The sequence below is a fragment of the Trachurus trachurus genome, assembly GCF_905171665.1.
Source record: "Trachurus trachurus genome assembly, chromosome: 10".
Taxonomy (NCBI): domain Eukaryota; kingdom Metazoa; phylum Chordata; class Actinopteri; order Carangiformes; family Carangidae; genus Trachurus; species Trachurus trachurus.
In genome coordinates, this window is record NC_139894.1 from 29,911,169 (window position 1) to 31,064,601 (window position 1,153,433).

The following is a 1,153,433-nucleotide window of genomic DNA, read 5'->3' on the forward strand; positions in this document are numbered from 1 at the left end:
AGTTGACAGCTGTGAGGAGATGGGAACCATCATCTTTGTTGACTCACCACAGCAGAATAATCACATACTGTAGCCTACTGTGCTAAAATGTCAGTTCTGAACAGAAAAAAACATGAAAGCATATCAAAAATGATCCATATAGTTTTTCTGGTGAGGACAAATCCAGACAAAAATCTAAAGTTTTGTAATCATCAACATACATCCTGACTTTTTATACTTATGATTCAGTTCTTTTTCCAGAGTGAGAGCGCTACAGTATATTCTAAAACCTGAACACAATTAGTATGTATTTAGGGCTCGGGATACAGCCGCTGTGTTTTTCCTGTGGCTGGGATTTGGGTGTTCGACGGTTGGTTGGCTCTGTGCCTCTGCTGCAGCTTATGTACGGTGAAGCCTCACGTGGGACTTCTCAGCAGGCTCCTGGAGGCTGGTTTTGGTGGTTGGAACGCGGTAACCCCGAGTGGTTTATCGCTATAATACTATTTGTGTCGTTCTAAGGCACAGGGAGGACGTATTAGGGAACTGGGGAGCGAGTGGCGTTCCCCCTTTTTACGTTCTGCATAAGCAGCCCTTCGCCATCATTTCTTTATTGATTGTATTTTAATGCTGTGAGGAAGAATATCGACTGCTGAGTTAGCCTCTAATATTTGCTGCTCAACACATACTGTGTGAGGGTGAAGGTGTGAGTGCGTTAGTTGTGATTGCACCTGCGCTCCTGCATCTTAAATCAAAACTAAATAAATACAAAATAGTGACTGTCCTGCATATGAATAGAAACATGGTGAAAAGAGGCCTCACCTGGAAACGCTTCAGAGCACACTTTTTGTTTGCTTGTTCCCCTCCAAAACAAGCCCAAACTCTGCAGTTCACAAGAGGTGGCATGTTACTCTGTTGTGATTTCACTCTCTATTCTCCTTCTCAGGTGTTTGAAAAAGGCCTCGGATAAATATTGGATGAGCAAACGTCAGCACAACAGCTTCAAATGTTGGGGGGCCGTTGCAGACGCAAAGCCGACATGCGGTGGCGTTTGTGGCATTTTTTGGTGATTTCAGCTTCCTACATATTAAGAAAAAATGTGCTGAATGCAAAGGCAATAAATACCCCCTTTCCCTTCAAAGTACATGCCTCTTTTAGTTTTTGCATGCTTGAAAGCTAAAGTGAGCACTTTTTAGAAATTGTCATGCAAACCGTTTCTGTTCCTGTGAATTTAGTGGAGCTCAGAGAAAGGCCTTTTCCAGCTTCTAGTTTGTTTTGTTGTTGACAGGAAAATAAGACAGAAGAGGGAGATGAAAAATTTACTCTGTTCTCATTTGTTCACCTTTCTGTATGCACACTTGAGAGGGTAGACAGGAACGAAGAAGCGGGAGAAATAAGGAGAAGAGACAGGAACAGTGAAAGAGGGATGATTAGAAAGCCGGCAGAGTAACTGCACAGCTGTTCAAATTTCTCTTTTGTGGTACAGTAAATACGAGTTTGACAGGTTTCAAAGCAAGACCTGAGCAGGAGACTGCCATCACAGAAACACACAGCAGGGAGACTTGCTGCTGCCTCAGTTTACAACTCTATGAACATATTTCTTGGTTTTCCGCTGACTTTTGTCGAGAAGACGGGATCTGAGACGAGACCTTTCATCATCACTGACTTTTTTAAAAAGATCCGGGCACACAGGAGACCTTTTCCCACAAGGTGCAACAGGTTCAACTAATAACATTAGTGAGACTGAAACACATGACGTGCTTTTCCATCAGCCTGCTTCATGCACAATTTAAATTTGCAAAGTGATAAATGGGAATTGGGAACACAAATATTTTAAGAAAAGCTCTAAAATGTCACTGGAAAAAGAAAAAAAGGCTTGAGGCTGTGACAGACCCCAGAGAGATCAATGGAGAGGCAGGCTGCTGGAAATCTGTTATCACATTTAATTGGAACGATATGGGAAGAGGGAAAAACCCAACTTTAGTTGGATAGTTTCACTCACTGGAAACACAGACCACTTTCAAATAATGTTTTGTTGACTTTTCAAAAATAAGTGCTTCTATGTTGCACAAAACTGCAGTGGAAATAATGCTGGTGTGGCGGTACTATGGTCACAGAGATGATGTGAGCACTCATATTAGGATGATTCGGCATATAATAACTGAGTAAACCCTGTGCATTGACAAAAGTCCATCATCCAATTCAATTAGGATTTAATCACGTAATTGCAGAGTTGAGCAGATGGGAGGCGTCCATGTTTGCTTGGTCTCAAGTGCTCCTGTTGTTAAAGACAAGTACCATATATCAGCACATCCAGAAGTTTCATATACACATAATTATTATGATGTGTTTTTCAATGTGAACACACTTTACAAGTCTGTAAATCTGTAACTAGATTACTGTGATGTGAGCCTTGTCATGATCATATGCTTCATTATCCAATTGCAGGCCTCTTAGTAGAATCAAAAAATGGTGAATATGATATTTTAGTAGTGGAAATCACTTTCATATGAAGTGATTAATTAATTAATAAATTAATGTCAAACTTCGATGAAATCAGAGCTAATCCTTAGTAATAATGAGTTTGTGGCCATTGTGCTGGTTCTTCAAAGGAGGGATGAGGGAGAAGAAAGACTTGCAGCTTCCCTGTGGAGTTTTTGATCTCACACCATGGAGCTGTTTGTCTATCAGTTTGTTTCAGGGGAAAACGCTACAGGGTTCATTTAATGCTGTGTCTACACAGACGCTACTTCAGCTGGATTTTCTGTCCGTCTGACGCCTGTCTGACACGAAAACACACATAGCACAAAGCACCATGTGTTTTACTTGCATTATCGTTACAGTTCAAAACTATAACTGACTTCATTTTATGTAAATTCACTGATTGTGTACTGGGTCTAACCCCTATAGGAAACAGGAGCTCTACACCTCCACACTTTGTCTTAACACCATATGCATCGACAACCTGGAGCAGTGGAGCTACAGCTGCTGCTCACGCTCCACCGTCTGTGTGGAGACTGCATTAAAAACTCCAGTTTAAACATTCCTCACCGGCGATCTCATGTGAATAATTAATAATGTCTCAAAATGGCAAAAGTGAAAAGTAGTGTGACATTGTTATGTAGATGGTAAATCTCCCAGGAAGAAGGTCATGCCAGGCTGTTGGGTCAACAAAGTACGTGGGCGACACTGATAGACCACTTTTCTTATCTCGTCTTCTCCCCTAACACTCAGAGTGGGTTACTTTTCTGAACCGTGACACATGAAGTGAAAATCTGACTGTCACAGTGCACAGGAGGAAGTAATGATCCTGTAAGTATGAGGGCAGTGGTCTCTCCTGGAAGATTTGTCTGGCCGGTTGTAAACATGGAAAATGAGAGAAGTAGTTGTGTAACGAATCAAAATAGAGTCTAAGGGAAGTTCAAACCCTCTGCATGCGTAAGCACTCACAGTATGAAGAGTCAGATTGTTAGTTTGGGGAAAATCGCAGAAATCATGGGTCGTGGCCCATCCAATTCTGCCAACTGGAGGGTGGAGTGGCGTGGGAGTGGGGGGGAGGCAACATCAACCTAACCTGGTACCCATGCTGCCTTGTGCGCAGTTTTATTCGCTCTGCAAGTCAGCCTGGAAACCATGTACCCAATTTTTCCCTCAACGAGGGAGCCGATCACAGAACGGGGGAGGGGCCAGCAAGACGATGACGACACACCGAAGCGACTTTGTTGATGGTGCGTTGATCCAACATGGCAGCAGACGCTAAGAAATTGTTTTTAAGTAGCTTAGACTGCAGGTTTATTTTGAAAAATGACATTTAGCGTTTTTTTCCTCATCGGATTTCTGTCGCTCTACATACGTCATCGGGTATGATTGATACGATTGGCTACTGTATAAGCTACGTGCAGACGCATTTGATAGACATCCATAGCGCCCAATAAACAGCTCTGTGCTTTCATAAACCAGGCCTCAAATACGAAAAAATGAACGGGTGGTTCCCATACCGAATCTCAATCTACATCGAGATGAGGTCTGGTGTTAGCCAGGCTAAGATAAACCCTCCATATGCATCAAATAGCCTACTGTACTTTCATTTACTTTACTTTGACCTCACCATAACAAAACAGTACTGGAAGATTGGAAGATTTTAAAACAGTTACTTGGGTCAATCTTGAAGTATTATCACAATCAACTGTTTGCGATCATTTTGGTGTTAGGATTCAGTTTGTGTGTTTGAGTTGTGAAGAACAGTTTTCTTCAAGAAGGTTCTAGCTGGCTTGGTTTTGGGGAACACTGAGGTAATAAAAGTGGCCCCGGAGCATCATCCCTTTGTTTTTTTCAGTGTGCTGTAGGTATTCATCATTTTTTTTGTATTACACTTGTCTCACCAATTTCCTTGGGACAGAGGCTACTGCAAACCTGGGACTGCAGATACCGAGGCTCTAACTCCGGTGTGCGAGTGTTCAAGAGACGGACGAGGGTGAACCAGCAAGAACTTGATGTGAGGATACAAAATTGACTTCAGACGTCACTTCAGGGATGATTGATGCTCCTATTTACTGTATCATCTGTCTGAGGTGAAGGAAAATGCAGCGTGATGACTATGGCAGGTGCAGAAATACTGTCACTATCCTATTGCAGCAGGTCTGTCTGTGGCGCCGTTAACAAGAGTGCGCGTACAGAAACGTTCGAGTGCTGCAGTCTATCACAACTTAGACGGAGATGCACTTTCTTTTGGTCACATTGTATTGGCTTATGCTAATTTTTGCAGCATAAAACCACAGTCAGTAATGAGTAATTTCCCCAGACATCACTCCGAGTTTCTCATTCATTTTGTTTTGTTATTTCATCTCGGTATGTAGGGAAAAGGGAAGATTTTGTGTCAAGAGGGTTGCTCTCATTTGTTGTGTATGGTTTGATATCAGTGACTGGTGCTACATGTGTAATGATGAAGGAAAAGAGAGAATGACACGGGGAGAGAGACCGAGACTGATGGTTTTGAAACACAACAATATGAAGCTCTTTAAGCGACATTATCCAATTAATGTACCTTTAAATTAGAACTTCCAAATCATTTTCCTGGCACAGGATGCAATAGGACTTCTTTCATTTCCATTTTTCACATATAAGTCTGTTCTTGCACATAGTAATTGCATGGGAACGATCTCCCATGGGGTCCTCAGCCATGGGAAGGAGCTGGCTCCATATTACAGGTACAGGTGATGTGGCGAGAGGTGGGGAAACTGAGGAGGCAGGGTACTGACGGTGGAAGCTGAGGAGAAAAAGAAAAGAAAACATCTTAAACATGCAACACGTGGCTCAGCTAATCTGCTTGTCTTTGTAAGTCATTCAAGAGGCGTAATAATATGTGTTTTATTAATAAAAGAACCATCACAAACACAACATTTGTTGACACGGCAGATAAAATGCAAATGTTGGCGGGCCACAGGAAGCTTGTTTACATAATGTGTTTGCTGAAGCCAGGGTATTGATTCTTTGGATCAGGATATACATTATGGAGTTTCCATAATGCAGCAGCTTTGATCATTATTGAAAGTAAATGTTGATTGAAGGAGCACAAGACATCCAATACCAAAAAAAAAACCCCTACAACCTAATATCCCATATAGTTTTCAGGCGTCTGGTGACAGCAAAGCCTCTTACTGTCTGTTGCCTGCATTTGGTGCAGGTGCAGCAGTGCACTGGTCTCCCATCTGGGACGTCAGGACTCAGGGGGACATCCAGTAACATTGAAATGTCGAACATCAGGCCTGGTAGTGTTGTTGTGACCTTATCCAGCACTGACCTCTCAGGAGACCTGTGAGGGAACAGATTTTTCCTATGATGTGAACCATTTCTGTCATTTGCCGTTTCTGTCCAAATGTCTATTATACATTTTCTTTTTCTGTTTACTTATTGTTTACTCTGATCGATGTTATTTTTTTTATTTTTTTACTTTTCTTTCTGGTTTGTTACTTCACTTTTAATGACATGTATTGACCGAAATGAACGAAACAAAACAAAACCATTTATTTCATTTAAACCTTATACAAATTGGTCTTATTATAACATTCTGGTTTGTTACCTGCAACTGCCCAATTTCATTTAACATAGAAAAGATATTCAATTGTCACTCTAAACGTCCCACATTGCAGAAGTGTCTACTTAAGTTCTTTGATTACAAAGCAGGTCTGGGTTCTATATTAATACCGTGAGAGTATCAAAGCCTCAGTCCACAGAGAAATGCACACAGTCTGTTTTCAGAGCCTGGGCCTTAACATAAGTGTGTAAATAGTGCACCTGTACCTTATAATAGCAAGACACCAAGGTTTAATCCTGCCTGGCTTTTATAGGGAATGGAAGATGGCACTGTGATCGGTTTTCTGGATGTGATGCCAAAAGCAACTCCACGAATAATAAAGAGATTAAATAAAAAGCTTTTGAACTCTGTCTGGCACAACAACTGCTTTTTTTCTGCTGTTACATATACTGTATATAATATAGAGACATAAAAATGGCAAAAACAAAAGCGATGGGCATGCCTCTTCAGACCATGGATCATTAAATAGGACCCTTAAAGGGGACATATTATGGAAATATCACTTTTTGAAGGCTCTTTAACATATATTTGGGTGTTTGTCTTGCGTTCCGGCCCCCAAAATGCAAGAATTGATAAAACAGTTTTTTCTAAATCTGTAATTTGCAGGCTCCCTAGATTGAAATCCATGTGGTTTTATGAGCTGTTCCCTCAGATAAGTAAGTGATGTAACTAGCTTTCAAATTTGCATAACCCCACCCTTACCTGGTACCAGTAGAAGGGGCGGGGCAAGCAGTGGTTCATTTGCATTTAAAGGGACAGGCACTGAAACCAGCCGTTCTGAACAAGGCTGTTTTAAACAGATGAAAAAAGAACTATGATGTTTGATCCTTGGGGTATTGCATGTCACAGACGTGTCTTTAAGACAACTTGGAACTATTTTAATTTGTGGAAAAGTGGCATAATAATAATAATGTGTCTCCTTTAAGTTAGGTGTTCAAACCCGGCTCACTAACCTCCACATTCTGTAGCTGACCAGCTGCTGCACAAACTCACCGTCAGTGACACCCTATCAGTTTTAGAAATCTGTGCCTTCTCCCAGAGTCCAGTGTTGGAAAGCTGTAGGTGGGAGTTTTAGATGCAGTTTTGAAAATCCAATCTGACTTTGCTGGAAATATAGTGACACCTTTACCGTTGCTCATAGCACAGACCAGTCTGCAGGTTTTAGCAGCCACTGTTTCACACCCTCAGTTTTCTCAGTGTGAGACACGAGTCCTCCACACACAACTTGGTTTTGCCTGTAATCGTGATCGTCCTCATCACTTCAGTTAGTTATGTTAAACCATGCTTGCTGAGCACAGCCTTAAAGGGATACTTCACCCAAAATCGATAATTCACCAATTTTCTACTCACCGTCATGCCAAGGAAGGGTTTGGAGAGCTTTTGGAGTTCCAGGGGGGGTCCGACTGGCAACAAATTTTCATATAATGGCGGCGGATAGTGCTCACTTTTGAATCGTCCAAAACATGCACTATGAAACATCCAAATACCTCAATACTGCTCGTCTTTACTGACCCAAATGTCCAGAAGCCACAACGAAAGTTCTCCAAACCCTTCCTTGGCATGGCGGTGAGAAGAAAATTGGTGAATTATCGATTTTCGGCGAAGTATCCCTTTAACAATAAAACTGAATATTCATCTTTGAATTGTGAAGGAAATTCTTACTTTTTAAAATGTATACTCTTTGTTAAAGCAGAAGTAAGTGGTCCGGTCGTTTTCGCTAATGCTGCGTTCCAGGCAGGCTTTTGAATTCGTAAATTACAGCTTCAAGTCACAACTTACGACAACCTTTGACTTTCCAGGCAACCCCCTCGTGTTTTTCCGACCTGTTTTACCGGTGAAAGTCACTATAACGGCCACTCGTAACTTCCGACCGGTGAACTCGTACCAGATCGAACTGGTACGACTTCACGGTCGGAAAAATACGAGTTTCCTTGAACGCACCATAACAGTCCTCGTCCCTACGTCGCCACATTCACGGCGTCCCTTGGCTGCACACACAGCCCTGCATGCCGTTCTCTCTCCTCATTGGATAAAAACTGTAGGATACGATAAATGTTTTCTCTTCGGCTCAGAGCAGAGCAGAGGGACTGAGAGACCCGTGTTTCAGACCAAACACTCTATGTAAGTGATTGCTGTCGGAAGATATAACTATTTAAGACTTATATTAACACAAATATATCACTTACTTCTGCTTTAAGTTCATATGTTTTAATACGAAAATAGATTTTACATGGTGTGTGGAGTTTACACTAGAATATTGTCCTAATAAGAACCACATGTCTGCTGGTTCAGAGTACCGTCACCTTTCTCTTTTTGAACTTAACTACAGCATTGGCTGAATAGAAATCTGTAAGATTGAAAATATTTGTCCAATATAAAGCCACAAAATCAATTTTTATATTTACCTCGATCAAGCCCGCCTGCCTCCGGAAAAGTCTCTCTGACCTCTGCTTTTTTTTATAGGAAAACTTTTCTTTTCACATCTACCTACCTACACCACTGCAGAACTGAATGTCCAAATGTGTCTTCTGTATATTCATACAAACTTTTGAGACGATAGCGTCTGTGCTGACTGCGCTGTTCCGTGGTTATTCCTGTGTGTGAGTGTTTGTGTGATGTGTGTGACATGTACGTATGTATGTGTGTGTGTGTGTGTGTGTGTGTCAGTGGTGGGTCGAAACAGCCCGGCTTGTGCCTTGTGTGGGCGGACAGGCAGACAGCACCCTGCCTCCAACCTGACAGCAAGTATCCACAGAGAGAGGAAGAGATAAAGAGAGCAGGGATGGAGAGAGAGTGATGGGAAGATGGAGGGAGAAATTCTACAAAAATGCTTTATTGCACTGTACAATCTCGACTTCTAAAAAGAAAGAAGCTGCAGCATTTATCTTCCCGTTTTGTTAGTCTGAAGCCTAATTTTCTGACCAAATCTCTCATTTTCTTTGGCTTTTCATGTTTGTTTTGTTGCAGTGTTGCTTTTATGATGTGAATATGACGTCATCGGTTCTTTTATCCGTCTGTTTCTGATGAACCCTTCTAAATAGGCAAGAAGCTGAATCTCTAATCGCTAATGGCGCACAGCCGCAAACCTCACGTAGTCAGTGTCTCAGTTCCCAAAATGAAAGTGAACATGTTTCACAGCCGTCACCCATCCAGCATGTTGCTGGCCTTACACCACATCTAAACACCATACTGTAGGTTTTACTTAACAATGCCTAAAAGGCGTCACTGTCATATCTGCTTCTTTAAACACTGGGATGTATGCTACATACATTTCTGATTTCTGACCGCTAAGCCTAATGGGAAAAATCTTAAGGAAGTCACTGACAGTATCTGATAAGAAGAAATGGCTTTATTTATTCTACTTCACTGTTATTGCCAATCTGGCCAGTGCTTGAAACACAGTTTTAATTTAAGCATTTGTGTTATTCTATTGATGTGTTTATTGATGTGACCTCTAGTGAAAAGTGGGAAAAGAGTGTATGGTTTCATGGAGGGAGTAGGAGGGAAAGATGGAAAGATGAAGTGAAGAGGGGGAGGGGGAGGGGGAGAAAGAGTGAGAGGCTGCTTTCTGCCTTGACAGCCTATATTGTATCACTCTGATCCCAGCTTGGCTCTGATTGATGGCATAATTACAATATGGATATGAGATATTTACATAAGGCAGCCACAATTATTCACAGCCAAATACTTTTCACTCAACATGTGACCCGCAAACACTTCATTAGGTACCAAACTGCAGCAGGCGCACTGTAAAAAGATGCACTAAATGTAAACACTGTTCAGGAATCTGTAGTGTAGTTTTGAAGAGGAAGTGATCATGTAATTATCTAATATGTATACACAAGATGAGCGCATGGACTGTTTCCTAGGTTACACTGGCACACTGTTTGGCATTTTCATGATCAGTGGCATTTTGCGGAGACATTTCATGTCAAAACAAATGGAGGATCCCGCATATTGTTTTGTCTTTTTATGTGCTGCCAATATGTCAACATGGGTTTTACTGTGCAGGAAGAAACTCTTAAAAGCAACAACTCCTCTACCTGTAAAATATCCCCAAGTTGTATTTCAACCCCCATAGCAGAAATAAGATCATTTCTTCCATTTTATTACGCATACTATTTTCCAGGTGCAGAGGAGGCAACACATGGTAACGAGACATGAAATTGTTACTGGTTACATGCTCTATCATGGTGTATATACTAGAGAGTTTACCATTTCAATATTAACAATTGCTGTAATAATTTATCACAGTATTAATTTAGCTCACTTGAGGTTATGTATGGCAAAAACTAACAACCAAGATACATTCATACTGTAGTAAACAACCTAGGTCTGTGTAGTGTCAGTAAAAAGTGCAGAAGGGAGTGACAGTCCTGCTCCAGACATTTTTCAGACTTGCCAGAGGTAGTGTATAGGAAGGGCTTTTTAAACACCAGTAAATCTGGCTAAAAAGGTGTTTGACTCCTTCTATAGAGCCAATCTAGTTTGCCTTTCAGTATGGAGCGATGTCATCACATGCACATAGAGCACAGCAGAGAAAGAGTGAGCTGTGTGAGCCAATAACCCTCTGTGTGAGCTGCTTTGTCCAGTAATTGTATGTTTTTAAAACGTATTTCAGAGCTGCAGCTCACTGTGTCATCCTCTTTCCCAGCCATTAGCCATGGCTTTTCTAGTTGTACAGTTTCCTGCCATGTGTGTCTGTGCTATGGAAGACATTGGAGCATGGAAAAAAATACTATAGATAATAATAATCAAATAGTGAAATGTCATTAACACAATTTTTTAAGTCAGGATACAAACATTCACCAGGTGAAATGATTTCAGGTGTGTATAGCTATTTTTTAAACATGAAAAATGCTGATAACTGTGATCATTTTGGTCACTTTAATAGTGATATAAAACTTTTATGTGATTTCATCTCCAACGCTGATATATAAAGGTCATAGGTCTGACACGGACAGATAATGTTAAGGTTACATGGCTCTTACTCTAACTTGACACACCTGCATGTATTTATGCCATTACGCACCATGTCATGAGAACTTTTTGACCCATGAAGACTGAAACCTGGCACACAAAGGTCGACGTACGCGCGTGGTTTTTGGAGAAAGTGAAAAATGTCAAATTTCCAAATGTCAGAGTTATCAGGGAAGGTTAGCACGAAACGGCAGCATGCTATTCCCACAGTCTCAGACAGGTCCAGTGATATTTGTGTATATGTACAAGCCTGTCTGTGCCATGAAGATGAGAAAAAAACCCCATCACAACCCATCTCTGTCACTTCACTTTCCACAAACACAGTGAGTCACTCCTGCAAACTGTTATTGTTGATATGGCTGCACAGGAATATGCCAGCACCAAGAGTCACGACTGTAATTCTGATCAGTGAAGTCCATGTGGTTTCAGTTCATTCTAGTATACTGATATACTCTAGCAGACTGAGAGGGAGCCTACACCAGAGAAATTGCTTGCATACAATATGCCAATCAGCATGGAAGCCATACATATTAAAAGCTTTTTATTTGTAAAACACATTCAGTCCAACATCCTGATAACATCCTGTCCGCGGCGTCGGGCATGACAATTCCTTGTTTCAGCCTGTGTCATGAACAATACTAGAGGAAAACCAATACAACATTTGCAAAGCTGTGTGACAAATCTCATTTTAATATATGTATGTACATCAATTGATTGTGTGCAACATCGCCCTTTGCACATTGTTTGTATTCCGTACACACAGACTCCCCCTACTTTCTACTGACTGGTAGAAGCTCACCTTCAGTGCCTAATGATGATGAATCGTTCCAGGTTCACTTTAATTCATAAAACCGTGTTTACATGCAACACATTTGTTGCTGGTGCTGCCAGGTGAAACACTGAAGTTGATTTCCTGCCCTGCCTTCTGATCACCTGTGTAGTCTACAGCATGGTGCAAGTTGTAAAAATAACGCCAAGAATTTATGACTCTGTGCTCATCTCACCTGACATGGTGATCATCTCCTGTTGAAGGATTTGTTTGTTGCGAAAGTGCCCTCTTGGGAGCCAAAATGTGTGCTAAAGTTTCCTCTTGGGAGCCAAAACATGTGCTAAAGTGCCCTCTTGGGAGCCAAAACGTGCTAAAGTTTCCTCTTGGGAGCCAAAATGTGTGCTAAAGTTTCCTCTTGGGAGCCAAAACATGTGCTAAAGTGCCGTCTTGGGAGCCAAAACATGTGCTAAAGTTTCCTCTTGGGAGCCAAAACATGTGCTAAAGTTTCCTCTTGGGAGCCAAAACATGTGCTAAAGTTTCCTCTTGGGAGCCAAAATGTGTGAGAAAGTGCCCTCTTGGGAGCCAAAATGTGTGCTAAAGTGTCCTCTTCAGTTGCCAGGACACACTGTATGCCCTTTTTTTTTCTTTTTGCCCCTGTCCTTCAAAAAGTCTGTGCACGCCACTGTTCGGAGCTTAAATGTAAAGTCAGTGAGGTTACTGTAAAAAGACACTGATGATATCTGCCAAACAATTAATGTCTGACATGTTGAACAGTTTTCTGATGTGACATTTAAAACTCCTCTTGCGTTGTGTTGATTAAAAGGCAGCAGACTTTATGGAAGTTAGTTTCATTATATTTAGGCAACAGCACTGAAGAGATCAACGATGGATTATCTACCTGAAAGTCTACCTGACACAGTCACACTTAAAAGCTTTTGATTTCACATAAATACGATGGAATGTCTTCAAGTGTAATGAAGACAGAAAAGAGGAAATGTCCTTGCAACTATTATATTTATTTCTATGTTTAGATGTGTGTGTGTGTGTGTGTGTGTGTGTGTGTGTGTGTGTGTGTGTGTGTGTGTGTGTGTGTGTGTGTGTGTGTGTGTGTGTGTGTGTGTGTGTGTGTGTGTGTGTGTGTGTGTGTGTGTGTGAAATGGGCAGGCACATGAGAGTGGGAGAAGGTTGGTGAATCGATTCGATGGAGCCCCTGCTTCTCTCTCCAATCAAACTTCATTTCTTCATCCTTTCATTTCCCCCTTTCAAATCCTCCTTTTTTCCCTTCAAGCCTTTTTACTTACTGTTACCGTGTTTCTTATTCCCCTGCTTCGTCCCCTACTTAAAAAAAGCAACTGGTGCTCTCTGACATGACAGGAAATTCAGTTAAATGTTGAATTAGAGGAGGTGTTAGAGAGAGTTACGTATCGCTGCAGCAACCTTTCTTACCTGTTAAATGATGCTGTTAAACAGCGTAATAGTGAGGAAATGGGGATCTGCTGAGAGCAATTAGATCATTCACTGAACAGGTGGTAGTGTATTCATAAGCACCAAGCCTGTGCTGTGAATGTGTCTGTGCGTGCAATGCATGCATGTGTATTTTTGTCAGTGTCCTGCAACCTTGTGTCTGAAAGAGAAAACGCTGCCACTGCAGTTGACATCGGCTGTTTCCATTTTTTTTGCTTTTCTAAGAATTTTATATTCCTCTGAGTCTAATAAACACCCCCATTCTGTTTCCCCAGTGCAAATGATTTGTAAATATTTACACTAATTTATTATTTAGTGTCCCCTTTTCACCAAAACAGGGTGGCCACAGGAGACTGCAGCTCCCTGTCTGTTGACTGGAAGGCAGCTGCCTCCTCTGCTACTGTAGCACCAGCTCAGCTCAGTTTTTAATATCCATGAGAAGTGCACTGAGCCTCATGTTTACATAAATTCCAGGCAACAGTCAGATTTAATTGATTCATCAAGTCGGTCTCATGATACTCCCAGCACAAATTATTCACTAATTTAAATTACAAAATCTTCAGTAGTAGTTCAACGTGCAAAAATGAAACAACAATTCTGATGTGGAGCGTATTTATGTGAGGAGAGATTTCGATTTTTGGCCGAGAGAACTGAATTGCATGCATCGGCTCTAAAAATCCTCATTGAATAACTTTTTATTTCAGCTTTTTCTCTTTGAATACAGCACACGACCGTGACACTATGTAAATGTGTTATTTCCAATATAATCCACAATTTAAAGAGTCTTTGATAACATTTCAGAAGGTCAAGAGCTTTAAATGTTTTCATTTGACATTTAAATTAATTGCAGTTGTTACTGAATTCAATCCACTTTATAAACTCTCAAATTTAAAGCTGCACTCATCAAGTTTTTATATTAACAAGGAATGAAATTACTGAAAAGGCTCAATGATAGGCACAAACCATCACCTGCCTGCAGTCCCCCTCCAATCCACAATAACCTGAGTGCTAAAAAAAAAACTGTCACATGCTGTAGGTTTATATTTGCTGTTTGAATCACCGTCTTGCTCATTAAGTGTCTGATTAAATCTGAACTGATTGAAATGTTGCTGTATGATTCAATATTCTGAATTTAAAGTCAGAGTAAAAATTCTGATTTTAAAAAAAGAGTCAGAATTTGGACTTTTTAGAAACTTCCTCTACAATATTCTCCTTGAAACTGATGTAAACTATCTTTTTTATGGGGAAATAGTGAGTCGACAATCCAGTTCCTTTTTTTCTATTTTTTCATTCAAAATAAGAATTTAATGAAGCAAGGTGAGATATATTCGGGAGAGGAAACCAAAAGCCCAAACATACCAGAAAGGGAAGGGAGAGCTAACTTTGAACACAAAGTACGGAGAGCTGGATTGAACACGCAACTTCTTGACTGAAGGTAAAAGCAAATTGTATGGGTGGCAAAATCACTAATACTGTAGCATCTATTGGGCAGTTTGAGCACATGTGGCGGCCGTGAGCAGTGTGTAAAGTACAGGGACACAGGTATTTGATGTGTTACAGCTCTGCTTTCATACAGTTCCTTTCACATGGGAATTAAAATCCATTCAACACAGACCCAGTAATCAATTGACCAAGGGGTTGTCATTCTGGCTCAGCTGGATGTAGTCATTCATTTACCCAGCAGCCTCAGCCACCTGACCTTGAAATCTGTCTGTGACACCAGCTCTACTGTTTGAAGGAATCAGCCGCACTCCAGAAAATTGGCTCATACCGGTGTGTTCATCCAAACAACCGTGCATTATTACTCCCCACACCCTGTATTTCTCTGGGGGGGGGTTTTTTTCGTTTTGCCTTCTGTGAAGAGAGTCTTTCAATGAGAAATGTCATTTAAATGATTTTGAATGTGAGCACTGGTGTCAGACACACCAGTTTCCAGCCACTCAAATAGCTTTGCATTCATGCTCCACTAAAATATCTGGGATTTCCAGAGATTGGTGTGATAAGCAGCTGCAGTCCTGAGGTTACAACATGCCATTTTGATGAAGGATGTCAGCCAGAGTGGCAAGGCTCACTCAACTTAACAAGTATGCAAGTAAAACATCCCGACAGTGATGTGCAAAAAAGGGCAGCTTAAACTACACTTGTCAGACCTTGAAGTGAATGGGCTCCAGCAGCGGAAGACCAAACCGGCCTCTGGTCCTGTCAGTTAATAAGAACAGAGTGAAGCGAAGCACATGATCCTCAGCGCTTGACAGTAGACAGAGTGATGCGGCGCCGTCGCTCCGTGGCTACGCGCTGATGAGAGGGTCAGGAATTGGCATAAACAGCATAAACGGTTCCAACCTTCCTGCTGTCAAAGGCACAGGCTGCTGGTGGGGTAATGATGTGGGAAATGTTTTCTTGGCTCACATCAGACCTGATTAGCGCCATCAGTAGTGTTTCACTCTCTGGAAGTCCTCAAATAATCCTGCTGACCAGGTGTGTCCTCACTTCTATATATACCTTTGTAGATGGAAACTACCACTGTCTCAACCTGGAAGATGGCGGGGCTGCTTATTCAACATGTGACTGATACTGCAGTCAAGGGAATTATTATAGTAATTGCCCAAAAAAAAGTTACTTTCTCTCATAAACTAATGTAGCTTAAGCTTATACGATCTACAGTAAGTATCTGTGTGGTGTCAAACTATAACTATAAACTGTAGTGTCATTTTTGCACCCCTCTCCTGATTGACAGTTGATGCTGACAGACATAATGTAAATAGCTGTGCACCAGGAAAGGCAAGGTGAGGAAAGGTGAGGAGGAATAAGAAGCAAAGGGACATGAGCAGAAGCGAAAGGAAAACAGAAAAACAGCTTCATGGGTTTGAGTTCAGGATGACCTCAAAGTTTCAGTTTGATTCCGAATCCAGTGCATTGCACCACTATTGGATGAACTGATGCACTCAGGTTGTCCATTTGAAGGAGACGGTGACCAAAAGATTGAATGTTTTATAGACTGACAATGCAGTACGCTGGCTGTTTGACTTGTGTGGTTGCTCTAACCTAAAATATCTGGTTGATTTCTTGTATTGAGAGAATTGCAGAATAATTTAGATACAGTATGAAAAGATACTAAACCTTACAAATATGTCTCCGTATTAAAGGGATAGTTCAATAATTTGGCAAATTGGCCTGGTGCTGGAGGCATCAAAAGTGGCCAAACTGAAGAAAGAGATCTCCGCACACTTAGATCTATGCAATCTCATTTTATTAAAAGCTAAGCTTTCGGTCTCAGACGACCTTCATCAGAGCATACACTGAGACAATGGACAGGCAAGTAAAAAAAAACACACACACTCCTATTCCAATCATCAGTGATATGCAATAGGTTCGTTACCTTTAATTGTCGGTGCAAGCTTTTTGTAGAACGCCGGAGCAGAGCCACGAGCTGCTCAGAGCTACGCTACGGAGGCTTATGGGATTTCTTGGTTTCCATCAAACTCATCAAATACACAATCCAACAACTCCAAAATGCTCTGGTGGACAAGTTGTGACCTGCACATTCACCATGCAATGAGATAATAACGGAACGTTACAAGACAGAGTTGTTTTTTAGGTAAATTCATGCAAAACCGCTGATAGGGGGCAGTTTTTCGGCAAGCAGTCTCTGCATTTGCCTCGAAAACAACTCTGTCACAAAGACTGTGATTTCAACTCTATAAATACACAGAGAGGCATATTTGAGAGAGAGAGAGAGAGAGAGAGAGAGAGAGAGAGAGAGAGAGAGAGAGAGATAGAGAGAGATAGGGAAATAGAAAAAGAAGGACATACAGCTATTGGACACAGACTGGACTCAAACCCAGGCCACTGGGGCAAACACTGAGCTTAAAGCATGTGCTGTACCAGGTGAACCACCTGGGTGCACACCGAGTTAAACTTCTCATTTTGTTTCTCTCACAGCCCACAGCCTCCAACCCACAAAGGGTTAGCTTTTTACTTTCAGGCTTATACAGACTTTTATGAATTCAATTTTGTTTCTATTGCAACAATTCATGATAAACATTATCTCAAAGCACTTTACAAGGTGAGGTTAAGACCTTATTTTATTAGCCAACAGAAACCCAACATTTCACACAAGGAGCAGCACTTTGTGAGGAAAAACTCCCTTTTAACAGGAAGAAATCTCTAACAGAAGATCCATCCACCCATCCATTGTTTATACAGTTTATCCATACAGGGTCATGCAGGGGGCTGGAGCCAATCACAGGACCAACATAGAGACTAATGAGGCGCACACTCACATTCATACCAATGGTGCAAGTTAGAGTCACCAATGTGTTAGATTTCTGTCCATACATTGTTTCACCACAAGAATAAATAAAATACAATCACATACAAATAAATCTGACTGACAATAAATCTTTTGTGCTCCCAAGATCATTTTATGTGTATTTACTGTACAGTTCACTTCGTGTTCAGTTAAAAAAAAACTCAATAAAATTCACCTCAATACAATCATATCAATGCATTTCAATTTAAAGTTCTTTTTTAATAAAAACTAAACAAAACCAGTTTGCTGCACAGACGAGCCACAGATGTGGTTTTTACGTAGCCTGGTGCTGGTTGTGCAAGATTTAATCAAGGTACTCACATTAGAGGAAGCGTGCATAATTGCACAGGGCTTGATGAGTGTTCACCACGTCTCTCAAATTAGAGACTGCAGATGGAGCATTCATACCTTTCACGCCTCGTCCTGCTACAGTCGGAGAGATGTGGGGACTTCATCAGCTTGAATTAGCATTTGTGAGTCACACATTGGTGAACCAACTCTGTGGCTGAGTCGACACGGTGCATCTGTAGTTCACCTCTATCTCCACAAACATCATGGGATGGAAGCGTTGAAGATGAAGGAGATGGATCTAATTTGGGAGGAAGGATATACCCTACTGTTTGTAAACCTGTTGATTATATGTTCATGATGCTTTTAATTATAGTAAACAGTCAAACATAAGACAATTAAAGCTTTTCGTAACATTAGCATACTCACAGTATGACGTTTTAATAGGTTCTGCTGTGTTGATATAGATTTAATTATCTCGTAATCCCAAAGAATATTCAATTTTCATGTACACACAGCAGATAACGAAGCGGAGGATGTGTCAAAATGCCTTTAGGCACGATTCTGAACCTCAATATGCCAATGATGCATCATGAGTGAATGTGTATGTGTGTGTGAGAGAGTGATAGGAAAGTGTCATATGCATACAAAAAGTGCTGTATGAAAGTGTGAGTGAATCTCTGAATGTGGCTTGTAGTGTAAAGTGCTTTGAGTGGTCGATAAGACCAGAAAAGTGCTATGTAAGTGCAGAGCGTTTTACAATTTAGCCTCAGTCCAGATCCAAAATCTCTCTTCACACCAGCTGAGCAATGACTCCAGTCACAAGTGCAGCACAAAAGTTGAGATAATCGTTTTGAAAATGGAAAATTACCCACAATAGTATCATTCTTATCATGTCTATTTTCCTTCACAATGTGAAAACAAGTTAATTTGTTCACAGTGATGAACGTACAAAATTATCAATTGAATCAGCATTGCTCCACTGTTTAGCCGTCTGACCTGCAATTTGTAGTGTTGTTATTACTGTCAACCACAGCTGGCAGCTCTAAAACCCACTGTCCACTGCCTGTTCAGTACAAAATCACAGGAAGACAAAGATTTGCTGATGAATATAATGTGACACTTAGCTGCTGCAGAGGCATGCATTTCACTCAGGGGTTGGTGAAGACCAAAGGCAGAGCATATAAAGAATGATAACATACTGTAACAACCACTCTGTTATGTGTGTCTCTTAAACCACTGGTGACGGCTGGTATCAATGGGCTAGTGGGGCTAAGCCCTCCCTACATTACACAACAAAAGATGAGGAAAAAATATTATATATAGCCTATATTATATTCTCTAAATAACATACAAAAGATTGTTTTAAGTCTTAGTAAAATCGGAACTGGCAACAATATTAAATAGTTTCAAGAAAAACACAGGATATCTCTAAATGGGCTAATTTTAATCAGCCCCAGCTCACCCAGTCTGCTCTCATTCATTTTCCGACTGTGGATGATTGACAGGTGCCATGTCCCGCCCTCGCCATTGACCGACTGTTTGGGCTAACTTCATTCAGCCCACAGGCCGAGCGGTTCTGACCAATCAGCAGCGGGCTGACGCTGGGTTAATGATTGACAGGCGTCATGTCCCGCCCCCTTGGTTTACTTGTCATTGGGGCTAATTTAATTTAGCCCAACACCGCTGTTTTCAGACCAATGACAGGAACCGGAGGAAAAGTTGTGTTGTTGTGGGAGGGAGAAGACAGAAACAGTGGCGCTAGGCGCTAGCATCACAGGTAGCATTACTTTACTGCTCTAAACTGTCTTTGCTAACATGAACGAAGTGGAGAATCTAGTTTCTAAACTCACTGGGAGCACCAGACTTAAATGACATGGCGATAACAGACCAGAAAGGCCGTCGATATGAGCTGCATATATCGTCTTTTTTTTTCTTTCTTTTTTTTTAAAATTGAGCAATATCGTTGGGTGTGTGTGTGTGTGTGTGCGTGCGTGCGTGCGTGCGTGCGTGAGAGAGAGAGAGAGACTGTGTGTGTATGTGTGAGATAACCAGGTGAAGTTTTTTTGTTTTTGTTTTTTGGACTAGACCCTTACTTAATGCAGTGTGTAGGCCTAGTTAGTTGCTATACTTTTGTGAGATGGGATAACCCTAACTTTTAGCTGTGTTAACCATTTAATGGGTATAATTTATTTATTAGCCCACCCAACTAATTTGACCACCAGCCGCCACTGCTGGTTAGATATCAGGTATTGCAGGCTTAAGCTAGAAATGAGTTCAAATAAACCTCTGTGCTTCTTTGTCAAATATAAGACACCAACAATTATGCCATGGACATATATAATTGCTGGAAACTACTAACAGTAGTTTTGTTTGTATATTTGGATCTCTTTTAGCCTAGCCCGGACAGATATCCATGGAGTCGCACACCTAGCAGTCTAGTCTCATCTATTTGTTCGATCATTGTACCATTTGTCATGAGCTGTAAACAGGGAAGAGTTTGAAATGGAATGGACCATTGAAATGGTCCTTACGATATGTATGTTGATTGGCAGAGAGTAAATCATTAGTTTCCATATATGACCAAATCTGAGCACTGATTATACTTTCCAGTATTTTACTCAGTGCCGGTAAAAGACTAATGGGCCGACTGTTCTCTGGTGAGACAGGTTCTTTACTATTCTTTGGAATTGGACATAGCTTAGCTATCTTTCATACTCTCGGGAAGTGACCAGTGTCAATTGACCAATTATATAAATACCTCAAGGGGGCAGCGATCTGGGGTGCAGAATACCTCACTAACCTGTTAAATCATAGCCTGCAGCTTTCCCATCAGGAAGTGACTCCAACAATTTCATAACCTCCTCAGTTGTTACAAAGGAAAGGGGAAAAGAACACATTTTATTTAGCATGATTTTGTTGTCAATCAGATCAGTGAGCCTGGTATCTCGAGAGCTGGAAAAATCTGTCATTTTTCTTAGTCTGCTGATTGTGTTTTCAAAATAAGCAGCATAATGATTGGCAACATCAACAGGTCTTGTGATCACTTTTCCATTCTCCTCAACAAATGATGGAGACCGTGCAACATTTGTTCCCAACAATCCTTTGACTGTATTCCATGTTTTTTTGAGTCATTTCCACACTCTGTGAATGCTTTTTTAATATAAAAAGACGCCTTTTTGCTGCGATTTAATTTCAGTGCATAATTTCTTAATTTTCTATAGATCTGTTTATCAGATTCTAAATTTTATTTTAAAAATGTATTTTTGCTTGATTTCTTTCCATAAAAACTTTGTTAAGTTCATCATCTATCCTTGGAGCAGAACAAGTTTTAACAGTTTGTTTCCTAATTGGAGCATGCTGACTCATCACTTCAGTTAAGAGTTCAGTAAAAACATTCAGAGGCATGATCTAAATTGTCCTCTAAAAATTTTAATTCCCAATTATTAAGTCCCTGTTAAAATCTTTTAAAACTCCTCTTTACTATTATTCCCGGTGGTCTCTTTGGAATCTTAGATGTTCTGGTTATGGATACAATATTGTGGTCATACCAACCAACAGGTACCACACACGCACTTGAACACTGTTGTGGTGCACTGGTAAAAATCTGATCAATGCATGTCTCAGTACGTATGCCATTTCTTATAGAACATCTTGTTGCATTCCTAACCATCTGTTTCATATTGCACCGTTCTGTAAATCTCAATAATTTAATTTTGTTGATATTCTTGTTATCACACCAATTTATATTCAGATCACCCATAAAAACATTTCCTTATTATCATCAGTTGCATTATCCAGACATAGTTCACATTTGAGCAAGGGGGTTGATATGCACATCCAATTATTAGAGGTTTTTGATAAGGTAGATGTATCTGTACCCATACAGCCTCCAGGTGAGTCATTGTTAGATCATCTCTCTTTTTAAAAAGCAGATGATTTTGAATATACATTGCCACACCTCCACTATTTCGATTCCTATCCTTTCTTATAAAATTATACCCATCCACATGGACTTGCCCATCAGTGATAGAGCTATATGTGAGTCAGCAAAAATATGAATGTCGTTAATTTTCAACGTGTTACAGATCTCATCTATTTTATTTGGTAAACTACAAACATTTATGTGTGCAATATGTAATCCCTTCATAGGTAGTTTTAAATTCACAGAACCAATTCGAATCGTTGAATTTGCCATAGTATAATAACCTCCATCAGATATCCATTCACCTCAGAATAACCAAGGAGTTGTTTTGGAGTTATACTTGGAATTATACTTAAATAATCAACTGTATCGATTATTTAAGTATAATTTGTCTGTCACTAAAGTGACGCGATCATTTCAAAGTCTGTGTTCTTTCATTATGGGATAGAGAACCTTCCTCCTGTTGATGACTTCATGGAGAAATTTACTCCAAACCTTGTGCCTTCAAGTTGTTTTCCTCGACTTTTCACAAGCTCCTTATGTTTAAAATGTTCAAAATTGGCAACAATGGCTCTTGGTCTGTCTTTCAATACTTTACCCATTCTGTGGACTCGGGAGAAGGTGAGATCATCAACACTGTCCTCCTCTGCAATTCCTGAGAAAACCAAGTTGTTCCTCACAGAGCGACACTGTTGATCAAGCAGGGTTTCTGACAGGCGCTTGTTCTCATTTTCAAGCATATTCACCCTGCTCTCCATATCCTGCACAGATTTATTTAGGTTCCTGTTATCACTCAGGAGTTCATCAATTTGCCACTGACTGTATTCAAGGCTAGCTTTAAGTTGATTCAAGTCTTTCATCATAACCTCCAACACATTCAGTTTAGCACGTCTATCATTAATTGATTTCAGGAGGCCAATGACCCCGTCAGCTTCATCCTCATCACTTACTCCTTCAGAGCGTGATCTTTTATGCCCTGATCTTTTAGGAGTTGATTTGGTGGCATCAGCTGCAACAGCTTGCCACTTTTGCTTAAATGGTTTGACTTAAAGCAGAAGTGAGTGGTCCGGTCGTTTTCGCTAATGCTGCGTTCCAGGCAGGCTTTTGAAATCGTAAATTACAGCTTCAAGTCACAACTTACGACTTTGTAGCGTTCCAGGCAACCCACTCGTGTTTTTCCGACCTGTTTTACCGGTGAAAGTCACTATAACGGCCACTCGTAACTTCCGACCGGTGAACTCGTACCAGATCGAACTGGTACGACTTCACGGTCGGAAAAATACGAGTTTCCTTGAACGCACCATAACAGTCCTCGTCCCTACGTCACCACATTCACGGCGTCCCTTGGCTGCACACACAGCCCTGCATGCCGTTCTCTCTCCTCATTGGATAAAAACTGTAGGATACGATAAATGTTTTCTCCTCGGCTCAGAGCAGAGCAGAGGGACTGACAGACCCGTGTTTCAGACCAAACACTCTATGTAAGTGATTGCTGTCGGAAGATATAACTATTTAAGACTTATATTAACACAAATATATCACTTACTTCTGCTTTAATATAAACTAAACAATCCTTAAAATATTCACCAAAATATGGAAAAATGCAGAGAGCTCCCAAATAGCTGCTGTAAGGCTCTGTATTGCTTGTTTTGTTCCCACTTACTTGACATTAGTTGCCTCTTGTTCCTTTGTGCTGCTGCTGTCAATGATTTTTTTCAGGGCAACCTCAAAGTTTCAGTTTGATTATGAATCCAGTGTGTTGCACCACAGTTGGATGAACTGATAAACTCAGGTTGCCCATTTGAAGGAGACAGTAAAAAAAAAGGATTGACTGTATACATAGACTGACAAGGCAGTACACTGGCTGTTTGACTTTTGTGGTTGCTCTAACAACCTAAAACATATCTTGATGATTTCTTGTATTGAGAGAATTGCGGAACCATTTAGATACAGTATGAAAAGATACTAAACCTTACAAATATGTCTCCATTTTAACAACAAGAGTCTGTGACACCAGGCTGAAACCAATTACACCTCTTCTCGCAGAGATTAAAAGGACCAAATCTTTGATAATGATGACGAGGCGGCTTATGTTTCCATGTAAAACACAGACTGCCTCTGTATCCAAAACAGCATGAGTCATGCAGTTTGGGAGAGACAGATACTGTGACAGAATAAGCCTGGAGGCTGTCTTTAATATTGGATGTGTGGCTGAAGCGGCCTAATGGCTTAACACTGGTCTGTTTGGGACAAGAATAGCTTGCTATCTATGTGTGTGTGTGTGCTTATGTGTGTCTGTTGGGGCGTCTGAGTATGTACTGTATATACATGTATGTTGTGTGGTTTTGTGTTTGTTTTCCTCAGTGTTTGACTTGGTTTTTAAAATCTGTATTTTGTTAATAATCATTTGAACTTTTGACCTTCTCAAGCGCAGACCAAATTTGGAGGATTAACAGCTTGATGATGGTTTTTCTCCCCAGATATATCAAAAGGAAATATCACAGAGTTTTAGTGTCAAAAGAGGAATGTAATCAGCTGCCTAAGATATGTAGTTTCATGATTCTGCCCGTCTTGCCTCTGCACAATATTCATATCACACATCCTTAAACAAACTCACAGTGCAGGCCCCAGTTGACCCCAATTTGTTAATATTATGTCCTTGGGACCTCAGAATGGGAAGATCTGATTGACTCAAGACCCACGCATGCACTCACACCCAAATAAAAGCATACATTTCTGCATAGCCCAACCTTTCCTGGTGCAAGTAATGTGTGACACTTTGCTTTATTCACACTCTGACCTTGCTTGGATCTCCCTGTGCTCTGGTGTTGGGGTATCATTATCAGAGACAGACAGACAGACAAGAAAGCGAAGCAACAGAGAGGATGAGCGATATGGGGGATTGTAATGCTCTAATAGTGTTTGTTCTGTCCTGCTCTCTCTCTCTCTCTGACTGTGTGTGCTCAAACCCCTCAGATATCCGTCCACATAGCCAACAATCACTTTCTTTATTTCTTCTCATTTTCTTTCCCTATGTTTGGTAACTGTCATTATTCTGTGTTAGTTATATCCCGCTACTCTCATTTTATCCCCCTACCTTTACTCTCTCTCTCTCTCTCTCTCTCTCACACACACACACACACACACACACACACACATATATATATACACACATTCATGGCATGAGCTTCCATTTCCATGCTTGCATTCATGGTGGATCAAACATCAAACAAGCTGCTGATGCTGTCTTAGCAAGTGTGTCAGTGTTCATGTGTGGAGAAGAGCGGACAGGGAGTCTGACCTTGGTGTGTGTGTGTGCGTGTTGGGTGAGTGTGTGTTGGGTGAGTGTGTGATGGGTGTGATGGATGTGAGGCAGTGCAGAGGGGGCGACAGAGAGGACGGGATAAAGAGAGCTCAGTACTTGGTGATGAGGGGGCCTATGTGTGAATCAGAGTGTAAGAGGAAGACTGCTGCCACTATGAGTGAGCTTGTGTGAGAGAGGGATAGCTTAATGTGCGTGCGAGGCTATGAGAGTATGAAACTGAAGGGAGAAAAAAAAGTGTGTGTGAGAGCAATGAAAGGACTTGTAGTATCCTCAAGCTAAAGTGAGTTGTGAAATTATGCATGATAAAATCATTGCAGTTCCTGTTCTCTGTGTCTGTCTTTCTCACAGGTTAAAAACATCTCCTGTTAATCAATAAACTATGTATCTATAGGAGGAAGGGTCACCACAAATGAACTCACACACCTACATATTCCTGGTAGACAATGGCTTTGCCGCTCCTTGCTAAAACTGAGAATAGTCTGGTTTAAGTGTGCTATACTAATGAGAACACTGCCTCAAGATGATAGCTTGCCTTAGAAATTGCCCCATTTGTACATAATGTCTTTCTATGGATGCGTAGACAATGTTTTAGCATTGTGAAGTGAAAACCTGCTGTTAATGTGAAATGGAAAATAGCCTAGACACAGAACAAAGTTTTAAACAATATGATACAAAAATGATTACCAGGGATTTATTTGATTAGTTTACTTGGATTGACATTTGCTTGACCTGTCACCTTTGTTAAATATTGCTACACCTGTAAAACCTCAACCACTCAAAAGCACAAAAATACTCAAAACTCATTGATTTCACTCTCGACCATAAACAAGCACAATGCATAACATCCCAAGCTTTAGACAGTAGAATTAGCTACAGTTAGCCAAAATAATGCTAGCTCGTGGGTTAAACCAATGAATTGGTCAACACTAAGTTGACTTTTGAATGGTCCAGACCCCAGTGGGATTTTTTCTGTTATTGCCTCTAACCCTACAATAACAGACCAAGCAACTGATGAGGAGCTCAGGTTACTACTGTAGATGGTAGATACTAACTGAGCCAAGGCTTTTTGCTTTTAATTGATAGGATGACTGAGATAGACAGGAAATGGGGAGTCAGAGATTGGGGGAATGACTGGCAGCAAAGGGCCACCGGATTCGGGATTCTAACTGGGGGCCGGCTAAGGACTGTAGCCTCTACATATGGGGTGCTTGCTCATCCACTGAGCTATACCGCGCCACTCGATTGATAAATCTTAATTGAAATTGAATTGAGTTTGTTATAAGCTCTGGAAATTGCACAATTACCGGTACTGTTTGGAGCAGGGCTTAAGTGATTTGGGTTACTACACAGCTATAGTTATAGTAGTTATAATATTGACTAGATAGAATAGATATTATTAGGAAGATTTTCTCACCTTACAGAAATTGCATGAAAATTTAGTTTTTTGCTACAACCCGTTAACCACACACACACACGCACACACAAATACACAGCCTTCAGCAGTTACATTAGGCCTCTATGTTTCTGACTAAAAGGTTCAGAAAGTGGAAGGATCAAAAATGTCCTCTTCTGTCTCTGGAAAGCTACAGGGCATGTGTGTGACTCATACAAGTCTTCAGCTCTTTGTACTGTGTTGGTTTAATAGGCCTTGCTTTTTCATTTAGTCTTTCATTACAGCTTTCTTGGAGTTGTAATGAAACATCTACTGATGCCTAGCCAGGGGACATCACCAGTGATGAATTCTAAGCTTGTCAGGTGTTTTGTGTGTTTCAGATCTGACCCCTCAGCTTAGGTTCAAGGGAAAAAGTCCAATTTTGTACACAAACGTCTGGCCCAGTGTATGCCCAGTGCACGGTTATATAGCCTGAGCCCTGCCCAGTGCCCATACATTCTGGGTGTTATTCTTCAGTGCTGCCAGACAGCCAGCAGATTTTCTAGAGTGCCAGAACTGTTTCAGATTCAGAAGTAGCCTCTGACTGTCATGCTGTATATAGGCCAGACTCAGGCCATGTAACCATGGTGTGTGCAGAGCCAATAGAAACCAAAGCATGTGGCGCAAGTGTAAGCCAGATGCATCCTGCTATCTGGGGAGCCACCTGGAGTTTCTTTCTCTGCACCCTCCATGTCCTTGTGCTCCGATGAAGCTGCTTTTGACCAAGTGGCAACCTCCAAAGCTGGAAAATGAGGCCAAGTATCAAAAACTGTACTGCTTCAAATGGCTGCTATAGAGATTGGCCCCAAGAGTGAGTCAATCCCCAAAGACTCCCATGTTAAAATGAGCAGAATTGTTGCAGAAACAAACATGTTTACAGCCTGGTACAAGAAACAAATCTTGTCTCTTCAGCTAATTTCCTCCTTCATGACAACTGTACAGTAACTGAACTTTAATCTGCATAATTGAGGTAATGCCGTTGTGAGTGACAGTTTGATGATTGTATGTTTGCCACAAGCTTGCACTGAAGTATGAGATTCACACCCACAACTGTCTTGGGCACCTGGTTTTGCTTCTATTGCTATTGGCCACTTGACAGCCACTCATGAAATGCTCATTGGTTTTCTTTCAGTGGCAAAGCGAGCACATTGGTGTATTGACCAAGTGGGTTGGATGGTTGGAGGAGTACATCATAGTCAGCCTGAACAAAAGAACTTGCAATGGTCAATACACAAGTATTTCTTCTTGTTTTGTCCATGCAGGTCCTCTGTTCTTCACCAGTAGCTCTCAAGGTGTTTTTACTGTTCTGTATAATCAAAATTGCCTGTTATTTTTTACATTTTGTAAATGGCAATAAAGTTCCAGATAAAATAGGGATGCACCTCTTCAAACTCCTAAGCAGGCCTAGCCACTTTCTCAGGCAGCAGCGGACCCTGCTTCCCAAGTCTGAGATGGTGGAGATCTGGAAATCATGCTGAAAAAACAGCAACCACAAGCTCCAGATCAGAGTCTCATCCCTTGGTAAATCCACACTTTGAATTTTCCTGGAAGGCCCATCCTGTCGGCTTCTCTCAGCAGCCACGCCTCCAGCTCCTTGCAGGTGTTCTTTGTGCATGCTGTAATGCTGAGGCTGCTGTCAAAGATTTCCCCCAGGCTTTCTACAGACTTCCTGAGATGATAGGGATTGCTACCCCTCAGATAAAGAGATGCGTCGGTTTTGGATAACAGAGTTTTGTTATCCAAAACTCTGACTTTCCTCAACACCGAATGCCTCAGTATGTCGGTTACCTGGAAAGTTTTTCACAACATAACAACCGTCACAATTAAAAAATATGTTGTTATTTTAATTTTCATTTCATTTTGGTAGGCCTGTTTTAGATTCAGGAAGCTTATATAGTATGTCCTAAAGCAAGAGACTTCATGCCCACAAGCTCTCTTCTAATTCTGACTTTATTGTGATGGAGGAGAGAGGAAAATATCAATTTCCTTGTAACATTTCATTAAGAGCTCTATTTCTATTTCTAGGTGTTAATGTCTGAAAAAATGCAAGGCCTTGATGTTAAACACCGTTAGATTTTTCTGTCCATTTATGTTTGACTGTTCCAGAATAACCCATGTAAACACTTCCCACATATGACTGACTCACACCACAGCTTGTCAGACATTTCCGGCTTCACTATCTTTGCCTAAAGACAACAGCTCAATTTAGCTTTTTTCTGCTAATATAACATAACCTGACACAACCTTGTCTTCCTCCTCTGAGCACCGGAGACTGACTGCAGCATGTGAGGGCGAGGAGAGGCAAAACAAAAACACAAAAGGCTTCCAAATTCTGCTTAGCCTGCTTTGTCCCACGTGCTTCCCTTGAGTTGTATTGTTAGTGTTTTTTAATAGGAAAAATACAGCTAATCATCACCATGTTTTCTTCAGTTTTAGATCTCATGATGTCCCATAATGTTTTCTACATACTGTAGTGATTTTAATAAGGTTAAAGGAAAGTAAGGAAGTAGATATTCATCACTTCTTCTGCAGTGAGTTAACTATACCAGATCCTACTGTCAAAACTCTTGAATGTATTTTAAAGGGATAGTTCAACATTTTTGAAAATTGGCCCATCGCCATGATCCCCCTAGTAATAGCAGTAGGTTCGTTACCTTTAATTGTTGGTCCAAGCTGCTTTTAGATCGGGGGAGAAGAATACCGAGCGGCGCAGCTACACTACGGAGGCTAATGGAATCTCTTGGTTTTGCTCATCAAACTCAGCAAATACACAACCAAAAAACTCAAAAACGCTGTGGTGGACAAGTTGTGACCTGCACATTCACCACGCTATGAGATAATAGCGGAAAGTTGCGAGATGGAGTTGTTTTAGAGGCAAAGTCGGACTTTACACTCTAGACGGCTGCTCGGCGGAGTGATTTCAAAAGCGCCTGTTTACTGCAGATACGTCCGTATACTACGGCACTGGCTGAGGTGCGCACACTGTGTCCCTCCGACCAGTGGTTCACTGAAGAAAGTAGTTCCGAGTATTTGCTTCACTTCTCTTAACTTTCCGCTATTATCTCATAGCGTGGTAAATGTGCAGGTCACAACTTGTCCACCACAGCGTTTTTGAGTTTTTTGGTTGTGTATTTGCTGAGTTTGATGAGCAAAACCAAGAAATTCCATTAGCCTCCGTAGTGTAGCTGCGCCGCTCGGTATTCTTCTCCCCCGATCTAAAAGCAGCTTGGACCAACAATTAAAGGTAACGAACCTACTGCTATTACTAGGGGGATCATGGCGATGGGCCAATTTTCAAAAATGTTGAACTATCCCTTTAAGCTTTTGGCTTCAACTCGACCAACTTAAAGTGGAGTTCTTCAAGGAGAATACTTCCCTGTTTGTCATTGTCTTGTCCGCCCAACACTTGTCATAAACTTGTTAACGTTCTTTTAATGGGTAGTTTTTATGTTGTTCTTAAAAACAAATGAGTGTGGTGGAGCATCATTTAGCTCAGCTGGAAAAGCAGGTGCCCCATATGCAGAGGCTTGCTGTAGCCGACTCAGGTGGCCTTTTGCTGTATGTCAATCCCCCTCTCTCTGCCTCTTATTTCTTGTCTCTTTCTCGACTATACTATAGATTAAAGGCGAAAAAGGCCCAAAATATACTTTAAAAAAAAACAAAAAAAAATGAGTGTGGTAAGAAATGGAGTAAGTGTTCCTTTAGCAGAAAACAATGACAGTGGTTATAGACTGCTGGTATTCAGAATGTGCTGTATTGCTGGGTTTTTACAGGCAGACCTTATGTTGTAAATGTCTTGTAAAAGGAAGAGAAAGAATGAATCTTGCCGCAGCAAATCCTGCAAATGGAAAAAAAAAAAAAAAGAAAGAAGCAAAGTCCTGGCTTGTTCGTTTCTTTGTCAAGTAAGTTTCCATTTGTACAAACATTAAAATGCCCTTAAGGTAGCTTACATTTTGACTTTTATAAGCCTACTAAACAAAACGCCCTAATTATCAAGGAAAATCACGTACAAGTCCATAATCATGTAATCTATCAGTTGTAAATCAGTGTTCAGACAGTTCTTCCATCTTCTCTCTCAATCTAAGCCAATCAGTCTGTTTTTTCTTTTCATGGAAAAGATGTCTGGTAATTTCTAGCAATTCTATAATGGGGTCCTGCCTTTTTGTTCTTGAGGTAATTTGTGTTTCATCTCAAGACTTCTAGGCACAAAACGGCTTAACAGAAGGTAGATCTACAGAAACCAAACAGACTTTTCATGAAACAACAATAAAAACATCAGCAGCTCACACAGGATGTCAGGATGTTGGTGGTATTGACGAATAGGGACTGTAACAACAACTTAGCAGCCAATGACACAGGTTCAGGCATGTTGACATGTGCAGAAGCTTACTAACTAATAAGCTAAGTAACCTGCTCGCTAGTGCCAGCAGATAAAGTGGAGAGCAAACAAGAATTGTTGCTTGGACGAATGTTAGCAGGTTTCCATCACATGCATTGTGCTCATACAGTTTAAAACGAGAGAATGTGATTAGTGCATGGAGAAAGGATGTACACAGACAACCTGTAACTGATGGGAAGATGAGGAACGCCATATCAGATATGTATATTGTGAAGCAACTGTAATACAGTACAGCTTCAAGATACTTGTTGTCTTTATTGCACAGTAGGTAAATATTATTATAGTTAATAATGCATGTAATACATGCAATAATGAATAGTTTGGGCTTTTCTGTGACAGTGCCTTAGTATTGTGCATAATGGCTTATTGGGACTCCTTGACATGGTTCAGCATTAGTGCTACTGTTATTAGTTGCATCTCTCATCTGTTGTGGTGTTGTAACAGGTGATAGTTTTTGCTGGGATGTGTTTGGTGTGTGTTTGTGTGGGTGCGTGTCTGTGTGATGGATTGTGAAATTATAAGGCTGACTCATATGGCACCCCAAATGCTGTCATTCTTTTAAATGACTGCACTTTTTTGGCTTTTCTCATAAAATAAAAATCATGAATATGCAAAACTATGTTTGCCTTTTAATCTTAAATCAAATATTAAAAATTTGAGCGATACCCTACTTTAATCGACAAGTGGTGGCAGGCAGGATGCCTTGAAAGCCTGCAGAGATGAATCATTTCCAACTGTAAGTGGGAACAACATGCAGCATTCTTCCTCATATTTTTGTTCTTTTGGCTTTGTTCTTCACACTCATTTGTTCCTAGCTTTAGATGCCCATCCCATCAGTGCCCATCTTGAAAGGCAAATAGCTGTGGCTCACATATCTACACCATCCCAGGTTCTGTCATCAGCTATCCCACTGCTCATGTGAATGAAATGTGATTTCAATCAGCACTCAAGCTGGAGTTTGAGTTTCCTTTTATTGTCATGTGTATGAAAAATACAATGAAATGACTGCTGCTATGGCCAATCTTCATCTTTGATCTTTCCCTGGTTCCTCTGAGTGTGTGTGTGTGCGTGCGTGTGTGTATGTGTGTGCACCCATACACTTTTTTGTACACAGAAAGCATGAAAAAATCTGATTGTGTTCTATCAATGTGATTTCACATGGCTGGCTCAGAAAGTCTGTCCCCAAAGCCTCTGCAGCTTTTGTATTCACAGTCTATGGTTAAATCAAATTTAGTTCCAGGATTTTGATTTTAATCATTTGAAGAAAAAAAAGATGTTTTCAAAACCCCACCAATCTTGTGTTTCAGATCAATATTAATATTTCTTTCTGCTTTATTCCTTTTGCTATACATCTAATAAAGATTTTTTTTTTACGTTTTACAGAATATTGGCCCACACGCAACAAGAGGTTGCCTATTTTCAGTTGTTTTTTTTTTTTTCATTTGTACCCTGTAAAGGCTCACAGATACACAAATACATTTTATCATTGAGTTGAAATCGTATCAAATCCAAAAGAAGAACATTAAAAAGAATTTTATACATATACTGGTCTCTGTATGGCACTGGACTGTCGTTTTCGCTCTTATTCTTTCCAAATAAAAACCACCCCAACACCTCATTTCCAAGTGGTACCAACCTGAATCCTGGCTAACATGCATCTAGATGGAATTTTCAATAATATTTTTTCATATATTCTGTGATATTTTTGCAAATTTCCTAACCGTTGTTTTAGCATAACACTTCTTACTGTACTCAGGTCTCTCAAAAGTGCGTGCTTGCTGAGGATGGGGTGCTTGCTGGTCAAGGAAGACTTTTAACTAATGGATGTTGCTGGGGAGCGTTACAAGCATTGTATCTTGGTTTCTAAGTGAGCTGCTTCAAACTCCCTGAAGATTAAGCCCACCAGGCTTGGAATACATTGGCGGAAAATCCTGTGTGCAGTGCTGCAACAATGAAGGGTTGTTTTTATTTTTTTCCTTTTTATTTAGTGGCATGGTTTCTCTAAATTTGGAGAGAACATCATGAGGGGACAGAATTATAATTTTAACACACTTTGATGTTAACTGTTGTTGTTTTCTTGTTATCTGCAGATTGAAATGTATGAATCAGAAACAAGCGTGCTACAGTTATTTAATATCTTATCCTCACTCCATTCTGTTTTCTCAAGGTGCCGGCGGAGAGTAGAGAGATGAAGACCATATCCCCCCTCTTCGTCCTCCTCCTCCTCGCCTCAGGAGCCTGTGATGATGTCAAGTTCATCACCAAGAGGAACTCAGGTAGGATGAATGGTGTTGGTGTTTGTTGTCTCCACTTCGCTGAAAATGAGCCTTCCTCTTTTTCGAAACTTCCCAGGCTTTGTACTTTGCTCATACTCTTTTTTCTATTTCTATCTTTTTTTTTGTTTCTCTGTCATCATTTTTCACTGCAAACACTCTCCATCCTTCTCTCGACAATACTACCTCTGGTATTTCCTCACCTCCTCGCTCTTTCCTTTCCTTTCTGATACATTGATATGTCTTAACTTGATGCAGTGGACTTGTATGTCACTCTGCTCTGGCGATTTCTCTCTGTTTTTCTCCTCAATCACCACCTCTGCCTCCCTCAGATAACACTCCTCTCCAGACTCTCTGCCAAAGCCAAGATGCCATTCTGTTTGCCAGTGTGTTTCCTTGCCTCTCTCTTTTTTTTTCCTGCTGAGAGTGTGTAATGATCAGCTTGTCTGACTGCTGCTGTCATTGTTGCTGCCGTTGTGCTCATTCGTGTATCAGCAGCCAGCTGATGACAGATCTGCTGATGGTCTTTTTTTTTTATTCCTGATCGATTTTGTTTGTTTGTCTAGCTGATCAGCTTGACAGAGAGAGTGTGATTGGGCTATCAGCGTCCGGCGTGTGGTCTCAATAATGCTTTGTAGGGTTCTGTATGGTGAGTTAAGTATGCGTGACAAAGAGGTCAGCTGTGTACGCTCGGCTTGGCTTTGTTTACATCCAGACACATCGCCTGCATGCCGTCTTTGTGTCCGTATTTGTGATTCCCACAAGATTTGATCTGCGGTTTTACAAGTGGAGGTTCTGTAATTATAAATATTACCAGCAGCGTGTTTAATTTTATTGTCCCGCACCCTTGCCAAATCCTGAAAGTGATAAAACACAGAAAATTACTTACTGATTTTTAGCAAACTCAGGTCATCTAATTATAACAATCCAGTTAGAATTGATTCCCCTGTAATGTAATCCTGCCTCACAAATGTGCTTGCTTATAAGTGAGAGTGTAGGCCCCGGCAGTTTAATCGAGGGAATTTGAGGGCAACCAAACAATCCTTTAGAGAGCCTTTGTAATTACAGACACACAGCATTTGAGGATTACACTATTATGAATTGCACTCAATAAACTACTGTAAGAGGAAGATGAGCTTTAAAGGCCTAGAAAACCTATTCTCACAGTTTTAATCTTACTATGAGCGATGTGATCTCGGTTAATAAAACATGTAATGCAGTTTTTAGTTAGTTCACATTGTAGATTTTAACATCTATGTTTTCCTCTTGTCTTTTTGGTCTGAATTCAGTTGGAAAGAGTTGATGTCACATACGCTAGTGCACGAGTTAGGATCCAATAAGATTCAACGAAAATGTGATGACAGATAATGATTTATTAAGAAAATATTTGCTTTTTTGGAGAGACAAAATGACAACACTTTTATGTTTGCCTCATGAATATATATATATAAATATAAATATATATATATACTACCAGGCAGTCAACTTTACTTAGCATAGAGACTGTCCAGAAGTAACAAAATCCCCCTGGCTTTGGATGAGCAACCAGTGGAGACTCTAAGACTCTTAAGTCTAAGCTGTTCAAGTCCTGTGAATAACCTTAAATGGTACAAAGGGAAGTGGATAACTGCCAAAGGTTAAGGTAAAAGAAGCCCTGCCTGTTGTTGATGACTTACATACCCTGTGTCTGTACGAAGGCAGTGGAGGTGCAAAGTGTCCCCTCATAACGGTGAGAAAGGAAGACCTATTTTACAGTTAAGATGATGGCCCAGAACATTGCAGGAAAAGTACCAAACAGACACTTCATGTGGTGGGAGAACGGGGTCTCGAGATTTCCCAACATGCCACACTGTTCCCTTTATAAATTATATCTAAAGATTTTTTAAAAACAAATTTGATCATGAATATTTGATGTTATAGAGAAACACCAGAGAATTAAGTTTCCAGATGAAAAATTGCAACAAAATCACATCCGATTCCATGTATGAATTTGATGTGCTGGCAGTAGTGAGACAAAATATACGACAAAAGTTTGTATAGGAATTCAGTCCTCTATTGACTTCTTTTAAAAGGGAGGTCAAAGGTCAATGTCGTCTACAAAGCAGCAGCCTTGCAGCTGGCAGGAATCCATTGATATGGTAAAGGGCAGTCAAATAGAAACCATCTCCCAGGACACAGAGGCACCAACACAAAGTCCTCTACAGTACATGTGTATTATGTGATTATGAGTCCAGTCGGGCGAAAGTGTTATGGAACAGGATGATTCCACTGTAATATGACAAATAGGCAAAAAGACTAGAAAGTGAAAAAATATCACATCACAAACTGTTCAAGTTGTTATTTTCACAGCTAAAATCTGTAGTCATTCTTTCCACAGTTTCTCTTTTACTTTCTCTTTTCTCACCTTTTACTTTCTACATGTCTGTGTCTCCATCGCTCCTCGGCTTGCTGACTGCGTGGGTGAGCTGGTGGGAGTTTGTACTTGGTATTTCTTGTGTATGTGTGCGTGTATGCTCACAGGCGTACCTGCATGTTCAACTGTCCGCTTCATGTTGTATTGAACAGGGACTGTCTGTGTGTGGGTGCTGTATACTATATATGCAGGTTCTAAGTGTGTGTACGAAATACGTGTGAGCAAATTCCCAGAGTGTGCTTCAGTATATACTCTCGATGTATACTCCTATTCTTTGTGTGTGTGCGTATGTGTGTGTGTGTGTGTGTGTATGTGTGCGTATGTGTGGGAGAGGTATGCACAGAGCAATTATGTGATCAGAGCAAAGCCAAGCGGACATTTATGTGGGCGACCGCTACAGTCGGCCAAAGATAGGCTGTTAGATCTTTTCTCTCTCACTGGTTGTGTGTGTGTGTGTGTAACTGGACACCATATGGATAGGACTTACCATTTCCTCGTGTCAGTCTCCCTGCTGTGCTTTGATGCAGCATCCGCTTCAGCACAAGGAGACAAACTGTGATGAGACACAGCAGAGAGCAGGATAATAGGAGGTGGGGAGACACTTTGAGGTGATTTTTTATACAGATCAACTCCTAAACAATAAATAAGTGTAAGCTCCAGAATAATAATAATAATAATAATAATAAAGTATACAATGGTAATATGATGCTATAACTGCTCACCGGAGAGGAATCCTCTTCTTTCCTGCAGGGAGGTCAGGGGTTAGCTACTATGTCACATACTTTCAACCGAGATGGGATCAGGGAGATTTTTTACACTGGCATTACATTAAAGCAACACTATGGAGTTTTTCAGCCTTAAAGGGATAGTTGCAAATTGACCCATTGCCATAATCACTATAGTTTTAGGAGTAGGTTCACCAAGCTATGTGATAATAATAGAACGTTACGAGACAGAGTTGTTTTAGAGATGAATTCATGCAAAACAGCTGATGTGCGTTCCCATCGGGGCAAGCAGTCTCTGCATTTGCCCCGAAAACAACTCCGTCTCGTAACGTTCCGTTATTATCTCATAGCGTGGTGAATGTTCAGGTCACAACTTGTCCACCAGAGCGTTTTTGAGTCATTGGATTGTGTATTTGATGAGTTTGATGAGGGAAACAAATCACATTAGCCTCCGTAGCGTAGCTCTGAGCAGCTCACGGCTCTGCTCCGTGGTTCTAAAAATAGCTTGCACTGACAAATAACGGTAACGAACCTACTCCTAAAACTATAGGGATTATGGCAATCGGCCAATTTGCCAAAATGTTGAACTATCCCTTTAAAATAACTAAACTCATTTAAGTGGTAGAAGAAAAGTTAATAGGACGAATTGTGCCGCCGCTGCAGCCTGAGTGGGGTGAGGTCGTTCCAAGTTGTTGACGGTGCCGGTGGGGGTTTTGTGTGTCGCTGTAGCTCTGGAGGGGGGGCTGGTCGCCCGTGCAGCCCAGAACAGGCTGCTCATGTGTGGGTAAGGGGAGCAGGGAGACTGGGCTTGAGCTCGGTCTCTGGAGCTTAGTGGAACTGTGGTGTACCAGGACCACTCCAACAGGAAGGTTACATAGTGCAGTTGCAGCTGGCTGCAGCGGTGGCACGATTCATCCTACTAACCGCTTTTCTTCCACTTAAATGAGTTTAGAAACATTATTTGAAGGTTGAAAAGCTACAAAGTGTTGCGTTACTAGAGAAGTACACCAAAGTGCATGACAATTATGCAATGTTGACAGCCTGGGCTGTACAGACTGGAGGTTGCAACATGAAAAAATTAGAATTAGAGCAGTGTGAAGCTGTGTGTGCTCATATGGTGATGCAATTAGAAAGTGAGAATAGATTTATTATGTATAGAATTTGTTAATGTTCAAACTTATTGTGTTTTCACAGCCCTGGTGTGCAGCTCAATTGATGCATCTTACTTCTTGCTGCATTGAACTTTCAATTTATCATTTGGTTGAAATATTTCACCATTTTTGTCCCAGCTCCTCTGTCATGTCAGTATCTGATCTCACAGTTCAATCTATTCTTGTTTATCTGAAAGGCTGAAAATCTATCAGCCTTGTGGAAAAAGTTCTCTTTAAAGTTCAGATTAATTTGAGAAGTTTGACTGTGTTTAGTTATTGTGTTGGTTTTGTAGAAGGACGAAGAAAAATAACAAATGACATTTACACTTACTTGGGGACAATTTCAGCCCATCTTGCACAATGTACAGTACTGCTGCTGTATAACCACTGCTGCAGTAAATACTTGTGCTCTTACTACAGTGAAGGTTATTATACAAAAAGCTTTTAAGCTTTATTCTAAAGACGATGTCCGCTCTATATCCAACAGCCAAGGACTCTTCTATATGCACAGCTATTATCAGTCTAACACTAATTATTGCTCCGTATGCAATATCAGAAGAAGCCTATTATGATATACCCGGGACTAATGAAGGACTTGTACTGTGATGTACTGTATACCAGAGACTGTTTAGGAGATCTGCTCCAAGGACTGTTCCAAAGCACTGCCAGAGATAGGCTGGTGTATTTGTGGAAATGAGAAATAGGTTGATGTGGAGTAACAGTAAGAAGCAACTTTATTCATTTTCACTTTTTTTTGTTATCTGAACTGTTTTAAATGCCACACACTTTCTGTTTCTCGGCTGCTTTGTCTTGGCAGTCGTCCATTCGTGTGTATTTGACAAATAAATAAAAAATTGCCTCAGATAAAATAACTTATTTCCCCATAGATATTCAATTTCAATTTGCTGAAATGACAAATCAAGTATCTGCTATTTGTTTAAATGTACATTTCCCCCTCTCATACACCGCACCTCTGACCAGGAATGACTTAAAATACATATTGGATAAAGCCACTGCTGCTTTACTTCCAATTTTAGTTTAGTTTAGTTTATTTAAAGTGTAAAATCACCATGATGCAACATGGTCTCGGTACACTTTACAAAATTCATTACAATAATTAATCAGATAGCAAGTCACTTTACACAACAGTTTACAATAAATTATCAGAAAAAATACAGGCAAAAATAGGCGAACATAGCCTACTGTGGAGGACAAGCAAAGAACGTACAGGGAGATAAATAGGACACTCAAATTTTGCCAAAACATTGTGTAAGAAGGTGCTTCTTAAGAAGTGTTTTAAAAGTTACGGTGGAAGTGGATTGTTTGACATGTAGTGGGAGACTATTCCATAAGCAGGGTGCACGGTAGGAGAAGGCCCTATAACCAAGCGATTTTTTATTGACTGTGGGAACAACCAGAAGATGAGAATTTACAGAGCGGAGAGGGCGGGGTGGAATATAGGGTATGAGTAATTCAGACAGGTATGATGGATTTTGATGGAGGATTTTCACATGTAAACTCAAAGTGTGGTCTGTTAGGCATCTGAAGAAGAGCCACAAATCCTCAGTAAACACCCCCAAAATGTTCTAGTAATGTGTTGGGCCAGTACAAATCTGCAGGGCAGCTTTGATGCTCATTGGTAGAGATTGTGCAGGTGTGTAGACCTCAGCTTTATTCCAAAACATATTCCCTCATTTAATGGTTTGGTGATGTAGGACACTATTGAACATGTCTTTCCAATATATATATCCCAGGTGTTCAATCTGGTTGTGAAAAGGCAGTAGAATGTGATCTGCATTTCTTCTGTTATTCCGCTCATTTATTCAAGTCTCTCCTTCACCATTTCACCTGCATTCTGTGTTTTTATATTCCAGTGTATTTCCATTTTACTAAAAGTATCTGTTTGCATAAGGCATTGTTTTCTCTACAACTGTACACACACTGTATTGTATAAGAAAAATCACAGTGAAACTAATGGTGCTGAAGTAACTACATTTACACACAGACACAACTGTTTCTTAGATTAGCCCATTTTACTGAAAGTGCTAATGAGCTCGACAGTTGCTACACAGGCATGAAAATGCAGAAAATAATGCCTGGAAGTCACACATGCACATTTGTGCACGTACACACACACACAAGGCACTTTTTTTTTCAACAAAATAACACACACCTTTTTTTTCTCCTTCGATTCACACACACTCACACACAACATATTAGCTAAGACAGCCATACACTCATTCATACACACACACAAGGCTAAAGTCGCACCACAACACCATATTTACGCATAGATGTATACAGACACATTACACCCATTAATGCCTGAACTGTGACACTGATAATTACAAATTCATTTAACACACCCTCTTCTCTTCCTCACCCCCCCATCCTTCTCCCCATCATCTCCGTACAGCTTCATCCATGCAGACAGAAGCGGGAGATTAGCTAAGATGGCAAGCAGAGAGATAATGCAGACTCTTATCTAGATCCCTGCTATGCTCATACAGGGAAACGACTTAATGAGACATAAACAAATAAAACATAAAGCAAGAGGGCTCTATGTGTGTATGAGCTGCGTTGTCTTCCTCGTTATTTTCCAATAAATCATATCTACATGTGTTAATGGAAACGATTTGAAGAAAAAGGAAATGATAGCAAGTGTAGTATTGATTTTCCTCAGGTTATTGTATCGATTTTAACTCCTTTATCTCTTTCATATTTCTTGTACTACACTTGATGTATTCTCCTTTCCCTCTGACTTCCTGCTTTTTGCCCTCCTCTCTATATTTGTGCAGTCTTTAAAGACTCTACTGCTGGCCTCTGCATGATGTGCTGACACAGATGGTTTGCTGTGTGTGTGTGTGTGTGTGTGTGTGTCAGGGTGATTGAGTGCCAGCAAATGCCCTTGTATGTATGCGTTCATCTGTGTGCGTGTGTGTGTGTGTGTGTAAGTGCGATTTCTGACGCAGCTAAAACCTCAGATCAAAGAGCGATTAAATCTCAGTATGATCTAATCGCAAAGTAACTCCTAACATGCAAAACAGAGGGGAGATAAGGAAGTATACTGTTTGTGTGCATGCGTGCGTGCGTGCGTGTGTGTCATGCTTCATTGTATTGTAAGGTGTGTTTGTGTTACGTAGGAACTGTATCTCTGTGTGTGCTAATTATATTTGAGTGAGAAAAGGACATACTGTAACACACACAGATGTGTCTGCCCCACTGAAAAGTACATGCACACACAAACACACACACTTTCTAACTGTACACTGCAGCTGATTTTGCATTAGAAAGCATCTGAGCAGATTCTAAACTTCTGATTCAGACAAATTTTCCACAGTAAAGCGTTGACACACTTGCTTTTTCCGCTTGACTGTGATCGACTCTGCTGCACGGAGAACATGAATGTCAGGCTTAGTGAAATAGAGATTCCTTTTAAAGAAGACTCGGTTAGTTAAATGTAAACGAACTAAATATTTTAAAAGAGGAATAAAAGCTCACACATGGAGGATGAAAAGTGCAAAAACACAAAATGGGATCCTGTCTTGGACGTGCAGAATGAGTTTGTGATTGTGTTTTTGGAGCAAATTCCTTTGCCACTGCTCCTGTGTTGTTCGGAGAGCTGAGGGCAAAAAGGCAAATGACTTATTCACCATCGTGGAGGAAGCAGGCAGTGACACAGAGCAAGAGAAATAGAGCAGGGCATAAGAGATATCCAACATTTATAAGCTCTTATTGTACTACAGCAGCTGGAGAGGGACAGAGAGACTGTTTTGTTTAGCCAGGATGGATGCTGAATGGTTCAGGTAGGTTAACTTATTGGCAGGACTGCAACAAATCACTTACATTGTGATGGATTTTGAGTTATATTTGCATTTCGGTGTCAGTTTCCAGAGCTCTGAATGGGTAAAAACATCCAATTAGATGTATTGACAATGTCAGTGTCAAAAATACTGAGTCATTAGTCATTTTTGCTGCGCGACCAACAGAACAAAGGTTTAAAAGTTCAGATTTTGGCATTTGTAGGCAAGTTCGCTGCTTCACTTGTATTTTATTTTGATTAAATGGAAAGAAATCACATCACAGCCTGACTGTCTGTTCGCTCTAACGGACTAATGAGCTGCAGAAATGGACACTAGCTGTTTATTTTCACTGTGATCTGATGACGAGGGCCAGGCCACAGCTGGATTTTTGACATTATATGGCATTCCTTTTTTTTATACATTGTCAAATTGATGCTAAACTCTTAAAGCAGAAGTAAGCGGAATGTTTGTGTTAATATAAGTCTTAAATAGTTATATCTTCCGACGGCAATCACTTACATTAGTGTTTGGTCTGAAACACGGGTCTGTCAGTCACTCTGCTCTGCTGTAAGCCGAGGAGAAAACTTCTTGTATACTTCCTTGTATCCTACAAGCTTTATCCAATGAGGAGAGAGAATGGCATGTAGGGCTGTGTGTGCAGCCAAGGGATGCGCGTGAATGTGGTGACGTAGGGACGAGGACCAATAGATCCATTGCTTTAAGTAACCAAAAATTGTTTTTGTACCTGAGCATTCAGAGGTGTGTCTCTGCTAACTGAACACAGGTCCGACATGCACAGATTAAAATACTTGGGTTGTATCATCAGATCTGAGTCCTGCCCCCAGAGGAGACTGACTGTAGGACATCCAGCATGTATACACTACAACATACAGTAACACCAGTGATGTGGGATGACATAACTGTATAAATGTGTGTCCGTGCGTGTCTGTCATCGCACTCAGCACACACGTCTGTACCTGGCTTGACTCATTTAGAGGCTTTGTCATAGACAGACATCCACTTGACTTTTCTCCAGTGTGCGTTCAGCTGTGTGTGGTTTCCTGCTCACACTCTAGCCGCAGTGCACTCTCTCTCTCCCATCGTCTCTCTCTTGGTCTCTCTCGCTGTCCTTTTGTTGTCCCTCTTTAACCAAAGACAACAGGCTACAGTGTGTGAGAGAGAGAGAGAGAGAGAGAGAGAACCTGCATGGTTCACCTTTGTTTTACTGAAGCATAGTTGCTACTTTCTTTGTTTTCCTCTAAAGTAAACAGCCAATTAATGCCGGTATGATTCCCTATTTTTTGATTGACAGATAAATACTTTAATAGCCACCCTGGCTGCTTACCTGCCTACTGGCCCTTCTAATCAAGGCCATTTCAGACATAGTGGGAATTCAAAGAGCTTGACATTAAAACTAGATTTAAAGAAAAAAAAAACGGTCAAAGTTCATCAAAGAGTCACAGTGCTATTATTTGTGGTTGGAAAGTTTTTCAGTCTGTTTTAAAGAGGAACTATGATACATTTTTACCATCAATTAAAAAACTTTGCAGTTATTGTGATGGTTTAATAAATGACATGTAATTTGTTATGAGGGAGAATGGCTGCTCTCTGCCTTCCACGTAGCGTCTCTGGCTGAAAAAAAAAACACTTTGCAAGATCAGAGCGTCCGACCCGTTGTCCCAGCTCTCGTCCGTGCGGCACTGCAGCACAAACATGCCCCATAACCTGTAATCTCATGTTTAAAACAGATTAAACGACACAAATATAAACGTTGTAACATCATATACGACACATAACGTTATGTACCACTTTACTGATTGATTTCTCGCTAGCTTTGTTAAAAACAAATGCACATGGCCAGAGGAGGGTTAGCAAAACAGCAAAAAAAAAAAAAAGCGACCAGACTTGCATTTCCCCTTTGAATTCAGCCAGAGTTAAAGCACATCATACATCTTTCGAACTTTTCTTTTGCAACAAAACAAGTTTGGACCATTAACCAGACTGGTCCCTGGTGACCTGAGACCCCTAGAGGGTCAAACGAGAGTGAGAAATGTACTTGAACCATTTATAGTAACAATACTCTGCAATCACTTCTTTGACACAGTGGGTATCGGTGCAGAGATCTGAGAAGCGATGTGATATGTTCAGCTTTGTTGTTTTCTTTCTGATTGAGCTGGAGCTGTCTGAGTGATGTTTTCTAGGAGGCCTTAGAGATTTTTCTTCCTTTTTTCTGGCTCTTGTTTATACGAATATCCTCTAATTTTTGTTAAAATTTAAATCAAAGTCAATGATAACACCAAGATGCCTGACTGGGTTGTAAGGCTTCAAACAAAAGGAATCAAGATGAGCAACTTCCAGGCTTCCTTGTTAAGTGCCACAGACAATTATCTCAGTGTTGTCTTTGATTAGCTGGAGGAAATTTTTTGAGCGCATTCACTCGTAAACACGGCCAGTGCACCACAGAGGGAATGAGCCTATTTTATTCATCTCTGTTGAAAAGACATGATTAAAGGTTATATTTTTGAGGATTCATTTCATCACTCCCTGAAAATATCACCTCACCGTTCTCTCCAATGGCCAGTCGATCATCTGGGATCAAAGCAACACAAAAACCAAACGTGTTATCTCGCCTGAGGCTAATAGAACCGGAGCGTTGTGTTTGTGCTCCTCCTCAACAAGGACATCGGTTTGTCCCCCCGGAGAAGCTTTTGTGGCCGAGTCTCTGCAGACTCGTCCTGTCTGTGCCACCCACTGTGGCACAACCCCGGCACAGTGCTGGGTGAAAAGAGGCGAAGTCATTGCATCAGACTCAGGCCAGCCCCCTTTAACAAGCACAGATAACGTGTTTCCAAATCCCACCGTGTTTTAGCCGTGCCGCAGTTACACCACTCTCTTGGAAATGACAAAAAGTTTTGACAGCACTTTGTAACAAATAATGTCATTGATTTCTTTTTTTTGGGGGGGGGGGGGGAATAGTTTGACACTTTGGGGAATGTATTCATTCACTTTCTTAGGTAGAAGAAAAAGAAGGTCTTTCACCTGACTGGAATATTGAAAACTACATAGTTGACTTAAAACAAAAAGCTTAACCAACTGAGAGCTCAACTGTTTCCTCCTTTTTTTTCTATTTTTAGAAAAACACAACAGCAGCCTATACTTGATAAATATTCAGCTCTTGGTGCTCAGTCCAAACCCCACCCCACCTGATGAATCCACTCTGCCAGTACTACTTCATCTTCGTCTTCCTTTTTTTTTTCCTGTACTGTACTGTATGTCTCAGTTTCTCCTCTACAGGACTTCTGCTCCTTGTCTCTTACTTTGTCTCGCACTTTCTGCAGTGTCCTTCTTTTGTCCTCCATGTCTCTCTCTCCTTCCACTTTCTCTCCATGTCTAATCAGCTTTAGACTGATGGTCTTGGTTCTTGTAGCTACCAGGCAATAATGCCAATGAGGGTGCATGGGTATATAGAATAGGCCAAAGTGAAATGATATGGACGAAGCAAAAAGTGTTGAAACGTCGCTCTATTCTTCCTGAAATTGAAATTGAAAGCTCTTTTGTCACACACACCTGCATGACTTTGTCTATGGATATTCTCATTCATCCAGGTCATCGTTCTTTTCTGGGAAATTGAATCGTAGGCAACTGGACTTGTATTTGTCCGGGAAGACGTTTCGCCTCTTATCCAAGGGGCTTCATCAGTTCGTACGCAACAAGTCTCACTAGTCCGTAGCTAGTCTAGCTAGTGCAGACTAGTGAGACTTGTTGCGTACGAACAAGTCTCACGTCTTCTCAGACAAATACAAGTCCAGTTGCCTACGATTCAATTTGCCCAGAAAAAAAAAGGACTGCATGACTTTGGTTCGCCACAGAATAAAGGGATCTCAGCTGTTAACAGTCAAGATGTTTTAGGTCTATGGAGCCATTGTCAACCTCTGGAGGTGACTACAAGAGGAACATGGCCACCAGAGTGACTAGAAAGACACTATGAATAGTGGAAAGAAAACTCCACTTTTGGAATAGAAACATAAAAGAAAAAGCCTGAGTGGAGTTTGCTAAAATGCTTGTTGACAAGCTACAATGCTTCTGGGAGAATGTCCTTTAGACAGATGAAGCCAAATCGGAGCATTTGGTGAGTCACATCAGGTCTGAAGTGGCCTGCTGTGAGTCCTGATCCTAATCCAATTGAGCATCTATGGAGAGAGCTGAAACACAGCTGAGAGAACCCAAGCAGCTTTATTAAAAGGAGTGGACCAAACTACCATTAAGAGCTACAAAGAGAACTCAAATGAAAAGGTTGTGCATATCAAGTGATCTCAATATTTTTGTCACCGTCATTTAAACATGTTGTATTATTTAAAATAATGCATGTAAAACCAACAGAAATATGTCTGATCTTTGAAATAAATGTAAAGATAAAAAAATAGATGCTATTTAACATTGTCAACTCAACACATTTCAGAGAAAATCATCTTTTGTCTTTGTGACTTGGAAGGGGGGCAATAATTGACCATTTTGCCCTGTAATCTGTTATGAACAGTCATGCATGAGATTAAGAGTTGATCAAGTTTACAACCTCTGTAGAGTATTTCTCATCTGAGCTCACTGAGCTATCTTTGGTTGACAAAATCAGAACTGGAAGTTAAACACTGAACTTCATGACCCTTGTTTTTTTGTGTTTTTTTCTACGCTTTTAAAAACGTATGAAGCAAGTTGATGTGAAAATGCGCCGTCACCTTTCCTTTCTGTCCTCCTCACTTCTTCAGTCTTCCTGTGCCTCTCACTCCCTTTCTGTCACTCCCCATCCCTCTCTCTTTCTCTTTCTCTCTCTTGCTCTCTCTCTCTCTTGTCCCCTATGTCTTCGTGTCTTTGTTGTGCTCCAAGGTCATATTAAAGATTCATCCATTCTCTGGTTCTGCAGTCAAATATTGATAAAGGCTGACACCACTTTGTCTCTATACACCTTAAGGGTTCTATTATGCACACACACACGCACACACACACACACACGTACACCAATAGTACACATAAATACCAATATGCGTGTTGTACAAATACAAGCAAGGGCAAACATAGGCATTCACACACTGTAAATACACAGGGCTCCTGAACGTGACCACAAATCAGTCATACAGCAATCTAAATATTCCATGAAAACTACTGCTTCATTTAAAGTGACTTTATGTTAACATCAAACCATACATAAAATATCAACGTAAAAGTTTTTCTGGCTGATATTAATACATAAGACTGGACCATTCAACTGTCGTACAGATGGAGGTCACAGCATTAGGCAGTAAAGTGGAAAACTACAACAATTTAACATTTTCATTTGACAAGATGTCAAAATGTGAATGTTTCCCATGGTTATGTTGCATGAATATTTATATACAGAGAGAGTCATACTCTCAGCTTCGCTCGTTTTAGAATTTGATTTGATTTGAAAGAGCCCAAAATTTAAGTCATGCTTCTGTATGCGGAGACTGATGTTGAAACTCTGCACATAAACTGAGAGCAGACGTCTAGAGCTGGAGACAGTTTGTGTCCACCGGTTATTTCAATCACATTAGCATATTCATACATTTTGGAATATTAAGTGAGTTAGAAATATATTTACTTTTCAGATGTTGCTCTTAGTGGTTTATTCAACATTTGTATGACCTTTCTGTCACTTTTTTTATTTGTGTTTTGTATGTATGCTATTTGATACTGTAGCAACTGATTGGCTGATGAAAGCCTGGCCTCATGATATCACGCATCACTTTCCACTTTGTTTGCATGTAAAAGCCATGATAAAGTGTATTTCCGCCAGCATTTGCCTACGTGCATGCCTCTTAGCTGTGTGTGTGTGTGTGTGAGTGTGAGTGTGTGTGTGCACATGCGCATGTTTGACAGTAATGACTTTGGACAGGGGACCCAAGGGAAAGAGACTATATGGTGGCCTCTATTAATTACCTTCTTAACAGAGGCACACACCGAGATATGTGCAGAAAGATGCAAGCATGCACAAATCTATGCTAGCAGTGTTACCACAGCAGATATGATGGTAGGTTGTGGTACAGTTTATTTACAAGGTAAATATTTCTCTTTTCCTCCAACTCTCCTTTGTCTCTTCTCCTCAGATCTTTGATTGATATTGATTTCTCTATTTTTTTTTTCATTTTTGGCCTTAAATTATGCCATAGAGTAGGCCTAGTTTAAGTCCATGTCAAACCCTTTCTGTTTCTTTATTACCCACACATTCTATTTTGGCCTCTTCTGTTTTTATGTCTTTATCTCAATCTCTTTTGCAGTGGAAAGCATAAATATCTTATAGCATGTTGAATTATAGAAGCTTAACCTCACAGCTGGACTCACACACACCATATATGCACACATGGGTATGTACGTTTAAGCACCACACACAGACACTGACACACACAAATAAAGACACTTAAGCACATTTGCAGTGGCAGCACCAGTAAATAAACAGATTACATGTACAGTGGACAAATCAGCCTGAAAACAAATGAATGTTGGAACACCTGGCTTATTCGAAAAGCAAACACACACAGAGTTCAAGAAGAAATGCACACAAGCTCAGAATATGAAAACATACACTTCCCACAAAATATTTCCCGACACAGACTTCTCTTAGAGTTTTACCAGGAGACAAGTGGACTACAGTAAATGCCATGACCTGGATCATTGAGAACATTCACAGATATGTTCATCACCAACATAGATCAACACACACAGACTAAAATATACTGCAAGACGAGAGAAAGAGATAAATCTAAAAGGCAGGACATGTTCACACTGTCTCCCAGTCATAAATCCAGATTGATGCTCGTTTGTCTGTCAGCTAAATCTAAACAGGGTTTGCATGATGTTTTTGAGCACATATTATACTGCTAATGGAATCTGACAGAATAAATCATATCGATCACCATGAAGAGCTCCATGCATCACTGGGTCAACTCAATATAGTTGCACTTTAACATTCAAATGAGAGAAGGTCAAAATATGGGTGTCCACATTTGCAAAACAATGAGCTTTGGCTTTGAATAATCCAAACATTATGCCAATACAATGGCAATAGGAAGACAGGGAGATTTTTAGTTTTACCCAAATATCCACAATCAACCTTCAGAGTGAAATTAGACATTACACCCTGGCGTGGCTTGCCCAGTCAGCAAAGTAAAGGTTGCAGTGATAACACAAGCATGTGCATGCCTGGCTCCACAGGTGACCTTGGAATTTCCCTTATCTGATGCCAGTGGTATGTGAAACACTGGGATGTCTCATGAAATCACTGTGCTTTGGCACCAACAACCTCTTTCCTGGAAATTGTGCATTAAAAGCATCTCGCCACCTCCTCAGTCAGTCAGAGGATCTCCTGCTCAGTAATGGAAGGTACATTTGGCAGCGTTACACCAATGAGAAAGCTCCAACAATCCAGGATTAAGACCACAGACATGGAAGAGGTATAAAAAGTACACAAAGGCAAGTATTTTATTGGACATTTGACATCAAAAATTTGGATGGATTTGCAGTGTAAGAGCTACAGAGGGGAATGATGCTCTTTAGTATGATTACACAAAGCCAACGACTAAAAGGGTTACTGCATCTTGGTGCTAAAAGATGATTACACTCAGACAAGCTGTATAACGCAATTCATGAGTTCATCATGACTGACTCCATGTTAGATGATTCAGAAGAATTGGATGATTCTCTGACGTTGACACAGAGCCAACTGACTCAAGGAAGTTTGACAGGTCCAGTTCTGAAGACTCAGACCTCACAGAATACTGATCCTGAATGGTCAAGCAGAGCTCTGGAGGCTCTGGTTCAGACAGACATCCATCCACTTCTGTTTTCTGTAAAGTGATTAATTCACTGAGAGTTCTGTGATCACCTATAGGCAATGGGAGGTCCATTGAAGATGCAGATCTTGAGAGTTCCTGTGATATATACAGCTGTACCTCTGTGAGGGAGGTTCGTACACACCAAGTTTCAGTGACCATGAACCAAGCAACAAAGTGGCTTCAGCTGTACTGTACATGGAACCACAGTAATTGCTAGTTCCAGTGAAGAAGAGTGGGGAGATGTGTGAACCTAGAATATGTAGCCACCTCTGTTTGTTCTGTTTATGATATACCAGCCTGGACTGGTGTAAAGAAACTAATTATCTATAGTTCTACTGAGGGAGATTTAATCCCCAGGAGCTTCAGTGATGGATTCTCAGACATTGACATCTCCAGTGACGAAGGTTCAGCCTCTGATGGAGACTGTGACCAAGCTGCTGTGACCTTTAAACAGTGCTTCAGTCACCAGAGATTCGGAGGGCTCAGAGTTAAACATTTTCATTTCCAATGGCACAGAAGTCAGTGGAGCCACTTATGATGTTGGACCTTCAGCAGTCACTGACTTACGTGACAGAGTCACAGACACTGTTCCTCCTACACATGAGGAGTCAGACACTTTGGCAACTTTTTATTACGCAAGTGTAGACGCTTCATTTGCCAGTTGCCTGCGTTTCTTAAGATGGCAGAGCTTCATCTGCTGCTGGCTCAGAGCTCTCCACCTCTCTGCTCTGCCATTAATCCTGTGTTTCTGCCATCTCACTGAACAACTCTAGGCCTCCGAATAGGTATTATATTGAAATTCATTTTGTGCAGTGCCAAGACGTAACATGCTATACAACTAAAGTAGCACAGCAGCATGGTTTCACTTCATTACTGACAATTAAAATGCCCTGTGAAGCCAATTTGCATCATACTGTATTTAGAGGAGCAAAAGTTGTTACAAAAAAATAAACTTAAAAAGAGACGGAAAAGGATTATTCTTAATTCTGTTTTAATGATTTGTTTTATGGTTATAAGCCACATAAAATAGTTACTAGTTTCACTAATAATGACAATTGTCAATTGCCGTTACCTGTTATTTACCTTTAAATTATCCGTTTTTTTCTTTGGGCTAGAGGAAAGAAAGTTCTAAAAATGTTCCTTCCTTTCCACCTACAGCCATCTCACTAAGACTGCACCAGGCAATAATAAGCGCACAGAAACAGCATGGAGCACTGTGTCTTAACCAGCCATTAATAAGAGGGTGAGAGACAAAGAGAAAGTAAAGCAAAGAATGAGGAAATGAAAAGGAAACAGAAGACAGGGAGAAGTGTTGGGGGGTGGGAATGAGCAGAAACGAGAGAGGAAGAAGAGAGAGAAAGAGAAAATCTAACACGTAGTCCTTGCTGTCAGCTTGTGTGTAATTAAGTTCTGCACTCTGTCACCATCGCTCTGTAGAACTGGTAATTTAACTGGGCCTGAGCCAGGAGAGCAGATCAGAGGAGGGGTGAGCAGGGACAGGAGGACAGGAGAGAGGGAGAGAGGGGAGGATCAGAAGAAGACAAGAAGTTAAGAGAAGTCAGTGGGAGAGAAAAAAAAACAAAACGAGAGGATGGGGGGACGGCGAGCAAATTAGGGAGAGGGGAAGCAATGGGTAGAGAAAGAATTAGGGAGATGCAGAAAAAGGAGACGAAAGGAAAGGGAAAGGCGATGGCAGTGGGAAGAGAAAGAGGGGAGGACAATGGGGAAAAGAGTGAAAAGAGAGGAGTACAAAGCAGTAGATAATGGAATGGAAAAGTAGATTTTCCAGCTGGCTTGTACAGAGTTACCAGAGTCTCATACTTGGCACCTTTACGCCCTTGATTCCAACCACACAGGTCCTTTCACTAGGTTGGCTGATTGCACCTCTTAGTAGTTGTCAGTGGGTGTGCAGACTGTGCTTGATTGGCACGGTTTGGTTGGGTTTTTTGGCGTGTCCAACATTTTAACCACAATCGTGGTGTTTGCTTTTTATCATATAATTAACCAACAATACCACCAAACTCCAATAAAGAGAGATTAGTGAGGGGATTAACTTCTGAAACAAGGAAATATAAAACGCCACAAACTGTAAAGCTACTGAACCCAACATACACACCCACGATACCATGATCAGATGACAGAAATCTCTACCTTAGAGGTTCCCTTTAACGGTGAACTGTCTTGTTAGCTGCAGAGTAAATAGCTTTTCATTGTGCAAGTCTCAGGGGACGAGACTGAGAGAAAGAGAAAGAAGGGATGTTAAAAGAAGAGTGTGCGGGATGCGACACTGATGAACCTGCTACTGAGTCTTTGACCTTGCGTGAGACTGTGGACATTGTGCATATGTGTGTGTTTGCGTGCATAAGAAAAACAGCGGGGGGTTGGTAAGAGCGTGGCAGATTCACTCCATGGGGAGTCGGGAAATGGACGGATGCACAAGTGGGACTGTGTGTGTGTGTGTGTGTGTGTGTGTGTGTGTGTGTGTGTGTGTGTGTGTGTGTGTGTGTGTGTGTGTGTGTGTGTGTGTGTGAGAGAGAGAGAAAATAAGTACTAAAGCATTTGACTGAAGGGCAATTAAAGGGTAGTGTGTGTGTGTGCCTATGTGTTTGAACGATGGCTGGTGTGAGGCCACACTGCTTTGTAGCTGTGTATTGACATTGTAATTACCAGTGAATAATGTGGGGCCGTATGTGTGTGCATGAACGCGTGAATGTGTGTGTGAGTGTGGGTACCAAGTGTATTCGCTTAAGGAGACTTGCTATTGGCATTCTAATTAGACTGAATGATATACTCTCCCTACTAAAACCATCAGCTGAGACCGGGACTGTACACAGTGGCAGTCGGGCCACACTGCAGTCCTCCTCGCCAACCGCCATGTTGGCTCCACTGTGCTGCTACACTGCTTTAATTTATAGGGGATGTAGCCTATGTACTTACCACATATTAGCCTATCGATGTGCTTTGTGTTTACATTAGTATTTCTAACAAAGACATTATTATCACATAGTAAAGAAGTCAAGTTTTATGATAACATCAGTACCACTCTCATGCCTGAGCTTTACTGTATGTCTTAATGCTAAAATAAACTGATCATTCAGTGGATGTAGAGGACAGACTGATGTAAAATCAATCTTTAACTTTTGGAAAGAAGCAAATTAAGTTTATTTTTTTTAATGTAAACTCCTCAAAATTATGACATTCATATATAAATATGTTTGCTAGTTCAGTAATTCAGAAGCAGAAACTTTTGAACACCATATGATCATAAGTTAACGTTGATGTAATGGTTTGCACTTTGTGTCAGGTTTTGCATAGATCTTAACCATCCTGTTAGCACACTGGATAGTGGTTAAAACAACAAGTCTTTTATTGTAATTTAAGTGAAACAGTGTGGAACTGGGCTGGTTACGAGGGCCATCATGGCAGAGATGGGCTGTCAGGCAGGAATCCATAGAGCTGGGCAGGCAAACAAAACCCAAGCTGGCAAGATGAGGCGGGAGCTGTGGATGTGGAGAACAGGAATAACAGGATTAGCCTACAAAAAGTCCAAAAAGATGCAGAGAAAATGGGTAATAAACTAGTGTTGGTGCCACTCAGAGGGACATGGAGTCACACCAGTGCAGCCACTGCCATCCCATTTCAAACAGTTCCATTAAATGTAGTTAACAAATCCAAAACTCATCTTACAATATGAAATTGGAAATCCTAACAGTTTGATCCATAATGTGTCTCAATCTGCTTGGATTATTACAAAGAGATGGCCATGGTGGAGGAAATGTAAATTGAAAATAATTTTAATAACTCAATTTTCTATCTCCATGTCCTCTGTGTTGTTTTCTTTGTGTTGTAATTTAAGTTATTTGTAAATGTGATGGTTTGGTCTGTGGAGAATTCCCAGTGAGTAATCAGCTGAATGAGCTGCAGCTGTTGCTAAGGTTGCTAAGCGATGGGAGCCGCGCTTTGGGTAGGCCCGGAAACAGCAGGCACTGGCTAGACCGCCTCAGTTACCAATGATCCGTTGTGGTCCTGGTCCATATGGTCTACAGAGGACGAAGCCTCAGAAGAACAGGGGGACAAACAAACACAGGAGGGAGGGGCAAAACAGGGGGGTACAAGAGGGAAGGAGAAGACTTTAACCAACTGATACTTTGACCTTGCAGCACAAGGTTTGTCCAGTTTTGGCCTTCACATAATGCCTGTGTGGGTCTCCTTCAAATTCTCCCACAGAAAAAAAAGACATGCAGGTTAGGTTAGGATTTAATGACACTTTATTGGTGTGAATGGTTATGTTTGACTGGCATACACTACCAGCCAAAAAAATGTGGACACACCTTCCCATTCAATGGTTTTTCTTTATTTTTATGACTTTCTATAGCTACATTGTAGATTCAGACTGAAGACATCAAAACTATGAAAGAACACATATGGAGTTGTGTTGTAAACAAACAAAAAAAGTTAAGTAAAACAAAAGTGTCATCTGTCATCTGACCTAAAACCAAATGAGATGGTTTAGGATTGTGTTGGACTGCAGAGTGAAAGCAAAACAGCCAACAGTCAAGTGCTCAGCATCTCTGGGAACTCCTTCAAGACTGTTGGAAAACCAATCCAGGTGACGACCTCATGAAGCTGATGACAGAATGTCAAGAGTGTGCAAAAAGCTGCCATCAAAGCAAAAAGCAAATTTAAAATCTATAACTTAACACTTTTGTGTTTACTACATAATACCTTATGTAGTAGTAGTTATGTATTGATTCTACATTTTAAAACTAATTTAAAAAAAAAAACATTGAATGAGTAGAAGGTGTGTCCAAACTTTTGACTGTGTACATAGTTTTGTTGCCTCAACTGTATTTCTCTACACTTAAATGTATTGGGTTGTGGCAACTTGATAGATACAGTATATTACAATGAGAACCTCATTATGAAAGAACAGATAAGCTTTGGTCTGTTTGGCCAATTTTGCAACATCTCTCAACAGACTTTTCAGTATGTATCTGATGTTGTCTTCCCCTCTCTCTCCTGTGTCTTCCTGTCTTTGCCCTCCCACTCTTTTTTTGCCCCTCGTTCATTTACAATAGAACTTGACAGGGAATCATTAGCTGCATAATGAAAAGCAGCAGACTAGTAATATATACCGTCACTGTCTATTACAGCCTCCTTAGCCTAAAGACCTTGAATGTAAATGAGGCTGTATTATGTTCTGTTAAAGTCTGAGTCGTGGCGCAGAAATGCTTTTAGGACACAATGCAGACAGTTTATTGTTGTTGCCTCTATGGTCTATGGAGAAAAAAAAAGCTACTGTATATGTGCAGCAGATAGTTAGATGTGTTGGTGTGAGTAAATGGTTGAGTAATAATTGCTGCCGAATGGAACTGAGTGTGTGTCGAGAAGGTCTTTTTGGGTTCAGAGACTTTTAATATCATTACAAATTATTTGCTGAGTAGATTTGTATGTTTTGTGCATTTAATTGTAGCATTCAAATGTTTAAATAATCTAGTGACTATCATTATTTTCAAAGTTCAAGCAACTCAGTACGTGATATGTCAAGAGTCTTGGCTGAGTAGCAAAAATTGGAGAGAAAAAATAGTGGAGTGAAGTGCCTCATGAAATGGTTTATGTTTTTCTTTGCATGAAACCTCTAAATGGACACAAACAGATTTCTGGGCCCTTGCTACAGTCTGGCATTCAGTAACTGGAACTGTGTAACTGTAGCTTGATCAATCTTGTATATTTGCTGTATGAACCTAACAAAACTTAATTCATTCCAGTAAACATAATTACTGTTAAAGTCAAGGTTGAGTGTGAGTTGTTGAATGCCAATAAAGATAGAAGTCAGAAAGAACATGCCAGAGAAAAGGAAGTGTAGTTCTCCTCTTATCGAAGCACAGTTGTTAGCCAAGTTAGCCGTAGCAGCTTTTGCCACCCACAATATTTCCAGTCCCTCCTGCTGAGCGTGTTGTGGTATGCCAGTACTGTTCCTAATGCAGCTTGTGAACCGAGATCTTCAGCTTGTTTCGACTGTAGGTCACTGAGTGGGTTCAAGGCAAACACTTTTTGTGGAGATTTACTGTAGCACCAAGTCGCGAATTTTGACACTGAACCGGTCACGTCTGGATGGCGTCCATTTGTTCCTTCAGCAATAACATTGACAGTACTGAACTCTGTCACAGTATTTACATCTATATGGTCTTCACTTAAAGGTACATTGTGTAGGAATTAATCCCATCTAGCGTTGCGGTTGTATATCGCAAGCAACTCAATCATATTTTTCATGCTGCATTCACGTGAAAATGGGCAGACGGCAGCACGTAATGACATAAACAAGCCTCTATGTAAACAAGTGGTCCGTCAGCACGAGGCAAAACAATACACCTGACAGTATGTTGTCATGTCATGTCATTGTTTACCTGACCCACGTTTTACCGGCTTTCTCTCGACTTCTGTGACTAAAATGACATCTGGTTTGTTACCGACGGCCGTCTGTCCAACTGCAGGTGAATGCAGCATCAGTGTAACACTCCATTCCTCCTCACTGCGTTACCGCGGTGACTTTTCACAGACGCCACCTCGACCTGAGCCGACAGCTCCGGTGTCTCCGCTGAGTTTCCGTGGTTTCCTACCGTCACGCTGACACTAAACGTAAAAACATGGCGGCACCACATGGCAGCAGCACCGAGCTTACCCGCTCCATGGAGATATGAATGATATGAACGGCTAATTCAGAGCTGAAAGGAACACTTCAGTTTGTTGATGGGGGGGATTACTGATTAATGAAAAACATACTTTTGAAAGAAATAATCGATTTTCGTGAACATATAACAGGAGAAGTTACACAATGTCCCTTTAAGGGTAAAGTGAGTGCAGCTAAAAGTGTGTCTGATCATCTCTGACAGTGGTTTGGCTTATAGCTATAACACCATAGTTCAACTGTCTTTTTTATGCAACACCAATATCTTATAAGACCTTATTACTGTAGTCTGCCTGGGATTGTTAGGGTCCGTGTGTGTGTGTGTGTGTGTGTGCATGTGTGTGTGAAGAAGACACACACTGTAGTGGGGACAGAGGATAGATAACTTTTCACACCTGACAAAAGTTGGAGATTGGAACAGTAATAGAGATATCAGCGAAAGCTATCATGTTCGCTGACGTGGAATACACATCCACATGGATGCATGGACTGCCATGTCAGTGTGTGTGTGTGTGTACATACGTGCACACAGATGCACACCCCACGGACTAAACTGGTGTCTGAGAAAGAAAGATTGGAAAACTATTAGCTGAAATGTGATCTTAGTGTCTCCATAGACATTGCAATCTTTCTGTCGGTGGTTGTGCACTCCATTTTGCACTCTTGCCTTTATGCCCACACATGTACACACATTCACTCACACACACACATACACGTACACATGCACAAGCAAAATCTATTTTCTTGTCTCCGTCCTAGTATTACAGTGCTGTTATTGAGGAGCAGAGGGACTCGGGGAAAGAGAGACTGAAGAGGCCTGAGGTGAGAGAGGACGAGGGCCAGATATCGGTGGTGATTCAGGACTCATACAGATTTAACAACATGGAACCCGGCCGCAGAAAATTGCGGTTGACATTAGATTGTCTGATTTCTGAAGATGAAGCTGAACTGAAAATAACTTGTCAGGGATCTCAGTGGCTCCCAGCCCAGCCACTTTGGAGGCATTTTACAGAGATGGAGATAAGTAAAGGTTAACTCTCGGGGCTCCAAAGTAAATGTGACTCCTAAGTATTAAATGGTGATAGTGTTTATGGAGGAAACTGCTCTAGAGGCTAAATGCAGCTTGTACCATTGGAAGTGAGAAGCTAAACTCCTCCATACTTGGATGTAATGCAACATTTTCATTGTGTTAAAGGCTAAAAATAATTGTTGTCAAAACCTGCCTGGATTGAGCACATTTTTATATTTACGTAACAAACAGAACATGGATATGTGAATGTTGAATAAAAACTTACAACTGGGATTGGTAGTAACTTGAACAGCAATTTCAATCTTGCATTTTAAAATGTTTTTGACAACATACAATAATACAAAACAACAACCAGTTCTGACGTTTTAGCTGCTTTTTAGCATTGCGTGGATGCAGGACTTGTAAGGTCAGTCAATCAGATGATTCACCACTTTGGTCCTGATTAAAATTAACAGCTACAGGATGGATTATCATGGTTCCCAGAGGATCAATCCTTTAGTGTTACATAACGTTCATAAAGTCTTGACATTTATAAAGTCATTGCTGAATAATATGGTCTTAGCAATTCCCCGGGAAGCTCGTAAACTTACGACATGAAATGAATATGAAGGAAAAGCTTTTTATCTTGTACCTGTCCCATGTGACATGCAGAGGGTAATTTATAAGAAGCTACAGGCTTGATGCTATCCCAGCTGTACATCACACCATTATCCTACAAGAGAAGGAGTTTCCATTACAGTAGATATGATGCGTGTCCCTCTCCAGTTTAGGACATGGTAAACATTTAATTGAAACTCCAACAGCAGGTGTTTACGAGTGGATTTTTATGGACCAACTCACTCTGTTTATGCCTCCGTGTCGGCAACAGCCACAGTATCCTCTGTTCCTATTCTCATGAACACATTGTCTCAATGATGTATTGAGGGAATTTCTTCAAATTTAGTACAAACATTCAGGTATGGGCCATATTTCATGTAACTTGGCTGGTTGGCACAGGCATACAACTGAAAGCTTCAATTATAGTTTTTCAATATTCACCAGTCTGCATCCCCTTCTACCTGTGCATACAGTAGAAGGCCAAACAGGCTAGAAGAGAAGTATCCAAATAATTGCGATGATATTCACTGATAATCAGTAGGTAGGATAGAATGCTAGACTGGTTTTGGGTCAGGTTGTTTTGGTTAATTGGAGGGAAAATGTGTGATTCTGATTCCATAATGCAGGGTACCACTTACTCCATCCCAGACTGATGAACTCTAACAATCACAGTCATATTTAGCCAGCCTCCTAATGACAAACACACACATTTGCTTGTCGAGCTCATGGTTGTCCATCCAGTCCAGTCCAGCGCTCACTCCCACTCCTTCCTTCCTGAAAAGGAGCTTCTTTGATCACCCCACAGTTAAAGCCCCTAAACCTGCATTTTTGCTCAAGTGGCCGTTTATGACTATTACTACTATCTGTGTGTGAGAGAGCATTGCACTTTGTGTGTGTGTGTGTGTGTGTGCGTGTGTGTGTTTAGCTGTTTCCTGGCTATTTTCTCCTCCTGTGTGTCAGGCCCTTCCAGGCAGCATCGCACTGTTGCTGGTCTTCAGTTCTGATTACACACTTCCTTAATCAAGCCTTCGGATGCTCTTTGAACCACTTCTTCCCTTCCTGGAGCAAAACACACACACTTTGACACAAACACACATATCTACACATTTTGCACAGCTAGGTAAGTGGCTTTTTTTTTTCCTTTTTCAATTAAAACTAGAAAAGTCATTCTTATTGACTGGAAGCCTCAGTGAACACACATGTGCCGACACATGTGACACTTAACGGGATAGTTCACCCAAAATTCAAATTTCACTCATTATCTACTCACCCTCATGTCGAAGGGCTGGGAGAATTTTCAGAGTCCTCCGTGCCTTCTCTGAGTTACGGGGGGGTCCGCGCAGCAGTATTTGTCCATATAATGGTTGTGAATGGATACCACTTTTCTTCGTCCAAAAAGACACACCAAAAAACATCCAAATACCTCCATAGTGCTCGTCTGTAATGTCCCTCTTGTATTGAAGCCCCGACATGAGAAAGAGCAGTGAACTGAGACACTAGGAGCTTACGCTATAAACAAGCTTAAATATAGACTTATTTAATTTTTTTCGGAACAATTTCTCATGTCGGGGCTGCAATACAAGAGGGACATTACAGACGAGCAGTATGGAGGTATTTGGATGTTTTTTGGTGTGTCTTTTTGGACTTTTAGCACCATTCACAACCATTATATGGACAAATACTGCTGCGCGGCGAGGGTGAGTAGATAACGAGTGAAATTTGAATTTTGGGTGAACTATCCCTTTAAGTTTGCCATTCACTGGAGTTTTCAGCATTTCTTATTTCATTCTTTTATTCTATAGCCCAAAGCTGTACTGCTGTAACAAAGTAGACAACTGGTCAATGTAGCTACTGCAGCAAAGAGAGTCCATTATACCCCTCAGGAGTTGGTAGAGACCAAAACAGAGGAAGAAATAGCCACAAGTCAGTGATAATGAATCTTTGAACTGAAATTAATGAAGCACAACTAGAAAACTGACTCCTGACAACTGTGTGAGAGAGAGAATCTATTGTCTTCCATCCATCTTTCAGCACATTTCCAACAGACTTCTCATTGATGACTTTTCTGTTGCCATCATGTTGAAACTGTTATAGAAATAAGAAATGCTGGGATGGAACTGGAAACAATAAAGTGGCAAAGAAGTAGTATGCAGTATATTTTGATTCACCTTTTTTATTTTTTGTTTTAATTCTGACTCACATTATAAAGAAGTTAATTATAAACAGAAGCACTGTAGCATCTGTAAACTTGTTTTTCTTTTCTGTGAGAAATTGCACATGTAAAATATTATTTACTTTAAAGTTGCTTCCCCTTTTGCCTGTAGTACAACATTAAGTGTACGCCCCTTTTTAAATTGTATATCTTGGGTGGATAATCTATGTGTTTGTACCCCGTGTGTACTGTGTGCGTCTGTGTGTGTTTGTGTGCTGTCTCATTGAATATGAGCCACTTTTCCCTTCTGACCATTTTTCAATTAAAAAACACTAATATCCCCAAGACTGCTTTGCCCTAGTTATTAGACAACCAAGCGCGCACACACACACACACACACACACACACACACACACACACACACACACACACACACACACACACACACACACACACACACACACACACACACACACACACACACACAAAGAGTTTTCAGTTTATCTGAGTACTGTGCCTTCAGCATCTTCTCCCACTTATGCTCAAGTACACACACTGCTTGATTGAATAAGAGATTGTGTGTTTGCATGTGTGTTAAAAACAGTACTTATATTCTTTTGTTTCTACACACATTGTCTATTTACTAATTTATCTGCACCTTTGTGTGTCTTGTGTGTCTTCTGGCATGTGCTTGGGTGATGCTACTTGGTGTCAGACAGCGGGACAGACATCTGAGTGAAAGCTGTTTTTTTCTGTTCTGTGTGTGTGTGTGTGTGGCAAATGTTATTATATATATATATATATATATATATATATATATATATATATATATATATATATATATATATATATATATATATATATATATATATATATATATATATATATATTATAAACAATGTTTTATGCATTTTTGTATGTCCACAAGTTAACTGGATACTGGGTCACCCTTAAAGGAAGCACAAACAGGGTTTATAAAATAGCAACAGAATGAAGCACCATTTGACCCTTTTCTGACATTTTGACCATGAGCTGGTTACAGTGTGCTCAAAATTTGGCCACTGACCCAGTGATGTAACTTGAGTCGGCGTTAGTTGTCTCTGAAGAAAATCTAGGGCTGCAGAGTTAGAAAGAAGTGAGTTTATTAGACTTTTGTTTCTGATTCACACGACTGCTCGAGGCGATTTAAGGCTAGGCCTACTATAGCTGCTACTAGCACAATGCATCAGAAACTCCGACTGATCTGTTGCCAAATTCTGTTGTCAGTAGGGCTGATGCCAGGTTTTGACAAGAAACAAATGTGTCAAATAAAAAATATTTTTGGTTGTAATTCATTCAAGACAAGTGAAGTTTGGGTTATTTTGTAAAATACTAAAAAGACACACACGCATGCATGCAAAAGTTAGAAATACAAACCGCCAAACACAAACTTCCCTACAGTCCACCATCAGACGACACTGATGGGCTGAGTCACACACATACTTTGAAGAGTAAAGTGACACATTCAGATCCAGTGAAACCATTTCTAATCATTCTACTGTATATCATTAACCGCTTTCAAACTGTTGTCATTTCAGAGCGAGCGCTGTTTGGCTGATGAGACAGAGAGACGGAAATCTCGCACTATGGAGAAAGACTGATTGACTGGGAGGAAGGATTATTATATTCGATCCTTTCAAGTGCCAAACTGGATCCAGAACATTATGTCTGTTCTGCCAAACGATCTGCTCAAATGTAATTAGCATCACACAACCAGACAGCAGGATTTCGTTTCATTTTTCTCTTTCAAAATGTTTACTTGAACTAAACTGATGGTTTTCTATCTGGATGAGTGATAAAGTAGACAGTAGAAAACAGTTTATTTCTTGATCTTCTCATCGCTCTCTCTGTCTTTCTCTGTAATGAGGTTCTCCTTAATTACATTTTAATAGGCTGAGAACAGCTGCTACTGGTGTGTATCTCCGCTCATCCTTCTCTCCTTCTTTATCTCCCACTCCCCCCCTCGGACTTTTGCGCAGCCACCTTGGCGCATTCTTGACTTTGCTGCAGGTCAGATGATCAGGGTCAGGCGTCCTGAGGTATCTCCTCTGTGATGGATGAGGGTTGAGGGACATGATTTTTTTTATCTGTTGTGTGGGTGAAGCAATGACCAGGTGAATAGGGATGTCTCACTGCCAGAAGTTTGGCGGTCAGTATCAATGAAATCCCATGATGCTTGAATCCTGTGAACATATGTGGATGTCTGTGTTTGAGCTGCTTAGTTTGCTCCGTGCCGTGGCTTTTGGTGAGCTGCATCATTATACAAAATATCACACACACCAGAGTCATATCTGTGTTACCTCCAGCTTCTATGATTCTTTTGGTTGGTCACATTCTTTGACTCAGTCCTAAATCCTTACGGTTAGAAGGAGTGGATGACAGTGGGCTGAGGAGAACACATACACTGATATCCAAAGCTATAAACAGAACAAGTAAGAAAAGCTTATGCTTTATTTTACTGGTTTATGATTTTCCTCCTAATTTTTTGGATTTTTTTCCATTAATCATAGATAAATAAGTTTGAATGTATATATAACTTATATTTCTGTCTGAAACAAAAGTAAAGACATTATGCGGTTGTTGATTTTCTCCATCTAATTTACTTCTGATTACTAAGGAATTTCCTAAAAACTAGAATGTCATTATCAGTAATTAATCAAGTTAGAACAAAACATATCAGCATTTTTACTGAATGTCCTACACGTCTAGCCTACAGTTTAGAAAACTATAGCAGGGGCACATTTAAAATATTTTTCTCAGATTTAACTTGAGTATTACAGTAAGTGTCTTACAGTGGTGGAAGAATAGACATGCACTAATTACATTGATCCCAGTAACATTTTCGTAACAGTTTCATGTCCATCTGTCTCCAAATCTTTTGTCCTCTAGTTATCCTTTCACAAAGTCTCTGCCCATCTTTCTTTGTCCTAACCCTCCATCTCCTCCCTTTTTGTCTTCTTCTTTACAATTGTTGGGTTAATCATGAAGGAAAGCACCACATATGGTAATAGCAGAAACCTCACGGCTAGATGAACTGAGCTGCATCCTACACAAAGTTTCCTTCCCTTGTGTTTGAGCAAAAGAGAAGACTGGGAGAACGAGTGTGTGCTTGTGTGTGTGAGGAAGGAAGAGATCTGTGCAGCTTGTGGCAGACTGTTGTGACAGAACACAAGTGTACAGGTGTTTGTGGTCCAAACAACCACACACACATACACATCAACAAACACAACACAACAATCCTACACACACACACACATACGCACTGAGAGAGTGAGTTTGACAGTCTTAATTAGGCACTCCGGGGAAAAGAAGACACTCAACTGTCTGATACTCTACAGCAATTAACCTATATCGATCTACCAGAGAGAGAGAGAGAGAGAGACACACACAGGAAAAAGTGACAGCTCAGGAAAAAGAAGACAAAGGAGGCACATATATGAAATAAGTGATGTAAAGTGGAACGAGGGAGGAGAAGATGAGAGGGTATAAACACATACACATTGTTTCGCTGATTTTCACTTAATCTTTTTTCAACACACACACACACACACACACACACACACACACACACACACACACACACACACACACACACACACACACACACACACACACACACACACACACACACACAGGTTTAGCAACGCTTCACCTATTGTCACACATGTGGCCAGATGATTTCTCCTCATTAAATTCAATTATGCTCTTAATCAGTCCTTGTAAGTACGTGTGTGCTGTTACTTTGAAAGGGACAGAAGCTTCACAGACAAAACATTTTTTCTGTTGCCACTGATATGATAACCTTTAAGTGCCACTTTAAATGGACTAATCTTAAACTAAGCTGCTAATCTTAAAATGAGGGGATAATCTCTGACTGCCTGATAATCCAATATTAGGATTAACACTTCATGCCAATTCATGTGGAGTGCCAGGTCACAGAGGACTGATAAAGATGGGGTGTGTGTGTGTGTTTTTTTAGACAAGGTGAGTATGTGTGCATATGAATGGGTCAGTCTACTATTCACTTCCTGAGTGTGTGTGTGTGTGTTGTAGTTTCTGTGTGTGAGAGACGGAGTGTGTCAAGGTGACTGTCTGAGGGTTAATAACTAGTGACCCATAGAAGGGACCGGAATGGGGGGCTTAAAATACGCACATGCCCAAACACACTCACCACACACACACTCAGACTCACTTAATTTCTTCATTTCATGTTTCTCTTAAACTATACCAGTTTTGGCTGATACACGTTGATTTGACAGTTTTATTCTGCTGGAGCATTAACACAAAAAAACTCTGTGACTTTGACCCTCTGACGCTTTCTTCCACAGTGTAGTTTTGATAACACAAAGCCCTGATAGTGAATATTTTGGCCACAGAAACTTTTCAGATGTATGAATAGAAAACAATAAAAATACATTTTGGCAACTCAATTTTAGAATATTAGGTTAGAGCATTATGTGCTGTAACTGTGTCATGACTGACCCACTTTGCTGGTTGTCTGCTAAACACATGCAACACATCAATTTTGTGATTTCTACACATGTTAAACAAATGTACAGTAATATAAAGAGGTTATTAGTGACCTTTAAAAGTGCTGCTGAATGGATTTCTGCACTTTGTTGAGCTAAACTAATGTAGGCCTATTTCAAGCACTGGCATGAATTCTCAGACATGAGTGGTGGTATATTGATCTCTTGTGAAGAAGCTTCCCAGCTTCTTTGTAGTAAAAATGTATTAATCTATAATTAATGAAAACCTTTTACTATTTGTTCTCATACTAAAAAAGATAGAGCACTCGGTCACAGGGGGAGAACCAAAACGAATAACTAAAACTTTTTCTTGAGATTGTAATGGTTTGTTTTTCTTGCTGAGGAAACTGAGCCGGTGTGTGGCCGACAGCTGTTGACTTTTCTCCAGATGTGCAGACAGACCCATAGTAGGCTGCCTAACTACAAATGAGGCACCACACAATGGCTGTTCAAAAAGTAGAAGAAAATAACATGGGATGGTGAAACAACGACATAATGTGTGACCACTTATATTGGAGAATATGAGAATAGGGCGATGAGACATAAAAGTTGGTGTCATAAAATTCCTCACACAACCTCTCTTCTTCAATAATAATCTACTTTTTTATTTTTTATTTTACTTGGAGATACGTGGCACACCATGAGCAGTCTAGCCTATAAACGACTTTTGGGCTGGATATAAATGTGGGCATACATCTGTGGCTGTGGGCGGGCCTTAGTAGCTACCTGCCCTGACACATTCTGGTGCCACCCAGATACAGTTTAAAATTTTCAAATATATTTATTATTAATTTATAAGTATTATTTAATTAAATTTGAAAATTAGATGAATTAGATACCTCCTAATTAAAAAAAAGGGAAAAAAGCGTGATATAAACTATTTTGTTTGATGGCTGCAACAGCCTATCACGGATTTCCTGAAAAAACGACAGACGTCATAGGTCAATCCGTTTCCAGGCAACCTGAAAAGAAAAAAAGAGAAGCTAACAGTTGTAGCATTACAGCATGTTGTTAATTACTACAAGCGAACAAAACTCGACAGCCTCCGCCTCTAAAGGTGCAGAGGCTGGCCGGACCTTTTATTTTTGCTACGCGGTTGTACGTAGCACCGAAACCTGCGGTAGCCTAGTAGCTACTGAAGACGACGTCTAGGAGCCACAGTGCGGCGGGAGCCAAGTTAGCATTGCTAGCAGCAGCAGGTGCATGTAACATTAGCAACGGCCACGCGTCTGAGAGCAGCTCAGCCACTCCCGTCCATCTGCTAGCCTCGATGCTGCTGCAGCACCGACAAGGGAATTTGGACCACGACTGTGTTTCATGACAGAAACCGGCAAGACGGGCGTGAATAAACCTGCGGCTAAGTGGAAAGGAGCATTTAGCTTGTGATGCAAAGTGGCGTTGATGAGAAAAAAATGCACGGAGACTGGGACTGAGGAGAGACCAGGCCAGGAGTGGGACGAAAAGTAAGTTGAAGTTGTGTCCATGTGTGGACAGTGACACCCGCCGTGGTGTTTTTTTTTTTCTCCTCCAAGTGTGGTCAACTGCTTTGCTATTTCATCAGGAAATATTATGTTTGTGCTTTCTAAAACACAGTGTTTAACATGTTGTTGTAACGTATTACTTCTGGTGTTTGTTAATGGATGTAGATATTTCTCTGCTTTAAAATTTTGAGACTGTTGTGGTTGGCCTATGGTCTGATGGTGTGTTTGCCATTGATGGTTTCACGTGATGGTAAACCAGAATCTGAATGGTCTTTAACAGCACCTATTGCTGTGCCAATGACTCCAGTTACAAACCCTTGTCTTGTCAGTGTGCCTGATACAGTAGGTGCCAATCATCAAATCAGCTAATGCATTGTCACCACGTCATAATCAAAACTCTCAGAATAATAGGCAGCTGGCGTGTGTACCATCCTCTGCTCAGTGCTTATGGCTGCCATGTGCCATGTGATAGAGTTGCTGTTGAGGAGGTGCTGCTGCACACCAAGAGGAATCTTTGAATTTTTTTAGTGTGTGTTATGTGTGAACTGAACTGTAGTTTCAGTATTTCTCCACTGTTTTGTCTGTTGGTTGACTGTGATTCATAGAGCGATTTTTTTTTTTTTTAATCTCACCAAACTCCCAACCTTCAACATGCAGCACTATAGCTGCCACAGTAAAGGAGAAACCTTTGCATGGTTGGATGCATTTTAGATGCAAGTACAGGAATGTACAATGTGCTATAAGACACTGGAATGGTGCACTCAAAATGGTCAGAAAGTTCATAGTACAAAGCAATGAACACCTCGCACCCTCAATGGTTTCCATCTTGGCTCCGCACTATAAGGGGAGGGAGCAGGGACCAACCTATTTTCAATGAGTGTGTGCGTGCTGCACATGTTTGTGTGTGTACTTTTAATGGTACACAACACTACCCTCTTAACACTACACACACACACACACACACACACACACACACACACACGTGCATACACGCACGCACCCACCCACCCACACACACAGTGTAATTAGGTACATGCCTCAGTACAAGCTTTTTCGTCTAGAACCTCAGAGTCCATTTAACACTGGAAATAGCTGCAGGTTAGGAAGCTAAAACACTAGCGTGTGTGTGTGTGTGTGTGTGTCAGTTCCACCATGGACATCAGTGTGTGAGAGTGGTAGTTTTTGTGGGCTTTGCCCCCCAGTCTAATTGAGTTTTCAAGGAGCTCTTATCCTTTAAGAGAATAGTGCAGTGTGTGTATTTGTGGAGGGTAGAAGGTTACATGCATCTATTGCATCTGTGGTTTTTTCTGTGTGTCGCTACATGCAAAGAAATATGGATTTTTTTCTCCCTGAAACTCACTTTTTGACATAGGATTCACAATATAATGTTTTAACATCACCATTGCAATATGATAGTCACATAGCAGGTTGTGCCAAGTCAGTTAAAGCAAAGTAACTGAAACTCACAAAGGTTTAATTTTCTATCTCTGATTCAGTTTGTATGGAACAGTTTTATTCAAATAATAGCTTCCTTTTTTACATATTTTTCATGAACTGTACCACAGAGTGGCTAAACACCACAACAGAAATGAATGCCGTACAAACTTAACGGTTGGGTATTTCTTTGAATAACACAGGGCATCTCTCTCCATTCATCTGCTTTTTGAAACCTGTGAGCCCGAGAAAGTCATTCAGATATCTCACATATTGATCATGTGCAAATGTGCTCCCTAACACACACATGATTAAAATGGTGTGGGAACTTGATATAGCAGGTTTTTCTATTAGGTGCTGTTTTGCAAAAGATTCAGTGTTTTAGTGTTCAGTGCTTCTGTGTGTGTGTGTGTGTGTTTGTTTACAGGCCGGTGGTTTTGAATGTTTCTATGACCTGGCCACAGGCACCTGCCATAATGGAGACAAAGTGTATTTGTGAGAGTGTGTGTGTGTGTTTACTTAAAAGGTCATAGTCTACCCCCCATTATTTCACAGCCAAACTCCCCTCCAACTATTTTCTAGTATCAGATTGTGACCCGTCTTTGCAGTAACTGACATTAAACGAGACTCCATTCACTCCTGCTCGAGTCCTCAGCTGCTGAACATACAGATCAAACCCAGAGATAAAACTCAAGCAGCTTTTCAAGAACAAAATAGCAGGCAAGCAGTATAATAACATCTGTTGTATTATATTTAATTTTATATTTTGTTTGAGCCACTGCACATTGTGTAGCTCTATTAAAGGCAGCGCTGTTGGCACCACTATTATCTTGAAGTGAGGAGAGCTTTTTGAATCCATCTGAGACGTGATGTTAGTCTGCTGTAGAGGAAAGACTCATTTGCTCGAATATGGCTTTGCCGAAATCCAACACTTCTACCACAATGAAAAAAATGTATCCAGCCATTTTTTGTTGTTGTTTTTCAGCCACTTGGGCATAATAATTGAATGCAACATTTGCTGCCCTTTTGCCTCTGCTTTGATCTCCACCAATTCTGGAGGGGAAATATCAAATCTCACTGTGTTCATCAGAGCACGAGTAAAAATAGCTGTTTACACGACTTGTGATCCTGGAGAGGCTAACAGTGTCAAAACTGCTATAGCCTACATTTCAGTACATTAAAACATAAATTTTAGAGCATTGACATAATTTCTCTAAAAGCTAATCTTCCAGCCTTTTCATTTTTTAACTCTGTATGGAATGAGTTCATTAGACTGTGGCACCAAATATGGAGATTTTACTAAGCACCAATGAAGTTAAACGTATGACGGTCTTCAGTGTCTTGTAGTAATCACTGTCCAGAAAGCGTACGCTACGGAGAAAAAATTACAACACCCTCTGTGTAGCAATTAATAACTTGTTTTACCTCCAGTCATTCTGACCATGCATCGTCTTTTAAGTGCTAATTAGGCAGAACATGCCTAAAACATGTGCACTAATGAGAAATACTGGTCAAACAAAGATACATCTGTTTGTCCTTTTTATTTTCGTCCTCCATGTTTTATCTTACAAGAGAAGAAGGCAGACCTGACATTTTCCCAGGTGATTCATTACCACGCTGTTAAATTATTACTTTATCGAAAGTCTTTTCCATTCTCCTCTTAATTCAGCCCCTAATGGCCTACATTAAAGCGCACACACCCACACACAAACAGAAATCCTCTCTGTAACTCCAGCTTGATGGGAAACATATTAACTAACCACTGTCTACACCCCCGTTGGCTATTGATCAACAGCGTTCAATTAATCTGATTAATTAGGCTGCGGTGGCAACACAGAGGAATGGTCAGCAAATCTCCATAGGTGTTCAGAAGGCTGTAAAAACACACACGTGCATGTAATTGGTAGGTGGTTTGGATACTGCTCAGCATGCAGATATCAAAGAGCGACTGTAAAGAGACAAAGAGCTACAGAGGGAAGCACAACAAAGGAACTGATCAAAGACAGAGACTGAATGTTCCTCTGGGTTAAGTAATTACCTTTCTTTAATTCAGACATTAAAAATAGGCTACTAGTTGTTCACTCATTTTCATTGATTTGACACCAATAACAAATTGACACTGTTTAGTGAGTGAGCTGAATAGACTGCAGCGTTTTACTTTGTAATGGCTCAGTTCAGGGCGGCACCTTTACATACTAATGCCATGCTGTTCTACTATATTGACTTTACATGACTCTTAATGTAACATGTATTGTATGAGGCATTGTTTTCCTTAAAATCACATCAAATAAAAATTTGGTGAAATAGAAATATATCCCACTTTACTCCTTTGTTCACAGTTTTTAAGTTCATGCTCACCAGTCAGTTGGTTTTGTTAGATTTTTTTCTGATTCATTTTAAATTTACTCCCAACAGAGAAGGTGAAACCTCCAAAATGCCTGTAAGTGGATCATCAGATGAAGGATTGGTTCAATATTTTTGGAAAATATCCGCCACAGCAAAACACATAAAGACGCACAATGATAAACTAAATAACAACAGTAATGACAACAAAAATGAAACGCAATCAAACGCAGCAGTTAAGAAAAACACAAAATGCCAAAGCTACATGAACATGAACAAACCGATTGAGCCAACTCAATAACATGACGCAGCACCACAAAAACCACTCGGATAACACAACAAGCTTTTTACCTGCACATCTTTACTCAAAACGATGTCAGAAAGAACATGTAGCATAGAAATGTGAATAGTGATGAAGAATATTATGAATAGATGGTTCGTGCTTTTGCAACATGTTGAAGAAGCTTGGATGAAAGGAAAGAAAGGAAGACAGTGAATTTATCACAGAGGAAGTAAAGGAAGTAGGAAAACCACAAACAATATTATTCAACGTGACTTTTTTGTATAGCTCTTCCATAAAGACAGAAGATGAGAGTCATTTCTTTTCTGAGAAGAAAGGAACAAAAAGCAACATTAAGAAGAACAAGAAGTGAATAGAACTACATGAAGTGAAGTGCGAAGATGGTGCAGACCAAGAAAAATAACAGGTTTCAAGAAGATTATATGACTAAAGAAAAAGAGAGATTGGAAAGAAAGAAGGTAAATGTGATGCACGGCACATTCATGTGGTTTCTCTTTGCTTGAGCCCCCTAATTATAATGTCCTGGGTTGAGAGAGTAGGGAATTTGTGTGTCTGCATGTGTGAGTACTATTTCAAGGCATGGAAAAATGTGCTTTATTATATGCACTCGCACATATCTGCGTTTTACAGTATGTCAGTATATTTCAATGACAGATAATTTTTTTTTCCTGCAAACAAGGAGAACATTTCGCAGGACCAAAGCTGTCATCATGTGAACACCTTTTTTCTATTTCCTCTTAAGCACCGTAATGCTAGAATCTTCTTCAAGTGTGTGAGCCTGAAGGCAGCCCTGAAATTTTTTCATAAAACATCATGGTGTCTCTCAGTAAGAATCAGAGAGGCACAGCTGAATCAAGTGCCAGGTAACAACGAGCAAAATGTTGCAGACAAAGTAGTTCATGGAGACGGCAAATGCACTGAAGAAGGTTTTCATTATCGTTGGTATTCCTCCTTTTCATGCCGGCCTCTAAAACTTTTTCAGTGGAAGTGATGACACACGAAATACACAGTTCTAATTTTGAACAAAAATGGATTCAAATGTTTATCTAAAAATAATATGAAGTTTGCAATCTTAAAAGGAAATAGACAACATCAGAGCCTGGCTGCAGGGTTTACATGAACACAAATTATGCATGTAGCTACATTTTGGCAGCAAAAGCATTTTGGTTTGGTTTAAGGAAAAAAAAAGTTTTTTGTTCAATAAACAAATCAGTCAATTGATTCTTTTTTAGGAATTAACCCAGAAAATGAGTTTTCCCTTCATTTATCACATCAATCAAGTCAAATTTTTAGCATTAGTACATTTGACACAAAAAAGAAAACACTAATTAAAAGGTCAATGGAAATGTTTCCAACTACAACCACCCCCGTCGGACCCCCTGTCAGACACGTTCCGCCATAGTCACTCACATACACACATCACACAGCTTATGAACTTGATTAATTGAACAGTTAACTGTCTCAAAACCAGTGTTGCTGCTGGCATTCTTTTTTTTTTTTTTTGCCCGTGGTCGGGTTGAGAATTAATGCTTGTGAGTCCAGCCGTGTTGGGTCCGAGATTCAACAAGACGGTCGGGTTTTACAGTTATTCCAAGCAGTACGCCCGTTTAACACCAATAAACACACTAGATGAGGAGGGTAAGTGACTGAGCTCAGACTGTGCAAGACGGGTGGGGTGGGGGGTCCGCGGTGTGGAGCGGTGCGGGTCTCTGACTGCAGCGGGACTATCATAGATCTGCTCCGTGACACTACTGTGAGACTGACTGCCGGTGAGTGCTTTGACACAGGACCGGGGCGCACCGCAGGACCTGCTAGAAACGTCTGTAACAACATCGGAAAAAGTCGCTTTTGCCAAAAAAAAAAAAAAAAAAGAGACCTGTGAATGAAATTTTGGTCGACTATTTGGGAGCACCCCTAGTTGAAATCATGTAAACCATTGTGGCCTGTTTTTAAAGCCAGTGCAGAAGTGTAAATGCAGCCCCCCACAAGTACAGAAATTTCCACACTTTCTGTACATTTAATCCTTGTGTTGTGACAGGGATCTGGAGAACTAGTTCTCCATTAAGGAATTGTTTAGACTTGAAATAAAGTATGCTCTAGTACACATAGTATGCCTTGATTTGCACTTTTCTTACATAAATTCAATTTCATTCTCAGCGGCACTCTACGTTACTGTAACATCAACACAGTTTTGTCAGAAAAAGGAGGAACAATGCTGTACAGGTACAGCTTTAATGGGTCCTAAAGCTTTTTTTCTTACCTTTATGATTTCATTTTCCAACGACAGATGTAGCAGAGCGCAGCAGGATTTCTTGTCGCTATAAAATGAAATGTCAAACTATGGCATCGGAAGACGGCGTGGACATTGAAACCATCTACGCAGTTTTAAGAAAGTTCAGACATCTGAAGGAAATACAGTGAGCCGTGTGTCAGAGTCGCCACACAGGTACAAGAACTCATTAAAAGAGTAATCTTGTTCTGTGTTGAAGAGATGATGCACATGGGTGGTTGACGAATAACAAAATTCTGACTGTCCGTGTGTCACACACTAATAAAAAAAATTATTTTTTAAGAATATATATTTAAATGTTGTCCCTCTGATAAGATATTGTACAATAATACCAAAGATGTTGTGGGTGTATTAAGATTTCTACTTATAATTTTGATCCAAACATCAAAAATGTCATGCGGTGTGACTGTCCGGCATATGTGTGCCCTCAGAAATATGCACCTATTTCAAAATAAATTATAAATATTTGATAGTTTTACAGTGCATATAAAATAATAAAGTGTTATCAATAGCCACATAAAGTGTTGATGGCTATGCACAATGTCAAAACAAGTTATGACCAAATACATTTTGTCCACAAAATGGATGTCATACGGTGTGACACTAAAATGTGTATTTTGAACGGGCAATAATTTGGACATCTTAATGATGAAGAGGACCACGCCCAACCAGGAAGTTACAGTAACATCTCTGGAGTGACTTGCAAATTCATGAGGTGAGGTCTGTTTTTTTTATTTTTAGTTAAAAACCTATGAATCTGACAAAACCAATAGTGGTAAATATTTTGTGTCTTACGGTGTGACAGTATTTGCATAAAAAAAAATATATTTTTCTCAGATTTTACTCATTAATTCTTAATAATCACTGCTGCTATGTGGCTAATTACATGCTAGCTATAGGCTAGCAGTTTTTAGTTTGCTAATAAATTAGCTAAACTGATCAAGATGTCATGCGGTGTGACAATGTGTCATGTGGTGTGACAGGTTTTCCAAGTCACACCATATGACATGCCTGTCACACCGTATGACATTCACATTATTTTACATGAATATTTGGTAACTTTACAATAAGGGTTCTTTAATTAATGCTAGTTAATACATTATTAAGCATTAATTAACATTTAAAAATATATTAACAATCATTATTATGTATTAGTAAGCAATTAATTAATGTTTATTACTAAAAGCTAGTTCATAAATTATTAAGCATAATAATGTAATTAGTTATCATTATGTATGCATTACTCAGCATTAATTATACATTAGTTAATATATTAATGCTTAATAATGTGCTAACTAACATTAATAAAAGAACCCTTATTGTAAAGTGTTACCGAATATTTATATATTTAAAATGTTTGAGAGAAAAAAATAGTATCTATATGATGAATAATATACTTTACAAGTTTATATTTAATGCAACCATGTTTTACAGTTGTCCATACTGTTCATATTAAAAGATTTTTTTCCTGCATTTCTTGTCAGAGTGAGGCAGATATGTCCAGCAAGGAAAGGACACGCAAGTACAGGGAAAGACTGAATGCAGACCCTGTGACGAGAGAGGATATCCTCAGGGAAAGGAGAAAAAAGTAAATAGATTATGCCAGTTCACATAGGACAGACACAGGAGAGGTTGAAGGTCTCTAGGCCACAACCAGCATAGTAATAGCATAGTAATATTGTGATTACTATTACAACTGCTTACTACAGTATGATATTGAATCTGAAATTAAATGTTAAAAAATCTTAAAATTATATATTTTCCTTTAACAGGTATGAAGAGAAGAAACAAAAAGGAAAAAATGACCCTCGCAGTGTCAAATCACTTCCTCCTTCTAAGCAAGACACATTGAGGGAGAAATGGAGAAATACACAAAGGACACACAGAAAAAGAAAACGTGAGCTTGATGCTGTAATGAACTTGACCCCTCCATCTCTTGAGGTTTCACTAAATGAAGATGACATTGCACCACCAATAAACAGCTCCACACCACCAGAGCCTTCTGTCTCTTCACATCCCTCCACCACTCCTCCTGCAAAGCCCCCTGAGAATGTACCGCTTTCTATCCCAAGAAAGATGATGGTTCAAAATGACAACCTGAGGAAAGAACTGAGGAAAATTAAAAGGCAGAATCAGGAACTTGTGAATAAACTGAAAGTGGAACAACAGAAAGCAGAAAAATACAGAAAAAAATATAAACGGAAAACACAACAGGATCTTGTTCGTACTGTTAGTGACGCTTTTCGACCCAGAGCACCCAAAAAAGTGGCCAGTGAGAGGAAAAAAAGGGTTGAGTCTTTCCTCCTTTTAGATGAGAACAGCATTTTGCTTCCCGGAAAAAAGGACACAATTGGGAGAAGAGAGAAGAAACAAAGAAGGATCCTTACAAACACTCTTCAAGAGCTTCACAAGGCCTATAATGATAACAGTGATGAAATGCACAGGATGTCTTACCGGCAGTTCATCAGATACAAACCATTCTACATCACTGAACCAAAATCGTGTGATCGCAACACATGTGCATGCCATCAACACGAAAACATGAGGCTTTTGATTACAACTCTTTCAAAAAGAGGGTTAATCACAACAACAAGTCTTTCAACTCTGTTATCTTCTATATGCTGCAGCACAGAAAATGACTTGTGCATGAGGCGACAATGCACAGAATGCTGTTTTGAAGAGGTGAGGGTCAGTGCACATAATCCGGCTGAGAGTGTCACATGGGCTCAGTGGCAGAGAGAGGAGGTAACAGTTCGAGAAAAAACATATAAGAACTGGGTAAAAAAAAAAAAACATGGATCAGTGGGGGAGCTGATACTAGTGTTCCAGAAAGATCTGGAGGAGCTGGCTGGTCACCATTATAACTGGATTCACCAGATTAAGCAGTTCAGAAATCTTAAAGAGAACTTGCAGAGCAATGAAATGGTCCTCCATATTGATTTCAGTGAAAATTATGCTTGCAAGATGAACACTGAAATCCAAGCCTTTCACTTTGGAGGAAACAGGCAGCAAGCAACTCTTCACACTGCAGTAGCCTATGGTACTTGTGGGTCCCAGAGCTATGCAACAGTCTCACAGTCTCTGAGACACGATGAAAGGGCTGTGTGGGCTCATATCAAGCCAATCATCGAACATTTCAAGGCCCAGAGTACCCAGGAGATTGATACACTCCACATCCTCAGTGATGGTCCTGCAACACAGTATCGGAATCGTACCAACTGCTACCTTCTCAGCACTGTTGCATACGCTTTGGGCTTTAAAAAAATAACCTGGAATTTTTCCGAGAGGTCACATGGAAAGGGGGCTGCTGATGGGGTGGGCGGATCGCTCAAGCGCATTGCTGACAAGTATGTTAATGGAGGTGGGGATCTTCAGTCACCCAAAGATCTGTTCGACTACCTTTCCAACAACACAGACAAGGTGATCATCAGATGGGTTGAAGAAGATGAGATCCTTGATATCGACAGCTTGCTTCCTCCAACAGTGCACCCTGTGGTTGGAATAAGTAACACACACCAAGTGCTCTCCTCTTCCCCTGGTGAAATACTATACAGACGTCTCAGCTGCTTTTGCCAGCACCCAGGCATGTGCTCTTGCTTTCAGCCCAAGAAACTGCAGTTCACTGGATTTCAAGCTGGTGTGGAACAACAAGGTGCCACCATAACTGGTGAGGAACCAAGCAACCAAGAACCAGCCCACCTTGTTGATGCAGAAGACACCAGTTCTGATGATGACACCAACTACACTGTGGGGAAGTTTGTCATTGTCAACTATGATGACAGGCGATATGTGGGCCAGGTCAATAAGATATGTCACAATGAAGTTGAAATTAATTGCATGCAACAAGTTGGTGACAAAAATGTCTTTGTGTGGCCGGATAAATCAGACTGCATATTTTACAGCTGCAATCAAATATTATGCACAGTGTCTGAGCCAGAACCACTTCACAGGTCTGCCAAACTTTCAAACATTGACTGGATGAAGTTTAATATGGTTTGAAGGCATTTAGCTTCACACAGTGTGTAGTTCTAAACATGTGAACTACAAAACAAAATTTAAATGTCATGATTGATGTGATTAACATTGTAATTAACTGTTTGCTACAAAGGTGCCACTGTTGTTTATTGTGCAGTGTTGTTCTGTTAATTCATTCATACACACTAATTTTTAAGTTCATTCATGATTGATGTGATTAATGTATGAATTTTACATTATTATTGAACCATTATATGAAGTTCATATGTAGCCTGTTTCCACAGTTGTTGTTTTTGTACTGAATACAACACTTTTTGAATTGACATATTGTGGTGTGTGGTGTGTAGTTCTAAACATGTGAACTACAATGTTCTGTAACTGTACAGCACTTTGATGGAAAGTGCTCTATAAATTAAAATTATTATTTCTATTATTACAAAACAAATTTTAAATGTCATGATTGATGTGATTAATGTATAAATTTGACATTCTAATTAACTGTTTGCTACAAAGGTGTCACTGTCATTCATAGCTCAGTGTTGTTCTGTTAATTCATTCATACACACAAATTTTTATGTTCATTCATGATTGATGTGATTAATGTATGAATTTTACATTATTATTGAACCATTATTCATATGTAGCCTGTTTCCACAGTTGTTTTGTTTTTGTATTGAATACATATAAAACACTTTTTGAATTGACATATTGTGGTGTGGTGCAGTTTATCATGTGTGTGACAATCATGTCATTTGGTGTGACACTCATGTCATTTGGTGTGACGTTCACAATTTTGAAAAAAAACCCAGCTTTGTTAGTGATAAATCATGAAAATATCAATAGAACACAAGGGAATTAGTATCAGCAAGACTCTCAAGCATTTTCTTACAGTTGTCAAAAGGTTTACCAGAATTAATCTAAAGTATCTTGAAATATTGAGGAGTGATGTCCTCCTTTACATGATGGTATAGAAAAATAAACCAAAATATACAAAATTCTCACAAGGAAATGTTAAATATCAAAGCAGTAATGATTAAAATGTTTGATGAATTGAGTTAGAAAAAATATAAGTACTCCATTTTAATTTTATATGAAATAACTTTCACGTCACACCGCATGACAGTTTAAGGCACAGATACAGCGAATTCATGAAAAAAATGCATATTTCAACACTAATCTAAAAGAACACATATATATTTGGAAAGTTAAGAGTTATAACAACACAAAAAAATAATTTTCAGGGATAATATTTGAAGTTTTTGAAAAATACTTTTTTTTGGCTTATTCGTCAACCACCCACATACACACAGGGAGGTGGAAACATGAGACTGAGGACCTGAGATCTGTCGATGAGATTGCATGAACATCATCAGTTAAAAGCATAAATCACATTTCAAACAATTTAGTGGAAGAGATTCTCCCGAAGAGCAGCAAAACTCCCTTTTTATACCGTTAAAGTACAAAGAAGCTCCCGTCCTGTCGGTTCATCTGGTCGTAACCCAGAACAGATTCATAGCCAATATCTGGAGGCACTCAGCCTCACATATATCAGACATATGGAACACCTACACGCTGCAATGAGCACTCTAACACTTACCACAGAATATTTGAACTTGGAGGAATATAAAAACCAGTAACATGAAGAAGAAAGGCAGAAACTGCAGAAGTTAAAAGCTCACTATAGGAAAATCATATTGTAATATAATTGATATATTATATCCTGTAGAAAACCTAGCATGGATACAAATATGGAAAATAATGTAACTGTGTAATACTCACATAGCACACCCATGCTCCCTAGTCATATCTGTTATTGTAAGATGTCATGTAAGCTAGGACTTAATGCTACTTCAAATCAATCTCAAACCCTAACCCTATTTCAAACCCGTTCCCTTGATTACTTTAGCATTTGTTTGTCTGATCATTGTTTCCAAAAAGTCTAGTTTCATCCTTGGTATCATTCTAACTCCCCCAAAGTTTTCAAACTAAAACGCTAAAATAGTTCTGGGGACCATCGGGCATTTAAATGTAGCAAAAGTGATGTGGGTTCAAACTAAAATGTTGTTGTGTGGTTGTAGTCTGAGGCCCAGTGTTTGTGTTTGTGCTATCCAGATTTCCATCTTTGCTCGAAGTGAACATGGACTAACAATAGCTGGACAGAGTAATGATACACACAATGGAAAGTATTAACTGAATTGACTGGTTATTTGACCAACCATCCTTTTTATTTTCAGTCTGAGGCAAAATAATCTCACTGTATTCTTGCCAGTGGAATGAGAAAACCATAACGTTGACCCAAACTCACAAACTATCACACACTTATGAGCATGATATTTGTATTCTTGCGCTCACACACAGGCGCTAAAGCATGGCAATGTTTTGAAATGCAGCCTCCAGCTATGAGAGGGGAGTACAAGACAGCAAAACAAAAAAACACTATGAACTGAGTTTAACCTCCTACTGGTAACAGGTAGAACCAAAGAATATTACACCAGCAGAGAGAGGGAGAGAGAAAGAAAGATTGGGAGAGTAAAATAATGGATGGAAAGCTGGGGAGGGACAGAAAGAGAGTGGCAGGAAGGGGGCGAAAGGGTGTGAGGACAGTGATGGAGGGAAACAAATGGAAAGAAAGGGAAAGGCAGACAGTAAAGGAGCCTTGGGTGGTAGGTGTTCCTTTGGTGCCAAATCGTGCACACACACAGACACACACACTATATATACCACTTAAACACACATTCCCTGCAAAACCTAAGGTCATTTTGACACCCGGCGAGGTGTTATTTTGGCATATAAATCTTGGGCAGAGAAAAGAGATGAAAATATTAAGGTCACATTTGTCCCTCCCTCAGGTGTCTGAGGGGGAGAGAGATAAAGACGGAGAGAGAGATGAAGCGAGACCTGGAACAGAAAAATTGAGATACAGGAAAGCAGAGAGAGAGAACATTGAGAATTTCCTGTGGATATTTATCTGGTCTGTTCTGCTCAAGGGAGAACACCCCCCTTTTGTTGTTTTTAATGGCTTAAAACTTCAGTATTTCCATAACACCTTCCCTTTTTATTAGTAGGTATCAGTTGGTAGGACGTTGGCACAATAGTGAGATTCAAATTCCTCTGTTGTTGCAGAGAGTCCCATTTCACCCTCTTCTGCAATGGTTTGATGGCTGGAAATGTAGCACCACAGACCATAGGTGTTTGAAGTGAGGCCCATGTGAAGCCTCAGCATTCAAGATCCAAGTTTATACCAAGTTCATGTCAAAAGAGAAGCCACCACAAGTTTTATTTTAACTTCATTCATAAGGCAGGGGGAAGATTAGTCAGAAAAATAGACTGATCTCCAAGAGATGGAGCTTTCATTTTAGGCCTGTGGGAAACAAGCAGCACAGATCAAAAATGTCAATTTATGCAAAGCCTCAGAGTGAGTCATGAACTCCCATCAGCCACCACTGAGGGAGGAATCACCTGTTGCCGCCAGTTAAGAAAAGCTCACACGGCCACATTCATGCATCTCCTCTTGCCTCACAATCACTCCCGGGACCCATAATTCAACACAGGATTTATTTTGATATGAAATGTCATTACTAAGGGAAACATTCAAAAGGGCAGTCTCACCACCTACTACATCAGTTTAGCTTGTGTATCCCTGAGGCAAATTGAGACTGTCAAACTGGAAGCAGATTGTGGCCACATATTGTTGGAGTTAAGAGGCCAACAGACACAGATGATAAGGGAGGTGGTGCGTAGCAGCAAGTGAAGGAGAAGAAATCACAGCCAAAGGGCTGAAAAAGCATTTCAATGAGTGGCAACATGGCAGCATTTTTACCTTTTAAAACAGTTCAGTTGTGCTCTCAGCGCTGTGTCAAACAAGATCATAGTCTGCATACTGTTGTGCCCTGTCTGATGGAGTCAACCTCTTTTTTAAGGAGAGGTATTATTAAAAGGAGAATGGAAGTGAAGGATCAATATTTTCATCGTAGTATACTTGTCTGGCAAGTGTTAGCATAAGGTTGCATTATTACTCATGCACTACTCTCATTACTCTTGATGCTCTACTCTTTCAACCAGCTAGCTACTAACTTCTTCCCTCTACTCTCTGCTGCTGGGTTTATACAGTGTGAGGTACTGCTTTATCAAAGCAGTGAGACTCGACCACAAACAAAACATTCAGCTCAAAGTTGCTAAAATACTCTGTAGATCTTAACTGCATCATATAAGGGCATTTTGTGAGTGAGCCACCATCTTGCATTAAAGCACAGAAAAGCAGTGTTTTCAACCTTGGGGTGGGGATCCCACATGGGGTCGCCTGAAATTCAGATGGGGTCACCTGAAATGTCTTGTAATAGAAAAAAAAATTACTGATTAAAATATTTTTTTTTACTAATTATTATTCTTTTTTAAATCATGATTAAAAACACCACACACAATCTTAAACAACTGTATTCTATACTTTTACTTTCTCAAATATAAATTACGTCAGCTTTAAAAAAAAAAAAAAAAAAATGCTAGTTCCGTTCATTCATCTCCGCATAGCGCTCACTCTCTGTTATTGTCGTCCACACACACAGACAAGCGGGTCGGGTTTTTTTTTCCAACTCGCGGGTCCCGCATCTATGAAGTAATTTGACCCGCCCCGCACCACCGGATCTATTTTCACAACCATCCCCGCCGCTATTAAACGTCAGACAGCGGCTTTTTACTTTGAAAGGGCAGACAGAGGCGCTGTGTTGCCGGTAGCTTGTCAGTGTGGAGCTCGTGAGGAGTGGGAGAGTCACAGTGCAGCGAGTGCAGCAGCTGTGGCGGCCGCCGCCTCTCCCTCTCCCCGGTCTGCTCTCTGCTCTCAGTGAAAGGAACCCCGCTCTGCTGATGCGCCCAGCCGCTGTCTCAGCCGGTTCCCTCACACCTCCGCCAGCTTTCCCGTCAACATCAGCGTACCCCTGATAACACACTCTGGACTTCATCATCAGTTTTTTTAATAACCCGCCCCACCCCGCACAGCCTGCGTCCGCGGCATGCACCTCCGAAAAAAAGTGAGAAGGAAAAAAAAAAAGATGCAACAGGAATTAATTAATATTCACTCCTCTGTTGCACAGATCCAAGGGCTCTGTATGCAGACATGTTGCTCCATGAAACATTTTTCTAGTACACAGTAGAGCGCAGGTTCTAGAGATTATTTCTTTAACATCTTATGGCAGTAAATTAATTAAAGATCGCCTTAAAGATCGCCATTTGAAAAAAAAATCACGATCGTCCCTTCGATCGCCGATAGCCGATCCGATCGAAAATCCATCCCTAGGTTAAACCCATAGGTCGTTTGGTTCAGCAGCTCTTCATGTACATTACTGCCATAACCTAATTCAGTTGTTTTTGTCTAAACCTAATGAAGCCAAGACCATCATTGTAGTAACCATAGTGAGCATTGGAAGTGCAGTATTTCAGAAAACATTTGTATGAAAGAGTGAAACAGCCTATGGGGGAAAAAAACCCAAACAAAACTCTTTGATTGTTTAAGTTTGTAGCACTTCCTTGTAAACTTTGGAGGATTTTCTAAGAACAACAGATAGACTCGTACAAAAGTAATCCCTCTACTAGAAATATGTGATGCTGAGAGCCTCTGCCTGTATTTTCTTCTTTTCTTCTTATTTTGTCATTCTCAGGATTCATCTGGGTTGTAACCAATGGTCACTGAGTGTGTAGCCCCCAGCCAGCGCACAAACATATATGAGACTCTGTGTGAGAGCCAAACATTATTCATAGCTTGTCTCTATGCATGATATATAAGACAACAGGCAACATTTCATCAGAAGTCATAGGATTCATTGGCTTCACAGTGTTGGACCAACATATTTACAATAACAGCATGCAGCCTGAGGGAACAGGCCGCCATAAAAACATAATGTGCAGGTTACAGCTCCTTCTCTGTCTCTCTCTGCTCCTCTGTCTGTCATGCATGTACAGAGAGGTGTGTATCTGTTTGACCTGGCACTGAACCAAAGTTAACACTATGAAACAATCAGAAAATAACATTTTTATTTATTATTTTCTTTGCTTTGTATCATCACTTTGTGTTTTACTTGTACTTGACTCTCTTCATTCACTCTCACAGCCTCTAAAAAAATTGAATGGTGTGTTTCCAAACCACAACTGACAAACCCAGCATAGTTTAGTGTTCATTATAAAAATGTATTAAATCAATGTGCTGATGAGAGAAAAACTGCTGACTATGAATTATCAGTCGAGAAATAGGTAACATGTTTTCACTGATCACTTTATTCTAGCAATGATACATTGGAAGACAGAGATTAAATTCCAGTACTTTAAAATCACAAATTACTGTGTAAAACTAGAGTTTTATTTAACTTGAATCTACCTGAAGTATTTTGATTATTTAACCCTGACTATGAAGCTGTGTGTGTGTGTGTGTGTGTGTGTGTGTGTGTGTGTGTGTGTGTGTGTGTGTGTGTGTGTGTGTGTGTGTGTGTGTGTGTGTGTGTGTGTGTGTGTGTGTGTGTGTGTGTGTGTGTGTGTGTGTGTGTGTGTGTGTGTGTGTGTGTGTGTGTGTGAGACACAATCTTTCTGTCAGTTCTTATCAGCATGTCTGAAGAGTCAAAGGCAGACTGGCAGACGCATAGTTAAAAATGGAAGCTGTTTACACCAGTCTAATCTAAAGAGGACAGTGTGTGTATGTGCGAGTATCCATTTCTGGTATCGGTGTGAAGTACACTTATAGCCGTCTCCACCTCTACAGATCCATTAGTGAGGAGGAATTAAAGCTCTAGCATACAGTCTATTGTATACAGTCAGCACTGGAAGTACAACAGAGTGTTCTCATGTCGGCCGCCGACAGTAGATGAGAAAGCTGTGAGGTAGTGCCTCAGGCTGCGTTCAGATGGCGTGGTTAACAAGAACAATTGTGAAGTGGTAACGATAAAAAAAAGGTTATTATTACATCCTGCGTCCACTAAAGGGCATTCCAACCAAATCTGTTATGCATCATTTGCTTGTTTTACCAACTCAATATAATATAATAAATCGAAATATTATAAACTGTTGCAACCAATGTTTCCCACAGGTTTGCAAGCAGACTGTGGCGGCGATCGGACCGTACGAGTTTCGCTTTTACCGTGCACTACTGTCGTGCATGCGCGCTTCTCTGTGTGTGTGACAACGGAGAACAGCGCTATGCTGAGATGAATGAATGGAATGATATTACGTTGGTCAAGCCAAAAGCTGAATAAACAAGAATAAATGAATGTATGGGAAACACTGGGTGCAACAGATTACAGTTGATCCGTTTGCGGGAAAAAAAAAAAAATTGTGGGAACACATGCGCACTGCCCCAGCTGAATAAACAGGGAATTAACTCATTGAGTGCCAACCACGTAATTTCTCGTTTTTCGTTCCCATGCGTTGAGTGCCAAAAATGTAATTTCTCGTTTTTTGCTTCTTTTTTTTAAAATCATGAAACTAGACACTTTAACACACCTTTATGTTTAAATTTGGGGACTCTACGACGGGTAGAACTGAAATAGATGACGATCAAAAACTCATGACAGCTCATGATCTGGAAGTTTTTATCATAACTCGGCTTTTGCAAATGGAGTTCTGCATGTGGATGCAGCAGCTGCTCTGCTCTCACCCGCGAGGCTCCAGCAGCTCGGAGCCGAACAGGAAGCTCTCAGCCGACAGTCCCTCATCTGGAGCAACACCGTGTCCTCCCACGCTAAAATGTGATGGTCTCTGGGCCAAAGCAGGCCGGCAACACCGACCCGTACCACAGAAGAACCGCGACCACCGGTAGGGCCGGTGTTCCTGACCTGCTGTGGCCGAGAGACCATCACATTCCGCGGCGAGAGGCTGTGACAAGGCACGGTGCGTCTGTGTTATTGTTGTTTAGTGGCGCCCCCCCCCGCCCCCGATGGTGGATTTGTGAATAGAACAACAATTGTTGTATATATTTATCTTATACGAGCCCTTTGATCCAGAAATGCGAGTGTCAGAAGAGCGACAGGCACAAACAGAGCACCTTTCATAAAAGACGCTCTATCTCCTTTTCTAGAAAAAAAGCAGGTTTGTGCCCATTTGAAGCAGAAAGTTTCACCTTTCAAATGAGCCACAGTATGTGTTGGTGGCAATAATATTGCTAAATTGCCGGTACACTTGACTAAAACTTTGGAAAGGAGCGCGGCACTCAATGAGTTAAAAAAAACAAACTCTGCCAACCTACATTTATTTTAGCTGCAGTTGACAACAACAACAATTTGTTTGTTTTATCAACATTTTACAGTTTACAATGCACAATGTTAATTTGCGTCGTTGCGGAAGACATGTTTGAACTTCAGTTTCCATTCGTATTTTGTCATTTTAAAATAATTTGAATTCTGTTCGAATGGCAAAGTTCGTTCTGACAGCCCTACAACACACTGGCTGTTCGGAATTACCAAACACATAATTATTAAGTCAAAGTGCACAAAATAGTAGCTTTCAGTTTTACGCTACAAAGACGTAGCGACAGTTGGCTTTATGCTAATTAAGAGAAACAAACAACTGTAAATATTCATTCATACACAATATAATCAGATTTGTTTCTTACTCTGTTTCTTGATTTTAAAATGTACTCATAATTTTAACAATAACTTGACACATGATTTAAAGACTGCTACACTACTGTTCTCTGTTATTCATTATGGTGACATTTCTGCATTCAAAAATCTAACAAGACAACACATGAGATCACGAGCTAACTCCTGTTGAACTGAACCAGAGCACGGTAAAGTCACAGTGCACATGGCCAATTTGTATCCCTCCATTGTTTCACTTATGGAGGCAAAAAATGGTGCATGTGGAGATTACCTAATTCATCTGCAGTTTAACATATCTACCAACCTGTCCCTAACACACACACACACATCTCTTTGATAAATTGGCTGCATATGACTTTACGGGGGAGACAATACGTCTTTGTTTCACAGTATTCTGGCATGGATCACACACACATACACTCTAACACACACGCACACACACACACACACACACTCACACAGGAGCATGAAAGCACTAATGCCCCCCCACCCCCCCACACACACGTAGACAGAATGATTTGTCTACTGCCAGATTCACACTCAATGTTAATTTGTTACAGGAGGGATCGCAATCCTTCAAAGTTTTAAATGTTTGTGTGCCTGTGATTCGCACACTTGCTGTGTGTGTGTGTGTGTGTTTGTGAGTGATTCACACAATATACCATAAAGATATTTCAACAGGTACAGTATGTCTTTGACTTTTAACCATTGAATATTTTCATTTAAAACTTGGAAAATTCATGATATTTTCCCACAAACCTGAAAAGAATGTTGAGTTGTGAGGACTTTTAAAATGTATTTATTTATTAAAATTGATTTATTTTAATCCTTCTGTTTCTTTTCAGCCACTTATCAGAACCTATTTCAAGTAGGCCTACAGTAACTCAATTTAAGACCATTAGTCACTGGTTGTAAATAAAGGAGTGCAAGCTTCCAGCCCATGAATCCTTACTAGGAACTATTGTAATTGTCAAAGTCAAATCACCCAGAGGGGCTTCCACAGTGTCAGCTCATGGCTAGACTAAAGTCTTCTAAGGGGGGAGCATGGAGCTCTGAAACACACCACAGAAACTGGATCAGTTGAATCCAAAGCACGATCGGGCAGACCCAAAGTGACCACACCATCAGAAGATCAATACATCAAGCATAGTTCCCTGAGAGACAGCAAAGCTTTGGACGAGTCACCAGAAGAACAAGGAGTCCTAGTTGTCATGAACTTTCCTCCTGAGTCAGCTGACTTCAACCACATTGTCAAATGATGCTTAGTCAATATTAGGGGTGTAACGATATATGTATTCGTCCCGTGCCGTCACGGTACGGGGGTCACGGTTCGGTGCACACAGTCACACGACGAATACGTCTGAATGAATATTAAAAAAATAAAAAAGAAAGTCGAGTCCTCACTCGAATCCAGGTGGCGGTAATGAGCCTCGAAGCTGCCTGCAGCCGTCATAGCAGACGAAGAAGAGAAGTGATGAGAGAGTGAAGTTAGAGGAGGAGAGCTGTCTGCTTCATTCATGTCACTGTGGCTTCTCAATGAAACAAACGGCGGCGGCGGCGGCTTGCGACCATAATACATCCATGCTCGCGACTGGTCCACCGGACAAAGTCCGTCGGCGATGTTTCACGGATGCGCGGTGCGTCGCTAGAAACGCATCAAACACGTAGCGCATGTTCACCCTGATATGTCAATCACTGGTGCAAGTAAAAAGACTAGTTGTGTGCAACAACTTATCCCGCAGCTTTTAAGCCTCTTGACATGAACACAGACAGGTGAGGAGAAAAGGAGACCGCACACTATATATAATCAGACACATTTTGTCTGATGAAGGGCTGACGCCCGAAACGTGAGTGACATTAAACTGTCACGGGAGCTTTGAACTAGTGTGCGGTCTCCTTTTTTCCTTACCTGTGTCTTTCTTGGTGGTCCAGCACCTAGTCTTCAGTGTTTTTGGGGGATGTGCGTGTAGCTGCCTAATATGTTTTTTTATGAACACAGGCAGGACCAGAAACATCACCAAAGTAACTGCTAGTCTAATTTAACTGTGTAAACCAACATTGATGTCAGTTTATTGTTTTGTTTTTTTAATAATATTTTTTTAATAATAATAATTTAATAATTCGAATAATAGTTGCCAGTTGTCAAGTGCACGTTTTTTTCCTCTAGAATTAGGCTAATGAATGGCATTATAACACTCCTAATGCACTTGTTTTATTTTGTATTCTTTTTTCTTTTAACTTTTATAACACAAGACAGATTTTAGTTTTACATTCAATTAGTGTCTGTTGTACCGAAACCGTACCGAACCGTGACCCCTGAACCGAGGTACGTACCGAACCGTGACTTTTGTGTACCGTTACACCCCTAGTCAATATGGGTCATCAGGTTTGGTGCAAACTTGAGGAGATACTGCAGGTCATCCTCAAGTCATGCAATAATGAATACATCCCAGGTCTTTGGGCCCCGCTGTAGAAATGCATATATCTGTACATTAAACATGTGATTAATGGCGGGCCAGCTATGCACATCTTCTCTCCCAAGGATAATTAGATCAAAGTCAAATATAATTCCATGTTAATCAGTCACATTGTCAGCGCTGTGATGTAATTTCATCTCCACCGTCATGGTAATTTCATGTAAAGGCAGGAGGACATGTAAGTAATAAGATTTATACATTTATGGAAAGAAATCTTCATTTGTCCCACAAAATATAATCAGTACAAAGAGGATGTGCGACGGAAAGAAGTGAGAAAGAACTTAATCTGCCCAGCATGCTGTGACGGAGCCACACTGCTAATCTGTTCTGTGGCTTAAACCAACAGTTGAAGCTACTTTTTTTCTTTTGTGGATCTTCAAGCAAACATTAACACATCACCATGACAGGCATAAGCAGCACAACATACAGAATAGATGTTAAGATTTGGGTCAGTAGTGATCTCAAAATACTAAAGAGAGGAACAATGAAGCCGGAGGATTTTTCAGATTTTAAGGGTGTATTCAGACCTGGATTGTTTGGAGCTGTTGTTCAAAAGCAGTTTGTTTGGGTTTAACCCCAAAGATCAGTTTGTTTGGGTTTATTTGAACACAGCAATTGCGCACAGATGCAGGATAAAACAAGCAGGCTGAGATCGGCAAGAAAGGGTGGTCTTGGTTCGCTTCCATTCGAGCCCTGGAGCGGTTCGTTGAATCCACCCTAAGTTTTTGGGGTAGAAGGGCACAGTTCAAGTTAAAAATCAATGTCCTAATTGGCCACTTCAGCACTGTGACTCTAGGGATGATGATGCAGGTTGATCAGTTTGTAGATAGGTCAGTGTGGTCTAGACTGAAATATCACAACTATTGAATGCATTGTGACAGAATTTGGTGGACTTCATCAAGTCGAATGTTTCATTTGTCCATTTGATAGATCTTATTAAACCCAAATCATTTTATAGAAACAAAGAAGAAGAACATGGCTGGTTTGGGAATCCGCTGACGCTGCACTGTTAATAGTGGAATTCATGTTTCTGCCTTTAGGAGTTACAGGACCAAAGGACACCTTCTAATTCTTCTTTTCAGTGCACTGCAGGAAAATATGAATGACATTATTTTGTACTTATTCATTGTGTGACATACATACAGTAATCTGTGTTCACTTAACTGGACACTCATCAAAAAGAGCTTTGTTAGAAAAAAAAACAACCAGCTGCCAAGAGGGGATGAGTCGAGTGTTTTGAAGAAGTTTTTTATTTTTTTCCAAAAACTAGCAAATATCTCTAAGAGATACTTCAAAAGTCACAGTTTAGTTTCAACTTAAGTGTTACAAAAGTTACGCAAGTGACAAAATCATAATTTCCAAGTCCTCTAAGCCAAGAATAAAAGCCGAGTTTGCCGGCTCTGACAATGGCAGCCAACTGCGCTGCTGACGTTCTATATGTTTTCAGCAGCCAACTTTTGCTGTGAAAACGTACACAAAGACATTTTTGGATCTGTGTGTGTGTGTGTGTGTGTGCGGCTGTATTTGTATGTGTGCGCCTGGATGTCTATTCAAAGCCCCTCTGTGACTGCCTGTTTGCAATGAATACAAGTGCTTGGCTTTTCACTGCATGTGTGTGTGTGTGTGTGTGTGTGCTTGGACCTTGAATAGTCAGCAACAATGGAGGAGAAGAAGCCCACTAACTTCTGAGCGGGCTGTATCTGTGCTGATGTTTCTATGTGACGGCTCATCCAGATGTATGAATGAACACACACTAGGCTGTAACATGTTACACTCCAAGGTAACAGCACTAGCAGACAGGTGTTTGTACACACACACGCGCACACGCGCACACCAAACACACACACACACACACACACACACACACACACACACACACACACACTGCACTACGTTCGCTCAGCCACACTCGGTCACTTTCGGTCAGTGCGTCTGACAAGACAATGGCAGATTACTACGAAGTGTGTATGTTTGTGCATGTGTGTAGTGTTTGATTGTGTCTGGTGTGAAAGACAATGCTTGGCCTGCAGCCCAGCAAATTTTTAGCACAAGCCCTGGATCCAGATCACACTCACACTGGGGACGGGAACAATCCTGTGAACACACACCCACACAAGCTCACTTTACACATGCAGCACACACATTTACACATGCACATGTATCAGTGTGGGAGGAAAACTTTGTCTTTGCTTCACCTTGTTTCCTCCTCTGGCTGCACACCCATGTTCTTTTCTATTTTATATCATGTATCATTTAACTCTTTAGCTTTGTCTCCGTTTCACACATTTGGTTGACCTCACATCCACAGAGTTGAACTTGTTGCCGTGCTCTACCTACTACCTGTAGCTAGGTTATAAGTAATGGTAGAAGCCAACGAATGCATGCGGTGCACACCATAGAAACAATTTTACACAGCACAAACTCCAACAATACAAACAATTTGTCATAGCGTGTCAGCAGTGCTGTATTCCTCCAGTGTCTATAAAGCTGTTTCTGCACACATTGTTCTCTTGAAATCATTTTCACAGCAAAACAAGTGGAATAAAATGATTTCTCTCCATTTCATCAAATACCAATTCCATACAGCTTGGAAGACACGGGGCTATATGCGCCATGTTCGTATGCAGTAGCTCTGTATCCGGCTGTTGTCATGAATGCCAACGCTTTTCATTTGATGCTTGTGAAGAATCCGGAAAGTGGAAATATAGACTGGAGAGGAGGAGGAGGAGGGAGGGAGGAGGAGGGGGGAGGGTTTACAGAGATAGACGCGTTGAGTTCAAGGACCTATCTGTTCCCACTGATGTGGAGAGAGGAAGAATTTGAAAGTAAAGAAAGCAGCTTGTCACATGTGAGAGATACGCCGGGACAGAACAATGGAGTTTTGGGAGCTACATCCTGATAACTCCTCATGAAAAAGATCACATTCCTTTTTTTACATTTGTCACCACGGATCCAAAGGGCTTGGATTGGATACACTGTTATCATCAAACAGCAGCGTCTGTTTATGCCTTGGATACAGAACAGATTCAGAGGCAAACTTGTCCTTGACTTACAGTGCGATCAGATTTCATCAAAACTAAACCATGTCTTGTGTATTTGAAAACACTGGCAGATGAAAATATTTGGAAAGCTACATTTGGCTTTTGGCTGTCACATTTGGCTGCCACACTCTGGACTATTATATTAAATAAAGGTGCTGGGGGCTCTCTCTCTCTCCCTCCCTCCCACTGTCACACACACACACACACACTTATGTGAATATGTGTTAACTGTATGTACGGGTTACGCAACTCAGTGTCCCTTTCTGTGTGTTTCCCAGTGTGTGTGTTTGTGTGTGTGTGTGTGTGAATAGAGCCGTCTTTCCCCTCACAGACAGGTGCACCAATTACCTCTCCATCTCCCTCTCTCTCTCTCTCTTATTTCTCTCTTACTCGCTCTACCTTTTCCTGCCTGCTGCCCTCTGTTCACACCTGCTAATTATCCCTGTGTGTAAATGTGTGTGTCTGTGCATATGTGTGACATCCTGTCTCCCAGAGTGAAGCGACCTCATTGGGTCCAGCAGCAGCATTTTCTCTGCTGTCACACACACATGCACACACACAGACACTGGACACATTTATTCTTCTGGTGTCACTGCAGGATCGATGCATGCTAATTAGGAGAAGCTATTTTTTTTTTTTTTACAGCCACCAGTAGCTTAAAGCTCACATATATTTACCAGCACATTCATTCAAAATTAAACCAGAGTAAACATCTTTAAAAAAGAAGTGTTTTTCTGTCTGTGCAGTAACACAAACTCCAGATTTCTGCTGCATCGAGGTGAATGCGTGTCATTTCACTAGAAAGGAAAGGTACTTTTGGCCGTAGGGTATAAAAGGATCCAAGGTTAAGTGTTTTTTGCTGTAAGGGCCCAGGTCAATTTGACACTTCATTTTCCTCGTGCTGCCACCATCAAGCAGAGAGTCTGTGCTGCAGTTGACAGGAAAACACCATCTGATGTTGCTCTTTTTGTCATGAGCAGAGCAGATGGACAAAAAAAAAGAGCAGAAATTTATGACAAATGCGTCTGCAATGAGTATAAATTAAGTCTTCATGAAGATCATATGTGAGTTATCTCTACTCTGCCTGTCCTTGGCCTTTTTCCTCTTATTTCATGAAGTGGTGATTTGGATCATAAAATTACATTTATGTCATCGTCATCTCTGTAAAACAATGTGCCCTCACTTTTCTTTGTCTCTCCTGGCTGGAGTGTTCTTGAGTTTTCAGACCCAAAGCATCATTTTACCCCAACTCTCACTCCTTTCATCTTAATTATAGTGAGAGACCTGTCAAAATGCAGATGGCCTACAATTAGCACTGTTTATGAATGCATCATGTGCAGATGCAATGCAAGACTAAAACATCTTCTGTAAATCAGCTAATCTGCTGCTTTTGCTAAACACAGCAAAGCACCCAGTCTGAATATATCCCCGTTGCAGTTATGTGGTTGTGGTTATACTGTAGGACCATTGTCACCCGACTCGCTCCTTTGCTCCCGTAGAAATGACCCCAGTTGCTGTAGGAATTTGTCACTTGAACTAAGCATGTTGACTGATGCTGTGTCACATGGATGATGTGTAGTTGTGGACGTTCTGGTCCGTATAGCTGCTGGTGAATTAGTGGCACCAGGCGCTGCAGCCGGTGTCGCTGTTCTCCCTCTGTTTGGTTTCATGTAGGTTGATTTTCCTGTGAGTCGGAGTCGATGTTCTAAATATCTCATCTTGTCTTTTTTGGCTTCTGCCGACTGCCTTCATTGAGACATATAGACATCACAACCTACGCGCTTATTTCTTCCACTTCTGCAGATGTTCACATCATGTTTTTTTCACTCTTTCTGCAGCTGCCCATATTGCAACACTGTTACATGTGAACTTGCCTGAGAGTGTTTATGTGTCTGTCTGAGCCAGTGAACCAGCCTCAGACATTGAATATTACCAGATTGTTCTTTTAAGTAGGCAGAGTTAAACAGAAAGGGACAATCAGAGTTTGGCAGCTAAATGTCAGTGAATGAAAATGTGCTTAATAACATCCACACAGACACACACACAGGACTGAAATCGTACTATCTCTGCTCACCCTCTTCATCTTCTCTCCATCTCAGAGCTGCCATCCTGTCCTCCTCATTAGATCATCTCTCTCTTTCTCCCTCTTTAAAGGTCATGGTGAATAAGTGCGGTTGGTAAATAAGCGCGTTATTAGCCGACTGCAAATAAATGCATGAGTTTGTGTGTTTACTGCAAAGGGAAGACAGGGCAACGGATGGAGGGAGGAAGAAAGACAAGTGGAGAGAGTGGGAGGAAAGTAGGGGGGAAAAATGAGATTGGAGGTTTTATTTTCTTGCAAAGACATATGGGGGGTGGGGGGACAGAAAGACGCTGGTATGGACGATCACCAGACCGGAGCGCACACACACACACACACACACACACACACACACACATGCACACACATACGCACACCCTCAGTCACAGAGAGATATGGCATTTAGCAGCCATTGTCTTTTATAAGCAGAGTAAATCTAATTCATGGACTGGAGTGCGGTGGCAAACAATGTTAGTTTGTCATCCAAATGTCAGCGACTGGAATACAATATGCAAATGACTTCAATCAGGAAGGTGGACAGACAGACAGACAGGCAGACAGGCAGACAGGCAGGCAGACAGACAGACAGACAGACAGACAGACAGACAGACAGGGGTTTAATTATTAAAGTCACATCAAGTTCCATCCTGCCAGATGAAATAATTTTTGACCCCGGAGAATAAAAACTGGAGATGCTCAGTCACTGCAGGACACCGAGCCACATGTTTACGTCCGACCCCTCTCAACCCGGCGTGGAGCAGGAGGGCCGGAGAGCTCGCCACAAATCAAACGCACAACAGCGGCGAGACAGAGACGGAGCGGGCCACAAATCAAACGCGGCTCTATCGCGGGGACAGAGGGTCAGAGCGCGTCACAAATCAAAAGCGTGCTCCGACGGCAGGGCGGTAGGTGAAACAAATCACGCCGACCCCATCTCATCTGCCGCTTGTCCGAGCGCAGGAAGGGGGGGAAAAAAAGAAAAAAAAGACTTGTGGTTGGTGCTGACATTAAAAAGACAGAATGAGAGAATGAATGACAGCGAGAGGCGACTGTGGCGTGACTGTTCACACTAAGAGAGAGGGGAAGTATGATGAGCTCTCTACCTGGCTGTTGGTGTGTGCCGGAGCGTGTGCTGTTGGTGCGCACACACATGAATTTGCTTCATTACTGCCATTGTAGACATGTTTGTCATGCTATGTACGCTCATGTAAGTGTGTAGACCTCTGTCTGTGTGTGTGTGTGTGTGTGTGCGCAGTGTGACTGTAATGTTGTTGGAATTGGTATGCAGCCATCCAGAACTGGTGAGCAACTGCCTGGAGATTCTCACTTCAACATGCTGTTGATTACTGAGAAAGAGAGGGGAGGAGGAACGCGTTTGTTGATTTTTACACAAGGACTGAAATTCCTTCCTCCCAGTTCTCTCTCTCACTTTCCCTGGAACCATCCTGTGTGTTTGACTGTCTATTCACCTGTGAAATGTGTCCCATGTATCCAGTAGCATGCCTGACAAGTTCCAGAGATAAGCTGTGACTGCTGACCCCCCCCCCCCCCCCCCCCCCCCCCCAACAACCAGCCCTGCAGTCCTCAAACTCTCACATATAAACTTGCACTCATAGTTCATTTTTTATAAGGGCAGAGGGATTGGAACCAGCGACAAAAGTCACCCCTCAGAGCAAAACAAGCATTGCAGAAGAAGGCAGGGGTAGGACAATAAAGGCACAGTCACACCAGCATTTAAACTGGTCAAATTTCACAGCAGAATACTATATAATAAAATTTTGTGGCAGGGCGGAGGTCAGTGCAGGTGCAGAGTCTTTCATTCTTTGGTGACCTTTGACAGGCAATTTTGTGCTGTTGACCAATAACCGATGGTGTTTACTCCTGACAAAACTCAGAACCAAAATACAGGAAGCCAACCGAGCTTATAAGCAGTCCACTTTTAGTTCACTTTCCTCTGCTGGAGCAAAAAGTGCTCCACACAAGAGATGAGACGAAACAGGGATATGACTGTGCCATCAGTACGCTAATGAGCTAGTTCGCTATTAGATAAGAAACTCCTTTGCCTCTTTAATAATCCGTCACTGACTGGATCCTGTATAAAGATATCAGCGCTGTCAACACCACAGTGCCAGATGGTCATGTAGCTAAGACGGCTACCTCACTAGCATAGCTTCCCACTGTTGGAGCCATTCAGCACCAAACTTGTAGCGTTAAGTATTTAGGAATGGATGAATTTTGTTTCGACTTGGCCTCACTACTGCTACATAGCCAGTGTTAGCATTAACAGCTGTTTACTTAGCCTACTAGTCAAGGAAAAATGTGGCAGGTTCAGCAGCAAACTTTATTTCTTTACACATTTTAAAATGGAAATCAATGACAGTGTTAACTCTGGTCTCTTTGACGTCTTGTCTTCTGTTGAAGTTTGCATCCAACCCCAGGTTATCTCATCACTTTCAAATAGTGATAGCCACCAATTTGCCCTGAAAACATAGTGCTGAAGGCATTCCAGGGGCCTTATTATAACTCCGTCTTGTAAACGCAATAAACGCCCGCTATTCCGACATGTCTCTATTTAGACATCCTGCTATTACGACATCCCTCTGTCTAGACATGCCGCTATTCCGACACTTTTTGGTATCGCTAGTCCGACACGTCATCTTTTTTTTTTTTTTACAGCTGCGATACCCAGGCGCATCTCTCTCTTTTTTTTTTCTTTTCAGCATGCCTATCACCGGTTTGATGAGGAAGTGATGTTCTTAATCTCAACAACTCAACTATCAAGTCGCAAACAAAACTGACACACATGATAAACAAACAGAACTATGCTGCAGTTTGTTTGTCAAGTTAACCTGTCACCTTCAGCACCACGGACAGCGCCCTCATCCGCGGAGCTGCAGCTGTGAGCGTCTGGGCTCTGGGCTTAGGGCCTGGGGCCTCATTTATCAAAACTGTAAGTAAGCAGTGTAAAACTGCTGCTACTAAATGTTTTTGCTTAGGCCTACGGCGAAAAGACACCCAAAATATTTACACCTTTTTCAGATCTATCAAACTGTGTGTGCACAACTCTCTGCAATTTCTCTTTGATAAATCAAACTGGCATCGGGCAATAAATCAGTCAGAAAAATGATCTTGCATTTTAATAAGCTACAATAAAAACAAAAACCTCCCAAATCTCAACAAAAGGGAGCAGAAAGAAGAATAATTTTATGTAATCTGCCCCTTTATCCCAGAAAATCTTTTTTTTTCTTTTACCTATGTTAAAACAATGTAAAGCAGGATTTCCAGGATAGTTACCATTACTTTGAACGCCTTTCCACTACACAGTTACAGCTCTACTGGACTCGGTTTAGGTTGTTTTCCATTACAGCTGAGTCCTTCACAGTTCCTCCTCAGGGCCGCGTTGTCTCGCTCTTTATTCTCTCGTCAGCTCCAAACACACGTGCACCTCGTTAACTCAGGTGACAGAATAATAACAGTCTCAGTAGCTGCAGATCATTGTGCGCTGCTGCCAGTGTGTTTTTAAACTTGGCGGGTTTGTTTTTTCTTCTCTCTTATAGGCCTATGTATTTGTGTATGAGAAACAGTGTCTCAGATGAAAAATCAGAAGGACACGTCTGACTATAACGTAATCAATCAATTTCGGAAAAGCGGAATGTTTGAAAAATAGTAAAGTGCCGCTACTCCGACAATGAAAAAAAAAATGTCGGAATAGTGGGACGCTTGAAAAATAATGTTAATGCCGCTATTCCGACAATTAGAAGTCAATGTCGAAATAGCGGCATGTCGGAATAGCAGCATGTAACCAAACGCAATAGCCAAAATTTGTGCCAGGGGCTGGGGAAAAAATATATACAGCACAGTATATTTTGCACTCCAGCAAAGGTTTTGGTATAGGCCTTCAAACTCTTGGTTGGACAACAATGTTTGTCAAAGTAACAACTGAAATTGCCAGATGATGTTGAATTGCATGGTGTCACAACAAGTTGAGCTAACTTTGTGAATTGCAGTCTTTGACGCAGTGCTGCTTTCAGTCTGAATATGAAGACAAAGATGGACTGAAGTTGAAGAAAAATGAGCAATGGAGAGTGACACCTCCCTAGATGCTTACATTATCTCCGTCTGCAGATGGCACTTTGTGTGTGTGCGTCTTGGTGTCGCATCTTGACAAATCCCCTGTCATGTTATCTGATCAATACACCACATAATTGAGACAAATCATATCAGTAAAGAAGATTGAATCTGAATTACCGCATGATTGACCCTAACAAGGATAGTAGAAACTTTTTTTTTTTGCTGCTGACCAAAATGAGGGATTTCTCCCACTTCACCCTCTTGAGTATTCAATACAGTTCAGTGCACATCGGTCAATGCAAAAGACAAGTGCAGGACTGACTTATTTACATGCAATTTAATAGAGGCTTTCTTTGAACATGAGGAATGGTTTTTCAAAGCTCAGCTTATGATGCAGTGTAGATAAGAAGCTAATGCCAACTGCAGTGGTGAAATTGATTCACTTTACTCATCTTTTTTTAAGATAGTTTACTCATCAGTTTTGTCTAAAATAGGCTACATCTTCAATAGTATAAATCCATAAATAGTGTAAACCTCATGTAACGTTAATGAGTTTTGGCTTTTGATCACCAGTTACAGCAGATTTTGTAGAAGAGCTTAATGTTACTGTTCATTTGACTGTTTGACTGTGCTGTGACAGGTAATCAAAGCCTTAAATGCACTTTAATTTGTAGTGAGATCTCAGCAGAGCAGGTGGAGATGCCACTGAAAATAATACACCTTCAACAGAGATTAAAAAAAAAAAAAACTCACAAAAACTTTCCTTAACAAATTTTTGTCATCTTATTAGGGAGACCAAACTACTTAATAAAGCTCATGTTTTCATGGGTTCTCCAACAAACTTCAAAGAAAAGATTAATTTATCCTCACTGTGGGGGAAAAAAAGACAGCTTCTTCTTCTAAATGTATGATGCAGCCAATGGAGAGCAGTGTAGCTTTGCATTCTTGAATTAATCAGACATTTTATGTATCAGAGCCCACCAAAATAAAAGAACAAATGTGTAAATAATTGAAAAATATTACAGAAATATCCACACCCTGAAATTCTGCTGTCATTATCACTTTGTGGGAGTGCTTTTGGCTTTGGAAACCAACAAGTCAACCAAACCAAACCTTTTTAAGAAACAGTGCTCAGTTTAAAAGCAGATTATCAGGACATTCACACATTTATCAAGCTGCATAAAAAGAAGGCTGATAAGTACCAGATAAGTAAGATAATAGATGTAACACAGTGCTACAGGCATGGTGTATTTTTATAGGCCTAACCAGATGTTAGCATCACCCTGGTTCGCCCGACAAGAAGCCAATGGGATTTTTCACACCGACTTTGGAATTATTGCAGAACATAAGCTCTGTGACAAAAGAAAGTTTGAGATACTTACATGTTTTTTGGGTTTTAGGCCTCATCCCTGCAGTACTCTAGCACCCAATATAAGTGGTTAGGGTACAAATACCATAAGCAGCAACACTTCAGCGTGACTCCTTACTGTTCAAACTCTCATCCCTGTCTCACTTCACTCTATCAGATTAAAAAAAAGACAAATATTAAATACTGTACATAGATCTGACATAGATGATACACAATCTACCCCCCAACCCGACATACACAAACACCACATACCTGCCAGTACCAGTGTACATCACAGAGAGCGCACATGATTAGTTGTCATGCTGTGACACCATATGAGTTGTAGATAATTAGTGAATAAACAATTCTTTTATTACCAAGACAAAGTCACTACAAAGGCACGTCAAAGACAAGTGGCCGCGTTTCACAAGGATGGCGCCAAGCTAGGCTCACTAATCAGTGATTTCCACCACGCAGAACAAACGCCAACTTCAAGAAAGAGAGTTGTCATAATGCAGACTGTGTTACCTCCACTCAGCATCTGTTGCAAGTTAATCTAGTTTATATTTTCTCTCAAACACACAGGTGTACTGAAAATATCTGAAGGGCTTGGCATGTCTCGTTGCACACGTTGATGACTTCCAACAAAATAGAGTTGCTCTTGCTCTTATGAATTTACTATCACATAATACTTCAAACATTTTCAGAAGTAAAATCACCCATACTTCTGTTCATCCTTCCATTCGACCATCTTCTATTCGCTTATCCTGGTCAGGGTCACAGTTACAGAACAGCGAGAGGAGCAGCTCAAACATCCGTTCAACCTATCAGCTTCCAGCAGCTGCCTCTGAGGGGGATGCACGGGGGAAATGGGAGATGAAACCCGGCACCCAGCAGCATGTCTGCCCTCAGGGTCTCCACGGATATGAAACAGAGAATAGCAGCAAGTTCTCAGATTTGAGAAGCTGGAACAAACAAATAATTGGCATCGCTGCTTTGATCAATGACACGGTTAGTTCACGGAACCTCTCTTCTCTTTTGTTCAACTAATGGTTAAATGGAATATTTTTTTGATACATCCATTTATTTATCAATTGTCTACTTATGAAAGCAGACACATTAAAGTCAAATTGCTCTGGCCAACCTCAGCTTCAAGTGAAAGTGACCTATTTCAGACTTTAATGACTTGCATCTCCAGATCTCATCAACTTGTCCTCAAGAAAATATTCTGTCAAAACTAAAATCCATATTAAACAAAAACACTGTTTGGTCCTAACATCTCAAATTGATTTGTCAGCGATGATTGCATGAAGACACAAAACCTTTTCTTTTTCTTCTGTTCTTCTTCTTCTCTTTTTATATTATTTCGCTTTCAATAATATTTTCATGTCTAAAATAAAGTTCAGTCATCTCAATGAATATTATTAAAACTGCATTTACTCCTATTTCACATTGAAAAACCCACCATCTTTTAATCAATCAGACACTGAGGAACAATAAGCACCGACATCTATGAGTGGAGGGTTGTTTCAGGAGGCACTGACAAACATAACCTGCTAAACTTGATGTCAGATGAGAAAATAGTCCCATGTCCCCAGGGTAGAGTTGCTCCGTGTCGCTGTCAAGTGGCTAATTAGATAATTAATAAATAACGAATAAATCACATTAAAAAAGCTACTTTTGGCCTCATAATTCTAGCTGGCAGTGACTTGACAAATAAAAGAGCTGACAAATAATGAATGTACTGTAACTGTTGGTGCAGGATGACTGGCACAATATAAACGTGGCCATTATTCCTCAAGACATGGTTGTGATAGAGTTGAATTAGCATGCTCATCTCATCTCTCTGCGTGTGCTTCATCTTCCTGTTTCCATCGCTGTCCGTCTTTGTCTCGCTCTGCCTCCATCTCTTTCAATCTACAGCCTGCGCCCAGCCTCTCTCCCGTCTCCTTTCCCGCGGCCCCTCTCTCTCCTCCCCGCTGTTTGGTAAAGATGACTGAGTGTGAAGATATGATGGAATATTTCCTGTCATCATTATGAATTAGCCTCCGCATGGACGCGCACGCGCACGCCGCTGCCGACACACACACGCATGTGTACAGACGCGCAGAGGCCCATCATATCAAGGTCTCTCGAGTCAGTCCAACAGTGGTGTCATTGATCTCAGTCGGCTATCAATGGGGAGAGCTGCCACACACAGCAACGGAGCACAGCCAGGACATTTTCATGAGAGGAGATGGGAGGGTCTCAGACTGCGTGCCATTGTGTGTCAGAGACAGAACTGAGGCCAGAGTTATACGCTCAAATAATAAAAATGGTCCTCCAAAATACTCATTGTGCATGGAAATGGGTCATAAAAGTGTTGCAGAGAGGTAAAAAAAAAAAAAAAAAAACAACAACTGGTAGGTCTGTACCTGCTGTGTTTTATGTATTAGACAAAGTTTGTCCTAGCACTAGAACTGTGGAAGAAAGTTACATAATCAATCTGCTTGTTGCACTGTAGTGACCGCCGGTTGGAAAATGCATTGTCTTATCCTCAGAAAACTAAGCAGTGCTAATGCAAAATGCAGAGAACTAGTAACTGCGCTGAAATCACAATGTCAATCTCTGTTCTGACGAGACATCCTGCGATGCTCGCAAGACACATCTTCAGCACTGTATCCCAAGATCATAGAGTGTTTCCAGTCTCGAGACCCTGACCCTGACCTTGAAACCCTGCTGTTAAACCAGCCTGCACTCCCTTAACTCTTGTTAACCATTCCCATGTTTTTCCATAGTGTTGTAAACAGGTTTTTTGACTGTATACAACATCTATTGCACGTCCTGGCTGAGGGATCCCTCCTCTGTTGCTCACCCTGAGGTTTCTCCAATTTTCCCTATTAAGGGTTTTCTTTGGAGTTTTACCTCAGTCGATGTGAGTGTCTAACGGGAAGAGCATGTTGTTATGATGCTATGTAAAGCCCCTTGAGACAGTTTGTAAATGGGCTATACAGTTAAATTTGCCTTGCCTTTCTGGGCCACCCAGCCAGGTCTGATGTGTCTGAGTAGCACGAGAATACGCTCATAGCTGCAGCCATCTGGAGGCCTTTTCTGCTGCCTCAGTGCTGTGTTAGATTGCTTGCCTTCTGGCCTCTGGCTAGCCTGTTAAAGGTGGAAAACCCTGTAGATGGATCGTCCAGCAAAACCTTCAAAAGGCAGGCCTCCGCCCTTGTCTGTGGCAATCATCCACCAACTCGGAGTGCTTGGCTGCTTTTCTCTTGGTGGATTCCTATGTTGGGTCCTCCCAGGGGACTGTGAGCTCCAGAACAACCAACTGCCTTGTCGTCTCTGACCACAGGATTATGTCTGGTCTCAGTGTGGCTGTTGTGATGGTGTCTGGGAACCGAGGTTGACCTTCAGCTGCCATTCGCCGGCTGTTGTTAGGAGTCTTGTGGCGGCTCTTTGGTGTGGTCTGGGAGTCTCTCAGCCTTGGATGAAGGGGATGGTACGGGCCATGGCTGAGCAGATGGAACCAGCAACCGTCTTCAGCAACTGGTCGCGGTGCCAGTGATAGCAACTGTCTCCCAAGGCTTTGGGGCAGCAGCTGAGGATGTGCTCAAGGAAAACAGGGAAACGGGGAAGCACGCAGGGTTCTCGGCTGTGCCCCAGCAGGGAAGGTTCAATGGAGTTGGGAGCACATGGCGGATACTTGAGGCGCTGGGGCTCAGCTCACCATAAGTCGGCCCAAGTTATCCTTCGCTCCAGTGGCTGGTCCCACCGTGTCCAGGCTCCTTGCTGTTACATCCCTCCTCCTCCATGCCAGCTCTCGCTTCCTGTTGTACCAACTGGCGCCTGGTTGTACCTCTGCAGCCGGCCAGCTCCGGGGATGCTGATGTGATGCTCCCCAGTCCAGCTCTTCCCAACGCCACCTGTTCAACCAGAGCGTGCTGAAGCCGAGACTCAGCCTGCCTCACAGCTGCCTGGCTCTCCACATCCTCCCAGGTCTGACCCCAATTCCAGCACAGGGTACTTTGGGGTCTCTGTACGCTATGCTCTGCAGTGCTTCTCTGGTGCGAGTGACCATGAACTCCTCCCTGACACTGCTGAATGGCAGTGAAGTTTGTTTTTCCACCTGTGCAGTCTAACAAGTAATTTTTAAAGCATGGATTTAATTCTATATCACAGAAGAAGGTGAGGCTGTTTGCTGTCTTTCCAAGTAACAACAACTGATCTGCAGTCAGCTGTTTGCGCTGCTTGCCATTCAGCGGCACCATAGATCAGGGCAGCTATGTCAAATCTACAGAAAGTCTAGTCTGATTAAAGAATTGCACAGTAGTTCTCAATTGTTCAAACTTATCTTCTTGAAACAAAAAAAACAAAAACAAAACAAAACAAAACAAATTCATCTATCACTTGACAGAAAATATACCTGGATAGAAACTCATCACACAGCAAGAGAGAGGAGGGGCTTTAAACGCTGCAAGGTGGAAATACTCAAATTGCTCTGGCCAACCTCAGCTTAAAGGGTCTGCTGTTAAAGCTTGGCTCTAAAAGCCACAGCACAACAGCTTATTCACTCATGCATGGCCCGGACAACCACAACATGCAAGGCCTTTGGCATGCAACAACTCCTGGGTTGTAACATACAAACAATCCCACAAACAATCAAGACACTAGTTTCGTCTCGTGCACAAAGTCCCTGGTGTGTGTTTTCAGCCTTAAACTGGATTTAGAGTACAAGTAGCACGAGTCATCTTTACGATGGGAAGCTGCTGAAAAAAGCCACTTCCTTGCTCTAAAGATGCCAGCAGACAGGCTGCGCACTGCGTAACATCATTATGCCAATCATATGACGCTACCACAAACTAGGGCTGTCAAAGTTGCTCCAAAATGACGTTTGAATATTCGTTCTAAAAATAACACATAATTCGAATATATTCAAATATCTATTTGCGTATTATGCCAACAGGAGGACAAACTAATATAAGACATAACTACTTGTATAGGTTTTTGTTTTTTTTCTCTCAATTTTAACATCTTTGACAATGCCCAGGACATTACAGAATGAACTCGCTCGCGGCTCTCTCGCCCGCCCCCCCTAACTTGTGTGAGCAATTAAAGGTCCCGACTCTTGTCCGTATAGACAGGCTTCATTCAGTGATTGAAGCGGCGCCGATTCCGTGAGTGCTCTGGTGCATGAGCAGCCACCCACTGACCAGGTTGAGCACCCACTGGGGGGGACACGCCACCAGATGCGCATTTCTCCGTGCCGCGCCTCGGCCCCTCAGCTGTGTGTCTGTGGGTAGCTTGTGTGTGCGTAGCCTATGTGAATGTGTGTATTAATCCCTCGCGTGCTCTGCTAAAATGAATAAACACAAACCGCTGCAGAGCGCGAGCCTGGCACAGAGGTGCCTGCTCTGGCGCATCTGGCACAATCGGTTAACGGCACCGAAAGGAAACTGGCTCCGCTCCGCGGCTATTTCGCGTCCGACGTCTATGTTAAGCACATGTTTTTATTTATATTGTAGCGTCCGACCCGACGTAACTACAACAACATAACACAAACTTATCTGACAGCTCTCACTTCTTCCTCTGCTCCTCCTCACTCACTCACACACACACACAGGACTCTGTCTTCCTCACACTCACCCCAGCCCCGTTTCTCATCCAACCTGCCCGTACACATTCAGTCAGAAATCACAAAACAACATTACTGCAGGGTCGCTACAATATTCTCAGTTGTGCAGTCGGCTATTATTACTGTAATAAAGAGGGCCGCTGTTTTATTTATTTATTTATTTTTTCGTTTTTTTCCCCACTCAGTTTTTTCCCACTGTTTATTTAATATTCGAATATTAATTTTCACATTCAAATCTCAGGTTTTTTTTTAAATATTCGAATATATATTCAAATTTAGAATATTTGTTGACAGCCCTACCACAAACACAAAGAAACAGCAAAAGTGCGTTGCCAAAAAACAACACATGCACAGATGTGTCCCATCATTATTTTTCAATTGGTGCTAAGTGTGCTATTTTCAGCATGACCTGGCAACCACTTCTTTTCACACATATCAGTCGTGCACCGCAATATGCTGAATTTTACGATGACAAGTTGACTCACAGGATTTACTTGTCATGTTTCAGTGAGTGGATTCTCTGACACATGCATAAACTATAAGGCAACAACACGCCAGAAGGCATGTTGGGGTTTCTGACCCCTTGGCATGCAATGCTATAACCACTGGCTGTCATTTTTAAACACACATGTAGCAGATCCTGTATACTGTGCTGACCTGAGCTTTTCTAATTGATAATCATACACATGACATTCACAGCCCACATATAAATGTCTGACTAAAATTGCTGGTTTCTTAATGTGTTTACTTCTATATTGTTCCATGATGTTTTTCAGTTGACGGCAGATGAAATATTAATGACCACACCACTCATTGCGTGCTTTATGGACAACTGGCATCTTTGAACAGTATATTTTAAACGCAGCAGCACTCTACAGAACATGACTTCAATTTGTTAACATTTCATGTTAAATAGATGGTTTAACTCTGTATACGGCGTGAAGGGAAAAAAAAAATCCAAACCAGTCCTACATTAGTTAACATTAGGTTCAGCTGCTTTTTGAATTGTAGTAGTATTAGCTGAGTGTGAATTGGTTTTGAGACCTTCAATTTCCCCAATATGAGATCCCTTTGGGTCTGATGCAGTGTTCAGCAATAAGCTTGTATTTATTAGCAGAGTAAATTGTCATGCAGCTTATGTTTGAAAATATGTTATTTCTTCTGTTGAAGGGGGGCAGATGAGTTTGAACTCAACCGACTCGTAGAACGTAACAGAAAAGCATCAACAAATCCTCCCATAATGCCATTTTCCACATGGCTTGGTTATGAAACAAATTTTTAAAAGTCAGAACTATTGATGGATGTTGCTGTATTAAAAAAAAAAGAGAGAGAAAGAAAAAACACAGATCAGAAAATAGAAAAGCATGAGAGGGAGGAAACTCTTAAGCTCAGTGGCTGTGTTAATGTCAGCTGTCTGGACAGAATCATACAGCTTTTTAATAAATAGTGTTGTTGATAGAAGGTCTGTGATTTAGGTGTCTGGACTGCAAAAGGAGGGGAGGAGTTTACATAAATATGTCTCATAGCTATATATTTAGAGTGTGGTAAAGCTGTAATTTAGAAAATGTAATGGACACACTGGTACACGTTATGTGCCCGTGTTTGTGTGTCAGTGCGCGCGAGAGTGGCGGGCCGCCGCAGACTCGTTAATTAATGGGAAACACTGCGCACCAAAAAAAAAAAAAATCAATTTGTGGCACTTCATCTTGATTCTGTGGCACTGCGTCACACATTGGTCTATGTACGGGAAACACTGGACAAATCTATTCGTGGCGGAAATAATTTATTCGTGGTGCACCACCACAGATAAATGGATGTATGGGATACACTGTGGTCAGAAACTTTATTTAAATAAAGTGCTGAGAGAGCCATGTCTATATTTCCAATTCCCCCCCTTTTCCCCAGTAAATGCAGATGTCTCTATGTTTACCTGTTGTTCTGATGAATTAAGCATACTGTTTATTTCCTCATCACTAATTCCATCAGTGCAGCAAGAGTCACTTCAGGCTTTGCACTTTTTTCCCCCTCCCCTGAACAATTTCACCATGAATGAAACTCTTCACTTCCTTTTTACATCTCGTAGTTTTCCCCTGATAAGTAGGCTTTTAATGTGAAAAAACCCTCAGGAAGTGTTGATGGTTGGTTAACATCAATCAGGAGTATGCCAAAGATGAAATGAGTAGAATTAATCAGAATGTCAAAGCACGAGTTCTGTTGAAAAAGAGGAGAGGAGAGAATTGAGGCAGCATAGCGGTGACTACATAAGGACTGTACTGTTGAAAAGCTGAAGCATTATAGGTAATTCAATCGATTCTTTGTTTACTGAGCCTTTGTTAGCAGCTGGCCTTTATGTCTTCATGCTGGTCTAGCCCACATCCATTATTCAAGTACTGGCTTTTATATGAAATGTATGGTTCTATTGTGGGGATTAAAGTCACTGAAGTAAGGCCTCAGAGTTATGATGATGTAAAATAATGTTGTAGTCTTGAAATACCAAGTTTTCTCAAACTAGACTTTTTTCCCGTGTGAATGTCCATGTACACAAGCTGAAGTTGTCTATAGAAATGTTTTTTTTTGTTTGCGTCCAAGTGAAAGAACTTCACTTGCCCTAACAGAACCCTGACCTCGACCCAGACCAGTAATGTTTGGATAAACCGCATCGCCGACTGTGAGCCGGGCCTTATCAGCCGACATCAGTGGCTGACCTCAGTAATGCTCTTGTGGCTGTATGGGAGCAAATCCCTGCTGTCGGGGTTCAAACGTTCGAAAGGAAAGCCTTCAGAGAGGAGTGGAAGCTTTTATGGCAGAAGATTAATGCCTGAGGTTTTGAAATAAATGTTCAAAAGTTATATGTGTGTGTAATATCTGGGTGCCGCAATGTTTGTTTCGGCTGTCCACATAGTTTCGGACAAATAATCCGTTATAGGAGAATGCACAAATCTATCTGTGCCGGCTTCAGTTTTGACAATAATCTAATTCTGCACAGAAATGTATTAACAGTTGTCAGTTGGAGATCCTCATGAGAAAATATGAGCATCGGATGGTTTGTGGTGTAATTTATCTGTCAGACAGGAAAGTTTCGGAACCCCTGAATATAGAAACACCCACTATCTTCAGTGAAAGGCAGGGAGAAGCACATTGCCTGGTACATTTTGACAGGGAGGACCAGTGGGGTTCTCAGAAAAGGCCAACCAGCGCAAATTGATGGCGAGCCATTTCACCTCCCCATGAGTCAAGCACATGGTGGCTCTGAGTTTGTTTCCATGGGAACGGCCATGTCAAGGCATGCTATCAAATAAAAGCAGCTCTGGTAACAGGAGGTTTTTTTTTTTACCGTAGTTTACCCAGGGCTGTGGAGGAAAGTGAATCTGTATAAAGTCATATTTTGATGATAAAGAGTCAAATGTTGTGTTTTAAGGACAAATGAGGAGTGTTAAAGTGGCACTGAGTGATTGGTAAAATCCTCTAACATGGATTTGGAGTGAAAGTGGGTCTGCGAAAGGTCATGGAGGGACATGTCTGAACCTCTTTCTCATGCAGCCTTCAAAGATATTTTAGTGAAGGAAACAGCCGTCAACGTCTTGTGCTTCCTAGAAATCTCGGGCTACGAAGACCTTTCAGGAAAGTCTGTTGGTGTGAAAGCTGCTAATGTTGTTGATGTGCTGTGGAAATCCAACTAGGCCAAACCCAGAGGGACCAGGCAACTGGAGATGCTTCTCCTTCACAACTCATTGAGTCAAGGCTTGAGTCCTAACGTGTTAGTTTCCTTCTCCTAGTGACACAAAATGTTATATTGACTGTTGCAACCTTGTAACCCAAAAGAGTTTTCCTCAGACAAATTAGTCACCCACCTTATGCTGTCAACTGTTATTTGGTCGACAGCTTTTTTAAGGGAAAATATTTCCCCACATAAAGTTCCCTGAAAAATAGTGTTTTTTTATTTTGGCTGGAGGATACAGATGACAGAAACACCCAGACTCCTAGAGGGAAATCCCTAGATAAAGGGACAGAGCATTTCTTTGAGTTAAGGGTGACCTAAACTGACCCGGAGCTGCTGGACTTTAAATTGTAGCAGGGAGCAGATGATATCTGTATTTTTTTGCTGACCCCATGTCAGTGAAACATTTGATTTGTTTTTATTACAGAGTAGAACCCAGTATAATTCTATGGGCCTCCATATTTGAGCACATTTGGGGATGTCTAATCTAACTCAGTGCAGCTGTACGCAGGTTCAAGCTCCAGACTTCAATTACTTCTGTGTTATTACTCCATTTTCAAAACAAAACCAAACTGCTCCATCCACTGATGAAGAGCATGGGAGAGGAGTACACTATATTTCCCAAACACTTTGGAAATGATTACAGGACATTTTTGGAACAATGAAATCTATAAAACAGGACTGATGAGGTATTTAGAGATCATGTCATGTGAAAGTTTCCTTCTTGGAGGGGAGGACGCTCGTGCACTCTGGGTAACAGGCACACACAGAGAGGGACAGTAATGAGACAGTCAGGGACAACTTGGCCCACCGATGCAGTGGGAACTCTCCAAAAGCACAGTGCAGAGTCAGTCTTTCTGTATGTGACTTTTGAGAGAGACAGTACCACGATTTAGTTGAAAAAAAAAAAAAAACATTCTCAGTCAGATTTAACCCAGATCACTTTAGTGAAAGTTGTTTTACCAGTGATTTCCCAGATCTACTGGACCCATTCGATTTTAAACTACACTAGGAGGAGCCACCATCAACAAAACACAGTGAAAACCTACTGTAGTGTCTGGTCAAATCCAGGCTTTGTCTTTCATTTATCTTTAGGGTGATTTTGTCACTGAGCTGTGAGCTCAGCCGTTGTAAAATTGTCACCCAGAGAGAAAGAAGAGAGGGAACACTATAGACATAGTGAGAGAGAGATGGGAAATTTGGAAGGAGAGACATAGTGAGGAGACGACATGCAACAAAAGGGCCAAAACACTGGCATCATTAAATCCAAAGCACACACTCTACCAAGTGTGCAACCAGAACATGCACTCTGTGATTGACTTAAAACTAAATGTTAGATTTTATTTACTTTCATTTCCAGAAACACCTTTATTTTAGGCCTTTAGGTCTTTATATCTAACTCCATATGTGGAGTCGCTCAGTGTTTTTACTGCAAAGCCTGATTAGTGTCATCTTCTCTCAAGATCTCTCTGCTCAGTGTGTCTCATGTTCAGCTTTTCCTCAGTAATAATGACAGATAATGACAATAGTTTATTTTCCATCAGGATCAGTGTACTTGGAGCACTCAGTGTACCTGAGCAATACAGGTATTTCCTGGCTTGGAGAGTGAGAGAGACAAGTTTCATGGGGCCAGTGTATAGAGAAGCTCTACACAGAGAGGCCACAGGCCCAGGAATCGAACCCATGACACCGTTTTCAGAATTTAGAACCAGTCATTTCTGCACCAGGTGTTCTAGTTGACACCCATCAAACATGTGAAACACAAGAGGTGAAAAAAAGCCCACACTGATGGTTAGTTCCCACAGTCTTTACTGTGACAGGGTCAGTGTGTGTGAGTGTGTTCTCAGAGGCTTGCTTAAGTCAATGATAATAATGGTGGGAAAAATGCGCCGTCTAGATTTACTTGAAAATCCTCCACCCTCATTACATGCAGGACCACGCACCTCAATCACTTTAATTACATTTAGTGGATATTAAGATGAATGGTGGGAAAGTACTATGTTAATATATTTATTGATTTTGATATGATGATGAAAATGAGATTACTTACTTACACAGTATTTGAGCTAATTGTGTAATGCGTGTCAGGTCACAATGCTGCAGGCTTTCTGCTCTGAGATGTACGACGGTATATCTATCAGGCCAGACCCTCTCCCATGTATAGACAGATTAACCCACCAGGCATCCCTGGGCCAGGAGGAGCTTAGGGCCTCCACTGAACCCCTATAGTCTCCTCAGCCTTTGACCTTCAACAACACAGTAAGAACAGTGCACAGAGCAGACTACACATGGGAGCTTATTATATTTTGCCTACAGCCCAGAAACCAACCAAGACAAGTGAGTTGGAATACTTGCCTTAGGTCCATGGTATTTTTTGATTCAAACCTTCAGTGGGCTGTTTTTTAGTCACACAGTAGCCTAACTGTATTGTTGAGTTTTCATTAAATAACTAAGTGACCGGCTCTCTAAAGTTTACTGAACATAGAGAAAAGAGCTTTTTTCTTAGAGTTGTATCATCTCCCGTTCTGTCGTCACAGTGTGAATGCAGCATTAGTGTTGCACAATCCCTAGACAAATATCCAATTAATCAAACTGCCTCTCCTGAGCTCATCATTGATGTCAGACAACATCAACAACATCCTGAAACCCTGCTTACTTGTCTCTTATGATACCACAGTCATCGCTGACTCATTCAATTTTTTGGCATCGGTCTTAATGCATTTGAATAAAAATATCAACACAGAGCACATCATTTAAAATGGATCAGTGAAGATTTGTCAGTCACTGCCAACTCGGTGCAGAGTGACAGCGCTCCCTCCACTGCAATAAAACAAACAAACAAAATATACTCACATCTTCGTAACAGTCTATAATAACAATTTGACACATTAAAAGGAAGCCGTTGTGAAATGTACTTGTGATGTCATTATTACTAAGTGTTCATCAAGTTATCAAAACTGAGATGCCACTTCCCGCTGAGGGCGACATACGCATCACTATTTCAGCACCCTCCACCAAGTCATGCATGTGAGGCACCTAGTCGCTAGCTCATCTTTTATTGTCGCCTTCAAAAGCAGCCAAGCTCTGTCACACTCCTCTGCTATTGGCCGCCACCGAGCGGTTCCGTCGCAGCGTGGATAAAACTGCAATGTAACAAGGGCTTTAGGGCTGTGATGCTTTTAGAATCTAGGTTGAGAGGCTTACTCACAATTTGGCCTTTGGAGCACTAAATTATGAAGCAAGTTATCCCATTTAACCTGTATCAAGACAAACTGCAGTGAAAGCAGCAATATGAGCTCACCCCCGATGACAGATTGTTTTCCCCTTGTATTAACATTGTCAGGCTAAACAAGTAATTGACATGCTCATTAAAAGCAGCGCTTTGCCAGAGTATCATGCTATTTAGTGCAAAAGATGTTTGGAGGAAGAAAATAAAAAGGGCTCACACTGAGTCAGAGTTTTGCCTGGAGGGGTGAACGACGGAACACCAGGCCCAGATCTCATGGTAGCATTAAAACACAGCTTGCACAAAATAGATACCATGCTAGTAGCACACTAACATTAAATGACCAGCAAAAAAGTGGAACATGGATTATCATGCTACCCATTAGCTATTCATATCTGGAAACATTATACTGCTAAAAAATAGGTCAGATGCTCCATGGCCTTCGGTTGTTCGGAGCAAACAAAGATGAGAGAACATTGTGATCTAGCATGGTGGCAGCATGTGTTTTAATAGGTGAAGTGCTCAAGAGTGATGCAAAAGTAAAGCTGTGGGAACGTGGAGAGCAGAGGCAGCTCATGGCTCATGGCTGCTCCAAGACAGATCCAATAAGAAACTGGAATGATGCAGCAGAGTATGAGGACAACACACTCATTATCCATCTTTTTTCGAATGTCAAAAATGTAAGCTGGTTTTGCTCTTCCGGTGGAATTATATGTTTTATTTAATTGAAAATCTGTAAAACGCATGGATCATCACGCTAGCTTTTAACAATGGATATCTGACAAATGGACAATGTTCAAAGCCAGCATTAATAGATCCATGCGTTTACTGCCACTATGACAGCGACTGAAACCATGGAAATGTAAACATACAATTCCAGCGGAAGAACAAAACCGACTTCCGTTTTTGACGTTCGGAAAATGTGGATACAGTAGGTAAACATTTTTCAAACTTGATTATATATTACAGAACAAGCCATTCTCTCAGATACATTTCATCTAGACAATTCCAGCTTGCAGATCATTAACAACATTAATATTTCCTTCATTAATCAACCCTCCATAATGACAAATAATAAAAAAAAAAGGAAATATGAAATGGACACATTTGATCAGTATTAGCTGAAGCACCTTTAGCAGCGATTACAGCCTGGCATCGTCTTGGCTGTGACACAGCAGCTCTGCACATCTGGATTTGGGGGATTTGCTGCCTTTCTTTCTCTCTCTCCGCAGATCCTCTCAAGCTTTGTCAGGTTTGATGGGAACTGTTGGTTGACAGCAGTTTATAGGTCTCTAGTGTGATGACTGTTTGTTGGGGCTCGAGCTCGGCAACTCTTTTTTTCCCTTTTTCACAGAATTGCCTCTGAGCTGCTGCTGCTTTGTCCCGCCTGTGTGCTTAGGACGATTGTCCTGTTGGAGAGCGGACCTTTGGCCCATCTGAGGTCTTCAGTGCCATCTTGTCCCTGCTCACCTTTCTTACCAAAGCCCGCCCCCCCCCTCCCCCAATTGCTCAGTTTGCACAAATGTCCAGCTGTGGAAGGAGTCCTGCTGCTTACAGAGTTGTTGTACTAAGAGTCCTGGAGACAGCTGGGCTCTTTTAAAGCAGTTTATCTGTATTCATACGTCTCCCACGTACAACCCCCCCTCAACACACACACACACACACACACACACACACACATGGTCCGCGCCTCAGTGAAGTTGCCCTCTCAGCAGACTTCTCTGACAGCCTTTGGTTGTCACGACGATGATGAGGTCAGAGGTTTGGGGGCGGAGTTTGAGTCTGATTGACAAAGACAGCCCTGACACAATCTCTACCAGTCAACCAGCCTCCCACTAGACTCTGTGTGTGTGTGTGTGTCTGTGTGTGTGTGACAAAGACAAAGATTGCGTTCCACTGAGTGCATGTATCTTTCTGTGGCTTTGTGGCTGTGTACGTCTGTGTGTGTGCAGTTTTGTGTGTCCAGGGCAAATCGTAACACAAGGGGTGAAACTGACAGAACTTTGTGAGATTTCCTGACATATATCTCTTTCGTGTGTGTGTGTGTGTGTGTGTGTGTGTGTGCATACGCCGACATGCATGTGTGTAGTTGGGACAGAGTAAAACAGACATGGAATAGAGACAGATATATTTTGACGAGAGATTGTGTCAATCTTTTTTCCAGACTCTTATCTTCCCTGAGGATTTCCATCGCCTCCCTCTGTCAGAAATGAAACTCAATCGCCAGATACCGGCTCTGTCCAAATATTGTCCCGTCTAACACGTCTCCTATGTCTTTTACCCTGAGGTAGTGAGGCGTACTGAGCTACTGTATGTAGGACTCTTCAATTACAAGAACCAACCTTTGCATTTTCACTTAATGACGATATCGCAGCCACGTTCATTCGGATGCATTTGCATGATTACAGTTAACAACCAGACCGACTGTGGAGAAATGTCTATCAGCGTTGACACTGCAGGCTGCTGGGAGAGTGACTTCCAGCATGTTCAAGATGACAGTAGAGGGGGTGGTGTGACTGGAGGCAACTAAAGCTTATGGAGGACGGCTTAATTTAGCAAAAACAGCCAGTAATCTCCACCATGGTTTTATTTGTTCACAGTAATTACATAAAGGCATCACACTTCATGTTCTCTCCTAATTCTTGGATGAACCCTGAGCTCCAACATCTTGTTTTCAAGGAGGTCGTTAAATACAATCCACATCAACATAAAAAAAAAAAAAAAAAATCTATTAAGGAGCAATTAAAAACAGATGGAAAGACAAAACAATGAAAACCCCCTAAAAATAAATGGGAAGAATTGTCATGATAATAATACATTATGACAACAACAATCAAAGCTACGAAGCTACAAACAATAAAAAAGATAAAGTTGACTGATGCAAATACTGTACAAAATAAATATGGTTGGAGATTATATAAAATGAACTTTAAAGGAATAGTTCACCAAAAAAAAAAAAATTCAGTCATTATTGACTCACCCTCATGCTGATGAATGCTCAAAGTGCATCTGGAGACCCGGGAGGGGCATTCAAAACTTCCATACTGCTCGTCCGCTGCAATCCAAGTGTCTAGAAGGGATATAGTCCAGAGTTTACTTGAAACAACGTCATTCAGGACATTTTTACAGCCTAACCAGTCCCACCAGGCAAATTCAATACTGTTTAGGCTGTAAAAATGTCCTAAATGACGTCGTTTCGAGTAAACTCTGGACTGTATCCCTTCAGGACACTTGGATTGCAGAAGAGCAGTGTGGAGGAATATTACAAGGTTTGTGTGTAGTTTTATGGACCTTTTGGTTTCGGGCACTATTGACTCTCATATAAGGATTTAAACCCCCCTCCCGTGTCTCCAGATCTCTCTGAGGAATAAAAAAAACTACTCCACAGTATTTATCAGCATGAGGGTGAGTCAATAATGACTGAATTTCATTTTTTGATGAACTATTCCTTTAAATGGTCATTCTTCTTTCCTGAGCTTTCAAGCACATCTTTGGGTCTGGAAGATGATGGGTTGTGGTTTGACTCCAGGGAAAGTGGAATCTGAGCTAAGATTTTTGATTTTAATAAAACAAAAAGAATCATCAGTACAACTAAAACAAACACAAGTTCTCTCCCCACCCACACACACACAAACACTTTACAAACACAACTGATTTTGCACAACATGTGAGAGAACAACTTGTATGTCTCTGCTCGTATGTTCCCGTGTGTGTGTGTGTGTGTGTGTGTGTGTGGGTCAGATTTGCTGACACAGGAGTGTGTTATTCACTATGGAGATGAGTTTGACCTCCAGGCTGACCTGTTTTTTCAGACCCAACACATCCTCTTGGGTCACAGGCACACATGCAAGACACACACTCATTGGTATGACACGGAGACACGGATGCACTACACTGATGACATATCTGTCGTCATGTGTAAATATTTGTGTGCGTGTGTGTTTGTTTTTTGTCAAGGGTGGTTCATAGAAAGCTAATACAGAGTCGTGTGTCTCAGCAGATCAATATTATTCAAACAAGAATCCTTCTCTCTCCTTTTGTTTGTCTTTCACTCTCTCCATCTTCCTCTCCTCCTTCTCTCGTTGCTTTTCAGATCATTCCTGTTTTCTCCAGCCCGCTCTCCTCATCCTCATCTCTACCTGCATCCCTCTCTTGCCCCCGTTTCTCCCCTCCCTCTTCTCCTTTTTCTTTCCCCCCCTTTTTTTTTCCGGGTGACAGCTTGGTGGATAATTGCTTCATGTATAAATGAGAATCATTTGCATAATTACCTAATGTTATGCTTCACACATGTACGGTATGTCATTGATCACATGTTGCCCTCACACACAGAGAGCGAGAGAGACATCTTGCACAATGTCTGAAAATGAAAAGACCGTGAAATGATTTGACTTCTTGTTTCAGCGCTGATCAGAGATTGTGTAGATTACAGGAGATCATACAGAAGCTGATATGATCACTGAGCTGCTGAAAACTTAATGGATCTTTTTCCTGATGATCCCCCGGCCCACCAATGAAGTGCCCTGTCCGACTGTGACCCGCCATAATCACTCAAAATCAGTAGGGGGAGGCACATAAGGCAGTTGTTTATGCCCTCTCTGTCTCTCTTGTTGACTGTGTCTTCATTTCCCTCCTTCCTGTCATTTCTCCTCCGTCTGCAATGGAGGGAGATGGAATGTAAAGTTCTATTTACAATCATGAAAGTGAATGAAGCGACATCCTGTGTCCGTCTATCGATCTCCGCTGTTCTGTTAAATCACTGTGACTGTGTAGGTTCCACTACACACAGCAAACAAATCAGTGCTGGAAAAACAGCTACGCAGATGTTGACAGTACAGAATTAGACAACGATAGCTGTCAAATCTAACAGGTGCTGGTCTTATCATCCATCTAAGATGTTCTTTAGCTATCCAACCTGTGATTGAGATGTTTTTCCTGACCCACCATCTTCACATTCAAGTCTGAACTGCGAACTCTGGACAAAAACAGTAATCTAACCTGTTGTCCAGCAGCGATTTGTGTCTGCAGACGTATTTCTGTGATACCGTAGATGCTTTCTGTCCTGACTGATAAAATGTTGCCAATTCCAATATAAATCCACAGACTCCTCTGGCCAATGCCACAGTCTGCACAACAGACTTAACCTTTCCAGCACAGAAGAAGAGCAGAGCACATCAGAGCACAAAGCTGACATCTGTGAGATCACAAAAGTGCTTCTGTTGACACCTCCCCCAAGGTTTTGGGTTCGGTAATGTTATCTGGCTGGATCAGAGTAAAATAAAGTAAAAACAACCACAGGTCAGAGTAAAAAAAAAAAAGAATCTTGGAGACAGATAATGAGGATAACCAGTGGCTAATGCCAGGAAGTCAGCTCAGGAGACCCAACACTGGTCTTGTGAGGTGTGCCAAGACCAATCAGATAAGACGACTTAAGAGGGACATATTATGGAAATATCACTTTTTGAAGGCTCTTTGTGTTTGTCCATGTGGTTTTACGCTTTTTCCTCGTTTGTCTGACAATGATGTCATTAGTTTTTGACTTTGCATAATGCCACCTCTACCTGTGAACTAAGGTAGGGGTAGAGCGGGCGGGAAAAGCAGTGGTTCATTTGCATAAAGGGACAGGCACTGAAACCAGCCGTTCTGAACAGGTCTGTTTTGACAGAATGAAAAGAACTGTGATGTTTGATCTTTGTTTTTTTTTACCAAAGCATGTCACAAACATGTCTTTCAGACACCTGGGAACTATTTTAATTTGTGGAAAAGGGGCATGATATGTCTCCTTTAAAGTTGAAATGAAATAGTTTGTTGATCATCACCGGGAGACTGGCCACAGTGCCCTAAACTCTTGGTGCTTATTTCCAAACCAAGAAGTGAGCACGTCTGTTTGTTTATTAGTCCATCCAACATTGCCATTGTCTCTGGCACAGAAATCTATTGTCCAATGACGGCTTGAATATTTATTTGGAGACTTTGTTCAGAAAAGACTTCTGGAAGAAAAACACAACCTCCTGTTGTTAAAAGTAATGCTTTCTTTCACAGACCTACAGGATGTTGAATGAAATGTGGTTCAGTAGCTTTTGCATTCAAACATGTTTTTTTTCTCATTTGAAATATGTGGTATTAAAAAATGATGAGTAAAAACAAGAGGAGATGTAGCACACTGAAAATATCAATGTGAATCTAAATATATATACACACATAACAAGTCAAGCACAAAAACACAGAAATAGGCCTTCAGCTGTGAGTTTTAACACCTGGCTCAGTGGGACCCAGGACATACAGGCCCCTTGTGGTTTTCAGTGGAGAAGTAATAGTAATTCTCCTCATGAGGAGCAAGAAAACCTTCGACCTCAGTGTGAAAATTACCTCAGACTAATGAAGTTTTCACAGCCTGCCGGTGCACTCCACCATGTCCTCTGAGGAAGGAGAGGTATATAGGGCTTTATTTTATTGCCAACAGCATTTTCTTCGCTTTGAAGCATCGGAAGATCATAAGAGATCTGACAAGTGTGAATGACAAAATTGAATATACTGTGGTGAAAATGACTTCTCCAGCTTTTGTGCATGTTTTACAATTGAAGAAAAAAAGTAATAATCCACTTCAGGCGACTGTTAAGGCTGAATGATTTTCATATAACCCCATCGAAACCCCTCGGGAATGCAATGAAAAGTAAGAAAGTGCTACTTTTATTTGTTACATGCCTGTTCTTCCCGTCTGTGATGCGGCTGCACCAAGCAGAATAGGTCTTCCATGCCTGTTCAAAACATAAAAGAAAACATAGGATATCCTACTGTCAATCATATGTGAAAAGAAACAACCCAGACATGCCAGAAAAAGTGTAAAATGCATGAAAGTCACTGCTGTTGCAGAGGTTTCTTCCTGATATTGTACAATAATATGACTTCATCACTGAGACAGCAGGAAAAAGTCTTTTTAATAAATTCAAGGTCTACACTGTTGTTAAAGATGGAGGACACTGTCTGCCAAATGGACAGACACATGACTATGCCTTATATTGTGCTCCAGGGCCATTTTCTCTGAATGTGTCCACTGAGACAGGACTAGAGAAAAGAGTTTTCTCCACCACATGCCTTTTATGTGGAGGACATGTGTTTATATTCTGAGGTGAGAATCCAGCTCAATGACGACGACAGTTAGGCTAACATAAAACGTCAAACTCGGTAGGGGTTAAAAAAAAGCAACTCTAAACAAAGCTTTTTTGGATAAATATTTAATTACAAAGCCGTATTATCACATCTTCCAATCTATGCACTATGTTGATCGACTTGACAAACATGGCCTCTGGTAGATTTTGGGCTGGACGTAAATAATTTGTGGGATTGGCAATTTCTGTCTATCAATCAACAACTAGAATTTCTTTGAAAGACTTAATTTTTCAGAGAATGCTTTCTACCGTCACTGTTGGTTCCTGTGAAATGCATTCTGGGATACTGGCTGTATTCAGCGTGAACAGTCGTCCTTGGTAATGGCATTCATTTAGTAGGCAAGTATACACCAATCAGGCATGACAGTATGGCCGCTGACAGATTAAGTGAATGACACAGAATAAGACTTCATCATGGCACATGCTAGTGGATGGGATTAGGCAGCAAGTGAACATTTTATCCTCAAAGTTGATGTGTCAGAAGCAGGAGGTGGTCCTGAGGAAGGAACAGCGATGAACTTAACATTTTAGCAGCGCAAGCAGAACATTTTGGGGGCAAAACGTAAATCATCTTGCAAAGCAAATATTCACATTTTCTTTTCATTCATCCATGACACATTGGCCTGCCACCTGTAATGACAGATTCCAGAGTCTTTGAGTCGCCCCTTCCATGTTTCACCAGTGTTAAAGGGGACATATTATGGAAATATCACTTTTTGAAGGCTCTTTAACTCATTGAGTGCCAACCACGTAATTTCTCGTTTTTCGTTCCCATGCGTTGAGTGCCGAAAACGTAATTTTACGTTTTTTGCTTTTTTTTTAAATTATGAAAATAGACACTTTAATACACATTATATGTAAATTTGGGGACTCTACGACGAGGAGAACTGAAATAGATGACGATCAAAGTCACATGACAGCTCATGATCTGGAAGTTTTTATCATAACTCGGCTTCTGCAAACGAGTTCTGCATGCAGATGCAGCGCAGCTGCTCTGCAGCTGCTCCGCTCTCACCCGCGCTGCAGCTGCTCGGAGCTGAACCAGGAAGCTCTCAGCCGACTGTCCCGCCCGGTCTTCAGCTGGAGCAACACCGTGTCCTCCCCAACGTCCTCCCGCGGTAAAATCTGATGGTCTCTGGGCCAAAGCAGACCGCCGTCACCGACCCGAACCACAGAAGGACCGCGACCACCGGCGGGACCGGTCTTCCCGAGCCGCGGTGGCCGACTGACCCTCACGCTCCGCGGCGAGAAGCTGTGACACGGCACGGTGCGTCTGTGTTATTGTTGTTTAGTGGCGCCCCCCCCGCCCCCGATGGTGGTTTTGTGAATAGAACAACAACTTTTGTATATATTTATCTTATACGAGCCCTTTGATCCAGAAATGCGAGTGTCAGAAGAGCGACAGACACAAACAGCGCACCTTTCATAAAAGACGCTGTATCTCCTTTTCTAGAAAAAAAGGAGGGATTTTGGTGAAACCCAGCCATGTTTAGCTTGACTTTTCTCAGGAACAGAGGCACGTAGAAACAAATGGTTTGTGGCCACTTGAAGCATTAAGGTAAACCTTTCAATTGAGCCACAGTATGTGTTGGTGGCAATAATATAGAATACACTGTGGCTCTACATAAAAAGTCAAAAATGGTCTAAATTGCCGGTACACTTGACTAAAACTTTGGAAAGGAGCGCGGCACTCAATGAGTTAACATACTTAGGTGTTTGTCTTGCTTTCCAGCCCAAAAATGTGAGAACTGACTCTTGGCTCTCTAGGTTGAAATCCATGTGGTTTTATGAGCTGTTCCCTCAGTTGTCTTCCAGTGATGTTACTAGTTTTCGAATTTGCATAATCCCATCCCTACCTGGGACAGGTAGAAGGGGTTGGGTGGGGCAGGCAGTGGTTCATTTGCATTTAAAGGGACAGGCTCTGAAACCAGCCGTTCTGATACCGGGCTGTTTTGAGAGGATGAAAAGAGCTGTGATGTTTGACCCTTGGGGTATTTTGACCAAAGCATGTCACAGACATGTCTTTAAGACACCTGGGAACTATTTTAATTTGTGGAAAGGACGCACATTATGTCTCCTTTAAAGAAAGAGGCAAAATTACTGGTTGCACATGTAATGCGCAAGTAGATGAAAACTTTACTTGCACTGTCTCATTTTAAGGGTGAAATGCTCCCATTTAGGGGCAGACTGGAGCCCTGGTGTAAATCCATTGAGTTTGTAGTCGGCAGTAGGTTAGCAGGGTCTGAACACAGCCACAGTCGTGGAAGTGGAGCGAGCTCTTAGCATGGAAAGCAGCCATGATTAATGATGTAAGTTACACTGTGCTTGATGAGTTATGTCCACCGTGAGGGAGTTGAGGTCTGTAGTGTGTTTAGGTGCGATGGTGACACCTGCATTATCTCCTGAGCCATTTCTCATCTGTCAACATCGGGCCCGGCTCAGATTTCTCCCGCCTGTCACATGACTATTAGCCGGCTTCATGCACAGCTGTTCTGAGTTCAGTTATTAACTTCCTACTATAAATAGAAGACCATTCAGCCTGTTTGTTTGCTTCAGCATTAATGTCGCCGTAAACTTGCTAATTGCTTGGAAAAAAACAAACCGGTTGCTGCATCACAAGCAACAAGAGGACTCAGGATGAAAATCATTGGAGGGCAGTAACTCACAAAAGCACAGAGGGAAAAGTTGGACGCTGATATGCACTGCCAGTGTGCTGTGATGTGACTGAGGCTGGTAGGGATCCATTAGCGAGGACATCGTGAGGTCTGAAGTCACCCACAGACACACAGCAGTCAGCGCTAGTCACCATCATACATGGCAAAACAAACAGTGCAGACAGGACTTCGCTCCATGCAGAAAAAAAAGAAAAACTGAAGAGATGAGGAGGAGGAGGAGGAGGAGGCCAGAGGTTCATTTCCCCTACACACAGCATGTTAGTCACACTGCCACAGCCAACACACCTGCTCTAAGTGAACAGCACTCTTAATACGTACAAGCCTCCAGCAAATGCACAGACTTAGATACTGAAAGAAAAAAAAAAACAACAAGTGTCAAGTGAGGAGTCTTCTTTTGAAGCCATGACAATTTATTATATTGACGTAAACATATCATGGAAAACACAGCGCTGTCTCAGGGTTTAAGAGGAGAGGAGATAAAATAGTGCCTTTTTTTTTTCTTTAGATGATAGTAGGAAGTGAAAATCTTATTCAGCCAGAGGAAAGCATTTCTATAAAGAGCCTTAGACAGAACAAAAAGAGATTTGAGACAAAAGCAAGAAACAGCTTTAAGGAGAGGAAGAGAGATCAAAGGAAGCAACTGTTCACAGGTGGTTGTCTTGTTGTGAGGGCTGTTAGACAGCAGTATGTATCTATGTCTGAACCGGATCTCACTGTTTGTGGGTAAGAAATCACCCCTCTGAGAGAACACCCTACAGAAGTTTGTGGATGTGTGTTGATGAGCCTGAGCTGGAGATGGATGTGGCACGGTGTCTGAGTCAGAAAAAAAACCCCAAATTGCCCACTCTGCTCTTCGAGTTTAGTCTCTAAGGAAAAATACAGAAGACCAATATCTTTTTGAAAGCTATTAAAAATGACTTAATGTTACACTGGAGACCCTTTTTGGAGTGGTTTAGGGAAAATCACATTTTTTAGACTTTTATTGTTTGATTTATCTGATAATCTCTCATGTATTTGGAAAGGATACAGCAGATTTGAATCTGATTTATTGCTGATTTATTAGGGCAACACTCTCTGATTAATTTATTCCATTAGTTATGTTGTTACTGAGTTCATAAGCCCCGATCCATCATGTTGAAGCATATGCAAGAATGTGAAGTATGAAGAGACAACATCTGTATGTGAGTAGAAACAGAAAATAACATACAGTATGTACTGAATTAATATGCAGATTCATACACAGCTGCACATGTGTGATTTCAATCATTGCCTCCATGATCTTATTTAGCACACTCCCACCCCTGCTTTGTTTGAGATGCTGTCTTGAATACATTTGAAGATATACTTTATATATTTATTTTCTTTATTTTGGTGCAGATTGCTCCTACTCCTCCTTCTCCATACAGCTAGACTGCTCAGCTCAGGATTCACTGACTACAGATCTCACTGGATCACACAGTGTTGGCAAAATATTTAAAGGCGCTATATGTAAGAAATGTACTGTATGGCAAGTGATCATAAAATCACCCAATATGTCACCAGAGACTAAAGAATCATGTTAATTTGAAATACCGTTCCATCTGACAACAATAGTACAGCCAGAATATTGGCATTTAAAAATTGTATTATGTTTTGATTTTGTGTTTCGGCCTGTTGCGCCCCCCCACCGCTCTCTCCCAATCATGAAATCAGTAGCATCTGGGCTTCCAGGTTAGTTACCACTGAGCAGCAGCTACAAGCATTGTGGATTATATCCGACGTTACTCACATTAAAAGACCTCGCTATGACTCTCAAAAATGTATTGACAACAGCATCTGCATCGGAGATACTTATTTCTCAGATCAAGAACATTAGTAGTGTTTTGTTGCAATTTCCCAATGGCCGCTCCTACTGTTCACTGCTGTTACGTGTGGCCAGGAGGTGGGGCTTGGAGTTGGAGATTGCATAAATGCACACATAATACCTTCTTCTTTTACAACCTTTCCATATCTACCTTCCTCTCTACAGACTGATGAAAATAATCGGTTTTCAAAACATTCAAAATGCTTTTAGATTTCTGCCTGGGGCTTAAAAAGGGCAGAGCGGGCAGCGTGCAGGAACACGAGTCATAACACACACACACACACAACACCTGTTTATATCTGTTTACGAGACACAGTATCTCCAAAGCTGAATGCAAAATGTCACTTTGCAAAAGCTCCCCCCCAAAAAAATAACAGTTTATACCTTGACTTCAAACTGACATGATTACTCAGCTGGCATGAAAACATTTGGCAGTAAATGTTTTTCGCTCCTTCTCAAGCTGTCACACACATACACACAGAGACCACACAGTGTAACATGTGTAGCGTGACAACAGACCTTCGCAGGTGCATTTCAAGTAACACTCAACACCAATTATACTGTATATCCCTCAGCCCTGCATACGCTGCATGAGAGGGTGCTCCAGTATCTGAAAGGACCAGGAGCGACACTAATACATCCCTGCTCTTATGTAACAGTATGAGTATGCAGGGTGACTCACCATCCAACAGGTGAGGAAAAGAGGAACGCTTAGGATACTTCCCCCCCTCCCGAAACATCGCCACTCCTTTGTCAACCCTGACTCTACCTCTCTTCCCCTTTTTCTCTCTCTCTAGTTGTGAATATTAAATAATACATATAGGTGGCAGAGGAGGGGGGAGGGGGGTGAGGGGTGGTTGGCAGTTCACAACATGCCCTCTGCAACTGTCACACAATGCTTGAAAAATTACATGGTTCAACAGAGCGTTTGTGACCCTAATTACAGAGGAGCCTTGATGTACGTGTTGTTTGGGAAGTCTTTCAAACTTTGTGAAAAACAGCTCTAACTGCTGTCAAAGTCGTGTGTGTGTGTGTGTGTGTGTGTGTGTGTGTGTGTGTGTGATATTGCCTGAGGTGTCTGATCTAGAGAAAGACCTCCACTCCACAGCCGCCCGCCTCTGTCGACAAATATCAATGACTCCTCAATGATTAGTTTCATATTTAAAAAAAAAAAGAAAAAAGTAACGTCCCCCATTAGTGCTTAATTTAAGATCGTATTCCAATTACTAAGTGCAGTGGCATTAACTGGTCATAAAATGTGATCTGATTTCCATTTAAGTCACAAGTACAGACATAAACAACGTTCCTGAGCTGATGGAATGAAAACAAGTATTGAACAAACCTATTAAACATCCACAGTGCTGAAAAGGGAAGTGAACCCTTAGATTTAATTACCAGTCAAATGACATTTGGTGTCATTGACCTCAAACCAGCTCTTTCAGTCGCTGCTGCTCAGACCTGCACAACACCACAGTGAATCATGTGGCCGTAATCATAGAGTCCCTTTAAGTTTTGTGTGCTCCGTGCTCAGATACATTGCTTTGATCTCCATCACTCAGGTGTCAGATATCCTGATTTAACAGCACTAGCTTATACACTCCTTTTTACACATATTAACCATATTATCCTGACACTCGCATGGTACACGATGACCTTTCGCTCTGCCAGGGTTATACTTCTTGGAAAGAAAAGAAGAAAAAAGAAACTTTTAAAAGTCCTGCTGTGTTCTATTGAGCTGACTGGGACTCCCCATGCTTACACTATCTCACACTCACACACACACATACACAACCCCCTATACAGTTAGCCCTGTGTACATCCCGAAGTGTGTTTCCCAAAAGACAGAGTCTAGTAGAACTGTCAAATCCCACCGACACAGTGGTGTGCTGGCCTGGCTGGTGCAGAGCTCTAGGGACACACACACACACACACACACACACATACACACACACCAGCACATAGTGCCGAGGTAAGCGGGTATTTGACAGTAGACCTTCAGGGAGATAGAAGAGCTTTTGCTGTCCAGAGAGAGGGGGGAGGGGAGGAGGGAAAGAGAGAGAGAGGTGGGGGGTGGTGGGGTGTTGAAGTAAGTGACAGAGGAGCAGGAAGTGGGGAGCTGTATCACATTCAGCTATAGGAGAAGGAAAATTACAGCAACTTAGTGCAATTTTGGAGCAATTACTCAACATTAGTCATTCTCGGTATTTCAAAAGTGCAGCTTTTAAATGCTCTGAGGCAGTAATGTGTTAGTTTGTGTTATTTTATACCTTTGACACCCAAACGCTACTGTTTGGAGCTCCCTATAAAATATGTTTTGAGAATATGTTGCTGAGAGGAACACAGTTTCTGTCCTTTGTTCATTGAGGACCATTGTTTTTCAAACTGGAGTCCCAGAACCTTGTTGGGTTCCTTGTAGACAGACTTGAGCACACAATGAAAAATAATCAGTAACTATATTGAAATATAAGTTCAGTGTACTGTTATTCAGGTCTGCACTCTCAATACTATTATCTCCAGGTACATGAACTTCTCAATACAAAAGCAACAATAGATATCTTCGCCTATAGGAGAGTCTAAATCAGATGTATGATCTGTAGGTGTTTGAACAAATATGAATTTATGGGGTGTGTCTAGGACAAAATAGTTCAAATCTAAAGGCAAAAGTTGTAACATCTTTGTATCGGTTCCAGTTTTTCTCTCTTGAATTTGAGCACAAAATCCTGCCATCAAAGCTGGGAACCATTGTACCGCACATCTTTACTGCATCGGTGCAGCGAGTTGCATACATGGGAATAATGGAACATGTTTTTTGAGCAGATGAGGGGGTAATGCACACAAAGTGATTGGAAATTTACCAGAATTGTCGATTCTCTCATTGGACAGTTTGTACTCTTTACACTCTCCTGCCGTGAGGTGGAAGCTTTAAAGGGATAGTTCAACATTTTGGCACCGACAGTTAAAGGTAACAAACCTACTCCTAAAACTATAGAGATTATGGCAATGGGCCAATTTGCCAAAATGTTTAACTTTCCCTTTTACAGTGAACTTGGAAACACCACATGTGTACCACAGGATACAAGCAACAGAATCAAACATGGTCAAACCAACAGTGAAATGAAAACACGTGAGGTCACACGACTAGAAAAGCCATCTGTCCTCTGTTGTTGTGCCATGGAACTGCTGTTGCTTGAATGGAGGGAATAGCACCTGGACAATGGAAACCACAACGGCATGTTATTTGTGTGTGTCCTAAGGTATGAAGACTGCTGGTACCAGCATTGTTGGATCATGCTAGCCCTGGTTCAGAGCACTGTTAATAATTAAGGTTTGTCCAATTGAACTAGAAGCCGTGTGTCAGCTCAGAAGGAACAATGAAGTCACTCTTGCATCAGCTGCTTGGCTACAGGCTGACTTGGAACTCCCAATCGTAGGGTTAATTTCATTCTCCACCAACAGGGAACATTTTGATTGGCTGGCAGAACAGAGTGCAATGCTTGTTAAAATATCCCAGAGACATCTTCACATGTATCGTACGGTCCAACCAACAGTTCAAAAAACCCCAAGTATGTTCATGTTATTGACATGTAAGATAAGAATCAGGAACTGGATGATTATTCTTTGAATTTCTAAATATATCTTGTTATAATAACTGATCAATTAATAACTCAACATACATCATCAACACAAACCAGAGTAAATGCTAATAGATAGTTCCATTAAAGACAGACAAACCTATAGCCACCTTTATACCCGTTCTTTTTGTTTTATTTCTGACAGATAGAAAACAAAACAATTCATATACAAGACAAATAGTGACTTGGCAGCAGGAGAACTTTGCTCATTGCACCAGAATTGTTACATTTCATCACTTAACGTCATTGCCCCTCAGCCTGTGTTGTTTTAATGAACACTGTCGGCTGCAGTCGGCGTTAAAACACGCACAAACAGCGAGAGAGACGGAGCGGGCCGCTGCAGCAGAGGAGGAAAGTATGAAGCAAATTTAACTGAGAAACAATGAGGTGCTGTTTTGATGAAAGCAGGACTTAGAACAGGGGTTCAAGGAGAGTGTGCGGTTGTGTTTATGAACTGGCACGTTTGTGAGTGTGTGTGTGTGTGTATGTATGAGAGAGAAAGAGTGTGTGTTACACCCCCACTGTGTCAAGCTGCCGTCCTCCACCTGCGTCCTGAATATTAATGAAAAGCTGAATGTTGCCTCTGTCTGGCTTGTTGTTGTTGTTGTTGTTGTTGTTTTTCCTTATGCTAATGATGTTGTTTGCTGCTTCTGCTGCTCAACAACACAAACTCAATCAGGAGCCAATGACTTAACAGTAAATTCTAATTTATTAGTTATTATAGCCACATGAGCCATCGCAACCGGCAGTTAGCGTTAAATTAAATCACCAGCAGATTTAATGGTGTTTAATCAAATAGCATCTGTTTGTTTCTTTTGGACAGAAGCATGTTCCATGTTAGAGTCATGTTAAAGTTTAGCTTTAAAGGCTCTAAGTTCTTCCTGCTGGAAGCAAAGAGACCCCCGGGAAAGAGAGTTCTGTTAACAAAACTTAAAAAAATAATAATAATAATTCAAGCTACTTTGTGAAGGATGATCAAACAGAAACTGACTCAGATTCTTCAAGTGTTTTCAAGTTCTTTAGGTTGGGTAGATTTAAAAAAGAAAAAAAAGAGAAGAGATATAATGTTTCAAAGGAGTCTTTGATTCTTCCAGAAATTTAAATACACAAAGTAGAAATCATAACAAAGAAACCAGGGATGTTTTTCAAAAACAGGTTGTAGCTGTCGTATGTTGCTGATGTGAAGCATTTCATTCATTTTTGATACAATACTCCTGCTTTGTGTGCTCATAATCTAGAATCAGACTGAGATGCTGCTGGGACCGAGTCACTCTTTTAACTGAATAGTTTATTTGATGATCATATGGAGTGACACCGAAGCCAAAGACCGGAGTCATACAGGTTTATACAGTAGTATTAAAGAAAAGTACCACACAGGATTTCAAGTAGTGACCTGTGAGTTCCAGACAGGGCGTATTGAATTACCGTCTCTCCCGACGCCTCCGCTGTGCTGAGCTTAGCCTTTCCTTGTGTAGAGTGTCAGCGTCAGAGCCAAGTGACAAATCAACACTGAATATATTCTACATTCATTAAAATGATCTGAGGGAGCTAACGGATATGAGTTTTTCTTAAGCTTATGAGAATATGTGTACAAGGCATACATGATGATATACTTATTTGTTAGCCTCGATGGGAACCCCTTATCATTCCAGCTGAAAGTTTATCCCATGCATATTCAACAGCACCTCTACCAAGAAGCATTATTTGTGAGCTACAGTGAAATTTAAGGTCAGTTTACTGAGAAATGCTGCTGCAAGACGACCATTTTTTCCCTGCTTTCTCTGGCAACAATAACAAATTGACTGTTTAGCTGCCAGCCCATCTCAGATGTCAGAGTGTCCTTCAACTCACCAACAGGTGGTGTCTTCAGAAGAAAAGCCTGTGTCCTAGAAATGGAGTTTTCATAGTCCTCATTTGCAACTGCAGATGCATTTAGAGGGTAACCGATTCCATCCAGATTAATTTGTTTTATCAGCAAACGGAGGAAATGTTTGTAATGAATGCACCTGCGAAGGGACAGACCTTATCAGGAAAAAGTTCATATTTCATCCATCCATCCGTCCTGATAGAATCAAAACCAGCCACGCAATATCTGCTGGTGGCAACTTAAGTGCGATTAAATCTCTGTATAGTTATGAGACACTTGTGGCAGTTTAATATTTAACCAAGATCAGGAAATGTATCCTAGTCGTGGTTAAAATATTCAAACAGTCAACAGTGACTTCATGCACAAGACAGAAAGTGTTTACTTAATTAAAGTTTTACCAGAATAACAATCAGACAGCAGTTGTTGCCTAACCTGAATGACACGTGGGCTCCAGGGTGTGAGGATGCCCCACTCATCATCTCTGTCATCAAGTTTAATCCTGATAGGAAATGTGTTTCCTGTCAAATGTTTCTAGCAAAATGAATTATATAGTTATATATTTCGTAAGACACAGGGTTGTTGAAAGACTAAACAAAGGTTCAAATCATCATAACATTACACTGACGCAAAAGGTAGAGGAGTGAAAAGGTAATGTTTTCCACAGAAAGAACACTAAAAGGGATACTTCACCCAAAATCAATAATTCCCCAATTTTCTACTCACTGTCATGCCAAGGAAGGGTTTGGAGAACATTCAGAGTCATCAAAATGCTTTTGGAGTTCAACGAACGACGGACGAACATCTCACAGCAAATATTGCGTCTTAGCAGCTTTTACCTAACAGTCTGGGCTCAGCATCAAACTGAATTATTTTACTCACAAAGAGATGTCATGTGTGAGGAGGTGGAAGGATACACCAACATTAAAGGGGCACTATGCAAGTCCATTAGCTATTTCACTGTCTTGCTAACGCTGTGTATCTGTGTAGTCTTTATCTGTCAAAAACAAGATATTACTGATTACGGGGTGCGTTGGTGCCGCCGAGATGTGGGACACCGGGTCGGAGCCGCTGATCTTACAAGGTTGGTTATTCGGCCAAGAGATGCTAAATGGAAGGCAGAGAGCCTCCATTCTCCACGTCATTTAACCATCACAATTACTCCAAAACTGTTTAATTAAGGGGAAAAAAATTGCATAGTTCCTCTTTAACTCTCATTTCATCTACTGAAGTTTGCTTGCTAACCTATTCTCGTTAGTGTGGTCTTCAGTCTGCTCCAGAGACGTAATACAAAGAAAACTCAACAATGGCCGTCGTTCTTGTCGCAGTCGCTACCAGCTGCTCCCAGTAAGAAACCGACTCACGAATAGATCCTTTCAGGCAAAAGCCTATAAACCCACTGGTGTGGCCCTTTAAATTAGCTGAATTATACTGCAAAATAAAAGTTGAAATACTAGTTTAATTACACGTAGAGAGTGGTTTGGTCCAATGCCTATAACTGCACTTTATTTATTTTAGTAATTTATTTTTCTTTTGGGACTTTATCTTCCTTCCTTCCAAACAAACACACAAAGTTTCTGTGTGTACGTGCTCCCACACACACACACACACACACACACACACACACACACACACACACACACACACACACACACACACACACACACACACACACACACACACACACACACACACACACACACACACACACACACACACACACACACACACACACACACATCATCAACATCATCAGTGAAAAATACTCATAATCAGACAAAGGCGTGAATACACCTGTTTAGATGCACAACACACACACAAAGGCAGTCGTGAAAAAACACTGTGAGCTTAAAAAATAAATTGCAATGAGCCGAAACACATGAAAATGCACATGCACACGCTCGGTGGAGTAGATGGGGCTTACATAAGAATTTTTTAGAGAGTGGATGGAGGAGCAAGCTTTTAACCAAAGTAGAAACAGCAGTAGAAACATCTACAGTGAAAGAGAGAGAGAGAGGCCTTGTCCTCCTCTGTCCTCTCTGTCTTTTAAATGAACCTCGTAGCTCTTCTCCTCTTCTATCTTTCCCTTCTCTTTCTCTCTCTTTCTATTTGCCGTTTAACCTCGTAGCGTTGTGCGACTTTTATCCCTGAAGACTTTATAGGTTCATAAACTCTGTCCCACCACATCAAACCCACATGGACACACAAACACACACACTCGCACTCACACACACACACTCACAGGTCTGGGCCACAAATCTCTCAGTCTTTTATGGAGCTATCTATAGCTCTGTCCAGTCCTCAGACTCTCCGTCCCTCGTCTCTGTGAGGAATAGAGGAGGAGATAACTTTCAGTGGGTGGAGGTGCGAGAGAGGTCAGTCAAATCACTGTGTTGTTATGATTCCCTACTTCACCCAGTGTGTTACTCTTGGTGGCCAAAGTGTGGGCTCCACTACTGTTTTTATTCCAGCGGCGGAGAAGTAGATCAGTGGGCAGAAAGCATACATCTGATATTATGTCTGAACGGCTAAAAGCTGCTGTTTATGAGCAACAACCCAAAAGAATGACATTTACTGTGAGCCGTTCACACAGCTGCCATATTTACTGTCATCTAAATGTCACATCTACCATTTATCATATCATACAAAGTCCTTGCTTTGCAGTTCTGAAAACCGGCGACGTTGTGATGAATGGAAATTTTGCTAAACTCTGACCTTCAGTCATTTGTCACAGAAAGCCAAACCACCACCAAATGGACCATTCATTCCACTTTTTCCCTACTTTCTATCTATCTTTAGAAATCCACACACTCGTATAACTTCCACTGGTTTGAATATTGACTTCAGGTTACAGAGGAACATGTTTTCTTGCTCTGGTGGCACAGATAGTTGAGCCTGGTTTCTAATAAGCTGTACAGAGATGTTACAATATGGCTAATGTGATGCCATAATGTCCTTATATCACAGGAATGAAATGTAACATCTCTTTCCAGCTTTTCTTTCTGTGGCTGCCAATAAACTGAGAGAAAAAGGAAAATATATATATAGTCAAGAAAATAACCCTGCGCTTGAAGAACCATTTATTATTGATAGTTTCTCCTCTAGAGTGGGTCGACATGTCAGTTTCTGTGATTTCTGCTTCCACAACAATGTAATGGGGGTGAATGGACGTTCATGTGTTGTGCCTGAAGAACTGAAACATTTGCTTGGAAAATTTTCAGCACATTTCCTTGTCTCACAGTCAATACAGACCACTTTTGTTTTATACATTGGGCAGACTGACCACTTGATCTGCAGTGACGTAGTTGCAGGTTTTCATTACACAGCTCTATTGAATGCTGCCCTCTGATTGATTGGTCAATTGCTGCGTTCTGCCATCTGTTATTTCTGTATAATGACCGTAAAAACATCAACTGTCTTTTGCTACGGACTGCAACAGTCCGTTGTCATGGATACATGACAACAACTTCCATTCATACCAGTCATACGTGCCTGACGCGGAGTGAGGCTTTAGAATAGTAGCTGTGGTATATGCTCATTATAGCCTACCACAGGTAACAACCAATCAGATCGCCAGATTTCACCTTTCCGTTTTATAAGGAGAAATAACCCTCAGAACTCTCCATTATCCCTTACATAACCGCTCCAGGAAACAAAATTTGACTGATTTCCCCATGCTCACATGTTGTCTGATGTTGTTTTGTAATGGCAATATCTCCAACAGCACCTAAATGCAGCACAAGGTGCCTGGTCAGTGAGTTGTCTCATCCTCTGTGTGTGTGTGTGTGTGTGTGTGTGTGTGTGTGTGTGTGTGTGTGTGTGTGTGTGTTGTGGCAGCCATTAAACCACTCCAAAACAAGAAGAGCTAGAACAGGCCAGAGGCTCTCTCTCTGTCTTTTTGTTTCTGTCTCTCTCGCTCTCTCTACGCTGCCCTCTGTGTATTATGTGCTCTCTCTCTCTCTCTCTCTCTCTCTCTGCATCTCCTCCCTCTCTACCCTGGTACATCCCTCCACTCTGTACATCAGCCCTGCCCTAACCCACCCCCCACCTTCACCCTTCCAGCTATTTCCAGGAGAGTGACACAAGACAAAAGTGTCTCACTGAGTTCATGTATTTTTAGCACACACACACACGCACACACACACGCACACTCGCCCGCAGTCAATTACAATGCTATAATGGATCTTATGAGAAGCCTTTCAGTTAGCCTGACACGATTTCACCTCAAAGTCTCATAAACTTTAAAGCCGTCACACACGCACGCTGCCTTCAAGTCCTGCAGGAAATATCACCTTTCATAAACAATTAAAAAGCTTGTGATACTGACCGTTCACTCTCTCATGATGAAACATCATCAGCATCAATCGTCTTTGAATTAAATACACATCAGAATTTTTAAGTACTTGTAAATTTTATTGAGTCTCCTCATTTCTTTTTTTTTTTTTGGGGGGGGGGGCTAGGCAGACAGTCAACCACACACACACAGCCCAAATTGCAATTAAAAGCCAAAGTCCATCAGCGTGAAATAGAAGTGTTACCAGTGGTCGGGACCTTCAAAAGGGATTATGTCATGAAGCTTCAGAAATTATGTTTTATTTATTAAAGGTGTTTTTAGCTGTCAAGGGAAAAACCACACACACTCACAGTCTGCTCTATTTAAATAACCTGCACAGGGCTTAAGTCCACAGTGACTGACCTCACTGACTGCTTACCGCCTTCCACAGTCAGGTCAGGTTATTGTCACCCAGAAAAAGCTGCCTGTTCACACACCTCCATCCATCCCATTATCACACTCATATCCCAATTATAATGGACCAGAATAAGATAGATGGAAAATAGTTATTTTAATACCAGTGCATGTTTACATCTCATTTAGTGCTTGTTTCCAGCCGTTCCTAAAGACTTGTTTGCATGGTAATGACATTATGGTGCATTTATGTGTAACTGGGATATGAAAACTCACATGTAAACGGATTATTCTGCACAGGACTTTAGTGAAATACCAGCTTTATTTGTAGGAAAACTGAGTGTTGTGTTTCCCCTGAAATCAGATTTTCCACACTTTGCACACATTTGCATGCATTTGAAAATCTAATAAGCCCCTCCCCCTTATATGCTGTTGGGACAGTTCCATACATGATGTCTCACCTTGCTGCTGTACTCCCCCATATTCCCTCCATCTGTGCAATACTTTCCCATTGCCTTACAACTACCAACACTGTTTATATATTTTTTATTCTATTATTGTATTCCTGAAACATTTTGGTACATAACTATATCATTTATATATTTCTATATTTGATATTCTATATTTTTCTACTTTTTTTTTTACCTTGCATGTTACAACAACCAAATTTCCCATCTGTGGGATGAATAAACAAAACAGTCTTATGTCTTATGTCTCAGTGAAAGACAGAGGTTAATGCTGAATGTCCTGGCCAGATACTGTAGTCAGCATCTCCAATAACTCATGTAGAAGACAATGAAATGCAGAGTGAGATCTTTGTTGCATTACTCATGTTCATGCAAGACTGAAGTTATATTCATGCATAACATTACATTACATTACAAGTGATCTTTTTTATCACTTTATTGTTTGGGGCATTTTATGCCTTTAAAGGTTATCATTTTTCATTAAAACAATTAATCAAATGTTCAATAAAATTCAAAAAATAATATATCCACACAACGTCTAGAGGGGTGCAAAATAAAAGAATTAATTTTACAGAATTTGTAATTGTTTTATAAATTTTGACCAATTTTGTCCAAAATGTATATGTACACCTGGTTATGTTGGCAACGTCGGCATGAAATGATCTCTGCGCCAACAGCATTAGTATGTTGATACCACGTGAGGCGGAGCTCAGGGGGGGGCAGTTCGTGATAGCTCTGTGGAGAAATGGCATTGTGCTAATGCTAATGCTAACTAATGGTCAGCTGGTACTGTAACGGTGCAGGCGTGATGCTGCGGGTTTGTCAAGTTTGTCTGCAGGTGAGTTAGTGTGAAATGATTCAGATGTGTTTCCAGTTGGCTGTCAAATACGGTTAGTGTTAGCTTAGCTTTAGCTACTAGCTGCTGCTCCCTATAGGCGTTACCCGGCAACCAGTACAACTGAAGGTTGGAGCGAGAGCAGGCGAGTGTGAGTGCAACACTTACTGGTCGGGAGGAATTACACTTGTAGCTAACACCTTTTAATTGATAGAGCAGTGAAGACAGACAGGAAAGCAGGGGAGAGAGACTGAGGGAATGACATGCAGTAAAAATCATCTCAGTTAGGAATTGAACTTGCAACCACTGCTTCAGGCCAGGCCAACATGGGGTGTCCTCTACCCACTGGACCACTGAGCACCCCTCAGGTGATCAGTTTTGAAGTCATAGCTTTATTGTCAATTCTGCTCAATGTACAGGACAGGACATACGATACAGAAGACCCACGGTGAAAACAACAAAGAGCAGTAAGCAGTGAAAAATATTTAAAAATCAGCATTTATGTTGAGCTGCATTTCCTTTTTTTTGGTGATGAAAATCAGCTGATAATAAATTGGTGGCCGATCAGTTGGGGCATACCTATACTTCTTCTGTGCTTTGTATGTCCTGGGCTGGCTATGACCACCCCTTGTCCCTTCCACCTGCACAACCCTTCACCAGCCATCCGAAGGCTGGACGTTACTGGCTGTTTGGGCCGTCAGATTGTATTATGTACCGAGGCTTTAGACCTGATGTTTTATTCATTAAAGGTGTTTTTGGCTGTCAGGGTAAAACTGCCAGAGAGGAGGGCCCTCACATCTGCGTGCCTCCACTTAAAACCACAAAGGTAGACAAGATGTTCTTACCCTTATCAAATTATTAGCGCCCACACAGACAGAGTACAAGATGCTCTTTCACTTTAAAAATCATTTAAAATGCAAGCAGAGAGTGGACTCCCCTTCCAAATGGAGCGAGTTGTAAAGTTGGAGATGCCAGTGGAAAGAGGAAAACACACACATACACAGACTGTGAAGAGGGAACTGGGAGCAGATACAACATGGAAATAACTTTACAGCAAGTGCAAAACAAGACGCTATCTGAATACCAACAAATAATGTTTCCAATCTTTGGACCACGTTTTCCAAGTTACGCCAATTACGAATTAATTTCTTACTAGAAAACTTATGAGTGACAGATTCCTTGTCCTACTGGTTTCTTCAGCTTATTCATGGAGGACATTAGACCTGTTTTCATCTCTGGTTCTGATCTGGTCACAGCATCCTGTTCCAATTCAGGTAGGTTGGTTTTTTTTCTTCCCACATTTTAATATTAATTTTCACGTTCGTTGACAGCCCTATATGGTGATCATAATAATGATGAGAAAAGAAAATGCATTACCCACATTTGTGGCCTATAGCAGGATTTGAACCCAGACTAACAATAAGTTTAGTTTACTGGGGGAGCAGCCTTATCACATGAGCTATTACTACTAACAGATATGTGTGTCTAGCGCACCCACCAACTTTTTAAAAATATTTTTGGCTCACATCAGCATGACTGCATCGCAGCAGTCGCAGTTACCTCGGTCCGACCGTTGTGACGCCTATATTGGACAGTCCGTCACCGTCACTACTCCCGTTTTATAGCGAAAATGTTGTAGATGACAAAAAAAAAAAAAAAAAACACAGACAAAAAGGCACGTTGGGCAGCACCCCCCTCTGCAGCAATTCGCAGTCCTCCATACATTTGCCTGGCTGCAGCCATTTGCGATTCTTTGTGAATAGGTCTTACTGAGTTAGGAGTCCTCACGAGGACTTTTAAGCTCTCCCAGACTTAGGAGCTACTTTTAGGCATAAAATACTTTGTGAATTACTCTTATTTTAAAAAACTAGGAGTCCTAAATTTAAGACTGACACGCCCACTTTTTTTAGGAGTTGCTCCTAAATTCGGCCCTTAGGAGCTACTTTTAACCTTAAGATTCTTTGTGAATACGGCCCCTGATCACATAAGACTCATTGAATGTTGTTGTTTTGACCAGAGCATTTGATTTCTTTCACTGATGCAGAGTACACACTAGCCATGTTTCCATCCAAAGTGATTCGAATTACTGGGCAATGCGCATTAAAATAAATTCGAATCATGTGTGTTTCCATCTACGGACTTTGCACCCCCCTCCCCCCTCCCGGACGGACGGACGGACGGTCTGATTTGAACACTTAGCGCGATTTAGCGCATATGTTTATTACCGTCATAACGCGACCCGTGTGTGTGTGTGTGTGTGTGTGGGAGAGAGAGAGAGAGAGTTGCGCCGCCCCAGACTTTATTAATGAACGCTGGACGCGCTGGTTGATAAGTTTGGTTTTTACTGAGGAGGAACTATGAAGAACTGTGCAGTAATCACATATGTGTGTGGGGGCTTTTATTTTGCCGTGGCGATGCGCCACAATTAATTAATTGTTGTGTGACAGCGGAAACCCTGATGTTGTCTTGTGAGTGAACTGCAACACGGGAGCAGATGGGGTGAAAGTGCGCTACGTCACACTTGATTCGCATACAGCTGTTTCCATCCCATTCGAATCAACCAAAACCCGGCCATAGCGAGCGTATTTCATTTTGTGCGAATCAGGGGATTTTAATGCGAATCACATCGTTTCCATCATCATTTTCCGATGCGATACATCTCGATGCGCATCTAAACAGCTGATGGAAACGCACCTACTGTCTCCTTAGAGATGACCTCCCCTTTCAACCTGGCCAATGCAGCTTTGCAACACTGATGAATCGGCACTTCTACATCGAACCTGAAATGCTCTTCCAGCTCCTTGTGAAGATAATTCACACAAAGCGAGGGTCAGGGGTTGAATTGAGTTTTATTCAAGTTGCAACATATAACTTGCATAAAATACGTCACTGTGACGTCGCCCATTGGTTTTGGAGGGAGGTTTTGCAGAATGGCAGTCGTCCTTTTCCTTGGTGACCACGAGAAATGTTTAGGTCCTGACCTCTTCTATATTAATACTTTTTTTTTCATCTAGTACATATCTCAGTACTTCTCCCACCGCTGTCCATCCTGTACAAATCATAACCTGACACGTGCACATATACACGTTATGCTCTGAATATTTAAACTTGTCTAGTCCATCAAAGCCACACTTATTAAAATTCATTAGTGTTATTCTTTACCTCAGGCATATTGAATTGGCAGCCCTTGGCGTGTGTGTGTGTGTGTGTGTGTGTGTGTGTGTGTGTGTGTGTGTGTGTGTGTGTGTGTGTATGTTCCCCTGTGTGAAGGCCTAGCTGCCTCTGGACATACTCACCACGGCAACCTGTGATACATGTTGTTGAGATGTGACCTCTGGGCTGGAGTTGTGTGATGTCTGTGTGCATTAACAAAATATATTCACCTGAGCTGTTACTCAAACAAAAGGGGGAGATGTGTGTGTCTTCTAAAAATATGCCAAGTATGTATGTATGCAGACTACAACTTGGAGTTTATTCAAAGACTCCCACAGGGTCAAACTACTCAAGTCTATTAACCTGATTTTTTTTTTTGTTTGTGTGTGTTTTTCCTTTTTTTGTGGGGGTTGGGGTGGTGTCTTCTTTTTTTGGAATAGCTTCATGGTTGCTTTCACATAAAGCCTCATGGTGTTTTTGAATTTGCAGGGCATTATGGGAGTCCGGTCTAGGGCTCTGCTGCTTTGCTTGGATTGGCAGCCTGGAGTCTTGCTCAAAGGCCGCCTGTGAACTAGTGTGAAACAGAGGAAATAGCATGTCGAGCGCCTCCGTCCATGTGTTAAAATGTGTGTTTTTGTGTGTGTGTGTGTGTGTGCGTGCGTGCTCCTCTGTATATCTGCCATATCTCAGTTGAGCCACCAAGTTTGCCGGCTTGTTTATTTTAGTGCATCAAAGATTATTTTCAGATAATTGTAGTGGCGTGCAGACCTCACTCACAATAATTAGCATCGCAAATCTCTAAGCTTGTTTAGGAACATTGGCTCATTTTGCTGTTTTTAATTTAATGAGTCTTGCTTCCTGCTCTTTCTCTCCTCCTCCTCCTCCTCCTCCTCTTCCTCTCCTCCTCCTCCTCCTCCTCCTCCTCCTCCTCCTCCTCTATTTCCAGTCCGCTGTTTGAATTCGCTGGTGTCCAACTCAAATCGTTTGGCTTGTTTAGATAATCGGATCATTTAGCTGTTTTAATTTCAAACCTCAAAATGAATTTACCCACTCATCTCTCTTCCTTTCTTTTATCCGTGACTCTCTCTCCTTCCCTCTGGGGCTTTCACTTCCTCCCTCTCTCAATTTTCTGAGCTTATTTATATAATCAACTTATTTAGCTGGTTTTATTTTAACAGCCTTTGGAGACTTTTCCTTTCTTTCTCCGTGGATGTTTCCTGCGCCTCTCGTTCATGACTCACAGCTTTGTGTCTCTTTTCTGTTCCTCTTTGCTTCCTTTGTCCTGTTTCTCTCGTTCCAGCCTCGTTTCTCTGTCATGTCGAACAACCCACAAGATGATCTACATCCTTACGACAGCCTGTTTAGCCTCGATAGCGTCTAATTAAGTACATTACATATGTAACACTCATCTCTGATGTCTCTCTTAAGATGTGTTGTTGCAGCATCTGGGCACATAAAGAGATGTTATTCAAGGTTATGGGTTACTCTGTATGCAGGGTAGACAGATTGTGAACAACAGATGTGACCCAAGTAAGAGCCATGTTACTTTGAGCCAGGCTAGCTTTAGGTTGATGCCATCACATTGCATTATAGGAAATGTAGGATCCAGACTCATATAAGTGAATTATACTCATCTTAGCCTCTGTTGCATCAGTTTTAATCACCCTGTGTCCCACAACTTAAAGGAGACATATTATGCCCCCTTTACACAAATTAAAATAGTTCCTAGGTGTCTTAAAGACATACATATCTGTGATGTGCTTTGGAATCAAACATCACAGCCTTTTTCATCCTCTCAAAACAGTGACGTTCAGAATTGCTGGTTTCAGTGCCTGTCCCTTTAAATGCAAATGAACCACTGCTTGCCCCGCTCCTTTCCAGTCCCAGGTATGGGATTATGCAAATTCGAGTCCTAGTTACATCACTGGAAGACAACTGCTCGTAAAACCAGGTGGATTTCAACCTAGGGAGCTTGAAAATTACAGATTTTTTGTCAAAGACAAACACCCAAATATATGTTAGAGAGCCTTCAAAAAGTTCTATTTCCATAATATGTCTCCTTTAATGGAAGTGCAGTAGTGAATTGTGGCAGTACTCTTAAAGAGCTAGCCTATTTGTTTTGCTATTACTACATAGCCAGCGTTCGCATCAGGGGTGCAACACATGCACGTGTTGATAAAACAAACAATTTTGTTGTCGTTGTGCGCGATGTAGAGCTGCAGCTTCAAAGATACGAGTTTTTTTTTTTTTGGCTGGAGCGGTGCGCCTACACGTTCCCACACTACACAACCGATCCGCGGACCACTTGCATGCCGATCCGTGGAGAGCGATCCAAACAGATCACGGATCAGCTGTTGTCTGTTGCACCACTAGTTAGCATTAACAGCTGTTTACTAAATAGTCTAGAAGAAACATTGTGTGTTCTTGTACTTCTACTGACTAAGAGCTGAGCAGAGGTGGACAACGACACTACTGACTTTTTCTCTCCTGAAGTTAGCATGCTCAACAGCTAGTGATAGCAATTCACCATTACTTCCCATCTGCCCTGAAGCCGTAGCCTCAATCAGAGGGGTTGTTATAACCGTTTGCATTGTAAACGCCCCACCTGCTCGCAAGCAGAGAAAACAAATAGCCCCTTGAAATGAGGACGATTTACCATCCCAGTTAGTGCTGGACTGATATTTTCAAAGCAGGTCTTTCCATTCCTTTATCATCTTCCTCTATTCTACAGTAGCTCTACCTGTCATTAGTTCACTACACAAGCTTGTGCTTGTGCTACAGATGCAATTAATCAATATATTTTATTCCAGTTAACACACCAGACTGTATTTAAATCAATACAATTTGTCACAGCAGACAGGTTTTTTTTTTCTAGGGAAATAATAAAAATAATAATGCATTTAGAAACAAAATTGTATATTTACAATAGACAGACCTGTCAGCTGTCAGCGTTGTGCCCCATCAGCAATAGTAGAGATCCTGCCCGTCACTGAGAATTGTAAGTGCCCTGCACAGCTCCTGCGTCTGATGCGGTCCAGAGTTCAGCACCTTGGACAGCGGTCCTGACTCACAACGTGCAGATCCATCTGAGCTGCACATGACAGTCAGGAAGCTGCAGAAAACAGTCTATAGCCTTTATCACGGCTGAATATAAATCAGTAAAGAACCTTATTGTTTTTTCCTTCTTCCTTCTTATATACCAATAGGTCATCAGGGGTCTTATGGCTGGTTGTTATTCCCTCTAAGGTTTCTCATAAAATGCAAATGAACTCCTGAAATATTCTTGTTTGTGCATCTCGAAGATGGTAATAAAAACAATGATCTCTTCATGATAATAATATAGGCTATAAGGTAATATTTAATAAATCCAGGCTAACAGTGTACTATATTCTCTGATGCATATGTGGTTTCACACTGTCATAATAAAGCAATTATTTATTTTACATGTTAATTTTTTGTCAATCAAATAATATACCTTTTGGTATTAAAAAGAAACATCTCAGGAATAATTTGTGTGGATTGCCAAATTCTGAGTGGATTTTGTGTGTTTTTTAGTTAGATTGTTAGAAAAATGTCAAGAAAACAGCCAAATGTAACCAAGTAAAGAGACAATTACAAATAAAATGTCTAAATATGTCTCAACATACAATCTGCAACACTATATCTGGACTGAAAGTGTTGCAGAAGATTAAATTGACAAAGTGTTTGTATAGTTGGCTCTTGCTGCCTTGAAAACAGCCAAAAATGTTTTTATTGATTGTTAAGTTTGAGTTAACACACTGAACCTTATGCGATTCAACATTTTATTCATTGCTGATCTATTCATGCAAAGGAAATACACTGTTGCTCAGGGGCAAGAGCATTGATGTCCAATAAATGTAGGTTGTTTCTTCAATTCTCAGCTCTTCTTGTCTGCATTTGAAACTGAAAACCACTGTGTGAATGTGTGTGGGGGGAAAAATAGACACTTAGTGAATGCTTGTGAATATGGCTTGTAGTGTAAAGACTAGGAACATCTCATGGAAGTGTAATCTACTTACTTAAATTACATCCTCTACTTTCTTAAGATGCTTTACTATATGTATCCAAGCAATGGAACAAGGTGGGACCCAACAGGACTTGGCCAGTAACTTTATCCCACCAATCTGTGAGAGTGGCCCAGACTGCCGAGTGTGACAAAAAAAAAGCCCTTAATTATGTCCGGTGAGACGGTGGTTTGCTCAGGATGCAGAATAAGATAAACACACAGGCTCTATGGGTTTCCTCTATCATCTTTATGACGTTACGTCTCATTCACTTTCATCACCAGTCCTGCTGCCCATCGCCATCGCACACGTGCACGTGACAGCACCACCGGGGTCACCACCGTACCTACGCACATGCTGAGGTCACGGAAGTGGCCGAGGTCAGGGTCACTCATGGCCTCGAGCAATGGAAACACACACAAACACACACACACACACACTTAGTCTGTCCACATATGGCACATACACACACACACTAACCCTCTCTCTCATACACAGACAGACACGCATACACCTATTGTCTTCATCCATTAGTTTTGCTTTGCTGCACTGACCTAGCATGGCCTAGACCTACTTTGTTGTTTTTGTGTGTTTCAGAGTGTGTGTGTGTGTGTGTGTGTGTATGTTGGTGTGTGTTTTCCAAGTGGAGCATATCTGAAGGTACGGGGCGTTGTTGCTTCCTGCACGTGCACGGAGCTGCAGAGGGTTGCCCGGCTACCTCTCCTGGTTGGATCGTTGTCTGTTTCAATAAAGAACACACTGTACCTGAAGGGTCGCGGCGCTGATTGTGTGTGTGTGTGTGTGTGCACATCGCTGGAGGGGACGTGGCTCTGAGAATGGAGACACTTGCTCCAGGGTGAAGCTTTTCTTAACCTCTATTAAACTTGTGTGACTGAGGACAGCGCCTTCTAAGCAGACTGCAGCCGCTGACAAAAAGAAGAACATGTTCCTGTTTTAACCAGGATGTGAACACAAAGACAGCAGCCGATTAAAGGACGTCTGGAAGTTTGATTAGCTTGTGCCAACGGTAGACGGGTTGTTCCTTTTTACCGCCACATTCGTCCTGCTGTTGTTTGAAGACAGTCAGTGCAAGTGCAGCTATCAGGAGGGTCTTAACAAACAGATATTAGCTTTTATTGCAACAGCTTGGGGAGGTTTTGTGCAGACAGGAAGACAATAAGGTAGTAAAAGAGAACCTCAATAACATGCACTCAACTAATAGTTTCCGGTTTTTAGCTTTAGCATTGGGAGGTTCAGAGTCTGGATGACCTGTTAAGTGAAATACCTTTTAGATTGTGAGAGTTGTTCAAATACATTCATGGTTACACTGTCTGCTTGTTGACATCTCATTATTGAAGTTATTGGTGTTGCTGGTATAATTGTGGTAGAGGCTAGACAGGCCAGATAGATAGAGTCCAGGTAAGTAGGAGGGAGTCACCTGTTGAGTAACGCACATTTTATTATATCCACCTTTTTCCGAACATCAAAAACGTAAGTCGGTTTTGCTGTTCCGATGGAATTTTATGTTTATGTTTCCATGGTTTCTGTAGTCGCCGTAAATGCATGGATTTAAAAAAAAAATGAAAATCTGTAAAACGCATGGATCATCACACCAGCTTTTAACAATGGATATCACACAAATGGACATCCGTGTTAAAAGCCAGCGTTAATAGATCCATGCGTTTACTGCTGTAACTATGACAACAACTGAAACCATGGAAGCGTAAGCATACAGTTCCACCGGAAGTGCAAAACTGGCTTACGGTTTTGATGTTCGGAATAAGATGGATTGAAAGCCTTGTCGGAATGGTGGGACAATGGTACGTCGGAATAGCGGTACGTCAGAATTGTGGGATGTCGGAATGACAACATGTAACCAATCCTGGTCAATGCAAGCTCTGCAAGGAGTTGTCACAAACTCTTGGCTGCTGTCTGATGGACTCTCAGTCACTGGTGGTAAAGCTCTGGCAGAAGGCCTTCTGCACAAAATTTGATGTTGTGTATTGTTAGCTGCTGACTACATTTCAGAATGTGGCAGTATATAGGATTTTGCTTTTGAGCCAACACAATACGGATCCATGCGTTCTTCTTGTTTGATCATTCCAGTGTGTATGTCAGTATTTGTCCATCTGGGTAGTTGTTCTTAAATCTCCTACATAAAGACTTTTAATTACACTGAAGAAGCCCAAGAGAAACACATGAATGATTTCTCTAGTTTAGCACAGGGATAAAGGTGGATTCCCAGTGTTTGGCATGATAATCAGGGATCAGTAATAAGGAGCTGTTTGTAGGGCAGTTAGTTATCAGTGTGTTATTGAACTTATTGACTGCTGTCATTTGTTCACATATTCCTCTGACATATTGCTATCAGAGAACGGACATTGGTGGTTTAGTGGTGACCTGGTTGTGATTTCCAGTCAAGTGTTACAAACGCCCTGACTGCCTTATAATCTCAGTCACTATAGTACAGTGTTGCCAAAATCCTCCAACACTATTGGTTGATGTTGTCTAGTGTCTTTAATTCAGAAAGTGGCTGTTCATTTTTGTTCATGATATTTTGTTTCTGAGCGAAGACTCCAAAGTATTCACTTATTGATCCATCTTGTATTTAAAACCAGTGTCGTGGTATAAGCCCAACACAACCTCCATTTTTTTGTAGACACTTTTATACTGGTCAACAGTGTCAACCAACATTTCCTATCATAAACTCCACTCATAGCCTGCTTCACAGTAAATGTCACAGTAAACCAGCAAAACACTGTTTGTGACATACCAGTGGAGGAAAAACCCGGTTTGCTTTAACAAAAACTTGAAATTTCTCTTGGACAGAGACAACTGACCAGTGTGAGTGTGATATGAAAGTAAAACGTTCATAAGCAGTTTCGATCATCCAGTTGTGTGTGCTCAAGTGAACAAAAATTAACCAGCCTTTATCTTCCTTTACCTTCTAAGAGATGTTTTGAAATGACTAATGAGCAGAGCATATCATTGTTTGGTAGTAAATGCATTTGATAAAATGATTAATACCTCTTAATTCTCCTTTTTTTGCATGTGTGGAAACAGTTAAAGCTACTCCTTTGTTTAGTCTCCGTCTTTGTATCTTCACCATCTGCACTTGTCAGTTGTGAAATAAATTCTCTTTATTTGAAGTCTCTGATGTAGCAGCAGTGCACATTCACACTTTCAAACCGGTTGTGTTTGATTTTGGTCTCTCTTGCTTTTTGAACAGTTTTCAGTATTTTCCAAATCCATTTGGCTGGTTGGACATATTTCCATCATATGAGCATAAACTACACAAAAACTAGGTTAGTCTGAGGAGATCATCCTACTATGAAAAAAGTCCCAAGAGTCTCAGGTCAGTGCAGTTGCATTGAAAGGCACGCGATGGGCGCTCAGCACGGCTGTACTGTACCATATGGAACAGATGTGGAATACAAACCACAAGGCCAAGACTGATTACACACTGACACATTGGGAACAGAGAGATACACACCTCCACTTTATTTATCAATGCTGCTCTAATGCCACGCTGCTCCGAGACGATTCTCATCTCCAGTGATCATACACTAGTTGACTGGAATATTAATGACATGGTTTAGCTCATAGCTGTAATCTGAATGCAGTATTGATTCTGAAATAACTTTAATGGGAATAGCGTTATTGATTAGTTAATAACTGGCAGTCCCCATGGGAGGAATGCATCGATTGTGCATACATTGAGGGGGGAAAAAAGGCACAGCAAACTGGTCACTGCAAAGGAAAGTGATCAGACCAGATAAAAGTCTCATCCTGGAAAAATAGATCTCAGCGGTTTGCACACCTGGCTGCGTGCGTTTTTCTACTGTATCTGTGAGGCCTTTTAGCCAATTACGCGGCTTCAACTGAAGAAAACGCATCACAGGCTGAACTTAGTGGTTTGTTTGCGGCCTTTCTCTCCAGATGACAAAAACACAGCGAACCCCCCGAGCCCCCCCCCGGGTGAGAAATTAAACTCACAGCAGCACACTGTGGACCCTGGGACGTTTTTAAAAGTGTCTAATATTTTTTTATGTGAATTAATGCCCGGAGTTCACACCGGCTCAGATTCACAGCTCCACTCAAGTGAGAAGCAGAGAGCCGGGCTTTGTAAATGCAATTACAGTCAAGGAAGTTAAGAGCTGTTCCTCTTTTCCCTCTGAGATCAAAACAATAACGGGTGAATTGACTGAGGCAGACACACACACACACACACACACACACACACACACACAGTAAATACACTCCTATAAAACCGTTAATGTTCCTTGCCCTATTGTTACCTCGACATTTATCTCTCCACTTCACTTTACTTTTTTCTTCCACTCGGCTCGTCGCGAGTGTTGACTCTGCTCATGGAGCTCCTGCTGTTTTCACATCCATATTACTCACAGCACATTACAGTTACATTTATTGCTGCTGTGAAAAATAATCTTCATGGGACCGGACTGAGACCGAGGAGAGATGAGGTGACGAAGAGCGAAAGGTGAGAGAGGAAGGGAGAATAAAAAGGGTCAGATGAGGGTACGGCAACAGAGAGAAGGTGAAAGGAGAAAAAGGGGTGACGCATAAACGGAGAGGAGAGAGGAAGTTTAAGTAGTGCTGTGAATCTGTCCAGGCCTGGGAGGGATTATTTTATCACAGAGACGGAGTTGGGAAGGGCAGAGGGCCAGGACAATGGAGAGAAGGCGGGTTTGCATTTTCTAACTGGAGGAAAACAAAATATATTGATTCCTGTGTAACACTTTAATCAGTTCTTAGGCCGGCTGGTGGTTTATTTAACCTGGTTTGGCTCCACTGACTAGCACAAGAAGCCAAGAGCTGAAATCACTTTTTAATACAGTTAATTAGCTCTAAGTCTAAATGCTCACTGGGGTTGTACAGACTCTATTTTAATCCAGTCAAAAGTCTGACAAAAGACGGCATCTGTTAAAGTCCAACTGATTTGAACAGGTAAAAACACAGAATAAAGCACATCACATCTGAGAGCAGCTGGAAACTCAAACGCCAAAAATTACTTGGCTTTTTTCCCCCCTCTGACAATTTCAGATGAAAATTCTTCAAAATGACCGAGTGGATTTTAAAAATGTGGCTCAAAACTGGATTCAAAGTCAATTTTGACGCCTCTGGCAGGCAAACCGCAACGCTGACACATGCACATAAGGGATAGGACAGGCGACAAAATGAGACAAGCTGTTACCTTTTCTTTTTTTTTCCTTTAAAAAAAAGAATTCTCATTCCTCTCTTCCCTGACAGATTGGCCAAGTTTTTGAGAGTTGCTGCAAACATTTGGCATACTACAAGTGCACAACAAAAAAAAAAAAAAGTCAGACTTAACACGAATACTGTTTAATCTGTCATATAAACAAGAGATTACGGGTAACGGGGCGCGTTTATGTTGCAGTGCCACAGAGACGAGAGCTGGGTGGCACTGATGTTGCAAAGTTATTTTTCAGCCAAGAGACGCAATATAATAAATGACACGCGCGTGGAAGGTAGAGAGCCTCCATTCTTCCTCGTAACAAGTTAAGACATTTATTAAACCATCACAATGACTCCAAAGCTGTTTATTTATTTATTTAAAGGTCACGAAAATCGATTATTTCGTTCAAAAGTACGTTTTTCATTCATCAATAATCACCTCCATCAACAAACTGAAGTGTTCCAGTAAGCTCTGAATTTGCCGTTCATATCATTCACATCTACATGGAGCGGGTAAGCTCGGTGCTGCTGCCATGTCGTGTCGCCATGTTTTTACGTTCAGTGGCAGCGTGACGGTAGGAAACCACGGAAACTCACCGGAGACACCGGAGCTGTCAGCTCAGGTCGAGGTGGCGTCTGTGAAAAGTCACCGCGGTAACGCAGTGAGGAGGAATGGAGCGTTACACTGATGCTGCATTCACCTGCAGTCGGAAAAACGGCCGTCGGTAACAAACCAGATGTCATTTTAGTCACAGAAGTCCAGAGAAAGCCGGTAAAACGTGGGTCAGGTAAACAATACGACATCGCCATGACAACATATTGTCACGTGTATTGTTTTGCCTCGTGCTGACGGACCACTTGTTTACATAGAGGCTTGTTTAAGCTGTTACCTGCAGCGGCTGTTGTCCGTCTGCCGTCTAACCGATTTCACGTGAATGCAGCATGAAAAATACGACTGAGTTGCTTGCGATCTACAACCGCACCGCTAGATGGGAGTAATTCTTACACAATATACCTTTAAGGTAAAAATGTAGCATAGTTAAGCTACAAATCCTGCATAGTTCCGCTTTAAACTATAAGGCTCATATCAGTGAGATAAAAACTGCCGTACTGGATTACATGTACGCATCATTTCCTCTGAGTCCCTGCTAATGAATGCAATGTATGCGTGGACTCTGCCTGTAGCAATAAAAACTAGTGTGGATGAAGACAGGCACTAATAGTATGTGAAAGCATTATTAAGCAACCATTATTATACATATACATGTTCTGGGCTTGGATTTCAAAGTGGAAGTATATTTGTTATTGTTGATGCAGTGAGAGACAGAAAAAGAAAAGTAGCTCTCTTACTGCTGCTGGGAGCAACATCTTCTCTCCTTTGTAAACAATGAGGAAAATAAAATGTAAAAAAAAAGGCTCCCATCTGATACACAGCCTTCATGCTATGCTTTCACACTGTGCTGTGTACACTTGCAAACTGTTGGGATGTAAACAGCAGCTCTTCAGTTGGCACTCATTGTGTAGTTTAAGTGTTTTCAGCAGGATCAGCACAAATAACAGAATTGCAGGCGTGCATACACACACACTCACACATACACACACAACCATTTTTTTTTTTTTTTTTTTAAACATTTCGTGTTTTCAGCATTGTCAAGTCATTGGAATCACAGACAATAAACCCCATAGACAAACTAAACACGAGGGAGATGCCACTGTACTGGAGGCAGCGGGGGTTTTGCAAATCAGATCAGTCTGTCATCTGTGATCACTCTTGACATTTAAATGTAGGGATTTTTTTTAACCATTTTGCATCAAAAATGAGGTTAAATCAAATGTCCCTGCTCTGGCAGAGGCTCCGATAGACGTCCTCCAGCAGTCAAACATGATCTGTGAGGTTTAACCCAAGCTCCGTTGACTGACAACACTTGGGTCACTTCCACACTTGAACACATCTCCACCTTATAGCTCATTCAAAGTAACCCCCCCCCCCCCCCTCAACTCAACAGTGTGCAGCTAGTAACACATTCATATCTAAATCACTTTAACCACTGTGAACTCTCAGGGTGGTTGGTCCTTTTACTTGACAGACCTAGAGATTAAATACATTTCTCATTTATGACTGTTGTATCTGTAACAATATATTAATGTAACAGTGGACAAAAAGGAAAAGCTATTTTTAATCTTGTGTGCAGCAGAGCTCCACCCACACAGGTGTTCTCAATTACAGTGTTTGAGCTAATTAGACTGTAGAGACTCCACACAGTCGCTTCTGGTTCATGATGAACTTCTCAGGGAAAATCAACTCAAATCAGGAGACCTTCTGATGGAAGTCTGACTGGGAAAAAAAAGAGAAAAAAGTGTTAAATCCCTAGGCTATACTATACACTTTTTTGATATATTACAGTGGTGCAGTGTTTAGCACTGTTGCCAGGGTTGCCAATCACAAGAGGGTTCTGGGCTCCCACCCACCGGCCGGCTGGGGCCCTTCATTATGTGTGGGTTCTCTCCCGGTTTTTCCGTCTACCTCCCACTGACCAAAGACTTGCAGGTTAGGTTAAAGGGGAACTAAACCCCTCAGTTTTGGATGACGTGCTCTAAGCTTGAAATTCAAAAAATGCCTTGATTATGGGCGGGACTCAGGAGCACTCTCCGATCCCCCCTCCCCCCTGCGCCCCATTCACACCCGCGAAATCACACAAAAGAGAAAAAAAAGTAATAAACACACATCGACACTTCTGCTAGCGCTAACGAGCTACTAATGAGCTACTAACAGCACTAGTAGCGCGGACACTACTAGGAGCCCCGACACAATGCATCTACAGCTGATCCGCCGGCTCGTTAGCTCGTTAACGGCTCGTTAGCGCCAGCGGGCGGCCGCACTAACGATTCCCGTTCAGGCAGCTGTTAGCAGCCGTTAGCTGCAGCAGAGCAGCTAGACTGGCTAGCAACCGTTAGCGGCAGGCAGCAGCCGGTGCTGATTGGTCGGGGAGCTGGTGGCCGATGACGAAAGCTGCCTCCAAAACGTCATCTGCCTCCATCTCAGCCAATAGAAAAATTTGATTGTAATAGCCGTGTTTCAACCCATAGAGGGCAGTCACACTGCATTTTTACTACAAAATACACCAAGTTGAAATATTTTGACTAAAATGTCAAAAGTTGGACCAGAATCAACCAACAACACTACCTTATACCCAAATATATTTGTTTTCAGCAGAAAAAAGTGGTTTGGGGGTTTAGTTCCTCTTTAAGTGGTGACTCTAAATCGCCCGTAGGTGTTACTGGGAGTGTCAGCCCTGTGATTGGCTGGCGACCTGTCCAGGGTGAGGGTGTACCCCACCTCCAAGTCAGCGGAGATAGACTCCAGCTCTTTTGTGTCCCGAGTGAGGAAAAGTGGGACAGAAGATGAATGAATGAATATACATGCATTGTAACATTTTGGATTTTTGCATTAAAGGGATAGTTCAACATTTTGGCAAATTGGCCCATTGCCATAATCGCTATAGTCATAGCAGTAGGTTCGCTACCTTTATTTGTCGGTGTAAGCTATTTTTAGAACGGCGGAGCGGAGCGGCAGGCTGCTCAGAGCTACGCTATGGAGGCTAGAGGAATTTCTTGGTTTCCCTCATCAACCTCATCAAATACAAAATCCCAAAACATCAAAACGCTTTCGTGGACAAGTTGTGACCTGCACAATCACCACGCTATGAGATAATAATGGAACGTTATGAGACGGAGCTGTTTTCGAGGTAAATACAGGGTAAATACAGAGCCTGCTTGCTGAAAAACTGTCCCTGAACGCAACGTACATCAGCGGTTTTGCATGAATTTACCTCTAAAACAACTCCGTCTCATAGCGTGATGATTGTGCAGCTCACAACTTGTCCATGACAGCGTTTTGGAGTTGTTGGATTGTGTATTTGATGAATTTGATGAGAGAAACCAAGAAATTCCCTTAGCCTCCATAGCATAGCCCTAAGCAGCCTGCCGCTCCGTTCCGCCGTTCTAAAAATACCTTGCACCGACAATTAAAGGTAACAAACCTACTGCTATGACTATAGCGATTATGGCAATGGGCCAATTTGCCAAAATGTTGAACTATCCCTTTAAGATGTGATTTGGCTCCCTTTCCACCCTGACCCCCCCCCCACCCCCGGTCATGTGCATTTATTTTCAAAGAAGCCGGCAAGAAAGCAATCTATGGTGTGGTGGATAACGTTAGATATCATACCGGTATATGTTTTACGATGTAAATATTTGTGTAGTCTTATCCGTCATAAACAAGAGATTATGACTTAAGGAGCGTGTTTGTGTCGTGGCACCGCCAAGACGAGAGCTGGGACACCGGGTCGGAGGCTCTGATCTGGCACGGTTGGTTTTCAGCCAAGAGACACAAGGGGGAATGCAAAGAGCCTCCATTCTCCTCTAACAAGTAATTTAATCCAAATATGTTTAATTAAGGTAAAAAAATCTTGCATATAGCAGCTGTGTTTATGTGACATTATTTAATACAAGACATCATTTCATCAGAGCTTATTTGTTTATGTTTTAGGTAATTGTTAGTGTATAATATTCTAAACCTGATTCAGCACTTTAGCACAGGATACAGCTCAAAGTGTTTTGGCAAATATGAAAGGAGAACACAGCTAAGACAGAAGAATCATAGGAAGTAAAAGTGCTAATGAAAAGTTAAATTGAACAGGTCTGTTGTTAGACTTCTCTTTGGCAGGGTTTCCTGGTAGGGTGTTCCACAGTTTAGCTGCCTATTGGATGATGGCAGCTTCCCTCCTCTTTCAGATTTCTTTCTTTTTCTTTTTTTTATCTTTAAATATCAGTATGAGTCTGGGAGCAGTCATGCAAAACACAGAGATTTGTCAGCACATTCAAACTCATACATTTGAGTCTGAGGCAGTTTAAACAAAGCAGTGATAGCTGTTGTAAGGACGATACAAATGAATACTTTAACATTTCAATTCAAGTTAAAATAATGTTTGCTCGCTGACACACACACACACACACAAACACCAGCATGTGTCTTTTTTCCACCCATCTCTCTCTCTCCGGCTCATTATCCTTCTCTCTCCCTCTGCTTTGCTTTGAATAGAAATCGTGTGTCTTTCCTGTCAATACGGTATCTACCCACGCTCACCGCTATATATAGGACCTACCGTCTTCCCACAATCCCCCTCTCCTCCTCCCACTCCTCTACCTCTTCTATTCAGCTCCCAATCAAATCCACTCATTTCACTTCAAAACAAAAGTGGAGCGTTGGGGAGGAAAGACAGCAAGGGATGAAGAAAAGAATGGAAGGACCAGGGAGAGTGAGTGATGAAACAGGAAAAGATGGAATAAAGTGGAAAAGAGAGGAAGATAAAGAACCCTGAGTCAGAGTGGGTGCAAGTAAATGAGATGCTTAGATGAAGGTTAAGAGAGGAGGGAGAAGGTAGTGGGTGAGTTAGAGAGCTAAAACATAAGAAGGTCTCCATCTTTTCCTTCTGTTTCATGTCTGTTTCTGGCATTTTGCTCTTACATGATCTTTCCAGCGTCACCTCAAGACCTTCTCGCTTTTGGCTGCCTGTGATGCTGCAGACCCCACAGCTGAAAGGTGCTCTGCTCATACTTTTGTTGGAACTGAATCTGCATCAGAGTGCCAAATAAATGACCCCAGAGAGAGACAGAAATCTGTTTGAGAAAGGAGAATGTAATTAAGGATTTCGGGTTCAAGTGCTTGTATTGGCTCCTGTTGAAGTGTCCTCGAGCAACATATTGAAAGTCTTTTCTCTCCAGAAAACTGATCTATAGCTGACCCTGAACTCCCTTTAGAGGGAGGTGAGAGAGAGAGAGAGAAAAAAAGATTTGATTTCTACTGAGAGCAGTTAGACATCAAAAGGGCTCCCATGGTTTGAATTTATTCTCCAAGAGAAGTTAATAATGGATCAGAAATTACTGTGAGCATTTAATAAACCAGTTGGGTCTCGAAAGTCTAATTAGCTAAAACACCTGTGTGGGCGGTGCACTGGAGCACAGGGGCTTTAAAATATCTTTTCATTGTCCAATTTCACATTTAAATGCTGCTATGATGCCTGAAGTCAAGAACCAGAGCAACAGTGGATAAACAGCTCATTATCTGGCAAATGTATTGTAGAAACTGCACAAGTCAATTCAATGAAATCACCAGAATGGACAGATTCACCTCTTTTGCATATTTGCATATTAAATGTTAAGTTGTCGAGTTCACATTTAGTGAACTCCAGTGACACGTACAGTATAGGAGGGAGAAGTAGAGGAAAAGATGTGAGGTAGAGAATAGGCCTGCACCATATCACCAACATGTCAGATGTGTGATGACACTGTAAAATATCACAATGAAGATGTGCCTTCTGATAAATAAGCAAATATTCAAGCATGCATATTAACCACAAAGTTCTTATGTTTTTCTGAAACTGGCTCAATAAGCTGTAGTACATAGGCCAGGCCTGTAGTGGCGCTGTAACACTGTCACACAAATGCATCAAAAAGAGAGAAGAAGAGTGGAAAATGTAGAAAAAAAAAAAAACTCCAGTCATGTACAAATACGTAAATATAACTTACTCATTGCATTTCAGGTAACCCCTTGCGATGTGTTCATGGCGCATGTTGATACCGCAATGATGATGAAAATAAGATGAATCGGTCAGCCCTAGTACAGATGCTGTGTCATTTGTCAAGATGTCATTTTATCCAGCATCAATCATAACCAAACATTTCTAAATTCTTTAGGAATTACAGAAAATCAGAGCAAAAGCTGATTATTCTGCTGACTTTTTATGTAGCCGGTTTGACGAAATGTAGCCTAAACTTGTTGGGTGCGAAGGGGGTTCCCAGATCAGATCTGCTCTGCCTCTAAAGTTTCACCCATCCAATCATCCAGCTGTGGACCAGGTGTGCTCGTCATTGTTTAACTTGACCATCTGTGGGTCACATTTGATAACTTTTCACTCTGATTGCAAATTAGTTCATGTATTTGCATATCTAAACAATTCAACCAAGACATGCAGGGAGAAAGAATTATAAATGTGCAATAGAGCTTAAGGAATCCAAATAGACATGTAAAAGCATTTCAAGAGAAGAATAGGCATAACAATGACAACCGTATGCTTGACTGCATAACAAGAGATGAATGTCAAGATGACGAAAGTGAAAAGGGGATGAGTGCTAGAATGTGATGTTTTGGTGGAGGATCCTTCACTGATATCTCTGCTGGAGGGCTAAGCTAATCCTTATAGTGTCATTGCCCAGTACGACCTTAACTTGTTGACTTGTTATACCCCAGAAGCCTTCCAGAGACTTCTGGTAATTAACATGAGGATGTAAAGTGACCCTTGAAGTAGAGCATGTTAACCTCTCTCAATAATGCAGACAGCAGGACATGTGTGTGTTCATTTGCGTGTGAAATGTTTGGTTGCTTTCTAAGTTCTTTTCCATCTACAGACATACCTTGAATCAGTGTGTTTAATATGAACATGCTGTCATGTTCTTTAATCTGACTACTTGTCGGCCAGATGTTGTGAATGAGAAGAGCAGTGAACTATCAGAATTTAAGGTGCAATGTGTTTTCCGACACATTAATAAACCTTCTTTAATAAGACTCTCAAACTGCAGCCTCCTATGATTTCCATCAGACAGAAACTCGCAGCATATAAAACAACTTCAAGGGCTCCATACACGCTGCAGTGCATATAGTTAACATGCCGAAGATGTTCTTAAGATCAAAATCACACACTAATCCATAATGTATCTGGGATGCTGCTTTGTGAGCCCCACGCGAGCCTTGTGTTTTTATTAACTGAGGTGTGAAGGGTAGCAGCATAATGTGATGTAACGCTGCATCGTCAAGTCAGTGTTTACATCACGCAGAGTTGAGGTATCACAGGGCACGAAAGGACAACAAAATAAGTTTGCATTTGTTCTTCAGTTATTTTACGACAATAAATGCATCATACTTTTACTAGGCACAGTACACTGCAGTGATTCCTGCAATGGGACATTAATCAGGCAGTTATACTTTAACAGCTGTATTAGTGTTATTAATGCTACCTTGAGTTGAGGGTCTATCCCACCCATATTTTCATATCCCTGACCATTCTGTTGAACTTGGTAGAAATATTCCCCGAAGAAATGGCACCACCATTGTAATTGCAGTTTTAAAAACTTTAAAAATAGCACAAATATTAACCTTTATGTGTCTTGGTTGCATGTGTATTCTGGGAAATTTGCCAATTTGTAGTGTGATTATGAAAAATCTTTGTTTGAAAGCCTTCCCCTTAGCCCCGCCGCTTCACCCAATAGAGAATTGGGATTCTGCTTCCCCAATGACAATTTAAGGTCCTTGAGCCTCCAATTGTTCAGGATCTTTCTTTGTTTTCAGTCTGTATTTGAGTTTGCCAAGAAACTATCGAGAATCTACATGTATATTATTCCTCTATGTGCTCTATTGTTTTTCTCTATCTTTCTATATTCACATTCTTTGTGAAGACAATAGTTTGTCTGCCATAGTATTCAGATGAAACAAAAAAAATGGATTTTCGATGTGGTGAAGTGATAAACATCTAATGTCTGCCTGTACATGAAGACTCTGAAGGCCAAGGATCTTGCAGGGTCTGTATTTCCAAGGCTAGGTTCCTTTAGATTGTAGATTATTTTCCATCATGCTCCTGATGCTCCTGGTTGAAATACACTGGAAGAAAAAAAAAACTTTACATTTCTGTTTAACCAAACAGTTGTGATAAAAGGAGTACAATACAACTCTAGCAAAACTCTTCACATTGAAAATGTTGCTTGAAAAGTTGTTAGGCGTAGTGCATTGAAGTGAATATGTGGCCATTTAAATCTACGCTCTGCACGGTGTGTTTCTAGCTATAGCTACAGCTGGCATTCATATATTTGATACACCTCAAGTGGCAAATACAGACTGAGGGAAAAATACTTGAAACAAAGTTTGAATCGTGGCATTAAAACAATTTTTCACAAACACTAAACAACTTATGGTAGCTACTCCAGAGTTTCTTATTAATAGAAAAAGATTATGTTCAGGGTTCTGTTGTCTAGTGATCTCTGCTAGATTCTGTGCAGAGACGCAGCTGATGGATACATAACACCACAGAAGTCACCAAAATAAAAGCAAAGCAAGTGGAAGTGAGATCCCAGCCTCAGAGAGGGTTAAGAGTTTGTGTCCAGTATCTCTTTGCATTTGAACTGATAAGATGTGAGGTTGTAGTTACGAATATTAGCATGTCAGCTGTCAAGAGCGTTGGGTGGTTAAGATTGTATGCTGAGTATTTTTCACACGAGTGCTTCTAAGTGCCACAAAAAGAGAGGTAATGCATGGGGTGTTTTGCATAATGTGCTCTTAAAGGGTGCAATGTGCCCTGTAATGTCTCCTGTAATGCCATGTGTGCCTTTAATGTATGTGCAGTGAGCGTGTAAATGGGGGAATCGCACGTCTAAAATGAATGTATGTTTTCAAGCCCTGATTTACATTCCCTGCGTTGCAATAGACATAAATGTATTGACACTATGAGGAGACATAAATTCATAATCCTGCTCTGTCCGCCTGACGCTGTTCAATATTGAATGTGTCACTATATAACATATATGCAGCAGCCCTGACTGGCACATTAAAAAAAGACAAGGTCAAAAAGGTGCAGCCACACACTCAACCACGTACAAGCACTGGAATGCTCTGAGTGGTACTTAAGTGGTTAAATATTGAGAAGTATCCCTCCATGACAGCCTTGTTTCACCACTGGAATCGCAATAGGCTGCGGAGCCACTTGAAAGGGTCTCTCATTCTGTCGGATATTTTCACTGTTTTACCATGAAACACTTGAATCCATCTGCGTGATGCACCAGATCCCTAATGATACTTGTCTACATCCAGTGAGGCTTAAGTGATTCTAAACGGCATAATGTTTGCATCTTTGCATGCTCCTTTTCAATCAAAGGATAGTGATGAAAGCTATTGTAGTGAATTCCTGATGTCCTGGGAATCTCTGAGCCGAGCGTGGTCCCATTTGTTTAGCGCACATGCTAAAGTGATTATCATGTTTGTCTCCATGCATAATATAAACCCATGTGGGACTGGATGTGTGACGATCAAGATCCCCTTTACAAGACTGAGTCAAGAAAAGAAAAGATAAAGAATTTAGAATTTTGAAATCCTTTTTACTTTCAAAATGTTAACTTAAATGCAAAGGCAACAAGTTGTTTTAAAGGAGTACAGGGCAAAATCACGCAGTTTATAAATTAACAAAGGCCCAAGCATAGAGCCTTGTGGTACGCCATCAGTTATTACGAGGAGGGATGATTTGAAACCATAAAGATGCATTACTGGATAACCATGTGGTACCTTTAAAACTAACTTTGCATCACTCAATACATTTTGAATATGACAATTATGTTAATTTTTTCATTTATTAAAGAAATAATTAATAAACCACTTTGGACTAATTTGGGAAGGATGAACAAATGAGCAACTCTTGAAATGAGTTCAATCCCACAAACTAAATTAAATGTGAGACAAAAATATAATCTAAAACAAAAATATGAATATGTATCTAATCAACATGAAGTTAAAATACATACAAACTATCCCTTTAGTCCGCAGTGCCATGTACACATGAGTGACTACATCTTGGATAAACTAACCTGATGAGAACCTTTTCTCAGGCTGGATGCTGGAGGCAAATACTGTTGGTTACTACTCTATTAGCCAAAACATTTCCACAACCCTTTGTGTACAGTTTTTGTTCAAGATGCTTTTTATGACCATGTCAAAATGCTGAAAAACATTCCACAACTTGATTTTGATGAAAAGAAATGTGAAATAATTGGGAAAAATAAAACAAAACAGCCGATGGGCTATGGACAAATTGTTACTGCAGCTATTTACTTAACGACTCTGTTGTCAGCGAGAGGCAGACATGAAGTTCTGATCTTTTTTTTTTAATGAAACAGCACAGCACAGAACAGAGGATAAGGTAGATTAAAACGAAAAAAGTGAAGCGAAACACCCCTGTAACTCAGTGGGTGCGGTAAAAAGCACTAATAACTACGGCGGAAGCAGCCCTCACAGGTACAACTGACATTTAAAGCAGACGAGACTTTCCCATTATAGTGCACTCTGTGTTATTTTAACATTCACAAATGAGACAGTCTTGTTTCTGTGAGATACTGCACTTCACCCTGAGGTGAGCAGACGACCCAGATAACCTCGTGGCTGCAGGTCAGACACATGGTCAGCTCCTCACACAGCCTGGAGAGAAGGATGGAAGGAAGAGAGGAGAGGAGAGTAAAAAGAGAGAGGTAGATACTCAGGGTAACTATTCACTCATTATTTCCAGGTAATGCAGTGCTGAAGTCAGTCAAGAATAGATCCATATTTAACGATATGGTAACAACAAAGCCTCTGGTTATCAATTTTAATTCTTTGAGTGAAAACTCTTTATCCCTTTGACCGGAGGACATTTATCCGGATGACTGAGAAGGAAGAATTCAGTGATTCAGCAAGGACATTCACATCCCATTAGTGCACCTGTCTATTGGCTTTCTTTAAACACCAATTTGATTCCAGTTAAATGTCTTGTTTTTGCTGACCTCCGGTGGTTAAACTTCTCATCCAGCTCTTGGAGAGACGTGGCACTGTGACAGTTTTCTGTGTAGTTTAAGATGCAGCAGTTATTACTTCTGAACTCCTGAATCGCAAGCGTAAAGTGAAGCAGTGCTTTTAAGCTTCATCTAAAGTGTACTTCACACACTGCTTAGTTTTCTTCCTGTTCTCTGAGGGCTGGCTCACTTTGAAAATCCCCAATATAATTTTTATTATGAAGCAAAGATGCAGGCAGCTAAATTGTGTTTTCATACTTTTCATACTTTCATACTTATTCATAGACTTAGCATCACAGTGCTGGTCATGGTCATACTGGACCGAGAGCAGTGAGTGCATTGAATAGACTAAAGGATGCTGACTCACTTCTGGGGTTCAGGTGTTAGATGGTGACAGAATGTGTAATTATGTCTTTTTATAAGTTACATAGCTACACTTTCTCACCAGCAGTGTTTCTTTTTTTAAGTGTAATGTCGTATTTTAGGAAAACCATGAAACGGAGTGTATCATAAAGCAGCTTTTAAATAGATTGAAAAAGTTTTCATTTCTGTCTGGTGGACCTTGCTTGGGGCAAGTACAACTCCAACCCTGACACATAAACACTGAACCCTGTACATCATCTTGTTTATTAACGTTTGTTCCCCAATGACTGAGGCTTGTTGCACTTTGAACATAATTAGCTACAGCAACTGTAACACCCACCTGCATGGCCTGAAGTCTCACGGCAGCCCAGGAGAGCAGATCTGCTTCACTTGAGGTTTTCTTTAGCAGCAGCATGTTGAAACTGATAAAATCATTAAGTGTTCAGTTCATTAGTGTGCAGGGCCGTTGTTGTTGGAGAAAGGTGATGATAATTCTAGGGGCCCAGAGCCCAGAAGGGCCCACAAAAAACCCCAGTAGTCGAATCTTTGTATGACTGATTTATTCTGCATAAGACCCTGACTAATACTCACAGTAATGCTGCATTAGCATCAAAACAAAGTAGGCTAAATAAGAAATGATAATACATACATGAAAAAAAGTGGAAAAGTCAGGGGGCAGGGGCCCACTTTAGTATTCTTTCAGGGGGCCCAGAATTCCTAGCAACGGCCCTGTTACTGTGTGTGTCCAGAAGTCCAAAGGTCATCATATGTCTCTGCATCGCTCACATGTTTAAGTGCTGAAGTATGTTTCACTGACGCTTACAGTTGTTACTCTCAGCCTATAGATAGAGCAGTCTTAATAATCCAATTTAATTATCGGTAAAGGGAAGTAATGAGATTACATTTACTTTTTGAGAGTGAAATTGGGTGTAGTAATCCAATTAAAATATGGTTATGTAGCAGTAATAAGAAACAGATTATCTAAAAAAAAAGAAAAAAAGCTTGAGTGGAGAAGACATTGAGATGAATAGTGACAGTAGAGTGGGGTTGAGCAGGGATAGAAGCAGTGTAACACTTCTCTGTGTTTGTGTGTGTGTGTGGATATCAAGTCCTGCTAGAAGGGCCTAATATATTTATTTAACATGGACAAGCTAATTGTTAGATTCCTTTGAAGCCTAATGAGATTAAAAGAGCAAAGCATATTGACTAAGATATTTCTCCTCCTCTCCATCTCTTCATCGCCTTGTATTTTTTTTCTCTTTCATGGTATCGCTTTCTGTTCCCCTTCTTGTTATATCTTTTTCTTTTCCCATCTTCTTCCCACACGGCCTTGTACTCAAGGGTTCCTCTCTTCTCTTCTCTTCTCTTCTCTTCTCTTCTCTTCTCTTCTCTTCTCTTCTCTTCTCTTCTCTTCTTGCTCTCTGGAAAACGCATGGCTCTGTTTTTTCTAATACGAACATTGAACTGATGTTGACCCCCTATGTGATTTTTTTAGTCATGTCTTTTCGAGTGCGTGTGTGTGTGCATGTATGTGTATGTGAGCGCTTGCCTTTGATTGCCGGGGCGAATTGCTCCTTGGAAAGAAAGGCAGTAATCTCACACACACACACACTACAACACAGACACACACGAGCCTATTCTCTCTGTTCACAGTGTAATGAGGCAGAAATCAGAGTCAAGCTGTGAACTTATGAAACAAGATGTAGATGAACACAGGCCTTGCCAAGACTAGAAGACCATCAAGCTGTTCTGTTTATTGCCGTCTCATCCCACTCACATATACACGGCTGTATTGTCAGTGAAATGGCTGTTAGTCTTTAAAGGGCCGATCTGGAGCGCCGTCACATTGATGTATTTCCCAATCGTATTTCTGATGAGTTTGGTTCTCACACAGAAAATGAGATTTTGTAAACTTCTTTTTTTTTTTTTTGTCCATTTTGACTACAACTCTCAGTTTAATACCAGTGTTTACATAGTCCCAGGATGCATGTTGACAGTGATGTAGTGGTGCACAGAGAGGGGGGAAAAATGATGAGCTTTGATGATCATCACAAGTTCTTACAAGCAGCAATTAGCACACTGCAATTTTCAAAACCATCCATCTATGCATTTCTTGTGACTGAAACTACTCCCCTTGCGCCCTGCGGCAGTTCGTCTGCACATGTCATCACTGGGACTGGGGAACATTAGATTTTATGCTCTTATCCTCTAAAAAGAAGTAGATTGTAATTTGCTTAAAAAAAAAAAAGCATTTTTAAAGCAAAAATGTGGTATTCAAAAGCACAATTTTACATGAAGTTTGTGGTTTTAAATTCATGACACAACCTTGCAATTACTTGGAATTGATTTTGAATATTTCATTATAGGTGGAAGTGTACTGATAATTGTAATTGAAAATCATCACAATTTCTATCTTGTTTTTCCTCATGCTCTTTTGTCTTTCTAAAAACGTGAAAATAAAAAAAATCCTGCAGAACTTTATGGCAGAAATCAGTGACGAGTTCCCTGTCTAGTAGTTAATACAATGTTTTCTCTTTTCTGTGTCTCCACTATACAGTAAATAAAAACATCTATGAATAAAATAAAACAAAACATAGTCTATGAGTAAAATGTTATGGTGAAAACTTGTTAAACTGAAAATGATTGGTTTTAAATGTTAAAAATGAGACACTGCAGATTGCTATCCACCATTGCACTTAGAATGACTGTGCATCAGCCTGTCACACTGAGTCAGAGCAACATCAGTGATTAGTTTTCTGCATCCAGCTTGACTCATCACATGAGCTGACAAACACAAAGGCACAAGACTGAACCAGGCAAGCAACAAACACCTTCAACTGTCTCTCATCAAACGATGCACTGTAAGAGCTACGAAAAGAGCAAAAAAAAACCTCCCCTTTGAGACACTTTAAATGCACTTAATTACACTCGAAACTTCCTCAGCGAGGCTGCCTGAACTGCACATGTCAGTTTCACTGGAAAGGTTTTGAAAAGGCGCCACTTCGAGTGGTGTTTTATTAGCAGAGAGGCATCAAAATTCCACACGTTGTTCCTCAAGGTGCTGATGTGTGACTAGGGACTTGGGACTAGGGAATACAGTCAATGCAACAACATGTACGAGGCCTTGACTAAAATGGCTTTCCCTCCGTCTCTGTCTCTGTCTCCAGACTCTGGAGAAAGTGTTTCATGACCCTCTACCAGACAGCACACGCTAGATCAATACTCAGAGCGGTGTGTGTGATCAATAACCAATCTGATTATAATTAATGTGGGATCGAGTGTAGTGCCAGTAGTATACACACACACATACACAGGCTCTTGCACACATACACAGGAGAGTGTCACGGATGATTTGGGAAGAAAGAGGCAGGGGATGTGAGCTATGAGAAAATCTTTTTTTCTTTTTCTTTCTTTTTTTTTAACATCCCTCCTCTCCTGCTGGCTGTGGGGCACTTTCACACACTTATTTCTCCTTTCCTTGCTTTCATTTTTCATAGCTAAGGGCATGAAGACACACTCATGCGTCCATGTCATTCACTGCTTTGTTCATGGTCTTCCCATTGTGCTGCAACGCATAAGGGAGAGAGAGAGGAAGTCTTAAGAGAGAAAGAGAAATAGAAAGCATCTTGAGCCAGAAAGATCGAATCCAACACAAAGCCTCTCTTTTTTTTCCACATTCCTTTGTGTCCTCAGATCCCTGCTTGATCAGTCCCAGTAAAATGTAGATGTCCTGCCCACTGTGTGGGTGAGGCTTCCTTATGAAAATAAATGGCATCTTGTTGATATTCACCAGGATAGTAACCCTGCTCCTCAAGCAAAGGTAGCAACTGCATTAATACTTCTCTTTAAATCTTCTGGTGTTGGTCCAAGATGGTCCAACGTGTGAGTATCAGAGTTGTGTCTTATTCTTTTTGATGGGAAAAGGGCTATAGAGACTTGGCTAAAAGGTTGTCTAGGTTATTTATTGGTAATGATAGTTTTGATTATTTAAATTACATGCAGTAAAATCTTAGGAAATAATATTTGAGGAATACTTGCAGATTCATGTTCAATTCCACTTTTCTTGTGAGGCTGAAAGGATAACACCACTTCTATACAAGTTGTTTTTTTTAATAATTTCTCTTAATAATATAAGTGTACAAAGTTAGTAGCTGAGACCCGAGATTACAGCCACTTTGCTGAAAAGAGAAATAAAAAAAAAAAATAGATGATCACATAAACTAAATAATAAACTTGTGATAGTTTAGCAGAGCAATGGTTTTAAAACGTACAACAAGTCTATTATATTCTTTATTAGAAGACATAGTTTAATATAGAGTTTTATGTTACTGGCAAACAAGCCAGTTCAGTTGAGGTATCTGGGCCACTGAAGAGAGCTGTTATTTTGTCACAGTAAATCTGCGCACTCAGAGAACAGAACTGGGCCAAGACATGACCCTTGTGGAACACCACTTACTGGAGTTAAACAGTGAGACGTGATCATTTATTGAAGGTTGTGTTGGACAAATAAGGTTTAAACACTCATTACGTGTTAAGGCAGCAGAAGCAGAACACAACACTGACTGTAATTCCACATATTTTATTCATGTGTACTTGTCTTCAGTTTAACTCGTTTCACTATTTTGCAGGCAGTGTCCTTGTAGCTTTTGTTTTCATTGATTGACGTCTTTATTCTCCGTTGTTATTTCACTATCGTAAATTAGGGTCGACCTTAACGTGTAACAGACAATGAACTGGAGACACCTGTGAAGAAGCAGCGAATCTTACATGTAGTCTCACAGACAGATACCAGAAGTGTTAGTCAGTAGTGTGCTATTTATGAACAAAGTTGTATTTTCCTTTAAACCTGGTGGCAAAAAAACAGCACATTACATTACTGCTCTCAGCTTGTAATAAGCTCAGTAACATTGTTATCTCTGAAACAATCCTGATATCAAGCATTGTACGACCTTTACAGGGTTAAGAGGTCAAACTCTGTATGAATAATAAGATAATCTGAATCTAGTTCTGTGAGACACGTGATTTTGAATGGTTCATATGTGGTTTAAATGGTTAATGTGCTCTATACCTCTGGGAGAATAGAAAAGGTCTTGAGTGATTAAAGAATCATAGGATTGATCAATAAAGCATGGAGGGAACGAAAGAATTAAAAAAGAAACAGAGTGGATGAGCAAGACAGGTCACGGTTTAATCCTTGAGGAAGAATGAACTCCGACCTCTTGGATGAATGTTACAGTAACTGTGTGTGCATGCATGAGAGTGTGTGTGTTAAGTTTAGTGGGCTTTTCCAGAGCCCACTATAAATACAGTCGGTCATTTTACGCTGACCTGTACTCCACTGAGATTACTCATAGTGTAACCAAATGTAGCGAGTTTCTATCTCGGATTCAGTTACCTAAACTGACTGAATCAGACATAAGTAATTTAGATGCCCCCATTTCTCTGGAGGAGATCAAAGAGACAATACATCAGATGCGAAAAGGCCGGTCCCCAGGACTTGATGGGATCCCCCCTGAATTTTATGGTGTATTTTGGGATGACTTGGGATCTGTATTACTCGACATGTTTAAATATGCTATTGAAAAAGGAACCTTTTCAAGAGATGTTAATTTAGCCATTATTTCTCTACTACTAAAAAAGGACAAAGACGCTACAGAGTGCTCAAGTTATAGACCAATTTCTTTACTCAATTCTGACCTCAAAATTTTTGCTAAGATACTTGCACAACGCTTACAAAATTATATGATTAAGTTAGTACATTGTGATCAAACAGGCTTCATTCGGACAAGACTGGCCTCTGATAATGTTAGGAGGCTATTACATATTATTGATAAGGCATCTTCCATAAGTTCACCTGCGGCCTTGCTATCGCTGGACGCAATGAAAGCGTTTGATCGCCTTGAATGGCCCTATTTGTGGGCTGTGCTGGACAAGATGGGGTTTGGCACCGCATTTATTAATTATATTAAAGTACTGTACTCAAATCCGACAGCAATGGTGTTGACGGGTAATATATGTTCATCGCCGTTTAAGATCTGTAGGTCCTCCAGACAAGGCTGTCCTTTGAGTCCTCTATTGTTTGCATTATCACTTGAACCGTTGGCTCAAACAGTCCGTCAATCTCTGTATATCTCTCCAATCTCTATTAATGGTACTGACCATCACATTTCTTTATATGCTGATGATATTTTATTGTTTATAAATGAGGCACCCCAGTCAATCCCTTATGTTCTGCATATATTTAATCAATTTAGTGACATATCAGGATATAAAATAAATTGGACGAAATCAGCTCTTTTGCCGTTAAATGAAGCGATGAGATCTGCCACTTTGCCACCTATAATTCCTATTGTTAAGCAACTGAAATACCTTGGTATTGATCTCCTCTCTTCAATCCAGGCCATTGTGAAAACTAACTTTGGTAACACGCTGAACAAAATATGTCTCGACCTGGATAGATGGTCTTCGTTGCCCAACTCTCTTCAAGCTAGAGTATCGATAATAAAGATGAACATTCTTCCACGTGTAAACTTTATTAGCTCCATGCTCCCGCTGCCCCCACCGCCCCAATATTGGACTAAACTGAACTCTGCAGTTTCCAAATTTGTATGGCACGGGAAACGTCCTCGTTTAAAATTTTCGATATTGCAACGAGCAAGGGCTGATGGCGGGCTGTCGCTCCCTAATTTTAAACTTTATTACTGTGCTTTTACTGTCCGCCCTTTAGTAAAATGGTTTGACACGACCATAGGGGTTTCGTGGCGGGAATTAGAAGAGAGTTTGGTACACCCTTTAGAGCTAAAAGATCTTCTGTTCTCTAATATAACCACTAACCAATGTAAAGCACGGTTTGGATCAATTATCTCGCATCTTATGATAACATGGAGATCGATGGAAAAGATATGCAAAATCAACAAGAAATGGAATTTGTTTTCTCCCATTTTCAATAACGTTGGTCTCCTAATAGATGGCCATCCTATTAGCTTCCCTGGGTGGAGTTCTAAAGGTATTCATAGACTGGGGGATGTATTTGATGAAAACGGATTGTGCTCTTTTCAGAAACTTTGTGAAATTTTTAATTTACCTGGCACGTCTTTTTTTTTCTATTTACAATTGAGATCATCTATGAAAGCTTACGGGGTTCCGTGGCAGACTACCCTTACAATGCACCCTATCCATGAGCTCATCTGCAAAGTAAAAAGAGCCAGAGGATTGGTTTCCTCACTTTACTCTTTCTTTTTAAAGTCCAGCTATTTGCCAATAACAGTGGATGCTCGATGGAGGAGTGACATTCCCAACATAAACTCAGAGTTTGATTGGGATACCATTTGGTCAAATATTTTACTTACCTCCAGAAATCCAGATCATCAATTAATTCATTTAAAGTTTCTACACAGAACTTACTTAACTCCCCAAAGGCTATGTGCTATGAAACTATTAGATACTCCATATTGCGCTCTGTGTACATCAAATGCACTTGGTACTTTTTTTCATATGACATGGGAATGCTCTGAGGTTTCAGAATTTTGGAATATGGTCGCTTCCAAACTTTCATTGCTTTTATCCATCAATATTTTGCCATCCCCAGTTATATTTTTGCTAAATGATATTTCCCATTTACATTTGAAATGTACACAGATGCGCATTTTCTTTGCTGGAGTAACAGCAGCAAAGAAACTTGTGGCTACTAGGTGGAAAACTCCTCACAGCCTTACATTCCGTCAATGGGCTTTTACTTTTTTGGATATTGTATATATGGAACAATCAACTGCCCGACTACATGGAGCTAATGAGAAGAACATTAATATATGGTCTCAACTTGCAGGTGCGCTCAAAGATATGATTTAATTTATACATGTCTAACATTGTGTCTGTCCAATTATCATTACTATTATATATATATATTTTTTTTTCCCTCTCTTTCTTACTGCTCGTTTGTTTTCATTTTTGTTTTGTTTTTTGGCATGGTATACTAATATCTAATCTTCACTTATTGTTGGTCCGAGGAGAGGAGGGGTGGGGGGTGGGATTGTTTTGTTGTTGTTTTGTTTGTTTGTTTTAGTTATCTATGTTGTGCATTTTATGTACACCAAAAAAAAAAAGGAAATTGTGTTTATTATGTCTGGTTGTTAAATGGTCCATACATCAATAAATAATTGATCACAAAAAAAAAAAAAAAAAAATACAGTCCTGCAACTTTGTGAGGATCAGAACGCTGGATACTGTGAGTTTAAATGGTTGTTTTTGGGTCAGGTTGAGGTCAGCATTAGGTCAGGGTGTCAGGTCTGCGTTTGGCATTGTGTTGTGATGCTTCAAGTTAGGGAAAGGGGCAAGAGAGTGTATTATTGTGTCAGTGAGGTGACCCACATGAATATAGTAAAACAGAGATGCTTCTGTATGTGAAAGAGACAGACCAAGGTTACAAGTGACATAATAAAATAGAAGGAAATGACACTCGCACACAAGCAGACACTCACACTGTCAAAGCAATGCATCATGTAAAACTGTCACTCTCTGATTTTTTTTCTCCATTTCATTCTATTTCTCTTTTAATCCCTCTCTTCCCCTCAATGCATCGCATCTTCGTTCTTTTTTCCTCCCTCCCTCTCCCTGAGGCGACTTATGAGACGTTTCCTTCTCACCTCTTTTTCCACAACAGGCATAACGGGTTTCTTTTTTTCTTACCGTCTTGTGTCAGCCTGTCTCATATTGTCAGGAAAATGCATTCTGATAGAAATCATGAAATTTAGGACTAGTGTCACCATGGTACTGTTTGGAGGAGCAGTTCAGACTTCATTCATTTCTTCATTGAATTTGATAAATAACCTAATTTGTTCTCCCTGGTGCATGGAAACAGACATATCGAAACATATTGATTTTAGTCTCAATTTTGGTTTTAGATTCAGATGAATGAAAATCCACCTCTGCCTTCCTCGCCATTGTGGTGGTTTCAGGATAACAAACACACGCACCACAACTTCTGCACCCGTATTCACCAAGACAGTGCTTCACTCGATTTACATTAACTAATTATATCATAGTGACTGTGCGTTCACACCAAAAGCTTCCAAAGAGGCAAAGTCACCCGAGGATGCACTTCAGACAAGACAGCTTCCAAAGTGGCAAAATATTTTTAGCCGCTTTGGTCACTCTTCACGTGACTGCCGTCAAAGTTCGATCGCACTAGTCACCAAAGGACACCTCTATTCTGACTGGTTGCTGCCAAACCGCGTCATAGCTAATTACCATGAAGTTAACCGAGACTCAACTCGCCTGGTGACGCTTTGGAAGCGCGGATAAAGGCAGTTGACGCTTTGGTCGCTGAGGTCGCCGGGCTCTCATTGAAAATATGAATGACTTCTGTTGTTTTTGAAGCTTTGGAAGCTTTTGGTGTGAACGCACAGTTAGGAATTCCTCTGTTTGCGTGGTAGTGTGAGTAGGTTTCCAGGAAAACAGCTACTGTAAGAATGGTTGAAACTAAACAGATTTTGTTTGACCAGGTGGAAACAAAGATGTTTGAACTGTTGTGAAAACTGTTGAGTGAAGTGTTTGCTGTGATGGAAATTTAGTTAAATTGAATGAGAACATTGAGAGAAATTGAACAAATGAAAATATTCAGGTGCAATTTCAGCATTAATGATGTTGTATCTTGTAGACAAAAGTATAGTTTACTGAAGAAAGAGCGATCAGAGTTGATTTCACTCTCTGGCAAGCAGACATGAACTTAATTTCTTTTTTTTGTATAGGCCCCCATAAAACTGGATCAGTGTTGCAAAGGTTTGATAGAGCAGCTCAAGAAAGATCATCATCTGTTCCCTTCCTTTTCCAATCTGCTCTTCTTCACGCCCATGAAGCCTCCTGTCCGTTCTCTGTCCTCATGAGCACCATACCCACCACAGTCTTTAAAAGTGTCCTGGTGTATAGCATTAAAAAGCCTGCAATGTCCATCATCAAACCACAGAAGGCGTAACATAAAGTATGTTTGGAAGAATCAGAGTGGTATTTAACTAAAGTGGTTCTATAAAGCAGACAGGAAGTTGTGTGAATTGCTGTTTGGTGGTAATATGGAAATGAAAGTAGTGTTTGTTTGTGCAAAACTTTCTCAGTCTTGACAGCAGCAGACTTGTGGCTACCCTGAGACTTAAACCATAAGAAGAAAAAAAAAATCTCTGCCTGTGTCGGTGACAGAGATCTCAAGATGGTTGCTGTTGAGGAAAGTCGCTTTATATTCAAACTTTTCATCCCCTGGTCCTCAGAGGGCTGAGACGCTCACGTAACAGTCCATTAAATAAAAGTTGAGAACATGGACAGGCGTCTAAAAATCACGGCTGATTCCGATGGATGTGCGAAAGGCGAACATGTAGATGATGTGACAGTTTCCCCTCGTCATCTCTCCCTTGCCTGTAACATGCCACCGTTTCCATCTGAGAACAAACGGCCTCCTTCGTCAACTCTGCATCACATCTGTCAGCCATTCATCTAACCGTGTGGACGTGTGTTCGCCTCGCCGTTTGAACGTCCCCGTTAGAGATGTTGTAGATGAGTCAGTCAGTGTTGGTGTTTTGTGCGTCTGGATGTACATTTTGTGTCGTCTTGTAGCCTGTGAGAAGTGAGTGTGTGTGTTATCTCTTGGCACGTCATTGCGGTAAGCTGTCAGAAGAACTCTTTATAAAACCTCCTACAAAAAAAAACACACATGCACAAAAAAACAGAAGGTTAATATAGAAATGCGACATTATGATTGATTTGTTCAGTCACACAGTTCAGCTTCAGACACTGAAATATGCACATGCACTTCCCAAGTAACATAAGGATAGATCCACCCACTCTCACGTATCTCACACAGACAAATCCACACACCAAATGATACTGAAATGAGACCACACGCTTGGAGCCAGGTAAAAATAAACCCACACCCTTTGTGGGTGGGATCTATATCTAAAAATCCACTTTGCGTTCCAAGTCGAAAGCTTTCAAACAGTGACTCCCCAGCAGCATTAACAGTTTGAGAGGGATTATGTGCATGTGTGAACAGTTTGGCTGCTTTTGAATATGTTATAGCGTTTCAATTATATTACTATTTGCATTTGTTTACCCCAGCAACTCTCTGGAATCTGCTAAATCTGTTTACCTTGCCTGATTATTTCTGCACCAGTAATCTATAAGCACTAACCTTTCTAAAATGTGCAATAAAACGTTTGATTCACTTATTCTTGTCAACATGAAACACATAAGGACATATGATCACTAGTTTGTCTCAGCTGCAGCATCATGAAGAAGGCTAATGTTTCCCTCAGAGTTCTTTTTCAGCCGCAAAGTAGTGGTGTCCATGAGGATATGACATAGCTTCAAGTTAAATGAGCTAAAAACATTATTAAATAAGATTTGTCTTAATTAACAGCTTTTGACTTCACCTCTTGCTTGTCTTTCCGACCTGCCTTCACGTCCTGTCTTTTTTCCTGTAGGCCTAATAAACTCAAGGGCTTAGATAGGCAACATGCAACCAGCATTTTTATTCACTCCATTCTGCGTAAAAAACCATAAAGAAACTTAAAAGGAGACTCTAATTGGTTTTAAAAACCTTATCTGCTCACCCTGCCTGTCTTCATAACTAACCAGATTAATAGGCTCATCTGAAAGCCTGTGATATCATCACTGCAGCCAAGTCAACTTGCCTCAGCCTGTGGAGCCACTGGCTTTATACATTAAAGATGGTTGCACTTGGTCCCAGCTGCAGATGCGACATTAGCATTGAAAGCTGTTTACTGGTTATAGCTACAACTTTTTTTATCAAAACGATTCATTTTTCAAAAATAATACATCCACAGAACATCCAGAGGGGTGCAGAATAAAATTATTAATTTTACTGAAAAAAAAGTATGGTATAGAAATAATTGTTTTATACATTTTGATAGGTCCTAAACAATTTACATCTAGTTATGTTGGCAACGTTGGCATGAAATGATCTCTGCGCCAACAACATTAGTATGTTGATGTCACTGGAGGCAGAGCTCAGGGGGAGCCAGATCATGATAGCTCTGTGGAGAAATAGCATTGTGCTAATGCTAACTAACGGTTGTCAGTCGTTACTGTAACGTTTCCGGTGCAGGCGTGATGCTGCGGGTTTGTCGAGTTCGTCCACATGTGTGTTAATGTGAAATGATTCAGATGTGTTTTCAGTCCGCTGTCAACAGTAAATAAATACGTTAAATACGGTTAGCGTTAGCCAAATGAGTACTCGGATATCGGCTACAGCCCTAATGCTAACCAGCTAGCTGTCAGCTCGTCACTTTCTGATGGCGATTCACTCAAGCCACTTTATGCCCTGAATATGTAGCACTGCTACCGAGGATGTATTCTAACTTCTTCTCTTGTGAGCACAAGAAACTTGTAAACATTGTGGAACATGTAATTCAAGCAACATGTTCAGGGTTCGTTACACTGTACAAGTTCGTCACAGACCTTGAACAGGAAACTCATTTCATCTGCTTGTATCTCACAGGCTCATTGTTTTGGGTCACTGCCCAAAGCCCATGACCAAAGAGAGCCCCAGTTCCACCAGCTTCTATGCTTTATTAAAAAAAAAAAGAAAAAAAAAAAAAGGTCAAGTGTGTTCCTGGAATCTACTTTCCATATATCAAAAAACAAATTGTTGTTTGCACCTGTTGCAACTAAATAAACCTTTAGTTGAAGTTAACCAAATATAAAGAGGTGCTACTTTGTGAGCGCAGACAAATGACTGGTCAGGTACAGACATGATTGTGTCTTGGTTTCATTCCTATCTCTTAAACCTACCAACACTCTTTTCTAAAGCCCTCTCTCCAGCTCTGAAGCTGTAATATCTGCTGTCAAAGGACTTCTACATCACCCAATCCTCTCTCTTGTGCTGTTATTACAGACATGTCTGAACCAGCCAGTGCTATTCTGCTAACTTATGGATCCAATTCTCATGTCAACTCTGGACATTTTATCCACAACGGTTGAAGGTTGATGGGAAATGGTGTTTGTTAAGCACTAGGGGTAGCCTCAGTTGATCTGCTGCCAATCATAGCCATTTCTCATAAAATATGAGCTTAGTAGATCTAAATTAATGCTTCTACTCAAATATCACCTTAAAACCAACTACTTCTGTTATATGTGTCTGAGAGAAGTGCCGTGTGCAGTAGGGCTGAAGCTATCGATTATTTAATGTCTCTCTCTCCTTATTTTCTGTCTTTTCTCAGATCGCTCCACAGAACTCTGATGAGTGTCAGTAATAACAGTCGATGTGAAACACAACACCGTATATTGCGAGTGTAATTAATTAAATGAAGCCTCGATTCAGGAAAATTTGTCTCGATCATTTTTTGTATTCAAATTACTCAGGTAATCGTTTCAGCCCTAGTGTAAGGTAGTCCCACCTCTCACTTTTTTCACTGCAGCCACAAAACAACATCTCGTCTTGGTGGTACTTTTTCTTTGTGATTTTGGAAGTCAGTAAATGTCAGTCAGTTTTTGAATTACGTTTCCTGACTTCTATAATTCAGAACCTCAGATTGCTGTCTGGTCTATAACACCTACTTAATGTGAATTTAAAAGTGTGGCAGTAAATTATTTTCAGCTTGTCTGTCGTGTCTGTATGGTGATGAAAAAATGTTATGGGAACAATTTCAAAAGATACAACCATATAAAAACATGCAATATAAAAATAAAGTGCTGTAATATCTGCTGGTCTGCTTAGAATGGATGGTTGGATGGAGAAAAAACTAGAAACAAGGGGTTTCTTCAGGACAGTGCTGTTTCTTTTCTTCAGTTACACAAGCAGTAGCAGCCAGATTTAGCCCCCAGTTTGCCTGCTGTTCACTGCATAAGTGTTTTAGTTGTGTAACCACGGCTAGCACCGTTCAGCTATCTGAGTACAGCTCTAGTGTACATACACACTTGACTGTACCTCGGTGCAGCACCTACCGGAGTCAAGGGCCTTCTTCATCAGCTGGCAGCGCCACTGTTCTCCCCACTCCGTCGTCTCGCCAGGCTGCAATGCAGGACATGAGAGACACTGAGCGCCCTCTTAAAATGAAATGTGGCCACAGAGCCCACACTTTATTTTTGGAGGCTGTTGTTTTTCTCCCTATTTCCTATACATCACTGCCCTGTGACACAGCTGCACTGTGCTCACCTGGTTCCCTAACACCCCCACTAGTGAACACTATGCTGTTAAAAGTAAAGGAGACGGAAGATGAAGTTATAACATTGCAGTTTATGTATCTCTTTTTTTACTGATGGAGTTGCATTTCACAACACATTTTGGATAAAGAAGTAACGGTTAGGCTATAAAGACTGAATAAAAACAAATGGATGGAAACATATTGAGGCTTTTTCCATGAGCTCAAACAGGTCGCTGAATGTATTCTGTAGACCACATACTACAAGATTGTATGGTGAGTTCATGGCTTGGGGCATGGCTGACTACTTTCCTGTGACATCACAAAGTTACAGAAGTCCTGCTGGCTCAATTTTAAGGCAGAGTTTCTGAGCAGTGACTACTTCGTTGTGACTTCACAAAGTAACAGAAAGCCTGATTGCTCATTTTAAGGCCCAGTTTCTCTGATACTTTGATGTCATAAATCTAGAACCTCGCCCTCGCTTTATGATCAAAAAAAGACCTGGCTATGGGACCTTTAAAATTCTGCAGTGAAATGCCTCATTTCTCATTGACTTACAGACAGATGTGAGCTCTGCAGTTGGATTGCTCTCCTTCCAAATCCTCTGTGTAATGGCATCAAACTGGGCATGTAACATTTCCAATTCAGGGGAGTGTGTCTAATGCCAATTTTAATCCACCAAAAACTATTTTGATTGGGTGTTGTCCCAACCATCACTAATCCAGTCCCAGGTTGGCTGTAGTCATGGAAAATACCTTTGAAGTTCTGTTTCTATAATATATAAATCCATTAAAGTGCTTTTAAATGTCCTCACAAAGGCAGGAATATTCATTATTTGAACATGAGTCATACTAGTCTTTAGAAAGAAGTTGAAATACATTATTTACTATCCATAATCATAGAAATCTATGGAGTTTTGCACTCGTGATTCCTGATGACTACTGTCGAGAAGAATGTGAATGAACACCAGACAAAGGAGGAGGAAAGCAAACCACAGTCATCCACAGTAATTTGTGTCCCCGGAGAGGCCGTAGTCCACTCTCTGTGAAAAGATGAGTCAAGAGTTTAAACAGTGGGGGTTGAGAGAAACGGGGAGACGGGCGAGTGGAGACGGAAAGATGAGAGGAGCCACAAAGTGAGTCAGAGAGGGATGATATGTGGGTCATGACTCCGTGGTTTTCTGCGAATCTGTCTCTTCCTCTTCATTACTCACATGACCCGACCCGACTGGTTGCTTCAACCAGGCTCGGCGCTCGCTGACTGGATGGATGGGTGGCTAATTGGCTGGCTAACTGATGGATGGATGGCTGATCTGGTGTCTGGATGACTTTTTTCTGTGTGGATGGGCGATGATGATGGATGATAGATTGATGAACGATTAGGGATGCATGGATTAAGTGGATGAATAGGAAGTGGATGTATGGGCAGCATCTATAAAAGGACTTTCAGATTGAATTGTTCTTGTGTCGACTGGTGTCTAATGTGGTAATGTGGCTCTTTTTTTCCCCCCAGTCAGGCATTAATACGGGTCTCTAATTAAATTAACACATATTTATCTTTATGTGGAAGACTCGCAGTGGCTGTCAGTGAGTGAACACATTTAACTAATATCTCCATCTGTTAAAGTTAGATGGCGATTCCTAACTTCTCTCATTATTTTGATATAGCTTCTTCTTTTTTCCATCAACCTCAGCGCCAATGAAATTCAGGATGGAGTGTGTTATTCTCATGTTAGGTGTTTTGGATGGATTGCAGTACGGCTCTGTGTGTGAACATCTTGATCAGCTGGGTTGAAGAAAGGAAGAGTAACACCTTGTCTCAGCAGCACAAAAGGAGCAGCTGTGAGTTGTCCATCAGTGTCCGCACACAATCCATTCAGCACGCTTCATTCAACAAAGCTCACATCCCCATTCATGTCATGTGAAGTAAAAGAAAAAGAAACGCAAAAGACCCAAAGAGACACTTGAAATGTAAAAAAAAAAAAAAAAGATGGGGGTGAGTAAATCCAGTTTAAACAGATAAACAGTCACAGTGGTTAAAATCTATATTGAGGTCTGATCCTCTGCAACAGCGTCAGAAATTGACATTGGACGATTCTGAAAAACCCCCACAACGATGATTTTTATTGTGGTTTTGATAATGATTGTTATCATCTGACCAAGGGGCCAACTGCTTTAGAGCCCCCTACCTCCTGCATCTACAAACGCCTGGGGTTTGGGACTTTTTTTAGTTTAAGGATTGCATCCTGATTGCAAACCTGCCTTTTTTTCCTGTGGTGTGTGTGATGGGTGTACTCGGTGGGAACTTGACCATAAAAGAGAACACATTTTAAATGGTTTGCCCCATAATGGTCTAGTCTGTCAACAGGTGTGATGGCAAATCTAGTCTCTAGCCAGTTTGTATCCAGGTACATGAAATCTAATGTAACCGGTTTCATTTAGGCTACTTAAACACAAACAATCCTTAGCAACATCTACTTTGGGAAGTTATAAAGACTATTTTGAACCATGCACATCAAGAGGACTCTTCTATGGTGCGAAGATCATACACTTTCCTCCCGTCCACTTTGCAGTCTTAAATGAATACAGCAATCCATGCATTCAAGTTTTCATTTTGTGACGAGTGTCATAAAAAAAAAAAAAACATGGACAGATTGGGGCGCTGTTTGGCTCAGTGGGTGGAGTGGAGGCTGTAGTCCTCGCTGCAGCCAGCCTCCAATCGGGCCCCGACTTGGGCGGCCCTTTGCTGCATTTCATTTCCCCTCTCTCTGGCTCCCCATTTTCCTGTCTGACTTGACTGTACTGTTGATTGAAGGCAAAAAGTCCCCAAAATATAGCCTAATAAAAGAAATCATGGACAGTTTTGTCTTCATGGATGAGAACTGATGTGAGACTCTGTTGAGGGTGGTTGCTTTTCAAAAAAAGCTTAAAGGGATAGTTCAACATTTTGGCAAATTGGCCCATTGCCATAATTGCTATAGTCATAGCAGTAGGTTCGTTACCTTTAATTGTAGGTGTAAGCTATTTTTAGTACAGCGGAGCGCAGCAGCTGGCTGCTCAGAGCTACGCTATGGAGGCTAAGGGAATTTCTTGGTTTCCCTCATCAAACTCATCAAATACAAAATCCCAAAACTCCACAGCGCTTTTGTAGACAAGTTGTGAGCTGCACAACCACCACGCTATGAGATAATGACGGAACGATACGAAACGGAGCCGTTTTCGAGGTAAATTCATACAAAACCGCTGATGCGCGTTGCGTTCAGGGACAGTTTTTCAGCAAGCAGTCTCCGTATTTACCCTGTATTTACCTCGAAAACGGCTCCGTTTCGTATCGTTCCGTCATTATCTCATAGCGTGGTGGTTGTGCAGGTCACAACTTGTCTACAAAAGCGCTGTGGAGTTTTGGGATGTTGAATTTGATGAGTTTAATGAGGGAAACCAAGAAATTCCATTAGCCTCCATAGCGTAGCTCTGAGCAGCCAGCTGCTGCGCTCCGCCGTACTGAAAATAGCTTACACCTACAATTAAAGGTAATGAACCTACTGCTATGACTATAGCGATTATGGCAATGGGCCAATTTGCCAAAATGTTGAACTATCCCTTTAACATTTAATCAGAGGTCTGTGATTGGACACTGACTAGGCACCAAAGCACCACCTCAACCTCCACAACCACAATCCTATCCTCAGCATAACGGGCACAATTCTTCCAGCAGGACACCAAATGTTGGTGCTGAGCATTAACAGTGAAATGTGAAACATCTACAGTAACATCATTGTAATTCCATTGTGTTCTGAACTTAAAGGGACAACGAGGAGTTTTGGAAAAGCGAAGCGTTTTCACACTACATTTATGAGCCTCCGCGCACACCGTAAAATTCTTTTGACCGGCGCAAGACGGACTCATGTTTTCATTCATCAAGAATTAAAGTCAGAGGTTCAAAGAGGTTCACATACCGTCGTGGTTCCGACCATAAACGGCGATTCAGCTGCGTTATTCTCATGACTCGTTGCGAAACCGAAAGTAAAAAACGCTGGTCGGCTCGACCAGCATCTCCGCCACCACTAATAATAACAAAATAACGATAGAGACAGAGCGATATATTTATCGAAAATGGGCCCATTAACAAGTGTGGGTAGCGGAGATTCATCCACATTAACGTGAGACTTTTTTATAACCGAATAGAAACTCCTCGTTGTCCCTTTAACAGGAAAAAACACAGCTTAAATGCTTCCCTGTACCCACCATCTAAAGATTTGAAGTTTTTCTAAGGTAAACAGATTACATATACCCTCCGGCCATTCTGCTACTTCACTCAGGTGTCATAAGGATTCTGTGTGTCTCAGCTGCATCGTGACGTCTGCTGTGATGTGCGCGCGTTTATGCAAAATGATAATGTAATGAATTGGCTGTTCACAGGTGGCCAGAAGCACATTTTCAAACGTCAATGTCTGATATTAGAAGAAATGATGCAGGGGTAAATACAGATGGAGATGCACAGACATGTCTGACTGGCCCCAGCCTTTCAGAATGACTGCTATACATCTCCATCACAGCAGTACATTGTTCATATTAGACTGTAAGTACTTTGCAGTGTCAGAGTTGACTTAAAGTCTGTCTGACAGTTAGATGGAAACTTGCTCTCTCTCTGTCACTGTGTTGCTCTGGCTGGAGGGGAAGGGGAGATTAGTGGGAGGCTGTCCCAGGCTGAGAGTCCGTGACCCATGGGTGAGGACATCAGGCCTGTCCTTGCTACAAAGACACAAAGAGGGAGAGATCAGAGGCGAGGCACTACACAGACTTCCATCAAATCCACACTCCCTCCCGCCCTCCCTCCCCTCTCTTTAGCCCCCTCCACTCTCCCCCCCCTGCCCTTCCTTTCAGTCAGTGTCCCCCTCTGTCTCTCTGGGCATCTCTTTGCCCCTCTTTATATCGTGTCAGACACCCAGGGTCAGTGAGATAGGCAGACATAAGAGTATCAGTGTCTCATCAAAGGAATCAACTGTGGTTTGTCCTCGTGTGGCACCCAGGGTTCACACAGTGCTGAAATGTAGGTGACTGCTGACAGAGCCTTCATAACACGGCTGTATAATGAAACGCCACAAAAAAAACAACAAAAAAACACCAACACACCCTGCAACGGTTGGCATTGCTGGATGTCAGTCAGCCACGGCAGCAAACTGCTTTCAATTTGCCTGAAGGTGATTTTGATGTAAAAGGAAAAGGACAAAGTAATGGGTAGAAATCCTCATAGGGAGGTGGGGCACATTCCAGTGTGATTATGCCCCATTTTGAGAAGTAAAAGCAGTGACATAAAATTCTCGCTGGTGGTAATAGAGACCATGAACATTTATATGCCTCAACAGCATTTGTGAATGGGTGACTCTACTGTATCTGAGCAGGACAAGTCATACTCACAGTATTATGTTTTCGGGCACGGCAGGGGCTATAGCACACCATTCAGAGTGCGCCAAGTGTTGTTTGTATATGGTGCGTATATGATTCAGGCACTAGTGCAGGGAGGAAATACAGCATAATGATGTAGAGAACGTACGGACATACAACAGGAAATATTTTTCAGACATACTGGCGGCATGGGTGGCGGAAAATGTTGACTGAAATATCTCAACACCTTTGCTGTGAAATGTAGTTTGGACGGTCAAGTCATTTATCCTGTGCTTAGGTTGATGACCAAATAATGAGAGTCTGGTCAATAGTCTCATTTTGTGGCAAGTGTGATTTAGCAAATGAAACAAAGATAATATGGCAAACATTAATCCTGCTAAACAATAAAGGGATAATTCAACATTTTGGCAAATTGGCCCATTGCCATAATCCCTATAGTCTAGGGATAATAACGGAACGTTACGAGACAGAGTTGTTTTCGAGGCAAATGCAGACTATTTGCCGAAAAACTGCTCCCAACGGGAACAGAACCAGTGGTTCTGCATGAATTTACCCTGAAAATAACTCTGTCTCATAACATTACGTTATTATCTCATAGCGTGGTGAATGCGCAGGTCACAAATTGTCCACAAGAGTGTTTTGGAGTTGTTGGATTGTGTATTTGATGAGTTTGATGAGGGAAACCAAGAAATCCCATCAGCCTTTGTAGCGTAGCTCTGAGCAGCTCACAGCTCTGCTCCACCATTAGAAAACAGCTTGCATCGACAATTAAAGGTAACAAACTGACTCCTAAGACTACAGGGATGATGGCAATGGGCCAATTTGCAAAAATGTTGAACTATCCCTTTAACCTTTTCACTGTCAACATGGATGTTTAGCCTGACACAGTGCTGGGCCAGCCTTGCTGAGCTATTAGCATAGCTCTTGTGATCTCATTACATGAACATACCCATGATGGAGAGGCGTTCAACAGGTAGAAATGATTCAAATATTACAACAACATGTCTGAAGGATCCATTTTTTCCATCTAGAAAATATTATTTAAAAAGGAATAGTTGCTCTGCTTCCACAAAGTGATTTGAATAAACATGATTTGATGTTTAATTGTCAGTCACAAGACTGTTAAAAAACAAAATTTAATTCATGGCAAGAAAACCCTGGAGTTGTGGGAAAAGACTTATTACATTGCTAATAATATTCCTTTAATCAGTTTTCAAACAGCAGGTGAAATAGTAATTCCTTATTTGACATTGCAGATAACAAGTTATTTGGTTTCCTCTCTGTTAATCTCCAGTCTCCCTGGAACGTTTCCTGTAGGGCTCCTGCCTGTTTTATGGAACCAGTTTTAATCACATTTATTATCCTTTTGTGAGAGGTCTACTGAAGCCATGTCATCAGCATATTCAGAAAGACTGCGAGAATAAGAATCTAGAGTTCATTAAGCTACAGGGAAAATAAAACTGTAGTTAAAAGAGATCCCTGTGGAGCTCCCTGAGCTAACAAGGCTCTGTTCTGACATAATGTAGATCCATTGAAACAGACCCTCTGTGCTCAATTGAACAGAAAGCCTTTGATCCAGAGAAAGAGGCATCGGTTAACACTCAGGTCATTCACTCTTTTCAGCAAAATGTCAGTTTTCATTCAATTAAAAGCAGAAGTGAAACTTAAAAACGAAGTTCTGCCAGATGCTAAAAGGCTTTGAAGGTTGTTGTGTACAAGATTAAGTGTAGTGAAAACTGCATCAGCCTTGAGCCTTCTGAACTGTGGTGGACTGAGATATCCTACCATAGAAGAAATGAGATGATTGGCTTTTCATTTTTAGTTCACCCTACTAAATAAAGTGGATGAAGTATATGAACCTTGTGAACTACTTGAGCCAGTGAAGAACATAGTGTTTTTAACCTAGACAGTATAGTCTGTAAGTACTAGGGGTGTAACGATACACAAAAGTCACGGTTCGGTACGTACCTCGGTTTTGAGGTCTCGGTTCGGTTCATTTTCGGTACAGTAAGAGAACCAAATGCAAAACATAAATTTGCTTGTTGTTTATTAGGAATTTTTCTAAACCAAATTTACATGTTTTAGTCAAATGTAATTATTTTACTCACCTACTAATGTTATGTTATAGGTACATTCTGTCCCTGATACAAATAAACTTATTAAGCTAAACTGAACCATTATAATATGAAAAAATATAATACTGTTGTAAAGTGCTGCCTAATAAGTTCAACAAATTATTCTCAAATTAACAAAACATATAAAATAAGCCTTACAATGAATAAAATATTCACAAATAAACAAAACATAAAATATGATTTAAAAAAAAACTTCTCAACACAACTTTTTTTTTTTTTTTTTTTTTTTTACATGCAAGTGACGGACTCATCACAGGGCAATGTGGGCAACGGCTGCCTGGCGATGCAACCGTTCGGCCGCAAATAAATAAATGAATGAATAACGCGGATCATCACGATCGGCACAGTGCGTAGTGTCAACACAGCAGCGACGTGCGCCTGCTCCTGGCGCATCTGCAGCAGATCCACAGGTGCTGGAGCTCGTGCGCAACGCAGACACAGAGAGAGAAGAGAGAGATAGGCGGACGGACGGACAGAGGGACAGGCAGACAGACAGAGAGGAGATAGGAGCCACAGCCCCCACCTCCACTCCTACAAGCAGGAGGGTCTTCAAGCCTCTGTTTTCTCGTTAGCGGTAGCATTAGCTGTAGCATTAGCAATAGCCACGACGTAAACAGGCTGCACGTGTAGCTGCAGGCGGACTGTAAACACACACAACTTCTGTACCGAAACGCACTCGTTCTCAGCGCTGTGCCGAACCGAACACCCCGTACCGAATCGGTTCAATACGAATACATGTACCGTTACACCCCTAGTAAGTACATATTCTGTTTACTATGTCAGAGCCTTTCACTTTGCCAGCTTTGATACTGTCACATTCAGCCCTTCAATCTGATTGATTCAATTTCATTTGTCCTGCACATTGACCAAGAAATGTTTAGATTTCAGAAAATAGGAACCTTTGTCAGTGCTAGTTTAGGTGACTGTGCCTGTATACAATTCAACACATTGCTGCAGTAGTGAAACACAAAAGTCACTAAGCACAGTTTAACTTGAACAACAGCTCCTTTACTACTTCAGGATTCCAAGGTCACTCCGAACACAGCCACAATAAGTCTCATGAAATGGCCTGAGAGGAGTTTGTATATGTGCTTTACTTCAGCACCACGGACAGCGTCACATTTTCATCAATACACAGCCCTGTTTTGGGCTTGATCAACCATGCTCAAAATACCTAAAAGTCACTAAAGATATCCGAATGAAATCTGCTAAAGATGACTAAGACATTTAATTAACTGCTAAATACATTATTACATGTTATTACAGTATTATATGGTATGGCAACCTGTAGTGGACAATTGGGCTAAAAGAGTAGGAAGTTCAGAATCTGTATTATTGCATCACGCTGTGGCCGTTGCTGTTTCAAGACCCTAATGTACCTTCTCTGCTGTTCAAGGCTTCTGATGGAAAAGTGTGGACGTGTACTTCAACTGTCCAAAAGCACTCTACATCACTTTGTTTGGCAAAAACACTGCTGTCTGTAAAAACCTCTGTACCGGAAAAAGCTGCACAAAATGGCCTTTTAGAAAACCAAAGGCAAGCACACGTTGCTAAGTTAGTTGTTGATGTTTCCTGTCGGAGGTGGTCAGAATGGCTGCTGCACCTTTTGGCTCCAAAAACCTGTATGGGTGAATGGGGTGAAATGGGCATGGGGTTAAAGTGGTTATTTAAGTAAACCTTTGTTAAATGGTGATACAGTATGTTGTATCCTACCTGCGTGTCACTTCTCTGGCATTTGGTAGTTAAAGGGATAGTTCAACATTTTGACAAACTGGCCCATTGCCATAATCCCTATGGCTTAAGAGTAGGTTCATTACCTTTAATCTTTGGTGCAAGCTATTTTTAAAATGGCGGAGCAGAGCCACGAGCTGCTCAGAGCTACGCTACATAGGCTAATGGGATTTCTTGGTTTCCCTCATCAAACTCATCAAATACACAATCCAACAACTCCAAAACGCTCTCATGGACAAGTTGTGACCTGCACATTCACCACGCTATGAGATAATAACAGAACATTACAAGACAGAGTCGTTTTTAAGGTAAATTCATGCAAAACAGCTGATGCACGTTCCCATAGGGAGCAGTTTCTGCATTTCCTTCGAAAACAACTTTGTCTCGTAACGTTCTGTTATTATCTCATAGCGTGGTGAATGTGCAGGTCACAACTTGTCCACCAGAGTGTTTTGGAGTTCTTGGATTGTGTATTTGATGAGTTTGATGAGGGAAACCAAGAAATCCCATTAGCCTCCGTAGCATAGCTCTGAGCAGCTTGCGGCTCTTCTCTGCCGTTCTAAAAATAGTTTGCACCGAAAACAAATCTACTCCTAAAATTATAGGGATTATGGCAATGGTGCAGTTTGCCAAAACGTTGAACCATCCCTTTAATGCACTGACTTGTGTTGTTTCTGGAAACGAGCAGAGCTGTTGATCGTCTGGTGAGGACAGTCTGCACACACAGTTGAAAAATGACAGATGGTGAATTAAAATTACATCAGCTCACCAAATCTACTTGTCTCTGTCATCAAGTGCCAAGAGAATATTTAAGTATTTATTGAAGTATTAAATATGTTTCCCTCTTGTGTGATTTATATTTGGACAAACCCACTGAAGTGTGAGAGAAAGAGAGGGAGGAAGACAAACATGAAGACATTAAAATCGGACTGAAGTATAATTTCTTTCAGCTATCTGGTTTACAAGTAACGCTTTACAGTTTGATGTTGGCATTCTTGTCTCTCTATAGTGTCTATATACTCCCCAGCTAATTACTGGATAAACAGAAAGGACAGAGCGAGGAGTGAGAGATAGAAATAAAGAGATAGTAAAGCAGAAAGAGAGAATAAAGCCAGTTAGACAGAAAAAATGGACATAGTATTTTCTTCCTGGACCAGAAATGATGTTATGTTACATCTTATGTCAGAAGATTTAAAAAAAGAAAAAAAAAAGAAAAGCTTTACTGATCAGATTGAGAAAACTTGTCTCGCACAAATGTTTCCAGCATTATGGTACGAAGTAGATCCCAGAACTCTGAAATTTGAGAGGATATTTGTTTTTCTGCATGGTAGGTACTGTCGACATCCTGGCCTCTCGAAATCTGACTCTTCCGGGACTGAATATGGCGACACCGGGGCACAGAGATATTTTGTATTTGATGATGATAATCAGGGACAGGATATAGACGACTGAAAGCCAGAGAGCAAACTGTGTCACGGAACATTTTAAATGAAAGGAGAGAACACCTCAGACCTGTCTAAGCTGCTCAAACACAGACATCCAGATCTGTTTACTGAGTTCAGGGTGAGTGGCTCTCAGCTGTTAACTTTATATCATCATCATTTGCATGTTGTGAAATGGCACCGTTAATATTTTTGCTAATTGCCGTCTGTTGCAGCAGTTTCCCACCCACAGTGTTCAGGGAGGCTAACGTTAGCTGGTTTAGGATATTATACCACTGTTTTATACTGTGCGCAGCGTGCTTTGTTAGTATTAATGCACACCATTGAGGGTCTTATAGTGTAGCACCTAACATTTTCAGTTTTTTTGCTGTGGTAAAGAAATTGATGTCCAGAAGGTCAGCTAACACAACCTATTAGTTAGTTAGCTTGATATTTGCAGAGATTTAACAAGCATTTTCCAGTCAAGGAAGTGATCTAAGGTCTTCACTGTTGAAGTTTCATATTATAAATTCAATAAACAGTGAAGGTTTAAGATAGATATTGTCCATGAATGTTTGATTGGATTGGCAGGTCCCTTACACATTTCTGGGTAGGAAAGTCAAATGTTTTCTTTCTTTTCAGTGTCTCCCGAAAATGAAAAAAAAAGAAGTTCTCACTTTCCTCTCTCTTCTCCATTCCTCTATTTTCTCTCCCAATTTTTTCACCTAGAAAAGGTTCAAACCTAATTAGAGGTCCAGGTGAACATATTTGTGTTCACAAGACTGTGTTAGCTTCTGTCTGTCTGGCCTGCCAGCCAAAAATTCATTAATTTGGCGACTTCCTGCTCCCAGCTTGCATATCACACACACACAAAACACACACACACACAAACCTGCACGCTCACGCACACAGTATCCCTGCCAAGAGGACAGGAGGTACAATTATGTCAAGGTAATGTTGCAAGTTAAAGGATTTCAACATATTGCTGCTCTGAAAAGCTCATAAGTGTGTCTCCTCACAAATTAGAGGTCCATCAGGTTTCTCCTCCGTCTGTCCATGTTGTCTGTCTGTCTGTCTGTGCCACCTGTGGGTGAGAACCGAATCACATCCCTCTGACGTTCTTATGACACAGATGCAACAGGGACAGTTTGTCATATTTGTCAGCAGTGTGTGCGTTCTGTCATGATGAACACCTGGGTGGCATTTCAATCCAATCCAATCCACTTTATTTATTATTCAGTATTAGGTCATCTGTATTTACATTGATATCCTATAAGAACCTACTTACAGTACACGGGGGAGCTTTGTCAGTAATGAGAACAGAGCTTTTTCGGTGACATTTACGATGCGTTGATGATCTAAAAGTACAGCAGAGTTTCTATGAGAGGACAAACGTGGGACTGTCCATCCATAGCCACAGTGTCTGAACAAAGAGAAGAGCATCGTCTCTGAAACCTGAAAAATTGACTTGGCTTTTTTTCCCTGGAAATTTTAAATGAAAGGTGTCACAGCAACGAGAGCTCGGGTTATCAGAATTTTTAGCATTGATTACATTCATTTATGCATTCAGGAGCCCTGAGGAGAGCAGAATTAATAACTTCAGCTCGGTGACCAGAGGAATGTGCAGCATGAAAGCAGAAAAGGTGAGGAGAGGAAGTACGGGGAAAAGCCAGCTCATCTATTCATTCAAGGTCCGGCTGACAGTCTATCGCTGCACGCCGCGGGCTGGTCACCTGACCTCCACAACTGACGAATCCGATCACTCAGTTTCCCCCCGCTTCATGAATTCTGGCTTTTTCATTTCTAGTAATTATGTGCATCCCTATATCCCCACAGGGTCCTGTCCAAAAGCACTGTGCACATGTGCGTGTGGTTTTTGGAGTCTTGCAGTGTATGTATGTGTCTTTGTGTAAGTCTCCATAAGTGGTGTGCGTTTAAGTGCCTTTGTTACAGAGGATTACTCACCTGTGTGTGTGCGTGTGTGTGCTCGTGTGTCCGTTTGTGTGTCCTTAAGCATGTAAAGAGCCACAATGTGAAACAGTAACTACACGGACAGAGAGAGGAAGACGACAAAGCGAGAGTGAAGGGGAGGACAGAGAGAGAGGGAGAGAGGTGGAACGAAATCAGTCTGGTGGAGAAAATAGAATAACACATGACAAAGGAAAAAACACAGAGGAAGAAAACAATACTGAGAAAAAGAGAGAAATAATTCAAATGGAATGAAAGAGACAGATGGAAAACAAAAAGAAAAAGATGACAAAAAAAAACACAAAGAGAAAAATTGTGTGTCAGAAATGCTCCTGGTCTTTCCTCTTCCTCCTTCGAACCTTTTAGTACAAATGAATCCTCACTCTGTCCTTACACCAGTGTGTCTAACTTGGATGAATGAGTGGCTTTTGATATGAGATCAGGAGATGCTGTTGAGCCTTTTACATGATGAAAATATAGACATCAAAACGCCATTGAAATCAAGATTATCATCTGAAGCACTTCACATGTCAAGTGTGGTCCACCATAAATCGATGTCTTTGCACCTTTAAATCACCAAAAGCACAGCGACTCCTCTGTCCTGTCGCCAGCTGCTCTACTTCAAACAGTAGAGAGAAAAAAACAAAAAGCAAAATCCAAAAGCCTCCACACCATGAATCAATTTCACTTTAAACTGAGGCTGTCATTTAAAAAAAAAAGGAGGAAATAAGACATCCCTCCTCTTACAGATAAAAAGTTGAATTCACAAGCAACACAACACACGCTAGGCAATTTGATTAAATCTTCATGACAAAGGGATGAAGTGCTTTTTGGACATAATGGTGTCATTAGAGCAGAGCAGGGTGCAGGGAGATTGCGTGGAGTCTCAGGTGAAGTTTGTTCAGCCCTTGTAAATCAGTGTTTTATGTGAATTAATAAAGGTATGCACTATTTACACAGGGGTTAAAGTGGACCAGAACAGTCCAGAGGGACGCACAGACACCTTTGATTAATCAGTAAATTAATCTGAGTGTCCAAACAGAGAGTGAGACGGATGAGCAGACACACACGTTCAGACAGCAGAAGCCCCTCCTGGCAGATTATCACACAGATGTGTCGTCCTTTTGTCGGCCATTCTGTGTTGCTGCAAAAGAAGCAACACCCAACATAAAAAAATCTCCTTGTTATGAATTCTTAAAGGGGACATATTATGGAAATATCACTTTTTGAAGGCATATGTTTGGGTGTTTGTCTTGTCACCCAACACCCAAAATGTGAGAATTGACAAACAAATCTGTATTGTGTAGGCTCCTTAGCTTGAAAATCATGTGGTTTCACGAGCTGTTTTCTCAGTTGTCAACCAATGATGTCATTAGTTTTCGAATTTACCTGCAAGTACCGGTACTGGAAGGAGCAGTGGCTCATTTGCATTTAAAGGGACAGGCACTGAAACCAGCCGTTCTGGACAGGGCTGTTGAGTGGATGAAAAGAGCTGTGATGTTTGATCCCTAGGGTTTTTTGACCAAAGTATGTCACGGACTTGTCTTAAAGACACCTGGGAACAATTTTAATCTGTGAAAAAGAGGCATAATATGTCTCCTTTAAGTTTAGTAAAAGTATTGATTAGAGGTTGATTGATATGTGTTTTTTCTCTGGCTGATGCTGATTTTGATTGCTCAAATGTTTGGCCAAATTTTTCCCCCTTAATCTTCAGTCCCCTCACTCTTTTCCATCCTTGCGCACAACTGACTTTTCTTTTCACTTTTATTCTTTGTTTATACTCTTCAATTGTCCTTGTTCTGTTATTCTGCCCCTATACATTTCATTAGCTAATCTCAGTCAAATGAATTCCCTTCTGGTAGAGTTAAAAAGCTTCTCAAAATTGCTGAAGCTGATATTCTGAATCCTAAAAAGAGAGTTTCAGCTGGAGAGTGATGAATGAACACTGGCTTGATTGCTTGAAGATTACATTGGGCGTTCATCTTCCTTTCCCCTGTCTACCTTTTAAATTGGAGTTACATCAACCACACTGCACGCAGACCAAACATTGATATTCACTGTTTATAATGTGTGTATTTATACTGAGACTTTGAATTCATTACATCATCAGCCCAAGATAAATAGAGAGGCATAGATGAGGAGATGCAAAGACCAGACCAAATTCTGTATGCTCTGATGAGTTTTCATACATACACCATCGTACCCGACAAATATTAGTTTGTGATGATGTGATGTGAGCTCAGTGTTTTTCATTTCAGAGCCAGCAGAGAGGAAAGGAAGAGAGGAGAAGTGAGAGAATAATCTAACCCGAGCCTCATATTCTTCTACTGATGTGAAATCAATATACGACTGAAAATGAGCCACCAGAAAAGACTAACAGTGAAATTATTGATGTTAAAACTCAGCACATATGTCAGCACCTGCCATCTCTAATGACTTCAGGGATAATCACGTGTTCTACATGTGACAAAATTGTATTTTGTGCTCTATGGGCCGTATGATTTCTACATATTTCTCAACAGTCTCACCTCATGGGACAACATCACACCTATCGATGAGGCTCTAAATGATTTTAGATACAGCCAGGGCCAATAGACAGAAATTAGATTATGACCAATGACATATAATGAGTAATTAGAGTTAATGAGCCAAATGGACCAACAGAAATGAGTTGTGGGCCCCTATTGAGTCTCTTCCACACACATTTTCTGAACTCCTCAGGGCCCCACCTTCCCCATCCTCAGAAATCTGCTATGCACATATTTTTCTGCATGTCAGCGACAACAACACAACCAAATGTGGATTACAGATGGAAGTAAATGGACTACTATGAAATTGAAATGTGAAAACATGAGTGGTAACACCACCACATTGCCCAAATAATACATCGACAAAATACAAACTACCATTTAAATAAAAGATATGATACAAAAAAGCCGTAACATTTCATCAACCTTTACTCCGAATTGAAAATATGGCTCCACACTGTTTCATGTCCTTTCACCTGCCAGTCACCAGAACCACACACTGCTGTGGTAAATGCAATCAACTTCAACCTTCAAAAAGGCAGAAAGTAACATCCACAACCCACCGACCAGTAAAATCAGTTGATTATAATTCATCCCTGTGCAGCCTATCTGTATGGCGTACAGACAATAGACGGGTCGAGGTACTTTGAAGATCAGTGTCTGTTTGAGGGTGTGACTGATTTCACTTAAACAAATTCATGCTCTGCAGAGTTTATTGGCGGTGTATTGCATCAGATCACAATGGGATAGATCCAGGTTTGTTATTTAATAAACTTGGCACAGTGGTTAATGTCAGAGGATTACCCAGCTCACAGCTCCAGCCAGGTGCTCATGTAGCCTTAGTTAAAGCTGCTGACGGCCGATGAGTTATACTAATTCATTAGAGCCAGTATGGCTACAGTACAGTGTCAACTCTTGATATGACCACACAGTGAAGGCCTTAAAGCTGGGACGTCAAACTCATTTTAGTTGAGGGGCCACATACAGCGCAATTTGATCTCAAGTAGGCCGCACCAGTACAATAATAGCATTATAACCTATAAATGTTGTTTTAGTGCAAAGAAGTACAAGTACAAAATGAACAAATCTGAAATTTCTTTGAAAAAATATGTACAATCTCAACAATATTATGCCACCTCTGTCTTCTATGTAATTTTCACACTTGGCAAATTCATCGCACTGGTTCTGGACTGCAGGCCACACGTTTGACACCCCTGCCTTAAAGTACGATGAAGATGTCACAAAATGCAACACAAATGTCCCATTTGAAGATAATTATAGTAATGAACATCATTATAGATCATATAGCAACATAAAAGTTCAATGCAAAGGGTATATAGATAATATGAAAGTTTGGATCAATAAAATAAAATGTCAATAAAGTAGCTGAGAGAGAGAGAGGTGGAGACACAGTGGAAATAAGCAGACAATAAAAGTGACAATTGAAAACACAGACAGTGAATTAAAGATGATTTCTCCTCGGCTAGATCATTTCGACCATCTGCCACAGTCAGCATAGAAAACATCTCACTTTGTGTGTGTGTGTTTACCTTGCTAATGATGACAGCAGTGGGATTTCTTTCTTTTTTTTGCCTTTGTGTGTGTGGCTACACATAAACCTGTGTGACTAAATATCCTCCACTAATGATGACTTTCATGTGGTGGAAACAGACACACACACACACACACACACACACACACACACACTGGCCCTGACAAAAATAAACTCAAAGGCAGGAGCCCCGGATAGAAAGTGACATTGTATTTGTTTGGTGAGGGCATTTCAATTTGACTGTAACTTTTCACACACAGAGAGTCGACTTTAACAAGCACAGATAATCAACTCGCGAGCGCAACTTATTCCCAAACACCTGCGCACATGCTCGCTGTTTGGAGGTATTCTTGTCCTGTGTCGTCCTTTGTTCAGCGAGGATCATCAGTGACAAAAAATAAGAGACTTTGAGCAGCAAGTAGCTGCAAATCAATATCTTAGCAAGTCCCTGAGTTGGTTAGGACGTGTTTTTTGACATGCACCTGTTAATGAATGTCTCTGTCTTATTGATTCTGAAGTGAATCTTTCAGCTTATGAATCTATGCAATGCCCTTTCCACCGGTAACCTTGACATTAAAAAAAGATTTATTTCATAAATCTGTGGACAGTACATAGTGTGTGAATGTGAGATTCATATTTTTTTATGTCCAGAGTGGGAAATATTGTGCATGAAGGTATGAAAGGTAGAGGGATAAATGTGATGATGTTTAATTCAAGAAACACATTGAACATTTAAGGTCAGGTTGGTCTGATACACCTGCTTCCATAGGAGCAAGAGATTTCTGGAGAGGAACTCTTCAGTTGTATAAGAGGGTTGAATCACACAGATTCTGGGGTTGTTTAGGTTGGAAAACTTGTTGTATTTCAAGATATTCATTGTATTTCACAGTCTGTCCCAAAATACACAATGTGAATTTGGTTTGAAAGAGAAAAGTTGTTACAAACCTTACTCTAACAACTTGCCAGACCTGTTGTTCAGCTTTCTCTCACCTCTCACACTTTTAAAGGTAAGGTAGGGTTGGAGATCCTATTCTGGAGCATTTTGTACTAAATTGTTTGAAAGCCTCTTCACATCACAATTGCAACCAATTAACTAAATGGTCTTTCACAAAAATGAAAAAAAAAAAGTCACCTGTGGGATGGACAATCCTGTAAAAACAACATCCATTCATCTTGAACATGACGTTCAAGTTAATTGGATCAAGCTGCCGACTCTCTCTCCTTCCCTCCCTCCTCTGCGCGTCCCGCTCTTTGTGCACTAAAAGCGTGTGCGATCATAGTCTCCAATGAGTTGCGACCGTGGAAAAGACAACGCCAGTGATACCACACTGAAGTCTGGTAGATGGAGGAAAGTTAGCGATGCTGCGCAGTGACATGTGACAGTATTGCAGAAAGGGGATTACACTGGGTCGTGCCGCGAGCGCGATACCTTCACGGCTTCACCTTGATGGTGAACCCAGCGCTGAACAAGGGTTGCGTGTTCCTGTGCGAGAGAAGTCTGAGGAAAGGGGCTTAGACTTTTGACATGTGTGTTTTTAAAATGTGGCCTGCTAGAACCGTCTTTCAACAACTGTATTCTATACTTTAACTTTCTCAAATATAAATCGGGGTCAAATAAAATGCAGCATATTAAAACATCTGAGTTGGCGCATCTTGATTGACAGCTGCGATGATCACGTGATCGTGAGGGTCGCCAGAAATTTGTCATGTCAAAATGGGGTCACAAGTCAAAAAAGGTTGGGAACCACTGTTCTAGATGATCGATATCTGCATAATTTTGCCACAGCAGCTCATACGCTCATTCCTTTTGTCGTAGTGATATCCTTTTACTGCTCCGTGTCTTTATGCTGATCTCTGACCAGTATCATCCACCACCTTGCATATCGGTGGTGCAGCCTGAGCTATCTCCTCTCTTGTGTTTCCATCACGGCGCAGCGCTGCTCTGACACGTCGCTGACAGATGTACCATTATTACTGTCTTGATTGTTCTGGGTTGTCTCAGATGACGACTGAATCAGCTGTTTTTCTTGGCTGATTTCTGACAGCAGGACCCGAAGCTCCGCAGCGTGAAAATCTCTCTCCTATGACTATTTTTTGCTGCATGAAACAAAGCAGAACCAGCAGCTTTATATAACCATTTTATGGGTGCCGGTGATGCCGATGGTAAAGTCCCACAGATGTGCAGCTCCTCATGAACAGGTGCTGCTCATCAGGTCAGAAACTGGGCGAATGCCTTTGGTGACTTTGAACACTCGGAGACAGTGAATGTTTGTCTTTTATAACTCTGTATTATTTGCATCACTGTTTCCTCTTCTCTGGCTTTGTCGCTGCACTGTGCAGATTCATCGTAGATCAGTGGAGAAGCGTATTGAGTATGCTGTGGGCAAGTTTTACCAACAACACCTTATGAAATTTTCCGGCCTTTGATTGGTTAATGCTCGGTCACCTCTCGTGTGGCTGCCATTATTCGCAATCACCCAGTACATCTTGAAAAAATCATTCTGTTAAATTATGTATCAATAACTACGGTCAGAGTAATTACCTGAGAATCATTCATGCTTCCAACGCTACAGTGAGGTAAATATCTGGGTCACTCCACACACACACACACACACACACACACACACACACACACACACACACACACACACACACACACTAGTGTATTCCAAAACGTGTGTGTGTGTGTGTGTGAGGGGACGACTGTCTGTCTGGCAGAGCAGTGAGTGAATGACTGAATGTTCTCAGTAACAGCTTCCACATTAGCACAGTTTGATTAATATGAAAGCAGCTCCAGTGTGTGTTCACAATGACCCCAGTAATTCACTCTTCCCACTCAAGTGAAAACACACACACACACACACACATATATCCTTGTAATGCTATCTTTGTGAGGACACTCATTGACATAATGTATTCTCTAGCCCCTTACCCTAACCTTAACCATCCAAAACAAATGCCTAACCTTAACCATTACTCTTAACCTAACTTAAACCTAATTATAACCTAAAGTCTTAACCCTCAAACAGCCCTTGGAAAATGTCCTCACTTCCCAAAAATGTCCTCACTCTGTTGGTTAAAAACTTGTTCCGGTCCTCACAACATAGTATGTACAAGAACACTCACACACACATACAGAGAGGTTGTATTTGTGTCACTTTCTTATTCTTTTTTCTATCTATCTAGCACACACACACACACGCACACACACACACACACACACATGCGCACGCTCACAAGCAATGTCGGTTAAGTAGATAGTGCTGTGTCAGCAGTAGTGACATGTTATTAGCTGGAAGACGAGAGCCTTTTGACATGTGGCTCCCTGTGTGTGTGTGTGTGTGTGTGTGTGTGTGTGTGTGTGTGTGTGTGTGTGTGTGTGTGTGTGTGTGTGTGCATTTCATTTGTTTGGGCTCCATTGTTGTTCGCTGCAAGACTGCTGACACTTCATTAGGGATCAACTGCTATCTGTGTGTGTGTTTTTGTGTGTGTGTGTGTGTTTGTGTGTGTTAGCACAACATAATGGCAGAGCGACACAGAATCAATCATTAGGCATAATTACAATGGACAGAAATGCAGTGAGGACAGGTGTGACAGTAGAGTGAACAAGGAGAGGTGGAGACTGAGCGAAGGAGGGAGGACGCAGACAGATGGAGAGGAAAAGAAGCACAAGGAATGAGTGAGTGAGAGAAAGAGAGAGAGAGAGAAAGAGATAATAGATGCTGAACGATCATTACCACTTCCATAAATGTAAAGCAGTGCAGTGAGACTAGTGAGCCATCGCCCATACTGATGTTAATGCTAAGTGCTCAAGTCATGCTAATTCAATTGGCCTGACAGCTATGACAGAAACGTGGATGCAGAGGACTTTATCCATACGATAACTGACTGGGCTGACACCCTGTGGGCTTATTAAAGTCCTCTCCCTACAATTAAAAGTGACGGACAGGGAGTATACCAGGTTGATATTCACTGCTGCACGCGCCCCAACATGGCTGCCACGCACTCCCAATAAGTTTGTGAGAATCGATGTTCTACCTGTCGTTTGCACAGACAGCCACTGCCAGCGCTAATGTTAGTGCTAAGTGGAGCTGTTGCACTGGGGTTATTATGGTGACAGGCATGTCAGCGGTGATGGTGAGGCCATTAGCAAGGCGCTTTACAGAATTAGAGGGGACAAGAGGCTGCTCATTGAGGTCAGTTTGATGGCACCTGGTCCGACAGTGGAGTGGGTCCTGGTGAAAGAGTTGTCAGGTGTGATTTATTCATATCCATGGAAATAAATGGAGTTATATAATAAAGTCTCACTTCTGAAGACTCTGGATTTTTTTCTTTTAACCAAATAGGGCCTCATTGCCTTCAATAATCAGTCCACAGTGATCAAAAATGGCTCCATGCATTCTCTCCAAGTGTGTTGCACCATGGTAACAGCAGTGTTGGGGTAGTTACTCAAAAAAAGTTGCTAGTTGCTTTTAAAAAAAGTAGTGCCTTACGTTACATAGTTACTGCTTAAAGTAATCAATTACACTAGGCCTACTAGTTGCATTACTTTTGGATTTGGGAGCTATGCAAGTCCAGTTGCTTTCCCTCTGTTTTGCTAACCCTCCTCCCGGCCAAGTGCATTTGTTTACAACAACGCCGGCGAGAAACCAATCAATAGAGCGGTAGATAACATTATATATCATATACGATGTAATGACCTGTATATTTGTGTAGTCTTATCTGTCATAAACAAGAGATTACGGGTTACAGGGCGCGTTTGTGTCGCGGTGCTGCAGAAACAGGAGCTGGGACACCAGGGCGGCAGCACTGATCTTGCAAAGTTGTTTTTCACAGATGAGACGCTGCATGGAAGACAGAGAGCCTCTGTTGTCCCTGTAATAAGTTACATAGCATTTATTAAAACATCACAATTACTCCGAAGTATAGTTAGGCTAAAAATCCCTGCATAGTTCCTCTTTAATTGTTAACTCATTGAGTGCCAACCACGTAATTTCTCGTTTTTCGTTCCCATGCGTTGAGTGCCGAAAACGTAATTTTACGTTTTTTGCTTTTTTTTTTAAATTATGAAAATAGACACTTTAATACACATTATATGTAAATTTGGGGACTCTACGACGAGGAGAACTGAAATAGATGACGATCAAAGTCACATGACAGCTCATGATCTGGAAGTTTTTATCATAACTCGGCTTCTGCAAACGAGTTCTGCATGCAGATGCAGCGCAGATGCAGCGCAGCTGCTCTGCTCTCACCCGCGCTGCTGCTCCAGCTGCTCGAGCTGCTCGGAGCTGAACCAGGAAGCTCTCAGCCGACAGTCCGCCCGGTCTTCAGCTGGAGCAACACCGTGTCCTCCCCAAAGTCCTCCCACGGTAAAATCTGATGGTCTCTGGACCAAAGCAGACCGGCATCACCGACCCGTACCACAGAAGGACCGCGACCACCGGCGGGACCGGTCTTCCCGAGCCGCGGTGGCCGACAGACCCTCACGCTCCGCGGGGAGAAGCTGTGACACGGCACGGTGCGTCTGTGTTATTGTTGTTTAGTGGTGCCCCCCCCGCCCCCGATGGTGGTTTTGTGAATAGAACAACAACTGTTGTATATATTTATCTTATACGAGCCCTTTGATCCAGAAATGCGAGTGTGAGAAGAGCGACAGACACAAACAGCGCACCTTTCATAAAAGACCCTGTATCTCCTTTTCTAGAAAAAAAGGAGGGATTTTGGTGAAACCCAGCCATGTTTAGCTTGACTTTTCTCAGGAACGGAGGCACGTAGAAACAAACGGTTTGTGGCCACTTGAAGCATTAAGGTAAACCTTTCAATTGAGCCACAGTATGTGTTGGTGGCAATAATATAGAATACACTGTGGCTCTACATAAAAAGTCAAAAATGGTCTAAATTGCCGGTACACTTGACTAAAACTTTGGAAAGGAGCGCGGCACTCAATGAGTTAATTAACAATATAGAATGAAACAATATGTCTAGATCAGCACAAAATGTATTCTCATAAGGAGGATGTCCACAAGATCTCTATGCACTTCAGCACAAATAGCGTTTTACGGAAAAATGTGGCTTCATCAGTTCATCAGACTAGTCAGCTTAGTCTACATTGATTGATTGATTGATTGATTGATTGATTGATTGATTGATTGATTGATTGATTGATCGATTGAAAACTTTATTGAACAACATTAGACAAGTGTTCAAAAGGATTAAAAACACAATAAAGGCCAAAGGCTTATTTCCATTGTGGTCATATTTGATGGTAGACAGTACACATGGATTTAAAAACAAGGAAGACAAACACACAACACATGGACTAAAAACATGGGAGAAAGACACTAAGGCACATAGACTACAACACTGAAGAGAAAGAACAAGATGAAATAGATAAAACAAGGAATAAGGTCCCATACAGAAACAACAAAACATTTAACAGACACACAAACAAAAAATACAATAATCTAGTGCTTCACAGCTCTTTTGATTTAATTTATGACATGAACTGATGAAGCCACTTGGAAAAGGGCCGAAACGTCTTCAGAGACAAAAACTAAGTCCAGTTGACCTGATTCAATTGCCGAGAGATGCCTTTGACCTGGACAAATGAGAATTTGCACAGTCAGACAGTCTTGGGTTTGTTGGGTTTGCTCGACTCTTCACCTGTATCTCATCTTCAAACACACACTGACGCTGTCCTTGTCTTTTTTATAGATCTACATTTGGCCTTGATGCTGCCTAAACAGCCGTTACATTGACTTTAGATTTTTAGCAATGGGGAAGAAAAGCTCTCGTGAGACATTAAATTTATAATGTGTTTTAGTGTTTGCTAAATCGTAGGGGATCCTACTCTATTTAATTAACAATTATAAATCAATAAATGAAATAAATCATTGTGTTGAGGCCCAGACTCTGTATAGGAAAAGGTTTTAAATATAGTATCCAACCTGAGAGTGAAACTCGCGTATATGCTGCAGCAGGCTGAGGACAAAGGGCTGTACACATTAGCCCAGCGAACAGGTGTTTAATGGAGTCTGGGCCAATACACTAAGACCTCTGCACTCACATCTATCTGTCACACACACAGCCCCACACACACACACACACACTCAGATATATATGCGGTAAACAGAGAGGGAGACCTTCCGTTGACACCCATCCATCATTTCTCTCAGATACACACCACAGCAAGGGAAGCTTGAGCGCACACACACACACACACACACACACACACACACACACACACACACACACACACACACACACACACACACACACACACACACACACACCTGCTTGTCATTGTACGTGCTTGTATGTTCATGTGCCTCACAGAGGGAGGCCCGGTAATGAACAACAATATGGTCCGTCCCAAATTATCTCCCCCTGTCCACTCCATTAAAATGTCATAGGTCTGAATGTTAATATCTCCCTGCTGTGGTTTCGCAGAGTGACATTTCATGACTGTCCCCTAATTTTCTCACATCATTTGTATTCAGTTGTTACACCTTTTTTTTTTCAATTTCATTTTGAATTATACTTATTTATGCATACAGTTTTTTGGGGGGAATAATTATGAGCAAAGTTGAAACTTTTCTTCTTTTCAACTCTGAGCACAGGAGATAATGTGACAGACATATAAACTCATCATCAGTGCTTCAGGAAATGCTGGCTCCCTGCTGTGCGTGCTGCAAACGTGAAAGAAAGCCTTTGAGGAATACAAATGCATTTCTTTTGAGCACTTAAAAAGAATAAATAAAAGCAACATCTGGAGCTGTTGTGGCGGGCTAGCACTAGCATGTTTCTGGCTGGCTATAGCATGTTTGAAGTTAGGCTGCTAACCAGGTCTAAGAGATTCGTTTAGTGATGCCGCCGTCTGACGTGTGCATGGCCTCGAGGCGTGGAAGGTGTCTCTGCAGACTGGACTACAGAGCCGTATGCCACATATAGCAGCAGCAGAGGACCGGCTCAGCATGTGTTGAAATGACCTGGAAGAGATTGTTTCTCATGGCAGCTGTGGTAACAGCACCACTCCTAAAGACTGACCTGAATATTCCAGAGAGGAGATCGTGTTTTTGAAGAACCAATTTGTTTTCCTGAATAAAGATGCAGCCATAGAACGAGGGAATGTGATTATGAATTAAAAAAAAGAAGGAAATGCCTGTTTGAGGTCTAAGCTTAAAATACTAAGGCATGTGTTTACAAAGGCAACAGGGATGCTGGATAGAAGAAGTGATTATAGATTAAGCACAACGACAAGCTCTTCGATCTTCTACAGAGCCTATAGAAATCCAAGATCAACAGGAGAAACATGAAAAAGAAAACCAAAGACTGGAATGTAATCAAGGCAAAAACTGATCCATGTGTAAGTGAAAACCAAATGAAGAACACAGAGAGTGATAGACTGGAGTCAGAAATAGAAGGAGACACTTGGCACTCACATGGAAATGAGACTTTATTGCTGGATGAGAAAATATAGCATGTGAAATACAGTGCTGGATTGGACGCCGACCATCACATCACATCACAAACATAAAGAACTCCAAGATAACATTTTCTCAATCCCGTTGAAAGACTTGAGAAACGACTGGATTATTAATAAGACGAGAGATCAGAGCCTTAAATGGCGTGAGATTGATTTTAGCGGATCTATACTGGATCAACCAGAACACTGCTGTTCTCCAGAGCTCGCATTCCTGAGAGAAAAAAAAAAAAAACATTGATGGCATTGATGGCAACGATGGATGAGAATCCTTTATTAACATGGTTGATAACCACTTCGATGTCACAGCTGACTGCCGTATGTTCACAAAGCCATCAGTGGTGCTCAGATAGGTGCAATCGAATCAAACCCACACAGCAGGGGGGCTCAGCCGGCTGATGAACCTTGAGAAGTCATTGTTGTGTCGCGGTGCAGTATTTTTTTTTTTTGTCCCTAGAAAAGTGAAGTGTGAACGTCTACCATGCGATGGCCGTGTACTTGTTGTTTTTGTAAAGAGCCGGAGAAGTGTTATAAATGTTATCTGTGGTGCTGTGCTCACGCCGTAGAGGAATAAAAAAAGAAAATAGGCTGGCCAGGGTTATGCCTCACAGGCTAAACGCAGCCTGCCCTGCCTATACTGTATTCTGTCTAATAGAATTTTCCAATACTTTGGCATCTGAGGTCAGGGAGTGTCATCACTGTAAGAGGGAGGAGAGAAAAGGTTGATGTAAAGTACAGCAGCGGTAAAAAAAAAAAAAAAAAAAAAAAGACAGAGCTAGTGTTGGACATCTAGAAAGGATGAGATTGAACCAGTGGAGTAGACGGCACTAAGCTCCATGTTTAGTTGCCTAATGACAAGAATACCATCATATAATTCTGTATTTATGGATAACAAATAAGCACAAATGAATGTAATTTAGTCCATGATTAGGAGCGCAGTAATAGGCTATCGAGAGCCTGACATCAGTGCTCACACAGTCATGGAATCTATTCAGCCAGCTGCTGCTGAAATCAATAAAATGGCTGTCGCAATAAATCAACATCAGTAAAAAATTTCATTACAAATGGCCTAGGGTTAGCTTAAGAGATAAATATCACCGGCACATTATCTTGTAATTCTTTAGAGATTGTCTTCTCCATTCAAACAATGACAATGTTAATTAAACTAAACTCATTTGGAGAGAAAACTCTTTCTCCCTCTTTTCCTCTGTTTGCCTCTGTCGCTCTCGCCGCCTGTTTGAAAAGGAATAAATTGACTTTTAATCCTCTCTCTGCAAAACAAATCAATGGCAAGATTAACTAACTTCTAACCCTTGTACTTTGATAGAAATTCTAAAAAAAAAACTATTCTCAGGCAGAGCGGAGATAAGATCAAGGTAACCAGAAGCTATCTGGTGATGGGATCTCACCGACCGTAACGCCTGTCAACAGTTTGATGCTCCAGCCCATGAGTCTGAGCCATCGGTGCTTGTGTTATAACGCTGTTATTACTACATTTATTACAAGAGTGATCACCACTCTGCCTTCATTTTGACCTCACCTCTTCACTTGTTACATTTTGTGACTGGAAGCTGCTTTGATGGTACAGTACAGTGTCAGTGTAGGTTAGACAGAAGGGATAGTTCTTGTATTATACTGATATCTGCGGAAAACAAAGCCACTAACTTTATATACACATGTATAAATAAATATAGTCATGCATACACAACATATTATCCAAGATAAGGAGCCTTTCCATCAAGGTCATATTTACCTATAACCCAAAAGCTGTTTTTTTTTTTTTTTTTAGGTGGTTCATACTTGCGGTTGATACTTATTATAAGTAGATCAGCCTTACTTAATATTAATAAACATTAATAAAGTTATAATTTTTAAATCTAGGCCTTTAAAAATTAAATGTTCCTGTTTCCTCGAACGCCTGTTGAAGAGCTTATGGTTTTATCATTGGATGCATTATTTCATACTTTTGTTCCCATTCTTTTGAGAGTTATACAACCAATCGGAGAGAAGATCAACTCTCTAATAATCTTTGTTTTTTGTTTGTTTTTTGTGAACGTGACATCGCCTAACCTTGACTAGCTAGCAATTACTACACACTTATGGTGCAGCTCTTAACCCGATCTTCTTGCAGTTATTGAATATTGAGTATTGCATTAGCACACCAAGGTCTCCTCCTTCACTTTAGTGTTGTCCTTCACTTGTAAGATGTTTTGGGAAAAAAACATCTGCTGAATAAGTAAATCACAGTGTAATGTGATATAATTGCTGTAAGCTAATGCATAAAATAATTTTAACACAACCTGTTTGTTTTCCCTATTTCAGAGTCTGGTAATTAGGTTGATAATGTAACAAAACATACATGGATGATGTGGCTCTTGCATCAGAAATAAAGAAGGCAATAAAACAGACAGGAAGGTTTTGTAAAATGTAAAGCTGTGAATTGAGGTGAGTCGTAGAGGTGAAACACAGAAAACCACACCTGCTAACACTGCCCTACAATAAGTTCACACTATTCACTTCAAACCAGGCAAATCTACAAACTTGTACAACAGGCCATAAAGTCACAGCTTTGCTCGCAAAACAGCTGCTTTGGGATTCTCATTTTGAGGGAATTAGTGCTTCTGTATGTATGCAAAGCCACTGTGGATAATAAAAGGCAGAACTGTGCAATGAAAGATATTGCTGTCACAGATGCGGCGGACATTGCCCATCTGAATAGTCTCAAAAATGTGCCCAGCCTGTCGGAAACCTCCAAATCCAGCCCATAAATCTCAGCAAAACGGGGGAAATTTAGATAGGCAAACAGTCCAGCATGGTCCTCTGCTGCTAAATATACTAGAGCTGTTAGGACGGACACATAATGAGTTGTGTGTGTGTGTGTGTGGGTGTGTGTGTGTGTCTGCAGGGCTTTAGCAGTGTAAGCCAGGTTTTGAGCCTGTCAATGTCTCTATAGCCTCTAATCCATGTGTGGAGTGAAGGGTGACCATCTCTCCCTTGCTTTCTCTCTCCCTCACTCAGTCTCTCGATCTCTACCTAAGCCTCTTTTCACCCCAATTTAACACCAATCGTCCTTTTCACAATGCGGTCCACAGCCTTAAAGTAACCTCTGCACGCATGCAAGCACACCCACACACATGTTATAACACCAGCGGCCATCATTCCATACTATTGTAGTAGCATGGCCCTCCTCCACTGTAATCGCGCCCTGTCTGCCGATTTCTCTGAATGCCGATCTCTGTGCTCATCGCTATCAATTTATCTATCTGACTTTCTATTACTCTCTTTTGTTGCTGTATTTGTCTTGCGTAATTGACACGAGAGGAAAAAAGAATGCGGTTTAGTCACAGAGGCACTTTTCGATGAATGTCTTTGAAAGTCTTTGTCAGGATGTAGAAGTAGGTCGTTCTCATTAGATGAAGCTGGTCAGGGGAGAAACCAGGTATGCAAAGCCTCTCCTGGCCTAAACCCTGTGTGCATACGGCTTAGAACAGGCCACGGGTGTGGTTTCATTGTACGCATGTTCTGTTGATATTGCAGGATTTGCAGCTTTAACCCTCCTGTTGTCCTCCTGGGTCAAAGAAGGAAGGACGAAGGGAAAGACGGAAGGAAGGAAGGAAGGAAGGAAGGAAGGAAGGAAGGAAGGAAGGACCAAGGGAAAAAAGGAAGGAGTGGAGGCAGGCAGGCAGGCAGGCAGGCAAAAAGGATTGTGGAAAGAAGGAAGGGAAAAGGGATGGAGGGAGGCAACAGATTGGGCCAATTAGATCAAAAGAGGAAGGAAGAAGTAAGGATGAAGGGAATTAAAGGGATAGTTCACCCTAGAATGATATTTCGCTCATTATCTACTCACCCTCATGTTGACTAAGGGCTGGAAGAATTATCAGAGTCCGTCCAAAGAGTCCGTCCAAATATCGCGTGATTCGCAGTAACCGCAATGACGCCGGCGCAAATCACGCGATATTTGGACGGACCAGGAATAGGAGAAGAAGAAGAAGACGAGAAGCTTCCGCTACAAACAAGCTTAAAATATAGACTTATTTAATTTTTTTTCGGGACAATTACGCAATTTGGGGCTTCAGCACAAGACGGACATTACATACGAGCATCATGGAGGTATTTGGATGTTTTTTTGTGTGTGTTTTTTTACGAAGAGCTCCGGTGTCCCTTTGCAACCGTTGCATTGAAATTCACTGCTACGCCAAGACCCCCTGTAACTCAGAGAAGGGACGGTGGACTCTGATAATTCTTCCAGCCCTTAGTCAACATGAGGGTGAGTAGATAATGAGCGAAATATCATTCTAGGGTGAACTATCCCTTTAAGGAAGGAAGGACGGAAGGAAGGGGAAAAAATGGAGGGAAGGAACAGATTCGGTCAAGGAAGGAAGCAGAAGGATGGTCAAAGGGAAAGAAGGAAGGAATTGAAAGATTATTGTGGAAAGAAGGTAGGAAGAAAGGAAGGATGGAGGAAGGGAACAGATTGGGTCAATTTGACCCAGAAGGACAACAACAGGGTTAATGCTATTTGAGCAGTTCTGTATGGTAACTCCATAAAAAATGGTATCTTAAGTCTTCATACCTACTGTATTACATAAATACCTACGGTTTCATGCTGTAGCCCTTTTGTCTGAGGCGCTGCATGCTTTGCCCCTCATTTGTTATCACACTGGTCCGACCATTGGGAGCAGTTTGACACGTGGCGTGTAGCTGGGAATGCTAAATGCGCACACATTACATCACACTGCACAGTGGTGCGACGGTTGTCCCTGTTGCCTCACAGCAAGAAAGTTCTCCAGCCTGTGGAGTCTGGATGTCCTCGATGACCCGTCTCATCAGTGGCTCATTTGACGTTTTTTATCCAAAGGGACTCAGGACCGAGGGATTTCACAAAAAGCTTCATTTTGAAGTCAGTTTACAGAGGCCACTTTACTTAAAATGCATTTGTTAATGCACTAAGCCAATAATCACATTTAGTCTCTCTGTATTAAACTGCTTCATCCTTGATTTATGTTCAGTGTAATCTATTTTGGGAGAAAGTTAACCAAATAAAAGCAAAGATTAAAAAACAGATAAAAGAGATGTCACACACACACACATACAAAACTTGGTGTTTGTCCTAATGATCTCTAAAGGTAGGAAGGTAGAGGAAATCAGTCTATCACTTGCTGCTGCCTGCAAATCCTAATTGCTGTGTACACACACAGTATTTGGAATCTGCTCAGATCAGCTTATCAACAGTTTTCATCAGCTCCTCTCTCTTCTCATTTAGATTTTGGCACTTTGACAGTCAGAGGTTTAGTGAGACTTTTAAGTAAGCAAATGAAACCAAAACTGTAATTTTCCCAGTGGAAATTAGGCCCCGTTGCTCCTGAAAGATCACACGTGAAATCCCCAAAAAACATATAATCCAGTGTAAATGCAGCCAGGGTTCAATGGTGATTCAGTCAACCAAACCCCAGTTCAACTCATTTAGTAAACCATGAAGATGAAAGTAGCGTTTTTTTTTCTGAAAGACAAATGGGAAATACTCCGAGAAAGTTTCTTTGAGATTATGTAAGGAGCACCAGAATGGATCTCCCTGAAATACCCTGCTGTATGAACACACTGTTTACCTCCTAAAATACAAATGGAGAGGTCCCATACTATTAAAAAAAACTGGAGTGTGTGTCTGTGTGTTTGTGTGAGAGAGCAGACTGCGAACTGGAAAAAGAGCATTGCTGGTGGATATATGGAAACTTTTTCTTCAGCTTCAAACCATTGTCTTTGTCTTCTTCAGGTTGCAGGGAGGAAGTCTGCAGAGGAGTATTTAAAGACAGAGGGAACACAGGGAAAGGTACAGATGTGCAGATTAAGAAAAGCGAGACAGGGAGTTAGAGATGTATGAGAAAGCCGGAGACAGAAAGAGTAAGCGAGGTGTAGGAGAAGATGTTTTGTATTTCAAAGTCGCCCTCTGTGTGCAGCTGGGAGGAAGCAACTCTTGATGCCTCCCACTCAGTTTGGCCTCGGGCCTCGGTATCCGTGTGAACCTCCCCGTGTTCAGACCCAGTCAGTTCGCTACCGGAGCTACAGAGGACTGCAGGGTTTGGCTAGAGACGCTGGGTGAGAACACGTCTCCGCGGTTATGATATCTGTTAGACGCTCATGAGCATGGAGCTGCTGTGGAAGACCCAGACTTCACAGAGAACAGGCTCTGGATCGAGTCCAAATGGAACTTTCCACCTGGTTAGTCATGTCCTGGTATGGTATAACATCAATGTGCACGGATGCACAGAGGAGGTTTAAGGTACGGACACCCTGAGAGAGACACTTTTGTTACTACATGCCAGGTACTTTAACATACAAATGCAGCTATAGCGGAAATCCACCTTTCTTTCTTTTTTTCACCAGCATGACTGAAATGAACTCGGATGGGAGTTTTCACTCAGTTAGATTTGTTTCCCTTTGGCATATAAAAAATGTACATGGACACAGAAAGGGTTTCAGCCACAGTGAACTGCACATGGTCTTCTGCTACAGTTAAACACATAATCCAGTTACAGACCTGTGGACGCATGTGTTTTCATGAGCCTCTTGTGGGAATTTTGCTGTTGCCACAAAGCCAGTGCTCTGCTGCTGTTTACTTCCCAACAACACCAGCACTAACTCTTTATTTTTGCTTCTATTGTTAGCACTTATGTACTTCAACTGAGGGTAACATGCTAACCTCCTATGGTTTAACTTTGTCATTTTCCGATACCGAGTCACTGGAGCTTCCAGGCTGAAACACTAGTTCAACGCTTGCTGAAGCTTTGGCAAAGGTTGTATGCAGACAGCTCCTCAAGTCACTAACAATAGCAAAACAAAGCCCTCATTTAAATGTTGCATTGATAACAATTTTATTAACAATTTATGTCATGTAAACTGTTGCTGCACAAGATTTCTCCCTCAAGGGACGATAAAGAATGATTGAACTCCTGCACTTTTGGATTAGATAACCATTAAGATATCATAGGCCCTATTATTTCCTGCATGTCCATCGGTCTGAACCAGATGTTATTCGCCTATTTGATAGAAAGGAAAGTACAAACATTTCATGATAATCCAAGTTGTTTTATGTTGCTGTAGAATCCGTTTGTCTAGGGACATTTAAGACAAAGTAAACACCAAATGCTATTAAGGAAATATCTTTATATATATTACTTTAAAGCCAGGCTGGCTGACTTCTAAATCAATGTACCAAAACATTATTATTATATTATATTTTACTCAAACACAACCAGCAAAATCATTATCATTGATTCATACATTCTTGTCCAAGGAAAACATTAAAGTCTAAAATTAGCTTTTGTATTTTGACAATCAGCCTAATGAAGCTTTAATAGAAACCTTTATCTTCCCTGTTTATCCCAGCTGTCGAAGAGAATACGATGGCTTGGTGATGCATCGTGTCTCGAGGGAATACAATAGCTTCATAGCAAATAACATCGCTGATCAAGTTGGCGCCGTGTGGCAGAGAGATTGCTAGCTGTTTCATGTTGAGGGAATGGTGTCACCTCAGTTCTCTACATGCCCTCGGAGAAAAAGATTAACACCTGTCTTTCTTTGCTCTTCTTGAATGATTTAGTGTCTGGAGCTCATGCACATTGTCTGAGGTAAACATTGTGTCTCTGCAGCAGTCGATATAGAAGGCCATGATAGCATATCTGAGTCTGAGAATGCTCCGCGCTGCATGGGCAAGGTCTTTAGACTATATTCATGTTAAATTAAATGACAGAGACATCTTCACTCAGCAGGATGACATTTCCTCAGGTCAGCATTTTGCCCCCATGAGACCTCTGATCGGTCAGCTCTTAGCCAACCAGCAGGAGACCGGAAGGAGGGAGCTCAGAGGGAGCCCTACATGGTAATTGGCTCCTCGCGGTCTGAAAAATCAAGTGAGAAGAAAGTAACATAGACGGACAGACACCACAGCTGAAGGACAGAAGAGCTCCTTTAGTTTTTAAATGATGTGCAGATAAATTATTGAATGAAAAATGTTGCTTTGATGGTCACGCATCGGGCAGACATTAGCTTACTTGCCCACTAGACAAATAGGTGTATGTGTGTGTGTGTGTGTGCCATACAACTGTGTGTGGCCTCTAATTGGCCACTGTAACTGGGTTTCCTGCAGTGATTCAAGCTGACTGCAGGGACAGTGATGCACTTAGGCATGTGCACACACACACACAGACACACACATGATCACAGACAAGGCTACAATTAATGATGGCAATAATGTCAACACTGAGCCAATGCCAGTTAGAGAAAAATGAGAGGAAAACAAGACGAGATGGGCAGAAATAAGAAAGGGGGAGAGAATTTAATGATTTGTTGTTGTGTCTATGGCGTCTCTGCCGCAACCTTTTATTGGACAAAAGGAGATTTACAGCAAGAGGAAGAGGAAAAGAAATGAATACTTTGATAATGTGTGAGCGACGCCCTGCGAGAAAAAACAAACTAACCATTCATAATAAACTCCTGGTTGGAGACGTCTTCATCTTCATCACAGTCGCTTCACTGTTCAACTACAATTAATTACACAGTCTAAATTGGAATTTATCTCCATATCATTTCACATTAGCTTCACAGCTAAGTGTCTATTTGTCACATTTGAGCCAATGTACAATTAGCGCATTTAAAAAGTCTCATCCTGCACCTCTTTATAAACGTAGACAGTGATTCACCAGTGTTTGACGAGGGCCGCTATCGTTGTGAACTATGTGACACTAGTTGGCACTTCAGTTTTCCTGCCAGTGAAGAGAAGGAGACCCAGCAATGTAGCCCAACACAAGTCAGAGCAGGGGCAGCCTACTGTATGTGAGCTAACATCAGCCCTACTCCTAGCAGTGAGGAGTCTGGTAATGTAGCGCAGTGGCTAACAACTCACCACCACCATCACGTGTGTTGCCAAATAGTTAGTTCCACACTTCCACATTTCTTGCCCACAGTCCACCTGTGACAGCAGGATTCTTGAGAAGATTTTATTCATTAATGTCAGACCACATACAGGCTCAGAAATGAAAACCTGCCGCTGTCTGTGGCCTTATGAGTGGTATTACACATATTCTCCAAAATGTTGAAGTACAGTGGCATGCAAAAGTTGGCCACCCCTGGTCAAAACATATGTGAAGAGTTAAGCAAGTGGAAGATGAAATTACAAAGATACTAGTACTATACTGCCCTACAACGCAAGAAAGGGGTAACTCATTTTTTGTCAAAAATGAGATTTTGTCATTTTTGGGACATTAAAGGTCTGCTAAATCATGTGGATAAATATCTTGACTCAACGTTATCTTATTTGGGATATATTTGCGGGTGGTTTTCACAGTAACTCCCAAAAACTGCGGTGAAACAACAAGAGAACACAGTAACTAGAGTTACCCTTTTCTTTATAGAACTACTGTACCCAAAGCTGTGGGGAAACAACGAGAGAACACAGTAACATGAGTTACCCTTTTCTTCCTGTGTATAGAATGTTCAACAGGCCCTACTGTACAACAGGCTACTACCATTTTAGAACCAATGGGAGTTACCCCTTTCTTCCGTTGTATGGCCAGCTTATATTTTGCCTCAATGCACAAAAAGACAGAGGTAACTCTGAAATAAGGGTAAAATGTTAAGTTTGAGTTAAATATTTTACACAGCTAGACTACTACTCGCAAAAAGGATTTGACCATTTTTTTGAATCCTAAGTTCAATACAGTTGACTGGACAACAAAAATACTCATTATAACCCTAATATAATAACTCATTTTTCTCAGAACTGCACTCTGAGGAGTTACCCCTTTCTTCCGTTGTAGGGCAGTATATGCAGGGTGCCCAAACCTTGACAGAAATGTTGACCAAAACCTTTGCATGCCCCTGCATTTAGTAAAAAATATTTTAGTAATTGTTGTATTTTTGCTTCCAAAACATCCTGTCAGGCAGCTTCAGTGGAAATCTCAGTGACAAGCAAATGATGTCATGAAGGCTCTGCAGACACTTCCCCCTGAGGGACAGCTGGACACATGGCATCAGCATCTGCCCCCTGAGTCATGCTGAGGCCTTCTTTGCACAAAATGTGTCATTTTTCTTTTTAAAAAATGTGTATTTTTCACGGCAGGACTTAACGTCCTTTCACTGATGTGAGAAGAGGAGGCACCAACTCATACTGTTTTCCCTTTCAAGTACTTTGATGAATGCAGAAGCCTGACGTTTTCAACATGCCAAGCGCTTCAATGTGCTCTCTCATTAGATCAACACAACGGGCTTTTCCTTATGGAGGCTGATCACTGCTGCAGCAGTTGTCTGACATCTTGCTGGGACATATCTGTGTTTCTCCGTGACTCCAGTCTTTTGAATAAACACAGACACGAGGAGCATGCAGGCATTCATCAACACACACATTCTCAGGTGACCTATGTACCTGATCAAAGAGAAACCAGCTGACAGGAGGATGGAAGTTCTGTTTACTCTGGTTCACTCTTCTCTTCTTTTCTTTTCTTTTCTCTTCTCTTCTCTTCTCTTCTCTTCTCTTCTCTTCTCTTCTCTTCTCTTCTCTTCTCTTCTCTTCTCTTCTCTTCTCTTCTCTTCTCTTTTCTTTGCTTCTTTTCTCCATCCTTATTCATGTTCTTCTTTAGTCACCCATCCCAACCTCTCTTTACTTCTGTTCTACTTTTGTCTGTCCCTGTCTCCTCCTTCATGCCTCCTGTTCTCTCCCTCCTCTCTCTGTTCCTCTCCTCTCCTCTCCTCTCCTATCCTCTCCTCTGTGTTTTAGATTAGTTTTATCATCTCTGTATTACGGTCTAGCCGTAGGGGAGAGTGTGTGTGATAGTAATCTCAGCTGTCCGATTATATCTTGTTGCTCTGTTGCTGAACCATGAGATGGTTTATTGATATTTTGTGACGGAGGATATTTTCTAAAGACAAGTGTGTCTTGATTTTATCCCTGATCTAACTAGGCAACTTGGGGATTAACAGCTCCTTTCAACTAAAACATGCTTCAGGGCTCTTTGTTCAAAAAAATTCTTACACACTTACACAACAAGTGCCGTATCATTTTCTGAAACATTTGTAGGTCACATACCAAAAAGCTCCAGAGATTTTTGTAGATGTGAAGATTTATTTTGTAATGCAATCGAGTTAATCCACAAGTCAGACATTTAAAAAAAGACCAAAGTAAATTGGAGGTTTGATAGTACTGGAGATTTAGAGATAGTAGTACAGATTCAGTAAAACACTCACCAGTACACCAAATAATCTCCAAGTGAAACAACTAAATAAAGTTGATTAAAACAAATATCTCCACAAAAACGGTAACACTTTATACAGTAAGTACACACTATTAAGCATTAGTTAAGCATTAATAAATACTCTTCATTCATAATGCATGTATTTATAAATACAGTTAGTGATTATCATTGATGAGTAAAACATGTTTAACTGTGTTTATGAACTACATACTAATGAGTATTAATGATGAATTCAGAATTTAATGCTGAACTAATAGAGTGTACTTATTCTAAAGTGTTACCACAAAAACTCAAATGAATACTATGTCCACAGCCTGTGTGGGCAGAGTTCAGTTCAGTTAAACCAATGTTAGTTTGTTATCATACAAATAAAAAAGCACCTAGAGATGGCATTATTTGGCCTCTGTACTTTACAGGGTCAGATGTGGGTTCTTTGGCACTAATAGCATTGCTAACATACTAAATTAAAATAGAGAACAATATACAGTACTGATGCAGTGGAAGCAGTTTAACAGATGTATACTGTAAACATGCTCTGAAAAGATTTTAAAAAATCAATCAAACCTGAGAAGCGTCAGAAAACGTGAATCAGTTGTTTGATTGAATCAAAGTTGAATACATTACACTGTGTGGAAGAACCCCCCTCAGTTGCACCTGTTCTTGGCAAAGCCAAGCTTTTTTTTTCTTCAGATGGTAACAGCTTTAGCAGGTTGACATATGCGCGCCATCATAAAGTTGTGCAAACATCTGAGTTTGGTTTTTTTAAGTATCTTTTTTATGCTTTTTATTGCCATTAATTGATAGCACAGTCAAGAGAGAGACAAGAAATGGGAAGACAGAGAGGGGGAATGGCATGCAGGAAAGGGCTGCCCGATGCAGGATTCGAACCGGGGCCGCCTGCAGTGAGGACTGTAGCCTCAACATCGGGCAGCAGCTCTACCAAGTGAGCTAAACACTGCCCCAACATCTGAGTTTTAATGGAAAGAGAAGAGAAGAGAAAGAGAAGCAAAGACAGTTGTCTCTTCCTCTGGTCCGGTCGCCTGATAGCAACTGGTAGATCAGCGACTGCAACTGTTGTTTGTCTTGAATTTTAACAGATGACTCAGGATGCATGTCTTCTCTCTGAACACAACATCTGGCACTTTTCTTTTTTTTTTTTTTTTTAATTTTTTTTAAGTTTTTAATTTTTTTAAAGCAGAAACTGAGAATAGTGACGGTTCAGTGAGGAGTGTGTTTCATGTAAGCAGATGGCCACTGGTCATTATGATGTGAGAAGCATTGCGGGTCATTTCGTTTTTTACCACAATGAGGGAAGTGATGTCACAAAGCACTAACTTACTTGCATGTGCTTGCATATAGGTGTTTACACCTCCTTTCTGCAGCGCTGTGCATTTAAACAAAGTTTTATTTCCTCTTTCTGCTTCACTCCACTTCTGATGTGCTGTAAATATACTTCCCAGAGTACTTAACACACACTGGATTGTTCTCTTCCCCCCTAACACCTGGAACCAGTGGGTTTGTTCCCAGATGCTCACCCCGAGTAAATGAGGCGCTCCCAAACTAAGAGTTTGGAAAAACTAAACTTCTCCCATTCTGACCTAAGACCTACCAACCCCCCCTCCCCCACCACCACCACCACCCTTAATACCCAACTGTGTCTGCCCTCAGCCCACCATTTCAATTTGCTTTATTTTAGTTTTCCTCCTCCTGCTCTCAACACACACACACACACACACACACACACACACACACACACACACACACACACACACACACACACACACACACACACACACACACACACACACACACACACACACACACACACACACACAGGGGAGGAGATGTCAGTCAAGATGGATGTTTAAGTTGGACCAACATCCCATATGGCAGCATGTCGTGTCTGTGTGTGTGTGCGTGGAGAGCTCGTCCCACGGGCTGCGCCACAGAATTTGGCACCGTTCAGCTCTACTACATCCAGTCTGCTATTGAGATGGTTAAAATATGCACACACACACACACACACACACACACACACACTCTCACGCATGCACACATACACACATACACACCCTCAGCCAAACATCTCTATCTCGCCGCTCAAAAGCTCTGAAACTTCCTTTTTCAAATACTATGGAGAATATTGGGGAGAAGATGCGGCTCAGAATAGTGATGGGGGATGTTTACTCGCTGAAAAGCTGCCATCATTATACAAGAACATTGGGTATAATACCATTTTGATGAAGCAGCCTGTGCTAACTTTAGCCATGCTGTCTGAGCTGGGTGCACCCAGCACTTCCATGTGCTCAGATGAGACGCAGCTATATCTTAGTGTCTTTAGAGGTTTGGAAAAAGGCCATTCAACCCACTGATTAACAGAAGAAGGCAGGATTTAAAGACTGGAATATGAAAAGTGGTTCATACGGTTTCCTCTTTACTGGGTGGTCTTGAGTATCTGATATCTGGCATGATCTACCTTCTATACCTATTAGTCCATCTCCTTCTTAATATTCTGAATATATTTGGAGCATGTGACGGGACTTGAGTAAGATGAGTGGAGCCGGGTTCTTCTGACTCTGACAGCATCCCAGAGTTCAAGGAGCCGGAGACGACTCCATGGTTTCTTCTCTAATTTCACTGCGGAATTCATCAATGTGCTGATGTGATCTCACATATTCATAAATTATTCAGAATATACTTGCTGTGTGTCAGCACTGATTTGACAGCGTCTGTCCCACACACACATACACATACAGACACTGTATATCGCCCAAATAGAGGCGGAATGACACATCCTATACCTGGAGCCGCAGCATAGCCTCATACATTCACATACTGTACTTTCTCTCTCTCTCTCTTGCACACACACACACACACTCACATGCATTCAGTCTAAACCTTGATGACTGGGTCTTTTCGTATCTGATTGGAAGTGCAGTGTCTGCAACTCTTCCTCCGTCCTTCAGAAGCAAAGAGAGAATCACTCTCTCTGCTCCTTCCCTTCTCTGCCTCCATATATCTCCTCGGCTCTTTTTTTACTCGTATTTTCACTGCATTTTCCTCCACTGACAAGGACTTATTTTAAACTTCTGCATGGCAAAGGAAAAAAAAAAGTAATGGAGTACAATTCAAAATGCCATGCTGTCTCTTTAATACAGGAGTTATAGGAGGTTGTGAGGAGAAGAGTTTGTTCCCTGAATGTATCGGCTGCAGCCTAATGATGTGTGAGGGAGTACACGGTCGGTTCCAGAGTAACTAAGATACAACCAGGGAGGTCAAAGGTCAGAAACTCATGAATGAACAAGTAGTGAAATAGAAAAAAACTGTGAAATTTCAATGTGTTCAACACTGCATATGAAAAACAAATCACTGACCTACGACTCTCAGTGAGAACAAGGTGAATTTCTCTACATGTTTATAGAGAAGTAAAGAATTAGAATTAAACTATCAGAAAAGATACATTGATGTTTGTTGCAACCATACAACATAACTATTGTTATGCTGTAAATACACAGGTAGAAAACATTGATGTTTTGCATGAGGTAGTATCTACTTAGGTCAGTCAAACTCAAAGCTATGAAAGAATGGGTTAAAGCTATTAATGATAACATTTCTAATAGCTGCCATATCTGCACTCAAATGAAAAATGGTTCACTTGGTGCATTAACCCAAATGTTTGTTGTCATGTTGTGACCATGCAGCTGCAGATACAGTAAACTCATCAGATGTTTAATGAATTCATGATTAGGAAAATACTAGAAGCACCTGTCCTGCACGTTAATTATACTTGTACTGTATAATTCAGCATTTTTTTGTTTCCCCCACTGGTTCCAGCCACGTGTTGCTGCTTGTCCAGCTGATTTAACATTATAATTACACATATTAAATGGTCTTATCAACACTTTTACATTGGTCTCCTCTCCTCCCCTAAGGAAAGTTAGCAGCGATGCTTTGAGGCAGTGCTGTATCCAGCTCCATGAAACCTACACTTGTCAATTAAAAAAGAAGTGTGGTGACTGTTCTATACTATATATAACAAGACACACATACTAACGCTACACTAGACAAACGGCAGGATTAAATAAGTCGTTTTCAAAAGGTCAACTCTATTAATCAAACAACAGCGGTTTAAACAGGAGCTCAATAGGTGCTTCAGCAAATTACATGATTACCTCGTCGGCTGCACCACAGAGTGGTCACGTCTGCTACTTCTGCTGAGATCTACTGTATGGAGAGCTGGGGAGCAACAGTAAAGCCATCAACAACTCAGACTAGCTGTCTGAGGGATGGAATTCTGGTTTGATCCAGCCAGTAGTGTCCTCTCAGCACTCATATTACTGACACAATAACATGTTCCCAACAACCAAAAAGACTCTGATTGCAATTCACACTGTCAGACTCGGAGGGAATGGCAAACGTTAAGAGGAAAAAAGAGAAAAAGCTCACCAAGACCAGTGGTGTCAGAGAGCACTGCAGCAGATCCAGAGTGACATGTTTTTTTCCCCAAGCATCGTATTTTGTTCCATGTGAGCCTCATTCAGGATGAAAAATGCACCAACTGCCGCTGTAAGGGCATTTTTTCCATCCAAATCACTGTAATTAAGTGGCTGTGTTAAGTTCTGCTAATGAATCATGACTTAAAATAACCATTAACATCAAAGTTTATAGCTCCATTTACAAATAACTGCTAAATCAAGGCCGCGGTGGAATTAATTCAATTAGTTTTTTAGTCAGTGGAGGAGTTTTCATAGGGGATGAGAATAAAATGTTTCATTTTTCTAGTTTAATTCTGAATGGGAATAAGAAACCTGCTTCTGCCAGTGAACCTTTCGTGTCGTCAGCAGTATAGATTTCCTCGGACGTGTTGTTGCTTTTCGCACCTCACTGTTAAGACAAGCTGTCTTTCCCTCTCTGTCCCGCTCCTCGTCACTCTCTCTTCTCCCTGTCTTCCCTCCTGCCACTCTTCTCCATCTTCTCATCTGTCTCTCCAAGAAAACACCTCTCTCTGTCATCTTCCATCTCGTCTCTTCACTCGCCCGCTCTCGCCCCTTTTTCTGAGAAGTCAAACATCTCTCAACCTCCGTTTACATCCTTCCACGTCCTTCTTCCCATCTTGTTTGTCTTCTCCTTCTGTCCTCACTCGTCTTCTGTTTAGGACTTTTTTTATGTTGGATATCCATTCATGATTCCCTCAGCCAATAATAATAGTCTATTACTGACCAATGTGACACTCACTATTACAAACCCCTTCTGCTGTCTGGCTACACCTGCTGCTCACGTTGCATTATTTAGATTGACAGTCACTGTGACAGCCATTTACAGCAGCAAAGCTGGAATCCAGCCTAAAAAAAAAAAAAGAAATTCAATTTTGTGTTTACACGTTGAAGTAATTTGGCGTTTTAATGATTTTCTGGGGCTGTAATCTGTTTAAAAGTGCTGCAGTACTTCATTTCTGATGTTTTCTGTGGTATTTTTACACTTTTAGTTTTTCATTCTTTTTTCTTTGTCTGTATTTGTTCAGCCTTGAGGGCCATCACTGCACATGCTAACTGCCCTTTTTCCATTTGTGTTGAGCTCTGGATGAAGGCTCAGCTCGTTCATCGCTCCCTGAATGTGTCAGCGGTTGGTCCTCCTGGTAGCTAAAAGAGTGGCTAGATGGAACTGAGATGTTTATATTTACTGCACTTTGCCACTCAAAAAAAAAGAAAAAAGTGAGCTTCACATCACCTGAAAAGCTTCCATGCTCGTTTTCAAAACAAGACCCTGTGGCTGCAGGCGGGAGCATAGAACACATCATCGTCTCGTATGAGCCAGAAAAACACAAGAGCACATGCACATGCACACAACACGGTGCGTAATTCTCTTGTTCTGGTCCAGCGCTGTAGGCGGGATCTGGCGTCTTGCACAGGGAAACTTCCGCAGTGCAGATAAAGCAAGAGCATGAACCCACAACTGTGCCGCTCAGACCTGCATCTTATTACAAGTGAAACTGTGTTAGCTTTGCATAATCCTGCACAGCGCTCAGTGGTGCGTAAAAGCCCTTTCATACTAATGATGGCCTCGTTCTATGTGCAGTGCATTATAGGAATGAAGGTGTTCCTCTTGACCGCCATTAGGACAATCTACAAAATCAAAAGCTATAGCTCTATTGTGGACATTTTACCCATAATACAGTTCTGCAGCCAGTGTATCAGGTGCCGTTAAGCTAACCCATTTTGGTGAGTGCTTTTTTTTTCTTTTCTTTTTTTCAGGACAGTCCTCGTGTGGTGTGATAAGTGTGTGATGACTATGTTGTGCAAAATGGAAGCTGTGCGTATTTCTTCTACTGGTGTTAGCATGCTAACCAGCTAGCTGTGTCCCATCTGGACATTAGTTCAGTTCAATGTGTTTTGAACATGATCACCTGTATTTAAAGAGTCTGGTCCAAGGGGGGGAGTTGTGGGTTCTACAAGTGAAGACCACTTCCGCGTTCAAAAAGCTGCAGTTCCCGTCCGGCCTCTGGGGGCTGGGACCGGAAGGGAGCAACTCTCCATTGACCCCAATGTTAAAATAGCCGACTTTACAGCTTAAAAAAACATATTTACAGCCTGGTACATTTGATGGTTTTGGTCTCTACCGATAGTTTCCACCTCCGTGAACACTGTGGGTGGGGGGTTTAGTGTTGTTTAGGCTTCATAAATGGGGGGGTGGTTACGTTGAGTGGCAGGTTCACAGACAGTTACCGGCCGTTAATTGGTTGCTTGGAGTTCAGTGGGTGGGCTCTCGGCCGGCAAACCGCCGCACCTCTCCAAATATGGAAAGTAGACTCGATGGCGCAGTTCAAATGCCCGTAGTACTAGGAGCACAAAACAGACTCCCCCAAACCAATGGATGACGTCACCGGTGCTACGTCCATTCTTTTTACAGTCTATGGTCTGGTCCAGTTTCATAGACATGAACTTTTCCTCATGCACCAAACCAGTAATAGGCTACCGTCCACTGTCTCTCAGGTGGTCATTTCTCTAGCAGCAGCAGCAGGAGCCACACTTACACTTAAGTTTTCCATCCACAAATTAAAGGATATTTTCTTCCATTAAAAAGCGACCGCCGCTTCAGACATGACTCTCTTGACATCAGCTCTTCACAGCTGTAGGCTACTGTACTGTATGTGTACATATCACCAGCTCACTGCAGCAGACTGTCACTCAACCTCATCTTACAGTAAATGACAGCTGTCAGCAGCAGTTTGTACAGGAACAGGTGCAACACATTATGAGAAAAGCATCTTTGTATCACTGCAGAATCTGATCATTATATCACCGATTTCTGTGTCAGTACCTTGATCACTGTGACCCAGTGGTCAGAATATTTTTGTAGCAGCATATTAATGAGTTATTAACATATGTGTGGAAATGTGCTCACTTATGTCCTCCTACACAAATCTGTAGCACTCTGTGGTCTGATCCAAAGCTAATGAGAACCACAGCTCATGTTAAAGAAGACCAGCAAATATGTAGCAGTTGTTTAATCGTTATATTTATTTGAGTGTGTGGTTATGAACAGTATGCGTGTTGGCGTGTCCAAACGGAGTTGTAGTAAAGTATGTGAACACACTCTGACAGACACAGTGGGACATGGTGGCAGTAGGCTGAGCAAGGTGTGTGTAATGCATCGTGATGAGTATAAACTGGTGTAAATATCCACGGGGAATGTGGAGTGATTAGAGCAGTACTTCCTCCTTGTGTGCGCTTGTTTGTCACACCCAGTACAGTGCTTAAATAATCATTGTGCACTGCAGTGCTGCTATGGTAACAGGTGGGTGTGGCCACAGATTTTTTTAGTATATTTGTTTGGCTTTTTGCCTTTAAAGGGATAAGGGATATAGGAGTAGGAAACCTTTAATTGATGAGATTGATGAGGGAAACCAAGAAATCCCATTAGCCTCCATAGCGTAGCTCTGAACAGCTCGCGGCTCTGCTCCACCGTTCTAAAAATAGCTTGCACTGACAATTAAAGCTAACAAACCTACTCCTAAGACTATAGGGACAATGGCAATGGGCCAATTTGCCAAAATGTTGAACTATCCCTTTAATGTTATAGTATAGTTGAGACAGACAGGAAATGGGAGGCAGAGAGAGGGTGAATGACATGCAAGTCGGGATTCGATACAGGGCCGGCTGCGGCGAGGACTATAGTCACTGTATGTGGGGCGTCTGCTCTACTAACTGAGCTAAACGACACTCCAGTACATAGTCATTTCATCTTTTTTTCAGTTCAATAATATTGATTACAGCAGCTTTAAAGCAGATATCAGCTTCACGGCCGTTTCGGCTAATGCTGCGTTCAAGGCAGGCTTTTGAAACCGTAAGTTACAGCTTCAAGTCACAACTACGACTTGGTAGCGTTCCAGGTAACCCGTAGCTCGTGTTTTTACCATCCTGTTGTCTGTGAAAGTTCCCTATAACGGCCACTCGTAACTTCCGACCCGTGAACTCGTACCAGATCGAACTGGTATGACTTCACAGGAAGGAAAAACACAAAGTACGAGTTTCTTTGAACGCACCATGAGTTAGCAGCCCCCGCCCTTGTCAGGCATCAATTGGTCCTCGTGCTACGTCACCACATTCACGCGCATCCCTTGGCTGCACACACAGCCCTTCATGCCGTTCTCTCTCCTCATTGGATAACACTTGTATCCCACAAGGAAAATTTTCTCCTCGGGTTACAGCAGAGCAGAGTGACGGAGAGACTCGTGTTTAGGCTGAAATACTTCATGTAAGTGATTGCTGACGGAAAATAGGACTATTTAGGACTTATATTAACAAAAACATTCCACTGATATCTGCTTTAATTGACATAAATGAATAGTTTGAAGTGTAATTTTTTCACTTTCATGTCCAGCGCAGGATCATGAGTATTTAATGAGCCTCAGCATGCCCCGGTCACGTTGCTATAATCACATAAAATAATATCTACTAAATGTTTCATAGTGGAAGCCTTGAGCGATACAATTTTCAAAGGAGATGGTACAAGCCAAAAACCTGACAGAAATATTGCCCTCGAGAAATAATACACTGGAAAATTTCCAGAAACAAAGTTTGCTCCACTCTGTGAGTCAACAAACAAGTTAGCGGCTTCATCACCTAATGATGTGCGACATGTTTTCAAGGGGAATTTAAAGTTTCCCTGATACAAAATGTCAAACTCCAGAAGAGGACACTGGAAAACTAAGGCAACTTAATTAAAAAGGGTGACAATTATATACCAAACAATAATATTTCTACCATCTCAACTAATGATTCTTATAATCAGGTAGTGTCACTTCCTGTTGCTGAGCGCTCACCGGGCTGTGCGCCTTTCATCAGACAATAAATAGTTGAGCTCTTCTTCTTCTTCTTCTTCTCCTCGTCCAGGCTCTTTAATTGGATCACTTGTCATATTAATTACATCATGGACGTATGCAGGCAAACAAACAGTCCATAATGAGTGCATGAGTTATTAAACATTTGTACTGTCAATTACGTGCATCTCATTAAATAACAATGATGATTTGAGCAGCACTTCACCAAAGAAAACACTTTTTACACCGTAAAGATTTTACGGTGTAATGATTTTATCCCAGTAAATGCTAAAACATTATTAATATTAATATTATTATTATACATTTCATTTAAGATACTTTTTTTAAAGGGATAGTTCAATATTTTGGCAAATTGGCCCATTGCCATAATCCCTATAGTCATAGCAGTTGGTTCGTTACCTTTAATTGTCGGTGCAAGCTTTAGAACGGCAGAGCAGAGCCGTGAGCTGCTCAGAGCTACGCTACGGAGGCTAATGGGATTTCATGGTTTCCCTCATCAAACTCATCCAATACACAATCCAACAACTCCAAAACACTCTTGTGGACAAGTTGTGACCTGCACATTCACCACGCTATGAGATAATAACAGAACATTACAAGACAGAGTTGTTTTTGAGGTAAATTCATGCAAAACCGCTGATGTGCGTTCCCGTCTGGGGCCGTTTTTTGGCAAGCAGTCTCTGCATTTGCCTCGAAAACAACTCTGTCTCTTAAAGTTCTGTTATTATCTCATAGCGTGGTGAATGTGCAGGTCACAACTTGTCCACCAGAGCGTTTTGGAGTTGTTGGATTGTGTATTTGATGAGTTTGATGAGGGAAACCAAGAAATCCCATTAGCCTCCGTAGCGTAGCTCTAAGCAGCTCACAGCTCTGCTCCGCCGTTCTAAAAATAGATTACACCGACAATTAAAGGTAACGAACCTACTGCTAAAACTATAGGGATTAATGGGCCAATTTGCCAAAATGTTGAACTATCCCTTTAAGGATACTTACTTTTTTTTTTTTAGGCCAGGAGTAAAAGTTAAAGAAGCATCAAACAGCTCAGAGTTGTGTTCATGTGTTTGACTCAGTTACTTTCTGATCACCACTGTGTTTCTCTTCAGGACGGTGAACTCCACATAGCCACCATGTCAGCAGTGTGCGTGTGGCTGTGTGTGTTAGGGGTGACTGTGGGGGTAGCAGCAGGTAGTCAAGGTGACCGGACGACAGTCAGGTTGCCAGGTTTGGTGGCACAGTATCCCCCCTCCCGTACGTCCAGACTTCAGAAGGACTGGCAGAAAAACACCCACAGTCAGCGAACGAACGGCTGCCAATTTTTGCCTCTGCCTCTTTTCAGGTACACTAAGCTCTGCAAACGTTTCCTTCTTCCTTTCCTGATAAAAAAACGTATGTATAACATAGTTTTACACCCACAGAAACTTTAAATTCTAACATGGTCTACCAAGAAAGTGTCCTCATTTGTTTTCTCCCACATGCTGGGAGGTCACCAGCTCACAAGCACACACAGTCGTTATTGCAATTTCCAACTTTCACTGTTCAAAAGGCCTTGATGTGTGCTGGCCTTGCTCAACTGACCTCTCTTCCACTTTCCGTCACTCTCTCTATCCTCCCATCACATACATTCTTCACATCTTTTTGTCCTGGAAATAAATCCTGATCAAGATTTGACCTTGGAGGGAGCTGGAACCTCAGATGGCATCACCAGATAAGAAAAAAAAAAACGGTTCCTTGGATCTATACTTTTAAAATTGGTTTCACAATTTTAATCAGACTTTGTTTGTGTTACATGTTCATTTAGGAATCCTTTGAAGACACTGACAGCACACACGCACAAAGCGAACAGCATCCGATGAAGCTGTTTCTGCTGCTGCTCTCCAACAGTTTCACAGTTTGCAATTCCGCCGTGGTTCATTTAAAATTTCCAAGAGACAGACAGGTAGAGAAGGTGAGAGACAAGGGGTGAGGAAGGGGGAGGGGGAGATACAAAGCGATGATGGAGAATGAGCGGCGGGGAGGTGCAGTTTGAGATTGAAAGAGGAACAGAAAGACAGAGAGAGGAGGAAAGTGAAGCTGCCAGGAGTCTGTCAGCCGCATGTGACAGGTGTAGGAGTTCATTATTCCACTGGCTTTACATACACACACTATCTCTCTCTGCCTCCTCTGCCGTCATGAGTGTGTTCGTAAAGTTTGTATTAAAAAAAAAGCTCTTTGTTTCCTCTGTTTTTCCCCTCGCGTGCGCGCTTTGTTCCTCTGTCTTTGTTTTGCAGACGAACACTAAGTCTCCATGACAAAAATGTTCAGTAATGGTTTTATTCACACACACAGCTGCGATGCTCGTGTGATATTTGGCACCTAACGCATGAGAGGGAACCCCTGGCGCTGCTGGAGACCGGGCATGAGTCGGTGATGGATATTAACTGTTGAATAACTGTTTAATACGCTTGAAGTTGCATCTATTCATTTATTTTTGAGCACTTGGAGGCAGTGCAACAGGCTGTAACAACACTAGCTCCTTGTGTCGTTGTTGTAGTTTCTCTTTGCAACCTGATGTTTCTGGACTCTAAATAATGAATTTAATCCAATATTTGTTCTGTTAAAGCGACATTCATTGACTCTTAAGCTTCTTAATGTTAGACTATTTTCTAGTTTGGCGCTTTTTTTTGTAGATTTTTTGAGTTTGTCACAAAACACGGCAGCTGTCAAACCAAAACACTGGTCCCAAAGGCTCCATAAATCTGTGAGGAACTGCTACATTTACATGAACATTCAATCAATTTTGCAGACACCTGTACACAAAGCAGCTTACAAATGAGTTCATAGTGATGTGTTGATTGAGGAAGAGATGAGTCTTCATGGAGGTATGCTCCGCTCTTGGAGCATATGGTAGCTGGTTCCATTATAAGGGAACGACTTGGACTGCCCCCAAATAGTCGACCAGGAAGTCATTATTCGACCAAAATTTCATTGGTCGAATAATGACTGACATTTGGAAGCATGTCTTGTCCAAATTATGTCAAAATCACTATGACTGAACTGTACTGTATATGAAAGGCTATACAGCTTTTAATTTGAAGGGCCAGATACAGGAAGTTGTGACACTCACTCGCTGTCAGTTTTTTTTTTTTTTACACAGCACGGCAGATCCCTTGAAAAAAAAAAGCGACTTTTTTCGATGTTGTTCTTTCTGGTTTGGAGACACCGATTCGTCGACTTATCACCATAATTGATGACATACGGTCGACCAAAGAAACCTTTGGTCGGGGGCAGCCCTAGGAACGACAGACAGGAACAGTGTGGACCAATGTGAGATGGGATGGCGGTGCGACATTCCTTTGGGAAACATAATGGCCAAGAACGACTGTACCACTTAATTTAGGTGACTTCACGAGGTGAATTTGATTTAGGCGTCGTCATGAGGAGCAACTGGAGGTCAGTGAGCAGCAGAGTGACATTTGCTCTTTCAGGGGGCCAACTGTTCTGTGATCAGACACCTCATTAAGCTGTGGCTGTTTAAACTGTTTCAAATCACACTTTCAAAATTAAGTTTACTTGATGATGTGAAAATACCAGGTGAAGGTTCAGTCATGTTTGTTAACCTTCATAATCATGGTTACAATGATGGTTAAGGTTCAGGTTAAGAATTATAGAAATGATTAAATTGGAAAAAAAAAAAAAACTATATAAGTGGGTAATGAGAGGAACTTCCTCCTTCACTTCCATTGAACATATTTTCTTTCAACCTTCCTGATGTTATTCATGACTAACTACACTAAACATGTAGTTTGTGGCCTTGGCAGGACTTTCACTTTTGGAACCACTCTTTATGTAAACACATCGATTAGTGCAGCAGTATTTATTGATCACGTTATTATTGACTCTGCTTTTCTCCAGTCCCATCACTTATCTGACAGAATATAAAACCCTGCTGCTCCAGTAGCCCACTGTGTCACAACACTACCAGTTAGAAATGGCAGTTTGACTGGATGTTGTATGGACACTGGTGGATCTGATGATTATAATCTTTATTAGTTTTCCCTCTTTGAGGGATGAACGAGTTGACATGTGAATAATCTCTCATCTCTTGCAAATTTCTAGCAGTTTATCCATTTTTGAACTGATCTTTTTATTATTGCGTAACATTAATATTACACATTGATTTCAGTGCACTTGTGAACGCAGCACCCAACAGCCACTAGCTGTCCTTCTCTCTGCTTCACAATATTTAGGATTAAGTTTAAGTTTAAGTTTATTTAGGATAGCCCCTTGAGATGCAGCATCTCGTTTTCGAGGGGGTCCCTATACAGAAACAATGCAAACAATACACAAACAAGACATACTATTACAATGATACAAAACACACAGAGACACAAAGCACAGCACACTGCTCACCCACTTCACCAACCCCCAAACCCCACCCAACTTATCATAGACTTACACTGAAAATGCACATAAACCTACATACTGTGTAAATGTAGATGTGAGCAAGTATACACATGAGCAAGTACACAAATACACAAATGGGTCTGCCCCAATAACAAGAGCAACACACATCGGAGGCAACAGTAAACCACTGCATCAAAAACATGAGCAACCTGTTCTTAATTGGGAAAATAGATCTGTTCGAAAGATATAGAAGGAGGTGATGGACTTTAACACAGGGGGTAGATTGTTCCAATCAGATGGAGCTTTGTATTTGAAAGATTAAAAATGTTACTTCAACCCGACTGAATACGATCGTGACGACTTTCAAACTAAAGTGACTCATAGTTTAGAATCTGAGAGACTCTTATTAGCTGTTCACCCTCTCTCCCACTCTCTCTTTTCCTTCACAATAATCCCACTCCCCCTTTACCTTCGTCAACATTTGTCACACTCTCTTGCACTTTTACCAAGCTGGCTCTGCCTCTCTCTCTCTGCAGGGGGCTGTCAGTGAACAGGTGTGCAGCTACTTCTCTTTATTAATGACGGGCAGGAGGGAAGCAAAGGGGACCCTCTGCATGTGTGCGTGTGTATGTGTGCTTGTGTGCGTGTAACACACTTGAGAACTGACAAATGCGGGAGTGACTGAGCCACACGCTCCATCGACGCAGTGAAAAATGAAGCGAGCAGGAAATGTGTATAGAAATACAGACACACACGCACACTCTGAAGCAGTTTGACAGAGGACAACGTGTGTCGAGCTGAAAGTTGTTTGGTTCTGCTTTGTGAAATTTCTGGAATTTATTCAAAGCTGATTTTTCTTCCCTCTGCTGGTTTGATGGAGCTCCACCATCATTCCCACCTTGGCAAGCGGTTTAATCAAATGTTGAATCTTTTCCGCATTTTTTCCCCAAAGAACTGAAAAGGTCTGTTAGTACGATAAATGATTGAATATGTTTCCTGTCCAGTGTCATTTGATTGGAGGATTGGAGTTGTGCTGATTATAGTTTTGTGATGGAGACAGGTGGAATCTTTCCTGATACATGTTAGTAATTATATTCATAAGCACTAATGATTACAGTGATTAAACCATCAGCCTTATTCATAAGAGCTGTTTCGTGTCTTATTAGTACAACAAGTCCTACAAAATAGACCACAACATCTTACCTTTGAAATGTTTCTGTTTGGTTTGTTCAGGCGATAAAAACCGCCACGGGACAAGATTAAGATTACAGATAGAAGTAGTGGAGAACACATTCACTGTGTTAATTGAAGTTATCATTCCAGGCTTCCTTTCAACCATCAGGAAACTACTGACTATGGTCTGTAATCATTGTGCACATCCCAGGGTAATGTTAAAATCACCCCGACTCCCACAGAGAAGAAAAAGGGTGAAGAAAAGCTCTGAGTTCAAAACAGCGAAACTTGTTGTCAAAGTCAGGGGCCGTGGCACAGCCAGTAATCTGGTACAGATTGTATGGCGCTATACACCATCAAATTCAAGACTTTTCTTGCATTTTTTACTTTTTACTTGTTTTTTTTTAACCAAATCTGAATCCACAAGTGAATCTGCTCGTGAGTGGGAATATCTTCCAAACCCTCATCAAATCTGTTTTTTCCTACATCTTCCAACTACTCAGATCTTGGCAGAGAAAATTCTCAAACCCCAGAAAATGATACGAGCACCAAAAAATCTAAAATGCAAATGAAGTATGTACCCGACATAAAAATACCAGAAATGCAGACATGGTTGCTTCAGTCTTACGTAACATCTTCTCTCATGAGTGACTTACTCCAAACAGTGGAGGCCCCCATAATGAGCTTTAATTATTGATGTGATAAAAGTTACACGATACAGATGTACAGTCACACAGCCGGCTTGTTTCACTGTCTTATGGTTGAACAAGGAAAAAGCAGCAGCCACTCACCACTGTGAAGCGATGTGCCAGAGTGACGTTTCTTTGACCTCACTAACAATCTTTTCACGGTTGTGTTGGTGTGTGAGGTCTGACTACAGGCACTGACTCGTAGAAAATCCCATCTCGTAAAGAAATCCCATTAACAAGACAACAGCCAGAAAAAGAGGTTCATCATGGTCTCTGGGCAGTTAAAGGAGCTATCTGTATGTTTTCTATGCTGCAGATTGCGGTTTGTTCACAGGGAGTGGTGGTGATTGTCACTTGACTTGACTTTGAGAGGAAAAATAAAACAGGTACACACATCTTCAGGGTAGTGGAGGAAAATGACAAGACCGATGGATTAATATGAAAAATGAAAATATTTACACATCATACACAGATACTTCCCGCGCTTTAAAGGGATAGTTCAACATTTTGGCAAATTGGCCCATTGCCATAATCCCTATAGTTTTAGGAGTAGGTTTGTTACCTGTAATTGTCGGTGCAATCTATTTTTAGAACGGCGGAGCAGAGCCGCGAGCTGTTCAGAGCTATGCTACGGAGGCTAATGGGGTTTCTTGGTTTCCCTCATCAAACTCATCAAATAGACAATCCAACAACTCCAAAACGCTCTGGTGGACAAGTTGTGACCTGCACATTCACCACGCTATGAGATAGTAACAGAACGGTACCAGACAGAGTTGTTTTTGAGGTAAATTCATGCAAAACCGCTGATGCACGTTCGGCATCCGCATTTGCCTCGAAAACAACTCTGTCGCATAACATTCCTTTATTATCTCATAGTGTGGTGAATGTGCAGGTCACAACTTGTCCACCAGAGCGTTTTGGAGTTGTTGGATTGTGTATTTGATTAGTTTGATGAGGGAAACCAAGAAATCCCATTAGCCTCTGTAGCATAGCTCTGATCAGTTTGCGGCTCTGTTCTGCCGTTCTAAAAATAGCTTGCACTGACAAATAAATGTAACGAACCTACTGCTATGACTATAGACCCTTTCAGAGAGTATAAACAAAGACAGGTGTTACCATGGATACTAATTAAGGCTCCATTCTATTTAGTGTACCAGAGCGTTTTCTAATGAGCCACACCTGTCTTTGTTTATACTCTCTGAAAACGTCTATAGGGATTATGGCAATGGGCCAATTTGCCAAAATGTTGAACTATCCCTTTAACCCCGTATGTGGTCAGTCGTCAGGAGAACAGACACGCACGATCTTGTGTTCCTCTAATGTTGAAGCAGGCACACACGCTTCCTTCATCCGCTGCCTTCAAAAGATCCTGATCATGATAAAAACCACCAGGAACATTTCATTAACCCTGAGATACAGCCCAAAGTCAGATAATCCTGAGTTCAACAAGTGATAAAAACAATCATTATCTGAATAAACATGAGGCCCCTTTTCTACATATAAACCTGCCCAGTGAGCCACGATTACACATGTGTTTAATGATCAACAAAGAAGAAAGGAATCAATCTGATGCAGCAGGAAACAGTGACATGATAAAGCAAAGACGCACCAGGACTAAACGCTACTAAACATAAAGAAACACATGCAATTAAGTGCAAATGGTGGAGATTTGTGTATTAAGGCTCAGGTACAGGTAATTGATAGAGCTCTGTGACATCTGCTTTTCTGACATAATGTTTCATCTCCTCATCAGTTTGCCATTTTCATCTTTCTGTCATATATAAATCTATTTCTTTAGTGTCTCTTTTCTATTGATGTGGTTGTATATGTGTCCTCCCACGTGTTGTCTAATTGGTTGGGCTGATTTCCATTCCTTTGAACATTCATGTATTGTCATCTGCCATTTCTCTTTCTCTTGCATGTGTGGTTAATCCTTTGGCAGCTGCTTTTTTTTTCTTTTTCTTTTTTACATCTTTTTGCAGTAACACATGTTTCTTTCTCTCTTCCCGAACTTGTTCCACCAATTTAACCTCTATTGTGAGTGACACACGGCTTCATGACACCGACTTAAGTTTCCATATGTAACAGTGGGAAGGCTTAACATTTAGAAGAAGCAGTTTGGGAGTGAGGCACCCCAGAAATGTTATCAGGTTATTGAAGAGGTGTGTGGACTGCACTCAGACACATTTAGCTTAATGGGAAACACAATGTAAATCCTCAGAAACAGTAACATTACCTCCTGGTGTGAGGAGGATCATCAGTCATCTCCATCCTGATCTCATTTATTAGTATAATTATACCGAGGTACTACATTTAATTTGACAAGATTTATTCATGCTTGTGCGCCACAAACTACAAACTGTTTTCCTATCTTCCTCTTTCCTTTTTTTAAAATCTCTGTTTCCTCGATCATTATTCAGCGAGAAGTAACTTGATAAGGAAGCATTACCTGCTTTCTTATTATCGTTCCTGATAAGGCTCATCCTCATGCATGTCTCTCCTCTTCTATACCTCCCTCTATCTGTCCATTCATCTGCCCATATATCCCTCTTTAGGAGTTATTATGGTTAATAGGAAGGCCAATGTGTTCTGCTTCCCAGGGAAATGGAACTCATTACTTTTCATTAAGTACTTCTTGACAAAACTACTCCCTCATCCTCCTCATGTGCTCAGTTTCCCTATTCTTTCTGTTTCTTCCTCGACTTCACGTATCATTTGGCCCGTCGCTGATAAGCCTCCCAACTTCTTCCTGTTCACTTTTACGACCTGGTCTACAAAACCAGCCGACCACGTTTTAAAGAGGTTTCAAAACCTCGGTTTGGACCGATGCTCTGAGCTTTATTCCCATGAATCAGTTACGATGGCACAAGCACAGTGACTGTGTCAAGAGGCACATGGCAGGACTATAACACAGTTGGAAATGGTACTGTAACCGCGGTGAGCCTGGCCTCCAGCCTGACCAATCAAATCACATTTTTTCCTTCTCTTTAATATAGGCCACTCTTTTCCAGGGCACTCTGACCGTTTGGCCATAGAAAAGACCAAAGCAGCTCCTTCGCAAAAGTTCTTTCTGGGAGGAAACAAACGTCACACTTCACTAAAAACATACAGTATATATAAATCTGCATACACATTTGTGTGTGTGTTTGTGTGTGTAAGAGACAGCGGGGGAGAGTTGGCATCCACTAATGCTGTTGGTGAAAATAGCACCAAACCCATGTGCACCTTGTGGCACTGACCTGTTTGTGGTCGACCAGTTTGGCAGAGCAGCAACAGAGTTTAAAAGTTAAGGGGGAAAAAAAAGACTTATAGGCTTTCGCATTGTATAAAACATGTCACATCTCTTTTTCCACCTACTCCTGTCTTTATAGCCTCCTAAAGGCTAGAAAAGTATTTCAGTAAATGAGTGTTGCAGAACCTAAGAGCAAATGCAGGCTGCAAGGTTTAAAAAATAATAATAATGATCAATCAAATGAAATCAAATGAATAAAGGAATAAATGTCAAAAATACAATATTGAAAATTGGTCTTTCAACTCAGAAGACCCATAGGTGCAGACCCACTAGCTCTTTGCTGCCAAGGTAACAGTAATACGACCTTAGCGTGCTGGACCTCTGGTATCACACTCAAAATAATGAATAAGTGCTTACAACAGCTATTTGAATGTTTTTCTGTAGCTGTAGCAAGACCAGTGATATTATCATTACTATCAGATGTTTATTCAGACCAAACTAACTCATCAAGTCCTCATCCAGTAACAGGTCTGTTAGTAGAAAGTGGAAAACAACACCAACATTAGCTAACTCTTGACTCTATCTAGTGCAGCAGATTAATTGCATATTTCAAGAGAATCGTTCATTTTGGTATAAAAGCATGAAATTTGGTACAGATACTCTCTAAGGGTCACTTTTTGGGAAAAAGATGTTGGCCACGCAAAAATTTAAAATGGCGGCCATTTTTTCAAGATGTTCTGTATTTAGTCTAGTAGGAAGAGGGGGGTATCATGTATCCCCTGGAAATATACTTCTAAACAGTGTTTCTAGATTGGAAAAAATGTGTAGAAAATGATGAGCTATGTTAAAAAGTTGTCAGAATGTCCCATGTATCATTTTTATGCAAATTAGTGCCGCCATTATTGAAAAAACCTAATTTCACTATATCTCAGCCAATATTGCAGATATCTGAACAAATAAGGTGTCTGGACCCATGTTTTGAGGGTCAGAGATCATAATAAAACTATTCATAAAGTGATTACATGTTGATGGCATGCTAGTAAGCAAACCTAACCCTTTTACCAATTACAAGACGCCAATATTGGAGATACCAAATAAGGTGTCTAGACAGAGGTTGTTGTGTGTTTAACCAAGGTTTATTTGGATCAAACATCACAATAGAACTCTTGTTGATGTGACCACTCTTCTCTTTCCCATGCCAGATAAACAGTCAAGTAAATGGTTCTCCACTATGCATCACTCATCATCGTTTTCACTGAAATCTTCAAAGTTAAACTCATCATCTCCTTCCTCTTTCTCCTCCTCTTCCTGTTCATGCTCTCCAGTGTCATGGGGATCAACCAGTGAAGTTGGTAGGATAGGACCACAGGACCATCATCATAGGGTTTTGGTTTTTCCAGAATAGGTTCATCAGCTCACTTGTACAAGGCGACACGGTAGTTCACACATCGATCATGTGGCTTCAGAGCAGAGTGGCATGGAGGAAGGCGAGCCAGGTCAACCTTAGACTTGCAACTGAGTTTCTTGTCCTCCCCCACCATGTTACGTAGCAACTTGGCACGGACAACATCCACTGAAGACTCACGACTCTGTCCAAACATCAGACAGGTGAATTGCTCCAACTGCCTCAGCATCTCAGGCTTGACACTCTAGCAGTCACTGAGTTGACTGAATACGTGAACCCTGGGATTCTTCTTCAAGGGCCCCACCTTCCTTCTCCCTTTGATGGCACTGGTACAGTCTTCTCCGCTGAACACATAGAACCCAAGAAGAGTGGTGCGGTGGTCTTCTCCCAGGGATTCTGCAAGCTCAGAGATGTTGAGAAGTTGTTGGTGTTGGGTTAAAGAAGCTTCCTGGATCTTCACACTGTAGGGGTCTGATGAAGTCGGCTTTAGCAGCCTTGCCCACAGCTTCTGCTCGTACTGTAACACGTCCATCTCAACATCAATGGGGACAGGTGCACCGGAAGCCAGGCAGTAGTAGTATTGCAGAATCCCTGGGAGAAGACTACTGCACCACTCTTCTTGGGTTCTATGTGTTCAGTGGAGAAGACTGTACCAGTGCCATCAAAGGGAGAAGGAAGGTGGGGCCCTTGAAGAAGAATCCCAGGTTTCACGTATTCAGTCAACTCAGTGACTGCTAGAGTGTCAAGCCTGAGATGCTGAGGCAGTTGGATCAATTCACCTGTCTGATGTCTGGACAGAGTTGTGAGTCTTCAGTGGATGTTGTCCGTGCCAAGTTGCTACGCAACATGGTGGGGGAGGACAAGAAACTCAGTTGCAAGTCTAAGGTTGACCTGGCTCGCCTTCCTCCATGCCACTCTGCTCTGAAGCCACATGATCGACGTGTGAACTACCGTGTCGCCTTGTACAAGCGAGCTGATGAACCTATTCTGGAAAAACCAAAACCCTATGAGGGGCAGGGGTGGATGAAGACTGATGAAGGAGTGTTGAAACTGGTGTGGTCCTGTGGTCCTATCCTACCAACTTCACTGGTTGATCCCCATGACACTGGAGAGCATGAACAGGAAGAGGAGGAGAAAGAGGAAGGAGATGATGAGTTTAACTTTGAAGATTTCAGTGAAAACGATGATGAGTGATGCATAGTGGAGAACTATTTACTTGACTGTTTATCTGGCATGGGAAAGAGAAGAGTGGTCACATCAACAAGAGTTCTATTATGATGTTTGATCCAAATAAACCTTGGTTAAACACACAACAACCTCTGTCTAGACACCTTATTTGGTATCTCCAATATTGGCGTCTTGTAATTGGTAAAAGGGTTAGGTTGGCTTACTAGCATGCCACCAACATGTAATCACTTTATGAATAGTTTTATTATGATCTCTGACCCTCAAAACATGGGTCCAGACACCTTATTTGTTCAGATATCTGCAATATTGGCTGAGATATAGTGAAATTAGGTTTTTACAATAATGGCGGCACTAATTTGCATAAAAATGATACATGGGACATTCTGACAACTTTTTAACATAGCTCATCATTTTCTACACATTTTTTCCAATCTAGAAACACTGTTTAGAAGTATATTTTCAGGGGATACATGATACCCCCCTCTTCCTACTAGACTAAATACAGAACATCTTGAAAAAATGGCCGCCATTTTTAATTTTTGCGTGGCCAACATCTTTTTCCCAAAAAGTGACCCTTAGAGAGTATCTGTACCAAATTTCATGCTTTTATACCAAAATGAACGATTGTCTCACTAATCTGCTGCACTAATCATTGTCTTTTCCTCTACTGGAGTTAGCATGCTAACCAGCTAGCTTCCACCTCCCCTGCCCCTTTCCCAAACCTGAAGCTCTTGTCAACCATTCACCGTATGAAATAGACCATGTCCATGAGAGGAAACGTACAGATTTCTCCTTTAAAGTTCTGTTAAAGTCATGGATGAAAGGGAGAATCCCTTTGTGAATCCACCTGAGAAACAGGTAAAAGTTTCTACATGGATCATCACCAGACTTCCTCCTGTGTCCGTGTCACAGTTGTTACAGCCACTAGATCATCTACAGTAGCAATAAAAACACAACTATAGTGTAGTGAGTTGGTAATTAGCTGTTGGACATTCCTCTGGGCTTGTTTCCTACAGGACAGTCTGATTTCAATGCTGCAGATAATCAGTCTGGACCCACACTGAGTCCACTTGACAGATTGGGTGGGGTTTAGATGGATATTCATCATTTTTCCACTGCAAAATCCCAACATCATGGCTGTATTGCTCCGCTCTAGCCAGTCTACATGAAAACAAGACAAGACAGCTCATTCCCAGCGGAGTGAGACCTGCAAGTTGTGTGTTCTCCACCCACACCCACAGCAGGCTCAGCTGCTCCATTAAACAGCACTGTGCTGTAGTTATCGGCCTCCGTGGTGAATAGAGGTTATGGCTAATCCTTGTTTTACCACGTTTACCAAATCACTCTTTATCCCACGTGTACTTATTTAACAAGACACTTTCTTTCCTGCGTGGTCACAAAGTGACCTGAGGCTAAATGAACTCCTTATTTACCATTGGCTGACAGCCAGTCACATGACTCCCCAAGGTCTCACTGAATGAGAAAAACAGCATGTCATGTTTGTTTTTACTGTAGCTTTGTCTTTGTACAACAAGCACCAACACACACACACACACACACTCATGATCACTACAGTGCACAGATTCGTAGTCAAATGATGTTTTCGATGCAGTTGTGTCTTTAATAAATGTCAAAGGTGTGTGGGTGTGTTTGTTTGTGAGTGAATACATTTCAGGCTATTTGGTGGCATTAGACAGAGGGCAGATTGTGGTCAACTCCATTTATTCAGCCTTGACACTTGTGTGTGAACGTATGCGTGTGTGTGTTTGTGTTAATACGAGGTTGAGCCTTTTGTTGTGGCTGTTGGTGTGTGTGTGTTTGTGTGCACTGCACGTCCGTCGTCCTCTGTGTTGGTGTGTGTGTGTGTGTGTTTGTGTGTTTGCGTGTGCTACAAGCCTTGTATGCTGATAGATGCTGTTGTAACTCCGTAGCAGTGAATGAAGGCCATAACCCACACATGCATTACCATATTCATACAGCTCACACAATAGATTGGTTTAGTGTGTCCATGTGTGTGTGTGTGTCTGTATGGCACACACACCCCTGTTTGTGCAAGAGTGCAACTCATTTTGAGTCGCATGCCTCTCCCTCCCTCACACACACACACACACACATGCTCTCACTGTGAAGGTCTATCTAGGCTAACACCCATTCTCATAAAATGTTTTTCAGTGAAAAGAAGTAACCATCAAGTCAGCTGTGGCCTGGAATTGAACATCAGCACAAACCACTGAGTCAAATGGCCGACTCTCCCTCTCTCTCTCTCTCCATCCATCCCTCACTCTCTTTCTCCCCTCTCTCTCCCTCCCTTCCTCTCTCTCTCTCTCCTTCCTACTTTCTCCCCCTTTTTAATTTCTCCCTTTCCTTTTTTCTCTTGTTTTTCCTCCTCTCTCTCCTTCTCACTTTCTCATCTCTCACTATCCTTTTCTCTCTTGTTTTTCCTCCTCTCAGTCTCTTTCCATCTCCCTCCTCTCTCTCTTCTATCTATCTATCTATCTATCTATCTATCTATCTATCTATCTATCTATCTATCTATCTATCTATCTATCTATCTATCTATCTATCTATCTATCTATCTATCTATCTATCTATCTATCTATCTATCTATCTATCTATCTATCTATCTATCTATCTATCTATCTATCTATCTATCTATCTATCTATCTATCTATCTATCTATCTCTCTTCTTTTCCCTCTCACTCTGGGTGTAAATTGCCCTGGAGTGGTGATAGACTTGTGTGTGCGCTTGTCTGTTTTGGACTTTGTGCCCCTTTTCTGTGTGTGTGCGTGCAATGTGTTTGTACCTTTGTGAATGTGGGGATCATTACCTGTGCCAGTCTTTATATATATATATATATATATGTGTGTGTGTGTGGGGGGGGGAAGGGGGGGTCAGGTCAAGCTATTATTATGGCAGCAGCTGTAGTGGTATTGCAGGGGATTGTGGGAGGTGTGCAGACAGGCTGGAGGCTCTGAAGGGCTTTATGTTTGAGTGACATGGCTGAACTAAATCTGCTGCACCCGGCACATACTACATAACTCCCACTCCTCCAGGTATTAAACATGGCAATGACATACTGTACAGTATATGCTTATTTCAATGTCACTGTTAAACTGTATTTATCTTATGTATAATCTCATGTGAACTGCTGTAAAATGACAGTGGCAGTATTTATTTCTCCTCCAGTTGGTCTTTGCTGAACAAGATCCTCAGACTGAGGAGAGACTAACTGTATGAGCCCCGACTACTGTGGGTATAGCCCCACCTGCTGAAACTCAAAGTTCATCATCCCATTTATATTGTTGGGACAGTTACTTATGGAGGAGAATGTACACTTCTACATGGTTATGATATTTTATTTTATATTCTGCACACTTTTATCATGTGCTTTGAACAGGACATATTATGGAAATATCACTCTTTGAAGGCTCTTCAACATATATGTGGTTGTCTGACATGCCACCCAGTCCCCAAAATGTGGGAACTGACAAAGAAATCTGTAATGTTCAGGCTTCTGAGGTTGAAATCCATGTTGTTTTACAAGCTGATTCCTCAGTTGTCATCTAATGATGTCATTAGTTTTCAAATTTGCATGAGAGCACCCCTACCTGTGAGTACCGGTACTGTTGGAGGTGGCGGGGCACGGTGAGCATTGGTTCATTTGCATTTAAAGGCACAGATACTCAAATGAGCCGTTCTGTAGGGCTGTTTTAGGATGAATAGAGCTGTGATGTTTGATCCTTGGGGTATTTTGACCATCACAGACATGTCTTTAAGACACCTGGGAACTATTTTAATCTGTGGAAAAGGGGCAGAATATGTCTCCTTTAATAGTCATTGTTGGCTGATGAGGATATGAGCGCTGTCATCTCAGCGATTCAATAAAGGAGTTGAGAGGTCCCAAAACTGAGACACATGTGGCATCTCAGCAATAAGATATTGTCAAAAAAAGACAACACTGATGAGGTTCCATATTGTCTCAAGTCCCAAATTCCCATTTTACAGTGTCAAAAGTTTCCCATTCATAACATGAGAACATCACCAAGCCTCCCAGAGGTTTGACTATCTGTAGTGTGAAGTTCAGCACCATGGACAGCGACCCCCCACATGAGAAGAGAGCTGCTCTTTGACACAATGACACGCACTCACTGGATACAGTATGTTCACAGTATACTCCTATCATCAGTGCACGGCAGAAAGAGGAGCACCTGCACTTTTAGCCTTTTTTTAAAGCCTCCCACAGTGCCGGAGCATCTTAAAGGCCCCCGCAGAGCCTGAGTCAGTCAGCAGGAGGTGACATTAGGAAGTGAGGTTGCTCACAAGTGACACGGAGGTAAAGTTCCTCTCCTCCAGCAGGGTCCTGCTCCCTCCAGCTTGGCCGTGCATATCAACAACCCACCATAACACTTCACCACCACCTCCACTAACAATGCATACCATTTCAAGCTTTCACAGTTTTACATCTTGACTACATGACACTACATTGTGTAAATAATTCAATGTCTCATTGCAGTTTGGTAAGACACAGATCCTGAGTGTAAGATCAGGGATGTTTAAGTTCTTTTTGCTTTTAAACTCAAAAGTTTGAGGTCGAATATTTCAACTTCTCCTTCCTGTGACTTATTTCAAACTACAAAATGACAAAAATGTTCAAGGTGTTGTATCTTTCATTTCCTGAAGTCTTCCACATAAGATCGACGTGATTCCACTTGTACCAGGCTGAAACAATCTTGGAGGAGAACTGAACTTTTTTTTATGTTTCTATTAAATTTTGTTTACATCAGAAATACTTTTCTTTTTTACATATTACCTTTGTTCTTGCAAAGCAATTCATTCACCTCGATACATAGTTTGCTACAGTCATATATTTGACTATTCGAAGATATAAATCACTGAAATGAGAAATAAAAATAAAAATTTAATTCTATGTATCTTTTATTTTACTTTTCTACTTTTCTACTTTTTTGGATAAACCTTGATGACAAACTGGTATCAGCCAATGGGGGGGGAAACAAAATAAGTGTAACCCATATTTGGGCTTGTGACTGTGTGTGTGTGTAAATGTGTGTGTGTTGTGCCCAAAAACTCTCTGCACTTTCCCAAAGTGTGAAACTTTGCCATTTATCCAGGGTTATTTTCATTCTGCCGTTTGGGAGCATCCATATGCAAATAGAGCTGACGGGAATGATATATCTGCCCATGCTAACACCTCGCCCACACATTTAATATGTCTGCAGTCACACACAGCTGCAGTCCCCTGTACACGCACACACACACACACTGCCGGCTCATGCATGTGCACACACACACAAACCTCTACACACTCACACAAGCACACATTAACACAAATGTGCAAACATAGAGGCAGTGATGAATGAATTATTGGGAGTTTGCTTCGGTTATTACCTGCAGCTACATATTGGCCTGTAGTTTTAATGTGCGCATGCGTATCTGTGTGTGTGTGTGTGTGTGTGTGTGTGTGACCTGTGTTCAACATTATCTAAAACAAAAAGCATTAGTTCAGTCGACCAAACTAATGTGATTTTCTATTAATGTGATGCCCTGGGTGCCTCTGTGTGAGATTCTCAGTATTAGGTGTTGAATGGACTGCACCCACACCTTCAATTTGTATCAGCACATTCATTAACAACCAGCAGGTCAGACAGGCCTATTCATTACTTAATTTCTAACTCAGGCACACACACACTTAGAAACACACACTCACATACACATTTCCAATAACACTCACACCTGGTATTCCCTCTCTCATACACATACTAAATTACACATGCACACACAGTATTTTTTATGACTGTGGTTCCCTGAATATCTGGCATCCTTGTCAATGATTAAATGACTGGTGTTAAATATTGTGCGTGCAGTAAATCAGCTTAGGTTTGTGTGTGTGTGTGTACAGAGCAATACTAAATCTCCTCTGTATGACTTAATGCATATTGCTAAATCTATAAATGTAACCAATTAAGTGTGGGGCTGTAAATTTACACAGCAAAGCATGCAAATGAAGTCTTTAAATCTGAAGTCCTGGCTGAACGCAACGCAAATTACACTTGGCATTTTATGGAGAGCAAAAAAAAAGAGAAAAAAACACGTTTGACAGTGGTAGCCATGGTAACAATCTACTTTTTCCATGAAAATGTCTGACTTCTGAACTCTATGACCTGGATTTAATGCCACGGTCTTTCAGCCAAAGGTCAGAGTCGCACATGTGCGAGTCACAACAGTCTTCCAGTCTGAGCCCTGCAGTCACGGCTCAGCGTGGTGAGAAGCTGCAGTCCGGTCAAGTCCAGTCAGCGCTCAGACCAAGCAAGTCGCAAGTCGAGTTGTATCAAATTGTGTTGATGTAGCCCAGTTTCCACATTCAGCTCCATTAAAGGTCAGCGGTCATGAAAAGTTGACTTTTATTTTCAGCACCTGCCTTTTTGGGTTTTATGTCTGAGGATGAAGCTGGAGATTTCTTCAGCTGCAGACCTCACACACACACACACACACACAATAATTGATGACTTAATCCTTGGATCCAGATTTGTATTGTTTTTGTACCGGCCCTCTCAGCTGTGTCTCAGGAGGTAGTGGGTCGTCCACTAGTCAGAAGGTCAGCGGTTCGATCGCCAGCTCCTGCTGAAGTGTCCTTGGACGGCCTCTGATGGCTGCTCCATCAGTGTATGACTGTGTGTGAGGTGTGTAGTCAGAGAAACTGCATAGATGTGTCTGTTTGAATATGTGAATGTGGCTTTGAGAGACTTACTGTAGGCTGTCTTTACACTGCAGGCCTTGATGCCCAATTCCAATTTGTTGCCGATATCCAATTTTATTTGACTGTCTATTTACATGTTCTATCAGAAGTGACCCTGATATCTGCATTTACACCTCAGCCCGTTTCAGTTTTTGTTCGTAGGAAAACGTAAAATCTGGTGTTTCACACTCCCTCGCTTGTCCTCAATCCGCATATAAATGAATGTTATATGAAAAAAAAAAAAAAAAAACAGATGCACGGACACCATGAAAATGAAACACTGTCATTCCTGTGACAGTGACCACAGCTGGTCACAGCTGGCCATGGTAGTCCAGGTCAGCCCCACGTGTTAATCACGGGCTACAGAGGTTCAGCAAAATGCGTGGGCACGGGAATTAATATTATCATTGATGAAGTAAGACACGCATTGCCAGGAAACATCCGATCTGTCTGTTTAGACTGCAGACGTATTGGCAGATATCCGATTTGCATCTGTATTTATTTCCACATCTAACAGGGGCCTGAATCTGATCTGACAATATCCGATTCCATGTGTATTTGTCCCGTTTAGATCCGATCTGAGCCACTTGAGAGGAAAAAATGGTAATTGGGCCACTTGAACCATGCAGTGTAAAGACAGCCTGTTAGAACCAGAACCACTAAGTGCAGTTCATCCATGACGGCCGCCTAGCTGTGGGCCTGCGCCGTGTGTGAGCAGCCTGCTGCCACTTTTGTTTGCATTGCACCCAATCGTGTTGCAGAAACATCTCAATCAGTTTGTCAAGTTTTCTCCGGTCAAGTCAAAGTCAAGTTTCTATCACAGTGATTTATGGGCATTTATCCTCAGTGGATAGGAAGAGTGTGTACTTCCATTTGTCTGACTTATGACTATGACTCACAGTATGGTGTGATGTTTGCGGTAAACTGTGTCAATCAGACGCCCAGGATAAAAATAAAATAAAATAAAATACGATTATTTCAACGAAATTCAGATGCTGCTCATTTCTATTCAGAGAGCATTATCTTTTTCTACCCAAATAATGTATTTGTGTGAATTTACATCCCTAATCCACACAGAGCTTATTGCCAGTAGTGCAAAATAAACAAGCAAAAAGCAAATGATGATAATAATAATCAGGATATGAGGCTGAGGAGATATTTCTGGGGCGGAGATGACAAATCCAGACTTTATTGCTTCAAGGTAGAGACTGTGTTTCAGAGGAAAGGCCTCATGGCAACAGCTTGAGGACTGTTGTTAAAACGGAGTATCTCTATGAGCCTCAGACCACAGGGGGGGGAAATAGAGAGAAAAAGAGGGGGAGTGTGTGCAGGGAGGGAGGGGGGGAGGGATGGGGTGGGGTGTGGGGAGTGGAAGTCCATTTGGGAGAGCTCCTTGTCATTTTCCGTCCTGACCTCTATGTCTCACCAGCTCCTGCTTGTCTTTCATCTACAACTTGTTTTCTGTTCGTTCCAGTTGACCTGCTCTCACCCTGAAAGCCCTCGCCACATAATTCCTCCTCCTTCTCTTTTCTGTCTTTTCATTCCATCTTGAACTCCTCTCCCTCTTTTCTTTCTCTGAATCTCATCTTCTGTGTTTTTCACACTTTTTCTACTTTTTCTTTTTCCACTCTTTCTTTCCGTGCATTGACAGAGAGGGGAAGCCTTACAGCATATTCATAATTGTAAAGGCTGTATGTGGTTGTATGAAAGAAAGAAGAACAGTTTACACACGTCTTTTAAACCATCCCAGTCGCTCCTGCTGTTTCTGCCCTCAACATATATGAGGAAATTTTGCCTACGTATCACATTTAATCTTCTGCTCTGTCGTTTCCTCCTCGGAAAAAAAAAAAAAAACAACACTCCCAGATTCACATTTATTGCCCTGGAAGTGAAGCAGACTATTGCCAAAGAAACAAGATAAAATGCACTTCTTGTCAATCACACGTTTCCTCTTTCATTTTCTCCCACACCTGCTCACTGTAATTCTTTCTCCATGTCATGAAGTTCTGTACAATATAGAAAACTATTTTATGTCTTATATAAAGTCTTACACAAGTATTTTTTGATGATGTTTCACTTTCTAATCTATTTGACTTTTTAATCTTGTTCTCTGTTTCCATCAGTTTCTCCCTCCTGCAGTTGAAAGCAGAGTTGTTTTTGTGCATCCACTTTAATACAAGCTAAATACGGTTATATGTCACCACACACACACTCACTCTTTCTTTTCTGTGTCCCCCTCCCCCCTCCTCGCAGTGGATGGATGTATAGACTGGTCAGTGGATCTGAAGGAGTACCACGTTCTGGCGGGTGAACCTGTCCGGGTCAAATGTGCCTTGTTCTACAGCTACATCAGAACCAACTACACCATGGCAACCAGTGCCAAGCTGCGCCTCATCTGGTACAAGAACAAAGGAGATGCAGAGGTGAGTCATTAGCCATCAGTAAATTCAATTAAATTCAATCAAATTAAATGGAATTACATCAGATCAAACTGAATAAAATTAAATCACGAGGCAATTAATAACTAAATTTCTTTTTTACATTCTGAACACTGAACTTGCCATATTTAGCGCAGTCGATAAAAGAGTGAAGATAATTAGTTTCAGGAGGAAAACTGATATGTATGAACCCCTTAGAATGAAGTTAGAAAGTATTAAACCTTTAGGGTCTAACAATTGAGGAATTCACTTCCAGTTTGAGAGGGATGCCTTGATCAGGTTTTTTTTTGCATCAATACTGATCATCGATGGGTGTGATTGGCTAATGATACTGATCATTTTCGGCTGCATTACAAATAATGTAGTTTATGAACCTGTTGTTTTGTTCTGGTCTGTCACATGTCGGCACAGTGAACAAGGTGGGAGATTGGACTAAAGAGCATGCAGCTTCTGTCTCAGCTGCTGACACCAGAATATTCAACACAGGTTTGAAGTGATCAGTGACTAGGAGCATACAGTAATTACTGATCTACCATTTTAAAATTTAAGTCATATTAATATGATCATGATCAGCATCTGATTAATTGAGGCATCCCTACACAGTTAGAAGGAAGAAGTTATTTGGGGGGCAGCTGTGAGTTATTTCATTGCAATATACCAGTCGGTGCTGTAGCTCCTTCTATTGATTTTTGGCTCCACTGCAGGAACTTGAGTGGAAAATGGAAGTTATGCTTCTTCAATTTGAAAATTGAATGCAAGTTTGAGTGGACTCTGCCGAAGAATTTGAATTATATCATGATTTTATATCATATCAAAGATTAACTGAACTGAACAGACTATAAAAGTATACATGTTCACTTCACTGTCAGATTCTGTCAGTGCAACATGTGGGCTTATAGGTTTTATAAAATGAAGGTACAGTAGGTTACTGTCGTCTTATAACAGTCTTTACTTACTTTGCACTGTTGTGTGTCTGGCTGAGTAATAGCTAATGCACAGAAACTAGAGGGACTGATAAATCATACAGTGGTCCCATGTGTTGCTGCAATATACAGTTGTTCTCCTTTTATCAGCAGTGGGGATTGTATAATAACACAATACTAGTAAAGGTTGGGACACATGTTCCCATTCACTGCAACAGGAGACTGTCCACAATATTGATTGGTACCTCAAAGGAGGGTGTGTATGACGAGTATTATATGCATATAATATACACACTCTCACGTCGTATTGTTCTGTGTCATTTCTGCATTACATCCTGCAGGAGCCCATCATTTTCTCAGGCCACAGGCTGAGTAAAGAAGACGACTCCATCTGGTTCAGGTCCGCTGAAATGGAAGACAACGGCTTCTACACTTGTGTATTAAGGTAATCTTTGCACAAAACAACAAATAGGTCATAGTTTGCTTTAATCACTAATTTGGTGCTGCCATGAATCAACCCTGAAGTAAAATGACTAACAGTAAGGTTTGGGTACAGCCTAGATTCTCCAAGGAAGCTCGATGCAGGATTATTTCTGGTCCAGCTGGGTGCAATAGTTGATAACACTTTGCCAATATCGCATAAACACTGCTCCCTCTCCCTAGATGGAAGCTGGGTCAAAGTACGCAGAACAAAACACAGACTTTATTTTAGAGTTGCATTTCCATGCACCAGCACATTGGCTTCACAAAACAAAATAAAAACAGTAACAAGTTTACCCACATGCAAACAAAATATTTTTGGCCTGACTCTGACCTGCAGCAGTGCTGTTGGAGTTGCCTCTGTATTGCTGATTTCAACATGGGAGCAACCTTGGAATAGATTTCTGACTCTGTGTGTTCTGTCTCGACCCGGGGGGCCCATTTACATTGCATGGGCAAAAAGTGTTTTTTTGGCTTTTCAAAAAAAGCAATGCAAGTTTTTTTTTTTTTGTATTATTCAAAAGTGCTCGGTATCCATTTTGGGTAAAACGAAAATGCTCCTTCGCCTTCGGTGATCAATATTTCAGCAGTATTTTATCATCATTATCATCACTGAGAGATTCACTGCAAATGCCAGGACCACACAGGGAATAATGTTCAAAAAGTCATTCTGCCATTACTAAATCATGTATGCTGAGGTCTGTTCACAACCTCCAAACATTTCTTGTGTTTCTACAGTAGGTGTTGCAGGTGTGTTTGTGTGTGCTCATGCTTGAGTGCATGTGTGTATCTCTTGCTGCCAGTTTGGTAAATTGAATATTTCCGTATGGCTCTTGGCACCAGAGCAGAGTTTGGCCTGAGTCCTGTGAGCTCCTTTAGGGGCATTTTGTGACTCTGTGTGGGACTTGATACCACAGAGCTGCTGCTGGTGGAGGGGCACAACTCTTGTGCAACAACACACTTACAGTTGTTGTGCGCCTGCAAGCAGACAGTGGTTGTGTATGTGAATTAATATCCATAGAGAAGAGGCCATCTTTCTTTTTTACTTGAGTAACCCACTATGGTAACTTTTGTTGTTTTACTGTTTACCTTTAGACGAAACTTAAGATTGTATTGTTAGCTTTCAATTCAATATTGAATACAGGTAACACTCAAAGACAAGCCTTTGGAATTATTTTTTTAAAACTGAGTGTTTTTGCAACTTCTGAAATAAAGATGATGAGTTTATAATGTTAGCAAAACCAGAAATCTGAGTTGAAACAATAGTGAGACAGAGAACATATAGAAAACAGACTGACCTAAATCACGATATCTCTCAAAATTAAAGCTACAACTCCCAGTGACATTTTTATTTCCTGTTGACAAGCCTGTTGTCTCTTGGCATAAACAATAATTCAGATTTGGAATAAAATGTAATCAGTGCACTATTATATGTGTAGTAGTGTAGTACCTGAGTGCTCCTACTGTACATAGAACATCTGACAATATAAATACATTATCTGATGTACACTCTGATGTGTAGGTGTTGCTCATTAGACACATTTGAAAGCTTGTAAAATGAGTCTAGATTTTATTTAGTTTTCTTTGGTTTCTTCTTATACAGTACTGTAGGTCATAAGACTAGTTCTTAAGTGCATTTTCACAGCCTGCAAGTTGCAATTCCCCTACAATTGAAATGATTGATGCAGAATCAAAGAACATCGTCATGTTTAGCAAAATATAGTTTGATCCCTCATCAGCCACGATTATCCTGTCCTCACCTGGCATCCAGTCAGGCCCGAGAAGCCTCAGTGTTCATGAATGAGATACAGTACCATGGTTATATTGTTGAGACGTTCTGAAAAGAAACACAAGCATGCACAAAATTGCTTCAAATCATATGAATCGTACTTTTCTAGATAGATCTAAGTAAAACAGTCAAAAATGAATGATAAGCCAGACATACCTGACATCAGGGCTGTTGCTAGGAATTCTGGGCCCCCTGAAAGAATACTAAAGTGGGCCCCTACCCCTTGACTTTTCCACTTTTTTTTCTGAGACTACGTATGTATTATCATTTTTTAATTAGCCTACTTTGTTTTGATGCTAATGCAGCATTACTATGAGTATTAGTCAGGGTCTTATGCAGAATAAATCAGCCATACAAAGATTAGACTACTGGGGTTTTTAGTGGGCCCTACTGGGAGCTGGGCCCCTAGAATTATCATCACCTTTCTCTCTTATACAACGGCCCTGTCTGACATCAGAGAACTGGGAGGAGAAGTTTAAACAACATTTTTGCAACATCCACTGATGGTCAGTGGTTTATTTTTGGTTGTTTACGACCTGTCTGATCATCTGACCCCATCTTTTTCTAGCTCCGACATACACACACACACACACACACACACAGACCAGCTATTACTAGTGAGATGTTAGTGCACTGAAAATGATAATAAGAACGAAAATGTGAAATTAGAGAGGTTCAAATTCTTGTCTAAGCACAGAGAAAGCTCGGTCACTCCAGCTGAATTGCTCCTGAATCAGTGTATCACCTCTCCTCTTGATCCTGCTCACCTTCCTTCCCTGCATCTCATACCTTCTGCACCTTCACTCTCCCCTGCTTCTTCTCCTTTGCACCTCTCTCTCCCCATCCCCTTCTCCCACCTATTCTTTTTCCTTCTCCTGCACCTAATCTGCTCGCTCTTCATCTCACCAGCTGCCTGCATCCCTCTACCGCTCCTCTTTTTTTCACCTTCCGTTTGTTTCTGCTCTCTGCCTCCTGCTCCTGTTCTATCTTCCTCCAGTTCTCTCGTTTTCTCTCTCTCTCTCTCTCTCTCTCTCTCTCTCTCTCTCTCTCTCTCTCTCTCTCTCTCTCTCTCTCTCTCTCTCTAGCTCTCCCACTCCTCCTGTTTCTCCCTGGCTGCACCCGATTCTCTTTGCCCCCCTTTATCACCCTCCCCCTCCCCTGCTCTCATCCCACCTCCTTTTCCTGTAAGAGCTTGACACCTATCCTCCTTAATAGGCTCTCTCTCCCTCTCTCTCTCTTTCTGTCTCTCCCTCGTTCTCTCAGCATGACAACCTAATTAGGGCTTGGTGTCTGTCATTGTCTCAGGGTCTCTTATTAACACACACACACACACACACACACACACACACACACACACACACACACACACACACACATAGCAGTACAGCACCTCCTATCCAAGTGGAGAGCTACCAACTGGATCATATTATATTACTAGAAGGCTGTATCTAGAATGTGTTACAATGCACAGCGAAAGCAGCAGGGAACATACTGTTAAATGAATTCATAACCCTTGTTCTGATGCATACTGTTGTTGCTATTGTAAGGAAACTGCCACCATTTGCCTTATACGTGAGGCCACTGCCAGTGCCCTGAGATGAACATTACTTTTTACTGGATTAATTCCACATTTCCCCCTCCTGACAGTCAGGTCTATGCAGGGGCAATGAAAAAAAAACATCAGATTAATCCCAGTTGCAACCACAATCCACCTGAGATAGATAAAATGGGCGTGATCTCATAAAAATGCTACAAAGCGCAGTTTGATATTTCATTTATCTCCATATGCTGCCAAGGCTCAACAGTGTTTCCCCTCTCTAAGACGTCAGCTTTACAGGAATTGATGTGATACTCCACTTCATCGTTCATTCTGCTTACGCATTCTGTAAATGACTAAAAATGGTCTGCCTCAGTTACAGCCATCAACAGTGAGTTGCATTGATTGGGCAGTGGTACAGCCTTGTTAGGAGTAGACTTTCTGTTCCCACAAAGACTCAAGCCTGTCTCCTAGAAATTACATTTCTATACAACAACACTCATACGGCAAATACATTTTGTAAGAAATGTAATTTTTAAATGTGTTTTTAGTTGATATGTTTCACAATTTTATGGTCATTTGTACCAAAAATATCAACAACACTTTTATCTGATACCACCATTTTTCCTAAAGCTCAAAATGTTTTGTGGCCTGAATCTAACCTCAGACAGTTTTGCACCTCATCACGCATCTCAACCACGTCCTGGTGACTCTACTCTGGTGAGGTTAATACATCTTGCCCTTCCCCCAGCCACCAAAAATTCTTTATCTCTGAGAGAAAACTAACCAGAATCACTCACGGTGCTTTTTTATATCAACAGAAAGCTGCTTGATTCACAAAGTTATTGGAAAATGTTCAACATCACAGGGAGAAAACAGATTGACACAGTGTGTCATGTGTCTTAACTCATGCTGTCTGTTAACAGACCGGTAATTTCTACCTGCTGGAGCTAACTTCATGTTGTCTAAGTTCATATCATTCTGACCAGTAGCTGCCATGTCTCACATGAGCTCCATGCGTCACGTTATCAAGCCAGAGCCAATAGATAAATAAGCTGTGTCTCCACTGCCGACCAGACATTGTACAGCTTTTTCTTTTTTTATACCGCTTATTTCGGGGCTTTCTCTTGGCGTCACTCATGTCCCACTCTGAGTTTGACCAGTCAGCACAGAACCTCAAACCACACCCGGGAGTTTTTCAGGGCCAAACTGAGTACCTACCCCAAGGCAGCGACTCCTTTCGGCCCCGTAAAAGTTCCTGTAAATGGCCCTGCAATGAAGACAAGCACCAACGGGGCCGGCCCTGTAAAACTACCCCGAAGTTCCTGCAGTGGAAACGAGCCTATCATGTACATCTGAACACTAATTTAACTGAAATACATTTATACAATAATTTTTTTTAAAATCTGTTATCATTATGTATTGGTGCTGTGTTTTCATTCATTCATCATTTATTGTTTGCATGGGAAAGCCATCTATACAGGTGTTCCTCCCAGCCGCTTACCCTTCATCCACCCACCCATCCATCCATCCACCCATCCACCCATCCATCCATCCATCCATCCATCCATCCATCCATCCATCCATCCATCCATCCATCCATCCATCCATCCATCCATCCATCCATCCATCCATCCACACCTCTCACTTGCTAGGGTGATAGATGTGCGTGTGTGTTGAGACGTCTGCATCATTTCTGGTGGATTAACAAGCTGTGACAGACAAGGCCAAGGGGAATATGTTGAGCTTTTCTACAGACCTTTCTTTTCTACTCCTTCTCTAGTTTTATTTGACTTTTGTTTACTACCTTTTCCCCCATGTTCTCCCTCTCTGGCTTCATTCTTCGTTCAATTTACTGTGTTTGTCCACAAACTCCATTATTTTAGGCCTCTTAGTATGTGTGACCTCAACACACAAGGCATTCAGAGAGGAACTTCTGCTGGTTGGATGTTGAATGTTGTTGGTGTGGTGTCAGCCATTTACAGCAGGGTCTTCTTTCCTTTCTGTTATGTCAAAATCCTGCCTGTAGAAATGTGATAGGATCATCTCATGAGTTCATGCAAGAGTCAATACTATGCAGAAAAACCAACTATCATTAGAACTACTTTTTTTCTCATCTTGTTGAACTCTTAGATACATGACAGAACTCACTTGGCTCAAGGCTCAATGATTAGTGGACCTTTCTGTGACATCTACAAAAAGACCCAGGCTTTGATTTATACACTATGCCCTGGGTCCACCCCAAGTTTTGTAGCTGCTGGTAAATGATATGTCCTCTCTCGGAGGTCACCACTGAACCCCTGAAGCACTCACACATCCTGGCTTCACTTTGATGTAACCAAGAAATTTCTGACTAAATAAAAGACAAATGCTGAGAGCTGCTTGGAAACATCAATACATGTGATGCTGTTTATAGATGTATTTCTTTTAGACAGAATTTTTGAGGCTGATTTCACACAACTAGAGGAACAATCAACCAATTAGGGGTTTCTTGGCAGGATTAAAAGTGAGAGCAACGTCTTCCTATGTAGCTAATAATCACATGAATAAAGAGTGTTACAAGTGGACTAACAGAAATAACTATTTCTATTATTCAGAAAGCAAGATGGATGAATGGATGGATGGATGGATCATGTTAAAGGGACAACGAGGAGTTTCTATTCGGTTATAAAAAAGTCTCATATTAATGTGGATGAATCTCCGCTACCCACACTTGTTAATGGGCCCATTTTCGATAAATATATCGTTTTGTCTCTATCGTTATTTTGTTATTATTAGTGGTGGCGGAAATGCTGGTCGAGTTGACCAGCGTTTCCTTACTTTCGGTTACGTGGCGAGTCATGAGAATAACGCAGTTGAATCGGCGTTTATGGTCGGAACTACGACGGTATGTGAACCTCTTTGAACCTCTGACTTTAATTCTTGATGAATGAAAACATGAGTCCGTCTTGCGCCGGTCAAAGAATTTTACGGCACGCGCTGAGGCTCATAAATGTAGTGTGAAAACGCTCCGCTTTTCCAAAACTCCTCGTTGTCCCTTTAAAGGATCAAACCTGGTGATACACGTGTTATTAATATCATTAATATCATTAATTAGTATTTCCTTTCAGCTTTATGGGATTGTACAGTCGGTTGTAGGTCATTAGCTGTACAGCCAGGAAATATTTCCCTCAGACGTTGGTGGAGACCAAAACAGAGCTAAAAGAAGACTGAATGTTGGACTTATATCCATCAAGTGGCCAGAAACACAATTAAATGCAAATGTAGCTGCGTGTGTAAATGATAAGTAAATAAATAATGAATAATACATAATAAGTTTAAAAGGTTATGTCAGCTTTGTTTCTGCTGTCCCCACTTGTCCAAACAAATCTACGATGTGAACTGTTGCTGTTTGTGTCTTGTTTTCTGCTTGACCCACTTTGACCCCGTTATGATTAATATTTATACAATCGCTTGGAAAAGCCAAAGTGGGACATTAACAAGTCCCACACATTGTATAAAAACGCCCATCTGTGATGCTTCCAATGCTTGCATTTTTCCTGGGGGGGGGTCTACATTCATCGATCCATTAGTTTACATAAATATTATATAGATATAAAGCTATACAAACAATAATAATGCATAAGTTTTGTGTATAATGATCCTGGATTGTCTTCAATAGAAATAATGTGATGTCTCTCGGTTAAACTGTTCTGGGTGGTGTATGGTCTTGTAGTTGTAATGATGTATTGTGAGATAAACAGGCTCCAGGGCATGCTGTTGCCCTCCCCGCCCCTCATGTTGCAGCACGCTTCATTCCATATGGAATGTAGAAATCTGTCGGTTTGCCCGTTGATTTTTCAAAACACTGCAGCTGCCCTGTGTCTATTGTAGTGTGTGGGCTTGTACGAGCCGGGAGGGGAGTACAACCTGGAGAGACCGTTATAAAACCAGAGGTGAACAAGCATTAAAGGTGGAGTGGCATTCCTTCTCAGGAGACCGTAAGTGGAAAATAACATTGCTGAGACACAAGGCAAGAAGAGGGATGTGCACAGGGAGAGGCACGGAAGAAATGAGAGCAGATGGGTGGGAAAGAGAGCAAAAGAAAGGAGAGGGTAAAGAGTAAGTCAAGGAGAAAGTAGTTAAATTGGAGGGATCGGGATAAAGGGTAAATAGATGGAGTGAAAAATGGAGGTACATTGTACATAAACAAAGGGGGAGCAGTGGAGAGAGAGAACAAGGAGTGAGTGGAGGAGAAAAGAAAAGCAAAAATCCATCTTCTCTGCAGGTATAAGGACCTCGGTAGGGAGAGAGGGCATGCTGCGACTGCCCGAGACCTTCTATACACCCACTATGATTAGGACACCAGTACACACACACCTACACGCACACACATATCACTTAGAAAGAAATACACGCAGCGAGAGGTCTCAGTTTACTTTTGAGGCTGTAACGCTGCGAGAAAGAGTTTGCACCAAACCTCTATCCTGCAACACTCGACTTTCTGTGAGAGTTGGGCAGAAAAAGGAATCAAAAAGTACATAGGGCTGCACACACACACACACACGCGCGCGCACACTTTCACACACATGCATGCACAGAAGAGGACAAAGAATGAGAAAGACGGAGGACAAAGTGATAGAGAGAAGGACTCTGAGAGAACAAAATAATGAGTGTTAGATTGTGAACAAGGTAGCGTGAGATGAGAGATTTCATGCCTCTGGCTTTGCCTTCACTTCAAAACATTGTATTAGATGGAGATATAACTTGTTTTCTGTGTGGGAAAATGAGTGACTGGCTGACTGGAAAGCTTGGCTGGCCCCTGAGATAGTGGGTCCCTGAATTGATTGGCTGGGTAGCTGATTGGGCGGGCGGTTGTTACATTTGGTAACATCTTGGCGGGATGATCAGTTTTGCAGGGTCAGCGGCTGGTTGGTTTGTGGCAGTATGGCAGACAGACTGACTAGCTGGCTTGTTGGGGGATTGGGTGTGGAGGTGAATGGGTTTCTGGCAGTTTGACTACATGGTTAACTGTTTGATTGGTTGTTAGGCTGGCCGGTTTGGCCGGCCAGTCCCAGCCGTGCTTATAAAGCAGGTGTACTATCTGGCCGGCTGCTTGACTGGCTGGATTATTGGCTGGGTTGGCGGCAAGGCTGTCAGAAAAAACAAACAGCATCAATTGTTTGCTTAAATTGTTTTAAATCGCCGCAGGAACTTTTCCAGGAGCTCAGGAACCTTACTCATGTTTGCAGTAGAGTGGGAACTAAATTTCGTACCATTGTTATTGGTGTGGTAGGGGTTGGACTTTCTGATGGCCCAAGAGGAAAATGTGGTGCAGATTTCTTTCACTGGTCAAAGTCAAACCTTGTGACCCCCACAAAGTTGTCCACATCCACGCCAGAAGCAAGTACTGGTTCCTTGTTTGAACAAATGATTGACATTGATAGAGTTTCTACCACGAAACCTGCCAGGCCTTGTATCCAGACTTATAGGCTGCTTGACATGAATGGGATTTGAACTCAAATCAAAAAAGGGCATGTGTCTGTGACATGCAACCTCTCCTGAAACAAATGTGTATGGTATGAATATTGTTATACCACTAATACCTTGAATAGGAATTAAGGATGGTTGGGTTGGGTATGAGAACTGTGAGTCAGACTGGAGACCACAGACTCCTTTGTGTATCAGTGTTGATCTCTCTGGCCACAAACTTTATCAAACTCTTGGTAACACTTTATTTGATGCCTATCTCTATAATGCATTATAACCATACTTACTGTATAATGAGTTACAATAGCAGTGTATATTATAACTCTATTATAATACTTGATCTTATGAGCCATTATAAAATGCTACTGTATACTGTATGATGTATTATGCGTATTGTTATAAAGCCTTATGATAATTGAAGAGTGTTTATAATGATAGTTATACATGTTTATAAGACAATAGTAACACCTTCTAACTATATTTATAATGCATTATCATTGTGGGCATTGTCAGTGAATTACTAACAATTATAATGTATTAGAATACCTGACCTTATAAGTCATGATAAAATTTTATTTGATAGTGTGTTATGATTATTGTTATAAAGCATTATGATCATTAATGAGTGTTTATAACTATAGTTATACAGTGCTATAACTGCATTATAACTCAGTATGGTTATAATGTGTTATAGAGATAGGCATCAAATAAAGTGTTACCAAACTCTTTACCAAGTAGTTTTAACTCCCTAAACAAAACTCCCTAAACTAATTCAGATAATGATAATGGATCATTTAAAAGATTACTGACAAACAACCAAGTTATTGTTTACGCACAACACGTATGCTATATAGATGGTTTCATGTAGAATGTGTTATTTGACTATATAAAATACTTTTCTGCATCATTATACTACCTCACATCCCTTGAAGCAGTGTCACCTATTTACTGGTGCTGAAGAAGTCAAATGAAAGATTGAATCCTCATTTCTCATTATTTGTGTGGATACCTCCCTTTCTCTCTCGGATATCCCCCCGTGGTATTTCGAGTAAGCTGAACCACCTGTCTCTCTTTGCATTAGAGGATAAATCTACTCTCTGTGGACACTCACACACAAGAAACGCACACATAGTTGTCACAGGGGTGTTTTCTAATGCCAGCCAACTGTTTAACCTTTCTCTTCATCAGATTAACGGACTGGGAGCAGGAGATAAAGACAGCAAGTGGAAAGAGGGAGAGACAAAGAGATCCAGAGAGAGAGAGGAAGGGAAACAGACAATGGCAGTAAGAGAGTAAAATAGAGAGTGGAATTGAAGCAGAGAAGGAGAGAGCAGTCATTTGAAGTTTCTTTGGCAGTCCTCTATGACTTGGCAGCCATTGAGTCGGTACCTCTCTCTTGCCAATGTGGGCCAACATGTGCCAGTGCATGCCAACTTGAGCCAGTGCCTGCTGCCCCTCAGTCTTTCGCAAAAAAGGAGAAAAGAGAAAAGAAGGCCTTGCTTTTGACACTTTGATGTTCAAGCGGTTTTTAAGGTATTCTGAAATGCGATCTGACTTGGTGGAGATATGGAGGAAAGGACAGCGACAGAGGAGAAAGGAGGGCAGAGACGGAGGTGTGGAAACCAAACAACCTGGGAGTGTGAGCGGTCCTTGCTTAGAAAAACGGCTCTTTAAAGCCAAGGTGGTAGTTTGATCCTCAAAACATCCACAGTCCTTCTCCAAGTGTCCTTCGTGCAGACATGGATCAGCCTGTGAAGTAGCATCCGGAATTATTACCTTATAAATATAATGCCCAGTTGCTGATTGTGACCCAGTAGTAATCTACATATTTATTCATTCATTTTATTCCTAGATTTCACAGTCCAGAACTTCAAGAATTAGTCCCACAACACACAAGGTTGTAGGGGCCTGATGCATCGAAGGCGACATGTTTATTGATAAAGACATAGAGAGAGATAGTGCATATCTGGTGAGTATGTTCCCTCTCAAGAGGAAGGTTTTCAAGTGAGCTTCAAGGACAGACTGTGAAGTAGATTCCTTGCGCCATAGGCACCGTAGGTTTAGCTGTCATTCATTTCTAAAACATACTTAATGAAAATGTTAATAAATAAAAACAAAGGTGGAGTTACATACGATGTTGCTGGTTGGATACCAGATATGCTGTGGTATTTTGAACCATGTGCAGAGGTTTTCTGTGGACAAGAGGTGATCAGTGACTTCAACAGCCTGAGAGATGTGGATCAGTAATAGTCTCTACAGAGACCCTTTTAGGAAATTGTTCCTAATAAATTGATTAATGATGCATTGTTTAAGTTTCAAGTAACAACAAGTTGAACCAACAACCAATACTAACTCTATATATCTATATACTATACTGTTACTGCCTGTGTGTTGGCCCTGATTGTTGAGATGGCAGCAGTCTGGAAGCCTGGGATTGTTCATTGTGAATAGAGCAGTGGTAAAAAGGACGACATCTAAGAGCCTGCATGGTCAATATGTTTTTCAGACAAAATGGCAATACTGGGAAATAGTTTGAAACTTTCTACACCATGGTCAAGAAAGAAAGAGTGGAAAAAATATATAGTGGAAGCAAGGTTGTTGGTATTGATTTGCTCAAGTCAGTAGATTAAAATACACTGATGCATTACTCCCATACCCTTACTCTGTGCCTCACTACGTAGGGTAACCCTCAGAATTGAAACTGAATCACACAACACAGATACATACATCAAATGCTGGGAACATCTCGGTGCATCAACCGTTACCACCTGCAACACTGTCAATATTAAGTGTGCCATATTGTTCAATGCAGAGGCTTTAACAGTAATGACATGGTGAAAGAGCCTCTTAGGTCAGGGAACAGCAAATAGCACCATCAAAATGATCCCATTACCCACAGAGCTACATGTATACACTGCAACTTGTCACTTAGTATATCAATCATTTCACCTTGAGGAACTCGGTAGAGGCAACACTCAATAGTATGATAGATGAAGTAGTAGTATGATTAAAATCCAGCAGTACCTTTGGTTCCAAGAGACCTGAGCTGAAAGCCATCAATCGCACAGGTCTTTGTTTTTATTTCAGTTGTGTAGAGCTATTGCCAATCAGCTTATGGACTGAGTAAAAATAGTATTTTACCTCTATTTTATCACAGCTACAATTAACACTTTAGTTGTTTGTGTAGGACTGACATTGCTGCATTTACTGAGCTACATCAACACGAATGGAATAACTGATTTTGTGAAACTATACAACGTTGGGATTCCTTAGTCACATGTTTAAATGACAAACACTTTGAGGAGGTCTACCATTACACAGCTCAATTATCTCTCTAATATCTGCTCACTTATTAAACTGCCACAGAGTCCGGATTACAGAAAACAAATGCACATAAATTTAAGAATAAGGAAAAGACCATACATTGTCCAACACAAAAAAAGCCAGTCTGCACAACTTAATTTTAAACACAGGCCTCGGGGCAAATGCACTCCACTCAGTACTGCATACAAATGATACACACACATATGCACACACACACTCTGTAGTGTCACCTTGGCCAGGTGAGTCCAAACACTGTATTCTTTACACATGAATTTTGCTTTCATGCTGTGTAACCCAGGCTAAACCCCAACCCTGGTTTTTTTTCTTCACATCTTCACTCATGCATAACCAAAGATAAATATAGGTAGTTGTCCATTTGACACCAAACATTAATCATGCTCCAATTTTCCACTTTTTCAAAGTTTACAACTACCCCGGCCGGGATACCAAATCCTCAGGGCGCCCGGAAGGCTCTAGATTCACTGTCAGGTCATTTGTGGTAATTGAATTTATGGCAATTTGTTTGACAATGACTGTATCCACAACTAAAACACATTTGATACGGTAGACGCCTGTCACCTGCAATATTGTGTCATCTTGAAAGCCTAAACTTATAGATGACCTTAACATGAAATCAAGTCTAATACCTTAGTTATTTTACATGGTGCTGAGGCGTTGGACCTCACATTAGAAAATGTCTTTGTTGACCCATCATTACACACAGAAACTGTTTTGGCCATCCCCATCCCAGAGGACCCCACTGCACAGTTTGAGCAGCTTGACAGGGAGGAGGTCATAGCCAGCTATGGTTTACTGGCCTATGGCATAGTGAAACTCTGCGTCGATGTGTAAGACCACACAGGCTGGAATGACGACCTGGTTTCTCCAGCACCAGCTCACAAAAAACAAGCGGACAGGACATTCAGTCTTGCAAGTTTATTGTGTGTCTCACAACGTCTTGTATGGATTCTGCTAATCCAACACAGGATGGTCTTACATGTTAGTCTTCCTCGACCTCCAATAGCCATAGGGTAACCTGTTGTGGACAACAAATGTTATCTTATAAATGTTACATATAATCAAAACAAATCAGTGATAAGTCTGTCTATTGGGAATACCACCTGTGATGTCTCCAAGCAGCAGATATCCTCAGTGTCTGTGGGCAGGGTTGCATAGTTTCCACAGGAGCACCTACCCAACAAACAGAGCAAGTTATAACCTTCATCAAAATATAAAGCTTATGAAATTCACAAAGCGACAGCCAGTGGACAAGCTGAGGTGGATAAGAGGTAAACTTGGCAAAATATTAAACACATAAAACATAGGTAATTTATAACATGTCAGTTGTGAAGGTTGAGAGGAGTGTAGTGTAGAAAACAGTGCACAGTTGCACACACACTCGTCTTTATCTAAAGAGACATAATCCTGCATTACAGCAAGGTAAGTTCATGGTAATTTAAACATGAATTACTTGATAAAGGGAAAATGTAACAAAATAACAATTTACTGTGTAAGCATATCAAATTGTTTCACTAGTTCTGGCATTAAACACTGGTAGGCGTAGGCAGACAAACATTTCCATAGATAGTTAAAGTACACTGAAGAAGGTACGACAATCAATCAACAGATTGATAATGTGTCAATCAACACTGATTGACACATTATATATCTTATAAAATGTTACGATGTGTATGTATGTGTAGTCTTACCTGTCACAAACAAGAAATGACAGGCTACGGGGTGCGTTTGTGTCGCGGTGTGCAGATCAAGAGCTGGGACACCGGTGCGGCGGCACTGATCTAGCAAAGTTGTTTTTCAGCCAAGAGATGCTACGTGGAAAGCAGAGAGCCTCCATTCTCCCTCAACAATTTACATGTCATTTATTAAACCATCACAATTACTCCAAAGCTGTTTAATTCATGTAGAAATGTAGCATAGTCAAGCTACAAAATCCTGCATAGTTCCTCTTTAAAGCTGAGCAGCCTGTTCTGAGCAGGGTTGGAACAGAGTTCATAGACATCCTAAAATACAGAATCATAATGGAATTTCTTTGCAAGAAACTTCAAAGATATGTTTTGGGACCTCTGAGACTTATCTAAACCAGTTGAAGGAGTATTATGGAAGTTTTAATACTGTGTTTACACACTGCAATATCTCAGAGATCACTGGAACTCATTTTTTTCTCAAGGTGACTAAGGTGTATTCATCTGGGACTGCATGACAAACCCTTCTCATCAAAGACACACTCTGAGGAATACCCTCTGAAGTTGCTCTTAGTGCTGCAGTGCATTCATTTATTAATTAATGTTAAGGTCAGTATGGCATATAAGGTTGAGTATTTTTGTCTTGTTGTAAAGCAGCTGATGTGTCTTTCCTCTGATATAGAGTATGTACAGTCAATATAGATAAAGTGATCATTCAGGTAGAAGCTGTCCAATGAGACAAAGGTAAGTTGTTGTTTATCAGTAGTGGCACGTATTGATCTGGCTGAGGTTGCTGACCTTACGCATAAAGGAATATTAGCACTCAAGTGGAACATACACTCACTCATGCTTTCGCCTGTACACAGTGCGCTGACACTTCGCCAAAACTGGAAGAGCGTAAATTATCACTTTTTACAATACAGTGTCCAACAAACACATTTGCACCCTCCCACATACACAGGGCACACACCCACACAACATGCAAGAGACATTACTAAGTCAGGCGCTTGTTGCCTCAAACAATTTCCATGTGTCAGTGGGTTGACAGAGGCCAGTGTGTCTGCCTGAGAGAATGTGTGCACTTTGATTTATGTGTGTATCTATATTAAATTTAATTATCAAGAGTGCAATTATCTGTTAATGAGGTTCAAGTGTATTTTAATGCAGTTTATTTTTTTTTAATCAAAAAAGACTTAAGGACCTAAGGACTTTTGTAATCACTATAAAATGACTCACAGTCACACCCACTGTTGTAATGAATGCATGTCTCCAGTAACTGTGACTTTAAAATAGAAAATGCATTTCCGAAAAACCTCCATTCATTTGTAATATAAGTAAAATTTCACTGATTGAAGCACATTCATTGCTGCCATTTGGTAGAAAAAGCCAGAATGAAAAGAGGAGTATTCCCGCAATCCTTTCAACTAACCCCCCCCCCCCTCCCCCCCCTCTCTGGCTGTTGGCAATGTGAAAAGTTTACAATCAGCACTCACTCCCAGGTGAATTGACTCTTCAGTAGTTATTATTATACTGATTAGCTATGATGTAAACATGACTCCCAGGTGAGCGTGCTAATTTTTGCCTCTTTTGATGATGATGTCTTTCCAACACAAACACTGTCACCTGCTGTTATTAAACTTAAAACACCACAGTTGCACCTTCCACTGGGACTGAGCTGCATTCAGGGTTGCACTCAAGAAGTGAGGACACAACAACTCTTTGTCTGAATCTCACTTGTAGGTGACAAGTTTAAAACGAATACTAACACATCTGTCGATATTGACGTTGCGACATGTTGTCATCCCACGGAGATTCTCCAGAATTCCAATATTTACTGCATTTTATTCATCATTACTTAATTTTACCATAATTAATTCAGATTTACAGTCATCATAGATCAGCTAAACCGTTAGGACTCCCTAATTGGGGATGTTTTGAAGTCTGATTGGGTTAGGGTCTAATTTCCATAGATTTCCCTCAGTCCATAAGGGTCCACTGCAGACTGTCCTACCACTTTACCATTTGTGATATCACTAACTGACTAACTGACTAAAGTTTCTAACTTTCTTAAGCTTCAGGACAGAAAAAGGTAAACCCTGTGCAAAAGCTTGAGGGAGAGACGGCCTTCAGCCTTCATGAAGACCTTGGCTAGCGATTGCTCGTTCCACCCACTATAAATCGAAGAGTGACTGGTTAATTCACCTGTCACTGTCTAATCAAAGCCATTCAGCTATTGGGACTTCAGACCTTCTGTTCCTGTTGAGAAGTCCTAACCAGCGAGTGAGCCAGCTAACAGTTGCATTGACTGACACAGCCAGCAGATACAGAAAAGTCCTAGTGCATAACTTTGTTTTCATGGTTTTAGGAAAGTAACTTTTAATTTATGAAGTAAACATGTTAGAATTAGGAGATAATAATCATAATGGTTAAAATGGAGGAGGATGATTATTAAATGAAAGCAATTAATATAACATTTCAAATGCTTATTTGTTTGGCCTTCTCTGAAGGCCGAGGAGGCCCTGTGGGCTCCCCACTGGTGTTCAGATACCTGCGTGCACAGAAATGAGTGCTGGTGTGAATGTCTCAGCAGGCGCAGGTGTCCACTCTCTCTTTCTGCCTGTTAGTTAGATTGATAGTCAAATTAATCTGCAGCTCCATCCAGGTATAAACACGCTGCCTGCTGGCCAGGATACATCCCCCTCTATTAGCGCCATAATTCAACGCACCCTCCAGCAGCCTGCCCTGATCATAGGAGGGTAATTGCAGGGAAGGTGAGCTTGATTTATTGACGGAGAGGATATGGCAGATTATAAATTGATTTGGAGATTAATTTATCGCTCATTTTGCATCTTAGATAATTGGAATTTGTGTTTTTTGGAGAGCGCTCTGCGGCAAGCACAAACACACACATACAGAGAGACACGCAAATAATACACAAATCTGTAATACCAGCGGTCAGCCAAAGTGCAGTGTGCCCAGAGTTTTAGGAGTGGTGCTGCATTCCTTGAGGACACTTTGGAAATGATAGTGGACCATGTAACAGATGCACAGCAATCCCTTCAAATTAGGATCAGAGTGTAGCAATGAAGAAATCATTATAGCCTCAATACATATGCTGTCTATGTGCCAGTGCGCCTTCAACAAGCCTTTTGAGCTTCAACATGAACTTCTGAGGAGAAGGCCACAGTGTGGGACAGCTAATCCAGGAGGTAGACTCTGGTACTCACTTGAAGTAAACATGTTTAAATGTGTTTTCAGTTTGTTTACAGGATGTCATTTTAATTAGTTTTCATTGCAGTTGATTTGTCAGTCCTGCTTCCAGCTGCATTGAGTGATGTATTCGCTCGCACCTGGCATCTGTTTCAACCTGGCAATACATCGCTCATGTGTCTTGATGGATGCATATAGGGAGTCATGAACACACCCATATGCACATACCGGCAAGAGTAAAATCTCATGTTTTATTCATAGCTGTCTTCAAGCGCAAATACAGGCGACCAACTCTATCCTTTCTCCAGCATGTTACAAAATAACAAGCTACATACAATGGCCAATGGCTATGTGTGTATGTGCACGTGTGTGTGTGAGTTTATGTAGAAACTTGCAGATAACAAAAGGGGTTATGAATGTCAGCCACTCACATTACACGCAGAATGGTAGCCACAAATCTTTTGTTTCACCTTTTAAATCTCTTTTTTCACCTCATTCATTTGAGGCTGCAGCTTCACTGGACACGTTTATACTGCCATTAAATTGCGGAGACCCCTCAAGAGCTTATTTGTGCAGCATATTTGTTAGAAAAGTCCTGCACCGAGCAGCAAAGGACACACATTAAGAGAACTATGAGATAGGATTTGTCAGTAGAGCTCGCTTTACAGCTACGAAATAACGAGCAAACATGCGGCTCTGAGTTATTTAAGCGTCCACAGGCATGATGTGTACGTGTAATGATTCCTTTCAGTTATTTTACAGCATACACTTCAAGTTTAAGATGTGGGCCTAGTTATTAATATTTAGGCAATAGCACATAGTTACCAGTCTTGTTAAGAGTTTTGTGAGAAGATCAATATTGCTCTCCTGTCTGCATGCTAAAAATAAAGTTACAAACAGGTAGCCTGCTGTCCAAGGGCAGCAAAATCTGCTTAGCAGCACACACATGAGCTTTTTAGGTGCTGGTTCCTGCAGATAGAGCCAACATTGTTGTTTCTGCCTGTGTCAAACCTCTCTGCTGAGCTAAACTGGCCACCTATTAGCTTCAATTTCATTTTTACCATATAATGACTGATAATGAAGTGACTGTTCCGTTTTAAATTATTTCTGTCGTAAGTTTAGGCACAGTTTGATATGACACATTGTAAATTATGCTGACCTGTCAGTAAGATAAGATAAGGTCCCCCCATGTTAGTCCTACTGTGGGCTGATATGCTGTGTTACAATTAAATAACATGAAAAATTCGACGACAAAACACAAGACAATAGCAGTTGATTTGTCAGCCCTGTGTGCGTTTGTTAAACAGTGTCACATCTTGTGCAGCCAGAGCTTAGATCCTAACAAGCAGCTCCCTTTTTTTCAGATTGAGTGAACAGACCCTTTAATATTTCTGTCCTTACAGGCTGGCACTGACCTTTTTTTCATGTGGATATAATAATCCTATTATCAGAGCTTATTTCTCAATTACACGCGTTTTTTTTCTCCCCACAGATAGTGTAAAATAGTGTTGTTGAAAACAGATTAGACTCCCAATAACGTGGAAACATGTCCCACCATTGATCCTGATAAACACCAGTGCTGTTAATGCTTCATTGTTGGCCTGCACAGTGTGAATCTCACAAGAATTAAATAACCCGAGGCAATGAAATGCAAAAACATCTCTAATAAGATCAAGATGAACCGTACATATGGTGTACAATGTAATATATTGCACCATATCAGCTCTGTTTTTAGTATTCAAGATCTTTGCTCATTGTTCTGTGTCTTGCAGCCATTTTCTTGTCTGCTTAATAAAGCCCTGCACTACATAAATGTCCTCCTCCTTCCTCTAGACAGATATTCACATTAGCAGTTGTCTTGAGGGATGAGAAGCTCTATTAATAGCCTTTATTTTCAGGCAGATTTTGTCATTTTTGTAAGGAAATTTGTAAAAAATTAAAGAAAGAAAATCCTCACCACAAAGAACAACTCTTAGCAGCTAAAAGTAAAACAAAAAGAAAAGTGTAAAATACCCATTGAGTGTTTACCAGGGGAACCAGGGAGATACTAGATGTTTTTTTTGTTTTTTTTTAGTGTGAGGCTTTACAGCGTGAGCCAACTTGAGAATAGTTCTGCTCATTGGGTATGACCCAACATAACCATATAGCCAAGCTGCGACAGCCATTTACTTAAAGGGATACCTCACCCAAAATTGATAATCCACCAATTTTCTACTCACCGTCATGCCAAGGAAGGGGTTTGGAGAATTTTCGGAGTCATCAAAACTCTTTTGGAGTTCCAGGGGGGGTCCGACTGGCAACAGATTTTCATATAATGGCAGCGGATGGTGATCACTTTTGAATCATCCAAAACACACACTATGAAACATCCAGATACCTCCATACTGCTCCTCTGTACTGACCGTAGTGTCCTGAAGCCGCGACATCAAAAACTTGTTCGGAAAAAATTTGATCCGAACAACTTTTTCAGACAATTGGTCAATTATTGATTTTGGGTGAAATATCCCTTTAAGCCTGGTACACACCGGTACTAACTGGCTGATTTTGGCTTGATTTCCCCCCTTCCAACCAAGGACAAAAATCACCTGATTACCTTGTGGCTCTTAAGATTATCCTACAAGATTATCCTGTGGTGTGTTAAGAGCCAAATTCTCCCGACAATCTGCTCGGAAAATGGTCGGGGCCGACGATTGTAAATATTGAACGTGTTTAATATTTACGATGATCCTGACTGTTGCGATCAAAAGTCCTCTTTTGTAGGGGGGAAGCCGACAATCCCGAGTAACTGACTCCGCGGATTGTGACGTGAAATTGAATATAGCCAATAAAGAAGCGAGCTGACTGAAGAACACGAAGCATAACAAACTAGTATGGCTACCATCAACAAAGTACGTCAGATCACGTTGGATCAAGCAAGATTTCTGGCGTGGGGGACAAGATTCTAGTGCGTCATTAGACAAATCGTTATGTGTGCTGGAATATTGGAGACACACAATACGATCAAAACTGTTCTCTCACAGATAAAAAATCTGTTGAAAATCATTATACGTGTACCAGTCTGCAGTCTAGAAGAACATTGTGAGCTCAGCATTAGAAATACAAGCAAAGTATTAGGGCAACTACTTCTACTGAAATATCATGGTGGCACTGGCCTTGGCAGCCTGTGATGTATCATTGTGCAGAGGATGTATCATAACGTCTCGTCTTGTAAGTGGGTAAAGCTCTTATTAATACTGGCCAGGTAACAGCTGTCATGCTAATGCTAGCCAAAAAGCAATACCAAAAACATACAAAACGCTCCATTAAATGACAATTCCAGGCGAATTCAACTCGGGGGTGTATTTTCCTATCATTTTAGGTCTAAAAGAAGGAATCTGAAGATTTTCAGTTTAATCGCTCCTGTTTTGCAGTAGTTGCGTCTGTCCCCGCAACGCCACGGCAGCAATGAATGGGAGTGGATGTAAGTTCCGCTGTTTGGGCTGTTTACATCCCTCAAAACCGCAATTTTTTTCCACAGACAGCGTCAGATGGCTACTCAAACAAGCACCCAGAAGTTTATTTACTTCAAGCAAGCCAACATGTTTGTAAAACTAGATCTAATTCAAAGTCTCCTGGAGTCTTGCGCGAGCCCGAAGTTGCAGTGCTGGTGTATTCAGATGCAGTCGGAGCTACCGTTTGTGTCATAAACACAGGAATATATATATATATATATATGTTTGAGTAGCCACCTGATGCTGTCTGTGGAAAAAAATGTACACTTGAAGCAAGTCAAGAGTTGATATTCCTGTGTTTATGACACAAACGGTAGCTCCGACTGCATCTGAATACACCAACACTGCAACTTCGGGCTTGCGCGAGACTCCGGGAGACTTTGAATTAGATCTAGTTTTACAAACATGTCGGCTTGCTTGAAGTAAATAAACTTCTGGGTGCATGTTTGAGTAGCCATCTGACGCTGTCTGTGGAAATAAAATGCGGCTTTGAGGGCTGGAAACAGCCTAAACAGCGGAACTTACATCCACTCCCATTCATTGCTGCCGTGGCGATGCGGGGACAGACGCAACTACCGCAAAACAGGAGCAATTAAACTGAAAATCTTCAGATTCCTTCTTTTAGGCCTAAAATGATAGGAAAATACAGCCCCGAGTTGAATTCGCCTGGAATTGTCCTTTAAGTATTTTGAGAATGGAAGTTTACAGCAGTGTGTCTGTAGAAAAAGCTTGCACTCTTCAGGACAGTCATGACTGCTATGTGTAGACAGGCTACTTTTATTTCTGCTATCAAGGAGCAGAGCTGAAACCACCATTTGTTGGCATGGAAACTGATGCATTCATTTCAAACATTTCTGATTTCCAAAGTTCTTCGTGGAAGAAACTAATTAAAGGAAAGTTCATATACCTCATACGCTTTGTATACTGAAAATACACCGAGCATGCTTTGGTGTTTCACATATCCAGGAGATGTTTGGAATGGAATAATACAGTTTTATTTTTTGATGTACCCTCTGTCTTTCGTACTGCTCCATCTGCTTCTTCTTTAATTAGTGATTTCCCAGAATTTCTCAAACAAAGGCCATGAACACAATGGAGTGGGTGGTATATAATTAACTTAAGGTTAGCTGGAATCTGTTGGATATTAATTTACAGTCTCTTTATGTTCTTCTTTCAACACGACCAAATATTTTCAGCTTTGGGTTTTTTTTAAATATGCAGGTAATTGGCAGTGAAAAAAATGATATCTAATTTCTAACATCAAGGGAACTTCATTATTTTAGGTGCAAAGACCGCTTTTTTTCCCTTTTTTTTCTGATTAAAGCTCAGCACCACAACACAAGCGGGTAGACTGTTTAAAACTCTGGTGTCTTTTGCTTCGGGGGCAATTTACCAACCCGAGCATTTAAATGTAGTCCACGCAGCGCCAGATATGAATATACACCCACACGCAGTCACGATTTGCATTCGTAAGAGGTGCACAGTGTGCGCTAAATGCTTCCGACAGAGCGTTTGTATCGTAGTGTAATTGAGTCGTCATGTTTGTAGTGAGATGTGCATAATACATTTCTTCTTTACATAGATTCTGTTTTTACCATTTAGCGTTTGGCATCTGGTTTCTGGGTTGGACAGGCAAAGGCGAGAGAGAGCATGACAGAGGCTGATTCCACAATGAAATAGAGAGGAGAATGCGAAAGGACACAGCAGAGAAAGGGACAAGATAAAGCTGCTTCGGTTCAGTTCATCTCAGTTCAACGTACGTTACTGGTATAAATGTAAAGAACAATATCATCAAAGCAACAAGATAAGCGAACGTTTTACCGTAAAATCCTTCACCGCTTGATTTTGTATCAGAGATTTTTGCGAGGGAGGACCTAGATTTCTTTCAATTAAAATTGCTCATCTTCGGTCTCAATAGCGCATGTGGAAGCTAAACATGTGACTCATGATCCATATGTGTCATACATCATTTCCCATCAGGACACACTTACAAGAAGAGGTGGGCATGTCTGACATCTTGACTATGAAATCTAGAGTCAAGTCCTGAGTCACTAAAACAGTGTTTATATTCTGGGTTCAGTCTAACGTAAGCAGCTTAACATTCACCTCAAATGATTTTTTAGGGCACTTGAGGACAGCAGGAATAAGCTGTGAACACAGCACTGACACATCATCAATGTAATACCAGGGCTGCTGTCTGCCCCTAAATGGGGGCATTTTGCCCCTGAAATTTTAGACAGCACAAGTAAATTTTTCATCTATTAGCACATGTGCAACTGGTAAATTTACCTTCTTTTTTACAGTGTCGTGAAATGTGGAAAATCTGTAATCAGTCATCATGAATGAAAATGTGAATATTTGCTTTGCAAGTCAATTTATGCCCCAAAATTTTCTGCTTGCGCTCCTAAAATTTGAAGTTAGGAAATGCAATGTAAGGCATTATGGACTGTGTGCTTGCAAGCATCTTATTCCTGTTCCTAACATTTAACAAACACCAAGCAACATTAGAATTTGTTATGAGTCATGTCTCTGGGTACCTGGAATTAAATATTCACACCGCTTTTTGTTCTGCAACAACTGTTGAATACGACACATGCTAGCTACTAACTTATCTTTCTGCAACCCTTAATGGTCCGCCTCACCTAATGACGTTATAAATATCACAATATATGGTGTCAACGTTTGCATTTTTATTTCAGTATCATGGCTAACATGTTTGGCCATATTTCACTTTATTGTTTGGTTTCTATTTGTGGATGAAAATTATGATACATCGACAGGTTTTCTTTTGAATTTAAGTTGAGTTATTATACTGAACATAAGGACATCAACAAATACTTTTTGTCATAGTCTTCAACGATGAAATAAATGCTCGCTCTGGAGAGCTAAAAAGTCTGTAAGTGAATGTGAGGAATGTAGGTTGACATGCATGAGAGAGGGAGAGAGAGAATGAGAGACAGAGATGGCCACAGCAGCAGGATAAGGTAAGTGAATCAGTGGAGGAGAAAACAAGATGCTGCAGGCTGCAGATGGATTGATGAAGAGGAGAGAAACTGAGGGATGGATGGATAAAAGGCTTTCCAGGCCTCTAGTTCAATGCTCAGTGGTCTTGGTTTGGTCAATGACTTAAAAAAAAATCCAGTGTCCCCTAGAAGGCCCACACGCGCGCACATGCACACAGACACACACACACACAGAATTGATGGGATAAGTGGTTTAGATCCACTTAGATGAGAGGTTGTGGGTTAGGGGACAATGGGTGAGTCCTCTGTGTGTGTTTGTGCGTGCGCGTGTGTGTGCGTGTGCATGGGATGGATGAGAGTGAATGAAAGAGATCAATGTGGTCTTTTGTGTCTGGAGGTGAACTTGGGGGAAAACACGCACAACAAGACCTGCACAAGCAATTACAATCACCTTGAGGAGACATTGCATCACACACATCATAACAAACTTTAAACTTCATTCCTGTTATTTCATCAGGTAATTTTGGCTCCAGCACAAACTGTCATACATGAAGCATCACAACAGCGGGGGGTGTGGTGTTGATGTGTCACTGACATGGGGAGCTCAAACCTCCTACATAGTAAAAACACAAATTATTACTTCAACTCTGACCCAAGAAAGAGCTGCATCTTAATTGCATCAGGTGTATAGACCAAGGGGGCAGTTGTCGGTCTGAGAAGTGAAGCTCATTTCCGCGTTCAAAAAACTGCAATCCCCTCGGCTTCCTCTGGGGGCTGGTGTCAGAAGGGAGCATTCCCCATAGACCCCCATGTTAAAATCACCGACTTTACATCCTCAATAAACATGATCAAAGCCTGGTGTCATGAAGTTTTTTGGTCTCAATCGATAGTTTCTACCCCCGCACGCACTCTGAGGGGGGTGAATTTTTTTTTTTTAACTCTACCGTTTTACTGTTATTAGGTTAAAACTCTGGCCAATTAGGGCGCGGAAACGTTGAGTGACAGGTCCGGAGACAGGCTGCTTCGAGGCCAGTGGGCGGGTTCTCGGCCGGCCAATCCAACATGGCGCTGTTCAGGCCGCCATATTTGAGTCACAAAAACGACTCCCCAAAACCAATGGGTGACGTCACGGATGCTACGTCCATTCTTTTTACAGTCTATGGTATAGACAGGTACGCCTAACAACTGTGTAAAAACTATGTGTGCGTTTTTTTCTCCTCCCTTTCAAACACAATGCATTCACCTCACTTGAAATTATTGTGCTTTAGTTGATGGTATTTTTTTTTCTGATTAATTAATTTCCTTTATTACACGGCTCTATTGAATGCTGCTCTCTGATTGGTCCAGCGCTGCGTTCTGCGGTCTGTTATTTCTGTATAACGGACCGTCGTCAAGTATAACAGACCGTTGCTAGGGACGCCGCTCTGATCAGCGCAGCACAGAAAAGAGAAACTATGCAGGATATTTACCTTGTGTTTCATTTTTTACCGTCATTAAACAGCGTCGGACTAATAGTGATGTGATTTGTAACCTGTTACAAGGAGAGTGGAAGCTCCTTCCACATCGTGGCTGGAAACCAAACCTGCTGATCAGAGCCTCTGACCCGGTGTCACAGCTCTCCTCTCGTCTCGGTGCAGCTGGCACCGCGGCTCCGCGACACAAACGCCCCCGTAAACAGTAAAGTTAATCTCTTGTTTATGACAGATACGACTACACACAATACACACATTTTAACACGGATTTTTTATTTTTACATTTTAACACTCCGCTTCGCGTCGGGGTTCCATACAACCTGTCGGGGTTTATTTCTCCATAACAACCTCCGAACTATACATTATCCCTTACTTAAAGAATATAAGAATTGAGCAGAAGGCCATACAGTGCACCTTTCCCTCTGCATTGTGCCTTCACTGAGTCTAACATCTTATAGAAGGTGTTTTGTTTGTGTGTTAGAGGTTCTGTAACCCATAATTTCTCCTGGATGCCAATTCCTTCATTGTTGTCAATGAAACGCTGAGATGTCAGAGGGCCTATAATTTCACCAAAATACCCACAACAGCAGCCAATAGCAGTCTACCCAATACTTTGACCGTGAAAGCAGCTCTTACGCAGTTTCACACAGAGTTCCAGTGTCGGACGATTGGATGAAATCACTCAACTCAACGTTGTCACGGACAGATAAACAAATCAAAACAAACCCTCTCGTTCAGCCGGGGTAGTTTGACCTATCATGAAACTCTGCATATTGAAAAGTGTTAAATTCTTCCACCGAGGAGATTAAAATAACATTTCCCCAATTTTGTGTTTGTGATGTGTTCAGGAACTCAACATACTGCATGAAGGTGTCCATGTCCATGACCGTGGAGGAGAGCGATGAGGGGAAGTGCTTCAGCAGCAAAATCCGCCATCTGGAGAAAGCTGAGATCACCCACAGCAAAATGATCACCTGCCCTGATATAGGAGACTACATGGCTCCATACAAACAGCCACAGATGACCTGGTACAAGGTATGACACATGCACACACACACACACACACACACACACACACACACACATACATACGCATACACGGATACAGTAATACCTATGTGCGTCAACTGTTGTGGCTGAATCAATTCTGTGTGTGTGTGTCTCCTGTCAGGAGTGTGAGCGGGTTGAGTGGAGAAGCTCCATCAGTGTGAACACCACACACATCTGGATCCCTGAGGTGGAGGAGGACGACGGAGGAAATTACACCTGCGAGTTACAGTATGGATCCAGACTGGTGCGGCGGACAACACAACTCAAAGTGACAGGTAGGACAGAGTGCATCGAACGGCCCCACGGGCAAAAGCTACATGAATGTAGTTGTGGATTACAACACGTGAAAGAAAATGAAATGATGTTAAAAGATACATTTTAGAGGTACGGGGTTCATTTCAGGCAGCAGTTGCCGTGTGTTTATCATTACCCAAAGGAAACTTTGACCCCTGACATTAACTAATGGTTAGCTCATGATTACAGCATCAGTCAGTACAAACCTGAAACACCTGATACTTTAACATGTAATTTTGTGTCAGAAAACACAGAAACAGAGAAACACAGACAGTGATCCAGGCAGCTGCAGAGGACCAGCAGCTCACTGCACTGCAGGCACACACTGGTGTTCCTGTTCAGTCCAGATATCTGCAGGCCACTCGCTGGGAAAATGGGAGGTTTCAGTGGCAATGACATGAAATGAAACAAATTTAATTTTATAGAGGCTTGAGGATTTCCAGTTTTGCTGGTTTTGGTGATCGGAAGGCAGAGAGATTTTGAGCTGTCTGGTTAAACTGCACTAAAATCAGGTTAGATACCGATTAATTAAATAATATGACACTTAAAAGTCATTCAGTTACTTCATTTAACCTTACAGGAGATGCTGGATATTGGTTTGAAATTTGAAACCTCTTTACAAGCAATGGTAACTTGTCTACTTCTACTGTCAATAATATAGGATCGATTCAGACAGGTACTATGTATCAAACAGGTAATATGTATCTCATCTTGACAGAATTCAACCTTTATGGATTACATGTTCATAAACCCACTCAGAGTGGGTTTGTGTAAACTGGCTGCCGTCATATAACACAGTGGAAACTGTGGGCTTAAACCATGGCAGAAATATGTTCTCTGCCTGCTTTTAATGTACAGTGGATCTCTGAGTGAGTCCATCCATCATTTTGACAGATGCCCAGACTCAGCAATACATCATTCATCATTACTGCAGCACTTTTAAAGTTTCCATGGATGCACAAATACAAAGCTTCCCTAAAACAATTGAAAGCATTTACATTCCTGGCACCATTTTGTGTGTTTGTATTTGGTCTATTTGTCTTATTCCCACATTAAACATACAGTAGATTGTTTCAAGCTCCAGCGACTTTTGACTTAATGTTGACTTGGCAGGAACATCTGCACTTTGCTGTTACGAATTTAAGCTGACTTCCATCTGCACTTTTGTATTTCACGTGTTTGTGTGTGTGTGTGTTTTTGTGTACATGGGGAGGAGCTGCACTCCTTTTAAATGTGTGCTCATTCCTGCTTGTGTTCTTATTGTTGTGCTATGTGCAATATGCACGTTGGTGTCTTTGAGCAATGACAACAAATTGTGCTTATTTTGTATGACACACACACACATGCAACCTGGCTTTGCCTCACTTAACACAGTTTGGCAGCTGCACTCACATACACACATGAGAACACACCCACTGAGTTGCTCCCGGTAATGTTGAGGTAATGGTAATGCTGGAGAGAGGATACAAGTTTCCTCTAAGAGTTTGCTGTCTTGCATTCACAGCTTCATACAGTAGTGTTTCCATTTTGAATCCCAGAACCAAAGTCAGAACCTGTTTGGTCTTTGTGTGGTGGTCCGTGGCCCTCTTGTTCAGCAGAGTTGGAATGAGAAGCTATTACCTCATTTGTGTAGGAATTATTCAATCCCACATTTTCTGGGTTCCTTTCAACCTTGCTCATGTGGAGGGAGATAAGAGTGGAAAGAGAAAATCACAGCCTTTCTTGTAAAATACATTTTCACAACCTGCATTTATTGTGTATGTAGTGTAAAAAGAAATTGCTGCCCTTGTTGAGTCGTCTCACTCGACTTAAACATCCATACTTTACACTTTTCCTGCGTGCTAGCTGAAGTGTTGCTACATAAAAAGATATTTATGGTTTAAGAATCAAAACCATCTCAGTGTAGTCTTTACATTTCCTACCTCAGGCTTCTCTTTGTAGCTGAATAACAAGGTCACTGTCAGCCAATCAGAGGATAGGAGGCTCTGAGCCGCTGTTACAAGTGGCTGAATGTTTTCAGAGTGACTGAATATAAAGCAGATTTCAGAAAAAACAAATCCTGCAAAACTTGAAGGTGGAGTTTTGGGTATGGCTGAGGATGAATGCTGCTTTATTGTGACATCATAAAGTTACAGATGTCCTGATGAGTGGGTTTAAGGCTTAGCTTCAGCCTGTGTTCATTTCTCTTTGGACTGAGGCTTTGCATTAAAGAGGAACTATGTAAGTCTGGTCGCTTTTCTGCTGTTTTGCTAACCCTCCTCCTGGCCGTGTGCATTTGTTTACAATGAAGCCGGCAAGAAATCAGTCAATAGAGCGGTAGATAGATAGCGTTATATATCATATGTGATGTTACCACGTGTATGTTTGTGTAGTTTAATCGGTCATAGATGTCAGAGATTGAGAGCTGGGGCACCGGGGTGGCGGCAATGATCTTGCAAAGTTGTTTTTCAGCCAAAAGACTTAGTAGGTGACATACAAGTGGAAGGCAGAGAGCCTCCATTCTCCCTTGTGACAAGTTAAGCCATTTATTAAACCAACACAATTACTCCAAAGCTGTTTAATTAAGGTAAAAATGTAGCATAGTTAGCTAAGATAAAAACCCCTGCATAGTTCCTCCTTAATGTAGAGCCTAAACCTGCTTTATAATCAAAAACCGTATGGGCATCTTACGTTATACTACTATGGACCTTTAAACTGTGTTCAGATTGAATTATTATTCTCTTACATGCAGATAGTTACAGTGTTATAATAAAGACAGAAATAGTTCATAAGGTGAATTATTTCTTAAAACGTACAAAGTTCAAATTCAGTTGAGAAAACAATGTTGGTAAACTACAGCACATATATTTTTACCTTTAATAAGATGGAGCTTTCTGTTGATTTGTTTTTGTTTTTTACAGTGGCCTTTCCTGACATAATACTATTCATATACTGTATATGAAAAATAAATCCTCATACTTAATAAAACCACCCTGTGCCAATAAAAGCAGGTAAATGAGATGTAAACGAAAAATGAGGTCCAGCGCTGTTGTCGACGTCTTTCTCAGAGGACTTTCTATTTGTGTTGTGCTGTTTTAATGTCTAGAAGATATGTAAATCTGTTAGCTGAGATGTATCACAGCCTCAGTCTGAATTTTCATGGTAAATCATAGAGGTTTACTAATTGTGATTTCTCAAAGGTTTGACTGTTCTTAGGGTCAACAATGACTGTATGAGAGAGAGCTGGATGTTACGCTCACAAAATGCAGTGAGGTCAATATAAATCTTTTTTGAGAACCAGAATCGGGTTGATCCTTATTACTCTCTCTTCATTCTCCACTTTTAGCCTTCCTCTCTCTCTGCCTGTCTCCTTCTCGCCGTCTTTCCTTCTCCCTATTCAGATCCATGACTCTCCCTGTCATCCTCCCTTTCCCCCCATTTCTAAACACAGAGCTTAAATCCCATTCTCAGGCCTTTCCATATCCAAGCCTCATGACCTACAGCAAGATTTGTTTGCCTGTGCACATGCATAAATATATATATTTTTATATACACAAGTGTGTGTATGTGTATATCTGTGTGTGCATTTTTGACTGCCGACTAGCTGCAAAAGATTTACTGCGTCATGGTACTTGAGCATTTTAGCAGCAACATTTACTGTTGTAAAGGATCCGTCGTTCTCACATGGTGGAATCAGGGATTTCTTCAACCTCAGCTCAGTATCTCCAGCAGCATGAGCCTCCAGCAATGAATAAACAGTGAAAACCAGCCCCCAAGATATCTGTCAGTGTGTGCCAGGCCTTGGCTAAACATCTCTGTCCTTGATCCTGTAGTTAGGTCTGTGTCTCTTGGCAGAGGGCTTTATCGCTGTGCTTTCAACATTAAATGGAGATTAAAGTAAAGACACAGACAGAGCCTGCAGATCAGCTGTTGGCTATGATGTTGATTCCAGCAAAATGCACTTATCTGAAAAGAAGTACTGGAAATAGACCCCAAGTTAAGATCGAGGAAAAAAAACCTGCAGTAAGGAGGGTATATTCCTAAATGTGACACACTGGTGTTCTTCATCCAAAGCTTCTTACTGTTACTTTTTAAGCATTCACAGCTTTTAATTAACTCCTGCACCTGAGGGAAGTGTACACTTTGTAAGGCTGGGTAATCTCTTGTCTTTACAATGCTGTTCAATCCCAAGCCTTTAGACATCCTGGAGTCTAGACTCTAATGTGCAACAATGAATCAGGTATTAAGTAAAACATTCACCACAAGCATCAGCACAAGCAAGAAACATATTCAGTAGATTCTCAATAAAGCAAGAGTTTACAGTATTTGCATAGGGAAGAAAAGATGTGAGATCGGAAACAGGCAAAGCAAATGAGGAAGACACACTGGAATGTGCATGTGGGAGGCGTAATCTGATGATCTTATATTGTGGATGAACTTATTTTGGCATATGATCTACAGTACTGTACAGATGGCATCATTAAAAGGTCCTATATTTTGATATTCTATTTTAGAAGTTCAGTCGCTGCCAAGCAGACTGCTAATGGCGCTAACTGCAGCTGGCAGCGGTCCATGTTCTGCTCTGCAGCCTCAACGACTTTAGTACGGCACCATACAAGTTCTCCACCTGAGCAGAACAAAATACACTGTCACTGTTAGGAAAAGAAACCCACCTGCCTCATGAATAAATGACAGTGCTATCCAAACAAATAGTGCATATGAACAGAAAACAGTAATTTGGAAGCAATGGACAGCACCAAGTGGACCAGTGTCCATGCTTCAACACACTTCAGCCTCAGAAAATACATGCAAACTAGCATCTTCATCAATTTAACATCACACGCACAATGGAAGTGTTTCCAGGGCACACCTAAAATATAACAAAAACACAATCACTATAATAATGTGTGTCATTCTGCCAGGAAAAAAATACCGGTAAACTTTTTCCATTGTCTTCCATTATTCTTTTCACTGTTAATGAATGCCCTGTCACACCTCCAGCACCAGCCAATGGCATCCCCACAATAGTTCACACTTAAAAAAAAAAAGAAAAGGTAAAAAAGGTGCTTAAAGGGATACTTCACCCAAAATCGATAATTCACCGATCATCTACTCACCAAGGAAGGGTTCGGAGAACTGTCAGAGTTATCAAAGTGCTTTTGGAGTTCCAGGTGGGACCGGCTGGCAACATATTTTCATATAATGGCGGCGAATTGTGCTCACTTTTGAGAGGCTACTTGGGTGAAAAAAAAAGGAAAGTTACCTGTTACCAAAGGGAAAATTACACCTGTTACCAAAGGGAAAGTTACCTGTTACTAAAGGGACAGGTACCTGTTACCAAAGGGGCCATTACCTGTTACCAAAGGGAAAGTTACCTGTTACCAAAGGGAAAGTTACCTGTTACCAAAGGGACAGTTACATGTTACCAAACAGACCGTTACCTGTTACCAAAGGGAAAGTTACCTGTTACCAAAGGGACAGTTACATGTTACCAAAGGGACAGGTACCTGTTACCAAAGGCACCGTTACCTGTTACCAAAGGGAAAGTTACCTGTTACCAAAGGGACAGTTACATGTTACCAAAGGGACAGTTACATGTTACCAAAGGGAAAGTTACCTGTTACCAAAGGGAAAGTTACCTGTTACCAAAGGGAAAGTTACCTGTTACCAAAGGGACAGTTATATGTTACCAAAGGGACAGGTACCTGTTACCAAAGGCACCGTTACCTGTTACCAAAGGGAAAGTTACCTGTTACCAAAGGGAAAGTTACCTGTTACCAAAGGGACAGTTACCTGTTACCCAAGGGAAAGTTACCTGTTACCAAAGGGAAAGTTACCTGTTACCAAAGGGACAGTTACATGTTACCAAAGGGAAAGTTACCTGTTACCAAAGGGACAGTTACCTGTTACCAAAGGGACCGTTACCTGTTACCAAAGGGAAAGTTACCTGTTACCAAAGGGACAGTTACATGTTACCAAAGGGACCGTTACCTGTTACCAAAGGGATAGTTACCTGTTACTAAAGACTTTTTGTTGAGGGAGAGGACTAAGTACTAACTTAACTCCTTTAGCAGGGGCAGACACACAAACGTACACGCTGCTTTTTACTATTTGCAGCAAATGTGCTGTGAAAACTGGTGATAGTGGTTGTGTATTTCCACTATTTTTTATTGATTCATTTTGGATCAGTCAAGATTTTCTTCCAGTTCTCTATTTTCCCCTAATCTGTCTAATAGTTGTTGAGGTGTTTTATTGTGGACCAAAGTCCATTACCATCCACTGAACCCAGCTGCTGGCAGAAATCACTGCCGTTAATGTGTTGCTTTCAGCCCATTCATTTCAGCACAAATCACAACTGCATTTCAGAGGATGTCATTACAAGTGTTTTTAGAAACAAATGACATAAAGTGCTCGTTTTATGGGACCCCAGCCACCAAATTCAAACACTCTTAAATGAACCTTTAAAAAATAAATAATAATGAAATTAACCGTTTTATGATGCTGTGTTTTCTGACTGCTGCTGTTTGGTCTTTGATTGGTTGGTTCATGTGTTTGTGTGTTCATCAACATGCAGTGGTTAGTAATGCTGTGTGATCTGTCAAGTGATCACAGAGAACAGAGTCATATAGTATTACTGCTGTACCCTGGAGGGTAAATATTTAGGCAAACATAAACAAACACACAGACACACACAGACACACACACACACACACACACACACACACACACAAGAAACTTAGGAAGAGATTTGGGAATTATAAAGGGAGAGAAATGAAATGGTAAGAATGGAAAGAAGTAGAGGAAGAATAGATAAAGGAAATGAGGAACAAGCAATTGAAACCTATTGGTACCTGTCATATAAGGACTTATTATTACATGACCACAGTACAATACCAAAGTCACATGGTGAGCTTGTTAGGTTAGCTGACCTTTCATCTTGGATGATGTTGTAGGTATAATTCAGGTTGTAAAGCATGAACAAAGAGAGACAGTAACGACAAGATTCAAACTGAGAAACTGTAAGACAAAAACAGAGGAAATAGCAAAACTTATAAAATGTTTTTTTTTTTTTTCACAGTACATCTAGGGAGAAATGAAATATAAACATAAATGTAAATGATTAGATAAATAGACTGATAGATTAAAGAAAAAGAGAGACGTAGAGCTTTAATGTTATGAATCCCTGCTGCTTTATGAAACATTCATGTAGCTGCCACAGATGTAAGCTGGTTAATTTTACTTGAAATGATTTTTTATTTAATGATACATACTTCTTTACTGTGCCACTGTAGCTGCATATAGTAATATTAATAAAGTTATATAATAATGTAATTTCTATAACATAAAAAAATACTGGGGAAAAATGGTGAGCATGAGGTGAAGTGATAGGTCAAAGTGAAACATTTAAATCCATTTAAATGGATACATTGGCACAAGTGAAAACAAAAATAATCTTCCATTATGCCACGAGTGCTTTCTTAATCTCCACCCTGTTTTACGTCATTATCCAAGGAATAAATGTTGTTCAGTGAAATGATCAAATGATGGTTTTTTATCAAAGGGAGTTTGTGCAGACGGAGGGAGAGTCTCTCTAATCTTGTGTTTAGATCCATCATGTCCCACAGTGAAGAGCTCCACCAGCCCTGAGCTGCCTTCAGGAGCAATCTGCTGCCTCCTGCACCACAGCTCTGTGTGTGGCTCTGTGTTAGCCCACAAGCCTATGAGTACAAACAAGAGATGGTGTATTACGATATGTTTGATACTTTGTGTGTGTGTGTGTGTGTGTGTGTGTGTGTGTGTGTGTGTGTGTGTGTGTGTGTGTGTGTGTGTGTGTGTGTGTGTGTGTGTGTGTGTGTGTGTACCATGGTGAGGTGGTTGAAGCGTGGTGTGAAAATTAGCTCATCGGTCGTGTGTGCAGTGGATTATTATGACCTGTAGTTGCATTTTGTAGTTGGGTGACATCTACAGTAGTAATGATGACAGGAGCAAAAACAAAAACTACAAGTCAGTCAGTGAACAGGAAGTTAGTGGAAGGATGGCTCTGTAAAACTAGAACATCCCATGTTAAAATTGCAGTTTATGGTCATTTCTCAATGACACCAAAGTTAACCACATTACTTTTGTTACAATGACTGCAAAGATTAATACCATATATTATCAAATAAAAGCCCAGGATTTTTTTTTTTTTTTTTTTTACTTCAACCGCAGGTGTCTATTTGGGACAGGCCTTTATTTAATTTTGAACAAATCCTTTGCTCAGCAAAGATGGAACATACTTTTACTATGTAAAAGAGTAGGAATTGAAGGAAAGAGCCAGATCCGGAGCACGCATTCAAAACGTCCTGTAAATAAATGCATGATCTGACCATAGGTTGTATAGGCTCCAGCTTTCTCCTTTGGTCAGTACGACAGTATGCGCTGGGTTGGGGTCAAAAACATTTACAAATAGCTTGGGTTGGGCCATTGGCTTCCCTGGTTTTTGGCCGCGTTCAGATCAGGAATTAAAGGAGTCACATTCTGCCCCTTTTCCACAAATTAAAACAGTTTCCAGGTGTCTTAAAGACATTTTGACATGCTTTGGTCAAAATACCCCAAGGATCAAACATCACAGCTCTTTTCATCCTCTCAGAACAGCCCTGTTCAGAACGGCTGGTTTCAGTGCCTGTCCCTTTAAATGCTAATTAACCGCTGCTTGCCCCGCACCTTCTACCGGTAGGGGTGGGGTTATGCAAATTTGAAACCTAGTTACATCACTGGAAGACAACTAACCCCTTGGACGCACTGCACGCGGAAGCTGGGCGCGCGCACTGCGCGCGGCTTCTCGGGCGCTTGGGTGGTCGCACTAGGAGCGTACTTCTCCTCCTCTCTCCGCGCCGGTCAGACATCGACTGCAGTCGTTCATACTCGTATTCACTCGGTTTTCCACACACACGTCATTTTAAACATGTCTGTGTGTCTCATGTGCAGACGCAACGGTCAAATATGTATAGATGGACAAGCAACAACTTAATTAATCATCATTTAATTATTTTATTTTGAAAATTGACCGGATTCTCTCGCCTTTTCTGTGCCCGACTTCCTGTCTGGTACGACCACGTCTGTCCAGCTTGACAGACGGCGCTCTCGGCGCGCGCGGCTCGCGCGAAAAATAGAAATGAACCGAACTGAAGCGCTCCAGGCGCGCGCACTGCGCTCCACAGCGCGAGATGTGCGGCCAGGCAGACCTGTTAACATGTGCGCCGAACTGAAACTCCCTCCGCTCCAGGGCGCTGCGCTTCGGTTCCGCGTCTAGTGCGTCCAAGCTGTAAGGGGACAGTTCATAAAACCACATGGATTTCAACATAGGGAGCCTGAACATTACAGATTTTTTTTTTAACAATTCTCACATTTTGGGGGTCAGAAAGACAAGACAAGAGCCTTCAAAAAGTGACATTTTCATAACATGTCCCCTTTAATGCTTATTAGTCTTGCTGCGTCGGGTCTGGGCTTGAACGGGGGTCGGACCGGGTCGGGTCTTAATTGTCAGGCCCATTGAGAATTCTAGCACCAATAAAGCATCTTAGATTGCCCAAACAGGCAGTCATGGGCTTTGATAGGTCTTCTGATTGAGACCGTCTTTTATTTGCTCAAACCTGCAGACAGACACGGCCAGTATAGGAGACCGGCGTCAATTTGAGAATTTTGGGTATATCCAAACCACAATCTTGTCCTAAAACCAAATCGTTTTTGTGCTTTAACCTTGCCAAGCCATAACTGTTTATTGCTGTTACCATGGAGACAAAGGTCTTGTATGTTGCTCCCGGTCCACTTGTTCATCATTGTTACCATAACAACCAAGTTCTTGTATGCCTGTTGCTGTTGGGCCGTCATAGCTGTGTCTCAATTCAAGGGTCACATCCTCCAGAGAACGTATTGGACTGGACCGTCTCATCTCAGAGCCTCCTCCAAACATGTCACGACAAACGCTGCCATCTTTTCCTGGCTCAACAAAGGATCCAGCAGGTGGATCCTTTGATGCCAGACCATAGCAGAGAGGCTGAGATGCCACCAGAGTACAAAGAGGGTCCTGTTACGGAGGCCTGTGAGACCAGCAGCCTGTTGCAGCCTCTAATTCCTCCCACACTCTCACTCATGTCGCCTGCTCAGACCTCTCACCTGACTACTCTGCACTTGACAAACACTCCACTCTACCTGAGTGAAATGACAATTAAAGACCGTCTAATTCAGATTTTGATCACTGGCAGTTGTGATAAAGGTGCGTTAACACCAAACCTGTTTTGCATCTCCTGTTAATCTGCCACAAACAGCCTGTAACCACCAGTACAGACCAGCTGCAGGTGTTTCTAGCTACATGCTACAATTCATTCCACATACAGCAAATTTGCATCTGTTCATCTCCACCTGTGACCTTGTGAGCCTCCTCTGAAAGTCACGAGCACATCTCTACGTTGTGCTCAGTGCCTTACATGGCAGATTGGTGCTTTCTGTGCTATGATAAATTTCTGAGCTAATCCAGTTAGAATTCATTTTTCAGATTTGCTGTAGGTGACATCATCATCTAATCTTGTGCTTCTGCATCTCTCTCTCTCTCTCTCTCTCTCTCTCTCTCTCTCTCTCTCTCTCTCTCTCTCTCTCTCTCTCTCTCTCTCTCTCTCTCTCTCTCTCTCTCTCTCTCTCTCCTTCCTTCTCTTGTCCTCGGTCTCTTTCCACCCTTAGCCATTTTTCAAAAAAGTCTCATCCATATTTCAGAGGCATTTCAAAGTAAAATGTGTGTTAGCAAAGTACACAGCATTCAGGCTAAATTTAACACTGCTGAGGATTTTTGTGTGTTTGCGTGTGTTGGTGTCTGTGTGTGAGAGAGAGACAGGGAGAGAGACACACACACACACAGATGGAGAGACGGAGAGACAGACAGAGACAAAGAGAGAGAGGCGATTTGCTGTGGTGCAAAATGTTTGTAACCTCATTGGAATAATGTTAAGCCTAATGCAACATTACTTCCCCTGCATGACAGCAGCTCCCCCCTCCCACACACACTATCTTCTCTCACTCTGTCTCTCTCTCTAGGACGCAGGACACATTAAAAGATTCTTTGTCTTTTCTTTCCAGCCCGCTCTGTCTACATCTGTTACTACCTCTTGCTATTCCCCCCCCCCACCCCCCTCTCTCTCTCTCGTCTTCCTCTCCATCTTGTTTTCCCTTCATCCCTGTTGTTCTTCACTTTCAGTGTTGCATTATTCCTCTCTTCATCACTCCTGTACGTTTTACTCTTCCTTCCTCCTCCTCTATCTATCCCTCTCTTTCTCAATTTGACACACTGTATTGTGTGTGTGTGTGTGCATGTGTGCATGTGTGCTTTTGAGCATGTGTTAAGGGCCCGTGGCCTAGTTAGAGACTCACCTCCTAATTCATTGTGAAATTGGCTCTGTTCTCCAAAGACAGAGGGACTCGATGAGGTTACTACACACACACACAACCCCTCTCTCTCTCTCTCTCTCTCTCTCTCTTCCCATTAACATGACTTTGCAACTTAAATAGAAAGCGAGGCAGGGAGATGGCGGGAGTCAGAGGGGAAAGCGACAACGCGGACGACAGAATATGCTGCTGTTGTATTGTGCCGTTTGAGGAGGAGAGTTGATTTATCTAAAAAGCGAAGCTCAGGGATTATTCACTGTAACATTTAAAAGATGCATGATGCCAGTTTTAGCATTCATCGCCTGGGTTTGCATCCCCAAACCAGTTCACGGCAATTTGGCTCAGGGCACAGTTGTATTTCTAAAAAGGTCATGGCATCGAGGCATCGGGAGCTTTCTTCACCCGGCAGTGATGCACATAACCCGATGTTGGAAGGTTTAGGTAAATCAAATGTCTTTGGTCAAACTCAAAAACAATTATTTTACTGTCTGCTTCCTGGAAAATGAAGGGATTTACGAGCACAATCTCAACAGGCCAGAGTGAATTTTCCAAGGTGGAATTTGTTATGCTATTGCTATTGCTAAATAGCTAACGTTAGCATTCACAAGCGTTTAACTCGTCTAGATGTAATATTCAAGTTCAGCATCAAACCTTATTTCTTAATTCATCTAGAGCTGTCGCCAGTTGTGGGGTCCAACACTAATGTTAACGCTTGTCTTTTCTTACACTGAAGGTAGCATGCTAACCAGCTAGCCCCGGCACGTCTTGTCTCTTCCTGATAGCGACTCTCTGGACCAGAGGGGCTAAGAAGTCTATGGAAGAAGCTGTAGCACATTGATATATCAGTCTGTTGATTAATGAATATGTTTTTGATAAATGTCCTCAAAATAACCTCAGTAATAAGCCCATAATGATGCAATTATGCCTCAAGCTCCAAAGGTGAAGAATTCCTGTGGGGGATAAAAGCATTTTGCTGTTAAGATGGTAAACAACATTAATACAAGCAGCAATGAGGCATTTGTCAGCACTGTTTTTAGAATAATTTCTTATTGAATAGTAGAGAAAAAAGACAGGTGATGCTACGATAATGATAATGACAAAAACACAAAAACAGAAATGAACCAAGTGTCAACTCAGTGTCCTTGAGCTGATAAACCACAGCAATGGCATTTTGGTTGTAAACTATTCTAATTTAGTTTTATACAGAGCGATAAAGATGGAGCTGTACGAACTTGTTAGAAGGGATGTTGGGACAGAAAAACAGGGTGCCATTCAATGAAAAGTCAAGCAATTACCAAAAATCACAATGGATGATAGTGTTTGCTCTCTAAGACATTCTTCTCTTAACAAAAAACTGTGAACTCTTAAACCGAAATGTCAAGCTCATGGTGCCAGAGGGAAAGTCAGGGATCACCAAAATGATTAGGATTCACTATCTGGGCTGCAAAAAATATTTGTCCAAAATGCAACAGTGGTCCCCCAAGGTGGTCTAAAGACATAAACTCCTAAACTTAAATGCCAAACTAATGGTGGCATCAGAAGAAAACACATCATTTAATTGTTGTTGAGACATTGTAGTCTGGACCACAGTGGTGACCTCCTGACAGATGACAAACTTTTCTGTCACTAGACGCACGCCACTCACATGGTTAACTGGAGCATCTCCAGCAGCAGCAGCAGCAGCATCCATCATGTTGATGTTCAAACTGTAGATCGATGAGGCCTCCATGAACTCCCCCACAGATTTCTGAAGCTCACTAACTAGCTACCTAATCCAAAAATGGGCCAATAGATAGGAAGTGCATGGAGCTGAGACTTCAGTGAATGTTGATCTGTGACAACTATAAGCTCCATCACCTGTCACTCAAAGTGGCTCAACCTCAGTTATGCAGAACCATGTTAAAATCAACGAGGAAAACCCAGAACAAAATTCCAGCTGTTAATGAGGGGGGGGGGGACATCTAAAGAGACCAAAACTATTTCTTTAACCAGGCTGTAAACATGTTTGTTTCTCATGTAAAATTAAACATTTAAACATGTCTATCGGGGATCGACTCACTTTTGCAGCCAGCCTCATGTGGTCATTTTAAGGAACCGCAGCTGTTGACAACACTGGATTTCCACAGTTCTTACATGAGTCCTCAGGGCCAGTGTGGTAACTCCTGCTGCAGGAGGCGTCTCCAGGACATTTTCCAATAGTAGGAAGTGTTAATTATCCCAGTTTATCTCCAGTGAAATCACTGCAAATACTCCAGCCTAATGAATGAAATATTTAAGGTGGCACTAGCTGTGAGTATAAGGTATATGAGGTCACATATTCTACTCAGAGGCTATAGCATTAAATGCACATTAACTATTTAAAACAACTTATTTATTTATTAAAGAATGCCAGAGTGGGAATTATTCAGCAGCACATAAGGACATACTGAGACACTTGGAAGCAGTCAGAGAGAAGAGAGAGAAGCTTTCTGGGTAATTTTTGGTGTGTTTGGAGACTTATGGATAAACTTGAAGCATGTCACTTCCTGTCTATGGTGGACGGGCTGAAATGCAAGTCACCCTGGTTGGACATAGTGATGTCGGTCAGCTTGGTTTAGGACTGATGCTGGATGAAATACTGTCATGTCAGCAGATACAGACAGCACTCAAGAGACACAACGGCAATTGTACATTGTAGTTGTGTTTCAGGTTTATTAAAAAGTATTCTTGTTGGCTTTTTTCTTTTAGTGCAACATTGTGTGTGTATGTGTGTGTATTTGGTTGAGGTGACTTCTTGATACCCTTTGTTTTCTTCCACTTGAAACATGATTCAACATGATTCAGTCACTGGTCTGGAAAATAAGGGAGTCAAGAGGTTCATTATGTACATACACACACACACACACACACACACACACACACACACACACACACACACACACACACACACACACACACACACTCTCTCTCTCTTTCCCTCTCTTTTCTCACCCACAAACATACACACAAGTTTAATTTGTCCATTGATGTTGAAGACAGGCACAAGCACATGTTTTTCCATGCACACACACACACACACACACTTTCTCAAAAGACCATCTATGTGAACTTTCTCTCCTCGTGTCTCTCTCCTAGCCACTGACACACACACAGAAAACCCAGTGGTCAAGTTAATTGCATTAGACAACCTTAAGATGCAGACCCCTCTGTCTCTCACACATCGATACCTCTGACAGAGAGGCAGGCAAAGAAAAACAAGAAAAAGAGCAAAACAAGAAGAAAACACCGATGAAAAACAAGTTGAGGAGGAGAAAAAAAGAAGAAGTAGAGCGATTATGTAAATTGCTTTATGCCAGGTTAGCCACACTGAGACATTAATAACAAACTTTGTTTACTCTGGGAGAGTTTGACAAACTTTATCCATGGCATTATTATCTGTGGTCTGCAGAGAGCAGGATATTTCATCATCTGTTTCCTCCTTTTCCCAGAGAAAACCAATATGCAGAGAATGAAATTAGTTTACCAAGCAGAACTCATTCACACCATCTACCATCCTTAAAAAAGTTTGATAAATTATCTAAAAATAAGTTTTATCATGGCTTAGATCCACTTACACTTCTTAGAGTCTTTTTTATAATGCAGTGACAAGTTTGGGGGGAAATGTCAACTATAACTATTAAAAAGTGTATTTTGGCATTATTCCACAGTTTACAGCGTATTAGAGCAAAAGTTTTCTCCAGGGTGAGGCTGCCACAGAGCAGCGTCATCAATTTAATTCAATGACTGTTGCTTGCACATAGTTTCATTAACAAGAATAACCATGCATTCTGCAGACAGCAGTAGACACCCAATAAAAAAATATGAACATTAATCACAATACACTTAATAGGTCATGAGACTGTTTGTACTGCTTTCAGCATTGATAAGACTGATGCCACGGCTGAACCTGTGTTAACTGTAGAGCTGGAGGTGTTCAGCCCAGAAGAGTGAAGGCAAAGGTTAACAAGTAGCCTGTATTGTCTAGAGTTAGAAAAAAAAGATAATCTTTTAAATGCCAATTATTCACAAAGCTCCCTAACCCTCCCTAACCCTTTGTTACCAACTGAAACAGAATGTGGCTGGTACTTTTATCACCCTATGACTACTGAGTGCTCATGGGTCATTAGACAGAACATCAACATATTAACAGGCATTGCGGCTGGTGTGACAATATAATTAAATCTGTCCTGCCTCTACAGTAAGCCATGTGCTGGGATGTTTAGTTGATGCACAAATAACAACGTAGAACTTAAAAACTTGTGCAAACTTGGTGGGACATATATGAATGGATAAAATGTTATCAAGAAAGGTAACTTCCTGTAAAACCAATCAAAAGGCCCAATAACCAATATTTGGAGCCAATAATCGGTGTAGAAATAAAGATTTTACGGGGGAATTCTACTCCAATAACTAAGTCCCTGTGACAAGCAGTAATGTAACAGAGAAATGGATGGAGAAGCAGGATCACCATTTCTCAATTCACAGGGGAAGAGGAGTCACTGGTGAGAATGAAGTTAGCAGATGTTGATATAGCTTAAGACTGACTTGATATTTTAAACCATTGTGGACGCAGGGACCTCAGAGTTTCTTATAAATGGAACAGAAAGTTTGAAGTTAGATAATAATGATTAACTAACCATGAAGGTGTTTTCCCTTCAAAAGCAGAAGTACAAAAAGATTAAATAGTGAAACCTGATTGTAAATTTGAATTCTTCTCTCCAAGGCCCTGGCCCAATAGTTATCTTTCACTGCAACATTACTGAATTAGGGGACTTGAGCAGGAGAGATAAGTGTCTGATTTAAAAGGTATTGCTTTCACCACCAGTGAATGAACTCCTCTATCACAGTTGGCCATGATGAAACTGAAAATCTGCGTACCAATATTGTTGTTGTTTTTTCTCCTTGTATGCTACGCTGAACCTAATGAGTTCAGTCATTGTCAGTGTAGTAACATGGGATAAACTGGGGATGGTCGTTGTAGAAGTTCAGCATATTCACTGAGATGTTTATGGCTGCATTCTGCATTCTTACTGTTGAGAAAACATCCCCTGGTTTCAGCAATGCATCTTTCCGTCTGTACACTGTTAACTGGCTGCACCAGAGCAATGCATTCTTTATTTATTTCAAATGGAAATGGACGAGACAAAAAAAAGTAGGGGTGGGAGGAAAAATCGATTCACATAGATATCGCAATATCTTTTTTGATTTTTAAATCGATTTTCTTTTCCAAAAATCGATTTTTTTTTTTTTTTTTTTTAAATATTGTGCAATGTGTATTTGTTAGCCTCTTTTACATACAGAGAGTACAGGCTTTGAAAAGGGTTTAAGTTCACTTTATAATGGAGTATGTTAATTTATAGGCTCCTACAGTATTTGTGTGCAGATAAATGTTAAAAATGCGACAAAAAATCGAGAGAATCGGCAATATCGTAGAATCGCAATTTAAATCGAATCGCCATCCAAAAAATCGTAGAAGAATCGAATCGGGAGAAAAGCATATCGTCCCAGCCCTAAAAAAAAGTTCATTGATTGACTTCTCCTTCACTGTAGCTTCATGCTCAAACCAACTCTCTCCTTAAATGAATACTCAAAAAATGTTGAGCTGTTCCTTTCAATATGGTCAAACTTCAGGATAATGAGCCTCAGAAAGAGAAGAAGAAGACTACATTGTGCTTAGATGGCTGTAATTTTGCATTTCATCCTGAAAGTGAAACCTTGTCCATGAAACCAGCTTCAAAATGGGTTAATAGTCCAGCAGGGTGTCAGACCGGCCCTGGCTGCTGACTCTACATCAACACTGTACTCACTGCACAGTAAGATCAGCAACATCTTCTCTGGTTCATATACTCTGACATATCACAACAGATCATTACCACCACCTTTGCTTCACTACTGTATATCCCAATCCATAAAATAATATGAGCACTCATTAAGAAGTTATAGTATGCAGAGAACAGAATAAAACTGAACTGAATTCAAGCAGAGTTTCTTATAACTACAGTCACTAAGTATCATCATAAACCAAATACCCTGATGTCAAATCTGTAGCAGTGATTCAAAGGCCTTTTTTTTTTTTGCTGAAATCCATTATCCACAATCCGGAGAGAATCTTTGATATGAAGTAAGAGTTGAGAGAGATTAAACAGCTTTTTTCCTTCAAAATGTACGTATTACTGCTGAGCTACAGCAGCTTTCACTTGGTTTTACAAAGGTTTTATGCTCCTCAACGGCTTTTAAATGGCCATCACAGACTTCTTTACCTTTCTGTTTTGTTTTTCTCCACTGCCTCCCTCCTTTTACCTCCTCTTTTTTCTATAATCTCTTCTCTCTCTTCTTGTCTCTCATCTCTCTTTACTCCAGCTTTATACATTTAGAGTGTTATACCTTCTTTTTTCCCCTTCCCCTATCTTCCTCCATGCCTTTTATATCATTCCTTTCCCTCAGTATGATACCTCTTCCTCTTTTTTCCTATTCTGAAATTTGCACCCAAGCGTGGAAATTCTGGGTTGAAAAAGTATATCAGAATTATCACAAAAGCTTTTTATGTGTGCCTGAGGTGGGGAAGTTGTGTGTGGATAAAAGCCAAATGTGACAAAGTGCAATGGAAACAGACTTAGTGAATAAATCATGACACACATGAAGCATGTGACGCAAACATCCACTGAAGCTTCTGCTCCACTGACGGGAAAGAAAATGTAGCAGGAGTAAACATCAGATCTGAGTGGGCTGATGAGGTGACTGTAACATCTCTCAGTTTGAACATGAAACAAACAGCGATGCCATCGTGTCTTTGTCTGGTCTAGTGCCACCTTCAAACTGTTTACCTCAGTGCTATCAACTACAAATATTAAATGGGAACAGAGAATATCTGGTGTTTTCTTCAGATCAGTTTACAAACCTGGCTAACCCCAGACTGTATCTCGATCTCATTTGAGATTGAGTACAGGTCTAGGGAAAGTGTGTTTGCTTCTGACTTCCAAGAGGTGTGACCAACATATGTAGATCAAAATACCTCTTAACACGATTGGATAGACCTCAAACCAATCAGAGCAACGATCCAGATGATGTATGCACAGCAACAGCTTCACTTTTTACTGAAAAAGCAATATTACAGTACATTCAAAGACGGTTTATAAACCAAGACCCCCCATGAGGAGTCAGCTTCCTGTATACATGTCACGTGGGTTTCTGCACGCCCACGCCTTTTTAGGAGACTAGCGGCGGCCTTGAGTGTATTGACTCCAATGGGAAAATTGAACGTGAACACAGATTATGGTCGATCCTTTCGCCCCACAGCCACTGAAGTAAATTTTGAACTCATTTTTCAAAAGCCTCATCTCTTCTGAACATTTTGACACAAAAATGGCAATTTTCAGACAGACACATTAGGAGAAAATGAACTTTGTTCACGACCTGTCTCTGTCTCAACAACACACTCTCGCGAGATTTGGCACAGATCTCCTAGGCAACGTCAAACAAACGGCTCCGAACTCCTGTGAAAATTATTTAAATAATTTTTGTCATGATAAATATGACTGTTAGCTGTGTAAATATTTAATGTTATCATAAGAAAATATAAATATCTCACTTTCATCTACCTACAAATTGTATAAATCCACACACACGTTCACAGACGAGGTGGGGTGACGGTTGGCCACGCCCATTTAGGAGACAGGAAGTGTAACCATTTCTATCATTGGGTTGTTGCTAGATGGAGTAGGCCTACATGATCTGCAGGAAGTGACGTCATAGACAACATGCAAACTTGACTTATCTAACGGCTTCACTTACTTTTAGTTTTTTTCCCCCTATTTTACACCTGTACATACAGTTTTACTAAACTTTACCAGTCGGGAGTTCTCGACGATTTTTGGTGAGGTTCTACGTCACTTCCTGCAGATCCTGTACTCCAACTAGCCACAACCCTATCACTGGAGCAGTCTCCCATGGGGTATCTTGGTAAATAGAGTATCTTTGGTACATTACAACCTTCCTTAAAACTTGTGAGCGTCTGAAGCGCATACCTTACATGTTTTACCATAAATGGTGTACATGCAGGAAATCAAAATGTTTCTTTTGAACTCCAATGAGTGACACAGCCGGCAGGTGGGCAGCAATCACATGTAGTGATCATCATGACTCAGTGTTGAAGTACACACACTTATATTGTGCACACACTAATGCATGTGGGGCACAAGGCAGTGTGATTTATGGCTGCAAAAAAGCAACCTTTACATTGTCTGTGTGTGTTAGCGTCACCGTAAGTATAAATCACTGAGCAGATAATTATGATTATCTGATTACTGAAGTGTCTCCTTACCTTACTTCATTTGTCTATTATTAACACTCAATTGAATCACAGTAGTCTTCTTACCATTAACCAGTAGGCAGCTACATTGGAGCAATCATAGGTAAAGTACTTTGCTCAAGGGCAGTGAAACTGAAGTTGGTGACTCAGGATCTGTGTGTTCCTTTCACCGTATTTGAAAGCAGCAGGGAGGGAGGAGGAGAAGAAAGTTAAGAGAAGAAAACAAAAGAAGCAGGTGCTGAAAAAAGCAAAAGACAGATGGGGAAGATGAGTGGTAATAGAGTCACAAGCGTTACACAAAATTTATTATGAAGCATGTCAGTGTAACCTTTTACTGACCTGAATCTCTCTTGTGCGGTACATAATCTGACTGAGAGTAATTTGTATCTTTTGTAACAAGGGAGGGAGGACAGGGGAATCTTTCTGAGAAGGTTATTTCCGCTACAGTTGGACAAATTCATCATGTAGTCTCTGGCACATTTCTTAAGTGTGTGGGTTGCATTTCTGTGTGTGTGATTGTGTGCATCAGACCTGATTTGGCCAGATGGTCTGACCTACACTGACTTCACCCCTCTCTGCCTCTGCTTTGAGTTTTTGTGTCACCCCCTTCCCGGCCAATCCATCTGCCTCGTCCCCCCTCCTGTGATTCATTCAGATAATTCATCCAGTCATCCAGATGCTTCAACCTGCTGCAAAGATATAAGGCAGGGTACTTGTAGACACAAACATAGACAAGGATGGACTGAAAATTGATGGGTCAACTTTTTTTAAAAGGGGACATATTGTGGAAATATAACTTTATAAAGGCTCTTTAACATACATTTGGGTGTTTGTCTTTAGCCTGATGCATCAGCTGCTTACTTCATTACATTTCATATAGCGTCTGAACACGAGCCATAGGGATTCGTTTGCTTCCGGGAGGCGGTTGCTTACATTTGCTTCAACTAATCGCTGCTGCTTGGTGGTCACGTGTGCTATACACCGGTTAAGCTCATAGGTTAATCTTGAGCGCTTGAGTTCAACGTCATCGCCTTCACTTACCCGTCTGTTTGCTGATTGGTCCGTCCGCTCTGGCGGACGGAGCAAACCGAAACGCATTGCTAGTGTCCTGACTACATGTTTGAGGCAAATGAAATTTGCCGGAACCAGTAGGCGGCGCTAGCCTGGCTAGTTTGTCTTGCCTTCCGGCCACCAAAATGTGAGAATTGACAAAAAATCTGTAATGTGCAGGCTCTCTAGGTTGAAAATCATTAAGTTTTATGAGCTGTTCCCTCAGTTGTCTTCCAGTGATGTAACTATTTGCATAACCCCACCCCTACCTGGGACCGGTAGAAGGGGTGGGACCGGGCAAGCAGTGGTTCATTTGCATTTAAAGGGACAGGCACTGAAACAAGCCATTCTCAACAGGGCTGTTTTGAGAGGATGAAAAGAGCTGTGATGTTTGATCCTTGGGGCATTTTGAACAAAACATGTCACAGACAAGTCTGACACCTGGGAACTATTTTTTAATTTGTGGAAAGGAGGCATAATATGTCTCCTTTCCACAAATTAAAGGTGTACAGAAATGGCCGTTTGTCCTGTTTGTCGCGCCGAGTTGTCACGAGCTGCAACACGAGTTTACCCGAGTGAGGGAAACGAATTTGATTGGTCGTTATCGAGCGGGCGGGATATTCAAAGCTTGGGGCGAGACCGAGCTCCGTGTGTGTGTGCGTGTCTCAGACGTTTGAATGACGGATTACGGATCCAATATCAGTGGCTGATGAATCGTGTACAGGCTGACGTATAATCCGTGCGCCTGCATTATCCAATGCGAAAAAAAAAATACACACTTTCATCCCGGATTTACTCAAAAATAGAATTTTGCACAAAGTTTGGCCTACAACGTCTGAAAGATGAGTTATCACATTAATTTTATGACCCAAAGTGGGCTCAAATTCAATTTTCTTTTCTGTACACCTTTAACATTTGCTAGGTTCAAATCTTATCATCTTGAAAACAGGACAGTACCTTACAGCTGCTGGAAACTCGTCAGGGGCAGGCAGTGATCTTTTTAAAAGTCTTCCGAGAATGAAGTGCTAGTTCTGGGTTTGTGCGAGAGGATCAACTTCTGAACCTTTTAAGAACTGGTTTGCTTTTCCACTGGCTAGACGTCCACAATACTACTGCATTATACTACTCATTTTAAAATGGAGGTAGGAAATACATGAAGTTTTGCTGGGTCTTGTAGGAGGCAATAACCCCACCCCCAGCCCCTGATATTCTTTGTTCTAGCCCAGTAGAGTGTTTGTGTTACCCTGGAACGAGTTTTTCCCACCGAGGGCCAATTCTTTGTCAAAACATGTAAATTGGTTCCAACATTGGCACTGGTCCTAAACCAGCCCCAGAACTGTCTTTGGGGAAACGGAATGTCAGAGAAACCAAATCTGACAAGACTGGATGGTGGGTCCAGATGGACCGGGTAAGGGGCATGCCTGAGGGTGGTGGCTGCTTTGTTGTGACATCACAAAGTTACAGAAGTCCTGACAACTTGTTTTAATGATCAGTGTCTAAATACAGGCTGTATGCATTTCTCTCTGGACTGCGGCTTATACTTTTAGAGTATAGAATCTATAATCCCAGAAAGATCCGAGTCATCTGGACTTGGTTGAAGTTCTTGACCAGTGGGGAAACCCAGGTATTTGGTCTTGGTGTGGTCATTAACAAGGCCTTGGCCGTATAGCATTCGGTTGGTCAGTGCTCCTGGTTTGTGTGGATATTTTTGTCCAAGTAACTCACCTCCAAACCTGGAGGGAACAGTCCACCACTTCCTGTCTAAGAACCATCGGTCTCACACTCACTGTCCCAGTGAGCACAGAAGGTCAAACCGTGACAAAGCCAACAGGACCACATCCTCTGCAACGATGCAATTCTGAGTTTGCAAAAGTGGGCACACTCCTCACCTCGGCTGCACCTTGAGATCCTGTCTATTACCACATACAGGACTAGGGACAACCTTGTGGAGTCCAAGGAGAAATTAAATTATTTCGGTCACCACCTGACCTCCACAACACCACAATAAGGAAAACGTATTCACCTGTCTGTTGGAAAATTCTAAATCCAGTGCATGGAAACCAGCCATGAACTGTTCTCATTACAGACATGTCTCTGGATACATTTCCAGTCAACACTTGACAACTTGTTACGCAATTCCTGTCATTATGGCCTTGTCTTACTTCTCCCACGTTATTTATCCAGGGGAGTTTTGCTGAAAGCAGCGTAGACTCATGGGCACACAGAGCAAGCAGCGACTGACAAGGCCCATACAATTCTGGGGAATTATTTTCCGAACCATAAATGTAGTGGCCCACTAGGACTTTTCTTGAAGGCCTGTCCAACTGTGGCTCATACTCACAGTTCCACACAAGAGTGACTGAGAGGCTGTGATTCCAGAGGGGAACCCTCTGGGCCTTCAAGGTATTCAGTGAAGGCCTAAGAAAAAATATTGAAATAATTATTGTACTACTATATATTTATTTTATTTTTTATTTTATTTATTTATTTTATACAGTGAGCAACACAAGTAATGTTAGATAATTGTTATAAAGTTGGGACTAATATTTCTTGGGAAACAATGGGTTAATATGATGGAACGGCAAATGGACCAATTACAATTTTTCTTCCAACGGTATCTGGGCAGTAAATCATCGACTCCCCCTGCAGGGCCTTCAGTGGCTGTGACTGAAGGCCCGTGTAATGCAAGTCAATGTGGGCATGAATTTGAGATTGACAGGTGTCTTAGCCAATCATATTCCACTGAGTTGTGGGCGGGACCATATCACGACAGCTTCCGGGTATTCGTGAATACCCAGCAGAACAACATTGCCGCCAAAATAGTGAGGGAGCGGGTTGCCAAGTCCGCTTATTATACGTGACTTTGTTTTACGTGACTTTGTTTTTCTGTGAAGTCGCTTATATTGGTAGTCGTGGGTTGCGGGTTTTTGGGCTTGTTGTTAAAGTGTAGTTACTTATTTAGGGCTGCTTCCAGCTCCATGAGTTGTCAAGTAGATATTTTCGACATGTTATTTAAATGCAGGATAGTTTGTCCTCCTGCTGGACCTGTCATCCCCGCCCCTCCCTTCCTCCGTACACACACGGCACTTTGCCACGGTGACAACAACAACAACGAGATTGTCTTTCACCCTACAGTCTATGCTTTCACCACGCTGATCAAGAGAATAGTTACCGTAAGGAAAGAGCGGAGCCCACAGTCTGTGGCCGGAGCGCACATTTATTTATTAGAAGTTTAAATGGTGCTGATTAAACGCATGACTTTAAGCTGGGTCAGTTCTGCTGTTGAAGCCCTGAAGCCCCACAGACCCACAGACCCAGCGCCGCCGCCGCAGCCGCAGCAGCAGCAGCACAGAACTGAATTTGTACTGTCTGTAAACCTACAATTTGCATACCGGTAGTTTGATAGCCATTAAGGCCAGTGAAAAATGGCTGAGCATTTACAAAGAGCTTGTGCCTTTTTCCCATGTCACCTCAGGAGGTGTTTGTTTTATAGCCACTTTTGGCAGAAATATTAAATCCACAGTGAAATTCAACTGTGTCTAAAGCTCAAACAAACACAAAAAACATTATCAAAAATACATCTTTAGTTGTTGAACAGCTCATGATTGACATTTTACTTTCATTCCAGCTAAACAAATAAGTGAATGTGTGATTTGCTAGTTTCTTTTTTTTTTTTTTTTTTTTTTAAATAAGTGATTCATGATAGCCAGCTTTGAATGACTGTTTTTCCAGAATCACCTTGTGTGTTGTGAAGCCAGTTAGGGCAAAGAAACATGTAATATGCCGACCATCCATGTGACAAGGCTCTGGCTATTATTTCTATTGCTATGTTTAATTTTTTATTGCTACATGGTCCTATTGAAGGCCCAGGGTCTGGGTCCACGGTTCGCCACTGTGTGATTCTCATTTGTGGTTATGACGAAGGGACATCCACCGCACCGTTGGTCCCCGACCGAACCAATGAGGAACCGGTCATAAACCTCCTCTCATTTTGAGGCAGGTGCTGGATCTTTGTGAGCTCTCTGAAAGGAAATAAACACATTGGATTGTAATGACCTCATGTCCTGTCCTCTAATGTCACATGTTATGTTGTGTGTTTTGTCTGTGCACCTTTCTATATGTGTCTGGTGTGTAGTGAACTCTACAGCTGTGACAGAGCATTTAGTCCTCTAACACTTGTAGTCGTATTAAGATCTTTGACAGCCAACAGCAGGATCACCTGCAGTGTTTGACACCTGTGTTGACATTTCACACAATTACAATGGAGGCTGTGAAAGGTCTCACCTATTATAGGCATCGTCATGACTATGTGTCCTGGGCAGGTTGACATCATGTAAACATCTCAACATGTCTTTCTTCTTTAAGGGAGGAAGAAGAGAGACAATGAGAAGAAAAGAGCAAACAAGAGAGAGAGACAGAGACACAGAGAGAGAGGATGAGATGAAATGTGACACAGGTCATTACACTGGACTTAATGAAGCCTGTTTGCCTTGATAACCACCCATTTCATTAACTGCTGCTACACAACACCCTGTTTGCTCCTGACACTTATGCATATGCACCACCCTCTGCCCATTGTCTGGGACCACGGAGTGAGACATTAGGTTAGATGAGAACGTGATTAATGAGATGCCAATTAATTACAGACAATTACAAGTACCTGCCGCAGCCTTCATCCCATTCTTTTTCTTATTCAGTCTCTCCCTCTCTCTGTCTCTGTCTCTGTCTCACTAGTTTTCTCTCTCATGTTAGACAACTTGAATTCACATTGTAGTAACAGTATCACAGGGGGAAAAAACTGCAGGCTGATTTTTTTTAAATAAAGGGATTCCTGTTTTATTTAGCCTTTACTAAACAGCCTGCTGTGGATTGGCACATATGGAAAAATTCAGATTTTTTTTTTTTTTTGAAGTCAGATCATTTTTTTTTAGTCAAACTAGCCTCAGGTGCATCATGTTACCTTTGATATCTTTATTCATGCATTTTCACTTTTTGTTTATGGTGCATTTTCTATGGATATATGAATAGAGGTGGGTGTAGTGTTCAAGTATGGCGCCTAAGGTTGCGTCTACACTTATCTGGTATATACATACTGTATATAAAAAAATCTAACCCAGAAACAATTTCCATCCATCCAACTCACAGGAAACAATTTGTTTAGTCTGTAATTGAACAAGGAATGCCAAAGTAGATGTGGTGTTAAAATGCAAACTAACTTCAAAACAACTGCCTGTAATTCCTTATACAAGCTTTCGCCACTGCTAGTTGGGGCTGATAAGAAAGATGGCTGGGGGTGTGGGTGTCTCATCTCCTGAGGTAGATGCTCTAGACTCTAGACGGGAAGTTGCTAAAGTAAAACATACTGACTCACCTTCACATTAATGGCAGGACTTATTTTACTGACACACCTGTGTTAGACCTTGTAGTGTTTTCTTCATTTAAATTATTATTACATCATATTGTTGTTAGCTGTGGCCAGATTTTTTAATGCTTTCATATTGTGCCTCCATTTGTCCCATTCCAATCAAGGTAATATCCCAGTAATAACAAGGGAATATCCTCAGATTTGATGCAATGGTTCAGTTGGACTCAAAGTTAACTTTATTAGCTTTTGTTGGTCAAAGGTCAATGTCACAGTGATCTCACATTCTTGTCAGCATGATATATGAGAAATGCCTGGGGTGTGATATTATTACATCTGGTACCAGAGTCCACTCCTTGACTGTATTGAACCTTGGGTTCTGTGTGAATGCATTGCACCAATCAATCAGGAGGCAGCAGACATGTAGACCTATATGTATTTATTTGACAATGCAAATGTCATTACTGACATTTATAGTCTGCACCTGTAAAGATTGAAATACTTTCACACACATCTTGTTCGTGCTTTGATCCTTTATAAACGCGCCGCTCACACATGCAGTGTCGTTTGGTTGATCAATGCGTGAGTCAGACCATGTTGCTTTGGTAAAATGTCTCCCCTCTTTTCTCTCTCTCTCTCTCTCCCCTCCCTCTGTCTGTATTTTCTACCTACCTTCCCGCCTCTCCAGTGCTTGTTATTTAACAGGCTGTTGCATGACTCAGAGCACATTGTTAAAACAAGGTTGGGGCTATTTTTTACCAGGATGAGGTTCCTCACCCATATAAATCATTAAACCAAGATAGAGACACAGTGTTTCCCTCTCTCCGCTCTCCGTCTCTCCATTCCTCCTCCTTCTCTTTCTCTCCACTCAGTGCTTCCATTCATCTTTTTCTCCATCCCTCCCTCTTTCTCCCTATAGTCTAGACAGACAGAGTTAAATGGAGTGGAGAAGGAGGAGACTATGGAGCTGGATTAAACTACATGACTAAAACAGGTTGGTATTAAATCCAACAAATAAAGTATTGGAATAATCAGAGCTGTGATTCATTGAAATAAAATGTCTACAGGTACAGTAGGCTGCACACATCAAGACACCACACCTGAGTTACTGCCTCCATCCCTAAAGAGTTAAACAGAAAAGAGTCATCGATGATGTTTCTACTAACACATGTGCTTTGCCTCTATTATACATTGTGTGTTGTTGGACCATCTTGAATTTTAGCTTTGCACCACACACACAGCCCATTCAAGACAAACCGAATGTAGCACTGTATTGCTTTAACTCTTTTTGCCATATTGGTGTAAATCCGTTGAAAATGAACTTGACAGTCTGTGTCTGAAGTCTAAACAGTCGGGGATAACATACAAGCAGCTTTAAGCCCGGGCAGAATCATTTGATCCACCGTACAAAGTAATTCTTCCTCTTCAGTCTCCTCTGCTACTGGAAACGGGGAAACTGTTGAACTGGAGGCTTTATGTGAAGTAATACAGTTATATTCTAATGAAGCCTGGCTGCTTTAATGTTTGTTTTCAGACATGCTACCAAAATACTAGTTTTAATCAGCGTTATACTGCAGTTAGTTTTTTCTTTTAGGCATCTTTTGTGGTGATGTGCATGTCAAACAATACAATGTCACCATTTCCTGGCATTGTATTTACTGTAGAAAATCTTAACTGTCATTGCACGAGTACAACAACATTGCGGTAGAGACTGTGTTTCTACAGCACGTCAGTCTGTCACTGAGGACTGGAATGAATGTGTGTGTGTGTGTGTGTGTGTGTGTGTGTGTGTGTGTGTGTGTGTGTGTGTGTGTGTGTGTGTGTGTGTGTGTGTGTGTGTGTGTGTGTGTGTGTGTGTGTGTGTGTGTGTGTGTGTGTGTGTGTGTGTGTGTGTGTGTGTGTGTGTGTGTGTGTGTGTGTGTGTGTGTGCGCATGTGTGTAATCTGTGTTTCTTATTTGTCTTTGTCACTTCTTAGCATGTTTTGATCTCTGCTCCTCCAATTCACAGCAGAAAGAGAAATAACAGAACAAAAGAGACAAAGAGGAACTGGGTTTGTGGATCTGTGTGTAGGCCTATGCATATCCGTGTGTTTCAGTACATGTCAGTGTGGACAAATACTGGTTTGAAATCGTCACTGTGAGGACATGGTTGGTCTCCCACAGCATTAAAGGGCAGTTTGACTGAGAAGACTTGGGCCCAATTCCGATTCTATTTTTCATCCCTACCCCTACCCCTAGCCCTTAACCCTTGCCCTTGAAACGGAGCTACAAGGAGTAGGGTTGAAAGTCAAACCCTACGAATTGGGACACCACTTCAACAATCACATACGTCATCAGTCGTCTCTGCTGGCTTTCACATAAGCAGACGTGACAAGCTTTTGCCACAAATCCTCTATTCAGAACCACGTTAACTTAATTAAATTAAATTAAATTAAATGAAGAATGATCGGTTCATTATAAAACATTTATTTATTGATGTAAGTGGTGATTTCTGTATAGGCTACAGATCCCCCAGGCAGCTGCTCCTGTGTCCAAAACACATGAAGCTTCACTTTTAATTCAAACAAATTAATGCGACAATTGTTACATTTCATCAATGAGACCAGCATCTCCTAAAAAGAATGTAACTACGCGGCGGTAAACCTTTAAAACCCTGCGGGTAAGTTAATTAGCGGTCGTCTTTTCTACCGGGACGAGGTCGGGAGGCTGGCCGGCTGACAAGCTCTCCGGACGGGGTGGTGTCTCCGTGACGAGCCGTTGATCTGCTCCACAGGTGGAGGCTCCAACGTGGAGCTTCACTTCTCCGAAAAACATCGGAGCAAACGTCTAAACAGCCTCATGTGGATAAACCGGCCGCACATTGGGGATCTAAACAGCTACTTTCTCGCATGAAAAAATATTTATATAAAAATATAAAACTTAACAAAATGACGTAATAACAGCGGTACAGTGAGAAATAAAACAGCTGCCGGTTGCCGCAAGATGCATTCTGGGAAACTTGCCATAGCCCTCGGTCCGTAGTGTGCCCCTGAAAAATCTCCGTTTCGAGGGCGAGATAGCCCTACCACTTCCCCCTAACCCTCGTCTGAACCAGAATTGGGACACCCCTACCACTTCACGTGAACGCGCAAAACGAAGGGAGAATCGGAATTCGGCCTTGGTTTTGTTTAGGTCAGGGTTGCGGTTGACACTGATTTGTGATGGTTGACATCAGGGCAAAGGGCGAGCAGATGCATTATTTAAATACTATAGGAAGACCAATGTGTGTGTGTGGTTGTTCATCTACCGACACTCACCCACATGTGGTTTTTGTTGTTATCCCTTACACAGACAGTAAAAAATTCTGGCACCTATTCAATAAAGTGTCAGCACAATCAACATCAGCATGTTGGGACTCTGATGAAGAGCACAACAAACACAGCCAGCTGAAGCACTCACTTATAATCCTTTTGTGCACTGTAACTGTGCACTTTTTGATTCTGATCTCTCTTTTGCTACTGATTTATTTATCTATTTTGTTGATGGAATAAAATTACCATCTAATTTTGTTAATTTGTTTCTGCAGAGAGTCTAAACTATTAAACATTTAGCAGCAGCACAGAACGAGTCAGAGGTTTCACTGTGTTGCTCATTTGTACGCCGGTGGTTTTGGCCGCTGCCACTTCGGTTTAAAGTCAACACCCATGACAATGTAACAGCTACTTCCTGGGGACGGGTTCACTGTTTGATCACCCAGCACTATAGCTGGCATATTTACGATTGATACATTTAAATGTGAAAAAATCCATGTTTACCTAATTTGTTAGAGGCGAAGTAACAGATGTGAGCTGAACACTTGAGCATTTTTGGGCCCAAGTTCCACAAACCAGATCCAAATACAACTTTACCAGACTCATAATTTCTTAAATTCAAGTGGACAGTTTCTATAAAAACTACAGAACACAAGGGAGGGAAAGCCAAAATATATCTGAGCCAACATGGGACCGTTGGCTCCCTCCTCTCGATGGACAATCTGTGTAATCTCATTATTTCAGCTGGGGTGAAAATGTTAAGAGTCCAAAATTAGAAATTTGGCCATGTCTCTGTGCGCCTCCAGAAAGGAGCTCAGCAGGACCAATGAGACCTTTTAAATACACTTAAAGGGCAACTTAACCCAGTTACCCCATGACCGTTGACACCCCCATAAGGGAATGAGCCCATCGCTTTCACCGCTGCCTACAACCAACGGTCAGTACAGCTGCCATCATCAGCAATACAGTGACTTGTGTTTCATTTTAATTTAAAGGGATAGTTGACCCAAAATTCAAATTTCACTCATTATCTACTCACCCTCATGTCGACTAAGGGCTGGGAGAAGTTTCAGAGTCCTCCGTGGCTTCTCTGAGTTACAGGGGGGCTCGGCGCAGCACTGCATGTCCACATGACGGTTGCGAACGGAGCTCACTTTTCTTCGTCCAAAAAGACACACCAAAAAACATCCAAATACCTCCATAGTGCTCGTCTGTAATGTCCCTCTTGTATTGAAGCCCCAACATGAGAAATTGTTCCGAAAAAAATTAAATAAGTACATGTTGTAAGCTTGTTTGTAGTGGAAGCTGTCTGTCTGTCTGTCTGTCTGTCTGTCTGTCTGTCTGTCTGTCTGTCTGTCTGTCTGTCTGTCTGTCTGTCTGTCTGTCTGTCTGTCTGTCTGTCTGTCTGTCTGTCTATCTATCTATCTATCTATCTATCTATCTATCTATCTATCTATCTATCTATCTATCTATCTATCTATCTATCTATCTATCTATCTATCTATCTATCTATCTATCTATCTATCTATCTTATCTATCTTATCTATCTATCTATCTATCCAAAAACGTGAGAGCTGTAACTGTGTAGTGGAAAAGGGCTGTTGGTCTTTTTGGCAACAAAATCTTCGCTGGTCTTAGCAAAATGCCGACATGCTTGTTTACAGTGTGTGGGGAGAGTAGTGGGAGAGCGTGATGGGAGGAAGGAGGCAGCAGTCATTACGATAATTCAGCGATTTTTACGATTTCAAAAAATTGATTTTTACGATTCCAAATAATGACGATTACGATTTTAAATCGAGTAATCCAACAGCCCTACTATCTATACTAGGACTCAAGGATGAACTGATTTGATGTTTGTGGTCATAGGTGAAGTTCATAGTGACCTCCTACAACACATGTTTTTGGTCTTTTCTCTCTTCTGTGATGGCTGAAAACCTCCTTGAGGGAAGTTCAAGATCATATTGACCTCATGTTCTTGTGAGTCCCATCTATCAGGAACGATCAGGGGGGATTTTATTTCATTCATTTATCCGACACATAGATTCACCTGAACTTGTTTCGGTGCTTCTACAAAGACTGTGCAAAATTAGGCAAAGCAGGAAGGCCGGTGTTGTTTTTTTATTGTGTGATTCCCATTTCTTCGGAGCCTCTCCCTCAGGACGATCATTCCCTGACTCTACCCAAGCAGATAATGAATCCTCTCACCTTAATAAACCTAAAGCCGGCGGATTCGGTCCTTAAATCCAACCAAACCTGAACCGCGGTGATGTAAGATCAGGAAATACTTATATTTTTTGAAATGGTAATATTGTGCTGTCAGATCAGAAAATTCATATAGGCTACACCATTCTGGAGAACGTGGACCAATGTTATATTCTGCCATTGAATCTGAAGGACTCATTGGAGTAGGCACAGCATCATTAAATCAAGTTGATATAATTAATTTCACAAGTTAGATTTAGTGACACTTTACAATCCCTACATTTCCTGCTAAAAACTGTTTACCCATTGGAAACCTTTATTAATTTACCAGAGTAGACTAAAATGATTGAAATAGTGTGGAGGGTCATAATTAGCTGATCATTAATTAGGTATAATGAACATTTGACTGCAAAAACACCCCACTTACAGTATCTGGAGGCCTCTTGCCTCCATGCAGCAATTAAAACAATACCTCAAGTAGCTTTTGGAGTAAGTTTCTGCAGCTCCTTGCAACACTGTTATTCAGTTGGTGAGTTAGCGCAATTGGAAAAATGAGATACTGTGGTCAGTGCTAAGATGCACTCCGTACAGTAGGTTGCTCCAAAATACAAGTTGAGAATGCGCCCAACGGCCAATCAAATTAAGAATTCACTGTAGCAGTGTATTTATTAATATGTAATGAATGTGATTACACACTCGCTAGTATTCTGTGTTGTCAGTAGAATACTGCAGAATATGGATCAGACTTTAATGAGCTGCTGCATCAGTTATGCTGCTTGATGTGTTGCCTCAACACAAACTGATGGTAAAATGTAATGCTTCTTATTCTTCAAGATAGACAGCACAGGACTTCTAAGTGCCCTCAGACGCAGCCCCATTCGTTCAACATATTGTGTGGCCATGAGTGTGTAAACAGGCAGCTGCTCACACATCCCATTGACAAAACAAAGAGATTTACGGCTTAATTATACTCATTGGACACATTTACAAAACTGGCTCATAAAACATTGACCATGAATTGAATATTAAAAGACGGAAGAGAGTGGCGTTAAATGTAACCGCAATCAAACACGCACCAACATACAGAGCGAGTCACACACATCTGACATTTCAGAAACTGGCCTTTCAGACTGTGTGAATGTACAAAGTGCCGTGTGTGTTTAAGAGTGTGCTAAATTTGAGTTGTAATATACTGCATTAATAAGTGTCAGCGTAAAGAGCTAGCAGAGCCCGTGGCTGGCGTTTCCTATTCATTCTGAATAGGAAACAGTCTTCAAAGGTTACAGTCACACAGGGGGAGGCATATCAGCTTTATTAAGTACTTCCAGCCGTATTAATGACTTTGTCTGTGATCGTGGGAGGGCAGCATCTGACTCCCAGCTTTTTATTTTACTGAAACCATATTTTATTTTTTAACTTTGACACATACACATACGTGCAGACACACACACACGGCGTCGGTTGAACCCGCTCAGCCCAAGTCAAACACAAGCAGCAGTTTTCATGGCTTTAGGCAACGAGGCGCAAGAAGAACTTTACAAAATCAACATCAGCCCCCAAACTGCTGTTTTTCTTTCTTTTTTTTGCCTTTTTTTAACTTTTGCATCAACAGTACACTCTTAAACAGCATCAGAAAACTGTTTATTAAATGTCATAGCTTTAGGTTTGAAGCTTCATCCAGATGAATGACTGATTCTCACTAATAGTTAAACTGTGCACTGCCACGCTCTTGCAGAAGTTCTATATTATGTTAAAATCAAATATTTCTCCAGGCCTCAATTCATGTCCAGTGTTGTAGCTCAATGCCAATACAGGAGTCAGATCCATCCATCCATCCATCCACCCGTCTATCCATCCATCCATCCATCCATCTATCCATCCATCCATCCATCCATCCATCCATCCATCCATCCATCCGTCAGTCCGTCCGTCTGTCCATCCACCCACCCATCCTTCCATCCACCCATCTGTCCATCCGTCCATCCATCCACCCATCCATTCATCCATTCATCCTTCCATCCACCCGTCTGTCCATCCGTCCGTCCATCCATCCATCCGTCAGTCCGTCCGTCTGTCCATCCACCCATCCACTCATCCATTCATCCTTCCATCCACCCGTCTGTCCGTCCGTCCGTCCGTCCATCCATCCACTCATCCATTCATCCTTCCATCCACCCATCCATCCACCTGTCTGTCCATCCGTCCGTCCATCCATCCATTCATCCTTCCATCCACCTGTATGTCTGTCTGTCCATCCATCCATCCATCCATCCATCCATCCATCCATCCATCCATCCATCCATCCATCCATCCATCCATCCATCCATCCATCCATCCATCCACCTGTCTGTCCATCCATCCACCCATCCATTCATCCTTCCATCCACCTGTCTGTCCAACCATCCATCCATCCATCCGTCCATCCATCCATTCATCCTTCCATCCATCCATCCATCCATCCATCCATCCATCCATCCATCCATCCATTAGTTGTCAGATCGAGTCACAAATTGACCTCAAGGGGAGTCACAATACCATCAAGTCCTATCCGACCTTTGTTTTGGATCAGGAAAACTTAACTGATGTTCCATTTGTCCTCTCGCTTCTTAACCCACACTTCTTCAGGCCAAAGATTCAATATTTTCTTATTAACAATTACATGTACTGTAAAGTACAGTATGAGCACAGAACTATCACACACCTCTCCAGGTCCTCTCAGCTTACAGAAGCTCTTCAGTTTGGATCATTAATTTCTGGTTTTCTGGTGTAGCCACATCAGGCTGCAGCTGTTCTCAGTGAAACCCTCTGATAAACATGCTACCTGCCCAGCAACAAATGTCAGACACATGTTAGCATATGGCTGCTTAACACTGAGGATTTACAGTAAATGTCAGTGTTGTGTTGAGCCATCGAGGTCTAATAATGGCAGTACGGGTTATGTCTTTACCTCAGCACTGCAGTTTTACTTCTTTAACATTGTACAACATAATGTAGGTGCATCCCACAGATATTGATTTGGTAATAGAAGAGAAAAACTTGAATGTAATTCAGGATCTTAATTTGCGAGTTTAGTCAGCATATGGGTTCACTGCTGATCTGTAAGAATATTTGAAGAGCTGCGCAGTCTCACAACTTCATAAATGATGTATATTTGAACTCCTCATGACTCCATGAAACAAAACTGAATTCACCTATTAAAAAACTTGACAAAGGAGACATGTTATTAATCTTTTAATTGAGGAAGTTCACCGCCATTTGTTTATTTAAGCTTGTCGGACTTCTGGAGCAGAGCTGCTGGTCCCTCTGAGGCAGTTTACCAACAATCCCACAATCCTTCTGTCCAAACAAGCTGTGCAAAATGCATTAAGTTAGTGGGAGCCGTAGTGTTGTGGCTGAGTCTGTGTCTGAAAACTAGACTCTAATTACTGCTGCACTTCACATTAGTATAGTTTTCACAGTTTCACCCTCGCAGGTAAAGTTTCTATAAAGTCCCCAATCACAACTGTGAAAATAATGAGACAAATCAGGCAAAACGAAAAGCTCAAAGAGAGGAAGTCTCTTGGAATGTATACTGGGTAATTTGTCCAGGAATGAAAATAAAAAGCTTCTCTCCAAACTAGCAGAGCAGGAAATTCATTATTTGAGTAAAGAAAAAAGGACTTTATCCAAACTGGCATCCAAGGACTGTTTCTTGACCAACTCTCCATTGTCTTAATTTCTTTTTTCCTCTTAGTTTCCCACATCCCTCCTTCTTTTTTCTGGCCACCTTTCGTCTCCTTGTTCTTGCACAACATTCCTTTTTTTCTCCTCTTTCTGTTTTGTTTTCTTTAGCTTTTGTCAGCTTCCATCATCCTCCATTCTTTCCACTTTCCTCTCATCGGCCTTCCGTCCCTCAACCTCTCTCTCCATCACACACATTCTCCGTTCCGCATTTATTCCTCCCCCTCTGTCTCTGTGTCCCTCTCTCCCTCCCTCTCCTCACCTTTTCTCTGTCCTCTCACCTTTTCTGCTTCACTCTCTATTCTTACTTCCTCCCCCGTCTGCATTATCCTCCTCTCTCTCTCTCCCTCCTCCATCTCATCCATCTCTCGCTGAGAGGCTGCGTCAGGGCAGATAAATGTTGGACAGATGTTATGTAGAAGTCTCGCCCTGGGTGGCATAACTAAATAAGAGTGTGTGTATTTGCCTGTGTGCGTGTGACGCCTTGGGTGGCTACAACTAAATAAGAGAAGAACCAAATGCCTCAAGTTGTTTCCAATACATGCCCCCTGCCAGCCTCGGCTCAGTGTGTGTGTGTGTGTGTGTGTCATTTAGAGGTTGTTTTCCAGTTAGTTGCTGCTCTTTAGCTGTGCGACGCTCACACTGAAAAATGCATCACCATCTGTCAGTGTGTGTATGTGGTTTTATGCTGCTGCTGTGGCATTATTCTATACATTTACTATATGTATATCATCCATTCCTGTCTGTCTGTCTTTCTTTCTGTCTCTCTGTCTGTCCGTCTCTCTCTCTGTGCTGGTGATTATCATTTAGCTCACTGACATGATTAACACTGCTGAGGGGGAAACATTCACAGGTTCAGTGAGCGGAGCGCGCGTCTGACTGAATCAGAGGCTGAGCAGCTGAGAGGATGAGGAACTAATCGACTGAAACACTGAATCATTGACCAGCTGTTTGTTGATGTGACTAAGAGACTGAGTGATTGACTGACTTCCTGCTCTCACACTGACCGGTTCCAGTCAACAGAACTCTCTGTTATTTGTTCCACTGGTTGCTATGGCCACGTCCATATGGACATTATAGTTCCTGATGAGAGAAAGTCTCGATTCTTTATTACAGTCTGATCACAGCAGCTGCGACATCTTCAAACTGGCCTTCATTTTGATCCCAGCTACACTCCTGTGAAATCCAGTCACTCTGTGTCGCAGGTTATGATGCTGTTGATATCTGACACACATGTACCGCACGCAGCTGCCAAATGACTCAAAACATCTTCTGTGATGGTACGTGCTACACACATACACATCATACCACTCTCATCAAGGTGAAAACAATAAAAACACAGCTGGTTCTGTGTGAGACGCAAATCTATGTAATGTACCACACGGTTACTCAGGGTGACACGTTCCTTCATTAAAATTAACATTGGCACTGTAATTTATTCTGAGTTAATCCCTCATTGACTGTCGTGCTGCCATAAATACTCATTAGACCCCAAACTGAAAACTGTCGCCATCAATTCCCTCGTTTTTAAGGGAAATTTACAAAACATGTATCAACCTTCAGTAGGAAGCAACAGGCTTGGAGGCCCGACAGTAACGGCACCGACAAAAGTTAGGTCTGCTTTTTTTGTTGTGATTTATTTTCTTATGTCAACCTTTGCCGACCTGTACATAATGTCAGATTCTGCTAGAATGGTAAGATATTATCCTTCCATATATTATATACTATGTCCTGCTGCAGGCACTTAACCTTTGACATGTATGGCTATAGCATAGCTCCCTTACGACAACTCCAAGTCACTCCCATGCGCAGCATCATTTGCTGCTTTGTTAACTGCTAACAGGATGAGCAGCAGGTGGAGCAACAAAAACAGAGGAGAGGAATCAGTTTGAGTCAGACGAAGGAGATGTAGAGCATGAAATGGGTCAAACTCAACAGAAGAGCAGTTTGTTTAAGACATAAAAAGATCAGTTTGTATTTCTCTACAACCTTCTTCTGCACTGAGTAGATGGGTATTCAATAAAAAAAATAAAAAAAACTGTCAATACCTTTCAATCTGACTTGACTGAAACTTAGACTTTATTTGTCCCAGAAGGGAGATTTGTTTTCAATTGACTGTACATACAAACACACACATGAGCATCAGAAAGAAAGAATATACAACAGAAAGCAGACGTGACACAAGTGAGTTAGACATACATAAGTTAGCTGTGGCAGACATGGAGGAAGTATGAGAGAGGAGAGTGTCTATTGGGATAAGGCTATTTCCTAGGCGTGCTCTTCTGAATGTGAGAGTCCGGTTCCTACAGCCTGAGGCTGGTGGGATGAGGTATTGGTTGAGTGGGTGTGTATTGTCCTGTTCTATTGAGATTGCAAAGTGTCTTATGCGTCTTTCGTTCAATACATAGTATATGTTACTGCAGCTTTAAACATGTTACTGCTACTTTTCCACTTCATACAGTTTGGCTTTATTGCCAAGTAGCAGCTTATTTTTTTGTGAAATTATGCACCTCTATATCAATACTTAAAAAAAAAAAAAAAGAATTCATTCCAGGACCATATGAAGATATGGCCTTCACACTGCCTTGAGTTTCAGCCAGTAATGCAAAACACTGCTGTTTGATTGATGAACTCTGGACAGTGTGTGTTAGCCTGCCTTCACTGCGGCGCGCAGGAAAATAAGCTGTTGTGTTTGGGAAAGTGAGTGACAGCGGGCGGCAAACAGCCAGACAGCAGCTCAGATCTGATTCACTGAGATCAACAAAGTCTGCCTCTGCTGCTGTAATGTGCTCTGTTCCCCACCGCCACAGAGTGACAGCTATACTGACTGACTGGCTGACAGATTACCTGACACAATGACCATTTAACTTTCTTTGTTTATCTTCCTTGATCTTTCCTTTCATTCTTGTTTTCTCTCTCTCTCTTTTTTCCTCCCCTCAAGCTACATTTAGCCTTGTTGCCCCATGTAAACCACTCCCAGGGTGTCTATACTGTGAACAGTGTTAAGTAATAATGGAAAAGACCTTCAGGGCAATCACACTTAATTTTGTAACTCTAATTTCCCACTACGCCTTGACTGAAAAAAAAAAAAATCTATTAATTTATCCACACACACACACGTACACACACACCTACACACACATACACATACAGGAACATGGTCATAGGGGTACGCCACACTGAAATAGTGGCAACAGTGGCATTTGCGACATGCATGTACACAAACACACACACACTTCATTATACAATATGTGCTTTCATTTCATGCTGTACCCACAGCTGCTTAGGAAAGCACAATAACCAATGTGCACACAGGCACAGAAACACACACACACACACGTCATGTTAATTGGCAGTGTGGTCAGGGCTATTATGAGTTAATTACTTTCTTTAACCTGATTCAGTCTCTACTTAAGGCAGAATTAGCCACATACTTTTTTTTTTTTTTACGTGTGTGTTGCTGGATCTGAGAGCAGAAATTTTTAACATTTGCACATCTATGTGTGTATTTTCCCTCGACACAGAAGCATTGACCCCTATTAAAGTGTATTAATAGGCAAGCTAAATGTTCAGCATGGAAATGTAAGAGCTTACAGCCAAGATAATACTCTATTAAGACTGCATGGATGTGTGTGTGTGTACAAGTTGCACAAGCGGGGTTATCTGGGCTAGCTTCGGGGCTGAAATGGAGATTTTACTTGTCTAGAATTTGCTGATGGTTTCCTTTCTCATTACCTGTCTCCTGGCTTCATCGTATCCGGAGAGTCATCCCTGTCCAACATCGGCATCGACTCTGTTGAACCGCTGCAGCTGACACTGCACTAACCTGTGTTTTCCATTTTACCTCCAACTGAAACAAGACAAACATCCTGTCTGAGCTTTTACCTGAGCTCATCAGATCCATCACCTAACAAAACACCTCTAATATCTGACAGCACCGGGCAGCTCCATTATGTTATTTGAAGCATACAAATTAGGAATCTGTCTGAAGCAGCATCCTGCAGTGCAAACAGTCCTGTTGAGTTTCTCTGAGTAATCGACAGCCAGGTTGTATGTCAGACACATTTTGCGTTAACCTGATGGTATATTATCACTTCTAACTGATACTGTGGGAGATTCTCTCTGTTTGGTCCACACTGGAAAATCTCAACATTTATTAGCTGAACTTCCAGGAGGTGCTGAATCCTACTGACATTAGCAATCACTGGTTTTTCATATGTGATCTGAAATGCATCAACAGCCATTGTCTGAATTGCAATTAAAGTTGGCTCAGACATTCATCTGTCCATTTGGGATCAATTGGATTGAAATTGGCGGTTCCCTGACTTTTTTGATCTAAGTCAGGTCAAAATATCAACGTTGACCAATCCACTTCTGATAGTCCACAACAATATGTTCAATGACCATTGGTGAACAAAGACAGTGAAAACAATGTAACCGCAAAACATCAGCATTTAGCTCAAAGCCCTTGGGAGGGTTATTTGTAAGTTTATTTGCTGCCAGAACTTGAGTAGATGAAAAAACCGAGACAATAGTTTCACATCAACATTGTCTCCACCTCTGCAGACAAGTTTTGGAGAGAAAATGTTTCTTCTAGACTGATGTTAATGCTAACACTGGCTATGTGTCTGTAATTAAGGGTATGCTGAATGTTTCCACCATGGTGGATTTTGATATAGCCCGAGCACTCAGTCTGCACTGTCCCTGAATCACTGTATTGCTCCAGGCTGATTTGGCCTAATAAGCCAGTTTCCAACAACCTTTGGATATTCATCAGCTTCTCCGCCACTTGGTCAGTCTCAGCCTTGACTCGGTCAAAATATTCCGACAGAGAGTCTGATCCTCCTGATTTGAAAACTAAACAGCTCAACTGGTGTGACAACTTGCAAATAAAATTGACAGTATTACTTGTTTTAAAAAACAGTGGTAATGAGGGTGATTTGGGGTAATGGTGTTAACTAAACTTAATGATCCTTAAGTTAAATAAAACAAGATCCCTAATCGCCACATCGTGCTTCAATGTGATGCCAATCAACCTTAAAGGAATACGCCAACATTTTTTTTAATGCCTTGCCTCACTCCCGAGTCCATGACAAGCAGATAGACACCATCCTTTCGACTGTGCGTGCAGTAACAAGGGAGATAGAGCCGTATCGCCCGTCATTAGCTTAGCTCAAACGCTGGAAGTGTATAGGTAGTGTTAGCCTGCCTCCTACCCCAGCTGAAATCAGCAGTCAGAAGTTTATTTCATTTTAGCTCTAAACTCTGTAAATATATCACTTTATCGGCATTTAAAACATTCTTAAACGAGAAAGTAGCCGTTTAGATCAGCAGTGTGTTGTTAATTTGTCTAAATACCAGCTGTTTACAATTTTGTTCGGACGAATTTGGCGCTACTCAAGCTAGTCGTTGTGACCAATTACACTTCCGGTTACTTCCGGCTACTTTCACAAAATAAAACACCCATTGCCCTTTCCATACAGAAAACCATGACGATAGAATTTGTGCTTTTACTTTGAAATAGGAAGCTACCCTCGATGTAGCTAGCTTGAACCAAAATAAACCGTCTTTGCTTGAACCCTCCGTTTTGACCGATCTCGTCCCGTTACCGGCATTTGACCGCTCAAGATGCCTTACCGGAGAGTTCTGTCAGCTCTGAGACGAAGATCGGCCCACCGGTTTCCGTTTAGAGTTGCTGAAGAGTTTCTCTGATGACTTTAGGTGGAGGCAGGCTAACACTACCTATACACTTCCAGCGTTTGAGCTAAGCTAATTACGGGCGATACGGCTCTATCTCCCTCGTTACTGCACGCACAGTCGAAAGGATGGTGTCTATCTGCTTGTCATGGACTCGGGAGTGAGGCAAGACACGTAAAAAAAAAAAAAAATGTTGGTGTATCCCTTTAAAGTCTGGAGACACAGCAGTTTGTACAACATTTCATGTCAATCTTAATAGTTAAGGAAATACTTCAGTCTTGGTCGGACCTTTGTGACCATGATGTCTGAAAAGGTTTGCCTGAAAACCATGGCAACAATAATCTTCGTTTTGAAGAGTTGAATGAATTATGTTGTGTGGCAAACAAAGAGAAAACACACAGTGTTCTGCTTGGAGAAGGATTTACAGCAGACTGCATTAATACGCTCCTAGATGGCGGCCCAGTGTGTGCGACTGTGTCCAACTCGTGGTCGTCTGTGGCTCTGTTGATCGTTTGAAATCATTCACGCAGTCTGGTAAAACATCCCTCGCCGTAACATTTCTCAGGCTGCTCATTAAAAAAAATGTTCCACATGATATGAAAGCAGCACAGGCACATGAATATACCTGCGAACAAACTCAATGAATAAAATAACCTTCATCTCTGTAAGGGGGTGTTTGGATGTAATAGGTGTCTTACACCCTTGTTGCATCACTTCTTTGTTTTCTAATTCTCACCCAGGTCGACAGACAGCTTTTGTTTCTGCTGCTGCCACTTAATCTCCTGGATAAATACATTTTCTCCTCATCACAAAGCCTGTTTTCACTATTTGCACTGTTAAATTTGATTTGTTATCAAAACAAGTTTCATTTTGATTTAGAAATAATATAAAAGGAACTCTTTCATGTCTTTCATCTGACTGGTGGCTGAGCTTGAAGACATTTCTCGCTCCTGCTGTGCACTTCTGTACCCAAGACATAATACTTGTCACTATATCTAATTGTCTTCACTATGAACTAATTAACACAAATACCACCATGCTTACCTGAAAGAGAAGATGCCAGGTATCAGTAATCCTATGTGTCTGTTCACCAGCTGATGGCTGAGGGACCTTTTTATTCTCTTCAGTTAATTCCAAGTCAACACAATATACAGTACATAGCAGCACACAATCACATTAATAATAATGGTGATAATATCAACAATAATAACAAAAGCAATCAATGTTGTGGCAGATCCAGAGTCAGAGATACAGAGTGAAGACTTCAGACTGGTTCAAAAATCTTCACAAAAAAAGATAAAAGATGCAATTTTTAGATCAGGTAGATTTCTGTTAGGAAACATAAAAGATAAAAAAGACTTGAAGTGAAGGCATCGGATTTATAAGGGGTTTGTATCATCAAACTTGGTTATAGAGTCTTTACAGAGAGGATCAGCCTCTAAACCTGCAAATAAAAAGTAGAATCAAAACACAAGTAGTCCAAGTCAAACTCCAGGAAGACAGGAATGACTGCAAATGAATGTGTGTGTGTGTGTGTGTGTGTGTGTGTGTGTGTGTGTGTGTGTGTGTGTGTGTGTGTGTGTGTGTGTGTGTGTGTGTGTGTGTGTGTGTGTGTGTGTGTGTGTGTGTGTGTGTGTGTGTGTGTGTGTGTGTGTGTGTGTGTGTATTTTTTTTCTCTTCTTGTGAGCTGAACATCTTTGTTATCTTCTCCCTTGGTGGTGATGGAGTCACATTGTTGCCAAGTGATAGCGCAGCCTTCCCCCCCCCCAATCCACCTCCCTAATCTGCAATATGTTCAGTTTGGCATGTCTAGTAATATTTGATACCTCTGGGGCACCTCAAACACACAGACACACACAACACGCACACGCACGCACTCACACAGATTTGCAATATGCTCCATTTGGCAGATTGCCTCATAATTGGTACCTTTTGTACTTGTCCACTTGTGCACAAACACATGCAGACACTCATTTGCATCATGATGCTCATGAGGACCCCTGTGTATTCCATTCATAAAATATCCCTGAAAGCCTGAAAAGCACAAACCACGAGTGTTATAATATTTTAATGTCATAAACTTCTAATGCAGCCAATTTATCTAGCAGATTTTAGATTCCGGTTCAGTCACTGTGAGGACATTTGGTCTCTATCGGAGAAAGAAAAAGCTCAAACACACAGTTGGCAGAGTGTGAGACGAACACGTGTAGTATGCCATATGTTGACTTGGTTGAAAGGTCAGGCCTCTTGTGGTCTCATTATAATATCCAGGTTGATTTTGCTGTAGCAGGTTGAGAACTCTCTCACACATTTATCACTCATCGTTCCCCGACACCGATGTGCATCTGGAGATTTTCTGCCGCCTCGCCATTCAAAGAAAACAAACATTTTATTTTGAAAGAGGCCGACAGACCGGGGAGGAGAGACTGCATTACAACAAGAGGGGGGACAGACTTTAAAATGTGTGTGTGTGTGTGTGCCAATGTGTGTTGAATTTTCCAGTGACAGGATCTATAAAGTGCGCTCTCTCGCGGCTGAGTCAGCATGTGTGCGCACAAACGCACAGGGCGACAGCTCCAAGGAGGCTGACTTGTGTGTTTATTGACTTAAAATAAATTCAGTATGTATCACCGCTCAAACCATATTTACTTTCAAAGCAACCTTAATGACATTATTCTTATCAAGAGGCAATGGAGTGGAAAACAAATCCATTTATGTGCTTGACAGGAACTGGCTGGTTCCCATTAGCTGAGTTTAGTCTGGCAGAGGTGAGCTGCGTTCCGGTCCAGTTTGGTTTTGGATCTTCATTGATTGGCCAAACCCAACGAGCTAAGAGCCAACAGCAGAATTTGGAAATAATGAGCACATGTTGCACAGGAGCAGCCGTCAGCGGCCAGGCCACTGACAGTTTGTCATTATTTACCCGGCACTTCTCTTCCTCGTAACACACGTTTGAACGCAGCAGAGGGTGGACAGTAACGACAGTGGACGGACGGCGGAAGGATGACCCAAAGATATACAGTAGGACAGGAAGCGCTCGTCGGTTTAATCAGAATGAAAACAGACAGGACTTAGATGAGACACCGCGTCATTTCATTGAAAAACTGGAAGGCAAAAGAGGAGAAAATGGCCATTATCTGTCGAGGTTGTGTTTGGCTTTTCGACATCTTGTGGAAGAGTTTGGCTTGGTTCGCACCGCGGACAGGTTTGGCCTGCCTGTAAAGACAATAGAGACACTGGTCGCGAGCCAGTCGCTCAAAAGCCTGTGTCTCTGTGCCACGGGTATATTAGGCCATGGCAAAAGTTTTACCTGCTCTCCCAGCCAGTAAAGTCAAGTCAAACTTTGTGTGGCACGTTTACAAATGAATGCAGCGATGGAAGAGGTAGAAGACGGAGACGAGGGACACAACACGAAGCCTGAAACTCACAAACACACTGTATTATTTTTGGAAAGAGGTGAGAGCCTCACTATCAGATGTAGAAACAGATAGTAGTATGTGTATGTGATAGTGCATGTGAGGGGATAAACAATGTGGGGGGTTTAATACGTTGGCACTGAACCTGGAAAATAACTTTTCTATAGTGACCATATTTTTTTTCTTTCTTTCTTTTCTTTCTTTTTTTTTTTTACCAAGAAATGTGTTCTGTGGAAAAAATGGGATAGAATAAAACAACCTAGTGCCAGACTAATTCTACTAATCCTAATCTGACCTTCAAATGCTACTTATTATCTAATCCGATGCGATGTAATGTTTCCCAAATGAAAACCTGTGTAATATCAACCAATTTTAATGAACCAAGCATCATATTCATAAATTATATTTGTGATCAAATCTTCACACCCATGCAGATACAACCACACATGCATGTGTTTAACAAATTCCTTAGTTTTTAGCAGGGTTGTGAGAACACTACATGTAATACATTATTTATAGGTATTCAGTGTCAATGTCTTATTTCTGTAGTGTCTTTTTACATTGTTGCCATAACTGAATGAGTAGCTTAGCTTTATATTCATCTATTTTTTTCTTTTTACTAACCTTGCAAACATAAAAACCTACTTTAACTTCACTAAGATATAATTTAAAAGCAAATAGACATATAACACAAAGGAAAAACAGAACAACCAATACCAGATTCATTGGAACTGATGTATTGTACACTAGATATGTCATTGTGCTGCCTAGAGACAGTCACACGCAGTTTTATACAGTTTAGTTTCAGGAATATCTTTTTTGGTAAAACAACATAATGATTTTTGTCTACTTCTATGTATAAAAGTTTGTATTAGATTTCTGTTTGATTCTTTGTCCATCTAAGATTTTAAATCGTAAAATGTTTCGCATGGCATCATAATGGAGTTTCATTAGAAAGAGTTGTCTTGTTCTAACTTCCTAGCTGGTGAATTGAGTGCAGCAGCCTCCAGGGCAGGAGACACAAAGCTCCATCACACGGTTGTGCTTCTGTCACTGGGAACTGGGGGTCTCTCTCAGACATCAAGATCGTCTCTTGACGTCTCATTCTGAGCCCCGGAGGTGACGCTGAGTTTAGAGCTGATCCGCTGTGAAAAGACCCAGTGGGGAGGTTGTAGATGCTGCTGTGGTTTTGGAATGATCAACGTACAGCTGTCACTTCATTTCCCCAACATCAACATCACCACTGTTCACCAGAGCAAGGCTGGAGACTGGCACCTCAGAGGAATGACATGGAGTTTGATAGAGGGCCATCTTCAGTCCTCCTCTCTGAAGACAGTTAAGGTCATTACATCAGTGCATCATTTTGAGAGTGTATCTCAAAAGCTCTTTTTTGTCTGATACCAGCTTGTGTCTCTTTGGGTGAAGACATACAGAGGTGGATGTGATGAAGTTGAGTGTGCAGTGTGTGGGGTTCCTCTCTTGTTCTTTTACCTCCAACACTAGTGAACTCTAACATGGTATTTTAGCAAGTAGCTAAAAGCAGTGTCATTTAATGTGATTAGATGTCTTGAAGTGTTTTTTTAACAAGCATGTACTTAGAGAACTGTGGCCATATGGCACAAAAGTCTCATCTTAAAGAGGATTCATGTAAGTCAGGTCGCTTTTCCTCTGTTTTGCTAACCCTCTACCTGGTCATGTGCATTTGTTTACAACGAAGCCAGAAAAAGCCGAAAAATCTATACATGGAGTGGTGGATAACGTTATATAACATATACGATGTTACGACGTGTGACAATGTTTGTGTAGTCTTTACTGTCATAAACAAAAGATTGCAGGTTATGGAGCGTGTTTTTGTTGCGGTGCTGCAGAGACGAGAGCTAGGACACCGGGGTAGTTAACTATCACAATTACTCTGGAGCTTTTCAATTAAGGTAAAAAGGTAGCATAGCCACCGGAAAAATCCTACATAGTTTCTCTTTAAAGCAGAAGTGAGTGATCCGGTCGTTTTCGCTAATGCTGCGTTCCAGGCAGGCTTTTGAAATCGTAAATTACAGCTTCAAGTCACAACTTACGACTTTGTAGCGTTCCAGGCAACCCACTCGTGTTTTTCCGACCTGTTTTACCGGTGAAAGTCACTATAACGGCCACTCGTAACTTCCGACCGGTGAACTCGTACCAGATCGAACTGGTACCACTTCACGGTCGGAAAAATACGAGTTTCATTGAACGCACCATAACAGTCCTCGTCGCTACGTCACCACATTCACGGCGTTCCTTGGCTGCACACACAGCCCTGCATGCCGTTCTCTCTCCTCATTGGATAAAAACTGTAGGATACGATAAATGTTTTCTCTTCGGCTCAGAGCAGAGCAGAAGGACTGAGAGACCCGTGTTTCAGTCCAAACACTCTATGTAAGTGATTGCTGTCGGAAGATATAACTATTTAAGACTTATATTAACACAAATATATCACTCACTTCTGCTTTAAGTCTCTGAAATACAACAATTTGAAGATAGGGCGCCGTTTCTTCCAAAACCAAAGATTCTAATTAGGTAGAAAACACATTTTGGTCTTTGGTCGTCTTCTTCCTTTCGGCCTTATAGACTGAACAAGTTGACCACCGACATACACGATTGGTACAAAGACAATTTACTGATGTGATTGCTCCAACTGTACCAGCGCATCTTACAATACAAAGTGTTTCAAAGTGTTTGTGAGTGGGTATCACATGGCCTGCAGGTCCTTGAATTGTAACTTCACTAAAATTGTCTAATCTCTACCGTCCAGCTATGGCTGCACTTATGTCTTAAAACGTTCAAAGAAATTGATAGGTTTTACTCAGCTGTTGTTGCTGAGAGCTGAGTATCTCCAAAACGGCTGCCAGAGATGCATTACTGAAAAGCTGTCATCATTTTTTTTCTGCCACTAATGAATCATTAGATTTTTTTTTCTCTCTGCGTCTTGCCTCTGTCTTTTCTTCATATGTCTCCTCCTGTAGCGTTGGTCCCTCTCTGTCCTGCTGTATTCCTTTCTCTGAACATAAAGAGGAGTGGATATGTAAAGCATCCCTGTGTTTTCAAGTATTTTCTAACACAAATCCTCCAGCCTTCGGCCAAGATATGAATATTTTTTATATTTAATAGAGTTTTATGGCCCCACCCACCTCCCGCCCCTCATATAGAGAAACATAAACACATTCTCTCTGCAGGCAATGAAATTCAAACCACACACACACAGTTCAGTTCCTTTATAAAGACTTATCTTAGCACAGTCATCATTTCTCACTGTCTCAGCTGATTCCTCCATATTGTTTCAGAGACATTACTTTTTTTTTTTAAAATACATTTTGATCAACCAAAACATGTCTCAGCATTTTATATTCAAATGTCTACTCTTGCCAAATCTGTAGGGGAGGAAAAGCCCTTAAGAATCTTTTTCCGTAACAATAAAACTTTTCTCAGTTTCAGAGGACAGATACAGTACTGTACGTGTCACACTTCCACACCTGTGTGTTCCTATCAGTGACAGCCTGTTTTTTTAGCAGACAGCTGATCTCTTGGTTTCTCCATGACTGAAATATCTCACCATCTATTAGCCGGATCGTTATGAAATGCTTGCAGACACAGAGGCCAGAGGGCGGCCGCTGACATTGGAGATTCTCCTGCTTCACTCTGAGTAAGAAAGAAAGAATATAAACTAACTTTGGCAATCCCCCTTCTGACTTTTCATGAATGCCTTCACTTCCCATCATCTTCAGCTGTATTTTGTGTTGAGCACTAAATGAAAAATATTTACACACATCACTGTGATGGCTACATGAGACCTTAAACTCCCTCCACAGCTGTCTTCTGATCATTTTCAGGACACACATTTTGAGTTACAGTGTTAACAGAGTTGTAAAACAGCTGCACACTGTAAACATACAGTAACTAAAACAAGATAAAATATTGTTTTTGTATTTGTGACATCGTGTAAGTAGGGTAAAATAGTGTTTTAATCACTTGGGAAGAAAAGTAATAAAACATTGTTCCCACAGAGTAATTTAAAAAAAAGCAGTTCAGTTTATGACCCTAATTTCAAAGAGACTGTTGCTATTTCAGTCAATAACTAGCTCCACCAAAGAGGTTAAGTTTCTATTTCTTTGTTTGTTAAGATGATAATGTAAAAAAGTACTGAAGTTAGAGGAGGCAAGAGGCCTATGCAGAGGAAGAACCTATTAAAGGTAGAGTACTGTAGATAGAAAAACGGTTTGAGTAGTCAATTTTTGAAAATACATAATTCAAAAGTCCAAGCCCCTTTCTTCAGACTTCTCTCTGAAGCCACGCCTCCAGTGCACAAGAACGCGCAATACCTCTTTTCTGCCATAACGTTGCTGCACCCGTCTCATTACATTTAGCAAGGTAGCATGCTCTGACTCTGGCGTCGTCTTTTCCGCACTCAATTCGTGCCTGCAGAGGGGGGTGGGAGGGAGGGGCCGATGGCAGTTTGATAGACACATCATGATCCAATGAATTCATTTGTGGTGTTCAAAATGATTGGATGGTGTTTTTTCAAGATTGTCTGTTCCACAGGCAACTGACGTTTTCATATTTGTGAAAAGGCATTTAATGAATTGGTCGCAATCCAGGAATTTCAAGCGATGCTGTAAAAAATGCTCCAAAAAAAGATCTCCTCCCCTACCTTTTAAATTTTGGAGACAGATCTGGATTATTTACTAAAAAGTTGATTTTTTTTAAGTCTGGTGTGTGTTTGATCTGCACTCACTCAAAGTCCTTTTAGTCGCTACTACCACTGAAAATGTGTTTCTCTACTACTCCCTATTAGTTGAGCAGGAGGTTCAACTGAACTCTACAAAAATGTTAAAGTCAAAAGATGATGTTATGTTATGATAACCACCGGTGATGTTACACAACTTTCTGTCAGCACTCACATGCGTGTTCACAAAGATGGAGGATAAAATATTCAGTGATAGTTTTAGCTGATGAGGCACAATATATAGCCAACTCCCCATATGCGCACAAAGCTGCACACACACACTTAGTAATGCAGACACTCAATTTCACATAGTGCAGCCCAAAACACTATAGTTGCAACCTGTATTGGATACAACAGCCTTATATCATGAAGTGTCATTAACTGACTCTTTACATGATCCTGACTATACTGAATCATCACCACTGTGATATGGTTTCTCTTTACTTTGAGTTCTTCTATTTAGCATTTAACCCACAGGGACAGTCATAATGTGATAACTCTGTTACAAATAAGCTGCTGAGCTATTAAACGTATGAGAAGTGAGTGTGTACACACAAAGAGCTGTTTCAACCTGCAGCAAACTAACCTGACAGAATCAGCAATGATCAGCACAGCTTTATCAACAGTGAAACAACTGACTGGGGTGCAAACTGCAAAGCATTACCGTATATTTGTAGATGTACGCTGAAACTGAGGGTGATAACGATGACAGGTTATTGACTGTATGATTTAACACTGGTATGCAGGGGCGAATTAGAAGGGTCAATGATATAGAGAAATTATGACAGTAATTTTAATATCATACCTTGGGCTACATAAAAGAACTCGTCTCAGTGTCATTTCAACTGACTCAGTGTGGACAATTTAACTTTAATTGAAAAACATGGGAGAATCAATTAAATGAAGGAACATGCATTCTCTATTCTTCATTCAAATCCCCATTAGCTTCCACTACGGTGGATGCTAATCTTTCTGGAGTCCAATACAATCCTTGTATCGTAATATGTTTATACATATTATGTATAAACATATTACAATTCAAGAGTCCACACACTAATGAAAGACGGTTCTTAAGCTCTTACCCTATTAGTTCAGATGGAAGCGGCCGGCTCATAATATGAATGAAAGTGCCTACAGTAGCCTACGTTGTTAACAACAACAGAGCAGAGTTATCTCTACTAACAAACAGGATCGGTGGAGTGAAGGGACACAAAAAGGTAACATTGCGAGCAATAAAGCTTCAAGCTTCCAACTCTGTGCACGACACTGCTCTGAATATTTCATGCAGCACTTTTTCTACCTGTGTAAGCACTCCTGGAGATGTGTCTCTGAGTTTATGTGACCCATCTGCAGCATGATATGATGAGAATCGAGAGGGCCGCTCCTCACTTGGCAGAAACATCTTTCCGAGTCAGTTTTGTCGTTTTTTCACTTTGTAAACATTGACAGCAGACACTGTTCTCCAATTGTAAAGACGTTGTATATTCTATGACCCCGGGACTGAGCCGAAACAACTGCACATACGAGGCAAAATCAAGTCCAATAGATTTGCGTTTGCCGAGAGATTGGATGGCGATGCAGAATTCATGTGTCCCTCAAAATTTTGCGAAAAAGAAGGAGACTGACGCACGCACGCACGGAAAATCCAAAATACATACACCCATTGCCGTACAAACCATACGCAGTGTCTGACAAGTCATTCATTCTTTCTCTATAGATTCAGCTTTATTGAATCCTCACAGTGAAATACAGCAGATCCGCCCCTACGTCGCTGTACAGGAAGGGCCAAGGTGGCATCAAACACACAGCGGTGCTAAAGTTAAAGGCTTTACATCACTTCCCAACACTCTAGGAAATTTGCCATGAAGCTGACAGCGCTGACAGTGACACGATGACTGATGAAACAGCAGCTTTTCCTGGTAACATTTTTAATTCCACATCACAAACTGTGAGATTAAATGGACACAAGTTTGATCCTGTTGCACGTTGGTGACAGGTTGTTTGTTTTTCTGCTTTCATGCTCTAAGGCCTCATTAGAGCATGTAACCTTTGACCTCTATACGGTGACTTGAATATGGTTCAGTGTTTCAGGACAGTTTCTGTTCCTCTGTTGGTATAGAGCGCTGGTAGAAATCTGTACACACAGCGACACACACACACTTTGAATAAAAAAGTACCCAGGCATCAACAGTAGTAAACACAGCAAGCAGAAATTGGACAGAATTCAACCGACACAGTGTGTCTGTGGAGTTTCAGCAGATGGGGACAGCAGCAGGGAGTGTGTGTGAGCACATGTGCACACACACACACACACACACACACACACACACACACACACACACACACACACACACACACACACACACACACACACACACAGTATATTTGTGTGTAGGTTTGTGGACGTCCATGAATCCCTCCTCAGTGCTCTTCATGCGATGACCTCAGGAGTTGAGAGGGCAGACATTTTGGATCCCAGCCATGGTAACAGCTCTCCATATATCCATTATATGATATCACTCCAAATCCCACTGAGCTTGTAATGTACAGTGTCACTGGCAGAAACACTTTGTGATGCCATTAAGAGCGTCTGAAGCCATTTGTGAGCTTTGCTTTTGCTGCATAGCCAGTGTTAGCAGTTGTTTACTTACCAGCCTTGAACTGAAGTCATTGTAAGAAGTTCGACCGCCTTCTGCTTCTTAAGCACAGGCTAGATGCTACAGTGACTCTGGCCAGCATGCTAACGTCAATTGAGGGAATGACATTGAAGCAAAGGAAGAGTAACACTGGAGTTTCTTTCAACCACTGGACACAGCTTATGAGTGAGTAGGGTTGCAAAAGTCCGGGAGTTTTCAAAGTTGGAAACTTTCCATGGGAATTAACGGGAATATATGGGAATTATATTATATGGGCGTCATTTTACTTTTTGATTGGGTGGGGTGGGTGCAGGAGTAATATTTTACTCAACATTCATGTTTTTGTTGTTCAGTAAAATAATTGATTGTTCATACAAGAATTAAACATCTACTCACAAATAAATCTGTTGAAATGTCATGTTTTTTAATTGTATTATTTGCAGGGATGTCCGCTTATGGCAAAAAAAATATATATATATACATTTATGTTTGGATATGGTTTGTTTAAATTACCTCAAATTTCCAGTTAATTCCCAATAATTCCCATGGAAAGTTTCCAATTTGGAATATTTCCAAAATTCCCCAGCTTAACTTCCCATGGAAAGTTTCTGGAAATTTACCAGAAATTTACTGGAAATGTTCCGCCCTTTTGCAACTCTATGAGTGAGTGAAAAAAACTGACAGCTGTTAACGATAACACTATGTAACACTGGTATGCAGGGGCATATTAGAAAGGTCAATGCCATAGAGAGAAATAATGACAGGGGTTTTAATATCATACAGTACCTTGGGCTACATAAAATAACTTATCTCTGTGTCACTTCAACTGACCCAGTCTGGACAATTTGACTTTAATTGAAAAACATGGGAGAATCAATTAAATTGAAGCCCTTTTCTAAATGGGTAATATAGGGGGAAAAAATCAAACTCCTCTGGCTCCACCTACCACCTACCTACCTACCACAGCTTGTACACACGCATCGCCATCAGCTTGTCAAACGCAATGGCAGAGCAGCCAAACAATATAAAACCATTGACAGCGACTGCCTGCACAGTGAAAAGGAGTAAGAAGAAGACCGTTGTTGTTACAGCTAGCTAACTTCGCCCCGTCACCAAAGTGTGTGCGTAACCAAGTGCACTGAGCCAAGTGTGGAGAAATGGGACAGGCCCCAAGAATTTCGTCATAATCCAAAACGTATTGGACTCCATTTTGGATCAGATGGCCACTCATCCACCCTGAGTCTGCCTCAGTCCAAAGTTTCCATCGATCCATGGTCCATATCGCTTCTCTGTGGGCTGGAGCCAATCCCAGCTGACACAGGACGGGGTCTGGCTACATCCTGGACAGGTCATTGGTCTATTACAGGCCTAACAGACAAACAACCAACATTTACTTTTTCCTTGCCACTGTCACCAAGAGCTGCTCTGGGTGATAATTGTTGGTTCCTGCAAATAATAATATGAAGAGAAAATCTAATTAAAAAGTACTTTGAGATAACTTCTGTCGTCAATTGTCACTAAATGACTTAACTTGAAGCTCTGACAACCCCATTGTTCAGGAGCTACCAAACGGCAGATAAAGTTAGTAAGTGCTGGTGAACACTGGGGAGCATCATACAGTATATGCTAAAAATGAAAACGCATTCCCTTCAGGAAATGCCGGAAAGCAAAACACAACTAACAGTAGAGTAACTGTGGAGCTCGGTTGTTGTCTGAGCAGCTTGCTGTGCTGCCTCCAAGTAGCCAAGTAATACATTCATGCAAGTTTTAAGGAAAGTCTTTGTAATTGCATGTGTTAAATGAAACCTTCCCACCATCAATACATAATATTCACAACAATGGGACATCAGGAATAATATCCTCCAGGAGCCCATAACCCGGAGTGCTGTGCTAATTAAAAGCAGTAGGAATGTTAACACCTGCCAAAACAGGCTTACTGTTGAAAAGGTTTGTTTTTCTTACGGTTTCAATGCAGCACATTGTTTAAGAAGCAAGCTGTGTTAACTTTAAACTAGTAATGGTTAAAAAGCCTAGTTAATAATGTGAGATTCATGACAAATTCAAAGGTCGAAATTTTTGCCTGCAGCACTGACATTGATTTTGAAATCTAATAGTGTTTATTGTGTATTTATGAGCAGGTGGCTTCAGCATTGATTAACAAAATCCTGCAGATCAGATCAATGCATCTTCAACCCCATCATTGATTTTCATGATGAATATGTATTGTAGGCCATACTGTAGCAACGCATTGTAACCCCTCCTTTGCTCTCCTTCAGTGTGTTGCTTGTGGGTGGGTGTGTGTGTGTCCACATGTGAAACACATATTTCACAATGACAAATGAATACAACATTGACCAGTAACAGTATGTAATGAAATGGATGTCAGAGACATGTTTCTTGTTAAAACATAAAAGTTTGAATAATCACCCATCATGCATCACAGCAAGGTGATACTGGGCCAGGAGACGTCCATCCATCACAATGTGTGTGTGTGTGTGTGTGTGTGTTCCATAATTTGTGGCTCTGTATGCATGTTTGAGTGGGTGATATGCTTACCTTGTTCTTTGGCAGCCACCTCTATCCTCATTAGTGTGTGTGTGTGTGTGTGAGAGAGAGGGAGAACCAGTGTGTGTGTGTGTATGTGAAGGAATCTGGATTCTGTTGGTATTTCCCAGTTCACCATGGTGCTTGTTGCAGGCAGTCACTGGAAACTGAACATTTTTGAAGTCAAATTAAAAGTGGCCAATTTGCAGCAGCAGCAACAGTTTTCTTCATGCAGCACCGACAGTGAGCGTTTAGACTTTGAAAGATAAAAAATGAAGTGAATTAAGAGGTGTGCCAGAGAAAAGGGAAGATCGTTCCCATCTTTCACCCTATGACAGGCTCTCCTCTCAGGAAATGAAGTGATATTTAATTCAGAAAATTCACAGTCTAAAGCTGGAAGACGAAGGTGTGCGTGCATATGATGAGGTTGGTATGTAAAGTGACTTATATGACCTCACTACTGACAGCAAGTGTGTGCGTGTGTGTGTCAGAGAGAGAGAGAAACTTTGTCACTGTCTAGACCTTGCTCTACCATTTTCTTTCTTAATTTACTCTCTCTCTTTGCCTGTTAATGTCTATGTGTTCAAATGAAAAATGTATTAATGATTGAATACGGCTGAGACAGTGGCAGTACATTGACTGATGACAGAACGTACAGGCTCATTATTAAAGGTCTTATCACCTCTCAGCAGACACAGTTACACACACACACACACACACACCTCACTTCTTGTTCAATGTCATATGCACTTGTCATCATAATCAACATTTTGGCCTAACTTACCTTTTTTTTTTAAAGTTGTGCAAGGATCTTTGTAGGTCAAGATTAACCGATGAACCAAGAACTCTCTCACATGGTCCTTTAATGTTGTACAATGTCGAGTCAGTCAGCGAAAATGAAATACAGGTAACCTTAATCTAACTGTTAACATATTACAGAACAGACTGTAAGATCCTGTCAATCATTCTGGTTGAACTCATCTCTAAAAAATAAAAAACAAATGTTTCACTGCACATACATTTCCTAATCAGCACTAATCTAAAATGAGTAATTCTGGTTTCCTACTACAATGACTTTCTTGCCTTTGGCCCTCATACATTACATAATAATCATAATAATTATAATATTAGAAAACGGTATGCAGAGGTAACTTCATTTTTTCCGTTTTTCTTCTCCAAATGTCTTTGACCTGGGAATGGTTGTTTAAAACATGATTATGATGGTTCTGATTTATTTCTGGTGAAGTTATTGATATTTTTATATTTTTTATATTGGCTGTCCAAAAAAACAAAAATCACAATGCCAAATACAGCAATAAAACCTGGATTGTCTGGTCTAAATAATAACTTTATTACAACTTTTAATGAGGGGTTAAATTCTCATTAACATCATTGCAATCAACAGGCTTCTTCCGCACAGACACTGGGAGACAGAGTGAGTGTTGAGTGTGCATCTGAAGACAATTTAAAAGTTGTTGCGTTGCTTGATTCTTGAATATCCCACCTGCTCGGTGTGCCCCTCTGTAAGTGAGGTAGAGATTGAGAGGGAGCACTATAGCCCACAGATAGCAGGAAGATAATTAGAGAACTCTCTCTGGGTGGTTGAGCCACCCTCAGCCCATACGCTGGAAATAGTGTGTTTTCCCATCCATGCTGTCGGTGGGACCGGAGGCAGTTAGGTAAGAGTCCCTTAACTGATTTAAATCAACTAATTAGAATCACTAACTATACAGTCTCACACACACACACACACACACACTTAGGTGGTGGTGGCTGAACGACAGAGTAGTGATGCCAGCTGTGCTTCTCAAAGAGTTGGTTCATACTGTATCTAGACTCTGGATTTCCATAACTGTGGGACGTGGATCCTATTTTTTTTTTTTTTTCATTGATCTCAGTTTTTACAGTTTCCTGGTGTCACGTCTGAACTGCCTGTGGGAGTATTTCAGCTGGAGACATGGAGAGAGATCGCTGGGGTCAGACGCAAATGGGTTCTTCATTGAGATCCCCTGGAGAGCCTTTTACCCTCTATTGAGACTCATCAGCTCGGCTTGGATTGTACTTCCTACATTAAGTGCATTTTTGTCTGATGAAATTAGATTTTAAATAAGAGAATCCATCTCATGAATCCTTTGCAGAACCTCATCATAGTCACATTTGTTACATTCATATGTGCATGGATGCAGGACCGTTGCTAGGAACTCTGGGCCCCGTAAAAGAATACTAGAGTGGGCCCCTACCCTCTAACTTTTCCACTTTTTTTTTTCTTAGACTACGTATGTATTATCATTTTTTATTTAGCCTACTTTGTTTTGATGCTAATGCAGCATTACTATGAGTATCAGTCAGGGTCTTATGCAGAATAAATCAGTCATTCTTTCTCCCCTATACAACGGCCCTGCATGGATGTATAATAATAATACGATGTTATATTTCAGTATTATAATGGTTCTGTGCGTGCATGTCGTTCAAAGCTTTGTGACTTCTGAAGCCACAAAGCTTTGAACGACATCAACAGGTTCATCACTTTTTTGTGTCGCCCAGAGACACTTCTGTTGCCACTGTGAGTATTTGCAGCAGATGTTGTCAGATCTAGGAAGATATTTAGTGAATTAGCTCATTTATTTGTTCTCTGGCTCTCTGGGCCTCCTTTATCCACTTTCCCCGTCCACTAGAGAAAGAAAGCATGCTTAGTCTAAGCATTTATACTAAACTGCAGTACTCCCACCTCTAAGATAGAATATAGAACATATAACAAACTTAATTAATACTAATTTTCTTCAAAAAAATCTCAGCTTTAGTATTTATACAGCTCAGTATTTTTAGAGAGGACATGTAACACTGTGTCCTCTGTAGTTCTCTCCAGTTAAAGTTGTTCACCTGGTTCCTGTCACACTGACACTCATCAAGTGTTGTTCTTGTTCCTCTGCAACCTCCTCCCCTCCCTGGAGAGCCGTTCATTTGTAATTTATGCCTTTAATCATTCAGCTCAATGTGCAGAGTTAAGACGGAGCGCTTGTTTTCTCCATCGGGATGCCCCTCCAGTGTGCCGCTGTTCCGGACTAGATGCTATCTGCGATAATGGCCCACAATGCATATGGCGATGTGAATGAGGATGGAAATAGAGGTGTACTTTGGTTTAATGTTTCCCCTGCCTCAGCACTTGCACCAGGGTCACATTAAAGCCCATCGATCTCACACACACTTGCTTTTCATGGTGTGTTTCACCCCTCGGGCTGCGGCTCTCTCCAAAACAGCAGAGGTTGCATCAGAAATAAGCATATGTATTTTTCACATAACACCGGATCCTCATAACCATATCGCCATAAAGCTGGACTTGCGTCATTCCTGCTATGATTCAGGTTCTTGTTCAGAGAGGTTTTTTGTCAGTGTAAAATTATTCACCCTCCGCATTTCCTGAGTGGATATTGAAATCCGAGGATGTGTCCATCAAGTCTGCTTTCCTTAAATCATTTAAAGGAGTACACATATTTTAGGAGAATCAGCCTGTTCATTGTATAATAACTAGAAAAGTTAAAGCAACAGTAAATGGAGGTTTAATCGCATGCAGTACTAAAAAGTTGGGCACAGTTCTAACTTGAATACAGGTAATTCAGCAGTCACATGCCAACCTTGACTCATTAAGGTTGCATTTTTTTGATCAGAACTACCACAGCAAGTATCTTTTATAAGAAGAGTGTTGGCTAGCAAATTATTTTGGATCCACGGAATTCAGACAGAGCACCATCTTTCCCCGATCTGAAGCAAGTAGCTTCCGTTGCCTAAACCTGACCACAGACAGGCCAAGGGCTTTGTACACCTGCCATTCATCCAAACCATCTTCTATGTCAATGCACTGCCAGTAATAAATATGCGAACTCATTCATTAAAGAAATACATAACATAAAATTATCTCTGATAATAGTCCTACCAGAGTCTTCCCTGTTGTAGCTTATTGAAACATCATTTCTACACAAGGTCACACATGACTAACTTTGCAAACAGATCTTGCTGATTTATACTGGGTTCAAATTACCCTGTTTATTAGGTATTACCAGATTAGTCTGTTGTTTATATTATATTATATTATATTATATTATATTATATTATATTATATTATATTATATTATATTAAAGCATTATATTATATTATTCTGATGTGTGTCAAGACTTGCAAGACAATCTTAAAATGTGGAAATCCACAAATAAGAAGGCAGCATACTACTTTTTAGCTGTGTAGCAGCTCTGGCTGTTAAAAATGTGTTGTCAACTATTTGCATTTCCACTATAGTCAACCTATCAGGTCCATGCTGCAATACCCTTCAAAGCGAATGACAATGATGTACAATACTAGGCATAATGTGGAGAAGCGTTTCCATTCTGTTTCTGGTGAGCCGTTGTGTTAAAGACTTAAAGTGAAACAGACAAGTCCATGATCTACTCAGCGAATTAGTGTCTTTGTGTCCCTGTTCTGGTTTTAGTAAAAATGAAGCACCTTGAGGAACAAATTGAAACACATCAATGACGTATATATATGCCTGTCATTCAGACAGCTGACGCACATCTCACAGGAATTGTCATAGCTCAGAGATAAATATAACACACAGTGTCACAGATTAAAAGCCGACAGGTACAACATGCAACACACATTTTCACAAACACACGCATGTGCATTTGCAATTTGCATATTATATCACACATGCAGGGGTTGAAAGGGGTTGTTTTTAATGACATATCAAGTCGCTATCCATTTAGAGCACATCAAATCAAATCAGCTTTATTTATATGGCACAAAGTGCCTCACAAAGAATAACAAGGTCAAACATGAATGATTTGCACGTACTGTATGCACAGTCACATAATATGCACTTTCACATACACACATGCTCACAAAACATTCATTCACAGTGGAAATATTGCGACATTAGAGACAGAGCACTGGATGTGATAGGTGGACAATTATGTAAGATATTAAAGAGGTATGAAATTGTCAAATATTTTCCTACCCTCTCTGCCATGTTGTTTTCATGCAAAAACTACGAAAACAAATGAGTTGTGTACTGGTTGCTAGAAACCACACCCCATTCTATCTCTTCAACATCAGACCTTCACTAATGGGACAAAAGCATATAATAGGAATCTGGCTATTTGCATCAAGGCCAAAACTATTGATTTATTTTCTCATTAAAAAACAACAAGTCATATCAGAGTGGATTCAGGCAGGAAAAAATGAGTCTTACTGTGAACAGGGCATGACATACAAGTCCGAACGCATCAGGACTAAACAGAAATGTCTCTTGCCTCTCTGCTCCGCCCGGCATTTCATATTTCCCCAAAAGGTCAAACCAATTTGATTTACAGAATATAGTATCTGATTATGTGCACTGAACAACTGGAGTGGACACATTTGTTTAAAAGAAAAGAGGGAAAGGCTGACAGTGTAGTTTAGCCCAAGCTCCAAGAAGTGTTATACACTGAGTTGTTGTACACATTGATATTCATGTACAGTAACGGATTATCTGCATGACTATTTTCTATTTTCTATTTTCCTTTGACTTCAGTTTAGGGAAATGCTGTACTTTTTTGCTCCACTACATTTAGTTCCTTTGTTAATTTGCTAAATATGAATGATCAGATCATGTTTATGAGGTTGTCACTTTTCCCTAGGTGACTTTTGTGATCGTTACCTTTGGGTCCATGTTCACCAGTTGTGTTTATGTGTTTATCGAAAGTCATTGCCAGTTTATTCCACTTTTTATTTACAGGACAAAACAATCTTCCTTCTACTACGTAGTTACACAGTGTTGATTTGAAAATCCCCCAGATGCTGATAAATAGTAGTTACAGTGCAGTGTTTTGATGTGCCTGTTTTCTCTGTATCTAATAAACTCTTGGTCCATGACAAATATGGGGATGGACACAGCTGATGATGATTAATTACAATATTCATCATTATAAAGCAAATCAGCTGAAGAAGCAGCTCAAATATGGAGTATGTCAGGCAGTAAAGTGGATGAACATTGAGTGAATATAATGAATTGTGGCATGTTGTGAAGCAATACAGAACAAAAAGTCAAGACAAAAGAAAATGTGTTGAGTCTGGAGTTAATCCAGGTGAGAGACAGCCGCAGCAGTGTGGGCCTGCGCTTTTATCCTCTATAGGAGACCACAGTCCAGATCCTCACAATCCGGCCGGCTGCCACAATTACGTTCTCTCGCTTAGCTGGAGGACACATAGTAAAAAGCACAGTAACTCATCCACTACACCAACATAGCAGGTTAGGCAGGGGTCACTGCAGCATGAGGACGAGATTGCATACACCTGCAGGTGGTACCTTATACATTCCTGCCAGTGTTTGTGTCCATTTCACAGATTGTTGGATTGTAATGCGCCAACAAACTGCAGCAAAAGAGACTGCTAGCAAGCGAACGAAAAAAGGTCAAAAGGTCAAAATGAAGTGATCCCTAAAATGCTGAAGGCGTTCCATTTGCAGCACAAACCAGTTTGAGGCCAAACTGCAGGATTAATTAACATCATGCTGAGTAAATGTTGGTATAACTATGAATACAGCTTCAAATGTTAAGAAATGCCCTTTGTGTTCCCCTGTAATGGGCACATTTCACATGTTGTGAAGATGAGATCAGAGTTAAAAAAAAAAAAAAAAAACATTTCATTTAGTCTAATACATAAACTGTATATTCACTTCATCCGTGGCCATAAAGACTGTCTGCAATGCCTGTTTGTTTTAATCTGCAGTAGCAGGAACACCTGGAGAGCTGCAGTTGTCAGATCAGGATGATTCAGAAACTGTCAGAGTGTTCTTAAATCATGGAAATGTTACTCAAATGACTTTTAAATAGTTTAAACATTTTCTGGCAGCCACACATGTTCATATGTTATATCTCATTTACAGGACATATTACACACTACACTACTACACTACATAACTGACAAAAGACCAACTATTATTTGAAATACAAGTGTATATGAAGCATTACTAATACTTGGGAAGCTTTTTATAAAACCAGATCTGTAGTACTGTACGTCCATTTCAGTCACTGGTAGTAGTCCCTGGACCTAGTGGCTCCAATGACTCATGAACTATACGCTTTGTAAGCAACTTGGTATTTCTTGTAATATTATTGACAATGAGGCTTGTAACGCCCGCCAATGTAATAATGCCCACAAACGTAATAAACCACAAAATAATCCTGCCAACGTAATACATTTTCCACAAACGTAATAGCCGCTGCCTACTACAAACGTAATACGCGATTTCCCACAAATGTAATAACTATTACGTTTGCGGAGATTTATTACAGATGTTACTGGTTCAAATTTGCGGGGTTTGTCCTGCACTGCAGGATCGCGTGATCGCGTGACTTTTCACCACAACTGTTTTCCTCTAGGTGGCAGCACCGTACTAAATACTGCTCAGACGTTTTGGGGACAATGCTGACAGCCTGATAGCCGCGATTAGGAGTGGCGCTGTTCATGATACAGAATACAAGAGGATGAAAGGAGAACTAGCTGCAGACAGTAAATAATATAGTAGCCTAGTTTTTCAATGACAAAATGTAACGACGGCAGCTACAGTAGACTATAGCCCACGTCTCACTCTCTTTTTTCGGTCATCTGTCTCGTCATCTCCAAAATGTGTTTTTAAAATGAGCCAACTACAGTACTGTGCAGTAGTGCCGCAGATTTCTCACTCCGCACCTTGTTTGAGAGTGCAGCTGGATGATTTCTTGTGAATGAACGGGTCTGTGTCACTTTGAGGCTGGGCGATAAAACATAGGATAAATAACTTTCCCTCGATAGAAGACGCGGCCGATACAAAGTGACACCGTCAGCCATGCAGCCGGCCTGGACTTTTTTATTTTTAATTATGAAGGATCATCTGCGCAAGGCAAAGATGATAGCATCAACAAAACACGGCGTAACACACGCGGCTGTATGGGACAGGCTTTTATTTAATTCAGAACAAACCGCTTAGCAAAAATGGAAAATATAGTCTATAATAATTAATTGATCTGTTGTTTGGCCACTGTTTGAAAATAACCCGAATTATGAGCAAATAATCTGATCCAGAACAGCAGTCATAATCAGACTTCTTCTAAATAAACCTAAACATTAAATAACTGGGTCAGGTCGGACCATGGGGTTATTTTTTCTCTTCTTCTTCACAGGAGAAGAGGAGGCTATGTGCAAAGTACCACATTAACATCTCTATTCATATAACGCCCATCGAAACAGCTGATTTACATGTCGGCCGTTAAGGCAAGGCAAGGCAAGGCAATTTTATTTGTATAGCCCGTTTTTACAAACAGTTTGTCTCAAAGGGCTTCACATGGCATCGTAGCAACATCCTCTGTCCTTAGACCCTCACATCGACTGAGGAAAAACTCCATGGAAACCCTTTTAACAGGGAAAAACAGGAGAAACCTCAGGGTGAGCAACAGAGGAGGGATCCCTCACCCAGGACGGACAGACGTGCAATAGATGTTGTTACAGACAAGAAAACAGTTTACAGTTTGTCACAGAATGTGCGGAATATGGAAATGTTAACACATGGCGATTGGCCATTCACGCGGCTTTGTTCTTGGTTTCGGCCAATCAGCTTATAAGCACATGGCTAATTATCAGCTTTCAACCAATCGCACTGTTTTAATGTGTGTGTGTGAAAGTTATTTTCTTTAGTTCATTTTCGTTTCTTTTGGATTTTTTTTACAACAATGTATCAATATAATATTGTTTTCGTTTCATTTCGTTATAAAAATCAATCCCTTTTCTTTGAAACAATGAGATTGAGCAGCTAAAACTCAATAAACTCAACCATGGCTTGTCTTATTGTTAATCTGAACGCACATGTATAAAGGGCAGAGTCAAGGCAGCAGATAAATCACAAAACATCAACGCGTCCGTGAGCGCAGCGCACCTCCTCTTCTCCTGTGAAGAAGAAGAGAAAAAATAACCCCATGGTCCGACCTGACCCAGTTATTTAATGTTTAGGTTTATTTAGAAGAAGTCTGATTATGACTGCTGTTCTGGATCAGATTATTTGCTCATAATTCGGGTTATTTTCAAACAGTGGCCAAACAACAGATCAATTAATTATTATAGACTATATTTTCCATTTTTGCTAAGCGGTTTGTTCTGAATTAAATAAAAGCCTGTCCCATACAGCCGCGTGTGTTACGCCGTGTTTTGTTGATGCTATCATCTTTGCCTTGCGCAGATGATCCTTCATAATTAAAAATAAAAAGTCCAGGCCGGCTGCATGGCTGACGGTGTCACTTTGTATCGGCCGCGTCTTCTATCGAGGGAAAGTTATTTATCCTATGTTTTATCGCCCAGCCCCAAAGTGACACAGACCCGTTCATTCACAAGAAATCATCCAGCTGCACTCTCAAACAAGGTGCGGAGTGAGAAATCTGCGGCACTACTGCACAGTACTGTAGTTGGCTCATTTTAAAAACACATTTTGGAGATGACGAGACAGATGACCGAAAAAAGAGAGTGAGACGTGGGCTATAGTCTACTGTAGCTGCCGTCGTTACATTTTGTCATTGAAAAACTAGGCTACTATATTATTTACTGTCTGCAGCTAGTTCTCCTTTCATCCTCTTGTATTCTGTATCATGAACAGCGCCACTCCTAATCGCGGCGATATGTGATACATAATCATCAAGTCATAAAGCAAGACAGGCTTTATCATATTACAATAGTTTCTGTGATTTAGGCAGTGTATACAGTAGTTAGTTCTAGTTTAATAGCCTAGAGTTTAAGCTGTGGATTACTGCACAGATCACTGAGTCATCCGCCTGTCGTCCTCCGTTCTCACAGATGCCACCTGGCGGTTGTTTTGGCACATTGAGGCTTTTCATTAAAACCTCTTGTCTCGCCAAAGAAAAAAAATGCATGAGTCTTGTGCCGTCTCGCGTGGACCACGCGTGAAGTCCGCAAATTTGAACCAGTAACATCTGTACGTTTGTGGGGAAGTGAAAATCTTCAATTTTCAATGTAATAAAATGTAATAACGCAATGACTAATGGTCGTTGTGTTGGTTGTTGTTGTTTATATCTACTAATAGCCTACTGACTGTGCGAAATCCAGCTGCTGACTCTCAGCTCCACGATCACGGAAAGCCCACCCCACCCTGCCCACCCCGCAAGCAGCAGTTCTCTCTCTCTCTCTCTCTCTCTTCCTCCAACCGTGTACCTATCACAATCAATCCTAAGCAAATGTTTATTATAGAAGCATCTGCAGGGGACAGCGCGTGTCATAAGCCGGAGGACAAAAATGTACACAAGCAAAAGCAAAAGAAGCAAAAGAAAAGAAAGAGGCATCTCTCTCTCTCTCTCTCTCTCTCTCTCTCTCTCTCTCTCTCTCTCTCTCTCTCTCTCTCTCTCTCTCGGGCAGTGACACGCTGTCATTCATTCATATTTCTCAACACTGTCTTCTCCCGAAGTTGAAAAATATTATATAAATAAATAAATAATAAAGACAACGTTTCGAGCGACTGGCTCTTCGTCGTATTTGACTCCGTACAGCAACAATAATAATAATCATGATAATAATAATGACTATATAAGACCCCCCTACAGTGGTGCAGTTTGCAAGTATGGTGTGTGTTTTAAATAGATAGCCTGGATAGTTTTACGCATGCCTCTGTCAGGCATACAACAACCACTTCATGCAGTTTAATTAATTTTTTCGTTAATTTTCGTTTCTTTTGGATTTTTGTGCGTATTATGGAGCCGTTTTGGTCCATGTTTGTAAGTCTTTTTTCCCCCTGGATTATATATTCTAAAGATGCAACAAGCGGGGTCGGAGTGTGTGATTGAAAACCACCACGGTCTGCTCCCCGTTCACATAGTTATCGCCTCCTTCGGATGCCGAGACTTTGTGTTTATTAGTTTTAAAACATCATATGTCAAACAAGAGATTACAGTTTACGGAGCGCGTTTGAGCCGCGGACTCCGAGACGAGAGGAGAGTGACACCGGGTCCGAGCCTCTGATCAGTAGGTTTGGTTTTTAGCCAGGAGCCTCCACTCTCCCTGTAACAAGCTACAAGTCATTTGTCATTACAATTAGTCCCGAGCAGTTTAAAAAATGAAACATAAGGTAAATATCCTGCATATTTTCTCTTTTCTGTGCTCCTCTGACCAGATTGCGTCACATTATGAAAGTGCTTGTGATTTTTTGGGGGCTAAAATGGGGGACAACAGAGCTGAGCCAGGTGGAGAGCGTATAGCGCACACCCTAGTGTACATTCAAATGATAAGTTAGTTTAACATTAGGTCGGAGGGTTTTCCCCCTGTTTATTGACAGGGCTGATACTGACAGAGGACACAGATTGTGATTGACAGAGGGAGATAGCCTGATTTTTTTTTTTTTTTAAAGGTAAACACAACACTTATCAGTCTAAATAGGCATCTAAAGGTTTATTAATTCAATTCAATTTTCCCGCAGACAGCGGCGAGAGAGAGAGAGAGAGAGAGAGCTGCTTGCGGGGTGGGCAGGGTGGGGTGGGCTTTCCGTGATCGAGCTGAGAGTCAGCAGCTGGATTTCGCACAGTCAGTAGGCTATTAGTAGATATAAACAACAACAACCAACACAACGACCATTAGTCATTGCGTTATTACATTTTATTACATTGAAAATTTAAGATTTTCACTTCCCCACAAACGTAATAAATCTCCGCAAACGTAATAGTTATTACATTTGTGGGAAATCGCGTATTACGTTTGTAGTAGGCAGCGGCTATTACGTTTGTGGAAAATGTATTACGTTTGCAGGATTATTACATTAAAAGCTGCATATTTTTACTACGTTTGTGGTTTATTACGTTTGTGGGCATTATTACATTGGCGGGCGTTACAAGGCTTTCGAAAATAAGGTAAGCATTTGAAAAAACATGAGAAAAATTGCTCTTAAGTTAGCAGTCGTGTGAAGTGCTTCATACACTGATAATGTAAAACGTCTTTTGAATAGTGCTATGGATTAACCCTTAAGGGCAGACTGGACCCTACAATTATTCATTATAAGTAAGTAATAAAATGGTCTGGATGGGCTAGCCTGTTAGCATGCTAAGAAGAAAATACCTGAGAGCAACAGAAGCAACACAGACAGGATTAATGTTGTCTTCTACTGCTGGACCCACAGCCTTTCTTCTAGTCTAGTGAGGTACATAGCCGTTAATGTGCTGTCAATGTAGCAACAGCAAAACTTACGCAGATCCTTTGAATTCATCTATTAAGGGCCTTCAATCAGCCTCTATATCCTTGCATTTTATTTTCAGACATCACACGGTCGTGCAAAATTAAACTCCAATACACTATAAAATCTCTGTGTTGTTGATTTCCCTCACAGTGGCTCAGACACAGGAGAAACTTGTGCAATCCTTCTAAGCTAATGATGCTCCACACATGCCCCACACCTGCAGACCTAGACAAAAACACACTTCCACATCAATAGAGTACTGTAATTTTGAAGACAAGCAACCATTATCCAGAGTTCAAAGATCTCAAATATATGCCTGTGTGTGTGTGTGTGTGTGTGTGTGTGTGTGTGTGTGTGTGTGTGTGTGTGTGTGTGTGTGTGTGTGTGTGTGTGTGTGTGTGTGTGTGTGTGTGTGTGTGTGTGTGTGTGTGTGTGTGTGAGTGACTATGAAGCCGTGTGCTAAAAGTAAACAGCAACCCCATCATTATGATCTATTCACCACAACACACCTTTTGATATTCAGATTTTTATTCAGGTTAACACAGACCCCAAACACTCTCAAAGACAATCTTCTCGTGCTCCAATACAAAGTTGGCTTTTGTGAATTTATGGCACATGGTGCTGGTGCATCTGGCAGTGTGACAGGTTTTTGGTAATTTTGTTGTCAGTAGCTCTCAGCAGAGACTTTCTGCATTTCAAATAGCACAATTTACCTAAGAAGCACAAAGCAGTAAGGCAAACTTTAGAGTGAGATCTGTTAGCTGTGTGTGTCATTCGATAAAAAAAAACATGGATGTATGTAGAAGAGACGCACTGCACCACTACTTAATCACTATGACACAGCTCCTACTGTGCCTCCTTCTCATTCTGACACAGTCAAGTTCACAAAGAGTCACCAGCATACCAGGCCAGGTGCAGGATATTACACCTGAGCACAGCCGACAGAAAGGACACAACCAGTTCCAATGCCACGGAGCAATGGAGGATGTTCTGTTAGAAAAAGACAACTGAGAAACAGATGGCAAAAACTACATTAAGAAGGCGAGGGAAGGAGATGTATGGATGTGAGTGCAGGAACGAGTCGGAGAGTAGCTGGTCTAGTGGAAAGGTTGTCTCATTAATCTTAAAAGTGTTCAGTGCATCCTACAGAATACGAATGAAACGATCAGTCTTATCAGAACAATGGAAAGAGAGGTCGAGTGATAGAGGGTTTGACAGTGTTATGGGGTGAAAGATAAAAAATAAGGTGGAAAATAAACGAAAGGAAAGGAAAAGAAAAGAAAATCAGTTTGCACATCGACAGGATTTTTCTAGTTGCTTTAAAAAGCACAGAAAATCATTTAGACTAACGTGGGAGTGGGAACACTTCATCGCTGTCCTCGCTTTCCTCTGATATGAACACTGAGCTTTGTCACTGTGGTTGTTGGTGTTACAATGCAAGAAATATGATTACAAGACTACCAATATTTAAACAGAGACCAGTGGGCAGATACTGATTCATTATCATATGAATAGACTGTAGAGTGCTTTCTATGTGAGTGTGCATTTCGTAAACCATTTAGAAACTTTCAGATGGCCCTTTCTTCACACAATGAATAAAGTGACTGATTCCTGATGACATCATCTTCCCACTGACATGCTACAGCTCGGTACTGTGGAAGAAACAAGACTTGAGCCATGTTAGCTGGTTGGTAATGGTGTACTGGGACGCAGCAGTGGATTTTAGCTAATTGCTTACTATCATTATGCCAACATCAGTGAGCTAACATGCCCACGATGTTAATGCTCAATGTGTACTGTGTTCAAAGTCTTAGTTTAGCATGTTAGCATGCAAATTAACACTAAAAACCTAGCACAGTTGAGGATAATGACGACGACACTAGCAGAAAAACAAAGGTGTCAAAAGATTTTTGTACAAGTCATCCTGACAGGTACATGTGTCTTTCTAAATTTAATTTGCTATACAGCACAACAATTGTCAAGACATTTAACTCCAGTGTCAACTTCAAGGTGGTCGCTAGAGGGAAGTCATTAAGATGACTAATGGCACAGGACGGTGTAGTGCGGCTGAGGATCAGGAGGAGCAGCTCCTCACTAATCACAGGTTTGGTGAGCTGATCCCCACTTCCTCCCGTCCACATGTCAAATTGTCCTTGGGCAAGACCCCGGGTCACCTGGTGGCTGGACATGGTGGCTTGTTTTAGTCAGAAGCTGAAATCGCCCCCTATAGTGCACTATATAGTGTGTTCGCCATTTTGTAGTGTTGTTCGAATTCTCCGTGATTCATTTCATCTACTATGTAGTGGACGACAAAACACCCACAATGCACCGCAAAATTGAGTGAACAAGCGATGACTTTCTACTCCCGTATCCCACAATGCAATGCGGCCATGTTTTGCGAGAGAGAAGAAGAGCAAGATAATTAGCATGTTAGCTACGATTTCTTTAGGTTATTTACCAATAAACTCCTCAAGACGTATTTGCCTTCGCTCCGTTTGCCTCGCCTGAGGAGCAGGAGTTGGGCAAGCAGCATCAAAACAATAACAGGCAGCATTAAATCAATCTACTGTAACAAAGAAACTGTAGTAGAATATGTAGTAAATATGAGTTTACGAGCTAAGCTAATAGCCACAGTTCACACACGAGCTGTTACGGCTCACGGTCGGGACACACAAGAGTAGTTGAACAAACCAAACTTCATATTTCAACAGTTTATTGTCCGAGAGACACAACCACGCAGAATCACATCCTCAAATGTTCCTGCAAGTGTCAGTTTTTTTAAATTTTATTTTATGTGTTCCAGTTTGTTTACATGATTCTCGGCGCGTCTGCAATACGTTACAGGAATACCTGGTGCATCTGCTAACGCAACCACATTCAGAAAATTACCGTGTAGTGTCCGATAGGGAATGAGTGGATGATTTTGAACACAGCTAGAGTGTGTTGGTGAATAAAAGGTAGCTGGTTCAGCATTTGGGATAAAAACATTATCTAAGTTTTACCATTTGCCGTTTATCCTCTGGAAACCATGAATGTCTGCATCCAGATTTCCTGGCAAACAATCCAAATGTTGGCATTCATGCAGCAGACTGAATGACATAATAACATAGTCCTAAAATGGGAGATAGTTTTTTTTGTGCTTTTTCAAGTCTAAGCTGATTTTTCATTCATCTCAGTTTTGTTCTTTGACAGTGAGACTGACAGATGTAAGAATTCACAGTGCAGTACGGCATGTACCTGGGAATACCAGTCACCTCCACTACCTGCTTCAATCATCATCAGGTGATACATCACCAGGGATTTACTTAGTGACACCAGAAATGCACTTCTCAGTCTTTGTGCCCTCGCACAGAACGGATAAACGAGTAGAAATAGTGAAATACACCAGTCGGAGGATTATTAGACACCTGGAGGCAGGAGGGGAAAGGTGTTGGACAGCAACAACAGAGTCCACTGAGAGGAAATTGAAAGGTGCTGCGGGTGGAGGCAGAGAGCGTCTGCTGGTGATCAGAGTAGAAACAGTCAGTCACCTTGTTTGTCCACACAGAGACGGACAGGAGGAGGAAAGAAATCATTAGGTGAGACGAGCAGTACCATGAGCCGGCTCTGTGGCTGAGGCAGCCTCTCCTAAACTGTGACAGTCGGCCTCTGCCGTCTCTTTGTGTTGGGCTGTGTGACGCTGTGGGGCAGCCATCAATTGGAAGAGCAAAGGTCAGAATTGTACCTGAGATTTTCCTCACAAAGCAGTGGAGCCGCTAAACTCGTGTCCACATGTGTTCTCAGACTTGACCTACATTTTCACATGTACGATGTTCTCTCATCTTCAGGTGTATTTGCCCAAGCAACACTGCTACTTAAAGCAGTGGAAGTGGCTTGTTTTTATTTTGATCGAAAAGAAAAATACCTGTGTGTTACATCCAGAGGTGTCACCTGTCACTGTGAATGAATTCTTTTTTTTCTTTTTCTTACAACTTAAGACACAGTTGTACATATGAATACTTGAATATATGTGATGAATGTGTTTGCGATTTTAAAAAAATAACCTTTGTGGCTTTTAGATCTGTAAAGGAATGGTGAAACAATAATGTGATGCCGTGCCCACCAGAACCAAAGCTCATTATTTTGAAGCTCTCGCTCGCTTGTGATAATTAACCTTCCCCTCTAACTCTTTCTTGCTCTGTTTCTCTTACAGCGCTCCAAACCACTCAGCCGCCGACGGTCCTCTTCCCCCCAGAGAGACAAGATACAGCGATAGAAATCACACCTGGTAAGAACCAACACCTCTTCTCTCTTTATTCATTCTAAGACTTAAGTGGTAATCCTTGGGGTCCTCATTTTTGAAAATGTCTCCATCATTGGTGTGAAGTGTTTATATGGTGGTGTTTCGTCATGGCATGGCATTTGTGTGCCCTACTGGGACACTACTGCTACCAACACTTCAACTTTAGCCTGGTCACAACAGAAGTGGTCGGCTCGAGTGTGACTGTAGCGTGACCTTCATTTGCCTTTTCCATCCTTCAGTGACAAGGATACCGAGTGGGCAGGCCTAAAATGCAAATGGATTTGTTTAAAGGGATAGTTCACCCAAAATTCAAATTTCACTCATTATCTACCCTTATGTCGACTAAGAGCTGTGAGAATTTTCAGAGTCCTCCGTGCCTTCTCTGAGTTACGGGGAGGTCCGCGCAGCAGTATTTGTCCATATAATGGTTGTGAATGGATACCACTTTTCTTCGTCCAAAAAGACACACCAAAAAACATCCAAATACCTCCATACTGCTCGTCTGTAAAGTCCCTCTTGTATTGAAGCCCCAACATGAGAAATTGTTCCACCGGTCAGTGCAAATCACGCAAGATTTGCACTGACACAGGAAGAGCAGTGAACCGAGACACTGGGAGCTTCCGCTACAAACAAGCTTAAAATATAGACTTATTTAACTTTTTTCGGAACAATTTCTCATGTCGGGGCTTCAATATAAGAGGGACATTACAGACGAGCAGTATGGAGGTATTTGGATGTTTTTTGGTGTGTCTTTTTGGACGAAGAAAAGTGGTGTCCATTCACAACCATTATATGGACAAATACTGCTGCGCGGACCCCCCCGTAACTCAGAGAAGGCACGGAGGACTCTGAAAAAAAAAACTCTTAGTTGACATGAGGGTGAGTAGATAATGTGTGAAATTTGAATTTTGGGTGAACTATCCCTTTAAATCTGCTTCACGTTGTCTTTTTCCTCAACAATCTCCATCAACATCCCAAAATTGTGGGAGAGAACAAAATCCCAACCCGTCACGGCCCTGACACTCTTATTACAACGTATCACAAACTATAATTCCACCTTAACCTCGTCCACAGGAGTGATGCCTCCTTTCTACCTGCCAATGCCTCATAGAGTTGGCTGATTTGATTTTCTGGAAAGTAACCAAAAGGCACGCACATCCTCAGGCCCAAATGGGACGGGTGCTGGATCCAAAAATGAGTATAAGAGGATAAAGAATAAAAATCCGCACACCAAGGCAGCTCTCCTGTAGAGAAAGAATTTATTAGCGTGACGTTTTGAGCAAAGGCTCTCTTCCAAAATGCTAAAAACTGATTTGATTTTCTGACCATTGTCATGAACAAGGAGCAGGTGGTAGAAACCAAGTAAATACAACAGAAAGTGTCAACGTTAAGTGCTGAAGTTGAAGGCAGCTGGACTCCTTGAGAATTCTTGAATTGATTTCAAGAATTTTAAAGGAGTCCAGTCCGGAGTCCTGCTGTAGCTATGTGTTTAAATATGATAGAATTATAATGTATTATAGCTTTAACTTGAAGGTAAAAATGTTATTCTATTCTATTCTTTAAGCACCACCATTTTAGGGCAAAGCGTGGTCCACAAAGTGACACAGCATGGTTGAGACTGGTGCCGATCAGAGGGAAAGACTATGTATTGTACCAGTGAATACAATCAACAACACAGACTGCAGTTTTACATTGAAATCAGATTCATTCATCTCCATCCACCAACCTGACCCTACAATCTTGCATTTTTACTTCCTGCTTTAGCACTGAGCTTTGATGTTGGTAATAATGGTGAGGTTGTAATTATTGGTAATGCTGGACCAAACAGTTAAAGGGATAGTTCACCCAAAATTAAAATTTCACTAATTTTCTACTCACCCTCATGTCGACTAAGTGTTGGGAGAAGTTTCAGAGTCCTCCGTGCCTTTTTGGAGTTACAGCGGGGCTCCGTGCAGCACTGCACTGCCATATGAAGGTCGCTAACGGGGCTCACTTTTCTTTGTCTAAAAAAGGCACACCAAAAAACATCCAAATACCTCCATACTGCTCGTCTGTAATGTCCCATGAGAAATTGTTCCGAAAAAAATTAAATAAGTCTATATTTTAAGCTTGTTTGTAATGGAAGCTCCCAGTGTCTCAGTTTACGGCTCTGCCGGTGTCTGTGCAAATCGCACTACGACATTACAGACGAGCAGTATGGAGGTATTTGGATGTTTTTTGGGGTGTCCTTTTAGACGAAGAAAAGTGAGCTGTCATATGGACATGCAGTGCTGCACGGAGCCCCCCTGTAACTCCGAGAAGGCACGGATGAGTCTGAAACTTCTCTCAACCCTTAGTCGACATGAGGGTGAGTAGAAAATTAGTGAAATTTGAATTTTGGGTGAACTATCCCTTCAAGCACACTCTAGTTAGATAACTTCTTATACCATCAAACGTTTTGTGGTGATAATGTGCAGTATCCTTTGTAGCCTGTGGGTCTCAGCCAATAGATATGTTGAACCCTGTAGGGACATTTCCTGTGTGTATAGGTTGGTAAAAGGTCAGGTTCATCTGAAGACCTGTGTGTGTGTGTGTGTGGGGGGGGGGGGGGGGGGGGGGGGGGGGGGTCTGGGGTCAGACAGCTGAAAGATGGCGGCTCTGTGAGGACTGGGCTGCTGTGCTCTCTGCCTGTCTTCGCTCTCCCCATTCCAGTCCCGCTGTGTTTTTGCTACTTTATCTCCTCTATACTGCGATGAACAGTGACTTATGAGCAGATATGTACTCAATCCAATTTAATTTGTGCTAAAACATTTACAGAGTCCGCACAGGATTCGCCGCAGCGCTGCCTTATCTCCTGATGAGAACTGGCAGACAGTCAAAAGCATGACATTTTCAAATTCACTCTTTTTGCTTTGATTCGTCATCACTGGCTGATTTTCAGATTGAGAGGAAAGGATGTTTCGATTGGCAACTTACATCAACCTCAGAGTTGTGAGTCTGGCTCCATTAGCACTACATGAAAACGAGGAAATTAAGCTGTGGGAACGTGAAGAAAAACCTATAAACTGTTTTGACGGCAAAAAGAAGAAAGGTCTGAACCAATCGTAGAATGAATGAAATGAGGAGAACAAGAAATTCTGAACTGCAGGGACCTCATTAGGATTTTCCTGTGTACAAACCAGTGTGTGTTGTGTTGTGCTGTGGGCCCGGTTGGCTGGCCTCCTTGCCAGCTGTGTGTGTTCTCTGTGTTGAAGTGCATATGTGTCTGTGTTCATGTGTGTGTCCTGCTGTTCAGCGGTCTCTCTGACAATGTTTTCACTGTAGGCAGAAACATGTCCGGGATTTGTGTATGTACGTACGTACGCGTGTGTGTCTGTGTGTCTGTCTGTGTGTGTTGCACGCACGCTGTGTGTTTCCATTAACTCCAGATTGATGTAGTAACAAATAGGCCCTAAGGCCTATGTACACTGATTGCAGCAGGGACACCTTTTAATGGGCACTGCAACTTCACCCCCAGCACACACACACACACAAACCCACCTACAGCAATAAAGGCTGCGCAGTGAGACACATATGCACACACACACACATACACACAGTCACTGTGTGACCCTGTGGTACATTTTTAATTATCATCTTGTTTTAACCTGAGGGAGATTTACATCAGCAACCACAGTCATGTTGTTCATTTTCCTCTTCCCCCCCTCCCCACACCTCCATCGCTCCTCCTCTCTCCTTTCACTCCCTCATTTTTCCCTTCTTCTCAGTCACTCTTTCTCTCCTTTGGTTTTCTTTCCATTCTCCTTTCTCCCTTTTTTCCCTATGTACCACCCAGCATCCTTCCCTTCACTCCTCTGCTTCTCTTATTATTCCATAATGCTGTAGGTTATAAATACGATTCAGTTAGCTCATTGTTATTATACTAATGTGGGCTACGGGCAACAGAGAAAAAGAGGTAATAATTAAAGATTGATTCATGATATGAACATAAAAAAGTAAGATACAGGGGGAAAAAAAGATAATGCTGACGTGGGAGTCGTTTCCACATCCTCTGATAAATAAATTCAGCCACATTGTGGAGGTGTATAATGCGTATGCTGTACTATCAGAATTATTAGCAGCTTACAAAGAATGAAATTAGCTGAGAACAAATACATTATCTAAATGTCAAGTGCATATTAGATGCATTTACTGTAATTCAACTAGCAATAACTTCAGTTCTCCTGCTACACATCCACTCGTGGGTTAATAGGAGTACAATCATCATTCTGCCTTAAGAAACATATTACGAGTTCATATTTTCTCATACATTTCCTGTCATTTTTGTGTCTGACTCACACTAGAGGAAGAACTTTTTTTTTTTACTCAATCAAAACCTCAATGGAGTCGTTCACTGGTTACACTTAAGCAATAAATTGATATTTTTTGGTCATGTGCGTCAGAAGAATGGAGCCAACTGATGAATGTAGACAATAGGATGAGAAGGGATGTTAATCTAAAATCAGCAAATGTGCATGAACTCAAGCAGCGATTCAGTCTGTTTATTTGATAAATTAAACATCCGTCAATTTAATAACTGGTTGTGTGAAATGTTCCTCTCATACATCACAAGTTTAACAGATTGTTGGGGTTCTTCATTTACTATCAGTGATTTGTCTCACCAGTGTTCTCGGACCTAAATGTCAGTCATATTAAAAGCCAGTGAGGCTCAGCTAATTGTTATAGTGTTAGATGAGGATGTCCCTCGGTCGCTGTCCACAAACAGAAACTCTTCCAGTGTTTGACCCCGAACTCCAGCATCACTTCTCCACTCCCATTTTCTCTTTTAAAGGGATAGTTCACCCAAAATTAAAATTTCACTCATTATCTACTCACCCTCATGTCGACTAAGGGCTGGGAGAATCCTCTGTGCCTTCTCTGAGTTACAGGGGGGTCTGCGCAGCAGTATTTGTCCATATAATGGTTGTGAATGGATACCACTTTTCTTCGTCCAAAAAGACACACCAAAAAACATCCAAATACCTCCATACTGCTCGTCTGTAATAAGCCGGTGCATATTCTCATTTGTCCAGGTCATAGTATTTCAAAGGAGGTTAAATCGAAAGCAACTGGACTTAGTTATTTGTCTAGGAAGACGTTTCACCTCTCATCCAAGAGGCTTCATCAGTTCATGTACGCAGCTGACCAGGCTGGGACTGGTCCAACTATCTGGTGTGGAGACTCACTATTTAACCTCTTGTGTGGGCGTTTCACAAGGGTGATGATGTCACTGGTTCCCTTTTGTGCTCCAAGTGCCAACGACAGTCGTTGGAGTGACAGTCGTTGGTGGGAAGTTGGTTTCGACTTCGTTAGTGCCCTATTGTTTTCTAACGACAGTCGTTGGAGTCACTTGCCACTTGTGAACAGTAGTTGTTCTTTGAGGCTAGATTGTTGAGTCTCCTGGGAAGGGATGAAAGGGCAGCATTGTAAATTGGAGATAGGTGGTGTCTCAGACCTCCTCCCCTGTTGAGGGTTGGTTTTTCTACTTTTACAAAAATGGCTTCTTTAACTCCTCTTTCAAACCATCTGTCCTCTCTGTCTAGGATTTGGACATTGCTGTCCTCAAAGGAGTGGGCTTTCTCCTTGAGATGTAAATGGACAGCAGAGTCCAGTCCTGAGGAGTTTGCTCTCCTGTGTTGGGCCATGCGTTTATGCAGTGGTTGTTTTGTTTCTCCAATGTAGAGGTCTTTGCATTCCTCGTTGCATTGGACTGCATACACCAGATTGCTTTTGTGGGTGTGTGGTGTTCTGTCCTTGGGATGTACCAGTCTCTGTCTGAGTGTGTTGCTGGGTTTGAAATACACAGGGATACGGTGTTTGTTAAAGATCCTCCTGAGTTTTTCTGATACTCCAGACACATATGGAATGACTATGTTTTTTCTCTTGTTTTGTCTTTCTTTCTCAACCACTTTGCTGGTTTTCTTTCTGGAAGCAGCTGCAGTTTTCACAAAGGTCCAGTTAGGGTAACCACAAGTTGTGAGGGCGCCTCTCACGTGCTTGTGTTCTGCCCCTTTGGCCTGTGAGCTGGTGGGCACGTTATCAGCTCGCACGTTATCGTCTGTAATGTCCCTCTTGTATTGAAGCCCCGACATGAGAAATTGTTCCGCCGGTCAGTGCACTGACACAGGAAGAACTGAGACACTGGGAGTCTCCGCTACAAACAAGCTTAAAATATAGACTTATTTAATTTTTTTCGGAACAATTTCTCATGTCGGGGCTTCAATACAAGAGGGACATTACAGACGAGAAGTATGGAGGTATTTGGATGTTTTTTGGTGTGTCTTTTTGGACGAAGAAAAGTGAGCCCCATTGACAACCATTATATGGACAAATACTGCTGCGCGGAACCCCCCGTAACTCCGAGAAGGCACAGAGGACTCTGAAAATTCTCCCAGCCCTTAGTCGACATGAGGGTGAGTAGATAATGAGTGAATTTTGGGTGAACTATCCCTTTAATCACCTCATGCCTGGTTCAGTTTCAGCTGTTAACAGCTGCTGGTACTGAACCTGGGCCGGTGTGGACCTATAGAGTCAAAAAGTCAGACTGAGACTTCATGAGGGTATAAGCTAAAAGTAACTTTTAATGAAGTTTTTGCATAGCAACCTTCACAATAACTCTTCTTTTCTTTTCTTATACAAAAACTAGAGTGTTGTGCTGAGCTGAAACTTATATACATCTAAGTTTCAATACTTATATTTGATGGTGTAATCCCTATAGGCTCTCTGTCGGTGTTGTTTTCTGCTTTCCCATTTTCATGACTGATGTGCAATGAATCTTGGGGATGGGTTGGGCCACAAAGGATCCACCCATTGGGGCCTTCATGGAAAACAAGGCAGGATTCCTCTTGCACACAGGAAGGAGCCTCCAAACTTTTGACCTATTGTTGCTTTGACGCACTCGCACTGGCTAGTTTGTGTCTAGATTCATTTTACGCAATATGTCAAGTCTTTTTGTTTCTTCCATTTGCTTGTCATGAAATGGTCCCACAATTACACACTGTAAAATTCAAATTGTTCAGCTATATTCTTCAACTTTTGACTGGAATTAACCAAGAACAACTTCATGACAAAGCTTTAGCAGGAATAGGCTGTTTCCCCCTCAGCCTTAATGCTATACTGTAAGTAGCTATAAGTAGCTTCACGTGTGTGGATGCACATCTAAAACATCATGTGTATGTAACTGAATTTGCTCCACCAGGTAGCAGTGAGGTGGCTTTACCAACATGTCATGTTACTAGATGATTACTGATGTAATTAAAGAAATTATATTGATAAAGAAAACAGTGATCCACCCACACAGACTATGGGATATGCTCACAGATACTTTCTACAAAACAAACACTCTCTCTCTCTCTCTCTCTCTCACACACACACACACACACACACACACACACACACACACACACACACACACACACACACACACACACACACACACGCTGCACGCACACAAACACACAGAGCAGTATTAAGTGCCAGTGTGAGGTTGGCTGTGAAAGGCAGGAGAAGATAAGGAGGCAGGCTTTCTGTCTTTTTCTTCTCTCTCCCCTCTTGTCTCTCTACGTCTGTCTTCCTCTGTCCCCGCGAGGTGTCTGCCTCTATCTCAGTTTCCTTCCATCTGTCTGTCTCCCCTCTGCCGCTCTCTATATTTCTAACTGTCCCTTTGTCTTTCTCTTTCAGCTCGTTCAGTCCTCTCATTCATGTGCCCTAAAATGGTGAAGCGTCATGTCATTATTCCCTTTCAAAACTGTCACCGAGAGATAACATAAGGTGGGAGGGATACAGGATGAAATGAATGCAAGAAAAGTCTTTATATTTCAGATTTTCATTCATGAAAGAGACTCGGGTTGTGTTTGCAGTTGTTAGTCATCTTCAGACATGTAATTCAGAGCAGAATAATGGAGCACAATAGCTCTAAAGTGTCAAATTGTCTGCAACAATAGCATGCAACGATTTATTCATTTATTGTTGCGCGCCCAGTTAAGGATGATAAAAAACCTTGTTTTTGTATAAAAAAAAAAAAAAAAACTTGTGCTTAGCATTGAGTGGAGATAAGTAAGAAGGTTAAACATGAATTGAGTTGGAGAGGAAAAACAGTGCAATAAAAGTGTGGAGGAAAGGTAATAAAGAAAGAGAGGAAACAAGGGAGGTAGAGACTAGGGGGGAGGATGAAAGGAGGGCAGAATAAGGGAAAGTAATGTTAATAAAGAAAGTGCATACATGTTAATGAATTTTTTTTGTGACTTATCCAATATACAGTAGGTTGAAGAGATCACGAAAAGGAATCAGGGTGAGGGTAGGAGAAGGAGAGGAAGGGGAAGAACTTAAACTATAAATGATGTAAGGACATAAAGTAGACTGGTGGGATTGAAGAAAGAACAGCAAAAATATCTAGAAAGGTTTGTTAGAAAGTGGCCAAAGTGGAGGGAGAAATGAGACAGTAGGAAACTTTAAAAGGATGGTGGAGGATGCATGGATGAGGCAATGGAAGAGATGAGTTGAAGGAAGAGGGACAGAGAGGTAGAAGTAAACATTAACACTCACCACTTATTTGAAGCTGCAACTACAATATAGGAAAATCATCAGCCTGTAAATTACAATAAGTGTGGTGCATGTTTTGGCACAGTAGTCACCATTCAAAACACAGAACATTATAACGTGTGGGCGGCGGATACAGCAGTAATAACTCACTTTAGAATCCAAAGTGTTGGTCAAATTATTATAATATAGATGGAAGGGGGAGACATGCATGGCCATTAAATGATGATGTAAATATGGTGAATGAAAAGGAAAAGGAAATAAAAGAACTAGAGAATGCATTTCCTGAAGGAAATACGGGTGAATGCTGAAAGCTGGAGGCTGAATGAGCTGAATAAATTGTTGAAACAATGCTGAATTAAGTGAAGAAATTGCTGAATCAATTTGGAAAAAGATGAAATAATATCTGAAGAGTGAAATTAAAACATGTAAGAAGGAGGCTGTATGAAATGGTTGGAAATTACTTGAATTGTTGGAGATCGGTATGAAGAAATTGAAAGGCTGGAGTCTACTCAGATTTATTTAAAACTGACAACTTGAAAACATTGTTGAACCATTATTAATATAGATAAAACCGTATCTGAACAGTAAAAGTAGAACATGTAAGACGTAGTTTGTATGGAGTGGTTGGAAATTACTTGAATTGGTGAAGAATAGTATGAAGAAATTGAAAAGTTGAAGTCTACTCAAATATGTTAAAAACTGCCAGCTTGAAAACATTGTTGAACGATTACTAATATAAATGAAGCAATATCTGAAGAGTAGAACTTGTAAGCAAGAGACTGAATGACTTGAAATAGATGAAAATACCTAAATTGTTTATCATAAGGGTTAAAATATACATACATTTATAAATGAAAAATGTGAACCGGCATTAAATGATGATGTAAATATGGTGAATGAAAAAAGAAAAAGGAAGAAATTGGAGAGAAGAACTAACTGAGGGGACATTTACAGGACAAGGGAGAGACCAAGAAAAGAGGAGGCAATGTGTAGACATGAGACAAGACGGAGGATGGAACGAACAGAGCTAGGAAAGAATAAAGGGAAGGAAATGAAGGAATTAAAGTTAGCCTAAAGGCTGACAAAGCAAGTTAACAAAAAGGAATGGGTGTTTTTTTTTTAGGGAAAGAGTGAGGAAGAAGTAAGAAGTAAGGAAAGGAGGCGCACAAACACACTAGTCAATACGACTATTGTGTTGTGGCAGGAATCTGAGTTGCCGCTTTATCACTGTCACCACACATACACGTTCTTTCAGTCTTCATTCACTCGCAACCCACACACACCTGACTACATAATATAGTACAAGGTGTTTAGCATTTCCATCAGTGTCATAATGTGCAAACTCACACACACCCACACACACAAATCTCTGCCGGTGCCTTGATATAAACAGGCTGTTGATAGATGTGAGATGGAGAGAGAGAAAGAGAAAATACTGGGACACTGAAAGTTGAGAGGGAGGGGAAAGTGCATCAAAGGAATTGAGAATAATTGTAGGTGAAAGGAAGATCGATATGCGATGAAAGGACGATAAAGAATGGATTTTGTTCCTCTTTTTTTTTTTTTGCTCTGGCTTTCATTTGTCATCTGGTGGCTTCATGAATATGCTAATCTGCCTTTGTTTGCCACCTTGATGGAGAGGGACTGGTGGGAGGGAAGAGGAAGAGGAGAGGGTGAGAAAGGTATTTGACAAAGGTGAGGCGGTCACCTCAACATCTGCTTCGCTGTGTTTTCGTGGGCTAGAATAACAGGAGCAACAGAAACTCGAGTTTGGAGAAGTGGGCTTGAGACTGCAAGGTCACCAAGTTGAAGTCCCTGCACAGGTCAGGAAGATATTAGCAGAGATTGAACCATTTGTATTGTTGCCCCAGGTCAAGTGCTGCTCAAGTCCCAGAGTTTCCTGTTTTTGCTTCTTCTTATTTGAAACAAACATGTAAATTGGTAGTTATACATGATTGAAGGAACTTGAAACTGATACACCAACCACGTACAGTGCATGTCTTTGTTTTGTGACACCTCACAATGACTGAGTCCTCTAAGAAACCTAATTTTCTGTGTTTCTGTTGCTACTGTATAACAGCAATGTGAAATGTGCCTCCTGTCCACATTCAGTAGGCAACAGGTGTGGAGCACTTCAGATGGACATCGAGTATTTGACATCAGTAATATCTTGACTTGAACGTTATTTTGATTTGGGCACTGGTCGAGTGGTTATCTTGTACATCAAAAATATTCAGAGTTTGATCCCCAGGCCTGGGTTCTGTATGTGTTGTCTGCATGTTCTCCCTGTAATGTACCTGTGTGGGTTCTCTCCAGGTTCTCCAGCTTCATCCCATAGTCCAAAGTGTCTCTACTGTAGGTGTGAAAGTGAGTGTTGACTGGAGACCTATCCAGGGTGTACCCCTCCATTGTCCTGTGTCATCTGGGATCAGCTCCCAGCAGTACTGTATACCAGTGGTTCCCAAACGGTGTGCCGCAGGTGTTCTGTGGGATTTTGTGACAACCATACATTATTATTGCAATATACAACTACACAAAAAATAATGATTTTTAATTTACTATCAGTACTTTGTATGCGCTCATTTCATAATACAGAGGCAAACTCTATACCTAAAAACAATTCTTAAAAAAAAAATCCTCAAAGAGAACCCCATATTTCACACAATATGTTTTAATGCTGATCAAGTTGTAGGACCATGGACGGTGCAGCTTCCTTGCATTGACAGTTCTCTGTGATGACATTTTGCAAAGTTTCCTTTGCCTTATTGTGACCTGTCTGGTTTAAATGGTTGTGTTGCTGCTTTGATGAAACCTAATTTGATAAAGTTTCAAATTAATTTTTGAAATATTTCGTTAATAAATATGATTTTGTGAGTAATGTAGCCTAGTTGTCTTTGTCACATTTTATTTGGCATTATTAAATAATTATGCACATTTACAGATATTTTACATGATATAAGTGATAACACGTGTTATGAAGGCTATTTTGAACAATAGGTGTGCCTTGAGATTTTTACTTGTCCTTTGGTGTGCCTTGGCCACAAAAAGTTTGGGAACCACTGCTGTATACTGTAGTCATAATATGATGTATTTGCCCAGTTGAGGGCATCATAATAATCTGTAAACACAATGAAGACAATAAAAAGGAGATTATGCCCCTACTCTTCATTCACCTGTTTACTTTAAGTGGATTTTGACTTAAATGGGACAGCAAAGATTACATTTTCATCTTCATTGCTTCACACTTCACGAGCCCAAACAATTTGTGACAGCCCTCTGGTAACCATGATTCTCTTAAAACTACAGCTCTGCCCCACTTCAGGGCCCGCCTGCATTATAGCAGCACGACCAGGCTGCCTCATTTCAATGGCTCGCTTAAATGTGGCTAAGAAATGTGGCCTTATTTTCCTGATCCAACCTATCCCAGGACTCATTGTGCACTGGTAATGAAAATAATACAGCAGCAAACACCAATAGAGAACCTGAGGATTAGACTTCTAAATCTAAAGTGTTGGGTTTCAGTTCAGCTGAACAGGTTGTTAGGGTCTTTAAACCTCAGGTTTTTGGAAATACAAAGTTAAGTATTGTCCAGGTTGCTATGGTGACAGGAGCAGTGGTTTCTGACACTGGACAGCGTGGACAGATCTGGTGAAAAGAGGAAATCCTCTGAAAACCAGACCGTCCACCTTCTGGTCAGCATTCACACTGTTTGGGAGACAGCTCATGTCTCCAGCGCTGCCATGTTAAATTAGTGTGCTTTTATTTTGGAGGTCACATATGAGATGGAAACTGTTACTATGACTCAGGGAGCCTAAACGGTTTGGTCAGACGTCAAAGAACAATGGACTTCCGTGGGGAAATTATCCAGCACGACTAAACCACAAATCAAATATTTCAGCTGTGAATTATTAATTCAACACTGTTTTAAATAATGAACCTGCAACTCTAACGACAGAGGCCGGAGACGTTTTCTTTTATAGAAATATTCACAATCAGAATCAACTCTTCTCCAGAAATGAGTTCAGTAGCAGCTGTGGTGAAAAAAAAAGGAGCCCTCACTGTTTTGTACACTGTGATCTCTGTGTCTCCATCACTGTCTAATTATTTCTCCTGCTGTCTCCCCTCGCTCCCTCTCTCTTCTTCAAACTCTCACTCTCTCTGTGGGATAAGGATCCTGCAGAGCCAGAATTTGATTTTTATTAAGTAGAAATCCCCTTTGAAAATCTACCTAACCAAGACCACTATGTGTGTGAAAGTGTGTGTGTGTGTGGTGGAGAAAGAGACTGAAAGGATTAATGATTGGAGTGTGATTGAAGCTTTATGAGGTTGGATTTTCCAGCCTGCAGTGCCTACACTATCTGGAGTGTCTGTGTCGGGTTTGACATATGTCACTAGTTTACATCTCAGGAGATCATAAAGTTTATGTTTGTTTTTTAATCATATTGGATCCTGCAGATTTTGCAGAAGGTTTTCAGTTGATATTTTTTCCTGTGTTTTCCTTTCCTTCGAGATCTCCTCAATACCTTTACCCAGGTTTCCCATAAGACACAGCAGCGGCAGTAGTTTTGTATAAGTATCTGAATATATCCTCTGCTGCATTCAGGACTGTAACATATTCTGATATACCGGTATTTGTGTGCACTTACTCATTTGTATAATCCCCTGATAATTCTCCACTTCCCCGGAGAGTTTCTTAAATTCTGAATTCTTGACTTTTTCCTCGGTTAAATTCAGACCTGCAGCTATACCGATCATCACGACGCACTGACTGAGACACAATCAATTATTCATTGAGGAAGGCGTTTCGTTTACCATATGAGTTTTAATTTGTAACACTACCACATCCTCGTCCAATTTTAATGACTTCACAAATTCATTGTGGATTATGCATATAGCTCTGGAAACTATGTTCGCCTACAGTTCATTTCACAAAGAACTCTGTGTGTGTTCATAAAACTCCAGTGCATGTTCAAAGTAAGTGTGTAGCAAAGAATAAAATGAGCAGATGAGAGCGTTCTCCATTTAACTAACAACAGCACAGCTCTTGTTGTATCCCGTCTTCTTCTGTCTCTATGCATTCATTCATTATGTGTATGACTTTGTGTGTATTTGGTCTCCAGGGGCAACACCTTTTCTTTTTGACCCCACTTAATATTTTCACACCTTTAACAGCTGTGGGAGCAGGAGCAAAAGGACAGAAGCCAAAGAGGGATCTTAAGTGGAATAGACTGTTTTCTATCACTTCTAGATGTGTAATGGAGGTCAAGAGGTCACTCCTCTGCTATGATAGGCAGCACTGCTCACTGCTTAGTTGACTTAAAAGGTTGTATTATCACCTCAGGACAGTGAAACACAGCTAGTTTGGGTACAACTTTGAAGGACAGTAATGCTCACAGAGTTGATGCTCCAATTGGTTTCCTAAAAAAGGAGAATTTCAGCATTTTTTTTTATTCAACTGAGGTCTTATTATAATGGCCCTTCTAATTAAGGCTCTGAACCTGTTGGGAAAGACACAGTTTTGCTAATTAGTTGGAGCAAGAACCTTCTAGCTTTGAACAGTAGTGACATCAGAAAGAACACCTGTTTCTGAAGTTAATGTTGAAACCATTCCCTCGACAATGCTCGCTATTTTGTCAGGTGATCTACAGTATCAAATGCAGAGTACCGTATTTGCATTGTGCAATGTTCTACTGGCAGTATTATTATTTTATGCATTTATGCACATTTTCACACTCACTTAACTAAAACAAGACAGTAAATTGGGTGTAAGAGTAAATACTGTATGTCATTTTACATACTGTATGTTGTTGGTGTATACTTCCATACTCACAGTTTATATTCTTGTGCATTCACACTGATAAATATGGCAAAATGCAGTGTATTGTAGCACTCAAATCAGAAAAAAATTGAATGTAAAGCAATTTTGGGGGGGGGCTCGGAGGCAGAAGGGGAGGGACCTCAATGTAGTTTCAAACTTGTAAAAAGTTACTGAGGAAGGACACACTGTTAGCACTAATAGCAGCTCACTGTCCATGTCCATAGAGGGCAGAAGGACATTAAATGTTAATTTTCAAGTGAACAACACCAGTCACTGTCACATTACTTACCCTGTGCTACACCAGTGAGTTACAGTGTACTACATGTGAGTGTACTGGTTCAGTACGATGATTTCCACCACAGCAATAGCCTTTATTGAATTTTCTTGGAATTACATAACAAAACACATCTCCAGTTAGTCTGCATGTAAACAAAGCAACAAGTGTTCGTGAGTAAGTAGCTACTTTCCCTGGAGGTACAGTAGTTCTACATGCAGTTAGCTACAACAGCTAATCAACGGTGTGACAGAGTCACAGACAAGGTGAATTAATTCATGTTGCTTTGTTTATTGGTGCTGTTTGCCTTTAGGAAAACAAGAAGCTATACTGGGGCTGCTTGTCATTCCAGAGACCTGCACTTCTATGATGGCAAATGCATTGTCAGCATGTTCTCCCATCAAAATGGGCCTGTTATGAAAATAATACCTGGCAAAAAGTATTTTCATTGAAACAAAACATAATGATCACTTTGGAGAACGTCCCTCAAGCAGAGAAGCTGCATGTAGGAACCAGTACTTAACTCAATGATATCAAAATAAAATAGGCTATATATTGACATGTATGAATTACAGAACAATAAAGTGTAAATGTACAACAAGACAATTTAACTAAAAATAAGAATTTAACAAACATACTATAAATATTCTGGCTCTTAGATGTTTGTCGTAACAGGTCTAATTATATTAATGATACATAAAAAAATAAAAATAAAAACTATTACCAAAGAACTCCAGGTATCTCTCCAAACTACCTACCCAACTGGGAATGAAGCAAAATACAAACAAAACCACATGCATCCACAATTAAAATGGTCCCCTTACTTGAAGGCCGACAGCTGGTTAAACCACAGATGACAGGAACTCAATCTAATCTTCCATGCAATCCTTCTTTTTAGTCTTCTGTGTTAACCATCGGCCTGAAGCTGGAGAAGTAGAACACTCCTGGAAGTTTTGGGACCCTCGAGTAACAGTTGTCACTCAGCCATCACCTGCCACCCAGTTCTGTCATCAAACCCTACAACACACACACGCACAGGCTACCACCACTGAGACCAAGACTATTAGCACTCCTAACCTCTTGTGGGCTCACTTTTTTCTTTCATTTATCCTTTATTTTACTTTTCCTCCTGATTCTTGTTTCTTTATTCAGCTCACAGCCCCAAAGGCAAAACCATCTGTTCATTCCTATCATCATTTTTATTCCTCTGTTTGTCCTTACTTGCAGTGGTGGCTGGTGATTATTTACCCGGGCTGGGTAAGGTTACAAGCTTACACACATAGCCTAATGGTTGTAATGTCTCCTCTGGCCTCAGTTATGCTCAGCTAAACTCTAAGGCAATCCAATGCAACAGCTGACACAGAGAGGGCTGGACCTGACTCTGTGGACAAGTATTACACTGCACTATGTTGTTTAGCCTATGTTTACAAGATTTATGTACATAAGATGCACTTTTTGTAAATGTTGCTATTGCTACATAGCTAGCATTAGCATTAACAGTTAATTACATACCATTCTAGAAGAGAGAGGTTCAGTATCGACTTCCTTTATTCACCAGCGCTTGTCTTCAGCAGGGGAAAGTAATGTAGTGCCAGTGTTACTTTGTGTCAGTTAGGTCTCCTCTTTAACTTAAGTTAGCATGCTAACCAGTTAGCCCCGGCCCCTTTCATCACTTCCCATCTCATTCTCTCTCCCTCTCCCTCTGTTTTAGTATGAATTAGAATCATTTACAACTTTTTTTGTTTTGGTTCACGCTCCCTGTTTTAGGCAGAGAAGCTCTGTTAAGGCCACTGTGTCATTACCTGCCCAATGTAGAGGGACATTTACTGTAGCAGCTGAAGAGCTAAAACAAGATAGTGCTAAAAAATTGTCAGGGGCCAAGAAAAGACACAACTCAACTGAACGCTAACATTGCTTTGCGTTAGCTGAATTTGCTGATAGCAACTAGCTGCAATATGTTATCTGATATAACCTGCTGCCTATGTTGTATGCCTAATTCTAAGCTATTTCCATGACCTTGAAGTTATTTGTTGGGTAGATCTTGTTTTAGTTAACCATTTGCATTTCAACATTCTTCTCCCTTTCTCTCCTCTTTGGTATGTGTGTGATAGAAACAAGTATCAGAACCACTGCTGGTCTTGATGACAGCTGCTATATTGAATAAGTTAATAAATTGGTGCAGCTAAAACTCTTTCTCTCCTCTTCTATAAAACACTATAACAGAGTCAAGTCTGATCAGGTGACAGATCTTACAACAGCACTGGATCTCATTCAGGGATAATGACTTCTCTGAGATGGTGTCATAAATTCATGGTAACAAAATTTGTATGTTTACATGGACGTGCTGATGATATGTTAAAGAGCCACTCAGTGCTACTTTGGAAAATACGTATAGGCCTATGTTTGTTTTTTTCTAACCGAGAGGTAGAGACTCAGGAACCTGCAATGTGAGAAACGCTATCAGCTCTGAATCTGTCGGTGACGTTGAATTGAAAACAAGCCCCTCATGACTGGTCATTTAATTAACCTCGTGAAGCATATCTGCTGTAATCTCCAATCTAATTTCATCTGTTAATTTAAAACTGTTCTTAACGAGGCCAGCCCCCCAGCCAATCAAATGTCAGGTATAGAAGCATAAAGGACTTGGTTAATTAGAGCTGTCAGGAAATGTCCAAATATGGACAAAGAGCGAGGCTGGATTTCCTTTCATTACTTTCCTCGGAGAGTTATTAATTCTGTGGGAATCACCTCAGGTGGTGTGCACTTGTGTGTGTGTTTCTGGGGATAAAAAAGGTAGAGGAGGGGGAGTGACGGCTAAGATTAGAGATAAAGTTGGATATGGAGAGACAGAACAAAGACACAGAAAAAAGGGGAGAGGAAAATATTTAGTTTATTCAGAATAATCAAATGTCTCTTTCCAACTTTGTGGCAGCTTCATTTCCTGTTAGACAGGAAATTGAGCCTTAGCATATCCAGAAGTGATTCTCCATCTCATATTTATCAAACAATATTCAGTCTTATGGAGGATTGTACTGTCAAATATTATTAAAAATCTGCACAGGGCTCTCAGAGGATTTCGCATCACTCTAAAACATACTGAATGTGTCTTTACATCTATTGAAAAAGAAAATATTTATTCTTAAAACTATGAGCGGTCGCCAGGCCACTTACCAGATCTGATATTCAGCATTTTTAGGATTGTCATGACGTTTTTTTTTCTTTAAAAGTAATTGAGCTATGTCCTCCCCAAAGCACCATCTGATTAGTCATACGAGTAATCGATGCTGAAGGCTAATGCAATCTAATATGACACTCCTGGGATAACTTCTCCTTCATCAAGGTGATAATTTTCTTCTTTTTTTAAAATTGTTATGTAGCTGCTGTTTACCTGTAGGTGTTTCTGATATTAATCGATATAAAAAGGGTTGACAAAACAGCAGCTATTTTTGTGTTGCTATATCTGTTCCAAATATTGGTTGTTTGTCTTGTTGTGTTGTGTACTGTCCACAATAAAAAACATTTCAGTTTCAGCTGACCCTTAGAAACTCTCAAATCAGTTGTTCCTATGTTGAAAGTTTATATCATTTACTTTTTAATTACTTTTCAAGTTGTCAAAAATATTCAGTTGCTATTATGTTTTGAGGAAAAACAGATTGTACTGGATTGATGCCATAGTGTTGGTTTGAGCAGTTTTTGTATGCGTGAACACATGAATATTTCAGCATATAAAATGAACTCCTACAAAAAACACAGAGGGGCTCTGATGTGTGTTTGTCAATGGTTGACAGACTTGGTTGGTGGATTCAAAGACAAATGAGTTTGGTCCCTGCACACTCACACACATACCCTGCAAAATGAGAAGAGGAGTAATATAAAACTCTGAAAATGTTCTACATGAAGCTTAAATTGTAGCTCAGCCAGGATCTTGTGGAGGGCAACTGAGAGGGAGTGATGGACAATCAAGCACGAAATGAACAACTACTTAATCTTTGTTTTCATTGACGTGGATACACAGCAATAGTCAGGACATGGCCACTGAGCTGAAGTCAGATGACAGGGAATCACTGTTGTCTGATGGACTCCAACGGAGTGGATATCTACAAGGACAATACTGTAGTAGTGACCAAAGACTGTAGAGCCTACCTGTAAGAGCATGACATGGCAGGCTACCTATGAGAGTTGTACAGCAGCATCAGAGTTCAGCAAACACCACAGCTTGAGGGATTCTTCATCATAACTGGAAACTGCTGTGGTTGCTGTAGTTTCCCAGTCTAGATCATTTGATGTTTTCCTGTTTGATGTTGCACCAATGTCCTGAATCCAGATTAGCCTTCTCCTTCTGCTTCCAGGCTTTATGCTAAGCTAAGCTAATTGACTCACAGCTCTGGCGTGTCAGTCTCCTTATGTTATGGCCCTTTTCCACTACACAGTTACAGCTCAACTCGACTTGGTTTAGGTGCTTTTCCATTACAGCTGAGTTCTTCATAGCTCCTCCTCAGTGTGGGCGGGGTTATCGTAGCACGGCGGCTACGGCCACGTCGTCTTGCTCTCTTTTATCGAACCTCTCGTCAGCTCCAAACACACTCGTCAGCAACTCGATTACAAACCACAGCAGTCATTTAACTCACGTGAAAGACTACAACAGTCTCAGTATACAGCTCAATGGTCACTGTTAACCAGTGTGTTTTTAAAATTAGCAGGTTTGATTCTTGTGTAGGGCATCGCGCTTGCGACTCTTCCAGTGACGGCGCTCTGGCCAATCAGTGGAAGGCAGTCGGTTGACGTCACGTTACCAAAAAAGTACCAGGTACCAGGCACACGGTGCTAGTGGAAAAGCAAAAAAAAACATCGAGCCGAGTCAAGCTAGTAGAAAAGGGCCATTAGTCTCAGCAAGCAGATGTGCATTTTCCAAAATCTCAAACTTCCTCTCCTTTAAGGTGAAGACAATACAGTTAACCTGTCAACATGCAGTGTACGCAAAGTTTGCACAGTATTTGGTTGGTCTTTTAAGGAAAACTTACACAGGAAGTGATGCCGTTTGCCTCTATCAGAGACTCACAATTCATTAACCAGTGGAAATGGCATTAGAGCACCAGGCACAGTATGAATGACAAAGAGGTTTGCAGGGAAGTGCAGCGCAGCAATGACCACATGGCAACAAAAAAAACACTGAAAGCTAATTATTCCAAAGATCAGTATTGAAATCCCCAGAAATGTAGCTGGCACCAAGGATGGGATTTTGGAAGCACGTCACTGCCTCATTCACAGCTTTGCTAATAATAGCAAGGATTCAGAATTAAAATGGAATAATTTGTTAGAGGCAGGATGTCTGTAAATAGACAAAATGACAGAGTGAACAGCCTCCCAGGTTACAGCTGAGCTGCCCACTTACTGACACGTGGATGTGGATGTGTTTGGCCTGAGAGTGTGAACGTGTACGTCTATATCTGCCGATCTGGCCTTACTCTGTGTGTGTGTGTGTTTTCGCACGTGTGTGAGGCACCATCTGTGTTGCCGTGTGCAGCTGCGCTCCCTTGGAGCCCAAGACCCAAAACTCAGCTGTTACCAAGACAACCCCCATACCCCCCATACCTGGTCCACACACACAGACACACACACACAGTGTTCAAAACCACCTAAAGGTCTTACACGAGCAGATGGACAGAGAAGTATCATATATTTGTAATGAAGTGTGTGTGTGTGTGTGTGTGTGTGTGTGTGTGTGTGTGTGTGTGTGTGTGTGTGTGTGTGTGTGTGTGTGTGTGTGTGTGTGTGTGTGTGTGTGTGTGTGTGTGTGTGTGTGTGTGAGAGAGAGAGAGAGAGGGAAGCGGAGACAGAAACGGGGAGAGACAAGCAGATGGACAGTCTGTGTTTCACTTGAGATTTCCGTCCCCTCTGCGGTAGTGTGCATGATCTGAAGATGATTTCGGTCTCTGCTGAACTTTCTGTTCGTTAGATCTCTTTCTCCACTGCCCACAGATATTTAATCAGCCATAAAAACATCTTCAGTGTCCCTTTGGCCAGGCTCAGGATAACAATAATACTGCATCAGGCTTGCGGTAAATCAGTCTGTTAAAGATAGCACCGATCCTGCGGGTCCAAAAAATCTGAGACCACTAACCCATTCAGGTCTGGAAGTAAAATTCTCTTTCATTATCTACATAGACAGTGTTTGGTAACTGACAGGCGGAGCGCCTCAAAACCTTTTCCGTTCTGAATCATCAGTACCAAAGTTCAGCAACTATATTTGAAGATATTGGGATAGACATTTAACAACTGTGTATATTAACAGTGTGAGGAAAGGGGTAAACTAGGACTTTTGGGCTGTTTTTATAAGAAATATTTCCGGTTGTGTCTCCATTTTACCCTGCAGTGCAGGATACTTTCCATATGCGCGCTTTCAAATTGTGAGAGTGGAGATGATTCATTGTACAGTGCCCTAAATACTCCCGCGGGGGAACAAATACGTTCTGACTTCCTGCTAACAATTACACAATGTAATGCATCATCCAGGATATTTGCATGTGCATGACAACTAACATGCATGTGCATATTAATGTTGAGAATAAACAACCGATGGATGCAGGGGATGAACAACCAGTTTGAACTCTGCATTAATGCCTGTGGGGATGCACAGTTAATGTGGAGCCTCAACTCACACTGTGGGACACCGTGTTGATTTTCATGGATGAAGAATTATGTTATTTTTTCTGCTCCATCAAAGTCCTATGGCTCCTTTAGACTGAGGTCATAGAGTGCAATCGGCATAAACCGTATACAGTACTTACTACATCCTCCATTAGAAACACCTGAACACCTGCTTATTCATGCAGTTATCAGCCAATCATGTGGCAGCGAAGCAATGCATAAAATCCAGTGGCTCGCCTCTCTTCACATATTCTTTATTATATATTGATGGCAGCAGAATGATCTGATGGCAATACTAATTTTATTTTAACACTAAAGCTCAGAAGCCAGACTAATTACACACTCCCTCAGGTGTGGCTTCACTATAAGCTCTCTGTGGCAGATCAAGGATAAGATCTCCTCTGTTTGGTCACTGTATTCACATGCAGGTGTGGAAGTATCATCATAGATCATTGATTTTAACATCCTCAGTTAATGGTGTTTTTTATTCTTACATCATCACATTTTATATTTTTAATATACATCTTACAGTAGGTTTTTACTGTTAAATACAAGTATATGCAATATGCAGGCATGCACTGTGTCCACCCTTTCCAATAAACAAACAGAAAAAAAAAACTTTCAAGCAATTATGCTTTTTGTGTCACCTCGTTCTTCTCAGCACCTCCCACATGTATCCAGCGGTCCCTGGAGGTCCCGACCTCGAGGTTGAGAACCACTAGTATGTGACAAGAGTTTTAAGCAAAAATTGATAATTGGTGCCCCTAAATTAGAGCCTGAGTACACTCCGGCTCCAGAGGAGCTGTCTGCACTTATTAAGACCACGGGTGTTTTTCCAAGCTTGTGCGGCTCTTGCAGAATGTTTTCTTTTTTTAAACTCAGCAGCACAGAAGCAATATTTAAGTGGAAAGGATCAGTGCATTGGTTAAGTCCATGTCACTGGAGCATGCTGCTGCTGCTGGAATTAAACAATGTGCTTATTCAAGCTTTGTCTGGCTGCAGCTAGCTGTCAGGAAGGGCTGGGTTCTCTGCTGCAACAACAGATGGCATGAGAAGAGCCGCACACAGGAGGTGGACAGAGAGACGGAGGCCTCATCCCACAACAGACAACCTGCTATGTGGTGAAAACACGAAAATCAGCTGTGTCCCGTAGCATGAAGCTACATGCCTTTTTAGTCAGGCACCACGCTAACAGGGTGCGTGCACTGGTAGGGCTTCGCTCTCTGGCACAAACTGTACTGTTTGTCTGTGCTTTCAAAGACACGCAGGGGGGGAAATGTTAGATGAACCATTGGCAAGAAGAATGACAGTGGGCTGTGAGCAGCTGTGTGAGCCACCATCAGCACTGACATGTCATTGTTTGAAGTGCAGAAGCACATTCATGGAGAAATAACAGGAACAGGAATTCAGCTCTTCTTCAGCAGAGCAGTGCTTTAAGCTAAATGCTGCCACAGTCTAGCCTGGCTAACACCAGACCTCATCTCAATGTAGATTGAGATTCGGTCTGGGAACCACCCGTTCATTTTTTCATATTTGAGGCGTGGTTTACGACATCCCAGAGCTGTTTATTGGGTGCTACGAATGTCTCTCAAATGCGTACGTAGCTTATAGCCAATCGTATCAATCATACCCGATGACATATGTAGAGCGACAGAAATCCGATGAGGAAAAAAATGCTAAATGCTAAACCTGTGGCTAAAACTACTTAAAACACTTTATAACGCTGCATCGAAAGGTAAAGCGTCTGCCACCATGTTGGATCAACAAGCTATCAACAAAGTCGCTTCGGTGTGTCGTCATCGTCTTGCTAGCCCCTCCCCCATTCTGTGATTGGCTCCCTCGTTGAGGGAAAAAGTGGGTCCATGGTTTCCAGGCTGACTTGCAGAGCAAATAAAATCGCACACAAGGCAGAATGGGTATACCCAGGCTAGCCATAGTCATCATTTAGAAGTATTTCTTCATAGGATGTAGTATTTGACAATTATGGCCTGATTCATTCCCCCTGGGACCATCAACATGTCTGAACAAATGCATCCATAGTTATTGAGCTCTTCCAGTCTGGACCACTGTGGTGGGCTGACTTGACCATGCAACAGACCTATAGGTTGTGTTTCCTAAAGCCTTGTATGGCTTAAAAATGGAAATGAATGAAGAGAATCATGTGTACAGAGCCCACCAATAGATCTACCAACTTTTTAACATATTTCAATAATTGTGATGAAATGGTTGCAGGTAAAAAGCTAAAGTCACATCTGTAGTTCATCACCTCAGAATTAGATGTGTGTATCCTGGCTTCTCGGATACAATAGGTTTGCAGAGACACGAGTATCTGATACTGTTTTGTACAATCGGGCCTGACAGCTACGAAAGGTTCCTTTCATCCCTCTCTGAGCATTAGATGTGTTTTTCTCTTAGGTCCTACTTGATATATTTCTTTGCCTCGTCCTTCTTTTTACCTCCTGAAGCCGACTGCACCTCAACCATGAACTCCATTATCCTCCCCAAAGCAAGCCAATTACCTCACATTATACAAACTGCTAAATTAATATCTCTCTTTAACTACTCTGAATGGAATCAGTGTGTAACGATCTCACTGCAGTTGATCTAGTAAGCTAATTAAAACGTATCCGTCTGTACTGGAATGTAGTGGCTCCACTGACACCACTGGATTTCCAGGGAAAAGGGACAATTCAATTCAATAACCTTTATTTAATGTTATTCTCGGTGACAAGTAGGCCAAGGTTTAATGAAGGGGCTGAATCACAGATGACATGAAATATAAAAATATATCACATCTAAGTCGGCAATTCCAAGTCTATTAACGAAGGTGCTTTTTTTTCATAAGCACTTGTCAAGTCAACTGATGCAAGATTCTCTGTGTGTGTGTGTATGTGATTCATGTCCCTCATTAAGGATTGTCCTACTTCTTTCCCACAATCCTTCACCTGACTGTTATCTGCTTCCACATACAGATAGTGCTTGGTTTCTCATTTCCTGTGATTTCAAAAAATAATATGATTATTTTACCTGTTGACATTTGACAATATGTCATTTTAATGCAGACAGGACCCTAGTTTACTAGGTGTCCCTCAAACAGACAGAGGTATTTCCATATCCTAATAGTCCAGGTGAAAAGGCTCTATTACAGATAGAGAGAACAGGAGCAAGGCTGTTTTTTAATGCATTTAAGAAAAAGAACAATTCTATTTTTTTTTAAATGTAAAAGCCACTCCTTTATATGATATGATTGGATTGTTAATACAGATGCTTCGATGAGTAAACAGCACTTTACAGATGTAGGTCTCAAAGCTGACGCTGGTTTGAACTATTTTATTCACAGTTGGGTAGATGAGTTCAGAGGTCAAACACTTCCATCTTGGGGCTTAAGAGATGAATAATGGAGCTGGAAGGAAGAAAAAGATCATTTTAATTAATATTAATATTTTCTTTCCTTTGAACTTTTCTCTTTTTGGGGAAATGTTGAGTAGCTGTGCTTCATTTGGTCACAGTGACTTACTGAAAAGTGTTTGGTTTAACTGAAACATTTTCGGAATATTTTATAGGCTTCTTTGTCTTTGTAAAATGTTGAGCAGGAAACTAACTACAGCTGTCAAACAGATCTGATGGAGTTAAGATATGTTTCCTTTAAAATGTAGGGGAGTAAAACTAATATTGGTCTTAAAGTGTGCAGCATCCCGGGAACCAACTGGCCGTGTGGCGTGAGCGCCTGTGGAACGTGGTGATTTTCATTCCAGCTCACATGTTAACAGATTAGAGAGGACACACTGGCTGTGTGAGACGTGTGTGTTTGTCACACGTCCCGGCCTCTCGCCAATTTTTCACACGTGCCGTGGCACGGCTCGCGGCACAGACCGACAGAGGGAATGGACCTGTTGATGTCATACCAACATCATGGCAGCAACATTACACAAACCTGGCCAGCTTCAATGCATCTAGGCTGAATCGAAATCTGGATCTGATACAGAAATGAAAAATATACGTGTAGCCTACCTTTTTAGCCATTTCTGCAGCTGTGTGTAGAGACAATGTTACTTTGTTGATGTTTTCTATCAAAAATACACAGACATGATGTGTAATCCAGGGATCTGTAAACTCTATGTAGTGACTCAATAGCAGAGACGCAGCCAGTCTGAACACACACACGTGACTCTTTAGAGTAGCTCAGCAATAGGGTTGCAAAATTCCAGGAATTTTCAAAGTTGGAAACTTTCCATGGGAATTAATGGGAATAAACAGGAAAAAATATGAAATTTACAAAATTGAAGGTTGACCCTTAACAGGGAACTTAAATATAGTTGGGGAAAATATTTTGTAGCATAATCTTGGCCAAAACAACCAGATTTAATCCAATATAGTAAGTAATATTTTACTCACCATTCATGTTTTTGTTGTTCAGTAAAATAGTTGATTGATCATACAAGAATTAAAACTTGATAATGTTCTACTCACAAATACATTTGTTGAAATGTCATGTTTTTTAATTGTATTATTTTTGATTGGATGTCTGCTTATGACAAAACAAAATATTTACATTTATGTTTGGATATGATACAGTTTGTTTAGATTACCCCCAATTTCCAGTTAAATCCCATAAATTCCCAATAATTCCCATGGAAAATTTCCAACTTGAAATATTTCCCAAATTCCCCAGCTTAACTTCCCATGGAAAGTTTCTTGAAATTTACTGGAAATTTACCAGACATTTTCCACCCCTTTGCAACCCTACTCTGCCACTACACTCACATTATGCAGCCAGTAAACAGGAGACAGGTTAGCTCATTGACTTATCAATACATCTCTGTAAAAGCAGCGGTCAGTAGTTTAACTCGTCTACATGGCAGTGAGCAGCCGTGAACAATGTGAGCTGTGTTTCACATCTATTGTGTTTCATGTGGATGATCCTGGTCTCTGCTGTGCTGCTTTCAAACTCATCAGTATTTAGTCAATGTTGGTGCTCTCTTTGCTAATAGCCAAAAGAAAGAAAAAAAAACCCAGACATGCAGGGTTTAAAAAAGAGGCATGGAGAAAAGACAGTTAGACACAAAGAGATGGGAGAGAATCTGTTTTAGTGAATAGAAATGTCATGCGGGGAGAGAAGAGATGAATCCAAAGAGTGACAAGTGGAACAGACTAATGATGTGAGTAGCTACAATAGTAAGAGGAGGAGAAGCTAAGAGGACTCTCTCTCTGTGTCTCTACGTATTTCCCAGCATCCTCTGCCCCTTCCCCTCACCGCTCAGGTAGCACAAACTTCACATCGCTTCCCCTCGGGATCATGTCATTGCAACAACTGACATCACTCAGAGCGAGTCAGGCTTCACTGATTACTGTGAAATTCATGTCATTTCACTTTGACTGTTTGTTTCACAGAATACATTTCTGAATGGTAATTTGGCAGAAAACGACACAAGATGTAATTCTTATGGATGGGTGTTGTACGACAGGTGTGTGTGTGTTTTGGAGCTTATTTCATTTTGTTGTGTGAAATAAATTCATGTTCATTAGATATTTGTTCAAAGACATTGAATTAATCCATCAGATGCCATAAATCAGTGTGTGGGATGTTTGTACATTATATCTTGATTGTCAAACTGTCAGGAGTTGTGTTGTTTGTCCTCCTATTAATATGTCTGAGTCTTAAGCTGTGAAATGCAACCTAGTGCTGAAAATGCTAAAATATTCTTTTGAGAAGTGTGTCAGTCTTAAAGGGATAGTTCAACATTTTGGCAAATTATGGCCTGTTGCCATAATCCCTATAGTCATAGCAGTAGGTTAATTACCTTTAATTATCGGTGCATGTTGTTTTGAGAACTGCATGGCACACAATGGAGGTGAACGGTAAAGGTCCCCTGTCCTTCATCAAACTCATCAAATACACAATCCAACAACTCCAAAACGCTCTCATGGACAAGTTGTGACCTGCACATTCACCACGCTATGAGATAATGTAACATAATAGTCCTTGGGCCAGACCAGATACCGGTATCACTTGAGTGGGCAAAACCTTACCTATACTAAATTGTTTTTAGGGTCAATAGAAGTAAATTAAAACATGATAGCCTTTTCATAGGAGCAGCTTTTTATATTTTTTGTTATTTTCCCCTATAGGCAGATTGTCATTAAAGTGGCTTGTCAAGTGGCTCAGATCGGATCTGTATCATGAACGTGTAAACGAGACAAATACGCAGGGAATCAGATATTGTCCGATTAGATTCTGGCCCCTGTTATATGTGGAAATAAATCAGATACAAATCGGATATCTGCCAATACGTCTGCAGTCTAAACAGACAGATCGGACCTTTCCTGGCAATGCGTGTCATACGTCATCAATGATAATATTAGGCTACAGTAATACACGTGCCCACATGTTTTGCTGAACCTCTGTAGCCTGATTGACACGTGGGACTGACCTGGTCTACCTTGGCCAGTTGTCACAGGAATTATAGTGTTTCATTTTCATGGTGTCAGAGCGTCTGTTTTTGTCCAGTCTAGGCAGATCGATACGAGGGCAAGCGAGGGAGTGTGAAAAAAGAGAGCGAGACAAACACCAGATTTCGTTTGAGAAAGTTGTTAAAGTGAGATCCTCTAACAAGGACAAAACCTTTGATACTATGCCATCTTAGATGATGGATCAGATATGATGAAAGAAAGATGATTTCCAGGGAAGGCACTTTTTTTTGTTTCTGAACAGCAACAGTCTATTACTTTAAAGGGACAACGAGGAGTTTTGGAAAAGCGAAGCGTTTTCACACTACATTTATGAGCCTCCGCGCGCACCGTGAAATTCTTTTGACCGGCGCAAGACGGACTCATGTTTTCATTCATCAAGAATTAAAGTCAGAGGTTCAAAGAGGTTCACATACCGTCGTAGTTCCGACCATAAACGGCGATTCAGCTGCGTTATTCTCATGACTCGTTGCGAAACCGAAAGTAAAAAACGCTGGTCGGCTCGACCAGCATCTCCGCCACCACTAATAATAACAAAATAACGATAGAGACAGAACGATATATTTATCGAAAATGGGCCCATTAACAAGTGTGGGTAGCGGAGATTCATCCACATTAACGTGAGACTTTTTTATAACCGAATAGAAACTCCTCGTTGTCCCTTTAAGAGGTGATACAGTAAATACTATAAAGCTGCCAGTCAGCAAGGTCTCAAAACTTAAACGGACAATGTGTAACTTTTACTGTCTTTTTTACTGACTTTTAAAAGTCTATTTTTCATTTATCAGTAATCCCCCCCCATCAACAAACTGAAGTATTCCTTTCAGCTCTGAATGAGCCGGTATCATTCATATCTACATGGAGCGGGTAAGCTCGGTGCTGCTGCCATGTGGTGTCGCCATGTTTTTACGTTCAGTGGCAGTGTGACGGTAGGAAACCACGGAAACTCAGTGGAGACACCGGAGCTGTCGGCTCAGGTCGAGGTGGCGTCTGTGAAAAGTCACCGCGGTAACGCAGTGAGGAGGAACGGAGCGTTACATTGTTGCTGCATTCACCTGCAGTCGGGCAGACGGCCGTCGGTAACAAACCAGATGTCATTTTAGTCACAGAAGTCCAGAGAAAGCCGGTAAAACATGGGTCAGGTAAACAATACCACATCGCCATGACAACATATCTAGGCAAATGCCTGAACTACATTCCAGACACGGTTGCTGGGCGGAGTGATTTCAAAAGCGCAAGTTGTTCTGAGTATTTGCTTCATGTGCTGTAATGTTACATAACTATATATGATTATTTCATAGTGTGGCGAATGGGCAGGTGAAACCGCTCCATGAGAGTATTTTGGAGTTGTTGGACTGTGTATTTGATGAGTTTTGAGGGACAGGGAACCTGTACCGTTCACCTCCATTGTGTTCACTGAGCAGCTCACGTCTCTAAAAGTAATGAACCTACTGCTATGACTGTAGGGATTATGGATATGGGCGAATTTGCCAAAATGTTGAACTATCCCTTTAAGCACCCCTCTCACCGTAGCATCGTTTAGCTCAGTGAGTGGAGCAGACGCTCAAATCCACCGGTGGCCCTTCTCTGCATGTCACTCCTCTGCTCTCTGTCTCCCCATTTCCTGTCTCTCTATAGCTGTCTTGTCAATTAAAAGCATAAAAGCCCCCAAAAATACAATAAAAAAGGACCCCTCTCACATTTACATGCCAGTTATATATAAATTCATACTTCAAAAATATGATGCAGCTTTAGACTTAATGTTTGGCTAAGGGTAACCATACATGTCCTGTGCTGTGATCTTTGTTTTTGTTTATGTGCATGTATGTGGTTATAAAGAAGATTTTCTTTGAATTAATCAGTGTTCCCACACCTTTTTGAAAAATAAATTCAATGACTTCCCAGATCCAATTCCCTCAAATTCAAAGACCCAACTGGGCACAGTTTGAGACACAGATCAAGGTTAGTTACTGTTGCAACACTTACGGTTTTTATAATGAGAACTAGCCAGCTCTGTAAGCTCACAGACAAAAGAGAGAGGGGCTTGAATGCAGAGAGAACATAGAAAAAAATATCAAGGAACTTCTTTCTCTACAGATATCACAAATTCAAGCACTTGTCTGGTTATGTTAATTTTATTTTATTTCTTAAATTCACTAACCTTCATTATATGGAGGTTAATTTCATTCATTTGAGAGTTAAAATAAAATCTGAAGTGACATCACATCTACACCAGCCATGTTTGTCTCATTTGTTTTAATTCGGGCTGATAAGAACAGATCAAATATAGAGAAACTGCAGCTGCGGACTTCTTGCAGTGTGAATGTGTTCTGCAGCGGCAGCGACAAGAAAACACAAGGCTTCGCGGGCGGAGGGAAACAGATGTTGATGTCTGATAACCAGCAGTTTCCTCATGCTCGGATAGCAGCGTTAGAAAATGAACTAAGGGCAAACCACGGTCTGGACTGATGCTCACATTCAGCTGCTTCTTTATGTGCATGTACGTGTTATGAATGTGTGAGAGGCGGCATTAAAGAGCAGAGACAAGTCTCTCAGGCTGAAGCTAAATTACAAAGAGAGGGATCGGATCATATCAGACCCGTGTCACGCCACCTTGTTTACAAACTCGCTTGTGATTGGACGGAGGGAGTCACTCCGGTGCTGTTCACACCAGAGGGAACAACATCTATAGGTGTGATCACATTGGACAGCAGTGTGAAGTGATGATGGCCCGACTTGAGAAAGTCCCCATCAATCACTGGTACAAAGTCTTTTTTTGGTTTTGATACGGATGACAACAAACACACCAGTGTCCTCGTAGACGCCCTGCTGCTCCAGCCACTTATAGAGAACCATGCCGGGACGTCCTCTATGATTTGTAGACTGGGTTTTAAGGCTGGCGTTCTGATTGCTGGAGATCAACACACACACACACGCACACATCCACCCTCATGCCACACAAGTGCAAACAAAGTTGATGATTTTAATCACCATAACATGCTGAGAACACAAACACACCCTCAGGGTGCTAATCAATTATTACGGAGCACACACACACACACACACACACACACAAAATCAAGCTAAACTCATTTTCGCTCTAATCCATTTTTTTCCACAGGTTTCTGCAGTGTGTGTGTGTGTGTGTGTGTTCTTGTACTTGCTACGTTGTGAGGACCAGAACGAGTTTTTAACCAACAGTGAGGACATTTTTGGGAAGTGAGGACATTTTGGCCGGTCCTCACTTTTTCCAAGGGCTGTTTGAGGTTTAAGACTTTAGGTTATAATTAGGTTTAAGTTAGGTTAAGAGTAATGGTTAAGTTTAGGCATTTATTTTGGATGGTTAAGGTTAGGGAAAGGGGCTAGAGAATACATTATGTCAATGAGTGTCCTCACAAAGATAGCATTACAAGGACGTGTGTTTGGGTGTGTGTACTACAGGATGCTTCCTGTCTCAGCACAAAGGCAAACCCTTCATACCGTAACAACCCACCAACACACACATGCAAGACACAACTGTATGAGGTGGCGCGAACCACTTTGTCCCCCGGCTTGTTACGTTTTACAACTTTGGAACAGAAGTCAAAGCTTTCTCGTCTTCCCCCTCTTCTGTCAGTCAGAATAAATGATGCAATGGCACCAAACATGAAGCAATTATCTGACATTTCCATATGAAACAGAAGCATTTTGCCATGACCAATGGATAAAAGCCAGTGTTTACTGGACCTAAGCAGTCTGTGAAACCTTTTACCTCCTGAAAATGGTCATTTCAGGGTTTTACCTCACACAGAGACTGGGAAGGAACCTCCTGCATCTCCTCCTCACTCTGCATACAGCTACAGTGAACGCCTCACATGTAAATGTGATCAGTGTTAGCATTCAGTTCAAGTGCTCCTCTAACAACAAACACTTGGATATATACACAACCTTTAGCATTCACTGGTGGTTCTTGACTGTGCTGATAGAGCCATCATTATGATAATACTGAGGTCTATCATAATTATCTGCTAATTGACTGCCTGATGAGGTAGTGCTCATTAAAATGCTCATTAATACTCCATCATCACCAATGATAGCTGTAATCACAGAGTGGTGGTTTCAAGGTCTTAACAGGAGGGTGTGTGAGAGCATCCACACATGGCCGGGTTTACAAGTGTGTGTTTTGCTTGTCATTGTTGAGCCTTTCTTTCAACAGCACTATATCATAAGACCTAGATCGCAAAACCTGTTGCATCCAGTCTTTTCAACACATTAAAGCTGTACAGAAAAGGAAATTTAATTTGAGCCCACTGTGGGTCTTAACATTAGTGTAATAACTCTTCTAGCAGACGATGTAGCCCAAACTTTGTGCAAAATTCTATTTTCGAGTAAATCCAGTATGAATGTGTGGTATTTTTTTTCCACATTGGATAATGCAGGCGCACGGATTATACGTCAGCCTGCTCACGATTCATCAGCCACTGATATTGGATCCGTCATCCGTCAGTCAAACGTCTGAGACACACACACACACACCGAGCTCGGTCTCACCCCAAGCATTGAATATCCCGCCCGCTCGATAACGACCAATCAAATTTGTTTTCCTTGCTCGGGTAAACTCGTGTTGCAGCTCGTTGAAACTCAGCGCAACAAACAGGACAAACGGCCATTTCTGTACAGCTTTAAGTACATCGAAAGTTTAAAATAAATTAAAGAACCCATCTCTCTCTCCAAGCTGTAATTCTTGTCCATTTAGCTATGAATATGGTTTTTGATCTTATCTACAGAGGTTTGATGTTCTGTCCTCACCACTGCAGTGAATGTGAATAATTTTTGTTGACATTCAAAGTCATTATTTCAACATGAAGGGCAAAAAAAATATTGAAGCCTGTCCTTTACTTCTCATTGCAATAAGTTGGCAGTAAAAGTCTGAGCAGTGGAGATCTAGAAATCTGGGCAAACTCTCCGCTTGGCTGGACATCACTATGAGCCAGAGGGGAATGGATGTATTCTGTGTGTGATTTTCACAGTATGCTGGCCTTTACAAACACAGTGATGTTTTAAAAGTAATATGTTGACATTATGTTAATGATATCATTACAGCAGCTGGTTGGCCTCGTAGATTATCGCCTTTCACTAGTCATGAGGGGTGCTTGTTCTTTTGTGACCTGTCTTTGTCTCCGCTTCCCTACAGTTTTTGAGTTTTGAGTTGAGTTTTTGTCAATGAATAGCCTAAGCAAAACATACGATAAACACATGAAGAGTTCATTTGCAAAAGCAGATAAGTGCCATTTTGAAAAAAATGAGCTGAGGCTTTGTAATTATTCTTTGCATAGTGTTCTTTTCAATAACATTTTATTTTTTTGAGATATGTCTGTTTTGTTACATCTCAAAGTCACTCAACTTTGGTTTGACTGATATAACCTTATGTAAATTAAAAATTTAAAATGAAGATTTTTTAAAAACGGAGTTATCTGCTTTTGCAAATGAACTCTTCACATTTAAATATGAATCATTTCAGTTGTTATTGTTCAATCATGTGACATTGTCGTTATCTTGAATTCCTCTGGTCATAATGACTGTGTAGCTTTGCCCCATAAATTGAAATATCAGTGAAATTTGATGATAGACAGCAGGTTTGGACGCTACTTTCGTCATTTGTAATGTATTGTCTCTTCAGAGTTTAGTTCGTTTTCCCAATTTAAAAGGCTCCAGTCAGGCACCCTGAGGCCCACCGGTTGTTTCTGTTCACATTTGTTCCTGCGGGTGGCAGCACTCTCCCCACCTTGCAAGCATATGAAGCACAAAAAAATACCAGTTTTCTCCATTAACTGTCTCTTCTTTGCATAAAATGGAATATTCTTGGTTTTTTTGTATGACAGTTTTAAAAAAAAAATCACCCACAATTTTGTTTTCCTCCTAGCCTCAACCCCAGTGCATGTTGCAGCTACAGAGAAGATATATTGTGCCATCTGTCATAGTGTGGTAGTTTGTGTAGTAACAGTGTTGTGTTGTGTGTTTCAGGTATGCCTCTTAGTCTGGACTGCAAAGCCTTTTTTGGCTACAGTGGAGAAAACCGAAGGCCCATCATCTACTGGATGAAGGGGGAGAAGTTTGTGGAAGAACTCGCGGGACACATAAAAGAAAGTGATGTCAGGTAAATACACCAGCAACTACTGACTCACACATACCTAAGCAGCTACTCTAATTCTAATCATCCATGACGGTGAACCAAAGCTGAGTCAATGCTACACATTTCACGTAATGCTACTTTTGTCAAGTTTTTCCACCTTTATGAAACACTGCAGGAGAGCATCAATTACACCCTCTCAAGTTTGCAGGTTTCTATTGTTAATTAATTTCTGAAAAGACTCGACTCCAGCTGCACTGCTCACACTGTCACACCAGCGCCTGTATGATTTATGACCCATTGAGGGTTTTCTGACAGATTCCCCCTCAACTTTCCAAAAAAATTATGAATACTAATAATAAAGTTAAATTGGATTCATTTTCTGGCCTGCTGGGACCAATTACGTTGGTCTCTTTTGGGAGAACCCTGATTGTCCGCGTGGCGTCAAGTGTGGTTCGAACAACTGGCCAGATCACCATGGAAACCATCAGAACGCACACTCCCACAAGCATGCACACACATACACATATCATCACCCTTAATATAGGCCTAGTTTAATATATTCATTTACATGACTCCACCTCTGTGTGAGTGCAGCAGCACTGAGTCTGCCAAGTTTGTTTGATAAACTTTATAAAGACTTTTATAGAGGCTGAATCTATTCTCTTAAATGATCACAGGACGTCAAATGATACATCACAAGAGCCACTTTCCTGGCACCCTGTGATAAGTTTTCCTCTGTAAAGCTTTGCGAGTGCTCTGGGGTGTAGAGATGGGGCGAGGTTTACAGGATTTACAGGATTAAAGCACATAAATCTTGGCTAACTTTAAGATTCCACTTGTTAATCGTAGCGTGCTGCAGTCACCGAATGAAATATGTAATTTATGCACTGACACACCAGTTGCAAAATCGTCAGGCAGCACACTGCTCTGCAGGTCAGGGATTAGGCATTAAAGGAAGGCGATGTCTTATGACAACCTGGGTTTTGTTTTCTTAGTTCTCTCCATCAGTTAGTTTGGTCACGATCGCGCACCAGTTTAACTGCTGAGGCTGGTGACATCACAAGACCTGTTCAATGAGGCAACAAAGACCAGTGGGAAGACAGCAGCACAACTGGTTGGAGTTAAAAGTTTTGCCAGACTAGTTACCACTTTATTCAGACTAAAAAAAAAAAAACTTAATGGCAGTACACCTGTAATTGAACTACTATCAAACGCATTACATGGGAAAACCAGGAGTGTTCTCAGCTAACAATAGGTCAATGTTGAACCAGGAAATAAGACTCTAAGCTCTGTAAGATCTTTACAATTAACTGGTTTTGGTTATAGTTTTACTGCTAACCTTTATTATCTTTCTTTGAAAGAAAATAATGATAGTTTAGTTTTTTTTTAAAAACCTAATACTTGCAATATTACCCATGCTTCAATCAATCAATCAATCAATCAATCAATCAATCAATCAAACACTTTATTTGTCCCCAAGGGGCAATTTAAAAAGGCATAAAGAGCAGCATTAAGACAAACAAGACATCAGACAACATAGAAACATTCACAAAGTGCTTCAGTTAAAAATTCTAGCAGCTGTCAATTTCAAAGTGCTCTGTGCATCATGTTAAAGTGCTATGTGCATTCAGTCTGGCGGGGGCTGGGCAAAGTTGTTGAGACAGGGAGGGGTCATTGTTCATAAGTTGGACTGCTATGGGAACAAAGGTGGCCCTCCTCCTTTGTGTCCTGCAGCGCGGACAACGCAGTCTGCGTCCCGATGGGAGCCACTCGAACACAGAATGTAATGTGTGTGAGGAATCGTGTAGGATCCTGTGAGCGGTGCGGAGTGTTTGCTGGTCACAAAAGGCAGACAAAGCTCTAACAGGGTGTCCAATGATTTTAGAGCAGACTTTGGTGATGCTGAGTAAGCGTGTCCGGTCTTGCAGGCTGATTGAGTGAAACCATGAGATGAATGAGAATGTAAGTACGCTCTCAATGAAGGAGTGGTAGAAGGTCAGGAGAATATCTTTGTTCACATCAAACGATCTCAGCTTCCTGAGCAGGTATTGTCTCTGGTGGCACTTCTTGATGATCTCCTCGGTGTTGGAGGAAAACCTTAGAAGGCCGTCGAATGTTGTGCCCAGGTACCTGTATTCCTCCACCAACTCCACAGGCTCCCCCTGGATGGTGGTAGTGACAGCCTCTGCTAATTGTCTCTGCTTGCTGGAGAATGTTACAATGACCTCTTTGGTTTTGGTAGAGTTCAGCTGGAGACAGGCGCCCTCACACCAGGTAATAAAATCCTGAAATACAGAGCCATGGTGCAGGTTAGGGACAGAGAGCAGAGAGAGCAGGACTGTGTCGTCAGCGAATTTCACCAGGTGGCAGTTTGGCTGAGTGGACCTGCAGTCATCAGTGTAGAGGATGTAGAGCAGGGGCGATAAGACACAGCCCTGCGGGGAGCCGGTGGAGGTGTGGAGGATGTTGGAGTATGAACCATTGACAAACACCCTCTGAGACCGGTTGGTTAAAAAGTCAATAACCCACTTAATGACCTGGTGGTCCAAGTTAAAGCGAGTATTTAACTTCTCAGCAAGGATGTGTGGCTGCATGGTGTTAAATGCAGAAGAGAAGTCTGCGAACAGGAGCCTGGCGATGGTGTTGGGGGTCTCCAGGTGTTTGTGGATGGTCTCCAGGATAAATATCTTGGCATCATCCACTCCCCTGCCGGCCCTGTACGCGAACTGCAATGGATCCATCATAGGCTCAACAGACTTGGTGATAGAGTTTTTAATTATCCTCTCCATCGCCTTCATCACCAGGGAGGTAAGGGCCACCGGCCTCAGATCATTTAATACCTTAGTGGGGCCCTTCTTGGGGATGGGGATAACTGTGGAATGTTTCCACTTCCGGGGCATTTCAAAGGAGGTTAAATCGAAAGCAACTGGACTTAGTTGTTTGTCTAGGAAGACGTTTCACCTCTCATCCAAGAGGCTTCATCAGTTCATGTACGCAGCTAACCAGGCTGGGACTGGTCCAACTATCTGGTGTGGAGACTCACTATTTAACCTCTTGTGTGGGCGTTTCACAAGGGTGATGATGTCACTGGTTCCCTTTTGTGCTCCAAGTGCCAACGACAGTCGTTGGAGTGACAGTCGTTGGTGGGAAGTTGGTTTCGACTTCGTTAGTGCCCTATTGTGTTCTAACGACAGTCATTGGAGTCACTTGCCACTTGTGAACAGTGGTTGTTCTTTGAGGCTAGATGGTTGAGTCTCCTGGGAAGGGAGCACTGTGGGGGGGGCACTGTGCTGCAGTTCATGGAGGTCTGGAACAGCTGCTGGAATACCTCCCCCAGCTGCTCAGCACAGTGCTTCAGGGTCCGCCCACAGATGTTGTCAGGTCCGGTGGCAGTGTTGAGTTTTGTCCTCTTGAGGGCTCTCACCACCTCTTCCCTGCTGAAGGTGATGGTGGTGTCACCAGGATGGAGTGAGGAGATGATGGTCTTAAGCTCTGTGCTGTTGTCCATTTCGAATCTTGAGAAGAATGAGTTGAGGTCATTGGGTAAAGATGCTTTAATGAAGTGGGAGCACAGAGCCTACATGCTTAGAAATATTTTGAAAGTCTTGTCGCAGCTGGATCTGAGAAAACAAGAGCTTAATTTGAGGGAACAGTTTAAACAACTCCAGTGTTTGAGATTCTTATTTAAATGAATGAGTAATCAGAAATTCTTCATCTCATCCACTCCCAGGATATGTAAATTTACTTTGTCAAAACAACACATTTTTAATGATTAAATCACAGAGTACTACTGAATAAAAATGTTTAAACAATAATTTTAATTGCTACCAAGAAATATCATCACAACCAGCTCCTCCTGCACGTATGAAGAACCACCTGCAGCTGCTTTACTTTTATAATCTCAGTGTGAGTACATGGTATAGCAGCTAATATAAGTCCTGTGTGGTTTTTCATGAATGCAGCAGTTTAGACAGTTAAAGAATGTGAGGGTTTTTGCATCATTTACAATTCCCACACTCGTTTCTCTTTTCAAACTGTTCAACCTGTTCACTTTGGAGCAATACTGGCCCTCAGCCACTGCACCTAACACCTAACACTAACGCTGACATCCTGTTGAAACCTACAGGGTTACATAAGGGGCCCCAGTGGCCAAGTGTTTAGGGCACATACCATATGGGCACACTGAGCCCTGAGTGACAGTCCCTGGTTCAAGTCCTGGTCGGCTGAACCCTCTGCTGCATGGCCCTCCCTTGTTTCCTGTTTCCATCAACTGTTCCTTTGAAATGAGGGCATGGACACATAAAAAGGATACAGCATTGTAACTGTAAACTGTGTGTTTTTTTTTCTTGTGATTTCAACCTTAAACACTAACTCTGTGGTTAAAGCTCTTAATATTACTGTAGATAACATTTTAAAGTAAACTCCACACCAAATGTTCTCTCCTGCCCAAAGAGCTGTCATATTTTATGCCATCAGCTCAGCCCACCAATAATAATGTGAATGTTTATTCCCCCCTAAAGGTAAAACATTACGCTTCCTGATTCTCTCACTCTCTCCACAGGGGGGGTCAGAGGTCAGAGAAAGCTCCACTGCGGCATATTTATTTTAGGGATACTTCAGCAGAAGGGCTGAGGGATGGTCACTGTTCACTGCTAAAACATTCATTGCTCTATGAAAATGTTCGCTCCCTAGATACCAGTAAAATGTTTTATTTACTCTTACTGAGTAATGAATTATGAATGAAAAAGTATATTTCACACTGGAAATCAGTGTTCACCCATCACATATCACATACATCACAGCAGTTAGTCAGACAAAGTGTATCAGGATTTACCTGGCATTTAGTAATGTATTGTGCAGGATAGTAGCTCTCACCTGTAGCTCTTTATATACCAGTGAGGTTGGAAAGCCTGTAGTACTTTGCCTTCCTCCAGAAACGGCATATTGAATTTTCAAATGTCACAATGCAGAACAAACAAAGCTGTCAAAGCAACAAATTTAATTTCACAACTGTAGATTGTGAGACTGTGTTTATCGACACAGACTCACTTTTTTGTCATGGGAACACTTCCAATAAGTATTAACTGTAAAACCACTAGATGCATTCAACCCCATCAATCACATGCCAAAGTCATATAGCAGGCTAAGTCCACTGGTATACTGAATTAGTAAGGCTGAGCATGGTCTATGCTTTTTTACAATTGTCAACAAATGCCGTGGAAACTCTAAAACCTGCTTTTCCTTGAAAGACACGAGTAATTCTCTAAAATCATAACATGTTGTAACTGATCTGATGTGAGGATGCTGACAGCTGGAGGCTGTGCAGCATCTGTGATTGATTCCTCTTTGAATCAATGTAATCATCAGAGATGATCTCAGGCATTAGTGATGTAATGTCTAAACTATCATGCAGCAGGATTTGGTGTATAAATAAATTAAAAAAATAGGGGCACAGCACGTGGTAGGGCACAAAGCGTTAAAATCCTGACCACAGCAGCCCACGTCCAAGTCCAACATCCCCCCTTGTCCCTCTCTCTCTGACTTTCCTGTCTCACTCGCTGGAGCTATCACAATAAAGACAAAAATATAATACTTTAAATAAAAGATGAATAAATAAACAAATCATAATGTAGGCCTGATGCCATCATGTGCAGGATACCGACATGGAGAGCCCGAGTGCGTAATGTATGAGCGTTAGTGTTTAAACTTGAAACTAATCATGCCCCGTGGTATTAAATTAACCTTTGCCTGATGAGTTCTCAATCTTTCAGTGCAGTCCTCTGGCCAGCTCTGGTCCAATCACATCGTTATTCCAAATTCAACAATCGCACTTCAACAGACAGACTCCTGCTGTGATGCACATTAATCTGTCCGTGTTAAGCTCCCTCCACCCTTCCCGCTGCAGCGCTGGCGTGTGGACCGTGGGTGTCCGTGAGCGTTTCCACAGTATCCAATACCATCTTGTGGTGCCCCTGATAATGTGAGCACCTTGCAATTACAGAGGCCTGTTGACACTCCTGCCTCATTATTATTACACCACCTGAGGTGGGTGACCAGGAAACCTCCTTTCTTTGGCGAAGATGAAAATTGTGTGTTTTTTTTTGTCAGAATTTGCTCAAACGCACCATCAACATGATAAATATAAGCAGTATCATCAGTTTTAGCGCAGTTGTTGGCACAACTTCACTGCTGTCCATCGACTTCATTTTTCTGCAACTCAGCTATGATAGTTCATGGTTCGTTCATGTGCAATGAATTCATGATTACAATATTTCCACTTGGGCCAGTGCTCGCTTCATATTTTCACTTGAAGGCTGCACTGGCCCATATGTCTAGTGATGTGGAGAGGCTTCTTTACCTGCTTGAAATTCACATCAGCTGTCCAATCCAACTGCTGTCAGAGCCTCACTGTTTTAATGTTTTTTTAGCCACAGCTCGTGTCTGTATCAGTGAAGGTTATTAGTTGTTACTGTGTCCTCGTTCTCTGTGCCATTAGTCTATCATGCAGCAGTTTAATTGCATAAAACAGGAGAAATAATGTTTTAGTGGAAAAACCACTCACTTATATTAATAATAAAAATTACACTAATAATGATGATAACACATTTTGTATGTGCAATGTTTAAAAAGGCAGTCAAAAACACTTAAAGAACAGCTTGAAAGACACAGCACTAACAAAAGAAGAGGAAAAAGTAACAATGCTCATTAAAGCATAAGCAAGAGAGCTGAGTATTAGTTTAAAAAGCTAACTTTAAAAAGTTTTCATGTAAGTTTCAGCGGTGTGGAGGGGGACACAACATTTAATGTCCATGGGGAGAAGGTTTGCGAGTCCACAGGGGCAGCAGCAGCTCTGCCATCCCAGGTTCAGTGTTTGGTCCTCTAGGGGGGTGGAAAGAAGGTTTGAATCTGATGTGCAGAGGTTTGAGTGGGAGGGGGGGGGGGGGGGGGGGGGATCACGTTATGGAGGGCTTTGTAGTTGATGTGGAGGATCTTGAGCTGGATCCAGAGATGGGGAGTCGGTGTAGGTTACACAGAATGGGGATGATGCGATCACAAGAGCGAGACAGAGTCAGGAGATGGGCAGCAGCGAATTTATTGGGGAGATTATTAGGGCATGCCGATGAGAATTCTGTTGTGTGATAAAAGCATGGACGTGGTTCTGCGGCTGAAGATGACAGAGAAGGTTGAAAGCCGGTGATATCTTTTTAGATGAAAGAAAGATGTTTTGCCGGTATGGGTAATGTGGTGTCAAAATGAAAATGCGGGCCATGGATATAGCATCGAGGTTTTAGATCAGAGAGGATGGTGAAGATAAAGTTATTGATGGATTTTGTGGCTGATTATAAATTCTGATTTTGAGCTGTGCAGTTTAAGGTAGTTGGCCTTCTTCTGTGTGTTCACTTTATCCAGACAGTTTGTGAATTTTTGACTGTGATAGAATTTGTGCTCATGTAAGGTTGTATGTCATCAGCATCAGACTGGATGCTGAAGCTGTGTTGATAGATAAGGTTACCCAGAGGAAGTAACAAGAGGATGAAGAGGAGTGGACCAAGCAATGAATCTTGGGGAATGCCTTGTTTGAGAGGAGGAAGCAGCATTTTTATTATAAACTGAGCACTTCTGTAAGACAGTTAAACCCCCACCCTAAACTCTCATCACCTAAACAATGGAAGTTTCCCTCAGACTTGTAGGACCCACTTGACCCTGATCATTTGGTGGCCCTCTCTTATCACTCTGCAGTATTTCCTTAACACCTCCTGGGTGCATAAGCTCACAAGAGTACACGTGACTCCATTTAAAATGTTGAATCTGAGATGTATTTATTACATAAGTGATGTCAGTGTGTCCATGTTTGAAATCATTCTAATGGTCTCGTTGGGAGAAGTATAAAGGTCTAAGTGGTTAAAACAGACAGAAATCTGACTGAAATTATCCCTGGTAGGTGGATCCTCCTGCTACCTCCGACCAAAAGGTCTCCAGATTGTCCAGAAAGTTTCTTTGCTCTGGTTGGATATTTAAGGAGAAGAGATCTAACCTTTGAGTTTTTTGCTCACCAGAACTTCCACACGTCAAGTGTGTAGCAATATCTGCCCTGGGGGATAGGCTAGTATTTCTACTGACTATAATTCGCCTTTTGTACATTACAGAAATTGACATGTTAGCCATTAATGTGTAGTTTTTTGCTGAGACTTTTATTCTAGTAACAAGAAATCTGTTATCAGATACCTATCAGGTCTTAAGTTATATGGTACGGTATATGGTTTCACTGGGCGCCATTCATACCCTTAACCTCTGAGTTGAATAGACAAGATTGAGTATCATGTTCTGTAACCTCTGTATATGTCATTGCAGGTGCCAGGGCTCTTCTTCCACATTAGGAAGGTCACTGAATAGTTTAATACTATCTGCCATCCTTGAACTAAGAGAAGGACCTGTTACATATGGGTCCTGATGACCCATATGGTAATAATCACTGGGTGCTGTTCATACCCTTAACCTCTGAGTTGAATAGACAACATTGAGTATCATGTTCTAAACCTCTGAATACCTCAACACAGAGATCAGGGCTATTCTTCTATGTAAAGAAGGTCACTGGGTGGTTTTTAAACGTATATCTGCCCCCTGAACTAAGACTGATCTCAAATTCTTTGACTACAGAATACAATTCTTGGAAAGTGTATCGGCTCGTTGTTGGTTAAATATTTATTTCCACTGATATATTTAATGGCTGTGTCTAATAAATTGGAGTGAGATTGATTTTAAGTTGTTTGCTGTTATATTAGCCACACCTCATTATAGTGTCGGGAAGACAGAACACACATTGGGGAGACATAGGCATCGGTATCTAAGTTTACCTCCCGTACACTTCATCATGACAGTCAGGGAGTACAGTAAAGATGCAGATGCAGGAGGTGAATGGAGGAAAAGAGTGAAGATGTTGCAGTCATGGAGTGAGTCATGGTGTCAGTGGATTAAGATATAAAGTGGGATATCATCTGCATAGCAGCTGAAGTGGAGACGGTGAATGTAGAAGGAGAAGCCTGTAGAGGATGAATAAGAGAGGTGTTATTAATCAATCTGACATCTATTTTGGCTTCACACAGTAAACAAGAGCTCCATTTATGCCTGAGAAGAATAATAGTGTGGTTTGGGGTAATCCTAATTGAACTGCTAGGTCCTTAATGATAGCAGTATTCCAAAAACATGACACAAGGAGATATCACCCAGGTATTAAGTGTAATATAGAAACAAATCAAAGATGAGCAGAAGAAATTACTACTCACTACTCAGGTGTAATTAAGTGGGTGTTTAATAGTAGACATCAAGTAGCAATAGAGTTATAAATTGAAGAGAGATTGAAGGAGGCGAGAGGAGAGACATGAGACGTGTGTGTGTGTGTGTGTGTGTGTGTGTGTTTTGTTGGATGGGTGAGAAAGAAGGAGGAGAAGAAGTGACAAAAAGGAAGAGAAGAAGTGACATGTTTCTAATATAGGATTTTAACAAGTCGCTGCCTTTGACAGTGACCTCCGATGCTCTGTGTCATTGTGTCACTCATCAGAGTGATGCACACACACACACTACACTACAAACCACTACCACACAGAGAAGGAAGCAAGGGAAGGGAAAGGATACACACATGGCGAGGGTGATGCCAGTCATCTGCAGGGTGGACCGTAACAAAATACTTGAGCACTACTTAAGTATATTTTAAGAGTACCTGTACTTCAGTTGAGTATTATTTTATGAATGACTTTCACTCTGCTACATTTAAAAAACAAAAATTGTCCTTTGACTCCTATGTTAATGACTTTGAAGCAGAGCTTTTCTAGTCCGCAATGATCTATACACTGTTCATCCCAAGAGAAAAAACTATCACAGAGAGCTACACTGTCAGCCATGTTTGAATGAATGTCAGTGGATAAAGATGAGGCAGAAGATTCTTTATCTGTGACCATGAGTTTTAAGGTTGAGAAAAAAGTAAGATTCCTTTTGTTTTCTATTTTGTTCGACTTCAAAATTACACATGAAAATGACAGTTTATTGATTTTGATTCAGTTGTCTTTTATAGCAATTTCTGTTATCTAAGCTTTATATTCCATATGCTATACAAGTTCTGTCAGTAGATAAGGTTGTATCGGAGTCATGAGGTTCTGTGGACCAACACAACAATGTGTGAACATAAAAATGTACTAACTTAAGTATACCCATAATTCTGTGTGTGTAATGTTTATCTTCATAATATTAATAGAAGTCATTGCCTTTCTCTGCTCCTGTTTTGCTAAATAGGTCATGAACATTTTATATTGAGAGGGTTAGGAGTTCAGTTCCCACAGGGACCACACATGCTGAAAGTGTGTGTCTCGTGAGTCTTTGCATGCAAACACTTGGGTAAAAGCCTAAAGTGACAGGTACGGTTCAGGGTGAGTAACCAACAAAACCTCACAAAACTACAAGAGCTGAATCTGCACCGGAAATACTCATTATTTTCAAAAACCCTGCTGTCTCTTGGTTCCGTTTGGCTCAACACTGAAGATTTAAAACTACATAACACAGCAAATCTCAGCCAGGCTCAGGTCAGCTAATGATAACCTTATATGGACATGTCTATCTCTTTTTTTGTCAATTCCCCTTTTCTCTCACCTGGTGGTCTTTTCCTTTCATTCTTTTCTTTTTTCCCCTTTTAGACAATAGAAAAAACACACATACTGAAATATATTGTTCAGCCAACAGTCAATACAAACTTGTTTTTGCTTTTTTAATCTCATAACCCATTTTTTCAAAATCACTGCAATATTCTTCTTCCTCTCTCAAACCTATCTGCACCATGATTACAGATGAATCTTAGTCATAAATTGCAACGCTGCCTGGTTGCAGAGACAAAGTCCTTTGTAGCCTACTTGAACATGGCATTTTACATTGTTGCCATAACAATTAAAAGGATGAACTCCACCATAATATATAATAATAATAAATTATAATATATCTAATTATAATAAAGATGATTGACAGTTTTAGCTGTAAGCAATGCTGCTCTTTGTTTGATTTGAAACTATCTGATTTTGCAGAGCATGTACTCATTCCTGATATTGATTCTCATGTAAAAGTGAAACATGCCGTTTTAAATTGCCAAGAATAAACCGATAACCTGATAAATAAGCGGATTTACTTTGGATCATCAGCTGGTGAAGATGTCAACTTTTAGATAATTGGCCTTGGGAATGTGATATCTCTTAAACTTGGCACAACTATTTGGCCTAAAAAATGAAGTGGGTGGCCAAATGTCAAAGTTAAACATCACACTGATCACATAGATCAATGAGTTGGCCATAACTCACAAATTCATACACTCATTTTTGAGATAAGAAAATCAATTTAAGAGATAACATTAAATATCCAAATAATTCAAAGTCAGTTTCTCTGCAACATCACTCAAGTTCTGCAAAAACACTCCTGTCCATTACTCAATGCTGTAACTCTCAGGATTAGGGAGGGCCATTACACTGTTAGCATGATGTAATGTAAGCATCTGTTATATAGATTTCATGTTTGTGTCAATTCATCAAATAAAGAGCCAGGCACAGGGTTTTTATCCAGCAGACACATCACCACCACACACGAGTATAAGCCCATAGGTGAAGATTAAGCAGGATTTCTTTTGTACAACTCTCTATATAATCTTTTTAGGAAAGCTAAAAGTAGTACCTACTACAGCCACTGCAAGCTGATGGTAGATATTTTCCAAACTGTGGTGCAGCTGGACCATCTGTGTTGCAGCCCAGTCGGTGTGATCTCAGGTATCGCTGGTTATGACTGACTCTGGCCTTAACTCTGCCTTAAAGGTGCATATTGTGACCTAAACATCGGTTCAGTCTCCTCCAGCTCCTCTTCCTTGCAGGCTTTTAGAGGAGTGTGACCTCACCATAAGGAGAGAGACTTTTTTCCAGCTGTCGGCAATGTTTTCTACACATGCCTCCCTCTGTCCTCCTTTTTCATCTGCTCTCTACTCTGTTTTGCAACAGCTCTGCTTCTCATTTCACTGCTCCCCTGTCCTTCCCATTCACTTCTCTCCTGTTATCTTCTTCATTCTTGCAGGAATTTTAGGAGGAGTAATTTGGGAGACACAGAGCTCCTCCTGTCTCTAAGATTTGCACGTCTACCTCTTTCTCCCACTCTCGCTTCTCTGCTTTTCCTCTGTTGATTTTTTTAAGCAGTAATCTGGAAAGAGGAAACTCCACTTTCCTCTGATGATACATCTGTGCTCTCTCTGCTCTCCTCTCATCCTCCACCTCTCTAATTCCTTAAAGGGTTTTAAATGAATAAATTTGAGGGGATATGAAGTTTCTGCTCTCTTTAACTACTATCATTGTCTCTTTGTTTGTCCAGGATCTTGAGGGAGCATTTAGGGGAGAAGGAGGTGCAGCTGTCCTTAATCTTTGATGCTGTGGAGGAGGCAGACCTTGCCAACTACACCTGTTACGTGGAGAACCATATAGGGAGGCGCAGCGGGAGTGCTATTCTGCAGAAGAAAGGTAGATTACACTCTCTCTTTCTCCATCCCTTCCTGCATATCTACATATTTATCCCCACCCCGTTAGAATTAAAGTGCCACCATGACATCATCGTTGTTGCTAGCTGGAAAATTGCTCCTAAAAGCAACCGGCAGAATGGTTCCTTGTATGACTTTGCCTTCAATACCATCATCATAACCAGAAGTGTAAATATGTATAGTAGGCTATCTAGCACTGCAGTAAAAACACATAAACTCAGCTGTAACGGCAAATGTTAAATGGGACCTATAGGGAGCCCTGTGGAACTCCATTTGTTTTATTAAAGGAAAGCATGCTCTGGCCATGCTAATCCTAGAGTAAAGCATTGGACAACAAGCTGAAAATATGAGCCAAGAGTTATTTGCTAAACTCTCTCAACAAGTCACTCAACAAAGTGTCAGAGCTAAACAGATTAATAGTTAATTTTATATCGTATACATTTACACACACACATTTATATTACTCCTTATGATGTACATCCTCGGAGGTCTACTTTTAAATTATGGAAAAATGTATTCATTGCTTTCTTTCTGAGGGTTTAACAAAAAGGTTTAAATTATTCTCATATCTGTATGCTAAGTATGCAGCTATAGTCAGGAAGCCATTAGCTTATATTATACACTGAGAACAGGAGGAAAGTGGGATGGCTCTTTCCAATGTGGTCTGCCTGCCAACACTTCTGGAACTATTTTCTCAGATTGAACGGTGCTATTAATACATTTTTGCTACTGCCACATAGCTAACATTAGCTTTAACAGCTGTTAACTTACTTACTACATACCGTTCAGTGTCATTCTTTTATTTGCCAAGAGCTGTCAACACTTTGTCTACTGAAGTAAACATGCTAACCAACTAGCCTCGATGCAGTTGCCCCTTCTCATTAATGTTCACAAAGACTGTAGCATCCCGTCTGCCCTGAAGAAGTCACTGCTCAGAGTGTGTAAAGTAAGTAAAAAGCTGACCATGCCAATGTTGGCTATGTTGTATAACTTATATAGTTTTTTTTTAAGAAACAAGGCACAGCATCTTAGAAACTAAGCTTTAGAGGAGCTGGTAGACTTAAGTTGAAGCAGGTTCACTGTATTCCACTGCCTCTAGTCTTTATGCTAAACTCATCCCTTCCTGGCTCCATAATTAGCATTAAAAGTCAGTGGTATCAATCTTCTTAATGTTCAGCAATAAAACAAACAATTGAATTTCCTAAACTGTCAACCTATACAATACAAAGGGCATCGAACATTACTTAGAGAAAAACTCAGTTTCCTTTGCATAACTATAAACAGACAGCCAGTCATAAGAACCCCTGTATTCACAGCATCCACAGTGTTTGTCCCAAAAACACTGCTTTATTTTTTCCTCAGCCTTGCTAAATATAAAACCCTGTCTGCTCTTGTTACCTGGGACACATTCTGCCTCTTTTTATGATTCTGCTAACAAGGAATACCCCTCCAGCTCAAGAACTGACGCTACTTTTTATGGCCCAGTAAATGTTTGTGGATGAGAACAGCTTCCAAGCTAATTAAGATGCTAACTGTTTACTATCATCAATAAATGTGCACGATGTAGATGTTCTTCCAAAGCTTAATTTCAAACATTAGGGTGCTTCCCTGTGCTCAGCTGAAGGAAAAACAGCAGAGTCGCTGCCATGATTTTCTAAATTCATTCCAAGAAGAGTGAAGTTGGAAGATGTCACAGCACTGGACTTTTTGACAGGTGATCTCCGGGAAATGCAACCAAAAACATCATAGATGAAGGCAATGCACGAGGGCACCGCTCCCGCTGTAAAACATTTGCAGCAGTCCTGCGGTATCTTGTTTTTATCTGATGAGCAGAGAGAGAACAGGCCTGTTTGAGTCAGAGGCCATGACCTACAGGAAGACAGAAAAACCTAGAGACAAAGAGAAACAGAGAATAGCAAAATAGCACTAGGGGGGAGATGAATTGTCTCTGTTACCTCAGAACCCAATGGAAAAAGAGAGACGCATGAATGGCCACTATGTGAAACAAATGTATGTAATGCAGAAAAGCAAGGACAGGGAGAAATGGGGAATGCGGAAAGTGATAAACAGGCTCAGAAACGTTAGGAGACGAAAATGAAAGAACAAGGGAGAAATAATAGATGCAGTCAGAGAGATAAAGATTGGGAAGGTGAGGGGTGTATGAGAGAATGGGGAGAGACGAAGTGAAGAGAAAATAGCGGAGGGAGGAAGACTAAAAACAGGTCTTTCTCTCTCCCCGCCTGACTCCTGCTGAATGCCTTGGGTGTCAAATCTATCTTACTATACTTAACTAGCACCCTAGGGACTCTCACACACAGGCGCATGCACACACACACACACACACACACTCGGGATCACACAGACACACACCTCCAGAGGAGGTCAGGATGAGCGCAATGGGGTCGTCGTTACTTAACACTGTAATTACCAAGAAGCACACATGAAACTGTGTGTACAAATGTGTGTGTGTGTGTTTGTGTATAATACTTCACACAGTCATAAGCAGCTTGGCTGTAGCTCGCAACATATGTGCGTGATCACATATGCATAGAAACACATACACCAACCTCATGGGAGGCATCAAGTGTAATAGGATTGTTTAAAAGCGTTGTCCTGTATACGAGAGTGTACCTCAGCACACACACACACACGCACACGCAAAGAAGCGAATACTTAAACACACTGTGGAATACTGAAGTAGCTGGAGCTGGAGCAGGCATCAGCGAATGTTGAAGGTATTATTGTCAGCAGCGCCTGTAGCAGCTGAGTGTTTCTCTGTGCTGCTGTGTCAGCCTCAAATGAGACCGCCCCCCTCAAAACAGTATGGAACATGTTTTGGAAATGGAAACTGAGTCTTCTCCATGTATGTGTTCTATTCATTTGTCTCTATGTGCCTCTTATAGTATTTTCCTTCAGTTTAAAGGGATATGCCAACTTTATTTTTTTCGTGTCTTGCCTCACTCCCGAGTCCATGACAAGCAGATAGACACCATCCTTTCGACTGTGCGTGCAGTAACAAGGGAGAGCCCGTATCGCCTGTAATTAGCTTAGCTCAAACGCTGGAAGTGTATAGGTAGTGTTAGCCTGCCTCCACCCAAAGTCATCAGAGACACTCTTCAGCAACTCTAAACGGAAACCGGCGGGCCGATCTTCGTCTCAGAGCTGACAAAACTCTCCGGTAAGGCATCTTGAGCGGTCAAAACGGAGGGTTCAAGCAAAGGCGGTTTATTTTGGTTCAAGCTAGCTACATCAAGGGTAGGTTAGCTTCCTATTTCAACAACAGGTGTTTTATTTTGTGAAAGTAACCGGAAGTGCGTTGGCCACAACGGCTAGCTTGAGTAGCGCCAAATTCGTCCGAACAAAATTGTAAACAGCTGGTATTTAAACAAATTAACGACACATTGCTGATCTAAACGGCTACTTTCTCACCCTAAAAATGTTTGAAATGTCAATAAAGTGATATATTTACAGAGTTTAGAGCTAAAATGAAATCAGCTTCTGACTGCTGATTTCAGCTGGGGTAGGAGGCAGGCTAACACTACCGATACACTTCCAGCATTTGAGCTAAGCTATGGGCGATACGGCTCTATCTCCCTTGTTACTGCACGCACAGTCGAAAGGATGGTGTCTATCTGCTTGTCATCGACTCGGGAGTAAGGCAAGACACAAAAAAAAATGTTGGCGTATCCCTTTAAATGCTCTGAAGACAACGCCAAACCAGGCCTGTTACTTTCCCCTCTCCATCTTGTTCTTTTTTCCCTAACAAATTAAAAATAATAAATAATGAACATCTCTGGAACAACTTTCTGAGGTGACAGCAGGTCAGCATTGTGTTTTCTCTTGTTGTTCTTCTAGTTCTGCTGCCATGAAATACCCAGCAACAGAAATCAATCAGTGCTTCTTAAGAGCATTCAAAAGGAGCACAGGTGCCAATGATTTGTCTGGGGACAAATAGATTTTTTTGCTGTGTGTTGTCGCCACTTCGGAGTCCTTTCTCTGTTGTTGATAGGCAGTTGCTGAGCCATATAAATGGTGCTAATATGGCCCTGGATTTGTTCTGAAATTTCAGAAATGTAATCATAAAGTTCAAGAAACTGAATTTGAAACAGCACGACAGAACGGTGTTGTAAGCAATAATGAAGTTGCAGTGACAAGACAAAACAAGGATAAAAACTGTAGTTGAAAATTGTTGTGGACCAGGTGTACAGTGGTGTCAGACTTTTGGACCCTATAATATCTGACAATATCACCATCTATAGACTCTATTCACTTCACACCAAGAGACAGTTTTAAACTCTGCCACACGTAGTCAATGTGGAAATGTATATCTGTGGAGGGACTACTGGCAAATGTCTTCTATGTACTGTAAAATAGCTGAGGTTTGTTATTGCCATTTATTAAAGGGTCTTAAGGTAAAATCAGCAGCAAAGTTTATCAAAAATCTAAATCTAAAACACTTCATTTATCCCACAGGGGAAATTGTTACATAACAGTGATGCATTTCATATATTCAAATGCAATAAAATAAAAAGAATAATATAACCCACATATACACAAAAATGATCCCATCATTAAAGAGCAGCGCATACGTAGTTATTATTTACATGCCATTTAAAGTCATTGTGTGAATTATATGCATTATTGTTATCAAATGATTGCACATGATTGAGATTGTATGAAGAAAGGGTAGGAAAACTCGTAGAATATGTACAGAGTTAAAGTCTATAAAGTGGTGCACCAATGGTGTAACTTTATCCTTCTATGAGTCACAAACAGTCACGTCTGTGATGATTAGTCCTCAAACCAAGTTTAGTAGAAGTGTTTTATAGTGTCCACCTCTGGTATAGGCTACTCTTAAAAAGTTCCTAACCAGGCTATCTAACCAGGACTCTGTTCGTGCAGAAGCCTTGATGCTAACAGGGTCACATTAGGGGGCCGGAACACAACATGACAGCCTAAACAAAGCACAAGTTATCCTAAGTTAGCACAAGTTACTAAAGCCTGATTTCATGCACTGAGTTTGTGTGATTGAATTAGGTTGTGCTCTCACCCTGCACTGACCCAAGGTAATGGGTTGATGCATCTATGTTGCACACACACACACACCTACAGTACGCACGCAATACACATCCACTTATTGTAACTGACAGAGCAGAAAGAGCTGCCTTCAGCCACCATGATGAGAGTCTTACTAGAAAGAAAAATGGAGGGAAAGAGGCAGACTGAAGGAGCTGACAGGAGAGAGGAGGGCATGCGAGAAAATGAAACACAGAAACACAGACAGACACTTTGGACAGACATGGACCGTGGTTCTCTGATGTCACTCAAAAGGCTCTGAAGTTTGGAGTTTGGGCTTCCTGCTGGCCGTCATGTTTTTATCTTTGTGTAGAAGGAGAACTGATTTGGAGTGACCTGTGGAGACACATCCCAAATATTCCCTTTGAGTTATTCTGTCTGTTCAATACATGTTCACATTGGAAATATTTTGTGGAAAACATTTATTCAGTATCATAGTAAAACTACTGTTTCAAGAGTTTTTTAAAGGGCTGCGCCACTGGAACCGTAAGTGATGTTCAGTTTACTCATCACAGCTCTGCATGGAGAGAGTTTGAAAAAGTAACCTTGATGATGCCATTAGCGTTGTGTTGTTTTGCTTGGGATGAATGAAAACGAAAGATAACCCTGAGTTCTGCTCATTAACTAAACTTCAGGATGTCTCAGCCTTTCTACTGATTATGACTCATGACTATTCTTTTTCAAATATGTTTTTCATGAGTCATCCAACTTTATATAAATGCCATACGATATAGAAAACACGTAAATCTTCAGACTTGAAGTCTTGACATTTTTTCAAATAAAGAGTTGAATGAATGTGGCACTTAGAGTGAAGTCAACTCTTTAAAGTTTCAAAAGAATCATGATTGGCATATCAGCATACTTCCAAGCATGCTTTGAGAGTTAAATATTAAAATATATATAAAAATAAATGAAAAAGTATCAAGAGATGCTGCTCTACATCACTGTTGTTCCCTCTGACAGAGATAAAAAAACATCATGATGCGGTATTGTAACACAAAATCTGAAGATTTGTTGACATCTGAGTGACAACATGTTTGTCGTGTTTAAAAGCAAAGACTTTTTTGTCACCAGTTACGCCCTCTAGTGGCCATTAGAGGAACTGCGTCTTAAGGCATCGCAGCCACCGGTGGTGATCGTGCAAAACTGTGCTTGTTCTAACACAATCTTTAGGGCTTTTTTATACTTTGGCAAACCGCGATTAATACATTCGTAACGCAGCTATAGAAATGAAAATATAAGAACTGAAGCAGACAAATCAAAATTCAACATGGCGGCGTCAGAGTCAAATGATATTGATTGCGTAGAGAGTGAAAGAAAATGACAGGGAGAAAAGTTATGGTGAAATCATATAGAAATTCCTCCCCACAAATGCAGACTGCACCACCATCGCCATTACCGTCGACTCCTCTTTTCATGTCTAATAAGTAAAAAGCATATTTAATATTCAACGTTCAAATTCGTCTCCCATTTTACTGTGCACAGATATCAGGAGATGGCAGCAAGTGACTCATTACTAATGGAAAATATCTGAGAGAGATAGATGAAGGGGGTAGAGGAGATAGAGTGAGGGGGGAGAACAGAGAGAGGAAAAGAGGAGCGCAGGGGGAGGAGAAAGGGATGGATGGAGGCAAGGAGACGGAGAGAGAAGCGGAGGTTTCTAAATGTGTCTCATTACTAATGGAAGCAATCTGAGTTCATTTCACTGTAGAGCAAATATTTGGCAATTAGTTGAATTTCACTATTTTTCTTCCCCCTTGGACCGATTCTCCTTCTCCCTCCCTCCCTCTCCTCTCCTCTCTCTCCCTCCTCCCCTCCTCCCACCTTATCCCCTGCTCTGTCGCTGTCCCTCCTCTCCAACATGTACAGTAGTGCCTCTGTGTAGGAAGTGAGAGCGATGCAGCTGTTGAGAGTAGAGTCGGAGAGACGTCTACTGGTGAAACGTGGTAACTTCACTCAGGTTATACCTGGATTCTACAGAAGATAATGTGCACTGTGGGAGAGTGGACTTTATACTGAATCCCTAGAATCCTCTCATACTGTCACCTTTTTTAGTTTAATGTGAGAAAAGGGCAACACTTTTTGGTTCAGTGAAAAGTAGAATATAGTGTGGTTTAGTCGATTCATTTGCATAGAAAAAAATATTGCTTTATATAGCTAAAAACGGGGAAATGGGTAAAAACAACTCAAACTTAAAATTTAAATGTAGAAAAACTGTGTGTTTATGATATAAACTATTAACCCTAAATTTAGTGACAAAGATTTTGCATCAATAGTTATTCACACAAATAGGCCAGTGTTTTCACCACAATGGATTTACACAACCTACTGTATAGAAAGTGTGGTAAATCAACTCTATACTTGCACTTGAGTTAAATATTGAACTTTTACCTCAGTGCACTTATTTAGCATACTATGTGCTGTGGTTGTTCCTATGAAGATTAATGATCAGTTTATGAAATATGTTGCATTCACTGTCTATGAAACAAAGTTCAAAGTAGCTCCAACTGAACCAGAAACAAGATGAGAAGAAAACACTTCAATGTAAATGCATGAGTAATATCAAACGATACACACCACATAATGTTATGATAGGACACAGAATATCTTTATTCATGAGGGCTGCTTTTACTTCTGAAACTGTAAGTGTGTGTTGCCTATGACTGGAGTGTTTCTACATTGTGCTCTTGTTACTTCAGTTTGGACCTGGGTACCTGCCCCACAAAGCAGAAAACTTTGTATCACTGCACTCACTGTATCTTGTTCAATACTTTGTTATTGAAATTAAGCTCATTATTGAAATCCATTGTGTTCACATGTCTGATTGACACGTTCAGTGAAATAAGAGTAACACAGTAGAGCAGTAAGACACAAGAGGGAGCAGACTGAATGATACTGTAGTGTTACACACCTCCCACACATACACACTGACAAGACACCAAAGAAACAAACTGATTCAACTGCACTTATCAAACAAGGGTCTTCAAGTCATGGTGGGTGTTTTATATTTACAGGCTGCATGTTGAACATCCATCTGTTTACACTAATAATAATAATAATTGTAGGGTGGCACTAAGGACAGGACAGAGTTTGGAGCAAGCAAAAATAGATTGAATAGAGATGGGGTTTTTTTTGATAATTCCTAACACTTTGGACCAATAGGTGGTGCTGGGCTCCCAGGTGGTAACATGAAGGTTCAGTGTTTGTGAGTGTGTGGGCTCAAACTGTACAAACTCTCCTGGTGCTCTGCTGTGGTCTGCACAGGTCTGTGCAGACTGGAAATGCTTGACATGAAATACAGTGAACAGTCCATTAGGGGTGTACCAAAAAATCGATTCACATAAGAATCGCAATTCTCATGTGATATGATTCAAATTCTAAGGAAAATCTATTTCCTTAGAATTTAAAAGGCAGCATGTTTAACTGCACTATTTTTTATTTTTAATAAAGAGGCACAATTTTGTTACTTAAGTATGTGATATTGCTTTTATGCGACAGTTTCCATCTAAGCATGAATAAATGTTTAAAACTCAATAAATGTAAAAAAAATAAATAAATAAATAAATAAAAAAAGACACTTTAGTCATTCTGTCTTGCAAAGCAGACTGGAGTAGATCATGAGGATCCTTTGCACACCGTTAGACTGAAGCAGAAATCATTATGAATGAAATCGTTTTGAGTCGAAAATCAATTTTGAATCGAATCATAGCCCCAAAAATCAGAATCGATTCAAATCGTGAGATAGTAAAAGATTCCCACCACTACAGTCCATGCACAGTATAATATGTAGTATTAATAAATGATCGGTCTCAGCCAATCTCACTGATAGGTGATCGTATCAGTATTGGCAGCAAGTATGCTTTGGTGCATCATGTAGGCAGCAGCATCTGCTCTCTACCATGCTGCGTGTGTGAGTGTGTGTGTGTGTGTGTGTGTGTGAGAGAGAGACAGAGAGAGAGAGAGAGAGAGAGAGAGAGAGAGAGAGAGAGATAGTAATAGATCATATTTCCCATGGTGTCATTCACCAGCCATGTTCCATTTATCTCCCATACACTTATATTGCCTATGATAGCACTATCATTCATTCACACACACACACACACACACACACACACACACACACACACACACACACACACACACACACACACACACACACACACACATATACATACAGCCTGAGATCTCGTGTGTGTGTGTGTGTGTGTGTGTGTGTGTGTGTGTGTGTGTGTGTGTGTGTGTGTGTGTGTGTGTGTGTGTCTACTGTGCTGACGTGAGGTCATCTGTCTCCTTCACTCAAATGCATGTTGGCAAAACTCTTTCTGGGTTTAGCCAACTGCAGGTCTGTGAAACAACGCTCCCTCTGTTTCCATCAGGCTCTAAGAGTTTTCTTAGAAATAAAGGAAATCTCTGTTTATATTCAGTGTCAGTCACCAAAATGCGTTGTGTGTATCTTCAAGTTCTGACAAAGGTGTCAGGAGTTATTTCCTTTCTCATAAAACACAGATTTTCAATTTATTTATTTTTTTCAGTGCAGCCTTGTTTACATCCATGTTTCCTTACACCCGCCTTTGTTAGCACCTAGCAGCTCATAGTGTCGCTACACACATGCAAGTTGGTCTTTGTGCACCTGCACAAGATAAACAGGAGCCGGGACCCACTCAACACAAAGCATCTCCATAGAGCAACAAGAGGTTAAACACTCTACAGGGAGCCCTCAACACCCACTGCCAAAGCACTCACACTCAAAACACCATCATTAAGGCTCTGCATACAAAGACAGTAACAAAAACATGACAGCAAACTGTGAAAATGGCAGTTTTTAGTGGCATGTTTGGAGGCTGTCTGGTTCACTGCTTGAGAGGTGTTGTTATGTGCAGCATGCACATTTGTCAGGCCAATCAGTTGGTCTCCATTCAGAGCCTTAGCCTTGACTAAAGGATAAGTCTTACCTTTGTGTGGCTTCTATATTTTGAGTGCAGCTGGAATGGACCTTTGCTGTGATCAACTGTGGAAAAATACTCCTCATCTGAGGTTTACAAAGACACTTCTTAACCAGTCACCGGGGCCTTTAATGCTTTATGGGATGTGTTTTCAAACCCGCTATGTTTCACATGAGAAAAAAGCTTCAAGGCTGAGGAATGACTGGTTGTTTAACCTGACTGGTTTTGTAATGAGCTTTGTGCAGGCGCTACCATATACTGTACATTTCAGTGATAAGCCTCTGGGACTAGGGGAATACTTTATACATGGGGAAATAATAACTTGTAAGATGCATTTGTCCCATTGAAAAATCTGCTGTCATAGCAAAGCCTCATTGTTTAAAGTGGGACTACGTTACATTAGAAAGAAACACACTCTGTCTCTCACAAATAAACCATTTATTTCACAGGTAATAAAGATGCTGATTTCAGAAGGCTCGCTTCTCTCAGGTTTCGCCACTCTAACCTCACTGTTGGGTGTGATCATTAGCTGATATTAACCGTCTCAGTAGTATAGATAGGTATTAGGGGTGGGAGAAAAAATCGATTCACATAAGTATCGCAATATTTTTTTTTTCTCTCTTTTTCAAAAATCGATTTTTTTTTTGAATTTTTTTTATATATATATATTGTGCAATGTGCATTTGTTCACCTTTTTTACATACAGAGAGTCCGGGTTTAAGGGTTTAAGTTCACTTTATAATGGAGTATGTTAATTTATAGGCTGTGTGCAGATAAATGTTAAAAGTTTACCTCAGTCTATATCTCATTTTGTCAGAAAGGTTTCAGAAGCCTGTTTTTTATATTATTTTTGCCTCTTTTATGCAGTCCAGGCTTTTGAAAAGAGAGTAAACATATATATTGCTGCTGAATAAATCTTAAAAACTGACTTACATGTGATGTGTATTTTTGGGGGAAATGTGGTTCCTGGAATAGTCTGTAGACAATCATAATCATTCAACTGTTTCACCGGAGTTGAAAATGCAGACTAAAAATTGAGAAAATCGAAAATATCGTAGAATTGCAATTTAAATCGAATCGGCATCCAAAAAATCGTAGAAGAATCAAATCAGGAGAAAAGCGTATCGTCCCAGCCCTAATAGATATGGTTATGTGACTCAGTTTGATGCTTTTACAGCTCTACTCCAACTCTTTTACTTCTCCAACAGTTGTCACTTGTGGCCACCACAGCATCTCCAGTTCAGTGCGAGGTGCAAAGATCTGTTATAAATCTTGATTCAGCAGCAGTGAACAGGACCAGGACCAGGAGCTGTCATTTTCCCGAAATAACCCCTCAAGGTCTTATGACTGACGAGTTAGCAGACCGTGTTCCTATTGAAGTTACAGCAGAAACGGCAAGATGAACACAATGTATTGCAGCCTCCCTCTTTTTTTCCACCTTTCACATCTAAGTGCAGTATTCATTGTGTGGTTTGGTCTGTTAGCTTTACACAAACATCTGGCTCTCTCTGGCTTTGCTCAAAGTTTGACTCACGCAGTTAAACTGCCGTTTGTAGCGCACAGAATCATTTCATATCAGATGCGCTGCCTCACTGAGCTTCGATTAAATGTCTGTGAAATTCATTCGGTCTCCCACCTCTGACCTTCTTGTTAAGGAGGACAGGCCCAGAGAGAGTTGTTATGTATGAGGAGACGGAGCAAACAAATGTTAATTATTAGCTCCTAATTGATTAGCACTTGACAGCCAGCTGGTTGTCACGTCACCGTGTCTCACATGTCTGCTTCAGTTTGTGTGTTTGAGTGGGTTCAATTAGGTGAGCTTTATCAGCAGTGAGGTTCAGCAACAGAGCGTCCAAATGCAGGTGTGATTCATCAAAAAATCACATCAAATCAAAAGTCAACTGTAATTCTGCTTTTATGTATCTGCCCCTGTGTACGGGTTTTAGTCACCGATTTAGAAAATTTGTCATTTTGGAGGTAATTTAAGTTTGTTTGTCATTTTTAAGTCAAATCATTGCAGATCTACTTTGTTAACTCAAACGTGAGCAAAGCTACATAAATCCAGAACCAAACTGAACATCAGTCTTTCAGGCCTTCTACCTTGATTTATCAGAGGAAACAGGCTTGTTTTTACTTCTTTACTACCTTTATTTTTTAAATAGGTGATTATTTTGTTTTTACTTTGCCATTAGCTTCTGATTCTCATCTGTTCTTCCTCTTCCCGTCCCCTTTTGTCTCTCTCTAACTGTAGATATGTATCGACTGGAGCTGGCCGGGGGTCTCGGGGTCATCCTGCTGCTGCTGGGAGTACTGACGGCACTTTACAAGTGCTACAACCTGGAGATCATGCTCTGCTACAGGAGACACTTTGGGAGTGATGAAACTGAGGACGGTAAGCCTCTCTGAGCGCTCACTGTCACTTCAGCTCACATGCATCACACACACTTCTACTAAAAGTAGGACTATTACCATTTTTTATAAGTAAAGTATCGGCTGATGTAAGAAACATGACATGCGACACAAAATACATTTTTACATGAGACTCAGAACTTAGAACTTCAGTAGCACACATAAGGGCATAGAAGAGCAATATAACACATAAAAGTAAGAAAGAATATATACTATATACATACTTTGTACATACATAATGTTGTATACCTGTAATGAAATACTTACATTGAATAAATAGAAAAAACTGTACAAAATTAAATATGCATAATGTATAGAACTGTGCAATGGAAGAAAAAAACTGCGCAAACATATAGGCTGTGTCCGAAATCACCTCATACTCACTATATAGTGCCATTTATGTTATAGTGCACTCAATGTATCCCACAATTCACCGCTAACCGAAGCAAGATATCCCATCATGCATTGCAGTCACGGATCACCGTTAACGATCGTGATCGGAACGTTTTAATTACACAACGTAATACGTAATTAACTGTGCGGCAGAGTGGTGTCTGAAAGTGTTTTTCATTTAACCAGTCAGTTCAGTATGTAGTCCACTATATTGAATTCACTATATAGTGAGTAGGGAGTAGTGAGTAATTTCGGACACAACCATATACAGTATGCACTTATGTCAAAAAGCCTTGATTTATAGGAGGGTCAAACATGTAACTTTTAAGGCTCAGCAGCAAAGGTTTTATCTAAAATGTAAATATGAACACAGACATGGTGCAGAAGCTTTACATCTTTACATCTGTTAGTGTGAGTGACTTTCAAAGGCTGAACATTGTGACGTCTACCTTCTCCATTACTCTGTCTCACCCTGTCCTGTGACCCTCTCCTCACAGATAATAAGGAGTATGATGCCTACCTGTCCTACACTAAAGTGGACCTGGACTCTCTGGGCAGGTGAGATACACCTCAATGCACATGTGCACCTTGAGCTCAGTTATTTTTCTTTTTTTACAATGAGTGAAAGAAGAAGTTAAGCTTTTTAGGAAGTACACGGCATTGAATAAAAAGCATGCAATAAAAACTGGAGGCAGGGGGAAACAGCTGGCCTGCTGAAAAAAACCTGCCTAACAATATTTGTAAATAAACAAACTGATTTAATCTTTCATTTCACTCTTGCAGGGGAATTGAATTCTTTCAAAAAATGTTAATTCAAAACAAAGCCACACTAAGCTAAGCCAACTAAGCTAACTATAACTGATTGCTTCCTGCAGCTGCTTTACACTGTTCACTGTATTAAGTGAAGCATGGTCACAGTTCTGTAACTAAAACAGTGGATACCATTAGGTTTAACGACATTACCTTATCTGAACCTGCCATATTAATACTTTAATTGTAATTGCATGGATCATTAACTTTGATGTTAAATGTGGAGCCATGTTTGTGGTTCTCTCCTCTGGCAGGACGAGCAGCGACGAGGAGACGTTTGCGCTGGAAATCCTGCCAGATGTTCTGGAGAAACATTATGGCTACAAGCTGTTTATACCAGACAGAGATCTAATACCCAGCAGTAGTAAGTACCTGCTGTATATACCTATATTCTCTGCCCACACACACACACACACACACACACACACACAAAGCCTCTGGGCCACTGTAACCCCCAATACCCAGAATTCATCACTCTGTCAGAATAAATAAGAATGAATGGGGATCTTCATCATGGCGCATTCACAAACAGACACACATATGTCCGTGTGTGCTTTCAGCTGTTCATAACATGTGCACCGTTACCACGGACACACACTGATAAACAACACTACGATGTCACTCTGCCCCGGGCAGCATGAGTGTCATACACTCATGTTCTCACATTTTGAGAAACAAGGACATAAACTATGTGTTTTTCTCAACCCAGCTCGTGTCAAGCCCTCGATTTAACACCCAGAGATAACCACGCATAATGTACAGGACACACAGAGGGCATCACGCACACAGACAAGTTTTACAGACACAGACTAAAGATATAAAAACAGTTTCTCTTACATTGGACAAACACACCACCTGCCTGTCTATCCATCCCCCCATTATTTGACTAATGTTAAGGGGAGACACTACAGGTGAATAGGGGAAAAAAACTAACAGATATCACCATGAAACTTCCAAAGTTCCAAATTGTATGTTTAAATATGTAAATGTGGCAATATCTAGTTAAATATGCACTATTTATTTTGCATACATTTCCAGAACAGAAATCTGAACAATGGATAAAGCTACTTTCAAAATTCTTGTTTTATTTTGTTGACATAGGGGATTTTGGATATCTAAATCACTCTGAAAATGAGAAAATACTGTCACCATGCAGCCCTAAAAAATCTAATTTCGCCCTGTTTTTAGGAACAAAACGTTGTACAGTATAAATCAGCTTTTGAATGATATATCAACAACCCCCTCTGTAAAAACCTTCAGAATATAGACAGGAATAAATCTGGAAGGTTTGGTGTCTGTCAGTGCTGCTGAAGTGGAGATTTCTACCTCAGAGTCTGAGGAAAAACTCATTTTGAAAAAACGGAGGGAATGACAGTTTTTGGACCCTACATAATTGTTCAGGAGAGAGAGAGCTTTACAATGATACCTGACATGACATGGGTCAGACAACAGGTACAGCACAGTATGTCACAGTAGCTGCTAACTTTTGGTGAATTTAGGAGAAAACTACTTACGATAGAAGACAAAATGAAGTAAAATAACCACCTTAATGTGGATTTTCTACCATTTCTTTCGACTTTTCTGAAAAAATACATGTTCAGGAAGAAAAATAGCCCAAAATCTCAAAATTGATCAGTGCATGAAAAAACAGTGTTTTGCTTGTACAGTAGTGTCTCGCCTTAATAGCATAAGTTTAAATGGCTGCAATAATGTGTGCAGTCGGTGGTGAGTGAAGGATTACTGGTCCGAAAAGGCGTTCGTCCTGGGAGCTGAAAACATATCTGCTTTTCTCCATCTTTAAAATGACAATCTGTGGACAGTGTGTGGTTTTATTAGCTGCAGTTCTTCTCCACAGACGATCACAGTCGCAAATGTGTGTGCTCTCAATATGTACAGAACACTGAACGCTGTAAAGTGCTTTAATGATGAAAAATTTCAAGACCATGTTGGGGGCAGCGGGGCTGCACGAGTGAAAGAAATATGGAATAAAACTGCAGATACGCTGTAATATACAGATTTGTCAATATCCTCAGCAGACACACACACATCCATCATTGTTGGGCTCATCTCCTGCCTTGCTAGCTGCAGGGACAGTGGATGGAGGATTTGTGTGTGTGTGTGTGTGTGTGTGTTTAAGATTCTCCCAGACACACTCTTGCAATTGCATTAAAATGTGCACACACATCTGGTGGGAGTTTCTACATCCATGGAAACCAAGCTTTGATTTGTCACAGAGGTCGATGAAAGAAAGGCTGAACGATAGATTGAATTTACCAAACAGGTTGTTGCCCTAATTAAATGCAGTTTCATGTAAATTCTGCCATTAGTGGTCCTTTAGTCAAATAATAGAAAATGTTTTTGGTGACATTGTGAAGTAGTGTGGGATCATAGGAGTTGTTGTTTTCATCACCATTACTATAACCCTCTCCTGGTTTGGATTCCCACAGTGTCATTTGTGTCAGACTGCCGTTTACCTTTGATGTTTAGGAGGATTTATCAGCAGCTGATTTGTTAACTGAGGTCTCCTCCTCGGGATTAAAACCCATGTCAGATATCAGTGATTGTTCAATGCAGTTTGGCCGACACAGGCAATCTCCAGAAGATGGGAGATGAGCAAACGGTGACCAAACAGTGAAGTCTGTGTTCTTCTACAGTGGCACAGATTAAGTAAGGAATAATGTATAGTTCGGAGGTTGTTATGGAGAAATAAACCCCGACAGGTTGTATGGAATGGGTTTCATTCAACATGAAGGGGTTTATTTCTCCATAACAACCGACCAACTATACATTATCCCGCTTATTACACGGTTTACGAGTGAAATAATTAATTTGAAACATAATGTTGACCAAAATACGACTTTCATCGATTTAAAATTGCATTTAGCGAATCTGCAAGACCGGTCACTTCCGCTGTTTTGCCGAGCCTCCTCCCGTTCGTGCATTTGAAGCCTTTGATAATCAATCAGTGGATCGATGGATTACCATACACGTGTTAAAATGTGTGTATTGTGTGTAGTCGTATCTGTCATAAACAAGAGATTAACTTTACTGTTTACGGGGTGCGTTTGTGTCGCGGAGCCGCGGTGCCAGCTGCACCGAGACGAGAGGAGACAGAGAGCTGTGACACCGGGTCAGAGGCTCTGATCAGCAGGTCTGGTTTCCAGCCACGATGTGGAAGAGCCTCCACTCTACTTGTAACAGGTTACCAGTCATTTATCTAACATCACTATTAGTCCGAAGCTGTTTAATGACGGTAAAAATGAAACACAAGGGAAATATCCTGCATAGTTTCTCTTTTCTGTGCTGCGCTGATCAGAGCGGCGTCCCTAGCAACGGTCTGTTATACATGACGACGGTCCGTTATACAGAAATAACAGACCGCAGAACGCAGCGCTGGACCAATCAGAGAGCAGCATTCAATAGAGCCGTGTAATAAAGCAGAAGTAAGTGATCCGGTCGAGTTAGCAGTCCCCGCCCTCGTCCCTATGTCACCACATTCACGCGCATCCCTTGGCTGCACACACAGAGAGGACCGCCCCTTTATGCCGTTCTCTCTCCTCATTGGATAAAGGTTGTAGGATACAAGGAAAGTTTTCTCCTCGGCTTACAGCAGAGCAGAGTGACTGACAGACCCGTGTTTCAGACCAAACACTCTATAGAAGTGATTGCTGTCGGAAGATATAACTATTTAACACTTATAGTAACACAAACATTCCGCTTACTTCTGCTTTAATTCCTGATGATATATTGAAAGACACTCTGCAATTTATTGAAACACATGCAGAAACACAAATTTGTATCAGAGTCAAGTTATATTGAACCAAACAAACTCACCTCATCTTTCAACACCACTAAATGGTAGACGTCTTTTTAACTTCTGAAGTCAAAAAGCATTGAATAAATGCTTTCTCCCTTCCTATTTTTTCTTCCTTGTTTTGCTCCTTATCACAGTTTATCTCAATCCATTTTCTGTGTTGCTGTGTCATGTCTTTCCTGTCTTGTGCTATCTCGTGTCTTTATGTTTGCTTAATGTTTATCACTGGTATTGCACAATAAAAAAAAAAAGATTAACCCATAAAAATAAATAAATGAATAAATAAATAATAATAAAAATAATAAAAAGGCGCCCCACAGTCCGTCACTTTTTTGTGTCCCCTGGAAACAATTCTATTGTCATGTGAGTTTTTTGCAGCATGTCAAATTGATGAAGTTGTTTTCTGGATTCGTAGAGTGTATCTCTTCTTGTATCTTTGCATGTGTTTTCTGAGGTTTCTGAGCTCTCAGGGACAATATATAATTTTCATCTGGTCTTCACAGAGACTGTAGATCCACTATTTGTTGAAATGGTGTTGGTTACAACAGCTGTTCAATAGGTGAGATAGCTGGGGGCAGAATTCAGAAGGCCTGATATACTGCAGCTGCTCTGTGCTATGAAAAATACACTAAACATATAAATATAATGTGAGGTAAATGCAAATTAAACTAATGCAAGAAACAGAATATAAGGCATCATTTCCTGTGTATCAGCATTTTGGCAACAAAATGTTTTTCAACTTGTCCTAAAAACTTCTAAAAACGAAGGTAGTTGCCTAAATTACTTGTGGCTAGAAAGTAAAAAAATAAAAAAAAAATAAAAACCTGTGTGTTTTCTGCATTATTTAACATTTCCTACAAAAATACATAAATAAATTTACTTAAGTAAGGTTGGTAATGAATCAGCATGCCCTACTTAGAGCGCCGTTGGCCAGAATTATATCTAAGCTACCACACACACACTCCACCACATCCTGACAGCAACTGAAAAAGCCATTTCCTTCCAAATTGTGGCTTCCTCTCTGTGCCCCAAAAACATCAGAAAAAAACAAATAGTGCAGGTTGTGTATGCGTGTATGCATGCATACCTGCGCTCAAAACTCAGTCTAAGCTGCGTGAACTCAAGGTTACGTAGTGTGGAGAGCAGACTCGGCGAGAGAATCACAGAGAGAGAGAATGAGGTCCCTTTTCATTGCTCACCAAAGCCACTGACAGAGCAACATGGCCATGCGACCTAAAATATGCCATTCAATTATCCACTCCATTAGGCCTCTGAAATGAAGAAGAGAGCGAGAAATAAACAACGGGAGGAGAAAGAGGTGGGGACGGGGTCATTGGTTTGTGTTATTTTATTAATTGATTTACATAATCCTCAGAAACAGAGCGAGGAGAGGAAGTGAGGAGCGGGGGAGGTTCAGTGTGAGTAGAAGAAGAGGGAGAGATAAAGAGAGGAGGGGGAAAGACGACCCACAGAAGAGAGAGAAGAAGGGGACTGAATTTTTTGGGGATGTTCTGTACTATTTGTGCCTCTCAAATTGAGCGTGAAATTGCAATGTGTTATTGGAGAGCCTGTCATTAATTTAGTTAGCGAGTGGAGCGATGGTGAAGGAGAGAGACGTACACAGGGAGGGAATCTGTTGTTCACCGAGCACATTTAAGTTATAATGAGCACTTTAGTTTATGCATGTGGCAGAAAACACTGAGAATGGCACAAATACATAGTTAGAAAGGGTGACATTTTGAAGGAAGGACCACCAGTGTGGAAAAACAGGCCCCTTTCTGCAGGGCCTCACACCGAGCTCTGTTGACACATATTTGTATTGACACTTAAAGTGGCTCCACCTCCGATCTGCTCGCTTCTCATATCTCACCACCTGCCCATCCCTCATCCCTCATCCCTCATCCCCCGGCCCCCAGCCCCCTAGTTCACATTTTCCTCCATGAGTTAGAAGTAAAAGCTGATGGTGTGTGTGTATCAGCACAACCCTGATCCCCCATTTAAGAAGCGACTGCGCTGCGCTGTGTCAGAGCCAAAAGTCTTACGCCAGCGTTTCTGTCACTCCACTGTACACTCCTGTCAGTCTCCGCTGTCATTTTATGAACAAGATGACTTGACGGATGCAGTCAGCAAGAAGAAGATAGTACTATAAAGGAGCTTTACCTTGAGTTGTCTTTCCTGCTTCTTTTCTGAGGCTGCTCTGACTCTCATATGTATCTGTCATTCAATTAAATGTATGAGCATTAGAGCAGGGGTTCTTAACCTTTTTGACCTTGAGGCCCAATTTTTATAGTACAAACTGGCCCGGGGCCCATTATATATATTTATATATATATATATATATATATATATATATATATATATATATATATATATATATATATATATATATATATATATATATATATATGTGTGTGTGTGTGTGTGTGTGTGTGTGTGTGTGTGTGTGTATATATAATTAACTATGTAATACTTTTTTTTTTTATTGCAAATGGCATTCTTTTCATTTCTTCACAGATAAACAAATCTAAACAAGTTTTTTACCAAAATCACACTGTCTGGAATTTTTTTTTTTTTCTTCAAAAAAAACAAAAACAAACAAAATAGCACTTCAATAGATATTGACCGTGTGTCATCACAGTAGATGAGGTGAGTAGTGACTGAGCTGAGGCTGTAATTCGCTCTGTGTGATGGGGGTGTCAGCGGCATGGAGCGGGTCTCTGCAGCGGGGACAGCTCCGTGACACCGCCGGCGAGTGCTGTAGGGACGGGGGCGGGGGGCTCGCGGCAGCACCGTTGAAAACAGCAGTGAGTGATGACGTGCTTTCACGTCCGAGTCTCCAAACCAGAAATGTTTACAGCACCGGAAAAGTCGCTAGATTTGTCGCTAGTCGCTTTTGACTAAAAGAAAGTCGTTAAGAGGGTTTGGAAAGTCGCCAAGTTGGCAACACTGACGTTACCTTGCGTTGCTCCTCACAGGTTCACATGCTGCACTGTGTGTGTGTGGTAGCGGCCCCGCCTCCCCCCACAGAGACAAAGATCCTGGATGAATGACAAGAGGCTTCACTCCCTCTTGTCATTCAGCCTGTTTGGAGGCCAGAGACGCGGGCCGACTTTGGACATGCCTGATCTACGCAGTCCGCGGCCCTCGCGGCCCACAGGTGCAAAACTGAAAGTTTTTTGCGGCCCTCTGGGGGGTGCTGGCGGCCCAACCGTGGGCCGCGGCCCTATGGTTAAGAATCACTGCATTAGAGGAACCAGTTCAATATTCTTAATAATACAGATGTACTTTTTATCACTCTCATATCTGCGTATTACGTGGTGGTTGGCCACTGTAAGTATAAAGCTAGCCTGGCTTTAAAACCACACACAGATGGTTTATCATGCAGAACCCATTTACATTTGATTAAGGCTTAAAGGGATAGTTCAACATTTTGGCAAATTGGCCCATTGCCATAATCCCTATAGTTTTAGCAGTAGGTTCGTTACCTTTAATTGTCGGTGCAAGCTATTTTTAGAACGGCAGAGCAGAGCCGTGAGCTGCTCAGAGCTACGCTACGGAGGCTAATGGGATTTCTTGGTTTCCTTCATCAAACGCATCAAATACACAAAGTTGTTTTCAAGGTAAATGCATGCAAAACCGCTGATGCGCGTTCCCGTCGGGGGCAGTTTTTCAGCAAGCAGTCTCTGCATTTACCTCTAAAACAACTCCATCTCGTAATGTTGCGTTATTATCTCATAGCGTGGTGAATGTGCAGGTCACACAGCGTTTTGGAGTTTTTGGATTGTGTAATTTGATGAGTTTGATGAGGGAAACCAAGAAATCCCATTAGCCTCTGTAGTGTAGCTCTTAGTAGCTTGCAGCTCTGCTCTGCCGTTCTAAAAATAGCTTGCACCGACAATTAAAGGTAACGAACCTACTGCTAAAACTATAGGGATTATAGCAATGGGCCAATTTGCCAAAATGTTGAACTATCCCTTTAAAGTTCTGCACAGTTGTTGGTGAATTGTGAGTGTATGCTTGCCACGAGCTGGCATGCACCAAGTGCTCAGCTTCAAATTCACTCCACCTCTTTGTCCATATTTGGATTAGTAGATGGAGACAGGTGCAGTCAAGATGACAAAGGAGGAACATGAATAAGGATATTTCCCAAAACGTTGAGCTGGTCCTTTTACCACAAAGCTTAAATTTTGGACATTGATTAGTTTTTTTTTGTTTTTTGTTTTAGTTGTATTGCTTTGAATGTATTTTAGTTCATTTTGGAAACAGGTGTGTGACGCGGGTGGCTTTTTATTGATGCACCAAAGTTGAAAGAACAGTGGCAGTTCCACATTTTAAGACTTGTTCCTTTTAACAAACTGTCAGAAGATATCGGCCTCACAGCTGTGCTTTAAATACAGAGCTTAAGTCAAGATGTGTTTAGGCTATTAAAACTGGAGGCTGTTAGCTTATAGTTGCCATATTTAAATGAGGTAACAAACAAAGCAACTGTGTGATAACACAGAGCTTATACAGTCCACTGCACACAGCTGTTGCTCACCAGGGAATAGTTGAAGCATGTAATTCCTTCTATAACCACCATTTTTATATCACTCTTTATGTACAAGTTCAAGAAATGAGACAGTGGTGTTTGTAGTTGGGACAAAGCCACGATAACTTTTCTCCATTTAGCCCCTGTTCCTAGCTAGTCTAACCATGTTCTGACTCCAGCTACAAGATTAACAACCTGTTTCTTCAAGTCACAGTGTTGTTGTTTACAGCTCTGCCTTTATTGTATAGAAAAGAGCAGGAACTAACAAAGTGCAAGAAACTAACCACATTTTGTTCCTCACTTAATTCTAAGTGAGGACATTTTCTGCCGTTCCACTCTGACACTCAACACTTATTTTTTTGCGTCTCTCTTTCCAGCCTATATTGAGGACTTGGCTCGCAGTGTGGAGCAGAGCAGACGCCTCATCATCGTTTTGACCCCAGAGTTTGTCGCCAAAAGAGGTTGGAGCATCTTCCAGATAGAGACACGCCTCCACTCCATGCTGGTCACCGGGGAGATCAAGGTATAAATCACATGGAAAGCTACAAATCAGTGAAGAGATTAGAGGTTGTCATGTTCCTCTCCTCTGAAACGCCTCCACACCTTTGTCTCTGTGTGTCCAGGTGATCATGATAGAGTGTGCCGACCTGAAGAATGTCATCAACTACCAAGAGGTTGAAGCACTGAAACACACAATCAAGGTAGGCCTATATAATATGTTGAGGATGAATGGAGCAGTAGGGCAAAGAAGAAGGAAGGTGATATCAAACACCAGCAGACTAAAATAGAATAAGTAAAAGTCTCTTCACCTCTCCCCTGTCCTCTCCTCTTCAGGTTTTATCCATCATCAAGTGGAGGGGTCCTAAAAGCAACGAGTTGTCCTCTAAGTTTTGGAAACAGGTGGTCTACGAAATGCCTGCTAAACGCAGAGAGACACTGTCCCGACGCCAGGTATACTGCCGCTTACAGAGGTCTAAAACCGGTCTGACAGGCTTTCACAATCACCTACACAATGACAACACTTATGTGAGAGAAATCCACAGCAGAGGATATTTTATTTTCTTGCTAAACTCTGAGTTTAACCTTAAAATAGCTTTGAAAACACATGAATTTGCATATCCCGAGGAATATGTACTGAACACCTTCCACTCTCAGACTGTACATGTATAGCTACAGGTGTATTGGCAGAATAACACTGTCTACATGGCGTGTCCAAGAGCTGTGGAAATGTTTTGCCATATTTACTTCTGCTCCCCTGGGCAGCATACATTCACAACAAACAGATGGCCTTTGAAATGCCCGCTAAACACAGGTAATGTATTAAAATTGGAATCGCAGTGGGGGAAAATGTGCACATGTTTACCATGTGTTAACACCTCAGGTGGTATATGCCCTGATTAACAAAGAGATGTTATCTCGCTGCTCGCTACATAGAGAATAAAACAAACAGAGTGAAGCACAGAGCTGTGACACAAAGGATCATAATACAAGGATCAACAGCACATTAACACGTCATAGAACTGGAACAGTGATAATAAGAGTATTCATCACATTCAGACTGCATCTGATCTCTTCCTACCCTGCTAATTAACACCAATTATCTGATTTATTTTACAAATTGCAACATATTTTCAAAACTTTTGATTGCCCCTCTTTCAAGTTGGTTCATTATGTATCCAAGAAAGGAAACATTCAGACTTAGACAGGGCCAAAAAAAAACACACAGGTAGATAGTTATTTGTTGTGGGGAAGTGTGAGATAGTCAAGCATTGTCAGTGTGTTACCTGCTGTATATTTGGATCAGTGCGCTGCCAGTTTACAAGAGGCAGCCGGCAGCACTGGCACAGAGGCAGAGCAACGTGCTGCTGTGCACTGAGCCAGTAGACAACAACAATATGTGTTACACACTTATAAAAGATGCCCACTAAAACAATCCAGTATGCATTTAAATGTACGCTTCATTTTCAGAGGTAAAACTTGCCACTAAACTGTCTAAATTAGCGTATTGTTTTGCTAGTTCCCTGTTGCGTCTGCCAACTGATCCCAATCTCCTGCAGGTAACACACTGACAATGTGTGACAAATTGATACAACTCCACATCAAATAACCTGAACTGTCCCTTTAAATGCCCTGTGAGTTTAAGCGAATAGACTATGGTGTCCAATAGTCTGCAGTTATACATGCTTGGAAAGCTTGATGTAGCACAATGAAGCCAAGAAGAGGTGAAGTGCCTCTTCAATTTATGGGCCAAGGAACACACTTCCTAACCTCCTGAAAAATTGCACAAGAACACAGAAGAAGTCGAGCGATCCATCATTCTCAGCAACATACAGTGAATGGCAATCAGGCGTGTTCTGACCCCTCGCTGCCGCCAAATTTTCCCGACCTTGCGGGATGACATTTTGTGCACAGTCCCTACGACTTTTGCTTACCCGCTTGCTTGGATAATGCACGGCGTCAGTCGACATGAATACATAAAAGAAACCAGGTGAAGTTCAGGGAAAAAAAAGTTCAGACCAAAGGACACAAACTACTGCAGTGATTTCATCCTTTTCATCTTGGATTATTATATTCAAAACCATGAGCTTTGATCAGCGACTGAGGTTAAAGTCACAGCTCATTCAACGATTTTTTTCCCTATACACTCGCTTTGAACTGCAGAGATATCGGGTCTGCCATAAGACATGTGGCAATAAATACTATATTGTATGATAAAAGAGCAAAAGCTTGTTTGTTTGGGATTACTTTAAGGTGTGGATTGTGTCCCTGTTAAAGGGATAGTTCACCCTAGAATGATATTTCGCTCATTATCTACTCACCCTCATGTTGACTAAGGGCTGGAAGAATTATCAGAGTCCACCGTCCCTTCTCTGAGTTACAGGGGGTCTCGGCGTAGCAGTGAATTTCAATGCAACGGTTGCAAAGGGACACCAGAGCTCTTCGTAAAAAAACACACACAAAAAAACATCCAAATACCTCCATGATGCTCGTATCTAATGTCCGTCTTGTGCTGAAGCCCCAAATTGCGTAATTGTCCCGAAAAAAATTAAATAAGTCTATATTTTAAGCTTGTTTGTAGCGGAAGCTTCTCGTCTTCTTCTTCTTCTCCTCTTCCTGGTCCGTCCAAATATCGCGTGATTCGCAGTAACCGCACTGACGCCGGCGCAAATCACGCGATATTTGGACGGACCAGGAAGAGGAGAAGAAGAAGAAGACGAGAAGCTTCCGCTACAAACAAGCTTAAAATATAGACTTATTTAATTTTTTTCGGGACAATTACGCAATTTGGGGCTTCAGCACAAGACGGACATTACATACGAGCATCATGGAGGTATTTGGATGTTTTTTTGTGTGTGTTTTTTTACGAAGAGCTCCGGTGTCCCTTTGCAACCGTTGCATTGAAATGCACTGCTACGCCGAGACCCCCTGTAACTAAGAGAAGGGACGGTGGACTCTGATAATTCTTCCAGCCCTTAGTCAACATGAGGGTGAGTAGATAATGAGCGAAATATCATTCTAGGGTGAACTATCCCTTTAATTGTAATGAAGGAGGTACACTAGCTTCTGGAGCTCAGTAACAGAGGAGATAAAGAAGTAGGAGTGGTCTGCTTTTTTCATGGGATTTGTTGTTTAAAATTTAAAAAATATTTTTTAAAAAATATAACAAGTCATTTCTGCTCAATAACCCATGATGTTTCAGTTCTCTTCTTGCTATTGGGGTCATTTCAAAAGTAAGATCCTCTGGCCTGCTCAATAAAAATTGTGTAATTGTTTTTGTTTTGGTTGTTTATTATTGTAGGTTATGGATTCCGGTGAACAAGGCCTCTTTGGTGACCTGCAGACCACCGTCTCCACTATCGCCATGACAACCACCTCTGCCACTCTGGCGCCCCCTAATGAGAATCGCCATGGACATCATCAGGTCAGCTGTTTTATTTCAGACCAATGTTTTGACCTGAGGTGTGAGGTGTCAATATTCTTTATGTGCTCATCTGCATTGACATTAAAAAAACAAAGCACAAACACTGCATTATAGACACGATTATACAAAAAAGAGTTATATTTCCAACTGTAAATCCTGAGATCCTGTAGCATTTTGTGCCAATAGCTATGAGAAAGATTCAACGTACGTACATTCATTTAGAAAGAGTTAATAACCAACATTACTTAGAATTTAAATTTAAGTTCTTAAAAATATCAATATTTAATAGTTCTTAGTTAATTTACAGAAATATTAGAAAAATTATATGGGCTGCTCCAAAGCCAAATAGATGATTAACAAATAATTAGGGGCGTCGTTTAGCTTGGTTGGTAGAATAGGCGCCCCATGTGCAGAGGCGATAGTCCTCGCCGCAGCCGGCCCCGTATCGAATCCCGACTCGGTCGGCCCTTTGCTGCATGTCATTCCCCGTCTCTCTGCCTCCCCATTTCCTGTCTCTCTCTACTACTACACAATTGATTAAAGGCAAAAGCCCAAAAAGTATACTTATACTTAAACACTTGCCAGTTGATCACAGAGCCATTTGATCTATTAAAATGACCAAACTCACTACATACTAAATATCCCCAAATAAAAAAAGCATTTCATTAGTTTATTTTAAATTAAAGCACTTTGAACAACTCTTGATAATGGCAGCATTAAGAACTTGTAAGGTTTAATTGCCTCCTTGAATAATATTGTAGGTAATAAAATAAGGTTGTGTTTTTTTTTCATCACAGGTTGCCTTGGCAACAGAGATCCCGGACTACAACCAGATGACCTTGCCCCTGGGAGGGGGCCACACGGCCACAGCAGCCCAAATGAGGCATTTCTGCCGCAGCTACGAGTTCCAGCTTCCCCCACAGCCTTCCTCCCTGTCGCCTCCTCTCCCTCCTCCCTCCACCGTGCAGTTCTCCACTCTGGGCCCCGGGGGGCGCCACGTCTATTGCAACATCCCTATGACACTGCTGAATGGACAGGTAGGAGAAGAGACAGTGGCACTTGCAGTATGTTTTTTGGTTGTTCTAAGTTTGTTTCATGCATCCAACAGTGTATCTGCTCACTGCATCCTCCTTTTTTTTTTTTGTTGTTTGTGTGCATGTCCTCAGAGTTTAAACACATTAAAAATGAAACCCCTCTTTTCTCCCCAGGGGTTCAGAGCAGTTCACTGGGGAACAAGAGGTCTGTTTGGATAAAAGAAAATGTAGAACGAAAAAAGTATCTTCATATTATCTAAAATCGAAATATTTATATTTATTCTAACAGACTGGGAATAGTTGTTATATAAGACGTATGGTGTAATACTGGCATGTAATACTCCTGTACTGTAGAATCCAGCACCTGTTTGTTTGTTTTTTTCCTTTCAACTGTAGATTTTTCTAAGACGTGTGGTTTTGGGGAGATATCTGCTCATCACTGCTGTGCTGTGTGTTTCCCAGGTTCCTCAGAGCAGTACGCTTGGGAAGAAGCCAGACCTCCACCTGAACAGCACCTTCGTACCTCTCACCAGCAGAGAACTAAGCTCTGATATCTGGTAGATGTGCTCAACTGGTACTAGCTACGGGCTGGTTTACAGACTGCTTTTTCACTGGCTTTGGACGTGGGATAAACTGGTTGGTCAACTGGTTTTCGTTGGGTTTTTGGACTGTGTACAGACTTGGTGTTGGGAGAGACTGGTTTACGGATTCATTTTGAGCCATTTCATCCCATGCTGTGAACAACAGACTTCTTAAAGACTGCCTAAGTCTAAGTTTCACAGTGGCTGGCTGTAATGGCTGCAGATTTCTTACAAACAGATGGATTCAGATTTTAAAACTGATTGCTCATTGCATTTGGACCTACAAACTGGTTACAAACTGATATGTAAGACATGTACTGTAGCCATGACCATTTCAAGGGAATGTTACATCGTGACTGGTCAAATGGGTTTGACTGGTAAGTGTCTATAGACAGATTATGGACGTGTGGATATAATGAACCGAAAAGTGAAGAGCAGGTATCCACAGACAATAGAACTCTATTTGTCAAATAAGGTACCACGTTGGACCCTGGAGCACAATAAACGCAAGTATCTCATAATCACGCACGACTCGCACACCAGCTGCGAAAAACCAGTTGATTCGTCAGCTGCTTAAACTACTCTGATAAAATGTCGGTCTACTGAAAAGCATAAAAAGTAGCGTGACCGCCAGTCAATCTCCCACCTAGCTGAGTTCTCTGAATCTCAAGCTACCTGTTGACTAGGTGGTTCGTCGGTAAACACGGCAGAAATCAAGCAATGATTTTGGAATACCAGTCCACCTTAAAACAACAAGTCAACCTCTTGAAATGCAACTCCCGCCTGGCTAGCTAGCCACCTAGCTACCTGGTTTAGCTCTTTCGAAGCTAATATGGTTGACTTTCTGAAACGGTTGACTGGAAGAAATTCCAGGAGGAAAAATAACAAGCGAGGCAAAGAGCATTTGCTAAGACTTATTCTACGAAGAAAGCACAGTTAGCTGGAGTCAGTGTACGCTAGCTAGTTGTACGAACTAGTTGACTTAAAGGCTAGTTACTTCTTGAGCTCAGAGGAAGAAAACCAGCCAGCTCATCACCTTGTAACCCAGTTAATAGCAACTAGTCAACTTGTCAGGAGGGGAACTGGCCAAGAGGTGAACTACCAACTTTTACCACCAAGCTAAAAGCAGGAAGGACTTGGCTTTTTCTATTTGCATGACCACCCATTTAGATAAAAAAAAGAATCAAATAAACATAGATAAAAGAGTAAATGACAGTCATTTGTCGCAGCCTCTTTTAATACGGAGGAGAATAAACGTCTTATGTTGATACGGTATATTTGTTTTTCTGTCCAGCCATAAAGTATTGATAAAAACTGATAAAGGGAAAAATGGAGGTGTCCCTCCAAGAACATTTTTATCATTTATTTTGTTTTGTTTCCTTAAAAAGATTTATCCTTTTAGGGGTTTGGTGAGAATTTTTACCAGGCTTTGTTTTTAATATTTGTTTGTTATAATAATCTCTGTACAGCTTCAATAACTTATGCATAGACCTATACATTACAGTGATTTGTTCCTTACATTTTCTGTTCAACCCCCACATTAAGTGTGTGACCCAAAGTGTGACCCAGAGCCGCTTTTTGCTTTCATTCGTTTCATACTTTGTCAGATGGATGGATGGATGGATGGATGGATGGATGGATGGATGGCAGTACAACACTGCTAATGGACTGATGTTCTAAACCCATCACTCTGGAATCGAGACCACTACCAGTCAGCCAAAGGGGGCTTCACTGCATAAAAAGCCGGACTCCAAGCTGAAACCGACCACATTCTTCTTTGTGAGCTTTAAAAAAAGAAACAAGATTATTACCATAATATTTAAGCAAAGTGAACAATGTTTTGAATTTACACAACGGTACTGTCATTGTCTTATTAGAACCAATGAATTCTGGATATTTGAGATTGTTTGATACAATGATTATTTGAGTTGTTACATTCGATGGCAATATACAGTATAGTGGTTGTCTTTTGATTTCTGCTCATTTCTTTGGCTATTCTTTGGATATATTGGTTGAAATAATTTAACTGAGAGCAAATAAAAAGTATATGAGTTGTTTTATACACTTTGAATGCCCGTCATCTGACACATTTCACTGTTAATGCCCTCTTTCCTCTACTTCTTCACTTTCAGCTTGTCTGATTCCTTCTATTCTTCTCAAGCTCTGCCAGATATTCTTGCAAAACCTTTCTTTTTTTCTTCATAATTTTCATAAACTGTCACTGCACCAACTGTCATTTTCCTCATGTTCCCCGCCCCTCAACACACTCAGTTTCGTTACCATTTAGTATTCACAACTTCCTCTCTCCCACAGTCATCTGGATTTCATAATAATTGTATGGTCAATGATGGCTTTGTTAAACCTTCTGTTGTGATCGGGGGAAACAAATTCTGGCTCCCGAGCAATAAAACCAGTTTCACACTTTACTGGGCTAATCAAAGCTGAGCTGAACTAAGGTACAGTGAGTCAAACAGAATTTGAGCCGTGTTGAGCTAGGATTGCCAAGAGCTGTAATTGTCACTTCTTGTGTTATAGCAGAACCTGAATTGTTTCCTTATCATTTGTTGAGCAAAGAACAAGAGGAACCAGTTTGTGCGTTCCACCAGTGGGTGTGGTATTATTTGTTTTTTTAGCTCTGAAATCTACATAATATGTAAATCTCTACATGTGTCAGACATGCGGCCATGACTCTGAACTCTATAAATACTGATGGCAGCAGTTTCTATGGAAACAATTACGTCTGTGTAACTCTGTCAGACAATAGCCGTAACTGTATGTATCCATAGTGTAGTCAGCTGTCATCAGTGTGATTATTCTAATAATCAGTTTACAAGAATGCTTGTTTTACTTATATCCATGTTGAGAGTGAATAACAGGCCTGAACAGCCAAGAGTCAGCCTTACAGGACTTGGTCCCAAAATAGATTTTCATGAGGTCAACAATTAACCACAGAAGCACTTCTTCTTTCGACTTCTTTCAGACATGTGAAAATATTAACATCACAAATGGTGATATTAAATAATAATTACCTGAAATTATCCACAGGGACTCCATCCTGAAAACAGAAACTTGTTTTAATGTAGATTGTATTTTTATTCAGAGGTTAGCACTATTAACACTTACTGCAATATTAAACATACCTGTAAGGCAAGGCAAGGCAAGGAATCTTTATTTATATAGCGCATTTCATACCAAGGCAACTCAATGTGCTTTACATGAAGACAAAACTTTTTTTTAAAGAGCAGCATAAAAACAAAAAACACAGAGTTAAAAGCAGGAGCAAAAAAAAAGTAAAATAAAATAAAATAGATGAAGTTTAAAGTTCTTAAAAAGAGCTCAGCTACAGTATAAGCACGTGAAAAGAGAAATGTTTTTAACCTGGATTTAAAAGTGCTGACAGTTGGGGCTGATTTCAGTTCTGCTGGTATTTTGTTCCACTTGTGTGCAGCATAACAGCTAAATGCTGCTTCACCATGTCTGGTCTGAACTCTGAGCTCCACTATCTGACCTGAGTCAGTAGATCTCAGAGCTCTACTGGGTTTATACTCTACTAACATGTCATTCATGTATTCTGGACCTAAACCATTTAGTGATTTGTAAACCAGTAGCAGAACTTTAAAATCTATTCTGTAGCTGACTGGGAGCCAGTGTAAGGTCTTAAGAACTGGGGTGATGTGATCTGATCTCTTTGTTCTGGTTAAAACTCGAGCTGCAGCGTTCTGAATGAGCTGCAGCTGTTTGATGCTTTTTTGGGGGAGTCCAGTCAGAAGACCGTTACAGTAGTCTAGTCTACTGGAGATAAAAGCATGAATCAGCTTCTCCTGATCAGTTTGGGACATAAAACCCTTAATTCTGGATATGTTCTTAAGTTGATAAAAGGCTGATTTGGTGACTGATTTGATATGGCTGTTGAAGGTCAGATCTGAGTCTATCAGCACGCCAAGGTTTCGGACATGGTCTTTAGTTTCTAAAGACAGTGACTGAAGGTGTTTACTGACAGCAACCCTCTTCTCTTTATTTCCAAAAACAATGACCTCAGTTTTTTCTTGATTTAACTGAAGGAAATTTTGGTTCATCCAATTTTTGACTTGCTCTAAACAGTGACATAATGACTCTATTGGACTGCAGTCATCTGGAGACAGTGTGAGATATTATCTGTGTGTCATGTTTACACTTAAGAACATTCATTATCATTGTAGTGAAGTAAAATGTCTAATCTATTAAGAATTGAATTAGAATTCCTTTATTTTACACAAGCAAAACAAAATGTTGGATACATCTCTCCCAAATAATTTAAAAAAGATTAAAGTAATATAAAAAATAATATAAAAATAATATAATACTCTAGATGTATTGCAAATCTAGACCTGTGCAAGTACTGCAGACATAGGCCAGTAATTTCACATTGTGCAGGTGATTTAACCATATAAGGGGGGGATTTCCTCGGGGCAGCTTAAAGTATTGCCCTTGGGAAGAAACTCTCCCTCACTGCTGTGGTTTGAGGCCAGAGCGCTCTGCATCATTTACTGGAAGTCAGCAGTGTCTATGGAATGGATGTGGGGGGGGGGGTTGGGCCTTCTTCAGCAGAGCGGTGGCTTTGGATGTCCACGGGAGATTGTCTGAGATGTGAGTTCCCAGGAACTTGAAGGACGAGACTTGTTCTGCACAGTCCCCATTGATGAAGATGGGTGGGCGTTCATCATTGAGAGTAAATAATCAGCTCTTTTGTTTTTCCAGAGTTGAGGGACAGGTTGTTCGCTGAGCTTCACCTCACCAGGTTCTGCACCTCTGCTCTGTATAGACGGACTCATCACCTTGCACCCTGAGAGATCAGCCCAATCTAAAGTGTGCGTATGTGCGTCTGTAAGTAGGTGTGAGATCCAGGTGACACGAGCAGAGGCAAAGGCGAATCGAAATGGTTGCTGTGACCACACCGCCTTTTGAAAGAGCAAAGACGGCAGTTTACAAAGGAAGCAAAGGAAACTGCTGAGGGTGTGTGGGGGAGGGAGGCTGTGAATTTCTTTGTTTAGCCTTGTTCTTGTTTTCTACAAGTGTCAGAATAAGAAAGTTAGCAGCATGCACATTGTGTGAGAACTACAGATATAGTGGCTAACAAGCTTACAAGTGCGTTCACTAACCAAACATAGTGACAGGTCTGTTGCTTAGCGGTGCTGTGCTATGCAGCGTCAGGATAGGTTAGGCACAGTCAGACAATATGTTAGCCCCTCTGTGGGACAAAAGAGAGAGGAGAGGTGCTATCCAGTGTTGCATTCAAGGTCCAGTGAGTTGGAGTGAAGTCCACCTCTGTGTTGCTGAGGAGCCCGCTGTTCCATGCTCACGCTGCTGTGGCTCCTGTTCCTCGGGGAATTCAGCTGGCAGACTCTGCTGCCGAAGTAAACTTGCTCTCTCTTTAGTTAATCCTAAAGCAGCACTCACATCACTGCAGAAGGAGAGTGGAGTCTGTTGTGAGCATGGGCCTACGAAGGAGAGCCATGCATGGTGCTGTAGCAGGTAGCAGCACACAGCTCTCCTATGGTGCTGCACCCCGATCTCCCAGGAGCAACAAGGCTGCTCACAGATGTTGAAAGGCGAGTCGGGGGCAGATCAAAGGAGGGGAGCTGGTGTTTGTGACGCCTTAGGGGCCATGCTTTAGATGCTGTGAGCAGATATTGTATGGCAGGGGTGGATGTTGGCAAGCAGGCAACCAGGAGCAAGCATACAAATCCAAAATACTAGAAGAAGACAAAAAAAAAAAGAGCGACAGAGAAGAAAAGGGGGAAAGACTACACAGAGAAGGAGAGGGGAGACAATAAGCGACAAAAAAAAAGAAGTAAAACAGGAAGTACTAACTGATTTGAAAGCAGAGAATATGACGCAGGATGCAGTGTGGGACATGATAGTCATATTACCAAGAAGCAACATCACTTTAATCGTGTAGTCAGTGCATTTACTATATGAAATGAAAGATCGATTCGATATAGAACAAATGACATGCTTGCTTCCGTATACTGAAGATTGTGTTAGGATTTACAGCGTGAAATACAATAGATGACTGGATTATATAGGTAGAGTAGAGGAGTACTCCAGGAGTAGAGTAGGTAATATGAGACTGGCTGAAAATTGTAGCAGGAAACACCGTGCCACTTTTCATATTCAGGATTGTTAGATCAAGACAATTATATATACTTTTTACTAACTAATATATCTGCATATATTTCAGGATGTTGTGCATCCCTACAAACAGAATGAGTGTAAACATAACTGTTTTGATAATATAGCATGTCCAAAAAACAGTGGGCTAACCCCATGTTTGGGGTAAGTTGGTCCACCCCCTCCTTGATGCATGATGCACTCCAGCAGTGTGAGAGTCGGAGTCCAGTGACAGTGCATCAAATAGGTTCATGCTCTTTCAGTCCATCTGTATGCACCAATCATTTTGTTTCCTCCAGTCATGATCACATCGAATCAAGGCCAAACGGTTCATCTCCGGTTTCAACTGAATCCTGCTTCTCACAGACGGTAGCAGGTTTTTTTTTTTTTTTTTTGCAAACTCCAAGTGAATTCATGTGTCTCTGACCGAGGCCAAAGGAACATAACATCTGCCTGCCCTCTCTGCCATGAAGCCCAAACTGGTGGAGTTTTGCCGTGACAGATGTCCACAGTGACCAACAGCTTCTTGGTCACCTCTTTACCAATGCCTGGTTTTCCCCAGCTCAGTTTGACTGGGTGGTGACCTCAAAGAAATGTCCATGAAAAATGTTCCAAAGTTCAGATGAAGGTCACCGAGATTAACCTTCAGCACAGCAGTGATGTTTCTGTCTTGACTTCCCCTGGTCAGTCGTCACCCTGAGCTCTACAGACCCTTCCTCTCCCTGCGGGCTCGGTTTTTGCTCTGACAAGCACTTTCAGCCGTCTTAAAAATTCCCAGTGTTAAATCAAGACAATCATCTTTCAGTAACTTCCCCTTATAGAACCAAAGCAACACTGAGCGTTTATAGCATCCTCTAAAATACCATGTGGGATTTTCACAATACTGTCCAGTTAGCTGCAGTGACCACATGTGGTCAAAAATCAAGAGCCATACAATAGTCGATCTGCCAAAGAAGGAGAAGTCCCCAAATACTGTAAATGTTATTTTTCAATTTATACTTTTTTCTTTTTCATAAATTTGCAACATTTCTTTGTCATTATGGGCTGGAGCTAATAGTAATGACGGAAAGATAACATTTGACATGATTCTGCAACATTGCAACATGTGAGAAAACTATGGGAACACTTTTCTTCACTGTAAAATATGAAACTTGTGGTTCAGCATATGCCCGTATACTTCCCCATCTAGACAGTTTCCTGCTGTTATCCACTGGTACTGGCCTACAGCCAGAAGATTTTCTGTGTGTGTCCAAGAGTTGGTCCTGATATGGAAGTAGCTTCTGACACTCCTGCTGAATCTGGGCCAGATTTAGGCTTTAGAAGTTAGTTTGTGCTGAGCCGGAGGAAAACGAGGCTGTGGCCACTTCATTGGATAGAATGAAAGAGGACAATAAGATAAACACTGCACACAGGTGGGGACTTTTACCACTGTTCTATTACAGGTGCATTAAGAATTAAAGGCACAGTTGTGTTTTTGGTAATCAACTGGCAGGGTTTATATCTGTGCTTTTAAAATGTATGTGCTGCAGATAATCATGCTGAAAACAAAGTTTGTACGCTCCAACTAATTTTTGTTCAGTTTTTGAGGAACTGTAGTTGCTACTTGTATTATGTTAACATACTACAGGAAACACAACCTGAAGCACCCAGAGTTGTGGTTTCAGACATGCTCGATTTGTCCTAACCACCATCTTTACCATGTTTAGTCAAGCATGTAAGCATTTCAGCAGGGACAAGCTAGAGATCCAAGTAGCCACAAGGATGACGGTCTCATTAAGACCGAACATCCTCGTCACATAGAGGAAGTGTAGGTTCTGAAGACTGAGTTTCTCTGAGGCAGATTTCATAACACATGGTTTTAGGGAGTTCCGTCACTTACGTAAATAACACAAATGAACCACGCACAGGTTTAGTACAGAACCCGTACTCATCTATTCACAGTGAATCACTGTATTTATCATGTTGTTCAGGGAAAGTGTATGCTGACCACATTTTGTCCTTTACGGTAAAACTGCAACGCTTCTCAGAATGTACACATCATTAGCATGTCACTGGTGCAAATGTTTTTATCTTTACTGCGCAGATGAAAAATGGGAGGCACACACTCACACTCACACTCGCACACACAGACACACTCCCTGCAGAATGACACAACATGTAATCAACACATTCACTGAGAGCAAAAACTGGAACTGGAAGCTGCTTTAAGTCTCCAAGTGATTCAATGGTATTTTCAATGCGGTAAGTGGAACTTGTTGACTGAATGTATTTAAGTTCACTTGTGTCTGTCAATACAAGAAAGAATTTGAAACCTGCAAAAATTAGAGGGGGAGTCAGGGCAGGGCTTTGACAGGCAGGAAAAAGTGTTTGGCATGGTTCTTCCTAAGTGATGGTGTTGCAATAACAGCCTGTACATGTGAGTCATCCCGCAGGCTGGGTCATGTTCATAATGCCGCCACTTCAAGCATCATCGGTTCAATGTTATTCTAAGTCCTACATCCAGTACTGTTACTTCTGACTTTCTACTTGTCACCACATGTTTTGCATAGCAGTTTACTCTGTGTTTGTGTCAGGGGGTAGGCCTTGTGTGTGTTTCTCACACTCACACACACACACACACACACACCGTCACAAACCACAGAGCAGTCCGACAGTTAGATGTCCCCAGAAACATCCTCATTATATGCTGCTTGTCTGTCTGTTAGCGTGCTGTAGCGTTCAGCTTCAGAAATCAGTCCCTCCTCAGTCGTCGGTTCTTTTGAACATGCTGGAGAACTGGACATGGTAAGTTTATATTTTGATTCTGTTTAAAAGGTATTGGCTGTATGGTGAAGTCATAATACAGTTTGGTTTTTAAAGCTGCTCTGACAGATCCAGTCTTGTCTTATTGAGACGCTCAGCCAGGCTGATTGCAGAGGAGACCGAGCTCCTCAACACACATTACACTGCAGCTAATATCGTCATGTCTTTATTATCGTTTTGGAGCATGTGGCTTTGATATTGAATTTAGTGGTTAACAACAGAGGCAAATGATATTTCATAGCTCTTGTCTCCACAGCAGAGGAAATGAAATAATATACTACAGTCATGTAAGTGCTATAGCCTACTAACGACTTCTTTTAACAGACATCAGTAACAGTGCAGTGTCTTAAGCCCTGAAAGCGAAAGTATCTTGATCTTATTCATATGATTTTGTTTTCTTTTTCTTTTTTTTTTTTAGAAATAACATTCTTAAAGGTTATAATTACAAACACGTGCATACCTGCGAAACAATTTAGTAATGTGATATGGTTTGCCTGAAAACCAGCCTTTGAGGTTTCAATTTTCCCTGAGAACCAAACCTGAGGTGTTACAAGGCCTTCTCTCTTCTGTCCTCTTCTGTCCTCCTCTTCTCTCTTCTGTCCTCTCTCAGACAATATCTATGTCTCTTTATTGTAAAGACAGGTTCTCAATTATTTATCTCGGAATGTTTTTTTTTTTAGGTTTCATTTCTATACTTCCTTCTTTTTTTTTTACTTCCTTATGCAAATGTCTTGATTCACATACCTACATCACTGACACAGCAGTGACAGAAACTCAGAGTTAAATCAAATAAGTCAAATTAGGTCTTTTCTAGTAAATTTGGGCTAAATATATTGATATATCTACAACAGACCCACTCCACACAGGTGTTGTTTGTGTGTGAGAGTTAATGCTGTGCGTCTGAATAAGCCTGCAGCCCCAGTAGGTTTTGACAGTGAGGAGAAGTCACCGTTGGCAGCCATCACGTGGAGATATAATATACAGATTCTGCTCAGTGCACAGAAGTAGCAGACTTGGTCACAACAACATCAACAAGAGTCATGTGACGGGAACGTGAAACACCCCCTTCTTCCCCAAGGGAGCATTGTTTTTAATTATGATATTTAAAAATTAAGAAAAAGAAAAACTTTGGGGACAATGGGAGACATAGGCCTACTTTTGAAATGTTGGTATCCTTCATAAAGTGTCACGGTGTGCTACTGATGAAACATTTTTGTTTGTCACAATGACTTAGCATTGTCATGAGTACATGAAAACAGGGAAGTGTGTGGAAATGTTAGACCTAGAGGTTGGGACAGAGTGCTAACAGTATTATGATCTGTCCAATGTCTCTAATGCTGAGTTGTCTCACTGAGTCTGTCTGTAATGTGGTTTGGTTGATGTACCATGAAGGCTACATAGCGTACTGTATAGCTAAAGACATTTGTAAAGCTTCACATCCATGTACTGTAGCTACAGTGTATTACAATATACATCACACCTTCCACTAGAAACGGTTCTGTGCTTGCAGTGCTCCCAGCTCAGTCTGTGGTTGCAGTGGTTTCTGATGGATGCAGACCTTAATGGAAGCTCCTCTACCCTCTGTAAACAGTTATACATAAATCACTACTAATGAAGATCTCCTACATTACCGGGCAAGGAAGCGGCATTATTAGCAAAGTGCTTCCTGATTCCAGATTGTAAAGTGCTTCTGCTGCGCAGTTAAGAGGCATTAAAGATGTCCATTTTCACTTTTGTTTCTCAGCAGTGAAAAGACTCCACGGACGAGAGCTAGGCTGCGGTTGTCTTTGTTGATGGTGGTGTTCCTCATGGGGGGACTTTTGTTAGTTATTGTCTACTTTCCAATCAAAGAATCATTCCCTGTGAACTCTTGGAGGACAACTTTAGTGTCAACCCAGTCTTACAACAACAACAACACACCAACTGAAAGTGACAGTGTAAGTATATCTACAGTATGTGTGTCTGTGTCCAAGTGACCAAGGCAACGAAAAAACACACACACAATTCCCCATTATCCTGATGAGATAAGCAATATATTTCAGATTAATCATCAGAGTAAAAAGCGAATATACACGTCTGTTATCAGGGCTATGCACCAGTCTACAGCAGTTTTCTGCAGGCTCCAGGGTCACACAATAGGCTGTGGAAATTAAAGAGACTCTCAGTAATCTTCTTAACAGTAACAAACTGATGCTGTTCTCGCCATAAAAATACAGCTAAGTTATTCAAACATTCAGTTGTTGCAATTAAGCTAAAATTAAAACTGAAATTTGGAATTTGGGAATTACCTCATCATACATAAGGCTAATAAAGTTGTTTTTACTACGCTAAAGTGCAAGTTCTGGGAGCTTAATCAAATGCTGTGTAATTACATGTAAGGTTATACAAATGAAGGGGGAGAGACATTATGTTTAGGGATGTGTGAAGTGAGGCTAAGATGTTTCTGTTGGAAGTGAAAATGTTCCAGCTTAACCAAAAAAAATCACATCTTGGGTAATGTTGGACAAGTACTTGAAAAATAATGTAATCAACGAGACTACTCATTACATGTCGTAGCGGCAATTATCTAGCAAAACTCTTATTATAGCCTACTCATTATCTCATAACAGCTCCATCAAACAACTCTCATTCACTTTCCTCTGGGCACATATTCTACATTTAACACAAATAAAAATAGACGTTGTGATGTAACAAATTGCCAGTTTGGGGGTATTTAACAGGGGTGCACGATTCAAGAAACTTTCTTGGGCTAATGATTTGATTGAAAATCAATTCTTGATTTAAAATCTTTTTCAATTTGTCATTTTGTAGATGACGGGAGGGGACAGCAGGGTTAGTTGTGCCACTTTTCATATTCAGGATCGTTAGATCAAGACAATTATACTTTTATAATATAATAATAATATAATATAATATATCTGCATATTTCAGGATGTTGTGCATCCCTACAAACAGAATGAGTGTAAACATAACTGTTTTGATAATATAGCATGTCCAAAAAACAGTGGGCTAACCCCATGTTTGGGGTAAGTTGATCCACCCCCTCCTTCCCTTCCATCCATCCCCCACTTCTCTCTTTACTCCATACTCCACCTGTCGAGGTGCAGAACAACACAAACTGCTGGAAGCTGCTGCTGAGCCACCAACTCAGTCAGGTTTGGGGTATTCTGCGATTACATTGCATCTTGGGAAGAATCCCTCATCTTTCTCTTTGAAAGTAAAGCTTTCAAAGCTAAATACACTATTAAGTGTATTGTAGTGCATGGCTCAACTTACCCCAGAGCTACCATATTGACTTTATTACTAAATGGTGCACTTTCATGCTAGGTTAATGTTGTAGCTCATAGATACCACTACTGATTTTTAAAACAGATTTATAATGATCTCTCTTAAACATGAAATGTATGATAGACTAAACTCACTTTCTAGATGGATATGAATGTCAAACCACTTTACTCACGTTTCTTACCTTTATAAACTTTATGATATGATGACTTCCTCCTAAATATTTGGTCATGTGCTCAGTTAGGTTTTCTATCAACAAGGGGTGGCTCAACTTGCCCCTATGCTCAATTTACCCCAGTCTCCCTAATCCATATATACAGTATATTTCTAATGGTCAGAGATGTAGTTCCACTTGTGTGTACAGGCCACCTTAGCACCATTGACATGCCTGCATACAGGCACAACCTGATTATGTAACCACTGTTCCTGCAGTGACACATTCATCTAGATGAGTCATATCAGACAAATTTTGACTGAAAATTCAATTTGCTTTTTTTTTCTTCTGATGATCACATGTACAAGATTCATTTAGTATTTTTCTGTGTTTTCAAAACAGCAGCCTGCACAGGTCCCAGCATCTCCGTACTTTGTGGCATACCCCCACCAGTACCCTCTCATACTGGATGAACCAAACAGCTGTCGGCAGCAAAGCCCGTTTTTGGTTCTTATGATCCCCGTCGCACCCTACAACAAAGAGGCCCGAGACATAATCCGCAACACATGGGGCAAAGAAACAACAGTGCTCGGCAAAACCATCAGCCACTACTTCCTGCTGGGACTGTCCGGAGAGGAATCTGGGCCTCTGCAAGAGCAAGTGAGTAAACCCAGTTTTGAAACTACTCGTGTCTTTTGGCGGTCAAACACATGAGAGAAAAAAATTATGCAATGTGTGGGTGGGTGGGTGTGTGTGTGTGCGGGGGATCAGAGCGTATTTCTATTCTTCCTGTTAGCATAATAAATAGGCCAACATCAATGAGCTCCGGCAGATGTTTCAGAGGATATAAAACTAGAGACTAAATTGAATTTTAAAACACATTTGTGAGAAGAATTACGAAAATGGCTCGTGCACATTTACTCCAGCTTGTTCTCTGTAAAGACCTCTGTACAAAACGTGAAAATGTCTAAAAGGAAAAAAAAAAAAAAAACCTCTTCTTCTTTGCCCTAACCCAACTTTTTCCACTCTATTATACCTCCAAATCTCTGAGGTCACCTATTTATTGTAACCAAACTCACAGTTTAGCTATTCTGACTATACAGTCTATGATTCTGACCAAAGTTTTTTTTCTTTTTTTCTTGCCTGGACATGTATTTCATTGTGATTTGGTTATGATTCATTAGCCTCGCCACGGAAATCACCAAATTCACCAAAATAAAAGTGTTCACCAACATAAAACTTATAAAATAGACATTAACTTGTAATACATTCAAAGCAAAAGGTTAACTTAATGGCTCAGGGACTTTCTTGTAAATTAAATTCCTTAAATTAAAGAGTTTCACCGCATTTTATTAGCTTGGTGCTTTTATTTTGACGGAAAGGTCTGTCTCTCTCGCCCTGGATCCGGTTCCTTACCAAAACAGCGAGCGGCCCCAGTGATTCATAAACATCACATGTAAACCAGCAGCAGCCACTCCCAGGCTGCTGATAAAATCTTTATGTAATCATCATGACATTGTCCAGCAAACTCAACTCAGAGATAAATGAATGTGGCTGTATTCTCAATCAGAAAGAGCTTCATCATGTTCTTTTCTTTTTCTTTTTGTGTTTATCCAGCCACGACTTACTGTTGTCAACAAACCTGTTTGTAGAAGCAGCAGGCAATGTCCTTAATGGTTGATGTGTTTGGGGGACTTTTCAGTGTTTTCTGTAAAAAAGTTGTGATAAACACCCAGAACACTTTGTGCCCACCTCCAACAGCATTTATTATTGGTAATGAGCTACATATTTCCCTATGGAGACCAGAGGGATAAACCTTAAAGGGATAGTTCACCCAAAATTGAAATTTCACTCATTATCTACTCACCCCCATGTCGACTAAGGGCTGGGAGAAGTTTCAGAGTTATCCGTGGCTTCTCTGAGTTGCAGGGGGTCTCGGCGTAGCAGTGCATGTCCATATAACGGTTGCAAATGGATACCAATTGTCTTCGTAACAAAAAGACACACCACGGTTCGTCCAAATTTGACGAACCGGGAAGAGGAGCTTCCGCTACAAAACAAGCTTGAAATATAGACTTATTTAATTTTTTTCGGAACAATTTCGCATTTCGGGGCTTCAATACAAGACGGACATTACATACGAGCAGCCTGGAGGTATTTGGATGTTTTTTGGTGTGTCTTTTTGTTACGAAGACAGTTTATATCCATTTGCAACCATTATATGGACATGCACTGCTACGCCGAGATCCCCTGTAAGAAGCCACAGATAACTCTGAAACTTCTCCCAGCCCTTAGTTGACATGAGGGTGAGTAGATAATGAGTGAAATTTCAATTTTGGGTGAACTATCCCTTTAAAGGAGCGTGGATTTGACTCATGTTTTCCCTCTGGACTGGACACCTAATGTTCTCCCATTGAATGTGTATGTTTCCATCAAAAAAATAATCTAGGCCTCCTATCTGTCTTTGTCCAGGTGGTGCAGGAAAGCCAGACACATGGAGACATTCTCCAGAGCAGCTTTGTGGACAGCTACATGAACCTCACCATCAAAACCATGGTCATGTTTGAATGGCTAAGGTCCCATTGCCCAAACACCTCATATGCCATGAAGATCGACTCGGACATGTTCCTTAATGTCCTCAAGCTGGTCGGCATGCTTTTGGAGGCTCCCCAACACCTCTACATGACGGGACTGGTGGCGAGGGATGCTGCTGTTCTCCGAGACCCCGGCTCAAAGTGGTATATGCCTGAGTCTGTCTTCCCAGACCCAATATACCCACCGTACGCCCTGGGGCTGGGCTATGTGTTCTCACTGGATTTACCCCAAAAGATACTGGAGGCAGCTTCGCATATCAAAGCTGTTTACATTGAAGATGTGTATGTAGGGCTGTGTATGAGATACCTGGGAATCACGCAAACGGATCCTCCTGACGGTAGCTTGTTTCAGGCGACAATACCTTTCATGACAGGCAACTGTTACTGGACCTCTGTCATCACAACAATACTGGACAGTTCGAGCCAGCTTTCCAGCGTATGGGAAACATATCAGACTGAAAGACAAGGTAGCTGTTGAACGCGACTGCTCGTGACTTGTTCCAACTCTTTTTTAGAAAGCTGCACCTTGTAACTGTTTAGCCCTTTTGCACAGCACAGCAGTTACACCGTCACTGTGTTCGTCACAACCTGCCGTCGTCTGTGAAGTATGCAATTGACTTTTGAGACTTTGATTGTGAGACAGACATGTGTTTTGATGCGTAGCAAAACGTGTTTAAATGTTAGGTGATTGAAAAAATGATTTTGAAGATTTTTTTTTTCAATGGCTCATGTGGCTATGCAGCTTATGAACCCAGGACACATAGTAGTGGCTTTAATTGAGGTAAGTTGAATTGACCAAGAGCGTCGGTCTATCAAACGGTCAATGTAGGCTATAGAGACAAACAAGGCTCACACACTCATATTCACAACAATGGGCAACTTAGGGTGTATTCAGGCCTGGTTCTTTTGAAGCAGTTGTTCCGAAACAGGGAGCGTTTCACCCCAAAGATCAGTTTGTTTGGTCATAATGTTAAACAGCAATCGCACTCAGATGCAGGATAAAACAAGCAGGCTGAGATCCACTAGAAGGGGTGGTCTCAGTTCGCTTCCATGAGTTCTGGAGCGGTTCATTTGCAGTGAGAATCTAATTGACTCGTAATTGAATTGCAACACGCGACACGCTGCTGATGCACATGGATCTCTAGGGGCCAGGGCGGCCCGACCAGATGCACTGGTTCAGGGTTCAGGCTGAAAATATACAGGAATACTTGGGTCAGGTTTAAGTTTCTGGCCTGTTGAGACCTCTATTCCATGGTTTTTGTTTTCCTGGGTAACCTCCTCCTCTTTCCAGGTAAGATTTCTGACCAATGAGGGAACAGTTGGTTCACGCATGGAATTTGTTTACAACTTTGGACTGATTGGGACTGTTGCCTTGTGAAGAAAACAACCCAAAAGAAAAATGCAACAATTGTAAGCTATCGTTTTAGCCCCTGAATTGGAGCAGAGCCAACAAGCCACATGTCTGAATACACCTTTAGATTCACCAGTCAATCTAATGTGCATGTCTTTGGACTGTGGGAGGAGGCCCAGGTGTGTGGCACTTATGGTGAGAAAGCCTCTTCACATATTATCGACCAGTTTGGCTGATATTATAACAAAAACCAATGCCAAATAACTAATAGAAAAACCAGGTTTTTACTACTGTACGTCAGTGAAATGTTTTGGGTGACTTACTCCCTTTTTCAAACATGCAATAGAGTGTTGAAACTGTTGTTGACAATTTGCACTTACAGTTTAGAGACTGTTTTGGAAAAGTTATTCAAAGCTGTGAACTTCGCGGTGGAAACCCCTCTTAGAAAAGGAAAGATGCCGAACACCACAGCTGCATGCAACCGCAAAACTTACACACTTCACTTCACTTCACTTCACACCTGGAACAATCCATTTATTGACAACATGAATTAAATTTAAAGTCAGGATGAATATGTTCTGTACGACAGCTACAGTCCCCTGAACTTTTCTCCAGGCACAGTTTGATTTGTAACCAAACTACATATCTTACATTCAGTGGAACCTTCAGATGCACACACCAATCTGTTTTGGTTGCTTATCACGGTTTCAACGGAAGACATCTTTACAGGCTTTTTCCTAAAAATAGTATAAAAAAAAAAAGACAGATGCATATGAAGAGAGGGGTTTTACACAGTGGCAGACGTTCTTTGACTGATACCACGTGCCTGCACCGTGCCAAAAACTGCAAGCAGTACGTGACTTTGTGTAGATTAACAGCCATGACGTCCCACCCACGACCTTGGCCTTTTCTGATAGGATAAGAAGGATAGGAAAGTGAGATGTGGTGTCTGTTTTTTCTGCCAGTCTGGGTCACACAAGCCTTTGACTGCACCTGCATAAGCTTTGGAGCGTATTTCAACAGAAGAATAGCAAGCAGTGTGCTTCATACTTGTACTGTAAGTTATCATGTGTGGCTGCAACAGTGCTGTGTGAAGCCGACAGAGGGACTAACGGTCAGATGTTTCAGTGCAGCACAAGTGCCTCCCCTGTTATACCTCTCTGCCTTCTTGTAGAAGGACATGTAGTATATACTGTTTTTATGTAGTACAGTCAGTTGGTTAATGTGAAATGATAATGTGTAATGATGTTTAAATTACTGTCACAGTAGATTTTTACATTGTCTCTTTCTTTCTGGAGTAATGCACACAGCAAAACTTCTTTCTTTACTCACACCCAAATATTCACATTGATAGAGGACCACTTCCTGATTTATCTCGCTTACACAGAGATGTGAAAGTAGCCCCACCTAGGACTTCTTTTTTTTTTTTTTACTACACAGTAATGTCAGCCATGATTAAGGTTACATGCAAATGCGAGCAACAGCGCTCTCATGTGGTCAGAGAATAGAAAAGGAGCGAGGACAGAAGTTTGATATGAACAAAATGAAGGAAAATGAAATGCTAATTAAGTTTTGATAAGAAATGTTATTATTTCATTTTAGGACTATTTTTCATTTAAAATGTTGCTGTGACATTGCTTCATCTCTGTGAAGAAAAATTCAGAAGAAGACACTTACTGTAGGGAGACTGATCTATGTATACATGTATCTATCTATTTATCTGTCTGTCTGTCTGTCTGATTGTGGTACATGATTCATGACAAATTCAGAGGAACTTTGAGCCAAGTCGCTCTGACTAACTTTCAGAGCGACTGTCTGGCGCGTCCTCCCTTCACAGTGCATATATAGTGACAGGACAGTTAACTCCACGTTCTTTCAACATTTCCTGTTACTAATTTTTCAGATCTTCTTTTGACAACTGCACGCTGGGAGGAATTGAGAGAGGTCTTTTCCAAAGTGACAACACCTTGGGCTTAACACATTTTCCAGGTGGTTTGATGACGAGGGAAACAATGTGAATCATAGACCATCGAAATCAAACGCACAAACTCTAATGTGACTAATGTTTATTAGATTCAGATACAGTTATATCAGAAATACATGTAAAGTGAAGTAAAGCTGTTCTGTTCTTATGTAATGTAGGTTTTCTTCTTTAAATTCATCCCCTGTCTGTAACCAGCTAACTAACTGGTATCTACCCAATCATGCTTGTTGAGTGAATCATCTTTATATTTTGAATGTGACATTAGTCACTAGATAAATAAGAATAAATTGTTTAAATACTTAAGACTTTGAGTTCCTGACAAATATCACATCCAGTCCATTCCCTTTAAAGTAATTTGCTTCTGAGACAGTGATACAGCTCTTAGTACCATGTATGTACCGGTATGCTTATTTGTGTGTACAGTGTGTGCATGCTTGCCCTCAGGAAATGGTTGCGATAAGTGGAATGTCAACTTCCACTTGACACAGAATACATACTTATATGTTGCTTGATTTCAAGTACACAGAAACACACACACACACACACACATGGAAAAATAAGAAATGATAAAGCAAGTGAAAAAGAGAGAGAGACGGACAAACAAAATCAGCCACTTTGGAATTTTCTTATTCAGTTGTTTCACAGAATGTTGTCTTGTTTAGATTGGATACGAGTCCAGAAATGTGTGTGTTTGGATGTATGTGTGTGTATGCACGCGCGCGTGTGTGCAGGCAGCTGACCCTGGTGTGAACAGGGCCACTGTGTGAGACCACAGAGAGACCATTCTTTAGAGGGACACACACACACACACACACACACACACACACACACACACACACACACACACACACACACACACACACACACCCGTAGCCATCCTCTCTCACTCTTTAATTTGTCACAGTCACTCACACACACAAACACACACACAGAGGGTGCAAGAGAGTCACTTGCCATATTTCTCTCATTCTCTTACACTCACATTGCCACAGAACTGTAGCATAGTCCTGCGCTCTCTGTTTCTGCCCAACACACACGCACGCACACAGACACACACCACCACATAATGACCCTTATTTCACCATGATGACTGTGAGTCAATGGCTCAGTCAGGGGACTGGAATGTCAAGCTCCATCCTCCAATACATTTTACACTTAAAAACATAATTACATGGGTTAAGCAAATAAATACTGCAGCATAAATAACTGAGAGGGGATGTCCTGTAGATCTAAGTAAATGAGCTAAGTTTTGCTATCACTACAGAAATGTGAGTTCAACATCAAACTTTACTTCTTTACTTTCCACATTGCTTCCACAGGTTAGCGCAGTGTTTTTCAACCTTGGGGTCGGGACCCCACGTGGGGTCGCCTGGAATTGATAAAAAATTACTGATAAAAATATTTTTTAAATCAATTACTATTATTTAAAAAAATTATGATTAAAAACACCACACCCAATCTTAGAGTAAACAACTGTATTCTATACTTTCACTTTCTCGAATATAAAGTTCAAATAAAATGCAGCATATAAAAATATTTTCTGTTGAAATTGATTGATCTATGTTGATTGAGGGCTGCCTGAGTGCACGTGATCGCGGGGTCGCCAGAAATTTGTGATGTCAAAAAGGGGTCACGAGCCAAAACAGGTTGGGAACCACTGGGTTAGCGTGTTAACAAACTAGCCCTGACCTGCACGGTCAACCTGCCCTGTCACATTCGAATACCAAGTCACTGTCGTGTCCAGGCTGCACTGGAGAAATATAGTTGCTCAGATGGCATATTATAACTTCTTGTATTGTAAATGTACTGAAGCGCTTATACCATATAATACATCCATGGCTTATCTATCAAGATTGTTAAGCTGTTAATGTCGCAAACCTTTCAAATAGTTGCTTTAACTGTAAACTTTGATTATTTAAGGGGGGAATTTAACGCTCAGGTGTTCCAAGTACAGAGCAACTAATATGAAAGATTATATTTAATTTTATTTATTTGTTTTTTGCAAAATAGCTAGACAGTTTGTGCCATCTTTTCCATGTTGTTCTACACTAAACTGTGTCAAACAAAACTCTTACACCTTAGCTGGGTTTAACCACCACTGCATAACTGATAACAACTTTTCTCTCATCAAATCAATCAGTCGTCCATAATTCACACAGACACAAAATGAGCCAGAAACTTTACGGCATTAATGACCACACATATTATAAACTATTATTTGTCGAAGTGTAAATGAGATTTAGTTAATTCTCACCATATAGGGTTATTTTAGCCACAGCAGATTTGTTTTTAGAGAAATAGCTCTAAACCCCCACTGTACTCTTCAGGAAGAACACAGGGTAGCATTTACAGCTCATGAGACTTTATCTTTTAATCAGGAACAGATACCACAAACAGACACACCAAATGAATGATAATGTCGGTCTGTTGCTGCCTCATGTGTAAATGTGCAGTTGCTTCCAAGTTGATGTCCTATCAGTGTTTACAACTTGTTTCCACTGCCCACAAGTACCCCAAAAAGGCTGAAAGCTGAAGAAATAGCACTGGATAGCTTATATTATGGTCAGAAAACTTAATTAGGCTGATGAGTAATCTGTGTTAATCAACATTAGTGCTACAGTACATTACAGTTGTGGACCTGTAGGCATTAGGGTGCTCAGAATCCATGTTGATCGCTATCCTTATTTTGCTTTCAGAATTTAAACTGCAATCGTCATCAGGATAGTACAGAAGAGGCATTGTTCATTAAATTTAGACCTTTTAAGATTATTATTTCTTTCATGTACAATCACACTTAACCAAGAAATTTCAAATTTTCCCCTGACCAAGACCTGGACATGTGCACAGTGAGTGCAGCATTCATCAGTGTCACTGAGTGCTTTCCCGGCTATCACGTGTGCTATACAAGCGTCTGCTGTGCAAAAGGTCTGATAAAGCGAAGACGGCTGCCCCTCACTGGGACAGCCTCAGCCATGATGTTTGCTCACAGTTGAAAATATAGAGAATGAAATAAAACTACAAATAAACATAGGCTAGATCTTTATTCAGATCTAAACTAATGTGAAGTATGATGTGCCAGATTAGAGCAATTAAACACATGCAAATGTCTGGGACTGGTTAAGATTCAACTGTGGAGTAGGCTATGGCAGTGCAACATGCTCTGTGTAGTCCCACTTTCCCCTCAGGAGTTTAGAGTCCAAAGTTCCTGTCAGTGAAGCTTACTGAATGACTCTCTTGTTATTGATTATCACTTATTTTGCTAAATGCATTTCCAAAGTGGACTGTGATGATTGAGGGTTTTTCAAAATAAAATGCCAGGGTAGCTCTTTCGCTAAAAAAAAAAAAAAAACACGCACGCACGCACGCGCACGACCACGGATAGGCTACACGAATACACGTGGATACACTGTTGCAGCCTGTTATACTTTATCGTCTCAGGGAAACTGTGTTTGGGCGCAATAACTATAGAGACAGGAGGTCAGTGAAGCAAAAGGCTCGTCGTCTCGTCACTGTCCCGGCCCAGACTTTACTGCATGTCAAACTTCTGAGAAACCACTTCTCCGCAGCAAAGCCCAGGAGCAACAACTCACAGACATCAAGTTTATGAACGTCAAGCAGTTGATGCAACCGGAAACAGGATGTTGGTAGTTTCATAATTAAATATGAGTTATAAAATTGACGTTGTCTTGAAACACTAAACAAAACAAAACAAAAAAATATTTGGGACAAGGGAAATCAAACTTCAATCAAATGAAATATAGCATACCTTTCTAACAATCCTTATGTGCAGTAAATGTGGTCTCAAATTTATTTCCTCACTGTGAGACATGCCTAGTAGCCTAGGGTTAGATACATCTGGAGAAAGTATAAATTGTTCTGATATTTTGTATGATTTATGTAGGCCTAATGTAGGCTATCTTATAGTTTCTGCATCATTTTGACCAGTCAATGACAGAAATAAACCTTCAAATCAACCCCTTTTTCAGTCGAGTGTCGATAAGGACTCTTATTCTGAAAGGCACTTCCGGAAGTCCTGTGCTACGGCTGAGTAGCTTGACGCAGCTGGCTAAACCTCAGAATGGACCCGACGAGAGGAAAACCCGTTAGTTAGTAGAGGAGAAACTGTGACCGTCCATGTCTTGTCTACACATATCAACACGCTGACAAAGTTATTGGCAGCAATGTCGAGAGAAAACACCACCCGGAGTTTGGACAGCATAGACCTCGCAGCTCTAAGAGTAAGAAGTGAAATGTTGCCTTCTTTTAAAAAAAAAGAAATGTTTGAGTAAACATTGTAGGATGTGGTGGGTGTTCCTTGAAACTCAACGGCAGTTTCAACCAACAACTTAGTGGGGAGTCAGAGATTTTTTTTTTTTAAATCTTGCCTCAAAGTCGACATTCACTTTTTAGTGTTGTTTTTAAAAGAAACTTTTATCGCGTGTTAACTGCTCGCGTGTAATGTATCGAGTGTTTAATTCCGTAACAATGTTTTCTGTCCGCGTTGTGGCTTGTTTGTTGCAAGTTTACAAGCTACAGTGCCAGTGTTTACACGCTGGATTTTCCTTTTCTGAAAAAGTTGACATAGGACAACAAGTGGTCGACATTAAGAAAACCCCAGTAACGTAAACGCAACACAAAGAGAGCACTCTCAGTTAGTGACATACAGTGTTTCTCATGTTTCTCATACTGTGTTTTGCTCCTCTTCTACTTTTCTCTTTGGTCATTGCACTGAACTGTTTCTGCAACAGTCATATTAAATTGATATCCTTAGAGATCGTGACACTGTGCATGTCTAGAATAATATAATGGCATTTTATCATATATTTTCTGGTGATAATACTTTATAATCAAGGAAGCATGACCTATAAAGTCAGCAACCAAGGAGAATTTAAAAATATTTTTGAACTGTGTTTTCATTCCTTCACAATGTTATCCACATTCTCAGTGCCACTTCCTCAGTCTGCCTCCTAGTACAACAATACATTGTTCTCAATTTGCCCCTAGTGCTGAGTATATAAAGCTGCCTGTCATACTTTTGCATGCCATGAACCACTGGCATTAAGACCTTGCTGAAATGCACCGTTTTCTATGAGGTTGTAAACTCACTTTTGCTCTCTGTTTGACTCAGCTCTCGTACTTGATGCTTAACATCACTGTAGTTCCAGTTTTCCCTTCTTTTTCTTGTCAATTTCTTGTTCCTGTGTCAATGTTTTTGTTTTTCTCCTCCAGGATCCGGCCGGTATCTTTGAGTTGGTTGAGGTGGTTGGCAATGGAACCTACGGTCAAGTGTACAAGGTAAGCAATCCCATGATACATATCTGTCTCCTCTTTTAAATTTGGGGTTATTTTGTTGCATGCATAGAAGACAAACATTGCTGCAAACTGTGATACTGATACAAAAACATCATAACTTTAATTGTTGTCTTTCCATCTGAATGCTGCACGTTTCACACATAAACACTAGTAGCAAGTTGGTCGACCAGCTGACCTTGTAGGCCTATATCACAGAATCTGATGCGTCATTTCTGGTAAAACTTACTACAGCTATTTCCAGTTACACAGAAAAAAAAAGATGAAATTCTCATTTGACTGAAATATCCTGTAGCAAACACACACAGCATCTGCAGCATCTTTACAGAGCCATGGGTGCGGCTTGCTTCCTTATCGCAATATCTGTTTGTGTATATGTAGTAGTGGTTTGTGGTTACTGGAGGTGTTTAGTTTTATTTAGGCCTCTACAGATGGCTCTGTCCCATGATCATATGCCTTTTCTATACCAGCAACTGTGTTATTTTGGTGACTTGGTCTAGTTTCAGATGAGAACATCACAATTGTTTCCTCAGTTAGATGAACACTAGGTTTGATAACATGACTGCCCCTTAAACAAAGGTCAGATATATATTTGTGTAAAGATATAGGCTATCTTTATACAGAAGGTGATGCAGCTTTGCATTAAACCAAAATTAACTATTTTTGCTGCAGGACAAGACGTACGCAGTCATCCCTGCATCCTTACACAACTAAATTGCAACAGCAAAGACATTTTCTAGGAAAGCAAATTGCGACCGATTTTATTTCACAATGAGGATACGTTGCACATTTACTGCAAATATGATACTGAGCATACGGTACCATTCAAAAGTATGGACACACTTTCCTGTTTTGTGTCCCAACTTTTTATCTGGTACTTTAACTGCACTGAATGTGAAATATTCATATATGAGCAGATATAGCATAGATGAGTTATAGCATTATTAAACACTTTTATGTTTGCATTAAGTTTTAAACCCTCACAGCACTTGGTTAGGGTGACAGAAACTTGTGGCTTGGTTTAACCCTTGCTGTGTCTTCAGGACTTCATTTGACTAAAGCCACAGTCCGCAGTCCTGACCTCAAGCAAAGCACATTCATTGTGCACTCTGGGTGCATTCATCAGAAGCAATTTCAGGTAGTTAGATATTGTTTTGTGGCTAATTGGTGTCGATATCAAAATCAAAGTCATTTTAAGAGGCTGACAGCCTTGGAAAAGTACTGTGGCTCAGTCTTGTTGAAATATCTTACATGGCCTTAAGATAAGGGCGCAAATTAAGGTAGAATCGTTTATTGTAAAAGAATCAATGAGGTTCATGGATAGTTCAGTGTGTGTGTGTGTGTGTGTGTGTGTGTGTGTGTGTGTGTGTGTGTGTGTGTGTGTGTGTGTGTGTGTGTGTGTGTGTGTGTGTGTGTGTGTGTGTGTGTGTGTGTGTGTGTGAGAGACAGAAGGTGGGTGTGTGCCTCGATTGCCACTTGATTTCCTGAAAGAGGAAATGTTGCAAGAGATGCACAGGACACTAAGGCCTGTGTTGCCCTTTACACAGGGTGCTTTTACACAGGGGCAGAAAGTCACAAACTTCACCCTGTGACTCACATTCATTGATGTTTCAACAAGGGGAAATGTCCAAACATGGATGAATGGTGGACAGTTTAACTCTGGGTGACTTCTAGCAGTGATTTTTAGGGTTTCTCATGCCCTCGGTCCGCAAACAGAGGCAATCAGAAGCTTTATTTTATAGATGCGTTTCCTGAAGAAGCTTCTCTGAGGGAATTCTTGTGTTGTGAAGAGTGAAAACGCAGTTATTTGAGATTCTTTTCACAGTCCTTATTTCTGTTTAATGAAATATGTTCTCTCCCCCGTGAGAATTGCTATGGAGAAAGTAATAATAATAGTGTGTAATGCTAAAAGGCAATTAATTGGAAATCAATGAGGGCCGAGCAGATGCGTTGTTTACATTTAAAACACTTTCTGAGGTTGTGCGTGTGTGCGTGTGTGTCTATATCTCTTGTGAGTCCCGTCATGGGAAACCAGGACAGGAACAGGGGGCCAATAGAACAATGACTTACACTGCAACACATAGGCTACACACTCACACTTACACACAACACACACACAAACATACACATGGTCCCCAAAGAAAACACTTGGTTGTGGATTGATGTGAGTGCTGGGGATGCTGACAAAGCATCTGGGCTTTTCCTCTGTTTATTTATATGTGGGTTGCCTTTTCATTACATTGCAGTTTAAGTATTTAGTAATGGAAACCCAGTGTGGATGCTCAGATCTCAACTCTTACGCTGAGACTTCTTCATCAGTCCTACAGTGTGTGCATTAATGAAACACAGCAAGGTGGTGCATTTTGAACATCAATGTGTCATCATCACAACTTCATAACAGCAAATACAGATTTATTTCGTCCATATAAAGATAATACAGGGCTTACATGGGCAGTAGACTTCCCAAAGATATAGCCTTGTGTAAAAATCTGTTATGGGTTTGTTTTTTTAGACACACAACATTAACGCACTGCATTTATGGTATGCAGCCATGGGCAGAGGAAGTCCCTCTTTTACATTTGCATAGATGCTGAGAGCATTGTTACCATGGTTTTTGAGCTAAAAGTAGCACACTCGTTTATAAAGACGGGCCTATGTGAAATGCACACTGTTGCTTTGTAGCTTTGTTGTGTCTTAAAAATGTGTTTGGATTTCAACTAAGGAGGAAACAGAAGGCAGAACCCAAACAAAACAAAAAAAAAACAGGGAAATGGCAGGTTTCTGTGTTCAGGTCAATCAGCAGGGGTGGATCAGGTCAGCCAAGTCAGACAAACAAGTCAGTGGGGTCAGGCAGCAGTTAAAACACATAAACCACACAACTAGAAAATCATAGACTTCACTGGAACACCGTGGCATCTCAGCAACATAAACCCTCTGGGAAATTTGTAGTGAAAAGCTCTTTTATATGTGAAGGTGTTAATAATAGCAGGCAGGTGATCTCTAGAGGACAGAAGCTAAGTGAGGACAGAGGGCAAGTTAGGCATGACGGGGTGTGGAAGATTCATGAACACACACTGGGACTTTTGAAAGACAGAGTGTTTTAGGATGAAGGAGCGGAGGAGGGAAACGGAGATCTAGTCACTATGACAATGTTTATGTGCACACACAGTAGTGTGCATTTTGTTGCGGTCCCTACTGTAAACCACAGCTGACCGTCTGTTTTCTGGTTAAATGGTTTGTAGTCCAACTCATGTTGTTATTTAGTTCTGCTCCAAATTCAAACCTTACAGCTGACCCGTGTGCAGGGCAGCTGCTAGGAATTCTGGGCCCCCTTAAAGAATACTAGAGTGGGCCCCTACCCCCTAACTTTTCCAGTTTTTTTTCTTAGACTACGTAAGTATTATCATTTTTTATTAAGCCTACTTTGTTTTGATGCTAATGCAGCATTACTATGAGTATTAGTCAAGGTCTTATGCAGAATTAGCCTATAGATTAGACAGCTGGGGGTTTTTGTGGGCCCCACTGGGCGCTGGGCCCCTAGAATTATCCTCACCTTTCTCCCCTGTACGGCCCTGCCTGTGTGCATCTCACATTAGGAGCTGATTGCAGTGATTGCTGAGTTTTACTATGACTCATGTTGCATTGTATTATGGGTAATTTTTTTTGATCCACTAATTGATGCTTAGTAGCTGGATATCATGTCAGTCATGGGAACTGTCGCTGGAGGAAAGTGAGCCCCATTAGCCTGATTTTCTTTTTAATCCAGTGCAACGGCCTCCTGGTCAGCAGACAGGATATTATTATGACATGCTAAGACAGACACAATTAGAAGAGATGGAGACTGAGATGGAGCAGAGAGAGCTGGGGAAAACAATTAGGCCTTTTCATTCAAATAGCCCCAGAGAGTAAAAAGTCAGGGCCTACTCAAGAACTCGACCAATCTTCAGAGGACTTGTTGTTGCATTTCCACCACATCTGAGGAGCTGCTGTAATTACAGAAACTGGAGCGATAAGTGATTAAAGAGCCACCGTGTAGGCTGAGACATAAAGTGTTGCACAAAATAAAAAAAAGCACAGTCATCGCTTTTGTGGGTGAGTAATAATTGTATGGATGTCAGAAAAAAGAGGAGCAGATCTGGAGGGTGATGGGTTTTTAAACATTGAAAATGAACCAGATGACGGGACCCCTTCCCCCATGAGTTTTTGTGCTTATTTGTTTGTTGTAGTGTCAGTGATGAAACTGCTGTAGTTTCCCAGCTGCTGGGGAGTTGAAGTGAAGTGGAGGAGCACTTCCACTACACTGAGCCTGCAATGTGAAGTAGTAAAAAAATAGAAAACAGCTAAATTATTATGTATCCTGGGTGGAAGCTGTAATCTGTGTTACAGAGAATAAGAATATAGTACATCTTGGTGAATGTGTCCTGCTAGTTCACCTGTATTTAACTTAGGGTGCGTTCACACCGGACGCGAGTAAAATATTCGCCTCGCTCTACTCGCTCGAGTTTGCCCGTTGGAATATTTGTTTTTATTCGCGGCATTCGCGCGAGTTCAATATTTTGAACTCGAGCGAACAGGCGAATTTCGCGTCTGTACATTGACTTTGTACCTCGCACCATGTGTTAACACGCCGTTAGTGTTTGCCTTGGATGTAGGGGTTTGAGTCTGGCCTGGTTCCTTGCCTAACCCTCTCACTATGAATTGATAATAAAAAAGCAACAGTACAGTAACTTTGAAAAAATAAAGATAAGATATCTCTCCTAACCCTCTCTCTGAGAATTGGTGGGAATCACAGCTCAGTCTTTGCTTTCATCTTTATCTCTTCAGTGTTTTCATTGGAAGACACAGTTATAAAACTAGCCACATACTAGGTTTTCACCTACTGTAGTCGTGTTGGCTATATCTAAACCTGATCCAGGTTCCTTCAAAAGGCAGTTTGTCTCTTAAAACGTTCCCAGAAAGGTTCTTGTGGTTAAACCTCAAACCCTAATCCAGCTTCTCTTCTCTTCTCTTCTCTTCTCTTCTCTTCTCTTCTCTTCTCTTCTCTTCTCTTCTCTTCTCTTCTCTTCTCTGGAACAACATTTCGTCATGCACACAGCATTGATTTCACAGTCAACTTACTTCTTGGTGTCCCAAACACGTGCACACAGAGTCATTTGTGTCTAAACAGAAGACACACATTTGCACACATTAGTGTTAAAAGCTGTATTATGCGTGGTAGCAATCACATGGTTGAAGTATGCCGGCAGTAGTTTCATCGCCCTGAGAAATCCAGTGCTTAAATTGGACAAAACAACTTCATAGGAATTTCTCTTTTTTCCCATGAAATATTAGAGCTGACCAAAAAAGTGGCTTTTGATTCCTGAACAGCAAACTTGGTGACGCACAGTAGTAACTTCAGCTGTTAAAAATGTTCAAATTGCTAAGCTGACGTTTTGGACGACCAGTATCACCATGAGACACACTCTGTGCATGCTCCTCTCGCTCACCCACCATGTAGTCATCATACACACACACACACACACACACACACACACACACACACACACACACACACACAGGGCGTTTCCCGGTTTGCAAAAAGAACTTCCCTTCCCTGCAAGCCATCTGTGTGTGTGTGTGTGTGTGTGTGTGTGTGTGTGTAGTTTTCTATGCGTGTGTGTTACAGTGTAAAAATGTCAAACTCCACTGGGGCTAAATGCTGATGCAACACAGTTGTGCTCTATGCAAAGCTGAAATGAGTGACTAGTGTCAAGACAGTTACTCTGACTGAGAAATTGAAACCAGTGTGGCTCAATCCAGCAGATTGGTGGTCAAGTGATGTGTATAACACGTCAAGATAAATTGAAACATAACATCTACGTATGTATCTTTTTTAACAGGTCTGAAAGGTCAGAGCTGTCTGAATGCGCAGCTTTGACAGTACGGACATCTCAGTACAGCTCGCTAACGCTGTGGTCATACATCATCTAACCAGCCACAAACAGCTGGCTGCAGTATAATTCCCAAAGTGATTCACTTACACTTCCTCAAATCTTTCTAGTTTCACAAGCGTCACTTCCCCTTCCGTGACCTACATACTATTCTTACATTACTCATGTTTACTAATGTGCTGACCAAAGAATAAAAAATGTCCACTTTTTACCAAAGCAGAACAACATCAGAGAGGGTGCAAACCTCTGCCAGGGCCAGTGTCATACAACCCAAACCAGGCTGCTGAGAGAAAAACTCTCATTCATAGTAAGCGATCCAGATTGGCCCTGAAATGTAACGGGTTCTTCCCTGGTCCGAGGCCCAGCCCTCCAGGCCGCGGTGCAAATAGATTCAGTACTTTTGGTGTAATCATGCATACAAATAAACAGACACAGGCAAACATAAGCTCCTTGGTGGAGGTAATTATCCCCTCCCCACAGTGACAGTACAACACCTCCTGCAGCTGCTGCTGCACAGCAGAATCCACTGGAAGGGTTTGATCTGAAACTCACCCAACAGAAATGGAAAGCATTGTATATTATGCATTATTTGAAACGAGTAATACTGTATTATTAAGGGCAAGCTGTAGCGGGTGGGGGTTTGAAATGAGAGCAATCAGAAGAGAGACATAGAGAGAGAGAGAGGCAGGAAACATCCTCTAGCCCAGTGTCAAGTGGTTTCATCTGTGTTTGGTAGAGGTGAGGCAGAAAGAGTGGGAGAGAGACAAAGGGAGAGGGGAAGGAAAGAGGGAACGAGAGAGGGCAAAGGAAGGAAGGCAGAGGTGAAAGGCAGAGAGGAGGGGAGGAAGGAAGAGGGAGAGAGGCAGATGAAAACTAGAGAGAGGAGAGGAAAACAGCCCCTCATGAGGCTTGGAGCTATGGAGCCGATTACCCAGGAGTGTGTGTGTGTGTACAGACAGACAGACAGATGGAGAGAACATGGGAAAGTTCAGTGAGAACAGTGTAAACGCCAAAAAGTGTAATAAAAAGTTCAGCTGTGATTCAGTGTCACTCTGAAGCAAAGGGGGAAACTTACTGTAAAGTGTGATCAAAATCAGAAACAAAAATATTAAGTACATTTAATATTAATTAGACCAGTCTGACCAAACATGGATTCTAAATGTTGTTGTCAGTCATCAGCCAATGAATACAACACTAATATACTGTACATCTGATAAGCTAGTATCAGTTGGCTCTGTTTACCTCTAGTGTCATAAACCATTAGAAAATGATGATCCATATTGTTCTAAATCACTTCAATTAATTAGTCCAAATAACATAATATTACGCAAACAAACAAGATGGTTACTCCTTGCACACCCCCACACCCCCTCCCACACACACACACACGCACACACACACACACACACACACACACACACACACACACACACACACACACACACACACACACACACACACACACACACACAGAGTAGGAGCAGCTTCACTTTCTCAGTTCTCTGCAGCATTATTCTAATTATAATAGAAACCAGCGGAGCCCTTTTGCCCGCATGCCTAGTGCCAGCCAGTGAAAGTTCCATGTGAATGGAGGGGAGGGTGGTGGTGTGTGTGTGTGTGAGGGGTGGGGGGGTTGTGTCTCTAGCAAAATGGGCAGTCTGAGACACTCACGCGCACACACACAGGCACGCGCCGCCCATGGAGACACAAACATGCAGCATTTTAACAGCACCGTTGGTACACGCAGTTTGTAGAGGAGAGATGATCGGTGATGCGGTCCATCCAAGCAAAAAGTACACAGATGTAACTAACAGACTGTTCTCACAGAAAGACACAGCAGAGGAGAGAGAGAGAGAGAGAGAGAGAGAGACTTTGGAGAGTAGAGGAGAGATACAGTAACTCTCATCTGTCCCCTTGCTGTCTGCATTATAAATGTCTCTTTTGTATCTAATTAGCATATGTATGAATATATTATAGTAACCTTTTCACTGACACAGTATTTGTAGTGTTTCTTATTCTGTCACTGTGTATGTGTGTGTGTGTGTCTGAGTGTGTGAACAACCAGCAGACAGATATGGAGACGACATTTACTTCTGGATTCATTTATGTGTGTTTGATTCCAAGCACTTTGTCACATAATGTGTGTGTGTGTGTGTGTGTGTGTGTGTGTGTGTGTGTGTGTGTGTGTGTGTGTGTGTGTGTGTGTGTGTGTGTGTGTGTGTGTGTGTGTGTGTGTGTGTGTGTGTGTGTGTGTGTGTGACCCTGTGCATTAAATTCATTGGGCGGCGCGTGTCAGAATGTGCGCAAGCTTTCTCCAATTAACTGAAGACCACAGAGCCTTTTATGTGTGCGTGTGCATATGTGTCAGTGTTGCATATTGTTAATAAGCTAACCCAGCAGAGAGCAGGGCATTTCACACTGGTGAGTTGTGGTGGCAGCGCAGCCAGCAGACAGACACCACACCACCGAGTCTAAAGGGACGGGAAGGCCATTTCCTTATTTATCACTGTCGGGGAAGAGGCTGCTCGTACGCCACAATTCTTTGCAATTACGGAGACAATGTCCGCTACAGGGGGAACGAATGGAGGCCGGAGTGAACACGGGTCACTGAGCCTGACAAAGTACATGTCGCGTCCTAAACAGTGTGTGGAAAAAATCAACTGGGTTGCTGTTATCTGAGGCGTCTGTTTCACAGCTGCCGGTTCAACAGCATTTTCAATAAACTTTATTGTGTTGCATGTCTTAGCATTCCACTGTTTTCATGGATTCTTCTGCCACTCCTGTTATTGGGTATAAAACATTTACATGCATGTTAACTGAGACGAAATGAAAATGAAACACAGGATATATTTGAACTTGTAAAAATGCTTTAACACAAGGATTGAAGTAATTTTTCTGTCCACAAACATTCTGAGTCCTACAAAGTGCCATTTTATGCAAATACTTCATCTGGTATCTTGCAAACTTTGTTTGCGTTTGCTGGCTTACAAGAAGTTGTAGTGATGAAACAAAAGCACTACAATACAGAGAGCCAAAGTTATGATGTCATGGACAGACTGGCCTGTGTCGCTGAGTGCAGACCTTTGCAGAACCAAACCATCCAGGTCCAGTGTTGTCTAACTTCTACAGAGGCAGAGGTTTACACAATCCAACAACTCCAAAACGCTCTGGTGGACAAGTTGTGACCTGCACATTCACCACACTATGAGACAGAGTTGTTTTAAAGGTAAATTCATGCAAAACCACTGTTATGTGTTCCCATCAAGGGCAGTTTTTCAGCAAGCAGTCTCTGCATTTACCTCTAAAACAAATCTGTCTCGTAATGTTCCGTTATTATCTCATAGCGTGGTGAATGTGCAGGTCACAACTTGTCCACCAGAGCGTTTTGGAGTTGTTGGATTGTGTATTTGATGAGTTTGATGAGGGAAACCAAGAAGTCCCATTAGCCTCCGTAGCGTAGCTCTGAGCAGCTTGCGCCAATAAATAAAAGTAACAAACCTACTCCTAAAACTATAGGGATTATGGCAATGGGCCAATTTGCCAAAATGTTGAACTATCCCTTTAATAAGTACCACATTCAGTCCTTGAAACTCCTGAGGGCCACAGACATCAACACTGTGCTTTTACCTGTGGCATTCTGTATAATATAGCAATCAGTCCTGTGAGTAAGAAAACAAATAGGCAAATATTAAAACTGCAATGTTTGTTTTCAAGCTCATCTTTTCCTCACAGTTTTTTTTCTCTGTCTACACCTGAATATTAGCTGACTGATTGAGTGCCCTCTCATCTATTTCATACACACACTCAAGAGCCCTGTCGTACATCACAGCTTAAAGGCCTATAGAGTAGCGTCTCTAGTATCTTGTCAGCTTTCTGACTCATGACAAGGTTTTCAATTTTCCTCTTTTCACCTGACTGCTCTTTACAGCTCCGGCCCTGTGTGTAGGCTTACTCCCTCTTTCTCTCTTTCTGTCTCATCTCGTGTCCTGTCTCGTTCTTTTCTGACTGTGCCTCTCATGAGAAAATGAAATCACGTAGACAGACAGATCGTAGCTGTTCTCATGAGCATTGGACATAATACCATAATCCAAGGATTCACTCAAAAGTTATCTCGTTATTCCTGTATATGTTACATTATGACGATGGCTGGGTTTAGTACATGACTCTACATGAAGCAATCCCACTGAGTTGATCACATCACATTTGAACAAATTAGACTTTTTACTTTTGGATTCAGCCAGAGGAGAGAAGTGTGTACTTCATCTAGGTTTGGTTGTCGAGCCACAGCTCACTCTCTATTCTTCCCCTCATCCAAAATTTACTATACAAACCATAACTATATTCTCCAGATTTTTAGCCTCTTGGCACAGCTCTGTAAAATCCTTGTGATGCTTTCCATTGTTCTCCTCATGCAGTATGGAAGAGCTTGTGTTGCTGTGGGATTTGGAGTGTTTCCTACTGAACTGCTATTCACTGCGCTTCATTCATTCATTGTGTTGTTTTTTATTTTATATGTCAAGAACAACTGTGCATGTTGGTGAATTTTGTTTTTGCGTGGGTTATTTTCATGCTTGCAGCGATATTAACCCATTCCTCATGTATCTCACCAGGGTCGCCATGTCAAGACAGGCCAGCTGGCAGCTATTAAAGTCATGGAAGTCACAGAGGTAAAGTTGACTCTAACTCATCTCTCATCTTATTTGTTCATCCTCTGGCACTTCTTGATTATTGTCTCTCCTATTGTTGAGAGTTTTCTATCAACGCCCTTCTCTGTATGAAAAGCTAATACAGAGCTATTGCTGTAGGTAAGTGTAGCTGGTCACCAGCTATCAGCTGTTTACTTACCATTTTAGAAGAAATGTTGCAGCTCGATTCCTTTTCTCACCAAGAGCTGTCTCCAACTGTGGAAAACAGTATCAATTTGACCAACTCTTGACTCTTGCCTTACTTCTTACTTCTCTTCTACTGAAACCAGCACAGTACAGAGTTAGTGACTCTCTCATAGTGACTCTAATCTGCCCTGCAGACGTGTGGCTGCTCAGATGGAGTATTATTGTCTTGTGATCAGTGATGGTTAAAAACTCAAATCACACAATCACACAAACACAGCCACTCATCCCTGGAAAAAAACACATTCAGTGGCAGAGAAAACTTATAACGTGCAAATTACTTCATTTTAGACACTCTAATCCATAACTGTGTAATAAGTGTTTGCAAAAGGTACCCGTGTTCACTCCGGCCATTATCTGAACTGATAATGCTCTTTTGATATAGAAGATACATTTGTGTGTTTCAGTACCACGGTATGTTAAAATACTCTCACGTGTGTGTCATATTCGAGAGGAGGGAAAGCATTTTGTTTAGCCTGCATTTGGTGAGTCAAATAGAATAGCATGACTTGAGCCATAAAGCAGCAGAGAAAACGAGACAAAGAAAAGCAATGTTACAAAGTCGCCCTAATTGATCACACAGTAATAAGTCAGTAAGCTTTGGGCTATTAAAAAGTCTTTGAGACCGTTGTCCCATGTTTTCTCTCCATTTGCTACTGTGTTAACTGTACATATTATTTGATGAAGGCATTTCACCTCCGTTGCCTGTGAAACAAGTGAACCTGTATCCCACAGCATTGCAGATGTTGTGAAAAAGGTTTTAAAACTCATTATTAGACTAAATGACTATAGCTTTACCGTGCATCTCTCTCTTCCCTCCCTTCCCAACTCAATTCTCTCTCCCCTCATGCGGGTAATTGCAGCGATGGAACTTTTACAATCCATTTGACAACTTCTCCGAACTCCCTCCCTGAAGCTTAGACACACAACGAGGATCACAGCAAAATCTACTTTTTTACACCACTAGCCTGACAGAATTAAATTACACAAAATAGTCTCCTCTTTCTTCCAGCTCTCAGAGCCCCATCAATACTTATGTTTTGACCCAAGTCTAGATATATTTTTTATTGGATTCCAGAAGAGTTTCATTGATGCTTAATTTTTGCTCGCTTTATAGTTTAAAACCACTGTGTCAGATGGTACTGTACTTGTGGCCTAAAATATATAACTCGTACTTTAAATCTGTATGTGTCAAGCTCCATTTTGAATTTAAGTGGTTGGCTTTACAGATGTGTATGAAGTGCGGATTAGACCTGTTCCACGTGATTTTGACTGTGTGTGTTGTGTTACAGCTGTGTCAGAGAGCAAACAGCTGAGGAGTGAAGGGTTTATTGTATATTTCTTGTCATTTCCAGATGTAGAGCAACAGTGACGGCAGAATGAGGTCACACACATGCCGATAATACCATGTTGCAATAGAACGTGTAGCGTAGCAAAGCAGTGTTTGACTGTAGCATTTCTAATGTGGTCAGGCTAAACCGTGGTGCAACTAATTGTTGTCAAATCATGTAACTGTAAAATGGTAAATTAATTCAATAATAGATTTGACATGTAACTGTAGAGTTAGAGCTGTTAGCATGGTCGACTCAAGGATTTGTGTTGCTCTTTACTGCTGTTGGACAAAACAAGCTAATTTGAAAAGGACATTGTTGAAAAAAAAGTTCAGATTTTATGCTTTTTTGAACGTTGTCACAAATCTGCGTTTTGCAGAAGTGGACGCCCTGAGTTGAGTTGGTGTTGATTAGAGTTGCACGATACCCACGGTAGCCACGGTACCCCGCGGTGCCAAAACGTAACGGTTCCTACTATACTAGAAATTCTACACGACGGTACTACCGTGGATTACTACTACGGTGCCAGTTTCCGCTATAGCGGCCGCCTCTCCTCTCCTCCCGGCTTCTCACTGCACGCACTCCCTTGTAAACAAAACCCACATGCACCCACTGCAACCTAACTACACAGCTGCTGAATGATTGGCTGTTTGCCTGTTACTGGTGATGTCCGGGGATATGATAGGCTGTTTCCGCACGCTGGGTCCGCCCGTCTGTTAGCTGATTGGCTGTTCGTGTGTTCATTCCGGCAAGCAGACTCCATGAAGACAGCTGAGACCATAGGCTGAGACAGCTCCGCTTCGATAGAAATTCGCTTCAAAACAAACAACGAGCTAAAGTTCTGTCTCGCCCAGACGCGCGCACGGCTTACAGTCACAAACACGAGACAACACACTGACCACGGCAGAAGCACCGGGCGCGAGCGGCGAGTCTGCTGCGGCGCCGTCGTCAGTGGCACTTAATTAATTTTGCTCTGTTTATTTTCTCATTGGCTAATATCAGGCTATATGTTCCATGTACAGGCTGAGGAATAAAGAGTTAAAGGATGTCCAAGTATAAAGCACCTAGAAAATGCATAAAAATATAGTTTTCACAGGGAATCAGTTCCTGTTCATTGTATCTTGTCCTCTATGGTTTATTATGAAGAAGCATTATTGTCAAATAGATTTTTTTTAAAGACAGTGGATTCGTTTTTATCCTAAGTTGATTATTTATATTTGTTAAACATAAATTAATGTGCAAGAGACTGAATGGTTATTTATTTTCAACCATATAAATTCTAACTTAATTTATTTGTTTTTTATTGCTTATTTAAAAATATTTGTTTCAGTCTAATTCCTACTTCACCAGTATTATATTTATCATGCACCAAACAACATTATAAGTAATTAATAAGTATTTATAACTTGTACAAATACATTGCAGTTCATAAAAATAATAATAATAAAAAAAGGTTGCAGTATCGTGATATTACCCGGAACCGTGATACTTTGTCTGGTATAGTACCGTGGTTACTCATTTTGGTATCATGACAACTCTAGTGTTGATGAGACTCTGGTCTGTGTTGCAGACAAACTCTCTAGCAGGAAATGCTTGGCTATTATCTCCCTTCTCGCACACAAACACGCACGCACGCACACACACACGCACGCACTGCCAGACTGCACAGACGCAGTAGGCAGGAGGCTTTGTGTTTCAGATGGAGGTGAAAGTTCAAACTCTGCCATGTCATTTTCTCCCCTCCTGTCCTGTGGAGATTTAAAGGAGGTCAGTGACTGGGAGAAGTTCTCTGTTGTTTCCTCTTTTCTGATTAACAGCCACATCCAGCTCCTCCAGCTCTCCTCTTTCTCCTCCGGCTCTCCTCTTTCTCCTCCACCTCTCGTCTTTCTCCCTCCAGCCCGGCGTAGATTTAGAGGTTCAGTGAATTGGAGAAGTCACAAGTCATTTCCGGGATTTATAGTGAGAAAACAAAGAGTGCCACACTCTGTTTCCTCTGCTGGTTCTGTCTGTCCGGCATCTCGTAACACTGACCAGTCACTGTGGACAACAGAGGAGTCGAATTAGGGTCCAGTCGCTGGGTGAAAGATCATGTAGAGGTTACACAACACGCTGATTGGAGATGCTGTTGGTCTGGATGTGTACGTGTTGTGTTTTCTGTGGAGCTTTTTATTAAGTGCCACTGCCAGTGCCAACTTTCATCTTTAAAGGACAAGCCTCATTATAAAAGAAGAACGAGTAAACATTATTATAATCCTTGTGTGTAGTGTAGTGTTAGAAAAAGTGCCACATTTTTAAACATCTTGTACAACATGAGTGTATAATACAGAACACTGCCACTTAACAGCTTGTTTATATGCAGAACACTCAGAGAAGATAGGTCTGTTGTATCGTCTAAATAAGCATGGCGTTTCTATCTGTTGTGTTTTTTAGGAGGAAGAAGAGGAGATAAAGCTGGAGATCAACATGTTGAAGAGTTATTCCCACCATAGAAACATCGCTACTTATTATGGAGCTTTTATTAGGAAAAATCCTGCAGGACAGGACCACCAACTTTGGGTTTGTAAACCACTCGATCTGCTTTTTGATAGTTATTGTCTTTGAGTAAAGTGAAAAGACACAGAAATTACAAAAAATAACACCTGTTGCCCCTCTGGGTTTATTCTGTGTGACATTATCATAAACTCCATTATTGTTTTATCATGTCTTTCATTTTAAGAGACGGTAATATTAACAGTTACTTTATAAGTGCAGCACCTGTGCGTGTGAGAGACATGTGTCCATCTGTCCATGTAGTTGGTGATGGAGTACTGTGGAGCCGGCTCAGTCACAGACTTGGTGAAGAAGACCAAGGGAAACTGCCTGAAGGAAGACTGGATAGCTTATATCTGCAGAGAGGTGCTCAGGGTGAGTTCAAAGTAACACAGCACACACACCACACCAATGTTGATATTTAGTATTGATAAGACTGTTAAAAAGGCATCACAAACAAAGATTGTTGACATGGATCCTTAAAGGGACATTGTGTAACTTCTCCTGTTATCTATTCACGAAAATCGATGATTTTGTTCAAAAGTATGTCAACAAACTGAAGTGTCCCGGTGAATTTGCCCTTCATATCATTCATATCTACATGGAGCGGGTAAGCTCGGTGCTGGCTGCCATGTCGTGTCGCCATGTTTTTACGTTCAGTGGCAGCATGACGGTAGGAAACCCCGGAGACACCGGAGCTGTCGGCTCAGGTCAAGGTGGCGTCTGTGAAAAGTCCCCGCGGTAACGCAGTGAGGAGCAATGGAGCGTTATGGTACAGACACACCAACTCTGGCGGCGACGGATCCCGACGCAACGAATCGCCGAACGCACCGGCGAGTGGGCGGGTTCTGTGTGACGTACTGCGGAGCTTGAGTTTCGCTCTGCCGTTCCAACATGGCGGCCGGGTCACAAACTATCTCATTTTACAGTTAAACAACACACTAAAGTATGTTTCTGAAAACATTTGAGGCGGGAAATGTGTAGTGCAGTAACAGAATCTTGATTCATATTTGATCAACACTGCCTAGTTTGATAGTTTGAACAAAGTTTCTGAGCCGGCTGCATTGCGTTGGACGGAACTCATTTGCATAAAGTTCAATCTATCGAACTTTGCATAAAGTTCAATCTATCGAACTTTATGCAAATTCACATACGGCGACGGGGCCGTCAACTCGACGTGCTGTGTCCATCATGCAACGCGCGGCCGGAGCTCCTGCTCTACATAGAAAGTGAATGGGATCCGTCGACTTGACATCCGTTGCCGGAGTTGGTGTGTCTGTACCATTACACTGATGCTGCATTCATGTGCAGTCGGGCAGACGGCCGTCAGTAACAAACCAGATGTCATTTTAGTCACAGAAGTCGAGAGAAAGCCGGTAAAACGTGGGTCAGGTCAACAATACGACATCGCCATGACAACCTATTGTCACATGTATTGTTTTGCCTCGTGCCGACAGACTACTTGTTTACATAGAGGCTTGTTTATGCCGTTACGTGTAGCGGCTTTCGTCCGTCTGCCCAATTTCACGTGAATGCAGCATGAAATTGAGTTGCTTGTGATATACAGCCGCAATGCTAGATGGGAGTAATTCCTACACAATGTCCCTTTAAAAAAAGGAAGAAGAATAATTCTGACATTTGAAAAATTAACTTTTTCACAAATATACCTGCCATCACTTATAGTGGCTATAACCCAAATACTATAATGTTTGGTCTAGCCCCCCCGTCTCGCAGGTGGCTCATGTGGCTCTGTGGTGTATACATATGTGAACTTCTACCAGGTGTTCTGTTGCTTATTTAATGTAGCATTTTAACCCACCGTCCTCAAATAACTTCCTCAGACAAGTTTGTGTGTGTATTCTTCCCCTGAGGTAGTCATCTGTGTGTGAATGCAAACTGAAGGCTGGAGAAGCTGCTGCTGCCGCCGCATCAGACACATGATGCTACTTTTAGTGTCAGATTCTTTGCCAAATCATCAAAGAGAAGAAGTTGAACTAACACTGATACTTCTTTATGTTCAGGGACCAACTTCTCTGTCATGTTTTTCCCTCTTGTGACGTGGAGGGAATAATTGATTTATTTTTTCATTTATATACTTAAAAGGCCATTTTAGAGCACATGTGTGTAAGATGTTATGGTTATCATTACGAGAGATCACAAGGTCCTGAGAAAGACTCCGGGATGTTTTCCCTGCGTTCTGCGTTGGTGTTTGAGTTTGTGGCTCTGCTAACAGACCTACACACTCGCATACAGTAGATCAACTCGTATCAGCTCACTCACAACATTACCTGACCTTGATGCTGACATTATCAGGGACAACACCGAACCAAGATTATTTTATTTGTAGTAAAACCAAAAAAAAAAAGGGAGAGAGACAAAGGACTCTGGATGGACGCCAGTGTTTTCTGTCAGCCATGCTGTCTCCCTATTGTTTCAACATACACATACAAACTCGCACAGACACTCAGCATACCATGATGAAGTCATTGTCTGAAATAAGACTCACTTCCTCTGTTTATTTAGCCACCTTTTGAAGAAGCGAGAGTACAAACACACACACTTACGCACACACACACATTCGAACTGTGACACTGCTACTTGTCGAGTCTCCCACCTACAGAAAAGTTGTTTAGATGGGAAAAAAAAGCAGCACAACAAGCATGAAATGAACCCCACCCTTATTTAGAATGGCCTCTTAACCCACACATAATGCAACTCCTCTGTCAAAGCTGTTTGTGCCTTTGTATTTATAGTGATAGTCATCTGACTCTGTGTGTGCATGTGTGTGTTTATGTGTGTGCATGTTTGTCTTCCAGGGTCTTTCCCATCTTCACTCCCATCATGTGATACACAGAGACATTAAGGGACAAAATGTTTTGCTCACGGAGAATGCCGAAGTCAAACTGGGTATGACACATCTACGCATGCACTGTGGTTTCTCAGACACATGCCCCCCCTCACCTCCCCCAGGCTATTCTGTAGAACAATCACAGTCATACACACATGAATAAATAAAAAAATTCACACAAACCATGACAAAACTCCTTACAGAGAAGCAAACGGCCGGTCAGATGTTTTCAGACCTTTTCCTACATTTCTGTGTTTCAGTTGACTTCGGGGTGTCGGCTCAGCTGGACAAGACCATCGGCAGAAGAAACACCTTCATTGGGACCCCATACTGGATGGCTCCAGAGGTCATCGCTTGTGATGAGAACCCTGATGCCACATACGACTACAGGGTACGCAGTGACACTGATGTAGTCATTTTCTGGCCAACGTCAAGGAAATTTTTTTTTTTTTTTTCAGTGACCGCTTAGGATGTTGCAAAAAATACCCTGGGAATTAGGTTAGTTCCCATCAGACTGGGTGACTCATGAATAAAAAAGCAAGGCATCCAGTCAAAGAATGAAGGGCATTTCAAACTCTGATTAGCACTGTGAAAGTCCTCGTTGTTTAGTATCAGTTAATCAAGACCATATGTGATGTCTACAACCTCAGACTAAACTAAACTAAAAATAAAATGGTCATATTTTAATGCAGCGACCAAACAACCACACCAAACCAGGCACAAAAGGAAGAAAGCAGACATTAGGATGAGCTGTGCACACAGTATTGAGTGTAGGTCGTCTCTGTCACACAATCACTGTAGTTAAGCACGGAAATGAGAAGGAAGTAGACAAAGTGTAAAAAAAAATGTCTGTGAAATGCGGTTAAATGGCTGTGTAGAAAGCTGGTTTGATTAAAATAGAAACACATCTGTTTAGATGCACGTATGATAGACGACTGACAAACATGATCACAATACCTCCTGTGTGGACAAGCTGTTAGCCACAAATGATCAGTCAAACTAAAATTTGTTTCCTGGGATGTGTTCAAAGAAGGGACAGACCCACCTCAGCACAAAAGTGTCGGTAAAGCCTCTGAAGCTGTTTGCCTGAGAAAGAATATCGTTTGAAGTTTAGCTACAGCCATAACCGTTTAGCTGGCACAATAACTACAGTAACAACTCTCCACAGCACAGACACATTGATGACTCTCACAGGCAAAATAAAAGTTTTGCTCATTTTCACACACCTACTATCTGATCAGGGATCAGATGCTACAGATGCTACATCGTTAACAGTGTCTGCCTGATCTCTTGAGTTTTATTCATCGGAGCTGTTGAAACGGCTGCTTCAATTATCATGATAATAAATATCGATTTATTGCACATTTCTCAACAAGTGTCTTGCATTGTAAAATAAAATTAAATGTACAACCTAATAAAGATAAACGTGTAAAACAACACAATTTAAATACACACCACCAAAAGAGGAAGTAAAACAAGCATGATCGAACTGAATTGTGGAAACTGAACACTGTATAGTAAGTGCACTGAGCTGCTGCCTTGAGACATTGTGAAGCCTCGTAAAAATGAATTCAAAAGTAGTAACTAAGCTCTCTATCCTGAGACACAGGAACTGTCCTGAGGCGGTCAGACAGTCACCCTTGTTCACCGAGGGGATGATTGAGTGATTTAAGTGTAGCTTTGGCTGCCATTATCACAAGAGAAAAGATGCGTAAAGGTTATGTATATGCTTTGTAGAGAGATGTCTCCTGAGGTTTCAATTTTATCTTAAATGTCTCTTTAAAGCATTTAATCTTTCCTTTCTTGATGTCCCATAGCCATTCAGTCCATCAAAGACACATTAAATGACTGCGTCCACAGTAAATGGGGTCTAGGCTTTCATCACCTGATATTCAGCAGAAAGTTTTCCATCATTATGCATGAAAGACCTTCATTACTCACAGAACATCCTTCAAGCAAACATTGTCATAAAAAAAAAAACTTCCATTCACCCATGCTGATTAGATATGTCATAGTTCACAGAAACACATTCAAATGGAAATTTTATTTTCTGGAAGTAATTACACAATGACTTTTGAAATCACTGAATCCACTGATTCTTTGTAAAACGCCAGAATCTTGGCCTGAAGTCTTGGAAATTGTTTTTGTTATTCCTGGATCTACTCTCTCACACTATGCACAAACTGATTTACTATTTGAATTAAACGAGGACATCCAAAGTTTACAGGAAATGACTAGAGCTCAAGCTAAGCTTTGTGTGTGCACCAGCCTTAACCTTTTCCTGTCTCTCTCATTTTCAGAGTGACCTCTGGTCTTTAGGAATCACAGCTTTAGAGATGGCCGAAGGAGCCCCTCGTAAGTCGGGAATACATTAACACATTCACGCACACATGACTACTGTTGTTAACAGGGTGTTTTATGTTTCCCCATCCCCAGTGTACTGTATTTCTTCATCATTCATATCTCTTTCTCTGACCTTTTGTCTCCTTTCTTAGCTCTATGCCACATGCATCCAATGAGAGCGCTGTTTTTAATTCCACGAAACCCTCCACCCAAACTGAAATCAAAGAAATGGTAAGCCTGTGAAATATCAGTCTCTCTTACACACACACACACACACACACACACAGCAGGATGCAGAGGGCAGTGTTTAGGGTTTCTCCTCTGAAAACACTGCTTGAAAGTGCTCTTTGTTGTGGGATTGATGGCTCAGTAATCAGCCAAAAGAGCTCAACACTGTCCCTTTGCGATGAAACTGAAAGCTCAATTCATCAAATCATTTACAGTGTAGATATTACCTGAACGAGTAAGGACCAGGTTTTTCAGATGTCCTAAAGATAGGGGAAGGTACCAGTTATAGGGGTATTGGAATACATAAACCAGTGCTTGTTGTACTGAACACAATTGCAAAATTCTTCGCCAGAAAGCATGAAAAGAAGCCCGATGAATGTTGGCAGCACCTCCTTTGGTCCAATGAAACCAAAATAAAACTTGTCCAAATCAGACGGGTCCAGCATGTTTGGTGTGGTGGATCAGGCCAGGACTACCACAGTGACTGCTGGACATGGAGGGTTGATATAAAAGCTGCGGTGTAAGGGTGATTTATATTTGGCACTATGCAAGTTCTACATTCAAATATTAAATGAAAATATCCAGTCCATTCGCAAGAAGAAATTTTGAATATGACAATACTGAAAACTCTGATGTGTCCAAGATAACATCTTTATCATGGATTATCAAAAGTTAAAGGACAATAATGAAAACTATGAGATGTTTATGCTCAGGAAGAATTAATTAGTCGACAAAAAGTGAAGGTTGAAATACTAAATATTAAAAACATGTTTTAATGAATGAATGTATACATGATAGTTTACAGTTTGTTTAAAAATTCAGTTTGCCATTTTTATTGGCTTCGTTCTACTTGGGCCCTCTCCTCCCCTCTCCTCTCCTCTCCCATATATAATGAATAAGCTTTTCATACTGAATTTGTAGTTGAACTCATGCCCTCTTACATTCAGTATTAATGCCATCAGAGAGACTAGTTCATGGGGCAGCTTTTAATAACTCCAACATTCTGGGCTATGCAGAGCGTTTCAGTCCTCCTTCCTCCAGGCCTCCCTAAGGCGTCAGGCAACCTGAAAACTAAACAGCAACACATACCCCTTCCCTGTTTTCATTGAGTTTAGACTAGAGACAACGCACCTCTTGAATGCTGGGAATATGTTTTACACACAGACGTTTGTAGTCCTCCAAAAAGTGATTACTAGTTGGCGTACTCTCGGTGAGTTTAAAAAGATTTTTTAATACCTTTGTGTCAGGGTATAGAAGGTGATGTTGATTTGAATATGTTTGAACGATGACAGTGCTGGTTTTAATACTAGTTTATAACATTTCCTAGTAAGAAAAACTTGCCCTTTCCCTTTCTGCAATTTGTGTTTTTTGTAGTAATGCTGCTGTCTGTGCTGACATTGCTTTAGTAAAGAGGTCATATGGTTAAAAAAGACGAATCTTGTTAAAAGAGTTTAGGATAAAACCTAAGAAGATTTCCCCATCATACACCACTTCCTCTTAATGACCCCAGGTTTATTTATATACTGCTTTTATCAAGACATTTTGACCACAGAGTTGTGCTGATGATAACCAGCAAAAACTTGATTAAACATGAGTAAAGAGGAATCCAAACTGAAGTAAAAGTTATGATGTGTGTTTCAGTGCCAGTTCTGACGTATTACAATACTGAAATCAGTGGATGTAGTTTTAAAGAATTACTTTAATGCATGTCCACCTTATTGTAAATGAGCAGGACTTCATGTAATGATGAACTGGGTGTTTGTTGTCAAAGAAACATTTTAGAGCCTTTCAGTTAAATGGACATTAAACAGATTTTCACAATATTAATTTTCATTGTACCATTGTTTGTGATCTCTGTCCTCTTTCCTCTTTCTCAATCTCTGTCTGTCATAGGTCGAAGCGTTTCTTGTCCTTTGTTGATAACTGTCTGGTAAAGAACCATCTGCATCGACCCACCACCGACACGCTGCTGAGACACGCTTTCATCAGAGACCTGGCTAACGAGAGACAAGTCCGCATCATGCTCAAAGATCACCTGGACAGAACCAGGAAGAAGAGAGAGAAAGGTGAGTGAGCAGTGAGGACACAGGAGAGTTACCTGTAACAGCTGATGGGTAAATGCACTGACAGTTAAATGCTGTTTGTGTTTTATTCAGAACAGCTTTTTGTTTATTCAGACTTCAAATCACTAATGAACTAGAATTGATTCAGTAATAATTCAGTTTTTGTATTAACGGCTGAATTATTCATGTGATATGTTTATGTAGGCCGGTGCACGCTGACTGGTGAATTTTGCTTTGAGCCGGTGTGTACAAAATCCCACAGGGTAAAGGAGAACGTACAGACAACTCTGTGCCGATACTCTTAGGACAAAGATTCATTTCTAGAAAAAATGGAGGGCTGCCCTAAATCGTTTAGTGTCAAGATGAGATAATTTTCAGAGGAGGAATACAGTCAAATCGTTGGATAACCCACGGGATATCAGAATCTTTTACAAATAGGCAACTTGTCAGTGCAGATTTTTTCAAGTATGTTTCACTAGGAGGGTTTTAACACCACTTGTGTTGGAGCAAGAACCACCAACACACTTGAGCTGAGAGAGAGCACCAGCTGCACTGATACCACAGCAGCTGCTTCGCTCAGGCTGTCACAAACACTACATTTCTGCTAATTTATAGCACGCCGTTTATGGAAATGATTCATTAGACTAGTGTTACCACAGTTTACACAACATATTTAATTATACTTAATGTTTTCTTAAGTAAATCTACAGTTTCTGGCTAATATTCCTGTCCAGTTATTACTGCATTACACTGAAAGCAGAGGAGTGGTATATGTTCATAGTTACATCTCTAAAAATACACTAGTTGATGCACGAGCACTGACCAGACAACAAGAGTCCCTGCTGTGCTAATAAAGCATTTGCATTTGAACTGTTTCAACCATGCCAGATATTTTAATCAAGCTGAATATGCGGAGACGCGAGGCCGGCCAGCCAGACAAAACGAACAAGAGAGCGAGAGCGGGAATGTCGGGTCGGGCCAAAAGGCTACATGTCCTGACCTTTCCCCTTCTTTTTTCTACGTTCACTCTGGGGCCATGTTTTACTCAACACACACATAAACGAAGGAGGAGGAGGAGAGAGTGAGGGATGGAAAGAGACAAAAAACTGGACAAACTAAGGGACGAAGGCGGAGAGACGTATATTGCGAGAACAATTTATTCTCATCCTGTGAAGATTCATTCTCCTCTGGATGAGTTGCATGTGCTGAATGTGTGATGCCAAGATGTGCAGTCAAACAGTGAGAAAAAGAGTTAGGGGCGGGGAAGAGAAGACAGAAATATTTATGACTTTGCTCTTCTCTTGTTCTCACGTTTATATTCAAGCAGGGTAAGAAATCCTTGGGTTGTCCATTAGGTTTATTCATCTTCATTTGGCAAAGAAAGACAGACGAGAAAGTGATAACAACAGAAAAAGAGAGAGAGAGAGAGAGAGAGAGAGAGAGAGAGCAGAGAGGGAAGCTGAGGGGAAGGAAGGAGGAAAGGGAATGGCCATCTGGTTTTAATCTTCTGTTAGCTTATAAAAACACACTAATGACTGGTAGACTTTCTGCATGCTGCATGTGTTGTGTGTTGTGTGTGAGCATGCGATGTGTTCAAGACCAGATTTGTGTGATTTTTGTGTGTCCCCATGCCCCTCCAGAGTAATGAAATGCTGATAATCTTAAGTACATGTGGGAAAACTCACTGCTGCAGAAATAAGAGGAGAAAAAAAGAGAAAAATTCAATGCTCCGGACATGATGCAAAAAGGATGTGTCATTTGAGCATACCCAAGAGTGTAGTTTGGACAAAGATGGTCTATGCTTTGGAAGATGAATCACTCAAAAAGAGAGAAAGAGAGAGAGAGAAAAAAAGGCCCTCCTCTCGGTCAGCAAAAGTAGGCATCAACCCTCTAAATGCACTCTCCTCCTGCAGCTTTGGCCCAGGAAGACATAACAAGAGCCAAAACCTTCAAACATGACATCACAGCTGCAGAGCAGAGATTTCCTCCGTCCGCTGCAGCCGTTGTGGTTCCCTCTACTCTGGACAAACACACCTGTATTATGTTGTGGCGTGTGGACAGAGTAAATGCTGATGTCAGCCCGTGTACTACTCTTCACATCTTTTGCCAGCCTGTTGACAAAAGCTTTCTATTGCAATAGTGACTGAACAACAAAAGTGCAATATGGACTCTAAGAGATTATTTTCAGCCATCTAGCAATGTGCATGGGCCCCATCGTAGGAGGTGTATGTTAAAGGAGTCAGACTTCTTTTTTTTTTTTTTACTGTAAGTGTGGGATCAGGATTGAGATGATTCAGCATAGCTGTTCTGAAGCCACACTACAGTATAAACAACGCTCTCCCATATATCTTCCACTAAATAAGACTCTCATTTACTCTCTTATTGCCCAAGTTTACCCACACTATACTTTTGTGTGGCTTTGATAATGACAAAATTGCTACTGGCGGTAGACGATGCAGAAACAAGATGGCAGGCATGGAGGAATCTTTAATGAAACGGTGGCTGCTGCAGAAAGCCAGCGAAGGATACCCACAGCAGTGCTTACACATGAGACGACGAGTTCATCCAAAGCTCCACCCGTAGCATACAGCACCTCATCCCTGGAGGACAAACACTCAGTACATCTAAGAGATTCATACATTTAGGGCCAATCATAATTAGACCTAATTGATTAGTTTATTATCAAATTTGGTACAAGTGAATTTTCTTTCAGTGAAAAGTGAGTAATCAACTAATTGTATCTGCTCAAACAGATATTAAGTTTCCATTTCCCATGATCCTTGCATTACTGGGTTTCTTTTCTTTTCTCTTTTTAAAATCTGTTTTAAAGGACTCATGTTTTACATTTCTCACTACTTAATTTGGAGTGTTGATACCCATGAAAGAACCATCTCATATCTGTTCTGAGTGTCTAGCTCACTGTTTTCTGAGAGATCTGATAAAAATGTCACAGATTTAAGATACACACTCAGAGATGGTGGGTTGTTGTATCATCAAAAGTTACAAAAGTCCTGACGGCCGGTTTTAAGGCTCCGTTTCTGAACACAGGCTGTGTGAGTGTTTTTTCTCTTTTCTTTTACAGTATTAATTTGGAAATATGTATTTTTAAAAGGGGCTTTTATTCCTTTTATTAACTTTATTTCAGAATATTTAAACCAAATTTTTTACTTCTACTTTGTCTCTTTCAGAGGGTCCAGAATATGAGTACAGTGGCAGTGAGGAAGAGGATGATGAGGTAACAGAGGAAGAAGGAGAACCCAGGTAAAAGCCTTTTCATACTAGATATGAATATTGTTTTGACATTTTACAGTTAACAGCCACAGAAACAAAGGGAACTGGAGCAGAGAAATATCAGTATGATATTCAACAGTGGTCATTTGGTTGGGAATCAAACACAGATATTTAACCATTCTGATGCCATGGTGCATACAACATATTACTGAAGCCACAGTGTGTGCGATTGAAGACCTACGTTGTGGAGAAATCGTTTAGAAATACAGCTGTAGATGCAGATTTCGATACACGGAAAGTTTTCCTCAAACTCACTGACTCTGTGGTGATGTGGTGATCCATCCAGGTCAGCCTGCAAACAGTGTCTCTGTGATTGTTAAAAAAGGTCTCATAGCTGTCATTATCGGCGTTTTGCTCATCAGCAGATTAACACACATGTCACCGCGAGGACTTTCCCTCAGTGTAAGTGCTCAGCACATTCATTGCTAATGAAGCCCTGCAGGGCATCTGTGTGTGTTTCATGTTAACGGACAGATGCACTAGCCGCTCTGCTACTGTCCCCGGACATCAAACAGCAGATGGCACTAGGAGCTGAGCACTTTCTCCTAGAATGAGCTTTGAGAGTGTATTTGTGTAACTGTGCCCATTTTCTCTTGATACTTCAGTCCAGTCAGTAAGTGTCTTCATTACTATCGCTTCTGTCGTTTCTCTCTCTCTCTTTCTGTCTCTCTCTCTCTTGCTCTCTCAGCTCCATAGTCAATGTTCCTGGAGAGTGGACGCTGAGACGGGAGTTCCTCCGTTTGCAGACAGAAGATCGTGAAGGAGGCAGAGAGGGAGGTCACGGAGGAACTGGGGGTCAACAAAGACAACAAGTGGGTTTCACTTTTATTTACCATAGCTTGTACACATTCATTCATATCATAGGAATATACAGTACAACAAAATGTAGCACATGGAATTAACCTGTGTTATTTTTTTAATCATTATCTGTGATATTTGTAAATCTAAAGCAATTTGTTGAGTAGTTGACGGAAGCAAAAATAAATCAGCAATTATTTTGATAATTGATTAATTATCTTAGTCATTTCTCCAAGCAAAAATGTAAAAAAAAAATTAAAAAAAAGTTTTCCTGAATTTGAGTGTAATTTAACTATTTGTCAGAATAAGTAAATCATAGTCATAGACATTACTGTGGTCTAAGTAACTGTGCACAACATTTTTTATTTATTTCACAGAACTGGAAATAATTGGCAACTTAATCAATAAAGAAAATAACTATTAGATGCAGTCTTAAATTGTTGCAGTGCTTTGAGCACAACAAGGTCAGGTTCATTATTAGAGATAACAAATACGTTTAATAGACATGATTTGATTTAGTGAAAACATAATGGTGTTTAAAAAGATGAGAATAGAAAACTTACAATGATGTCTATAAACCACACTAAAGCAAAAGCCAGGCTGAAGAGGTCGTCTTTAGGTTTTCATTGAAAGATTTCAACACTTCCAGCTGATCTTAGGTCAGACTCAGGGCAGACTGTTCCAGCAGCTTGGAGCATAAAAGTTAAAAGCTGCCTCTCTAAAGGTTTTAGTTCTGCAGCTGGGAACAACTGACAGACTTGAGCCAGAGAGCCATATATCTTAAGACCATGAGGTGCTCACAAGTAAAACAATTTTAGAATTAATATGGCGACTAACAGGCAAACAACCTCAGGACGTTTTATGCAAAGGTATGTTCCCTCCCTCTGGTCCTGCCCAGCACGCTGCAGTTCTGGATCAGCTTAGGCCAGTTTGGGTAGAGCAGATAGTAAAATTACAGTAGTCAAGCCTGCATGCATCAGTCTTTCTGTGTCACCCTGAGAGAGAAAAGGTCGCACTTCAGTAATATTTTTGAGGTGATAAAAGGCTTTGGAGGATTTGGACACATCCCCCAAATGATTAAACCGACATTTCTTGCTTGTTGGCGGCTTGGGGTTAGGCCATGGGAATTTAATTTCGCAACCAATTTCTCTCTCTAAGCATTAGAGGCTATAACTAAAATTTCAGTTGTATTTAGTTTGAATTGTAAAAAGTTTTTAGACATGGGGATATAAGTGAATCTTAATCCATAATCTTATCCTGCTCCATTGGTCTTAAGGTTAATTTAATATATTTAATCTTTAAATCAAAGACTTTTGTGTGAAAAGCCTGTGTACAATTTTAACTCATGTATTAATATAGAGTATGTCATGGCTTTACAGCAGCACAGGCAGCAGTTGGTGGAGCAGGAACGATACAAGCAGCAGCTAGTGGCTGACCGACAGAAGAGGATTCAACAGCAGCATGAGCAGCGGCAAAAATTAGAGGATGTAAGTATACTGTGTACACACTTTTCTTCTTTATTGACTCAGCACTTAAAGGGCAGCAGATGAAAGATAAAGGTGAAATAAAGCACTTCAGTGGAAGAGAGCATTTGTTGAAATCTAGCGTTTACCGACTAGGCTACTTCACAAGATACACAGTGGTGCTACCTGCTGAGTCACGTCCTCACTCTTCTGCTCCCTCTGTTCTTACAACACCCTCAACTATGGAAATACCTGCGTGGATGAGTTACCCACAGTAATTATAACTGAAATACAATTATTTCTTAGAAATGTCAGCTATATATGACTTTGTCTTCAGTTTATGTTTTTTTCTCACTTTTAATTTGTTTTCTGTTCCCAGCAGCAGAGGCGGCAGCTGACGGACTGTGCCTTTCAGTGGGGGGAGCTTCAAGAGATCTCTCTCGGGGAGGAAACTGATCTCCATGACAACAGGGTTTTAATGGATGAGAGAAACAGGAGGAGTGACAGGAGACCGGTAAAGATTAATCATAACTTTGCATTGGTTGTTTACCTGGTAATGCAGTATTCCAAACCTTCAGTATGTGATGAATGAGATCGGACAGAAAGAAAAGTTCAGAAATGTGCCCACGCTGTTCGCCGCACTTACACTTAGACTTTGGATGGTGCTGCTACTCGGCCCGTCAGTCAGCTGGTCCAGCTCTGTGGTCCAGAGGGACACATCTGGCTGAGCTGGATGATATTTCTCTACTACCGTCTCCAGTAGTTGAATTTGTAGGTTTTTGAAAATACCTTGAATACTTGATCAAATTAGCTACATAATGTAAACATAAACACTTTTTGAGTGTTACTTTGTAGCCACATTGGGTCAGTGCAACAAGTGCGCCTATTCACACACGCAGCAGACATGTAACATTATTATCATTCATTTGGAATCACGTTTCTCTTCGCCAAGAGATCCTGAGGAAAACATCTGCTTCCTCTGAGGCTAAATGTTCCTCTGCGTTTGCCAGCGAGCTCCTAACAGCGTCTGTCTGCTGTTTGGTCGTCCAAAGAGCTGTCTCACCAAGAAAAGTCACACAGTGCAATGGAAATGATGTGGATGAGGGATGTCAGACTGAAACAAAACTGTAAGTTGCAGATCCAACATGGCGGCGAGCAAGTAGGACGCGTTCGAAGGAGCTCTCTCAGCAAACAGCCCAAATCCTGTATTTAACTCCGCAAACTCATACGCAACTTGCATAAACAATATACAGAGCCGAAAGACGGTGTGAATGGAGAGAAGAAAAATAAATACCCGTTCAACGACGACGGAAAAACTGCCTGATAATCAAGAAGAAGAGTCTGGAGAAGCTAACGTGTTGCAGCCGATGGCAGCCACAGCAAATGCTAATGCTGAAGACCGAGGAGATGAGGTGATTAAAGCTATTTCAGACTTGAAAAGTATGTTCGCGTCGAAATTCGACGGAGTTTTGTCCGCTATCCATGACATCAAGAGGGACTTCCACGAGTTTGGAGGTAGGCTATCGGAAGCTGAGCAACGCATAAGCATGACAGAGGATAATGTGGATGCGCTGCAAAATACAGTGCAAACACACGTGAACCAAATAGAGTTGCTCAGCTCCAGAATAGACGACCTGGAAAACCGCCACAGGAGAAACAATCTACGACTGGTTAACCTGCCTGAAAGAGCAGAAGGGGCAGATGCGGTGAGATTTTTGGAAAAGTGGCTACGTGAGGTGTTTGGAGCATCGCTGCCGGGCCCGGTGGTAATTGAACGGGCGCACCGCATCGGCAGACCCCCGGCGGCGGAGCAGAGATACCCCCGCGTGATGATCATGAAGTTCCTGAACTTTTGTGACCGGCAAAGAGTAATGGAGGCGGCCAGAAAGATGAAGGCAGTGACATACCAACAACACAAAGTGATGTTTTTCCCGGACTTCTCCATGGATGTGCGCAAGCAGCGGAGACAGTTCGACGGAGTGAAGAAACGTTTACAGGCGCTGAACATTGACTACAGGCTCAGATACCCAGCTAAGCTGACTGTCATACTTGAGGGCCAGACGAAGACCTGCGATTCTCCCAAGGATGTGGAGAAACTACTTTCATCCATCGAGTCAAACGGATAAAACGGTGACATGATAATACAGTAGTAGGATTTAACTAAAGAATTCTCATGAGAATCCCTGTTAATTAACGGAAAACAATTAAAGAGCAGCAATTATATTTCAAGTTAATCAGGAAATGTTTTGGCTTTAACATAACAATGACAGACCTCTCCTGAAAAGCTTTATGTTTTGCTATATATGCTCAGGTTTAGCTGGAATACCTTACAATGTTGTGTGTAAGAAAATCACTGAGGGAATTAGTCCAACTTTTATTTTGAAGGGCTGTGATGCGAGGAGAGCGCAGTTAGGTTAGTTGGCGCACTCGCAAGGGACATGCTCCTCTCGGTAGGATCAGTCGAGCCCATGGTTGGGATCTTTACGTTAAAGGGAGGGGGAGTTACTCGCCGGTTTGTTCGGGTTAACGGCGTCCAAGAGCCTCATTACGAAAGAACGTTTTTAATCGAAACTATATTTTTGGTTAAGTGTGTTTGGTATGGTCTTACATTTGAGGAAATGCACCTTAATATTACAAGATGAATGAGTCTCAAATAACATTCATATCATGGAATGTAAGGGGGTTAGGTAAATTATCAAAACTGAAACAGGTTATGCATAGAATTAAGCAACTTAAATCATCTATTGTGTTTCTACAAGAAACCCACCTATTGAATAATGACCTATTGAAAATTCGTAGAAGATGGCCAGGTCAAGTTTATGCCTCATCATATGCATCTAACGCAAGAGGGGTGCTAATATTAATTCACAAATCTGTCCCATTCAAAGTTTCAAAGGTTACACCTGATAAGGCAGGCAGATATTTAATACTTCAAGGAACGCTTTTTGATATAAATATAAATCTTGTAAACTTGTATGGACCAAACTCTGATAACCCCAAATTCTTTGAGGAGCTATTTTTACTTCTAGCTCAGATGTCAGGCCATCTTCTTATTGGAGGGGACTTCAACACAACCCTGGCGACAAATCTCGACAGACTTAAAGGTACTGATAATACTCATGCACAAAGCAGGAAAATATTACACAATTTCATGCAAGACCTGGACTTATGTGATCCGTGGAGGAGAAAATACCCAGATAAATCAGAATTTTCATGCTTTTCCTCATCAACAAATTCTTATTCGCGAATAGATTACTTTTTAATTTCAAATCATTTATTCTCACAGATACATAATGTTACTTACGAATCCATTGTAATTTCAGATCACAGCCCAGTTAAATTAATATATAAAATGTCCAAATTCATTAGAGGTCCTCATAGATGGAGGCTACACCCAAAATGGCTGCACGACACAAAATTCATGAAGTTTGTTGGAAACAGCATTGATGAATTTTTTATAACAAACACAAATGAAACGACGGCATCTATAAGATGGGAGGCCTTTAAAGCCTATTTAAGAGGACAAATGATTAGCTATTCAAGCTCTATTACTAACAAAGTCAATTTAAAACTACAGTCTCTCAACGACAGAATTAGAAAAATGGAGGAGGAAATGTATGAAAATAAAACGAACATAGAACTCTATCAACAGGAGTTGCTTCTGCTAAGAGCACAATATAATAAACTTTCACTTGCAAAAGCAGAAAATAGCTTAATTCGTCTAAAACAAACATTTTATGAACAGGGGGAAAAATCGGGCAAGTTGTTGGCTTGGCAAATCAAGAAACTACAATCTAGTAAGGCCATTAATAACATTTTAACAACCTCAGGGACTCTAACATCAGACCCATCAGAAATTAACGTAACTTTTGCTAATTTCTATCACTCTCTATACAAAGCAGAATCTGCTGGGATAAATAGTCAGCAAACGATATTCCTAGATGGCCTCCAGATTCCTAACTTCTCTAATGAAGCCAAACAACACCTAGATTCCCCATTTTCTATTGAAGAATTATTGAAAGCTATTGATACAATGAAAAATGGGAAAACAGCTGGACCTGATGGTCTCCCCATAGATATATTTAAAGCCTTCAAAGAAAAAATAGTACATCCCCTTATAAATATGTATGAGGAATCCCTGGAATCTGGTATCCTCCCCCCATCACTAAGAAAGGCGCTGATAACACTAATACCTAAACCAGGCAAACCACATGATAAATGTGAGTCATATAGACCAGTATCTTTAATTAACACAGATGCTAAAATCTTGGCAAAAGTACTGGCATTAAGATTAGAAACTCACCTACCACGGATTATTCATAATGACCAAAATGGATTTGTGAAGAATAGACAGGCGTTTCATAATATCAGGCGTGTACTAAACATTATCCATGAAAAAAAAGATGCTAAAGACACTTGTGTACTGTCACTAGATGCCGAAAAGGCATTCGACAGAGTCGAGTGGCCTTACTTATTTGATGTACTCTGTCGATTTGGATGTGGTCCTAAATTTTGTCAGTGGATTAGAATACTCTATTGTGAACCATCAGCTGAAGTGATTACAAATAATTTAATCTCAAAATCCTTTGGTCTGTCGAGAGGCACTCGTCAGGGTTGCCCGCTCTCCCCTTTGCTGTTTGTGATGACTCTTGAACCCCTGGCAATAGCAATCAGAGATCACCCAGGGATAAAGGGAATCCATATTTCAGAAATAGAACACCAGATCTCTTTATTTGCAGATGATATATTATTATATCTTTCAGACCTGAAAAACACAATACCTGTCTTGCTTAATCTAATTGATCAATTCGGATCATTCTCAGGCTATAAAGTCAATCAGGCAAAATCATCAATACTTTTTCTCAACAGGCAAGATAGGATTAATCCATCATTTCAACATCCATTCACAATAGCTAGAGATGGGTTCAAATATTTAGGAATAATCATCACACCTCAAATTAAAGATATGATCCCATGTAATTACGACCCCATTGTTGCTCAGGTGAATGATAGCATAGATAGATGGATGAACCTTCCCCTTACAATAATTGGCAGAATCAATATTATTAAAATGAATATTCTCCCTAAATTCTTATATTTATTCCAATCGATCCCCCTTACACCTAGCCTGGTTGGCACGACTTTCCAATGTTGATACTCAGCATTGGGTCTGGCCAAGACGTTAAGAGAATCCATTTCTCAAAGCGCATCCTTCAAACCTGGTTTACCCGCCCCCCTCAAATGCCTCAGTCTGCTATTGGTCGAAGCCAGAATAGGCGGTGTCGAAGCTTAAACCAATCACACCGCTCCATGCTGCTGTTTACAATGAGGTTCCGGTCGCTGCTCTACTGCTTGAACACGCCTCTACCCAGAGCCGTTGGAGAGGCTCGACGTTGATTGGCTCTCGAAAAAGAGGGTGGAGTTCCCGAAAATTCGGGAGACAGAAATCGAGTTAATAGCACGGTTGGCCAGACTAGAAGTCAGCAGCGCTTTTGCGAGGCGTGACGTCACTAGTGTGGGCGCGACCAGGCTACCTTACACCCCCACCAACATTTTTTTCCAATATGAAGAAAGTGTTTACAAAATTCATTTGGAACAAAAGACGATCAAGACTTCGCTTAACACTACTATATCTTCCATATGAAAGAGGAGGGCTCCAGCTACCCAATCTTTTATGGTATTTTAGGGCAGCTCAGCTTAGATCAGCCCTTTTTTGGTTTTCTAATGCTCCCAACTTACCGTGGATCCAAATAGAAGAAAAGTGTGCCAGGGGACTAACATTAGATAGTTATCTTTATTCTGACTCTCTCAAAAGACTTAAGCAAAACACAACTAACCCATTTGTTAAATCCACTATCATAGCCTGGCATGAATCACAGGAAATGTTCAAAATGCCATCAGGATTATCACCATTTGCGCCTATCTGGGGCAATTCATTATTTACACCAGGTAAATCGGATCGTGGATTCAGACTCTGGGCACAGTTGGGTCTAAAGAAGATCATAAATCTTTATTCAGATAACACCCTCATGTCCTTCGACAATCTTAAAGAAAAATTTGGGATCCCTCAAACTCATATGTTTAAATACTTTCAAATACGGAGTTTTATTCGCTCAAGGTTGCAATCATATCAATGTCCTCCCCTAAGTATTATTGAAAAGTTGGTAACATCAGACCCATATGCTAAAGGTAAGATCTCAACTCTATACAAGACATTATCAGAGACTTCTTTGGAATCTTCAGATCACAAAAGAAGGGCATGGATAGAGGATCTTCAAAGAGATATCACTGAAGACGATTGGGAAAAAGCTTGTTATCAAGCGCAAACACTATCTATTAATAGCAGATTGAAATTGATCCAATACAATTGGCTTATGAGAACATATATAACTCCTGAAAAACTAAATAAATTTAATTCTAATATCCCTGATAATTGTATAAAATGCAGAACAGAGAAGGGAACCCTATTTCACTGTATTTGGAAGTGCAAACACTTACAAGAATTTTGGGAAAAAATAACTGACACAATCTCCATTATAATACATAAAAAAATCCCTGCATGCCCAGAGATCTGTATCCTCGGCCTAAGACCCAAAACACTGGCCCTGAAAACACACGAGTATAAGCTGATAAATCTTTGTTTATTACATGCGAAACGTCTTATAGCCAGACACTGGAAAAGTGTTCATTGTCCTTCTCTGAATATGTGGATTAATGAACTTTCTTCTTGCTTAGCGATGGAAAGACTTACATATATAATCAAACAAAAAAGCCACATTTTTCATGACATATGGAACTCATTTATCATATTTTTGGAATCAAGACCTGACTTACTAAATCCTTAAACAAGACGATACCCTTTTAATTTTCATTTTATTTTATTTTATTTATGTCGGTTTTGTATTATTATACGTTTTTGTTGTCTTTTTAATGTTACATACAGAAATATTATCCTTTTCCTTTAAAAAAAAAAAAAAAAAAAAAAAACATGTATAGATATATTTTGAATATACTGCATGTATGTTTCTCTCTATTTTTATTTTTATTTATTTATGTATTTTATTTTATTTTATTATTATTTTCTAATTTTTCCATCTTTTTCTCTCACTTGTGCCTATTTATTCCAATTGATTATGTAAAAAATGTAACTAGAAGACAGGCAGATGTACGGTATATTGTTTTTGTATTTTTGTTTTTAATTTTTCAAAGGAAATGTCAATTTTCATGCTGTTTAACTGTTTAACTCCAGTTCAGGGTTGGGGGGAGGGAGGGGAATTGTGTAAAGACTGAAAAATCAATAAAGATATGTGTTAAAAAAAAAAAAAAAAAAAAAAAACTGTAAGTTGCAGGTTAAAAAGAAGACAATGTGTCCAAAGACGCCAAGAGGAACTGCAGAATTAGCTAATGGCTGGTGGTTGCATCACATTGCATTTAACATTTAATATCCATTGTTCATTGAAAGTAGTTGATCATATTACGTCTCTCCGAAATGCCATGACAATGGAGTGATTGTACTTAAAAGCCTGCATAAAAACTGACATTAGAAACGAAACAGCATGTCATGAGGCTTTTATATACAGTATGTGCTAGCACCTGACCTTTGTACTCAAAATGGCCTGATCACTAAGACCTAGGATACAAACAAATAAAACATCCCATGTCCTTAGACTGGGGTCAAAATGTAGCTGCTTTTCCAGTAAAAAATGTCTTTATTTACCCAAAACCCACCTTATACCTTCCAGAAGGAATACCTTGTGGCAGGTGAGTGCATGACACACTCAGGCCGCTTGTTTGTGTGTGTGTTAGACTCCATCCATATTTGATGCCACAGTGAGTTAACACATAAACTTGTAAGCTCGAGTTGTGTTTGATGCACACTGCAGTGATGTGGTGGTTGCACCTGTCAGGTTTTTTTTTACCCAGCTGATTAAAACATTCTCTCCTCAATGTGGCAGGCCAGAAGAGTTGTTTTAAGGTCAGGTCTGTACATTTAGTAATTATAAGGTGTTAGAAACAAAACGTTTATGTGCAGAGTGACCTTTCAGACACATTTCCATCAAATCTTAAGAAACAGGAGCTTTCCTCTTTTATCAGTAAACTTAATATTAAATTGGACAGTTGGTTTGCAGGTACAGCTTGAATGCATTCTGCAGGAATTACAAAAGTATAGAAGAAGACGTCATACATTAAGAGATTACCATTTCACAGTGTTTGACACTTGGTTTCGTTCATGAGTTGGTGTTTGAATAGTTTGAGAAATCTTTTGTTTTGCTTACGTTTCACAGTTTCAAGTTAGAGGGAGGTTAACCACTTCTCTTTCACACAACTCTGTGCGTGCGTGCGTGCGTGCGTGCGTGCGTGCGTGTGTGTGGGTGCATTTGACCAGGTACGCTGAGACAGGATCTCTATTGCCAATTCATCTTATAGTCATTAATTTTAACACATGCTTGATGAATCTATCATACACACCAGTGAGTTTCAATAGGCGTATATTAACAGCACAGAGCAGGTTAGTCACTGTGGTTTCTTCATGTAGAAGACATTGTATTTCAGTGCTATTAATATCTGTCTAGTTACATTATATGTCTATTTGGTGTGCTTATGGGTGTGTGGCCAGAGCTATCTGTACATGTTGGACTCCGATTACACAGATTGCCTCTAAGCCATTAAGTTCAGCTTGTGTAATGAATCTATCTGATGCTTCATTAAGTTTTAATGCATTTGCATTTAATTATGTGACGGGTTCAGTGAGTGTGTGATGTGATCTCTTGTATTTTGTCAGATGAAGAGCTTGTCTGGGTGCAGGTTCGGGACTGATTTGTTCCAATCGGTTCACACATTGATTGATTTGGCAAGAGTCATGTGTCTCAGTGGTGAGTTTGTGGTTTAAAGATTAGAGAAGTGGGCCGTCAGGTTTGGACAGCACTGTGGTGGGGTGAAAGGAAACAATTAAGAGTGAAATTACACAACTCTATTGTGTTAAACAGAAGTACTCCCTTGACCACTCTGTTATCACTTGAGGTAATGTGACTTCCCTTTGACAGACTGAAAACCTTCCTACAGTCTCCTCTGCATACTCTCAAAGAAAGCTGGGATAAGCTGTGGTCCTAATCTATAGAATAAGTGAGCATGGAAGAAGATGAATGGGAGTGCAGTTTGCAGTTAGAAGGGGCTGTAGCCTGCTACTGTAAACCTGAACGACACATCCTGTCAGTCATGTAGTTTACTTCTTATATACTCATTATAACTTGACTTCTTCTACTATCGTCTGCTTCTTTTTTCATTATAAAATTCACACTTTGAATGTTAAGTATTTAATTAACAATGACAAATTTGCCCACCACTAAAATACTCCTAAATTCGGCATGTAACTTTACAGAGATATTCAAAGTCCCCCCTGAAAATGAAGAAGATGGTTTTTAATGAAATGTCTTGACAGTCATCAAATAGATTACTGATAAATTTGGCACCATATTGCCTGACTTCATCTTGCACCCCCAGCAACCCATTTGCAGGAGACATACAGTAGTAAGTGTTATTATGTCTTACATATCAAGATGGATTGGATTGGAAATTTGAGACGTTAACAATGATCCATAGCTGACCATCTAGTAGGGTCATTATGTTGGTTTATGTTGTATTCACTGCTAACTACCAGACTCGAGCATGCTAGCACACAAAACTAAAATGTTGTAAAAGACCCAACGTTAGACCTGATGATCAGCATCAACATGTTAGCAGCTCAATTGAGAGCATGCTTAAGTGCACCCTCACAGAGCTGCTCCTGTGTTTGTTTATTACTGCAGGCTTGTTTTACTCTGGGTGCTCTTGAACTCCTGGCTGCAGCTGCTCCCTGGTAAAAAAGTAGCAGACTGTGGTTATATTGGGCAAACTCTGGGTGCAAGTTTATGTAACTGCTTGCACTTACTGTAGGTGGGGTTGGACTACATCTCTAGTCCTTTTCACTTCTATAGCTTTGGTGTCATGAACATGCCATTGATTGTTCTCTCACAGATGTAACAGTAATGTGATGGAGCAGGGATTTCTGGGAGCTTTTACCTGTAGAATAACATCCTGATACAGTGTTTTTGTATTGCCTCCTATGACTACTGTATAGGTATGGAGTGGTTGTTATTACTGTAATGATAAAATTCACAGAAGTCCAAATAAAATACAAAATATGCTGCAAACACTACAGACAACATGCGAATAATAAAACCTGTACATAAGATTCATAAGAATAATTAATATGGCTAATCAAAAAGGTGATTTTGTCTTATTAAAACAGACAAAAACGCACGGACATAAGGTCATAGTGGTAGTGGCTCTGTTAGTCTCACAACTGCAGCACTGACATCCCACATTTCCCACAAACCTCAATGCTAGTTGCAAACAGGTTTTGGTGACATGCTCGAACTCTAGATGCTTGTTTGTTTGTTTCTTCGACACAGATGTAGTCAGTGGTTTGTAGAGCCATTAAAGCTGATTGTGGTCGGTTCCACCCGCTGTGCAGCATCTGCATCAGGTGCTAGCCGTCTCACACATTCACTGTCATTCATGTCAGAGTTGCGTCGAGTGAACGCTCACCTTGGATTACTTCTCAGAGGGCACACGAGTCAGTTATCAAACCATACGAACTTCACCACGGTGGCTTTGTCATCCTGTTAAGCTGCCGTTCCAGCTTAAGCACTGTTGAATGTCACCCTTCAGACCCGAGCTGAACAAACACAATTCAAACGCAACGGTGCAACCCTCTGCACATATTTAAATAGTTTAGGTTCAATTAAACATTGTAAAAGTGAAAAAAAAAATCAATTTTGGTCTATTTGGACTATTTGGAGTATTCTCCAGGAGAAATTCAAAAAGAGGTCATAATGAAATATTTAGTCGTGGGCGTTGGCTAAAAGCTCCATGCCATCTTGCACACTCTGAATATTTCAGCTCCCACCTCTCAGAAATCTGCTCAAGACCTTAGTGTACCCTAATTAAAGTAGTGTTTGTGTGTGTGTGTGTGTGTGTGTGTGTGTGTGTGTGTGTGTGTGTGTGTGTGTGTGTGTGTGTGTGTGTGTGTGTGTGTGTGTGTGTGTGTGTGTGTGTGTGTGTGTGTGTGTGTGTGTGTGTGTGTGTGTGTGTGTGTGTGTTACCTTTTCTATTCTTGTGAGGACCTTACAACACAATAATGTGAAACAAGTGTTTGAATTTAGGTGAGATTCAGTTGTTAGGATTGTAGTAAAAAGGTAATCAGAGTCATGGAAAATACTGGGAGATATCTTTATTCAACTGTCTGTGTTTTTGTGTGTGTGTGTGCGTGTGCGTGCGTGGGTGCGTGTGTGCGTGTGTGTGTCTGTCCTGAGCAGGACCAGGCGGGCAGAAAGCGGAGTGCCGATGTGTCAGTAAGGCCTCTGGACTCCACAGCAGAGCAGGTAACAGACCTTCCCTCTATATCTTTTCACTTCACTCTGTCTTCTTTTCACTTGTCATTAATTCTTCAGTTTTGACTCAGAGCAGGTTGATTTCATCTAGATAGCTTTGGTCAGTGAAAGCAACATTGTTGGGATGTTTTGATGTGTGAAGTGGGAGCGTGTGTGGAAATAACCTGTTAGGGGAATTTGATTTCTTTCTTCTTCTTTCTCTTTCTTCTTCCTCTGTTGCTTGTTTTATCTGTCAACACTGCTCAGGAAACACTAAATCTTTGTGTGTAGACATTTTATGTTTGCATTGTCTTAATGAAAGAAAAAAAGAGGTGCAGCTGAAGTGAAATGACATTTTGTTGAAGTTGATGGACAGAGTTTTGTTCCATTTTTTAAAGATTGGACACCGAGTATTTCACACTATACAGTAGACTGTATGACTTTGGGGTGCTGCGCAGTTTGCTGTGTGTGTCCGACCTCTGTTTAGAAGAGAGAACAGAAAGAGCGAGGGCAGATGAAGAGAAGGACTATAACTAACTAACTAAGACACAGGATAGAGGTGAAGGGGAAAGTACAATAAATCCTCCTGTGTGATTCATGCTGCACATACATTAAAGATGTTTAGCGAAAGACGGCGTGATTCATTCATGCTCCGGATGTCTGACACCCGTGGGTGAGCTCCATCATTTTGACGCTCTCAATCACAGAGATGGTGAAAGATTAGAGGTTTTAATTCAGTATTTGTGCGAGATCCCATTAAAGATGCAGAGACACAACAGTGAAATCCACCGCACTGCACCACCAGTGTCAGATTTTGACAAGCTTTTAGACCAATGCTTATCACAGCATGCCATCACTGTTGTTTTAAAGCCTCCCCTCTCCATCGTTTCCCCTCTCCTCTTCTCTCTGCTGATCCCAGCATGCCTCCCCTGTCCTTTCCTCACTTGATTCCTCCCCTCATCCCTCCCTCCATCGTTCACAGCGTGGAGCCTCTTTCATTTCTAGAATCTCTCTTTCAACTTGTCTCACAGTTTTTCTTTTAAAAATGTTACTATCTAATCTCAGTAGGGGTTTCAGACTTACAAATTCGCCAACCATGTCTCTTTTCGCTCTCACTGTTACTTCTCTGTTTTTGAAAACACTTTCACCGTTTCCCTTATGTACCTCTGAAAGTCCCTCATCCCTCTGCCCTCGTGTTGCTGTGATTCTGTGTATAATGAGAGCAGCCCTTGACTTTCGCTCCACAGTCTGTTGAGTCGTAAAATTAAAGAAATGGATACACAGATGGACACATTTTCAGTAACTCCTAATCCTTTTCTTCTCTAAATGTCTCTTGAATCTGGTAGAGTAGAGTTAACAATGATGTTCAATAATGCTGGTCAGCTACTGTAACTTACGTGTGTAATCCTCTTATTTTTGAATTCCGTTACTATTTAATTTGATATCTTGTTCGCTCATACACAGTAGCAGGGTGAGTCGGGCTTGAAATATGAATTAAGTGAATCTGAACTCTGTCAGACTTTCATGTGGTTAGTCATGCCAGGTTTGGCCTGTTGAGCCGTTTCACTTGTCAACACACTGTACATTATTCAGTAGTCCATCTACTGCCACTGCTCATGCAAGCATCTTGAACTGCTATCATAGATTTCCATGGACATTATATAAATGTTTATCAGCTTTAATACAGTGTGTTTCATGTGAGATGGAATTTATAGGATTTTATGTAGATTACCTTAAATATGAGATGGACACTGTTATCCCTCTAAATCCAGCCTGTAGGTATTTCTATTCAAGTCACCGTTAATCAGTATTGAATGGTGCAGTGCAAATGGCTGACATGGATTGTTTTGTAATATTGCTGTGGAAGTTGACCTTGCACTAGGAACGCTGATGTGGTAGAGCGGTTGGTGGAAGGTATGCTGAGTATTTCAGCTTCTGTGTGTGTCGCATATTGTCCTCTCATTCTCAAGAAAACATCATTAAACCTCTGGTGGTTTCCCGTCCATGGCAGCATTCATATACCTAACCTAACCTCGCCTAACCTCAAGAAGCCGCCTGTGTCACGGTGGCCCAACATTACTATGCTCTACTGGTTTCGGAGGAACTACAATGCGTTGTACTGGAGTGTGTGTGTGTGTGTGTCTGTTTTGGTGTCAACTTCCTGGATGTGCGAAAGTCTGCATGTGCTGGTACTGCTTCCCAGAGCGATAGTCTGGATTATGAACAACAGTAAAGTTTAATGTGTATATGTTCCGTTTATTTTTAAGTGCTAGCCTCAGCACAAACCAAACCAAAAGGCCTTCTGTGTCATTTTATATTCATCCTCACTGAGCTGTGTAGGCAAACCTGGAGCTCTGTCTGCATAAACTTCAAGTCATGTTATTACTAATGTACAGGAAACCCACCTCTCTCCTCCAGCCAATAAATAATGTCTATTTGGTTGTGTTTAAGAAGGTAAATTTAAAGATGTTTGATTCTTAAACCACAAGACCAGCTGCTGTCATACGTCCAAGCTTCAGTGCCACTGCCAGCACCGGACGTATTGCTGTTTTCTGATTGTTTTCACCTCTTGGTCTAATGTTTTTAGCTTTTCCCTTTACTGTGTGTGTTTTTGTGAAGCTTGATGGTTTTCATGCAACAGCTATGGCTTGTCTTGTCAATGTCTGCAGAGCCTGGGAGCCGTCATTTCGTAGCATGTAGCACAACATTCAATTGATTTGAACTGAAAGTGTTCAAATAGTTTTGTGCACACTGATTTTGACTTTGTTAATTCTATTTCTAAAGTAAATTATATATATATTTTTTTTATTATTATTAAATCCAATTAAAGATCATTACAAGAGGGATTTAAAACTATCAAAAAGATCACTCATATTAAAATAATGGGCATGTGGTGAAACTCTCATTATATGACCCAACATCTAAAAGTCTCAAATTGTGAACATTTCTAAACTTCTCAGTGTTAAAATTGGTTGTAGATGCAGATTAGAGTAACACTTAAGGCGCTGCACATGCACATTATGTCTTATAAAGGCACTCCCAGACTCTGTAAGTTTCTTTATGTGCTTTTCACGTGTGCTACGTAGAGAGCCGTGGCTCAGAGTAAGACCCAGCACTCCCAGCCTCAGCCTCTGGCCCAGCATCAGCAGCCCTCAGCGGGTCGAAGATCCCACCGCACCCTGCCCAAGGACCAAACCCAGCTCCTGTCGCTGCAGCACGACCACAGGCACAGGGAGAGGGAGAGGGAGAGAGAGAGGCAGAGGCAGAGGGACAAGTCTGTGGCAGCTGTCCAGAAGCTAACGGTTAATAGTGGGAGCTCACCTTCTACCGCTGCTACTGTTGCTGCTGCTGTTGCTGCTTCCTCGCCCAGTCGCCCTGCCAACAGCCAGCGCTCAGTGGTAAAGAAGCCCGCCCTTCCACAGCCATGTAGCAACTTTTATCGCTCCGACATCCCACTCTGTCACTGTCCGTCTGTCCCTCCTCCCACAAAGCTATGTTTGGCAGTTTTAATGTGTTTAGTCCCCTTTCCCCCTCTTTCACCTTCCCATCCTTTTTTCTTAGCTGGGTCGTCCCTGTCATCCTTATCTCCGTTAATAGACTTGTTTCATCTAAAGGTCATAAAAGTCTTGGAGAAAGTAAGCAAAATGTTTGGCAGACACAGTTCAAACACATAGGCCAAGGAGCGAGTAAGGTCAGAGAGTCTGTTAGCAGAGACTTTTTTTTACCTGATGTGACATCTCAGGAGTTCAACTGAAACATGTAGGTTTGGCCGTAAGTTTGTAACAATTTCACCAGCTGCATGCTTTTTTTTTCCCATGCTATATTTTGCATAATTTGCCACCCTACAGAAAAATTAACTGTTTTTGTGTAGGGTGGCAACATGTGGTTTATACCTTCTATACTTAGATCAACTATACCACACAGACAAATATGAACAGGAAACAGACGTGAGAAGAAATGTCATTTGAAAAATCATTTCCCCTCTAACTTGTCAAAAGAGAAGTTTAAGACGCTTTTAGATGTGAACAAAACTTCAGACTTTTGATGCTGCAAAACAGCTGCAATCTTCAGTGCATCCCGAAGTACAGTTAAGAAAAACACTGAGCTGTGATGTTGGTTTATGTGTCAGTGACAGATGAGTGGCACTCTTTTCATGTTGGGGTCAGCATGTACTGTACGTATAAAACTACTTTGCAATGGTCTTAAGATTCAATATAGTTTCATTATAGTATTGTATACATGGCATATCTGCCTACACACACACACACACACACACACAAATCAGTCAGTCTTATGTGTGTTTTTTGTTTTAGATGGACCTCCAAGAAGCAAACTTTGCTAGGCTGCTTTTTCCTGTCGGTCTACCCAGCCAGCTGCACTCAAGGCTGGGCTCTGGGAGCAGCTCTAGTCCTTGTACCCCAGCCATGCAGAGAGCTCACCTCAACCAGGTATACACAATCACATCTTCACTCCTCATCCTACATTGAACATTGCATCCTGATGTCCTTTTGTTTGCACAATCAATGTATTCATATATTTTAATGGTAACTATGCAAGTCCGGGTCGCTTTTCTGCTTTTTTGCTAACCCTCCTCCTGGCCATGTGCATTTGTTTACAACGAAGCCGGCAAGACAGCAGTCAATAGAGTGGTGGATAATGTTATATATCATATACTATGTTACGCTGTGTATATTTGTGTAGTTTAATCTGTCATAAACAAGAGATTACGGGTTACGGGGTGCATTTGTGTCGAGAGCTGGGACACCGAGTTGGAGGCTCTGATCTTGCAAAGTTGTTTTTTAGCCAAAAGATGCTACGTGGAAGGCAGAGAGCCTCCGTTCTCCCTGTAACAAGTTACAAGTCATTTATTAAACCTTCATATTTACTGCAAAGCTGTTTAATGTAGGTAAATGTAGCATAGTGAAGCAAAACAATCCTGCATAGTTCCTCTTTAAGGGCTTTTTCCATCTACATCTATTTCATTCTTTTATATTCCCCACTTGAGTGAGAAGGTTTTTCCCCGCTGTTCCATTTTTGGGCACGTTTCCATTTTCTCTTTTACTATTTCCACTCAGAAATACTCCAGACTCATCTTTCCTGGGATCGTAGTTCTTTTGGTGATGTGGCAAAAAGTGTTAATGTATCAATGCAATTCATCAATGGTTTTTATTTATCCAGAATGCCAATCTGCGCTCCAGTCGAGATGTCCCTCACAGCAGCTCTATGTCAGACATGGCCATCTCCCCGTTGTCTCTATTTTCCCCCGTGTCCCCGACTGATGATGTCTTCTGGGATTCTACACCACCTAAAGTGAGTACCAGCTGTCCCTTTAGCTCCTGCATAACACATTTAGATAACAGGCCAGCAGGTTAGGTGACTGAACGCTGTGTGTTACTGTTTTGTTATCCTGGTTGCCACTGACAGGGGAACTTGTTGTTATTGTCATGCCAGTCACAGGATGTAGCCAGCATCACACGAGGTTGGCATGATGTGTTTGTCTGTGTTAAACATCCTGTATTCTGGTCATGCCGAGCTCAGGAAGTGCTGCGCACAGCAAAACGTTGGCACATTGTTGATCTGTGTTTATATTTTGGGCTTTTCGTGCATGTGTGTGTGTGTGTGTGTGTTGCCTCAAGGCTCATTATGAAGAGCCTGTAAGTTACAGAGAGAGAGATAGTTTCTATCTCTCTGATAATCATAAACACTCCTCCACACACACTCCAAAATACATCAGTCACTTTCTCTCTCCCTCTAATGTCACTGCTCCCCCACTGGATGTTTTACTGAGAGAATATGCTGTAAGGTGTATTTACTGACTGAACACCATATGGAGTTGATAGAACAACTAATAACTGCTACAGAGAGGGGAGGGGAGCCCAGTAAAGCTGTCCGTTTGCTATGTTGTTGAGCTAACAGGAGGCCATATGGAGTCCATATCGCAGTTAATAACTCACTGCTCTCTCCTGTGACTGCACTGATGTGACTGCAAGCTAAGACACTGGAGTTGACAGTAGTGTTATTACCGTGCTGCGCTGAAGCCATGCATTTTCTTGTGCTGAGGCTTTGTTGATTTTGTTTTGTAATCCTCATCAAGCACCGATTGTAGAAACAACCCCACGAGCTCGGTGTGTGCTGCAACAGAAGACAGGAAATGACAGACGCTAAGCTGGGCATTTTGAGTGTGTGTACGTGTGTGTGTGTGTGTGTGTGTGTGTGTGTGTGTGTGTGTGTGTGTGTGTGTGTGTGTGTGTGTGTGTGTGTGTGTGTGTGTGTGTGTGTGTGTGTGTGTGTGTGTGTGTGTGTGTGTGTGTGTGTGTGTGTGTGTGTGTGTGTGTGTGTGTGTGTGTGTGTGTGTGTGTGTGTGTGTGTGTGCTAGTTCAGGGGAGCCAGATGCAGGATGTGGGCAACTTGTCAGAGGGTGATAGGTATTCCCACGTCTGTCTTCCTGCTCGGTTGGGTGTGTCTTCCTCTCTGAAACTGGGTCATATGACCCAGGAGATGACAGGTTGAAAGGTCACCAGCTGGTTGGTTAGTTTGAGAAGAATCAGATGTTGGAAATAAAAAAAAAGAGAGAAAAAAACCCACTTTAAACAAAGCAGTACTTTGCAGCGCTTACAATGACTGATATATTGCAGTATGGATTTCACAATGCTGTGGTTGCCATATCATGAAGAAGAAGGTTGAGAAATCTCACTGACTCAGATGATGTTTCCCACACCATATGGAAGATTTGGACATGGTTTTAGGGCACTTAAAAGATCAACCCAGAAAATGTTCAAAAATACTTTTAGCCAAATGGTCTCATTAGATTCCCAGTAATAAATATATCCTGATGTGTTATTAAAGATTTTATTGCACTTAGCTCCACAGCTTCTCAGGCACTGTAGAACTTGTTGAACATGAAGGTTTCATAACTGCAGAAAGCTCCCTATAATTAGCCGAGACCCTGCTGGGCTGGGCATGAAATCCTTGTAAAGAGCTCTTTTCAAACCTATGAAAACTATAACAAGCACTGACGACCACCAGGAGACTGCCATCTTTGTCTGGTCATTCAACCACGTGTTTTTTTATGGAGTCTAATGAATTGATTGTTCCTTCTGCCCTCCAGGTCCCAGAGCGCACTACCTCCAAGTTTTACTGTAGAGAGCTGGTGATGGGACACAAGAGGGCCGCTTCAAGGTATAGCACTGCACACATACACAATGCATAGGGACAAAGGTGTGTAGGTTGCTTTATGTTTTGCCTGTCTATCATCTGTGTATCATGAACAAAGCTCGATGTATAAAGCAGCTCGTAATGAACAAATGAACAATGAAGTGAAAGTTTCTCTTAAAGAATTCAGTAAGTGGCACTTTATCACTCAGCTGTGCAGTTCACCTCAGCTCTGTGAAGTTTTTAGTGTCTTTTTATTGCTTTAGCTTCCTGGCTTAAAACTTAACTCTTGACTCAACACTGATAAACCCACTGTACACTACCTGTTCAGCACCAAATCACAAATAAACAAAGTTATTAACTACCTAATGACTGAAGTGGAGAAATCAGCAGTTAGAGAACCAGATGCTGTTCATGTTTCTCCTCTGTGTAAATGGACATTATCAGAAGAGCTGGATAAATGGAGCGTAATGGAGTCTTTATTGGAGTTTGACAGCAAGTAGTTTCACTAACAACACTGTTGAGTTTATCAGTACATTCAAATAAACCTCATTGCACCCCTGTAGTTTTACATCTTCTACCAGTTGGTCTATTAATAACACATTATTTGCTCTGGCTCACACTCTGTGTTTTATACACTGAACTTAAAACAGAGTTACAGCGAGGGGCTCCTTGACTTTGGGAGCACCTACAAGCTCCAAGTTAATTCAAACTAAGCATCCGCATCAGCTGAGCTGGTAGCCTAAAGCTGTAATTATGAAGGCATAGTTTAGCATCATTAAAACATAAGTCATCTGTCTGTGCTTAAACTGGAAACAAGAGATCCTAAAACAGCATCAGCATTTATTATCTCTGGTATGTAACCATGCTGGGAGCAGAGTGATTCCCTCAGCTCGAGTGAACCTTAGTTATTGTAAGGATTTATCTCACACTGTAACTCAGTGCTCTGCCATATACCATTAGAGAACAATTGGACATGGGTAAATCAGATTAGTTTAGCTCAGATGATTTCTTCTGATTAGATGAAACTAATGGTGAGGAAATTGGGTCATTGTGCAGTGAAGGCAGCGTGAAGAATGAATTTACGATCAGAGTGTATACAAGTCTCGATTTACTTCCCTTACTGTACTGTACCTCTTTTCTTGTTTCTTCCACTCCACCTGTGTCACTCTGTGTTCACGTGTGTGCGTGTGTCTCTCTCTCCATCTAGTGGCAGTCCAGTGTCTCTGGCAGATAAAAGCGGAAGGTCTGTGCCTCACGGATGCTCCTCTACCAGCAGCAACCACCCAGGTCAGTGCAGCCTGAACTTCACCTTTCTATGCTTAGTCACACCACGCCGGTGTATGAACTGCTGTTTTTTTGTTTGTTTTTTAAGTATATTTTTTTTGGTTTTTCACGTCTTTATTAGTTAGAACAGTTGAGAGAGACAGGAAATGGGGAGGCAGAGAGAGGGGGAATGATACGCAAAGGGCTGCCCGATGCAGGATTCTAACCAGGGCCGCCTGCAGCAAGGACTGTAGCCTCTGAACTGCTGTTTTAATGGTAAACCACATCTCCAAAACAGTACAGGGTCATCTCAGGTCAGAGAGATAAAGTGGGTAGATGTTTGACCGTTGTTCCACATCGTTAATGGGCTGGCTCCCAAGACTTATCTCTCTGTTCAGGTTCCTGCATGACAAGATTGAAAGATCTACATTAACTCCTAATTTGCACTAATGATGGTAGCTGTATTTTATATAGATTCAAGAGCTTTATTGTCATTGTACAGTCACCTGGACTAAATTTTTAAAAGCAACGCCATAAGGTGCACATAAAGGGAATTAAATAGATTAAAAGAAAAACAGCAGAATATACAAAACCAAAATAAATACAAAAAACCTATGTTTAAATATTATTTGTTGGAATAAATAAATATAATATAGTCTAACCTTCTACATTAAAAAAAAGTCAGAATTGTAAATGTTATGGCTTATTTGGCTATAGAGTTGGTTTATTTTCCTTTAGATAAAGCTAATGGGACCACTACTACTGCTGTTGCTACAGTAGTTTCATCCAGCTCACACTTTGTTTTTTCTCATGCGTCGTCATGGGTTTGAACTTAACCGTTAAGTCACTGGTTTCGGGTTTAGTCCACACACCCCACGCCCTAAACAACATCCTCGTAAACACATAGTGTCACTGTCACACCAACCTCACCATGAGCTTCACACACTTCCTCTAAAGAAGCAAGAGCAGAGGGGGATGCGTTCAAAGCTTGTCCTCTCTACCTGTGTGTCTAGAGAGGAAAAATCTCATCTCTTTCAAAAGCTCTTCCCTCTGCGGCCTCTGTGTGTGGCAGCAAGAACGACGCTTCAATCTGTACCCACTGGGAGAGGTGGAGAGAAGAGAGGAGGATGGGGGGAGAATATGTTTTCAAAGTTGCCCTCTGTGTGTGGTTGGGAGGGAACTACTTTTGATGCCTCCTACTCAGCTGCTCGGCTGCTGGCCTCAGTCATCTTTGTTCGGTGCTACAGATCAGAGATTCTCCAAGAGACGCAGAAAGCTTTACTGTGGTGAAAAAAAAAAGCCTTTTATCAGCTTTTTCCGCAACTGAGTAAAAGCTATTTGTGGCATTAATAATGTACAAATTGATTTACTTTGTGAGGGAGAGGTGAAGGGATTGATACCTTCTCTCTGGAGCGCTGCTGGTCCTAGAGTTCATCAACTTTTACACCGTGTTTTCCCATAAAAGTCCATTAGATTTGTGTGACAAAGATGTTTCCTCTTGATCTCATCTTCTCACACTCTTCCGCTGCCTGAAACTCCAGGTATGTGGTGGAGAAACTTTCACCTTTTCCAGAATTGTGGCACATTTGTCTACTCAACGATGCTAAAGCCAGCATGCTCGCACCAACAGACCATAATGAGAAGGCTAAACTAACCCATTAATGTGAGTCAGTCTGCTGGGAGAACCTAGTGTGCAGGAGCTCGGGCTCAATTGTACTAAACGCTGAGCTGAGGATCCTGCCCGTAGATTGGAGGATGAAGTGCAGTCTGGAGCCGACTGACTCATCCACAGACCTGTTAGCAAACTGCCTGGGATCCATAAGCTCTGCTTTCGGCTGGCCACTTTAATGTAACTCCACAATGATGGTTTAGGGCTTTAAATTAATCTAAACTACACAATGTGTGATCCCTGTAGAGGCCAGGCTGTCATTTTGGATCATTGCTTTGTTTGATCTTCTTAATAATACCTCTCACCACTGATTGTATTGGGCGGGCCACACTGCTCTGTGTTTTTCTTAAGATCACACAGGTGCTATTTGTGTATTAGTCGGTTTATGAATGTTTGTTCACTGCATAACTGCTAGTAATGTTAGCGTGTGCTTATCTGTGTGCTGTAGGTTACTTCAAGCTGGAGAGTCCTCTCCTACAGCACCGTCTGCAGCAGTACAGAAACACACAAGACAACATAACCGGCGGACATACACAGGTAAGTTAAGAGTCAGTCTCCTGGAAACGTGTCGTTCTGCAAAACATTGTTCAAAAGTAGATCAGACTCTGACACGTGTGTGAGCAGAATATCCAAAGACTCTTGAACAGGAAATGAATCTTGTTTTGAAGCCGTGCAGGCAGCAACACTGACCTTGCCTGGCAATGAGCAATTCTTAAGAAGCACATGCCTTTTCTTTTTCTTTATTTTGTCCTTCTTCTGCATTTTCTGTGATTTTCTGACTCATGTCACCTTATTTTCCTCATCTCCACCACTCAGGGCGTCAAATCTGCTCTCACCCGGTTTAACAAAGCCACAGAATACTCCTCCTCCAGTGATGAGATCGGTAGCAGCGATGACGAGGAGAGGAACAGGTGAGAGCTCCAGCCTCAGTACTAAAGTTTCATTGTGACTGTTGTAAAAAACCTTCCTGGTGTGGAAAACACCAGACACTTCAGCCGAGCTTCCCTTTTAACCCAAGAAAGGGACAATGAAGTCTTTCAGACAAACAACTGAGCACAACTGAGTTCCACAAAGTGGAACATGATATGTTGTGAGGATGTGACAAAGCGATTGTGAAACCTATTTTTAACAAGTGAAAACAGCATGTGAGTCCCCTCTCTTCCTTAGAGTTTTGCTGCATCTATTGTGAAAGTTTCCTCTGACGACAGAGCTGAATGATACACACAAATAATCATGTTCAAATTATTTTTTGACAGATTTTAGTGAGAAAGGTCCTCCAGCAATTTGGGTGTTACACTGGGCCATATCGCCGTTCATTGTTTGGCCTTACGACCACTAAACGAAAGTTGAACCCACAATAGTTTGACAGATGGGCAAGATCTTGAAATGTTTAGGATTTGTTGAATCATCTTAAACCTTGGAGGTCAAGCTTTGCCACTGGTCTATAGAATAGAATAGCTACTTTATTGTCATTCAAAAATACACAGTGTGCATAGAACGAAATTTCGTTTCACTGACTCTTGATATATGTGTATATATATATAAATAAAATTAAAAAAAATTAAATTAAATTAAAAAACGATGATGTACATTCTTGTAATTTTGAGATGAAGCAAATTGTTTCATTTCTATGATACAATGTATTTGTGTCCAAAGGTCAAGGGGCACCATGTTTATGATTTTTGACATTATTATTACTCTTATGGTTCTACATTCAATTCCAGGAATTTAATTTGCCTTGGGGTTTTTTTGTTTGTTTGTTTTTTTTTGCCTTTGGTCCTGAGGTTATTGATAACCCTAACCTGAAAACTTGCAACACCTTAAGTCAGACTCATTACCTTACCTGTCCATGTACTTCAAGGTCTGGCCTGTCCAATGGAAAAGGGAAATACTTCAGAGGAATACCTGATGGCATCGTACTGCAGCCTCACCACAATCTTAATCAGGTACGCACACAAACACACACTCACACACACACACACATAAACACACAAGCCCACTACCCAGTTCCCATCCACCTATCAGCATGTCTAAAAGTTATAATGTCCATGCCTACACTACACAGATGAGGATTTCCCATGTTGCTGGATTCATTTTCTCTGTTGACAATAAATAATTTAAGATCTTCCAGGACCATCTGAACCATCAAAGACAGAATCAGAAGAGAAACTGTCACTCAGGCACCCTCACTCACGACTTTGTATGTGTGTTTGTGTGGTGCAGTTCTCTGGGATGGGTTCAGATGATACATACTTGCTGCCAGACCTTCTGCAGAAAACCTCTTCCTCTAGTCCTACCCATAATGCACTGGGGCAACTGCAGCAAACACGTGAACTCAGCTACTCGCAGTCGCCCACGGCCCCTCGATGCCCCACACACCAGGATCTACACGAGAGTATGGTAAGAATAACGTTCAGTCAGACAGACACAAGTAGACCGACTGACTTGCAGGAGCAGACACACACACATGCACACACACATTTTTAAAGTAATTTATATTATACTTTATTCCTCCTTATCATTCACTTCTCACAGCTGTAGAGTGTGTGATCAGAAATAATATTATTTCATCAACGCATTCACTTCAACAACTCCCTTCTACAGAGTTATTGATTCTCCCATTGACATAATCAGAAACTGAAGCAGTCTGCCAGTGAAGACGTATTAGTAACTCAAATCAATATGTTTTCAAGTTTGTCTTGACCTCATCGATTTATTTTGGAGAGATTGGACAAATCTCATCATGCAAGTGAATAAATATTTGAAAACTGTCTAAGGCTGTCGTTCATGTTTGAGGAAATAATTCTGACCAGTTGCACTAGTTATGTTTTTCCACTAGAGGGAGGCGGTGGCACAGTTGAGGTACACTGTTATCAGCATGTGTGTGTCTTTTAGTGTAACTGAAGACGTACTGTAGTGATATCAGTCATGGGTTTCCCAATAATGCTTGGTTACAATAATGCAAAAAATGTTTTGATGCAGTCGTTTTAGAGTGAAGTACAATAATAAAGGTGCTATGAATAGTATTAATTTTAGTTTTTGCTTTTTTTTGCATAAACACCAAACAATAAAAAGTAGTGTGGAATAAATGTGCGTGTTGTTGTTGTTCCCATCAGGCTGTCAGCAGTCCTACTGGTAAAAACACCTCAACGTCCTCCTCTTCCTCCTTTCTGTCCTTCATTGATCCAAGACTGATCCCCATATCATCGCCACCACAGAGCCCCAGTGAGTGCAGTCACACACGCCTGCACACTATACACTTGTACATGCAATAAACAAACATACAGCACTGCATTCATGCTTACATATTCTTATGAGGTCGCCATGAGAGATACCAATTATTTGTCTTCTCGTTCTTGTGTAGCTGGCATTAAGGGTGAGCCAATCAAGAGAGAGAACCACAGGAAAGGCTCTGTGGTGAATGTGAACCCGACCAACATTCGACCACAAAGCGACACCCCAGAGATCCGCAAGTACAAGAAGAAGTTCAACACCGAGGTTCTCTGTGCTGGACTATGGGGTTTGTGCTTTTGGCATCACTGGTCAATGTCCGGTTTTGTGCAGACTTTCTATACTGTATTGGTTATATTTGAATTTACAGAGGACGTGTGGTTCAACATGTGGCTGGTGGGTGAGAGGTTTGACTATGTTTTGCTCTGTAGGTGTGAATCTGTTGGTGGGGACAGAGAACGGTCTGTGGCTGCTGGACAGAAGTGGTCAGGGGAAAGTCTACTCCCTCATCAGCAGACGGAGGTTTCAGCAGATGGACGTCCTGGAGGGACTCAATGTACTCATCACTATATCAGGTAAATAATATGTAGGTTAATGTGCACATGCACCGATAAGTCAGCTACTGAGCCTTCAGACATAAAGTGTAGAACTGTAGAACACAGATACAGAGATACCAAGTTTTATTGGATGTAAATACTAATAGTACTGTATAATTTACTGTACTGTATACAGAAACAGACAAGTGTCTAGGGGTGTCCTCGACTAAGAATTTTCATAGTTGAATCTGATTCATCTTGTTTATGTATGTTTATGTTTCTGTTATCTTTTTCTGCTCCGAATAAAAGAGCTAAAACAACTGGCTAAACAAATGTAATTCTTCAGTTGGCATAAGATAAGCGCCCCGGTGCTCGAGCACTCACTGTGATGTTTGTGTCAAAATAGGCTCGCCTATATTATAATAAAACAAAGAAATTCTATGTAAAATCAGATAAAATCGACGATGAGGTTAATAGTGGAATCAGACCTCTCCGAATCAAATCATTGAATAGTCGATTATTCAAGGTCACCCCTAGTCTATATAAATCTAAGCTGCCTGAAATCTCAGACCAAATGTGTGAATCTGGATAAAGAAAATTAGAAATTTCTTTAAGCAAATCAAATTAATCTATTTTCATAATATGAGAGTTTAAAGTCAGATCACAAACTTGCTTGTAAGGAAAATGCCTTGCTGTGTGTAGTTGCATGGATGTTAGGTAGAGTGTGAAAGTGTAATCTTTCCTTGATCAGTACAAATTGATAAATCATGTTTTTTTGTTTCAGTTTTATTAGCACATACTTCAGCACAATTACTACCCAGAAATGAATATAATCTAAACAGTACTGACCTGCATCCATCCCTTTAACTGTCCCTATCTGTTTATTAGGTAAAAAGAACAAACTTCGCCTCTACTACCTGTCCTGGTTGAGGAATAAAATCCTCCATAACGACCCAGAGGTGGAGAAGAGACAGGGCTGGACATCAGTAGGTGACCTAGAGGGATGTGCGCACTATAAAGTTGGTAAGTCTACACTGAGTGCTTATTTTAAGCCACTATTTTTCAATGACACACACTGGAAAGTAGCAAACACAGATAATGTTTCAGAGATTGCAGAGTTCTCAAGCACAGATTTGTCAGAGTCTCTTTGTCCATCTTGTTTTTCAGTGCGTTACGAAAAGATAAAGTTCTTGGTGATTGCTTTGAAGAATGCTGTGGAAGTGTACGCCTGGGCCCCGAAACCCTACCACAAATTCATGGCCTTCAAGGTTAGTAATACTGTATTTAATAATAAGCTAATGTACTTGAGTTATGTGTGTAAAATCATTAAATTAGCAGCTCTTAACCCTAGAAATCATGTAAACCAGATATGAATAATATGAATACAGTGATTCAGTGGTGAGCAAAACCTACCAATCAGAATCTTAGAAAAAAAAAGGAATTAGTTATTAGCCTGATTTTCTCCGTCACATCCTTGATTATTATCTCTGAAGTGGTTTAACCTCCACTCACAGTTTACCAGTGCTGTCCTCTGTCATCCTCACCACATCATATCTAGGACAAAAGAGATACATTTTCTGATAGACAAGAAAATCTAATAGGGTCATTTCCACAAGCGCACACACAGACATGACACATCCAGGTTATGAGAGCCATACACACAGATTCTCAGCAGAGCGGTGCTCCATTTCTTTATGTCCTTTGTGGCCTGAGCCACTTTTCCCACACAACAGAGTTTAACCCTCTCTGCTCAGAAACGCCCCAAAATACACCTGATTATCTTGTTCTGAGTTAATCTGAGCGTCACTATCTTAGGATGCCTATTTTTATGCAACTGCTCCTCAAACCATCAAAGTCATTGCTGATTAACTATTAACAGAGCAGTCCTAGTTTGATTATTACATGTAACATTATGTGTCTGTTCTTGTGTCTGTGTCTGTCCAGTCGTTCAGGTCCCTGCCTCAAAGACCGCTGTCTGTTGACCTGACAGTGGAGGAAGGTCAAAGGTTAAAGGTCATTTACGGCTCCTTATCCGGTTTCCACGCCATTGATGTTGACTCTGGGACACCATACGACCTCTACCTGCCTACACATGTAAGACTCTCATTGGTATACTCTGCTGTAGTCTCACCGAACCTGTTTGTTTTAGGTTTTATGGCAGCACTGGAAATAGTCTGAAATATTTGGTAACCCTTTAATTTACAGGCCGTTAATTACATGACATACCAATAAATTCAGTCATAATGTCAGCCTAGAAATAACTGTCAATTTCATAGTAATGTCGAGAAATATATCCAAGAAATAACGATTGATTGCATAGAAATAGCCCAGAAATAATTGATTGTAACTGACAATTGCAAAGACTTACTGAAGAAAAAGTCTGGCTTTTCCCCAAAAAATTCAAAGCATGACAAGCATGTGTAATCTTTTGCCTTTACAAAAAACATGACATTACTATGAAATTGGCCGTTATTTCTAGGCTATTTCTTGACATTATCATGTAATTAGTGACCTCTAAATTAAAGGGTTAATGAATATTTATAATCAAAACTATAATAATACTTTAACTTCAGCTACCTCACCTACCAGCATGATGCTGGTTTTACTGGCCCTGTCTGGATGCCTGTAATTTGGGGTGCACATGAGAGTGTTTTAGTGTCCCAGGCATCATGCCACTGTTGGTATGATATGATGGTATGTTCCTCCTTTGCACTTGTTATGCAGTTTCTATATGGCCTGGCAGCGATGAAAGAGTAAACTGCTCCTATGATCCTTAAACTGCTTCAATTGGCCGATGCCGAAGGTGCTCATCTGCACCGACCTGTACGACTGTGAGTGAAAGGATATTGGCTCCAGTTCGTTTAACAATCACCAGTGTTATTAATGACAAAGGATTCCTGAATGCTTTAATGAAAGGCTCACAGAGGATTTTCAGATATCTTTTTCTACGATCTATTCTCATATATCAAATACAATTGTGCACAATATTGAATTGACCAACACTTGTAGTAGAAGAGTAAAAACCTAAAATGTAGTTAGTTCACACAGTCTTTGGAAAATCAACAAGCTTTCCCTGTTTTTTTAAGTGTAAGTTTAAGTTACATTACATTATACATAAATATATACACAACGTTCTTAATTTATCAACAAGTCCCTCCTTCATTGCAAATACATATCATCAATACATATGTTATTAATAATGTTTCCTCTGGCTTGACATGTTGAAGATCGTCAGGGCTGGATGCATTTTGAAGCAACTGAATATGAGAAACCCATACAGGCATTTTCCTATACATTTTTTTTCTCTACCCATCAGCTGTTATCTCACCGTTAAGCCATCTCACCTCTCTTCTCTGGATGCTCTCCTCCTCCTCTTCCTCCTACTCAGTCTACAGATGTCAGTCATGGCTCTCCTTTATTTCTCATGTTTTCCTCTTTCCACCTCTCTCTCCACTCTCCTCCCACTCTCTATAGCTGTCAAACACTTCTCCTTCTCTTTTATCCATCTCTTCATTTTCTCTCCTCCCACTCTGTCATCCTATGTGGAATTATTCATTTGCTCGTTTTCTCCTCATTTTGTTCTTCTCTTTTTCTACATTTACCTCTCCCCCTCTCCCTCTCTCTCCAGTCTGTGGGCAGGAAGCTCTGACAGCAGAATGTTATGACTCATGATCACATTTCTGTTCAGACATGGTATCGTTTAGTGTTTTGTTTTGTTTTGTTTTGTTTTCCTGAATTTTCAGATTAAAATTGCAGAAATTGATCCGGTGGAGCTTCGGTCAAAAGGCACTTTTGTGTATGTTCTCAGACGTTTTATTTTATTTTATTTTAGTTGAATATTTACTTTTGGAGTGGATGTAAGTTTGGACAATAATCAAAGGAGCACTCGATAGATTTTGATTTTGATATGATAGTGATACAGGGTTAGAGCTATGACAAACAGCAAGTCAAACAGTCTACAATACAATACTGTATCTATTATGCCAGGCAACTGTTTGCAACATATCAATTCATCCTTCAGCACTCAATGTTTTAAATATCATCCTTATTGTAAGTTAGAAAGGATATCTTATAAGGTAAACAATGCGATTACTGACACATTTGGTGGCTTCATGTATTTCGAGTGTTTGGGGTGGGTTTGTGTTACAGTGGATTGTGGAAGTCTGTAAAACTTGAGCTTTTCAAAAAGGTCCTTTATAAGTGAATCTGTGTCTGTGTTTTTTAACAAATCGCCCACTGCTGGTGCAATTAGAGATGGAGCTGGTCATTTTTTTCCCTCTCTTCTCTGCTGTATGTGGGCACGTAAAACTCACTGTAGCCTCTGGTGAGTCATGTTCACATTCAGATTCTGACACATCCTCTTAAATATGTTTTTACCAAGAGCCAGAGAAGCTCAATGCTCAGGATGTATGTGAAGTATTGACACTTAAAGCCTGTTTTTCATATGTGTATAACCAGCATTTCTCCTGTTATGTTGTTAGGTATCTGGTTTGTACACCATCTGCGGACTCGACCAGATTTATTTTCACACATATGGTGTTGAGTGGGTGGCTGCAGAAATGTTAAACATTTTGTCACCTGCTGTTTCTCAGTGCAGTTGTGCTCTACTCATGAAGTGACTGATCAAATCAACGTCTCATTCCAGGTCTCATCTCATAGCTTAAAGTTATATTTTTTGAAATCTTGCTGATTTGCTGGTACACTATGCTAATGAGGTGTGGTCCAACACTGGTACTGATGGTGTAATGCTGCAGTCTTCAGCGTATCAGTTTACAGTTCAGCCAAACAAACTCAAGTTATGTTAATAAAGATGTCAAGTCGGTAATCTGCCCTTTTCCATCATGAGCAACTGTGATTTGATTTCATGCTACACGTGGTGCAAGTAGTTTTCCTCACAGCAACAGGGCAGAGTGGTGCTTACCCAGCAGCTCTTCATGTAACACTAGTTTTACATGGCAATTTCACAAAAAAAGCCCCTTATTTTTCACTTAATGTGGTGTATACATTCAAATAGAAATGCTATTACCAAAATAATCATCATATATAGTGTCAAAAATATGGAAAATCTGATAAACGTTTGTGACTCACAGGACATATTCATATCCCTGCAACTCTCAAAGTAATCGGATAAAACTGACATATTTCCATGGATAAAGGAAATTTTCGTTTTCATTTGTTTCATCTCCAGTGAATAGTTTTTGTTTCCTGTGCGAGATCTCTGTGTAGGGTTAGTTGTAGTAGTTAGTGAGTTTCTGTCTAATTTGCATTCTTACACCTTTTTCTTTCACTCACACATATCACACATGCTAATACACACACACACACACACACATTACCCCAGCTATATCTGTTGTGTGCTACTTTCTCTAAGCAAGGGGAAGTTGAGGCAAGAGAGGGAGAGCATACAGTGGGAAGAGAGAAATAAGCTCTAAAAATACCTCCCTCCTGTCCCACCATCATTAACCGTGTGTGTGAGAGTGTGTGTCCTGACCTGTTCTTGCTCCTCTTGAGTGTTTTTTTTTTCGCTCACTCCTCCTCTGGTATATTAAGCGAGTGTGCACACAGCTGCCTACTACACCGGTGCCTTATACTGCTACTGCTGCTGCCGCCACTGCTGCGATATCATTTCAGCTCTTCAGCCTTTCTGCTTTTTCCTTTTCTCTCTCACTCTCACTCTCTCTTACACACACACACACACACACACACACACACACACACACACACACACACACACACACACACACACACACACACACACACATTACTACCGTACACTTTTAAACCCACTCACTTATACTTCAACATGCTCATAGTTCACTTTCTTTGAGTGCTCTTGCAGACACTTCACACTTCCAGGCTTTTTCCGTAGCTGTAGACAGATACACACTCATTTACACAAACTCTTTCACAATTTTCACACACACGCACGCACACACGCACGCAGACACACACATACCTGCTTGCATCAATAGTAAGCCGCAGTCAGATCACATTGTCAGGGTCAAAAAGCAATTCAGCTATACACAAACGCAGTCCTAACCCACACACAATGCACCGCTCACCCACTTAAAGATACACGCGCGCGCACACACACACACGCACACACATCTCCCATTTGTTACCTTCAAACTATGTAACGATGCTGATTCCGAGGCAGAGGATTAAGATTGCGTTGCGTCTGTGGATGCCTGTTCTGATGCTCAGGATTGTGGTGGCTCACACTCTGGTAATGTATGAAACACACTCACATGAAACTATATTTACCCGCTGTGTATGACATAGCGCAGAGTAGCGCCAGACTGTTTATGTCTTTTTCCTGGAGGAGGCTTTGTTGTTGAAGGGATTCCCTGTTGGTTCAGATGCAAGCTGTTGATTGTTTTTTTTTCCTTTCTCACAGAAACACGTTGCTGGTTTTCAGTTTGACAGACGCTGATGTTTTTCTGTTCTTCTTCTGTTTTTCTCACTAGTCAGTTTAAGATTAAGGGATAGATAAACCCTTTCGACCATGTTTCATGTTTGTTTTCTGAGCTGGTTAGTAGATGCTCTTGAAGTGCTTCAGTGAATGTTGTTGATATGGTTGATATGTGTTTCTGAACTGTCAGAGAGAAATGTCTCTGAAGTCTTGATAAATGTCTTTGCACTGGTTAGACACTTTGTTCTTGGGATGAGACAGATGTTTCTGAACTGGTTAGAGAAACTTTAACCTTTCATTTGTTGATGTTTTCATGATAACAATCAATAGGTTTATTTTTGGCGTGTATCCAATTTTCTGAAGAGGTCTTAACTTTGAAAGAAGAACCACATCTTTGCTTCAGATAATCTTATCTCCCCATCCTAAACTCTGTTTTTGTTTCTTTTCCTTAAGACATTTTGATCACTCACAGCAGTTTGCTCCTTTCACTTTTTTTCCACTTGGATAGCTTCTAGTGTTTCACTGACAGCTGGCCTTTGGTTCTGCAACTGAAAGACCTTGTCAGAAATAATATTGTGAAAGACTCTCTTGCATTTCATATACCAAGAAGTGTCCAAACGTTGAAACACAGTGAACTGTTTCAATTTGAAATACAATCTTGTGTTTGTTTTGTCACACAGATCCAGGGCTCCATCCGTCCCCATGCCATCATCATATTGCCAAACAGCGCTGGAACAGAGGTTCTGGTTTGCTACGAAGACGAGGGCGTCTACATTGACACCTACGGACGCATCACCAAGGATACAGTGCTGCAGTGGGGGGAGATGCCTGCATCAGTCGGTACGTTTCATTTATACTGGTTCCACAGGCCTGAGGTGACAACACACACACAATCTTAAGATTTTAATCATTTCAACAAGTAGATTCGTCCCCTGAATTCACTGCAGAGCGTCGCTGTGGCGGCTTGTTGCTGCCTGGTCTACTGGTTCTAGATCAGCAGCTGTCGCAAGCACAGGAACTTACCCTGAACCAGATTCTGTGGAGACAGATTTGGGACAGGGTAGTGCTAAAAATAAACCAGTTGGGGTGTGTGTTTGTGTGTGTGAGTGGATGTGCGTTAAGTCCAGTAGATGGGTCATTATTCTAGCATATGGACTGTAAGGGAAGTATGCTGATAGTTCCACACACATTTCCTATTTTCTGTAGGTTACACATCTTTATTTTGTTTCTCTGTCTCCCTGTCTCTCCTTCTCTCTCTCTCCAGCCTACCTTCAGTCTAACCAGGTGATGGGTTGGGGAGAGAAGGCCATTGAGCTGAGGTCTGCCAACACAGGAAACCTGGAGGGAGTTTTCATGCACAAAAAGGCCCAAAAACTCAAGTTTCTTTGTGAAAGGAATGACAAGGTAAGGAAGGACACCTCAGGCCACTGAGAACCACAACACAGAGTTCAGCATTTTCACAAATTCTGGTACATCAATAATTTATTATCAAATATTAAAAAGTATTAAATACCCTACAGTATTATCTAAAAAAAAATGTCCTGGGGTGTTTTTTATTTCTAAACAAATTCCCATCAGCTTATACATAATATATATTAAAACACAAACTTCACCCACTAGATATCTTCTGGAAGTCCTTCAGCCACATCTCAATGTTGTCCTGAACAGAATGACTTGCTTGTTCTGATCTAATCAAAGTTTCAAACTTAATGTGTTGACAACTGAACAATCCCCATGGGGAAAGAAGGCCATGAGATGTGGCTGAAGGTAACCCCCAGGATTTTTGTCAAAATTATATGATGTGAGATAACATTTGTGTCCAACCCCAAACCTAACCTCAAAAAGATTTGATTGTTTTTGAACAAACTAATCTCAAATACTCTGAAACCACGGCATTATTGTGGACATTCAACCTAAACCTGAATCTCTCTCGCTGCAGGTGTTTTTTGCCTCAGTGCACTCGGGCGGCAGCAGTCAGATTTACTTCATGACTCTTGGACAGAACTCATTGTTCAGCTGGTAATGACAGGACCTGTGAACTGTGGGATCAACTGGTGACGTCTGCCTTCATTATTCCGGCTTCGCCTCGTGATGCCTTTTTATATTTGAACTGACTGATGTTGGTCTCCTTTGACAGTTGGTCCATTCAAGGATCAGCTAAACACCCCCTGGATCCATTACTCTTGTCTGCTTTCCATGTAAATGCGCATGAGTTGATGATTGACCATGACTCCAGCTGCAGCATGAATGCTTGAGACCTGTCACTCCACCGTTGACTACTGAAGCCTGGAACACTGCTTCTTCCCATGTGCACAAAAAATCTGGACCAAATATTTTGCAAAAAAAAAAGTTCACAACCACCTCACATGTCAGTGAAAAAGTTATAAGTTACAACCACCAGTATCAGTGTTACTCCGAGCTATCTTTCCTAGTCTGCGAACCGACACCACACCAATGTGGCCAAACCTCATTTTGGGTCCTGTTTGATCAAAATCCACCTGGACCTAAATTGATGAGTTGAATCAACGGATTGTGTCGTTTCCTAATGAACACCAGATCACATCTGGCCTCAAGATTCCTCTACTCATCCGTCAGCACTGGAGACCACAGCAGTTTGTTCAGTTTGCTCCACATCCAGCTCATCTTCTGTGGATCGCTTTTTCTTTCAAAGGACCTGTTGTTATTGTTTAATCAGCTTAATTATGTCTACATTACTATTACTGGATCCACTGCTTCCTCTTCATCTAGACAGAGTGAAAACTAGAGGAGCATCAACCTCATTTTCCTCCAAGGACATCATCATGGGGGCATTTCAAAGACTTGGTTGGGCTCAAAGTCGTTGGCTAAGTAGGGCAGCGGCCGTATATCATTCCACTTTTTAGAGACACTGCTTGTAAGAAGAGTTTGTCGATGGTGACAGTTTTTTTCTGGGAATCAGTGTAACACCCTGTCGTTGTAGATCCATTTAGTCAGATTTAACTGTATCCTTATCTGTAAGGACACTGTCCATGCAAACCTCATAATAACTCCAAATATGAAGTTTGAAATATAAAAGACATAGTTGTATTAGTCTTTTTAATCAGGTCATTCTGTTCCTTATATTGAGCAGTAAGTCATATTACTAAGCTTAGCCTGAAATCAGTCGCCAATTAAGCAAAAAATACTTTTGGATTGCTTGGGACCAGACCTCTTCAGTATTAATTTGAGCATTCACTCTATCACAGATACAGTATGGACCATTTTATTTTAGTCTTATTGCAATATGATAAGGACCTGAAGAGGTTGTTACTCTACAGTAGGAGCCATTATTCTGGTGTAAACAAGTAGAGATGATGACAATGACTCCTCTTTAACAGGCGATGAATGCTTTTCTTTTTTCTTGCATCTATTTTGTACAGCTGTAGGATGTGTATAATCTTGTACAAAGCACTGTTTTCTAAATATTGTATAATTGACAAGCCATCTTTACATATGTGTACAGAATTACAGGCTTATGAATGTGAAATTCCATCCCAAAATAGAGTTAATACATGTTACGTCCATGATCTTTAAAATGGTTTGTGAATATGGGCATGAGCTACTGACAGTGAACTTGAAGGCTCATGTTCAAGTTGACCAATCTGACCTGTTTGAGATCAAATCATGTATCATGTAAATTCTGTTTTGTGGTTGATTTTCTCCTAACTTGTTTAAGTCAGGCTCTTTGCACAATGGCCAACTTGTACATGTTTTCTGTTAATATATCATACTTTGAAATGTTTTTTTTATGTTTCAAAGTGGGGAACATTTAAAGCCATTCTCCAGTCAGTATTGAAGAGATTACTGTTTGCCTTTGGTTTTAGATCTGTATCTTACACTACCCAACATGGGATGCACATTTGTTTTTTATGGGTCTCTGTGAGGATTTTGTTTTTGTATTTTTTTTGTGTTTTGTTTTTTGACCCAGGACCTGAAGAGATGCAATGAGATGGGCTGAAAAAGTACAAAATGCCCAGTTTGTTCATACGTCATTTACACAATGAGCTTCAAAGCATGAACTCAAAGATCAAGGTTTTGATGCTTTGGTTTATTTGAATCTGTCTATGTGAGATACTTAAGATGCTTTCAAATAACAACTGACCATTTGATTTGACATCTGAATGGAGATTGAAAAAAAAGTATTGACAGAAATCAAATTAATTTGCAAAATTATATTATTGTACAAAAGATTCCAATCAACAAATCATCCTGCAAAATCTCCCAGGACTTTAGTGTCTTGTTAATTCACAACAAAATATATAAAATATATGCAATGTTGTTCTTATAGTTTATAGCCTGTATGTTGTTGTTGTTTTTTTTTTTACAATGCTTCATTTGGTAAAAGTGGAGAAATAATTGGGTTTTACCTTCAAATGTGAATTTGCAATATGTTTAATTATGAATTATATCAATTTTTATTTCATACGATTTAGCTTGAACAGCTAATTTAGTTACGCCATTCTCTATATTGTATTTACTCCTCAATTTGGGGCCGTAACAAATTGTGCCAAATGTTTTATATTCAATGACACTTTTTATTATAGTGTTGATATAAATATTGCAGCTGGTTCTGTGAGAATAATTTAAACTGGAAAATGAACTTTCTGATAGAGACTCTCTTATAGTTAAGTTGTTACCAACACACCGGACCAGATAGCTAGCTAACGTGGCTACAGTGCGTGGAAATACAGGAATGTAGATTAATTTAGACAAACTAACAAAGGCAGTATTGCTAGCTAACATGGGCTAGTTGTGTTCTGAACTATGTGAGCTAAGCTAACTGGCTTTAAATACTGTATGGAGATTTCTACTTGTGTCTCGGATAACAGCAAATCTTGGCAAGTCAGCTGTCAGTTGCTCAACTGTGTAATGTTTCTGCACAAGATTACTCATAAGGACTCTCGCATACTTTTGTACCGTTTCAATTAAAACTTGACATCCTACCTACGCCCTCCAAAAATATCCCTATAATCTTTAATTTTCTATCTGGAGCAGGACATTCATCATTCGTCATTTTTAGAAACAGGCTCTGTGCTAGTTTAAACTCAGATTTGGTCTGGTCTGGTCAGGATCCTGAACAAGACTCTGGCCACATTGGATGAAAGACCAGACTAAAATCGGTCCTGAACTACCACAGTGGTTCCACCATCTGTCCACAGTACATGTAGCCTGTACCTGCTTCACTCTACACGGTCATGTCACCAACAGTAGGCTACACGTAGTGCCATGAAACACAGGAGTTCGTTAGTGAGTTCTTTTATTAACCAGCTCTTTAATAAGTCACTGTCATTCCTGCTGTTTTCCAGTTGTCAAAATGAGAATTGATATGGATATGGATGGTAATTACAATTTAGTTTCAACCCCCTACTATTAAAAGCAGTAATGTATTTATTTGAATACCACTGATATAATTATATATAATTAAAGATTCTATTATGAGTTGGACTTTATCATATTCTTTAGCCCCATTAGGTAACCACCTTTATACAGTACCACCCAGTCTCTTAGGGACATGTCATTTGTGCTGTTAAGAAAAGAAGTTAATTTCCTTTGTACTGCTCCATAGTCAACTCATTATGGTAAAAGCACCATTACTTTCTATTGAACGTTTCCAGTGATAAGTATATTGGTTTTTATATTCAGTATTTTTCCTCACCCTGCTTCAAGAAACAGCAGAACTCAAGCTAACCAGAGCCAGTGTTAATGTGAGTGATACTTGTGTGATTTATTAGACGCTAACTTCTCTGTCTTCTCCTGCACTTTGTCTTCATGTGTTGCAAGTTTGACTGTAGCTCTGTCACTAATGAGAGAAAGAGAGAGCGCTCCGCACTCCCTCCTACACCTTCCTCTGGTTAAGATGATGACAGATTCTGTTTCAGGCTCGCTGTGACTCACTTCTCCAGCTCTCCCACCAACTCTTTTTCTCTCACTTTGTCAACACATCTCCTCTCTCTGCTGCCTGTTTTTCACTCCGACACTTTTGCTCAGGTCTTCTCTGTACCTGTTCTTCCTCTCACCCCCCCCCCCCCCCCCCCCCCACACACACACACACACACACACACACACACACCCCGCCCAACTCTCTTATTCTCTCCATAGCTTTCCATTGTCTCTTTCTCTCTCCTGTCCACCCCCAGCCCAGTTGAAGGACCTTTCATCTTAATTTTGGAAAGTGTCACTGGATTGGGCATGGTGGTGGGATAGTATTTGCATGCCTGTGGCTGACTTACATTGTGCAGGAGTTGGGGTTTAATGCATGAGGCACAGGAGGCTCCATTTTCAAAAAATAAAGCTAATCATGGAGGGTGAACATTACGCTGATGCCATGTTTCCGTCAAGTGTCTTTGCTGCTGCTTAGATCAGATTTCTTCCTTTGAATCACAACAGCGTCCATATTTTGTTTTGTTTTGTTTTTCTCTTGCTGTTTGTTGAAGTGGGGAGTTCCTCTAAGGCAAGACTATGTAATTTGTGTCAGTTACAGAATAATGCTAAATGCTAAATCATAGTAAAAGAGTCATAGTGTTAGTAAACTGACTCTTGTACTCTCAGTATCCATCTTATGTATGCAGACAATAAGCTACTGGTCATTCCAGACTGAGTAAGGCTGTAGGGACAGGATAAGTGAAAAATGGTGTATTTTATCATTTATTAATTAATCTGTTAATTGGTAAGAGTAGAAGTCTGTTATTCCTTCTTTCAGAAGTTACATAGTTTTGCTTCATGTGCTACAACTGTTATTTTGCAGCCTGTGTATGAGCAAGAGAGTGGATGAGCTGTGCAGAAAGTGTTTGTTTGTGTGGGAGGGTGCGATGTAGATTTTGAACAGGTGCTCAGTAAACCGGAACTGAGTCTGTAAGAAAAGGAAAGACGGAGTTAGAGGAGGTGGCTGGTGGCTCGAGTCTAAAAGTTTCACCAATCAGAGGGAACATGGATGTTGCTTTAAAACCTAATTAATCTAGAAAATATTCTGCAATCCTCAAAACAAAACCTGAATTCAAGAAAAAGGTTATTGAGAAATAAAACCATTTATTTATGTTAATAGTCAGTGGTTTCAACAGAGTGCACTAGACTTGCACATGAGGATTGAGAATTTGTAGATGTGAGGGTTTTGTTGAGGAAAAGATTGTGAGTCAAGTTAAAGAGAACAGCTTAGGTGTACTTATACTGGCCAAATTAATCTTCCCCAATTGATAGCACCATCTGCAAAGCACCAACAGGCCAATTAGTGATCTCTAATAGATTTGAATCGTCTGTTCTTGGGGGATATTTTTCCAAAAGTTGAGATTTAGCCAACAAGTTCCAACTACTGTCTGTGTTCTGAGGTTATTTTCAACCTAACAATGTAACACACAGGACCATGATGTTGAAAATTCAAAGATGAGATTATATAAGACCAAATGTTATATAGATGTATATTCAAGAAAATATATTTCGTTAAGCCATTTCATTTCATTCTGTAACTTTGTACAGAATTTTTTTTTCTTTTTTTTTTTTTTGCACTGGACCTGTGTTTGATGCATCATATACTGTAACCCTTCCTGCTTTGAGATGAACACACACTAACTTGTGTTTCCATGTAAAGACGCAAAAGACAGTGAGACGACAATAAATACTTTGAATCGAGTCGTGCTGTGCTGTGTTGCTGTTTTCCATCACATCATGTAAAAGCTTGTTGTGTTTCTGTTTTATCTGCTCATTTCAACACTGACTCATCAGGAACAACTTTCATCCAATTAATTTCATTCTGAAAGAGTGACGCACAGTTTTTGTCTGGTGAACTGTGATTATACCAAAACAAGTACTTGTCACCTAAGCTTGAACACCAGCAGCAGGAGCATTTGTTTTGTTGATGTCCATTATGATGACAAGATCCACTGATGCTGAAGTCAAAACATCCCTTCAAGGCAACAGCACAGTTATTACTGTACAGTTACACACACACACACACACACAGAGGTTCACTGCCTGTGTCTCAGGGCTCCTTCTGTTTACTTATGGTTTTAATGTTGAGCCTCTGTTGGGAATATTGCTCCACTCTGCTCAGAGATTGGGGACGCATGCAGACCAAAATCCTGACTTGTAGTCCCCATTATGGCCCACACTCCTCATGCTGGATCCTACAATTCCCAAAATGCAATTGGATACAGTAGAAAGATTGGACTTTCACTGGTTGTCAAATGTGCCTAGCCTGCATTTTAATTGAATACTTGGTAATATCCAGTGACCTGATGAAGCTCAGTGAGTATGATACAAACACTGTGGTTTGCCTTATTCAACTCAGGTTTGTAGATGAAGAATTGATATATTGTAAAATAAAATGATCATAACTACAACATGCTGCATTTGAAGTTGGAGAGGGGCTCTATAAATCTGAGTCCTGTTGAGGCCTTCAGTACTGAGTGGTGATGGCTAGTCTAGGCTACTATCATGACATTTTCACCAGATGTCAACCAAAGTAATCCACACATACAAAGAGATCAAAACATATGTCCATAAATTAATTTATGATTGATAAAGTGAAATGACACAAGGAATTAGTATTGAAAGGAAGAAAAGCAACCAGCCAACCAATATCAGCTCCCTTACAGAAAAACCACATTAACTTGAGATTACATCTGGTAACATGTGTTACCATGTAGAGCACATGTGTAAAACATGTTACCATATTTGGAAAATGGGTTCACATGGGAATTCACATGTGATTCACATGAAAACAAATGTGCAAAATTTTTCATGTGAATCACATGTGAAGTTCATGTGGTTTTTCTGTAAGGGTGGCTTTATTAATGATTGATTCCCATAAAAAGGTTTGTCATTACCAAGGTGTCAACCAAGAAGTATCTCATGATGCATAAAAGCAAAGAGCTCTCTACCAATGGCATTGGTTACACGTGTGTTTCTAAACGTTGGGGCTGTTATCCAGTAAAAAGAACATTATTTCACCATAAACCAGCCACAACTAGGTGCTGCTGCAAGATTTCTGACAGTCAAAAGTCCAAGAGCCAAGTGGCACCCACAGAGAGCTTCAGATACACCTGGAATCAGCAGGTACAGTTATTTTTAAAAATAACACAAAAACAATGACTAATGCACTCAACCGCAATGCACGCTCACCATGCAAGATTGATAAAACCTTAATTATCCCACTCATACATCATCACCATTTCTCTCAAACAGCAACTAAATCTCCTCCTGGAGCTTTTCTGTCTCTAATCACAGTGGACAAACTGATCATTGCTGCTGGATCACACATCAGGAGAGGTGTGAAGTCTGGAGTCCACCTCCATCTGCAGGAGAAACTGAATTACATGTACAGTATTAGGACTTGATGCAAAGGGCTGTGAGTATTTGCAAGTGCAAAATATGTTTGGATGTATTTGGATGTGAACTGCACAGCTACTGGATCTACTTTATGATGACATATATCAGGAGAATTTAGATGAAATTCACTCCTCTTCTGTTTTAAAGCTGCTTTAGTCAAGTGTTTCATGTACAGTACGTTCCATGTGTGAGGTAAAAGGCGTCACTCATATCCACTGACAGTTCCCTCTCCCTGTCGTCTGCAGGTCTTATGTGTCCTCTGAAGACTCACTGGCACCAGGCGCAGATTTCCTGGCCCCTGCCTCACACCCTTGGATGAAGTCAGGTCATCGAGCCTCCAGCAGCGGGTTTTCACCTTTATAGTGCAACAAGTGATCTCTCTGTTCCCAGCTGGTTAGTTTGGAATCAATGGTGAACCTGAACCAACGCAGAGGCAGGTTAAAGCAAATTTGAGCTTCACTCACAGTCGGCCTCAACGTGGAGCTCGGCTCAGCAGCGCGTTCATCACTGTTGACGAACATTACTCTGCTCTAAATTTGCTCCTTCAGTACCCCTCCAACTGACCCCCACCACCCCCAACCCCCCCCTCCGAGCCTCAGATTCCCTCCTAACCCCATTCCACCACACACACACACACACACACACACGCCCCTGCCTGTGTGTTTGTGTGTAAATGTGCGTGTCAGCTCACCCAGAGCAGGGAGCGTCCGGCGACCAAGCCATGACTGGCAGCCACACAGTCACACAGCAGTTTCACATTTAGCATTTGGATCATTCAAACTTCCTGTTGGATCAATACATTCACTGTTTTTTTTATTGTTATTCTCCTGGGAAAAGGTCTGACAGGTAAGGAGGGGAACAACTGGAAATGGTTTAAGGTTAAGGTTATCTCTCTCTGTGTTGAAGTTGCAGCCAGGCCTGGTCTGCATGCGCATGGCTGGATCAACACTAGACCTTTAACTATCACACACTGTGACACTGTGAGGGAACCTGTCAGATCTGGTTTACTTACCAGGTCTTGAGTGATTCAGTGGTGAAAGGTGTGTACAAAGCCTTCTCCTCTTTGATTGGTAGAGGGAAGAGAAAGTAATCAGATAATCAAATGCTGTAATTCAGTTGGTCAGGAGCCATATGTTTCCTGATACCACATGTTATTGATACTGCAGCCAGAGCTGGATGAGTTTGCACTCAGAAGGAAGAGGACAGCTGAGATCTGTGGTGGGCTAAATTTATGCTGTGTCATTTGTGTATCTATCTATCTATCTATCTATCTATCTATCTATCTATCTATCTATCTATCTATCTATCTATCTATCTATCTATCTATCTATCTATCTATATATCTATCTGTCTATCTATCTATCTATCTGTCTATCTATCTATCTATCTATCTATCTATCTATCTATCTATCTATCTATCTATCTATCTATCTATCTATCTATCTATCTATCTATCTGTAACATCTGTCCATATATGTTTCCCAGAATGCAATCTGTCCACATCAGAGTTACAAACTGTTGCAATGGAGGTAAAATCTATTACATCCGTTTGGTAGTTTAAATGCTAGAAGTGAGAAAAAAAAGGGTGTCAGTTATCGTACATACGTAGCCTGCAGGGTGAGGCAACACAAGACATACCAGCCAGAGCTGAGTGGGTGGGCAGAGCCGGGGTGGTGGTGGTGGATTTGAGGGGGGGGAGGGGGGGACGTGCCTGTATGACGCTGTGTTCAGCCACTGAGCTCTGTGGTTGGTGGACAGCGGATCAGGTGACCCAGTCTGGGCTAAATCAGTCCCCCAAGCAGACGAATTGAGGAGCTAGGGGAACTGGAGAGGTGGAGGGGTTAAGAGGGTTTTTTTTTCAGAATGATGCAACTGAGGAAATTCAAAATTGGCTCATACCAAGTAGAGGAATTCCTCTTCTCTACCAAAAGCAACGTTCCTTTGGAATCACCTTTAGAGCCACAAATTAAAGCTGCATTCAGTATTCTAAAGTGAAGATGCGGTGGAGGTATTAACTCCCCATCAACTGAGACAACTGAGATGAAAATGTGTGCAGGTACAGACAGATCATCTATCCAAACATCCAAACCTCAGTCACCAACCAGGTAGAATATGTTAGCCAATGCTAACAGCTTGATTCCCTCTCAGTCTCAATCATAGGTCTGGCCTGCAACCATGCATCCAATACTAAACTTGAATAAATGAATTCGATGAACCTACTTGAAATTAGTGTGCTTACAGTAGCCTACATTCTGTATAGTCAGGTGCAAATATGACTTGACCCCAAAAAAATTCTAACAAACGGTTTCTCAGTTGTTTTTTATAGGATTAGATGTCCTTAATAACATACTAAAAGTTTACCAAAATTTGACCACTAGAAAGGTGTTATTTTCAAGATGGCGTCCAAGATGGATAGGAAGCCTGAGGAGACACCACAGGTGAATAGGGTAACATTTTTAACTAATAGATATCACCATGAAACTTCCCAAGTTTATCACTTACATTAAGACAAATATTTTATGTATTACAAGTTTTGTCAAATTGTATGTTTAAATATGTAAATGAGGCAATATCTCATTAAATATGCGCTACTTTGCATATCTGAAATCTGAACAATGGATAAAAGCCACTTTCAAAATTCTTGTTTTATTTTGTTGACATACTAGAGTCAGAAGTTTTTACAGAGGGGATTTTGGATATCTCTCTTTATCACTCTGTAAATGAGAAAATACTGTCACCAGCCCTAAAAATTCAAGTTGGTCGTGTTTTTAGGAGTAAAATGTTGTATAAATCAGGCTATGAATGATATATCAACAATCCCCTTTGTAAAAACCTTCAGAATATAGAAAGGGATCAAACTGGAAGGTTTGGTGTCTGTAAGTGCTGCTGAAGTGGAGATTTCGGGCTCTTATACAACATTTTACTTTACATTTCGGATATGCAAATTAGCGCATATTTAATGAGATATTGCCTCATTTACATATTTAAACATACAATTTGACAAAACTTGTAATACAAAAAACATTTGTCTTAATGTAAGTGATAAACTTGGGAAGTTTCATGGTGATATCTGTTAGTTAAACATTTTTACCCTATTCACCTGTGGTGTCTCCTCAGGCTTCCTATCCATCTTGGACGCCATCTTGAAAATAACACCTTTCTAGTGGCCAAATTTTGGTAAACTTTTAGTATGTTATTAAGGACATCTAATACTATAAAAAACAGCTGAGAAACCTTTTGTTAGAATTTTTTTAGGGTTAGGTGTTTTTTTTTCATATATGCACCCGCCTAGTACCGTATTACCATGCCAACATGCTCATATCGATGTGCCGATGTTTGCGCACCGATGTTAGCATTTAGCTGAATGAGCCCGCATGACTGTGGACCTGTGGACCTACCTTAAGTCCTTTAGACTTTATTGTTTCACATTCCACCATGAGGACAGAGCAAGAAAGGTAACTGGGCAGCACACATAACACAACATATAGACAGAAGTATACACATTTAACAATCCAAAAAAAGTCCACACTCTGGCCTTTTGTTCAGGGTTGCTATGACAGCCAGGATGAGGCTGAGGATGAGCGGGCCCTTTTGCACCTCACCCCCCCCCCCCCCCCCCCCCCCCCCCCCCCCCTTGTATCTGCGTCCTGAGGGAAGTGGGGTGAGGTAGTGGGTGTTTAGTGGCTGTGTAGAGTTTGCTATTTATGTCACTAATGGATAATGAAGCAGGCAAACAATTGTCACAGTCACAATATATAGTAGGCTACTTATCCTAACCCACTATTGGATATTTATTTTATTTGACTTATATTAATTTGGTTGGCAAATAAGCAACAATATGTTCCATGAAAGATTTCTTGTTGTTTTTTTGTTGTGACGATGGTGCGTTCCAGGCAGGCCTTTGAACCCGTAAATCACGACTTCAAGTCACCAGTTACGACTTTGTAGCGTTCCAGGCAAATTACGAGTTACAACTGGGAACTGGGAGTACAACATCGATCTAGTACGAGTTCACAGGTGGGAAGTTACAAGTTTGACTGTACTTTCCAACGGGTAACCATAGGAACAGGTCGGAAAAACACGAGTTACGGGTTGCCTGGAACGCACCGTTAGTGAAGTAACAGCTTGCTCTGTGTAAAAACCAGGTTATATGCTGCTTTATTTTTAGAGAAGCTACGTCCACTCATATGATCTATACTGCTGAGACTGTGTATCTGTTTTGGCTCAGTGATGAATGTGTGAGGGGGCTGTGCTGAGCTTACAGAGGCTGATCTGTACCTGTGTAGGATTGGCTAGCTCTCTGGACATGTTGAGTCTTGTTAGGCCGACCAGGTACAGAACAAGCTCAAGTCCTCTGCAGTTGTTGTTCCATAGATCTGGTCCTGTAGGCTCCTTGTCAGTCTCACGGGTTACGTAATGATCACTTTCCGGTAGATTTCAACACATCCAGCTCTGCTGCTAGAATGTGCCGCTGTTGCGCTAAATTTGTCCACAGCTGAGACCTGCTGGGGGTCGGAGGCTTCATGGTGCTGTGTGCAGGGCTGGAATTACACAGTGGGATTGTAGTTGGATTGTAGTTAGGTGTTGATGTTTGTCTCCTGGAAGGTCTATTAATAATCTATAAACACATGGTATGAATATATTATACCAAAATATATCAAGTAAGAAGGTATTTCTATGGCAACTGCTCAGAAATGAATCACCTTCCTGCACCTATGCACCAGCATCTCTGTTTTCCTCACTAATCAATATCCATACTGCCACCTCACTGAGTGAATGACAAACCTCCCACCATGACTCACACTGAACTCCTGACTCTCTCCTGTCTGCTGTAAACATATCTCTGTGCCTTCACAGTAATATTCAGCTGTAAATGCTGGCAGAGGGGGACAGCTTTATTCCTTCCTGTGTAGCAGGACAGGTGGGATGGACGTCGGCCCAGAAAGATGCATGGTGTTAAAAATACCAGTCATTATGCTTCATTGACATATTAACTCCAGAGATGTGGGCCACAGGTCAGAATACTCAGCTGCATTAGCAGAGTGTTTGTTTGTTTGTCTGCTGTGCACAGGCTCAGTTTGTTTTCTACCGTTATGACGATGCATAAAATGATCAATGTTTCCACCATCTATTATGAAATAGAGATGAATATTAGACAGAAATATATACTACTACACCATGGAGGCCCTCCTAATTTAAACCAGGTCCAAAATTAACCTTAACCCTTTATACATAGTGCACAGTAACAATGTCCAACCACAACCACACAAACTCTGAAAATACACTGTGTGTGTTTGAGCTTTCCGTGGTGTAAATCTGTGAGTACATGCTTCTTAAATAATGGATGATTATCTACAAGCAGCCTTCAGTTCCACACATGACTTAAAGCAGAAGTAAGTGGTCCGGTCGTTTTCGCTAATGCTGCGTTCCAGGCAGGCTTTTGAAATCGTAAATTACAGCTTCAAGTCACAACTTACGACTTTGTAGCGTTTCAGGCAACCCACTCGTGTTTTTCCGACCTGTTTTACCGGTGAAAGTCACTATAACGGCCACTCGTAACTTCCGACCGGTGAACTCGTACCAGATCGAACTGGTACCACTTCACGGTCGGAAAAATACGAGTTTCCTTGAACGCACCATAACAGTCCTCGTCCCTACGTCACCACATTCACGGCGTTCCTTGGCTGCACACACAGCCCTGCATGCCGTTCTCTCTCCTCATTGGATAAAAACTGTAGGATACGATAAATGTTTTCTCTTCGGCTCAGAGCAGAGCAGAGGGACTGACAGACCCGTGTTTCAGTCTAAACACTCTATGTAAGTGATTGCTGTCGGAAGATATAACTATTTAAGACTTATATTAACACAAATATATCACTTACTTCTGCTTTAACGATGGGTCAGTCAGGGCCTGCAGAGCCCTGCAGGCAGCCAACCGACCACCTCCGATGGTTGATACATAGCTGAATGTAGGCTGTGACCACAATGACAACGTCAATTTGACACACAATGCTAATGAAAGCTATTGGTAATATTTTGCTGATTTTAAGTTGTATTTAAGTCCCCAGATTCCAACATCCTCCAAATATCTCATGTCAAGATCTTCTCCACCGAAAGTACTGACATTCTGCTGAATATCGTTATTTCAACCAGCCAATCTACGTTTTTGTAGAGTTTTACTTCCAACCAAAAAATGATGGAGTTTGCAGGTTGTGCTCAGTTTAATCCTCACAGCAGCAGTGCAGTTGAACTGATACATTAGCATGTGTCTTTAAAAAAAAAGCATGTGTCTTTATCAGTAGTAGTGGCATTACATTAAGTAAATGTTGTGTAATACATTAACTGATCATTCTGTAACTGCATCATTTTATACTATTTATAAAACAAGCTAAACTTTTTCAAAATCTGTTCTTATATGAACATGTAGTGCACTGTTGTATAATGTTATGTTGATTATGTGTGTGTTAGGGTAATCTTTGAACTTCCTTTATGTCTCTACCCATCTGTTGCCTGCCAGGCAACAGAGTAGTTGCACTGTGAATGTTGCCTGTTGTCACTGCTATAAATCTTTGCGTTATTTAATACAGAGACAATTGATATGCAGGTTTCAGCAGAAGCTGTTGTATCAACATTGGGCTTCAAGTAAGGTAAACACACACACACACACACACACACACACACACACACACACACACACACACCTGTTTGGATAGGATTATCAGAGGGGGAAAACATAGATGATGTACATGTGACTATTTTATCCATCATTAGCATTCTTAAGTGATCCTTCCATTCATTCAAACAGGTTGTTTTGATGTACGGATACGATTCTTAAATATTCTAAGAATGTAATTTGTTTTCAAAAATCAGGTTCTAACATTGAACACAAGTCATTTTAATGAATTTGAACAAGCATCCACCGACCCTCTGTATCCAATCTTGTCTTATCAGTGACAGTGGTTTAACATTTTTCCCTCAAGGGCTCTGCTGAAGCTGAATGTGAAGAATAGTAGGCAGTAAGAAAGATTGCAGACAGTATGTCTTTATGTGATTATACATTTGCAGTGTAAAAAAGTCCACAAACAGCCTAGTCCCTTCACTGTGAACAATACAGAACGCAAACTACTCCCACATTGGACTAACACATACTGCTCAGATGCTCTGGCTTTGTGATTGTCCACAGTTTTTTCTTTCTTTCATTTTCCATATTTTTACAGCATAACGTGCCTAACTACACAGTTTAGGTCAGCAGGGTGGAATATGGAGGGTTTATACCACCCTCTGCTGGATCACAGGAAAAACAACAGACTGTCTGTTGTGCTTATGGATGAGAAACTTTGTATTTGATCAGGTCATTAGGGTTTGTAAGTGACAGCCCTAATTAATGCTTCCATACAAATATGGAAATGGAACTTTATTAAAAGTTGGTGGGAATGTTTTTTTTTTCATTGGAAAATATTAAACGATAATGTGATTTTGCAGTGGTTCATGCCAAACAGGAATGTTTCTATGAGTCAGAAGAATATGAACTGCTGGAACATAACTGTGGCACCACAATGCTTCCTGAATGTTGTGACATTTTACAATTAGGGGGGAAAAAATCATGCTCTTGTAGTTGAAATAATTCCATTGGCCATTAGATCAGGATTCAGATCAATATTCTGTTATCTGGAGTCTGTATTTGTCTTGTCAATGGAGACATTGAAATTTATCTCAGGTCAGAGAGTCTCTGCTGTGCTCAGGAGGCGACAGAGTTTAATTTAGCCTGGAAATCTGAACCTGAGACTCCTCTGTCAGCTCCTTCTGTGGGCGGAGGGTGGAGAGAGGGCAGGCTGGGTTGTGTGGTCTTTTGGGTGTGAAACGATCAAAGTCTCCAAGCACCTTTAATTAGCCGTGACACCCCATCCTGATAAACAAATTGAGAGCATGGTGGAGATGCTTAGTACCCTGACACATGGGAAGTGATGCATTTGGTAGTCTGTTGGGGAAATAGTAGGCTACGTTCTCTCACCTGGAGTTTTTTTTTATTATTATAACCTTTATTTATTCTCGAGGGACATTGAGGTTGCCCTCATTTTCAATGTCGTCGAGTTATAGAGTCAGCACGGTCCTCAGTTTGTCTGAAAACCTAGCAAATTACAAATTTAAATTTGGATTTTATTGGTGTGTGTGTGTGCACGTGTTTGCATATTTGTGTGTGCTTGCCTGCATGGGTGCATGCGTGCACACCCTTGAGGCATATAAAAGGGCAGTAAATAGGGAGTTCAGTAGGGGTGAGTTGGTTTCTGTCACATCTGTGACATATGTGATTGGATATGTGTACTTCTAAGCTTTAATTGTTCCTATCTAATGTATCCCGTCTATACATAATACATTGTTCATGTTACTTTACACCCAAATGGGAGTACACAAGATTGTCGGGAGCTGTGCTAATTTATCGTATCTCTTTGAACCTGGTTGGTCTTAACAATTCTACATCAATCATTTAAAATATAACAAACGTTCACATTTTGAGTTGTAAGAGAGTTGCATTTTGAGTTGTTAGCTGTCAGCTAGGTATGACCCAGCAGACGCCTAGCCTAGCTTAGGTTTGTTTTTAGCCTGTTGGCTAGGCTGATTGGCCACTGACTTTGTGCCAGAACGCCACCACTTAGAATTCTCTCACTTCACTACGTCCGACACAACCATCTTTTTTGGCTTGTTATATCATGTGCCCGTATCAAATCTCTGTTTACTGAACCACACGGGGAGGAGCATAGCCTACAATTAATTTTATCTTTTAGCACGGCCAGGCTTAATGAGGATGATAAATGACTGGAGACCCTCCACCTCTCCTTTGGATATGTTGGCCACTAAAATCTTAAAAGAGGTCTCTGCCCTTTTATTCTCATATTTTTATGTAATTTATACCAAGTCTCTAAGGGTTAAACCAATTTTAAAATCAGCTGTCACTCAATAATGATAATTTAAATAATGTCAGACCCTTATCTTCAAAACCCTCTCTTGCCAGAACACTGGAAACCACTGACAGAGTGGATCATGGGATGTTAATTGACAGACTGGAAAACTGGGGAGGTGTGACTGAGATTAGTTCATGTTACCTGACGGACAAAACATTGTTTGCATTGCTAAGCAAACGGGAGCGTGCCTATGTTCCCACAGCCCTATGTTCCCTCTGGACTCTCTATACCTATCTGGACTCTACCTATCTGGCCTATCTAGCCTCTACCTGGTCTTTTTACTAAACTTAACCAACTCCTTTCTTCATTGTCTAAACCCAACCAATGGTGGGACCAAAGGGCTGAGGGAACATAGGGCCTAATTTTAAGTGACAACAAAAGTTAGAAATGAGGGAACATAGGGCTGAGGGAACATAGGGCTGTGGGAACATAGGAATGACCCCAAGCAAACAATGTTCCTACTTCTGTGGTTATTACCTGTGGTTTCCTACAAGGTTAGATTCTGGATCCTTCATTTTATTTTCTCAATACTGCTAGTTATCTGCAAGTGGAATATGTGCTACCATTTCTATGAACCAGAGACTGTGACTCACCACAACACCCACTGCCTGTCTTGTTGATAGAAGGCAATGCAGCAACTTCTTAAAAGTTGAATAATGAAATAATGATAAAACAAGAACAGTGATGTTTGGACACAGGATTTTTGTACATACATACATCACCTAGTAGGCTACCACATAAGTTTGGTCCTTACTACTGCAGCCACGGGGTTCAGTCAACTCATGGGCTTTGCTACATGTCATCCTCTCTCTCCCCAACTATCCCATCACTAGTGTCTCTGTCAAATTAAAGGTAAAAACACCAAACAAAATACATTTAAACTAAATTCACCCTGAGAGGTAATAAGGACAAGTTTAACAAGGTCTGGATGCCTTTTCTGATTTATTTTGATAACATGACTGATGTGACAAATTGGGACTAGTAGAGGATATCTTTGCATATGTAGGTGAAAACTGGTAACCTAAACCATTGCTGTCTTTTTATTTATTTATTTATTTTTATTTTATTATTATTATTATTATTATTATTTATTATTATTATTTTTTTTAGCAGTCTATTCAGCTGTTTTTTTTTTTTTTTTTTCCCCTTATCACATTATTTTCTCTGTATTTTCTTTTCTTTTAGAGGATTTGGGACAATGGGGTGGCGGGAGGGGGGCGGGGCTTAATGTGTACATTTACTGAATCTGTGATTTGTGTGTGTTTAATTACAAATGCCAATAAACAGATTTTTCAACAACAAAAATACATTTAAACTTCAAAATAAATTCCTGCTTAGAATTTGAGAAGCTTCCTCAGAGCCCTCTTTGAAAAATGTATTTTTGCATGATTGCATTTTCTCAGCACTTTATTTATCAAAATTCCCATAACTCAGATTGGATACGTGGATACGTAGGGGTGTACCATTTAAATTATGGTTATATTCAGCTGCCAGATTTATCAATGTCACGCCAGTTACTGTACATACATAGAAATCAACAATATTCGCACCTTTGGCTAATCACATGTGGGCATGGGTGATTTTTAAACCAGGATCAACACCTGATCCTTCCCTCTCTTGATAAATGAGGGCCATCATCACTGCCTTAGATGCCAAAAGACATTGCACTGCCATCTTTGTTGACCTTTCCAAAGCCTTTGACACTATGATTCACTCATTGCTAAATGTTGATTTTATTTCACAAGCTTTTGAATGGTTCCAGGATTAGCTGTCTGACAGGCGACAGGCAGTAATCTTAAAACCTGTTGTTAGATTTTTAATAAATGTTCATAAAGTGGGTATCACAAAGGTCTATCTTAGGTCCTCTGCTTTTTGCTATTGATATTAATACTATTACTCCTCCTTTAACAAATTGCCATGTACAGTTTTATGTGGATGACATAATTTTGTATTGCATTGCATTGCAGACACAGTCATCCAGATTATATTAGACGCAGTCCAATGACTGTTCTTACTACAAGTTTCTTGAGGTTGTAATGAACTTTGGAGATACCTTTAAGTTTTGATGCACCATTCATTTGGGATTTTACACAAACACTTTCAAATCAAAACTTTGGTACCCCTTTTTATTTTCAAATCTCTGGATCAAGCATCAGCCTTTTATATCTTGTATTTCTTGGCTGAATTTCTCAGACCTGTATTCATTGTTTTTTAAATTTACCCTGCATTTACATGACGGCAAACCCTCACTGACTTTTGAGTATAAATAAAGGCTAATGATAATAATTCAGCCCATGGTAGGTCAAATGAACTAAGCAACAAGAAGGAGTCTCAAGACAGAATTCTAGGATGCATATGCATGTAAATGTAGAGCTACATATTAGGGTCACACAGCCAAAAATTATAATATGTTTTTGTTTTTTTGTTTTTTTGCAGAGAAAAGAAAGACTTACTTGTAACAACACTAATCACAATAGAAGAGAGAAAGGAACAATAGTCGTAATTTTGAAGGATTTTGTTGTTTGGTTTTCTCTCTTAAGATCAGCATTTTACAGCATACTTGTGTTTAATATGTAGCTCTTCCTACTTATCATTGATGGTGTGTGGCTTAACGGAATTATTTTGTATTAAACTTTTCGGTCCAGGGCGATATTTTCTTGGGTCATTACAGTATGAGCTCCTCTGAGATTTTTGAATTCTTGCTGAACCTTTTTAAGCTCCTGAGCTTGTTGTTGAAGTAGCCTACATCATCTTTTTGTGTGATGGCTTTTTGGAACTCTTGTTCCAGAGTCTTGTATTGATTCAGCTCTTTTGATTTTTCAAACAAGGTTGTCTTTTTGACCTCTAGATCCTATAAGATAATCGGCATCGCATATATGCGCATACAGTATATCCTCATATAGATTCTTTCCGTGTGGGAGGTCTTGGCACAGGACCTCATTTTCACTGTGCAGGATGGCATTATCAGTCATTAGAGTTTATCACTGACTTGAAATATCTAATTTTCTAACTAGAGAGCCCGTTTTTTCTTCTAACAGGAGCCCTCCATTTTTTTTGCAAAGCCAATCAACAGGTCTTCTTCATTCTCGGCCCCTGATGTTTTGTTTTTTTAAAGATCTCATTATCTTGGAAAAGGGAGCTATTCTCATCAATCAGAGGCCTAAGACTGTCAGACTACTCCAGCTAATTCATTTTCTGCTTTGTCAATACAAAATGTCAGAACTGCTTTGTATATTAAACGCTGCACATTCAAATCTGTATTGCTGTATTGCCTGAGGCGACTGCATCTCTACTGTTCACTTGTTTAGAGTCAGGTACACCTCGTCATAACTGTGATGATACCACTTCATCAGGCTGTATTTCCCTGTGATGACATCACAACCAAACATATGACATACATCAGCTAAACTGTAATGTAGGCAGTATTCTCAAACAGGACAACATTATTGAATTGTTCCATTGATAATCGTTATCAATCTCATATCAAAAGCCATGACTTCTTGATTGTCTCTGATTTAAAAGAGCACAACAGGGCAATGACTGAGATGAACTAAACTACTAAGTGCAGCATGCATGCATTGTCTAATAATCAATAAAATGAAAGTTATGGACTGCAGGATGAGTTAGCTAATGGTGGGACGGTGCATGTTATGGCTAGATGTAGGTACATCTTTATAAATCAAGAGGATGTGACATATAATGATAATATACATAATATATGGCAACTTTACACCTTAGGGACATGTCTTAATATTACATTTCTTTATGGGAACATCAAGTTGAATGTGCTCTAAAAATAAAGCTGACTTGACTTCTGAAAACTTTATGTATCCAAGAATGTTTTTTGCTGACCATGCATGCTCTCATACCCATACTTTTTACTTGTGTGGTGAAACATGCTACAGCACTATGCTCTTTTCTTTGTAGAGAGTATAAACAACCTCTGTCACTGCCTCCTGGAACGCCTGAAACATGGCACAGTAAGTCTAACTGCACATACACACACGCACAAATACATAACCAACAACATCAACACATCACTGGTGATCTGTGTGTGTGTCTCTGTATAGCCTCCAGGGTGTGCAGAAGAAGACCAGCACTGTGTCACTGACCATCTCCTCCTCCTCCTCCTCCTCTGCATCTTCCTCTCGTGAAGTCTTCTCCAGCTCCTCCAACTCCTCCTCTTCCACCTCCAACCTCCTCGCTCAGAGACACTCCAGCCTGGTGCAGCCGCTGTGTGTCAGCCCTCACAGGGTAATTTATTTATTTATTTATTTAAAAGGATCCCCATTAGCTGATGCCAGTGGCACAAGCTAGTCCTCCTGGGGTCCGAAGAAGCTTACATCGAAAAGAGAAAAAACAGATCATATTTTCAATATCACATCAGTCAAATAGACATCTTGATATGTCATGTTGGCAGTAACATTGGTGCTGTGAAATCTTACATTTGATTGCATTTAAACAAGTTGGTAGTAGTCTTAATATCAGTCATTCATTTAACAGAACAAAACAGACAGGGATGAAACAGGGATAAGATATTATACTGACTGGATTATTGCTCAGCCGTTAAATAGTGCAATTTGATTACAGTATGTAAAAACTCAGGTTTAGTGGAATAAACAGTATTGCTGAAGAATGTGACTGTACTTAAAGCAGCAGTGATTTGTGTTAATATAAGTCTTAAATAGTTATATCTTCCGACAGCAATCACTTACATAGAGTGTTTGGACTGAAACACGGGTCTCTCAGTCCCTCTGCTCTGCTCTGAGCCGAAGAGAAAACATTTATCGTATCCTACAGTTTTTATCCAATGAGGAGAGAGAACGGCATGCAGGGCTGTGTGTGCAGCCAAGGAACGCCGTGAATGTGGTGACGTAGGGACGAGGACTGTTATGGTGCGTTCAAGGAAACTCGTATTTTTCCGACCGTGAAGTGGTACCAGTTCGATCTGGTACGAGTTCACCGGTCGGAAGTTACGAGTGGCCGTTATAGTGACTTTCACCGGTAAAACAGGTCGGAAAAACACGAGTGGGTTGCCTGGAACGCTACAAAGTCGTAAGTTGTGACTTGAAGCTGTAATTTACGATTTCAAAAGCCTGCCTGGAACGCAGCATTAGCGAAAACGACCGGATCACTCACTTCTGCTTTAAGGCAAGCCTTTTTTCTACTTTTAACCATGATAGTTTACAATGCATACTTTCTGTGTTTGTAACTAGGGCTTATAATGATAAATCAACATCTTAATGTATATTGTATTCTAAAAAATGTGTTAAATAAAATAATATATTTTTCTTTTTCCAGACTCAGAGTCCCATTTACAATCAGCAGTATTCGGGGAATGGAGTGGCTCCTACATTTGTTAAGGTAAAACATACCTACCTGTATGTGAAATCAGACCTACTTTCTGATTTGTCTAAACTTTCTTAATGTTTCCTGTTCTAATGTCAGTCTTTCATCTCCCTTCTCTTCTTCTAATCTCTCTGTGTCTGTGTCCTCGTCTGTTCAACCATCATCATCGTCCTGCAGTGTCTCCATGATGTGTCCACAGTGAATGGCCAGCTGGTGGTGCTGGAGTGCAGAATGAGGGGAACTCCACCACTGCAGGTCATGTGGTACCGAGAGGATGAGAAAATACTGGACTCAGATGATTTTAGGATACTACGCAAGAGTAAGTGTGTGTTTGGCAGCGAGCTAGAGTCAAATGACTTGGACACAGGGTTACAGTGAAAACAACACAAAATTATGTCCTGAAACACCACCCTGAACAACTAAAGAATAGGATCTTTAATTTTGGGGAAGACGCTTTCATGACACATTACACTTTAGAATACTCATGTAGCAGTTTATTTACAGTTTATCTCTTAAATAATAATAAACTTTATTTGTATAGCACCTTTCAAAACACAGTTACAAAGTGCTTTACAGATCAAGTAAAAATAACAGTGTCATCACAAACATTTAGAAAAACACAGTAAGATAAAACAGTCAGGATAAAAGCATAAAGCCATAATCAGCATTATGGATAATAAAACAAATAGAATAAAAAGAATAAAATAAAAATAAAAACAATAAAGGTGGCAAAACAACATATTTTGCCATAATATGAGCTGCAGCTTAAAATCATCTCTCTTCTTTTTCCTAGAGGCCAGTTCTGCATCAGTACCAGGTATGTACAGAATAGCCTATTGGTTCTTATACTAATGGTTTTGAATTGTGAAGGGGGGGTCACAATCCAAAAAATGACTTGTGTAACACTGATAAGAGAAATCTAACCCACTAGAAGCAAGATAAATGCATGATATCCAAGATTTTCTAGCAGTTTGTTTGTGAATTTTTTTGAGGAATAATGGACAGAATTAAAAAACAAAGACTTTTTTTGTGTCGGCCTCTGCAGAGGAGCTGTGTACACTGGTGATCACTGAGGCTTTTCCAGAAGATTCAGGCCTGTTCAAATGTGTGGCCATCAACCCTTTTGGCACGGTGTCCTGCTCAGCTATTCTGGAAGTTTACAATGGTGAGATATCTGTTGATTTATTACAATATGTAGCCTATTTGAACTCAATCTGCTGATGGCCAGTCTTGTTTTAAGAGACCACTCATGTGAGAATTGGCTGTACCACCATGCAGACCTGGAGGAGCAGCTGGAGATAGAGGCCATCCGTCAGCAGGAAACGGTTTCTCTCAGACAAGGGGACGAGGCAGTGTTTCAGCAGGAGACGTCCTCCTTCGGGACGAGTGCAGAGGACGACCTGCCCCCTCCACTGCCTGACTCCATGTACCTCCCCCCTCCTGAGTGGCCTGACTGCCCTCCAGAAGATAGCATCCCTGTTGATGAGTAAGTACACAATGGCACACACACACTGATGATGATGATGACGACTTATGGTATTATTTATTGTGTATGATAGTGTGTGCATACTCATTTCTTAGAAGAAAAGAGTGAAGTCCGCACACTGTATAAAGTTCCTCGAGTGTTTATTATAGATCAATGTTCGGTCCCAGTGGATCTTCGTCAGGATAAGAGACAAAGGCTTCTAGTGCCTCTACATGTACACCCTCTATACCAGTTTATCTGTTATAAATACATTTTTTGTGTACTTGTTAGATTAAATGGATTTACTGATGTGCATTTTTGCCATTTATTGTATTTATGTCTTTCTCTTATAACTCCAAAGAAATTCTAAATACTTTTTAAGATACTTTTCTTGGGAACATTTGTTGAATATTTGCCAAATACTTATTTATCTATATATTTGTATTTGTGTGTTTATTGTTTTCTATTTATTGGCTCATTTCCCCTTAACAGCCTCAGATTATATTGTAATTTACTGTTGTGTATGTCTTTGGGTAGCCTCACCTGAGTTGCATCCCGGGTTTGATTTGGGGGGGTGGGACCAATTGTTTGTCTCTTATCCATTCCTGACGAAGATCCACTGGGATTGAAACGTTGATCTATAATAAACACTTTAGGAGCTTTATACAGTGTGTAGACTTCACTCTTTTCTTCTAAGTCAATTTTGTTTTTTAGTCCTGCACCTGTTAACACGTTTGGATGTGTGTGCTTTACCCCACTATTGCATACTCATTCCTCACCCTTTACCTAACTAAAATTATAATTGTGATTTAACTCTAAAAGAAAAACGTGGGGGGGAAAAGCTCATAGCGAATAATTCAACTTTCATTCATCCTTCAGCATCATATTCTGGGTTTAAGTCGCTTTACAACTTTGTAGTTCCTCATTAGATCTAGAAGAGGTCGCTGCTGTACTATTCTTATGGTTAGCTATATAGAGAAAGCCAAGTTCACTACTTTCTTTCTTTCTTTCTTTCTTTCTTTCTTTCTTTCTTTCTTTCTTTCTAATGCATGGGAATCACAGTGAATAAAACTTCTTATGTCAGAGCTCTGGACACTGTGGCCATGGTTGAGTGCGACGATGCTGAGCTTTTTTTTTACTGGTAAACTCAACCGGTCGGCTTGGCGCGCGCGGTCACGTCACCTCGCGTCCTCCTCGCGAGCGCGCGCGCGGTGTCACCTGTTGCAGCCCAGCCTCCCGCTTCACGTCGGCGTCTGGACGCGGTCCGTGCCGGGCCGGGGAAGTGCAGCTTCATTCAGGCCGAGCTGAAGCGGCAGGACAGCGGCGTTGAAGCGTGTAACGAGGTAAGAAAGCAGTTGTGTTTATCTCCGCACAGGTGCCACTTCCTTTCCTCCCAGGGCGCGAGACACTGTCGCCGCTGTCACCGGTTTTTTTTTTTTTTTTTCAAACTTCATTGACGTTTTTCTGCGTTCACGTTAATGTTTAAACCAGCAACATTTTCCCTCCTTGTTTATATCATGGAAACTTAATATGCTACATCCTCCGTAAAAGGCCAAACTATGTTTAGAGCACTTGCTAAGTAGACTTTAGTCTATTTTGGGGGGGCTGTGTCATCTGGTTGGTGCTTTTTCAAACAGCCTGGGGGGATAGACCCTTTAATTTAAGAAAAAATATCAGCTATATTTAAACGTCGTCAAATTCACAGTGCAATTTTCTCAACACCCCATCGACGACCTGTCGCTTTCTTTTACTATTTTATATTCCCTCTCTAAAATGTATCGGTTTTTGTTAATTTTTCTCCCCTAAACTGAGCTGACACTGATATTAACCATCTTCTCACTATTGTGGGAATCCTCTGGCGCTGCTTCCAGGATCCACCTCGGGAAGCCCCAGAAATATTGTGTCTTATTGTGCAACTGAGTTGTGTTTGCTGCAAGTCAGGCAGCACATACTTGAGCTAAGTGGTGTCTTGAATGGGGATATGAGCTCATCTGCAAAGTTGTAGGCTAATGTGTGTCCTTCATTTTTAACTCTTTGCCAACAAAGCTTATTGACAAAAAAAAAGACTCAAAAAGATAACAGTCTTTCATATTTAGGCTATAGTTTCCTTGGCTATTGTCTTTCATATTAATGTTACAGTCTCTGGTTGTTTGGTAGTGGTTTGTACAAAAAACAAAGTGTTTCTGAGGGAGTGCAAGGAGTTTGAAGCAACAAGTTGTTTTAATAATGATGCATTTACTTGTCACCTGTATCAGTCCAAGTGCAATGGCAACCTGACATCTCCACTCAAGCCGTTTTCCAGTGTGGGATATTACTCCGGAAAGAGATTGTCAATATGTGGCCAACACTGGATTAGATGTTGTAATACAATGTAAAATACCACAGCTGAGAATCCTGTCTTCGGTGTTGGATGTGATTGTGTTAATGTCAGTTCAACTTTGACTTGATACTTTGGTTCACGTTCAAACTCAGTGAGTTGGTTCACGGTGTGAAATATGTCTGGCTGAGTATACTGTGTCCACTCTATATCAGTGTCCACAGGGCTATGATCTCATCTGTAATGTGAAGTACAGACATGGCGTCTGTGTCCTTCAGAAACCCCCCCCCCACTAGCCTACCCCCCGGCTCAGTGCTGCTGCTGCAAACAACAACAGTTGTTCTGAAACTGTTGGCAGTGATCTTGCTTTTAAGGTCATGTTGAAGTTCTCTGACCGACTTGAAGTTTATCTGATTATTTTGTTTTTTGGATTTTTTAGGTGGAGGACATGAACTTGTTTAACCATAACATGTGGTGCTTCTGTTGTTGTGGACTTTTTTTTCCTGGACTCCTGCCCTTCAATATGTGGATTTTCTCTGAGACTTCTTGTCAAAAGTTACAAATCTTCCGTTAAATGTTGTTGGTGATTGTTTGTTTTTTTCTGTCATGACTTTGGCCTTCCTCAACTTCGGAAAATTTCCCTCCACCTAGCACTGACTGGCTCTCACAGAAATAAAGGCTAGCGCAGAAAATTATGTAACTGTTGAACACAAACTATTAAGTTAGAATGGCACGACATGTAAAGGAAGAGCTACTAATTTTGATCAGATGAGTTCACCAATTAAGGCTGAGGTTTTGTCAGTTTGTACACTAATCAGCAGTGAAATAAAAAATAATGTTGTGTATTGTGGGAAATAATATGGGAAATAATTACTATTACTAATAATACACAAAGAAAAGGCCACAGATATGGACCAATCAACCATGAAAAAAAAAGAAACAGTTTCCTGTTATAATTTTATGTCTGAGTGGCGTTTGTCCCTGTCGTCTTGATCATTGGTAATTCTGAGAAGCTCAGTTTTGTCGATGAACATTAGGTAGACATGTATACGCACAATTCAAAGTATAAATGAAAAGAATGATGCTCGTCCACAGTCCCTTTCACAATGAAACTGTAATGTATCATCCCTTTCTACCCCTTGTGAATGTGAATGGTGAATGTGACTGCAGTATAATGAAGAAGAGTGATCCAGCTTGGTTGAGACTGAGACATGTATTTTGTAAATGTTTACTAGTTATTGTTGTCCCTCTGTTGTTGTCGGTCATACAGAGGACTTAGGAACTTAGCGTGCTCCTACCCACAATGCTGTGCAGACTGTGTGTGTGCGAGTGTGCGTTAAAAAGGGTTGGTTCACCAGTGGAGTGTCTGCACCTGCCAGCTGATGTCCGAATTCCAAGACCGATATAGCTTTGCCCACTTAATCGCACAAACACAAATACACATACGCACGTGGAGACACACATGCCACATCACTAAATCACACCAACGCACACGTTACTTTCACATCAGCATTTTAAACCGCTGCTTGGTGAAAATACCAAGGTTATCGATTTGAATTAATGGAGTCACTGTGCACTGTGCTTCTCCACTGAAGAAGTGGAGAAGCCGCTTAGATTCACTATTTTACTGTCTGTGCATGTTGGATTTATTCATATTGGCTTTTAGTGAGCAACATTCCTCCCTGCTGTGTGCTTATTGTCTGTTGTGTCACTGCCACGGCTTCCTGGGACAGTTCACTGGAGCCATCCTTAATGTTATTATCTCCACCTGTGCTTTTCCTGTTTTGCCAAGTCAAATATCAGCGTCAGAGCTGATGAACACATCAGCTACATTCATACTGTCAGTCACTATTAGCTAGGTCTGTTTTATATGTTATGTTTATGGTAATAATGGAATAATGTTGTCATTTTTATAACAATATCTATCTATTAGGGGTGGGAATCTTTTACTATCTAATGATTAGATTCAATTCTGATTTTTGGGGCTATGATTCGATTCAAAATTCATAATGATTTCTGCTTCAGTCTATCGGTGTGCAAAGGATCCTCATGATCTACTCCAGTCTGCTTTGCAAGACAGAATGACTAAAGTGTCTTTTTCACATTTATTGAGTTTTAAACATTTATCCATGTAATAATAATGCTTAGATGGAATTGTTGAAACTGTTGCATAAAAGCAATATCACATATTGCTTGAGTAGCAAAATTAAAAGTGCCTCTTTATTAAAAAAAATAGTGCAGTTAAACATGCTGCCTTTTAAATTCTAAGGAAATGGAGGCCAACAGCCAGCAGATTTGTTTCATTTTTTTTCTTTTAAAATCGATTTTGGGACATTTTATATCGATTCTGAATAATATTAAATGAGAATTGCTATCTATCTATCTATCTATCTATCTATCTATCTATCTATCTATCTATCTATCTCTAGGTTTTCAGCTGTGAAATGATCTTATTTTGGTCACACAGACTACCACCAAATTGAAATTAATCTTATCAAAACATTTTATTTTTGAAAGTTAAGTCTGTTTGCCTTTAGTACAATAATAACTTGAACTCTAGTGAAATATGGTTGAAAGTTTGGTCCGTTGTGAGCAGTAAGGGATGGAATCAATATCCTTTTTTTCTGGATTCCTTTATCTAACTTGTATCCATCCACAAGGACCATCCCACACAGATTACCTGTCATTACACAGGTTTCATTCAGTTTTATTCATCCTCTAAAATGGTTCAATCCTTAGTTACAAAATGATACAATATAATTGGATATGAAGTTACCCATTTAGTTCTTTTATCCCATAGCGTTGCTATGGTGGTTGAGTTCACTCAGGCATGTTCCTATCAGCTATGAGAGATCCTTTAGATTGTATTTCCTCATGACGGCGTAGCAGCAATACGATCCGTGCGAGTGACTGTAACTCAGTGGTCATACATCAACATCTGACTCACTCAACATTTGCTCAGTTTATCTTTGTTCAAAGTTCAAAATTCTCAGGATGTAGGCTAGGATGGAGTAGGGTCCAAAAGTCTTGAGACCACTCTCCCATGGGAAGACGGTGTCAGAGTCAGAGTGTAGGTCAGCTGAAGCTGGCTGGTCCAAACCATCATGTGTCCTGACATGTAGAACAACACAGAGTGACTATATAGAAGTGAGTGTGTGAGTGAGAGAGAGAGAGAGAGAGAGAGAGAGAGAGAGAGAGAGAGAGAGAGAGAGAGAGAGAGAGAGAGAGAGAGAGAGAGAGAGAGAGAGAGAGAGAGAGAGAGAGAGAGAGCGAAGAGAGAGAGAGCGAAGAGAGAGACTGCTATTGTCATTATAGTCCCCGCGTAGCACAGACTACGTGGTTGCCACGGGAACAAAATTCTTTCCTAGTAGAAAAGTAGAGGACCGGCCAGGCTTGATATGACGGGAAGAAATCTACTGAGTGGGCTGAAAGGGGATCTGTTACTCTCATTAGACTGTCCCAGTGGTGCCATGGCAGCCGGACAGGAACACATAATCTGTAGTTATGCATATTTATGATTTTGTCCACCAGTCGTCATATCGATTTTGATGGTAAAAAATCTGAGCGGTTCAAATTGTCCACTGAAAAAACGCCGCTGTGCGCTCAGCAACATGATTGACATCGGCTGGTGTAGAATCATCTCACAGAAGATTAAATAAAATACAGAGATACAGTAGATTTTGTTTCCCAAATAAATGTTAGCTCTCCTCTACTAAGGAGCAGCTGTTTGACTAGCAGCTTGCTGTTGGTAGTCTAGTCGATTTTGATATTGAATCAGGTGTCACCACAAAAATACTTTGAGAACACCAGTGTTTGTGCCTATATTGTATTTAAAAGGACCAGATTATGTTCAATTACAGTTGTGTAATTTGAACTCGAATGTATAAAAGACATAATGAAGTATTAATTTGTATCAGAAGATCTTTGAATATTGGCAACATTTGAACTGCTTTGCTGTCGGGGGACGATTAGAGATAAAAAAAAAAACCTTCACTTTAGGAACCCATCCACCTTCTGTTGGTTTGCTTCCTGTTCCCTAACCCTTAGTTGGTAATACATTCATTCAAATCTTGGTTAATATGTCTGTGTGTGTGTGTGTGTGTGTGTGTATGTCAGTTTTCCAGAGCCTCAGCCTGCCAACCACTCCTCTGAAGGAGCATTTGCTCGCGCCGAGGAGGAGAGTGCCTTGAGCTTAGAGGGCCAAAGGTCACCAGAGGTCGTGGTCCGAGCCTGTACGCCCAGCCCTCCCCCTCCGCCCTCACCACCACCTCCAGCGCAAGTCAGGGAGAAAGCCCCAACACCCAAGCTGTTCACCCCAAGCAAACTCAATTTCACTGTAAGAACCACATTAACTTTGTGTGCCTTAAAATGTCAAGTTCAAAAGCTGTATTAACAAATAAATAGCAAATGTCATTTTACAGGACTTAATAGTAGACAAAATAGTAAATACATTCCTGCTGTGTGCAATATCTACTATCTGGCTATTTTTTTTACCTCCCCTTTCATCATAATATTTCGGTTATTTGCCTTTTTTCACATTTGAGGAGCAGGAGGAAACTCTAATTAATTGAGTTCCTTTTAACTCCACCCTGCATATTCGTTCCATGTGTTGTCACATGTAGTAAAATTTGGCGTTTAAGTCTATGCTAAATATCTCAGGTTAATTGAAATGTGTAAAAGTTTCTGACTGTCTCTTCTTTTTTCTTTTCTTTTTGGAATACTTTATTTTGAGGTTTTGCAAAAACAGTACAACTTATTTCCACAGGCAATGTAATATAAATAATAAAGACAAAGAGGATAAATAATAATAATAATAAAAAAAAAAGACAATTATTACAAGAAATGGTTGAAACGGTGCCTCCATGATCTTTTGTGAATGTGTCTTTTCCGGTGCAGTCCTCCCAGCCAGGAGGCAACACCATGAACCTCTCGGACCTGCCTTCCTTCACGGCCAGCGCCTTCCCTCCCAGCGCCTTCAACTATGAGCGACCGAGGCATTTTATCCAGTCGCAGCCGGCCTTCCAGGCGCCCAGCTACGAGAGCGTGCTGAGGGAGGCTCAGGAGAACCAGAACCACTCCCAACAGACCCTCAACAGTTCCCAGAGCGGCGTCAGTGTCACAGAGACGCAGGCGAGTCAAGCTAAAACTGTGTCCGCACAACAAAGTCAGTCATTTTCTCAGAGTCAGTCGGTGTCTAAGTCTCTGTCGCAGGCCCAGTCACAGTTTCAGTCTCTGAACCTCAGCCAGAACCAAACCCAGTCTTCCACCCAGATGCAGATTCAGACCCACGCCAACGGAACCAGCAAGTCGTCCCCCTCCTCCTCCAGCCTCAGCTCTCCTGTCTCCACCCCGGCCTCCTCCGTCGTGTCCCCTCTGTCCTCCTCTGCCCCCGTGCTCAGTCCCTCCGCCACCACTTCCCCCTCCTCACCTTTCCCTGTCTCCCCGCCATCCACCCTCCCACGCACCACCATGCGTTCCACCATCACCCTCACCCCCAGCATCCCCAGCGCCACCGGCCTGGGCAGCGCCACCCTGCCGGCCAACCAGGACGCCATGTCGGCCCCCGCCGCGTACCTCTGCTCCGTGCTGCCCTCCCCGTCCTCCTTCTCCCCTTACTCCCCGTCCAAACTGTCTCCCAACTCCAACTTTCCGCATCCCTCCATCTCCCCCTCCTGCTCCCCGCTCTCCCCCTCCAGCCCTCTGCTCCCCATGAGGGCCCCCTCCTCTCCTTCCTCCCTCCCCCAGCAGCCTCTCCCGCTGTCCCCGTCCCTCCCTCGCTCCCCTCTCTCTCCCTCCTCCTCCTCCCCCTTCCACCAGCCCAACACTCCCAACAGTCAGAACAGAGTACCACCCGCCGTGGTCTCCCTGCCTGCCAGCTACAAGGGGACGACACCCAACACGTGAGTTACATCAATTAGGCATGCAAGTCAAACTGTCCCACACTTACCAGCAACAACATACAAACAAAGAATTTGTAGAGCAGAAATATGGATTTACAACAAATGATGGGGGAAAAACATCATATTAATTGTTTATCATCAAGAGTTACTCCTTGTTAAAGATTTTATTATAGATGCAAACTGTGGTCATTCATAAAACCTGGATCATTTAGATGAACCTTCAAAAGGTCTCTGAAAGAACTAAAGCTGAATATATAGATGTTTTCAACTGTTAAATGTTCTTCTGTGTTTATAATAGGGATGTCACGATTACAGATTTTCTTGATACGATTATTGTCAGATAATCACAGTATTACGATTATTATGCACATTCACAACACTATGAATGTGTAAAATCAAATAGTCAAAATTCATTCGTCATTAATTGTCCAAATATTTAAGTTTATTTTAATCGTTCTTCTTACTTCATTACAAATGACACGCTAACATTTAAATTCCTACCAATTCAATGTTTTGTTAAAGCAGAAGTAAGTGATATATTTGTGTTAATATAAGTCTTAAATAGTTATATCTTCCGACAGCAATCACTTACATAGAGTGTTTGGTCTGAATCACGGGTCTGTCAGTCACTCTGCTCTGAGCCGAGGAGAAAACATTTATCGTATCCTACAGTTTTTATCCAATGAGGAGAGAGAACGGCATGCAGGGCTGTGTGTGCAGCCAAGGGACGCCGTGAATGTGGTGACGTACTGTAGGGACGAGGACTGTTATGGTGCGTTCAAGGAAACTCGTTTTTTTCCGACCTGTGACGTCGTACCAGTTCGATCTGGTACATAGACTGTACAAAAAGACGTACTGGTACGAGTTCACCGGTCGGAAGTTACGAGTGGCCGTTATAGTGACTTTCACCGGTAAAACAGGTCGGAAAAACACGAGTGGGTTGCCTGGAACGCTACAAAGTCGTAAGTTGTGACTTGAAGCTGTAATTTATGATTTCAAAAGCCTGACTGGAACGCAGCATTAGCGAAAACGACCGGATCACTCACTTCTGCTTTAAATGACAAATGGACCACTTTTTGTGCTTTTACCTTTACCTTTTACCTTTACTTTGGCGCACATCTGCCAATATGGCTCCGACATCATCTTTTTCAGAAAGTGATGGTATTTAGGAATCTTTATGATTAATTAATTGTGGCATCTAATACTGCAATTAATTGTGAAAACAAGTAATCATGGCATCCCTAGATGATACTATAAATCATAGAAGCGACTGACCTAGTTGTACAAGTTTGTTGGCAGTTCGTTGTATTTTGTGTCACATCCTTGTTGGAATGTCTGCTATGTACACAAAAGCTTATTTCCAGTAGTGCTGGATAAAGACTTGTTACCAGATTAAAGTTCATCAGGTCCTTCTGGTGCTTCATTTGTCTTGTGTTCCCTCCTCCTTTCTCTCCCTCCAGCCTTCCTAAGCCCATCCTGAAGAAGGCTATAGCTCCTCGACCTTCCTCTGCTCGCTCAACAGATGAAGACATCCAGGGCTCCAAAGACGCCCTCATTCAAGATCTGGAGAAGAAGCTGCGCTCAAAGGAGGCCAGGAGAAGAACCAACCAGGTGAGTGTGTACGTGAATATCTGTGTGTGTGTGTGTGTATGTTTATGTGTGTGTGCGTGTGTATGTGTGTGCGTTTGTGTGTACGTCTGTCCTGCAAGTGGAAGAGTCCTACATTTCAACACGCCCAAACATTACAGAATGCGTAGTTGCAGCAGTTGAGCAGAGCACACCACACTTTCTTCTCATGTGTGTGTGAAAACTGAAAAAGTTTAACAGTATAAAGCTTCATTTTTGACAGAAACTGTCCTATGAGGAGCGTATGGCTCGTAGGCTGCTGGGTCCAGACAACGTCACCTACATGTTTGACCAAGACAATCTGTCAGACTCACAACCCGACCAGGTACGACACCAAACTTTCATTTCATCAGTGGACATCGTTCTTGAAATTAAAGGACAATTCCGGGCAAATTCAACTCTGGGCTGTATTTTCCTAAAATTTTTGGTCTAAATGAAGGAATCTGAAGATTTTCAGTTTAATTGCTCCTGTTTTGCGGTAGTCTGTCCCCGCATCGCCACGGCAGCGATGAATGGGAGCGGATGCAAGTTCCGCTGCTTAGGCTGTTTACATCCCTCAAAGCCGTAATTTTTTTCCACAGACAGCGTCAGATGGCTACTCAAACATGCACCCAGAAGTTTGTTTACTTCAAGCAAGCCGACATGTTTGTAAAACTAGATGTAATTCAAAGTCTTGCGGAGTCTCGCGCGAGACCCAAGTTGACGTGCTCGATGTGTTTACGTGCAGTCGGAAGCTCCCGTTTGTGTCATAAACACAGGAATATCAACTTTTGACTTGCTTGAAGTAAACAAACTTCTGGGTGCATGTTTGAGTAGCCATTTGACGCTGTCTGTGGAAAAAAATCACGGCTTTGAGGGATGTAAACAGCCTAAGCAGCAGAACTTCAATCCGCTCCCATTCATCGCTGCCGTGGCGATGCGGGGACACACACAACTACCGCAAAACAGGAGCAATTAAACTGAAAATCTTCAGATTTCTTCTTTTAGACCTAAAATGTTAGGAAAATACAGCCTTGAGTTGAATTTGCCTGGAATTGTCCTTTAAAACCCTTCAGTCTGGACATTTCTAACAGTGTGTGTTCAGATCTTACTGATGTGTGCTGCAGTGCTAACCGTGCTGTACAGACATTTATGTTGGCTCTTGCCCAAAAGCCATTAGCTTTCATTTTGCTATTAAGTAAAGCCTCCTCATTATTACAGTCATTTGGGTTTGAATGGGTGCACACGGAGCCCGTTTCCCTCTCAGGGCCCCTTGATGGGCTCCTGACCCTGAGCTGAAAAAGCCTGGCAGCCCCAGTGAGCTGTCTCCTGCTTTCATTGTGACCAGTTCACTGTGTGTGTGTGTGTGTGTGTTGTGTGTGTGTGTGTGTGTGTGTGTATGTGTTTGCAGAATTGTTCTGTCAAAAAGCCTCTGTCGCAGCAGGGCTTTGCACCATCTATTCTTTCCGTCCGTCACACTCCCATACACAACATCAACACACAACACGTGCATGTACACACTGAGGGACACACATCCTCTCAAGCCAACAAGGTTTGTCAGCAGCTATTTCTAGCCTGCTTTCTGAGAATGAGTCCCTTTCACTGGCCACAACCGGAGTATTGTGTCAGAATACACACACACACACACACATGGTTATCAACCTGTGGAGCGGTATGGTTAGTTTTCCAACTTTGAGTGTGTGATTTTTCTGCTTATTTGTTTCCTGTTGCAGCCAGAATCACCAGAAGGAAGACACACAGGTGGACTATGGTAAATACAATTCACGTATCAATATATTTCATAATCATTAACCCAAGTTTCCTTTGAACACTGCAGCTCTGTCGTTTATATCCTCATCCAGCCTGGCAGCAGGGTAGATTGGTCTTTTAATAATAGCTCATGAACATTTGACACTTTTTGTTTCGTCCATTTGATCATATTGCCCTCACTCAGGCTGCTCATACATACAGTAATACTCTGCAGCTTACATAACAGAAGCATCTGTGGAAATGTCCCATCTTCTAATAGGCTGAGATAAGTTTACTTGTACAATAGTTGGGTAACCCTTTAATTTACAGGCCACTTATTCAAGAAATGTCAAGGAATAGCCTAGAAATAACCATTAATTTCATAGTAATGTCATGTTTTTCGTAAAGGCAAAAGATTACACATGCTTTGAATTTTTGGGAAAGGTCAGAATTTTTCTCCACCAGTCCTTGCAATTGACCGTTATTTCTGGGCTATTTTTACACAATCAATTGTTATTTCTTGGCTATATTTCTCGACATTACTATGAAATTGACAGTTATTTCTAGGCTATTTCTAGACATTATGATGCAATTTATTCTTATTTCTTGGCTATTTCTTGACATTATCATGTCATTAACGGCCTGTAAATTAAAGAGTCACCTTATTATAAAAAACACAATTTAAAGTAAAGCCAAATGACCTGATGAGATGTCTGCACCTATTGACATGTTGTAATTTCAACTGGGAAGGCAAAAGGGAAGGGTGTTAGTGATTTACAGTTTACAAGAAGATATTGATCATCCATCCCTATGGATAACATGTGTAAACTGAACCACCTGCCTGCTTGGAGAGATGTAGCGACTCAAGTCCCTCATACAGTTAGTAGACTGTGACATTCAGCGGTTGAGAGTGAAGTAAAGCACAGGAATGAGTAGAGGATCTGTGTGCACAGGGGGCGGCACCACTCAAAGACAGATGAGAGGAGCAACGAGGGATCAGCTATCCAGGAGAAATGTTACGCTCCTCGCTTCCTGCAGATCCCCCAAGACCTGACTGTGGAGGAGGGACGCTTCTGTAGGATTGACTTCAAGGTGAATCAGTCACTTACACACACACCACCATGCTCCTCAAGTTCATTAATACAATCAAGTCTGTTTTGCTACAAGGTCTGTGCAGTAAATCTGCCAACTGTGCAAAGGTAAATAACGGAGGAATAAAACCCTCTCCCCTCCCCTCAGGTTGGTGGTCTCCCCACACCAGACGTCTGCTGGTACCTGGACGGCAAAGCCATTCGTCCAGATGACTACCATAAGATGCTGGTGTGTGAGAAAGGGATGCACTCGTTCATCATAGAGATTGTCACGGTGCACCACGCTGGTGTGTACGAGTGCGTTGCGAGGAACCGAGCCGGGGAGAGCAGATTTTCCATGAGGCTAGATGTCTTAGGTAAAAACAGAACCACTTGAATCTTGTTTTTCTGCCGGAAAACTATGTTTTCATGTAGATTTTTTGTTGTTATGAAAGTGTATTAAATTCAGTCCACCTCCCTCTCTCCTGCAGCCCAGGAGGCGCTCCGTCCTCCCACCTTTACCCAGAAGATGATGAACTCCAGAGCTCTAGAGGGCGACACTGTTCGGTTAGAGTGTAAAGTGGACGCCTCCCCGCCTCCACAGCTTTTCTGGAAGAAAGACAAAGACATGCTGCGCATTGACCCCAACAGAATGAGGTGGGTCAGCCTCATGAAACCAAAACCCCTTAAATACACATATCCAAGTCATTCTCATCTGACAATATGAACAATGTAATAATTGTTTGAATATTTTAAAGGAGATTCCTACAAATTCCTACATTTTCTCAGACTATCATTCCCCTTCTCCTCACATATAGGTTTTCAGGGGTTGGACGTGATAATAACGATAGGCTTTATTCATAGCCATATTTAAAATGTTCAACAAGACTGACTCTGTAAAGTAGCAGCACCGTGTGACTACTAAACTTATGGGGAGTTCAGCATTAAAATGAAATGTTGTTTTCTATCAGGACAGCGGCCAATGCGTGAACCTGGTCATAAAATGTCTGTTTGTTTTCCAGTCTGTACCAGGACGGTTCAGGCCGGCAGTGCTTGTTGATAGAGAGGGTGATGAAGTCCGACGCTGGCTGGTACACTCTCTCCGCCATCAACGAAGCTGGCATGTCCACATGCAACGCCAGGCTGGATATAGGCAGTAAGTCCACAGTCTGTTCATCTGTCTTTGCAAATGAGCTCTAAAAGCCCGTCTCAGCTATCTTGCTCATGAGTTGAGCCTGATAGTTACCATAGCAGCGCCAGGCTGTAAACTCAAACAGCAGACGGTGCACGCTGCTCACTCATCGTCACGCCGAATCCAGCTCGGAACACGCCAAACAAATGCTCGCGTGCGGCGCTCGAAGCGGAAACTGGATGACGGCGCCGGGCGTCATGGACCTGTTCAGCTTACCTAGAGAATACTGAGTAATCACCAGGTCAGAGCGATCAGTGTGGAGGCCATGTGAGGGGGCGCTCGCCGGAGGAAAATACAACACAGATATCAGGTTTCTGCTCGATCACATAACACCATCTGCTGTGCGGAGCGGCCGCTGACTGAGAGGATCGACCCTCCGACCGTTGCACATGAGACGGAGCGCTCAGCTGATTACTGTAGCACACCTGTGAAAGTGAGTTGAGGCGCCGTCATGTGAACCAGGACCCAGACACAATACAATACTATGGGTGAACAGGTCCTCACAAGGAAGAGGGTTCAAGTCTTCATTTATTTAGCTCAGAAGTAAAAGTAGTGAACCTCCTCCAAGCATCAATGGAGACTGAAACCAGCTCATTCAAAATAGATGAACAAAGTAAAGTTTCATTATTGTGTGTGTATGTGTAGTCAGAAATACAAGCTAACGCAAACAGGGTCAATAAGTTATTCTGGCTGGTACAAGGCCATATGTGTGTATTTTTTATTGTAATGCAATTGGGGAATTTTCTAATGGTACTAAAAACACTCAGCTTATATGATATACAATTTTAAATATCTGCCATTGGATCTGGTTAATTTCCCAGTAACTTCTCAACACAAACGTAGCTCCATATTATGTAGTCTGGGGCCGTTTAGTGACTGTTTTGGTAAGCAACCGGAACCAGGGCGAGAGAGACAGGCCTTTCCATCAAAATAAAAGCACCAAATTAATAAAAATGCTGTGACACTTTTTAATTTAAAGAATAAAATTTGCAAATAAATCCCAGAGCCATTAAGTTAACCTTTTTATTTTATTGTATTTAACTATATTACAAGTTATTGTCTATTTTATAAAGTTTATTATTATTTGACTGCACATATTGACTGTTGCTGTTTGTTAGAGCGAACCAACAGACGAGCAGACACAGATAAACACGACGCTGACAGTCACACTGCGCTTAGATGAATTCTGTCACTCCTGTGATGAATGAAACTAATTCATAGTTTATGTTTGTTTAAAGAAAGAAGGTGAAACATGGAGAACCGTGCAGCCTTTGTTCCTGCTATCGTGTGTTGCCTACATATCTGGCTCGGGGCCATGCTGTGCTGTCCTGAGCGCCGCAGGACAGATGAGTTATTTTCAGACACCTGGCATGAGAAGAATGTTTAGCATGAATCCAGCCACCACTAAAAATCTGTCGCTGATGGCACCACGAGTCTCACTTATAATATTTATATAAATAAACAAGGAATGTGCAGGTCTGCAGAAACTGGACTGAAAACCAGTTTGCCCCACCATGCTGGAAGAGATAACAAAGCGCTGCAGCGTCGGTATTAGAATTACAATTACATGTGAATGGTAGAAAGTCACGTGTATGTTATATCAGAGATGTTCTGTATTATATATCTATAAGGTTATATGATGTTGTGTTATCCTTCTTAGATTACTTAACAGCCCATATTCAAAACATCAAAAGTTGTGTTTTAAATGAATAATCCCTCATCAAATGTCAGGTGAGTGGGTGTAAAACAATAATGTGTATCTTTATTAGAGTCATCCAATCCAATTAATGGTGTTTTATTATCAAAAAAAGAAGCATGACACAAACCTTGTACATTGTTGTGCCCCTCCTCCTCCTCCCAGCTCGCACAGCCCCGCTCCCCATGAAGACGGCGCCCCCTGGCTCCAAGACGCTGAAGCTGCTGTCGACTCTGAGCCATGTGCCCTCTCTGACCGTGGAAAGCCCCGCCCAGCACACCGCCCCGCTGTATGAGAGCGAAGAGCTGTAGAGCGCCTCGCCGCCAAAATCCTCCTTTAACCGTCACCTTCAAACCACTGGGCCAGGGTCTGGGTCAGCAGGAACAGCTCTTCACGCGCTCTGGTTCAGAGCATCACCTTAACACCGCAGCACATGTGTACACCTCTCAGAGTAACTACTGAGGCCCATTCAGATCAGGTTGAATACATACAGTTAAACAAGCATCAGACACTACAGTTAATGCGCAAACCAGATAAGCTTAGGCACATTTTCAAGACTCGCGCACATCTGTTAACATCTGTAACATGCTATATTATGTATATTGCCATGCAAGCATCTCTCATAGTTTTAGTGACATTGTGATTTGGCCTTTTAAGCATTGGGTTGAACCACCCAAACCCTCAGGGACACTTGGTAGCTAGTTGGAGAGAAACGTTTCTGAGGTTTAGTGGTGGTGAAGTGCCTTATGAGTTACAGTAATCTCTACACATGTTGTCCATCTGCTGCTGTTTGTTACCACGGTGCCCACCCCCCCCCCCCCCCCCCCTCTCTCTCTCTCTCTGTCGGTCTCTTTGTTGTTAAGGCTCATGTTTGATACATGGCTGTAAGCCCTGTCTCTGTCTCTGTCTCTTCATCTGCCTGTCCTGTCTGCTCCCAGCCAATCGCTCTAGGTCATGGATGTATTAATAGACCTGGGTGAGATGTGGCGGAGTCCCTTTAATCCCAGCGGCTAACCACAGTACTACACTGAATCTCTGTGGCCTTTAACACAGAACACACACACAGTCAGTACTTCTTGTATTGGATCATCATGGTGATCCAATGAGCACAGTTCATCCAATCATTGTTCATCATGTTGAAACACTGTCAAGCTTTCTTCGTGGGCTTGGTTGGAAAATAGGCAACAACCTAGATATAACTACAGTACCCACAATCCAACACACAGCCAACATCTATCACTGCACTTTAATCATGGCAACTGCCCCCGTCTCATCCAGCATCCCCTCTTCTTTCCTATAGTTTGGAGTTGAAATGTACGTTTTTTATGTTTGAGCTTCAGAGTTGAAGTGTTTGTCTCTCAGATCCAGCCGCTGCTGCCTCTAACGGCGTGCGACTGAAAAGCTCCATTAACTTGAACATTTTAACTTTAAACTCTTGCCTCTTCCCTCCTGCAAAGATGTCGGTCACTGCTCAGATTCTGTGCTGTGGTTTTTAACCTTTCTAATATACAGTGTATGTGAATTAAGCTATTTATTTGAACTGAAGTTATTAGTTATCAGTGCTGGGATTTCAAGTCGCCCCTCTCTTGGCCTGCCGAAGGCCGCAGCCAGAGGTGTAAAAGTATCAGTGAGTTGGACAAAAGAGCAACAGGCTGCTGTTCTGATCACCAGCCTCCACGACTGAACACAAAACCACATCTGCACTCAAATCAAAATAAGAAACGTTTACATTTTATCACAGCTGCAGTGCAGATAAGACGTTTTACACTTAATGCAGGAGAAGTTGTAGTTTTCTCTTCAATGCAAGTTTGTATCAGTTATGTTCAGTTAGTGAGGTAGTATGTCAGCCTGTGTCCACATTTGCCAAACTCTCTATTTCTGACCAGAGCCTTGTGTAAAAAAAAAAAAAAAAAATGTCTTTCAAAAAGTGGCTTGATTTGCCTGCTTACCTTGGAGCTGCTCGCTTTTATTACCAGCCAGGAAGTAATTACACAAAAACCTTGTATTTTGTCTGGATCTGCATGCAAACTGAAAATCTGGTATTTAACCCTGTGTAGCCACAACTCGGTGTCAGTGAGTTTGTATTATGAAGATGGGCATCAAAACTGCCGTCCAGGGCACAGGAGGTGATCACTGCTTTTTTCTGGTTGGCATGCAGCCCCCCGTTACATCACGTGTTCACAGTCAGGCTGCATCCATACAGCAACAACAAACAACAACTTTTACTCAGGTTTAATGCTTTTAGGTACAGTGTTCCTGCAGTTTGTCACGGCGTTTGGCTCAAACAGGGTTAAACATTGGATTTGCTTGAAGCACCAGGATAGTTTTGGGAGGTTAGGCCCTTTCTGTTGAGAGTTGAAACTGCAGGTAGTTGTGTGTATTCTCCTCAAGTACTGTTTGTTGTGTAAGAAGTTCTGGATATCACTGGATGAATGAGGAATAAAGTCTTTGTGACCTTGGTTTTGCCTCCTGTTGTGCGTTTTCTCTTTATGGACTAGCAGATGTCGCCCTCTGGTGGCTGTGTTCAGAACATGCTGATGAAAATATGATGATAAATAAACAAGAATAGTTCAAATTGTTCTTTTTTTTATTAAAAACAAAGTTGCTGACAACAATATCAAAAAATCACATAAAACCTGTTTTTGGCTAAAAGAGGACCACAGGTGGTAGATGGTACAAAATGTTTCTACTGTGGCTTCGAATGGATCTATTGCCTCTAATGTTCATCTGGAACGAAGCTGCACAGTGAAGGACCTGCACTCGGGACAGAATGGACAACCTGCCGCCGTACGAAAAGTTTCACCTCCCAACCAACGGCCTTGTCACCGGTCGTCTTCTTCTACATCATGAACACAATCACAGTTCATACATTTACACGCATGTACAGTAATAAGAGAAAAGGAATGAAAAGACAAAGAGTAGTTTCTGTTTGGATCAGATCCAGGTCTGCGCCCCTTCCGTTACAGATGTTCGCTTGTTGAGGTCCAAATGTGAGTCAAACGAAGATGAGATCTACATGAAAGTGCCCCACTCCTACAACAGTGTCAGAGCTGTAAAGGCACATGGACAACGCTGCTGGGGGGAAAAAACACTGCGGTGTTCTGTCGGATTCACAACGGTAAAATAAGTGTGGAAGTGAAATGACAACGTATATCATTTGTACGTCTAAAACTGACAAAAAATTACTCTGAATCATCTGTGTTGACTCATGTATCCACACACACACACTTGGACATCTTCTCACTTCAGCCTGTGTTTCGCAAGATGGAATAAATCAGGAACTCCTCACGACTGTTGTTCCACTGCTCTTAAATCCAAGGTGAGTGTACACAGCGTATCATTTGGGATGATCACAACTTTTCCCTTGGGACGAGGGAGACTTTAAATTCAGTTAACTGAACACGTTCAGTATGATGCAATAAAAGTTTTCTTCTTTCAAAAGCTAGATACAGTTCGCTGCTATGACAACAGGGACAAGATTACAGGCGGGAAAGAAACATTTAAAAAAAAATCTCTTATCAAAATTTCCATATTTGACTTCATACAAGAAAAAGAAAGTTAAACTTGAGAACAGTATCTGATCCTGTAACATCTGATATACTGCTGGTTCAGTATCCAGAAATATGAAAATACATGAAATCTGACTCAGGAGCCAACATCCCATCCGCACTGCCGAGGTTTGGTAGAGGAGCAACCATGATGTCTGTGTGAAAAGGCGGGTTAACAAAAAAAAAAAAGTGTAGAGAGTAAACGGAGAGCTTGCAGGTCTTTTCTGTCCTTCCTGAAAGTGTTTTCCTGTGATCTTCAGTGTTGATGTGATGTCAGGAGACGGCTGCTGATGCAAACAGAAGGCTGCGAGGAAAAAGCTCCATTTCCCTCGTTCCCGTAGGTCAAATTTCCACATCGCTCTCTTTGTCGTTGTCGTGTTCTCCGTCGTAGAACTCGTTGGCTGCCTCCGGCCTGAAGAGGGGGACAGTGGTAGTTACAGGAATGTGTGAGTGTTTTGATGCATTTAAAGGGATACGCCAACATTTTTTTTTTCGTGTCTTGCCTCACTCCCAAGACCATGACAAGCAGATAGACACCATCCTTTCGACTGTGCGTGCAGTAACAAGGGAGATACTAATTAGCTTAGCTCAAAAGCTGGAAGTGTATCGGTAGTGTTAGCCTGCCTCCACCTAAAGTCATCAGAGAAACTCCTCAGCAACTCTAAACGGAAACCGGCGGGCCGATCTTCATCTCAGAGCTGAGACTCTCCGGTAAGGCATCTTGAGCGGTCAAATGCCGGTAACGGGACGAGATTGCTCAAAACGGAGGGTTCAAGCAAAAACGGTTTATTTTGGTTCAAGCTAGCTACATCGAGGGTAGGTTAGCTTCCTATTTCAAAGTAAAAGCGCAAATTCTATCGTCATGGTTTTCTGTATGTAAAGGGCAAAGGGGGGTTTATTTTGTGAAAGTAACCGGAAGTGCGTTGGTCACACAAAATTGTAAACAGCTGGTATTTAGACAAATTAACAACACACTGCTGATCTAAACGGCTACTTTCTCGCCTAAGAATGTTTGAAATGTTGATAAAGTGATATATTTACAGAGTTTAGAGCTAAAATGAAATCAGCTTCTGACTGCTGATTTCGGCTCGGGTAGGAGGCAGGCTAACACTACCTATACACTTCCAGAGTTTGAGCTAAGCTAATTAGCGGTGTGCCAGCTCTGCCCGTATCTCCCTCATTACTGCACGCACAGTCGAAAGGATGGTGTCTATCTGCTGGTCATGGACTCGGGAGTGAGGCAAAACACGAAAAAAAAAATGTTGGTGTATCCCTTTAACTCATCTTAGCCTGGTGCAGGTGAACTGACCTGGTGTAGTTTTCCTCCGCCCCCCTCTCATCGGGGTCAGGCTCGTCGTTGCGTTCGTAGCTCAGCATGTCGGAGGGGACGTCGTGGATCTGGACGCTGGGCGCGTGGTTCAACATCTTCAAGTTCTCAAACACCGTCTGACGGATCTGTTCCAAATACTGTAACGACAGACACACGTCCCTAAAGACTCCACAGTGGAAGGTACTGATATATAGGAGCATAATAAAGACTTACTGTGTTGTAAGACAGAGTCATTCTCAGGTGTTGACAAACTATGAAAACAGTCACTTTTTTATTGTGTGGCGACGTCTCACCTGTCTGGAGTTCTGGTTTTCTATCCTGGTGCTGACATCTGGATGCAGCGTGAAGTCTGGAGCAAAGTACTCAAAATACTCTGGAGGGAGCAGAAACAGGAGGAGGATAGAGAGAAACCAGGAGGGAAGACATAGAAGATTTAACTCTCATTCATCATTTCAAAAACTACGTCCTCAGGTCTAAAGAAGCCAAATCACCACATATACACTCACACACACACAACTATGTTTACATTTACATAACTACCAGCAGATGGAGCTAAAGTTTGAAAATGCTCAGTATGAATCTCCATCTCTAATTGTACATTAAAACAACAGGACTAAGTTGTATTGCTGTGATCTTGTAATGTGTGTTTCTTTTTCTTATTAATCTTTTAATGTATTAATTTTGTGTAATTTATTAATTTATTTTATTTAAAGCAGAAGTAAGCGATATTTTTGTGTTAATATAAGTCTTAAATAGTTATATCTTCCGACAGCAATCACTTAGTGTTTGGACCGAAACACGGGTCTCTCAGTCACTCTGCTCTGCTCTGAGCCGAGGAGAAAACTTTTCTTGTATCCTACAATTTTTATCCAATGAGGAGAGAGAACGGCATGAAGGGCTGTGTGTGTGCAGCCAAGGGATGCGCGTGAATGTGGTGACGTAGGGACGAGGACCAATAGATCCATGACGAGGGCAGGGGCTGCTAACTCCATCGGCTGACAAGAAGTTATCGTGCGTTCAGGGCAACCCGTAACTCGTGTTTTTCCGACCTGTGAAGTCGTACCAGTTCGATCTGGTGCGAGTTCACGGGTCGGAAGTTACGAGTGGCCGTTATAGTGACTTTCACAGGCAACAGGTCGGAGAAACGCGAGTTGTGGGTTGCCTGGAACGCTACAAAGTCGTAAGTCGTGACTTGAAGCCGTAACTTACGGTTTCAAAAGCCTGCCTGGAACGCAGCATTAGCCAAAACCACTGGATCGCTTACTTCTGCTTTAAGAGTTGTATTACATAATATTGTGGGAACATCTAAGTACCGGTATGCAATAGGCTTTATGCACAGCTCCACTACTTCCTGAACATAAACAAGCTCCTTTACTTCAAGTTCAGGAAGTAGTGGAGCTGTGCATAGAGCCCATTGTGCTTGAAAACGAAAAAAAAAACAACAACAAAATATATAAACAACAGGACTCTGATCTTGGAGCCATTTTGCTATTTTGGTTTTGTCAGATACAACAGTGGACAAACATCAACAAAGACACTGAGGTGTAGCACGGGAACTTTTTATATTTAGTTCAGTTGAGTAGGACTCACCGCTGTACGGCAGCTCATCGCTGATGGATTCATCCACTAACAGAGACGTCTCAAAGGTCCTTCAACACAACGGCACAGAAATTATTTTCAGCTACAAAGTAAAGCAAGATCCGCATCATGACTGGACCTTTAACGTTTCACTCTGAGTATGTGTGTATGTGTGTGTGACGTACCAGCAGCGAGCCACGTTCCTCACTGTGTATCCTCCTCCTCCCAGGACCAACAGAGGAATCTTAAAGCTCTTTACGAACTCCACACACTCCCTGTGCAACACATTAACACACAAATGGGTTAAATATCCTTTGGTTTGACTGTGTTGACTGAACAGCTTTGCAGTCTCTGCAGCACCGTGACACAAACTCGCCCCGTAACCTGTAATCTCTTGTTTATGACAGATAAAACTACACAAACATACACGTCGTAACGTCGTTCATGATATGTACTGCTCTGTTGATTGTTTTCTCGCCGGCTTTGTTGCACATGGCCAGGAGGAGGGTTAGCATAACAGTGGAAAAGCAACCGGATTTGAATAGTTCTAGATTCTAACTAATCAAAACGGAGAGTAGGTTCGAAGTGTTTATAGAGAACAATGAGTTGAAGTAACATGTCCTCACCCATGTCCTCGTATACTGAGGTTGAAGCAGCCCAGTCTGTCGCAGCCCAGAGAATCAGCTCCACACTGTAGGGACAACAGAAAAGGGTTTGATGCTCTCTTACAATGACAGCAGCTTTACTTTACAAATGACTGCATCTGAACCTGAAGAGTGTGTCGTGTTCTCTCACACACAGACTGAATGATCCATCAGCTGAAGTGACAAATGTAAAGTCAAACAGATCAAGAGTGAGTCCGATTCAGAGCCACAGACTGACCTGTAGAACGATGCAGGTCGGCTGGTAGAAATCCACCACCTGTTTGATAACCGGCTGGAAGAGCTGCCTGTAGCCTGAAACACACAAACACAGCAATGTTGGTCATAGTTCATACTCTGACCAGCTGACAGACCTCCAGTCAGTCAACATAATAATAACAGAGGTCTATCAGTTGTATTATTACATTTCAATGATCTAATTTTTGCAGGAAGTGAACTCACTCTGGTCGTCTATGCCGTCTCTGAGGGGGACGTTGAGGCAGTAGTACCGGCCGCTCTCTGCTCCCACCTCATACATGTCACCTACAGAAAACACAACCTCTGTTAACACACACATTTCACAGACAACCACAACTCCCCTATGTCCATGACTACCTGAAGACATCACTGGTTCCCACTGCGTATGCATGTGTAGGTGCTTCTACTATGTATGTATGTACGTATGTTGTCGATGTGAGGGTCTAAGGGCAGAGGATGTTGTTATGATGCCATGTTAAACCCTTTGAGACAAACTGTTTGTAAAAACAGTCTATACAAATAAAATTGCCTTGCCTTGTATATACTTGTGCTGTGTATGCATGATGCATGTGAATATTATGCATACTATATATGTGCCTGTAGGAATTTGATGTGTGTGAGTGGGTGTGTGTATGCACACGTTATGGATGTATACATATACTCATATTAGTATTTTTATTTCATGATCTGAGTTTTTTTATGGGAATAATCTAATTGCTTGTTTTTTATTTTATTTCGTATTTTGTATTTTTTGTGATTTCTATTCGAACTGTTATTTGTCTTGCTTTTTAGGGACCCCAGGAAGAATAGTCGTCACCATGGTGACAACTAATGGGGATCAAAGTCCTTCTAGGCAATATTAGAACGTCTCTCTGGGGATCCAGTGAACAATAAACAATAAACAGAGTGGATGGTTTTAATGGCTTAGTTTTTCTCACCACCCCTCAGCTTCAATAAACGTTTTGCATCTTTCTGTGTGATTCTGGTCATCGGTAATGAAACCTTCCAAAACAAATTGATGCTTAAGGAAACCTTTAAATCTATGGCGTTTAAGAACTCAATATTGGATGCTTTATGAAACCCCAGTAAGATTGTTAAATTAATCTCAATTCAGTCAATTTCTCCATGACTTCCCCCAGCATTATGGAAAGAAAATCCAGCTCAAGGTGCAAAACAACACTGTTAAATGTTTGTACCTGTTCCTGGAAAAAAGTAGTTCCCATATTTATGGAAGGACACGGTCATGACGCGGTCCGTCAGGTAAAAGGCCTCCTGGACGCCGTCACCGTGGTGAATGTCAATGTCAATGTACAGAACCCTGGGGTGGTATCTGGAACACAGACACAACAACACAAAGAAGTTAACAGGTTGAAGAGAAAACAGAGGCAGAGGAGCCATGACTGCAGAGACTAGTGTCGTGTTCTTACTTGAGCAGCTCCAGTATACTGATGACGATGTCGTTGACGTAGCAAAACCCAGACGCCTGTGAACACCACAAACTCATCTTTTACCAAGCAAAGACAAACTCGCAGAAAAACAGAAGGAGATGGTAAAGATGTGACGACTGACACTACTTGACAAGACTTTGTTCTGACCTCAAATTTTTTGGCATGATGCAAACCTCCGGCCCAGTTGATAGCAATGTCGCAGATCTGGGAAAAACAAAACAGAATCATCATTATCAATTAAAAGGTTACAACATCCTTTAGTATGACTCTACTGCTGAGCAGGCTGGCTGCAGCCAAGTTGCTTCTGTTCCAGTGCAACAAAGAAGTGTTCACAATGTCTGGGGATGAAGTGACCAGTGATTTATTGTATCATCTGCTCCACAGATGTTGACCTTTAACCACCAGCTGCACTGCAGTGCATTCACTTAAGGAAGTGGAGATGCCTGCAACTGAGATAATAACAAAACTCCACTAAATAAGCACCTGCAGTGCTTAAACCAGTTTAAAGGGACATTGTGTAGGAATGACTCCCATCTACAGTAGCGTTGCGGTTGTATATCGCAGGCAACTCAATCGTGTTTTTCATGCTGCATTCACGTGAAATTGGGCAGACGGACGACAGCCACTGGTAACGGCATAAACAAGCCTCTATGTAAACAAGTGGTCCGTCAGCACGAGGCAAAACAATACACGTGACAATATGTTGTCATGGCGATGTCGTATTGTTCACCTGACCCACGTTTTACCAGCTTTCTCTGGACTTCTGTGACTAAAATTACATCTGGTTTGTTACCGACGGCCATCTGCCCGACTGCAGGTGAATGCAGCATCAGTGTAACGCTCCATTCCTATAATAATAATAATCGATTTCCGTGAGTAGATAACAGGAGAAGTTACACAATGTCCCTTTAATGGCACAGAATGATCCTTATTTTTTCACTGTGGCAGAACATCAGATGTGTTGTGTCGCACGTGTTACCTTGTGGTTGAGCTGTGTGGCTCCCTGTAAAGAGGCTCCTGTGTATCTTGAGCAGAACTCAAACAGACCTGGGAACACAGGACTGAAACAAGGAGAGAAATATTTTTGTTTGGTTGGTGTGATGGTTTAGTCAGTTGTGTGTGTGACAGGAAACCAGCATTGTAAAAGTCTGTCTACAATACAAAATCAAAATACCCTAATATAAGCTGGATGACTATGTAGGGCTGACTGATTGTTTTTTCATCATTATCGCAATATCAACATACTTGATAAACACATCACAAAAGGTTGCCTGAAATGTGATAGGTGAGGAGAGGAGGCATGGGAGGGTTAAATTAACATTGTGGTGATTATTCATGTGCAATTTGTTCCATAAAAGTATGCTCAGAATATGTGATTCTATTATTATGATCAGTGTTTCAGGGTACCTATTAGCAGAAAGACTCAGGAACTGTATGGTTAATATGCACACAAAATTAGCTTATTTATCAGAAGTCATATCGTCATATTGGACAGTGTCATGGCACATTTTGCTCATATCATGCAGGCATATCACTATGTCAAAATGTTTGGCAAACACAACAAACACTCACCAGTCATCTCCCACATTAAATGTGTTGAGGCTCTTTGTGAAGCCCTGCATGTTGTTGGGGCTGACCTTCTGCAGGAAGTCTATGTAATCTTCCGAGTGGAAACGACACATGTCGTGCTGAGATGCCTTGTATGGCTTGAATACCTGATGAGAAGAGAAAAAAAAAGTGCAAAAAAGGTGTTGATGAAATTCATTTTTAATCATAAGACTATCAACTGGAGTTAAAAGCATCAGCAGGGTCTGAATCTGTCGCACCCCCTCTCTGAGCCACTCACCATCATTTTCTTGTAGAGTCCATAATGCAACACCAGACTGTGTGTCAGAGACAAACGGTGGGGCTTCATGGGGTGACCAGCACCTGCCAGAGACAGTTTCCACATTAGTGCACAGTGACTCCACTGGTGCATTCATAATATATCTATACATTATGAATGCACCAGTGTTTACAAAGAGGTGTTGGGGACTTCAGCTGCACGACGCAACACTGTGCAAGTCCCCTCAGTTTCATAACCACACTGAAAGAACATGTTATTTATAGTGGTTTGGTGACTGGCAAGATGACGTGATTGCATGATTCACACACTGTAACTCGGTAACTAGTTAATATAGTTAGTGCAGTTTTACTAATGAAGCGTCTTCTTCTGTTCAAAGTGAAGCTGCAAGCGTTGTGATTACAGCTTCCTCCTCTCTGATGCTCTCCGGCATCTAACTGTAGTGAAATCCGCGCATAATCAATAACATGCTGCCCTCAGTCCAAACAGGGCAGACAACAAACACAGTTGAGTTCACACATCGTAATAAACGTCAGACACCGGCCGGGTAAACTGACGTTAGCTAGCCGAGCGAAGAGAGTACTTTATAATTTGCTTAAAAATGAAGTTATGCATATTAAACTGGGCTACGTTGAAAAACAGCGCAACGAGTGTATTTATACATCTGCGAGTGCATGAAATGCTAAAAGAAAATAAGTTAAAAAACAAAACACAGTCATGGGGTTGTTAGCATGTAGCCGGCTAAACATTAGCACTACTCCCATTGTAAGTTAGGCCTGTTCACTGCGGCGACCAAACTCACCGTAATGAAAATTTCCCACGTCTGGGTCATAGAAATAAGATGTTCTGTTGGTCATCATGTTACAATATCCTCTAGCTTTTCCCAAGTAAAACTGTGACTGTTGTGCAGCTAAAGAACCCGCATTTTGCTTTCAATTAGCAGGTAGCCGCCATGGTAAACACCAAGCCGACAACGTCATCAGGCCTCGACAGCACTGACGGAGAGGGGAGGAGGAGAAAAAAAGGGAGGGGAGGAGGAGGAGGAGGAGGAGGAGGAGCAACCTGGATCTATGCCAAAAGGCTCGGAATGCAAAAGCATGCAAGAATCATGGGTGCAGATACATCCATGGTGCAGATCCCAGGTGGGACGTGGGGGACATGCCCCCCCTAATTTCTGAAAAACATTAATTGTCCCTAAATAAATAAATAAATAAAATACCCTAAATTATTCAAAATTGAACAAATGTATATCACATTCTTCACATTTTAAATTCACATCTAAAAAAAAATTGCCCGTGTGGTTTTTGGTCATTTTCTCCAAAACCACTGGCCTGATTTCAACCAAACCTTCTGCGTTGGACTCTACGGAGCCCTCAGCCCCCCAGATGATAGCCTATTCAAGTTTGGAAAAATTTGAATTTTGGTCCAAAAAAAAAACTTTCAGCCCCGGGGGGTTAAACATTTTGAGAATCGCATTGCAGAATCAAATTGATCAAAAATAAAATCAGATCAAAAGCAGATAATTGGAATCGGATGGAATGTGAGGCCGGTACCGATGCACACCTCTGGGGGTATGGTGATATCATAGGCATACTGTGCATCATCTGGTTATAGGCTAATGACAGTGTAAGATTACAACATGAAAATACCCAGTAAAATTATCAGAACATACAGGTATGCAAAATTATATTTCTTTATAATTTCTGAACATGTGTCATATTGTCAGACAGTGGACTAGTTTTATCAACATGTAAGCAGGCTTTTTGATGGATATGTATTATAACAGGTCTTTTACCATGTTTTCACTCTGTAGCTACACACATTTCGGAAATTCAATTGAATTTATGTAAGAAGTTTTAGATGTAACATGTTTGAGCAAATGTTGTTGGTTGTTAGAGTTACATGTGCAGAACTGAAAAGAGAGCCTCAGAAAAAAGCTACGCAACACCTGTGTAAAAAGAGAACTTCAATTTAGACAGGATGCTGGATTTTTAGCTTAACTATGCTACATTTTTAATATTATTAATTATTAACATCTTCAGAGTAATTTTGATGGTTAAAAGAGAATGGAGGCTCTCTTCTTTCCACAAGGTGTCTTTTGACCAAAAGCCAACCTTGCAAGATCAGCGCCGGTCTCCCAGCTCTCGTCTTGGCAGCACCACAGCATGTTTCCCTTGTTCATGACAAATATTCTACACAAATACACATACGCATATATGATAAATAATGTTATTCACCGGTCCATGGGTTGCTGTCTCGCTGGCTTCATTGAAAACAAATGCACATGACTGGGAAGAGGGTTAGCAAAACAGGGGGCATAATATGTCTCCTTTAAGGCTGAGGGTGGAGTGGATGTAAATTAAATCATAGTTAAATTCAGTCAGTACAAAGTGCTCAAACTAATGATAAATATAGGTATAGGCTATTTTAATTGCCATTATGTTGTTTTATTTTAATTATAAGTGGATTAGAATGGTGTGATAGTGCTTTTCTCTGTTATTTCAGAGACAGTCATCTTAACTCTCTATCTGTGATTGGCAGCAATTCATATATTATAAATTTGTTTTTATTTCATTGGGAGTTCAGATGTTGGTAATTCATCACATTATTCTAACAAGCAAATGTCAGATTTGTTGCAGCCGACAAGTCATTCCCACAGATAACAAACAGACAAGTGATGTAGATTTGGTTTGATGATCTAAGAATATGTGGAAGAGGACGCCTCAAGCATGTTATTCTCTAGATGTTTCCTTCAGTCTGCATTGCAGGCAGACAAACAGAAAGACAAACTAAAAGGGTCATGGAGAGGTGAGAGGCAGACTGATAAAGTGGCCAAATATGAAGACAGGCAGGAAGGTGAACCGGGGGATTCTGGGATTACAGAAAAAGTCCATCCAAACATATTGTAGAACATTATTACAGTATATTTGTTATAAAAACCAATAAAACCACAAGTCTGAGTTGTACTGTGTCATTCCCTACATGAGCTGCAAGTTTAGAAGCTGAAAGAATTATTATTTTTTTTCATCTCTATTTTTTTTGTCTCCTACACTGTCACTGAGATGATACCCGAACTTCCGACCTGTAATTTACAAGTTTGACGTCATTTAATTCATTCATCACAACGCAGAGCTCATTTTTCCCGACTTGTGAGTTGTCTTGAACGCAGCATTAAACCGCATTTTGTTTACATAGTAAGAAAATACTACACGTTTATATAGGGAATGATTGTAAAGAACAGGAATGCAATGAAAAGGTTGGCATGGTTGCCCTTTAATGTCTCTCTAAGGCAGGTAATACAAGGACATGAGGAAAAAGTTTTTTATTTTAAGTTCAAGATAGACAGTTGGAAAAACAAATAGGTACAATATCCATCCTCCTTGTCTCTCTCCTTCATGCTGTCTCGGTCTACTGTCTCAGCCTGCACCTCACAGTAATTCAACTTTTCTGTAACTAGGACACATTCCTGCCACATGAACCCCAGAGAGGCAGTAGCCTTCATGAGATTAGTGTGGATCCGGCAAAGACAGCTTAGTTCAGAGACAGGTACAGGTGGGCGAAGGCGGCTCTGATGCCCGACTCTACAAATCACCTCCTATCCAAAATGCCAGACCTGTCTTGTTTCATTTCCAGCTCATTCAGGCTGGCTGAATGTCTGCCTGCTCTCATTCATCTCTCACAGACCTCACTCTCACATTCATTCATGACGTGATGGGCTATATTTTACCGAGGCTGTTATGATCACAATGTAGACCACTGTTCTGCTTCTCTGTTCACCATTATGTAAATTTAATGCTGGTATAATTCATATCAACCATGTATTTGGAGCATTTTATTTTTCATGTGCTGCTGTTGGCTCTTATTATTTGGTGAAACATGCATGCTCAGTAGCTGCAGGCCTTATCTGCCTATTACCATCTTTTCTGTGTCTGATCACACCTATTGTGTCAACATTCTCTGTGGTAGACGGTGACTTTAGGGACACATTACACACTTGGGTAATTTTTCATCCTGGTATACTAATTACAGCTGCAATTATTAACTGTTTTATTGTGTCCTCTAAATTAGAGCCCATCTTTTCTTTTTCTTTTCTTTTTTCTTTTTTTTCTTTTCTTTTGTGCAAGTGATTAAGAAACTCTAAAATGTTTTGCGAACTAAAATGATGAAAAATTACAGCCCTCGGCAAAGCATGAACTCATCAAACCGGCTGTTGTAGGCTACTGTCAGCTCCAGGAAGGTACAGGTATTCTTGTTTGAGACCAGATGTTTTATTAAAATTATGCCAAACTAGCTGTGAGGAAATTATATAAGCAGAAGTTAGCTACTCACTAAAAGAAACTAAAAACTTGACTCTTGATGACTCAGCGCTTTATTCACAAAAAACACCCACTGAGGTCATACTAGCAATATAAATCACTTTGAATGATATGAGATTGCCTTTCTCCAAACTCAGCTCACACAGAATCTCTGCCTCATCACTGTCTCTCTGTACCTCCTCGTGGAAGTCTTTAAAGGACCAGCTCATCCATTGGATTTCTCAGAGGTTGAGAGGCCGTGACATTGACATTCCCCTTCTCTGATTAGAGTTAATTTCACAGAGTCACTCTGTGGTGAGACCATGCAGGCTTATCATGATCAATCAAACCTGCAGTAAGTCCTATTAAATGGACTAAACCTTTAGTGTAATAAAGGTTTTTAAAGGGATAGTTCAACATTTTGGCCGTAATCGCTATAGTCATAGCAGTAGGTTCGTTACCTTTATTTGTCGGTGTAAGCTATTTTCAGAACGGCGGAGCTGAGTGGCGAGCTGTTCAGAGCTACGCTACGGAGGCTCATGGGATTTCTTGGTTTCCCTCATCAAACTCATCAAATACACAATCCAACAACTCCACAACGCTCTGGTGGACAAGTTGTGACCTGCACATTCACCACGCTATGAGAAAATAACGGAGCGTTACGTGACAGAGTCGTTTTAGAGGTAAATTCATGCTAAACCACTGATGTGTGTTGCCTTCAGGGGCAGTTTTTCAGCAAGCAGAGTCTGTATTTACCTCAAAAACAACTCTGCTGCATAACGTTCCGTTATTATCTCATAGCGTGATGAATGTGCAGGTCACAACTTGTCCACCAGAGTGTTTTGGAGTTGTTGGATTGTTGACATTGACATTACTGTATGCGTTCATCAGTTTTAATTTCCTTAGAAAGTCACTGCAATCCCCAAAGACCACCACATACACACAGAGAGAAAGAAGAGAGAGAGAGAGAGAGAGAGAGAGAGAGAGAGAGAGAGAGAGAGAGAGAGAGAGAGAGAGAGAGAGAGAGAGAGAGGCAACACTTCCTTCACAAACTAACTCAGAGATTCTCTCTCTCACGTACAGACGTGGAAAGGTCACCACTGTCAACCTCAACCTCTTCCCTCAGATGAGTGTTGTTTGTTTTTGCTCTGTCAGCAGCATCACTGGACATACACACACACACACTGAGACTTGATTTAAACTACTGTAAGTTCACACCGGGCCTTTACCACACTTCTATGTAAAGGTCAGATGATGGCAATCAGTGCAGGCAGAGATCACTCTTGCGTTCCCAAATGCAGTAATGAACATGAAAACTGCCTGACTTAGAGTGAATTTGTGAATGTCACCGAAACTAAGAAATTGACTCATGTCATTCCATGTGATGAAAGTCAGTGCTTCACAGTTTGAAGGTGCAGCACTGTATAGGCAGAGTGTAAAAGCTGTACTCTGAGGAGACCAATGAGTGATCAGCACTTCAATCATGATGCTGTACCCTCCTGCAGTCAGTGGAATAACTGGCCTGAGCTGGGATACGTCACAAACCATGGTCCAGGTCAAACATTATGTGAAATCAGAACTTATTTAAATTAAAATACACAAACACATCCACCTGTTTGTTTTGATATAAAAATGTAAAATTACGCCTTTTCTTCAGCCACGCATACAGGAGTCTGAGTGTTTGTGTGAGTGCAGTGTGGGTGTGTGCTTTGGTTTGCTGCTGGTTTCCATGAAATGACTGGATCAATGTAAGGGGAAGGCGCTGTTAGGGTGTTTTTTCATTATATCACAGACTGAACATTTATATCTACTGATTAAATCTGGGCATCATGACTACTAATTAACAATGAACATTTATATCTACACTGGTGATTGCTGATTAAAACTGAGCACTTAATGTTTACTGATTAAATCCACATTTTATTGATTAAGCTACCCTATAAACACTGTGATAACTGAGTTGAAGTGTCCTGTTGAATGATAAGATGGAATCAAGCATTGGTCCTGTGTTACAAAGGATTAATACAGTGGAGAGTTAAGCCAGGACACTTTGAGTCTTGGTATTCTCCAAGTAAATGACTTACTCTTTACTAATAAGCTACCGAGTGGATTTAAAAGTATTTTTCACCATAGGAAAAGTGGGGTTTTTTTTGTCAGACGAAGGAAAATGGGTCAAGTGAACAGGCAACATGAAGGAAACTGTAGGTAAATGTAATAATGGTGACAGGGAGATGAGAGAGAGACGGCCGCCCACTCAGCACCTGGTTGTGCTGCAGCTTTCATCCTTCATCCTTCGAGTGGAGCGTGTCTGTGTCTCTGTCTCTGTCACCAAGTGCTTTCTCATGGGGGAGCCTGGGCTGTCTGTAAATATTGTGAAGAATACAGTCGACAAGTGCCTTGAGTCGACTTGACGTTAAATGTCAGGGACAAACATTCATAGGTTCTAAATCCACCCAGACAGACTATCAGACTGAGAGCTGCTCTTCTTTGTTTTGACTCAAGTGTCCAATGTACGGTTTAAAAACTTTCCGCTGAGCAGCTGCAGCAAGTTTCCATCCAGTCTGCTGCTAAACATTTGACAGGCAGCTTTATGTTAGGTAGAGATTTGAGGAAATTAAATCAGACTGCCCTGAGTGGTTGGGAGTGTGATTGTGAAGTTAGTTGAACCTCTGTCTGTTGTGTTTTATATTACCTGACACCACACCAAACAAAGCTGACCCTTGACCTCTAAGGCATGAATGATATTATAATATTATCTTACAACATGCTGGTTATTGATTGATTAAAGATTTTTTTTTTTCTAAAACTCAGGTCACCTGTGAATATTTTATTGACAGTGGAATGTGAACGATATCTGCACTGATCTCCCATGCACATACATTCGATATACAGTATGTGAACCTTTATTCTGCCTCATTTCGCATTCATGATCACAACACATTCACTTCATGATCGCATCAGCAGATTTTTCCACAATGTTTCAGAGAAACATGATTTTACAGGACGAAATGAAGTGCAATTTTTTTAATGCTTTCTTTCTCTCTCATTTTCTCTCTCTCTCTCCTTTCAAATTTCGCACATCAGCAAAAACTAAAATGGTCTGCTGCTGCACTGAGTCAGTTTGAGAGTATTGTGTAGAACGAATCACCTTGTTGTTTACAACTACTTCTGGGTAGAAAACCAGCATGAGAACAATTAGCGACAGACGAGAGTTTCGCTATACAGTATATAGGCCTATATCAAATTTTTCACGTCATTGTATCACCATTTAGACTAATCTGATGTTTGTAAAGTCTATAAAACCAATGATTGGACAAACATTACTATTTCTGTGTGCATGTTTTTGTAATTAGTCATGGTTATCATAGATTAGCCGGGCTAACCGTGTTTAACTTTAATAACTCAGTGACTCAATAAACGGTCCATGAAAAACAACAACATTTTTTTCCAGCGGATATCTTAGTTATAACATGATTGAGCTAAATGGAGTAGTTTCATGTCGTTTCTGACAACGGGAGGGTTTTAACAGTTGACGTCCTGATGTTAGCGTTGCTACTGCCGTTAGCGGTCCCTGTCAGCTGCAGCCATTGATGATTTCTAGACACCGTGATTCCCCCAAACTGCATAATACCACACAACAACACAAAAAAAGAAATAGTAATGTTTCTTCAATCATTTCAAATTTGTCTGAACAGTGATAGTGCCGTGAAAAACATAATATATATTGTTAAACTCTCGTTCGTTACTATTGTTCTCATTTACATGCTGGTTTTCTACCCTAAGTATTTGTAAACAACAAGATAATTTGTTCTATTGCCTGCAATGTTCAGGTTAGAGCGGGTGACATCATCAATTTTTCCCACAGTTGTAGACAAACTCAGCATCATCTTCACAATGTGCTCACTATGAGCCTCTGAGTGAGGCCAGTCCCACCAGGCTGCCCATTGACTCCAATACAAAATTTGGAGCAGATTCCCAGAAAGAAGCAGAAGTGCCTCTGTCTTTTAGCTAACGAGGGTTTCCCTCGGCCTCTGCCTGGGGTCTATTTATCGTCGTGGGAACCCCTCTTGTCACCGTAGCAACCTGTGAGCTTCAGGCCAGAGCCACAGCTGAGACCAATTCTTTAATCAGAGTCTCCTCTGATATGATATCTCTGCTGTTTATCAACTAGTTCACTGAGATTTCTGAGCCCTTTGTCCCATACATTTATATGAAACACAACGCCACACACACACCTGCTGCATGACTAACCCACTCACATGGAGCGATCATTATAACATGTCCCTGGGATATATGTGCACTCGCTATATGCGTGTCTGTGATTGACAGCTCTGTTCTGCCACTGCTCAGCTCTCCTGTGACTTTGTTAGCAAGTGAACTGTCAGAGAGTTGAAAGGCAGACACAGTCCCAGGGCAAACACTAACTGGAGGGATCCTATAAAAATCAGTTGTAAGACAATTATATTTTATCACCACTTCTTTTTTATGATTATACTTCCTTCTTTAGCCCCCCATCCAGCTGTGGTTGTCTCTATAATTGCCTGTCAAAACTCTCATGTTGCAAGTTGTCATCACTTCATTGTTTACTCCCTTTGACTTTCCTAAGAGATTCACTTAAATGTTTGGAGGGAATGAGCTCTGCACACATTAGTTCATTTCTAATACTGTACTGTACCTTAAAGCATTAATGGATAAGTCAGAAAAACAACTCTCACTTTTGATGGACAGGTGGATTCTCTTCACTCACGGAAACACCAACTCAGAGTCAGATGGGATTGTTGGAAATAAATGCTGAGTCTTAAGCAGTGGGTCTGGATGTTCTCAGTAGTCCAACATAGAATCTGTATCCAGGAGGCTGTCCTTCCTCAGTCCGCCTCATTAACATAAGACTTTAAATAATGCAGTAGCTATTTATTAGCTCCAGTGGCGCAACACAGCACTCACTCTGTCAGAGGAAGTGACATGTCCCTGCTTTGTCACCTGGTCTGTGTTCAACTGTGAAACTTCACATCAACTAATCTGAGTGAGCACAGAGACTGTTGCTGACAAATGAAACATGATGATGACAAGTTTGATGTCAGTCTATCAGTCTGACAGTCTTAATAATAACATTAACAATGACTCTGCTCCATGTTAAGAGTCACAGGGAACAAAAAATAAATAAACGTGGAGTAAAAATCCAGTCTGACTGTGCCATAAACATTATAAAGTATTAAAAAACGTGGGGTGGATCATAGTGTTGTTTTTTAAAGAAAATAAAGGAAATGCATTTCAGGGGGAAAAAAAACATTTCTTCATCTGCACTGAAGCAGCTATCCTGGTACAATGGTCATACCTACTGCTACTTTAATGCACATGGGCGCAGTAAAAAAATAAAAATAAATAAAAATAAAAAAACATTATGGGAGACAAGATAGTAATTTTAGAGGAAGGAAGAAATAAATTATAATCTTGTACCTACAGTACAGAGATACCAACAGCTGGTGAAACAAAGACCATTCATACATTCATACATTGATAAGAAGATCACCCTCAACCAGAAAGTATAGAACACAGGGTTTGAAAAGGAATAGGAAAGGAGACAAGAAAATGAATAAATAGAAACAACAACAACAAAAGACAGAAGATGGATCTAAGAATCAGATCAAATGATGGTTAAGATTAAACAAGGATCAGTTTCTGGAAGAACACACAAAGCACATGACATTAACACCAAACATATTAAACACAAAGTAGTTGTAGGAAAATGCAAATCAGGGAGCGTGTCGTGCTGAAGAGAGTATGCCTAAACTGAAAGGGAATCAAGCTGAGAGAGCAGAGAAAGGAGCCCAAAAGCATTTTATGTCTTTTACACATCTTTTTTTTGCATCATTGCTGCTCAAGTAAGCTGGTGACAACGATCACACTGATTTTCACAGTTTCTGGGAATTAAAGTTTATAATTTTCCAGTAGGATGATGGATTTCTATAAACTGTTTGCTCTGCACTGAACTGCAAACTCCCTCTGAGATGTAAAATCTATAAATGGTTTGTTCTGTACTCTTGTACTCTGCCACTCTGTCTTGTTTGCCTCTTGTCCAGGTGTTTGACTCAGTGTTTTCGTTGATCCTCTGATGCAATTTGATGATGTGAGGGTCTAAGGGCAGATGATGTTGTTATGATGCCATGTAAAGCCCTTTGAGACAATCTGTTTGTAAAAACAGGCTATAAAATTGCCTTGCCATGCCTATTTGCATGAGATACATGTGGAACAAAAGTAAGTACTTCATTGTTTTGGCGTTTCGTAACTCCAGTGTGCCTGCATCAATTTTAGTTGTGTTTTTTGCTCCCCTCAACACTGGGGGAACATCAGGACAACAATTTAGGGGTAAAAAATGACCTGAATTCTCCTTTAATTGCCTAAACAGAACTACAGGGGAGTTTGATCCCTGAACAGTTTAACTGTGTTCTATAACACTCTCAGAATGAGCACTGAGTGTATTTAATAATGTTACACAGAGGCTGCAGAGGGATGATGACAACAGTATGAGGCGACTGTGAAGCACAGTTCCACATTCTCTGTCTCTGTGGGATTTCCCTATACAGATTATTTTCTGCTTTCTCCCTCACTCTCTCTCATGTTTGCACATGATTGCATCAGTTCCCTTTCATGCCACCCAAGTTCATTCCCATGAGATGCCGAGAAGGACTGATCTGTTTATATGGCTGATGTTCATCTTTGATGTGCTGTGTAGGTAACTTTGATCTTCATCTGTTCCTTGTTATGTTTGAAAAGTAACTCACCTTCTTTGAGCGCAGAAATCTGTCTCAGTGTCGCACTTGTATGGAAGCCTTGAAGGCAAACTTCTGTCTGATCACTGGTCAAGAGCCAGAATCAAAGCAAACATGCTCCAGTTGCTTTAGTCTGTCTTGTCAAAGGTTCAAACTAAGCCATGTCGCCATGTTCCCATTTTTTAAATCAATTATTTAATACCTGTTTATATCCTGGTAAGTCTTTTTTCGCTTCAACAAGGACCTGGACATTTTTTCCAATGCGCCTTGTCGGTATTAAAGGAGAATTCCGGTCATTTTCTAAATAACGCTCTACAGCTCTAGGTCCCTAGTGCCACCACAGGAAAAGGGGGGGCAACCGCCATTCCAACATCCCACCAGTCCGACATAGGCCTCTAGATGGCAACACTTAATTTTCTATCAAATGTCCCATCTATGGTTGGAATGACTGTATCTTTTTAAAAACTTTTAAACATTTGTCCTTTAATAGCGTATTTTTCCCCCCAAAGATTTTGCACTGGTTGGGCTTAGGCTATGATGAAAGGAGTTGGTTAAGTTTAGTAAAAAGACCAGGTAGAGGATAGACAGGCCAGATAGATAGAGAGAGTCCAGATAAGTAGGAGGGAGTCACCTGTTGAGTAACGCACATTTACTTATATTGAAAGCCTTGTTGGAATAGTGGGACGATGGCATGTCGGAATAGCGGTATGTCGGAGTAGTGGGATGTCGGAATGACAGCATGTAACCAGGAAAGGACCCGAGAAAAATTTGTGCCGGACCTAGCTCTCCACCTGCTAGCTGCACAACATTGCAGTTAAACAGCAAAGTAATGGGGGCAGAACTTTAGAAATGTGACTTAGAATATAAACTCTGTTATACACAGTCACACCCGTGTATAAACTCTGTTATACACAGTCTCGTGGCTATGTTACATTTTTACCTTAATTAAAAAGCTCCGGAGTAATTGTGATCGTTAACTACATGACTTGTGACTTGTTACGAGTGAGAACGGAGGCTCTCTGTCTTCCACCTGCCGTCTCATGGCTGAAAACCAACCTTGCAACACACACAACAGCCCTCCATAACCCGTAATCTTTTGTTTATGACGGTACACAAACACATATGTCGTAACATAGTATATGTTATGTAACGTTATCCACCATTTATTGATTTTCCCCTTTAATGTAACATAACCACTGGACATCCATCTCAGGCAGCATTTACTTCTGAGCTTCAACATCATGCACGTATTGTTTAAGATTTGGACCTTTGCTGGGGTTTTTTGCAGGAAATATGTCCTTAATAAATCATTGGTGAAAGAAAAGAGACACTTTAGTTTGCATTTATTGCTTTTTTGTAGACAAAATGGCTAAACAGTGAGTTATTCTATCAGACTGTCATTTCAATATTGTGAGATTAATTGTATTAGGTTGATATTGTCAAATGTCACTGATCATCTGCCCTACAATGACATTTCCGCAGACTTTTATGACCTTTAGGGGGACACATCTGGGACTTTTTCTGACTGCTGGGATCCATCGGCTGAGGAGCACCAGCTCTGTCTGACTCTGTACATGCTGTACATGAGGAGGCAGTATCATCCAAGGAGCCACTCATCCTAGTGGGGTTTACAGGTTTGTACTGTAGTAAACCCTTCTTTGCAAACGTGTGTCAGCCAGGAAGTAGCCTGGGATCCTCCAGCAGGGAGCAAGTCGACATGTTTTCTATGGAATCACTGGTGGTCAAATGGTTGGGAGCACAGCCCATGTTTGCAATGTGGTGATCACCGGATCGATTTCTGGCTTTGCTGATGTGTGCTGTGTATTGTTTCCCTGGTTTCTCTCCTGTCAGAAATTCCCCCAATAAATTGTGTCTGTCTCCGTGTGTGTGTGTTCTTGTGCATGCTACATTGTGAGGACCGGCGAGAGTTTTTAACCAACAGAGTGAGGACATTTTTGGGAAGTGAGGACATTTTGGCCGGTCCTCACTTTTTCCAAGGGCTGTTTGAGGGTTAAGACTTTAGGTTATAATTAGGTTTAAGTTAGGTTAAGAGTAATGGTTAAGGTTAGGCATTTGTTTTGGATGGTTAATGTTAACTCTTTCGCGACCATTGACGAGTAAACTCGTCACAGCCTGCCGAACGTTCACGACCATTGACGAGTAAACTTGTCAAAACCGTTTTTTTTACAGATTACGATAATAGACACTCTGAGGTACCCTGTGTGTGAATATGGTAGTCCTCTGATATGTAAAACTGTTTTAAACTAAAATCAAAAGATAATGTTTTTTTTATAAACTGTGTGATCTTGGTTTTATTTGAGTAATCGTTCTCCTTGAATGCTGCTCTGGGGACAGTGTGCAGCGCTGTGCGGCTGTCGGCTACAGTGTTGCGACTTTCTCGCTGAATCTGGCAACTTTCCAAACCCTCTTGGTGACTTTTGACAAAAGCGACCGACGACAAATCTGGCAAGTTTTTCCGGTGCTGTTACAAACGTTTCTGGTTTGGAGACTCGGATCTGAAAGCCGGTTATCTCTGCTGTTTTCACGGTGCAGCGGAGCGGGCGCTCTGCAGCGGGGGCTGTGACCGGCCGCCCCCGCCCCAGAGCACCCACCGGCGGCCAGTCACACAGCAGTGTCACGGAGCTGCTCCGCTGCGGCCAGAGACCCACACCGCTGCACCGCTGCTCTCCAAGCTGCCACACCCCCCAGATTTGCCTACAAATATATTTATTTAGCCGTAGAAATGATTTGGGAGACATGCCACACTGCAGAGTACCGGTAAAATGAGCCGATTGCCACTTGACACAAAAGTGCGTTTTTCTCTGAAACTAGAGCGGGAGCTCCGTTTTTGGAGAAACCCAGCTCTCTTCTTCTACTTCGTACTCACGAATGAAACGGCGGAAAAACTCGCCGTTTTTTCGAGGAGCACGTTGTAAAGTCACTCTTCAACCACGTGAAGACCGTTTGTTTCTAGGTGACGTACAGAGTTCGGTTCGACATGAGATAAAAGGTAAACAAATAGCCAAAAACATGTGGTCCTGAGCGGATGTGCTGAGGAATTAGTGTGGTCGCGAAAGAGTTAAGGTAAGGGGCTAGAGAAGACATTATGTCAATGAGTGTCTTCACAAAGATAGCATTACAAGGGTATGTGTGTGTGTGGCTCAGTCTTCTGTGTGTTGTGGCATGTGTGGTTTGCTTCTCTCTGTAAATGTCAGTGTGGGCCTGCCTGAGTTTACAAGGTGATACATTCATCAGCTGCTCAGCTGAAGGAGAATCATTTCTCCAGGAAATGTCTTGGTGTTTATGATTCCACTTTAAAGCTTGGGACAGATTGGCATTACACACTAATTTAGTTCCAAGGCTGAAGATGGAGGAGAGGGAGGGAGGGAGGGAGGGAGGCAGAGGGAGAGAAAGGCAGCCGTATGTAGCGATTATGATGCTTCAATTTACAGCTCTCATGCACAGTCATGCCTTTGCTCTCAACAGTTAGCTTAAATTCTCCTACACTCGAGTGTCTGTGCAGTTAATATGAAGCTATCACAGGCAGCCGGTTGGCTCGACTACGAGAGGAGAAGAAACAGAGGGAACAGAAAGGGTCTGAAACTTTATTCAGCTTTACTCGTTTGGCACACACACCTCCATCCAAAGCAACTTAGCAGTTTATCCCATCACTAACCCTTCAGTATAGTGATACATCTATTCAACAAGAGCAAGGAGATCAAGAGGTGCACATGAAGAGCTAGTGAGAAAAGCTAAGTATTCAATATTGAACTACAGTAGCTCCAGATGAAGAAATTCGAAATCAAGCGATCGGATCTCCAACACGATAACTGAAATATGCCTGGGTCTCTATAGATATGTATGGCAGACAGTGGCCACCATGACACATCACAGTGACACCACAACACACAGTCGAGGCCCTGGGGCTGTTACGGTGCAAAGATGTCTATCAGCAAAGGTGAAACAATATGAGGTTGCTGTGCTAAGCTAGTAGGCTAGGTTTGTCATGTCCTCCATTTTTCCTGTTTTATTTTGTCTTCTTCCTGCCCTCTAATGTTTCCCTCCTTGATTCAGCACCTGCCCCACCCTAATGTGTTGCACCTGTTTTATTGTCTTCTCTTCCCTCCAGTGTGGTTTTTCTTCATTACACCATTCCCAGTGAGTCCTTGGTTTCTTTGTCTTTTGTATTGTGTGGATTTTCTTTTCTGGTGTACTTTGTGGAAGACCCTTTGTGTTGCTCTTTGAATTTTGCCGGAACTTAAGCCTATTGACCTGCTCTTTGATACGTTGGTTTTTGTTCAGAGACTTTTTGCATTGCCCCTTGTTTTATTAAATGACCTTTATGTTCTTTCGTGTGTGCATTTGGGTCCAGTTCCTCCTGAACTGTGACAAGGCTAAACTTCAAACTTTATTTATTAAACACTCTTTATATGAAATGCAGCACAAAGTGCTTTACATGTTAAAAACCAACACAGCCGTCCACACTGGGATGTTTCCGGTGAGTATACTGTACATGACCCAACATAAACATTATGATGTTCTATTTATTCTGTATTTTAATCAAACAATCACCCACACATGAATTCACACTATCACAAAAGCAGGATTAAAATCAATCAGGGCAATAGAAACAATGGCCAGTCTATAATGCTATATCATTTTAATTCTAAAGGCATCACTCCAGTGTTTGATATACAGTGAGTGAACAGAGGCCTCAGAGTGTGAGTACAACAAACTCAAATCCCCCCTCATACATCATTATTATAGATCATCACTAATCTTATGACAATGTCAGACTGAGCGGTTTTCTATAAGATCATGAAGCGAGGCAGAGATCTGCTGCTGCGACCATGAAGGCTCTGACAACATTGGCAGCTGAAACTGATGTTGCAGTGAGTTGTTAGATTTTTCCGAGTGGTTATATTATGTAAATTCTGTTGTCAGCGTGAGTCTGGATGAAAATGCAACAATAGAGGAAGGAAACATTCTCTACAGATGAGCTAGCAATAAATCACGTCTTGACTGACTGAGCTGAGAATCAATTCTGGTCACTCTCTAAAGAAAATAAATGGAAATTTGCTCAGTCAGATGAGCTGTTTGCATTGACAACAGCGAAAGCACACTTTCATGAACCCACTCTTCAATTGTGTTACATTTTGATTTTCAGATCCATCCAGAACAGTCAGTTCTAATTCTCAGCTATAATATTTGTTCATGTCTGGACTCTTTGTTGCCAAGGTGGAGTCTGGAGGTGAAATATTACATTTCGTCATGGTGGTGGCACACAGGCTGGTTTTTGAGCTGGTTCCTCCAAGAACTAGTGAAAGCATCACATTTACAGTCAACACACACTCTATGGTAAACACCATCATGTGCAACTGGTTTAATTATTCAGAGGGATAGTTCAACATTTTGGCAAATTGGCCCATTGCCATAATCCCTATAGTTTTAGGAGTAGGTTCGGCGGAGCAGAGCCGTGAGCTGCTCAGAGCTACGCTACGGAGGCTAATGGGATTTCTTGGTTTCCCTCATCAAACTCATCCAATAGACAATCCAACAACTCCAAAATGCTCTGGTGGACAAGTTGTGACCTGCACATTCACCGCTTCTACCGCTTCACAGCCTGAGTCACAGCTGTAATGCTTTGTGTCTGTGTCTGTTTAGTTCCTGTTTTATTTTGAAGTTCAGTGTCTTGTCTTCCTGTGCTCTGATTGTGATCCACCTGTGTCTTGTCTCTCCCTTGTGTATTTTACCTCAGTGTTTTCCCATTGTCCTCTGTCGGTTCATCTGTTGTCATGTAAGCATACACAGTTTTTCCTCTGTGCTCCAGTCAGTGAGTTGATAAGAAACTTTGGTTTACCCTGACCGGTTTTTGTTTCGGTGTCTGCATCTGGGTCCAGTTTATTATCAAGACTGACAACAGCGATCGACATCATCGGTTCAGTCCACAAGTCACAGCAGTGTTTTAATTGGCATTCAAGAGCAGTCGCTTGTCATAGTTGGCACCACCAGTCTGGTCTCTCGTGGGTCTAATATGTGACCACCAGAGCTGAGGAGCGTCTCCACTGGAGTGATTCAGGCCAGGAGAGTGCTCTGGTGTACTTGGGTTTTTTTTATATTGTGCTGTGAGGAGGAGGGATCTCTACAGATACAGTACAGGCTACCAGCAGTTGGTGCCTTCTTGTGGAACATAAATTAGTTATAATTTAGCTGTTATTAAAGGGAAACTAAGCAGGAATTTCCCCATGGCTATGCTACATTTTACCTTAATTAAAAAGCTCCAGAGTAATTGTGATAGTTAACTACATGACTTGTAACTTGTGACTAGTGAGAATGGAGGCTCTCTGCCTTCCACCTGGCGTCCCATGGCTGAAAACCAACCTTGCAACATCAGTGTAGTTACTCGGTCGCCGCCCCGGTGTCCCAGCTCTCGTCTCTGCAGCACCGCAACACAAACGGGCTCCGTAACCCGCAATCCTTTGTTTGTGACAGTTAAGACTACACAAACATCGTCACACGTTGTAACATCGTATATGTTATATAGCGTTATCCACCGCTCCATGTATTGATTTTTCACCGGCTTCATTGTAAACAAATGCACATGGCCAGGTGGAGGGTTAGCAAAACAGCTGAAAAGCAACCAGACTTGCATAGTTCCTCTTTAACAAAGTGCAGGTCTGAAAACACATTTATGCGTGCTCTAATGCCAGATGTGTTTTCATATCATATGATTTTTAAATAAAGATCATACGAGATGTGGATCGTTAAGACATTTCCCCTCTGGGAACCTCAAACAATCAGTCTTTCTGTGGACCTAAATGGACCCTAATGCAACTCTGTAAAGTAGACCAGCAATAAACAACAGACTTTGAACAAAGTTGAGATGAATTTCAGTGAACTTTGTATTCTAATCTGCTAAATGCTGTTGTTTTGTAGAACGTCTCGAGTCGGAAAAATTGGCAGAGAGGTGATAATCAGATAAATGATGAGAGAGAAAATGCAAAGTAGTGATGAAAATGAAAGCAGACAGAAAAGACAAGAAAGACAACAACAGCTCAGTGTGAGTGGAATCACAATGCAGACTCAAATTGTCATTCAACTCACATGTCCACAACTGCAAAATTCCTAAATCCTAGAGGAGACCAATGAAACATATTCCTCTAGTGTGTGCAGGGGACAATACATCCAGATCATGTGTTGTTACAAGCGAGTGTGACAGAGTGAGGTCCTACAAAAAAAAAGGTGAAGCAGTACATACTTTATAGGCCGTGTCAGTGCAGGTGGAGGTCCGTAGACCACACTCTATAAGCTGGAGAGGAGCTGCTTCTTTGTGGAGCGTTCCCTGCATGGCTGACAGGACAGGAGAAAGCACAGGCCCCCTGTCCCTGACATCTAATGAGTGGCCCCCAGTACAAACTGGTTTTCCTAGACAGATCCCAGTGGGAATGCACAGTAAGAACCCATGGTGATGCAGCAGGACCAATGGTTAGAGGTTGAGATGAAGATCGAGTGTAAAATGTCTATAAATACCAAAATATTTCATCTATACAGTAATGTAGGCTATGTGTGACTATGTGCCATCTGGCCAAGGCCCAGCATGAGAGTAATCCTTCCCATGTGGCCAGCAGAACATCAATCTGGTCATATTTAGTCGCAATGTGATTTCCAAAGAACAGATTGTGGTTTTAACTTGAGGCCAAAATGACAAACAGACCAATTTATCTAAAAGGAAAATCTCCAAATATACAGTAGACAAAGAGAGGCCAGCACAGCTCCTTACATTCGACCTGTCATCCAACAGGAGCCAATCAGTTGCAGGATCTGATGTAGTCCACCCATCACCTCCTTGTCCTGCACATCTATAGGTAAAAACACACACTCAACCCAGTGTCAAGCCAACAACTGCAGTTGTAACAGTAATTGAGGCATCGTTCATAATCCTAAGGAAAGTGAGACAATCCAGGTGGAAATGTGTCTCCTTGTGTCATACATCAGTCAAGGTGCCCAGCCTATAAGGGCTTATAAGACACAGATTTCATACTCATAGCCAGGAAACATATTCAGAATAATACAAACGAAACAAAACCACATAGATTGTACATTTGAAGTAGAGTTAATTCTTTCTTAATTTCCATTCACTTTTTTTTTATGAAAGTAGCTATATTCCAACTTAAAGCAGAAGTGAGTGATATATTTGTGTTAATATAAGTCTTAAATAGTTATATCTTCCGACAGCAATCACTTACATAGAGTGTTTGGACTGAAACACGGGTCTCTCAGTCCCTCTGCTCTGCTCTGAGCCGAGGAGAAAACATTTATCGTATCCTACAGTTTTTATCCAATGAGGAGAGAGAACGGCATGCAGGGCTGTGTGTGCAGCCAAGGAACGCCGTGAATGTGGTGACGTAGCGACGAGGACTGTTATGGTGCGTTCAAGGAAACTCGTATTTTTCCGACCGTGAAGTGGTACCAGTTCGATCTGGTACGAGTTCACCGGTCGGAAGTTACGAGTGGCCGTTATAGTGACTTTCACCGGTAAAACAGGTCGGAAAAACACGAGTGGGTTGCCTGGAACGCTACAAAGTCGTAAGTTGTGACTTGAAGCTGTAATTTACGATTTCAAAAGCCTGCCTGGAACGCAGCATTAGCGAAAACGACCGGATCACTCACTTCTGCTTTAACCTCATCATCATTGAAAACAGCTCAGGCTTCACACTCTGCATCTTCTGATATAGAAGCTGCCTGGCTTTGTCATATAATGGACAATGAAACAAGAAATTTAATTCATCCTCAATCACATTTAGATTACATACAGTACAGACTCAGAGTCTTCCCTCCTCAGGTACAGAGTTAAACCCACCTACTTCTATTGCCAGAGATGTAACTGATAAGGTGTGCAAAGGAGAGAGAGCAACAACAGGAAAACAGTACAGTCTCTGCTCTGTCTTGCTGTGTTTCTCTTTACTGTCTTTGCTCACACAGTGTCGTATCTCTTGACATAACCTTTGTGTACAGATTTATTCCAATTATGTTAAACTGTCAGGAATGTGTATAGCATGAACATCGAGAGACAGAAACAAGGAGCCACTCATCAAACATTGTTCCATGGTAGTGCTGTTGTCAAAACCTCCTCTGCTCCTCTGGTTTCCTGAAATGAGTGCACGGTGGGAAATGGTTTGGGGCATTTGTCAGAGTCTACAGAAGAGCTCAACACCAGAACACACTGTCAAATGACAATCGATTAATAAATTACATTAAAATGAAACTTAAATGCAATAATAAATAATGAAGAGCAAACATCCTGGTGCAGCTTATTATATCACAGCAATGTAACACCATGTTAATGAAACATTAACTGGAGATGATTCATAGAGAACCATGGGAGGGAGGCTGTGACTCACAGAGGTCCAGGTGCTGCTCTTATTAGGACTGTGTTTTACACTACACGACCCTGAGAGCATTCAGAGACACCGGGGTTTGATCAAAGGGCAGAGCTGTGAAGCAGAGCGACAGAATTTATGCCCTAAAAGAGCCGGTGATCACAGATGGAGAGGAAGCAGACCGGGGAAATGATGTTGTGCAAAGCACCTCTCGACCCAGCGGCTGACCCCACAGGTCGTCTGTCTCTCCAGCCCAAACTCTCAAAGGCACAGCAGCACTGATCACTGTACTGACACTGCAGAAATCAGATGACACTGACACGACAACCGACCTGTGAGCATGAGCTGAGCACACGCACACACACACACACACATACATTCCCCACCTCCTTTCTCTGAACCAAAGCATTTCCATCTAACATAAAGCGATCGTTTGGGTTATTTGAGGTGAGGTTTTCTGAAATCCTTGATATTCAGTTTTAGAAAACTTTATTGACCCCAATAAGGGCAATTTATTAGCAGCTTAAGTCATATCACACGGTGCTTTACTGTAAGTGGGCCAGTACGCACCGGTATACAGAGTACTGGTACTTCTAGATTTTAAAGGGATAGTTCAACATTTTGGCAAATTGGCCCATTGCCATTGAGTTTATATTTATATTGAGTTTATTGTGACTTGTAAACATTGTTATTCCCACTGTAGAAACAGTTACGGTAGCAGTGAACTCATGTTGGCAATAATTTGTTGACACAAAAAAAACGGCAATTAGGACAGGATAGAGACACCTTTCATGAAGTGGGTAAACTTCAAGTAACAAACACTGATTAATTTGTCTTCATAGATTATTCACAGATAGTTTTTAACAAGAAAATACTTGTTTGAAATCTTTGTGGAAAGTTCAATTGAACGATTTTTAAAAAAAAATAAATCTGCATCATATTTGAATGGACAGTAGCCTATCACTTAATGATGTGCTGGTACCCTATACCCACTGCCCACTGGCACTTATTGTTTCCCACTGATATCACATACATAGCTCAAACTTACTGTGTGTCAGTGCAATCAGTACAGACAGTCAGGGGTAAGAGAAGGACAACCAATAAATTGTCTTACCAATTATATAGAATCTCCACCAGTCACTATGTGAATGTTAATGTATTAGTTTGTTGTCACATTTGACTACCCTGAGAATGAATATATCAACCGTGGTAAAGACATTGTTCTAGGTCTGAAGTGAATGTCTGAAGCTGCACTCATTATCAGCCTCCTATAGGGGAACGATAAGCCGGCTGTATGAGCAGGTGAGTCACATCGATGATGGCAAAACCTCCAGGTTGAATGAAGCCTTTGGTTCTGGTCAAATGGTTTTTCCATTTACTACCTTACACAAAAAGAAAAGAAAAACACCTTTAAAAGGCCCTCCTCCTAACCCATCTGGGAGTTTCTGTCTGCTCTACCCACCAAGCTAAACAACAGCCTGAGAGTTTCCTTGTTGACTGTTCCAATAGGCAGCGTCTCCTCTCTCTCCCTCCTGACTGCCACCCTCCATCCTTCACTGCAGCTCAAATTAAAACGAGCTTTACCCAACACTTCCACAGACCCACAGCTCCTAGCAGCTGTTCTCAGGCCGTTATTCTGCTATTAGTGATGATGAGTGAGTGAGATTATTCCACGTTTTGATGTTTTATAGTTTTTGATCAACCACTGTTCAGTGACCCTGATCGTTTCTGGAGTAATTTGTCAGATTACAATGGGTGTGCATTGTGTGGAATGTTTGGGCTAGAGCGGTAGAGGTTGTCTGACAAACCAGTGCCGGGCATAGTGCTACACTGAGTGTGTGAGATTCACCTTTTTTTTTTATCGCATTGTAACAATCCTCATATGTTTTTTAATTAATTATTATTATATCATATCATATATTATATATATTATATCAACCATGGCCTGCTTCTTTTTTTCTGATAGGAGCTACACAATAAGCCCAAATGTGAGACCAGCGCTGCCTCAGCCTAGGGGGCATCGATCGTTGTGGCAACCCCCTAATAAATTACCATGGCAACTTCTGAGCCTCAGGTCAGAGCAACAGCTGAGACCCGTTAAGTAATTAAGGAGTCCTCTGATGTCTCTGCAGTTCTGACTCTTCTCACATATATTTATATGAACATACAGTATGTGTGAAACACAACCACACACACAGGTCATTTTATGTCATTACAATTATACACACACACACACACACACACACACACACACACACACACACACACACAGTTTGACAGCTCCTCAATGTTAGTGCTCAGAAAAAATTATTATGTATCTCTGCCTTAAATTCAAATTCAAGTTCAAGTTTATATAGCACATTTAAAAACGTTGAAGGCCAAAGAGAATAGGTAGGTTTTGAGCAAAGACTTAAATTGATAGACATCTTCAGCAGTTTTTATGTGGGTAGGAAGCTTATTCCAGAGCCTGGGTGCTGCCACCGCAAAAGCTCTGTCACCTTTACTTTTGAATCTCGATCTAGCAACCACCAGGAGAAGCTGATTTGATGATTACTCTGGCTGCAGTTTGAAAGCTTAAAGGGACAACGAGGAGTTTTGGAAAAGCGAAGCGTTTTCACACTACATTTATGAGCCTCCGCGCGCACCGTAAAATTCTTTTGACCGGCGCAAGACAGACTCATATTTTCATTCATCAATAATTAAAGTCAGAGGTTCAAAGAGGTTCACATACTGTCGTAGTTCCGACCATAAACGGCGATTCAGCTGCATGACTCGTTGCGAAACCGAAAGTAAAAAACGCTGGTCGGCTCGACCAGCATCTCCGCCACCACTAATAATAACAAAATAACGATAGAGACAAAACGATATATTTATCGAAAATGGGCCCTTAACAAGTGTGGGTAGCGGAGATTCATCCACATTAACGTGAGACTTTTTTATAACCGAATAGAAACTCCTCGTTGTCCTTTTAAAAGGTCACATAAATAGGGTGGGTCTAGGCCATTGAATGTCTTAAAAACAAACAATAAAATCTTAAATCCTAAATTTGACAGGAAGCCAGTATAGAGAGGCCAACACTGGTGCATATGGTCCCTTTTTCTCTTTCTAATTAAAAGACCGGCAGCTGAGTTTGGGACAAGTTGAAGCTGACGCAGGGATGACTGCCCCAGGCCAGCATACAGAGAGTTACAGTAGTCTAGTCTCAATGTAATAAAAGCATGGATAACACTCTCTCAGCCCTCGGAAACCAGATAAGGTTTGATTTTGGCAAGAAGCTTGTTCTGATCTGTTTGTCAAATTTAAACGAAGAGTCTAGTAGGCCTATCACGCCAAAACTTTTAGCAGATGACTGATTAGAGCAACTTAAAGGGCCAAGTCATAAAAGATGTTACATGTAAACCATTATTCTTTGTATGTTCCAAAAACATTTTTTGTTAGTGGTTTTACACTCAATTGTAAAGTCATCTCAGTTTACAGATGGTTAAATTGAGTATGTACAGGACAGTAATTCAGATTCATAACAGATCACCTGATTTGTTTTAGCAGCCCAGTGTTATTTGCATGGGATATGATACAGGTAGACACGGTTGACACCCAGGCTGCAGATTTATCAGCCTCTCTGTCCTGCTGCCTCCAGTACAGACAACAGACACAGTCAGAATCAATCACATTGATAGATGCACTCAGCTTTGTGCGGCCTTATGGCAAATGGCAATTTTATTTATGTCGCCCATGTTAACTCAATTCTAAACATTTGATGGCAAAATGTAATATAGGCATGGGCAACATAGACAACATCGATAGAAGAATGCAGAAACTGAATCAATGAATCACTCAGCCAACACATCAAAGATAGCACTCAGCAATAAAACCCAAAACATCAGCACTAATAGAAACCACTGCTCCAGATGTAACCGAGTAAAGAATACCAGAAACACACACACAGTAATTAACCATGTTCATTAAACACTCATTTGTCATGCTGATCAGATTCTGAAGCATCTCTCTGATGATGAATTAAAGTAGTTTCTTCAAATTTTCAGCATCATTGTGATACTGATGCACATTAGCTGCAGCGATTTTTTTTTTCTCTTGTTGAATCATTCGGACTGACAGAGTGGCTGTGCCTCACAAACAGATGTGGTTAAGCCCTGATGTTAACATCTGTCTCAGGTGATCTCATCACAGTGTGTACGTACTGTAGTTTTAATATGAACTGAAAATATTTTTACTATTTCAAATTGCTAAAACTTTATTTTATTGTGAGAGAGGTGTGCAGCACATGAACTTGCTCCATGACCCACTATCTGTCAAACAGCTCTCTGTCAATAGGCTTTATGCACAGCTCCACTACTTTCTGATCTTAAGCCAGCTCCTTTATTTCCTGTCTTACATTATTGGACAACGTGATCAAAGAATTCACAGAAGTGTCTGGAGCCAAAAAGTGACATCTTCACATCACCTGTTGAATTCACCCAAACCCGAATACATCATCTTGTAGTGATATGCATCAGATATAATATTAAATGCAGCGGTTGAACTAGATGGGCTTTTTTTAATGTGACCAATGCTGGAGATGAATGACAAACACAAACAGAAGAGCAGAGAGAGTGGGGGAGATATGAAGAGGGAGCCAACGGATCGATGGAAAACATTTCCTGTGGAAGACCTTGGATTCAACTGGAGCCCAGCACAAAATGAAAATAAATGTTTACTCTGAATGCTGCTCTCTCTCTCAGCTGTAAAAATGGCATTGGGAATTTGAGCTGACGTAAATTTCACTGTGATGAATAGCAGCATTGATCAGGTCATTGTTACCGTTCCTCTTTATGGTTGCAATCATTTATTCTCATGAGAGAGGGGTCGCCTCCAATCCTTCCACATTTACTGCATTAGAGCTGGGATATACAGGCTAGTCATTCATCTTCACATACCTTTGCTTTTATTTTACCTTTCTGTCCAAATACCAGTTTCAGAGGTATAGTATTTATATAACCTAATTCCAATTTCAACTTTGTTATCTGAAATGTTGGGTTCAGGTACATCTGATTATATCCCTTACATAATCAAAACTCAAATTCTGTCTAAAAAGTTCAAACTCAAATTCAAGATTTCTCTTATTTGTCCTAAAGAGAAAAAGATCTCAGCATTCGTCATGATTAAGATGTTTGCCAGCTGAAAAATGTATGACCTGACCAGATCACTCAGTAATACAAACAAACTGTCAGCTGTTCAGATAAAATACACTGATCAGCCGCAATATTAAATCAAGTGTACCTGGTTTCATGTTGTGGCTCATCAGTGTATTTCTGATGTAGCTGAGTCATGAAGCCTGAAATGACACGTTTTAAATCATGTTACTAGTGGGTTCCTTGTTAAAGTTGGCTTATCACTGTGTATAATAATGAATAAAATACATTTGCAGATTCTAAATGTCTTTATAATTACAAATTACTTTGTACATTTTGAAAATATGACTCATCAAAGTGTATTTTAGGTTATGGATGTTGATTTAAAAATATCTGGGACACTATGGGTGATTAGCAGTCTTTCTTTAGTAGCCTACTATTATCATAAATATTCATGATTAAGGTAAAATATAATTTATTCTGTAATTTACAACCTTTTTGTTGTTGTTTTACAACACAACACAGAGAAGTCATTATATCACTGAGCTAACAGCTACAAGGCGGATTAGCCTTCCCTAAAATTAATATATGACAGACCAGCTGACCATCACTATTTGCACTGATCAGTAGCTACATTGAGATGTTGGATGCTACAACTTAACCTCAGAAAAAAAACAGTCAATCAGAAGAGAAGGACCTCATGAGCTAAAGAGAAACAGAAGAACAATAGTGTGAATGCTGAGCATTCAGCATTCACACTAATAATAAAGAAAATGGCCGACCCAAAGAACAATAGTGGGAGTGCTTTCCGCATTCACACTAACACTAACTGAATGCTTTCAGCATTCACACTAACAAAGTTACATTACAAAATCAGTCTATATTATATGTTGATACCAATATCATCAGTATGACTCTAACTGCTGTCAGTACTTGCCTTCATTTATCCTCAGCAGACTGTAGGTTATTAGATCATCCTCCACCCCTGCTGTGTTCATTCACTGCAGCCACATCCCAGCCTCAGTCAGAACATAGCCTGAAGGCACTTTACAGCTATTTGAGGAGGAAAGAGGAATCTGTATTTTTCTGTACCCACTGAACCTCTTTATTGCTTTAGGGATTCACACCTGTGACCTCTCTGATCACACGCTGCCTGCAGAGCTCGGGGAGGCTGCTGTGGATGTGTACCTGCTGGTTAAGTGATCTGCTCCCCTTGTTCCCTTTGTTCTGAGCACAACTGTCATGCACAAAGGCACAAAGTGCACACATCAATACAGGACACAACACATTTGAATTCGACACAATAACAAAAAGTGTAATAGCAAACCTGGAGCAGCTCTTACTGAGGCTAGTGTGGTAAAACCAAACATGCAGAAGCCACTTAGCAAACTGCTTTTGCACTGGGACACTTTCAACAGCTGATGCACATTGTGAGCTTAGTTCAAGGTAATAGATAAGACTTCTTCTGGATAAAGCTATGACAGCTGCTTTCCCTGGTGCCCTGCGGTACCAAGCTAGGGTGATTGGATTGTGGCCACAGCTCTGTATCTTCACCGAGATGAGATAGTATCAGTCTTCTAATGTCACACCATGGGTTTATTAAAAGACCAGGGCATCAGCCAAAAATTACCACTCATTCAGTCCTATAGGGGTCGCTCGCCTGACGCATGAACGTAAACCACCCACATTCTTGATCTGGTGTTACACGTTCCTGAATATTTTTGCATAATGGACTTCGTAGAAGAGCAACCTCTACGGGACATTTATTCATAAAGGGAACACAATCCATCACTCAGTTGGATGCTTAGTTTAGAGTCTAAAATCACTCGATTACCCACAAAAAAAATCATTTCAACTTGGCCAATAAAATTAGTATGGGGCCTTCAAATTCTTACCTTTCTATATATAAAAGTATATGTGTCATTTATCTATGTACATGTAAAAGATCAATTTCATTTCATGTTACATCTACTTGAGAAATTTCCAAACATTAACTGGCATGGTGTTACAGCTTTCCATTGTATGTCAGCAAGAAGTTGTACCAATGAGTGGATAACATTTTTTAAAAAAAAAGGTCCTGTAAGTGAGCAACAATCCGAGTTTCAAGTGTACGACAGCCCACAAAAGCTTTTATCATGTAACTTCTTTGTATAAACACCATAGGGTTTGGAAGTAAATGGCCTTTTGTCCCACAGAGGAAAATATATGAATAATAATGAGCGTCTACATCAGACACAGGGAGGACAGAGCCAGGGACACCATCAGATCCAGCTGCTGGATGCCAGTATCTGCTGGTTCGGCTCAGATGGCCTGAGACGGTGAGGCCTGCTCCCCCTCCCACACCCATCCATGAGGGGACTGAAAATGGGTCAACAGTGTTTGCATGACATTTGAGAAAACCGAATTATTGCCTTAATCCGAGTATAACTGGACAACTGAGTACATGTAAACGCGTTAGTCCGACTAATATTGGAGCCAGAGTTCAACTGGACAATGCATGTGCGCATGCTCCACAACCCCCACGCTGGCGTAAGACCCCGGAACAAAAACATCCAAGAAAGCCGGTCGCAGAAGCTATTGTTGTAGCGTTACAGCGTTCTTGTCTGCCTCTCGAAATCACCATGACCACAGGGGATAGTGTGCACCTTATCTGCACTATCACGTACATTACATATGAGATGAACAAAGCTGTACGATTAACCATCTTGCTGTTGTTTGAAAATGCCGGTCTGCCGCCTGGCGAATATATCAACCAGAGAAGGGGCCGTATTAACCCGATGAAACGACGCATCATCGCCACCTGGTGTTGAGGAGGAGGACATGTTCCCATCAGTGATTCGATTTTCTCAGTTGCATGTAAACTGGGACAAGGACAGAAGTCCGATTAGACGCCAAAATCGAATTTGGAGCATAGCTTGATTAAGCTGTGCATGTAAACGTACTGCGTGATTAACACAATTATGATGATTTAGGTTGTTACATGGTAAGTGATCCTCAAATAAAGTTTGTCAGCAATTGATCTATTTCTATGGAGTTCATTCCACCACTTTGGTAAATTATAGTTGTTCAAGTATTATGAGATCCTTAAATTCCACTATCAAGTGTGGTAAAACACTTGAAGCATGGTATTCACTGGTTCTTTTGATGAATGAATCTTTGTTGAGTGCACTTATTTCACCTGGAGTGCCTCCAATGATTTATCAATGACTTTTTATAATCTGTGCTGGACCACCTCGTCATTCTGGCACATCGACAGCTGTCCACCACTTTTGATTAGGCAAGGCGGCAAGGCAGTTTTAATTGTATAGCCCATTTTTACAAACAGAATGTTAACAACATCCTCTGCACTTAGACCAGTGTTTCAATCTTGGGGTCAGGACCCCACGCGGGGTCGCCTGGAATTCAAATGGGGTCGTCTGAAATGTAATTGATTAAAAGAAAAAATATATTTTTTAACAAATTATTATTCTTTTTAAAATTATGATTAAAAACACCACAGACAATCTTAAACTGTATTCTATACTTTCACTTTCTCTAATATAAATCAAGGTCAAATAAAATGCAGCATATAAAAATATCTGAGCTGGTTCATCTTAAATTGACGGGGGTCGCCAGAAATTTGTGATGTCAGATGGGGTCAAAAGCCAAAAAAGGTTGGGAACCACTGCCCTAGACCCTCATGTTGAATGAGGAAAAACTCCCAGGAAAACCCTTTTAACAGGGAAAATTTTGGAGAAACCTCAGGGTGAGCAACAGAGGAGGGATCCCTCACCCAGGAGGGACAGACGTGCAATAGATGTTGTATACAGACAAGAACATTTTTCAACAGTGATGTGGTCCACGCTATGGAGTATAAAAAACATATGTATTTCCCACAGGTGAAAGGTGCAGAAAAACATCCAGCTAAAAGTAGCAAAGATCTTTCTGGATCTCAAAGATGAAAAAGGAACGCCTGTACTTTCTGGAAAGTGACTGACGTGTGTCACTGACTTTCTTGCCAGTTCAAGAAATGTTCACAGCATTTTTCCATGACCTGGGGGGAAAAACCAGCTGCCTGCTGCTGATATCTGCTCACATACAAGCTCAGTGGAGATCACCTGGAGCTTTTCTCTTCCTGTCAGAGCACAGAGCAGCGGGATTGTTGTCAACAACCACAACAACCGTGTCGACTGCTGTCAACAACGATCCCAAGGGCAAACGGTTCATATCTGCCTACAAGTGTTTTGCTTGTTCAGTATCAGGTGGAAGAGGCTGGAAGAGGAGGGATGACACCAACATCTGTCTCATGTCTTTGTAATACTTTAAAGCCCCAGTATGTAACTTATTTGGCTTTTTATTAGCAAAAATCAAATATTGCTTTCATAAATACGTATTTCACTTAAGTCGAATCACACACGCATACAAATGAAAGCTTTCTCGTACCTTAGAATGAGTTGTTACAAGTCGTTACAAATACATAAGTGGGCGACGCGTTGAACCGAGGCGGCCATGTTGAATCGCCATTTTTTACGTTCAGTGGCAGCGTAACCGTAGGTAACCACGGAAACTCAGCGGAGCTGTCGGCTCAGGGAGAAAGTTTTCCAGGTAGCGCCTGTTAAAACTGTCACCACTGTGTAGTGTGAGGAAGGACGGAGGCACTGATGTTGCATTCAGGTGCAGTCAGGCAGACGGCCGTCGGCAAACCAACCGGATGTCATTTTACTCCACGAGAGAAAGACGGTAAAACGTGGGTCAGGTAAACAATACCACATTCACTTTTCTTTCTAACTTTAACAACATGCAGAGTTTGCATTAACCTATAAACATCCTTGTCCTTGAGACACAGTGCACGCACAGCTGTGATATCAACCAGGACAAAAACACTTTTCTGGGGCTTTTCTCGTTTTCAATTTTTGCAAAAGTAAAAACCTCATAGCTTAAAAATATAGATAAAATATACAGCTGGAGTTGTCCTGACAGTATTACAGGCGCCTCTCTTACTGCTGACTGTGATCTATGGGAGAGATGCTTCTTTGTGCCACAGAGGATTTTTTTCTCTGCAGTACCACAAGGGGCCACTGAAGAAGACTTGCTGCAAGGCAGAACAGCAACAGGTCGTATTATACATCCACGCAGAACTCCCAGGAAAACACCCAAAATGTTTTACTGTTCCTTTAAATACACTTGTTCCTTTGAGTTTTCTGAGATGCTATAACTGGGACACTGAACACACACACAAAAAAACAGCTAGGACTCATTTACACCAGAATTTTACTGGCAACTGAAAAGGGTTTAATCTGCATTCACCCCATTTACTGTTGTAACGGCTTTGGGAGCAGAGACACTGCAGTCAGAGTCAGACCTGCACCTGTCCAACAGTGCTGCCAAGGATGGACAGAGGATCGGACATGTTTCAGGAGCACCGGCACAGGGATGAGATGTGATGGGAATGTTTTACCAGTTCACACAGCAGCTCACTCTGCCCCTACTGCCTCTGTGTGTCTGTGTGCTCTAAGTGGAGGAGATGATGACACAGCTTTGTGCCGTTGTGTGTCCTCAGGCTGAACAGAAAGGAAAACTTGACTGGCAGTGATCAAGGGACCAATTGGCTTTTATTCGTGGATTTAAAACCCTGCCTTTACCTGTTAATTATAATAATAATATAATAATTTACCTGCTCCCTCATGTCACTCAGCCCCTCAGGCTCCGTTGTGACTGTAAAATGCTGGAAGTAAGTTTGTGTGCGTAATTTGGAATCACCTGTAAGAAGTCTCAGTTAACAGTGGGTATTTGTAGCAGTCTGCTGACATGATGTGAAAACAGATATTAACAAACTGTCTGTTGCTTAAATTTAATGAGTCACTAACATTAGAGTTAATATTGGGTTTTCATTTAGTAGCAGCTGTCATGCGCTGAGATGGGGCTTTAAATGAGAACACAAAGGCCGAATTAAGTGCTTATTCACTTTTATCTCAATATTAGTTTTTCATTTCAAAAATATTCCATCATGGATTAATATTTAGCCGACATCAACCACAAGGTGGCAGTGCTGCATCAGATATGGTCCTGCAGAGTGCGTTTATACTCGTGTACCCTCCCTTATGACGTGTGTGTGTGTGTGTGTGTGTGTGTGTGTGTGTGTGTGTGTGTGTGTGTGTGTGTGTGTGTGTGTGTGTGTGTGTGTGTGTGGACATACAAGAGAAAGACACGATTCATGAGAATGAACTCCATTCAGATACTCACCTTTTAAATAAATAATAGCAGTAATCATTAAAAGATCTTTCACCTTCTCAACATGGACTGAACTGGTGTCAGGCTGTTACATAATCTTATGTAATTCAATGAATATGATCTAGCATAGTATCAGACAGTTTGATCAAATAGCCTACAGCATATTAAAATTGTGTGTGACCCATGACTAGCTCAGTCTCTACTCTGTTATCTCATTGGCTGCTAATTACTGTAAATCTGCTTTCTGTTTAAAGATGTCAGTGTTTATTTAGCAGCAGCTTCCTATGAACCACTGACTATAGTGTGGTGAGTCTGTCAGGTCTGTGCTGCTGTGAGTTCCTTCATTCCTCTGTTACAGTATCTATCAGCATCTTAACTGGGAAAAACACACTTGAATAACATAGTGGACATTTCTCATTGTGATCACATCAAGTAGATTATTATCATAATATTTTTCTTTATTTCTCAGGTAGATTACCTTCTATTTGACTTTTGATTTTTATCTATATTGTATGAATAGCAACCAATCGATCAGTTTTCTAGGGTATTAAAGTGAAATGCACTACGGTCCTCTTCTGCTCCAAGGCTGGACTGAACGGTCGGGTGAGAGAGCAGGGACAGGGGGCACAATAACTCACTTAGTCGCGGTGAGCACACACACACACACACACACACACACACACACACACACACACACACACACACACACACACACACACACACACACACACACACACACACACACACACACACACACACACACACGCAGTGTCTCAGTCCACAAAGTGAGGTGAGCCTATGAGCCTAAGCATATGACAGGTTGCTGTAGTACACTAGTTTTATTAATTACATTTTTTCATAGCTTGCTTTTGCCGTCATTTGTCTCTGGTTTCCTGTTTGTCCTGTCTTACTGTGAAATTCCCTGCCTTCCTGTGAGGTTTGGTCACAGAACCAAACTACAGGACTTTGGTGATGTTTTGCTGGCGGAATGTACATTTGCATATACAGTGGTGTGCAAGCATGTATTAAGTGGCCAAGCGTGCGGGTGTATTTAAAAGCAATCAGGACATACTTGACCACTGCCGCCTGTGATCTGAGTGCCATTGTTCACACTACTGTAGCACAAATACGACACACACATACATAGCACAGCAAAAATTTTAATGAACAGTGCTGCTGGATCACAGTCTCATCTGCTCTAAAAGTGTATCTATGTGCAAGATTAAGCTAAACTCTGTAAGTAAAAAAAACAATTAAAGAAAAACGAAAAAATAAATGAAAAATAAAAACATGAACAGAGCATGATGAAAATATGAGATTAAAATGTCATAATTATGACATAGAAAGTCAAATTCATTTTATTGAAATTTATTCAATGGTGTTTCCCAAGTGTAAGTGCGGGTAAAAAAAAAGAAAATCAAGCGCGCTGCACTTTTGGTCGTTGGAGAAATGGGACACACTTGCGCACTTACACTAAGCCAGTGGTTCCCAACCTTTTTTGGCTCGTGACCCCATTTTGACATAACAAATTTCTGGCGACCGACAATTAAGATGCGCCAGCTCAGATATTTCTATATTCTGCATTTTATTTGAACTCAATCTATATTTGAGAAAGTGAAAGTATAGAATACAGTTGTTTAAGACTGTGTGGTGTTTTTAATCCTAATTTTAAAAAGAATAATAATTAGTTAAAGAAATATATCTTTATCAGTCATTTTTTTTCAGGCGACCCCATTTGAATTCCAGGCGACCCCTCGTGGGGTCCCGACCCCAAGGTTGAAAAACACTGCACTAAGCCCATGAACACGCACGCCAAGTGCCCAAGCATGTAAGTGTGACTTAGTGTGCATATTGGGACAGGCCCTTAGTGTTTTCCCACTGCTCTTTGTTGGTTCCTGCTTGGTGTTCCTGTCTGTGTGTGTTCTTTGGTCCAGCTAAAACCTGATATCTAAAGCCCCAAAACAAAGACTGTCACAACATACATCATTACTTTGAGTAATTTCTATTATTTACTGTATATTTCTAATATTGCACTTCCTGCTGCATCTAAACCACAAACACAACTGTACGTCGGACCAAGAGTCTGATCTGATACAGAGAGGACATGAACTCAGGAGAACACTGCTGTTTATATATAGTAAGTTAGTATTTATGCAGTTACATAATGTTAGCATCCAAAACACAAAATATAATAGAAATATTTAACTGTCAGAATATAAGGATGAAAACTGCAAGATATGAGAACAGAATATGTGAAACAGTAAAATGATTATTTCTGAAAAACAAACAAACAAGACAGCAAAGTAATGGTACAATAGTAAGTCATTCAGTTTAATTTTTATACTTTTTGTCTACTATGATGGGAGAGGTTGGGATTACTTTTCAGACATAACTCCTTTGGTGCTTTAACTGTGTTTATGCTTCAAAGATTCACATTATTTGTATATCCTCTTGAGATACTCTTGACAGTACTGTGCCAGGCAGAGCACTTTATTAGGAACATTCATGAAACTAATACAATCAGCCAATATGGTAGTGATGCAGTGCACAAAGCCCTGCAGACATTAAGTCATAATGTTGACATAATATCAGAATGAGGAAAATAGGATCTCAGTGTTTTATTGTTGGAACCAGATGGCTTGTTTTTCCCCCCCCAAACTGCTGATCTCATTGGTTTTATGCAATCTCTGGAGTTTTATACTCAGTATGGTGTGAAAAACAACATTCAGTGAGAATGCAGCTCCCTGAACTGGGTTATGTTTATGAGAGAGGCCAGTTTGTTTGGAGTTGACAGAGAGGCTATGGGAACTCAGATAACCACTTTTTTTCCCAACTGTGGTGAACAGAAATGTGTTGTATAGAGTACTGTATCTCAAGATGCACAACACCACAGCTGCAGCAGCAGAAGAGCATGTCAGGTTGCAGTGACCACAGACTCACTATCACTGGACCAATGAAGACTGGAAGAACAGATCCTGGTCTGATGGACCTTGATTAGTGCTGAGGGAGCAGACAGGGTCAGAGTTTGAATCCCTGGACCAACCTGTGATGTGTTGAAGGTCCAGGTTGGTGGTGGTGTGAAAGGTGTTCATCTTGGCACAGGCTGGGCCTTTAGTATTGATCAGTCATTGTTTGAATGCCACAAAAGTGTGCATGTACTCTTATTCTTCAAAGATTATATCTGAAGAGAAGTTATAACGGGCAGGCAAAGATTCATTTAGCTTTGTAATCTCTGTTCTTGATTTCCCATCAAAAAATACTGAAATGCACAGTGTGTGTCAGTCTATCCACCACTTTCCGGAGAATGATGCTGGGTGTCGCCCTGACACTCCATTCCACCGTTACTGTATTGTTGATAGCGACTGGTTGATAGACATTGGCCGTGATGACTTCATTTAAAATCATCACGTAATTTTAATGAGAACAATACAGACGAGGTTTTAGCTATACGTATGTCACATTTTCACGTCACTATATCACCGTTGCGACTACTCTGATGTTTATGAAGTCTATAAAACGAATTGAACAAACATTTTAGATTAGCTGGGCTAACCGTTAGCTGTTAGCCGTTAGCAGTGTCAATAAACAATAACTCAATAAACGGCCCATGAAAAAAAAAATTTTTCCAGCGGAAATCCTAGTTCCAACATGACTGAGCTAACTGGAGTAGTTTCATGTCGTGTCCGACAACGGAAGGGTTTTGACAGCTGACGTCCTGATGTTAGCTTGCTGCTGCTGTTAATTTAGCTGTCAGCGGCAGCAAAGCTAACAACTACGATAACCATGACTAATTACAAAAACATGCACACAGAAATAGTAATGTTTGTTCAATAATTAGTTTTATAGACTTAACAAACATCTGATTTAGTCATAACGGTTTTGGCAGCCTGGAGCCCCCACATTTGGTGCCTACACCGGTGGCTAACGCTACCAGTTAGCCGCTCGCTAGAATGCTACTAAAACCGACTTCCGCTGTGGTGTGACGCAATGGATCATGGGAAAATAAAGTGGTGGATTAATGTGCATGCATATGTTATTCAGTGTACAGATATAAAGGTGATTGAAATATGTGAGATCTCTTTAAGATGCGTGACCCTGAAGGTCAACTTGGGTCTTGCGCGAGACTTTGGATTAGATCTAGTTTTACTAGCATGTCGGCTTGCTTGAGGTAAACAAACTTCTCGGTGCATGTTTGAGTAGCCATCTGACGCTGTCTGTGGAAAGAAATTGTGGCTTTGAGGGATGTAAATAGCCTAAGCAGCGGAACTTACATCCACTCCATTCCTCGCTGCCATGACGATGCAGGGACAGACACAACTAGCCTACTGCAAAACAGGAGCAATTGAACTGAAAATCTTCAGATTCCTTCTTTTCAACCTAAGATGTTAGGAAAATACAGCCCAGAGTTGAATTTTAAATTAAAAAAAAAATTGCATTGATGTACCTGCTTTGTGTCCATTCTAAATGTACACATTATTTTATATGCGCAAGGTTAGAGGAACAATGCACAGCATGAATTCTCTGGGAGTTTCACTCGCATCCAACTGGAAATGCAACTTTTGGGTAAATAAAATAGAGTCATATCAAATCAGGAATCAGATTAAATCACAAATTAAATCATCCGGCCCTACCAACGGGGTCATTCCTATGTTCCCACGGTTACATGCTGCTATTCCGACATGCCGCTATTTCGACATTGACTTCTAATTGTCGGAATAGCGGCATTAACATTATTTTTCAAGCGTCCCACTATTCCGACATTTTTTTTTTCATTGTCGGAGTAGCGGCACTTTACTATTTTTCAAACATTGTGAGAGAGTTGTGCACGCACAGTTTGATAGATCTGAAAAAGGTGTAAATATTTTGGGTGTCTTTTCGCCGTAGGCCTAAGCAAAAAGTTTAGTAGCAGCAGTTTTACACTGCTTACTTACAGTTTTGATAAATGAGGCCCCAGGCCCTAAGCCCAGAGACGCTCACAGTTGCAGCTCCGCGGCTCATCCGCGGCGCTGTCCGTGGTGCTGAAGGTGACAGGTTAACTTGACAAACAAACTGCAGCATAGTTCTGTTTGTTTATCATGTGTGTCAGTTTTGTTTGTGACTTGATAGTTTAGTTGTTGAGATTAAGAACATCACTCCCTCATCAAACCGGCATGCTGAAAAGAAAAGAGAGAGAGAGACGAGCCTGGGTATCGCAGCTGTAAAAAAATAAAAAATAAAAAAAGACGACGTGTCGGAATAGCGGTATCAAAAAGTGTCGGACTACCGGCATGTCTAGATAGAGGGATGTCGTAATAGCGGGATGTCTAAATAGAGACATGTCGGAATAGCGGGATGTCTGAATAGCGGGCGGACCCCGTTCCCACAGCCTCATGTTCCCACATTTCTAACTTTTGTTGTCACTGAAAATGAGGCCCTATGTTCCCACGGGGTCATTCCTATGTTCCCACAGCCCTATGTTCCCTCATTTCTAACTTTTGTTGTCACTGAAAATTAGGCCCTATGTTCCCTCAGCCTTTCGGTCCCACCATTGGTTGGGTTTAGGCAATGAAGAAAGGAGTTGGTTAAGTTTAGTAAAAAGACCAGGTAGAGGCTAGACAGGCCAGATAGATAGAGTCCAGATAGGTAGAGAGAGTCCAGAGGGAACATAGGGCTGAGGGAACATAGGGCTGTGGGAACATAGGCACGCTCCCGTTCCCACAGCCCTTTGGTCCCACCAATGGTTGGGTTTAGGCAATGAAGAAATTAGTTGGTTAAAGGTACAGTATGTAACAATGTGGCCAAAAACGGTTACTGCAGTCAAATTCAAAACACAGTGATCTCGTTTTTTCTCCCAGTCGTAGCGGCAGCTCAGTGGACCAGACCGGAGGCTGAAATGCCACTGACGCTGCGTGACTGGGAGAGAGGGCTAGGTGGCGCAACATGCCAACACGTAAATTCAAAACATAAACATGATTTGCAGTCTGCAAAAAAAGATTTTTCATGCAAATACTCTGGCTGTGCTATTGTTGTTGGTGAGTTCATCATGTTATATGAACATTATTCCTGAGTCTCTGTGACTATACTGTTCTCATCATGCGGGACATGATTCAACAGCAAGCCAAACTCTAGTAAGTGCCGGAGTCAGGAATCATCTTCGTAATACTCTTTAATAAGATGCCTTAGCTGCACTCACACAGAGTGAAACTGTAGAAAAACACCAAAATAAAATACATTAACAACTTAAATTTACAGAGCTGTTCAACCACCGATGTAGCTAACTGCTAGCTAACTGCTATGCTACATATGCTACATATGCTAAATTATGATTTTTAAATACTTCGTGTTACATGAATTTCTGAGATAAACATATTAAATTATAACAATGCACTTGCACTTTATATACATAACAATTATCAACTTACAGACGATGCGTTCACAAGCGCAAAGAAGAAGATGGCAGCAGATGAAGCACGCCCGATCCTTAGCTTGCAAGAGAAAACAAAATGGCTGCTCATCATAAATCACATGACATAAATTAAAGGGACAGACTATTTCCTGCTTAGAACAAACCCACTGCTAGGGGGCGCCAAATACAACTATAAATCAAACTTAGAGCCTGAGGCAGGACAGTGACATATTAGGAGGATTTTACGGCCAGTTGCTTTAGATTTCTTACATACTGTACCTTTAAGTTTAGTAAAAAGACCCGGTAGAGGCTAGACAGACCAGATAGATAGAGTCCAGAGGGAACATAGGGCTGTGGGAACATAGGCACGCTTCCCCAACCAACAACCCTTACTGGTCCATGACTTATTTAAAACTCAACTATCAACTCAACTATGCTCTGGTTTAGTCTAATGTGTACTTTCAGCAGGATAATCCTCCAGGCCACCAACTGGGACCTTTGTGATATTCATACCTTTTCATACCACCCAAATTTGACCAGTGAATCAAATTCACTTGTTGGCCTTTAGCTGTCCAGTATTGTAACCCTGCACTACCCGGGGCATAAACATACATCAGGAGCTGTTTGCAGAGGTGGAAAGGTCCAAGCTCAAAGCCAACTACAGCAGTGGCTCAGCAAGGTTTATTTCACTCTTTAATCCATGACTAGAGTTTCTGCTAATCTTCTGGTGGGGCTATTGACCTGAGTAAGGGCCAAGTCTGAGTTGAATTTTTAGGGGTGCTTAGAAAAAGCGGATGAACACTGTAGAAAAATGAAATAAATACCCAGTAACAACTGGTGAGATCCAGAAGAAAGAACATTTTGAATTACACTACTAAGTGTGTGTGTTTTTGTGTGTAGGAGGGCATCGCGTGAGTGTGTCGAGTTGGCCAATAACCTTGCCAAAAGCCACTTTACAAATAGTATGTGATTAGACCTGACTAGACTACCTCATTGCCACACACACACACACACACACACACACACACACACACACACAGTTGCAGTTACTATACCTGAAGGGACCTGCCATTGATATAATGCTTTCCCCAGCACCTCACCCTAAGATTACCTACGTACTGTACCACAACTGACCCCTCTATACCCATTCCCCTAATGCTGCGTCCCAATACTAATCTTTTGTTTCTAAAATCTCTAAATTATGCGTTGCAATGGACCTTTACTCTTTTTTCAAGTGGTTGAAGTATTGGTTAAGTCATTTTGAGGCAGAATCCCCCTTCCACTGCAACAACATGAGCTGGAATCAGTTTTTTGGCCATGAAAAAACTCCAAATTATGTGTTGTGATGGCCCTTTACTCATTTTTCAAGTAGTAGAAAATACTGAAGTACCAGTTTGCAAAGAAAAAGGGAATCAAAGGTTTTCAACGAAGTGAAAAAGAAAGCAGGGTACAGGGGGGGAACTGCCATTCCAACATCCCACCAGTCTGACATAGGGCTCTAATTGTCTAAATGGCCACACTGAAAATGATATGCCAACATTTTTTTTTCATGTCTTGTCCATAGACTGTAAAAAGAATGGACGTAGCACCCGTGACGTCACCCATTGGTTTGGGGGAGTCTGTTTTGTGCCGCTACTACGGGGGTTTGAACCGCGCCATGTTGGATTCTACTTGCCATATTTGGAGCGGTGCGGCCGTTGGCCGGCCGAGGGCCCGCCCACTGGCCTTGTAGCAGCGGTCTCCAGACCTGTCACTCAACGGTTCTGCGCCCTAATTGGCCAGAACTTTAAACCTAATAACAGTAAAACGGTAGAGTTTTAAAAAAATTCACCCCCCTCAGAGTGTGTGCGGGGGTAGAAACTATCGGTTGAGACCAAAAAAATAAAATGTACCAGGCTGTAAATATGTTTTTTTAAGCTGTAAAATCGGCTATTTTAACATGGGGCTCGATTGGAGTTGCTCCCTTCTGGAGCCAGCCCCCAGAGGAAGCCGGGGGGATTGCAGTTTTTTGAACGCGAAAGTGAGCTTCACTTCTCAGACCGACAACTGCCCCCTTGGTCTTGCCTCACTCCCGGGTCCATGACAAGCAGATACACACCATCCTTTCGACTGTGCGTGCAGTAACAAGGGAGATAGAGCCGTATCGCCCGTAATTAGCTTAGCTCAAACACTGGAACACTGTGTATAGGTAGTGTTAGCCTGCCTCCTCCCCTAGCTGAAATTAGCAGTCAGAAGCTGATTTCATTTTAGCTCTAAACTCTGTAAGTATATCACTTTATCGACATTTCAAATATTTTTAGGCGAGAAAGTAGCTGTTTAGATCAGCAGTGTGTCCCCGGTAATAGTGGGGTACATAGGACCCTTTTTCAGAAAAAGGGTCCTATGTTCCCCAGTATGTATTGAGACTGGGGAATAAAGGACCTTTTCTGGGGAAAACGGGGAACATAGGACCCTTTTTTTTTTTTTTTTTAAAGGGAACTAGGAGTGTGACGATACACTCATCTCACGAGACGAGACGAGACACGAGATTGGGTTCACGAGAACGAGATGAGATTTTAAGAAAACTACAATGACAAAATACATGACTGGACCAACAAACTTTTATTTAACCGAGTTGCACATGCATTTTGAAATGTTTTACTATAACTCTTTACATGCATGATGTAAGCATGAGCTTTTAACTTCTTCTTCCACAAATTGAAACTAAAACTTATGAAAGTTAAAATAAAATAAATTAAATATTCCTTTCTTCTTTTCAAGTGCAAACAATATTATGTGCAGTGTTTCCTCTGTTGATCTTTTTGTTTGTTTTAACATAAAAATAAAAAAATTGACAGATTTTTAACGCGACGAGAAATATCGTCAAATTTAATCTTGCAAGATCTCGTCACACCCCTACGGGGAACATAGGTACGCTCCCGTCTGAATGACGGTATATTTTTCTTTTTTTAAACATCCTGCCTTTCCGACAATTCCTTTAATAGCATATTTTTTCCCCAAAAGACTTTGCACTGGTTGGGTTTAGGCAATGAAGAAAGGAGTTGGTTAAGTTTAGTAAAAAGACCAGTGCTGTGTCTCAAATCGCACACTTCTCTCAGTACACTGCTTTACAGTACACTGTAAAGCAGTGTACTGCACTCAAATTTCGACAGGTTAGTACCGTCTCAAATCAAACACTGCTGCTGCGCACTGACCGGAAATGACTCGACAGCTGCTTCTTCTATTTTTTAAATTCTGATTGCAACCATAGCAACCGGCCGTTGTAACCCTATCGCCGGCACTTGACAGCGCTTTCTGCCGATCAAAACGAGCTATTAAGTTGTGTTTTATTGTGTTAGTGTTGTTGTTGTGCTGTTATGAGTGTTTTTTAAAGACATTTACGCCGGTGTCAGCTCCGTCGCTGCTCAAAGCAACCGCCGCCGTTTGAAAAGTAGTGACGTGTTTCCGCTACGTCACCAAGATGGCGGCCGTTAAGTGTGGAAAGTATGCATCGATCCACACTCAATTTTCTGGCCGTTTGAGTGCGCCAATTGAGTGCGCATAGCGCACTACATTTTCGCGCACTGCTCAGTGTGAACGCACTTATGCACTCAAAATATTAAGTGTAAGTGCACAAGTGCGCGATTTGGGACACACCACAGGTAGAGGCTAGACAGACAGACTAGTCCCTGTCTGCACTCTGCTGCGTAATTACGCACAACCATGTAGGGCGGTATTCCTCTATCAGCATGTCTTAAAGCAGTGGTTCTCAACCAGGGGTCCACGGACCCCTAGTGGTCCGTGGTGTAATTGCAAGGGGTCCGTGAAAATATCCGCCGCACCTTCCAATCCGGCCCACGAGTTTTAATAGTTTGTGTATTGTATTTCTCCGTCTGTGTGCGCCTGTAAGTCAATGCGCTGGGACACGAAAACACGCTCATAGTGTTTGTGTGCGCCTGTGAGGCCCAGCACTGTGGGATAAGGAAACACCCAGGTACCGCCGGCTGGACTCGGCTCGCAGGGTTTTCCCTGTCTGCAAAGGCCGTGGGTGATTTTGGCCGCCGCCTTGGTTCAACTGTGTGCTGTGCACTGTGCATCATGCATGAGGGGCCATTGAGATGAAGCGTCTTTTGCGCGCGCTCAAACCCATTCAACGTAGACGCGCGTCATGCACGCTCCCAACTCAAAAGCCGTAGCGGTGCGCGGTTGATTTTCCGTGCACGTCCACGGCGCACAGCTGCACGGACCTGCTTCTCCCCCGGTGTTGTGTCCCGCTGCCTTCGGCCCGTGTCTCTCCTAATGTTTCCCACTGCGCTCTGCCTCGTTTGACAGGTGAAGGAAGCCTGTGTGGAAAGACGTCGCCTGTTACGTGAGCTGGAATTACTGAATTGTTTGTTGTTATTGCAACTTTCAAGTTGAAAAAAAGAGGAGAGACGTCGCCTCCAAGATGTACAATGTGTGTTACAGAAGAGAAACACATGTCAGGACCAGTGACTTGTATCATCACAACAGACCTGATGGTCAGCAAAATGATGATAAATGATGATAGGCTATGTCAAGATTTTAAATTTTATATCATACAAAACACCAAAGATGTGTATAATTGAAAATGATGTGCACAAGTACTGTAAAATAAAAATATAAAATCTAAACAACCAAATTATTATGGAAAAGGGTTAATTCAGTTTCAATCAGGCCTATTTGAATGTCCCTCAAGGTGTCTGCAGCCACTGCATAAGTATGATTTTTTTTGTTCTGGAAGTTAGTTAGTTAGTTAGTTAGAAGAGTAAATAAATGCCATAATGCAATTTAAAATGCATTTTTCCCCCCGTTTCTATCAAATTGCAAATTGGGGGGGGGGGGGGGGGGGGGGTCCTCAGGGTCGATCAAAAATATGCAGGGGGTCCCGGACCCCAAAAAGGTTGAGAACCACTGTCTTAAAGAGTCACCTGTTGAGTAATGCACATTTCCTTATATTAAAGCCTTGTCGGAATGGTGGAACGTTCGCATGTCGGAATAGCGGTATGTCGGAGATGTCGGAATGGCAGCATAACCCAGGGTACGGTTACACCCCGCCTTTCCGACAATAGACTTCCATTCATCGTAATAGCGGGGTTTTCTATTTTTTCTAAAGACCCCGCTACTCCGAAAAGGCTATTGGGGGAAACCCCCAGTGCGCAGTGCGCATTGATCCTTTTTTCCTTTTTGGGGTCAAACGGATCATGTGCATAATTAACTGCAAAACAAGCAAATACTTCATATTAATGACATATAATGTTCATTATGCTTCTAGCCTGTCTAGCCTCTACCTGGTCTTTTTACTAAACTTAACCAACTCCTTTCTTCATTGCCTAAACCCAACCAAAGCATCTCCCTCAGTCAGCTGTCAGCACGAGCGGCGGCTGCAGCAGCCTCGCGCCCATGTGAGCTCAAGCCGGCTTCAGCCGCGCTCGAGCGGAGCAGGGGGGGAGAGAAAAAGTGTATTTCTATTACTGTGTGGAGATCTCCAACAACGGAGTCGGGGAGAAAGCAAGTGGGACAGATCTGCCCAGTCTCTGAGCAGCGCACGTTTCACAGACAAGCCACAACACAGAATGTAAACAACGTCACGCGGTTCAGCACCTTGGACAGCTGCGGGGGGGTTGGGGTAGCGGTGTTTCGAAGTGGAGGGGTGTCGGAATGGAGAGCTGTCCCCCCCAGGGTACAGGGTACAAATGGTTTCAGGGGTTTTTGAGGCAAAACCCAAACGTCAGCATCCGAAAACCAGAAGGGCTCTCAGCAGCATTCAACCCCACTCTTGTGTATGCATCGTTTAAAACATATCAGGACTTATAAGACGCTGGGTTTGGAACTGGGATGTAATTGGACCAGGGCTTGAAGCAGGAAAAAATCCTGTGCCTGAAATCTTTTATGCATTGGAGAGTATTAATCATCACGTATCACATCAAGAAGTTGCAATGACAATTTCAAGGTTTTTGATAATACTGAAATACTGGCACATTTTAAAATCAGACCCAGAGCTCCCTTGTTTGTCCATAAAAGAGGACAAAACATAAAAGATTGTTTGGTTCATGCAAATTAAAAAAAAAAAAAAACATAACCAACTACAACAAACCCACTCCCAAATGGAAATTATAGATGTGGGAATTGCGCACAATGCAACAACACTGATAAATCTGCCTACTTCTGTCACCCTCTCACTGGAAAAAGGTTTCCTATCAAGTCCATCATCACCTGTGCGTCCACTCATGTAGTTTTTATGATTCACTGTCCATGTGGTCTCGTCTATGTAGGCAAGACCACTCGGAAACGCAAACAGTGAATCGGCGAACACAAGAGTGCGATACGCCGTATGGATGAGGATCCAGTTGTGGTCCATTTCAACAAAATGAGACATGATGTGGCCTTCCTCTGCTTCTGTGGCATTGAACAGGTGATGTTGCCACCTAGGGGTGGAGACCACGACCTACTCTTAAAAAGAAGGGAAGCGTTTTGGATTTTTACTTTACAGACTTGTCACCAAAGGGACTTAAAGGGACAACGAGGAGTTTTGGAAAAGCGAAGCGTTTTCACACTACATTTATGAGCCTCCGCGCGCACCGTAAAATTCTTTTGACCGGCGCAAGACGGACTCATGTTTTCATTCATCAAGAATTAAAGTCAGAGGTTCAAAGAGGTTCACATACCGTCGTAGTTCCGACCATAAACGGCGATTCAGCTGCGTTATTCCCATGACTCGTTGCGAAACCGAAAGTAAAAAACGCTGGTCGGCTCGACCAGCATCTCCGCCACCACTAATAATAACAAAATAACGATAGAGACAGAACGATATATTTATCGAAAATGGGCCCATTAACAAGTGTGGGTAGCGGAGATTCATCCACATTAACGTGAGACGTTTTTATAACCGAATAGAAACTCCTCGTTGTCCCTTTAATGATGAATTGTTATTGTAAATGTTGTTGGTTTTTTTTGGTCTTTATTGACTGTAGGATTCACTGCAGGAAGAGCACCTTCAGCTCTGGATATCCCTCCCTCCCTCCTTTTTTTTTTTTTGTATATAGAATGCTGGCTATTTATTTTTTATATCGTAGCCCCTAGGTCTGTTGTTGATATAAAAACTAACAAATAGAATAAAATTTAACAATCGGCATAGCTGCCCCTATTTATATATTGCTAATTTTTGTGTCTTGAGACTATTGTTCTCTTTAAGAATGTCTTTATAATTTTTTTTGTTTTTTAATTTTCCTACTCATATAATGTTATACTTTATGATGTGTCGATGCGTTAATTGAATGTTGTCGCCCCCCAGTCCCACCGGGAATATAGTATATGAATCATGCTTTCCATACCGAAATGTTGCATTAATAAAATAACAGAGTGAGACAGTGTGCGGGAGCTTCTTCTGAAGGATTTTAAAGACCGGGTAAACCAAGAATAAATATGTGTTTTAAGTTTATAATACCACAGGAAAATATATTATTAACCACTCTGTCAAATTTGGAGGACTAAAAAAGTCGTTAAGTATATAAAATTCTGCATCAAAGTTGTCAATAAATGAGCAGTTTTCTCTGGTTCAGGACGGTGGGGGCGTGTCGCGATATGGTCGTGCTGCAGGCAAAGAGACCACGCCCCCTGGCAGCAGAGCTGGACTTCACTGACCGTCTCTGATACACAACCTAAACGTGACCTCAAACACACTCCACCACACACCCCAGTCCGCAGCACCGACACAGCTGATAAAATTTCAGGAAATATTCTTACCTCAACTCTTGGTGTCTAAAACAGTCCCAGCAGCAGCAGCAGCAGCAGTCATCCAGCTGCAGCAGGTTATAATCCACCATGCTGCTCCCGTTTACATCTCGTTACCGGTCAGCGTGTTGCATCCATTTGCATTGTGTGAAAAAAATAAATAAAGTTTTTTGCTAACGTTAGCTTAGCTTTAGCTTCAAGTGTCCTGACAGGAGAAGCAGTAGCAGAGACAGTGAATTATCTCTGGACCTGGTACCGAGTCCAGACCCGGTCCAGACCGCCCGGTGCCCATGACACACGGCGTCCGAGCTGAGCAGCAGCCGTGTCCCGGTGGGAGGAGACCGGGGAAACAACACGGTGGAGCCGGGATCAGAAACAGACCAGGGGAAACAACACAGTGGAGCCGGGAGGCTACGGCTGCTACCGCGGCTAAAAACTTTTTTTTCTCTTTCACACAATGCAAACGGAGGAAACGGGCAGACCGCGAGTAACGATCAAAACGGGAATAATATCGATCGGTGGATTAATAAACTGGATGACTTTTGCTGCTGCTGCCTGTTTTAGACACCAGAGTGAAGGTAAGAAATGGTTTGATCAGCTGTGTATCCGCTCTGACGTGTGGTGGCAGAGTTTTTTTTTTTTTTAACGGTGTTTTCTATCCGTGATTGTACAGTAGGCCTACGGCTGGTCTGGTCTCCCGTGTGTCTGGTTGTTTGGGGGGAGTGGAGGCTGTTTGGTCGGACAGTGTGTTAATGAGGGAGACTCTGGTCAAAATACGGTGTTGTAGCTGCTGCTGCTGCTGCTGCTCTGTGTGTGTGTGTAACGTTGTGAGGGGTGTGTGACCGGGGGAGTCAGCCTCTCTCCCCGCGGTGACAGCTGTTCATCACGGTGTGAATACGTTAACGTTAGCGCTGTAAACTCGTTATATGAAGGAACAAGACAGTAGTGGTCTCCCCTGTGTGTGAACATGAGCTACGTTTAGTTAGCTGGCTGTTTCAAGTGGTTCTGCTAGACTCCAGAGCAAGTGGGACGGAAAACCTCTGAAGTCAGTTGGCTGAATGTATTTATATGTAGAGCAGAGCAGGGGGCGGGTTTATGTAAGTATGACTGCTTTACGTAAAGCGGTCATGATTTAAGCCCGCCCATTCTAAACCTGCACACAGAACAGCCTCTGAGGCCTAGCTCCTCAAGGAAATGATGAATGGCAAAAATATTTTTTTTACATGTTTTGAGGGACACATTTAAGGCCTAATTAATATGATAAGAAGAAAAATACTGAATTTGGTTTACCCGGTCTTTAATATTAGCAGTTCACCAAAAAAAAAATGAAAATTTTATCGGTTACATGCTGTCATTCCGACATACCGCTATTCCGACATGCGAACGTCCTGCCATTCCGACAAGGCTTTCAGTATAAGGAAATGCGCGTTACCCAACAGGTGACTCCCTTTATAAGACATGCAGAGGAATACCCACATGGTTGTGCGTAATAACGCAGCAGAGCGCGGACAGGGACTAGTCTGCCTGTCTAGCCTATTGTCTAGCTTTATTTCATCAGTCAGTAAAACATTGGTGTTCTGTTTTATTTATTAATCAGTAAGGCACAATATCAACTTCTGTTAGTAAAAGGCAAACATTCAATGTTAAGACAATTTTCACCCTAAAGCGACGTTCACACCGGACGCGATAGACGCGAATACATTCGCGCCAGACGCTTCATTCGCACCGCTTGGTCATTTTGGATCATTTGCGTCATTCGCGCTAGACGCTCCGCCCGTTAATTTGAAAACCGGTGATCTCAACCTGCTCTCTTTCGATGTCCATCGTGGCTGATATCACCACCGTTGCTGCACTGTAGCCTACTTGCTGTACAAGTCTCAGAAACACTGGAAAACCACCGCCGTCGTGTCTGGGTTCACTGTGTGTGTTTTTTTTTTTTTTTTTGTTCACTCTGTGTAGAGGCAGTGGTGCCCACACACAGCTCATATACAATTAGCTTCTCCTTCATGTTGTTCTGAGTGTAAACAACCGTACAGAGAAGTGACGTCGTCGGCTTGAACTCGGCGCTGATTGGATGTTATGGCGCGATGCCGCCTGAAAAGTTCAATATTTTCAACTTTATTCGCGCCGCTCCAGACGCTTCATTCGCGCCGCGTCTCATCGCGCCGGACGCTCCATTCGCGCCGCCTCCGCCTGCATCGCGTGTCATCGCGCCATTTACATTGATTTTCAATGTAGAGTTGCCGCTCCATTCGCGTCTATCGCGTCCGGTGTGAACGCCCCTTAACAATCACTAGGAGCAGATCTTAGTACTATGAATCTTAAAGAGGAACTAAACCACTAAACCACTTTTTTCTGCTGAAAACAAATATATTTGGGTATAAGGTAGTGTTGTAGGTTGATTCTGGTCCAACTTTTGATATTTTAGTCAAAATATTTCAATTTGGTGTATTTTGTAGTAAAAATGTAGAGTGACTGCCCTCTATGGGTTGAAACACGGCTATTACAATCGAATTTTTCTATTGGCTGAGATGGAGGCAGATGACGTTTTGGAGGCAGCTTTCGTCATCGGCCACCAGCTCCCCGACCAATCAGCACCGGCTGCTGCCTGCGGCTAACGGTTGCTAGGCACTCTAGCTGCTCTGCTGCGGCTAACGGCTGCTAACAGCTGCCTGAATGGGAATCGTTAGTAGTGCCGCCGGCGCTAACGAGCCGTTAACGAGCTAACGAGCCGGCGGATCAGCTGTAGATGCACTGTGTCACGGCTCTGGCGTCCTCTCCTAGTAGTGTCCGCGCTACTCGTGCTGTTAGAGCATGGATGTATTGTGTTAGAGTCGCTCGTTAGCGCTAGCATAAGTGTTGATGTGTGTTTATTACTCTTTTTTTCTCTTTTGTGTGATTTCGCGGGTGTGAATGGGGCGGAGGGGCGATCGGAGAGTACTCCTGGAGCCCCGCCCATAATCAAGGCATTTTTTGAATTTCAAGCTTAGAGCACATCATCCAAAACTGAGGGGTTTAGTTGCTCTTTAATGAATATGGCCCTGGGCTGCTTCTTCTTCAGTGTCAGGCCCTTTACCGCTGCCACCACTCTGTCCTCGCTGGCAGCCCCCCCCCTCTCTGTGTCTGGTTTGATAGCTGATTGGAGACAGGTGTGCAGCAGGTCAGGCCACCAGCTGATCATCATCATAAATCTGCTCTGTTAGAAATATTCTCTGCCGGGTCATAATCATAGATCGTGTCTAACAGTGACTCACACTCAAGACATTGCAGTGCAGCAATGGGGTTGAGGGGAGGAGTTTCTTACTCTTTTACTCCTCCACTCACCCTCATTCTCTTCCTCTCTTTTTCTCTTCTCGTTTTCTTTTCTTTCAGCCTTCTCCCTCCTCTCGTTCTCTTATTTCTCTTTCCCTCTTCTCATTTCTCTCTCTCTTCTTTTTCTCTCCTTTCCTGCTCATCTCTTTCTCTTCTCTCCCTCTTCTGGTTTTTCTGTCTTTCTTCCCTCTCTTTCTTCTCCTTCTCTTTCTGCTCCTTTTTGACCCTCTTCTCTTCCTCCTTCTGTATCTTTGCTTTCTCTTTATCCGTTCTGGAGGCCAGTTCCTGAAGCCCATTGTTTTCAGTGGTCAGGCGCTGCTGGTCCTCCTCCATCCTTCTGGCCTGTAACAACTAGGGGTTGCACGACTTCAGATTTTTAAAAGTCGACTCTAATGTTATGAAAGTCGAGTCGACGTCGACTAGTCGCTGATGGCGTCATTCATATTTTTCCATTTCATAAATTACAGGAGGAGGGAAATGCTTGGCAATAATCTGTAGATTATTCACTGACAGACGCTCATGCACAGAAATTAGTCCACAGAACAGCAGCTTTAGCCTATAAACAACAAGCTGTAAATCAGTTTGTTTTTCTGTAACATGCACTCCTATACAAGTGCAAAAGATAATACTGTACTGTCCGTTAAACAATTAGGGAGGAAAACGACACACAGGCCTCGTCACCGTCACAGTCCTGCTCATTCACAGTTTCACTCACATTTTTTTTCTGGTTGGTTGTTGCTGTTGTTGGTTGTCGTTGTGCGCGACGTAAAGCTGTCGATATGAGCGGAGTTTTTTTTTTTTTTTTTTTAAATTGCCGACAGCCCGACACACTGCCCGCGGCAGCGCAGCGCCTCACAGGCGCTTGGCTGGTGTCAGGCAGCAGCTTCTCCTGCTCTCTCCGCTCCGGTCAAACATCGACCCGTCTGTAGGCTACAGGTCTGTCTCTAGCGCTGTGTGTATGGATGTGTGTCTTGTGTGCAGACGCAACTGATAAATATTTATAGGCGGACAAGCAAACTTAATCATCATTTATTTTATTTTGAAAATCGACCGGATTCTCTCGCCTTTTCTGTGCCCGACTTCCTGTCTGGTACGCGCTCGTTCCATCCAGCTTGACGGCGCTTGTATTTTTTTCATTCAGCGCACTCAGCTGTTGTTTCAAGCCGCTACTCTTGTAGCCTACTGTTACATGATCAGCGACTAGTTGACGTCAAGCTGAAAACGTCATTGTGGAGCAGTAAAGTCGACTAGTCGATTAGTCGACTAGTCTGTGCAACCCCTAGTAACAACCAGTGTCTCTCTTTGTTGAGCCAGCTCTCCTCCATGTCGATCTTCTTTTTTCTCCAGTGCAAGACTTTCCTGCAGGGCGTTGACTTTTGCCTCACAGTCAGCCTCACATTTCTGGAGCTTGGTGTTCATGTCTTTGAGTGTGATCTGGCTCTCCATGTTCTTCCTGATCAGTGTCATGATTTTGAGCTTAGCTTGGCTGATCTTCACGTCTCTCTCTGTCGTGATGAGCTCCACCTTCTTATTACAGCTCATCTGGAGAGCGTGGAGCTCAGCAGCGGCCTTCTCTTCCTTCTCGGCAGTTGTTTGGTGGAGGTTGTTGACCTTTTCCTCGTATTGCGGGAGCTTGGTGGTTATGTCATTGAGTTGGACCGTGCACTCCACGTTCTTTTTTATCAGTGTCACAATTTTCGAACCAGCACCGGTGATCTTCTCCTCCTTCTCTTTCATGATGAGCTCCACCTTCTCATCAAAACTCGTCTGCAGAGCCTTTTCCTTATCGGCAGTCATCTGGAGGAGGGCCTCGTCTTCGGCCCTGCAGTCAGCTTCACGTTGCTGGAGTTGGAGCGTGTACTCCACGATCTTTTCTTCCAGTGCCATGTTTCTAGTTTTGGTCATGGTGATCCCCTCATCTTTCTCTCTGATGAGTAGCTCAACATTGTGGTCATAGCTCTTTTCTAGAGCTTGAAGGTCAGAGGCTGTCTTCGCCTCCCGTGCACTCTTGGTCATGCCATGTGGCATTTAACTGACTGAGTGACTGGGCTAAGAAGTCCTCCATGACTTTCATCTGTTTGTCCTTCTCAATCACCTGATTGAGTCAGTTGTTATTCAAACGGCAGGCATTGAGAACTGCCATGCAGCAGTCGAGCTCATGCATCTTTGCATTGATGAATTGCTCCATATCTCTTTGGTTGCCGTGGTACCAAGCCTCTCTGGCTTTGGCCGAGTCAAATTCCTGTCCAAGCAGCTGCGTCAGAGCAGCTTCGTTCTCGATTTTCGAGTTGAACAGGGCTGTTTGGAGGTCGTGCAGCATTTGAAAGATGTTCTCCTGCTGCTGGTCGTCATCAAGCAGTACTTGCCTGGCTGACTTGTCATATTCTGCCATCTTTACTGAACACAGAATGTGTGGCACAGTTTGAGATGAAGCAGAAATTGAAGGATATTAATTAATTACTTGAATTAATTACGTGTAATTATGAATTACTTGTAATTTGTTGTAATTAATTCATCGCAATAGATAAGTTGAAAGTATAAGGGTTCGTCACTCAACCCTATGTTGGAGTAGCGGTGTTGGAAGGGGTCAGCCCTATGTTCCCAGATTTAGCTAAAAGCTACATTACATCTGTAGTCAACTGCTACTGGATAATAGATTGGGTGTAAATGACTACCAAATTGGGAGAAATGAGGATAAAATCTGATGCAAACTGATCATAAAGGAAATGTGGGAACATAGGGCCTAATTTTGGAAAGAAAAAAAAATCTTAGAAATGAGGCAACATAAGGCTGAGGGAACATAGGGCTGTGGAAACATAGGCACACTCCCCATTTTACATGGTAGCCTACATGGTAGAAGATACTGTGTGCCTAACTGTAATATGTCAACAAGATTAACAAGACATTTTCACCTGCTATACCCAATGTTTAGATCTGGTGTTGTATGTATGCAAATTAGCCATACGTAATTAGATTATGCACTGTTTGCTCATGTTGATAAAGATTTAAAAAAAAATTGTAATACATTTTTTGTTTGTCTTAATGTAAGTAATCAACTGGGTAATTTTCATGTTGATATCTAAAGGCAGTGTTGCCAACTCCTCAGTAAGCAAAGCCAGCGGCGGTCTTTATGTCTGTGGCGTGGAGCAGTGCGTCTCTGAATGCAGCGGAGGCAGCTCCGTGACACTACTGTGTGTAGGCTGAATACCTGTGAGTGCCCGCGGCAGCGCCGCTGCTCGTTGAAAACAGCTGTGATAACGTGATTTCAGGTCCAGAAACGTTTGTAATATCACGGGAAAAAGTCGCTAGATTTGTCGCTAGTCGCTTTTGACAAAAAAAAGTCACCAAGAGGGGTTGGAAAGTCGCCAGATTTAGCGACAAAGTCGCCAAGTTGGCAACACTGTCTAAAGGTTAAAAATGTTACCTTATATAATTAATAGGCGTATGAATGCGCTATATTTTGGCCTTTTTTGAAACTTTCCCCTAATGGGATTCTTCAGGGCTTTTTTCCCCCCTCACTCAGGACATGCTGAGGATACAAAATCAGTTGAGTTTGCTTCTGTTGCAATTTGTTCAACCTTTTTTCATAAAAATGACTGGACTATTTGGATGTGATTCCTGTCAGACCCATGCCATACTGATGCAGCAGTGAGCAACTGTGTTTCTTTCTGTCTGGATTTGATCTCTCGCAGCTCTTAATATTGCTGCGGAATAATTATCTGCTCCTCGTCAATGAAATACTCTGCTCTGTTGCTGCTGCTTCTCCTACCAGATAAGTCCATGTTTGTGATTGGTCAGATGCTGCACGCACTTGTACCTAGACTGGGAAACCCTGGGTTGACTCACTGCTCCGGTGCCACACAGATCTGCGCGTAAGCGGTGTGCTTTCGGCCAATCAGAACGCTTCATTTTCACTCAACCACCCGCCCTCCTCCGGGCTTTAGGCTTGGGTGAAATGGCAGAGCCGCACGACGCGGACATTTAACGATATAAATGACGGCGCTTGCGAACGTCCGTGTCACCGTGTCAGCGGACTGTTTGGTGCGGGGACAGCTCTCCATTTCGACACACCTCCACTTCGGTGGTACTCATAAAAATATTTCAAGGTTGGCAGGTCAGCTCTGGGTCTGTTGAACCTGCTTCATTACACAGGCCCCAGGATGCTGCTCCAGCTTCCCCCTGGAGTCAGACAGACGGTGTACAGTATCTCTGGTGCAGCTCTGTGAATAACAAACTCCTCAGTATGTTGTTTGTTTCATCAAACACTTTTTTCTCTCTCTCTCTCTTCACTTGCTGCGCTGGCAGCTTCACTTGTCTGCCCATGGAGCCTGACCAGTGGCTGAATGAAGAAGCAGCTCCCAACCCTCTGCCCTGAATATCAAATAGTCATGTTGTTGTTGTTGCTCCGGAGTGCTTCATAACATGTACAAGAAAGATGTTACTTGACGTGTGTTTGTGTGTGTGTGCGTGCATGCTAGTATAATACTGTAAATGCACATTTCGTGATAAAAGGTGTCTTACAGAAGGTGGGTTTATTAATAACCTAAGTTTGCTGAAAGTGAGTTTTTTGTCAACATGTTTTCATTCTCATGCTCAGAATAAAATCTGTACACTTTCTATCTTGACAACACTGCAACTTTATGCACATTAAGTGACTAACAGGTTAATCTACTGTATGAATAATCATTTATCATGCTGTGATTGTTTGCACCGGGAACAATCATGTCATAATGATCAGATCACATGTGAATATTTCTCACCGAAATAAGCAGTAGATGGCACAGATTTTCTAGTTGGGCATAATTTACCATAGCAGAAGAAGACAGAGCAACGTTATGTTGATATTGTTATTTTTCCCCATAGGCTTTTCTATAATATTTTTTACCAGTCTGGCTACTTCACACACACGCACGGCGCAGAAATTAATCTATGAACGTGCAATGCGGCTGTGTTTTGCCAGAGAAATTGATTCATTTGCCTTTAATTCAGCGCGGGATTTGAACCGGGGTCGCCTGCAGTGAGGACTATAGCCTCAACACATGGGGCGGGTGCTCTACCAACTGAGCTAAACACCACCCCAGAGAAATGTATTTTATATGTCTGTGTCACTGTTGGTTTTTTATTCTTCTATTGTCTTATTATGGTACTATACAAATAAATAAATAAAATATTTTAATCCCACACGGAAAGACTATAACGATGTATGTAATAGTCTTCTTTTTGCTCTTCTTTTTCAATGGTTCCTGGTTTCTTTGGTTCATAATGGTTTTTATCTAATGGTATCTTACTGCCTTTTTCTTCCAGGGTTTCTTGTTCTTCTCCTGTGTATCTCTTCCATAGAGATTGGATGATAGCCACATCTCTGATGCCAGCTATGATTCTTGTGGAAATTCTGAACACTGCGTTCATGTTTTCCTGAAAAAGGTAAATGTGAGAGTAGTCTTAAGTAATTGTAACATAATAAAGCCTGTGATGATAACAATAAAAACCAAAGTTTGTCTCATGACATGAATAGGCTGGGATGTAGGCTTCTCAGAAAGCGGATTATGTGAAAACTCAGAGTAAGTTAACCCTGAGATAAGGACATAACCTGCTCACTAGCACGTTTACCTTTAGAAACCCGCTAACTGAACTTTGAAAAAGTGTTTGAAGTGTTGAAAAACGGGTCATAGTGATTTCCTCTCTCCCTCTCTCTCCCCCCTTTCTCTCCCCACTCTCTAACTCTTCCCCCCTCCCTTCTCTCTCTCTCTCTGGTGTGGGTCATGGTTTTCCAGAGCTGGAGTTCGGTCCGACCGTTCAGGGGTGGAGGGAAGACATTGGACTCCTCTTGTCCTTCATGACTCCAGCTCTCGGCACCTTCGCTTCATGTGGGAAGAAACAGCTGTACCAGGTGTGCATGAAGGTGCTGAATTTCCGCTCCCTGGCCAACGTCAGGGCGTCGAGGTGGACAGAGGGGTTGTTTTCAGACTTTTCCCCTAAAGGCAGGTGGCAGGTCCTGTATAAGCCCCCTGTGGAGAAGCGTGTAGCTGATACATGGAGCAATAGCTACGAACAGACACAGAGCTCACCTTGATCCAAGCACTGGGGAGGGATGTCCCTTCTGTACTCAGAGGGAAACCCTGGAGCACCTAGTGGTCCAATGTCCTCGGCTGGAGGACCTGTTTAGGGTGCTAAGACGGTGGGTGGAGGCTCTGAGGGAGAGTTTCTCGGTCCCATTGTTTGTGTTTGGGCCAAGATACCAGTTTTGGTTTTAATTAATTTAATCTTTGGGGCAGCCAAACTGGCCATTTGGAGAACAAGGAAGCAGCAGATGTCAGGGCAGGGCGGTACTGGGAGCTGAGCAGAGGCTGAAGAGGGTGGTATTTGTGTTCCAAAGGTGATGCCACTGGAGGTTGAGGTGGACGTGCAGGGATTCAGGGAGATAGAGAATGGCGCTATCGAAATCCTGGGTCAGGACGACAACCGCATTGTCATCCCCGCAGGTGTCCTTCAGGACGGCAACATGGCACCAAAGCTTATAATTAGATACGAGGAGGGCAAGGTCTGTCTAACCGTAACCAAAGACGGTAGTGTAGCCGTGTACCGTAACTATAGTTTAATAAAATAAAACTTAATGCAGACTGATCGGTTCATTGCAAAATATTTATTCATTTTTTGTAAATGTGGTGATTTCTGTATGTAACGTTAGGCTCCAGAGCCCCGAGGCAGCGCTGCTTACACACAAGAAGCTTCACTTAACATTCAAACAAACTAATGCTACTGCCACAATTGTTAGATTTCATCAATGAGACCAACATTTATCTCCTAAAAATAATTTAACCAGCCGGTGGTAAACCTCTAAAAACCTGCGGGTAAGTTAATTAGAGACCGTTTTCTCCTCCAGAATGACGTCGTAGTGCTGGCCGGCCGAGCACGTCAGGAGCCGGGCTGCTGCCTCTGTGATGTCCCGGTCGCTGCGGAGCTTCACTTCTCCGAAAAACATCAGAGCAAACTTTTAAACAGCCGTCATTTGGATAAACTGGCCGTATATTTGGGATCTTAAAGGGATAGTTCAACATTTTGGCAAATTGGCCCATTGCCATAATCGCTATAGTCATAGCAGTAGGTTCGTTACCTTTATTTGTCGGTGTAAGCTATTTTTAGAACGGAGGAGCGCAGCGGCAGGCTGTTCAGAGCTACACTATGGAGGCTAATGGAATTTCTTGGTTTCCCTCATCAAACTCATCAAATACAAAATCCCAAAACTCCAAAACGCTTTCGTGGACAAGTTGTGACCTGCACAATCACCACGCTATGAGATAATAATGGAACGTTACGAAACGGAGCCGTTTTCGAGGTAAATACAGAGTCTGCTTGCTGAAAAACTGTCCCTGAAGGCAACGCGCATCAGCGGTTTTGCATGAATTTACCTCTAAAACAACTCTGTCTGGTAACGTTCCATTATTATCTCATAGCGTGGTGATTGTGCAGCTCACAGCTTGTCCACGAAAGCGTTTTGGAGTTTTGGGATTTTGTATTTGATGAGTTTGATGAGGGAAACCAAGAAATTCCATTAGCCTCCATAGTGAAGCTCTGAACAGCCTGCCGCTCCGCTCCTCCGTTCTAAAAATAGCTTACACCGACAAATAAAGGTAACGAACCTACTGCTATAACTATAGGGATTATGGCAATGGGCCAATTTGCCAAAATGTTGAACTATCCCTTTAACAGTTAGGCTACTTTCTCGCATGAAAAAATATTAAAACTTTATAGTTACATAATTACAGCGCTAGAGCTGGAAATAAAACAGCTTTTAGCCTGTTTCACAGCTACAGCTACCGGTTGCCGTGAAATGCATTCTGGGAAACTCGTATACTGCATACTGCGGTGTGAACGGCGTTGGTCTGCTGAAGTAGCATACTGAATCCCACATTCAGTATGCAGTATACAGTACATACTAACGCAGTATGTAGTAGGCAGTACTCGCTGGTACTTTTGACCTTCATGCGTGTTAAGAGTAGAGGGGAGCCCTTCTCTATTTTCACCAGTTCAGTATCTCCCTTCAAAAATAAATGAGAGAAAATGTAGCCTATAAACATGTGCACTTAAAAGTTGTTTCACATTCACATGGAGACTTGACTGTGGTGCTAAGAGTAGCCTAACTCTTCTTTCTCTTTTTCTCTCTCTCTCCTTTTTTACCTGTTTCATACGGATCCTCCGTAATGCCACGGTCTGGCCGTGTTCCATCCTCACCGCCTGTATTGGCTGGAGCTGTAGGTGATGTGATGTTAGGGCGACACAGAAAATGGACACGAAATACATCTAATGATGACCTTATAGTAATATGGCAACATACATTTATATCATTTGCGAGAGATACATGGGGCCTCATTTATCATCGTGGATACATCTTTTTTTTAACAACCGTTTCCCCTGTTTTGTGCGTACGCACTTTTCTCAGCCAAATTTGGGATCTATCAAACCAAAACCTGATGGGAAAAAGTGCGGACATAAACACCCATTTTGACCATGGCGTACCGTGATTTACACCTTTTTTGGGAAGGGAATTGGCGACACCGTTGCTGAGTCAGAGAACTGCAGTGTGAGAGGGAGAGAGGAGCGCGGAGTACATTTAGAAGAACGCAGTGCTTCCGCTAGGATTTTTTGAAGTAAGTAGGCTAGTGGTAGGGGTGGACCGTTGATGCTGGCAATCCAACCCGCTCTATAATAACACTCGGCTATATGTTAATTGATCAACAGAGCTTATTGAGGATTACACTCTAGTGTGACGTCCAACAAGGATCAAACCCGTCAAGTTTAAAAACACACCGGCAGCAGCACACACTGATCTGCAGCTACTGAGACTGTTATTATTCTGTCACCTGAGTTAACGGGGTGCACGTGTGTTTGGAGCTGACGAGAGAGAATAAAGAGTGAGACAACGTAACGTTAATGGAAAATGACCTAAACCAAGTCCAGTAGAGCTGTAACCATAGTGCGAAATACGGGGGGGGTTTGGGGGGTCGGACCCCCCCGATTAACCCCTTGAGACCCCCTGAAAGACTCAAAAGCAAAATCTGAGGGGGGTCTCAATCTTGGCAAAAAATAAATAATAGGCTAATATAATAATTTTATTGTGGTCAATTAAATGTGTTTAAGATCACCATGTCCAGTATTCATAATTCAAAACATTTATTCGTTTAACATTAAGCTGAACCATGTCACCTGCGCATTATGCAAATTAGCCATGTGCGCCAGCCCAGCGCAAGAGTCGAGCCCACTCGCTATCAGAACAGAGGATCCCGTTCCTCTCCCACCCTCTGCCGAAGAAAGTGAAGTTGAGGCCGAGTGCTCTGAAGACGTAGCCGCAGCCCCTGCTGCTAGCACTGGTGATTGGCCGCTTTTCTTTTTTTTTTTTTTACACCTAAGCAGGTGGGGTAATGGAAATACCGCAACCCTTGGCTTGACATTAAGGCAGGAAAATAACTTGAGGTAAGAGGCTAGCCTGCTTCAGCATACTATGGCCTGAACCCCCAGTGGTGTTGTTTGGCCAGGCGCCTGTTGTGAGCGATGTGTCTGTGCTTTTTCAATTTTCATGATGGCCCGTTATACGAATGTGATTTGTGGATGTGTTCAATGCTGTGTTTAAACGTATTTGCTAGATGGATGGTTAGATAAGGTTACATGATCGGTCATAGTTGCAGGCTGAGGATCTCGTGCACATAACTGCACGTCAGTCTCAGATCTCCAGATTTATACAGTTGTTATTTGAGTGCACGAGTTTGGTGTCTTTCATTCATTTTAATTATTGTATTCTATTTATTGTCTATTCGTTTCTGCATTGCCCTGATCGCGCGCCAGTCTCCTATACCTGGCATTTATTCATTGTTCAAGTGCGCCAGTGTGGTGCCAATTATTGTCTTTTATTTATTGAATTATCGTCTAGCCTATTTATTGTCAATTACTTTCTGCATTGTAATGCACAACTTTGCCTCTCCTTTTTAGGCTATAGGCTAATTTTCTTTAGCCTGATGCATCAGCCGCTTACTTCATTACATTTCATATAGCGTCTGAACACGAGCCATAGGGATTCGTTTGCTTCCGGGAGGCGGTTGCTTACATTTGCTTCAACTAATCGCTGCTGCTTGGTGGTCACGTGTGCTATACACCGGTTAAGCTCATAGGTTAATCTTGAGCGCTTGAGTTCAACGTCATCGCCTTCACTTACCCGTCTGTTCGCTGATTGGATCGGTAAGCAAACCGAAACGCATTGCTAGTGTCCTGACTACATGTTTGAGGCAAATGAAATTTGCCGGAACCAGTAGGCGGCGCTAGCCTGGCTAAATTTTCTTGGCTTATTGTAATGTTATAGTCCTACTTTATAAAAAATAAAAAAAAATAACGGTATTGCGCAACAATCGCGAGTTAGGGACCCCCCCGAATATTGATGGGTATTTCGCACACTGGCTGTAACTGTGTAGTGGAAAGGCGTGCAAAGTAAAGGCAACTCGTGGAAATCCTGCTTTACATTGCTTTAACATCTAAAAAAAAAAAAAGATTGTCTGGGATAAAGGGGCAGATTAAATACGACTATTTTTCTTTCTGCTCCCTTTTGTTGAGATTTGGGAGGTTTTTGTTTTTATTGTAACTTATAAAAGTGCAAGATCATTTTTCTGACTGATTTATTGCCCGATGTTGCCATGTATCTCGTGATTTTCAAAAACTCCCCTCAGGAAGGCGCTATAGAGCTGCCAAAACTATGAAAAATATTTTTAAGAAATCATTCATACCACATGCAATCAATATTAAATTCATAAATGCATTTCAAGACACTTTGGAGCTATGTACATAACCTTTTTACTCCTTTACTCTTTTATTCTTTTGCTATGCTATTTATTGTGTGTTATTGTATTGTATTTTATGTGGTTTTATGTGTATTGGAAGTGGTGAAGCCAAAGACAAATTTCCACATTGTGGACAATAAAGATATTGAATTGAATTTAATTCTTTCCCCCGCCCTCCGCCCGTTGTCTTCGTTGTCACTTTGTTGTCACAGAGCGCACATGGCTACTTGACATGCACGTGCTGACCATATATGGTTGTGTCTTGGCGTTTCGAGGGCGGAGTATGAGGTGTGTTCACGTACTCACTATTCTTGGGTCTGGTGTGATTTATCAATGGAAAATTGCGGAGAGTTGTGCGTACGCACAGTTTGATAGATCTGAAAATGGTTTAAATATTTTGGGTGTACCCATTTTTGGCTTTTCACCGTATACGCAAAAATTTTGTAGCAGTTTTACACCCTTTTTGATATGTTACCATAGCAACGTTACGGGAGTAAAGTAAAGTAGCCTAGGCTGTTGGAGACGGGAGTTCAACATGAAAATAACAGTGGAGCAGACGGTTAAAAATTATTCTTGTCAAAACATTGTTACACCCCCCCGGAAATGTCCGCAAAATTACAGTGTAATTGACCACTACTTATTTTGCCGTGATGTTGCTGTCGAGTTCTAGAAGGATCTGGTCCTCCTGTCAGCAGCTGGAAATGTTTGGTACATTTGGAATTTTCATACAGCTCTGTCTTTTTTGTGTTCTCACAGGCAGTAAGATTAAGTTAACTAATAACGAATCAACTAATTACAGGCTTTATTATTAATTATTATTAAGAAATGTCATAACTGTGGCTTATCATTGTTTGGGGATCTGTTTGTGTAGGCTAGGCTATTTCAATCCAAGTGGGTCATGTCAATTCAAGTTTCTCATACACACGCAAAGGCCACACTCTGACACACAACCGAAGCGTGTCAATTGAATCCGTGTCATCAAGATGACGGATTATTAATATATTTTTTACTTTAATCTAACACAAAAGACGAAAAAAAGTCATGTTTTTTCACATTTTTACTTTTTTATTAGGTTTTTTAGGCTCAGATCGAAAATACGAAATCGAAAAAAGGGGTTGAATTTAATTTTAATATTTCCTCAATAATAGCCGGTATTCAAATAAGACAGGAGATTAGCGTCGTTAACTGGGTTTCCATCCAAATGTATCGAATTTAAGAGCGGATCTTGTGAAAATGCGCAAAAAACAAATGCAAATTTATGCCTGTTTCCATTCTATTGTTTTTCAATTAATGGTAGAGGAGGAGTGCGTCGTGAGATTTGGGGAGACCGGGGTTGGTTGGCACTTTTCATTTTTTGCCATAGCAGCCTGGCATCATTTGAGAATATTCAAACCAGCATTAAATTAAAGGTAACACAAACAACACACAAACACATTAAATGTCCACAGTTATATTTAAAAATCAATTTAATTATGAATCATACTGCGCATTTGTGCCAACCAGCCCTGACACGGGATTGGTTGGCAGTTGGCACAATGTAAAAATGAATGGATGAAGCAACCAATATAAAAAAAAATTGGAAATTTAATTCTAATAGGCAATATTCAAATTTAACCCTACCCCCAGGCAAACCGCAAAATGTTTTAGCTAGTGCTGCAAGTTGGGCGATTGTGATCCGCATCCGCTGTTTTTCTTTTTTAGATTTCAGTCACTGAAAACAGTCCCTGTCTGGAGGATCCCTCCAAGATTTGAAAAATAAACTAAAAAAAAAAAAAAAAAAACCTTCTGTATCAGGTAAACCGACCAATTAAATAGGCTCTTAAAATCAAATTCAGTTCTGTGGCTGATTTTTTAATTTCGTATTTTTGATCTGAGCCTAAAGTAAAAAAAAAAAAATATGAAAAAAACTGAATTTTTTTCATTGTAAGATTAAAAACAAAATAATGTGTCACTTTTTCATTTTTTGAGAAAGAGCGAATGATTGGACGGGGTCATTCCTATGTTCCCACAGCCCTATGTTCCCTCAGCCCTATGTTCCCTCATTTCTAACTTTTGTTGTCACTGAAAATTAGGCCCTATGTTCCCTCAGCCCGTTGGTCCCACCATTGGTTGGGTTTAGGCAATGAAGAAAGGAGTTGGTTAAGTTTAGTAAAAAGACCAGGTAGAGGCTAGACAGGCCAGATAGGTAGAGTCCAGATAGGTAGAGAGAGTCCAGAGGGAACATAGGGCTGAGGGAACATAGGGCTGTGGGAACATAGGCACGCTCCCTGGACAATTGAAAATTAGAAAGAACGAATGATTGGACTACATGGATTGAGGGGAGATTCACAGTCTCTCTGCTGCAGAGATGCACTGCACATGAGACTGTGAATTTCCACCTTCTATGTGTTTATGTTTTTTCCCCCCATATCGAATGTTCACCTTCAGTTCTTTAAACCAAGGACACTTTTCATGCATTTACCATTTTTGTTTTGTGTTTAGGTGGGACACCACGGCCTGTCTGTATAGTTCTGAGAGCTGGGGCGCAGGTTTTCATTCTCTTATGCTGATCACATGCACAGTGCAGTGCAGATCATAACCGAACAGTCTGATCTAGACTTATTGCGTGGATCTCGATTGATCGTGCAATCAAACAGCAAATTGAGATGAAAAAGTTCAAATCTGATATCACACAAAAACGATTAGCCTATTGCATCAATTATTAATCCAAGACAGTGGTAACACGTAGCGCTATTTGTTCCATTTCAGGCCTATAAGTCTCAGGATAGGCCTATTGTGTGTGTCTGTTGAACTCCACCCTAAGGCAGGCAATTCATACACTGTAGTTAGCTAAATGGCTACTTTGTTTATTAATTTTACATTAAGCTACATTGTATTATTAAGGCCTGAAAAAAATCTTGTGCACTGGCTCCTCCTGATCATGTTGTTTACACACACATGCACCTGCACTTTATACCAAACTGCAACTGGCGCACTTTATTTTTAATGTAGCCTAATATGTGACCTGATCCAGCAAAATGAGTCGCAGTGACCCAAATTTCAAAATTGAGATTTTGGTATCAATGGAAAGAGGAGAATATAAGCTTTAAAATGATACCCTAGTCAAAGTCATACGTTGGATAGTTTTTAAAGGGGAACTAAACCCCTCAGTTTTGGATGACGTGCTCTAAGCTTGAAATTCAAAAAATGCCTTGATTATGGGCGGGACTCAGGAGCACTCTCCGATCCCCCCCTCCCCCCTCCCCCTTGCGCCCCATTCACACCCGCGAAATCACACAAAAGAGAAAAAAAAGTAATAAACACACATCGACACTTCTGCTAGCGCTAACGAGCTACTAACGAGCTACTAACAGCACTAGTAGCGCGGACACTACTAGGAGCCCTGACACAGTGCATCTACAGCTGATCCGCCGGCTCGTTAGCTCGTTAACGGCTCGTTAGCGCCAGCGGCGGCCGCCCTAACACTCCCGTTCAGGCAGCTGTTAGCAGCCGTTAGCCGCAGCAGAGCAGCTAGACTGCCTAGCAACCGTTAGAGGCAGGCAGCAGCCGGTGCTGATTGGCTGGGGAGCTAGTGGACGGTGACGAAAGCTGCCTCCAAAACGTCATCTGCCTCCATCTCAGCCAATAGAAAAATTCGATTGTAATAGCCGTGTTTCAACCCATAGAGGGCAGTCACACTGCATTTTTACTACAAAATACACCAAGTTGAAATATTTTGACTAAAATGTCAAAAGTTGGACCAGAATCAACTGACAACACTACCTTATTGTTTTCAGCAGAAAAAAGTGGTTTGGGGGTTTAGTTCCTCTTTAAGATATGGCGATTTTAATTATGGTCTTCCACTCACTGCTTTCGATTGAAAACCTGAGAAAATTGCGTTCAAACAATTTAGAACGTCTCTGGTTTAAAGCCTTCCGTGAGTCTGGCGTCTGTTCCTTACCATGTGATTACACGTACCTTGTAGAGGCACCGTTCAATGACCCTCGGAAAGCAGAATGTAGCTATTCAGATGCTGTTTACAGCTCGTCTCTATCATAAACGGTTCAGAAGATATTTCATGTTTAGTAAAACATCTGCAAGCGTTAGCATGCTACGTTCGGTTTAGCATCGATGCTAACGCTCGGTTTAGCATCGCTGCTACCGCTCAGCTGAGCATCTGGTCCCGTACTACTACGTGATTACACATGGCTACCCTTGTTGTCATAAATGCACCATTCAAGGACCCTCGGAAAGCGGAGAATCTGACGATTCAGATGCAGTTTACACTTCGTCCCTATCAGGTTCAGAAGTTATTTAGCCTAATGTTGTGCTCCTCTCTAGAGGGTTAAAAGTTGTAAGTCAACTTTAATCGTCATTTACGTGCCTTTCCTCAATTATCTGGACTATGAAACTTTGGGAGATTGTTTTTGAATGTCATTTCTTTGAAATTAGCAAAACAAATTTTTTTTGAGTTTTTATTGATTTTCCACGTTATCAGCTGATTATCTAAAAATAGAATGTTGCGACTTCCGACTCATTTCGCCAGAGCGGGTCACATATTATTTATTCTAATTTAAAATAAATCCCTGTATAAGAGGCTCACTGACTTCTGCTTAAAAAAAAAAAAAAAAAAACAGAGTAGAAATGAGCCACAACAAGTAAGTAGAGGACTTGCCCATTCCAGTGAATTACGTTGAGCTCCTTCTTTGCTGTGAAAAAAATTGTATTGGGGTGAATGGCAGAGAGAGAGCACCGAGGCTGCATTTAAAAAATATTTAAAATGATTCTCTAAATCTCTTTGCATTTTTGACCAGATTGTTAGCCAGAAGACAAGTGTGGCTACAAACTGTGGCAGATTCTTGTGTGTAGAGTGTAATTTGTAGCTTTGGTGGCAGTTTAAGAAGAAAAGTTCCAGTCGCTTTTTTGGATCTCCTGCACTCTGACGATGATGTCCTCAGACAAAGGACTCCAGGCTGCAGTATGAATTAGTGTTGGGCGATTTTGACATTCTCAGATCGTCCCAATCGCCCTCCCAGGAGATCGCCGATAGACCTATCTATCGCCGGGGTGGGGGGGGGTGGTCGTTCCACGTGTTCGTTCGGGGGCGGCGGCGGTGTATGAGTTTCGCTTTTACCGTGCCCTGCTGTCATGCATGCGCGCTTCTCTCTGTGTGTGAGGGCTAAAAATGGAGAAAGAGCACTATGATCAATGAACGGAACGATATTGCGTTGCCGAAAGCCGAAAAATCTATTTGTGGCGGGCGTAATTTATTTGTGGCATATCAGTGAACACCTCGTCGGGCTGTGACAGGGCTGGCGTCGGCAGCCTAGTCACAGCCACACCACCAGCTAAACGTGTTTCCTCAAATTTGAGGCGGAGTGGCCACCCTGTTTACCACAGAGATTTTGTGTGCGGTCATATGACTACCTGGCTCTGTCTGATTGGACGTCGCCAGTGGCTGCATTTGATTGGTGAAACACTGTCATTTGACAGAGTATCTGTTGGAAGCAGCCAGAGAAGCGGTTTCATTAAAACAAAAACAAACAGATTGCGCATTGGATCAATAAAAAAAAGTAGCGAGTATGTGTGTGTGTGTGTGTGTGTGTGTGTGTGTGTGTAAAATCGTCAAGAAAACAAAACATCGCCGATCGTCCTTCCAATCGCCGATGGACGATTGGATCGCCAATCGGCACAACCCTAGTATGAATGCATCCATGTGTGGCAATGCAGAGATGCTGTAAGGAGGTGTTTGGCGGCAGCACACTTTTTCAATGTCTCTAAGCATTTCTCTACAGTTGCTGCAGACACACCACGTTGGTTGTCCTGGCGGGTGTTGTAGCTGGGTAGAATCCTCCTGAACCTGGGTCACTGCCATTAGGTCAAACATTAGACTTGGGTCTCTGTCAAGACAGGTCAAGAGAAGGTCGTGTGATGATGCCAGACCTAACTGTTGAATCCTGGCCTGTAAGAGTAGATATTTTCATGTTTAAAAAAAAAACAATAACAACAGCAGTAATACTACTACTAAGAAGAAGAAGAATTATAACAATAATGTACTGCTTTACCTGCTCGGTTGCTACCTGGTCCTGTTGGAATTGCTGGACTCGGATGAGATCTGCAGGGCTGAGTACAACAGGTCCACGTGCCCTCCGACCTCTGGCTTGTTGAGGATCTTGGTGTCTGCTGTCTGCTGGTTCCTGGCCTCTCCTCAGCAGATTCCCCACTCTGCATCACCCCATGGCCCCTGCTGCTACTGCCCTGGGAGCCTCTGGAAGGACCTGCCCTTCTCGGGGCTCTCACAGCTCCTCTGCTGGTTCCTGCTGTTGGCTGCTGTCGGCCCCTGCCTCTGGTACCCCTTTCTCCCTCTACTCTCTGTCCTTGAAAACTTCCTGACAGCTGAAGAGCTGAGAGAGTAGTCATCAGCAGCAGCAGCATCATCCTCATCTTCACCTTCCTCCTCAGCGCGAAGATCCGGGACCCAGTCAGGATCTCCAACCACACTCTCCTCCTAGAAGCACCACAATTTTAAAACAAAGAATGAGCGTTTTACTTTGTGACTATATCAGATAAAGTTAAAAGAAAAAAACTGCTTAAGCTAAACGTCTGAACGAGGGCTAAAGTTAGCTACCGTTAGCTAACAAAACAGCTGCAACTGCTCATAATTTAATGACTAACGTTACCGGGACAATTCAGGCGAGGTAAGACGTTATGACAGCAGTATGCAAGAAAATATGTAAGAAATCTGCCGAACAATGACGCATTTGACTGTAAACAAACAGGCGATAAAATGCTATAATCGCGATAATAACGATTTTGTCAGACTACAAAGGTAACTAAACGTTACGAGGGCATTTTACTTTTACCACATACAGAATTGAATATTTAATTACTATTGATTAGTTTTAACTTACCGGTGCCTCTGAATCCAACTCCATTGCCCGTTTCACCTGCGCTGCTAACTTTCTCACCGCATGCGTCAGGGGAGGAGGAGGGTGGGGCTTTGGAGGGGGGCAGAGTTGTTTATGTTCAAATTTAATTAAGTGCTGAGCAATATGCCAGAAAGGTAAGAATTGCTTTAAAAGCAAGCGGCTACTGTTTGGGGACAGGCTAGCTGTTGCTATTGTTTGGAGACAGGCTAGCTTGTGTTGCTACTGTTTGGAGTGAGGCTAGCTTGTGTTGCTACTGTTTGGAGTGAGGCTAGCTTGTGTCGCTACTGTTAGGAGACAGGCTAGCTGTTGCTACTGTTTGGAGACAGGCTAGCTTGTGTTGCTACTGTTTGGAGTGAGGCTAGCTTGTGTTGCTACTGTTTGGAGACAGGCTAGCTTGTGTTTCTACTGTTTGGAGACAGGCTAGCTCTACTGTTCGTGGACAGACTAGCTCTCACACAAGGAAAACAGCTACTGTGTGTGTACAGACTAGCTGGCTCTCGTAGCTTTGCAGCTGCAGCCGGGAGCTACCATGTTAGCGGCTGGCGACCGAGTTGTGAGCTCGCTCTATGACCAATATGCTAATATTAGCCGAGCCTGTTGTCCGAGAGCTGCTTCCAGGAGCGAGAAGAGGTTTTAGACTGAAGTACTGACGTGACGCCCCGGTCTTATAGGGAGGAGGAAGACCCTCCCCCAGGGAGTAGACGTCATGTCTGTCTGCCAGTCAGGACTGGCGTAGTGGAAAATTGCTTCTGGGGACAAGCGCAGGGGGCGTGTCCCATAGTGAGATACCGAAACAAATGTTGAAAGAGAACACTTCCCATTCCGCCGCTTGTGCTAACGCAAATAAACAAAATAAAACAGGAAACAACTCAACACAAAGAAACAGACACCAAGACCATTTTCCATGTTTCGTATAAATCCCATAGGCATAGCAACACGCAAATATTAAGGGAAAAAGCGTCTGATCATAGACTTATCAGCCCCCCACAATGGTAGTACTCCAAGTATTAATAGCCTCATACCTCTCGCCCCGTTCTCTTTGTTTTATGCAACTGTGGACCATGCTATTAAGTTTATCAAGCAAGCAGGTAAAGGAGCATTGGCTAGGCAAGGCCGATATAACATAAGCTTTCAAGGTGATGCCTCTCCATCCATCGCAATGGCATCTCTTTGGTGTCAAATGGCGGAATAAAATGTATTTTTCTGTTACGGGGTGTTCCCACCAAACGCGATTACGCTTCATCGCGCGTCGAGATTACATGTAAAGTCGATGCAAACACGCGATTAGACGCGTCATCGCGCCGGGCGATGCGATGGACGCGATAGCGCGGCGCGATGGACGCGTTGGCCGCGAAAAATCGCCTCCATCGCGTCGCCCGGCGCGATCGCTCGAGTTGAAATAATTGTACTTTTGCGGCGAATTCGCGTGAAGACGCGCCGCGACAGCCTATCAGCTTTGAGATCGTCACCGACGTGCTGACGTACGGACGTACTGGTGTTCCCTTGGCAGTTTAGTCAGAGCGAGTCTATTGACAATATTAGAAGTTATCTGGTTTAGTTTAGTTTATTATTCAGATCCCCATTAGCTGCAGCAAAGCCACAGCTCTTCAGTGTTGCTTTTCCGCTGCTGTAAACGTTTCTGGTTTGGAGATTCGGACCTGAAAGCACGTTATCACTGCTGTTTTCAACCAGCGGGCGCTGTGAGCCGACCGCCCCGTCCCAAAGCACTCAACAGGCGGTCAGTCACACAGTAGTGTCACGGAGCTGTCTCCTCCTCCTCCTGCAGCCAGAGACCCACACCACTGTTCCTGTCCCATCTACAGGGACAGGAACAGTGCAGCGACGGTGGTTATCTCAGCCAGAGAATGAAATAGTGGGAGAAATGTTGTTGTTTGGGGGGGCTCGTCGCGCGATGCGATGACGCAACGAGGCATTTTTTGCATATTGAACCAGCGTCAAAACTGGAGCGTCTAGCGCAACGCGATTTCATTTGACGCGCGATTCAATCGCGTTCATCGCGTTTGGTGGGAACACCCCGTTTCATTTGCGTTGTTGTATGTTTTTGATGTTGTTGTTCTACTTTTTAATATGCTGTTTTATATATATTTCATGTGCTAATAAATACAATAACAATACAATTTAACATCATGCACAGTGTGTTGTGGCTGTTTGTATTGGAGTGAACCCAGGATGTGATGCACATATGATAATAAGCAGTGAGTCTGTGGTGCAGGAGGAGGACGGTGACCCTCTGTGCCCAAGTGTCAGTTTTTATTTCTGTGTGTTATAAAGTGTTGTGCTCCCTGGTGACACTGTCTCCCCCCTCTCCTCCACATGTCTGACCCCTCTGTGTAAACACATGCACACATGCTGAGAGAGACAGCGAAGCAGTCTGCATGTATCCCAGGACAAACACGAGTTATAAAAGAGCACTTACGATTTCAGACTAATTCATGTATGATGAATGTGTGTGTGTGTGTGTGTGTGTGAAAAGAGACTGTGAAACATAAATGTTTGGAGCATGCACACATACACATAAGTGCGCGCACACACACACACACACACACACACACACACACACTGTGATGAAGGCTTAAAGAACACAGACTGGCTTCTCTGATTTATAATCGCTAAGTGTGCATGTGTAGAACGCATTCTATAAAGTTCCCCCAAGACTTAAATGAAGAAGGAAGCAGGAGACAGTCAATCCTTTTACGGTTCTTTAATCCAATGTAAGCAGTGCACACAGATGTGGTGTGTGTTGAAAGTGTGCTTGTGTGTGTGTGGTTCTGGAATAAACCAAAAGCAATAATAGCCATCAATAAACAGCTCACAATATGCTTGATCATAGCACACAATCCGAAATAATAATATAATTATCATTAGCATGAACATATGAAACATCATATACAGGAGGAATATACATGATATCACATTTAACTGACAAAGAGTAGCTAACACTGCAAGTGTTTGTCTTGCTTACACACTTAAACTAACATGGTGTAGGCCTACACAGTCTTCTTTGTTTGGTAAAGGAAACACATCCTGCTCAGTAATGGTGTTTGACTCTCTAAGGTCAGTACATGGTCTGAACGAGGTGAGGCCCAGCTGGAGTTACAGGGCTCTGAAATGTTTTTATCCAAGTGTTTGTTGTTTCCCAGAGGAAACACGGTAGAAATGCTGGTTAATGGGCTCAGCAGCACCAAGCTGAAGGTCACGTTCAATGCAATTTGTACATGATGGAGTGTCCAAAACGGGTTACAGCTTTAAAACTGTTACAGCTACCAGATAAAACCAATTTATTCTCCTACAACACTCTGAAAGTAAAGGTGAAGTCTTTAATGTCTCAGAATTTCTCAGAGGGTTTCCACAAAGTACCTTCTTGTTTGAGGCACAGGACAGGAGCGACAGCCGAACTCTAACATGTTAACATGACTGATTCTTTGGGGGTAGAAATCTCATCTTTCACTCAATCAGGACTTAGGTACTACTGTTTATGGACTTTAAAGTGAAATGGTGTTCCTACCTCAGGTATGACTGTACTGTCTCCTTGACAGCAAGTGCCAACTTCTTCATTACATCACGACTCTGCTGCCCTACAACGGAAGAAAGGGATAACTAATTATTTGTCAAAAATTAGATTTTGACATTTTTGGGACAATACAGGTCTGCTACATCATGTGGATAAATATCTTGACTCAATGTTATCTTATTTGGGATATATTTGTGGTTGGTTTTCACGGTAACTCCCAAAAACAGCGGTGAAACAACAAGAGAACACCATAACACAAGTTACCCTTTTCTATCTGTGTATAGAACCCACAACACGCCCTACTGTACAACGGACTACTAGACGCTCTTGAGATCGTTGTAGAACGTACACCAACAAACTCTACTGTACACACACTGAGTTACCCCCGCCTGAGTTACCGTGTTCTTTCTGTGTATTGACGTGTCAGATTATTTTGCTTTCGCTTTGGCGATATCAAGTGACGCATTCCATTCATACAAAACCCTGAATAAAACAACACCAATTTTATTGGTGCCAGAGATTTGTTTCAGCCTATAGATTTTCTTCAGCAAGATGGCCCATTTTTCCAGAGGAAAACTACTGGTGGATTTGGCATTGAAGCGCCGCCTCCATAGTACCGGTGAGTAATGAATAAATCAGCGTTGACGGCTTGACAGACCGGTGGATCTCCCCTGTGTCTAGCTAGCTAGCTAACACAAGTTACACAAGCATAACCCCATAAACCCACATTTCCGAACGTTTACTCTCATGTTTCGTAATTCTTATTACGGTTATTATTTTTGAAAAAGGGTCGCCGCTCTGAATATAAAAGTAGATCTTTCATTTTGACAGTTTGTTTAGTAGTTTGGGTCTGCTCAGTGAAAGACTTCAGTATCTGATGGTAGTACAGTGGTAACGGTCACCAACGTGAACATCCTGGGGATCCCCAGGGTTAACTTTTTTTTTTTCAACAATCTTTATTCATTTCTAATTGTAATATACATACTAACCTACACATTATGTAAATTATTAGGGGGCGGACAGCCTAAGGTGCCCGATCCCTCTTGTTTTATTCTACTATCTTCCGAGGAAATCCTACTTCCTAGTTCAAATCGCATCTCACACATAGACTGTAGATCTCACACAAAGCAAAATTACTTTGAAAAAAAAGAAGAAGCTTTTACTTTGTAAACTACTCTAACGTACCAGGAGTTCTAACATTTTGGCTTTTTGCACTCACTTTGTGATATAAGGCTTATTTGAAAGATTGTGCAATCCGATTTATAGTTTGATTGCCTTCACTGCGCCTGTCTGCTTTATTTTCAAAAATAATATTTTTTATTAAAAAAAATAAAAAGTTCCATGCGGGAATCGAACCGGGGTCTCCGCACTCTTAAACATAATAGTTGCCGCTACACTACAGCAGCCTTAACTTCACTATTGAAATATCCTTTGTTTGTTGAATGTTTTAACAAATGTCTATGTTGAATGTCTATATTAACTGTTCACTCCTCTGCTTCAGCTCTTGCAGTGTCCACCACACCCAACACGGTGGGTCCAGTTTTGCCACATGCAGATGGTGGGTTAATCTCAATATGGTTGACATGTATTTATCAAATATTGTTATATAATATTATGTTGAAATATACAATATCATTGTGAATGTATCAGATTTGTAATTATTGTTTGGAGGTCTCTAATTATTATTTGTTTTATTAATTTCAGTTTCATGTGGGGATGTTGCTGCCCTAACGACAGAAGGCCTTGAAGGGGAAGAATGGTAAATTCTTGGCAACTGCAGCCTGACCAAGGAGGACCCTCTTCCCTGGTTCCCTCTTCCCTGAATACTCAAGCACACCAAACTCTACCTTCATGTCTGCTCCAGCCTCTGAGGACCTCAATGAAATGGACTGAAGCAAAGTCCAGCCTGCCCCTATGCCAGAGCTAGGAGAGCCCACGCCTGCCCCTATGTCAGAGCTAGGAGAGCCCACGTCTGCCCCTATGTCAGAGCTAGGAGAGCCCACGTCTGCCCCTATGTCAGAGCTAGGAGAGCCCACACCAGCCCCTACTCCAGAGGCCACTCCAAGACCGCCTTTGAGAGAAGGATGTGGCAGAAAGTGCAGAAGGAGGTGTTCAGAAAAGTTCTCAGAGGAGAGGAGGAGAGTGCTCTGGGAGCAGTATTGGAAGCTGACCTATGCTGAGAAGAGGTCATTCGTCTTCCACACTGTGGAGAAAGGTCCAACAGCCACAACAAACAGTGTTCAGGAGGAAAAGGCAAGTCGGCGGGCGAGATATAAGCTTGTGGATGACCATCATGTCATGCAGTGTGTCTGCAAGCTCTTCTACCTATCCACTCTTGGCTACCACCCCAATAATGACAGTCTCATCTTCTCTGTCATTGGCAGTGACCTGTCACAGGCACATGCCCCCAAAAAAGACCAGCGAGGGAAGCATGTCCGCCTTAACAAGCTGGATGAGAATCTGATGGATGAACACATCGAGTTCTCCCATCCGGTCATAAGCCGAGGGAGCATGCCCCTAACCGCCGGTACCTTCCGAGTGACATCACAGTCAAACTCATGCACTCTGACTTCCTGGACAAAGGCAACACCTGCTCCTATGAGGCCTACAGGTACATTCAATTTAGTACTCAGGATATACAAATAGTGATAACTGCATACAAAGAGACAAATGAATATGAACAGATGAACACCTACGACATAGGTGTAGTCCACAGGTTTAATAACGTATGAAGATGTGAAACTGTAACAAATACAAACGCTAAATCAATACAAGCTACAGTTAGCAAGCATAGCAACAACTAAGTCACCATCACAAAACACATACAGTCAAACATCATGAAGTTTCAAATAATGGCACAGAAAAATGTAGGTACATGCAGACAATCCACAGAAGATGAAAGGCGAGCAGACATCTGATTATGGTGGTGAGGTCTGACAACATGAAACCCCAATACGGACAGTGTTGGGTATAGTTACTTTGGAAAGTAGTTAGTTAGGTTACAACGTTACCATCAATTAAAAGTAATCAGTTACGTTACAGCGTTACCTATGAATAAAAGTAACGCGTTAGAGTACTCTTGCGTTACCAAAAATTAAAAGCCTTTTGCAGCGCCTTGCACATGCTGCAACTTAACTGACACACAGCCTCTTTTAAATGCACCGAGTCCTGACGAATAACATCAGTCATCCAACCAAATCAGCTCTACAGGATAACATTAACAGGAAAGACAGTCAAATATGCCACATAGCGGGGGGGGTTTTTTTTGATTCAGGAGTTGCAGTGAATCCCTCAGCGGCTTCACTGCTCGATCTGTCTGTCAGTTTGAACGGAGGACTCACGTGTGGAGAGGAGGGAGGCTGGCGAGACATGAACTTCCTGCCTTGTGTGTAATAAAAGTTAAAAATGCGGTTAAATGTACTGGTATCACACTGCTGCTACGGCAGCTATGGAGTAGAGATCCGGGGCTGGACCGGGGGAGAACTGAGCTGCCGCTCGCCGAGAGGGTGCTGCTGAAAGCGGGGAAGCACTGAGAGCCGGGCTGAGCTGTTGCTGCTGGAGAAGCAGGTCCGTACGTGGAGCTGATCTATGTGAATGGGCCCTTGCGGATTTTTTGCGGTCAACAGAAGCTTATCACCAACGCAGTGTGCATTTTACCGTTATGTTCTTGTCTTTTTCACCGGCGAATTGAAACACACACACGTAGGTCAGCAGGGCACAGACGCATCACAGCGCTGCGCCTCGGCTGACACATCCGCAGGTTGCACAGTAGTCTATCTGACAAAAAGCAGGCTGCAGTCGGGATTTTCCTTCCCTTATCCGGCGAAAGGTAACGGATTACTTAAAAAAAAAAAAAAACTAAGTTACTGATTGCTCAACGCACGAAACTAACGCGTTTCGTTACGCGTTACACGAAAAAAGTAATTAAAGTACGTTACCCACAACACTGAATACGGAACACATGCGTGTTTACCGCAAAATGGAAACCTAACTCACTGCTCACCACTAGGGGCAGTAAAGAACAACTGTAACAGCACATTGACTTTGCTGTCATGATATACAACAGAGAGACTGCTAGATGTAGTTTAGTATGTAGCTCACTTTCAGCACTCAGCTGAATATGAAGGAGGAGCCGGTACGAAACAATATAAGTAAAATGGTCTGGTTGCATTTAAGCTGAGACATTGCCAGACCCCAGACTAGACAAGTGTATTGCCTCTGGCTTAGTTTAACCATATACTAATGTCTACCTGGATGGGGGGGTCTAATGGTGGAGCTGGTTTAGTGATGATGAGAGTCACTGTCAACTAGACACACTAGGCTAAACTTTATTTTTAGATACTAGACTCTAACTTTAGCCAAGAGTTAACAAGGTCAGGCACTGCTGAACCAGCAGTAGTGGAGCGGTGGAACATCCTTGAGCAGCATCATGGCAGCAAGACTATAAATTCAAATCAGAAGATGTTGTTTCTACACATTTTTCCAAAAATCAATTGTCAAAAAATATAAAAGACGCTGTACAAAAGCTCCAGAATCATTATAATTAATATTTCATCACACATAAAGTAAGAATTCAACTTTAAACAGGACAGATACCTGCGCAGCAGCTAGAACAAGGAGCAAAAACAGCTGCAGGGAAGAAATCCAGTCCCTGAGACCCACTACCTCCACCAATGAGAGCCCTGTGCAGTGATTGCCAAACTGGCAACTGTCTCACGGGACGTGGCTTCTTCATAGAGCCCCAGGACAGAGCTTAACTCCTCTCTCCTGAGGTGGACATGGTCTCTGCACTGACCATGCTCAGTAAACGGAGCAGAACGAAACTTTTGGCCGACCAATCAGCAGCCAGGCTTCAGTGGGAGTGAGATGTGAGTCACCCACAGCCATGGGAGACTCTCACCCAGAGGCTCGAAGCCTAGATGATGCCTCCAACAATCAGTTTTAGAAAAATATAAAAGATCTTGCACAATCATTGTTGTTAATATTTCATCACACAAAAAGTGAGAATTTTAATCCAGATCCTCTCACGTCTTTCAGACCACAGCTGACTGACTCAAAATGTGTTGGAAGGAAGATGCTGTTCGTGTGTGTGTGTGTGTGTGTGTGTGTGTGTGTGTGTGTGTGTGTGTGTAGCGTGCCTGCTTAGGGCCAGCTTTACTCTCATGTCCCAGTACATTTTGGTTACATCAGCACACATCAAACTGAAAGCATCTCAAAGACAGGGAGGGAGACAGAGCCGGAGTACTTTTGATCAAGGACAGCCTCGACTGTACGTCCTCGACTTCAACTCTGTGAATCTGGAGTCGTTTGCACACTGTGACAGGCCTCCAAACACACACAAATCTAAACATTATTTTTCTTCTTCTTCTTTAATTAATTTCATTCTTATTTTGCTTGATTAAATCCACACAGTCCACATTCTTGACTGTAACTCAGTGGATATAAACTTCAATAAATAGTAAATACATTTGAATGTGAACTTCTGGTTGCATCAGTATTTATGCAAATACTTTAAAAATACTTCTTAACACATAATTTACACAAAAACTGTGTCAGTAGAAGCTATTCATTTCTGGGAACCAAAGACAAAAAACTGTCTCCCAATTCTTTTTTGTGTGATATCTTATTTATTTGGCCACAAAAAAACACCATTATAATTTTGTTCGCTCGTTTAGAATCACACTTATGACATTCGGGACAAAAAAGTCCACTATAAACAACTGCTCTAAAAATGTATAAGATAAAGATTTTTTTCTTTTTTTTTCACAGATCTTTCAGTCAACTTCTCTTCTTTCCAAAAATACTAAACATTGTATTTTTGTATGTTTTTAAAATATTTTTATTAGCGATTTAATGAAGCGTGCGCTGGATTTTTAAAAAAAATGAACGAAAACTGCTGATTTTCAATATAAAAAATGATCAGAGGCGAAAGATTTTTTAGTGGTATCAGACCCTTGGATATGTCAAAGATTAGTAGCAAAACTGATTTTGATGTATTCGTTTTTTTGTAGTTTCAGTTTTTCAGAAAAAATCACACTTACATCATTCATGGACTTTTTTGTCCCATTGAGTTCCATTAAAGCAGAAGTAAGTGATATATTTGTGTTAATATAAGTCTTAAATAGTTATATCTTCCGACAGCAATCACTTACATAGAGTGTTTGGACTGAAACACGGGTCTGTCAGTCACTCTGTTCTGCTCTGAGCCGAGGAGAAAACATTTATCGTATCCTACAGTTTTTATCCAATGAGGAGAGAGAACTGCATGCAGGGCTGTGTGTGCAGCCAAGGGACGCCGTGAATGTGGTGACGTAGGGACGAGGACTGTTATGGTGCGTTCAAGGAAACTCGTTTTTTTCCGACCTGTGAAGTCGTACCAGTTCGATCTGGTACATAGACTGTACAAAAAGACGTACTGGTACGATTTCACGGGTCGGAAGTTACGAGTGGCCGTTATAGTGACTTTCACCGGTAAAACAGGTCGGAAAAACACGAGTGGGTTGCCTGGAACGCTACAAAGTCGTAAGTTGTGACTTGAAGCTGTAATTTATGATTTCAAAAGCCTGCCTGGAACGCAGCATTAGCGAAAACGACCGGACCACTCACTTCTGCTTTAAAACCACATCTTTTGATTGCAGGGCTATAACAATAAAAAAAAACATGCATTCTGCAATCTCAGTGGCTTCTCCTCTTCAGAGGGGGTCAAATGGGCAGATTTTATTGTGGATCTCTAGATGGCGCCATTTACCTAGTAACCAGGCCTATGCACAGAAAGCCTATAATTCTGGGTATCTAGTCAAAGGTGTTCTTCCAGATGTAGTTGAGCAGCCATGAAAATACTACTTTTACTATTCAAAATATTTCAGAAAAACACTTTTCTATTCAAAAACAGCCGCCGCCTGAAACTCTTTCCTTCATTCCAGGTCTGATCGATCGCGGTGAAGATGACGTACGCATTATAGGCCGAGATGTCCAACGGATTATAGAACACAGTCTGTGGCCATCTGTTGGTCTTCCGCCTGCAGCTGTAGGTGCCGACAACCTATAATAGAATGATAATGCTGATGCTATAAGGGCATGAATTCAGTAGGAATAACAAATAAATAAATATAAATAATGTCACACACCTTATCCAGGTTGTCGACACCTCCTTTGGTCCGGTTGTAAAAGGCGATCATCTCGGGTTTCTTTTTTTCTCCCTCTGTCACCTCTGCTTCCCGGTGCCTGGTGCTTAAAACGAGGACGTTCTGTCCTCGTTTTGGGACATAGCTCACCGCCGTCATATTTTTTCTGAAGGCGAAGACGGATGAGAGGGCATCTCGCCCCCTCATCTGGGTGAGGTTTGGTGGCAGGTCAGGCTTGTTTTTGCGTATGGTCCCCACCATGGCCACTTTTCTCTGCAGCAGCTCCTCGGCCAGCGGGACGGACGTAAAAAAAAAATTGTCGCAGGTGACCGTGACCCCCTGCAGCCCCTCGGTCAGCTGCAGGACCACCCGCTTTCCCTGGCCCACCTCTGCAGCGACACCGGTCTTGCCCGTGTATATTTCGCATTTCCATGCGTATGAAGTGAGCGCGTCCGCTGTAATCCAAATCTTGATGCCATATTTCGCTGGCTTCTGCGGCATGTACTGGCGAAACTTGCATCGCCCCCGGAAAGACACCAGCTGCTCGTCAACTGTAACGTTGGCTCCTGGGTTGTAGAGCATTTAGAGGCGATTCCTCCAAATGTCCCACATCACTCTGACAGGTGCCAGCCTGTCATTCCGGTGCCGAGCAGGTCTCAGGAGCCGATCATCAAACCGGAGACAGGAGCTGAACCTGGAACCGACCCAGTGACATGTTCGCTAAGTAAACGTTCGGAATGGCACCCTGGAACCGTGCACAACGATGACGCAAAAAAGACTGACACACCTTGCTCTCATGCATCTTCATGGAGATGTTTCGGACAGACTGGACATTGGCAGCCTAATGAGGAGCTTCATCAGCATCAACCCGGAGAGGAAGGCCACATTTGGAGTTTTGTAACGCAGGCGGTAAGACACTTTTCCTTTCAAATGCTGCCGCCGCGCAGTGCGCCTTTACGCACGGTGTTCAGCACCACAGTTACATGGACAGCTCAACTGTGCCAAACTGATATCAGATGAGTACCATGGACAGTTACACAGACTCTGTGGCACATTGTTTGTTCCTGTTTCATTATGTATGTAACGCATAGCATCTATTGTTGTGGAAGTTAAGATTTTTGCAGGCTTTGTGGCCGGTTCATTGTTATTAATCAACTGGTTATTCAGTGGTGAATTTAAAGTTCATTTTGGGTTTTCATTGAGAACTGATCTGCTGTCTCGTGTTGTGCGTGTTGTGTTGCAAAATTTTCTTTTTGTTTCTAATAATATGTAATGCATATGGCTTCTATTGTTGTGGAAGTTGATATTTTTTGCAGGCTCTGTGGCCAGTTCATTGTTAGTAAATTTCACTTTTTCATTGAGAACTGATCTGCTGTCTGTCATGTCGTGTTGAAAGATTTTCTCGTTTAGCAAAGAATGTCTGTTTTTCTCCCGGAGCCCAGAGCGGGGGAGAGAGAAAAAAGGTGTATTTCTTTTACTCTGTGGGAGATTTCCCACAACAGAGTGGGGGAGAAAGCAGTTGCGTCCAAGGATTGGACGCAGGACGCAGCTGTGTTGGACAACCGGCTGCGCACCAACACACCTATAAACAAGGAAACACACAGCATATAACAGCAGGAACACAGGATCAAACATTACAATATATTTGACCAAATATCATCTCTAGTGCGACTGGAGGGATGATACTTGGTACTTCTACAAAATCATTATCATATTGAGATCTCTTTTAGCTAATCATTAGTAATGTGGATATAATTGGATGACATAATGCAAATACAGCCTTCACAACCAGGAAAAGACAACATTTACAGTACACCATATCAATATCACAATATCTCAAATCTAACACAATACAGTCTCATCTCTCCATAACCATATCATATACATAACAGACAAGACAACATTTTTAGTTTTTCACTTCTTCCTGGAGGTGACTAATAGATTCATATTGTAAAATAACATCTAAGATCTTTAAATTGAAGGGTTTTTAGAATTAATAGAGCTGTGTATTTTGTAATTAAGTGTCCCTCCCCTCTTTAATTGAAACCTGTGTTACTCAGCTCCTCATGGTTTAGGTGGCCGCCTTAATATATGCGCACATTAACTACTGGAATAAAAATGTTATAAATAAGTATGACAGGAGAAATTAAATGAAAGGGGAAAGTGTGGTGTGTGAAGATTTCATACAAAGTCATCTTCAAAGGCAGGTTGTAGTGAACGGATGGATCAACAATACACAGGAATATGTAGTATTGTTTTGTTGTTTTTTTCTATACATTTTCATTTTACAAATGATTTGTCAGCTAACTTGCAATACATTCACTGTCCACTAAAGGACCCTAGAGGATAATTTCATAGCTGTGTGCTTAAATGTGTTGTTCCATGTTTGTATGCAAAGTGCTGCATGCCATAAAAACACCTCAGAGAGTGTGTGTGTGGGGGTGTGTGTACCTCAGCACCGATGCTGCAGCTCCCTCTCTCTAATGTGAGTCTCTTGTTGACCTGTGAACAGGCTGGTTTCTTACGCAGCATTTGGCCCAACACTTGAATGCAACACTTGTGATTTTTGTGAAGTGGGTTCTGAGGCCTGAAAAGAAACAAATGATCCGACTCTAACTCTGTTTATCGACAGTGGACTGTTGAAGACGGATCGTTCTCCATCTCGCCAGATCTTCTTCTTGTCTTTATTTAGCACCTCTCCTTCCTCCACGACTGTTTGTGGTCATAGATGCTGAAAAGCCCCGGAGCTGCTCGTCCAACTATTGATTTTTAAGAAATGGTTGAAATAACACCCATTCCAGCTGCAGACTCACTCTACACTGCTTTAATTAAGAATATATTGTGAGCAAGCGGACTGAAGTTGCACATTAACAGTAGGGATGTCCCGATCCGAAAAACGAATGTCGGATTATATCGGACTGCATCTAAAATCTCCGATATAAACTCTCCGATAAAAACAGTCCATTAATCCGCTCCAGCACTTCTGTCCCATATGAATAGGTGACTCTCGTTCACACTCCAACACATTAGGTGGCGGCAATGCACCTTAATGTTGGTGCGCTGCCTGCCAGAGAAGAAGAGCGCCCGGCTGCAGCAGGCAGAGATCACATGATCACAACAACAACAGCGTGTGTGCGACACACACACAGACACGGGTGCATGGACAGGTCGCGCTTGCCCGCTAATAAACGGTAAATGCGCTATATTGCTCTAAATGTACAGTTCAAATTAACTACCGACGGGGTCGGTGGTCAGATTCTTCTGGAGGAAGACCAGCTGGTCCACATGTTGTGCCGTGTTACGGTGCGTTCACACCGGGCGCGAGTAACAGTGCTAAAGCCAGAATTAAATGAACGATGCTAATTTCTGTTAGCCCGTCTATGGCGTTTTACATTATATGTTAGCATTAAGCTAACGTTGTTTCAAACTATGTGGGTTTGATTAACCCTGTAAAACCCAAATATAGAAAAACGCAAAAAAAAAATTTTCAACCATTCAGATGTTGTTTTAGGAGGCCTTTGGGGCTGAAAATTGAGTGTTTTCAAAAATTTTATGTTTTAGTAAGGTTTTACGGAAATGTTGTAATATTGCAACGTTGGGCTTAATGGGGAGCAGAATCTCCTGTATTTCCACTCATTGTCTGAACAGCAATACAGAACTAAGGATTCATTTGCAGGGTTTTGCTTTTCCCAAGCCAGTATATAACATGAATAATAATCTCAGTCCTGTTGTTATGAAGAGTCATTTATTCCAACAAGAAGAACTTTGACATTTATTTATATTATTTACAGTGATAGTCCCAGAAGCAGTTCTTGTCCTCTGAAAAACAGAGGCAGACATCTAACCCAGTCTCACAGCATCACACTTGCTTTGGGTATTAGTATATACCTTTTTGAATGCTGTACTCATTCGTATTTGTTGCCAGAGCTTCAACCAGGTCTTCTGACACAAACTTTTGGAAGTATTGCAGTGGTGTGAGGAGGGAGTTGACATCATCAGTGAGAGCTGGACCAGAAAAATCAGTATTGGGACTGATAAAATCTTTTTTTTTTGCCAGCGACATCTGTCACGGGGCATGATATGTTTGTTTGATTGGGGCTCAATGTCCACATTGGCTGGGCAATCAGTAGGTTCTTGGTTTTCTTTGTCCACACAGGCATCGCTATCGGATTCTTCGTCACTTGCATCAGTGTCGTTGAAATCCATGTCCACATGTCCCATGTCCTCTCTCCGTTTTGGACGATGGCAATCACATCCTGCACGCTGTACCGATGATCTCGCCTTGCTGGTGGCATTCTGAAATGGAAAAATTAAAATTGAAACAAATATACATACAAATAGCACACATGCTTACTAGATTCTAGATGACCAACAGGAAAGATGGGGTGGTGGGGAGACTGATTTCATTATGAAGTGTTTACAAATTGCACTGAAGTAGCCTGTTCACACATTTCACTGGTCACACAATACTGACCTATTGGCCTATTGGAGACTGTGATTATCATCGTAATAGGAAATGCATGTAGCCTCCAGCTTACAACCACACCTTACATCCATGATCATTAACACCTGTTCCAGGACAATGCCACAGATGCACCAGGAGCATCCCTGCTTTGACTATGAATTGCTAGGAACATTTTCTTATCAATAGAGACTAAGACAAAGGGCAGACATGCACAAACTGAATTTCTTTGTAAGAAAGTCCTGCATTCTGTGATAAGGAGAAAATACTGAGTGTTGAAGGTGGTTAGAAATTAAGTAAATTAAAATGTTTAAATATGGCAATATATCTTTGCTCTTTAGTTTCTAATACAATAAAAATATGTAAACATGTAATCCAATATAAGGCTGAAGGCTAGAATGTGTAAATCATGTGTAGTTTAAAGTTATATTGTGAAAATTTCAATTGAAGTACCTCTCAAAAACATGGCTGTTTTGGCTACCACTCTGACCCAGCGTTGTAATATTGCAACAATTATAAAACAAGCTCTAAATAAAATGTAGGGCATATTTTCCACAAAAACTATATATGTTCATGTTCTAGACATTGTAATAAACACAAAAAAAAATATTCAAAGCATTTTACTTACTTAAATTAGATTAATCCAGTCCAGTGAATCGAAGGGATGTTGCTCGATCAAAAGATTGGAGGTTGTGTGACTTCTTGACCTGAGGGCGGGCACTTATATACAAATGTTGGATCCAATCGCAATGTGAGAACAAACTATAGGACCCAATGATCATGTTAATATGGTTGAACCAAAAAAAAAAAAAAAAATTAGACGTTTTTTGGGGATAACCAAAATTGTTGTAATTCTGCAACACTGGGTCTTACAGGGTTAAACATCTTTGATGCTTAATAGATATTGCTTTACTCCTCTTTTTATTTTATGTATGCCATTTTTACTGTAGGGCAGGCTCTTCTATTTGGAGTGACAAATAAAACCTTGAAGCAAGAAGATTTTGCCTTTTGTTTGACATTAATGTACATACAGTAATTCAATAACAATTGTAAATAAGGTTTATTTTTTAATATTTTACAGTTCAAAAGTAAGCTCACTACTGTCTGTCCCATAGAAGAACATGACAGCAACAGCCTGTCAGTCAGCAATAGGAGGACTCTCCTTTGTATTAGAATTTGAAAAATATAAATAATCGTTTTTTTTCACCACCCCTAATATCGAATCAATATCGGTATCGGGCCGATATTGAAGGCTGCAATATCGGTATCATATCGGAAGTGAAAAAGTGGTATCGGGACATCCCTAATTAACAGTAATAATAAGAAAGGCCATTGGCTGATGTTGTGTCAATAGTCTTTCTCTCTCAATCCTTATCAACAGTGAGTCTGAGCTCAGTGAAAGTCCATGATGGAGAATATGTGAGTGTGTTGAACCTCTATGTGTGTGTCCAATATCCATCAGACCATGAAGGTGACTGTGTGTGTGTGTGTGTGTGTGTGTGTGTGTGTGTGTGTGTGTGTGTGTGTGTGTGTGTGTGTGTGTGTGTGTGTGTGTGTATGTGTGTGTGTGTGTGTGTCCTAATTGGATGAGTAGTTGAAGAATGTACAGCTACTGTCAGGCCAGAGATTATTATATCAACACGTTTATGTAACGCACATCTAAATATGGATTTGTGCTAATAGATGAGTCATTCTCATACAGAACCTACGTACATGTCTGCATGAAGGTACTGCATGTGCTGTAGTCACAGGAATAAATAGGGTTTGTGCATGAAGATTAAATATTGCAACAGCACGATGTGAATCTGACTTTAAGGACCAGATGCAGATTCACAGGTTGAACATTTTCTGAAGCTTTAAGATGAAAAAACTGGATGAAATGTTAAATGTAAAAAACTGGGGAATCGGCCTTTACCAACTATGTTCTTGTGGCTTCAGGACACTTGGGTAAGTACAGACGAGCAGTATGGAAGTATTTGAATGTTTCATAGTGTGCGCTATCTGCTGTCATTATATGAAATTTGGGATTTTTTGTTTGTTTTTTTAACACCAGACCATGTGGAAACGTTGAATGATGATGTCTACAGACTACATCAGGAGCCATATTTCCCTGCCAAAAATAAGTCATTCAGTTTTTAAGATTTATTCAGCAGCAATATATTTTAACCATTTTAAAGTAAACTGCTACATTCAGCTGAACTTATACTCTATTTTCAAAAGCCTGCTGTAGGGATGTGAATCTTTGTGTGTCTCGATTTGATTCAAAATCAGTTTTCATAATGCACATGCACATAGATGTGCATCACCTGGTGCTGCTGGTTCACCTGCAGATCCACAGCCGAGCTGTCTCTCTGTTCAGCCCGGTGTTTGGCTGCACTTTGTATGAAAACAGTTCAAAATGTGAAGATTCAACCTCCATCCTGATACAGAGCACAGTGGAAGTGGCTGCTCAGCTGTAGCAGCTTATAACGGCAAGAAAAAAAACAAAACAAAAAACAGCGACCATCCTCTCAATCAACGGTTGGGGTTTGCTGATCGGCATGAGTCTAATCACAGACATCCAATAGAGTATTTTAACCTTATCAGTTAACAGTTATTAATCGGTTAAAGAGCGTCGGTTATCTTAACTTGCTGCAACGCTGTGTACGGAAGCCTGTGAGGGCGTGCAGAGAAACGGAGGAGACAATAGTAAAACATCGATTTGTGAAGTTTATGAATCGATTCAGAATCGCAGAGGATAAGAATTGCGATTCTTACATGAATCTATTTCCCCCCCCACCCCTACTGTACCTATTACGTAACACACCATGAAAGGAACAAGCCAGCGCATCACACTGTACGTTCAACATTGAGTTAATCTCACAACATTCTTCTCTCAGTGGAACAGCTGAGTATTAATCTGCTGCAGGAAACAGTCCCCAAAACAACAAAAAGTTTCAGTGGCCAGCTGTTATAGCACATTATGAGCCTATTAAAAAAATAAAACTAAACTATACTTCTGAACTTTTGAACCTGTCAGTCCTGCAGAGGGGAAACCAGCTGGTTGAGGTGCCTCTATACACCGATACAATATGTGTAAATTCCACCCTACCTTCACACACACATTACCAAGCCCATCTCCACTCTGGCGTACGCTGACACACACACTCACAATAATATTAGAACAAATACTTCATATCAGTGGTGTGCAAATGCACAAGCAGAGCCGAGCCTGACAAGCTACAGACAGTTTGACAAGCTCACTTTGTCTGTATAATCACTCGTCAAAGATCCCGGGATTATCCTCAACGCAAACCCCCCAACAAAGACTCTTATCCCCTCCTCACTCTACAAGCTGCAGGCTTCATCAATGAGAAACTGTCACACCCACTAAAAAAGACAGATTCTAAAGACTAAGGCCGCACAACAAGCTGGATCCGAGAAACACCACCCTGCTGCTGCCAACAGTGGGCAGTATACACAGGAGATCTTTATAAGACACAACACTGGTCTGAGGTCAGATCAAAGGAGAGATTTTAAGGGATAGTTCAACATTTTTGGCAGATTGTTCCATTGCCATAATCCCTGTAGTTTTAGGAGTATTTTTGTTACCTTTAATTGTCAGTGCAAGCTATTTTTAGAACGGCCGAGCAGAGCCGCAAGCTGTTCATAGCTACCTACAGAGGCTAATGGGATTTCGTTGTTTCCCTCATCAAACTCATCAAATACACAATCCAACAACTCCAAAACGCTCTGGTGGACAAGTTGTGACCTGCACATTCACCACACTATGAGATAATAACGGAACGTTACAAAGTTGTTTTTGCTGAAAAACTGCCCCTGAAGGGAACGCGCATCAGCGGTTTTGCATGAATTTACCTCAAAAACAACTCTGTCTTGTCCTGTTCAGTTATTATCACATAGCGTGGGGAATGTACAGGTCACAACTTGTCCACCAGAGCGTTTTGGAGTTGTTGAATTGTGTATTTTATGTGGGAAACCAAGAAATCCCATGAGCCTCCGTAGCGTAGCTCTAAACAGCTCACGGCTCTGCTCCGCCGTTCTAAAAATAGCTTGCACCGACAATTAAAGGTAACGAACCTACTGCTATGACTATAGGGATTATGGCAATGGACCAATTTGCCAAAATGTTGAACTATCCCTTTAACTGGACAGACAGCCTGCCATACTGGTCCTTGATACACAATGGACCAGGGGTCTTTAACATTTTCCAGGCCAAGGACCCCAAAACTGATGGAGGGACCCCCTACTATATGTATTTTATAACATTGTGTTTTATATTAAACTGGGCCCAGCATGCATAAACATACCTTGTTATTGTGCATTCCATACTAAACTAATGCCAATATCAACACTGTTAAAGCAGAAGTAAGCAGAATATTTGTGTTAATATAAGTCTTAAATAGTTATATCTACCGACAGCAGTCACTTACATAGAGTGTTTGGTCTGAAACACGGGTCTGTCAGTCACTCTACTCTGCTGTAAGCTGAGGAGAAAACGTCCCTTGTATCCTACAACCTTTATCCAATGAGGAGAGAGAACGGCATGAAGGGCTGTGTGTGCAGCCAAGGGATGCACGTGAATGTGGTGACGTAGGGACGAGGACCAATAGATCCACGACGAGGGCGGGGACTGCTAACTCCATCGGCTGACAAGAAGTTAGCCAAAACGACCGGATCGCTTACTTCTGCTTTAATTACATGATAATCGTGCACAAGCTATTCAAATTGATATTTTTATTTTAAACATAGATATGGAAATGTAAAATATTTTTTTTAAATTGTCTAATCCATCAAAAATGTTAATGCATCACATAATGGACCTTTTTCTACAGTATGTCAAGTCTTTAGATTTTCTTGAATTATATCAGAGCTATTTTACACATATTTAATGTTTCCCTTGAAAACATTATAGCGTGATGATATTATTATTATCATCTTTGATATACTAGTCTCACAATATTGTCTCTCATGGCTTTTATTTGTGTCCCTGTCCTCCCTCTCTCCCTCCAACTCTAACCATTTTTTTCATTATTATCTCTCTATGTGACCTCCAGCTTTGCCCTCCTTTGTTCCTCGCATTCTCTCTCTGTGTCTCTCTCTCCATCTCACTCTCTCTCCCCTTGACAGTTTGTTTAAAGCATACTTCAAACCAGACCAAGCCTTTTGACCGTGGTCGTTTGCAGTTGTGTGTGTGTGTGTGTGTGTGTGTGTGAGAGAGAGAGAGAGAGAGAGAGAGAGAGTGTGTGTGTGTGAGCAGAGGGAACAGTTCTTTCATCTTTTTAATAGGCAGGCCAATTTTCGGGTCCCTTCTCTCTTGGTAGTTTGTAACTTTCTTTAACTATCTATATCTTTCTCATCCTGCTTTCATTTTCTTTGTATTTCTTTCTTTCTCTGTTGTTATTCCAGCAGCTCCTCTCTCAATCTACCCCATTCCCTCTCTTTCTGCCTCCTCATCCACCCCACTTCCAATTACTTCTTTATTTCTCTTCAATTTGTTGAGTCCAAATAAGCTTTATTGACATGCACGTCCATGAACTTAACTGCTATTCCTTTGTTCTCATTTCCGCTGTCATGTCCCTCTGCTTCAGTTTAACACTCACAGACACACACACAGCTGATCAGTTCAGAGACTAACAATCAAATGTCATCTGGTTTGTGTTTGCATCCATCTAACAAATCTCAGACAGCTGATTGGGCAAGTCAGTCATTCACTGCAGCTATGTTTCATAATCAAAAAAGACTTTGTCAGGATCTTTACAGTAATGACGTATGGTAATATAGTTTATTAGACATTGAACCACATGGATGAATATTAGCACCATTCACACCCACTGGTCGGTGGGTTGCTTCCAATGCAGGACCTGTCCTGCAGCCAGGCCAGTGGGTTGTAAGGGGTTTTACTGTAAAATGCAGCATCTCCCTGTCTCCCAATGGACCACTTGAAATCTGATCTCATGTCCCTTTTAGAGCAGGTAACAGGTTGCGAGTCTTATGAAAAAAGGCCACATACACCGATCAGTCGACAATGCTTTGAATGAAAGATAAGGAAGATATGTCTGAAGGGCTGTAATGTGATACATGGAGACACAACAAGAGAAAACACACTTCAGATACACAAATCTTATTTTTTTCAGTTTGGTGACTTTTTCTCCAGTTTTATTGAGATATTGAACAATTTTAAGATTTCTAAAGTAAAAAGAAAAATATCTGGGGGTCAAAAATTCACAGACCAAGACACAAAGGTTTTTGTAGGCCTACTACCAGCACCAGCCAAAAAAGTTGGAAACCATTGTTTTCTCAAATACTCAAGGAGAAAAGCATAGGGATGTAGTACATCGACTACTTGTTAAACCAACACTAAGTAACTTTTCAACCTTCATATAATATTTTCATTTTGTGATGATACATCGACTTACAACAGGTTGAATGACACCTATGTCGTGGTCTGAGGGGGTCTGTATCGCCTTCACTGGCACTAAGCAACTTTGAGGAGCATGGTAGGAACCCTGCTCTCACTTTACTTTCACTTTCACTTTTGCGAGTCACAACAAGGAGGGAACAGGCAAAACGGCACTTTAGCAATGGATTATGTTTGTGTTTTCACTTTGAAATGATCCACTGGAAACAGAAACTTAGTTTTGATGTCTTCTGTTAATTTAAATGCAGGATATTTACAGGGCTTCACGCTAGTGCTCATGGGAAATGGAGTCTTCCTTCAGGCAAAACACTACTGCTTTGGTCCACAGGCGCCGTCAAACTCAACCAAAACTGAAAGTTCTTTAGTACTGCTTTAACTGAAGTAACAGCTGGGATCTTAAGCTCAGCATTGCACAGACTGAATGAACCTGCCTCATTGAAGTGTATATTATTGTTGCTCAATGCTTTGCCCACACATCCCTCTGATATTTAGATACTCGTTTTCATGGTGATATGCCTGATATCTCCTAATACTGATGTTTATGTGAGTAAATCTGTGTTTTTCATCCCTCCTAAATATCATAGGCCCTGACAGCTGAAGCAGCTCCTCTTGATTTGATCAGAACACACATGCTGGAACAAGCCTGGCCTTTTAACACATACACAGTGCTTTATTTTCTGCATCATAGGACAAAGATTAACAGCATGTGTTGGAGGTCTTCTGCACAGATATTATAAACTACTTGTCTCAATACACAAACAAATGGCAACAACAGATAATGTTAGTATTTCTTGTGAAACCACGGTATCATGTTTAAGGGTAAACTTTCCCTCCCTTGATTTTTCATCCATCCCTCCTCATGCTGTTACTAACTTAGTCTTCTGGCAGGGCTGCATTGGTGCACAGTGAGACCCTTACTGGTGGTCTGGAATCTTTGATCAGCTGGAAAGTGTCTGCTCAAGGACCTACGCTGGCTACGCATGGCCACCTGGATCAAATTCAAATGCCCGGTGCTGCCTTCAGTGACCTCTGGGTCTGCACCGTCTACTCAGACTCATTCATTCAGCCTTACGCCTGTTCTCAGCCACTGTGTTTCCCCCAAGGAATGTTGTCTAGTACTGTATCACCATCTCTGCACTCAAGACAGTCTAAGTCCAGACTGTTTTCCTGTCTTCAGGAACCTGACAGCACAACAAGAATGCCACTGGAGTTTATACGAATAATGTTTTTTTTTTTTCCATCTAACTTTTTTTTTTTCAACCCAGACCTTCCTGTCCACTGACGGTCTCCATCCAATGAATGGTAGAAAATCCTCTATTCCACATGTCCAAAGCGTATTGTCACAAGAAGACTTAAGGCTGAAATCACTGCCAGGTCAAACAAGAAGCTACTGTCGAAAGGCTCTGAATTTATGCTTTGTGGTAAATTTGCAGTAACCTTTCATAATGTCATTATGGGCAACATTGACGAAGACAAAATGTAAGTCAGTGATTTTAGCATGAGGCTCTAAGACAACAAAAATAAAGGATCCGGGTCAGAATATTTTGTGATTACATTATGATATAATTTCCTTTTGAATGTAACAAATGTTATACCATTGAATTGTTTTGCCGTTACATTGCACCCAGCCTTTGAATTAGTGTGTAGCAGAGAAGGGAGCGGATCCCGATCAGTCAGTCTTAGCAGCTGAGTGTCCACTACAACCAGTCACCAGCAGAGACAGACAGGACAGCAGATGCAGACAGACAGGGGCTGGCTCCCACACAGCAGGCGGCCGCGCCTGTACACGACAGGCAGCGCCCAGGCAGTCTCCTCTCACTGAACGAGCTCTTCCCCCCCCGTCGACTGAAGGTGAGGATCACTCATCATAAACTTCCTTTGTTCTAGACCTCAGAAGTGGAAGATGACAGGATTAAGGAGGAGAGAGAGTTGCTTCTGGCGTGCGTTGTTAAATGACAGAGCACTCCTTTACTCAGAGGAGACAGAGTACGGCTGCTTCGGATACAGAGGGGACCGAGCCGTTCTGCCTGTATCCAGTTCAACTCCATTAAGTAGTTATTTTTTAAACAAATATCTTATCATTTATATAATCACATTACACATGGATAAAATCATCATATTGAAATAAATATTTATGTAACTGGGCTTTATAAACTGTCCAAAGTCCAAAGATCATTACATTACACCATCAATTTAAAAGCTGACCATATGGAAGTGCACTGATGGACCTCCATCCTACTGGAAAAAAAAAATACAGTGGATATGATTTCGAAGGCACACACCTGTCTAAATAAAGCCTTACAGCTCATTTGCATTGTAGCCTTGTCCAGATCTGTGTCTCACTACAATTCTGTCTCTGAGCTCTCGGGGCAGTTCCTTCGACCTCATGGATCTCCTTTTGCTCTAATATGCTAATTTAGACAGGTGTGTACCTTCCAAAACATGTCCAAACTTTTTAATTCAACACAGCTGGACTTAAATAAAGGTGTAGAACCATCTCAAAGATGAATAAAAGAAATTGACGACACCTGAATTTCAGGAGTGTCACAGCAAAAGGTCTGAAAACTTCAGGTGATATTTGTTTCTCTTTTTTAATTAATTTGCAAACATTTCTAAAGTTCTGAGTTTGTGCTGTCATGATGGGGAGGTGAGTGTAGACCTTTTATTTTTTGTATTTTAATATAAAGCTGCAAGATAACAAATGGTGAAAAACTGAAGGGGGTCTGAATACTTTCCGTACCCACTGTATGTTGTTTTCATCCTGAGAGAGAGCCAGTCCACCAAGCATTTCACCAAATGTGTGTGTGTGTGTGTGTGAGAAATGAGATCAACAGTTTCAAAACAGAGACTAGCCCAACAAATCATACGCGCCAATACTTTTACATTCGACCGGTGCCAGCAGCAAAGTGGCAGCAGGTCAGAGAGATGTGGCACTTCATAGTAAACAACAGAAAAGTCTATTTTCATCCTTTTTTATTTGAAATAATAGATTTTAATTTATGTCTGGAACAGTTTCTGAATATATGATGTCATCACATATCAGTCATGTCACATCCACAAATACTCAATCACAAACAATCAACATGGTATCTTATTGTGATTTACTCCCCCCACATGAACTGTCATTACGTATCACCTTTGCCACAGAGTGTTGATATTTTAAACCATCTTTATTTAATAAAGCAACAATTCAGCTGTTTTCACTGTTTCTTCATTTTATTCCATTGTAAACTGAGAGCAAGCAGGTAGGCATGACAACAGAGCTTTCAAGCACAGGAAGAAAAGGAGCATTGTGTCAGTGAGGTGAAATCTACCAACCCCTCAGGTCTGTAAATGAATAAATAAACATCTTAAACTGAATTTAACTTTATTTAAATCTGTTCAGGATTCACACAGCTTTGTGCCATGTGTTAATAGTTTCCTTTGCAAATTTTCATTTCAACCCGTCTTGGTTCTAGGAGCAATGTTTTTTTTTTTTCGATGAGAAAGAAACTTTCAGCTCAAACAGTGTGTATATGTTTGTGTATGTTTGTGTGTGTGCGTGCGTCATTCCAGACCTGTGCACTTACATAATCAGTTCAAAGCCCTCTGCTCCCTCCCTCTGTATTTGTGCCAAGCAAGACATTTCAGGAGGAAATGGGTTTCTCACCCTGCCAAGTTTTCCCGCTGAAGAATCTGAGAGAGAAGGAGAGAGAAAGAGAGAGAGAGAAGTTACTTGGCTTGGAAATTATGCTAAAATGAAGGGGTATTGATTTGTGGAGCTGCCAGTTATTTGTGGAAGTGAGAGGAGAGGGCATCCCAGGTTCTCTGATTTACCAGCTCTTCCACAATGTTTATTTATCAACCTGCATGTAAGGAGTGCTGTCCCAATCAATTCCATTGGTCCCTGTCCAAGTTCATTAATACGTCATCTCTCCATTCTGATACTTCCTATATGAATGTCATTTAAGTGATGGTTTAATCGATCTGACACCTTAAATAGACACTATTTCATCTCACAGGCCTTGTTTTGCATAAGCTCTTTCATCCAAACTGTGCAAATCATATAAAGTTTTAAATTATAATTAAAAATGACTGATGTGACTCGATCCTATGGAAAGAAGATGGAGCTTAAAAAAAAAACATGGTGTTACAGAGTGAGGGCCCTTGACGAGCAGAGAGTGGTGTGCAGGAGCAGCCAGACAACAGCCACGTTTCATTTAGGCCTGCACTGCTTTGCTAAGTCTTATTAGTGTTGGAGCTTAGTGAATCTGTGCAGTTTTCCAGCCTCAGCATCGCTAACACGTATGCTAATTTCCCCCGGCTTATGCAACAGGATGCCGCACTGCACCTGGAGCAGGCTGACGGAGCGGAGCACAGAGATGACAGGGTTGGATTTTTTGATCTGCATTATTTTAGCAAAATATGCCTCCGTTTCCCACAGGGCTGCTTTGCATCATCTCGCCCTGCACTTTACTTGGCAAGACCTGTACACCTGCTTATTCATGCAGTTATCCAATTAGGCAATCACTGGGGAAGCGGCACAATGCATACAATCACGTAGCTTCGGTTAATGTTGGCATCAAACATCAGAATTGAGGTAATTGTTATCTGTGTACACAGCATGTTGTTGTGGTGGCAGATGACTGCTCTGAGTTTCTCTGTAGCAGTTGATCTCTTGGGATTTATACACAACACATGCAGAACTTAACCTGGTCCTAACCAGAGTCTGTGCACTTCATTTCATTTCTGCAAAGAGACTGGCCACTCTCCATTGTGACATGTTTACTTCCTGGTAGGTGTAAGTTGAAGTTTAAAGGTAGAGTCTGGAGCTTGTTCGTTGCAGTTTGTAAACAAAACATTGCAACTCCGCCCCTCCTCTTGGGCTCAACTGTGCCTCCTGCCCTTGACAGCAGCAGTTGTCAGGACGGCAAAGGAAAGGAAATACAGTATGAGTGAAGCGCTGGAGCCGTGGGCCGATAGCCGACTATCACCAACAACAGCAGCCTCCAGGGTTATGTTGTTATGCCGTTGTGGTGAGCTGGGAAGACGGTGTTAGTGGCGGATGCTAACCACTACTGCTAGCCGAAGTTAGCATCGAGCTAGCTCACCACAACGGTCCTCATACTTGTTACCATTAAAGGCTTTAGTTGTCGGTGACGGTCGGGAATCGGTCCGCTGCTGCAGTGCTTCACTCGAACTGTATTTCTTTTTCTTTGCGGTCCTGACTGCTGCTGCTGAGAGAGAGAGACATGCTAGCACTTGCTAACATCCAGGACTAGTGTGGCTAACAGCCCTGAGCCCTCCTACTCTGCTGCACGTAGCTTCACCTGAGTTCTGTCATTGGCTGGAGAGAAAACACAGACTCTCTCGCTCTCCACCCCAGAAACGTCCACATGCACAACAAAGCAAAAGACCAAAACACAGGCAGAGGGAGGGGGTGCTGCAGACACAGTCACCACCACACAGGACTAGAAGCCCATAGGTGATGATTAAGACAGATTTCATTTGGATAAGTAGCGTTTATCTTGGGACAAAAAACTCCAGACCCAACCTTTAAAACTATTGTATCTGCCTTTACCTAATCTAAACAACGACCACCCCTCATTTCAATGAGCAGAGCAAAGCGAGTATAGATGTCCGTCAATGACAGCAGCGTTGCCACAAACGGAGAGAATGGCTTAGCAAACATCCATCTCCACCGCCATGACTGAACTACAGCTTAGTGCAAAACCTTGTCATAGTTCCCAGCCACTCCTTCTGTTCTCTGATTGGCCAGTAGACATGTCTGCAGGGGAAAAGCTGAAAAGGCATTTCAAATCCCAGGTTGGGTACAGAAGGGAAAGGAAAACTGAGCGGAAGCACATAGGTGGGCGGAGCCAAGCTATACAGAACAGGCTCAGAGGCCCCTTTTCCACCGAGCTGGTTCAAGTGCTGGTTCAGAGCCAGTGCCTGCTTGGCACCGGTTCTTTGCTCTTCCACCGCCTCACCGGTTCTTGGTTCTTAAAACTGGTTCCAAGCAAGCACCAACACCTTGCCGGGCTACAGCTAAGAACCTGTTCCTCCAAAAAAAAAAAAAATTAAATATGCAATAAATAGGTGCAGGGCAGCCATAAATATTTGTACATAATCTGTGGAGCAAATGCAGAATTCCTTTTTGTTATGAGATAAGCTGGCCCAGCACTCAGCCCCACCTCCTGAACGGCACGCTATGTAAAGAGGACGAGGATGTTTACTTGATACACTGCACCACTGGCCCCATCTAGTGGCCGAACAAAGTATTTGAATTTGCGATAATGCTACTTTAATTTTCAGGTCCGTTTACAGGGGTCGACAATATAAATGGCCCGGTGGCCCGGACGTACTTTTCAAACCGTCAGGGCCACCAGAACGCTCCAAACACTGGCCCGGTGGGGCCAGTGAAAATAATGCCTTGAAAAAAATATAACAAGTAAATAAATAAATCTAATTTCACATTAAATCCCTGTGGTTTGAAATGATAACTGTCAAATCGTCTCGGTAATTAGTGCTAAGAGATCCCGACCCGATCAACGACAGAGACATCTACTTTCTGTGCGCAGCCAGCGCTGTGCCCTGGCACGTCAGCACCACCTGCAAGCAGCTGCAGCTGCAGCTCCAGCGCACTCACTGCTGCTGATAGAAGGTCGTCACAAGAACCGATAAAAACCTTTTTCTTAACCATGAAACTTCCCTCCTCCTCAGCGCGTCGGGTCGAGTCCTGTCGGGACCGACGCGAACGTTACACACGGGCCAGAGCTTGCGCTGGGGCGCCAGCTGTTCGGTGTGCGCCACAGCGGTGGCACGTCACGTGACAACAACAAAAAAACGTGTGTAAACGCAAAACTGAGCTGAAAATGAAACAATGAGTCAGTTTTGCACCAATCTGTGGAAACAGCCTAAACGTGAATGAATGAGAACAACAGTTATATCACTGAACTACTTGGAGGATAAAAGTAATGACTACATAACTTCATGTTTGTGTTGAGGCATATTTACCATTTTAACTCTGTTTTTACTTCATTGTTAAACCACAGTGGAGGCTAAATATGTGAAACAGTTATTTATTTATTAAATAAAGTAGCCTGATGAATTTAAAAGCACTTTTTTGACCTTCTTTAATGAAATTGAATGAAAAATATCTGATACAGGATATAAATCCTTTACATCAGACTCAAATAAATAACAACATACAAAAATTAAACACAAATATACCAACTCATACATAATCACTAAAATACATATAACAAAATAATCCCCCAAAATCTCAAGAAACTACAAGATCGTGGTATTGAATAAGTATCAAGAATGTTGGAAATTGACTAGTAATGGTATCAGAAAGTTCCAGCCTCGATGGCGAGACCGCAGGAATTGGCTGGGATATGTTGTTTTTCGTTAATATGGGGATCGATACCTATTGTCCTGGGCCAGTGGTTAGAATGGTGGGGCCAGTGATCTTCAAAAGCGGGCCAGTGGCAAATTTCCCTTATTGTCTACCCCTGGTTTATAACTGTAGCAAGCAGCAATGACAAGAGCAGCCCCTGGATGGGGAGTGTGGCTCTGACGTGGGAGTGGAAAAGCAAACTGGTACCAGAGTTGATCCAGTTAAGCACCGTACTAGCACTAGAACCAGCTCGGTGGAAAAGGGGTAACTACAACAGCAGAACACCATGTCAGGTTCCTCTTCTTGTCAACAAGAACAGAAACCTGGCGAAACAGAGGGCAGAGGCCTGTGACCACTGGTGGAACGTAGTCTGATTGTTGAGTTCCAGGAGACTGGTAGTGGAGGCGTTGGTGTGGGGAATGTTTTTTTCCTCTGGGCCCTAAATACCACTCAGTCATGGTGTGAATGCCACAGTCTGAGGGCTGTTGCTGACCATCTCCATCTATCTCTATCACCACAATTAACCATCTGCTAATGGCTTCCTCTTTTATGGAAACTAAGCATAGAGCTGAAGTGCTGAATGATTACAATGTATTTAAAATACAGAGAAACAAAACTCTCCCCTATCAGTGTGTTCCACAGTTCACTGAATACATTAATAAATTATAACTTCTTCATTAGTGCTCTGCTTCTGAAAAGTGTGTGAGTATCCATCACCTGTACCACACACACACACACACAACTGTCTTAAATGTGAAAGCTTGTCGTGTTGTTGTAATCATGTAACATAATGATTATATAACCACATTCAAACCAGTGACTCTCATGGACACTGCATCAGAGCCAGGGAACAGCTGAACCAGCAGATCAGCTGCTGGTTGCTAAAACACCGTACATTTTCTGTTGTATCCTTTTTTAGTTTGAGTTTTCCTGTTTTATTTTGAAAATTACGTTGTCTTCTTCCTCTGTTGTGTCTAGTTTGTAATTAACCCCATGTCTTTTTAATCTGTTTGTTCCCTCCTGTCTTGGCCAGTTCATCTAGTCTAGTCTACAGTGTGGGTCCTATTTTCTTTTTGTGTTTTCCAGTTACTTTCTGTTTTGTGCTGCACTTTAGTTTGGAGATCCTTTGTATTCCTTTCTGTTATGTCTAGGATTTTAGACCTGTGACCTTTCGTTGGATTTTTCAGTTTGGAGTCGCTTTTTGTGAATGACTTGATAGCCAATCACCTGTGTTCTTGTCTGCAATGCATGTGTTTCTGTGTTGTGTGTGTGACATTCTGAACATTAAACATGACCTTTAAGGTTTAATTTCACCTTATATGAGGAAGGTGTTGCACAGAATATCTTAAAGATTTCCTTTTGTTACGGAGAAATAGTAAGTAATTTAAAACAGTGACAAATCTTAAAGCAATACAAAATCTACTGTTTAAACAGATAAATGGCTTTCAGTGACTATTCATTAGACTAAGACTGAGATGGAGAAAACTTTTTAAGAAAGTGAAAGGAGATCAAGATAATTAAATATCACAAAATACAAGACAATAGCAGCAGATAAGTGATATATCACAGCAGAGCTGAGTCATCCTCAGGAGCCCAACCTGCATCCCAACAGACCTCAGAGTCTCTAGCTGCTCTGAGCTTTTTAATGAAGAGGATCAGTGTTATCAGTCCACTGCTGAGGTGAACACCTACACACTTATAAGAGTTCAATATCTCAATGTCCAAGTGTTAACTTGTGTGAGAAGAAAGTGTGTCCAGCACCAACTCTTTGTGGCCTTTCCTGCCTTGATACAAATTCCTAATTCTCCTCTCACCTAGTTTGTCATGAGGGACAGGTTGGAGCAGGGTGACTTTGTGAAGTGAAAGTATTATAGTGATTTTTAAAGTAGCGTCTGTATTACAACCTTTTTGCACAGTGCCTGAATATGAACTGCAACTTTGCACAGCTCAGGATGAGCCAATGTTTTTTTTTACACATTCTTATATGTTTTTACTGTGTCTGCACTTATTCTTGTTCTGTTTAACTGTTCTGTTCTTTATGTTTTCACTGTCTGATGTATTTATTTGTTATGTGGCTGTTTTTTTTATTGTCTATGCAGCAGTACCCTGCATCCAAACCAAATTTCTCCCATAAGGGAGACAAATAAAGAACCTTGACCTTGACTTGAATTGATGCCCAACACTTCATTTTACTATTATAGTGACATGGCCTGGCAGCACTGTGGCTGTGTATTGACATTTAAAATCACGCCAGACGGCAAAAATAAATCTTTTTAATGACAAAAACAGTAATAATAGATACATTTATGTTCATGAATTTCCTTTCTGAGTTAGACTCTAACAAGTTGATCATGTGACTTCAGACAGAGCTGCAAGAGGATCCTGAAGCAGAGTGAGACAATAACAGTTTGAGCTCATTTCTGTTTTGTAGCATCTATGTGTCAAGTGTGGGTTTGGCTGTGTGTGGAAAATGACACATTTTGTGACTCTTGAAAAACGTGTGTGTGTGTGTGTGTGTCATGCAGAGACAGGCAGCTGAAAGCAGGACATGTTGATGTATTTCAGAGATTTCTCAGGACACTGGGGTGCTCCAGTTAAAACCAGGACTGTAAAACCAGGACATGTCCCTCTAATTTAAAAGTGCTCGTTTTCATCGCCCCGAGGCTTCCAGTTTACCGTTTTTTACCGCCGTCGTATGGACGGAGCAAAACTCAGATTACAACAAAAGGAAAACACACTCGCGGGAAGCTGTGGATTTATTTCAGACTGTGATTTAATTACACAGGTCTACAGTTGGCTTTCCCGTAAGGAATACAGTCCCAACGGAATGGGCTCAAAATTGCTGTTGACAGCCGTGACATCGAGTGAAAGTAAAAAAAAAAAGAAAAAAAAATGTTTTTCCCTGCCAAGCGACAATTACATAAATGCCAGGATGATTACCGTGTACAATTCATTTCCATATAAATGTTTTTCTCCTGCTGAGCAATCAGAGGTCACATACACAACATGCAAACCAAACCGCAGATTTCCAAAGTTCAATCATCGCACACATTTCAATTTGAAATTCAAAAATCACACAAACAGAAAGATAAAGTCGCAGCAAGTTTGGCCTGTGAGCATAAATCTGCATATATATTCACTACAAGGCAGTCAGTTCATTTCTTCTTCTGTACGCTTCTCTAGCACGCACACACGCACGCACGCACGCGCACACACACACACACACACACACACACACACACACACACACCATTTGACTTAAAATGCAAGGAACATCTTCCACAGATGTTCAAAGGGCTCAGGAGTGTTCCAGCCAGTTCCTGTTTTCCTTTGACACACAAACTTCTTTCCATGCGTAGCATCTGCATCTTCTCTATCTGATCTACCATCAGTGTGTGTGTGTGTTTGATAGAGATGCACTGTATGAGTGTGTATGTGTAAATGGGTAAATGTGACGTGTTGTGCGCTTCTCAAAGTGCTTGTTAAGACTAGAAATGGGCCGTATAAACACAGTCCACCTGATTGGCCCCGTTAAAATGGAGGAAAAGTTGGTTTCTCTTCACCTTCTACTGCTCATTTCATTCTTTCCTGGTAATGTTCCATTACATACACAGCTTAATCTCCTTCCCACGCTTCCTCCTCACATCGCAGCTCCAACACACCTAAAGAAACAAACTAATGCATATTATTTCCATTTTGTGTACTGCTTTGCAATTTGCATTGTGACACTGGCAAAAGAAAGTCAGTGAATAGAATTTAAAGACAGTGATTAAATAACAAGACAGCTGCCTGGTGATGCTTTTTCCTCCGTTATCAGGAAAAAGATGTAGCAGGTAAAGAGTGAGAGTCAAGAATAGAAGTAAAATTGAAGGGTACTTTATGTTTCTATGGTTAACAGGCCTCACTTTATAATGTAGCCAGAGGCTGCTAATGCTGGCTTCTTTCATCTTAAAGGAGAATTCCGGTCATTTTCTAAGTAACGCTCTACAGCTCTAGGTCCCCGAGTACGACCATAGGAAAAGATCAGAGAAAAATATGTGCAGCGCAGACCTAGCTCTTCTCCTGCTAGCTGCACTACACTGCAGTTAAAAAGTGAAGTAATGGGGGCAGTTCTTCTAACCGCAACTTTGACCTAATGCTCAGGTCTGCTCCATCATATTAAAGCAGAAGTAAGCGGAATGTTTGTGTTAATATAAGTCTTAAATAGTTATATCTTCCGACAGCAATCACTTAGTGTTTGGTCCGAAACACGGGTCTGTCAGTCACTCTGCTCTGCTGTAAGCCGAGGAGAAAAGTTTCCTTGTATCCTACAACCTTTATCCAATGAGGAGAGAGAACGGCATAAAGGGGCGGTCCTCTCTGTGTGTGTGTGCAGCCAAGGGATGCGCGTGAATGTGGTGACGTAGGGACGAGGGCGGGGGACTGCTAACTCCATCGGCTGACAGGAAGTTAGCCAAAACGACCGGATCGCTTACTTCTGCTTTAATTATTAGTTATGAACACTCAGTGTTGTGTGGTAAGGAACTGGTGGATGTTGCAAAGCATTTGTAGTGATATTTTGAACATTATATAGAGGCCAAAGTCGCAGTTAGAAGAACTGCCCCCATTACTTAGCTGTTTAACTGCAGTGTAGCGCAGCTAGCAGGATGGTCGCACTCAGAGACCTATAGACCTGTAGAGCGTTACTTAGAAAATGACCAGAATTCTCCTTTAACTAAACAAACAATAAATTCTACCAAGTTAAATCCTCATTTTTCTAATCATGTTGTTGTTGTCTGACAAAAGTCATCATTCATTTAAATGAAAGACAATGACTCTTTTTATTTGTCTCTCTCAGAGCACAGTCTGTCTGGGATCCAAAACAGTTTAGCCTTCATTTCCAACTCCATAATGTAACAGATTTGAATTAGAGGAAGGTATTTATGTCTAACTCTTTTTTGTTTGACATGTAGAGTTGGCCCCAAAATGTTTCAGTGGGCAGAAATCCTTTATTTTTCCACAAGGCTTTTACTGCTGTATTGAAGGAAATGTATTGTCTCATTTGCAGCTGCTGGTGTTTCTGTCATTTACATGCTACTCAGATCTGCTGGTTCCAGATTATTTCTCTCTGTTCCTTCTTCTTTCCTGCCCTCTCTGCTTGGTGTGGCTGTCTCTTTTAGTTGTAATGATGCATGAAACAAAAGCCATATATATTATCTGTAATGAATGGTGAGGCTGAGATTGTAGGAAGCTCACCTCCACATCCAAGCTGTCCCAGAACAGCTGGGGAATCAGAGCACCTCAGTAAACGGCCAGAAACAGAAGGTACAGTCCTAAATTCCCAGTCAGTCGATTTGACTGTTGTTATTCCATTGAATAGGCGTAATCCTGATACCATCTGTAAATGGCAGTTAATTTTGTCTATGATAAATTATGCAGTTCTTTTGCTTTTATTTTTAAATACACCGCTTTTATTTTGTTATTTCCTGTTATTGCTGACGCTAGACTTCCTGCTCCCATCTCAGCAAAACAACATGCAAACAAAGTGTCACAGGACAGTTGGGACTGGTTTTATTGATTGTTTTGTTGTGTATATTTTAGTAGAGATTTTATGCATGTTTTTATTCTCTTGTGTTTTAGTTACATTAACTGTGTTTTCCCACTGCCTGTGAACCCACCATCTTGATGAAATGCACTGCACCTGCGAGGCTCTCCTGTTCTCCTACAGACCAATCATCGGCGGAGGAGGAGGGCCCGGACCGGAAAAAGACCGGAAACAAAAGACCGCGGAGCACCAGAAGACACCAGGAGCTTGGCTGGAGAAGTTGCCACGGGGAGACCGGACATTCGAGTCGGACGAGGAAAGAGACGAAAGGAAATCCAGACGTTACGATGTGTAACACTCGCAGCGGCAGGGCTTTAACGCTCTGCCTCGTGTGTGGCCCTCCAAAGAAGGACGAGGCGTTGCACACGAGTTTCCCCTCCAATCCCACTCGCCTCCAATCCCACTCGCCATCCCGGTCTGGCTGAATCCTTTTTAAACAGAGACTGCTCGTTTTATGGATTTTACCCCTGTTGGCTTTTTAACCCTTTTAACTGGACTGCAGCTGTTTTAGAGGGTTTTTATCAACTGGGTCTTATTGTCATTTTAAACTGTAAATAAACCTTGTACATGCATTGGCATCTGCGCCCTCTGTTTTTTTATCTTCACTGACAGTGTGCTCCCACCCGATCGTAAGAATCTGCAAATAATCCATAAACATTTATTATTCAATCTTTATTCACTATCCACACCTTACAAAAGTATTTACATGTCGTATCCTGTGTTGAAACTTTAAAATGTTATTTTATTGTGGTTTGTGTAATAATCCATGCAGCAATGTTACTGTGACAGTGTGTCGTTCTTCCAGTGGCATAGTGGTGAGGCAGAAGCTAGTGAGTTCCCAGTCATCACTTATGAAGTGACAAGTGATGCCAAGATATGCCTCTGTGGCCACACTGGTCCAAGCATCAGTTGTCAGGGCAATCGTGCTCTTAGTTAATTTAATAGTCAGGGGGCTTAGCAAAATTACCGTTACGGAGCGGATAAAAGCGTAAAAATGTGTATGATGTTTCTTTATGGTCTAACAAATAATTGTAGCCTAGGATCCCTGAAATCTTTTTCTGTAAAATATCATATTACAAAATCATCATTATCAATTAAATATTTCCAAAACACCTGCTATTTTTTAGCCTCTAAGCATCATAAAATGATTTAAAAAAAATATAAGAATACTCATAAAATGTGTGTGTGTGTGTGTGCTGCATACTGTATGTGTGTTTATTACATATAGTGTCTACTGTATATGTGTTTATTACATATAGTGTGTATGTTACATAATGTACGTATAGCATAATTTTAGCTTTATGTTAAAATCGAGAAAGAAAATTTTTTTTTTTCCCCTCATCAATCTACACCCAGCCCCCCTTAATGACAGCACAAACCCAGAATTTTAGAAATGTTTGTTAATAAAAATAACTTGATATATATGAGTCTAGATTCATCCAAAGCTGTAAAAAGGATTTATGATAATACATTATAATGACAATTAAGACACTTGTTTTTAAATCAGACCGTAGTAGGCTACATGCAAGAAATGATCGTTATATGGTTAACTGAATTCCCACACCTTTAAAACACACACTGACTGATCACCCAGGAGCTGCAATACCAGTTTTCCAGTTACAGTTTCCAGTTACTTGATTAATGAAAAAAGAACACCCAAAATATGCAGAAGAAAACTGGATAAAGGTTTAGAGATTCAGATGTCTTCTTAAAGGGATATTCCGGCGTAAATTTAACCCATGGTACAACGCACTGGGACAGCGAGTTAGACCCCCCCCCCTTGTCTGCTAACTGCTAGCTTCTCTAGTTGTAGCAATGCTAGCAATGACCGCACCATAACAAACAGCGCAGTCTATTGATCCACCGATCAAACAGCCACTTATAGCCACAAATAATGCTCAAAACAGCACCAAACGTCATCAATAGTACAAACAGGGTCCCAGCACATAATACGAGGTATCAAACATCTGTTAGCTTTGCCTGGTTTCTATTGAAAAGAGACGAAAACAAATCATGCACTCTCCTCCAGTTATACATTATGCAGCAACCTTCCGCGTCCAGCAAGGCACTGACAACACACGTCCGAGTCCGACTGGCAGCACAAACATCTGGTTTCAGTGGCCACTGGCAGGCACTGACCACACTGACCACTTCCACAATTCCCCCAGGTTCAGCACATAGACTCTACCGCATCTATCCCTCTTTCACTTTTCTCCTCCATTTCCTTCAGCTTGTCTTCAGTAAACTCGGTCTCAAACTGATAGGGGCGCCCATCGAAAGGAAACCAGTCGCCATTGTTGTCAAACTGCATCTGTTATGTCTGCTTCACTATGTCAACACAGACAGTCTCTTCCGGCAACGAACGTCGTCCTGATCTCGCATGTGACGTCGCGTCTAATCTCGCACTTGTTTGTGATTGTGATTCTCTCCTGCAAATATCTAAAGTTAGAAATGCCCAATTCCGTTCATTTCCCTGTGAACACTCGATAATAACTTTTATAAACTGATAGGCAAGATACACTGGAACTTTGGTTGCATTGTATGGAGTAACACATTTTTGGAGGAGAAAAGTGAAAGAGGGAGAGAGCCGGTGGAGTCTATGTGCTGGACCTGGGGGAATCAAGTGGTCAGTGCCTGCCAGTGGCCACTGAAACCAGATGTTTGTGCTTCCAGTCGGACTCCGACATGTGCTGTCAGTGCCTGGACTCTATATTGGACACCGAAAGTTGCTGCATAGCCTATAACTGGAGGAGAGTAGGTGAGTTGTTTTCGTCTCTTTTCAATAAACACCAGGCAAAGCTAACAGATGTTTGATACCTCGTATTATGTGCTGGCACCCTGTTTGTACTGTTGATGACGTTTGGTGCTGTTTTGAGCATTATTTGTGGCTTTTTGATTGGTGGATCAATAGACTGCTCTGTTTGTTATGGTGCGGTCATTGCTGAAGTTGCTACTACAACTAGAGAAGTTAGTGGTTAGCAGACTTCATCTCTCGAGGGGGGGGGGGGGGGGGTCTAACTCGATGTCATGGTGCGTTGGATCATGCAGGGTCCGACGTTAAGGTTTTTTCCTACAATTAACTGCTATTTCAAATTATTTGACCAGTAGCAGTAGCAGTAGCATTAGCATTATTTGACCCTCCATGCCCTATCTGAACAGGTGAGCCACCTGTTTAATGCCCGATCACAGTTGAAATCTTGAACTGAAGGGCCTTTAATGGCTAAAAACATTAACCTGGACAACATTTTAAAAGATAGCTGGCTCCTCCAATCAGATTTTATTATTTTCATTGCATTCACATGCTGCAGTGGACAGTGGACAATTTAGCTTCAGTATTAACTCATTGAGTGCCAACCACGTAATTTCTCATTTTTCGTTCCCATGCATTGAGTGCCAAAAACAAAAAAAAGTTTTTTGCTTTTTTTTTTTTAAATTATGAAACTGGGCAGCACGGTGGTGCAGTGGTTAGCACTGTCGCCTCACAGCAAGAGGGTTCTGAGTTCGAACCCGCCGGCCGGCTGGGCTGGAGTTTGCATGTTCTCCCCGTGCATGCGTGGGTTCTCTCCGGGTACTCCGGCTTCCTCCCACAGACCAAAGACATGCAGGTTCAGTTAATTGGCGACTCTAAATTGCCCATAGGTGTGAATGAGAGTGTGAATGGTTGTCTGTCCATATATGTTGGCCCTGCGATAGACTGGCGATCTGTCCAGGGTGTACCCCGCCTCTCGCCCAAAGTCAGCTGAGATAGGCTCAAGCTCACCCGTGACCCTAGTGCAGGATAAGCGGTATAGAAAATGAATGAATGAATTATGAAACTAGATACTTTAACACATCTTATGTGTAAATTTGGGGATTCTACGATGAACTGAAATAGATGACTGTCAAAAACTCATGACAGCTCATGATCTGGAAGTTTTTATCATAACTCAGCTTTTGCAAACCGAGTCCTGCATGTGGATGCAGTGCAGCTGCAGCTGCAGCTGCAGGCTCCAGCAGCTCGGAGCAGAAACAGGAAGCTCTCAGCCGACTGTCCCGCCCGGTCTTCATCTGGAGCAACACAGTGTCCTCCCCAAAGTCCTCCCGCGGTAAAATCTGATGGTCTCTGGGCCAAAGCAGACCGGCATCACCGACCCGTACAACAGAAGGACCGCGACCACCGGCGGGACCGGTGTTCCCGAGCCGCTGTGGCCGACAGACCCTCACGTTCCGCGGCGAGAGGCTGTGACACGGCACGGTGCGTCTGTGTTATTGTTGTTTAGTGGCGCCCCCCCCCCCCCCCCCCCCCCCCCCCCCCCGATGGTGGTTTTGTGAATAGAACAACAATTGTTGTATATATTTATCTTACACGAGCCCTTTGATCCAGAAATGCGAGTGTCAGAAGAGCGACAGACACAAACAGAGCACCTTTCATAAAAGACGCTCTATCTTCTTTTCTAGAAAAAAAGGAGGGATTTTGGTGAAACCCAGCCATGTTTAGCTTGAGTTTTCTCAGGATCAGGGGCACGTAGAAACAAACGGTTTGTGGCCATTTGACGCATAAAGTTTCACCTTTCAAATGAGCCACAGTATGTGTTGATGGCAATAATATAGAATACACTGTGGCTCTACAAAAATCGTCAAAAATGGTCTAAATTGCCGGTACACTTGACTAAAACTTTGGAAAGGAGCGCGGCACTCAATGAGTTAATGCAGTATCTAAAAAAAAACTATATTAGAAAAGACCAATTAAAAAAATTATTTTTAATATGAAAATGTTCAAGTCCATCTATATGCTCTCAATACTTGGTTGGGGCCATTTGACTTGAACTACTGGAAATAGCCTAGACTTTTCCATGTTACTCTAGTTTATTGAGTTGCCCCTGTAAAACTCAAGGATGTGGGACATTGAAACAACAGGCAAACAGCCAATCATCACAGGGGTGTCAAACTCAATTTAGTTCAGGGGCGACAAACAGCACAATTTGATCTCAAGTAGGCCTAACCAGTAAAACAATAGCATGATAGCCTATAAATATATTTTAAAAATTGAAATTTTCCTCTGTTTTAGTATTAAGATGTTTACAGTTAATGAACAATCTTTTTACAAAACATATTATGAACCACCTGAAATTTCTTGATAAAAATATGTGCAATTTAAAATTTTCACACTTGGCAAATTCATGCTGAGGGCCGGATTGGACCCATTGCCGGGCCGGTTTTGGCCCGCGGGCCGCACGTTTGACACCCCTGGTTGAAGCACCGTCTCCATGTGTGTTTATTGACAACAGGATTATAACCTAAAAAGGACACATTAGCTCGTTGGTATGGTAACAGGTGACTGTTGCTGCGTGCGTCTGTCCCGAGTCTGAAACAGCGGCAGCGTTAATGAAGCAGCGCCAGGCCGCTCACCAGTGAAATGCTCGGTGAAATCACCGATTAAATACAGCGAGCCACGAGCCTATCTCACCTGGTAGAGCACCCGCTGCAGCGACCCAGTTCGATCCCACCTGACAGTCGCTTTGCTCCGTGTCAATCCGGTCAATCCCCCCTCTCACTCTCTCTCCCTCTCCCCTGTCTCTCTCCAGCTCTCCTTTCAAAATAAATGCATAAAAGGTCCGAAAATAAAAAAATAATAAAATCTGAGTCGGTGCTTGCCCGACCGGGCAAGTCCGCACAGGTTCTACCTGCCCGCCGGTAATTTTTACTTGCCCCGGGCAATCGGGCAACCAGCACCTGGCCTAAAATATTTTTGTACGACTTTGTACATGAACACTCCACAGACCATGCCAACAACTGCAAGAAGACACCCAGCGATGAATACCAGGTTCAGGTTCAGATTGGTCACTGGAGAAAAGGGAAACACAATTTGAATTCAGTCTTGTCCAAAGTCTACTTGGGTCCAAAGTCTACTTGGGCTGATAAGGGAACACTGCCCATTTTCATACCTGTTCCTGTTTTCATACCTGATCTCTTTAAGCGCAAGGGGCCCTGGGAAACAAAGTGGTTGCCGGTCTGGACGATGGCCTCCCTCTTTCGGTAGCGATGTTGGTAATAATCGATGCATCCCTGCGAGCATCTGGTATTCTGGGATCCTGCTTCACACACCACGACTGAACAGCTGATGTACACCTGAGTACAACAGTAGTCAGACCTCACATACCACCTTACCAAACACATCTGTCTACCAAACTATCTCTTTAAGCATTTAGAAATCTGACAGGAGACATTTATAGGTGTTGATCAAACCTAATTCAATGATTCTCTGCTCACCTGATCGTGCAGTCCGATGTACTTGAAGGCCTCCATGCTGAACCTGAACCGGTTGTCGCGGGTACGCTTCCTTTGTACGGTTCGATCCATGATACACCTAGTCAAAGGAAAATAAAAAAAGACATTGCAAACGTACTTGATGCCACTACAGTGATAGAGCAATCTCACCCACAGGAAATTTAATTACAAAGCCCCAACAACAAGTTTTCATACCCATTTTCAATGATGGAGTATAGTGCAGCAGATTAATTGCATATTTCAAGAGAATCGTTCATTTTGGTATAAAAGCATGAAATTTGGTACAGATACTCTCTAAGGGTCACTTTTTGGGAAAAAGATGTTGGCCACGCAAAAATTAAAAATGGCGGCCATTTTTTCAAGATGTTCTGTATTTAGTCTAGTAGGAAGAGGGGGGTATCATGTATCCCCTGGAAATATACTTCTAAACAGTGTTTCTAGATTGGAAAAAATGTGTAGAAAATGATGAGCTATGTTAAAAAGTTGTCAGAATGTCCCATGTATCATTTTTATGCAAATTACTGCCGCCATTATTGTAAAAACCTAATTTCACTATATCTCAGCCAATATTGCAGATAACTGAACAAATAAGGTGTCTAGACCCATGTTTTGGGGGTCAGAGATCACAATAAAACTATTCATAAAGTGATCACATGTTGGTGGCATGCTAGTAAGCAAACCTAACCCTTTCACCAATTACAAGACGCCAATATTGGAGATACCAAATAAGGTGTCTAGACAGAGGTTGTTGTGTGTTTAACCAAGGTTTATTTGGATCAAACATCATAATAGAACTCTTCTTGATGTGACCACTCTTCTCTTTCCCATGCCAGATAAACAGTCTAGTAAATGGTTCTCCACTATGCATCACTCATCATCGTTTTCACTGAAATCATCAGAGTTAAACTCATCATCTCCTTCCTCTTTCTCCTCCTCTTCCTGTTCATGCTCTCCAGTGTCATGGGGATCAACCAGTGAAGTTGGTAGGATAGGACCACAGGACCACACCGGTTTCAACACTCCTTCATCAGTCTTCATCCATCCCTGCCCCTCATCATAGGGTTTTGGTTTTTCCAGAATAGGTTCATCAGCTCGCTAGTACAAGGCGACACGGTAGTTCACACGTCGGCCATGTGGCTTCAGAGCAGAGTGGCATGGAGGAAGGCGAGCCAGGTCAACCTTAGACTTGCAACTGAGTTTCTTGTCCTCCCCCACCATGTTCTGTAGCAACTTGGCACGGACAACATCCACTGAAGACTCACAACTCTGTCCAGACATCAGACAGGTGAATTGCTCCAACTGCCTCAGCATCTCAGGCTTTACACTCCAGCAGAGTTGACTGAATACATGAAACCTGGGATTCTTCTTCAAGGGCCCCACCTTCCTTCTCCCTTTGATGGCACTGGTACAGTCTTCTCCACTGAACACATAGAACCCAAGAAGAGTGGTGCGGTGGTCTTCTCCCAGGGATTCTGCAAGCTCAGAGATGTTGAGAAGTTGTTGGTGTTGGGTTAAAGAAGCTTCCTGGATCTTCACACTGTAGAGGTCTGATGAAGTCAGCTTTAGCAGCCTTGCCCACAGCTTCTGCTCGTACTGTAACACGTCCATCTCAACATCAATGGGGACAGGTGCACTGGAAGCCAGGCAGTAGTAGTATTGCAGAATCCCTGGGAGAAGACCACCGCACCACTCTTCTTGGGTTCTATGTGTTCAGTGGAGAAGACTGTACCAGTGCCATCAAAGGGAGAAGGAAGGTGGGGCCCTTGAAGAAGAATCCCAGGTTTCATGTATTCAGTCAACTCTGCTGGAGTGTAAAGCCTGAGATGCTGAGGCAGTTGGAGTAATTCACCTGTCTGATGTCTGGACAGAGTTGTGAGTCTTCAGTGGATGTTGTCCGTGCCAAGTTGCTACGCAACATGGTGGGGGAGGACAAGAAACTCAGTTGCAAGTCTAAGGTTGACCTGGCTAGCCTTCCTCCATGCCACTCTGCTCTGAAGCCACATGGCCGACGTGTGAACTACCGTGTCGCCTTGTACAAGCCAGCTGATGAACCTATTCTGGAAAAACCAAAACCCTATGATGAGGGGCAGGGATGGATGAAGACTGATGAAGGAGTGTTGAAACCGGTGTGGTCCTGTGGTCCTATCCTACCAACTTCACTGGTTGATCCCCATGACACTGGAGAGCATGAACAGGAAGAGGAGGAGAAAGAGGAAGGAGATGATGAGTTTAACTCTGATGATTTCAGTGAAAACGATGATGAGTGATGCATAGTGGAGAACCATTTACTTGACTGTTTATCTGGCATGGGAAAGAGAAGAGTGGTCACATCAAGAAGAGTTCTATTATGATGTTTGATCCAAATAAACCTTGGTTAAACACACAACAACCTCTGTCTAGACACCTTATTTGGTATCTCCAATATTGGCGTCTTGTAATTGGTAAAAGGGTTAGGTTTGCTTACTAGCATGCCACCAACATGTGATCACTTTATGAATAGTTTTATTATGATCTCTGACCCCCAAAACATGGGTCTAGACACCTTATTTGTTCAGTTATCTGCAATATTGGCTGAGATATAGTGAAATTAGGTTTTTACAATAATGGCGGCACTAATTTGCATAAAAATGATACATGGGACATTCTGACAACTTTTTAACATAGCTCATCATTTTCTACACATTTTTTCCAATCTAGAAACACTGTTTAGAAGTATATTTTCATGGGATACATGATACCCCCCTCTTCCTACTAGACTAAATACAGAACATTTTGAAAAAATGGCCGCCATTTTTAATTTTTGCGTGGCCAACATCTTTTTCCCAAAAAGTGACCCTTAGAGAGTATCTGTACCAAATTTCATGCTTTTATACCAAAATGAACGATTGTCTCACTAATCTGCTGCACTAGTAGGTTGGGTGGTAGTTGGGGTAATCATAAGGTGTGGCTCTGCAGGACTCAACAAACAGCTCAGTGTTGTGGACTGAGGAGGTGACCTCTATCTGCATGTAAATCCTGCTCCCAAGGTCGTACTCCAGAGGGTATGACCGAGGATCAATGCTGGTCTGGTAACGGCCATCAAGGTAGAACTCAAAGTTGTAGGTGAAATTGCCGAGGCCTTTCTCCCACACTGTGACGTTCTTTCTGTGTGCAGTGAAGCCCAGTGTCACATTTCCTCGTTTGGGATACTTGCAGTAGAACTGCACTTTCAGCAGGTGATTCCTGGTGATCACGTGTGTAATATTGTCAACGGTGGTGATTTCATTCTTGAACATGAGGTAATCATTGTCTTCCTGAAAAGGGTAATGTTCACATGCAGTAAATGTAAACAGAAACATCCAACACTAGTAATGTAATGAAACAAATGACCCCCATTACCTCGATCTGAGTGCCACAAGCAATGAGGGGGACGACAGCGATGACGTGAGTGCTGTTGGAGTGTGTCTGGAGGCTGCAGGCAATATTGGAGGGATCGCTGAGCTGCAGATTATCTTCATGGAGGCCATCAAATGATGATTTTTCAACATGTACTGTCATTGATGACGCATCACACACCACGTGAGATTTAACTGGAACGGGATTATGTATGAAAGTTGTGTATGTAAATATAACACTTGAATTATTTTCATTTTATCATTATTATTTATCATATATAACATCAGACATATTTGTATCTTAATATTGCCATTTGTCAGTACCAAAGACCTGTGTCTAAATATTAGGTTTGTATCTTTTTACCTCTGAAAGGTCAAGAATTGCCTTCAGAATGCAGCTTGAAGTTTGAGTAAGGTAAATTTGTTTTAAAGACATACACACACATTTACAGGTGATGTTGCAACACCAAATGTTGATAGTAAAGTACACCTGTGACTCACCTTGCTCCTTTTCAACATCCACTACAACACACCTCATCTCAGACTGATAGATGCCAGACCTGAAAAGCATTGGTGAGGACAGATGTTGAGACAAAATGTGAATATGCAGAAGCCATAGCATTTCAATTTAACTTGTCAATGATTGTGAATCAATCTAAAGTGGTTCCTTAATTTTGCCAATGCTTTCTTAAAACTTATGTAGATGATTGTATCTCCCACAAGATATCGCACTGGACCTCCAGCATCAATTCAGACCAAAACAAATGTGCAGTTGGCCACAACCTCCCTCTCTTCTATTTCGTTCTCAGGCAGGGAGGTGTTTCCAGGCCCAGTGAAATCGACCCCTAAACCCACAACAAGAAACATGAGACGCAAGAGCTAAGAAAAAATTCCTGCTACAACCTATGACACTGATGGAGTCAATAAAAGTTAAAGGCCCCATATTATACTCTTTTTAATCAATTTCACTCAGCTGTCAGACGTCCAACTAAATGTATTGTATGAAATGTATTGCGCCAAACTGATCCGTGGTCCTGAATGTCAGCTGTCTAAAAGTCGCTCAAATGAGCTCTGCTGAGAACAAGCTGTTTCTGTGCCTGCACCTTTAAATGTTAATGAGCTCTGTCTGTCACAGCCTTGCCTGCCCCTCTCAGCCAATCAGAGGCCTAGTAAGGCAGGTCTTGGCGTGGCCATAGTAGGAAAGATTCTGCCTCAGGGACAGGATGTGGCTAACGGTACTAGCATGGGCTAATGTTTATGGGTGGATATGGCCAGAGCGATTGATATAACAGCGTGGCGACAGCTCTTGACGTCGCCGCCAGTGCGATCTCGTGGTTCATGTAGCTCCCAATAGTCCAAAACTAGGCTTGAAACAACGTTCAAAACACACTAGGGATGTGGAGAAAAGTAACCAGTCCGAGTGAAGCGGCGGGTCAATACTCGGCGGTCACCGGCTGTAACTAGGAGCAGGGCAGTGTTGCCAGATTGGGCGGGTTCCCGGGTGGATAGAAATTGGGCTGGTTTCGGATCAGTTCGGCGGGTTTTTGTATCCGAAACGGGCACTTCAGATCGTTCTTCCTGTGATCCTCTGTTCAGCAGACAGCAGTCTCACTCACTCACACACACACACACACACACACACACACACACACACACACACACACACACACACACACAGTACAGGACGACGTGCTCAACTCACAGACACTCCCACTACTTTCAGCTCATGTCACGCACGCTGGCACCGTCCTTCCTCCAACACACTAGATCGCGGTGTTTTCAAACTTCTAGCTGAGGGTTTGGCAACTTTCCAAACCGTCCTGGCGTTTTTTTTCTCACCGGCAAGTGCACAGCTGTCTTTTTTTTTTTTAAAGAGGAACTAAACCCCTAAACCACTTTTTTCTGCTGAAAACAAATATATTTGGGTATAAGGTAGTGTTGTCGGTTGATTCTGGTCCAACTTTTGACATTTTAGTCAAAATATTTCAATTTGGTGTATTTTGTAGTAAAAATGTAGAGTGACTGCCCTCTATGGGTTGAAACACGGCTATTGCAATCAAATTTTTCTATTGGCTGAGATCGAGGCAGATGACGCTTTGGAGGCAGCTTTCGTCACCGGCCACCAGCTCCCCGACCAATCAGCACCGGCTGCTGCCTGCCGCTAACGGTTGCTAGGTACTCTAGCTGCTCTGCTGCGGCTAACGGCTAACGGTTGCTAGGCGCTCTAGCTGCTCTAGCTGCTCTGCTGCGGCTAACGGCTGCTAACAGCTGCCTGAATGGGAATCATTAGTGCGGTACATTTCAGTATAGCAACACTCGAATTTGACAGCTTCTGGTAGTTCAAGGAGTTTACATTTTAAATTGGATTTTACGTAAAGTAACACTCCTCCACCTTTACCTCTTTCCTATCCTTTCTAAATACCTGATACCCAGGCAACATTACCAGTGCTTCAGCAGATGATGGTTTCAGCCAGGTTTCAGAGAGACCCAGGATGTCAATATTTGAGTCACAGAGAAGATGTTCTACTTGTTCACGTTTATTGCCAAGGCTTCTAATGTTCAAGTGTCCACAGAAAAGTCCCTTCGGTTTGCGAAGAGCATCCCAGACTATTCTGGATTGACTGAGAGTGGAGAACAGTTTGTAGCTACGATGCCTTTTTATGACTGGGTTTCTGTTTTTTACCTTGGTCTTCTCCTTGACACGGGGGGCCCTGGAGTTGCTGTGAGTCGCAGTAGCAGATAGCCTCCTGGCTAACGCTGGTGGTACCTGCGACCTCCGAGCTGCTGGGCTGGCTGCCGTGGGCGCGACCTCGCTGGGGGTCGCAGTAGCTGTTAGCCTCCTGTAGGGCTGCACAATTAATCGAATTTTAATCACGATCACGATTTTGGCTGCCACGATTAAATTAAGATGATCGTCACGATTATTAACATGTAAAAAAACGGGCTGTGCTGCATATCAAATCAAGCGCTTTCTCAACCAATAGTCCGCCAACCACCAGGGGGCGAACGAGAGGTCAGGGCTCCATGAAGCTGCCTAACTAACAAGCGAGCGCATCCTCCCTTTACATGTTGTTTACAGTCCAGAGTGTGTGTCCCGGTCCCGGCCGGTCAGTCGGCACCTTCAAATGCTGCCGTACTGTCACCTTCTGCGCCCGATGTCACGTCTAGGCTGTATGGATCTCACTCTGACGTGAGAGTGAGACGATGTCGGCAGCAGACGGTGACAGTAGACATGATGTGTGTCTGTGTCTGGTCAGTCAGCAGCACCTCCAAAGGCTGTCTACTGTCGCCGTCTCGCTCTGGATGGGATCGAGGTCAGGCTGCGGTGCGCTCTGGCGGTGTGGTCTCGAAGCTGGACCGAGACCCCGTCACCCCACGCGGCCGTTTTGGTGTTAATTACATGTTACGTCGTGTAAATAAAACGTTCCGACCGTGATCATAACGGCCGGTAACGGCGATCTATGGCCGTTTTGGTGGCAGCACAGTTGAGCTAGGCCGACCTGCTGGATGCTGCCTGTGTGAAAACACTTGGTCTGTTCATTAAATGTTTTTAATTCGTTCCAAATTGCTGCTGAACCACCCGTGCTGTGCTTTGGTCCATGCTAGACAGACTCTTGCCCACACATCTCTGTGTATCATTGATGGCAAAAATTCATTTTTACCTATAGCCTACTTTGAAATTACATTTCAGAGCCTGTACTTTCTTACTTTTATTTGAGTAAAGGAGTTGAATCAGCAGCTACTTCTACCAGATTTATCTTTTGTTTTTTGTTTTTTACACAAGTATCTGTACGCTACTGTACAGATTGACACCTCTGCACTCTGCAATGGCATTTATTTTTCACTAGCCCTTTGTCTTGGGTAAATTTTATTTTAGGCTATTATTTATTTTTATTTTACGTTTTATTTTGAACTGAAAGCCTTGTTCACATAGCCTATTGTTTGTTTCAAATAGAAAGTGCAATAAAAACATGTTTTATCTAACATAATGTATAATCGTGATTAATAATCGTGATTTCAATATCGACAAAAATAATCGTGATTATCATTTTGGCCATAATCGTGCAGCCCTAGCCTCCTGGCTAACGCTGGTGGTGGTCCCCAGGCGAGCGCTGGCGGCGGCCTCACAGCTGCTAAGCTGGGGGCCGTCAGCGCGACCCCGCTGGAGGCCGCCCCTGGAGCTGAAGCCGGCTCCCCGGTCCACGTCGGTATTGCCATTCCCAGCGCTCGCCCCCCGGCCAGCGCTGTTGGTCCCGCTCCCGGTGTTCTCCCTCTGGCTAGCGCTGTTGGTGCTGGGCCCGGCCCGCGTTGGTATTGGTGTTGCTGCTGGTCCCCAGGAGAGCGCTGGCGGCGGCCTCACAGCTGCTGGGCTGGGAGCCGTCGGCGCGACCCCGCTGGAAGCCACCGCTGGGCCCTGCGCCCCGGCCTGCGATGATGTTGCCGCTGCTCCGGTTCCCTGGCCCGCGTCGGTGTTGCTGCTGCTCCCGGTGCTAGCCGTCCTGCTAGCTCTGTTGGTGCTGGGCCCCAGGTGAGCACCGGCGGCGGCCGGAGCCATGCTGAGGACCCGTCAAAACACCGGAGGGGGCAGGTGAAGTAAGTCCACCAGAGCTTTTGCATTTGGTTGCGTTAGCTGCATTGACGCTAGCTGGAATGCTAGGTTTGCTAGCACGCTGGTAGCTCCACTGGCATGCGGGGCTAGCTGGTGTGTGGGTGTTGTGAGGCTAGCGTTGTTGTCCATGTTGGCGGACAGCCAGGAATGCGGCCCCGGGTTCAGTTCAATGTCTCCGGCCAGCAGCAGCATTACTGCTAGTTGGACGAGCCCCTGGTTGGTTGAGTGTCTCTTGCCTTTGTCTGATGAGGAGGAGGTGCTGGCGTACCCGTTAGTCAGCATCTTTGAGTAGAGCAGGTGTTGGCTTCTTGCTGCAGGGATACATAAACTGTCCACCGCTCCCGCTGATATTACTGCATGTCGTGTTTGCATAATCACCAAAGTTGCGATTATTGCCGCAGTTACCAGCCATCCAGTCGACTGTGTTGTAGATGGAGGTGGTGCGGTGGTGGGCCCCGAAGACTTACTTATTTTCTGTTTAAAGCAGATATCAGTGGAATGTTTTTGTTAATATAAGTCCTAAATAGTCCTATTTTCCGTCAGCAATCACTTACATGAAGTATTTCAGCCTAAACACGAGTCTCTCCGTCACTCTGCTCTGCTGTAACCCGAGGAGAAAATTTTCCTTGTGGGATACAAGTGTTATCCAATGAGGAGAGAGAACGGCATGAAGGGCTGTGTGTGCAGCCAAGGGATGCGCGTGAATGTGGTGACGTAGCACGAGGACCAATTGATGCCTGACAAGGGCGGGGGCTGCTAACTCATGGTGCGTTCAAAGAAACTCGTACTTTGTGTTTTTCCTTCCTGTGAAGTCATACCAGTTCGATCTGGTACGAGTTCACGGGTCGGAAGTTACGAGTGGCTGTTATAGGGAACTTTCACAGACAACAGGATGGTAAAAACACGAGCTACGGGTTACCTGGAACGCTACCAAGTCGTAGTTGTGACTTGAAGCTGTAACTTACGGTTTCAAAAGCCTGCCTTGAATGCAGCATTAGCCGAAACGGCCGTGAAGCTGATATCTGCTTTAAGCGGCAGACACTCACGCCGTGGCAGCTGCGTGGCGGCCATCTTCGATTCCGCGCTACTAGTGCTGTTGCACGAGTCGTTAGTAGCTTGTTAGCGCTAGCAGAAGTGTCGTTGTGTGTTTATTACTTTTTTTTCTCTTTTGTGTGATTTCGCGGGTGTGAATGCAGCGCGGGGGGGAGGGGGGATCGGAGAGTGCTCCTGGAGTCCCGCCCATAATCAAGGCATTTTTTGAATTTCAAGCTTAGAGCACGTCATCTAAAACTGAGGGGTTTAGTTGCTCTTTAAACAACTTTATTATTGCTACAAAATACACAAACAGTGCATAAAACCATATGATGAGCATCATATCAATAACAATTGCATTCTCGCGGTTTTTGACAAGGTTTTGGGCTGGAAAATCTCTCTGCCATCTGGCAACACTGGAGCAGGGCCGTGGTAGTGGCTCTGGCTGTAGTGAGCTGGGAAGCGGTGGTAGCGGCGGATGCTAACCACTAGCATCCGGACAGCTAGCAGGGCTAGTAACGTTAGCTCTCCTACTCTGCTGCACGGAGCTTCACCTGAGCTCTGTCACTGGCTGGAAAGAAAACACAGACACTCCACCCAGAAATGTCCCGTGTCTCTTTTATGTTGTTTTGTGAAGCACTTTGTAAACTTGTGTTTTTAAAGGTAGTCTACTTGCCAGCCCATAGGGCCCCATTGTGAACCCGGAAATGTTGAGTACCCCAAAGTTTTATGTTAGAAATATATAGTATGGGTCCCTAGTATTCAGAAACTGCTAACTGCTAACTGATGCTAATTTATATATATTGGGCAATTAGCACAATTGACATAATTAGCATAACTTAGCATATTTTGCCTATATGGGCAATATTTCAACACAATTGACTTGGCTGATCTGGGCAATATTGGAGTGGTTTTAGGGGTTATTGATGATGCTGAATCCATTTCTGACATTTTCAAAATTCAAAATGGCTGTCTAAACCGGAAGTTACCAGATTTTAACCGCCAGTGGGCTGATTTTGATGGATTTCACTTGGTCATTTCCGGTTTAGACAGCCATTTTGAATTTTAAAAATGTCAGAAATGGATTCAGCATCATCAATAACCCCTAAAACCACTCCAATATTGCCCAGATCAGCCAAGTCAATTTTGTTGAAATATTGCCCATATAGGCAATTATGCTAATTTATGCTAATTATGTCAATTATGCTAATTGTCCAATATATACAAGTTAGCATCCGACAGTTTCTGAATACTGGGGACCCATACTATCTATTTCTAACATAAAACTTTGGGGTACTCAACATTTCCGGGTACTCATTGTTGGCAAGTAGACTAAGGTGCTATATAGCTCTAAATAAAGTTATTATTATTAACATAGCAAAAGACCAAAATGTAGAGGTGCCACCACACAAGACTAACCCATATGATTAAGCTGGATTTCATTTCTACCATTTATTTCCTCTAGATTGTACCTTTCAAATATGATTTACTGTAAAAAAAATTAACCAAATATAGGCAACATCCCTCAAATTGATACAGAGAGTAAAGCAGAATGGTATTGAGGTAATAAACCTGATGTGGGAATAAACTCTCATATCTGTATCAAACATCATATCGAACCGAATCTCTTTGTAATTAAGTCATATCGTTATCAAATCGCATTTGAATCGCATCGTATCGTGAACAGTGAATCGTATCGCATTGTATCGACAGGAGCTTCAGTGTATCGTTAATGTATCGTATCGGTGGCAGCGTATCGAGATGCGTATCGAATCGGCCTCAGTGGTGGAGATATACAACCCTAAAACACACACAGCCAGTATCACAACTAAGCATTAAGTCCGCTTAGCTTAAAGCAGAAGTGAGTGATATATTTGTGTTAATATAAGTCTTAAATAGTTATATCTTCCGACAGCAATCACTTACATAGAGTGTTTGGACTGAAACACGGGTCTCTCAGTCCCTCTGCTCTGCTCTGAGCCGAAGAGAAAACATTTATCGTATCCTACAGTTTTTATCCAATGAGGAGAGAGAACGGCATGCAGGGCTGTGTGTGCAGCCAAGGAACGCCGTGAATGTGGTGACGTAGGGACGACGACTGTTATGGTGCGTTCAAGGAAACTCGTATTTTTCCGACCGTGAAGTCATACCAGTTCGATCTGGTACGAGTTCACCGGTCGGAAGTTACGAGTGGCCGTTATAGTGACTTTCACCGGTAAAACAGGTCGGAAAAACACGAGTGGGTTGCCTGGAACGCTACAAAGTCGTAAGTTGTGACTTGAAGCTGTAATTTACGATTTCAAAAGCCTGCCTGGAACGCAGCATTAGCGAAAACGACCGGATCACTCACTTCTGCTTTAATGCTAACGTATAATGTGAAACCTCATAGACGGGCTAACAGAAATTAGCATCGGCTGTCGCCGTTTCGCGGCAAACGAACAGCCATAGAAGCTGCTAAAAACCTGTTTTAATTCAGGCTTTAGCACTCTTAACACGTCACAGTTTTAATATTTTTTCATGTGAGAAAGTTTAATCCAGAGTCTGTGGCCAGTTTGCTCCGATGTTTGTTTGGGAGAAGTGCAGAGTATGTGCGAGCCCCGACCGGGGACCGTGGCAGCGGCTGTCTGCTGCAGCAGCAGCCACTCTACTGAGCTGATCTGCCGGCACGGACATCACCTCCTCCCGAGGAGAAAACGAGCCACGTAACGTATCCGCATGCTTTTAGAGGTTTACCGCTGGCTGGTTAAAGGATAATTTCCGTTTTTTACAACCTGGACCTTATTTCTAGCATAAAATACAATCATTTTACTCACCCAGAAACTTTGGTGTCATTTGGAGTTGTTTTGACGAAATTAGCCCCAGTGGAGCGGCGCGTATATCCGTATAATGCGAGAGCACGGGGCACGCAATGCAGCCTCTAAATAACACATTATCCGCCGCAAAACTCGTTCATTTCGCCAATATTTTGTTATGATACACTAGTGCTATTCCCCTCCGAGCCCGTGGTGGCATGTTATCAACATCAGGGGTCTCTAGGTTGACCTACTAACCTCTTATCTGGATGATGTCATCTCCGACCGCTGCCCGGCTCATTCTGATAATAATCATTCTGCTTCGGCATTCCGGTCCATTTTTATCTCAACTAGCCGGAGCTTTAGTGAGTCCAGGCTGCGGAGAGGAAGCCTGTGGAAGCTGAACTTCATCCAGCTGCTCATTTTGTTCTGACAAGTCAGAAACACGCAGAAACGAACCATAGCATTAGCGGTAGCAAGTTAGCCGCGCCGGGGCAGCGGTCGGAGATGACATCATCCAGATAAGAAGTTAGTAGTCAACCTACAGGCGCAGCATGTTGATAACATGCCACCACGGGCTCGGAGGGGAATAGCACTAGTGTATCATAACAAAATATTGGCGAAATGAACGAGTTTTGCGGCGGATAATGTGTTATTTAGAGGCTGCATTGCGTGCCCCGTGTTCTCGCATTATACGGATATACGCGCCGCTCCACTGGGGCTAATTTCGTCAAAACAACTCCAAATGACACCAAAGTTTCTGGGTGAGTAAAATGATCTTATTTTATGCTAGAAATAAGGTCCAGGTTGTAAAAAACGGAAATTATCCTTTAAATTATTTTTAGGAGATTAATGCTGGTCTCATTGATGAAATTTAACAACTGTGGCAGTGGCATTAGTTTGTTTGAATGAAAAGTGAGGAGGAGCTGGGCTATGTACTGAAATCACCACATTTACGTAAATAAAGGGGAGGGGGGCGACAGCGGAAAAGCAACCAGACTTGTATAGTTTGTTCATTTTAAAACATTTATTGATTGAAATGTGGTGATATCTGATGACTTTGGCGCTCGTGTGTGCAGCCAACAACAGAGCAACCGCTTATTCCAGGTCGTACATTCACCGTTGTTCTAACCAGAGCTATGTTAACAAGCGGGGGAAAAAATGGCACGGTTTAGAAAATTTGGCGTGGCAAACCTTCACCTGGGGCGGTGCCACCAACCTAGGGGGTGGCGTCCAGTCTGTCGGTGACATCACCGACAGACTATTTTCAACTGGAATGTTTAAGCACACATTTTCTAAAGACAGAGAAAGCAAAGAAGGGAGAGGATGAACTTTTTTCATACCAGGGGGGATTGTAGACAGGCCGGGGATGGTTACTGTCCACCACTGGTTCAGACGCTGTCCTGACTTCACCTTTGACCTGTGACACATAAACACAGAGCGGCGGCTGTCGGCCCTCACAGCGGTTTGCTATAGGACCCCCGTCATCCTGGCTCCGAGAAAACTCAAATTTAAACTAATTTTAAACTAACTTCTACCACCTAAACACGGTCCCCTCGGTAGATTCTGCTTTTTAAATCATGGCGCTTTGGACTGGATTGCTGCTTTTAATCATCGGGCAAACCGATCGCCTGTTTTAGAGACCTGAGTTTCTCCAGGGATCTACGCAAACCTGCCCTGCTTCCTGCCTGGTCTACCGGACTCCTACTACACCTCAGCGGGCCCAATCTGGGCCCTCGCCGGTACGTTTCTGTTCCCTTGGGAGTCCAAGTGTCTCCTCCTAATAAGTGAAACCACCTCATATTCGCCGTGGACTCCAGTTGGAGTCCTCGTGTGTAAGTCTCGCTTCATGCCGTGCTTTCCCTGAGAAGCTCCACCACTGCTACGCTACCTAGGCTATTACCTGTCACACACACCATTGCTGCCGCAGCTGTTCTTCTCTGTCTCCCCAGCAAAACCACCATGGCTACACAGTCGCCACCCAGTGACAACCCGCTCCACAAAACTGACGAAAAGATTGCTCACCTGGTTGAGGAAAACCTCCGGCTCTCCGCACAGCTCAAATCCAACGAATCCCTGCTGTCACAGTTCATGGACCTGGCACACGAGCAGTCGCGGCGGATCTCCTCGCTTTCCGTAGCTCTCCAGGACACAGCCCCGTGGGATCCCTCCACCTGCCCGGGACCGTCCTCCTGCTCAACGCCCAACCGCCAGCCATGGACCGAGGTAGTGGTTAAAGGACGAAAGACGACTCCACCGGAGAACATCTCTGTTGTCACACTCCTCAACCGCTATAAGCCTCTGACTGAGCTCGCCGATGACGGGGGTGTTGTTCTGACCGCGAGCCCACCGCCTCCATGCCTGGATGCCCCCAAGGCTGGATCCGCGCTGGGCTCCTCTCCGACGGCGGTTGGCAACTCCTCCGGAGCTCTTCCCCGCACTAGTGTCTCAGAGCCGAGGAAGTCCACCTCAACTTCGGCTGCACGTCGGGTCCTACTGAGGGAGGCAGTACGGAGGCGGTCGGGGAGTCATCACCTCCCGGGCCGGGCGGCTGGCTCTTCTTCTGGAGCTGCACCTGCGCCCCCCCCCGGAGCGAATCGTTGTCCCGGGCCGGCCGAACCCCCGCCCCCCGGCGTGGACGCTGACGCGGGGTCTCAGTCGCGCCGCTCTCCCGTTTCACGCCGCCCCGAGCTCCCTCACCGCAGCCCCGCAAACATACTGGCATCACCCCCGAAGCCCCTGTTCCCACCCACCACGGCTATAGTAGGTGACTCCATTATAAGAAATGTCCGTTTTTTCAACGCCTCCACCTACTGCTTCCCTGGAGCCACTGTCGCAAAAATCATAGATAAGCTCCCCGGTTTACTACAATCTTTCCCAGACTCCATCAAGCGCATCATATTGCATATCGGTACAAACGATGTTGTCCAAGGTCAGTCTGAGCTGCTGAAGGTTGACTTTCAAAATCTCTTCACCACCCTGAAGGACTGCGGGAAGTCAATCTTCATTAGCGGCTCACTCCCCACGCTTGGTCTCGGCGCCCTTCGCTACAGCAGACTCCTCTCCCTCCACTTCTGGCTCCGGTCCGCTTGCAGCACTCTTGGTTTTAACTTTATAGACAATTTCAACCTTTTTTGGAATCGCCCCCGTTTTTATCGGCATGACGGTCTTCACCCGGGTAAACTTGGTAGCCGCATGCTTACTGCAAACATCCAGCACACCGTTCATGCCCTGGCCCACACATGTTGACTATTTACGTGCCACACCCCCTCGGCAGTGCTTCCCTCTTACTCTTCCTCTATGGCGCCCTCTGAGACTCATGTGTGCACTGCCTCCCGCAACCACTCCCCCTACAGGCCCCTGCCGCTACTACACATCTCCCCCCCAGACAGCACAGCCCTTGCCGCCGCAGCATCTGCAATTCCTCCTGCTCCTAACAACTACAGGAAAAGTTTTTCTGCAGTCTCTCCTCCAGCCTCACATGTTGTTAACATAAACATGAACGAATTTGCAAACAGCTCAAATCAGCCTGCTTCGACAACCCCTCCCCCTAGTTCTCAACCTATTCTCCCACCTGTCATTCCTGTCCTCATCTCCACAAGGCCTGCTTCCACCAACAATGCTGTTTCCAGTGCTAGACCTTCACTAGTGAATCGGAGGAGGCACAGGGGACCTGACCCCCGTTACCTGCGCTCCCTCCCACAGGTCTTGGCAGCTGACAGCAGTGGCCCCTCCCGGCCCCTCAAGATAGCCCTGTTAAACGCCCGTTCAATTAACAATAAAGCCTTCATTCTAAATGACTTATTTACCTCTAAAAGCCTGGATCTCCTCCTCTTGACAGAGACCTGGCAAAAAGGTGATGATTATGTCTCTCTAAATGAACTCTGCCCCCCTGACTGCTCTTTTATCTGTGCACCCCGGACTATAGGCAGGGGTGGGGGTCTTGCAATTGTGCATAAAGACTGCCTCAAAATTCGCAGAGTAAGCCTCAGCCCTCTTGCCTCCTTTGAAGTATTGCTGTGTAAAGTTGGTCGTTCGAACCCTTTTCATTGTGCCTTAGTCTATCGCTCCCCAGGAGTAAATAGTGTTTTTCTGTCTGATTTTAGTGATTTCTTAGCGTCTATTATCCACCATGAGAAGATCCTCTTAGCCGGGGATTTTAATATCCATGTAAATGACAGTAGTAACTGCCTTGCCTCCAACTTTCTAAATGTTACCGAAGCTTTTAACCTGATTCAACACATTTCTGGTCCAACCCATGCAAAGGGAAACACGTTAGACCTTGTTTTCACTCTGGCTTTAAATGTCGAGTCTGTCACCATTGAACAACCCTCTGTAACTGATCACTCGTGTGTCTTATTCAATCTCTCTTTTGAGGCTGACCCTGCTCCAGTGCAGCAGGTAAAAACCTCACGAATTTTAAATAGTCTCTCAGCTGAAAATTTTACAGCCGCTTTTAACAGTAATGTATCCTCTCTGCAATCCCTGCAACCCCCCCACAAAAGTATTGACTGCATGGTCCATGCTTTCAACTCGCACTGCTCTGCTATTCTAGATGATATTGCCCCCCTTACAACGCGTAACCTCCCATCTGTAAAACCCATCCCCTGGCTAACAGATGAGATACGCTGCCTCAGACGCAAATGCCGCCAATCTGAGCGACAGTGGAAGTCCACGAACCTGCAGGTGCACCGTTTGTTTCTACAGGAGCTATTAAGGGAACTCAACAATAGCGTAAAGAAGGCAAGGGCCGCCTACTTTGCAACCCTTATCAAATCTAGTAGGCGAAACCCAAGGGTCCTTTTCCAAACCATAAGTACAATCGTCAGCCCCCCTCTCCCTGTAGTCCCAATTGCATCCAACCAGGACTGCAATGATTTCCTCGCATTTTTTGTAAATAAAGTCTCTGATGTGAGGGCCAGTATCACTGCCTCTACAGTCCCCCGCCTCTCCTGCCCTGCTAGGCAGGTTTCTCTTAACAACTTTGCCTGCATTACTCTGCAAAACCTCATTAAGTTAGTCAGCTCAATGAAATCCTCCTCCAGCCCCCTAGACCCTATCCCCACCTCCCTGCTGAAGGAGGTCATCGGCTCTGTTGGCCCCAGCCTGGTCTCTATCATCAACACCTCACTGCAATCAGGTTGTGTTCCCTCCTCCTTCAAACAAGCTGTCGTCAACCCACTTCTCAAAAAACCCAATCTAGACCCATCACTGCCTAAAAACTACAGGCCCATCTCCAAATTGCCATTCATCTCCAAAATTCTTGAAAAAGCTGTTGCCAACCAACTCTCCTCCTTCCTGACCAATCATGACATCCTAGATAAATTTCAATCCGGTTTCCGTCAGAAGCACTCCACTGAGACAGCCCTCCTCAGAGTCTCCAACGACATCATGATGGCATCTGATGCTGGGGAATGCTCCATTTTGGTATTGCTGGATCTGAGCTCAGCCTTTGACACCGTGGACCACCATATCATGTTAGACAGGCTTAAAGACTGGGTAGGTGTCTCCGGGAACGCCCTGAAATGGTTTGTCTCATACCTATCTGAGAGAAGCTTTACTGTTGCTGCCGGCCCTCACACATCTGTTCCCGCAGCATTACACTGTGGCCTGCCCCAAGGCTCTGTGTTGGCTCCAATCCTTTGGGCTCTTTACCTACTCCCCTTAGGCCCTCTAATCAATAGTTTCAAATGTATTTCCTATCATTGCTACGCGGACGATATCCAGCTATACCTATCTTTTAAACCAGATAACTTAGAAAAAATAAATGTTCTCTTAGAATGCCTAGCTGCTATTAAGAACTGGATGGCAGGCAACTCCCTCCAGCTAAACCCAGATAAAACTGAGGTTCTCATTGTTGCTGCTGACCCCATCGTAGCCAAGGTGACGGCCCACATGGGGGCCTTAAGCTGCAACATCCGCTCCAGCCTGAGAAACCTCGGCGTTTTATTTGATCAAAACATGCTCCTAGACAAACACATCAAAACCCTATCCCGCACCTGCTTCTTCCACCTCAGAAATATTGCAAAACTCAGAACCATGGTATCACACTCAGAACTTGAACTGGCCGTCCACGCTTTCATCTCATCAAGACTAGATTACTGTAACTCACTGTTTACCTGCCTCAATAAATCATCTCTGGACCGTCTACAACTAATACAGAACGCTGCCGCCAGGTTACTAACTCGCTCACAGAAGTCTTGCCATATCACACCTATCCTCCGCGCCCTACATTGGCTCCCCATAGCTTTCAGACTCCAATTTAAAATTCTGGTAACCACTTTCAATGCCCTGCATGGGTCTGCCCCGGCCTACATCTCCGACCTCCTCCAGCCCTACTCCACTAGTCGGCCCCTAAGGTCCTCTGACCAGGGGCTCCTCGCCCTTCCCTGGACCAACCTCAAAACAAAAGGGGGCCGAGCCTTTCGTTCGGTGGCCCCCAGACTCTGGAACGCTCTTCCCCCACACTTAAGAGCCTCTGCGTCGATTGAAGCCTTCAAGGCGCAGTTAAAAACGTACCTGTTTCGACAGGCTTTTGAACTGCATGGCACTTAATTACTGTTGTTGCTTTATTCTTTGCTGTTCTTCATCTATGTATATACTGCATTGTCTTATTATGTTTCATGAAGGACTCTTGTTGTGTTGTTTTATTATGTTTTGTGAAGCACTTTGTGACTTTGTGCTGCGAAAAGTGCTATATAAATAAAGAATTATTATTATTATTATTATATTATTGATAGAAAACCGCTCTAAAGTGCATTTTGCATAATATGGGACCTTTAATCACTTCTGTGATGTCTGCTTGTTAATGCCATGGTTACAGGTAGTCCATTGGCGTGGAGGCGATTACTGAAAAGATTGCAGTAATTTCAACACTGTACAATTAGCACGATATAGTGCATTTAGCGTTTATTAGCGGTCAAGCGTGACCTATCCATGCGCCCGTGTCAGTATGTATACGTTTGTGTGTGTACATGTGGTGCGCCCGCACACTTTCTTTTTAATTAATGGGAAACACTGGACTGTAGTGGAAAAGAGCCATTTGACTGTCTTAACAACAGATCCTGGGTTGGTCAGGAGAACTGCAAAAAATCGCAGCTTTTGCGATCACATGATCACCTTGTCTAAAATCTCAATTTCGATCAGAAAATGATAAATCGTTCAGCCCTACTATGTGTGGTTTGAAAAGTGGTTGTAGCAGACCTGTAAAATATGCAAAACAGCTACATTATGATTTTGTTCACACAAACTGATTTGTCGTAGGTGAAATGAACCCAGTGCTCACCCTGTCACTGCTTCAACAGCAAAGCAGATTGGGTAATGATCTCCCAGATCATCTAGGACAGGTGTCCACTTAATGACAAATTCATCACGTGTGTTCCTGTGCTTGGTGATGTTCAGTGGTCCACTGATGATGATATCATCTAATCTGTGTGACAACACAAGAAACCAAATATTGCTTTGTTATCACATGCTAATACAGTATACAACATTTTGTTGCTACAAGATCTCACTGATCACATAGGTTCATGCTTACGTTGCATGCACAGCTTGAGCTTTGACTCTAATCTCCACTTCTTTGTTGACCTCAGCATAGATGTGTGCTCCATTTTCAGGTGTTGGCTGCAAAAACTCTGGCAAGTAGATTCCCTCCTGACATGAGGGGGCAGGTTGGTCCACTGGAGTTAAAAAATAAAAAAAATATCACAAGAGTGCTTGAAGAAGAGCATTAACAGTTTTAAAGAACCTATTTTAATATTAGGATTTGGCTTGTATTATGTCAGTATCTTTTAAATAGTTTCTACAGGCTCATGTAATGCTACACATTCAACATGAATGAATCATGTGGATTACCTCACAGAATTATTGTCAAACACAAATGAGGACAATAATACTTACCAAGTAACGAGAACTGCAAAGGTAGTTTACTGAGAGGAGCAGTAGTGTTTGCATACCACGAACCATCGGTGTAGGCTAGAGTGATGTTGCCTTGTGGGAAATCCTCCACCACCAACTGAAATGCAAAAACTCCGTGGCTGGCACTGGTGTACAGGTAGCGTAATGTACATTTCTCCTAACAATGAGAACAAATGTTAGATAAGAGAGGTAAAGCATCAATCCATTATTATGACATATTAAGATATACAACAGATTTTTCAAATGACCTCGTCTAAGTGGAAGCCTGAAGGCAGGTAGCATTCGTTGCACTCTTCACCATAGACCTTTCCGTACCGGCATCGAACTTGGTCACCATCAGGATCATATGACATCAGGTTGTATGTCCGTGAGCAGTGCTGGGGAACTCTTGAACAGACACATAAACATGAGTTAATAAGAAAAAAAAGATCAATTCAGCTGCTGGAGAAGTGTGTTTGGATCTGAATATTGCAGTTTCTTTAAAAATAGCTAGTGGTGAGTAGTTTTAGGGTCAAGAGGAAGCTTACCGGAGGAAAGGTAGAATGGCAATGTTTGGTGATCTGTTTGGTTGTCTGGTGTCAGTTCTTGTTCCCAAATCCACATGAGTCATCAGCCTCCAGTTAGTGACTGCATTCTGCGTTCGGGTCCAACAACAGCCAGCTGTCCTGATATGTGTAGAAATGACAATTACTGAAAGATGCAGTGTATAACTAATAACAAAATGTAAACAAAAAAAGAGAGGAAAAAATACCCACTTCTCTTGAAAAGGTTTGTCACTCCAGAATTTTTTTGTAATGACTGTTTCAGTTTCACACCACTGCGAGTTGAATTGTGGACCTTTGGTGCTACTGTCAAGCACACCCGTCTGATTTCTTGTGTTTACGCTACAGTGGTACCTGAAACAGCTCCAGGGTTGGCCGTCAAAACAATTGCCGAACGTGTTCCTGTTTCGAATAATCACCTGTGGAAAATCATTAAATTAAGCATTTGTGTGGATTAAACATACTCGCAAGTTAAATCACTATAATGCTTCTTGCAAATAGCTGCTATATCTGGAACCAACTCACTCAGACAGGCTCCACGACGTGCTGTATCACTCTGCCTATCAGATCTTTGGATCAGCGGCATGTGGAAGAGGCTGAGTGATACAGTGCGTCATTCTTAATCCTTAAAGGAATAGTTCACTCAAAATTGAAATTTCACTCATTATCTACTCACCCTCATGTGGACTAAGGGCTGGGAGAAGTTTCAGAGTTATCCGTGGCTTCTCTGAGTTACAGGGTAACTCGTATGTAATGTCCGTCTTGTATTGAAGCCCCGAAATGCGAAATTGTTACGAAAATAATTAAATAAGTCTATATTTCAAGCTTGTTTGTAACGGAAGCTCCTCTTCCTGGTCCGTCCAAATCTTTATCATCTTCCGTTCTTGAAATATAGACTTTTTTTTTTTTTTTCTGAACAATTTCGCATTTCGGGGCTTCAATACAAGACGGACATTACATACAAGCAGCATGGAGGTATTTGGATGTTTTTTTGGTGTGTCTTTTTGTTACAAAGACAGTTGGTATCCATTTGCAACGTTATATTGACATGCACTGCTACGCCGAGACCCGCTGTAACTCAGAGAAGCCACGGAGGACTCCGAAACTTCAGGGGAGCATACATCAGTCCGACTGCCCAAAAGTCCGAAGGCTCATTTCTACGACTACCCATTCTACAGTGTTAAGATTGGGTTTAGGGTAAGGTTAAGGGTTAGGGCTACTTAAGTCGGAGAAATGGGAGGTCGGACTAATGGACGCAAAAATAAAGAAATGTATGGTCGGAGAAATGGGTAGTCGGACAGACGTCATGCGCCCAAAACTTCTCCCAGCCCTTAGTCTATATGGGGGTGAGTAGTTAATGAGTGCAATTTGAATCTTGGGTGAACTATTCTTTTAAGGTGCTTGATGAAATATCTTGTACAAACAATGTAGCAATTCAGGACACATAGTGTGTTTGCACTTAAAAATGCTTAAAAAGATTTATTTTTTTTCCTTTGGAAATGCTAAACAAATAAAAGGAAATCTAAAAACTTAAGAAGCAGTAAAATTTTAAACTTTAATTTACATATTGTAAAATTACACTTAATCTCGAAAACAAAAAGCAATGGCTAAAATAACAATTACTGTGCAAAATTAGAGGGGATTTCTTAAAATATGACTGAAAAAAACAAACAAAAAAACAACCTCTGTTCTCATCATCTGTGTTACAGAACAAGATCATTTCACTCACCTTGTATGATCCATCTAAGTTTCTTCCTTTGTAGGTAAATTTTACAGTTCCACCAAAGTATTGTGTTGACACCAGTGAGACCAGGAGCAGCGAAAGCAGGAGCACCAGTGCTGAAGCCATGGTGCCCAGAACTTACCTCTGTCCTCATATTCTCTGCTCACTTCCACCTGCAGCATCTTTATATAGCCTACACCCGAGACCTGCATATATTGTTGTGGCAGAAAGAGGTGGACCAAAAGAGGAATCAGATGGTCGAGACACAGACACATATTTCCTGGCTTTCTTGTGTTGTTTGGCGCCAGTACAGATCTTGGTGACCTGGCTTTCACACTCCTAGTGTATTGGCGTCCTACCAGGGACATGATGTGATATACAGTACATCCTGTTATTCTCCAACATGAGTTACACCCCGCCTTTCCCAAGGTTCCAGATTCAGATTCTCCCGATTTGATTCTTCTACGATATTTTGGATGGCGATTCAATTTAAATTGCAATTCTACTCACCCTCATGTCGACTAAGGGCTGGGAGAAGTTTCAGAGTCCTCCGTGGCTTCTCTGAGTTACAGGGGGTCTCGGCGTAGCAGTGCATGTCCATATAACGGTTGCAAATGGATACCACTTTTCTTCATAACAAAAAGACACACCAAAAAACATCCAAATACCTCCATGCTGCTCTGAAGCCCTGAAATGCGAAATTGTTCCGAAAAAAATTAAATACCGTAGATGACCATTTAGTAGCCCGGGCGTTTAATATGCTAAATCGACTTGGAGCCCAGGTGTTTATAAGAACCAGGCGTGTATTTGCAACAGGCTACAATATATTTTTGCAATGAGCAGCACCAGACCATCATGCAAAGAACAAGGAGGTCACCATAGCACCACTGGAACAAAACTACTTTTCCCCCCCGACGCATCTTTATTGACATCAGACAATAAATACAAAGACAGTTTGTCTGTGTTACCGCGACACAGGGAGCTGATCAGAGCAGTGTTATGAATGATAACGGAAGGGGGGGTCGATCGCGGTAATTTCAACAAACTTCTCCCAGCCCTTAGTCGACATGAGGGTGAGTAGATAATGAGTGCAATTTGAATTTTGGGTGAACTATCCTTTTAAGTTTAGTAAAAAGACCAGGTAGCGGGGTAGACAGGCTAGAAGCATAACGAGCGTTATATATCATTAATATGCAGTGCTTGTTTTGCAGTAAATTATGCACATGATCCGTTTGATCGCAAAAAGGAAAAAAGGATCAATGCGCAGTAGGGGTGGGAGAAAAAATCGATTCACATAAATATTGCGATATCTTTTTTGATGATTTTTAAATCGATTTTTTTTTTTTTTTTTTTAATATTGTGCAATGTGCATTTGTTAGCCTTTTTTACATACAGAGAGTACAGGTTTTGAAAAGGGTTTAAGTTCACTTTATAATGGAGTATGTTAATTTATAGGCTCATACAGTATTTGTGTGCAGATAAATGTTGAAAATGCAGACTAAAAATCGAGAGAATCGGCAATATCGTAGAATCGCAATTTAAATTTAACTCTGAAACTTCTCCCAGCCCTTAGTCGACATGAGGGTGAGTAGATAATGAGTGCAATTTGAATTTTGGTTGAACTATCCCTTTAACCAACTCCTTTCTTCATTGCCTAAACCCATCTCCCCCAGTCTGCTGTCAGCAGGAGCGGTGGCTGCAGCAGGCTTGCGCTCATGTGGGCTCAAGCCGGGTTCAGCCGGGCTCGAGCGGAGCGGGGGAGAAAGCAAGTGGGACAGATCAGAGCGTAAACAACGTCACCCGGTTCAGCACCATGGACAGCTGCAGGGGGGTACAGAACAGCGGTGTGTCGGAATGGAGAGCTGTCCCCTCGCATTGCCCATGACGACCTGTACTGTGGAGAGACTCTTTTCTGCTGTCAGTTGATAGTTTTCATGTGACGTCACGGCCCGTACGGAACGCACCCCTGGCGGTCAAAACAATCCACTTACCCGCTGTCCGCTGGCTTAGGACAACGCAAAAAAACACACACTGCTCCATGCTGCTTCAAAATACCGGTGTTATGGCCACACTGCACACTAAAAAGCCTGCCATGTTGAAAAAGTTACAAACTAATTGAAAGCACTCTGAAAATACACTAAACAATATGAAAAGCGGTTCCAGGGTGCCATTCCGAACGTTTACTTTAATGTGTCGGAATGTCGGCACTTAATTATTTATGGAAAAGGGGTGCCATTCTGAACCTGAAAAAAGTACGTCATTAAAAGCTTTAAGGCACTGGGTACACACATTGCAGTGAATGCTCTGTAGTACAGTAGTTAGAGCATCCGCCTCCGGCGCGGGAGATCAGGGTTCGACTCCCGGAAGAGCTGCATATTAGCAGAGACTTTCTTGGCCTTTCTACATTGCCTAAACCCAACCGAAGCGCCGCAGCTGCATCAGACTCGCACCTGGGTGAAACTTTGGAGGAAGTCAAACCACAAAAGAATCCGGTCAATTTTCAAAATAAAACACATTCGGAACAGCGGTCCCTCGGAAGGAATTTTCAGTCTGGCAGACCGTCGGAATGGCGGTCGCCCCCATGAAAAGCGCAGTTTACCGGTCCTGTTACCATCGTCCTCGCCGCGCCGCGGTCGGTCCTGACTCCCGTTGGGGTCCACCCGCTATTACGACATCCCTCTATCTAGACATGCCGGTAGTCCGACATTTTTTGATACCGTTATTCCGACACGTCTTTTTTTTTTTTTTTTTTTACAGCTGCGATACCCAGGCGCGTCTCTCTCTCTCTTTTCTTTTCAGCATGCCTATCACCGGTTTGATGAGGGAGTGATGTTCTTAATCTCAACAACTAAACTATCAAGTCGCAAACAAAACTGACACACATGATAAACAAACAGAACTATGCTGCAGTTTGTTTGTCAAGTTAAAGCAGAAGTAAGCGATCCGGTCGTTTTGGCTAATGCTGCGTTCCAGGCAGGCTTTTGAAACCGTAAATTACAGCTTCAAGTCACAACTTACGACTTTGTAGCGTTCCAGGCAACCCACTCGTGTTTTTCCGACCTGTTTTACCTGTGAAAGTCACTATAACGGCCACTCGTAACTTCCGACCCGTGAACTCGTACCAGATCGAACTGGTACGAGTTCACAGGTCGGAAAAACGCGAGTTGCCTTGAACGCACCATAACGTCCTTGTCCCTACGTCACCACATTCAGGCGCATCCCTTGGCTGCACACACAGCCCTTCATGCCGTTCTCTCTCCTCATTGGATAAAACTTGTAGGATATGAGAAAAGTTTTCTCCTCGGCTCAGAGCAGAGCGACTGAGAGACCCGTGTTTCGGTCCAAACACTCTATGTAAGTGATTGCTGTCGGAAGATATAACTATTTAAGACTTATATTAACACAAAAATATCGCTTACTTCTGCTTTAACCTGTCACCTTCAGCACCACGGACAGCGCCGCGGAGCTCCAGCTGTGAGCGTCTGGGCTCTGGGCTCAGGGCCTGGGGCCTCATTTATCAAAACTGTAAGTAAGCAGTGTAAAACTGCTGCTACTACATTTTTTGCTTAGGCCTACGGCGAAAATATTTACACCTTTTCTACCTTTTTTTACACCTGGTCATGGTGCATCCCACCACAGGGCTGGTTTGTGGGTGAGAGGAGCAGGGAGCCTGAGCTGGAGCTCAGACTGTGGAGCTCAGCGGAGCTGCGGTACCAGGACGGTGTTCCCGTACAGGAAAGTTACAGGTACATTTCTACCACTTCAATGAGTTCAGAAACATTATTTTAAGATAAAAAAACTACAAAAATGGGGCGTTTAATCAGAAACCAGTTGAACCATAACACCGGAAATATTGGTTGCAAGCGGTGGAGGATGATGGATTCTCCACCACGTAAATGTAAACATCGCCCAACTCGAGCTTCGGCAGGGAACTGGGGTCTCATTTATAACCGTTGCGTACGCACAAAACGGGCCTGAAAGTGGCGTACGTGACTTTTTACGCCAAGGTTGTGATCTATAAAAAACAAACTTGACGGGAGAGTGTGCGCAGCTCTAAGCAAACTCTGAGCCAGGCGTACGCATGGTTTGGAGGAAAAGGGGAATTGGCGACACAGACGGTGTGGTGGTGAACTGAAGTCAGACTCAGGAAATGTCAGAGTCAGAAGAACGATTATGTTTTTATTATCGGCCGTCACACATTTAATTTCAACCCGTATGCGTTAGATCCATGATGCCACGGTGATTTAATTCAACAGCGCCCTTATTTTGCATCGGACTGGTGTTTCAGAAACATCTTCTTAGAATCTAACTTAAAATTCAAAATCAAAATTCCTTCTCTATATTTAATCACCACCGTCTCCGTCATATTGTCCACTCCCAGAGCGCAGGAGGAGGAGAGGACGCCGCGGCTGCATGGGATAAATACATGGTGTAAATAACTATATGTTCCTGTGATTCTGTTAACATATGATCTTGAGTCAATTATCTCAAACCCTGGGGGAGAAAATCCAGTAATCGTTCCCACAATTGTTACATTCTGTTTTCTTGTTATCAAGAGAAGTGTCATGTTTGATCATTCCTCAGAATGTAACTGATTCCGCTAATTATTCAAAGTTTTATCGATCAGTCTAATTACTGTAAATAATACAGCGGTGAGCCCCGTGCGTAATTCTGCACCACGGCACCGCTGGAGGAGAAAGGAGGGAGAGGGAGACCATGATGAATGGTTAATAACTCGTTTCAGATTATAACTGTTGTCATTGTTGTAACTATGTGCCGAACCGGGTCCAGCATTAGAGAGGGCAGCGCACTGAAACAACACCGCGTGCGCTCCGTGCCGCTGACGCCGTTAACAGCTGCGGCAACACGTCACGTCGCCACTTTCACACCTGCAGCTAATTCACAACAGCGACAGAACAAGAGCACGTCAGGCTCATTGACATGCAGATCACATTCATGTGGTGGTTTGCATTGACCATCTACGGTTAAAACAGGGCGTGTACAGGGCGGAACGTGAAGCGGATTCAGCTGCGCACACTTGTAGGAACTCTGTGATTTATAAAGGGAAGTTTGCTTAGAAGTGTGCATACGCAGGGTTTTATAAGTCTGAATATTTACTGGCGCACGCAAAACTTGGCTTTTGGGCGTACGTACACTTTTAGTAACGATCCCACGCACAGTTTTATAAATGAGACCCCTGGTCATTTTAAACAGCTCGTATACAGCAGCTGGTGTTGAATATGGGTCACAAGTGCCCAAAACTTCAAAGTTGTTTTTATATCTTTCTTTCTCAGCTGCTGACAGATGATCTAAGTCATTACCCGATTGTTTGTCTATAGAGAGTCCGTTGTGCCGCCATTTTGGAATGTTGCTTTTGACCGCCAGGTCACTGGGAAGTCACGTGACTGAAAACTATCAATAGGCAGGTCGACGATGTTGACAGATAGACTAAATGCTTTGTCCCTGCTTTCATTTGAAAGGGAATTAACTGATTCACTGGAACACCAAGAAAACCTTAAACTGTCCTCTCTGTTCACATAAAGACAGTGGTTTACACCAGTTTACACATCTTTCTGAGTGTATGCACAGTGGTGTCCTTATTCTCCTGTTTTTCATTTGCGCAGCAGGGACCTGGAGGGTCGAGTCCTCTAACTGGCTAAATGATCTGTGATTTATCCTCACTGCAGCATAATTACTGATTAATTTACAAACTAGTTAAAAGTTTCTCACTTGAATATTTCCAGATGAAAAATGGACAAAACGGCACTGGTGGTAGTTTTGAATGTGTTGCGATGTATTTGCGACAATTTATTTAAAAAAAATAGAAGGAGCTGTACGTACTGTACTATGAAGTTACACAGATTGAATGGTGTGGTGTCACAGCTCTCCTCTCGGTGGGGAGAATAAAAGAAAAGAAGAAGCTCTGGTCTTGGTCCACGACACAAACACCACGTCCTGTTACCCGTATTCTCTTTTATTTATGACAAATACGACTATACATTGTAACATATGATAATTCATCTGAGGGTAAGTTAGAGGGCCTTTAAGCCTCTAGGAAGGAAGAGAAGAGAATGTTTTTGTTTTTCCCTTGTTTATTAGGGCCACGGGCAATCGCACCGGGCACTACTGTTATTGTGTGGATTTTTTCTTCTTATTATTTTTCCACTTCCGGCCGACTTTCGATTTGCAGGACTCGAAGAGTTGCAGGACATATTATATATCAAAACGCGTGTCCTGATCGGGATCGGTGTGCTATTACTTTTCTCAACAGTGTACGAATTTTTCGCGACGTAACATGCAAAATTTTTGCATGTAAGTCAATGGGACGGGCGGAAAAAAAAGACCGAAAAAGACCAATCATTGGAGTTTAACAAACGTCTACTGCTCAGGCATACTTTCACCTAGAGACTCCATTTAAACTTTAAACAGTAGACACAAGTCTTGTGTATTGTCGTATTACTCCACGTTTTGATAGGTCATATAGTTTTTGATCAATCCCTGTTCAATGACCATGATCATTTTTTGAGAAATTATGAGATTATAATGGGTGTGTATTGGACGGAATGTTCGTGTCAGAGTGCGTGACATCATCGGTTAGAGTGGGAGAGATGCCAGAAAAACTCCAGATTTTTTCTCTTTCCAAACTCGGCCCAGCCACAATTTACACTCTACACACATAATTTTTTCTGAATTTGTAAGACAAACTTGTCCTGTCACTCATAATCTGCTCAAAATATCAGAGAGACTTACAGAATTTAAACTCTGAGCCTCTAAGTGCGGCCACGTCTGTCTCTGCTCCTCATTGACTCCAATATAAATATTTTCTGAGAGAAGCAGAACGGCCTGATGTTTTAAAACTGCCAGCGTCGCCAAAATATTTACTGTAGAAACACCAAATCGTACCAACATTTTCAGTAAGTCCTTAGAGCAACGTTGATCTGTGTTTTGTTCTGATAGGAGTTACCGTTTTGTCATGCTAAACCTAATTGTGAGGCCGGTGCAGAGGCAGAAAATGGCTCTTTTTCTCCACGTTTCTGTCTGTCTCAGCCTGCGGGGGCCCCTATCGCCGTGGTAACCTCTTTGATCCTCAGGCCAGAGCTCGTTAACTTCATAAACAATCCACCTGGCGCTCGTTTAAATGTTTATAAACACCGACACAGCTAAATCAGACTGACACAGGATGCAGCTACTAACTAACTATGTGTCAAGTCAGTCACACACACACACACACAGACTCTAGAGCCAGCTTCATGTGATTACAGTCACACACACACACACACACACACACACACACACACACACACACACACACACACACACACACACACACACACACACACACACACACACACAGTTAACCTAATATGGTTACAGCTCCTCCATATCAGTGCTTATAGAAAGATGATCACGTGTCTGTCTGATCAGCTCTGTCTTGACCTTAAGATCGTGGGTTTGATTCCCATGTTGACAGAGATGGCACAACCCGCAGTAGCTCCCGTGGCCCATTCAAAATTTCCCGAGAGGAAATTTTCTAGTTTTGGCTTTACAATTTTGACTGTCTAAAGAAAAAGATTAAATTGGAATTTGCAAAGTTAAAATAAATTCAAATTTAGTATTATTTGCATTATTATTGAAAGGTAATAAGTAAAAGAAAAACCTAAATTTGATTATTCAAAAAATTGCAAAGTAAAAGTAAAATACGTTAAAATAAATCCAATTCAGTAGTGATACTTTAATTATTATTAAAAGAATAATAATAAGTAAAAGTAAAATCCAAAATTGGTTATTAAATAAAATTGCAAAACGTCTGAGAGAATATAGTCATGGGATCAAAACAAAACCCTCTGAGGGACCAGATTATAATGCCCCAAATGTGATGTACATGATAGCTGAATATGGGGAAGAAAGCATTACCCAATTAGATCTGTGGATCAGAGAATGTAAATTTCCAAAAACAGGCAGCCTGAGCGTTAAAGAGCTGGAGGCTTTACGTGTGAGGCTAGAGGTAAGAGAAGAAATGCGTCAAAGCAAGAAGGACATTGAGGTAGATTGGGAAGATTTTGTAATGTGGATGCACAAGACTCGACCCCACCCACCCCAGCCCTCCACCTCCACCATCACTTCAGGATGCTTCTCCCCATCATCAGCAGCAGCCCCCACTCTGTCCTGCGTGGGGGGAAAAGAAGAACATATGCAGCTCGTGTACATGCCATGGACAGTGGCTGATATACAATACGTGGTGTTTGTGCACAGTTGCCACCGATATCAGAAGGAGGCGAAAAGTTTGTTGAACAACTGACAGCGGTGGTGATATCGCACAGACCAACAATTGATGAATTGAGACGGCTACTGGCAAACCACATGAAAGGGGACTAGCACAAAGTCTCTCACATACTTTGCGGTGTGGGAAACTTCAGAATGATGGACCTCGACATGGACAGCGCTGAAAATGCCAAATACAAGGCACCGTTCTGTGCGCAAAGATAAAGGAACTTTTCCCCGTTCTCATTGACTGGAACAAAGCTTCTGTTTGCCAGGAGGACGAAGAAACCGTCACTGCGTTCCTGTGCAGACTGAGAGCAGCACTGATGGCCTACAGCGGCCTGACACAGGAGGAGGTAGAAGGTCAAAGAGGCGGCAAACGTACACCGCATATCGTCTGCCTTTTCATGACAGGACTGAGACGCGAGATTTTTGCTATGGTGAAAAAGAGTTTCCCGACATGGCGCCTTGCAAGCCTGGATGACATCAAGATTTATGCCATTGAAGCTGAACGCACCATCTAAAGAGAAAAGCTGAAGAAGGAAGAAGGAGCCACGGCTAGATGCATGATGTCAGTCTTGGCTGCGGAACTGGTCAAGACAAACAACATGGAAAGTGGTGAGAGAGAGAGAGAGCCGCCGTGACCGCGAGCGTCAACCCGACCCGCGACGCAGGTCTCAGAACCGAGGCCGTGGGAACGGAAAAGGGGACTGTTGTTATCTGTGTGGGAAGATAGGACACTGGGCACGGAACTCAACCAGTAACAGAAAGTGTGAATTCCTAACGCAGATTTGATATTTTTGATAGTTTCGTATTTTGAATAATCATACCATGTGTTACTTTGATTTATCTTTTCACATATTATTTGAAGTAGATTAGTTAAATATTAGAATAAGGGATTTTATCACATTAGAGGTTTTCCCCCTTTCTTAGGTTGAGTGTAGCTAGACGGGGGGATTTTTGGCTCCTCTGTGCTTATGTTTTTCTGTCTTTTAACTCCAAAGTTGGAGACTGGGTGCGCTAGCGTTTGGCTGGTGCGGGGCAGGAAAACAGGACATGGGGTAGAAAGGTACAAAAATTCCTATTTATTATAAAAATGCTAAAAAGGGTGGAATGTAATGGGAAACTTTGGTATGCAAGTGAACTTCCTTTCACATTGTGGGAGGTTGTACTTCATCAGTGTGAGATACACCAGACAGGGTCCACTCAGGACAGGTTAAAGGTCAGGAGCCAGGGAAGCTCCTACGACAGAGTGTCCTGTGGAAATTTACAAGGGATTGTTGTGTCCTGGTGGTGAAGCTAGTCAGAACCACCAGAGTGTCATATATTGTTTCTGCTGTTATGTGTTTTGGGAACTATAAAGATAGTGAGCCTGAGAACATCTTCAGGCCACTCACTCACTGACTGTACTCCTTCGGTTGTGTTTGTGTGACTCCATTCATGAATGCTTTATTAAAACTCAAGAAAGACAGCTGACATGTGAAGATATTCTTTTTGAATACTTTATTGAACTAAGTAACCTTTTTTGCCACCACAGCACTGTGGCACAATCACCACAGCCAGAGACTTTGTCACACAGAACAATCAGACTAATTAGTTTATGAAGTTGAAAGCATTCAATATATTATTAAGAATCATATAATTTGGATGAACAATTATTTATTTATTGACAGGCAGTATAATAAAGACAATCCATATCACAAAAGTGGCCTTTTATTTTGGAGCCTGCAGCAACATGGAAGAAATCATAAACCTGAGTTCAATACGAGTTCAAGCTAAAGAACTTTGCAACAGAGGACACAGTTTCATCATGTATGAAGTGTTAACATCTTTTAGGTTGTCTGGGGTTGTTAAGATCACATGTCTGAGTTGTTTTTATGCTTTATGGTGTGTTCACACCGGGCGTGAGGCAAATTTTTCGCGCGATAAGATTGCATACAAAGTCAATGTACAGACGCGAATGGACACAAATTTGTGCCAGCGGCGCGAATGGCGTGAGTTCAAATATTTGCGCGAATGCCGCGAGTAAAAACAAATATTCCAGCGGGGAAACTCGAGCGAGTAGAGCGAGGCGAATATTTTACTTCCGCCCGGTGTGAACGCACTGGTACACATAGGAACAGTCAAACTTCAAGTGACCAGGGCTGTGTTACCACACCCTTGATGCTTACTTAGCTGACTAGAGATCAGTAAAAATGTTTGAGGCCACCAAAGAGAGAAGAAGTTTTTCATTTATGGACGCTAAAAGTCAGAAGCAACTTAGTGACATTTGAGTTACTTGCAAACTCCCTGAAAAATTAAAGGTTGTGTAGTGCACCCAAATGGTGTCACTACATTTATGTGAATTTAATTTAGTGAATTGGAATTTTTTTTTCCCTTTTTTTATTTTGAAGGATCGAGTTTGTTCCCCTGTTAAATATGTGTTAATCACATTTATTTATATATCTTGTGAGATAGTGTGGCCGAAGCTGTTACGGTTCAGGTGGTCGTAGGTGTGTATTTCTGCCCACATAGTGGGTACGCCTGTGTTGCTTTGCCCTGTGTTTTGTCTAGACAAAGGTGTTTTACACCACAGATACACTTACATATCCTCACATTTTTGATTACTTACCTTGCAACACACTGTCTGAAATAGAGATTGAGAGATTCAGATATATGATGTTTGATTGTGTTTTGAATTTGTGGAAATAAATACAGACGCAACCTGTATTAATTTCAGTTCGCTTTTGGTTATAAAAGAGTGTTGTATTAATTAGAATTAATCTACATTACCCACATTTCAAAGGAGGTTAAATCGAAAGCAACTGGACTTAGTTGTTTGTCTAGGAAGACGTTTCACCTCTCATCCAAGAGGCTTCATCAGTTCATGTACGCAGCTGACCAGGCTGGGACTGGTCCAACTATCTGGTGTGGAGACTCACTATTTAACCTCTTGTGTGGGCGTTTCACAAGGGTGATGATGTCACTGGTTCCCTTTTGTGCTCCAAGTGCCAACGACAGTCGTTGGAGTGACAGTCGTTGGTGGGAAGTTGGTTTCGACTTCGTTAGTGCCCTATTGTGTTCTAACGACAGTCATTGGAGTCACTTGCCACTTGTGAACAGTGGTTGTTCTTTGAGGCTAGATGGTTGAGTCTCCTGGGAAGGGATGAAAGGGCTGCCCTTTCATCCCTTCCCAGGAGACTCAACCATCTAGCCTCAAAGAACAACCACTGTTCACAAGTGGCAAGTGACTCCAATGACTGTCGTTAGAACACAATAGGGCACTAACGAAGTCGAAACCAACTTCCCACCAACGACTGTCACTCCAACGACTGTCGTTGGCACTTGGAGCACAAAAGGGAACCAGTGACATCATCACCCTTGTGAAACGCCCACACAAGAGGTTAAATAGTGAGTCTCCACACCAGATAGTTGGACCAGTCCCAGCCTGGTCAGCTGCGTACATGAACTGATGAAGCCTCTTGGATGAGAGGTGAAACGTCTTCCTAGACAAACAACTAAGTCCAGTTGCTTTCGATTTAACCTCCTTTGAAATACTATGACCTGGACAAATGAGAATATGCACCGGCCTACATTACCCACACTTGTTAATGGGTCAATTTTCGATAAATATATCGTTATGTTTTTTTGACAAAAGACTTAATTTACTTTAATTATATTTAATTTATTATATACTGTATGTCTCCTTTGCCCAGGTGATTCTTTTTTTTCCTTCTTTTTTTAAAATCTATTTTATAACTCCATCACAGTCACACACCTCAGTACAAGGATTTTGCCAGAAAGAGTAACCTGCTACAAGTAGGCCTAACCCTAGTTGTTGGGAAGGCTGCCATACCAGGAAACTGGAAGAACTTTCTGCATGTTGACAGCAACAAGACAGAACAAATCAGTTTCCTGTCCAAGGCGCTTATTCTGGCATTCTGTAAGGAAGAAAAGGAAGTTGTTATCACTGATGGACAGGGGATGCTCAGCACTCAGCCTCTGCCTGATCTCCACACCCTGGCCCCATGCGGCCACGAAGAGGCTGACAGTCGTATGCTACTGTCACATGCTGCAAAACATGGTCCCCACTGCATACTAATTCACACTGTTGACACTGATGTTGTGGTCTTAGCTGTGTTTGCCATAAGTCAGTTACCGGCCGGATGTCGATCGTGGTTAGCATTTGGAACTGGCAAGAGCTTTCGCTACCTGGCAGCCCACCAACTGGCTGCATCCCTTGGACCAAAGATGTCACGTGCACTTCCCATGTTCCACTCTTTGACAGGTTGTGACACTGTTTCCAGTTTTGCTAGACATGGGAAGAACGCAGCATGGTCTATGTGGAAGTCACTGCCAGAACTGACAGATGCATTACTGATGCTGGCAAGTGGACCAAAGGAGATTCCAGATGATGCAATGAACATTATCGAGAGGTTTGTCATACTGCTGTTTGACAGAACCAGCACTTGTACCAAGGTGAACGATGCAAGAAGGAAGCTCTTCCCATGGAAAAACTCAATTCAGCAAATATCACCTACCCGAGCTGCTCTAGTGGAACATGTCAAAAGAGCAGTCTACCAGGGTGGTCACATCTGGGGGAAGACACTGCTACCGGACCCCGTGCTTCCATCACCAACTGAGTGGGAGTGGGTGAAGACAGAAGGAATGTGTGAGCCCCACTGGACATCCATGCCACAGGCATCAAAATCTTGTCATAAACTGATATGTTGTGGTTCCAAGAGTGGTTGCTAAAAGCTCTGTAGGTGCAAGAAGGCTGCTCTTCAGTGCACAGGCCTCTGCTCCTTTGAGGGAGAATGTGAGAGCTAACCATATCTCTCATTAACTCAAGGTTAAAGGTCAGTGTTTCATCTATTTTGTACATTCAGTATACTGAAAATAATTAATCTAGCAATGTAATCTGGAAAAATATTTTTTCTTTTTAACTCATTGAGTGCCAACCACGTAATTTCTCGTTTTTCGTTCCCATGCGTTGAGTGCCAAAAACGAGAGTTTACGTTTTTGCTTTTTTTTTTAAATTATGAAAATAGACACTTTAACTCATTGAGTGCCAACCACGTAATTTCTCGTTTTTCGTTCCCATGCGTTGAGTGCCAAAAACGAGATTTTACGTTTTTTGCTTTTTTTTTTTTAATGATGAAAATAGACACTTTAATACACATTATATGTAAATTTGGGGACTCTACGACGAGCAGAACTGAAATAGATGACGATCAAAGTCTCATGACAGCTCATGATCTCGAAGTTTTTTTATCATAACTCGGCTTTTTCAAACAGAGTTCTGCATGTTGAAGCAGCGCAGCTGCTCTGCTCTCACCCGCGAGGCTGCAGCAGCTCGTAGCTGAAACAGGAAGCTCTCAGCCGACTGTCCCGCCCGGTCTTCATCTCGAGCAACACCGTGTCCTCTCCAAAGTCCTCCCGCGGTAAAATCTGATGGTCTCTGGGCCAAAGCAGGCCGCCGTCACCGACCCGTACCACAGACGGACCGCGACCACCGGTGGGACCGGTGTTCCCGAGCCGCTGTGGCCGACAGACCCTCACGTTCCGCGGCGAGAGGCTGTGACACGGCACGGTGCGTCTGTGTTATTGTTGTTTAGTGGCGCCCCCCCCCCCCCGATGGTGGTTTTGTGAATAGAACAACAATTGTTGTATATATTTATCTTATACGAGCCCTTTGATCCAGAAATGCGAGTGTCAGAAGAGCGACAGGCACAAACAGAGCACCTTTCATAAAAGACGCTCTATCTCCTTTTCTAGAAAAAAAGGAGGGTTTTCGGTGAAACCCAGCCATGTTTAGCTTGACTTTTCTCAGGAACAGAGGCACGTAGAAACAAACGGTTTGTGGCCATTTGAAGCATAAAGTTTCACCTTTCAATTGAGCTACAGTATGTGTGGCAATAATATAGAATACACTATGGCTCTACATAAAAAGTCAAAAATGGTCTAAATTGCCGGTACACTTGACTAAAACTTTGGAAAGGAGCACGGCACTCGATGAGTTAAGGAGCAACAAAGGATACAAGCCAAAGAGGAGGCTGTAGCCTGTGAATGGGAATATCGAGACCTAATAAAATGTTATAAAAAAGTTTATGTTCTTTTCTATTAGACTGTAATAAAGCTTTTGTCACTTTAACATGTCTCTAAATTATATTTGTGGTGCTGAAAACATGAAACAGCAGCTGTAGGGTAGGCAAAGCATTTCATGCTAGTAACCACCGGCGGCTGCTTTTAAAAATGGCCGCCACAGCCATCAGAATTCTTTTTTGCAATGGCCCAATATCCAGATTCATTAAACATACATTCAGCAATGAGTGTACCAAATTTGATGCTATTATCACAAAATGAACAATTGTTCAGCTAATCCGCCCAACTATTAGCAAATGTTTTCGTCCATCTTGCACCAGTCCAAGAATTTCACCGTGTGCTGAGGCTCATGGGAAATGTAGTGTGAAAACACTCTCTATAGGCCTAGTCCTTTTAATAGAATATAATAGAATATCTTTATTGTCATTGTAACATGTATAATGAAATTAAAATGCCAAACCAGTCAGTGCAACCTTAAAAGTAAAAAAAAAAAAGACTATAAAGGAGCACTAGCCAGTCATTAAAATGCGTCCTGAGTGTTCAGTTCACAAGCGGACAGCGAGACACATTGCCTTTTACACCTTCACTTCCGCTACAAAGGACCGTGCATAGTTACGTGCATGCACATGACATTCGTTTAGAAAGTTGTTACCCTGTGAACACCAACTGCGCATGCAATCATCATCCATTTTCTCTTCTTCATTCGTTTGCGCACCGTCATCAATGCCCTGCACTAATGACGTATTTCCTGCTTCTTCCTCTTCTGAGACACATCTCAGACCATGTGCAAGTGGTTAGACAAAAAACATTTTGGTGCCTGTTTACACTTGTATTTAGGGCTGATCACTTGTGATCTGATCACTGAAGACGCACTGGAACTTTGAATAGTCTGAGTTGTCGTCTGCAAGTCTTTGTGATCGGTGAGGTTCATTGTTAGAATTCATAGTCTGTTCATGGTGGCTCAGAGCTGCAATAAGAAGCAGCTATATTTAGATCATCAGTTAATCATTTTGGGCATTTTTTTCCTTAATCAATTAATTGAGAAAGTAATTGGCAGATGGAGTTGTTCACTGTAGCTGTAGTCTTTCTTCGGGGTCTCTTAATGAATGAGAAGTAATCTGTAAACATCTATATCCTGCAGGGTAAATCTCTGAGCCCTGAATAGGCCGTAAGGTCAACCCTGTTATCGTTTCATCTCGCTCCACCGTCTGCGAACTACACGATCTTTAGTTGATAAAAAAGATAAAGTTATTTAGAGCTCACAGCAAAAAGTTCGTCGCAAAAAATCCTGCCCGATCTTTACGGCGAGGCATTTTACACAGGACTAGTTTCTACTTGGCGTACTAACATTTTGGTCCGCGAGAGGTGGCACGGTCGACACGTGACCTCGATAGACCAATAGGCTTGCTCCATTTGATAAACAGAAACAGCAACATGGCGGCCTCCCGTGTTTTATCAAACCTTACCTTTATAAACATAACTCGAAAAGTTATGGACGGATTTGGATGAAATTTTCAGGAAATGTCCGCGATGGGACCGGGAACAAAAAAAATTAAATTTGGGGGGACGGATCGCCGTGCAATAGATATGCCATATTCGCGACTGTAATAACGAGACAATAACACTCGCGCAGTTGTCAGCTGCAGTCTGTCATCAGAGGAGTGTGTGTGTATATTATTTGGAAAATGGTTTGAGTGAATAATTTCAACAAGAAAGGATGTGAACACTTGGATTCAGTATATACTGTAAAAAACCACACTGGCATTGATTAAAACTGCTATTTGAAGTTAATAAAAGTCATTAAAGTTTATGATTTAACAGTTATTTGTGTTCATTTGTATCCCTATTTTCAGAGGTTTCATTATATGGTGCTTTGGTATATATTTCATTACGTGGCTATTGTATATGAAATTATTATGTGATTAATTGCTCAGTGTCTAGTGCCCTGGGCACCAGTGCTGCTCAACACTCAAATATACAAATCAATCCATCCATCAATCAGTCATTTATTCACTCATAACAAAAAACACTAATCAACCATAAAAACAGTCCTAAAAACATATATACATACAGCATATAAAACAGCATAAGCATAAGAAATGAATGGTGGTATTAATGGTAAAAATAAGAATGCAATGCAATACAATCCTGAAAAACAAACAAACATCTACACGCAAAAACAACTAGGTCAAAATAAAAAGTTTCTTACAGGGAATCCTCTGCTCCTGTTATTTGCTGTTGAAGCTAGTCGTGTGTGTGTGTGTGTGTGTGTGTGTGACATTCTAATCCTCACTGTCAGTGTCAGGGCAGTTGTCATCTTCCTTCTCCTCAATTTCCCTTGTGTTTGAACACTTAAAACACTTGCACAAGTCCGTGCAACAGAGTCCTGCAGATACACAGGAACATCTTGTTGTCTTACAGCCACTCCCTTTACAACTGCAGTGTACTGCATGCATAACACTGTCGGGGGCTGGATTCCTCGTCATCCATGTGATGTTAAGCTGTTCCTCTTCCAGATGCCATCCATGTCCAGTGGGTGATGGAGCACTTATCTTTTTTTTAAAACAGGCCCGCATGATTGCAGCCTGATAGTTGGCCCTTTTGCAGTGCTGATGGAGGGCATCACTTGTGGGGGGGATGGACAATTCTGGCAAAGCTGATGATGCCATACAAAAGGCCTTGTACCTCGCCTCATTGACATTTTCAGCAGCTGGCTGATCATACAGTTGGCATACATATTTGCAAAGTATTGCAAATGTTGACTGGTTGAGGTTGAAGTCAGAACCCAGATTTTCAAACGCCTTGAGGTACTCATCCTTCTCACATGCCACAGAGAATGTCTTCTTTTTCCCTTTTCCATAAAAAGCGCTTGTGGAGTCACACCCAGAGAACGTATGTATACCAATCAAGGCTGCACACACACTGGTTCCAAGAGCTGATGACACTTTGGTGATGTCGATGATGCGTGTCCTGTTGCCTGTTCCTGTAAAAAAATATAAGCTGCATGGTAAATTTGGCTGCAGACTTACAGCAATGACTGCCACGTCAGTGGCAGGGCTCTTGATGATTACAGTTGCATGCTCCTGTGCAGCATGTAGTGCATGCAAAAACACCCTTGTGTCACATTCCTCATGATTCCTCTGGTGTTGTTTGGAACTTAGTGCTCCTTTTTTCTGTCTCACTGTCTGTCTGACTATACTCACTAGACTGTGTGGTGTCTCCACCTGATGGATAAGGTAGCATGTCCAAGAGTGTTTCTGTCGACAAATTTTCAGCAAAAACAAGTTCAGAGACGTTGCGCTTTGAAGGGGTGTGAAACACTAGCTGAGGGAAATCCAGGCTCAGCCTCCTCTTCAGTATATCCTGTCTGCAACACAACAAACAGCAAAAATTAAGGGTCATCGGAGTACCATCTAAAGCATAGGCTAAAGGTGGGCTTCATTACAGTTGGGGCTGTTTCACAAATCAACACAGAGTGGTGGGGCAGATACAAAACATTACAGGCTGGAGCCAATCTATAGATGCCCAGGAAAAGTACAGATCACTAACAACACTATCAGCTGTTGTACTTGTTGACAAATTGTACATGTCTGTGCGGACAGCAAGCTGGTCACACACATTCTGTGGTTAAAATGGTCTTGCATGTGACAAATAATTGCTTAAATTGTTTTTCAATTACCTGTATTTTGAAGCATCAAGACCTTCGTTTGTCTTCACCAGTTCTATGAAGGTCTTCCTCAGCTGGCCCATTCTCAGCACCTCCTGGTTGATAAGCAGCCTTTGACGGATGATCCTCTCACAGAAAATCTTATAACTGGCATCAAACGTTGGCTCATTCCTAAAAAAACCCAAAACAAAACACACAATTTGGAAGAATGAAAATAAGCGTTATGATTGTGTTCACGTACATAAGAAATAAAACACAATGTACAGTGTTTATTTATGTAAAGTTAATAAATGACTTACTGTTCTTTCTCTGGTCTGGCAGGCTCAATCAAAAACCTGGTGTACTGTTGGTAACAGCTCTTGTGGTACTGCACCTCCAGACCTACACAGTCTTTGTCTTTGATGTGAATAAGAATGGAATCGTCCTCCTTTAACTCAGCAGCTTTCTGCAACTTGCCTTGTAGAAACAATAGATAGATATGCTTTATTAATCCCGAAGGAAATTAAGGTATCCTGTATTATTTATTTATTTTATTTATTTATTTGGTTCATTTCGGGCATGTCAATTAGTCATCATCATCACACATCATCTTAATCCAATAATACAATACACATGACCGAAAGGGAAAGCGGGAGAAGCAAAAGCTTATCTAGTCCCGCCCCCAATATTAAGTATCATATTGGGGTATCATATTAACATCAAGACACACAGGCACATGACATATATACAAACATATATATTACTCCAACACAAATGAAGATATAATTGTGTGCAGTGTAGTTTATTGTACAGTGCAGTTCAGCTATGGCATGTTGCGTGTTCAGGAGCAGTGTTGATAATGTTAGTCATTCAACTAGTGTGTTTGTGTGTGGTGGGGGATGAGATGCATTTTGCTTACCTGCTGTTAATGTTTCTGCTTTTGACAGAGCTTCCCTTTGTCGTCTGCCAGCTTTGACAATGTATTTGCCGCTTTTCTTGCATATTATGCACAGGGCAGAAAGGACGGGGCCAGAGCCCGAGACGGGAAATGTTGACCTGGATCTCAGTTTTATTGTGGTACTTGCCGGAGTCGTCCCGCTCGATGTTGATGGGATAGCCTCGCTTCTTGTGCGGTCTTCCGTAACGTTTCCTGTTTCTCTCTCACGCGCAAGACGCCTTTCCACTTTTGAAATTGCACTCTTGTCAATATACCTTCGGTAGCATGTCGGATGAAAAGCAGCGTCCACGGGAATACTTTCAAACTCCAAATCAAGGCAGTGTTTGTGGTTTTCAGCTACGTCTCGGTACTCTCCGGCCAACTCGAGCCACCGTCGTAGGCTATTTCTGTAAGTATTCCACCTTGCAGTTGTGAAATCTTGGACTTTTTCATGCTTGATAGAAGCTATGTGCATATAGCACCGCTTATGTCGTTTATGTTTTCCATCACTTTCTTCTGATGACTTCTCTTCGCCTTCGGAAGTGCTTGTTGACGAGTCGCGGGCCGCCATGTTGCTGTTTCTGTTTATCAAATGGAGCAAGCCTATTGGTCTATCGAGGTCACGTGTCGACCGTGCCACCTCTCGCGGACCAAAATGTTAATACGCCAGGTAGAAACTAGTCCTGTGTAAAATGCCTCGCCGTAAAGATCGGGCAGGATTTTTTGCGACGAACTTTTTGCTGTGAGCTCTAAATAACTTTATCTTTTTTATCAACTGAAGATCGTGAAGTTCGCAGACGGTGGAGCGGAATCCAATTTCTGAAAGACTTTTCGTGGTTGACCTTACGGCCTAGAATGTGTTATTTCATTCATATAACAATTGTGACCCGATCCATCAAAATGAGTCACAGTGACCCAAATTTCAAAGATGAGATTTTGGTATCAATGGAAAGATTAGAAAATAAGCTTTAAAATGATACCCTAGTCAAAGTCATACATTTGATGGTTTTCGAGATGTGACCATTTGAATTACGATCTCCTACTCTCTCATTCCGTTATAAAACCTGAGAAAATAGCAGTTAAAGTTTTTTCCAGTGACTCTGGCATCTGTTCCTGTACCACGTGATTACACGCACCCTATACGGTCTCTTGTAACATTCAATGACCCTCGGAAAGCAGAGAATCTCACAATTCAGATACTTTTTACAGCTCGTTTCTATCATAAACGGTTCAGAAGTTGTCATGTTTTGTTGATGTTTTGTAAAACATGTGCAAGCGTGTACGTTCGGGTTAGCATCGATGCTACGTTCTGTTTAGCATCGATGCTACGCTCTGTTAGCGATGATGCTACACTCTGTTAGCGTCGATGCTACTCGGTTTAGCATCTGTTTCTGTATCCGTCCCTGCTCGTCATAGATGCAACATTCAATGACCGTCGGAAAGCGGAGAATCCCGCGATTCAGATGCAGTTTACAGCTCGTCTCTATCATGAACGGTTCAGGAGATATTTCATGTTTTGCACCGTAGCAAAACTCATTTTCAGAGGGTTTAAGTTGCAGGTCAACTTTAATCATCATTTACGTGCCTTTTCTCAATTATCTGGACTGTGAAACTTTGGGAGATTGTTTTTGAATGTCATTGCTTTGAAATTAGGGTAAAACATTTTTTTTGATTTTCTATGGGTTTTCCATGTTATCAGCTGATTATCTAAAAATAGAACGTTGCGACTTCCGACTCATTTTGATGGAACGGGTCACAATTTAGCCTCACACACACAGTTTCACTGAGCAGCAGTGAAGGAAGCCACTGCACTGTAATGAGTCTTCACATGGATGGACAAAAACGCACAATGGACAATTACACAGGTGGACATTTCCTTTGAAATTTATTTATTGGCTATTTATCACTTCACAGTTACAATGCTGCAGAAAACATTCTTGTTTTTTTTGTTTTACCTTGAATAGCTGTATAGAGGTTGCCCATTGCACTTCATGTTCCACAGTATGTCACTTTGAATGGAGGTAGGGATTAGTAATCTGTGGAAGATACTGAAAATAGGTTCTTAGTCCTGCAAACTCAGGTTGAAGGTTGCGGGTTGTTTGTGATTGTGCGTAAATAACCCTCATGTTTACATCAAATTCCTTTCACACACACACAAAGCCTGTGGCTGTGCCTGGGGAAATCTTTTTTTTTTTTGTCAGGTATTAGAGGAAACCAGTGTGTGTCAGCAGAAACGAGGTGATGCCTGGACATGTTCAGTTATTAGACAATTAACTCTGCTGAGGCCTCAGAAACAGGGAGGGTAGAGGTCGCTGCTCAACAGTTGCACAATCCAGACAGGTTCAGGGACCATATGGGTGTGTGTTTGTGTGTGTTTTAGAGGGGAAAAGACATTAGTGAGACAGAACAAGCATTTTTTTTTAGCCTGTGTGTGTTTGTGTATTTGTTGTGTTTTAACAAGGGTCAGTGACTAAGACATAGATTATGTGAGTGTATGTGTTTGTTTCGTTTACAATTAGCCTCTGCTGAGACCCTGACAGTAATGCTGGGTGACCAGATGGCAAAGACAAGAGAAAAAAACGACCTGGTTGTGTGTGCGTGAAAAATACAGGGACTGTCTGCCTGTCTACCCTCTACCTGGTCTTTTTACTAAACTTAACCAACTTCTGTCATCATTGCCTAAGCCCAACCAGTGCAAAATATTTTTGGGGAAAAAATACGTTATTAAAGGAATTGTCGGAAAGGTGGGATGTCTAAAAAAAGAAAAAAAAACAGTAATTCCGACCATAGGAGGCAAGAAGTGTCGGAATGATGGGACATTTGATAGAAAATTAAGTGTTGCCATTTAGACAATTAGAGGCCTATGTCGGACTGGTAGGATGTCGGAATGGCGGTTGCCCCCCTCCTGAGAGAGTAAAAGGCCCAATCCCATTTCTCTTCCATTAACACTAACACTGGATTTCGAGTGACCTCCAAAGGGAAATACCCCTTAAAGGGATAGTAGCATTTTTTTTAAAAAAGTGGGGTTGTATGATCTACAAATAGCCCCTAAGTACTTTAATTGCAGTAGAAGACTCTCTGCACTCCTCCCGTTAGCAACGCCAGCCCATAGCCCTGCCCAGAGATTTACAACATAACAGTGTTGTGAATGGACCTAAAGAAACGGCCTATTTTCGCGGAAGAGGTTTTACCTGAAAAAAAAATACACAGTTCCATTGTTCGCTATAATATAATTTTTTCCAGCCCCTCAAAGTTATTTGGACCTAACCAACTGCTGATCGGCGGGCGCTAACCCTGGGTGGAGGGATACGTGAGTTGGTTAGGTCCAAATAAAAACTATGTTTTTCCTGCACTTTGAGGTGCTCACTTTTCTTCGTCCAAGAAGACACACCAAAAAACATCCAAATACCTCCATAGTGCTCGTGTGTAATGTCCCTCTTGTATTGAAGCCCCGACATGAGAAGTTGTTCCGAAAAGAATTAAATAAGTCTATATTTTAAGCTTGTTGGTAGCGGAAGCTCCCAGTGTCTCAGTTCACTACTCTTCCTGTGTCCGGCGGACACAATTTGTGACCCGTTCTATCAAAATGAGTCGGAAGTCGCAACGTTCTATTTTTAGATAATCAGCTGATAACGTGGAAAACCCATAGAAAATCAAAAAATGTTTTTTACCCTAATTTCAAAGCAATGACATTCAAAAACAATCTCCCAAAGTTTCACAGTCCAGATAATTGAGAAAAGGCACGTAAATGATGATTAAAGTTGACCTGCAACTTAAACCCTCTGAAAATGAGTTTTGCTTCGGTGCAAAACATGAAATATCTTCTGAACCGTTCGTGATAGAGACGAGCTGTAAACTGCATCTGAATCGCGGGATTCTCCGCTTTCCGACGGTCATTGAATGTTGCATCTATGACGAGCAGGGACGGGTACAGAAACAGATGCTAAACCGAGTAGCATCGACGCTAACAGAGCGTAGCATCGACACTAACAGAGCGTAGCATCGATGCTAATTCGAACGTAGCATCGATGCTAACCCGAACGTACACGCTTGCACATGTTTTACAAAATGTCAACAAAACATGACAACTTCTGAACCGTTTATGATAGAAACGATCAAAGCATCTGAATTGTGAGACTCTCTGCTTTCCGAGGGTCATTGAATGCTGCATCTATGACAACAAGGGACCGTATAGGGTGCGTGTAATCACGTGATACAGGAACAGATGCCACAGTCACTGGCAAAAACTTTAACTGCTATTTTCTCAGGTTTTAGAACAGAATAAGAGAGTAGGAGATCGTAATTCAAATGGCCACATCTCGAAAACCATCAAATGTATGACTCTGACTAGGGTATCATTTTAAAGCTTATTTTCTAATCTTTCCATTGATACCAAAATCTCAACTTTGAAATTTGGGTCACTGTGACTCATTTCGATGGATCGGGTCACATTTATCATATTGTTGCCCCTGTATCATACAGTATTTTATGTGCCAACGAATCGTCTCAAGTAAAGGCCTGTTAACTTATGCAGTGGTTGAAAACCTATGGGAAAAGTCCAGCACTAAGCTGAATATTCAACCAACTCATTCACTCACTCACTCACTCACTCGCTCACTCACAGATATTTGCGCATGTGTTCCTGGTCCAGCCAACAACTACATCCACAGAGTGATGGACTTTACATTTTATAAACAGGTGTTTAGATGTATAGAATCCATAAGTCTTTCTTGCAGAGTGCTCAAATTGAATTAGTTTACCAACCCCTGTTGGAGATTTTAGCAAAGCAGTTTCAATTTGAGGCTAAAGTCTATGAACAATACCAGTGAGTGGGAGTTCAACAAGTCACTACAATTTACAGGAGATGATCATAACAGAACACAAAGTTTTAAGTGAGTTGCAGATTTTCAGTTACTTCCAAGACGAAGCTGGGTCCCAGTAATGATATAAAATGTAGATTAAATAATGGAGGTGCAGCACAGTGCCAGTGAAATGGCTTTAATAGTGGTTTATATGTTCTGAGTCGCACAGCTTAATTGCAGCGCGTGTGGGCAGAGAGAGCGGTGAAATTACAAAGAGTGATATGAGCAGGGAGCAGCACAAGCTCCCCGCCACATAAGGCATCATTTTAATAAGACTGCCTCTTTGTGCCATTTTTAAGCTGCTCTTTCCCTCATTTGACTCCTTTAAATTCTCTTCCCAGTCTCCTTTTCTTTCTCCCTTGAAAAAGCTCCACTTGTCATCAACATCAGGCTCATTTCCCTGTGAGATGATGCCGTTGCTCCAGATCACAGCCTGGGAGAATGAGGAGCTGTACAGACAGATGATTTCTCATTCAAGTGTTGGATGTGAAGGAGGAAGTCTGGCTGTCACGGAGCTAAATCATCATTAAATGTGTCTCCTGCAACCTCTTGAAATTATGATTACAATGTACTGTTGTGTTTCCATCAACTACCTTTATTATTACATCATTAATTGAACATCACTTAGGCTGTTTCCCATGTGGAGGCCTAGGCACAGCTTACAGAGGAGCAACAAAGACAGCTATGCTCACATGTTGGATGAGTTTATAGAAAATTGTAGTGAGTTAGATTTTATTTTATAAGATAAGATTTTATTTTATTTTGAAGTTTTAGCTTAGCTACACTGCAGTTGTACTTTGATTTCCTGTGTAGATAGCAGGTGTAGCCATCTGGTTTGTAGCTGGATTTACATGTGGAGACCTAAACATCCGTACATGTCTGTCAGCATCTCACTGTGGCGTAAACAGAAGAACATGTTCACTTGAAATAAGTAGAAAAAGCAGGGGGTGACCCCCATTTCCGAAGGTCCATCATTCCGAATTTCCGAGGGGCTGCCATTCCGAAGGTGTCAATCGCTGTGTTTTATTTTGAACGGTAAGGTTAGGACCGGATTCTCTCGTGTTTCTTTGTTTGACTTCCTGCCCGGCTTGACACAATTGCTTGCGGAAAATAGACCAGATGAAACGATCGCTGCAGGGCGCGAGCTGGCGGCGCATCTGGTGTGTGTGAACGACACAGTCGGTTATGCGCCGGTGTGTCCCTGGCCGGCTAATAATGTACAGTGGGCTAATATACAAGACAAAAAAAAATACTAATAAGCTACCCTTCAATCCCAGGCAACTGCTCTACCCACTGGACTACCACAGCAATCAATTTATGGGCTTTACGACAGCACATTTAACCAACTTTTCAAAATGGCACACCTTTTTTCAGGTTCGGAATGACGGCCCTTTTTCAGACATAAGGGCCGGCAGTCCGAAACATTAAAGTAAACGTTCAGAACGGCGGCCCTTCAGAATGGCACACTGGAACCAGAAAAATCCAATAGTGGAGCAAGTTTTCCTTTCTTATTACAAGCACAAAAAAACTAGCTTTCACTGGCAGATTTTTCCACTTATTTCAAGTGAAAACTTGTTTGAAACAAGTGAAAATGATCTATAAACAAGTTAATTCTAGTTCTAGCGCAACCCGTCCATTTTGCACGTGCTCACATGTGAGAGAGAGACCGTGCCGGAGAAACATTGTTGAAAAAATATATAACAGTAATAATATTTACTGTGAGAGACTACGGCGGAGCCAAACAAGTCTCGTTAATTTAAAGGTAACACAGCATAGTCGTATGCGGATACAGCACGCATTCCCCTTGACACTTGTGTTCAACGTGGTCACAATGCATCCCTGACCACATCTGGAGGTGGTTCGGCCGTTCTGATCACAATCCGTCTCTATTGCGTATTGGATGCGTTTACACTTCCAAATTCAATTCATTCATTTCAAATGGTCAAGGTTCAAGGTTTGTTTCAAGGTTCGTTTTACTTTACAAATCATTTTAAAATCCAAATTCACTTCATAATATACAGTAGACATGATCTTGTAAAAAGGGTAACCCCAGAAGCTATCTGTAGCTTATGAGCGGGGGCCCACAAGCACTATCTGACTGCAGTGTGATCACGTGATCACTGGCAACGCATGTTAATGCCAGGTGGAAACGGGGTTGACATTTAGGGGTCATTCCTATGTTCCCACAGCCTTATGTTCCCACATTTCTAACTTTTGTTGTCACTGAAAATTAGGCCCTATGTTCCCACAGCCCTTTGGTCCCACCATTGGTTGGGTTTAGGCAATAAAGAAAAGAGTTGGTTAAGTTTAGTAAAAAGATCAGGTAGAGGCTAGACAGGCCAGATAGATAGAGTCTAGATAGTTAGAGAGAGTCCAGTGGGAACATAGGGCCTAATTTTGAGAAAAATCTTAGAACTGTGGGAACATAAGGCTGTGGGAACATAGGGCTGTGGGAACATAAGGCTGTGGGAACATAGGCATGGACCCGACATTTACCTTGGTCTATAACCCGCACCCAATTTTTTAGATGAAAAAAAAAAAAAAAGTGTGCGAGTTTTACAGTATTTGGTCAGTGAAATACAGCCATAACATTTTTGGAAAGGAAACTCAAAGACAGCTCAGGTAGATTCAGTACTTTCTACTGTGCTAATTTCCCAGTGAGCCCAGCAGCACCCAGCTCATTTTATATGCTCTGTACACAAACCCCCCATGAAATCAGTGGTTTAACCTTTTGGTCTCTCCTCTGAGAATTCCCCTAAAAGTTCACTGGACTATCTGGTCTTCACACATTTGCACACTCAGCCCTGCACTCAACCTCCCTGCTAATCTTTTCATTCCTTCTTCTTTTTCCATTTTCACTGACTCAGCACTCTCTCATGGTTTTGGCAGCGTCCTCCCGTCCTCTTGTTCAGTCCTCAAAAGTGAGTTGCCTGTTGCAGACAAATGAAAAGCTTTTTTTTGTAGAGAGTTGAATGAAGCCGTCAATGGATCTCCAGGAAAGTGTATCACAGAGTCACGAGCCTCAGAGTAACTGAGTCATGGCTTTCATCACGGCGCTATAGTCACAGCCATTTGGTTCAGTGCCTCTCAGACAGAAGTGGTATCACTTTAAGCACAAACAACGAAGTCCCATGTCGTTCTGTCAAGTGACTCACTGTGTCGACATGATTCACGCCTTTCAAACTGTGCAAACTTGTGTTTATTAAGTACATAATCAACACAGAGGAGGAGTCTTCTCATGTGCTCTCAAGTGTAAACATGAAGGCTCGATATTTGGTGGTATTTTACTTCACTCAAACAACTTTATTTGTCCCAAATGAGGCTATTCGTTGTGCAAGAGTGAGGGACATAAAAGCATTCAACATCACATAAAAATAGCATAAAACACAAATATGGGATATGAACACAAAACACATGAGGACACTAATCACAGATGTAAACAGATATAAAAACAGATGTAAAACAATGAATAAATAAAGAACTGACCATAAATTATCCAGTCTAATTAAACCAACACTAAGGGCGTATTCACACCAGGCTTGTTTAGTTGACTTGAAACTGACTTTTTCCTTGGTGCAGACCTTTTGGGGAGGTGTGAACCTTTTCCGAACCAAATGCAAAATCCAAGCGCCTTTTTGGATTCAACAGGCTTCCGTTGTTGTCAGAAAATGTGGAAATGATCAACAATGAGCCGTGGGTCAACATGGAGCACAGATAGACACGCTGCCTCCTTGACATTTGGTGAGAGGAAAACATTTATCAGATGCTGGAGAGGACACACCCGTAGCCGTTATGGATGCACATTATTATTTTTTTCTAGCTGATAACAGAAGCTCGTTATCCAATTAATAACAGTTAACTGATAGGAAATAAATGTGACTAGGCTCATGCCGATTGGCAACGCGGTTATCCATCCTGAGAGAATGATTAATGATGTTTTTGTTTTGTTTTTTTGCTGTGCCGTCCTCTTTTTTTTTTTAGCGCACCATCCTTCAGACGCACATGTGTGTTTGTTGTGTGTTTGTTGTCTTCCTTCATGGGGACTGCTGCATAACGGACACATAGCCTCCAAGTGACGGAGCGTACCTATGTTCCCCGGGTTCTATGTTCCCCGTTTTTTCCAAAAAAGCTCCTATGTTCCCCGGTTTGTATGGAACCGGGGAACATAGGACCCTTTATTTAAAAAGAAGGTCCTATGTTCCCCGCTGTTGCCGGGGAACATAGGACCTTCTTTTTAAATAAGGGTCCTATGTTCCCCGCTGTTGCCGGTTGACACACACGCACGTTTTAAGACATGCGTACAGATGTGATACAGTCAGTGGAAGCTTAATAAATAAACACAAAGTCTCCCCCCCGTGTGCAGGTGTGTGTGTGTGTTGGCGCGTGGTGAGGGCGAGTGAGGGAGAGTTTGTTGGTCTGTCCACACGAGAGACGCCGAGGTGACCACGCCAATCCTCTCCCTCGTTCCGCTTGGCTGCAGACGGACCCGGCCGTGCTGCGTCCAGACGGGCCTTTACAGGGTAACAACACACCATAAATAATCCACTATGATGCTTTGGAATCGCCCCCACACCAGCTGTCCAAACGCCGACTGCCACGGTCCCATTAATGCACCTGTGCGCATTACGCACACAACTTACGGCAAAAAAACAAACAAAACATTCATTCATTCATTACAGGTCCGCACATCCCCGTGCGCAAACGCCAAGGATAATTGATCATGAAAAAAACCTGGGGAGCAAAGCTGCAAATCAACGAGCCCATAGCTCCAACAGACTATAGGCAAAACCCAGTGGATCACTACAAGTTGTTGCAACTTTGGGGAATTTCCTCCGGATAAAAAAGGCTTACAAACAGGGACCAGGACGGCTTTATAATATGCACAAAGATCCAAAGGAAACGAAAGGTAAAGAAAAAACAAACAAACAAACAAAAAAAGCAACAGCACGAAGTAGTTAAAATGTGTGTTTTATGCATGCCTCTGTGCGTCTGCCTGTTCAGCTCCACCTACACGTAAAATGACATTTGGCTCAGCCAAGACGTCCGTTGTCTATGCTCACAACCATTACAACAAACGAAATTATTCCAAGCAAAATGATTTGATGGTGATTTGAAAGCCTAACAAATTGACATTTTCATTCTTTAAGATGAAGAAACTTTGTCTTGAGCAAAACTTCTTTCCTGCCACTTCTTTCTGTCATTTTACTGCACGTTTGTTACCAGTTTCCATCATATTTGTATCACAATAAATCCTGAGAAAATGTGTATTATAGCAGCAAAAGGAAATGTGCAATAGTAAATCATATGCATTAGGTTCTCAAATCAGCTGTTAATCTGCAGGGAGGGCAGGAGTCATAAACTGAAAAACAAATGTGTAAACGAACAGGAGAGCTGGTAGGAAGAAAGAAAAGAAAGAGTCAGAGCGCAGCGCATCCTGTGGATAAAGATGCATCCGCCGCGATCTCCGTCTCTCTCTCTCTCTCAGTGACGCGCTGTCATTCATTTCAGCACCGAGACAGCGGACAGCGCGCTTGGTCACAGTTCAGCACTAGACAAAAGATATCAGTAGTTCACTCTGTGGCAAATACATCCATGGCACTGTCCATAAGGCAGAAAGAGAACTCAACACTGTCTTCTCCACAAGTAGAAAAATATAATAATAAAATAATAATATAACGCATTTTATAATGGGCTGGGTTGAGGGTGAGGAAGACAGAGTCCTGTCTGTCTGTGTGTGCCTGTAGGTGTGTGAGTGGGGAGGAGCAGAAGAAGTGAGAGCTGTCAGATAAGTTTGTGTTATGTTGTAGTTACGTCTGTTGGGACGCTACTGCGGAGCGGAGCCAATTTCATTTCTGTGCCGATTGTGCCAGTTGCGCCAGAGCGCGCACCTCTGTGCCAGGCTCGCGCTCTGCGGCGATTTGTGTTTATTCATTTTAACAGAGATGCTGACCAGAGAGGGATTAATACACACACACACACACACACCAGCTGATCCATTTTTTCCTCATGTTCTTAGTCCAAAGTTTGCACTGCGATGATGCGTGCATTTGTGCGTGTGTGGGGGGGGGGGGGTTCGTGTGGGTGTCATAGTGCAGTGGTACTTGACTGGAGTTGAAATATTATCATCAGAAGCTGTAAAACCAGAACCAGTCCCAGAAGCTCCAGGCCCGGAGACCCAGAGAGGGGACCCTCCCAAAGCGCTCCCCGAGAATGGTGCATTGCCGCCTGCGTAAAATACGTGAGGGAGAGGGCTGGAAGATTTGACGCTTTTTTCAAAACTCCGATCTAAAATATAAGATTATACCACTTTTCCTTGGTCGATTGAGTCCAGTAAAAAGTATGAGAGAGAGAGAGAGATTCTCCGCGTCCGTCAACCGGCAACGGTGGGGAACATAGGACCCTTTATTTAAAAAAGGGTCCTATGTTTCCCGGGTCTTTGGGTGAACAGTGGGGAACATAGGACCTTTTTTTAAAAAAAGGGTCCTATGTTCCCCGGTTCCATACAAAGCGGGGAACATAGGACCTTTTGGGTGAACAGCGGGGAACATAGGACCTTTTTATAAAAGAAGGGTCCTATGTTCCCCAGTTCCATACAAAGCGGGGAACATAGGACCCGGGGAACATAGGGATGATCCCGCACAGGACAGGTGCAACTGGAAATACTACCAAATTGAAAGGGCAGCAAGAAACGCATTCATGACCTCCATTGTGTACTTTTCGTGGAAGATCCCGCCAATAATTTCTATCCAATGATTGAGCGACTGTGGGACACACGTGCTTTTGTTTACAAAGATGATCCACTTGTGAAAAAATGCTATGTGAATACAAACCACAACAAGTTAAAAAAAATTTGGTCCGCACCAAAGCAAGTGAACTATCGGACTTTCCTGGTGTGAATACGCCCTAAAGTAACTTTTCAACCTTCATATAATATTTTCAGAACTTTTGTACAACAGGTTGAATCTCAAGGGAAATGGGTCTTAAGGCAAAACACTGCTGCTTTGGTCCAATTGTTTTTTCTGTTTCTATTTTTCTATGTGTGTAAAGCACTTTGTGTTGCATTTCCATGTATGAAAGGTGCTCTATAAATAATGATTGATTGATTGATTGATTGATTGATTGATTGATTGACTGATTGACTGACTGACTGACTGACTGACTGACTGGCACCGCCAAACTCAACCAAAACTGAAAGTTCTTAAAGCAGAACTATGCAGGATTTCGGCTGTAATTATTGTGGCTCAGAGACACTGTGATGGTTGAGTGACCTATTATGAGGTGAATGGGGTCTAGGCCAATGCCCTAACCCAAGCTCTTATATTTAAAGTCCTGTGTTCTGTTATATTGAATTTACTGTAACTTTTATTTCTATAGAGACACCAAACGCACCTCATAACACTGAAGGGTGTGAACTTCAGCAGTCCATTGTGTGGCTCTACCTTAGTGTCAGGCAACGGAAGCAAACCCTCTACCGTCAGAATGGTATAACAATAAAACAAGTTCATAAAATCAATCTACTGTGGTGTTAACATTCCAACAAATGCATGTACTTGCAATTCATGAATTCTAACTGTCCATTATTTAAACTGCCATTTAGATTATGATAATCTAGATAGTGTTCTTGCTCTTAACTCATTGAGTGCCGCGCTCCTTTCCAAAGTTTTAGTCAAGTGTACCGGCAATTTAGACCATTTTTGACGATTTTTGTAGAGCCACAGTGTATTCTATATTATTGCCACCAACACATACTGTGGCTCAATTGAAAGGTTTAACTTAATGCTTCAAGTGGCCACAAACCGTTTGTTTCTACGTGCCTCTGTTCCTGAGAAAAGTCAAGCTAAACATGGCTGGGTTTCACCAAAATCCCTCCTTTTTTTCTAGAAAAGTCTTTTATGAAAGGTGCTCTGTTTGTGTCTGTCGCTCTTCTCACACTCGCATTTCTGGATCAAAGGGCTCGTATAAGATAAATATATACAACAATTGTTGTTCTATTCACAAAACCACCATCGGGGGCGGGGGGGGGCACCACTAAACAACAATAACACAGACGCACCGTGCCGTATCACAGCTTCTCCCCGCGGAACGTGAGGGTCAGTCGGCCACCGCGGCTCGGGAAGACCGGTCCCGCCGGTGGTCACGGTCCTTCTGTGGTACGGGTCGGTGATGTCGGTCTGCTTTGGCCCAGAGACCATCAGATTTTACCGCGGGAGGACTTTGGGGAGGACACGGTGTTGCTCCAGATGAAGACCGGGCGGACTGTCGGCTGAGAGCTTCCTGTTTCTGCTCCGAGCAGCTCGAGCAGCTGGAGCAGCAGCGCAGGTGAGAGCAGAGCAGCTGCGCTGCATCTGCATGCAGAACTCGTTTGCAGAAGCCGAGTTATGATAAAAACTTCCAGATCATGAGCTGTCATGTGACTTTGATCGTCATCTATTTCAGTTCTCCTCGTCGTAGAGTCCCCAAATTTACATATAATGTGTATTAAAGTGTCTATTTTCATAATTAAAAAAAAAAGCAAAAAACGTAAAATTACGTTTTTGGCACTCAACGCATGGGAACGAAAAACGAGAAATTACGTGGTTGGCACTCAATGAGTTAATGTCTTTTCAGACAGCAGCAAGTTTTGCCACCGCCTTCGGAGGAAGCTGGGAGAGGACAAAAAACTGCTTCTTCAGGAGATGCAGAGGTACAATGGACTAGTACCGGACTCTGCAGCAATCGATGTGGCTGCTGTGGAAAACACATTCACTGGAGAGAGCACTGTGTCCCCTTTGTGGCCATGGGAGGTTCATGGCAGTGGTATGTCAGTTTTGTCATGTTCATAAGAATTATTTTGAGTTCTTGTACTTCGAGTATACTGAACTAAATCATAACATATTAAGTGCTTTAATATCCATTAGATTTGTGGGTGCACTTCTCCTCCTGCTGCATCATCTCTGAAGTAGAGAAGGAGACGTCATGGCGTCTTCAGCCTCTTTTCTCTTGGTTTGTCGTCACGTCGTTTTCAGACAGCAACTGGTGAAACTGACTCCGCGATCCGCTTCGGCATTTTAGTGCTGATCATCTACATCAGTTTACCTTTCCTGCTTCCGCTGATCACTTCATGCTGGAGCTATGCTAATAGCATCCGTGGCTAAGCTTTCCTCCAGCTCCACGTTACACTTGTTCCAGGCTCTGCTCGTCGTTTTTCTCTAGAAATAGAAACTTTTCCCAACATTTTTTTTTAATCTCCGTACCGATCGCACTCGTCTTCTCCTTCTTCTTCACTTCTTGCTCTGATCTACAGTCTTCTTCGTTCTACGTATCCCAGAAGCCCCAAAATTACTCACAGTGGCCTTCATTTATCAAACTTGCGTACACCAAAAAAATGGGTGTACACCAAATTCACCGCAAGGATCGGCATTTATCAATCTGAGCGTGAGAGTACGGTACGCACAGATCTCACGCCAGCTCTGACCAGGTGTACGCACATTTGGAACCAGCGTAGAACATGCAGGAACGAGTGCTGCTGCTCCGCTACCTGTCCAGGTGCAGCTGATCTCCGCGGCGGAGTGTTTTTTTTTTCTTTTCTTTTTTTTTCCCGTCACCGGGACCTGTCAGCGGGACATCGGGCCGGTGTTTCACATCCCTCCATCAGCCGAACCATGCCAGCGGTGCTGATGGTCATGAAGTCGCGTTCGCAGCAGTAATATGCCTATATGATTTCTCCTCAATCACTTGGGTTTAGTAAACTGCAGGAGCATTTCATGAGATCGCTGGGTTTCCAGACTTGGTCGGTGACATGTGCCTCTGCAGCCTCCATCCATCGGGATGACGCTTATCAATCACAAAATCTATCAATCTATCAATGTCCAGATATTTAACGTTGCCGCCCTCTCCCTGTTCAACGCAGTAATGTCAGTAAAGTCCCTCTTCTTGGCCGTCTTCCATTTCTCCGTGTCGTAAAAGGGGCAGGGCGACGCCTCTAAAGCAGGAATATATCGGGGCGTGACATTTAAATTACGGTGGTCATAAGAGAAAGCATGCATGCAACATGCATAGCATTTAAGAATCAGCTAAAAACATTGTTCAGTAAAAACCAGCTGTGAACATTTAAGGGAAGTTTTTTTTACTTTTATTTTATTTTATTTCCAACAGTAGGCACTTTACTTCATGCACTTTAAAAATAGCACTTTATGACAGATACTGATGCAGTTTAGCGAATCTCAAATAGCACCTTACAACATTACTTTGGATAAATGCACTTAAATATTTCACCACTTTTGTTCCTTCGACTGATGCAACTTTGTGTGATGTGTTGTATTTGTACTACGCTTATCATTTGTTTTGTTTTTGTCCTCCTGTAATTTTATTAGTGGACCATGGGACTGCAGATGGAAATGAGCTCTTGAGCTAAATCTGGCATATTTACAACAAATTTAAAAAAAATGTGTATGTTCATGAAAATGCAGAGTTCCATTACAAATGAACAAATGAAAATGAAATTCAGGGGCAGTCTGGAGCGTGAGGTCTGACACAAGAATTTAACCCACCATCTTTAAAAACACACAGACAACTAGGGGTGTAACTATACATGTATTTGTATTGAACCGGTTCGGCACAGCGCTGAGCACGGGTGAGTTTCCGAAAACAGAAGTTGTGTGTGTGTGTTTACAGTACGCCTGCAGCTACACGTGCAGCCCGTAACATCATGGCTATCGCTAATGCTACCGCTAGCGAGAAAACAGAGGCTTGAAGACCCTTCCTGCTTGTAGGGGGGGTGGAGGTGGGGGCTGTGGCTGCTATCTCTCTCTGTTTGTCTGTCTGCCTGTACCTCTGTTTGTCTTGCTCTCTCTCTCTCTCTGGCTGCGTTGCGCAAGGCTCCAGCACCTGTGGATCTGCTGCAGATGCGCCAAGAGCAGGGGCATGTCGCTGCTGTGTTGACACTACACACTGTGCCGTCGTGATGATCCGCGTTATTCATTTATTTATTATTTGCCGAGCGGTTGCATCGTCAGGCAGCCGTTGTAGCATTCCCCCCTTGTCCGTCACTGGCTTGAACTGTTAGTGCTGCACTTTACACGTTAAAAAAAAAAACTTGTGTGAGAAGTTCTTTTTTTAATCATATTTTATATTTTTTGTTTATTTGTGAATTTTTTATTCATTGTAAGGCTTATTTTATTTTGTTAATTTGAGAACAGTATTATTTTCTTTTTTTTCATATTTTGTATAATGGTTTAGTTTAGTTTAAAGCAGAAGTGAGTGATCCGGTCGTTTTCGCTAATGCTGCGTTACAGGCAGGCTTTTGAAATCGTAAATTACAGCTTCAAGTCACAATTTACGACTTTGTAGCGTTCCATGCAACCCACTCGTGTTTCTCCGACCTGTTTTACCGGTGAAAGTCACTATAACGGCCACTCGTAACTTCCGACCGGAGAACTCGTACCAGATCGAACTGGTACCACTTCACAGTCGGAAAAATACGAGTTTCCTTGAACGCACCATAACAGTCCTCGTCGCTACGTCACCACATTCACGGCGTTCCTTGGCTGCACACACAGCCCTGCATGCCGTTCTCTCTCCTCATTGGATAAAAACTGTAGGATACGATAAATGTTTTCTCTTCGGCTCAGAGCAGAGCAGAGGGACTGAGAGACCCGTGTTTCAGTCCAAACACTCTATGTAAGTGATTGCTGTCGGAAGATATAACTATTTAAGACTTATATTAACACAAATATATCACTCACTTCTGCTTTAATAGCCTAAGTTTATTTGTATCAGGGACAATGTAGTGTAAAAGCAAATATATGTTTTGCATTTGGTTCTCTTACTGTAGCTACCGAAAATGAACCGAACCGAGACCTCAAAACCGAAGTACGTATCGAACCGTGATTTTTGTGTATCGTTACACCCCTACCGACAGCAGTTCCCACTGATCTGTACTATGACTGTTATTATTCTTTCACACGAGTGTGTTAGCATGTCAGTATTGTGTATCTGTGTTATGGCAACCCCGCCCACGTTGGCAAACGACCAGAGTCGAGCCGAATAGTGCTATGACTGTGTAATGGAAAACGGCGTGTTAAAAAGTATTATGTGGTAAGAAACATGACTTGACATTGAGTATGTAATTAAAAACACTGATGTTTTTGAATTAAAAAGCATTCAAACTCATTAGTAAGACTTATAGCTATTTTATGTAGGCCTAATGCTCGTTGACAGTATTTTGTAATATATGATTGTTTGCTAGTTCCTATCCTTTGAAAGTGGGTTTGACTGAAGGTGACCTGTTTGGCTCAACTTCCAAAGCAGTGTCATAGCCTACTGATTTGTGTGTGAGTGACCATAGAAAGCAGACAGAGGGAGAGAGTTCAGAGTTCTGTTTCAACGTTACTTTGCCACTCTTGACTCACGGTGCTGCATTCATGGCTCCATTTCTGAAACATCAACTCCGCGTCTTGTCGTAAACGGATCTGGTGCAGGTGACAGATTAAAGGTAAACTGGTGTTGATCTGTTTTAAACTTGTGTATGTTGAGTTTAACTGCCGTCTGCCGACAGTCTGACTGACAGCACGTTAATTACCTAAGGAAAATAGAGCAACCTGCAAACCTTCAGTCACAGGAGACCAAACTGAACTAAAGGATTTATATGAAACTTTTAGACCAAATAACTTATGCCTCGTGTTTAATTTCATATACGATCAAAATCTGTGACACACGTTCCCATTTTGCGACTGTGGAAAGGGAGAGGGCAAAAATCTGATACGAGTTTAGATTTCTGAACTTCTGGATGTCGGTGAGTAAACTTTATTTATTCACTAGTAAAGAGATCAGAGCTCGTAGACCTGCTTCTTAAAACCTCAGGATGTGACTTTATGATGCATACTTTTTTAATGAACGAATTGGCTACGTTAATTCAGCAGCTCTGTTGTCCCTTTCGTTCATTTTTACAGGGCATTTATTTTGTCGTTGTGCGCACAAGCCCGCTGGCTCCATGTGTGATGGTCAACGAGTAGAAAGTAGCCTATAAAGTCACTGGTAGAACTTGTAGGCTGTCATCGAGCTCTGAGTCCGATTTTTTCGCATGTAACGCTTCTCAGCCAAAGAGGGGCCTAGCAGAGAAAGTTTGGGAACCACTTAACTACATGTACTTGAAGGATAAAAGCAAAGACGGTTTATGAATATAGGCTATGTGCATTCTGTACAAGTTTAAAAACCATTCTTATGCATTTTCTGAGTTGTTCACCTTTATTTTAGGCACCACAAATTTTGGCTGGTAAAAAACCACTGTGGCAGGTAGATTTCAAAATCCACCTGCCACAGTGGCTGGTGGCCAAAAAAGTTAACTTCAGGCCCTGGTCCAGTTTGATAGATATTGATCATTAACTCACACAGTAAACAGAAGACGGTCATGGTCCTGAACAGCGGCTGGCGCGCGCGCGCGCACACACACCGACACACACCATTTCCAACAGGGCAAAAGTGATTTTTTTTAACACATAAATGAGGCATTCTGGTGTACTCTGAGGAGAAATAGAAGGAAAAGACAACATTGCTTCAGATAAAAAAAAAAAAAAAGAGCAAACAAAAAACAAAACAGATATAGTACTGACTGGGGTTCCTATCATGGCGAGAATGGCTGGAGTGTATGAAAGTGGTCTGGTGGGTAGCTGTGGCTGGAGAGCAAAAACAAAACTCTTTTTTTTAATCTTTTGGCCTGGACTGGCTGGCATTGCCCCCTAATTGACCCCCTGACGCTGGGTTGGTTAATTGTCTTGCAGGGTGAAGATGAACTGCTGCTGCTACTCCCTGCTGCTCCTCACACTGACTTATTGTCTCTGTGGTGAGTTCACTGCTTCACTTTTTTCTCTACAGACTGATACAAGTCCTCAGTTATTCTGCTGCTCACTTTCCCTCTGTCTCCTCGTTTGTAGATGATGAGACACGGATCTCCTATCAGGCAGAGGAGAACCGGAGCATCACACTGGAGTGGACCTTCACCACCAACGGCCACACTTCATCAGAGCCCGACATTGTTTACTGTCAGTTGATTACTGATGAGATATCCCCAATCCTGTATCGTGTACGTGGCGGTGTTGAACAGTCTCCGGATGTAGAGTTTTCAGGACGAGTCCAGTCTGACAGAGACGCACTCAGAGCAGGACGAGTCAGACTTCATGTGTTCAGACTCAGGACTGAGGATTCAGGACGGTACCGGTGCCAGGTCTACATCAACGGTCGGTGGATCTTCAGAGAGAATCATCTCAAAGTCACTGGTGAGTTGAATCAGTTCAGCAGCCATGCTAACAGCTCTGTGAGACTGTCCTCTGGAACAGTGGAAGCTAAATGCTAACACATCAGTTTATGTTTTCATGCTAAACACAGGAACCCATCAACAGCTGCTGAGATGTTTAAACTAGACCTTGTTCAGACTGCAGCACAAATAACATTTTTTTGTAAATCTGATCAGAATCCGATCTCACTGACTGACAGTCCACATTACATATTGCAACAGATCAGATCTGAGCGATGGCTGGTGAAATCGCGTGGCGGTGACGTTGGACAGTCAATGTGGCGCTCACATTTCCGGATGTGAGAGCAGACATTTAACGCGCCGTTGTCATTGTTTTATTTTGTTTGTGTTGCGCTGCAAGTGACACAGATGACACTTTGAAATCCAATTTGAGCAACAGAGCCGTTCACATTGAATCACATTGAAACCACTTCCATATGTGTTTTTTAATGCAGTGTGAACAAGGCCATAAAGACATTAAACTGGACCAGACTGTCCATCAGGATTAACCAGAGATCCACCGTCTCCTTCCCACAGTATTTACACATCCAAACGCTAAATATTCACGTTACAACCATGTTCCACAGAGAAACTTTAATTAGAGAAGCTGGAACAAGAGAACGTTCACTGTAGATGAATATTGGTTAAAATAGTTTCCTCTTCAGATGATTAACCACATGTTTATGTTCTTTACAGCAGCTGCTGCTCAACCTGAGACTCAGAGACCAATTGAGAAACCAACTGAGAGACCAGGACCAGTGTCATCAGGACCAGAGAGTCGTGGAAGGATCGGTTTATATTTTACATGTGTGTGTGTCGCTATGTCATACATGTTGTAAATAAACCTTTGATGTCGTCATTAGTCTCCTGTGTGTAAATACCATTGTAATAACTATGGTTTTCTTTTCTGTCTTTTGCCAAGAAAACATGTTGTCCAAAGATGCTTATTTATATCAATTATGAGTGAACGGAAAATGTTAATTTAAGAGGTGTAGGCAAAATAAGCTGATGCTTCAGCCTACACCTTTTCGGTCAAAGTGGATTGTATTGCTTGTTGTGTTTTTGTCTGATTTGTTTTGTTTTGTTTTTATACTTTTATACTTGTCTATTGTATTTAAGCAATATTACCCGAGAGGGTGTGCTTTAACGTCATTTGAGCACGACGGTGATGCGGTCAGGACCGAGGCGCTTGCGCCGAGGTCCGCAAGCATCACCGAAGTGCTCAAATTACGTTTAAGCACACCCTCTCGGGTAATATTGCGATTATACAACAATTACCAACAAAATAAAGTGTATAATTAAATAAATATTCATGTTGATGGACATTTTGCTCTCAAAATTTAAAGTTTTTTTTGAGTGTGCTTCCCGTTTCCATGGAAATAAATGGGGTCTGACTAATAACTGAAACACAATCAGTCACGTCAGTAGACTCCTATGTGTAATGGAACCTAGTTCACCTCTACAGCAAATAGTCCGAACCTTAGTAACGACCTCGCAACAGAAATGATTTTCTAGTCCCAGCTGAGTGAACTCTGAGCTGACGTTCATGTTTTAACGCGGTCTCGGACTTTCCCGAACTAAATCAACACTGCACAAACTCGCCCAAGTTATAACAAAGATGCCGTTTTTTTCCTTTCACAGATGTAGCTTCTACAACCGCAAACTCTGCATGTAAATACTGTCCTACTGTCCACACGGGAGAGACGCCGCGGCTCCGCCAGGTGACCACGCCAGTCCTCTCCCTCGTCCCGCTTGGCTGAAAACGGGCCCGGCCGTGCAGTGTCCAAAAGGAAAAATAATCCACTATGCCGCTTTGGAATTGCCGCCACGCCAGCCGTCCAAACGCCGACCGTGTCTCTCATTCTCCTCCCCTCTCACCACGTCACTTCCCCATTTAAACCCTCGGTCCCACTAATGCACTTTTACGCATTACGCACACAACTTACAGCAAAAAAGAAACATTCATTCATTCATTAAAGGTCCGCACGTCCCCTTGCGCAAACCACAAGGATAATTGATCATTTCCCTGGCCTAATACACAATGAAAAAAACCTGCAAATCAACTACCCAGGCTGGCCAGGCAAAACCCAGTGGATCACTACAAGTTGTTGCAACTTTGGGGAATTTACTCCTGGTAAAAAGGCTTACAAACAGCTTCATAATACGCACAAAAATGCAAAGGAAACGAAAGGTAACTTGAAAAAAAATAGCAACAGCATGAAGTAGTCAAAATATGTGTTTTACGCATCTGCCTGTTCAGCTCCGCTTACATGTAAAATGACATTTCGTTGCGTACAGAGTCTCTCTCTCTCTCTCTCTCTCTCTCTCTCTCTCTTCAGCACCGAGACAGCGGACAGCGCTTCCGCTGTCTTTCAGCACTACAAAATATCAGCAGTTCACTCTTCACTGATAAATCCATGGCACTGTCCATATAGTTAGATAATAATAAGTAATAAATTTCACATGTAAGGGGAGCTGAACATATAGTTTTCATTCACAAACCAATGTGGGAGAGCTCCAAGACGCGTGTGCCAGACGCACAGAGGCATGCGTAAAACACCGACCTGTTTAGTTAATCTTTTAGTTAATTTTCGTTTCTTTTGGATTTTTGTGCGTATTTTGGAGCCGTTTTGGTCCATGTTTGTAAGCCTTTTCCCCCCTGAATTATATTTTCTAAAGTGCAACAAGTGGGTTCGGAGTGTGTGATTGAAAGCACGGTCTGCTTCCCGTTCAAGGCCTATCTCCTCCTTCGTTGGTTTACGAGGTTGTGGAGTCCCTCTGCTTAAAATCTGAGGCTTTGAAATCGTCTGCCGTTTGAATTATCTGACCAATCTGTGTGCTTTAATGAGATGCACTGGACAAACGTGGGCAAACTGCTATTTTGCGCCGGCATATCATTAGTGCAAAATAGTGTTAGGCCTATTTTTTTTTATTTTTTTTTGGGGGGGGGTTGCGGTGGGGTGGGGTAGGCTTTTAAAAGATTTGTCGGAATGGCAACACGTTTCAAAGAGAAAAAAATACCGCCATTCCGACCTTAGGAGACGAAAATTGTCGGAATGGTGGGATGTTTATTAAAGGGTAAAGTGTTGCCATTCCGACAATTAGGGCCTAATGTCGGAGTGGCGGCATGTCGGAATGGCGGTTGCCCCCCATCTAGACATGCCGGTAGTCCGACACTTTTTGATACCGCTATTCCGACACGTCGTCTTTTTTTTTCTTTTTTTTTTTTTTTTTTTTTTTACAGCTGTGATACCCAGGCGCGTCTCTCTCTCTCTTTTCTTTTCAGCATGCCTATCACTGGTTTGATCAGGGAGTGATGTTCTTAATCTCAACAACTAAACTATCAAGCCACAAACAAAACTGACACACATGATAAACAAACAGAACTATGCTGCAGTTTGTCAAGTTAACCTGTCACCTTCAGCACCACGGACAGCGCCGCAGATGAGCCGCGGAGAATCTGCATCTGTTAGCGTCTGGGCTTAGGGCCTGGGGCCTCATTTATCAAAACTGTAAGTACCCAAAATATTTACTCCTTTTCCAGATCTATCAAACTGTGCGTGCACAACTCTCCGCAATTTATCTTTGATAAATCAAACTGGATCCAAGAATGGTGCGCAGTTGCGCACGTGAACACACCTCCGCCCCCGGAACGCCTAGACACAACCATATAAGGTCAGCACGTGCATATGAATTAGCCATGTGCGCTCTGTGGAGCAGCTACAAAGTGACAACGAAGACAACGGGCGGAGGGCGGGGGAAAGAAAGCGAGATACATGGCATCGGGCAATAAATCAGTCAGAAAAATGATCTTGCATTTTAATAAGCTACAATAAAAACAAAAACCTCCCAAATCTCAGCTGCCGGTGTGTTTTTAAACTTGGAGGGTTTGTTTTTTCTTCTCTCTTATAGGCCTATGTATTTGTGTATGAGAAACAGTGTCTCAGATGAAAAAATAAAATAAAATCAGAAGGACACGTCTGACTATAAGGTAATCAATCAATGTCAGAAAAGCGGAATGTTTGAAAAATAGTAAAGTGCCGCTACTCCGACAATGAAAAAAAAAATGTCGGAATAGTGGGACGCTTGAAAAATAATTTTATGCCGCTATTTCGACAATTAGAAGTCAATGTCGAAATAGCGGCATGTCGGAATAGCAGCATGTAACCATATTGTGAACCCTTTTGTGGGGTATTGTGAGTCATCATCCAAGTGATCATCCAATCCATAGCATTGATAGTGATAATTGAGAAAGCTTTGTGATTTTTCTCTCAAATCAAACTAGATTGCTGCTTTTCAATTTACAATGCACACAAATTTTCGGCCGGGGGGTTCTACCCCCCAGGCCCCACTGGGAGGGGTGGGTCCTTGCCATACCTTATCTAAAACTGAAATGACGCCACTGGCTGTGGCTGGAGAGCAAAAACAAAACTCATTTTTTAAATCTTTTGGCCTGGACTGGCCTTTCAAGGGCCTGGTTCCTCTGCTTCACCATGAACGTCTTTAAGGCCACACTGTTGCGCGCGCACACACACACACACACACACACACACACACACACACACACACACACACACACACACACACACACACACACACACACACACACACCTCTGTTACGGTTCTCCTGCTCAGCTGTTGCTCGTGCCTCGGGTTGGTGCTCTGTCCTACCAGAGGCAGTTTTAGTTTGTGGTGGTGGTCGGAAGAATTTCCTAATATCCATTGATATCCGTTTTTAATTAGCTTACTTTCCTCTCAGCCGGCAGTGTGAACGTGAACAAACTTCAGCGCATCACTTGCAGCAACACAGCATTGCCCCCCTAATTGACCCCCTGACGCTGGGGCTGGTTGTGTCTCCTCTTGCAGGGTGAAGATGAATTGCTGTTGCTGCTTCCTGCTGCTCCTCACACTGATCAGTGGTTTCTATGGTGAGTTCACTGTTACACTTTATTCTCTACAGACTGATACAAGTCCTCAGTTATTCTGCTGCTCACTTTCCCTCTGTCTCTTTGTTTGTAGTGAAGTTGACACAGAGCTCCTATCAGTCAGAGGAGAACCAGAACATCACACTGGAGTGGACCTTCACCAACACTGATGGTTCATCAGAGGCCCTCTGATCTGCTCACTGATGGGAAACCCTTCGTCCTGTATCATCTACGTGAGGGTGTTGAGCTCTCAGGGTCTCAGGATGATCAGTTTTCAGGACGAGTCCAGTGTGACAGAGACGCACTCAGAGCAGGACGAGCCAGACTTCATGTGTCCAGACTCAGGACTGAGGATTCAGGACGGTACCGGTGCCAGGTCTACATCAACGGTCAGCGGGTCATCAGTGTAAATCATCTCAACGTCACTGGTGAGTTGAATCACTTCAGCAGCCATGCTAACAGCTCTGCAAAAGTGGAACTTAAATGCTAACACATCAGTTTCATGTTATCATGCTAAACACAGGAACCCATCAACAGCTGCTGAGATGTTTGAACTGACGTTACCATAGACCTTGTTCAGACTGCAGCACAAATCAGATTTGTTTGCAAATCTGATCAGAATCCGACAGTCCACATTACATATTGCAACAGATCAGATCTGAGCGATGGCTGGTGAAATCGCGTGGCGGTGACATTGGACATTCAATGTGGCGCTCACATTTCTGGATGTGAGAGCAGACACCTGCTTCCTTTCTGTCTCCGACAGGTGATGTTTTGCCTGACAAAACACAAACCCACAACCATTTAAGTCATGTACATGTGTGTGTGGGGGACAGCTCTCCATTCCGAAACACCTCCACTCCGAAACACCGCTGCACCCCCTGCAGCTGTCCGTGGTGCTGAACTGGCTGACGTTGTTTACACTCTGCATTGTGGCTTGGGGTCCATGCCTATGTTCCCACAGCCTTATGTTCCCACAGCCTTCCCACATTTGAGATTTATCACATGGTGTTTGCTCTGCTACGTGTGGAAAGATGTCTAAGGGTGCGATGTTATGGGAACATAGGGCTGTGGGAACAAAGGGCCTAATTTTCAGTGGGGAAAAAAAAGTTAGAAATGTGGGATCATAGGGCTGTGGGAACGGATACATGCTGTCATTCCGACATCCCACCAGTCCGACATCCCACCATTTAGACATCCCACCATTCCGACATGCCATCGTCCCACCATTCCAACAAGGCTTTATATAAGGAAATGTGCATTAATCAACAGGTGACTTGCTCCTACTTCTCTTGACTCTCTCTATCTGGCCTGTCTAGCCTCCACTTGGTCTTTTTACTAAACTAAAACAAAAAAGTTAGAAATGTGGGAACATAGGGCTGTGGGAGCATAGGAATGACCACGTGGCTTGTCTGTGAAACGTGCGCTGCTCAGGGACTGGGCAGATCTGTCCCACTTGCTTTCTCTCCCACTCCATTGTGGGAGATCTCCCGTCCCACAGCGCAAAAGAAATAAACTTTTTTCTCTCCCCCGCTGCGCTCGAGCACGGCTGAACCCGGCTTGAGCCCACACGGGCACGAGGCTGCTGCAGCCGCTCCTGCTGACAGCAGACTGGGGGAGAAAAAAAATAGATTTCTTTACTTGGTGCGATGGATTTAGGCAATGAAGAAAGGGGTTGGTTAAGTTTAGTAAAAAGCCCAGGTGGAGACTAGACAGGCTAGAAGCATAATGAGCGTTATATGTCATTAATATGAGGTGCTTGTTTTGCAGTTAATTATACACATGATCCGTTTGATCGCAAAAAGGAAAAAAAGGATCAATGCGCAGCCTCCGGTTCCTTTCTGATTGCATCCGTCTGTCTGTTCGGACTGGGGGGGTTTCGGAATGGAGGGTTTTCCCCAATAGCCTTTTCGGAATAGCAGGTTTTTTAGAAAAAATAGGAAACCCCGCTATTACGAAGAATGGAAGTCTATTTTCGGAAAGACGAGGTGTGTGTGTGTGGCATGTCAATGTGAAGGTCAAAGGGCAGAGGATGTTGTTAGATGCTATGCAAAGTCTTTTGAGATAAACTGTTTGTAAAAATGGACTACACTAATTAAATTGGCTTACCTGCGTTTCCCCGAACGTGATGGGACCCACGTCGATCCACGTGCTGTTTAGAAACAGTATCCATCCTTATCAGGATGACAATCGCATTGATCGTCAGCTTGCTCCGCCGAGGCCGAGGGCTGAGTTTGTCCTTCATCTTCCATTGCATCTGTTCCTCTTTTTTCACCTTTTTTTTATCAACATCATTGTTATTGGCCTTTTTAAAGAAGCTTCTGATACTCAACTGCCGTGACATTTTTCTCAGTGAAGCCAACAAAGTCATGCATCAAGAGAGACAAGAGCCAATTAATATGCTCATCGCAACCAAGTGGTGAGGGGTGTGAATTGCAATCTGTCTAAATAAAAGACGGCCTTCAGATTTATTCGTCACCATGGTGACTGTATTTACTTTACTTTACGGTCCTGACAACTGCTGCTGCTGCTGTCAGGGGCAGGAGGCTACACAGTTGAGCCAGAGAGGAAGGGCCCAGTTTGAATGTTTTGTTTACAAACTGCAACGAACAAAACTCCAGACTCTACCTTTAAGTCTTTTAGACTTGGACTTAGTTGCCATAGACTATGTGAGCTTGTTTGCTCACTACACTGCCCAGCTCTGAATGAGTGGTCTGGTCAGCAGATAATGTTGTAAGAGAGCAAAGGTCAAGGGTCCACTATTATGAATCTCACTCTTCAAGGACAGACAGGAAACAAAGGTACTGCCTTTAAGAGACCACCAAAGTGCTTTGTTTAGTTTTTTTGTTTTGTATTATAATGTACTGCACAGCTGACTGGATAACATGGTTATGTGTTTGGAGGAATTGAATTACATGTACACACATGTTTTACAGTAACTAGGTTATTGTACTATGATTTCCAGCCCTAACTTGTTTTCAGCCAATAAAATGATGATGTGTAAACACAGTGAGTTTGTGAGGCAAAGGCAGCTGAAAAAAGGAATGAAATAAGAAAAAAAGAACACAGCGGAGAATGATGGGTAATGACAGAGAATGGGAGAGCGACAGTTCGCTTCAAAGTTAAAATGTTGAAACGCATTGACTTCTGACACTGACTGCTTCCTGTTTATTCCCTGGGCTCGCTCGGCCCTTTGATGTCTGTTTCTGAGGGAGACGTCAGCCTGGGATCTGTGTGAGCGTTCATGTTACAGTATGTCTGTATGGATGTGCAGGTGAGCGGCTCTCCCCATGTGTGTGTTGCTGTGCACAGAGCAGGTAAATTGGCTTGTAGCTCATGTTCACAGATGGTAGCTGTCACAGTGAGGCCTGTTCGTTAGCAAGCGAGCATGGCACACATGGAGGACGAACCATAAATTAACACTTGGCTCTCACAGCCGCTGCGACGTGAGCCACAAACCTCCTCATCTTGACTTGTTTCTTCTCCGACCGTTCCTCCTCCTACTCGCCCCTGCTCTTCACCTTTTGGACTGCTGCACTAGCCATACATTATTGTTGTATGATTTTCCAAAGTTCATCCTGTCTGAATCATTGATGGGTTCCCCAGGACCTCAGCTGTGTGCAGCGTCACGCTGTTGTGTTGTGGCATCCTGCGCAGTGAGACTTCAGCTGTGTTCTTTCCAGCCATGCTAATGAGGCAGCCCACTGTGAGCTGAGAAGTCTTCCTGCTTTCTTGGTGGCCAATTGTGCTGTTTCACACTGAATGTGTGTGAAAGTTTCTTCTTAGTTTGTCATTGACTATGTTTACATGCAGTCAATAACCCTTTCATAACGGGAATATTAGCAATAACCCGGTTGTGCACTGCCATGTAAACACCAATAACACTTTTTTGCATTAGTATGAGTATTAGACAGGGTTATATGCAGAATAATTTATAGCCTTGGAAAGATTAGGCTACTAAGGGTTTTTGTGGGCCCTTCTGGGCTGTGGGCCCCTAGAGCCTTTCTCTCCTATGCAACGGCCCTGTGCATCAATAAACTGTTTTACCTTGAAGATGTTCCAGTAGCTGCCATTAACAATCAGGCTTGTTCCTCTCAATACTCACAAGGTCATCTTCAAAGTGACTTCACTATCACTGATCTGAACAACTTGACATGGCCACAGAGGAACATGCTCTGTGTCTGGAGGTCTCTGTGGGATTTTTGTTTTGTGTGTGTGTGTGTGTTTTCACTGATAAGTGACATTTTATTCGATGCATAAAAGATGTGACTGGTCTTAGGCCTAAACACTGATATGCATTTAAAAGGTCAAATATGTGCAACATTCTTCTTCCCAAAGTTGTATTTTTCTTAGCTTTTCATTTTACTGGCAGTGTGTCCAGACACATGTCCAGTTTACCAGTCATGTCACAGTCTGTTGAAGGTTGCTCTCTTTCTCTCCCCACTGGAATACTTTGATACTTTACAAACATAAAACCATTGATTATATTACAGCAAAAAATCAGTAAGAATTATTCATAAGGTAGGTTATAGAGAACACACGAACAGACTGTTTATTAAATCAGCAATACTGAAACTGAAAGATTTAGGTGAAATACAGACGCTCGTTGTAATGTGTAAAGAAAAAAATGAATATTACCCGAAAATCTACAGAAGCTATTTGTTTTTAGCTCAGAGGATGAAGAGCACAGGAGGGAACAGCACTGTAAAAACCACTTTGCATGGACAACTTTAAAGCTGAATTGCATTTCTGTAGTTGGAAGCAAAATGTGGAATTCTCAACAGAATGAGTTTAACAACCTGTACGAACAATTCAATCAGAACTTGACACAAGTAACTAGTAACTCATGAAATCTCTTTATTGTTGTGAAAGTGTGAGACTGAAATTTAGCTTGTTTGTTAGATTAGCCATAACAGATTATCTTTAGTACAATTCTGTATCGAGTAAGGGGCAGGCAACATAAAATGTATCATCTCCCTGCTCCTTTCCGAGCATGGAATATGAAATCATTGGTATTATTATGTTTATTTGGGAAAAGTTGTATATTACCTTTGTTGGCACAAATAAAGAAATTAAATTAAATTAAAATGATCTGCACATTTGGTAAAGTACCCAAATGTATTTTTATTACACTACTTTCCCTTTGTGTGTGAGAAGACAGTAATCATAAAAACTCCCTATTTAAAGAGACCGTGCTGGGGAAAGAACCCCATTGACTTGCTCTATGGCCGTGCTAATGATACAACATGCTGAGGAGGGAGAATCACATTCCAGCCTATTTATAGTCGGGGAGCCACAGGCTCAAAAGCTCAAGGAAATGGGTTGAACCTGACATCGTCCGTTATACTTTTTATTTGTGTTTTTTCTGTTAACTTTGACACTAAGGAACAATAATTGAGGGGTCTGCTCTGCCGGAAATATCGCGAAAAAAAATTGTGGCCATTTCACTGTATGCACCCTTTATTTTTCGACAGGAAATTGTAAAAAATGATTTTTTTCTTCAAATCCTCAGTGGGCTGGGTAGGCTGTCAATAAATGCATTTCAGATACACAGAACACATGTGGTGACAACATCCACTGAAAAAATAACTCTTAAAACACATTTCTACATGGTTTTGTATCAATTTTATGGTAAAAAATTAGGCGTTTTCTCACTTTTTTCCAATATTGTCATCTTTACTTCATTGGCAATCAACTATGGCCCCATGTTATGACATCAGTCAATATGCCATCATTTTCAGCAAACAGTATACTCATTCCAGTGAAAAAATTATAAAAATCCAACCAAAATCACTCGTTCTGTGATAATTTTACTACTAGCTGGCAATCAACAGGCTCAGAACCTCAACCTAACCTGGGTTACTCTCAGAATTCTGAAAGACTTTAACATGGGTGTTAATCTCCACATACATCATGGCCAAGACATCTTTTTAATTTTAACATAAACCATGGAAATTTGCAACACAATAAATGTTACACAGCAAAATAATTGTTAGGCTATTATTTTATTGCATCAGATGACAACTGTAACAACTTTATGGTGCAGTTGGCTGTGGGGTGGCATAGTCAGGGCCGTGTCACACTGCAGATACTGCTGTGGCCTGGGACAGGCCATCACCCACCACCTGAGGAGACAGACAGGGTGGGTTATACAGCAGATACAAGAACCCCCCCACGCTCACACACACACACACTACTTACATTATGTTTGAAGTGTGTCCTTGTCTTCAGTCAGGGTGGTGTCACACTGCAGATACTGCTGACCACCACCTGAGGAGACAGCAAACAAGACAGGCAGGGTGGGTTATACAGCAGATACAAGAACCCCCCCTACGCTCTCTCTCACACACACACACACACACACACACACACACACACACACACACACACACACACACACACACACACACACACACACACACTTACACTATGTTTAAAGCGTGTCCTTGTCATCAAGTGCAAGTTCAATCCTTGAACATCTGTTTGGGTCCCCCGTGCAGAGACATCCAATGCCACACTTCACATTTGCTCTTGCACAGGAGCATCCTCGGGCACACATGCTTTTCTTGCAGCGACAGTATTGGCTGTGTTTGAATTCTGAAGGTTTTGCCTCTTTTAGCATCATGGTTGCCACCAATTTGCCATTGACAAGCTGTCGCCCAAAATCACTGGCAGCCGGGTAGGTTGGCTGAACCATGTGTGCCCGCTTACACACAGCCAACTGATGCAGGGCTCGGTGAAGGTGTAACAGGAAGGCATCTTCAGTTGGTGGAAGGCATCGTATATCTCCTTTGATGCTCACAAAGAGATGAGCTCGCAGTGCATCCAGAGTACCACTAAAGTCACTCCTGTCATATAGCGACACCATGTATCGCCGCGCTGCTGTTATTACCTCTTCCTGAACATCCAGGCTTTCCTCAGGGTCACCGTACCTGCAGAGTGGCAGAAGGTCTGTCAGGTGTTTAATGGCAGTTGTGTAGGCCCGCCTTTTTCCTCGTCTGTAGAGATAGCTCACTGTATCACAACCAGTAAGTATGTAGGTGCTGAGGAGTAGGGATGTAAGATCTGCAGCTGCAATATCATACTTCCTTGCAAGAGCTTCCGTGATGGCATGAACAGGTAGGAAGATATCCATCATCTTCACCCACAGCTCCTGCAGGCCATCCATGTGTGTGATGTAGTACATGCACATCATGATCACATCTGTGTCAGACGCAACCACTACAGCCCGTTTGTGGTGCAGGATTTGTACTGAGTATGCAATGTGAGCAAACATCCTGGTATCTGCCTCCTCATGTTTCTCACAGGAAAGTTCTGGAAGCTCAACCTGACAATCTGCTGACAAGAGGACAGTGCGACCAGGATCACGAAAGATTCCACCAAGGATAAGTGTGCATCCTGCAGGAAGTGACTTGTGCTGAGCTACCCATGCTTCTCCGATGTAGTTCAACAAATTAGCTTTATTCAATGGATTGTGAATGAAGCCTTTCCATTCAGGTATAGAGAGAGTATCATGTGGCTTGTACTCCTTCATTTTGCTAAGGTAGGTCTTCATCCTCTTCTCTCGTTCCTCACCTTTCAGACTTTCAGCAGGGGAGACATCGTATCGATCACCAACAAAGTGGATGCAGTCACACTTGTCTGGGATGATTCTAAGGAGCTGCTTCAGGTACTTTCCTTGCAGTTTGTGGAAGGTGCTGCTCCCAAGATGTTGGTAACGTTGAATGAACGCCATGGCATCTACTACCATTACAACAGGCATGTCAGATGGAGGGAGTTTGTCCATTTCCCCCCATGAGCTGCCAAGGTCTGTCTTTATTGCAGCCAGGTAGTCTGCCTTGTTTCCTTTACGCATAGCATAACCTTGGTCAAGGGACGGATCTGGCTCAAACAGGGAGGCTGGGCAACTTGTCCACTCATGACTAAAGACTTCCACCTTCCTGTCTTCATCTAAGTCCTGCACAAAATACAGGTTTCGGACAACTGCACTCTCTTCCTCGTAGACCTTCTTGGCTTTGGATGCCATGGAGAGTGACTTCTTTGGCTTCACTGCAAAGGTGGCAAGTTTTATTTGGGCTACTTTCTCACTGTCAGTTTTCCTTGCTGCAGCCAGTGCCTCACGCCCTTTTTCCCGAGCACTCACCAAGTCTGAAGATGTAGCTTGGTGGCCCGTTGAGATGTTCATCAGCTCCTGCTCTTCACACATGAATGGATTGATCATCTGATTGTTGATGACATGTATTATTTTCCTTACACCTTCTGCCTCCTTTGCACCTTGGCTGTTGTCTTCGTGGTGTTTGGTGTTATCCACATCCAGGTGTGCCATTGCCTTTGTCTGTTCTGACACGGCTGTTAGGACTGGAAGAGCTTTTAGGTATTTCTCCATGGCCGCTGGCTGCTGACTGATGCCAGTGAAGAGTTTTGTCTTGGCATCACGGTTGTAGGTTTTCTCAAGTGCCATGTCTGTCCAGACACCATTGAACCGTCCTTCTGTTTGATGTACAGTGAACTTCCCATTCTTGAATTCCCTATGAATGTTTGGAGCAAGTGTAGGCAGGTTTCTCATTGCTTCTAGGTAGTGGGGCAGGCAGGATACGTACTTGTAGTGGCCAGCAGCTACAAGGTATGGCAACATCTTCTCTATTTCAGCCAGGTGTTCCTCCCACAGACCTGCACGCTCAGCATGGATGAAGCGCTTCAGAATCATCACCATATCCATGTACATTAGCCATAGCTTTGTAGTAGTTGAGGTACATGCTTCATCAAACTCAGCCATTAAACATGACAGCTTTTTCAATTGGTTGGTTGCATCAGCACATGCAGAAGATGCCTTCTCTACATCCTCTTCTGACAGAGCATCTAGGAGTAGCTGGACATTGTTGGCAAGCAGACACATGTACTCCAGGTCCTTCTCTTCAGTGACCAACCAACTGGCAAATGCTTCCCAGTGTACGGCAAACATGGCTGCGTACACCATAGTGTGGGCATGCAGCATTGCATAGTAGTCTTTTCCACTGATGATCTTGTTTGCTGTTCCACGGAGACATACATCAGCTTCGACCATGATGTCTTCGATTCCGGTGGACTGCATCAAATGCCCAATGGCACCAAGGAAATTCTGAGCAATATGGAAGCCACCCATGCGCAAGATAAGTTTGGCATACTTCTCTTTGTTCTTCTTTTGCAGACTCAGAACCACCTCATAGATTGCTTGGTCACATGTGATGATGGCATACTCTTGGCCATGTTTTCTTGACACATCCATGCAGTACTGAACAGACTGTTCAACCACATCTGGGTTTGTTGGTGACTTGGGGAAGAAGGGACCATAGCTGATCACAGTTGCAGGGGTGGAATCTGGGATGAGAAATGCCTGGAATGAACTCCATGTTGGAGCAGCAGAGCTTGGTTTCAGGTCCTCCAAGAGTACAGTAGGGCAGCTCTGCACCAAATGCCACAGGATGCTCAGGTGGTCAAGAGGTTCAGCTAAACACGCAGGTAGCTTAGGTGCTGTTTCGACTCCAACTAGCGAGCGACTCTTTTGACGATCTTTTAGACTGAGGTGGCTTTCCTTGGTTTGAAAGGGCTGAGAAGATTCCAGGGATGGTTGGCGGGTTTTTAGTAGAGGTAAACTAACAATTGGTGTGGGGTCTTCATCTGGATTCTTGTACTGGAATATGACATGTGTTGTGCCATGCAGTGTTCGTCCATCCTTGGTGTACTCTTGGAAGTCAAGGTTATCAAATGCAAACTGTGTGAATCGTCCAACTTTGAGGTTCCTTGGTATGAAGGCACCATCCTTAGTTGTCTGCTCTTCAACTGACATTGCCATTGTTGTAATATATCTCTGTGCTTCTTTATAGCTGATGCTGTTCCCAAATCTATTTAGGAGTGACACAGTTGACTTGCTTCTGGTTTCCTTAAGGATGTGCAAAGCTGTTCCAATGTGTTTCGGTGTTGGGATCTTGGCAACTGCTTGGCAGATATCCTGTGCAAGGTTGAGAACTTGTTCTTGCTGTTTAGGACTAACTTTCACCCGGCCATCTTCACCTAACTCTGGGGATGCATCTGTTAACATCCATGCCAGGTGGTTATACAGGTTACAGCTCACTCTTCGGGATGCCTCCAGGTATGATATCTCTAGCTGTAGATTTTCAGTCATACTTCTAGGCATCTGGTGACTTCCACTTGCTTGAGCCATTCTGACTTCTCTTGCTACCTTCATTGCTTGCTTCTCTGCCTTACGTTGGTCCTGGAGCTCCGTCCGTATTCTTTTTGCAGTGTTGTAGGAAGAGACTTTGAAGTCATCAGGTGTCATCTCATCATCACTTTCTTCTTCATGCTCTGCCTCTTCAGCTGTCTCCTTAAGTTCCTTCAACTTGGAAAGCATGCACCCAACATTCATTTCTGCAGAGCAAATCAGGCTAGAACATCCTTTCTGTGGCACAACCATTATTTTACAATTTCCACCTACTTCATAGTGCCTTCTAAGGCGGGCAATCAAGGACTGAGACCTGTATGAGGTTACATTATGAACTCCATGGCATTCCAAGTATTTACGGAATTCATCCCTCAAAGCTGTAACAAAGAATATGGCATTCTCTTTGAAAAGGGGCTCATCTATCCGAGATATGAGTTGATTCAGTGCAGCATCATATGGAGTGGTGGTGGCAGTACTAAGCTTTTCCTGTGAATGAACACGCTTTGTTAGGTAGCTGGCCATGCATTGCTTGTGATAATGGAAGTCCTTAGCAATCATGTCAGTACACTTTCCATCAGGACCACAAATCTTGTGGAGCATGTCTTCATCATTCAATTTTTTAGCTTTTTCCCATATTGTGTTCTGTCTTTCATAAGTCGTGATCAAAATTAAGGCTCTATCCCCCCTGGTTGTTCGTGCTCTTGCACAAATGAAGCACTCCTCTTTGCGTTTGATGGGTTGAAACATTGAGATTCGTGTTTTTTTAGGTCTAGGGTTAAGTTCGGCTTCAAATGATATGCCTTCATGATTTTGAACTACTTTCTTTTTTTGGTCGACAGTTTTGCGATTCGTATATTTTGCGCGACATTGCGTGTGCCACACAGGATTCCTCCCCAGAAACACACATTGAGGATGCAGCTCTTGTTCCAGTCTGATTGAGATGTCATCCATTCTGCTAGTTACAGCGTATAGGAGGGAATGGAAACCTTGATTTGTAAGTTTGTGAACAGGACCAGCGTCACTGTCTATTTTCTGACAAACTAAGCAAACAGTATAGTTTGTACTAGGCTGTTTTCTCTTCAGCTGCTTAGTTGAGAACACAGGCTCCATCCTTTGTTATTCTCTAATTTACGTACTCCTCTCCTGTTCTCTCCTCTCCACTCCACTCTTCTCTTCTGTTCAATCCACTCCTCTCCTCTCCCCTCCTTTCCTTTTTCCTCCACTATTCTTCTCTCGTTCAGTTCACCCCTGTCCTCTTCACTCTTATCTCCTCTCTCCACTCTTCTCTTCTGTCCTCTCCAATCCTCTGCTGCCTTCTCCTCTCGCTATCTTTTCCTCAACAGCAAACCCAACAGATCAGAACCAAATCTGTAAATGGGAAATATTGTGCATTCAGGTGAAAGAAATCCAGATGTTTGATACTACTTAGCTAACTAGCAATTGACCTTTCGCAAAAGCCCCGGCCCCCTGAGTTACAGTTGCTAGCCCTTCAAGTTTCTCGATGCCGATGAAGTGTCAACAGTGTTGTATGTGCATGTGAGTGCACCATATTGTGAATATCACCAAGATGAGAGCTGTGACACCGGGTTAGAGGCTCTGATTATGCTGGTTTTCAGCCTCCACTCTCCCTTTAAAGGGATAGTAGCATATTTTTTAAGTGGGGTTGTATGATCTACAAATAGCCCCTAAGTACTTTAATTGCAGTAGAAGACTCTCTGCACTCCTCCCGTTAGCAACGCCAGCCCATAGCCCTGCCCAGAGATTTACACCATACATTGTTGTGAATGGACCCAAAGAAACGGCCTATTTTCGTGGCCTAAAAGAGGTTTTACCTGGGAAAAAAAAAAAATACACAGTTCCATTGTTCGCTATAATATAATTTTTTCCAGCCCCTCAAAGTGCAGGAAAAACGCAGTTTTTATTTGGACGTAACCAACTGCTGATCGGCGGGCGCTAACCCTGGGCGGAGGGATACATGAGTTAGGTCCAAATAAAAACTGTGTTTTTCCTGCACTTTGAAGGGCTGGAAAAAATTATATTATAGCGAACAATGGAACTGTGTATTTTTTTTCACGTAAAACCTCCTTTAGGCCGCGAAAATAGGCCGTTTCTTTGGGTCCATTCACAACACTGTATGTTGTAAATCCGCAGCTTGATGGACCTTAGTAACGGTTGCTAGGATGTATGATTGGACAATCACTGTTTAGGGGCAGGGTTTTGCGATAGGTAAATTGACAAATAACTCTCTCTTTATACTGCACAGTGCTCTATAAAAACAATATAGTTTGCATACATCTTACAGAACAATTCTATGTTTAGGTATTGTGTATGTCTAGTAGCCTATCCAATAGAGCTACATTTCATTTTTCTGTGCCTGTTCATGCCAAGAGCTAAAAAGGTAACATTTTTCTTAACCTAACGTAACGGGTAACAGCCGACAATCTGTCTGACATGAAAAACAAACAAAAAATTCACTTAACTCACTGTCACTTACCAAAGACTGTGATGAGCAGCTTTGAAGTCCACTGGTATCCGTTGGTGGTTGGTTGCTTGGTTACGGTTGCTTGGTTGCTTGGTTGCTTGGTTGGTTGTTTCAAACTCATTCAAATACTAAGCTCGCGTTTGTGTGTGTGAGTGTATCATGATGCTAAACATCCAGTAGCCTATGTCTTTCAGAATTCTGAGAGTAACCCAGGTTAGGTTGAGGTTCTGAGCCTGTTGATTGCCAGCTAGTAGTAAAATTATCACAGAACGAGTGATTTTGGTTGGATTTTTATAATTTTTTCACTGGAATGAGTATACTGTTTGCTGAAAATGATGGCATATTGACTGATGTCATAACATGGGGCCATAGTTGATTGCCAATGAAGTAAAGATGACAATATTGGAAAAAAGTGAGAAAACGCCTAATTTTTTACCATAAAATTGATACAAAACCATGTAGAAATGTGTTTTAAGAGTTATTTTTTCAGTGGATGTTGTCACCACATGTGTTCTGTGTATCTGAAATGCATTTATTGACAGCCTACCCAGCCCACTGAGGATTTGAAGAAAAAAATCATTTTTTACAATTTCCTGTCGAAAAATAAAGGGTGCATACAGTGAAATGGCCACAATTTTTTTTCGCGATATTTCCGGCAGAGCAGACCCCTCAATTATTGTTCCTTAGTGTCAAAGTTAACAGAAAAAACACAAATAAAAAGTATAACGGACGATGTCAGGTTCAACCCACTTTTGAGCCTGTGGCTCCCCGACTATTAACTGAGTACAAAATTTGCAATACAGATGACTGGAGTTAATGACACTTCCTGTTCTTTATCATCAGCCAAACAGTAAAAAAAAAAAAAAAAAAATAGTGAGTATCGCCGGGCAGACACTTTGCTGTGCTCCAGCATTTAAAAGACAGAAATGGGTGGAGAGACATTGCAGACATTACAGAAATGACACTCATTTAAATAAGGATGATTCAAATTTGATATTGATAACTGCACCCATGTTTTAAGGCACAGGCGGTCAAAGGTAACGTCTGCTGTTAAGTTCATTCAGGCACAAAGCTGTATTCAAACTGCCGTTGCCTGGACGACATGTTGGTTTAAATTTCTAGGTCAGTTAGATAATACATTGAGATAATAAAAGTTAGATTTGAAGGAGCAGGGTATGCATTTAATATGATGTTCCTGCTCAGGTAAAAGTTTAATATAATTCCAGGATGGTCAGAGTCAGTCTGAGAGAGCAGACTGTTGAGGCTATGAGCTTTATACTGGGTCGAGAGGCCCATTAAACCCAATAAAGCTTGACGTTACATCCCTTTACAACATACACGTGCCCACAACAATGGGGCTCACAAGAATTACTACATTCTTGACACACAATTCAAATCGTTTGATAGTTAAGAGTTCAGCACCACGGAGAGCGACCATGTCATTTTGAAACCTACCTCAGATCATGAGAGCAGTAGCCTACTGGAAATGATCAATAGCTAGACTGTTTAGGAAAATTGACATGTGACCCCAAACATTTAAAGCTTGACATTATACTCACTGAGTAATAGGCCCCTTTGGACTCTGGACCCGGGGAGTACTGCCCTCTCAGTCCCCCCGAAGCCCCACCAATGACCGTGTCCCGGCAGGCGGCAGCCAATAGACAACTGCTTCCACAGGTTCACACTGATACATAACTGGATATTATTGCCACACTCACACTTATTTGTTGTCAGTGACAGAGGGAATTGTTTGATTGATATGTGTTGTCCTGTATTTTATGTGCTATCTGACTGGAGACTGCAAACTGAATTGCCCTATTTAGGAAGTTGATTGATTGATTGATTGATTGATTGATTGATTGATTGATTGATTGATTGATTGATTGATTGATTGATTGATTGATTGATTGATTGATTGATTGATTGATTGATTGATTGATACCTATCTTGAACACATGGAGCTCTTTCCCCATTTTTAAATCTCAGAGCTCACACTGACACACAAAATACCATTGATTCTGATTTACCAGTGATCAAGCCCTGGGACCAGTTGTACAAAAGCACTCAGATCAGATTTTCCTTGAAGTCTGAGTTAATGTTTCCCTAAAATGTTTACTTAAGGAGAAGACTTTACATACTTATCTCAGTCTTACACTTAGTGATCCTCACAGTCAGTTAAAGCCTTTCATAAAATACCATCGCAACCAAAAGAAAAAAGGTTTAAAAAAAAAAAAAAAAAATGAAATGTGTCAGTTTATGATTTGTCTGACCATCTAGAGTTGGTTCCATCTACTCTCCACAGATTAATGGCTGCTCTACAGTTTTATGCCATCTGACCTTTCCAGTCAGGTGTAGTCACAGTAATTTACGTCCACGGCCTCTTGGTTCACTCCAAGAGTTTAAACACTCTTACCATCTGCTGAGCACCAGGGTGAGGTTCCTATCAAAACAACAGGAGGATGATAGCGCCACTCTTCATTAAAGCAGATATCAGTGGAATGTTTTTGTTAATATAAGTCCTAAATAGTCCTATTTTCCGTCAGCAATCACTTACATGAAGTATTTCAGCCTAAACACGAGTCTCTCCGTCAGTGGCGGACTGGGACAGAAAATAGGCCCTGGCATTTTTGACAGAGAGAGGCCACACATTATATATATATATATATAGGCTACATACATATACACACACACATAAAAGCGTTAAAAGCATTTCGCGTTAACGCTTTAACTTTGACAGAGTGATCATAATGACGGGGAAAGAAAATGCATTATCCAAACTCAGAGAGTTATGGAGGGATTCGATCCCACACAGGAGCAAGAGTTTTGATCACAAGGTTAGGTGCTCTACAAGGCGAGCTACATGTTACACTCACTCTTCACCGTCAACGGCTGAGTGACGAGTGAGCCTGCGCATCTATGGGCCTGCAGGCGCGTTGTTGCCACCTATTGGTCTGGACATGGAACGACAGTAGATGATAAGCAAGAGAAAAAAAAAACTGTGACGGCTGCGCAGCGGCCGGCGGCGGCCGTCCTGCCGTACCGGCCGTTCTGGTATTCTCCAGAACGTACAGATGGCCAGTCCGCCCCTGCTCTCCGTCACTCTGCTCTGCTGTAACCCGAGGAGAAAATTTTCCTTGTGGGATACAAGTGTTATCCAATGAGGAGAGAGAACGGCATGAAGGGCTGTGTGTGCAGCCAAGGGATGCGCGTGAATGTGGTGACGTAGCACGAGGACCAATTGATGCCTGACAAGGGCGGGGGCTGCTAACTCATGGTGCGTTCAAAGAAACTCGTACTTTGTGTTTTTCCTTCCTGTGAAGTCATACCAGTTCGATCTGGTACGAGTTCACGGGTCGGAAGTTACGAGTGGCCGTTATAGGGAACTTTCACAGACAACAGGATGGTAAAAACACGAGCTACGGGTTACCTGGAACGCTACCAAGTCGTAGTTGTGACTTGAAGCTGTAACTTACGGTTTCAAAAGCCTGCCTTGAACGCAGCATTAGCCGAAACGGCCGTGAAGCTGATATCTGCTTTAATAATATTACCAGCTTTGCAAATGTGATAACAGATCAATAGTCTCCATGGAAACAGTAGACTTTTACCATGGTGAAACCTCTTTTTTCTTAATTGAGGAAACCTTTTAAATGGTCACAGATGTATTGTAACTGACACTGACTTGAGATTGGGTCCTTCCAGTTCAAGAGTCCAGATGTTTTTGACTGTTTCTGACTATTTTACAACTCTGTTACCAGCTCACCTACACTCTCTCCTTTCTTTCCCGCCACCCTTACAGCAGTGTGGGTCTTTGTGAGGACCAACACCAGTTGTAAACCATCACAGTGAGGACATTGGGGGGGGTTATCAGCCTACAGATTGAGGGTCTGACGTGCTCCCAAACTAGCACTACAGGTAGCAAGCTAAGTTGCTACATGTAGCTGTTATTGTAGTTATCTCATATCCTACACTAGCTGTGACTTTTGATGTTTTAGGCATTGTTCCATAAAATGGATGGTTTCTGCAGGCAGCAGGCTTGTTGCTTGCTCAGCACTACACCTCATTCTACAGTATTTAATATCTCCGTGAACAGCTGTGAAATTCTTATCCTGAGTGACAGACTTCAAACTGTCCTGTGAAATGTTGAACCTGCACAGAAATTTCAGATCAACCTGTTCTGAAGGCATCATGGTATCATGGTTTAAAAATCACTTTGAATATTAGTAGTTTGTATGTACGTGTACTTTCAAGACAACTATTGAGTCTTAATTTACACATATTTTTCTATAATTAATTTGACTTTCACATGATCATATTCTTTTTTAAATAATTAAAACATTATCAAAGGATATAGACTTGCAGTCAGGGGATCAACAAGCTTTGCCACTTTCTTTTCTTTGTGCTGCAGAGTCATGTTAGATTTTGCTGCATCATTGTGTTCTGTGCTTCTGTGCTAATTAACCTCCGCAGAACAAGTGGAGGAGCGGCCGCGGCTGCTGAGAAGCTTTCGGGGGAAAAACTGACAACTGTTTCCATCTCCTGCCTCTTTCTGTCAGTCATCACTCCTCTACTTCAACTTTGTCAAATGTCAGTGAACACAGAGCAGGCCAAGGGCTATTACTGGCATTCACCATTGACATGAGGAACACAGGAACACACACACACACACACACACACACACACACACACACACACACACACACACACACACACACACACACACACACACACTTCACAGCTATACTTCTGAACCCATGTGGACAAATGCCGTGGCATATATGCAGGCAGGAAGAAGGGTGATGTTCTGATTGATGCTGACAGTGTAATCCAGTTCCACATAGTGCAACGACAGTACACACACACACACATGCACAGACACACACACATCTTTCTAAGCCCCTTAGCCTGACCACAACCATCACAATAAAAGGCTAATCCTGACTTTCACCCTAACCTCACTGAAACCACATTCTTTCTCCACCAACTACATTATTATTATTATTCTATAGCTTGACCTATATATTATTATTATATCCACTCAAATTACATTAAGGACTTCTGGATATGCGTTTATTTTTTGTATGTCAGTCTGGACTCTAACACTGACTCAAGCTTGAAAGCTGTGGAAGTGGGAACCACGTACCATGCCAGACCTCCACCGCCCTGAGGGTAATTCTCCAACTTTTGGAGATTATATTAACAAGAAATGATTTCCAGTTTAATGAAGTCTGTGATTGTGCTATGGGGAGAAAATGTCCTTCAACTTACATTGACATATACTTCCCTGACTGGGAGCAGACTGTGTTTGAAAAATGTAACATGCTAGAACTTTTGTATTACCTTTATCTTGACCATATCTTTGGCTTGTGAAGTGTCTCGCTGAGTTCATGAGTGTCCTTCACTCACATCAGACAATATGAGACAACTGACAGCTACAGGAGCCAGAGTTTTTGGATAATAAACAGCTATCGAGCCAAATGAACTTTAAGGAGAATATAACAGACAAACTTTTTTACAGAATATAATAGAAGCTGTCACCCTGGATGCACCTTTCTGGAGACACAGCTGATCAGATACCTGCTCTACGTATATGAGGTCACTTCTGCCCTGTTTGAAGCATCTTAAACCATCTCCCACTCATCCTGTCTGTAATTACTCTGGGAATTTAATTCTTAATTTCAGGCTAATTTCCATCAGGCACAGGATACATGTGAGTAAATAATCTTGCAGTTATCCCAGTACACCCACACTTTGTGCACAATATCGTTTATAAACAGCTACTAAAATGTTCTGTTTACTGCATCATCAACAAATGCTCAGGATGAGGCGCTCCCTCAGTGACCAAATGGAAGCCTGAAACCACTCAAACTAAACTAAACTAATTTACATGATAAAGAGAATTCATTGTGATAATTGTAAGAAAAAAGAAGGGTAAAGTTTATATTAATTCATAGGCTACTGGTAAAAAAGGTAGACCTGGTCCAACAGTGATGTCACACACAAACATCTTGGGTGGAAAAGTTAAGAACGATTGATCCACCAGGGCTAAATGAAAATATAATTGGTCACTTCCATGGAATTCTGAACTTTGTAAACATAAACCCTACAAACAACTCTTCTGCTGAAGTAGCTGGAGCAATATGAAACTCAGAAGAAGTAAAGGCTCAAAAATCAGAAACACAAAACTATTAATTAAAGATTTGTGCCTACAACTCATTTAACACCTCATTAGACATTGATTTAAGTTTGTTCCGAGGCTTATATGTCGGTTCTGTTTGCAGTGTTGCTTGGTTACTTTATTCTGAGAATATCTGAAATTCTCAATAAGGAAATTCAATGGTTTCCCTCGCTGTATTTTCGAAATTACACTCAATTCCCAAAGTATGATCATGTAAAAAAACAAAAAACAAACAATCTTGTTCTACAGCTCCAACAGTGGAGAGACAAGAACGTTACAGGGAAGGACAACAGCATGTAACAAAGGGTCCACATGAGATTTGAACAGAGGAGTACACACACACACACACACACACACACACACACACACACACACACACACACACACACACACACACACACACACACACACACACACACACACACACACACAGCTGGCTGTCGAAGCAGAACAGGTTGCAGGTTATTCAGTGGGCTTCATTCTTATAAAGTGTGCTTAATCTGGAGAAAGTGCTTTAAGTACTACACCTGAGGATGTGTGTGAGTACCACTGTGAGGATGTGTGCACGTGTGTGTCTGACATGTTTACATCAGCGTGTGTGCGTGGGTGTTGGACTGCTCCTATGGATTTCACAGTGGCTCTTTGTGCCCTTTGAAAACCACCTGTAATTTTCCCCAAAGCAAAACACTGACTAGGGGACGCAAACACACAACACACAAAGGCAGGCAGGAGGAGAGGGACGTGTTGGTGTGATCAATACCTCTCCCCAGACATCAGCCCCTCAACATGTACTGATCAACTCCTATCAGTTTTTATCTGAGCATTAAGGAACACATTGCAGTTACGTAAATATTAAAGCTGCAAGCACCAATGAACAGGCACGTGCACTCTAGTGCCCCATGAGGGGGCTCGCAGCATGGCAGTCATAGCAAGACATGCAGTGTAGCAACCACGGTATAAGATACTAGCTGCATTTTCATGTGAACTGTCTCAACAGTGTCCACCAGATGGAGCCAGACTCCACAAGATAGACACAAATCTTAACCTAACAATAAAAAAATACAATTCCGAAATACACAATCAAAGCATAACAAAAGGCTTACAAACATAAATTATCCATAAATAGTCTACATAGACAAGATACAGTATGTAAAAGTAACAGCATATAACCAATAATCTAAACACCTAATCAGATATAGACGTATACATACAGTGTCAAAACACACAATCAGATACAGACACACACAGGAAATAAATCATTCATTAATTGGGTACACTACAATCTTGTGTGAGCAGTCATGAGGTGTTTCTTCACCTGTTTTTTGAAACTAAGTGCAAAAGTGTCGTCAATTGTGAAATTTGGAGAAGATTTGACAATGTATGAAGCAAATGAAAACACTTCCTGTCTTAAAGGTGTTCGGAAATGGCCGTTTGTCCTGTTTGTCGCGCCTCCTTATACGAGTTTCCACGAGTTGCCGCACGAGTTTACCCGAGTAAGGAAAACAAATTTGATTGGTCGTTATCGAGTGGGCAGGATATTCAATGTTTGGGACGAGACCGAGCTCGGTGTGTGTCTCAGACGTTTGATTGACGGATGAAGGATCCAATATCACTGGCTGATGAATCGTGAGCAACGTGACACATAATTCGTCAATTAAAAACTGCCAGTTAGCGTCTGCCATTGGTTCACAGCAATTTGAAGGCAGAAATGCTCAGAAATTCAAATTTGTATGAATGAACGTTTTAAAAAATGTCAGTCTGTTTTTATTTTTATTTTTATCAATTACTAGACATTTCAGGCAACCCCATTTGAAATCCAGGCGACCCCACGAGGGGTCCCGACCCGAAGGTTAAAAGACATTGCCTTAAAGCTATGGTCTACGATTTGGAGCATTGGTAATTATTATTAACATAGTTTATACAGCGATTATGGTCCTGTGGTCCGATCTACACAATATAAATAGCAAAAAGAACCAAAAAAATCCATTCAGTCTATCAGCAGTGGGCCTGCATAGAAATTGACCAATGGGCGCCGTGTGCCCCGTCTCGCGCCAATTGGCTCGTACCCTCCATCCAATCCCATCGTCTCGCCTGCTCCTCCTCGACCCGCCTCGTCCCCACCCCCTTCCGCTTAGAAACTACAAGTAATTGTAACCGCTCTGTGCTGCTCAGCCACAGACACATGAACCCACCAATTCAGAGATTCAGAGAAGCACAGTACAGAAGCACAGAATGTGTTGCTGCCCTTATTACTAGTACCGGTGCCGCGTCGAGTCTCCCTGATCCTCTCCCCGACACACAGCCACTTCCAGCCGCAGCGGCAGCCTGACCAGGGTGCTCTGCACCCTGCACACCGCGGCCCTGCTGAGCTACTGTCTTCCTCCTCTCCCCGACACACAGCCGCAGCCTGAGCGGGTCTCTGCACTGCGGCGCCGCGGAGCTCCAGGCCCCGGTCTTTCTACTCCTCTGCCCCAGACACAGCACCATGTGGCCGGTCACCCACCGCAAGGAGTCTCCCTGTAGCATGAGGCTGTGCTAATGGCTGCTAATGGCGGCGCTGCCCGTACCAGCGGTCGCCGCGGTCCCGTTGCCGGGGACGGCGACGACGGCAACTGGCACCGCCTCATTACCGGCAGCAGGCTTGTTGCTTGCTCCGCTCTGCTCTGTGAGGGGGGGGGGGGGGCAGTCACTTCCAAAGGCAGTCTATGGGCTGTGACCTAATACATCCATGGCTGTGACATCAAATCTCACAAAAATAGTGGATAAACCTTTTTTTATTACATGGCTCTATTGAATGTCATATTCCGATAATTTATTGATATTTCTGATATTTATTTACATCTTGATTTTGCATTTAACAGTCTGTTATTCCTGTTTAACAGATCGTTGCTAAGTAAAATACACCGTTGCTAGGGACGCCGCTCTGATCAGGGCAGCACAGAAAAGATAAACCAGAGCGATAGATAAAACAGAGTGGCAACAGCTTTTGATTAGCGGCTAATTCAACAGCAGTGATGGGTAACTGTACCGGAAAGGCTGAACATGAGCTTCATCTGAGGAATAAACAGCAGCTTTTACCTGACGGGAGACCGACGCCTGAGCTACGGTAGCTAACAGCTAACAGCTTTTACCTACTTTTTCTCTCTCTCTCCCTCCCTCCCTCCCTTTCTTATAGGCTACACGCACACACACGGCCCAGGTTGTCTGTCATATCTGTTGTAAACCTTGTAATAACAGCTTGTTGAGTACAGTTAACACTATTGTTGCTTTGGTTTGAGTGTGGATTAATTGTTAACGGTTTGTTTAATGTGAGTGGTGGTCATCGCGTCCTGATGAGTTGGGTTTTAATAACAGCTGATAACTGTGGAGATGGCGTGGGTTGTGATGAGAAGGTGTTGCATTAAGACTTATCTGTGCAAACCATTGTGCAAAACCTGTTTGTTGTGACTTTTTGCGTGATAAGATGATTTGCCGAATTCTTCTTCCATTCCTGCAGCCTTTTGTCTCAATGTTAACGATGGCAAAATGTCGAGATATTTTATTACTTTATGAAAATAAATGTCTGAGTTAAAAAAAGAAGTGGGCTACGCATTTCTGATTTGATTTGGCTTTTCGTGTATTTGGTTAAACACATATAAGTAACAGGAGAGAGACAGTGAGAGCGAGAGAGAGAGAGAGAGGTCCACTGGGTGAGCTAGATTAACTTTTAACGGGAGAGAGAGCGGCACACCGCGCTTTCAAAGCTCGTCTCAGCAGAAATGGTGTGTGCTTTCAAGGCAAGGCCATCAAAATCAAAATTTCTGGTCAGAGAGGATGTGGCTGCACTGATCTGAATAGAGGTTAACTCAGTGTTCGGTACCCAGCATGGCGGCGGCCAGGTGGAACGCATCGTGACGTCACCCTACTGATAAGTATCTATAGTCACATTAACACTTTTCTACTAAACTCCACATAGTCTCTGAGTAACTAATGTATTTGTTAGAAAAGGAGAACAACAAACCTTACAGAGCTTTTAAAGGTGCACTAAGTGTACATTGTGTTGAGCTAATTAATTAGTGGAGTAATAAATGATCTTACTGCCCACCACTTGCCTTCAGGCAATAACAGTGATGCATTATGCAAATCAATAATAACCCAATGAAAAAATATAATTAGTTCTATGAAAAGCGGACCTGTATGTAGAGACGAACCTGTTAAAGTAGCTACATTCTGCTCTGCAACAGTAGGTAGCTGTTGGTAGGACTGTCAATGAATATTTGAAATTCGAATGTATATTCGAATCATAGTGATAAAAATGAAATTCGAATATTAAAATATGATATTCGAATAATTTATTTTTAAATTATCTTCACGGTCGTCGGTGTGACGTGCAGAACGCAGCAGGATGCAGCAGGACGACTCCTCAGTCCATGAGTTTCATGTCTCAGACCGGATCATGTCAATCCAGCTGCAGGAATATCCGGGGGACAGGAGCGCCGCGGTAACCGTAGTAACTCACACACACCCAGACACACACCTGTCTGTGTGTGGTCACGTCTGGAGAGAAGCAGCTTCTCTGTTTTCCCAAACTACTGAGTGACAGCGTTAATCGCGCATAAAAAAAATTGTGCCGTTCACTGAGAGCTATGATGATCCTCTGCACTTCATCGCGACTGTACTTGATCCGCGTTATAAGGATCATTACTTGGATGTGGGAAGAAAACATGCTGGCTCTTATCCCGTTTCCCGAGCGAGCTGTTTGCTCGCGTCATCACAAAACGTTTGACATGAATTGATAAAGGCCGAGTAAAACGCGGTCTTTTTCACGTATTAATATGCATAATGTCGTTGCTGATTTGCATTGTGTAGCCGTTTGTTTTGTGTAATGTAAGCTGTTCAAAACGTGTTTGACATGCGCTGATAATAAATACAGGCTACCGCTATAAAAGTCCATCTCTTTGTATTGATTTTTGGAGAAAATATGAAAAAATAGAAATTCGAATTTTATTCGAATATCTGTTTTTTTTAAGAGGCAATATTCGAACCTCGTTTCTGCCATTCGTTGACAGCCCTAGCTGTTGGTCAGTCCAACGTTTGTACCTGATATCAAAAACTTCTCACCTGCATCCAGATAATAAATTATGCAAACTTGCCTTTATGTTTACACCTGATGTTTGGGTTGCCATGAAGTGCTTAAGTTGAAGGCAACTGGACTTGTTTTCATTCTTGAAGAGGTTTCAGCTATCATCCAAGAGGACTCTTGGTGGTCCTGAGAGTCTTTGACTACCCTTCATCTGAGTCGTTGAACCAAGACCTCTCTCAAACCATCTGTCCTTTTATTTGTGATGCATTTTTGTTTTCCTCACTGACATCCTGTCTTCATAAAACATCTGAAAGTATTGGATGGGTTATCATGGAAAGTGTTACTTTCACATTTTCCAAAGACATCCCCTCTCCTCCCACCATTAGAGTCACATTTGCAGTTGCTGGAGTCCACGTTCCCATCAGTCTGGAGCTTTATCACTCCACCAGTGTGACATGAGCGCGTTAGCATTATTTTAGTGAGAATGATTTGTGCTGTGCTCAGGAGGATGAGAGCCCTCATAGGCAGAGCTTTCCAAACTTCTAGTGGGACACGTCCCTATGAAGCAGGAGGCTCCCGCTCTGTTTAGAGTCTTTCATCGCTGTCATCAAAGATGCATCTGTCCTGTGCTAAGAGCCGAGTGTTGCATGGCTGTAGACCTGCAGTCATGTTCCTTTAGTCATGTAGCAGGGCATTTACTTTATGTGTAACAAGACACATGCATTTGAATTTAAGTTAAACTTTAATGTTCATGACCTCAGCAAACTCCCAGCTCCTCCTTTCTTCAAGCATCTTCCGACTGCCCCATCGCCTCCTAAGTGCTGTCTATAATCCTCTTTTCTTTAACCAACACTGTAGAAACTTTCTTTTTTTAAATTGAAGACAGATGTGGTATATTGATGTGTTGATGAAAATTAGTGATAATCGCTGACACGTCTTAACTTTATTCAAAAAGAGTTTATTTACAAGAAAAAAAACAGTGTCAAAAGAATGCCAAATCCTTGGAGCATCTCTGTGAGATCTCTCTCTCTTGGCCCCAAGTTCTAACCTTATATACGTTTTTTAATTCTCCACCTTCTCCCACAGAAGGATATACTGTAGTCTTGACCAAGATGGTCAGACAAAGACAGGATCTAAAAACAGAATCTAACCTATACCTTCTGGCATTTAACCTCTTGACCAGGCTAACTACACATAGATACAGTGTCGAGTATCCCCAAAAACTACGACCTACAGAGATGGGTAGATGACAAGAAACACATTTCTCAGGGTACATTCAACACTACTACTAGACACCTAATCTAAACATCTTGCTGTGTGTGAGCCTTTCTCTCTTGTAACATCTGCATTTATTTATATTTATTCTAATTGAATATAAACTGTTACTCATCACAAATGAAGTTCCTATCCAAATAGTGAATGACCTCTGACCTACCCCTTAACTTTTAGGCTGTGAAGCTGTAAGAAAACACCATGAAAAACACAAGATAATTCAAGATATTAAAGCAAAAATGTTCAGGTGGATAATACACTACACAGATAAAGTATTATCAGTATTATCTTAGTGCAGTTGAAGCTTAAACTTAATTTACCTCTCTCAGACATTTCCTCCATGTCCTTATATCCTCCCTGGCAGCAGTGGCCCTCTGTGGCTGCTCTTGTATTATTCAGTGTGCCAGTCATCCTTATGCCTCCCTCTCGTCCCAGACTGACATGTCTTTTAACAGGGGACCCTATTAGCAGCTCAGGGATGGATTCCTGTCCAGCTCGATTATATATTTTCCCGGAGTCACTGGAATAGCTACACCTGCAAATCTGCCCTCCCTCAGTTTTTTCTCTTTTTTCATTTCAGTCTCTCTCTCTCTTGCTTTCTATCTTAACCTTGTCAATTTCTCTCCGCCTTTTTCCCTTTTTCCGCCTCTAACCCTCTGTTGTGTTTCTCCTTCATCCTCAGTCGTCTATTTATCCTTCCTCGTGTCGTTCTTGTGCTGCATTTTCACTTTTTTCCCCCTCTCTTCTTCTCAGCCTGTCTTTGCTCTTAGCTATGTTGCCATCCAACTGTCAAACTAATCTTTGAGCAAACTTTTGAGATGGAGGCCAAAATGAAGAACACATTAATGTGTGTCTATCAGCTGTCTTATGTATGCACAGCTAAATAAACGTCTTGCATGTTAAGCCTCCACATACACGGCTTTGCCATCAACAGCCTGGACAAAACAACAGCTCCTCATCAGCTAATGTAGAAATACAGTGATTCAGCACTGTTGCAGCTGTAGTGTGCTTCTCTCTCTCTCTCTCTCTCTTTTTGGCTCTCTGTGCTCTCCCAGGTGTCACCCTCCTGCAGCCATCTTGGCAGTGTCTGACTCCCAATTCCTGGCTATGGGCAAAGAGGTGTGACGTGTGCACATACTGCTTTAATAACCGTGGCAGGCATATGCTTCTCTTAGCATCATTAACACAGCTGGGCATCTGGGTGTCTTGCTCAAAGGCTAACCCAAACAAACCTGAAAACATGGTATGTTTTTGTTAGAAAGGTACTGCATCTGTGCTGCCAGCAGCTACCAGCAACCTCTAAGTAGGAGAGTTTTCTTGCATTTTATTTGTTGCAGGAGCTCGTGTAAATCAATCAATGGTCTGTTTTGCACACACATAAACAAAACTCATATAAGTATGAAACAATATATCAAGGACAAGCCCACAAAGTGGGATTACAAACAGTTTGTGCTTTCTGATTCATCAACAGTCTATATGTGTAATCTTTTTGTGTAAATAAGCCATAAGACCATAGCCTGGCCCGGCCAAAAGAGGGGACCAGGCCAGGCCATGGTCTAATAGTGCTTTTCCACGACAGTCACAGCACGGCTCGACTCGGTTCGGGTGCGTCATCTTGCTCTCTTTTTTCGATCCGCATACATGCATTCCTTATTGTATGCAAAACTGTCTTTGAACTTCCATCCGTCCATCTCAGGACTATCAATTATCTTGCTAAGACTTCCAAGTATGTGTTAAATGTTGTGTGTTGTGTGTGTGTGTGTGTGCTGGTATGTCCCTTGATCATGTCTATTGCATGTAGTGCACCCCTTAATAGAAAGTTCCTCAACTTTCTTTGTATAATTTTTTACAATGACGATAAAGGTAATCTAATCTAAATGTAATCAATACACCATGGGTAGGCAACCTTTGTGACATGGAGTGCCAATTTGAAATTTTCTTGTCAATGAGTGTGCCACTACAATAAAACAATGTGACAAAAACATACCTCACCCAGTTATGATGTTTTTGTATATATGATAGATAAATCATTTAAAGCAGCTATCAGCTTCACGGCCGTTTCGGCTAATGCTGCGTTCAAGGCAGGCTTTTGAAACCGTAAGTTACAGCTTCAAGTCACAACTACGACTTGGTAGCGTTCCAGGTAACCCGTAGCTCGTGTTTTTACCATCCTGTTGTCTGTGAAAGTTCCCTATAACGGCCACTCGTAACTTCCGACCCGTGAACTCGTACCAGATCGAACTGGTATGACTTCACAGGAAGGAAAAACACAAAGTACGAGTTTCTTTGAACGCACCATGAGTTAGCAGCCCCCGCCCTTGTCAGGCATCAATTGGTCCTCGTGCTACGTCACCACATTCACGCGCATCCCTTGGCTGCACACACAGCCCTTCATGCCGTTCTCTCTCCTCATTGGATAACACTTGTATCCCACAAGGAAAATTTTCTCCTCGGGTTACAGCAGAGCAGAGTGACGGAGAGACTCGTGTTTAGGCTGAAATACTTCATGTAAGTGATTGCTGACGGAAAATAGGACTATTTAGGACTTATATTAACAAAAACATTCCACTGATATCTGCTTTAATATTATATAGCCCACATCTAATCATATTTTGAAGATATTTTCCCATTATTCACAACACTGCTTTTCAGAAACTTAGCCTATTATATTATATTGCAGTGGGAGGAAAAACAGAGACTACAATGAATGAATGAATGAATGAATGAATGTATTTTATTTTCGAACATGTATAAAAATAAAAATAAAAGAAATTGTATGTAACTATTGTACATACAATAGAGAAAAAACCAAACAAAATATTAAAATAAAGAGCTAAGACATAACAAAACACCGCACATTGTTCGAAAAAGGAAGTGGGAAGAAGTACAATACTTATTTTAATTTCCCACCCCTTTTATCTGCTCTTTGGTTTGCAACTATACATCCTAACTACAGTACATAATAGACCTATATAAGTATATACCATGTGTAACCTTAATAAATATCTATATAAATATATAATTACAAAATTAAATATATACTACATCATTATCCATATAAGTATATAATTACAAAAATATATTCTATATAAATATCTATATAACCTAAATAAATACATACTACATACATATCATCATTAATATAAATATAAATATATAAGCTATCTCCATAACTAAATCTTTACCCTCTATACCATATACTAAGTTAGTTACAATATATCAATCAACGCTATTCTACAGTTTATATAAATTTAACCCTTATCATCCTCTATTAACATGCTTCCTCTTCCATATACTTGTGTAAAAGAAATGTTTTGTACCTTTTTTTAAACAGATTTATATTTGCACTTTGTTTTATTTCTGTCCCCAGACTGTTCCACAAATTCACTCCACAGCTCGAGACGCACATACTTTTCATGTTTGTTCGGACTTTCGGTTTCTTAAAATTTAGTTCTCCCCTTAGATTATAACCCCCTTCCCTTTCATTAAACATGTCTTGTATATTTTTGGGCAGTAGGTTATTTCTTGCTTTGTACATTATTTGCGCCGTTCTAAATTTGACCAAATCCATGAATTTCAACATATGTGATTTTATGAATAGTGGGTTTGTGTGATCTCTGTATCCTGTTTTGTATATTGTCCTTATAGCTCTTTTCTGTATTGTGCATATTGGCTGCAGAGTGGTTTTGTAGTTGTTTCCCCAGACTTCGACACAGTACAACAGATATGGCAAAAATAAGGAGTAATAAAGAGTTTGCAATGATTTGCAATCAAGTATGTGTTTTGTTTTCCAAAGAATAGCCGAGCACTTTGCCAGTTTTGCTCTTACGTATGCTACATGAGTTTTCCAGCAGACTTTATTATCTAAAATCACACCAAGAAATTTAATTTCTTCTACCCTTTCTATCTTAGTATTGTCTATAATCAATTCTACATTACAGTCTATCTTATGTCTTCCGAACAACATGATCTTTGTTTTGCTTAGATTTAATGATAATTTGTTTTTGTCAAACCATACTTTTAGTTTATTTATTTCAGTTGTGATTGTTTCCAAAGTCTGCTGCAAATTCTCACCGGAACAAAAAATATTGGTATCATCTGCAAACAAAACAAATTTCAATTCTTGTGAAACTCTGCATATGTCATTGATGTATAATATGAATAATTTAGGACCTAATATGGACCCCTGCGGAACCCCGCATGTAATGTTCATGTAATCAGATTTATGGTCACCTATCTGTACAAACTGTTGCCTGTTGCTTAGATAGCTTGACAGCCAGCTCCACCCAACTCCCCTTACACCACACTTTTCTAGTTTACCCAATAATATGCTGTGATCAATGGTGTCGAATGCTTTTTTTAGGTCCACAAATACTCCCACTGCTATTTTTTTATTGTCAATACAGTTTGTGATTTCCTCTATTAGTTCCATCAGTGCCAGCGATGTTGATCTTTCTGTTCTAAATCCATATTGACTGTCTGTAAGGAGGTTGTGTTTCTCAATGAATTTGTCCAGTCTATCTGAAAAAAGTTTTTCGAGTATTTTGGAGAATTGGGGGAGTAAAGAAACAGGCCTGTAGTTTGTGAAATGGTGTCTATCTCCGGTTTTAAACAATGGTATCACTTTTGCAATTTTCATTTTATCTGGAAATGTACCTTTTTGAAAGGATAGGTTGCAGATGTGGGTGAGTGGCTTCACAACTCCTTCAATGACTGTCTTTACAGTTGACATGTCTATGTCATTACTGTCTGTAGAGGTTTTGTTTTTACATTGTCTTACAATTTGCCTAATTTCTTCCTCATCAACTGCACTTAGAAAAATTGTACTTGGATTTCTTTCCGCCATATCTTCTATGTCTCTACTTTGTGTTATCTCAGGTTCTTTTATTTTAGCTGCTAAATCTGGTCCCACATTCACAAAGAATTTGTTAAACCCATTCACCACATCCTCCATATTATTTATGGTCTTGTCATTTTCAGTGAAATACTCCGGATAATCAGTAGTTTTGGATCCATTTCTCACTATGCCATTCAGTACAGTCCATAAACCCTTGATGTTGTTTTTATTTTTCTCCACTAGTTTGTTATAATATTCTTTCTTACATACCCTCATAATATTAGTTAATTTGTTTTTATATTTTTTATACTTTTCCTCTGCCTCTATAGTTCGATGCTTTAAGAATTGTCTGTATAATGTATTTTTCTTTTTGCAGGCATTTTGTAGCCCCTTGGTGACCCACGGACTATTTTTATGTTTATGCATATTACTGTATTTCTTTATAGGACAATTATTATTGTATGATTCGTTGAATATTATAATAAATTTCTCATATGCTTTATCAACATCATTTTCTTTATAGACTACATTCCAGTCCTGTATCATTAAGTCATTGTTTAGTGCATTCATGGTTTCTTCTGTTTTCATTCTTATATATTTATAGTTTTTGGTACTTTTTTTCTTGCTATAGTTACAGTAATATACATTAAAAATAGGCAGGTGGTCACTGATGTCTGTTAGTAGAAGTCCACTCTCCATGTTATTAACCAGGACATTAGTAAATATATTATCTATTAAAGTGGCGCTGTGTGAAGTGATCCTGCTTGGTCTAGTGATAGTTGGATACAATCCCATACTTAACATTGAATTAATGAACTCGTCCGTCATTTTATGTTTTTTATGACTTAATAGATCGATGTTAAAATCACCACAGAGGTACAAGTCTTTCTGTGTTGATTTTATGAACATACTTTCCATCCAGTCACTAAAAACTTCTATGCTTGATCCAGGAGATCTATATATACAGCTCACCGTTATATTTTTCATTTTTCCACAACATATTTCTACTGTTATACACTCAGTCAAATCATCAACAACAACTGTCATTTTCTTATTAATTTTATATTCCAAACTATTATCAATATATATTGCCACTCCCCCTCCGCTTTTGTTCTTTCTGTTGATATAATTAAATTCATACCCTTTTAATTCAAAGTCTACTCCCTTCTCCTCATTGATCCATGTTTCTGATATGGCTATTATATTGAATGGGGTGTTGAACTGACTGAGATATTCCCTCATTTTATGGAAATTGGCATACAGACTTCTGATGTTGAAATGAATAATTGATATCTTCTTTACTTCTCTGATCTTTGTATTGTATTGATTTTCAGAGTAATAACGGCAGTTGATACTAATGTTGCTAAAAAGATTACTTTCTGGATCAATATTATCTTCCATATAGTGTGATTTGTGTTCAGTATAAACAAAAGTGTCCAGTTCGTGTGTCCAATGACCAGTGTCCATTTCTTGTGTCCAGTGTCCAGAGTCCTGTCCTTGTGTCATTTTTTTTTTTTTACCCTGAGTTAGATAATGTCCTCACTTTGATATGTCCCCCTCAGAATTTGTCCAGTTCCCCAATGTCTCGGATGACCAAGACCTTGGCTTCCTCTGGAGATCCCTTCAGTTTTATGAATATTTTGCAGTTTTGTGTCCAAGTGTTTTGGATTTTTCCTTGCTTCCTCAGGAATCTCGCCTTTCTTGCAATGTCTGCATTTTTTTTGGTTAAGTGCTCATTCAGAAAAACGTCTGAGCCTTTCAGTTTCCTCCCTTGCTTTAGCAACTGCATTTTATACTTTCTGTTTGTAAATCGTATTACTACAGCCGGTTTGTCTGTTTTGTTTCTCCGGGGGAGAGGGTGACATGCTTCGATGTTTGTGTTGTTTACCTCAATCCCTTTGGACTGCAGTAACGCTGTCACCTGTTGCTCCACAGAGTTAGCATCCTCCTCGTTCTGCTGCTCTCCGTCTCTTCTCGCCACTGCCCCCGCATATGACCGGGGCTTTATCTGCAGCCCGGTCACAATGATGTTGTTAATCCGGGTGTACTGCTCCAGATCCTCCACTCGGTTCTCGAGAAAGGCGATCCTCTTTGCCTTCTCCGTGTTCTGCAGCCGCAGAACTTTGACCTCCTCCACCAGGTCCAGGATGTTCTTCTGCTGCATCCTGACAGCAGAGACCTCCTCACCCAGAAAGTCGAGGGCTTTTTTGATGTCATCAATCTCCTCGATTGAAGGAGCTCTCTTCGGGGGCATTGCGTTTGTTGTTGTTACGCTGCCCGCAGGTAGCCCAGCCGGCTAGTTAGCGCGCTAGCTCAACTGTCTTACCCAGCCCGGCTCCGCCGGCTTTCCAATGTCCGTCTTCCTCCGATCGGTGTCGCAATGTAGGCAGTGGTCAAAACCAGTAGTCTCCTTTACTCAGCCCGAGGTCCGTAATCCAAATCAGTTGTCAGTGTCGAAAATAATGTTCAAAACCAGGGGAGAATACACAGAGTAAACACAAGCGACAGCACCACTGCATCCAGAATATCAGTCAGAATGAAACAGTCACAACATTTCACAGACCTGGCTGGACAATCTGGACACTGTGAGTGACAAACAAGCAGCCAATCATTTAACAGCTGTGTAGTTGGGTTGCAGCGTCATCGTCAGGTATCAGAACAGCCATGAGAACGTGAGGCCGAAGGAGAGGAAATTAAAAAGGGACATGTAGCTCGTCGGTACGGTAAAAGTACGTCTGGCCCGACAATAACACAGCGGCGGCGTTAATGACGCAGCGTCAGGCCGCTCACCGTCAAACGCTTGATTGAATCTCTGATTAAATACGCCGAGCCGCGGGCGTCTTGCATTCCCCGCTGCAGCGACCCTGGGTTCGATTCCACCAGTGACCTCTAGGACAGGGGAGGCAGACGATCACAGACGACGGGGGGACGGGGGTATTCGGCAAATCAGCTTATCACGCAAGAAGCCACAGCAAACAGGTTTTGCACAATGGTTTGCACAGATAGGATAAAATGTGTGCATTGCAACACCTTCTCATCACAATCCACGCCATCTAACGTTACAGTAACTTACACAGATCAGCTGTTATTAAAACACAACTCATCAATAACAGGATCGCGACAATGGACCAGGACCACCGCTCACATTAGCTACACAACAAACCGTTAACAATTAATCCACACTCAAACCGAAGCAACAATAATGTTAACTGTACTCAACAATTACAAGGTTTACAACAGATATGACAGACAACCAGGTGTGTGTGTGCGTGTGTAAGAAAGAGAGAGAGAGAGGGAGAGAGAGAAAGTAGCTACGTAAAAGCTGCTAACTGTTAGCTACCGTAGCTCAGGCGTTGGTCTCCCGTCAGGTAAAAGCTGCCGTTTATTCCTCAAATGAAGCTCATGAAGTCGTTCAGCCTCTCCAGTACAGTTATCCATCACTGCAGTTAAATTAGCCGCTAAACTGCTGGACGCTAAAACCGAGGGGGGCGTCTGTGTTTACAATTCATGAAAGCAACGTGAACGTACGTGCAGCTCACACTTAGTAGAGTTACGCCAAGGGAGGCAGCGTAGCCTCTGCCTCCCTCACCCTCCCTTGTCTCGCTCCAGCTGTCCTTTCAAAATAAAATGCGCAGAAAGCCCGGGGGGAAAAAAAAACAAAAAAACTCTGACTCGTGAGCTGGTAGCGGTGGAGGTGCCAGCGTGCCAATGATTATGCCGCAGCGTGCCAAACCGTGGCACGCGTGCCTAAGGTTGCCGAGCCCTGCAATACACCTTTAAATGTTGATACAGTATGATAGCTCTGACTGTTCAGTTTGCTGTAGCTGGCTCTCTTTCCTGATATCAGCTGCAGTGCTCTTCAAGCACATCAAGAGTGTGCAGCATGTGAATAGAGACAACAGGGACTGTTGATGCTGTGATCAAAAAAGGTCTGAAGTTTATTTTTCGTCTTCCCCTCTCCTGCTTATTCTTCTCTTTATTCTTGCAGGTGTTTGACAGAAGTGATTTACAGAACTGTGACATGAAAGTAGTCAGGGAACTGAACTGAAAAAAATAATTTCTGAGAATTTTATCTACTGGGGATGCACTGGATGTTTATAAACTAGTCCACCTGAAATATTAAGATATGTTTGAGATATGCAGCCCAAGAATACTTGAGTTTTTCTTTTCTTTTCTTTTCTCATTGTCAACTATTTGGTAGATGATGAGCTATGAGGAAAAGACAAATGTATAAATGTTTATGCCTATGAATAAAACATTAAAATACTTTTTTAAAAACGAAGTACTACTGTAACCTCAGATGTTATCTTATTGTAAATAACCACATTCTTTATACAGTAAAAACCCCACGCTTCATATGATTTAGCCTGTATTAACAATTTGTCAGACTCGTCTAGTCCGTTGCTTTCCATGGTATTAAATTCTAAATTTATAAATGTTATGATGTCTGCAGCAAATCTACACACAAGAAAGGTAGACACAGCTTAAATCCTTAAATGATGATATTATTCTTCAAAAGCCACCATAATATTACCTTTAGGAGCCACACACACACTTTCCTGTGACCACAGCAGTTTTAGACCTTCAATACCTCGCTAATCTGCTTGTTAATTACTTTCTCAGCATATGTTGTGTTGGCAAAATCCATATGCTCCAGCTCATAAGCAGCTTCCCCAGGAGAGGAAGAACAGGAAGCTGATCTGCTTTTATTGAAAAGTTGCTAAAAAAAAAAGAAAGAAAACTCAAGGACAAGGTGGGAGCACAACACAGCATCTGAAGTCAGGCTGTGTTTTTTAACCTTGGATACACATAAGGGTCAATGACATGACATGCATATTTTTGTGTCCGAGTCCTTTTTTTTTTTTTTTAATAATTTAACCCTTAGAACTCAGAGCATTCTATGTGCTTTTTTACATTACTATGTTAAAATGTATATACAGGGGCTATAAGAATGTGCAGGACAGAGTGTCTTATATCATTTTTTTCAGTACAACCTATGCAATCTGATGATATAATTATTTTTTCATTTTCACCAATTATATAAACACACCTAAGGAAAAAGTACTCAAAATTTTTAAAATCGATTTGATTTTTTTTAATTTAACATTCTATCACATACACAAAAACAGAGATCAAACATTTTTGAAAGCTTGAAATTGTAAAAAAAATTATACTGACAATAAAAACTTGAACAAATATATTATAACACTGTCTAAAAACCATAAAAAACATAAATAACTCATTCAATTTCCAGGCGGAATTTTATGTCAAGGCATGCCATTCTACCAAAGTCTCTCAAAAATCTGCCCATGCTTGCCACTGAAAAAAAAATTAAAAGCTCCTGTTCAGGACAGGCAAAGGGGGTGTCACATTCAAATGTTATTAAATTAAAATGTTATATTTTAAACCAACTGTATACACAAACCTGAGACAGAAAATCTGAAATATTTGAAATCCGAATGACTTTTTTTCATTTAAAGTGCTCTCACAAACATAAACACAGAGATCAAACATTCTTAAGGGCTTGAAAATACTTATTCTGACAACAGGAAACATGGAGAACTGTATTACAAACAATATCAAGACACAACTTCATGCCAGCCTATGCATGCCACTCAGCAAAACAGTTCCTGTCTAGCAATAGAGAGAGGCGAGTGTCACAAGACTGACGCTTCCAGGGAGTGGTGTTGCACATCACTTTTTGTGTACACTACTGTCTCCCACTATGGACCTGTGTCCCACTGTGGACCTGTGTCCCACTATGGCCCTGTTGGAGCTGTTGAACTCGGCAGCACATGCAGCTGGAGCATGGCTGCTTTATCTTTTTACAGGAATACCTGTCTTTTTCAACTCCACATAGTTGTTTCACCAGTTCCACGATGTCCTTGTGGGCCAGTCTCCATTGGTTCCTGATGGCTGCAAGCTCTAAATGCATCATGCCTTGGTCCCAGTTGCAGCACTGCAGTTACATAAACATAATTTTATGAATTAGTATTACTGTACAACATGCATAGTACAATCAAGAACATGAAGAACTTTAGACACCCACATTTTGTTATCAATTTACTGTGCGAAAAATATCACCATTATTTTCATTTCACCACAGAGATAAATATCACAATATGCATTCAAGAATATGATTAATTTAGGCTCCAAATCATGTTTTAGTTTGCAATTTACTGCAGAGATAAACATTACAAGCACAGGCACACGCGCACACACACACACACACACACACACACACACACACACACACACACACACACACACACACACACACACACACACACACACACACACACACACGGGTTCTGTGTTGCCCTGTCCCTCCTTCACATTTTCCAGCTGGGGGCTCAATGCGCCCACAGCTGGCCATAAGCTGGCCCTAAACTGGCCACTGGCTCTATATAATTGTATTGACACGAGGAAAAACATATTTACATTCATGGCTTTCTATGATCAAATTCCGAGAGACCATACGAGGTTCAAAACAAAAACAAACTTACGTTAGATGAGAGGCAGCGGGTGGCTGCCGTGGCTGCTCGTCTCCTCCGCCGTCGTCACGTCAGCGTCTCCGGGCGGAGGACGACTCCTCGCCCGCAGATGGCGACTCTCTTTCTGCTCATTCTCATCTTCTTCCAGCCCAAATTAGTACACACACGCCTGATGTATATTCATAGTCCGATGTTGATCCATGGTTCAAATCCATTCATACCGTTCAATCCTGTCGTTTTTTTCGATTTCCCCATTTGCCGCTCTCTTTTCCTCTAATGATTTTCCGCGGGTCCTCTTGCTATTGTTTCGTATTTTCGCGGGTCGAAATTACGTCGTCAATAACAATAACCAGAGCGATATCGCTCTGACAATAACGTCAAATACGTCACAGTTCAAAGTTCACTTGGCTCAAACCATTGTTTTTGTGAACAAAAATAAAATAAAAACGATCTACTTTGCGAGTTCGGGCGAGTATCGCTACTTCCGGTTTAAAAAAAAAAAGTGCGATATAAAAATAATCATAACTTTGACTCAACATCATATAAAAAGACAAAAAAATGCATTTTGTAAAGCCTGAAGATGTTACCTATAAACACACACCCCCATGATGTCAATATAATGAGTTGTGTGCTTTTCCCACGGCAATTTATCAAGGGTGCGCTACCGGCACGGATCCGTGCCGCCTGAGTTCTAAGGGTTAATCTATTCATGACATCAGTCACTTTATTCTATAAAACCTATTTATTTTAATACATTTTTTAGTTAATTAAAAAAAATTTTTTTTTTCATGTTTTGGCTTCTCACAACCCTAAAATGTCAGGTGGTGCAACTGTCCAAGCAAGTGAGCAGGCTAAGAAAACTATAAAAAATGTAATTTTAATAATGATGAATTCAAAATAAAATACTTTGGCATTGTTTTATGTTTTAAGTGTTTTGGATAATGTTTTTTTTTCTTATATTAATAGTTTTAAAGCTTTTATAATAACTGCAAAACTTTTGTCCAGCAATTTACATTTCCTAAATGTCAGGGTGGCGCAACCATAAATATTGGACTTTTATTTTGAAGTCAGAGACAATAGCTGTGAACAGGATGTTGCATCAGCCAGGGGACCCCAAGAGACCCTTGGGACCCCAAGAGACCCTTGGGACTAAGCTAAAAGGTTTGTAGATCTCTGTCAAATACTGATAAAAATAACTACTTTTAACTCATATGTAAGCTGGTACGCTTTTCATGTCAGGTGGTACAACCAGTCTAAAACTAGAAAAATGTAATTTTATCATAAAACTCTTTATTTTTTAAGAAAGTTGTCTGTTTGAACTTCATGACAAGGCTAGAAGCTAATGCTAGCATCCAAACAATAGCCTGTTTAATTTGAGATTAGTTGCGATCGTCAGGTGGTGCAACCAGTTTGTCAGGTGGCACAACCGCAAGGAATGTCACTATATAATAGGGCTGGGCCAAAAAATCGATTTTTATATCAATCGCAATTTTTTTCTGGCGATTTTTAATCTGGCGATCTCATATGAGAATCGATTTTTTTTTCAATTCTTAAAAAAAAAAAAAAAAATTTTTTTTTTTTTTTTTTTTTTTTTGGGACGACCAATCTTTATTGTACAATCATGTATTCTGTGCCTTTACACTCGACAAAGTCATACCGGCCTGTTGTGTTTGTTTGTTCACAGATATCTATGTGAACAAACGAACACAACAGACAAACTGATGTGATTGTTTTTTGTAAATATGACTTATGATCTATTGTCAAGTGTTTGGTTCAACCTTCTCTTGTTTAAGGAAAGAAAATCACAATAATTGAAACATAAAATCGCAATACTTGGTAAAATCGAATCGAAATACTTGTTTAATCAGAATCGCAATTTAAATCGAATCAGGACCCAAAATCGTTAGAGAATCGAATCGGCACAAAAGCATATCGGCCGAGCCCTACTGTCTATATAATGCTATTCAAAGCTCTAAGATTATCCATGAGACTTTTAAAATGTTTACTAGTTTTTAAATTTAAATATATTATACACTTTAAAACATTTGACATGATAATTTGTACATTTTAGATGCCACTATCAACGAAAGAAAAATCAGCACGACATCGGGCGCGCATTAAAAATGATCCAGCTGCAAGGGAAGCATATCTTGCAAAAAGAAAAGAGAGGTAATTAATCGAGACACAACAGTTCATTTTACAGTTATTATTATTATATTACAACTTTCAGTTTCTTAAATGGGAATTTGTCAGTTTACTAGTTCTTTTGTTTTATAGTTATCAGAGGAGGAAGAGAGAGGGAAAAATTGTGAAGCCCCCCATCAGCCAACTGTCTAAGCAAGAAAAGAAAAAAACGAGGCAACAGTGGAGGCAAGATCAGAGAAAGCACAGGGAGAGTAAAAGGGCCATGGAGGAAATCTTGAATTTTACACCAGAGTCAATAGAATCCCCAGCAGAGCTTGAACCTAACCCTCCCAACATGGATGATGTTGTCAGTGTAGATACACCTAAGGCATCCTCAACACCACAAAGAGCAGGATGCAGTAGATGGAGAAGAGAGAAAGCAAAGTTGCGCAGGAAAATGCAAAAAATGAAACGAGAAGTGGAAACTGCCAAAAGAGAGTCTGAAAAGTTAAGAAAACGCATAGAAAGATTAAAGAAAATGAAGCCTGAAAAGCAAAAGGCGAAATCTAAAGGAGACAGATCAAGTCCAGTGGCCATTCAGAGAAAAGAAAGAGTTGTAGACTTCCTCTGTCGAGATGAGAACAGTCGCTTACTGCCAGGGAGAAAGGACACAGTCACAAAAAACAAAAACAAACAACAGAGACGTGTATTAGTTAAACCCCTCACTGAACTCCACCTGCAGTATAATTCTGAAGTGCAAAAGTGTCACAGGCTGTCTTACAGACAGTTTGTTCGATATTGTCCATTTTTTGTAACGCAGCCAAAATTATCAGACAGGAATACATGTGCGTGCTTAGACCATGAGAATGTCAAACTTTTGACAGAAAAACTGCACCAGAAAGGTCTCCTGAAAACTACCAGCATGTCTCAGCTGTTGTCTTCTATTGTATGCAGTCCAGACAACAAGACATGCATGTATCGAGTCTGCCCCAAATGTTGTTATAATGAGGTTGAAATTCCAATACCACAGGCAGAAGAGACCATCACATGGCATCAGTGGATCAGAAAATCTGTGTCAGAGGGGCCAAAAACATACATGAATTTTGTAAAAGAAACACAAACTGGAACATGTGCTGAACTGTTGAACATTTTTAATCAGAAGCTTGACAGCCTAGCCAAACACCACTATAACTGGTTGCACCAAGCCAAAGAGTGCAGGGCTTTAAAAGAAAGCCTAAGAGAAGATGAAATTGTCCTCCATGTGGACTTTTCAGAGAATTTCTCCTGCAAACTTAACAGTGAGGTGCAGGCTTTTCATTTTGGAGGGAGTCGGAAGCAGGCCACAGTCCACACATGTATGGCTTATACAGCAGCCGGCTCACAGTCCTATGCGACCATCTCTGCATCCCTTCGCCATGATGAGAGAGCTGTGTGGGCCCACTTGGAGCCAGTGATGAGGGATGTGATGAAGAATTGCCATCCATCTCCAACAATTCTCCATGTGATGAGCGATGGTCCAGTCACCCAGTACCGCAATAAAAAGAATTTTTATTTGCTCAGCACCATTCCTTTCCTCTCCGGCTTCCGGCAGGTGACATGGAACTTCTCGGAGAAGTCCCATGGAAAAGGCGCCCCCGATGGAGTTGGCGGTGCAGTGAAGCGCACTGCTGACTCTGCTGTCCAAAGGGGTGATGATGTCCAGACCCCGGAAGATTTTTACAACCTCCTAACAGAGAAGAAATCTGATGTCAAGTTCTTCTGGGTGACTGAAGAGGACATCAAAAGATTTGATGAAGCGGTCCCTGACGTTGTGCCTCCTGTAAAGGGAACTTTGGCGATGCACCAAGTAATCTCCACCGAACCAGGGAAAGTCATGCACAGAGAGATCTCCTGCTTCTGTAGCAGACCACATATCTGCCAGTGCCACAATCCCATAATGGTAAACCTCCAAACAGCCAGTGTCCAGACCAGTGCTCATTCCAGTGCCCATGAGAGCGCCCATGAGAGCGCCCATGAGAGCACCAGCGCCCATGAGAGCAGTGATCTAAATGGGAAGTTTATCACGGTGAATTACGAAGGTCAGCCATTTGTGGGGCAGGTCCTTCAAGTAGTGGGGGAAGAGATTGAGGTGAGCTGCATGCAGCAACTGGGAGGAAAAAATGCATTCACTTGGCCCGAACGTGCTGACATCATTTTTTTCTACGCAGCTGAAGTCCTCAAAGTGATTGCAGAGCCAGAGCCTCTCAATTCACGGCACACGCGTCTAATGCATTCTGACTGGGAATACTTCAATACACAAAACTGAGCTCAGATATTGTCTACTAATGTTGACCCAACAACTCAGAAAATGTTCCGGTTTTGTTAAATGATTCATTGTTGCCATTTAGAATAGTGTTATAGTTAGTGTTGTATCGAATGTAATCTTATGTGAAGTGTTGCTGATGGGTTAGGGTTAGGTTCAAGTCTATATTTAAGAACACTTAAATAGAGACACATGTTACTATTTGAAATGAACATGCATTTTTTTTCCAGCATATTTCATGTCATTACTAATGTTGTCAGGTGGTACAACCAATATTCGTCAGGTGGTGCAACCAATTTAAATAAAAAAATGATAGGTTAAAATGACCAAATGGTTTCTAAATGTAATTTGTGTAGTTATTATACTGAATATATGAATTTGTGTATTTGTGTAATTATTTTTCCTGTTTTTAAATGTAAAATGGGATGTTAACGATACTTATAACCTCACCTACAGAATTCAAAATCTTAAATTATTGTAAAAAGAAAAACCACAATGATAAAATAATAATGTGTTACCTAGTGTAGACACTCTGAAGGATAGTTGCCAAAGATTTAATTAAAAAAAGAATATTAGGAATGTATATATATTTTTATAAATATGTGGTTGCGCCACCTGACATTTTTCTTGTTGTGAAGTTAAAAAAACTGTTAAAAAATGAGTTAAAACAGTTAGAAAAATTATTCAATAAATGAAACGTGTTTAAACACATTGTTCTGGACTCAAATATATGCTTTACATCTATATTGAAAATACTTTTAAAAAAATCCTTTTTAGAAGCTGTTTTTGTCATTGACCCATATACCAAACTGACACTGGCAGATAAACCCAGTACTCTGTACTTTTCTGATGTCCTATAATGTATTCAACTGTAGTCAGCAGAGTCGGTCTCTTGAGTATTAAACATTCATACATGGACAAACATCCAAAACCATGAAAACAACATGTGGGACTTATTGTTTATGTCCGCAGACAGCCGATTCTCTCTTAAATCCAACACTGAAAAGCATATTGTGTCTGAGCTGTGACAGGTGAGCTGCAGGATGTGGCTACATGTACTTCTAATGTCCCTGTATGTTGGTATTCCACCAAGGACGTTGACATTGTGCTATAGAAAAAACATTGACCACTGTCTGTGTAGGTTCTCAGTCATGCAGGTCACAATGGTCATTAAGTGCTAAAGTTAGGGCGACTTCAGCTCTTGATGGCCTTGACCATTGTCTAGTGCACTTTGCTGCTGTCTCTGTCTACAGAGACTGTAAGCCTTTTCCTCAGTGTAAACTCAAACAATGTTGATGATCCCAACACTTTTAGTTTTTCGGTATCATTGGTCAAAATTCCACTTTGTCTAATCCTTTAGTTTTTGATTCCATCAAATACACTTCAAATGTGTTGTGTGTGCTGGAGGATGTATAGTTGTGACATCACAAAGTTGCGTAAGTCCTGATAGTAGGTAAGTATGTGTTCAACTCGTGTGTTCAACTCGTTTCCTTTTTGGACCAAGTGCTTAACTCATTGGCTGCCAGCCATTTTCAGAGCAGAGAGCCCCATACTGCCAGCCGTTTTAGAGCATTTTGAACGATCTTATAAGACCCACAGAATATTATGTTATATGTATGTATGTAAACACCGAAACTACCAAGAGAAAGAGTAGACTCTTCGTTCAATAGGAAAAAAAAGTTTGTTTCTACCTTTTTCCGTTCTTTTGTAAACAGCAGTAGAACATAGGCTGGTTTCGCCAAAAACACCAGTTTTTGACCAAAACACTGAGAAAATTAGCTTTTTGTGGAAAGAAACGTGTCAAGCAGAACAGTGACTTTGACGTTGATATTTTTTGCTTTAGTGACACCTCACACATCTGAACAGTGTTCTCCTTCTATAAAACAACAAAAACAACACAGAGAAAGGACTTTTGATGGCAAAATAATAATTGATTTACAAATATCAGTAAAAATATTATAAAAAATATATAAAAACTTTTTTGTACGTTTGTAGCTGTCACATGACCTCTGCCCCATGGTCGACCACTGCTTGATCCATGACCTGTAAATTATAGAAATATATATAATTACCATAAAAATACATCTCTTATAGTTGTAGTCAAGTGTGATGTGGAGTTTTTTTTTTTTAAGCTTTCCGCAGGCGATCAAAGTGATCCGCCCTTCTAGCAGTAAAAGTTAGCTCGCTAGCAAGTTAGTTTATTTAATTTTTTTTACCATTGATGTATTATATTATTACCTTCATGTATTTCTGGAGCGTGGGGACGAGTCTCTGCTGCTCCTGGTTGATCCGGACGGAACCGCTCATCTGACGAATCCGGGTCACCGAGCCGTCAGCTGCTGACTCTCTCACCGGCCGCTCGGCCCGGCTTGATCGCCGGTGTCCAGCGTCGGTGTCGGTCGTCGGTGTTTTCAATGATCTCCGTCGTTTTCTCACGATCGCGACCCTCTTCCTCTCCGAACTACCGCGACACATACGGTACATAATGTGCCAACGTGCGGAACACATAAGCTCCAATAAGTTTATCTCTTGTCATCTCGCTTCTTCTCATAATCAATGCTGATCTCTCATCCAAAGAGGGCACTGCTGCCACCTACAGGACAGCTACACGTCTTTACACTAGTTTACAAGCCTGATATTGATGGACAAGCTCCACCAGACCATCCTCCAGCCCCTCCCGTTGAAAAACGCAATTGACGTCTATCGACGTCAATGGCAGTGAACGGTTGTAATTAGGTTGACGTCTATAGACGTCAATGGCAGCCAATGAGTTAAATACTTGCATACTGTGTGTGTATTCTTGTACTTACTACGTTGTGAGGACCGGAAAAGTTTTTAACCAACAGTGAGAACATTTTTTTTTTTATATATATATATTTTTTGGCTTTTATGCCTTTATTTGATAGCCATATAGATAGACAGGAAAGGGGGAGGCAGAGAGGGGAATGACATGACATGCAGGAAAGGTCTGCCCGACGCGGGATTCGAACCGGCCCGACGCGGGATTCGAACCGGGAACGCCTGCGTTGAGGACTGCAGCCTCTACATGGAGCGGCCGCCTTAACCAAAGCGCCACGCACCGCCCTGAGTGAGAACATTTTTAGGAAGTGAGGACATTTTGGCCGGTCCTCACTTTTTCCAAGGGCTGTTTGAGGGTTAAGACTTTAGGTTATAATTGGGTTTAAATTAGGTTAAGAGTAATGGATAAGGTTAGGCATTTGTTTTGGATGGTTAAGGTTAGGGTAAGGGGCTGGGGAATACATTATGTCAATGAGTGTCTTCACAAAGATAGCATTACAAGACATGAACCTTTAACCTTGTTTTATTGACCATAAAGACGTGGACATCTACATTTTGGTTTGCGACCTTTAAGCATCACTTACTGATCAGAATGTGAGCCTATAGATCTGAATATAGTTCTTATAGTTCTGCATACAGAACTGTCAGTGAACCATTATAGAATCAACTTTAAATTTGTTTTTTGTTAAAAAAAAAAAAAAAGAAGTAATTTTCCTGTGTGTAGTCAGAGGTATTTGTTAAGGTTGCACTTTTCCAGACTGTTCTTGTTTTTTCAAATGCAAGCTAAAAAATATTTCTTGTAAATCTTCATTTTGACAACCACCAACACATTAGTGTGAAATACAGTGTAGATAGAACAGATGCTTCGAAACCATTTGTAGAGTCTACACTAAATGTCACCATCAGTTCTATTGACAAAAGAGCAACAGCAGCCAAAGCACAAGCTAGGCTAATCCTTGAATTTCCCAGAGTACAACAAACTCACAGCTCCTGTGTAGGCTACCAAATAGTTTCCTCAGCACTGATATTTGACACATGAATCTGAATATGCCAGCATTTTCTCTGTACAGTCATGGCTGACACAGCACGAAAAGTATCAAAGTGATGCAACCAAAGGATAATGCTAAACCAGGCTAAATGGAAAGGTTATTGCATTGTCTCTGCCAACTTTGTGAAGATGAATCTCATAATTGGCAGAAGGCCACACAGATAGTAGTTTTAATGTTGCCTGGCCTCATGCTGCCCAGACTCATCTTTCTCCAGTCCAGTACCTCTTCATTGTGCCAGACAGTCCCTTTTTAAATGTGGCGGTGATGGTGATGATGATGGCAGGCAGATGCTGGTGACACTGGATGTAAATTAAATAGAGAAGTTGAGGCGAGAGAGCAGAGCAGGTGCTCGTAATTTCCAACACAAGTGTCTCTTCATCTGCAATAATTGAGGCAGGATTTATTACAGTAATAATGTTGTCAGTCCAGACCATACAGAGTTACAGCTCCTTTAAAATACAAAGTATAAAGGAACCAAATTTGCCGTGGCAAATATGATCAGTTTGCCAACTAAGTAGCACTTTAATTGACTTTGTGTTTATAAACTGCTTGATGTGTTCCTAAGTTCTCCTGTGAAATTACTTTTTTTCCACATGTAATGTGAGCGGAGCAGTGAAACAAGTGGCACAGATGGCAGCACACATTTATTGATGTGGAGTGGAACCACTCCGCTATTGAATGGAGATAGAATTGAGGCTCAAAGTGAAGTGTGCAAGGAACAGCAGCTTCAACAAAAGACATCCACACAGATAGATCATCGACAGGTAGACAATAGGCAATGCCATGCAGAAGGATAAAAGGAACATATTCCTTTTGACTTCTTTATTGACAGATAGATGAAAAGTTCAACACTACAGCCACTCTCTTAGTTTAGCCTTAAATAATTACAGCAAGTAATTACCTTGAGAACAACTGCACTGCTGACTCACTGACTGTTGGCATTTCCACTGCTGTTCAGTGCAGTGCAAAGCCACAGCCTCCCAAGCAGCTCGCTGATCAGGAACTGAAGGCAAGAAGAGGAGCACTTCCAATACACTGAGCCTCACCTTCATTACAGCAAGTCATCTACTTTCATCACATGTATTATTATTACTAAAGGAGGAAGAGGAAAACCTAAACAAGAGGGGAGAGAAATAAGTCATTAGTAAGCAGCCCCTCTGCACTCACAGGCTTCCCAGGATTGCACCCACAAAGTCGTGGCAGGCACAAATAGGCTGTGTAGTGGGGTTTTGTACATGGGAAATTTTTCCTCAGTCATTTCAAATTGATGTTTAAATTTGGTTTTCGCTTCTAAGTTGAAGATAAGGTTCTTAATTTTTGTCATGTGTCAAACACGCAGATAAATAAATGGCATCTAGGGGGCGCCATAAAATTTGTAAACTCCTACTATAACTTTTGATTGGATTATCCAATTTTATGGTGTGTGTATGGATTCAGAATTAAAAGGATAAACTGGTATGGCAAGCATTTGACCAGATGAGTGACCAGATAAAAAAAAAAAACACTTTTAGCCCAATATATTAAATGGACAAAAGGAAATTAATGCTTTTTTAAAGATGAAGTCTGAAAATGTCCTCACAGTTGCTATAGAATTTTACTTTCGTCAGGTGCCTGATCCTCGTTTTTCTCTGGTTTCTCCTTTGATCATCAATGCACGATACTGGTCCCAAACGATGTTGATGTTGGTGTTCTTTTCAAGTCACGTTGAACTGTTAGGCAGAAGACCATGTCAAAGTAGGAGTAAAAGTTCTTCCCTTGGACGGTTGTGCTAGGCAGTGAACTTATCAGTGCTCCACCATCAATAACAATGAAGTCATAAAGGTCCAGTGCAACTATCTCCTCGTTATCAGAAATTCCTCCACTCATAGTATTTTCCAGGATGTAAACCACCAAATCTGACTTGTTGAGGAGTTGAGGGATCCTTCACATGATAATGCAGGTGGGTATGGAGAAGACTCGTAATGAAAAAACTCTTCCAAATTCCCGCTCCGGCTGTCCAGCACGATGAGCTCTGCATGATGTTTGAAGTGTTGTATTCTCGGTTTAGCTGCTGTCTTCTGGACCAGGGGCCGGATTCACAAAACCTTCTAAAGAAAAAAAATCTTCTTAAGTGTCATTTTTTTTTCTTAACTTAAGTGTTAAAGCAATACTTAAGAACTTTCATTTTTAGTAGAGTTTGGCGGTGCCAGTGGACCAAAGCGGTAGTGTTTTGCCTTAAAGGGCAACTTCGGTTTTTTTCAACCTGGGCCCTGTTTTCCTATGTTTTTCTGTATATGTGAGTGATGGATAACACTTTTATTGAGGTGGCTCCAGTATTGAGCCCGGCAGGCAGCCTGCAGCCCAGCTAACGCTCTTACATGGGGCAAGTGGCTCCCGTCAAAGTTCGCGGTATAAACAGGCATTTTTTTCAAATTGACAGGCTCAGATAGTTACAATGAGTGTCCGACAACATACCAGACGGCACGGCCTCGCTGAAATTGTCTGCCGCTGCGCTGGAATCTTGATTGAAACTCAATGTAGGCTACGGTATGGAAGCTCAGCGGCGCTGTTTTCAACTGGTTCAACTCGACCGCAGCAGGAGGGGTGTGTTTGATTTCAGCTCCGGGCCAGACCGCAAGATGCCGTTGATGCGCGGCTTGCTTGTGTGCCTGCGGGGGCGGGGCTCATTGGGGCTCATAGACTCCGCTCCGTTCAAACCTGGTGCTGAGTGTAAACACACCCCACCGGCACAGAGCGTAGAGAGAGAAGGAGACGGAGACGGAGAGCTGCGGGCTCTCCTGTGCTACAAAGGTGGCTGTTTAACCCGGATAGATCTCCATGGTAATTTATTATTTATGTTCAGAGTTTCATCCTAAAATCAGCTGTAAAAACGCGGATGTTACACTATTACAGCTGGCGGCACCTTTACTTTGCAGTGGATGTGGATCAGGACGGGGCGTTTGACCGGAGGGAGAGATACGTATCCCTGCGGCCGCCTCAACCCAAATTTTGGCCAGAAAAAACCCTGAATACGTTAATTTCTCCTTTCTAGTATGTTGTCGGACATTCATTGTAACTATCTGAGCCTGTCAGTTTGAAAAAAATGCTCGTTTACGGCGAACTTTGACGGGAGCCACTTGCCCCATGCAAGAGCATCAGCTGGGCTGCAGGCTGCCTGCCGGGCTCAATACTGGAGCCACCTCAAAAAAAATATTATCCATCACTCACATCTACAGAAAAACATATGAAAACAGGGCCCAGGTTGAAGCTAGGGATAATCATGCAGAAATTTTCATCAGTATTTAATTGTAAATACGTACATAACCATACATTAGGAAGACGTAGTAATTTAAAGTTGGTTTGACTTGATACCTGACTTTGACTTCACAATACCTTTGAGTACGTAGCACTGTTTTTCTGTTCACAGTGCACTGGGGGGGGGGGGGGGGGGCAATGTAAACTACAAAAACGGCCTCAAATCAAATTCTACATTGAGCCCTTTGGGAGCTAAAGTGTCCAGGGTGTATATCAAAATACTTCTCCTTAAAGTAAGAGGGAGTTCTCAGACATTACCACATGCCCTGTGGATAGACTCTGTTCAGCTGTGAATCAGATCAAAACATGCACCAGGGGGATGATGCTCACAGAAAGACTGAACTCTTTGTCCCTGCTTTCCTTTGAAGGGAATTGATTGAATTTGCTGGAATACAATAAAATTATTGCCGTGCTTGACCCGAAACGCCGCCGTCTTCTGCTGTAAGCCCCAAAGGTAGGGCATGTTCTGACCGGAATTATTCTGTCTGCTGTTTGTTGCTTGCTTGTTTGCGTGTTTTCTAATGGGATCAGGACAAATGCCACTGTGTTGGTCTAATTTTTGAGACAGTGTCTGCATATCTGATAATTTATCAGTTATGTTGGGTGCTGCTGTGTATGTGGTTAGATATCCTAATTCTTCTGATGAAATTTTCTGTGGGGCTGTTTTGGCAGTTTTGTTGATTTGTTTTTGCCGCTCTTTAATGGCATTAGGGTAGCAATTGATCTGTTGTGCTGAATGATTACATAAATGGTGACAGAGATCCTCTAAAAGCACAATGGTTCAGAACTCCCCTGTTCAAAAGCTCGGGAAGGGCACCGGGGAGTATCCCCTCCAGAGACTTACTATGGAAAAGGTCTGCTTTAAAGTGAAGACAGACAGACAGACAGACGTGTTTTAATGTCTTTGCTGTTTTTAAAAACATTATATGTGTCTCCCCACAGGATGGTAAAAGAGTGACAGTTGTGCTGTGGAGAGAGGCGGTGCTGCTGCACTTTTCATTAGGCAGCTATGTGACGGCCACACATCTGAGGGTCAAGGACTCCTTGTAGGCCCACAGCTGCACACAACTAGTTTTACAACAATGGAGGTATAGTGCGCACACACTTTCTTACGAAGTATGCAGTAGATCTGCAAGTTATTGTTACATTTCACCGCTCCGATGCTTTGTGTCTGTGTGTGCAGCGCTGACCGGGCCGGACTCATCTCATGAACCGCTCCTCATGTTCACCATCACTTCATTTACCATCGGCTCCATTTCACCACATTTCCTCCTTCTTTTCTAACTTTCACTTTGTAATTCTTCCCTTTAGCTTTAGCAGCAGCTCAAACTAACTAGGCTATATGCTCAAGCCACTTATTTCTACCGTGTGATATCAAGGAAATATGACCATAATAGCCGATAATAGAAAACAATCTTTTTTCTTTTTTTTTTGCAATCTCGTTTTATCTCCCACCCGTAGCTGCAGCTCAGTGAAGCTTAACTGGCACACAGACTGGGAGAAAGCACTGGGTGGCGACACATACCAACACGTAAATTCAAAACATAAACATGATTTGCGGTCTGCAAAAACATTTTTTTAATGTGAATATTCTGGCTGTACTATTGTTGTTGGTGAGTTCAGTATGTTATATGAACATTATTCCTGAGTCTCTGTGACATATTAGGATGATTTTATGGCCAGTTGCTTTAGATTTCTTACATATTGTACCTTTAAAAGGGTGTAGTTATATTTGAAAAAATGCATTCATTAGCCAAGGTACCTCCAGGACTTTTCATGTTGGTAATAACTAGTTAGCATGATTTCCCTGACTAAAGAGAAAGAGAAAACAACATACTGACAGAGAAGTCTTGACTATTGTGAACTACAAATGACACAATTACACATCACACACACACAAAGACCAGAAAGTAGAGAGTTTGTGACGCCTCATCCCAAACTCTCTGACCTAGCTATGAACTCAGTTTGTTTTTGTGTGACAGCAGGCAACATGATAGCAGCGGCTTTGATCAGAGATCAGGCTCAGACACCATGACCAGGTTTATTCTCACATAACCTTCTCTCTCTTCGTATCCACTCTGTTGTACTCTACACAGATAACTAATGAGCAGTGAGGGTGAGAGGTCCCATTGGCCACTGGGAGAACTAGTTGCTGACTGGTCTGCAGAGTAAAAGCTAGAGAGGCACATCAATGATTAAAGAGGACCTATTATGCTCATTTCAGGTTGTTTTTTTTTAAAAGGGCATTCCCAGTTGTAATCAATGTTTACCTCAGATATCAGGTCAACTATAATCAGTTCATTTCATACCATCCATACTCCCAACTGCAGCGTGTGAATGTTTATATTCCTTTTTGTTCAAGAATGTATCGTTTTTTTCAATGTTCATTAATGGGCTCCGGACTGATTGTAAAATTGTTATGTGGTCGCAAGTAACGTCCTTTTGACCATAATTTAAACCAACACTAAGGAACTTTTCAGCCTTCATATAATATTTTCATAACTTTTGTGATGATACATCGACTTACAACAGGTTGAATGACACCTCTGTCATGGCCTGAGGGGGTCTGTATCGCCTTCACTGGCACTAAGCAACTTTAAGGAGCATGGTAGGAACCCGGCTCTCACTTAAGTTTCACTTTCACTTTTGCGAGTCACGACGAGGAGGGAGCAGGCAATGCGGCACCTTTCCGTCGGATTGTGTATGCGTGTTTACTGTGAAATGATCCGCTGGTAACAGAAACTTAGTTTGGACGTCTTCTGTTAATTTCCATGCACCAGGAGATCAGAATGTTTACGGCGCTACGCGCTAGTGCTCATGGGAAACGGAGTCTTCCTTCAGGCAAAACACTACCGCTTTGGGCCACTGGCGCCGCCAAAATCAACCAAAACTGAAAGTTCTTAAGTACTGCTTTAAATTTAAAAATTTGCTTTACAATTAAATGAAATCAAATTTCGGACTTACCGCATTCTTCCTTTCTGGGTCAGAGAACGAACGCTTCATGGTGCGTTCACACCGAAAGTGTCAGTAGAGTCAGCAGAGACTCTCAACTCTCTGTTCACTGGCATCTCACCACCTGCCAGCTCTAGTGGCCAGCGGCCAAAGGGCGGGACTTTCAAGCAGCGCGGAAGATGTGTCCACTCAGGCGCTCTCAATTTCTCCGGTGTGTGTTGGCGGACGGCGGAGTACACAATCGTTCCGTAGCGGAGCAGTTCGAGAGCCGCTCCGCATCCAGTGTAATTTGGGGGTTACTCAGCCCAGACATGGTGTCCTCCATACAGGTGAATTATTGGCGATGTGCAGGATGACCATCTGTATTTGTTTGGAAGACCAGAGGCAGAAAGTCACCTCAGAGGATCTGATGCTATCCGTGCAATGGCATGTGAATGTGGGGCGAAGGACCCTCAAACATTGACGTCAATGAGACAAAGGAAACAGAAGGCAATGTCGTCACAAGTACTAAACTTGAGAGACAATGAGGAGGACTGCCTAGCAGGTTTTATGGGTTCTGTCTATCTGATTTGCTTTACCATTACCAACCCTTGTGGACCCTGAGGTCCTCCGGCTCCAGCCCACATCTGTGGGATGGCCTACCGGAGGGCCGCAGAGACTGTTGATGTTACAATGCCACTTTTGCTGTATTCTATTCATCTATGATTTTATAAACTCTATACCAACTTGATGCATTCAGTGCTTCAAGTGAACTTTTCTAACATTGTATCTAATTGTTTTGTAGGAGAGCCACCTGTGAAAAAGATTAAGACGAAGAAACCCAGAGGAGGATGATGAGTCTAAGACTTCATCACAGCCAAGCAGAGGTATTTTACCAATAACCTGTTTAGTGATCTCAAGGAAATTTCAATCGAACGCAACTGGACTTCGTTATTTGTCTTAAAAGACGATTCACCTCTCATCCAAGAGGCTTCATCAGTTCATGCTTGCACCCTTACTTCACTGACTACAACTGTCACTCCACCCACTCCTGTGTTACAGAGCATTCTCCACAGATTTGGGTGCCTTCATCACCAGCACTACAAGGACAACTTAAAACACTCAAAGTTGGACTGTGTGTGAGGTCTTTGAAGCTGTTTCCCTCTGACACCCCTCCTCTACACTCAAGAAAAGGACAGGGTCAAAATCATCCCGACAGGAAGACTATAAAAAGAAACAAAGTCAAACAGTTTGTTTCAGGCTTTCAGTTTCTGTTTTCGTCACAGTTTGTTGTTTGACTCAGTAGGCAGTATTTATTGTGGTACACAAGTGTAGTATATGCATTGTGGTGTCGTAACCCTTTTTATGATAGCACTGGAGGCTTCAGGCTGATATTAGGTTTTGGGAACTTTGCCACACTTTTTTGGGGGGGTAAATTAAGTTACTCTTGTCCTCAGATTTATAGTATTTTGCACATGTTTGTTTATTTTCATTTAAAATGGTCGACATGTGTCTTTGATATTTATAGATTGTGTTTTTATTGTTGATTTCTCAAGACCTTGTCGTCACTAATTGTAATGTGCCGGTGGTGCTTACTCATCCACGCCCATGGGTGGATCCTGTGTATCTACTTAAAGAACACCTGAAAGCAACTGTCCTAATTGACCTGACGAAGAGTGCAATGCTCGAAACGTTGTCTCGTTTTTATGTAGTCCTCTAATACATTTTTGTAAATTTTGGGAGCATACAGTGTGGCGAGTCCCCTTCTTTTTGTTGTTCACCTCCCTGGACTCAGCACCTGGCATCTCTGGATGTGCGTGAGCCTTTTTTGTTCAACTTTGCCACTCATCAGCCATACATTGGTGTAGCATCCAAATTATCCCCCTTATTTTCACTTAAATATCAATTTGATAATTTGGTTTAGGGCCAGGCCTATTTGGATGAATGAAATATCCATTCTCAAATTTATTTTATTTATTTATTTTTAGTTTATTTGGGAGGGACAATGCATGCTAATGAACATTTCTTCACTAGGAACCCTATATGGTATGCATTATGATCCCAGTTTGTAAACAAAAAAAGAGAAAAAAAGTTTAGTGTATTTTTAAAATAGACCAAATAAACATAATCAAGAGACATTTTCAAAATTACATATTTTTTAGTAGTTTTTAGGGTTTGTTGCCATACGGCAACACCATACAATAGTGGAAAGGAATGAAAACAAGAGAGTTTTGTTTAAAATTTTAATACTCGTGTTATAGCCTCAACAATTCCCAGTAGCCTTAACAGTTAAGAATGCAAACTATGAAATGAGTGAAAACTATTTAAACAGACATTTTTCATTGTTTAATTCGAATTTTTGTGCTATATCATTTGAGTAACTGTTTTGATTTTATCTGACTGTCTTGTTGATGGCCGTCTTTGCCTAGCCTCGTAAACCAGCCTCTCGCGGAAATGCATTTAATTTTATTTCTCGGGAGAGTCTGGCCTCATCCCCCCTCTAAGCGTTTGGGGTGGGCGGGAGCTGGGCGGGAGTAGTAGCAAAGACAGTTTAATATCTTTGGTAGTAGCGTTGACAGACAACCCCATTCAGCCAATCAGCAAGTTGGTGTAGTGACGGGGCTTTGCACCAGTCGGTCCCTGATTGGCCAACGTGCTGTGTCAATCACAGCGGGCGACGCTGATTGGCTCGGCCTTCTGAGGGTTTCAGTCCAAACGCTGAGAATGGGGATGAGGCCAGACTCTCCCTCGAAATGAAATGAAATGCACTTCCGCGAGAGGCTGGTTTACGAGGCTAGTCTTTGCCTTACTGCTTGCGGAAATTGATGAAGCAGTTCTTCTCAGTTGTGAGGCACGGGTAGTCTGACAATACCAGTGCAGCCTGGGTATTTGCACCGGCCCGTTTTTGGCATGACGACAGACCAGTGATCAGTGCTGTCCTGACGCACAGCTGCTGGTGGCACTGGTGCAGTGGGACCTCTGTTCCTCTGCCTGGCCAGCTCTCCCACAATGTCCTGGGAGGGTCTTCCCCTCTTCTTCAGGACTTTCCTCTCCATGCAAAGGCAGCTTGCAACCTCACTTTTGAACTGGAGTAGGCTGTGGACCTCTCTCTGTAGGATGCTGCAGTCCCTGCGGTACAAGAGCCAGGTGTTGACGAGGGTGAAATCCATCATGTAGAACACAATCCTGTGGTACCACTTCCTAGACCTTAGCTTTGTCCGGTAAAGAGCAATGAGTGAATCTAGGAGATCCACTCCTTCCATGCATTTTTTGTAGGTCTGGATGATACTTGGGCACATAACCTCTATCGCTTTGTTTTGTTTCTTGTCCCATCTTTGCACAGACACCGTGGGATTAGCTGAGGCAAAAGGTTGAAACTCGAACGAATCACACCAGTGCTGATACAGTACAACAGCACCCTCTCGTGTGGTATTAGTTAAATATTTTTCCCAGTTGAAAAAGTCATTAAATCACTTTTTTTCAAAAATCATGTGATGACATCTGCAGAAAAGGGCTTCAAAATGCCTTCATATGACAAATTTAATCACTGCAATAGGTTTACTTAGAACCCCACCTCTCTTTTTAGTGCATTACATCATAACTGGGGATGTATTGTCTGTGTGTAGAAGGCTTAAATGGGTTCACTGCCAAATGGCAACGTCGTACCATAGAGAGTTTATTGAACTACAGAATAAACAGACATGCAGAAGTATGGCGCACTGGAAGAGGAGGACCAATCAAAATGCACACTGCCTCCTATAATAAGTTGATAGAGGCCAATTCTTTCTCCTGCTCGGTTGTCATTAACAAACTGTTGGACACTGATCACCTGCTGTTTTCCCCTTAAGGTTATGGCTCTTTACTCAGCTATGGTGGTTTCTAGCTCATTTGCTGATGTAACTGTATCCAGTTCCTGCTGCTCAACACTATGAGATCATCACGATAAGCATCTGGCATTTATTCCCCAATCTCTCTCAACAACTTGACAGACATTATGTATCATGTAAAACCATTATCTGAGCCTGTCAATATTTGATCTCCTAAATCTCCTCGGTAAGTGATGGGAGCAGTTGTCCCCCACTTAACACAGTCAATAACTCCCTCTCCTCTGGCCATGTCCCAGACCACTTCAAACTGTTTGTGTTGAGCCACTTCTTATAAAACCCGGGCCTCAACCATCTTATTGCAATAATTACAGACCGATAGCCAAACTCGTTATTTCTTAGGAAAAGATCACCTCACATGTTGCCTGTCTGAAAATCCCATTTTTGTTGAATGTCAATAAAATTTTGGGATGCATCATAGCACTTATCACAAATAGATCTTTAATGAATGCAGACGCTGACAGCTGGAGCTTTTGTTACTCACGGTATTTAATCAGTACTCACCAATGACTATGGGATTCCCATTACAAGACTGAAGCACTGGGCTGGAATGTTGTAATTACATTTTTTTTTTTTGCCAATTATGTCATAAGAAGAAAAAACTTCTGACATTGTTATAACTGGGGCCAATAATGTAATACGGTATGTTTTTTGGGGGGACAGCTCTCCATTCCGACACACCACTCCAAACCCCCCCGCGCAGCTGTCCATGGTGCTGAACCGGCTGACGTTGTTTACACTCTGCATTGTGGCTTGTCTGTGAAATGTGCACTGCTCAGGGACCAGCCAGATCTGTCCCACTTGCTTTTTCCTCACTCCGTTGTGGGAGATCTTCCACAGAGTGAAATAAATACACGGGCACGAGCCTGCTGCACAGTGGCGTAGCCAGAAAAAAGACATTGGGTGTGCACCTGCAAAGACTGGGTGTGCCAAATTTATTTTCAACAAACTGAGCGTTACACCTCCATAAATATTCAAAAGAATTCCAACGTTCCAATGTTGTGTGCGTTCTCATCAGTTAACAAACCATGTGTTATTCGCTCTCAATAAGCCATACTGTAGGCCTTTAACAAGCATCATGGCAAGCCTGTATGATCATACTTATCTTCTAATCTATATGCAACGCTGAGTAAAAAAAACTGCTTAGTAACTGCTCTTATAGTCAACAGGTCTAAACATTCACACATATGACGTGCTCAAATAAATCAATAACAAAGTCATAAAAAAACACACTTTTGCGTGTCTGGTTAGCGCACGCACAATAGGTGATCTACTAAGAGTAACACACTAAATGACAACACGTGCAAACCGCAGTATTTAAATGAGGGTTTTGCGCGTAACCGTTTCCGCCATGGAGAGTGTGGACGGAGCTGGACGGATACAAACGCAACGAACAAAAAATTTGATCCGACGCATTAATAGAGAGAGGGACAAATAAACATATTGTGGGGCTGCAGCATAAGAAACATGGGAGATTATCTATGAGGAAGTAAAAATGTGGTTGGTAGAACAAGAAGAGAAGAGATGAAGTGAAGAGAAGATGGGGAGATATAGGTATGGGTCAAAGAACAAAAGAAGATTTTAGTTTATAATAAAACCTCAGCAAACGAGGGAGAGCTGCTCTGATCAGTGTTGAGCAGCAGCTGACACTCAGGCCACACTCGGATCTAAACGCGCTGACCAGAGGGATCACGGACGGAGTGAAGGCAGCGGTGACGTCTCTCAGTCCCGGTCCCAGAGCTGAGCAGCCAGGTACTGGAGAGGGAGGAGAGGAGAGGAGCGCACCGGAAGAGAGGTGCGGCGTGCGTAACGGCGCTTAAATGACTTTGATCGCATGATCAACAAAGCTATTTAACCATCTGAACACAACTACTGGGCTTATCATTCATCACATATGATTATGTAACAGCTTGGCCTGATGGTTTTATATCGCAAAGCAGAAGAGGACAACGATATCTCTGTTTACCTGTGCGCACTGCGCAGCTCTCAATTTAAAGGGCAAGACGGCGTGGTTTGGCCTTGAACTCGTTAATTATTCCACTAGTCCAGTTTCTCCGCGAGCCGGTGCAGGTGTCGCAACGCATCACCTGACGGCAATTTTTACAAATGTATTGACTGATCGATAACATGTTAGTAGCTATAGAATATAACAAAAAATGCATCAAATTTTTGGGCTGGCACACGCGTGGCTACGCCAGTGCTGCTGCAGCTGCTCCTGATGACAGCAGACTGGGGGAGAAAAAAAAAATCGCTTTGGTTGGGTTTAGGCAATTAAGAAAGAAGTTGGTCAAGTTTAGTAAAAAGACCAGATAGAGGATAGACAGGCCAGAAGCATAATGAGTGTTACATGTCATTAATAATATTAATGACATGTAACACTCATTATGCTTCTGGCCTGCAGAAGCATAATGAGTGTTACATTATATTATGAAGTGCTTGTTTTGCAATTATGCACATGATCCGTTTGATCGCAAAAAAGAAAAAAGGATCAATGCGCAGCCTCCGTTTCCTTTCTGATTGCATCCATCTGTCCGTTCGGAGTGGGGGGGTTACGGAATGGAGGGTTTTCCCCAGTAGCCTGGGGTCTTTATAAAAAATAGGAAACCCCGATATTACGAAGAATGGAAGTCTATATTCGGAAAGGGGGGTGTAACCGGTGGTTGCATGTGTGTTTCTTACTGATTTTCTTTTCCGGTAAGGAAAGTTTACTTCCGCCTTCCTTTCAGTAGTGCAGGACTCTTATAACAGATTGATGCAGCTGATATGGATCATTGGTTGCAGATGATGGACAGATTCCAAACTACTGCATATTTTAAGCGCACACACTCACGTGGATATTTACACTTACTGGAATGTAATGAGGACAACCCCCTTTTTCTATTCTACAAAAACTCTTGTGTATTTACATTTTAAATTTAGCAGCTCTTCAATGATGCCGTACAATATCCCACTTCAGTGCGTGACAGTAATCCATTCTCTCCTCACTGTGCAGGGAGAGGTGACAGAGTAAATATCACACATACACACACTGCGCTGAGATTCTCAATCTAGCCTCCCAACACAGTCAGGATTGAAACAGTGCCAAGCAGGATTTGGTGAGTCAGGTTTTTGTAGCTTTGTCTTTAAAGGAATGCCCCACTGAGAATACTGTACAGTTTATGAATATAAAATGCCCCGAATGGCTCCTCTGAGAGGTTTGAATTGATCCCACTTGTGACACAGTCAAAGCATGGATTATACAGGCAAATGATATTTCATAATAAATTATATTTTTTTCTTCACTTAATGTTTTTTTTTTCCTAAAGTCTATATTTTTGGCTTTTCATGCCTTTATTAGTTAGAACAATTGAGAGAGACAAGAAATGGGGAGGCAGAGATAGGGGTAATGATATGCAGAAAAAGGGCCGCCAGATGCGGGATTTGAACTGGGGCCACCTGCAGTGAGGACTGTAGCCTCTACTCATGGGGTGCCCGCTTAACCTCCTGCGCTACTCGGTGCCCTGAGTTAATGTTTTTTAAGGCTTGAAGACCATTGAGGTTCTTGATATTGAATGCACAAAAATCCAGAATTAGAATTAACGAAGGACACACTGTAGTTTTTGGCATCAAAGTCCAGATTGGACCTATGGGATTTAGAGCAAAAGACAGTCAGCAGAGTGAGTTTGGTCCTGTGGTCCAATCCAGCCTATACATTGTGTCAGGTTAATGCCCAATAAGAGCTTTATGGATGTAAATGTTCAGGTATTATCATGCATCTGTGCAAGAGAGGAACAATCTACTTTGTTATACAGACTACAGTGGTCATAGAGACGTCTGGTAATGAATTGCAAAGTAGAATGATAAAGACTTCCACAAATATCCTTTACTTCCAATGCGAAGAAAAGCTGAACACATTTTTGCAGCAGTTCAGTGATGAGATTTTAAATATGGGCCTAAATGTAAATAATTAATAAAGCAAAGTCAAAAAGGCTACAAAAGCTGTGGAAAAGCTTTTGCTGGTTAAAATAGAAATGCTCCATCAAAATTCAATTTATAGCTTTAACAATACAGGAACAAAGCTGACAAAGGACTGTGGACAAAGGGCTGGAATGAATAGACTTGAGCTGATTGCTGATAAGGAATGTGGAGAGATATGGTGATTGTGAGGGCATTGAGGTCAGGCATGTGTTTGGGTGAGCATACAGGTGAAATCCGGTGGGAGGGTAGGAGGCTCTCTCCTCTCGTAATGTCACATAAAATATGGCTGTTATTGTCATTGCTGTCATTACTTCTTGACAGAGCTGTTGACAGTCCTTCATTTCCCCTCCGTGTGCAGGTCAATGGCGTGATGCAACCCAATGTCAAATGTTGTAACTGATATTTTTTGGGGGGCTAGTACTCATAAAAGAATTTCAAGGTTGGCAGGTCTGTACATGGATAATTAAAGAACCCTTTTGGACCTTGCACCTTGTGCAGCAAGTGTGTTTTTCCACTGATATAAACAAAAAGAGTGACATGAACATGCCCTCAATGCACAACGGAGAAAAAAAAAAAAAAAGTAACTGTGCAATGAAACGTCTAAATGTCTTCTTACGTAAAGTATAGAGGCAGGACACACTCTTCAATGATAGTAAGAATGCGTGAAAATGTGTTTTAATGTGCCAATAAGCTACTGAATTTTAACCTGGACTCTTAAAGTGCTGGGAATCATTCCAGCCAGAAAATCCCATCCTCATCAACTTTTAAAATTGGATTCCCCCCTCTGCCTCGCTCTATTGTTTTTGTAGCAACATTTCAATTAGACATACATGGACAGAAATAGATGGTGCTCAGAGCTCAAAGGAATTACATTCCTCCACATATGTTTGGACACAAAGACTTCAAAGAGCTATGGTAGCCAGCTTGGATGCAAACTAATGGATTTTTGTTTTTAGCTGACAAAGGAGCTGGCATATGTAAATTGGCACATGCAGCCATGATAAGCCACTGCTTTCACACACACACATACCAAGGGTGGATTCAAGGGAGTTATCAAATTAGTGATTTTTTAGTGGAGAAAAGAAAATTAGTAAAGTGGCTGCTCATGTTTATTAAGCAGTTAAGTGTTGGCATGTCAGTAGGTGGGTTTACATGGACAGTTTTAAATGGTTGAGCGTAGTCCTGCTGTTATAAATTTCTCTTGGTTACATGCCGCTATTTAGACATTGACCTCTAATTGTCGGAATAGCGGCATTAACATTATTTTTCAAGCGTCCCACTATTTGGACTTTTTTTTTTTCATTGTCAGAGCACTTTACTATTTTTCAAACATTCCGCTTTTCCGACATTTTTTTTTTTGCACCTGAGACACTGTTTCTCATAGAATACATATACACAAATACATAAGCCTACTAGAGAGAAGAAAAAACAAAAAAGAAAACATCAGACATTCAGCATTCACCAGGTGAGATTTTTTCTCACTTTTGTGATGCCGAGGTTCTTCATCTCCTGGTTGAGTACACCAACAAGAAGGCAGCGGCTAATCTGGAGAAGGGGACGAAGTTTAGTTGGACGCTGGTTTCGACTGATGAGCTGAAAAAGTTCATCGGTATGCTGCTTGACATGTCTGTGGTCCACCTCCCACAGATTAGTGACTATTGGCGGCAAGCAACAATTTTTTGTGTGGATTGCCCTGGAACCGTCATGTCCCGCGACCGTTTTCGGCTCATTCTGAGTAACATTCACATGAGTGACCCAGAGGCAGATGCTGAGAACGACGCAAGGAAAGGCATGGGAAATTATAATCCAATCCATCATCAAATCACTGCACTGGTTACCCATTAAAACAAGAATTGATTTTAAAATTCTGCTCCTGGTTTATAAAGCTTTACATGGCATCGCGCCTCAGTACATAACCGGCATGCGCATCAACTACACTGCATGAAGAACCCTTAGATCTACAAGTAATTGCAGTCACTGAGTTAAGTCAACTGCAGTGGAAAGGAAATGAAGTAATACACCCCGTCAGGAATCAGAAAAAGAAGAAGAGGGAGAAAAAGAAGGAGGGAATGGCGCATGGCGGAGGATTAGCAAACAGAGCCAGAGCAAAACACGTGAAAGATGATCGACTTTCAAATCTAAAGTCTGGGCCCACTTCGGCTTTTACCACACTGACAATGCTCGATAAAGAGTTCGCAATCTGCAAGAACTGCCCCGCGAAGGTCAAGTACACGGCAACACAACGAACATGTACAGCAATCACCCCGAGCTTGCCGTGGAGGAGAGGACGGTTAGCGACGCTAATGCTTCTGTAAGCCAGCCTACAGTCAACACCGTATTCAAAGCAAAGCTTCCTTCTGGATCCCCCAGGGCTACAAGTATTACTAAGTCCATTGCTTGCTTTATTTGTAAAGATGTCAGACCATATAGTGTAGTTGAATGGGGAAAGACCCGGTGGTTGTCACCGACAACGCATCTAATATGACTGTGACCTGAACAGTGCGATACACAAACCCGACATCAGCAGCAATGCATACTACACTTCTGACTACAGACTGCTCAGTTCAGCCACTAGGTCCAGAAAGTAATTAACAAATCCAGGTTCAGGGTCTCCTAATGTACCATACCATGACAATATATTCATGTTTCAATGTTTATTCATTGTAAACACGGCTGCGTGCACTCACTTGGTCAGGGATCTCGTAATTACGCACAACCATGTGGGTATTCTTCTATCAGCATGTCTTAAAGGGATAGTTCACCCTAGAATGATATTTCGCTCATTATCTACTCACCCTCATGTTGACTAAGGGCTGGAAGAAGTTTCGGAGCCCACCGTCCCTTCTCTGAGTTACAGGGGGTCTTAGCGTAGCAGTGCATTTCAATGCCATGGTAGCAAAGGGACACCAGAGCTCTTCGTAAAAAAAACACACACAAAAAAACATCCAAATACCTCCATGATGCTCGTATGTAATGTCCGTCTTGTGCTGAAGCCCCAAATTGCGGAATTGTCCCGAAAAAAATTAAATAAGTCCACATTCCAAGCATGTTTGTAGCATTAGCTCCCAGTGTTGTTGTCCGGTCTTCCGCTGCCAGCGCGCATGCGCAGTGTTCGCACTGAGACTCGAGTCGGTCTCAGTGCTCTCATGTGCTCTTGCACAATTCCGCAATTTGGGGCTTCAGCACAAGACGGACATTACATACGAGCATCATGGAGGTATTTGGATGTTTTTTTGTGTGTGTTTTTTTTACGAAGAGCTCTGGTGTCCCTTTGCTACCATGGCATTGAAATGCACTGCTACGCTAAGACCCCCTGTAACTCAGAGAAGGGACGGTGGGCTCCGAAACTTCTTCCAGCCCTTAGTCAACATGAGGGTGAGTAGATAATGAGCGAAATATCATTCTAGGGTGAACTATCCCTTTAAAGAAAGTTGAAAGCCTAGTTGGAATAGCAGTATGTCGGAATGACAGCATGTAACCCCCTGGATCAGATGGGCAATGCAGACCAGACACCTGTTTTTTTTTTGTTTTTTTAGACATGCCCACTTCTGTCACCGTTAATAAAAGAGGAGACAAATCAGTGATGGTTAAGTCAATAGGGAACAAGAAGAGCGTTAAAGTCATGTTAACTTGTCTCACTGACGGGACAAAACTCCCCCCCTGTGATTTTGAAACAAAAAACTCTCCCCAAAGATCCTATGCCAGCTGGCATAATTGTGCTTGCACAAGAAAAAGGATGGAGTCAAGGCTTGTGGTGGACTGGCTTAAAGTTGTGTGGGCCGGACGTCCCAGGTCTGGGAAGGCAGAGGAAGAGGTCAAATCCTGAGACCTGGGAGATCAACATCTTACTGACCTGCAAACAAATTGGTGAGTCAAAGAGAGAAGAGATTTTCAAGTACTTCTGGGAAAAATTAGACTGGAAAGAGAGAAAATAATTTGCCATTAGTGAAGCAATGTGACGCGGCGGTGGACAGGAACAGGAACTCTCCTAGAGGTCAACATCCATTTTCAAGACTTTCATTTGGGATGAACAATAAAAAGTTATAAGCAGTGGTTATGTGGGGGTCCGCCCGCTATTCAGACATCCCACTATTCCGACATGTCTCTATTTAGACATCCCTCTATCTAGTGATGTTCTTAATCTCAACAACTCAACTATCAAGTCACAAACAAAACTGACACACATGATAAACAAACAGAACTATGCTGCAGTTTGTTTGTCAAGTTAACCTGTGACCGTCAGCACCACGGACAGCACTCGTGCGTTTTCTCCTTTTCTGTAATGGCTTCCTTGGACCAGCCTTTGGAAAGGGGCGGATATCTTCTGGCGTAGGCAAACCATCCTGCTGTACCCCAGTGGAGGTGGTAGCAGCTAGGGCCTGCTGCTGTAGCCCGGTGGAGGAGTGACCGATGGAGGAGGGAGGAGCCTGCTGCTGTAGCCCGGTGGAGGAAGGAGGAGCCTGCTGCTGTAGCCCGGTGGAGGAGTGACCGGTGGAGGAGGGAGGAGCCTGCTGCTGTAGCCCGGTGGAGGAGCAGGGAGCAAGGGCCTGCTGCTGCACAGTGGAGGTGGGATCCAGGGGCCGATCCGTTACAAAAGATGGGGCAAACTCATACTCCTCAAACACATCCCTGTTAAATGGGTAGATCCCACTCACCCTAAAACCTGCCTGAATGTTGCTAGGGATAGCAGCAAGTGGATAGGCAATGGCCACAATACCTGGAATGTCATATATGGACATTGTCTTCCCTGGGTTTTGCAACATCCAGGCATCACACGCAGAGCTGACATGCCTCTTAACACTAGAACGGCCACAGCGGTCAATTTGACCGTTTTGACATTTATATGTGTAATAACTTTGATGATTAAAAACATACAATCCTGCTGGTACCTGACTTTTCCTAAAAGTGTATGTATTTTAATTTTAAATGTTTCTTTTAATAAATCACGCAAAAGGAAAATAACTTATGGTCACTTTTACCTATTTCGGCCAGGACCGGTCATTCTGACCGCACGTATTTTCCCGCGGTTAATGTTGCAATTTTGGTTGCTCAGCAACGGCCATTGTTTATGCCAAGTGCCGGTTGTGTTTATCAACATTGGAGTGATAAGGAGACTTCAGACCATAATTCAGACATGTCAACAATAAATAAACGGGAGAAGAGGAGTATGACGGCTGCCTCGGCCTTGGAGATGCTTCAGAACTTGGACAGCGATGATTCTGATGGAGGGGAACTGTCCGAGGTGGAAAGTGACAGCGACCTTTCCTGGATGAATGAAAATGGTTCATCCTCAGAGAGTGAGTCAGAGCCCCTGCCGCGGAAAAGGAGTCGGGTGTCATCGGAGATGGATCCAGATGTTCAGTTCACAGCTGGTGTATCAGGTGAGCTCCGATGTCCTGTCCTGATCACCGACTGTGCTACGTAATGTCCCACTTAGCTTTGTCCTGTGCTGCCCCACGTAATGACCCCACTGTAAGATTATGCCCGCTGCGTAATGGCTCCAGTGTGTACTGCGTAATGCTCCGCCGCGCGTTGCCTTCTCCACTGGCCTATTATTCGATTATTATTAGGCTATTAGCTATTATTATTGGTGTTTTTGTTGTTATAGGCCTTCCTGAATCAGTGCCTGCCCCTGAGCCCACTGTGTTCAGCCCGGAGTCATCTCGGCCGGAGGCCGCTGAGCTCACTGTGTTCATCCCACTGATGGAGTCATCTCGGCCGGAGGCCGCTGAACCTGTGTTCAGCCCGCGGATGGAGTCATCTCAGGCCGCTGTGGAAATGGGGAAGGATGGTACTGTATGGACAGTCCTTCAGCCATCTGAACATCCAGGGAGAAGGCAGAGTCAGAATGTCCTCACTGAAGCTGCTGGCCCCACAGCGCACGCCAAGCGCAATATTGAGGATGCGGTCACTGCTTTTTTGTGTGTCTTTGATGTGGGCATGCTGAAGCATATCAGAGACTGCACTGTGGCTGAAGCGCATCGGCATCTTGGTGACAGCTCATGGGACCTGACAGTGGCTGAACTGAAAGCCTTCATAGCCCTGCTATACGTCCGTGGAGCGCAGGGTGCAAAAAACATGGAGCTGGACAGCCTGTGGTCGGAGAAATGGGGGTTTACATTTTTCAAGGACACCATGGCCAGGAATCGCTTTAGAGAAATCATGCGATTCCTGCGCTTTGATAAAAAGGAGACCCGACGTGTGAGGCTACAGGATGACAGATTTGCCCTGATATCAGCCACCTGGAGCAAGTTTGTGGAAAACAGCATAGCCTGCTACAAGCCCGGTGCCAACATCACCATCGACGAGCAGCTGTTCCCCACCAAGGCCCGGTGCAAATTCATCCAGTATATGGGGAACAAGCCCGATAAATTCGGCATTAAATTTTGGCTGGCTGCTGATGTCGACAGCAAATACATGCTGAATGGGGCTCCGTATCTGGGAAAGGATGACACTCGGAGCAGAGATCAGCTCGTGGGAGAGAGTGTGGTCCTGAGGCTGGCGGAGCCATTCCTTGGGAAGGGAAGGAATGTCACAACAGACAACTTCTTCACTTCCCTCAAACTGGCCACCACCTTACAGGCTAAGAAGACCAGCCTTGTTGGAACCATGGGGAAAACCAAGCGCGAGTTGCCCCCCTCCGTGAAACAGCAAGCGGAGCTGTTCAGTTCAAAGGTGCTGAAATGTGCGGATGCGACGCTCACAGTATACCAGGGGAAGCCAAGGAAGAATGTGTGCATTCTCAGCACCGTGCACACAACCGTGGGTATCACTGATGGGCCGAAGGCAAAGCCAGAGTCTGTGACGTACTACAACAGCACAAAGTACGGCGTGGACGTCCTGGACCAAATGGCACGGGGATACTCTGTCAAAGGTGGCACACGGAGATGGCCAGTGGCGGTCTTCTACAACATCCTCGACCTGGCAGGGATCAATGCCCACGTCCTTTTCAAGGAGTGCACCAGCAGTAGAATCCCGCGGAGGAAGTTCCTGCTGCTGCTGGCAGAGGAGTTGAGGGCGGAATTTATGGAGGGGAAGGCAGCGAAGCAGCAGCAGCAGCAGCAGCAGCAGCAGCAGGTGCAACCAAAGTTCCCAAAACGGAGGCAGTGCCAGATAAAGAGAAGCTGCAACCAGAACAAGACGCAAGACACCTGCTCCAAATGCCACAAACCCGTGTGCGGAAACTGCGTGAGCAAAAGGGAGATCACCTGCGCTGACTGTGACGCATAAATAGGCCTGTTTAGGCCTATTTTGTGTTATAAATGTGTTATAGGCCTATTTTGTGTTATACATGTTTAAAAGCTAGCTTTTTCGATTTTTTTTGTGTTAAAAATGTTCAAATAAAATGATTCAAAATCACTTACTACTTTTGTTGTTAGAAGGCCTATTTATTTAGTTTTTCTAAATTGTTATTATCTTGTTCCAAGTCTTTGAATTCCTGATATGATATAAATATTGATGAATGTATAAGTGTATATAAGTTATTGAAATATATATATTGATGTTATGTTGTTTAAAAAAAGATATAATAACACAATAAATGAATTAATTTTTCAACTGGGTATTTATTGTGAGAGATGACAGAGTTTTGTATCAAAAGGTCATTTTGACCGCTTGTGGCTGTTCTAGTAGGTTTGGAATTCTGGCACTTCTAGTGTTAAAAGGTCCATACACTGACCTGTCGAGGGGCTGTGGCTTATGTGAGCAGTGTGGGTGAAATGAAAGTATGACCACACCATTTTCTTTAGCATAGTCAAGGCCCTTCACAGAGAGATGCGACCCGTGATTGTCCAACAGCAGCAGGGAGGGCTTCTCCTTGGAACATTTTGTGTGGTTAACAAAGTGCTTCAAGAAGTCAACAAAATGTTCCTCCTTCTTCCAGCCTGAGATGTTTGCTCCCCCTCTACTTCCAACCGGCCCATTTTTAAGGAAGTAGTCCCTGAAATTAACCCTGGGGAAAACAAAGTATGGGGGGATGTTGTTTCCAGTAGCTGAAACAGCAGTGGCGATGGTCACGAGTGTACCCCTTTCAGCCGAAGTGAGACTACCCACTTGTTTGTGGCCTTTCCGTGCTACAACTTTATTTGGTTTGTGGACGGTCGTCACACCGGTCTCATCCATATTCCAGATGTCGTTAGGTCCAAATCTGTATTTTGACATGACCCTCTCAAGGTTGTTGAAGAACAGACTAACATTTTCCCGGTTAAAACTTGACGCCCGTGCCAAGCTTGTAGCCTCTGGCGCACAGATAGAGAGTGACGGGTGGCGCTTTAAAAAGCCACTGAACCACTCTGCACTGGTTCTACTGGTGTCACTCCAGGACTGTGGAATAGTGATGTTCTGTGAAACTGCATACTGGTAAGCCAGACCACAGACTTCTTTTGGTGCAAGCTTAAGTAGATGTCAGAGGCCTTAATGACATAGTCTTTTAGCTGCCTTTCCTGGTCATTGCTGAAAATCAGTCTATTTTTGATGTAGCCCACTGGCACTGAGGGAGTTGTAGCCCTGCCCTCAATATAATCGCTCGACATTTTTTGGCAGTAGCGGGTCAGTGTCCTATAGTTTATTTCAAAGTCCTTAGCTGTGCTGCGTATGCTCCTGCCTGCGAGCTTTACCTGCCTCACAGCCATGAGCATTAGATCTGCTGGCGTGCTTGCCCTGTCTGTCTTCCTCCTGAAGTTCCTGACCATTCTACCAACAAAAAACACAAAACAAACAAAAAAATATCACTGTCTGCATACCCTCAGCTGAAAAAATCATTTGGTAACACTTTACAATAAGGGTCCCTTAATTAAAGCAGATATCAGTGGAATGTTTTTGTTAATATAAGTCCTAAATAGTCCTATTTTCCGTCAGCAATCACTTACATGAAGTGTTTCAGCCTAAACACGAGTCTCTCCGTCACTCTGCTCTGCTGTAACCCGAGGAGAAAATTTTCCTTGTGGGATACAAGTGTTATCCAATGAGGAGAGAGAACGGCATGAAGGGCTGTGTGTGCAGCCAAGGGATGCGCGTGAATGTGGTGACGTAGCACGAGGACCAATTGATGCCTGACAAGGGCGGGGGCTGCTAACTCATGGTGCGTTCAAAGAAACTCGTACTTTGTGTTTTTCCTTCCTGTGAAGTCATACCAGTTCGATCTGGTACGAGTTCACGGGTCGGAAGTTACGAGTGGCCGTTATAGGGAACTTTCACAGACAACAGGATGGTAAAAACACGAGCTACGGGTTACCTGGAACGCTACCAAGTCGTAGTTGTGACTTGAAGCTGTAACTTACGGTTTCAAAAGCCTGCCTTGAACGCAGCATTAGCCGAAACGGCCGTGAAGCTGATATCTGCTTTAACGTTAGTTACAACATTATTAAGCATCAATATATAAACTAATGTGTTAATTAATGCTGAGTAATGCATACATAATGATAACTAATTACATTATTCAACTTTTAAATGTATTAACTAACTTTGAGTAGTACACATTAATTAACTGCTTACTAATAGGCTACATTAATTAATGTGTTTCCTAATCTTAACTCATTGAGTGCCAACCACGTCATTTCTCGTTATTCGTTCCCATGCGTTGAGTGCCAAAAACGTAATTTTACGTTTTTTGCTTTTTTTAAATTATGAAAATAGACACTTTAATACACATTATATGTAAATTTGGGGACTCTACGACGAGGAGAACTGAAATAGATGACGATCAAAGTCACATGACAGCTCATGATCTGGAAGTTTTATCATAACTCGGCTTCTGCAAACGGAGTTCTGCATGCAGATGCAGCGCAGATGCAGCGCAGCTGCTCTGCTCTCACCTGCGCTGCTGCTCCAGCTGCTCGAGCTGCTCGGAGCAGAAACAGGAAGCTCTCAGCCGACAGTCCGCCCGGTCTTCATCTGGAGCAACACCGTGTCCTCCCCAAAGTCCTCCCGCGGTAAAATCTGATGGTCTCTGGGCCAAAGCAGACCGGCATCACCGACCTGTACCACAGAAGGACCGCGACCACCGGCGGGACCGGTATTCCCGAGCCGCGGTGGCCGACTGACCCTCACGTTCCGCGGCGAGAAGCTGTGACACGGCACGGTGCGTCTGTGTTATTGTTGTTTAGTGGCGCCCCCCCCGCCCCCGATGGTGGTTTTGTGAATAGAACAACAATTGTTGTATATATTTATCTTATACGAGCCCTTTGATCCAGAAATGCGAGTGTCAGAAGAGCGACAGACACAAACAGCGCACCTTTCATAAAAGACGCTCTATCTCCTTTTCTAGAAAAAAAGGAGGGATTTTGGTGAAACCCAGCCATGTTTAGCTTGACTTTTCTCAGGAACGGAGGCACGTAGAAACAAACGGTTTGTGGCCACTTGAAGCATTAAGTTAAACCTTTCAATTGAGCCACAGTATGTGTTGGTGGCAATAATATAGAATACACTGTGGCTCTACAAAAATCGTCAAAAATGGTCTAAATTGCCGGTACACTTTGGAAAGGAGCGCGGCACTCAATGAGTTAATTCAAAAGACAACGTTTCGAGCGACTGGCTCTGCTTCGTATTTGACTTGTACAGCAATAATATAATGATAATGATAATATTAATAATAATAATAATAAATAATAAATTGCACATGTAAGGGGAGCTGAACATATAGTTTTCATTCACAAACCAATGTGGGAGAGCTCCAAGACGCGTGTGCCAGACGCACAGAGGCATGCGTAAAACACCGACCTGTTTAGTTAATCTTTTAGTAATTTTTGTTTCTTTTGGATTTTTGTGCGTATTTTGGAGCCGTTTTGGTCCATGTTTGTAAGCCTTTTTCCCCCCTGAGTTATATTGGGGTAGGCTTTTAAAAGATTTGTCGGAATGGCAACACGTTTAAAAAAGAAAAAAATACCGCCATTCCGACCTTAGGAGACGAAAATTGTCGGAACGGTGGGACGTTTATTAAAAGGTAAAGTGTTGCCATTCCGACAATTAGGGCCTAATGTCGGAATGGCGGCATGTCGGAATGGCGGTTGCCCCCCGGAATAGCAGCATGTAACCTTGCTGGATAACAGTCATTTGTTTTAGTTAACAACAAAAAAATCAGCACTTGGGAAATATTTTTTAAAAAGTGAAATTTTTGCAGGGCGGTTAATAATTTTATCCTCAACTGTAAATCAGTTTATTAATTTTAATCCTTGTGGACTGTTATGTCTTGTTGGTTACTGAAAAGATACATAAAAAAACACTGCCATAACTCACACTATGTTTTGCCCTTCATTCAGGTAGATCAACTGTCAGCATCTGTCAGTGTCTGGAGGATTTGTCATCACTATCCACAGACTGGGACATACCATCCCGACCAGTGTCCCGTTCATCTTCACCCTCGCTGAACTCTCAACGGGCAAGGAGCAGCAGGACAGGGGAAGGATGAGTTAAGCCTGGAGCGAGAAAAAATTTAAATCCTAAAACAAGTTGTGGCAAATAATTCTGTCACCAGCAGTGAGGATTCTTATGACATATTTCGTGTCATATGTATCAACATGTAGCTAGTGAGATGCGGCACATCCAGGACCCATTGGAGAAGATGCAAGCGAGGCGGACAATTTCCAGAATGTTGTACGATGCACAGGAGAGAAGCATATGCAAAATCCAACAGCCAACATATAATTCATTCTCACAACAACTTGCTACACCACACCAAAGCTTTCTCCCTTACCACCAGCCTCCTGCTGCAGAGCGCTAGCCTGGCACAAAGGTGCGAGCTCTGGCGCATCTGTGCTGCTTCTGGGCCGGATTAGTCGGGCTAAAGTCGTAATTACTGGGAGTCAGAGGGTTACACCCCACCTTTCCGAAGCCCAACCTTTCCGACAATAGACTTCCATTCATCGTAATAGCGGGGTTTTCTATTTTTTCTAAAGACCCCGCTATTCCGAAAAGGCTATTGGGGGAAACCCCCAGTGCGCAGTGCGCATTGATCCTTTTTTCCTTTTTGGGGTCAAACGGATCATGTGCATAATTAACTGCAAAACAAGCAAATACTTCATATTAATGACATATAATGTTAATGCTTCTGGCCTGTCTAGCCTCTACCTGGTCCTTTTACTAAACGTAACCAACTCCTTTCTTCATTGCCCAAACCCAACTAAAGCATCTCCCTCAGTCAGCTGTCAGCACGAGCGGTGGCTGCAGCAGCCTCGCGCCCCTGTGAGCTCAAGCCGGCTTCAGCTGCGCTCGAGCGGAGCAGGGGGGGAGAAAAAAAAGTGTATTTCTATTACTGTGTGGAGATCTCCAGCAACGGAGTCGGGTCGACAAGCCACAAAGCAGAATGTAAACGTCACGCGGTTCAGCACCTTGGACATTGGACAGCTGCGGGGGGGAGGGTGTCGGAACAGCGGTGTTTCGAAGTGGGGGTATTTTGGAACAGCGGGGTGTCGAAGTGGAGGTGTGTTGGAATGGAGAGCTGTCCCCGAGTCGGAGCACCGGGCATACTTAAATCGAGGAAATGGGAGGTCGGACTAATGGGAGCAAAAATATAGAAATGTATGGTCGGAGTAATTGGTAGTCGGAGAAATAGGAAGTCGGAGAAATGGGAAGTCGGACTGACGTCATGCGCCCGAAGTACAGATACATGTGTAAAAAAATACCCTGGTAAAAGTAGAAGTACTGATTCAACTCCTTTACTCAAGTAAAAGTAAGAAAGTACAGCCTCTGAAATGTACTTTGAAAGTAAAAGTAAAAAGTAAAAATGAATTTTTGCCGTTAATGAAACCTTCTTCATTTGATAATTTTGTTCAGACAGAATAATTAAAGCAGAAGTAAGTGATATATTTGTGTTAATGTAAGTCTTAAATAGTTATATCTTCCGACAGCAATCACTTACATAGAGTGTTTGGACCGAAACACGGGTCTGTCGGGGTCCGCCCGCTATTCAGACATCCCGCTATTCCGACATGTCTCTATTTAGACATCCCGCTATTACGACATCCCTCTATCTAGACATGCTGGTAGTCCGACACTTTTTGATACCGCTATTCCGACACGTCATCTTTTTTTTTTTTTTTTTTTACAGCTGCGATACCCAGGCGCGTCTCTCTCTCTCTTTTCTTTTCAGTTTGCCTATCACTGGTTTGATGAGGGAGTGATGTTCTTAAAGGGACAACGAGGAGTTTTGGAAAAGCGAAGCGTTTTCACACTACATTTATGAGCCTCCGCGCGCACCGTACATTTCTTTGACCGGGCGCAAGACGGACTCATGTTTTCATTCATCAATAATTAAAGTCAGAGGTTCAAAGAGGTTCACATACCACCGTAGTTCCGACCATAAACGGCGATGCGGCTGCGTTATTCTCATGATTCGCAACGAAGGAAACGCTGGTCGGCTCGACCAGCACTTCCGCCACCACTAATAATAACAAAATAACGATAGAGACAGAACGATATATTTATCGAAAATGGGCTCATTAACAAGTGTGGGTAGCGGAGATTCATCCACATTAACGTGAGACTTTTTTATAACCGAATAGAAACTCCTCGTTGTCCCTTTAATCTCAACAACTCAACTAAGTCACAAACAAAACTGACACACATGATAAACAAACAGAACTATGCTGCAGTTTGTTTGTCAAGTTAACCTGTCACCTTCAGCACCACGGACAGCGCCGCGGATGAGCCGCGGAGCTGCAGCTGTGAGCGTCTCTGGGCTTAGGGCCTGGGGCCTCATTTATCAAAACTGTAAGTAAGAAGTGTAAAACTGCCGCTACTAATTTTTTTGCTTAGGCCTACGGCGAAAAGACACCTAAAATTTTACACCCTTTTCAGATCTATCAAACTGTGCGTTCACAACTCTCCACAATTTCTCTTTGATAAATCAAACTGGATCCAAGAATGGTGCGCAGTTGCGCACGTGAACACACCTCCGCCCCCGGAATGCCTAGACACAACCATATATGGTCAGCACGTGCATATTAATTAGCCATGTGCGCTCTGTGGAGCGGCAACAAAGTGACAACGAAGACAACGGGCGGAGGGTAGGGGAAATAAAGCGAGATACATGGCATCGGGCAATACATCAGTCAGAAAAATGATCTTGCATTTTAATAAGCTACAATTAAAACAAAAACCTCCCAAATCTCAGCTGCCTGTGTGTTTTTAAACTTGGAGGGTTTGTTTTTTCTTCTCTAACTATGAGAAACAGTGTCTCAGATGAAAAAAAAAAAATAAATCAGAAGGACACGTCTGACTATAAGGTAATCAATCAATGTCGGAAAAGCGGAATGTTTGAAAAATAGTAAAGTGCCGCTACTCCGACAATGAAAAAAAAAAAGTCGGAATAGTGGGACGTTTGAAAAATAATGTTAATGCCGCTATTCCGACAATTAGAAGTCAATGTCGAAATAGTGGCATGTCGAGATAGCAGCATGTAACCGGTCTGTCAGTCACTCTGCTCTGCTCCGAGCCGAGGAGAAAACATTTATCGTATCCTACAGTTTTTATCCAATGAGGAGAGAGAACGGCATGCAAGGCTGTGTGTGCAGCCAAGGGACGCCGTGAATGTGGTGAGGTAGGGACGAGGACTGTTATGGTGCGTTCAAGCAAACTCGTAGCTCGTGTTTTTCCGACCTGTGAAGTCATACCAGTTCGATCTGGTACGAGTTCACGGGTCGGAAGTTACGAGTGGCAGTTATAGTGACTTTCACAGGTAAAACAGGTCGGAAAAACACGAGTGGGTTGCCTGGAACGCTACAAAATCGTAAGTTGTGACTTGAAGCTGTAATTTACGGTTTCAAAAGCCTGCCTGGAACGCAGCATTAGCCAAAACGACCGGATCGCTTACTTCTGCTTTAAGATTGAACTGACCAGAGGCATTGTTTCCCATTAATTAACGTTTGGGCCCGCCACAGACTCCCACAAAATAATAATAATAATTTTTAAACATCGTTTAACAGCCTCTCATCTCTGCCAGTCAGTCCACATGCAGTCTCTCTCTCTCTTGCGCGCGTACGTACAGACACGTACCGCTCGTAAACAGTAAATGCGCTATATCGCGCTGATTGTACAGTGTTCAAATTACGTATATTTTGCGTATAAATGTAGGGAGTAAAAGAAATAAGTTGTCAGAAAAATAAATACTCAAGTACAGTACAGATACCTGAAAAATCTACTTAAGTACAGTAACGAAGTATTTGTACTTCGTTACTTGTCACCTCTGAATACTCCCCTGCCTTCTTTTTTTTAAGTATATTTTTTTGGCGTTTTTGCCTTTATTTGATAGCACACAGTATAGATAGACAGGAAAGGGGGAGGCAGAGAGAGGGGGGATGACATGCAGGAAAGGTCTGCCCGACGCGGGATTCGAACCGGGGACGCCTGTGTTGAGGACTGTAGCCTCTACATGGGGCGGCCGCCTTAACCACTGCGCCACACACCACCGGTCAGTGCACTGACACAGGAAGAGCAGTGAACTGAGACACTGGGAGCTTCCGCTACAAACAAGCTTAAAATATAGACTTATTTAATTTTTTTCTTAACAATTTCTCATGTCGGGCCTTCATTATATATTAGGGCTGTCAAACGATTAATTTTTCTAATCGCGATTAATCGCATTTTTTTCCATAGTTAACGCGCGATTAATCTCTATTAAAAATATTATATATGGCGCTTTGGACTTTCCACACTCCAAAGTGTGGAAAGTCCAAGCCAAAGTGTTACAATCTCTAGACAACTTTTAGACCAGGCCTAGTAGGCCTACCTAATCATAACACATGATGCATGAAACTCACACAGAATTGAAACGAATCGCATCCAGTGGAAATTGCCCGTTACTTTGCTACACCTCTGCCTGGCCATGTGCATTTGTTGACAACCGAAGCCGTCAAAAAAATCAATACATCGCCATGTGCATTTGTTTACAACAAAGCCGGAGCTGTGGATCTATGTTAGACGTGTATATTTGTGTAGTCATAAACAAAAGAATGCAGATTACGTAGCGTTTGTGTCGCGGTGCTGCAGAGAGGAGAACTGGGACACTGGGGGGGGCGACCAGGTAACTACACTCCGTGAGCCTCCGTTCTCACTCATAACAAGTTACAAGTCATGCATGTAGTTAACAATCACAATTACTCCAGAGCTTCACACATCCGCCGGCTTTCCCGTCAACATCAGCGCGCCCCTGATAACACACTCTGGACTTCATCATCAGTTTTTTTTTAATGACCCGCCCTAACCCGCACTGCAAATAAAGTAAACATTTCTTGACCCGCCTTGACCCGCCCCGCCCCGCGGGTTAGTTACTACAGTGTGATTGAATGAAAAGCAAGCTGTCAGGTTTTGGCCTCAGGACAGGGCATGACGGCGAGCTAAGGTAACGTTAGCTAACGCAGCATCCAAGACCGAAGCTGTGTCCCAGTTCAGGCTGCAGCTCCTGCACTGTCACTCAGCTCGAGAGTCACAGCGAGACACACAAGCACCCACTCCACCCGAGCAGCACAATACATCCATGGAGCAGCAGCGGTTGGAGTTCACGGCAGCACCATCTACTCGTTGAAAACAGCTGTGATGCGTGCTTTCACGTCGGAGTCTTCAAACCAGAAACGTTTGTAACACCACCGGGAAAAGTCGCTAGATTTGTCGCTAGTCATTTTTGACAAGAGAAAGTCGGCAACACTCTGACACTGCTCAGAGTACATCCCATCAGAGCCAGAAATTCTCTGATCCCATAGACTGTAAACATCCGCTCTCATTCTTCTTCTTCGTCTCGGGGCTGGCAACCAATTGTAGGTGCCTTACCGCCACCTACTGGACTGGAGGTCCCACACTCCAGTCCTCCAGTCCAGCAGACAGAGGACAAAATGGGCCGCGATTTAAAAAATGTAACGCGTTAATTTTTTTAATTAATCGCATCGCGATTAACGCGTTAACTCTGACAGCCCTAATGTATTGAAGAAAAGAAAATCTCCCTGCACAGCCACAGTTCCTCAGGTGCAGGTGGGTAGCAGGAGTGCGTAAAATCAATAGAAAAAGACGGCCACCGCACACTGATAAGACTCTGCTGATATACTTTATTAATTATATTATTGGCTGTCCCAGCAAGTTTATGGCAACTATAGATGTGGCAAATGTGCGCATTGCGCCAACACATGTGATACTAAATCATTTAATCACCCCCACTCAGGAAAGAAATACAAAATAAAATAATTTATTAATTGCCTTTCCACCCATGTTGTTTATGTGTTGATCTGCCCCTGTGGTCTTATGTATGTTGGCCAAACGAAACGTAATTTAAAATTGCGCATAGCAGAACATAAAGCGGCTATCAGAAATAACAACCTCGCCAAACACTACCAAGATAAAAATCACGGCTCTGCTGCCTCCCTCAGGTTCATTGGCATTGAAAAAATAAAACCTAACCCAAGAGGAGGTAACATTATAAAACAACTACTGAGAAGAGAGGCTTTTTGGATAAACGAACTCTCCACTGTCGAGCCGTATGGTATGAATGACTCACAGGACTTGAGCTGTTTTCTTTGAACTTGATTGTTACATTTATTGTTGTGGTGTGATACATTGTACCCGCTGGGTGATTGTGATTACGTTGCGCCACTCATAACTTGGCTTTCTATTATATTGTATTCTATTGTATGTGATGAGTGTATTGCTTCCCTTTTGTATTCATTTGAGTGTTGCTATATTGTACATATACATCATATGATAATCACGAGTGTTTTAAAAACTTTGTTGCCATCTGTTGATGGTTTGGGTCATGTGACCAAAGGTATATGAACACACCCAGCAACGCCAGAGGCGAACCTGACGACGCTGAAAGCGAAACGCGTTGTTCATTAATAAAGTATATCAGCAGAGTCTTATCAGTGTGCGGTGGCCGTCTTTTTCTATATATATATGTGTGTGTGTGTGTGTGTGTGTGTGTGTGTGTGTGTGTGTGTGTGTGTGTGTGTGTGTGTGTGTGTGTGTGAAACATTGGTCACATGAACGACCACTGTCTTTCTGTCTTGTGTCTATCTTTTCTTGTCTAATTTCTTGTCCAAAATCTACAAGGTACAACTTAAGATGTAGAATGCACCACATGTGCCACACAGACGACTGGGAACCCTATCCATCCCCTTATCTGAGGAGGAAGAGGAGTATCACTCTAGTGAGCCTACTGTACACATCCAGCCAGAAAATTAAAGAGATCAAACTCAAACCTTTAATAGCCAAAAAAGGTTTTGCCATTTTATTTCTATGGCTTCTATGATGGTCTTCACTAGGGCTGACCGGGGACAGCTCTCCATTCTGACACACCGCTGTTCCGAACGTCCCCCTGAAACACCGCTGTTCTATTCTAATTATGTAAGTCAGACAGGAATAATGAGCTTTAGGAAAAATAGTTTAAACCGGTCTGTTATACACCCTCAACATCATTTCTTCATTTAATAGCCCTGAAGCAGTATATTACGTAATGGATGTATAGCTGTGTGTGTGTGTGTGTGTGTGTGTGTGTGTGTGTGTGTGTGTGTGTGTGTGTGTGTGTGTGTGTGTGTGTGTGTGTGTGGGTGTCCGTGTGTGTCCATGTTGTATCTGTACGTCTGCTGCAGCTCACAGTTAATTATTTGCCCATAGGTAGTTAAAGTTTGGAAAGTTTGTGTGTCTGTGTGTGTTAGTGTGGGTGTTTTCATTTTGTCTCATTAGTCTGTAAGTAGTTGTTGGCTCATGATTCATTATCAGCTGTGTGTGTGTGTGTGTGTGTGTGTGTGTGTACAGGCACGTATAAATATACACTAGGCTTTATTAGTCTCCAAGCGCTTATTTTTACAGGTGTGTTTGAGTTTTTAAATTAAGTTATACACTGGTTCAGATTAATAAGTAGTTTGATTGTGCGTGTGTGTGTGCACTTGGTGCTGAAGGCTCAGTGACCAGCCTCATTTACTAATATGAATATTATTCATCATAGGGGCAGAGGTACAAGCTTCATTGCATCGCAGCACTTTGCTAAACTAACTAAGCTAATCAGACTGTGATACTCAGACCCACTCTTTGTTACCACTCTGAAATTAAAGGTCACAAATGATCTCAAACACCACAGATGACACACACACACCCCAAGATCATGGAAATACCTATACTTTTAGGATCATGGGAGAATAAGGAGTCCACAGTGGACCTGCTCTCCATTTTAAAAAATTGACATGACTTGATTGTGTATTTAGTATCATGAATATTTCTGCTGGAGGCTGTGTTTCTTTTTTTATGCCTTTTTTATTTTATAATATTCACATCAGTGACATCACATGGTAAACAAGATACCGTCTACGCAAACTAATACAAAGTAAACCCCACACCCCACCTTGGCAGAGTAAGATGCTCTCGTAAAGAGACAGCTCTGGCACCTTGGCTGTCAAGACAGGGCGGCGACCTGCGGCGGTGTTGGCGGGTTTAACACCAAATAAGGCAGTGAGGTTGGGCTCCAGCGGCGGTAAGTAAGCAAAAACTTAAAAGTTAGTTTTAGGAATTTTTCTCTCAGTGCAGCTTGGTATCGCTGAAGAAAATTGGGAGCCGATTGCACGGTCTCGCTGCTATTTATGCTCATCATGAGACCGTACGTGGGGCCCACGTGAAGTGGGCGTGGACTAAATTCTTTCAGTGCTGCGCGAGGGATAAACCCACTAGCGATAGCCTTAGAGGGCTAAGCCTATACGAAATAGAACCACTTGCTTCTTCTAATTTTGTTTTTTCTGTATATGACATCCTCTCAGATGTTGCTACTTTGCTCAGTTCAGTGGAAGGCTGGAGGTTGGAGGCTGTTTTAAAGCTTATGTTCATGTGAGTAGTTGGGAAAAGCCAAATGTGAGGTGAGTGACCTCGGATAAACAAAATGTGTGTGTACTGCAGAAAAACTATGGTAGGGGGGAGTGATGGAAAGTTAGTGGTTAAACACCACCATGTTTGCGAGTAGTTGGTAAACAAACAGTGTGTGTTCACCGAAGTTCATCTGGTGTTAAATCACATATTACGGGGTCAGGGATGTAGGGATGTATCGTCTGCAGTAGCCTGGGTCTGTCTGGATCCTTTTCATAGAGATGAAAACTTTGATTTATGTACTGTTGATCCAGAGGCGTTCAGTGGCCATTAAACCTGTAAGTGCAATCGGTTACAGCTGCCAGGAGGGCCGGGAAGGTCACATTCAAGCGGCCATGACAGTGAGGAGAGCCTATGATGTTTAGATAGGGTGACCACACATATACACAAACACACTTTATATACTGTTTGTTGTAAACAACTAATATACGGATGATTTATGAGTCTGCCTGCATCAAATATTCATACTGAAGATACTGGGAGATGTGAGGTGAAGGACTGTGGGGGATGTTTTACCTCTATAATGAAACGCTAGACTTAAATCGTATCAGGGGGTTTGTTCAGATAAACCTGGGAAGTCTGGGAGACTGTGGAGTAATGTCACAGGTAGAACATGAGGCAGATATAATCCTGAATCCAGATATAATCTGCTGGTTTGAGGCAACAAACCTCTTAATAGTTTGTACATCAGTGTGATTATGCCACAGGAATAGCAGTGTTTCCTTTGCCATTTCAGGGGGCAGGGGTTTGCCCAATATATCAGTTAGGCCATTTATTTTTTTTTATTTTTATTTTTTTACTTTAAATGAATAGTCAGTCATTTTTGTTTCCTTTTTGATGAAATGTTTTATTTATTTTCTTAGTTTTTCTTCCATGAACAAAATCCACTGCACAACATTGTTAATATCCAAATTGGCAACTCAGAATCATGTAAAGAAATATTAAAGAAAGATAATTTATATTATATTAGAGAGATAATATTTATCTATACTGTATACATAAAATATAAACATACAAATAAAGATGAAAACAAAATTATAAGAGGTGTCACATCACTCTTTTTACAACTTTTGTCACTTCCCTTTAAGTCCACTGAATATTCGTCCTGTATTTTCTCTTAAAGTCCTTTTTTGCTAGCGTTGATCCTGGGTCCCTGCTAAGATGTGCAGACAGTGCATCAGTCTTTCCATGGAGTATATTTTCTCTACAATCTCCAGCCACTCTGCATCCACAGCAAAGACAGACAAGTCATAGGGGCGTCATATAGCTCACCGGGTTAAGCAGGCGCTCCATATACAGAGGCTATAGTCCTCACTGCAACTTCCCTGGTTCGATTCCCTGAGGTGGCCCTTTGCTGCATGCAATGGCTAACAGTACACTGGACTGTCAGGGGGGCAACCGCCAGTCCAACATAGGCCTCTAATTGTCTAAATGGCAACACTTAATTTTCTATCAAATGTCCCATCATTCCGACAATTTTTGTCTCCTATGGTCGGAATGACAGTATATTTTTATTTTTTTAAACATACCGCCATTCCGACAATTACTTTAATAACGTATTTTCCCCAAAAGATTTTGCATTGGTTGAGTTTAGGCAATGATGAAAGGAGTTGGTTAAGTTTAGTAAAAAGACCAGGTAGAGGCTAGACAGGCCAGATAGATAGAGAGAGTCCAGATAAGTAGGAGGGAGTCACCTGTTGAGTAATGCACATTTCCTTATATTAAAAGCCTTGTCGGAATGGTGGGACGATGCCATGTCGGAATGGTGGGATGTCGAAAAGACAGCATGTAACCCCTACAATTTTGTCCGCATCTGTGTAAAACACAAAACTAAACACAATCAATGACTAAGAAGTGCCAAAGAAGCGAAATCTACAGTGTTCCAAAAAGCGTGTTAGTCAAAGCATCTGCATCCTACAGTACTTGTTTTTTTTAATGTGTGGCGTGAAAAAGAAACAGATTAAGTTGTTCCATCCTAGTTCACTCCATCTTTTATAACTAGTGGAGGTTTGTTGTGAGTATAGTCAGACTTGTGAAATCAATGTAAAAATGTAATGTTCATTTCTCTCACGTTTCCCCTCCCTGAGGAGTTTCCCCCCCCGGGCACTCTGTCAAGGGCACAACATGCATAGAGCATGAGATGATGTAACTTTTAAGTGGAACAAAAATCCCCAACAACAACACCCAGACTGCCAGAGGGAAACTCATCTGGTCTGCACATGAGCAAGATGATAGAAATCAATACATCAATGCACACGGCTGACAGCCCTCGTGTGTTTAGTGCAACATGCATGCATCCCTGCATAACTGTTAACCTTCAGTAAACCCTCAGTAAGTGAGGGCTGTCAATTATCAGGCTGTTATATTCTCAAGGGTACGTCATGGCGGAGCATACAGACTGCGCTATGTAGCACCCTTGGAGAAAACAGTTTAAAACCTGCTCGTCGGTGTTTGCCACCAGTTGTCCTTGTCTCTCCTGTCACTTCGCTGTCTGCGGTGTAATGATGCGTAAATTCTTTTTCTAAAAAAAACAATGTAGTTCTGGGTTATTTTGCAGCCTAGATCCATCCAGTACTTCAGTCTGCCTCAAATACTCACTGAGCCACGTGTGACACTAATTTGCAGCTGTCAATCAGCTCGTGTTTATTTTTGGGTGGAAAACTTGTTTCAAAGCCAAGACTTTACAATGAAAAAGACTCATCATGAGGACATGTACAACATCACACTGTGTTTATGATGATCAGAGTTCACCAGCCTGATATGACCCTCCGTCGTTGCCTGAGGCTCAGTGTGAGCTCTGCCAGAAACACCTTGTTTTCCCACGCCGCTGTGGCTCAGACACCTGAGCAGTGATGAGAGGCGGCTCAGTGGCTTGAGATAACAAATGTTCTACAACGAGGCTGCTAAACATCTTCAGTCCATGTAAATGAACGTTTTGCTTTCTGTGGTAGGAAATCATTTGTATCATTGGATAACAATAATTCTCTGCTGCTGCAAGCCTCAACCTTTTTATGCGACTGTTCTCGTATATAAAAAAGAAAGAACGAGTCTGTTCAAATCTTTGTGTTATGAAAAGGGCACCACATTCACTCGATGTGCCCGGTATTTGGGTTGGTTGTTTTGTTGTTGTTGGAGATAGGTTTAACACTAGAACCGTCAAGACGGTCTCACAGATCGTTTGGGTCTTTGTTTACATTAAAACTACAGTCTCTCAGTCCATGAATTTTCCTAAATATATGTGTTTGATGGTTTCTGAAGCTTACAACGCATTAAAATGAAACAAACTTGATTTCTGAGCATTTATACCTCGGGACAGCCAATGGTCGTCCTACAGACCGCTGCAGTTATAGACACTGTGTCCAGCTGGGGTCCCAGCAATTACTACAATGTTTACATTTCATGTTTTTCGCACATCTACGGTATTTTTTTCTCACTTGTAAAGTTTTCATACCATCACATTCATTTTTGCCAGTATATGTGAATCAAGAGTGAGCAGGCACATGCACGAGCAAGAGAAAGAGAGAAAGAAAGAAGCCATTACCAGAGAAAAGGTGTGGTGACATATTTTATAGACACATCAAGAGGAGGCTGGATGGATGAATATGATACAAGATTGACTATGACTGCTTAATAAAAGTAACCATGACAACAAAGATTGTCTAATTAGTCAGGGAGTACTTATTTTTACACAAATCACAATTTTCACCTAAACCTAACAAAACCATAACCACCACAAAAACAGTTGACACAAAGGTAGGTATGTTGCTCTTAGTGGTTTAGTCAGCATGTTTATATCTGGAAACATGAGAACAACTGTCACAACAAACAGGGTTGAAAAGAATGGTTTATGTAGTTGTTCAGGTTAGTATAGAGTATTCAATAATAGATTGTCTATACAGAAAACAATTCTTCATCCTGCAACAACTTTTAATGCTCACTCTTTTTTTAACTTTCTTCCTGAGGATGCTGCAACTTATCTACTGCCTTCCAAATCAACAGTAAAAGCATTAAAATAGAAACATTATAGATGCAGAAATGACTCATCATCCATACTGAACTGAAAAATGCTTTATGATTATTTGCACTTCTTACGAGTGAGCTGCACAGGAAGGAGAGGAACAAACGGGTGGGAGGTTCATTACAGTTCAAGCAACACACAGACAGAGTATTTTGGAGAACAGACGTCTCAGATCCACGTGTTTAAAATAACTTTGCTGGTATATGATGATTTTACTAATGGGAACAGCCTGAATGTTTGCAGGAAATTCACAGCAACAAAGGAAAAACACTCATAACAGCAGCTGTTCGCGTTTTATTTTTTCAAATGCAGTGTGCTGGCAGTACTGCTGGATTTTATTTTGCTATTCAAACATGTACAGCATGAGATCACATGAGCAGTTACAGAATGAAAAAAAAATCAACTGATGAGATATGAATGTCTGTCTCTCCCTGTATGTTAACAAGTCAATATGTATTTTGACTGACAGAATTTTTTTACATCTGCTAATCAAACCCTGCTGCTTTGATTTTCCTCTCCATGTTTTGAAAATCTTCTCTAATAAATAATTCCAATAATTAAACTGAGTCCAGCGGAGCCGTCCTGATGAAGTCGTTAAGCAGTCGTCTCTTGGACACGTGAGCAACCTGTCTGTGCTCAGTCATTTTAAATGTCAACACATCCACTCGCACTATTGTCATCATTAACCTTTTATGCTGATTTTGTCTGACAGTGTCAGAATTATCAAACGATGGTTTGCGGCAGACAATCGCTACCAGTCTGATCAATTCTGTCTGGACAGAATTTCTGAAATGTTTGTCTGTACAGGCCCATCACAATGAGGTGAAATGTTTTACACTAAACTGATACATTATTTCACTCTGGTGAGCTGGAGAGTACCACCTCTTTAGGCTTGTTAAAGGGATAGTTCAACAGTTTGGCAAATTGCCATAATCCCTATAGTTTTAGAAGTAGGTTCGTTACCTTTAATTGTCGGTGCAAGCTATTTTTAGAACGGTGGAGCAGAGCCGCAAACTGCTCAGGGCTACGCTACGGAGGCTCATGGGATTTCTTGGTTTCCCTCATCAAATTCACAATCCAACAACTCCAAAACGCTCTTGTGGACAAGTTGTGACCTGTAAATTAATGTTCTTGCACATATAAAAACTGACCTATTGTTGTTACAATTCCTGTCCTGCCTCAGACTTTCCCGTCTCACCCCAATCATAAAATAATAAAGGAATCCAGTGACCCACAGAATTCTTGAAAAATATATGATCATGTCATCCTTCTGTCTGGTATATCTGCACTGTGTGAGTGCAGGGGAAAAAAAATAGAAGAAGTTATGAGTGTGCGTCATTGCACATCATCATTACTGAGGAAAGCTGGTTCTCTGCTGTAGAAATAAAGAAGGCTGCATTAAAGTAATTCCTCCCACCATCACCCCACGCCTTCCCTACAGCAGCAGGTAACATTCACAGAAGAAAAGAACAAACAGGTTTGAGTACATGCTCTGTGCCATCACTGTATTTTTATCATGAGCAAAATGTGTCAAATGCTTCCTTAGCAGAGCAGGATATTTCTAAGAGACCATCTGAGAGATGCAACAGACAACACAGTCACATGCAGTGAAACTGGTCACTGTCAATGTATATAATATGTAATGTATGTGTGTTCCTGATCATGGAGTACAGTAAATGGGCTGCACGTGCCTTTTATTGGTAAGTGTTCATGAGTAACCCTGGTCTGGTTCATTATACCATACATCAGAGGTCTTCAACAGGGGGTCCGAGGTACTGCAGGGGGGTTGCGAAAGTTTTGGTTGAGGGGAAAAAAAATATGGAAGTTATGAAAAAAAGATCCATTGTGAATATAGGGGTGTTCCCTGCTGCTGAACATCGGATTTTTACATTCAAGTCCTTTGTTTTCCTATAATGTAGGTGTCTGGGAGCCTTTGTATTGTACCCGATATACATACAAACACGGCACACAGTCTCTCTCTCACTCTCCCCCACCCCCCTCTAGAATCAGCCCGATCGTGGGCATGCGCACACACACACCGCTATCAGTGGTGTTGTGACACTCGGCCCCTGAACCGTCGGCTACACAACAATGGGACTTTAGTTTTCATTCTCCATACCAATGGCGTAGCCACGGGTGTGCCAGGGTGTGCCAGTGCCACCCACAGAGGAAGCTGGCACCTGCACCGGCTCGCGGAGAAACTGGACTAATGGAATAATTAATGCATTCAAGGCCAAGCCACGCCGTCCAACAGAATATCCCCTCATACTGCAACACTTTCTGTAGATAAGAATTAGTCCTGGTTTAACCTGGACCTCCCTACACAAGCCAGTCCTGCTGAGTTTGTCTTGACAATTAGCCGTGCAGAATTTCAGTCAGGGATGTCACGCTGTATTCATCATCACATCCTCCTTCATAAACGCCTGAAGCATACTAAAATCCATTTGAAAGGCATTTAAAGATCCATGATGTACCCTGTACAGCCTGATTAAGTGTTAGGTTGATTTCAGTTTCTGTCAAACTCTAATTAGGAACTGGGAAGAGATACATGAATGACTGAAGAAACTGCTAATGGCAAAGACAAAAAAACGTCTTTTTTTTTGTTTTAGTTTTCTTAGTTAGGATCATTATGTGTGGGGAAAAGGTTTTGTGTGGAAATCTATGGTATTTGATTTTCTATTGGAATAAAAGCACCATTCACATATTGTATATTCCCATCTGGAGTAGCTGTAGAACCCTCATGATCATTTCAACTGTGAAGAGGGTTTGAATTGTCCTTAGTACAGTGATTTAATGAGTTCCTCTCTCTAAAAACTGATTTTGACTAATTGGTGTTTCCACTTCAGGCTAAAACAGACAGGAACCTGAACACATGCTGGAGAGATCATAGAATACAGTGTGTGTCTGTCTGTCTGTCTGTCTGTCACCATGTTGTGTCCACTTGAAATTAGTTGTATTTTTTTGATTATTAAAAAAAATATTTTGCACATTAAAAGAGAAAACAACAACAACACAGATTGGCAAAACAACAACAAAAAACAAAACAAAGATACTTTGTCCGCACACTTATAGGGTCCCACCCCTTCTCCTTGTACAACAACTTATATATCTATCCTTCCTTAAAAGAAATCTACAACCAATAACACAATTGATAATAATAAACATAATAATAAACATAATAAACAAATACATATTTGATATATTAGCTTTAAGGGAGACAATAGCAGATATTAGCCTGTGTACATTCACATTACATTTCCCACCAAACAAATCTGATCCACAAGCAGCCCTGAAACAGTGATGTGACACCTCTAAACATACCAAAATCATGATCAGGCTATGAACAGTACCTAAAGACTGACATTGGTAGCACTGTAACTAAGGTATAAAAGTAATTACAAAACAGACAGAAATAATGATTTTTAAACCTGGTGTTTCAGCAGTTTTATTGGCTGGAGGAAATCCACTTGTTGAACAAAAGTCATCTGTGAGTCTGCTGAAGCCAGCTGTGAAGAACTAATGAAATGACTGCAATCCTTCCGGGAAGGGGAGTGAATCTTTTCTAGGACACTGGTGTAATGTGATTACACCTTAATAGCAGGTGTGAGGTTATAAAAGCTGCATTTGACACGTGCATAAAAATGATAGGATATTACTCGCAGGTGCTGAATGAATGGAGCAGCTGATGGTAATCAATGCAAGTTCAGGGCTCTGTCTGAACTAAAACTGTAAAGCTCTCTTGCTGTGATTTCTCACACCTTCTCTCACGAGCAGCGCTACACAGCCATGCTGTTGGTCCTTGTTCTGCAGGACCCCACCAGTGGCACCAATTAATGATGGAAAATCCAATCCATGCTTCTGCCAGTTAATCAATTTGTTCCTCGGTGGAAATTAAGTGTGGCTTTCCAGCAGAGATTCAGTAAAGCAAGTTAGAAGCCTGCAGCAGTTACCACAGTGTAAGTAATGGAAAGTAAAGCTTACAGTGAGTGACAGCTCGTACTTAGGCTTCCTTTACACAGAAGTGCAGAGTGGTGCGGTATGTGCTGCATATTAGTTCATTTTCTTTTGCTTGACAGTTGGGAAGTTTAAAGGGATCAACATTTTGGCAAACTGGCCCATTGCCATAATCCCTATAGTCTTAGGCGTAGGTTTGTTACCTTTATTTATTTATTTTATTTTAATTATTTTTATTTATTTATTTATTTTTTAGAATGGCGGGGCAGAGTCGCGAGCTGCTCAGGGCTACGCTACGGAGGCTAATGGGATTTCTTGGTTTCCCTCATCAAACGCATCAAATACACAATCCAACAACTCCAAAATGCTCTTGTGGACAAGTTGTGACCTGCACATTCACCATGCTATGAGATGGAGTTGTTTTCGAGGCAAATTCGGCAAGCAGTCTGCATTTGCCTTGAAAACAACTCTGTCTTGTAACGTTCCGTTATTATCTCATAGCATGGTCACTGTGCAGGTCACAACTTGTCCACGAGAGCATTTTGGAGTTGTTGGATTGTGTATTTGATGAGTTTGATGAGGGAAACCAAGAAATCCCATGAGCCCCAGAGCAGCTTGCGGCTCTGCTCCACTGTTCTAAAAACATCTTGCACCGACAATTAAAGTTAATGAACCTACTCCTAAAACTATAGGGATTATGGTAATGAGCAGTTTGCCAAAATGTTGAACTATCCCTTTAAAAGTTTGACTTGTTTTTTTCTATCATTAGAGGAATAATACTGTGAATCTGTGCTGGGATAAGAGTCAGCACCTCAAAATCTGAGGCTGTGGTCGGGGGTGAGTTGCTTAACGCTCAAGAGTTTTAGCATCTTGGGGTCTTGTTCATGTGACAGATTGACAGGTGGATTGGTGCAGCATCAGCAGTAATTCAGATATCATACAGACCGCTCTGTTGGGGAGTGAGCTGAGCCGGAAGGCAAAGCTTTCGATTTATCAGTCAATCTTACGCTCCAATCCTCATCTATGACCCTGAGCTCCGGGTTATGACTGAAATAATGAGAGATATAAGCAGCTGAAGTTAGATTCCCTCAAAGGGGGGTCTGGATTCAGCTTTAGAGACTTGATGAGGAGCTCAGGAGTAGAGTAACAGCCACTGCTCCATGACAACAAAGGGATTGAGGATGTCTCCTGACTCCCTGACTTCCTCCTGTCCCCTGACTTTGGAGGATTTCTAGGCAGATCTAATTCTCAGGAGACCCAGTGGTAGACTCAGAATTCACCAAGGAGCAGGAAAGGCTACAGGCTACTCTCTCTCCTCTTTGTTTCAGGAAGACGATTGGTTGCAAAGAGCCTGACGGCTCGTTGGGATCGATTAGAAAAAAGAAACAAAAACGGAAAAAAAGAAACATCTGTCTTTGTTTGTTTGCTTCCCCATTGACTTGCTGTTCGCAGTGAGGTTTTTTTTTTGAGGTCCCCCTCCCGTGCGTTCGCGCACACTGAGGAGTGGAGGTGCCCAGTTTTGTTTGAAAATTGTTTGATGACTGTTAGTGTTGCTTTACCTAACTAAGATATAAAAATAAAAAATAAGAAATAAAAAAAAAAAAATAGGAGAGGGAAAAAGCAGCAGGTAGATTAATTTTGGTTTTCCCTGTATATATTACAGTCGCTTTGAGTTATTCGTACAAGTTACACTGTAAAAGATAAACTTTGTTTATTTTGCTGTTTTGGCGAAAGTTGGGTTGCTGTGAGCAGCCTTATTATTATTTTCTCCTTTCCCTTTATCGGCTATACGTAGCTGTTGGGTTTTGCCATAATGGCGCCACATTTGTGCCGTCTCTGTCAGGTGGTTATGGACCCCTGTGATGGTCATCGTGAATGCCCGAGCTGCCTAGGCATGTCACATCTGCTGCAAGATATTGAGGATCCCTGTGCGGCAGCCATTGATCTACCAATGGCAGTGCGCATTCGGAGGGCCATGGGGCTGGAGCAGTCCAGTCGTGCGTCAGTGGTGCAACCTCCGGCGGAGGAGCCTGGAGAGGAAAGACACGCTTCAAAGAGCAGTTCGCGGAAGCGGAAACGGGACCGCTCCCCTGGCCACAAGCGGGGCTCAGGCAAGAAACACACTGTGCACACTGTTCACAGTCCCAGCCTTCTCAACGACCTGTCTCTGTCCCTGTGGCAGGGGACTATTTACAGATGCTCAAGAAGACATGGAATGCCCCCAGTGGCGCTCCACAGTTTAATGCTGTTTGCCGGAGGTTGGCTAAGACTCAGTATGATCCAGAGACTGGGTTGGGGGATATGCCTCCAGTAGAGCGGGAAATGGCGGCCCTGACATCCCTAGGGCCGGAGCGTGTGACTACAAACCCGCACTGTCCAGTGAAGGAGTGTGAGAAGACTGACCGACTGGTGTGTCGGGTGTTTAATGCGGCCACACGAGCAGCCTGTTCTGGGAATGCTCTGGCTATTTTGTTGGCAGCCCTTCGGAGAACGGCCAATCCAGATGACAGAGACACCATGGGCCTGATTGACTCTGCTCTTGTCACCCACTCTCAACTGACAAGGGATGTTGGTGCTTCCATGTAGGCAGCAATGATGGCACGACGACAGGTTTGGCTGGCACAGACTTCTCTACCGGAAAACATCAGAAAAGAGTTGACCCATATGCCAGTAGTGCCGGCGTGTGTGTTCCACCCGGGCTCCCAGGGTGTGCTGGATAAGGTTGAACAGTCCCGTCGTACACGGGAGTCCGTTCAGCGCACGTTCAGCAGAGCGGCTGCTGCCAGGTGGAAACCTAGGGGTTCCCAGCCTGCCCCTCAGTCATCCTGGACTCGCCAGGAGCCATGGGTGTACGGCAGGCGACAGGGGTCAGCATTCCCGGCTTCTGATACGTCTCGGCAACCGCAGCAGCGACGCCAGGGGTCCCAGTCACAGTCCTCGCCTAGAGTTACACCACAGAGGAAGCGCCCCCCCAGAGGTCCAGGACCTCAGGGGGGCGTCGCCTAGGGGGACAGGGGGGTTAGCCGCCGAGGCTTGTTCCCGGCTTTGCCTGGAAAGCTGGGAACGCACTGTGTCGGACCCTTGGGTACTGGCTACAGTGTCAAAGGGGTACAAGATACAGTTTCGGCGGCGCCCCCCTCCTTTCTCCAGGGTTCACATGACTTTTGTCAGGGACCCGACCCAGGCGCAGGTATTGTCAGAGGAAATTTTGGCACTTCTCCGGAAGGATGCCATAGTGAAGGTCGCTCAGGGCGAACAGCTCGCTGGGTTCTATTCCACGTATTTCCTGGTGCCGAAGAAAGATGGTGGGATTCGTCCCATCTTAGATCTCAGGCGGCTGAACGCGTACATAAAAGTTCTCCCATTCAAGATGCTGAGCACGTCTCAGATCCTGGAAGGCGTGGAGGGAGGTGAATGGTTCACATCAGTGGACCTGAAAGATGCGTACTTTCACGTACCAATCCATCCACTTCACAGACCCTTCCTTCGTTTTGCCTTTCAAGGGCAGGCGTATCAGTTCAAGGTCCTGCCATTTGGCCTCTCCCTCTCACCACGGGTGTTTACCAGGGTGGTAGGGGCGGCCTTGTCTCCTCTCCAGTTGGCAGGAATAAAGATCCTCCCCTACTTGGACGACTGGCTGATCTGCACTCCATCCCGCAGCCAGATTCTGGAAGACACAGAGAGAGTGGTCTCACATGTGCAGTCCTTGGGTTTCAAAATAAATGTCACCAAGAGCAACCTCGAACCGAGGCAGGAGGCGGTTTTTCTGGGTCTCCGTTTGAACTCCCTCACGATGTTGGCGTCCCTCACCCCTCAGAGGGTGATGAAAAATCAGGCCCTCCTGGACCAGTTTCGTCTTGGCAGGAGACACGAGCTAGTCCACTTTCAGAGGCTCCTGGGGATGATTTCGGCTGCAGTAGCTGTTGTCCCTTTGGGTCTCCTCAGGGCTCGGCCACTGCAGAGGTGGTTGAACGCTTTCCAACTCGACCCCAAGTTGCACAGACGTGTGAAACTTCGGGTTACACGCACATGTCTCAGTGCACTACGTCCCTGGAGGAACAAGAACCTTCTATCCCAAGGAGTTCCGCTTGGGAATGTCCCATCGAGGAGGTCGGTGGTGACCACGGATGCCTCCCTCGCAGGTTGGGGGGCAGTCTGGGAGGGCAGGACGGTGCAAGGGCGTTGGGTGCCACCCTGGGATGGCGAGCACATCAACGTCCTGGAATTACGAGCAGTTCACCTTGCCCTGATCGCTCTACTTCCTTTCCTGCGGGGCAGACATACACTATATTACCAAAAGTATTCGCTCACCTGCCTTTACTCATTCTATGAACTGAAGTGCCATCCCATTCCTAACTCATAGAATTCAATATGATGTCGGTCCACCTTTTGCAGCTATTACAGCTTCAACTCTTTTGAGGAGAGTGTTTATAGGAATTTTTGACCATTCTTCCAAAAGCGCATTGGTGAGGTCACACACTGATGTTGGTCGAGAAGGCCTGGCTCTCAGTCTCCGCTCTAATTCATCCCAAAGGTGTTCTATCGGGTTCAGGTCAGGACTCTGTGCAGGCCAGTCAAGTTCATCCACACCAGACTCTGTCATCCATGTCTTTATGGACCTTGCTTTGTGCACTGGTGCACAGTCATGTTGGAAGAGGAAGGGGCCCACTCCAAACTGTTCCCACAAGGTTGGGAGCATGGAATCGTCCAAAATATTTTGGTAACCTGAAGCATTCAAAGTTCCTTTCACTGGAACTAAGGGAATTTATACACCTGGGGCCAGGCCAAGTGATTAGGACACCTGATTCTGATCATTTGAATGGGTGAGCGAATACTTTTGGTAATATAGTGTATTTTGGTCAGGACAGACAGCTCTGACACAGTGTATTATATAAATCATCAGGGAGGGACATGGTCTCTGCATTGCCTCCAGGTGGCACAGGACCTTCTGTGTTGGGCTCATCAACATCTGGCCTCACTCAGGGCAGTCTTCCTTCCGGGAGTTGCGAATCAGGCCGCAGACCTCCTGTCCAGGACCGGTCCTCCCCCAGGAGAGTGGAGGCTCCACCCAGAGGTGGTGACCCTCTTGTGGATTCGGTTCGGCAGGGCTCGGGCCGACCTGTTTGCATCAGCAGCGACAACCCACTGCAGCATGTGGTTCTCCCTGGAAGGTCAGGGGGGCCCCCTGGGGCTGGATGCACTGTCTCACGATTGGCCGGAAGGGTTGTTATACGCTTTTCCACCGTTCCCTCTGATTCCTCAGTTGCTCAACCGGGTGGCTCAGGGCCGCTACAGGGTGCTGTTGGTAGTCCCCAGGTGGCCCAGGAAACATTGGTTCCCCACACTTCTCCGTCTGGTTCACGGCCAGCCGTGGGCCCTGCCAATCAGGGCAGACCTTCTCTCCCAGGTAGGGGGTCAAATTTGGCACCCCAAGCCGGCGGTTTTGCAGCTTTGGGCCTGGCCTCTTCTCAGTCCCTCCCTCACAACTTAGGGGTGGCCGTCCTGAGGACCCTGGGTAATGCTCGGGCTCCCTCCACTCGGTCTAATTATGACCAGAAGTGGAAGGTATTCTCGGCATGGTGTGGGAACAAACTGGTAGATCCGTTTGTTTGTCCGATTGATCTGGTTCTTGCCTTTCTGCAGTCACTTTTTGACTCGGGCAGGACTCCTAGCACGATCAAGGTTTATTCTGCTGCTATTTCTTGTTTTCATCAAGGGGTCGATGGTGCAACAGTGGGGAGACACCCACTGGTCTCTCAGTTCATTAGGGGGGCGTGTCGGCTGCGCCCACACAGGATACCCAGGGCTCCATCATGGGACCTCCCTGTGGTGCTGAGATCCCTGATGCAGGCTCCGTATGAACCGTTGGATCAGTGCTGCCTTAATTTTTTGACCTACAAAACGGCTTTTCTCCTGGCTGTGTGCTCGGCCAAGAGGGTCAGTGAACTGCATGCTTTGTCTATTAGTGACACTTGTTTGCGGTGGAAGGCTGACGACTCTGGGGTGTCTCTATGGCCGAACCCTTCGTTTCTGCCAAAGGTGGTGACCCCTCAAACAGTCAACCAGGTGATTGACATCAGCGCCTTTCGGCCTGGTCAGACGGACGCTGGGTTGTCTGCGTTGTGCCCGGTCAGAGCGTTGAGGGCTTATGTTGCACGCACTCATGTTTTGAGGCGTTCGCACTCTCAGTTATTTGTATGTTTTGGGGGACCGAAGGTTGGTCATCCTGTGTCTAAACAGAGATTGTCCCATTGGATTGTCGGTACCATTGTTGAGGCCTACTCGGGTCAGGGTATCCCACTCCCGGGGCATGTGGTAGCTCATTCCACCAGGGGTGTTGCCACTTCCTGGGCTGCCTTAAAGGGCGTTCCACTGTCTGAGATTTGTGCGGCGGCGACCTGGAGCACCTCCTGCACGTTCTCCAGGTTCTATCGGGTCAACGTGGCGTCCCCTGCACCTTTGGGTTCTGCTGTGCTGCTTTCGGTTGCTGGGCAAGGTTGTGAGGAAGGGGAGTCCTCTGCTCTTCGCGACACTGCTGGCACTAGTCATCCAAGGTAATGACCGTGGTGACGGTCTGAGTGAGGTCGAAATAGATCGTAAGTTATGCCTATAACTATGGATCTATGAGACCGAACGATGACCGTCACCATCTCTTTGTCGCTCAGAACCGGCTAAGGCGTTCCAGCAGGAGGAAGCGGCGTGCTCAGAAAAAACACAAAAACCTGTTTTTCTCAGTTTGGCAGATACTGCACTTTGCCTTTGTAGGGCAGTATTGTAATAAAAATACATACAAATAAATAATAACTAACATGCTAAAAAAAAAGGGTTTTCTATGTTTAAATGAGTTTTCTATTTTTTTCTATCTTTACTTTTATTATCTGCTGTTTTAATTGTCTGTAAAGCAATGTAACGCTCATACTTAACTCTGATTATTTTCCGATTGTGCCACCATACTTGCACACCACGGCTCAGGGAGAAATTGAGTGAATTGATTGTTTAGTGGTGAAACAACTTTAAAGAGACATTCTGGTGGTTCTCCAACTGCAGCTGGCTCAGGTGTAGCTGGCATCATTGATTGGCATCCACTGGTGCATGAGTTTGTTAGTTCAGTTCCAACTGTGGAGTCCAAGTGAGATTTTTGGAAACTTGTGTTCCATCTATTCACTTGTTTGCTGCTCCAGTTCCCTCTGGTTTGATTAATCCGTTCTCATAAATATCAGATCCATGTCTGTCTGTAGTGTTTCAGGTGGATTAGAGGTCAGAATGCCACCAGAACAGTCCAGTGTTTTCACCTCATCCTTATATCCCTGTTATAGATCACTGGACCGTTTGGCTTCAGATGTTTCACTTGACTCTCTTGTCTCACAGTTTCACGGTCTGGATGGTCTCTTAATTACGGTATAAAGCTTTATTTTTTTCTTCTGAAAATTAAGATGATGTGACAAAAAAGAAAAGAAAAACGGCTTTAACTTTTGTTTCATCTTACCAAACATTCTCCCAGGGGCATTGTGGCTTGTCATCATACATTTTAGGAAACTTTACTAAGACTTTTATGTTTCTCTTTCAAAGGCAGGTTTCTGCACAGAGCCCACTCTCACACAGCACATGGTGTGGTGTGACTGGATACTGTTGTACTTTGATGTTGGAGTTCAGCTCGTGTCAGTTTAGAAGTTTCCCTCGGTTCACTTTACACCACTGAGACTCACTCTTCCTCTTCTGGTCTCATCCAGGGAGGGTGGACCTTAAACTTGTGATCACAGGAACATCAAGCTGCTTGGTGATGATCTTGCTGCCTTCTCCTTGGCCATATATGGATGTTTGGTGGTGAATTATTTTTTTAAATAAATTAATTTATAATTGAATTTCTTGGTTTCCCTCATCAAACTCATCAAATACACAATCCAACAACTCCAAAATGCTCTGGTGGACAAGTTGTGACCTTGTTTTTGAGGTAAATTCATGCAAAACCGCTGATGCGTGTTTCCGTCAGGGGCAGTTTTTCGGCAAGCAGTCTCGCCTCGAAAACAATTCTTGTAACGTTCTGTTATTGTCTCATAGCGTGGTGAATGTGCAAGTCACAACTTGTCCACCAGAGCGTTTTGGAGTTGTTGGATTGTGTATTTGATGAGTTTGATGAAGGAAACCAAGAAATCCCACAAGCCTCCGTAGCGTAGCTCTGAGCAGCTCACGGCTCTGCTGAACTGTTCTAAAAATAGCTTGCACCGACAATTAAAGGTAAAGAACCTACTCCAAAAACTATAGGGATTATGGCAATGGGCCAATTTGCCAAAATGTTGAACTATCCCTTTAAGATCAAGCTCTACAAGTCACCGATAATCATACAGCAACAAATCACTTCCTGTGCCGACCAAGAATCAATACTCAATACTGATCAATAAGCGATGCAAGCTAACCTGGTACAGACATCACATGATACACCTCCCTGCCGAAGACCGTCCTACAGGGGAGAGCCGAGGGCAACTAACGACGAACGAGGCAGGAAAAAAAAACTGTACATATAGTAGATAATCATCTAAGGACTCTCCTCTACTGTGCTGTGATAATGTTTTTTTTTTATTTAATATGGAAGCAGTCATTTTTAAATTACATGTGTGTTTATCTCAATGTTAATCAGCATGTTGATGATGATAGGGATGATGACGACGATGATGAGCCAGTTTCTGCGAGCGATATGGTAATGGCTACAGGTCATTAAGCTTCAGGATTTGATCAGTGCTTTGCCAGTCTGGACTAATCAGCTGATATCCAGGGGAGAATCTTCTGTACATATCTGTCCTCTGGAATTTAGATCCTGACACGAGACGATTAGATTATTATAAATGTTGGAGGTTATAAACGGGATGATGATTGATAGCTGGAAAGCGCACACAGGTTTCAGAGACTGATCTAATCATGTACACAGTAATTATTAGCCATACCTTTAACCCTCACATGATCTAAATGTCACATCAGGTCTAATATTATCCAGGTAACAGATGCTCCAGCAGCTCAGTGAGCATGAGGGAAAGCATAAATGCCACAGATCTAAAACTACAAGAGCTCATATATAACATGAAATCAAACTCCGCAGGCTTCATATTTAACATTTCAAACAGCCACAATTAAAGGCACCGAACTGCACTCAATTGGTAAAGATTCATCTGCATTACTCCACAGCCCAGTGAATTCCATCACCCCCCCCTCCCTCTCCCTCCCACGCACGTTCACAGCTTAAGGTCTGTTTTATTAACTAAGGCGCACCACAAGTGAGATCAGTTAAAGATGTGGGCGTAGAATAAGTAATGTTAACACTTTCTAATGTGCTCAACATATGTACTGTACTTAAAAATGTTGCATGGATGTGGGTGGAAAATGTAACTCCGTGGTGCCGTAGTTACATGGCATCTCATCAATTTGGAAAACTAGTAAAAATGGATTTATAGCGTTTTGGAAAAGAGCTCTTCAAATACAAATCTGTACTTAAAGGGGAATTCCGGTCATTTTTGACCACTAAATTGTTGTCCTGATGGTCACCCAGTGTTGTGGGGGGAGCAAAAAACACGACTAAAATTGGTGCAGGCAAACCAGAGTTACACCATGGCTAGCCGGCGCTAGGGATAGCAACAACGCTAACCTATGGGGGCAATTATTTCAACCACAACAAGAAGAACCTGGGAGCCTGGTCGAACATTAGCTGGGAAATTTTTATTATTATTATTATTATTAATATTATTTAGACTGCTACAGTTTTGAGTTATTTAAAGTTATGGAGACTTTACACTTGAGACTGCCTCATACTGCTGTCTATTAGCTGTCAACCAGGAGAGACTCTGTGTGTGTCACTCATCCACCTATCTGCTCAATTCCTCTTGAGTCCATCTGGAGAGAGCATGGTTGATTACAAATCCCCTATTTGAAGTGTGTGATTAAAAGTGGATTAAACCATTGTCGGTCTACCATATACTGACATAATTGACACTTCTAATTACAACAGCAGCTCTTATGAAGCCACTCAGCGAGGACAGTGCTAACAGAGTGTAAGTGGATATCCTCAACTGGTGTGAAAATATGTTCCAAAAAGTTTATATGCAATAGGATTGCATATGTTACTGAGCCTGTGTTATATAAGTCTAAAAGTGTGTCCTTGCAGGGTAGTGGCAGATTGCAGTGTCATGTATGGCCTGTCTCTGGATGACCACCTGAATCCCAGATGCCTCCCTGTCACTCTGCAGACAATCAGTCAGCCATGTAAAATTGTCCAGTCAGTCAGTAAGAGGGGGAAGGAAAAACATGCTGTCACTGAGCAGCCCTGAAAATAATCCACTCGGTATAAGAAATATGCACTCATCCAGTCAGATGAGGGAAAACAGCCCTCACACGCCCTGAGTAAGTTTGAGAATTATGAGTTACTTATATTAACACAATCAATTAGATAACTACTTCAATGTGTCACACCTCCCAGCCTTTTCACTTCAACGAAAAAGTGTCTGAACAAAACAAGTATTGTTGGCTTTTTGAACAGAGGTGCAGTTCCTATCATTAAGTGCTGCATTGTAATTTGTACAAATTCATCAATGACCATCATTAGCATGTCAGTCTGACTTGACTTCAATATGTTTTGGGTCCAAGGTAAAGACAACAGAAGTCAACAAGTCCTCATGTGGGTTGTGGCATGAATTAATTATTCAATGAAGTTCATATAGTAATAACAGAAGACGAAGAAAACAAACAAACAACCAAAACAACAACATAGTAGCATTCATGAGGGTGCTCATCTGTCAGAAAGTGCAGTATACATTTAACAGAACCTGGGCAACCAAGGCAATTCATTGGGTAGTTCATTGTGAACATTGAAAACACCAACAGCTCAATCTCGGAAGACACTTTCACTGGCTCCAATGTATATTCAAAAGTGTTCACTTTAATTAACCTTCTTAAATTAATTAATGTGAGAGTCTGAGAGAGTATTATGGTCTGTATGGTTCTTTGTCTCTAGAATTTTAAAATATATTGGGAGATGTGCCTTCAAAAATAAAGCTCCTCTGATTGGAACAATTTACCATCCTTCATTAGATCAATCACTTCTTTACATCTCTTTAAGATATCAATAATATCTCAGTTTCAGACATGATGCTGTTGTTATTACTGTAATTGCAGCATTAACTTGATTTATTTACTTGGATGTGTATTAAATTGTTTTCTGTTGTTTTTCTCATGTGATTGTACTTGTATGTATCTGTGTTCTGGAACCTCTTGAAAATGAGATGATAAATCGCAAGGGAATGTCCTTCTATAAACATTGATATGTTTCCCCCATGATCTGTGGCCTTCATCAATGTTGTTGGTCCATTCAAATTGAGTCAGATAAACCACACATAAACACATCAGGAGGACAGAGGAGTGACAGGGAGGACACAGGAGAACTGAGCCTAATGGGAGACAAAATGTCTACTCACCATGGAGATGAGACGGTTATTGACATTGATGGAGAGAGGTCAGGCAGGGAGGAGGGCTGATGGGAGGATTAAATGTCATAAGAAGGAGAATGGGAGGTGTGTGAGTGGTTGTGTGTTGGGGGTACAGGCTGGTGAGAGAGAAAGACGTTAGGCAGATGTGGATGACTGGAATGATGGCATCAGACAGGAAGGGCAGGAGTTTCTTTTTTTTTTTTCAAATTCTTTTCAAAGATATTGAAAGAAGCTCAGAAAGCATGTTACTGGCTACATGAAACAAACAGAACAGTGAAAAGAGAAGTAGCACTCAAAAAGTCATTATGGATGAAACACTTCAACTTCAGTTTGTTTTAAGCCAGGGGGCAAAGTATTGATTAGATGCAAATTTTAAATTTAAGATGATAATGTATGGAAATTCCTGATAATAATCCAATACCAGAGAAATCATCTGTTTCAAAACCTCATTTCCTGACAAACTATCAGAGTTATTCTGTTGTTTAATTTGTGTGTGTGTTTGTTTTCCTGTCCTGCTGCTGTTAACTACAGCACTGAACCTGCTGTAGCTTAAGCAATATGTTTTTCCTTTGAGATCAAAGGGAGGTAAATTGAATTTTGACCTCACCAGGAACAAGGGGGGCCATGCTCATAACAATGAGTTCCTAAAAGCTGGTGGTGGCACACTAATCCCTGGTCAGCAAACTATGAAACCAATGAACGCAAGTGACTACATGCACTGAATAAACTGTGAAGCCTTGCTGAAAGGAAAAACATGGTGGAGGCACATGTCCAGATGCAGAAAATGTAGCACTCCAAAGACAAGAAAGAGTCCGGTTGCTCTGTCCCAGATGGTGCTAGCGAAAAAGGTTTGGGAGCTAGTAAATATCATGCAACAAGATGAAGTCACGAACATTATCAGAAAGGGGAAAATAATCTTAGACTTGTCTTGCAGAACATCTGTATGCTGAGCACGGACATGAGTACATTAGACAGAAAATGCGCAAAACAGGACGACTGATCCAGCAGTCACAGACAGTCTTCTTCAGATTCTTGGTCATGATATCCGGATCCATAGACAGACTACCTTTTTTTGGCAGGTATCCCATTTTCCCATTCTGCATGTTTAACTCAGTCTAGGTCTTAACCCACTTGCTCACCTTTGCTCTCATTTCTGCAGGCCATGGTGTTAATTTGGGGGAGATTCTCTTGTGTGGTGCAGTCGACTGACGAAAGATTTGCGGATTGTGGCGATTATTCGGTGGAGCCCAAAGACAGTGATCCCAGACTGTCAAAAGATCCAACCTTGGCAGAATTCAATGTTGCCTTTGGTGTCTTTAGAGACACCTTGACACCTATTTGGCTACAAGTTCAGACCTTGCTCTCTCTTACAGCGGCTCACTGTTCGACAAATATCACAAGTTCTTCTCTGCCAAAGCTGCCATGTACATCCAGATTTTTTTTTTAAGTATATTTTTTGGCTTGTATGCCTTTATTTGACAGCCATAGGAGAGATAGACAGGAAAGGGGGAGGCAGAGAGAGGGGGGATGACATACTAGATCCAGAAATTTGATCAGAGATTAGATTGGTCTTTAGATGATTTGTCCCTAATCAGCCGTTATTTTACAGGCCACAAAACACTTAGCCGGTTCTGTGGTTCTTTCTCCCACACCACTGTCCAACATTTGCTCTGCAAGAACTCTTCATGCAGAAGTTTCAGCCCCAAAATAATAAGTAATTAAGTATTCTACCTGCATTATTTTCAATGAGAATGTTTGTACATTTCCTTATTGTAAACCTATGCATGTGTGTAGTTGGTGTGCAGACAGTCACCCATGGGCTGTGTGCCCCAGGAAGCTCCGTACTGCAACATCGCGAAATAAATGTAAAGCCTCCTTCAACTACTGTGAATGTTCAAGCTCTCTCCAAGGCTCTGTCTAAACAGTCCAACATCTCAGGTACCTCAGGTTTTTAATCTTTGGTAACGGTACCAGGGTATTTTCATTGTAATACACTGGTACCATTACCATAGACGGCTTCCATTCAAAATGTGAAGGTTTGTTGCCAATACCAGGTAGCTGTCATTCCGACATCCCACCATTCTGACATCTGTACCTGGTCTTTTTACTAAACTTAACCAACTCCTTTCTTCATTGCCGAAGCCCAACCAGTGCAAAATCTTTTGGGGAAAAAAAAGGTGTTTAAAAAAAGAAAAAAATACCGTCATTCCAACCATAGGAGACAAAAATTGTTGGAATGATGGGACGTTTGATAGAAAATTAAGTGGTGCCATTTAGACAATTAGAGGCCTGTCGGACTGGTGGGATGTTGGAATGGCGGTTGCCCCCCGGCCAGCAGACAGCTTGAGGTTATGTGTGTGCGTGTGACCGAGCCTTCACAGTGTTAGGTTACAGTTTTTTAACTTTGGTTGTTTTCCTTTGACAGGGTCATGAACTTTTTTTTTTTTTTTTTTTTGCTAACCCTTTAATTTACAGGTAGCTAATTACATGACAATGTCAAGAAATAGCCAAGAAATAATGAGTAATTGCGTAGTCATGTCAAGAAATAGCCTATAAATAATAGTCAATTCATAGAAATGTCAAGAAATATATCCAAGAAGTAACAACTGACTGTGTAGAAATAGCCCTAAAATAACGGTCAAATGCAAGGACTCAGTGGAGAAAAGTTCTGGCCTGAAAAGCATGTGAATGATACTATTTTGGTCATTCCCTGGTTTCTTTTTCCTAGTTCTTAATTCATGTTACTCTCTGCATCCCTAGACCCCTAGACTTAATCAGGACGAAACAAACTGCTTTGCTCTGTTTCTATGAGGCGTAGAGACATTAAATGGCTGAATGGGTGGAGGGCGGTCACTAGTCCCATTGGGGAGCGAAAAGTCTGACTGAGGTGGCGGGTCCCCAGTGGAAGCAAGATTTACATGAGAATGCTAAAGTTTAAATGGAGTCTCTGACCTTACAGACCGGTGGATCCCACCAGGACCCCCCTAGTCAGGGGGCCTCACAGGGAAAGAAAAATAAGGATGTGTGTGTGAACCAAACTGGTGATCTGAGTGACAGTGCCATCCCATAATTCCATGCCATTGTGGCTGTAAGTGCACACTGCTGAGTGGAGAGAAAAGGGCAGAATATAAAAATTCAAGCCAACTAATTACATGCACGAAAGATGATGGAAGTCAGAGGGAGGAAATGTAGTGAATCAAGCAGGGAAGATTAAAATGAAATGGTTTCACCTACATTACGCTAACTGTGTAAAAAGAAATGTTATCAGCTTAAATCATCAAGTTGAGCTGCAACAGGGAACATGTCTAATCAAGATGCTGTAGATTCTTTGGGTCTAAATCACTGCTGCCAGGCTTAATCACTGGTGGAAAATGTTCTACACCCACAGAGAGAGAGAGAGGGGCGAAGCCAAAGGAAAACATGGCAGGAACATGTGAATATCCCCTTAAAAAGACATTTTAAAGTGGTGATTACCACTGGCTGCCATGTTGGCAGTTGCAGCTGAAGATCAGTTTGGTCAAGGGGGAGTAGTTCCTGCTGGGGCTGTGGAGGGGAAATATGATTTAGGCACATGATTTGCCAAAAGCACAGGAAAATTACACTTGCCAAGATTTTCAGAATAATTAGGCCTACAAAAATCTGGTGTAAAAAACAAAACAAGACAAAACGGTTCAACTGAAATTATATTTTTAACCGTTTATGATGCATGTGGCCAGAAATGTTCCTCTCACTATCAAACAGGCAGTACTGAGAAATGCGTGCACGTGTGCGCCAAGGACATCAGGCAGTTTTACTTTGTGAGGGGTGAAGACTTTTTAGAATTGGCGCAGTAACTTATTAATGTCGGTGCAACTCACGGCAGAGTTCCAGCTACTGTAGCTCTGTCCTCTCATCCCACAACACAGTGGCAACGCATTGGTAAGGTGGGAATGTCAACAGACATGTGGACAGATGATTTTTGACAGTTGACAGTCCTGCCACTATGCCTCCAATTGATCCTGCGCCCTGGCTACTTGGCCGCCCAGGCTGCCACACTAACATTGTATATGCACAGGCAGCTGGTCTCTTGGTTTCCTTCATTGTCTGATGAGCAATAACCTAAACAGGATGAAACCTGACTCCACAATACAGAGAAAGGTAGCTGCACTTGTTGGTGTCCCATTCCCCTTTGTACCACCTCAAGCTCTTACAGCTTCTGCCACTCAATGACTTTAGTCAATGTATTAAATGTAATTGCTCTTTACAGCCGTCCAGGCTACTGTGTCCTGCAGGGATTTTGGCGTTGATGCATCCACTGCAGAGCCTGTATATTTTTCCTCAACACCCATACCGAGACCTTCAAAAAGGCCACGTCTGGACCTTGGACAGGTGCTGGAGCTGGACGATGATCCCTTTCATGATATTTCTTTAGTGGAATCTTCAGATGGAAAGGGTTCCACTTATGACCCAGCAGATTCACTCACAGCAACGACAGACTCAGAACTATTATCGTGAGTTGCCCAGATTAACCGATTAATTTGGATCCTATAATGTTTGGCTCTAAATAATTTATTTTTCAAATTATACTTAGATTATTTCTTGTTTTTCATGTATGGCGTGTATACATAAAAGATCAGTCTCTATGGAAAGTGAAAATACAGTTTGATTGCCCTGGGAATTTCCTAAAACCTGAGTTGCATAACTGTTCACAGTAGTAATTCTAGCAATATTTGCATGCATAAAAATAATATAGATCAACTGCTAGTAATATATTGAGAGAGCTCGTGCTGTTTAAGTTAAGTCTTTATGTTATAGACAAGAACCATCCACTGTGATCCACAAAACCAGAAAATACATCATTTACGAGAGCTGCATCATGGAGTTATTTACTTCATGTCCGGTCTGCACGCGTGTATGTGATGTGAGGAGCAGAAAGCTGGGGACATTCCTGTCTGTGGAGCAGCAGTGCCCTCATTGCAAGTACTACAGACGCTGGGGGAGTCAGCCCATCCTCGGAAGCACACCAGCTGGGAACCTCCATCTTTCTGCAGCTGTGTACCTGAGTGGTGCATCTTTCTTCAAGGCAATGGATCTGCAAGTCTTCCAGTATGACACATTCAGACGACATGCCAGAGCCTTCATTGAGCCTGCAGTGATTCATCACTGGAAGACAACACAGAGTATAATGCTGCAGCGGCTCAGTCAGGAGGACAGAGTAATAGTTGGTGGTGACATGAGGGCTGACTCTCCAGGTATTTATATATACTGAAACATAGAGTTTATACAGATGTTATTTTGTGAAGTTCATAGGAGAGAGACATAAAGAAGAAATATATAATATTGATATGTGATGACTAAATATGAAGCATTGAACCCATTTTTAACAGGGCACTCTGCAAAGTATGGAAGTTACACTTTGATGGACCTCAACACAAACACAGTTGTGGACATTCAGTTGGTTCAGGTGAATGGCCAAAATGATTTTTTTTAGATTATCAGTGAATTTTGAAAATTAATGTCTGTATAATTCTAATACTATGTACTTTTGGGGTTTTTGTGATGGGGTGACAGAGCAATGAGGTCGGTGGTAGTACTGAGGAGGAGTTTGGCATTGCTGGAAGGAAGTGGTATCACGCTTGACAGCATTGTGACTGACCGTCATCCCCAAATCCAGAAGTTCCTCAGGGAGAGCGACATCACTCAGTACTATGATGTATGGCACATGGCAAAAGGTACATTCCCTGATAATAATGTCCATCCTCATCCTCGCCTATCCACATAGTTGCAGCTACTAAAAGTGCTTTTGCGCAAAGTAGTTATCTGTTGCACATTACATCTGAGTAATAGAAGATAATTGGTGTCCTTACAGTAACATGAGTCTATTTGATTACTTTTTTGAAAATAATTATGAAATGCTGCAGTTGACGTAACACTCAATTGAGGATATTTTTACTGAAAGTTATGTATCTTATGTGCCCTTTTAGGAATGTCAAAGAAAATAGAGAAGATCACTAAACAAAAAGACTGTGGAAAAAATTTAAACAAAGGATGAAAAGCATCAACAATCACATTTATTGGACTGCAGCTACCTAAGCTACTGGGCCAGAGAGGGTAGCTAAATGGACCTCAATATTGAACCACATACAAAATATCCACACCCATGACGACCCTCTTTACCCCAAGTGCCTTCATGATGTCCACCAGACACGGGACAAGAACAAATGGCTCAGAGCAGGTATTGTACCAAAAGACAGAATAAAGTTATTAGATTTTTCTTCAATTTTAAATGGTGATCCTATGCTTACTGTACTCAGCTTAGCAATGTAATTACTTTTGAGAATTCATCACAAATGATGTCAGTAATATTTATTACTCTTGTGTATTCTAACATTCATTTTTTATTGTTTGTAGCAACTCCAGCATTCTACAAATTGGAGAAGATTCTGACAAACAAAAGAACACTAAACGATATTGCAAAGCTGAGCCCTCACTATCAGACTGCATCCTTGGAGGCTTTCCACAGTGTGATTCTTCGTTTTGCCCCAAGAATGTGGTGTTTCCATTTATTGGAATGCTGTGCAGGTAAATCACAGGTTATTTTGAACTTTTGAGAGTTGTAGCCTATTCTAATGTGTAATTTTGTTTTTCTTGTATTTCCAGGCTCTACCTGGCTGCCCTGTATTACAATGAAAATTCAGACAGACCACAAGCAACGACGCAGGAAGGTGTGCCTCTCTTCAAGGTGTACTTCCCAAAGGCCATGAAGGGAGAATGCAGGGCTAAACCACATAAAACAGAACCAACATTCAGTAAGTGCTTCAGTCTTTTAATTTTCTAACATAAATGTTGTACAATAACTTGTGCTGGCTTTTGCTCTCACCTGATTTTCAAAAACCAACCAATACACTAAAACCCTAACCTTTCACAAATACATAATTAGAAATACACTAATAAATAAACTGGTGGCAAGAGCCAGGATGTATTTCTAGTGTTTTGTGTATAAAACAAATAAAGGCGTAAGTGTGTTTTTTGTGCTTGTGTTTTGAAACAGGGTATGTTGCTGACATAATGGACCTCATATTTGAGAAGGTCTTTGTGGACCCTACGCCATACCTAAGTGCGCTGCTTCCCATCCCTGTCCCAGAGGACCTAAATGCACAGTATGAGCGCCCTGACAAGGAGGAGGTCATTGCGAGTTAAGCCTCCAGATTCAACCGAGGGCCTGTCTGAATCCCACATAGTGGCCCCCGGCATCAGGAAACTCTGCACGGATGCGGAGGACCACACAAGCTGGAATAACAACACGGATTCTGCGTCCCAAGAACCCCAAGCACCAGCTCACAAACCACAACGTGGAGCCTACTTGATACAAATTAGTTTGCTGTTTAGCTGTAAGATTGCTGCTTGGATCTCCAAGCAGCAGATATTCTCATCTTCTGTGGGCATAGTTGCACAGTTTGTCTGACGAAGAGCAGTTGTCGCTCGAAACGTTACACTTCTCCTGTGAATAAATGGACTGCATTTTGGAGTCTTGTGGTGTGCGAACCGTTCTATTTTCTTTCTAATCTTTGCACGTCTTCGGCTCAGCACCTACCCAAAGTTTTTGGCACGGATGTGCGTCTGGTTTTTTCTTTTTTTGATGCTTTCATATAATTTCATATATTATTTGGCTACTGGAGGAGGACCGGGAACACCGCGTTCTCTGCCCTATTGTGCGTACCGCGTCTGTCCTGATCCAAACTGCCGTCAGTGGCATTGTGCCAGATGAATCAGGAGACACAGATTCAGTTTCAGACTCAGTTTCAATCTTATTGCAGTCGGACATGCAATGAAAACTAACTAGTTTGTTTTTAGTTGCATGATTTCATTCATAGTTTTTGATGAAGATCTCCGGTGCCAGTGCGCCAGAGCCGGATGCGCGCACGTGTCCTTATTGACTGTGTCCTGTAATCATACAATGAGATTATTATGAACTGTATCGATGGAAGTGAGGGAACTTAAAGTGATACTGCGGGAATCATCATAAGAAATAAACCATTTTTCTTTTGAATTTCCTCTTGTTTCATTACACAAACACTGTTCACTTACCATGCTTACTGTCGCTGCATCACATCAAGATGTATTTGGACAGCTGCTGCAGCTGGTTGATTAACACAATGTAACGAAAGAAAAAAAATATCTAAATGAAACGTCTCTCAAATTCACACACTTATTATCCTTTCTGCCAACTCGCAACATCACAATAATCTGAACCGACGTGAATACGGGAGGCTACGCATGGTCTGAAGCATGCGTACCAGTACGCACAGTCTCACCGCCCGTGGTTTTTTATATATGTGGAAAAATACGTGGAAAGTGGCGGTGTGAAACATGCGTACCAGTACACACATTCTCACCGCCTGTAGATTTTTGTACATTCGGAAAAGTACGTGGAAAGTGGCGCATGCACACACTTCAGGTGTACGCATGGTTTATACATTTGGCCCCTGCTATGGGTGTTGGTTCTCGAAGCTCAAGTAGTCAGAGTGTAAGCTCAAGTAGAGAGAGCGTAAAAAAAAAACCCCAGCAGTTTAAAACCTTTAAACAAACAAAATATGAAGCTCCTTGTTTGTGTAAAGATACGTCAAACAGTTTCTGATTTTCATGTATGCACTAATTTTAGCAGTCAAGAAGAAGGAACACAAGTCTAGCATAGGGGGTGGCCCACCAGCCACTGAATTCACTCCTGCAGAATCACTTGAGTTTGGCCAAAACCAAGGATGGCCAATGATGGAGGGGTTGCAGCGGGAGTCAGCTACAGGCTCTGTAACTGAATAAGGTACATAGTTGAAGGAATCAACAATTTAATGGCGTTATGTGGACTATCAGACTTTAGCTTGTCTGCAATTAAATGAGTCTTCTGGACCAAGGGTCATGGTTTGTGTCTACTGTTCCCTTCTTAGTTTCCCCTTTACCTGGTTCCTGTTTTATTTTTGAAGTTGTGTGTCTTTGTCTTTTGTTCCCTGTTGTGTTCCTGTTTTATTTTCAAGTTCTTGTCCTGTCTTCCCGTGTGCTCCCTGCTCGTGATTACCTAATGTGCCTCACCTGTGTTGATTGCAGCACCTGTGTCTTCCCTTGTGTATTTAACCTCAGTGACTCCCATTGTCTTTAGATCATCTGTGTTCATTCCCTGCCTCCACCCGGTTTCCTGAGCCCTGTGTTATCTGTCCATATACCTGTTGGAGCAAGTTCTTGGTTTTGGGTTTTTGTGTTGAGCTCTCTGATTTTCAGTTGGTACTTTGATATCTCTAACTTGTCCAGGACTTAGGCCTATTGACCTTGTAGTTGTTACTTTGTTTCTGTTGTACTTTGTACCTCTTTTATTTGACCTTTTCTTAATAAATACATTTTGGTTTGTTCTGTATTTGAGTCTGTAATTGGGTCCAATCTCCACAACCCCTTAACACCAAGCGGAAGATCCAGTGAGTGTTGAAGGCTTGACATGTCTTGCAAGTTTATGCTTGGTTAAACCAACTTTTATTTGATGCGTCACGATGAAGGCACATCTGTTGAAAATGCAGTAGACGAGGTAACCTGTCAATCTCGCGGAAATAATTTGTTCCATAATGTGTAAAAAGTCTGTGATGTGGTGCTCATGGAAAATATATGTAACAGAATACAGATGCTGAACAACATGATGACCGCCAACTGGGAAACATCTTGAAGAACATCCACAGTGTCCACGATTCCTGTTGTTATGCCCAGCTCGTTCAAGAGCATAACCAAGGAGGGAGGACCACACAGCGACCAGGTCAATTAACCATAAATTTATTAAAGGAACACACGTTTTAAGTGTAGGTCAGTAATCTGTAGTGTGGTGAGAGGTGCTGGATGTGTGTGTGCAATCATAAAGTAACAAAAGGCTAACAGAACCCAATCAAACAAAACAACACTGAGGTGCCTGGGTGGCACCAGCCATCCAGGAGGGAGGAAGAGACTGCCATCTTGGAAAGACCCCCTCTTTATAGACACAGCCACAGGTGGAGTTGATCCCCCTGACGAGGTAGGAGGGACACAGGCAGAGAACCTATGGAGGGGAGATGAAACAGAGAGACACACAGCAGCAACACAACATGGCCGAGGGCCATAACCCCTGTACTGATGTGTTTTTACAGAATCCTCAGACGCCTCTACGCCTAAATCTCAAGAGGCAAGTGGAGGTGACAAAGGCAAAAATCCAGTGCTATAAGAGAAAGCTCCAAGATATGGAGCTTTACCTGTGATTTTGTAAAAACCCTCCTTAAAGCAGTACTAAAGAACTTTCAGTTTTGGTTGAGTTTGGCGGCGCCTGTGGACCAAAGCGGTAGTGTTTTGCCTGAAGGAAGACTCCATTTCCCATGAACACTAGTGTGAAGCCCTGTAAATATCCTGCATTAAAATTAACAGAAGACATCAAAACTAAGTTTCTGTTTCCAGTGGATCATTTCAAAGTGAAAACACAAACATAATCCATTGCTAAAGTGCTGTTTTGCCTGTTCCCTCCTTGTTGTGACTCGCAAAAGTGAAAGTGAAACTTAAGTGAGAGCAGGGTTCCTACCATGCTCCTCAAAGTTGCTTAGTGCCAGAGAAAGAGATACAGACCCCCTCAGGCCACGACAGAGGTGTCATTCAACTTGTTGTAAGTCGATGCATCATCACAAAAGTTATGAAAATATTTTATGAAGGTTGAAAAGTTCCTTAGTGTTGGTTTAATGTAGCACAGTCGTCTGTGGCCAGGGAATGTTATGAAGATGTGCATGGCTGACTTAAGAGCCAAACACACATGGCTGATGGCCTGGCACAAAACTCCTTTATTGAGGTTCTCCGCATCCCCAGAGTCGCTTGCAAAAAAATGGCGTGCAACACAGACCAACTGTGGAACGGTCATTGTGTGGTTTTGTGCTGTGTGGCACTGGATTTTGGGATCCAGGAGTCCACACAGATGGCGGATGCCCTCTGCTGAAAATCTGTATCGCTCAGATAGTCTTCACTTACTGTAATGCTAAAGGATCAGACCTGTACCTAAGTACTCTCTGAGGTTGAAATGCCCACCGCACAATTCGTGCTTCTTCATCTACAATGTCCTCCAAAAGAGTACACGGCATTGCGAAGGAAGGAACACATGTTCATGGGACTTTACCCCCCCCCCCCAACAATCGCCGCACCAAATGCGCGAAAACAATAACTAATGCACTCAACTGCCATGGCCTCCATGCACGCACACCACGCAAGACATGGAGGCCATGGTGGTTGAGTGCATTACTTATTGACAATAAGTTTTCTTTGAAACAACTGTACCTGCTGATTCCAGGTCTTTCTGAAGCTCTCCACCAGTGGTCCTGGACTGTTAGGGAACCCTTCTGATTATTGTTTTGACTCTTCTGTCTTAAATCTTGCGAGGAGCACCTGGCCGTGGCCGGTTTATGGCGATGCCGTGTTCTTTAAACTTCTGGATGAGGCCCCAATGGTGCTCACTGGAACTTTCATAAGTTTAGAAATGTGCCTGTTACCAATGCCTCCAGTGTGTTTTGCAATAATAAGGCTGTGTAGGTCTTTAGACAGCTCTTTGCTATTACCCATCATGCAATGGTTCTTGTCTGACACCTTGGTGGTGAGAAACCTTTTTAAAAGGCATCAATCAGGACTAAACCAGCAGATTTTACTTTGCACTGATAGGGGACAGGATTACATTCTAAATACTGACAGACTCCAGCTGCTTTCTTGGCTTTCCATACCTTTTTGCCCCTCCTTTTCTTCATGTCTTCAATACTTATTCCCTGTGTCATTTCACTTTATTACACATGACTTAATTTATGGACATTAGTGTTTGGATTTCTTTATATGTGTGCATTACTTGGGTTGATGCCGACATCTGGTGAAAATTTCATGTCAATAGCTCTATTATAAATATATTTTCTGAGATAAATGTTGACGTGTTCAATACTTATTTTCCCCGCTGTATATATCAACAGTGTCATGTGACTGACCTTATGAGGCGTAGCTCGCCACCCATATAAGCACCAGGTGAGCACGCCACTTCCTCTTTGCTTCACTCGCCTCATCCGAGACCTGCAGGTAAGTAGTGGATTTTCCACGTTCCTGTCATTTGTGATAACATGTAGCGAAGAGTTACATGCGTCACCCTCTCCTTTCAGGAAAACTGTAAAGAGCCTGGCGGCTCGTTGGAATCGGGAAAAAAAAAGAAGAAAGAGCATCTGTCTTTGTTTTTTGGTCTTAAGTTGCGTCCCCATTATTGTCCGTAGCTATCATAAGGTAATAGACTTGTCAAGTAGCTATCACAAGGCAGTAGTATTTTGATGTTTATGTGAATTTATTGCTGTTGTCTGACTATAACTGGATAGGCTAACTTTAGTGCATGTAAACGCATTAGTTAATTAAGACACCCAGAGGTAGGTTTGAGGTAGTCTACTTGCCTGAAAAAATATTTCAGAGGTTAGCATGAATAAAGGTTGAGAAACTGTTACGCCCCGGGCTAGGGGAACAGGGGCACAATGTAAATGATGCAGAGAACGACGTTTCACTACCAGAAAAGCTGTAATTTATTGTTCACAGCTTTAACTGAATAAAGAGTGTTGTACAACATGGTGGGCTCAGTCAAAACAAAATAAAATGAAAAACAAAGTGAAGCGTCTCTTCGGGGTGAACCAAGGCCAAAATAATAAACAAATGAAACTGTCTTCTCAACCAGACTAACTTGCCCTGGGAAGAAAAAAGAAATAACAAATAAAATTTGTAAATTAATTAAAAGTGTCTAAGCCTAACTCCCAAACTAACAAAAAACAGGAGAAAAAGGGGAATCAAAATAAATGGCAGTTACACCCCTACTGCTTCCTGAGAAAAGAGATAAGGCTATGTACAAGGTGAGTACTAAGACTAGTGCCGAAGCACAGTAAAAAGGGTTAGTACTTTTCAGAAACAACACACACAGGATAACAAAAACCACGACTAGAAGTACACAGAACACAGAGACCAACAGCTCACACAAACGAGGAAGAAAGCCACACTGCAGTGACAGCCCTCGAATACCTTCTGAAGAGCACTGCTATTTCAAACTAAACCGCTCCTTGACAGCTCATCAGGCTCATCTGCTGCAACTGCGGAGGACCAATGGCTGGAGGCAGGATCCTGAAATTTTGACCAATATCTGACTAGTGACGATCCTGAGTATCGTATCGAGCCACCCCTAATCAAAACTATGGAAAAGTGGTGCTTGTAGTTGTGATAAGTTGATCCCGATCCCAGTGGAGGGATGCGTGTTTCCCATCAAGAGCTACAATGCAATTTGGGAAGTTCCACTGGGACAAGAATCCAGTAGCTACCTGCTGCCACTCGAGTGCAGTGTCTGGGCACCAAAAAACATAGAAAACAAAAGTGAATTATGCTGCTAAAAGGTCACAAGCATAAACAGCAACATGCACGATTGTAATTACTAATAGGCAAAACACATTATGTATATGGATTTATCATTAAATAATATCATTAGATGCTCTCCTGTAGATATTGAATCCCGGTAGTTAGTATTTTTACGCTGAGTAATTGGTCTGATTGATTCCTCCAGCATCTGGACCTGGGCAGAGAACATCCGTGCGAAATTACGGAAATCGGCAGATTCATCCGTCGCCAGTTTCTGACACAAATTTGGATAAGCTCCATGTGCCTGCCGTTGAATCCACCTTCTCCTTACTTTTTCTCATGCTGTATAAGCATTCTGTAAAGCATTGTTCATTCTGGAGGTTGGCTGTACCTTTGATTACAGCCTTGAAGAGGCCTTTCTAACCAGAGTGCTAAAATATCAGCAGCTGAAGCAGACCATCTCCCAGCTAGGCTACAAATGTAAACTTTTAGTTTTTATATTTGGCAGTCTGGGGCATGTGCACAAGATGGTTGTGAGGGGCCTTCAGATGGCCGGCCCCTCTAAAAGAATAGCTAAACAGTTAGCGAGGTACTGCTCAGTATCGGCTATTATTGAAAGCCGCTCATTCTGGAGTAGACAATGTTTTCTGTATCCTTGAATGATGTCTACTTCATATCTGACCATCATATATGTAACTGTGTGCAGCCGTCCAGGCGCTTTGTATCTGTCTGACTCATGTCAACTGCACTGGCAGTGTGTATGTCCCTTGTGCAAGGAACCCTTGTACTTTTTTTCTTATGTGGGCATAAATAAATATTTCAAATGTGTGTGTCTTTAAAGTATGTATGTGATATCCAGTTCTTTCACTACCTAGGTGTGATCTTGTCTGTATCCTGAATGAAGGATGATGTTCTCCAAGGACACCGTGGCTGGCCACACTGGGTTCTTGGTCCACTTACAGTTGACTCTGCTGTTGGCTCGACTGCTAGGGTCAGAACTCAGATGATCTCGTCCTCATCAAAAAAAAAACAATCGGAGCTTATCTTAAGAAGGGCCGCGAATATGTGTGGCTCAACCATCTCTCACACAGCTTTTAACCGGGAGTGCTTGATACATGATGTCCATTAACGTCTCCACAGGAGAAGAGAAAGAGTGAATGCCTGAAGAGAATTCCCTGGAGACCGGGGGGACAGCTCTCCATTCCGACACACCTCCACTTCGACACCCCGCTGTTCCGACACCCCCCCCCCCCCCCCCCCCCCCCCTCCGCAGCTGTCCAAGGTGCTGAACCGCGTGACGTTGTTTACATTCTGCTTTGTGGCTTGTCTGTGAAACGTGCGCTGCTCAGAGACTGGGCATATCTGTCCCACTTGCTTTCTCCCCGACTCCGTTGCTGGAGATCTCCACACAGTAATAGAAATACACTTTTTTTCTCCCCCCCTGCTCCGCTCGAGCACGGCTGAAGCCGGCTTGAGCTCACAGGGCGCGAGGCTGCTGCAGCTGCCGCTCGTGCTGACAGCTGACTGAGGGAGATGCTTTGGTTGGGCTTAGGCAATGAAGAAAGGAGTTGGTTAAGTTTAGTAAAAAGACCAGGTAGAGGCTAGACAGGCTAGAAGCATAATGAACATTATATGTCATTAATATGAAGTATTTGCTTGTTTTGCAGTTAATTATGCACATGATCCGTTTGACCCCAAAAAGGAAAAAAGGATCAATGCGCACTGCGCACTGGGGGTTTCCCCAATAGCCTTCTCGGAGTAGCGGGGTCTTTAGAAAAAATAGAAAACCCCGCTATTACGATGAATGGAAGTCTATTGTCGGAAAGGCGGGGCTTCGGAAAGGCGGGGTGTAACCGGAGACCGGACCCACGGGTTCGGGCTGAAAAAATATGCAAATGACTCGGGTCGGGTCGGGCCTCAGGGTCCCTTTTTTGCCCTCATGAAACGCATTGCTTGCGGGTTGTAAGGTATATGTTGTTTGTTGTGCTGTTCATGTGTGATGAATAGATTTAGCAAAAAATCACATTCTGCATTTTGTGCTGCTATGGGCAGCAGAGGCATCCCAGTCTTGGTCTTAGGAAGCCAGAGGTCCTCTCTGCAGCTCGGGCAGCTTGCTTTAACCCTACTGTAGTGGGACAGTGGTTTCAGACCTACCAGAACATCATCTGTGACCTTGGCCTACAAGATACACCATCACATTTGTGGAATTGTTATGAGACTGGTCTGCAGGACCATTTTGTGTCTTCAAAAGTGGTGTCACCAGTAGGATCACCCTGCTTCAGGGTCACTGCAAACGAGCGAGGTGAGACCACGACATTACTCGCATGTCTCAATGCAGCAGGAGAATATGGTCCACTAATGGTGTCATAGGGGACCCAGGAACACCCCTGTTCAGGGCAACTGAAACTGGATAGATCAATGGTGATGTATTTCTGGACTGGGGCAAGCAGTTTATTGCCTCCCTCCCAAAAGATGACCCCCGGCCACAGCTCCCATGTCTTCAACTTAGGAGTTCCTGGAACTGATGAATAAAAACAATGTGCATGTAATTTGCTTTCCTCCACATACAATCCATGCTTTACAGCCAAGGGGAAAGGGAAGGGGAAACAAGCTGAAAAGAGGAAAAAAACTGAGGAAACAAAGAACCTGTGCGGCGTTTGTGGAGAGAAATATGGGGACATAAAAGATCCAAAGAAAGATGAAAAGTGGATGTCCTGCAAGTCCTGCTAAAAATGGTACCATATTTCTTGTGGGGAGGAAATTGAATTCTTGATGATGATGATGATGACGAATCATACATTCGCAGGGACTGCCTTTGAATGTGCCAATTGTAGGATAATTGTCAGCCAAAAAAAGTAAAGCAACCGATGCTTAAGATGTTCATGGGAATATTGAATATTGATTGCACTAAATGTAATCTTTAAAATGCACTTGTGTGTAATGAAGTCGATGACACTACATGGATATTTTAGGCTAACAGCATTGAGTTTAAATGTGTGCTAAAATAATAAAACCTAAAGAGATACTAAGAGGTTTGAGTTTTCTATGATGTGTTTTTCCAGGCCACTGACTATTAAAGCTCTCCACTATATTCCAGGATGCCATGTGGTTTGTCTAATCACTGGTAGACACTGTAGTGCCTGAGGGGTGCTGTCTGCGGTTCTTGCTACTTAATTGTTCATCAATTAAACTGAACTTTAGCCTGTCAGTTTTAACTAACTCCTTGATTAGTGAGGATGGAGGAGGCAGGGGGAGGAAGGTCGCTGAGTCCCCAATTGGGACAGAGACTGGCTGAGAACATATGGGGTGAGGGTACTTATTCAGCGTTTTTGCTTCTGTATAGCATCTGAGGGGCATGATGCAGGTTGATACAAAGAAGGTAGGATCCATTTCCAATGCTATCTTGGAATAAGACTATATACTGTTACAAAAGGGGGAGTTAACATACTGTGCTTACAATAAGTAATGCTGATAAATGTACTGATACTTCTGTAGATGTTAGACTGACTTGCTAGAAAAAGAAAGAAACCAGTAGCCACGTCCAGAGGACACTTATTATGGGCAGAACAAAGGATGATAAGACGACATAAAACCTATTGGTGATGAAGGTGAAATCAAAATGTAAGATACAAGATAATAAACAGTGACAGTAGTCTAATATAGCATAGCTTTTTTATAACAACAACAACATGCCTATTTATTAAAGGTTACTGGATTAGGTTTCTGATTGGTCCTTGGATTGACCGATACGCATAATTCTGTTATTGTGATCGGGAATTAAAAAAACAGTATTGTGCAAGTCATTTTCTCTGAAGAGGTCGTGTCCCAGTCGTGGATGGCATGTGAGAAGAATGCTGTCTGCAGCACAGAGAGGAGTGTGTGGCGATGCACGGAGGATATGTGAGCTGAGAGGTGTAATAACGTGTCATGAGATGCATCTTTCATAGATTTCCTCTTTTGAGAAGGTCAGCAGGAGGACACCGGCTCCAGTGACACCGTATGCAGTTGGTTTCACAGACAGATCAAGACGGGCTGAAGAATACAGGCTCACCTGAAGACAGAGGTCGGCTGCACACTGACGAGGAGAAAAACAAATAGGATCTTAAAACACTCGATTCTTTTTTGAAAAACAAAACAAAACAAAACAACAGAAAAGAAAAACTGTAAATTGAGCAGAAGAATGAGAGTCAGTGAAAACTTTAAAATACATGTTTGTGGATTTCTTTAATTCCCTCCTTTTTTTACCCCCCTAACGCCAGAAATACCACCAAAGATGGCAAAGCAAAATAAATGATAAATACGTGAAATAATTAAGAATCAGTCATTATCTTTAACTGTGATAATAATAATAATGGTAATGATAGTCATTAGGCACCATAATAACCGTATTTCTGGCAATAAAACCCCCTTTAATGTAACCAAGGTTCAAGTGTTTTCAACAAACGGCCATTTGTGCAGTCATTAACTCAGTGTCTATATCTACTGTAGCATAATTTGATAGTACAGCTACTGGGCCAAGAGTTATTGCAGAGTTTATGGCCTGTGACTGCACTGTTAGTTGTGGTCCACACTGGACTAAATGTGCAGATACAGTGGGTATAAGCAGGCTGGACTGAGCATGGATTTAGATTAGATTAGATTAGATAAAACTTTATTCATCCCGAAGGAAATTATTCTGCCAGGTCGCTCCAGAGAAAATAGAAAATAAATAGGATACAAGGAGGAAAATATATGACAAAATATATCCTACAATGTCTAGACAATATACACAACAAAGAAGCAACCTAGATGTAAGTTAAAAGTTAAATACAGTGCAACATTAATTTAAAAAGTGCTGTAGTACAAAGTCCAAAAAACACAATCTAAAAATTAGATATGTTGTGTATGTTTTATGTTCTATGTTCCTCTCCCAGCAAAGGGTGAGGAATTGTACAGTCTGATTGCCACAGGGAGGAAAGACCTCCTGTGGCGTTCTGTTGTGCACTTGGGTGGTCGCAGTCTCTGGCTGAAGGAACTCTGGCAGGATGCCAGTGTGGCATGCAGAGGGTGAGAGGTGTTGTCCATGATGTTTAGCAGCTTCGTCAACATCCTCCGCTCAGCCACCTCCACCACAGACTCCAGCTCTACTCCCAGGACAGAACCAGCTTTCCTGATGAGCTTGTTGAGCCTGTTGACGTCGGCTGCCTTCAACCTGCTTCCCCAGCAAACCACAGCATAAAAAAAGACACTTGCAACCACTGAGTTGTAGAACATCTGCAGCATAGTGCTGCAGACGTTAAATGACCTGAGCCTCCTAAGAAAATAAAGTCGGCTCTGGCCCTTTTTGTGAACAGTGTCTGTATTCTTGGACCAGTCCAGTTTGTTGTCGATGTGGACGCCCAGATATTTATAACTGTCCACAATGTCGACTTCCACCCCGTTGATGATGACTGGGATGGGACTGGTCCTGCCCCTCCTAAAATCCACCACCAGCTCCTTAGTTTTGGTGGTATTGAGCTGGAGATGGTTCTGACCACACCATTCGACAAACCTGTCCACTACACTTCTATACTCCGACTCCCGGCCCCTGCTGATACAGCCAACAATGGCAGAGTCATCTGAAAACTTCTGCAGATGGCAAGACTGTGAGCAGAACCGGAAGTCGGAGGTGTAGAGAGTGAACAGGAATGGTGACAGGACCGTCCCCTGTGGTGCCCCCGTGCTGCTCATGATGGTGTCTGATGCTACCCTCCCCAGCCTCACATACTGTGGGCGACACGTCAGGTAGTTGTTGATCCAGGTCACCAGTGGAGCATCTACCTGCATGTCCAAGAGCTTGCTGCTGAGCAAGGCAGGACAGATGGTATTAAAAGCACTGGAGAAGTCGAAAAACATGACTCTCACAGTGCTGCCTGCCTCCTCCAGATGGATGTGGACTCTGTTCAGCAGGTAGATGATGGCATCCTCTACTCCAATACGGGGCTGGTAGGCAAACTGGAGGGGATCTAATGATGGCCCGACGACTGTGCGGAGGTGCTGAAGAACGAGCCTCTCCAGTGACTTCATTACATGCGATGTAAGGGCCACTGGTCTATAATCGCCAGGCGAGCTGGGGTGCTTTGTCTTAGGCACCGGAACCAGGCAGGAGGTCTTCCACTGGTCCGGAACAGTCATCTGGTATGTGGTTATTGGAGCCTTGAGTCTAACACTGTAGTGCAAATAGTTGTAGGGCACACAGTATCTGCTGGGGATATTCTATATCTGTGTGCTGTGGGAATGGTACTGTATATCATGCGTTTTTCTTCTTTGTAGCCTGGAGCTGCATGTTTAATACTAATGAAATGTTAACATGCTAAATGCAAATCTAAGATGGGGAATGTGGTAAACATTGACGTGAACATTAAATATTTAAATGTTTTTGTTTTTAGTTATTTTGGCTGAGGTTCATCCTAATGATAAAAATGTAAACCATTTTTTGCCACTGAAGGAAAATTCTGAAATCAGTAACTAAAGAACAGTTGAAGTGTGACGATGAGTTCAGTTTATTATGTTGTGTTTTTTTCCCCCCTGCAGTGAAGTGTTACACTACATTTCCTTTATATCAGCTGCAGTTGTTGCTTGACCATAAAAAACTCCATGTTTGTTGCTGTGTGAAACCCCTCTGTGGTGGTTTTTTCTCTTCTGCCTTCAGCCACACCATTAAAAGCACAACTTATGCACATGTCAGGATATTACTGTATGACTATAAAGTCAAAAGCTTTTACTCAAGACAGCACCTTTGGGCCCTGCTGCATACCAAGAACATAAATATACCTCTTAGTCTTCTGCTTATTCTCCCTATATGTCAGCCTTGACTTCCATTGTTCTGTCGTTGTCTCCTCTCATCCTCTCCACCCATCTGCAGTGTAACACTCAATCTCTTTCTAGTTAACTCCGACTGGCGTTATCCTTCACACTATTGGTTTCTCCCATATTTTGCCACTTTCCATCCAGTCTCTCGCGCTTTCACTCTCACCTCCCTGCCAAAAAGGGTCATCACTCTTTCCCCCCCAGTTGGAACAACAACTCTGATTTGCAGTTTTTCACATCGCAGCTGTAATTCATAGCTTTAGTGTTATTTAAATCAGCAGAGGCATGCGTCTCCATTTCCTGATTTAGAAAGTCATTCTGCTTCAAGAGCAACACTGAATGTGTATGCATGCCTCTGTCTGTATTTGCCTGTATCTCTACATCTAGATATAGTAATACATTTAAAAAATCTGAACGCAGCTCCTCAGAAGAAAAACAACCCTATGTGATGAAAAAATAAATTTGTTGGGATCTAAGTGCAGGTGGGGTTTACCCTTGCACAAATGTGTGTTTTAATTTTTGACTCTGAAAGTGAGTCTGTTAGCATGCATAGCTGCACAAGTGTACATGTGTGTGTGCCCTTATGAAAATAAATGCCTCCTCAAAGATCAATAGTTACCAACCACATTTTTTCCTCTAGTGTAATTAGATAAGCCACTGAGCACTGGTATTATTCATCCATGCAGACATGGATCTATTGGATACAGTGTCTGAATGCGAAACATCAGTATTAACTGCTGCCTGACACAAAACCAACAACCAGCATTTCTTCATGTAATTGATAGTGAACTTCTTCTCTGACACACAGGAGGTGTTGCAGTGTGCTTGGCAAAAAATGCATGAATGTGTCCAATCAGTTTTTTCCTCACTTCAAATCGTAGAGATTTAAAATAACCGGTCCTGTGGCAATTCATAAACAGAGAGATTAATATCTGAGGTGTGACGATGAAGGGGAATTAGCAAGACTCAAAGTCTACAACCGTGTTAGCAGCTCAGGGTTAGCAAGATGGGATTAGCCAGTTCACATACATAAATTCAGGCAGAGGAAATGTCATGAGCTGGAAGTATTTACACAAATCAAAGTATTAGACAAACAACAAATTAACCTGGTGATCATTCATCAAAAATTAAGACATCGACAAAGTCATTAAATCTTTTTTGTGTGGAAGGATGAATGTCTGAAAGTTGACATCTATGTAATTTGACCCAAAGATGTCCAACCTGATAGTGGCTTTAGAATGATGATGAATACTCAGACATCTGAGGACCATTAATATCTGCACAGTGTTTCTGGCAAGCCAATCAGAGGTTGTTAAGATATTTAAGTCTGGACCAGAGCCATCATCTGATCAACACTGCCAGCTTCAGATGCACATGACTAGTGTGGATAATAATGTTGAACAGCTCAAACCTGCAGTGTGATTTTTGTCTCCTCCTTCTGGCAGTAAAGGTAAAGGTAAAGGTACTTTATTTGTCACATATACAGCTAGTACAGTGAAATTCTTTCTCTGCATTTAACCCATCCCTGAGGAGCAGTGGGCAGCCACGGTGCAGCGCCCGGGGACCAACTCCAGATAATGAGTATGAGAATTACACAAATGGTTAGGGAGCAAATCCAGCTACAAAGTGCTTTAACCTGCTTCATGTCTTCAGTGGGTCTGAATATGTAATAAGACAGTCTATAGGCTACAGTATATTATGATATGGATTATGCAGGGTGGTTCTCTGTAGGTCTAGGAGCTCATGGTTTCAGAAAAGACAAACACACTCAGCTAAATCGCCTGCAGATGAGAACGTGAGAGTGTGTGTTGCTCATCTCCATATGTCAGTGCTGTGACAGACTGGTGGCCTGTCCGGGGTGGATCCCACCCTCACTCTTGTCAGCTGGGATTGGCTCCAGCTGCCCCCAAAACCCTGCACAGACAAAATGTGTAGCCAAAGGATGGATGGATGGATGGATTATGCAGTGTGCTGCTCTGTGTGACCACAGTGTGACTGAACCTGGTTTGCCTCAGACTCTCAACAGCTGCCGAGCTGGAGCTGATTGAGACAGATTGGAGCTGTGATCATTATTTAAACCAGGCGTGGCTGTGATATGTAGGCAGTGTGATTATGGCTGTTACGTTCATGATACGGTAGGTGTAATATTAGCTTCATGGAGGGGTTGACATGATTATTCTGGCCTAGAACGTTTCATGTGTTGTATTAACACTGTTTTTTGTTTTGTTTTTTTAAACTAACATTTAAGAATGAATCCTGCTTTATAGCATCACACACCCTGAGCATTTTGTAGGAACTCCATACTAATATGGGACAATTCCACAATGTTAAAAAAACAACAACTTTCTTTTGAGATTCTAGGTTTTGTTGCCATGACCACTACATCGTGTCATTTCTGCAGCTTTGTCAGCTCCACATTCAGGCTGCCAAGCTCCAACATAAGGGATTCAGATCTGGAGACAGAGGAGGCCAGATAAGTTTGGTAACCTCATTGTTATCTTGATTTAAGATGTTTAGTTTGGTGACATGGTGTGTGAGCTTCACCATGTGCCCCCTTTATACAGTGACGAGGCCTTTGTCACGTGGTGCATTATCAAAACGGATGTCGCCATCAATTGATTAGTGTTAAAGGTGTTAGCTACAAGTTGAATTCCTCCCAGCCAGTAGGCGTCTCACTCACACTTGCCCACTCTCACTCCAACCTTCAGTTGTACTGGTTGCCAGGTACGCCTATAGGGAGCAGCTAGTAGCTAAAGCTAACTGTATTTAACGAGCAGCAGCTCCAGTGTTGACAGCGGAATAGAAACACTATCATTTCACACTAACTCACCTGCAGACGAACCCGACAAACCCACACCTTCACCGGAAACGTTACAGTAACGACTGACCGTTAGTTAGCATTAGCATTAGCACAATGCCATTTCTCCACAGATCCATCACAATCTGGTCCCTGAGCTTCGCCTCACGTGACATCAACATAGCCTAGCTACTAATGCAGTTGGCACAGAGATCATTTCATGCCGACGTTGCCAACGTAACCAGATGTAAATATATTTTGGACCCGTCAAAATTGATAAAACAATTATTTATATACTATTTTTTTTAAATTCTGAAAAAAAAAACTTTTATTCTGCACCCCTCTAGATGTTCTGTGGATGTAACTAATAGGCCTATTTAGAGTTGTCAACGGGGCTGAAAATTAACCCGAACTGACCCGACCCACGGGTTATTAAGCCCGGACCCGACGAAGCCCGAGACACCAGTATTAATTATCTACCCGAACCCGAACCTGGCCCAGCCCGAAAAAAAGAAAAAAAAGTGGCGTGCTTGCAGCGGGGACAGCTCTCCATTCCGACACCCCGCTGTTCCGAAACACCCCCACTTCGAAACACTGCTGTTACGACCCCCCCGGAATAGCGGGGTCTAGAAAAATAGAAAACCCCGCTATTACGATTAATGGAAGTCTATTGTCGGAAAGGCGGGGTTTTGAAAAGGCGGGGTGTAACCGCTTGCAGCGGGAGGTGCCGCTGCCGGTGACGCAGCACTCGTCTTCTGCCTCACGTCATCTGGCCCCTCCGGTACCGGCCCGCTAACGGGCGGGACTTAACGTACTGCTGTAGGCTACATTTGCCCTTTGATCCGCGGGCAGCGGGCGCAATTGATTACATTTCCGCCGCGGGAACGGTGGGTCTTTGTGGAGATTTATCCACCAACCAGTGCGCGTGCTGTTGACGCACAGCTGTCAGCTGCAGCTGTGCAGTAGGCACATGCCTATCGTAATGTTTCAGTGGTTCTGCCCACAGCAGCACAAGATGCAGATTGGGATATAGGCTTGGGCGATAGGACGAATGTATCGCCAATCGACCACCGGCTGAGTCCGTCACGGTTGATTTAATTTTTGGCGATTGTCTGGGCGATTTTTTTTGCATTTTATTTCGCCAAATTAATGGTCTGCCTCCACAGAATTCAACTCTAATTTACATGGAGCACAATTCAAAGCGTGCGTAAATTGGATCTGGCAGCTATAGTTATGTAATATGTCTGTTGTTCTATGTTATTCACACTGATTTCCGACGAGTCTGAATTATTTTTAGAAGAGCGTTATGTTTTATGATATTCAGTGTGCCCTTATTTTGAAATCCTTGTACCGGGGGTTACTGTTACTGTTACGAAGGATACGGAAATAAAAGTAGCGAAGCTCCGGACAGAGTTGCGTTATGAAAACACATGTGTCTATCACAACAACGGATTTTCCGGGACAGATCAAATCCGTTAGATTATCAAGCTGATTATCCATACGAAAGGTAGGCTGCCGGTTCTCACGGCCCAGACTTCTGCCAATAGTTTTTTTTTTTTTTTTTTGAGGGTGTGTGTGTGTGCGCCGAGCGGACACGCGTCTATGGGACAGGCTTTTATTTAATTTAGAACAAACCTTATGCTCAGCAAAGATGGAAAATATATAGTCTATAAAATGGTTCTGTTGTTTGGATCCAGAGCAGCATTCATTTACAAGTTTAATCAGCACCAATTAAACTTCTAAATAAACGTAAACATTTAATAACTCGGGTCAGGTTGGACCACGGGCTTCTTTTTTTTTCTTCCTCACAGGAGAATAAGGTGTGCGTTGCGCTCACCTCGCTTCTCTCTGACGCGTCGGTGCTCTGGTTGTGATTGATCCGCTTTATACTGTACATACACACCTGCGCTCCGCACATGTGTCATAACTGCCGAATATATCGTCAATCGTCGATTTAAAGGGGTACGGTGGCCGATTGGAAATTTTTTACCTATCGCCCAAGCCTATTGGGATATTTGTCTGAGACTCACACATGAACAAACAACAATTTACACCAGAAATGTGTTTTATGAGAGAGAAAAAAGGAAGCCCGAGGTCCGACCCGACCCGAGTCACTTTCATATTTTTTCGACCCGAACCCGCGGGTTCAGTCGGGCTTGTCAGGCTGGCCCATCCCGTTGAGAACTCTAGGCCTATTTAGTTTTGATGAAAAGTAGCTATAACCTTTAAAGCAGATATCAGCTTCACGGCCGTTTCAGCTAATGCTGCGTTCAAGGCAGGCTTTTGAAACCGTAAGTTACAGCTTCAAGTCACAACTACGACTTGGTAGCGTTCCAGGTAACCCGTAGCTCGTGTTTTTACCATCCTGTTGTCTGTGAAAGTTCCCTATAACGGCCACTCGTAACTTCCGACCCGTGAACTCGTACCAGATCGAACTGGTATGACTTCACAGGAAGGAAAAACACAAAGTACGAGTTTCTTTGAACGCACCATGAGTTAGCAGCCCCCGCCCTTGTCAGGCATCAATTGGTCCTCGTGCTACGTCACCACATTCACGCGCATCCCTTGGCTGCACACACAGCCCTTCATGCCGTTCTCTCTCCTCATTGGATAACACTTGTATCCCACAAGGAAAATTTTCTCCTCGGGTTACAGCAGAGCAGAGTGACGGAGAGACTCGTGTTTAGGCTGAAATACTTCATGTAAGTGATTGCTGACGGAAAATAGGACTATTTAGGACTTATATTAACAAAAACATTCCACTGATATCTGCTTTAAGGGCCTAAATAGCGCCAAGAAAACATTCAGCAGCCTGAACAGTTGACAGAAAGGAAGCTTTGGTTAGATGCTGTTGATGCCAGATTCTGACTCTACCTTCTGTGTGTCTCAGCAGATATTGAGATTCATCTCTCAGAGCCTTTCTGACAGCTCCAACCAGTCTAAACTCTTTTATCAACAAGGCGTTCCTGTCCACAGAACTGCTACTCACTGAGTGTTTTTTTTTTGTCTTGAGTGAAAACTCCAGAGACTGTTGTGTCTGAAAATCCCACGGGATCAGCAGTTACAGAAATTCTCCAACCAGCCCATCTGCTACCAACAATCATGCTGTTAAAAGTGACTGAGGTAGGGGCGGTGTTTAGCTCATGTTGGTAGAGCACCCGCCCCATGTGTTGAGGCTATAGTCCTCACCGCAGGTGGCCCCGGTTCGAATCCCGCGTTGAGTGACCCTATCCTGCGTGTCATTCCCCCCATCTGCCTCTCATTTCCTCTCTCTCTCTCAACTGTCTTAACCCTTACAAACTGTTCAAATTTGATACCTTCACAGTATGGTTCGGGTCAATTTTGACCCGGACCAAGAATTCCCTCATAGTGTCTACATTGAATTTTAAACTACAGATCTATTTAGAATGTTTAAATAGCCTATGACACATAAATTAATGTATGATTAAGTGTTTAAAAAAAATTCAGAGAGCAGGGAGAGTGCATTTTTTAAGTTTTACAACACTCGTTTTTGGAGAAAAACTTCTACTATTACACAGTATTACATCCTGTTCTACATAAGACATAAACACATAAAAGCCACAATGATTTAAATATATTTCATTGAATTTTAAATTCAGGTGCAGATCTCGTGTCTGTGTCAAGGCACCCCTTGACCTCAGATGACCTCTGTTCCATTTGTGCACCATACTGTGTGATCACTACTATGCTGTTTTACTATTTCACTGTTTTGAGATTCCCCCATGCCCCCTCGAAGACTATAGGTGTCTGTCTCTGTGGGAACCTGGGCAAATGTGGTGGGAACACAGGCAGTTCTCGTGACAGTGCCGAAGTCCCCCTTGAACTCTGTTTCTGTCACCACTGTCCCATAAATTATACACACAAACATGGCCTGTACAGTTCCACAGTTTCGAGATTCCCTAAAACCACAATTTTCCTTGATTTGACCCACACTGGTGGATCTAAAATCCATCTAAACAGATACAGGTCAAATTTGACCCGAAACAGCCTCAGTGTATAAAAATTTGTAGCACCTGTTCAAAAGTATACAATTTAAAAATGTTTTCATTTTTGTGTATTTTGGGTCACTTTAGGAAAAGTCATAAAATTTCAGCCTAAAAGAATGATGTTTAGGGTATTTTTTCTGCTGTCAAATGTCAAAACGGGTCAAAAAAAGGTGCTGATTTCCCTATTCCCAGTTGAATGTATTTCTTCTCTTGATTGGATAATAGCATGGGTAAACAGGTGTACAGGTGTTGTTAATAGCAGTGCTGTGTGATTATAGATTGAATCACAAACAGAGCAATGAGCACATCAACAGCCACAGCTCCAGCCACCACAGGCAGGCAGAGCAGCTGCAGCTGTGCTCCCAGCCTGTGGCTGTGTACTGTCGCAGCTCGGCCTAATGAGCAATAAATGCATAATGTAAAGTGTCATATCTTGTCTCCTTTCTGTGGTGACACACTGATACACACTGACTGTCCCCACTAACCAAGAGGAGCACTGGACACTGCGGAAAAAAACAGGACAAGCTCCCACTGCAGTGCATCAGGGCCACTTTTTGAATTACCAGAGGGATTAAAGGGTTATGTTGCCACCTGTAGAGTTATTTCTACAGTTTTTAACTTAAAAGCCTTAAAGGTATAGTCTGGAGTTTTGTTTGTTGCAGTTTGTAAACAAAACAATCAACCTCTGCTGCACATAGCTTCACCTGAGCTCTGTCATTGGCTGGAGAGACACAGACACAGACTCTCTCGCTCTCCACCTAGAAACGCCTCCGTCAACAATAAAACAAAGCAAAAGACCAAAATACAGGCAGGGGGAGGGGGCGCTGCAGACACAGCCCCCACCACACAGGACTAGAAGCCCATAGGTGATGATTAAGATGAATTTCATTTGTATAAGTCTAGCGTTTATTTTTACTCCAGACTCAACCTTTAAGTTACAGTTTAGCTGTGACTGTTGCCTCGACCGTGTCCTGAGTTATCATTCACTCCAGGAAATACACACAACCATGGTTTTTCTATTGCAGATTACTTTATTACACAGTGTGCAAAATTCAGACACATGCACACAATACAGAAATAAATGTTCATTGCTTGCTGCAGGGAATAAGTCTTGACCAGAGGTTGCGCTAGACATTTTCGTCGCCGGTCATTTTGACTGACGGGGTCATAAAAATTCCATCATAATCTATTTTTACCGGTCACTTTAATTTTTTTTAAATGATAATAATGCCATATTCAATAGCATTAAATTTTAATTCATGTTTAATTCATATCAAGTCCAAACAAATTGAACAGAGAATGCTCCGGAGCAGAGTCGGCGTCAGAGCACATCTAACCGTGGGTCAGTCAGTGAATGCGGGGGTCACTTTCTGCCACTCAACATCTAAATACAACGTTAGATGACATCAGTTTTCTGTCAACAATCAACATGCTAACCCATGTGTTATACCAAAACATCCAAAGGAGCACGTTTTCACATGCACTCGCACCGCATAGTGCACTGGCGTTAGCTCTCTCTCTCTCATCTCTCTTTTACGCACGCACGCACGCAGCCATTGCGCATCACTGAAACAACCGAAGCTATAGACCACACAGCCAGATGCAGCACAAATTCAGACAGGACAAGACCCACGCAGCTTTAAGTGTTATAAACAATGCCACGGCGGGCAAAATACATTAAAAGAGGCTTAGCGTTACCTTTAGAAGAGTTGTGTGCGGCGAGTGTGTGAAACGGTGATGTCCTACAGACCTACCCCCACCACTCTACCTGTACCAAGACACACCGCTGTGTAGCTACAGCTACGTAACTTAACAGCTGACTACTGTCGGTCCCTCGGACAGCTGAATCTCGCCCGTTAAATCATTATCGACCGTCATATTTGCACTGACACGACTCCCAGTCAACAATTAATCCACTTGAAGGAGTTTGAATACTGCGGGGAAGCTTTCTGTCTTCTTCTCTGTTGTTAGTGTTTGTGTGTGGCAGCGCTACAGCGTCACACACGCTCCACACAGGCCTGGAGGAGGTACTACAGCGTTTTCTACTGAGCGCACCAGCCAGCTGTGAGGTTGTTTTAATCTAATTATCACCGTAGTGACTTTGTGACATTGTATATGTTTTATATCATTATCCACCGCTCCATTTATTGATTATCCGCCGGCTTCATTGTAAACAAATGCACATGGCCAGACGGCCATGGCTGTGAATTGCAATCTGTCAAAATGACGGATGGCCTCAAAATCTTTCCGTCACCGTTTTAAAAAAAAAGGTCAATGACGGAAAATATCCGGTTAACGCGACCCCTGGTCTTGACAAATCTTCTGTAGGTGGACCTACTAACCCCTGACCTGACTATGGTTTGTTTCTGCGTGTTTCCGACTTGTCAGAACAAAATGAGCAGCTGGATGAAGTTCAGCTTCCACAAGCTTCCTCTCCGCAACCTGAACTCACTAAAGCTCCGGCTAGTTGGGCTAAAAATTGACCCGAATGCCGAAGCGGAATCATTATTATCAGAATGAGCCGGGCAGCGGTCGGAGATGATGATCATCCAGGTCAGAGGTCAGTAGGTCAACCTACAGACCCCAGATGTTGATAACATGCCACCACGGGCTCGGAGGGGAATAACACTAGTGTATCATAAAAAAATATTGGTGAAATGAACGAGTTTTGCGGCGGATAATGTGTTATTTAGAGGCTGCATTGCGTGCCCCGTGTTCTCGCATTATACGCGGCTCTCGGCTGGATCTAATTTCATCGGAAGTACTTGTAATGACACCATAGTTATCTAGGTGAGTAAATGATTGTATTTTATGCTAGAAATAAGGTCCAGATTGTAAAAAAAACGGCAAATCCCCTTTAAGAGTTTCAGCCTAACAGAGGCCTGCACACTTGTCCTGCTTCACTACTTTCTTCTCCTTTTTTCTCCCAAGCGGCTTGTTACAAATAAATTCTCACAACACAGAATACAACATAATTTCCTCCTCAGTGTTACACAAAGAAAATATAATTTAAAAATAAAACACATGACAAAACATTAAATATTGACATAAATAATATTGATAAGGGGGCAGTGAAACAGTGGTGGCAGATCAGTAGTTGGAGATATACCTGCATCAATACAGAGTTGTGTAACTGTAGTGGTCTAGTCAGTGTTTTTCATCTTTGATAAAGGTTTTTCAATTTAAGTTTTGGTTAAGGACCACACACTAGTTCTACCTGTTGGATAACTGAACAGTACCAACGATGGGATTGTATAGACAGTGGTGCAGGGTAACTCTGTACTACTTATAGAGGGTATGCGTTTACGTCACGTTGCCCTCGCAACGCCCCGTTCGATTGGACTGAGTGGCAAAACAAGCGTCCCTCAACATGCTGGCAGATAGCGGTGGACTCATAAACTGGATAAAATATCTTATATCAAAACAAATTGATGTAAAAAGGAATCGACAACCAGCTCCCCAAAACCGTCTGCTGCACGGACACTTCCTGTAACACGCAGTGTGACCGCGGTACCTGCAGAGTGACTGACAGGCTGCTGTTATTGTGCAGAAGGACGAGATTACAGCTGTTACTGTCGTCCTGACAGTGACTCCCGACACTAAAACACGAGCTGCTTTTATTCTGAAAAACTCTGACCAGTCAAACTGTGTTAGAGGACTAATTTATCTGTCTAAACATCATAACTACGACACCTGAAACTGTAAACACAGCTGATCGATCGAAAACAATGACCGCTCCAGTGAATTTACTTTCCGCCATTGAGAACAGGTTCTTGAATGTAACTCGGTCAAAGTGAGACGTATCCTCAAGATTTTTAGCAGCTCTGTTAGGTCATGCATGATTTACATGCTGGCAAAGCTTGACATGTCAGACGTGTATGGGCTCGGAGAAAATCGCTTCGTTACTTGCTCGTTTTTAAACTTTGGCGGCTCTGCCACTCGTCTTTTTGCCACTCAGTGGACGTTCCACAGTGACTTCCGAGTACCGTGACGTCATGTGCATACCCTCTATAGTAAGTAAGTTACTGTACCTAGTATGCTTTATTTGAGTATTCCCATAGGATGGCAATTTATTTATTTCAGTCCTCTGCAAGGGAAACTTTGTACTTCCTACTCTACCACATTTATTTGAGAATTTCAGTCAATACCCGCAAGATACTGTAAAGAGTGTCACACTTCAGTTCACAGACATCTGTGTTACAGTCAACAGGCACAGTACATAGCTACGTACCTGTGGATGCTGGGAGGTAAATACTGTCAGAGACAGATGGTGAGGTTGAAGTGTGATTTCACGTGAAAAAGCCACGAGAGGGAAATATGTTTGATGAAAAAATAATGAAGGAGTGGAGCAGTCTGTCACATCAACAATCCCAGAAGCACCTAAGAGCACAACGCTGCGGTATAAACGGCCGACATATGGAGAGAGCAACACATCAGGTGTGTTTTATTTCCTCTTAGCACATCTCATGTTTAATACATAGACAGACTTCCTACAGTGTTGTGGCACTGGCCATACCGTCTTCATGCAATATTAGAGCATCCATCCACACGTGTAAACACATGGCAGGCAGCACATGTCATCAGCTTGTGAGATTGGTCAGATATCACACTGAATTTATCTTATCAACTGGAGAGTGTGTAATCCTGCTACATGTTGTGTATCTGATATACACAACGTAATTTCCTGTTGTACTAAAGCCACAAACCTTTCATGCACAGACAGGTTTATATATTATATACATTACTCATTATTATTTATAGCAGGAAAGCTGGAAAACATGACTACATTATGTTCCTTACAAACATGACATAAATATAGTGTACAGTAGTGTTTGTAGTGCATATGTGTGCAAATTTAAATCAGAGCTTTGGGGTATTTTTTTTTTCTTTTTTGCAGTGTGTTGGCCTGTGAATTGCTGCCAGTCCATATATAGTATGTAACACTAAATAACCTATGGCTGTGGAGCAATTCATGAAGACAGAAAAGAAAAATCACTTGTCTCTCATGGCTTGTGTCACACACGCGCACGCACGCACGCACGCACGCACGCACACACACACACACACACACACACACACACACACACACACACACACACACAGGCACACGTACACACTCATATACACACAGTACAGTGTTCAGCATAAATCAGTACACCTTTGAAAAGTAAGATTTTAATCAATACCTCAATGAACACAAGACAATTTTGACAAGACTGAGTTTTTAACATTTGTTTAACTCATAACATGAAAGTAAGGTTGATAAAATTATTTACTCAGTTGATACAAAATCGAATACATACAACAAAAGCTACTACATGACCTCCATGATTTTTAAAGGAATAGTTCACCCGAAATTCAAATTTTACTCATTATCTACTCACCCTCATGTCGACAAAGGGCTGGGAGAAGTTTCAGAGTCCTCCATGTCTTCTCAGAGTTACAGGGGGAACTCGGCGCAGCACTGCATGTCCATATGACGGTTGCGAACGGGGCTCAATTTTCTTCGTCCAAAAATACACACCAAAAAACATCCAAATACCTCCATACTGCTCGTCTGTAATGTCCCTAGGTATTTGGATGTTTTTTGGTGTGTCTTTTTGGACGAAGAAAAGTGAGCCTCGTTCGCAACCGTCATATGGCAGTGCAGTGCCGAGCCCCCCTGTAACTCCGAGAAGGAGGACTCTGAAACTTCTCCCAACACTTAGTCGACATGAGGGTGAGTAGATAATGAGTACAATTTGAATTTCGGGTGAACTATTCTTTTAAGGACAGCACCAAGTCTTCTTGACATGGAATGAACAAGCTGGCGACATATTGCAACATCTGTCTTTTTTTCCATTCTTCAAGACCGACCTCTTTTGGAGCCTGGATGCTGGATGGAGAGTGAAGTTCAACTTGTCTCTTTAGAATTCACCACATGTGTTGGTTTGGGTTCAGATCAGGAGACATACTCAACACTGAATCACTAGCACTAGTTCTACCTCAGAAAGGCAACACTGACCTTAGATGTGCGTTTTGGATCATTGTCATGTTGGGAAAGTGCATGACGACCAAAGGCAGGGATGGTAGCATCTTCTCTTTCAGTGTGGAGCAGTACATCTGTAATTTCATGTTTGACTGTAGGCACTGTGCATTTTTCTTTGTACTCCTCACCTCTGCAATGTCATACAGTTTTAAAGGTCCCATATTATGCACAATACACTTTAGAGCGGTTTTCTATCAATAATATGCATCCCCGGCCTGTCTACAATCCCCCCTGGTATGAAAAAAGTTCATCCTCTCCCTTTTTTGCTTTCTCTGTCTTTAGAAAATGTGTGCTTATACAGGCCAGTTGAAGATAGTCTGTCGGGGACATCACCGACAGACTGGACGCCACCCCCTAGGTTGGTGGCACCGCCCCAGGTGAAGGTTTGCCCCCCCCCCCCCTCCCCGCTAACATTGCTCCGGTTAGAACAATGGTGAATGTACGACCTGGAAGAAGCGGTTGCTCTGTTGTTGGCTGCACACACAAGCGCCAAAGTCATCAGATATCACCACATTTCAATCAATAAATGTTTTAAAATGAACAAACTATGCAAGTCTGGTGACTTTTCCGCTGTCATAATTTGGCTTGAAAGATTACTAAAAGTGAGGCAATCAGTTAGCTGACTTTTTTTTTTTTAAGTAAACTGAACTAGTTAGAATTTACAGTGTGGTTTTGGTTGGTGTCTCCCAGTTGCCACACTTTCTTTTTTTCCAATTATGACATTTACATTATGCAGAAGCCAAAGTAGCGTTAACATATATGTAACACGGTAGTTTTAGTCATGTGATCCTTTCTTCAAAAGACACTGAAAGCACATTGCATGTTTAATGCAGGAGCTCATACACTGATATTTTGCACTTAAACGAGCATGTGCTGTACAGTGCCGTCCCGTGGAGACCACAGGGCTTCAGTAAATGAGGATACTGACACAGTATGTGATGAGCATGGAAGATGGAGGGGCTGGAAGGCTTGCATAACATCCCATGGGACATGACTCCAAATGACTCTAAATCTAAACAAGAACTTTTCCCAGAGTTTCTCACGTCTGAACTCAACATACAGGAGCTGCTCAGACGGGCAGACGTAGAAGAGCAGGCTTGGATCATGAGGAGAAACTGTCTGATCCCCAGAGCTTCTGACCTATTTCAGAGTAAACATCAACTTTCCAGGGGCCTCTATGATAAATACTCAACATATGGTAGATCATATCAGTACATATTAAGCCGGCTGTTGGATTTGATGTCAGCATGGATCAGAATGGGAGATATTCAGTTGGATAATGACATGGTAATGTGCACATCTGCAGCTCAACAAAGGGAGAAAGCCACTGTAACTGCTACATCTATTGTATCCTGGCTTCCCTGTGGCCAAGACAAAACTAAGTGGTCTCGTTGCACTGAAAGGGCCTTTTTAATCAAGTGTTGGTTTTAAAATTGTTATTATAGCAGCACAGCCCAGATCTTTATTTGCATAGACTCATCTCCTGAAGCTGTCTTGTAAATGGTTTAAATAATTAATGATGTAATCACCACTTAAAGTTATAACATGTCATTTTACAAAGTCTAAGAACTTCAGTGGTATAAGTTATAAGGTCACAAATGTAACTTTATGATACACTTTTAGATTTTGGTTGCTTTTTTTTAACTATATATTTTATGTATATGAATGATTGTATGCCTATATCTTAAGTTATCACTTATCAGTGAAACAAACTGAGCAAATGTTAGGAGCAGCCAGGCTTGCAGCTCCTCTGTGACCTCCTGTCTCTGCCAAACAGTGTGGGAGAAACTGATTTTTATTATGGCACTGGTTTTCGCTGGTTTTACATCACTTGGTTCATTTGCCGTGGAGAGGGAGAGAGTTTATGTGGAGAATTTGGCACCTGGTAAAAACAAACAAACAAACAAACAAAAATACTCCCAAACAACTGACACTGCACCAGGAGAAGCTGAAGGCAAGTGATTGTGAAAGACTCAACTACCATGATCCCTGCAACTTCACATCACTGAACTGTCCTTCATTGTTCTGATTAGGATGTATGTGCCTAGTTTGCCAATACTGTTTGTATTTGCTTCATTATTCATACACCAACAGGTGAGTGGAAACTACAAAATTTTACTTATTTGGTGAATGCACAATGTAGTCAGGTAGGAATCACAGCAATCCTTAGCAGATCTGATATCAGAGCCTGAATACCAGGACTGTGCAGACTAAGGCCCGTTGGGCTTTTTAATCCGGCCTGTCAAAATGGAAAAAGGGTAAGCAACAACACTGCTCCCACTAGAATTACTGTAATTTCAATGTAAGTTTTATTTTACATGAAGGTAATGGCTTTTACATGTAAATTATATTAGTTCACACAAAAAAACTCCATCCAACTGATACTGGCCCGGGCTGTCCATCAAATGTTAAAACTCATTAGATGGGTTTACATGGACACTTTTTCCTCTTTCCGGTTGGATTCATTCCGAATGAGTCTTTCAGGTTAACCGTTTACGTGTGATATGATCTAATCTGATCTGGGTGTTTACATGAGCCACTGCATTTATTCAGTACGGACGTTTAACAGCCGTGTGGCACACACTGAGTGTTTCTTAATGGGCCAGTCCGACCTGAACAACCCGGCAGGACGCGCTGGTTCAGACGGGTTCGGGCCAAAATTAAATAGAAATGACTCGGGTCATTTATCCTCTTTTTTGGCTGAGTCCGGCCGGGGTCTAGTTAGCCGCGTCGAGTCCAGGCTTCAACACTCACTGTTCATTGTTCATTCTGATTCAGCTGTTTATATGGAGTAATTTCATTCGGTTTGGGCTTTTAAACCGAATAAAACTGGAATATCTGTGTCCATGTAAACACACCTTTTGTGGCCCCTGAGTCAAAAAGTTTGCCCACCCCTGTTCTATACCCATAGCTTCATGTACTTTTATTTAATTCACTATCAAACATAAACCCACCAATATAACTGCTTGTAGGTTGTAGTATTATGATCTTAACAAAATGGTCAGGTAGCAGAGCTGTAATACAGACTCACTTAAAAAAAGACAGAGTGAGTATACATATGAATAGCAGAGATGTGGATTATGCTGCAGAGGGAGTTTGACAGTTTGACAGATGCTTCCAGATCATGGCTGAATTTCAATGTAACTGATGTGAAACCAAGCTGATAACAGCTGCTGTCGTCCAAGGAGAAGCAAGTGACAAAGTTTTGAAACCTACAGTGGGCGAGTATTCAAAGACAAAAAAAAAAGAACTTTAATATATAATCTATATCATCTATATCAAACTATATCAGCGGTAGGGAGGGAATAAATCCTTGTATTGAGTGCTGACGATTGTTGGTGCATCAACAAACATAGTGATGATGACCATAATTTAACTGCTGCAGCTGTAACCATGGGTTTAATATATTAAAAAAAAAAAAACTCAATGTCCACACTGTTGTTTCAGTCCCCTTTATATCTGTAGTGGTAGCCTCTGTGGGTTGGCTTAGGTCAGGTCTGTAGCTTATTAGGAGTTGGAAAGATGGCCGCCTGGAGCACGGCCCGAGGCTGGGTTCAGGTTGTCATGAGGGGAAAGTTGATCAGTGAGGAACAAACCCTGACACAGCAGCAGATCCAGCAGTGCCCTGGATTATCCATTGGCAGATCTCATGTTCACATACTGTACAGTAGGACTTCACTGTTGAAATAAAAGAAATTGCTGTTTGCCTTTGGTGCTCATACACCTGTTTTCATTCAGACCCAAAGTTATTCTATCTGTCAGACATTTGGATTTAAAGATTTCCTCCAAGTTAAGTTCAGGAACCAACAGAATAGTGAAACAGAGTTGAGCAGGACGGGTAGGAATTAACCTGTGGAAGCACCCTGATCTGAAGTAGTTGTTATTTGGTCTCCATCTTCTACTCAGTGAATCTGTCCTGCACATACCAGACTTCCCTTATCTCTGCCTCTATCGAGAGGCCACGAGATGATAATGATAAAGCGTGACTGAAGTATGTCATTGTAATTCATTCCGAGACCAAAAATATAATGAAATTAATTCAGATTTGTCCATATGTGTTGGATAAAGCAGTTACAGTAAGTGTCCTGCTGAGCAGAGGTGACTCCAGCATTAAGTGTAGGACAGGACCACATTGTCTCTGTTCATTAAAAATTGTCCAATAAAATCCATGAACCCAGACTCTGATCTAAATATGAATGTATTGACAGTATTAAATGACTTAATATCTTAATGTCATAATGAAACATTCAGTGCTTTGGAAAGTGGAAATGTTTGAAACTCACATTAGTCTCATAAATGAGTGACTTTGTAACTGCATAAGCCACATTAGCTTTGCCAAATGCTTCTACAGCCTGACACATTGCCTATACAGTTACTGAGGCTTGTGTGATCATGTGCATGTGAGGTCAAACACTGAGGTCAGATTTAATACTGCAGTTATAAAATTATACTACAACTCTTTCCACATGTGCAGTGTTATCCGTGTAGCCTCCTAAACTCCCTGACATGTCATGTGCCTGGGAAGCAGCTATAATAATCATAAGTTCAACTCACAACACATGACAAATGAGTCTGAGATACAGTTTAATGTTCTATGAAGAGGCCGATGAAAACTGAGTTATGTCCACTTGAATATCTCGCTAATGAGAATTCCTCATGCTGTGATATGAAGTCACATGTATCATTGAAAGAATTCACTTTTGCTCCAGCTGAAGCCCATGTAGTATTTGAAGTTGTCAGTTGTTACCCATAATGCCAAATGGCAGAAGGCACATATATAAAACAGTTACTATTAGTCTCCTCCATGTAATTTGTAATAATAATCATTGGCCTGTTTTTTTTTTTCTTCACATTAAATAGCCCTAATAAGACAATGGAATTAATGATCAACATCCTCTAAACAGTTTGCCCACACCTGGATACTTGAGTCAGACAGACCTTTTAGTGACATTTATCAAAAGTGCCTAAAATACAGAGGGAATTCAAGAAAGAGCCTCGTACTAAAGTCTCATGTGGTTTAAAAAGTGAAGGCAAAGCCTGCCTAAACGTGATATCTAAGTGAAAACAACAGTTAAAAAAAGCCCATAGTGACTTTCTTTTCCATTTTAACAGGAACTTAAAAATTGCTGATGGTTTCCAGAACCTGAAAATGAACCTGTTGCACCATGTTAACATCATCAGGATGTTTATATTCCCTCATAAGTAGATTACATGCTGCTTCAGCATTCAGCTTGCTGTCTCAAGAGCTGCTAGTGGCTGTGGCTGTTATGTGTCTCCAACATTTTACTTGGAAAACAAAAGCCCCCTAATGAGTCTTGAATTTCGCTTTGGGAACGACTGCTCTACATGGGACCCAAGCTATGAGACAGGGATCAGCAGCAACAGGCGCTGTGGCACATCTCTGAGGACATTTCTGAAAATGATCCAATTATTCAGTAGCTCTCAGATAGAAGAGTTGTTTGCTTTTGCTTTGCAAAAGTATTCATACCCCTTGAACCTGAAGAGACAGCAACAGACTTGAGACTGGGGCAGAGGTTCACCTTTCAGCAGGAAAATGACCATACAGCCAGAGCTACAATGGACTAGTTTACATCAAAGCATATCCACGTGTTAGAACAGCCCAGTCAAAGTCCAGACCTAAATTCTACTGAGAATCTGCTGTTCACATCCTGCTCCCTCTAATCTTACTGAACTGAGGCTTTTTTGCGAAGAAGAATGGGCAAAAATTGCAGTGTGTAGATGTGCAAAGCTGGTAGAGACACACCCCAAAAGACATGGAGCTGTAATTGCAGCGAAAGGGGGTTCGACATACTGTAGTACTACTGAATATGAATATGCCACACTTTCAGATTTTTAGTTGTAAAAAATCTTGAACATGTATCATTTTCCTTCCACTTCACAATTATGCACTAGCCTACTTTGTGTTGTTTAATCACATAAAAATCCCAATAAAATAGTAGTAGGTTTATTACCTTTAATTGTCAGTGCAAGATATTTTTAGAGCTGGGCCAATTTGCCAAAATGTTGAAATATCCCTTTAAGTTTGTGGTTGTAACGTGACTTAATGTAGAAAAGTTCAAGGGGTATGAATACTTTTGCAAGGCACTGTAAGTGTTGAATCGTCATAATATACAAACAATACATTGAGAGAATCTTAATCCACTTGTGTGTGTGCCAGAGAGGGTCAGAGATCTTGTGTGTGTAGGTGATGTGCAGCTCCAGATGATGCATCAGTGTATAAATTGCACAACAGAATCAGGATATCTGTGAAGGTTTCCAGTTTATTGCTCATTTCTGTCATTCTAGGTTTTCACAGACTCTGGTAGCGATCAGAGCAGAACTGTGCCGCGGTTGCTGCATCACTAATGCAGGATAGATGTTCATTCCACAGCTAGGTTTTACACTGTCGGCAACTTAGCTAGCGTTCCTATCCAGCGTGACTTCTAGCAAAGATCGGGGAGGCTATAATATCATCTGGGACTTCCTGATGGTTGGAGGGTTTTTGAGGGTGGAGGCAGGCGATGCACTGGGGGAAAAGCCCTGACAGAAACTAACAGGGTTTTCTACTTTCACACCACATTTGGTTGCCATTTCTGTTGTTTACTTATTGATGTGGATTGATTTTTTGCTATGTGGTCAAGTGGAAGTAATAGTGGCTGAAGAGGAATTTCTGCTACTTCTGTGTTAAAAAAAAAACTGAACAGAACAAACCTCAAACTTCAAGGAAAAGAGAAAAGCTGGTTTACTTTATCATCCGTGGGAGGATTTTGTTCATGTGGATTACATTTAAAAGGGAGCCATACTCAAAGTAAATGAAATCAAAGATTAAAAAAGACTGACAGCTGACCGATTAAATCATCTTATTGACTCATGACACAGCAAGATTAGCTAGACACTCATGACTGCATTTGGAAAAACAGCCTGTGCAGCAATAATCAGCCAGTGGAGCCACAGCATCGGACTCAGCAGCAAGTCAATCACAGCTGTCAGATCAGGATGTCACACCTCTTTTTTAATTGCAATAAAATCTCATTTAAAAAATACTCATCAGAAAAAAATGAACATTTGCACATCAAAAAAGTTCAATTTTTGATTTATCAGATACTTTCAGTGCATTTGGAGAGTGTCCCGAGAGGATGATTGAGTCATCTCGATAAAACTGCAGTACGTGACTGGGAAGTGGATTTTCTCCCTGGGCCAGATCATCTCATTTTGGTTTGGCCTTTGTGGTCTTTGATAGCTACAGTATGTAGGCCGCTCCTTCATGGACCACGTCCTCCAAAGAATACAACCCCTGACATTAAAGATGACTACAGACAGGAGTGGATGTGATGTGTATGCAGGGAGCTGGTGTGGTGAGGAGCAGAGGTCATGTATAATAATGTCCCGATTTTATTGTACATTTACATACAACAGTCTTTCTAAAAGTGTGCAGTAAATTTGTACATCATGTTTTAAATGAAGTGTTTCTCAAACTGTTTGTGTGAGCACATCGCCTGACCATGAATGTGCTGTTTAAATATTAAATAAATTCATGTAGAAAATTAATTAATTGTTTGAATCAGTGGTTTTACAGTGTAGCTGACTTTTGACACTTTAATCGTTTCAGTATGTCAGAAATGATCAGTGTGACAGTTGAAAGGGCTTGTGCTAAATTTAATCAGTTATCAGCTCCATATTAAAGCAGAAGTGAGTGATCCGGTCGTTTTCGCTAATGCTGCGTTCCAGGCAGGCTTTTGAAATCGTAAATTACAGCTTCAAGTCACAACTTACGACTTTGTAGCGTTCCAGGCAACCCACTCGTGTTTTTCCGACCTGTTTTACCGGTGAAAGTCACTGTAACGGCAACTCGTAACTTCCGACCGGTGAACTCGTACCAGATCGAACTGGTACCACTTCACGGTCGGAAAAATACGAGTTTCCTTGAACGCACCATAACAGTCCTCGTTGCTACGTCACCACATTCACGGCGTTCCTTGGCTGCACACACAGCCCTGCATGCCGTTCTCTCTCCTCATTGGATAAAAACTGTAGGATACGATAAATGTTTTCTCTTCGGCTCAGAGCAGAGCAGAGGGACTGAGAGACCCGTGTTTCAGTCCAAACACTCTATGTAAGTGATTGCTGTCGGAAGATATAACTATTTAAGACTTATATTAACACAAATATATCACTCACTTCTGCTTTAACTATTAATCATAGGCTATGGACAAGATCATGGACTGGTGGATTAAGTCTGCATCAAATTACAAGAACAACATGTTTTTACCACGACTGAAACTCTAACTAAGATTGAGACTAAATAAAAACTAGTCAATTCCTCTACAACTAAAAACTAAACTAAAACTGCTTAATCACTTGTTGAACTAACTAAAACTAAACTGAAAAAAAAGCAAATTGAAAAACTAAATAAAAATAAAAACTAATGAAAACTTTAAAACTATAATAACTTTGGTTTGATAACATGTGGTCTCAGTTCATATGTGTTTGATATTTTTCATGCACAAATTGGGTATGGGTGAGGATTGGGGAAGGTTTTACAGTAGTAAAACAGGTGGTGTCACAACTGAACTAGGACTTGAACTTGAATGCATGAATGAGGAAACAAAGTTCAAATAAACAATATTTTAATAACAAAATGTGAAAGGAAAATCACTCTACAGAGGAAAAATACTACCAAAGCTGAGAAACAAAAAAACACTCTTTCAAGGGAAAAACTAACAAAGTATCAAAAATAGAGGAAAGAGAGAGACAAAGTTTCAAAATAATACAAACCCTGACTAGACAAAGAGCGTGGTATGGAGATGTCCCTGGTTCTTTGACTCAAGGGACAAGACAAACAGGCACAAAGCTAATGAAAAGGCAGACTGTATGGGGAACAGGTGGAAACAATCAGAGCAGCAGAAAACAAATAATAAATAAAACTAGAAAATTTCCTCAGGAAATTTTGAAAGGCCCACGGGGCTACTGCCGGTTTTGCCATCTCTGTCAACATGGGAATCAAACCCACGATCTTAAGGTCAAGACAGAGCTGATCAGACAGACACATGATCATCTTTCTATAAGCACTGATATGGAGGAGCTGTAACCACATTAGGTTAACTGTGTGTGTGTGTGTGTGTGTGTGTGTGTGTGTGTGTGTGTGTGTGTGTGTGTGTGTGTGTGTGTGTGTGTGTGTGTGTGTGTGTGTGTGTGTGTGTGTGTGTGTGTGTAATCACATTAAGTTACCTGTGTGTGTTAGAGTGTGGGAGAGGAGTGTGCGCTTCCGCGTGCATTTGCATGTTACCTGTGTGTTTTGATGTGTGTGTGTCTGTAACTGTAATCACATGAAGCTGGTTCTAGAGTCTGTGTGTGTGTGTGACTATGAGCTGCATCCTGTGTCAGTCTGATTTAGCTGTGTCTGTGTTTATAAACATTTAAACGAGCACCAGGTGGATTGTTTATGAAGTTAACGAGCTCTGGCCTGAGAATCAGTGGTTACCACGGCGATAGGGGCCCCCGCAGGCTGAGACAGACAGAAACGTGGAGAAAAAGAGTGATTTTCTGCCTCTGCACTGGTCTCACATTTAGGCTTACTGTGACAAAACGGTAACTCCTATCAGAACAAAACACAGATCACGTTGCTCTAAGGACTTCCTGAAAAATTTGGTACGATTTGGTGTTTCTACAGTAAATATTTTGGAGACGCTGGCAGTTTTAATACATCGGGCCGTTCTGCTTCTCTCAGAAAATATTTGTATTGGAGTCAATGAGGAGCAGAGACAGACGTGGCCGCACTCAGAGGCTTATTCTGTAAATTCTGTAAGTCTCTCTGATATTTTGAGCACATGATATTTGAGATAACAAGTTTGTCTTACAAATTCTGAAAAAATTATGTGTGTAGAGTGTAAATTCGGGCTGAGTGTGGAAAGAGTTTTTCTGGCATCTCTCCCACTCTAACCGATGATGTCACGCGCTCTGACACAAATATTCCGTGCAATACACAACCATTATAACCTCATAATTTCTCCAAAAATGATCATGGTCATTGAAGAGGGATTGATCAAAAACTATATGACCTATCAAAACGTGGAGTAATACACCAATACACAAGACTTGTGTCTACTGTTTAAAGTTTAAATGGAGTCTCTAGGTGAAAGTATGCCTGAGCAGTAGACGTTTGTTAAACTCCAATGATTGGTCTTTTTCGCTCTTTTTTTCCCGCCCGTCCCATTGATTTCAATGAAAAATTTTGCGCAGTTTCGTACACTGTTGAGAAAAGTAATAGCACACCGATCCCGATCAGGACACACGTTTTGATATATAATTTCATAGCTGTTGGGACCAGTGCCCGTTGCGATGGCCCGTGGCCCTAATAAAATAAAAATAAACCAGGAAGCCACAAGACAACATAGACACAAGACAAAAACTAATCAACATAACCAGATTTCTTGGACATTCAGCTGGTGCAGTAACTGAGTGGTTAGTGTGTGCCTCACAAGTGCTTAAGAAGCAGTACCTAAATTGTAATCCCAGTTGGCTGCACATTGTATGGTTTCCTGTTTTCTCATTAGTTTTGTTTTAGCATCACAGTTCATCTGTTCAACTAGTTCTATCTCAGGACTGATAGCTTGCTATTACATGCACTGATGGCAGAATAGTGTTTTTGTGCTTGTGCAATATATGGTTTCAAAGTTAGGAGAGTTCAAATCTCAGTTCAACTTTGAACAAATGAAGTCCAGCTCTTGCTTCACAGTACAGCAGCCATCTGTGTCTCACTACACTCATTTGCGTAATGAGTGCATTATAGCAGGAATATGGTCCATAGCCCTTGGCTGGTTGTTTCGAAATACATTGAATGACATTGATACAAAATGCACTTGAATATAGAAATACATTTTAGATGATATTGAGAGCATCACTTCAGTCCTAGCAGCCGTTGCTCACCTTGGTGAAGTGACCTGATGTGACTGTAAAGAGCTTCACTTATCAGTGAGGCAGGATGCATAGTGAGGGGAGAGAGTATGATGGGCTGCTCTACCCCCAGCAGTGGCCTTCGTACCGTCTTCACATGCAGTGATGGGATTCCTGTGGAATAGAAATATAATGTCTTTCCTGCACGTCTTGTCTCCACACACCTTCACTTCTGTCCAGGAACAAAGGACCCAAGCAAAGGTGAATGCATCTTATATGTTAGTTGTTGCTGATTTTGTAACTGCTAATCCAACATTCATGTCAATGATTATATTTTATATTTTAACCATCTTCACAAAAGATGAAAAGATACAAGGCTCCACAAACCATGAATTCTACTGACCTTACTAGAGTGATGATTACAAAACTGACAAATGCTCAAAACAGTGAAAACACTCATTATCATACACCACAGGAAAGCCTATATTTTGAAGCTGAGAATCCCGATTAGAAAATGAAAACAAAAACACATTCTGTGTTTGCAAGGTCAGTATGTGACGCTTTGTTTAATTCTGTGGCTGCAGATAGGAGATGTGAAAATAAGAGGAAAGAAGATATGGAAAGAAAATGAAAGTGGGATGGTGGAGGAAAATATATGTGATAGAAAACTGGGCTAAGGGTGGCAGAATTTATTGAGAGAGCAAGTGTGTATGTGTGTGTTCATTCATCATTGTATGGATTGGAGATCAAGCAGGAGTGGAGGTTAATTTATTGATGAGCCCTTTTTTTTTCATGAAACCACCCTTTCCTCTGTGATATGTGATCTATTCTAAGATTCTAACTCTGTGTTAAGTTATTCCTGATTTCCAGTTTAAAGATGGTATTCTTGGTGACACTGAGGACTACCAGGACTGGTACAAGTGTGTTGCCATTATGGAAAGGTCTTGTTTACGGTTTGAGAGTTAAAGGGATAGTTCAACATTTTGGCAAATTGGCCCATTGCCATAATCCCTATAGTTTTAGGAGTAGGTTTGTTACCTTTAATTGTTGGTGCAAGCTGTTTTTAGAACGGTGGAGCAGAGCCGTGAGCTGCTCAGAGCTAGGCTATGGAGGCTAATGGGATTTCTTGGTTGTTTTCGAGGCAAATGCAGAGACTGCTTGCTGAAAAACTGCTCCCGATGGAAATGCGCATCAGCAGTTTTGCATGAATTTACCTTGAAAACAACTCTGTCTCGTAACGTTCTCTTATTATCTCATAGCGTGGTGAATGTGCAGGTCACAACTTGTCCATGAGAGTGTTTTGGAGTTGTTGGATTGTGTATTTGATGAGTTTGATGAGGGAAACCAAGAAATCCCATTAGCCTGCCTAGCGTAGGCCTGAACAGCTCATGGCTCTGCTCCGCAATTCTAAAAATAGCTTGCAATTAAAGGTAACGAACCTACTCCTAAAACTAACGGGATTATGGCAATGGGCCAATTTGCCAAAATGTTGAACTATCCCTTTAAGTTCATTCAAGAGGATTTGATATGCTGGTTCTAGTCTTGGCAGGACTCCACACTCATTTCTCTATAGTTAGACCAACACTGACACATAGGAGCTTCTTCCTAGTGAGTATTAGGGAGTATATTATAGCCCATACTACACAGACAGGATGAACAGCCAGCTCTTGGTCCCATTGAAACACAACAAGTCCTCCAACCTAATCAACCAAAGAGGTTGTTTTCTCTACTAACCATATACGTAGGTCATGTTCCTACCCTCTTTTACAACCCGAAATACCCCACCTACAACACCAACCTGAGTTTTCATGATTACATAATAAACACCACTGTTCTTTGTAAGATTGTACTGTACGATCATGAGTTCAATAAAACCTTCCTCAACATTTGAATTTTCTTGTCATGGTTATTAGTAAAGACTCCTGTTTGATGTGGGAATCAAACCTAATTATCCCGTGTCCTGTGATTGATTGAACCATCCATTAACCCCAACCACCTTCTTATGTGGACTTTAGCGCCCTTTATATTGTGTCACCACCAGCCACTAGATGTCACCTTAACCCAAAGCATCACTACTGGACAACAAACCGACTCAACACTCAGGAATGTCAATAGATGCTGTAGTGTAACATGACCCCATGGTGGCATGACAGTGGAGAACCCAGTGATTGCTTGTACCACTGACTGGAGGTATCAACAATTACCCATTGGTCAAGTACGTCCCAGCCCCTCCTTCTACACTTAGTTGTGTTGAACCTAACTTTGTCCACAAAATGTTTTCACAGGATCTTTCCAATGAATTTCACTTCAACCAATATCTATAATTAAACACACATATTGCCTACTTTGGCTTGTTCACTTATTAAGGCTGCCTCTTGACTTGAATGTCCACATTCATCTGGCATGTGTTTAAATCTGGAATATCATAGTTTATCTACCCAAGACACTGGTGTCCACTGGCCTTCATCTTTGGGAGATGGTCACACCCATGAATATGGCAGAAAGACAAGATATAACGGCTGGAAGCCAAACTGGACAATACCCTGGTGTCAAGTGGGCGGTAAATTACATGATTACAGTAATCCAAACAGACAGCGTAGCCTTAATGTGACTGACTACAGTATGTGTCTATTTTGAGCTTTAAAGACCCCCTCCCATGAAAATCGTGTTTTTCGTGCTTTTCACATGTTCCTGTGGCATTTTTCTTGTGTTAGAGCACATATCAGCAGAAAAGGAAGTGCAAAATTGCATTTCTGAGTTTTTCTGCCTTCAAATTGCTGTGAACCAACGGCAGACGCAAACTGGCAGTTTCAGGGAGACTGGAGTTGACGTGTCACAGCTCCAGCTGACTGGGCGGGTGCAGAGCAGCGCAGTCTCCGCCCACCCTCCAGAGGTGCATTGCTAATGCGCTGTTTTTAAAATGACCAAAAAGGGTCGCGGGAGGGGGACTTTAAAGGTAAGTTGGCCGATTTGTTAATCAGTTGATTCGATCAACAAACTTCCTGTTTTTCAGTGTCCCTTCACCTCACAGAGTCTCATCACACTGCCTCACCCTGCAAGTCCTCCACACCCTCCGACTTCTAATACTGGCTGATGTGATCTGACATGCTCAACAACTTAAAAACAGCTCTTTAAAAAGGTGTCTGTGCTGGTTTATTAGACAGATTGAGATGATATATTAATTACAGTGACATTAGAAGGTGACACAAGACAAGCATTTCATCTCTCAGCATGTTTAACCTTGTGCTGCTGCAGACTGTAGCTATGTTAATTTGATGGAATTCAATTCACATTTTGTGCTGTGTCATTACTGTGATGTAGAAGTGGCCGGAAGGCTTGTTCGGAAATGAGGCCGAAATATTAAACTGCCATCAGATTAATGCAAAGGGGTGCATGTTTGGAAGAGGCCAATGACCTAACAAACAAATACATCATCACTGAGACGACGACCGGTGTCCTAAAGCCTGAAATGAAACCAAACCTAACCTAACCCATATTAATATGCATGTGATCCTGATAGGAGTCCTGCGCAGCCACAATGGGGTTTCTAAATTTCAAGTAAATGGTGAAATTAATGGTGACAGGTCCATTAGAGAGTCGAAATTAAATCTCGGCGCAAATTAACAAGTGGATTTATTTCAATACATTGTGCTCGGCTAATGACATTATTTTCCATATCTTTAAAATTTAATTTACCACAAGTGTATCATGGCTATAATATGCATGGGATTCTCAGATGGGGGGCTGTTAGGTTAAACATAAGCATAGAGACATTCATCTTAAAACTAATTAGCTAATCAATCACCCATTAGAGGGGAAAGGGGAAGAAGGCTTAACGACGGGACATGACCCCGAATGGGCTGCGCCACAGGGTGTGTGCGCATGTGTGTGTGCCTGTGTGTCTCTATGAGAATAGCTTATACCCATGGGAGCAGCTAGTTGAAAGAAATATAGTCACCACAGTTATATAGGCCTCAGTTAATTCAATGGTGGAAAATTCAGCCGCTCTATGCAGAGAACTGTGGGGTTATAGAATTAATGATGTTAAAATGAGATTGCAAATGATCAGTGTGTGTGAGTGTACATGTGTTGTCTATTTGAATGTGGACAGTTAGTTTTTTTGTGTGTAGTTCTTAAATTCTCGCTTCTGGCGTTTCTCTGCTTTTCAGCCTGATCTGCATGTAACACAGAGATCAGGAGATCAGCAGATTGACTGAGTGAAGGATGTCCCACCTCCTCATCCTGGAAAGCTCTTTGGCTGCAAATAAAATGAAATGATGCATTTTTGGCTGAGTCTGAGCACAGAATTCTTCTTGGCCAGTTAAAAAAAGAGAAAGAAACGGAAACAGAGTGCCAGCTCCATTGGCCGAGTCACCACAGAACCATGTCTGACAGATGAGGTGAGGAGGAGACATGTTACCCTATGACTGCACTTTATTTTTGTGCAGCCACATGGAGGCTCCTCTTCAGCATCCAGACAATTTTCGAGTCGGGCACAAGACCTGGGCTCCACAGTCTGCCAGAGTGTTGGGATTCTGTAGCTTTCCTGTGTGCACCCGCAGTGGAGCAGCTGTTTTATTTTGCAAACCAACTTTGGTATCTCACCAACAGATTTTTAATTTAAAACCTTTTAACTTGTAATATTGACAGACAAATCCACCTCGGCCTGAACTCTCTGTCACTTCTATGTGAACATTTAGTGGCCATGTCTCTGTTCAGTATCTCCCACATACTTCTTTCTACATTGAAACTCAATTAAAGACATGTGGGTCTCTACTGCCCACATGCAGTAATACATGTAATGCTTGTTGCAATACAAATACAGGCCTGAGCTGTGTGTGCAGTGCTAAAGTCTCAGGTTTGGTGGCGAGTTCTCACAGCCTCACGGGGTCATGTGAGGGCCAATGATTTGGTTTTATTGTCAGGTTTAGATTTAGTGTTAAGGTTCAGGTCAAAGGTCAGGTAAGAGGAATGCATTCTATTAAAGGGCCCATGAAATGAAACATGTATTTTTCCATCTTAAATCCTGGTTCCATGTGATTATTGTTCATTTATATGTTGATATTTGCTAAATCTATGTCCAAAAGTTATTATCTGAGTGTCTTACATCAAAGACTTACAGTGTAATATTTTCCTTTTTCAAATGTTTGAAGTCTACCTGAAACGGTAAACACAGAGCGATCGATCGCTCTGGGTAAACACAGCTGATCGATCTGAAAAAAAATACAGCTGGAGTGAATTTACTTCCGTCATTGAAAACAGGCTCTTGAATGTCACTCAGTCAAAGTAAGACGTAGCCTCAAGATTTTTTTGCAATTCTGTTAGGTCAAGCTGCTGTACTTGCTGACATCATGCAGCATGATGATGATGATGGTCACATTTTACAGATAAAAACACGTGTTTTTTCATCAGCATCAGTACAGAACTGAAATGACGGTTAGAGGGGAATTAAATCAACCTTTATTGGGAGCATTGTTTCTACACATTTAGCTCGATATTACGTATCACAGCTGATGATGAATGAACATCAGAGTAAAAACCACGAGGAGGAAGGAGCTGGCTGCAGAGCTCTGACACTGGACTGTCGGGACTTGGATCTGTGAATGCCTCCAAAAACATTTTTTGCACTGAAGGTTCTCAAGAGAACAGTGGCTTTTATTCTTTTTCAATGGAGTGAAGTGGACTCCCCACTGTCCAGAGCAATCAGAGGGAGAGAGATGACCAACAACCTGGTGGTGCTGCAGAGATCCTGAGTGGAGGAAAACGATCACTGATCTGGGCGTCATGGTAGAGTGAGCAGGTGGACACATCTACTGAACATGAACCACACAGGACAGCTGGTTAGAGTTAAAAAAAAAGAAAAAAGAAAAGAAAAGAAAAGAAGAAGCCCCTCCAGTGTTGTGGGAACACAGAGACCTCACACTGATTTTATTTTTGCTTTGCAATTAAAGGAAAACCAGTATTTAAAAAATGTTGACATGAGACTACAGCATCACATGTGGGAAACGTGAGGCTTCTGGATCCTGCACTTGGAATGTATGTCACTGAAGGTCCATGGCTACTAGGCAATTCGCTTGTGTGTGTGTGTGCGTGTGTGTGCGCGTGCGTGCGTGCGTGCGTGCGTGCGTGCGTGCGTGCGCACACTTGGCATTCATCTTTAACGGCTATCTCAAATGAAGTGTCAGTGCTTATCCCACAGAGTGGCCCAGATATTTCTATATTTTTCTTCTATGGGGCTGGATGACTCACAGCTGTGACGAATGGTGATGAATGGTGTGTGTGTTTGTGTGTATGTGTGCGTAACAGAGAGAGAGAGGCACACTGAAGTGTGAGCACGTAAAGATTCACAGTAGTACTGCCTCTGTGTGCGTGTGTGTGTGTGTCTGTAGGTGTGTGTGTGTATGTGCCATGAGGGAAAACCCAGTATTTCTTATGTCCAAAACCTGTGTGTTGTACTGTGTGTGTGTGTGTGTGTGTGTGTGTGTGTGTGTGTGTGTGTGTGTGTGTGTGTGTGTGTGAGTCAAACAAAGACAGCAAAGGAGGAAAATTCACACACATCCGACGTAGGCAGGTGCAGGACAGAAAATGTTTGACGAAAAAAAGGGAAAATGTCCATACACTGCTAGATCTATATTTTTTAATTACCTCCTGTTGTCCTCCAGGGGAAAAGGAAGGAAAGATAGAAGGAGGGAACAGATTTGGTCAATTGGGTCAAAAAGGAAGGAAGAAGGAAGGACGAAGGGAAGGAAGTAAGGGAGGGAGGGAGGGAAAAAGGATTGTGGAAAGAAGGAAGAGGAAAAGGAAGGAAAGAAAGATCGAGGGAGGGAACAGATTTGTTCAAGGAAGGAAGAAGAAGGAAGGGAGGGAGGAAGGAAGGAAGGAAGGAAGGAAGGAAGGAAGGAAGGAAGGAAGGAAGGAAGGAAGGAAGGAAGGAAGGAAGGAAGGAAGGGAAAAAGGATTGTGGAAAGAAGGAAGGGAAAAAGGAAGGACAGAAAGATGGGGGGAGGGAACAGATTCGTTCAAGGAAGGAAGAAAAGAAAGGAAGGAAGGAAGGGAAAAAGGATTGTGGAAAGAAGGAAGGGAAAAAGGAAGGAAAGAAAGATGGAGAGAGGGAGGGAACAGATTCGTCCAAGGAAGTAAGAAGAAGGAAGGGAAAAGGGAAGAAAAGAAAGATGGAGGGAGGGAACAGATTCGTTCGAGGAAGGAAGAAGGGAGGAAAGAAGGAAGGGAAAAGGGAAGGAAATACAGATGGAGGTATGGGGAACAGATCAGGTCAATTCGATCAAAAGAAGGAAGGAAGGAAGGAAGGAAGGAAGGAAGGAAGGAAGGAAGGAAGGAAGGAAGGAAGGAAGGAAGGAAGGAAGGAAGGAAGGATTGAGGAAAGAAGGAAGGGAGAAAGGAAGGATGGAGGGAGGAAACAGATTGGGTCAATTTAGCAGTGTGCGGACATTTTCCCTTTTTTTTAGTCTAAAAAGACACACATGGATTTTCAATCATGTTATTTAACAACTGTGTCTATACTTGTGAGAGAACCCGCCATTCCAAAACGTGTAGGTGTGTGTAGGTGTGTGTGTGTGTGTGTGTGTGTGTGTGTGTGTGCTTGTAGTTTAGCTGCCATCAGATAAGTTTCTCCTCCTCCTCTCTCACCTGCTGCTGACGAGCCTCAGATGTGTGTTCAGTTATTGTCTAATGGAACAGATCCACTTCACTGTTCATCACTGCAACAGCTGTCAACAGAGGAGCAGAGCTGTGACCCGAAGCATCTTTTTGTGCGACGAGTCTATTTTCTTCAGACTCGCACACACACAGCTGATTATGTATTGGGCTGTGTGAGCTCTGTCAGAGCTTATCAAACAGCTCCATGTGACAGTGGTGCTGTGGATGAATGAACACACTGTAAAAACTGATGGCGGCTGCTGTTGTGCCGCCTCGACTTAACCTCGACATTTTCTCCCCACAAACTTTATCTTTGTGCTCTGGAGTTATGGCGCCGCCCGAACAGTTCACTTCCTGTGAGCACAACTGTTCTCATCACAATGTTCTGTGACCTCCAACTTTAATGGAGGTGGGAATCGCAAATCACTTTGGTGATTTACACACATTTGAAGAGTTGGGTTCAAAGGTTCAGTCAGTGATGCGCGGTTCAAAAGCACGTCAGTGTGTACGTCAGTAAGTGAACGCGTCACCGCTTAAATTGCATTTGATTATGTGGTGTCAGTATGTGAATGTGTCACCACTTACTGTAAGTGTATGTCATTGAAGGGTTCAAAGGCACTGCATTAAGCAGAAATGAAAAAAAAGTATTATTCATCCATCTGCAGCTCTGATCCAGCCTGTCTTCATGGCAGCGGAACATTTCGTGTGATCTGTAGCGCACTGGACAGTATTTTACATGCAGTCAATAACCCTTTCATAACCGGAATATTAACAATAACCCGGTTGCGCATGGCCATGTACAGATGTTACTGTTTCAAAATTGCGGGGTTTTTCCTGCACTGCAGGATCGCGTGAACGCGTGACTTTTCACCACAACTGTTTTCCTCTAGGTGGCAGCACCGTACTAAATACTGCTCAGACGTTTTGGGGACAATGCTGACAGCCTGATAGCCGCGATTAGGAGTGGCGCTGTTCATGATACAGAATACAAGAGGATGAAAGGAGAACTAGCTGCAGACAGTAAATAATATAGTAGCCTCGTTTTTCAATGACAAAATGTAACGACGGCAGCTACAGTAGACTATAGCCCACGTCTCACTCTCTTTTTTCGGTCATCTGTCTCGTCATCTCCAAAATGTGTTTTTAAAATGAGCCAACTACAGTACTGTGCAGTAGTGCCGCAGATTTCTCACTCCGCACCTTGTTTGAGAGTGCAGCTGGATGATTTCTTGTGAATGAACGGGTCTGTGTCACTTTGGGGCTGGGCGATAAAACATAGGATAAATAACTTTCCCTCGATAGAAGACGCGGCCGATACAAAGTCGTTTCATTCATCCATTTTTTGACAGACAACACAAACAGCCAGTGATAATGAGAGTGGTGACACCGTCAGCCATGCAGCCGGCCTGGACTTTTTATTTTTAATTATGAAGGATCATCTGCGCAAGGCAAAGATGATAGCATCAACAAAACACGGCGTAACACACGCGGCTGTATGGGACAGGCTTTTATTTAATTCAGAACAAACCGCTTAGCAAAAATGGAAAATATAGTCTATAATAATTAATTGATCTGTTGTTTGGCCACTGTTTGAAAATAACCCGAATTATGAGCAAATAATCTGATCCAGAGCAGCAGTCATAATCAGACTTCTTCTAAATAAACCGCTCTAAATAACTTACTCTTCTTCTAAATAACCCTAAACCGCTCTGAGGCGAAACCAACTAACAGGGAGGAGTTGGAAGCAGCGATCCAGACATTTTGGATGGAGAAGCTGACCATCAGCGTCTGTAATAAGTACATCGATCATCTGGACAGTGTCATTGAGAAAGTTATAGAACTGAAGGGAGGAGCGACTGGCATGTGACCGTAATCGATATCCTGTCCTGGGGATGCTGTTTGTGTGCCTGCTGGTGACTGTAGCCTAATATAAAGCTGCTGTATATTTTAAATAAAGCTAGAGAAAAAAAATCTGGCATGAGTCAGTTCTTTGTTCTAAAGTTGTGGGAAATATACTAGAGACAAAAGAAGGGACACGCACATTAGGGCAGGTGACGTTATGTAAACAAACATTTTTATCATGTGATCAACAACTCACATGTCTATTCTCTTAGTTACTGTCAGGATAAAAAACAGGAAAACTGACATTCGTGTTCGTTTATTCCAAGAGAGGACAAACAACGACGTTCCGGGCAACTATTTATTAAATTGGATCATCAAAGGAATCAGATACAAGAAACTCTCCTGTTCAGGAAATCGCAGTCTGCAAGCAGTTAGCTGCAACCACCATCCCAAGAGAGCGAGAATTCTCTGTCTTCTGCAATTTGCATCTGGCCCAGACCAAGGCGTTACATTGGTTTTTTAATATTTTGCACTATGTGTGTGTAATTAACTCTTATTGGTCAAAAAACAGGTGGGGAGTGGCTGTGGTTTAAACTTAGCCCTCCCTTCGTTGGTGCCCTCTGGCTGGCACATGTTGGTCCCATCTTCCCAGCACACAAACCTCCGGGCCTGAAACACAAGAAACCCTCCCTACACTGACATAACTCTCCATCCCAGGTGTCTGAGGGGTCAGGGCAGATAATACAGACCACACAATGCTTCATTCAGTGGGCCACAGGCCTCTCATCCTCTCCTCCCTTCGGCCTTGGAGATGTTTTGCTTTCACTGTGGCTCTGTGTGCCCTCAGTTTACCTCTGAATGATCAAACAGGTTACTGGTATTCATTGCATTATGAATTAAGCTGAACACAAATCTATATGGTTTGCTTTAAACTCAGGGGGTTAGTCAAAAATATAGGGCACAACAGGTTAGTTAAAACACAAGGCTAAACTCTACTACCACTTAAAGTGAATGCATAAACAGGTACATAAAGGCAAATGTTTCACACCACACACAGGATTAACTTGTTTAATTGGGTAAAATGTGTAAGTGTCCAATCTAATAAAACAATCATCAGTGAGATATGTTCAGTGTTGATCAGTAATGTCAAAGTGGAGAATATATGTTCAGTGTTAGTTCTGATGAGATATGGTTCAGCCTTATCTCATCAGTCAGTGAGACAATGGCGCTCTGTTTTGTTTATTAATCAGTAAGGCACAATATCAACTTCAGTTAGTAAAAGGCAAACATTCAATGTTAAGACAATTTTTACCCTAACATTACATAGGCTTTAATTTAACACATATGTTGGATGATCGCGCTGTTTTATAACTTTAAACGTATGTTGTTATTTGTCTCAAACGTCCCACCTATGCGGGTCGTTTGAGACACAGAGGAGGGGCGGTTGAAACAGCATGTTTTAAACAGAAACTACTGACATTAGGCTACTCCCGTTATGAAGCTTATCTGTGAAACGTGCGCTGCTCAGAGACTGGGCAGAACGGTCCCACTTGCTTTCTCCCCGGCTACGTTGGTGGAGATCTCCCACACAGTAAAAGATTTAGGCAACACATTCTTCCAGCTGGCTGTTTTTCTTCCAGTTACAGAAAGTAGCCTATGTGCAAAGTACCACATTAACATCTCTATTCATATAACGCCCATCGAAACAGCTGATTTACATGTCGGCCGTATGGCGATTGGCCATTCACGCGGCTTTGTTCTTGGTTTCGGCCAATCAGCTTATAAGCACATGGCTAATTATCAGCTTTCAACCAATCGCACTGTTTTAATGTGTGTGTGAAAGTTATTTTCTTTAGTTCATTTTCGTTTCTTTTGGATTTTTTTTACAACAATGTATCAATATAATATTGTTTTCGTTTCATTTCGTTATAAAAATCAATCCCTTTTCTTTGAAACAATGAGATTGAGCAGCTAAAAACCAGACCAGTTCAACTGTAGCGATTTTCATAACACTATGGCTCCGGATCAGAGGTACTAAGATGCTGATTATTAACTCAATAAACTCAACCATGGCTTGTCTTATTGTTAATCTGAACGCACATGTATAAAGGGCAGAGTCAAGGCAGCAGATAAATCACAAAACATCAACGCGTCCGTGAGCGCAGCGCACCTCATTTTCTCCTGTGAAGAAGAAGAGAAAAAAGAATGAATGTTTAGGTTTATTTAGAAGAAGTCTGATTATGACTGCTGCTCTGGATCAGATTATTTGCTCATAATTCGGGTTATTTTCAAACAGTGGCCAAACAACAGATCAATTAATTATTATAGACTATATTTTCCATTTTTGCTAAGCGGTTTGTTCTGAATTAAATAAAATCAGCAAACCTGGCGTGCTCAACTCAAGGTATGAACGGGTGAATCGGGTGCCAGTCCAAAAAAATTCAAAGTCAAAAAACGCTGAGGACGGCTGATTGCCGAAACGCGTCCGTTTCTCGCTGCCGAGCAGTTTTTATGAATTAAAAAGTTTTTAACTTAAAGTGAGTGCTGAATTAAATAAAAGCCTGTCCCATACAGCCGCGTGTGTTACGACGTGTTTTGTTGATGCTATCATCTTTGCCTTGCGCAGATGATCCTTCATAATTTGTGATACATAATCATCAAGTCATAAAGCAAGACAGGCTTTATCATATTACAATAAAATGTGATTTAGGCAGGGTATACAGTAGTTAGTTCTAGTTTAATAGCCTAGAGTTTAAGCTGTGGATTACTGCACAGATCACTGAGTCATCCGCCTGTCGTCCTCCGTTCTCACAGATGCCACCTGGCGGTTGTTTTGGCACATTGAGGCTTTTCATTAAAACCTCTTGTCTCGCCAAAGAAAAAAAATGCCGGAGTCTTGTGCCGTCTCGCGTGGACCACGCGTGAAGTCCGCAATTTTGAACCAGTAACATCTGTAAACACAAATAACCCTTTTGAAAGTTTGAAAGTTTTTAAAAACCCCTGGGTTACTCCTTTTCTAACCCGAATATTTGGTCACGTGTACGCCCATCGAAAGGAACATTAATTTGTGTTTTGCGCATTTTCTATTCGCAAGGAATCTTGGTCATTGTAAACATGGTGAAACGCAAGGTAACACCACATTTTTGGAGTGAGGAGGAAACAAATCACTTAAAGCTTCAGTTGATAACAATTATTCAGTCATATTTGCTGAAACTGTCACTATATTCTGATGGTCAGACATTAAATGAGTCATTTAGGACAAAGTCCAACTCCTCTGGCTCCACCTACAGCATGTAATCGTTTTTGCCGAAATCCACCACGGCCGACGATTCTCCACCAGTCAGGTAGAGGGAGCAGGAGGAGCAGCCAATCGCCGCTCCTACATGTCGTAGTAAGCCGACAAAAGAGAAAGTAAAGTTTGCAACTTGGTCGTAAATTTCAAGAGAACACACCCTCAGCTCCCTCTTTTCACCTCTGTCAACCCCCTCCCTCCCTCCACACACGCAGACACACACAAGAAGAGTGTGTTTCATGGTGAGAGAGACATTATTTTATTAAGAATATCATTGAAAAGCTTCAATTGCAAGCCAAAATTTATGGCTCCCACTACAAATGTGATAAACTACATCTTATTGTCATTCATTTCATTCAACACCCTGCACAGTTGGTGGCGAATGTACATATTAGGTAACTATTGTCTAGTTTTGATGTATGACCTTATTGACCTTATAAACGTCACAGCAGCGAATGTCCTGCTGACTAGCTACTGTAGCCCTCATGATAGCAGGCAGATTGAACTTCCCTAACATCACCATACTGGCCCCCATTGGTCCAGCCTGCGAGGATATCTTCTGTCTGAGTTTCATTTGCCCCAAGCTAACTGTTTGACAATTTTCAAAATTCCCATCTTTAAAAAAGCTCATAAAACCGAGTGAAACTAATGCATTTCAGTGGATGTCCAGACCCAGTGTATGGGAATGGGTATAAGCACGGTGATTGGCTCATTGCGTTTGATGGCGGGGCTTAGCCATAGGTCCGTTTCTATTTGCATCCATAAGCAGACACCCAGAAGAGAATACATGGGTGTGTAGTAGTGAATGATTTAGTAAAACACTGATAATCTCAAATATGTCCTCCTTTAGAAACACTGTCCATTAATAACCACTTGGTACAACGTGTCATAAATGCTTAAAGTGAGATGTCACCATGTGAATCACTTCCTCTCTGTCTCTCAGGTGAACCTGCCTGCATGTTTCCCGGCCTCGTGCCTTTGCACAGATTCCTCCAGCACCTGCAATATTTATCACTCACTTTCCTCCGTCTCAATATTTGATGTTTCCTCGACGTCCCATGACGGTGTGAGGTTTCAGAAGTTGCCAGGTAAAAGTTAATCTGTTAAGTGGTCGTAAATAATTGAAAAAGGTGCGCCCAAATTAAAAGTCTGGCACCTTCCCTTTTTCCCTTTTGTTCATTCAGGCTTTATTAAAGCTCTATTCAGAGAACTGAGGCCTCTGTAGGCTTCAAGTCCTTTTTCATAGCTTTTGATCTCATTTATAATATGTTCAAAAGTTAAGATTGTAAAATCTTGCAGGTAAGAACATAATGTATGGTCTCTATAGTTAGTCATTAAACAGAATCTGAGTTTGTAGCATTGTAGAATGAATTCATGAAATGTTATTGCACTGCAATGCACTGCACTTTATATTTTATTGTTTTTAATGCATACAATGGCACTGAGTAAAGGGTATGGTATTCCATGAATGTGATGAATGGATGAGAATATTAAAACAAATTAAAACAAACAAATGAAAATACAACTAAAACAGCTTTCACACAAATCCTCAGGAATAATCACATCATATTCACAGTTCAGTAAAAAAAAAACCTAACAAACAGAAAAAAACACGATGAATAATAATAAGTAGCTTCAAAGTAGTTGACAGGGAATTACAACTAGAAAATCAAACTAAATACTAATTAAACAAACTATCTTGTCTTCTTTACCAGGCTTTGGAAACAGAGTTTGCAGTTGTAAACACAATAACATTAAACATTTTTTTTGCTCATTTCCAGGATTTTGACAATAGATTTTTGGAACGGTAAGTCAAGTCAAGTCATCATCATACAGTACAGAAAAAAATGAGTTTCGCTTTCCACTTCGTCTAACTCACACATACTGTTATCCTCAGGAATATTTTTGAATCGACCAACCTCAATGTCCAGAGGAAGAATACCAGATCTCAGCTGTGACACCAAAGATCTTTGACTTCTAGATAAACAACACATATAATTCCAGGTTAAAATTATGTTTAGGTTATGTTAGGTAATTAGTGGGTCTGGTGAAGGTGCTCTCTTACTACTGCTGGAAGAAGCTTTTAGATGAACTACGATCTACCAGACATGTTCATTAGAGATGTTGTAAGAAAGAGAACCACTGTAGCTTTGCTGACTGAGAGGTCAATAGAGAAGGAGACGGATCACAGTGGCAGTCAGAATATCTGGAGTATGAAGCATCTCACATGACACTTGAAAACTGTCAAAGTTGAATTCTGACAGATGTGTAACAGCAGCTGGCCACCAGGTAGGAACACTGCATCGGAGCAGAGAGTGAGCATAAAGCAGGACTGCAGTGGTTGCAAATTAGTTAGAATAAATGGCAGATTTTATTCAGAAAATTATTATTTGGCGGGGGAAAAAAAGTTAAATTATTCAGATAACATTCAGAAAGTGCGCTGCCTCCCGTGGATTCTCCTCGCTCTTATTTAAAAAGGGATAATCATGTTCAGACGTTTTTCTGGTCGCCGTGATTCTAAAGCTGTTTCCCTGCTGATTTCCTGCCTCCGCTCCATCCACCTTTCTCCCCTCCCCCTCCCTCAAGTCTGACTTCTCATCCAACCAGGCTGCTTTGTCCTTGAATAGCACTTCAAGTCAAGTGCACTAACATTATTAACCTCCCCCGTGGCCTTATTAACCACTTCCTTTAAATCCATGTGTCCTGAAGTCATGGTTCAGGGGGAAGGTCAGGGGTCAACAACCTCTCTGGGATTCCAGCATGATAAGACTAATTATCATGGTCCTGTTGAGTGTGGAGAGAAGCAGGACGGGCAGAGTGTGGTCAACTTCGAGCCACATTTTCAACCTTTATGGAAAAATATACAAGAAAATATGAGTATAAACACACATTTAAATTCAAGAAACACTTTTTCTTTTCAAACAAAATAAGCAGTTTTAAAACTAATTGCTGGTGATTCTAGGCTCTAGTGAGGCTCTATATGGGCAAGGACATGGTAATGCAGAATACAGAAATACAGAATAGAAACAACAAACAATAGTGTTGTCACATTATAAATAACCCATTTAGCTATTAAAACCTGTTTAACTTATTTGTTTTCGTCGTCAGAGCAGTTAGCGACTTATGTAGAGATGTTTTGAACAGAGTCCTCTGCTATGGAAGTTTTTATGATCTGTAACTACAATATTATTTAATTTTTTTTTTTTTTTTACACCGTATCTCATTTTACTTATCTGGTTGCCATAGGCGCCATTCTATTCTATTAGCATGCTTTATTCTGTGAGATCATGTTGTTTTAACTATTATTTTAAAATTTACCTCAATAAAAACGTAACCAATATATAAAAATTGACTATTTATTTTGCTGAGCACTTTAAAAAATACTGTCAGCTTCAAACTGATTCTGTTTGGGCCAAGCGCTGCTCTAACTAGCAATACATTTCCTCTCGAGGACAATGAAGTTAATCTGATCTGATCTGAGCAGGCCTCCTCCGCAGTGCAGAAGCTCTGGTGTGGTTCTAGACTGACAGTGCTCAATGAGCAGGTAGCAGCATGTTCAGTCGACCAATCACCAGCCAGACAGAGACATAAATCAACTGTGAATGGGTTAGCCAATTGCTAATCCCCATTCCTTTTATTCTTAATGGGGCAACTTCAGTGAGGTCTTCTCACTGAGAAGTGTCAGTTAAGTTAAGTTTTTCTGTGCTTAGGGCCCATCCAATGGGGCTGGAGGTGATGGAAAGGGATGGGGTTTTGTTTTGCATTGGAATATCTTTGGTTTACATTTTAAGTAGCTGTTGAAATGGTGACGGGCATTTGTGATGTCTTTTGTCAGTGTGGTGCTCTTTACATTATTTTCATTGTGTACGTTCAAGTGAAATTACAAGATTTTGTGTCTTATTCTACTTTCTGTTTTGCTGCTTTTCTGTTGTAATAATAAAACAAAAGTGTTCCTCTGCTGGGCCCGTGCTGTTTTAGTGTCACCACTGGTTGCATTACAAATATATTTTTTCAAAAAAAAAAGAAAAAAAACTTCATATGTATTCACAGTGTGCGGTGGTGTCAGCCGTGCTGTCTGCCTGCACTTGACTAATAAATGTCACTAAAGCAGCGAACAAAGCTCGACCAGTCGATACATTGTGAAAAATGGCCTCCAGTATCTCAGCTAGTTTCTCAATGACTTTTATATTTTCCTCCACTTTCACAGAAGGGCCCGAGACTGCGAGTGTGTGTCTTTTGTATCCCTGTGTGCGCTCCGTGGCCATGAATGAAGACGTATGCTTAGAGAGCAGATATACCCCTCTGTACTCCTGTCTTGTTTGGTTGGACGAGTACAGCTGGGGACACAAAAGGCTTGTAATGCTCCACGTCGGATGTCATAAAGCCGTAACACCAAGCTGCTCAGAGGCAGAGGTGGAGGTAGAGGGTGTGAAACGCTCGGGGTGAATTTAAAACAGCACTTTGCCTATGAAACAGAAACAACCTGCCCTTGGTTTGAACTGTTTCGATGGGACAATGCGCTGGTGATAATTAATTTCTGCATGAAATCATCAGGACAACACTGAGCGGAGTCCCACTGTGATTGCTGTAATGAGTTGGCCCTTCAAATCAGGGCTCACAAAAGCCTCAGCGACAAAGTAGATGAGCAGAGAGCAGATCAGGGAAAGGGCAAAGGGTTGTTGTGAGCTGTGGTAATTCAGATGTATTGCAGCCTGGAGTTCCGTGGCTACTTCCATCTGTCATAGGCTAAACAGTCTAGGGGGGCAACCGCAATTCCAACATCCCACCAGTCCGACATAGGCCTCTAATTGTCTAAATGGCAATACTTAATTTTCTATCAAATGTCCCATCAGTCCGACAATTCTTGCCTCCTATGGTCGGAATGACAGTATTTTTTCTTTTTTTAAACATCCTGCCTTTTCGACAATTCCATTAATAGCGTATTTTGTCCCCAAAAGATTTTGCACTGGTTGGGCTTAGGCAATGAAGAAAGGAGTTGATTAAGTTCAGTAAAAAGAGTAGTAGAGGCTAGACAGACCAGATAGATAGAGACAGTCCAGATAAGTAGGAGGGATTCACCTGTTGAGTAATGCACATTTCCTAATATTGAAAGCCTTGTCGGAATGGTGGGATGATGGCATGTCGGAATAGCGGTATGTCCGAATGGTGGGATGTTGGAATGACAGCATGTAACCATCAGATGACACAAATTCAGGCTCGTTTTTACACGATTTTGTCGTGGACAAATTTCCAGTGTCAGGCCTGATTATGAATGTTGGGATGACAAACGGACGTGAAGTGCAACAAAACTGATGAACAGCTATTTTGCTATGGTGCTCTACAACACTCTGACGGAAATTTTTGCATCTCCTTGCCAAGTTTGAATCTCCTACAACATGAACCTTGACATTGACCAATAGGAATACAGAACGCTCTGACGATTGTTTACATACAGTGAAGCTAATGCACGTTAATTCGCAATGTGTGCAATCTAAGTGAATGGTTTTGAGGTGTACACATTTGTTAATGTACCTCATCACCTCTCTGAAGTCATAGAGTCATACTTTCATCTTCACCAGACCCAGGAACGGCTCCACCATCGTTTTCTCTTCCTTTTCTTTTTTGTGTCTTAGCAAAAAACCAGTAGCATCACACAGCCCTACGGTGGCCATGATTGACAGTTTCTTGTCAGGGACACTACTGTGAGGCTGACCACCGTTGAGTGCTTTGGGACGGAGGCGGGGCTCACGGCTGCACCCTCTGCTCGTTGAAAACAGCAGTGATAACGTGCTTTCACATCGGAGTCTCCAAATCAGAAACGTTCATCACAACACTGCTTTTGACAAAAAAATGTCACCACTAGGGGTTGGAGAGTCTCCAGATTTAGCGAGAAAGTCGCCAAGTTGGCAACACTGATCACACCCCCCTGATGACCTATATGAACTCGTGTAGGGTCGTGGTCGATGATTGGGCGTGGTCATACTTGTAGTGTTGCCAGTCTCCCAAACAGCAAGATGTATGCAACCCTGAGTGTTTCATCTGACATGGTGACCATCATGAAAGAAAAAAAAATGTTGTGTCCTCTGATTCTGGCATAAAAGACTCATCACTACTGTGATATTTACCAAGCATATGCGTGGTCCCCACAGGATGCACTCTTTTTTCATTTGAGACCTTTTTTAGTGCCATCATAAAAGTGAATTTCACATTTTAAATATAGAAATAACAGTGCCTGTGCTTATTTATGGTCTCCAGAGTGAGCCTCGAACATTTTCATGCATATTCCCTAATGTGCCAAATGTTTCATGGGTATACTAAAGTGAATATCTTCATGCTCAAAAGAGGGTCTCTGTCTTAGGTCAGCTGAAGTATAGAACTACATATGTCAAATAATTAATGCTTGCTATATGCTGTGGATATTTATAGCTAACCATGTTTTAACCTCAAACAACCTCCATATTCACGGTTCCACGAAGAACCGACTTAAACATGATGATTCTATAAGCTGTTCTCTGATGAACATTGCAATTCTTTTTGGTCTTCAACCTTTCAGTCTTTTTTTTAAAGAAAAAATATCCAACATTTTACATGACAACCTGTTGTGTTACTGAGGGTCATTCTATCCAAACAGTTGCTCAGTGATTTTGAAATTGCTCAATCACTCACTGATTGGACCTCAGATGACAGATGTTAGATTACTTAAAATTACAACAGTTCTCTACTTGAATGTTGTATGAATGTGAGTATCTGTATGCTCTCAGCTCCTTGATTGTGAATAGCACATAGTCTGTGAACATGCGTGTGTGTGTGTCACTAGGCACTTGAGGTAATTAACAATGCATGAATAAATAATAGTCAGTGTGATAATCCATCATGATGCCCTTTACCAGAGTAAAGTCTCATTTGTGTATCCCCAGTGTCCCCACAGACTGCACACTGATCTATAACAGGCCCATCATACTCAATGAATGACTTGTCATATATTCGAAAATGTATATTATCAATCACTGACAGAGCATACTCACCACAATTGAACAACACATAGATGCATAAATGCTCTGAATTCATGAGGGCTAATACATACAAATGGCAACTGACAGGATATTTGTAGCAAACAGATTGTAAAGTCTGAGGAAGAGCCTCTAGGCTCGAAACATTACTTATAAATAAATGTCTCAAATGGGAGCTAAATGGTGTGCAGATAATTTTTCTAAAATTTTCATAGATTACACTTCATTGTAATAACCTTGAATCATTAAATTATCATCATCATACCAAAAACTATTCTGTTCCAGCCAATACAATTACGCATTGTAACTTACACCATGGATCCAATGGTTCAACCTTGGTGAACTGATGTGAAGCTTGGTGAAGCAAATAATTTGTTACAAATTTTACTGTTACGGAAACTGAGAGTTCAAATACACTGTTTCCATATTTGTGTCTCTCTAGGTTTTCTTTTTTTCTTTTTGTTTTTCTGGGCTAAAAACTGAACCAATAGGTTTTCTCCACTAAGGGGCTCATTGCAAAACATGGCCAGTGAACTTAAATGTAATTATTATCTTGTGCTTATTAAATCACACACACCAGCCTCTGTGTGGCCTCTCAACATTGGTTACCTGGTTAGTTTAGTGCAGATTTCAAGAATGTAATTTCCACTGCTCCAGTTAACTGAAGCCTATGGAAAACTAAAGGTGAGTATCTGAGGTCCTCTGGGAAGCCCTTGTTGGTAGTAAAAGTTTGCATTTATTGTGTTTTTTTTTATTGAGTGTTTATTCATTTTTAGATTTATTTTACTCATTTCCCAACTTTCAAGTTTAAGAAAACAAACCTCACATAATTGTTCTGCTAATAGAAAACGGGCCACAACGTAAGAAACATACAAATGGACCAAGGGTGTTCTCAAGTATGTTAGAATTTTTTTCCCCCATTTGGTGAACAGAGAACCTTACATGAAGCAAACTTTAACGGTTATTGTTATCTCACCATTCTGACTATATGAACAAAGGATAGAGTACGACACAATACAATACAATTTGATACAATATGACACAACACCACACGATACCCCTTTTTGACCCCCAGTGCTGCATACATTTCATTTCCTGCTTCCACAGGAAAAACTTGAGACCAATATGTCTGTAAAGTTGCAGAACCCCTCACAGACACAGACATGCAGACATACATACCGTACTGTAGCCTGGACCCACTACTTTGGAGGCTTTCTAAATCACCAAGCTGGTAAATTGAATCCCACACCGTCACAGAATGAGTTTCTATCTCTAAACTCAAACCCTGGGGCAAGCCATTACAGAGCAAATTGTTTATTTCTCTCTGCTACCATTCCTGTTTTTTCCCCCCTTTAGTTTTCTTGCCTCTTTTTCTTTAACAAGTCATCACCTTGGGGTTTCCTTCACTTATCGTCCTCTTTTGTATTTTTTGTGTGCTCCTTCCTCCACAGGGTGTTCTCATATTTCAAACTTTCAAATATGAAAACAAAACAAAAACAAAATATAAAACGAACAGCCAGTTTCATACCTAACAAGTAGGAGACTTTATTGTTTCTCTTGGATATTTCAGTGCACACAGAATCTTAATAATATAGTAGGCTATATTTGAATTAATAAATGATCAATTGAAAGCAGCTAAAAAAGACAGTTAAACACATCATTGACTATATACTATGTGTTTCATTGGAAACAGATGTTTGCCGGCGCTGAATATAATAGGATAGGATATTCAGACTGTAGTTTACCTGTAAACAACAGTGACTGAAAAGATGCTGAAACAGGGAGCTGCAAAGTTTGGCAACAACAACATAATCATCATCATCAAAAATAACAACTCTAACTTGATTTGTATTACAGTTTATGTTGAATAAAAATATAGGATATAAGATAAACACTACAATAGAGGAACAACAGGAGACAAACAGGACTGTTGTCTTTAGTTTAAATTATAGCTCACAGTAAACACACAGTGGGTGGGTCTCACACAGTAGTTATATGGGTAGTTATGTTGTTGTGAATCACATAGCTGTATCTCTGTATGTACTGTCTGCCTTTTATTCTGTCTGAAAAAAAATCTGTCTGACCAGGTGAGACAGGGAGAGAACTGATAACACACTCTGTCTGCTTCCCACACACTATTCATTGTGTCCTGAGCCTGAGCACCAAAGTGTCCAAGGCAAAACCTGCAGAGTGATGCTCACTCTCCTCTATGCAAAAGTAAGATACTGAAACATTCAGCCTCAATATAAATGGCATGTATAATGATACACAGTTGTATGGAATTGCAATTTACTGTATATAGCAAAAATGTATTTCATTGCAGATAAAAAAATAGTTCTATAATGGGGACAAATAGCATGTATGTCAGACTCATAGATTTGTGGATTATTCATATCTATAAAAGAAAACACAACTATGGTTTAAAGCAGAAGTAAGTGATATATTTGTGTTAATATAAGTCTTAAATAGTTATATCTTCCGACAGCAATCACTTACATAGAGTGTTTGGTCTGAATCACGGGTCTGTCAGTCACTCTGCTCTGCTCTGAGTCGAGGAGAAAACATTTATCGTATCCTACAGTTTTTATCCAATGAGGAGAGAGAACGGCATGCAGGGCTGTGTGTGCAGCCAAGGAACGCCGTGAATGTGGTGACGTAGGGACGAGGACTGTTATGGTGCGTTCAAGGAAACTCGTATTTTTCCGACCGTGAAGTTGTACCAGTTCGATCTGGTACGAGTTCACCGGTCGGAAGTTACGAGTGGCCGTTATAGTCATAGATATATATAAGAACTAGATGACTCACCCCCAGCTGTTTCCCAAAGACACGGCGTAGCCAGTACGGCGGCCATCTTGGAACGGGCAACTCTCTCCCTCAGAGCATTAAGCCTATGGTGCATATTCTGATAATGACCACAACTTACTCAGTTTTTGTCCGATTTCAAAACGGTTTGATTTTTATGAACGTTTATGCAGTTATGATGCAGCATATTTAGAATCACGGATAATTTTAATAATATATTTTTTTTTGTAAAAGTAACATTTTAGTGACATTATGCAAATAGTTAAAGTAATAGCTACATATTGATTTATTTTACACAGAGTTATGAATCGTTTTTTTTAGTGCAGATGACTGGATCACATATCTACTGCACTGTAACTGCAGCCAGAGTCAGAGCAAGTTGCCCGTCCTCATATGGCCGACTGTGAGCTACGCCTGCGTGTAGTCAGATCTACCCCCTTGGTTATAGTGACTTTCACCGGTAAAACAGGTCGGAAAAACACGAGTGGGTTGCCTGGAATGCTACAAAGTCGTAAGTTGTGACTTGAAGCTGTAATTTACGATTTCAAAAGCCTGCCTGGAACGCAGCATTAGCGAAAACGACCGGACCACTTACTTCTGCTTTAAGCCTCAGCTCAGTCAGGAACACTCATAGGCAGAAGTGTATAAAGTACTTGAAAAAAAATAACTAAGTAAAAGTACAAGTACCCTAACTGAAAATGACTTTGGTAAAAGTTAAAGTCACCCATAAGAAAATCACTTGAGTTAAAGTCTTAGTATTTTTAAGTATTTATAACATATAAGTACTATGCATAAAAAGAAGCAAAACAACCAAAAATGGTTCTCCCCTTGTTCTCTTTATTTCACTTTCAGGTGAATGAAATATATGTGGTATGATAAAACAAAAAAAAACCTGAGCAAACATGTAGAGTGAGTGAATCAAGTGTCTGGTGTCTGCCTGAGAACATAACTATGAATAAAGTGTCTGTCTGCCTAAGAACATAGTGTGGTAACATCTTCCGTGTCTTCCTCATTGTGAGAGTAGGCTATCCTCTCGAACACGCCCATTCCTGATGATCCTTTGATGATTAGCCTATTTCTATTTCTATTTTAATTTGTAATGAGTAACGAGGAGCAAATGCTAAAGTAACAGCATAAAAGTATATATTTTTAACTTTTAAATGTAGTAGAGCAAAAGTAAGAGTCCTGATTAAAAAAAAAAAAAAACTCAAGTAAAGTACAGATCCTCAAAAAAACAGTCAGGAGGCTCCAAAGTCATTCACGAGCTTCACACATAATATGTAACTTTGCTGAAACGATTAGACCTAAATTCTAATGAGTTCTTATTATTCCATATTTCCAGCAATTCTCAAACAAGATAAACTTTGATGTTACCCATGGTAGTGCTCTGTTTCAATATCCTCTATATGCATGTGTGGTATGGTGCTTTCCCAGCAGAAGCTCAAAATGAACTCATCTCCAATTTTTTTCTCCGATTTTTATGATACACTGATTACAACCTCTGTCATTTTCAGCTTTAGATCTGATCATTTCCAGCCGTCTGATTAAAACATAAACAGCTCAGTGGTTCAGGAGCAGCAGTGAGCTGAGCTGTCTGACACTGAAGAAGGACAGAATGGTGAAGACAACAGCTCCCATGATCCCACACCACTGTGCCATGTCACCAAATGATTAGATTGAGAGACCCCTAGAGACAGATGTTACCCTGTACACCCTGTGCAATTAAAACTAGCGCCACTGACAATTAATTGATCAATAGAAAATATATTTTTTTTAACTCATATTCATGCAGTGAAGTCTGGGCTGGGTCAAGATGGACTCAGTGTGTGGCCTGGACTTTGAGAAGCTGTGTCCTAAACTGTATTAATGAATGTGTGTGACTCAGACTCAAGTGGACGGGCTGAATGTGCGCTAACATCACACATACACACATACACACACACACACACACACACACACACACCCGCACACACACAAATGTGCCAGCTCCAGTCAGATCTGTGGGTGAAATTGCTGCACACAGTTCATTTGCATTTGCCTTATTTCATCTCCTTAAATGTTCCAACTGTGCCCAGACTGTCAGTGAAAATAAACCAGATAACACAGTGAAAAGCTTAAGAATTCAGTTTAAAGCACCGTCTCATTTTAATGCTTAAATTTAGGTAATTCCAGCTTTTCTGGCTGACACCATCAATTTTTTTCTTCAGCCTCCTCCACATTGCTCTGTCTTTTAAAAGTTAAATCTCCACATCTTTCACTGTTTTTATTTTTTGTGCTCAGTTTCTCCATCTCTCCAGCTGTCTGTCTTTCTGTCTGTGGACCCTGCGTGACTGGGAGTCATGTGAGAAGTGAATGGAGAGAGCAACAGAGAGCATTGTGGGAGGAATACTGATTGTGGGGGAAATGGAAAGAGAGAGAGAGAGAATTTGGACTAACAATGCCAAAGGATGGAATATGTAGAGAGGGTGTTAAACTGTCATCTTCCTCCTCATCCTCCTCTTTTCTCTCTCTTGCTTCTTCCTCTTCTTCTCATTATCATGTATATCATCTCCTTGTTTCCTTTCTCTCCTCTCCTGATCCTCAGCTTTCTTTTTGTCCCATCTTGTGTGCTTTTTGGTTGGGTTTGTCTGCCCACCTTATTCTGATGAGTGTGATATCCCAGCTGCTTAAAGATGAACTGATTAGATTTTATGGTCAGAAGTCAAAGGTCAAGGTCACATGACCTCACAAAACATATACTATTAGTCACCAACCCATACACTAATTATGACAATGTTTAACTGAAACACTAACTAGAATTACCACTTCGTGGTTGTTTCTGCCACTCAAGACAATTTCACTTAAAGGGATAGTTCAACATTTTGGCAAATCGGCCCATCCCTATTCTTAGGAGTAGGTTTGTTACCTTTAATTGTCGATGCAAACTATTTTTAGAACGGCGGAGCAGAACCGCAAGCTGCTCAGAGCTACGCTACGGAGGCTAATGGGATTTCTTGGTTTCCCTCATCAAACTCATCAAACACACAATCCAACAACTGCAAAAGACTCTGGTGGACAAGTTGTGACCTGCACATTCACCACACTATGAGATAATAACGGAAAGTTACCAGACAGAGTTGTTTTAGAGGTAAATTCATTCAAAACCGATGATATGCGTTCCCGTCGGGGGCAGTTTTTCGGCAAACAGTCTCTGCATTTGCCTTGAAAACAACAAAGAAACCAAGAAATCCCATGAGCCTCTGTAGCGTAGCTCTGGGCAGCTCACAGCTCTGCTCTGCCGTTCTAAAAATAGCTTGCACCAACAATTAAATGTACAAACCTACTCCTAAGACTAGGGATTATGGCAATGGGCCAGTTTGCCAAAATGTTGAACTATCCCTTTAATTTATCAGACAAAATTAAATATTTGTGCTGCATGAGATTTGGAGTTATGACCTTTTTTTGACCTTCATCATCTAGTCAATTCACTCTTGTGTCTAAGTGAGAGTTTGCACAAAAGAGAGGGCGTGGAGCAAATTACGAAGGTAGACCATGTTACTGTAACATCGCTGAAGTCACAGGTCCGACCTGCTAAATTATGGATCAACAGATGAATTAACGTTCACTCTCACATTCATTAGCTACAACCCCAGAGCAAGAAGCCTGGAGGCCTAATAAGGATAAAATGAAGTCATGACATTTCATGTCCAAATGGTCAAAGGTCATCTTCACTGTGACATCATAATGTCCTGCAAAAATACCTCTGGCCATTATTCAACGCTGTAACTCAGGAAGGAGAGACTGTGACCATATTTCCTGTGACCGGACCTGCTTAGAAGAGGAAAACAAGACCATAACTCTACCCTTCCTTTCATTTCCTCCTCTCCTGTCTCCTTCTTTCTCATTTTCTCTCCTTATTTCCATGTTTCCTTGTGTATATACTCCTCTCACCTCCTCCTCTTCCTCCTTCTCTCTGCTGGTGTAAACAGCGTGAGTGCTGGCTGACAGAACGCGCTGCTGGCTCTGAACGTCACACAGTAAAAAGGCTCTGGAGTTTAATCTGGAAAAGGTCATCGCGTTTGTGTGGAGTGGAGATGTGGTCAGGTGGGATGATGGACAACCTGAGGTGGAGTATGTCTTATTTTGGTATGTCACCGATCTAGAGCCTCATGTGTGAGTGTGAGAGAGAGATAATCTATTCCAATAGAGCCTGCACTCGAATAAACGTATAATTTATAACATCAATATGGCCTGAATTCACTGAGTCTGTGTAAAATCAGCACTTTTCTCTGCTTCTCCCCTCCTCTCCTGTCCTCCAACGTCCTCTGTTTTATTCTCTCTCCTCTTTTTTCTCTCTGTCTCTCTCTCCTCTGGCTTGATTTAGTGGTGGAGGCCTATAGCATTAACCTGAGTTAGCACCCAATTTAATCCCTCCCTTCTGCTGCCCATCTTTATTTCCTCTCTGTGCTCATCATCTTTTCTGCTCCCTATAACTTCCCCCCCCTCTTGTCTCCTGTCAACACTGAAGCGTAGCCTCCATCTCCACTGCTCCCAAAAACAAAGCTGCCCTCGCTGATAGGTAAAGACGGAGGAAGAGCTACGACGGAGAACAAAGGACTTCCATAAATGACAGTCTGACAGTGTGTCGTCTGGGAGGTTTTGTGTGTTCAGCTGATCAGACAGCAGGGACAGGTAGAGATATGACACCTGTCCCATTAGTATGTTAGTCTCTTTAGTTTCTCAGGTGGAATTTTAAAACGTCAGTCCATGAGAGGATGTTTTTGTGATTTTTAGAAACCAAAAATGATCTAAACGTAGTTTTTTTTACATCTGCTCTCTCAGTCACGATTCTGGAGCTCTAGTTACAACAGGCTCAGAGCCTCTCTTCTGATTGGCTCACTCATTGGTTACCTGAGTTGGGTTAGATCAAATAACAATATAGCAGATTGCGCATGTCCACACAGGGAAATCAACTCCTGCAAGATTGGACAATGAGTCCAGGTGGGCTGGGCTTGGGACTTGGGAGTGGTGACTGATTGGTTGTGACGTCACAAAATTACACAAGTAATGATGGCTTGTTTTAAGACTCGGTTTCTGAGTAAAGGTTATGAGCTTATGATCAATAGACATAGACATCCAGACATGATGATGTTCCAGAGAAGTGGCTGACAGTACTTAATGTAAATGTATTATTCAAAGTATACTCACTCAACGATGATGAGTTACCATCATTTTATTCTGTGCCGTTTTAGCAGAAACAAATGTGAGTATTTAACAGTCCTGCTAGGATTTTGCAGTTTTTGTGATTTGCAAAAATCAATACAATTTCAGTGTGACAGTGTTTATTTATTTATTTTCAAATGGCTGCAGCTGTTACACAAATAATGCTAAAATCAGTGTGCAGAATCGTATCCACTTTTACCAAACATAGCAATTTTGTCAGATTTGCAAGATAAAATCAGACCAAACCAAACCACGAGTTAATAAAAAAAGCATCTTTGAAAACACCCAATAGTCCGTCCGTCCATCCATCCATCCATCCATCCATCCATCCATCCATCCATCCATCCCATCCTCTATATTTATCAATGCAGGCTCAGCTGGAGCCAATCCCAGCTGACGTAGGGCGAGGCTGGTGTTCACTCTGGACAGGTCACACACACACGCTCACATTCACACACTAGAGGCCGTTTAATAATCAAATAACCTCAACTATATGACTTAAAATACTATATGATAATAGTACTAAACAACATAATAGGCTGCACTAAAGAAACCCTTGATGTCTTCTCAGTGGGGCCAGATGAGGTTGTAACCACAGGCCTGTGGGTATTTGTCTGTGATTCATTTCTCTTTTAAAATCTTGGGATGAAAGCTGAATTCTAACCTTTACCCATCAACCAGCTGCAAACTTTCTGCTCTGTACATATTTTTTAGTCATCCTGTAGATGTATATTCTCTGGCTGAAGTTAAAACTGTTTGCCCCGGGCTAAATCACTGTGTTTCTACAGACAGTGCCACTGTGCTCCTCTTCCTCACTGGAGAGTAAGTTACGTCTTCCTCCACCTCAGCCTCTGAAACTGGCTGTGAAACTCAAATAAACCCAATGAACACATATCACAGCTGTGTAGGAAGCGTTGTATTTTAATGTGTGGCCAAAGTAAAGTGCAGATGGAGCACATATCAGACCCCCACCCCTCCACTACCACTCCCCCCGTCTAGTCCATTAGCTCAAGCTCCACACTGGCATGTGGTACCGATGGATTCATTAGGAGCTTTCCAGTGACCGGCCTTCATGCTCGGACACTCAGCTCACAGTGTGGGGTGACTTTGTTTACTCAAAACGAAGTTGTAAAGTTTTTAAGTACTCAATCAAATTGTCAGAGCATCCGTGTGCACATGCACCGCGTGTGTGACTTGTTGTGGACTGATTGCACAACAGACAACTGTCAGAAGGCTGAACGTTGTAGCAGATGCTGCCTCGTACAGGACAGTTCTCCAACCTGCAGTCTGCCCCACTCACCCCTCCCACAGAGGACAAATGGATGGACAGAGCCCTCGGGTTATTTTTTAATATTTCAACATCTCCATCAAGTAGTAAACTAGGAGGTGCATGGTTTTAAGAATAAAGGGTTAGACAGGTTTTTTTGTGGCCAATGCGCTACATCCATGTATAAGTTCACCCACGTCTTGTTAAAGCAGATATCAGTGGAATGTTTTTGTTAATATAAGTCCTAAATAGTCCTATTTTCCGTCAGCAATCACTTACATGAAGTATTTCAGCCTAAACACAAGTCTCTCCGTCACTCTGCTCTGCTGTAACCCGAGGAGAAAATTTTCCTTGTGGGATACAAGTGTTATCCAATGAGGAGAGAGAACGGCATGAAGGGCTGTGTGTGCAGCCAAGGGATGCGCGTGAATGTGGTGACGTAGCACGAGGACCAATTGATGCCTGACAAGGGCGGGGGCTGCTAACTCATGGTGCGTTCAAAGAAACTCGTACTTTGTGTTTTTCCTTCCTGTGAAGTCATACCAGTTCGATCTGGTACGAGTTCACGGGTCGGAAGTTACGAGTGGCCGTTATAGGGAACTTTCACAGACAACAGGATGGTAAAAACACGAGCTACGGGTTACCTGGAACGCTACCAAGTCGTAGTTGTGACTTGAAGCTGTAACTTACGGTTTCAAAAGCCTGCCTTGAACGCAGCATTAGCCGAAACGGCCGTGAAGCTGATATCTGCTTTAATTGCAATTCACTGTTCACCTGTGATAGCAAATCCTCCATTGACCAGCTACAACTGATTCAAAATGCTGCTGCCAGGCATCTGACCAGGTCCTGTAAGTCGTATTGAATCCTATCGCATCGCATCGCATCGTATCGTATCGTATTGTATATCGTATCGTATCATATAATATTATATTATATAATATCATATCCCCCTATCTTGTTTTTGTTGCCTGACTAAACTTTTGATTGATTGATTGATTGATTGATTCTTTTTAATGACCACACAGCCAGGCTGGTAGAATTTGCTTCCAGTACAGCTAGTTAGTACAGGTTCCAAACAGATAACACATACAATCACAATGCATATAGGGCCGTGCTTGTTCCTCAGCGTTCAGAGTTTAAGATATTTATTGCGGTGGGAATGAAACTGTTTCTGAAGCGGGTTGTTTTGGAGGCAATTGTCCTGTAGCGTCTCCCAGAGGGCAGCAGCTGGAAGGCATAGTGTGCAGGGCGAGTGAGATCGGAGACAATTTGAATTTTGAAATGTTGTTTATCAAACATCAGGCCAATGATAGTCAGGCACCCTCCTTTGTAAGTGAATTGCTACATCCATACATGTATTCAGACTTTTTAATATTGCCTGGGTGTTGTATTGTTTTTTTTTTTTAGTATGATTTTATTGTTTGGTTGCTGTGGTTTGTTTTATTATTTCAATTGTTTGTTTATATGCATTTTAGTCCATGCAGCACCTTGTGACCTTGTGCTATAAACTGTAAATAAACTTTACTTCACTTCACTTTTTCAGTGTCCAACATCACTGTCCCACTGATAGATGATGTTGTTGTCACCACCTGTACAACTTGAGTGACTTTTGAAAATCTCCCCTAGGTGTCCCCACAAGTGTGTTCCCCATCTTTTTAGAGTGTCTGCCACGCCCCAATTAGCTGCACCTGTGTCTCTACAGATCATCTGGGCCCAGCAAAAACATGGCTCCCGTTGCCGAGCAACCTCAACAGCTGCAGCTCATTCAGCTGATTACTCACTGAGAATTTGTCACGGACCAGACGGTCACACTTTACAGACAACTTACAAACAACTAAGACAAATGTTAGCTGGGTATCTGAAAAAGCTGATATCTTTTAAAATGTTTTTTGTTTTTGTTTTTTTACTTTTTTTTTTTTTTTTATCCACGTGAAGACTCCTTTCTAGGTCACTGAAAACAATCAGGCTATTTCAGAAAAATTATGGGCAAAGTACCAATTTTGAAAAAACTCAGGGGAAAACGTCATTGTATGCGACAGGAAATGCATTGATGACCTTTGTGCAACCTTTGTTTACTGTGACATCTAACATATAGATAATGCTTGACAGTGTATTTATCTGGGTTCATGTAGATGAAGATCTTTATGAAAATTATCTGGTGTGTAGGCTACGATGTTATTATTGAAGACAAAGGGGTGCGGTGGGGATATTTGTTTTTCCTGTGTTTTAAGCCATGTACACACATAGCTGGGAATTTATACAAGCTGAGGACATGGAGACAGAAAATGTTATTAAATCATTTTAATTTAAATTTTCTATGCTGCCTTTATCTCACTACCAATCCAAGGGCACTGAGATGCATTGTGGGATAGGTTGAGCCATGAAGGTGCCAACAGCCTATGACGCACTCTTCAAATTTAGCCTCTGAAGGATCTTTCTTTCAGCTGATTGTTGTTTATATTTCCTGTTTTTTCCTTCTTAACTGCCTGTGAGCTTTGGAGTTGTCCTCATTTAACTTACCTTAAACCACATTCACTGCTCTGTTAAGATTGGAAAACATGTTCAGAATAGTAAGAAGAGTGTAGATGAGTTTATATATGTGATGTTCTCATATTCACTAAACCATGGCCATGGCTGTTTGTTTTCTTTATTCTGCATATGAAAGGACTGAAACATGAAGAGGAGATTCTGTATTTATATATTTATTTTGCTGGTGCTTCGTGAGAAGAAACAGACACAGATGTCCACCTATTACACAGGTAAGTGAAGGATTAAGAACAGGAGGCTGCACAGGAAGGTACTGAAGATAACTGAGTTTTGCTTTATTTTCTATGCTGAAAGAAAAACCATGGATTTGTGGTGTGTGTGAGTTCTACTGATAATTCAATAGAGCTCTCCTACCTCAGCTTACCTCTGAATAAACAGCTGATCCTATACACTCACTCCTACCAGGGACTGTAGCTACAGGAAGGAACACTCAGTATAAACACCAGACACACAAGTGCACAATTGGACCGTAATTGTGAGGTTAATGAGCTGGGACTTAGGGACACACTTCTCCACGTAATTGTCACTGTGGTATAAAATGGTTCAAAGTAACAGTAATGAGGAAAGTATAATAGAGGAGGGTGATTTCACAAGAAATTATAAATAAAAGGTTCAATTTACCAGTTTATTGTGTCCATATACAGCTACACAGCCGCCCACTGCTGCTGCATGCAGACTTAAAGGGGACATATTACGGAAATATCACTTTTTAAAGGCTCTTTAACATATATTTGGGTGTTTGTCTTGCCTTCCGGCCCCCAAAACGTGAGAATTAACAAAAAAATATGTAATAAGCAGGCTCCCTATAGGTTGAAATCCATGTGGTTTTTTAGCTGGCCCCTCTGTGGCCTGGCTATGATGTTACTAGTATTCGAAATTGCATAATACCACCCCTACCAGTAGAAGGGGCGAGGCAGGTCAAGGTTCATTTGCATTTAAAGCGACAGGCACTGAAACCAGCCGTTCTGAACAGGGCTGTTTTGAATGGATAAAAAAGGAAAGCTGTGATGTTTGATCCTTGAGGTATTTTGACCGAAGCATGGCACATATATGTCTTTAAGACACCTGGGAACTATTTTAATTTGTGGAAAAGGGGCGTAATATGTCTCCTTTAAAGTGCACTCCTTATCATGATGGGAGCTAATGGGTTCAGTTATAGAACATGTGGCCTAATGCTAGAAGCTACAAGCTACTTCAAAGCTACATTGTAGATCAACTCGTGACAACTCGGCGCGAAAAACAGGACAAACGGCCATTTCTGTACACCTTTAAAGATCAGTTCATTTGGGCAGATGTGAACACTCGGATGCAGAATAAGATTGCTTAGAAGGGGTGGTCTCGGCGTGTTTCCATTCGAGCCCTGGAGAGGTTAATTTGCAGTGAGAATGTAATCGACTCAGCAACCGACACAACACGCTACTGATTATATGGTTCTAAACAACCAGGCGCAATGGCTCTGGGCATGCAAAAATATATGTAGAATCTATATCTAGATTGACTTCATTTTTAAAAAGGTTTTTTGTAGTTGTGTTCGGATTGGGTCCGGGCTTCAACCGTGTTTCGGACCGTGTTGGATTTTAATTTTCAGGCCCGTTAAAACCTCTATTCCATGGTTTTTGTTTTTCCTGGGTAACCTCTTCCTCCTTCCAGGTAAGATTTCTGAAAGTGAAAGTGTGAAAAAATGTAGCACATACTACATGTGATTTAAACTGGATTAAAGTCAATTTACACCTACTCATAGGGTTTATGATATGATGTAAATCACATGTACCCAAGATCTTCTTTGCAGGAACCTCACAGGAGACACACATTTACATATCCTCGCTGTGACAGGATTCTTTAGGTGCCTCACACCTCCATCACTCCTGCCTGTTTCCTCAAACTGGGAAAGCGCTGACTCAGCTCTACTGCAGGTAATATCCTGCCTATAGATAAGTACCTCACACACCCCAGCTACAGCAACCTGAACCATCACTTTTTAAACTTGGTTTGGTGAATATTAGGGAGCAGCTGTGCAGCAGTCAGATAGTTACGTTTACAAATGACTGTGAATGCAGCGTCATCTCCCAACCACAAAAGTGTTACCTGAGGCGGCAGAACAGCAGGGGTCATGTGATGCGTGCACAGCGCGGCAGTCATCACCTTCATTTCAATACACACACACACACACTGCTTAATCTCTCCACACATGTCGGTGCTGTGTGACTTGCTGTGACCAGCAGGGGCAATGTTTCCTGTTAATGTTTTAATGTGCTGTGACACAGTGTTAGCAGTCACAACAGGACACAACTTTAAAATCACAGACATCAGGGAGACACTCAATGATTGTGGTGTTTTTCTCTTTTTAAAATATATATTTTTAGAGATGTTCTTACTGCATTTTCTAAGTAGTGAAGGTCCACAAACTTTCAGAAATGTACTGAATTTGTGCTTTGCCGGTTTGCAGAGCTGCCTCCTGCTGTCTTTTGTTAATTGTACTTTCTTACCCCACAAGTGTGTTTTTTAGAATTTCATCGTAGAGTGCTTATTAAAATGCTTCATGTGCATTAGTTACAAAATAAATATACGTATATAAAATTAAGTTAATGGGATAGTTCAACATTTGGCAAATTGGCCCATTGCCATAATCCCTATAGTTTTAGCAGTAGGTTTGTCTTTAATTGGCGGTGCAAGCTATTTTTAGAACGGCGGAGCAGAGCCGTGAGCTGCTCAGAGCTACACTACAGAGGCTAATGGAATTTCTTAGTTTCCCTCATCAAACTCATCAAACACACAACCTCCAAAACGCTCTGGTGGACAAGTTGTGACCTGCACATTCATCACGCTATGAGATAATAACAGAACGTTACCAGACAGAGTTGTTTTCGAGGAAAAGTTAAGATTCCTTTATTTGTCCCACAGTGGGGAAATTTACATTTGTGCAGCAGCACAACAAATAGCAACAGGATAAGAGATAAAAACAGAATAAAACAAAAGGAATAAAAAACATCACACAACAATAATTGCAGTAAAGTGCAGTAGCCTATGTGCAATAGTCCAAGTTTTGGGGGGGGGGGGGTTAGCGAGAGCGGTGCCTGTTGTGCAGTCTCACAACTGCAGGGAGGAAGGACCTGCGATACCGCTCCTTCACACACTTGGGGTGAAGGAGTCTATCGCTATGGGAGCTTTCAAGTGCAGTCAAGAGGCTCGTTCGAGATGAGCCAGGCCTGCGCAGAATCGATCGCCGGTGACTAGCGCACAATGCATGCCGGTTAGATTTGTGTCCGACTTGATCCCGACTTGCTCTGACGTCATGCACGCGCCTGCAACGATAACCTCACGAGATCAAGGCGGCCGCAGTTTTTAGAGCCAGGCGCCGCAGTTGCTCTCCACCGACTGCTACCGCCTGCATGCCTCAGGGCATGATGGGAAACGCGCCGGATCACGAGCTGATTGGCTCTTAGTTAGGACTGCAAACACTACGTGTAGTTGTATAGACCCTTTCAGAGAGTATAAACAAAGACAGGTGTTACCAAGGATACTAATTAAGGCTCCATTCCATTTAGTGTACCAGAGCATTTTCTAATGAGCCACACCTGTCTTTGTTTATACTCTCTGAAAGGGTCTATAATGGCTAGATTATATGAATCTCATGTTGTAGGCCTATACTGCTTAAAAAAATATTCACACTGAATCAAACTTATGTCCTGAGAAATATATTGGTTATTTATTGGACAATTGCAGTACAGCATAAGAAATGTATACTTTGGTGACTTCCTATTTGTATTGACGGCGGCTGGAAACTGTCCGACTTGACTGCAGCTTTCTGTCACCGCCCCCTGCTGCTGCCGCCTGCTCTCGCCGACCGACCAGGCGAGGCGCAGTTCATCTCGAACGAGCCTTCTGTGTCTTTCAGGGGGTGGGAGTCGTTGTTCCTGAGGGAAGACAGCTTGGCCATCATTCTCCTCTCTCCCACCACCTCCACCGGGTCGAGGGGGCATCCCAGGACAGAGCTGGCCTTCTTAATAAGTTTGTCCAGTCTCTTCCTGGACAAACTTATTAAGAAGGCCAGTTTATTTGCTTAAATCGCTCAAATCAACAGGTGTTTATTAGGGACCTGCGTTTATTTGGGACCTGCGTTTATTAATAGTGTTCAACCTGGACCTCCTTCTGGGGTAAGAGGCTTCACTCTGTGGCGGCAGGCGGCGGTGGAATGATACGTGCGTTCCTCAAGGCATTACTAGGCTACAGCCGGGGCGGACTTGTTCTCTGTCTCGCTGACCCCCGCGGTCCTGGCCCGCCTGCACAGGTATCAGGAGACTGAGACCCCCGTCATGTCGGTCCTCCGCCCTTACTGATCCGCAAGTTGCAAAAACCCTGCGGACGCCCAGTCTCTCCACTCCTCTCCCCACTTCAGCAGCTGTGTTGGCTCGCTCCACCGTCCTTTTTTTTTTTGATTGAATGAAGTAGGCCTATAACTAATAACAATGCAACGTATAGCCTAACTAAATACGCGTATGAGTAATCAGAGAACAGTAGGCTGTTTACACTACTTTTAAAAGTCATTTAAAACGAGGAGCGAGCCAAGCCGACACTGTGCAGCCCAGGACAGGTGCTGAAGTGAGGATGAGAGGAGTGTACAGACCGGGCAGGAGCAACCAGCCCAGAGGCGATCACTGATATAGCCTATATGTGCGGCTATATACCGTATGTGTGTGTTTGTGTAATGCAGGGGTGCTTTAAAAAAACACAGTTGTCTGGACAGTAGGCATTTTTCTCACAACCGACCTCAAAAGCGAGGGCAGGTCCGCCGAAGCATCATTCCGGGTGTTGTCTTGTGCTCCACAGAGAGCACATGGCTACTTAATTATGCACGTGCTGACCATATATGGTTGTGCTGAGGAATTCTGGGGGTGGAATATGAGGTGTGTTCATGCCCGCACCATTCTTGGGTCCGGTGTGATTTATCAATGGAATATTGCGGAGAGTTGTGCGTACGCACAGCTTGATCAGTGTTTCCCACAGAAAAAATAAATAAATAAATAGCCTAAATAAATGTGTCCACGTCTCACATGTGTTTCCGTGCGGTGCGCCCGCACGCGAGAGAGGCGGCAGGTTGAGAGGCTGACTGGCGGAGATGAGAGCTGGTGAAACGCATGGTTATTAAAAAAAACACCATCTCTGATCTCTGCCTGCACATAGACAGACACAGGTTCACATACAGACAGGGGCGCACGGCAAATGCAGCTGCAGCGCTATTAAACTAGAGCAACAGCAACTCTCATATTTAAATTGTGTTTTATATTGATTTCATGTATTTCACTGATTGCAATTATAGGCTATAGAATGCTAGTGTGTGTTTTATTGAAAGCGAGGCTGGGTGAATATCGCTACAGTGGGGTTTATATGCAGCGGTCTGTAGGACCAGCTTAATAGACACATCAGCGACACATTAGCACCTTCATTTATCTCTGATCAATAGGTGTGCTTGTGGATACTTCACTCAACTAGGCTACAGCCCTGCCCCCCACAGAACTTCACACAGCTGTTCAGTCAGCTTAGAAAAACCGGTTCTTACAGTAGCTACCTCTCCTCACACTTTTCATAAGCCGGAGGACAAAACTATAGGCTTCATTGTTCCGTTTCATTTCGTTAAGTGAAAATCATCTCTGAATTATGGCACTAAAAATAAAATAGGCCTATCTTTAAAAAAAAGATCCTATGATATTTAGCCTAATTGCATTATTTTTATTCAAATGTGACTGAGACCTTTATCTACCTAAACAGAGGGTAACATGAATAAATATCCTGTTTTGTATTTTTCTGGAAACTGTTACATTATGTAACGTGACCGCGGCACCCCCCCTCCCCTCTCTCTCCCTCCCGAATTGGGCATATTATGATAAATATAATTGTAGATGAAAACAATAATTGAAGAAAAAAATAAGCTATTGTCGGCTCGAGGTATAAATGCCCAGAAATCGAATGTTTCATTTGTGTAAGTTGTAAGCTTCAGAAACCATCACACATGGAAAAGTCACGGACTGAGAGACCTGTAGTTTTAATGTAAACAAAGTCATTTACGTAAGAAAAACATAAACGTCTGTGTGAGACCATCTGGGTGGTTCTAGTGTTAACATTAGCCTAATGAAGAATGAAGAAAACACGTTACAAATGAACTATGACCGAATTGACAGCAGAAACAGTGTGCACTTATCTCAAGGAAATTTAAATCGAATGCAACTGTAACTTGTAATCCAAGAGGCTGAAACGTCTTCCTAGACAAATAACCAAGTCCAGTTGCATTCGATTTAAATTTCCTTGAGATAACTATGACCGGGAGTCCGGGACAAATGAGAATATTCACAGGCTTAGTGCATGTGCACACGCCGGCCGGAGATCGACTCGCAACAATGTAGCTTTCCCTCGATTAAAGTAGTTCTGTCATCTCCCACTTTGTACCGGATAAGAGACAGCACCCGACAGATATGCTAAATGTTTGGATGCAACAAAGTCACTGTTAACAAAATCAGCATCTAATCTGTCCCTTCAAGAGCAGCTGCTGACAGATGTGCATTATTGCTCCGCTCGTGAGTCCAGCAGCATCGGGTCCAGGCTGCTGGCACGGACGTAGCGGTCGTGGGCTGTGAGTGGATTGTTACATTCACCAGAACTTGCAGAACTCAAACTACTCAAACTTGGAGCCACCCAGCCCAAAAATATGCAGGGGACCCCCAAAAGGCTGAGAACCACTGATCCTGTTGAATGTAGGCTACTGTAACCACTGTGAAACAATTTAAAAAAAAACATTGATCTGATTGACCGGCGTAGCGGTCCCTCTCTCCATCCACTCTCTAGCTCTCTCGACCACAGCTGCAAATTAAGTACCTATGGCCTATGAACAGTGCCACTCTCCATTGCAGCTACGTTGTGGTCAAACGTGGAATTACCCCAAAATCTTTTGAGCTGCATTTCAGTACGATGCTTCCACCTAGTGGCTACAGTGTGACCTACAATTTCACGCAACGCGTGAATCACGCGTTACGTGAGGGAAACGTCCAAATGAAACTAGTACCCACTGTATGGCCTGGTCTGGCTTCTCACCCTGTGCTGCTGCTGCAGGCTCCTGTGCATATGACTGTGGATGTGTATTACAGTGAGACAACTTTAAAATCACAGGCACCAGGGAGAAACTTCAAGGCTCAATGATTGTGGTGTTTTTCTCTTTTTAAAATATATATTTTTTAGAGATGTTCTTGCTGCATTTTCTATGTAGCGAAGGTCCACAAACTTTCAGGAATGTAATATTCTTATCTGTGCTGCATTTGTGCTTTGCCGGCTTGCACAGCTGCCTGCTGCAGCCTCACACTCTGAGATATTACAAGAACCCAAATCTGGTTCTATAAATTGAGGATTAAGAATTTTAAAATTAAATTTATGTGTACAAATATTCAATACCGTGTCCTTAAATGCACCGCTGAAGGCTCAGACATCCAGTCTAGCCTCTCATGTCTTTTTTGTACAGTTAATTTAGTGACTGTCTGTGCATTCAATGTCTATCAAAATATACTGCCACTACAATCTGTCGTTAAAAAAAAGGGAGTTAAATAATTTGGCCAAGTCCAACATGTTTTTAATGCAGCACAGACAAACCCTAATTAAACTCCATTAACTGCAACACTAATTTAGTGCCTTAAGACAATCTAATTAAGATTGAAATAAAAGCTGAATGACTTCATTTACTATTCAAACACAGAGACAGCAAGCACAAACAGATAAGGGGAGGACAGACATCACTGTAATATGGGTAATGGCACATGCACACAAAATATTGATGCAATATATCTTAATTACAACATGAGGATGAGAAGAATCTTTATTACTGGCTCCACATTGCATGAGCTGTGTGTGGGCATGAGGAAGAGGGATGGAAAATAAAGAGCTGAGCAGCAGAACGGGTCAATTTTGCTCAGACACAAACATACAAAATATCTTTTCACAAAGGGCTTGAGAGAATTTTTTATTGTCTGAACATTAGAGACCATGTGAATGTGGTGTTTATTATCATTTCTGACATTACAGGGTTCAGATCAAACCTCAAGTTTTGATGACAATGGATCTAAAATCCAGCCTTTCTCCTGGCGTCTGTCCGACTTCCTATTTCTCAGACCACCCAAAAGATCGACTTCCCATTCCTCCGACCATTCATTTCTGTATTTTTGCATCCATTAGTCTAACCTATTAGCCCAACTGGTCGGTTAATTTAGTCTAATCTAATTAGTCTATTAGCCTAGCCCTCACCCTAATTCCCCAATGGGTCTAGAAAAAGTCTGATTAATGGGTAGTTGGAGAAATGGACAGTCTACCTGCCAATCAGCAAACAGTGGGAGTGGCTGAGAACAATGACGGTGAGGTTGTGCACTAAGTACTAAAACCTGTCAGAACCCTGATTGTGCAGGGTGGGAGTGACAAGCCTCTAACATCAAGTATTACCAGGAGCCCATTGCTTGTGAGAGTCTTTGCCGTTTAGATTAGACTTGCACAAAGGAGGTGAAGGTCCCTGGGATCTAGTGGTCTAGAAGACAGGAAGCTGAGTGTTGCTATGGGAGATGATGAGATTGGCCTGACTGGATATGGAGACTGGGGTGGCTGCTTGAGCTGCTTCTTACGTTTAAAGCAAATGAAATCTAGAAATGTCAATACGTAGCTTGTAATATGCCACTTGTACTGTGTAGTACCAGCTCGACTTGACTCGACTCTACACCCTTTTTTGGTTTTCCATTAGGTTAAAGTACCTGGAATCGGGGCGTCGTTTACCTCAGTGGGTGGAGCAGGTGTCCCATATGCAGAGGCTACAGTCCTCGCTGCAGCCGGCCCTGTATCGAATCCCGAATTGGGCGGCCCTTTGCTGCATGTCATTTCCCCTCTCTCTGCCTCCCCCCATTTCCTTCTCTTTCCACTATCAATTAAAAGCAAAAGCCCCAAAAAATACCTGGAATTTTTTGTCGTAGGCCTACCACCTTGTCTGAGGTTCTTAAATGGGGTAAGAGGTTTTAAAAAGTCGGCGGTAACATGGCTTAACTGAAAAATAAATAAGTGTAGCACACTCTAGGCTCCATATGCAAAAATCTTTCATGACGTTTCGGCCCTGAGGCCTTTTTCAGATTTTAGGGTAACTCGACGTCGCAACACCAAAACACCCAAGCATGTGATTGACAATCAACCTAAATTTAACCAGATTTCCCAAGGTTGCAAAACATTCAAGGGTTAGTTGTTGTTGTTAGTCATTTTAAGAGGTCCTGATTAATTTCAAGGTTCAAGGTTCAAGGTTTTTATTGTCAATTCAACCATATGTACCATACATACAGATACATTGAACAGCCGTTTCTCACTGTCCCACGCTGATATAATAAAATACAATACACAAGACAGGACATTACCTAACGCGAAAATAAAAAATAAAATAAAGTGCACAACAGATAAGACCAAAATTAAAATACTTTCATGCTATGAACCCTTCTCATTACCCAGTGAAAGATGTAGGAACACAGTATGATCAGGCCTAAAGAGCAAAGTGGAGAAACACAGAGTGTTCACTTTCAGACATACAGTACAGGGGAAAATAGAAAATAAAACAAGATAAGAAGAAATGGGACTAAAGGTTAGAAAGAAGCAAGTAAACAATCAAGCAGAGACACAGACTGTGAACCACCAGTCACCTCTCAGAGGAGGCTGTTTTAATTATCAGCTGCCTGCTCCAACTGTGACATTTATCAAACTAAACTGTTGCTGCTTGTTGTTGTGTTGATCACATGTGTAGCTCAGGGGTCATCCCAGGGGTTTCTGTGGTCAGGAACAGTGATGAGCGCACCCTGGCTAATTATTCCATGAAGAAAGCGAAGGAGTGTCTGATCGAGCTGCAGCAGTTAGAGCCTGAGAGATCTGTGATAATTACAGATGTTACAACCCTTCACACACACTCCACTATTAATGATCATTAACGGCAAGAGCGAGTGGGAGAGTGGCGAGGAGAGAAAAAAGAGGAAAAAACACAAACAAGGCTTCAGCAGATGTTCAGATCACATGTGATAAACAGGCTCAAACACAAACGCCACAGTGATCCTTGAAAATTGTCTATGAATAAATAAATAAAAATTCATGTATGAATAAGCACTGCAGGGAGAGTTCACAGAGAGCAGAGACACTGTTTCCAGCTGCAGCAGATGGTGCAGAGGCAGTGATATTAAATATGTGTGTGATCGTCTGAAGGCAGGTCAGTCAGAGAGGCGCAGAGGGCTGCAGGGAAATGACAAAAGAGTGATAATAGTGTAATTGTAGTAGACCACACTTTTCCTGTGACTGAACCCACACCTCAACTTTAGCAAAAGTCACCGACTGTCAGTCTGGTGGGGTTTGTTCCACTTGAGGGACAGTTTCTATGTGTGCAGGGCTCATCAACAGCACTGAACAGTAAAGTACAGGTGCATCTCAGTAAATTAGAATTAATACCTGTAAAAAAAAAAAAAAAAAAAAAAAATTATAGTTCAGTTCAAATAGTGAAACTAATATATTAGATTCATTACACACAGACTGAAACATTTCATGTATATTCCTTTTAATTGTAATGATGATGGTTTAGATTGAATGAAAACCCCTATCAGTATCTCAAATAGAGTATAGTGAAAAGTTCACTATTGTAAACTAATGTTGTCACACGCTAATCAGCTAATGAACTGAAAACACCTGCAAAGGTTTCCTCAGCCTTTAAATGGTCTCTGTCAACACAAACGGCCGAAACCTGATACTTTTGGGCCTATCACCCACTCCTTAACACCGTGGTCCTTAAAGGCGGAAATTTTCAAAAACTCCTTCTGGGCAGTAGACTTTATTATAAACGCTGTTTTCACAATTATGTGGAGAAGGAAAGCAGTAAGTAAGTTTTTGGTGGCACAGGGTGCCATACAGTATTTTGGGGCTTTTTATTGCCTTTAATCGATAGCACAGTGGAAAGACAGACAGGAAATGGGGAGGTAGAGAGGGGGAATGACATGCAGGAAAGGGCTGCCCGATGCAGGATTCAAACTGGGGCCGCCTGCAGTAAGGACTGTAGCCTCAACATGGGGCAGCAGCTCTACCAAGTGAGCTAAACACCGCCTCGAGCTGATTATTATTAATTATTAATTCTTATGCGGTGCGCTTGCTACGTTACAGACCGTAAGTACACTTTGGTACTTCAGTGCTATGCTATGATTGGTCGATGAGTTAAAATGATATCTCTGCCTGCTGGTGTGGCTGCAATGCACAGCGTTTTAATTGAGTTGTTGTGTTCACATAATGGACATGGAGTTTTTTTTTATTTATTTGCAAACTTTTTTTGGCAACAGAGGAGGGAAAAACTTGTTTTGCAAAACCTAGCCCTATATGACCTTTTGTATCAAATTTGATACATGGGTTTTTGAGACCTCTATATCCTCACTGTGATTTTTTTCCCCTTGAAAAACCTAATGTATACAATCAGATACATGTAATGGTCAGATAATCCACCAGGGTGAAGTAATTAATACACCAGGGGGTCTTCACTTGGGACATCCAAAATGGCCACCGTCAATCAGTGACCCACATGTGTTTTATCGTGGATATTTTTGGCTATTTTGAAAACATTATGGTAAGAAAAACTTTTTTTTTTTACTGAAACTTGAATAGGAACAGTTACTGCATTGATGTAATGTAAAATCATTTAATATTTAATAACTTATTTTATAGTAAAACCGTGTTGAAAATGTGTGTATCAAATTTGATACAGCAGGATTAAAAGGTAATTTTTTTTGCAAATCTGTCAATAGTAATTTTATTGCATTTCATATATTATGCATTCCATAAAGCAACATACAGTCTTCTTATTATTTAAAGTTACTGTCCCAGGTGGCTATAGCCTATTTAAGATTTTTTCATCAAATTGCACAACTAAACACCCATCCCCTCTGTCCAAGACCATTGCTAAGTAAAACAAACCGTTGCTAGCCGCTCTGATAAGAGTAGCACACAGCTATGCATGATATTTACCTTATGTTTCATTTTTACCTTCATTAAACAGCTTGGGACTAATTGTAACTTGCCTTGCACACTACTGCTGAAAACCAAACCTGCATGATCAGAGCCTCAGAGCCAGTGGTTCCGAGACTCTGATCATGCAGGCTTGGTTTTCAGCAGCAGTGTGCAAGGCAGAGAGCCTCCACTCTCCCTGTAACAAGTTACAAGTCACTTATCTTACATCACAATTAGTCCCAAGCTATTAATATTATTATAAAATTATTTAGCAACGGTCTTGGACAGAGGGGTGGGTGTTTATCAGGTGTCCAATTCAGGAAAATCAGTCAATCAATGAATAAATGCAGCCTTGGATGGTAACTTTAAACTAATTTAAGGTTTAAATGACATGATTAGGTATATTTAGAGTAGAAATGTATAACCTCAAAGGTCAAAGGTCAAAGGTCTCTTTATTGACATACAACACATGTTAAAAACATGGGACGAACGAAATTGCGATGCCCTGGTCCCGTGTCAGCCCACTAAGATAAATAAAAATAAATAAGTACAATAAATAAAAACTGTAATTAAAAAAAACTAACCTATATTGTATTTTCAGTCTGCTGTATCATGATTGAATATTGGGTTAATGTTATAAATAAATAAATAAGTAAAACCGTGATGAAAATTAATTTTGTACGTTTACTTAAAGCAGAAGTGAGTGATATATTTGTGTTAATATAAGTCTTACATAGTTATATCTTCCGACAGCAATCACTTACATAGAGTGTTTGGACTGAAACACGGGTCTCTCAGTCCCTCTGCTCTGCTCTGAGCCGAAGAGAAAACATTTATCGTATCCTACAGTTTTTATCCAATGAGGAGAGAGAACGGCATGCAGGGCTGTGTGTGCAGCCAAGGAACGCCGTGAATGTGGTGACGTAGCGACGAGGACTGTTATGGTGCGTTCAAGGAAACTCGTATTTTTCCGACCGTGAAGTGGTACCAGTTCGATCTGGTACGAGTTCACCGGTCGGAAGTTACGAGTGGCCGTTATAGTGACTTTCACCGGTAAAACAGGTCGGAAAAACACGAGTGGGTTGCCTGGAACGCTACAAAGTCGTAAGTTGTGACTTGAAGCTGTAATTTACGATTTCAAAAGCCTGCCTGGAACGCAGCATTAGCGAAAACGACCAGATCACTCACTTCTGCTTTAACGCTTCCAAGGTTTCATTGGTGGATTTTTTATTGCTGCCTGAAGAAAAAGTTATTTTCTATGTTTAATGTTTTGAAGTTTAATGAATTACAACACATTAGTTGTATATGTTTTTATTTGTTAAAAAAAGAAAAAAACGGACCATTAAGACCTGGTGTATCAAATATGATACAAATTAAAAATCATATATGAAAATGGATTTTTAAATTTTTTTTTTCTTTTTTGTCAGAAGGTCCAATAAATACTCCATTTTCAAAGAATTAGAATTTTCTGGCAATTATTTCATGGTTCAGGCTTTACAGGGCTAGACTTGGACCTGGACTAGACCTTGAGTACTTGAGTAGTTTACTTCGGTATATTTTTTATATATCTGCTCTTAAATTGAGTGTTTTTCCCCCGAAACTTTCGACTTTTAATCATTTATGCTTAAAGAGAAATATTGCAGTTGTTCTTTACTTTGAAGCAGAGCTTTTAACCAGTGGAATGTTTTTTTGTTTTTGATGGTCTGATTAAAATATAGATATGTTGTTTGGGTTAGAGTTAAAAAAAACACAAATCCAGATTATTTTCCAAATTTAACAATGGCCATTATTATGGTAACCATGGCAGCAGTCCGCATGTTTATTGTCGTACCCCTGACATCTGAGGTCCGGCCCACCTGCTGCTGTAGTGGAGCTGGAGAATAAACAACCTGTTCAGTCCAGTTGGAGGACTGGTTGGAAACCCAGTGGGCATCAAAAAACTCATTCAAAGTGTGAAAAAACAACATTAAAATTTCTATTTAATCATTATGTAACACAAGATTGTATAATAACATTTCAGATGTTTTCATTTTACGCTACTCAGAATATAAATGAATGATTACATATTCAAGTCATGAGGATAAAACTGTTTTTGTTGTTGTGTCAGTGGAGGATGAGTGTGATGTAAATGTAAATGAAAATGAAAATAGACACGAGGATGTGAGACAACAAACCACAGGTCAGTGGTCAGCCGCCCTTTCATTTCACTGAGTCATGTTTGTTGTTTTTGAACTGTGAAAACAAGCCGCTCAGTAACATAGGGAGGTTTATTTTTTTTAGCTTTATATCACTGCAATTATTCACTTACAGTCAACCAACCTTCAGCCATTACATCACATGACCCCATCACACACAGCTGACACTCTACACACATTACTGTATATTCACCTCTCTGTTAAGCCAAAAACATGGTTTTTTCAAGGTGGTGGTTCACAACAAAAACCCCAGAATTTGTGAGACTCATGAATGATGATGAATTATTGTTTTTTTTTTTACATGTATTTTATTTAGAGTGCATAACAAAATGACACAACACAGCAACAAAGGACAAAAAGACACAAAAAAGAATGTACAAATCAGATTTTAGCGTAACCTGTTACCATAGTAATCAATGTGGATAACACACAAGCAATATTATATATATACACAGATCAGATTTGCCAAAAAAAGAAAAAAGGATTTGGATTTGATAACTGTGAGTCAGGATCTGCAAGACATGTGTGAGACAAACCAGCAGCCGTATGAGAGGTGGGCGGAGCCTAAACGAGATCTGCCAGACCAATGCTAGGTAGGCTATATATTGGTATATATGAGTTATAGTGTATGGCAAATGGTATGGTAAAGGGTATAAATGTCAGTGGTCAGGGGTGTTGAACAGATTCTAGCCTATTCTAAATAAAAATAAATAAATAAACTGAAAATGAAAAAGAAGACAGAAATAGTAGAAAAGAGTAGTTAAAAAAAAAACAGAAATAGTGGGAACATACCGCACACTAGACTGGGTTATGAGGATCTTTAGTTTATTTCAGAGCAACGCGTTTCGCTTGTGGCTTCTTCAGGCTCATGCTGAGACCAGGAAGTCAGGGGATTTTTTTTAAAGGAAACGCTACTCAATCAATTTACGTAACTGAACAAGGTGAAAAAAGATTTAACAATCAAACATAAGTGGCTGAGGAGTAACATTTACCATATAGAAATGGATAAAACACATATATTTAAGTCCATTCAGGAGCTTTACAACAAATTCAAGTACAGGTGCACCTTCAGTGATTCTCTTAAAGAAGGGCAGTATCTATATACAGTATACACAACAATACAACAAAATAATAAATATAGGCAATCTTCTTTGACGTCTCTTTCTTGTGTTTCTGTAGGATCACTCATTTATGTGACACAGATACTCAGAACTAGTAGTAAGCTCCATTGTCAGAAGGTCAGTGTCCCTCTCTGCAGTGTGACGCCCAGCAGGCCATCCAGCCAAGTGTGGCGTCAGGATGAGGGTGCCACGGGATGCGCCATCCCCTGACGCATGCGGGATTCAAGTCAGTGAAGCCGACCAGTGGAGGACAGAGCCGCTGGAGGCCGGAGGTCGGTTCTAATGTGACAGATGGACCGAGGCTGCGCAGTATCACGTGACAATTTCTCCACCTCTAATGAACTAAAAGCCAAACAGCTCCAGGAGAACCACACACTGCTCAAAACTAGTCTGGGGCTGTTGACTCGCTGTTTTGGTAAACAAGCGGAGAGAGAGACAGGCCTTTCCGTCAAAATAAAAGCACCAAGCTAATACAATGTGGTGAAACTTTTTAATCTAAGGAATATCATTTACAAGAAAGTCACCAAATTAACCATTTGCTTTTATTGCATTTAACTGTATTACGAGTTAATGTCTATTTCATAAGTTTTATGTTGGTGAACACTTTTACTTTGGTGAATTTGGTGATTTCCGGATCCGCTAGAAGACCGGAACCAGAATGCAGACAGAATTCATAGGCTCTTCGCCTCTCTGAAGAGCCTGGTGACGGGAGGCTAGCTCAAAACAGCTGAAATCGGTGACTAGCAGGGCAGAAAGCCAGCAACCTGTGTGTGTGTGAGAGAGAGAGAGAGAGAGAGAGAGAGAGGGAGAGTGTGACAAGAGGAGCTAATGTAGAGTGACGCTGGGAGAGGCAGAGAGAAATCTCACCATCATACATAATCCCTGAGGCTTTATTGATTGAAGGGTCTCTCTCTCTCTCTCTCTCTCTCTCTCACACACACACACACACACACACACACACACACACACACACACACACACACACACACACACACACACACACACACACACACACACACACACACACACACACACACACAGTCTGTCAGCCTTGTCAGCATGTAATCAGTCTGACATTTTTGACAGCCTCACTGGAGTACAAACTGGATAAATAATAATCTGCAGAATGTTCTGACCCTGTGTGTGTGTATGTGTGTGTTTTTGAGTGTATGTAATATGCGCCTATAGCTGCTGGCTTATGGACGTCTTTCCAGCACTGAGGTGTGTTCAAGACGACTACAAAGTTGCTGATTACGTGAAAGACACATTATGAAGTGTCTGTTCTGACAATATTAAAGGAAGAAGAGAAAAAAAAAAGATCTAATACAATAATCCTCAACGCACAAAGACAGTCTGCATCTGTACTCACATATTTTTAGATCAAAGGTGTGTTGGTTCAAGGGTTGTGCTTTTTAATTTCTGAAAGTCTGTCACAATGAAAGCTTCGTTGACGCACAACTGCCAGAGATTTTTTTTTTTTTTAAAGCTCTTTTCAGCTCAAATTGTGTCTCATGTTACATGTCATCCGCTTTACATTCAGTATGACACACAGGCATTAATATAGCATCACCCACATCTTGGCAGGAGATGTTACCATACATCACTAGATGAGAAATCATGTAATCTGTGGCATTTACTGAGAACCACAGACCTTTGATCCCCTGATTTAGTCTTGAAAGGAGCGTGGAGAAAGAAAACATGAACAATCTTTGTCTTGCTGTGTTCGGAGGCGTACGGAAAGGATGGATATAAAAACAAAAGGATAAACCAAAAAGTGTCTTAATTCTTCTCCTGGTTCCTTTTTCTGTCTTCTGTTCATATTTGTTTTTCACTTCCTGTTTTATTGTGGTGTGTCTGACCTCTTCTCTTATTCTACTATCACTATTTCCACTATTATATTTCCACTCCTGTGATTTTCGACCTGGTCACACATGTTGCACCTGTTTCTCATTGCCTTTCCCTCAAGCATGCAAAACAGTACAATAAACAGCCACGTGAGGCAAAGTCTTAGAGAGCACACGGAGCCGCTGCGTCTCTGCGCACCGCCATCTTGGATTTCGTTCAACATTTCCATGCCTTTTGGGCTTTCTTTTGCATGAAAATGGGGCTTCATGTCACCAAGAATTGAATCTGAATTTGGCTGGAATCTAAAAAATTAAGGCCAAAGTGAAGATTTGGAAAAACTAAATTTTCCCGTTTTATGTTTCAGGACATCACAGTATGACACAGAAAATGCATCATTGTTGTATTTTTTCCAGGATTCTGATTGACTAGCATGGCTTTTTGCCTATTCTAAAGTTTGTTTGTTTTTTTGGACCAGTCAAAAGTGCTGCATATTCTGCTATCTAGTACAATTTGATAGTGGTACTGCTAACATTTCAAGAGTTATTGGGCTTTTTATTTCGCTGTCCATGCAAAAAAGCACAATGAAAGTGCAGTATCTGCACCAAAACCAAGGCAAAAGTGCAATATCTACCATAAGACTGTCAAATCTGGTCTGAATGACAAACTGCAAAAATAAATTTAATTCAGTCATCCTTTATCTAATCAATCATAGACTTGGTAGTTATTCATAATTTGATGCTTAAACCTGACAAAGAAAAACACGAAAAGCTGTTTTTCTCAGTTTGGCATTTTTGCAGATGCTGCACTTTGCCTTTGTAGGGCATAGGTCTGACATGCTCATAGTAGCTCTTAACAGTATATTTATGGGGGTTTGTGTAAACGAAGAGTCTTTTTTGAAAACTATCTTGTGTGAACAATGTGAAAACCTGGAGGGGGAAATATAATCCATACAGGCTGAGTTGTGCATTCTGACCCCTCATTTTGTCGTGATCACTCCCTTGCATCTGGGTTGACATCTACACACTGTTATGACAACAGCATATGATTCACATTATCTTCTACTTGTCCAACGCTGTGGACGTGGGCACCGTCATCGTGTTTCTTCGCTCATTCCTATGTTTTCTACTTTTTTTATTTGTCACCTGTCTGTTTCTGTGGTTAAAACATAAATAGCTAATTTTTCTTGCATGCAGAGCCACACAATAAAGATGATTAAAACACCAACAGCGCTCATCATGGAAAGCGGCAACCCCACAAGGATATAATGAGACTGATGCAACACCGTGGGGGTTTGCAATCTACACATTAGCTTGATCAATGCCATCTAATGACTGTGTTTACGTATGTTTTCTATGTTCTGCATTCCTGAAAACATCTCAAACAAGAAAGTAAATCATGTGAGAGTATTTATTTTCTAAGCATTAAGTTCTTAACTCTGTTGGTTCAAGCTGTTGTTTGCATCTTGCCATACTCGTGTGGGTGTCCTTTGGGTACTTTGCCTTCCCTTCACAGTGCATAAGTTAATTGGTGACTTGTGCCTGTAGGTGTGAATGTGAACACAAATGTATGTTTGCATTTAGCAGTGTGATGGGTGAATGAGAAAGAAAAAAAGAAAATATTTGTCTATATGCAATATTGAGCCTCATGTAATTGTGTAATGTAATTGTAATCCAAATATATGAATATATAGTTTATTTCAATATTCAAGTCAATTCTTATTATCCCCAAGAGGCAATTTTTGTGCAGCAAGGTCAACACAAGTTGAACACACATACAGACCATGCAGCAACAATCAAGCAAAATGACAATGATGCAAATATTACAAATAAATACTCATACAGTGGGATGCACAGGTAGATTAAAATCTAAATGTCAAAAAGGGAGAAATTGTAGCAATGAATGCAAATAAATAAATACCCACGCAGGGATATATAGTCACAATCAATGTAAGTTAGTTTGTATTTTGTTCAGTAAGTGTGGTATATGAATGAATGGATGAATGAATGAATGAATTTTTATTTTCGTGTCATGCCACCACTGTATCCCATATGAGATTACAAGACACATTTAATGACATATACAAATATATATATATACAAATATATATATATATATATACAAATATTTATTCTTTATCCTATTTTGTGAGGTCTTAACACAAACAAGACACAAAGGGAGAAATGTGTGGTTACATCAGTGGTCTTTTTATGATATGTATGTGCAAAACAAACCTTTTTTCTTTTGAAATCCTGTGACATCAGGAAACTAACCAAAGCGTACTAATTACCAGTCTGGCCCATTATTGGTGTTTTTTTTAATAGCAGAGGAGGAGACAGGTGAGAGGTTTAATGGTGGTGAGAGCCAATTCTCTGATTTATTTTTTCAATTGAGTTCTCTTTTATTTGTCGAGCATCAAATCACATGTGTAATCTTGTGGTGTTTTACAGGGTAACCTGACACTATTAAAGAGAGAAAGCCAACAGTTCCCATAATGAACAGGACCTTGTTGAAAAAGTCCCTTAGGGTGCTTTCATGTGCGCACTAAACAGTCCATTTGAACCAAAAGCTCTTAGTTCGGTTCATTTTCATCGGTGTGAAAGCATCAATTGCACTAGGGTGCGCACTAAGGCCCTGTTTACACGACAACCATGGACAGCTGCAACCCAATCAGACTCAGGCCAGTATCTGCTTTGACAGGTTACAATAACAATAACAATAACAACAATGATGATAATAACAATAAAAATAGTGATAATGACCCTGCCAGTCTGGATTCAGAGATACCTGTTGAATGAGATCAGGCAGAGAGTGCGAGAGAGAGAAATGAAAAGCACAATCACAAGGTTAATGACATGCCACAGTATGATATAAAAAGTGGGAAGAAAGAAGTGCTGAGTGCATCATAGGAATTCCCCTGCAGCTCCAGTCTACAGCAGCTTAACTAAGGGAGGGTTCAGGACCAGAGCCATCCTTAACTGTGAGCTGTATCAAAGAGAAAAGTTTTAAATCCAATCTGAAATGCAGAGAGGGTGTGTGCCTCCTGAACCCAGACTGGGAGCTGGTTCCACAGAGTGACGGCTGAAGGCTCTGCTCCACTTTCTGAACGTAGTCTTTAAGAGATGATGGAGCTTGTTCATTAAGCAACTCTATTCTGGGTCTCACCTGGAGCTAGAGCAGAGAGGGTAAGACTGGAGAAACTAGATGTTTCTTTGTGGTGGTAGAGTGGTTAGCACCATCACCTCACAGCAAGAGGGTTTTGGAATATGTGTCCTGGAGGCGTGTTATGTGGAGAAAAATTAGAACGTATCCATACTGTTAAAGTGCCAATGGCAAAACACCTGTTTTAATTACATAAAGCTGTTTGATATATTATAATGACCCCAAAAAGATCATCCAGGTCTTTTTGTCTTTATGAATGGCCTTAAATTTGAACACCTGACTTTATTGATCATAGATTAGAAATAGTTTGGTGTCATTTGCATATACATATGTGGTGCTTCCAGATTTTATTATCTAAATGAACCAAGTATCTGGGGAAATGAATTGGGCCCACCACAAAGCCCTGTGGAACTCCATAATTAACCTTTAAATTCATGGATTAACATGAGCCTAAGGGGCGGATCTACTAAAGGCTTGTGTGCATTCAAACATGTGCAAACTTGACTGCACCGAGGATTCCGTTTCTCAAACGGGCAAAATTGCACGTGCCATCCATTTAGCATGTTTGCCTTCATGAATATGCAAATATGGGATTTTCTGACAGAACGTGCAAAATATTGGGAGGAGTAGATGTAAATAGATTTATTTAGCGCATGCAATGTGATTTACTAAACTTGAAACAGATTGCGGTGGCAGTTTTTGCGTCTTTATTTAGCACGTTTGAAAGGCAAGCCTTAACTGGCACAGCTTTGTGCACAAATAGCTGCGGATACTGAATTAATACGTTCTGGGGCAAAAGCTCTTATATCTCTGCATTTCCTCGCATCTGGGTGATTCCAGCGAACTGTAGCAGTTTTTCAGGTGTGTTAAAAGTTTTCAGATGTGTTACGCACAACGCACCTCTCTCTTCTCCTCCCTCTCCAGTACCTGGCTGCTCAGCTCTGGGACCGGGACTGAGAGACGTCACCGCTGCCTTCACTCCGTCTGTGATCCCTCTGGTCAGGACTTTTAGATCCGAGTGTGGCCTGAGGGTCCCACCTGAGCTCTGTGCCATAGCGCGCACCTGGGATACCTGCTCAGTTAAAACAACGAGCTGCACCTGCTGCCAAACACTGATCAGAGCAGCTCTTCCTCATTTGCAAAGGTTTTATGATATACCAAATTTTCTTTTGTACTTATATCGCCTCAATTTCATCTGTTCTCTTCTTGTTTTACCAACCACATTTACTTTCTCATAATCTCCCTGTTTCTTCTGCTGCAGCTCGACAATATGTTTATTTGTCAATCAGATCAAATTTCATTCTGTCTTTGCAGCCATCCAGCTCTCTGTCCACACTATCCATGGCGGAAAGGATTACTATGCACAAAACACTAATTTAAATACTGCGGTTTGTGTGTTGCCATTTAGCGGGTTACTCTTAGTAGATCACCTATTTTGCATTCGCTAACCAAACACGCAAACCTTTACTGGGAGGACCCAATTTAGCACCCGTTATCTGGGATCTTAGTAGATCTGGCCCTGAATGTCTTTGTTCATAGTCTCACTCTCTATGTTTCTCTCTCTCTCTCTAATTAATTGTCCCTTCAGCTCCCTGGAATTAGGACCAAAGGTTCTCTTTGCAATAAAGGCAGGATTAAAGGGTTCCAGGGTGCCATTCCGAAGGGCCGCCACTCCGAACGTTTACTTTAATTTGTTGGAATGCCGACCCTTAATTATTTATGGGAAAAGGGTGCCATTACGAACCTGAAAGAAAGGGTGCCATTCCGAACCTGAAAAAATCTTGAATGGTTTACGGCACGGAGTAAACATACGGCACGGAGTAAACAAGCCTAATTGCGGTGGTAGCGTAGTGGTCAGAGCATCTGCTTTTGACGCGGTGGATCAGGGTTCGACTCCCGGGGGAGATACATATTAACTGCGATTTTATTGGCCTCTACCTAACCTTTTTACTAAACTTAACCAACTCCTTTCTACATTGCCTAAACCTAACCAAAGCACAGAGCAAGGACATTTATTTTCAGCAGGAGTGCCGCGGCTGCATCAGACCATGGATGTAATGCATCAGACTCGCACCTGGGTGAAACTTTGGAGGCGGAGGGGGAGGGGGAGGGGGAGGGGCCGGTCGGGCGCTGTCCCCGCGGCGCGTCGTGTCAAGCCGGGCAGGAAGTCAAACCACAAGAGAATCCGGTCAATTTTCAAAATAAAACACATTCGGAACGGCGGCCCCTCGGGAAGTTCGAAATGACGGACCTTCGGGAATTTTCGGACTGGCAGACCGTCGGAATGGCGGTCCTTCGGAATGGCGGTCGCCCCCGGGATTAAAGTGATGTGTTCAGTCTATGGCTGCTCCTTTGCCCCCCCCCCCCCCCTAATTCTCATTTCACCATTTCACAGCATAAACTCCCACTGACGTAGCTGTTGGTTTAAGGTTTGTTTGATATTAAGACACCATAAAGCCTGAGGAAAACAGCACATGAAGCCACTGGTACAGAGAGTTAAATGAATATCTGTCTCTGTATCTGTCTGGCCCCAGTACTCAACAGATACCTGTGTTTTTCTTGTTTTCTTTTGTCAGTGATGAATAACAGGAGGCTCATGGCTTTACATTCTGCGCTTTTACATGTTATTAGATATTTTCCCGCAAGGTCAAAGATTTGCAGAGTGCCGTTTTCTGTCTTTGTGATATTTGTGAGGCGCACCAAGGAGCCACACTCCTTTTCTTTTTCATAGGGGCCACGGTGTCAAGTGTTGTAAACAATGCGGCTGCAGCACCGTCAGGAAAATCATCAATTTGTGTGGGTGTAAAGTTGAGATAGCTGCCGTCCATAGTATTAACCTGCAGCTTGGAGAATAAGCACTTTTACTTCATGGTGATAGGTAAAAGTCGCTATTATATGTAAGTTATTCTGTGCTCTGTTTGTCTCAGTCAGTAAAAACAGACAGAACAAAATAACCCAACAGTAAAACCATTAAAATGGAAAGCTCTGTGATGCTGACATAAATTAAAGGTGACTGCTAACAACACACAAGCACACAACAGATTGCTAAGTACACTGTTCACAAGGCAGTTTGTAATAATGCATGCGGTTTTGTTTTGTTTTCCTCTGTCTCTCCTCTCTCAACTCTGAAATTGTCAGTTTGTATTGTCGGAGCAGCTTGTGACTGGTGCATAGCAAACACCGACAGCAGCAGAAGAAGCAGCCGCTGTGCTGCCGGTGCAGAAAGCCTTTTACAGTGGCTCAAGTATCAATTATGTTGTCAGAGCAGGAAACAACCAATTACATCAAGTCACCTGCACCTTTTCAAACTTTTGACGCTTTGTGGTATATCCATCCACACACCCACCCATGCATACACACACCATGGACCATAGCCACACAACCTGACTACAGGCAGGCGTAGCTCACAGTCGGCCATATGAGGACGGGCAACTTGCTCTGACTCTGGCTGCAGCTCCAGTGCAGTAGATATGTGATCCAGTCATCCTCACTAAAAAAACGATTCATAACTCTGTGTAAAATAAATCAATATGTAGCTATTACTTTAACTATTTGCATAATGTCACTATAATGTTACTTTTACAAAAAAAAATACATTATTAAAATTATCCGTGATTCTAAATATGCTGCATCATAACTGCACAGACGTTCATAAAAAATCAAACCGTTTTGAAATCGGACAAAAACTGAGTAAGTTGTGGTCATTATAGCAGAACATGCAGCATAGGCTTAATGCTCTGAGGGAGAGACTTGCCCGTCCCAAGATGGCCGCCGTACTGGCTACGCCGTGTCATTGGGAAACAGCTGCGGGTGAGTCATCTAGTCTTCTTATATATATCTATGCACACAACAACTTTACAATTAGAATCACATTCTTCCTCCTGGGGTGTTCGGTGGTTGAGTTAAAGGGATAGTTCAACATTTTGGCAAATTGGCCCATTGCCATAATCCCTATAGTTTTAGCAGTATGTTTGTTACCTTAAATTGTCGGTGCAAGCTATTTTTTAGAACGGCGGAGCAGAGCCGCAAGCTGCTCAGAGCTACAATACGGAGGCTAATGGGATTTCTTGGTTTCCCAAATACACAATCCAACAACTCAATGTGCAGGTCACAACTTGTGACCTGCACATTCACCACACTATGAGATAATAATGGAACGTTACAAGACTGAGTTGTTTTCAAGGAAAATGCAGACTGCTTGCTGAAAAAACTGCCCCCGACGGGAACAGACAGCGGTTTTGTATGAATTTACCTCGAAAACAACTCTCGTAACGTTCCATTATTATCTCATAGCGTGGTGAATGTGCGTTCTAAAAATAGCTTGCACTGACAATAAAAGGTAACGAACCTACTCCTAAAACTTTATTATTATTATTATTTATTATTATTATTATGGCAATGTGCCATTTTTTTTTGGCTTTTTACGCCTTTATTAGATAGACCAGTTGAGAGAGACAGGAAATGGGGAGGCAGAGAGAGGGTTAATGACATGCAGTGAAGGGCTGCCCGATGCGGGATTTGTGCATGTGCAGAGTGCAGCTATTAGTCTCTGATGGATTCCTGTTACATAAACTGTTAGTTGAACCACACAGCACAGATAACCAAGTGGTAGGGTTGCACCAGGTGAGATAAAAGAACGCTTACGTGAAGCTTGCAAAGGTTGACAACGTGTGGTAACGTGATGGTTTGAAATCTCTCCTGATTTCCTCCTCACAACCCCAAGGAGGTTATTTAAAAAAAAAAAATGTATTCAAAGTCTACCAAGTCACATGTTGCTGCACATGTGACATGAGATGAGAAATCATAGTTTTCCTCTGGTCTCCTGTAGCATTTATGCATCATCTGTGGAGAGAGCAGTGAAGATGTGCATCAAAGTGTGTCTGCTCGGCTCACCAGCGCACACTGTCAGACTGAATATCATTACATGAAACTCTGTTTATTTGTTTGTGCCGCTCTGTGCTTCACTTGCTCGTACAACTCTCTTTGGAAACAGTTCCAGATTTTAACTGTGGGTTTTTCTCTCTCTTTGTTTTTTTCCATAGCTGGTGCACTTAGAGCGTTGGAGCAGACACAGGATCAGAGACAGATCAGCTCATATGCTCATATGAATCATTTACATATGCTCGGAATAAACTCACATTCTGACCATATTACATTACTTTAATTATTGTAATTTCAGTGAATGACTACAAGTGACAATAAGACTACCACCTGTGTCCAGCAGAGGGAGTCCCCAAGCCTCAGCTTCATGTAAAGGTAGCTTCTTTTTCTAAAGCAGGTCTAGGCTCTTACTTATGGCAGTATAATTATCAGTCCTCAGGACAATCCACGTGTTTGCCTTCACTGTTGATCACTTTCTTTTTCAGGTTCCACTTAATTCAAAGTTACTTTTTTTTCTGGTGCATCAGAAACTTTTTTTTTTTTGTCTTTTCCTTGGTTTTTCTGCCATCACACCCCTCTTGCTGTAGCTACACTGTCCCAGTCACTATGGTTACACTTATGTTTAATATCGCCTACATTTTGTGTGTGATGCAGAGGCAGAGAGAGTGGCATGGGAGATAATTTAAACATTTTTTACTCATTATTTTGTTAGTGCAGGAAAAAAAAACATTTAATTAAATTGGTGACAAAATTACTTCATTACTATTTTCTGATTAGGCCAGAAGTGAGAATTTGTCCAAAGACCAATGCAGTATTTATGGTAAACAGCACCCAAGTTTTCATTAAAAAAAAAAAAGATGATGCAAATGTTGGAATAAATTAGTTATTTTGATTCAGCTGTCAAGCTCATCTCATTGTACCTAGATTAACTGGAGTGGTGTTTAACTGAGACTGATTCATAGACCACAGAACACCCACATGAAAACAGCAGGATGCATCACTACCTGTGTGCAGTTCAGGATAGCAAGACTGAAGGCCCTGATATTTGTGACCTCTGTCTCTGTACCTCAGTCTGACAATGTGCTAATAGGGCATGCACACCCCTGCACTCCTGTATGAGTAATTTATTTCTTTGGTGTATGGTGTAGCTACACCTAGCGCATCCCTTTTTATCAACTTTTCTAAAATAGTCTGACAATGTGTTTAACCTGCTTCTCCTCAATTGAAGTGTCTAATTTCATGACCACCTCTTACAACCTGAATCCAGCTCTTTGACTATGAGTGCATCTTTCCCCTCAAACTCCCTCATTCTGAAAATGCAGAGTTGATCAAGTATAGCCTAATGTTTGGGCAGCATGATGATTAAAGTTATAGCTAGTTAATAACTATAGCTAGCTAACAACATGTTGGCTAGCCTAACGTTAATGCTGCGTTCACATGGAGTCCGGTAAACGGCCGACGGCATCCCGGACTTCATGTTAGTGGACGAGAGAACGACGGTAAAACTTGGGGGAGTACGGCAAAAAATACCGTGGACGGCAACGGCAACGGCAAACGGCCATGCCATCCCGAGTTCAAATATTTTAACTTTTGCCGTCTGCCGCGACAGTAAACTCAACCGAACGTGACGTGTGAGTACGAGTGTGTTGACATTGCCATAGCAACATGGTGACGCGTCTTGCCGTTGTGCCGTACCGTCCGACAGTTTGTTTGTTTTTACCGTTCCGTCCAGCGGCATTTGCCGTTTACCGTCTGCCGCCTGTTGGACTCCATGTGAACGCAGTATAACACTTATTGTTCAAAATACAACATGACACACGAGGGCTAAGCCTTATATGCCAGCTAATGCACAGTCCTGTGAAGGGCTAGTGAAACAGTTGGCATAAGCTAGCTAACACCTAGCTGGCTAGCATGGCAAAGCAGCCCTCACACGAAGTAGACCAATCTCATTGTTACCATTATCGTCCATTGACTAAAAGACAGTTCATAACCAAGCTAGATACACCTGAAGTGATTGCCAGCCAACGAAAAAAGCAAACCAAAACCAAAAAGCAAAACGAAACAGTCAAGAGTACCTACCTACTACCTAGTATCTGAAGCTGACCTATAAAAAAGCTACAAATGATCATATTTGCTGTAAAGTAAACCAAGTCTATCATCTCTGCCTCACTCATTTGCAATTACTAGATTTTTTGATTTTTTTTACACTAAAACTAAACTGATAAAACAATCCATTGCTGTAAATTAAACCAGTGAGCTGATTCAGGTGTGAGAGACACTGTCCCTCATTTAAAATCTTTTGTTTTGTTTTGTTTTATTCCACAATATTGGAAATCATATCTGGGCAAAAAGTCAAAAGAACCGATAAGAAATCTCTGTGACAGAGCTTTGAAGGTTTGTTCCAAAGCCATTAATCATATAACAACCTCTATCAGCCCTGACACTGGGAGCTGAAACAGAGAAAGTGCACATTGAGGCAATATCATGATCAGTAACAGGAGCCATCTGCTTCAGAGCAAATATACAGAGTTGATGTGAAGTGAAACTACAGTGAACTTAATTACTCTCTTGGAGTTTAACTGTCCTCAAATGAATACATGAATTTCATTAACACAACATATGCTTTCCTCTGTGCAGCTCTATACAAGGAGAGAAGGGATTTTTCAGGCACGCTGAGCCACTGTCAGCCGAGTATCTCTCCATTAGTACTTGAGTGGCTATTGCAGATGAAGTACCTCAAAGGAAGGGAATCATCTGTCAGTAACCAAACCGCAGTCGTACTGCCGGAGTAATCGGAACTTGAATTTCAATGATTTCACCCCCCCTCCCCCCCAGAAAACCCCAGCGCGGAGCGACGCCTCGCTGCAGAGCAACAGGTTCACCACCGCTGAGTAGCCTGTGATGCCTAAATCTGCACCAAAATTAGATGTCATACTGTCATTATTACCCTGCAGTCGGTGCACGCAGGCAGAGCTCCACAGCCTTCACCCTCGCTGCCCGCTCAGAGCTCACAATGAGATGAATTAGAACAAGCTGCAGCGCAAATATCTTTTTGTAATGAGTTTTAATAACAGGATCAGTCTGCTTTGTCACAGACGCACTACGGGAGGAGAGAGGAGGTGAGAGACACAGACGCACAGCAGGTGAGAGAGAGAGATGTGCAGGGCTGTTTTATCTTTTCTTTCCCTCTGATTGAATCCAATTTTCTTGCTTTAAATTAATTAAAACTCAAAGGATAAAACCCTGTGATGCATGCTGAATATGCAAGCTTGTGATTATGAGTCACTCACTTTTTCTGTCTTCCTGTCGTCCTCTGAGGGAAGCTTCCAGCACTGTTAGTAGTCCCATTGGTTACTTTTCTTCATCTGAGCTTTATTTGAAGTTTTGATCCATAGATTTAAAGCAGAAGTAAGCGATCCGGTCGTTTTGGCTAATGCTGCGTTCCAGGTAGGCTTTTGAAACCGTAAGTTACAGCTTCAAGTCACGACTTATGACTTTGTAGCGTTCCAGGCAACCCGCAACTCGCGTTTCTCCGACCTGATGCCTGTGAAAGTGCACTATAACGGCCACTCGTGTTTTTCCGACCCGTGAACTCGCACCAGATCGAACTGGTACGACTTCACAGGTCGGAAAAACACGAGTTACGAGTTGCCTTGAACGCACCATTACTTCTTGTCAGCCGATGGAGTTAGCAGCCCCCGCCCTCGTCATGGATCTATTGGTCCTCGTCCCTACGTACCTGCACACACAGCCCTTCATGCCGTTCTCTCTCCTCATTGGATAAAACTTGTAGGATACAAGAAAAGTTTTCTCCTCGGCTCAGAGCAGAGCAGAGGGACTGGGAGACCCGTGTTTCGGTCCAAACACTCTATGTAAGTGATTGCTGTCGGAAGATATAACTATTTAAGACTTATATTAACACAAAAATATCGCTTACTTCTGCTTTAATAGTGGTTTTAAGACCCAGAAACCAGTGCTGTGTATGGTCACACTTCACTTTTCTTAAGTTTGTTGGATTCAGTGGAGCCTCCATCCCAGCATCACGTCTCTGCCACTTCTCCATGACTTGCTGCAGACAACTACAGTCACAGAGAGAAGTTATTTGTGAATGGTAAGAAAAGCAATGTGCAAATATTACAGTACTGTATATAGCAATATATTGGTGGTAACTCCTGGTGTTCGCTCACTTACATTAGTTCCAAACAGATGAATTCAGTTTGCTGTGCAGCTGTGCAGCTCTTAAAAGTTGCTTTTTCGACCTTTTCAGAAAGTTTTTTTTCAGGAACTAAAAGGTTCCTGTGGCACACTGACGTCTGCACTTCCACTGAGCCCCGAAGTCCAGAGGATATTATGCAGATCATTACTGAAAGTAAACGTACTAGTCTTAAAATTACACGTACACTACTGTGTCAAATGTTTTAGGCTAGAACACCACAAGTCAAGCTCAAGTCCAATGAAGAGCTTGAAATGGTACAAAGTGGTGAACAGCCAGATGTTTTAAAAAAAAAAAAGAAGAAAAAAAAGGTAATGTTACCCAAAACTGAAAGATAATGAAAAGGGGGAAAAAGAAGAAAGAAAATAGAATGGAGCGAAGGTGTTATGAATTGATGAATAAAAATTTGAAATCAGTTCGTCAAACAGGATTTTTGTTTGCCGCCAAGTTGTTTTATATATTGATTCCATGTTGTCTTATTTAACTTTAATCATAGAACTGGAGTTAAAGTGCAAACTTAAAGTGCATCATTTTCAATAAAAGACTGGAAAATGTGTTCTCAAACCTTTGACTGGTAGTATACATACAAGAACAAAGATTTCTTCTCAAACACATATTATTTTGATAGTGCAACCTACAGCAAGAGACCAAGTCTGCCACGGTGGGCGGCTCTGGCACCACACAACATTTTGGTAACACTTTATTTGACGCCTTTTACCCTGGAACTAAAATGTAGTTCCTGGTTCCTGTGGTCGAAACTCTTGTAGAGCGGTGGAAATGGACCAGCTCCCATATGGGCTGTTGATATTGTTGTGTTTATTTGCTTGTTTAACCCCCCCTCCACAAACTGTCCAGTTGGGATGTTCACAAGCTTTAACAGCTGAGGAGACACAGAGAAAAAGCTTTTACAGTCGACTCAGGAGCAGCTGATTGTTAGTTGGACTTCCTCAAAGAAACAACCAGTACTCAGGCATGTCTCCATAACCACACACAAACAGCTGCCAGCTTGTAAGGCAGTGGGCGACCGCAGCAGCACTCGAACGCTCCGCTCTGTACGTTGCAGACTGCAGCTGTGGGTTTGTGGACCGGAGCCTCAGTAGATGGTCCGGATCATTTTCATATCCATCCCATCATTCAGAGCTGATGCGAGCCAAGTGGACGGAGGCGTTCTCATCTTCGAAAACCCCGTTCCCATTAGTGCAGCAAGACTTCACCACGGGGAAGAACGCGATCGCTCACTGTGGTTTCATGTATTTCTTCTTTTTTTTCGGCAGTTGTGCTTCTCTTTCCAGGGGGGGTTCAGAGCTGCCAAAAAAATCCCACAGCACACAACTCTGCAGACCGTGCTTCCTTTATTTGCGCAGTTGCCCGCACATTAAAAGATTTATCTCTAGATGTAGCCAAAACGGTGACAGACACACACACACACACACAACATGTTTGCTAATGCTGAGCCCACAAGTGAAGTAGATCTGGAAACCATCAGAGCGGCTCCCAGTATGAACCCAGCTGTCATGATTATTTGAACAGTGGAACATGTCTGAAACACGTCTGTCCACATCCCAGATGGTTCCTGACAAATGGGACGTTTTGCTCAAAGTCCTCGGAGCAACAACACACTCCTGTGCTCAGAGAGAGAGAGGCTTTTATCTTACATGTCTCTGAACTCAATGTGGCCTCGCGCTCTGATGACATTTTACTCCACAACTTGGAAAAACACAACATTTAAAGGGCCTCCCCCCCCCCCCCCACACAATTTGTTTGTTTTTTTTCTTTCCCGTAAACTCGATTTGACCGTGTTCTGAGGGTTTTGATCCTTTTGGCCCAAAACTGTGGCGAAACGCCCACACTGCGAGCGCGACACACACACACACACACACACACACACACACACACACACACACACACACACACACACACACACACACACACACACACACACACACACACACACACACACACACGCAGTCATTGTCAGGATACATTTGTGGATCTGGCAACTTTTGACTTGATTCAGTCGTCATAGCCGGCGGTATATTGGGCTTACTCTTAAAAGGAAAATTTGATTCCTGCCTGCTCAACCATGAGGTGTTACATTTGGCTCATTATGAACAACACAAAGAGAAAGAACAGTGCAAGCACAGGCTGTGTGTGTGTGTGTGTGTGTGTGTGTGTGTGTGTACGTGTGTTTTAAAATGCAGGTTGGGATGTGGCGAAGCAATGATGCATCCAGAATCCAAATCACCAGAACAGGAAATCAGAGGTCGGACAAGGGAGGGGAGGCAATTTAAAAAAGAAAAAAAAAAAAAAGAGGAAGAAGAAGAAGAAAGAAAACAAGAAAAAGAAGAAAATCATCTCTGTGATGTCATTTCAGTACAACAGCTACATTACTATTATCTGTTACAAATGCTTGTTAAAACAGGACTTTTAGATGATGAATACCACACATCTCTGTCTAAACGGTGTTAGACAATCTGACACGACTCCCCCAAATATCACCTTGACAGATTATTTATTTGCACCTTCTGACAGCTCCAAACAAAACATCTCTCCTCCACAAAGCAGGAGCCAATGCAGAGACATCTGACTGAGTTAGGGGCCGTGTCCATCGGACGCGCTTTTAGCGCTCTGGGCGTTTACTTTCCATTCAGATCCTATGGAGTTCGGCACTCACAGCGCTCAGTGCCCTCGGCGGAAAAAACACTCTCAGCGCTTCTCAGCGGCGCTCAGAGTTGAAATATGTTCAACTTTTGGAACAGCGCGCTGCTTGTCAAGCGGCTCAGAAGTGAGGCGGCTTGTTTTGTAACCTGGTTACGGCAGCATTCTGAGAGAGATAGAGAGCGCGTTTGGTGGACACGGCCGTTGGTTGCAGGCGCTCAGAGTGCTAAAATCGCGTCTGGTGGACACGGCCCCTTACTTTTGTGTTGCCCATAAATTATGCAGCAGTTATGGCAGCTTGAAATTTTTATTTTTATTTTTTGGAAGGGGGGGGGGGGGGGGGGGGGCAACCGCCATTCCAACGTCCCACCAGTCCGACATAGGCCTCTAATTGTCTAAATGGCAACACTTAATTTTCTGTCAAACGTCCTATCATTCCAACAATTCTTGCCTCCTATGGTCGGAATGACGGTATTTTTTTCTTGTTTTAATCATCCTGGCTCTCCGACAATTCCTTTAATATAGGTTTTTTTCCCAAAAGATTTTGCACTGGTTGGGTTCAGGCAATGATGAAAGGAGTTGGTTAAGTTTAGTAAAAAGACCAGGTAGAGGCTAGACAGGCCAGATAGATAGAGAGAGTCCAGATAAGTAGGAGGGAGTCACCTGTTGAGTAACGCACATTTCCTTATATTGAAAGCCTTGTCGGAATGGTGGGACGATGGTATGTCGGAATAGCATATGCCGGAGTGACAGGATGTAACTGTCTTTTTGTTTCACTTTGCAATTAGTTACTACAGTCAGCCACTCTGTGAGAACAGTGAGACCAGAAACAACAGCTTGCTGTAAAGTCTTGTAAAGCCGAGGCGAGCTGCAGTTTCGGGTAATAATTCTCAGCAGGTTCATCATTACCAGGCACCCAGGTTGTCACACTGTCATTTGATGCATTGTGTTTATGAAAGATTATTACAGCCACTTTATTGTTTGCTTGGGATCTACACAATTATCCCACAGTGCAGTGCATGGACACATCATTATCTGTCCGTAATTCAAACAGAACAGTGGGAACTTCTCCACTGACACTGAGAGAAACTGACAGTGGTAGAATCAAAGAGGCTGTTTTGGACGCTACAGCCATTAGCATCAAATCAGAGTCTGTCCAGTGCTAAATATCCAGGTAGTAAATGAGCTTGTTGAGCCAGAAAGCTTTTCAGACTGGCACTCTTTCACTCTGTTGAAGACAGATGCGTGATTTCATGATGACATCCCAAATATTAAACTGGGACAGGCTTCGACGACTACAATGAATTTATTGAATTTAATTCATTTATTTAAGTGTCATACACCAGTTAAGGTACACAGCCTATAAGGGCTTACAAGACACACATTGCATACTTAGATAAGATATTAGATACTTAAATCATCAGAATACAAACTAAACCAAACCAAACCAAACCAAACCAAACCAAACCACACAGATAGTGGAACTCACACAAATAATTCACTTTTTCTTAATGTCCAAGCACTTTTTATGAAATTAGCTATAGTAAAGACTTATTTTCTTAAAAACAAACACAAAAAACATTCCAACTTTACCTCATCATCAGCCTAAAACAGCTCGGGCTTCACACTGCATTTTCTGAAACAAAAACTGCCTAGCTTCGTCTCATAACGGACAAAGAAACAAGAAATGCAGTTAATCTTCAATCACAGTTACTGTAGATTACATAATGTACAGAGTCTTCCCTCCTCAGGTACAGATTCAATTAGACTTTTTATTTATCCCAAGAATATGAAAATATAAAAAGATAGACATCCTTAAGGGAAGTTTATACAGCTTACTACAAACTATAAAAATATAGAATAAAATAATGAAAAAATATATACACATATACACAGTATTGCCAAAAAATATTGCCCAGTTTTGGGGTCAGGGGTGGGAGTATAGAATAGAATGGAAATATTGAAATGAGATGACAGCAAATTGTCAGCACCAGGCTCAGAGTGAGGCACAATGAAATGTAGATAGCATCTCTCCCTAATAATTTAAAAAGATAAAAGTAGATGCAAATCCACATCTCACATTTCTCAGGTTTTCCCTAGGAGGGAATAAAACTGTCCCTCAGTCTTGTGGTTCGAGCTCTGTAGCATTTGCTGGATGGCAGCAGTTCAAAGTGTCTATGGCAGGGGTCACCAGCTATATCAGTTGAAGGCCATTTAATGATGATTTAAAGAACTGATAGTTTTTTCAATCTCTGATGTTTTTTCAGTTGCATTTCCAGCGGGGACCACAAAATATTTTCTTTCTGATCCTCACAATTTGGTAATTTCAGTCGCAGGCTGAAAGGTTTGGCCAGTCGATAATCACTGGTCTGTGGAATGGGTGTGTGGGGTCCTGGTGGTTCTCTGCTGCAGTGTGTGTCGATGCTCTCTGTGGTATAGGAGAACAGGACGCGCTGAGAAAGACCGGATTCTTTCAGCGCTGTCAGGAAAAAGAGAAGCTGTTGGGCCTTCTTCAGCAAAATGATTGTTGATACTAACTGCAGGAACTCTTTCCTGGCCTATCTTTGGGCATTTAAATGAATAAATAACCCTTTTTGGGAACAAAAATGTATTCATGCACAGAATTCGATGATAAGATTTATAGCACTCATTTGCCTGGACTGTCAGCATGAAGCAACCACCAGCAATCGATTATATTCTATAGATAAGTGGAACAAGAAGAAACAGATTACAGTTACAGTGGAGCTGCTCAGTGACAGCTCTAAAACCCACCAACAGAAACCTTATAGGTACCTTGTTTTACTCAACAGTTTAGCAGGACACATAGTGGTTATAATGGAGGTTAAATGAGGTGACCAGCTGAGTGGATATTGAAAATCTTATCCGTCAGCAATTTTTTCCCCTAGTTTTCCACTGCAGATCCACTCTAGACATAATATGATTTGATAATATTAAAGCCCATTTAGTTCAATCACTTTAAGCACAACTTTACGCAAATGAGAGATTTCCTTCCAGTCTGTTTCCTGATGGATACATCACTCTGCCTCTTATAATCCCTCTGGAATGACATTTCCATTTGCGCAGGAATGCAAACAGCCATATGTAGTAAGAACCTTGGATACACCGGCTTCACAAACATTTCCACCGGGAAGAGGGTTACGGATATGCACAGTGGATGATATGCAAGCATTAAAGCAAAGTATATGCAACACATCAAATATTGCACATGCCTCCTGACTAATGGGAGTCACAGGACCGAGGCATCATGCTCTTTCTTTGACGTGTTGGAACGTAAACTCCCGGTGAACTGACCCCGAAAGCCGGCGCTGACGTTGTGATGTGGCGCAGCCTTGATGTTCGCAGAGAAGGAAGATGACACAGGATTAAAACATCAATAAGAAAAACCTTATCAATTATGAACAACATGGTCCTGCAAAGTATTTTAAAGGACCATACTGTTGTTTTGGTAACTTTTTTTCTTTTTGTGTGTGTGTGTGTGTGTGTGTGTGTGTGTGTGTGTGTGTGTGTGTGTGTGTGTGTGTGTGTGTGTGTGTGTGTGTGTGTGTGTGTGTGTGTGTGTGTGCGTGTGTGTGTGCGCAAATTTTAGCTTATAGTGTGCTTCCACAGTATGAGCAAAGGGTCATACTGACATGAGGTTGTTCTTTGAGACAAACTCATGAATAATTATTGTGCAATAGTAAGGTTTCTTTGAAAGCTCATTGTTTTTGATATGCTCCCTTCCTCATGGCTATTATTACCCATGATTCCTGCAGAACCAGGCAGAGCTGTCATTAGTGAAAAGTCATTCATTCTTCACCAAATTACGCAGTACTGTATTATAATTATGTTTAGCCTGTAACCTTTTGCACTAGTATTTATGTTTTATACATTGTAGGATATATTTTATTATATATTTCTTTCCTCTTTGTATTTCATTTTAATTTCCTTTGCACATTTCCTTTTGGAGCAACCTGGCATAAGTTTTTGTGTAATGTAATCATTACATTCATTCTATGTGTTGTTTTTAAATGTGTTTTTGATTTGTTTAACCATGTGTTATCAACTTATTAGAGCCACGTCAAGGATGAATTTCCACTGCTCTTGCACTGGACAGTGAAGTTTTTCTAATTCTGATTCTGAAAGTCTGATTAACCCAGGATCAAGCACATTAGCAGTAAAAGGAGAGTGAGCACTAGACAGATTAATGCAGCTTTAAATAAAAAGTGTACCATTCAGATTTTGGTGGAACCTTCCACAAGTGTGTCTTTCCTCAGTGGACAGACTCTTTAAAATGATTTGAGGGGGTTGTCCACCAGAAATCATGGGGAAGAGAGAGAAAAAAGCTAGCCTAAGTAAAGGTAGCAAGCTTATTCACACTCACACATGTCCAACAACAAACCAAACATAATGTAATATTTACCCCATAATCTCATTTTATATACGTACATCTACTGTTTGTCTATTATGCTTTATATTTTCCCTGTCACTATGTTTTCGATGCCTCTGTTATAAAATACAGCATTAAACGTGGAGTTTCAGCTTTTCCCTGACTATTTATAATAAAAACATAAATAAACAGAGTCTTTACACTTGTGTAATACATCACAATGAACATTTACGTCAGTATTATTCTTGCATTACTTGGTAACGCAGTGTAAATGCAGATGTGCTGTTCAGTGTAGTAATGCGTTTCTCAGGATGGTTTAAAGGCCCTGAAAATATAATTTCTCAATCAGCTCCTTATTGTGAGTGAAGTGATCCTGCATGAGCACGCTGGACCAGATGCACAAAGAAAGTGACGTGCGATCTTGCAGCGAGGCTTTCATCAAATTTGCGACCATAATCTGCATGCATTCAGTTTCTGATTTACTGAGAGAGCGGCTCATTATGCAATCAGCCCCCGGCCGGGCCCCCCACCCGCCTGCATGGTGCCCATCCTCCAGGGGCCGGATTTCTATATGATCTCTATGCTACGCAGAGAAATCATAACATAGTGATCCTGCTTACCAGACATTTACTTTGGCTGCATTTCAACTCCCTGTGGAAAAAGAAAATGTTAGCACAGCTCAAAAGATTGATCATAAAATTAGACATGGTAAACAGAACGGATATGAAGGGTAAACACGTACACACAGTAGTGCAACTGAAGGAGAGAGAGATGCAGATGGACAGGTGCACCAGAGAAGAGCAGGTGGAGACGTGTGTGTATGTGGAGTAGGTGCGTTGATATGGATATTAATGTTGAACAAATGCTCTTCATTATTCCATGATTAAACAAACAAAGAAAGTCTGCAGGTACTGATGATAATCCAGTGTTATCTCATATTGTGCTTATTAATCATCCATTTGTGTAATTTTCAGGTTTAAACTGTATGTGTATACTTTGAGAAGATTTATTTCCACCACTACTCTACAACCTTTATGGTAAAGCCCGTTTGCACCATTGACCATTGTTGTGAGGTCAGACACACCTGGATAAATCAGTTTGTCCAATAATGTAAGACAGAAAATAAAGTTCAGGAAGTAGTGGAGCTGTGCATAAAGCCTACTGCAGAAGTCCTTTTGTGATTAATTTTGATTGAAGTAGATATTTCCTTTTCTTCAATCAGTGATTTCTCACTAAGAAAGATGATGGTATAATACATATTGAAGTGTACGTCTGTGCATTAATCAAGATTTAACAACATAGGAACAATACAACTTTCTAGTACAGTAGGCTACATGCTCATCATACAAAGCTGTTGTATCTTTGTCAGTGGGTGGAAGTGAAGTTTTCTTCTCAGCTGCAGCTCTTTTGCTTTTAATATTTCTATTTTTAAACTCCAGCTGGCTGCAGCACGATTGTCGAGTCCTGGCTGTAATTGCTGTTTTTAAACCTTCCTTGTTCTTTGCCAAAGCTGTAGGTTTCATGTTATACACTTCTCTTCACTTTTCAAGGAAGAAATCTGGCTCCCTGCTGAGTCTCTGGTTACCTCGGCAACCTCTTTTTGATTGAGTCTCACGAGCCAAACCAGGCATTGTCATGATTGTACGGCAATATCAGAAAAACTTGAGAAAAGAAAATTAAGCTGCCATGAATTCTGATCTTATTTGACCGTCAGTCCGGTCAGAGATGTTGATCTTAGTGCTGATAGAGTTGAGCAGCTGATGGCTGGCTGTCTCACACACAGATACACATACACACACTGACAGTCTGTACATCCTCCCATCAGTCTGACCCATATAAAACATTTGGACAAACAGGGTGTGGTTGTCGTACCACACTTTTAAGTAATGAGGAGGAGGTCCAAAGATCCTCTCAGTATACATTAAAGCAGAAGTAAGCGATATTTTTGTGTTAATATAAGTCTTAAATAGTTCTATCTTCCGACAGCAATCACTTACATAGAGTGTTTGGTCTGAAACACGGGTCTCCCAGTCCCTCTGCTCTGCTCTGAGCCGAGGAGAAAACTTTTCTTGTATCCTACAAGTTTTATCCAATGAGGAGAGAGAACGGCATGAAGGGCTGTGTGTGCAGCCAAGGGATGCGCGTGAATGTGGTGACGTAGGGACGAGGACCAATAGATCCATGACGAGGGCGGGGGCTGCTAACTCCATCGGCTGACAAGAAGTTATGGTGCGTTCAAGGCAACCCGTTTTTCCGACCTGTGAAGTCGTACCAGTTCGATCTGGTGCGATTCACGGGTTGGAAGTTACGAGTGGCCGTTATAGTGCACTTTCACAGGTAAAACAGGTCGGAAAAACACGAGTGGGTTGCCTGGATCGCTACAAAGTCGTAAGTCGTGACTTGAAGCCGTAATTTACGGTTTGAAAAGCCTGCCTGGAACGCAGCATTAGCCAAAACGACCGGATCGCTTACTTCTGCTTTAAGTCAATGGTCCATGGAGAAGCAACAGACTTTAGAAAGTCATTGAAATATTATTTTAATATGTAACTGTGGACTAGGCTCCCTACTAGATCATAATGTACCTAACTAAGGGCTCGTCCGGGATTTGAACCCGGGACCTCTCGCACCCTAAGCGAGAATCATACCCCTAGACCAACGAGCCTCCTGTGGATACATTTTTAATGTGAATCAGAATACAGATAGAACAGAAACAGAGAGTTGTGGTCCCTTACCATCTTCCACTTTCATGTGGATAAACGATAAGTACAAGTGCAAAGGAGGAATCTTGTTGGTCCTTTATACATCAAAAATAATAAACAATTACCAGCAAGTAGTGGTTAAAGTATAGGACTTAGTCACTACAGCCCTAAAAGTTGCTCACTGAGACCCAAGTCAGTGGTTTATAAATAATAATAATATTATTTAGGTCATTGATTCATCACCCCAAAGGATTCCTACAGTTTTCAGCAGATGGATGGAAGGGGTTGGCCAGTCCATGGCTGGTAAAGAAAGAAGGACAGTTAAGGACAGTTCTTTCACTCATTGCTTAATGACCACAAAGGATACCTTCAATTTTTACTAGATGGTTGTGAAAGCTTTGTCAATGACTATTCATGAAGATTCTTTAGCTGATTGATTAATCACCCCACAGGATTGCCACATTTTCAGCAGATGGATGCCAGAGCTTTAACAATCTCTGGATAATGCCTAATAACGGGCTCGTCCGGGATTTGAACCCGGGACCTCCCGCACCCGAAGCGAGAATCATACCCCTAGACCAACGAGCCTTGGAGGTGAAGAGGTGTATACTGTATTCAGAATCAATTTGACATTGGTTTGCTTGATGATGGCTCATACTAAACCAACATGTTTATTATACATATTCCAGTTTTATCCAGTGTAGATGGAAAGTTGTATAATATTCCCTGTAGTTTGGCTTCATCCATGACAGATCAACACATTTAAAACAGAACTAACCCACTGATCTCAACTTTAAAACACAGACAGACGGCAGTTGTCAAAACTGAAGAATGTAGGAGGAAAGAAACGTAACCTCCAGTGTGTTCTCTTGTTTTTCACAATGTCATATTGTTTAGAAATGAATAACAAGTCAGAGAAATACTTACTGCTTTGTCTAGTGGATCAGTGCTGTTGATGACATCTGCAGCTACTTTTGTAAAATTCAAGTCAAACAACATCAACCACACATTTTCAGGTGTGTGAAGGGCAAGAGCAGAGATTTGCTTTTTAGTGTGGGTTCTTTTATGTCGACTTGCTATATACCCATGTGTGCACACATAACCGTATGAAGGAACCAGCAAAACCTTTTATTTTATTCCACATGTGTATGCTTTCTTAGTATACATTTAAATGATCAATAAAAAAAAATTAGTAGTTATTAGTAAGCACATATTCTCGTGATTCTGTTTAAAGTGGTTAAAGCACTGAAATTGAGAACATTAAATTGGCCCTGTATTTACCAAACAGTTGCAGCTGCCCTGTCTTTATATACCTATCTATGTAGCTCAGCCTGCTGCTAATTGTAATGTTTCAAAGGGTTGAAGACAGACAGTTCCATCTGTTGCCAACCACTTGTCTACTGCCTTCTTCTGGCTACTACAACTGGAAATTTACAGACACGTTGCTGCTGTGCAAAAAATAAAAACAAGTTTACACTTATTTGAGGAGTACAGATCTCTGCTTTTTGAGCACATTGTGTGAGAGAGGATATGTTTGTGGAAAAATCATGCGTCTCATTGTATCCACACTTTTCCATTTGCTCCTGTCATAATTATTATGACCATTAGATGTCGCCTTGCAACAAAATGTAACTCTAGGTTGTGATACCTCCTATCTTTTTTCTCCTGTTTGTTGTGTTTGAATGAATAATTAGCAAACTTTCAAAGACATATCAGAGTTGGATCAAAAATAGTGTTTGTTATACAACAGTTAGTTCCGACCGGTCCCAACCGAGCAATTTGATTGGACAACGAGACATTCCATAGTGCTGATATACAGTATAACAGCACTGGGACTTTTCACAGACATGATCACTCCGCTGTTCAGCAGTGGACAGGAGCTAAGCATGGATGTATTATATGAGCTAAGTCAGAGCCACGCTCCCCATACAGGAGCTGCCCCATCTCTCTGCTGCTACTGCTGTTGCTGCTGCTGCTGCTGCTGCTACAGTTATAAACGGACCTGAACATTAAAACCTGGACCTGACCTGGTCCGTCTAATTGGAGATAAATCTCTACTAAACCCGGCTGGGGAAAAATCGCCGCGGGGGCAACTACGTTTTGACGGTGATGTGTTTTGATATTAGCGTTAGCTGTTGTTAGCCACGTAGCTCAGCTACTTAGCTTCAACTGTGTTTACCGTTTATATTGATTACATAGATGATGAACAAATGTAATACGGTATCGATAACGTCTCTGTATGTCTTCATGCTGGTCCTGTTGCTGCGGTGCTAATCAGACACGGGCTCAGAACCAGAACCAGCACTGGAAGCAGCTCGTAGCTAGTAGCAAGCATAGACTGTAGGTAGCAAGCTAGTATGAAATGTTTATGTGTTGCCTGGCAACAGCCTTGTCTCCCTTCCAGTTGCAGAACTATTTCTGTTGGCGGAGCCAAATAAATGATTAAATAAACAAACAAATCATAATCTCTTGTAGTTTATTACTGTTCTAAAATGCGCTCGTAGCACTGTTGTATAAAAGCAATATCACACTCGAGGTCGTGCTGTTGTACTGTATATCAGCACGGTGTGATTATCTGCGGCACTCGGCCTGCGGCCTCGTGCCTACGACCGAATCACAGCCGTGCTGATATACAGTACAACAGCACTCCCTCTCGTGTGATATTGCTTAATTATCTCTCTCATGTGCATTCCACAGTTCCACCTTTCCTTTATCACGACCTCACAAACAGAGAGAGCAGCAGAAAGAGAAAGAAGAGCTTCTCCTTCCATTAAAGCTTGTTAGAGGAGAGCAGCAGACACAGAGAGTGCCACTGTAATGAGTGGGACCTCATTCGAAGACAGAGAGGATCTAATGCTATAGTTTCTATTCTACAGTCAACACCTATAAAAGAGTGTGAAGGAGAGCTGGATACACACAGGCTGCTGCATTTAGAGGAGTGGGAGAGGATGGGTAAGAGGAATGAGTCACTTAGTAATGGCACACATGCTGTGTTAAAAATAACAGAGTTACACTTGCTGCTGGATTCTCAATTAAACCAATCTATTATTAGTAGGTTACTCTGATGAGCGAGAAAGAGCCAATTCCAGATGTGGTGAAACAAACACATCCAGAACTCACCATTATAACTTGACATATATACAAATATATATATATATATATATATATATATATATATATATATATATATATACATATATATATATATATATATATATATATATATATATATATATATATATATATATATATATATATATATATACATATATATATATATATATATATATATATATATATATATATATATATACATATATATATATATGTCAAGTTATAATGGTATATATATATATATATATATATATATATATATTATATAATCATGTCAAGAGTCATCAAAACTTGAATTTCTTCTTTGTAGTTAGTTTTGAGTTAAATTAAGGATATGTTGAAGATTAAGCAGTTTATGAAAAGTTATAAATGAGATGTTTTACTAATGAACATGGTCAACAGTTGACTCTGGAACATAGTGTGATAGAGGCACAGTGCTGATCTCATTTCAGCTCTTATGTGTTGAGGTCTCTCACTTGACACTTTTGTTGAACTTTGTTTGGAATTTTATTTATTTTCACTGAAATCAATCACTGAAATCTCCTCAGAAAAATAACGACTCATGGCATTCCCACTGCCCAGCCAGCAATGCTGTGTGGGGTCCATATGGGCCCCACTTGGGCTGCAATTGTGGGCACGTCTTTGACCGGCCACTTGAGGCTGCTTTCAGAAGGGAGTCAGTCTATATATAGTCTCCTCTGTGTGTGGCTGCTTTGAGTGACAGGTTGGTGAGGAGTGAGGGATACAGTGTGAGGGACGTCGTTGTATATATACTTTTACCCCACTGTAGTTACCTACCACGATCTCATTGTGACCCTTTTCATCTGCGACCTGACACTCAACCACCTCCCCACCCCCCACCCTTGGTCCTTATATATGCACAGGCTTTAGAAGGAGCTCCAGCTCCCCTCACTATATGGGCTAATTCTCTGCAACTGTCTTCAGTCACTTTATGACTTATTTTTTTTAATCATGTTTATAGAAAACAAAAGTATATTAGCAGCATGTGCCTTTTTTTGTAACTCACAATAGAGCGACTTTACTCTGCTCATCTTTGTCAACATGTATTTGTGCCTCATTCAGGCTCAGGCTCTCACTTTCACCAGTTCAGGAGGCCTATTCTTCCATTCCCTTGAATCCACTTCAATTGAAAAGGGCAGTATGACTTAATAAATACAAGCCACTGACATATTCCTCCCTCTTTTCTTTAATATAAGCATAAAAAGTAGCTTGATGTTTTGGTTACAAAATGCTTACAGGCCTGTGTTTGTCACACCCAGATGACAGAGACAGCTGCTCATGAGCTCACTGCAGCTCCTGATAATAAAAAAAGTGTTGTGAACTTGAATTGAAAAGCCAGTCATAGACTTCAGTGGCTTTTTTTTATTATTATTGTTATTCTGAGCGAGTGCAGAGCACATTATGAGTGGTTCCCTATTCTAAAGTGAAGGTCCCAACTAACCCCACTGGTCAGAATATATTAACTCTCCATCTCCTGTGTCCCTGCCATAGCATATTAAAAATGGAATTAAAAAGCCCTCTCTCTCTCACAGCGTCAATTCAATCTGCCACTTTCACATTATCAGTCCAGCACAGAAGTATGAGGAAGTTTAGAGAACCGTTTCTTCTCTCAACCCCTGAAAACAAACCACACAGGCTTTTCATTTTCTCTGTAGAGTAATACATGAGTAGAAAACTTTTCTGATTTTTTATATTGATCAACAGCAGTATGGATTCATTTTGAGTTGAAGTTTTGTTTTCAATTCCACTTGCCACTTTAACAGCCAATCATATTTATGGTATTGTGGATTCTGAGTGGTGGGCCGGTTATCTATCTATCTATCTATCTATCTATCTATCTATCTATCTATCTATCTATCTATCTATCTATCTATCTATCTATCTATCTATCTATCTATCTATCTATCTATCTATCTATCTATCTATCTATCTATCTATCTCACCAAAAGTTTTGTTTTTTATAAGTTCTTTGAGGTCATATTTCTTTTATTTCTTTCTTTGTAATTTGAAAACTGACAAATGTTCATAATAAATGAATTAACAACATTTTGAAGTTGTTGTTTTTTCTACCCAAACCAATCAAAAAAAACTAACAAAAAAACCAAACTGTGGCTAATCAGTGGGTTTCCATGCTGTTTTACAGACAATAAAAGTCTGGCGTGTTGGGCCTCGTTTCACACAACACAACGCAGACTGAGGGAGAATTACAGCTGTTACATCGAAATACCTCAGATATAAGACGGGCTGGACCGAGTTCCTTCAAAATGACTGTGAAGTTCACGTTTGAGGTTTTCAGTGAAATGTCTCAACTTTATTAGATGGACTTGGATTCTTGGCAGCACAGGCTCCTTTGGAGAGGAGGATCATCGTTTTACATGTGTGTGTGTGTGTGTGTGTGTGTGTGTGTGTGAGTGTGTGATAAAAGTCAGTTGACAGAGACAGTAACAAGCAGAGTGAAGTGAAGTGAGTGAACAGAGCGATCATCGCCCATAGCAGTGAGTCAGACTAGAAAGGAAACTGACCTGTAACCCGTGAAGGTCTGAAATCTGTCTCCAGACGTCCAACACGTCTGACTGTTAAATGAAGACACTGTCACGCAGTGAGACAGCTCTGTCTTTCTACATGTCATCCTGTCACTCCTTGGAGCCCCTGATAGGGCTCCATCTCCTTTATCTATACTGACATGAAACTACGCAAATTAAGACTGAGACAGGAAAAGAAAATATAGTTTTGTGCTCTTTGACTCAGAGTCCGTACCCAGCTGTCTGCTCCACTGTGCTGTCTGTGTTAAAATGAGTAATTACCTTCATCTTGACCATCTTCTCACTTGGCAGACTTTTTTTTTCTAAAGCACCTGTACACATGATAGGCATCACAGTTTTAGTGTGGAAGGGGACTGGAACTAAACACTCAGTGCTTCATCTGTTCAGTAAGTGCGAGGAGATCAGGTAAAGAGGTGCACAGTAAGTGTGAGATCGGCACTTCTCACAGGTGTTAGGAGAAACCACTCCCTCTGAAGAGATGAGCTATTGGGAAATTGTTGAAACCAGTGGCTATAAAAAGAAGGTGATAGAATGTCTACAACAATTACAAAAAGAAGGGGTCATTGACAAAACACAATACTACCGGCTTTATCCCCAGGATTCAATCCCATGCCTATATGGACTCCCCAAAATCCATAAAGAAGGGTCCCCGCTCAGGCCCATCGTCAGCAGCATAAACTCGGTCACTTACAACATAGCCAAACACGTAGCCAATATCTTGGCTCCTTTGGTGGGGAACACCCCACACCACATCCAAAACTCTATAGACTTTGTGGGTAAAGTCCGGGACATACAAATGGAACCAGATGACACTATGGTATCCTACGATGTGACTTCTCTTTTTACCTGTATTCCAACTATGGAGGCTTCGGCCACAGTAAGGGAAAGACTCACACAAGACAACTCCCTGCAAAACCGAACAAAACTCAAACCCGAACATATTTGCCAGCTTCTGGATTTATGCCTGAACACCACATACTTCCAGTTCAACGGCAAATTTTACAGACAAAAACACGGCTGTGCCATGGGTTCACCAGTATCCCCTATTGTGGCAAATCTGTACATGGAGGAGGTAGAGAACAAGGCTTTAAACTCCTTTGAAGGAACAACACCGAGCCATTGGTTCAGGTATGTGGACGACACATGGGTTAAAATCAAAACCAAAGAAGTGCAAGCTTTTACCGAACACATTAACTCAGTGGACAAAAACATCAAGTTCACCAGAGAGGATGTCAAGGACAATAGTCTGCCTTTCTTAGATTGTGACGTCCATATGAAAAAGGACAGGAGCCTCCACATTGGGGTATACAGAAAACCCACACATACAGACCAATATCTACTTTTCGACTCTCACCACCCTCTGGAACATAAGCTTGGTGTTATCAGAACTTTGCAACACAGAGCTGATAACGTGCCCACCAGCTCACAGGCCCAAGGGGCAGAACACAAGCACCTGAGAGGCGCCCTCACAACTTGTGGTTACCCTAACTGGACCTTTGTGAAAACTGCAGCTGCTTCCAGAAAGAAAACCAGCAAAGTGGTTGAGAAAGAAAGACAAAACAAGAGAAAAAACATAGTCATTCCATATGTGTCTGGAGTATCAGAAAAACTCAGGAGGATCTTTAACAAACACCGTATCCCTGTGTATTTCAAACCCAGCAACACACTCAGACAGAGACTGGTACATCCCAAGGACAGAACACCACACACCCACAAAAGCAATCTGGTGTATGCAGTCCAATGCAACGAGGAATGCAAAGACCTCTACATTGGAGAAACAAAACAACCACTGCATAAACGCATGGCCCAACACAGGAGAGCAAACTCCTCAGGACTGGACTCTGCTGTTCATTTACATCTCAAGGAGAAAGCCCACTCCTTTGAGGACAGCAATGTCCAAATCCTAGACAGAGAGGACAGATGGTTTGAAAGAGGAGTTAAAGAAGCCATTTTTGTAAAAGTAGAAAAACCAACCCTCAACAGGGGAGGAGGTCTGAGACACCACCTATCCCCAATTTACAATGCTGCCCTTTCATCCCTTCCCAGGAGACTCAACAATCTAGCCTCAAAGAACAACTACTGTTCACAAGTGGCAAGTGACTCCAACGACTGTCGTTAGAACACAATAGGGCACTAACGAAGTCGAAACCAACTTCCCACCAACGACTGTCACTCCAACTACTGTCGTTGGCACTTGGAGCACAAAAGGGAACCAGTGACATCATCACCCTTGTGAAACGCCCACACAAGAGGTTAAATAGTGAGTCTCCACACCAGATAGTTGGACCAGTCCCAGCCTGGTCAGCTGCGTACATGAACTGATGAAGCCTCTTGGATGAGAGGTGAAACGTCTTCCTAGACAAATAACTAAGTCCAGTTGCTTTCGATTTAACCTCCTTTGAAATACTATGACCTGGACAAATGAGAATATGCACCGGCTTGAAACTAGAGGGACACACAAGTTCTGATTGGATTCAGTAGCTGGTTCAACCTCCAAGGAACCACAGACCAGAACAGTCTGGACTCAGATTGTCTTTTGTGGAGAGAGGCCATTCCCGTGAGGACTGTAGTTAAGTGTTCATGGAGCATTAGTGACTTTACAGTCAGTGAGCAACAGACATGTCTCCTTCTAGGTTGATTAAAAAACAGTTGCACCACTGAATTGTGGGCCATCCTTAAAGGGATAGTTCAACATTTTGGCAAATTCGCCTATTGCCAAAATCCCTATAGTCATAGCAGTGGGTTCATTACCTTTAATTATTGGTGCATGTTGTTTTGAGATCTGCGGGGCAGAGACATGAGCTGCTCAGTGAACACAATGGTGGAGGTGAACGGTACAGGTCCCCTGTCCCTCAAAACTAATCAAATACACAATCCAACAACTCCAAAATGCTCTCATGGACAAGTTGTGACTTGCACATTCACCATGCTATGAAATAATAATGTAACATTATGAGGCAGAGTTGTTTTTGGAGCAAATGCGTAGCCGGAACTACATTCCAGACATGGATGCTGGGTGGAGTGATTTCTAAAGCGCAAGTAGTTTTTTGCTTCATGTGTCTTAATGTTACATAAATCGTTATTATCTCATATTGTGGTGAATGTGCAGGTCACAACTTCTCTACGAGAGCGTTTTGGAGTTGTTGGATTGTGTATTTGATGAGTTTTGAGGGACAATGGACCTGTACCGTTCACCTTCATTGTATTCGCTGAGCAGCTCGCGCCTCTGCCCCGCAGATCTCAAAACAACATGCACCGATAATTAAAGGTAATTAACCTATACTCATGAATTTGCCAAAATGTTGAACTGGGGTTTCACTGTTCATGAAGGGAGGGCAGCAAGAGGGACATTGCAAGTCTGAGTTTCTTAGTCTATGTCTATGTTTACATTGACATACTTACATACAGTAGCATGCTAATTGTAGCATTTCACTGTGCCTCATTACAGTCTTACAGACTAGCATGGCTGTAGTTTTGTTTCTCCTGATAAGTTAAGTGGGTGGGTTCTTCAGTCACCACACAGTTGCCCAATTCATTGTGCTGCAACAAAAACAGATGTTTTTGGAGACTTTTATAGAGTCAGGAGGAGACTAGACCAACAGTCCTCACACACACACTTTTACCTTCAGATGTGGTTTGACAAAACATCAAATAGTCTCTTTCAAGAATACTGAACCTTAATATACTCAAATTCCTGATAGACTCTCTGCAGTGTGGCAGCCAGCACCTGCTGAGCTAAAGTGTGAATGTGCTATACACAATTTAGCCCAACAGCTTTCACCGCTATGTCCTCGCTATGCCATTGTCAGAATACTAAACCAAGGATTAGAGCTTTCTCCACACTGCCAGGTGAATCTATTAAGGATTGGACTTTGCCACCTGTGTTGAGCCATCGTAGGGAATGGGACATTTCACATTGTTTCTCCTGTGACAATACAAATAGAACGAGGAGGGGATTTGGCCCGGGGTGTTCACCAGTGATGAAGAGGAAACTTTAGTTTTTCTTTCAGTCACATTTGTTTCGGTTTGTCTGAGGATTTGCAGCGATGCCCTTCTGCCGCAGGTGTTGCTTTTTTGCATGAGTCACAGCAAATGAGCGAGATTATCCAGTGAAGGAGCCAAAGAAAAGTTGTGTGTTTCACCCGGAGAAAGTTGCACTCAGCAGTTGCCAGCTAGAGATGATTACCACAGGGCCGTCTGAAATGATCTATTCGATTTTTCTTTTTACGTGTTTGGCACTGAGCTGATACGCTTATCCAAACTTATCCAAACACCCTTATGTTGGAAAGAACTATCTGTAATGCGGTGACAGGTTGGCCTTAGGTGTTAGAACTAATCACATTGCTGCATGCATTACTTCCACAATGTCGAACCAAGCCTGGTAAATGAAGTCAGTTTTGGTGACCTGTCATTCCACATGATTAGAGGATTTGCCAGAGGGAGAAATAAAAGCAAATCAGAGACCAGGCACTGTGTTTGAGCTTTTCTCTTTTACAGAGACTCATTCATTGCAGTGACACCCGAAGTGGAGTTATTTTTTTAAATGATTCATTTAGTTGCATTAATAGATATGCACGTTTTGTTAGTTACTCATGTAGTGGAAATAGAGTCAAATTAATGTCAGTTTTGAACCTCTTCAAGTCAATAGTGTCTGCACAGTCGGAGTAGCCGTTATGACTACCCAGAGGAAAGCCCATTGGTCCGGTGGACAGTAAATCAAGTCCAGAAAGTTTGCACTGGCCCTGTCAGTCTCCTAAATGGCCCCCAGGAGCTGTGTGTTCAAGTTGGAGTTATTGCTCTGAAAAGAGGGAAATCAATTTTTAATGTAAAACGCATCAATCAGCTGCCACGGCCTAAACGTCCATTGTAAAACACAAGTCAGACAGTGACTGGCATCTGTCATAGCTGTGTTTAATTAATCTGCCTCCCACCTGCCATGTCTGTTTTCTGTCCTAATCTACCACCTAATGAGTTTCCATCTTTACATGCCTGCTACCAGTCATCAGACACAATATATACAATATACCTCACAGGCAGCCTCCAGTCCTGACCCAGACTGCTTTTCTAGCTGCCTGTTTGACCTCCTTCTAACCTTTACCTCACAATGTGACATTTAAACCCTGAATCCTGTACCTGCTGCCTGAACACTCGAAACATAAAGATCATGAACATTTACATCCCTTGTCTAACTTCCATTAATTTGGAGAAACTGTAGCTTTTCTGTGAAAGCTGTCAGAGGTTCATTGTGGCATTGAAATGCATACCCTTACAGAAAAAAAACATGTGATAACATGTTACCACATTACACGTGTTACCATGTAGAGCACATGTGGAAAACATATTATCACATGTGGAAAACGGGTTCACATGGGAATTCATGTGATTCACATACAATTGGGCCAAAACCACATGTTTCCCATGTGCAAAATTGTTCACATGTGAAGTTCATGTGTTTTTTCTGTAAGGGTGAGATTATGAAAATGATTCATAGAGAGCAAATATTTGTTTTGACCCGAATGGTGTAGTAGTATTTGGCCAACCACAGTATCATTTGAATCTAAAGTAATATACTATGAACATCATTAAAGCAGAAGTAAGCGATCCAGTCGTTTTCGCTAATGCTGCGTTCCAGGCAGGCTTTTGAAATCGTAAATTACAGCTTCAAGTCACAACTTACGACTTTGTAGCATTCCAGGCAACCCACTCGTGTTTTCCCGACCTGTTTTACCTGTAAAAGTCACTATAACGGCCACTCGTAACTTCCGACCCGTGAACTCGTACCAGATCGAACTGGTACAACTTCACAGGTCGGAAAAACACGAGTTACGAGTTGCCTTGAACGCACCATAACAGTCCTCATCCCTACGTCACCACATTCACGGCGTCCCTTGGCTGCACACACAGCCCTGCATGCCGTTCTCTCTCCTCATTGGATAAAAACTGTAGGATACGAGAAATGTTTTCTCTTCGGCTCAGAGCAGAGCAGAGTGACTGAGAGACCCGTGTTTCAGTCCAAACACTGTATGTAAGTGATTGCTGTCGGAAGATAGAACTATTTAAGACTTATATTAACACAAATATATCACTTACTTCTGCTTTAATATTCAGGGGCTGTTCTGTAGCTTTGACTTCTGGCCTCCCTTTAGAAAGGTTTTACAGTATGACAGGGCCGTTGATAGGAATTCTGGGCCCCTGAAAGAATACTAAAGTGGGCCCCTGCCCCCTGACTTTTCCACTTTTTTTCTTAGACTACGTATTATCACGTTTTATTAACTTTGATGCTAATTTACTATGAGTATTAGTCAGGGTCTTATGCAGAATAATTCAGTCATACAAAGATTAGACTACTGGGTTTTTTTGTGGGCCCTACTGGGCACCGGGCCTCTGGAATTATCATCACCTTTCTCCCCTATTCAACGGCCCTGCAGTATTACACTGTACAGGCTTTCTTAGAGATATTAATGTGGAATGAAATAGTTTGGTATGATACAAGATCAGAAACAATAACAGGAGGACACAGTCATGAGCAAAAATAATGTTTGCTCAATAAGCTCTGTTTTAATGGTCCAAAGCACATGGATTGAAATGTGTGCAAGTACATTTAAGATAACTGCGTGGGGGGTAAATTGTTTCATTAGTAAGTAATTAAAGTTTTTACTGAGGCTTAAAGTTCTGCATTATTGAGGGCATGTTGCTTTGAGTGATCTTTGCATTTATCTGAAACCTGAAGATTGAAAGTATTTTCCTTTTTGTGAAAGTTTCATATATAACCATACAGTACAATCTACTAAAAATGCAGTTTTTGTGTGAATGTCTAATTCCAGCAACCATGCACGTGAATCATATGTAATACACAGGCTGCAATTACTGACTACTGACCTACATTCCTGCATCTTCAACCTTACAGTTACTCCCATTGAGAATACAGGTGTCAAATCCATTGACCCCTAGAATATAAATATTTTAGCTCTGGTATTGTTAAATTAAAGCAACACTGAATGAAACAGGAAAATAAAAGGGTAAAATATTGTCTAATTAGTCTTATAGCTCCTTTGTATCCTCCAGTTTTCAGTGTGCTCAGTTGATCAGTTCATTCCAGGTCATATATATATGGTATGACTTCCAGAGAAAGTCATAATACATTATATAACACGAGGTGTAGAGACTATTTATAAGGATTTGTCTGACAGGTAAAGTCACAGAGACTATACATAACTCCAGCTGATGTATGGCTGCAATTAGCCAGATGCTTTTAAACAGCTGTTTGGATGCATGCCCGCCTCCAGCATTCCTGTTCTCCACACCGATGCCGGGTGTTATTTACAATGGAGAGTGCATGTTCAGGAGAACAGCTTGCACCTTGAGATCTGTGACTTATAGTACACACAGCAGAGTCTGAACTACTGCAGAAGTCCCACAGCAGGCATGTGTTGTTCACTGGCAGAGCGGTGGCAGGTACAACAGTGGCCATGATTTACTGCAAATAATCAAGAGCTACATTACAGCTTCAGAAAGGGCTTGATTTCCACTTTCAAAAATACTGAGGACTCAAAGGGCTGCACTATATAACGTGAGGTTTTTGGAACAGAGCTTTTGTGAGTACCAGGATTTCCCTCTGCTGTTTAAGTTTCATTCACTAAAGGATGCAAATAAATACATTGCACTGACTTCCCAAAGCTGTTTGATCTATGACAGAAAAAGGTCCATATCTGATATTTTTCAGTGTTTATTTAGAATATTGATCCATAAGCAGATACACATGTGGTTTGAACAAACATAATCCATCTCAATGTAGTTTTCCATCTCCTCTCACAGGCTTTTCTGTGGAGCTCTGGTAACAACAGGTCAGTGAGCCAATCAGAAGAAAGGAGGCTCTGAAGCTCCATTCTGATTGACTGACTGGATTCTGAGTGAAAATAAAAAGTATTAAGAGAAACAAAGTGGATGCTGGGCCAAGGTGGGCTGGGCTTGGGTTATGGCTGAGAGGCGTGAAGGCTTTGTTGTGACATCACAAAGTTACAGGAAGTCCTGATGCCTCAGTGTCTGAATACAGGCCATGTACATTTCTCTATGGACTGAGAACTTATACTGTAGTATTCTCACAGTGTTGATGTACAGTGTAATGTTACACCCATTGATTTAAGCTTTGATTTGTTGGCGTCGTAACGGTGCTCTTCTTCAACTTTCTCTTTCTGTGTGACTTTTTGTGTGATTATTTACTTTTTTTTTTTTTTTTACATCTTGATACTGTATGTTGATATTTTGTGTTCAGCACTTTGAATGACTCTGGGTCTAAAATGTGCTACAGTATAGAGAATGTTAAGTTACGTGGGACGTTGGGCGCCATCTTTGGAGGATCGCGGATGTAAACACTTGCTCGTTCCCCTAAAAAAAGTTCCCCAAAGTCGCTTAAAAGTAATCATGGTGGGACAGTACTGCTGCGTAAAAAAAATGCCACAGTAGTATATGCACTAATACCAAAAACGAGATAGTTCACGATGTCTGGATAAGTCAGTGGAGGGAGTAAATCTGGGTCTTAATAAGTTGTAGTTTTTCTGTGTACCTTGTTTCTCGTTAAATTTGAGTTTATCATGATACGTTCCTCCTTCGTTTCCCTTCCCCTTCTCCATTTCTTTTTTTTATTTTATTTTTGTCCGTCTTCCTCATCTCTTTTTCTTTCTCTTTTACTTCTTGCTCGTTTTCCTCCGTTTTCCCCACTCTGTTTACGTTTGCGTTCCTCCAAAGATGGCGCCGACGTCCCACAACGCCAAAGCGGCGTGACGTCAGCTTCACATTCTCTATATGAATAAAGTTGCCATTTCCATTGCTGTAGCTACCTCTGAGATCCCTAACAACTGGACTTTGGTCATGAATATTTGCATAAGCCACTGACGTGTTTCCCTGTAATGATGTGACACTGTAGTGAAATGGAGATTATGGATGAAATAACAGCATTAAAGATTATGGTAGACATTGAGTGTACTTTCTTACATCAGTCAAGTGTAACTGATGTTACTGATGTTATTCCATATTAAAACAGTTTAAGCTTGAAGTTGGTGACAGTGAAGTTGCAGGCTTAGTTGGTGGACGGCTGGAGCTGGTTAGCTGCTAGCCGTTAGCTTGCCAACTGGCCTGACCAAGCACTGGACAGTCCTAATAGCAAAGTTTTTTTTTGTCTCTCTACTGTTCTATTTAGTTCTTTAAATTGAAAATGTTGAATGTACCATAAAAGTTAATTTCCAGTCATATCCTCTGGCTGGGGGCAGAGACCCCTCCCATCAGGATAGAAATGCTTCATCATGGGATAAAGGTGTTAAACCCAACTCACAACAACTTAGTATTGATTGCAGTAACTCCTCCTTCTAATATGGAAATCTGGACCCAAACCCTGTCAGTAAAACGTCCCCACACCTGGTCCCCTCACTGTGGGGGACAAATATTCAGGCCTGTATTTGATTGATTGAATTTATTTATTTAAAACAGGGACAATGCACAAAAAAACATTAATCTTGTAAAACAAGAAGAGATGCTTTGAGCCAGGTTATAGCAACAATTGCTAATTTCCGCCTGTAGTCCCTGTAGCTTCCTCCTGGTGTAGAACACGATGAAAGATGACTCATCTGACCAGTTCACCTCTTCCACATCTCTGTAGACCAGCTCCTCTGGTCTTCACACGACTGAACTCTCAAATATGCCTCCATCTTTGTAATGAGGGGTTTATACACTGAAACCCCACAGACTTCCACAGCCTGGTCTGACGCTCTGAGTCACCTGAGGAAGAGCTGCTGCTCTGTTTCCCCTCGTATGTCACACTAACGAGCATCACAGTCAGACGTGCACTGTTGACCACAATTTCTAAACCCATTCACTGATGTTGTTTCCCATTGATCTAAATACAAATGTCACTTTAGTCACTGTTGCTATTGAAACACTGGCCAGTCTAACAGCCTTGTGCCATCTGTGCCCCACCAATAAACTCTGTTTCAGAGTCATATAGATGTTTTCCCTTTGTGACATCAGACCCTGCTCAACATTCCCATACATGCCACAGAGCATGACTGATGTTAATTGTTTAATTGTACCACACAGTGCATATGTGGAAACATCGGCATTTCTTCTCCTTTAATTTACCACCTGCAATTTAATGCCACTGTTTGCTGTATATTAGCTGATATTTGTGGAATTACAGTAAAGAAAGAGCATCAGACCTTGGAGAGGTGTTGGAGCATATCACAGAACTGTATCAAATTGGATTTTCCTGCCAGCTCTGAAGTCATTTCCCCCTCTCAGCTGCAGAGGTTTGGTATCTGGCTTTGGTGACTTGCCGTATGACCCAGTGGGAGGAGAGGTGGTGATGAGTACAACAGAGTCAGTGATGGCAGGTAGAGAGAGTACCTGCTGGAAAGGTGAGAGCAAGGCAAAAAAAAAAAAAAACAGGCTGAAAAAAATGGCAGGTAGAAGCATCGGGCAGGAACAGGAATCAGAGTGGAAGAGAGGGAGGGGGTGGGTCTAGAGGAAAGGAGAGAAATCAATGTCCTCATTGAGTTCAGGTAAGGAAGTAGCCTTGAGGGTGCTGATCCAAAAGTATCTTGTTGGAGTTGCAGTGATTTTTTTTATCCATTCACATCAGAGTGCCTCGGCTGCCTCCTTGACTGTTTTCCCACCAGTCATTTGTGCTTCTCCTACAGTGAATTGAAATTGTATCTTGACAGACTATGTGATATCAGCGAACTTCGTATCGTCATCCAAACAAATCGATATAATATCATGATAAAGCTGGTGATTTACACCCCTAATAATCCATAGGCCCCACCCCAGGGTCCAACCACACCACAGTCAAATGCACACAACTCCAGGCACCACATAGTCACAATCAGGTCCCACGTTAAATCTATAATCACAGGACAAAAACAGAATCCATCAATGCAATAACTCACAAATACACGACTGTTTCACTATACCTACATTATAATAATTCCAAACCACCCCTCCAACTCAGTGGGACATGGTACGGACAGCCATTAATCCAGCTGCACAGGCAGCTGCTAGCACCATATAAGGCAGAATATTCAGCTGCTCTGGTTCAAACCCCAGGCCCTAAGGTAAAGAGAACCAAGATGGCCGCAGCACTGGTAAAAGAATATGTTTGAATAAACTAAACTGAAATAACTGGACCTGGTGTGTAGTGTTTTTCTTTTGTGATACTGTAAGGGATGTGTATATGATGTTTTAAACATGTGTCCAATGTGGTGCATGCACTCACAGCAGTAACAGTGGGGGAAATATGTGTTCATTTAACTTATTTTTACAGACACAGTGCACATTAATTGATGTTAACCCCTTAACGCCTATTGTCGCGAATTCGCCTCAAACCGCTTCTATTCAGGTTGCAGCTGAGATAGTGCATGTGTTCTCCCAATGTCAGTTAATTCCTCTTTGACACGGACCTAGGAACCTTTTGCAATCACTGGTTTATCGTCGGACCACTTAAAGTGGGAGCCACATCCGGTTTCCGATCGCGGCCACTTCCGGTTTTGGCGCTAGCGAGTCGAAGTCGCAAACGCGGATGGATTGTCTTCTTTGAGGTAAGGTATAGTAAAATAAAAATACATGTCTACTTACTGTTTGTCTATGGAGCTAGCAAAGCAAAATAGAGTACTTTTGACCGATATTTTTGAAGATATTAGAAGTTTTCCGTTCGTCGCGAATTCGTGACATTCGGCCATATTGGCTAAATTAGCCATAGCGGCTACATGTAAACAATACTATATTTAGATGGCTTTCAGCAGTCACACAAGCAGTCACACACACTTTCTATAGCAAATACAATTCTTGTAACTCTCTGTTATCATCATAGAATTAGCATGTTGTTATATGAATGCAATTTTTGCCCTTTATTTTTACTTGTTAGCCTCATATTTGTGGATGTCACCGTTAGAGCACGCTGTGTATTATGTAAATACAAATGTCTGCACTTTTCAATAGAGTTTTTTTTTTTTTTTTTTTACAGGTGACCACAGCAGCAGTAGCAGTGATGACAGCAGCACTGAAGGAGAGGATGATGCACTTCCTAGCACAGTTACTCCTGCAAGAGCAGCTGCTATCAGAACGAAAAGACATAGGGTGGAGTGGAAGTCAGTGAAACCAAACTCTGCAAAAGAAGTCCCAGTGTGGAAAGCTGCTCATTCAGTACTTTAGAGATTTCTTTGACACCGAGCTTCTAAACAGTATTGTGGAACAGAGCAATCTATACTACATACAAAAAAATCCAAACTGTGTGCTAAAATTGGATTGTAATGAACTGGAACAGTTCATTGGTGCAGTAATTTACATGAGTGTTTTGCACTTACTTCGCTCGCTCACGAATGTACTGGTCCACTCACTCACACACACACACACTCACCACACACACATACTGGATGCTGCATCAGGGCTGTCATTGAGGACATACACAGACAGTCAGAAACAAGTGGTTGACGTCGGCTCAACCAGGCCTGCAAGTCATGTACAGTCAACTACACACACATACACGCACTTTTTTTTATTTATTGTTGTTTTATCATTGTCATGATGAAGTTTTGAATGTCTGTGATGAAACCAGATTACAATTTAAATTTAAATACTATGTTGGCATCAATAAAATCAATTTCATACCTCAATCTGAGAAATGTGTTTTATTACTACCTTATTACTACTTTATTACTACTTTTATCCATTAATGCCTGTTGTCGCTAATTTGCATCATACCCAAATTTATAACTATTCTATGTGCTATAGTCAAATTAATAATCTCTACTCAATTTAGTCTCTGCTTGAAAGCAAAAACACAAATAATTAATTTTTTAACATAATTGCATATAAATTCAGGCGTCAAGGGGTTAAAGGGATAGTTCACCCAAAATTCAAATTTAACTCATTATACTCACTCTCATGTCGACTAAGGGTTGGGAGAAGTTTCAGACTCATCCGTGCCTTTTTGGAGTTACAGGGGCGGTCCGCGCAGCACTGCAGGTAGCGAACAGGGCTCACTTTTCTTCGTCCAAAAAGACACACCAAAAAACATCCAAATACCTCCACACTGCTCGTCTGTAATGTCCCTCTTGTATTGAAGCCCCGACATGAGAAATTGTTCCGAAAAAAATTAAATAAGTCTATATTTTAAGCTTGTTTGTAGCGGAAGCTCCCAGTGTCTCAGTTCACGGCTCCCCCAGTGTCAGTGCAAATTGCGCGATATTTCTCATGTCGGGGCTTCAATACAAGAGGGACATTACAGACGAGCTATGGAGGTATTTGGATGTTTTTTGGTGTGTCTTTTTGGACAAAGAAAAGTGAGCCCTGTTTGCTACCGTCATATGGCAACGCAGTGCTGCACGGACCCCCCCTGTAACTCCAAAAAGGCATGGATGAGTCTGAAACTTCTCCCACCTCTTAGTCGACATGAGGGTGAGTAGAATAATGAGTGAAATTTGAATTTTGGGTGAACTATCCCTTTAATTAATTGGGTTTGAATGCTTTGCCTGTTAGTTTTTTGTATCACACACACCTTCTCACACAGAGCAATTTAAGGCTCACTTCAACACACTGAATGTGTGCGTTTCATCTTTTTCAACCAGCATACATGTTCTCAGAAAAAAAAAATCAATGTGTGATTCTGAGGAGCTCTATGATCCAAAACAGTCCGTGTTGTCTAGTGAAGGCCTCTGCCGTTCTCTAGTGACTCTAGTTACATCTAAAGGCAACAGGTGTTTGATCCATCGGCGGTTTCCACCTGAAGTGATGCTGCACAGTGTGAAACTACAATTACACGTGTCAGACCTGCACCACAGACACCTTTAGCACATCAAAGATGCTGTTGTCATTGATTATTCTGCAGTTTCACATGCAGGTCAACAGGCACGTTGGACACCGTGTAAAGGAGGAGGAGGAAGAGGGGGAGGAGGAGGAGCAGATGGAGGTGGAGGTACAGGGACTCCAGCGGGTGAAATGTGCATGTTAGAGGTGTGGATGGAAACACCTTGTGGCTAAAAAGTGAGGTGTGGGCTTTTACCATCCAAAAATGTAATAACTGCCAATAACAAAATCATTTTGACCATCTTAAAGGATAACAAAAAATATATATTTTTCTCCCAATAATGTAACAGTTGTGAAACATTTGAAGTTCTGCATTGTGTGCCTGTATTAAAATAATAAAATAAAATAAAATAAAATAATATTATTACATTATCAGCACCAGTTATTACATTTTTTTAATATATAAGGGATTTTTAATATTAGGCTAAAAATGTACCGTGATAACTTATTACATACTTATTATTATTATTACATACAACTTAATACATAGACAAAAAAGTTATTACAATTTTGGCTCAAACATTTAATTACATTATTGGCAACTTATTACATTACGGGGTTTATTACATTTAAAATGGTCAAATTTATTACATTATTGGCTAGTTATAATGTTTTGGGTTGCTACAGACCTGTAACCTCCAACCTCCACATCTGTCTCAAAAAAAGCTTTTTCCTTTTCTAAATTACAACCAGGCTGAGCAGACACGAGTCACTCTGCCTCCAGGAGTGTCAATGTTTTTTTAAGAGCCCACAGGGGGGTAATGGCCACTAAGTGCCTGTGCTACTTATCTTTTATTGTCTGCTTGTCTTGCCTTGATGGTGGAGTTTTGTGGATCGTCTCTGTCTGTCCACATCTCTCTGTCGTGAAGGCTCATGCTTGATATCTCATCATATAAAATAGACGGAGGAGTATGAAATGATGTGTGTCGTCTGTTGACATTAGGTTTATGCCGATTTTAAGAGTTTGCACAGATAGCTATTGCACAAAATCTCAGGCACAGCTGATTGGATTTTCACCCCACTCCAGGGAAAGATTCACGTTTTTATTTTCTTTCGCTCGAAAGGTGTTGGAGGAATAGCGTTTGTTTAATTGTTTATCTTGTACAATGCGCTGTGCACCATTTATCTCGTTTTGCTGAAATTTGGCAAATGATGCGTCTCGTTATTGCGTTTCATGACTGTCAGAATTGTACTGATCGGCCTGAGGAGACGGTAAAAATGCTTAATCGCCTGCATGTGATACTTCAGACCCAGTCTTTTGTGGTTTATGACATGTTTACCGATGTACTTGTGCGTGTCTATCGACTTGTGCCGCATCTCCGGAGCAGAGCCCAGAGAGGCAGCTGATGGCTTCCCATAAAGCCGCAAATCTTTCAGAAGGAGGACAGAAACATCAATTGCGATTAGATATTCAGAACTACCACCGCAAATCAGCCTTGGCCGCATATTTTAAAAATTCAATACATTCTAAAAAAATTACCATTTATGTCACCCTCCAAAAAATAAATTACCCAAGGAAATTCATGAATTATTTGAAAGAGATTTAAAAGATTTTAATAAATATTTAAAAATATATAAAGATAAACCCAATTTGACACCTGAGGAGGTTGAGGCGATCAAACAACTGATCAGAGCCAAACACATTGTTATTAGGGTTAGGGTTAGGTTAGGCCTGCAGACGAAAGGAGTGCAGTTGTAATATTATGGCGCGTTTCCACTAGCGCGCTTCGGCTCCGCTCAGCTCGGCTCGGCGCGCTATTTGCGTGTTTCCACTAGCACGCAGTACCTGCAACCAGGTACACTTTTGGTATCACCTCAGCCCTGGTTCCAAGCGAGCCGAAGCGTTACTAAAACGTGACGTCAGCCGACTGCCTTCCACTGATTGGCCGATGAGTGTCATCACTGGAAGCGTCATAACCGCGCGACGACCGACTAGGATGTAAATAAAAACAACACTCAAGACAAGACACCACTTTTTACTGCTTCAGTTTGTACTGCTGTTTGACTTCGAACACGAGATGGCTTCTCAGAAGAAAATCCACTCCTTGGTCGGTCGAGGAGGTCCAGACGTTCCTGACTCTGGTTGCTGAAGAAAGGATTCAGAGGGAGCTCGACGGCACCACACGGAACGAAAGTGATACTCAGTTGTAATGGAAACACAACCAAACCGAGTCGAGCCGTATCGAGCCGAGCCGTGCTAGTGGAAATGCGCCATTAGATAGGGAACAGTACATCGCAGAGGTTTCTAGACAATTACATGATTCAACATATTATAAAAAACTTATGAATCAAAACTTATGCATCAGCTGAATAGATTGATTTCTTCCTAAATCATTTGTCTACCCTTCACCCGTCCTATGTGAAGGAAACGTACCATTTCATTGAAATTGTCAAAAATGTACATATCCCACCAAATTCATCCCTTTTCAGTTTGGATGTGGACAGCTTGTACACCAATATTGAAATTAGGGCAGGATTAGAGGTAATTAAAATCTTTTTTTTTTTAAACATCCAAAGGAAGATAGACCAGACATAGTAATTTTAAAATTACTTGAGATTAATTAAACAAGAAACAATTTTGTCTTCAACAACAAATATTAGTTACAAATCAAAGGGACAACAATGGGAAAAAGATTTGCCCCCGCATATGCAAACCTGTTTATGGCCTATTGGGAGGAGGAGGCTCTGGCCAAATGCCAAAAAAAGCCCCTCCATTATTTTCGCTACCTGGATGACAGGGAGTATGGTCATACTCGTTGATAGATTTTGAACAGCTTATTAATATATTGAATGTGCATAACCCCTCGATCCAGATAAAATTCAAAATGAATTCATTAATTCAATGATTTTCTTGATACAACGGTATATAAGTGTTCAGATTTTTCTTTGACCGGGAAATTAGATATAAAAGTTTTCTTCAAGAAGACAGATACACATGCTTTGCTCTTTAAATCTAGCTTTCACCCTAAGCATACCTTTAGGGGAATTGTTAAAGCACAATTGCTGCGTTTTTTCAAATCTGTCACATCCTGTGTGTTCCCCTGTTTAGTTAAGTTTAGGTCCTGTTTTATTTTTAAGTTCTGTGACCTGTCTTCCTGTGTCATGGTCTTTGTCTTTTCGTTCCCTGTTTTATTTTGAAGTCCATGTCTTAGTCCCCTCTTCCTGTTAAGTTTCAAAATCAGGATATCCTATAGAACTAAATTTGTTGTGTATCTTCTAAAATGTCCGTGTGGCCTTTGTGATGCTGGGAAGACTAAGAGAGAGCTCAGAACTCGCATTTCAGAACATAAGAGTAGTATTAGAAATTCTGATGAAAAGTCTTCTGTAGCGAGACACTTTAATAGTGCTGGCCATGATGTATGTTCGTTGAAATTTCATGGCATAGAAGAAGTGAAACCTTTGAAAAGAGGGGGAGATAGGGAAAAAGTTTTACTGCAACGTGAAACATTTTGGATACACATACTGAGTACCCTAAAGGTATGAATGAGGAGTTGCTGTTGGGATGTTTTCTATAATGTTTTTCGGTAAAGTTTTCTATTATGTGCATATTGTGTATTTCATGTATTATATTCTGTATTTTGTACTTTGTGGCTTGATGTAGGGCTTCAGTTTGGTACTTCATTTTGGTACTGGATGAGTATCATATTATATATAGAGGGAACTACAGCTATTCTAGCGCTTTATTTTTTTCACTGTGCTGATTTGCTCTGTCTCCTTTTATTATAATGGTTGACTGCACTTTTTTAATTGTTCTATTTACCTATGCTACTTTAGATGTCTGGGTTCTTGGATATTTGTTACATTTTTCTATTTTTCTAATATTTGTGTATTGTGAAATTGTTGTTGTTCGCGATTACTGTTACTTGTCTTATCAAGTGATTGTACACAGCTGTGAGTATTTAAATACATCACTTCCTGTTGAAAATTGCACACTGAGGAAGACGTTGTCGAAACCGGTCTGTGTGTGTTAAAGGGGACCTATTATGCTCCTTTTTGCACAAACTAAAATAGTTCCTGGGTGTCTGAAAGACATGTCTGTGACGTGCTTCGGTCAAAATACCCCAAAGATCAAACATCACAGCATTCTCAAAAACAGGGCTCTGCAAAACGGTCTGTTTCAGTGGCCCCTCCCTTTAAATGCAAATGAACCACTCCCTCAGCATTGTGTTACCATGACGATGTCTACTACTAGTACCTATACTGATTTGGCCAAAATGTAGTATGCAAACAAAAGCTAAATCTGCAGTAGGCAAATTGCCAGATCTCCAGTCTGCATCTGACCAGTCTACATTGTGTAATGAAATGTGCCCATGACCTAGTCTCACCCTAACCAAAGATGGTATAGAGTAGTCTTTGCCATGTAGGCTACTGTAACCATGTAACATGTAATATAAAAATGCAAAAATAAATATATAAAATAAATTAAAAATATATGCAGACTGGTCAGTTCATTATAAAACAGTTATTTATTGATGTAAATGTGGTGATTTCTTGTGCATAGACTACAGAGCTCCGCAGCACTGCACCTCCTCTCCTCCTCCTTCTCACAGCTTCACTTTTCATTCAAACTAATTCAACTGCCACAAGATTTCATCAATGAGACCAACATTCTGCTAAATAGACTAACCACACGGCGGTAAACGTCTAAAAAACCTGCGGGTATGTTTATTAGCGATGGTTTTCTCTACCGCGATGAGCACGGACGCCTGCCCGGCCAAGGAGGCCTGCAGACGGGCTCTGCCTGTGTGAGGAGCCGCTGCAGCTCCAGAGCTCCGGTGCTCCGGCGGTCCAGCGTTACGTCGGTCCGACGAACAACGTCGCCCCGGCGGTACGTCGCTCCTCACACAGGTACAGCTTCACTTACATGAAACGTCGGCGTAAACTCCTAAATAAAACTCAGTAAAGTGGCGCGACAGCGCTACAACATGCAGGGAAGAAGCAGGAAGTGCTCTGCTCCGCTCTCCGCTGTGACACCAGGCACAACAGAGCAGCATGGGAGGAGGCGGGGCCGGCTGGAGCAGAGACCTCGGCATGACCATGTAGGGGAGTCCGGCACGCCACGACGTAGACGCGAGCTCATGTAAAAAAAAACTCAGCGCAACCGAGTGTAACAGGTGTGCAGAGAAATCCCAATTATCTAGCAGGGTTTACCTCCAAATGCATTAACCTCAGGATATGACACTTCCACGGCCTCTAGAACCATTATCCAACATTTTAAACATATGTAAAAGTCTGAAAAGCTGGAAAAGCATAATAGGTCCCCTTTAAGCGCCGACGCAGTTTGCAATAAAAAACAATGAGAAGGACACGAGTGCTGCTGGCCTTTCTTCTTTTTCTTCCTGTTAAGTTTCCCGCCTGTTTGATTACCTAATGTGTTTCACCTGTCTTGATTGCACCACCTGTGTCTTCCCATGCGTATTTAGCCTCAGTGTCTTCCTTTGTCTTTGTCGGATTGTCTGCATTTCTTGGTCCCTGTGTTCCTGTGTTTTCCCTGTGAGTACAATAAATCCTTTTGTGCAACTGAACCCGGAATCTTGCAGTCTGCATTTGGGTCCTGTAATTCCCACAAACCTTACAGAGTCTCCACTAAAAATGAGGACTTTTGGGAGGCAGTCAAGATTTTATTTAAAGCCTTAAAAAAATACTATACTATTCGAGATTCAAGCAATGCCTTGCACCATGCAAAGCTCAAAAATTGGTACATCCAAAGAAAATGGTGCCTCTGTGGTAGGGCTGGCCTGAGTGAATGTAGAAGGCAAACTCGCAAAGCAGGGTTCAAGTATCAAAAATAGAGGTTTATTTTTATAAAAGAGGGCCACCAAAAATGCACAGGTAACCAAAACAAAAAAAAATATTTACAGAAAGTATCAAGGAAATAACAGTTAACTCAGCATAACTGAAAAAAACTAAACTCAACGTTTAAGTAAAACAACACACTGTGCACTCTCCTGCACACAAGGGGCCTCATGTAGCATGTTGCATACTATACGCATAAATACGTGGCATACATCATTTCCCACACCAACGTTCAGATGTATGAAAAGTGAAATGACCGTGGAAATGTGCAATGCCCCAAGCCAGCTTCATGGCTGGCGTACGCACGTTTCTACAGCTATTGAACGTTTCTAAGTTTCTACACTTAGAAGTGATGCTGGGAAACTGTTAATTATGTTAAAATAATTAAGTCCTCAGAGTAATGTGCACATCAGAGACACATTTATGGACAATTAAGACACATGTGTTTGCAATCATATGGATGGATATAAAAGCATGCGCAGAGTGATGAAAAAATGGCATTAACAATGGCAGCCTTGGCCTTGTTAGAAGACATTGCAAATGGTTATATCAGACGTGAGAGGGTGTTTAGAGAACGGGAAGATCTGTTGGCATATGACGACAACTGGCTGATGAGTCGTTTTAAGTTGCCGAGGCCAGTGTTACTGGAGCTGTGCACAGAGCTGCGGCCGGCCCTAGAACGAGACACAGCCAGGAGCCAGGGGTTGTCCGTGCCCACACAGGTGCTGACCACTCTGGGGTTTTTGACAACAGGAGCCTTCCAGAGGGAACTGGCCGACCGGTCAGGAGTGTGCCAGTCCACTCTGAGCCGAGCCATGCCAGCTGTGTGGGACGGGATCATAAGGTACATCAAATTCCCATACAATTCTGTTGAACAGGACGCTGTAACACCCGGGGACTAAACAGAAATTTAACTTTAAATAAAGTAAACAATTGTGAATCACATCTCAATGTACATTTTCTTTCAAACAAGATAATAAAAGTACCTTCATCCGGTGCATCTGGCACATTTGGTGCGTCTGTGTCCCCCTCTGCCTCCGTCACCACAGCACTCAGGAGGGACTCCCCAATGATCCCCGCCAACTTCTCATCTGTGGGGGTGAGCGCCGGTGTGCCCTTTCCCCCACCTGTCGCACAGACACTCTGTCTGTGGCGTGCGATGCGCTTTTTCGCCTCCACTTTTATGTCATACCTTTTTTTTTATTTTTTTTATTTCAACCACAGACCGACCCTCTGAGGCAACCTGGTTAATGGCATCTGCCACACTCTGCCACTCTTGGGCCTTTCTGGCATTAGCGATGACTGTTCAAAGGAGCTCCAGCAGCACTTGTGATGTGAAAAAACAACTTTATTTGACCAATGCGTTTCGGCTTGTGGCCTTCATCAGACTCATAGAGAAACGCATTATACACATCATTTAAACAGACACAGCTGAGAAATTGTTTTCATGTATTTGACCAATCCGCTGCATCCACATGTATGTCTCAACCAATGGGGAATTGGTGCTGGTTAGTGAGTTGGAAGCACCTGTGACACATACACCAATTAGCACTATATCAGACCTTTTTTTTTTTTTTTTAATTTCAGCCACAGACTGACCCTCTGAGGCAACCAGGGGTATTGCACAAAACCTAGATAAGGGATTAAGCTGGGATATGTTGGTTATCCTGGCTTAATTTGGCCTCAAGTCGGTTGCATGAAAGCAGCTCAAATCTATCCTGGTCAAGTTACCATGGTGATTCATTCTCTGCAGCTAGCCTGCTCCAGACCAGGCTAACAGCCAGGCTTAGTTGATTATGTTGTCTTTATCTGTGAAGTCAGCAGTCACTCTGATCAGAAATCAATGTGTTTCAGACAGTTATTCCATGTTCTTATGTTCATATTGGCCTGATTTCTAAACAAACTAAATACATTTACAAATCTGTGTCCATCTATGATATTTTATGACCACTAGTAGCTATACATCACTGGCTTCTCATAAAAAGCAATGTAGCAAAAATGGCATATGGATTTATTTTTCTATTTTTTTTTTTTATAAAATGTTAAAGGGATAGTTCACCCTAGAATGATATTTCGCTCATTATCTACTCACCCTCATGTTGACTAAGGGCTGGAAGAATTTTCAGAGTCCACCGTCCCTTCTCTGAGTTACAGGGGGTCTTGGCGTAGCAGTGCATTTCAATGCAACGGTTGCAAAGGGACACCGGAGCTCTTCGTAAAAAAACACACACAAAAAAACATCCAAATACCTCCATGATGCTCGTATGTAATGTCCGTCTTGTGCTGAAGCCCCAAATTGCGTAATTCTCCCGAAAAAAATTAAATAAGTCTATATTTTAAGCTTGTTTGTAGCGGAAGCTTCTCTTCCTGGTCCGTCCAAATCTCGCGTGATTCGCAGTAACCGCACTGACGCCGGCGCAAATCACGCGAGATTTGGACGGACCAGGAAGAGGAGCTTCGAGAAGCTTCCGCTACAAACAAGCTTAAAATATAGACTTATTTAATTTTTTTCGGGACAATTACGCAATTTGGGGCTTCAGCACAAGACGGACATTACATACGACCATCATGGAGGTATTTGGATGTTTTTTGTGTGTGTTTTTTTACGAAGAGCTCCGGTGTCCCTTTGCAACCGTTGCATTGAAATGCACTGCTACGCCAAGACCCCCTGTAACTCAGAGAAGGGACGGTGGACTCTGAAAATTCTTCCAGCCCTTAGTCAACATGAGGGTGAGTAGATAATGAGCGAAATATCATTCTAGGGTGAACTATCCCTTTAATATATTGGCCTAAATGTTGGTTGAGGTAAGAAAATGAGAATAAAATTGAGTGACTGAGTAACCACCTTCCAAATAATTTATAAACCTCATGTGAACATTGTTATCAGCAATTTATTGAAGCAGCAGACTGCATAATGTTTTTATATTTACCGGTAATTCATTTTCACCTGTTGAACTTTTGGCCACTTTTGCTGTATGAACTTGTATTACTTGTTATGTACTTAAGATTATAAGGAATTTGGGCAATGAATCAACTTCCACTGCTCATCATTTAGGCAAAGTGCACAACTGTTGGTTTGTGAAAGGAACTTGAGCTGTGATTATAGTTTTGGATTATTCAATCAGTCCGCAGTTGTCCGCTGCGCTCTCTCTGAGCTTTAAGACAGTGGTGCTTTTTTTTTTTTTTTTTTAAGAGGTGAGTCACCTGACGTCAGCATTAAGTTCCTGTTGATTGGAGGAAAGTAGCCACACCTGTCCTCTCATCAGTGAATCTGTGATCAATGTCTGTGGTCTACTGACGAGAGAATAAGTTACACCTGGCTTAACCAAGCCTCTGCTCCTCAGCCTGGCTCGGCGTTAGTGCAACCAATTAAGCCAAGATGCTCCGACCAGACTAGGTCAAGCTCGCGCTTGCTCAGTTGGGGTCATTCCTATGTTCCCACAGCCCTATGTTCCCACATTTCTAACTTTTGTTGTCACTGAAAATTAGGCCCTATGTTCCCACAGCCCTTTGGTCCCACCATTGGTTGGGTTTAGGCAATGAAGAAAAGTGTTGGTTAAGTTTAGTAAAAAGACCCGGTAGAGGCTAGACAGGCCAGATAGATAGAGTCCAGATAGGTAGAGAGAGTCCAGTGGGAACATAGGGCCTAATTTTGAGAAAAATCTTAGAACTGTGGGAACATAGGGCTGTGGGAACATAGGCATGGACCCGCTCAGTTATCCTGGATTTCTTTATTCTACTTTTGTGCAATAGCCCCATGGCATCTGCCACACTCTGCCACTCTTGGGCCTTTCTGGTATTAGTAATGCCCCCGCTGTGCCCACCAAACAACACTCACTTGCGTGTATCGATCTCACCTATTAACACTTCCACTTCACATTGTGTGAAGTTCCTCTTTTTGTCTCTCTTTCCTTCTTGCTCCATCGTGGCAGTGGTATCTTTGAATATTCATTGAAGGTGTTCCCCTGACCTTTTATAGGCACCATGTGGGCGACTCTCCTTAAAAAAATCCTAGCGGAAACACTGCTTTCCTTCCTTCCTTTCGTCCTGACTTCTTCTTCCTTGCTCTTTTGATCTAATTGACCCAATCTGTTCCCTCCCTCCAGAGGGATGGATACTGGGAGGGAGGCCTGTTCATTTCCTGCCCCTCAGCGGAGGGGACAAGCTAACCCCTCCCCTAACCCCCTGTGTCTAAATTGCACCAACCGACCGGAAGCTAGTCAATGCACGGCCTCTGTGCTACCTGCTACCTACTAGATACCGGAGGTTGGGTATAATTGGCTACCTGAAATCTATTGCAAATTAATGAAAAATGATATGTGGGAGCATAGGACCTAATTTTGAAAATAAATCTTAAAATGTGGGAACATAGAAATCAACATTGTGCCCACTCTTAACTCATTGAGTGCCAACCACGTAATTTCTCGTTTTTCGTTCCCATGCGTTGAGTGCCAAAAACGAGATTTTACGTTTTTTGCTTTTTTTTTTTAATTATGAAAATAGACACTTTAATACACATTATATGTAAATTTGGGGACTCTACGACAAGTAGAACTGAAATAGATGACGATCAAAGTCTCATGACAGCTCATGATCTGGAAGTTTTTATCATAACTCGGCTTTTGCAAACGGAGTTCTGCATGTGGATGCAGCAGCTGCTCTGCTCTCACCTGCGCTGCTGCTCTGCTCACCCGCGAGGCTCCAGCAGCTTGGAGCCGAAACAGGAAGCACTCAGCCGACAGTCCCGCCCGGTCTTCATCTGGAGCAACATCGTGTCCTCCCCAAGGTCCTCCCGCGGTAAAATCTGATGGTCTCTGGGCCAAAGCAGACCGCCGGCACCGACCTGTACCACAGAAGGACCGCGACCACCGGTGGGACCGGTGTTCCCGAGCCGCTGTGGCCGACAGACCCTCACGTTCCGCGGCTAGAGGCTGTGACACGGCACGGTGCGTCTGTGTTATTGTTGTTTAGTGGCGCCCCCCCCGCCCCCGATGGTGGTTTTGTGAATAGAACAACATTTGTTGTATATATTTATCTTACACGAGCCCTTTGATCCAGAAATGCGAGTGTCAGAAGAGCGACAGGCACAAACAGAGCACCTTTCATAAAAGACGCTCTTTCTCCATTTCTAGAAAAAAAGGAGGGATTTTGGTGAAACCCAGCCATGTTTAGCTTGACTTTTCTCAGGAACAGAGGCACGTAGAAACAAACGGTTTGTGGCCATTTGAAGCATAAAGTTTCACCTTTCAAATGAGCTACAGTATGTGTTGGTGGCAATAATATAGAATACACTATGGCTCTACATAAAAAGTCAAAAATGGTCTAAATTGCCGGTACACTTGACTAAAACTTTGGAAAGGAGCGCGGCACTCAATGAGTTAAAAGTTTCCCTGTATGCTGGCTTCAGGACACAGTGTAATGTCATTTACTGACAGTAATGTTATACTCCTAACACCTTATATCTGCAGCAGGTGGCAGCTGGCAGTATTTCCATGTAGGCCTCTAAAGCACTTCTTCAATATGACCTTTTTTATTTTCTTTGGTTTAAGCTCGTGTACTGTCTTAACAGTGTGAATACTTCAAATTCTCAAATTATGATATGAGTCAGATCCATTCTAGACCTGAGTTTAGACAGGTCCTTCCCCTTCGGGTCAGCCTTGATCCAGAACCTCTCTTGCTCATCAGATGTCTTGCTTTCCTTCTTTAGTAATAGGTATGAAGGGAGTCTTTTCTCTTCTTAAATATTTTTTTTCCACGACCTCACAGAGATCCTGAACTCTGCCTGAACTCCTGCCGGATCCTCTGAGCTCTTCAGTTTGTAGTTGCACTCTCTCCGACCTTCCCTCCCCGTGCTTCAACCCTGCGTATACGTTTTTGGGGATGTTGCTGTCTTAATCTCTCGCTGCACAGTCAGCCCGGGCTGCAAATCTAAAATCTCTATACACTTGTTTATCTGCAGCTTTTCTCCTTCATCTAACTCGTACCACTCCTGACACAGAAGTTCAATCTATCTGCGGCCTTGTTTCATCAGCTACGTGTATTTCAACATTTTCATCTACGTCTATAACATGTTTTTCTCCATCCCTGTTTGTCCTTGGTACTGCTTCAACCTGCGCAACAACCTGAAAACACACACTCGGATGGTGAAGTTACATATTTTACATTCTATTTTATAATATCTGTTGCTTGTCTAACTTGAGTCCAACTCCCCTCCTCATTAACAAACCTATCAAGGTGCAAACGCAACACAATGTGGCTGTGCATGGATTACACCTCATATTATATAAATGGACCAACACAAATCCCAAAAGTGCAATTATTTGCTATCATATTGTGTTGTTTTGTATTCATATTGAATTCAGTGAGTTATGTGATTGTTGATGATTCTAAATTTCAGTCTGACATCTCTCTGCCCCCAGTGTTTACAGGTACAATGTTTGACCTCTAATTTTATGCAATGATTCAACATGGAACCAAATAATATTTTCCTGAGTTGTTGACTTTAACAGTCTCATTTCACAACTCCAGACACCATGAGCTGTGAGCTCCATCAAATAGTTTTGTTTAGATCATAATAGACAACTTAACATGAAGCAACAATGACTGATATTCTGTGGTTCTGTTCTTTGTTTCTTGTGATGTTGATGATGATGGCAGAAACGGAGGATATACACTTTTTTCCTACTCGCTGCAACAATAATTGCCCTATGGGGATACAAATAAAAACCTTGAAAGTTGAACCAAATACAGCAGTAATACAGTTTCTTATGGCTAATTTGTGAGCAAACAGTTACCTGTGGTGTAGTGGGGATTTCTTTACTGGGTGAATGCCATCGAAATACAAAATATGTGACGTCATTGAAATACCATCCACTGCCACACGAGAGTTTAGTGTCACTGAACAAGACTGTAATGTTTAATTGTTATCTAGCCTAATGCCACTGTCACAATCATTCACTCCAAAGTGTTGAAAGTCCAAGACAAAGTTTTAATCTCTAGACCAGGGGTGTCAAACTCAAATACCAAACTTTAAAAATTGGTTAGTCCAGGGCCGGACTAGTTGTTTATTGAGAACCTTGACCTTTTTTTTTTGCACATATTGAACCTAAAACTAACAAAGCCTGTAAGTTAACAACATCTAAATTAAATACATTTTAAAAATCAGTTGCATTCATTTCTAATGGCTCTATCTGCAGCTTTCCATAGCCATTTCTAGGGGGAAAAGAAACTATTTATTTTCCGCCGTTTTGACACCCCCTCCACCTGGCCATGTGGATTGAGTTTACAACGAAGCCGGTGAAAAATCAATAGGGAGCGGTGAATAACGTTACAATGTTTCGACGTGTCTGTCATGAACAAAAGAATGCGGGTTACGCAGTGCGTTTGTGTCGCGGTGCGCAGAGACGAGAGCTGGGACACCGGGGTGGTGGCCAGGTACACTGATGTTACAAGGTTCAGCCGTGAGACGCAGGTGGAAGACAGAGAGCCTCCGTTCTCACTCGTAACAAGTCATGTAGTTATCACAATTACTCCGGAGCTTTTTAATTAAGGTAAAAACATATCATAGCCACGGGAAAATCCTGCTTAGTTCCTCTTTAGAAAAAAAAAAGACCACAGACAGTTACACGAGGCCACTCTCTAAGTTTTTTTATTGGAAACTGTTTCCTATTGATGGTCACTAAGAGAAGTCTAGATTGAAACAAATGCTGATGTATTAAAAAAAAACAAAAAAAAAAACAGGCATAACAGAACCCAAGGCAGGGGGATATCAGAGTGTGTATGTTTTTCCCTGTGTTGCTGAAGACAGAATTGGTCTAATTTTGGCCATACTCCTCAGCTGATAGAAACATGAGTAGACAACAGTCCTAACTTGTTGCTCTAGACCGGGGTCATAGTCCAGGATAACACCCAGATCTTCTGTTGATGACTCAATGTTGGGAGCGGGCAGGTGAGGAGAGGCTGTGTTTGTTTTGAGACATGTTCTGGCCCAAACAAAAAGACTTTATGTCTTGTTGGAGTTGAATTTTTAGAACTTCCATGTCACCTACACAGCTCTTTCAACAGGTTATCTTACAGGTGTCAGAAGGACAGATACAGCTGCTGTGCATTATCTCTGCAGCTATGGAAGGAGATGTTATGGACATAACAGAACTCCAAAAATTAAATTAGCTTTAATATGTATTCAGTTAGTATGAATTTCACCAAAGTCAGTCTACAGTGTTAAAAGTGATTTGACCACATGGTTAATGTGTCAGAACCATACGGGTGGGCCTAAAGGAGATAGAGAGAAAAAAAAAGTCATAGTCATTTCCTTGCTAGTTTCCTGTCTTATTTTGCAGCCAGTGGTTACACATTGACTCAAGGTCCACTAAGCACAATCTGGAGCAGAGGTTTAGGCAGCACTGAGGCTGACACTTTTTTGAGAGGAGCTGTGGAGATAATGTACTTCCTGGCTTCTATAGGCTGCTTTGTGACCAGTGAGGGAGAGCCACAGTGGCACAGACAACGATATAGCAGCCATCAAATCCTGTCTGACGGTATATTGTTGTGAGTGTGTGTGCGCGCATGTGTGTGTGAGTATGCTTGAGGCACAAAAAAATGATAAATGTGAACTTTTTTCTTCTTCTTTTGGATATAAGAATCTCTCTTATAAACATGCAGTGTATACACATAAATATATATACATTTTTAAACTGCCATCCACACACACACACACACACACACACACACACACACACTGAGGAGCTGTTTCTTAGCAACCGCCTTAGACTGTGCTCTGCAGTAGGAGAGCAGGTCCCTCAAGTGTCTGTCACACTGATACCAATTAGCAGTCGTCATTAGTGTCTGTTACAGTAATATGGCTTACTGTATCTGTCACAGTGAAACCAATTAGTGCCTCACACCGCACTAATTACTGTACAGGCTTCGGCACTATTTCACACCAGTGACATGTGACCAACTTGTGAGAAATTAAAAGAGGTGCAGTGAAAGCTGCTGTATCACAATCAGGAGCAGGTATCACTTATTAAAGGTACAGTGTAGTTATAATTGTGGACAACTACAACTAATGTTGGTGACACGGGAGCGTGCCTATGTTCCCTCAGCCCTATGTTCCCTCTGGACTCTCTCTACCTATCTGGACTCTGTCTATCTGGCCTGTCTAGCCTCTACCTGGTCTTTTTACTAAACTTAACCAACTCCTTTCTTCATTGCCTAAACACAACCAATGGTGGGACCAAAGGGCTGTGGGAACATATGGCCTAATTTTCAGTGACAACAAAAGTTAGAAATGAGGGAACATAGGGCTGAGGGAACATAGGGCCTAATTTTCAGTGACGACAAAAGTTAGAAATGAGGGAACATAGGGCTGAGGGAACATAGGGCTGTGGGAACATAGGGATGACCCCGGTGACACCATAAATGAAAGATAAACAAAAACTGCTACTAAAACCCTTCTTTAGATTCATAAACGCTGCCGATATCTCAGATTTGATCATAAGTAGGCTACGTGTGTAAGATCATGAAGACCAACCCAACGTAAATTGACACGCCACCCTCCCAGTGACCATCAATCAGAGGTGGGTAGTAACGCGCTACATTTACTCCGTTACATTTACTTGAGTAACTTTTTGGATAAATTGTACTTCTAAGAGTAGTTTCAATGCAGCATACTTGTTACTTTTACTTGAGTATATTTCTTCAGAAGAAACGGTATTTTTACTCCGTTACATTGAGCTTCATTCCGGTCGCTACTCGCTACTTTTTCTTATCGATACAATGTGCGATCTGTTTGTTTATGTTTTAAACATGGATGTATTATATGGGTTTTAATGGAGATACTTCCGAGCCTCTGTCACATGACTGCGTTTCACCAATCAGATGTAGCCACTCGCGACGTTTGGTTAGACAGAGCCAGGCAGTCACATGACTGCACGCAAAATCTCCGCGGTAAACAGGACGGCCACTCCGCCTCAAATTTGAGAAACTGCGGCTAGTAAATGATTAGGATGACGTCAGCCCCGGTATGTCGTGGATAATAGTGGATAATGTCCGTGAAGGTTCTCAGTATCCAGGTCATCTTATTCTTCCTCCCTAGGAAATTTAAACCCCCTACACACCTGGAGACATGTGACTCCTAGTCACATGACCGTCCCTCCAGTTTCGGGCGTGTGGTCATGTGACTTTGGTTTCACTAGAGGTTACTCAGCAGTTACTCAGTACTTGAGTAGCTTTTTCACCAAGTACTTTCTACTCTTACTCAAGTAAATGTTTGAATGGCTACTTTTTACTTTTATTTGAGTAACATTATTCTAAAGTAACTATACTCTTACTTGAGTACAATTTTTGGCTACTCTACCCACCTCTGCCAGCAATTAGCATAGAACCCCGCCCATGAATAGCCATATAAGGAGGTATAGGTGCATCCTGTCCACCTGCAATCATGACGCAAACAAAGACAGCGGGAGAGAGGAAGAGAGAGAGATCAGGGTTAGGGTTAGTTATTACAAAGTAATTAGTGGAGTAAAGAAGAATATTTTATTGTCTTATGTTAGCAGTGGTGTGACTGGGACACTTAAATCAAAGGTGTGGAGGGATCACTATCATGTCTGTCTTTAATTGCAATTGAAGTTAGTGTAACGGAGTTAAAAGGTAATTTGATTCCACTTGCCAACTCACCACACAACACAAAAACTTGTTTTTCCTATGGTAATTAAATGCAGCACCCCTGTGGATTAGGGTCGTGCACCCTGGGGGGTAGCAGCAGTTGGACCTTGCTGTCTCCCTGGTAGGTGCACAAGCTACGAGCTCCGCTATTGTTTCATATTAATTACATTAATTTCAATTCTAAGGGGTGGTTTAAATTGTATTTTTTAAGCATATAGTAGCTCCCGAACGGTCGAGCACGTCCTTTTTCATAAAAAGTTGACGGTGTTTTTCTCTTATTTTTGTTTACAAAATGGCTAGGGTTACACGTGTTAGCTAACCTGCACTTTCCTTTCATTTTACATTTTTCAGCCGTGTATGTGTGTGTGTGTGTGTGTGAGAAGAAGAACTGGACTGACTGTAATGTTGATTCCTCTGCCAGGTCAGTCCATGTGAAAAATAAACGGCGAGATTGCCAACGGTGAAGGTCTGTGTCATATGTTAAAACTACACAACGCAATGATGAGTACCAAAACTGCTACAGTGGTGCCGTGACCCAGATGCCCTGGGTGGAGTGAGTTCAGCGGGGCTGAGTGTAATGGATGTGCACTCACTCACCCATAAAGGACGTGCTAACCAACTTGCCAAGCGATTGTCAACCTCTTGGCGAAGAGGTTAGCATCGTTGCCTGCCGTGCAGGAGACCAGGGTTTGAACCCCACCTAGGGCAGGCCGTGAGAAACACAACGCAGAGGGCCAGATGCGACATTGGCTACATTAACCGGCTAACGTTGGCTTGTCCTTTTGGATTTAATGGAAGAGGAAACTAATAGTTAACTCACTCAGATGGAATGTGATGGCGTACACGCTGCCTGTGAAAGAGCACTCGGGGACAAAAAAATCTATGTCCCCAGCAACTACAAAACATACATCGAGGAAGCCCGTCCAAAGCAGGCTTACACGGTTGAATACCTGAAGCATGACTTCTTCAAGACATACACTGATCTTACATACTACTCCACAATCCGCCCAGGACATAAGATTGGTGATCCGGTTGTCACTGACATCCGTCAGTTGAGATACAAAGACGGGTCTCTTGAGTACAAACTTGACTACTGTGAATCAGACTTTCTTCCTTTGCCTCACAGATGTAAAAACAACACCGGTTCAGTCAGAAGGAAATACAAAGAAACACCCAAAATAAAAAAAGTCAAAATATGATGACTTGCAAGCCTTGAAGGCTGTACTGCCACAAGACTGCCATGCGTTTTATGACAGCTTAGCTCATTACACTGTTTAAATGAGTCATGACATTGGGAATAACATAAATGGACACAGGATTAGCTGTATCAGTAACATACAGTAAGTAAGATACTGTTTACAAACAATGAATAGATTCAATACATTGTCTTATGGAACCAGATTTAAACTTGTGGATGCATCTTACTTGGTTTTATCCAAAACAGATCTTAAAAGTTAGCGGTATAACAAATATCCCATTTAATACAGTAACTCACACAACATGTGTTTGTTTACATAATAAAATCATAATTTTTCTCATCCTCAGTCAAAGTGCTTTTGTTACCTAACGCTAATCACACATGTGACACAGCCCTGTGGACAGTCATTTGCCTTTTTACGTGTGCCATCCACCCCAACCTCCTCTTTGCAACTGTAGCTGTTAATGAATGTAGCACTTCATTTGCGTCTCCCAGGTGCCAGGATGTAATTTAACAGATCGGCGCCAGCACATAGTGCAGTGGTCTTGGTCATTATCACATATTTGTGAGATCCAGTTGTCATGGCAGTAACATTTATTGAGGTTGAAATTTGTATGTTTTGTATTTGTTTGTTTGTTCACGAAACTGATTCATCTGTGTAGGAATCAATTTTATACCTGAGTGACAACTTGAGTAAAAGTCTCCTCTTATTACCCTCCTCAGCAGAGATGTCAGAGTTCAGGGTCAGTGACTCAGCAGGGACTCAGTGACTCATTACTAATGTGTGTGGGGACATTTTAATGCCCTTATTCATCACTGAGGTGCCAAGGAGCAGGGCAAGACAAAGCAAATCAGTTCAGCTAAATTCAAGCCTGTGTTTAAGTGGCATGAATGTTTAATGTAACAGTGGCAAGAAAGAGGATGTGTGAACCCTTTAGAATAACCAGGGTTTCTATTTTAATTGGTTATGGTACATGATTTTCATCTAACCTAGTATGAAAAACACAATGTGCTTAATACCAATAAATATTATATGTAGATTGTACATGTTGTTCAACACATTGATGAAACATTCACAGTAGTGGTGGAGGATTCTCTCAATCAACCTCGTCCACTATGTTGGTATCAGAGCTGCACAATGTTGACAATGAATTTTGGATCATTATTCAGACACATGGTCAAAATCTGCATGTGAGCAGCTCCTTTGAGGCCATGAGTGTGGCTGTGCCTCAGAAAGTAGATCATAGTGGGACATCCACTAATCTGAAGGTTGGAGGTTTAATCCCAGCTCCTTCAGCTCCTTACTCCACCGAGGGCTTTAGTTTTTCCAGTCTAGTTCTTAAACGGATTCCTACATCAGATGAGCAAAAACACTGTCGCTTATCTAATGGTTGTATATCTATGTGTAAGAGTCAAATTTCACTAATCTGCTTGTATCTGTGGTGTCATTTTTTCAGTCGCTTCACAAAGTGACAAATGACTACAGTCAAGGGTTACAGCGTCCAGCTCTGATTCCTCATCACCACAACAATGCCTGCTTTAATCAGCCAATCAGTCCCACACTCCATCCTGCTCTTACTTATTTTTCAGTGTTACATAAATACAATACAATACAATACAATACAATCTAGTATTTTGTAAATGTGAACCGGGGCCTAAGACTTAGAGCTGGTGACCAAATCATCCCAGTGCTTGCTAAAGATCACAATTTGTTAAGGCGAACAGTCACATCATCTGCAAATAACAGAGAGGGAACACTGAGGCTTCTAAAGAGTAAATCAAAAGCAGGTTTTATGGCAAGGAGCGACCCTGGTGGAGGCCAACAACCTAGAAAATGAAAGAAAGAACTCAGGGTTACATGCTGTCATTCCAACATACCACCATTCTGACATACCACCATCAGTGTTGTTTTTGGCAGGCATTTTAGATTTAGTCTTAGTCTTAGTCTTTTTGACGAAAATACTTATTAGTTTTAGTCAATTTTAGTCATTTCTATATGTGATAGTTTTAGTCTAGTTTTAGTCGACGAAAACTCAACTAGGTTTTTGTCTAGTTTTAGTCAGTTTTAGTAAAAAAAAAAAAAAAAAAAAAAGTCTTTTAACAAATTAATTCAATAAAGGAATGGTTTTACACATAAATGTTTCCACCCAATGGCTTATGGTCTAAGGATTATGCATTAGCTACACACAGATAAAGTGATAACAGTAGCCTGGTGCATTCAGTGTTTTTTCTGCTGGATTATATTTAAAAATACGTCCATGTATCTTCTGGTCGAGTGACGGCAGGTGTGTTGAGCAGAATGTGCGCTGCATGCCAGGTGGTGGACGTGACCACACAAGGATGAGATGCAGCAGCGTTGCAGATACTTGTTGATTTTTAATTGACAGGTTATACGCACAATAAGCATAAATGTCATGCATTTTGAACGTCTGACCACCTGTCAGCGCCTCAGAGCCGCTGCAGTCACCGGAGCAGCTGATCACTGCCTGCTGCTCTCTGCCGCTCTGATCACAAGCAACGGGCGGCGGGCACACCGCGGCTCGTCTCAGCAGCGTCGTTCTACTTTTAACGGAGCCGTTGCTAAATCATGTGAAGCTTAGAGTAATGACAATCCATAATATGGAATTTAGAGGCGATCACAGCCCTACCACTAACATTTACGTCCGTTCTCGTCTCGTCAACGAAAACTCACACACGTCTCGTCATGTTTTCGTCATCAGAGAGCCGTGTTTATCTCGTCACCGTCTCGTTATCGTCATGAAAAAAAGGTGCGTCAACGAAAATATTTCGTCATCGTCATCGTTAACGAAAACAACACTGACCACCATTTAGACATAATGCTATAAAGGTAAAGGTAAAGGTACTTTATTGGTCACATATACAGCTAGTACAGTGAAATTCTTTCTCTGCATTTAACCCATCCCTGAGGAGCAGTGGGCAGCCACGGTGCGGCGCCCGGGGACCAACTCCAGATTATGAGCCAGTGACTTTGGTCAGTGGCGCTGACTGGAGGATTAACCTAGCCGACATGCCATCGTCCCACCATTCCGACAAGGCTTTCAATATAAGGAAATGTGTGTTATTCAACATGTGACTCCCTCCTACTTATCTGGACTCTCTACTACTTCTGTACTCTACTTCTATCTTTTTACTAAACTTAACCAACTCCTTTCATCACTGCCTAAGCCCAACCAGTGCGAAATCTTTTGCAAAATCAATTAGAGGCCTATGTCGGACTGGTGGGATGTAGGAATGGCGGTTGCCTCCGGACCAACTCAGACATCCAGTCAAAGCTCAAAGTAGAGCCTGTACAGGTGGCTCAAATTTCTGATTAGGGTTCGCCTGGATCCGTTCCACTAGAGATGACACAAAACACACTGGAAAGATTACATCTCACTGGCCAGCGAACACTTTGGTATTCCCCAGGAGGAGCTGTTCTGGTTTTTATTTTACCTTCTAGTCAAAGTCAAAACAGGAACACAGGATTGGATATATCTGAGAGCATCCCTGAGGTTGTGCTGCTTTATATTAGTATTTTCAGAGCCCCCTGCATAGTTTATTCTTTTTGGCATTCTAAATATATGTTTTTTATATTTAGTCTTGGTGGTAAACTTAAGGTACAGAGTGACAAAAATGTACGTGGCCCATGACAACAATCTGGGATTCTCATGAGGAAAATTGCCCATCCCTGGTCAGAACTGTACAAATCTATCATTTGAATGTATAATAAAATGTTAAATTGTCATTAATACACATCCTTTACTTATTCATATCATATAATGTGTAACTGAACTTACGAAGTAACAACACAAAACGAAAGAACAGAGTTGGCAAAGTAAGAAAATGAAATAGGAACCAGGTCCAGCAGCTGTTGTACAGCAGTGTTCATGAACACTGTAGCTCGCTGTTTTTCTCAATGTGGAACACACCGTGCCATTAATGGCAAAAAACTGCAAGGTCCCATTATTTCTGATTTCAGAGCCCAAACAGGGAAGTCACTTTATTTCATTGTGTCATTGACGCAACATGAGGCAACTGTCCCGCAACGTGTGGAAAAACTCCTCACCGAAAAACCGGAGTCTTTGAGCTCGTTTGGTGTCATGGCGATATGACAGCGTGACGTGATGGGAGACAAAAGGTGACAGTGCTGCCATGACACAACAAAGAGAGGTGGGCAGCTGACACCAGACCAGTCAGTCAAGATGTAAAGACATAGAAGACAACAAAATACGGAAGTAATCCTATACCACACTTTACTGCAGACGCTTGAATGTGACATCTACAGCTTCTTCCTCAACTCTCTCGTCATGTCTGAGGAGGAAACTGCAGACTGAGCTGCAGAGTCACCACTGCACATTGTTTTCCCACTACCTGCTCCTCTGCTTACCACCGACCCACAGCGGTCCTCTGCCCCGCAGACCAGAGCTTATTGTCATGTACAGTCTCACATCCACACAGCGGGACGCAAACCAACACATTACAGAGAGCAGCTTGATGTCATGTAGAGGTGCTTGATTTGCTCTTGTTGTACAAAGCACTGGCTTCAAACTAAAACCTCTTACTCAGTAGAGACCTGTAATCTCACACACTCTCTGCCTCCCTCGTCCTCTCTGACCTATTTTTGTCATTTTTGTTTTTATTCTTCATTTGTAATGCTTTAAAGGAGACTTATTATGCCTCCTTTCCACAAGTAGTTCCCAGGTGTCTTAAAGACATGTCTGTGACATGCTTTGGTCAAAATGCCCCAAGGATCAAACAGGTTTGGTCGTGCGCTGCTTCATCACTTATAAAGAAACTGCAAATTGCTCAGAACAAGGCAGCACAATATTTATTGCGCTGTCCATACAGAACCAATGTTGATAAAATGCATAACTGTCTTGCATGGTTGAATGTTAAGAACAGATTTACTGCCTCAGTAGCAGCTGTTATTAGAAGACTGTCTGTGACGAAATTGCCAAGGGTTCTAAACAAATGTTTGTCTTTCAGTTCGGATGAACATTGTTACAAAACAAGACATGCTACGGAGGGTAAATTCACCTTGCCCAAAGTAAAAACAAACAAGATGAAAAGCACGGTAATGTATAGGGCCATGGTGATATGGAATGCCCCTTAAAGATCTATTAAAAGAACATTTATTAGTCAAACAGCTCTCTATCTAGCTGAAGCTATTTGGTACAATCAATTAGTGTTTGTCTGATTTACTTGAAAGATCTTAAGTCTGCTTGTGTATTGGGTACTGTTTCTGTAAGTTAATGTAATTATGAGGAACGTATGTTTTTGAACATCTGATTATTTCACAACTATGGTAATAGCTACACTGTGGAAATGAATAAGGTCCAGTAATATGTATATGTTGTTTGTATTGTTTGTATTGTTGTTTTGTCTTGTAGATCGTTGTGAGTTGTTGTGGTTATGGATGTTGTTATTGTGTTTATGGTGTGATGTGTTTTTGTATTTATCGACTGCAATGGACAGTTCATCTGTGAAGGTAGACTCCAGGAAGAATAGCGATGGCTTTTGCCAAAGCTAATGGAGTTCTAAATAAATGAAATGAAATGAAATCACAGCTCTTTTCATCCTCTCAAAACAGCCCTGTTGAGAACGGCTGGTTTCAGTGCCTGTCCCTTTAAATGCAAATGAACCACTGCTTGCCCGGCCGGCCCCACCCCTTCTACCGGTACCACGTAGGGGTGGGGTTATGCAAATTTTTATCCTAGTTACATCACTGGAAGACAACTGAGGGGACAGCTCATAAACCACGTGGATTTCAACCTAGGGAGCCTGAAAATTATTAATATATATATATATATATTAATTATATATATATTATTAATTTTGTTTTGTCAATTCTCACATGTTGGGGTCCGGAAGGCAAGACAAACAAAGAGCCTTCAAAAAATGATATGTCTATAGTATGTCCTCTTTTTTTTTTTTTTAAAAGGGGAAAAAAAAGAAAAGAAAAGCTGGACTCTGAGCACAACACAGACTCAGGAGACGGTCCTCTGTGCAGCAGGTTATTATGATCAATAGTTTTGTTGCTAGGCAACATCTAGTGGTCATTGTAATTATGGCAGGAGCAAAGGGAAAACTGCAGAGATGAAGAGACAAAGTCCACGCCAGGAGGAGTTTGTGGTGGGTGGGTGGGTCAGAAATCACAGGAACATGACACAGGAGAGTGGTGTCTTCTTATGGTAACAGAAGTTGGGCAGGCCGTGCTGCTGTCATACAGTTCACATGTTGATTTGGAACTGTAATAATCAATATGAGCCACATTTACCAGCCCAGGGACACTATTCAAGGAGACACTCCAAAGCTGAGGTGTAAGCTGTGCTGGGCTGAGGCTGGGTTTAAAACACAAGGGGTTTGGAAAGCACTACAAATGATGAAATCACTAACAGTGAGCCATATTTGTAAGTGATTTTTGCCACTGCCATACCTGGACAGAGAGGACTGGGCAGGGGGAAGCAGAGGCGTTAGAGAACATGGGGAAAGACCTGACTAACACCACTCCTAACAAGTGAATAGTGTCAGCACCAATCTCATATGATTCAATCACACAGGTCTGTCTCAGAGCTCGTTCTGTGTGTGTCTTGTGCTTGTGCTGACTTCACAGCACCTGAAGCAAGAATCTAAACTTTGCTTAAAATTTTTTTAATATTATTTTTGTGTAGCCTACATTTTTTTTTTTTATCATCTTCCATCATCTGTCACCACTGCCTGCAGTGTCCGCAGGCTAGTGTTGGTCACTTAAGATCACATTTGTAAATGTATTTAATTTACTTCTCTGCAGCTGTTGCTGCAACTGGTTAATTTATATTATATTAATGAATCAACCTCAAAGCATGTAACATACTTTTTTAATCTCTCAATGGGCCACATGTTATAAGTAAAAGAAAGAAAAAAAAACACTGCTGTGAAACAAACAAATAAAAAAACATGAATGAAACACCTCGCCATAAATGATAATGTTCACTAATAATTATCTATCTAAACAACATCAGGATTTTATTTTCATACCTATTGTGATAAAAAAAACTAATAATATTGGTGGATATTCAAATGTCATAGAACAGATATTTTGTGATACTGGTGCTGCACATGTAAAGAGAAGATAATGTAGGAGCAACGATGGTGGTTTATATAGCCTCTATTATTAAAAGCCCACTCAGAGTGGATCTGTATATCTCATGGGAGGTGGGATGATTTAAACGGCACCTGTGATGGTCAGTGCTTTTAATCCCATGTATGTGGATGTTTTTTCACCTTCCATCCAGTAATAACCATAGCTGTAATTATGCCACATGCTGTATTCTCTGAACCTGCTGATCCTTTATATAATACAAATCCCATCTGGAGTAGCATCTCTGTGTTTTTGTATTTCTGTGTTTCTATTCCTGTGGAAAGAGCAGTTTGTCTTGCATTCTTTTTTTCAATTTCAGGTTAAGGTTATGAGGTCATCTATGTCAGCTCAGTGTGAAATTTGACATCGATCCATTCATCCCTCCATTCACTCCCACTAAACTTGGGTTTGGTTGTGGTTGCAGATTAAACAAGGCATCTCCTGATCTGACCTACACATGTAAATGTTACTATTTTAAAATGAGAGCATTAGTTTGTGTGGATTCTCAGTGCCAAAACATTTCTGTTTTATTCACACAGTATAAACATGATGTAGTTGAACTGTTGAGTGACAGGCAAAACTCCTGTCCTGACATTTGTCATTGTCATGTCACATTCAGTATGAAGTGTCAGTGTCAGAAACAAACATCTTAACACAATAATCCCATTTTCTACACACTGTGATACACAGATGCTTTCACAGGACTTTTACCTCGTTGACAAGGCATCAGAAAATGGCTTCCTCTTTTTTTTTTAGAAACACGGCTATGTTGCAGGATCAACAGGTGCACACTGGGTCTAGATAAGGCTAAATGTTGCAACTCTGATGGGTGACCCTTCAACTGTGACTGAAGAGAAACTGGTTTTAGAGCAGGCGGTGAAGGACTCTCAAAAGCAGCAGCTGTTTGATTTGATTTTTTTAATATTGCCACACAAAGTCAGTTTTTTCTTTATTTTATCCCATTTATGAGAGTTATAGGAGAACAGAAAGCCTGCATGGTGTTCTTATTACATTAGCACCTGGTGAATATAGGCTACACAACAGGCCCAATGCATATGGAGATGCTGTTACCCTAGATTATGACTTATCAGTTTTTATTTTGATAGGAAGTAATCAGGGTCCAAGAACTTTTATTTTGAAAGGCGGTAAAGTTCACTGGTGGGTAACATCCACATTTTTATATTTATTTTATTGGAGCTATTGTGTTGTTAAAAATGTAAAAGTAAATTATTTTCTTTATTTTAAATTGCACCGAACACAGGGGCATATGGTATGTGTTTAAAGAGAAATTAGTTTAATGGATTCTCCCATTGCTCTGAGCCAGTTTGACAAGGACTAAACTGTGATGGCTAGACTGCATTCTTGGAAATAAAAGTGCTAACTAGAACCATATAAGTTTTTTTTGGCTTGTCCTCATAGGAGAACCCTTTTTCTGGGTAGGAGCTGAGCCCTTCTAGAAGAACCCTTATTTCTCAGAGTGTGTGTCAGAGCATTTGAAAAGCTGCAGCTCTTGTGGGCTGTTCCCGGTCTGCAGTGGTCAGGATCTATCAAAAGTTGGTCCAAGGAAGGAACAGTGGTGAAACGGCCACAGGCTCATTGATACACATGGGGGAGAGAAGGCTGGCCCGTGTGCTCCCATCCGACAGACCAGCTTCTGTTGCTCAAACCACCGAAGAAGTGATAGAAAGCTGTCAGAAAACACAATGCATCATTGTTTGTTGTGTATTTGGCAGCAAAAGGGACCAACACAACAGTAGGCAGGTGGTCTGGAATGGTATGTATATGTATTCTGACATTGCTTGTCAATTTCCATGCAATAAATGCAGATACAACTGCAACACTTTTCTATGAATCCAAGATTTAAATTGAAACTTCAACCATTAATGTTACCTGTCCACATGAATTAAAAATGAATAGGTTATACAACAAAGAGTTGCGTTTGGGACTTTAGAAAGTACTCTGCTGTAACTCGCTGGAGCGTAAAAACTTATTTAAGTGGGTTGTGGCGACCCTAAAAATAGTCCTCCCTCATTATGACACATGTTAAAATAAGTCACAGAGGAATAAAACAAGCTAATTGAGTTGAGATACTGAAATTATTCACATTCTTGGTTATGTAACATTAATGAGGCAACAGCAGAGAGTCACTGTGACCTGCAGACTCCCTCCTTCACTCCTTTCCATTTGGCTTTTATTTGCTTAGTTTTTGAGTAATGACTTGCAATTTTCAAAACACTTCATGACAATGTTTTGGCAAAAAATAGCAAGTGAAAAACTGTTGATTTCACAGGCTGCACCTTCACAACTGCAGGTGAATTAACATTTTTCTTTCAGCTTCCCAAACAAGCTGTGTATTTACCGGTTGGAAATGGTTTTGTGGATAAGAAAAACACACTTTCAAAAAGGAACAAGTGACGGGTTCTGTCCTCTGGATGTTCAAAGACAAAACCTGTCAAGTCTTTTCTTTCTTTTCTTTATGTAAGAGTTTGCTGATCTCCTCATGTTGGTTTGTCAGGTGGAAAGACTGACAGCTGGTGAACAGAGAGTAAAACCCATATGACTGGAGATCAAGTCTTAATCATGCTACAGTATAAACTCTGCACGTCCAGTATTTACTCCAGCCGTTCCATGCCATAGTCTTAGTCATTAACATCAGGTCAACTACATTTAATTATCAACTAATCAAAACCATTGACAGCGGCTTTTATCCAATGACTACGTTGCCTTTCGTCGGACACAGTCGGGAGAAAGGAAGCAGTGAAACACACTGCCTCGACTACTGCCGACTACACAGCAGCCTGTACATTCTGCGCTTCCGTGAGATGCAATAAGTCTCTCGTGCCAGTAATTCGAAACATGAAAACAGGAAATGCCGTAACGGAGAAATCATAGAAGAAACCATGGCGATTAAAAACAAAGCGCTCACAACATTAGCTTGTTATTAGTTTTGAGAAGACATTTTGGACGTTTTGGAAAACAAAGCTTGGCAGCAAAATGACCGCTCTGGCTGAGCTGATGGTCACGTTGTCTGCTCTCGGGCTCGTTCTTGCCTGAAGACATCGCAGGAGGGAAAAAGTAAGGAGAAACTGCACCGTTTGTTTACTATGGTCACTTCCGACTGTGCATGTCGAAGCCCGACAGCTTCCGTGCGTCCCCGACGGAGCTGAACACACCAAACAGACGCGTACCCGACGTCGTTCACCAGTAGCTACTGTGAATCCTACATAGTGTTGCTTTAAAGGTGCCTGAAAAGAAGAACCATCCCTTCTTGCTAATCTCTGCTGCAAGTTTAAATAACCTGCTCAAGACTGTCTCTCCTTCATCTTTCTGTCTAACGTTGCTCTTGCATTTCCACACGGTGACTCAAAAACTTAGTTGGTGCTTTTATTTTTAGTGGCACCATTTGCATGGACATGTTGACGGAGACATCCTGTCTTTGTTTGCACCTTTCCCCTCAGAGTCTTTTTGAATCTTCTTTCAACCTAAAGATCTGTTTCAAGTTTTTCCTTTTTTACTTCCAACATGAGCTTCTCTAACAGCCTGTCATATTTCTTCTGAACCTTCCAGGACTCTTGGCTTTGGCTTCTTCCTCTCAGGCGTTGGGACTCATCCACAGCTACTTCTTTCATCTTCTTGTCCAGTTGTTTGTCCTTTTTCTTCAGATCTTTCACTTCTCTCTCCAGCTTTATCCTCCTGTGACTTTGGTGGAACTTGTATGTTATTCACATTTCTGCAAGACTTGCATTTTTTTGGTTATCCATCACTTAAATCTCAATCACTTATTTAGTTCCCTTATTTGTTTCCCTGCTTGAATCTCTTGATTTTCACCATCAACATTATCAACATCATCAAACTTTGTTCAGCTTTTGACTTGTGTGGTAATGTCATCCCTTGTTTGCATAAATAGAATGTAATTGACTCAGATAAATGTTATTAAAACTCACTAACTAAACAATATTTCACAAAAACGCCTAGGACTGAGGGCAAAAACAGAAGGAAAATGGTGAGAATTTTTCTGCCATGGCTGAGAATAATCAAAAGAATAAATATCCAGCATTCAGCCGAACAAGACAAAGGCAAACGCCAGAGATATGACCTGCAACGGACGTCCACCAAACAGCAGAGGAGGCTCTAAGAGGAACTTGACAGGGCGCCCAAGCAGAAGAACCACTGCAGGCTGAGTAGGGATAAAGCCTGGTCCCTGTTGACAGTACCAAGACAACCCTGAATTAGATGAAGGGCACAGTGAAGGGAAGAAGTCATGTTGATAAAGGAGACTGAGCGGCGTCACAGAGCAGAGACTGAAGACAAATATAAAAATGCTGAACTCATAATGAGCGTTGCATTAAGTCTGACATCAACTATTGGCCATTTCCATGACGCTGATGAAATGCACAGATTGGCTGAAGTTGGAGGAATTTATCATAGGAGTGCTGTGGCTCCTTTAAGAACCGATGTGTGTGTGTGTGTGAAGGGTGTAATTGGCAGAGCGAGAGAGAGCGAGTGCAGTTGTCTGTGTGACGGCGGAGCTGGCGAGCGGAGCAGAATGAGAGCGAGGAGTAGCTGCAAGTAGCAGGGGATTGTGGGAACCGTTTTAGCTGCCTGTCAGAAAATACAGTATATGCTGCACTCCCGAGGACCACGGCCCAGGCTTCTGTGTCTTGTTGAAACCTACAGACTGAAATGAAAAAAAGATTTCAGCACATACAGTCCAGAAAAACTCTAGATGCATGTGCCATGAGCGACATTTGTCATATTGAAATCATATGAGCAATATTCATAGATATAATGTGACATCATCTTTAGGACCGACTTGCAACAGGCCGTCTATCTGTCGCAACGTGGGCTGTGACAAGTCTCACGAAAAGAGTGGATTACATTTTTAATGTTATTTTTGTATAACAGTATAACAACAGACAATTGCTAAGTAAAACACACCATTGCTAGGGACGCCGCTCTGATCAGAGGACACAGAGAAGAACTATGCAGGATATTTACTTAATGTTTAATTTTTACCTTCACTAATTGTGGTGTTAGATAAATGACTTGTAACTTGTTACAGGGAGAGTGGAGGCTCCCTCCACATTGTGGTTGGAATTCAAACCTGCGATCAGAGCCTCTGACCCGCTGTCACTTCATTATATGATTTTATATAAGTACTTTGTTACTTGTGCTTTTGTTACTGGTACTTTAATCATAACCTTTGGTGTAGCTTTGTTACTTTAATTATTAACCTTTTTGAAGTGATTTGAGTTGAATTAACCTGAATAAGTTTTTGTTTATCACAGGGGTCGGCAACAGGCGGCCCGCGGGCCGAATGTGGCCCGCCGGACCTTCCAATGTGGCCCGCGACTGAGTTCTAATAGTTTAAGTACTGTATTTATCGGTCTCTGTGCCTACGGCGCCTGTAAGTCAATGCGCTGGGACACGGGTCCCAGCTGCACGCAGTTGCACGGACCTGCTTCTCCCCCGGTGTTGTGTCCCGGTGCCTTCGGCCCGTGTCTCTCCTAAAGTTTCCCACTGAGCTCTGCCTCGTTTGAAAGGTGAAGGAAGCCCGTGAAAGACGTCGCCTCTGAGTTGTAGAATGTGTGTTATAGAAGAGAAACACACGTGTCAGGACCAATGACTTGTATCATGAGAACAGACCTGATGGTCAGCCTCCTATCATATTTAAACTGAAAATCACAGGGCATGTCTCAGGATACAAGCCAGCAGTGTAAAGTTCCAGCAGCATGATATGTAAATGATGATATGATGGGCTATGTCAAGATTTTTAGAGAAATCAAGAGAAATAAAGAGATTTCAAGAGAAATAAAAATATAAAATATAAACAACCAAATTATTAAGCAAAAAGGTGAATTTAATTTCAATCTAGGCCTATTTGAATGTCCGGCCCTCGGGGTGTCTGTTGAGAAAAATTCTGGCCCTTCGACAAATATAGTTGCCTACCCCTGGTTTATCAAGTAACATTAACATTATTATTACCATTTATTCTTTATATTAAAGCAGAAGTGAGTGATATATTTGTGTTAATATAAGTCTTAAATAGTTATATCTCCCGACAGCAATCACTTACATAGAGTGTTTGGACTGAAACACGGGTCTCTCAGTCCCTCTGCTCTGCTCTGAGCCGAAGAGAAAACATTTATCGTATCCTACAGTTTTTATCCAATGAGGAGAGAGAACGGCATGCAGGGCTGTGTGTGCAGCCAAGGAACGCTGTGAATGTGGCGACGTAGGGACGAGGACTGTTATGGTGCGTTCAAGGAAACTCGTATTTTTCCGACCGTGAAGTGGTACCAGTTCGATCTGGTACGAGTTCACCGGTCGGAAGTTACGAGTGGCCGTTATAGTGACTTTCACCGGTAAAACAGGTTGGAAAAACACGAGTGGGTTGCCTGGAACGCTACAAAGTCGTAAGTTGTGACTTGAAGCTGTAATTTACGATTTCAAAAGCCTGCCTGGAACGCAGCATTAGCGAAAACGGCCGGATCACTCACTTCTGCTTTAAGAAGTGTGAACTGGAAATTATCTGCTATTAATGCCTTTGTCTTTCTGTTTATCCTAGGTTATTAACCTATTCTATTACATCCCATTCTGCCCCCAAAATAAAAAACTGAAGATTGAACAGAATTGAGTTGTCCATCGTTGTCCTTCAACAGTTGATCAGCCGTTTTTCAAGTTTGGGCACGGCACAACAGCACATACCATAAAACACCAAATAAAGGCCCGGGCGTTTATTTGCTTAAATCGCTCAAATCAACAGGCGTTTATTAGGGACCTGCGTTTATTTGGGACCTGCGTTTATTAATAGTGTTCAACCTGGACCTCCTTCTGGAGAAAGAGGCTTCACTCCGTGGCGGCAGGCGGCGGTGGAACGATACGTGCGTTTCTTGAGACATTACTGTAAAGACGGCCAGGGCAGACTTGTTCTCTGTCTCGCTGACCTCCACGGTCCTGGCCTGCACAGACACAGGTACCAGTAGACCGAGACCTCCCGTCATGTCGGTCCTCCGCCCTTCCTGATCCGCCGCAAGTTGCAAAAACCCAGCAGAAGCCCAGTCTCTCCCCTCCTCTCTCACACTTCAGCACCTGTGTTGGCTCGCTCCACCGTCCTTTTTTTTTTTTGAGGGAATGAAGTAGGGTGCTGAAGTGTGGATGAGAGGAGTGGACAGACCGGGTAGGAGCAACCAGCTGAGAGGCGTCTCGTCGGTCCTCGGCCGTCTTTAATGTCTCGAGACACCTGCTATATTTGCATAGAATATTTTTTGGCAATCAGAAAAACAATGATTGACCCGGCGTTTATATGGGATGGGCGTTTAATATAAAAAGTATTTTGCTACCCCCGGCGGTAAATTGGGACCGGCGGCAAATTGGGACTCGGCCATTATTTGAAGTTTTACGGTACAAACAGTATCAAACCAAATCTACTATAAAGGGACATACAATCCGTGATTGTCTTTGTAATGACACGCATCTGAATATGTCAGCATTTGGTTGTGGGAGAGAGAAAATAGAAACTGTGGCAGAGGCCAAGGCTTCACACAGGTCACACAATACACAGCATTTGTTGTTTCATCACACTTCAGCAGCTGACCTCCGCTGATTAATAATTTTGATTGTGGTCAAAGGGTTTTTAATGTCTCGCACTGAACACACACACACACACACACACACACACACACACACACACACACACACACACACACACACACACACACACACACACACACACACACACACACACACACACACACACACACACACACACACATTGTGCTGCAGTATCTCTACATCACCTGGAAGCCTTGGTCTTTGTTCATTTGCTGGGGAGATGTAGCAGCTCTCCTCCTCCTCCTCCTCCTCCTGCCTTTGACTCAGATGCATCATCAAGGTATGGCCTGGGAGAAATGTGTCCATCTATTGGCTCTTTGAACACATCAGTATTTTGCCGATGGTGTTAATAGCTCTGCCACAGACAGACTTTATCAGCCTCATTAAACAGTCAAGCTTGAGCGGATCTGTCTGTTCCCCCTCTGAAGCCTGCACCTCACTAATTATAGACTTTTAAAAAAGTCAGGTACAAGGGGTTGTGTGGGTCACTGTACATGCAGCGTGGGACATCTGCCATGCAGCATGTTCACTTGTCATGGTGACACTGACATGCAATTCTAATTCCTGCCACTGATCCAGGATTCTGGACACAGCACACAGACCTCAGTTACCACTAAAATATGTCCTCAAAGTTTCTTTTCTCAAAGACGCCCTCTGTCCTCACTGAAACACCAAGGTCTGATCCAAAGACTGATCTCTGCTTTCATCAGGAAGGAGGCTATGTCTGATATCAGCCACCAGTCTTTTAGAAAACATGGCACCAACACACCATTGGTAGTTTAGGTGCTGCATTAAGGGGCTTTCACACCGAACGGGCAAAGCACAGGCGGCTGACAGCAAACCCATTTGTAATGTTTGTGCAATGTTATAGTTTGTTCATAGGGAGGCACTCTTGAGTTGTTATTGTTTTTGCTAAGCCTGCAGAAGAAGAAAAACAGGATTAGCGGTAAACAGATAGCCAGAGAAAATGTAACATGGTTTTTGCTTAATAACTACAATACATCCATGGGTTTTTGAGAAGCTGACTAAAAGCGTCTAAATGACACAAATTGTGTTGGAGTCTTTTTCCGAAACTTTACATCAATAGATAAATAAAGGATGCGATAAATAAATATATTAGCTGCAAAGGCACACATGCTTTACTTCTATCAGGTATCAATACATGATTATGAAGCCCATAAACTGAAGCAGAAACTACCTAAAGCCACACAATATTTTTACATGAAAAATTCAGTACAGTGTACAATGAATATACAGTAATATATCTTGTATAGGTGACTATTTGACTCAGATGGGTGATCAAAATGAGAAAAAAATAGGCCTACATTAGCCTTATTATTCATACAACAACATTTTATTAAAACAGTTTTTGTTCATACATTATTAGGCACAGTTCAGTGTAGAAATGTTTTTAAAACAAGTTTTTGACTGAAAAGGGAGAAAAGCTGCAAGCGGGTCAGCAGCAGAGTCAACATCGTTGTGGAGAGGCAGATGTCCTCCAACCTTTCACCACCCTCCACCTCCAGTTCACACCCCGCGACCCCGGCCCCCGTGTGGCAGACTGCAGAGAAGCTCCACTGCGGCAGGCGGCAGTGGCACAAATCGAGACATTAGTAAATGTACTCCCATCAGACTCCTGTTCTTTTATTTTGAGGATGAGATGACAATATAATTTTCTTTTTTTTGGTAAAAATTTCTGTGTTCAAAATTCTGTTTTACTGAAAGTCACATAATCCAATATGGCTGCCACCCGGTGATGTCACAATATGCAAATTAAATGAGTAAATTTACTACCATCACAAACGTTAGGTCATTCTGAATATTTTTCTCATTTACACTATAGATTTATCTCTCACCACTTCCAAGCTACAGCCTTGTGAAATCTTGAAATCCAAACTGAATATTTTCCTAAATAAACTCTGGCGCCTAGAGGGTTAAGTAACTATTTAAAATTCCATATACAGAGTACAAGGTAGGGCCTATACATACAAATAGTAAATAATACATTTCAAAACTATAAGGGAAAACGGTACATAATGTATTGAATTAAAATTACTGTTCACATAGATAGAAAGACAACAGCAAACACTATAAAAAAAAAAGTAATTCATGGAAAATCAGCATTGCATGTAATACTCAGTGTTTTTTATGGTCTGTAGTTGCAGTGAAAAGCGCTTGTGTCATTGCCCTCAGCGCTTCAGCCATCCTTTGAATTCAGGGATTAATTCCCATTCTTCTCTACACTTCTGAGAGTTTCTTTTAGACAGTGACATGTTTCCTTTTCTTCTTTGGATTAGTGAGGATGTCTGTATGAGCAATACGTGCACTGTATGTATCTGTGTGTTTGTGATTGTTGGTAGACTGTGGATTAGAGTGAGGCATTATGTTGTAAAAAGGAAAAATAGATTATACTATATACTAAAAACATTTTTTACTTGAATATACTGTAAATTCTCAAATAAAATCCCAGGCTTTCATTCGCTTCAACTGCTGAACTGAACCAGCTTATGTTTGAGACAGGTGTCTCTATGGGACAGGCACAAATCTTTTGCTCAGCAAAGATAGAAAATACTACGAAATTGATTGTTTTAGGGAGTAAGAATAGAATGAAAAAGCTGCAGCGAGTGTTGTTTAAATTCACTTTGGAAGTAAAAAACAGTGGCACAGAGGGAAAAAGAGTGATTTAAGCAGTGCTGACTAACTATTGTATGCACAAACCAGAGTTTTCAACGGCCAACCCGACTGGATGTGCTAGTTTTGGGTTGGGGCACTGACTTCCATTTCTTTTTCTTGTTTTGGCCAGGTTTGGGCCAAGAATTAAAGTAACACTATGTAGTTTTCGACCTTAAAGGGACAACGAGGAGTTTCTATTCGGTTATAAAAAAGTCTCACGTTAATGTGGATGAATCTCCGCTACCCACACTTGTTAATGGGCCCATTTTCGATAAATATATCGTTCTGTCTCTATCGTTATTTTGTTATTATTAGTGGTGGCGGAGATGCTGGTCGAGCCGACCAGCGTTTTTTACTTTCGGTTTCGCAACGAGTCATGAGAATAACGCAGCTGAATCGCCGTTTATGGTCGGAACTCCGACGGTATGTGAACCTCTTTGAACCTCTGACTTTAATTCTTGATGAATGAAAACATGAGTCCGTCTTGCGCCGGTCAAAAGAATTTTACGGTGCGCGCGGAGGCTCATAAATGTAGGGTGAAAACGCTTCGCTTTTCCAAAACTCCTCGTTGTCCCTTTAAAATAATGTTTCTAAAGTCATTTAAGTGGTAGAAAAACAGTTAACAGGATGAACAGGCACAGCCGCCTGTAACTTTACTGATCGGGTAGGAACACAGCACCACAGGGCAAGGCAAGGCAAGGCAAGTGGTCCTGGTACACCCACAGTTCCACTAAGCTCCAGAGACCGAGCTCAAGCCCAGTCTCCTCTCACCCACACATGAGCGTCCTGCATGTCATTCCTCCTCTCACTGTCTCCCCATTCCCTGTCTTTGTCAACTATACTATACTAAGTATCACACTCACACTCGTCCGCTCTTGCTCCAACCTTAAATTATACTGGTTTGCAGGTACGCCTATAGGGAGCGGCTAGAAACTAAAGCTAAGCTAACGCTAACCGTATTCAACGAGCAGCAGCTCCGGTGTTGACAGTGGACTGGAAACACATCTGAATCATTTCACACTAACTCACCTGCAGACAAACCCGACAAACCCGCAGCATCACACCTGCACCGGAAACGTTACAGTATCGGCTGACCATTAGTTAGCATTAGCATTAGCATGATGCCACTTTCTCCAAAAAGTTGTAGCTTTTACCTTTAACAATTCGACGCAACCCTGCTCAGGCTGCAGCACTGGCACGATGCATCCTATTAAGCATTTTTCTACCACTTCATTGAGTTTCTAAACATTACTTTAAGGTCGAGAAACTACATAGTGTTGCTTTAATGCTGAATCAATGAGTTTGGGCTTCAACTCCCACGGGTGGGGTCAGGTCGGGTTTTAATTATCAGGCCCCTTGAGAACTCTGGCTAAAATTAAGCAGCTTAGAAACTGCTCAAACGGGCGATCGTGGGCTTTGAGAGGTTTTGTACATTCACAAAAACTTGCAGAAAAGAGACATAGACCCAGCTTCTAATCGAGACCAGCTTTTATTTGAGACTTGGCTTTTATTTGAGAATTTACGGTCACTGTAAAACTTATTTGAGAATATAACAATAGATATAATGAATATGTGGTGGTGCTGGTGGTGGTAAAGGAAGTTGTAAGTGTAGGGTTCATTTAAATTGATGGTCTTCATACAACCAGATGAACAAGTACCACTGTATATTCATTGTTTGGAGAAAGTGTGGGAGAATATTTCCAGCGACAGACACGTTGGAAGCAAAATGAAGCAGACCCCCACAGAGGAGGATTTGAGAGCTGCCCTCCTCCTGCTGCTTTTCAAACGATGGAGCTGTCTGAGCTGCCATTGGCCATCAGCTCATGACTGACTCCACCACAGAGAACCTGCTTTTTTCCCCTGTGTCCCCCCTGTTGAGCTCACTTCAGTTCATTCTAGGTCACTTCAGTGTAGAGCAATCCATCTTATTTATTGATCCCTCCCAGCTATGTGTTAGTTTGACAATATCTCACCATTATAGTGAGAATATCACTAATAGGCCTACATATGATATTAGTGATAATATACCACATGTGGATTCAAGCTGAGTATCCTCATTTAATTTCCTCAGAGCAACACAGACAGACTCCAGTGCTTTCACTGAAATCTGAATACTTTGTTTGGTTTTATTTGTTCTTCCTCAAATAATCAGAATAAATATTGAAAGAGACAGTATTCATTACATTAGATGCATTTTCACTATTTAGAAATAAAGCAAACAGGTGGAAATGTAAAATGACCGAGGATAATCTGTGTGTAACAATCATCCCTGCATTTACAAACAATTTCTCTTCTCACCTTTGATAGACATCTCTCATCTTTGGCTGGATAATATGACACTTTGAAATCCAGTGAGGAACAATTAGCCGTAGCACTGATAAGGCCAACACAGGCTACACGGCGTTATCTCTGCAGGTGGTGATGACCTACGTGTCCTTTCTAAACTCCAGGGCTCAGACAGGCTGCCGGAAGTTAAAAAGCTAATTCTGACTGTGTTTTTGAGATAATGAACAATTTCCACCTGCTGCTTTTATGATTCATGCGATTTAAAGCTTAAAAAACAACTTTATAGAGTGATCCTCCTATAGTTATGGCATATTTTCTGCTCTCTCCCACTAGTATGCACACCACAGTGAAGATAGGTATAGAACATCAATCTCATCTTTAAAGTCGTGTGTGGTTAAGATATTGCTGGTTATATTTAGACTTCAAATAAAATAATCATGCTGGAATATTAAATGTCAACCACATATGAGATGAAATATAAGAGTAAGCTTGAAGAGTAAGCTAATACTGACTGTTAGTACAGCACTGTTAACCACAATTTCTCAATACAAACCTGTTGGATTTAAGTAGAAGATACCAGAGCTCTGTGGTTATTAAGATAATTTCAGGTTTAACTCTGGAATTTCAGTCCCAGGATGGTGGCTCACCTTCTACTCAGATAAAAACTCATGCTTGAACTGGTGCAGGTTGACTTACAGGGGAAAAACCAAACTACGATCCCAGACATGATCCTGACATGGACAAAAGACTGGATAATACAGTTCGAAATATTAACATTAGGAGATAGTTTTATAAATCAAAGCCTCTAATCAATGCACAGTTTATCAAAATTTACCACCACGAATTGCTTCCATCAGGCTACTGATTAAAGGGATAGTTCAACATTTTGGCAAATTGGCCCACTGCCATAATCGCTATAGTCATAGCAGTAGGTTTGTTAGAGCCCTTTCTCTTTGTGGTATGGTAGGAAGTGTCCTGTGATTTATTTATTTGTAATGTAATTGGAGAAGCCAAAGACAAATTGCCACTAAGGTGGACAAGTTTATCTATCCTATTCTATTCTATTCTAAATAAATATAATAAATGTTGCCATTTAAATTTTAAACTAGGAGCTTTGCCTCTTCAAATCAGATCCGTGCAGTTTTATTTTTCTTCTTTCATTAGGCAAGGCAAGGCAAGGAAATTTTATTTGTATAGCCCGTTTTTACAAACAGTTTGTCTCAAAGGGCTCTACATGGCATCATAACAACATCCTCTGCCCTTAGACCCTCATAAGCCACTGAAGAAAAACTCCATGGAAAACCATTTTAACAGGGAAAAATTGGCTTAATTATTGTCACAGCAGCTGGTCTGGTAGTTACATACATGCTATATGAGAAAATGGAGAACTGGTAGATTGGTAAGCTAACAGCTCATTTCAGTTGTCAAAATCAGTTAACAAAATAAATATTACCTCCTAACCCTGCTAATGGCAGAGGAGACATTTTACAGTCTAATAATACCACAGAGCTGACCTGGGGTTAATTAATCTGCAGGGTATCATGCCTCCGAGTCCCTCTGAACTCTGAGTGTTTTTCACACCATTGTGGAACAGTGGTTCTTGCAGCGTTATCTGAAGAGTGTGAAAGCTCAGTGAAATGAACTGTGTTGTTTTCAAATGTGTTGGCACTGGCTGCAAGAAGACACTTTGTACTTATCCAGCTTTTAAAGCTCATTCCTACGGCACACACAGTTTTCCCGCCTCCTCTGTTACTGCCTGTTACAGATTTTAAATGGGCCATTTCATTGTGTGAAGAACTTACTGTATGTCTAGTGTACTCAATCAATCAATCAAATCTTTATTGTAGACACAAGAACCGGTCCTTATCAACAACAAAAAAGAAAAAAAAAGAATAAAACAGATTAAAAAAGAAAGAGAGAGAGGGAGAAAGACAGAGAGACTGTACTGTATATCTGCGTGTAATAATAATAATGGTGGCTTACATTTATATAGCGCACCCAAAGCGCTTTACAGAAACCATTATTCATTCATACCACGCATGAATGAATGAATGAATATGTCTCGTGGACAAGTTGTGACCTGCACATTCACCACGCTATGAGTTAAAACAGAACGTTACCAGACAGAGTTGTTTTTGAGGTAAATTCATGCAAAACTGCTGATGCGCGTTTCCATCGGGGGCAGTTTTTCAGCAAACAGTCTCTGCATTTGCCTCTAAAACAACTCTGTCTCATAACATTCCGTTATTATCTCATAGCGTGGTGAATGTGCAGGTCACAACTTGTCCACCAGAGCGTTTTGGAGTTGTTGGATTGTGTACTTGATGAGTTTGATGAGGGAAACCAAGAAATCATTAGCCTCCGTAGTGTAGCTCTGAGCAGCTTGCGGCTCTGCTCCACCGTTCTAAAAAATAGTTTGCACCAACAATTAAAGGTAACTGACCTACTCCTCAAAAACTGGGGTCCGCCCGCTATTCAGACATCCCACTATTCCGACATGTCTCTATTTAGACATCCCGCTATTACGACATCCCTCTATCTAGACATGCCGGTAGTCCGACACTTTTTGATACCACTATTCCGACACGTCGTCTTTTTTTTCTTTTTTTTTACAGCTGCGATACCCAGGCGCATCTCTCTCTCTTTTCTTTTCAGCATGTCTATCACTGGTTTGATGAGGGAGTGATGTTCTTAATCTCAACAACTAAACTATCAAGTCACAACCAAAACTGACACACATGATAAACAAACAGAACTATGCTGCAGTTTGTTTGTCAAGTTAACCTGTCACCTTCAGCACCACGGACAGCGCGGTGGATGAGCCACGGAGAAGCTGCAGCTGTGAGTGTCTGGGCTCTGGGCTTAGGGCCTGGGGCCTCATTTATCAAAACTGTAAGTAAGCAGTGTAAAACTGCTGCTACTAAATGTTTTGCTTAGGCCTATAGCGAAAAGACACCCAAAATATTTACACCTTTTTCAGATCTATCAAACTGTGCGTGCACAACTCTCCGCAATTTCTCTTTGATAAATCAAACTGGATCCAAGAATGGTGCGCAGTTGCGCACGTGAACACACCTCCGCCCCCGGAATGCCTAGACAGAACCATATATGGTCAGCATGTGCATATTAATTAGCCATGTGCGCTCTGTGGAGCGGCTACAAAGTGACAACGAAGACAACGGGCGGAGGGTGGGGGAAAGAAAGCGAGATACACGGCATTGGGCAATAAATCAGTCAGAAAAATGATCTTGCATTTTAATAAGCTACAATTAAAACAAAAACCTCCCAAATCTCAGCTGCCTGTGTGTTTTTAAACTTGGAGGGTTTGTTTTTTCTTCTCCAATAGGCCTATGTATTTGTGTATGAGAAACAGTGTCTCAGATGAAAAAAAAATAAAAAATCAGAAGGACACGTCTGACTATAACGTAATAAATCAATGTCGGAAAAGCGGAATGTTTGAAAAATAGTAAAGTGCCGCTACTCCGACAATGAAAAAAAAAAAGTCGGAATAGTGGGACGCTTGAAAAATAATGTTAATGCCGCTATTCCGACAATTAGAAGTCAATGTCGAAATAGCGGCATGTCGGAATAGCAGCATCTAACCCCTAAAACTATAGGGATTATGACAATGGGCAAATTTGCCAAAATGTTGAACTATCCCTTTAAAAAGAAATGTGCCAAATGTTGTCTGAAAAACATCAGATGTTTCAGGAACTGCCAGGACGGTCTCTGTCGGTCTACACAGGTCATTTCCTTGTGTCAGAATTATATGCATGCCACTGTACATGACAACATCCTCCCCTGTGTCTTCTGTGAGCACAGTTTTGGAGAGCTATTGTTGCTTCGACATCCATCAGCCATCAGAGCTGATGTCCGCCCTGGAGTTTCTGCAGAGTTGTGTGTCATTTTGGATTTCCCTTACACAACATTTTCATTTTATTAATTTGAAGCAAATCTAAAGTAGCTGCTGCAGTGACTTGGAGTTTGGCGACCCATTTTTATCTTTTGGAATATTACTGTACAAGTGTCTTATAATAATAATAGGTTGAAAAAAGTATTGATGTGTTTGTGAGGGTTGTTTCAGCAAATAACGGTCTCTTTTAGTTTATTTTTCTGTTTTTCTTTTCCCCAACGTGTTTCTTCTCCATCAACCCAGAGAGAGGCCTCCTAAAGTGAAGAAGTAAAACACATCCAGTCTTCACTGATCCAGGAACATTTGGATCATGAGTGATGTTATGTCTGAATTAGGACTTCACTCAGGAAGGTTTACGCATGTGCTGTTGTGCGCCACTCAAAGTGTAAAAGGTTTGTACAAGATGCTCAAGTTTCAGATGTTTGGTTGTGATTCTTCCTTGTTGCACAAAAATTGCAAAAACATACATGAATAAATAAAATGAAAAACTTTAAAATTAGGCTGTTAAACAATGCTTTCCCTTTCGGCCATGTGTATGTATTATTTGAACCAAGATGAAGTGTGATGATGATGATTTAAATTGACATGCCCGAAATAAACAAATTGATTGATTGATGCTATTTGTTTGATGTTTTTTTTTTTGAGTGAAATTACAGAAACAGATTCAAATAAAATGTACAGGTTGGTTTACATTTTAATACATTTTTTTCCCCTGTTTTCTCTTGGTATTAAGGATCACACTACATAGGAGTCATGGCAATCAATTATTTTTTTCTACTTCTTCCACAATTCACTTTCTGCACGCTCACACACCGTCAGCCAGTGTTTATTCTAGTCTAGTTTCTATGTAAATGGGAAACATAAAACTTGGCAACAAAGATAAACAATACAAATAAATGTAAATAAAGAGTGTGTCATTGTAGTGTCAGCTCGTTAAACATATACTGTGTTTTAAGTGTAAGCTTCAGTTCAGCTTGAGTATCATCTGCACCAGAGCCTAAATCTCTTCTTTTGTCCTGAGTAACTAATTACATGAACCAATACCAGTCTAAATTATACTATTTATTGCCAATAAAATAAAATTGACCTGCTTTAAAAAAAGAAAAAAGAAAGTTACAACCCACCACTGCTGCTGACACTGACCATTATTTGCACCGTGATGTATTTGTATTGAGTGAGTACAGTGACATAATGACCCCCTCGCCCTGCAGTGCAAACACTGAGTAGCTCCTGTTTGTACAGTGGGTGCTGGTGAGGAATTAGGTCATGAATAGTGGGAAGCGGCTGGTTATGGGTGGATTCAGTTTCAGAATAAACCTCTGATTTTCTTTGAAAACACAAACGTTAATTCTGAAATGTGAAAATGAAACCAAAGTTTATAGTTTACAGTCTTCCCCCAGTCACTCAGAGTGATGAAATCTGCTGCAATGGGACATGGAATGATTTCCATGCATCACTTTCCACGACTACTGTGTGTGTGTGTGTGTGTGTGTGTGTGTGTTGTTCTCCTCTTTGAACTACAGCATGTTTGGTTCCCCTGTCTTCTCAGTCCAGACCTTTGTGCTGTAGGCAAGAGTTGTTCTCAAAGTGTGTGTGCGCTGAAGTCTTTGTTGTGTTTTTTTTTTGTGTGTTGAGCGTGGGTTTGTGTCAAATTGTCAGTCAGTGTCACTTTACTGCACATTGTGGTTACACACATTTACATCATGACACATGTATGTTAGGACTGATGATTACGCCTCAGCAGTGTTCATCACAAACCAGTGAAGACAGTATGTGTTGTAACGTTACATCACACACACACTTAGAAAGCACACACTCTGCAGCACATTTCACATGTCATCCTGTAAATTCCTGCTTAATACCATCACTCTCCTCTGTCTCCCACAGAAAATTCATCATCGTTTTAATCCAAATAAAATCCTGGACTTCTTCTACACTAATGAGTCTTGTCAGAAACAGCCTAATTATTTCACTTGGACGAGATGGCCACTCTCCGCCGTGTTAGGACTCCTGAGAGGATGTGCAATCAGCTCCACTTCCTTTTCCTCTTTCTGTTTTGTAGGAATTTCTCTTTTGACGTCCATTTCCTTTTAAAATATTGGATATTATTCATTCTTTGTGTTTCCCCGGTGTTCCCTGATAGTCAGACTGGTCGGAATACATTTGTATCATCAGATCCACCAGGTTTAAATAATACATTTAGCAGGAAAAAGGATAACCAGATTAAAAAGGACCACCAGGGGGGGCTACTTTCCCCAGCCCTTTTTAACATCTACATGGATGATCTTTCTCACCAACTAGGCGCCTGTAGAACTGGATGTGTAATTGGAAACACTCTTTTAAACCATCTCATGTATGTTGATGATTTGGCAATTTTTCTTCCAGCAGTGCTGGATTGCAACAACTACTCAATATATGTTCTGATAATGGGATCAACCATGATATTTGTATTGACACATGACTGACAAAAATGTAATCATTTGATAGCATATAGAGAGCCTAAGCGGAAGCAGGAAGTAACGTCGCCATGGGACCTCAACTCAGAAAAAAGTCTCCATGTATCATCGCGTTTCATGCCAAAGATTTAGCATTTTCTTGTAAAACTGCAACGGAAGAATTGATTTTGTGTGAAGACCGCTCTACGGACTAAAGTAAACGATCGGTGTCGCACACAACATATGTCATCAACCCCATCAACAGACATGGCTGTTAGACTGTCCGACTTTACCACTTTCTTCCACAGTGAGGAAAAAAGTCTGAAATGTGGTGAAAACCACTAATCAGGCCATGTAGAAAGCTGCAGCTACATGCATAGGGGGAGTTGACCGGTTCCGTGAGAGCCAGCATGCGGGACCGTGTTTACAAGGTGTCGTTGAGTGTTGAATGCCAGCAAGCTGCATTAGCTAGTGTTGAGATCCGCTCGTGTGGATCTCACCCAGGTCGGGAGGCAAGACACAAAGTGGAGGAGGCGAAGGTTGAATCAGATAAGTGTTTAATCGCAGTCTGCAGAGAGCGGAGATCATACAGTAACACATAGACAGTGTTACCAGGAAGAGCTGAGAACGATCTGATCTGTGTATGTTTCTGTTCCGTCTTACACACTGTGGGTTTGGTCCCTCCCAGCATGCAAGGCGTATACTACTGTGATGGTCTATGTGAGCTCTGACGTGTGCTGATGTGCAGGCCTATGGTCACATGATCTATGTGTAGTGAAATTCTGTGTGTAGTTATCTTAAAGTCATGGTGACTCTCAGTTCTGCTCTTTCTGGTACATCCTGTTATGCACATGTCATTTTGTAACATAGGTATTATTATTTACAATCCCCCTTTTGATCTCTGAACAGAGATCACACAAATGAAAAGAAAAACATCTCAAACAACCTCAAAACCAACACCACATATAAGGCACTCTGTGAAACTGAGCTGTAAGCAAAAAATCAACACTCATCCACTTTATTATTCCATTCAGATATATCACAGACCCCTTGGTAGAGCCGCACATGCTATCTGTGTCCCAACAGAGGTTTCCATTTCCCATATTGTAACATTTTAGCAAGCAGTAAAAACCTTCAGTGACGAGAATTTTCCAACAAGTAGTCCAGGGCAGGGTTACTCCCAAGACAGATTCAAACTCTCTATGTATCTCAGTCACACAACTCTTTTAGCAACTGCACAATTGACAAAGGTAAGTATAAAAGATTAACGCGACTGTGTATTTAATTAAAACCTGCAAGCCAATGTAATCATGTTTTGCCGAGATGTAAATCACAGTTTTGTTGTTCCCGTGACTAGCAGGTGTAGAAGAGCCCAAAGAAATGTCGCAATCACTACAAACCAACAAATGATGAGTAGAGTAAGCTTCATTATTTTCTTTTCAACACAATAAAGTGTATCACACAACTCTTTAGCAATATGCGCAGTACTTTTAAAACATAATAAGGTAAAATATGACAAGAAGATAAAATGTACCCATCAAGATGTAATGCTATAGGTATTATAATGTAGTTGTTCCTGTGGTGTACAGGTGGTGGAGACTCCAAGCAAAAACCAACATTACCACAAACCAACAGATGATGAGGAAGGTGAGCGGCATGTTCTTCTGGGCGCCTCGACGATCCTGGTTGGTGGTTTGGCACACCACTTGTTGGAGAGGAACGCTATTTCACTTCCTCCCTAGGGGTATTGGTTAGACTACCTCACCCTTTTGCCACCAGGGGATTATTCTGCCCCTTGTTGATCGGTGGACTTTGCTCCTTTGTTCTGCTCACGCAGTGTTTCTCGGATTTCCCCCAGGGTTCTGGCGGGTGCTTCAGCTGCTGCACATTGGCTCCAGTGGAACCACGTGTCTCCTTTGCCGTTCAGCCGAACGGCGTGTGAGGTGCGCTCCTTTACCTGGAACGGACCTGTCCAGCGTGGCTCTGTCCACTTTCTCTTGGTCACTTTCAGCAGTACCCACTCGGAGTCGGGAGTTGTTGTTGTTTCTCCTCCAGTGTTTTCACCAACCTGCTTTGCGTATTCTGAAACAAGAGCCTGCAGAGCATGAAAGTACTGTTTTGGGGTTAGAGACTGATCATTCAAAGTTAACCCCACGAGCTTTGTTTGTGGCCCTGGAAACATTCTTCCAGTAGATAACTCGAATGGGGTGAACCTTGTACTCTGATTCACTGAGCTACGTACCGACATAAGTGCCAGTGGGAGTGCATCCAGCCAGTTCATCTTGGTCTGGGCACAGATTTTAGCTATTTTACTTTTAAGGGTCTGATTCATCCTTTCAACCTTTCCCTGTGACTGGGGATGATATACAGACCCAAATTTGTGTTTGAGTCCCAGTACCTCCTCCACCTTCTGCAGATCATGGTTTTTAAAGTGTGTGCCATTGTCAGACCTAATTCGTTCCGGAAAACCATGTCTTGGAATGTACTGATTAATGAGGAACTTTATCACCGTCTTACTGTCTTCCCTCCTTGTGGGAAGAACCTCTGGCCAACCTGTATATGCATCAACACATACCAACATATATCTACAACCTTGAACCGAGTTTACCATATCTGTGTAGTCTATGATAATTTCTCTTCCTGCTTTTGTTTCCAGAGGGTAACGTCCAGGGTGGGGTCTGACCGTTGGTCTGGCGTTGTACATCGTACATTCAGGACAAGTATTTACATGATATTTACACATTTGTTTCATAAAAGGGTGCCACCAATTTTCCAAATTTCTCACCATCTGTGCTGCTCCGACATGCCCCACCCCATGTGCTTCTTTTAGTGCTATTTCTCTGATTCCTGGCGGTAAAATGATCCTTCCATCAGGACCTCGCCACAAACCTTCTGTTTCTGTACAACCTCTACTTTTCCACATAGATTTCTCTTGTGGTGAGGCTTTTCTTTGCTCAGTTTTTATATGTTCGATTTCAGCATGTTCATTTATGTCTGTGTCAATGTCTTTCTCTGGACAGACCATCATCATACTATGTACATATCCTGCAGCTTGTTTGGCTGCTAGGTCCGCGGCGTCATTTCCGCGCTTTGTGGCTGTATTTAGCTTTTCATGCCCTCTACACTTTATTACTGCCACCTTCTGTGGCAACATCAAAGCTGCTGCGAGTTGCTTCATCTCTTCCTCATGTTTAATGGGTTTGTTGGATGCTGTGAGGTATCCTATTCTCTGCCACTGTGGTAGCTCTAGATGTACTGCGCCTACCGCATATGCTGAGTCTGTGTAGATGTTAACTACCTGTCCTGCTCCTAGTTTTAATGCTTCTATAACTGCCAATATTTCTGCTCTCTGAGCTGACTGTTGTCCTGAGACTCTTTCTGCTTTCAATGTGCGTGTGTTCTGTCCTATCTGTTCTATTACTGCATAGGCTGAGATTAATCCTTGCTTCTCATGTCTGTAGCAGCAACCATCTGTGTACAGTTCTCTAGCCTCAGTAAGAGGCTCTGCCTGTAGGTCTGGTCTGACTTTTTCTTCCTTCTGGACCTTATCTACACACTGGTGGGGCGTACCTGTTCCCATTTGATCTGCCATGTTGGTGCCTTCATGCGTGAATGTGAGGTTGGGTGCTTCTAAGATTTTTGACAGGCGTCTTTGTCTCAATGCTGTGAGTGTGAATGTGGCGGAATTGACGTACGCTACAACGCTGTGTGTTGTTAGTACATGTAGTGGGTGGTCCATCACTATGTGTGCTGTTTTTTGAATGACTTTTGCGATTCCGGCCACGTGCTGCGTGCATGGTGGATGTCTTTTTTCCATGTTGTCAAGCATCGTACTGATGTACATTAATACTTTCCTCTCTCCCCCTTTTTTCTGGAACAACACCCCGTTAACACAGTGTGGTGTTCCAGAAACATCAAGGTAAAAAGTGCTGGAGTAGTCAGGAACCGCAAGTTCGGCGGCCGTGGATAACCTTCGTTTCAGATCAATGAAGGCTTTGTCTGCCTCTGTGGTCCATGTTAGTGGAGCTGTTAATTTACGCATGCCATGTTCACGAATGAGGTCACGAAGGGGCGTGGTGAGAGAGGTGTAGTCAGCGACGTAATTCCTGCTGAACCCCGTGAGGCCAAGGAAAGAAAGCATTTCCTTGACCAGATGAGGTTTTGGGTGGTGCAGGATGGTGTCTCTGTGTTGAGGGGAGAGGCTGGAGCCACTCTGAGATATCTGTCTGCCTAGGAAAGAGACGGCTCTTCTGGCTAACTGCAGCTTAGATTTACTAACCTTGAAGCCTTTCTGAGACAGATGTAGTAGGATCTGTTTGGTAGCTTGGAGGCACACAGCTGCCGTGGGTGCTGCTAATAGCAAATCATCAACATACTGCACTAAGGTGGTGTGTGGTGGCAGGGCACATTCTGACAGTATGTCTTTGAGTACTTGATTGAACAGACCTGGTGAGAGGGCGAAACCTTGGGGCATACGCGAGTACGTCAGCTGTCTACCGCGATAGGTAAATGAGAAGATGTCTCTGCAATCTTCAGCTAGAGGAAGACAGAAAAAGGCATTAGCCAGGTCAATGCAGGTGAACCACTGGTGCCGGGGGTCAAGATTGGTGAGAGCAACGTAGGGGTTTGGGACCGGTGTCGTAGCGGTACGTAATGCACTATTAATGGAACGCAGGTCTTGAACCATCCGATATTTGCCGGTACCTTTCTTTTCCGTAGGTAAGATGGGTGTGTTCCATTGAGAGTGTGAGTCAATCAACACCCCCTTTTTGTACAACCCCTCAATGGTGTCTGCAATACCGAGTTCGGCCTGTAGTTTATGCGGATATTGAGGAAGCCAGATTGGATCCGTGGTGTTCAAAGAAAATGTGACAGGTGGGCAGTCTACCAAACCCACATCAGTGGGACCAGTGGCCCACAGAGAGTTTGGGAGAGAGTCCAACATGGCGGCGGAATCTGGGTGATCTGTCTTTTCACGGCCGTGGTGTCGGGAGATCTGAACATGTTCCATGAGTGCCTGATCTGTGCAAGAAACCTGTATTTTATATGTTTTAGCAGTAGAGGAATACATTATTTGTGGCGTCAGCTGTTTCCAATCTGTCTGTTGTTTTGCAGTTTTTACAATAGAACCTAATTCTTTAGCTTGGTGGTCAGGATGGAGAGCGAGGGAGACATGTGGTGCTGCCTCATCCTCCATCATGTACCATTGTAACTGTGCAGGTAGTAGGTTAACACTGGCTACTACACCTATGGGAGCAACATAGATGCTGTCTGTGGCTATACTCCAATCAGTACCCTCTATCTGACTGCTGAACTGTTCTTCATACCACTCTGTGTTTTGTCTATCATAAAACAATGTAACATGCGGAGGATCAGGAGGGGCCACGTAGGGGTGTAGCTGGGCTATCCAGGGCTTCCATTGTAGGTAGGCCGACAGGATCCCGCCATGCTCTCGTGTTTCACTATGTAGTAAGCCCCAGTAGATGTCTGCCGACATGTCCACTACAGGAGACATGAGGTATTGTCCAGAGCGTGCTGTGTTGGTGCTGTTACAGTTCATCTGGGTACCATCAGGGAACGAGACAGTTAGACCATCAGGGGAGCATAGAATGTTAGCTCCCAGTCTGGTCAACAAATCTCGGCCCAGTAGGTTTGAAGGGACATCAGGAGAGACCACGAAGGGGTGCAGCACAGTCTGGTTCCCCAGCTGCGTGGTGAGAGGCTTGGTATATGGCAGAGTAGTAGGAACCCCAGAGAAACCCATGACTGTGATGACTTCAGATGAGAGCAAGTTCTTTTGTACAGTCTGTATAGTGGAGATAGTAGCACCTGTATCCACTAAAAATGGCAGCGTGTCGTGGTTGACCGCCACTGGCAACACTGGTTCTGCCGTTAAGTGTTGCTCAGGACTTCTCTGTGGGGTGTGTCACTCTTCGAATAGCTGGGGGAACTGCCCAGTAGCTCCCCCTGTGGTGGGTTGGGGATCTTGTCTACCCCTGCCTCCTCTGTTTTGAAAGCCTCCCCTCTGCTGACGGCCGCCCCTTTGCTGGTTGTCATTGTTTTGTGGACATTCCCTCGCCCAGTGGGACGGATCTCCACATAGGAAACAAGCAAGGCTTCTTCTCTGTGACCTCCCCCTGTAAGCTCCTCTCAGGCCCCCACCCCGTGAGCCTCCCCTTCCCCTACGCATGTTATTACCTCCCCTATGGTGCGGCTGTGACTCCCACGGGGGAGTAGGATTCATGTCAGGAAAAACAATATGATCATCCCATTCCGGTCCCTGTGCTGACTGCATCATTACTTTAACCTGCTCCTTTTTCTTTTTCTTATCATTGACGTCATCCCTGGCCTTAGCTAGTTGCAGTTTAAGTAGCTGAGCTTGGAGGTCAGAATGTTCTTCCTCCTCTTTCTGTGTCTTATCTTGAAAGATAGTGAGGTGGTGCACGAGGTGCTTCTCCCACGTGGAAGAGTCACATCCTAACATGTCAGGGTTATTTTTCATGATGTTTTGCACAGACTCAGGGAGGCCGTTCAATACAGCCTGTCGGTACCACTCAGTTTGGGAGCCCGAATTCTTAGGACAATGTCCTGTCTGGTTCGTCCACATGTCTTTAGCGGCGTTCAGGAATTGACGTGGATTTTGTTTAGGATCCCAACGAATTTTGGGCATAGCTGTAGAGTTAGGCAGAGGGAATTGCGCGCGCATAGCTGTGCCTATGCTATTTATGTGGTTGGTGAGTGGGGAGTCGTCTGGGAGCCTGATGGTTTGAGCGTCCATTTCTATGTCTCGTTTGTTACTTAAGGTCATGCATCTACCGGCAACCGCGCGGAAATCACCTAAGGCCAATGTTTGTCCTGCTGTCAGGGAGTCCAATTTGCTGAGCCACAAACTGCCTCCATCTGTGACAGGGGGCAGTTTGTCGACCAGAGCCTGAAGGTCACCGAACGAGAACGACTTGTATTTTGGTTGTTGACTCCCCGGGACCGTGGTTAAAGGAAGAATGGTATGAGGAGGAGGGGGTAGGGTATAGAGCATGCCTGAACGCGTAGCGCCGCGCTGGGCATCGGGAACATATTGCAATATTCTATCTCTGGCGGGGGACAGGGACTTCATTAATTTCTCTCTTACAGCTTGACGCTCTAACCGCTGAGCATCAAGGCATTCATTAGCCCGTTGTACGTTCTGATGGTCTTTTATCAGTAATTTTTCAAAGTAATCACGGGCCTCGAAGTCATTCACCGATTCCTCTTCTAATTTTGAGTATTCAGCTTCTAATTCAAGGAGCATGCCGAACTCGTTAGGGTCGTCATCTCTCTGGACATCGGCTGCCATTGTGATTGTGTGTGGTACACCAGGTGCCTTTTCCTGAGCTGGCTGTGACCTCCAAACACTCCTCTTACCGTTAGGGGATAGTTCCTCGACTGGTCTGCGGGCTGAGGGGGAGAACTGGCTAGCTAACTGCCCTGTAGCTGCTCCTGAAAGGGTCCTTAGCCTAGCTCCCTCAACCTCTCTTTCTAACAGCTCTGGAGTCGTAGCCTGTAGCTTAGCTGCCTGTTCCATCAGCATTTCATAGTGTTCTGTCTGTTCTGCCTCCAATAGCACTTTCTGCTCTCGTTCTACTCCTGCTCTGTCTACCCTATCTTGAAACGGTGGGGGCTGTGAACCGGCTGATGACGCCTGGGAGGGTGCAATCGATGCTGGGCAGACGGCGGTGGGTGCAGCCGACGCGGTGATGGACGGTGGAGACGAGTTAAAGGCGGGGGTAAAGACGGAGGGCGGAGCCGACTGTGGGTGTAATGGCGCAGCCGGTGAATGGGCGGACGTGAAGGGGTTAGTATGTACGGCCTGGTGTGCATGCAACTCAGCAGTGGGGTATAACTGGGCCGTCCCCGTGCGTTGTTGGTCGGCGTCATCTAACTCATCTTCTAATGTGGGCCCACCTACGGGCATAATATGCATGGTACCTTTACCAATCCTATATGTGGGAAACATGCCAGGTGGGTTTAGTGCATATGGAGGTGGGCATGTGGGCGAGCATGAGAGGGTGTCAGGTGCAGTTACCATTTTGGAGGGAGTTGGACTCCTGTGTTTGTGTTTCATCCCTTGCCAGCAGATAGCCAACTCAGACCAACCTCGACACTCCTCCTCCCACGCGTCCTCCTCCTTTTTCCACCCATTCCTGTGAAACCAATTTGCTGTCTTTCCCTGCTCTACAGCCTCTTTCTTTTTTTCTGTTGCTGCTTTTACTTTAGCTACTAAGAGAGTATGTAAAGGCTCTCGATGTTGCAATGTTTTCCCCATATCAGTGATTAATGTATGCATCTTTTGTTTGGCTTTTTCAACCTTCTTTTCTCTACTGCCCTGTTTTGTGAGGGCGCCTAGGGCGTCTGCAGTGGTGTCTACTTGAACTAAGAGGGTCTGCCAGGGACCCCAACCACTGCCATTCATTTCTGTATCAAATTCTCCATCCATATTTTATCTAGACTCTGAGCTCCACAGCTGGTACGTTTGCAGGGAATGAAGTGATAGCTGCGTTAGCCCTAGAGTTGAGCCGGATACTCGGCTGAAACGAGTATCCGGTACGGATACAGCACTTTTGCCGAGTACGAGTATTAAACGAGTAATACGAGTCAATATCTGTGCTCGGAAAAAAAAAAAAAAAAGATTGAATGAAAATCCTCATTGGGTAGCTGACTGTGTCTGCGTTCTGTGATAGGCTACAGCCCCTCCCCTACACACATGCAGGTGTGTTGCTGTGTCCCGCTCTGATCACTCACACAGAACAGCTGACAGCTGTCTGTCTCTCTGTCTCTCCCTCAGTCACTCAGGTCTTTTCCCTTAATGTTTAGGGTTTCTTCAGCTTCAGGTTTGTTATTACTTCAGTTACTTACTTATGAACCAGTAGAGTTCTGGTAAACGTGGGTTCGTTCAGGAGTGGTGCCGACTCGCGTTGCGTCTCTGCCTGTCGGAGATTTTTTTTTTTTTTCCACACTCGCTCTCTCTCTCTCTGCCGGTCGTCTGAGTTTTTTTTGTTGTTTTTTTAACCGTCAGCTGGCTCTAACCAGTTTTTTTTAACTTCACGCACTGAGTGTCTGACACTTTCTTGCTGTATTTCATAAAAAATAGTAGTGGTATAAATTACAAGCTACTCTCTCTCCCCCCTCCCCTCTCTCTCTCATGATCAGTGATACAGAATAATGAGTGATACACAGAGAGTAGCTGACACTCAGCTGTCTCTGTCTCTCTCTTAGGCTACTCACTCACACACACAAGCCTTGTGTGGAAATAAAAAAAAAGAAAAGAAAAATCACACTGATCATTAAAAAAAATTTAAAGTTAAAAAAAAAAAGTTGTTGAGTATGAAAACTCATTACATTTTCCTTAATAATTGCAACCGCATGTGTTGTAATTGTCCTGTAAACAGTTTTCTAATCAGCAATAACTATAACAATTTCTGATCAACCCATGTCAATTGCATGCTTAAAATAACATGCTGGTTAAAGCCTCGCCCATTTCAAGACAACCCGACCCACTTCTGGGTTAAACCCCGCCCACTTCCGGTTTAGGCCCCGCCCACTCCGAGTACAGATACAGATACAGATAATTCATATGGTTAACAGATACAGATACAGATACAGATAATGCTGTACTCGCTCATCCCTAGTTAGCCCCTTGCAAATCCTCAGGAGACAAGCTTCTAGATCACTCTATAGTGACCCGGTCTCACTCTGGGTGTTCTAATCACAAGGATTTTGCAAAGTTTACACTCATACCCCACACCGTTTATCAACTGGGTGTTTTAGCCTCCAAAGCGCACAGCTGGGCTGCAGAGTGGCTTTTACGCACTCGCTGCCCTAAACAACAGTGAACTGGTGGCGTTTGTTAACACCGCAAGGTTACCCCGCCACTGAGACCATACACTGCTGACGCTGAGCGAAATGGATATTCACACAACGAGTTTTCTCAGAGTTTTATTCTTCCCCACCCATATATTGCTCACAATAACTCCAACAACACAGACAAGTTAGAACTTTTTCATAGAAAAAATAAATTTCAGTGCTTTCACAAAGTCATATCAAACTGTGCATGCTTCAGAAGTATTTGTAAGAAATTATTTTGTTTTTCCTACGGGCCTCGCACCCTTTAATTTTAGACAGACAGATGTGCTTGGTTTGGAAGCCTGTTCTTCCTCCCCGGGCCTTTCACCCTTACCGCAATAATTTAACCAATAGATAATTTAAATATCTCCAAGATATTAAGGCCTTCAACCTACTTTTAAATGTTGACAATTCTCCAAGAATGATATCAACAAGTATAATTAGGGGACCTCACCCCCGGGAATCCAACCCAGCCGCGGTATCAACCGCTCCTGGACCCCGTCGGGTCGTCAGGTGGAGTTACGCCACTCTCAAGGTTTTATCGTCTGCTGTTTTATGTCTCTATTTTCTTTACCTTTGTCTTTAAGTTTTAAAATACTTTTCTGATTCTTTTGCTACTTTACTTACATGTACATTGGACAGGACACAGTTCTAGTGATAGTCAATATGCAGAATTCGTTATAACAGGTTTTCTGCTTACCTTTTATGTGCCGGCTTGTGTCCTTATCCTCTGTCCATGAAGAAAAGCTTTTAGGTCGAATGGTCCATCCACCTGTCTTGCACCCCCTTCAGCGCGGACGAGCCCCCATCTGTTGAGATCCGCTCGTGTGGATCTCACCCAGGTCGGGAGGCAAGACACAAAGTGGAGGAGGCGAAGGTTGAATCAGATAAGTGTTTAATCGCAGTCTGCAGAGAGCGGAGATCATACAGTAACACATAGACAGTGTTACCAGGAAGAGCTGAGAACGATCTGATCTGTGTATGTTTCTGTTCCGTCTTACACACTGTGGGTTTGGTCCCTCCCAGCATGCAAGGCGTGTACTACTGTGATGGTCTATGTGAGCTCTGACGTGTGCTGATGTGCAGGCCTATGGTCACATGATCTATGTGTAGTGAAATTCTGTGTGTAGTTATCTTAAAGTCATGGTGACTCTCAGTTCTGCTCTTTCTGGTACATCCTGTTATGCACATGTCATTTTGTAACATAGGTATTATTATTTACACTAGTTAGCTAACAACAACTCCACCACTGCAGGAGAAATACAGTAACACAAGCAGACAGGCAGAGTGGGAAGGCTTTTACCTATTACTGTCTTTTCAAATGCTGCTTGCTAACAAACTTCAATTTATCAAAAAGTAGAAAAGTAGTGTCGTTACTCTTGAGACTAGTATTCAGAGATTTATCTATTTTTTCTTTATTTTTTCATGACATAATCTATGATAAAATGAACTGAATTAAAGGATAATTTCCGTTTTTTACAACCTGGACCTTATTTCTAGCATAAAATAAGATCATTTTACTCACCCAGACAACTTTGGTGTCATTTGGAGTTGTTTTGACGAAATTAGCCCCAGTGGAGCGGCGCGTATATCCGTATAATGCGAGAACACGGGGCACGCAATGCAGCCTCTGAATAACACATTATCCGCCGCAAAACTCGCTCATTTCGCCAACATTTCGTTATGATACACTAATGTTATTCCCCTCCGAGCCTGTGGTGGCATGTTAACAACATGCTGCGCCTGTAGGTTGACTACTAACCTCTTATCTGGATGAGGTCATCTCCGACCGCTGCCCGGCGCGGCTAATGCTATGGTTCGTTTCTGCTTGTTTCTGACTTGTCAGAATAAAATGAGCAGCTGGATGAAGTTCAGCTTCAACAGGCTTCCTCTCCTCAACCTGGACTCACTAAAGCTCCGGCTAGTTGAGATAAAAATGGACCTGAATGCCAAAGCAGAATGATTATTATCAGAATGAGCCGGGCAGCGGTCGGAGATGACATCATCCAGGTCAGAGGTCAGTAGGTCAACCTAGAGACCCCGGATGTTGATAACATGCCACCACGGGCTCGGAGGGGAATAGCACTAGTGTATCATAACAAAATATTGGCGAAATGAACGAGTTTTGCGGCGGATAATGTGTTATTTAGAGGCTGCATTGCGTGCCCCGTGTTCTCGCATTATACGGATATACGCGCCGCTCCACTGGGGCTAATTTCGTCAAAACAACTCCAAATGACACCAAAGTTGTCTGGGTGAGTAAAATGATCTTATTTTATGCTAGAAATAAGGTCCAAAACGGAAATTATCCTTTAACTTAAGTCTGCATGACTATTTGTATGGATTTTGTGAAGCTAGCGCATATTTCATATGGTGTAATGTATGATATAATGTATTGTTTACATTTTTTTAGGGTTGTTATATGTAATGTATAGTATAAGATTTCCTATTCTTCCTGTGTCCCTTTCTGCTCAGTATGAGCAGGAGGATGCTGTAAGCGAAACATGTTGCTCTGCTTTATTAAAATCCTCCTCATATAACTGTCTAGTGTGAAATATATAGCCACAACACATGTGGATTTTTTTTTTGCAAATGTTAATTTATATTCTCTTTACAGATCAGCATGGGTGATGATGGTTCCATTCTGAGCTCCACCTGTGAGTGTCCCAGAGGTGACTACAAAAGTAGCCATGCTAGCTCTTTGCATCTTTGCTATTTGGGAGCTAAGCTCTACTGATGTGGAGTGCCAGAGGAGGAAGCCTGGAACTCCAAAAGTTACAAAGCCGGTCTCTGAATTATACAAACAACGGGAGGAGACATACAACCCCCCTGGCCAGGGCAGTGACGGATGAGGATGTGGACTGGTTCCGGTCTGCACTGAGGGGCACAGAGTGTGGCTGCTGTCCCCTGAGCCTGAGCCTGAGCCTCTACATCAGGCCATTCCAACTGTGCCAGAGCTGGTGCGAAGGCATGGAGAACAGGGGCTTGCAGCAATTCTTGCCTCGATGCAGCTGACCAGTGTCCAACAAGATGCCATCCAAGCAACCACCGTGGGACAGCGCTGCAATCTGCAGTGGCAGTTGCACAGATGGGGTAGATTGACTGCCAGCAACTTTGGTGCTGTGCTGCCGTCACGGTCCTCCACTTCAAGCCCGTCCCTGATAAAGAGGTTGCTTGGGGGGTACAACCTGGATGGGGTCAAGTCTGTGAAGGCTTTTCAGCAGGCACAGGCAGTCCAGTCACCATCTTTCTGCCTCTGTGGGGATGGCGTTGGGTCATATGTCCTGAAGGAGAACCACTCATACTAGCATCAGGTGCAAGGGCAGCTCCTATAACAAACCGGGAGATTTGCTGCTTTGTGGTCTGGCCCACAAAGGAGGCAATCATTGTACCTGTCCGGAAAGACCCTGCCTGGAGCGGACATCTCCTTCGCCTGGAGAGCTTTTACACTAAGCACATGCTCCCTATGTTGGCCTCCAAAGAGATGGACTTGTAAATATATTTTTTATTATTATTACAAATTTCAAGTTTTTGACAAGTTTGATAAGTTTTGACTTTTAGCTACCTTATCTGGTAATCTGGTTTCAGTCCAGTCTCAGCATGGTCTGTCCACAGTCCACTATTTCCTCCCATGAGGTTACAGAAACACAGACAAACACATGTTCTGAGTAACACACACCAACACAGTTTTGGGTTACCTTTTTATTGTTTAAATATTGGTGATCATTGTCTGTTTCTTTTCTCACCACAGCAATTCCTGGTTCTGGTCAATGGCAAAGGACCTGAGCATGGTGTTTGGCTGGCTTTTGTAGTGCCTGAGCGGAGTGGAAGCCTGCACCGAACCAACTGATGGGGGTGCTCAAATGTGGTTATAGGTGTATTCCTTGTTCTGGATATTGTGTGAATGTTTTGATGAGTCCTCTGATGTGTGTTTAGTAAACGTATGATGACTTTGGGGTGGGTTTCTGATGGGGAAACAGCCTGTGGGGTTGAATTGAGTACTTAATTGAATCCATTGAAGATGGTGTGGTCCAGTGAGAGGGGCCTGGTCTTCAAATGGTGGGAGAGCTGCACTGCCGGGGCAGTTAGAGAAGAGCTGTGGTACTGTGCAGACCTAACGAAGTTTCTGATCAGATAATTGTAGATATTTTTTCCTGTTGCATTTTTTGCTTATTTTGATTTGTCTCAAAAGGACAATAAAACTCTTTTTTTTTGCACCAACCCAACTTTGTCTCGCTACCTGCCATTGACGTTTTTCAGTCAGCCTTTTTGCCAAACTACCTTCACTCAGGTCAGAGTGCGACATCACACATACACACATTTACGTTACCTAAAGCAACATTGCGGAGTTTATCGGCCTTAAAATAATGTTTCCAGACACATTGCAATGGTAGAAAATGGTTAATAGGATGAATGGCGCTGCCACGGGAAACACTGGATGCGCTGGCTGATTTTATTGCACATTGGCATAACTTTACAGTATGTTCATTGTTTACCTCCCTCCTGGCTCCTGTGTAGGTGGCTGTTTGTAATGTGTACACAAACTTTGCCTTTTAGTCATTCATCTGAAACAACCTGATTATAGTGTGGGCTTTGTAATTATAAAATTTAAACTATTCTGATGAAAAGGTAATTATCAAAACACACTGAAAGTGCATCGTTGATTAAATAAATGAGAATAGCACATTATTTTATTTTTGCAGTTACGTTTTATTGCAGCGTTTAATCCACCTCATTTCATGTCAGGACACTCAGGCTTGAAGTGGATGTGGCACTGAGTGGTGAAGAAAATATATCTCTGTGTAGCCATCACACACGGGAGCGTACCTATGTTCCCCGGGTCCTATGTTCCCCGTTTTTACCAAAAAGGGTCCTATGTTTCCCGGTCGCAATACATACTGGGGAACATAGGACCTTTTTTCAAAAAAGTCCTATGTTCCTCGCTGTTGCTGGTTGATGGTCTGTCTCTACTTATCTGGACTCTATCTATCTGGCCTGTCTAGCCTCTACCAGGTCTTTATACTAAACTTAACCAACTCCTTTCTTCATTGTCTAAACCCAACCATTGAGGCAATTCCACTTCTCACTCAAAGTCACAACTCAACTTCTCACTCAAAAATAGGCAAAAATATGCCAAGTCACAACTCCACTTCCAGGTATGGGACCAAAAATTGCATGTTCCCCGGGTCCTTTTGGGGAAAAGCGGGGAACATAGGACCCTTTTTCTAAAATAGGGTTCTATGTTCCCCGGTCTGGACACAGAGGGGAACATAGGACCCTTTTGGGGAAAAGCGGGGAACATAGGACCTTTTTTTTTTTTTTTTTTTAGAAAAAGGGTTCTATGTTCCCCTGTCCCATACAAAGTGGGGATAATAGGACCCGGTGAACATAGGACCTGGGGAACATAGGGATGATCCCTCACACACACACACACACACACACACACACACGCCTGTCTTGCGTGTGTTCGCAAGACGGCAGGTGGAGGGGCTGACTGGCAGAGATGAGAGATGGTGAAACGCTGTTTAATTAATTAATTAATTAATTTCTGGGAGAGACTGTGGCGGGCCCAATTAAAGGGGAACTATGCAAGTCTGCTCGCTTTTCCGCTGTTTTGGTTACGCTACTCTCGCCCATGTGCATCTGTTTACAACAAAGCGATTATAATTTATAACAAACGATGTTACAGCGCGTGTGTTTGTATAGTCTTCTTAACCGTCAAAAACAAGAGATTATGGGTTACGTAACGTACGCGTTTGTGTTGCGGCGCTGCGGAGACGAGAGCTGGGACACCGGGGTGGCGATTGAGTAGTGATGGTAAACTCGATTCCTTTTACTGACTCGAGTCTGTATGAGTCACTCACTAAAGTGAGTCGGGTTTTCGAGTGTCTTGAGTCACTTGAGTCAGTAAAAAAAAAAAAAAAAAATTATTTTCTATATCAAAATCTATAATTTTCTAAATGTCAATTAATAACGTGATGGGGGCGGAACTGCAGAAGAGAGACAGCAACATGCTTGTGGTTTATTTTCTGAAGAGACAGTGGAAGTGGCCCCAAAAAATATACTATATTACCTGTATTAGGCTATGCTTATTTCACGTCCCTCATTGTCACTCAGCCCCTCCCCCTGCACCCTCTCTCTCACACACACGCACTGACACAATACACAGGCACATGGACCAGTTGCGCTTTAACAGTAATAAACAAATTGCGCTAAATCATATTAGCAACTGTTCAAATGCCCCCCTCGCGCCATAGTATCCTGAAAAATGGAGCGGAGCAGCACACTGCTCAGGTGAGGGAGCAGCTCTCTAGCACAGGAGCAGTGGGGTGAGCGGGTGAGCTGAGTCGCCTGTGAACTGCGGGCCAGGTGCAGAGCAGGGAGTTGACGAGTTTCTCGAGCTCTACGAGTGAATGGTGAGCTACGAGTGGCAGCGACTGGTGAACTGCGGAGCAGCGAGTTTCTCGGGTAAGGGAGGGGCTCTACCAGCTGGGAGGGAGAGCGAGTGAACTGAGCTGCTGTGAACCGCGAGTCGAGTAGCCTATGCGGTGAGTTCCTCAGGTAGGGGAGGGGCTCTGCGAGCTGAGTGGGAGAGCGGTGAACTGAGTTGCTGTGAACGAGTGAACGGCGAGTTTCTCAGGTAGGGGAGGGGCTCTGCGAGCTGGTAGGAGAGCGGGTGAACTGTGCAACAGAGCAACAGAGCCGTTGCTTCAGCCACGGAGCTAATACAGCAACTAGCTTGATACATTTACACAATTGAAGTTGGAATAACAGTTGTGTGACATCTCTTCTTAGCAGTTAGCTGGTGGTAGCAGCAGTGAGTCAGTGAACGAGTTAATGGAGACAATTACTCGTGATTCCCGAGTCAGTAAAAAGAATCTCGAGTTTTGAACGATTCGTTCATGAATCGCACATCACTAAACTACACTGATGTTTGCAAGGTTGGTTTTAAGCCGTGAGATGCCAGGTTAAGACAGAGACCCTCCGTTCTCACTCAGTCACAAGTCATGTAGTTAACGATCACAATTACTCTGTAGCTTCTTAATTAAGGTAAAAATGTAGCATAGCCATGGGAGGAATCCTGCTTAATGGGAAACACTGCACACACATACACAGACACACGTGCATGCTCGCACAGCAGGCAGCGCTTCTGGGGTTTCAGCACTGGACAGCTCCCCTGACCCCTGCTCCCAGCCTGTGGCTTCAGCACTGGACAGCGCCACATAGAGCAAATAGTCTAAGAGTAACCCGCTAAATGAAGCTTAGCGAAAATTCAGACAGGAAGACTATCTCTCCAAGCACGCTCACTGAGTCATTTCCTCTCTCCCACTTCCTTCTGGAACACACCCCTCTACTCTCATCCTCATCCAATCACAATCCGCCACCTTCTCTCCTCCTCCAATCAGCTTTCAGCTGTCATGTTTAAAAGTGCTCTCTCTCTACTCTCATTCAGCTGTCAACCAGCCCGCAGAAACACTGTTTTGCACATACCTGTATGGCTTTTGCTCTATTGTTGCTCTGTTGCCTCTTCGTTGCCCGCCCGAGTATGTCGGATTACGACACGGATCCTCCCGAGGATTTCGATCCAAGTGGCGAGCTGTTGCTGGAGGCAGTGCAGTCTCCTCAGCGCAGGAGCGCCCGGATTGCTTCCTCTCAGTCCGAGTATTTGTCCCTGATATCCCACCTGAGGTCTCAAGGAGTTTCTCCAGCCCCAGGGCTCCAGCTGTCCCAGCTGCAATCGCTGGCAAGCCTGATCGCGGTTAGCGATTCCGCCGCCGCCTCTCCGGTCTCCGACGAGGACCCCGCGCCGGTTCAACGGGGCCGGAAAAGGACCAAGGAGTCAGTCGCACCTCGGGCGAAGAAGAGAGGGCGTCCGCCATCAGCCAGACGGGCAGATCCCGGCGCCATTGCTGGACCGTCTTCGGCCGCCGTCTCTGCTTTTTTCCCACAGGTTTCCAACGCTGCCGCCGCTGCTCCTCTTCCGCAGGTCTTCCCCGCTGCTGCCGCCGCTGCCGCCGCTGCTCCTCCTCTGCAGGTGTTCCCCGCTGCTGCCGCCGCTGCCGCCGCTGCTCCTCCTCTGCAGGTGTTCCCCGCTGCTGCCGCCGCTGCCGCTGCTGCTCCTCCTCTGCAGGTGTTCCCCGCTGCTGCCGCTGCTGCCGCCGCTGCTCCTCCTCTGCAGGTGTTCCCCGCTGCTGCCGCCGCCGCCGCCGCCGCTGCCGCCGCTGCTCCTCCTCCGCAGGTCTTCCCCGCCGCCACCGCCGCTGCTGCTGCTGCCGCTCCGGGCGCTAGCGACGTCCTGCTATCCAGCATGCAGGCTCTGGTGAGGTCAGTCCAGGCCATCGATTCTCGCCTCCAGTCACTGGAAAGGGCTTCAGCCCCCGCGCTCTCGCTGGCTCACCCAAGCACCGCTCCTCTGGCTGCCGCATTCAGCGCAGCAGCGCCTCATTCGCTGGCATCAGCCATCCCTGCTCCTCCGCTAGGTAGGCCGTATATTCCTTCTGCTGCTAATATTTCTCCCCGCTTGAGGCAAAAGATCCTTCAAGGGAAAGATACTAATCTGGTCAGCCTTATTCTGCCGTCTCCGGAGTGCGACAAAAGAGTCTCTTCCTCAGAAAACATCACCGCCATTTTCAAAACTGCAGATCCCCGTCTCACCAGAGACTTGTCCATAGGCGAATTCCTGGTCGCTTTCGGGATATACAGGGATGTAATCTGCTCCGTGTTCCCAGAAAGGAGGGTTGAATTAGATGCATACTTGGCTCTGATTGGCGATCTAAATCTTAAATATGGGAGAAACATATTTTATCAGTACCACAAAGCATTCTCCAGCAAGGCAGCCCTCTACATATCCCAATCCAACATTCAATTAACCTGGTCAGTCCTGGACTCGGAGATCCTCATTATGTTAATCGGGGGCTCCCAGGCAGTCTCATGCCGCACATGCGGGAGCATTGGTCACTCCGACTCACTGTGCCCTCAGCTACCGTTCATGGCGCCGGCTCCTCCCCAGCATGACGACCTCGCACCGCGCTCTGTGATTGATAAGCGCGGTAGAAAGGTGGAATTGTTTAATAATCAGCCCATCTGCAACAACTTTAATGAGAATGTGTGCACTTACCCAAGTTGTGTATTTCTTCATGTTTGCAGTGCATGCAAGGATGCGCACCCTCGGTCTGTGTGTCCCAGGCGGCTGATCCCCGCCCGCCTGGCCCGCTCTCGCCAGGCGAATCGGCGCGGCTCTCAGTAATATTAAAAGATCACCCATCTACTCCCGTTAATGTGAGGGCTCTGGCTCTCGAATTGTCCACTCATCCTGACACTGTTTTCACCAATCACCTGCTCACGGGTCTTTCTCAGGGTTTTCGTGTGGGAGTTGTTTCTTCCCTGGACTCTTGCTATGTTGCAAAAAATCTCCAGTCGGCGCTCAAAGACCCAGAGAGCGTCTCCCAGCTGCTAGGGAAAGAACTTAATAAAAATTACTTAATCGGCCCCTTCGACTCCCCTCCTTTCTCTGTGTTTCGCACTAGTCCAGTAGGTATCGCCACGAGGAAATACTCAGGGAAGAAAAGACTGATTTTCGATTTGTCCGCTCCTCGTTCAGGCCCCGTTGCGAGCGTTAATAGTCTCATTCCCCCGGTTCCGTTTTCACTTCACTACGCCACAGTCGACAACGCAATTAAATTAATTAAACTCGCCGGGCAGGGGGCGTGGTTGTCCAAAGCAGATATAACAGATGCGTTCAAAATCGTTCCCATTCATCCGTCGCAGTGGCATCTTTTCGGCATCAAGTGGGAGTCAAAGTTTTATTTTGCAGTGAGACTCACCTTCGGCTGCAGGAGTAGTCCGTGCTTATTTAATACAGTGTCAGAGGCTCTCTGCTGGATTCTGCTCAACAACGTCAAACTTCCTTCAGTGCTTCATCTGTTGGACGATTTCTTGCTCATCGATTCCCCTAATGACAGCTCGGGTTCCTCGCTGGAAAAATTAAAGCGCCTGTTCAGCCAGCTCGGCGTGCCTCTCTCAGAGGAGAAAACTCTCGGTCCCGCAACATCCCTCGAGTTCCTCGGAATCCTGCTGGATTCTGTGGAAATGAAAGCTTCACTCCCAGAAGAGAAACTGACCAGAATCCGTGAAATCAGCCAGGCATTCATGTCAGAAAAATCAATTTCAAAGCAACAATTACTTTCTCTTCTGGGCCATTTCAACTTTGCAATGCGGGTTATTCCTCAGGGTCGCTCGTTCATCTCCAGGCTGCTCGATTTAGCATCTTCCGTGCCAAACCTGCATGACCAAATAGTCTTAAATGAAGGTTGCCGCTCCGACCTAAAGTTCTGGTCTCTGCTTTTAGAAAAGTGGAATGGCGTTTCCTTCTTTTATGATGACGTCGTGCATTCCTCCGATTCCATCCAGTTTTTCACAGATGCGGCTCCATCTGTGGGTTTTGGGGGGTTTTTCCAGGGCCAGTGGTTCGCGGAACGCTGGCCCCCAGAGTTGTCTCAGCAGGGCTTCTCTTCCGCGCTCTACGAGATATTCCCCATTGCAGTAGCCTGTCACGTGTGGGGTCACTCCTGGCAACGCAAAAGAATTTCCGTTCTCTGTGATAATAAAGCGGTCGTCGACATCATCAATAAAGGTCGCTCCTCATGCAGCTCTATTATGCCTTTCATGAGACGCATCACCTGGTTAGCAGTTAACCGCAATTTCATCCTCACCGCCCGCCACGTGCCCGGTCATTTCAATATCATAGCTGACTCTCTGTCTCGTTTCAACTTCCAGGTGTTCAGGAATCATTGTCCGGATGCCTGCACTTGCCCCACTCCTGTTCCTCCTCTGAGCGAGCTCACTCTATTCTAGCTTCCCCTCTGGATAATTATTTAGAGTCTGCTAGGGCTTACATGAGGAAAGGGTTAGCTGCTTCTACGATAAAAACCTATGACTTTGCCTGGTTTACTTTCGCCACTTTCTGTGCCTCTCTCAGCCTTCCTCTAAAACCTGTCCTCATTAAATCTGTTTGTGCATTTATCACTTATTGTACGGATGTTCGTCATTTTAAGCCTCAGTATATTCGTGGGCTGCTGGCAGGTGTCCAGTTCAATGTTAGATGCTATGATCCTTCTTTTCCCAGTCTATTCTCTAACCCATCGATTAAATTATTGTTAAAGGGAATCTCTAAATGTTTCCCTCAGCCACATGACAACAGACGCCCAATCACTCTTTCTATTCTGCACAATATGGTGTCGGTTCTCCGTAAAGGTTTGTTTTCTCCTTATATTGATTCTCTTCTCATCAGTGTTTTTCTGTTAGCCTTCTACGGGTTCTTGCGGATTAGCGAGTTCACCTCCTCTTCTAACACTTTTGACCCAGTTAAAGATATTTGTTTTTCAGATCTGTCATTTCATCCTTCTCATTATTGCCTGTCTCTTAAACATTCCAAGGCCAAAGGAGCCTGTTCCATAGTTATAGCTAGCACCGGTTCCTCTTTTTGCCCCTATAGAGCTATGCTTAGATATTTGCGTCTTAGATCATCTTTCAACTCATTACCTCTCTTCCTGACACCAAGCAATAATCCTATGTCAAAAGCATGGTTCCTGCAGCACTTCCAAAAAGTTCTCCTCCAGTGCCATCTCTCACCTCAGCATTACTCAGGCCACTCCTTTAGAATAGGTGCTGCCACCTCTGCTGCCATGCAAGGCATCTCCTCCGCTTCTCTCCAACAAATGGGACGCTGGTCTTCTTCTGCCTATGCCTCCTACATTCGACCAGACTCCGCCTCCATCCTCGCTGCTCAAAGGGACCTGAAACCTTGATATCTCGGTAAGTCATGCATATCTCTGGTGGTGGTATTAGCATTCTCCTGCATCATGCAAGCTCTTCTCTGTCAGCTCAGCCATTTGCATGGCGGCCATTTGCATGGCTTTTCATCAGCAGCATTTAATCAGAGCTCAGCCATTTGCATGGCGGTCATTTGCATGGCCTTCTCAGTATATTTTCATCAGAGCTCAGCCATTTGCATGGCGGTCATTTGCATGGCCTTTCTCAGCACGTTTAATCAGCTCAGCCATTTGCATGGCGACCATTTGCATGGTCTTTTCGCACATTTCAATCAGAGCTCAGCCATTTGCATGGCGACCATTTGCATGGTCTTTTCCGCATATTTCAATCAGAGCTCAGCCATTTGCATGGCGACCATTTGCATGGTCTTTTCGCATATTTCAATTAGAGCTCAGCCATTTGCATGGCTCGTTTCTGGTTTAATCATGTCTGTATATTCTCTTCTTGTTAACTTTATTGTTCTCTCCCCGTAGATTGATTCCTCTCATCCAGGTATGGTATACCTTTTATTTTGGGGGAAGTCCTCTTCAGATAGAAGCTTCACATTCATCAATCTGTCTTCTAAGCTGATCTACTCCCTGGGGCCTAAGCGCCAAAAATATTACTTGTCACAATAAATGTCTTTCGTTTCACATCCCGTCTATTCCATTCTTAATAGTCTGTCCTGATTGAAATGAAGCTTAGCGAAAATTCAGACAGGAAGACTATCTCTCCAAGCACGCTCACTGAGTCATTTCCTCTCTCCCACTTCCTTCTGGAACACACCCCTCTACTCTCATCCTCATCCAATCACAATCCGCCACCTTCTCTCCTCCTCCAATCAGCTTTCAGCTGTCATGTTTAAAAGTGCTCTCTCTCTACTCTCATTCAGCTGTTAACCAGCCCGCAGAAATTCTCGACCCACCTCCTCCCCTTCACCTCCTCAATCAGGACCCTGGCATCTCCATCTCAGTCCGGAGGCTTCCATATCAGCAGGCATCATCTCTACCACCACCAGTGTCTGGGCCCGGGGGAAGTCCTCTTCAGATAGAAGCTTCACATTCATCAATCTGTCTTCTAAGCTGATCTACTCCCTGGGGCCTAAGCGCCAAAAATATTACTTGTCACAATAAATGTCTTTCGTTTCACATCCCGTCTATTCCATTCTTAATAGTCTGTCCTGATTGAAATGACAACACGCGCAAACCGCAGTATTTAATTGAGTGTTTTGCATGAGGTAATCGTTTACATCCATGGAGAGGTGTGGACAGAGAGCTGGATGGCCACAAACTCACACACAGATCACACACAAAGATCCATAAACGGCTGGTGATTCACAAAGGGCCCACCCCCCCCTCACTAGTAGGGGGCAGTGTTGGCGAGTAGCTGAATTACAACAAGTTATTTTACTTCCCACTGTTAATCAGTCCCTCTAGGATTTCACAGGCTTTTTTTGTGATTGTTGCGGCCTAAAATGCCAGATTTTGCGGCCACATTTTGAAAAAATTGCAGTGCATGTTATGTTTTAAGCGCTTTTGTTGCGATTAAATTGCGGGAGACAGCAAAAGTTAAAAAAAAAAGTTGCAGTTTTGTTCAGAATAATTAAAAATCTAAGGAAAATTTAAAATTTTGAAATGTCACAAAATCATGTGAGGTCCTGTTACACCAGCAATTTTCCACTTGTTAAGAAAGACACAGGAAAATTACATAGAGTTAAAAGTTGTTTAACTTTTAATTAAAATGTCTGTTTAAAACAACTGTTTTAAAATGTCATTAAAACAGTCCAGTCTTTGAATAAAAAGGAGAGGGTGGCTACTCAAGTCCAGGGCCTTAGAATGGGGCAAGGGGATACTGCCGGCTGCTCTACTCCAGCCCTGCAGTGGTGTGCTGGATTCTCCCGCGAGGGGAAGGGGGCACAGGCTCGGGCGGTCAACCGGGACAGCTCATACACTCAACATGTTCGATTCAGCTCCCGTTCCTTTACTTATCACTTTATGCACGTTGTGTCAAAATTTTGCCGTCAGCCCAGCCACGCTGTTGGCTGATTGGTTGAATTTGCGTTAATTGTTGCGATCGCAACATTGCAAATTCCTGGAGGGACTGGTTAATACATCACTTTATTAAGTTTTAATATTTTTTCATGCAATAAAGTTACTGTTGAGATCCCCAATATGTGGTCAGTTTATCCAAATGATGCCTGTTTGGAAGTTTGCTCCGCCGCTTGCGGCACAGTGGAGTGCCACCTGTGGAGCTGCAAGGCTACCGCAGCACGAGCGGATCACAGCCGGGCTGCTGTGGTGGTCGGCCAGCTAACCTACGCTGTCATCCCGCAGCAGCCAGCGCTGTCATCCCGGGGGAGAAAACGACCTGCATCGGTAATGTAAACTGACTGACCGTTTCATTGTAAAACATTTATTTATTGATGTATTGGTGGTGATTTATGTACAGAGTCAGAATTGTGCCTCTTTTGGCACATTAATAATGTATGGAGGGGAATCTCCATCTAGGGTATAACCTCTCATAAGGTAGTCCCCCTCCCCCCCTTCCTTAACTTTCCAAGAGAACTGCTCAAACAGTGTCGGTTTTGTTGGCCATCCGTAATGGCTGCTATGGTGTTTGTCTTCGTAGAGACCTTTCCATTGTCAAAGGCCCATGACACAACTTTTGTTTGTGTGACTGTGCTCAAGACCTTCATCTTCAATTTCTCGTATGGATTCTCTGGTCGCTTTTTAAAAATCCTTTGGAGTGCCATTCTGAAATGATAAACGCGAGCGGACTTACATAGTTCCCTACTGTCTTTCTGTGTAAATATCTCATGTTACAACATGAAAACCTGCGGCTTATAGGATATATGTACAAAATGTATTTTCTTTTAAAATTTAGCTGGTGTGGCTTATATACAGGTGTGCTCAATAGTCTGGAAATTACGGTACCATACGTATGTTGTACTTTGGTACTATAGGAATCAAACAGAACTGAATGGGACGTGTATTAATGTGATGACATTAAAAGCTCGGTACTGTATTTAGAGTTAGATTTTTTTTCTTTTTTAGCTGAATGTAGAGCAGGATATATTTAAAAAGGTGCTTACGACCTAAAATATATTTTACAATTATGGCAACACAACAAATTAGGACATAACAGACAAATTAGATACACAGCCTCAGCCACAGCACTGCGTATAATTGAAATAATACTGTCAACATCAGTTCTATTTGTATGCATACAGTGTTAGAAGTCTTTCATTGCTGAGATATTGAGGTAAATGCTCTACGGCAGTGATCCTTTGCACCGCAGCCAAAGTGTCGTAACAGCCAAATGACACTCAAGGTCTGAACACACACTCCCTTTTAATACTTCCTTTAGTCTAAAATGGGACAGCAGTCTAACAGAGGAGAGCACGTATGACAGCTTTACAGTACAGTCATTATACTGTTTCTGTACACCCACTGCTACCTTGTCTTTATAAATGAATATGGTCCATTCACAGTGTTAAATGACTGAGCTTATTTCCACACAGTTTGGCTCAGAAGTCAGACAAGCATTAGCTTTAACTTAAAGCAGAAGTAAGCGATATTTTTGTGTTAATATAAGTCTTAAATAGTTATATCTTCCGACGGCAATCACTTACATAGAGTGTTTGGACCGAAACACGGGTCTCTCAGTCCCTCTGCTCTGCTCTGAGCCGAGGAGAAAACTTTTCTCGTATCCTAAAAGTTTTATCCAATGAGGAGAGAGAACGGCATGAAGGGCTGTGTGTGCAGCCAAGGGATGCGCCTGAATGTGGTGACGTAGGGACGAGGGCGGGGGCTGCTAACTCCATCGGCTGACAAGACGTTATGGTGCGTTTAAGGCAACCCGTAACTCGTGTTTTTCCGACCTGTGAAGTTGTACCAGTTCAATCTGGTACGAGTTCACGGGTCGGAAGTTATGAGTGGCCGTTATAGTGCACTTTCACAGGTAAAACAGGTCGGAAAAACACGAGTTACGGGTTTCCTGGAACGCTACAAAGTCGTAAGTCGTGACTTGAAGCTGTAATTTACGGTTTCAAAAGCCTGCCTGGAACGCAGCATTAGCCAAAACGACCGGATCGCTTACTTCTGCTTTAAAGGTTCAGTTGGTAACAATTATTCAGCCATATTTGCTGGTACTGTCACTATATTCTGATGGTCAGACATTAAATGGGTAATTTAGGACAAAATCTAACTCCTCTGGCTCCACCTACAGCCTGCAATCATATTTGCCGTAATCCACCGCGACCGACGATTCTCCACCAGTCAGGTAGAGGGAGCAGGAGGAGCAGCCAATCACAGCTCCTACACGTCGTAGTAAGCCGACAAAAGTTAAAGTAAAGTCCGCAACATACATCTGTGTCCTATATCTGTTTCACCAATATGTGAACATATTTCTACATATATGTAATATATATTTTAAAATATTACAAAAATGGCCCTTTTTATATATGGAACATATATGTGTCACATACACATGTATGGCATATTTAATACTGTACATATATTTTTCAAACATAAATGTCACATAGCTTATTAGTAATAATAATAATAATTCATTTATTTTGTATAGCGCTTTTACAGTGACCCAAAGATGCTTTACAGATACAGTATTGCATCTATGTCAGTGTATGAAATACATATGCCATACATATGCCATACATATTTGACTTGTATGTCTACTTCAAAGTGGCCATTTCAGGTTTGATATGTATCCTTCTTAAGATTATTTGTTACTCACAAATATCAAAAATGTGCAGTGATGTTATTTTATCTGTTAAATAAGCATGTGTGAAAATTTGTCAGATTATGAGACACTGGATGTGTGCCAGGTGAGCTAAGTCAATATTAGAGATGGCTGCAGTGTAAACTGTTAGAGCCTCACTCCTCACAATCTGTGTCAACAGGATTTATTCAGGATCAGTGTTATTCATCAGCCACACAGGATCGTGAACAGAGACTGTTATGGTTTTCTACGGAAAATAATTATAATCGTGTGACATAGTTTCATTTCAGAGCCATTAGTCTCCTCTTCCAGCTACCACAGAGTCCTACAGTAAAACACATCTCAGAGCTTCAGTAACACTCACTGCACAGCGTTTTACACCTTAAAGGAGCTAGTATGTATGTTTTCATGTTGCTACATCAGCAGAATCAGCATCAACAGGGTTACATGCTGTCATTCCGACATCCACCATTTAGACATACCACTATTCTGACATGCGAACATCCCACCATTCCGACAAGGCTTTCTATAAGGAAATGTGTGTTACTGAACAGGTGACTCCAGTGTTGCCAACTCCTAAGTAAGCAAAGTCGCTTTTGGCTGTCGTAAAAGTCGCTAGAAGTCGCTAAATGACGTCATTACATAAACTACTGTGTAGGCTGACGACTACCGGTGAGTGCTCGCGGCAGCACCGCTGCTCGTTGAAAACAGCTGTGATAACGTGCTTTCAGGTCCGAGTCTCCAAACCAGAAACGTTTGTAATAACACTGGAAAAAGTCGCTAGATTTGTCGCTAGTCACTCTTGACCAAAAAAATTGTCAAGAGGGTTTGGAAAGTCGCCAGATTTAGCGAGAAAGCCGCCAAGTTGGCAACACTGGGTGACTCCCTTCTCTAAGACATGCTGATAGAGGAATACCCACATGGTTGTGCGTAATTACGCAGCAGAGCGCAGACAGGGACTAGTCTGCCTGTCTAGCCTCTACCTGGTATTTTTTTACTAAAGTTACCCAACTCCTTTCTTCATTACCTAAACCCAACCAGTGCAAAATCTTTTGGGGAAAAACATACGCTATTAAAGGAATTGTCGGAAAAGCAGGATGTTTAAAAAAAGAAAAAAAAAATACCGTCATTCCGACCATAGGAGGCAAGAATTGTCGGAATGGAATTAGGCACAAGCCTAATCACAGACACTCAATAGAGCGTTTGAGCCTAGTTTGTGCATTTTGGCGTACCGTATTCAAAGATGGCGGTGTAACATGACAGCCTCTGGTGGGTGCACCGGCCACCTATATATTTGGTAACAACTCATTCTAAGCTACGAGACAGCTTTCATTTGTATGTGGTTGTGATTAGACTTTGGTAAATACGTATTTCTAAAAGGAATGTTTGATTTTTGCTAATAAAAAGCCAAATAAGCTACATACTGTCCCTTTGAACATCTCATCCATGATTGCCGCTTGTCTAAACTTATTTTTGTTTGTTTGTTGTGCACTTATGATCTAATTAGTGTAAAGATGATTAATGGGCTTAAAATAGGCTAGGCGACTTTTTACTGTAAATAAATGTACTGTGGGGCTATTTCTTCACAGCTTAGAGGTCAAAGCGCGGGGGGTGAGGACTGGGTGAGTCAGGGAGAGCAGAGCTAGACAGAGAGTTAATCCACCACCAGATAAGTTTGTCTTTTCCACACTGAAGTATTCATGACACATCCAACCTTTGGCAAGCAGTTGGAAGGTCAACGATTATAATGTAATCTCTTTAAATGTCTCGCCCTCAGTATCTGTCCTCTCTAAGCGCTTCGTCTTTTCTGCCCGTCCCCCTCTGCTCAATAGTACTGTCCTGTTCATTAGGAGACGTTTCTTTTTTTCTTATTCTTTTTTTTTTTTTACATCAACAGTGGAGCTGTTGCATTAAAGGTTATGAAGAAAATGTCACTAAATGATTATCTCATTCTTGAAAGCTGAAAGTAGGTCCTCTTCTTCTGTCTGGTGAATCCATTTGTCTTCAGTGTGCTCTGGCCAAAAGCCCAGATATTTCACTCCAAATTGACCTGAATGTGTGCACAAAGTGTACAAAGAAAAAAACGCTGACAAAAAGGGAAATAAGGAGAAAGATCGCCCAATAGGAGGCGGAAACGGATTTACCAACCATTATGGGCTTTGCATGGGGCTGCGAATGTCAGCCAGAAACAATAATCTTCTCAGGTGAGCCAAATCCAAAATCCAGGCAGAGCATTTATCATCTAATTATTTATTTCTCTCTCTCTCTCTTTTTAAATCAAATGTCAGTGTGCTTTTAGTCAGCCAAGTTCTCATCAGGGGCTTTTATCAATATCCAGTGAAGACAAATTAAACGATTTGATATACTGCAGAGATGGACTTGGAAGACTCAACACTGCAGGAATGAGTAACTCAATAAAGTTTATGAAGTTCTCATTGTTCAAGCACAAATGATTGTTGTCTGATTAGCCTGGTTAAAGGGATAGTTCACCCAAAATTCAAATTTCACTCATTATCTACTCACCCTCATGTTGACTAAGGGCTGGGAGAAGTTTCAGAGTCCTCCGTGGCTTATCTGAGTTACAGCGGGGCTCCGTGCAGCACTGCATGTCCATATGACGGTTGCAAACGGAGCTCACTTTTCTTCGTCCAAAAAGGCACACCAAAAAACATCCAAATACCTCCATAGTGCTCGTCTGTCATGTCCCTCTTGTATTGAAGCCGCAAAATGTGAAATTGTCAGAGAAGCTTCCGCTACAAAACAAGCTTGAAATGTAGACTTATTTAATTTTTTTTTCGGGACAATTTTGCATTCCGGGGCTTCAATACAAGACGGACATTACATACGAGCAGCATGGAAGTATTTGGATGTTTTTTGGTGTGTCTTTTTGTTACGAAGACAGTTGGTATCCATTTGCAACCGTTATATGGACATGCACTGCTACGCCGAGACCCCCTGTAACTCAGAGAAACCACGTATAACCACGTAAACTTCTCCCAGCCCTTACGCCGGGTTCACACCGGACGCCGAAGCGCCGCGAATAGCCGCGGAGCGGAGTCCGCTTCCATTCGGCGCCCTCGTTAACTGGTGTTGTAGTTCAGACTAGACGCGGAGCGTCGCGGACGTCTGCGGTCGGCTCGCGCCGTGGAGCGCCAGTTTCGGCGTCTGCTCTATTTTGTGCGCGAGCCGCGAGCAATCGCGTCAATCTTGGCAGGAAGTCACACATGAAACAACGAGAGAATCCGGTCAATTTTCAAAATAAAACACTTTTCAAAATAAAATACAGCGATTGACAAATGCGACCGTATTTATATTTGTCAGACTCTCAACAGAGAGCAAGAGAGATGAAAACACACACACAGGATAGGGAGACACGGTGGGCTGGCTGCAGGAGGGAGGAGGGGAGGAGGGGAGTGGGGGGGGGGGGGGGGGGGGTCAAAACACACAAACAAACAGGGAAAGAGAGAGAGAGAGAGAGGCAGAGACGAGTTGTTGTAAAGTGAAGGAGGACGTGAAATTAATCTTGGAAGTGAAGTACAGGGAGTTGTGTGACCCACAGCACATGGTGTTATAATTATATGAGGTTATTTACTTATCCATGATGTAAAAAACACAGCTCTGAATGTGAGTGAACAACAGCTGAGGAGCAGAGGCGCTCGCGACCGCCGCGGAGAAATCAGCGTCTGGTGTGAACTGGAGGGACGCGGCTCGCGCGCGACTTCCGCGGCCGCTCCGCTTCGCGGCGCTTCGGCGTCCGGTGTGAACCCGGCGTTAGTCGACATGACGGTGAGTAGATAATGAGTGAAATTTCAATTTTGGGTGAACTATCCCTTTAACACTTAAAGGCACTTGCTCTGGCAAGGCTAGTTGCCTCTGGTTTTCTGAGAATGTTGCATGTTTGCTAATGCTAGCTCTGGCTTAAAGTTAGCTTAAAGAACAATCCTCTAACAAGTCCAAATGTACCACTGCTAGGACTTTTAAGTTGTTTTTTTTACTTTGGGTTGTGGAAAATGGTTAATTGGTGCTCATCTCAACTCACAATGTGTCCTCTTCTTAGACAGAAGGTGAGACTTGACCATGTAGAGGAAGAAAACTAGTATTCTACTTTTTAGTTGTGCCCTCTGGTGGAGAAGATAATTGCAATGTGACAATTTAGCACAGGTAGGACTGCAAAGAGTTTTCAAGTTAATTACCAGTGCATCCCAGTAGGTTTATCACTTTTAAATACATAGTTTTTAGTTTGTATTTTGCCTTGATTCAGGAGGTCAGGCAGAGAGAAAGCTTGATATGGCACATGGATTTGAACCCAGGCCACTGTGTTTAGGATTACGCCTTCATGGTGTCCCCTCACACCCACACTTGTGTCCACTGGAATCAGTTGTGCTGTGTTGTGGAACTGAATTTGTGCATTCATTTGCATGTGTTATATTTTCTGCAGCATGTGTGTGTCAAATTGGTTGAAGCACATTTGTGTCTGTTTTCTTAAGTTGACCTCTCAGAGCCACTGTAGAGTTCAGCTCAGCTCTGCACTCTGACGCAAACACAGATGCACTGGCATCTCACCGAAACTCCCTCACATTGTTGGACACAGTCTGTAGCTCTGCCTCTCGGCGTCGCTACGTTAGCTGCCTGCGTCATCGTTATCTCACTACAACACCTCTGTGCCCCCAAGTACTGCTGTGTTTGTGTGTCACAGCATGTATGCAGCAAGAGTGCAGTCAAGGCTCAGGTGGAGGTCACAGCATAAGAAAGGTAATACACCTGAAATCTAAACAAATCCATAAACAGAAGAGGGAATGAGGTCCTGGCTGAAAGTAACAAAAAGTGGGAACTCCTCCAGGCATGCAGTGTGCCGTCGCACCAAAAAGTTTAAACCTAAGAGAAAGAAAAGAAATCCCCTAAAGAAAACCCAACAAAAACTGGACCACGGGAGGCCCCCAACCCAAACTACAATAAGAACACACTTAAACAGGTGGAGACACTAAACAAAGGTTGGTGAGTCAGCTCCCTGGGAGGCTAAGCTGTTCTCTATGTGTGTGTGTGTGTGTGTGTGTGTGTGTCATCCTCCGGAGCTTGTCTCCAGAGTTTGTCGCTGCGCGGCCCAGACCAGGGCACTTGTGTGTGGGTGAGAGGAGCAGGCTTGAGCTCGGTCTCTGGAGCTTAGCAGAACTGTGGTGTACCAGGGCCGCGGTGGCGCTGTGTTCCTACCCGCCCAGGAAGGTTATAGTGCAGCTGCAGCCGGCGCGACCCGGCTCAGGCTGCAGTGGCGGCACCATGCATCCTATTAACAGTTTTCTACCACTTCAATGAGTTAAGAAACATTATTTTAAAGGTGTTAGCTACAAAGTTTAATTCCTCCTGCCCAGTATGTGCATTAGCGCCCGCCACCTGTGCCGGAGTGCTGATTATAATAATAATTAATTAATGGTTCTAAAAAACGGTTAATTAGGTAAATCGTGTCGCCGCTGCAACCTGAGCGGCTGCACTCTGGAAAGTGGTCCTGATACGTCGGAGTTCTGCTGAGCTCAGGCCCAGTCTCCCTGCTCCTCTCACCCACACACGATCATCCTGTACTGGGCTGCACAGCGCCCTGCCTCCCCTCCAGAGCTCCGCTGACACATAAAACCATCTAAAAGCGCGGGGCACGGCCTGACGGTTCTGACCTGACCATGTCATTTCTACAATCTTGGGCTGAACCTGGCTTGGTTGAGCCACTCTGGCCCGTTGACAACTCAAATCTAAGCCCATAGGGGTCCATGTAGACAGGGAGCCCAAACAGCCAGGCAGCCCAGCCCGGAGGCAGAGGAGGGAGCGATAACACAGCAACAGGTGTGTGTGTGTGATACCTGCAAACCCCGAGATGTGTAATGTTTATTATAGAAGAGAAACACATATTTCAGGACCCTGACTTGTAGACTGAAAATATATTCATAGAATGCTGAAAATAACAGTACATGTCTTATTATTCAGCAGTTTAGGCTCAATCATGTGGGAGCCTCCTTTCATGTATTAATATCTGACATTACAGCTATCAAGATATATGAGAATAGAGCAGAAGTGGTAGATCAGGAAAGTGTGCCCCGAAAGCGGCCCATGGTGAATACAGTATAGGCAAACCCAGAACTCTCGGCTACAATAGGAACCCCAGTCAGTTGCTGACAGCGGAAACAGATGAACTATCATGATCTGGCTCCTGAGCTCTGCCTCACGTGACATCAACGTCCTAATGCTGTTGATGCAGAGATCATTTCATGACCATATGTAAACATTTATATATTTTGGACCCATCAAAATGTATAAAACAATTATGTATATGCAAAAAAAAAATTGTAAAATTAATATTTTTATTTTACACCCCTCTACACATTCTGTGGATGTATTATTTTTGAAAAATTCATCGTTTTGATGAAAACGTTGTGACCTTTAAGGTCGAAAAACTGCATAGTGTTGCTTTAAGGACCTCCCCCAGTCAACTCCCTCCTTAGCTCCAGGTGCTGCACCTGTCAAAGGAGGGAAAACAGAAAGGGAGAGGAAAAGAGGAAGAGAGAGAGAGAGAACTATTGATTATTCATCTGTTTATTTTTTTTAGCTTTGGCAATTTAAGCACTGACTTGTCATGCCAATAAAGCTATTTAAATTGAGAGAGAGAGAGTCTACAGTTGTATGAATTTATAGCAAAAAGGGTTAAGTTTAGGTCACTACAGCTATGGTTCCTGCACGTTCTTTATTGTACGCTATGTATTGTTTTGTGTGAATGGTTGGGGTGAGGATTGTGATGATTTGGGGTAAAGTGCAGAGGAATGCATTATGTCAGTGAGAGATAGTGAAACACTTTTGTGTGTGTGTCCTCTGGTACTTTCTCCATTGAGAAAAGCTCATTCATATTGATTTTCTATTCACAGATACCAGGTGGGTAGGGGTAGGGGGTAATTAATTTGAGAGTGCAGTAGTTAGATGCACTCAGTGATTGCTGCATATCTTCAGCCCCACTCCGCTCTACTGACCTGACACACACACACACACACCCGGAAATCACCAGAGCTGAGCAAGCAGACATGGTCCCCAAACATATTCCAACACACACACACACACACACATGGATTGACCCTCTGTCAACGAATGTAACCTCTCTCGAGTCCCTCTCATTCGATTGTCGTTTAACATGACAAAGCAGAATCAGTCTTCCAGCATAAATTGAGATAATGGCACAAAGATGAGCAGATATGGGAAGAGTTAATATGAGCAGCAATGAGCAACACAAGCTCACTCCAGATAATGCCCCAATACCAGCTTGGAACACCAGCAAAGTTGCCCTATCACACGGGCCCTATCCAGGTCAGACAAACATGGCAAACCGATTCTTGGAGCAGACACCAACTCGGCCTGTACTGTAGCAGGGCAAGGCTGACAATCAGACAGAAGACCTGCTCTGTGTTGATGAGATTTTATAAGATTTCACTGGAGTTCGTGGTGAAAATACACATTTAAGTGATTATTTAAAGGTGTTAGCTACAAGTTTAATTCCTCCTGGCCAGTAAGTGTCGCACTCACACTTGCCTGCTCTCGCTCCAACTTTCAACTATAGGCCTATAGGGAGCGGCTAGTAGCTAAAGCTAAGCTAACGCTAACCGTATTTAACGAGCAGCAGCTCTGGTGTTGACAGCGGACTGGAAACACACCTGAATCATTTCACACTAACTCACCTGCAGACGAACCCGACAAAGTTAGCAGTTAGCAAGTTAGTTAGCATTAGCATTAGCACAATGCCATTTTCTCCACAGAGCTATCACGATGGTCCCTGAGTTCCGCCTCACGTGATATCAACATACTAATGCTGTTGGCGCAGAGATGACTTCATGCCAACGTAGCCAGATGTAAATATGTTTGGACCCGTCAAAATGTATAAAACAATTATTTATATAGCCTACTGTTAAAAAAAATTCTGTAAAATTAATACTTTTATTCTGCACCCCTCTAGACATTCTGTGGATGTATTATTTTTGAAAAATTATTTTTTTTTATAAAAAAAAGTTGTAGCTATGAATTTTACCCTACGGTATTGTTATAAAAACACATTATTCAACATGTTAACAAGATTAAAAGTTTAAGGAGGGGGTGGTTTTATAGAAATACAACAGGATCTCAGGGGCTTGTGTCACATCCAATCCATCTCTCTCATCTCGCTCTCTCTTTCTCTGTCTCTCTCTCTCTCTCTCTCTCTCACACACACACACACACACACACACACACACAGTCACTGGAAGGTGTAACTAAACAGCATGAAGACGAAGGGATTAGAGGTGTGAGTTTAAACTAGAGGCTTGGAGCTTCATCACATCACCTCACACTCTCCATGTTAGCAGCCCCATGGTGTGTGCAAATGTCAGTCTCTTTTGCTGTCATGTCCTCGCTGAGTATGATGTTCTTGTATGTGTGCGATTATGTGTGTGTTAGAGTGTTTTTTCTCACCCAGCCTCTCCCCTTTCTCCCTCTCTCTTATGTTAAATTATTTCATTGAGCGAAAAAATGTCGAGACACATTAGCAGGGCTTGGACAGGAGACACGGGGAGTGTGGAGGAGAATAAAGTAAAACAAATAGTTCAGCAAAAAGAAGACAAGGGGGAGGTGAGTTAGGCTTTTTAGCAGAATACATCCTGTTCAACTTCTTCATGCTGAAGATATAGGATTCATTCATTCCTGCCAGAGCCTCTCTACTCTCCTCTACAGGTGTTTGACTGTTTGTGTGTGAACCTGGTCAATCCAAAACTTTATATTTGCTTCTTTCTGCTGCCGTTCAGTTGTAGAGGTGCCTGTGTGTTTTGGTTCACTGTCTTCCTTCATGACCACGCTGTGTGTCAGGTTCAGCTCACAGACAGATGACTCATCTTCTCACTTATAAACCTGTGACACAGCAGAAATCAGCTTCTGGACAAAAGCATGCAAAACTTACTTTTTTCATGTTCACAAGACCTGCACTGACCTTCAGACTCTTGTGACCACCATTCTTCTCCCTTGAATAATCCATCCCACCTCAGTGGGTCTGAAGTGCTGAACAGTCACTCATTGGACAGGAGTATGTGAACCATGGCACACTCTGAGCTTTAGCACGGTCCAAAGAGCAACTCAAATAAGATGTATCACTCCTCTTCCCATTCTTTATCTGACTCATATTTTGGATCCACAGTTCCCCCTCGGGAATTGTGTAATTTGTATAATGTGTGTAGTTCAGTGGTTGTCAACCTGAGGGCTGGGATCTGCTGCCTCTGTGTGGTTGCATTAAAATCGTCTCGGCTTTATAGTTGCCAGCCAGATGCTCCAAAGTGCCTTTTAATAAATACGACTGGTTCATTTAGTTAAAGAAACAAAGTGTCAGAGTTCACGCACTGTTTGTCCACTGAAGAACATTGTCGAGGCTAGGCTTGTTTACCGTAGTACCGTGGTACTACAGCAATTAAAACAGTAGCCTACTATACTGCATTTGGGGTGAAAAAATGTACTTTTTTTGTATGAATGACTTAAGTATACAAATGTCAGTGGTGAGAGAGAGAGTTCCTGCTATGTACATTACAGTTGAGGATGACATTATTAGCCCCCCTTTGAAAATTTCTTTTTTTTGTAAGTATTTACCAAGTGCTGTTAAACAGAGTATTTTTAACACAGCCTTTTCAAACATCATAATTTTATTTTGGATACAAACATTAATTTACTTTGCTAACAGAATCATTTCACATAAAACAAAAACTACTTAAAATTATTAGTCCCCCTGATGCTAATAGTCAGTTGTGTATCCTTTCTGCTAGACAACAGTCTACTATGACACGTGTCATAAACTTGTGTGTGTGTTCTTCTATGGGAAATCTCTCCAGCTCCTCCAGGTTTGATGGCCCTCTGGCATGGGCCGTGGTCTTCACTCCACTGAACAGATTTTCAATGGGATTCAGGTCAGGGCTTTGGACAGGCCAGGCAATAACATTCACTTTGTTTCTAGTGAAGAACTACCTCCAGGGGACCAAAGTATGTTTTTTTCTTTTTCGTTTTGGAAGACAAAGCGACAACCCAGACCCAGTTTCACTGCTGACTGCTTAAGGTTTTTATTTCAAAATTTCTACTATAGTATTATAATAATGATTTTAAAAAAAAGTTTATTTGTTCCATAAAATTGCACTTCATTAATTTGTTATTCTCGGTGGTAGGTAGTGTGTGTTTGTGTTCTCCCTTTTATTTGTAAAAGATAACATAACCTACTAGCTATATGACAGCCTTTTTTTTGGCTTGAGGTATAATGATTTTTTATAGTGTTCTGATCACTGAGTATGCACTGAGAATATTTTGGATGTATTGAGGTCATGGTATTGAGGCGAGGTGTTAATTCTGTCACATGTAAGTGGACAGCTGGATGTTATCCTCACCTGATCAAGTCATGTGACTAGTAGTATTTAAGATGGCTATTCACAGCTATCCTACTGTCTGATGAAGAGCAACGCTCGAAACGTACGTCACAATAAATTATTACGCTGAGTCCTGCAGAGTCGCGAGTACCTTCGTTCTTTTTAGTTTGCTAAGGTAGGATTGACAGAAGCCGTTTGAGGGAGGGAGAGGGTGTTTTCTTTCAGTTGTTTTCAACAGTTCAACATCTATTTTTTTAGATTTATGTTTGAGTTTCATGAGCAGAAAGGTATCTTATATTAAGGCTCATCTTATATTCAGGTCATGACATAATAAAGAGAAAATCTGATCAGACTGACAGTACAAACTTTTTGTCGATATTTATTACATTTAATCAAATTATACTGTTTCCTTATGGCATTTTAAATTTGATATAACTTAATGTAATGTATAAAATAAAAACATGGATGGAAACATAGGTCTTATGGATCGTTGAACCACTCCAGAGTCTGTGACCTGGATTCATGTTGCACTTTTTTTGCACTTTAGACCTGGCAGAAGAGCTGAGAAACAACTCAGGCTCATGAAATGGGATTTGTGAATCATATTTATTAAAAGTTTTTGCCTCATTTGAAAAAGGAACTGCACGTTAGAGAAGAGGGTCTGGTCGCCAACCATGCACTCAGCAGCTGGCCACTAGCCAGAGAGCAGCATGAGGACACAGAAGCAATCGACTGTATGAACTTCTAACTGCTTGTACTGTTTAAGTTGTAGCACATAAAACTCGGCCAAACACACATGTCAAAATCTTAGCAGAGGATGGTTTCGATCCATCGACCTCTGGGTTATGGGCCCAGCACGCTTCCGCTGCGCCACTCTGCTTACTATTCATATGTACAGGTTCACAGCTCCCAATTTACTGTGGTTAAATTACACTTATTTATTCCTCCGTCCTCCTTGGTTACAAATGTGGGTCCTGCTTTTATTGCCTTTAATCGATAACACAGTGGAGAGACAGACAGGAAAGGGCTGCCCAAGTGCCCAATGTGGGATTCGAACTGGGGCCACCTGCAGTGAGGACTGTAGCCTCAACATGGGGCTGCAGCTCTACCAAGTGAGCTAAACGCCACCCCGGCTTGCATGTCTTTTGACGCACTGGTCAGGAATAGCGTGCCTATTTCGTTGTTTTCATTTAATTTTTAATTAAATAAATTGATCCCCGATCCCGCAGCAAAGTTCAAACCGCCCGCTCCCTCAAGATTTGTGTTGGGTCCCAATCCCAATGCAGCCCTTTTACCGCAGAGGTTACTCAGGCTCTGTTTACAGGACAACGCTTGCGGGTGAAAACTACAAAATATTTTATCCGATGTGCCTTTCGTTTAGACGGTGACTGTGTTTTTGCGGCTTAAAAACGCCAAAAAGTGAAACCACCTTCCAGAAATCTGAACACCTTTGAACCATCACAAAGGTCACGGGTTACGTCACAGGCATGCTGCCCATGGCGTGCATACAACATCGAATTCCGAAAACTTTTGTGTCACTGTATTTCATTTAATTTCAAACCTTTATTTATTCAGGGAAGCCAATTGAGAGCAAGCTCTCTTTTGCAATGACGCCCTGATCACAAATATAGAACAACACACACAACAGCAACACCAATCAACACACACAACAGTGACACCAATGAAGCATCAAGCATAAAAGCAAAAATAAAACACAATTATAAACAGTCCACAGTGTAATCATCGGGTGTCAAATTTAAAGATACCTTAAGCAGACACAAGGAGAAACAACTTATGGTTGAGGGTCTCAGCTTCAGGAAAAGCAAGTACATTCAATATTAAAGACAAGGTCTAAAAGACTCCTGAAGGACTCCACAGAAATAAACTGTTTAAGTTTTAGCGAGTCCTGCAGTTTATTCCATTTGTCTGGGGCAAAGAACCTGAATGCTTTCTTTCCTCCCTCTGTATTTACCCGTGGAATATCTAACCTAATGTATGATGCTGAGCGGGTGGGTCTAGGTTGACTCAAGTGCAAGGACATCAAGTAGGTTGGGAGCTTCCCAATCAAAGCTTTATAAATAAACAAGAGGCAGTGTTGCTCTCTACGAGAAGAGAGGGAGGACCAACCCACTCTATCGTATAAAACACAGTGGTGGGTGGAGAACCCATCCCCTGTGACAAAACGTAAGGCACTATGAAACACTGCATCGAGAGGCCTCAGAAGGGAGGAAGAGGCATGCATATATAGAGTGTCCCCATAGTCGAGGACAGGCATAATTGTAGATTGAACTATTGTTTTCCTACTGGTGAAAGAAAAACATGATTTATTCCTGAAGAGGAAACCAAGTTTCTTTTTCAGTTTTTTGATTAGTTGTTCTATATGAATTTGAAATGACACCCTATTATCCAACCAAATGCCTAAGTATTTATAAGAATCAGTAGTCTCAATGTGTGTGTTTTTCTGTAAGGTGTGTATTCTAATGTTATTATTAGTTACTTGAGTCCTAGAAAAGAACATGCATTTGATTTTTTCTGAGTTTAAAACAAGCTTATGCTCAACAAGAGCCTGTTGAAACATATTGAAAGCAGATTGTAAATTTGTGACTGTTGCTTCTGGTGTGGGGCCAATACTATATAGAATCGTGTCATCCGCATAATAATGGAAATTACAGGACACGAAAGAGGGAACAATATTATTTATATAGAGTGTGAATAAAAGAGGGCCTAGAATTGACCCTTGAGGTACACCTTTGTACACGTTAAGTAAACTTGATCTAGACCCATCCGCTACAACAGTTTGAGTCCTCCCAGACAAATAATTACTGAACCAGTTTATGGAGGAGTTATCAAAACCCAGTGAAACCAGTTTATTTAATAATATATTATGGTCCACAGTGTCAAAGGCTTTCGATAGATCAATAAAGAGTGCCGCACAGTGCAAACGATTATCAAGGGCATTGAGTATGTCATTGACAACCAGTGTTGCAGCTGTTGTGGTACTATGTCCAGGCCTAAATCCGGATTGTTGAGGCTGAAGAATGTTGTTTACCTCCAGGAAATGCCGTAACTGTGAATTCACAAGGGATTCAAGAACCTTAGCCAAATGACAGAGCTTTGAGATTGGACGGTAGTTATTGAGAACACCTGGCTCACCACCTTTAAACAGGGGTAAAATTTGTGCGGACTTCCATACAGCAGGGATTATGCCAGAAGCAAATGTTAAATTAAAAAGATGAGCAATGGGAGCGGCAATCAAGGTAGCACTAAGCCGTAAAAGATAGGGGTCCAGATTGTCTTCGCCTTTAGACTTTATAGCTAAACTTGTGAGTGCATCAAAAACATCCATGCAGTTAACTGGTGTAATTGAAAATGTTATGTTGGGAGGACAAGGTTCGAGGGAGCTCTCAGGGAGAGTTTTTGGAGCAAGATTCTCCATAGACACACCATCATACAATTTATCAAAGAGGTTGCCAGAGTTTATGAAGTGACAGTTAAAAGTATCACAAATTTCTGTTTTGTTTAAAATTAAGCCATCTTCGCCATTGATCTGTGATGGGAGCGAGGAGGAAGACTTGTTTGCTAGAGACCCCATGACTTTCCAAAAGTTACCAGAGTTTCCATAGTTGCTCCCGAGAGCAGACAAATAATAATCAGATTTGGCTTTCCTAATCATACTAATACATTTACATTGTATGCAGGCAGATTCCCCCCAAAAAATGCTTGTTTAAACGCAGGGGTCCTGTTTTTACACAGGACACATTTCTTCCGACCTACTGTCGAATCCCCAGAGTGAAAGACAGGTCCACATGTTGCCATGGATTGTCTAGGTCTAGGCTGAGAGGGTGGCTCCTGTGTCATCTCCCTAATGAGGGCTTCCCTGAATTTCTTCTGGGTCATGGGGGTCTCTCCTCGTGCTTGTATGAGCTGCTTGTGTAAGATGTAGCTGTTCACCACAGCAATATCCACCATGTGGTAAAAGATTTTTGTAACACTTCATGGTTTTGTGTAAAACACTATAGTAGCCAATGAGGGCATCAGAGAGGTCGACCCCTCCCATGTTGGCATTATAGTCCTTCACAGCATCTGGTTTGGGGACATCTTTTCGTTGGACCACTCCATCCTCATTTCTCATCCTCCTTGATGCCTTGAAGCCACTGTATGCCTGGTGGTAGTTGGATGCCACCGTCACCTGTTTGGTGTCCATCCACTGGACAAACAGCAGCTTCTCGTGACGCAGCCATCTGATTTCGCCCTGCTTTGCCGTCTTCCCCAGCTTGTTTTCTTTGGTGGTAGGATAACCTCTGCGGGCCTCACGCATAGTCCCACAAGCCATCATGTGCATTTTCTCAAGATCGGTCAGGAGCTTGGGACTGGTGTAAAAATTGTCCATGAACACCTGATACCCGGTTCCCAACAAAGAAACATTTAGTAGCCTCATTACAACAGAGTGGCCCAGTCCATCTGTCAACTGCTCTGCTGTCTTCCCCTCATATATGAAATAGTTCCAGGTATAACCATGGTTGTCAGCAAGCACAAACATCTTGATTCCCCACTTTGTTGGTTTCAGTGGCAGATACTGCTTGAAACCCAGTCTCGCTTTTGTTGCTATCATCCTCTCATCTATGGAGACTTGTTTGTGAGGATGGTAACAGGCTTGACAAGCTGTTAAGATGTCTGAGTACAGTGGCTTTACCTTGAACAGACGATCATACAGTGGATTTCCCTTGCGTTGTTCATTTTTTTCATCGTCATCAGGGTCACTGAGGTGGAGACACCAGAAGATGGTATTGAAGAGTTTTCGGGTCATGGCTGAGGCTGGAAGGGGGAAGTTGTAAGGTGGCACTTTCCTCCAGTAATCATCTTTTGCAGGGCACCGCACCAGTCCACAGAAAACAACAATAGCCAAAAAGGTGTAAAACTCTTTTGTCACAAGTGGTCTCCAGGGGAACTTTTTTCCGGCCGCCTTCAGCCTCTGTGCCATCTTGTTGGTGTTTATTATCAGTGTACGTACAACTGTGATGTTAAAAAAAGAGTTTAAAAAGTTGAAACGGAGACAATTGTAATTGTCTGTTGACAGTGGGGCCACATGGTTGGCGAGGGTGAAATCTGTGTGGGGTAGGCTGTGAGTCAGGGTGTTCCTTCTCAAGCCACCTGTCACCTCTCTGTGTAATGGGGGTCTGTGGGGTTTTGGATCTACGTCTGTGGCCAGTGCTCATTTTGGCTTGTTGTGAGGTGGCTGCTGGAGATGTCCTCGCAGCTCTCCTTGCTCTGGAGGACAGTAATGTTTGGGGGACTGATAACAGAGGCCCAGCCACATCTGCATCATTTTCCTGCAGACTGATAGAAAATAGAATGAGTTGGCATCACTACTGTGATGGTAGTTTATTTCACAAATTTATAGAGGAATGTAGAGACAGGTGAAGCAATATACCTTGACTTTGTTTTTTTCCTGGTCTGGGCAGCTGTTGAGACGAGTGGAAGCTCCCAGTCTGCGTCTCTATCAGGCTCCCAGTCGTCATCATCTTCTTTATCAAGACTGAGAAAAAAAACAAATAATGATACAAAAAAATGTTAGCAACAATATATTAGAATTACAGTAATAGTCTGATTTAGGGATGCACATGATTAACTGTTAACCATAACAAGAACTTTGACCTATCATTATTTTTTAATTAGCTCCTTATGTCGTCAACTCATGGGGGCGTGTCAACACGGGCAGACTTCCACGTGCCTTCATTCATATTTCCCAGCAAAACGTTACACAGGAGGACTGACAGTATACAGCAGCCTCCGTTAAGGAAGATCAGACAATAAATGTAGCCTACACGGGCATAAATGTGCATCACCAGTAACAGCTAGCCTCGTAAACCAGCCTCTCGCGGAAGTGCATTTCATTTCATTCCGAGGGAGAGTCTGGCCTCATCCCCATTCTAAGCGTTTGGACTGAAACCCTCAGAAGGCCGAGCCAATCAGCGTCGCCCGCTGTGATACACAGCACGTTGGCCAATCAGGGACCGACTGGTGCAACGCCCCGTCACTACACCAACTTGCTGATTGGCTGAATGGGGTTGTCTGTCAACGCTACTACCAAAGATATTAAACCGTCTTTGCTACTACTCCCGCCCAGCTCCCGCCCAGCCCAAACGCTTGCAGGGGGGATGAGGCCAGACTCTCCCGAGAAATGAAATTAAATGCATTTCCGCGAGAGGCTGGTTTACGAGGCTAAGTAACAGCGGCCCAGAGTTACATCTCTATGGCCCTGCAAAAAAAAAGGACGTCGCTGTGCTCTCCAGTCTGTTCACCTGCAGCTCTCCTGCAGCTCCTCAGAGGAGCTGTCAGAGGAGCTCTGCTGTCCCTCTCTCTTCAGTCTGGTGTTTGGCTGCACTTTGTATAAAAACAGTTCAACTTTGGAAGATCTAACCTCCATATGAGCGCGACCAGCTGATCGCTGTGTTGAACGGCAAAAAAAAAAAAAAAAAGCCATCGCCCCCGCGGTAATCTTATCGGTTAACGAGCGCCGGTTATAGGTCAGAAAAAAAATCTAAATGTTCATCCCTAGTCTGATTACATGGTGCTAAATAGGTACTGTAGCCATGAGTAACTGTTAGCCTACGAATACACATACCGGTTTCTCTTTCGCGGCTGTGATTTCCTGCCATGAGCCGCTATAGAGAGCTGCGGAGGCACCTTGTCATCATCATCTTCCTCCTCATCAAGGCTGAGAAAAATAATAAATAATACTGACATTAGCTAACGTTATAGTCAACAACAGTAAAACATATCCTGGAATACAACCAAAGCACCCACGTTTAGCTGATGAGATTTCATCATAAAATACAGCACACAACATTCAGATATACAGGACATACTAATAGAATATGAATACTATGATGAACTCACTTGTCAATGTCCTGATCGATCCCGTGTTGAAAAAGTTCCTCCTCTTCAGAGATATAATCCTCATCGCTGTCAGATGAATCTTCAAATATCTTTTGTAAAGCTTCTTCTCTCGAGAAACGTTTTCCATTGTCTTTTGCCATTGTGACGTTCGACAAAGCCGCGGTGGTTTCGCGCCCTTACATTTCTTCTTCTTCTTCTTCTTCTTCTTCTTCTTCTTCTTCTTCTTCTTCATCATCTTGTACACATTTAGGCTAAATCAAACCGTCTTTGGCTAAATCTTTATTCACACGGCCCTCCATTATCATAATATCAACACACAGACCCCCCCGCCCCCACCTTTCCGGAAGCTGGCAACATCAACATCCGTGTCTTCCTGTAATTTCAAAATAAAAACTCGGTTGAAACGAAGAAAGAGAGAGAGAGAAAAACGATTTATAACGACGATTATGCGTTTGGACTGTGGATATTTCGTATATTCTTGTACAAAATAAATGAGAAATAAAATAAATAGATACTTAAAGCAGAAGTGAGTGATATATTTGTGTTAATATAAGTCTTAAATAGTTATATCTTCCGACAGCAATCACTTACATAGAGTGTTTGGACTGAAACACGGGTCTCTCAGTCCCTCTGCTCTGCTCTGAGCCGAAGAGAAAACATTTATCGTATCCTACAGTTTTTATCCAATGAGGAGAGAGAACGGCATGCAGGGCTGTGTGTGCAGCCAAGGAATGCCGTGAATGTGGTGACGTAGCGACGAGGACTGTTATGGTGCGTTCAAGGAAACTCGTATTTTTCCGACCGTGAAGTGGTACCAGTTCGATCTGGTACGAGTTCACCGGTCGGAAGTTACGAGTGGCCGTTATAGTGACTTTCACCGGTAAAACAGGTCGGAAAAACACGAGTGGGTTGCCTGGAACGCTACAAAGTCGTAAGTTGTGACTTGAAGCTGTAATTTACGATTTCAAAAGCCTGCCTGGAACACAGCATTAGCGAAAACGACCGGATCACTCACTTCTGCTTTAATAAAGAAAAAATAAACTAATGAAGCTACAGATGCCAAAAACGCCATGTTTAGTGTTGTAGTAAGCCTGGGCAAACTGAGACTGCAGAAGGGGAGGGGCTTGGGGACGCCGGCGTCCCCCGGGAGTTGAAGAGGTTAAAGCCTTGTCGGAATAGCGGTATGTCGGAATGGTGGGATGTTGGAGTGGTGGGATGTCGGAATGACAGCATGTAACCTACTCCAAGGTCATACATGATGTGTATGTGGGTGTTTTTTTTGTTTTGTTTTTTTGTAGAAACAAGGCCTGTTCAATTCATTTTAGAGCTTTTAGGTAGAAAAACATATCAGCCTGTGTAGTTTTTGTATATACACAAACACAAACCACAATTACCCGCAAGCATACTGTATCACCACCAAAATCAAATTAGAAAGCCATGCAGGTCATACAGTACCGCAATTTGGCACAGTGAGCCTAAAGCTGTGTAACAGCAGTGGACAGAAAATGCAGCCTCTCTGCAACAGTTATGCTGTCGCCTATGCAAATTGTATCTAAATGTCATTATTTGGCCAATAAAATATTTATGTGCAGCCTAATCCGTGCAAAACAAGAGCCCAGCCAATTCATTGACACTTGGCTGCACTACCTCCTGCAGGAGCTTTGAGAGGTGGTGCAATAGCGTGGCGAGTGTGACCATTTAGAATAACTGCTATGATGTTTGTAATTTGCCAGCAAGTCTGATTAGATCAGTCAACAGTCCAATTATAAAAGGGTTTATGGGTGCCAGCCTTAGTGGATTAGTCTTTAAGCTGAAGCAATTTGTGCTTGGCATGCTGCGTGATGATGTTGATGTTTGCTGTGCATAACTGTGTGCTGTGGCTTTTTTTCCCCCTTTTTTTTTGCCACAACTTGATTTGCATAAATTTCATAGGGAATAAAACAAAAAAAACATGGTGTTCTTTTTTTTCTGCAACCAAAGAGCACAAAATGTTTCAGAGCGACCTCACACCACCACAGTAAACTAACCAAGACCTCAGAGTAGGTCTGTTTGTCTGTCTGTGGGTGAGAACACTGCAGAGGTGGAGCTAATGAAGCTATGATACACAGCTTCAGCATGGCGGCTGACCCCAGGTATGTTTACGTTCAAGTAGATACTGGGTCAGGAGGAACTCATCATCAGCAGGTGGGGTGAGCCCACGGCTTCAGTAATGACGGATGGTTTTCCCCATTAAGCAGTGTGTGCTCTTTGACACCTGGGTGGTAGAAACCTCTCTCAGGAGGAAACTGTAAGACTGTGAGAAGTCTCATCCAAGTACTCTAATCATTTTTGGCTTGTTTTTCCAAAAAAAGCCTTAACACTCTCTAAACTATTACAATTGTCATAACAGTTTCACGGCACATTAAAACTCTATTGCGTGTTTGCCAATGATGCCAATTTACCCAAAACATATCATTTATGTTTCAAAACCTTTTGTGTCAGTTAATTTGCCAATGGCACCAAAATGAAAAGTCGATTTGTTATTGTCTGAGCCAAACTGGTTATTGCCACAAATTTACATCCTTGTGAAAAAGCAAAATCAAACAAACAAAAAAAATCCTGTTGGTTTTGTTTTTCTGGTCAGAGATGTTCATCAAGATCACGTCTGATGTTTTCCCTAGTGATATCTCCTTGTGCACTGATCACTTTTACACAATTATTGATATGCATATGCTTCCAAACTTGTATGACAGATTACAATAATTGAATGGATCAGTTTCCCTGGGGGTTTCAGTCTAGATAGATGAAAAGATTGATCCCTTTCACAACTGATGTGGAGAAAGACACCGTTATGGATTTGAGCCGCAGCGGTACAGAGTCGGAGGGGGAGTCTACCACGACCGCCTCAAGCGCTGGTCCCAGCTCGCCGCCCGGAGGCGGGGATGAAGGACCGCGACGCCCTGTACGCAAGTTCCCAAAACAGACATTTGGTACTCAGCGAAGGAGTTTTAATCGTGCATGGTATGAACAATATGGCTGGATTGAGTATTCAGTTACTAAGGACGTAGCCCACAACGTAAATGCTGCACATAAAAATTCAATGCAGGCATGGTCTGAGTTTAAACAGAGGAAGCAGGATGGTTCCAAAATCACCAAAATGTTGGGTGAAGTGAAGGACATTCAAAACTGGTACAAGAAAACCGGGAGTATATGAAGGCAGTGTTGGAATTGCGATACACAGCATGTCAGGGAATTGCTCAAAGAGGCCACAGGGAGAAATAAACAAGGTTTCAATCTTTACAAAATGATCAAGATTAACCAAGGGCATTCTCCCAAAGCACCTCAGTGCATTAGCATCTAACTAGGAACATACTACTAATCCAGTGATACTGCCAACCATTGGAGTTTTCTGTAAATAAAACTCAACTAAACCATCCAAAAACCTCAGACCTTTATTGCTGACCTAAGGACACTCAGGACACTGAGCGGTACAGACTGTGAGTGAGAAGGTGTGGCTCAGTCTTTCTCCGCTGCTCCACCTCTCCACTGATCTGCTCATATTTGTTTTGCCAATAAACCGATTGCAAATGAAGCATAAGGACCTCAGTGTGATGAAGACGTCAATACATGTTGGTGTAGCCGTAGGTCCTGCTCAGTGAGGACTCCCTCAGAGTCAGTTCATCTGTACCAGAACCTTGGAGCAAAGTAAGTAATGGGAATATTATTATTGATCATTCATGATATTTAGGTTTAAGTAACAAAACATCCAAATAATGCTGCTTCGGATTTAATTTGATTTTACTTAGCTGTTGTTTGAGGACATGAAATGTACAAATGCATGATTGTTTCTGGTGTTTGGGATCATATTCAGTCACAAAGTTGTTAAAACCTGTAGATAGTAATGATAATATGCTCAACAGTACAGTGTGCTCATGCAGTATCTAATCTTTATCTTCAAAAACTGTACCCTTAATCACCCAAACATCTTTAATTTCTTTCAGTCTGTGCACGTCCATTGTTTCTTCATTAGCACAGGTTGACACATATAAAGATACTCCAGCTGTCATGGCAACATGGAAAGGACTCCTGCTGTCCCTGGGATGTGTTGGATCCTTGTTTCTTGTCATGTTGTCATTTGACCTGCAGGACATGGCTCAACAAAAGAGAGGTACAATGTGTGTGTTTGTGAATGGTGTGTAGTGAGGATATTGGTAAAGGTTTGAGAAAAGCGGGTAGGGAATTCATTATGTCAGTGTATTCATAAAGATAGAACTAAAAGTGTGTGTCTGAGTGTGTGTGTGTGTGTGTGTGTGCGTGTGTGTGTGTGCATGTGTCTCAATCCTCACTGTTCCTGCTGCATATCCTGCTCCTACGTAATAATTGATGTGATTTGTTTGATGAATGGATTTGTGACCTCACCTCTGATTGTTTTGGGATTATCGTGGATTACATCAAACATAACACTGTTTGTGTCTGTGGAACAGAAGAATGTTTGCCCTTTGGCTTTTACCACCGTTCAACTCCTTCAGAGGAAGGTTATGTTAGAACTAGAACATGATATGTTGCTATGTTACCACAGCGGGGAGGAGGCAACAGCTGCAAGAGCTGAGGAAACATCTGGTCAAAGAAATGTGTGAGGCTGACAGAGAGGAGCTTTCTGAGGGGAAGCACAGTGTCGATGAGCTGAGTGATGCCGAGCTGAAGAACCTGGTGGTGGATGACGCACACGGCCTCATCTACTGTTACATCCCTAAGGTGATAGAGACACACACAACACAACACACCTCAGGACCCTTTGATTGGATATGATCGGAGTCACATAACCCAGAAATCTCTGTTACTTACACTGTGACTTTCCCTTTGTACTTTGTGTTGAGTGCTAACAGACTGTACTAAGTCTGGTTAAAGGGATACTTCACCCAAAATCGATAATTCACCAATTTTCTACTCACCGTCATGCCAAGGAAGGGTTTGGAGAACTTTCGGAGTTACCAAAACTCTTTTGGTATTCCAGGGGGGGTCCGGCTGGAAACAAATTTTCATATAATGGCAGCGGACAGAGTTCACTATTGAATCGTCGACAACACACACTATGAAACATCCAAATACCTCCATACTGCTCGTCTGTACTGACCAAAGTGTCCTGAAGCCACCACATGAAAAAGTAAAAAAAATAATTAATTTGATCTTTGTTTTTAGCCTTGTTGTAGTAGTAGCTGTTGATGTTTGTGCGCATCCACGAGATTTGCGACGAGATGTTCGTTGTAAACCATTGGATGTATGATGTAAACACCGAAAAACATCTCGCAGCAAATCTCGCCATTATATGAAAATCTGTTGCCAGCCAGACCCCCCTGGAACTCCAAAAGCATTATGATAACTCCAAAAGTTCTCCAAACCCTTCCTTGGCATGACGGTGAGTAGAAAATTGGTGAATTATGGATTTTGGGTAGCCTAGAAATCTAGACGCACCCTAGCGGCAGCAAATATATTTGCTCCGTAGGAAGGTCTAGAAACAAGCCATAGGAACTTTTTGAGTCTCGAACACCGTTTGTGTTCACCAATCACAGCGCTCTATCTGTTTAAAGAGTCATTGGACGGGCTTAACGTGATGACGACATACATTTTAATGGGCTCTTTGCACAGCTCCACTACTTCCTGTGTCTGACCATTGTTGTGACTACTGAGGTCAGAGTCAGACACACCTGGATTAATCAGTTTGTCCAATAATGCAAGACAGGAAACAAGGGAGCAGCATTAAGTTCAGGAAGTAGTGGAGTTGTGCAAAGAGCCCATTGGCTTGTCAGTAGGAATGCACGATAGTTATCGGTCCGATAATTATCGGCCCGATATCAGGAAATTATGACGTAATTTCGATAAATCCGATATCATAAATTTATCGGCCCGATAAGATTTATTATATATTTTTTGTCAGCACTGCGGTATGGGTCGTTTTTTTTTTTTTACCAAGCGCTCTCACTCAGAGCGCTCTGCTCTACTCCTACATGAGACCTGCGGCCTGCAGTGAATGCTGCGTTCAGGTGGCCTCCCTATAATCGGAAAAACAACTTTCTGACTGAAATCAGAATAGTCCCTCATTTCAGAAAACAACTCGTCAACTCGGTCATAATTTTGGTAGTTGCCGACTTGACTTGACTTATCCCAATTACCCTTATTACACATAAACCATAGAAATATGAACATAAAAAGGTCTGAAGAACGGCTCGCAAAACGGGAACAGGGAACTTCCGTCAACACGTGAACGCAGCACAACGTGTGTACTGGGTTTGTAAACACAACATGACAGCGCTAATGTGGGACGGTAATAAAGAAGACAGCTCGCTGGATATCTGTAATAAATGTTCAGAGGAAGCTCCACGAGGAGGGAAAATAGCGCGAGCAAACCTGGTCAGTCACCTGAAACATGAGCGTCGCTCCGACGGAGTTTTTAAAGCTACAAGGACGATGCTAACGACGCTAGCAACATAAAGCTAACTGTAAGAAGCCACCGGGACACAAACACACAGACACACTCCCTCTCTCACCCTCTCAACCACACACACACACATAGACCCCTGCACCCCCCTGTGGCGTGAACCAGCTTTGTGATGACTAGAGTGCACGCCCAGACTAGCCAGCAGAGGGCGCTGCTAGAATGTTTGTTATGTTGTCAACCGGCGCTTCTTCAGTGATTAATAAACAAGCACACAGTTGATGCTAAGCAAGCTCGCCTCCGTCCGTATCTAAAAGTGATACACAACACTTCACATGGTGTCAGAAGTGAACACGGCAGCGTTTTGAAACAGTTTGTCGGAGATTAGCAGCTGAAGATGGCAAAGTTTTCGGCGCCGGAGCAGTTCGACTTCGCCAAGCCGGAGGAATGGCCGAACTGGAAGCAACGCTTTCTGAGGTACCGGGTCGCAACGAAGCTTGCTAATGAGTCTGCCGACATACAAGTGAGTGCGCTGATATACTCCATGGGCCCAGAAGCGGAACAAGTGTACAAGTCATTTAACTTGATGGAGGAAGACGGAGCTGAGGATTTTGATCATGTATTGTGTCTTTTTGAGGAGCACTTTGTGCCGAAGAGAAACGTAATTTTCGAGCGAGCACGTTTCCACTCGCGGACCCAGGGGGCAGACGAGACTATTGAACAATACTTGAGGCATCTGTACGAGCTCGCTGCTCATTGTGACTTTTATGAGAAAGAAGAGGAGATACGTGACAGGCTCGTCATAGGAATCAGAGACAAAGATCTTTCACTCAAACTGCAGATGACCAGTGATCTCACATTAAAGAAAGCCGCGGACATGGCCAGGCATTCTGAGTTAGTGAAGCTCCAGAACAGTGAGACCGGTGCAGCAGGACATGCTGATGAAGTGAAAACAAAGCCATATAAAAGTAAGTGGACAAACAAAGTCACAGGAGCTAAAAGTGGGCATAATGCAAATGACAGAAGGAAATGTGGCAGGTGTGGACGCACTCATAAAAAAGAACAGTGCCCAGCAAAAGATAAAGAATGTAATAAATGCCACAAAATTGGCCATTTTGCTGCCCAATGCAGAACCAAACAAATCCAAGAAGTGATTGAGGAGATCGACAGCTTATTCTTAGGCTCCATAAATGAGACTGTTAATCAGAGCAGAACAGCAGTGGATGAAGTCATCACAGACACAGAGCCACCATGGCGAACCACGATAGTGATGTGTAGGACTGCAGTCAACTTCAAGATTGATTCTGGTGCAGACACCACCATAATAAATGAAGCAACCTACAACCGACTTCGTGAAAGGCCAAAGCTGAGACCAGTCACATCAAAACTGGACAGTCCAGGAGGAAAAGTGGACCACGAGGGACAGTTTCTGGCCAAAATAAAGGTAACAAAAGGAAAAGTAACTAAAGACTGTTTTTTCAGAGTGATAGTGGCAAAGTCAACATGTGACAATTTACTGAGCAGATCAGTGGCAGCTTACCTGGGCTTGATACAGCACATTGGAGAAGTGGGTGTGTATGGAGAGTTGGGACTGCTTAAAGGGGATCCTGTGAAAATAGTCCTTAAAGAAAACGCACAGCCATACAGTGTTGCAGCACCCCGCCGTATACCCATTCCACTCCTTCCAAGAGTTGAGGAGGAGTTAAAGCGGATGGAGGAGAATGGCATTATTGAGAGTGTGACGGAGCCAACAGAATGGGTCTCACCTATGGTGCCAGTGCTCAAGCCAACTGGAAAAGTAAGGATTTGTGTAGGACTTACTAAGCTGAATGAAAATGTAAAAAGAGAAAAGTTTGTCCTACCCACTGTTGACAGCATTCTGCACAAATTAGCTGGAAGCTCAGTCTACACCACATTGGATGCAGCCAGTGGATTTTGGCAAATAGCCCTGGATGAAGAGAGTTCAAAGTTGACCACATTCATAACTCCAAAAGGTCGCTATTGCTTTAAACGGCTCCCCTTTGGAATAACGTCCGCGCCAGAGATATTCCAGAGGAAAATGCAAGAACTGTTGCAGGACCATGAAGGAACAGTGGTCTACATGGACGATATTCTAGTATTCGGAGCCTCAATGGAAGAACATGACCGCAATCTAGGAAAAGTCATGGAAACCATCCGCAGGTCGGGTTTGAAGCTGAATCGCCAGAAGTGTAAGTTAAGACAGAGCTCACTTCACTTTTTAGGCCATGTTATCAGCCAGGATGGCATTGCTCCGAGCCCACAGAGAGTTTCCGCCATCACTGCACTGGAAAAACCCAACAATGTGTCTGAACTGAAACGAATACTAGGTATGGTAAACTACGTTGGCAGATACATACCTCATTTGTCAGACACTCTGCATCCTCTTAATGAACTGTTGAAAACAAGTGTGACATGGATGTGGGGCCCTCAGCAAGAGGAAGCTTTCAGGAAGGTTAAAACATTGATATCTTCTGCTCCTGTTCTCCAGTACTTCGACCCAAAGAGGCCAACTGTAGTAGGAGCTGACGCATCCAGTTATGGACTTGGAGGCGTACTGCTGCAGGATCATGGAGGTAAACTCAAACCTGTAGCATACTGCTCTCGTACACTCACCGAAGCAGAGAAAAAATACGCACAGATAGAGAAGGAATGTCTCGCTGGCGTGTGGGCTTCAGAGAGATTCTATCTTTATTTGTGTGGTTTAGAGAGCTACAGACTATTGACTGACCATAAACCTCTAGTAACGCTCATCAATCACAGAGACCTTGATAGAGCACCGTTAAGATGTCAGCGACTTCTTATTCGTCTCATGAAGTTTAACCCCGTCGCTGAGTATGTCCCAGGCAAGAACCTGGTTGTGCCAGACACCCTCTCAAGGCACCCGCAGTCCAAAGTGGATGACAATGGACTACATGAGGACGTCCAAGCATACGTGGATGCTGTGGAAAAGCAGGAGAGACACAAACCAGTGTTAGAGCGCATCAAAGTGGAAACTGAAAAAGATGACTCCCTGCAGCTTGTAAAACAATACATCATGACTGGGTGGCCACAACATGAGAGAAATGTCTCCAAGCTTGCTGCAGACTATTTCAGAGAGAGAGGTAGTCTGAGTGAACAAAATGGATTGCTGAAGAGAGGAAACCAGATAGTGATTCCACTAACATTAAGATCCGAGATGTTGGAAAAGATCCACCACGGGCATCTAGGTCTGAACAAATGTCGAGAGAGATACAGAGACGCCGTTTGGTGGCCGAAGATCAGCCAAGCAGTGAAGGATAAGGTGCTATCATGCTCTCATTGCAACGAACACAAACCAAGCCAGCAACGTGAACCGCTCATCACAACACCACTGCCTGAGCTCCCTTGGCAAAAACTTGCAGCTGACTTGTGTGAGTTTAAAGGAAAGAACTTCCTAGTAGTTATGGACTACTACTCAAGGTGGCTGGAGATACTGAGCCTCACAAGGACCACAAGTGAAGCTGTGGTGAGTAAGCTACTGAGCATATTCACACGGTTTGGAATTCCAGAAGAACTGATTACTGATAATGGCCCTCAGTTTGTCTCTCAGCAGTTCAAGGATTTCATGTCCAAATATGACATACAGCACACAACGTCAAGCCCGTACTACCCTCAGGCTAACGGCCTCGCCGAGCGTGCAGTTCGCACAGCCAAAAGCATCATGAAACAACCAGACCCTCAGCTAGCTCTTCTGAGTTACAGAGACACAGCCACTGAACCAACCAAAGAGAGTCCAGCTAGACTTCTTATGGGAAGGAGACTACGGACCACCGTCCCAAAGCTCAACCACCTGTTGAGGCCAGCTTGGCCTGATTTGTCCATCGTCAGGCAGAACGACGCCAAGGCCAAAAGAGCCTACGAAAGTGCCTACAACAGGAGATATTCAGCAAGACCGCTTCCTGCTGTGGAGGTGGGGGACAGGGTGCGTCTCAAAACTGACATTGAGAAAGAATGGAGCCAGACCGGGGTCATACAGGCCGCAAGTTCAACACCACGGTCATTTGTTGTGAAAATGCCTGGAGGAGAAACCACCAGACGAAACCGCAGGCAATTGCAGATTGTGAACAAAGAACTTAATGAGACTCTACCAGGATCAAACTCAACATCACCAGACAGCAGTGTTGTCACTCAGGATGTCCCTGGTCCTGCTGGTTTTGACTCAGAGACTGCTACAGACACACAGACACCCAGAGTCAAGGTGACACGCTCTGGACGGGTTGTGAAACCTGTTGTCAAGTTAACTCTTTAGTTAGTAGGAAGGGAAGCAAGACGGGGCAGAATAAACCCCCTTTTCCCATTCCACCAGGGAGTGGTAGTCCACCCACTACCCTGTAGTTTAGAAATGTTCTTTCTATTCTATTTGCATTGCTGATTTGTTCTTGTTTAAGAATTTCAGATGTGAAAAAAAGAGAATCAATATATAAGATTGATATAACAGCATTTGTTTATCACCTGCAAAGGGGAAGTTGTTAATTTAATGGATTATAAATGCATAGTTACATTTGACATGTTTTGACAGTAAAGTTCAAAATTCACAAAATAGCTAAGGTTACTCCTGTGAATTTAAAAGGGGGAGATGTGGCGTGAACCAGCTTTGTGATGACTAGAGTGCACGCCCAGACTAGCCAGCAGAGGGCGCTGCTAGAATGTTTGTTATGTTGTCAACCGGCGCTTCTTCAGTGATTAATAAACAAGCACACAGTTGATGCTAAGCAAGCTCGCCTCCGTCCGTATCTAAAAGTGATACACAACACTTCACACCCCCCACCCCCTCTCACACACACACTCTGTCTGTCTGTCTGTCTCTCCCCCTCTCTGAAAAGTTATTTGTTTGTATGGAACCAGCCAAGCTTTTTTAACTTGTGGGATGCACTTTTCCCACTTTGTATTTATTTTAAATGAGTAAAATAAATAAATAAAATAATGCAAAGTATTTGCTAGAGTCTTTTATTTGTATATCAATAAGTAATGTAGCTTATTTAAATAGATGTTCATTTGAGATATCAAATAGTTTTGTTTGATATCTTTTAGCAAATGTTTGAAAGGCTTGTTAATAGAATATCTTCATTTAAAGAGTCAAAACTGTTTTTGGTTTGTTTATAGTATTGATGTCATGATATATGTTAGGTCCTCACTAGTCTTTTTTAAAATCTCCAGGTATGTTATCGGTTATCGGTATCGGTATCGGCCTTCGGAAGCAGAAAGTTATCGGTTATCGGTATCGGTTTCAAAAAAATGTTATCGTGCATCCCTACTTGTCAGGCTAACGTCATCCTGCTCTTTGCTCTGATTAGTCGTAGCGCTACCCTATTGCGTGCAGAGGCAGTTTGAAAGACAGCCTTCATCCCGCCCCCTGGATTTAGCCGAGGTCTACCGGTCGTTGCCAGACTATACATTTTAATGATATAGTCTGGCTTGTCAGGCTAGATTTTGGGTGAAATATTCCTTTGATATTCATAGTGTTGAGCTTGATGGACGGTTGTGTCTGAACACTCTCTTGTTGTCCAGGTGGCCTGTACCAACTGGAAGAGGGTGATGTTTGTCCTGAACAGGAGCGAGCCGTATCAAGACCCCATGTCTGTATCAAAGGACCTGGTCCACCTCCCTGATCAGCTGACTCTTCTCACCAGCTTCTCACGCCCAGAGATGAAGGTCAGGCAGTACAGTGAGCTGACCTAGGGTCTGACTGGACGTTTACAGGTCAGTGTGACAGATGATTAACATGCAGTGTGATGTTTGTGGATGTTTGCAGGCGAAGCTCAGGCACTACACCAAGTTCATGTTTGTCCGGGACCCGTTTGTCCGTCTCGTCTCCGCCTACCGGGACAAATTCCTGCGGCCCAACGAGTACTTCTATCAGAAGTTTGGCCGGCGCATTCTGCGTCGTTACGGCAACCGGCCCAATCCACCAAAGACGGTGGGCGAGGCGTTTGGATCGGGGGTGCGGCCTTCGTTTTACAACTTCATCCAGTACCTGCTGGACCCGGTGACGGAGTGGAGGCAGCCCTTTGAGCCACACTGGAGGCAGATGCACCGCCTGTGTCACCCCTGCCACATCCAGTAAGAGCATTTTAATAAGGTCCCTGTCTGTGTAAGGTCCTACTGCCAAACCTGGTTCGTACAAGTGTTAACCCTTTAGGCGCCAAAGTCGCATTATTGCGACAGGCAGCATGCTTGGATAAAACAGCCCATATCTTTAAATCTACTGCCCTATATTGTTACTGCTTGGTACCACTAGATGGCAAACACGTTCAGCTTCAATCCTGACGTCATTTGTGGGTGTGTTTTTCTACAAAATATCTGAGAAAAAAAAGTTGCTGTAAAGCTGTAAATGTACTCCAATCACACCCCTGTTCCTTTACTTTGAGGATGAGATGTCAATATAATTTTTTTTTCTGTGTAAATATGTTCAAAATTCAGTTTTCCTGAAAGTCACATAATCCAATGGGGCTGCCACCCGGTGACGTCACAATATGCAAATTAGATGAGTACATATTACTCCCATCACAAACTTTAGGTCATTATGAATATTTTTTTCATTTACACCATAGATTTATCTCTCACCACTTAAAAGCTACAGCCTTGTGAAATCCTGAAATCCAAACTTAATATTTTCCTAAATAAACTCGGGCGCCTAGAGGGTTAATATCCATTTATTACTAATGAATTCAACTTAAATAATGGTTTTTCTTCTCAGGTATGACTTCATCGGCCACCAGGAGACGCTCCAGGAGGACGCTGAACATCTGCTGAGGACCTTGAAGCTGCAGAATGCCATCAGGTTCCCCCCGTCCTATGAAAACATGACCTCCACTGGGTCTGTGTCGGACTGGTTCAGAGCAGTGCCCCTGGAGGACAGGAGGAAGCTGTTCCAGCTCTACCAGGCAGACTTCAGGCTCTTTGGCTACAGAGAGCCCCGGGAATTACTAGATAGTTGAGATTCAGTCATTATTTAGACAGTTTCACTAACTAACCATAGAAACTACACCATGAGACAATACAGGACTGTCTCAGAAAATTAGAATATTGTGATAAAGTCCTTTATTTTCTGTAATGCAACTAAAAACATGAAAATGTCATACATTCTGGATTCATTACACATCAACTGAAATTGTAGTGGCAAAATATTGGCTCCTACAGAAATATTGCAAGCCTTTTGTTGTTTTAATATTGCTGATTATGGCATACAGCTTAAGAAAACTCAAATATCCTATCTCAAAATATTAGAATATCATGAAAAAGTATACTAGCAGGCTATTTAACTAATCTCTTGAATCGTCTAATTAACTCGAAGAATTTGGGGGAGCTTCAAATACAGTGGACTGAAGTTGGAGTCCAGGTATCAAAAGCCACTGTTCACAGACGTGTCCGGGAAATGGGCTACAATAGCCGTATTCCCATGGTCAAGCCACTCCTGAACTCAAGACAACAGAAGAAGCGTCTGACTCGGGCTATGGAAAAGAAGCACTGGACAGTTGCAGAGTGGTCCAGAAGTTTTGTATTTCATTTGGAAGTCAAGGCGCTAGAGTCTGGAGGAAGGCTGGAGAGGAGCAAAATCCAAGTTGCTTGAAATCCAGTGTGAAGTTCCCATAGTCAGCAATGGTTTGGGGAGCCATGTCAGCTGCTGGTGTTGGTCCGCTGTGTTTCATCAAGTCCAGAGTCAATGCAGCTGTGTACCAAGAGATTTTAGTACACTACATGCTTCCTTCTGTTGAAAAGCTCTATGGAGATGATGATTTCATTTTCCAGCATGATCTGGCACCTGCCCACAGTGCCAAAACCACCAGTAACTGGTGTACTGACCATGGCATTACTGTCCTCGATTGGCCTGCCAACTCCCCTGACCTGAACCCCATAGAGAATATGTGGGGTATTGTGAAGAAGAAGCTCTGAAAGACACCAGACCCAATAATGCAAATGAGCTAAAGGCCGCTATTGAAGCATCCTGGGCATCCATAACACCTCAGCAATGCCACAGGCTGATTGCCTCCATGCCACGCCGCATTGATGCAGTAATCCGTGCAAAAGGATTCCCAACCAAGTACTGAGTACATTAATTGACATTTTCAAATGTTTGATTTTGTTTTGCTGTTATAAATCTTTTTTTTTTTACTTGGTCTGAGGAAATATTCAAATTTTTTGAGATAGGATTTTTGAGTTTTCTTAAGCTGTATGCCATAATCAGCAATATTAAAATAATAAAAGGCTTGCAATATTTCAGTTGATGTGTAATGAATCCAGAATGTATGACATTTTTGTTTTTTTAATTGCATTACAGCAAATAAAGAACTTTATCACAATATTCAAATTTTCTGAGACAGTCCTGTAATCACTGGGCTTTGATCTGGACTAATCACGGAAACACAATGACAAATATTGTACTGACTTTTCTCATGTAGACATGGGTCTGTTTATGCATTTGTCTGCTGCTTTTGTGTCTCTAGCTTTTCTACACTGCACCACTGAAATCTAACTGGGCGGAAAAACCACACAAATCACATACTGAGATAAACAGTCTCTTGTTACCACTCTGTCCCCCTTTGATCTACACGCACCATCATGGTGCACCTTTGTACTAAAGAGTTTTTCATGAGGGTCTGCTGTTATATTATAAACCATATTCAGTTTTTTGTCTCTGTTTTCATCCCTTCCAGAATTTGGAATTACAGTTATTTGTATTTTAGCGTTTATATGACATGAAGATCAAGATGAATTGTTGACCTGGTAGAGGTTTTTTTGGTTTCAGCTAATTAACACACAAGTCAGTCTATTAAAGAAGAGTTCCGGGCCATTTTTGACCCCTAAATCATTATCCTGATGGTCACCCAGTGTTGGGGGGAGTAAAAAACGCGACTAAAATTGATGCAGGCAAACCAGAGTTACACCATGGCTACCCGGCGCTCGGGATAACGATTTCTTTACAAAAATAAATGGTTGAGCAGTGCAGTGGTGATGTCCATAATATCTCTGACTGTTTATTTTAATGTTTATGAATATTAATATTTTTTTTAAATTATAGCACCTTTAAAAACTCGAGTTTACAAAGTGCTTGACAAAAGAACATAAGAGACAAGTCACAAACAAGTGACTTGGAATCACCAGAAACACATAATGTGAGTTGAATTTTTTGGAACATCCTTTTACATGAGCACAATCTATTGATATGTAAGATATACATCAAGACAAAGATAGAAGTATTTGGAAGGTAACTAAAAGGTTCCTTAATATGCTCAAAGGACAAGGTTATGATAATGGAGCTAAAACGTTAGGAAAGTTAGAAGAAGTGCAAGCTGAGATTTTAAATCCCCTTCCTTCATACTCACACTGTGCTTTTCATACCCTCAATTTGGTGGCTGCAGCTGAGTCATGTTCCGAGGTCTCAGTGTTTCTTGGCTCTGTATGATCTCTTCAGTGCTAGTAGCAGGATATCCAGGATGCAGCATCACCTGCCAGCTCACATGATCATACTCGCCCTTAAAATCTGCTCCATCAGTCCTGCAGCGAGGTCACTAGATCTAGTTGAACAGCCCCACTATCTGATCCCCATTGCTTGGCAACCACTGTGTCTCAAGGAGCGTCACCTGGCCATGACTGGTGCCGTTTGTGTGGGAGCAGTTTTCTGCATAAATGAGAGGCCGAGCGAAATGGAGTTCACAGATTCTTTTACTCGTCGTTCAGCGTAAAATGAAAATGAAAAAGTGATTTTATCTACCTTTGTCATGGTTAGATCAGGTCAAAACCAGACTGACCTGTTGCTTTCTGTCAAAGAGGATGAGAATAGTTTGAAATATTCCCACATTATCTACACAAGTGCACATCCTGGCTGGGAAATTGTCCACCCCCTCCTGCTCCGAGCTTTTCTATTCATTACAGCAAAGCTCGCTGTGAGTCACCAAAATACTAAGTGGGTACAGATGACACAAAATGGTGTGTCTAATGAAAAGACCATTTGCCAAACCAGTAGAAGCAGTGGGCCCAGCTGTCACTTTGACCTGCTGTGGGCTGTGTTTTCCTGGATGGTTAAATAGAAATGTGCTCTGCAGTGGTTTATCTGCTGGAAGAGATTCTTTGTGAATATGTAAATTCCTTAAATATATAATATAATATAACACAGACACAGTGTTGGGTACAAATAAAAATAGCCTGCATGATAGAAATCAATGTATTTCTACATATTTGATCAATACAATAGATCCATACATACTTCACTCTGCTGCTGTGAGTCTCTCATTGTAACCATGGTTATATTTTATCCATTAATTAGATCGATGGCAGTCACAATTTAATCACTTCCTGCTGTTGTTTCACATTAAAAGCATACCTGGAAATGAAGCCATGAGTGGCCTTTGAGCTGCAGGGATACTTTTAATATAAAAAAGGCTGGACAGTATGAATTTAAAAGTGATTAAAAAAAAAAATACAACTAGCAGGAGAGAGCTGAATATTTCATGACAGTCATTACACTGTTTTAATTAAAGGCTACCTGTTGTACATTAGGATCCTATTCATTTAAAATCTCAGAAGAAGAATAAAAGGAGAACAGCCCTCATACACATACACTCAATATACTACAGTGTATTATTACAGGTAATATTCACTACAATGGGTAAACTTCTACATTATAATGGAAGTTCCTCTGCAGACATGATAAACTCTGTAAACTCCTCTACGATCATTCATTTTGTTTAATGTGGTTTTCCTGCATGAAACTGGACTGAAGCACATCTACTCTTACGTCCTTAATGAGAAAATTCTGGATCAGGCCTCATGCTCTACCAACCACCACTGCTCACTTCAGGTTGATAGTGGAGTGTGGACATGTTAACAAGGGCAACATTTGATTTTCATCTGAGGAGATTGACAGACAGGTTGATACAGTACAACGTCCAGCCAGATGTGATTGCTCTGCATCCTCTAAAATGAAACTAGATGGTCATTGGATAAGTGCTGTGATTTGCTTAGTGTCAGCAGATTGAATGGGGCAGTGGGCGGGGCCTGGACACTGGGCTTCTGCATTATGATTGGATGATCTGTCTAAAGGCTGAGTCCCTTTTTGATTGACAGCTGTTTAAAAACAACAACAACAAAAAAGATCAGTTCAGTCCCATTGCAGATCTTGCAAGTGAAGATGAGAGACAAACTGCAGCTCATTTCTTGGTATTCACTTGGTGATTCAGCCCATTTCCAGTATGCATATCATACACTGTAAATACAACAGTTATAGCATTTCCTTGTTTCAGTTTAACAATGTTTTCACATTTCCTTGTTAGAGTTTGATATAGTTTTTGTTAGTTTGATGTTTGTATGATGTTGTCCCCTTTTTGAAAGACCAGCAACTGCCAGTGGTGTGATGTTGTACTGGATTGATTTACCAGTCAATCCATGTTTCAACACTCGCGTTTGGTCATAAGCTCTGGGTAGTGACCAAATAAATGGCATTGCTGCTTAGAATGGCAGGAATTGCTTTTCTCTGTGTGGTGACCTTAGGAGCTCCAGGGGGAGGTGGAAGGTGTTTTTCAGTGATGTCTAGAACTTCATGCTTTAGTCTGCTGCCACCATGACACCACAGCTCTGAGATTATTTTGCGGTCTGAAGTTAACCATGTCTAGAAGTTTGTTCTGACCACTGTGTGAATTATTTTCCTCTCACCAAGATTAAAAACCAGCACGGGAAGGATATTTCTCTGCTGTCAGTTATTATCAGCTCAATTAAGCTTGACTTGGAAGAAACAGCCTTCAAGATGGGGCAAGTGGGATGTGAACTAATTTGTGTAAAATTGAGATTGTGAAGACGTCCTTTAAGATTATTAGAAACTGAGGTAAAAACCAATTGTAATCACCAAGGATAATCATCTCATCACCAGGCAGTAGTGCAATTAATTCGCCCAGTTTTCCCCAGGCTTCAGAAGGAGGGTGTATTAAATTTATCAAGGCAACAGGTAAACAAGAAAGGATGGGTGCAGTTTACACTACAGCCAGAAACAGAACATAGGGAGGATTCTTACTGCTATAAGATAACATTTCTTTCTTTCTTTTTTTTCTATCTATAGTGATTTTTATTATTTCAATTTGTTTGTTTTTATATTGCTTATAATGCTGATTACTGATTGTTATTAAGACCACTTGTAAAATGAATTGTCAATCTACTGGATGAGACACTGAAATATGTCTGATGTAAAAGTGAATGAGGAACTATATTAAGAACAAATAATCAAATAAAACAAAACAATTAGAAATAAAGGCCTGGGTGTCTCTGCAGCAGGTAATCAAAGCATTTGCTTTGGTGACGTCAATGTCCGCAGAAATTCTTGTCTCAAACTATGAACTGAACTGTGCCACAATCAATCATAACTAAATAAACCCAGGTCCATCCACCTTCCCAAGATATACACCCCACCTCCTTCCTCCAGCACCCCCTACTTTATTTTTCTCTCATCCTTTCAAAGTAATATTCATCAATCAATCACTGCCATCTCTCTGTTTTCAATCAGTTTTTTTGGTCACATATCTCCTGGCTTTTAGCTTGTCTCTCACCTAATGTCAATCAATCATCAGCCTGCCTTCTCCTCCTCACTGTCTTCCTTACTCTCCCCCCACTCCCCTCTTTTCACCATGGCCTACATATTATCCATCACTCCCTTCTCCCCCTATCTTTGTCTCTGCACCATCCTAGCTCCTTTCTTCACAGTGTCCTGTTATTGATCAATCAATCAGTCCATACCTCGGCCTCTTTGACACCCAAAAGATGGAAAGGTGCTTTATATACCGTCCCATTCTCACGTCACACTACATACACACATGCACAATACACACACACACACACACACACACACACACACACACACACACACACACACACACACACACACACACTTAAAGCATATTAAAGTGTTTCTCTTTATGTTGGGTTAGCATATTTTCAGTGAAGATCTTTTGTCCTTGTGGTGTGGACCAAAGGGAATAGCTGTACCAAAAAGGAATATCCTGCATACAGCAAACCAAGACATGTTCATTATCATTACCAAAACCCCCACAAACTTTCTAGGCATGTGGGAGTGTGGGCTTACATAAAGGGATAGTTCAACATTTTGACAAATTTGCCTATTGCCATAATCCCTATAGTTTTAGGAGTGGGTTAGTTACATTTAATTGTCGGTGCAAGCTATTTTTAGAACGGCAGAGCAGAGTCGTGAGCTGCTCAGCTAGGCGAATGATACTTTCGCTTTTCTCTCATCAAAATACATAATCCAACAACTCCAACACACTCTCGTGAAGAAGTTGCACATTCACCACGGTATGAGACACAGTTATTTTAAGGGCAAATGTGTAGCCGGAACTACATTCCAGACACGGCTGCTAGGCAGAGTGATTTCAAAAATGCAAGTAGTTCCTAGTATTTGCTTGGTGTGTCGTAATATTACACAATTATACGTTATTATTTCATATCGTGGTGAATGTGCAGGTCACAACTTGTCCATGAGAGTGTTTTGGAGTTGTTGGGTTGTGTATTTGATGAGTTGGATGAGAGAAAAGTGAAAGTAGCCTACCGTGCATCTCCTGTTACGTTAGCTGAGCAGCTCACGTCTCTGCCCCGCCGATCTGAAAAACAGCTTGCACTGACAATTAAATGTCATGAACCTACCCCTAAGACTATAGGGATTATGGCAATAGACAAATTTGCCAAAATGTTTAACTATCACTTTAAGTGAACCAGTACCTACCTGAAATCCATAAACAATTTAATTTAACCCTAAAAACAGAGCTTTGCCCTGAAAATGAACAGCATGAGAGGTAGCTTATTTAGTTTAATTTTATCATCAAGTGACATAATGGAGAGGAGTCAGGTGATGTAGGGTGGTGGTGCTGGGGGTGTGTGTTCCACATCCTGAGCTTCATGTTATAATCGTAACCATGACCACGAAGCTGCTCAAATATTAATGATGTACATATTTTCACCCAAACCATGATCTTAAAGCTTACCCAACTGTGGTCATTATAAACCCTTAACCGCATGTTTACATAGGTAACATGACATGGCTGGTGTGCTCGTTGTCATGACGATGTCTTGTTGGACTTGTTGATTATTGCCTATGCAGTGCCCCGGCCATGTTATTCTAGACTGTGCTCTGCTGACATCGATTGGATTTCCATGAAACATGGTCCAGACACTCATGTTTCCCAGGAGGTGAGACTTTGTGATCCGGATTTTTCATTAAGCCATAGCAACAAGTCAAAGGTTTCACTTGTCCTCTGAATTATTGTTTTACCTCCTAAAAATGTTTTGTGTTTATTGATTTTGTCCAATACCTGCCAACACACTGACATTCTCACCAGTCTCAGCTGTGCTTTGAGTAAAGACAGTGCTGCATAATTATCAGATTTGTATAATAATTTAGTCCTTTATTCAACTTACAATTGATCACTCTAACCTTTACATGTATTATAATTCAGATGTGTCACAGCCTATTTATTCATTGTACGTGAGCCTTGTCAATAAGGTGCTTCCCCTAATAACTTCCCCTGGATCTGACAGATAATGATCCCACCATAACGCCACTGAAGTCTGCTGAGTATAGTGACACACAGACAAGTTGACAGATACAGCTGGAAACCTCTGGGTGCCATAAAATGTAGCTCCTCCAATGGCTACCAATGGCTGTTACAGATACTAAGTCAGTCCCTTTAGACTCCCATATTAAATTGCCCAAAGATAAATATAGTAAAATATTTACAGTCTGGTACAAAAACCTGTTTTGATCTCTGTAGCGGATTTCCTGATTGTGACAAGTGTATAGGCTTGATCTTTTTATGTAACTCACAACTTCATTGAGGCTTAATATTCTTATCAATGACATCACATACCTAATTTCCACCAAAGCTGGTTCGGAGGCAGTGCCAAAGTTGGAACTTGTTCTTGTTTCCTGGCACCAATACTCTGCTGGTCTAGAACCAAGTCAGGGGCTGAGGGCGAGGTTGTTTAGAGCTGTTGGCTCAGGTTCCTCTCCAACACACCTGTACCTGACTCTACTGTGACCAGTTAATTTAAACTCTCACTTTCACAAACAGGAAGTACACAGGTCACTTCATATCCTGTAACATGCTGTATACAGGGCCGGCCCTAGGATTTTGGTGGCCCACTCTATGCGCAAACACCAAATCACCGGTTAAAACTGAATACAGACATGTTTATGCCCTCTGAGGTTTGAGGCCATTTTCTCGACTTTTACATATTTTCTTAAATTGATCTTTTTAAGATACTTGCAGATGTAACAATACTCAAGTGTTTTATGTCTAAATATTAGAACCTCCGCTGTAAGCACACTGAGGCCAATTTGTCCTAGAACACTGTATAAAGAAATAATTTAGACCAAATGCTGGAAATTTGAGGTCTGCTTTTTGAAAAATGTCAAATCCCTTGTGAAAACACTTCTTCAGTCATGAGAATGAACTGTTTTGGTTCTTGAAATAGGATATGAATACAGTAATAGATAAGTGTAGAAAACAAGTCTAAAATGAAATTGCTTTTTGAGCACAAATGTTGTCATTCTGCCATTCTATTTTCACCAAATGTCTCAAATGTGAGATAAAAGAAGCTGAATATTGACTTCAAATTACATATAAAGCTCATAGCGTGCACATGCAGACCTCAGGATGTTTAAATGACTTGAATGAACCCCGGTACCTTTCTGATCATGTGGCCCCCCACCTAACGGCTGTGGCCCTAAACAACCGCATAGAGTGTTTATGCCAGGGGCCGGCCCTGGCTGTATATCAATCTAATAAAATGTAATATGAAGTATGTAATATATTATATATGTAATATCATTTTCATTTATCTATTGAAATGTAATGGTGTGTTTGTACAGAAGCTCACAGACAGAGCTGCTGTTTAACTCTTCAGTGCATTGCGTATTTATTCAGCTTCGTCTTCTCACATCACCAGGCAGCTATGAAAATATTTCAACTCAGATCAGATTTTATCTTCCAAAAGGATTTTTTTATCAGACATTAAAACACCATGGACACAGAGCCGACAACAAACGAACAAAAGGCTGCAGACACAACTTTTCACTGAGACGAAGAATCTGTGAAAAGTGGGAACTGAGCAGCAGCTGATGACATTCCTGGTCTCCTCCTCTTGTGGGACAGTGGAGCTAATTTGGGTAAACTGACAACATATTTGGTTGTTGTTTTAGTGTCCCAAACTTTGTTTTATAAGTGAATTTGCTGGTAAAATGGAGATGTATGAGATGGCGTCATGATGTGGATCTTCTGTGGCTCTCTGGCCCATGGAAGGGCAGACCAGTTTTTTGTGGAAAAGGGGGTGACAGAAGCTTGGTTACATGCTGTCATTCAGACATCCCACCACTCTGACATGCCATCGTCCCACCATTCCAACAAGGCTTTCAATATAAGGAAATGTGCTCAACAGATGACTCTCTGCTACTTATCTGGACTCTATCTATCTGGCCTGTCTAGCCTCTACCTGGTCTTTTTACTAAACTTAACCAACTTTCATCATTGCCTAAGCCCAACCAGTGCAAAATCTTTTGGGGAAAAAATAGGCTATTAAAGGAATTGTCGGAAAGACAGGATGTTTAAAAAAAGAAAAAACATCATTCCAACCATAAGAGGCAAGAATTGTCGGAATAATGGGACATTTGATAGAAAATTAAGTGTTGCCATTTAGACAATTAGAGGCCTATGTCGGACTGGTGGGATGTCGGAATGGCGGTTGCCCCCTGATAAGATTAAATCAGGAGCATAAAAATCTACAATAATGGTTCCCAACACTTTTCAACTCATCCCCCACTTGAAACCTTCAAATACTGGTAGTGAAATAACACACAGACCAAATAATAAATCCTCAGAGCACTTCCTATGTTGATGCTAAAAATGACTCATTCAAAACTAAACGGGTAACAGGGGTTCAGTTTTTCTTTTATGTTTGAGAGCGATGAGATCACTTGTTGATTCACCATCTCTCTTGACCTTCTCCTTTTTATGTCTTCTGATGCTAACAGCGCTCCGTTTTTCATCCTCCACTCTATTACATTTTTAACTGTTTTGTTTTGCAAGGAAGGTTTTGCAAGGAAAAAGAAAATAACAAACAATATACACAGATTTGTCCATCTGAAATTTGCCATTTTCCTGTCAAAATGTTCAGAAGACATGTAGCTTGTGAAATGAGACAAATATTTATTTCAGTTGATGATGGGGCGAAAGAATCAACCATAATCTGTGTCAAAAGGAGTCAATGGACTGCCCACATGACACAGATACAGGAAACTGACTCGTCGTTAGTTATACACCACAAGACAAGGATTAAAAATGATGAGCCCTCTGGTGGACACAAGGGCAAATACACACAGTTGGAAATAGTCTTTCTGCTGCGCAACCTGTCGTGGGGTCGGCTGATGAGGGGGCCTCCAAAGAGATTATTTATTCCAAGAAATATATCTTTGGTGTGTGATTCGAGTACTTCAATCAGCGAGAGAAAAATTCCTTTCTGTCGCTGAATCAACTTTTCTCTGAAGCTGTTGTACAAACAGAATGCTCAGCATACTACACTGATTGCTTTTAAGTGAGTTATTCCAAGTGGTCCTGCCAAAGTCTTCATTATCGGGAATGTAAGGGTCAATTGGCTCCATCAGATATCACATGATGGGGCTCTGGAAACTGTGTCACTTACTGAAGACTTTCATTATGACTACGATCATTATCAAATTTTCTTTCTTTTTTCTGGTTATCGCAGATGAGTTTGGGGTTTCTTTACCTTGGTACAGAGGCGTGGTTGCCCCATCAGATGTGACAGGACGGCCACGCCTCCCACTGTTGGGTCGTTCCTCTCGGATGGCGTTCCAGGTGTTTGACAGTGTGTTAGCCCCCTCATCCAGGTTCATCATCCTCTGGGCCTTTTTTTCCTTCCACAATCTGTTTATTGATACTTTGTAATAAAGGACAAGTGGCTTCATCTGTTACTCATGAAAGCTGTTTTGTGTTTACTGTGGAACGTCTCTTTGTTTCTGTTGATAATAGAAAATATGTTTTAATGACAAAGACAACAGGAAAATATACTAAAGGGATAGTTCAACATTTTGGCAAATTGGCGAATTGCCATAATCCCCAGAGTTTTAGGAGTAGGTATTACCTTTAATTGTCAGTGCAAACTCGTTTTAGAACGAACGATAACGGAACGTTACGAGACAGAGTTGTTTTTGAGGTAAATGCAGAGACTGCTTGCAGAAAAACTGACGCCGATGGGAACGCGCAACAGCGGTTTTGCATGAATTTACCTCGAAAACAACTCTGTCTCGTGACGTTCCATTATTATCTCATAGCGTGGTGAATGTGCAGTTCACAACTTGTCCACCAGAGCGTTTTGGAGTTGTTGGATTGTGTATTTGATGAATTTGATGAGGGAAACCAAGAAATTCCATTAGCCTCCATAGCGTAGCTCTGAGCAGCTCACGGCTCTGCTCTGCTGTTCTGAAAATAGCTTGCATGCGACAATTAAACGTAACAAACCTACTGCTAAAACTATAGGGATTATGGCAACGGGCCAATTTGCCAAAATGTTGAACTATCCCTTTTAAGAACAAGACCCAAGACAAAGACCAAGGACAAGAAACAACTCAACAACAGAGATGCATGAATGAACAATATAAAATAGTAAAATATATAAAAATAAATGAATAAATAAAATAAATACATGTAAACATAAAAAAAAAAATTAATAAAACACCTAAAATGTTAAAGCACAAAGCAATAGCAAAAACTGCTACAACACCAAAGAGAGACCAGAGAAAGTGAGAAAAAAGTCACTCTGGAAAAACTCAGTTCTTGAACATAAACAACTGGGCCCGTTTTTAAATCTCCACAGCCTCCACAATCGGTATAGGACGATTGGTCGGTACCTGTTGTCTTCTGTGTGGCTTCCTCCCAGTTCATGGTGTGGTTTTCTCATTTACAGTGGTCAGAAATGGACAATTTTATGTTTTCTTGTTGTGCTTTTTTCCTTTTGTGATCATGTCTGTCTTTTTCGGGTTTCTTTTTCACATTCTGTCCGTGTCACTCTGAGGTAAAACAGGCTGTTTAGGACTGCAAAGAAGGAAATTCCTTGGTTATAGTGCAAATATTTCAGATAACAAAAGTAATGCAGGATTCTGAAAGGATGTCATTACAGATGCACAGAGTCAGACAAGGTCTATTAGGATGTTTCTTTGTACTTTCTCTGACTTTCTCTAAATGGCCTGTCGATGGCATCGCTGTTCAGCTGGTTGATAATATGTCCCTGCCCTTCCTAGCTGATGACTGTGCTCGACACACTCAGCTGTACTCAGTGCGGCACCATGTGTCTTGCTAGTTTCATGTTCATCAGAGCATTTGGAGAGATGTTTGCAGTCTTTGAAGCTCTTTGTTATGGAATGCTTCTCGCTGGCCGCCCCGGGGGATTGGCAACAGGGCTGACAAAACACAGCATCCCTTGAAGTGCACACCAATGCACCAGTGGGCAGAAGAACACTTCACTGTGCCTGAAAGTTTTTTGCAGCTCAGAGTGACATGTGTTGTGGGGTTTGGTCGCTGCCTTATTTATAAAAGTGAGTTTGAGAGGACAGGGATGTACTCTGCATCCAAACCTACCAGTATCTCCTGACACACCACATAATGCTAACAAGTTGTGTTATGGCTTTTCCTTGACAGACCAGAATCATGGATGGATGAACCAGCTACAGGATGTTTTATTTTCAACAGTTTCACAGTCCAGAGAAGCTTGCATTATTCATCAGGCCATATTCTTTCTTTCAGCTTTGATCCTCTGTGTTTGAAACTCAGCGACTGGGCTGACCTGAGCTCTGTACACTGTCCCGCTCAGCACCAAACAGCAGACAAACAAGGTTAGCTACAAGTGGAGCAGTTTTTTAGTTAGCCTTTTTTTTGTTAATTTTCAGTTCAGCAAGTACGTACGTACAGTTTAGGTTTAGGTTTTATTTAGCTTTAGTTTAGTTTTTTTTCCCAGGTATTAGAAAGCCTTGATTTGTAGAAGCTGAGTCCCATATTGGGCTGAGGTCTTCCTGCAACTTTAAAAGGAAAGAACAAACCCGCACACTCTCATTATGCTCCAAAAGTCTTTACTGATAAGACAATGTTTCAAGCGTGTCAGCTCTTCATCAGGTCATTTTCAGGTCATTTCAGGTCAAAAATGACCTGATGAAGAGCTGACATGATCGATCAATCTCGATCATCTTATCAATAAAGATTTTTGGAGCATAATGAGAGTGTGCGGGCTTGTTCTTTCCTTTTGATGTTTTCCACTTAGCCCAGCACCCTAAGCAAGTGATAAATGTACATTTTTACACTTCCTGCAACTTTAGCCATCTAGCAAATCATAAAAAGCGTGTCCTTTTTGCGGTACGCAGCAGCTGACATCCTCTATGCTGCCACCCAGTGCAGCCTGCATTGCATTGCTCATTGTAGTTTTTATTAGTTTCCTTAAAAAAACAAAAACAAAAAAAAATCTGCCCTCGTTAACCATAATAACCCTGACTTGTATCTTCTATCCTGCTTCCATTTGCTAATTAGCACAAAAGAAAGTGCAGCCTAGCTGAAGACACAGATGATTTTGTAGATTTATCACATGCACAAATGTGAAGGTACCAAATCCTGTTTTTAGAACCATGTGATAAGGACAAGGCCAAAGTGCTGGTGGCGCCACAGGAAAAGTCAGGGGATCATCTAATAATTAGGAGTCATTGTCTGGGGCCTCTGGGGTTCTGTGGAAATGTCTAATGATTATGATCTTGGTCACCAAAGTCAGTAGAGCTTTTGTGATGGTCAGTCCAGTCAATGCAGAGATGAATCTGGGCCAAATGACACAGTGCAGAACTCCCCATGTGTAAAAAAGGTTGATGAACATAAACGTAAATGGAAAGAAAGTGCTGCCTCTGAAACTGGCCATGTTCCATCTGTCACCTGTAAAAAAAAAAAAAGAAAAAAAAGGTGAAACAATGAAGGGCATCACATTAATACACTGTGTACAAACACACTGTATACAAGCACAAGTGAACACAGAGGAATTAATTAATTCCATATTTTCTCATGCATTTAGGTTGCATTGATTTTCATATTATAACAAGACCATTTCTTTATACAGCGAGGTCTGTCTTGTTGCAATATATTTTCCTGTTGTCATTAAAACTTGTTTTCTATTATCAACAGAAACCAAGAGAGAGGTTCCACAGTAATAAACACGAAACAGCTTTCATGAGGAACAGATGAAGCCACAGTGGCACAGATGCTTTATTTAATATGCTTTGGCTTTGCCTCCTGCTTTAATTGGTTCATTTGAATCATTTAGATGGAATTATTATTAGTTTGTCAACTCAGAAAAGTGTGATGCTCTGTCTTTATTTTTATTTATTTTTTTATTGTGTGCTTTCCTTTGTCCAACTTCCAACTTCCTCCTCCTTCCTAACTCCTTCCTCTCCCCAGCAGACATTATAATAGGCTTTATGCACAGCTCCACTACTTCCTGAACTTTAGCCAGCTCCTTTATTTCCTGTTTTACATTATTGGACAAATTGATCAATCCAGGTATGTCCGACGACCTCACAACAATGGTCAGACACACCTGGATTAATCAGTTTGTCCAATAATGTAAGACAGGAAGTAGTGGAGCTGTGCATAAAGCCAATTACTTATATTGTTTTATTACCTTCTTTGTGTTGCTTCCTCCTGCTGAAGATGCAGTGATCAGGCCAGCAAGTTGGTAACTTATTGAAATTACCTGTAATATCTTGTGATGTAATGTGACAGTCAAATAAACCTATTCGATCCTTAGTTCCTCAACTGGTTCACTGTTTTATTATTTAGCCTTTTGTTTTGGGGTGATCCTAGTCGAGGACACTGGTCTCAGTTGGGGGTGTGCTGTACATCTGGCTCGTGGTTCTGAAGAGCACTTTTACTTTAAACAAAGCACACCTCAAAGCAGACAGCAAGATGATATGTTTAGTTGTGTATAGTGAGAGACCGGGTATAACTATCAATAGAACCTGCAGGTTGACTTTGTTTCACTGTGCTATGTGTAGGTCGGCTTTGTTGTTGTGTTTGGGAGTCTGCAACTTAGCAGGTCAGACTTTTACAGCTTGACTCCCACCATGCAGTAATTCATAGCAACGTTTTTCTTTTGGGCCCAGACTGCAAAAACAGAGTCAGTCAAATGCAGATGCATGAACAAGTTACAATGTATCAACAACAATCAACAAATTAATTGTCTCTGCACTTCCCGAAAACTTCCAAACAGGCGTCATTTGGAGAAACTAACTATTGGTCATCTAAGCAGTTAATTACTTGCAGGACAAAATATTGAAACTTAATAAATTTACGATTAACAGCGCTACAACTGGTACATTGGTTTGCCTGCACACGTCACCAAAGGTTATGGGTCAGCCACCATCGGAAGAAAACAAACTAACGTTAATTGTGTTAATTTTAATAAGAATGTTTAATGCATTAAATGTTTAAAATTAATCGCCACAATTAACACGTTAACTTTGACAGCACTAGTTTCTATATAATTTATGGACAAGTCAAGAGACTTGTCAGATAAACCTTAGTTGCCAGGACTAATTGCTTATACTCATTTACATACTATACCATATAGTATGTAAATGAGTATAAGCAATGTACTACTTTTAATGAACTTTTCTGCACTTCTGGTCTTAAACAGAGCACTGAATAACCCTTTAGTATAGTTATAAAGCGTCATTGTTTGTTTGCCTCTTTATTGGAGACAATGAGAGGTGAGATGAGTGTTTTTAGTTCTTGAACTGTCAACCCTGTCGGCTTCCTTTTAGCTGAAGAATATGAAGATGACTAAGAATAAATACAGGATGCCAGTGTCAGTAGAGGACGTATCAGATCAGCCTTGTCCGTACTTTGCAGAATCAGTGAAAGTTGACTGAAGCTGAAAGTACTTTGTCCTGGTGAGGAGGTACAGTACTGTGGAGAATGGACAGATCTGTGTGATGGTAACTCTGTGTGACATTTTCATGATTCAAAGGTTCAGCGACAGTTTAAAAAGTTTTCTGGAAGCCACATCCTTCGCTCTTTGAAAACAGTGTCCCATCTGGCTGTGGGGCTGTAAACCTGCCCTCGGGGCTGCTGATTTGTTCCTGGACGTATCTTCCACATATTAGGTGAAAATGTATTGATATTCAAAGAAAATTAAATTCAGTGCAATTCCATGACAATCAGTACATTAAAGAACTGAATATTAAAAATCACATGGGCCATGAAGACACAGATTTCTGGAGGCAGAACAGTTTGTACAGCCGTGGAGCCATGGGTTGTGCTTTGTGTTGCTGTCTCCTGTGCTCCGGTTGAAGGTTTTCATTTAAAAACAAGTTGTTTAGTTTACAAACCAGTGTTCTGAGTTGTGTTCAGTGTTTCAATTAAAGCAGAAGTGAGTGATCCGGTCGTTTTCGCTAATGCTGCGTTCCAGGCAGGCTTTTGAAATCGTAAATTACAGCTTCAAGTCACAACTTACGACTTTGTAGCGTTTCAGGCAACCCACTCGTGTTTTTCCGACCTGTTTTACCGGTGAAAGTCACTATAACGGCCACTCGTAACTTCCGACCGGTGAACTCGTACCAGATCGAACTGGTACCACTTCACGGTCGGAAAAATACGAGTTTCCTTGAACGCACCATAACAGTCCTCGTCGCTACGTCACCACATTCACGGCGTTCCTTGGCTGCACACACAGCCCTGCATGCCGTTCTCTCTCCTCATTGGATAAAAACTGTAGGATACGATAAATGTTTTCTCTTCGGCTCAGAGCAGAGCAGAGGGACTGAGAGACCCGTGTTTCAGTCCAAACACTCTATGTTAGTGATTGCTGTCGGAAGATATAACTATTTAAGACTTATATTAACACAAATATATCACTCACTTCTGCTTTAATTAATAAATACAATTATTATATTTTGAACACAGTTCAGCTGGAAACATTTTGTTTTGTTCCATCCCTTTACAACTGTTTTTTTTTTTTTTTATAGATAATTACATTTTCTAGTGGCTGCTGCTTCTCTTGCATGGACTTTTGTTTATCCCCCTCCTGTGTAGAAGAAGACTGACTTCAATGCAGCAGACTTTGTTAACCTCTACATTACATTTCTGTAACTTGTTGTAATATTATGTTAACATGGAACTTGTTACAGTGCTGGCTTGAATTACTCATACTTTCCTCATTCATCTACCAGTGTATTTTCCCTCTCATATTGAATTGTGTCCTTAAGTGCTTCTTTCTTTCTTTCTTTCTTTCTTTTTTTCTTTCTTTCTTTCTTTCTTTCTTTCTTTCTTTCTTTCTTTCTTTCTTTCTTTCTTTCTTTCTTTCTTTCTTTCTTTCTTCCATGCATGGAGATATAGGATGAAGAGATTAGTTGGCTGTGAAAACTCTGTATACCATAGATACGTTGTCCCCTTGTTCCTCCTCAGAGACAGCCACATCTGAACCCTCACCCACTCTCATTAATAAACGTGAACCAAAATATAATGTATTCATGCTTTGGAGATTTCAAAGAGGCCTTTGACTCTATTTGAAGGACTCTTAAATTGAATGCGGTGAAGGAGGTGAAACCTATTTAAACAGTGTACTTGTTAATTAAACAATGTATTTGATAAGATGTGTAAATGAAATTGGAAACAAAAGAATCAATTCTGTCCAACAGCATTGGGCTTTGGTCCCTGATGCAACTCTGCAGGACACAGAGGTCAAATGTCTTGTGTTTCTAGATGACCTGGTTCTCCTGCTGCCTTCCAGAGAGCGTCCACCCTGGAGGGAGACAGTGGACGCTCTCTCTGGAGGAGGATAGTCAAATATAGGCACCAATTATAAATGTTGAAAAGACCAAAAGAATGACCTTTGGAATGTGAGCCAGTCGTCTGTAAAGTGAATTCACTTCATATTCAGGTCCAAATATGTATGTGTTTAATGATTTCCATTGGACACGCTGAAAGAGAAATGAAGCACAGTGTTTTATGCCATTAAAACAAAAACCTCACTTGACTTTCTATTTTGGACCTGGCTGCTCAAAATACCACATTCAGTCATAAAGCCAAATATTTTATATACAAACGAAGTATGGGGTCCATTAACCAGCCAAGACCTGCTGAAATGGAGGAAACATCTGCAGGAAGTCCCAGCATGCAGCATTGTGCAACAACATAATTAGTTCACAGGCGCAGCCAACAGCACATCGAGGGCAGAACTGGGCCAATAGTCTTTAATAATTATGATTCAAAAGTGAGCCATCAAATTTTATAAACACATCCAATATAGCGACCCCCCGCCCACCCACCCCTTTACCACAGTACACAGCTCTTCAGTGCCAAGAGCTGAGCAACGATAGGAGTCCCCCTCTGCCAGCTGCTCCTGAAGCTCTGCCCACTCACCACAACTTCAGGACACAGACCATCCAGTGTGGTCCCATCAAATTACCTCAAACAAAAGAACATTTACAGCTCCATCAAAAAGCTGTTCCAACCATCACAGACCAATGTCACTCTTTCTTTTCATCTTGTAATTAAAATAATGGGAACATGAGGTTCAAGTCTTGACTCATGTAAATAGTGATGTCCAGCGAGGCTTTCTCCAGAACCAAACAGAGCATGGAGTCGACCTGTGGGAGAAATGATGATGGTGATAAGATAAAATCAGGGTTAGGAGCATACATATCTACAATAATGGTTCCCAACCCTTTTCAACTCATTTCCCACTTGAAACCTTCAAATACTGGTAGTGAAATAACACACAGACCAAATAATAAATCCTACTCATTCAAAACTGAACGGGTAACAGGGGTTCAGGTTTTCTTTTATGTTTGAGAGCGATTAGATCACTTCTCTTGATTCACCATCTCTCTTGACCTTCTTCTTTTTTAAAAAGTATATTTTTAGGGCTTTTTTCGCCTTTATTGGATAGGAGAGTCGGGAGAGAGACAGGAAATGGGAGGCAGAGAGGTGGGGAGTGACATGCAGGATAGGGCCGCTCAATGCGGGATTCGAACCGGGGTCGCCTGCAGTGAGGACTATAGCCTCAACTAGGGATGTCACAAACTTGTTTTCACAATTAATCGCGGTATTAAACGCCACAATTAATTGATCGTAAAGATTCCTAAATACCGTCACTTTCCAAAAAAAGATTATGTCTGAACTGTGTCAGCAGATGTGCTCCAAAGTAAAGGTAAATGCACAGATTCTGGCCCATTTACCTAAAGTAGCATTGCATTGGTAGGAATTTAAATGCTAGAGTATCATTTGTAATTTTAAAAAAAAGATTTAAATTAACTTAAACATTTGGTATCGATGACAATTAATGACTTGAACATTTCAAACACTTTACCTGGCGGATTAATAATTGGTTATATATTAATAGATATTTAAAATATTTTATAATTAGTAATGTATATTTTAACTATATTTGATTTTACACATTAATGGTGTTGTGAAATTACTTAATGCATAACAATTGTACCGTGATTATTTCTCTGACAATAATCGTACCAAAAAAATCTATTATCGTGACATCCTTAGCCTCAACACATGGGGCGGGGGCTCTACCAACTGAGCTAAACACCACCTCTGACCCTCTCCTTTTTAAGTCTTCTGATGCTAAAAGCGCTCCATTTTCCATCCTCCATTCTTTTACATTTTTAACTCTTTTGTTTTGCAAGACATGTTGAAAACCATTAGTTTACCAAAAACAAAAAAACCTAACTCGGTTTCCTCTATGCTGATGAATGAAGAGAATTTTTTTGCAAATAAAAAGAAACAAAAAAAAAAACAATATACACCGATCAGGCCTAACATTCTGACCATTGACTGAAGTGAACTGAATAACACTGAATGACACTTCATCATGCCATCTGTTAGGATTAGGCAGCAAGTGAACATGTTGTCCTCGCAGTTGATGTGTTAGAAGCAGGAAAAATAGACAAACGTAAGGATTTGATCCAGTTTGACAAGGTCGACTGGGTCAGAGCAATAAAACCTGCAACTCTTGTGGGGTAAGGGACCAACACTATATTATGCAGGTTGTCAGAATGTTAGGCCTCGTCGGTGTATAGTATATCCTGAGTTAGTCCATCCACACAAACCAAAGAGAAACAAGCTTAAGTATTACAGCTGGCCATGTTATTCTTTGGACAACATTTCATGTTTATTATCTGAATATAATACCTAGATCATAGTGTATATAATATGCTAAGTTGATATTTGCACATCATTGTATATTTGATAATAGTAAACACTCTCTGTACCTCTCCCGTATCTGATGTGTCATGTCAGTTGGCGTTCGTCGTTGCCGAGGACCAGGACTGATTTCACAGTATGTGCTGCCGATGGATGCCACATTCCAACTGTGAAACCGCTCTGCAAAAAACAAAAAAAACAGTGTGGTATTCTATAATAGGAGAACATTCTATTCAGTTATACCTGTGTGGACTGTGTGACAGCCAAAAGCAGTTATGTCATGTCAGCGTGGGCGACCCTCGCTGGCTGGCATCGTGTGCCAGCATTTTTGGCTGTCACTGGCTGGACCGCTGCTGGAGGGAGATGCTCAGTCTGCGACGCCAGCAGGAATTCACATCCCCTGGGATTCGACATGTTTAAACATCACTGCGGCTCACGAGGCCCCACAAGGGTGATGAGGACTGCACCAGAGACAGAGAGAAATGAGGCTCCACTGGGCCCAAATGTGGACCTCTAGATATGATTTATGCAACATATTTTCTTGTGCCGCACTCCTTTTAAGGATTTAAGTGGAAAACCAAACATACCTCCAACACATTTTACATGTATTTAAAATGAAGACAGATTTAAAGTAATAAGAATATTGCGCAATGACAGTAGGATACATGTGAGTAAATGTATTTGGTATAGCTCCTTTCACAGAAATAAAATTCATAAACTCACAAAATCCACAAGAAGGAAAAGGCAATAAAAAAACAGCAATTTCCATGCAATGATGACAGTGTTGACAGTAACCAGCATCCTTATCATCAACCACACTCCCAGAATTGTGGGAAAGACCACAACATTAGTCCATTAGTCTTCACAATGACACAATACACAGTAAACACTGACAACCATGATTCTGAGAATTTTAAGTGGAGACAAACGCCAACTTGAAAAAATTGTTCTTCAGGTGCTTTTTTAAAACTTCTAGGGAGACTGTAGACTGAAGTCATACAGGAAGAGAATTTCAGAGAGCAGGAGCCACTACCTCCAAAGATCACCTTTGGTCTTCAGAGCAGGGGACAACTAACTAATCAAGAGGCCTGCTGGTGTTATAGGGGTCGGTCAGTCAATCAATCAATCAATCAATCAATCAATCAATCAATCAATCAATCAATCAATCAATCAATCAATCAATCAATCAATCAATCAATCAATCAATCAATCAATCAATCAATCAATCAATCAATCAATCAATCTTTATTGTGCAACATGGCTTCAAGACACTTGCAGTTTACAATACAATAGTATATGAGGCACACATACCTAAGAAAATAAAAAATATTAAGTAAACAAACATGTTTAAAAGCATAAAGTAAGTAAAAAACAACATTGATAATAGATACTAAAAGAAAGAAAGGTGACCTAAAATTGGTTGTAATAAGATGAATAAAGGTGAGTCTTGATTTAAAAATGACTACTGAATGAGCTTCTCTAACATGTGATGGGAAGCCATTCCACAGAAAAGAGGCACTGTATAGGGAATGCTCTGTAGCCAACTGTTGTCTTTCTAACAGGAGGAATGGCCAGGAGACCAGCATTGAGTGAGCGAAGAGGATGTGCTGGTGTATATGATGTGATAAGCTCGGTTAAGTGGGGTGGAGCGAGTCCATGCAGGGCTTTAAATGTTAAAAGGAGTACTTTAAAACCTGCTCCGGCCTGTAGCCAATGGAGAGAGCCCAGAATGGGTGTTATACGTGTAAATGTCCTAAATTTCCAAGATTTCCTGGCTAGATTTCACAGATGTAGCCGAGTGCCTGATGAAGAGAATCTTGAAATGAATCCTGAACCTGATGGGCAGCCAGTGTAAGGAATGTAGAATGGGAGTGATGTGAGTCATCCTGCCAGATCTCTGGTCAGTAACCAGGCAGCAGAGATGTTTTGTTGAGACGTGATAAATCTGAAAATAGTCCAACTCTGAGTCCACTGGTCTACCTAAAGGTCCCATACCTTACACTAAAGTGTCTTCATTGAAGTGTCGATCCATTAGTAGATATACAGTAGTTTCACATCTCACCTCTAAAGTGTCTCTCGGAATCTCTGGTTTGTGAGATCTGCCTGAGGGATGCAGAACTGAGATTATTCATGACTGGAAACAAAAGTTGACCTTGGAGGGCAGCCCAGTGTCTCTGTGGTGATGACCTCTATGTCAATCTGGCCTGGCACAGTGATGTGGTCCACCAACACCTTCCTACTCACATGTAGGAAAGGTTAGAGGCTACCTGGGTGAAGGTCAAGGTTGTTTGAGGTGGTGGTAGGGAGAAGCTGGCTGGAGGGTTTTTGTTAATCCAGTGGTGGAGGGATTGTGGGCTTTGTCAGCTCCTCAACATCTGGATTTCTCCATAACCTGGGAGTCAAAGAAGCTAAAACAATTGATAAGCCATTAAAGATCTGACTGAGGAGACTGAGTAGAGCAGATTAAGGCTGTGGCTGTGGCTGAATCGTAGGAATCGGGGGGTCAGGCAATACCTAAGGCAAGAGCAGCAGGAGGAAGAGAGGAGAAATCTCTCACTAGTTCTATACAAATTCACATCCCGTATGCAAAGAAGAAGAACATCAGATGCAGAGATCAAAACTATTTTTCCTACCATGCTGTATTTTTCCATCTCCAATTGGTTGCTACTTCAGAGTAATTGTGATGTGACTTGTAACTTGTTCCAGTGAGAATGGAGGCTCTCTGCCTGTTGTGTTCAGTGTTTCATTTAATTAATACAATTATTATATTTTGAACACAGTTCAGGTGGAAACATTTTGTTTTGTTCCATCCCTTTAGAACTGTTTATAGATAATTAAATTTTCTAGTGTAACATGTTTTTTTGTGCCCTAATGTTGGGCATTTGAACACGGGAGTCTGTGGGGAGTGTCTCTCTGTTGGAGACTGTTTCAAGTGGCCATTTAGAAAAGTGCAACCTTTTACTCAGGCTTCATTTTTCCATCTCCAATTGGTTGCTGCTTATTATTGACTGACTTCTCTGGCAGCATCTCTGCTCTGCTGCCTGACTGCTGAGTGTAGAGTCACAGAAGACTTTTGACAGCCCCTCTGAACATTAAAGAGGAACTATGAAGGATTTTTATTTCAAGTATGCTACAATTGTACCTCAATTTAAGCAGCGTCAGAGTAATTGTGATGGTGACTTGTAACTTGTTCCAGGGAGAATGGAGGCTCTCTGCCTTCCACCTAGCGTCTCATGGCTGAAAACCAACCTTCAGAGCCTCCAACCCGGTGTTCCAGCTCTTGTCTCTGTGGTACCGCAACACAAACACGGCCCATAGCCTGTTTACCCCTATTCTCCGCACTTTACACTGGCTTCCTGTCAATTTTAGAATTCATTAAAACGTTTTACTTATTGTTTTTAAGTGCCTGAATGACCTGGTGCTGCCCTACCTGTCTGATCTTCTTCATCCTTACCATGCCCCCAGAACACTGAACAGAACACCCCAGGTCTGCTAACCAGCTGCTCCTAACTGTGCCAAGGAGACAGAGCCTTGTTACTAGTTTTACTTGTGTGTTTTATTGTACAGTACTTTGGACAACTTGGGTTGTATTTTTAAATGTGCTATATAAATAAATATGTATTGTATTGTTTATGACAGATAAGACTATACAAATATACACATTGTAATGCAAATATGGTGTATAAAGTTATCCACCACTCCATGGATTGCTTTCTTGCCTAAAAACAAATGCACATGGCTGGGAGGAGGGTTAGCAAATCAACGTTAAAGTGTACAAACTTGCATAGCTTTATCCCTCCTGTTGTCCTTCTGACAAATTGACCCAATCTGTTCACTTCCTCCGTCCTTCCTTCTTTCCACAATCCTTTTTCCCTTCCTTCCTTCCCTTCGTCCTTACTTCTTCTTCCTTCCTCTTTCGGTCCAGTTGACCTGGTCTGCAGCTCCCTCTATCTTTCTTTCCTTCCCTTTTCCCTTCCTTCTTTCCACAATCCTTTTTGCCTCCCTCCCTTCCTTCCCTTCATCCTTACTTCTTCCTTCTTTTCTGACCCAATCTGTTCCCTCCCTCCATCTATCTTTCCTTCCTTTTTCCCTTTCTTCTTTCCTTCTATCATTCCCTTTGTCCTTCCTTTCTTCTATCTCTTCGTCCTTCCTTCCTTCTTTCTTTCCCTTTGTCCTTCCTTCCTTCCTTCCTTCCTAACTTCCTTCCTTCCTTCCTTCCTAACTTCCTTCCTTCCTTCCTTCCTTCCTTCCTTCCTTCCTTCCTTCCTTCCTTCCTTCCTTCCTTCCTTCCTTCCTTCCTTGACCCAGGAGGACAGCAGGAGGGTTTTGGGGTCTATTTCAATCATAAGAACTATAGAATCAAGTTACAAAACGTAGCTTTGAGTAGTTAGTAGATGCACAAAATCATCCACTATAATTAATACAGAATACATGTAAACTGTCTTGTATTTCCAAAATGAAAAATGTCGAGGCGTCTCAAATCTCTTCAATGTGTAAAGTGTTTTTGCACTAAAAGATCTTCCACAGATGGTGTGAGAGACCACAGAAGTCCACACACGTTCAGTTGCTGGCTGTTAGTCTAAATGCCATCCAGGTGACGGCGGTGCATCATTCATCAGTCAGAGGGCTTCCTAATTACCTGATGCTGCTCCCTAATTACTGTCTGATAGCAGCAAAATAGCAGCAAGACATTCCCTGTGTCTCTGTGTGTCTTCCCCACAACAGCACGGTGCAGCTCGTTCCATGGCTTTTAAAGATAATGTTCCACCGTCAAAAACATTGTCACATTCATTTAATCTAAAACAGAAAGGGATTGACCTAAGACCTTGTTTTTCTTTCTTCGGATTTGTCTTTACTTTTTATTTCAACTTCAACAGTCAGGGGCCAGCCCTTTATTTCTAACTGATTGTGTTTCTACCACTGGTCAGCAGAGTGCAGAGCGGTGCAGTCTACTGAGCTGCTCTGGTTTCTCAGTTTCAGCAGGGAAGCAGAGGAGTGCTTCCACTACACAGAGCCTCGCCTTTGCACCAGCTGCTATGGTTTGAGTCCAGCCTGTGATATTGTTTTGTTGCATGTTTCCCTGACCCCAGTTTGAGAACCTCTGGTCTCTGTTCTCTTTGCTCTTCGCTGCAGGAGGCGATGTTTTGTGAAGGTCCTCTGGTGATTGCATCAATTTAATTATCTTACACTAAAAACTTAAACACACTTCTATTTGCCTTGTGTATGTCCTGTATTTACCGTTATCTTGTTGTTATCTATTTTGTTGTCTATTCATGGTCATGCTGTGATTTTTGATTGTTGTTTGTTACATGTTTCGATTATCTCACCCAGCGTGGGCTCTGATTGGCCCACATGGCCCACTGAATATATTTAAGATGCGTCCTCTGTCCATGCCATAACATTACCTGATGAAGGTCCCAGTGACCAAAACTCTTATTAAATACCATTATGCAGACAGTGTTCGGGAGTTTTTCTCTGTTGAACTATCATCTTAAAATGTGTTACAGTGATACAAAACTGTTCATAAAAATGTTTTCAGAAAGTTGTAATGCAAGCTGTGATGTACAGATTAACAAGGTCAAATAATAATACTTATAATAATGATAATGATCTGATGCATAAACAGTAGAATACCGAGATACAGTCAATATAATGACCCAGATGAATGAATAATAATGAATGGCTGTGTGTAATGTCACAGTGTCAGATCAGAAGCAGCCATGCTGCCTTCAAGTGACAGATTTAAATATGATGGTAGTGGTTAAGTATGTAGTGTAATTATTGTTTTTAAGTATTTAGTCTGGTCACTACACCACAGAAACAACTGTGTCCTCTTATCAAATAAAAACATACTTCTATTTAAGTACAGTTTTGCTCCTCTATCTGTATTTATCATGAGATGCTTTTTCATTAAATCTTGTTGTTTTGTTTCTCTCCTTCAGTCGTTCTCCGACGACAACAAGCCATTCTCTTTCTCTGAGCATCCCTCCATCTCTCTGTATTGTCTATCCATCTGTGTCCTTCTTGCACCATTTATTTCTATTCTCTGTTCCTCTAATGTTTCTTCCTTGCTGGAGCTCTACACACACACACACACACACACACACACACACACACACACACACACACACACACACACACACACACACACACACACACACACACACACACACACACACACACACACACACACACACACACACACACACACACACACAAGTTGGAAAACTCATTTGGAGGATGGAGGTGTTGTGTTGCTCTGTCATAATCAGGATAATGTCTCTGGCATCACTTACCATTAATCACATTTTAGGGGGAATAGATGGGTTACAAACACCGAGTCCCTCACACACACAGACACACACACACACACACAAAGTCAAATACAGATAGATGAGACCAGCGGATGCTGTGGTACTTTGTCCACCTCTGTTGAAGGAGGAAGGAAGAAGTAAGGCAGAAACAGTATGAACCCTGCAGAAGGGGCAACAGTAATATGTATACTTGTGTCAGTGGCCAATTCATTTTTGTATTGGGGGTGAGGATGTTTGTGACGAATATTTCAGGGACAATTACCCCCCCCTCTTTACCATGGGCACCATTCATCCCCCCCTGTTAGCGGGCATGTCCTAAAATTAATTAAAAAAAAAAAATGTTATAATAAAATACAACATTCAAGACATAAAAAGGGAGAGCTACCATTTAGTTTCAACCTTTTCTTCTTATGTTTTCAGTGTGTGAGGGAGTTTAGCCTTGTGACCTTTTCTGTTGAGCCTGATTCAGTGTCGTGTCTTTCCTTTTTAGTTAAGGTTACTGTATTTGTTGTTTTGGCCTCAGCTCTCTCTGGTTACACTGAGCTTCACCTTTTTGTCAATAAATCTTTGAGATTGTGAACAAAACGACTCCTGTTGGTGTTTAACCCTGAGAAATGTCTGAATTATGTGACTTTATTTAACAGTAAGGAAAACCTTTCTGTGAATATGCCAGTGTTAGCCACGCAGTCTGATGTTCACCACCAGCCTCTGGGCCAGCGGTCATGGACAAGTAGAAATGTCAGGAAATAAGGCATGAAAAGGTGTGTGAAAGAAAAAACAGCTCTGAAGATACAAAATCAAAAGTGGAATGACAAAATCAATCTATGGAAGGGTAGCATACTGCAGGACTCTTGTGAATTACAGTATTTTCTATATCATTTAACCCCACAAAAGGAACTTTTTGTTTTATTTACAGTAGTAAATAGAGTATCTGTGGGTGTTTAACTCAGAAATGATCTGTTCCTGTATGTACATTTAAACCAGACATTAAGCAAATGAAAATAGTCAGTTGCAGACCTGAGTATGTCCATAAAGCCAGTGGTCATTCTATATTGCTTCTGTTTATCTTATTTAAAGCAGAAGTGAGTGATCCGGTCGTTTTCGCTAATGCTGCGTTCCAGGCAGGCTTTTGAAATCGTAAATTACAGCTTCAAGTCACAACTTACGACTTTGTAGCGTTCCAGGCAACCCACTCGTGTTTTTCCGACCTGTTTTACCGGTGAAAGTCACTATAACGGCCACTCGTAACTTCCGACCGGTGAACTCGTACCAGATCGAACTGGTACCACTTCACGGTCGGAAAAATACGAGTTTCCTTGAACGCACCATAACAGTCCTCGTCGCTACGTCACCACATTCACGGCGTTCCTTGGCTGCACACACAGCCCTGCATGCCGTTCTCTCTCCTCATTGGATAAAAACTGTAGGATACGATAAATGTTTTCTCTTCGGCTCAGAGCAGAGCAGAGGGACTGAGAGACCCGTGTTTCAGTCCAAACACTCTATGTAAGTGATTGCTGTCGGAAGATATAACTATTTAAGACTTATATTAACACAAATATATCACTCACTTCTGCTTTAAGGTAAAGATTCCCATTATTCTCTGTAATATATAATAGAATCTTAATAACTGCAGTGAAAGTGATGACACAGCATAACTCTGTTATCTTTTTCATTACAATTTCCATACATTAGGGTAAACAACACAGTGCGTGGTTAAATTTGAGTGCATTTCCACATGTTTCTAGAAGTAGAAACCAAAAAAGGCAATCTTATCTCTCTAGAATAGCACAGAGCCTGGCTCAGACAGGAGAGTTAGCTAGTTCCTGTCAGTTCACTGGCTGCAGCATTTTGAATCAGCCTGAGGCCTGTAGGTCTACAGCTGGCTAAATCAGACTTTTAGAGTAGAAATGTAATTACTGCGACTTAACAAGTGCATAACCTGATAAAGATAGGTTAATCAGATCAGTTTAGTCGGACTAGGGGTTTAAGGACAGGTTGATGGTTTAGATGAAAAAAACAGTTGAAGATCAGAGAATCTATTGGACAGTCTCAGTGTTCTTTACTGGACGATACATTAGTGCTAGTTTTGGGAAGCAGGTTATAGAGTCAGTACTCTAGATGATTAAAGGAATAGAGAACTCAGCAGAGCTCTCTCTGTGATACCTGAGTTTTCCCTGTTCTTCTTATAATGATGAATAATTAGAGGCTCTGGTATTATATCAGACTTTTCTTACATGTATAATTAGACTAAACTTCCTGCTAATGTGAAATGATCCTCTGTCACGTCTTCCAGGGTTCACAATGGCTTGGTTTAGCATCCTCTCTGCACAGCTGAAAAATAAACTGTTGTGATTAATCCACACTGTGTGCAAAATTATGGATGTCAAAGAGAGCTCGTCCATGCAGAGCATCGACAAAACAGGTCACATTGTGCCAGGCAAACAAAATACTTAATGATGCTTCCCATGTCCTGCTCTCAGAGTATCAGTTGGTACCTTCAGGAAGGAGGTTCAGAGTTCCTCGGTGCTAGATTTAATAGATTTAAAAACTCTTAGTCCCTGCTTCTATTAAGCTTTAAGCTAAATAGTGGAAGATAAAGCTGAGATACAAGCAATATGGATGTGGTTCTACATTGTTGTATGTTCTATTTATTCATTTTAAATTATTATTTTGGTAACACTTTATAAGTACACACTATTAAAGCTTCAGTTGGTAACAATTATTCAGTCATATTTGCTGGAACTCACACTATATTCTGATAGTTGGACATTAAATGGGTAATTTAGGGCAAAATCCAACTCCTCTGGCTCCACCTACAGCCTGTAATCGTATTTGCCAGAATCCACCGCGACCGACGATTCTCCTCCAATCAGGTAGAGGGAGCAGGAGGAGCGGCCAATCGCAGCTCGTACACGTCGTAGTAAGCTGACGAAAGTGAAAGTAAAGTCCGCGATTTGGTCAGAAACTTCAAGACGATACACCTTCAGCTCCCTCTTTTCACTTCTGTCAACCCCCCTCCCCCTGTGTTGGGTGAGAGAGAGGCGAGATCGTTATGGAGTCTCCGGTTGCTATGGATACGGTACGTCTTCTGTGGGTGCGTTTATGGCTAATTTGCGGAGTTTACTTTCACTTTCGTCAACTTACCAACTGTAGCTTTAAGCATTAGTTAAAGCAGATATCAGCTTCACGGCCGTTTCGGCTAATGCTGCGTTCAAGGCAGGCTTTTGAAACCGTAAGTTACAGCTTCAAGTCACAACTACGACTTGGTAGCGTTCCAGGTAACCCGTAGCTCGTGTTTTTACCATCCTGTTGTCTGTGAAAGTTCCCTATAACGGCCACTCGTAACTTCCGACACGTGAACTCGTACCAGATCGAACTGGTATGACTTCACAGGAAGGAAAAACACAAAGTACGAGTTTCTTTGAACGCACCATGAGTTAGCAGCCCCCGCCCTTGTCAGGCATCAATTGGTCCTCGTGCTACGTCACCACATTCACGCGCATCCCTTGGCTGCACACACAGCCCTTCATGCCGTTCTCTCTCCTCATTGGATAACACTTGTATCCCACAAGGAAAATTTTCTCCTCGGGTTACAGCAGAGCAGAGTGACGGAGAGACTCGTGTTTAGGCTGAAATACTTCATGTAAGTGATTGCTGACGGAAAATAGGACTATTTAGGACTTATATTAACAAAAACATTCCACTGATATCTGCTTTAAGCATTAACTGAATTCATCATTTATAACACACAAATACTCATTAGTATGTAGTTTATAAACACAGTTAAAAATGTTTTACTCATCATTGATAAGCACTAACTGTATTTATAAACTACATACTAATGGGAATTCATGTGTTATTAATGAAGAATTCAGTAGTATTTATTAATGCTTAACAGTGTGTACTTATTATAAAGTGTTACCATTATTTTTTTTATTTATCTTTTTAATACTAGTTGCCACATTTATTACCAACTGACTATGTTGCAATGCGCTTTCTATGTATCTATTTATAACCTGTATGATTTGTTTAATGTTTTTATGACTGCAGCTGGGGTGTTAGCCCTAGACAGATCTCCCACCGGTGGGACAATAAAGTTAATCTTGAATGTCTGCATTACATCATACATTGTGAATGTGAAGTCAGAGCTGATGCAACAGCCCACTCCACCCCCCAACCCCCCCCTAACCAAAGTGATGTATATTTGTTTGCCTATAATAGACTAAGGACTCACTCAGCAGGAACCTCACCTTTTGAGAAATGTGTAATTGTATAGACTCTGCTACATCAGCTCTGTAAAGGTTATGTGTTATAGAGATGGACGAGGAGACACATAGATTTTACAGGGAAAACTCAGGAGTTAACACAACAGAACCAGTGATACTTTATTTAGCCGGTGAAACATTTCAAAAACCAAACTGACAAAGACTGTAAACGTTTTGGGGATCGTTTTTGTCACACATGACGGATTAAAATATCCTCTTTTTGTTCTCATGGTTGTTATGAAAGCCCATCTCATAATTGACCAGTGATGCCTTACCTTGCTCATACACTGTGTGACTCACAACACCCTATTATTTTCATTCCATACCAGTGCGTCTCTCTGTGTTTTGTGATGCCGAATCCTCACTGGCTTTCAGCAGCAACTGCGGCTAAGCTCAGCATGCAGTGCTTTATAATTGATGTGCAAGCGACTCATTAGCAAACAATAGGGAGTTTGTGTGCAAGGCATAGCAAGCAGACTCAGACTGTCAGGAGGTGACAGCCAGGACGGATGCACCAGGCCTTTGAATGAAAAAGGTGGATTGGAAAAGAGCAGTTTCCACTTTATACTCTTCTACCGCAGGCTTTTTTTTTTCAAAAGGAACCCCCCTCTGTGATCAAACTTTCTCAATAAAAGCAGAAACACAGCTCAGGAAATTAAATAAATCACTCATCTGTCACACATTAGTTTAATATGTGATCAGTAAAGTAGAAGAAGGCTTCCCTAATCTAAATCCTGGGACCGCTGAGATGCCTGAGCAGAAAGCAAAGTGACAAATTGAATTAACCTGAAGTAATTCTAAACAGTGAACTGATTAAATTGTGTGGTCACAGGTAACACAGTAGTTTCTTCTCACACAGTGCACAAGGCCCGATTCCAAAATGCAAACCGTAGATTTTGGCTGACCCCAATGAAGGTCATGTTATGCAAGAGATGCAGCAACTCATTATAAAGACCACCAATAGTCTCTGACTCCACAGACTCCTGACTCTGATTCATTTTGTTTGTCATTTAAATCTATTTTAATTTGGTGCTTAAAATTATATGCTGATAATGTAACACAGGGGTGTCAAATGTTCAGCCTGTCCCACCAGAGGGTGCAATCTGGCCCGATGGGTGAATTTGCCAAGGACACATAATATTTATTCATAAACTGTACGTATTTTTTCTCAAGAAATTTCAGGTTGTTTATGTTTCGTAATAAGGATTGTTCATTAACTGTAAACATCTTTGCTCTTATTTTACTGGTCCAGCCCACTTGAGACCAAAGGCTCTACTGAGGAGGACCTTGCGTGATAAAGTAGGGGTCTGCTTTCAGAGATCTTGATGTCTGCTGGCACTCAACTGCCTTACTTTCTGTGATGTTCTCCCTCATTTAGGGCCAATTCCAATTCCTATCTTAACCCTCAAGCTCAACTCTCACTTTTAGGGTTATTTTGTGACTTAGAAATGGGACACTCCTTTAGTCTGTCCTTTTTGCTAAGTATGCAGAAAGGCCTTGAGCGTACACTCTTAGAAATAAAAGTGCTAATTAGAACCATATATGGTTCTTCGGCTTGTCTTCATAGGAGAATCCTTTTTGGTTCCTGGTAAAACCTTTTATCAATATTCCACTTGGAACCCCTGTGTAACCCCTATTTCTAAGAGTGTAAGTTTGTTATAACAATCTCAGAACACTGTAATGTAGTGGTGGGAGGTTTAAGCACAGGTCATCTGGGATACCCGTTTGGGTTATTGGTTATTCTGAAAGCCACTTTTAGAGAAGTTAGGCAGGTCTAAGATGGACATTGTTTCTTTTATTAATTTCTGTGTATTTGGCACAGCCACCTTCACTCCTTCCATCCTAAATGTTTAATGGAAAATAAACTGCCTAATTTTGTTGCAGCTGTACTTTGACTGCTTCAGTTCTGTTATTGTCACATTACCCGTGTTAGAGCGCTCTACACAAAACCTCATGTAACACGATTACTAATGGAAACAATAACTTGCATTTACCAGAAACAGTGTAGAGTCTGGTGGCCCTAATGGTGAAGATGTCATTTTCCAAATTTTTCCAAATAAACTCAACTTTATATTAACTTTTATCTACAGTAAATGTTTTAAATCATATACAAATATGTATTCAAATAAATTTGAGTTTATATCTGAGAGCCACACAGTTTAATACAGCATGTACTTTATACTTCAACATAGTAGACATATAGGGAAATATGTTAGCATGCTGATATTAGCATTTAACCCTAGCTTTGCTGATTTACAACCACAGGCAGCTAAAAACTGTGAATCCCTACACTTCTTTAGGTCTGAAGAAATCCAGGCTTTTCCTGCCTGCATCCAGATTTAATGCTGAACTCAGCAAACTGATACCATTTCATGAATGGAATCTATCCTTAATTTATCAGTCAGGATGAAAAAGAAACAATGTTATTATTTTAATACTTATAGATATAAGATGCACTTAAGTGCTTTTATTGCATTTCTGTCAGCAGTCATCCAGATGATCATGGTGTCTTAGAACATCTGCTCTCTGACATGTTACAACTCTCTGACATCTAATTGTTGTAACATGGTGAAAAGGACTTTGACAAACCATGTTTTTTGTAATATTTTCCTTAACATCAGCACTATAAAGCTATTAAAATGTTGCTGCTTTGAGCCCAAGGCTGCTCTCTGACATCTGTTTTATTTTTTAGTGGAAAATAGCTGGTTACTTACTCATTCTTACTTACATTTTACCCTAATTTATTGATGGTTGTGTCTCATCTTTTATCTATGTTATTATCAATCCCATTGTTGGTTCTTCATTCTTGTGATGTTCTTTCATATTTTCTGTAAAGGATTTAGGGTTGTGCAATAGTTTTGTTTATTTATTTATTGTTGCTGTATGGTCTCATGCTTCAGGATGCCATGACATAGTACTGATATTGTAATTATTGTTTGTCATGTGTCTGCACTGTGATGCGATCTTGTTTTGTACTGTGTTTTTTGTATGACGATGCAGTCTCCTTGCACTATGTGATCTTATCTTATCTGAAGCACAATCACATTGTGGATCACTGAGTGGTGGTTAGATGAACACGACTGAGATGTTAGACACTGTCTCCACCGCCATCATCAAACCACAAATGATATTTTTGGACGAGTCGTCTTCACTTCAGTATAGAGTTTAGAGAATCAGTGCACGTTATGGCCGAACACCTAACACTGAGACACATGTTGTTGTTGTTTCTTTATTTTGTCAGCTGTCTGAGTGGGCTGCTGTTCTGACTGCATGAGCGCGCCGCAGTTCTACTGGTGACAGGATCATGGCCGCTTCACTCACAGCCAGTCATAGCATGGTCATCTGACTTATAGCTTATCTCTCAGCAGAAGTCCAGTGTTCATCACTGTCACATGCGCCACTAATCATCTCGTCATCCTGCTCTCCTTTGTGTGTTGTCGCTCGGGCACTCTTCTCAGCCTCAGCCAATTTCATCTGTAAACGCTAACACTTTACTGCTGCGTGGTCACAGCGGCGTTCGTACATCTCTGTGGCCATCATTTGGTGATCTAATGCAGACAGCATGATGTGTAGTCAATTTATGTTTTGAGGGCAGCAGTAGCATAATGGGAGGAGAAAAATCACCGATCATCTTATACACTTAGAGTCAACATTATTAAGTGTTGATGTATTGAAAGACAGTATTGATCTCTGATTCCCCATTTGTGGGCCACTGCCTCCTAATGGGCTGTGATAGTACTGCAGATGGGCCACAAGAGTGCAATAAGTACATCTCAGTTTTGAAACTGAGTTTGAAATTGTGTATGGATATGTATTGCCCATATTTATACTCAAAAGAAACCAGAATTAGATTTTGTGTCATTCTTCATGAATCTTTTTTTTCCATGTTGATATAAAGTCAGATATTGTACGTTGTGTGTATTTTATGAACTAGACAAAAGGCCAGGAGACTACTTGCACTCAATTTCTTATATTTGTTTTGTTTAAAAATACTTTAAAATACTAGGTCTAGATTTGAATGAATTATCTTAGACATTGATGGACTTGAGAGAGTTGCTTTGTGCCGTGTAGGTTGACAGATATTAAAGACATATTAAAGCCACTACCACTGATTCTATTCACACAGTTTGGATGGTCCTCAGAAGATTTTCTGATATTTAAATGGGTCTTAGCATTCTCAAGTTTGTTTTGTTACATCTCAACAGTAGACTTTTAAAACAAAATCTTAAAAAGGTATTTTAAATAAATACAATCAGTTTAGGAGGACCTAATAAAGCAAAAAAAAAAAAAAGCAGAGGGTCGGTGGTTCGATTCCTGGCTTCTCCAGTCGGCAGGCCAAAGTGACACTTGTAGCCCCCAATGTCAACACAGTCTCACCCCTTTGCGTCAAACGGTTGACGCTTGGTCAAGGCCCCTTACGTCAATATACTGACGTGGAGGGGGTACCCTCGAGGTCGTTTCTCGACGAATAGGGCCACTCATAGACTTGAATGCGAATCCCTCATCCTCGGATTTTGACGAAGGGGGGCGGGACCGTTCGCGTTGTTTCCAGACGCTCAAGGTACCCCTCAGCGTGGGACCTGAACGCACAGGGATTTCAATTGATTTTAATGCAATCCCCTCCGCGGCGATATGTGACGCTCAGAGCAAGTGCTCCAGCCATCCATTCACTCCTATTCCGATCCGGCCGCGGTGCTGAAAGACGCCGTGAGCTCCCCTCCCATTGGATAACTGATCCTCGTACCATTTGCAGCTGAATTCGTATATTTATACAGCAATTTGGCCGCAAAAATAACATTTCAACATATTTTTATGACATTTCTAACGAGAAATGTGTGTTTTACTTTCAAAATCTATGTTGAACGAATTCAAATTATATTTTGTTTGGCAAATTGAATCTGTCAAAATGTGTAGAATATGTTCATTCAGCTTTCTGGCCATAAAAACAACATTTCGGGATATATCTGGCATTGTTTGAGGACATTTCTAGCGAGAAATGTATGTTTTACTCTCTAAATATATGTTGAATGAAAGCAGATTGTGTTTTATTTGTCCTGTAACGATATCACAGCTTGTGCTTGTGACTGTCGAGCCGCTTTGGGCGTCATGTTGCCATAACAACGGCCCGCAGACCTATTTCTCCAGCCGACAGGCGGACATGCAGCTTCCGCGTTGTTGCCGAGGATGTGACGTCATTGCAACGGCGCCACCGGTCGCGACCATAGCCTGCGACACTGCCATCTACGGCGTCTGGACGGAACTACAACACCTTGTTGATTTAATTCAACAACATGTGAATAAACAGTGAGGAATCAGAACAGTTAGACAGCTCTTTTTCAACAAAGTCCAAATAATTCAAGTAACTCAAGTCATATAGGCCTTTTTTTTTAAATTCCAGAAAACAACATTTCTCCCCCCTTCTCCCTCCTCCCGCCCAGGAACCTTAGTTTATAATATAGTGTAGAATGAACCCGTCCACTGTAGTAATGTTTATGCACAACTGCACCACTTTAGCCAGCTCCTTTATTTCTGGTTTTACATTGGACAAACTGATTAAGGCTCCATTTTCAGGAGACACAGCTATTCTTTAATAACTTCCACATTCGTTGGGTTACGTTCAGAGGTTTATCAGGGCAGGGCCTAGGGTCATCCAGTGTTAGCAATTACAGACCCATCTGACCTTCACAGGGGTCACAGGTCAACTTTTCATGTGAAATTTGACGATATTTGCTATTATTTCAGGCATAAAACACCAATACTTTGAGCCGAGAAGCTGAAATGTTAGCTTCTAGTCCAGACCTTTGAGCAGATTGAGCGTGCCAAATATCAGGGCTGTGTTCCACTCAGAAGTGTCCAAAATGGCCAAAAAGCAGTGTTCATTTCTAATCCTTCATTGTGTACAAGACTAAATTCAACAGATATTCTTTAATAACTTCCACATGCTTTGAGCTGGAAGCCTGAAAGTTTCGGGGTTTTATCAGGGGCCTAGGGCCATTCATCATCTGCAATTTCAGACCAATCCCACATTCAGAAGGGGTCAAAGGTCAAGGTTTAATGTGAAATTTGACGATTTTTGCTATTATTTCAGGCATCAAACACCAATACTTTGAGCTGGGAAGCTGAAATCTTTAGATTCTAGTCCAGACCTTGGAGCAGATTGACGGTGCCAAATATCAGAGCTGTGCTCCACTCAGAAGTGTCCAAAATGGCCATGGTAAGTGTCAAAGGTCGCAGGGGTCAAACATCAAAGTGAGTCCTAACAAAACACACACGCTTTAAGTAATCATCATGAAATTTAGATGAGTTGTATATCAGAGAGTCCTCTATCAAAATATTGCGTTCCCGTTGCGCTGGGGGCCACTTGGCTTTCCCATGCTCCCATAGAGTTGGGTGTCGGGGTGATGGATAAGGGCCTCACAATGAGTCCACAGCTTCACAGATTCAGAGCCTCTCAGACTTAATGCCTGAGAGACCTTCTGAGTCAGAAAAGCTGAAATGGATGAAATATATTTCTAAAAGTCGTACAGTTCTGAATTTGATATCAGTGGTTCCGGGGGCCCAAGACGAACGCGTTGATGTGCGTTCGGTCCTGATTGAGCCATTACTTTTCGAGAGGCGGGGCTTCAAACAGCCGCATTCCTCTGTCTCCAGGAGGCCGCTGTTTCCATAAAAACCAACCGAATCACTTAAAACTTGGCCCGTGGACTCATTGTGAGGTCCTTATCCATCACCCCGACACCCAACTCTATGGGAGCATGGGAAAGCCAAGTGGCCCCCAGGGGCCTCCAGGGGCCCCCAGCGCAACGGGAACGCAATATTTTGATAGAGGACTCTCTGATATACAACTCATCTAAATTTCATGATGATTACTTAAAGCGTGTGTGTTTTGTTAGGACTCACTTTGATGTTTGACCCCTGCGACCTTTGACACTTACCATGGCCATTTTGGACACTTCTGAGTGGAGCACAGCTCTGATATTTGGCACCGTCAATCTGCTCCAAGGTCTGGACTAGAATCTAAAGATTTCAGCTTCCCAGCTCAAAGTATTGGTGTTTTATGCCTGAAATAATAGCAAAAATCGTCAAATTTCACATTAAACCTTGACCTTTGACCCCTTCTGAATGTGGGATTGGTCTGAAATTGCAGATGATGAATGGCCCTAGGCCCCTGATAAAACCCCGAAACTTTCAGGCTTCCAGCTCAAAGCATGTGGAAGTTATTAAAGAATATCTGTTGAATTTAGTCTTGTACACAATGAAGGATTAGAAATGAACACTGCTTTTTGGCCATTTTGGACACTTCTGAGTGGAACACAGCCCTGATATTTGGCACGCTCAATCTGCTCAAAGGTCTGGACTAGAAGCTAACATTTCAGCTTCTCGGCTCAAAGTATTGGTGTTTTATGCCTGAAATAATAGCAAATATCGTCAAATTTCACATGAAAAGTTGACCTGTGACCCCTGTGAAGGTCAGATGGGTCTGTAATTGCTAACACTGGATGACCCTAGGCCCTGCCCTGATAAACCTCTGAACGTAACCCAACGAATGTGGATATGCACAACTGCACCACTTTAGCCAGCTCCTTTATTTCTGGTTTTACATTGGACAAACTGATTAAGGCTCCATTTTCAGGAGACACAGCTATTCTTTAATAACTTCCACATTCGTTGGGTTACGTTCAGAGGTTTATCAGGGCAGGGCCTAGGGTCATCCAGTGTTAGCAATTACAGACCCATCTGACCTTCACAGGGGTCACAGGTCAACTTTTCATGTGAAATTTGACGATATTTGCTATTATTTCAGGCATGAAACACCAATACTTTGAGCCGAGAAGCTGAAATGTTAGCTTCTAGTCCAGACCTTTGACCCCTTCTGAATGTGGGATTGGTCTGAAATTGCAGATGATGAATGGCCCTAGGCCCCTGATAAAACCCCGAAACTTTCAGGCTTCCAGCTCAAAGCATGTGGAAGTTATTAAAGAATATCTGTTGAATTTAGTCTTGTACACAATGAAGGATTAGAAATGAACACTGCTTTTTGGCCATTTTGGACACTTCTGAGTGGAACACAGCCCTGATATTTGGCACGCTCAATCTGCTCAAAGGTCTGGACTAGAAGCTAACATTTCAGCTTCTCGGCTCAAAGTATTGGTGTTTTATGCCTGAAATAATAGCAAATATCGTCAAATTTCACATGAAAAGTTGACCTGTGACCCCTGTGAAGGTCAGATGGGTCTGTAATTGCTAACACTGGATGACCCTAGGCCCTGCCCTGATAAACCTCTGAACGTAACCCAACGAATGTGGAAGTTATTAAAGAATAGCTGTGTCTCCTGAAAATGGAGCCTTAAAGGGATAGTTCACCCTAGAATGATATTTCGCTCATTATCTACTCACCCTCATGTTGACTAAGGGCTGGAAGAAGTTTCGGAGCCCACCGTCCCTTCTCTGAGTTACAGGGGGTCTTAGCGTAGCAGTGCATTTCAATGCCATGGTAGCAAAGGGACACCAGAGCTCTTCGTAAAAAAAACACACACAAAAAAACATCCAAATACCTCCATGATGCTCGTATGTAATGTCCGTCTTGTGCTGAAGCCCCAAATTGCGGAATTGTCCCGAAAAAAATTAAATAAGTCCACATTCCAAGCATGTTTGTAGCATTAGCTCCCAGTGTTGTTGTCCGGTCTTCCGCTGCCAGCGCGCATGCGCAAGAGCACATGAGAGCACTGAGACCGACTCGAGTCTCAGTGCGAACGTTGCGCATGCGCGCTGGCAGCGGAAGACCGGACAACAACACTGGGAGCTAATGCTACAAACATGCTTGGAATGTGGACTTATTTAATTTTTTTCGGGACAATTCCGCAATTTGGGGCTTCAGCACAAGACGGACATTACATACGAGCATCATGGAGGTATTTGGATGTTTTTTTGTGTGTGTTTTTTTTACGAAGAGCTCTGGTGTCCCTTTGCTACCATGGCATTGAAATGCACTGCTACGCTAAGACCCCCTGTAACTCAGAGAAGGGACGGTGGGCTCCGAAACTTCTTCCAGCCCTTAGTCAACATGAGGGTGAGTAGATAATGAGCGAAATATCATTCTAGGGTGAACTATCCCTTTAAAGCAGATATCAGCTTCACGGCCGTTTCGGCTAATGCTGCGTTCAAGGCAGGCTTTTGAAACCGTAAGTTACAGCTTCAAGTCACAACTACGACTTGGTAGCGTTCCAGGTAACCCGTAGCTCGTGTTTTTACCATCCTGTTGTCTGTGAAAGTTCCCTATAACGGCCACTCGTAACTTCCGACCCGTGAACTCGTACCAGATCGAACTGGTATGACTTCACAGGAAGGAAAAACACAAAGTACGAGTTTCTTTGAACGCACCATGAGTTAGCAGCCCCCGCCCTTGTCAGGCATCAATTGGTCCTCGTGCTACGTCACCACATTCACGCGCATCCCTTGGCTGCACACACAGCCCTTCATGCCGTTCTCTCTCCTCATTGGATAACACTTGTATCCCACAAGGAAAATTTTCTCCTCGGGTTACAGCAGAGCAGAGTGACGGAGAGACTCGTGTTTAGGCTGAAATACTTCATGTAAGTGATTGCTGACGGAAAATAGGACTATTTAGGACTTATATTAACAAAAACATTCCACTGATATCTGCTTTAATCAGTTTGTCCAATGTAAAACCAGAAATAAAGGAGCTGGCTAAAGTGTGCAGTTGTGCATAAACATTACTACAGTGGACGGGTTCATTCTACACTATATTATAAACTAAGGTTCCTGGGCGGGAGGAGGGAGAAGGGGGGAGAAATGTTGTTTTCTGGAATTAAAAAAAAAAAGGCCTATATGACTTGAGTTACTTGAATTATTTGGACTTTGTTGAAAAAGAGCTGTCTAACTGTTCTGATTCCTCACTGTTTATTCACATGTTGTTGAATTAAATCAACAAGGTGTTGTAGTTCCGTCCAGACGCCGTAGATGGCAGTGCCGCAGGCTATGGTCGCGACCGGTGGCGCCGTTGCAATGACGTCACATCCTCGGCAACAACGCGGAAGCTGCATGTCCGCCTGTCGGCTGGAGAAATAGGTCTGCGGGCCGTTGTTATGGCAACATGACGCCCAAAGCGGCTCGACAGTCACAAGCACAAGCTGTGATATCGTTACAGGACAAATAAAACACAATCTGCTTTCATTCAACATATATTTAGAGAGTAAAACATACATTTCTCGCTAGAAATGTCCTCAAACAATGCCAGATATATCCCGAAATGTTGTTTTTATGGCCAGAAAGCTGAATGAACATATTCTACACATTTTAACAGATTCAATTTGCCAAACAAAATATAATTTGAATTCGTTCAACATAGATTTTGAAAGTAAAACACACATTTCTCGTTAGAAATGTCATAAAAATATGTTGAAATGTTATTTTTGCGGCCAAATTGCTGTATAAATATACGAATTCAGCTGCAAATGGTACGAGGATCAGTTATCCAATGGGAGGGGAGCTCACGGCGTCTTTCAGCACCGCGGCCGGATCGGAATAGGAGTGAATGGATGGCTGGAGCACTTGCTCTGAGCGTCACATATCGCCGCGGAGAGGATTGCATTAAAATCAATTGAAATCCCTGTGCGTTCAGGTCCCACGCTGAGGGGTACCTTGAGCGTCTGGAAACAACGCGAACGGTCCCGCCCCCCTTCGTCAAAATCCGAGGATGAGGGATTCGCATTCAAGTCTATGAGTGGCCCTTTGCGTTCTGGAGCAACGTCGAGGGAGAAACGGTCCCGCCCCCCTGCGTCAAAATCCGAGGATGAGGGATTTGCATTCAAGTCTATGAGTGGCCCTATTCGTCGAGAAACGACCTCGAGGGTACCCCCTCCACGTCAGTATATTGACGTAAGGGGCCTTGACCAAGCGTCAACCGTTTGACGCAAAGGGGTGAGACTGTGTTGCCAATGTATCATCAGTGTGTGAATGGTTACACAGCATGAGCAATATGTACACAAAAGAAAGCGCAGTATCAATTTGTGTGTGAATGTGACCAACAGTGTAAAGCGCTTTGAGTGGTGCCAGAGACTAGAAAAGTGCGTTGTAAGTGCAAGTCCATTTACCATCTACTCTCTACATAATAATGCAACATACTGTGTACTGCTGCAACACTGCCCAGAATAACTTCCACGGTCAATGGAAAGACGTTGTGTGTGAATATTGCAGCTGCTTTTAAACTCTGATGATTCAAATCTGAAACATTCTTCATATAGACTGTGTGGTCGATTGATTAATGCACATGGAAGAGCACAGCAAAACAAAATGACAAAATGGCTGCATCTAGAAATGCACTCAGCTTTACTTAGCAGGAAACCTGCAAATAAAGAAGAATGGTGAAAAACTGAGCTGTGCAGCACATGCGCGTCCCTTCACTGTTTTCTGTTTTATGCTGCTACAATGCTCTTGTTCACACAAGCTAAGTTTCCTGAACTGCCACTTTGCCTCAGACAACAGCAATGCAGAGGAGGAGGAGGAGGAGGAGGAGGTGATGTCATGTGTACCAGGACTTTTTATAGAAGCCGTAAACTTTCCTTCATGGAGTTATTTGACAGTTTTGCTGTTGATACATAGCCAGTGTTAGTATTAAAGGGATAGTTCAACATTTTGGTTTGGTTTGCTGCAACAAATTGGCCCATTGCCATAATCGCTATAGTCATAGCAGTCATGGGTGGTAATAAGTTTGTCATGCTTTGTATGATGACAATAAAGATATCTAATCTAATCTAATCTAAGTAGGTTCATTACCTTTATTTGTCGGTGCAAGCTATTTTTAGAACGGCTGTTGGATTGCGTATTTGATGAGGGAAACCATTAGCATCTGTAGCGTAGCTCTGAGCAGCTCGCCACTCCGCTCTGCCGTTCTAAAAATAGCTTGCACCAACAAATAAAGGTAACAAACCTACTGCTATGACTATAGTGATTATGGCAATGGGCCAATTTGCCAAAATGTTGAACTATTCCTTCAATTGCTACCTACTTACCAGTCTGACCAGTTCAACATCAAACTTTCATTCATTTACTCACGACGAGCTGTCTGCAGAGGTGTGAAGCAACCCTCTTGCTTCTGTTTCTGTCACAGCATGCTAAAGGCTAGACTCACTCTGGTCCAATAGTGAGTTGCTGTAGCGCCCGCACTGACCTCAAGATGTATTATATCAAAGAGTGGATTATAACTTATTGTTATGTTAGTGATTGAGAAGTTTTTGGCAAATGGCACTCACCACCACTCAGTCCCAGTCAGGATCCAATTACTTTTTCATGTAGGACCAGATAGGTTTGGATAGCCTTTTCCCCTTAACCCTTACATACTGTTTAAATTTGATACCTTCACAGTATGGTTCGGGTCAATTTTGACCCGGACCAAGAATTCCCTCATAGTAAGTGTCTATATTGAATTTTAAACTACAGATCTATTTAGAATGTTTAAATAGCCTATGACACATAAATTAATGTATGATTAAGTGTTAAAAAAAAATTCAGAGAGCAGGGAGAGTGCATTTTTTAAGTTTTACAACACTCGTTTTTGGAGAAAAACTTCTACTATTACACAGTATTACATCCTGTTCTACATAAGACATAAACACATAAAAGCCACAATGATTTAAATATATTTCATTGAATTTTAAAATGGCATGAACATTGTGGAACTGTTGGAATTCATAATATGACCATGTTTAACCATCGCGACCATTAGGTGCAATATGTTATAAGATAGATGCTATATCATAAGAAATCATAATTATCAATATTAATTCAACATTTACCACTTAGAACACAAAAACATTAAATAATAAAATGCTTATTATAAAAAAAAATGCACTCTCCCTGCTTTATATATAATATGGTTTTCTTTGGCATTGTCTTCCTGCTCTGACACATCCTCCACCAAATCACTATCAACCTCCTCCTTTTGGAAGATCAGATAAAGTCTCGCTGCCATGATGTCAGTCACTGAAATGGCAGCTCAGGAACCTCTATGTCATGACCCTCCACCACCACCCTCCCAACGCAAATTGATTCAAATTTGTTACTTTAAAGATTATTTTATTACATTGCAGGTGCAGGTGCTTGCAGGTGCAGATCTCGTGTCTGTGTCAAGGCACCCTTTTGACCTCAGATGACCTCTGTTCCATTCGTGCACCATACAGTATGATCACTACTATGCTGTTTTACTATTTCACTGTTTCGAGGTCCCCCCATGCCCCCTCAAAGACCAGCAGGTGTCTGTCTCTGTGAGAACCTGGGCAAATGTGGTGGGAACACAGGCAGTTCTCGTGACAGTGTCAAAGTCCCCCTTGAACTCTGTTTCTGTCACCACTGTCCCATAAATTATACACACAAACATGGCCTGTACAGTTCCACAGTTTCAAGATTCCCTAAAACCACAATTTTCCTTGATTTGACCCACACTGGTGGATCTAAAATCCATCTAAACAGATATGGGTCAAATTTGACCCGAAACAGCCTCAGTGTTTAAAAATTTGTAGCACCTGTTCAAAAGTATACAATTTAAAAATATTTTCATTTTTGTGTATTTTGGGTCACTTTAGGAATTTCAGCCTAAAAGAATGATGTTTAGGGTATTTTTTCTGCTGTCAAATGTCAAAACGGGTCAAATTTGACCCGAACAGTATGTAAGGGTTAATAATCATCATTTAAAAACTGCATTTTATATTTACTTGGGTTATCTTTGTCTAATATTAAAATTAGTTTGATGATCATAAACATTCAAGTGTGAAAAATATGCACAAAAAAAAGGGGGTGTGGATACTTTTTCCACAGCACTCATCAAACTTTGCTACAAAGTGTCTGTGTTGTCCTTTTTTTTTTTTTTTTTTACTTGTTACCATGACAGATTAATTTTAATCTAATGTACACTCTGTAGTCTGATTTTGCTTGACAGAAATATTGTTCTATCCACCTCAGAGCTTGAAGCTGCTGTGAATGACACTAAACACTTCCTGCAGAGCCAGAGCTTAACTGCGGTTCACAGGGCAAAAGGCCCTCCTCACCCTCCAGGTGGGTGTTTTAATGTGACAACGCCAGGGCACATGTCACCCTCGTCTCGTGCTGCTTCTCCAACATGCCCTCCCCGATGCTGTGTCTTTGTACACGAGGGTCTCACTTCCCTCTCCAAACATCCTCAAGATGAGGGTTGCCCAAACTTTTTTGGCTTGCGAGCTACTTTTTAAATGACCAGGCCAAAATGATATACCTTTGGAGAGGTAGATCATGCTGTTATCTGTGTTTTATATTCAAAGAAATCACGTACCGCCTTTGCAATCTACTGCTCGACGTAATGAGCACCCCTGCTCAAGATGTTGGTGATGATTCTGCTTCATGTCGACATGGCTGCATCACATCATCACTACGTTCATTTAGCCTTTACCTTCTTCTACCACATCCCAAAGGTTTTCTGTTGGATTCAGACTGAAGTTGACTGAACTGAACTCATTACCTTGTTGATGAAACTTTGTCATGCTACATGGAGCATTATTCTGTTGGAAGTAGCCATATGAGCAGTGGTTCTCAAACTTTTTTCTTTTTTTACATCAAGGACCCCTAAACTGTCACAAATAAGACCACAGACCCACCATTGGACCAAATTTGGAAACAAACACCAGAAATACACAAATATTTGTTCTGAGACTGAACAACGTTCCTTTTTTTAGTCAATGCACGTTCAAATTCCTGCCAATGGCATGAATTTTTTTTGAAAAATTTCAAATAATTCTTTGAAAATTTTCAAATAATTTCTTGGAAAAACATTGTTGGGGACCCCCTTGAACCCTCTCAGAGACCCCTCGGGGTCCCCGGACCCCACTTTGAGAACCACTGCATTAGAGGATTGTAAACTGTGGTCATGAAGGGATGAATATGGCATGACTGATGGTGTTAAACACCCAGTCTGAGAGGAAAAGATTCTCCTGACCATCAGTCTGGACTGTTGGACTACCATCTGCTGCCTCAGTGGAAATGCAGATCCATTAGACAAGATTGTGTTTCTCCAGTCTTCAGCTGTCCAGTAATGGGTCTGAGTCTGTGTGTTGTTGTCCGACACAGTCGTATTCAGTGGTTATCTGAGTTACCATAACCTTTGTGTCAACGCCAAGAGGTCTGACCTTTCTCTTCTGACCCCGTCTTAAGATGTTTACTTCCACATAGCTATAATAATGCTGTTCACATACTCCCACACCACTTTTCCTTCTCACATTGTCATTTCCCTTTCGCCAGCATTTAAAGTTATTCAACATGTGGGTCAGCTGTGAAGAAAATGATCAAATATCACACAGTGTTTTCTCAGTATGACTTCTGATGAAAGGACATGTTTATATTAAGGAGGAATAGTCACATGTTTGTGGAAGGATGTGAACAATGTGATGAAGGCCTGGTCTTTGACTTACAGGCAGCATTTTCATCTATGCTCAGTTTTGATCTTTGACCATGTTCTTCTAAAATGTCAGCACACTGGAATGGACTATATTATAATAAACAGTGAGAAAAGGACTGTATGTGGTGAGTGAACACAGCCCTATGATTGGTCAACCTTTGGTACTGCACATGCACAGTTGAAAATTGTACTATTCTCGAGCTTTGATGTCTATGTAAGCAGGTTTCACAGAGAATAAGCAGATATAAAGATGTTGAAAGGCCGAGTGGTTCATCCAATATCCTGCTACATGAATGTTTGTTTGTTTTTAATGTGAAGTCTGTCAGATGGTTTGAATTTGGTTACAATTAGTGTGGATTTGTTTTGTCACAACCTTGACACTGACCCTGTGCTGCAGCCAAGAGCAGAACACTGATGGACATTAGGTCGAGTCAAGTCAAGGCAATTTAATTTGTAGCACACCAATTCACAACAAAGATATCTCAAGGGACTTTGTAAAAGGAAATGAAGAGAGCAAGCACACATGGTATCAGTGGTGAGGAAAAACCTCCTTTGAAGAGGCAGAAAGCTCAGGGTGGGCAGCCATCTGCCTCGGCTGGGTCGGAGGTAGAGAGGGAGAGAGAGAGAGAGAGGTGCAACAGTACAAACAAAATCTAATAACATGGGAAGATCTGGAAAACTACAGGAGAGAAAGGTGTGGAAGAGAGGGGGCGAGAAAGAAGGAAAAGAGAGAAAGGCACACAGCCTTGGTGCTCTTGTGTTGAGAGAGAAAGCAATTGTGACCCGCTCTGGTGAAATGAGTCGGAAGTTGCAATGTTCTATTTTTAGATATAAACGTGGAAAACCAATATTTTTTTTTTAGCTAATTCCAAAGGGATGACATTCAAAAACAATCCCGCAAAGTTTCATAGTCCAGATAATTGAGAAAAGGCATGTAAATGACGATTGAAGTTGACTTGCAACTCTTAACACTAGAACCACCAAGGGGTCATTTTTACCCCCCTCCTGTTTTTAAATATGTCTAACTCTGTCAAAATAAAACGCATACTTCTCTCAGTTCATGACTTTTCCTAAAATGGGTTCATTAATCATGTAGTGAATTTTGAGGTCTGTGGGATGAAAAAAAAAAAAAAAAAAAAGATCATTTATACCTAGAACCGCTGAGGGGTAATTTTTTAAAATAGAAACAGCTGTTTAGTGCTGTGCTCAACATTCACGCCGCTGTCCTGTTGCTTAGCAACGGACGCCGTTTGACAGCTAAGCTGTCATTTGATACACAGGTAGCGTTAGATCGATTGACAGATAGATAGATTGATAGATATATTGATAGATAGAGAGATAGATTAATAGATAGATTTATATATATTGATAGATAGGTTGATAAATAGAGAGACAGATTGATAGCTAGTTAGAGAAAGAGAGATTGATAGATAACGTAACGTCAGCGGATTTGTAAATATGAGCCGGAGCAGAAGATTTACCGACCAGGAGGTCTTGGCAATGCTCCAGGACATGAGTGAGGGAGAGTCTGATGGGGAGAGGTAACAGTCGGTGTGAGTGATCAAGAGTTGGACGGCGAAATAGACGACCCATCATTTTCCCCTGATGAGGAGTCGTCATCAGAGGATGAGGAGCCGACACCCCCCAAAAGACGCCGGCTTCTTGAAGCAGGAGAGGAACCTCCAACTTTGCCCCTGTCATTGCCTTCGGGCACTGCGGGAGCTATGACAGGTAAACTTCTGGCCTATAATCGCATTATTCTAGTATTGGCTTGTTTAGGCCACCTAGCTAAACTAATTATAAATAAATATGTCTTTTCTAGAGTCAGCTCAATCACCTCCGTCAGAGGAGCTACGTGAAACTGGCAGGGACGGGACTGTATGGGCACCTATACAGCCAGGTGTGCACACAGGGAGAGTGCAGTCACAAAATGTGTTGACAGAAAGAGCCGGCCCAACTGCACACGCACTCCGCAACATAGACGACATTATGAGTGCGTTCATGTGCTTGATGGATCGTGTGATGCTGCAGCATATTTGTGACTGTACGGTGGCAGAGGCGCACAGATGTGGAGCGCAAGACTGGGAGCTGAACCTGGCAGAGCTGAAGGCGTTTCTTGCGCTCCTCTTGGCCAGGGGAGTGCACAACGGAAGGAATATAGATGTGGAGGACTTGTGGTCTAAAGAATGGGGTCTTCCCTTCTTTAGCACCACTATGTGGAGGAATAGGTTCAGAGCAATAATGCGGTATTTACGGTTTGACAAAAAAGAAACCAGACGCATCCGCCTTTCTGGTAACAAGTTTGCGCTGGTCAGTGAGGTGTGGGACAGGCTTATTCACAACAGCATTGCCTGCTACAAACCCGGGGCAGAAATTACTGTCGATGAGCAGCTGTTCCCGACAAAGTCGCGCTGCCGTTTTACGCAATATATGCCAAACAAGCCAGACAAATTTGGCATCAAGTTCTGGCTTGCTGCGGATGTTGATACCAAATTCATGCTGAATGGATATCCTTATCTGGGGAAAGATCCTAGTCGCCCTCCAACACAGAGCCTTGGGGAGAGTGTGGTCCTCAAACTGATGGAGCCTTTTTTGGGTAAGGGGAGAAACGTAACAACCGACATTTTTTTTTTTTTTTACATCACTCCCCCTTGCCCACAAACTCCTGGCAAAAAACACCAGCCTGGTGGGAACCACCAACAAAAATAAGAGATCACTGCCTCCCTCTGTGCACCTGAAAGCTGCACTATACAACACCACAGTGATGCGGAGCGACAGGGCAACGCTGACCATTTACCAGGGCAAAGAAAAGAAGAACGTGTGCATCCTCAGCACAATGCACAAGTCCGTGGATGTACTGGATGACGCCAAAAAGAAGCCAGAAACAGTCCACTATTATAACAAAACTAAGGTGTGAATATAGCCTATGTAGAGATCCAGTGCAGTATTTTATGTCATCTTTATTTTTACATATATTTTTGTCTTAATTCTCTTTATCTTGATTTGTAACCCCACGTGTTTCATTGCCATTGCTGCTATCTATATTATCTTAGGTGGGAGTTGACGTCCTGGACCAGATGTTGAGGCAGTACTCTGTTCGAGCTGCTACCAGAAGATGGCCAGTCGCAGTGTTTTACAACATGCTGGACATCGCTGCAATGAACGCGTGGGTCCTGTAACGCAGCTGCATGGACACAAATATAAGCCGGCGAGCGTTCATCCTGGAGCTCTCCAAGCAGTTGCGCAGTGAGCACATCACGAGGCCGACATCAGCGCCTGTCCTGCACACCATGCCCGAAGACAAGAGGAGAAACTGCGGTGTTAAACGCAAATGCACGAAAAACAAAACCTTCAAAATGTGTATGAAGTGCCAACGTGCAGTGTGTGGACAGTGTACTTTGAAAGTATACAGCGTGTGTGCAGATTGTGAGTAATGTGCGTGCGCATGTGTGTGGCTATAGGCGCTGCATATCATCAATTATTTTTCTCAGTTGATGGATAGTGCTGAAACTGTAGAACCACGGACAGCGCCTCAGTCAAACCCTGTCAAAAGTGACAGGGAGCGCACTCCAGTTCTTTATTCCATGCCTTATTTGTTTAAAAATGGTTTTCTTCTTCTTTCAATGTACTAACTGTTTCATTGTTTGTTTTTAGTCTACAGTTTGACTTTTAACATTTGATTTTGACCTAATCAAACAATTGTAAATAGCGAGCGATCCGATTCTTTATTACCAACAACGATGTGTTTTCATTCAAGTTTATTTATTTTTGTTCTGTTTTGATTTTTACTTTTGCCTAATGGTCTTCTCATAAATAATTACATTAATTCAATGTGTTAATAATTTGTATTCTGTCTGATGTTGCAGTTTATTGATGAGTGAAATAAATTTGACGTTTTCAATTCTTAACGAAATAGTCCAAATCAATTGTAAAATGAATAACTAACCCCATCTAGGGGGTGTTGGAATGTTGGCGGTTCTAGTGTTAACCCTCTAGACAAGCACAGCATTTGACAACTTCTGAACCATTTATGATAGAGACGAGCTGTGAACTGCATCTGAATCGTGAGACTATCTGCTTTCCAAGGGTTCTTGAATGGTGCCTTCATGACAACAAAGGCCGGTACCCAGCCAGCAATGCTACGTGGGGTCCATATTGGCCCCAGGATCCAATAGGCCCCTACTGTGGGTAGCCCATATGGACCCCATGTAGCCTTCCTGGCTGGGTATAAGGTCCGTGTAATCAGGTGGTACGGAAACAGACGCTAAACTGAACGTAGCATTCATGCAACGCTTGCACATGTTTTACAAAACATCAACAAAACATTATAACTTATAACCGTTTATGATAGAGACGAGCTGTAAACTGCATCTGAATCGTGAGAGTCTCTGCTTTCTGAGGGTCATTGAATGGTTATTCCAGGACAACAGAGGACTGTATAGGGTGCCTGTAATCACATGGTGCAGGCGCCATAGACGCCAGAGTCATGGAAGTGAAGTATTCCTCCGCTGGCCTTTAAACGCAATTTTCTCATGTTTTCAATTTGACCATGAGTATCATTTTAAAGCTTATTTTCCATTGATGCCAAAATCTCAATTTTGAAATTTGGGTCACTGTGACTCATTTTGCTAGCCTGGTTGGCACGACTTTCCAATGTTGATACTCAGCATTGGGTCTGGCCAAGACGTTAAGAGAATCCATTTCTCAAAGCGCATCCTTCAAACCTGGTTTACCCGCCCCCCTCAAATGCCTCAGTCTGCTATTGGTCGAAGCCAGAATAGGCGGTGTCGAAGCTTAAACCAATCACACCGCTCTTTCCTCTGTCCGCTGCTCCATGCTGCTGTTTACAATGAGGTTCCGGTCGCTGCTCACTTACTTGAACACGCCTCTACCCAGAGCCGTTGGAGAGGCTCGACGTTGATTGGCTCTCGAAAAAGAGGGTGGAGTTCCCGAAAATTCGAGAGACAGAAATCCAGTTAATAGCACGGTTGGCCAGACTAGAAGTCAGCAGCGCTTTTGCGAGGCGTGACGTCACTAGTGTGGGCGCGACCAGGCTATCATTTTGCTGGATCAGATCACAATTGGTTAGGCAGAAACCACGGCGGGATTACAACAACAACCAGGCCTAAACCATCAGTAAAGAGTCAAACTGATTCACTGAGACTGTGGCCACTCGCTGGAGGTTGGATGAAAACAGGAACAAAGCCTGAACTTTAGAAACTAGGTGCCAATTTAAGGTTACAGCATGAAAATATGTTTAAAATTTGGATTTGAAGGCTTGACTGGAGCCAGCTGTCCTGATGTCAGGTTATAGGAAGACGCTCTGCAGCAGCTGATGTCTCTTTTACTCTAGGAACAGACAAGAGTCCTAGATTCTGTAATGGGAGCACAAGGAATGGAGTATAAGGTATAATCAGATCAGACAGGTAGGATGGAGCAAGTCCACTTAGAGCTTAATCAGGTTGCTGGATCACCTGAGTTGTCACAGAATAGAGGGTCAACAGTTGTATATTATGCAGTGATGTTGAGGACGGCGGGAAGTAAAACATCCTGTCTGTGCAAAGTTGCCGTGACCCGGATTTGAACCGGGGTTGCTGCGGCCACAACGCAGAGTACTAACCACTATACTATCACAGCAACTAGGTTTAGCAACTGTTTGAAAACCGGTGGTTACTATCCCAGCTGCGTTCTGAACCATAGGAAGACTGCTGATCCATTATGCAAGGCATTGTCTTTTTTTACTTTATTGTTATCTGAATCAGTCATTTCTTTGACTTCCTTCTTTAAATATTTAATTTTGCTTTGGTCATGAAACTTTGCTCATATTTTAGGACTGAAAGTGACACTAAACTTGGATTTTTTCAGGGCCAGGGCTCTTTTGCCTCAGGCCTATTTTTATACCAGCTTCATTGGCTCAGCAATGATACAATCAGTGACCCTATTTGTGTATATTCAAGTATATGCATATGATTGGCCATTCACAGTCTGTGTGTAGTTTGTGTGTGTTTGTGTGTGTGTGGGCCCCTGTGCAGGTCCATGTGGACATGGTTGGATCTCTGTCAGGGGTTGTCCCTGCCCTCAGGGTGAGCAGACCTCGCTGACCGCTGCCTCACTCACTTCACCCAGAAATCACCAGAGAGCTGAGCAAGCAGACACAGTCCCTAAACATACTGCAACACACACACACACACACACACACACACACACACACACACACACACACACACACACACACACACACACACACACACACACACTTCAGCCTCACTTTCCCTTGTATTAAAGTACATAGAGTACATCATATAGCTAAAAGCCTGTTCGCATCGCAACACATATAAAACGCAAAGATATATGTTCACAAATATGTCTTTGCATGAGTAAATGAAAGACACACACATAAATGACCATCGTGAGCTGACAGAAACCAGGCTGCACTCTGGTCACACAGAATAAAAGTGGTAGTAGTTATGAGTTACCATCATCATGTGACATTAACACCTAATATGAAAGATAATTAGATTGGATAATGCAAAGCTATATTTACACATTGTGCAACATTTTTGGAGTCTGTACCTGACTGTGCACCTTAAATTCCATTGTACACATGTACAATGACAATACAGTATCTTGAATCTATGTCTATATATATGCTTTTGCCTTTAGTTGATTGTTAATTGATTTGCCTTTAGTTGATAGCTAGTAGTGTGGGGAGACCGAAAAGCAGGGAGAGAGACTATGACTGCGTTTACACGTGCCCGGCTATTTTCATAAACGGACATTTCACCCTCTCTGTTTATAAAAAACACTGCGTGCACACCAGTCCGTTTTCAGAAAACGTTTCATTTACACTAACCCGTGTATATATGCCGTCAAGAGCATGCCAAACCTGTAGGTGGCAGTGTAGCGAGAAGCTCAAGCCCACGTCAGCCAATCAGAATCCCGCACATGATCCCGCATAGCAACCTGATAGCAACAGCAACAACAACAACAACAACGTCACTTGCCCTCCTTGTGTGTAAAGTTTTAATATTTTTTCATGCGAGAAAGTAACTGTTTAGATGCCAAATATACGGCCAGTTTATCCAAATGACGGCTGTTTAGAAGTTTGCTCCGATGTTTCTCGGAGAGGTGAAGCTTTTTTTTTTTTCGGAGAAGTGAAGCTCCACCTGTGGAGCAACGACCGGGACATCACAGAGACAGTGTCCGCTCTGCAATGCTGCTCGGTCGGCCAGCCTCTGTCGTCCTCCCGGGATCAAAACGATGGCTAAATAACTTACCCGCAGGTTTTTAGAGGTTTACCACCGGCTGGTTAAATTATTTTTAGGAGATAAATGTTGGTCTCATTGATGAAATCTAACAATTGTGGCAGTAGCAGTTTGTTTGAATGAAAAGTGAAGCTTCATGTGTGTTAACTCATTGAGTGCCAACCACGTAATTTCTCGTTTTTCGTTCCCATGCGTTGAGTGCCAACAACGTAATTTTACGTTTTTTGCTTTTTTTTTAAATTATGAAAATAGACACTTTAATACACATTATATGTAAATTTGGGGACTCTACGACGAGGAGAACTGAAATAGATGACGATCAAAGTCACATGACAGCTCATGATCTGGAAGTTTTTATCATAACTCGGCTTCTGCAAACGAGTTCTGCATGCAGATGCAGCGCAGCTGCTCCGCTGCTGCTCTGCTCTCACCCGCGCTGCTGCTCCAGCTGCTCCAGCTGCTCGGAGCAGAAACAGGAAGCTCTCAGCCGACTGTCCGCCCGGTCTTCAGCTGGAGCAACACCGTGTCCTCCCCAAAGTCCTCCCGCGGTAAAATCTGATGGTCTCTGGGCCAAAGCAGACCGGCATCACCGACCCGTACCACAGAAGGACCGCGACCACCGGCGGGACCGGTCTTCCCGAGCCGCGGTGGCCGACAGACCCTCACGCTCCGCGGCGAGAAGCTGTGACACGGCACGGTGCGTCTGTGTTATTGTTGTTTAGTGGCGCCCCCCCCGCCCCCGCTGGTGGTTTTGTGAATAGAACAACCATTGTTGTATATATTTATCTTATACGAGCCCTTTGATCCAGAAATGCGAGTGTCAGAAGAGCGACAGGCACAAACAGCGCACCTTTCATAAAAGACGCTCTATCTCCTTTTCTAGAAAAAAAGGAGGGATTTTGGTGAAACCCAGCCATGTTTAGCTTGACTTTTCTCAGGAACGAAGGCACGTAGAAACAAACGGTTTGTGGCCACTTGAAGCATTAAGTTAAACCTTTCAATTGAGCCACAGTATGTGTTGGTGGCAATAATATAGAATACACTGTGGCTCTACATAAAAAGTCAAAAATGGTCTAAATTGCCGGTACACTTGACTAAAACTTTGGAAAGGAGCGCGGCACTCAATGAGTTAACTGTTACTGGACAGAAGAGCAGCTCAGCCTCGGGACTCTGTACAGAAATCACCCCATTTAACGTTACATCAATAAATAAATGTTTTACAATGAACACATCAGTCTGCATTAAATTTTATCATTATTATTATTTATTTATTTTATTAAGTTATGTAATATGGTTACGGTTAGACGTCAGAGTCTGACAAACGGCAAACGTGAAAACGGAGTTTTCCAAAATCTCCACCCTGGCCGGCGTTTTTAAAAAGCATCGTTTTCAGGGGCGTTTTCTCCGTTTGCGTGTAAACGGAGGGTGCAAACGATGGTTAATGTCTCAGTTTTTAAAAATACCCGGGTACGTATAAACAGGGCCTATGACATGTGCTGAAGACCGCTTTGGTCGGGAGTCAAACCGGCGATCAGTGCTTCAGGCATATGCCAACATGGGACGCGCTCTCTAGCCACTCGACCAGACAAAAAAAAAAAGAATCTCTAAAATATTGTTAGTTAATAGTGTTGGTCATCATTTCTCCTTTGTCAAGATAATCCACCACTCTCACAGGTGTGTCACATTAAGATGCTGATTACACTCTATCACTGCACAGGTGTGCTGTGGGCCGCTAATTAAAAACTATATTTTTATTTTGAAAAAAAAAAGAGAGACTAGGAATGGGTCAGAAATTAACTCAGTATCTGGTGTTGACCATCATCATGCACCTCGTGCAGTGCAACACATCTCCACTACAAGTGAATAGGGTAAAAAAAGTTTGATCAAATTTTCAATATGTAAATGAGGCAATATCTAATGTGCTAATTTGCATACATTTCCAGAACAGAAATCTGAACAATGGATAAAGCCCCTTTCAAAATGCTTATTTTATCTTGTTGACATATTAGAGTCAGAGGTTTTTACAGAGGGGATTTTGGATATCCCTTTTTATCACTCCGTAAATTAGAAAATACTGTCACCAGCCCTAAAAAAAAAAAAAAAAAAAATTTCACCATGTTTTTAGGAATAAAATGTTGTATAAATCAGGCTTTAAATAATATATCAACAATCCCCTCTGTGAAAACCTTCAGAATATAGACAGGAATAAAACTGGAAGGTTTGGTAGTGGTGAGATTTTGGGCTCAGAGTCAGAGGAAAAACTCATTTTGAGAAAACAGCCTTTAAAGACTTGTACTGTAAAATTCCATTGATTGTTAATGTAAATCGTACTTTTACGATTGGTTGCGGATACGGAGGAGATTACAATTTCTGGACAATGTTTGGACCCTACATAACTGTTCAGGAGAGAGAGAGCTTTACAATGATACCTGACATGACATGGGTCAGATAACAGGCACAGCACGGTATGTCACAGTAGCTGTTAACTTTTGGTGAATTTAGGGGAAATCTACTGATGAAAGAGACATGAGTAAAATAAACACCTTAATGTGGATTTTCTACCATTTCTTTCAACTTTGCAGAAAGAATACACGTTAAGGAAGAAAAATAGCCCCAAAACTCAAAATCACTGCATGAAAAAACTGTGTTTGCCTAGTGTCTCACCTTTAGGCAGAGTTGTTTTTTGTTGGACTTGCTCGTCTTCAGTGACTTTGTGGAGTTGCTGAATATTGAACAGGAAGTGGAAAAGACTGTGGTACACACAGATCCACAGCACCCTGAACCAGGCACTGTGGAGATCAAACTGCAAAATGAGGCTGTGACAGTAGATGAATGGGCCTGAATACGTCAACACAGTGCACCTGTGTGAGTGTGTCCTTGGAGGAACTCCATAAACATCAGGGAACATTTTTTTATTTGCTTTCAAAAGAAAAATAAGAAAGCAAACCATTCATCTTGAGTTTAGTATTTGTGGTTCTCTTGCAAACAATTGGCACTAATCAATTGTGGGTCACGATGTTGCTTTAACCCCTGACAACAGCAGCGTGAAGCCACCATCTGTATCCTCCCTCCACTACAGCATATGGCTGCTGCAGGCTGAGCACAGCAAGGACATATAAACAGAAGAACCGTTGCCCTTGGTGCCATTTCCCTCCCTAAGCACTATTTCTAAACTTATAAAGAGGAAAGATAAGTGGAAAAACAGAATTCACATACTAGACAGTGTGTGTTGAGATACTGTGCATCCATTCACTTAAAGCCGTTAAAACAGATCTACTCTGTGTTGTTGTGCTGTAGCAAACACTGACCTAACCTTAAATGAGAGCATCACGCCACTGGGTGCAAGTTTAAATAATTAGCTCAGAGAAGGCATGCAGAAATATAACATCCTCTGGCTAAACCTCTGGCAGATGAAAATAGCAACAGACAGACATTTTTTTTGAAGAAATAAAAATGCTAATTTAAGCCCTCACAGAATAATAATAGTTCCTCTCACTTCTGTTTTGAGCCCCAATTTTACTCGAGATGAAACGCCTCTGAGTGTGACTTAATTATTTATAGTGTGCAGAGCAAATTGGGGAAACATGACTCAATAGCATCAGTTGTAGGTACTGTACTCCACTGAATGAACCATATATCCATCAAGCCACACTGAGGGGTGAGCAGTCATCACACACAGTCAGATTCAAGTTGTCTGTGATTTGTGTAAAAGCTCAGTCTGTCATTGTGACTGTTGGAGTGTGTTGGTGGAGTGCCAAAATAAAACACTTTTTTGGACCCTACCTCCATGTCACACACAGTTTTTCTTCCCCACCATTTTCCCTCAAGCTTTTAGCTGTTTTTTTTGTTTTTTTTTGCAGATTCTGGAATTAATTAGCTTATTAATTTATGGATGAAGAGAGAGAGAGAGAGGGGTTTGGTGCTACTAGGTGTGCTCAATTTCACATAATTTTGGATTTGTTAAGAAAATGCTGTGTACACGTTTTCATAGGCTCAGGTTCAGCTAAACACTGAAAACTATTTTAGATAACACCATAATAAATTATCCCAAGATCATGCACAAGTTACAGTTTCACTGCTTTATCCTGTGTGCAATGGTTTTATATATTTGGATGTACTGTATTTTGCATTTTATTTTTTAGCTAGACCTTTATTTTCAGTAATTAGTGATTGCCTGCAACTGTGAGTGGTTGGCTGTAGGAGCCAGTAGGAGCCAGTAACATGGTGTTGATGTTATTTTGATTGTCCCATAAGACTTTAAATCAGTTTGGTGCTTTGAGTTTAAACTAAACAAACATGTTTACTGACTATATATATATATATATATATATTGTCAGTATTTCATATCCTCATCAGTTTTTTTTTTTTTTTTTACTAGTCAGCAAACAACTTAAGCTGCTGTGATGGAATATTATAATTAATTTTATTCATACCATATTAGAAAATCCCCTTGTTTCCCTCATTTGAAACTAATTGGTGCATGTCTAATCACACCCATTTTAACTGTAGCCTCAAGGCCAGTTTGGTTCACTGACTTTGATTTTGGATAACAGAGAGACACGGAGTGCCCAGCACCAGAGAGTGGTTAGTTAAACACCATGTCCTGTTGAGTGGGTAGTGACCGGGCAAACTGGGTGTCAACTATGTACTTTTAGTAACAGTGGTGTTCTGTCACCGTGAGCAGCGGAGGATTGACAGCACCTCAGACGTCGGTGTCCCAGCAGGACGAACCATCAGCCACTGCCGAGTCTACGGCGCTGCTCCTCAGCAACAGTTTCATCCTCTTTGATCTTAAGGCCAAGAGACTCTATCAGTTTTCTTTGGGCTGCATTGGTGTTTCAGCTTTCTTCTATTTAGACTTTTTGTAGCTGAATTACTCATGTAGAGTTTTTGCTTCTTTTGTCTGTGCAAAATGTATGTAGAGAAGAAAAACAGTAGGACCTGGACTGTGTCAGTTGCAAGACCTGGACTGTGTCAGTTGCAGGGGTTTTTAAAAATCCATATTATGTTATGTAACAGTGAGATCGTGCATTTGCTTTTGAACATCTAATTTCACTATTTGGTATCTAGTGTCATCTAGGCAGTATGAATACCTTACCTTTAAACAGAGGCTGCTGGGGAGCTGATTCAGTCATGTACCAATCAGTTTTTGGGGCTTAAAAACGCAAACAAGTGAAAACCACCCTCTAGAATGGAAATCTTAAAAACACTCTACCGCCCTGTTCCCATCTAAAGGGTAAAAATGCAAAAGTCTGCTCCGATCGGCTCACGTTGGGTAGCGCGGACTTTGTGATGTGTTTGACACTGCCACCTAGCCGCCTGGCGTGCATACAATATTAAATTCCGCAAACTTTTGCGCCACCATATGCACGCAGATTTCCTCCCCAAAACGCTTGTCTAAACGCGGAATAAAAAGTGAGAATGAGAAAAAAAAAAAAAAAGTGAGAATGCAACGCCACATTCGTGTTTTCTGTTCAGATCGTTTCCCTAACCCTAACCCTAGCCTTAGCCTGTGGACTGGTCGTACTATTGTTGCTGCAGGCAGAGTTGGGAGATACTCACTGCTCCAGTTTGGCAATATGTGGTAGGCCTTAGTGGAAAAATGTTTAAGATACTATCTTAAAGAATCGTACCATGCTCTTTTATTTATTTATTCTACTACGATCATGACACAACAGCCATGTGTCCTTAATTCTGAAATGAATGGTCCATCTTGGTGAACACATGGAGCAACATAGCAACACTGACCACTGACTGATCATTGGTTTGACCCGCTGCCCTCTGGTGGACACTTCAGCTCCATCATATCAACTATATGCAACTATCCCACACCATATTAGTTACAGTTACATCTATAGAACTTTTGTACAGGGTTGTCAGTATATTTCCTACTGATACATTCTTATCCTTTCAAGTTATCCTTTGATCTGTCACTTTGGTGACGGGAGAAATAGGCTACCAAAACTACACACAGCACAGCATTGCTAAAATACAATCATATTTATTTATTTATTACCTGTGGATTTGGAGGAGAGCAGTTCACTCCAGGAATCTCAAGTTAATGAGTTGAGGAGCCCACATGCTCCTGTGAACAGTGTGGGGGAATGATTCCCTAGCTGGAATAGAAAGTTTGCACAAATTTTTGCCTCCTAATATGCAGTTTTAATTCCCAACAGGCATTTGCAAACAAAAGACCAAGAAGAAAGTTGTTAGTTTTAAACTACCAACTCAAGTGGGATGAAACAGGGACAATATTAAAGTAAAGAACGTAGCCAGAAGCAGGAATAATTGGGGTTTCTGCAGGTTTCAGCAAGACGTTTTCTAGATAACTATAAAATGCAATTTAACACCTGGCTGTTTCACATCCATCCTGGTGTAAAAAATATTAAGAGTAAGAAAATATATTCTAAAGTGTAGTCCAATACATTTGTGGCTGCATGAGGTCTGGTGATGAGCAGACCTCTCATCTCTGTTAAATCAATTTAAATACATTTTATATGATCCTGTGCCCAACAGCGTCCCCACTGGCTCTGAAAAAAGCTGAATATCTACTTTTTAACATTGTGAACATGTCTATGTGGTGTACAGTACTTGCTATGAGAAACTACTAGATATTTAATGAAGAAATAACCAGTCAATAGCATCAGCACCTTGAACTGCGGTGAACCAATGACAGTCTCATAAATATAGATACAGTAATGTTTCGTGCATCACAAACCTAAAGAGCCAATCGTGTCAACTTGTAAGAAAGAGGGAGTAAAGGGACTAAATAAAGCTGAAACTGTGTCAGACTGAGAATTAACATTAACATAACCACTGTTTTTTTCTACCCTGTCATACAACCCATATAATTATTTCCTGAAATACTGTAGGCTACCTACAGTGCCCCATTGTCATGGCCTCATTAGGTTTTGGCATTAAACGTGTTCAGTTAGGTTTACAAAAAGAACACGGTTTCAGTTAACACTCCTTCATCAACATGTTTCATGTGAGAGTAAAATCTTGATCTCCTGTCTGAGTCCTGTCAGTCCTGTGTTTGATTGAGCCAGCCATTCCCCCCCAACCACCCTCTGAGTCGAACAGCTTTTTATCTGTCAGCGTGCTTCTACTTCTATTTCTGTCATCATCACCATGGTCACCAGATGTTAATAAGTTGCTTTAAAAAAGTGGACAGTGGTGGACAGTCTAATAAATTAGCTAATTACAGATTTTTAGCAACCCCCCCCCCCCCCCAAAAAAAAAAAAAAAAAAAACTCCTGAGTCCTGGTCTGACTGAGGATTAACTGTTTCTCATGTTTCCTACCGATGCTCTTTTCTTTCAACATGAAGCAAACAGCATTGGTTGGAGGGGCACAAGGCCAGAATTATCAATGAGGAAGTGAACACAGATGTTCATTTTGAATTATTTTCACTCTGTTGGAGAACGCAAGATATTACACATATCAGAACAGTCGTACACGCCTGAAGAGGAACTCAAAATACAAAGCAGTATTTGGTTATAATTAATAGAGCTGCAACACCTCCAGCAGAGCACAAGAGACAGTTTAATCAGTGACGCACTGCTCACTGTTAAGACAGGTGTACTGTATGTGGGAAATTTGAAGTTAGGTGGATTTATATTACGTTTCTATGCTGGGCAGGTGTTTTTATTACATATGAGTGGAGCTGAGGAGTTATGTAGGTAAGTGAAGGCCACATACTGTAGGTGGGTGTTTATTTTCATTTCAGGCCAGTTTTTTTCAAGAGGTTTTACACGGTGGCTGTTTTCTTCCTTAAGGTTTTTCTTCTTGTGATATTGTGATGTGGATGGAAATATGTGAAAAACGTTCTCATATAAATACTCTGAATCAAACACACAAGCTGTGAGAATGATTCTTGCCTCTTCTCTCCAGCAACACCTAATGTCAAGGGTATGGATGGTGTAGCTCAGCTTAAATATAGATCACTTAACCAATAAACAGACATGCCATGCGCAAGTATGTCCTCCTTTTCAAGTACTTCCATGGCCTTGCCACTTCACCAGGGGGTGCAACAGGTGCTGCTGTTGGCCTGCTAACATGGAGTCAGAGAAACATCCACTGATACACATGAGGCCACAGTAAGTTCAAGATATTTAAAATGATGTATAAAAGTTCAATTCTGCAATGGTGTTTCTCCACCACTGCTAGAGTGCTCTGATAATGAGATGAAAAAAAAGAGATGCTAACACATCTGAGAAAGTACATAACATGATGATTACTGGTGGCCAGTACAGTGGACACACACATGTATCAGCAGATCATCTACTCTGCAGTTGCTTCATTGCACAGAATGAGAACAAGAATGGTTAAACCTAAAAACACAGATATTTGTTACACCAACACATAGCTTTTAGAATGCACTTCCAGCGATTGAGCTAAGCTAATTACGGGCGATACGGACTCTATCTCTGTGACTGCACGCACAGTCGAAAGGATGGTGTCTATCTGCTTGTCATGCACTCGGGAGTGAGGCAAGACACGGAAATAAATGTTGGTGTATCCCTTTAACATTTTGTTAAGAAGCATATTGAACAGAGGTGGATCCAGTCAGGCTCTCCATGGACCCAAAATGGCTGTTATGCATTAATACTTGTATAGGTGTTCATGCACTCAACCATGCCAGAGAGTGTGTGTGTGTGTGTGTGTGTGTGTGTGTGTGTGTGTGTGTGTGTGTGTGTGTGTGTGTGTGTGTGTGTGTGTGTGTGTGTGTGTGTGTGTGTGTGTGTGTGTGTGTGTGTGTGTATCCCCATGTCATAAGATGTCAAGTTAAAATGCTCTGTCTCCAGCTGTGCCTCAGAGACTTTGATCCTAAAACACTCTGAAAAGCTTTTCTCACCAAGCTGATGCTACTTCTGCTTCCAGGACAAGTAAGGGATGTGTCCCTCACTGTGTCACTTGAGTATGTGTGTGTATGCACTTCATCCCTTTTCCTCCACATTTTTACAGTTAAATAACACACACTCCATTCTGTTGATATGATCATATGTTCATGAAACGTTCCATTGATATGACATTCAGTCTTTCTTGCAGTCTGAAATGATGCAAAGCCTGTGGACCTAGTTGATCAGTCACATGCCCTCCTCATCCAAATTGGGCGGGGTACTTTATAGGGCTGTCAGTTTTTAGAAAAAATAGGTTCGAACGAATATCAAATGACCCGTTATTCGTTCGAATATATTTGTGTATATTTCATGTCTGAAATCACATTCTCCCCATTATACCAGCAATCACATTTGTTTTTCAACAGCTGTAGACACGTATTATGTGGTTACACCCCGCCTTTCCGAAGCCCCGCCTTTCCGACAATAGACTTCCATTCATCGTAATAGCGGGGTTTTCTATTTTTTCTAAAGACCCCGCTACTCCGAAAAGGCTATTGGGGGAAACCCCCAGTGCGCATTGATCCTTTTTTCCTTTTTGGGGTCAAACGGATCATGTGCATAATTAACTGCAAAACAAGCAAATACTTCATATTAATGACAAATAATGTTCATTATGCTTCTAGCCTGTCTAGCCTCTACCTGGTCCTTTTACTAAACTTAACCAACTCCTTTCTTCATTGCCTAAACCCAACCAAAGCATCTCCCTCAGTCAGCTGTCAGCACGAGCGGCGGCTGCAGCAGCCTCGCGCCCCTGTGAGCTCAAGCCGGCTTCAGCCGCGCTCGAGCGGAGCGGGGGGGAGAAAAAAAGTGTATTTCTATTACTGTGTGGGAGATCTCCAACAACGGAGTCGGGGAGAAAGCAAGTGGGACAGATCTGCCCAGTCTCTGAGCAGCGCACGTTTCACAGACAAGCCACAAAGCAGAATGTAAACAACGTCACGCGGTTCAGCACCTTGGACAGCTGCGGGGGGAGGGGGTTGGAGTAGCGGTGTTTCGAAGTGGGGGTATTTCGGAACAGCGGGGTGTCGAAGTGGAGGTGTGTCGGAATGGAGAGCTGTCCCCGTATTATGTAACTTATTTATGCAATTCTCTCTTGCTCTCAATAAAATGAAATAAAATTCCTCTTTGCATTTCGTACAGTATTTTGTATTTCTAACAAAGAGCACAGAGTAGGATTAAATCTCTGAATGTAAATGTCAAACCACTAACAACACTGAAAACAGAAGGAAGCACAAGTCGATCTACTTGATCGGGATCCAGTGCTGCTCTCTTTTTATTTACAATATTGCCAGCTGACGAGAACACGCGCTCAGAGCGCACAGACGTTCCCGGCACACACAGGTATTTACGAGCCAGCTTTGCCAGTTGCGGGTACCTGTTGCACCCGGTTTCTCTCCACCAAAGCAGCGGGTTGCTATCTGCAGAAAGAGGAGTCTCCTTCATGTAGGCTTGCATCTCCAAGATGCCGTCACTGCTGCCTTCGCCAAAGTCACTTTATTTATACAAGTCCCCAAACAGGCTCCCCATCGCACCCAAGGCAGAAGCTGCCTTTCGTCCCTCTTGTGCAGAGTCACTAACTGTCTCATTCTCCTCCATCTCGTGTGACATGCTTTCACTGACGAGATCTCTCTGTTCTGATGAAAGGTGGACCAAACGAGAGAACCGGGGATCCAGGAATGCTGCTTTATTGAGAAGCATCCACTCGCTGTTTGCTTCACTGTAGCGCATTTTCAGATTTGCCACCATTCGGCCTATGAAAATAATATAAAATACATTTAGCCCTGTATCACATGCTGTTTGAAATTTTACATGTTGTATGAGTTGTTATTTGTAGTGAAATCGCTACTGCTATTATGCAGCATGGTCTTAATATTTAATTAAAAATATTAATAGTCAAATACCTCTCATTTCTTTGATGGCTGGTTTAAGCGATACGTCAGGGGTGCTCAGTTGAGAGACCATGACGTGCTGCAGGGGGAGGACAGCTGATGCTGTGGGGTAGACATCGGTGGAGAGGGCTTGCGTCGCCACTTTGAATGGTTTCAGTGTGTCTTTGAGTTGCTCAACCATTGTCCACTCAGAAGTGCTGAGTTCTAAATGAGACATCTTTTTCTCAAAAATCACTGCGGCCACTGCTGCTTGTTGCTCAGATGCCCGACATATCATGTCATAGGTGGTGTTCCACCTGGTTACGCAGTCATTTATTAGTCTCTCCTTTTTCAATCCGAGGAGCTCCTGCTTTTCTTTTAGCAGGCAGGAGTCAGAAGGAGACCTCCCAAAATGAGCCGCAGTTTGCTTGAGCCTGGAAAGGGCCGTGTCGATGGCTTTCACATCAAGCCCCTTGCGCACAGCCAGGTTTAATGTGTGGGCTAAACATGGCACATTATGGAGCCCTAAATTACGTATGGCGTTAACGTAGTTCAGAGCATTATCAGTGGTCACAGCGGCAACTGCTTCACGGGAGATGTCAAACTCATCCAGCGTGCTGCTGATGGCTTCGGCAACATGCACAGCTGTACGGCTGCCCCGCAGCTCCTTGGTACACAAAACATAACTATTAAGTTCCCACGAGTCTGTAACACAGTGAGCTGTGACTGTCACATAAGCATGTGTTGCCAGCGATGTCCACCCGTCTGTGGTCAGAGCGAGTGCTTTGTCCTTTAATATTGTCTTCAAGTTTTCCCGTGTTGTGTCATACAGCTGCGCTAAATGTGCTGTGATTGTTGTGCGACAGGGAATGTTATAACGCGGTTCTAACTCCTTTATGAGCTCTTGAAACCCCTCTCCCGAAACAACAGCAATGGGCCGCATATCCTTGCTTTTAAAGCATACTATTTTATCAGTGATGGCCTTTTTACCAGCTGCTGGTAAGGAGCCTGCTGAGTTTGAGTGTGCCGAGTAATACGCGGTCAGACGGGGCTGTACACTTGGCGCTGCTCCGCTCGTCTGTGGTGCCTCTGTCTCCGCTGCCTCAGTTGGATGAAAAGCTAGCAGGTGAGCCCGCATATTTGTCGTCGTTGAGGAGTAAGATAGCTGCCTTTTACAAAGTCGACAAACTGCTTTGTCCTTGTTTGTGACTTTACCGTCCACGGTGTAGAACCCAAAATACTTCCAAACGCTGCTACTGAGATGTGGTGGTGTCGTGATTGTCCACTCAGGACGCGTGTGCTCTCCACTGTCCTCCATTTTGTATTAAAACAACCGCTCGTAACCAATTTATTTTTCTTCTTAATATGTTTTGTTTTACCAATTTGCTTACTGACAACAAAGACATCCTTGCTGATAAGTCTGACAGGTCAAGAGGGTAGGGTAGGTCAAGCTAATGGCAAAGTATTAGAGCGCCCTCTGCTGGATCACAAGGGAAACACCTTAAAATAGTCTGATGCGCTTATGCAGGCACTGCAGCTTACACTTCGAGCAGGTCTTTACCTCATCGACTATGAACTTTTCACCGCCGTTCGAACGAATATTCGAATATCGGATAAAAAGTGACAGCCCTAGTACTTTACCCCCCCCATTTTACCTGCTCATTCCTGGCTATGCTGCTGCTGTCGCTGCTATTTTCTGCTCTGCTGCATACATCACGCTGCTGCTGCTGCTGCCCAACCCACCTCCTCCCCAGCATCCACCTGTGGGCTCTGTCTCTATGATCCCCTGCAGGGGGTCTGCGTAAACAAGTAAACAACAGCCCAGGACTAACCCTAACCCTAAACCTAACCGGTTGGTTATAACAGCGCTCCTGGGCTGTTAATTACTTGGGTGATATCAGATCATGCCTCAAGGATGCTGTGCTTCAGCTTGCAATGCTTACACTCAATAAATTATTTGTTCTCATTTCAGAGTTGTCTGACTGAAATAAGGCTAATCTTTTATGTACTGATAATTGCTTTGTATTTTTAAAAGCAGGGCAAAGTGTTTTGGGGAAATGTAAGAGCACACGGACCAGAGACAAACTTGTGTTGCAGGTGTAAAACATCCACCAGCTTCAACCAACCAACTGAGACACTTGAGTGTTAAACATAAAACAGTTTGTCTTTGATAGTAATTGATTTCTGATGTTTAAGTTTTAAGTAATTAAGTGACTAACTACTAATGAGATTGGGAGCGTGCCTATGTTCCCTCAGCCCTATGTTCCCTCTGGACTCTCTCTACCTATCTGGACTCTGTCTATCTGGCCTGTCTAGCCTCTACCTGGTCTTTTTACTAAACTTAACCAACTCCTTTCTTCATTGCCTGAACCCAACCAATGGTGGGACCAAAGGGCTGTGGGAATAGGGCCTAATTTTCAGTGACAACTAAAGTTAGAAATGAGGGAACATAGGGCTGAGGGAACATAGGGCCTAATTTTCAGTGACGACAAAAGTTAGAAATGAGGGAACATAGGGCTGTGGGAACATAGGGATGACCCCATGAGATTAAGCACTAATGAATACCGACAATACACAGAATAACCTGTTAAACTGCACTAATAACAATTCTGCCACTATTACGCGTATTATGTTCACCATGTCACAGGTCCACAGGAGTGTGGGCCTTTAATGATGATAACGGTTCAGCATGGAAACACTGAGGGAGGGTAAGAAGGAACAGTCTCCTTGCAAACATGTGGGAAATACTGTCGTTCATTAATGGGAATAAATGCTGGATGCGCTGGCTGATAGGTTTCGTTTTCGTTAAATTTCATTTTCCCACCAGATGGTGGAAGCACTGAGCTGAAACTCCGCAATGTTGCTTTAATAACTACACGCATAACTCGCATATTAGTCTACTTGCCAACAATGAGTACCCGGAAATGTTGAGTACCCCAAAGTTTTATGTTAGAAATAGATAGTATGGGTCCCCAGTATTCAGAAACTGCCGGATGCTAACTTATATATATTGGACAATTTGCATAACATACATAATTAGCATAAATTAGCATAATTGCCTATATGGGCAATATTTCAACAAAATTGACTTGGCTGATCTGGGCAATATTGGAGTGGACTTAGGGGTTATGGATGATGCTGAATCCATTTCTGACATTTTCAAAATTCAAAATGGCTGTCTAAACCGGAAGTGACCATTTGAAATCCATCAAAATCGGCCCACTGGTGGTTAAAATCTGGTCACTTCCGGTTTAGACAGCCATTTTGAATTTTGAAAATGTCAGAAATGGATTCAGCATCATCAATAACCCCTAAAACCACTCTATACTCAATATTGCCCAGAACAGCCAAGTAAATTTTTTTGAAATATTCATGGATGCAAACAGCGCGCCGAAATGCGAAACTCGCTTTTTTCATGACCAATTAGGTGACTTGTGTGAATCGTTCAGATCCGAAGAGTTTTTGTTTTTGGGGGGGGGGGGGTCTCAGCGTCTCAGCTGGGGTCAGTAAAATGTTTTTCTAACAGGCTGACAGTGACAATCACGTGAAACTGAGGCAAACTCATTCATGGTTGTCTCTGATTATACTGATAACAGCCTCTTCCAATGTAGACGCGCGACATGCGCGCTCATCAAAGCGGCGCGTATCCGCGTGCAGTCGGTGCGACGGCGACGCTGTTCCCCCCCCCCCCCCCCCGTGCGTGGTGGAGCTGTGCGCCGCGGACATGCACGGTTCCCTACGTTGCTGTATCAGGCAGATGTTTCCCACGGAGCTCTGCCCCGTTTCAGAGGTGAAGGAAGCCCTGAGTGGAAAGACGTCGCCTCCGCGATGTAGAATGTGTTCAATTAAAGTGAAACTAACACATTATATAGGCCTATATGTCCATTACACACTGAATGAAACATCCCATGTCTTAATTTATTCAGTTTATTTTAATAGTAATAATTATGACTAACATTCAGTGAAGACCTAAAAATCAGTATCTCCAAAATGGAAATAATGCAAAGGAATTTGTTTTTTTTAAGCATTTATAATATAGAAATGTTGGACTTCTGAAAATGATGTTCATCTATATGCACTCAATACTTGGTTGGGGTTGAACTACTGGAAATTGACTTTTCCGTGATATTGCAATGTAGTTATTTGTTAATGGTGAGCACCTCTACCTGTGAGTTCTCGTACTGGTAAAAGGGGCGGGGCAGGGTGAGCACTGCAGTGGCTCATTTGCATTTAAAGGGACAGGCACTGAAACCAGCCGTTCTGAACAGGGCTGTTTTGAACGGATTAAAAAAGAGCTGTGATGTTTGATCCTTGGGGGATTTTGTCGGTCTTTAAGACAACTAGGAACTATTTTAATTTGTGGAAAAGGGGCATAATATGTCTCCTTTAATCAGACCAGAGGTTATAACACTGATTGACAACATGCCTGTCTGCTGTGGACCAGCTGAGCAGCAGCTGTTGTGCAGTAAAGCCAGATGTGTTTGCTCCACAGGCAGTTCCTGGCCCACTCTGCCTCCTGTAGCACTCGACGCTCCTGTGTAGGTCGGTGAGGTAGACCTGGCCTGCTCTGCTGTTGGCAGTGTAGGTGCACCTGGCTGACCTCTTCTCCTCTAGCCCAAACCTTAGTTACCAGGCTGATGGAATTCAGTGTCCACCTGTATCACACCAATCACAGTTACCGTGCTCTGTGACACATCATCTGCATTTCATCTGGGCCTGGTGGATCTTCAGGCCTTGTTGGTTATAGAACTGGAGCTTATGGTTCAGCCAGAGGCTCAAATCTACACTAACACAAAGATCATATTACACAGAGCATCATTGCTAGCTCATTCATAATGAATGTCTATAGACACATGGACTATTTGGAGTGAATTCTCACCTATCTTTGTGCAAACAACACTTTGAGTTTCTTTCAACCTCTTACAGGAAGGTATCCTGATATAGAAGCCATGAAATAAAAAAAACAGCAAATGAAAATCATTTTTAATCTCCTGAAGTGCATATTGATTTAGTCAGATTCATTTAAGTGTGTGTGTGTGTGTATGTTATAGCCTCATTATTATTTCATTGCATACATAAAAATTATATTCGTATTTTTGTATATTCATACTCATTCTATTCTTTAGTATGCTGCACCATTTACTGCATGGATTTTGTCACTTCATTCATAATTCATAATTCATAATAATTCATTAATTAATTTAACTGAGTGTCGCTCCTCTGGGTGGAGCTGTCTGTGTTTGCCTCTCTCTCTGTTTACACACACATTTATTTACTTATTATTATAAGGTGTAGGGATCATTCTGGGTTGTCATGGTCCACTCTAACCCCTCTGGACTTGTTTGACATGTAAATAGTGGATCATGGTTTTTACTTCACTAAAACAATGCAATAGTTATGAACAAAAAGCTTAAAGGGATAGTTCAACATTTTGGCAAATTGGCCCATTGCCATAATCCCTATAGTTTTAGGAGTAGGTTCGTTACCTTTAATTGTCGGTGCAAGATATTTTTAGAACGGAGGAGCAGAGCCGCGAGCTGCTCAGAGCTACCCTACGGAGGCTAATGGAATTTCTTGGTTTCCCTCATCAAACCACGCTATGAGATAATAACGGAACGTTACGAGACAAAGTTGTTTTTGAGGTAAATGCAGAGACGGCTTGCCGAAAAAAACTGCCCCCGACGGCATCAGTGGTTTTGCATGAATTTATCTCGAAAACAACTCTGTCTTGTAATGTTCTGTTATTATCTCATAGTGTGGTGAATGTGCAGGTCACAACTTGTCCACCAGAGCGTGAAAACCAAGAAATCCCATTAGCCTCCGTAGCGTATAGCTCTGAGCAGCTTTCAGCTCTGCTCCGCCGTTCTAAAAATAGCTTGCACCAACAATTAAATGTAATGAACCTACTCCTAAGACTATGGGGATTATGGCAATAGGCCAATTTGCCAAAATGTTGAACTATCCCTTCAACAAAGCTAGTCCCGAGCCTCCAGACTGTTCCTGCCCCCTGCCTATGAGCCAGCCTCACGCTCTCTGCCTAATGTCACTGTTATGCGACATTTATTTTTTTTGTTGGTGTAAATTTCATGAAATGGCCTTTGATGAGGGTTGCTTGGTGTTTTATTGCACTGAAAAACAAAACAAAACAAAACATGTGTCCCTTTCTCTGTTCTCTGAGCCACAACCACTCGTACCAGGCAGCGTGTGGCATCGCAGTAGCAGGCAGTGGATCTGAGGAAAGATGAAGTCAGTGGAAACTTGTAGTTATTATTACTTCCACAAGCACTTTGATCACATAATATTACTTCAGTTTAGTTATGTCTACAGTGATATTAGTGGTATTACGGGGGGCAACACTGGGATTCCTGCCAGATGTATATTGACATTTGCTCAATGATTTAAGAATTATCTATCAGCCATGTGTTACAATTAAGCCTGAACTTGATTAGTTCTATATGTAGTCACCAGTAATCACCATGGTTATTATGTTAACAGTCACGGCTTGATTAAGTTTAAACACAAATACAGATCTCAATCAGGGACAGAAATAAGAAGGACCTACTTCCTCGATACTGGATGATATAGTACTGTTTGTTGTCATGGATACTACAATAATTTAATCGTTAAGGCTCCAGGGCAGAACTAACAATGCAACTGCAAGTTTCATATGGAACTGTTGTTTATTGACCCATCCATCCACCCCAATCATATTCTTTTTTTACTCTGTCACCGCACTTCTCCCCATGCTCCAGTCATAATTACTATGGCCAATAGATGTCACCTAGCAACAAAACTTAATTGTGGGTCATAATAATGACTGGCCGTGTTTCTTACAGGAAGATAGTCTCTGATTATGATATTGCAGGTATATATAATGAAAATATCTATACCTTGTCTAGACCATGCAGGCTCAATCTGATGAGGCAGAAGGAGCATTAGTGGCTGCTGAAGGGAACTTTGACAGAAGTTGTTTACAGAGGCACAGTGTTGCACAGGCTGTGTCCCCTGCTGGCCCAGCTGTGGGTTATATCTGATGCCCTTTTCATTCAGAAAAAGACAAGAGGTGAAGTGGTGCACAATGAACAAAAAACAGACACAGACAGCAATTGTGATTCAGTGAATTACTGGGCCAATGTATCTGGCAGAGGGAGTCCTCTATTTCTCTTTTCCCTGCAGGAATGAATGAGGGCAGAGAGAGAGAGAGACAGAGGAATAAAAGTTGAAGAAGTGAGGTCAAAGTCTGGGCTCGCCTCTTTGTGCCTGTGTGAGAAAAATGAGGATCTGGTTTCATTATTAAATCCAAAGTCTGTCTTGATTGTCCTTTGTGCCGGAGACACAGGCAGATAAAAGAGGGGAGGGAGACATAATGATGAAAACTAAAAGAGATGGAGAGAATGATGTCACACACAAGGGGGGAGTTGTGGGTTTTACCAGTGAATAACTCTTCCGCGTTCAAAAAGCTGCAGTTCCTCGGCTGTCGCTGGGGGCTGGGACCAGAAGTGAGCAATTCTCCATTGACCCCCATGTTACAATAGCCAACTTTACAGCTTAAAAAAAACATATTTACAGCCTGATACATTTTTTTGTTTTTTGTTTCTACCAATAGTTTCCACCTCCATGAATACTAAAACAACCATTTTAGTGTTATTTAGGCTTAAAATTTGTACTTATATTGGGGCGTTACGTTGAGTGATAGGTCCATAGACAGTTACCGGCAGTTAGATCTTTGCTAAAGCATCAGCTGAGGGAGGCAACCGCCATTCCGACATCCCACCAGTCCGACGTAGGCCTCTAATTGTCTACATGGCAACACTTCATTACAGTAATAATCAAACGTCCCATCATTCAGACAACTTTTGCCTCCTATGGTCGGAATGATGGTATTGTTTTTCTTTCTTTTTTTTAAACATCCTGCCTTTCCGACAATTCCTTTATTTTCTTGAAAAGATTTTGCACTGGCCGGGCATAGACATGAAGAAAGGAGTTGGTTAAGTTTAGTAGAAAGACCAGGTAGAGGCTAGACAGCCAGACTAGTCCCTGTCTGTGCTCTGCTGCGTAATTACGCACAACCATGTGAGTATTCCTCTATCAGCATATCTTAAAGAAGGGAGACACCTGTTGAGTAACGCACATTTCCTTATATTGAAAGCCTTGTCGGAATGGTGGGATGTTCACATGTCGGAATAGCGGTATGCCAGATATCGGAGTGGTGGGATGTCGGAATGGTCGGATGCCGGAATGACAGCATGTAACCCTAGCTGGTTAGCCTTAGGCTAGCTCGGTTCGGCTTGTTTGCGTCAAGTTCAGTAGGCAGGCTCTCGGCCGCCTGACCCGTTTACCGCCTCTCCTCCAAATATGGAAAGTACGCTCCCACTAAAATCTAAGAAAGCGCAGTTCAAATGCCCGTTGTAGGATCACAAAACAGACTTCCCCAAACCAATGGGTGACGTCACGGGTGCTACGTCCATGCTTTATACAGTCTGTGGTCACACGGAGCATGAAACTGTCTCCTCCTAGTCTCTTTATGTTTCTCCGCTTATGTGATCCAATGTCCTCACTTTTTGTAATGTATTTTATATTACTGCATGAAGCATTTAGTTTCCTCACTCATTTTGTAATATGTTTGGTGGTGGTTGGAATACTTTTTTTTCTCCCCATCAAACATCCAATTCAATGCAGCCCACAGCCCAGCCCGAGGGAGCAGATGAGCAGCTTCACTGAACATCATGCTTTTACAGACATGTTTGTGTCCAGACTCATTTTCACTCTGCGGCCTTTGATCATGTTTTTCAGATTTCAACCATCCACAGAACGTTTCCATCCTCAAACTCTGTGCAGCATCATTTTCAGAAGACACATCACACGCAGGCAAACAATGTCACGTAATGAACTCCTACATACTGCGACAAGCTCACTGAGGATGCAACAGATCATTTACAGACTGAGTTATACCACCACCATTTATAAAACAACTTCTTTTTAACTTCAGGCACAGAGGCCACCAGGCAGTTGAGAGAGGAATCAAACCAGCAACATCTGAGGCAACAACATCATTAAACATAAAATGAGATTTTCTAGTAGTAGAAGATTTAGTCCCCTGCAGATAATCAAAGACAGAACAAGTTCTCTAAAGTTATTGCTGCCTTGACCCTGGTGGCATCAATTTCCCCTTAATTAAAACTCAACAATTAAACCAAAGACGTTTTAAGAGGAGAAATTCACTGCTTCTTAAAGGTTCAGGCAGGTGAGAGAATCAAAGTCCAGAATCTCAATATGTGTGTGATTGTATTTGGTGGGAGGTTTTACCCTCTAGAATTTCAAAGATTAGCTCTATATACAGTGTCATGTAAAGGTTTGGGCACCCCTGGTCAAAATTTCTGTTAATGTTAACAGTTAAGCAAGTGGAAGATCTCCAAAAGGCATAATGTTAAATGTGAAACACTCTTTTGCAATATTTTAAGCAATATTTCAGATTTATTTATTTTTTTAACATGGAAACAGTAGGCCTACATGAACATTGACATGTAAATATGTGGGATTGTAGCCAAATTGCTAATTTCCATCCCCAGTCTCATTGGCGTATCAGTGTATTATTTATTATTTATTTAATATTTTAGAGTGAAAAGGGGAAAGAAAGCAGCAGCCTGCAAAAGAATGGGAAACCCAGGAGACTTGAGCTCTCAGATAACTTTGACCAAGGTATCAGACAAGATACTTACTATTTACATGCTGATAGTTTTCAAAGGTAGGACTACTACTAACTATTCCAAACCTTCGCTGCAGGCCCTTTTCCTTTTCTGTCATTTTGAAAATGGAAAAAAGAAAAAAAAAAGTAAAGGGAATGTGTCATCTGCAACCTTTCCCCTTTGGAGATAATTTAATTTTCCACTTGCTGAACTGTTCACATTAAAGGGATACTTCACCCAAAAGCAATAATTCACTAATTTTCTACTCACCGTCATGCCAAGGAAGGGTATGGAGACCTTTCAGAGTTATCAAAACGCTTTTGGAGTTCCAGGGGGGTCTGGCTGGCAACAGATTTTCATATAATGGCGGCGGATAGAGCTCACTTTTGAATCGTCAAAAACACACTATGAAACATCCAAATACCTCCATACTGCTCATCTGTAGCTACTGACCCAAGTGTCCTGAAGCCACCACATCAAAAAGTTGTTCGGAAATGATGGTGAGTAGAAAATTGGTGAAGTATCGATTTTGGGTAAGGTATCCCTTTAACAGAATGTTACTGGCTGGAGGTTGGACAGTTGTAATCTATATGTGACAAATGTAATGTTGGCTCTACTGTTGCCACTTTTATTATTTATACCCAATTTTCAACCAAATAAAACATCTCAGATTTGGTTTATTTCTCTTGTGTTCTTTACTAAATAGTTGTCAGTGAGCATTTCTCCTTTTGCTAAGCTAATCTGTCTGTGGACAGATGTGTGACATCCAGATGCTGGTAACATGACAGATAATAACAGAGGTACGTTCACCACACAAAGACATTTGAAATTAGAAATCCAAAACAGGAGAAAAGAAAAAAGAAAAGTGTTGCATTTATAATTTTGTTCAGTTTATACTTGTTTACCAAGTTTGACCTAAGTTTGAACCATTTTCATTCTTTTACAGGATGAAGAGGTGGTGTAGATATACAGGGACCCTGGAGTCCACCACGATTTGATAAACAGACTGGAAATGCAACAGAAATTCTCTTACGTCTGACAACATCTGTGTGAAGACACTATTTTCACTATGAAAAATACTTCACTGAACTTATCCTCTTTATCTTTGAGTCTGTGTTTGCTCCTTCCTCTCTGTGCCATCACAGCAGGTTGTCACAATAATGCATGAATTCAATGTGCATTTGATTCTGTTAACATCCTGAAGTCTTGCATCTGGACTGTTCAATTTCGTATGATTCGAATTTGATGCGAGGCGCAGGGCAGGTCCGCCGCCCCTGCGCCTCGTCTACGAAATTAGAGCCCCTAGAGTCGAGCCTAGTCTTCTGAACCTAGCCCAAATAATAACTGTGTAGCACAAGTTGCCAAACAGTGTTCTCACACGGATTCCTAACCCTATCTCCCACCAGCAGAGGGAGCAAATGAAGGAAGCACCAGTTTTGAGCTGCATGTCCACTGAGCCTTTTGCTACCTGGTGAAACATCGGCTGGTTTGTCTTGGGCATCATTTCCCCTGATATGTGAACTGATCTTTGCACCTGTTGAGCTGTGTATAACTGAAATATTTCTCCCCCACTAAATGACCAATAAACAAACTAAGGTCAGTGGAAACAATGCCTTCAAACAGGTCATGAAAGAAGGATAGCTGGTTAAATGGAGAGTCTGACTTGATGCCGCATTCAGAATTTGCTCCACTGTTTTCCAATTCTTGCAGATGATTCTGAAAGGACTGTTTTGTTCGCTTGTTGCCACGTGGAGAACTCTCAAAAGTCGTTCTTTTTATATCACAATACCTACAGAAGTAATGGCTCAGACTAAAGTTTTCAGTGAAACCACCAATCCTGTGAGACCCTAAATTGTCACCTGAAATAGCACACAGTCGACCTCTGACAATTTGCCCATTATTTATCTCCATACCAGTCTCCTCAAGAGCTTTCAGGTCTTTTATGAGAGGCTCAAATACCTTGTCCATCCCAAAATGTTTGAAGTCCTGCTCCTTACACAGGAGAACAAGCTGCATCTGATCTATGGATGATCTGTTATGAGGCAAAATATCCGTCAGAGTGAGGTAAACTGCTAAAATCTTCCGTTTCTTTTTTGAAGAACCAAGTGGATTAACTGCTCTGAATGCATCCTGATAAAGTAGAAGACCAAGAGAAGATGGCTCTGCTTTAAATAAAGGATTGCACTGAGCTCCTTTACCATCATTTACATCCTGGAAAAGACCCTCTGGTGATGGCTGAGAACGTGTTTCTACATACTGTTCCTGCATAGACGTGCTTTTAAAAAGTGCAGCCAATGTTTCTATAATAGGCACATACTGGGCAAACGATTCCTTACCTTTATCACCAATACCTAAAACAGAGGCACAGGCTTAACATAGTTAAAATGTTTTTTTAAAAGCTTCTTTCTTCTTTCTCTTCTGATCTGAGCTCAAAGGCCCACAGTTAGAGGCTGTGTGGAGGTCATCTTTTCTCATTTCATCCATAATGTTACTAATTGTGGCCTCTGGGATTTCAAGGGCAGTCGGGCTTGCAGACCTCTATAAGTGTGTGTAGGTGTTTCTACATCCTATCAATCCCCCTGCACACCTGTTGTGTGATGAACTCTGCATGAGGCCTTTATCTTATGCTGCCACAACTCTTCACTATGGACCACAGGCCCATGTATAGGAGTGGTGCAGATGCTGCAGCTGACTCTCCCAGTACTTGGTAGTTGCCCAAAGTTTGTGTGTGTGTGACTCTGGCCAGTCCTGACCCCCAGGTTTCTACCGTCCTGTCCACTGCCACCTTCATCTCCCCCTGTATCCCTGCCCGTCTCGCTCCACTGGTTCACATCACACTCTCCAACTGTTCAGCAATGAACTCCTGAGCTTTAACCCCCCTCTTTAATCTGACCTCTACTTTTTGGGTCCTTTACTGTTGCATTGAGCTCAACATTTTAGAAAAACCACCTTACTTCTTTCAACATACAGCTTACGTAGTGTGTTATCTCAAATGTGTCCAGCATTTACAGTACCAAACCTGAGTAGATCTCATTTTCACCATCGCCATGGTCAATGTCATCTGGTTGCCTCCATGCACATGCATTGGTGTTGCGGTGGCTAGAAACTCAAAATAAAAAGTTTCAAAGTTTCGAGCCAACACTTTAAACTTCTCTATAAACAAACACCTTTTCTAAACTATATATTCAGATGAAGGATTTTACCCATAAAAAGAAGTAGTAAATGTGCACTCTGTTTCTACTGGTGTTAATCCCCTGGTCTGTTTCTTTTGAAGAGGAGGAGAGCTCAGTGGATAATTCAGCTCCAGGTAAAAAAAAGAAAGAAAAAAAAGTAAAAGAAAAAAGAAACTCCTGAACCACTGACACTGGAGGAATCTAAGTCTGGAAAAGCTTATAAAATGGTAACGACAAAGATCCCAATGTTGTCTCTTGTTGTTTAGATTGAGAGAAGCCTAGAGACAAACACTGTGCATGACAGGATTAACAAAGGATTAACAAAAAAAACATGTGATGCACAAGTATTTGTTTCACACGTTGATCATAAAGACAAGGAAAAGTGTTTGTTATAATGACAGTCCAAGATAATAGCTACAAAAAACTGCCTGAAGTCGTCCTTCCTTTGAAAAATTATATAGCTAAAGGCTGGAGGGGGAGATGGTGTAAAAGCTGCAATACACTCCCTGAGATTAGTGTAACAAAGTAAAAAGTTCTGGCTGTTGAACTCAACCTGAGATCTTTGAACGTGTTTTTAACTTTGCAACAGCTCTAAGTGAAAATAATTTCTTGTATTACTCCACATGTTCCCAAATGACACACAGTGGAAATGTTCCTCTCTGGCACACAGAGCTGTGATAATGGAGCTCACTTTACGGTGATGCTGGTGGTGCAGCAAAGACTCTTCCTCCATCAGCATCGCAGCACGTCCAGAGCCAGTGCTGCAGTATATACTGTATATATTTTTTGTTTATTGGGCCAAAACACTCGCTTGTACAATATGGTTGTAGCAGTTTTGATATGTTACATAAAACTACATATATTTATGTATAAATTAGGGCTGGGACTCGATTAAAAAAAATAATCGAATTAATTAGAGGCTTTGTAATTAATTAATCGCAATTAATCGCATTTTCACATGGATTTTAGTATACCATTGAATGACTGAATACATAAGCTTAAGCATTCAAGGTGGTACTTAACCAAGACCAACAGACTAGGGATGCAAATTATCGATTAATTCATTAATCAATATTTGATACATACAGATTAAATGGTCTTTCCTTCCAATACACTATGATGATTACTGTAGTATTTAACTAGCTACTTAAATCACAGTAGCATAAACTGATTTGTTGAACTCAGCCTGATGTAAACATTAATAAAACTCAGTAACCAATCACACAGGCAGCTCCATGTTGTCCCTGTGTGATGTTCAGGGACAGGTCAGGACAGTCTGAAGACAGACAGCTCTGAGGGTGAAGTCCTATCATAATGAGATGAGATGCACCTGTGACAGTGACGGGTCATAGATATAGCGCTGCAGCTGAGCAATTAGCGCTATATAGCGCATTTAGCGTACGCCCGTGTCTGTGTATCTATGTGCAGGCAGAGATCAGAGATGGTGTTTTAAATAACCATGTTAGCATTTCACCAGCTCTCATCTCTGCCAGTCAGCCTCTCAAACTGCAGCCTCTCTCGCGTGCGGGCGCACTGCATGTAGACACACGTGAGAAAAAAAAAAAAATTGAAAAAAATAAAAAATATATTTTTTAATAATAATTAACGCGTTAAAGTCCCGGCCCTAGTATAAATATATTTGAAGAGTTAATTTGCAAAAGCAGATAAATGCCATTTTGAAAAAAATGAGCTGATGCTTTTGAATTATTCTTTACATAGTGTTGTTTTCAATAAAGCTTTATTTTTTTTTAGATACATCTGTTTTTGTATGTCTCATCTGCTAGGTCAAAGACACTTAACTTTGGTTTGACTGATATCACCTGGTGTAAATAAGAATAATTAAAAAAAATGTGTTATCTAGTTTTGCAAATTAACTCTTCACTTGTATAATGAGAAGCTGGAAAGGAGAGAAATAGAGACTGAGAGAGGGAGAACGGATGGAAATACAGGTGGACTTGAACACTCAGAGGATAAGTCCTACCTTTAGGGGTCAAGAAAAGTTTTTTTTCTTTTTTTTTTTAGAGCTTTGACAACCTATCCAAAATGAATACAATGTGTCTTAATTATGACATTTGAATATTTTTTGATTGTATGTTGAAAAATCCAAATATACCAGAAAGTCTGTGTTTTGGGCTTGTCCCCAACCCACACTTGTGTACATCCAAGGCTATGTTTATTAGGCATCATTACCAAACAAGTCACTATTTGGATATTTTAGTTAAAGCAGAAGTGAGTGGTCCGGTCGTTTTCGCTAATGCTGCGTTCCAGGCAGGCTTTTGAAATCGTAAATTACAGCTTCAAGTCACAACTTACGACTTTGTAGCGTTTCAGGCAACCCACTCGTGTTTTTCCGACCTGTTTTACCGGTGAAAGTCACTATAACGGCCACTCGTAACTTCCGACCGGTGAACTCGTACCAGATCGAACTGGTACGACTTCACGGTTGGAAAAATACGAGTTTCCTTGAACGCACCATAACAGTCCTCGTCCCTACGTCACCACATTCACGGCGTTCCTTGGCTGCACACACAGCCCTGCATGCCGTTCTCTCTCCTCATTGGATACAAACTGTAGGATACGATAAATGTTTTCTCTTCGGCTCAGAGCAGAGCAGAGTGACTGAGAGACCCGTGTTTCAGTCCAAACACTCTATGTAAGTGATTGCTGTCGGAAGATATAACTATTTAAGACTTATATTAACACAAATATATCACTTACTTCTGCTTTAAGAAACAAGACATTTCTTTTTATTTACATATATCCAGCGAACATTGTTTTCTAGCTGCTGAGTAATGCCAGCAAACTTAACTAACTTTTGCTCTAAAAAAGTGAAAATTGTCATCACCATCACAGAATTGGCTGACAATCAATGATGTCAAGATTACTATCAAAGCTATGCTAAGATCCTTGTTCCAGTCTATCTAAGGAAGATTTTGAAATAGAAAAAAAAAAACAAAGTCAAAAGATTTTTTTCAAGATTTCAAAGGACAGAAGTGGTTCTTTTGCCTGAAGCTTTCTCTTGTTTGGATTTCTTCAGTGTCAGGACAGGCTGAAATAGACACTGCCAGATTTTCAGCTCTCTGGTGGTCAATAAACTAACCATGTGTGACATACATGTCTGTCAGAAACCAAATTTGAGCTTTAATCAATATTTCTCATCTAAAAACAAACAGTCTGCTCTCAACATTACTTGTAAAGTCAGTCAACAGGAGACATTGGGGAGAGGCTGGGAGCTGAGAGTGCTGTTGGTATTTGTTTATTCTATAATGTACAACTTCAATCCTTAGCAGGTTTTCACCAGCATATGAATTATCCACAGATGCATCCTCCTCTGAAACACACCTGGGGATTAAAACGGGTGGAAACGGAGAGTAAAGCAGCTTCATGTTAAAATGAGTGTTTTACTGATGTTGGACACAGGACTGTTGGTCATTAGCAAAGCACCCTCAAAGAGATCATGACTCTGTCAGTGAAGGGCAGAGTGTCAGTCCACCTCCTGACCTTGAAGAGCTCTTTGGTGGCTTCACTTGTCTGTTTTAGAGCTGTTGTCTGGCTTAATGATGAAACACTCATATGAGTTTGGAAGCATTTGGCTGAATCTGAGCTCAGGATGCTCCTGTACACCTCTGCATTCATCCTGCTGCTTCCATCAGCTGTCAAATAATCAATACATGTCAGTGTGCCAGCTCCACTGGCAGCCATTCATATACCCAAGTCATAACTTAGCTGACAATGGGATGCTGGGTTTTAGGTCATAGCATTTTCCCTTTTTTTCTTCTTCTTCATGTGTTTAGTCGACCAGCCTGACCCCTGTTTTATGAGGCGAACCAGGGATTTGCATCAAAATCTCGACAAGACTTGGGCTCCTAGGCCTACAGTACCAGGCTGTTGGCCATTTTCTAATGATCCCATTTTCATTGTTTGTAAATGTTTATTTCTGATGATCAAACTCAAGGCTCAGGTCCTTTCTTCTGATTGGCTGGCTGTTTTCTTAGTGGTATAATACAAATGTAGCAGATTTAAAGGGACATTGTGTAACTTCTCCTGTTATCTATTCAAGAAAATTGATTATTTCGTTCAAAAGTATGTTTTTCATTAATCAGTAATCACCCCCATCAACAAACTGAAGTGTTCCTTTCAGCTCTGAATGAGCCGTTCATATCATTCATATCTCCATGGAGCGGGTAAGCTCAGTGGTGGCTGCCATGTGGTGTCGCCGTGTTTTTACGTTCCGTGGCAGCGTGACGGTAGGAAACCACAGAAACACACCAGAGACACCGGAGCTGTCGGCTCAGGTGGAGGTGGCGTCTGTGAAAAGTCACCGCGGTAACGCAGTGAGGAGGAATGGAGCGTTACACTGATGCTGCATTCACCTGCAGTTGGACAGACGGCCGTCGGTAACAAACCAGATGTCATTTTAGTCACAGAAGTCGAGAGAAAGCCGGTAAAACGTGGGTCAGGTAAACAATACGACATCGCCATGACAACATATTGTCACGTGTATTGTTTTGCCTCGTGCTGACGGACCACTTGTTTACATAGAGGCTTGTTTATGCCGTTACGTGCAGCGGCTGTTGTCCGTCTGCCGTCTGCCCAATTTCACGTGAATGCAGCATGAAAAATACGGTTGAGTTGCTTGCGATATACAACTGCAACGCTAGATGGGTACGGAGCCCGTGATATATCATGGAATAAAAAAAATATAAGTCGTTCCCACGAAATAGCAAGTCGTTCCCACGAAATAGCAAGTCGTTCCCACGAAATACCTAATTCGTGGGAACGAATTACTATTTCGTGGGAACGAAATACTAATCCAAGCCTACTCCTGGACACATATGCGCCGATTCCGTGGGCGCTCCGGTGCACGAGCAGCCACCCACTGACCAGGTTGAGCACCCACTGAGGGGGCACGCCACCAGATGTGCATTTCTCCGTGCCGCCTCGGCCCCTCAGCTGTGTGTCTGTGGGTAGCTCGTGTGTGCGTATCCTGTGTCAATGTGTGTATTAACACTAGAACCGCCAACATTCTAATCCCCCTTAAAACGCCACAGCGGTCTCGTCATGTGTAATTACATTGTTTCCAGTGTCCCGACCAGGTGATGTTCAGAGTTTAATCATAAAATATATATAAGCGCCGCTGTTTCATTATTTTAACCTATTTACAGCTGCGTCACCTTTACTTTGAAAGTCCAGTGGAGCTGAGCGTCAGGAGCTTATTATATATTAGGCTATAGCCTATATATTTCATTTTATATACAGTCAGTCACCGCTGAAAGAAGTTGTGCGCTCGCAGCAGGACAGACAATCAGATGGATAATTGGTAAAGTTAATAGTTTCACTTAATGTGGCCATTAATAAATTAATTCTAATGTTTCGCCTTATATGTCAGTGTTACCCAAACGCAAATCTTGAATAGGTCTCCGCTGTTTTCACATTTAAAAAGGTCTTTGTTATCTTTGTACAGAGACAATATGAGATTTGCTTGTAGTGCAGCACCTAAAAAAACCCACTGTAGACTATTCAGCCTCGCTTCCAATAAAACACACACTCGCGTTATTGCGATCAGTGAACAATATAAAACACGATTTAAAATGACAGAAAGGTACAATTGGGTCATTTCACAGAGGACTAAACTCAAAAGAAACCACTGGAGCACTCCATATAGCTAATGCAGAGGTTTAATAAAGGTGCACAACACCTAAAGTTTCGATGCGGTGTGCGTCTTCATCAGAGGTAAGCCGAACATAGGGTGACACGGCTGGTTATATAGTCACTACCTGGTGTTCATTGATTACATTGGCAATGATGTTCTTACACTCACCAAATGGGCAATACTTGATCAAAGGGCAACTTAGGTCCGCCTACCAAGAATAGGCTTCCTTCGCATTACAGGCCACGGTGATCCCCTTATTGCAGCGACCTGGCTCTCAATAGTCTATAGTCTACACACAGGACCCCCCCCCCCTCCCTCCCCTCGCTCTGAAAATATTGTAAAGACCCCGCAGTAATGTAATGTTGTTGTTATGATGTTTAAGTTGTGTGATTTCTGACTGACTGTATGGTTGGATGAGAAACTGAGGGGCTGGGGTGATTGTGAGGAACAGAGTCCTGTGTCTGTGTGTGTGTAGGTGAGTGAGGAGGAGCAGAGGAAGAAGTGAGAGCTGTCAGATAAGTTTGTGTTATGTTGTAGTTACGTCGGGTCTGACGCTACAATATCAATAACAACATGTGCTTAGACGTTGGACGCGAAATAGCCGCGGAGCGGAGCCAGTTTCCTTTCGGTCCCGTTCACCGACTGTGCCAGATGCGCCAGAGCGCGCACCTCTGTGCCAGGCTCGCGCTCTGCGGCGATTTGTGTTTATTCGTCTTAACAGAGATGCTGAACAGAGGGATTAACACTAGAACCGCCAAGACGGTCTCACAGACCGTTTGTGTTTTTCTTATGTAAATTACTCTGTTTACATTAATCTACAGGTCTTCCAGTCCGTGACTTTTCCTAAATATATGTGTTTAATGGTTTCTGAAGCTTACAACTTATTAAAATGAAACACACTCGATTTCTGAGCAATTATACCTCGCACCGGCTGTTATAGATCGCTGTGTCCAGCTGTGATTACACAGCAATTATTACAATGTTTCCATTTTGCAGTTAGAGAGAGAGAGAGAGAGAGAGAGAGAGAGAGAGAGAGAGAGAGAGAGAGAGAGAGAGAGAGAGACCGGGTGTATACGGGCAATAACTGAAACAGGCCGGTTAGAAAAGAAAAAGGAAAATCAGAGAATACAGGATATGTCCAGGAGACTCATCGGGACGTGAGGGAGGGGGGATCGGTTGGTGGCTCAGGTATTATAATGATGAGGATATTGCTGTCAGCTGACGTGTGCTCCGTGCAGATGTAACGGAGGTGCGCGGACTGTCTGTGTAACGGAGGTGCGTGGAGCTCCGTTACACAGACACTTCACAAACTTTATTTTGTGGGCTCAGGACAGACTAGATCATGATTAGTCTGTGTTATATAAAGCGCCATATATATAGCACTCACTCTCGTTCATAATGATTATTGAATTATAACGTAATAATAGCCTAATTCTCTCGGCTGCTGTCCAGTCCGGTAATAACAGGTTTCTGTGGGCGTGGAGCCTAAACTACGTAGTATCCAGGTAGAACAACTGTAAAACACTGGAGTTGATAACAAACTGACCTAGAAAAAATAAAAATCCAGTGAACAGCGACATCGACTCTTGACATGAGAGCAGCACACGTGTCCAGATGCGTCACTTTCAACTGTAGGCAGAAGTGTGTGCAGTAGGTGCAACAAGCGGTGCTGTAACATCACTCAGTCTAACCCCCCAACCACATCCAATCAAGACCCCAACACAACATAATATGAAGAAGGACTAACACTTATTATTTTTTCCACTTACAGAACTGTTTGCGACTGGAAACAATGTAATTAGGCTACACATGACGAGACCGCTGTGGCGTTTTAAGGGGGATTAGAATGTTGGCGGTTCTAGTGTTAATACACACATTGACACAGGCTACGCACACACGAGCTACCCACAGACACACAGCTGAGGGGCCGAGGCGGCACGGAGAAATGTACATCTGGTGGCGTGCCCCCTCAGTGGGTGCTCAACCTGGTCAGTGGGTGGCTGCTCGTGCACCGGAGCGCCCACGGAATCGGCGCATATGTGTCCAGGAGTAGGATTAGTATTTCGTTTCCACGAAATAGCAAGTCGTTCCCACAAAATAGTACTTCGTTCCCACGATTTAGGTATTTCGTGGGAACGACTTACTATTTCGTGGGAACGACTTGCTATTTCGTGGGAACGACTTATATTTTTTTTATTCCATGATATATCACGGGCTCCGTAGATGGGAGTAATTCCAACACAATGTACCTTTAAGATAAACACTCTGAGGAAACCAACTCCTGCAAGTCTGGATGGTCCAGGTGGGCGGGGTCTGGGGCATGGCTGACAGCAGTGACTGCTTTGTTGTGACATCACAATGTTACAGGAGTCCAGATGGCTCATTTTGAAGTCTTAGTTTTCTGAATACAGGTTGTGTGCATTTCTCTGTGGACTGATACTTTTACAGTTTTATATTATTGGAGAACCTAGACCTGATTTAATCAATAATGAAATCTAACTTTATTGAATATGGGATCACTTGGATTTAGGTTGAATCACCAAACAGAAGCATTTAGTAAGACAGGGACCACACACATCACCTTTACCATCACCCATGAGCCCATTTGGGTTCTATCTGATAAATGAGCTATATCGCCTTCAGTTTTGTTTTTCTATATTCATGCAAGACCATTCAAAACAAGACTAAAACTTGGCACTTTAATGTAGCCATTCATTAATCTCAAATTGAACAAGCTTATCAGAGCCTGAAAAACAAAAACTGACTGTATACATAAGGCTCGGTGTCTAGAAGTTCCACTGCATGTATGTGTGATGATAAAGAGGGTAGAAACTAATTTCGGTCCAAATCACATGTGCTGGAACAAAACATCAGGAAGTCAGAGTGTGTTTGCCTCTGCTCTGAGGTACGGCTGCCTTGTGCATTGAGTTTGGCAAACACGCTGCTGAGTCTGGGCCCAGAGATACAGCTGAGGTGTCGTCCAACCGGTGGCCTGACTCCAACAAACCACAACTAAGCCTAAGTACACCACAAGTGCCAGGGCTGGCTCATTACCAGTTCAGGCAACGGGCCAAGATGGCTTATTTTTGTTAATTTCCTGCCACTTCCCTCCCATGCCAGCCCTTCCCCTCAGATGCAGCATAGACACAGGTTACATGTAGAGCTAACAGCTTTTATTAATGACTCATTTGTAATTTGGACACATCTGAAGAAGCAAACTAACATGAAGAAAAGTTAAACTAGGAGCGAAGCAAAGTCATTTTCAAACTCCTAAGTAGCTGCGCACTAATTTCAAGTGACTGATGACTTATCAGTACACATGCGCAACTGAGGTTTACATATATACATATATTAAAGCAGATATCAGCTTCACGGCCGTTTCGGCTAATGCTGCGTTCAAGGCAGGCTTTTGAAACCGTAAGTTACAGCTTCAAGTCACAACTACGACTTGGTAGCGTTCCAGGTAACCCGTAGCTCGTGTTTTTACCATCCTGTTGTCTGTGAAAGTTCCCTATAACGGCCACTCGTAACTTCCGACCCGTGAACTCGTACCAGATCGAACTGGTATGACTTCACAGGAAGGAAAAACACAAAGTACGAGTTTCTTTGAACGCACCATGAGTTAGCAGCCCCCGCCCTTGTCAGGCATCAATTGGTCCTCGTGCTACGTCACCACATTCACGCGCATCCCTTGGCTGCACACACAGCCCTTCATGCCGTTCTCTCTCCTCATTGGATAACACTTGTATCCCACAAGGAAAATTTTCTCCTCGGGTTACAGCAGAGCAGAGTGACGGAGAGACTCGTGTTTAGGCTGAAATACTTCATGTAAGTGATTGCTGACGGAAAATAGGACTATTTAGGACTTATATTAACAAAAACATTCCACTGATATCTGCTTTAATTAATATAGAGCTCCATCCTCAGCATCTGGTGCCAAAATAAAGACTAAGATCAGATATTAACAACAACATAATCGTTAGGTAGTACCTACACACATAACACACAGCACACACCCACACACATAAAAATGTCCAAAATTTTAAAGTAAAAATAATTATTTCATATAGATAATGGCTGCTATGATGTCATTTCATTCATAAAGTTTCAAGTAAATGAAGTCTTAACCGCTTAACACCCACTGGCCTGTAGTTGGTGTTGCTTCTAATTAACGCTGGTCCTGCCGGGCCCTAGACGGGCCAATGTGTGTGTGTGTGTGTGTTTTTTCAGTTGGAGGTGGAAAAAAAGTTCTTGTCATGTTTCATCAACATGTCATTTATCAGATTTACTTTTGTCCTTTGCACCTCTGAGAGCTCCAGGTCTCCTGCTCGTGGCTTTTTAATTAAATCTGAAGTCAAAGGAAACCCCATGGAGAGGCATGTTTTCATTACTCTGGTCGACATCTGTGGACAAGCCTCCCTGAAGACCTGAGGGCAGCAAGTAGTGTTGATATTTGAAGCTGTTTTACTGATATCGGCCTTTTATTTCTTTTCAACACTTTATTTAGTTATTTCTTATTTTCTACTTATAAATCTGGGTTTACTCCCTTAAACAAGGGTCCTCTGTTTAAGCTGGGGCCTGTGGTAGACTTTCCAGGGCTCTGTCACTGTTGAATCATTTCCACTGCCTTCCTGTATCATTTCATCATGATTTCATCATTTTTTTTGCGAGATCCCAACAGAAATCTTTTTATTTGATCTTATGGGGGTGCTGGATAGGCCCTGTGTTCTCACCAAATCACCTCAGGAAATGCTCTTCATCAGAGACGATCCCAGACACATTTTTCAGTTTTGTCTCTGAAACAGACAAAGTGAAAAGCAGAGACTTGTGAAGAATTTGTGGAGCATTTGTGGTTTTTATTGTTTCTTGCTTGTTTGTATCAGACATGGCACGTAAGTCATTATTTTCCAAAAATAAGTTACGTTTTTACGTATTTAGTTTTAACACAAAAACAAAAACCTAGACCAAATGTGCATTTGTGTGTACATTTAAAAATTAAATGTTTAACATGGCAGTGAAGCAGGAATTCTGGGTCTTTGAATGACAAAACTGAGTCTTTTTGCTACTTAAAACTGTAGAAATCACTGTATATGCACTAACAAATCAACATAGCACCCATGCTCTGTGCACCCAATGCTCTGCTACAATATTTTAGCCTCCTTTATCACATTGTTGTGGTGTTCCAACCTTAAAAGTCAGTGAAAAAGCTTAGTTACAGCAACTACTGTACAGGGTGAGTTCAATTGTTAAAGGGTCAGGGTTTATTATTCTGCAAAATTGGTGGAAACAAAAAGGAGAGCAGTTATTACATTTCTGTTGTTTTGTGAACAAGTTTCGCCATTACATTTACATCCCATTCACCCATCAGCACTTCCACCTAGCAGCAGCAGCAGCTGGCACTACAAGAGAGGCGAGGTGAGCTCCTGAGTTTTCTGGCCAGATGGGACTCAGTTCTACATTTGTGTCTGATGTTAACAATGGATCTGTATCTGAATAGATCAAGATAAACTTTATTATACCAGAAGGGGAATTGTTTTGGGACACATATCCCAGCCAGCAATGCTACATGGATCCTGGGTGCATAAATCCATGTGGGCCCCTACTGTAGCCCATAGGGGCCTACAGGGGTGCAAGCCACATGGGGCCCACAACTGCAGCCCAAGTGGGGCCCATATCGACCCCACGTAGCATTGCTGGCTGGGATCTGTCTTGGGCACATAGTGCAACATAGCTGCAGACATTCAGTACATAATACAAAAGACAAGCATAAAAAAAGTACATAGACATTGTCTAAGTCAGTGACATGGCCATCATATAAGCAGTGCAGCTGGTTGAAGTCATACATAAACAGGCTATAAAAAAGCTATAATAGCTATAAAAGCTACATAAAATTGCGCTATAGCCCGGAAGGAAAGAGGCAAAAAATCCAACTAAAAACAATAGTGTAAATGACAGCGTGGTAATATCAGGCTGATCATAAACAAGCCTCAAAAAAGCTACATTGAACAGCAGTCACTGTATCTGTCCTCTCTTCTCAGGGACAGATGTCAATCAGCAGAAGACTTATCAAAGGAGTACACACATTATTATCAATGCCCATGGTTCACCATTCAGAGTCAGGTCTGGTATCCTACTGCTTGTGGCTAATGTAGCCCTGAGCTAACTGGCCTCAAGCAGAGATAAGCAGCAGGCTACAGAGTTCAGCTCCTCCTCCTGGGGACCTTCACATGTTCATCACACCACTAAAAGACACAGTGTGTGTTTTGCACGTCCTGGATGAAGGGTGTTCAGTATCACAAGCTACTGCTGGGTCCTAAAGAAAGCTGATAATTATGTAAGTATAAATAAGGAAGTGAGTAAGGGATCAACCAGTGCAACAACACACTATATTGTTCAAATATCATGGTTCAGTTTATTGTCAATTGCAGGCTCACACGTGAAATGAGATTTATACTCAGGACCAGCAGCATACAATTAAAGCAGAAGTAAGCGGAATATTTGTGTTAATATAAGTCTTAAATAGTTATATCTTCCGACAGCAATCACTTACATAGAGTGTTTGGTCTGAAACACGGGTCTGTCAGTCCCTCTGCTCTGCTCTGAGCCGAAGAGAAAACATTTATCGTATCCTACAGTTTTTATCCAATGAGGAGAGAGAACGGCATGCAGGGCTGTGTGTGCAGCCAAGGGACGCCGTGAATGTGGTGACGTAGGGACGAGGACTGTTATGGTGCGTTCAAGGAAACTCGTTTTTTTCCGACCTGTGAAGTCGTACCAGTTCGAGTCGTGTACAAAAAGACGTACTGGTACGATTTCACGGGTCGGAAGTTACGAGTGGCCGTTATAGTGACTTTCACCGGTAAAACAGGTCGGAAAAACACGAGTGGGTTGCCTGGAACGCTACAAAGTCGTAAGTTGTGACTTGAAGCTGTAATTTATTATTTCAAAAGCCTGCCTGGAACGCAGCATTAGAGAAAACGACCGGATCACTCACTTCTGCTTTAAGTAAGGGATAATGTATAGTTCGGAGGTTGTTATGGAGAAATGTTATGGAGAAATGGAATGTATGGAACCTTTCATTCAACATGAAGGGGTTTATTTCTCCATAACAACCGACCAACTGTACATTATCCCGCTTATTACACGGTTTACGAGTGAAATTATTAATTTGAAACATAATGTTGATCAAAATAGTTGTTCATCGATTTTTAATTGCATAATATATACAGCACTTCCGCTGTTTTGCTGAGCCTCCTCCCGTTCGTGCATTTGAAGCCTTTGATAATCAATCAGTGGATCGATGGATTACCATACACGTGTTAACGGTGTGTGTATTGTGTGTAGTCGTATCTGTCATAAACAAGAGATTAACTTTACTGTTACGGTGCGTTTGTGTCGCGGAGTCGCGGTGCCAGAGGAGAGGAGAGCTGTGACACCGGGTCAGAAGCTCTGATCAGCAGGTTTAGTTTCCAGCAGCGATGTGGAAGGAGCCTCCACTCTCCTTGTAACAAGTTACAAGTCATTTATCTAACATCAGTAATAGTCCGAAGCTGTTTAATGACGGTAAAAATGAAACACAAGGTAAATATCCTGCATAGTTTCTCTTTTCTGTGCTGCGCTGATCAGAGCGGCGTCCCTAGCAACGGTCTGTTATACATGACGACGGTCCGTTATACAGAAATAACAGACCGCAGAACGCAGCGGTGGACCAATCAGAGAGCAGCATTCAATAGAGCCGTGTAATAAAGCCCTATAATTCCTATGCATAAGTAAAAGAAGTAAAACGTAATGATTATGATCAGTGTTGGATTGTGCAACAAACATAAAACTGCTGCCATGTTGTATCTGGTTCTGCTGTGGTGACGGTACATATACGTAAATTGCTTTAAATGTTGCTGTAGCAAGGAATTGTGGGATGTCATTTCTCCTTCCCTTTCAAACATGAAGGTCCAGAGTTTCCTTTGCCGTGAGAGATAAGAAAGGAAGCTTTGAAGCATCGTTCATTAACAATTTTAGAGAAGTGAACCAGCTCTGATCATGGCTGCTGCTTAGATACTTCCAGGTCATTTCACTCAGTTAAAAACATTCATAAGCAAAAAAAAAAAAAGGCTTTAAGTTTTACATAAATGAGTGAGTGCTGTTTGGAGTGACAGTTGTGTGATTTTTCATATGGGAATCATGTTATTTGCACATGTGAAACGTGGTTTTGGCCCAATTTTATGTGAACCCGTTTTCCACATGTGCTACCATGTAGAGCACACATATAGAAAATGGGTTCACATGGGAATTCACATGTGATTCACATAAAATTAAGTCAAAACCACATGTTTCCCATGTGCAAATGATTCCCATGTGCAAAATGTTCACATGTGAATCACATCTTTATACGGCTATATAAACAATCCAGATTCAGATCACATGGTGTAACTGGACTGAATATCTAAAGTGTTTGACCTTGGATTCTTGCAAATGGCTTCATTTGACATAGTTGAGAGGACGTTATTGTCCGAGCTGCTTCCAGGGAATCTAATCCATTTCTACTGATGCCTCCTCTTTTCTGTCCCTCATGCCTCTAGTTGAGGGTTGGAACACAGACGGGCTGGTAAAATGAAGATGAAATGAAGCTTCACCTTCAGGCTCAGCTCCTGCTGTTGCAGAAATGGACCTGTTGATCTTGTATTCTATCTTATCCTTATTCATGAGGGAGAATCATGAGATAACTTCTACTCCTTCATTTTGGTTCAGCAATTTAACTCCCATCCAGAAGTGAGGAGGAGCACCGTGGCCTCAGACAAATGTGCTGACTCATCCCTACTGTGTTGTTTCCTGCCTCCAAAACTATTAACACACCTTTAATCCTGTTGGTTCCACGCGTTGGAGTCAGTGTGCATCGTTGAGCAGCTTGATGTTGGATGTGGAGACAGATTTGGAAAGTTAATCTGAGATTATTCAAACTTCTTCTCTTTTACATACGTTTGAGCTCCTCTTCATAGGTTCATGATTTATTTAGTTATTTATTCATAAGCTGTCACCAGAGGAGGATGCAAATGCCTGCAGCCCGGTTACTTCCATATGCAGGAATGAAAGCACATCCAGATATCTCACATACTCTGCTGTGTTTATGAGCTCCGACTTAAAACTCTGATTGACTCCGACTTCAAACTCTGCTCCATCCTGACTCTGGTTATGAACTGAGTTTATTCACTTTCCATGTGATGGGCGTGATCGGAAATTCTAAATTAATTCCTGATTAGAGGTTTTTCTTCTTTCTTTTCTTTTCTTTTCTTTCTTATGTCACTCCACTTGCAACCTAGCTGTTTTATCACTTCTGCCTCTGGTACTGCTACTACATTTTATCTTCATCATGCTGTTTTTGACTCTTGGTGTTATTATAGCATTATGGATTGATGATTGATTAGATATAACGTCCCCAAACCACCTCAGAGAACCTTATCTCATTAACACAGTAACACACACTCATTTCTTAGTAGCGTTATGGGCTGGAAAGTCTTGATTTTTTTTTTTATATAGTATAATTTTGTTCAAAAACATGCAAAACTGAGAAAAAATAAAATAATACACACAAGTTCTGACGCAGGAATGGCTGACGTAAGACCACTGTCTCACTTGTCTCACTAGAGAGAGAATGACTTGCATTCACTTTGATGTTCTTGCTGCTTTTGTTCTGAACATACAAGTAGAAGCCTGATCAGTGAGTGAAATATCTGTACTGTTTCCTCTCTGTTGCGGCGTCTCACTGCCTGCAGTATCCTGTCTGTTAGGAAGAGTGGAGGGGGAGAGAAAGTGTTGGAGGAGGAGGAGGAGGAGGAGGAGGAGGAGGAGGAGGAGGAGGAGGAGGAGGAGGAGAGGAAGCAGGCTGGAGGGAGTTAAAAGGAGGAAGGATGTTGGTGGGGGTGAAGTGCCTGACCCAGATAATGAAAGGTGCAACTCATTGATCAGCGTGGCCCTGCGCTGTGAGGGCCGACACATGCTAAAATACTACACAGGGATGAACTTTACGAAGGCACAGACGCTATTTAGGGAACACGTGAAAGGCAGGAGGCTTGAAATTCTTCAATGTCTTCAACATAAATATGTATATGTATATAAATGTATATACACACACCATATAGATATCTTTGTTATATATTTTTTATTCTGTATTCAATATATCAGCATTTTTCCCCTCAGCATTTCACCATAGATCTTTACAATTTCTTTATTTATATAGTTTTATTGAATTAATACAAATGTCTGTTCAAAATTGTATATGAAGGTGCAATAGACATCTTGTTGTTGATGTGTTAAATACATATTTCCCCAACTGTATCGATTAAAATCTTACTATCTTCCTAAAAATGTAATCATTATGTGGTGATAATATAAACTATATATTATGCGTATTGGTCACATCTGACAACATCATTTTTGATATGGGGACATGTATGTGTTATGATACAATTATTAACAATGATAATAATGATGTAACCTTTACTCATTGTTTTTCTGCATTCCTTGCATCCACACAAACAGAAAACACAAAGGCCTGCAGCCGTCGGGGAGATCCAAATCAATGTCACTACAAAAAAGTGGCAACTTTTTTTTTTTAATCTGATGTTCAAATAATTTAAGATTATATTTTTCTACAGGAACTTTTGCAGGAAGTAGTGAAGCCTAATGTGTCAGCTGAGTGTCCGTCGTCTGACTGGTTCACAGTTGTTTTGTGTTATCAAGCATAACTATACTTTTTCTTTCATGTTTTTGTTGTCTGAATGAACCAAAACAGTATTATTAATGTAGAAAATGCTATTGTAGAAACACGATTTGAAATAATACCTTAATTTATGTGAAAAAAACAAAACAAAACATAGACCATCTCTATAATGTCTTGAAAGAACTTCTGCAGAGTCATTACAAACATTCCCAATGACTCAATGATGAATTCATTATGGTGGCAAAGGGTCAAAGGTCAAGGTCACACTGACCTCCCAAATTATGGTTTTGACCTTGTGAATGCAATATCTGTAAAGCTGCCATTTCTTGATGGTGAAAGATGAACAGGTCAAGAGAATCTCAGTGCCACCCTGAGGAAATGTCTGGTACAAATGCTGTATCAGACTCAAAGATGAAGAAAAAAAAACTAATAGAAAACTGTTTGTTGATGACTCTGGACAAACAGTGATGTAACACGAAAGAGTGTCAGAGGCAGACCACCATGAGGTGCTTCTTCACGGAGGAAATCCTGATGTGAAACTCAGGGGGAGGGATGATGAACAGCGATGGAACGATGGGAAAGGAAATAATATGAAAATGAAGACGAGATGAAATGAAGATGAGAAAATAAGAGAAGAGGAGAGGAGAGGTGCAGAGGTGGGAGAAGAGTGGAGGAGGACACAGACGAGTGGTGAGAGACTGCAGCAGGGAGGCATTAAACAGCCAGAGTCTGAACAGACGTGTCACAGCTTAGTCATCTCTGGACACACCCGGGTAGGCTAACACGGTACACACACACACACACACACACACACACACACACACACACACACACACACACAGAGCTAAAAACTCACTGTCACCTCCAGCACATACTGTATGTGACTTCATCTAATTTCACAGTGACAAACACACTGAGTCCAAATGAAATAGCTGTGTGTGTGTGTGTGTGTGTGTGTGTGTGTGTGTGTGTGTGTGTGTGTGTTCCTCAGTTATTGCATCTCAAGAGCTGACACTTAAGTTCTGCATGTGTCTGTTTCTTTTTTTATGTATCCCACAGTGCAGTTCTCCATTCCCGTGTTGCCCTGCAAAAAAAAAAAAAAAAAAAAACTTCCCGTACCTGTTTTGAAAAAGCTTCCCCACAGCGATGTGTTGAACATGGCATTTTCTAATCCCCAGCCCTCATTCAGAATGGATTCAAAAGCATGAGCGACATTAAAAAGTAAAACACAGTAAAATGTCACGGTCAACATGATGCACCACGACAGCGGTGACTCCAGCCGCCGAGCTTCTTTGTCGTCTTAGTGCTGGAGCTGCAGCTGCCAAGTATAAACATGCACACTAATGATTAAATGATAGTCTGGGAGTGAGTGTTATTTCCCTCTCCCTCCACACAGACCTCTAACCTTTTCACCCTGTGTTTGTTTGTGCCTTCTTGCAATGCATTGTGGATTTCTGGGTGGTGACCCGGTCTACCTAAGGCTGAATCCATGTGCTGCACAAACTCATGTCCTGGCACTTGGACTAAGGTGGGACACGGCAGGTGAATAGGGGAAAAAAAACCAAACAGATATCACCATGAAACTTCCCAAGTTTATCACTTACATTAAGACAATTATATTTTATATTACACGTTTTGTCAAATTCTGTTTTAATATGTAAATAAGGCAATATTTAATTAAATATGCGTTAATTTGCATACATTTCCAGAACAGAAATCTGAACAATGGATACAGCTACTTTCAAAATTCTTGTTTTATTTTGTTGACATATCAGAGTCAATTTCAAGAGGGGATTTTTGATATCTCTTCATCACTCTGTACTGTAAATGAGAAAATACTGTCACCAGTCGCGAAAAATCCAAATTCTCCATGTTTTTAGGAATAAAATGTTGTATAAATCAGGCCGTGAATAATATATCAACAATCCCCTCTGTACAAACCTTCAGAATATGGCCAGGAATCAAACTGGAAGGATAGTCTGAGGAATAACTCATTTTGAGAAAACAGCCTTTAAATATTTTAAAATTCCACAAATTGTTATTGTAAAACATACTTTTATGATTTGTTGCTGAAATAAACAAAAACTACCATTCTTGCAGCCCACATCTTTATTCAGGAGAGGAGAGAGAGCTTTACAATGATACCTGACATGACATGGGTCAGACAGGCACAGCACAATGTGTCACAGTAGCATCTTAACTTTTGGTGAACTTAGAGGAAATCTGCAGATGAAATAAGACAAAATAAAGTGAAATAACCACCTTAATGTGGATTTTCTAACATTTCTTTCCTCTAGTCTGAAAGAAGACATGTTAAGGAAGCAAAGCCCAAAATCTCAAAATTGGTCACTACATGTTTTTTTTGTTTTTTTGCCTGTAGTGTCTTGCTGCTACTGGTGCAGAGCAGCAGACAGACCTATTCTGTACATGGTACATACTGTTGCTAGGTTTGCGTGACTACACCTTGGCTTATCAGCAAACCTTGGAACACCTTTAGAAGTAGCTATGTACTGCATACTGTATGAATTGTACTTTACAGTAGATAAGTGCTTCAGTGTGTTGATTCAGTGGAGACATTTAGAGACTCACCTGTTTGAAGAGGCTTTCAGATGATCTGTGTTTTTTTTTTTATTCTACTGTATCAGTTGTGTGTTTCTGTGTATTTGCATTTTAGTTTTAAGTAAACTCAGTTCGTGTCAGTGCACTTATTTAATTATCCTCCCACTTTAACTAAAATGCAGTGTAGGTTCTCTGTTTATACTGCAGAGGAAATTCAACAGGTGATCAATGTCAAGAACCAGCCAACAGTGATCAGTCAGTAGCAAACACGCACACAGCACATAGAAATTAACATAAAGCCATACAGAATGGCAGTTTTTTGTCATTATGGGACTAATTGAAAAGCATTTACAGTGCTAACCTGCTAACGCGAGCTAAACATGACATGTAATAGCCGCAGGATAAAGCTAAACACCAGTTAAGTCTGCTCTGTTAAAACAAAGGATAATCGTGTAAAGGCTAAACAGATTCCTGGGCTTTCTGTGGTTGTTTATAGATTAAAAACCAAACTCAGTGACATTCCATATTTTGCAAAATCTAAGCAGTCCATCCTGAGGTAAAAAGTTATTTTCACCCAAATTGGATAATTCACCAATTTTCTACTCACCGTCATGCCAAGGAAGGGTTTGGAGAGTTATCGAAACATCCAAATACCTCCATACTGCTCGTCCGTGCTGACCCAAGTGTCCTGAAGCTGCGACATGAAAAAGTTGTTTGGTTGTTTTAGTAACTCTCAATGGCTCTGTTGATGTTTGTGCGCATGCGCAAGATCAGCTGCTGTGAGATGTTCGTCCGTCGTTGTAAACCATTGGATGATGTAAACACGGGAGAACATCTCGCAGCAAATATCACGCATCTCGCGCAGCCGCTGGGAGCTACTACTACAACAAGGATAAAAACAGAGATCAAATGAATTATTTCCGAACAACTTTTTCATGTTGCGGCTTCAGGACACTTGGGTCAGTACAGACGAGCAGTATGGAGGTATTTGGATGTTTGATAGTGTGTGTTTTGGACAATTCAAAAGTGAGCTCTATCCGCCAACATTATATGAAAATCCGTTGCCAGCCGGACCCCCACCTGGAACTCCAAAAGCGTTTTGATAACTCTGAAAGTTCTGGCATGACAGTGAGTAGAAAATTGGTGAATTATCGATTTTGGGTGAAGTATCCCTTTAATAACCAAACGGTGCAAAACTACTATTATGGTTAGATAATATATTGGAGCCAGTGGTACATGTTTGCATGACAAAACAAGCAAACAAATCATTTCCTCATCCTCAACCTTTCATCCTTGTTAGGTTAGCCTGTGTAAATATTGTAAAGCTTGAATGTAAAGGGAGGATGTGGACCCTGGTGTATATGTGAGAAAACCTTTAATTTCAAACTGTGTGTTTGAGGGCGATGTGTGTTCCAAGTGTATTCATACATTCACAATACATTGGCTATGATTAAGCAATGATGGTGTTTGTGTGGAGAGAGGACTGCCCATATGTGTACACGGGCAGTGATTAAATACCAGAGGGCGTTTGTGTCTATTTGTGTTATGTGTGTGGCTCTGATTAAATCATGACCAGTGTGAAAGCTCCTTTATAAATGTCAGAATATATAAGAGTCAGTTTTTCCACTCGGGGGTTTTGCCTGTCTGATGTCGCATTCATCTTCTCCAACAACGCTGTGAAGGTTGTGTGTGAGTGTGTGTGTGTGCGAGTGCGAGAAGGAGAGGAGGGCAGGGTTATTGCTGAATGCTAATGTGAACTGCAGTCCTTTAAAAAAATGCACACGATTTATATAAAACTGTCTCCAGTGTGTTAAAAAGAATATTTCACCCAAATACTCTAACCAATTAGAGACGGCTCTGATGAGCCCTGAACAATGTAAATGAACTGAAAGTGACTTTTGAGTCATGCCAGGGAAAACAGAAGCAGTTCATATTATCTTGCTGAGAAAAGCCTGGATGCTGCACTAAATTAGTCTCCAACTGGAAGCAACGGCCTCAGAAAAATGGAACAAGTGGCAGAGACTTACTGTATACTCGAGACAACAAGTGTAAAAAAAGAAAAAAAAAAAAAGGTCTTATTACTACATCAAGCAGTCTGGTCACTGCTTCTTTCTCTGGCTTAATTACATATTTTTTTCCTCTGGTTCTGCTAAATGTCCTCTGCTACATTGTTAGTGAAATCAGCCTCAAGAAGAGCACAACAGATAAGATTAATGAGACTCACTCACTATGTGACGGAACAAACTGGGGAAATATGAGTTGCCAATCCTCAGTCATATCACTCCATAGGGGTAGAAGATAAGAGAATCATGTGTACGCATCCATCCATCTCTTTTTATCCTGCTTATCTGGGATAGCATTGCAGCTAAGTTGGTTGGAGTGTCCCTCCACCAGCTCCTCTTGAGACAATCCTGCTCTAGATGAGATAGGTGTAATCCCTGAGTGTGTTCGGGGACTATAGCACGGTGTTTTCATCCAGTTGCATGCGCCCAGTGCACCTCTACAGGGATGAGACAAGGATGCAGCCTGATCAGACGGCTCAACTGCAACTGCTCAAGAGACTCATGTGTGGATAGACCAGTTCATGCCAGTCGGGGCTGATTGATTGTTGTACACTTGCTTGTACAGTTGATATTTGTTTTTTTGTTTTGTTTTAAGGAGAGCAATGTTTTCTCTTAAAGGCTCTCTGCAAACCTCATAGATTCACTACCAATTGTACCTGAGGAGTCAAATAGCTATAGTCTTTGTATTTTTTATTTCTTTTTTTGTTTGTTTTATTTTATGTTTTATTTTCTATATTTCTATTTCTATTTTCATTTTTAGTTTAGATTTTTTTTTCAGTGCAGTAGAGGTTGATATTAAATGTCTTGATGTCCAACTACCACAGGATTTAGTCATAAACCAAACTAGTGGGAGTGGCTGATTTAAAGGTCCGGTGTTTAACAATTTTCTAGGGTCTCATTTTAACTGCTTATCCATCAGAAGAGGTTTGGGGTTTTTTTTAAACCACAAAAATATCTACAGCAATATGTATCTGAATTTGTATAATGCAGTTTTACATCTCTCAGACTCCTCTCTAAATCTGGAGTAATAATAGGTCAGTGAGCCAATCAGAGGACAGGATGCTCTTAGCTGCTCATCTGATTGGCTCACAGATGACTGAGTGATTGGACAGTAATGTAGCAGATTTCATAAACACTCTGAGAAACCAATTCCTGCAAGATTGTTTGGTGAGTCTGGGTGGGTGGGTGGGGCTTTGGACATATCTAAGAGCAGTGATTGCGTTTTTTGTGACATCACAAAGTTACAGAATTCCTGACAGTTTGTTTGAAAGCTTCCTGATTGCAGGTTGTGCATTGTTTCTCTGAGGACTGAACACTTTGTTGCCTTCACAGCAACAACATACTGCTTCATAATCAAAGAACACAACAAATATCATTCAGTATGTGACCTTTAATGTGGAGTCACCCACTAGGTAAAAAGTGTTAACGTGTAAAAAGGAGAACATTTCTGTTCCCTGTAACCTGCGTCATCCAAGGGGAATTGTTCTTGATTGAGTGCAGGCTTAAACGATCTTGAGCATTATTCTGAGAGGATTACCTTTCTATGCCTGTGTAGTGGATGAGCTCTCTCAAATCTTTGCCTGTATTCAATTGCATGGAAAATGTGAAATAATGCATTATGTCACACTTTAAAATTGTATTGTTTTCTGTTTTTTTTCCATCTGTCAGGAGTAAAGTATTATTGACCCATCTTTTTTTCCAGCTAAAAAAGCAGCTGCACTTCTACAGAGGGTGTTTGTAATGGTTTTCAAAGCCTGTGACCATGGGAATGCAAAGTAGATGGACTGGTGAATTGAAAGCTTTGGCTTCGGGCTCAGCTCCCTCTTCACCAAAACTGTCTGGTCCAGCTCCCACAGCACTACTGGCACCACTCCACCGGTTGACCCTATTCTCCAAAGCTCAAACCACTTTACAACTCCTTCACTTGATCCAGCAAATCACTCCCAGCCCAAAACAGCATGTCCAGCATTTTCTGACAGAGAACGATGGTCTCAGAATTTGATGTGACTGTTATCACTCACGTGTTGCTGCAAACCACCGAGTTTGAAGCCTGCAGGACCATTTCACCTGCCAGTCTGTCATAACACCTGTATCATGGCTGTGTGTAAAGACGGATGACATCACAGCTCCTCTGAAATGAATCAAAAACATGTTGGTCATCCTCTAGCGGCTGGCTGTGGTGTAGGGCATAAACACTGCCATTTTATTTATTTACTTTATGTAACCAGATTGGACATGGGCCAGACTATAGAGTGGGAAAGGAGGTGATGTAACATTTTGGACAGCTGTGATTAGGATGCCCCTAAAGACTGGTAGCTGATTTGTATTAAAAACACTGGCATTACTGTTCCTGGTCATCAATCGCCTTAAAACAAATCAACTGTGGTCAATACTGAAGCTGAGAGAAGAGCTGTGTGCTGTAGAGAACCACCCCATCTCCCACCTTGTTCACTGTGCCAACATGTGATAGGTCACCAGAAGAGAATATGTCAGCCAAGTGGAAACTTTACAAAGTGCAGAAGACTCATAGAACATATGCCATCAGCAACGTATTTAAAGATTTTTAGTATCGAGCATGGATCAACCAATTGCACTAATGAATAACATTGATACTGGTCCCAGTCACTACTACACAGACTCAACGTCATCAATGCAAGATATTAGCCTGGTCCTAACCAGTGTCTTTCACTTAATTTCATTTGCGCAAAGTCTCTGGTCACTCTCCACTGAGAACCTTTACTTCCTGGTAGGTGGATACTCTGTTGAAGTTTAAAACTACAGCTGCAGGTTTTGCTCAACAAATTTAAGCCACCAATTACTAAACTAAAACTTCCAACTTAGCACATAACCTCAATGTCATCGTTTTCACCCACTTCCTCTTTTCTCTGATTGGCTGGTAGACTCTCTGCAGGAGAAAAGCCAGGAAAGCATTTGAATCCCAGGTGGGGTATTGAAGGGAAATGACATTTGAGCAGAAGTATGTGGGCGGAGCCAGGCTATGATGGCAATGCTTGTATCTGCGATATTTCGGCTTCATTTCTGAACAGAAGGAGGTGGGTGAAGTTTGCTCAGTGTCTGAAGGAGGAGTATTTTTTCAAGTCCAGATAAGAGGAATGAGAGGAGATTGTGAGTGATGAACTGAGGAGGAGGGGGATGGAGGGTGTTGAGGGAGCAGGTTGTAGGGCGACCTCTGCAAGACCACTTACCTTCAGATTGTGATCTTCACACTCCCTGAGGTAAAAATACACTGAACATATAGGTAAACGTGGATGTATTTACTCATATTCTCATATTTTACCTGTTTCTATTATCTGTTTTTTGCCATCCTAATAAAAATGTAAAATAGCAGCCTCCCAGCCTCGCTCTCTCTTGGGCTGTAAGTGATTAATGAGAGATTCCTGCCACCTTTCAATCTCAATGTGTTGTAAAAGTGGACCCGAGGCACACGGCTCCTTCTTTCAGTTTCTACTCAGGCACGTCTCATCTACGTCTGTGGGCATGAAGCATTCTGACAACAT

The 1,153,433-nt window shown here is 41.8% G+C and overlaps 7 protein-coding genes and 1 long non-coding RNA gene across 16 annotated transcripts; 7 read left to right on the forward strand and 1 right to left on the reverse strand.

Moving 5' to 3' along the window:
* Nucleotides 1-33,152: 33,152 nt before the first annotated feature.
* Nucleotides 33,153-411,482, forward strand: il1rapl2 (interleukin 1 receptor accessory protein-like 2; the record flags this gene model as incomplete). The annotated part of the gene is made up of 18 exons (XM_083980948.1): nt 33,153-33,240; nt 238,785-238,954; nt 240,234-240,337; nt 266,179-266,365; nt 266,502-266,655; nt 337,487-337,561; nt 371,347-371,479; nt 383,840-383,985; nt 396,273-396,413; nt 397,321-397,381; nt 397,888-397,997; nt 406,353-406,498; nt 406,599-406,676; nt 406,810-406,926; nt 409,775-409,897; nt 410,695-410,934; nt 411,106-411,136; nt 411,394-411,482. 18 exons carry the CDS (start codon nt 33,153-33,155, stop codon nt 411,480-411,482), a joined length of 2,193 nt encoding a protein of 730 aa, XP_083837074.1.
* A 7,432-nt stretch (nt 411,483-418,914) lies between these two features.
* Nucleotides 418,915-427,434, forward strand: LOC310992775 (beta-1,3-galactosyltransferase 2-like). 4 transcript variants are annotated; one of them, XM_083980952.1, is made up of 4 exons: nt 418,915-419,074; nt 422,209-422,401; nt 424,306-424,563; nt 426,376-427,434. In XM_083980952.1, exons 1-4 carry the CDS (start codon nt 419,040-419,042, stop codon nt 426,973-426,975), a joined length of 1,086 nt encoding a protein of 361 aa, XP_083837078.1. In that variant the 5' UTR covers nt 418,915-419,039; the 3' UTR covers nt 426,976-427,434. The 4 variants fall into 4 exon arrangements, with proteins under 4 accessions (XP_083837078.1, XP_083837079.1, XP_083837076.1 ...); XM_083980953.1 differs by having other exon boundaries at nt 424,309-424,563; XM_083980950.1 differs by lacking the exon at nt 418,915-419,074 and adding an exon at nt 420,318-420,446.
* A 6,489-nt stretch (nt 427,435-433,923) lies between these two features.
* Nucleotides 433,924-496,667, forward strand: LOC310993003 (mitogen-activated protein kinase kinase kinase kinase 4). 3 transcript variants are annotated; one of them, XM_083981229.1, is made up of 33 exons: nt 433,924-434,070; nt 435,062-435,127; nt 445,683-445,739; nt 449,723-449,848; nt 450,086-450,196; nt 452,638-452,728; nt 452,930-453,060; nt 454,970-455,024; nt 455,165-455,243; nt 457,134-457,306; nt 460,492-460,564; nt 461,283-461,406; nt 462,772-462,879; nt 463,235-463,369; nt 474,213-474,278; nt 477,353-477,664; nt 478,580-478,714; nt 479,445-479,576; nt 481,375-481,445; nt 482,629-482,708; nt 484,802-484,890; nt 485,170-485,264; nt 486,215-486,299; nt 486,577-486,753; nt 487,470-487,578; nt 487,718-487,873; nt 488,016-488,159; nt 489,009-489,143; nt 489,288-489,388; nt 490,065-490,214; nt 495,213-495,372; nt 495,797-495,936; nt 496,472-496,667. In XM_083981229.1, the coding sequence occupies exons 1-33, from the start codon at nt 434,014-434,016 to the stop codon at nt 496,553-496,555; spliced, it is 3,807 nt and encodes a 1,268-aa protein (XP_083837355.1). In that variant the 5' UTR covers nt 433,924-434,013; the 3' UTR covers nt 496,556-496,667. The 3 variants fall into 3 exon arrangements, with proteins under 3 accessions (XP_083837355.1, XP_083837356.1, XP_083837357.1); XM_083981230.1 differs by having other exon boundaries at nt 463,238-463,369; XM_083981231.1 differs by lacking the exon at nt 477,353-477,664.
* Nucleotides 496,668-504,567: 7,900 nt separating this feature from the next.
* On the forward strand, nt 504,568-537,705 carry myot (myotilin). 3 transcript variants are annotated; one of them, XM_083980945.1, is made up of 18 exons: nt 504,568-504,717; nt 516,759-516,811; nt 516,902-517,085; nt 518,133-518,195; nt 518,358-518,499; nt 518,974-518,997; nt 519,226-519,345; nt 519,459-519,666; nt 526,079-526,298; nt 526,859-527,862; nt 529,323-529,473; nt 529,712-529,813; nt 531,201-531,238; nt 532,170-532,308; nt 532,456-532,663; nt 532,778-532,943; nt 533,309-533,442; nt 535,340-537,705. In XM_083980945.1, exons 2-18 carry the CDS (start codon nt 516,804-516,806, stop codon nt 535,483-535,485), a joined length of 3,057 nt encoding a protein of 1,018 aa, XP_083837071.1. In that variant the 5' UTR covers nt 504,568-504,717; nt 516,759-516,803; the 3' UTR covers nt 535,486-537,705. The 3 variants fall into 3 exon arrangements, with proteins under 3 accessions (XP_083837071.1, XP_083837072.1, XP_083837073.1); XM_083980946.1 differs by lacking the exon at nt 529,712-529,813; XM_083980947.1 differs by lacking the exons at nt 504,568-504,717; nt 516,759-516,811; nt 516,902-517,085; ... (1 more) ...; nt 518,358-518,499; nt 518,974-518,997 and having other exon boundaries at nt 519,296-519,345; nt 519,437-519,666.
* A 94-nt stretch (nt 537,706-537,799) lies between these two features.
* hdac3 (histone deacetylase 3) lies at nt 537,800-546,806 on the reverse strand. The gene is made up of 15 exons (XM_083980949.1): nt 546,623-546,806; nt 545,824-545,906; nt 545,550-545,692; nt 544,957-545,038; nt 544,125-544,181; nt 543,957-544,012; nt 543,726-543,859; nt 542,734-542,814; nt 542,513-542,586; nt 542,257-542,321; nt 541,816-541,905; nt 541,643-541,701; nt 540,346-540,425; nt 540,032-540,189; nt 537,800-539,134 (listed from the first exon to the last, which is right to left on the reverse strand). The coding sequence occupies exons 1-15, from the start codon at nt 546,678-546,680 to the stop codon at nt 539,065-539,067; spliced, it is 1,290 nt and encodes a 429-aa protein (XP_083837075.1). The 5' UTR covers nt 546,681-546,806; the 3' UTR covers nt 537,800-539,064.
* A 164,838-nt stretch (nt 546,807-711,644) lies between these two features.
* On the forward strand, nt 711,645-714,442 carry LOC310992776 (uncharacterized protein). 2 transcript variants are annotated; one of them, XR_014595718.1, is made up of 4 exons: nt 711,645-711,786; nt 713,072-713,133; nt 713,225-713,566; nt 714,283-714,442. XR_014595718.1 is itself a non-coding variant. In XM_083980954.1 (4 exons), exons 2-4 carry the CDS (start codon nt 713,079-713,081, stop codon nt 714,420-714,422), a joined length of 540 nt encoding a protein of 179 aa, XP_083837080.1. In that variant the 5' UTR covers nt 711,645-711,786; nt 713,072-713,078; the 3' UTR covers nt 714,423-714,442. The 2 variants fall into 2 exon arrangements, 1 of the variants encoding a protein (XP_083837080.1); XM_083980954.1 differs by having other exon boundaries at nt 714,280-714,442.
* A 2,123-nt stretch (nt 714,443-716,565) lies between these two features.
* Nucleotides 716,566-718,930, forward strand: LOC310992583. Its single transcript, XR_014595701.1, has 3 exons — nt 716,566-717,095; nt 718,450-718,511; nt 718,603-718,930. It is a non-coding gene; the product is annotated as an uncharacterized lncRNA (long non-coding RNA).
* Nucleotides 718,931-1,041,136: 322,206 nt separating this feature from the next.
* LOC310992287 (carbohydrate sulfotransferase 12-like) lies at nt 1,041,137-1,051,695 on the forward strand (the record flags this gene model as incomplete). The annotated part of the gene is made up of 5 exons (XM_083980308.1): nt 1,041,137-1,041,275; nt 1,042,865-1,043,040; nt 1,050,266-1,050,409; nt 1,050,510-1,050,817; nt 1,051,455-1,051,695. 5 exons carry the CDS (start codon nt 1,041,137-1,041,139, stop codon nt 1,051,693-1,051,695), a joined length of 1,008 nt encoding a protein of 335 aa, XP_083836434.1.
* Nucleotides 1,051,696-1,153,433: the final 101,738 nt, after the last annotated feature.

Bases quoted from the DNA above. Each gene is read 5' to 3' on its own strand.
- LOC310993003 (XM_083981229.1), top strand. From the start codon at position 434,014: ATGTCGAGAGAAAACACCACCCGGAGTTTGGACAGCATAGACCTCGCA. The intron at 435,128-445,682 runs GTAAGCAATCCC...GTATCTCACCAG, and splicing joins CCTACGGTCAAGTGTACAAG to GGTCGCCATGTCAAGACAGG. The intron at 485,265-486,214 runs GTGAGAGCTCCA...ATGTACTTCAAG, and splicing joins GATGACGAGGAGAGGAACAG to GTCTGGCCTGTCCAATGGAA.
- LOC310992776 (XM_083980954.1), top strand. From the start codon at position 713,079: ATGAACTGCTGCTGCTACTCCCTGCTGCTCCTCACACTGACTTATTGT. The intron at 713,134-713,224 runs GTGAGTTCACTG...CCTCGTTTGTAG, and splicing joins ACTGACTTATTGTCTCTGTG to ATGATGAGACACGGATCTCC. The intron at 713,567-714,279 runs GTGAGTTGAATC...TGTTCTTTACAG, and splicing joins GAATCATCTCAAAGTCACTG to CAGCTGCTGCTCAACCTGAG.
- myot (XM_083980945.1), top strand. The intron at 529,814-531,200 runs GTACGACACCAA...TTCCTGTTGCAG, and splicing joins CAGACTCACAACCCGACCAG to CCAGAATCACCAGAAGGAAG. The intron at 531,239-532,169 runs GTAAATACAATT...CTGTGTGCACAG, and splicing joins AGACACACAGGTGGACTATG to GGGGCGGCACCACTCAAAGA.
- hdac3 (XM_083980949.1), bottom strand. From the start codon at position 546,680: ATGATGACCAACAGAACATCTTATTTCTATGACCCAGACGTGGGAAAT. The intron at 544,013-544,124 runs GTCAGAACAAAG...TGGTGTTCACAG, and splicing joins ATCATGCCAAAAAATTTGAG to GCGTCTGGGTTTTGCTACGT. The intron at 540,190-540,345 runs GTGAGACGTCGC...CTGTCGTTACAG, and splicing joins AAAACCAGAACTCCAGACAG to TATTTGGAACAGATCCGTCA.
- LOC310992775 (XM_083980950.1), top strand. From the start codon at position 420,346: ATGCTGCTTGTCTGTCTGTTAGCGTGCTGTAGCGTTCAGCTTCAGAAA. The intron at 422,402-424,305 runs GTAAGTATATCT...TTTTCAAAACAG, and splicing joins CACCAACTGAAAGTGACAGT to CAGCCTGCACAGGTCCCAGC. The intron at 424,564-426,375 runs GTGAGTAAACCC...GTCTTTGTCCAG, and splicing joins CTGGGCCTCTGCAAGAGCAA to GTGGTGCAGGAAAGCCAGAC.